Below are 1,082,299 nucleotides of genomic sequence, written 5' to 3'. Positions count from 1 at the left end.
TGGGTTCATTCCGTGGTGCTTCTTCGTTTCGTTTTGTATTTGGGCACAATCTGCTGTAACCCATGTTACTCTAGAAGAGGTAATCACATCACCATTAGCCTTTGATAAAGGAAACCATTTTGGACACGGGGAAATTCTTGTAAAGCTTTATCCGATTTCCAATGTATCTATTTTAGTCACATAATCTTGGGAGTTTTCTTACTCAGTGTATGACGGTGGCTGTCTCTGCGATCGAGTCTGACGTGCCAACAGGCTGGGGGAGACTCTAGTCTTACATGAATACTACATTTCTGTACAGTGCTGTTCCTCTGACGAGCCACTCGCTTGGGTTTGTATTTTCCTTTTGTGTTGGAAGACAGATGGTTTTAGTATTGCATAGTAAAATATTAAAAGTCTCCGATAAGAGCTCCACTTGATTTTATACAGTTCAGACTATGAACGGTACCTGTAAATTCAGGCTGGAATGTCAGCTCTCCTGTGCTATGAACCAGGTGGTTGTGGTGTGTATGTGCAGGCACCAGGAGGTTCCACACAGGATGTGCCACTGGAACTGCACATTGGTTTTCATTAATAGTTTTAATGTCACACAGAAACGATAAACTGAGGAGGCCTCCCACGTGCTCAGGTAATTCTGTATCATTGCCCATCTCTGGTCATTTTACTCTGCCCATGTTATACAGTATTTTATGCAGTGTTTTTTTTAGACAAACAAGCACACTTGGGTTTAGTTGTTGAGTCAGTCTGAGGCACCAAAAAGCACTAACACTTCAGTAAACGCATTAATCACCCTTCACTTGGGCTTGAGGGGCAGGGGGAGGTTGGACACCCCTTGAGGTTTTATAAAAACTGAAAGGAACCAAATGTCCCCGGGCAGAATTTAGTGTTTTATTTAAAACCTCAGGAATTCCAAATGCGATTCACTCCGGATGGAACCCAGGTGTGCTTGTTTGGGGATGGAAAACGGGGCCTCTTCTGATGTAGAAATAGTTCTGGTGGTTTTTACCAGCCTGGATCAGTGTTCCTGATCTGCGTCAGCTTTCAGCTTTCTCCTGCATTCCCCATGGCTGGCTGGTGAAGCTTTGCCCAGCTACAGCAAATCCTCAGCGTTCTGGCACAGCTGCTGCTGCACTGATGGCACGACCAGGCTTATGTCCCATTCACTAACAAGGTCAGAAACGTTTTACACACAGGCATTGGAAGCTGTGGAGATACCAGAACGTTGCTGCTGAAAACCCCTCGTTCCCTTAGGTTTTATCTACAAGGGGTTTGTGATTCCCCTGCCCATACTAGGGGCTATTTTTTAATAACTTGCAATTAGAATCCAACATCCAGGTTTGGAAATCATTTGGGTTTTTTCCACTTCGCTTGTAATTGTTGGAATTTAACACATGGATGGATTTAAAATGGGAAGTGGTGCTTGCAGGAGCTGCTGCCCTCCCCTCCTGTCCTTTGGGAACAGCATCATGGTGATGGTCCAAGAGAACTTTGTGGCGCGGGGAATGGCTGCGGTCCCCTGCACAGGTCAGAATCAGCCATCTCCGTACTCTTAAGCAACCACACAGTCAGGGGAACTTTCATTTTTAACCAGATTTTATTGTAAATTTCCGTGAAGGACATTCTAATCTTTTTACAAATTACAAAATTTACAAAAGAACCCAGGCTGTGGAACCGCAGCAGCTGCAGTTCTGTGAAAAAACAGAGTCCAAAATTAAATATCAAAAGGAAGTGAAGTTCATCATTGAAAAACCCCCGACTTTCATAAATTATCTTGCAGAAATGCTCAAGACACTGACAAAGTCTTTTAACACTTTTCTAGTACTGGCTTTGGGTGCTCGACATGGACACGGCTGCTCTGCAATCCTGGGAAGCGCCGGAGCAGGACGGACCCTTCCTCCTGCCGCCCTGGAGCCGCAGACACCTCCCTGCCTGCCATTACCTGCGTTTGGCTCTTTATTGCAGAGGGGGTTGTAGCTGCTTGTTGTCCTTCAGGCTGTTTCAGTAGCTTAACTACAGTTCTGTAACAGCATCCTAGTTTTCTTCCCAAATACAGGCTGGAGTAACATGGCCTCATTTACATCCTGTCGCTGCCTTTGGTTTTCCACAATTTAAATGGAAAAACTGGAGTGAAGCTGGAAGGTAAAAGCACAGACCCCGACCTGGAGGTGAATCAGGTCTGCGGGTGCAGAACCCAGAGCTGAGGTGAAGGTTCTGTGGCTGATTGTCATCAACCAGCTTGTAAGTTGGAATGGAATGAAGAAAACCCCACCTACCACTGCGATGCAGCGAGGGCAGCACAGGTGCGCTCAGTCCTAGCCCTCTGGGGACAAAGCCACCCTTCCATGGGGACAGGGTTGGGTCAGGGTGGTTTTTTGTATCTCCAGAGGCAGCACAGGGACTGCTCCCCTGGGACAGTGCTGCCTCCTTCAACTTGTTCATCCTCTGGTGGCACAGACGCTGCTGAGCAAGGTGACCCTCACCTTTTTCCTAAGGCTGCAGTGTAACTGGTTCCAGGCAGCAAGGGAGTGACAGGGGGCACTGCCTCTGTTGCACAGCTGTGAGAGACCTTCCTAAAGAGCATCTGGAAACTACACAGAGCAACAAATTCATCGGCAAAGTACGAGCAGTGTTATTACTAATAAATAAATAAAAATGAACTGAAGTTAGGGCATTTCTTTGTCCTCTCCAACCCCTCACCAGAGCAGGGTCAGCACCTGCTCCTACAGAGGGAAAGGTTGTATTAGAGGAAAAACAGTCATTGTCTTCTTCTACTTTCCAAACTGTTTCTTCTCATCACCTGTCAGTCAGCAGCTGTGTGTGCTGCAGAGCTGGTCCTGAGCAGTTGGGTTTACTCCTCCCTTTACTCAGAATTACAGAGAAAGTCACAGCTACAGCAGAAATAAAACCAAACCAGAACAATGTTTTCCTCCCATCAGCGGTGAGGAGCAATGGGGGCAGATTCACACCCTGCTGATTAATGGTGTTTCAGGGATTAAAAAGCAGCCACTGTTTGCTAAAATACTTGTCACTGATAGTTGTAGTAATTACCCTGACACACCAATGATTCCAGACCTTATCTGGCCTCCTCTGCTGCATGTCTTTCCCCAGGTGAAGAAAGAACAGACTCCGCAGCTACAACAGACACAAAGGAGAGGTGACACCACAAAATAAATACTCGTTTTAGGGCAATGTGTCTCACTACCACACAAACCCTGGGTTTGGGTTAAAGGACACTGTATTAGTGAACTAAATCTCATTCTCCTGTACTGACAAGCCCAAACCTGCCTGTCTGAGAGGAACAGGTCTTGAATTGGCTCTTTCCTGCTCCTTACACAAACACCACAATGTTCAAACCTTCAGTCCCTTAGGAAGGTCCATTCTGCCGTCATGCTTGTGCAGTGCCTGCCCCTGAGCCGGCTGTGCTCCTGTCATCAGCCAGGTACCATCACCCAGCTGACCAAAGGAAGTGATCCGTTTATCAACATACAAACATCCTCCCTGCAAAGAGGGTTAACACTGTAACTGGCAACTTGCACTCAGGCACTTAGAATACTCCTGTGGTTTAGTCTAGGCCTAGGAGAGGTTTTAGTAGAAGTACTCGGTTTCACACAGTGGTACTCAAGTTCTCATGTCACAACGTGCACTCTATAGTGATGAAGGACAGCAGCAGCTCTAGGAAACACCTCCAACCAGCCAGTGACCTCCTGCAGAAGAGGCACAGGCACACAGGTCTGAAACCACCCCGTTCTTCACATTATTTCTTAACATGGTGTTTAATTCCCATTAATTTGACCTACCTCACGTATCTGCAGGTGCCTTTCACGGTGACCACGTGCCAGAGGCAATTGCTGCTGGCCTTGCTCTCTGGTGACATGCAGCACGACCTTGTGACAGTGAGTCTGTGTCCCCACTCTGCCACCACAGCCACACTTTCCTCCTCCCTCCCTCCACATTTTCTTCCCCTCCCAACCTTTACTGGCAAATCCGTTTTACACAGTTATTGATGGGATGAGCTGCAATAACCAAGCTCATTCAAGCAGCTGAATCTTCCTGCAAGTAGCAGCAGGCACGCGGCAGTAGCCTATGAAGAAGCTTAAAGCATTACAGACCTGGCCTACAAAAACACATCCCATGACCTAAGACAGAGACGCTGTTGTGTGACCTCAGTTCTCAAATCAGCCGCTCGGTTGGGGGCATCTTGATGACGTTCCACATTTCCACTCGAGCCCCGTCTTTTTCCTGACGGCTCGGGCTGTACGTTCCCTGAGTTGCTCTCCTCCTCTTCATGACAATCGCCGTGGCCGCAACCACTGCCAGGAGCAGGGCAGCGCCTGCAACCCCGACTGCTCCCACCACGGAGGAGTTGCTAAGATGGGCCCACACCGGCTGCTGCGGTAGAACAGGGGGTTAGAGCTTCCACGCGGCCAGCGCTGCCTTTCACATCCCTCACCCCGTTCCCCAGTGCCTCCCTCCGAGCTGCACTGTGCTGACAGCAGTGCCAGACAGGAGCTCCCCCCGCCCTTCACTGTCCCCTCCCTGTCACACAAGAGGCCAGGGCCTGCAGAGCACCCTGGGAATCCCTTCCCTGCTCCCCCACGAGCCGCAAGTTTAGCGAACGGCCCAAAACGCGCCCAGTTCTGGCCGCGGTACCCGTGGGAATGGCTAACAGCCATCGCTCCATAGAACACGGATCTGCACAATGAGTTCAGTCATCCCTGGCAGATCCCTGTGCAGGGTGGCTGTGGCAGGGCAGGAGGTCTCAGCTGCTGTTGCTGTTGAAGGCTGCTGGTGCAACCCCACACACCTGAGCTGGGAAAGCTTCGAGTGTTTTTCAGTTGACAGAAACAGACCAGTACAGACAAACCAACCTTAAACACCCTCTACACAATGCTCCTTAAAGGCATATATAAGATCTGAATCTGTAAATTAGCACCTAATTTAACCCTGCCATTGAAAGCAGATGTAACTATGCCACTGCTGCCCGAAAGGGGTAATGGAGCCAGAGCCCCTCCCCAGCCCCTGAATGGCTGGAGGAGTCCATGGGGCAGGGAGGGCAGAAGGAGAGCCTCTCACAGAGCCAGTGCTCTGCACTGACTTGGCTCACTGAAACCCGCTGGAGCAGCCGCTGCCTGCACACTCTGCCTGGTCCTTCTAAGTCCACGTCTTCATCACCACACACGCCTTAAGAAAACTGGGATGGGGTGGTTCTGCTGCTGCAAGTGCTGGAAAAAGGTCAAGGTCAAAGCAGACCTTGCAGGTACATCTCCTTGTCACTGCAGGGCCTATATTAACCGCTCTTCAGGTGGCACCTTTAGGACACTGTCCATCTCCAACCGTGCTCCTGCCACTTCTTGCTGACTCGGGCTGTAGGTTCCCTCTGATTGGCGCCTCTTCCTTGCAGTGAGAATCATGAATATGAGACCAATACTGAGTAGCAGTAAAGAGCCACAGGCTACAGGGACAGCTACTTCAATTAGTGGGGAGGGGAAGAGAGCCCCTGGAGTCCCTTTCTGTAAGAGAAATTAATGGAGAAACAATGAAACTCCCATGGTTACAATAACTGCAGTCGAAGAACCCAAAATGGTCAGATTAGGGCAAAAAGTTCTCAGAGAAGCAAGGGTACCCTGTACCTGAATGGGAAAGGACAAGGAAGGAACAAGGGTCTGAGGGCACCTGCACAGAGAATGCTCCTGTCCCTTCTTTAATCTCTCAGCAAAACATGTTCAAACCTGGCATTAAAAATAGCCCATTATTAAAAACCAAGAGCAGACCATAATAATAATAATGGGCACAGCGAACAAGATCCATTGAGTTCATAGCTCAAAACTTCTCACCAAGGCACATATTTAATGTCCCCACTAGATAAAAATGCTTGCAGACAACTTGTAGAAGGAAGGAGAAGTACATGGATGGGAGACAGAGATGATAAAAGGGCCAAGTACTGAGGAGAGAAACCTACCCGAACACACGCGCTTTAGGTTCTGGTGGGATTAAGAATGTGCGGAACACAACAACAAAGAATGAAATAAAACTGTGGCATTTTTGTCCTTAAAAAAGCTTTAAAATATTTCTTACTGCTAACACACACTAGTATCTGCCACCTTGGAGATCAAACCAGAATTCCAGCTTATTTCCATCATTTGAACGCCTTACAGCCTATGCTAATGTCACAAAACAATGCAGCTCAGGAGGAATAATCCCCCAGTACCTGGAAGCCCTTCTGCCATTTTCACACGATTGAAGCTCAAGTGGATGCTCTGAGCCAGCCAGAACTCAAGGATGCGCTCAGGGTTAGTTCTAGCTTTGCACAGCATGCACAGGGTTAGTCACGAGCACCAACAGGAGAGGTGTTTCCAGCAGCCCATCCCTGCTGCTTGGTGGTGGGAGGGAGAAAGAGCGAGAGCACAGCTAACAGCCCTCTGCTTCCACAGCTATGTTCACAGCACCCCCAGCCAGCAGCCATGCCCTGCCCTCCTCCCTGCCCCGCCAGGCCCTGGCCTTTAAAGAGGGAAAAGACAAGACAGTCCTGCAAAAAGCACTGGGGAGGATGAAGATGGAAACAAGGAACCCATAAGAAGTGTCCTGGGACAGAGGAGAAAGATGCCTGAAGGAGTCTATGCATGCAAACTGGAAATGTCAGTGACCCCCTGGCACATGCATTACAGAAGCCTCAGTAACAGCAACAGCAGCAAACCCCGCCGTGGCGCACAGGCTCGTCCATGCAGCTCGGGTTAGTACATTCCCAGGTTACCAGACAAGCTACCGCTCCATGCAACAGCTCCACAGAGAAAAAGCAAGTCTTACACACTGGAGCCTAACATGCAACAGCACTGCAAGAGAAAAGTCATCTCCCACTTCAGGTTTCCTTGGTACCAGCTGATTTCCCAGTGGTGCTGGCGTGCAGGGGGCTGTGGCATGCAGGCAGCCTCAGTGTTCCCCACCCCTGGAACTCTGCATTCTCAGCAACGTGGTCAAGTGAAAGGTGGGTTAGAACCCACCTGTGGCAGGGGGTTGGAAGTGGATGAGCATTAAGGTCCTTTCCAGCCCACACCACTCCATGATTCTATGATTCTAAGCCTACAGCTGCTGCACCTCACAACCCAGTTTGGGAAAACAGAAGGAGCACAAGGGAAAGGAAGGGCTTACGTTGATGTCGCAGCGCTCTCCGGTGTAGCTGGCACTGCACAGACACTCGTATTTGTTCTCAGAGTCCTGACAGGTGCCTCCATTCTGGCAAGGGTTTGGCTCACACTTGTTTATGTTAATTTGACAACTGGAAAGGAAAAGCACATTGGAATTAAATGAGGTTTGTCACGTGTGTGTTTGTGCCACAGAACACAGGATCACACAGGCTGAAATAGCCTCATTCATTTGAGAAGTTCCTGTTGCACGTTTTTCAGGTGCTTCCTCCAGGGTCCAACAACACTGAATTCCTCCCCCTTCATCCGATCCTCCTTTTGTCATGTCTGTATGACTGAAGCCAGTTCGGGTCCTTAGCACAGTTAATGAATTCTCATGAGGCTCAGAACTACTTGGAAGCAGTTCACACTGCAAGAACTGGTATTGTCAGCAGGATCGTATCAAGCTGCCTCTTGGTAAAACAACAGCTCATACAGTTTTGGAGCAGTTGTTTGAATGGCAAAAGTGCCAGAGGAGGAAGCACTGAATCTGCTCAGGCATCCCCTTGATGTAACAACTGGAGCACCAGCTCCTCTGCAGGCATCAGAGAACCAGCACTTACTTCCTTCCAGTGAATCCTGGCTTGCAGGTGCAGTTGGCTCCCCAGCTCTCACTGATGCACTTGCCACCATTCAGGCAGGTGAAGTTCTTCCCACATTGCTCAGGTGGGAATGGCCATCTGGGAAAAACAAGACAATCCCTAAATCAACCAGGTTCTGGGGAAGGTAAAAGTGTATTTGGGCTGGTGAGGGCCACAGCACAGCCACTGGTAGCTGGAAGGAGTCTGACACAAGCGGACATGGGAACAGTCTCAAAAATCACCCATAATACCAGAGCATTACTTTGAGCACACCCAGAGAACACACAGGAGCTGTGCCAGCACTAGGGCTTTCCTCACACAGTTGCTTATTCTTGCTGATGAAAACAGAAGCAGGATTCTGTTGGAATGCCAAACTGCAGCACAGCAAGGCCACCAAGGCTAACACAGGTACCAGATAACTGCACCAGAATGAAGCAAGAACAGGGAATTGAACCTGGGTATATCACGTAACTGAAGCTCAGCCGTGTATTTGTGTCAATGTTCAGTTTGAACAGGCACAAGTATATGGAAATCTCAGTAACATGTTGATTCCTACCTCCTTTACTGATATGAGGCATACCTTGGTGACTAAAATATGCTGGATTTTTGCAATACTAATACAAATGCTATAAATATAGACTTTATCAAAAAAACCCAGCCCTCCTCCTGACTCCATACTGATTTCCCACCAGATTTTACATGAGCTCCATGGAGGGGTCAGGAAATGTGCACTGCTAAGCAGTGCAGGCAGCAGGTGATGGGTAAATAACCTTTTTCCTCCCAGTCCATATTTGATAAGGAGCAGGATACTCAAATACACATTTTTTCAACCAGTACACAGAAACAATGCCTGCAGTCTTAGATCCAATGACAAAATACAACCAAGCCCTTTGCTGAAGGAATGCTGTTAGTCAGTGTAGGAGTGCAGATGTATTTTTATCTAGTATTAAAGGAAAGTATTTGTCAGGGTCAGGCTTGTTTTCAAAGAGGGAGTAGCAATGGGCATTTCCATAAACAACCAGTTAGGAACTCCTCCTACAGGTCAACTCTAGAAACCCAGCATCAAAGCTTTATCAAAACCAGCATTCTCAGCAGAGGTCAGACTGTCCCCCTACTGCCCTATGCCCAGGAACCCATTCCCCTGGCACCACTCTTGTCACTCCAGGACATGCAATGCACCTGGAATCTAGAATACAGGACTTGCACTTTAAACAGCTCTGAAATGTGGCAGGGGGCTAATCCACAGGAAAAGGAAGGACCCTTATCCTGGATGAGACTGAGCACCTGACAGGGAGGATTCGGACCTGGACAGCACCTTCCAATTCACAGCACAATTCAGGTGCTTCACCTACCAGATACTTGCAATGAGAAATTTTCCCAAAATAAAAGCCCAATTTATGTGCTGCACCAAACCAACCAAGGCACTTACTCGCAGCGAGGTCCCGAATAGTGAGGAGGGCACTTGCAGGAGTAGCCATAAACCCCATCGATGCAGGTAGCCCCATTCAGGCACTGGTGCCGCACGCAGTCATCCACGTTGATGTCACACCTCTTCCCAATGAACCCCCGGAAGCATTGACACTGGAAATCTGCTACTTCATCAACACAGTCCCCATGCACGCATGGGCTGGACTGGCAGTCATCAATGTTAGCCTCACAGAGCAGCCCCCCCCAGCCAGCACTGCAGGCGCAGCTGAAGGAATTGAACAAGTCCTCACAAGTGCCAGCATTGAGGCAAGGGCTGGAAGCACAAACATCAGCACCAGTGCAGCCCAGCTGGATGGTCCTTCTGCTGGACTGCTGGAACTGCTCTGCCTGGGGGTACGAGAGGTGGCCAGTGAAAGGCAGGTAGATCCCCCCGATCCTCACTTGTCCGAGGCAGCCGGTGAAGTTTTCAGCTACAACAATGAGTGCGTTGCTCTTCAGGAAGTCCAAGTTCCCAGCAGTTCCCTGCAGAGTCATATTAACAGAGTCATCCAAACGAATGAGCCATCTGGAAGAAAGGGCAGATGGCTCTTCCATGGACACAGAGATGCTGTGCCAGGCACCGTCCGTGATGGAATTCTGACTCAGGAAGCTGACACCTTCGATGCTATTCCCACTCCTGATGTCAACAAGCAGGGAAGAGTTCTTAATGGCTATCTGGAAGGAATCCACTTCTTCCACAGCCCAAAGCAAAACAGCATCTTCATCCCTGGTTCTGAAGTCCACATGGAGGCTGCTCAGAGTTCTAGTCACTGATGCACTGCTGGTAAATTCAATTGCAGCATAACTATCAAATGTTGCATTAGACAGACCTAGAAATAAAAGGGGTGGGGTAGAGCATAAGGGATTTGAAAGACGGTTGGTGTCATGTTGGAGACAGACCAATGGCAAACTCCTGGCATGTTCTCTCCTAAGAACCATGTAAGCTTAGTGTGAGTAGGATTACAGCCCTAGCTGCTGGCATCCTTAAAGTCCTTCCTGTTTACAACTGCACTTCTAATAATAATATCCAGCTCTTGTGCAGCAGTTTTTACTCAGCAGTCTCACAGCACTGCACAGAAACACTATTCCCCTTTTACTGCTAAAAAAACTACAGTGTAAGTCAGGAAGTGACACATCCAAAGCTGCTGAGACAGGATGGTGGAGCTGGGAACACCCCAACACCCAAGTTCCAGGACACTTCCTAGCCACTAAACATCCCTCCCTCCACATCAGGGCATCACTAGCCAACTAGTCTGCTTATTTTCTATGGTTCTGTCTTAAGAGAGAACTCAGACACATCTGCAACACTGAACTGGTCCTGTGTGGTGAAATAACCCGACAGTCTAGAAACAGCTGAACCTTACAGAGATTACAGACAGTGAACACTGGGGATTTTACCATCAGATAAGCAGGAGAACAGTACTCACACACGTATCCTGCTGGAACATCTACACAGGTGGTAGCTTCAGGACAAGGGTCACTTTCACACCAGACTCTCTCTTCACAAAATTTCCCAGTGAAATTTACTGGGCAGCTGCAATGGAAATCATTCCAGGTGACAGTGCATGTGCCCCCGTTCTGACACGGTTCAGACTGAAAAGCAAACCAGCAGAATTTAGAGGCAGAGTAATTCCTCTTTGCATCTAAGAGAATTTGGTAGAAGGAAACGTGACAGCAAAGATTAGTACAAGCAGGGCTTGAATCAAGAAAGAAGGGTAATTAAAACTGACTCAACAGCAGCGAAGAAAGCATAAGGGTCTTTCCACAAAAAAAATCCCAAAATCCTTCCTCTCCCTGTGTGCACTGGTGCTGATGAGATACTCCCCAGGCAGAGTTCCATCAATCTAGAAAAGATCAAAGCACTAAAGCAAAGGTGAGAAACAGAACAAACAAGCTGCAATGCTCCTGGAAAGTTCTGTTACCAGGAGGACACACCTAATACCAGAGGCATGGCAATACGTTACAGCACCATGAGCAAGAAGGGCAGAATTAGGGAGTATGGTCACCCCACCTTCACGTGTGGTGTGAAGGAGAGGCAGCTGCTCATCTAAGAGCACTATGGAGACAGTTCCTTGAACTGTCCTTGCTGAAGCAGCAAATTCCTGGGAAAAGAGGTTCTTGTGCAATTGAAGCAGGAGGAAGGGAGGAGCTGGGAAGGTTACTGCTGTGAGGCTGGAAACTGGAACAAGTGTGCGGGCTCAGCAAAACAGAGATAGGCCACATAAGAGCAGGACTGCCCAAGTTCCACAAACTATAAAAACTACAGGGCAAACTTGGTGCTAAAATTGTACGTAGACTATTGAGTGACAAAGGAGCACACGGGACTATGTGTCCTCCAAAACTTAAAAATAACCATCTTCCTGGTATCGGCGACAGTCGAACTCTTCCGTAAGCACAGAACTATAATAAACAACTGCACGCATGTAGAGCCAAACAAGAGGCATCATACCTTGCAGGTGTTATCAGAGATGCAACCATTCACCAGATTACCACTCTGAGTCCTATTGAGTTCCTGTGGCAGACTGTAGTTCTCAACATGAAGAAGCTGTATTTGGTGGCTGTTCAGCTGGAGGTCTTGCAAACAGCCTTTAAAATAACCTCCCCACGTATCTGCATTGTCTGGATTAGGATGCCCACCAATATACACTTCGTAACCAGCTAAAAGAGGTCTTGCTATGAGCTGTCCCAGCTCCACATGCACGTCCGATTGGTGAGCAAAAACAATTCCTCCTTGGAAAGACAGAGCTACCAAATGTCTTCTGCCATCAACCAGATTTTCTGGAAATGTCACAGTATCTGCAGACAACATCTGTATCCGCAGCCTGCCATTCCTCAAGTACACGGTGAGGCAGGGGGCAGTTTCACTGCTGAACTGCAATAGCAAACCATTAGGTTTCCGAGTCCGAATGAAAAAGGAGATGTTGAAGTTTGTACCAAGGCTGTCAGAGAGGCTGAAAGAGGCAAAGCTGGTGGAATTCTCTAGGCCAAATGTTGCTGCCGGGCGCTCTGGAAAAGAAAAGAAACTCACATCAGCTCAGTGGCAAGGGGAATGCAGCTGGCACAGGGATATTCTAAGCAGCAACTCTATATGAATGTGGCAAGATTATTCTTCCCAACATTTTCAACATGGATCAGAGTAATTGGGCTCTCTCCCCACACAGGTCTGTTAAATTAAGTAGGCGAACGCACCCTTGCTTTCTCTGGAAGGCATGAATTCAAGCACCCAAGTAGCAGAAGAGGGAAACACAGGTCTGGCAGAGCCCTTGCCATGTAGCAGATTGACTCAAGGACTTGTAAACTACAAATCTGCTTTTAAAATGTGTGAATTTGGTAACAGCAGAACCACCTTGTCCTTGTCATGCTTTGGGCTGAGGGGTGAAACAAAAAACTGAGCAGGATTACTGTAAGCCTTGCAGGAACAAAAGAAAAATGCAAACAGATATTACTTTAACTCAAAATTGTCAAAGAGCTTCCTTTAACACTGTGTTTTATCTATAAAGAAATACATTCTTCTTCATCCTCAACTCTGAAGCTCAAGATCAACTTTTCACAGTAAGACAACTTCCCAGACCTGCTGCATTCACATAGATCTGATACAAAGATAAAGTCAGAGCCTCTGGCTCAACAAGGAATAACACCTGCATCACAAACTGACAATCATTCCTGCAGGAGCAAGTGACAGGGAAGGGATCAATGAGAATTTTATTCCCAGAGGGGTTTGCTTTAGTTTTCTCACTGGTCAAGTACAAAATACTGCTTCCAGAGCTAGCATCACTGCTTACCAGGTATCTTTAATGCTTATCCAGTATTTTTAAAGCATGGGGTGACAGAGGAGCTGGCAGATGTAAATCACATGGCACTTACCATATGAACAAGCTGGGCCTCCATAAGGCCTGGAACAGTCACACCTGTAGGCTGCCCAAAGGTCCACGCACAGCCCTCCATGGAAACAGGGCTGGGAGAGGCACCACTCAGTCCGGTCACAGCCCCGCTTCACCGGGGAGGACTCGCCCTGAGGCAGGTCCGCTGGGAGCACAGCTTCAGTGTCTACCTGCAAGTCCTCCATGCAGCCAACAAAGCCTTGCTGGCTATGTGTGTTGTTGGCCATTGAATCCTCGGCACCTCCCACATACATGCTCAGGAAGGTATGTGAGACCAAAGCAGTGCCATGTGGGACAGGAGAACTCTTCAGGCAGACACCTGTATCACAAGAGTCATGCCAGAGCTTTAGCTCCATAGTGCTGTGCAGAACAACTTCAACTTTATGCCATTGGCCATCATCAACTCTCAGTCCCTCCAGGAGCAGCAGGTACCAAACATCCTCCTTCTTCAGTCCTGCATGCAGAATGCCATCATAGAGCTCCAGGAACAAGTATTCAGCTTCATGGCCTCGGTAAAAAAGGATAGCGCTGGGCAAGGTGGTTCGGAACCGGAGGGACACGCTGGCAAGCTGATCTCCTGCTACGTCCCTCCTGCTCTGATTGTTCACGGGCAGCTCAATGAGGAGATACCCTCTGGAAGCAAAGGAAAATGTTGTTGGTGTTGAGCATGTGGCATCATAGAAACCAGGCTGGCACTGGCACAGGTGGCCATGGCTCTCAGCTTGGTAGGTTGGGATGCACAAGGCCTCATTTTGGCAGTCATGCGTCTGGCACCCAGTGAGCTTGACAGAGCAGTTCTTCCCTCCCCATATAATGCCATCCTGGCTAGGGGCACAGTGGCAGGTATAGTCAGCAATGCCATCCTCACAGACAGCTCCATTCTTGCAGGGACCCTCCTCACACTCATTGATGTTAACAGCACATTCCACACCTGCGAAAGAGATTTAGAAATGGGATCTCACTGCAGGGGATTGTGACTCCCTTTCCCAGACCAAGCCTGGCAGGCACAGGCTGCCCTCCAAGCCATTCTCTTCAGGAAACCACCATGAACCAGAGCTCCCAGCAGGAAGCCTCACGATCACTACATAGTGGCCTACCACTGACATAAGAGCAAAATAACCCCACACTTCTGTGCTGCCCTCCAGGTGCTGCAAAGAAGGGGCTATTTAGAAAACTTCAGCCAGTCGGCCCCCATCATCCACCAAACAGTCCTCTCCCAGACAACCTCCAACACCACAGGTAACCAACATGCAGAGGACCTTAAAGAAATACAACAGCACAGAGAAGGATTTTATGCTTCTTTCATAATAGATTTGCTATGTTGAAACTCAAATTAAGTCTATAGATCTGACCACATCTACGGGGGTACGATATATAATAGGCATCACAGAAACATGGTGGGATGGCTTCTATGACTGGAGTGTTGGAATGGAAGGTTACAGGCTCTTTAGGAAAGACAGGCCTGGCAGGTGGGGAGGGGGAGTTGCCCTTTATGTTAGGGATAGGCTGGAGAGCATGGAACTCTGTCTGGGGACAGGGAGTTTGTGGGTCAGGGTTAAAGGGAATATAGCTATGGGAGACATTACTGTGGGGATCTGTTACAGACCGCCTGATCAAGGAGAACCTGCGGATGAAGCACTCCACAGACAGATAGGAAAAGCCTCACGCTTGCAGGCCCTTGTTCTCATGGGTGACTTCAACCACCCTGACATCTGTTGGAAGGACGGTACGGCCCGGCACAAGCAATCCAGGAGGTTCCTCGATTGTGTAGAAGACAACTTCCTTCTGCAAGTAACAGAGGAGCCAACAAGGAGAGGTGCCATGCTTGACCTCGTGCTCACCAACAGGGAAGGGCTCGTTGGAAATGTGACGCTCCAGGGCAGCCTTGGATGCAGCGATCATGAGATGCTCGAATTTGAGATCCTCGGGACAGTGAGAAGAGCGTGCAGCAAGCTCACTGCCCTGGGCTTCAAAAGAGCAGACTTTGGCCTCTTCAGGAACCTGCTTAGTAAGGTTCCATGGGATACAGCCCTAGAGGGCAGAGGGGCCCAAGACTGTTGGCTGATATTCAAGGATCACCTGCTACAAGCTCAGGAATGTTGCATCCCAACCAGAAGGAAATGCAGCAGGAGGGCCAGGAGACCTCCTTGGATGGATAAGGAGCTCCTGAGGAAAATTCAAATGAAAAAAGAGGCTTATAATAAGTGGAAGCAAGGACAGGTGGCATGGGAAGAGTACAGGGATGTTGTCTGGGAAGCTAGGGACCAGGTTAGGAAAGCTAAAGCCCAGTTAGAATTAGGCTTGGCTAGGGATATTAAAGACAACAGGAAGGGATTCTACAGGTACATACAAATAAAAAACAGACTAGGGAGAATGTAGGCCCCCTCAGGAAGCTCTCAGGAGAACTGGCTACACAGGATTTGGAGAAGGCTGAGGTTCTGAATGACTTCTTTGCCTCAGTCTTCACTGGCAAAGGCTCTGACCAAACCACCCAAGTCTTGGAAGGCAGATGCAGGGACTGTGAGAATGAAGACCTTGTGCCCACTGTAGGAGAGGATCTGGGTCGAGACCATCTTAAAAATCTGAACGTGCACAAGTCCATGGGACCTGATGAAATCCATCTGTGGGTCCGAAGGAGCTGGCAAATGAAGTTGCGAAGCCGCTGGCCATCATATTTGACAAATTATGGCAGTCGGGTGAAGTTCCCGACAACTGGAAAAAGGGAAATATAACCCCCATTTTTGAGAAGGGGAAAATGGATGACCCGGGGAATTACAGAGCAGTCAGTCTCACCTCTGTGCCTGGCAACATCTTGGAGCAGATTCTCCTGGAAGGCATGCTAAGGCACATGAAAAACAACAAGGTGCTTGGTGACAGCCAGCAGGGCTTCACTAAGGGGAAATCCTGCCTGACCAATTTGGTGGCCTTCTATGATGGGGCTACAGAACTGATGGACAGGGGTAGAGCAGTTGATGTCATCTACCTGGACATGTGTAAAGCGTTCAACACTGTCCCACACGACATCCTTGTCTCTAAATTGGAGAGACATCAATTTGATGGATGGGCCACTCGGTGGATAAAGAACTGGCTGGATGGCTGCATGCAAAGAGTTGTGGTCAATGGCTCAATGTCCGGCTGGAGACCAGTAACGAGTGAGGTCCCTCAGGGATCGGTGTTGGGACCAGTCTTGTTCAACATCTTTGTCGCTGACATGGACAGTGGGATTGAGTGCGCCCTCAGCAAGTTTGCCGATGACCCCAAGCTGTGTGGTTCAGCTGATACCCTGGAGGGAAGGAATGCCATCCAGAGGGACCTCGACACACTTGTGAGGTGGGCTGATGACAACCTCATGAAGTTTAACCTTGCCAAGTGCAAGGTCCTGCACCTGGGTCGGGGCAATCCCAGGCACAGCTACAGGTTGGGCAGAGAAGAGATTCAGAGCATCCCTGAGGAGAAGGACTTGGGGGTGTTGGTTGATGAGAAAATGAACATGGGCTGGCAGTGTGCACTTGCAGCCCAGAAAGCAACCGTATCCTGGGCTGCATCAAAAGGAGCGTGACCAGCAGGTTGAAGGAGGTGATCCTGCCCCTCTGCTCTGCTCTGGTGAGACCTCACCTGGAGCATTGTGTGCAGTTCTGGTGTCCTCAACATAAAAAGGACATGGAACTGTTGGAACAAGTCCAGAGGAGGGCCACGAGGATGATCACGGGACAGGAGCACCTCCTGTATGAAGACAGGCTGAGGAAGTTGGGTCTGTTCAGCCTGGAGAAGAGAAGGCTGCATGGAGACCTCATAGCAGCCTTCCAGTGTCTGAAGGGGGCCTATAGGGATGCTGGAGAGGGACTCTTCATTAGAGACTGTAGTGATAGGACAAGGGGTAACAGGTTAAAACTTAAACAGGGAAAGTTTAGATTGGATATAAGAAGGAAATTCTTTCCTGTTAGGGTGGTGAGGCACTGGAATGGGTTACCCAGGGAGGTTGTGAATGCTCCATCCCTGGCAGTGTTCAAGACCAGGTTGGACGAGGCCTTGGGTGATCTGATTTAGCGTAAGGTGTCCCTGCCCACGGCAGGGGGGTTGGAACTAGATGATCTTAGGGTCCTTTCCAACCCTAACTCTTCTATGATTCTATTCTATGATTCTACGACCAGAGACACTGTTACAGATGGCATTAAATGGGAAGTTAACGGAAAGCCTCAGTTAAGAAAATTCAAATTCTGAAATGACCCTGAGTTGTAAAACACTCACAACTCGATTCACTACCAAATACCAAACAAAACATGCTCCACAGGCATTTTGCCACACTTGCACTAAGCTGATTCCTGTTCTGTCCAGAAGTGAACTGGGTAAAAAGCACCGCACTGTGTATGTCTGTCTCCTGGAGGCACATGGATCCCAACAGGGCTCTAGTAAATTACAAGACATTACACTCAAATCTGGCTAATGAAATCCTGCTGTCATTTTCCTGAGTATCTCCAGACTGATAGAAGAGCCCTTCTGAACCAGTTCACTTTATCTAGCCCATAACACTGGTTTTCACTAATCTTCAGAGACAGTCACATAGATAAACCAAGCATGGATTATCCCAATCTAATAGCATTACCCGCTCGAATCTAACCAGCGAGCACAATGAGGACAGCGGAAAGAAAAAGAAGGAATTTGCACACAAAGGAGGGGAATCAAAACACAAAAGACATTTAGAAAGAAAAGCCACTAGACAGAATGTGCTTGTCAAAGAGATTAGAGAGTTGCCTGAGGGGAAGAGATGAGGGGAGATGGGGCATTAGGAGCACTGGAGCTGGACTTGATGTGTGATAAAAAAGAACTTAGCAAAGAGACAGGCTTCTGCAATCTTGATAGTTTGTCCCCCTCATGCTCCAGCAATGCCTCACAGTTTGCACAAACCACTAGTACCCTGCCGTCTAACCAAGCTGCTTTACTCCTTTTTAGCCCCCATGTTTAGTGCTGTTACCAGTGCTATCTCTGCAGACTGGTGAAGCTTCCAGCTCCAAAATGTTGGCTGTAGGGACAGAACATGTATGGAGCTCTGAGAAGCACTGAAAGGAACGGAAGGCTCTGATAATTCTGCTCTTTTCCAGTTATGCTAGAGCTGTTCTGTAGGCAACATTACCTCAGATTCCTCTAGGACACAGCTCTACTGACCTAAACTGCTTTAGAAGAAAACCGCTGTGTATTGCCTGTGGAAAAGCACTGAATTTGGCCAGTAACATCTGCCTTGAAGAAGAGCTCAACTCATGGACAGATTCAGAGTTGCTAATACTACCTTCAGCACAGGCCTTTTTCTCAAGCTTTTAATGCTGGGCTTGCTCAACACACAGAACCTGGCATGTGATCTTACCTGTAAAGGAAGCAGCAAGGACAGAATTAAGATTTCAGCACAAAGCTATAGCCAGACTTGAAGGGAATTAACTGGAATAAATAGAATGTAATGGACATCTCTCAGCTTGGAGAATCCCAGCCTGGGATAAGATGGGAAGACTTCAATTGGAGTTAAGATAAATCAGTAAAGCAGTAGAACTATGTGGCACTTTCTGAGTTATTAGTGGATTGGAGGGCTCTCAGAAGTGTAAGAAGCAAATCTGCAGTCAGATTTAAAGGAGGCAGCTGTTGAATGGTGTCAGGAAGACAGGTCTGATACAGCCCAAATCCTTGAGATGATGCTCATTTCAGATCAGAGCTGTTGATATTTACAGGGCAATGAGGAGGATTAGATAGCGTCGGGTTTGGATAACAAAAGGAGGGATGCTTTCAATCTCTGCATTTCTGAGAAGGCTGAGAGGCAGGGTGGGGAGCCCCATTTTCCACATCACGTTCCTGGCCTGACCACATCTCCCTTTCCTCTGGCCAGTGTGCTCTGCCCATTGTGCCGCAGCAGGAATCCGGCCTAGGCAGCTTCCCAGCTGATACCTGTGGGCTGAGCGCTTCACACCAGGTGGCAAATTAGTCCCTATGGTGAGTGCACAACCCCAGGCTGGTGGCTAATTAAACAGCAAGCTTTCCCATGGGATGCAGCTGGTTTGATTTTCTTAGATTAGTGGTTTGAAATGGGTGAAAAGAATAAGCTGACACTTCACATCTTTGCACGCTGCTGTCTAACCTCACAGCTTACAACAGGGAAGAAATGTTCAGCAGCAGAAGAGAGGAGTGCAGCTCTTCCTAGAGGAACCAAACCCACAAGCATCATCTTTGTCATTGTCATTGTTTCTGCCAGCAAACAGCCATCCTCCACAGCACTAAAGCAGGAGGAGGAATTGCCCTCCTAGAAGCCAGTGCAGAGCCAGATTTGAATTTGGAGCAGTTTTTAAAACAGACTGGTAACAGAGGAAACCGCAAGAGTTCTGAGAATCTGGCTAACAACAATTTTTTCCTGGAAGTCACCCCTTATTGAATAGTTACACGGTGCTACATCACTAACTCCTTACATATCTCTCAGCGACATTACCCTTCACCACCCAGTGCTCTCCCTCTCTCTCCTCCTCCAGCATCGCCAGTGATTTTTGTCACCTGGGTACATTGATAAAATAAGAGGGTGGGGACAACTCCATTTCACAAAACCAAGTAACTCTTAACCTGTTCTTCTCTGTTGCCTCTGAATTTCTTAGCTCAAATGTTTACTATTATTTGAACCATCAACAGTAACAGCAATGTTGCCAACCTGATTCACTGCATCATTAGGAGGCTTCAAAATACTTAATGAGTTTCTTATCTAGTTAAAGACACACAAGCCAGTGGAACTCGTTATCTGAAAATCAGACAAGTGTTATTTAAAAGGCTGCTATCTGGAGACAACTATTTTCAAACATTCCAGTTAATTTAGCAGTGTTTAAGCTAACAGTCCCAAGGTAATAACCCACAGAGGCAGGGGCAGAAACAGACACTCAGAAGTTGCTGAGCTTTTACAGCCTGCAGTAGTTTCAAATACAAATCTAGCCACTAGATTCTGAAGTGTAACCCATGTGGTGAGAAGAGCCTTGTTTCGTAAATCAAGTGTTACTAAAACCCGTAAAGCTCACCATTCCCTGAATGAAGGTAATGATTTACTGACTGCTATTAATAAGGATTCGTTGCATACAGAGTATAAATCGCATACTTCAAAGACACATAATATGTTCAAAGAATAAGCACACAGAAAGAGAAATCTTCTAATTTAGCTGTCATATACCAAAAAACTTATAGGACGAGGTCTATTCATGGGCCCAGTCTTGAAACACGGGAGTTCAGCGGGGCTTCCCGGCCAGCACCGGCTTGCCCTCTCCCATAAGACAACAGAATTCCTAGCAACCTTTCCCTGGTGCATCCTAATTAGGGTCTGTATTATTGTTATCAAAAGAAAAAAGGCGAGGAGGGAGAGAGGGGGGCAGAAAGAGAATAAGCTGCAAGCGGACCCGACACAATTATATTTGCACAATTACTGCCATGGCAACACGCTGCTTTGACCTCTCCCCCACTGTGCACTACTCAAGGGGACAGTGGGGGAGGAGATGGAGAAGTGCACAGGCCACCAAAGGGGTGTCCTCGGAGTTAAAACAAAAACTGCCTCTCAAGAAAGGAGTTTTACATCATGAAAAGAGAAAGGGAAATTGCAGAAACCTCTCTATAAGGCAAACCAAGCATTTCACAGAAGTACCAGGAGACACCTGTGTGGTTACACAGTGCTCCGAGGCCAAAACCAAGGACCCACACGTTGGAACACCCCGGGTTGGATCACTGCACTGAGCAGAGCAGGACTGCAGCAAGGATGCCCACAGAGCATGCTGACAGCTCTGCTTTCATCTTGCACAAGAAGGAAATTCCTTCCCCTAAAGTTTCCAAAACAAAACTTAGGTCACTTCAAAATAAAAAACATTCTCCATTTCCAGTCAATTCCTGTTCCTTCTCATGCCTTCAGCTACCACTAATCGCACAACCAGCTCCCTGCCCGGGGCAGGCACGCAAACATTCAGGACACACTGCAATTACTCTATAGATCTCATTACCTGCTAGCAGAAAAATTCCCTTCAGGATCACACCAATCAGCACAGATTTCATGGCCGACTCCTTGTGGACATTTGTGACAGTTGAGGGGAAAAAAAAAAAATGGGGGTGAAAGGGGGAGGAGGAATGACAAAAAGGCTCCACTGAAACAGCAGAATGTGTGTAAGCGCTCCCTGATGCCAGTCAGACAAAAAGGGATTGGAGATGGAACCAGCCAATATAGAAGAGCCCTGCTCTGCAGTGAGAACTAATCCAGCCCGGCTCTAAACCTCCCCAGCTGGCCCCTGTCAGCGCTGACATGAAGAATGTGTACTCACAGGGCATTCTCACTCAGTGTGCTGCAGTAATACCCAGCACTATCCACAGCATTAGCTCCAACAGTAAAATGTCAAGAGACAATCTCTTGCCCTCACCGCCTCCCAGGTGAATCCGCCAAATTCCAGGAACAAAGCCAAAACATGGATTTTTCTTTTTAGAAGCTAAGCCAACACACTGCATTTCCACCACTGTGTAATATCCAAACCATACAAATAAGGAGAGTTCCAAATGCAGAGTGCAACCTGGGCTCTGCTGTACATTCAACACCAACTTAATCAGGGACCAGCCCTTCACGTAGCATCCTTCCTCCATGTGCTCTTGTTCTGCTCACTGGTGAGCACAAGCATTTCCACTCTGCAATATCCACGAAGAAAAGGCTCAAGTTTTAATAAGTATCACCTATTGTGCTGAAGTCAAACTGAATGGAAGGAAATTCCCTGCCTTATGCCGACTGTACGGGTTCAAACACGGGACTGCAAAATGAAAACTCTCTTTCCTCATTAGCCACCTTATAAAATTAACTGCTGTAATCTCTTTCTTCCTCTGTATTTCTGGGGTTTTGTGGGGATTTTTTAAATGTTCTTTCATATTGTAAAGTTCCTGGAGGCAGAATTGTACTTTCATCTTGTAGGGAACCCAGAGAAGGCTCTTATTTCTGCAAAGAAATGCTATCTGGGAGCTTTTCCCCAAACTTGGAGCCTCTGTTAGTATCAACGTCAGGTCCAGCAAACAAAAACTCCTACATGTCAGAGTCTGGAATCTGCTGTAGCAGTATCACTTTAAGATATTAAAAGAAAGCATTCCAACTGCTCTTGTAGCTATTTTACTTTCTTCTTTCCACTCAATCCAAACATGCCAGTAAATTTATACAGATATTTCAAGTGGGAGGGATATGGTGAGTGTTTGTTTGGAGTCAAAACTTCTCAGATAGTCACATCTGGGTCCTATGCACACACAGACCTATCCAAGCACAGATTTGAAATACTATCTCTATTAGCTAGTGTGACCCTTCTGTTACTGTTCAAGAGAAAACAAATGGGTAGCTTATGCCCATTCAACTGCCAACTGCAACTATAAAGTGTAACTGTGAAGACTGGAGAATGTTAAGTCCCTTTTAAAAGATCCATGTTTTGATTTATATACACACACAGAGGTATATATTGACACATGGAGTCTATCTGTATATTGTTCATTTCAAATACATCACACCCAAATCCATGTAGTCCAAGTCAGCACAGATTCTGATCACCTGCCCCACTGCATCTTCTCAAATTCATTACATGACTATTGCTAATAAGAGACTGGGAACACTGCTTTTCTCAGGATCAGGTTAAGGATATAGGGTTCTCTTAGAGACATGAGGATGGACAAATACAGTCACTGACAATTCTAAATCGTACATATATTTATATACGCAAGATAAAATGCCTAAATAAGACCTCTTCTAAGCCAAATGGTGGATCACTGATCATCTGTTTCAAACTACACATAACTGAGGAGTAACTGCTTAGCTTCTTTAGAACTGGAAGATTCTTAAGGAAATTAAAAGCATCAGATGATTCACCTTCTAGAGGTTTCAGGTCCCCATTCTTACACACCGGCAGTCATGCAATTTACAAGATTCAGCCATGGGGCTTAAATTCAGAGAAGTATTTTGTGCCTAATCATTTGTAAAACTTCTTGGAGGAGGTCAAGATAAAGAACACTATCTCAGAGGGATCTTAGCAGCAAAATGTTACAGAACGGAGAGAGAACTTTGGATCTGACCCCTGGAAGTCATCTCTCCTGGTAGGCACCATTACAAGACTGCCATCTCAGCGTTCGCAGAAGAATTCTTCTCAGACACTGCTCTGTCCAAGTACTTGCCTGGCCTGATTCTAAAGATGACATTAAGCTGGGCTTCACCCATTTCAGTTAGTAAGGAAGTCAAATTTTATTCTTAAGAGTTGCTCCACCATTAATAATCCTCTCAAAAAGACTTTAACCATGGTGAGCTGGCACATCTCAGGCTGTCCAGAGTCAGGAAATCTACAGGGCTAGTTCAAAAGAGATTGTGCAGTCACAAGCATCAGGATCTCAGAAGACACTTTTGATCATAACTCACGTGACACCTAGACACAGCAGGATCTAGACTGGCAGGTACACTCCTGTGGCATTCCAATCAGATAACAGGAAAGTCAAAAGGTCTGATTAACCGTGGAGCTTTGATCCAGAAGGGAGATGCAATGTGGAATGGAAGGGAAGTATATGTGGGTCTCTCAAAGTGTTCCCAAGCTTCCTTCAGCTATATTTACCAAAAGGGATTCTGCTGAAGGGGGTAATAGTCCTCTAATCTCTTTACTATCTTAACCTTTTAGCTGCCCTTTCTGTAAAGACTATATCTCTAAACCAAATCTGACATCAAGAAATAGCTGCACAAAAATTAAATCTATCCAAAGGTGGTTGGAAAGGAGAAGAATCTCCCATTTATTTCATGACCTGTGACCCTGGAATTCCAGCCTATTTGATCTGGGCTAGCACTTTTACAGAGTAACCATTTATAGCTAGCTACACAGAAGGTATCCCACTTCTTTAAGGACAATTGACAAAGACATTATGGCTGAACAAAGTAAAACAGTCAATAAGCACTCCAATTATATTGAGACACATTCACAGTCAAAATCACTCCCAAGTTTACCACCACATCACCTTCTGATTCCTCACCAAGGCAGAGACATTCCTCAGCCATGTGCAAAACAGCTCAGAATTTCACCATGATCACAAGGTGCCACTGCCATGGGATGCCTGCAATTGAAATGATGCTGCTCTTCCCCTCTCACCCAGGCTGACCCGTGCCACAGCACTGTGTTTTAGGACACTGCCTTTCTAGAGACAACTTTAGCAGGAGTGCAAATATGAGTGGGGAGGCACCTGTCTTTTTCAGGTCCTGGCCTAATCTAGTGACTGAAACCATTCCAATGGGTAAAGCATTCATTTTGTTGGTTTTATTTTTCCTAAAGACAGGCTTTTCCTAACATGCTTTTTCTCCTTGACCACAGCTGACCACTTCCAAGACCATGCAAGATTCATTCTCCTCTCACTTCATTTAGTACCCATGCAATCTTTTGATTCCTACTTCTTTCATCCTCTCAGGGTACATCCTCCACTAAAGCACAAACTGTCACACTGAACAGACTCTTCAGGACCTATTATGTCGTTCTCTTGGGAATCAGGCAACACTTTTACACTAACATTCCTTCAGAAAGAGCTGCTTCATCTCCCTGCACTGCTGTAGCTTGAGACAGCACTGAGGCAGTTAATTTGCAAAGCAAGAATTTCTCCTGACTCACACTGTTATCCCAACACTCCCCAAATTCCTCAGCCTGAAGGAAAAAAGTACAGAAAGAACCCCCTGCTGCCCCAAGAAAGCATTCTTCATCAGAGTAGCAAGTTCACTTTAATCAGCGGAGGCAGTTTAAACCCAAGTTCATGGCAGATCTAAGCTGCCACAGAAATGTGTTTTGAACAGAAACATTATGGGAAGCTTCACAAAGTTGTTCTGTGATCCTAATATGAAGTAATAAGCTGTTTACCCAGCATGACTGTACTGGGATTAATTGACAAAGGAGGGGAGATTAATTGCTATTATTTCCCTGTCAGCTTCACTCTTCCACACACACTCACTGATCTCACAGACTGCTCCCAGCCTTTCACTCTGTTAATGTGGCAGAACTACCTCAGCTGAGACAAAGTCCTTTACCAAGAGCAATATCCAGAAGAGCAACCTGCTTCTAATCCCCTTCAAGTACTAATGAACCCAAATTTGATGCAACAGAGTGAACTCTAGCACTCCTTTGCCATCATCCTGCGTTTCTATCAGCTTTTCTGCCCATGAGCATGCTAAGAATTGGAAAGGATTAAAACAGCTCTGCAGCTGCAGCAAAGCACAGTGAAATTCTGAACTCTGTGAGGGTGCTGGGGCACTGAAGGAGAAAAAGGGAACAGGGCACAAATTCTGACAACTAGAATAAACTTTAAACCACCCCTTTGGGCAAGATCTCAGTTCATGAGTACAGCTTTGTAACTACCCAAGAAAGTAGCAGTAAAGAGCTTAGATAAAAGCCTATTTTAAAAAGCCTCGCCTACAAAAGCATTTTTTTCTTGGCCCAGCCTAAACTAGGAATCCAAAGCAAATGAGATGGGTCAGAAAACCCCACCAAGAATTCAGCCCAGTTACAGAAGCTATTAACTGGGAGCTGATTTGAGATTCTGGGAGTGAAAAGCCTGTGTAATGGGTCTTCCCAGGAAAGTGCTGGACAGAGTTACACCAACAACAGAGTTCAACCACTATGACCACAGAAGGAAACCACAAAACTTTCCCATGCAATAAAGGTCTAAGCCTCTGGAATGCTGCTACCTGCTGTGGAAAGAAAGTTAAAGGGACATGGTTTTCTTCGGGCTTCAAGTTTTAATTTTTCCCACGAGATGGCAGCCTAGTAACACTGTGGAAAGGTGGCTTCCACCTCCAAAGTACATGAATACAAGTTTGTGCTGGGAATCACCCTTCTTCTAAGCCACTTTTGGTGTTAAATTGCTCAAAACAGAGAGGACAAATGGAATTTAAAGACACAGAAGACTAAGAATGAATATTTTAAACTAAGATGAGGTTTAGCATCAGCAGTGTACCTTCCAACAGAGCTGATGTGAAATATTCACTATCCCCTAGCTTCTCAGCAAGAAAAATGAGACCCATGAGGGTCAGGCAGGGCATCTGTGTAAAAAGCCAGACTCCCCATTCCCTTGTAAACACAGAAGGTTTCATCTGATCACAAAACAAAGACCTTTTGACCTCCTAACATAGCACATTACTGCCTTCGGTCAAAAATTGCTGGCTCTTATCATCCAGGGGTGTCAGGGAATGGAGATGTGTTACAGATGGCTTATGTGCCAGTGATCCAACCTGCTAGAATCAGTAGCTTGTGACAACTAGAAGGCTAAGCACCCCTCTTTTATCTGAAGGGTTTTGTTCACCCTCATAGTATGCATATAAACCCCCCCAACAGTTCTTCCAGTGAACTTCCACTCCAGGAAACACATCCCCTAGATACTCTGATCTTAGACTCTTCTACAAAATCTAGCTCACAGCCTATCAACTTTCTTAACCAAAATCAAAGAGCTTTCTCATGACATTCAAGCACTCTACTGCAGACATCACACACTCCCCACAGTTCATCTCAGCCCTGCCCAGCAGCCTGAGCTACCCAGGGCTGGAATCCAGTCCTGCAGCCAGGCAGTAATGCAGCAGAGCTCAGCATTAGTTAACCAGAAGGACCCGATTTCAGCCACCCCCTTCATCAGCATTACCTGAATAACCTGGTAGGCAATTACAAAGGAAGCCATTAGTAAGATCCACACAGAGCCCTCCATTCTGGCACGGCTGGGACTCACACTCATCAATGTTGGTAAAGCAGGTCTCCCCTTTAAGTGAAAACACAAAGAAGCATCTTGAGTACACAGGTGCATCAGTGAAGGAAAGAATCTGAATGACAAATGCACTCAGATTTTTTACACTTATTTTCTGTTCCCTAAAAATGCAAAATAATTTCTTGCACTATAGCATGTCTCTCCAGCCACTCTAGCATGTAGATACTACCACCAAAACCATTAGGGAAAATGGAGTATGATTTTCCAGTGTCACAAAAGAGAGCAGTGGCAGAATCAGAACTTCTGAACCATCCCCATCCATGCAACAGTGGGCCCAACTCTCTTTTTTCTCTCAAAACAGAATAAAGTAGTATTGTTTAGCCCCTCCTACCAGGGAATTTCCCCAGCTGTTAAATCAGCCTTTTATACAATCTGCAAACCAGGAAAAGGGTGAAATTTTACTTGAACATCCACAGAACCCTTAGTTCCAAGAGCAAGGTATCAAGAACCCCTCTTCTCCTACCCACCCTCATTATATAGTTTGCTGTCATGAGAGTAGTCTCATCAAGGGAACACCTAGAACAGTTATCTGTGACTCCAGGGAATTAGTTTCCTCTGATGAGGCTTTCACAGATATTCTGTAAGGATGAATTCTGCCACATGCATGAGAGACTGACAAAGAGAAACCACCCTGGCATCTGCATAGCCAGGGGGCATTCCTGAAAGCACTTGGGAAGTGCATAGGCTGCTGCCTCAGCCTCGAGACAAGCTTGCTGGACAGAGAATGACATTCAGACAGCTGTCCGCAATATATTCCTACAATACGTGAGCAGAAGTACATTCCTGATGCATCAGGCTGCCACTCCTGTGAAGTGCCAGTCACCAAGTGATTTTTGTTGCACAAATAACATTGCTCCATTCCTATCTACTCAAACAATTAGCATCTGCCAGGTGCAGACAGCTCGAAAATTCACTGCATAGCTCACCTGCAAAGCCTGGCTGGCACCAACAGAGGAAACCAGCTGCTTGGCTATAGCTGAAATTACTGGGGAACTCAGGTTGCGTCCCATAATAGGCTTGGTTGGATCTCTCGAAGCATATGCCTCCGTTGTGACAGGGAGATGTTGCACACTCATCCACATCCTCTTCACAGTGCTGCCCTGTGTAACCTGCCAGGAGACATCAGTATCAGCATCATCCACAGCTTCACTGGAACCAGTCTGCCAAATATTGATGCTGCCTTGAAGGTGAGAATAAGACTCAGAAGACACTGCAGCTCATCTCGTGAGACCTCACTTGGAGTATTGTGTGCAGTTCTGGCGTCCTCAACATAAAAAGGACATGGAACTGTTGGAACAAGTCCAGAGGAGGCCACGAGGATGATCAGGGGACTGGAGCACCTCCCATATGAAGACAGGCTGAGAAAGTTGGGGCTGTTCAGTCTGGAGAAGAGAAGGCTGAGCGGAGACCTCACAGCAGCCTTCCAGTATCTGAAGGGGGCCTATAGGGATGCTGGGGAGGGACTCTTCATTAGGGACTGTAGTGATAGGACAAGGGGTAACGGGTTAAAACTGAAACAGGGGAAGTTTAGATTGGATATAAGGAAGAAGTTCTTTACTGTAAGGGTGGTGAGGCATTGGAATGGGTTGCCCAGGGAAGTTGTGAATGCTCCATCCCTGGCGATGTTCAAGGCCAGCCTGGACAAAGCCTTGGGTGAGATGGTTTAGTGTGAGGTGTTAGGGGAGCTGGAACTGGATGATCTTAAGGTCCTTTCCAACCCTAACTATTCTATGATTCTATCTAGTAGGGAGTTCCAGGGCCCTCCACTTTCTCCACTCTGTCAAAAGCAGGAGCCAAATGGTCACCTTGCAGGAAAGCATTAACCCATGACAGAAAAACACATAATGGAAAATGGCAGAAAAAAAAAGAAAATTTTACAGCTGGGACTTGGGTGTATTTCCCAGCCATGAGGTCAGTCGGATTTTGGGGGGGCCTGTAAAGGGCAGCAGTGGCAGCCTGCTTCAGACAATGAAAAAATCACACAGTATGATCACTAATTCTTTACTTCTTCAACACAGCAGCTTAGCATGTGCTCTCCATTGCAGTGTGCCTACACACTAGCATAGCAACACAGATTTCTAACCTACCGGGCCAGCAGACACAGCTGTAGTTTTTGATTCCTTCCACACATGTTGCACTGTTCAGACAGGGTTCAGAGGCACACTCCAGGATATCCACCTCACAGTGGTCCCCCTGGAAGCCTGTGTCACTGCAGTCACAACGATAGCTGTAGAGCAGCAAAACAGAGCAATGCATAAGCTCTTCATTCAACTGCAAAGCCCAGTATGAGGAAAGAGCAAACAGAGCTGTCAGTCCTTACACCATCTGTGGGGCAGAGGAAAAGACAAAAGAATCCTATCTGCACAAAGGCCATGCTAATACCAGAGCAGACAACCCTCAGCAGCCTCTGAGTTCACACCTTACCTGTGAAGAGATAAATTCAGACACAGGTATGCTCTCAGCAGTTGCTTTTGCCATTCATGTTCTGCAAATCACTTCCCCTTTTATCTGATCTTTCAGCCAAAAGCAGTAACAGGAATACTTTCCTGTCTTCCTTTAAGCACCTTAGGAGTCCTGCTGCTGGGAGGGGCCTTTTACTTACTGCCATAAACCACTGGGCCCCCTGGGATGTACCAAACACTAACTCCAACTCCACCCACAGATTTCTATTCGCAGTTTACACTAAGTGACTTTTTGTTCAGTCCTGGTATCTAACTGTCAAAGAACTCTTGATTTCTCACCTGTTAACAAGGTCATGACATGTCCCATTGTGCAGGCATGGCTGGCTCACACATTCATTGATGTCCACCTCACACTGCATTCCTTGATAACCTGGGGCACAGGTACAGGTGTAGAACCCAACGTGATCATTGCACACGCCCCCATTCTGGCAAGGGTCTGAATCACATTCATCGATTTCAGCATCACAGTTCACACCTTTGTTACAAAACAGAGAAATATTCCTGTTATAAATCCAAAACATGTATCTGTGCTGCCTGGACTTGTGAGCTGGAATCACAAAACCCATGCTACCAACCACACTGGCTACATAGTGATCTCTTCTAATTCTGCTGTAAGAATATTGAGAGCTCATGACCAGTGATTCTACAAATTAAAGACCTTTAATTTTTATTTGAAAACACAGTTATTTTCTCTAGAGTTTTGGATTTTAGTCCTCTCTCAAAAATACACACAGCTTCCAGTATTTGTGAAGCTCTAGTCTCTTGCACTCAAGTTTGCTGAAGCAGCCACTCAGCACTTCACAAATAGCACCCTATTTCTAAGTAAGCCATAAAATCTTGATCTTACATGCAGCTCATGACAGCTGTTTTAGTTTGGGATCCTTTGAAGGAAGGGAGAACAGGGATGGGAAGGGAAGAATCACACTGCCAGTCAGTGTTATTTAGACTTTTATATATGATATAGCTCTTACAGTTTTAGTTACATGTGGTACTCTTCACTTGTTTTGCATTGCTATTAATCTGTTCTACACCAGAGGCAGCTGCATTTTGGGTATGGGAAGAGTGATCTCTACATGCTTCTCCAAAATACTGTTTCATTTGTTTAGTTGGTATTTACAACTTGCTTTGAGATACTAGGAAAAAAAAAGCATTAAAGCAGTGCAGAACACTAACTACAGTGATACTAGATATTAGTATGGAATTTTATTATGAAGTGGTATTAAAAATACAGTGTTAGTTCCAATTCCACTACTCAAGAACAACAGCAAGTCACTCATTTTTGTCCAAAGTCTCAACTTTCCCTGGAAGAATAAGACCTCCTGTACGACTTCTATGCAACTATCTTCTCATACTATATTCCACCTCTGAGTTGTCCAGTGCCTGGCATCACCTCCATACCTCAGTCATTACAATGGCACCTGCCAATCCATCTAATCTCCCCTTTTTGGCAAAGGCTAACCACATAGTGGACATGGCCATCCTAATCCTGGTGGAATGTGGGCCCCCTAATCTGCTGGTTCAAACCCGTCAATACCAATGCAAAACTTCCTTCACCCAAATTCCAGCTGCAAGCACCAGGAAACAACCTGCTGGCCAAGGGTGCCAGAATGGATGAAGCACCAAAAGGAAAAGCCTCATATCAGAACAACTTGGAACACAACAAACTCCTCCAGCTGCCTGGGTCATTTTAGCACTTCCCTGGCAGGGGAACCCCGCAATCCTGAATTGAGGATTCAGCCTAAAGATAAAATAGAAACAGATTTACAAAGACACAATTATACTTGATACTTGAAATCAGTAGTAATCATAAGGCCTACACCGAAATTCTGCTTTTTTCCTCCTTCATCTCTGTTAATTCTTATCAGAAAGTGAGTCAGCATCAGGGGCTGCATTCCTGATGTTGTAACTTCTCATTCCACTGGTAATCAGCAGCATTCCTTCAAAGCAACCTAACTCTTGAAACACTTAAGCCTGTGACACCGAGGAAGGCTGGGAAAGTTCATGTGCTAGGTGGTACCAGGCAGACGTGGGCGCAGCACAATTGCATTCCACTCCGATAAACAGCACTGGAGAAAGGAGAACCCCTCACTGCCTCCCTCACAGATTAACTCACAGGTGTAAATTACTCCGAGTCACCATTAGCACAGATGCCCAAAAAAGAGATTCTTGTGTCACATACCAAAAACCATTCGCTGATTGTGTAAGAATTGCAAAAGAAATATCCGACTAAAAGCCGCTTTATCCCAAGAAGACTACTTCCCTTTGAGAAGTCCTGCAAGACAGGACAAAGAACCACAGGCAAGACAGGCAGAGACACCTTATACCTGGAAACATTAAGTATATATTTCCTGATAATAGATCTATTTCCTTGTCTATCTCGCTTAATTTTACACTGAGAGGTAATCGTAGCTACTTTCCTCTAGTACTCAAGTCTCACATAATCCACCCACTTCCACTCTTTGATCCACATCTCTCAACATCCATGCCATCCATGGAAATCAAAGACTGAACTGTTGCCCAGAAGTCACAGCAACAAGCCCTGCACCCTTGTTCACACACAATACTACCAAACACCCCAGAAATGAGTCGTGCAAGAGATGTAGTCTCATAGCTGTAAAACAACAGCTTCTCAGGACAGCTACTAACTCTACAAGACACAGCAGCAGCAGGCAAATTGTGGAACTACATGAACAGTGAGATGTAACCCAACCACCCGGCTAGTACATGAGCATGAAAGGTACCTGTGTAGCCGGGGATGCACTTGCACACATAGTGATCCATCTCATTGAGGCAGGTGCCATTGTTTCTACAGGGCCGGGAAGCACACTCGTTGATGTCTATTTCACAGTTGTATCCTTGGAACCCAGGCACACAGAAACAGCTATACTCATTGACCCTGTCTCTGCAGATGGCTCCGTTCTGGCAGGGGTTGGAGGTGCACTCATCAATGTTGTCTCTGCAGTTGGCCCCGGTGAAGCCAGGCTGGCAGATGCAGGTATAGTCCCCAGGACCCTCCACACATGTCCCGTTATTTAGGCAGGGGTGGCTAGAGCACACAGAGCTTTCTGTTTGGCAGCCTTCTCCATTCAGTCCTGTTTGGCATTTACAGGTGTAGCCATTTACGCTATCTACACATTCAAAACGAGGGTCTGTACAAGGGTTGCTCTCACACTCATTAATATTAACGTTACAATCAATACCTGTGAAGCCAGGCATACAGATGCAGTCATATTCCAGGAGTCCCGGAGTGCTGTTGCACATCCAGTGGGCAGTACACTCATGTTTAGAGCATGCATCATAGAGGTGTTCACAGTTTATGCCCATGTAGGCTACAGGCTCCACGGGGCATGTGCACTTGTATCCCACTTCCAAATCCTGACAGCTCCCACCATTTTCACAGGGGGATGAGGAACAGCTGCTGCCATTTTCAGAGGATGAAATTCCTGTTGAGAAAAGATACTTTTTGTTAGCCAGCATTTGTAGCCCTAAAGAAGAAAGTTCTGCTTATCACTACATACAAGTCAGAGACTGCCCACCCAAATTCCATGTTGCAAAGGGCTGCTCTAGGCATTAGCTGAAAAGGTTACTGGAGAATTAAATATTTACTATAAAGAAGACAACACAACATGCCTTCGTATGATGGCCATCAGGAATCTCTTGCTAAGCCAGATGACCAGATGCCTGTTTTTTAGGAGGCACTCACAAACCAACTATTTTATTTGTGCTTATTCATCCATGAGGCACTTTGACAGCAGTGAAACTTATCACATTAAATCCATTCATGAGATAAACTGCATGTAAGCTTCAATAACCCCTTTCGCTGGTAGGGCATAGGACTTGTGCTTGGAAATCCAGCAAGGCAGACAGTATTTCTTACTGTCTCACCTGCTCCTTCTGGAGATAACTTCTTTTTTTCCTCAGCTAATCCTCTAGTGATTTGAAAATGCTGCCACAAACAATTCAACCCAAACTGACACATTTCACAGTCTCTGATTACATCGAGCAGCTCAAAGTTTGACAAGCACTGCCCAGGCAGCCTCTCCTCACAGGTTAGACAAGTACATTTACACAGCAGGGAATTTTTAGGTGTTACGAGAATAGCAAAGAAGAACAGAAACTGATGAGATTCACTCTGCCTATGGCATTTTAGGTTCAAACTCTTAGTATCTGCAGAGGCAAAACACAGTGTAATACTCAGATAACAGCAACTAATGCTGAGATTCCCCTAAATCCTATCCACTCCAGGATACATCAGGGAGAAGCTCTGGGGTAGAGATACGCCAGACTGATTCCTGCGTTAAGTGTTAGGAAACATCCAAACTTGGAAGTAACTCTGCAAACTATACAGTAGATGTTTTAAAAACATCTATGAAAAATGACCACAAAGCAGAGATAAAGCTCATGAAATAGCAGCTAATGGTATCTGAGAAACAGCTCCTGCTTCTGGTGAGACAATGCTGACTTTGCTTAGCAGTGGAAGTCAAGCTATCTCTAGCATTTTACCTTGGGTTTAGATGCCACTGTTAAGCAGCTCTTTGCCCTTTTTGCTGCCTTCTATAACTGTGGGCCCTTGCTCCACCACTGCTAGTTGAGAAATGTTTTAACATGCCATGCTAAGGATCTGCCAGGATCACACACCACAGCATCACTTCTCGGCTGACCTTACACATCCTCTCATTCATTACATCGTTATCCCAGCCTATTTTTCATCATGTTTGCCTTGCTCTGGTGCAACTTCTACACATCCAGTAGTTAATACGTGTCAGTGGTTTTCTACAACTCAGAGCCCCATCAGCTCCTCAGCCTCTTTGTACCTGAAGGTGGAGGCATCCAACTTCAGAATCTGAAAGAGGTTTATAGGAGACTTTGGTTTACAAAAGCCTGCCCCTGCCCTGACCTCCCTCAAATTCCTCCACCAAAAGACTACAGAGTTTCTAAGTCTTCTTTTAAGAGGACTGCTGATGGGGGGGGGAGGGTGCTCAGGGATTTAGACAGCCCTTTCTCTTCCCAGCATCATCTCTAGGCCCACCCCTCCCTTCCTCTCTCATGTGATGCTGGGGAGAGCTGCTGAGCATTGCACTGTCCAGCAATCTCATTATTCTGCCATCGACCCTTTTATTCTCAGATTCCCAGTCAGGCAGAAAACAAGGATGACGGAATCTGCCTGGAATCTCTGCAGCAATTAGAGTGGGAGCCCAGGAAACTATTCCACAGAAGAGCTTTACTGGGCAGGAGATAGGAGCCTTTGTACACTTAATGAGTAACCAGCCCCAGGCTGCACTTTCCTCAGGTCAGGAGCACAGCTCAAGATAAAAAACCAGAGACCAAGTCCACTGCATGTTTGGAAGGACTTTGGTTTGCAGAGAAATCTGCAAAGAAACTCACCTTTCAAAAAAATCACCAAGCACTGCTGGTGTAGACAGGCTGGAGTAACTTCAAAGGCTACACGAATGTTTTTCTGCTTCCACCCTATGCAGACAGTCTAAATGCTTCTTGCAGATAAACATCAAATCCCTTTGCTATTTCTTGTCTTTTCCAAGGTTCTTTCACACGAGCCATACCTTTTTGTACCTCTGCTATTTTGGTTCGTCATACTGCAGTGCTCAATAATCTGTATTGGTCATTAACGTCTGTCCATTGCAATAAGATTTGGTGACAAACACATGGCTCAAAAGTCACACAAACTTGCAGACGCAACATGGGCGAACTACAGATACCAAGACAAGCAAACACAAAGCTTCCCTAGAAAGTCCCAGACCTTCTTGGCTTACCAAAGAACAGCAGAATAGTAACAGGGAGAACTCCAGTCCCCTCTAAACTCACTATGACCATGAACAATACCAGTGGTTAACTAGTTATATGTACTTGTAATATGTGGTGAATAACTGGTTACATACAGGACTGAGAAAGGCTCAATTCCTGCATTGTTACTCTATTAGTTTTAGCCACTTTCTACAACCAAATGTTACCTTAGTTACATCTTAAAGTGGTAAATTCAGCAGGACCTCATTTTGGAGGAAAATATTCCTTTTTTGACTAAATATCCTGAAGTAACACTGCTCATAAGGCACACATGGAGCAGGCTGAGAAGACTGCAGCACAAATCACAAGAAATAAAGTAATATCTAAATACCTTCAAATTATTCTGTGAACTGCAGCTTGCAGAAAAACACCCACATTTGCCCTCTTCAGTAGAGGCTACAGAAGCAATAACACTAACTGTAAGATTATACCATACAGTCCCCTTTATACAGCACACCTATGCTCAAACTGGAGTATTTCCCAAGGGTAAAACTGTGTAAATATAGCATAACTCTAATATTCATTCAGTGGCAGTGTTAAACTTCTGGCTAAATAATTCCACAGATGAGACACAAATTCAAACCAGAATTTGTTACAAAATGATGTCAGAAAGGGGGAATTTCAGGATTGAGACTGAGTATGTCCCACTTGTGATGCTGCCAGGAAGTTGAATGCAGAGTCTGAAGAACGTAGTGGACTAAAAGGGTATCAAAGACTTAGATCACCACCTAGCTCGAGAAAGAACGCATACGGTGTTTCTAGCTCTGGTTTTGTTATTTTCATCCATCAGCCCCAGGGTATGTAATAATTCCTCTCAATTTTGGGATAGATTACTGATTATTATTGTCAATAGCACATGAATACACCAAATGCTAATAAGCACAGTGAATAAGTTTTTCCTCCTGCACAATACACCAATCATGAAAATGGGTAATTCAGACAATGCTGTTCCATTAAAAAGGTGAAAATCAGGTCAAAGAAATCACTGAATGACAAAAGAGTTTACAGCTTTCCACAGAAGTAGTTGTTGCAGGACTAACAATGATATCTAGGATTTTTCCTTTACCGGTCACAAGAAGAATATGAATCAGTGATGTTTGTAAGTGGAAAAATAACCATAAAATATGTTACAGTCATACCATCCTGCAACGCTACCCTAAAATGAAACTGGAGAAGACTCCAGTTTCTTTGAAGAACATGTTCCAGGCATTTAGGGGTGGATTAGGAGGGACTTCAAAGGCTCACAGAGTTGCATATAAAGCATTCAGTGCACTCTGTCAGGGCAGGTCTGGTTTTACACTTTAAAGGTAGCTGACAGAGATTTTGCCTCAAAGCTGAGGCCTGTGACCTTTTGCATCACTTTAAGGCAAACAAGCTGCATTACCAGGCTTTGCCTTCATGATTTGCTTTAAGAATTTTACACCTTTAGTAAATGATCTTTCAAAGGGCAGTTGTAACAGCAAGTTTTCTAGCCATTAATGAGAAAACAGGAATTAATGAGAGGCTGGGCAACGCGAGATCCCCCTGGTAACAGTTCACTGTCTCTGTCCCAGGGTTCTGAGGGATCTCTTATTTCAGTATCCTGAGGGATCTCTTATTTCAGTATCCTGGGACAAGATGCTGCTGCACTGGACTGACAGAGAGTTGTGGGAATTGACAAAGGCAGCGTGGGAGGAGGAGGGTCTCAAAGAGCTGAAGCAAGGTTTCCGTCTTTTAAAAACCAACCCAACCCCCCCAACTTTGTCTGCTCTCCATTATCTCCTACTTGTGAAATCTCAGTGGGAATTTCCCCCACAACAGGAGTTGCATTGAAGTAACTTTGTTCACAGCCTCCCCTCTCCATCCTGACATTATGCTGGCCAAAGGTTTTATTAGAGGCCAATGATGAGTTACTAAGACAATACACAAGACAAGGAGCTTCAGTCATTTATTACTTCACCACTTGTGAGATGCTGCTTTAGTGTTATCCACTGGCTTCTGGGTTTTTTTGGTTTGCTTTTCACAAGTTTGTTTTTTCAAAGTCCTGGGAAACCAGGATGGAGGGTGGATGCCCTCAGGCTGGGATACACCTGACCTCGTGGGAGATGCCCAGTGCCTCACTGATAACTACCATAAAGGTGCTCTTAATGGTCACTTTAAATTCCAACAAGGAAGTGGCTGCATTGGGGTTATCATCCCAGAGAACACCTTGTTTCCTTCATAGTGAAGAAAAATTTTGACAATTGATTGATGGAGTTTTTTTATTATATTTGTTATCCAAATGGAGTAATATAATACCTCAACTGTGACTGCTAAAACCCCAGCCTGATGCAATTCCTACCAGCCAGCCTGTGCTCCTGCTGATCCCCACAGCAGAGCTCCCACTAGAGAAAGACACTGAGGGTAGAAAGGGAACCCCTCCACCTCAACTATCAGTTTCACAGCTACTAAACCCGAATAAAGGAATAGAAAGAGTTATGTCTCCATGACAACAGGAAGGCATGTGCTTATATTAGTAAATCCCTGCTGACCTCTGCTGATCCTTCCCTACTCTGGTCAGTGTAAAGGATTAGCAAAAGGGTACACACCATGGCCTGTTCCCAGGAACCACACATCAGGAAGGAAAACCGGACAGGCCTAAAAGGGGCTTTCATGTTACTACCCCTCTCTTCTCCATCCTTGCTAACTTCGGAAAGTAATGGCTGAATAAAACTGAATCCTTTAGGAAGTACCTTCAGTGTCCTTGTTCAGGGAGCATACAAGGCCTTTTTAGGTGGCTTTACACATCCTAAGAATTTACAAGCCCAATTTCCTTATTGACATGGAGAGATTAAATCCTTTCTTCCCAGACCCAAGGAAAACACCTACTCCAGTAATACCAGCAGCAGAAAACAGGAAATTCTGAGGCTACTGACAAGCTCATGACATATTAATAATTGGCACTGGTTTTTCACCTAGCCTAAAATATTCCATAACATGTATTCCTTGTCCTCTTACATGGTAATGGGCATCTTTTGATAGTTCTTTTAACAGTGGGCTTCTCTATTCAACATGAGAAAATGGGATGTGGGCATGAGAAGCTTTCCAAAATACCAGTGTTAGATCACAACTACTAAGCCCTGGAGCTGCAGCAGCTTAACCACCTCTGCCAGCCAAGCTCTGTTGAAGTAACTTGCTCCCACCTACCAGCTGCTCCCTCTCCCCACAGCCACTTCCCATCAGCTTTGTTTGAATTTCCCTGTCTCATGCTCAGGTAATGTCACCATTAGGATCAGGTATATTCAATTCCCTTCAAGATTCTGGGGCCCAGAGTCAAGTTCTTAATCACACAAACCCTGTATCTTGCCCACTACCGGTCTGGATACTAATTTAAAACTCTAGTGACATCCTTGCACACAGCTCAGACTGCAGCTTTTCCCATCTAGTGTTTTAGACGGATAGAGTGTTCATCATTTCCCAGCTTACTTCTGACATTGTTTTTCTTCATTACTGGAGAGCAACAAGCCCCATACCACAACATTTGCATGTTCCAGTTTTGGTGTGACGGAAGATTTTCATGCCAGAGATATGTACTGTCTACTGTGTAAATTATTTATAAAGACTTTATAAAGGCCTAGACCACTAGACTTTCATTAACATGGGCACAAGCAGATGTAGCTCCATTTCCCCTTGTGAAATATGCAGAGTATTTGTCCCCCCCTCAAAGAGGCAGAATGTGATTCCTGGCTCCCTCCCACCCAGCTTGCCCAGTGAATTGCCGGATGGTGCCAAACGGTGGGCAGCGATCCACAGCATTGAGCAGTGCCAATATGATGGCCAGAGGTATTACCAGCATTAATCAGAAATACCACTTCAGGGAATTAAACTTACTCAACACAGAACAAGTAGCCAGACAGCTTGTTTCCATTAACTGTTCAATATTTTAATTCAGATTTAAAGATGTAACTCCCATTATATTGCTTATAGAACTAGGAGAAGGACAGGAGCTATAAATCCACATTTTATGACAGCACTGCATATATTGCCACAGTGACCCTTTGATCTTCTGTGCTTATAACACCCAGTATTTTCCCTTTAATAAACACTTCTCCAAGCTGACCTTCATGGTTTACACGTTCTCTGATCTCTCAGCCATTTCCACAGATCAAACACTGAGACAGGGGGTTTCCTGTGTATTCAGTTAACCAGATTGAGTCATAAGCTTTAATTTCCAATTCTTATTTAAATACACTGAGCACCAAACAAAACAGCTGAAAAGATTGTATGTCTTTGCTTCCACCTTTTGAAGCAAGGGAGATTTAAACTTTCCCTATGTCCGAGCTAATCTCAAGAGCTGAATTAGAGCAGATAGTGAACTGCCAGAAAACAGGTCTGTTTGCACATATCCTCTTCTTAATAGGTGTCCAAAGCATTCTCCAGGCCAAAGGTATGTGAATTACTCTGCTCCTTGTCAGCTGGAGTTGTGGGAACAGAAATGAGTAGACACTCATTCTGGCCTCCAGAATCTCCTTTAGAGCACAAGTTGGGCAGAACAGCTCTCAGCCTATTCCAGACAGTAAAACTGGAGTCACATGCAGAGTCTGCACCACTGTCCCTCTGGAGTTTATGTCAAACAAGTGGAGGCAGTGAGGAGCTGGCTGTAGGGGGGTCTCAGGCTTACAGCTTGCAACAGCCCATCTGGAGAATCGGGAGAGGTAACTTGACCACTCTGTGCCTCACTGACACTTAGACTCAATTAGACATTAAAAAAAAGTAGTATATACCGCACAAGGGCAAGAAAAGCCATTTTTTATGGCCTTAAAAGTCTGCAAATGCTCCATAAATATTACCATTCTCTACAGTTAAAATCTGGCAAAATTCCCCTTGCAAAATAGGAGCAGGTAGAAAGCCTATGGAGATTACCCCTTCCCTTGAGCTTTGCTGGGCTCTATCGAGATGTGTCATCCACCCGCACTCCAAAAGGAAACAATGCTCTCACTACTCCAGTAAAAAGCTACCAGTGCAATGGTCAAACAGCACAAACCCTCAGAAACATGCCAGCTCCCTGGCAGCCACCTCCTGAACAATACTGTGTATGCAATGGGCCTTCCTTCAGCACAACACAAAGCCACCATAATTGCTTCACACTCCAAACCAGTAGCTATGGTTACTAGATACAAAAGACAGTCCTGCTGCTTCCCCATAGCCAGAGGAATTCCAGGCACTTGGAGTGAATGCACCAGACAAAGGAACTGGTACAAAGAGATGGGGGGGGGGGGAGCAGACAAAAATCTAACCGTATTTTGACTTTCATATTCATAGTCCGAGGTGATCAGAGCAAAGGAGATTTAGGGAAGCTTCTGAAGGGGGAAAGAAAAAAAGAAATATAAACCGTTGGGGAGCCAAAGGAAAAGCTGAAAACTTTCTCCAACTACTCAGGAAGTACATAAACATCAGCTACTGATGCAAGAGAATGCCAGCTGCAGTGTTCAGCAGGTACTGGCAGAGAAAAGGACTTTTGCTGTATTTCCCCCATGTTCTCTGTATTTTACCTCCACTCCTTCATGTCAGTGATCACTCCTGTCCCAGCTCAGCGGGAACCAAGCAGGAGTATTACACACAGATACTGGCCTGGCAGTGCCAAGAAGAGGATAAGGAGGCTAGTTCAATCACAATCACACTTTCCAGTAAAAGGCTGGACATGTTCTGACATGACCATATAATCCCTAGACGACTAAAACAGATGTCTAGGCCCCATCTTCAGGCACCATCACAGAAGAAACAGAGAACTCTATTTTTCAGAGCATAAGAAATTGTATACAAGGGTGATTTTTGGAGCCTAAAGACATGTTCATGTGAACTTGGAGAATCCCAGTATACTCAAGTATATTACTTGGCTATAAAATAAGTTCCAATGTGCAAAACACCAAAATCAACCCTCCATCAGTGCACTTCAGGATGGATCTGCTTGCTTCAAAATTTGTAAATGAGAATACTCATGTACTCTCTTCTTCCTCCACATTTTGTACCAGAGGTATTTGGCACTTCAGCATATTAATATAGTGCCCTAGGTACACTCCTCTTTTGCTTAGATGTATTTCTATAGCACATAGAATGGAAATAAAGCTCTGTGTTTCTTCTTTATGGGCACAACCATAAAATTCAGAACTTTTACATGGAGAAAGAGGTTACTATAACAGCTGAATACTTCACCACATGAAAGTGCACACACTTTCAGCTCTTGTGAATAAACGCATATATACATGTGCACAAGGAGAAAGATGAAAGAAAATAAGAAGTAAATAGAAGGAAAAACATATCTGGAATGAAATGCCTGTTTATCTGCCGGACAAGAAGTTTTCAGGCACCAAAGCTCACTGTGAGAGTGACATTCTGTTCAGCTGCAGGTCACAGATTTGATCCAAAGTTACTGCATAGTGGCTGGGTAAGAATCAGGCACAGAAGACAAAAAACTTACCCCAAAATACGAGGAAAAGTGGCAGCAGGAGAGCAGCATTGTACGCTCTGGAGGTAGTTTTCCTTAATTCCATGACAAGTCTAAGAGTGGCTGTTCTACAAACCTCTGGGGAGAAACAGTAGTTGGAAACTAGCAAATACCAGCTCTGTCCACATCACGGACTCTGGAGAATTCTCCCCACTACAGGCACTGGCTCTATGCTCTGCCGAACTGGGGACTAGCACTAACACAGTGGACAGAGTCCCCGTCCACTCTCAATGCTTCACTCGTGTTCCTGGAACAAGGAGAAAATGCTGCCTGGATCGCACGGATTGAACTGCACAGGGCAAGGAGAGCAGGATTTACAGGTTTAGGCAGCTGGTGAGTTACAGGCTGTCAAAGGGAGCAAGAAAGGGAGGAACTGGGAGAGTCACAGCACACGCAAAAAGGAAAAAAGACCCTGGTGTTGCTTTCTGGTTTTTGAACTCCCCCAATATAACGAAGAAAACAAACCTGGTGTCTCCTCCATGGCTGTGACAGGAGCTCAGAACTGGCTTGGGGGCTGAGGTGGCTGGGGGCATTTCTAAGATGCAGGCTTCTGTATCAGCTCATATTTATAAGCGAACTCCAGATGAGGATCAGTCACAATTTTCTGATCAAGGCTGCTTTGTTCCAAGAGAAAATAAGACAAAAGACAAAAGCACACTGTTAATCCCAATTGCATAGTTAGCCCACATTTGTCTTTACTGCTGTCTCCCATGCATCATGGGATGGGTGAACCTGCAAGACATATGAACCCACAAAACATACATGAATCCTTTTCCCAACTAAGGAACAGTTATAGAGCTCAACAACAGAAGTGTCTGCATTACACAAGCACCGAATCACATCACCATCTTTAGATGCACATGCTTAGCTTTAGAAGTGGGAAAAAAATATCAGTGTCTATTGTTTTATGAGAGTAACTGGAAAAAGACAGAGCCCACACTCTGCTGTGACCTACTAAGCACCTCTAAATCCACATCACAATTGGATTAAATTAACCATAATTAGAATTACGTGCATTGCCTCACCCTTCCACTGACAACTAAAGATAGAAGGCAGGTAAGACGCCATACAAATTCCAAGTTTAAGCAAGAAATATGCAGCATAGCAAGGCACTGGCGCAGGCAGACCTAAGCTGCACATGATGAAAACAACAGCAATCCTACAATGAGTAATTTGTGTTATCTCAGCATCCTTGCAGAGCAGACAGAGGCTGCTGGGCCATGTGCAGGGAAATAGGTATTTACTGCCTTTGGTTTTACCTTCAGTGCAGAAAGGAGAACAGTCACCAATGACAGAACTCACCACCAAAACACTGCAATTCAGGAACAAATGGTTCATCTCACCATCCTGCCTTGGAATGCTCCAAAGATCATGTGTTATCAACCTTATCTGGACCACCCTGCCCCCACTTTCATCTCTGGTGTCTTCAGTCTGTTTTCTCAAGATCAGCCTCAGCATTAGTTTCTTGCCAGTTACCACAACCATCTGGAACTCATTTCTCTCTCCTCAGACTCTCTTTTGCTGTCAGGGGATGTCACCAAACACTGACACATGCAGAATCTTTCTGCTCAGAATGCCTCACCTGCATGAATTATCCTCACAACATCTCACCTTTTCCAAATCAAAGCAAATACACACAAATCCACTGCACAATTTATACTGCAAGAAGCCACCATTCTTCCCCTACTGAATTCAGCCCCTTCTGTAAGTTGACTTGGGCAATACCTCACAACTCTTGGGTAATAAACCTACACACAGTAGTTTGGAGCTCATGTGTCTACCTGAAGGACATGGTCAGCTTTCATAAACCAGAATTAGTGCAACAAATCCCCACACATGAGAAAGTAGACATCCTCCCACAGAGGCTTAGGTCTTGTACAGCTCTGCTGTGTTGTGCGGCTTGTGCTAGTGACCAAGTTTTATTCTGGAGTCTTCATTTGGTCTTTCTGTCAAGTTAACATTGACACGTTGAAACTGAGCTGATAACATGGTTGATACGTCAGTAACATCACACATGGTATCAGCGGTACCTTTCTGAAGGCAGCATTGCATCCTTTTGTCACAATAGGGTATATATGGTTCTCAGACAAAACCTTCCACAGACAGTGAGACTCCCACGCCTTATCACTGCCAGGACACACAGATTGTGAGCTCTGGGACTGCAGCAGGTTACGAGGGATGATCCTCTTGAAAAAAGTGTTCATTTGCTCCTTCCAACCCCTGCTAACTGCAGCACATCTGAGTGTCTGCCAGGACTTCAGGCTCATTTAGTGTTGCCCAAAACCCAAGGTAATGAAGCCCAAATAGTCAAGACATCCAATTTCCTTATAATAATCAAAGTACCTTAATCCAGTGTCCACCTGTGAGCATATTAGAAATTATTTTCCAGTGTTCATGGTTGCAACTTCCTGAAATTTTGCCAGCATAAATGTCAGACCATTTCTATACTGGACCCTTGGGCATACAAAAGCTAGCGTGGTATTAACCAGCTTAGTCCAATTAAAGGACCCTAACGCAACTCTGTACAGGCCCTGATTTGTTAGGCTTGACTACATTTCCAAAGAAGGAGCACAACTGGGTGGATTTGTTATCTAAAGCATAAGCTCCAAGTCCTTAGTCATCCTTGCTAAAGCCTTCCCCAAGCTGGCCTTGGTTTGTGCTACCTCCGCATCACTGCAGTCCAACGTCACTATAATCTGCTCTTTACCATAGTATTAAAACTAGAGCCAAAGGACACAGCTGCTTTCGTTTGGGTAACACTCATTACAAGAGACTTAGAGCCAGCATAACAGCAAGGCTTCTATTCTCAGCCAGTAGGTAAGAAACTCTGCAAGCCGGAAATGCGTGCCATGAAAATGGGGCAGCAGTAAGCAAGGTGGATTAAGAGAAAGGAGAGAAAGTAGGTCTGGGGTACCAGCAGAACCTGTTTGTCTTATTCTATACCTTTTTGTGTACTTTTCACAACACAATCCTATGCACTTTTCTACAAACAGTTCAGAATGAACTGCACAGCCAAGAATCTAAGCAAAACGGTCTGCACTTTCCATTCAAAGAACAATGTACATTTGCATGAGTTTCATGATCTTTCTTCACAGAGGGCTTAAAATAATCCCAGTATTACAGACTGGATACTACAGCTTAGATGTGCAATATGACGGCTAACATCACAGACAGAAGCTAGTAAGAATAAAGGCATTCCTATCTCCTGTCATATCCAGTGTAGCTGCCTCAGAGGGGAGAGCCTCACCTTCCCTCCTTACACTTCTGGAATTCATCACTGAATACAAATCTGCTTGTCCAAATTGAACAATGCAAACTACCCTCCAAGGTCCAATCTCCACCTCGAAATTGGCTCTTTCCTGTAATAACCAAAGCTACTGTCCCTTAGCATGCACTGTCACACTTTTCCATCTGGCCACTAGATGCCCCTTCTGCACTGCACAAACTCAAGCAAAGGCCATTGTGTGAAAACATGAGAGTTAAAAAGAAATTCGTTATCATCAATGCTGCCAAACCAACACAATCAGAAACATCCTGGAACGCTGTAGACTGAGCCAAGCAGCTCACTGATCACTATACTGCAACATCTACACATCAGGAGAGTGAAGGAAGAGTTTTGTCTGCAAGTCAAAACTTTAAAGTTGCTCTTAAAACATGGAAAAATCACACAAAATTTCCAGTCTCAACACAGCCTGATTGCACTCTATACGCACAAATTCAGTTTATTTATGAGAATTTAATAGGAAATATCTGCGTGGGTTAAGACTGAACATAGCGTACGTATCCCATACATGTAGGTTTAGGGCCCATCTCTTCCCAGCCCTGCAAGCCTGGCCATTAGGCGCCATCCCGTGGCAACCTGTGTGCATCTTGGGATGCACCAGCAACAAGGCTCAAATTCATGTTTTGTGCCAGTTGTACAGCTACAAACCGTGAAAAAAACCTCAGTGAAACCCAGCCTTAACTGAGAAATTGGGACACCAACAGCTCCCCTCAACAGAACATCAATTCTACAGAGAAATGACATTTTAAGCAGAAAGTTTCCTAATATGCATGACCAGCACTTTCTCAGAAGATTCCTGTATTTGTCTGCAGACTACGCGAGGTCCAGGGTTAGGATTTGAGGGGATAAAATTGAAGCAGATTTGCCTGAAGTCTGAAATCACCCACTGTGCCCTGCAACACTGGCTGCTTGTGCAAACACCTTTACTACATGCCTCATTCCAAAAGGAGCAAATTATAAGAAACATAACAAGGATATCCGAAAATACACAGTACCTATAGCCTCCTCTCCAATATATAAGCCCATTTACAACATACACTGACTAGGCTGCAGTAAAGACAGGGCCATACTTCTGCCAAGTTATCTCTAAAGGGAGTTCCAGAAGTCAGGCTCTAACCATGTATGTACCCTTTGATCTATGCAAGACTCTGCTGGAGTGCCACAGGTCAGCTTTAAGTCCCTTTGATCCTCTTTCCAGTGCTTACAGCTGCCTTGGTGGAGGTGAATCCCTTCCACTGGGCCTCTTTTGGCAGATGGGAAGATGAGAATGTTGAGCAGCTAACAGGAAGCAGCAAACAGTGTAAAAAAGGTCTCAGGCAAGATTTTCTGCAGTAAAATGTTATAGCAGGAAGCAGGATTTGTCCAATACAACGACTGGATCTTAGGGGTTTGAAGTTGTGTTGACTATTGAGAGGGCCTTCTACCGAAACATGTTAAGAAATACCCTTTCCACAACGACCATCGCTGCTTAGAGAGCCTCTCACGCCACGGGAGGGCAGTGCTGGGCAGCTTTCTGATCTACCAGCCTAAGAACAGCTTTGAAAGGCAACCTTCTGAATTAGCGTATGTTTGTTGCAAATGTCTGCATTGCTGGCAACCCCGCAGGAGTCAGGCTGGTGCCTAGGGCGCTTAGCAGGCTTCAGGGGAAAAGCTAATGCTCAGCCAGAACCAAAAGAACCTACAATCAGAGCCAAAGTAAGGGAGCTATGCCCTGCAGCAGAGCCTGGGTGAAAGGAACCTTGAAATGCAAAAGTTTGCTCTCTATGAAGGCCAAACACAGGGAGGGTGGAAAAGGGAATTTTAGGAAAGCCCCCAGCTGGACCTGAAAAACAAACACATCAAGTGCACCACATCAGCTGTGTGTTCTGAACAGTCTAGACTCAAAGTCCTGTATGTTCTATGACATCTATCTCTGCCATGGAAATGACACCTTTGAATACTGTATAAACCACCAAGCTCTCGTTTTCCTTGCAGATGTAATCTCTGCAGTCTCATACAGTTTGCTCTGTAATGAGGCCTCTGGGAAAAACTAGCCATTCTTCCCACAGTACGTGGCAAGAAGTAAAATGGATATAGACCATGGATGGGCCAAATGCTGAGGATGAGTAATTTTCCCCAAGAAGCCAAAGATGTAGGGTTTGCTTTTGTGTATTTGCACCTCAATGAACATTCCATTCAAGAAACACTCCTACTACCTCTAAATCTAATCCAGGTAACTAAACATATCTGTGAATACAAAGGTAAGGGACAAAGGTACAGGAACAGCCCCATGCTCCTTTTCCTGACTCAAAAGCAGGGGTATTGTGTATCTATTTTCAGTACCTGTCTCACACACTCGTGACTTTATAGGCCGTGTTTCACACCAGGATTAGCATAACCACGGACTGCGCTGCAGCGACCAGAGCAGCAAACACCTCTGAAGTTAACTTCTGTTGTAAGATTATTTCATGGACTTGAGCTCCCACAGGAGTCAACTGTTTCTTCACAGATGTCCCAGAGTAATGGCCTTACCTGAACTGGGTGTGCAAAACTTGCTGGATCTGCTATCACTTGGCTAAGAGGGTCTGGCAGCCCTGCCAGGATTACTGCAGCACTCACTGGCCTGTGGGCAGACATTTCATTTTGCCAAGATACTAAACCCTGGTGTTTCCATAGCCATCCATTTGTCAGATTAACAAACCTTTTAAGAATGACAAATACAGATCTGTACATAATTGCTGACAGCATGCAAGCTTCTTGTCATGGTCTGCAAATGGTGGTTCATCCCAGTGTCAATAACACTGAATTTGTTTCATAATTAGAACTTGAATAATTAACTTGTCACCACACTGGCAACAGTTCTTCCAGACCTGTGTAGTCTCCTCAAAGGAATTATCATGTAAATCAGCAAATTCAACTTAGTAAGTATATATACTTCTACCCCTGACTGTTTCCTTCTGGCATAGGAAGGTTTTGATTATGATCAGCCACATTACTACTCCTCTGGCAACACTAATGTCAGATCAGAACAATCTGAGCTGAGAGACAATTCCATACCTAGTTCGTGCTCTCATTCTCTAGTAGTACTGTTGCATAACTGCAAACTAAAATCAAGGACTAGGGACCTACACAATTAGATGTTATGGAAATAGACATTCCCTTCCAAAGACAGCTCAACATCAGTTTTGATAAATACCACAGGTGCATTGTACCAATATATTAAGCATTTTCCCAACTTCAAAATAGTGAAGGCTTATGAGTGATCAGTTACAGGTCTTAAGGTATCAGTAATGTCAAATCAAATTTTATTTCAAAGACATGGTAAAAAATAAACTCCAAAGACATGCCCATCTTAACCATGATCCTTAAAGACTTCAATCAGGCCAAATCCCTCATCCCTAAGTGCATAGCTGGACCAGAGATAAGGGTAAGCAGAGGTTTTTAGGGCTTCAGCACTTCTCCCTGCCCTGAGGGAAGCTCTAGTTTGTTCCACTTCTCTTAGGGAGCATGGTTCACACACATTTTCTACTTCATGTCTTGCAACAGCAGGCAAACCAAGCTTCTGCTGAGTGTCTGCAGAAGGTGACATTGATCTGCAACACAAGCATTTGAATCTTTAGCTCTGCTAACTGGTGTTCTGAGTGTACCTGAGAGGAAGTTCATTCAATATGTTTGAAACAAAATTTGCTCAATGGCTTCTGAGAAGAGAAAAATGAAGCTTTTATAGTGTGATGAATTAAAACAGTCTATAATCTTGATTTATAATCAAGAAGCCCAACTATGAAAATGATTTTTGTTAGTCAGAGTTAACCCCAGTAGCCTTCAAGAGTGCACACTCCATGTGAATGATCCAGCACCTCTTACTACAATAACCAACTTTCAGGAGTACATGGGTGAGTAAAAAGAAGCAATAAAAATTCACAGGAGAAAGCCAGGAGTGTCAACAGATTGGCTGTCTACCTTGAAACAGTTTCTTTCCATTCGGTTAAGAGGTTATGGCCTTCAGACATGAGATTAAAATAGTGAATCCACTCCTGGCTATTAACTTCAACACTGGGGCTGCTCAGCCTGGAGAAGAGAAGGCTGCGTGGAGACCTCATAGCAGCCTTTCAGTATCTGAAGGGGGCCTATAGGGATGCTGGGGAGGGACTCTTCATTAGGGACTGTACTGACAGGACAAGGGGTAACGGGTTAAAACTTAAACAGGGGAAGTTTAGATTGGATATAAGGAGGAAATTCTTTCCTATTAGGGTGGTGAGGCACTGGAATGGGTTGCCCAGGGAGGTTGTGAATGCTCCATTCCTGGCAGTGCCCAAGACCAGGTTGGACAAAGCCTTGGGTGACATGGTTTAGTGCGAGATGTCCCTGCCCATGTTAGGGGGATTGGAACTTGATGATCTTACGGTCCTTTCCAACCCTAACTATTCTATGATTCTATGATACATACTTAACTCCAAATTTGCTTGTTTATTTTCCCTCAGTAACTTAACCCTATTAGCAATTTGTTATAATCATAAAGCTTGTACTTTGTATTCCACCAAATACCCACTGCAGCGAACTCTGACGTCAAAGCCACAGTTCAACCTCTCTCCTTAACTTTAAAGCTCATAATCCTCCACCAAACTAGCCAGTAAGGATAGTGATGTGCTGATTCTGCCCAGTGGACTCTTGCTTTTTTCTACTTCTTCACAGCAGTGGTACTTCAATTACAAGCACATCCTTGTGGGCCGATAGGATCTCACTGTTAGGTCAGAACAGGTTCCTACAATTTAGGAACCAAATAACATACTTGGGCAGTAACACAAACGAGTTGCCACAGCAGCACTGGAGCCAATGCTTCCCAATTCATCCATCCATCTTCAGCTGAAACTGAGCTTCAGGGGTGAAATAAAGCCAAAACAAAGTAAAGAGTGAAATGGAATCTGTCCAACAATAAGCCAGGTGTCAGGCATCTGATCCACAGAGCCTGACCAAGGACAAAACGGTCATTCTCTGTTAGCTATGGTGGGATGTTGGGAATTCTGAGCAGATGTTAATAGGATGAATAAGTACTAGTCGCACAGCCTCAGAATGATAATGCCTCTGAATACCAAAAGCATATTGATCTCCTGAAGTGCATAGTTAGAACATCTAATGGCTCTAGAGAGACCAGGGAAACACTTCAGGGAGAAGGGGGAAACAGAGAAAAAGAGAAGATGCTTTAGACTGAGGAGTTTTATCAGTTAAAAAAGCCTTTGGGCACACAGGGAATGTCAAAATGCTCCTGCATAAACAGACATACAGTGAGGGATGCCAAGAATGCACACTTTGTGCATAAGAATGGAAGAATTAATTTACAGAACTTGTATAATTATAACAGGTCTGAAACACTTCTAGGTAGAAGAATCAGAAAGAACTTAGAGGAAAACAAATCCTTACTGCACTGTTCTGGTGGATCAGAACTGTGGGAAAAGAAGAGCTAATACCCCAGTGACGCAGAGAATGCAGACACTGTTCAAAAGAAATTCAAATGGAAATTCTTTCTATTTTAATGACCTCAACTGTTATTAGTAATGCAGATTAGGTCTTTGTTCTAAAAGGAAATCTCATCCTAACCTGCAGTGTCTTTTTCAAGTGTGAGACATTTGAAAACTCCTTTTTAAACAAGGGCTGTGTAATTGGGAAATTCAATTCATTCTCTTTGCTTTGACATCTATTTATTTCAGCACTATATCCACCATCAAAAGCAAAATGTTATCCTCCACTCTGCACTAGATGGCCAGCGGTCCCACGGCATACACTCTGCTCCAGTACTGATCCAGTGCTGTCACGATCTCCTTGAAGGTGGATAAGACTCCAGAACAACAAGGCTGCAAATTATCAGCTTGTTCAGAGGTGGGTTTCTCTTTTATGAGCTACAAATCAGACTAAACTACACTAACAGAAAGATCCTTGTAAAATTCACTCTCAGACACCATAGCAGCATATCATAGTTCTACGAACTCTGGTCAATAGTATTATATATCCTCTGAACCACTAAGGACATTAAGAAAACACAGCGAAGAGATGAGGAAACATTCCAGTTGTCCTGAGCTTCCTACTCTCTGACCACAAAACCACACTCTCACATCAAATGGGGAATGAAACTCAAGGGACGTTTTAATCCTACACCCCTGCTCTAATTAATAATCCTACTTTATCAATATTTGATGGAGCTGTTATTGTGTCTCCTCTGACCATTACACTTTTCATATAATGCTCTGAATTATGCTGCTCTGTAGCAATGTACTCCTTCCAAGGCAATACAGATGGAAAACACAGCACCTCCTTTCCTAAGGCAGTGCCTTTCCAGAAGATCCTACTTAAGGACTAATGCAGGAGATTGGCAATTTATTTAAAAACATATATTGACTCAGCCTGAAATGACCTTTATCCCACCATCTGACCACTATCCCACCATCATCTGCAGAAGAAAATACATACGTATCCTGAAAACCAAACAAAACCCCACAGATAATGTAGAGTACAACAGTCATTGTGTACACTGGCACAGAGAGTCACACTTACTAAGGTACAAAAGCAATTATGACAAGAAAAGCTTACAATTTTTTGCAATCTAAAGTGCTAAGGAGGATGATGTAGACTACTCCAGGGTAAACATAACAGAACCTTCACTGATGTCACACAAACTCCCATGGATGAGTAGGTGATTAGGTATGCTGTTGTGGTTGCATTCCCGCAGGGTTAAGAGGTTACTGCTGCTACCCAGTTACTCATCAGCACAGCTCCATGCCACTGTACTCCCCCTCTGCTCTGCACGTGTAACTGCAAATGCAGTTACTCCCACAACAGATGTTGTTAACATGATCAAGAATATTAACTGAGCAATTGCAAGTGCTTAAACTAATGTGAATTACTTCGGTAAAAAGGCAGCTCAAGAACAATTACATGCAGCTACATGAAAAGTAAAATATTCCACAATCCACATTAGACTCTTTAAGGATTCTCTTTGGAAAACACACTCAAAATTCTCCATCAGTGCAGAATCATTAAGATCAGTCCCTGCTGCTGAAGAACTGAGACACAGGAAAAGGCAGTACAAATTCATGGATAGAGAGAGGGCTTTTTCTGTACATTCCTCAGTCTCTGAATACTGCAGCTTTCCTCTGCAAGGGATCTTATTTAAAACAAACAGGAAAAGTAAAAGTAAAACAAACATTTAAGAGAAAAATAACCAGATGACAGAAGAGAAACACTCAGCCGGGGCATTTTCTCTACAGGACAACTGTTCTCAAAGCAGAGGTAGGGGCTGAAGTATGGCAGCACACAGGGAGGCTTATACTTCCTTGTCAGATTGCACATCTTCCCAGTTCCAGGCCTTTACTGCATTATACACTGTGGGTATCATAACACTTGAGTATCAGTTAACGGAGAACGACAGTGAGAGAGCAGAGAAGCAAATGAATTCATCCCAGTTCAAAAGAAAATAGTACTTAAGAGTCATCCCCAACTTTCAGTCACTAAAGATTAACCACAGAAGCGTGGCACTCTTCTTCCTCAGCTCCCAGTAGTGATGGGGGGTGAAAGGAAAGAAGGAAGTGGGAATGAACGAAAAAGAACACAGTCAAAAGCAGATTTGGAACTCCATAGAGTCAGATGCACAATTTATTTGTGTGTGTGTGAGGAGGCCAAGCCAGTTCCCCCTTTCAGAGTGCAGAAACCTGTAAATTTCAGCACCTAGAAGGCCCTGAAGTTTCAAGCCCAGCCAGGATTTCCTGTGCTCCTATTCTGCAAGGAGCCCAGTGGAAACAGAGCTTCTGTGGCGAGCAAGGGAAAGGGTTGGACTGCACAGAAATCACAAAAAGGTTTTTGCAGCTTTAGCTTGTGGAACACAACGCAGAGATACTAAAAGGGGAAGATTAAAAGAAAAGTAACAAGTACTGAGGTATTCATGGGACAACCAGTAGCAGTCAAAGTGTCAGAGGAAGCCAGAGAGATTGGTAATTACTATGCGTCTTCCACACTTCCCATCTGACTCAAAGCCCAGTGAAGTAATTAAAGACAGCCAGCAATTACAGTAGCTTTGGTTCAGGCCCACAGAGAGCAAGATGCGAGGAAGCTCAGCGCTTCATTTCAACAGATTGTGATGACCCTGAGACTGCCAAAGGTCAGAAGATCTCTGGAGAAAGGGAGTAAGTCCTGAGTAACATCTGCCCAATCAGTTAAAAACACTAGATGATGCAAGCTTTGAGGGAACTTTTGTATCATCTGTTCTGTCTTTAGAAAGAAGAAGAGATGTGGTAGCATTTTATTTTTCACAGCAACGATTCAAGCACAGAACAGCAAACAGATGGAGGTGTCATAAGCAGTGTGAAAAAGAAAAACAGGAATAAAGTGAGAGTCCCTCTGCGGGAGATTATCACAGTGAAATTCTGTTTGCAATGACCTGTCAGAAAAATGCCTCAATTACTACAGGTTGGGATATGCAGGGGTTTTGAACCTCAGAGACTGGTGATCCACACCATAAAGGAAGGCAGGTCATGGAACAGGACAGGCTGACGACTGCACACGGTGTAACAGCAGAGTGATGATTTGGTGTTGGAAGCAACCCTGGGATGATGCTGTTTACAGGAGTATTCATGCAAATTCTGAGTAATGGAGCTCTTGAGAGGTATCAAGTGACAGAGTAATGCTTCTGGCTGGTTGTTTCCACTCACAAATGTGTGTGGAGAGGGAAGGAAGCACAGAAGAGAAAACATCCCATAAGTGGAAGGAATTAAATGCTATCAACTTATAATGGAAAAGGCTTAATGCAGACTACCAAAGACTAAATATCCCCATCACAAAACATGCTGGCCAGGCTTAAATGAGCAGTAAGGATTCTGAGGGGTACACAGTTTTATCTATAAAAGGAAGGTTTGGAGATCTTAGTTTAGTCCTTTCGCCAGGAGGTGCTGTATTAAAATTGCTGTATACAGCAACTTGTTCAACTAAAGAGGCTCTTTCTGCCATGAGCTGTAAAAGGACTTCAGTTTTCAATTCTTCTCTGAAGGATGTTGCAGATACAGATTTCTACCTCATGCTCAACAGATCCTAGGTTTTCTTCACAGTTTTGCTGCTCAGAGCAGAGAAGCAGCATTTTCCAGAACGCTTTCCTGAATCTCTAAACAGATCTTTTTTAACATCACGTTCTCTGGACAGATTTCCCAATACATCTCCATCCCATAACCCAAGAGCCATAACAAACCAAAGGATTTGGCAATACTGAGTTGCTCAAAGAAATCTGAGACATCTTTCTGTTCATAGGTCTCCCGGAGGGCCCTGAGTGGGCTGCAATAGCACAGACAGTTGCTCTAAATAGCTTGTACCCAAACACTCTGCGTGGTGGTAATTAAATATATAAAACACATCCAATGTTTGAAACAAAGGCTCAGGGCACCTAACAAACACTACCACACAGAGCACACTATAGCACTGGAAATACTATCATGTGATCTACCCACAAACTAGTGCTCTAAGGAAATGCAGAACAGAAAGGAATAGTGAGAAAGTTCAAGATGTAAGACTATTTTTTTGCCTTTTCATTTTTATTTCATGTCTTTGTTGCAGACTTGTATGAGAAAACAGCTGCTACACACACTCATTTGCTACACAGATACTACTCCTAGGAAGTGCACAAGTCTAGACAATTCAAGACAGAGGTTTTTATTGTTACTGTGAGATCTGTATGCTTCAAAAGGAAATCAATTTAAGGTTTTTCTTTTCCCCTTTGAAAAGGCTGTGCCTTCCAAAGGATATTACTTGGACTTTGTTATATACTTATACTCTTTCCTAATATAACACTAATCCTGACCATCAGTTGGTACTGATCAGCATTTTGGTTGTGGCTCTCAATAGCTTCCGATTGCTCAGACCAACAGTGGTCTCCACTGTTCCAACAAACTAGAACAAAAGGCGAAGCAAAAGCACAGACAAGGCAAACACTGTCTCTGCCTCACCAAGTGATTTAAATATATGAAAGTAAGCGTGGCTTTATAGTCCTTTAATTATGTATTGCATCTGAATTATGTATGGCACAAAAGGCATACAGGAATTCTGTGTAGCATTGTGTAATAGTATTTCCTCACTGAGCATAAGATATGAATGTGCCCTACAACAGGCTTGCTCCAGTTTAATGGAATCCTGTAATTCCCAGAGAATCTGCACACCCATTCTCACTGCAAGAAGCTGTCTCATGTGCCCAAGAAATTCCCTGTAGCACCCTCAGAAGAATTAGATTTACATGCTGGTGAGCAGAAACTGTCTCCCATATCCTGCTGTGCTCTTATTTAGCCCAAATACTGCTCAAGAATATCATAATACAGAGGTACTTTAAACCTGTAAGACCTGATTGAAAGTGAAGTGTTTAAATACAGAATATACACCATGTCTTTCAGATCAGCCAGTGGTTGTGTGATGTACGGCAATTACCTAATCAGTAATTCTACTGTTCTCTTGAAAAGTATGACTGGTTTTGCTACTCTAATGCACTATTTACCCCTCCACCATTTTTGTGAGGGACAGGATGAATCAACTCTTACAACATTATATAATCTAGCTGTAAGATAACTTGGAAACAGTCAACCTTTTTGCACTGTCACACTAGGGACTGCACACACAGTGGTGACAACACCTACATTACCCATCATAGCAAGTTCTTCCATTGGTACCTATAGTGGATCTATAATGAATGTGTACATATACTAATGGATCATTTGTATAACAACTCCTGTGTTCTACCCTTAATTCCACCCTCTTCTTTCCATTTGCTTTTGTTTTCTATGTTCTTCATTTTAAACACATAGTTGTGTATTATATAGAAATAAATACAGACTTTTTAGAGAATTGGAAGTAGATAAATGATTAATTCTCCAAGACAGTTTTACAGGTTGGTCTGTCCTTATCCATTTCAATAGAGAGACATCAACAAACATTCTTCCACCTTCCTGCTCTTTAGACTTGGTTTGTACCTTGCACTGGGCAAAATACTAAGCACTGCTCCCCAGAGTTAAGTTTCAAGCAGAGAACGTAGCTGTCAACTTCAGCTACAGTCACACATTCAGGCCGACGTCTGTTTTGCGCTGGGAAAACTTCTGAAACTCCAGGTCTAATTTTGCATAAAGAATATTTGTGCTTTTGTCTTTCCCGCAGGCACAATGACCTTCCCTTGCACAGGGACAGCGCTGGCTGCTGATTAGGAGTGCCGCTTTGCTGCCAGACCTCCACCGGATGGGGGCAACGATAGGCAGTGAAATCTAACTGCCACTTGGTGGCAGAGGTTAGATACCATAATTACATCTCTGGTTCCCAAGAATGCATCATGCATTCTTATTCTCTGCCCAAGGTGACTCTCAAGATTATTTCTTGCTCCTCATTAATTACTATACATATTTATAGATGAATTAAAGATTCAAACTTAAATATTTATTCAATTAATCGCTTTGAGTTCTAGTAGAATAAACAATATCAAATCAATTCATTAGCTCACGGGTTTATGACAATTTAACACATTCATTTTCTGATCCCTCTCGGTAGTATCATGTCTCACACAAGAGTTAAAACATCAAACACCAGCAGCTCTCTTTCTAAAAGAAAGAGCATAAGTAGCTCTGAACCATCAAACTGTTTGCTTCAACTCACAATGAATAGAAAATGGATTTGCTCCAATAATCAAATTAGGCTCTTTCTACACCCCTTTTCCAAAGACATCCTGCCTGATCTTTAAGTCTCTAGCTGATCATACAATTACTATTGAGAGCAACTATAAACACAGCATATGCTACTTACTGCAATTTGGTTCGCAACATGAATAAACAATATTCTACAATCCAACACTTTGGAACGTCTGCTTCATGAGACCTTGCTTAACATTCCCCTTCTGAGGAAGCTGCATATTTTATTCCCTAAAAATGCTGCAGTGGCTATGATTCTATATATTACATTCTATGTATTTTTAGATCACACAAGTCTCAGCAGGTCAACCAAATCCCTCTTCCAGTCTCTGCCACACCATTCATGAAACCCCTTACAATGCAGCACAGCTTAATTCTGCCCTCGGTATTCCAGTCTTGCATTCATGCAGTTTGGACCATTTTTATTCAAACCCTGCAGACTCTTCTGCTTTTCACATATTTAAGCACTTACGCTTTGCTAACTCATCTTTTTATTTACAGTTCTCACATGGTTTTGCTTGAGTAGACACATGCAGCATGCTACATAGTTTTAAAAAAGGATGTAAACGTTCTTAGAATGGCTCAACTGGAACAGCACATCAGCAGCATGTGGTCCTGGAGCAGAGGCCGTGCTCATTGTGCCACTACCTGCTGAGCACAGCCGCCGGCATTCAGAGCACTGTACAAACAGCATTACTGTTAACAATGACAAAGACAGTCAGGCCTACTTGCATGGGGTTTAATGAGCAACACAGACCATGGCATGCAGATACTGACAGCTTAGGTTTGTTTGTTGCAGTTTTATAACCCCAAATTTCCATCACCTTCCAAATGACAGTGCCTGGATTAATCAAGAGGCAGCTCTGAGAAAGTAGCATGGATGATTTCAAGCCCTTCTGTAGAACACACAAATGGATGCCTTTCAAAACCAGTATGAAAAGTCTTCTGCAAACAAAGAAATTTGAGAAGATCAGAAATCATTTTGCCTTTACAGACTCTGAACTGCAATTGGAATGCTGACGCCCTGCTATAATAGAGACAGTAGCAGTATTGCAAAGAGAGAATGGAACAATGCTCAGGAGAGGGCATAACTCTCAAACGGAAGGAACAGGTCACCATGAACAAACTTCTCGTACCAGTTCCTTCCAAGTTTCAGACTTGTGCAGAAGCAAACCAGAAGATCTAACAAACAAAAATATTTGTGAATTAAAAAAAAACAAACAAAACTCATGTGAGCTACTTCTACTCTTCCCCTTTAAATCTTCCACTAAACACTGTTTCTGTGCCTGCCAATTCTGTGACCTTGCTGGAAGTGACCAAGCCAGAGATCAATTAGTGAGTACAGAATAGAGAAGCAGCACTGACTGCATCCTGCCCGTCCCCTGGGAAGAGCAGCTGTGCTTCAGGGTACAAACAGCATAAGCCTGGAAGATCGTTATCCAGTGGGAGTGCTGATATGCAGGTTGATTACTAACTGCAAGATGCACAATGCAGCAGAACTGAAAGGAAACAAGAAAATCTCCTTTTTCCTTCGACTTCCTGACTTAAAATTTTCCAATAGTTTAAAACCACTTTAATGTTGCACATAATGAATCCTTATTACACTAAATCTACAACAAATACACCATACTGGCTTCAAAAGTTTAAATTATCAACTTTCATTAGTACTCTTCCCATTTATGTGCCCCACAGGAAACTATCCTTTAAAAATATTGTATATTCTTCACATATCCCATTTAATCACTTATCAAAGTTGGGGAAAGTCTGCCTGTAAAGATGAATCTCGAATATGCAAAATAAATCAAAAGTAACCTTTTCTGACCCTCAGCAACAAATCAAATTAGCCACTTGCCTTTTGTCAAGGAAGGAGGACCTGCCTGCAAGTCATCAGGACCATCCCATCCCTTGGTCCCAGTAAAATTTCACAGCACCTTATTAGACACTTGACAGAGGTCATGTAGCATTATGAGGAAAAGCTGACTGAGGACATAAAACACAGAACTCCTTGGGACATGGAGCAGGATAAACCATATATATTTATTTTAAATATGAGCATTTTAAATGCTATCCTGAAAAAGTTATCAAGAAACATAATGCATGATGATGATCACATGTTACTTCTCTATGCTGCAACACTTCTGTATGTGCTAAATTTCACAGTCTTGTTATCTTTCTCCTTGACTACACCAGCACTCCAATAGAAAGCCAAGGACAGTGACTCAGCCCTCTGTGGTTCCTAGCAAAGGGCCCCAACTGCTGAATGCCTTCAGAACACAATTGCGGGGCTTTACACTAAGAAGATTCAACTGCTGACTGACATATAGCCGCATTCTCAGTACTGCATGAATTCCAGCTCTTTGGTATTTAAATCAGTACATAAATATTTCACATAGAACTTAGCCTAAAATAAGCCACCTGCCTGGTTACTACAGTGTTACAAGAGTCTGTCTGCTTGCCTTAATTTGCAGGCAACTATAATGCTATTTGTGTGATATACTATTCCGTAAGGCCTCCCATAAGAAACTCGAGAGATCAATAGTCCTTAAATAAGTAATTAGAAGAGCTGAAATCATTTGGGTCATGAAATAGCAAGTGGGATAAATAAAAAGTCACAGCTCCATGAACACCTGCATTTAATAGAATTTTACATCTATTTGTTGAGATAAATGACAGGCTGCACACCAAAGCATAAGAAGCAGAACTGCAGCACAGCATCTATAATAGGATGCAAAACAGCATGCTACACACCTGAATTACAATTATTTGGCAAGTTAATTAAAAAATAAATAATATACATCAACAGTCTTCAACTTGCCAGTGCTTACACAAGCAAACTCAGATCAAAATTTGAAGAGAACCTTCTAATCTAAGACATGAAACAAACATTCCATGTAATGAGGCACTTCTACCCTCATAGACATGTTACACTAAACATGAGAGAATGTATGCAACATATACTCTCTAGAAAATACAGCTACATTTCCACATCTGTGTACGCATCTGCTTCCTCAAAATGGATTATTAGAATAAAGTTTGGTACCTTCCTTACTGTATTTGGTTGAAAGACTCTCTACATGACAGCTACTTACAAACTCATGAAACTACTGAGCTAATCTGACCATTTTGGACTTGCATGTGGAAAGTAAAGCCTGGAAGATTCTTTCCTGGTATATGGGCATCACAAGGATCTCTCTTCCACCAAACAGATCGCTGTCCAGGAGACCACCTTTACAGACTGGGCTCAATTTTCCCTTAAAAGAGAAATCCGATATACTTCAAAATGGATAGTCAGCATTGCAGTTTACATACCTCATATGACATGACACAGATGTCCAACTCTTTCACAGAGTTTCAGCAGCACACACTACTTGTATACTAGCCACAGCTTACTGAAACCTCCAGCTAGTAAATAGTCTACATTTAGATAATAACTCGGCATATCAAAGTTTATGAAATTTTGGGGTATATGCCTAATGTCTAGAATATGACCTGTATCTGTTCCAGATCCAATTTATCACTTCATATGACAAAACTAGTTAAGCAGCAGCATGATGGGTACACAGAGTACAGAGTCTCAAATTCTGAAAGGTTACTCCTAGTTTATGCAGCGCATGGAACACAGCACATTAGCACAGAAGAGACAAAGCAGATTTCAGAAAGTAAGCCTTGTGCTATGATTCTGGTTAGAGGGACATTGCCAACACCCATTTGTCAGATTCAACTTTCAGTGTACTGGATGGTATCTCTTTGTTCTAGAAGCTGTCTAGAGACAAACAGGCACCAGAATCACAAGCTGCTCTGACCCCGTGTTGAAATACTGGATTTGGGTACCAATGCATTCAGGAAAAACACCAGCTTCAGCAAAGTCAGTATTTGATCCCAAGGGTACAGCTTGTGACCATTTTCCAAATACCACTGAATTCTGTCCATGATCTCACAAAAATTTTCATGAAGTTATAAAACTGCTTCATTATAAGCAAAATTCTAAGCATAGCAAAATTTTTAGACCACAGTTTGACACAGTTTATTTCTCTCCAACAATTATTATTATTCCTAAGAGCTCTCCACTTAAGTTTTTTTAATTTTTATGACTATACTGCCAGCTGCACTCACACACACACTCTGATTCAAGTTCTAGGCTTCAGGGTCATCAATAGACACTCAGCCATTGCTTCCATCGAAAAAATACAGATATGGGAAGGTGAAAACATGCAGTTAAAAACCAAAGCGGGGAAAATAAAACCCCACAACTGAACACCAAAACCACTGAAAACAAAAACTTTTTGTACCAGAAACAAATTGAAAACAGAAAGAAAATTAGCATTTAGGAATGAAAAGGCCTATTCACTGTGGATGTTAAATACAACACCCGCAGAGATGGAAGCTGGGTTTATTTTTGATAGCAGCATAAACATTAAAGATAAGCCAAAAGCATTTAGAAAATATGGGTGCAGTACAAAGGCTCATGTGATGAGAGATATTTTGCTTTTAATCTTGACCTGGAAAACCTCTTGTATGACAGAGCCTCTTTTCAGTGGAGACATAGTCCTGCCTAGTTGCTCTGCCTATTAGTGATAAAAAGGCCACCCAACTTGTTTCTACTTTGGAATGATGACAGGTTTTCAATCCTAAACTTCAAAGGAAAAAAAACCTAACATATTTAGATAAAGACCTGCACAGACCCTTACAACTGTATTACCTTTTTTCTAGAAAGGACATACATATTTCCCCAAATATTTATCCACTTGCCACTGACTGATATGAAAATACTGATATTGATAGGCGATAAACAAGCATCACATCCTACCCACACAATGCAAAAACCACCTAACTGCCAGATTGGTTCACCATGCCTCCGATCCCTTCAACCACAACCCTTGTGAATGTTAAGTGATCACAGGAACAAGTCTTATACATCAGAAAGTACCAAGATTGAAAACTGTGAACACCTCTGTGAAGTTCAGTCCTTCTTTGGACATCTGTTCATACAGGCTCGGCTTCTCTAGGGAGGAAAGTTGCAGACCAACACTCAGTTTTTGGAACTTGATATCATTAAATAAAATGAGAAACCAGCTGTACAGGACACTGCCAGCCCCATACGCTCAGCTACAACCTGACTGTAGAACCTTCTTTCTGACACCTTTCCCAGCACAGACCATACAGGGAGAGATGCCCTGTAACCAGCTGCATTCCCTCATTCCTATGTGCACAACAGGTAAAAGCACTTCCATTCACAGGAAAGAAAAATGTTAAAGCCCAGATGATACATCAACATCCTATTTCCCAAAGGAGAGACCTTAAGGATCAGGAGACCTCAGCTGACTATTTAGGGCACCACCTTTATTAGAACTTTTAAATTAAATGCTTATTGAAGGTTGGCAATATTTGTTTCCAGGCCTTCCCATTGCATCAGGGATGCTCTGTTGGGTCAGATCAATACTCCTGCGCAGCCTGGCATTGTGTGTCTCAAAACATCAACAGGAGAAACCTCTCTGAGAAAGCCTGTGAACCTGGTCCCTTCCCATAGTCTCTTCTGTTTTTCCCCACAGTCCACAACTGCTGTGTTAGTGATGGTAGCAGGTATGAAGTCAGTAACTACCACTTGTCTCACTTCCCTTTCTTCAGGGACTGCCATCACACCATCAACAAGTTTGTTAAATTCCATCAACCTGCGGAAACACTTTGAGACAGGAATTAAATCTACTTTTTTCCCTTCATGCTGACAGGAGTGCCCATGTGCCCTCTCCTACATCAGTGCTGAGCAGTACGGGAGCAGTCCTTTGGAATAGTTCATTTTCTTTACCATTTCAGCAACGCAATCCATATTTTGAAAAATTAAACCAAAACCAAACACTAAATTAACCACAATATTTTCATTTCTCATAAACACTCCTGGGACCCATGCAACAATGAAATAATCTCAGCAGAAAGCATGTCTGCACATGCACACTCACATTTTAAAGACAACTGTTTACTGCAATGAGTTTTGTCATGGCCACTGTGGAAGTTTTAATTATACATTCAGCAGTTGCCAGATGGGTTGAGAATACAAGTGGACTGCAGACAGCACAGTCTACAAAACAATTCAGCTGCTAGAATGGCCAAGGCTACTTACATTACACTGTGTCCTGAGAAGCACCCATCAAAACAGAATTAAAGCACTTCTGTTGACAAATGGTTCAGAAAGCTGATGATCTGCAAGTTCACTATAGACAACTCTACTTGGGCTGGTTCTACCCAAACAAAGTAAGGAAGAGACACAGTGAGAGGGTCATACCAAAGGGAATGCAGTGCCGAGTCCCAGTACAGTGTATAGCAATTCAGTAAGGAACACTCTGTACCATGACACTTAGGAAAGCTAGGACACATCAAACAAAAAAGTAAAAACAGAAGCTTAACAAGTAGAGCAGCACATATTGAGATGTGCACTCTTTTTTTTTTTTAACCTAGACCTTTGTTGGCTTTAATAATTGATATAAAGTAGCAAATGAGTCACTAATTGCACTTCAAATTGTAACTCAACCTGGAATCAATCACACATAGCATAACTTCTGTTCTTATTTGAAGCTAAATCCACCACAGTGCATGCAGTAGCCTCTCTAATAACTGCATTAGTCATAATCTGAAAGTATTTCCCACTTACTTGGTTCCAGTTTTGCTTGCTTTTCAAGCTGATCCTCATCCCTATCGCTAAAAAGATCTCTGAAATGTTACCCCACAGAGCCTGCCGTGGGACTTAAAGAGCACTGTGGTACATTTCATGGTGTGATTCCTCCTCTTTCAGGGTCTAATTTTGCTCCAGTACCATTTCATCTCCTTTGCTCCAGCCCGAAGTCAAACAACTATCATTCAGGATTGCACCAGATATTAGCAAGTACTGTGTAACTCTTAGCAATGGGTTAGATACACAAAGACCTGCCAGGTTTATGTATGTCATCTTTTGTTTTGCAGCACAGAATCCAGGTTTTTAAGTACCCTCCACACTGGATAGGCATCTGCTCGAGTCTCTCCTTTTTATGCCTGAGATACACTTTTCAAAAAAATGAATGCAGATCTTGCAAGCATTTTCCAGAATAAAATCCTGCTTCATCATGCCGCAGATTAACCCTCTAGTAGCTGTGGGGCAAACAAAAATGAAGACACAATGAAATGAAGTGAAGCAATAAAAACTAGGATCACGTATACACGAAGTAAGGTAAATTTTGACAGCTAGGAACAACATAGGATGCTCGAGGAACAGCGAGATGGCGTTTCAGAACTATGAAATGTTGACTCAGGTTATCACCTTCTGCAAGATCCTCACTACACACCAGACATGTTAGAGTACACATTAAAGTAAACCTCAACAGTATGGGGGGAAGGCTTAAGTTATATGAGTCCCAGCATAAGCAGGTGTACTGAGAGTTGTGCCTTCTGAAGACTAAGACCCACACACAGTTACACCTAGCAGACTGCTCTACTGATACCATCTTGTGTGACTTTTCCCCACTGTGATTCTTCTCCCCACATCCTGCAGTGAAAGAGATTCAATTAAAATCCGCCAGGTTTTCACCACTGATTTCCCTTCCTGTACCCAAAAACTGCTGCCAGCAACTGAGTACTCAGACATTTAGCCTTTTGTTTTAATGCAGATTTGCACAAATACTTTTGTTGACTCTAGATTTTAACAAGTCCAGAGTCACCCTGTAAAGACAGGAGATGTTTTAAGAAACGGTTACCCTTTCTGAATGCAGTGTTAACCTGCTGAACATCTGGTTTTACACTGATTATATTATAACCCTTTAACTTTTACTTTCCACTATGTTGTTGGGGTTTTTATGCAGAAGCCAGATGACATCATAACTTTCTATTTTGTTTTCTGTATACTTTGGTATTTTACCTCCTTTTCTATTTACTTCTCTCCACACAAGCAAACACAGCAAGACAGAAAAGTGGCTCTGGACACTGTTTTATGTTGCATGGAATTGTTTCCAACTTCATTTTTGCCATTAAAGATGAGCTGCTCTTTTGAACTTCAAGATTTCCTTCAAAATTCTTTACATTTGCAAGTCACCTCCTTAGCTTATCACCCCTTCTAAATCCAAGCCTCCTGGGTGGAAAGTATTCAAAGACTGCCTAACTTCAAAGAAGACAAGCAGCCACATTGAATGTGTGATTAGTCCCACTGAAATTAAAGTTAAGCACATGCAATTATTTGGGTTTATAGATTAAAAAGATGTAAAGTCAAACAAGTGCCTTTCCCAATTCTTCAATTTTTTGTTATTAAGTTCCTGTGAAGCTTGAGACTGATTTCATGTGTAAAGATAGCTTTTCCTATGAAGATTTTTAAATACCTGCCTCATACAGAGTTATTTTCATCCAATTCAAAGTCTGTCCTCAGACAGCTTTGCACAAATCCCATTAACTTTAGTACATGTCTAAAGGCAGAATTTGAAACATGTAAAGAACTGGGTCACTGGACAATGTTATGTCTCAAACAGAGATTTCTGAGTTAAAATACCCCTTCCCTCAGGTACTACGCAAACATTCCCTTTTGTGTGTAAGCAATAGCAAACACTTGAAATTTGATAGGTTACATTTCATCCTTGCTCACTTAAGGCTTTCCCCCTTACTACAGCTAATAGCCATTTAGTCCTTAACGCAGTAGTTGTAGCTGATGCGAGATCATCCAAGTACACCATCTCACAGGGCTGCCTCGCTGCACATTTCAGTGCCTTGTTCACTCCCGGCTTAAACCGGGAGGTCTTTTTTTCTGGTTCTCAGGAAAACTGCTTTCACATACTGGTCACACACACTAGCTCTTGACTTGCCTCTATTTTGTATTTAATACTGGTAATAACATTTCCTCATCATATTTATAAAATACAGTCTAATCAGGTATGTGATCTACGAGCAGGAAATCAGTCCAGGTACAGGTGGGTTTGTTTGGTATTTTCACAACCTAATTCTACAATTATTGTGTCAGTAAACATCAGTGAAATAATAGTCTGAAAGGCTTCGGTCACCACGACTCTTCTCTGCATCAACACTTCAGATCTGTGTATACTATTCTCATATAATTGGGCTTATTACATTATATACACTTGCTCCAGCACAAAGCCTGCATAGAACTTAAAATCAGACCATCCTAACCTAATGTGACCAGTCAGGAGATACAAAGGGACAAGCCAACATGCAGCGTTCAGAAGTTACCTGTGAGCTCCCTTTCCACAATCACTTTCCCCAGAAAGTTTAGATTTGCTGGAATCAAAAAACCAAAACTAAAGTCCAACATATACTTTGTATTTCCAGTGATAACATCACCCTTTAGATTTCCTTCTGCTCATGACTATGAGGACAGCCCACCAGAATGAGCACAAGGCTTGGAATTCTAATCGAGACTATGCTATTTGTCTGTGTGTGACCTCCGGCCAAGTGCTTCATTGAACTTACTCTCTGCACCTCCAAGCCTTTATGATGCCCTTAGCTCAGGAAAGCCAGTAACGTTCAAGAATACTTGATAATGTCTTCAATATTTCTATGACAAGGTCTGCAGGAAACATTATTTCCATCAGAGTCAGAGATTAAAAAAAATTCTTTCCATGCCAGTATTCTGTCCCAAGAAAAGGCATAATTATTGTTAATTATTTTAACTTTCATCAAGGTAACTCTAATCCTATGTTGCCTTTGGCACAGTTCAAGTCTCCACCTCTCACTGAGTGTACTCAGACATAAATTAATTTTTCTCCCCTTTTAATCCATGAAGCCTAAAGACAGATGTTAACTTTTTCTTCCAAACCTCAGATGTTCTTTTTCCTTGTTAAATTTATATCCTTGTACTGCAGAGCCAAAGCTCTCCCAATCCCCTGTATTCTAAATTAATCCATCAATCCCCTTTCCTCTGTGTTTTTGCCCTTGGCAAATCATTAGCCCAAGGGAGAACTCAACGGAAAAATTCCAAATTTCACTCAGACCACAGCTGAAAATATCTTTCTTCTGCCTCTGCAAGAGCTGCACTGAGATGCCATCCCTTGCCGATTTTTCTCTCCTTACTACATCTCCAGCTTCACTGCACAGCCACTACCCTTCACAGCTGTCCCTTCCCATCCCACTGTCTCCTCCAGCTGCCTCCCTCTGGGCTCTATTTGTAGTCTTTGCTGTAAAAAGTTTCAAATAAAAATGTTCTCCCATTAAGTCCTTGGACAAGCCTTTGATTTTCTATTACCTTTTCACCCCTTCTTAGGGTCTGCGCTAGTATTTTAAGGGCACACACGAGATGCCGCTAAACTCATTTGCTTTGAAACCTCTCAATTCTAGACATGAAAGCAGTAAGAGACTCCTCAGATTTGTTTCTCCCTTCAATCCTTAACCACGAGATAAAAGTTTGGTATGAAAGCAGAGCTATGTCTGCCTGTTCAAAAGTAAGGTGACACTTTAGCCAGAGGCTTGCAAAGAAGTATACAAAATATAAATTCAATCTCAACAAGCTGGACCTCTCATTACAGGTAAAGTTAGCAATGCACATGCGTTTTCTACTTCCACCTAATGCGGCAAATCAGTTTTGAATGAAAGTTACTGTTTCACTTCAGTCCTGCAAATCTCCTGATCCTACTGCCTTTTGCCAATGTTCCCTCATAGGCTGTTTCAGCACAGCATGTTGTGTACTGCTTGCTTTGGCAAAGAGCTGCCCCGCCAACAGCCTTTCATCTTTACAGCCTATATAAAATTATTTCTGAAAAGTGTAAAAAAGCGATACTAAATATGAGTGCCGTGGATTTCTATGTTGAAAGGCATTTAACCAAGAAAACCTGGCAGACATTTTGAAGCACTCATGCGAAGATACCAGCCACCTGAATGCTGATGCAAAACCACAAAGTTTCTATGGAACACGCATGCAAAGCCAGAAAAACCCACCGGGTTTAGGGTTTAACCCACTCTCCTCATACCTAAAGGTTTTGGCTCACTAGCACTTCTCTGAAGAGTCTGGTGAACAACAGGACCCGAAGCTCACTTCACCGCAGTGCCCATCTGCTCTAGAACAGCCACATGTCTGGGATTAGGAACAATTAATACAGCTAAAAGCTAACTGGAACTCTTTTGTCTCGCTTTCTAGAAGATGGAGAACATCGAAAACTGTATTCCTTGTGCAGCACAACGCACCTAAACACACCACAAAGCTGCCTCGATTTTAATGTCCTCAGCCAACCACTGAGGATTCCATGCAGAGAACAGCTACTCGCATGGAAACGCTACTCCTCAGCTCAATTTAGGAGACTGCTCTCTTTCCGCACCGCTCTGCATTATGCAATGGGATATAAAAACCATCAGGGACGTACCCTGTCTGGGTAAGGGGTGCTCAGGCCTCGCCTCACCTCAGCTTTGCCCAATCCCTCCGCCGGGCCCGGGGGATGCACCCCAGGCCCAGTCCCGCTCCTTCGGCCGGCGGGGACGGGTCTGCTTCTGGTGAGCGTTTGCACTCCCGGCCCTGGATACCTGCCAAAGGGGCTGGGTGTGGGTGAAAGCACACGAACAGGGTCCGTCGACGTGCCCCGGGGCGGCGGGTCCTCCCCACAGACACACACCTGCTTCCCGCCGCGCCGCCAGGCCCTGCCGCCCCTCAGCCCTACCGCGCCGCTTACGCACTCGGCGCCCGACACGCTAGCACCTACGACTTTTGCGCAACGGGAGCCCTCTCAGGTGCAGCGCCCGCGTTGACGACATTACGGAAAATTCGTAAGAAACACCAACCTCTTTGAGGGGCTTTACGCAAGTGACGTTCCTAGGAGCAAGCTTAGCCGCTCCTAACCCGCGTAACAGCGAGAGCTCTCTGAACTGCCGCGAGCCCTCGACCGCGAGCGGCGGGTGGGATTACGCAGTTAACGTAAGGAGTAGCGGCCCCAGGTAGGAAACCGGACGGGATGATCCACGCAGCTTTACGTCAATTCCGTAAGGCTGCGCTGGCCTGCCGCAAGAAGGGAGGAAACGGCCGGTTCCGCGCAGCTACGGAATTGGCGCGGCGGGCAGGCATCCACCCTACGCAGTTGGCGTAAGGCTCTCTCTCAGGTGCAGGGAGGGGGCGGGCCCACGTTGCCCGGCAGCCCCAGCCTATGGGGGCGCGGGGCGCTGTCACGTGCCCGAGCCCCGCTCGCCGCTGCGGAGCCGGAGGAGCCAGGACGGGGCCGCGGAGCCGGGACGGGGCCGCGCCGGAGGCAGCGCTGGAGCCGGCGGCGGGCGGGGTGAGGCGGGCGAGCGGCGGGGTGGGGAGCGGGGAAGGGCTCGGTGCGGCGTCCCCGAGGGGAGGCGGTCGCCGCTCCTCCCACTGCACCGGGCACTGCGGGCAGGAGGCAAGGGCAGGACACGGGGGGGAGGGGAGGCGCTGCCTGGGGGGCGGCGCGCGGTGGCGGTTGCGGGGGTCTCGGCTCCCGGAGGGGCCGCGGAGCACCGGGGGTGGGGGGGTGTGAGAAGATGGGGGGCTCTGTGCGCGCGTGCGGCCGCCGCCCGCCCTTCCGCCGGCTGCGCGGCGCGTACCTGGGCGCGGGGGGCGGAGCCGCGGGCGGTCGGTGCCGCGGGGCGGGGGCCGGGGACCGGGACTGGCCCCGGTGTGCGCTGATTTGGGGCGGGGGGGGGGGGTTCAGCTACGTCTCTGACAGCCCGCGGGCCCCTCTCACCGTGGCCGTGTGCTGCGAGGGGGCACGAAGTTCGCGGCAGGAGCCGTGGCTCCGGTACCTGTGCGGGGTCTCTGGCTGCGGCTCGGTGCCGGTTGTCTCCTTCCTCGTGAGTTCGCGTTGCGCTGGGGTTTGTTAATCGTTAACCCACTGGTTTTTGTGGAGGTGAGAACTTGAGTAACCGTGGAGTCACAGGCAGGCTGCTGAGGAGAGCGAAACACAAGGTTTGAATCGAAGCAAGAATATGCATTATCTAGCTAAACGTCTTATTATTTATTTAGGTGGCTCTGAAAATGGTGCCATGTGGTTTACAGGAAGTAAGAAGAAAATGTCCTGCTCCAAGCAGCTCCCACAGAACACAGCAGTACAGAAACTTATCAATGGGGGGTCCTGGATGTGTCTGAATTGGGGTTTCTCTTTAGCTGTTTGTTAACATTTTTAACAAGTTTTATCATACTTTGTCCTGAAAACTTAGGAATTCTAAGTGTTGTTAAAGTAAAGGAAAACCTATGTAGGCAGTGGAAGGTGTTCTGCTTGTGGCAGGGGAGTTGGAACCAGATGGTATTTAAGGTCCCTTCCAACCCGAACCATCCTGTGATTCTGTGCTTGCTGTCAGGAACATAAGGTATTTCAAATCTCCAGCTCCAAAAAACGTTTGTGCAACTTAAACTAAAATAGCTGGGCTATTGAAATGAAAATAGCTAGGAAGTTTAACTTCAATTAAAATAGCTGGGCTATTGAACTTAAATTAAAATAGCTGTGTGTTCTAGTGAGCATCCGAAACCTGGCCTTCTAGGGTAAAGACAGAAAATTAAGATGAATTCCTTCATTCATGGAAGAAATGGAGGAGCAGGGATTGCTCGCAGAACACACTCTTGTTAAAAATATGGTAACCAGTTTTTGAGAGACCCAAAGGAAGCAACAGTGGAGGCAGAGAGAGCCTGATGTTTGCAGGAAGGAAGGAAAGAGGATGGAATGGTGCTGTCTGTACTTGAGGGGAGGCCTTGAAAACTAAGCTTTTGGACCAGGAAAGGAGGAAGGCTGGAAAGTGTCTCTATAGAGGTTGTATTGCTGTATTCCTTTGTTTGCACAAGGTCATCTCTCATGGTCTCTGAAAAGCAAAAGTGTTTTCCAAGAATTTCAATGTTCCATCTCCTAGATGGGCCATCCAACATTTGTAAAAGCTGGGTTGTAGTCATTTCCTGCCAGTGTAGGGAGGAAGAAGAAATCTGTGTCAGCAGATGGCAGCTGGCTGTAGCTTCTGCTGAATTCCTGGTCATTTTTAGGAAGTTGGACTTGCCTCTGGAAGTTCTTGGCATGTGTCATTTTCTTCTCCCTGGAATTTTCCAATCTTTTTCCTCTGCTTCATGATGATATAGAATGGAGGGAGAGGATGGGGAAAAGAGTGGGTAAGGATTGCTGATAGTTGAGGTTTAATGTTTTCTGTTTCTCAGAATGCTGACATTGACAGTGCGAGTCTGGTGCTGCTTTGGCATTTCTAGTAGAATCCTTAGTCCTTGCTAATTCTCCTACTCCTGTTTTTATAAAGGGGGTTTATTTGCAAAGGCTGTTCATCCAAATTGATCATTATTACTGAACTGCTGATAATATTGTTGGCTCTCCACAAAAAAAGGTTCTGATGAGGTGCCGGTTCTTGCTCCAAGTAGTTGACAGGCTAAATGCAAGGTAGAAATCTAGGACTTAATTTCTCTCTAGAAACACTTGTGTGTGGAGAGCTGGGGAGAGCCCCAGCTGCGACCTGCTGTGAATGTTGCTGAAGAAGTGACCAAACCCAGCCTCATTGTTTGTCCTGGAAGAAGGAATTTCAAACACAGTTGATTTCATACAAAATGAATGGTTCGGACACAAATGAGAAGAAAGAGTAAGCATGAGAAGTAGTTTAAACTCTGGTGGATGTGCAGATTTTGGTGACCCTTGTTTCTGACTTGAAAGCAGTTTTTTTTCCATGGGTAACATGATGCTTAAGGTTGCAGAGCTCTCTCCTTTTGAAGCCCCTCAGTGAGTGTTCATCAAAGGCCTGTGGGTGGACTGAGATACTATTTTTTTTTCCTGTTTGAACTGTGAAATCCTGTTTGGAAATTAAGGAAAAGGAATCCAAGTCACTTCACATTGTGAAAAACCTCACTGTAGAATGGTGAAAGCTGCGCTTTTTTCCACGTTGCTTTGGAAGCAGTTGAACTTTGTAACTTGGCATGTAAATAGAGCTCTTTGGAGAGCACATCCACGGCTGGAAAGAGGAGAGAGGGAAATGCCTGGCTGGTTAACAAGCTTTTGAGTGTGTAAAAAGCCACTGTGAGCATGTTTGTTGAAGTGTCTGTTAAAACACACAAGAGGTTTGCAGAGCCCTGCTCTGGGTTGTGGTGATGTACGTACACCTAGAAGTGACCAATATGAAAGAGTTAAAAAAAGGTGGCAGTTTGTGTGTTTCTACAGCCTGGGCTGGGAAGAGCACTGGGGCGGTTGAGAGGAAGGTACCTGGGAATGTGTCAGTCATCTGAGTAAGAATGCAGAGGTCTGATCTGCACCTCACCAGTCTCAGTTTCAGTTCTTGGCGAATTAGGATTCGTGGTACATCTGGAAATGCCAACGGAGGACTTCAGCACAGCATTTTGATTTGTGTAGCTCACTTTGTATCAAGGTTGGGGGAGGGAAGACTTTTCTGTTCTGACAACATATCCACGAGGAGCACTTGGCTGATGTGGTGTCCTGGATTTGCTATAAACTGAACACTATTGGCAAGTAAAGATGGCTTTGCTGCTGTATAGGCTGCAGTGCTGAAATCAAAAGGAAAATTCCTGTTTAAAGCAGCACGAAAACCGGTTACAGATTCAAATAGCAAAAAAATACAAGTCTCAAACACATCTGTAGAAATCCCAGTTTGAATACATTGGTTGTCCTTGCAGCATGATTTGAGAAACAGAAACTTTGTACTTCTTATTTAGGGGAACAGAAGCCTTGAGCTCATATTTTGTATTAAAAGTGATAATTGATACAAGCTACAAGCCCAGAGACAATATTTTTTCAGTTGTGCTGCTGCATTTCTTGGCACTTGTGTAGTTTTTCCTTCTTATGTGCAAGCCTTTCACTGAGCAATGATGACAGAAAGCAGTGGCACATACACTGTGTCAGCTCACAGAGGGATAGTGTTTCTAGTTAGCTTTGCTGAAAACCTTAATTCGTGTCCTTTTGAGAAAAAAAAAACATGCAGAGGGGTCTTAGGAATGGTACGGGTGGGTAAGCATCAACTTCTTGTGCTTTGGCTTTCTGGGCTTTATTTTGTAGCTGAATTAGCTCCTGTTTCTGGTCCTTCTCACCATGGGTTGGAAGAGGACAGAGAATTCTTGGACCCTGTTCCATGCTGGTCTGTTGTCTTCATACTTTTGCTCCTCAGTGCATATACTGACCTTTCTGTTAATTCCCTGTGTGGTATCGGAATGTGGACAAGGTGCTGGGTATAGGAGAAGTGTTAGAAAAGATCCAGGGTATGTCATCAGTTCTGCTGTTACCAAAAGGTATGTGAAGCATGGTACTGGGCTCCTCTCTCACTCTTTCTCTGCTGCTAAAACCAGGAATGCTGGGACTAATGCACTGTGTGGATTTTCCATGCAGCTGTGTGGGGCTGCTGTATTACTGAGCCCCTGCCCCTTTGCTGATGGGCTTCTCAAGTAATGGAGGCCATAGATTATAAACCCTGTGTCCTTGTTTTAATTCATTGATTTTTCTGTAACTATGCAAAATTTTATAGCTTTTGGAGTAAAATATTTTCATAACATGCTGATAAATTAAAGGTGCAAATGGATTCTTTCTATGAGGGTGCTGAGGCGCTGGCACAGGGTGCCCAGAGAAGCTGTGGCTGCCCCATCCTTGGCAGGGTTCAAGGCCAGGTTGGACACAGGGGCTTGGAGCAACCCGCTCTAGTGGAAGGTGTCCCTGCCCATGGCAGGGGGTTGGAACTGGATGAGCTTTAAGGTCCCTTCTATGATTCTATGATGTGAAAGAGGAATAATCCTGTGAAATCCAACTGCAAACTCATTTTAGGGGATCTCTTGGATTGTGGGAACTCAAGTGATCCTACTACATGGGTTGCTTTGCATTAGTTCTCTTATGTTGTGGTTTGGCACACTATTTAAGAGCCTCAAGATGCTACTTGTGATTGACTTAACAAAATGTAAATTACATGCTGTTTTACTAGGGCCTAATTTATCTGTCCTAAGGTTTGTGTACCAACAGCACTAAAGCCCTTCTAACAATAATGTTTCTCTTTCATGTAATGTCTACGTAAGGGAATTAAATTACTCTTAATTGCATGCTTAAAAATAAAGTAAGATCAGGGTGTGTCTGGCTATCACAGCAAATTAAATTGTGCTGCTGCTTGTTGGTTTTGTGCATTTACTCTAAATTGACTTTATTGAAAAATTAAATGTTTGAATATTGGCTGGGAGAAGCTCTCTTACTAGTAGGTAACCATGAGATACCCCAGAACTTGAAGAAATCTTGGACAACAGAACCGATTAACATTTTCAGACCTTAAACTTTGATGTGGTTAGTGCTGAAGTGAGATGATGATTGAAGCAGAACTTGTCATTTGGCTTGACAGTAAATGAACTCAGTGTTGAGAAAGGGATGCTGCATTTTAGAAATTGTCCCTTAGTAGGAGCAGAAAAGAACATCTTGGTTTTAGAGGCCTTCACTTTGCTATTTCCTCTGATTCTTGGGAGGGGAGGCACTTTCACTAAACCCATTTCTTGTTTGACTTGTAATATTGCAAATTCGAGTGCTAGCAGAATGATTTAAGAATGGAGCCCTAAAGCATTTTTAGTATTACAGGTATGATGTTACAGGTGGGTATTCGACTGATTATGACCCTGAACAAAATCTGCCCCTATCCTAGTTCTCAGCTGGCAGTTCCTGCCTTCCTGGAGAAGCACCAGCAGGCTGCAGGTGTGGGTGAAGCCCAGGCACATGAGCTCTTTGAAGGTGGTTTGGAACAAGTGTTGTGTGTTTTCAGCAATGAGCTTTGGCAAAACAGCCACGGTAGAGGCTGAGGAGACTCAAGGCTTGAGAGCACCATCTTTCTGGGCATGCAGTACTGCTGATTTCCTCCAGGAAGATTTTGCCACAAAACAGTTTATCCTAGTGTCAATGATACTGTGAAATTGATAGACCTTTTTTTTATTCTAGATTTTAAAGGGTTCTGTAACAGTGTATTGTGATAAGTCATGGTTAATATTGGAGGGGAGGCATAAGAAAATCATTACTTGTTGCAAGGTATTGGGTGGCTTTGTTTGTTGTTAATGGCGTAGCAGCCAAAGCCTTGTTAGTGAGATCCTGTTTAACCCTTTCCATAAACATGCTTTCTCTCTTGAATGTTCTCCTATTTGCTATGTAAAAACAGGGCACAAAATTCAGTTGGAAACAAGCCACATGCTGCACTCAGCTGAATTTAGTTGCTATTGCTGAAATAGGTGGTGACCTTAAAATTACTAGTGGTACACCTGGATAAAGAAGGTATCAAAGTTAAATGGTCTTTTTACCGCCTGCTTAGCAGAACACGGAGTGGCTGTAGTAGACATATCACCTGGAGTCTGGGTTAAAGCCTACAGTTAAGCCTGTACAAATCAGAGCATTTAAAAAACAAATTACAGGTTGTATTAAAAAAAGGGCATTTGAGTTCTCTGTCCTGTGGGAGGCAGCTGGCAAGAGCGAAGCTTGTGCTGTGCTTCTGTTACAGTATGTAGCATGATCATAAAGGGTCCAGTGGTGTAACCTGCTGGAGATAAGTTGAATGGGATTGGGTTGTGGATGCTTTTGTTAACCATAGAAACAAATAACCTGTTGTTAGTCAGCACTTTCAGATCCACTGATATTTAGTGGATTTTGGAGTTGGATTTAAATAGCAGCTGTTTATGTGGTGGTAATTACCTTATCCAAGCCTGATTGTGGTGCCCTGGTGTAGCTCGGAGCTGGTGGGGAGTGGTAGTAGCAGTAAGCACAGCCAGCATGGCTGGTTTTTCCAGCTATGCTGGGAGATGTTCTGATAGGTGTGTGGCTGATGCTGCATCTGGGTGAGGACATCAGTTCTCCTGTGTGAAGACAAGAAGAAAAATTAGTCATTTATTCTGATTTTTTTATATTTCTATGCTGAAGGGGCAGCTCTTTGCATATGGAAACCTGTTCTTTTTCTGTGGTTACGGGGTGCTCTCTGGCCCTCTGTGTGCTTAGTACTTTTCCCCTGATCTACTTTGCTTAATTTCTGTATGTATAATACAACAATTTTTGAGTATTTTGCTTTAATGGAAGGGGCAGCTGTAGATGTACAGCTCTAGGTGTGACGTTGGGGAGTGAAGTACTGGAGAATACATACAGCCACTGGAAAGCTGGGGGCTGTAGTATGATGGGACAAGTAGGGAGCATATTGCTCCAAGTAAGATAGGTGAAACGAAGGCCTGTAGAGAACGATACGGAAGACTATGAAGTGTTTGTAGAGAAAATAGAGCCTTGGAAGGTACCCATAAAAATCTGGGAAGTGCTTAGCCCCGTAGTATCACATACTGTGGTAGTTGTGCACCCCAGAGCCAAGCCTGGACTGACTTTAGAGTAGATTAGTAAGAAATTTCAAGTTGGATTGTACTTTATTGTAGAGATGGATTCCTGAATCTGACTGCCTAATTTTGTTCTTTGTTTCTGTTTATATAGAGACATGAAAGTTGTGCCTAGGTAGGGGTCTTTTCTCTTAATGTGCTCATTAGTTAGTTATAACTCCTCACCCTGAAACAAAGAGAAAGAAAAGCTTCAGTTCTTGGCTTCTGTAGTTCCTTTCCTGAACAATAAGTACACTGAGAACTGGAGTTCCTCCCCCCGTAGGTAGCCTAGACAGAAATCCTACCCGGGAACCTATTTGGAGCTGGGTATCTGCTGGAATTATTTTGTAAATGCATACAGTATAGAGACTTAGATTGGATTTCTCCTGTTCCACTGCCAATCCTAATCTCTTTCCCTTTACTCTGATAGCTGGTTTAACTCAACAGAAGATGAGAGCAAAACATAAATGCCCAAGAACTGATTTCTCTCCATCTCTGCTTTGAAGAACACCTTTTCCATGTCATAGATTCTTAGTGACTGTCATCTTTTCAGAGAGCTCAAAGTATTTGATAAGCAGCTATTCAGTGTCCTAATGTTTCATGATCTCTTGATTTGATGTCTAGATAATTGGATTTAACAAATAGATTAGGACTTCTTTGGTTACCCGGTCACACTGTCCAAGTCTTAAGTCATACTGAGACTTAATTTGTTTCTTTAAATTAATCAGCTGTGCCATTTGGATGACCTTAAAGAGTGTATCACTGGGCTTCAAATGCAGCGTTTATGCATGGCAACTGGGGATGTTATGTCACAGTCAAGCCCGGAATAATTGTGAGCATTCCTTCTAAAACTGGAAACTAGTAAAAAGCCCAGTGGGTAATGTCTTCAATACCAGGCACAGGGTAACACTGTGATCCAGTGGAAAAGGTCTAGTGATTAAACTGAAAGTATTGATTAGGGGAGCATTTGGCCTCTCTTCAGATTCTGCCACTGATTTACCCCGAAATTCCATTTCTTTCTGATTTTTCACCTATAAAGGCCTGAAATGCTTTTCTCTGTTACAAAAACTGTTATTTTGAAACTGGTAATAAATGTACTCTGGTAAATATGGTGACAAGTGTTCTAGAAAAGCCAGAAAGAAAGGCAAATACTGGGAAAGTAGGGGGAGAGACAAAGCTGGTAACTTCTCCGCTTCTGGTGGGTGAGGGTGAAATTGGTGACTGCCAAAAATATGAGCTCAGACAAGTAGCTTGTTCTGCTCTGAGCCCACATCTGTACACACCTCCTCATCTCTACAGATGGCCAGGAGGCTGAAGAGAGAACACAGTTGTCTAAATTTGTGTAAGAGAAAAGAATCATGACTCCCACCTAGGAGGTGAACAAGAACCTCCTGTAACTGGGGGATTTTTGACAATTTAAAGTATTTGATTGAATTTTCAGTCTTAGCAAATGATGCGAGACCTGACACTGTAGTTGCTAAATAAATACATATATATATATATTTAATGTTACTTTGTATTAGAAGATGGTTGGCTGGAACTGTACTCTTTATTCCTTCAAAGCTGGTCTGCTAAGGAATGAATTTGATGTAGAAGTCTCCTTTGCATGCTTATGCTTTACCAACTTACACGATACTTTTCCACTTCAGATTTCATACTATTCCACGGTTTAGAAAAACCAGCTGTCACTGTCTCAGTCGTGATGTTACTGTTGGAATCAGTTGTGATAAAAGGCATAAAAATAAAATCAAAATATTTTTGTCTTTGTGTCTTTTCTACTAACATTCCGTGTGGGAATAAGATTGTCTTTTGCAGGTTGATTATTTTCAGGCAGTCTGCTTTATCTTTCAGTCATTTTCCTCTTTGTTAGCTCATGAGATAAAGGATATTGTCTTTTGCAGGTATCTGGGAGTCAGCATTATATAAGTAGTGAACTCTTGACCAGAAATCTTTTTTTGTGGATGTGACCTCATGTAATAAACCATAATAAGAGCAGTTTACAAAGTACATATTTGACAGATCTCTGATTAACCCCTGTTCTTTGCACACTGGGGTTGAATACTGAATGTTCCTGAGTTGGTACTGTGTATATTTACTTCCCTCCAGACCGAACACTGAAGAACCCAAAACTGGAGACTTCCTAACCCTTTTAAAAACAAACGAGCAGTGTTGTTTAACTTCTCGCTATGGGTCAGGAGCCTGAGCTTCATGCCAAGTTTCAGTGTGAAACGAAGTATGACTGCAGAGCTAAGGAAAAGCTCTTAGATAGAGCACTTACATGGGACTACTGATAAAGCTGCAACTGTTGAGGCACCGTGACTTATGAAAGCAGATTCTGAAAAGGAAAATGGGATGTGGCTGCTCCAAACATTCTTCAGTAAGATCCTGTTCTCAGTTGAAGAACTTACCAGTGCATAGGTGCAATGTTCTGTGTTCCTTAATGGAACACAAATTCTTAATGGATTCTGTGTTAGTATTAAAATAATCACATTACAGATGGATCTGCTTTTTCTGTGTAGTTGGGTGGTAGCATGCCTCTGGTCTGGTTCCTGCTGAGATGCTTCCAAGTGTGCTTTTAGTAATGCAACATGAGCACAGTGTCACTGTCATAACAGCATTCCACCTTCAGTGAGAACTTGCAGCAGCACCATACAAAGATGCAGTTGGCCTCTCCTTTACAGGAGAGGTCATCCTTCCAGCACCATGTGTACGCAACTTCTGATGGCTGTGTCGTTCCATGACATTTTGGAGGAGAAGAGTGTGCTGAAAGAATATTATGGCTGAAGAGGATTCAGAAGAGTTTGCAGAGGAACAGGGAAATACAGAGCTGAGCTAAGCTGACTGGGATCAGTTAATTCCCCAGTGAGGTAGAGGGAGTCCAGCTGAAACTGTCAAATGTTCCTTCAGCATTTGGACTATTTACTGATGCTTCTGCAGTTACTGCAGGGTTTGAATATCATTGTACTGGTGCTTCTGCAGTTACTGTAGGAAGTGTTGGCTCAGCCTGTCTCCTTGCAGTTCTCCTTCAGAGGAAGAACCGCTCGAGGAGAGCTTGTCTGGGTATGGGACTCAGTGGCATGTTTGTTTTCTTTCATAGCGTGATCTGTAATCTTGAATATAAATCCCTTGGCTAGCTTCTTTTGCTAGTAAATGTCTGATCTGTATGTGCTCCTTGCAGTAATGGAGTTCTCTTGTGCCAGAAGAACAGAGACTTGCTTTCTGTTTGCACTGGGCACTACTGATTTGCAGTAGCCAGCTGGTTTTCTTGCCAGTTTTAGCAGGTGCACCTTGTCTCAATGAGTTCTCTTTACCCTCATCACACAGTACAGTAGCAAGTCTCATGCTCAGTACACAAAAGATTGACTTCTGGCCGAGAGTACAGGGATTTGCTGTGCTTCCCCTCACTTGCCTTTGCCTTGCTCCATTTCCATTATCTGTGCTCCTCTTGTGTTCCAGTTGGACTAGATGATCATTGTAGGTCCCTTCCAGCTGAAAATACTCTATTCTAACAAGGTCTGGAATATCTCCTGTTCGCTGTACAGGAGACAAAACTGCTTGCCTGGACATCCAAACAACCAGGATGCATGAAGCCCAAGGGAAGCGGTATGTGTTTGCTAAGAGAAGATTGGGTTAGAAGCAGGAAAAGTAGCATCAATAGAGATGAAGAGTGGCCTTTTGGCAGAGTTGGGCTTGTTGGAGGGATCATCCTATTGAAGTACACAGTCTGTAGTCTCCTTGATGTCAGATCAAAGTAGCCATCCTGAGTGAACTCACAGAAATTATAAACTGCAATTAGATGGCTGGAGCTTAGTGTGAGGCAGATTGAAGAGATACTGTTTGAGGTGTGTGACTGGGGTACAGGCAGGGGAAGTGATGACACACGTGTACTCCTGGTCATCCGGGAGTTACCCATTCATTTTCTGATTTGTCCATCCTCTTGGATTGTTTTGGGGTGGTTTAGATAGCTGCCTGGTATCTAGTGTGAAGACTGGGGTTTATGGATTGATTTTTCTTCATTTGAAGAGAGAAGAATGAACACCCCTATCCTCCATAGCTTGTTCCTATGCTGTATAGAGCAAATGGCAAAGAAACACCAAGTGGCAAAGACAACTACCTTTGGTTTTTAATTCAAACCCCAAAAATATGCTACAATTTATTGTGCAGAGTGCACTGCTCAATGGTAAGGAGTAGGCTGCTTTATAGAGTGAGGCTGCAAAGCTTCCCCTTATCTTGCAAAATGGTTCAGGTTCTTTGCTAGTGTCCTGAAATGCTCTTATTTTTCTGGCTTCAATTCTTCGAGAGAACAGACTCTGTGTGTCCTGCTGCCTAGCAAAAGAGGGACTCCATTGTCCTCTTTGGAAAAAGACACATAAGGATCCCTAGTCCATGTCAGTTTGACTTACAAAAGAGTTGAGTGCTCAGAAAAATTTGATGCCTGAAAATAGGGCACATTCTGAACTGGATTCCCGAGTCTCATCACACCATATTCAGATACTGAATTGCTAATTTGAATCTCATGAATCTACAGGTAATTGTTGTCAAGCATTTGCTATGACAGTTTGCCAAGCTGACCTGTGGAGGAGTACTGTTGTCCTGTGAGGGAGAGATTGAATAGCAAAAGCAGCCAGCAGTGCAGTGGCTGTCCAAATTAAATAATCCTAAGTAAAGGGTGGAAAGCTAGAAAGGAGGGGAGAGGGCATGCTCCACGCTTAGTGTGTACAGTAAATGAAAAATGAACTACTTTTCCAAGTCCTAACAATCCTTTACTATGGCACCGGGCAAGTCTCTTAAGTTACTGGGCAACAGGGTCTCTTCTAAATGCAGACAGCATAACATTTACAGCTATTACAGCAATTGGAGAATTAATGTTTATGAAGTGGTGTGAAATTCTCGTGCATGTAGCTAAGGTCTGATGACTTTTTGCTAATAAAAGCACTTTGAAGCTTGATACTGCAATCAAAATGGAAGAGACTGAGTAATGTATTTAGTCTCTGCTGTTTAGTCCAGCCTGAAGATTGCTATCTCCTGCAGGTCAGCAATGGGACGTTGGGTAGTACTCTGCTTACTGGTATTTCTCTGCTCTGTAACCTCTGAGCTGGTTCATTCCAAGTGTTGTTCATGGTGTTGCAAAAAACCTTGATCTCTTGAGTAGCTGCAGAGACAATGCTAGTGAACTTGGAGGGACTGCCAGCTGCTTCCACAGAACAGCCTGGTGACACCTGCATGTATTGGTGAGTATCTGGTTGCAGAATTGAGGAGTGGGATCAGAGAGTCTAGAAATATGATATATTCTCCCCATGGTAAATGGAAAAAAATTACCACAACAACTTTGAATTAATACAGTTATGTAAGTGGTGGTATTAAGCAAACTATACTTATTTTCCAATGGAGATAACCAATTCCTCTATTAGCTTTTAATTTTCATGGCAGTATTCCAAGGCAAAAAAACACTACTTAAGTTTTGTTCTTAGCCCAGAGATAAATGGAATGTCTCTGTCACTTGTCTGAAACCATGTGTTGAAAGGCATGATATTTTTTCCTAACAGTTTTGCAGAGTAATAGGACAGAATATGATTTGGATTACAGAAGACACACGCTGGGTCAGTTTAAAGTCTGCCAAGTTCTAATTTGCAATTTCTAGAAAATTTAGAACAGAAACATCTGAGTGCCTGCAGAAATCATCATTCTAAATTTAACTTCTGGATTTTGACTTGGTAAAGCATGAAACTCTCTGGTAGGATTTGTCCACTGAATTTTAGGGACAGGTTTTTTTGTGTTGAGGGTTCTGCACTGGTGGCTCTGAAGTTCTTTCCTTAGTCCTTCAAAGCATGAGTTCTAAATGCTTTAGAGCAAGATGCTAAGTGAGAAGTGTTAGCCAGGTTTAATTACTTCCTTTTTGTTCCTCTCAAAAGAAGCAAAAAGCCTTTAGAAGAACGCTCTTTCACCTTGGTGTTGTTTTCTTTAATGTATTTCTGCAGTTAATTAATGATGAACTAACTTGTCAAGTTAGTTCTGACTGGCCTCTGAACACTGTAGTGCAGCAAGCGTAGGAGTTGGCAAATATCACTGACAAACCCGAAACAGAGACTTTTGTCTCACAGCAGAGGAGCCATGCAGAGAGAATAGAACTTGTAAAACAGCAGAAGTGCGTGCTTTCAGTGCACAAAGCAACACATCTTGGTACTTTTTTTAAGGTATTTTTTTCTCATTAACACAAAAGTTTCATGCTTTAGAGCTGAATTTTGTTTGAACTGTGGAATAAACTGGATTGACAGCATTATAGTCTGACAGTCTTTTTACCACTGAAAGTATAGACTTTGAAAACCACGCAGGTTTTTTTGTGCTGACAAGACCAGAGGTCAATGTTCTCGTTCTCTTTGCTGCGGCAGCCTATAATAATGATGTGACATGGACCCATATTTACATATGTGGCCTAAGTAGGCAATAAAAATGTCAAGACTCTAATCTAGTTTCCTCATAACTTCTCACTGAGGGATGAAAGGTTTTACATCCTATTGCCCAGTTTAGGAGAACACCATCTGTTTGTATAGCAGTTGGTTTTAATTCAGGTTTTGACCCTGCCCTGTGCCTCTTGCACTGTGCACTCTCCTACCCTGACAGGTTTTAGCTTTCCAAATGCACCTTCTTTTGATGGGATTTATTTTATTTTTCAATGATGCTTTTAGGAACAGCAGGTTTCCTGTTATCAGGGGAACTGAAGTGGCTAGACACAAAATGCAGTTAATGGTCCAAAATAAACTTAGATTGTTTTTCTCTAGTCTTTCCCCTGATAGTAATTTCAAGTGTCACTTTTAGCAACTGTAGTGTATGAAGGGAGCTTTGGGGAGAAGGAATTTTGTTGTTGTAAATCAATCTCCCTGCAAAGCTCAGAGCACTTTGAATGCTGCTATTGATTGCACAGTCTGTTTGTTTCCCTCAGACCAAACCGGGTATGCACCCTCTTTTACACTGGAGTTGAGCAGTCTGCTGTGCACTTGTGGCAAGCATGTGGCCTCCAAGACACTGATGTTCATTACAGCCTTGTATTTTGCTGTTCAGAGATGTGTTGCTTAATGCTGACAGGGAGAACAAGGTACAATATTCATTACCTGATCTAAAGAAAATGGTGTTGAGTGGCAAAAACTGAAGAGCCTTCTCTTAAGAGACGAAGAAGCATCTTTCACGCTGCTTCGAGTGAAGTGGCACACTAGAGATGGCATTGTTATCTGTGAAGAGAGATGAAACTAATTCAGAGCCCTATATGAAATACAAAGAAAGAAGTCATGTCTGCTCTTAAAAATGACCCCCAGGTGAGATTGGCAGATTTGTGCTGTTGGCTTCTTGCTTCCACCAGGTTTTATTTGAAATTCAAAAGATAAAAAACCCAATTGAATGTAACTTCTCAAGTTCAAGATCAATTACTTAAACAGTTGTGTTCTCTAAAGACATTGGAGAATATAGTGCTACAGGTGCCTAAACATAATTTTGCTTATCTTTTTCTATTTCGATATCTCTTAAAAAAAAAAACAAAAAACAAAAAAAGGTGGAATTCATTACTTGTCTCAGGAAGTTCCGAAGGATGACACACAGATATAACCTATGCTGAGACATTAACTTTACAGCTTAGCTTGTGGTCTTCAAACAGCACTGCCACCATGATGGTCCCTGCTAGAGTTAGGTTTTTTTATACTTTTACACAGCTCCGCTCTGCTAACTGGAGAGAGGAATAATAGATGAGTTCTGCAACTGCAGTTGGCAGATCTGACAGCACGTGTTTGCAGCAGCGATCTGCTGAGGCAAGAAGATGCTGGATTAAGCCAATTCAAAATACTTCGAGAGTCTTCTGGTATTCCAGGAAAATGGGATTTTTAATGTATTAAGTTTTGTAAATCTCTAAATGTGTTTGTGGCTCTTATTCTTCCTCTTGGCCAAGCCAGGGCTTCCTACTACAAAATCTTGTTCAAGGCATGAATAGTGGACTTAAATCACTGATGCCAGACTAACACACTGGTGTGGCGATGTGTGTTACTTTTCATAAGGATATTTTGCTAGCTTTCATGCCTAGATAAACTAATTCAAATCTTTAGGTAGTGTTATCGTGCATGTGAAGTAAATAATTGTGTTCTGAGGCTGAAAATTGATGGCAGCCAGGGTACTGTTCCCTGGAGAGATATTCCCTGTGCTTTCTGTTGTACGGGTTCTTCAACTATATCTAAATCAAACTTGGTAGCCCCTGCCTGGCAGATAGGATCTCTGTTTCTGTCATTCTTCCCACTCCAAATGTTTCCATTACTAACACCGATTCATTGGCGTTCAATACTGGGAACATTATGGAACATGTGCTTTTTAAAACAATTCTACTAAAAATCCTCCTTTCCCCTCTCTTTTGTATGAATGGCTTGCAAAGTCAGTTGCAAGTCAGTTATGTGGAAGCAATTCATTCATTAAGCTGCAAGCTTGGTTTTGCTGTAGCTGAGGGCTGTGGTGAGGCCCTGCAGGTGGGAATGAGGACCCGAGTGGTGCAGCAGCCAAGACGCTGCTCCTCTGGGCTGCTGAGACTGTACAGGTCAGAGCTGCAGCATTGCAAAGGAAGAGTGTTTCAAGGGAGGAAGTTTTGGTTTCTGAAACAGCCCAAGACCACAATTACAGATTTAGTTTCAGATGCTTCTGTGGCATTACAGGTTGTCACATTGGGCTTCAGGCTTCCCTGGAAATAATAATCTGGGACACAGAATGAGAAAAACAAACAGAAAATAACAGGGTTGGACGGATGAGAGGAAAAAACCTTAAAGAAGCTTAAAGTAACCTAGGACCTTTGACAAGATGTTCTTTGACAAAATAACCGATTAGGCGGTAAAAATTAAAGTGGATTTGTTCAGTAGTCAAAGTGGAACTAAAACGTGGTGTAAGTCTGGTCATGGAGGAGGTGCTTGCACAGTGTAGTACACTCTTTGCACGGTGCTTGCAGAGTGTAGTGCTCTTCTCTTCCAAATCCTTTGAAATTATCTCCCTTTAATTAAAAACTAACCAAAAAGGCACTGAAGCAGCAAGAGTGGCAGAGTAGAAAATGTGTTTAAGTGCAGAGTTATGAATGTTTAAACTGGCTGTGGAAGGCAGATGTGCACAGTAGCCAGTGTGGATTTGCAATATTGAAAATGCCAGCTTCTTTACATATTGACATGGGAAGAAACTCAAGAGGAGAAAATGTTGCTTAAATTTCAGCATTAAGGCTTGCTGAAACTTTAGTCAGGACAGCATTTGTTCTTAAAAGCTTCTTAATACTCTGAAATTGAAACTTGATGTAAACAGTAGAAAAACTGAATCTCAATTATTCACACTGTATTACTTGTAAGAAAAAAGCACTGATTTTGTTTTATTTACCACGCAAGTTTAGGATCCACATTGCTTTACTCTTTCATCTTCCTAATTACCAAGATATGATTTAGCTTGGGATGTAGAACAGGGGACAACTAGTTTTGCTGTTGCCTCATGGAATTGATGAAAAGTGCCAACCACCAATACAAGCAGATCTAGTTTTTTGGTAGGGCAGTTTGTTCTCCAGTCTCTCTCTTATTTATTACCACCACAGTGAGGGAATGCCATGATTTTTAGCCTTTTCCATGTGTGTGCCTTTGGCCTCTCACAGTTCTGTAGAAGATGGATTCTTCTTGATGGAAGAGTGACATCTTGCTGGCCTTTTCCACATCCTGGTTGTGTGTATCAAATGTAGTTAGTTGATAGGCTGCAGCTCAGGTCAACCTACAGTCTATGGGATGTGAATCATAGCAGGGAAGAAACTGGGGCACTGCAGCTATTTCAGTTGAGCAGAAGGGTGCTGTGGAAGGAATGTGTCCCTGTTCTTAATCCCTTAAACATTGTGGCTGTTTCCCACTATGGTTCTGGAGCAAAGAAGCCTTGCAGATAAGGATGTGGATACAAACGACAGGGAAAATATTTAGCAGGTTTATAAGCCTTTAGTGTTGAAGGTTTATTAGTCTTGAAGGTTTATAAAGCTTTAGTGTTGGGATGTGAGTGCAGGACAGGGCTTGTGTGGCGAGAAGCCTAGCATGGCACTGATCTGCTTTGTGTGGTTCTTCTGGAGAATATGATGTAATTTGAATCACGGATCCAGAATTTTGCTTAAACCAGGTCTGTCTCTGGATGAATGACATTGCAGATGGTGTCATTTCAGTGTAATGTAATACTTTTTATTAATTTAGTTAATTCTTCAACTGTAAATGAATATAGTCTGTTAGGAATCATAGAATAGTTAGGGTTGGAAAGGACCTTAAGATCATCAAGTTCCAACCCCCCTGCCATGGGCAGGGACATATCACGTTAAACCCTATCACCCAAGGCCTCATCCAACCTGGTCTTGGAACTTCAGATGATCTTCAGTGTGGATGTCAGATTATGGCTGCTTCACAAATGGGTGCATGCTATGAAGTAGCAGCAGGTTTGCACTGTCCAGTTTGGCCAGAAGAACAGGAATGCCTATGTTAGGATGATAGAAGTCACAACGTTTCACAGAGAATCCACTGGTGGTTTCTGCCTTGTCCCAAATGAATACTTTGCTATTAATTATTGATGTATTATCTAATCTGTGATTTTCTTTAAGACACCTGCCAAGTGCTCCCTTTAACAACTTGGTTGCTGTAGTGCTCGGTTTTACAGGCAGTTCAGTTTGGGCTGTTTCTGACTGGTTGAGCAGGAAATACATGAAACTATTAATGTTCATGTGTCAATTTGTAATTTAAAACCAGCCACTTTTTAAACCTTTTTTTTCCTTTGCACTTGCTCTATCTCTGCTCAGTCTTGCATCTTGACCCATTCCAAGGTTTCATTAGAGACTCTCAGCACTAGCTGGGACTGGTGTGCTGGGCGTTGTGCAGTTGTTGGGGGACAGGAGGCTACATAAAAATCTGCAGGGAGATAGATATAAGAAATACCTTGAGGACTGCAACTGGTGTGCTGCTCTGAAGAGCACTTGGTGAGTTTGATCACGTACCTTCCTGTCCTCACTAGTGAAGAGCAGCTTGAATGATAAAGGAGAAGGATTTATATTCCTTCCAAAACTATCTTTTTGTTACATGTTATCATTTGCTATCTGTGGTTATTTCTACTAATGCATATTTCTTTCTGAGATTGGATGTGGTTCTATATAGGATGCAGCATTTTCTTCTTCAAGTGATTGTATATATGCTCACACTAAGCCTCCGTGTTCCATTTTTAACCTTCCTGTTAGGCTAGTGATGATTTCCCCTTAGACCATCTTTTCTTCACCCTCTTTCCAGGAGCTAAAAATATGAGCTATGCTCTGCACATCCCTATTTCCTGTTACCTTCAGGCATTAATCTAGATTAACTGATTGGCATTATTTCTTCAACTTCAACTACTTCACCAGTGTGATTTATTTTGGTTGCTTTTTCATTCCTTGCTCTACAATCTGGAGGAGAATCCATGTGTTCTTTACAAGTACTTTGTGGCATCTTTGAACCCATTGTCCCCAGGTTCTCTCTCCATGTCTGTCCTCAGCACAGCCGAAATTCCTCCAGGAGCTCTTTCTGTAGTTTCTTCCATGCTGACGACTGGGCAGCTGCTTCCCTTGTGCTGTGAGCACTGCCAGAGCTGTGGACCATGCAAAGATGACTTTGATTTCTTTGTCCATGATTCCAGATCTGTTTATCAAGTATGTGCCTGCCCTGTCTTTGGTTCTTATTAAATGTGCATGTTGGGGCTGCTTGACAGAGGCTGCTCCTAAGAGATTCCTGAGCACAGGAGCCTTTCCTGAAACACTGTGAGAGCTGAACAGGCAGGAGTAATGCCACATTCAAGTATCTGTTGTATGAAGTGCGGGGATTTGCCAGAGGGAAGTACCTTCCCAGTTTTTAACTGCAGTGTTGCTTTGTAATTATTAATTTGGCTGGAAAATTCCACTCTTCTCAATGCGAACCCAGATACAGTTTTGCCATGAATTGTATTACCTGGATAATAATAAAACTCCTATGAATGTACAGTCTCCAGGTGAAACTGAATGTTGAGCGTATTGTTGGAAGCAGGGCAGCATTAAATACGCATCCCAGTGTTACAATTGCACTTCTTTACAGAATACTTACATGGTGATGAGTGCCAAGGATTTCTCTTCTTATGGTGGAGAAGAATGAAGAAACCAGCTCTGTGCAGTGTACAGGGAGTCTGGATTTAAAATAATACCTGCACAAGTGGAGGGTCAGTCATACTCTGTGGATTTCTCTGCCCTGTGCTTCTCACTGAATCCTCATGAATTGGATTTCTTATCTGCTCCCCTCAGTTTGTTGATACTTTTAACATGAGGGAAAACTATTTTGATATTTCTCTGTCAGTTATTTTGACATTAATCAACACTGCAGATCTTGTTTTGTTTGGTGTCTGGGTACATCATAAAAAGAGTTGCTGAAAGAGTTCAATTACAATATCAGCATCTCTGCCAAATGTATTGAGCTGTTCTGAAAAGCGGCTTGTCTTTTCTGACCCAGATACACAGTTTCCAACTGTGGGAGATGCTGCCAGAAAGCCTCTTGGCAGAAGGCCAGCAATAAAATTATACTGCAGAAAAAACACAACATATTTTCAGCAGCACTTTGGACGGTGTGACGAGAAATTACCTGAATGCAAAGCAGAAGTTAAAGTAAGCTTCCAGTTTAAAGTTGCAAACTTCTTAGTCTGCCTTGGTAAAGGTAAGAAAAAAGGGATGTGAATTCCAGTTCTGTTACTGTGTCTGATACACCTTCGGCTGTGTGAAATACAGGTTTGTTATTAGTTTTCCTTGTTGCTCTGTTAACATGAACTTTGAGTGATCTTAGGGTGGTTTACACTGTAAACTGTAGTTCTCATAGGCAGATACTGGTATAAGGGTAGATTAGGAGGGTGGAGGGTGTTTTTAATGCTTCAGCTGAATATCATTGGCATGTGCCTTCTTGATGTAGCATTTAAAACCCATTTTCATGGTGTTCTACATGGCCTGGCCAGTTGCCTAAAGAGCAGCTCACTGAAGCGAGGGTTTGCAGGACTGGAGTCCAGTGACCCTGGTTTCCTCCTCATCATTCCATGCAACATAACTTTGTGCTGCAAGGGGATATCAGGGTGCCAAAGTTTGTCTCTCCTTTCTAGAAGCTTATAGCTCCCTAGTTCTGATGTTACATTCCAGTCCCCATGGAGTGCAAGTACCTGTTTCTCCTGCTTTTTCACTTTTCACAAGTGCTCGAAGGTACTGAAGCATATTCATTACTTCTGGCTGTTTTAAATGTCTGTCTCTTGGGAACACACTCGCCAGATGCAGGAATATATCCTGCTACAGAGGCCTCATCTGAAATTCTTTGCGTTGTTTGTCTTGTGCCAAAGCATAAACTTACATGAAGGATGGGATGTTTAATGGAAATGCTGTTAGACTGTCATGATGTTTTAATAACATTTCTAATGTGTCAAATCCCAGTGACTTTAAACCCCACTGCAGACTCTACTCAGCTGACCTGGTTTGGGGGCAGCAAGTATTTACTCTTGTTTCACACTTCAGGGCCACAGGATGCAGGGGTAAAGTGACTTTCTCAAGGTCACAAAGGTTGTGGTAGCACTAGGAGCTTGTCCTAGGACTTGTGAGTGTGGGTGGCAGCCCTGGGGTAAAACAACCATGTGTTGTAATACTGTGCCTTTTAGTCCAGGCATCAGCTGTTACCTCCCTGAGGATGGAGGGACAAATTCCCTGCTATAGCCTGGTAGTAAAATGATACTCTTGGATTTATGGAATTGCTGCTCACTTCACATAATGCTTTCTGATGTGTTTGGTGCTGAGCTATGTTCTGCTGCCTTAGTCCATATGGTTGAGCAGATTTGATTTTAGTTTTCCCTAATTTAATTCTGCATGCTGTCAAGTGTACTTTGTTCTGTATATTGTGTCTACACTTTTACAGTAAACTCCCTCCTGTTTAGTGCTTTTGTTGAAAAATTTCTCTCAAAGTCTGAACTATATTTGGTTTTCACTCCTGTGCACATTTGTGTGAGATATTCTTAGGATGTTAATGACTTGAAAGGCATCATATATAAGCTTCAACTCAACTTTCAGGGTTTTTTTCTTTCCAGCTGTCTGTGCTTTATAATAAAGATCCCTTCATAATTCAGCTGGGTACGTACTGTCTCACCATTCGCTGGTGAGAAACAGGCCAGGTAGAATCAAACTCATGAATACCTTCAATAACTCATCCTTGTCACTGGAAGCTGAGCCCATCTTGAAAACAAGACGGTTACTACTCACTTAAGGCAGTGTTGAAAGGTGTTGGTGGTTTTGCTTCATCTGTCCAGTAGATTAAGCCCTGTCATAGCTACGAAACATTTGTTTTCAGTCTGCTTCAAGCTTTCAAAGAGCACTCAGCAATGAGAACTGCACCCTGAGGTATGTCTGTTTCCAGAGCCTGTGGGGTAGTTTGTAGACGTGCCCTGAGACAGTCTGCTCAGCAACTGACTGCAGCACCAGAAAGTGCTCAGCTAGCGATCTTTGTCCATCTGCTTTCAATACACTGTACATGCTGATAAGCAACAGCTTGCAGTAGTCTTCGGAGGGAGGCCAGGCTGGAGTGTTGCTCAGAGTCTAGAGACATTGTACTGGGCATATGCTGAAGTCAGCAACACATTTCAGTGCCCTTCTCTCTGCCTGGAATTGCCAAGTTACAGTTACCAGAGAAGATAGCAAACTGAAAATGTGAAATGTAGGAGTCTTGGGGAAGAAGAGCATGTGAAGAGAGCTGGAATTTAGTTTGAAGAGAGAACTAATTTGAAATAGATGATCTAGAAACATGTCTCATAAAAGTCTCTCTAGCTTGCCATCTGCTGACTCAAAAGCATATTATTATTACTATAGAAAAGCAAACCAAAAAGACCTCATAAAGAGTCTGGTTGCTTCTGGAAATGGTGAAAGGCTATTGAATGTGGAAGAGATTATGACTGGCTCATAGAATAAATAGTGCCAAAGCAGTAATCTTTGCTTATTTTTCCTCCCAGCTGCCTCTGCTTGGGTTTCAGGATCTCTTAAGAGACGAATCTGGTCCTATGAGAGACCATCTCCTTCTTGATGTCTTTTGGGAAGCAATTTGGTAGAGTGTTAATATGCTTTGGTAGGGTAAAGCCCTTGTGATCAGAAGTGAGGTCCTTCAGGGTTTTCATTAGCTTGCTTTTCCCAAGTATTTTTAGTATGACTGCATTTAACTCCCTTGGGGTTTCTTCCTTGGCAGTCTTCAGCTGCTGGAGCAGACAGGGTCCTGCACAATGTTCTTGTCTGGCTGCTTTTTGTTTTACTCAATTCTACATCCTAAATGTGGTGTGAGATACAAACATCTATTAGGCACTTGCTGCCAAAGCTTTTGGTCTTGTAAACCCAATTCATTTCTTAACTAGGAAAATAGTGAAGCAGGATTTGTTGTTCCCTTTCCCTCGGCATGTTCAAATCTCTATGGGATGCAACGTTTAATTATTCCCTGTCACACCCCTGAGGTTTAAGCATCTACTCAGCTTTCAAGTCATCTTGCCTATCCCTCTGCTGTTACCAAACATGCTTTTAATCTCTAACAATGTCAGGATTCTCTGACAGACAATAAGCAACATATTGCTAGAGAAGGAGAATCGGCATACAGGAGAAAAGGAAAACATTTGAGTGTGTCAGTCTGCAGCAATTTACTGACTGGGTTCCCAGTTGCTTTAAAACGTTGCTAAAAAGCTGATGCAACAATATGTGCAGTGAAAAGAAAACAGGAATTTTCTGCAAGGACTAGATTGTCTTGCTATGCAATGAGCTTATGCTTTCCTCTCTGTCACATTACCTGCTGTTATCCTGCTCTTCTCTTGTCTTACAGAGCATTTATTTGCAGTTCCTTATGCTGCCAGTGCTGGTGTTTGTTTCCTAGTTTAGTACAAGAGGGCTGCTCTTGTGTGCTGTGAAAAGCAGTGCAAGGGCAGGAAAGGCGGTGTGGATGATTTCAGCTGAGCATTCTCACAAGTCATATCTTCAGTTTGCTATAATGCGCTTGTCCCTCTAAATAACCACTTACAGCTATTGCCACCCGAAGTCTTAGTTTTTCTAATATCAGCATCTTGACACGTTCAGGATCAAGGGCTGCACTGGAGACTTGAACAGATTAATTTCTTTTAGATAATGAAATACAGTGTGTTTGATTTTTATGTGCATGCGACATAAAAATAGAGACTTCTTGAGCTGGTTTCACATGGAGCATATTTGAGATGTTGGATATCCTGTCTTCCTCGTATCAGAAGCTTGGATTGCCAGGTGGCTGACAAACCACACTGAGATAAGCTCTAACTGGCATGGGAAAACCGTTACATACGTGTGGGCACATCACAAAAAGTTGCTTTCCACAGTGACATCTGCTTGTTCAGGAATAAATGGATCAGTGGCTGCCTCCCCATCTTGAAGCTGCTCGCTTTAATCAGCGTTTGACTCCAAATGCTGCAATGCACACTTACTGGAATTAACATGCCATTTCTTCTGGTTTCAAGTTGTTTCTCTCTTTTTACAGGTGAATTGCAGACAGTGACTCCCAGAGCATCTTGGCTGTATGAACTCTTGAGCTGTCAAGGGACTGAGAGGCTTATGAAGAGGTTCTGTCAGGCAAAACAGTGCTTAGCCAAGACACCAAGGAGGAGGGAAAAGGAGAAAGGGAGGGAGAGAGAGCTGAAACACTAACAAACCATGGTAGGTATCTGTCATCTTTCACAGGATATTAAGAATATTCTCTGCTGAGAGTCTTGCATGGGGCATGATGAAACCAGAGTTAAGGGGATTTTCTGACCTTGCACTAAACTGGGGATGGTAGTGCATGCTTTGAGCAAAGCAAATGAGGTTTGATACACTCTCAGCCTCTTAAAACCAGAGTTGTCTTGTGAGCCTGCATTACATGAATTATTAAATATGAATGAAGGGGATGCTCATAAGGTTTTCTAATAAAACTGGCATTAGCAAGCTGCAGTGAACAGCATGAGTGACCTTGAACTTGCAGATTGCATAACCAAATCCTGATATTCACCTCTTCCTCACAAAAGCAAGTGTTGATGACTTGTATTTGTGGGACTGAATTTGGTTCTATGCAGACTTTGTGAATAGTGTGGCTGAAATGCGTGTAGTTGAATACACCTGGTGTATATTATTTAAGAGTCATTTCTTATCTGCCTGGGATTGGTTGTGAATTGGAAATGCCTGAGATGTTGAATTCATAAACCTGTGCAAGTATGAAGTATTGTGATGGTAAGATTCTGAAGATGTAGTCACAAAAGGCAATACACCCACCCAGTTCCTGAAAAATACCTGTGGAGAGCAGTTTAAGCACATTTATGTGTCTTTACATCCTCTAAGATTGTTACTGAGAGAACAGAAATGAGAAGAAATGCAATTTTAAATGCAGTTCTCTAACGTTTGTGTAGCTGATGACTGCTGATAGGCTGTGTTTATCTAAGAGAAGACTTTTACCTGTTACAAGCACAAAGGGTGGAAGAACACTTGTCAGAGCAGGGTTGTCAGTATACTGTATTTCAAAGTGTTCCGTTTTTGCTATTCTGTTTGGCCTAAGTTGCAGTGAAGAACTGATCTTTTCAGTCTCCCTTTATTAGAAAAAGAAACAAATCTCTTCTAATGTAGGAATTACTAATTTATTCCTGTTTTACTGGTTTTCCTAATTGGTATTTTATGAGATAAGAGATGGTGGGGGGGAAGTTAATGAATCCAGCTTGTCAGTCTTCACTGCTGAACTGCAGCTTCTTTCTGTATCCATGTTGCAGATAAGCCACAAGAGGGACCTCCTGGAAGCATTTTCCAGCCTATGAAAGTTCTGGGGATAAAACCAGACCCCAGCTGATGAGGTTCTTTTACTACCCCAATTGTCCATTTGGGTAGGAGCCTGAAAGTTAGGAAGGGACTGATGTCACGCTGCCCTTCAATGGCAGGGACCCAGTGAATGCAGTAAGCCAGGAAATCCTGACCAGTTCTTTAAGCATTCAACCCAGAGGCCTCTGACATCCTTGAAAGGCTCTTTTTTTGTTGTTAAGAGTGCATACTTTTACAAACCCATAAAGCAGGGGTGAAAATGAAACCCGATCAAGGTATTTAATGTGTAGGAGGAAGAGAGGTTTTCGGTTCATGGTTCCAGGATCTGGGAAGCTTTCAGCAGTGGTTTGTGTGTCTATAAAGAACAAGAGTTAGAGCAGCTCTTGCCAGAGGTCTGTGCTGTGATCACAGCTGGTCTGGGTCACTGTTCAGATCAAAATAGTCCCATCTGGATAGTGTGTAGCAAAGCATAAGCTTCCCAGCACAAGCTAACCAACCATTTAAGTTTACCTTCCTCAGCAGTATCACTCAGGACTCCCAAGTTTCACTGCAAACTATTCTAATTGACACTCTGATCTCTTCCTATTATTTTTATTACATTTTTTTTGTAAGACATTATTTCAGTCTTTCCTTACAAGTTTAGCCTCATCTTCATTCATGCCTCTGTAAATCCCTGTGCAGTTTGCCTAGCTGCTCTCAGCAATACGTATTGCCTATGACTTCATCTGCAGCAGGAACAAAACGACAAGGGAATGGTTATTTGATTGCCTTGTTCTAAGGCGTGCTGCCATTGTCTCTGGCATAAACAGGGAAGAGGTGGCTGCACTTGGCACTTTGAGAATATGCAGAACTCTATTTGGGGAGCATCAGTGCCTTTTACAAAATGGGGATCTTGTCCATGTTCTCCCTGCCTGCCCTGTCCATGTTCTTTACCCAGTCAGCACTCACCTAAATTCTAAATTTCTGAATGTCCCTACTTGAAATAATTTACCTTTTGGGATAAGGAAAGTGGCTTTTCTCTTTGCTCTGAGCCATCCAGCTGCTGAAGGTTGACACAAGCCAACAAAGATTGCTGAAATTCAGGAACACCTTAATTCCTGCAAGGATTCCAGGGTAGGGAGTGCTCTTTCTTACAGTACTGTAGCTCACAGCTTATATCTCCATGAGATGTTGTTCCTTTGGGCAAGATCAGAGCCTAAGTGATTTCTACTGGCTTTGAAAGCTTAATCTAAATAGAGAGGCTAGTCAAAGGATGAGGGAAGTCAGACACTTAATGAAATTGGGAATGAAACTCGGGGTTTTTTGTTCCCTGCTTTTGCACTCTTTAATTAACCAGCCAGACCATGCCGTCTTCTCAAAGAGAAGCTGGGCAGGGAGAAGTGAGATAAACAGTGAAAACAAGAAAAGGACGGGGGGGAGTCATGAGAGGACAAGCAGCAGAAATCCCACTTCTAGCCATTGCAAACTAATGCATTCTACAGGTCTTGACCCTATTTTGTATCCGCCTCTAGACGTGTGTGGGTGTAGAGTTCTGTCTAGTCCCACACCTAAATTCTCCCTGATCTGTCCCTGGCACACACAGTGTCACAGCCTCCACTGATGATGGAGGTACCAAACAGAGGGTGAAATTCAGGTTGCTTCATTTCTAGATGTCTGTAGCAGCTCCTGTACTGTGGTTCAGACTTGTGTGGTCACACGCGGGGGAGTGGGGAAACATCCCTCTAATGCACAATTTATCTCATCCTAACATAAACTGCTCCAGAGGTGCTTGGTAGACATAAACAGAAACTGTGCTCCACATGTGCCTGTTCCTCTTAGTAGCCAGTAAAAGGGTTCTAGAAGAGCTGAATTTAGGCATCTCCTATCAGGTGCCATACAACCCACCCAAGGTCTTAGATATTTTACCAGCTTAGTGCTGATCTTTGCACTGGTGTTCGCTTGCTTTCCTTCTTATTCTTTTTAAAATGTATTTAAATAAACATAAGGAATCATTCCTGCATGATTATAAGCAATGATCGTCATAAAACACAGTCCTACGTCTGTCAGGGAGGATTCCCATTCAGGCAATGTCCTTCTATTGATAATCCAATAACTTTGTTCTTTTCCCCCCCCCTGTTTCCCACTTCATAACAGAGATCTATCCGATCTTTTGCTAATGATGACCGCCATGTAATGGTGAAACATTCAACCATTTATCCATCTCCAGAGGAACTTGAAGCTGTCCAGAACATGGTATCAACAGTAGAATGTGCCCTTAAACATGTCTCTGACTGGATGGATGAAAAGAACAAGTCTACAAAATGTGAGGGTGATGTGGAAGCAAAGGAGGAAGCTGCAGAAAGCAATGCCAAGTGAGTGAGTTGAGCCTCATAATGTGTTACTGTGCTGCTCTGAACGGGTTCCTTTCCCTCTAAATAAGAGTCACAGTGTTACTTGATTCTGTTGCATATGAATGTTCATCGAAGGAAGTGGATATATTTTTGAGATGGAAGCATGTAGGGTGAGTGCAGGGCATAGTAATAATGCCAATGTGGGCAGCAGTTGCTCTCTATTTCACTGCTTATTTTACTGCGATGTTGTGAAGTTGCATTCAGTAGACAAACCTTACCTGCAGTTGTAAGCAAATACATGTCCCTGTAACACCAGTGCAAATCCACAGCCATGTAGCTTAGTGGCTCTTTCAGTTTAATACACAAAAAAGATTCTTATAAACTACTGTTTATCCAACAAACTAACTGTTCCAGGGATCCATTTCTGTCATGGTTTAACCCAGTTAAACTCAGCACCACGTGGCCACTCGCTCCCTCCCTTTGGTGGGATGTGGGGAGAGAATCAGAAGGGAAAGAGTGAGAAGACGTGTTCACTGCGGTAAAGAAATTGAATAGATAAAGGAAATGTTGTGTGTGGAAGCAAAGCAAAATAAGGAATTCTTCACTCCCTATGGTTGAGCAGCCATCTCCAGGACAGCAGGGCTCCATCACATGTAACAGTTACTTGGGAAGATAAACACCATCACTCTGAATGTTCTACCTTCGTTCTTTTTCTCCTAGCTTTATACACTGAGCATGATGTCCTGTGATATCCCTTGGATCAGCTGGGGTCTGTGTACCTTCCCAACTCCTTGTGCACCCCCAGCCTGCTCACTGGCATGGTGGCTTGAGAAGCAGAAAAGGCTTTGAGGCTGTGTAAGCACTGCTCAGCAGTTCCCAAAGCATCCATGGGTTATCAACTGTTTTCAGTACAAATCCAAACTATTGCCCCATGAATGTTAGTGTGAAGAAATGTAACTGTCCCAGCCAAATCCAGTGCAATTATGTAGTTATCAACTGAGTGAAACATCTGTTTGCTCTGTGTCCCAGTCTCTTCCCTGACATGGTGCCAGGTTTTGTTCTAGCATAACTCCAGAAGTGGGGGAAGAAGCAGGAACAATTGGCTCTGTTTAACGTTTATTTGTGTAAAACTTAAGTTGGGCACTTCTGGCTCTTCCCTTCTTTCTGGATGTGTTTCACGTGCTCTCCAGCTCAGGTAAGTATCTGTCCAGGTTACAGATTAGGAAGCGAAGCACCAGGGCACCGACAGCTACTTTGTCAGAACTCGAGAAAACGCTTTCCAGTTCTCTTCCTGTAGTACAGTACTTCTCTACTGAGCTTCTTGGGACTTCCCGTGGTTCCATCTGCAGCATAACCTGCTCTGGAGATGTAGTCAGTGGGCTCTTTCAGTTTCCTTCCCAGTGATGCATGGACTATTGAAGTCCGCTGCTACATGGGCTTTGTCCACTAAGTTCTGGTTTAAAATGACAAAGTGTAATTTTTCATATATGGTCTGTTTTCTAACACATTTTATGGCAGTGAAAGGTTGTGAGGCCTTTTCTAATTGTTGGTGTGCTGCTATATAATATGGATGTGAAGTTGTTTACATTTTGGGATGGTGCAATGTGGTTCTTAGTTATTTCCAAGTTTCTTGTAAATGTTTAGGGTACTGTTCAAGAAGTAAGTTATGAAGCCCTGCTGTACCTCACTAGCTGGATGTACTTCAGTTTAGGAACAAGTGATGTGCTGTATTAGCTGAGGGAACCTGTGTAGCAGAAAGCATTCGCTGCTTCACTTAGTGTTTTTCCACAGGTTTCTTTCTTAACATTTAATCTTGTCTTTGATTAACTCTAGGATGAGGTTTTGGGCTTGGGAGCTATTGAAAGAAACTGCTGGCCTTGCATGAAGTTTAAATGCAGCAGTGTGAAGACCATTGTATGATAGCCTTGGAAAAGTAAATACGCAAATGGTCCCCCGTTTTGATGCCTGTGGCTTTCTGTGTTCCCTAATGAATATTTAACAGACACAAGCCTGATCACTGGCTTTTTTTGTGTAAGACCAAGCTGTGATATATCACTTTTTTTTTGTTTGCTTTTGGTGTGAAATGCATTCAAGCAGAAATAGCAAACCACTTCAAATTATGAATATTTTTACATAAATTAACGTATTAATTAGTTTAAGACAGCGTGATTGTATTGGCACCAGAGGATAATTGTAGTGGGTTGATAGGCTGCTTCTCCAAGGAAGAACAATTAAGTTCTGTCATCTTCTCAAGGCAGGTGTTTAAGCTCAGTGTTCTGCTGAAGCACCGTCTCCCTTGATACACAGTGTGCTTTGTGGTGACTTCCTGGTGTTCCTGGTGCCATATTTAGATGTCTTCTGATGTGGGTATAGAATGGCATAGAATGGATTCTTTAAAAAAATAATGTGTATTTTTAAATCCAAGCCTGCAGAAATGCTGTTGTGACAGTTGGACATCATTTGCTTTCACACCTGTGTGTGCAGGGGTTTTCATGCTTGTGCTGTTACAAATTTAGAGTACAGTTCTTGAACATCAATGTATTATTTATAGAGTATATATAAATGTCTATTTATGCATTTGTTTGGGACAAATTATTTTACCAGTCACTTTACAAGATACTTCTAAGTGAAGCTTAGGATGTACGTGACAGCCCTCCATCACAGTGTGACTGGTTTGGGTGTTGGTGTTTTGCTGGGGCTTGGATTTCTTTTGTTTATATGCAGTCTATCCCTCTGGATGGTAATAATGATAGGAACTGGGATGCTGCCTTGCTGAGGCCACCTTTCCTGATTCCATGCTTTCTGTAGGGTTTATAGTGGCGATGTGCCATAGGTGTGAGATGCATCATGTGGCAGCAGCCAGTGTTGAACTGTTCAAGATTCATTTCTTGCATTTTTCTTATGTTATTAAGTAATCCTAGCCTTACTAAACTGTCTTTGTTGCAGTCTTTCAGCACTCAAAACTAAGGTGTTCTTACGTTGCTTTGAAAGCTGTTTGCTGTAGCTCTTAAATGTTCCCCTAAACTGCAGCTGGAGAGTAAAAACTAGGAGTCAGACCTCTATTTGTCTAGGTTTCAGCTGTAAGATTTGTTGAAGGAACTGTGCTTGGAAGACTTCTGGAAATGAACAGCTTTCTTCAAATGTCAGTTTGTGGTATGGGCTCCAACTTCCTAAGTCAGTTAAATAATTTTAAATATACAGGTTTGAATGTGTGGATCAGCAAACATTTAAAAGGTGTGTGGCCATGTGTAAAGTTGGAATGTCACTAAAAGACAGCTGAGATCACTCTGGAAAGCAGGATTTCTGTCAGAGGGCTCCTCTAGATTAATTATTGCTACTCTCGGTAGATCTGCAGATACTGAATTTGGGCTAGGCCACAGTTAATCTTGTGCTCTGCATTTTCTAACCAGTGATGCTTCAGCACAGTCATCAGCCCCATCTGTATCTTCTCACTGTGATGGGATAATACAATTATATTGAATGTGTGAAAATACCATTTTAATTACTCCAAAATGTTTCATTTCCAGGGATCAAGGTGGTCGGACGTTGTGTGGTGTTATGAGAATTGGCTTGGTTGCAAAGGGCCTGCTGATAAAAGATGATATGGATCTGGAGCTGGTGCTCATGTGCAAAGAAAAACCCACAAAGACCTTGTTATGTATAGTTAAAGACAATCTCCCAGCTCAAATTCAGGTGAGTTGATTCAGAGTAGTTCTCTAGCAGTGGCTGAGAGCACTGCAAGGTGTATTTGGGTAAAGGCTGGAATTTGTGCCAGGAAAAAAGACAAGTGATAGAGATTAAAATATACTTTGAATCTAGGATGGCATCTAGGGTGTGTATGTGGTGACACGAAGTAGTTACGGACAGAATTTAACATCTTACTGCTGCTGTTGCCTACTCCCTGTTTGTGATGTCAGTTTCCTGTGATGGCAGCTAACCTTTCTCTTTGGGAACTAACCCAGCTCGTTCTTGCTCTCTGTTCAACCACTAATGTGATCTAAAGTGCAGTCCCAGAAGTCCTCCAGCGTGTGGATTGGTCTGTATTGTCCTTGTCCCCTGCCTGGAGCTGAGGTTCTACACTGCAGCTGCTTTGTTTCACTTGGGCTGTTCCCAGATCAGCGCCTCTGTACTTCTGAAGTGAGAGCAAGTCACTTGAGGTGGTCGCTCATTTTAGCTCATGTTAATCACGAGCTCATCGTTCTTTTTATTTATGGCTATTTAATTCTGATGCTGGCATCCAATAAGAGCACTGGCAGCTAATACCAGTCTCTTTAAAGCAGCTGGGGATAATACCTATTTGACAGTGCTGAGTCTGAATAATCACTCCAGCTTCCAGCCTGGCACACACTGCTGCCGAGAAACTGTGCCCTGGAGCATTCCACTGCAAGTACCTCTCCAAACCATGTCCAAACCTGATCTGCTTCTCTCCTGATCTGCTTTTATGCCGTGTGTTTATTTCCACGTAGACAGTATGTGTTTTGCCATTCCCTTCTCACCATTCATTTGTTCATGTAAAGGCACTGTTTTAATGAGATGATGTTGTGCCTGCAGATGTGGCCTTATCCATAAGTAAAAATGCTACGAATCTTTTAAGTAGTAAATTTTGTTTGAAAATGATGGGGATATATCAAGCAGTAAAGAGTAAATTTTTTTGTTTGTAGTGAGGTGTGAGATGAGAGGGGTTGAAAGTGATAAGAAAAGTTAGCATATGCTTCAAAAAAGTGAGAATGGCAGAATAGTCGTAATTGAAGGATGTGAAGACTGCAATAAATTCAAGGGACAAGTAGGTAAGATCCTGTGAGAAGTATTGCGAGGGAAGGTATTACAGAAAAGATGATGTAAGAGGCATCTATCTGACTCGTGAATCAAGCTTCAGCCATCATGGGCATAAGAGACAGGGAGGGTTCTGCAGAAGCAGCAGGTCCAGCGGGAGGAGGAAGGTCAAGGCCCATGAGGTACAGAGCTGTTAACAGCTTCTGCTCTGCTTCTTTGAAGGTTAGGAGTGAGGAGATAGGAACAGTAAAGGAGTTGGAGGAGTGCAGACTGCAAGAAGGGAAGAAGTTAGAATGTACGTCAGATATATTCTAACCCTGTGGTCTTGATGAGATGAGCCAAGGTCTCACAGGCAGAAGGAACAGTGACAGGACTCTCACCCATCTGCAGGGCTCTTTGCTCTTTTGGAGATTGAGGCCCGTCCCAAAGGACTAATGAAAGACCTGTGGATACAGATCACTTGAGATAACACTGGTACAATGCAAGTTAATGGCATGATTTATACGGCACTTGTACTATTATCTGCAAAAGAAATCTAAGCAAGAAATAAAAAGCTTACTGAAAACTATTTTAAAAGCACTCAATTTACTGGTGTGCTGACGAGAGGAAGGTCGTATTTTCCAGGCATTGTCAAGGATTTCCTGGGGCAGGTATTAATGAATGAAGTGGGTGCGGTATTGTCCTGGATCCAGTTTCATGTGCTGTGTGGAAAGGGAGCAAGAGAGGCAGGACGACGAACTGGAGAAGATCAGAGGAGTGAGAACGGGCACCTAGAAAACCATGTAATTGAAATTATCTGGGTTCGACAAAGTAGACTAAATGCAGGTGTAATTTTGACATTAATGTTTGTTTGTGAAGGGACAGTGATTCAGTATCTCACAGGACTACCAAAGGGACCATGAGAAGTAATGGAACTGTAGCAAGGGGCATTTCTACTGCAGAACGGGTCATCTACATTAGATGTGCAGCTCAGAACCAGAATAAACCATGTGGAGAGGTGGGGAAACCTCCATTGATTGGGCATCTGAAGAGTATCTTTGGGTTTGTAAGAGCTGGGTAAGGTCTGTTTGGTCCAGCTCATGGCAGCTACATAGACTAGGTGAGCTACCGCAGTTCCTGCACTGGAATCCCTCATCCATTTGCACTGACGGTTACGGTTTCATGGGTCAGACTGCCTGTGAGAACTTTAGGCTTTTAGAGGAGCACTGTTGGAGAAGTGTGGACTTGCTAAGCTGTGTTCTTACGAAGAACAAAGTTGCTGGTGCTATTTTGCATGCTAGCAAATAAAAAAGTGCTAATATAGTGGAACTGCTCTATTTTCATTAACCTTGCTGCAGACCTGTTTTTCTTAAGCATGTCAATGGGGATATCCTGTTTGTTTTTAATGAGGGAGGCAAGGCCTTACTTGTTACTGCAGTGTCTTGCAGGTGTCTCTTTATTTAAGAGGCACATGAATGTACAGAGTTTCTGCGGTTTTTCAGTTGATTGGGAGACTCCTGAAATCTTTCTTGGTGACTTTCAGAAACTTACAGAAGAGAAGTATGTCGTGGAGGAGCATGTAAACGAGGCAGCTATTGTTATTCGTAACACAAAGGAGCCCAAGCTGACTTTGAAGGTGATACTTACATCCCCTCTCATTCGAGATGAAGCAGATAAGAAGGAAGGAGGTACAGAGAGCATTTTCACTTGGTTTTAAGACTGTTCTATCTAAATGCCCTGACTGTGCAGCGCAGGGTGAACTGGGAAGCAGCTTTTTAATTGTACATCATATACTAACTGGATTGGCTACTGCCACCACAAGTTACGCTGTTTGTGCCTTAAAAAGCCACAGTCACTTTATTTCCATGTAAACATGCATCATTTTCATCTGCAAGCAATATTGCTCAGTGTTAACCTGGACATACAATGAGATCCGAGTTCTTTTGCTCAGCCTTGTTGACTCTTGAGCACCCAGAGCTGCACAGTCTCATTTTCAGATTTAAGTCAGTCAAGTGGGATTGGTTCGTAGTTATCTTGATAAAACTTATAAAAATGTTTCTCTTTTTATGTAAAACCTCCTCTCCTGCAAAGCTCACCAGTGTGTCATCCTGGCCCTCAAGTTTTATTAGTTGATGATACAATGTGTGTGTTTTGAGCTTTTAAGAATTTCCTCACTGGGATACAATTGAAGTTACAGTGCATTGAATGTTGTACCTCATGTCCTTAGAGCAAAATAGAAATAGAAAACTGTATTGTAGTTTCTTTCTTTTCCTTCTCCCGACCTTTCCACTGTAGTTCCATGCCCCTTGTTGAAGGAATGCTGACTGGTAGTACCGATGAGGTTGGAACCAACCGAGAAAAACAGAGGAGAGCAAACATAGCCAGATTTTGATGTATTTTGAAATCCTTGTCAGTAATTTCTGCTTCCGCTTCCCAAACCTGTCCCTAGAAACTTTGCCACTGGATGATGTCAGACCTTTGACCAACTGGCCACTCTCTGTCATGACAACTGAGGCAGCTGGGCCCGCCTGGGCGAGGGAACTCCCTGTTGCTCCTCTCCCATTTCTAGACTTGCCACAAGTCCTTTGCTTCCTCCTTCTCCCACTGAAATACCGGCACAGTGAGGAACGTTGGTCAGTTTCTCTTGGATTCTGTTGGAGGCGATGGCAGGAGGGATCCTCCTCAGTTGAAACAAACACTCAGTTGGATGCACAAAAACCTTACAAAACATATGAATGGCAATGGTTCCCTAACTGCAATGTCTGCTCACTCTCAAATTAGTAACCATGCTCTTTTGCGAGACCAGTAAAAATAAACCACACATCACTTGAGCTCTTCTTCAGCTTCTCATAAGATGCTGAGCTCAGCCCTGCAGTAGTTGCAGCTGATTCATGTTACTGGGAAAGAGCACAAAGTGCAGAACACACTTTAATGGCAAAGGCTTTGTAATTTTCTCCCAGGGGGAAGCACAAAGGCTTCCATCCAAGAATCTTCTTGCAAGAAGTAATTCTGCTGTGGCATTAACTGTCGGGCCTCCTGAATTCCTGAATGGGATTTTTATGCTTCCTGATGGTTAAAATGTAGGTGTTCTGTTTTCAAAATCTGAAAATATTTTTCAAAATTCTGTACTAATTTTTCAAAAATCTTAAAATTATTTCACTGCTCTCAGAGCAGTGTCACTGCCATTCTGCACAGCTGCTGAGGATAGCTAATGGATCTGGTTTTAAAGCCTGCGTTCTTTGACATTGATTCATCACAAGTGAAGAGAAACATTTATCATGTTCCCTTTCAGAGGTATGTGCAGTGTGATGTAGATTTCAGTAAACCGAAAGGGGGGGGAATACCTTTTTCTTAGTATTTCCAACCATATGTAGGTCACCTTCACTTAGATTCAAACCACAAAAACTTGGTATCTAATATCAAGAGCAAATACTCAGAGAAACTGTATACTGTAAATACACAGATCTCCAAAAGTGTCCTGCCCCTAACTAACACCAGCCAAATGTAACTATACTTTCTATATGGGTTTTGAGTGTATTCCATACATTCTTCTGACTGGAGGAGCTCAGAACACTTGCCAGTGGCCTTTCATCTCCCATGGGAAACTGACCAAGGTTTTGGGTTCGGTGTGCCTGGCACTAATCTGTCCTCTAACCAGCGCGGCAAGGTTAGGTGCAACGGACCACGGTACCGGTGCTCCCATGTGTTCTGTAGGAATGCTGTGTGTGCCTTCATGCCCTGATGTCAGAATGTATTGAAAAACATTCCTGGATTTCTCTTCAGTCCCCACCTCTTTGGAAGAGTGTTCATGTTTAAAATGTGGTGTTTGTCCTATTTGTTTTTGCTGCTTGTTAGCAAAAACAAATAGTGGACCAGTGTGTGTGCATCTCAGTGTTCTCACAAATGGCTACCCATAAAGCTCTGCTTTCTCATGTCAACTTGAGAAGTCAAGCACCTAAAATTTCTGCATTTTTTGCATCAGTTTAAATTCTAAACTTCTTAAGAAATTGAATTTTAGTCATAGCATCAAACATAAACTGGGTTTTCCAGACCAGAACCTTGTCGCTTGCAAAATTAGTTGTTGTTACCAAGTGTTCAGCAACAACAAGCTCATGTAACAATAAACAAGTTCATTTACCAAAGTGGGGCAGAAATCAACTAACAGTCAACAACCAGTTCCTGCTGCAGCCTTTGCTGGGCAGATGGGGCCAGTGAACACTCCCAAGGTGCCCAGTGCCTTTGAAAGGGCAATGAGCCCCAGAGTTACCTTGTCCCCACAGAGAAGACAATGCTCCTCAAGTGGCCAGCAGTGAATGAATGAAGTTAGCAGCTGCTGTGTGAAGAGAACACATACAGCGAGTGGGGAGAGAACCACAGGTTCTATGTTGCACAGTGCAAGCTAATGTCAGGGCTTTGTTATTAACTGTTTATTAAACTTCTTGTATTGATGCCCCTGTTAAAAGCACAAGGAAAAAAGTAAAGTTTTGCAAACACATTTGAAAAGTTGGATTGGGTCTCACTTTCCTGACTGGCAGAGCATGAAGAAACATGCCATTCTCCCGAGGGGGTCAAAGGGAGCCTGCTGCAAGCCGCTCGCCCTCTCCACTGCCTGTCCTCCTCATCTTTCTGTTTAATGGAATCTTGCACTCCAAAGTTGGCTGACTGCAACATCTGTGCCAGGTGCTCAGGACATCAGCACTGGATCAGTAATTGGCAAAGTTCTCCAAGGGATTTGTAATTTAGACCTTTGGAAATAACCTTAATCCTGCAGGCGAGAGTATGATCCTAACTTGTTGAAACAAATCTTGTGAGGTTTTTCGTTCACCTGAATGGCAAATGGCAAATATTCTGTTTATGTTTTGTAGTTTAAAGGAAAAAATAATATCCTTTGTCAATGGCTGCAACACACTTTGGCAAAGGCTTGTACTGAGTAAAACTCCCTGGGCAGTTAAAGATCCAGTTCACTGCAAAAAATGAACGATTTTGCAATCAGTCACCTTTGCCATTTCTAACATTTTAAAATAAGATTCTGATCATTCATTGACGGTACTTGTTTTATACAATACATGAGCTTTAAGCAGATGTTTATATTGTCCACCATAAAGTTTTCTTACAGAAATACTCGGACATACATTCAGTAATAGTGTGCCACAAACCACTGCTCCTAAAAATGACAGAATTGTAAAGGAAATTTAAAAGCAAACCTTGTGTTCCAAAGTGACCTTTTGTGCTCACAGAAATCCAGTGCTTTGGGACTTTGAAGCTTTTGTTTGCAAAACAGGCAAGAGGAGTGATTAATCCCTGTATTGTAACATAGTTGATAAGGGCAACAGGAAACAATGCAAATATCTGCTGCGAAGTTCACTAGGGTTAGAAAATAAGCTTATAGCACTTGAGTCTTCTGCAGCCATAAACTGTTTGACAAGAGACCTGGTTCTGTTCAGCTTTACACTGGTTCTTTTCTTTGTCTTTGGGCTCTTTTATCCATCATAACAGAATGTGCTTTTACCAGAGTAACCTGCCCAACTGAGCAGCATAGGAGGTAGAAGCAACTTCCAACATGAAAGATTCCATTACACATGCAACCAAATCTATCCAAAGTAACCTACAAAATGTACTTTGGGATGTTATTAATAAATTGTGCAAACTGTCAGTTTCTCCTAATGTGTCCTCATATTTTAAATGTCTTACTGGAGTCTGCTGATCTAGCATGGCCCTCAGTTTGGATGTGGTGGTGTATTTCATTCAGACCTGTGCAAGGGTCTCAGGACCTGGAGAACTGTCCATTAAGAATAATGAAAATACTATCTTTCCAAATTAGTTATTTTGAAACAAAGTGTAATTCTGCATTCATAGGAAAATAACATATTCAAGGTTTTAGTTGAGCCATGAATTCATTCAGTTCTTCTAGTATGTTGTTCTCATGTCAGCTAAAAACTAAAATCTTTTAAATCTGATTTCACAGATAGGTAAAATCTGTCATTTGTGCAGGGTTTCCAGAGAATCTGGACACTAGTAACTCCTTAGGATGGAGAAGAAATCAGAGAAGAAAGGATGCATAATGTCCCTTGTTATAGAATAGGATGTGACTGCTAAAAGCAGCTTGTTGCATGCTGGATAAAACAATGGAGGGGGAAAAAGCAAAAAGAAGAAACCAGTGTAAACCTGCACAGAAGATTTGAGTGTCTTGTCTCTCAGAGCCTCCTTTGTGTTTCCTCACTGATTTCAGTTGCTGTTGGGAAGGGAAGATTTTTACAGGAGGGGACCTCCTCTCTAATGCGTTAAGAATCTGGGAGTTAGCAAACTCACTTCTTTCGTATGTTCTGGTTATGTGAAGGACTCATCAAACTGTAAAATGTCTTACCAGCATTTCTTGTGTATTTTTTTCACTGAATTGTACTGGCTGGTACTGTTCATGCAATATTATTTCAAATATAGTCTACGTTTTTCTTTGGAATTCTCAATTTATGGACGTAACTTCACTTTCTAATATTACAATTTTTTTAATATCCCCCCAAGAATATCTCCCTCTTGTCAAAAGAAGTTCATCTCTCTGAAATTCTGTGCCACCTTTGTGGAATAAAAGTCACGAAGAAGGGCAAGAAGAGTTATAAAAAGCCCAATACAACCCAACGCACACACAAAAAAAAAAGAAAGAAAAGTGCTATATAGCTATTTTCTGCCCTGAAATGTGTTCTACATTTTTAATAAGATCCCAGATTGTCTGTAGCAGTGGCCATCTTTATTATTACTATTATTTTACATGGAGTGAATGCCTTTGCTTCTGTTGCACACGTGCACATTTACTACCTTTAATGGCTTGTTTAAATTAAATAACACAGTGCACTTAAATTCTGGGAGTCTTATTATCTCATTGAGATGCTGCCGCTCTTTTTGTATTGTGACAGAAACCCCTTGGTCAAATTGTATCTGTCTCTTTTTATCCCATTTTTACCAGTAGACAATGTTGCGATGAAAGATCCTCCGGACTTATTGGACAGGCAGAAATGCCTGGAGGCCTTGGCGTCTCTGCGGCACGCCAAATGGTTTCAGGTTGGCTATTTGTTCTTACCTTGTTGTTATTGTAGCCTTACGAGGTTTAATTTGAGACAGTTTTAATTTGAATGCCTCTAACTTCTCACTAGTCCCTCACAGAGGAAAGGTCTAGAATTCAGTGCTGTACTGTGCAAGGGCAAAGGTGACAGGTAGACAGCCACCTGGTTGAGAGGTGTCATGAGGCTACAAAAGCAATCTTGACATTTTGCTTCCTTTTTTATATGTCTCTCTAAATTGAAGCATTTTATATAACTTTTATTTTGCATGAAGCTGATTAAGTATTAAGTAATAATAATTAAAGAATCTATCCCAGGACTCTGTGCATTTAAAAACAAAATTGAAGGCCAGGTTTTTGCAGGTGTATTGGAATCATTTTGTTTGTTTTAGGCCAGGGCAAATGGACTAAAATCATGTGTAATTGTCCTTCGTATTCTGCGGGATTTGTGCAACAGAGTCCCCACATGGGCACCACTGAAAGGATGGGTAAGTACAGGAAGAGCTGAAGGCCACGAGGTCAGGTCTCAGATCTCCTGAGACCTGTAGCAGTGTCTGGACTGGAGAAAACAGTGCAATGTATGAAACTCCTCCTTAACTCCCCTTCTGTTTGCTCCCCACTAACCATAACCTCTGTAGAAAAGTGCTTGTAGGGAGGAAAGAATGTATTTGTTCAGTCTGGAGAGAGATGTAATGTTGTGGGCCTTGTGCATCCTCAAGGATTCACAGTAGAACCCCACTTGCTGCCTCCCAAATTTAGCTTTTCAAAATACCTTGTGACTGTGACAGGGCTGCTCCTCCTGGAGGTTAGTATTCCACCTTAGTGTGTTTGGGGAGGGCTGAGTGCCCTGCATACCTGTAGAGGAGCAGTTGGCAGGTCCTGGAGGCAGGAGAACTGATGACCCTGTGAGAGCATTGAGGTGATTTGGCTTTAAAGGCTCCTACTTTTAGACTTCCTGGGCAGTCAATGGAGAGCAGTTGGCTTCCGCAAAAGGTGACTCGAGAGCAGGGAACAGACAGATGTGCCATGAGCTGTCCTCTGGGGATGGCTCTGTCCCTTAGACCTGTAGTGGGTTACAAATTAAGTAAACTGATGAGAATGTCCTTTCCCTGTGCCCTTCCATATTTAACTGCAGTTACAGTTACCCTTGTGTCCATACTAATCATAATTTAATGTTTTCTAGCCACTCGAGCTTATATGTGAAAAATCTATAGGTACTTGTAATAGACCTCTGGGTGCTGGGGAAGCATTGCGACGAGTGATGGAGTGCTTGGCATCTGGAATTCTGCTTCCTGGTAAGGGGCTAAAAAACTTCAAGAACACAGAGGGTTGACTAGACAGCCTTAACATCTGGTGTTGCTGTGAAAAATGCCTGCCCTGAACTCCTAACCTGCAATGGGGCTAAAAAAAAAAGGAAGTTGCCTGGCTGTAACTGAGTGCTTCCATGCAGTAGAAGTTAATGGGGAATGTTAAATTTGTTTCTGAATTAACCCCTATCTTATTAATGGGTTGCAAAAAAAAGGTCAGATTTAATTACCATGTTTCCTGTAGATTCATTGAAATATACATAGCTATCAAAAATACTTGTTTTTTTTTTTAAATTCATACTATTACACACAATCAGTGGTAACCCTGGTAAATTCTGTGGCCATTGCTGCAAGGGAGTAAAATCCTGAGGCTAGCTTGCATTGTAGGATGAGAGAATCCCTTGCTTCCCACTCTGCTGAAGGCAGAGTGTTGCAATATCCCTCAGTCCCCATTCTCATATTGCTTCTGTTGCAATATCCCTCAGTCCCCATTTTCATATTGCTTCTCATTTACTGTCAGTAATCTGCTTTGCCTCTCTCCCTCCTAGGAGGCCCTGGTCTGCATGACCCCTGTGAACGGGAGCCAACAGATGCTCTGTCGTACATGACAGTTCAGCAAAAAGAAGCCATTACGCACAGTGCGCAGGTAGAAACCTCGTACATCTGAGGAGCTGGGTATGATAACAGGGAGGATTTCACTTCATTAAGACAATTTATTCCCTGCCAGGACAGCTGATTTTATTGGCAGTCCTGACAGTTCTTCCAGTGCACTACCTGGGAACGATTACATGATACTTCATGAGTGCAAGAGTTAAATATGTGTTAAGTCTAATCCATAACAAAGCGCAGTCTAGTGTCTGTGTGCTGCTTCCATCCCACCTCAGGTGTTTACAGCACACAGCCCTTGTGTAGGCTCCCTTGTCCATGTGCCCTGCACTTTCTATTGCAGAAATTAATGAGTTTTACATGTTTAGACATTAGTATTTAGCTATAACAGGAGACAGGTGGAGAAACTCTCTTCCCAAAGCAGAGTGATTTTGTGTAGACAAACTTATTTAGAAGCTTAAAACAACCAAGGTAAAGTAGTGCTATGAAGTAACTTACTTTTCTACTGTCACTTTATAGCATGCCCTCAGATTATCAGCCTTTGGTCAGATCTATAAGGTTTTGGAAATGGACCCCCTCCCATCAAATAAGTCCTTTCAGAAATATTCCTGGTCAGTAACTGACAAAGAAGGTAGGTGCTGTTTGGTTCAAAAATCTCTAACTGGGAAGTAAACTAGGGGTTGATTTAGAATGGGTGAAATTCCTGGGTTAGGAGCTGTGAATGCAAAGGGAAGGCTTTTCTTCCTGTTAAATGTGATTTGGGGTTGGGATTTGGGTGAGATTTTTTTTGATTTGGGGGTTCGGGTTTTTTTAAATATTTAATTATTAGAAGCCAATCTGGAGGAGCAGCAATACAACTATAAAATACAACTGATGATCTGCTTTAAGCACAAAGGCCCTTGGGGTCTGAAGAGTAAACGTAGTGTTTATGATTCTTATGCTGGGGAAGCAGAGACCATCAAAAAGCATGGAACGAGTGTCCACAATAAGAATTACTCAAGAATTCTTCCTAGAAAACAATATACATGTGATACAAATAAGTTTTCTCGTATGTTTTTTGTAAAAACATTATTAGTAGAGTTCTTGCCTTAGATTAACTGTAAAAAAAACAATACTGCAGATTTACACCACTCGTATCACACAATACTGGAAACAGACATCCTGCATGGCACGGTACAATGAGCTAATACTGGCTTACGTGTAGCAGTAAGAAAGTTTTAACTGATGGCTGAGTCCTTTTCATTATAAACATGCAAGGACCAACATGGGACTAATCAGATTCCTGCTGTGGAATTTTGTTTTTCAATAGCAAATCCATATTACAAGGAAATTTATACCGTAGGTACAGGCTCCTCTGCTCTTAAGAGGCCATTTGAAGATAGTGTTGGGGATGATAAAGATCCAAATAAAAAGATGAAGCGTAATCTGAGGAAAAGTAAGTGCAATGCTTCTCCATTCTGTTTCCAAAGATCTATTGTATGGTGGGAGCTGGTTTAAAAGCTTCTCTGTGTTGGTGTGGAATAGCATGTGAAAAAGTCTTTGGAACAACAAATGTTGTCTCTATCACCCTGCATTTGGAATGTCAAACACATCTCTTATTGTGCATCTGATTTCCCCGACATGTTTTACTAACTGAATGATTTGCATTTTTAAATGGGGTTACCTGTGAAGTTACAGTCAAATTGAAGTTGCCCAAGCAGCTGAGGTGTTTTACTGATAATGTCCCTGTATTGTGGGTGGGGTTTTTTGGTTTGGTTTGTGTCCCCCCCCCAATTACTGCAGTGACTGCTGTGTGGAGATTTGCCTTTTTGCAGTCTTCCCCTTTTTGAGTTAGTTGTTGGTCTCTCAACACCTCCCATAAGAACAATAAAATGCTTAATCTACAGCACACTGACACTGCATGTGCACAGAGTGAAGTCCCTCAGCACTGCTGGGATTTAGCCGGTTCTGGGAGCTATTTTCATTGTGCTACTTTGGTGCCAGTTCTGGATCTCACTACCTGTAAAACTTGTTACTCCTTTACAGCAGCTGGGAAGGCTGTGGCTAGCTGCAAAAGAACTGTGTCAACAGTATTAAAACTTGGGTAATTACAGTCGTTACTCCACAGTAGAATGGCTTAGTAAAGACTTAACAGCCTTATGACCTCTGAGAGACTGAGGGGTTATTTTGCTCCTTTCTACAGAAGGAAGGCACTGAAATGCAAACTGTTTTCATTTGTTGTTCATCTTGTTTTGTTCATTTTCCTTCCCCCCTCCTTCCCATCCCCTTTCTACTATCTTGTACTAGTACTAGATAGTAAAGCAATAGATCTCATGAATGCTCTGATGAGGCTGAACCAAATCAGGCCAGGGCTTCAGTATAAGCTGCTGTCACAGTCTGGTCCAGTCCATGCCCCAGTCTTCACAATGTCTGTAGATGTTGATGGTACAACATACGAAGCATCAGGACCTTCTAAGAAAACAGCCAAGCTCCATGTGGCAGTGAAGGTAAGGCAGCCTGAAGTAATCTGCTAACCCAGGTCTTGGAACATAGAGTATGAAATACGGTCAGAACTCGTAATATGTGACCTCAAAATTAAAAAGAATATTAGATAAACCTGAGCTACTACCTGTGTACTGTAAACACAGCTGGGCATGGCTCAAAGAGCATCACTGGTTTATCCTAGCAGTGGGGAGGGAGAACTTCCCAGGGCTCTGCAGGTCAGCCCATGTAAGTTCTGGTCTGGAGGGATTCAGTTTTGTTCTGTTCTACTCCTTCCTCCTGCTGGTTTGAAAATGGCATGTTGCTGGCTCCCTCTTTCTCCCTTTTCTTCTGTGTGTTTATTCCTGGGTTGTGAGCTCCTGGAAATAGAGTTGTTTCAGTCTTCAGTGTTTGAAGGGTAGCTTTACACACTGGGGTAGACAGTGTACACCAATATAAATTATTGGTCTCCACTCAGTTTTCTAGTACGACATTAGTATCATTCAGGTACCAGTCAAGCTACTGTTACTTCTTGTAGGTGCTTTTTGTGATAGAGCTTAGCTCTGTAGAGCAGTGACAGACTAGAGCACCCAACATGAACATCCTTGTGTTGCATGAGGGCAGTTCAGACAGCTAAAGGAGACAGTCTGCTGAGTTTCTGGGAAGGAAGTTTCCTACAGACAGTGCAGGGTACTGAGGGATCTGGCAAAGTGCTCAGTGATCCACGTTCCATTATTTATCAGCAGTCCTCGCTCACCGGGGAGCTCCCAGTGGACTGGAAGCTGGCGAACACGATACCCATCTACAGGCCTTGGCAGTGCTGGGTTAATGGTTGGACTCAATGATCTTAAAGGTCTTTTCCAACCTGAACAACTCTAGGAAAGAAAACCGCTTTTAATACAACTGCACTTATGACAGGAACAAGCCCATCTGTCATTCTGTGCTGCGTTTTGTTTCAAACAAGAATTTCCTTTTTAGAAGCTTCATCTGGCAACTTTCTGCTTTCCTTTGATTTCAGTTTTGAAAATCCCATTGTCCCATGTGCTTTCAAGTTCAAAGTGTCCAGAAATATCTGAGGGAATCTGTTGTTTCTCCAGGAAAAGTAGCTCTCTGCATGTGTGTCCTCCCAGACCTTCTGCTTCAGTCTTTTATTTTGCCTCCCTCCCTGCAGTTAATAAAAAAACCCCATGTAATACAAAACTTGCCCTGAAAAGCTGTGACTCCTCTGCCCTTGAACCCCTCTGCGTCAGCCTGATCTGTGCTGGTGCCTGCCCAGCTCTGTTTTCTCTACATCTACACATACACAAATCCTGGGCTACACTTCAAAACAGCCATGATTCAAGCCAAGAGGAAATGGGTGGTGTGGTAGAGACGAGCTTTTTTTTTCCCTTTCTTTCTTGTTTTTTCCTAGCAGATCCGGGCCCCACTTTCCCAGACATATAGGACGGAATAATGTGATTGTTTCAGTTTCTAGATCTGACCTTTTTAACATTTAGAAGCCCTCAAAATGCAGCCAAAATGTACCACAGCTGTTTCAGTTTTCCCCATTGCCATGGTGGTTTTCTCCATTTCAACACAGGAGAAAATGTATTTCTAAGCAATCTGCCTTAATTCATTCTTTTGTGTTGTGATCAGCTTTGTATTTATTTCTGTACTATTTTACAGTTCATGTCATGTGGCTCTGTTGTAGGTTTTACAAGCCATGGGGTACCCAACTGGTTTTGATGCAGACGTGGAGTGTATGAGTTCCGATGAAAAATCAGATACTGAAGGTAAAAGTGAAACAACATCTTCAGTCTCAAGCAATAATACTGGAAATTCCACAGCTGACACCTCCGCTACCCTAGAGGTGAGGACTGCATTAGAAAGAAATCTTGCTCCCATAAGAGGATGGCATTTTGTTTAGGGTTGTGAGTGAGGAATTAATAAGAGTTTCCAGGCTCAAATCTGCAAGTGGCTTTATGTCACTGCAGACAGATAACCAGTCTTTGTGCCTCCTTTCCTCAGGTTTAAGGGGGATGTAGCAATCCTGACCTCCTAAGACCAGAAATTCTTGAAGGCAGGGGTTGTCTCTTGTAGTTAGTTTATGTATGGTCTGGTGACTGGGGTGGCTCCATCCTGCCTATTGCCTTTGGGCTGTAGTGATGCAAATGTCACAATTTCCATTTTGCAATAGGGGGGTTGTCAGAAAGATGTATTTACACAGTGTCTTAAACTGATACACATGAAGACCAATGAAAATAGAAAAATTCATTAGGAGGTGTTAAGAAATCTGAGACCTAAGCAGGGGGAAGGTTGTGCTGTAAATGTAAGTAACTGTTCTGTTCTTTGAGTACTTGTCAAGATGTTAAAACATGAATTTCTTCAGTTGGAAGCCACCTCATTTCCATACGGTGTACAGTCAATTCACAGATGTATTTGGTTCACTGAGACATAACCAGGGAAAGGAAATGGGGGTATTTTATACTCCACAAACTTCCCTGTTAATTTTCCTTTAAAATTAATTTTATTTTATCACAAAAATGGGTAGTATTTCAAGATGACTAAGGTATTTCCCACGCAGCACGACTTTGGGTTTCCATGTTTGAGACATTTCACTTTCAAAGGGCAGGTCCTGGCACTAGGACTCTTGATCTTTATCCAAAATAAGAAGTTGCTTTGGCAAACAGTGCTTTGATCCCTTAATCTTTTTCTTCCTTAGTGAGCAGTCATTTGTATCTGTAGCTGAGTGCATTCTAATCCAGGCTGATACGCCAGTGCGCTGAGATCGCAGCTTCACCTTCCTCCCTTCCCAAACAGCTACAGATATTTCTGCTGAAACATGTGACCCAAGAGATGAGACGTCTCCAGTCTGAGCTCCGTAGTGCCAGGACGGAATTAGCCCCAGCAGCAGAGCTGTGTGTGAGGCTGGGAAGGCTGATCTCTCTTTTCAGTGATAAAGCCTTCAATTCCAAAGAAATGTGGCCTCAGCTTCAGCTTTGGATGCTCTCAGGATTGGAATTCCAAGTGCAGCTGGTGTAGCTTTGTGTGGACACCAGACCAGGCCATAAGGACAGTAGCTCAACAGTAGAAATAGGTGTAACTTCTTTTGCAGTATTGTTTGTCCCCCTGCCATTGTTTAGAGAAGAGACTCTCCATCTGCTGTTGCAGCACGGATGTTATACTGAAGGCACGGCAGTGTTGCCTTTGATACAGCTCTGTACCTGGGAAGTGGCCTAGGGCTGCATGTTGGGAAGGACAAGCTATCACAGAGGCTTGTCAGTGATAATGCTGCCTTTCTCCAAGTGGCCATGTGGCACTGTCAGCCACCAAGCTGTAGATGTTTGTTTGCCTTTCAAAGAGATAAAGGCTCTAAAGCAGCACTGTAACTGTCTCTCTAGGTAAGAACTCAGGGTCCTATACTCACAGCAAGTGGCAAAAACCCAGTGATGGAGCTCAATGAAAAAAGAAGAGGTCTGAAGTACGAGCTCATCTCCGAGACAGGTGGAAGCCATGACAAGCGCTTTGTGATGGAGGTGAGTGAAGCAGAGTTACAGGCTTGGTGGATTCTGACAGCCCCAAACTACATCATGTCTTGACATGAGGAGGAGGAGGGAAGTAAAATTGCAGCTATCATTTCCAAGTTCCCAATATGTGTGATATAATGGTTCACAGGATCACTTAAGTGTTCTTTATCAGGTTCATCATCTAGAAGCAATGGAAACTGTCATATAAAACACTGAGGATATTTTTGGTTTGTTTTTATGAGAGTTCTTTATGGGTGGCACAAGTGGGTATATCATGATGTTCCCTGGGACGAACACTAGGCATAAACCTATGTCTTGGTTTTCAGGTAGAAGTAGATGGGCAGAAGTTCAGAGGCGCAGGCCCAAATAAGAAAGTAGCAAAAGCAAGTGCTGCATTAGCAGCACTTGAAAAACTGTTTTCTGGGCCTAATGCAGCAAACAACAAGAAAAAGAAGATTATTCCTCAGGTAAGAACTGTAATTTGCTTTTGGGACCACTGTGCTATCACAGCTCTGGGCTGCTTGATGATACAGAACTTCTACAGGAAACAAATGATTTGTCTCTTGTTTTATGCACGTGTGTAAGGTTTCTATTTTTACTCTTCTGTAATTATTGTAGAGTAACAGTATAATCTGATAGTTAGAACCACATTGTGGGAAACAGTTTAAAAGGAGGCCCAAAGAAAGAGAGGTGCTGATTAACTAATGGAGACACAGTTAAGATCAGCAGTTCAGTGAGGATGTGGAAGTCTTTTGTGTTTCAGGCCAGAGCATCTCCTGCATCATGTGAGATGCACAGATTTCAGGGAGGGTCATTTCTAGCCAGGTAAAGGCCTTGTAAGGCAGTGGGAAGCCAGCAGAGACAGAACAGAGAAAGGGTCAGAAGCCACCAGTGTTTGTTCATGACCAGGTTGGAGGTAAATAACACTCACTCTCAGTGAAGCAAACATGCTGGGCTCAATGTGCAGGGCTAGGCATTGCAGGCAGGGACGTGCTCACTTGGTTCCTGTCAGTCTGATTCTCGGGACAGTGCTTCTTCTGTCTGCATTCTGTCTTCAACAAGACTGGTGCATTGAGCATGTTTAAAGAGATGTTTTTAAAGGTGGCAATTTAATGCAGGTGGCCTTTCTGTTTCCGGCAACACCTTCACTTTCTGAATTGCTCTTTTTCATTACTCCGGGCAGACTAAAGGGGTTGTCAATACAGCTGTTTCTGCAGCAGTCCAGGCTGTTCGAGGCAGAGGACGAGGTGCTTTAACACGAGGAGCATTTGTTGGAGCAGCTGCTGCTACTGGCTACATAACACCAGGTAAGGCATGACACTGATATCCAATGACAAAAGATACACACAAGAAAATGTTAATGAAATGTTCCCTTTGTGGTTCCCCTTACTTTCCAAAGTGTCCATTGTTCTTTGTGACTCTACATGTCTGGCTTGTAGGTGACATTTGAAGGGAATCTAGACATTGTGTTTACTTGGAATAAGAACCACAGATTTTCTAAGAATGAGATGCTGGAGATTCCTTTGTCAAAGCAAATCCAGTAGCTTCCAAAAACTAAAATTTCATTCCTCATCCTCAGGTTTCTGGATTACAGCATGAGCTTAATTGTAGCCTTTGGCAGTTCACATGTACTGATAGCACAGCCCTGCTGTTCGGTAGACTTGCTTCCTGGCACAGTCGACAGCATGTCGCCTTCATTGTTCCTGTATGTTCATATGATTATAAATATTAAAACCCAGTAATTCATTTTTAATGGCTGTTAACATTGTTTTTGGAACTGTCTTTCTGCCTGAGGAGTCATTTATGAGACACTTTAACCTGCCAGGGGCATGCTTCTTGCCAGCGTGGAATTACTCCAGAAAGAAGTTTAATTTCCCAGTCGCTGGAGTTGTTAAGCTTTTCTTGGCCTTGGCCTTCACAGATTATTTCTCTTCATCCCCAGTTTTTCTCAGATATCTCTTGCATTCTGTGATGGACACAAGCAATCACACGAGAAAAGCCACTGTAAAGCCTTCATGAACTACTGAGATATAGTAACCAAGACACATGTTAACCACTCCTCCTTTTTGGCTCATTCCAGTCATGCTTAGCTCTTTGGGGAAAAAAGGCTGCTGCTGTTTGCCTCTAAGTATTCAGCTGCCCTTTGTGAAACTTACTGTTAGAAATGACAATTCACTGGAATTCACAGCTTTCTTGAGGTGCTGTGGTACCTGCATCAAGCATCGAGCATTTTCTAATGGAAGCTGACGAATATGGCTGTTCCCTGCATTTGACTGCATATGTAGTTTAGGGTATTTTTTTATTGGCAAATAGGGGATGTTTGGGTCATGCCAGCTCTGACAGTGCAGACTTGAGGGCTTCAGCTGCAAGACAGTGCTAAGGAAAAGCAATACAGCATTTAACTGATGCTGAGGTTTAAGAAGGTCATGGGGAGGAGGCTTGTTCTTCAAGCCAAAATGCAGAAGGATGTGAATGTTCTCAGCAATATTTATATGTATCAGTGCTTGGGTATTTTGTGGCCCTGCTTCATGTCCCAGTAGGGGTCTCTCCCTGTGTGTTGGTGTGCAAACACTGATCATCTTCAGGTACTGGAGGAAATGAAACCCACCCCTTCTGTGTTTGTGTTGCAGGCTACGGAGCACCGTATGGGTACAGTACAGCCGCACCAGCTTACGGTATGTATAGCCCAGTAATTAACACATTAGAAATGATACTGAATCTGTTGTGGCAGTCCAAATGTGGCAGTCCAAGGAGAAAGTCAAAGAGATTCAAGCTCTTAAAACCATGACAACAACACCACTTTTATGCCATAACCTTGTGGTTCTTTTTTGGTTGGAGTAGCTTTTCTGCCTATGCTTTGCCTGATTCGTGGAAGGACTGCTTGTTCTAATTGCCTGTTCCCTTTCATACTGAAATTGAAGTAGTTCTCTTACTTTTTACAGCCAATCTGTGCTCCATTCAAAGACTACCGAAGGGCCTATTTCAGCATCTCTGTCCTGTGTTTACCTAAATGGCATTACAGTAGCACTGGCAAAATGTTTGTCCCCAAGCGTAAGTGGCTTGTGGACAAAGCTCCCTTAATGCCATCAATTCCATAAAGTTTATGTGTATATACCCCCACCCTGATGCCCCTGCAGGCTAAAACACTGCTGCTTGGGACAAGCAGAATGGGTTCTGTGTAGTTTGTACTGTCAGCCATCCAGCCACAAGGAAGCTAGGATGTGACTATTCACCACAATGCTTTTTACCAAGAACCACAGCGATATTAGGCTGGCAAAGCACTGGCTTCATCCAGACTGTATCAGAGAGCTATGAGGAAGGGTTTTTCTTAACTCAGCTTCTCCCTCCCCACTGGCTGTTCTTATGCTGGACTAACAATGCACACTTCTAACCGGCCCTTTTGGTTACTTTGAATGAGGTTTATGTGGCAATGGGAGCAAAGCCGTTTGGAGTCAGTGATATGTCCTGGCACATGGAGCAAGCCCTCTCCTGTGCAGGGACTGGGGGAAGCCCAGGACATTTCCAGGCCTGTGTTTTTCATATGGGAAACTAAGCCTGCATTTTGCTATCAATTTTCTGGCTTTTATAGCATTTGGAGTACTGGTTTCTCTCAAATTTGTATAGTTTGGGCAACACCAACTCCCCTGATAGCATTATAAAAGTTAAAAATACTTTGAAACATAGATTTCCTGACTTTATTTTAGAGGTCTGACCTATAAACAGGGGAGGAACGCTGCTGCCTTACTGAAAATGTTCACTTTGCTTGTCTAGGACCAATAGGTCCTACTGCACACTGCTGCAGTGGGAAGGGAAGGGAGAACAGCCCCAGGGGCTGTGCTCACAGTGGGGGATTCTCCTTTCCAAAGTGAAGTTGACTTGTAGAACTCCTGCCCTATGGGCTGGGCAAGTGCTGTGACAGAACAGCAGCTGACAGCAGGGCTGCCCCACTCAGCACTCTCTCTTGTGTTGCATTACACAAAGAACAGCTACATGTTTTCTCAAGGAAAAATGGCTTACTCTCAAGGAAAAAAGGCTTACTAAAATGAGTAAGATGATTTAGGGCTAAGATGAGATGTATCTGCATGTGTGTGTTTTTACAAGCAGCTATACAGTGATGTAAGAGGAACGTAATTGTTACCAACTCTCCTTGTAGCTTTTTGTGCCTTTCTCATTCATTCTGTTCTGTGTTTTTTCTCATGATGCCTATTTTGGGAGCTGGATTTTTATCACTTAGCTGTGTATATGTGACATATCACTGACTTCAAAGCATTGTGGAATTGAATGCCCCCATTTTTCACATAAAGAGTTTCTGTTTTTAATGTCCTATGATTGTGATGCGAAGTCCTGGGATAATGCTTTTTGGCTGTAAGGTAAACATGTCTCTTTGCCTTTGTAAGCTGTTGCATGTTGGGAAACTTCACTTTGATCATCTGGTGCTCTGGAATACCTGCTGTTGCTGCTTTGTGATTTCTAAATGGACATATAGGTTAAATACTAGAATTTAAATAGGCAAGATTTTAAAAAAACAAATCACCATTTAATTATGCAGAAGTCTGTGAGGCCACAAGAACTCTCTAATAATCTTGAAATCAGGCAGATATTAATCTTTCCAGATTTGCCACTTCAATACAGGAGAGGAAATGCAGAATAATGAAGCAGATGCAGCATTTACTGTAGGTGCTTGATTTCTGGCTGACCTACCTGGATGCTTATCAGAACTGCTGAACAGTTTCCCTGTGAGTTTGCTTTTACACACAGCAGTGCCTGTCTAGATTACCTGCAGTTGTAACTGACCTGTGATATTAGCTCAGAACACTGGAGGAGATAGTAGAGTTTAGTTATCGTAACGATTATGAAGCAGAGCTTCAAGTCCAACTGCACGCTCTGCTTTTGAGAGTATTGCTTACTTAAATATTACCAAACACCAGGACAAAAGCAAAGGTTAAGCTAACCATCTGTTTGAAATAGTGCCAGTGTCAAAGTGTTTCTGTTTGTGGGACTCTGCACCCTAAAACCACATTGATTGACTGATCTGGAAAAGGTTAATGAGAACACAATTGTACACTCTTATCTGACTTTCTTGGATCACTGATTTGGAGTCCTCTCCCTTTCTTTTCTCTGTAGGTTTACCCAAGAGAATGGTTCTGTTACCAGTTATGAAATTCCCAACTTATCCTGTTCCCCACTACTCATTCTTTTAGCAAATGGCAGAAGCTAATTCCCACTGATTGAACAACACAGTACAGTACAGAATGTTAGAAGAAAAAAAGCCTTTTTATCCTGTTTTCTTTGAACACATACTTGAGCAAAGTCATTTGTAAAGAAACATCTTTTTCCTACTTTTTGATTTTAACAAAATGCAAATTTAGTTCTCTAAAACTTGAAAAAAAAAAAATGTTCTGTGAAATGTTACCTCATTTTCAAATAACTTATACCAGCCTTCTGTTATAGGGAAGAACTAGAAGCTTAAATCTTACGTTTTAAATGAAGTATCCGATTATGTAAAATTAAATTTGTGAAGGATGTATAGAATATAAAACACTGATCACAAATAAACTGTTTTGTTGTAACACGAGAGTACTGCCTGTTTCCTCATGCAGTCACACAGATCCAGTTAATGACTGTACTTGTGGTAGGGTTATTAAATGCAGGGCAGAGTTCTTTAACAAATAAAAATAGAATAAAAAAACCGAAACCAAACCTCCACAATAGCAACTTTTCAGTTAACATTTAACTTTGTAAATACTATGGTGTGTAATAAACTTAGTAAAATATTGGCTAAAATATTGTTTTATCTTATTTTTTATAGTTAAGCATCAGTACCTGAGTTTCCTTTATAACCTTTAAATCAGCAAACTTTAACTGTGATGTCAGGCACAGTCTTAATTATCCAAGAAGGCTTTTCACTTGCACACACTGCAAAACAAGCAGAACAAAGGGAATTAAGCTCAGACTGTCTCTGCATTAGGTCGCATTCTGTGAAACAAGCACTAAACAAAGGAAGTTCCCACAAAAGGACTCTTGTATGTAATTCCAGGGACACACAGTTCAGTCCGTATTGCCCAGAGAAAGGACAACAATAATGTTACAATCAGATTCTTTAGAGCTCAAAAGCTGCTTTTTTCCATTCTTTTCTGTTTTTTTAAAAAAAATAAGAAAAAAATAAGAAAAAACAAATTGCACTTGTTCTTGTGGCCTTCTTCACTTTACGATTGTCTGCCCACCCTTGATTTTCCATCCACCATTTCTACAGAAAGCATTTTAGTTGTCAATCTTGTATTAAAACAAAGGCATCTCCTTTTCCCCCTTACATTTATAAGAATCTAAAGCAGCAACAAGGTCCCCATGAAAACTTGCTATTTAATTGTCCCAGTTCTTGTTGAGTGCTGCTGTGAAAAGTGACACACTTCAGCCATAGGCCAGTACTTTCTAAGAGTTGGTGCTCAAACCGAAAGACTCCGCTTCCCACCAAGGAGTGTGCGTTCCTGTCTGGAATTCCAGGACAGGCGCCAACTCCAGGCTCTCTCCACCTGTTGTAGAGTTCTGCATAAACTCTGTGGGCTCTAAGAGGGATTCAAGTGGTCTTTATTAAGGTATCACCCCACATCAGCAGCGTTGTTGGCTGCACTTCTCAGGCCTCGCCCGTTGCTTTTCCGTAGGTTTGCTTTAGTTCATGCTCCTTTAAGGAATGCCTTCACACACTGGTTCTCTAACAGATGCTGCTGCCAAGGCAGGGGGAGCTTTTAGATCAAGAGGGTGTAAGAGCAGTGCTTAAAGCAGTGTAAAGTTCCTTCTCCCCTACACCCCCGTTAGAGGGAAAGAAATAGTAGAAAAGCTTATTAAGGGACAGCTTGTGTAACAGGCTGCTTTTCTGGGAATTAACTGAGGTACTTGTGCAGAGGAATGGGTTTGTATCTGAAATGGGTTTCCTTCTGCTGGAGCTCTCACTTTCGTTTGGTGTTGGTGGTACTTTAATAAAAAACGCAGCTCTATTGGCACGTGGTGGCAGCTGTTGTGCCACCAGCCCCAGGTAGTGCCGACACGGAGCAGGGCCTGGGGGATGCGGTCAAATTGAGCAGTGCTCAGAAATCACCATCTACTTTGCTGGCCTATGGATGAAAGGAAGCCATCACGGAGCAGAAAAAGCATGGCTGATAAGAGCCCATTTTTGTTAATCAAATATTCATTAAAGGAATCTTTCCTGTGCACACATTCTTTTTTCCCCACGCCTCTTCTGGAGTTCCCCTGATTGGCAACCATTTGTAGTTTCTTTTTTCCTTTTTTTTTTTTTTTTAATCCCCCAGATTTGTTAAATTTCAAACCAAATCTTCTCTGAACCAATTCTATACAATGAACAGTCATCAGCCAAACGACTTGTTCCAATTTCAGAAACAAGGAGGGCGCTATGCTCTTTTCCAACATGATGGCAGTCATTTCTGATGATTTATAGAAGTCATTCTTTATTTTTTGTCATTTGTTGGGAGTTACTAACCACATTGTAAACTTGCCCCCTTGCTGCATATTTTACATTTCTCTGCTTTACTGAAATATGAATGAGCTGTCAGTTCTTTGTTTAGAAAGTGGTAACCTTGGAAGTGGTAGATGTTTCAATACCTTCAAAGAATTCAAAGTGCCCATTTTACAATGAAAATTCCACTTGCAGCTGAAAGAGCAGAGAAATTTAAATGGAGCTTCAACTTCAGCCAGTCTCTTGGAAATTAACGTGAAGTTTTTGCTTCTCTGCTCTTCTCCCACTGTAGGTGGTTTTTTCATTGACAGTCCCTATTGCCAGCCTCTCAGCATCGCACCTTTTATTATTCACTTGGGCCCTCAAGATTTCTTCTCTGACTTCTAGAACCATCAGGTTGTGTGGCTCGAAATGGCATTTTGTATATGTCTTAAAAGCAAGAACAAACGTGGCTCGTTTTGAGGTTTCTCAACTTCAGACATGGAATCTGAGCTTTTTTCCTTTTTTTTTAAAGTGTTTTTTCTCACTTCCTGAACTTTGTTCCATTTAATGAAAAGCAATACTTACTCCAAGCCACAGTCCTTTCTTTGGGTACATAGCAATAGATGTGTATATACTGCTGGGTATCTCTTTACACTAGAAGGGAAAGACTGGTGTGTTGGGGGGGGGAACCAAACACCAAACCAAGAACAGACCTTGCCGAGTGCCTGCTTGAAGCAGAATCCTGTGTTTGCTTTTGCTACTGAAGTACTTCAGAATTTTAATACTACAACTGTATTTGCATGTTTCCTATAAAAATTGCTACAAGGACTTGCAATGGGCACTCTGCAGCAGTAGTGCTGTGTACCATTGCACATGTCAGCAGACATGAAATGTAGCAAAAAGGCAGGAGAAAAAAGTAGAATATATATTTTTTCCAAAATCGAATTAAAATGATATATTCTCTCTCTCTCTTCCCCACATCATTAATATGAGGCACAAAAAGGGTAGGCCTGAACATAACTTTCAAATGGGTTGCTTTTGTGTCTCTTAAAATCACCGTCAAATGATAGGAAAATACAGTATCTGGTAAACAGCCAGTTTAGAAAACTTCTGCTCTAAATTTACTGAGGTTTTTTCCTCTTAAGTATTTGTATGTTGATATTTTGGGACTGTGAATCAGCAATAACCGAAAGGTGAATGTTTTTTAAATGGTATTGGAACATATATATGTTGCAGCTTAAGACTTCTAAGCAGTTTTCAGCAGGTTAATACCACTTTATTCTCATTCTCTCCGGACCTTCATAGCCATATGCACTTGTATAAAATAAGCAGAAATGTAGTGACTCTAAGCTGAGATCGTGATATAAAGGTAAGAGATTTTATTTTCAGCTTAAAGAATATTTTTATTGTTTTTCCTAAAAATCTCCTATACCTGTGACAATCTTGTATATGGCACGTGTTTATTATGTCTTGTTTAACTAAATGTTTGAACAGGTAATACCTAGGTCTGAATGCCAACTTTGTCTTTTTCAAGGCCACTTCAAATACTCCCATTTAGTTAGAAAATATTACTTTTAAAAAATTGATTTTATCAACAGACTGTTCTCCTTCAAGTATTTTTCTCTTGTGTAGCATAAAAAGCTGTATTGCTACTGCTGTGTCAGGCACTGCATTCCTTGCATACCTGTGGAAAACACTGGGTAGGTACCAAAGCCACGGCCATGGCCTGCACTGAATCCACCCCCTGGTTATAGGTATGTGGAATGAAAATAAGAAGTGGCATGTGTGATACTATCTAACAAGGAGAGAAATTAATTCCCTAAACTATTAGAGCTAACCTCCAAATAAAGAATGAAAGACTTTGATGATACTGCAGTTAAAATCTGCAGAGATCAAATGACATTAGGCCAAATTAATCCATGAAGCAGCCAGGTTTGCTTTCCTCCTGTGGGCGCAGTGGGAGGAGAGGAAGGCAGGCGGGTGGTGATTGCACTCGGCATGAATCATTTGCTGAGCCGTGGTTCTAAAGCTAGAAATCAGGATACAGCCATCCATAAATAACTGTGTTCAGTTCTGTAATAAATGTTTTAACAAGTATTTTACTTGGATTAAAATGGGTTTGGATTATGACCTATATGGTGCACACTCTATGTGTTTTACAGTAGTTTTAAAATACTGTTTTTTAATTTGCCTTTATATAACCTTCCGTTATGCAAAGTTGCACAGTGCAGTGCTGCACCACTGCAGTACCTGAAGTTGCTGGAAACAACTTTTTTAATATAAAAATGGTTTAATAAAAAAGCAAAAGGGAGGGAATTGGTGATGCTGTATTAGCATTTTAGGGTCTCTGTTCAGAGAGGAAAGTGTCTGAAACACCCGACTGATAACAGTTAAAACATTTGGTATAAATTAAGTAGTAGTCTATCAGGCCCGAAGCTTCTTGTTTTGCATCAAAATGTAACAGCAAAAATAAACTGTATTTCATTTCATTATTGAAACATCAGATTCACTAAATAACTGCATGTGTAGGTTTATCCATAACTCAGGGTATGTCTGGATAGAATTCATAAGCTGATACAGAAAGTTGTTAAGTATTGTTAGCTTTGCTGCTGTGGGCAGAAACCTGACCTTGCAGGTGGCCCATGAGTTGGCACCCATGGGACCACATCACCATTTGGTTACATTTGCAGCTGCAACTGATGAGCCATCAGAATGTCCTTCCCGCTCTGTGGGGCAGGTTTTCATCTGCTGTTATCTTCAAGGTGCAAACCTGGGTCTTGGGCTGAAGCTCACTTAAAATTCAGCCCATTCTTCCAGCCTGTCAGGCTAAGCTGTCCTGATTGTGGAGCAGCAGGCTGCTCCAGCTCCTTCAGCAGACAGGAGTTTAGATGCATCAGGGCAATGTTAAGGTGCATTATAATGAACTTCTCTCAAGTATTCCTTTCCTAGCTTAACTGATGTCAGTCTGACAAGCACTGTCCAGTTCAAGGACTGATTATTAAAATGTCTTGCTGGCTCTTATTTGATCTGCTTCTTTGTGGCTTGTACTTGGCAGCTTAATCCATTTGTATTGATTTCCATCAGAACTGCTTTGACTGTGAATTTCTGTATTTTTCTGTCATCACCCTTTTAGCTCTTACAGTCCAAAGCATTCCACTCTGCTGCTTCCAAATTCTCACTTTGTTGTACCTTCTGTTGGAATCAGTGATAAGCTCCTAAGGTGCAGGATTTCCTCAGAACCTGTCTCACTGAAAATGGAACTTGAGCAAAACATTCCCATATTGAAGTGTCATGGATGCAGGCTCCGTAAGTGCCAAAGAGCTTGTTGGCATGGGAGAGAGCAGTTAAATTCTGACAGCAGGTTTTAATCTAACTGAAATACCAAGCTATTATCGGATGAGTAATTTGGGTAACGTCTGCTTGATCAATATTGCAATAAGCACTGTTTTGCTAAGGCAGAACTAGAACTCCTTTCTTTTGCATAATACTTGCAAGTTTCCTTTTTGAAGCCTTCTCACAGGAGCATGGTCTGAAGTGCCTTTTCTGTGAGATCAGAGGTCTGGTTTATGGCTACTAAGTTCTGTATGTCTGGATATACCCAACAGGCAAATATGTAAACCTGGCTCTGTATGCTTGGTGCAGCTGCTAGTGTCACTGCCTATTTTGTAGCACCTTCTCAGTGAAGCAGAAATGCTATTTTATAGTTTGAATTTCTGGTTCATGTTAAAGAGTTCTGGAAAAGTTCCTTTCAATTAGTACATATATAAATAGGACAGCAGGGAAAGTCTGTGTCTGTATACTGCCCACCTTAACTCTAGTTTTAGCTAGCCAGATGACAGCATGTATTTTGGGAGATGGTGTCTGGCACTTAAAGGATGAAAAGAAGCCAGAGATTTACAATAACAAATTGACCTGTTTAATGTATTGTCTGTACTGGAGGTGAATGGCATTTCCACTGACTTTGGAAGAACAATTGTGAGTTTCAGTGGTCTGCTCTGTTAACACTGAGGACAGTGAGGTTGCTTACACAACAGGGAGATGAAATACAGCCTGTTCCACTGTTACAATAGCATGTTTGCCATTAGCCATGCTTGCATAGAAAACCCACAGTCAGGCAGGTACATGCTTTCTCTTTCTACCAGTTTGTGTTTCATGGACCACATGTGTGGAGATGTGTGTCAAATCAGCCTGCTGCACTGTCTGATGGGGTCTGAAGTGCCCCAGCTGGACAGCAGGTCTCTCAGGCCCATCTTCCCACCAGACAATTTAATCCCAGTTGAGTTCTTATACCATCGTAGCACTGGTGTGATAACAGCATTGGTATGACCTTGTTGTGAGATCATGTATTCTAGAAGCAGTCTTTTCCTTTGCTTTGAAACAGGTGAAAGCTAGATAGACGTATTGTTTAGGAATTAGCACGACTTGAGAAGACACCCAGTGCTATTGTACACAGGGTACACGTCAGCTGGTAGCTCCTCTCTGAAAGTGCACAGTTCTGCAAGGAGTTGGCACCTCCATTTCACCAGCTGCAGGGTCAAAACTTGAGTTTTAAACAGCAGTCTTTACAGATGGGAATGCTGAAGTACTGTGTGCTGATAACGATACCTCAGCAGCTTCCCCCCCAATGGGTGTCATCTTCCCAGATGCAACCATGAATTTTTAAGAAATAAGGTACTTGATAAAATCTCACTTTGCCCTATGAGATTTCTCCAGGCATGTTTCTATCTACATAAGGTTTTAAAGGGAACCAGATTGGTTTGGAGAGCTTGGCTAGCTGGAAGCATGGTACGTGATCCTTCCTGCCATCGTGCCCTCTCGCTTGCTGTCTTAAGCACACATTCAGGAGCTGGAACATGGTGACCCAATTCCTGGGCATTGTGCCAGCTGGATGGAGGGAGGCCAGCCTGTACTCATGAAGGGAATGTGTAACATCCAGCCTCTGTTGCCCAAGCGAATTCTGTTGGACGCAGTGCACAATCCAACCCTCACAAAGGCAATTTAGTGCCTGGGTAGGTGGCTCCTAATCTGTCTAATTTGCTGTCATGTAGCCAATGTGAGCTAATGAATGATTCAGCAATTGTCATGGCTGCCACTTAATGTGCTGTAAACCTGCTACTGCGACTTCCACTGCAGCTAAATACCTCTGCTTCTGTGAATGCTTTTCTCCTTCACTGCCTTTCTGATCACCTTCTAACACCCCAGTAAATAAGTGTTTCTAGATTCTTAAAAACCTTTAATCAAAAGCTTCAGAGAAACAAGTTTTCCTACAAATATTTCAACTTACTCATGTGCCAAGGGACTATTTCTACTCATTTACAAAGATCTGTGAAAACTACTCTAGTATCTCTGATCTCTGGAGACTAGGAGTCTTTCTTTGAGAACACTCACCTTCTGGTAGGAAAAAAAATTTAAAGTGTATCTCACTCAATACTGTGCCCTGTAGCCACTGAAAGAACTTAACTGGGGTAAAGTGTACAAATCTAACATTATCTGAGGCTTTTTCTTTCATTTAACTATTGAGAAAAATTTCCATGGACCACAAGTTCCTTTACAGTATTAGGAAACAGAAAATGAAAGAAGAGTAGCATGAGGATTTTTCACAGGGTCTAGGAAAAAAAGTATCTGTTTGCTGGCTGGTGACTCTGGGACATCAATCTCCTGGCACTTCCAAAACTCTAAGATAGCAATAAATATGAGCAGCTCTAACCTATCATCCCTGATCCAGTCCCAGCAATGTCCTGAGAGAGTGTCCCTTGCTTCACCTGCAGTTCTGCATCTGCACTTCTGAGAGCCCCACAGATCATCATAGTCTAGATGTGGGACTCCCAGACATCTCTCCAGAACTGTATAAATGAAGAATACAGTATTTCAGTCTTCACTCAGACAAAATTGCAGGCTTCCCTCTGCCTCTTGCTTTGTAGGCTAAGATACAATCACTCAGTATTAGAACTGCTCCTGCTTAGCTAAATTCTCTGTAGACAGTTGCCTGTAACTTAAACAAGGGAGAAATACGTCCCAGCTTAGATGAGTTCCAAGTCGCAGCAGCAGCTTACAGAACTGGCTACTATTTCCGGTGGCTCTGGGACACAGTACAAGAACTCTGCTGCAGTGGATTCTTTTGGCTACACGATGAGTTCAGATTGTTGTTCACAGTTGTGAAGCTGACTAAGACTTCTCTCTGGCATCAAAAGAATGAAAATGAGCTCTCTGCTGGACTCGCTGAGGAGTTCTGTTAAGAACAGTTGTACTGTCTCAAAAAACGGTAACTCAGCTAGAATGCTCAGGACACAGACCCTCTTGGGCTTCCTGCTGAATAAATCTACTGAAAAATGAGATGCTTTATTGACTTGTTTAAAGCAAAGCAAAGGGATACTGTAGTTCCATCTGCTATCTAAGGTATAAGAGATAGCTTACTTGTTTCATTCTTCTGTTATAGTACATCTGCCTGTTCCTCTAGCCTGGGGTCTTTTAGAAGATGATGCTTTTTCTACTAAGCCTGTCTGACATGGTGTAGGCAATGCAATGCCTTACTAAAAGTATCTGTGTGAATTATGTAAAAGAAAGTTCATCATACTGTACAGTTTAAATTCAGTAAAGTGGTTTCTTCCTCCAGTTCCTGTGGCTCCATGAACCATTCAGACCACATGTTTACCTTCACGTTTAAGGAGTTGAATGTCCCAAAGTGCTCTGTGGAGATGTGCAGTTCAAAAGCAAATTTCTTACTTTGGATGTTATTTTATCTTGTATTTGGTGCCTTAACTCTCTACAATCCAAGGTAGTATATACTGTACCACAGGTAGTTTAATAGTTAAGTGTGCTTTAAAAGAACCCCCTCAAGCATAGTCTAAAGCAACTGTGCAAAGACTGAAGCCTTCTCAGGAGGAGAGTTCTCTGCCACATTTAATTAATAATCCATTGATAAACAAGTTGCAAGAACCACAGATTAAGACTATTTATCTGATTTCCAACTTTAAAGGCTTGTGGCAATAAGATAATGAAGGGTGCAGTCTCTTCTATGCTCTGTAAGTAAACACTAACAATACGCAAAATAGCAAGCCAGAATTGCATGTTTGTGAAACAGCCCTCTGGACTGTTATCTCTACTAGAACAAATTACACTAATACTAAAAGGCATTAATTGAACGTAATTGTCCTTCATTCACTGGTATGGGGGAGTTGCAATGAGTAAGAGTTGGAATTAATTTTTCATTCCAAAAGAGCACATGGGCTTAAGCCTCATTCCTGCCTCTTACCTGGATCTCGAAGCTCCAGGTGCCTTAGCTGCTTTGCAGTTCATGAGGTGTAGTGCAGCTTCTGCCTGAATGCTCACTTCTGAACACATCTGGTGCTGGTAGAATGGACTGAGGCAAGAGAGAGAGAGAAAAGAAAACAAATTAAACTGGAATGCCCTCTCCAGTCTTAAAAGTTGAGCATCTGGGACAGGAAGTTGGAGGAAAAGTTGCACTGCCTTTTCCAAGTCCATTATTAGAGTCTGTGGTAAACCAGCAGCCTCAATACACTAAGAACAGGGGGTGATGGTATTGTTTTTCACTTGTTTAAGTAATAACGCAAGAGCTCTGAGCTAGCCACAGAGCAGGCTCAGAGCTGCAAATGATGTTGCTACAGGAGATAAGCTGGGTTTTTTTTCCTGTTCAATAAACAAGTCCAGGATGGAAGCTTTTCCAGAGAAGAAATCCAGTGAAAAACCTTGATTTCCTGATGCAGCCCTATCCAAAGCAGGGAGACTGCTCCAGGCAGTAGCATGCAACTGAATTCTTGGAGGGAAAGGAATAATAGTAATTTCCTCTAGAGGAATACTAGTAACTTATTTTTTCTACAGTGCCCACAGTGTTCTAGACAACTTGCTTTTACACAGAACAGCACGGCAACAAGGGAAAGCAAATACTGCTTCCACAATTACCTGTTGTAACGCACATACTTCAGGTCACCAACATTGGGGTAACTCGTTATGACAAAGAAGGTTCATCTTTGCAGGAAAGCATATTTTGACATTCTGTCCACTTCTATTTTTAAGCTAGAGGGGAGTTAATTCTAGCACTCATCTGTTTCGAAGGGAGTAGAGCAGAAGGTAAGTTTTAACTTTGTACTTTGAAGCTGCTATGAGTAAGTTGTTTAACAGTGTTCCATGGGAACAACCTGATGTACTTCATTTTCTTTATGTTCATTTCCACATTCTTAGAAAAGCACAAGCTTGTGTAAGCATAATCAATACAAAGTTACTCAGGGTACTGTGTCATCTCAGCAGTGGACACAAACTGCATCTTCAGTCAACAGGCACATATAAATCAAGCTTAAATTAAGAGGAACAGAACATCTTGGCAGGTTTTGCTTTACTACTGGCACTGTTACTATTTAATGATCTATGCATATGGCAATATGTGTATTGCTGCACTCCCAACAGAACCTGTAGTTCTGTATGGGCATCCTGTAAACTAACGAAGTAAAATGTAGTCAGTGTAGGGGAGAGAGTATTCTTCTTTCATTATATCCACAGAGAACTGTTTACAAGCAGACAGAAAGTGATACTGCTCAAAGCAGAAAAACGGTGGGCTGAAGAACAACATTCAGAGCAGTACAGCTTTTGAAAAGCTAGTGATTCTAACTAAATTTTCATTAGTTATGAAAATTCTGATTTGCTGTACAGATTAGTTCCTGTGTTTTCAAACTAGTATCACTGCTTCCCTGCTCAAAATAACAGGATAAAGACCAGTGTAGCTTTCTAGTAACATCTGTTACATGAAAATACAGAAAGCAGAAGCTGTACTGCAGAGAGCATATTCAACTACAGAGCCATTCTCTGGGCAATGCTGCATAATTCAAGAGTGGGTAAATTTGCCTTCAGGGACAACACAACACATAACAGATGCTACAAAAAAAAAAAAAAAAAAAAAACAAAAACGAACCACCACAGAAAAAAGCCTCGAAGCTTCGTCCACTCATACATTTATTCTTCCCTGAAAAAGGGACAAGTACACTCATATGTGCTTAGTGAGTTATACATCAGACACCACAAAGGTCCTTAAGGACACCTTTTAAAGTTAGTCTCCTTTTGGACAGAAAAGGGAGAAAGTTGACTCTGTCTTCCAGTTCCAAAGTGCAGTGTCTTATTTCTGATCCTAACCCTAAGTCAATATTTATTGATCGAACTGACTAAGCTTTTTAGGTCGACAAGCTCTCCACAAAGTAATTCTGTTCTCTCAAGCCTCTGCAGGGGCCAGCAACTGGTGCTTAACTACTACTTCCACTTCTGTATGTCACCTGTCCTCCAGGTCTCCCAGAGCCAGTCTGGGCCACCTGCACTTCCAAGAGAGCAACACTGCTGGGGGGGGGACTGTCAAAAGCACTGAAACACTCCAGTGAAGTCTCAATGGGCTGTATGCTTTAAAGTCCTGTCCAGTTCTCAGTGACAAAGTTGAGCATGAAACCTGTACTGCCAAATGTACCAGCCCCTTAAATGAGAAGGAAATCTATGGGAAGCAGTCTCGGAAGTGGAGATTTTGAGGAAAGGCTGGTATTTTTCAGGTCCAACTCATGAGATTTTTCTTTTTTAAATGGTTGAGCTTCCACCCACCAAAAATCACCATCAGTCAAATTAATTAAAACTGTTCCTGTTAATCTGAGCTAAAACATCCCCCTGTGTAACCCAAACCACCATCACCCATCCATCTAAAGAATTCTCAAGCAAAGAATCCTCGGGAGGCAGAGCCCTGCTGAGTCTGCACACTAGGAGGCAGACAGGCAATGTGGCAGTGCAGTATAATGTGACTTTTCTGATGACAATTAATTCTCAAAACAAGGAAAAGACAGGGGCAGTGTTTCATGCTCAGCAAGTTTGTGGATGGAAGGAATGCAATTCTATAAATCACTTGTACTGTATTTCTGTTTCTAGACTTGAATGAATTTCACTTTTCCTTTGTGGGTCAGCACAGTAAAACATTAAAAGAAAAGGTCTATTTTTCTAAATCTCTCTCACCAATAGGGGTCTGGCCTGTAACCAACAGATGGATATCTTTATCCACAGAGGACACAGTGTTTATTTTTACACTAAGATTGGACATGGCATTGAATAAAAAGAAGTATGACCTTTGAACTATCTAAACCTTAAATACTATGAACAAATTCTACAAATGAGTAATATGGTGGACAATTCCATCTTTCTTCCCCATAAATCTCTCAGAAGAAGTTACCTAGAATTAAACTTCCAAATGAAGTACCACAGATCCCTGTGGTCTAATTTCAGACTACTTTCAAAATATTTTAAGATTTCTCCCAGTTTTTAATGTGTAGAGAACAACGTTTAAACTATTCCTGACTATAAATAAAGCAACTTCAAATAATTTGGCAACAACTGTAGTTATTTATAGCATTAAAAATGTAATTGGAACATTCAAATTGTCTTAATTCGGTAGCAGCTGAGTGGAAAGAAAAATAACTGCACACTGAGTTTTAAATGGAGCTGTATCTACTCACTAGCCAAGAAAGCCTGCAAATGTAAAGAAAATGGAACGCTCTTTGTACATGAAGTTGCTTCCTCACGTGATGCTGTACCCTGTACACTCGGCTTCATTTGGCTTCTGTGTTGTGGTTTGTGTGCCAGCCACTGTTATTAACTGTACACAACACTTAGATCTGCACTGTAATCTTGGTTCATTTGCCACTGATTGTAACCCAATGCTACAGATTTCTCTGTATATAAAACCGTAACCATGTCCCATTTGCTTCCAAGAGCATACAATAAAGGCATCTCTCTGTAAACAGGAATTATGGCCTTATGATTGGTTTGGGGTTTTTTGTTTACAGTGAGGAAACTGGCTTTAAGGTTTTTCAAAGCCTAGGAAGCCAAACCACAGAAGTGCATTTGACTTCAGTCAGGTAATAGGTTCAGCACAAAGGGGAGACAGGCTTCCTAAGGCTGCAGTTTTATCAGAGATGAGTATTAGCAAAGTGGTGACTCCAAGATGTAAACCTAAAGCAGATTTATGCTGCAACAAGCAGAATGCATTCCTTCACAAAGGTGGCAGTGAACAGAGTATACAGGAGTGAAACTGGGCAAGGGCTGCTGCACACAAGTAACCCTGGGGTTTAGCCAATGGCAGCAGTAACAGAAAAGCCCAGAGAAGGCTGTGCTGGCCAGGAGGCAAGTTTTACCTCAGAATGTAAACTGGACATTTCCTAGGATCTGGCTAATTAGAAAAAAAAAAGTATGTCTGTTTTCTTAAAACATAAATTACATGTATTAAGAATACATAAGGTTCTTTCTCAAACTTTTCTTTTCTCCTGCCCTCTCATTTCACTGTATTTCCTAAACATTAAATTCCTGCTGCCCAAGTTTGCCCTCTGAGGTCTGAAGCAAATCTGAGCAATTTCCTCGTCCGGAGACATGAGGGCAGGAATTGAGGATACCATGGAATTGTGTGGCTGTTCATTGCTTGAGGCTGCAACTCATGGTAAGATTTACTGGAATATACAAGTATGTCCAGCTGCCTGGACTTACAGAACACAGTTTTACTCTAAAAGGGAAGACAGAGCAGTCATCATATGCTCTTACCTTTTCTTTGAAGTATTTTTTCTGGTCTTTAATTCAGAATTTAAAGTCTAAGTGCAGAGCTCACTAATTAAATTCAGAGATCAACCCTGAGGAAGGATTCAAAACTGTTGTGAGCTGGCTGAAGTTGAGATTGCTCTTAATAAAATGAGAAGTATGGAACCCCACACCTTAGCATATATAACTGGAATAAGACAGTGAGAGACTTTTACACTCAACAAAACAGTGTGCAGCCAGCTGAGTCTGCTGTTGTGCAGCAAACAAGTCAGTTGTGAAGAGCGAGCTATTGAGGGACCACTGTGCCAAAACCAACTAAACTATGCATCACTTAAAAGTCAGAGCTGCATCAAATATTTAGCAAGTAAGATCCATAAAGGCCTGAATACAGTCAGTTAAGAAAACATCATTAACACTTGGCTGTAACAGAGGTCAATTCTACCCTATGTATCAGCCTAATATCATACCTATGTACATGCTTAATGTTGGTGAGCTTATTAAGAGGTCATTCAGAAAGCTACCTCAGGATTATCATCTCAGAGGTGCTGAGAAGGCTGACAGCTTTTCAGCATAGCCTGGCAACTGCTGGTCAGTGACAGCTAGTGAAATGAGCTGGGTCCACTCCAGGAGCCAGCTGACATTCTGTGGCCTCACAGGAATGAGACAAGGAGTAGATAAGGGAGGAGTGCATGGGAGGAGTAACACAATACCCAGTCTAGACTGATAAAGGAGGTTGGCATGTCCTTTTCACTGCGGGACATCTACTTTTAATTTTATTCCTTTCATGCTGTAGCTAAACTAAACTTGCCCAGACACGCAGTGTCTTGCTTGGGAGAACAGGGAAGCTGCCACGTGTGGCCCCTTGTACTCACTATCATTACCGCCTCTCTCCCCCACCGCCTCCAAATCTCCAAACAATTCCTAGTTTTGTCTACTTTTTCTCAGCACACTGCAGCATCTCTCACTATCAACCTGCAGATGAATGCATGCAGTGAAATCTGCAACAGAAAGCCCCTTCATCATTTCCAGGCCCCTCTCAACACTGCTTGACCACTCCAGCCCCATCCCTCGCTGGCACAGCACTGAAGGGATCCATGCAAAAGGAGCCATCTGCTTACAAAGCAGGATGCCCAGTTCATCTTGCTGTAATCAAAGCACCTTGAAAACGTTTATTTGCTCAGAGAGAAAGTAGGAAAAAAAAAATATTTAGTGAGTGATATTCATGAAATTAACAAGCAGCCTGTCACTTCCACATGCAAAGAACTGCTGCATCTCCAAACCGGCCCAAAAAAAAAAAATCAGAGAACTGGCTCTAGTCTCACTTTACAATAAACACACAATACCAAACAATGGAAATTTCATGTCCTACTTTCTCTTAATTTCAGCAGCCTCATTTATCGAGATGTCAGTTCCTTTTTTTCATGAATAAACAACAGATCCCAAATGCAAGGTTTTGTAACAGACGTTTGGGACAGTGAGGGTGGACAAAAGCTCTTACTTACTCAAAAGCACACCTCTGGCCTGTGTACAGCAAGCAATAAACCATCCCTCACACTGGTCTACTTTGATGCTGGTCTGTTTTAAGAGACTTGCAAAATGGTAAGGAAAAGCAGTTAATGCAGAGGGCAAATAAAGGTCTACTTTCAAAAGAAAAGTAGGATATTTAACAGTATCTCAAACAAGGACATCTATGTTCCCCAGGCTCACAGACAACCTTCCACAAGACTTATAAATGGTTGATGATTCCAGGCTTTCTTCCAAAAAAAAACTATATCAGAAGCAGTATGTCAGCATTTAGGTTTGTGAGCACTTAGATGCATGACAGACCAAACCACACCCAACTTGCCACAGGACTGCTAACTGGGTGACAACTATTAGTTAAAGACTTCAGCATGGGATCAATTCCTATTGTTCCACAAAGAGTAAATCCAGAACCAGATTACAAAACTGACCACTGGATGCCAGCTGTGGTGATGTGAATTTCATGCTCAAAATGTGTCCCACAGACTACTGCACTCCCCTTCAGTTCCCCCATCAAGTACCTAATACAAGAGTCTCCCCAGTACGAGAGGAATCTCCATCTCTGCTGCACAACTCCCTGCTGGCACTTTACACTTGCTTGACTATTACCTATCCTTAACACGGCAAGCCTTCAATAAACCAGAAGCATCCCCTTTGCTAAACTAGCACAAATTCTTCATGAACAGCACCCCTCTTTCTGCAAGAATAGGGTGTCACCTCTCTTGATTGCTCACAACATAATGCTGACTTCAGTTGTCTGCTGCAGGATTTGAGTTCCAGCAAGTCAGCTAGAAAGAATTCTTCTCTTTCCCATTTGCTAAGCTGTAAATTTTCCTTCCTTTTTGTAACCCCAATCCTTGCTACATTCAACTGGAAGAAACTTGAGCTGCTAACGCTTTCAAGGCCTTGAATTAATCTTCACTTTGGGCTATATATTTCAGCATATTTATTTGTGAAGGCTGTGTGTACTCTTGTTACAATAATACAAAAAGGCCCTTTTTGCTCCAGGCACAAAACAAAAATCTAGAAAGGCATTTGAATCTCAAAAAAAGGTCACATAGCCCAACACAAATAACACTTCCCTCTCACCCTCTCATATACGTGCTTAGATGCCAACAGATAACCAAAGATGAGATCTCCTGCTTGCAGGAAAAGGCAGACTCAGCCCTGCTGGTTAGGATTTAGTCAAAGAGATTTTAAAAATCTGAGTAACTTCTGATTCCAGTAGAAGAGGGAAGGCTGAAACAGCGCAAGATGGCAAACTATAGCCCAGTAAATCAAATTAGGTTGACCTGCAAAGCAGTTCCACCCAAACTCCTTTATTGCTGACACTACAGGTCTTGAGGAAGCAACAAGATTTTTGCATACAGCACATAGTAAGCATGTGGACAGTGGTTGCATCGCACAGGGCAGTTATCCTGGTTTTGAGAAAGATGGTGTTACATGTTGAAGACACAGAACTGTCTGCAGCCTGGGAACTGCAGAGGTCTATGACTGCCTTAGTTTAGGGTGTGAATAAATAAACCTGAAAAACAAAAATGAGAGCAAATCCCAGTGACTGGAAGAAGGGTGAGGAGAGCTTTCTCCATCTTCTATTAATAGTTATTGCAAAAACCTTCCTTATGCTGGTTAAGATTCAAGGCTTAAATCCCCAGAAAATTAAGGCAAATTGCAAAAAACTGATCCAAACTGACTTTGAGGACTCTGTTTCCATGCGATCTGGGAAGAAAGGTGCTCTTCAGAACAAGCCAAGAGCCAGTTTGCAAGCCTCAACCACCAGACCTCATTCCAGGCAATTCCATTTCATCTTGGCAAGAGCACAGGCAGAGCCCTGCCTGCACCCTTCCTGGCTGAGGGGTGGGATCTTCCCTACACAACAGCTTAGCACTTTGAGTTGGAAGCGATAAACCATTGCAGTGATGCCATGGTTACAAAAAAGGGTCTGTCCCTCGCACCTCTGGCTGACCTGTACAGAAAGAGCACTATCACAGATTCCTTGTCATTAGTCCAATCATTTGTTCTGTAAATTTTGTTCTACATATAGCTGAGGGTAATAACCACAAAGCTCCTTAAGGGAGGCATCTGCTTTGAAGCATCTGATAGAAGCACAATGGAACTGGTCTGCCAAGACCGTGATGCATGTTCAAGCAGCTATCTCAGGATATTTTATACTCTACTTAATTTCTCACCCTGCTTGCTATGTACAAAAGGCACATGGACTATTCAGACTTGTCTGGGACAATGAGCTGGCTTATTTTAATACTGGAACAAATTAAAAATCACACAGCCAATGCAAAAGACAACTCCCTCCCTTGCAAAAAATAACTAAATTAAAAACCCCAAAGAAACCAGTACAGCCAGATGAGCATATCCCAGATCAGAAACACGCAGCAGTGTCAGGTGAAAGATGACAAACAAACTAAATTCAAGTACACTAAATTATTCTCACTGATTACAAATGAATGAAGCCATGCACATAATTTAGAACTTCCCAGTTATGCTACTTTTACTGGACTCCTCACTCTGTCCTAACCACAGAAGGGAGCAGCACCTGTAACTGACCTTCACCGATCAGAGCAGGCTGTTGTGCTGCTTGTGGATTCTAAAAACAGCCAGTTACTGTAATGCTGAGACTGAAGGCACCCAGGAGCTCCACGGTTTGCTCTTTGTGTCTGTGCTAGCAGCAGACATCTCATCCATAATTCATAGGTCTGGCACAGGATTCCAGAGCTCTTCTAGCATGCTGGGTCTTCTACCACACCATGCAAAAAACACCTTAGGGAGACTCAGTTATATCTTAGAAATGCCACCCCTTCCCCACCATACTGGATGAGATCTTGTTCCACAAGTGATTCTTAATGGGATTATGCAGCAGCAGCCCCACCATGCCCTGGGTAGGTGGAGAGCTCAAATACAGAGTACACAACTGTAACAAGCCTTCATTCTCCGCCTCTTTCTAATCCACTCACAAGTATTAAATTACCATAAAACCATTTCTTTAAACTAGCATAAGCCTTCAGGGCACGGAAGCCATTAAGCCACTTCCCTCTTTTCCTGTCAGCCAAGAACAGTGCCAAAACCACAGTGGTTTTCTGTGGTATTCTTAAAAGAACTGATAAAACCCCTCTGCTCACATCATGAAAGATGACAGTGGCACAGCACGCAGTCTCATGTCAGCAAGTATTTTACTACCTTTTCTCAGGCACAGAAATTGAATGGAATCTGCAGGGCAGTGAGATAAACTGGCCAGACAGATTAGAAAACCCCATCAGGAGTCATTCGAGTGTCACCTCCCAACATTCATTTATGACTGTGGCTCCAAGGCTACCCTTTACCCTGGATCACACAGGCACCTCTATGCATTAACAGATGCTCACAGCAGGGAGTTTAAACACACAGCTTTTATGTATTCATGGTATACTCTGACTGTACACCCTGCACGATGAGGGTTTCTGCTCATATCTGGCAGTCTGCAAATCTCATAACTTCCACACTTTATGGAGTCTGAGTCTGGAATGGCTGTGATTGCATCTGAAGCACTGCAGAAACTTCCTAAAAATCATTACTTCTGTCACACAGGCTATTGACCACGGTGAACCTCTGCAACATGATAACTAGAACAGTGTGCTCACTTCTATAAAACAACCTGTGTTCTGAATAGTCATCCCCTCCAGAGAGAGCCATGTATAGATTTAAGCTGCACAGTGAAGGCCCACAAGGTGAAACCATGGTATAGCAAAAGAAAAACTGTCACATCACCCCCAACTGTCACTAAAGTCAATAAAGCTGATAAAAACCACTTCTGCCCTAACATTTTAAGTAACCCACAGTTTTCATATTCTGAGAAACTTTTCACTATTATGTGATGAACTTTTGCTATAAAGTTTGCTACAGATCATATCTTAACAAGTATTAGAAAAGCAAGAGAGTAACTCAAAGACTTACAAGTACTCTCAACCAAGTTCAAGATGTATTATAAAAACATCCCACAGATTTACTTCCAGCATGTTTTGTTTTACTACACATGCTTGAATTTTACTATACTTCCTCCTAGCAGATCTTTTCTGTACAAGAACAAAACACAACTTTCAGAGAAGACTCATAACAGAATTACATGGAATGCTCTAGTCAGGTAACTACGTGTTTAAGCAGTTTTATTGCTGGTCTGAACTAAACGCTGCTCAATTTGTAAGAAGAATATTCTAAGGCACTACCAGGTGCTCTGCTGGCAAGCCAGTGCAAGCCATTATTCTGAAAGCCCATGGCAACTGGCACCCGAGGGCAAACACCTCTGATGTCGGCACTGCAGCGTCAAGACAGCATCAATCCGGAATGCTGGTATATGCTCCTCCTTCTCCCATCCCAAAGCAAAGGAAAATCATAAACCACAAAATAAATAGTGAGGCATATCTGGAAGACACAGTTCATTGTGTCATGTGTCACCCACATCTAGTTCAGAGTACTTTTTAGTACAGAGCTTATGGCACACCCTTCTCTTAGAAAAAACTCAACTGGCAATAGTTTATCTCCAAGAAAAACCCACTCAGCAGCTTTTCTACATCACCTACCTACAGAAAATCAAGCTCACAACAGAGTTACCACAAAACCTTTTCATTATAAAAAGTGCAAAGCAGCATTAAAGTACCAGAGTTGTCTACAGCAAAAGGAAGAGTCATAACAATAGAGCTACAGGATGTCTTTACTGCAAAACCATTTTAAGATGCTCCAGTTAATCCCACTGGACTAAGTAGAGCCTAAAGCGTAAAACTTTACTACTCCGCCCCTACCGCTGCAAACTAAGGATGTGACTCCAGAGCAACTGACCCTCAGGCTGGCTGCAGACCTGCCCCTCTCACACGAGCACTGGTACACACAGACAGATATCACTAGAAGCCAGTGACAATGTTCACCTGGGAGAGGACTGACCTCTTAGTGCAGCCTGATCATTAGATCAGTTCTACCACACTGTAAATCTGCACCTAATACAACAGAATATACTCATCAGAGTGTGCTTTTTAGCAAAACTGGAGGCTTAGGCCTCGTAGAGTTAATCATTAGACAAGCAGAAACTCAGCACACATTCAAGTGTCCTGAGGCAAAAAATACCAAAGTACAACATGCACCTGCATGAAATGCACCTGCAAACGTTTTCTTTCTTTACCTCCACTCCAGAATATGTAGAATTAATATGACATGCCAAGCAGACTCAATAATACATGTAGGAAGAATAAGACAGAACAAAAAGAATTATCTTGAAATCTGCATTTCTGGCTAGATGCTATCTGGCATCCTGACAGAGTCTGTCTTTATTAATTCATTGCTTGAATTACCTAATTGCTGAATTTTATTAAAATAGATTTTAGCTCTCTCAAAGTATAGAGAGCACTTAATTTACCATTAAAAGATCATTCAACAAAGATGATTTCTGTTAAGAACCCTGCTATTTAACATCGCTCTTTAAACATCTTGCAGGGTCCAGGACTTTTACAGTGCCATCTGCAGCAACTCCATCCATGCCAATTTAGGCCAAACTCTTTAATATAATTACTCAGTCAAAAATGCAAGACATTTCTCAAAATTGGGTAGAAAACTGCTCCTGGAATCCTGAGGGGGAGGTCAGATAACTCATTATCTCCTCATTATCTGAAGATAACTCCTTATCTTCAGGAGCAGAAATCTGAAAAGTTCTATTTACAGTACTTTTCACCTTATGTAAATACATTTGTATGCATTTCATATGTAAACACATAAACTATAATAGTTTTTTTTTTTTGTCCAGTAGCTCCATTAGTACACAAATAGCTTCCTTTTACGCATCTACACAAGCATTACACCTCAGTGAGTCTAAGATTTATGGAAGCAGATTTTGTTTCATTACTGGAGCTTCTTGTACCTCCAGCATCAGAATACAACCAATGCTCAGCAGAGCCTAGAGCAGGGAGGAGGAAGGAACGGACTGCCCTAACCTGCTCAGCAGTTAGTGACCTGATCGGCCTCTTGTTGTGCAGGGTCTCCATGGGGTGAAAGGTACAAGGCAGCCATGCATCACATTACAGAATAGACTGTTCAAGTGCACAGTGCTTTATGAGTTCTCACATCCTATTTCAAAGCTTTCCACTTCAGGAGGCCTCAATTCACCTCTCAGCAAAGCTGGCGCAAGAAAGGCACAAACCTATCTGTATCTGTAACAAGCTGGCGTGAAAATTACCCACTAGAGTAACAGGTACTGATGCTACACAGGAGGAGCACTTGCCACCTTCCTCAACCTGAGGGGCCTACACTGTTGTCTCCAAAGGGCAAAAGAGAGACTATTTAAATGCCATGGAAACTGTCAGGAAATTGACATCTCCACAAAGGCAACACACTACCAAGTTCAGCAGAGGTTTTCCTCATTATCAACCTCCAGCAATTAACATTTTCTTCTGAGCATTTCAGCGCTCTCCAGACAGCAGCACACAGCAGTGCAGATGCCCGCTGAGGGGATCCCACACAGGTGCCATGGGGGAACCGCCACACTGAACCCTTCTGCTCCCCTCTAAAAACAAGATCAGGGGTGGCTCAGCAGCCGGCACCACCCGCCTCCCCACAGCCCTTTTCCCTCAGCGCCGCGCCCTCACCGATGCGTCCCGTCGCGCCTCGCCTTCCACGAAGCGTCCAGTAAACAAAATGGCGCCGCGGAGAGGCTGTCGCGAGCGACGCCTAAAGCCCGCCGCGCGAGGCGTCATCTCTCATAGGTTACTCCTGCTGTCAATCAGCACGCCAGCCTATCAGAGAGCTCGGGGCCTCCGGCTCCGCCCTCCACGCCTCAGAGAGGCGGCAGCTGTGAGACGGCTGCGGGCCGAGTGCCCTGTGGCGTGAAGAGAGATACCGGGGCTGGGTGCTGGGAGCACGGCACCTCCTCAGCTACATCAGCCGCAGTGACCGCATGTTAAACCTCAAAGCCAGCTGAGTTCCGTTCATCTCGTGTTCACCGAGGACTTAAAACGTGTCAGAAAACACTTGACTTTCAGTGTCACGCCCACTAACATGGTTTCTTAACAGGGGCAGGCATGCTCGTCTGGCAGTCGAGGCTTTTCCTTGCCGTTGCTGTAAAAGGACTGCAGCTGCGCGGCCAGATTAACCTAAAGGAAAAGCCGTCAGGACAGGATTATGCTTGTCCCATTTCATTAGCATGCAGAAAACACAGCACAATCAAATCCTCATTCCTCAGAGTCATTATGGACACAGCAGTAAATTCTTAGCAGGATTTGAAGGGGTTTGTATGCAGAGGCCTGGACTGGTAACACACAAGGAATAATCCTGCACAATTAAAAAAGTGGTGGTGGGGGGGAATATAGAGGAAAAAATTTAATAGAAAACAATCCTTGCTGTGCACACATACACCACATTTTAGTTATTTTTTATTAAGAAGGACCTTCAGTTTAGGTGCTTGCCTTGCATTAGGCTCCTTGTTTGACGGGTAAGCCACTGAGGGCTGAAAACCTTGCTGGATTAAGCTCTTACGTTAGGCACCTCTGAAGTGTCTAAAGTTAGGCAGGATGAACGCGAGCCAAGCTGTTGAACAGATGGAGATGAAATCCTCCTCTTGATAACAGGAACTTTATAGCACTGCCATGGATAAGAAGGGCAGCTAAAAAAAGTCCAGGAGGCAGTTATATAAATTCCAAGGAGGCTTTACCAGCGATGCTTCGGGGTAAAACTTTCCAATAGATCTGTGATACCCACTTCCAGCTGCAGGCCCTGAGCAGCCAAGTTCTGTGGCAAAAAGGAGATCGTAACACCAGAAATACCACCCTATGAGGCCACAGGAACTTCGTGATGCAGCACAAGCACACAAAGCATTAGGAAGCTGGAGCCTGGAGCACATGAGACTGAACACTCGGCATCAGCAGAGTGGCACTTGTACTGAGTTCAATGCACAAAGCCAGCTGAGAGGCATCTCTGAACAGAAAGGAAGGTGATTGATGAGCAGCAAATAACCATCCTATCAATGCTAGAAATGCTCCCAGATACACTCAGTCCTTCTTGCTTACAGATCTGTAAAATACTGGTGCTTATAGCAGCACAGACTCAAAGTCTTTTTTCTCTTTTACCTTACTTAGTCTTGCACACCTGCAAATTCGTCCTCCTCATCACAGAAATGACCTGCTTCCTTGTGCTTCCCACGTAACTGAGTTTCAAAAGATGTGTCTCTCAGCACAGGATTCCTTTTCCTTAATTAGCTGTGGATATTTCAGATGGAGACAGATGTGAAATACATTGGTAATATTTATTTTTGAGCATCAAAATCCTTCAAGTAGAGCTCTCAAATAATCCATAACGACTGGAAAGGGACTATAAAATGTTCTGTATAAAATGCTGTGCAGCAGTTAGCTTCTCATATGTATATTCCATGTCTACACTAAAATGAGTATATGCTGCATGCAATTTTGAGGTGATGCTTACTTAGAGAGTGGAAGAGATATGAACAATAAAGCAACTTTTCTCCTCCCTTTAAGTACCTCAGTTTTGAAGGAAAGAGGGAAGTTATGAAGACAGGCTGAGGAAGTTGGGGCTGTTCAGCCTGCAGAAGAGAAGGCTGCATGGAGACCTCAGAGCAGCCTTCCAGTATCTGAAGGGGGCCTATAGGGATGCTGGGGAGGGACTCTTCATTAGAGACTGTAGTGACAGGACAAGGGGTAACGGGTTAAAACTTAAACAGGGGAAGTTTAGATTGGATATAAGGAGGAAATTCTTTCCTGTTAGGGTGGTGAGGCACTGGAATGGGTTGCCCAGGGAGGTTGTGAATGCTCCATCCCTGGCAGTGTTCAAGACCAGGTTGGACGAGGCCTTGGGTGATATGGTTTAGCGTGAGGTGTCCCTGCCCATGGCAGGGGGCTTGGAACTAGATGATCTTAAGGTCCTTTCATATTCTAAATAGTGTAATAGTGAACTTAGAATCATAGAATAATTAGGGTTGGAAAGGACCTTAAGATCATCTAGTTCCAAGCCCCCTGCCATGGGCAGGGACACCTCACGCTAAACCATATCACCCAAGGCCTCGTCCAGCCTGGTCTTTCCCACCCCCTCTGGGGCAGACAAGTGGATGAAGTGCTTTGGCCTTGGGTTGTTTCTTCTTCTCCCTTATTTACCTTCAAACTTTCTCCAGAAGTTGTAATTACTGAGGAACTGCAGAGCTGAAGCTACCAAGGGACGCACCTCTCTGAAAGACAAGGCAGCAGAGACTATGCACAACCTTAAAATGCCATTCACTTAGGGCAAAAGTATGGTTGGAGAAGTGACAGCGTGATAACAGCCTCCTGGAGCAGGGCTGCTTAAAGTCACCTTTGTCATTTTGGTGACAAAACCACATTTTTACTTCTTGTTATCTCTGCAGAACACAGGCAGGCATGGGAGCCTGTGCCGCACTGACCCAGTTAGTGCAGCCGCCCCATTGCACCGCTCAACCCCCGGTTCAGCTCTGACTACAGAATCATAGTGAAGATGACGTGAATGACACTTGACCCCACAGGATTTGCTACTGATGATGATAAGCAGAGCTAGCCTACATTTGTTTTGCAGATCCAAGCAGAATTTGGAGGGCCATGGGAAAAGGATGTTCTAAATTGGACATTTTTGAGGAATACTGAGTCACAGGCTCAAGCTGCACAAGGTCATTTCTGCAGTTTCTTCTTTTTTTCTCCCCCCCAAACCAAACCCTTATTACATAAGCAGTGTTGGCAACACTGAGAATATGCAGACTATTTTAGCAAAGCCCTTTGCAGCATGACTATAGTTTCAAGTCTGAAGAAGCCTGCAGATGCTACTGCTTCTACTTGAAGAAGAGAATTAGTTTTATATTGCAAAATATTTAATGAGTTTCCTGTTAAAATGAAAAGAAACAACAAAATAGTTATACAATTTTACTAGTTTATATTTCAATTCATAAAGTATACACACTGCAACTATGCTACCACAATGTCCACGCATCTAATATTGATGGAGTTACAGTAATTCTTTTTTTTTGGTATTAAACAATAGAGATAATGTATGGAGTTAAGGAAAAAAGCTTGGACATAGCATGTTCTATTCTGTAGTTACAGAGTACATTAGCTAGCATTAGTACAGTAAACAAGAAAAAGGTAGAAATACAAAATAAACCAAATATCTTTATATACAAACCAGTGCCTCTTATTGTTACCAGCTTATACTCACACTGCACACAAAATTTATCCACTGATGCAATAGATACTTCAGCATAACACAAACCATCATAAATTAAAAAAATTACAAGGTGCAAAACTCCATTCTACAGCTTTCTGGTGAGAACTCAATACAATCCAATGAGTAAGAAATCCAAGCACGTTTAGCACCTATTAGTGCAACTGCAGCGAGTGTGAAGAATGACCTACACAACCTTGGAACATGTTACCAGGGAAGCGAGTTGGACAGCTAGAGATGCTCGCAGCTACACTCACGCAGTGATTTTTGCCTCATATATATCTCAGTTTATTGTTTCTTTGTCCCATTCATACCTATGTGCAAAACTAAATCCTGGAAGCTTTCTCAGAGCTTCGCAGAAGGCCTGCTACAGCCAGGTAAAAACAAACAAACAAAGAACAAAAAACCTGACAAAAAACAAACAAAAAGACTCAATTCAATGTCAGACCATCCACATAATCAGTACTTTTTAGCAGTCCTGGTGTTGGGGATTGTAACGCTTGTTGATATGTGGATCAAACAATATGACACAGAAGTGAAACGGAAATCTGCCAAGAATTCAGATTATTCTTGTGTAGCACTTAGACATGTCTCCCAGCCTCAGGTTGTGAATTTGTTTGGCAGCCCATGCCAAAAAAGCCCAGAGTTGCATAGAATTGATAAGTAACAGAAAGAAATGCCAAACACAGAGAGATGGATGCTGCTTCTACTAAAACAAAGTGGGGTTGCTCGACAGGAATGCTGAAATCATCCCCATTCATAAAGCAAAACATGTCACCTCCTACTCTCCATATCCTACCTCTGGGGACTGCTTTCTGGCACTGATGTAGTTCTTGCTAAAGTTGGCTCTTTTTTGGTCTTTTTTTTTCCTTTTTTCCTTTTTTTTATTTTTTTTCTCTTTTTACTTTGTTAGTGACACTTTTCCTTTCAAATAAAATATTAAAAAAGGTTATAACTGTAAAAAAACCTATCATATGTAAACTTAACAGTTAGGGTTTGGTAAGTTCTCGTACCTAGTCTGTGAAAAGCCTCCAGCCAGACCGCAGAATGGAGTGTTTCTCTGAAGAACTTCAATCTAGCTACATCACCTGTTAAATATCAGTAGTATGAAGAGCCCATGTCTAGCAATAAAACCTTTCGTGTTTCCATCCTCTTTCTCACTGACCTACTGAAATCCCGACATGCTGTGTTTGTATTTTATTTACATTCTGGTCCTCTCATGTCACAGAATTAAACATCTGGCCAAGGAAGGCAACAAAAGGTGTTGTGTTAAGAAGGTGTGTTTGACAGAACTGCTTTTCAACAAGTCTCTTTTCCTTGGACTCCAGTCACTGTTTTTATAGAGCTTATTGTTCTGTTGAACCATGTTTTCTTCGCAGCTTGTACTTCATTCAATGCCAGACCCAAATGGTGCTCCAAATCCTGCAAACAGAAGAGCCATTTCAGTAATTTGTGGTGCATTCACAGCATAAGGTTGTATGAGTTAAACTTAGAAGGCTCTAGAACATCTACAATCTGTTGGCCACTTTAGAAGCTAAATAAGTCTTACACAATGAAGCACAACAAACCGATGAGGGGAAAAAAACCCAACCCTCTGAAGAGCAAACCAAGATGTGTGTCATTGCCCTTGGTGAAACACTCAGCTTTCCTCACTACATCCAAACCCTTTAATTCTTTCCTGTCTAAAAGGAGCTATTCCCACAGGAAGTGGACTTTCCACAAACTAATTTTTACCTTTCTTGTGAACAAGCAGCACTGACATGCCAGTTTTAGGCTGAAAGAACCAACAATGTTGTCATATTTTACACAAATACCTCAAATACCTGGAGAGCTTACCACTCATGTTTTCAGAAACATGTCTAACATCTGTGACATGTTACTTCTCCATTTAACACTGACTGCGAGATAAAGAAATGCATGATTCAGTACTTTGTCAGAGCTTGGATTTCTTCCAAGAAGTTGCAGAAGATCAGTCAGTAAGTGCTGCACTGCAGCCAGGCAGATGTCTGGAAGCTGTAGTAGCTGGTAAATACAGCTCATGCAATTTCAATTATTTTGTCTGCATACACAAAGTTTCAGATCCAGTGTTTGGTTAAATAACCCATACAGGAAATAGCAGGTTACAGCTTCAACCAACAGGCTCTGTTCCAATCCCTCTACAACAGACAAGTTTTTCTAGGAAGGCAGACATCCCCTGCAGACTACAAAATGAACCTCTGGAGCATTACCTGTATTTTACATTCCGCCTCCACAAGCTGCAACTTGGTCTGGGCCAGCTCAAGTTCCATTTCCCTCAGCTGGTTTTTCAGTGTTTCCTTCTCCTCATCTGTGTCCTCGTCTGAACCGTCCTTGGCAGAACTGGCAACCTTCACCCGGCCCTCCTTGTTGAAGAACTCGCGGCAGTGCTCGCAGTCATCCACTTTTTGCTAAAGCAAACAGCTGATTGTGAGCGCCTGCATTGAAGTGCTGGTGCTAGGATCAAAGCCTTGTCCTGCCTCTGCTCTGGAAGAGCAGCACAACACACGAGGGACCACTGATGACTTGCAAACTCAGGAACTTCTGGGCCAGTACAGTCAAGCAGGAACTCCTGGACCCCCAGATTGACGGGCTCTGGGAACACTGCTGTGTTGTTGGTAACACTCTATTGCTACAATAACGGGCTCTGTACTACCTATGTGTTACTTCATGGTAAAAGACAGTCACAGAGAAATCTCCTTCAGATAAAAAAGACCCCTCAAAAAATTAAGTTACTGTTGCCCCGCATCGACATTAGTATGTAGCCAGTACAACATGGGAGAGAGCGGACGGTTACTCATCTCTTCTCCAAGGCACCACCCCTCAAGTCACAAAGGAACTCTCTTTCAACTCTCATTTTAGTAATGAAATAAACTTTGTGCTCACTGTTACAATGTTACTAAGAGATTTAAACATTGTAACTGTGGCTCTATCTGGTCTCTTACCCGTATTTTCTCAATTTCAGCTTTATTTGCTGTTTGCTGCTTTTCCAGTCGTTCACTCAGCTGGGAACAAATCTGACAAGCAAAATCATGTTACCACACCATTTATAAATGTAAATTCCCTCCCAAATGAATGCTAAAGCACAGCTAAATGCTACAGGAATATTAACATAGACAGTCTGAGGGCTCTTAGAAAGCCAGGAAAATTGGGATGCTGCATTACGTTGCCTCATTGTACATATTCTCATTCTCTACATATTCTTCTATGCCCACAGAAAAAGGTGCAGTTTCAACACAAATTATTAGCAGTTTAGCCTTGCTTAAAGGAGCCAGAAAAGACTCTTTCTGTTGCCTTTGGGGTAGAATAACGAGGCAAAGACAGCCAGAATAGAAAAAAAACCACAGTTCATTCCTCGAGACCTGTGTGATGCAGACTTCAGAATGTTCTGAAGGTTACAGGCCCACTAAAAAGATAGATGAATTTGCTCCCATGATACCTAATGCTTGAATTCCAAAGCAAAAATCTTTGACAGCAAAAAGGCATCTTTTTATTTCCTAAGTGCAGTTATTATCTGATTGAAGGAAGGAAGCTGGAACACTGTTTTGGTGAATGAGGTGAACCTTTCATGTACACCAGCCCATTTGAACAATGATGACCTACAAATACATCGGGGCGAAGAGAACAAGCTTCCCACTTAAAGTAGCTAAAATGTCTCCTCGAATGCATGACACAGAAATCTCCTAAAATACCTGAGAAAATCTCACAATTTGGTAGCGAACCACATCATCATTAGGTTGGACTTACCTGTTTGTAGTCACCAATGATAGAACTGTTTTTTTTGATCTCTGACTCAGCCTTATCGAGTTCCCTACGACACATTTCCTTCAGCTGGGAAATGAAAAAAATAAAGGAAAATGTTTATATATTTGTAAAATACATAAATTTAAAAAATACCCAGGTGGTATTTAACTCCTCCTTAACCTCACTGCTGTACCTCTACCCGAGGTAACAATGGTCTTGCTCAGCTCCATGCAGGCAAGGAAAAGCTTAACTTAGGTGGCCATCACTATTAGAAACGGTGACTAGCTTAGAGAAGAAGGTATAAAAGAAGAGTGCTGACAGCCAAAGTCCTGTTCTGCCTCTTTGTGCAGAAATCTCTGGCACAGTTTGTGCTTTCGTGATTTCAAGTTAAAAATTCACTGCCCTATGAAGCACCTTGCAGGAAGGTGAAGAATCCTGCTTTGGTGACATCCTTTACACTACAGAAGAGGGACAAACATGGCTTAGAACGCTAAGCCCTTCCCACACTTGTTATTTCATTCTTATAAATGTGTACTGCACAGAAACGTGAAAATGACAGCAATGCCCCTGACCTGAGCTGATTCTTCTTCCAGGCGCCTCTTTTCTTCTTCTGCATCAATCAGCTTCTGTTTGGTCATTAGCAGTTCCTTATTCAGAGCATCTGCCTTTTCCTCCGCCTGAAACGAAGAGCGGAGTACAGCACTGAGAGGGGCACTTGCTGTACCAAAGCTGCTGTGCGGCCACCGGCTCAGGCTGCAGTAGGGCACAGCCAAGACTGCAGCTCTTTCATTCTTATTAAGGGCCTGTTCATTGTTATTAATAACAATAAAACATTATTCTTAACATTCTTTTTCTAAAACTTACCGTCTGCAATGGCAAAGCAGCACCAAATCAGAACTAACAGAATTCTACCACTACATTCCAGTGCTCCAAAACTCCTTGAATTCCGTGCTTAGAGTTAGCAAAACTGGAGTAGGGATTGCTCCAAAGAAATCCAATAACAGAAAGAAGTTTTTCTCATCCAGACTGGAAGTTGACCAACACATTTGGAAGACAAGTCACAGAACAGCTCCCAATGTGCAAGATCCAGAAAAGACTAGAGCCAGCTTAGACCCAAGTTCGATTTGCAGACATTCAGCCTTGCAATGAAAACAGGATTAACGAAAAATAGAACATTAAAAAAAGCCTCCAGAAATCTGTGACACCTACCAATGGATGTGATACCATCTTTGTTGTATCACCCAGGAAATACTGAATGAAAAAGCTTAGCTGCCAGAGCAAACGGAAGAGTCAGACCCCTCTCTCCTTTCCTCCTTAAAGAGATGTCTCACCAGAAACCACACAATCCTTTTGTACTGGAGGTTTTTTATAGAATAAAGGTGTATTGTTGAAAAATCTCAGGCTCCTTATAAAATGAAAACTCTCTCTGCAAAGTTGAGACACTTTTCCTGTCTTATACACAGCAATGCAGTACTTCCCAATAGGTGTATGAATTCTACATAAAAATAGATCAATAACTCAACTGCTATATAAAATCTTCAGAAAGCAGCTGTACCAATTCCCTTCAAAGGGAAGAAAATCAAAAAGTGGATTTTAGTCCCTTAAAGTCCTGCTGATCTTTTAAAACAGATGGCAAAGGCAAAGAGAACATCTTTTCATTATACACTGGTTTTAAGCTGTTTTAAAGAAAACTGGGATGTGGGAGTCCAACAACAGGAGGAAAATGAAGCCTATTTTCTGGTCTAGTGCAAAGGATATTAAGGAAATTATTTTATTTCAAAATGCTTTGCTTTGATCTGTTAGGTTGCAAGATTTCAGACACGCCATGCAGGTATTAGAAAAGGTGAATTAAACAATGAATGCCCTTTGGTACTTTTCTTTCAGAACATCTGGCTTGCAGAACGAAACTTATCAGTTCACGATCCAATTAGACGAATGAATCAGAGTCCTAAAGTAGATCAAACCTACCTATGTACTCCTGGGGGATAACCCAAATGCTGCCCGCATCATTGACCATCTTTGAAGGCATGACTATTATACATCCAATGAAGCATCTCAAAGATTTGGCTTAATTTCGTTCCTCTCCCACCTCTCCATTTAAACAAATGGATGTAAAAGCATAACTGTGTCTCATACAGCAGCCACAAACAACAGTTAACAGCTGATACTAAAAGCTGCTTTGGTACATGTTTTTGCAGGAGTTCACCCCATGAGTGCAACTGCTGGGCAGCTGCATACCCTTCTAGATATATCTTCAATGAAGTGAGCAAGCATAGGTAACAGGATATGAACATAGCCAATGCACTGTGAAACACTGCTTCTAGAGCATACTTCTGTGATTCACAGATTTGAACACTAAAGAGCAGTAGATGTAATAAACTTGAAAGTCATAAACCAAATCTCATTAAGAACAACATTCACCCACTGGCGTCAACATGTACTATGAGTATTTTTCCAACAGCAAGGTTCCAGGAGGCCATGGGAAACCTGAAATCCTCTGAAGCAGATAAGCTGAAACATTTTAAAGCCTGTCAACTCCTGCACTGTATGATTTCAAAAAGTCATTTTCCTTTGAGATTTCAGAAATGCACTTATCTTGGTACAGAACAAGAACGGCAAAACATGAGCACTTGAACTCTTCCTCTCCTCAAGCAGACAGACTAAATGGGTTCTACCCTACCACGGGCACTGAAAATGCCAGATATGTCTGTCTCTGCACGTCCTGTTAAAAAAAAGCATATCATAATACAATCTCCCAAACATAAGTATGCAAAGAAGGGAATGGGACAGCAAGCTTAGTAATAAAAAATCCTATAACACAAAGCAAACCCAAAGTTTCCTCCTGAGAGCTCTACTGATCTGGGAAACAACCCAGGATGATGAGTTCACATGGGCAGATTTCAACAAGCCAAATGGAAACCACAACAACATTTTCAGAGTTGCCTAAGGTTATCTGAGAACCTGATTCCACTGAGAGCCACACAGACTCAGGCTTTCAAGTTTATGAGGCACTTTGCAAAAGCCTGTCTGCTGTGAAATCTTATTCCTAAGAATACCAGTGGAAGGAAAACAGAAAACAGCATCCATGTTATTAACTCTGCGACAATTCAAAGATTTGACTTGGCTCCTGCTAGACCTCCTTTTAATGTACACAGAGAAGGAAGCAACTACTCAAGGAGAGGCTCAGAACCACTCCTCTGCCTCAAATTAATTCGAATGCTTTTCAGAGTAACTAGTATTTCAGTCACCAGTCCTGTTTGCCATGGACATCAGTCTGCAATGAGGACATGGAGGAAAGAATCCTATCCCACCCAAACAAAAAATACTCTATGTATCTCCTGTCCAATGAAGCCTCCAATGAGGAATCAGCCATAGTACTTTGTCTCCACTAGGCAGAGTAAAGATGTGTCTTACATTGTCTAAATCTTTTCGCAGAGCAATCTTGCTGGTCACCAGCTCATGTGCAAGATCATCATTTTCTTGCTCAAGCCTCATGTTTGCTTCTTGTAGGCGCCGGTTCTCACGCTGTGGGAAACAAACAAACAATTATCAGGAACAAGATCTTCCCAGGTCTTTGTCTTCAAACACGATTCTTCCTGTGCCGAAGCACAAACACCTACCTTGCATCTTAAGTATGCAAGGACAAAACTAGCCAGCTATATTGGAAACATAAAATTAAAGAACATAAAGTAGTAATCCTGAGAAGAACCCATGTATAAATAACCCTGCTCAGCTACCTCCTGTTGAGCTCCAGAAAGGCTTTTGAAGGCTGCAATAGCAGAGGTATCATTCTGCCATAAATACCTTGCCAGAAGGTTCCTACAAATACTGACTTTTCTTGGCTCAAAATAGAATTTGCATGCTGGAAACAGGTGAGAGAGGAGGATCCAGGCAAATCCCCTCTATTTTCTGCCTCCTGTTAGAACTACCAGCACACTGCCAGGTAGTAAAGAAAGTTTACATAAAAGTTTTCAGCTTAAAAGATATAAATGTATGTATGTGTGTGTTACTTTGTTCCATATAGGCATAATTTTACTTATAGAACTTATTCCTGTGTTTATTTTATAAATAAAATATTTATTAATTTATATACTTACTGTAACATCATTTGAAATAAGGGGAGGAGTGAAGGCAGCATTATCATCAGCAGAAGGCAGAGTTATAATCACTTAGGCATTTTCTTTCTGTTCATGGCTTTTGCTGCAATCAGCATGGTACCCAAGTGCTAGAAATGGGCTCAAAGGAGTTCAAGTAGGAAACTTCCTGCAGGCACTGTGTGTTAAATCAGACTGCAGTAAGCCTTACCTCAAATCTTTCTATAGGATCCTCCTGTTGAGCTTGCTGCTCTCTCATGGTATGATATTCTTTCTCATATTTCTTCAGTTTCTTCTGGCTAATCTAAATTAAAGCAGCCCATTAGTTCCTGCCCAGAACATCAATAAAAGAACACAATTCACAAAGGGTTATGGGACAAGCTTTAGGCAACTCTTGCCTTCTACAAAACACAGCCAATATCCTCACTCAGTTTTCAGTATCTGACCCTTGAGAAGCTAAAAAATTCTATTGCACTCAATATCATGCCAGAAGCATTCCTTCCTCTGATCCGTTTGTGGAACACAGACAAGGTTTTGAAAGGCACCCACAGGAGCATCCTACTCGAGTTTTCCTTAGTGCTGCACAGGTATGTTTGATGCTCCAAATACCACAGTGGCTTCACAGGACAGATCACCCTGAAACCCACAAGATGTGTTTGAATTCTGAACTAGCACGATGCTGAGGTTACCTCAGCTGCTTTCTCAGCTGTAACATTTATCATCATGCAGAAGTCTTTGGTTTACTTTACATGAGTCTGCAAACGCTGAAAGGGCAAATGCAGGCTCAGCTGACATTTCTGCTAGTGTCACTCAAGCTCAGCAGAGCACAGTCCAGTCCCAGAGCTGCCAAGGTGTCTCAGCAAGCAGCAGCAACTCAGAGGCACGTATGCTCTGTCCCCTGCTGCTCCAGGAAGTCAGAGGCTGGAGTTCAGTCCTCAGCTCTGACAGACAACACTGGGAAAGTGCCTCCCTCAGGGTCCCAGTTTCCCCTTCTGTGAGAAGGGAGAGAATGGTGGTGTTGAATTTGGCATTTTGTACACACTGTTCAAGTCCTACAGGGACAGAGAACCTGTATGAGATCCCAGCCAGCACCTTTCCTGATGTCACCTGCCAACTGTGCCATATGCTACAATGGTTTGGCAGCACAGACCATGCCAACACCACTGTCGGCATTTCGCGTGCAAGCTAGTATGCATCTAAATTAAATCTCTAGTATTAAAAACTGCTCCTCGACCTTTATTATTATTTCAGTAAACCAAACCAATTACAAAGCTATGGCTATGGTCTCCTCTTTAAAAAGGCTCCAAGAAACACGTTAAACAAATTCTGCATCCATAAATGACAGGCAGAATGGAAAGCATGTTTAGTTTCTCTTATCTTTGGTTTTATCATTAACTACCTTACTTGAAAGGAACGGCACAAAACTGGTGGCCAGGCTCCCTCTAGTGAGGGCTGCACAGAAATATTCCACTCTCCTTCAGCTGACATTTACCTGGAGTCAGTCCAGCCACATCACAACTGCAGAAGTTACTCTTACTCAGCACTCCAGTATTATTTACTTACAATGAAGCCAGTAACTTGAGTAGGTTGTTTCACTGCCCTGCCCCTGCTCAAACACTGCCCAAATTACTGTACAATACACCAAATCTCAAGCTGTGTAAAGGTTAGATCTTGAGAAGGGAGGCATCCAGCCACCCGAGAGGAAAGAAAGGCAGGCACAGTACTGCATTTTCATCTTATACCTTCCCAAGTGCATGAAACCAGTTTTGCCTTTGGATACCAATAATGAGGTGATCCTGAGAAGATTTGCTACTGTCACTCATTCTGGCCACTGGAGCCCTAGAGGGAACCATGTCCTGGGGAATTCATCAAGGCCCTTGGGTTTGCGTGGTGTCAGAAAGCACAAATGAACACTCAAGTCCCACCACAGTTTTTCATGGCACGGGAAGCAGCAGCAACTCTGTTAACATTGACAGCAATGTTCAGGAGTGACTTTAAGAAGCCGGTGTTGTCTCAAGCTGATCATTTCCTGACCTCCTTTCCAGCAGAATGCTGTTGTAATCACAATGCCTTAGCCAGGCTAGTTCTCCCTTCCTATAAATGATTTATTTTGACATCAGGCCCTTTTCTGCTCGAAAACACTTCCAGATACAGAGCAGGAGATTTCTACTGACAGCAAAAGACTTGTATTTTAGGTCAAAGAAAGCAATTATATGCAGCACTCACATCAGGGCAACACGAATGGAGGTGATACAGAGAAGTCCAGTAGTGCAGTCTGGACTTTTTCCCCACTTAATCTCCCCAAAGCCACACAGCACTCAAGGAAGCAGTGGACAACCCTGCTGTGGACTGCTCAGAGGAGACTGTTTGCTTTAACTGCTTCACACAGCACTGGCAATGCGGGGAATCTGGGCAGAGTGGGAAGAGGAACACGATGCTATTTGAAAATGTGAAAGGCAAATGCACCCATTACACGTAACCCTAACCAGATCCATGTGAAACATCTGATCTGTGGCTAATGGTAAATGACTGGAGAGCTACAATAGCTTTTTTCTTGATTATTCCATCATTTCTACACTACTTTCACATAAGATATACTTGAACTCTAGGACCAGAACACTGTTACATGTACTGGTACTACACCAGGAGCACCAGATGCTTTGAAGCATACTAGGGAAGTTGTGTACTTATGTACTGATGCTACAAAGAATCCCTCTAAGTGAATCTTAAGGAAAAAGGATACTTTGAACCATACCAGTGTATTTGTCTAAACATTTGTCTACACAAAACTATAAAGAAAGACCACAGCTTCCTTAAAATACACTAAATAAATTATCAGTGTTCCATTTTAGAACACAAATAATTACATCCATAAAGAGGAATCAATAACCTCCTCACTGTAACTTTTCTTGGAAATGTCACCTTAAAGGTTTATTCCCAAGTGCCCACATAAAGCTTTAGTTACTATATCTACTAATTAGAAAAGCAACTGACTTGCAGTCATGAGGTAATGCAGTATTTGCTATATATAACTGGAGTCTTAATGGCAGAGGATAAAAATTTTATTACATAGATATATATTTAAGAAATAGGGCTTACTGGGCAAGTGAAACCTACAATAACCATGATCAAGCAAAAACCCCTGCACAGTTTACCTCAGTGGTTCAAACATACAGGAGAGCTCAAAAGAATTTATTCAAAGAGCTCTGTAAGAAAACAGGAATTACTGAGATTAATTCATTTATGAGTCAGCATCTCTCCAGTGCACAGCAAACTCTAGTTTCTATGATTCCACTTTGTTCAAAAGAAGGCTTCTATAAGAATCAGAGAGCACATTTTACTGTGATGCATGGTTTCTGTTATAGAAATCATGTCTTAATTATCATCAGGATTTCCTAAACATTGACTGTATGAACAAATCAGTGGTTTGTGGGAGAAGTCACAGAGCTGTGACAACCCCACTATAAGACAGTCTAGATGAGCTTGTGAGCCTCAGTGCTCCCTCAGAGAGAGCAGAAAGTACTTACAAAGGTTAATGTTCACAACTACCTGCACATCAACCACTGTACAGTACCTCAGAGCTCTGCTTCCAACCAGAATTTAACACTTATTCCCAGTACCCAAATGGAAAGGCAAGAAGGAAGCAAATACTGCATGGGCTGCTCATGGAAAACAATGCTTTTTTGCATTACTAAAGGCTTCAGCTAACTGTGGCAGCCCTAGACAACATACAACTTAGCCAGCACTTTGTTTAATTTCAGATAAAGTAGACCCTCTTTGGACTAGAAAGATCATAACAGATTAACCCGTTGTTTTCAGCTACCTAGAGTACAAGTGAAGTAGTCTTGAACAGGGAATTAACTTAAAATGCTGTTTAAAAAAGCAGCATCCATCCCCCAACATAAATCAGTGACAACTCAAAACTCACATAGGGAATACAGAAACCTCAAGGTCATTTCCCTTGCTTGACTTGTAAGAAATTTTACATGCCATATCCTATTCCTTCATGTCCCTGGAAGATCTGTACATCCATCAGTGCATTTTTAAAGAGCTCCCTATTGCAGTACCTAAACATCACATGCACCCACAATTAAAAACAGCCTGAAAGATCACTTTCTGTTTCTCTGTTGACTCTGTTTTAAATGAAACCTCCCCACTACCTCCTGATGAAAGATACTACCCTGTTTACAGCTACTACTGGAGAAAGATTTCATTAGAGGTCTGCAGAGTTGTCTGCAATTGTTTTATATTAGTACCATTAGTCATTTAAGGTTGTTTTTTTTCAGTAGCCTGATTTTAGTAGCACTGACTATTGCTTTCCGATAGCCACTCTGGTTTCAAGTTCTCTAGGTGGACCCTATGCTGAGACTCTTGGGGCTTTACTGTGTTTCACTAAAGCACCTGCAATGTATTTGCATCCGGACAAGCAAGTTGCATATGGAAACAGACCATGGTGCCCATTAAACATGTTTGCAGTTGCCATCACCACATCTTTACCTTCATATTACATGCTAACTCCATCAGCTTTTTTGCATTCTCTTCTGAACGGTATCTCTTGGGCAGCTGCACACGGAAGAATTTTAAAGCCCCTTCAAAGTCAGTCAGTAACAAATCATCCTTGGTAGTCTGGGGACAAGGAGAGAAGAAACAGTCACTGCCAAGCAGGTTTTGTACAGGTACTGAATTCCCAGAGACAACGATGCAACAACAGCTTTGTAAAGCTCCAGGAACGTAACTGCTTTTTAACCTTCTGCAAACAGGCTGCTTCTGTTTCTGCAACCCCAGCCCCAAAGCACTGTGCTGTACAGGCCATGCCAGGCACCAGCACGTGGCATACAGGAAGTTGTCAGCTTTAAAAATAAACCCACAGTATTTCTGTAACAGGCATCTTAATTTTTTATATGGTGCATGACAATGCACAACACAATATAACATCGTATACTCACTTTCAATAATCCCAGTGCAACGTTAAAGATAACACTTATTCCCTGGAGAGAAAAATAATGACAAAACAAATTAATTTCTCAGTATTTGTGAGCCTGGATATTAATTTATTTGGTGGGGTTTGTTGTTTGTCTAGTTTCTGTGATAAGGAGAACCAGGGTACAAGTGAAACTAGGTGCTATATTAAATCAAAGGCCCAGAGAATGACTTTGCAAACAATGAGGATAGTATCTTTACTGAAATATGAGTGGAAAAACAATGTTTCATCATAGGTTTTACAACCTCCTCAGTAGTCTGAAACTCTGAAATGCTGAAGGCACTATTGTGTATTTTGTCACTACTTATTAGCAGTGGTTTATTTGTAAAGTCCAATTGAATACACAGTTTGTATAGTCAGCAGCACACACCTTCTTAAGGGGTACCTTTGATAAGCAAGGCACGTTGCCCATCTTATTTCAAGATTCTGTCTTTCTTTTCCCACTATTCTTTCACCATTACTTTACAATGATAAAAAGAAAATCCTTAACACTTCACTATGAACACATTTACTATTTATGAATTGAAAATGTGTTTCTAAACAAACAGAACTGATTTTCTTGATACCATCTGTTGCTTTCTCTTACATTGGCACATGGACAAAGAAAGCAGCAGACAGACACAGAGAAAGGGTAAGACTATTGACCAGGAGGTTTATGAATGCTGAAACCCTTCAGAACAGGAAACGCAGACAAACTGCACTTCACAGGAACAACTGCAGACCCAGTGAAGAATGGATGCATAATGGTAACCAGCGAGTAAAAAAGCAAATCATTCAGTAACTCAAGGATGCTTCAGTACAAAATGTGACTTGTTCACTTATTTTAATAAGCTCTCACTCAAATCACTTAGCAGCATACTACCAAATACAGTGTTCTAAACATGATTACATACCAAATAGCAGTGTAAAGAATTTTGCTCTCTGAATAGATGCTGTTAAATATAAAGAGACTCCAAGTTTCCAGAGGAAAGAGCTCCAAGGTTGTTAAATTACCAGCATGAGAGTTAGCTGGGCAATTCATACACAAAGGCCTCCATGCAATAATATTGTAAATAAATAAGTCATCATTGTGTATAATACAATTTCACAACAGAGGAATCCATGTATTTGTAAATTAACTCTCATCCCATGAGCACTCTACAAAATCTCACAGAGATTCAACAGTGTTATAAGAAATAGGAGATTATAATCTTTTACACAGACTTTGACGCCTAATTTGTATGTTTAAAATGCCAAGAACTCTTTTTCACTGCAGAAACATAACACTTCTGCATAAAAATAATTATCACATGCCTAGCTCTGAAAGAACAGATAGTAACAAGGACATGAATCAAGACAGTGAGAAACTGTCAGAAGTTGATCACAGTACAAGTCCCCAATTATAACACATACCTCACATAAGAGTAAGTCGATAATATGGAAGACCATGTAGAGAGGGAATTTTGCAGTGAAGAGGGTAAGGAACCACTGGGAAGCATACATGTGTGCTTCAAGGCTAATGTCCAGAAAGTGGTTATACAGATCAGGAATGTATTCCTAATAATAAAAAACACAGCACAGAAATACTGGAAGTTAATTTCTACTATTTTGGACCTGTAGCTTAAATCCCAAAGTAACAGAAGTCAGTTGGGTAGAGTAACAGTGCAACAAGGCAGGTTTATGGATCCACCCATGCCTTTGTAAGGATGGCAAAGGCCTGTCCCAGTGTGGATGCTCAGGAGGACACCAGATTATGCTCACAATGAGTCCAATCACCAGACTGGTCCCAAGCCAACATCCTCTAGTCTTAAAAAAACCTCTGATATGGACAGTCCTCACTCTTCATCCTTACTGAGAGGTCACAAACACTATCCACATGTAAGATAAATAGCTAGTTTTGAATCGCAGTCCCTGATCCATTCACTTGATGCACGTTTGAACACCTACCTGCATGAGGCGCTCCAGCTGATAGAACTTGCAGTGCAAGTCTTCAAAGTTTTGTTTGAAAAGTTCCCTGAGTCCATAATCAAACATGATTTTGACCAGAACACTGAAAGCTTGCTCCTCAGGCATCTGAGAGAGAGGAAAGTGAAGTTACCACAAAGCATTTCAGTCTTTCATATTGGTTCCATTTGCCCTTCACTCCCTTCTCCTCTTACAGAGAGGCTAAATTGTCACTACTCTTTAATGTGGCCCTATCCAGTTTAAAAGTAAACAAGACTATTAACAGACAAAATGAGGCCCAGTGTTGCAAATGGCACTTCATTCTTATTCTGTGGAATAAACCACCTCAATCACTCAACTAAAAAGTCATCTTTCAGAAATCAAGACCAAAGCAGTTTCTTGTGTTCCAAATCACAGCACAATCAGAATCTTACAGATTTTGAACAGCCTAACCCTTTGTCACCCAAGTACCAAAGACAAAAGCAGTATTACTAGAGGATGCTAACAGGATCTTTCTCTTATTCTCACTTCTCATTTGATGTTAATTTATTAAATGGCATGAATAAGAGAGACCAGTAACTGCTAAGAGAAGCTTCACAAATCACAACTCGGCATTGGTTTGGGCAAGTTCAATATCCATGTCCTGGCAAAAACTGCAGAAACACTCATGAAAGCTCAGCAGTGCTTAGACACTTTCGCCTGACATCAAAATTTCAGGTCAATCACTTGTTCCTGTAAGGAACAGAATATCCATCTCAAGTATTCTTTTATTAATCCGCAGATGGAGTCTGTTAAGAGTGAAAACTTTGCTGAGACATTCCCCAAACTGGTAGTGAAGGACCTGCAGAAACTCCATTTCCTTTTCTGCCACGTTTCTTTTTAATATTTATCTTCCCCAGCAGCCACACTCCGAGGGCTAACTTCAAAGAGAATCAAATAAAAAGATCCTTATTTGAAATCTAGCCTTTTAAAATGCATGCATTATTCACAGAAGCAACAGCTATTGTTAAAGAACTCCAGAATAAACCTGGTTTACTCCAGACAGTCTCTTTATGCAAAGGATAATTAAAAAATGGACCTGTGACAATGAAAAAGCTACAAGAAAGCACTTGTGTCAGTAAAAGTGACCAGTCCTCCTGTCAGAAAGCATCACCCTTCCTGATCTGATTCAGTGGAGCAATAAAGAATTAACTGCTCATCAAGTAAATCTTTCAGATTACAGCTACAAGGAACTAAAAGGTTGTCATCATTTATGATTTGGCTTTTGTTTCAAAAGAAGAGAGTTTACAATCTCTTCTATATCCTTCACTGACTTCACAACATGATGGAACATCCTCCACTGAAGACCAGACTTCCTCTGCCACTCAAAGCTACCGAGAAGTCTTCAGACTTAGTTCCCTACAGTAGCAACAATCGCCAAAAAGCAGCTGGGAAAAAGAAACCTCAAAACATTACTGGCCTTGGAAACTCTGCTCGGTTTCAACTCCTCATGTTTGAATGGAAACCCTGACAAACAGCAGATGTTAACTCTGACACAGAACCGTCTATAAACAATTTGTTCAGATTTCTAATCCTCTCCTGTTTCCCAAGGGTGAGCGAATCTAAAAGTTTTACTTCCAATATAGAGTAACCATAAACCTCTCTTGCTTCCAACACACAGCAATCAAAGGATGTTCCTCTGATGAGATCACTGCTACCAACAACAATTAGTTTTTAAAAAGCAGAAGTTGGTATCTTTTTAAAAATTCAACTGTCACTGGATCCTTCCCTAACCCCTCAAGCCAAGAGTCACAAAAGCTCAGACAAGAAGAAAACAGCCCAGATACACAGCACGTAGTTCAAAGCTCTAAGACCTGGTAAACTGACTGCAGAGTTTCAGATGGAAGGGGTCCTGAAACAGGAACACAGTGACATGAACGCTGACTGCAGACAGGAGTCACTGCGAATACCGCAGTAAGTTTTAACCAATGGACTCTTCTGGGTCTAAAATCACATTATTATTGACCAATATACAAATGGATACGTGACCCTCGTAGTTCAGGAGTTACCAACATTTGTTGTAGGCAAGTAGAGCAATTTTTATTTTTAAGCTTAAACCAAATATGGGGAAAATCCCCACCACTTACATGTAGAAGCAGCACAGCAGCAAGAAATGACTGGCCTTGACAGTAGCCAATCTCTTCATCATAGACAGAGTAGGCCTAAAGGAAGAATCAAGAATCAGACACACTGTCTGCATGGAGCTACAGGCACAAAGAAAACAAACCACTGCATTGAACATTTTCACAGGGTGCATCATTTGCCATTCCAGTGACAAGAAAACGTGTATGAAAATCAAGCTGTGGTATACCATAGCACCATAGAACATGGTATTTATACCTCCACAATACAGTAGCAGTAGCTGGTTACGGTGATGCACCAAGAAGGCTGTAGTGTATTAAACCATCTGAGTGCTTTTACCTCTGAACAGGTGCTACAGGGACATTAGGAAGAGAGAAACATTTGGGACACAGAAGAAAGAGTGCTGGAAGCTTACAACACATCCCTAACTTCACCAGTATGACTGAGACAATACTGACAACTAGGGAGCATGCTGCAGCCAAAGGTGAGCTGCTCTTATCAGTATGGAATTAGCCCTCATCTCCATCATAGAATATAATTTGCCCTGTGATTCAGGCTTACATGTCTGGAATCCCTTCAAGTACAACACCTTAGTGCTCAGGAATCCAGAAGGGCTTACTACTTCAGGTCTCCTGTCTGAATGGCACTATAACTAACTCAACACCTACAATGAAGAACCAGACTGACTCCAGTGCCAGAGTCTATCCCCATAGTACAGTTAACAGTACTACATACACACTCTTCTCAGGTAACAGTTACATCTGTTACTGATGTTAAATGCAAGTTACCAAAACAAGTCAAGAAGAATTAAATGAATACCTTGCATATTTTGTACAGGGAGTCCTGGCCATCTCCCCCAGTGTCTTTAAAGTAATCATGTGCAGGGAACGTTCGATTGATGTCTCTGGTGATAGCACTGTCTTGTGGAGACTCCTATTAGGAAAAAACCAAAGAAGTAAATGAAAACACATCAAAAGAATATCAATTACAATATGCTGGGCCTGAGAGTTAAGAGACTGGCGCTGTGCTCTGTGCACTGTTCTAAATTTAACAAACCCCAGGCTATTCAACCAGATACAGCCTGCCTGCAGGCTGGCAGCTCCAGATCTCAATCTTGATGGATTTGGTTACTGAAGCACATCTGGGAATGGTCAGTGAGTAGCAGAAAAAACACACACACACACAGAGACAAGTGTTCCAGGACATTGCAATGCACATGGCAGCCTTCCCTTGGAGACTCCTGAATGCAAATACTCCCTGGCCAAATTTGTTTTCTCTCACATCTGTGGAGAGGAAGAGTCAGCTGCAAGCAGCTCCATGGTGCTGTCCAAATTCTGTCCCTTAGGTTCAGCTGGAGAAACCACTCTTCATCCCCTCCACAGAATTAGACAATAGAAAAGTAGAAAACTGAGTATATGAGCCCAAGAAAGGCAATACTGTACAGTAAAACATGATATAATGCAGGGACAGTCGCCTGTATGAGCTGAGCATTTCAGTATGAGGAAGGTGGAACTTCGTTTCCTACTTTGCTCTGATGCAATCAGTTTCAGATGCCTTTGACATTTGAACAATAACAAGCTGCATACAATTAGGAAAACCAGTAAATGTGAACAATGGACTGAAAAGACCAATTGGAAGAAACACCAAGAAAACGCATCAAGGGCAAGTCCTACACAAAAGGCAGTGAGAACTCCTGGTAGAGATGAAAGGAATTTGACAAAGCAGAACAATTAAATACAGACTTTTAACTGTGTGATTTAAACACCAAGCCATCTCCATGAAATTACTTGCAATACCTCCTCAAACAGCCCACTGAGGATGGTGGCTTAGAAGGAATCCTAGTCCTACCCTGGAGAGGTATCCAGAAAAATGGTTTCCAGAACATAGAAGGAAGAGGTTTGTGTCAAGCACAGAACAAGAAACCGTAAGCATTTGTGAATAACATCCAGCTTAAACCTAATCTGCCCTCTAGAACAGACTCACATTCCTAATGGGATAACCAGCAGATGCCATTCCCACACCAAGGTCTTCTTCAGTCTCTGTCAGTATTGGACAAATGACCGAGTGAGATGTTCTTGATCCATCTCATTCACCTCAGACTGAAACTATTTTGAGCCTAGTCATTGAAGTCAGAGCTCCCAGCACTGCAAGGAAGGATATCCACTGAAAACAGAACACTCTCCCACCCCAGTAACAAAATGAAAGCAAAACTGCGAAATGAAGCAATTTGCTTATTTCGGAAGCCAAAGGAAACAGCTCATACCCATCACACGGCCTCCTTTAGCACAAAACCCAGTAGTACGTAGTATGTATTTTTAAAGCTCACACCTAACAGTGACACAAGTGAAAAACCCACTAAGTGGGCACACAGAAAATAACTGTCAAAAGAGTTGACGCAGATCCCAAACCCTTCACTTTACAAGGAACATTTATGCAAATAAGAAAATTAAGCAGCTTCTTCCATGTGATGGAAATGGGTTGCTGAAACAGGCTGTAAATCTCCATCATCAGACATGTCCAAGACTCAACTCAAGAGGGCTCTGAGCAACCTAATCTGGTAAAACCTGCTTTGAGCAGGTTGGACTAGATGAGCTCCAGAAGTCCCTTCCAAATCCAAGTTTTTCTGTGACTAGCGTACAACAGAAACCACTCCAAGCTGTCTTTAAAACACTTAATTCACCCAGCATGTGATGGGCAACTTCAGCAGGTCTCTTGAACCTGAAATTGTGCTCACCATGTCAAATGAAAACAACCTCAATTGACCTCTGCCATTTCAGATCTATTCCTACAATTTTATGCCATATTTTGTGCTTCCTGATTAAGCAGATTCCAGATTTTGCATGGATGTTTCACCACGTCTTGTACCTTTTGAGGCGGTCAGGACCCAGCTATTTTCTAGCTGATTACCATAATCATAGCTATTATCCAACTTGCCAAAATCAAACAGAAACTGAAGCCCTCTGTTTGTCTGTAGGTATTTAGATTTGCCTATGATTGGTTCCTCTTCCCACTGTTTCAAAGATGACTTTCCTGAGTAGCTAATGAGAGCAAGAGCTTGGCAGTAGGAATCATCTGAGAAGATGTCATGATAGTTATCAAGCACCATCACTAGTGAAAGGGTCAGAGGTTCCCTTGTGAGGTGGCTCCCCTGGCAGGGACTGAGCACACAAAAAAGCCAGTCTTCTTCACATGTGCAATCACCATGCACCAGTGTCCAGGTTAACGTTGCAAACATGCAAGATGCTCTGTAGAAGCACAACAGAAGAGATTGTTTTTAAGCAAAGGTTCACTATATCCAAATAGCCCAAGTTTCTGTTAGACAAATAGAAAAGAGGTTAGAAGTAAAACAGATAGCACAGAAATACATGATATAATCAGTGCGAGGATAATGAAATGCAGCTTTCAGCTGCTCTTTTTCTTCACAAAATGATATTGCAAACAAAAAGAACAGAATTACCACAGTGTGCTTCATTTTCTCTTCTGAGTTTAATCCAAGGTTAATGCTCCTCTCTGTGGCTTAATACAGACATTTCATTAGGAAAGCATTACACTGTCGCTAGAATCAAGTTACAGGGCTGTTTTGGAAATTACATCAAAAGTACTGTTAGCATTTCAATTTGATAATAATTAACATGCCAAGGAGGTCCATCCCATTATAAGGAAATCAGAAACAAAATCCAACGCTAAACAAATTTCATCTAAATGGGAGCCTTTCAAGTCAGCAAAGACAAGTACAAGAATGTCTGGTTGTTGGCTTCAGCTGGTTTTGCAAGTAGAGAAAGACAACGTTCAGAAACAATTCTGAGAACTTTAAAGCATGTGAATACGGTCTCAGGGACAACTTTTAGTTTCTTTAAGGCTCGCAAAGCTGAATTAAAGCACTCAGCTTTGCAGGAGCAGAGTTACCGTTCACTGCAAATAGCAATTGGTGGTACCAAACAAGTGGGTTTATCTCAGAGTGTTACCTGTGCTCTGCTGCAATGGCAAAACAAGCTTAAATCCACTTGTCTTTTAATCCACTTAGTTAATAGCAGAGACCAAAGCATCTGGCTGGAAACTCTTAGGAGAGGCTTCTCAAACAAATCACTCATTATGACTAAGAGAACTAATTAGTGGCCTCTCTCTGGCTTTGCGTGACTTGTTCAGCACTTGACTCCTGTGTTTCAGTACAATTCCTCAAGTAATCTGTAGCACTGGTTCCTGCAGCTGAAGCACAGCTTGGAGAGAGAAAAATTAACGGAAATGATAAGGTTTAAAATATGTTTTTCAACCCATGGCTTTGAAATCTCCCCATTAGTACAAACTGCTGCAATCCAAGCATTGTGTAACCTTTTCTTTACTCCTATTTTTATACCTTGCTGTGAGAATTGGCTCAATGGGCAATTTCTCATGCTTTCAGGGGACTGGGAAATGAAGGAAACCCTTCTGAACCCACACCCTTCACAAACTGGGATAGAAAAATAGAAAGCTAAGAATGACAGGAAGAAAAAGAAAGTAATAAAGAAAACAGCATGGAAAACAGCCATGAGAACTGAGGCAAGTGCAGCAAAGATTACAATTCTCTCAACAGTTTGCAGCTCTGAAGGAAAGCAGGAAAATGTGGATGCTCAGACTAATAACATACCCTTCCTCCCCCTCTTTTATGTGCTTTAAAATACTAGGGGAGTTATACTGGAAGCCTTCCTTTGCAATTGATTTAGAAAGGAGCTATATGTGTAATTATGGAAACCAGGACGCAGCGCAGCAGAGAAAAGCTCATCTGCTGTACCGGCCTGCATGTAAAAGCATACTGGTTCCCACCTCCTGAACTGGACACAGTTAGAAGACGTTTCCCTTGTGTTTTCATGATTTTCCCAGCATCTGCAAACCACACCATACAGTTAGAAACTCGATCAATGCGATCAGACGGAGAATGTGTAACTCTAGAAGCTTTTTCTGTAGCTTAAGCCACAATTGAAAGACATGGAAGAGCTGAAGCTCCTAGTACCTCTTCATGGGGCTGATCTGCTTGTAGTTATCAGCAGCTCAGGTTTATTCTTCCTAAGCCCCTCCATAAACCCAAGAGGATGAAGAAGCAGCAGCACAGAAGTGCTCAAGGGACAAGATCTGTGATGAAAAAAAAATCACTGGGATAAGAAATCTCCAGAGAAGCAGAGGAAGTTGCCTGCTGGAAACGGTTTGACACCCAAAGCCCAACTCCTGTCGCACCAGGCGGCTGGAGAAATTCAGTGGGGGCACAAAACACGAAAGCCTTTACCTAGAGACAGGTTGACCTCAAAATCAACACAAACATGGGAAAACATTGAGCTCTGAAGCTCAGATTTCCCCCTACCCTAACCCCAGAGTGATTCAAATGATTCAAAATATAGAGGTTTGCTCACAGGGGTGACTTTCCCAACACATCCACCACAGCCTGAACTGCTGGATTCCCACTCTTGACACGATGGGATTGATTTTCACCCTGCAATTATGTTTTAAGAAGGTCAGAGCAGCACGTGGAATGCTGTTGCAAGGTGTAGACAAGCGAGTCAAGAGGGCATCAAGCCAGTTGACGGCTTCACCAATTGCAATCATAGAATCATAGAATAGTTAGGGTTGGAAAGAGAAAAAAGCCCAAACTCTCTAAACCATTCATAGGCAGCACAAAGGGCAACACTGCACAATGGGAATAAGCTATTTTGAGCAGATCTGTACATTATGAGAAGGTCTGAAAATATTATAAAGGTCTTTTGGCAGCTATTTTCAGTGTCAGCAGGATACTGTGTCACCAGGTCTGTTCTGCAGGTTGGTGGCATTCCCAAGATGACTTCATATTTAGACTGACTTTCACACAGGGTGCATTTCCTGCATTTGTCTGCAAGCAAACCACTGTGAGAAGGTGTTGCTAAGAAGAATTACACCTGTTAGTGAGTCCTCCAGGAAATAACACAAAGCCTGCTTTCAAAGCAAGGCAGTTGTAAACTCCTCACAAGAAATGCTGCCCACAGAACGTGTTTCCCGGGGTTAGCACTTCCCATGCACAAATGGGTAGGATTTGTGGGAAAAAAAGGGAATAATTTAGACCAATTTGGAACGGTGAGCTGCAATTTGATACAATAGTGCATTGATACAGCATACTTTCAGTCCAAATATGGCAATATAGTGCAATTCTAAAAATAAAAGTGAATCCCTTGTGATACCCAGCCCTTTTGCTGTGTTCATTTCCTTTTAGGGCTCAAGTTTCCCACAGGAAAATTATAGAGAGGAGTTTGCCCACAGTGCCATGCATCATGTATGGATAAAGCATAAACACGGAACGCACGCTGGAAGGTTTTCCTCCTCTGGGCAATTACGCACAAGCCAGACTATTTAGAGCAATCAAGATAAGAGGAGAAAACCCCACCCACTCCCATAGGAACCCACCTTTATCGGCACAGCTACACAGAAGTCATGCGAGACAAGACGTGAAAACATGTGACGTATCATTTATTTCTTAAATGTATTCATGATCCATTCAGACCGTTCAAATAAAGTGTACAAGTGCATTTCAGAATAAAAAACTACACTCTTCACACAGCTCTGGAGAACACTACATCTCATCAAGAAACGTGAAGCAAAAAACTTCCTATTAAACCACCCATGCATCCTTTGGCTACAATAATATCACTGATCAACAAGTACTGCTATTCAAAGTCTGAGTTTCCCTTTAAAGAGAAGGAGCATCCCAAAATATGCTACCCCTTTCCAGAGACCTCTCTTTAAAGAGAGAATAGTAAATAAATTAGCTAGGCTTTTAGGCAAAACAGTAAGGCTACTTAGTACTGTTGATGCATGATCCATACATTTGGAGAACAGGCAATCCTAGGCTATGTGAAATGGGTCAACAGCCCTTGAAAGTTTAGTAGTAACAAGATTACATCAATCCAGAACAAATGGCAGACAAAAAAAAATGGAACCAGTGGAACAATCACTGAAGAATGTGCAGTTTCTCTGAGGATGGGAAGTGCTGATGACAGGGTCAGAAAAGTGTTTATAAAATCCGCTAAGAACCACATTGACACCCTTAAAATTACATATTGTACAAAGCCCTAAATTGTGTGACTGTACCACTACTGCCACGGTGAACTGCCTGGGCTAAAATACATATATATGTGTACTTTACATATATATGTGGGTATATGTATTTTAAATACATATATGTATTTTACATATATAGGTGTGTGTATGTATTTTAAATACCTATACGTATTTTACATATATATGCATATGTATTTTAAAGCAAGCAATTTAACATGGCAGTAATGGTACAGCCACCGAGTACACATATATATAAGTATATACATCTACAGCAATAAGGAAACAAGCCAAGAGACATATGACACAGCCGGGGTACAGATCATCTCAAAGGGAATAATACATTTCTTTGAGTTTTAACAGCTCATAGCAAAATTACCTCTTGGAAATAATTACGCAAAGATTGAGAATCAGATATTTACATGCTTCCGATTTATCTCGTTCCATTTAATATTGAAAAATATGCAAGTATTATTTTAAATCAGTAACATTTGTCATTTTTGGCTCAACTGTAGTTTTGCTTATTATTAGTCTGAGTCAAAAAAATCAGCTACAGAAATGTCTATTAAAACGATGGGGGAGAAGAACCCCTCTCCCCTGTCTTTCAACAGCAATTCTGAGTTGGCACAAAATACATCATATTCTGGAGCCACCATAACTCTTCCTCAGCTGCCCTGCACCCCAACACACCCCCCTCCCCTTCTCCTGCAGAGTTCAGAACAGGGCAAACCCCAGCAGACATGAGGAACATCGAGGAACACAGCCCGAGCCGCTGATACTCCCCACTGTGTCTGAATTAAACACAGCATTAGAAAGTCTTAAGGGTGGGACTGGCTCTAATTCACCTGTTTGCTTTTCTAATCTGCTTTGGTGGATTTTTTCCCTAGTTCTTTATAGCAGGGGTTTCACACTCACACCTCTTCCTCATCTTTTAATATGAAACGATTTCCAGCATTAAAAGGTGCACAAAGTTCTGGCAAACACACACGTACACATCCTTACCTGTGATTTTGTCTGGTTTTTGCCTTCTCGCTAACGCTCAGGAATAAACTACCAGTTGTAACGCTACTCGTGTAAGGAGCTGGACTCAAAACTCCTTGTAACAACCCTCTGACAAATGTGAAATTGCCACCGAACACACTGAACTAATCTCACCAGTGGCTTCTGCTGTACCAGTTACCATGAGGGTGTAAGGAGACGGGTGGCACACAAGGAAAAGCGAGCATCCTTTAAAGTAAGATTGCTCCACTGTGTTTCATTCAGCACAGCAACCTAAAAGCACATGCACACACAGCCTCCCATGCTTGCAGTTTCATTGTAAACAGCATGTGGAAAGAACAAAACAATTAAAAAAGGTACTAAGACAATTCTGAAATCCCTGAAGAAAAGACATACCCACGAGTATTAAGAACAGTAAAAAAGCTCATCATTAGCAATTGCAAACTCGTTTCCATCCTGTTGCATTCATTAGAGGAATACAAAATTGAATCTAGTGTTTACATGCTAGAATTACAATAGAAAGTAGCTTCAAAGGTTACATATGGAGAGAAATTTATCAGCATAGGACCTTGCAAAACACTGTGCTGTACAGCATTTCTGAAGACAGAAGTCTGTGAAGACAACGTATGCGATTGCAAATCCTTTCAGACAGTTCAAAAGCGTGGCTGGAGGTAATGCTGCTTCCTGTTATCTGAAAGGATTAACTGCACCATTATTTTTAGTAGGTTTTAATGACAATTTCACCTCAAGAAATCCCTAACGCCTCCAAACCCGAGGTGATCAGAAACACGCAGGTACCTTACAGCCCTCCGGGGTTTTATTTCTTTGTACACTGAACAGCAATTCATTGGACAGCATCTACAGAAAATGTCTTTAAAAAATGTCTTTATGAAATACTTTCAATACTCAGTAATGCTAATATTTAAAAATACTTCACAGTGTGGTACTAATGGAACTTCATCAAACAAGCAACTCGAGTTAGCTAAAGCTCAAAGCCTTACATCATATTAAAATAGTCCAAAGATTCCACACACACGCACACACACAAAATCACTAGCACTATAAATATACCTAAGCCACTTTAGTGCAAAGTCTGGGTTTGCTTCCCCTGACAAATCCCTCTATATTCCTGCCAGCATATTAAAATGTCATCCTTTACTAATCTAATTATTGATTTTCAAGGATTCATTTACAGCTGAAATCCCAGAAGAACTTTTTTCAATTTACCATAAAAGCAATGACTTGGTTTATTAAGCATCTGATTGCTCGTATCACGTGACTGGTGTTAACATGTAAGAATGACTCACGTATGCACAGCAAGATTCGAGTTCATCTTTACAAGGAGTTACTTCAATTTGTTTAGCTTCTTAATGAAACGACTCCGGCAGTGACCACCAGAGAGAAGCCAAAGCTTTGAGTCACAAAACTGCTATCCTCATCTCACAAATCCATAAAAGAAAGGAGTCAGAGCAAGAAGTTTGGACTCCTTTTTGCCTTCCTGACAGCCCAGGGGTACCCTCGTGCTGTACCGCAAGAGCTGGCCAAAATTCCAACTACATCCTAATGCAATGTGCATCCAACTCAGCACTTCTAAAAACTTCTTCAGCAAATAAAGCTGCTGCTTCTCAACAGTCCCACAGTGACCTGGCCTCCTGTCTCCCCCCAGAGCAGTGCCTGCACCTCCTTCAATCAGCTCCCCCTCAACCTCTTCAGCACAAACCAAAGATTGTTGTTTCTCTGTTGAAGTATCCACAAATTCACTGGCTAGAGATTCAGTTTTGACAGGACAGGTTGCTGAAGCACATCAAAGGCTGCAAATAAACAGCCTGGATCAGGATACAGGAACATTAACTTAGGTTAACATTTTCATTAACTGCTAAAGCTCAAGAGATGCAAAGAAGATGGGGGTGAAATCCACAAACACTTGCATTTGCAACCACCACTAAATGTATGTGGCTTGTTTTAAACTCTGCAATGGCAATAAAAACTGAAAGGTGACATAAGCCAATATTGAGTGAAGAACCATCAGAAAGCTGCCTGCAGAGACAGAGCACCTCACCTGTCATAGAACAAAACCAGGTGAGAAGCTGGCTGAACAAACTGCATCACATCAGATCATGTCCCCATTGCTTCAACACTTTAGATGGCCAACCATGACACAGGCTGGTATTATCCCATTTTATCTGTACAGAAATGGAGGAGCTGGATCACCACACCACATCCAAAGGGAATCCAAAGGGAACCTCCACCAAATGCATTTCAAGCCCACACTATTATGAAGTCTTATGGGTCCCAAAGTAACAGATCTAATACACTGACCTGAGACTACAGCCACGTACAAACGACAGTATTCACAGCATAAATAATACGAAAGATGAAAAAAGCCCTATGTTACCATGCTCTAGAGCTCTAGATTTCAACAAAAGGCAGGGACAGAGAAGAGCAGAAAACAGACTGAACTAAAGATGCCAACTGGACAGGAGGGAGGAAGCGCAGCTTCACCAGAACAAATGGACTCAGCTCAGGTGTTTCTCCACCGTCATGGCCCAGCCTCTCCCCTCCTGGAAGCCTGAAAGCATTTGCAGTGTCCATTCTTTAATTTGCAGAAGGGAAGATAGCGACTCTTCCTGCATTTGAGTATAAAAACCACAGAGACCTCTTGGATCTCAGCAGAACATCACTTACAAACATGTGCTTTGCCAACTTCAGATGGTGTTGTAGTGAGGTAAAATCCAAGTCTATCCTGAATGACACCACAGAAAGGACATGTCTTTGTATTCTGCAAAGTCATAAAAGGGAAGAACTTTAGGAAGAACCTAAACTAAACAACAAAATAAGAGCCAGGTCAGGCAAATGGTTCAGCAGGTGCTTCAAGTACACAGAACCAAAAATGTGTTGAAACAACAACAAAAGCCCTCCAAGACCTCTACCTCCTCTTATTAAAATTAACTATACTAGATGAATCAAGTAATGGAAGAATTTTAAATGCACCTTCTGTTTGTTATGTATGAAGGTAGACTCCTCTGCTCAGATATTAGTCCCTAAGAAATACGTTTTATAAAGCACCAACCTGAATTAGAAGTTCTGCCAACTTCAAACCCTGATGTAGAGCAAGATCAGACTGAAATGTTTCAGACTACCTGACTCATGAAGGTTCAGTACACGTTATCATCACAGCACTTGGTAACACCACAAGGAAAACTCTGCTGATTAAATACTGAGTGTTTCCATCTCGCACCACACACAGGCCTTGGAAGCGTCTTTTCCAGAACAGAAACTAATGAAATTTAGGACTTCTTACAGGTAAAACCTTTGTATGAGCAGGAAAAGAACAACACCACAGAGATGCAGCATGAGGCTGACATCTGGAAATCCTCATCCAGGTCTGCTCTAAGCCAGACTCTGCACAACCTCGTGCCCCTGTTGTGATTCTCTGTGCCTCAGTACCTTGGACCACTTTCCGCTTGTCAAAGATCTGTGACAAATATTCACAACTGCCCCTTGGCACACAGAATTCCCACAAGGAGAAACAGATTTCGGAGTGATAAGAAGCTTAAAAACAAGTACAAAACCCCCTAAAAACCATAAAAAGTACTGCAGAAGCTGGTAACGTTTAATAAAACAAACCTAACAGCAAAACACTCGTTTCACACAAAAGATACTGTTAAGTTAAAAAAAACCTGTCACTTGGTGATTATAAAATAAAACAGTATTTCACAGATTTTCTCCCAATCTATTTGGAAAATAATAATATAATCATAAACTAAACATCCAGTCAACTTTTTATTGAAAGCAAAAAACCAACACGAAGCAAACGATCACCTTCTGAGAAGTTGTGCGTATAGAAATCCTTCCCATGGTACTAAAAACATGCCACTGAACTGCAAATTGAACCTTCTAGCAGCTTAATTGGAAAGTGAGGCAGATAACCCTAATGAAATAATAAAGAAATTATAATCTGAGATAGAACTTCAAAATTAGTTCATTTAAATCATATCACAACACACAGTTCTTATGAAGATGTGATTTGATTTCTATATTCTCCTCGGTGTGGCATTTCTCTGTGCAATGCTCTTGATACCAATTTTGAAAGCACGAGGCACACTTGCATACAAATATAGCCAAGAAAGGATTAGTTTCATATATACAGGGATGAAAATGATCCAACTGGAAAGTTTGCTGCCGAAAACAATTCATAGTGCAGACTGTGATGAAAAGGACCTACTGTGCCTCGTGTTAACTGCATGACAAAGGATGTTAATGGTCTGCTGAGCAAACAAGGTAATGTAGTTCACAATCATCTCTTCCACAGTTGGCACTGTGAACAAAATTCACCCTGTGCAATTGCACTGAAGATAACAGACTCAGATGCTGTGAGTATTTAAAACATGTAATCACAGACAAACCTAGATCAACATTAAATTAACTTAGAGACAAAAGTAATTTAAAGGTTTTTTTTAAAAATCAATAAATTAACATGGAAAAAAGAGAAATATTTGACACTAACACTAAGATGCTGAGGCAAAAGTGTCTGTACAAACACTGGAGGAAACTTGAATGCATCAATTGGCTGCAACTCGTCTTGGAGGCTTCCAGATCCTGATTTTCACCTCTCACATCTGAGCTGATGAAGACTCTGAGATGAGTAAGGCAACTGAACAAAAGCCTGGCTGTCAGGAATGTTATAAGCGAACCTTAGCTGCAAAGCAACAACAGCTGCAAGCATGCATCTGCATCTGCAACAAACACTACGCTTCAAGTACAATTCTAGTCTTATAGCTTGAAGCAGCAACTGCTTCGTCTCGAGTTAAATCTCTATGCCATGAGTTAGACTCCTTCCTACTTTATAGTATTTTCCATATTCTCAAGAACTAGCACAAAATGCTTCTATTTAAACCCTCTATTCATGCCATGAAAAAGTAATGTAAAATAAAAAGCAACAATCTTTGCTCTCCAGCTCCCACCGAACCCTGAAACTGCCATTTTTAGTGGTTTAGGCCCTAGCACATGCTTTCCTTCCATTAAGTTTAATCAAATACTATTTCAATTATAAATTGCATCACTTCAAAGCCTTGGAAATGTTAGATAAGGTGAAGAGTCGGAGAAAAAGCTATTGGGAGTTTACCTGAGAGGCTGTTCCAAAAATACCACACACACACACTTTGATATTAGTGACTAAAGCCCTTAAACTGTCCCCCAAAGCCCACCTTTGCCATAATACCTGCAAAACACCCGAGAGCAATTAACCAGCTGATGTGCTGTGAGCTTATTATACCACTTATAAATGACTCACTACACCCTTACACTCTGTCCCCTCCACGGCTGTTTGTGTCTCTATAACCAAAACCCAGACTGAGAGAGCTCTGCAGAACAGATCAGCTCTCCCATGGCTGTGCAGGGATCACAGCATAAGCCCTGGCTCTAGATACTGCCTTAATTCAAAAAGATAACAAGAAATGTCATGGTGAAGGCACCAGGGTTTAGACAACCTTTGTTCTTACCATTTCAGATCAACTATAGAGGAAGTTTATCTTGAGAGGTTTGAACTATGGATAAAATATGTTGCAAGCAGACCAAGAGATGGCTTAAAGCTTCCTTGTAACGGAGCTGTCAAGCCAAAACTAGGCAGCAACAGCAGGGGGTTCAGCCTCACATGCACATCGGTAAGAGGAACTCATGTCTATCAGCGATGAGCACTGACAAGTACAAGCCATGCCAGCCGTGCTTCATCCTGCTGCTCTCCTCACCAGCAGCCTCACAAGACTATACTGGAGTAATGCGGATGGGCAGCAAGGAGGATGGTCTGTAGCAATCCATGTGTGACAGGACAGAGATACAAACTGTTGTCCTCCAGGGCAACACACGGAAGATGAGAAGCCAGGGCTCACAGCACACCAGAGAGGAGGGTATGTGTATGCTTGCAGGAGGGACAGGGTACTAAGAAGAGGATGATCTCGGTCCGTAACAAGTTAGACCTGAAATCAAAAATACAGTCTTCCCTTTGGCCAAGAGAATGACCCCAATCCCAAAAACACCCACATCATTTTCCCTAGTATTTTTCCATTTCTGCTTTAACAGCACACACCACCTGTAACCCAGAAGCTCACAGAATTCCCATGGCTCAGCCCAGTGTACTCACTAGAAGCACGAGGAAGGGAATAAACTGCGGACATTCACGGTGTGCAACCTGCTCTCCAACCAGAGGGGTGGTGGGGGATATCCCTGTGCCAGGCACAGGGTGAGATAAGACAACACAGGCTGTAATCCGTTATTACAGGAATACTTGGTTCACTTTCACTTTCCAGTATGGCATCAGTAAAAAGACAAGGATATTCCTTAGGATAAACTAACCAATTGGAGGGGCATAGTGCCTTCTTAACAGCATTACAGTACTCGCAGAGATTTAACCTCAGCTAGCTTGAAAAAGCTGTGGTCAATGAGGTTGTTTCTCAGACACTGACTTTGACCAGTTAGATATGCCTTTGCTAACAGGATTTAGCTCTTGCTATATTCGAACCATCTTTAATCCCATGAAGGCTAAAGAAAAATGTCTCTGATTTAGCTCTGTGCACTTATGAATAACTCAAATACTACAGTTAAATTTACAGCATAGTTCCCTTAGCTGTTTAGAAGACAATTGTTTTCTTTCCTTTCCCCTTAAGTTCTAGTATGTAAAATATCAGAAGAATTTAGATTAAAAAAAAAAAAGGGACATGTTATTTTTAAAGTTGTTCTTGAGAAAATTTCCACATACAAAACTGTGGCATTTCTCCACTGGTTTGAGCATAATTTCACATGCTGGCATCATCCTCAAGTGGCTGCCACAACTCTGGTATCATAAAGCAACACGTATTTTCTCTTAGCTTATCCAAACACATTTTATTTAACTGCTAAATTTGGTCTGATCCAAGTTTTTCTTCTTCCTTCCCAGCAAACAGGGAAATGCAGATGCCGTGCTCTGATGGCACACATGCCTCCTACCAGAGAAACGAGGCAGGGAAGCCAGGGCAGTTCTCCTAAGCGTAGGACTTCAGCTCGCATCGCTGCCCTCACGGCTCAGTAGGACCCTAAGGTCACGCTCAAATGTTCACACTGGTCACTGCTGTTCTAGAAGTCCTGTCTAGGTAGCACTGAATAAACAACACTGTTTGGCCCCTTCTGTTACGATGCTGGAACACTGTGTCAATATACTTTGGCATATATTAAAAAAATCCCTGTGATATACCATATACTGTGACATTTCCACTTCAGATCTATCATTTACATGTGAAGCACGAATCTTGAAAAGAACCTAGTAAAGCTGTAAGAAAGACTACATTTTGCTGAAGCTCTCAGACACCCACTCCATTCAGTCACACCAGCTGGAGAGGTAAGTGTCAAGATACAGCTTTATTCTTAAAAATGAATATGGAGGTGAAACTCCACAGCCTCCTCCACAGCAATATTTTTTAGCCACACTGATATGTGCTCCTGATTCTTCTATGTCAGCAGCATTTCTCAGAGACCTTTTTGCAAATCTGGACATCTTAAAATCATATTTAACTTATTTTTGCTATTTATGGAATTGTCCCTGCACTTCCCAGTCCAGCTGATAGGAGTCTTAGACATGACATCCATTGGAAGATCTTTTGCTCCTAGAGGTAGAGGAGTCCTTAGCTACCCTCTGTCTAGCACAAGAGGCACAAATAGCCCCCGAGAGCCGTTTAAGCCCCTTCTGAAAGACACTGTTGGAGAGACTGTAAATAACACAGTTGCAGAAGCTGTTGCTAATGGCAAGCCAAGTGGTCAAGAAGGACGCAACGCGGTTACTATAGACATTGGAGCTCTCCAGCAGAAAATAGATGATGTAGGGCAACCAGAGGATGTAGAAGACACTGGTGATGCGGAAAAGAACCATGGCATAGCGCTTGTCCGGGCAGGGCTGCGCCTCCCCAGCCTCCCCATCCTGAGAGCTGAAGCGCACTCGCCTCTCGTTGATCTCCTTGGTGTGCTGCTGGCAGATGCGGAAGATGTTGAAGTAAGTGAAGCAGACGATGAAAGCAGCCGGGGCGTAGAGCATCACCACAATGAAGAGCGTAAAATAGGGATCGGTGTTCCAGGAATTGGCACACCACTGAAACACATCCCCGTGATATCCAGGCTTTCCCCAGTGAAAGGAGGGTAAGAAGACCAGGCAGGAGTAGAGCCAAATGATCAGTATGCAGATTCGAAGTCTCCATGGGGTCACCAGCGTGTTGTAGGTCAGCGGCTTCGTGATGGCGATGTATCTGTCAATACTAATGCATGCCAAAGAGGCCATGGAGACGCTCTTCAGCACTGATACCACATAACCAAAGATTTGGCAAACCAAGGACTCACTTAAAACAATAGGATAGTGCAGCAGAGACAAAGAAGGCACCAGACAGCTCACGCCCACCAGGAGGTCAGCATACGCCATAGTCTGGATGAAGTAGCTGGTGGTGTGGTGGTTCAGCAGAGGTGCACAGTGAAAGACAAATATCACAATGATGTTGCCCGAAATAATCAGCACCATGAGGAACACAATAATAACCACTTCCAGGAGGCAAAAATTGATGGTCTCCAAATAGCTAATGGCCAGGAGACAGAACGGCCGGCCACTCTGGTTGCCAACCAAGGAGGAGTTCATCTTGAGCACTGCAGTGATCTCTTCACTTCATGCTCCTGCCTGCTGCCTGCAGCCACTCCAGGCAGCTGCTGTCATTGCGGCTGGTGCTGTGTGTGTGTAGCAATGTCAAAACCGGAGCTCCAGTCCCCAGGGCTGCTCCAGATGCTGCTGCTGCTGCTGCTGTGCATTGTCTGCAGCACAACTCCCCGGTAAATCCGGCTCCCCGCCACTCCCGGTGCGCCGGGACCCAGCAGCGGGCATGGCAGCAACTTCACCCACCGCAAGGAGATGACTGATGTTAAAGCCCTCCTGGGCGGGCTGCCTCGCCGGGGAGGGATGAAGGGTTGGGGGAAAGAGGGAGAAAGAACCTTCACCGACCCAAGACGAGAGTGCTCCCGAAGGCTGACAGAAGAGAAGGGCAAAGTGGTTTACAGAGCCGCCTTTCCCCCCGTGCTACCACCTCCATCGCCCCGCTTCTTCCCCACGCCCTGCTACAGCGCTTCCCCGCCGCCGCCCGCCCCGCTCCCCACCGGGCTCCCGCGGCGCCTCCGTCCCTCCCGTCCCCTCCCCGGGGCGGCGGGGCGGCAGCAGCCTCCCGGCAATTGCTGCCGCCGTCCATGCGGGCGGAGGGATGCGCGGCGGGGAGGGGGCTCCAGCCCTTCTCTCCTGGCTCCATTTTGCACGACGCTTTTGTTCGCCGCCTCTCCCGGGCCGCGCCGCTCCGGCCCCCGCCGCCGCCCGGGCCGCCCCCCGCCCGGCCCCGGGGCGCAGCCCCGCTTCCTCCGCCCCGGCCCCTACCTGCCGCGGGGGGACAAAAGCCCCGGAGCATCCTCGGCCGAGCGCCGGCACGGTTGGCGTGGGCTCCGGCCGCGGCGATGCGGAGCCGGGGGGAGGGGACGGCGGGGAGGAAGGGGAGGGAGGCGGGCAGGAGCGCGGCGGAGGGCGCGGCGCCGGCGGGGACCCGCGGGGAGCGCGGCCGCAGCCCCCCGGGGAAAGGCAGCGCCGGCCGCAGCCTCGGAAATGCGGGTTTAGCCTCAAAACGCGACGGGCAAAGCGCTGGAGGGGGGGGGAGAGATCACCCTGCGCGACCCGCAGCATCCGGGGGGGTCCCCCTGCTCCCCGCCACGGGCTCTGCCCCTGCACACCCCAACCTGCAGACACACACACCCTGGTCCTTCGGACAGACAGACACACACCCACCGCACACCCCTGCTCCTCCTCGCAGCACCTCTCTCTGCCAGGGAAACGGCAAGCGTCCAAGCAAGGATGTGAATTCAAACCATGAGTCGTAATTTAAGGCTTTTCCATCCGAGCCCTCTTGGGGAAATAGTTATTCATAGAATCACAGAATGGTTTGGGTTGGAAAGGAGCTTAAAGATCATCTAGTTCCAACCCCCTGCTACGGGGCTTGGACACCCTCCACTAGACCAGGTTATTATTAAATGTGTCTTTCCTAGGTGTAGCTTTTGTTGCTTAGGAGACACTTGAAACCAAGGGCAAAGCTGAGAACTGCATCCTACTGCTCATCCAGATGTTGCTCCAGGTAGGGAAGCACCTCCGGCATACATGTACACAGAAGACAAAGGCATCGCTATCCCCGACAATCCTGAGGCAAGCTACACCAAAGTAGACAAGCTACACAACCCAGTGCCATTCCAGATAGTAAATACACAAGAGATTCCCAACACAAGCACTTGTACACACACCATAAGCCAATACCATCACGCATATGTAACCAGAAAAACCTCATCATGGGAGCTGGTCTTTGAACCAATCCAACCAGTAAGAGACTCATCAGCAATTGAAGTCCCTTTGTCAAAAAGGCCGTGTGAAACTGGAATCCTTCCGAGCCAGAATTCCACCAGCACCAACAAACCCAAGCGTTTGGTGAACCTAAGCTAAACATTTGTCACTGCGGAATACCTAATGCCAAACGAATTGCAGGCAAGGGGATAGATCTCAACACTGCAATGCTCGGTGATTTTAGCCGACCTGCAAGTAGATAAAACCATTTTAAGACACACATGTATTGGTCAAAAATCTGGGCTGGACAATAGCATGACTTGGCAGATTTGCGCAAAAGCCTGAAAACAAAAAGTTGGGGCTCCTGCCCCATCTTTACCCCCAAAAAGATCTCTTTACTTTTCCTTGTAATTTATGGCGTTTCTACTCATGGCGACTGAAGTACTAGAACTAGCTCAGAAACACGAAGTTTGTATTCAATTTAGGCAAAGGTTATTCTGGTTATACAAAAACCAAGCTCTGATCGAATTACTGCTCGAGAAACGATCTATCTTTCCAAAGCAGAGAATGATTTACATATCAATTGACTCAAATACTATTTCTAGATCCTTAGGCATGAATAGACACATTATAAACATCCTTAAGAAAACAACAGACATTGAACTTGGTATCTGAGATGTATAAAGACAAGATAGCATTGGAAATCTTGAGGCTCAACAAAACAACATTTGGTTGCTGATATTTCACAACAAAAGATGTACCACTGAATCAAACCTCCTCAGTGCTTAGATTTTTATTACAAGGAGAACTGAACTCCTGTAGCTGACAGGTATTTCTGGGGGAGAGCACTGGTTTTCCCTCCAGCTGACATTCTATTGTTTCCCCAAAGCTGGGAGTAATAACTCTATTCAGAGTTCATGCCAATGTACACCTACCTGCTTAACACACCCATGCCCAAACCAGCAATATCTCAAGCTAATTCTCTTAAGCACCAGAAGCCAGACCAAAGCAGCCAACAAAGGGTGTAAATGGCTACTGGAAGGTAACTGGGTTGGAGCTACAGTCCTTGGTCAAGTCCCCAAACTACTACGAAGAGCTGCTTCTAAAAGACATCAAAATGTGGTTCCAGTGGCTGAGGTCTGTGAGAGACTGAAAATACTTCCATCTTGTAGAGACTTCTCCCACTCTATGCAGTGATACAAAACAAGCTCATCCGAGACTATTAAAAGGTATGCAAGAAATCAGTCAAAGTTACGGCGAGAACTCTTGGGAAAACTACTGCTTATAAAAGATAATTAAACTTTGATCACCACGTGATCAAAACTAATCAAACAAGGGATCTAGAGGTGCAGACATGCTGACAGCAAAGCTACGTCAGACTTACACACCATGATTCACAGGCGTACCTTAGGTTTCATTTCAGCTGATGGTATGCAACCTTTGTGCTCCTGAAAATTAAATGTATTCTTCTTAATTTAAATGAACATATGGAAATGTGATTGCCATACAAGTGGAAAATAAGTGTTAACCACCCACAGCTAAATTACTGTTCCATTTTATGCCACTGATGAAGCAACACATACAGTCAAATAACGGTACTGACATTTGAATCTATTTCTTCACTAAACCCCAGTATCATTTGCACCAAGACAGATGAGTGTATCTGGTAGAACTTCTGTGTTCTGTAATTCCTCTGTGCACAGAGATAAAAAAGTGGGAATGTGAGAAATGGGCTAGCAAGAGTCCTGCTATCTCCCATCAGGCCTTGAATTTCCACCAGAAATGGTGACCCTGGGGTAACATTCCAGGCCCGTCACTGGATTATTTTCTGTCATTTTATTTTGTTTGTGCCACAAGATGTCCCTCTCATGTCGTAATTTTCTTAATATAGTGTATTTATCTGGTACAACAGTTCCTAGTTTTTTCCTTTTGACATTATTTTCTCCCACACAGACCTATATCCAAAAGCTTTTCTTTTCTCCTCAATATTGTAAATGTCAAGCTCTTTACATTTTGGTATTATGAAGAACTTCCCCACTAAGAGCTCAACACTACCCAAGAGGTTCAGTAGTTGTATTAATCCTTTTGTAAAGCCTTGTCTGAGAAGTGGCTATTGCCCGTTTTGCTTTGGATCATGATTTTTTGGTTATTTATAACCTGTGTGGCTCACTTCACAAGTTTTCTACTCAACACCACTTTCCATCCACCTGGGATTGTCAAAAACATGAACTGTTTTCCCTGCAGATGTCCATTAAACCTGGAGCAAGTCCCCATGTCTCTTCTACCTTTGAGTGGCTGGGAGCCTGAAGATTAACAGCCGGAACCATGATTGCCAAAGCCCTACCAGGAACAGATGCCTCTCAAAGGGATTGTCTAGATCATTTTACCTAGAGTTTGCTTTCTGTCCTCAGTAGGGACATGACCTTAATTCACTGGGCTGGCTTTTATCCACACTCCCCACCACGAGCATGGCAATCTGGAGTTGCTAAAAGCTTTATTATTGCACACAGATGGTGTGCAAACTCTCAAAAGTAATCTGTGGAAACACCACAATGGTGAGACTTAGACACTACTGCAGTAACAAAAGCACAGAGTACAAAAACCCAGCTAGTGTTTAGTACAGACCTAAGGGCAAATAATTAATAAACACTGTCGTGATGACTAGAATGCAACAAGCACACCTTGTGGCACGGCTCCAACACCATTTTTAATGCACAACCCAGATTCAAGAAGAGACCTAGACGCAGCCTTCACTGGTAGAACACAACAGAAGACATTTCCTTTTCAATCACTGAGCAGCCACAGATCAAAAGCAAAGTAAAAAAAACACCCTTGCAGCAGTTAATTTGCAAAAGAAGGCAGAAAGAACTCAGATTTGCTGAGCACCACGGGCCAGAACTGCACGGGAAAGCAAACACCAGAAGCAATCCTGGGGTGCCTGCATCCAACCCCCTGTGCACAAGGGGAAAACAAATCCCTGACAGAGGCCAGAAGGTTTGGAAGCAGCTGTCAACACAGCTCCTTATTAATTGAGGGCTGCGCTACCGCATGGGGTCATGAAAAGCCTGGCGGAAATCAAACGCAGCGACAGGAATAGAGGTCAGCATTAAGAGAGAAGGGGCACTGGATTATGAGTACTCGAACAGGTTTATAGCATCTCCTGCTCGCACCGAGGAGCAAAGGTTTGTCATCAACTCCATGTGCTCCTGCACTACACCACAGCAGTTATTCTCAGGTAAACTGATCTCAGTGCATGGTAATGCAAATAACTGCATGCTTGCTACAGAAGAACTTCTATAGGTGACATGCAAGACATGGTGAAGCATGATGGGGACAGTAAGACAATAAATTATAAGGAACTCTTGCCTTCCCATAATTAACAAAAGTATTTTTTCCCCCCAGACACATTTACTTCTGTGCATTGCTGCATATTGACTGTAACCAAGCTGCTATTTTAAGAGCAGTAAGAATTAGTCACAGTAGAACTCCAAAATTATCAAATAATCTGTGAAAGGCATGGAAATAAAGACTTCAGGCCAAAGAGCACTCCAGCATTATTATACTTTTAGTACATACAGTGGGTCTGCAAACATTATCTTCCAGGGTCTTGAATTCATGTTCTCATCAGCCTCCCAAGCCACCTTTGCATCCTTTGCCAATTCTCATCTTTAGTACTTCCACACAGCCACTAATAACCTTTTCTGAAGCCTTACACTCCTCCCACTGCCTGCAGGTCGAAGAAATCACAGTTCCTCTGTGAACTGGGCAGGCACTGCTGCTCTCACAGCACCAACCTGTGTCCATTCTACAGAAACAGTCTGAGCCATTTTCGTATTTAAATCACAAGGCAAACTGCCTCAGTGATGGTCTAACATGGCACTCCCAAATTAAAGGCGACTGCTTTTTCACTTGCTTGAGCTGGTTATCACAGCATGTTGGTAGTAAACTACAGACCTCATATGACTCCATGAGCCTGAAATGGTCATTCTGTACTCATTTACTCCTGTTGTTTGATTTCTTAATTAGTTTCCACATGGAATGACCACTGCAGGTATAGGCAGTCCTTTTGCTGCAGTCAGCCTATGCTCCCTTTTACTTGGACTCTGGAGATGCTTCCAACACATTTGACCCAGGTTATTTCCTTTGCCTCTGCCAAATGTAAATGAGTGGAGAGGTTTCACAGATTTAAAAATGACATGTTACACTATTCCTCCTAGCTCACAAAGATAGTAGCAGTACATGTCACCAACTGTGCCACAGAGATCATCTTTTCCATTCTGATACAAAAACATTGAAACAGAGAAACAAGTGACACCGTCAGCTACTCACCAGGCAATTAAAATCACACAACAGGGTAACTGTGATACACTCCGTGCCAGAGCACTCAAACTCCACATTATTTGTATGATTTATTCACCATAAAATCCAAGTTATAGCTCTGCAATGCATGTACCAATATAAGGAATTCAGATCAAGTTTCTTCTATATTCCAGAAGTATGTGAAAGTACTTATGGCAGGACATTTTTAGCTAATCTAACATGATTCATTCAAATCACGTAGGATCCTGACTGCATGATTCCAGCAGAAACTGAGTTTAATTTCAGAAGCCCTCTTGCCCTCAGAATCAGGTCTTTAACTGCTCCTTGCAAATCTGTGCCATCAGAACATAGATACACAGGGACTGATTCAGTTGTTTTGCTTTTTTAACTGGTAAATAATTAATTTCTGTTATATTTGTACTACAGTTGCATCGTCAGTAATTTCCAATTCAGTCCTTCTGGACTTGCATGTTTGATGAAAGCAGTAAAACACCATATATTTATACAGATTGTGGTCAAATCCAAACTAACACATCGGTTTTCTGGATGAGGAAGTGACATCTCATTTTGTGACCCATTTCTTACTCTAGAACTCTGAGAAACACCAAATGATGTCTGCATATTCAATTCTTATTTCTCTACGCTACCAAGCTCAATATGCAAGGTGAGAAGCTTAAAAACTGCTGTCTAGTGCAAAAATGTCCAAAGCGTTCTGTTTTTCCTATCAAGAAAAGGCTGCAGTTTCAACTAGTGTTGAATTTTTAGCATAAATATTGAGACAACAGAGCAAAATGCAGCTTTCATTCAGGAAAACCAACCAAGCAAAGGAAATGAGCTCCCCGAGTCAATTCTGAAAGCACTTAATAGAATACAAATTTCTGACAAGCTAACTCAGAACTCAGGTGAGTGAAGCAGAAACACTAAAAAGAGAGCACTCTAAGCAGAGATAATGCCACAACTGGCACTGTATGTTGTTTTTTTTTGTTGAAGGGAGGACTGCATTACACTTACTAGTTGTTATCCTATGTTCAGATACACTCATGAACCTTTAAGCAAGAGAATACATGCTGAGAAGTCTCTGTACTTCCATTCCTTAAGCTATAAAGGGGGAAAAAAGAAGAAAAAAGATCTTCTACCTTTGTGATGAGAATTCGGTACTTCTCCACCAGATGATCATTGTTATGACACCCTGCCAGCAACTGCCACACTTCGCCTCTTAAGGCCTCAGGGACACCACTTCTCACCAATGCTGACAACGTCTTCGGCCTCACGCTCAAATTGAGGTGCCTGGGTGTAGGGGAAGGCATGGTTACTATTACCGAGATACAAATAAATGAGTAGATGAAGGCACTGTTACTCTTATCCAGATACAAATAAACGACTACATGAGCAACAACTGATGTGTTATATCAAACATGTCAAATGACAGGAATTTCAAGACAGTCCATATGTTGCCAGAGTAAGTGAAATTCAAGTTATAAAAAAAACTCCAAAACACATTTGGAGAAGCTCTTTCCAAATTATTTCCTTGATTCCCATTAGATTTAAATATAATATAAATATATAAATCACTTAACAAACTGAAACACACCAGTAAAAACTAGAAGCGGAGGGCAGATTCCCACACTGTGTAAAATTCTAATCAGAACAAGAATTAGTTTGCAAATGCCTATGCTGCTCTCCTGACTTCCTACACGCAGGCAGGGGGATGACCTTCCAGGTGAGGAGGGTGAGAGGACAGGCAAACAGAGCTGTAAAAAAGACCTCATATGGGTACCTAACTACATGGAATCATAATCTTAAAACAGGTTTGGGTTGGAAGGGACCATAAAGCTCATGCAGTTCCAAACCCCTGACACAGGCAGGGACTCCTAATGCTAGAGCAGCTTGCTCCAAGCCCTGTCCAACCGGACCCTGAACACTGACAGGGATGGAGCATTTACGACTTCCTTGGACAGCTTGTTCCAGCACCTCAGCACCCTCACAGGGAAGAGCTTCTGCCTAAGGGCTCATCTCAGTCTCCCCTCTGGCAGGTTAAAGCCATTCCCCTTGGCCTGTCCCTACAGGCCCTTGTCCAAAGCCCCTCTCCAGGTTTCCTGGAGCCCCTTTAGGCACTGGAGCTGCTCTAAGGTCTCCCCTTCAGGACCCTTCTCTTCTCCAGGCTGAACCAGCCCAGCTCTCTCAGCCTGGCTCCAGAGCAGAGCTGCTCCAGCCCTCGCAGCATCTCCATTGCCTCCTCTGGACTCGCTCCAGCAGCTCCACGTCCCTCTTGTGCTGTTGCCCCAGAGCTGGACACAGGACTGCAGGGGGGTCTCCTCACAGTAGAGGGGGAGAATCCCCTCCGTCGACCTCCTGGACACGCTCCTTTTGAGCGCATCCTGCGTTTAAGCAGCTTCCACTGTACAAGCTGCTCAGTCCCATCTAAACAGCTTTTCCAAGGGAGCCCAGTAACAGCTCATAAATTACAGCACTAACTTCAAAAAACTAAACCTACATCTAATTTATGCAGTTACAGAAAGTTGAGCTGAAAAGTCCATTTGTGGCTTATACATAAAATCCCCAGAAAACAGAGGATTTAAAAAAATCAGTTTTTCTGCAGTTACTAAAACCAAACTTCTAGGTAAAATGATTAAAAGGAGTGACAGACAAAGCAGTCCTATTAATTACATTATCTTATTAATAATAAACTGGTATTTAATGATTTTTATTAACAGCCTAACAGATACGTGGATGATAATTTTACACAGACTGGGATTCCTTGTTGCCTTTCTTCAGTGTACAGTGTTCCAGCACAGCAGAAGACTGACAATGTGGGTATTTGAATCAGTATATACTGGACAGAACCTGGCACCATAATGTTTGCCTTCACTTTGCTGTCTCTAAACAAAATAAACTGAAATAGAGATAACATTAGATAATAATTTTATTTATATCTATATACATTCATATCTATAAACATATACCATATTAAGAGAGCACTTATTATACCTTTGTAATATATAAATATATAAAAATATTTATATAAACCACTTGTTGCACATAAACAGTTCTTTGTAAAGGTCCATAAAACTGCTTTGCCTTAATCTCAGATGAACATAAGTACATCAGTAATTCCAAGAAATGGGAACTTCTTTGAACCATCAGGCTGTAGACTAAAAGCCACTGGATTCTTCCAAACTATTGTGAAATGAGAAGACTCTGTGACTCAGCAGTTATGAGATGTGAGCCAAGTATTATTTAGAAATCCCAAAATACCAATGCACATTTAATTACTAACAAATCTAATTACAGGATTCTGAAAAGTAGCATGAAACCACCTGAACTCCAATTTTTATGACTTTCAATCCTCTTATGTTAAAAGCTCAAGGATCATTACTTCCAAATACTCGCTTTTCTTTAAGAAGGAAAGCCCTTTAACGCATATTAAAGTCATTGCCAGCATTAGCACAGAAACTCTTCATATCCTCTTAGAGCTGCCAAAACATTTTCAATGGGTGTCAGGTGGCTGAATTATCTTTGAGCCCTTGGAAGGATTACAGAAAAAAATCAAGTTGAAAGAAACTTTCTCGCAGCAGCAGATGCACAGAGCTCATCTGGTGAAGATGTTTCTGCAAGTCTAGGAGAGGCAGGGAAAGGGACCCTGTAGCAGTTTACCACATTCCCCTTCTGATGAAGGTGTCTATTTCTGATGTCCTCTTTCTTACCAAATTAGTGCAATATATTAGTGCAAAACCAAACTGGAAGTAAAAGTACTTATTCAAATAAGTACTAAGTAACCGCAGAAAATAATGCTAAATTGGTCTAATCTCAATTTAAAGAGAATCCTGGCTGAGTGCTCACACTAATGCTTTGCTTCATCTAAAGGGCATGACTTATTCTAAGCTCTGTGTCCTACTCTTCAGATCTAATATTCTGTTCAGATCTTTTATGTGCTGTACAGCCCTTGCCCTGCTCCTCAGTTAACATTAGGAAGCAGAAGGCAACAACCAAAGCCAGAGTCAAAACGCAGCATATGTCAGCTCAGTGTGATGCTGTGTCTGTCATCTCCCTTTGTAGGGGAGAAAAAAAACCAACCCACATCACAAAACAACCTGAATTTTGCAGTAATCAGCATCACTTTCTTAGAACTGCTCAGGCTACTTCAAGATGAATAAAAGATCCTTCATGGAAGAGGACAGGTGTTGCATAAGCAACTTGACTGTCAAGAAACTCTTCTTATAAATTGGCATTTTCTAGGAAAAAAACAGAAGAGCTCATGTACTTCCTTCTTGGCAGGCTCTGGATCCATCTTCCTTTAGATAAGGGAGGAAAAGCATCTTTGCTATCCAAGTACAAATCTCCCATATTCTTAAGCTACAGTTGCCATGATATGACAAGCTGCAGGAAAAAGTGGCTGTGAACTAGATCAGAATTACAAAGAAATGAAGAAATCAGAAAACACAAAGCCAGAGAATAAGGGGTGTTGTGAGGACGATAGAGGATTAAATCCATACTAATCTCATCTCAGCTGGCTTCTGGAAATAAGAAAAACTCCAAGCAGAAGGAGCCAACAGAATGAGAATATTCAGGATTGCCATTTTCAGAATGTGATTTTGCCACTTACCATTTGGACAGCAGCTCTCCCCACGTCTCAAGGATTTTTTCTGCACACTCTTTGGAAACATCTCCAGAACCACTTAAGAGTGGTTCATCATTGTCTGCCAACAGAACAGAGGAGATGCTATGAGATCAACAGCCATTACTGTACTTCTACAGATTTAAATGCTGCTCTCTTAACTGTATCAGTGTGTGGCAAGAACAACTCCCCCTCATTTATGGATGCAGTACTTGTGTGCTTGACATAAGAGAAGGCAGAAGTAGACTTTTCTCAGAAGCACACAGTGATGTGACAAGAGGCAGAAGATAAGCAACAACGTGTGAAATTCTGGTTAAAAATCAGGAAAACAATTCACCATGAGGGTGGCCAAACTGATACAAGGGCCCAGAAGAGTTGTGGAAATATCGTCAGTGGAGATGGTGAACACACAACAGCACAAGGTGCCCAACAGTGTTGGACTCTGGCTGGAGTCATACTGGGTGGGAGGCACAATTACGAGCCTCCAGGAGTCCCTTCCCACTGAAGTGATTCTAGTTTTCTACCTCAAACACACAACTTTCTGCATGTGAAAAGCTGCAGTACTATAAAAGCAAAAAAGACAGTAAAATCAACATAGTTCCACTGAGCAGCCACAGCCCTGCCATGTTGTTGCAGGTCCATGGGAGTCCACAGGGCGTTTTACTTCACTGTTTGGTACTTTTACTTCGAAAGCCAGGACTTTTTGGTGACTTCCTTGGCTTAAATTAAATAGCTTTTTGAATGAAATGTGCTCAAAAATGCAGTGGAGGGGGAGGATGAGCATAATCACGGGAACTCTTTTTGAAACTAACACTGTATTCCCAGGTATTTTTAAACATTCACAGCAAGTATCATACACAAAAGCTACATTTCACTGATACAGTCAATACTGGGTTTGCATTACTGACAAATTATATTTTTCCATTAAATCTATGCTTTCTCAACTGACACCTGAACTTGTCAGCAAACTCTTGCAATGCTGCAAGTCATATCAACTGCAAACAAAACGGATCTTCCGGGTCTAGAAAAGAATACCACAGGGATTTAATGCAGTGGTTAGAGACTGTTAATGCTTTGCAAAGGAGTTCATTTACAAACCAACTTTCCCTCCTTCTCCTCTCCCCCCCCCCACTGTCCCCTCAGATACAAGGAAATTAAAAGCACAGAAGGGAAATCATTCACCCCAGGCCACATAGAAGGCCAGCAGAGAAGTGAAAAAGCAGAAACTCAAGTCATCTCCATTTCAGCTCAGAGCTGCGGGGCCAGATGTTTATATACTCAGAACTTGTCCATAGTTTGGTTTAAGAAAACCTTTAAAAAGCAGAAAAAAAGGTATTGAAAATGCATTCAGTTTCAAGGTGGGCAGGTCCTGGTATAGTTTTACTTATTACAGATGGCTCCACTTTCCCCTTCACTAAAACATGCTGCTTGCTTTTATTCCCAAATAATATCAGCTTCTCATTTTTGCTCTCAAATCCACTCACAGCTGCCTGGGAAGGGGCAGAAGCTACATGTTAATGTCAAATTTTTAGCAGCCTCTTTTCACATTGTTCCAAATATATCACACTGGAGGCTTCAGGAGGCCTGAGCTGAGAAAAGCAGAGACACAGAAGTGTCAGACAAGGGAGAGGCTGATCCAGGAATGGGGGGGTACTAGTTATTGAATACAGCATTAAAGCAAGGGCAAAAAACCATCAGTAGACCAGATTCCAAGTGGAAAGGAGTTGACATGTTTCATAACTATGTTATTTACCAACTGCCCTTCCTCTTGAAGTACACAAAGTGTAAATCCACTTCTTACCTTCCTCTTCATCATCCTCTGGAGGAGAAGGAATCATGGAGCCCTGTGACCCAGACTGGGGCAGACGGAGAGAGGGGCTGGCTGTAGTTTTTCTTCTCTCTCTTTCTGATTCACTTTCTAAACACACAACCTCATACAGCGTGTCCGAGTTATTCTTTCTGTCCTTTTGCTTTATCTAGGAAAAAAAGTTTTGTTTTACTGAGAAAAGCTATATAAAAATGCCCAGATTACCTCATATTGCTCTGCCTTCTCCTTCTGGAATAGGAGAGCTGAGAAACAATTTTCATCCCATTCTACAGTGAGGAATGTTCAACCCTTGCAGCACATTTATTCACTGTGCAACCCTGCAAGGGTTGAGTAATGCTTCCAAGTCTCGTATCTGTGTATACACTGCTGCAGGAACACAAACTGTTGAGTCCCAAAGTCTGTTAAGTGGCTCTATTTTCTCCTTAATTTTCAATACTTTGATACCTTCCTTTCCCTGAAAGGAATATCTTTTGTGAAGTGGTTCTAAAATTTGAATACAGTCTAAGGATTTATAACTTCTTTTTTCATAAAGGGATAAAAATAGAGTAGAAAAGGGAAGGTGAAGAAAAGAGGGAAATAAGGTTTGTAATTATACTCCACACTAAGCTCCCAGTGCTCAATTTTATCCTTTGGAGTATGAAAAATGAAGAGAAATGCAGCAAAACTAAAAATGACTGAATCAAATGTAATCTGAGCAAATCAAACCCCTCTGCTTCCACCATTTCCGAATAAAGAAACACTGCCAAAGCAAGATAAGCCAATTCTACACAGCTGTATTTTTAATAGGCTAATCATCACTCCACAGAAACAGGTTTCCCTTCCAGGCTTATCAGGCAGTACATTCTATATTTGTTGCTTACACTATGAATTTTGATAATCTTCCATTAGTAAACACTGGAAGTTGGATAACTTGACAGTGCCTGTGGAAAAGAGAATTGCCTGAGATAAGTCACAATGCCTGTGAATTTGGTAAGACAAAAGATACAGAATTAGCTAAGCAAGATAAGCTTCCTTTACACTGCCAAACAGAAAAGGCACCTTCTGGAGGGTGTGGAATATTTATAGCCCAACAGCCTTAACTGTTCAACATCTCCATGCTCCACCTCAAAAATATCCTAAATCAAATGACTGATCTCATCCCTGAAGAATTTTTCCACCTTAAATCTTGACGGAAAGTTTCCAAAATGTGTATTCATATTTTACATAAAAAAAATAGGACATACACTAGAAAGAATCCTTAGAGAACCACATAGTTGTTAGTAGCATGATGCTATTATCTGCTAGCACTTTAACCCAGGTGCAGAAAGAACTAAGAAAAGCCTCTTATTTCATTTAAAACCTGTTTAAGAAAAAGCACTTATCAAGAAATCAGGACTCCAACCTGCTTTTTTGGGCTGCACCCAGCATTATTAAACCTTACATCCACAGTGATATTTGCTTCTAAGTATTGCCATTTCTTTAAACAGGATTGTCATTTTAGAAGAGTAATTTCTAAAGCTGGAGAATGCTACTGCAAGTACATCATCTCTTTCAGAGACTTTGACCTTCAACTTTTCAGCCTTGAGACCCAGTTATTGCCTTGTACTGCTATTATGAATATCCTGGGCAGAAATAATCCTTTCCTTTTTAGTAGAGAGGCAAAAATAAGTTGGAAAAAACAGTAAAAGTTTTTAACAAGTTCTAAGGATTTTTTGTGGTTGCTTAGGTTCCCCCCAACCCCCCAGGGCAAACCTGGGCTATGGGTGAAATCTCTGCTTCCAACCATGCACAAGGGGGAAACAGACTTGCACAAAAAAAAAGGGAGGGGGAAGAAAAAAAGTTGGACTTCTATGATAAAAATGAATTTAGTGACACATCAGATAGCATGTCACCAGGATTATACTGAAGCCTTTTTTTCTTCTTAGCCCTTAATTCTACGTATTTGCCCCACTATACCCTTACGCAAGCAACTTTCAGCATAGGTCCAGTTCATGGGTAAATCCCCTGTTCCTTTCATTTCTGTGGTTTGTCTGGAAAATCCATAAGCCTCTCTATAACCTCAGAGCCTCATCAAAGCTACCAAAATTTGCCTTGAAATGAGGACACCCAGCTTTTTATGGGAACTTTCTATAGCAGCAACAATTAGCATAATGAAGGACAGCTTTTCTACAACTGAGGGGCATTTATTGTACCTCTTTGATTCAGGAGCAAAATACAGAAATATGAACATTAGTAAAGGTTTTACCAATCATAGGTAGGAACCACCACAGTTAAATTCCATCTGTCTGCAGGCACTAATAACTACAATTCAATCCTTTACCTCCAGTGCATTTATATTGATCCAGCATTATACCACAAACCTACCCCTCCAGTATCGAAACAACATAATTGACTGTGCCACAGTTATACTCAGAAAACAAGCCTGCAACTCCCATATTAAGTGTACACTATTATTTAAGTGTTACCTGTTTCAGTTTTAGGAAGAAATTTTCAGTAGAGCTACGTTTGCTGAAGGGCCAGAACAATCTCTCATTAGGTGAACAAACTCTGACTTTAGTCTCCAGAATGAAGCGAACAGGTTCCTGAACCTCTGTTATCACCAAATCCACAGCAGTAGTCATGAACAGTACTTTATCTAGAGAGAAAAAAAAAACAAAGCAGTTATGAAAAGAAATATTTCAAATAAAATATTCCATAACCTCTTTCCCAGTAACATGAAAGCAAAAAAGAAATTTATTTCCGCAGAACTCAGTTTTTTCTGTAATCTAACATCTCAGAACCCTCCAAGTTTCAAAACAGGAAGATGACTTTGCACTGTCCACTACAGACTAGGGAAACTTAACTCTTTGAGACAAGAAAATGATCTTGTTAAAGCAAGTAAAAATTCTGCTTTGTCAAAGAAGAACCTTCATTAAATCTGCGTACTTGACTCCACTGTGCAGATCTCTTGCCATCTTGTCTAATTACATTGTAGCTGTTTTCTGGTTTTAGGAGTTCCTTAGGCAACACTCAGCTGTGAAATTCAGAAAATTGACTCTACAGCATGATGCTCCAAAAGGAGGCAACTGCACCCAGTGACCTGAGATCTCTGCTGGCACTACATGATAAATTGTGCCCTTTAAGTAGGATGGCATCCAATCTAGCAGCAGATTGTACCCAGCAGCTGACTTTTATGACTTTGCCCAGTCAATTCCCATTAACTTCCCCAACCTTTGACATGCAGCTGTGACAACAGATTGAAAAGATGGTAATTCAGCTGACACCTTGAAAGAAGTAATGGCAGATCTGTTTCAGGACTCAACAGAGCAACGCAGCATCGGCTATTTTCAGATTACAGTTGGGTTACTATCATTTTCACAGGTACAAGAATCCTCATGTAACTAAAAACTAGGATTCAGGAAAATCTGAACTGACCACAGAAACTAAGCAAGGAAGAAATCTGCCACAGTCATTTAGTGCAATTCTCAGTGGGATTCTTAAGAAGCCCTAATGCTGTGCAGAGCATCTGCATCCTGTGACCACACCTATACAGCCTCCTACTAGGATACAGTCATTCTTACAAGGTATTATTACTGAACACAGAATAATACCTGAACAAGGTATTATTACTGAACACTTCTAGCCTTCTATTTTGTTTAGCTCTCTATGTTACATCTGGCATCCTACTTTCGGAGGATATATCCCATACTATGAAAGTCTTCTTATGGGATTCATCTTAAAAGAAAAGAGACCTGATCCAATGCCTGCTGTGTGGGTCATTTCCCCTGGCTAGGGATAATACCTGGCAAACTTCCTACCTTTTGGTGTTTCTTCATTTACAAATTGGAAGTGTGGAGATTTTTGATTCCAGCTCCCAGTGATCACGTATGATTTCCCATCAGAACTTTTACCCATGGACTCCTGGAAACAAGGTAAGTTTATGGATATTTAAATTAAAGAAATCTCTGTATTATGAAGTCTCAGCCCCATAAAGCACCTACTGCACTGGCAAGAGAAAGGCAAGCACCTGAAGTCCATGTGACAGTCCTGTAACAGAGACAAAAGAATAGCATTCTCATGCAATCTTTGGTCTCCTTGCTGATAACACAAAAAGGCCAATTAATACTACTTGTTGCATTTATATGTGGTATGAACATCTGTCTAGAGAGACCTGAAGATCAAAAGCTCATTTTGGAAGTGACCACTTGGCAGCAGATTGCAGCTCACAAAGTGTATGTGAGATCACAGGCGAGTACTCTAGAAACAAACACCTTTCTAAGCTTCGTTTAAGTTGTTCTGGAAAATCCAAGGCAACCCAGTCATTCTGGCCTCATTTTGCATCATTCAATCTCTGAATGGCAGCTGCTTGAATGGTAAAGTATTTAAATGTATGACGCTTTAATTATGAACTTAGGGGATGTAGTTTATTGCTCTAATACAAGAAAACATTAAAACAGAACACTTTTACAAGCTGCTGAACTTCTAAACCTGGCAGAGGTTTCACACATAATGAAAGATCCTTACCAAATCTAAAAGGTGCATGTCGCCGCTCCGAACATCCTTCCCACGGCTGAGGAGGAGGCCAAAACACCTGCAAAGCCAGGCAAATACAAACCATTAACATTCCTTAGCTAAACACTCGCTGTCATACATCACAAACAGCCCATGAATCCAATCAGAAGTCAACAAACACTGACATCTGAAAGCAGCAGGAAGCATGTCAAACAAAACAATGTCAAGTCAGTATTAAAAATGCCAAGCAAGCTTTCACGAAGGTATTGACAATGTGATTTTATTGCCTACAGTAGCCTGGGAAGTTGTTCAATTACCTTTGTTTGCAAGAACAGATAAAACAGACGCTGCTAACAAGAGTTCCCCATCCCCAGGACAACTTCGCCTGCATCCTTCTTCCCTTCATTTTTTTTCCTTTGAGGGGAGACACATTTACATAGAAGCTACCCTTTGATACAGACAAGAATCAGATGAAGTGCAAGGACTTGTCTTTCATGGTTTCAATTTGCAAAGACTTTTGGGCCACAGAGGAGTACTTCACTTCATCCTCTGGTTTACCACAGTCCTGTATTACATTTCAGACTTCAAAGCCTGGCAGAAGCTGTGTCTCTCTTCTGCAGCATGAGCAGCACTAAACTGTCAGCAGTCAAAACCCACTCATTTCTAAGCAGTGACAGATTTGATCAAAAATGTAAAGAAGTTTTAGAATCAATGAACTTACCTCTCAATAGCAAGCTCTTTATTAGTGGTCTGTTGGACGTAAATCACTATCTTCTTATCGATCCCTTGGCGGAGTTTAAAGCATTGCCTGTCCTTGTCTTTGGGAACCGCACTGTTATTTACCAGGAAAGGAAACAAAACAACTCAGCATCATTTATCTGTATTCCTTGCATGAACCAAAATCAGCATCAGACCTTTGGTGAAGCCAGCTTCTTACACAAAAGCACTCAAGACCTTTCTTCCTTGCACACTGCAATGAGTAACATGAAAGAAACAGCAACATAATTAGGTGCTGTTATTTTATCATCATTAGGTGAAAACCAAGAACATTTTGCTTTCAAAACAAAACCTGCAATTTTATACTGCCTGGTGTAGTGTTGTGAGACTTCCAGCAGCATTTTAAGGAAGTTTCTAAATATTGATTCTCTATGTAACGTGCAAGTAGGAGCTGTTAAGCAATTATTGCTCTCTTCCACCAGGGAGGTAACTGCTGGGAACATAAGCCAACAAACCAGAAGAGTGCACCAACCTTCAGACTATTTCCCTTATTTTTTTCTCTAGAGCCCCTTCTAAATGCTGCAAAAAGAGGGGATAAACCTAATTACACTTGAATGCCAATACATACACAGAAGTTTTACTAAAAGTATTCCTGTTGAGCAGCACAGCTACACTAAATACTGGACAAATTGAGCTTCTTGGGGTTTGACTTTATAAGTCAACCGCATGTTCAGTTTTCCCTTGGATATAAAAAAATAGTCCTTATTTTATGTCAGACTTGCAAACTGTGCATTATTACCCCCCAAGAGCTGCAAAATGGACTGTGGAGTATTGCCCACAGTTTAACACCTCCGCTAAAATCTGGGTTTATGTTCTGTCAGCAGGTGCTAGTGCAGGCCAGGGAATGGCAGACTGCCTTGAACTGTCAGCAGGAGTTTTGTCTCCGGGGCCAGGACAGAGGATTTGCACACTTAGAGCCAGCACATGAAGTCAGACCTCATTTTCCCAGCATGACAGAAATGTATTAGTAGTGACCCAGGGTGACAAGTGAAGGTAGATGAGCCAAGACAGGATCAGGTACTTTAAAGACTGAGATCAGAGCCTGAGTGTGTGGAAAGTGTTCTCCCAGCTTCCAGGTGAGCACAGGTCTGCACGTGAAAGGTCATACAAGGATTAGTGTCAAGCTGACAAAGCTTGTTACTTGAACTAAAACCTGTACTATTTAACCAATGTCAGTGGGATTCTGCTTAGCTGGAAGCAAAATCCACTTTTCCTTCACCTTCTATAGAGTAGGGACATAGCTTTTAAACAAATGCCCTGCTTCACTCCTAATGCAAGTGGATTTTTGTGGCTGAAGAGATCTTTGGATACATCGCCACAGCAAAGGCTGAGGTTCAGCCTACAGTCCAAGCTGGCTAGGATGGAAACAGCTCTTAGCCGCACAACTTCTGGAAGCCACGTAAGCATCAAATCCTGGGCTGGCTTACACTGCCTGCACTGCTGGGGCCGTGCTGGCATTGGTACCAAGCCAGAAAGACTAAGCATCACCGGGTGTATCACAGTGTGCTACTTTTACCTGCTGTGCACCCCAGTGGCCACTGTCACATCCAAGAACCATCAGTATCTTTCAGGACCAAAGTCAGGCCTGAGATATATATTTTTTCAGTTTCAACACTTAAGCAGTTCTTTGGAGTGCTGAATAAATACTGGATTATTAAATGGAATTTATTTAATAAGTAAAAATTGAGCTGGATGTAAATCCAAGAAGATTCTCTGAAGCTGTGGCTAGGAGCCAACGTGCTCAACAAGTCAGAGTATTTGGCAGACATGCTGTAATGAAATAACGACACTTCAGCAATTAACAGAACACTATAAATGGTCACATAAAACATGAGGGCACTGTGTATAGGCAAAGCAGAAAGAAAAACCAATTTAGCATTAACTATAAAAGGTCTCTTTAGAAACCAAGGTTATCCACCACCAGACTTCATGTGAAAACAGCATTAGCCCATACAAGATGAAAAGCTGCTCTAATACTCTCACCCTACACACACCCACTTGCTGGTAACACCTGGTTTGGGGGGACGGAGGGAAGAGGGAAAAAATAAATTTAATTGAGAACTTGGTCAGAAAACAGAACCAGTTAGAAGCAAGATTTGTTCATAAAGCTTTTCTGACACTGATAGAGAAACACTACTTCACAGATCAGAACAGGCGAGTATTTTAAGGAAACAGATCACTGTAAACCCAAGGAGAACTGATACTGATGATCTTAGATAAATGTGAATTCTGCCTTTTCTGCTTTCAGTAACTATTTGTCAGAGTTTCTAATTTTCTCTGTCTTTTTTCATGAGACTTTATTAAAAGATTCATTTAAATTTGAATAGGAAACTTTCAAAAAGGGGACTTAGGGACCACTTCAGACTCACTCTCTCTATTAGCTCACTTTCTAACAGAACCAGATGCTGTATGCACAGAAATGAAGAATCTGCACCTGAAATAACCTTTCCCATCATCTTCTTTGATTTCCAGTGACACGGAGAAGGTGAAAATATCACTGTCTGGAGTCTGGGGGGTGGCAATGGCTGAGAGTGGCGTTTGCTTGGCAGAGCGACGGAAGGCAGTGGCAAAGCTGTACAGTATTCGGCTCACCTGTGTTTAGACAGCACCAGAGAGAGATCAGAAAGCTACAGACATACCGGGTGTAGCAGGTGAACCTACCTGAATTTTCACTAAACAATAGAATGAGAAGCAATTGTATGAAAATAATTCTGTTTTAGCATCTTTAACTGCTTTTCTACACTTCTTAAGAGGATAAACTATTAAACGTGCATTTCGTATCTGAGGTTTCTACAGTTATCTTAACTTGGGGTAGAAAAAAGACAAAAGTGATTAATTATACTACTCCTAAAGTGCCTGAAACACTTCCCTTTCATTTCAGTAATAATGTTTACATGTACATCATCATCATTCGACAGAATTTCAACTTACAGCCTCTTGGATTTCACATCTGAAGACATGGATCCTGAAGAGTTCTGCATTGTAATGGCTTTCAGTGAAAGCAAAGCAATCACTTTCAGGGGTCCCATCATGCCCTCGTACACAGAAAAGGATTTTATAGATTGGATAATTTGCTATTTCCGTGTTTGTCTGAGGATCTAGAAGTCTGTTAAAATAGAGAGAGAAAAACGCACACACAAAGCTTGCACCTTTAGAAGAATTATTTCAACCAGATATTAACTTGCAAGCTTTAACAACTTCATCACTACTGGAGAAAATACATCCCAATGAAACTAACTCTTGACTGTCATTTACTGTGAAGCTTGAGCAGAATAATTATATTTAAACTGAACAGCATAAAAAAGCACAATGCAACAGACATTTGCACCAGTCATTTCCCTGTAGTTTTCAGGGCTTAGCCTTCAAAAAGCTACACTAACATGCAGCAGTGGATAGACTCATCCCTCGTCCCTGCACACAGTCACAGAGTACACCTGAGCAAGCTTCATACCTCACTGTTCCTTCAGAGACATTAGGCACTGACAGGGTCACATCTAGAGAAATCTGGCACTGGCTTCGTAAGATGGACATCATTCTGAGGGCTTCCACTTCACTCCGGGGAGCGTTCACAGAGGCACAGCCTAAGTAGGTGAGCTTGCTGAACACCACGCTGTCCTCATCTGTCATAGGTGTAAAAGGGCTCAAATCCTCACAGTCTAGGGTGAGACAAAGTTGAACGTAAGAAGCAAGACAAGGTATATGGAAGTAAATTATCAGAGATTGACTCATCACTAAGTATATGACAAAAGTGTTAAAGAAAGTCAGGTCAGGCCAAAATACTACAGAAAAACCCTGCCTGAAGGCGAGTTACTGATGGCAGAGAGCAACTCAGCTATCCCAACTCTACAACCAGTTTGCTCAGAGGGCCTCATTTAAGAGCGAACTGCTCTTCATTACAGCAATAAGATACACAGCTGAGCTAAACAGACTGATATTTTATACACCCAGGCAAGTAAGCATAATATTTCTGCAGTAACAAGTACTTTCAGAAGAGAGGCCAGTTCAGTATACATTAACTCCTGCATCACATAACCTGGCATTTACTGCACTAGGTAATTACGATGGGAGAAACAAGGACAGGGTGGTGCACATGCCTGTATCTGAATTCTCATTCCTTTCTCCACAAAAAGCTAGCCCACAAGATGCCATCAGGCATTCCCCTTTTATTTCTAACCTCCCTGGGATGGTTTCACTGGCAAACTCATTTCTGGTTTCTGGAGTCCTGCCACCGACACTGGGTTAATGGTAGAGGATGCTGAAGCTTCGAGGACAACAGGTTCGTCCCCATCTCCATCAGTTCTAACTTCATCTCCATGGTCCCGGTCACTTGACTGATCTTCCATGAGTGGGTCCATCAACACGTCTTCAAGCTCCCTCTGCAGCTGCTGTTCGCTTCCATTCCCCACAATCTAAGAGCCACAAAGAGAGTTGGGACACAAAAAAAACTGTTCAAATGAAAAAAAAAAACAAACCAAACTCAAACAACTCAGGCACAGGGAAACTCAAATGACTTTTTCTGCCAACCAAAGCAGTAGTTAACAAATACAACCCAGTTGAAACCGTAAACACAAACTGCAATATGCAAATGCTCACCAGCACAGGCTAGATCGTCCCTGCTTTAACAACTCAACAAGCTCAAAGGAGGAGTTTTCTAGCACTGGAAAAAGTGAGATTACTTTCAAACTGGGCTTTAATCACCAACTACAAAGACTAGCTTGTGACAGAAGAACGTCACAGGTGTCCACAGTACAGTGGTCTATATTAATTCTCAGAACAGTACCAGAAAGGGCAAAATATAATTAAATATGGTACACAGTTAATGGGAAAGATAGCAACGTTTCATGGGAAGAGAAGAATCTGGAACAGGATTATGCCATCATGCAGAGGAGAAGAGGCAGTGTTGTTTTATTGCCTAACACTCATCTACAGCCTTACTTTGCACTCACTGAAGTCAACATGAAAGGCACAAAGCAACCTAAATGGTGTGAAATGAGGTCCTAAGGTAGAAAGAGAATGAAGACATTAATTTCAGGAAAATCTTGGATACTGTATCTAAGGAAACTCTTTGTCCATTCCTCTGCAATGGGAAGTGACTGATGCTTTACATAGTTCAGAAATCAAGCATGGAAATGGAGTTACAGAAGTATTTTGCCAGATGGCAGTCAGAGAAAGGTTCTTGATTCCAACACTTCAGCTGCTGCTGGTTATTAATGTTGGCACCAAACCTCAACCCTAGGAGCAGATATGCATTTCTATATCCTTACGTCCCTGTAAGCTTACTGACTTCAGATGCTACACTCAACCTAATAAAATCCAAACTGTGCAACTCCCCCAAGCTCTTAAAAAGAGTGTAAATGAAATCTTAGTAAAGAAAAATTTCCTTCTTATTTTTAATCTGTAAAATAAGACACTAAAGAAAGGAAATGGTTAAAATCGGAAGGAAGAATTCTGTCTGCTCTGTAATCTGCCCATAACACAATCCCAGCACTGCAGCAAGTTCCATCTGCCTCAAACCCAGCATCTCATAGTAGAAAATCAAATTATCTTGAAAGTACCTGAAGCAATGGCCAAGGTTCTTAACAGTAAATAAATCAAGCTGAAGTCTGCTAAGACTGCTGAAATAACGCTGGGGCAGATACAGCACACTCTGTGCACATGGATGAGCTTTGCAATTAATTAAGTATACCATGAGCAAAACATCAGATGTCACTTAAATATGTGTATGTGCATTTCCACAGGCGTGTCTCAGGAGCAATTACAGTGAGATCAGAGGTTTCTCAGCCAAGTCACAATTCTCACATATGGCCGTTTTCATTGCATCCCCAAACTTCTCAGTTCAGAAGGAAAAGGAAGAAACATGAAGTTTACTGTCTTCTTTTCCACACTCAGGCCCACAGTCTCCAAACAGTTACCTGCATCTGCAGCCTCTATCTACATTGCATTAAAGATGTAAACTACATATTAATTTTCTGGTTAATAGACAAGAACATTAACAAAGAACAGAAACTTCTGACCTAGAGTTACTCTAGAACAGGAGTGAATGCAATTATTTAAGTCCCAGACCCCTGTTCTTCAGAAGAAAGTAGGCAATAAAATTAAATTCACAGGTAATGAAAAAAATCACAAGCACAGGAGATCCTTTAGGATCCTTTAGATCCTTTATGTCTCTCCTTTAGGCAGGAGAGACATAAGACAAAAAAGCAATAACCTAGTGACTGTTTTACTGCAGAATCTAAACAACAACAGTAACAGAACTCCGTGAGAGGTTTATGCTCTTAAACCTCATGCTCAAACACAAGGCAGTTTTTCAGTATAAATTAAAATCTATCCATGTGCTATATGAGATCATGTGCCAGAGTATCTGCCTTACTCAGCTGTACCTCCACAGAAGTATCGACAACCTGTAACTAGTGACAGGAATCCACAGATTTCCATTTTCCTCCATTTATTTGCATGATTCATCATGGAAACAATGAAAACCTTGCAGTACCATCAGTCAGCAGAGGTATAATCCTTTTAAGCATGAAGTTTATTATTCAGGTCTTTGCAGCCATTCATCAGGAAGATGGAAGATGCACTGTGTTACTTCACTGTACACAGTTTATATGTTTTGCAACAAAATATGATGAAGGAATTATGATGTCCTGCCAGCCCTGCTAAAGCCTATAGAAGGGCTGGGAGGACACTGTAATATATATATATATGCCAATATTTTATATATATTAAAAACCTTAAAGTAACTCCTAGTTTACAGGACCTGTTTTCTATGAAACTTGAAGTTAAAATTTATTCTGGCAAAAACCTGCACCTCTCATGCTTTTGCTCACAGAGGAAACAAGGCCTATAAATACAAACTGAGATCTAACTTGACGTTAAAGTCCCTTATGCAACCATGGAAATTCACCACATCGTGGCAATGGTGCACATTAAGATATAAATTGAAACAATGCTGCAACCCCCAAGACCATTAAGAGAAAGAATGACAGAGTGCAGAACTACAGCAGGAGTGAAGACTAAACAAGGTGTACCTAAGAAACGCTTCATTTAGGTTTGCTTGAGACAGAGGAAAGAAACCATTTGCCCTAATCACTGTTTCCCCCACTTCTCACAAACATTAAAACCAATTTTACTTAACCTTTAAATAGGATGTAGCAAACTTCCTTTACAGGCACACTGTAGTTTATTCCCTTCCCTGATGTATGTGCTGCTGGCCTCTGCTGTGAAAGGTCTTGTACCATGTAGTTCAAGAACTCCTGTCTTACAGTGTGTTCCAGAAGGAAGGCTTTCATAAACCCAGCTCAGTCCCACTGGCAGCAAGCAAAAGCAGACACAGAAACAATACTGGAAAGCAGAGTGGGCCAGCAAATGATATTTCCAGAAAACAATCACTAACAACCCCTTCTGAAACTGAACCAAGTATTTCGGCATGAACAGAAAGCAAAAACACGTTCATGAGTTACGACCGACGTAAGAAAACTACAGTTCCTGATTGCTTTCAGAATAAATATTTCTCTACCTGGACTTGAGAAAGAGCAACCAAACAAAAAGTGCATTAATTCAGTCCACAACACTATTACTTAAAACTACGGCAGATAAACAAAGCTGAAATGAGAGCCTCAGGTTTGATGTACAAATTTCACAGCCTTTCACCTTCAGCAAACACAAGCCTAAACTTCCAGCACCATCCTCAGACTGTACTTAGCAAATGGAAGAGCCTCCAACTGCTTTTCTAAAGAAAGAGAACACCAGAAAAAGACACCTGAACTTACTTTCTGCTTTTCTTAGTAGGCACATCAAAGCAAAAGGGGTTTGACATATGCAAACACATTAACTTGGTTATAAATACCAAAGCTATTGCTTCTTCCTGAAAAACTCATCCTATTTGTACCTGTGAAACACACAACCTCAGTTCTCATGGTGTACTGTTAATTTTATATATACTACTTAAACACTTAGACATCACAGTGGCAGTATTTTTTTACACAGCTCTGACAACCTTCACAACTCCACTTATCCATGCATACAATAAGCAGTCTAATAATATACTAAAACTGGCTACTGATGACTATTTGCAAGCTGAAAAAAGAGATACCAAGAACAAAGCCATATTCTACAGTAGTATGTCTCTTTTCTTGTAAACCACCACCAACAGAATTTCTGTCCTTAAGAACACCTAAAAAGTCTTCCCATTTTCTCTGTTCACAGTTTTTTCACCTCCCTAAACAGAAGGAAGGAGGTTAACAGGAAGATCCCTGCATGGGAGAATTCAGAGTGCACACTAACTGCTTATCTAAGGTGTAATGTTTCCATGAATCACTCAGATTGCAGCCAATAACCAAAGAGCACATACTCTCAAACACCATATACTGAAAGGCACAAGGTGAATCGCTTTGTTCAAGGACTGTGCTCAGGCTTGGCACTAAATTCATAAAGAAGCTTATCTTTAAGACCTGCAAAGCTCTGTGACATTCAGTGCCAAATCAGGAAACACCATAACTTTATTTTATGGTTGCTGATGTTCTTCCTTCCTCATCAAGAGGAACAACATACCCATAGCCAGCGTTTATAAACCACTTTGGAAGTAAACACGTGAGGAAAACTTCAGGAGTGAGCTTGAAACTGATTATGGATACTCTGAAGTATTTGCAAGCTTTATGAAGATGACTTGATACACAAGTCTCTTCAATTTCATTGACTGTATTAAAGATACAGCGTGTCATACAAACACTGCAGGACCGCCACAAGGCCATCATTTGACCAGCAACACAAACAGCTCCCATGTGGAGCAAGAAGTGCTGCAGACTACACAGCATTTCACACTTCCACGTTTTCTTTGGGAGTAACAGCATGGAAGGGAAAATCTAGTTGACCATGTCCATCTCTTGGGGTCCCAAATGATGCATCACAACTTTAGGAGCTTATTATGCACACCGCCAAATAAGCATTCTCAAGGTACACACCACTACGGAGACTATTCTGGACTGTTAAGTGTTCCTAGCTGCTGGTATTTGCAGTATGTAGAAAGACAAGTGTGAGATTACAGACTTTCAGTGGGTTTCACAGATCACCAAGCTCATTGTTCAAGAGAATCTCGATTTATTTTCAGATGATCCTATGATGTGAAGTGACAATCTTCTGCAACAGCAATAAAACAGCAGTGAACATTCTTGCCAGATGAAGCAAAAGTAAGATCTTGAGACTCCTAACAGAACTAGCTTCAAGTCCTACGTAAAAGAGAACAGCCACTACAGTAGTACATCTCGTCCAGGACTCAAAGGAATGCAAGAAAAACAAAGCACCTGAGAAGTAAAAGCAAGAAGAGCAAAAGCATCAAGAAACATTCAGTAAAGTCTCTGTTATAACTGCTGCCAAGGAAGAGAGGAACACTCAGTCCAAGAGGCAGAACATGTGATTTCTCATCATCCTTAAAGACATTTTCAAGACATAGATGTGACCATAGACATCAGTCACATGGTGATGTTATGGTGGAGTATCTCTGTATCTCCCACAAAAAACACACTAACTTGACTTACTCCAGCAAAGATCTGGTTTTCAACACATTAAAATGATGGAATTTGGAGTGAGCACCCTACTTGTGTCACTTTGCTTAAAGATTGCTGGAATACAAATCGAGATGAAAGATTTTCTTTTAGTAGCAAAAAAAAAAAATAATAAAAGAGGAGGAAATAAAAAAAAGAGTGACAAGGGTCTCTTTTCAGAACAGCACTTTCAGAAGTGAGATATCAATGCCCTTCCAATTCACACGAGCCTAACACACAGGCTTGTATTCTCAGCTTCTGCCAAGTTGTTAGTTATAACTACGCTTCCACATTTCTTAAAGAGAACATTTCACATTGGGGAAAACTTTAATACATGATTTAATTAACAGCTATGGTCAAATCAAGCGTATGTTAATATTACTTTCTATCTGAAAGCTGTGATGAAATCACAGATCCAAGTTCTTGACACTCGGTCTCTTTCATCCTAAGCACTTCATGAATTCTGCAAAGTGGGAAAAAACCCACAGGTAGTGATGGAGAGAGCTCTTACTCAGAACCTAATTGCCACCTCTGACTTCAGCCATAGTAATGCAGAAATCATTGGCAAAATTGATTCCTGAATAAGTTCTTCCTTTTGTCAAGTTTTCCACAATAAAGAAGTCCCTCTTTAAGCTCTCTATGGTTAGTCTGATTTAGAAGAACAGGGAACAAACTCAGGTTATTGATTCTTACCTTCAGTCCTGTTTTTTCATCATCACTACCATTATTTGTAGATGGTGTTTCATCCCCTTGCCTGGAAACCAAGACAAAATCTTCACTGTTAAGAGTGGATACCGAGTCTGAAGAGACACTGATTTTTCCAACAGAAGCCTTGTCATCCATGACTTAAAAAGGAAGTTCGATTCATGAATGAGATTAAATATGTTATAAACTCCTGAAAAACAAAAATCATAAAAATACTTATATAAAACTTCATGCTAAAATGCTCAAACGTTTCTTTTCAGAAGCCTGCTGACTAGTTATAAAAGGTAACACATCTGACAGCACCACCGAGTTACAACTCTTCTGTCAGCGTACACTCACGGTCCTGCTTTGATTTTGCTAAGAAGCACGCTACTGTCAGAGCACTGGTTTCCACAGCTCACAAAAGGGAAGTTAATAAACCTCTTTGCAGTATTTCATGGTTATGCCAGGCACCATTTTCTACACATAGCACAAAACAGGCCCTTGGAACACACACTATGCCCGCTGACAAAGGACTCGTATCAAAGACAGAACTATGAAGTCTATTTACTCTCTTCAGATAATGTCTGCCTTCACCTACATTAACACTAAACTTACTCCTGTAGCTATCAGAGCTTGCTGTATGCTGCAGTCACCCTCTTTTCCCCCAAAACAAGACTTAGATTCTTAATATTTTGTGGTAAGGATGCTCTAAAACAAGGAGACATCTATACTGAATCTTCTGTACTGCAAGGAACAATAAAAGACTTCTAAGAAGCAGGAAGAACAGCATTAGCTGGATCAGTATGGAGAAACAGAGCCAACAGAGGGTTTTAAAAAGCTGGAGCTGGCACTGAGAGGCATTTGAAGGAAGGAACAAAAGGTGAAGTTCAGCTGCACACCTTGAACTCTACAGCACAAATTCTCAGAACCCATGGCTCAAAACAGACTGCCTGATAAAAATGGGTGATTAAATTTCCCAGAAACCCAAATATACCCTTATCACAATAGCTCCGATCTTCACATGCTTCCAGGCATGACCAAACCCAAGTGCTTTTTCAGCCTCAAGTTCTGCCTTCCATTGGTAGAGGAATGTCCCCAACCTGGCTTCCAACAGAGCATCCAAACAACAGAGAAATCTGGCACAGCCACAAGCATGGCTCATCGCATTCCTCACTGAACCAAGAACAATGCACCCAAAATAGCAAAGCCTGCTTTTATTTCCATCAATACCCTTTCCCTGCACAGCCACCAACATGACATGAAATCTGCCAGGAGGACAACAACTTGTTTTCCCTCTGGGTTATTTTTAACCTGATTACCAATCAAGTCGCTTTGTGGTCCTGAAACATGTTTCACTGGACAACTGAAGCAGTGTGCAAGAGGAAGGAGGATGTGGGTTGTTTGTGGCTGTCAATACAGCTGTGATTATTTGGTATCATTTTCAAAAGTATGTGAGCTATTCAGGTATCCTTTGCAAAAACATTTTATGATCCACTGACTTTCAATGAGAATTTACTGGCTGAGAAACTTAGATAATTTGAAGGGTTTTACTCACTGTATGTGCCTATCAGGTATCACTTGTGTGTATCTTAGAGGTAGGGCATAGTTGTCATTTTTAAAGATGCTTTTGTTTATAGAACTCATACTAAAACATTTCTACAGAAGCTCCCTATTGCACCATCTATATAATACACAGATCACCTGAAAATAACTACATCAAATCTACCGAAACACAGAATAAAAATAAGCTCCAAACACTTAATAGCCCTTTGGCTTTACTGTTTTCATTCAAGCAGTACAAACTCATCTGCCACACTAAGGCTGGGTAGAAGAGTGGGCTTTGATCACAAGCAGTTGTAAAGATCATCTAGGCGAGGATCAATTTAGCTATTTATTTTGGTGTAGTGCATCTGTCTCAAAATGCTAATTTCACCTATTGCCAAAGTCTATCAATCTGACACCTTTCATCAATATTAAGTTCAAATAAAGAAGCAGTATGCCATGCTTTCGCATACTCTTCTTCAATCGTGTGGTTTAAACAGACGCCACACTCAATTCCAGAGCACAGCCTAACCCCTGCAATAGTTTCACAATACAGAATTGCAACAGCAGAAGGTCCCAACTTTGCCAACCTTACATTGAGCAAAAATCTTACTGGCGTTACACAAGACAAGACAGCACAGGAAAGGGACAATGTAGTAGACTACTGTAAGAAGCTTTTATTAGTGATGTATCAGCAAGCAAGGTTCAATTACCCAACCACTGGAATCAGCCACTAAGGTTCATGGGATTAATGCTCAAATAGTTGAGATGCAAAAGCAGCCTTAAAATACCAAAAATACCAAAGCACTGCCTGAAGTTAACCAAAATTCCCACCCCCATACTTTGCTTTGCATGCATTTTATTTCCTGTGTTCCTTGCTGTCGCTTTGTTCCATGCAGCTTTCCACAGGATCACTTTATCTGGATCAGAAAACTCACAACGGAAGAATCAACCAGAGAAGGCTTATGAGCTCGTTAAAATATGGGCCAGCCTGGAAGGACACACATCAAAGACCAGCAGAGCAATTAAGCACACAGGCTTATGACTTCTCTGGAATCAAAAAGCAAGAACAGCAGCAGTGACAGTGCTCTTTAGTAATACCTTCGACTTGTTTAAGAGCTGAAGCTTTCTGCTCTCACGGTTCAGAGAGGTAGGAGAGAAGACCCCATCCACGTGCAGATCTCGGGTTTTAATGGTTCTCAGAAGCCACAAACATCCCTTACAAGGAAAGAGACTTTGGTTTGTTTCAACATAAATAAAATATGAGCTTTTGAATTCAGCATAGTTTAGTTCCTGACACAAAGCTACACCACAATAATTTAGCTCCTTGCCTGCAGGTGTCTTTACACCTCGAAGGGAGATGAAGCGTCTAGGGAAAGCGCATACTAAGTGGTAAAGTTTCAACCACTTACTTCTTTGCTCGCCTGTGTCATTAAATGAGTGTCCTTGCCTCTCCCCATACAAAAGATCATTAGAAAAAGCTGAAAAATGAGATTAAAATTCTAAGTCTCTATGCAATTCACCTTCACTGCTGCTGTTTCACAATGTTGCAATGCGAGGCCAAGAAACAAATTAGCTTCGTAAAAGATGGGTTTGTTTACTCTTTAAAGCAAGCATCAACCCACCTTACTCTCCCTGTCCAAGATAATATGCAAAGGACCAGCAAAGACACCATTCACCATGCTAACACCTCATGCAACTGGAAAACAAAACCTATCAAAGTTCAAGATTAGCTCCTTAGCTTTACAGAATATTTATCTTTTACTTTCTTATCCTCTCCCAAGTATTTGGCACCTGATCTGCAACCTGGGACCAAAATTTTCCTTGCAAGCGTTGCTAGAATGAATTTAAAAGAGCTTAAAGCAAAGAGTAGGAAAAACAGAAAACCTTCCATTTTATATTACTGTAAGAGACTGAGGCTTGAATGCCACCTTGAGACACACACAAGTGAAGCAAGGCACTTGTATCTATGGCGGCTCTCACTCCATTTCCAAGGGGCACCCATTTTCCACTGTTTAGAATATCCACAGCCACACACACAAAAAAAGCCAGAGGGTGAGCTGAAATAGCAGTGTTCCAGCTGTGAACTTCTTGGACTTTTTAAAACAGCAATTACCTTTAAGTCAACAGCAAATGCAGCACCCTTTGCCTGAATTAAGAGAGGAATACAACACAGAATATATGTAAGTTTTGGGTTTTCAGGACAGAAAAGAGAACAAGCATGAGAACAGGCAGGCAAACTAGAGAGATTCCCCACCCCATTTATTCATATCTTTCTCAGCTTTTGTTCTCTAGCTGCAGTTCCTATAGCAATTCCACAAAGTTACAGTGTATCTGATGAAGAATGCACCAGATACAGCAGAACAATACATCAATACTAACTAAATTACCGAGGAATAGCAGTAATAGAAGCTACCTTGAACAGCGAAGTCAGAAAGCTTGGCATACAACATAAACGTATATCCTGTAGCCCCTAAAACACAAACACACTAAGTATATTGTTATGGAAAACAAGCAGGTGTCACACAGCACTGAGGTGACTGATTCAATGCAAACTGATTCACTGAAAAGAATGTATGCTCTGTTTCTATTCCCCTGGCTTTATGCAGAGCTTAACAATAATATCCAGTACAGTCCAATTTACACACACAAAGTTCTACTTTCCTACTTCTCATCATTAGCATCTTAGTGTGGGTGAAGAATGGAATTTGTAGCCAAGTTCAGAAGCTTTACAATGCACTTTGCAAAGCTCTGGTATGACAAATAAGCCAGCATGCTTTAGGACTCTTAGGTCTTTAGTCTTTGACATCTGTGATGTTTTTACCTTGACAATTCGCATAGTGCAAGCTGATTGTTTTACACATACAGCCAGAGTCCTGAAAGAATCCCGGGAAATGCTACACTATCACTCCAAGTAGTGGCGCCAGGTGCTTCCACCTGAGCAGCATAAGAAATGCCAGAGCAAAACTGATGTCATACTGACAGACACGTAGGAAAGGATCTGTGGTTTGACTCTTTCCAAACACATATACATCACCTGTACTTTACTGCAGCTTGGGGGAATGGACCAACCATACAAGAAAGATCAATCACTAACAACCCTTTTTATTCTCACATATCACATGATTAGTCTGAGCAATCATGTTTGATCTTTACCCACTTTCCCTGTGCAACACACGCTCTCAAATGCAACGGGAAGTATTCTGCACTCAAAATGAAGCAAGAAAGCCAGTGGAATACTGCACATGAAAATAAAGATTAGGATGACTAAAGAGAGTAATGAATTAAAAATAGCAACTACAATACTAACTTTCCTGTTCATTTTAAAACACACTGGCAGCCACACATGTTCCCACTAACCTCAAAAGCCAGACAGACAAAGAGATAGCATTATTTAGAGATAACGCTGCCTCAAATTTCAACCCCTTTCTCTTCTCAGGAGGAGTGAAGTGCCGACCTCAGGAAGCTGAGTGAACCATTAGACACTTGCATGCAAAACCAGGCATCAGGCAAACCACCAGAGTTAACCTAATGCAATCTTTGTTAATCACCCTTAACAATTCATAGTTATGGCCAATATAATTTTGCTTTTAATCTCCATTTCAACTCTCTGCTCAAAGGACAAAACTCTGGCTTTTAAGCTCTTGGAATAAGCAAATTCCCCAACCCCAGAAACATGCAGCAGGTCCTGGGAAACCATGCCTTATAAAAGAAATGCTGATGCTGCCTGAGCCAGTCCGTCACTGGAATGTCGCTGGAATGAATTAGCTATGAACGGATGGTCCATCCACGCTCAGCGCCTGCAGCTCCATCAGGCACATCTCAGAGCTGTCTGCACAGGGGAACTGGGACACGCAGAGTACAACACAGGCTGGAGCCTGGGATAAAGGCAGTGAGGGCAGCCAGAGGCTAAGCAAACTCCTACCACGATGCTCTATATACTTCTGGAGTCCCTCCCTCATTAGGATTCAAAGAGAAACAGTGTTTTGCTCACCAAACAGCACTTTCAAACTACACTGTGAAAGAACTGCAAAAGGAGAGTTGCATTGGGTGCATGCTACTAAAAGCTGCCTACACTGGGATTAGGAGAACAGAAGGAAACCGGCTGCCAAGCTCCATTTGTTAATTTGTTTACTCTGTACACAGAAATAAGTTTGCTCAGGTCCTTGACCTTTTAATGGTAAGTAGAGGCCTTTAAAAAGAATACAGTGTTTCTGTAATTTAATCAGCAATGAGGCAGTCTACGCAGTTACACTTTTTCTAATAAACCTGCCCAAAATCTCAAGAAATCCCATCAAGTTTTGCTTTAACGCAACCTGTAAGCAGAACAAAACTGGGGATATGCAGCACGCTGTAGCTGTATAATAGTACAGGTAAGCACAACTTCACCTCCAACTTGTATTTAAGAAATAAACGTGGCCTTTTCTCCCTCCCCAAATCTAAGTATTTTTTCTCTTTCTCCTCTATCAAAACATGCCTTGAACAGACAAAACTACACAGACAAAAGGTCTATTTCTACCAGCTCGATTTTGATTTTTTCCTTGATGAATGTTTCTTAGTCAACTTAACACAGCCTATTTGTTTATACTGAATTTTCACCCCTGACACAATCAGCCCTTAAAAATTTTCTAAGGCCGTTTTAACTGAAGCAAACGTCTCCTTGACAACAGGAAGGAAAAAAAACCCGAGAGGAACACCGAGTTTGCGGGACACACACCAAGTAAAGACCGCTGGACGCAATGCAATGCCACATTTTAGGATCCACCTGGAAGCAACAGGCACCAACCAAAGCAGCCGGGACACGGGGAGGGAAGCGAGTGCCCAGCCGGTAAAAGCAGCGGCGGTCCCGGAGGAGCCCAGCGCAGCCCGGGACCGGACGGTCCCGCCGCGGGAGTGAATTCCGGCGGCTCACGTATGCGCTCAGAGGGGTCCCGGTAACACTGCTGGCTTCACGGCAGGGAGGGGCCTGGGAGCAAGGTGGGTCACCCTAGTCCACCCATACGGAGCCGAGGGAGCTGGAAGAGACGGGACGGGCCCGGAGCTCCCCACATGCCCGGGACCCGGCCCGGGGACCCGGCAGCGCCCGGCCCTCTGCGGGCCGGGGCGGAATCACGGCCGCACTCGCACTGCCACCCGCGCCAATGCCGCGGCCCCGGCGGGCGGAGAGGACAGGGAGCGAGACGGAGACACGACCCGGGGGGCAAGGGAAGGGCACGCCGGTAACGAGGTGCAGGAGAGCCCCCACCTCCCGCACGCCGCTCGCCGGCCAGGGAACGGCGGTGAAGCCCCGGAACGGCGGAGGGACAGCGCCCGTACGCACGCACCTCGCAGGGACCGCCAGGCAGCGGCGGGGAGGGGCGGCCCGAGGGCGGAGGGACCGGGCGGACGGGACCCCGCCGGCAGCACAAGCCCCACCTACCCCGGCTGCCGCCGCCGCCTCCCGGTGCCGGGCCTGGGCCGCCGCCGCCGCTGCCGCCCACCACGTGACCGGGCGGAGGGGGCGGTGCCCCGCCGGGCGCTTCCGGGTGCGGGGCGGAGGGCGCCCGAGCGCTTCCGGCGGCCGAACAATGCGGTTCCGAGTCGCCGTCCTGGGCTGCGGTGGCGGCGCCTGTAGGTCCCGGCGGGCTGGCGGGACGCGGGCGGCTGCCCCCGAGCGGGGTCCGGAGCGGGCCGTGGCTCCCGCCGCTCCCGCCGCCGCCGCGGGCCGGGTTCGCAGAGCTGCCCGGCCCGGCCGAGGGCGCGGCGGGACGAGGGGCCGCCCGGGGGGAGCGGCTGGCGCCTGGGCCCGACCCGGCGCTGGGGCAGCGCGGCCGCAGGCCCGGGCGGCGGCTCACGGCGGCTCTCCTCCCCTCTCTAGGTCCGTAGCCGGAGGCCGCGGCGTGCGCTGCGGTGGGAGCGGCCGCGGGTGCCAGCGGGGGGACGCGGCCCGGCGCTGCAGGTACCCGCTTCTTTCTCTCTTTCCCAAGGGGCCGGGGCTGCTTCGCCTTTGGGCGCGGTTTTGAGGAGGGCTTAGGGTCATTTGATCGCTTTTTCCTCCTGGAGATCAGTAGGAGTGGGAACTGAACTTGAGTCGGGAGACTGGTGGCTCTACTTCATGTAGGCTCAGCAGAACTGGTTGTACTGCAGGACGGTGCTGCCTCTGCTTCCGAGCTCTCTGGGGTCCTTTGGTTCTGAAGGCTTCTGGAATCCTGTTGCAATGTTGTCATGCTGTACACTGGAAGAGATGCTTGATGGGCTGGAGTAGTGAGGAGGTCACACCTCCGACTGATGTCTGATCAGCAATCTGCAACAACCCTCCTTGTCAAGAATAGTCCTAAAAGTATTCCTCTGTGAACCTTTGTCATGTGAATTCATGTTTTCCTGTTGTACCCACGGAGCTGACATCTCACACCCCAAGAGAACAGTATCTGCTTTTATCTATAATCTTCAAAGCTTCTGCTCAGGCTTTGTGTGGTGTTTGTAAGAGGTTTGAGGTGTCAGTTTTGCTTTGCTTTGTTACTTTTATCTCGCCAAATCTTGCATCATTTAGTGTCTGTGATTTCTCCACTTCCTGCAATCCCAGCTCTCTGGCAGGATTGCATGAGCAGTGTTTCATTGAGAATCAGTGTAGCCTCAGAAAAACTTAAAAGAACTGTTGAAGGTCAAAAGATTAATACTTGTTTGGTGGGAGAGCCACCGTTCTTCATTCCAAGTACTATCAAACAAGAACAAACTTCCTAGAGGAGTAATCTGTCAAAGAAGACAAGAAACAAAACTTTCTACATTGCCTTAGTATACAGAACAGGGATTCTAGAAGCACAATTCATGTTAAGAGGGGTGTTTGTATGTCTGGCAAGTGCAAAGTTCTGTCTCACCTTGAATCTATTTGAATCAATGAGAGCTCTTTAGGCATTAAAGGAAATCAGAATCCAAAAGCTAAAGGAATGTCATTGTTATTTAGTAAAGACAAAATCTCTGAGGAGTTTTAATGTGGAAGTAAAGCTTAACAAGAGCTAAGGCTGCTAAAACTACTGCCATGGCTTCCCTTTAAATTCCAAAGAGTGTGGTAAACATCTTAACTCTTTGGGATACAGCTTCTGGAGAATTCCTGCCATAGCTCCTCTACTTTATAGCCAAGCTGCATTAAATGAAAAAGAGGTGAAAGCTATTGTAAGGCGACATGTAAACTTGATTTCTTTTTCTTAACATGTCACACGGTTTAGTGTTTATTTAGGATGTAATATCTGATTAAACACACACTTTATATTATTGCTTTAGACCTGTCTAAGTTGCATTTTAGAAAATGAAAAAAGTTCTCACTTAGTGGTGTTTTTTTTCCTGCTGCTTTTCCTCAGGTGTGCCAAAATGTCAGAAAGATCAGATATTCTTCACTTCAAGTTTGACAACTACGGGGATTCAATGCTACAGAAAATGAACAAACTGAGGGAAGAAAACAAGTTTTGTGATGTCGTGGTTCATATAGATGATGTTGAAGTTCATGGGCATAAAATTGTATTTGCTGCTGGCTCTCCCTTTTTACGAGATCAGTTCTTACTGAATGACTCCAGAGAAGTCAAAATCTCTATACTGCAGAGTTCGGAAGTGGGGCGGCAGCTGCTCCTATCCTGTTACAGTGGCATTCTAGAGTTTCCCGAAATGGAGCTGGTAAACTACTTGACTGCTGCAAGCTTCCTGCAGATGAGCCACATCGTTGAACGATGTACACAGGCCCTCTGGAAGTTTATAAAACCGAAGCAGCCGTTGGAGAGTAAAGAGTGTGAACAGCAAAGCGACTCCTCTGAGCTGAAGGAACATCAAGGAGATGATGACTCTCTGCAGCAAGATTCACCTTGTATCCAACCTTCGGAAGACAGCATGGATATGGAGGATAGCGATATTCAGATCATCAAGGTGGAGTCCATTGGGGAGGTAACAGAAGTCAGAAATAAGAAGGATCAGAACCAGTTTATTTCTTCTGAACAAACTGCGTTGCATTCCTCGGAGCCGCAACACTTTCTTATCAACTCCACTGTTGAAAACAGAGCAAGTGAAATAGAGCAAAACCACCTCCACAACTATGCCCTCTCCTATGCTGGCAGTGATAACATCATTCTGGCCTCTAAAGATATGTTTGGGCCCAACAACCGAGGTATAGACAAAGGTCTCCAGTGGCACCATCAGTGTCCAAAGTGCACAAGAGTATTTCGGCATCTGGAAAACTATGCTAATCATTTAAAGATGCATAAACTATTTATGTGTCTGCTCTGTGGCAAGACATTCACTCAGAAGGGCAATCTCCACCGGCACATGAGAGTGCACGCAGGCATCAAACCTTTCCAATGTAAGATCTGTGGGAAAACGTTCTCTCAGAAATGTTCCTTACAGGACCATCTCAACTTGCACAGTGGGGACAAGCCCCACAAGTGTAACTACTGTGACATGGTGTTTGCGCATAAACCCGTTCTGAGGAAACACCTTAAACAGCTACACGGTAAAAATAGCTTTGACAATGCCAATGAAAGAAATGTTCAAGACATAACAGTGGACTTTGATACATTCACATGTAGCGCTGCTACAGACAGTAAGGTCTGTCAGCAAGCTGATGCAAGCCAGGTACTGGATGCAGGGAAGCTGCCTCAGGCTGTGCTTGGTTTAAGAAATGATAGTACCTGTGTCAATTGAGCAGTTAAAACCAGCCCTTTGCAGAGATCATGACTGAGGAGCAGGCAGCTGGTTTGGGCTCTTACCTAAGCTAGTGGTATGCCCTGAAAGGCAATGAATGGGTGGATGGATGGAAGGATGATGGCAGGTTGGATTGCAAAACCTGGCAGGTCTCCAGCCACCATTCTTAGTCTTACTTGATATTTTCTGTGAATAGCAATCTTCCTTCAGGTTTCTGTCTGCGTCTCTACTGTGGATTACGGGGTTAATTGTTTAATTTCTCAATGATTAGGAGACTCAAGACTAACACCTTTTGAAAGACTGTTGCTGTGGGCTGCCAGTAAACCATCTGCTGTACAGTTAGAGGACTCTGTGTCTGGGCAGGTGGAGGAGAGAGCAAAGAGGACAAGTCTATGAGATAACCCAATTTATTTTTTTTTAATCACTGGATAACTGAAAGCACTCCATATAGTTAAATTTAAAATTACCTCTTAAAATTCCCTTTCTCCGGTCTTATCTCCAGACCCCTACAATTGAAATGAAGTATTTTTGTGTCACTCTTTTGCCCTTTCTAAACTATTTCAAGGAAATTCTGCTGCCAGTCAATGCTATCTTAAAAGCTCTCAGGGTTTTTAACCTCAACATGCATTACGAAAAGATAAAACCCTAAATGATATGGCAGGGTTACCTGGTCATTGCATAGAACTGTTCAAAATGAGAAGAAATGGCAGCTCTGGGATGTGAGAGGCTGGTGTCTGGAGTGCAAGTGTGACCTATGTCTTACACTCTCATACTTGGGATTTTTAAAGGGCACTTAGCAGTGTATGTACTGACTGAGACAAGCTAAACACTTCAAAACTAAAAATGATCACTCATCTTCCATAAATTTTGCATCACGTAAACCACAACAGCTGTTAATTTTAGAGCAAAGCTGGAGTGGAGAAATACTGCTTTTTAACACTGTGAAAAGAAACTGTTTTCAAAGCTGCAAATGTATGAGAACTCCATGCCTTGCTTTTTTTTGTTCTTGTATATTTCTCCTTGATAGCTAATAAGGGCCACATGTCAGTTAACTTGAAAAAAAAGGAACAAAAATACTTGCCATAGGAATGTTAACAACAAAGTTAATATTTTTTTTAAAGTGCCCTGCATAGTTCACGGCCACTTATGTTTTACAGAGCATAGAATGAGGTATAGGTAACACAATTTCCATAGGTTAATATAGCAGCTATAGCTGTACTCAGCAATACCTCTTGTATACCGCCTTAAACATCAAATGTAGCGGGAATGGCATGTTAATTGGGATTCTGGGATTATACCATATTACTTCTCAAAAGTGCCATGGAATTATCCGCATCCCAATCAGGCTGAAAGTAATTTATGAGGGACACCATTCCCAGTAGAACAGCACTCTATTACACTGAAGTGTAGCATAAACTAATAATGAAATGGCTGATCCTCTGTAGAGAACTGCTGTTTGTATTTGGAGTATTTCTTCCAATGCAGCTCTTTTCCACAAGGTTTGCATGAGGCTGAGATTATGCTTCCTACCTAAAAGTAGTACTGTTTGTGTGTCTGAATGACAGGGTGGGGGTGAAAGGCTGCTATTGTATGGTTAAAAATGCTAAACCGGTATGACCAAAGGTGTGTTAGAGCAAAAAATGGTTTGTATGTAATTATCAAAAGCTGGTCTTGATCTTCAGATCCATGTGTGTAAAAGCCAGGATTCCCTTACACAGGCATTACACTGATGGATGTTAATGTTGCAGAACGTTTTCAGAAACCCACATAGGTTCAAGTAGAAAAGCGAGGTGATTCTGTGAATCAGATTTTGCAGTTGTGTTCTTAAACTACTGTACTTGACTGTTACATGAACTGTTCCATGGACAGCTATGAAGTAAGCAATGGAAATGGAGTCAGGGCATTACGTCTTTCAAGTTGTAGCAGATATATTTAGTCCTAAAATCTATTTGGAACTTTCAAAAGGTTCAGGTTCCTGGGGCAGAAGGTTCGCATAGGAAGGGAAACTGTTTCTCCTCTTAAAGCCACCTGCTTTCAGAATTGTTTTGAGCTAAAACTGAAGGTGGTGGTTGCAGGTGACATTTGCATTTTGTGTTCTGGCAGAATCTTCTGTACTGTGCAAACATTTTGATAATACATTACTCGCTATATGGAAATAAGCTATAGCACTAACATCAGAATGAAGATAGACGTGGAGAATAAGAGCTTGCAGAGCCAGGTCAACATGCTGTAAGGGATGAGTGAACAGCCTAACCAGATATGAATATGGATGTGGTAAAGAAAATGATCTTCTGCTAGAGAAAGGAGTAAAACTGTGCAAATGCTAGAAAAAGTGGCAGCAAAATGGATGGTATTGAAAGCTTTGTCTGGGAAGTTTGTTGGTTTTGTGGAATTATGAAGCTGTAATCCTACTGTAGAGAGACTACAGCTTGTTGAAGCTGATACGAAGAGACAAGGGGGTTTCGTAAGGAACAAAAAAATGATTTGGTCAAGATACGTAAGTTTTCAGTCCACCCTGTGCTGTGGCAATGTCAACATCTGAGAAGGCTGGGACTGCATTCACTGAAAAGGCTGCTTTGGGGTCATTTGGTGAGACCATGGCAGAAGTAAATAGGAAAAAGCAGAAATGCAGAAGACTGCTCCTTCAATGAAAATGGACACATCTGTTGGATGAACAGTGACTTCTTACTAATGTCTGTGCTTTTGGCCTGGCCAAAGGGTGCAGGCTTATAAACCTCAAAAAGGTTTATGCAGGAGATGGTTGTGTGACTCCAGAAGCACTGGAGATCTAAGAGGGCAGTACACTGATGACATGGTGCAGAGCACGCTGGTGGCAGAGTTCATGTAAAACTTGCCCCTATAAGAAATAGACAAGTGAAGAGTATAGGAGAGGTATTAGAGCAGAAAAATCTGGCTAATGCTTCTCTGAATTGCAGATGAAAATGGAGTGAGAATTATTTTAAATTAAATACACAGAGGCAGCTTGTTTTCTGTAGAATAAGGTGAACTTAATGGTCCATGTATGTAAAATGTTGTCTTCATCGCAATGTTCCAGTTAGTGAAAGACTAGATCCATTGGTTGTTGCTACTGATGCTGCATATTCAGACGAGGACTATGGCAGTTATCATATTCTGTGTGTTAATGTGTAGAATACTATTTGCTGGTAAGTGGATAGTCTCACAAGTTAATGTGCTGTACAACTTCCTGCATATTCTAAAAATAACTGAAGTCTATTACAGAAATATTTTAATAACTCCTTGAATATATTAGGTTTGGTTTTTTTTTTATGTTGGCATTTAATTTATTTATTTTATATAGAAGAAGAAAACCTTAGAACTGTTAGGTTTACCAGTGGTTTAGGCTCACCACTTTTCCAAGTGGTGGTAGCTTGTGTAGCATGTGTTCCTGTGGCTTCTGGTGCAGCTGCAGAGCCTCCTGTATAGATCAGGGATGAGTATTTATTTTTCTTTTAGAAGACACGTTTTGCAAATTAGTAACTGATAAAGTTGAAGTGTCAGTCTTTTTTCTAACCTAGCTTTTTTGGCAAAACTTAGCTGCCCGCTGGACTTTTGATGGAGTAACTTCATTGTGTGGGGCTGATTTTGGTTCTGGAGTCATTGGGAGGAGTAAAGGCAAGGAGGGAGAATCGAGATGCGATACAAACTAAAACTGTTAAGAGAACTGTAAAGTCACGTTCAATCTTTATTTTTAAAGACAAAGAGGGGAACGCGGGTTGCCCTCCTGATGTGGTAAGGGTTGAGAAGGTAGAATGGACGTTTTTCCTTGGAGACTGTATAATCGAAGGACTGAGCATTAGCTACCTCTGCAGTGACTGGGCAAAAGTCTCATTCTACGCGTTGTTACCAAAGCAGGCGGTCGGTGGCTGTCGGTAGCTTCCTCCCCGCTCGGGGGCCGGGGCAAAGCCTGCTGCTCTGCCCGGCGCTGCGCCTTTCCCTCGGCCTGTTCTCGCTGATGGCGCCCGCCCCGGGGCGGGACGGAGCCTCCGGTCCGCTGCTGTCCGAGATGCCTTACAGGGGCGGCGGCCCGCGGAGCCCCGGGCCCGTACGTTGCTACCTCTACCGGACGTTTGGCGAGGCGCGCCCCGGTGTCGGCGCGGTGTCCCCCGGCGGCAGCCGCTGTAGCAGTGCCAACTCTCATAATAAACGTGCTGCTAACTCTGTCTCCCGCCGCCTCTCATTGCTCACCGCGGTAACGGTACCGGGCGGGGTGGGAGAACAAGAGGAAGGGGCGGGCGGACCGAAGAGCGCTGGGGCCGGTGCCGGAAGGGGCGGGTGGAGGAAGCGCTTCCGGCGCTCTGCGGTACCGCCGGCGGAGCACGCACCGGCTCGGGAAGCGGCCGGTGAGCAGGAGGGAAGGAGGGCGGGCGGCTCGGCGGAGCCCGTCAGCCGCCGCGGAGGAGAGCGGGGCCGCTAGCGGGGGTGGCCTGGGCTCGGCGGGACTCTCCGGTGGTTTCCCCTCAGGAGTAGCGCCATGGCAGCGGACTCGGAGGTGCTGCACTTCCAGTTCGAGCAGCAAGGGGATGCCGTGCTGCAGAAGATGAACCTCCTGCGGCAGCAGAACCTCTTCTGCGACGTCTCCATTTACATCAACGACACGGAGTTCCAGGGGCACAAGGTGATCTTCGCCGCCTGCTCCACCTTCATGCGGGATCAGTTCCTGCTCAATCAGTCCAGGCAGGTGCGGATCACCATCCTGCAGAGCGCCGAGGTGGGCAGAAAGCTCCTGCTCTCCTGTTACACCGGCGCTCTGGAAGTCAAAAAGAAGGAGCTGCTGAAATACCTCACTGCTGCCAGCTACCTCCAGATGGTTCACATTGTGGAGAAGTGTACTGAAGCTTTGTCGAAATACCTGGAGGTTGATGCTTCCATGGAGAACCAGGCTGCGGAGAGGTGCCATTCCTCAGATGCTGAACTGAGAAACGGGGATGAGGGTTTAGATAAAGACTGTGAAATAATTGAGATCTCTGAAGACAGCCCAGTGAATGTTGAGTACCCTGTGAAGCAGGAGACTGGGGACACCTTGCAACCCATAGTGCAGAGCGTGATCTCGGAAAGGAAGGACCCCAAACCCTCGGAAATATCAACAGTTGAGATTGGATACAAGGATGAAGAAATCTGTATCTTCAGAATGGATTCTATGAATGTTGCAAATGTAGATAATGATAATTTTCCTCAGCCTTGCACTTCCTCTAAAACAAATTTGTATTTTCCAGAAACCCAGCACTGCTTGATAAATTCTACAGTTGAAAGCAGAAATACAGAAATGCCAGGAAATCACTTCCAGCCTTTAGTCAATGACAATCCAGAAGGAACTTATGGTGGGACAAACGGCTTCCAGAGCGTGGATGACTCCAGCAATTCATGGCGGCACCAGTGTCCAAAGTGTCCCAGGGGATTTCTGCACCTTGAGAACTATCTCAGACATCTGAAAATGCACAAACTCTTCTTGTGTTTGCAGTGTGGCAAAACATTTACACAGAAAAAGAACCTGAACAGACACATCCGGGGGCACATGGGCATCCGCCCATTCCAGTGCATGGTGTGCTTGAAGACCTTCACAGCCAAAAGTACACTCCAGGATCACCTGAACATACACAGTGGGGACAGGCCCTACAAGTGTCACTGCTGCGACATGGACTTCAAACACAAGTCTGCTCTTAAAAAACATTTAACTTCCGTTCATGGAAGGAGTAACAGTGAAAAACCAAACCTGGACACTGTTACGACGGTTAAAATAGACTATGATTAATAGATGGGTGGGATTGTCCACAAAAAGCTCCTGCCTAGTGAAATTCTAGGTGAAATTCTAGATACGGATTCCTGGAGAGAAGCACAAACACGAGTGGTGGTCAAAAACATGCCTTGCAAGCAGCAAACTTGCCTGCTGCTTTAAGGTTCCTGTTGATGTAAGTGCGAAAAAGGTGTTTACTAGCCAAAAGCAAACTGCAAAATAGGGGAAATTATTTCATGCTTCTCTTCTATTATTCTAGTTGCATTCTGATTTCCTCCCCCAGTTATTCTTTGCACTCCCCTGTTTCAAGGGCAAGTGCTGACAATTTTTAATCTATTACCAATATTGCAGTAAACTGAACCCTGAGTGATGTTTGTGACCCATAGTGGCTAAGGAAAGGGGATGTTTGTATTTATTCAGTTAGTTGTTCCCACCCAGCTCATGTTACCGTTTACAGTGAAATCATCTCCTTCCTTGCCCAGACTTTGCGAGATCCTTCAACAGAAAGAAGGCATGTTTTCATACTCAAGTCTGTGATAATTAAGAAAGAACACAGAGCAAACAAAAGATAATCAAGCTTTCAAATCGCCTCTTGCAAATAGTGAATGGGTAAAAGAAAAACAGTGTTGCCTTGCAGTTCATTTTCAGCTGAAGAAGAAGGATTTGCTTTCAGTTTTATGAATGAGTTCTGAATTTTTCTAAACAACTTCTGACCTTTTTTTCCGTCATACCCGTTTTGCACCTATATTTGACTTATTCTGAATAAGTTATTTGTGTTTGTTGAGTTGTAACATTTGCCTTCATTTTTTTACAAGACACATATGCTCGTATGTAAAATGAAGCAGTGTGCTGATACATAATAGCAATTTCTACATTACTTTTAAAAAACAATCCTGTATATCTCATTAGGAATGGCTTAGACATAGAGGTCTTCTCATACTCCTAACTCTGTGATACAGTAAAATGGTAATGGTGTGTGTTTGGGTAGGTGTGTTTGTACTTTGTCAAAGGTTATTGCAGTTTTATCACCAGCATCCAAAGCCATATAATGCAGAATTCTTCATCCTGTACCTGTCTTTGACTGGTATATGTTTCTTCCACTTAATGTGATATGAATAAAGAGTCAATTCAGTTAATATGAGATAATGGTACTTACGTTAGATGCTCTCCAACTAAGAAGTGATGGTTTGTAATCCTGTCTGTATCACGAGGGTACCTGTTCCTTCAAGTGTTCCTTCCGGTTTCCGAAGGGTGCTTGTGACGTTCTTGCTCTGAATACAGAAGTCATAACCCAGCTGTTTGTAAAATCCAAGACAATAGTTTTTAATGTCAGTTAACAGGTTTTGGTTACTTTCTTCCCCTGTGTCTGTGAGTGCACCAGTTGTTTTGGGGTTCATCAGTTACATGAGCGGTTCAGTGTGTAGCTGTTCCATGTGACAGGCACACTCAGCTGTGCCAGCACTACTCCTGTCTTTATCTCTTGGAAATTCCAGCTGAAGAGTCCTAAAAATGTGTTTCATGAGGGGCTTTTTAAGCTCTTCATCTGGTATTATTAACACTTAAAAGTACGTATTAGTTGGGCTGCAGCAGAATTTGCAGGCCCCAGTTCATAGCAGGCCTTGCTGTGGTAAGCAGCATGTGTCTTCCTCAAAAGCCAGGTTGTCTGAACAGGCAATTCCTGTGTTTTGCTCCAAAAATCCACAAAAATGTCTGACTACATAGATAAAATCACCTGCTACATCCAGTACTTTAAGCAGAAGGCCCAACCTTTCACAATGTCTGCTATTATATTAAATAATTTCCTTTACTTCAGTGATTTTCAACTATAGGAATTATCATGACAATTAAGAGGTTTGGGAGTCATCTACAGTGCGACCGCCTAATGCTTTGCAATCAAAAATGCATTTTAGCACTGTGTTCTGTTTGCATTTATGAGTCTGTCACTACTTACAGCCTTTTGACCCTGTGGTTGGTATTTCCTTGCTTTTCACAGAATACCATTAATTTTTGGTTCCTAATTGCATATAAATTAAGTCTAATTTTTAAAAGCATGCTGAGACCCGCACTTGCCATTACTATATTTACAGATGTTAACTTGGGTGTAGGTACAAGTTTGTATGTAGCTTTTCATTTGTGTCTGCAGACTTAGTTACTTAAAATAAACTCCTCCATCCTTGGAAGAGGTCATAAAACAAGGAAAAAGTTAACTTCCCTCCCCCCATCCCTTTTACATTGGGCTTCTATCACTGTAGTTCAGTAAATAAATGTATTGTGCATTCATGGGACAGATTTGGTTCAACTGTGCTGAAATTTGTTCTGTTAATACTTATTTTTGGCAGGTGTATGATTATCATTCAGAAGATCATGCCTTGGTTTTTGTTTGACTGGTTTTGATGGGTGCATACATAGGTATTTCCCTGTGTGTCCAAGGAGGAAACAGGCTGGTCTTTTGAAGTGCACCTTACATGGGAGCAGGAACATGCATTGTTTTGGTCTGCTGTTGTATTGCATGTAAACACGGGAGAGTTGTGTTGTGCGACGGGCCAACAGCATGTTCTGTTCAGTGGCTCGAGTGTTTTGGTGAGCTTTGTGAACAAAACCGGAGTGTGTGCACTTTCCCGTTAAAGGTGTTCCCTCTCCTTGTCCATCCATGTAACCACTCATCCTGTCATAGTACAATAAATTAAATACAAACAAGATGCCGTTTCAGAAATACATATGCTTTCTTCTAATCGCGGCTAAATAATTACCTGCGTACCTTGGTGTTTAGAATTTTGTTTGCTGTGGCGAGTTGTAAACAAAATACGTTGTTCAAGTCACGGTCATTTAGTAAAGGGGTTTTCTGTCCTTCAGAAGAGTCAGGCTGACCTATTTCTTCTTATAGAACGCTTCCTCCGCAGCAGTCACAACTCTGCACCTCCTCGGCTCTGGTTAACGACCCTGGTTTGATCTTTGTGAGTGACCAGAGGAGCGAGGTGCCTGTTCTTGTGGTGAAGCACCAACCCGGCTCTTTCCCTCATGCCTGTCCTGAGGCGGCCTCACCCCGTGGTGGGCATCAGGGCAGCCGACCACCGCCAGAGACGTCCTCCAAGCCCCTCATCCCTCTTAGCGCTAATAATAATGCAGTTATTAATTAGTATATAAGATAAATGACCGACACTGTCAGTGAAAACCCCGCTCTTCAGCGCTGAGGCGCCACTCAGATGAGGCGCGCCACAAGGGGGCGCTGACAGCGGCGTCTCCCGCCGCTCTGCAACTCTATCTCTATGGTTCCCGCTTTCCCATGGCGGCGGCGAACGTCCGCCGTCGCGTCTGCTCCCCCGTCTCGATGGTTAGATCCCCCAGGCCCAGCTCCCACAATGCGCCGCGGCGGTCACGCGCGGGGCGGCCGCTGCGCTCGCTGGGTCTCGCGAGAGGGGGCGTGGCGGCGCTCCCGGCTGTCAGCGCGATGAGGCGGCGCCGCCGAGGCCCCCGCCGCTGCCCCCGCCGCTCCGCGCCGCGCTGCCCGCCCCATGGCGTGTGAGAGGCCGGGGCCGCCGCCTGCTCCCGGCCCCGCCGCCCGCGCCTCCCAGGTAGGAGCGGGCTGGGCGGGGGCGGCCGGCGAGGGGGACGCGGTGACCCGGCGGGGCCCCGCCCGCACCCCCACCCCCCCCCCTCCCCTTCTCCCTCCGTCCCTTCCTCCTTTTTCCCCCGCCTCCCGGTGCCCTGCAGGGTCCCGGCGCTGCGGAATCCGGGCGGGGAGCGGGGCCTGGGCTCGCCCGCCGAGCGCGGCCTGTCAGCGCCGCCGCCCCGCTGCGGCGCGGGGGAGGGGGCTGCCGGCTGCTTCCCCCCCCCCGCTCCCCGCCGCCGCTAGGCCGCTGGGCCAGCCGGGGGCGCGGGGCAGCCATTTGGTGGTGGTGGCTCCGGAATGACGCCGGGCGCAGGTGCGCGGCCGGCGGCTGCTGACAGCGGCCTGGCGGAGGGGGGCGAGGGGAGCGGCTGGGCCGCTCTGCGCCCGCACCGGAGGGCTTGAGGCCGGGAGGTTCCCGGTTACGGCGCCGGCAGCACCAGGCGGCCTGTGCTGTGGTGTCCTCCGTAGAGCCGCACCGGCGTCCGCAGCGGCCCTGCTCAGGTGGAAATCTGCTTCGGGGTAATGGTGGAGGAGAGTCACGGTGGAAAACGGGCCTTGGGATTGCGCCTGTCATGTCATGTTTGAAGTGTTTTAGAAACCCAAAACAACTGATCCGGAAGAGCGTGTCTTGGCTCTGCTGGTGCGCAGAAAGCATAAGAGAGGGCAGCGGTGTGGTTGGAGAGTGATGAGCTCTCGGTTACAGGGCTCAGACTGGGGTGACACCCAAGTGAGGGTAAATAACGACAAAGTTTAAGCTGCCAGCCAGGGAAATTTCTGATTTCAGTCTGTTTTGCTTTAAGTGCAAACCTAGGGTTTGTCTGGGTTAAGTTATCGTTCCTGTAGCTCCTGTGATTGTTCTTTCATGCCCATTGCAGCTACATCAGAACGCTGAGGCAAAAATGAAACCCAGCCCTTCAGATGACAAGCGTGAAAAGGTGTAATTGGGGCAGAAAAGGTCTTGTTTTAAATAAAAACCAACAAGTACAACTGTAGCTCTTCTAAACTAAAATACTGCGATTTGACCTTTGCTCTGTGTTAAACATCTGTGGAAATTCTGGAAATTGGAGCTTCTGTTGCTTGTATAAATATTATTCCATGAAACACGGAATGCTTCATTTTTGTAATCAGATCACTTCCTAAGACCTGCGTGCCTTTCTAATGAGCTGCTTGGTTCTGCAATGTAAGCAAAGCTTTCCACAAGAACAGGTTTCTTATTAACTTCTGGTCCTGTCTTGTTTGAGGTCATGGCCATTTCTCTCCAAAATATTAAATTGCTGCAGTTCTAATGTCAGTGCTTGAGATAACTTGAAATTAAGCCCTCGTCTTGAGTATCGATCTCTTTCAGTTAAAGCATTGTTGGTTTACAGGAGATAGATTGTTTACAGCATCCAGAGGGTAACAGCTACTAGCGTTTGTCTTGTTAGGTGTACGTTGCTTTAGGTTTGATCAGGTTTTGCTTAGCTCTTAATGGAATGAACAGAAGCAATCTCACTGTCTGGACAATCCTAGTGAAAGGAAAAATCTATGTACATAGGCATGCTGAAGTATTCTATACACTCTAAGAAGGCTTTCTGACTCCTATGGGACCTTCTGTTTTCTCCCTTATATCTCAGAATGGAATTAGTATTTCATTAAAATTATTTGGAACGTGAGAATATGGAATATCTCCTTTGCAAAACATAGTTTCAAAAGAAAAAAACCTCACTGGGAGCTAAGCCATGGGTGAGGATCCTTATTCTCTGAAAATATTAATGGAGAGTAAGGAATCCCTCACTGATCTCCCCTTGAAGTAATTGTGTCAATATAGATCTGCTTAGAAAATTACTCCCTTTCTTTGCCTTCAGTGTAAGCTCAGCTTTGGTGGCAAAGGAAATGTTTCGTTTATTTGCCCTTCAGTTAGTCCTGAAAAGTCAATACCGTTACAGGAGCTGAACTGGTATCAGGCAAGGACAAGCTCTCCTTTCAGTGACACCTACGAAACACAAAAAAAGCCCACAGTGGCATTACATAAGTATACACGAAACTTAAAATCTAGTAACGGATTCCTGCTGGCAACACTTGGAACAGGAGAGAGCAGGTGTGAGCTGTTGGGGATACACTGACTCTAGTGTTGATGTGGGGGGGATTTACCTCTGAACCCAGTGAACTTGGGTGGTCGCTGAGCCACCGTGAACTTCAATTTGTGTTAGGGAACTGTGCCCCCATTCATAAGGATTTATTCTTCAGCCACATGTTCTAAGGAGACAGAGTGGATCTGGGCTTTAATATTGTAGGAAGAAAGCAAGTGAAGCATCCTGTAGGTGATTTGGCATATATTTATATATTTGGCATACATAAATACATATGTTTGGACAGACATATATATTTAGGACAGGAGGAAATAGAATGAAGCTGCCTCGGGGAAGTTCAGACTGAACACTAGGAAAAAGCTCTTCACTGGCAGGGTGGCTGGTCCATGGAACAGGCTCCCCAGGGAAGTGGTCATGGCACCAAGCCTGTCAGAGTTCAAGGAATGTCTAGATGATGCACTTGGCCGTATGGTTTATATTTAGGTAGTCCTGAAAGGAGCAGGGTATTGGACTCAATGATCCTTATGGGTCCTTTCCAACTTGAGATATTCTGTGATTCTGGCATGTTACTAAGATTTCTTGATGATAACTTTTCTGTAATTTAAGCTGAAATAGTAGATACTCCGAGTAGTATTAATGTTTAGTGAAAATATCACATTGAAATACTGTCTTTAATGGTCATGAAAAATTCTACTTTGTATGTAGAATTTGCACGTGATATAGAGATTTATGTGTGACAGATATTATGGAATGTTAGAAATAAGCAAGTCTGCTCTGTAAAGAGGATTTATTTTCATTTCAGGCCGTCATAGCTGAATGATGCAAAGCTATTATGGGGTGGCCCTTTTCTAAGCTTTTAACGAAGCTAGGTTTTTAGAGCTGTTGATGGTGGCTGTTGAAGAGAAATGAGTAAAAGATTCTACCATTTCAGAGATTACGTGGACACTAAGTTTTTGACCCAGTCAGGATGTTTTCAGAACTACGTAACTTAGGAAGGAAGGTTTGAGCAAGCTACCTCCTTGTAGTGCAAACAAATGATTAACCTGCATAAATGGAGATCACTTTAAAAAAAGGGAAAGAAAATATCATGATCTCTGCAGTCAGCATTAGGAGCAAGTCAATATCAAGGACTAAAAATTGGATTCTGAGATTTAGGTGTAAATCCACAGTGAGATCGTACTTGGACTACCTTAATTTGTAAAAGTGATGCGTAATTTCACTAGTTTTTCAAGATTTTCCTTCATCTTTAGAGAAGAGTTTCCTTTGTTCAGTGACAGAATGATCCCATGTCACGTTCTAGTACAATCTCTGCTTATTAGACTTCCCTTTGCCTGTGTCCCACAAGGGACCTGATGGAGCAGGCCTGAGCAGCTCCCCCTTAGGTCTGCAAGAAGGCTGCTTCTGTTCAGACGTGGCTGCTGGTGGTACTGCTGCTTCTCTTTTTGCCTAGGCTAAGGGGGTAAGTGTGTTCAAGTTTTCAACCTTGAAAAGGAGTGAAACTTGTGTACATCACTTTTTGTACATGTCCTGACTCCAGGCAGTGTGGAGCTCTGAAGGGGATTGATCCCTGCCTTGTGTTGAACCTGTTTCCCTTTGAAGAGAAGAAAGTGTTCGTAGGCTGAGCTCCATGCTCACCATGTTACGTAGGAACTGGGGCATGTAGCTGCTGAAGAGGCACCAAAATGTTTTGTTCCTTGCTGAAAGAACTATCCCTAGGTTGGAGTGAATAATTGATTAATAAATATGAACAAAAGGTCTTTAAAAATGAAGCAAAATCCAAGACGTCTGCTTGGGTAGCTGAAGATGAGGGCTGCGGTTGTCTTTGAATATTCAGTCCTTTCATGGATTAGCTTCAAGGGGAGGGACTGAACTTGCCCCATCTCTAAACATGTGTTTGCATTCTTCTCTGTAAGATGAAAACATGGGTGAAAAGTATTTAAAAGTAATTGAATTTGTGTATCTTAGTGTGGGTGAGAAATGAAACGGAATGGAGATGGAAGGTGACACCAGCATCACTAACTAAAGAAAACCTGTTCTCTATTTTGGTGTAAGGTTGTTGAACTCCTGAGGTCGGTAACGTCTGGTGTGGAGATCTCCTTCTAGTGTTAGGCCTGGATAAAAGGAAACTAAGATAAAGCATTGTCATGAGTTGCTAATTAGCCAGTGCAGGCAGTGTTCAGTCCAACACTGGCTCAATCTCCTGCTGTGAGGTTCTGAAACCTGTCCTTGCCTTGCTTAATGAATTGGTACCAAATTCAGGAGGCCCAGAGCCAGACATCTAACACTGCTCTTCACAGATCAAGCCCTTTGTGTTTAAAGGTTTGTTGGAATTCCTGCAGATATGTGTCGTGTCTCTACCTTCCAAATAGCCCCTTATTATATCTGAACAAAATGTGATATTTGTTGGCTGGTGCTGTGTGCTGATAGATCAGAGAAGCAGACAGATAGTAACTGCTGAGCCTGGTGCTGTGGCCTTTCCCGAGAAGTGTGAATTGGAAGTTTTTCCAGATACCAATTTTCATGGAATGTATGCAGATTTCAGACATCATGCAACTCAAATCACATCTGCTCAAAAGTGGTCCAGGGGTCCTGAGGTTCATGTGCGAGAGGAGCAGACTAATAGAACAGCATGGTCACCTAAGCTTGGTTTCTTAAGGAAATCAGGATTAAACAATATCATCCAAAAGTTGTTGAGTAACTACAGTGATTTTAATTAGTTGTAGAGAATGACATGGGATTAGGTACCTAAAGGTTAATGTAGAATAAGAACGTCTCAATCTTACAGCTTCCATCTGTTGTAAATGGTAAGGCTGTTTGGGGACTTCACCTTTCCTTCTTTCTGCCCCACCTCCCAGATTCATCAAGTATTCTTCTGGTCTCAAATCATGAGAAAATCAGTCATTTACCACTGTTACCCCACTCCATTGCAACCAGCCCTGCAGTGGGCATACAGTGTTGCTGTATTAGAAACAGAAATTTACTCCACTGCAATAGTTTTTATCTCTGAACTTGGGCTCGTGCGATTTTTCGGTTTGTCATCTGAAGTATTGCTTCTAAATGCAATAGTGTAAAATTTATTGTAACTATACTATCTAAAGAGCTTTTAAGTAAAACTCACCATTACCTTGTATGTTTGGCCAGTTTCTATATCAGCCATTTTCTTGGGTTTGGGGTTGTTTGTTTTTTTTGTTGTTTTTTTTTTTTGCAGAGTGCTATTACAAACCCAAAATGATTTCTACTTCACCCTCTTTATTACATTCTCTCCTCCCTGTGTTTGCTCAGTTCAGAGCACTGGCTCAATTTGTACTTCAAGAGGACATCCCTGTAATACACTGCTTCTGACGAGGAGCAAGAGCCTATTAAACATTGGGCTTATGCTTTTTGGAGGAGTTGACATGATAATGAGGAGATGGGAGATTGTTTCTTAACACGCTGGAGTGTTGGCAGGATTGCTGGCAGGCTTAATAGAGTATGGAGCCTCCTTTTGCATATGGCTACTGGAAGTTTTAGGAGTGGAGAGCTCTCCTCAGCTGTTTGCTGATTTAATTGGATTTCTTCCTGTCAAGAAATCTGAAGGACAACACATGCTTAGTGGAATCTGTCATTTATGGGGATGAACTGTCCACAGATAGATCTTTAAATTCAGTGGTGCACACTGGAAGAATGTGTTGTGTTAGTTCCTATGCTGGTCAGGAAAACAAACAACTCTATTTTAAAAGCTTGTCAGTCGAAAGGTGGCTGTTTCTTGTGAGTATCTCTGGAAACTGAATGTGGGGACTGTCCGAGAGCAGAGATTGCTGCATTGGAGATAATTACTGAGCAGTGTGGAAATAAAGACTGGTTTTTAGCTTGTTAGTGACGTACCAGCAACTGAGCTGGTGTGGACTGGCCTTTCCTTCAACTTTTCACTGTGTGAGTCATGGCAGTAGCCCACTTCCTGAGTTGTGCAGTTTGTGCTGCTTACCTGTGTGGCGCAGCCAGGTGGAAAGACACTGGTCTAGTTCCTGGGTCAGCAGTAGTATTGGTGTTCTTAGCTTGATGCTGGCACAAAGCTGTAAGGGAAGTGTTTGCTGCAAGTTCACGCTGCAGTTCTGTGCCTCTCTTGTCCTGCTGTTCTGGTAGGGAAGCCGGAGTGGATGGGCTAAAGGAAATGGTGGGATTCTTCGTAGAGGAATTAAAATCTTTCTAGGCATGTTGACTCATTGTTTGCTTTTGCTATTATTTGTTTTGCTTTTGAATTTCCTTCCTTCCAAGACACATGTAGTAATAGAGTAAAGGGGGCTGCAGTTTTTTCCTGCCTGCAAGAGCTTTGATTGTGCTTTCCTAGAAGTTGGGTGAAAATCAGTTTTGTGTAATGCATGTGAATAGTCTGGCTTATGTTGAAAGTGTTACTTCAGCAGTTTGGTTTGGAAGGGATTGGTTCCACTTCCAGTTTGTTGTGTTTTACACTTACTATGGGAATTCATTTTGGGGGGAAAATCACTGCATAATATTGAAAAGCTCGCTGAGATAAGGACATCTTGTACAAGTATCCTGTTACTTAAAGGGCACTGAATGTTCATAGTACTAAATAGCGTTTCTAAACAGATGGTTATAATTAACATAAAATACATCCACAGATAGAGTCTGTTTGGTGTTCTCGTAATGATTTCAGTGGTCCGATACTTTAGCATTCATTAAACTGTAGCACAACCAACAATGGAATTGCAGCAGAGTTACTGGATTCAGACTGGAGGGGAGAGCTCATCGTCCTCAAAGCAATTACTTTTTTTCCATCATTGGAGGAAAAAAACCTAGGATGTTAAACATGTAATTATAGCATTTGTGTGTTTGCATTTCTAACAAGCTGCTAGGAGAAGCTTGTTCGTAGCCTTGAAGTGAACTAACTGGTCTCCAGGTTGCATAGAAAGTCAACATCATTGCACATTGCAGCAAAGGGTGGGGCTGCTCAGCTCTTAGATGGAGCTGTGGATTTCAGTCTGCATGATGTGAACGGTTTCGATGAACTACTTAGGCCTGTTATCTCTACCAAGAACTTAAGTTATATAAGGTGGGATGGCCTTCAGAACGATTTCTATAAATCCATGGTTTTTTTGGAACACATTTATGTAAACAGTTTTCAAGGCACTACTGCACAGCATGAGATGTTTCAAGACTTAATAGCAAGCCAGGTGAAATTATGGCTTGCCTTACTGTAAGCTTTGTCCCAAATACCTGGAATTTCAACACATCGGAGATTTTCTCGCTGTGAGTTCGTGGAAGTGAAGTTGGATTCCTGTGTAAGGTAGAGATGTGAAAAGCAAAATTGAATTCAGCAATCTCTGCCCTTGAGCGCTTCAATGGGTTCTTGGGAGAAGAGGGGAAGTAACACAAGAGAATCATAAAACTAAAACCTAACCTCTTATTCTTTTAGTGTTTTCTTATGGTTCTTAGCTTTTGCGAATTGATTTGTCTTTTATGGAAAGAAAGGCAAAGCTGTGTTTAGTTGGGTGTCTGATGAAGTCAGAATAAGCTCTGCAGAAGGGAGGCATTGCTCTGTTTCAAATGGAAATAACTTTTAACTGCCCCTCCCAAAAGCATACACAAATTCTGTGTTTTCTCTGTGTAGAGAATGGGCCTGGCTGTAGAATGGCCTGGCCCATTCTGCAACCAGGGAGTGCTGTCAGGATTTTGAAAACTCAAAGTCAGTTGAGATAGTGTGAGATGGTTACTGTGATTCATGCTTTTACGTGTTCTTTGCCAATAAATGTCTTCCTCCTCCTACACTAAAGGTGTATTTAATCCTGTGAGAAGAACTTTAATGCCATTTGTTGTGAATAGGTTCAACCTGTAGTCTGCATCTGTTCAGTTCATGAGCTCATTTTGGTACAATTATTAAGCTAACGTGAGGTTGGGGTTTTTGATTACTTCAATATAAGGTTTTGGGTTTCTTCTGTAAAATACTGCAATGGTGGTTTGTTTATTTCTTAATGAAAAAAATCATTCTAAATTACCAGAAAGCATGTTTTAAATACTCTGTTATTCACTTACAGCTGCCAAAACATAGTACAGAGAAATAATGGTCTGCTAGCCTGCTAAACAAGAGTCCAGCTTCCACAATGCCTGTGCAGGCAGCTCAGTGGACAGAATTTCTGTCCTGCCCAATCTGCTACAACGAGTTTGATGAGAATGTGCACAAACCCATCAGCTTAGGTTGCTCTCACACTGTCTGTAAGACCTGCCTGAACAAGCTCCATCGCAAGGCATGTCCTTTCGACCAGACTGCCATCAACACGGACATCGATGTTCTTCCTGTAAACTTTGCACTCCTCCAGCTAGTTGGAGCCCAGGTATGATTTAAGCAGCTCTTTGGTTTGCCACTTTGTGTTATTACCATTTACGTGCCAGTTGCAATACAGGTGCTGATCTTTTTCCCCCGTTTTAGACACAAACTTTGTTATATTTAGAAGTCCTCTAAGAGGACCAAACCATTTTCAGAACCATCCTCATAAAACGTAACCATTGTAAAGTGAATTTTGGTTTAAAAAGGCTCTTGAACCATGACTGGAGAAAAAAAATCCATTATGAAATAGTTCTGTCACAGCTGTCATTAGAAAAGTGAACCTACAGATTGCACTCATTCATCGTATGCTCGCAAGGAGTCTGGTTTCTGCATGTCACATGTTCAAAAGGAGCTTGCTCTTTAACCACTTTCAGAAGTGTGTTTTGTTTTATTTGGGGTTTTGAAGTAGGCACGATGATGGGTTTCCAGTTGTGTTTTCAGACACTAGCTAATCAGGCCAGGAACGTTCCCTGCGCTGTCTCGTAGCAGTGGCAAAACAGCGATTATATAATCAGTACTGTGCCTTTCAGAGACTAAATAAGTCTGCTCACCTTCTGCTGGTTCATATGCTTTGAGATATTATTCTTCCTGTAACATCTGGGCATTTTAAGTAACATAAGAAACAGTAAGAAGATACTTTTTACACTGCTTTTCAATGTCTTATCGCATGCCTCGACAGGGCTATTGGTAATAACACTGTATCAAAGTGGTTTTCTTTCTTAAGTTCATGTGTTCCTTTCATTTTTTTCATTTCTAACTTTGTGTCAGATCACAGCCTTGATCTTACAACAGTTATTTTCCCTGTCTTCTAACTTCTTGCACTGCCTTTCAAACAGTTTAATGTTTTGGGACTTATACTCCCTCTGTTCTCACTGTCTGACCTTGTTACTCTGGGTTTTTTCCAGCAAGTGAAGTTTGCTGGTTCTCCTTGAAGATTTCATCATGCCCAAATTATGCTGAAATGATTTTTTTAGCTTTGCTTTTGATTTTTTTTCATATTATTTTCCTGCCAGTTTGTTTTATAACTTCTCTTTGTCTCTGTGGTAAATCATGCTGATCTTGTACCCTGATCATCCTCTCAAATCTTTTGTTCTTCATTCATCTTTTAAGTACCTTCTCATTAGACCTCCATTATTGTTTTCTATCCTACTTATGTTCTTAACATGTTGAGTACTAACAAAAACAATCTTTCATCATCCCAACCCTCATCTTACTCCCTTTTTGTTATTCTTTACTACATTCTACCTACCTTTGGTGAGTCCCATCTCCCAATTCTCTGAAAAGCAGTGTAAATCTGCGGTGTTACATATTAATAGTAGCAATGTTGGTGCTGTCAAAGGCATATCAGGTAGCCTGGTATGTAGAATTATTCTCTCTCCTCCCCTTTGCATTTTCTTAGGTACCCGATCATCAGACAGTAAAGTTGAGTAATGTGGGAGAAAACAAACATTATGAAGTAGCAAAGAAATGTGTTGAGGATTTGGCACTCTACTTAAAGCCATTAAGTGGAGGGAAAGGTGAGTCTCTGCTGAAGAGTGGAATTTTGGTGAAGCTTTCTTTGAACAGCACTGTGTTTTCAGCACTGATTTTATACATCAAATGAATAATCCTCTCATTTTTGTGATAAAGTTTCCCATATGGCTTTAAAAGCTTGTTCACACTTGTGACACTTGGGTTTTTTAGAATTTAAGTTCACGAGATATTCTTTTTTTATTTAATATTACTACTTTGAGGCTAACTTTGTACTAAAGCTGCACTTTCCTTAAAGGTTGGGCTTGATGTCCATGTAAGACTTTAAAATCCTTTTTGATAACGCAGTTGCTGAAGAGAAGGCAAGATGCCTGTGACTAGTGTCCAGGTCCTAAAGAAAGACACGTATTACTACACCTTTTTGTCTTACACACATAAATTCGTATGGATAAAAGCAATAGTTTGCCTTTTCTCTCTTCCTTTGAAGGTGTTGCAAGCTTGAATCAGAGTGCACTGAGCCGTCCAATGCAAAGGAAGCTTGTGACGCTGGTGAACTGTCAGCTGGTGGAGGAAGAGGGTCGGGTCAGAGCTATGAGAGCAGCTCGATCACTGGGAGAGAGAACTGTCACAGAACTGATCTTGCAGCACCAAAATCCTCAGCAGCTTTCTGCCAATCTTTGGGCTGCTGTCAGGGCACGAGGATGCCAGTTTCTAGGACCAGGTAAGGTACCTGTACAGGCTGCAGCAGAGTACATTTAGCTATACCTTGTTATAACAAGGTTGCAGCATACTTCAGTCTTAAAGTTTATAATGATCATGTTAATAACTTTGATAGAAACAGCAAATTCTGTGAGTGCTGCTGAAGCAGGCACAGAAATGAGAAGGAAATAATGTTTAAACTGAAATTAGTCCTCTTTTATTCCAGTAACTGATGTTAGCATTCCTGCACACTGTCCCTGCATTTATTTTATAGTTCCATGGTGTAGCATTGATAAGACGCTACAGAATTACAAAGGCTGCATGATTGCATGGTGGAATAAAATACAGAACCTGCACTACTGATGTGTTTATTACTGAAAATTAGTCATAGCTTTTTGTTTGCTGTGCTTTGAGTGCTTCTAAATACTACTTCTAAATCAGCAAACTTCTTAAAATGCTTACAAAGGTTTTTTTCTTATGATTAGGGAAATAAAAAATAATAAGGAATTACATTCGAGATGATTCAGATGCCTAGTTATCATGTTAATATATGATAGCCTTGCTGATTTCTGGCAATGTGTTTCATCTTTTGTTCTTGTGTGTTAAAGCTATGCAAGAGGAGGCACTGAAACTTGTATTACTGGCACTGGAAGATGGCTCTGCACTCTCAAGAAAAGTTTTGGTACTTTTTGTTGTGCAAAGGCTAGAACCAAGATTTCCTCAGGCCTCTAAAACAAGTATTGGTCATGTTGTGCAGCTACTGTATAGAGCATCTTGCTTTAAGGTAAAATACCAATGTTTGAAGTTTGTTTGTGCCTTAGTGCAGCTCCAGAGAACCTGACCTAGGATTAATATCTTTCACCTGTGAAATGTTACATAAATTCATTTTCTACACATTTAAATAGTACAGACTGTAATCAGTTTCTATACATTTAAATAGTACAGACTGTAAGATGTTTATCTAGAGCTGTCATGAAATAGTTGTTTGATATTTAAAACTCCCTGCAAAAGGAACAAATGTAGTACTGGGAACTTCCCTAGCCCCAACACCAGGCATGAGAGAGGGACATCAGAGAGAGATTGCTCTCAGCCTGAGCTCCAGCCTTGTGTTCCCACATATTTGTCACTCTTTAGCCTTTCTTTTGTCTGTATCTGGCCACCTTGCACTGAAGAGGTTCTTTATTTTTGATACATAAGGGTGGCTTGTTTAAACTGAATATTCCCAACTTTTTATATCTGGAGAAGAATGAAAAGTTAATTCCATGGGTCTTTGCTCCTTTTTTAATCACAATTAAAAACATGATTATCACAACATCACTAAACATTAACATAACGAGACCTGTTGCTCTCATTTATGACAAATACCTTCTCTAACCTAAGAGTTTTACTTAACTTTTACATTGGGCTTTCAGTTAAATATTCTAGGTTTAAAATGTCATTATCTTAAAATTGTCCTTTTTGTTAAGTTGCTTCTGGAGGCTTTCCTGTTTCTTTAAGTCATCTTTTAATACTGTGTAGCAAAAACTACTAGTAGAATTACTAAATATGTAACTGTGACTTAAGCAATCTGATTACTTTGTAGTTGGAAGTAGCAAGTTACTGTAGCTTTGCATCAGTGATCCTGTAGAAACTCGAAGGGCTGGTGTGTCTGCTTGTGCACTGTTGATTGAGGGTGAATACGTGGAAAAGAACCAAAGTATATGCTGAATATACAAACCCAATACTTTTGTGATTTGTGCTGTATAACTGTCTTTTTCTAATGGACTTGGAGATTTTTTTGTTAAAGGAGGAGTATTTAATTATTCCTGTTTATTAGGTCACTAAAAGGGATGAAGATTCTTCTCTGATGCAGCTTAAAGAAGAGTTTCGGAGTTATGAGGCTTTGCGGAGAGAACATGATGCCCAAATTGTTCACATTGCCATGGAAGCAGGACTTCGAATATCACCAGAACAATGGTCTTCTCTTCTGTATGGTGACTTGGCACATAAATCACACATGCAGTCCATTATTGACAAGGTTTGTCAAAGGCACGATTTTAGTATCTTTGTAGGATTAGATTAGACTATTAAATGTTGTACTAAAAATCTCAAGAAAGCTTGAGTTAACTTTTTGTCTTTAGTTATATAACATATTAATTAAACTAGAATGAAAGGGGTTTTCCCACTACAGCGTCTTCTTCATATGAAGACATTTTGATGTTCAGTAGTTTAAGACTAATTCCCTTTTATGTGTCTTATGATGAAGCTTCATAGGGCAGATTCTGAGATGAGAAATAAAATTTCTCTCCACTGATACTCTCTATATGCCATCTGAAGACACGACATAATGCATTTAGAAACCAGTGTAATGAAAATCTTTCTCAGATCAGTAGTTCACGGTTGTAAAATGCAGCACACTAATGCTTGCTTTGTTTTCAGCTCCAATCTCCAGAGTCTTTTGCAAAGAGTGTACAAGAATTGACAATTGTCTTGCAGCGCACGGGAGATCCTGCAAACTTAAACAGGCTGAGGCCTCATTTAGAGCTCCTGGCAAACATAGATCCAAATCCAGGTATGTAGATGAAGCTTTTTAAACATTCTTTTGATGTTTTTTGTATATAACAAAGAAAATTATTAAGATAACTTCCATTCCTTGTTTACGAAATTCCTATCTGTTACTATATAATAAACTCTTATTCAGGGCTGTCTGAGTTCTGTCCTAGTACTTGGTGTTTTGAAGTACTAGAAGAGTTGCCTCTTCTTATTTATGTTACTACTGGAGTTCTTGTCAGAATGACCAAGCCTGCTTTTAATGATTTTTAGATGCAGCATCTCCAACATGGGAGCAGCTGGAAAATGCAATGGTTGCTGTAAAGACTGTGGTACATGGGCTAGTGGATTTCATTCAGAATTACAGCAGAAAAGGCCATGAAACTCCACAGGTAACTATATATGTCTTAATGTACAGTTACTGAATGATGTAATTTTGAGAAGTTACTATTGCATTGAAACATTTATGGCCTTGTCTGTGGAATAATTGATGATACTGTTAACTGCATTCAGGTTTTGAGAACTTAACATTTCTAAATATGGAATGCAGCAGAACTTGCTATAGTGAGATCCATATAATGGTATAGTCTTTACCCCATCAACAAGAAATTTCCTTAATTTTCTGATTAAAGATGCAAAATGTATAATCATTTTGAATGTGACTTGTGTATTTTAAATCTGCTTTTATGTAAATTGTCTGCCAGGTTGTAAAAGGAATGTCTGGTGGTTTGATTTTTTTTCTTTGTATAGCCACAACCAAATAGCAAATACAAAACAAGTATGTGCCGAGACCTTCGACAGCAAGGGGGATGTCCAAGAGGAACAAACTGTACATTTGCTCATTCTCAGGAAGAGCTCGAAAAGTGAGTCTGGGAGATTTTCTTCTTCTTTTCTTTTTTTTTTTTTCTTCTTTTTAATTTAAATCCAAGAATCTCCGTAGAATTTTGAAAATAGTTTCTTCTCTACATTTATTCATTTGGAAGGATTTGTGAATCCCGATATAAAATTGAAACTACAGTAAAGCCTGCAAGTGAATTCCAGTTTTATTTTCTATTTTACCTCACATGAAGTAGAATTTCCTGTCCCGAAATTAAGTCTAGGCTCGGGGGCTGTCAGGAATCGCTTATATCAACTACAAGGTGGAGAATGTTAATTACATTTTAATTGTTTAAGGAATAAAGCGAGTTATTCCAACATGTGCATTCTTGAAACTGTTTTCACCCAAAACCATTTGGAAAGAACTGCAGAAGTGGATCTTCTAAGAGGAGAGGTGATGTTTGGTTACAGAGGAAGATGTTCATGTTCAGTTTGCAGATTGTTGAAAATAAGAACCATGTTTTGAAGTCTTGTAATTTTGTTCCTACCACATTCCTCTCAATCCCTTCCTTTTGCTAGTTTTACAAATACATTAAAATTCATAATTACCACTTCTTAAATCTTTTGTCTGTTTTACATGTGCTTGTTTATAGATACCGCTTGAGGAACAAAAAAATCAGTGCAACAGTGAGAACATTCCCCCTTCTAAATAAAGTTGGCGTAAATAGCACCGTCTCGACCACAACAGGAAACGTAATTTCTGTCATAGGAAGCCCTGAAGCAACAGGGAAGATGGTGGCAAGTACTAATGGAATAGCTAATCTGGAAAGTGGGGTTCCCCAGTTGATCCCTCGCTGTGCAGACACCTCCTTGAGAGCTTTGGAGAACACCAAGAAAGGAGGGAAGACTGGAGCCAATGGCCAGAATGTTTCTGGGTCCCCTACAGAATCACTACCTGAAAAGTAGGTAACCTTTATGCATAAAGATAAATAAGCACAACATTTTGCTTGTGGATTATCATGGAGTTTGTGGTGGCAAGCAATACATGCTGGATTCTGGTCCTGGCTTGCTGTTGTTGATGCTTACTGACTGCAGACTTGTGTAAGATGTACTGCAGTGCAGGTGTAGTTATACGCAGTCTGTGGACTCAAGCTGTCAGAGCCAGCATCAGTTGTTTTAGCTGTTGAATACTCCCATGCCATAGAGATGAAATGGTCAATCTCCCCCTTTATCTTTTATTCTCTTATTCTCAGCTTTGTATCTTGCTTGCTGTTGGGTTATTGCATACAAATTAAACAAAAACTTTGCATTCAAAATTTGATGTTTCCTGAAATCAGAAAGGGTGCACACTGTGCACCTTAGCACTTCCTTAATAATCTTGGAAACCTCCTAGTTCTGGGGTTTGCCTTTAAAACTTTTTAGATACTTCCCCAGGAAGGCCTGAGGCTCTAAACAGCTTTTCAGAGCTTTTGTCTTTACCACAGTGCACTTACAAGTGGTATGTAAGCTTCTGGTTACATACCAAAACGTTTATATCCACTTCTGAGTTCTCTTAGATCGAAGTCTAAGATGTAGGATCATTTTGGGGTGTGAGAAACAAAATTCCAGAGGAAATTACATAGCCCAAATTTGCACATTACATGGGAGTGTACATGGAGAGATGACTAACTGAAATAAGTCAAGATCTGCCTAATGATTTCTTGGTAATCCTTTTCAGTAAAATTGGTTCTCCACCCAAGACTCCTGTAAGCCAGGCAGCAGCTACCTCAGCTGGTCCTCCTAATATTGGAACAGAAGTTAATTCTGTACCTCCAAAATCCAGCCCGTTTGTTCCCAGAGTACCCGTCTACCCTCCACATTCTGATAATGTTCAATATTTCCAAGATCCCCGGACTCAGCTATCATATGAAGTTCCACAGTACCCACAGACAGGTGAGTGAGATGAGCACGGAATCACAAACAGCTCTGAACCTTTCTGAATGCTGAGAAATAACTTTTATCTCAATGTTTTATGTTTGTTTTGTTAATATCAGATGAATCTTCACTTAATGGAATACTAATCTGGTCATTTTAACCTCCTGTGTAAAGAGGTGTGTAAGATGCTGTCTTTTCAGTTACATATGGTACATTATACCGTAGTACATAGGAGCAATGGCAATTGGGTCAAGGTGGAAGAGGGTCAGCGCATCATCTCCAAATACAGTTGTCATATGTGAAATTAGCATTCCACAGGAAAACAATAGGGCCAGTAACAGGTTTGTAAAGTGTGACTCTTCATTCTCTAAACGTACTTATTAACAATATTTACAGTTTTAGAAGGTGTTAAATTGTGGGTCATTTGTGGTTACATTAAATATGCCTTTTTCCAATTTTTAAGGATATTATCCACCACCTCCAACAGTACCAGCTGGTGTGGCTCCCTGTGTTCCTCGCTTTGTGAGGTCCAATAACGTTCCAGAATCCTCCCTCCCACCTGCTTCCGTGCCATATGCCGATCATTACAGTACATTTCCCCCTCGAGATCGACTGAATTCTCCTTACCAACCTCCTCCTCCGCAGCCGTATGGACCAGTTCCTCCTGTCCCTTCTGGAATGTATGCTCCAGTTTATGACAGCAGGCGCATCTGGCGCCCACAGATGTACCCACGAGATGATATTATTAGGAGCAATTCTTTACCTCCCATGGATGTGATGCACTCATCTGTCTATCAGACATCATTACGTGAGAGATACAACTCTTTGGATGGGTATTACTCTGTGGCTTGTCAACCACCAAATGAACAGAGGACTGTGCCTTTACCAAGGGTAAGTGAGCCAGAAAGGGAAGGAGGTAGCCTTGGCTCTGAAGGCTATTATGTAAAGTTGGCAAGTAATCAGCATAGATGTCTTATCTTTATTTCGGATTACAGTAATCAAGACATGTGACCTGGACAAAGTTCTGGGGTTTTTACCCATTATAAAATGGGTTGTAAAATAGACTGATCTGCATTAGGATCAGAGCCTCTCTGCCTCTCTAGTTCCCATGCATGTTGCTTGAATTAATTACATATTTAATATTTGAGCTGCTGTACATGGGCAAGGTCCTCCTCCAAATCCTTGTGAAATTCAAGTGATATCAGTGCAAGGTTAAAGACCCAAGGGAATCTGAGGGTCCAGGTGTGTCCGTGGCAAGTATTTGCCTTTTGATTATAGTATGATCAGGTATGCAGTCCTATATTTATTGTTGCTAGGAGCCTTGTGGTCATTTGAAGACTGGTTATGAAGAGCAGTTAAGACGGAAGCCGGAGCAATGGGCACAGTACCACACGCAGAAAACTCCTCTGGTATCGTCAACCCTTCCTATGGCAACACCATCTCCAACACCACCTTCTCCTCTCTTCAGCGTAGATTTCAGCACAGAGGTGGGAAGCCAAAGAACTTCTTTATCTTTCCTTCCTGTTTAAGATGTCAGTCAATAGTTCTAGTAAAGGTTTTCCACCTACTACCTGTTGCTCATAAAATTAAATCTAGCAAAAGGAAAGTAGTATCTATTAACAGATGCATTCAATTTGATATTAACGTGATGCTGTACATGATTGTGGGGAAAAAAGGTCAAGAAATGAAGTGATTCAGTTTGCCCTCACTAAAGGAAATGTAATGTTACTGAATTAGCACTGTGAGCCCCCAGGTTTTTGTGTAGGGAGCAGTTGTTTGCTACTAAGAAGGACCTCCCTTTTCATACTCCAAATAGCATTATAAAGTGATGAATAGACTGAATCAAGCTGGGAATGTTTGTCAAGTCCCAGATAATACATACCTCTTAAAAGCAGCAAAAGGCATTGGTAGAACATTTTTTATTTTGTAAGTTCTGTATATGGAACTTAGTAAATAGGAACAGTGTGATTTTGGGGAAAAAAAATAAATCTTGTGATATTTACTTTCTATGTGTACTTTTAATTAAACACATCCAAAAAGCTAGTTTGAAGAACCACTGTGCCAAGCCCTCTTTGCTGTGGTTTGACAATTCCATTGACGATATTTTGGTGTTAGACTCTGATTATGCAGAAAAAGTCTTGTAAAGTGGGAGTACCTGAAGTCCCTTGTGGGTGCGTTCAAGGTAGATCAGGATATATGTAGTCCATTTCATCCATGTTGAAGGGTTCAAAATCATACTTCTATCTGCCACTGGCTTATACGTTAAAGGAAAATGCATGGCTTCTTCTCAGTTTAATTACTGTAGGTGTTTGCCTGAAGCAACTTGCCACTAGCGTGTGAGGCTGAAATCAGTGTCACTATCTTGGCAGTCCAGGCAGTTATTTGTAGTGGCAAAGCTTTCCCTTCTTTGACAGCTGTCACCTGCACTGGTTTAAATGAGTCAAAAATGGGTTATGTTGTCCCTAAGTAAAGTCTTGAATACAGCTAGAACTCCATGATTGACTTCTGAAATAATTTAACAGCAGTAAATGTCTTTTCTTATTTTAAGACTGAATTCCCTGGTTTTATTATTCACTGCTTATTTATTCCCTTTTCCATAGTTCTCAGAAAATGTCAGTGATTTGAGTGGAACTAAATTTGAGGAAGACCATCTCTCTCACTATTCACCGTGGTCTTGTGGCACTATTGGCTCTTGTATAAATGCTATCGACTCGGAGCCCAAGGATGTGATTGCCAATTCAAATGCTGTGTTAATGGTAGGGGTTTTCTGCATGTTACCTCATTAGTGTAATAATTCTCACATGCTGAAGTGTCTTCTGCTTGGTTATACAAAGCTTTTAAAAGTTGGTAGCTTCTATTCTTAGTATTTTGAAGCAGTTCTGCCCATTTGAGGTTGTTCGGAGTATCTTCTCCCAGTTTTGTAAATGAACTGTGTATTTACTTCAGTGACAGAATGTAGTGCTATGAGAGGGGGAAAAAAGCTATCTGTGAAAATAGGTACAAAAAATAGGTAGTATGAATCATGGAATGCAGATCACCTCTGGAGGGGTAAGAGCTCATGTTTTTGGGAGACTTCCTGCTATATAGTGTGGCAGGTTGCCTTTATATTGTATGAAACAGGTGTAATCAAGTCTCATCTCAAGCCTTCTTTGATACTGCCTCTTTCAAGTGCAGGGAAGGGTGTTGGTGGATCTTTAAGCATACTGGAATTTTTTCTGCCTGGAAACACAAGCTTGGAAAGGCAAAATTATTTCTTCTAGAAATGGTGGTAGCTTTCTTGTGGTCAGTTTGCCATTAAAGGGCGATAATAGTTAAACCGTGGAGGCCCAACTTGGCTCTCTAGTTGGACAGAATTTCAGCATTGTATTCAGGAACAATAATCAGAAAGTTGTTGGCCAGCTGAAGAACCTAAATAACCTCAAGTGAGTCCATGTATCTTTTTATCTCCTAAATATGTAGGATTTGGACAGCGGAGATGTTAAAAGGAGAGTGCATTTATTTGAAACTCAGAGAAGGGCAAAGGAAGAAGATCCTATAATCCCATTTAGCGATGGACCGATCATCTCCAAGTGGGGTGCAATCTCCAGGTCATCCCGCACAGGTTATCACACAACAGATCCTATTCAGGCCACTGCTTCCCAAGGAAGTGCTACTAAACCCATCAGTGTATCAGGTACAAGTATAAGCTTTGTATGACAATGTAGCATACATAATGAGCATTTCATCCCCTTCATGCTTGCTACAGCAGTGAAGATTCAAAGAGCTACAATATCTGTATAACCCGTTTGAAGAACAGAGAAGATAATGAATTGTGTCTTCATTTGTTACAGATTATGTCCCTTATGTCAATGCTGTTGACTCAAGATGGAGTGCCTATGGCTCAGATTCTGCTTCATCAGCACGTTATGCAGAACGGTATGGACTGTTTTCTGTGTTCTGTTAAAAGAATTGTCTATACCTTAGTGTAGTGTTCTTCAAAATCCTGAATCTGGTGGGGGAAAAAAATCTGGAGCTATTAATAATGTTCTGAATTTTAAAGTAAAAATTAAAGTAAAATGTTTTCTGTCAAGCATAAGGCTTTGGAAAAACTAGGTTAAAACTTGTGTAGTCTTTAATACTTAATGCAGCTAATAATACCCCATTACTAGCAACATACCCCTTGAGAGACCTCGTCAGAGAATTGGTGTCAGGTACTGCCAAGCTGTCATGTCAAAATGTGCAATCCCGAGTTGTTTCTCTCAAGTTTTCTTGCCACATTTTACTCATATGTAAAATAAGGATGTTTGTTTCATATAATATCTTGGGGTATTGTGAGCCCCAGTGAAGGTGAAGAGTGCATTATCTTAGTCATAGCGTTTCTGTCCAAAAATCTAACACTGATAGACTAAGGAAGTTTATGGGGCCTTTGATTTAGAGAACTTGTTTTTAATTCCTAGTTTTGCCTTCTTTCTCTTGAAGGGACAGGTTCATAGTTGCAGATTTGTCGGGTCACCGAAAGCATTCCAGCACTGGAGATCTATTGAGTATTGAATTGCAACAGGTAAGATGAGAAATTATATCGTGTTTTTAATAATTAAAACAAAAGTGATTTAGTAAAGTGATTTTAAATTGATTTTCTTAGTGTAGCCTACAGAAAATAGTACAATTGACAGAATGACCAATAAGGGTTAACTAGGTGCCAGTCCTGCAGTGCTTAGTATGATGCATAAGGACAGCTAGCATGAGCCATTCCACTGACATTAGCAAGGCCATTTTGGGAGAAACTGGTGAGCCTGATACATGTCAGCAAATGCAGAACAAACTAAATGCATTAAAGGAAAACATAGTTATCCATCTAGCAGGGGAACTGTCCCTTTGGTAGGCTGGTTTATTTTACCATTTGACAATACATGGTTGGTAACTGATACGTTTCTTTCCATAGGCCAAAAGTAACTCATTATTACTTCAGAGAGAGGCGAATGCACTAGCCATGCAACAGAAGTGGAATTCTCTAGATGAAGGCAGTCGTCTTACCTTAAATCTTTTAAGCAAGGAAATCGATTTGAGGAATGGTGAGGTAAAGAAAGGGGTAATTGGGATGAAACAAATTTGAGGTTTTGTGTATATACATAAGTGCATGCATTTTAGCCAAGAGCTAAAAATAGTTTTATCATTCCCAAATATTTCTAACATGTTCTTTGCAAGTTAAGTCACTGTTGTTGTTGTCTGGTTATTTCCCTGAGATCGGGTAGGTGCATCTGTAGTGCCGCTGCTCCAACCATCCATTTACAAAATGGGAAGAATGTGACAATCCATTTTCATGCAGTCTTTACTTTCCATTCTGTTGTACATGTTAGAAACATAAACATTGTGTCAGTGGACTCCTACAGAATTTTCTACCTCAGAATTGCATTTTATCTCTCTGTTTCAGTACTTTAATGTGATTAGATGTAGTTTTGTCCCCTATTTTGTCTATGCTCAAAGTTCTATTTGTGTTTGTCTCGTGTGTTTAGAAATGTTGTGTCCTAGAAATGAATCTGATGTTTTCACTGTAATACTTGAGTGTTGTATGGAGCAGGTGAAAAGCCAGCTTGATATTACAGAGCATATTCTTTCTTTTTCAGACTGATTATACTGAAGACTGTGCAGACACAAAGCCAGATCGAGACATTGAATTGGAGCTGTCAGCCCTGGATACAGATGAACCTGATGGGCAAGGTGAACAAATAGAAGTAAGTACAGAAATCTGTGCGTCTAAAGAGGTCACTGGGTCCTTTCATTAGTTACTAAGAAACTTTTACAATTTCTATGTGAATTAGTAGATCACTTTGATAGCAGAATCTTGTGTTTAGTCTTTGTAGTGATATCAAACGCTTGCCTTATTTGAACACTAGGGGTCTCGCTGAGATACCTGGCAGTTAGTATTACCAAGTTGAAAACAGCTCGGTGTGTTGTCACAGCTTTCAGCTTTTTGCTCTTTGATGACATTAGTAATGGGGAGTCTGTCCTTTCCCCTTCCCCTCCGGTGTTGAAACTGTAGTTAAGAATGGTTTATGTTTAAGTGTGATCATTTAACTTAAACTTTATGCTCACCTGGGTTCTAACAGTAATTTAATTGTAACCCAGTGTTCTTTTGTTTTCACTACTACTTCATTGTTTGTAATGTAACTGGTGCATCTTTCTTTTGCTGGGCAATGTTAAAACATTCTTGAGTTCGTTCCAAGCATTAGGATCAGTTTTCCTTTTTTAAAACATTAAATTAACGTTCTTATCTGGAACATATCCCATAACCCACTTCCCAATACTCACTTACAGTACTGGTGACAGCTTTTGTTTGCTCTGCCTGAGGTTTGTGAAGCAGTAGTATTTTCTATTGTGTATCTTTTGTTAACCGTCCTGCCACTCGATTTGTGAATCACCACTACGTGGATGGAAGGATCTTTCTCTTCAGCCTTACCTCTATCCATGATTATTGAAACAGCTCTCGCTTTACTGCCTCCTTCCTCTCTCACCTGATAAGCCATTTTTTTAGCAACTGATGTTTAAACTGATGTTTACCATCATCATTCACTGCAGTCTTTGAAAGATTGTTTTTTCCTTTTCCCTATAGTAAAATAATGTAGACATTGCAAAGTATGAAATAAAAACAAGGAGTCTTTTGACGAGACTCTGTTTCTGTCAGTTTTATGTAGTGGAACATATTAAGAAAATTTAAAGCTGGTTGTGACAGTGTTGATGGATATTTCTCCTTTTCCTCTCTAGGAGATTCTGGATATACAGCTAGGTATTAGTTCTCAAGATGATCAGCTGCTCAATGGGACAACTGTAGAGAATGGACATCTGCTAAAACAGCACCAGAAAGAATCTATGGAACAGAAGAGACAAAGTTTAGGTGAAGACCTTGTGATTCTGTGAGTGTTAGACAAAACAGCAGTGTCTGCCAGTTTTAGACAAACAGCAGCATCAGAATAGGTGAATCATGGTTGTTTATGGATGAACTACGTACCTACTCAGACTTGGATTAGACATCTGCATTGTGTATACATGGTGAAGTGAGAAGAACCTGTTAAGAAATAGAATTAGGTCACAAATACAGAAGTCACAGGATGGCACCATTGTTCATATGCATTGTTGTAATCATATACACTAAAACGTGTCACAGCTGTTAAAAATACCTTTCACATTCAGTAAGCAAAAAAATGCAAAAGTATTTTTATAGTTAACAGAAATCAAGAAAAACTCCAAAAGGTGAAATGTCCTCCTGTTTGCACAAATCTCCATAGAGAGGTAGTTTTTAAAATACACTATTTTAGGTTTCTATGTTCTGTAGTCTTTACTGTGTAATGCAGCCTTTGAAAATGAGGCAGACTACACCTTGAGCGTACCGTTCCACAGTAAGCTGTTTAGCCTGTTGCTAAAAAGGAGTTGATGTCAGTATTTATTTAATGCACACAATTCAGTTGCGGATACTTGTGCATGTACTTGTTTAATATTTGTGTAACTTATTTTTCTCCTCAGGGAGGAGCAGAAAACAATCCTGCCCGTAACTTCTTGCTTCAGTCAGCCGATCACATCTGTTAGCAATGCAAGCTGCCTGCCCATCAGCACAGCAGTCAGTGTTGGCAGCCTCATTTTGAAAACTGCTCACATTATGTCTGAGGATAAAAATGACTTTTTAAAGCCTGTTGCAAGTGGCAGGATGGTTAACAGCTGAAAGGCATTCATCTTTCCAGCTTGTGACCACACCATGGAAGCATTTACACTAGCTTTTTATATATATAATATATATTATATAATGTATATTTTTTTTAAAAGAATAATATTGGGGTCATGCATTTCCTGTGGACTCTTTGATACTTCAAGCCCCTCTCGCATTAGCATTCTGAAGAAAAAAAAAAACTTACTTTCCTAGGGTAAGGCGTTCACTTTCCACAAATGAATGGAATTTGGACATTGTTTTACTTAAGCTTAAAGCAGCTTTTTATGAGTTTGTAGCAATCCGGTGCGGTATCTGAGCCATTCTTGTTTAAAATGGCTTCTGTAGAAAACTAACAACTCAGTTATTTAAACTAGCAGGATCCTACGATGATACATCTAGTGAAAGGAAGACTTAACTTATTTGTCTCTATTTTGTTTCATGAGAGAAGAACTCGTGTCTTGTTGCAGCTGCTTTTTCTTTAGTTGTGGAACTTTGCATGGAGTATTGTTTCCTGTTTGAAGACTGAGAGGTGGAGATTCGGACTTGAGACTTTTACAGGGTTAACACACCATTAGCTTTGCACTGCTACGTTATTTGCAGGTCTGTGGTGCAGTGCTTTGCTGCAGCTTTTTTGTTTCCATTTCCCCCCCCAATTTCTGCTTTAGTAATGTAGATACACATACACAGGCTACTTGTCCAAGTAAAGTTATCAGAAGTAAACCAAGTGCCTAAGTCCTCCAGCTAATGTACTAGGTATTGATTTCCCCAAGTTATACGTGAAACGATTTTCAACCATTTTGAGAGGTTATGCACTAATGTAACAGCAATTTTGGTTTTTCTCTTTTTTTTCTTACTGATAGTTCTCAACTTGGAGATTATAGAATCCAGATGACTTGGCAAAAAGTATCAGGTGCTCTTGGCTTTCCTTTGAAAACCCTGTACGTAGTGTTTGCACTGACTAACAAAGATGGTATTGCTGTTTTTTGTACTGTTTTGTTCTTAATTTAAACTAAGTATTGGGAATTTAAGGCGGTTGTATTACCTTTGTTAAATGTTGTTAATCATAATTTTGTATTCAGGTTTAATTTTTGCTTGTTCAGTGGCAACTTATTTTCAAAGACCTTGAAAATACAATAATAGAGCATTATCTGACCTTCAGAGTACTGAAAAGCATATGAATTTATGCCCTGCTAAGGTGTGACTGAGAATCATGTTAGACATGTCAACTGAAAATTGGTTTTCATAAATACACATGAAATAGAACCCTGGGCATATATTTTGTTGGTTTGAGAAGCTTAAAAATCCACTCTTTTTTTTTCTCTTTTGGGAAAGAAAGCAGGACTCTCCCTCCTGATGGTGACTCTCTTCTTGTTCGTCCTCTTCCTTTTCTTTGTGACAAGTTTTACATTTTATTTTATTTTTCTTTTCTTTTTTTTATGTTTTTTATTAACTTCTGTGAAGTTGTTTACTCTGAAAATTGTACTGGAATATTTTAAGCCAAGCTGATCTTTCACCAGGTGTACTGCATGTAAGGGCTTTTCCTGCTAGCAAAAATGCTTAAAGAGGATCATGTTACTGGTCGTCTGAGTTGTTATTTTACAAAATCACAGCTATGTGGTCGGGTAAGATTTTGATAACTGTTTTGTGCACGCTTCTGGGGGGTGGGGGTTGGCATTTCCCTGAGGGTTCCTGATTAGACTAAGTACATATTGGTGTTTGATATCTCTCCTAATGAACCTGTCCATGAGATAATTATGTTGTAAATATACCTGAAAATCCAAGGGTTAGTTTTGATATTCTGGTGTCAGTATGGAAGATCTTACACATCTATTTAATACTCCAGTGTAAAGGAATGTATGTAGAAAACCAGTTGAGTAGTCTTTTCTTAGTTTCCTTTGGCTGTTGCTGTACCTTCCTATAGCCAGTGCCACCTCATAGCTAGGATTAGACTGATGCTTTGTTTCACTTGCAACTTGAAGTGAATGGACACAAAAACCAGACCACCTTTGTCACCTTAACTTATTTCCTATCGATGTTAACTTTAACTTAGAATGTTAGACATAAATATGATTGTTGTATATTTTATACCAAGGCCATTATGTAAATATGAATTTATATTACTTTTGAAATGCTTCTGAGATACTATTATTTGCTGTACAATGTAATTCCAAAACAGATATGCAAACAAGTATGTCTCTTTCATGGATATTTAAACAGTGAGATCTTCCATGTTGAAGGTGATGTAATTTTTTTAAAAGATTTTTAAATTTTAAATTGCTATTTTGTTACAAAAATAGAGAAAATATAAAGGTTTGAGAAGTCCTTATTTGCCCTCAGGGAAAGAGCCCTCTGTGCACCAGAACTCCACAGAACATCTTCAGCATGATCTGAGGGTGAATATATACTACATAAATTGATTGTGTATTTACCTTAACTTTTTAATTTTAAAATTGCAACTTTAAAAACTTGGTTGTGCTCTGCTGGAGGGGGGTTGGGATAAGCTGCTTACACACATTTGCCTGTTTGTCCAGTGAAATTACATAAGCCTGAGATCCTCCTGCTAACCAGACTGGCATATTTAACAACAGATGTATCTATATATACTCTTGTCTGCAGCAGGAGGTCCCATGATAGAGCAGTTCGCTAGGATGACCATACACTTCAAATGGAAAGTTGGCTCTTAACTGGGGCTAGGGGGTTTATTTTAGTTGGATTTTTACTATCTAGAATGACAGGCAAAAGAATTCTTTAGGGATTTCAACATCATGCGAGCTTTGTCTTAACAGTTTTAGCGCTGATTGTGTGGTTTATGCCATGAAATTGTGCCCTCCAGTGCCCTGACAAGGAGAAAGCTACAGGTGGTAACCTAGCTCGGGCTTTCTTCTTTGGTGAAGTTTCAGCCTTTGACCCTATACAAACAAGTATGTATTCATTGTCTAGATGTAAATCAGGTGCCTTTGGGCTATGGAAGGGCTTATTTTCTGATGCTGAGATACAGTGACTTATCTTTGTGTGTGAATAGCAGTGATTCCCATGTAGGTTTTGGCCTAACTTACCTGTGCTGTCAGAAAAAGGGCCCATAGCAGAATGGGGAAAGAGATTGGCTCTTTTGCTTTGCTTGGACAAGCATTTTGGGTTGTTTTGGTTTGGCTTTTGGTTTGGTTTGGTTTTTTTCCCCACTAGGGGTACAGCAGGGATTTCACATGCAAGAGATACAGGAATTATTAGTGTCTAAGTTAATTGTGTTGCCTCACTACCTGGATTCACTCCTTGGTTTGCCTCATTTCCCACATAGGTCTTAATAGAGACTAATGCTTGTGCTGGGAGAATGCTTGTGTGAGAAAGTAATTATCTGTACATTCTTAACATATACTTAGAGCAGAGTGATTGCCCTGCTACTGATATTTTGTTCCTGTAAACAGGTGACAAGAAATGAATCTTAGTGTTTATGCAGATTTTGCATTGTAGAATGTATACTAGACCCTTCAAAGGAAAGGTTAGACTCTTTGCAAAGCAAACTGGCGTTGGTTCTTGGTAGTCTAGTACAGGGACACTAAAGTTTGACATTTGATTTAGGAAAAAAACCCCAAGTTGTACACAGCTGATTATGTTAAATAAGCTCTTAATTGCTCTTTGTAGAAGTCTAATTTGGGAGGTTTTAGTGCTTTGATAACACAATTGAAATCTTACTTTATCCTGTACTCGAGCTGAATGCTGTTCTTGTATAATAGTGTACTAGGCTGGATGAGGTACAAAATAATGCACAGAGGTCAGAAACAGCTGAGGAAAGAATGCTTAAAATAATGTAATCTAAACTCAGAATAGTTCCAAACATTGGTTTTGTTTGCTTTTTTAAAGCACAAGTTGTCAAGTTGTACCTGTTGCTGTACATAAACACTGTATGCCAGCAGCTCCTTGATCATATCTGTGGACAGACTTTGCATTATTATTAGACTGTTCTTAAAGGAAGATGTTGAATTTGAAGAGTATAACAAAATGAAGAAATGATCGGATTATCTATAGTATGTAAAAGTCCATTCTTTATGTTGTAGTTTAATCCCTTTTTTAGGAAATTCCCTCTCATTGAGGGACCTCTTCTGCAAGCAGAACACAATAGATGTGCTTTTTTAAATGACCCCGTTTTCCAGTATAAAGGAAGAGCTAACTTTGGCAGTAAGTCATCACCATGCATCTCTCTGCTGGCAAGGGAGCACGGCAAGAAAAGAAACCAAACCCCAACCTGGCAGTGATGAGATGAATCAAATCTGAATCCCAAAATGCCCAATACCCGAACATAATTATTACACCCTGTTATTTAAGAAGGATGCTTGTGGAAGCTTTTAATCACTCGAGATTTCGCTGTAAAAGCTGAACTACAACAGAGCCTGGCTGCATTTATTACTGCCAAAAGCCAAGGTCATTTGCACATAGCCCATCAGTGTATCCAGGGTAGGTCTCAGTTAATCCAAGGCATGGAAGTGCATGCATTTTCTTAGCTGGGCAAACAAGTACATTATACAGTAGTTGTGATACAACACATGTGGCTTTTATTTGTACTGCACATACCCACTGTACAGCCACTCCGAAGTATCGTGGTTAGCTTGCAGCATCTGCTGTCCGCATTTATACTGTTTACTGCGTATTCTTTTCCCTGGAAGTTTTAAAGAAAATTGGGGTTTTTTTGTTTTTTTTTCTCTTGTTGCATTGATTACATTTTAAAATTTGCTTAGCTGGAAAGTTTGGGAAAAGAGGCCTGTTTGTCAATTGTACAACCGATTGTGAAGCTCTAGTGTGAATATTTTTACGTCTGTATTAGACATTTTCTTTGCAAATCTATTGTTCGATTGAAATGTAAATGAAATAAAAGATGGTGTACACCCATCATGTATAAAGCAGGCACCATCGCTACGATGGATTTAATGCTCATTTTTATGGCGCATTCTCAGCTTCTATTTAAAACTATAATTTAAAAAAAAAAAAGAAAAAAAATCTGTAAAATGAAATGGGGTTATATGGGGGAGTAAATTCTATTCCGTTTATCTCGGGTTGAGTTCCCAATGGTCGTTTCCCTTCGTGTTAGAGGTAGGGGCGGGCGGTGCCGTGTGTGTTTGCTGTAGCACTGAAGTGAAGAGGTTGTATAGCTTTGGCTGGTCACGGAGTAGAGCATCCTGGTTTTCAGTGTTTGAGAGACTCGGTGGAAGAAGTTTGCAGTATTGACATGTATTTGCATGCACCAATAAAAATTATTTGTCCACCTTAACTGCCTCTTTGCCTTCACCTGCGGGAAGGAAGGGGTGGGAAGGAGAGGAGGAGGAGGAGGGCGGGATGATCCTCCCCGTTCCCGCCGTGCTCCGCGCAGCCAGAGCCAGCCCCGGAAGGCGGCGGCAGCGGGTGAGGTCCGGGGCCGCGGTGAGGGGCGGCGGGGCGAGCGGCCTTGGGTGAGTTGATGCGGAGGCTGTAAGGGGAGGGGTCCGGGCGTTCAGAGCATTCCCCCTCCTCAGCCCAGGCTCGGCTGTTCTGGTTCCTGCTTCCGCATCGCGCAGCCCCGGCCGCGGGAGGAGGATGCGCCGCGGAGCCCCGCCTGGCCGCGGGCGCCCCGTTGTGTCGCTCTGCGGAGTAGCCGCGGTGATGGGCGGCCATCTGGGCACCTCCGCGGCGAGCTGCTTAATCTGGCTTTAGCTTGCAGAGCCTGCTGGCGTGGGGCGTTAGAAGTGAAAGCTCTGCTTTACCCATACGCTGCTTCGGGTGGCTTTGTGAGAGACACACGCATGAAGGGGGCTGGCTCTCATGCATGAACCCAGATCTATTGATTAGATTTAAATCGCCTTTTAATTTCTTTGCAATGAAATTCTGTGGACGTTTAAACGCAGTTTGCCCGTCGCAAGTCCACAGCCACATATGTGACCTTAGTGGTACTCTTTTTCTATGCCCCTTGCCCAAGAGAGAATATGATTGAGCATCTTGCATCTCCATCAGGATGAGATCGGATCAGCAGCACTTTTAGAGGACTGCAGTGGAAGAAGGCGGTGGAGCCATTCTCTACTTTATTAATTCTCTATTTGTTATCTATTAATATTAGAACACAATGACTGCTTTGGATGATAAACTGCTTGGTGAGAAGCTCCAGTATTATTACAGCAGCAGTGAGGGTGAGGATGAAGACAGTGACAAAGAAGATAAAGAAGGGGAGAGCACCATTCCTGAGAGCGGTGGGGAGGTAGAGCTCAGCAGCGATGGCAGTGCAGTCAACACAGGTATTGTCATGTCAAACTCATGTCTTAATAAGTACAAACTTAAGGACTTGTAAATGGCAAATCACTTTGTTCATTTTATGTCAACATTTTACACAGTATACAAAAAGTTTATGAGAGAGCCACTATTTTATACTGACTTATGAATTATTACTTGAATTGTAAACGTAGCTTTATTGCCCTTTTATGCAAAATGCCTGCATATTTAATTTCAGGTCCCAAGGGAGTCATTAATGACTGGCGGAGATTTAAACAACTGGAAACCGAACAGCGGCAGGAGCAGCGCAGGGAAATGGAGAGACTCATAAAGAAGTTATCTATGACGTGTAGGTCTCACTTAGATGAAGAGACTGAGAAGCAGAAGCAGAAAGAGCTTCAGGAAAAACTCAATGGAAAGGTAGCATGGCACAAAGGAATTAAAATGCCACATAGATGTTTAACATTTTCAGTTTCATTATTTGTGTACATGAAGCAGAGCGGAATCTGTGTTCTAGCAGGAGATTTGTATCCTATTTCCCTGGTAGATAAGAACACAGCTGCAGTATAAGAAGTGCATTGCAACTGTATTTGCCAAGTGTTGTCAAGTTTAAGTATTTTGCATTTTAGTGGTATTTGTGTTTGCCTGTGTTAAGAAATAAGCAATTTGGTTGCTCTACCAAAGAAGTCCAGATCCTATTCCCAGATTTCCCTTGAGTGCTTATCAAATAAATCAACTTCAGAGGATTAATACTGAGACGTGTACGGCAAATCTATGACTGCTGCCTCCTGAGCCAAAAAGAAGAGTTTAGGATTCCTCACTGATTTAGTATTTAGTACGTGGGTGGATGTTGAAATTTGGCTTTGACTTTTTTGCTCCAAAGATAGATGGTATTTGAGGTGGAGAATGGTTTTAATCAGCTGTGAGCTGCATAACTAGTTCTTGCAGTTCTAGTCAGAGAAGTTACTAATTAGTAATGACGAAAGCTGTCCATGCTGTTCTATAGCTTAAGTGATGCTATTGTATTCAACAAAGGAAGTGAACAGGTACAAAATACCTCCTAAAATCCTGTTAAATTTAGTTCTACAGGCAAGGTAGTACATTTGGTTGCCACAGAATGTTAACTTAAAAGCTAGATGAAAAAACTAATGAGAAAGAAGGAAAAGTTAAGTCAGGCACCATATCCACATCAGCGCTTGTAGCTTAGGGAAAGCACATAGCCAGCATTAACCTGAATTGAAGTGGGAACATGGAGCAGCCACTTGTGTTATTAGTGCAGCTTGTGGAACCTAGAATTCCCAAGGCTGAAATCACTGTTCCCACTGGACACAGCTTCTAATTAGATCAAAATGAAGTGTAATGCAGAGGGTGCTTGTGCCTTCATGGGTTGCACTTTGCTGTTGCTAAAGATGAGTGACCCACATTAATCCTCTCAATTGGAATTCTCGTTATGTAAGTGACCCATATAGCGATGCACATCTCTTTGATGTATCTTTGTGTGTGTGTTTCTCAGATGACATTACAAGAATATAACATGATTCACAACGATGAAGACGACGAGGAGTTTTTGCAGCGATACCGGAAGCAGCGGATGGAGGAGATGAGGCAGCAGTTGTACAGCGGGCAGCAATTTAAACAGGTTTTTGAGATCACCAGTGGAGAAGCGTTCCTGGACACGGTTGATAAAGAGCATAAGAGCACACTGATCATGATCCACATTTACGAAGATGATATCCCTGGCACCGAGTCCCTGAACGGCTGTATGATCTGCCTGGCTGCTGAGTACCCAACAGTGAAGTTTTGCAGAGTAAAGAGTTCACTCATTGGGGCTAGCACCCGCTTCACTAACAACGCGCTGCCCGCTCTTCTCGTCTATAAGGCAGGTGAGCTCATTGGCAATTTCGTGCGCATCACTGACCAGCTTGGGGAGGATTTTTTTGCCGTAGACCTGGAGGCTTTTCTGCAGGAGTGCAGTTTGCTTCCAGAAAAAGACCTGGTGCTCCTGACTTCTATACATAATCCAACTGCAACTTACAGTGAAGACAGTGATCTGGAAATAGACTGAACTGCTTGTTCCAAGGGCCAGTAGGTGTAGTTGTACAGTGGGATGCTCATGTGCTAGGTAGGGATTGTTCTGTTTCTTCCATAGTGCAGGTATGTTTTCTTCCCTTTCGTGCACTTCAACTTTTGCTTGTTAAAAATCATGTAAAGAATCCCTAAGATTTTCTTCAGTTCAGTGAAGTACACTTAACATAAGTCTTGCTTTTATGCAGTTGAAGTGTATTTTACTAACCATGAAGCTAACACAATTCAGTAAGTTTAGGAGATTGTGTAGTGTCATGTCTGTTCCCCACATCACTTGTGTCCAGTGCTGGGGAATCCACTGCTCCCCTGGGGAGATTATTCCAAGGACTGATTGTTCTCATTGTGAAAAATTTTCCTCTTGTATCCAGTCGGAATTTCCCCAGGAATAACTTGTGCCCGTTGCCCTAATTCCATTACTGCTGCCGAATGTGCACTGCCCTCCTGCAGCACCTTTGTCATTACCATTTCTCAGCAATAACGTTTCCATTAAGGCGTGTTTGTTTATTTGGTTTGGCCTCTACATCCTTCATAAATCAGAGCATATATGGGGAAGTAATTTCAGGGTTTCTGTTACATTAAAGCTCACCCTGCCTCCAGCAATCCTGCTGCTGCGTAGCTGCAAGATAACCTGGGCAGCATGAGAAGCCGTTAGCAATTTATAGCAACTGCAGGCATGAGCACCTTGTAGTTAAGGCTTTACTCAAAGCTTTACTGGCTGGGTTATGGTGTGGCTGCACTGCTGAAACCATGCACCTCGCACACATCAGCATGCTGAGCGGGTGTGCTCTGCACTTAGTTGTTACTGAATCCTTTTCTACCTACTTAATTTGACATTACAACACATTTGCTTTCTCATGCATTACTTACTGTGCTTGTTGTCTTTTAATTTTGAGGAAAGTAGACTTATCATTACCTAAACACGACCCAACATAATGCCCTGTTTAATGATTAAATTTAATTGCAAGTTTTACATAAGGCAGTGTGGAACACCAGGAAGAAATGCAAATGTCTCTGTGCAAGCACTAGGCTCTTAATAAGAATGAATCTTAGGGTAGAAAAAGAAGAATTTGGAACTGTGTCTGTTTGAACTGTGTTTTAAAAAGTAGCATTAGGAGAAGAAGAAATAATTTGTAATTAAAAATTACCGAGTTGGCACAAATTGTAGCTGTTTTAAGGAAACTGGCAGAAATCCAGCTTTTCCAGTGTGCTAAGAGATTAGTTCTTTTCATCTCAGAATCACGGAAAAATAACCCATGAAAGTTATGTGAAATTAAATCAGTGAACATGGATATCAGTGTATTTAAGGGGGGAAAAAAGCTGTAATTTATATTCAGGAGGAGATTCAGTGAAGTCTGCCATGCAGAGAGGGTGCATTTTAGCAGCATCATCCAACCTGGCTTGGAGCGGGGCTCAGGGAGCGCTGACTGCTTGAGTTGCTTTGAAGTTTTGTTTCGTATAAAGTGCTTCATTTTTTTGCCCTTATGGCAGCAAAACTGGAACAGGATCAAAACCTCTCGTGCTGCTCGGTCGGGTGGCCTGCAGCAAGGTGACTCCTGGTTATTACTGTCCAGTGCACAGGTATTGGATGGATGATTTACAGGGCTGGTAGCAAAAAGGAAACGAAAAGAGGTCTGAATGCAATTAATCATTGAGTATAATAAGCAGGAGGGAAAGGGGGGCAGAGAGATGAGGTGCAGCACTGCTTCTCATTCTTGGCACAGGCAGCGTTGCTGCTGCTCCTCTTGGCCATTCTTGCAGTTAAACCCTTCCCAACTGGTAATTGCGTGCCCTAAAATAACAGCACTTTTCATGTGTATTACACAAAAGAACAGAAGTAGTTTAGAATAGAGTAGTGACTAATTTGTGTCTGTCCCCTGTCCATTCAGTACAAATAGAAACTGCAACTCATACCATGCTGTGGTTAAATGTGGGTTGAAGTGTTAAAAGTCCGCTTTATTTCTCTAACTTTCGATGCGATCCTGACCTGCAGATGAAGAATTGAGGTGTATTTATATATACATATGGGGGGCTAAAGTGAAAATGAAATTGCATTAATATCTACATAAAATAATCCTGTTTTGGAACATGTAGCTTGGCATTTGAGCGAGTGAGGCTTGTGGTTTGATGCAGGTGCCTGTCCTTCCACCAAAGCCGTTGTACTGTCACCATCAGATCTTCACTTAAATCAGTGCATTCCTTCTAAATGGTTTGGTTTTGAATAAAGGATGCTTTTTAATTTTGTCAGAGATGTTCCATCGATCTTTTCTGGCACAGCAGCTTCCCCAGCACAGAACATGGTTCTTGGCAGAAAGCTGAGAGGTGGTGAAGTGGGGTTTGGTACCATGCAGGGCTCTGGTGCAGCGGGTGGTAGAAATTGGTCAACTCTGGTGGCTGACCCCAGGCTTGATGGGCCCAGGTGACTTCCTCCAATGGGGAACTGCTTTTCCATTCAGCCTTAGTGCCCTACTTATCTTTGCCACCATGGGGTTCAGATAACTTTCCATCATCAATCTTGATTCTGGAGAGGAAAACCCTGGAGCAGCTGCACCCCGTCTGCAACCTCTGTCCTTCCCTTCCCTCTAACGTGCTAAAGCATTGCGGGCAAGTGGTCTTCTTGCAGGGTCTCCTCTGGTCAGCGCTAGCCTCCTGCTCGGTGAATCATCAGTTAAGAGGTCGCAGAACCACAGCCAGATGTTCTCATTGTTGCTGTTTGCACTGCACGTCCTGCATCCACGTCGGTCCCTGCGCAGGCAAAGCTGCAGCTGGGCTGCTCGGAGCTGCTTGTTTAAAACTCAGAGGATGTCCCACAAGCTGTGTTTACCAAGAGCTCAAAACAGCAGTGCTTGCCTCTGCACCATCCCCAGAGCTCGCAGTGCTGAGGGGCACTAGGAGCCCTCACCTTGGCTGGGTGATGCTGGTGGATGCACAAGACTAAATACCATGTTTAGATGCAAACTGCTGTCTTCTACCGTGGATGTGCCTGTGCATTGTGGTGGATCAGCTGGTGAGGATGTGAGTGATTTCTACCAGCTGCCATGGCTGAAAGACTAGCAAAGAAAAGGCAAGGGCTCAGCAGTGCTGCATGTGCAGTCCCCAGGCTCACAGAGAAGGTTTTGATAGCGTTAGTCCTACAGTGAAACAATTTCAAAGCTTTTCCCATAGCAGAAGGCTGAGGTGCAGGAGGGAGATGCTTCCCTGTCCTGGGCTGTGGCGTGTGGGAGCTGGTGACATGGCTGGAAGGGATTTCAGGTTCGCTGGTGTCAGCTCGGCTGAGCTAGTTCCTGGATGAACATTCCTCCTTGGTGACAGAGAGCATCTGGGCAGCTCTCTGTGCCTGATGGAATCCCATACCCTTATCAGTTGGTACCAGCCAGCACTGGTTGCCTTCGATAGCTACAAACAAAAGCAGGATGTTTGTGGTCTAACTGAAACCAGCTGAGCTTGTGCCTTTAGCTGGGTGGTAAAGGAGGCTGGAGCAGCTCAGTGCAGGGAGGGGGTGATCATGCACATTCTGGAAGTGTGCTCTAGCTGGCTGGAGACATGGGGCATGGAGATCCCGGTGTGGATCTGGGACACGCTGACAGACTGGATGAGGTACTGCTCCCCATCTGCTGCTGTTTGCATTGTTCCTGAGCGCTGTGATTTTGGCTGAGCGAGGGATGCACAGTGAGGGTCATGGCCCTTGGAGGGGCACAGCACAGGGTACAGCCGGGCAGACCCTTGGGGAGAGACCCCCCAGCACTGCCACCTGGGCCAGCACGAACACCTACAGCGTGTCCTCCTGTCCCTCTGCACGCTGCCACCAGCCTCTTCCACCTCCTTGGGGAGCTCAGCATCTTCACCAGGTGCAGCAGTGGAGGAAGGACCGTGAGGGCTGCCTGGGCTCTGCGCTCCTCTGTTCCAAGCTGGGGATCCCTGTGGAAGAGGGGCTGCAGGTGGCCCAGTGCTGGAAAGGGTGATAGAGCACAGAGGGGTCCAGAGTGTCCCGAGGAGGTGGGTGTCCCGTGGGGAACCCCAAAGCTGGCTTAGTGCGAGGTGTTCACTAGCAAGAGAGCTGGGTCTGCTGAGGACGGTGGTGGCAGCTGCAATCCTGTTATGGTTTAAGCCCAGCCAGTAACTCAGAACCATGCAGCCGCTCACTCACTCTCCTCCTTCCCCCCGTGCTCCCGGAGGGATGAGGAGGAGAATGGAAATAATGTAATGAGATAAGAACAGTTTGGTAACTAAGGTATAATACCAAAACAAAATATAATATTTATATATTTAAAATTTTAAAAATATTAAAATTTATAAAATTTATATAGATACTTAGTTAGTACTACTAACTAAGGTATAATACAAAACCACTAGGACTAACTAAAGTATAATACAAAACCACTAGGACTAACTAAAGTATAATACAAAACCACTAGGGCTAACGAAGGTATAATACAGGAGTACTACTACTACCACTAATAATAACAATGATAAGGGAGATGAAAAGGGGAGAGAATACAAAACTAAAAGGGAAAAGAAACCAATAAACACAAGTGATGCTCAGTACAATTGCTCACCACCCATTGATCGATACCCAGCCTGACCCAAGCAGCGATTTGGCGTTCCAGGTAACTCCCCCCAGTTTCTATCCTGGATATGATGTGCTATGGCATGGAATATCCCTTTAGCCAGTTTGGGTCAGGTGTCCTGGCTCTGCTTCTTCCTGGCTTCTTGCGCCCTTCATCACTGGCAGAGCATGAGAGACTGAAAAGTCCTTGATTGGAGTAAGCATCACTGAGCAGCAACTAAAACATTGGTGTTGTCAGTGTTCTCAGGGTAAAACAAAACACAGCCCTGCACCAGTTACTAAGGAGGAGAAAAACAACTGTTACAGCTGAACGCAGGACAGCCCCTGAGGCACTCGGGGTTTTCACAGGGCTGGTACAAGCCTCTCCTAGAGGCCTGGTGTGGATGATGCCCAGGATGGGACCACCTTCTGTCCTGCTTCTCCTCAGCACAGTGGTGGGCGTCCCCACTACCTTCAGGAAGGAATGGGATGCTCAGCGCCAGGCCTGGAGCGCAGCTTTGCCGGTACCTGGGCAGGCTGTGCTGGTGCTAGAGCTCCGTTGAATGTCCTCCATCCTGAGGGCTGCCCCTTTCCGCAGCATCCGGCACACGGAACGACACGTATGGGCACTTCTTCACGTTGAGGCACACGAGCTTCTTGAGCGATGCTGTCTTCACTATGTCAAAGCCAGTTGCTCCACCAAAGGTACTGGGTTTCCAGTACTCTGGGGAGCAGATGGGGTTTCCAAGAAGCCCCTTCAGGGAGAATGGAGCTCCGATCTCCACCATGCTTTCCCCAAAGATTCCATTGGGTTGGGGTTTCTCAAGCAGCAAGCCCGGATAGAACTCCAGAGCGTCAATGTCTCCATACAGCTCTTGCAGTTCTGCCGCTTTCTCTTCCTCTCCTGCACCAAGCAAACGTCAGAGTGCTTTAGAAAGGGAAACAGCCCAGGCAAGGCCTGGCCTTGCTGTGGATAACGGGAACGTGGCAGCTCCCACAACCCAGCCAGCTTGCAGAGGAGCAGCTCATGGTCTTATACCCCAGCGTGGGCACAGAGCATCTGCACTGCCCCAGTGAACCCCAAGAGCTCCCACAGCAGCACTGCAGCCCTACCTGTGAGCTCCTGAAAGGACTTGTAGGGCTTCATGCCAAACCTCTTCCGATACTCATTAAACGGCTGGAGCCTGAGCTGCCGGGATTCCTTGATGACCCCAATGGCCACTTTCAAGACATTGGCGTGGATGGTTTGTCCCCCACCGATCTGGAGGGTGAGAACACAAGGAGGAACACGTGAGGCACAAGAGGCACCAGCATCCATTCCAGAGCTACTGCACTGAAGCATCCATGTCCTGGGCACAGTGTCATGGAGAGCAGCACAGCAGCAAGAAGAGGGGGAATCACTGCACAGTGCCAGGGAACAGCTATAGAGCAGCTTGGGCTTATCAGTTCCCAGGGCAGGTCAGAGAATGGTGCAGGAGAAGCCCTGGGTGGATGGTGATCCAATGGCCTGGGTGAAGGGGAGAGATGATGGGTTTGGGAGAACCCAAACACACAACAGCCAGTCTGCACTTTGCACAAGCAAAGAGGGTCAGGAATGGAGATGCAGTCACTTGGAGGAAAGCATCCATGTGATGGCAGCAAAGAACAGTGCTGCTCCCATGCCCAGGCTGCTCCACAGCCCGGTCTGGGCTAGAGGATCCCAGCTTACCGCAGGCTCCTGAGAGCAAACCAAAGGGGCTGCCAAAGCCCAGCCTTGCTATGGTGCTCATGGCCTGCCCATCAAGTGCCTCCCTGAGTAGAAGGCTTTATGTGTAAGATAGGACCCACTGCTGAATGGGAACAGGGATGTTCCCAGGGTTCCACAGCCCCGGCACTGGCAGGGAGGGCAGAGAAGACCTTACCCTTCCCGCAATCTGCTTGGAGAAAGACTCCACCAGTGCCTCGACGCCATAGTCCATGAGCATGGAGGTGTTGTAGAGGAACTGCTCATAGCTGTACTCTTCCCCCTGGATGACGAAGGAGTCGGGCATCAGCCCGTGCCAGTGATAGAGCTGGTTGAATTCCACCGCGATGCGATTCCGGTACTGGAACTGTGTCCCGAACAGCAGCTCGGGGTCAAACTTGAGGCTCAGGTAGTACCCGCTGAGGTGCTGGACGTAGTCTTCAATGATGATCTTAATGGTCTCCCCTGGTTAAGAGGCAGGAGAAGCGGCTGTCAGCAGCAGGAGATACCAGCTCTGTACCCCGAGACATTACCCACATGCTATGGAAGCACCTCCCAGCGCTCATCCCCCCGGGACCTTTCTGACTATGGGCTTGTTTTGCTGGTTGGGAATTTGTCAGTGAATCACTTTATAAGCAGCAAAGGTCAGTCTGCCAAAACCGAAATGGTTCCTGAGGAAGCTGACCTCGACACGCTGCTTGCAGATGAGGTGGTGACAGGGATTTGTCTGGAGTTTGGTCAAGAATGACTTTCCGTGAGATTACAGTACATTCATAATGAACATTAAAATGCAAAAATTCAAAATTGCGACAAAATTACTCAAAATCAATATTTTTGATGGCTCAAAGCCCATGTTTGCTCTATGGACCAAAGCCAGCGATCCTCGGAAGGCTGCCAAAGAAACTCCTGCCGCTAAAGCCAGTCTGGCCACTACCTTCAGAGACCAAACAATGCTCAAGTCCTTGGGCTTGCCCAGTGTCCTGGGTTCAGCTGTAGCAGTCATTTTTCTCCTCCTTAGTAGCTGGTGCAGTGCTGTGTTTTCAACTTTAGCCTGAGAACATCATCACTATTACTGGGGGCAGCAGCAGTGGTTTGTGTTACACCTCAGTTACCGGACTGTTATCTCAGCCCATGGGGTTTACATTCTTTCCATTCTCCTCCCCATCCCTCCGGGAGCAGGGAGGGAAGAAGGAAGGGGAGTGAGCGAGCGGCTGCATGGTTCTGAGTTACCGGCTGGGCTCAGACCACGACACCCAGGGAGATGGGCACAGGGCTCTGTGCTGCCTGTGCCCCGCGGCTCCGCTGGTCCTCACCGATGAGGATGAGCCGAGCCGTCTGGAAGAGCTGCTCGTCGCTCCAGGTGGGATGCTCCCGTTTCAGCACGTCACAGACACGGTTGTGCTCGCGCAGCCAGAGCGTGGCGTACATGCAGAGCCCCGGCAGCAGCCCGAACACCTCCTGCCCTATCGCCAGCTGCTTCTCCTTGGGGGTGGCAGGCGGGTAGACCATGTGGACCGGGGCATCGGTGACCGTGGGGGGGTACACTTCTCCATCCACCACCTTGAGGACAAGAACAGGATGACAGAGAGGAGGGGAGAAAACCACCTCGGTGAAAGCCTGTCCAGCCAGGCCCTACAGGTACCAGGGCTGCTTTCCTGCAAGCAGTGAGTGAAACAGAAACACCTCCCTTATACAGCCCCAACTGCGGAATGCCTGCTGCCGTCAGAACAGCTACACCCCAATGCTTGTCCCTCTGATAAGGCATCTTTGGCTGGCAGCCACAAGGGGCTGGGGTTTCCCTGGAGCTGCCTGAGGGATGTGGCTTGAAACAGCTCTGGATCACAGGGCTGAGACATGTTTGCCTGTGCTGGCTACCTGGAACTTCAGCTTCCCATCCTTGAAGAGTCGCAGCTGGTGCTGCCGCTGCAAGTTGTCCCCATACAAGTGCCCGAGGTCCACCTGCCAAGAGAGCATGGCATCAATGCTGCTCCAAAGGCCATGCATGCCCTGGTCCCCTCCTCACTGCTGCATGCCCCACGCCCCCAGGCATTCCGGCATCCCTCACCCCATGCCCCAGCGCCTTGGTGAAGCCGCGTCCCATCTTCCCGGATGTCTTGAAGAACTGGTGGGTGAAATGCTGGGCGAAGAAGGCAAACATCAGGTTGGTGCCCTGGGGATCAGCTTCGAACTTCCTCCGCAGCAGGAACCTCTCTGCCAGGAGCTGGGGGTCAGGGAGCTGCTGCTTCCCTGCAAAGGATGGAGGTTGAGGGCAGATGCCCTGCGCCAGCCCAGCTGGGTACCAGTGCTGGCCATGGGGCTGTTGATATTGCTGTGCTGAGTCTGCTGCAGCACCAGGCAGCGATGCCTCTGCACAGACTTCTCACAGCCCTCTTACACAGGCTGTGACATGCCCCAGCAGCTCTTTGGATACCATCAGGCAACTCCTGCCTGCAGGCCAGCATGGGCAGAGCAGAGGAAGCAGTGCCCTGTAGGTGTATCCATAGCAGTGAAAGCTTGGCATGGGTGGATGGGAAACACCGATGCTGCGCCAGGTATGGACCCAGGGTGCTATTCCAGCGACTCAGCCCCACTGGTGCTGCGCCAGCCACGTACCTTTGGTCCCCATGGGCTTTGGGCAGTCATCCGGCACGGGCGGGAGGATGCGGGTGTAGTAGCTGACGTTGGCATAGGCTTCCCAGCTGATGTAGCCATAGTCAGAGTTAAAGGTGGGGGGACTGGGGATGAGATTGGCACGAACTGAAAAGAGAGGGGGAGTCACGTACGGCAGCATCCCATGGGCTCTGTCCCCAGCCCCTGCTCACAGCCCAGTGCTTCCAGACACCCACCCCTTACACCCCGTAAAGGTACCAGCAGCAGAGGCATGGGGGCATCCCAGGCTTTGCTCCGAGCCTTTTAAAGGCTGCAGTTCCCTGCAGAGGAGGAAGGCTTGTACTAACGCACTAAGTGGATTCTTGGATGATGAATGAGATGACAACCACATAGAAATGGTAAAGCCAACAGCCGGAGCCTTGTGAATGTTGCTGCAGCTCCAAGAGCTGGAACCTAAATATTTATGAATGCGGGGACATGAATAACAAGGGCCATATTTCCTCAGTCTGCTTTCCGTGCGGCTGCTTGAGAGCCCTTTGGCCCCAGGAGCATGGCGTGCCAAGAGCTGCTCGTGTTTTCCAGCAGGCTGGAAGTCTGGTGTGGATGGGGACACACGGACAGCCCAGCCTGCAGACCCCCTGCACCCCATGGGAAGGGTGATGCTGTGACAGGGGCATGGAGTGATGGGGGACAAGCTCCCTGGGTCTCGCAGTGAGGTGACTCAAGCCTGGTAGCCACGGTGTCCCTGGGAGGCACTCAGCATCAGTGCCACCCCTACCCACACCTCTGCTGATGCCCAAGGGTCCCCAAGTCCTGCTGCACTCCAAGACCTGCTCCAACCCCTCACCTGTGAGCACGAGCCTCATGAGCGTGTCCCTGATGCAGGTGCTGTTGATGATGTCCCACAGCCACTTGAAGTGGGTCAGGATGAAGTGGTAGAAGGCAGGACTGGGCTTCAGCAGGTTGTGGAGGCGTGTCCAGAGCTCGGCTGGGGGGCACAGACCAGGCAGATCACTCACCCCAGTAATGATGCCGCTGACGGCCCCATGGGGTGCCAGGGGGTCCTCTGGGCAAGAGGGACTTACGGGAGGTGCAGTTGTCCCCAGAGTATCCCGTCCGTGTGCAGTCACACTCGTATCCTCCCAGGCCGACCCTCACACACACCCCTTGGTGCTGGCAGGGGAAGTAGCAGCAGGGATTCACTGCAGGCAGAGAAAGGCATCACCATCCAGCCGCAGCATCACTGCACCCAGCAGCTCCCTGCTCCTCATGGGGGGACACAGCCAAGGTGGGTCCTGCTCAGGGGGATGCATCCCTGGGAGGTCCCCTGCAGTGAGGTGCTTTGATACCAGCCACATGCATGAGCGCAGCCCCAAGGCTGGTGTCAACAACGTGCTGCAGGAGCCGAGCGCTGCCCTGACAACTGCAGTATCAGCAGATGTTACTGCTCAGCTTTTCTCCCACCTCCCTGGCGAGGTGTTTTGGGCAGGAGCATCGCTTCAGCACTGCCCCTTCTTCCCTGTGGAGGTTGGCCTTGTCTGAAACACCCAGGATTGCCAAAGGAGCCATCTGCACCCCACAGCCCCACACCAATGGGTGCTGCAAGCACTGTCCCCCCCCGTTGCTGTTGCTGCCAGGGCCCTGTCCTGCCCGGTGCCACCACAGGGCCATGTCATGGTTATGTCCTGCCCCCGTGCACAGGGGCTGCTGTGCCCCAGAGCCCCAGTGCAGGACCCAGCAGCACAAACACAGCTCTGGTGTTAAGAATAACAGCGATTGTGAGGGCTGGAGTTTGCTTTGGCAAACGTCTCCTCCTTCCTTGCCGCTCCAACCGGATGGAAAGGGCCGACCGCTGCGCCCGGTCCCCAGCTCCCACCCAGCCCCTTCCTCTGCCACCTCCGTGCCCCAGCCTGCAGGCATGAGATAAGGGCCCCTTCCTGCGGGCCCCACGGCGGCAGGATCCTGTGGGACAGAGGGAGAACCCCCCGACATAAAGAAGCTCCCAGCTCTGGGGCAGTGCAAGGCTCCCACCCACACCAAGCCCCTCTGATCCATCCTGGGGCAACAAAACTCAGGGGAGAAAGAGAACCAAGAGCTGGGGTGGCTGGAGATGCCCCTGCCTTTCATCAGCCCAGGGACTGCTGGAAATGCAGGTGTCCTCCGCACTGCTGCCTCCCGAAACCATCCTCAGCATCACCAGGCTGGGTCAGTCCCTGCAGAGCCGGGGCAGAGCCTGTGAACCAGGAGAATGAAAGTGCCAAGAGACAAAACCTCCTGGAGCAGCCTTGGCTGAGGGGTTTGGTGCCCATCAGCAGGATGGTGGTCACTGGGAAGCACAGCGCTTGGGGACACAGGAACCACCAACACAGTGCTCTGCTCCGGTGCCACCAGCTGCAGGGGCAAGGATGGATGCCGAGAACCATCCCTGGTGTGCTCAGTGTCGCAGCTGATGAAGGAAGATCTCTGGGGTCCATTGGCTTCTCTGCATGATCCATGAGCTCACCAGACCTGGTTCAGATTCTTCAGGAATGTGGGAGCAGGTGCCAAGGCTGGGGCGGAGGGACAGGCACACGGAATAGGAACCACATTTTTTCCATCAGAAATTGCAGCTCAAAATTAGCATCTTCGGAAAACAAAGCTCATTTTGCAGAGCTGCTCCGTGTCCCAGCCAGGGCACAGCAGGGGCTTGGCCAGCAGCTCTGTGATCCCAAACCCCTCGTGTCACAGGGGCCGGCTTGCAAAGACACGTTCAGATCCCAGCCTTCCCATCAGACTCCCTTTCATCTCGGAGCTTATTTATCTCACACAGATTGCGGTCAGACCACCCATTCGGGCTTTTCCAAGATGGGAATTTTCACAACGGGGCCCATGTTTCAGTGCAGCCCCAGTATCCTCTGGGCTATTCCTGCTTCGGAACCTCTGCACTCGGCACCTAGCTCGACATCCCTGTGCCACGCTCAGTGTAACGCAGGGATGCGGGGCTGCCACAGCCACAGTGTTGGGAAGATGCTCCCTGCCGCAGGCTCCGCCACAGCCCCGTTTCCAGCTGACGTATGGAGCCAGGAGAAGTTCACCTTGCACAGCTCTTCTCAGCACGGGGTTCCACAGCACATCGTGGCCAAGCTCTGCTCCGAGCCGGGTTTGGCAGCATGCCGGGCTCAGCCGAGCTGCCTCCTCCCACCCTTCACGGTGGTGTCAGCCCCACAGGGTACCGGAGGTGCGCCGGGAATGGCATGTTCCAGCCAAAAAGGGTGGGAAGGGGCCGGAGCGTGTCCTGGCCCGCGACAGCAACCCCTTCGCATCCTCTCGGAGCCTCCCTCCTGCGGTGCCTTTCCCCACCCCAGCCTGGAATCCCGCACCCGCGCTGTTGGGATGGCTCCAGGTGTGGGAATGCCGCTGCTAGGCTCAGTGCTGGTGGTGGCAAAGCTGGTGAACACGCTCCATCACTGGTGGGAAATGCCAGATTTCAGGACAACATCCGCTCTGCAAACCGCAGCCAGAGCAACCTGGGGTGAATCACGGCCGGGATGGAGCCAGGCTTGCTCAATGGGACCCTGCTCCGTGGCTGCGGTCTTTGAAGATGATGAAAGGATCATGCACTTGTTTTTCTGTCTCCTCGGGCCCAAAAGCTGTTCACAGCAAAGGCAGCGCAGGCAGATTGTCATCTGCAACCACTTCTGGCAGCACCACGAGCAGAAGAGCGCGCCAGGGCCGCAGCTGCGTGCCACGTGGGCCTCAGGGATGCTCCTCCCTGCACCTGAGCCAGGCTGATGGGCATGAGGATGGGCTGCGGGCGAGTGGCTGGTGCTGGTGATGCAGCCCCAGGGCTCTCAGTGCGGCACCAGGCTCCCTTTGCAGCCCTGTTGAAGCTCCACGGGCCCCATGGCAGAGGGGCTGTGCTGGGAGGAGGGCTATAGAAACAGGCATGAATCAGTGCCCCTGCCCTTGGGGTCTGTGCCCAACATGCCCCACGGCTGGAGCTCGGGCTGACGGTGATGTTTGGGTGCTGCCGCACCTCCTGTTTGCCGGTGGGAGCTGTGGGATGGCTGTGGAGAGGAAAATCAGGTTTATTGTGCAAAAGCCCTTGCACAAAGCTACACCCCTGGAGGCGACAGCCGCCAAGAGCAGGGTCTGCAGTAATAAACAGAGGAATCCCAGGAGAACAGCTCGGCTCCGCTCGCAGCAAGCAGCCTGTTGTTTGGGCTTCGAAAGCAGATCCAAGGTCTAGATTAGGGCTGTGGTCCTCCTGGGGCAATGCTGGGGAGGAGCAGGAGCCAGGCTGCTCTGCTGACAGCACCTCGGGGCATTGCACCGTTCCCCTCATTCCTCAATCAGGTATCTGCCTCCCTAATTGGGCTTGGAAGAGCCTTTCATGTGTATCCCAGGAATGTTCTCCTCTTTCCCCACGTAGTGAACTTCACTTTGATCCTGGCACGAAGCAGTCAGCTCCAGGGGCTGGTCGTGGCTGTGTCATTCCAGGGTGCATCTGACCCAGCTGCTTTGGGCATGTGGGACCCCAGTGTGTTCCCAGGCCCTGTCCTGGGCACAGCAGGACACACGGATGCTGCTCCTGGCTGTCCTCAGCCCCTGAGAGGAGCTTCTCAGAGAGATGAAATCTATGCTGGGAGAGGCCATGCCAAGGAAGGAACCACACAGAGGTTGTCCCTTGCTTGTCCCCACCACCTATGGTCCAGTGCAGTGGGTGACAGCTGGATCTATCCCATGGGATCTCTCCTCTTGGGCAGCCATCCCGATGGGCCTCCCCCACATGGCTGCCTGCTGCGTGGCCACAGCCTTGGGGCCTCAAAGCACTGCAAGCCGGGGTTGTGCTCCCCTTTCAGACATGTATGCTCACGTTCTGGGTCTGGGCAGATCAATTCCCACAGCAACAGGTAAACCTGGGCAGAGCCCTGCTGAGGGATGCAGCCCACATACATAGTCTGGTTTGAGCTTCACTCTGGGATGGAGTTTTCCTGCAAGGAGGAAGCTCATTTCATGGAATAAGGACTGCAGTCAATGCTCCATTAAGGAGCTGGAGGAGACTGCACCTGAAGAGCTGGGGATGGAGCTGATGGGATTCAAGAAGGGGTTTATTTTGCCAACACATTCCATGGATTCCTTCCATACACAGCGTTACTCCTTGACACCGGAGGTGCAGGGGGAGCCTGAGCCCACTGTGGTTGTACCAGCGTGCAGTGAGCTGCTGCAGCACGTGGGCAGGGAAGTGAAACCACGGCTGAGGCCACTGGAGCCATCCCTGCTGCTCCCAACCCTCCATCCTCACCCCCAAACTGCAGTTCCTCTGGTGTGTGCAGGGCCCTGGTGGGGATATTCATTCATGGATATTGCCATCCTTTCTTCCAGAAGCCTGATCCCAGATGGGAAGCTGCAGGGAGCAGCGGGTGCCCCTCACCCTGGTGTCAGGGCCACCCCAGCGTGGCTGCGGTCCCCTCCTGCCCCATGGGCAGCGGTGGCCTTGGATGGAGCCCTGCGCTGTGGTGCGGCCGCGGTCACACTCGGGCCATCCGCGGCTCCTGCAGCCGCTGCGTGTGGTCCCCCCCGGCGCAGCGGGGGGTAAAGGGAAGTTTGTTTTCCAGGGCTGGTTTTGCTCCCCAGTCAGGCGCGACGGGACAAAACCTGCAGCTCCGGGTGCCCCCCGCCGCCCCTGCCCGCCCTCCCTGCCCTCCTCTCGGGGGCTCTGCTCGCAGCCCACTGCCCCATCCGGTAGAGACGGGGCAAGAACCGGCCCGGGGCGATGGGCACGATCCGGCCCCGGGGACCCGTCCCAGCTCTGGGGCAAAGGCTCCGACCTCTCCCCGAGCGCCGGGGCAGCAGCGACCGCCCCTGCGGTCCCCTGCGCCTCCGGGGCACCGCGAGGACCAGATCCCTCCGCATCCCCGGGGCTGGCTCCCCCCTCCCTCCCCGGGTCCCCTCGATGCCTGATATCCCCCCTGGTGCGGGCGTCGCCGCTGCCCCGGTGCAGGCTGCCCCGGGGCTGTCTCCTCCTTTCCCTCCTTCCCTCCCTGCCGGTGCTGTCCCCGCCCTCGTACCGGAGCCGTCGGTCGCGGCGCTCCCGCTGGTGCAGAGCAGCACGGCGTGGGCCAGGAGCAGCCGCAGCCCCGCGGCCGGCGGAGCCCGGTCCCGGCGCCCACCGCCCATGGCGAGAGCAGCTCCGCCGCGTCCCGCCGCCGCCCTCGGCCCGGCCCCGCCGCTCCCGTCCCAGACGCGCCTCCTCCCGCCCGCGACGGGACAAGGACGCCTCCGACAGCCCAGAGCGCGCACTGCGGAGCCCCGCGGCCACCCCTGGTCCTGCCCTGAGCCACGCGTGCCCCAGGAGCCCCCTGGCAGCCCCCGGGTCCCTGCAGGTCCTGATCCCCCCCAGCAGCTTCAGACCCACCTTCTGGTCCCCCTGTCCCAGAGGGCTCCCGACGCGGTGCCCACATCCCCCTGGTCCTCACATCCGCAGCATCCTCATGCCCACACCCTGCTCCCCCGAGGATCTCCATGCCCATCCCCTGACCCACAAGCCCCCTGCCTGGATCGCTATGGCCCGGGCACGCTGTTACAGCTCAGGCAGCAGCAGCAGGGCCGTGGGCCATGGGCCTGGCTCAGCTTGCTCTGACCGGCTGCAGGTCGGTGCCAGGAGGCAGGCTGCCCACAGCCACCAACAGCCAGGAAAGCTGAGTTTATCAGTGGAACCATGGCTGGGTGTTCTCTGCCTGGCTACTGACAGCACGGACAGGATCAGCCCAGCCCAGCCCCAGGCACCTGAATCACCAGGGGACTGCACTGAGCCTGAAGAGCCTTCTGCATGCGGCTGGGGTGGCTTGGAGCATGATGGGCTGCAGACCTTGCTGGGACAGCCTCAGGGATGTCCCTGAGCCTGGTGGTACCCAGAGCACGGGGGCTGTGGCTGCTCACCCTCCTCTGCAGCAGCAGCAGAGACCCCGGCACAGGGCTGGGTGTGATTCAAGATTAAATGGGGTTTTGTTGTCACCTCCTTGCAGAGCAGCACCCAGGGCGTGCGCAGCCCCTGTCTGCTTCCTACACTTGGCTGTGAGGTGGGGACAGGACAGGAGTGGGGCTGAGGGAGAGAGACTGTGGGTCTGGGTCTCACGCTGTGGGGCTTTGCTGGCTTTCAGCAGTGGGGAGGGAGCAACCCTGCAGGGTGAGCAGCCCTTGGAGGTGTCCGACAACGAGCCAGGGCCTCAGATCCAGCTTCAGCAGGCAAATGCATCAGCCGTGACGCACGCATGAGCTCAGCAGGCTCCTGATCACTCTGGAAGGGTGGGGACAGTGGCTGCCTCCCAGTGATGAGCGTGTGCTGGGAATGAGGGGCAGGTTTTGGTGCACGTGTGCAGTTGGGGCAGTCAGTGTGTGCCGGGGCCAGGGCTGCTCCTGCCTGCAGGCAGCACCGTCCCGCGGGGCACTGCACATCCAGCCTCTCACCCTGGCCTCTGAGGTGGGGAGAGGCCGAGCTGCCTGGATGGGCACCAAATACAAAGCCAGGGCAGGGTGCTGGTTCAGCACAGAGGATGGGGTTTGGGCGGCTGTTGGGATGGTTTCAGCAGGAGCACTGGGGACGGTGTCAAACACTCACCAAGGCATTGCCCTGTGCCCCCACCTTGTGCCTGTGAGCTCCAGGTCTGTAGGAGTGGAGCAGCACCGGGTTCCTCACCTACTGCTGCCACCTGCCCCACGGCATCCCAGCCCCACAGAGTGGGTTACCCTGCGGGTGAGCATTTTCCTCCCTGTCCCCACAGGCGGCACCACCAACCCCAGCTCTGCCTTTCTCCTCCCACCCCGCAGTTGATGCCCAAGTGCTGTTGACCACAGCACATGGGATCTGTCAGAGCCTGGCACCTCTCACACCCCCTGGGCCAGCCCAGCAGCCTTTAGGGATGTCGCAGCCCCAGCGCTCACTGCCTGCTCCCTTCCCTCCTGTCAGGTTTTAATAATCCCTCTCTCGCTCAATGCAGGAAGCGGCTGCAGTAGCCCAAGGCTGTGGCTGTCGCGCCAGGGCCACCGAGGGTCTGTCCTTAAAGTGCCAGACAAGGGAGGGGGCTGCAGATGGCAGCTGCAGGGTGTGGGGCAGCCCCACTGCTCCTGGCATCTCTCCTGGTACCCAGGCCCGTTCCCCTGTGTGATGTCTGTCTCTGTCTGAGCTGCGACCCGGGGTGCCTGTGCTCATGTCTCAGGATGGGAGCCAGCTCTGGGTACCCACAGGAGGCCCTGGCCCTGGCCTGGTGCTGCCTGGGCATCATGGTGGGGTCACAGCCTCCCTTGGCACGAGCACAGGGCTGGGGCCACACGGGTCACTAAAGGGGAACATCTGGAGGTTTGCCATGGGTTTGGCAGCGTGGGCACTGGGTCTGCCAGCAAACACCCGACATGGCTCTGTAGCAGCAAGAGGAAGCTCCAGTGGGGTACTGCTGAGCCCCATGAGCATCACAACCATGGTCCAGGGGGAAACCAGGCAGGAGGGATCCTTCAGCCTGATGCGCCCACTCGGGAGGGGTGTGGGAATGGGTGGCTGCTGCTCCTCTGGGTGCAGGGCAGCAGTGGGGATGTGGCCTTGCCACGACTCCTGGGAGTGCTCCTCACCAGTGGATGCAGCAGCGGCATGGACAGACGTGTGGCAGAGGCAGCCCGAGGAGGTCGGGCTCTGGCTGGAGGGTTTCAGCCCTGAGCACCCAAAACCTTCCTGGAGGTGACTGGAGCAGTTCCTGATGCCCAAAGGTCCTCCCCTGTCCTGCTGCTGGTCCTCACTGAGCCTCCCGCTGTGGGTCGGGGCATGGGGGGTGAGGAGCTAGGTGCTATCCCAGTCCAGGGCAGCCACCTGGATGTAAAGGGAAGCCTCAGCCTCCCCCCATGGCCTAAAGCCAACTGAAGCCCCCCCAGGGCCAGCACCTCTACAGTGGCCCTAAGGAGCTGCCCCACCAGATTGAAACCCCTGATGGCTCCTTCCATAGAGTTCTGTGAAGTTTCTTTTGAGGTGCCTTTTGAGTGTGTTCCATAGGGTGCTTACAGTGGATGCTTACAGTGCTTAGTGCAGTTGGTACAGACAGTTGTAACTATGTACAGGTCACTTTCTTCCCCAGCTTCAAAGTGTTCTCCAGGCTCCCTGGGACAGGTCTGTTCTCCAGCTCCTGCTTTAAATCTGGGTATTTTTTCTGAGGTCATGATTTTGGACTCCGATCTTGACCCGAAGTCCCTTCTCCAGCTGCATTTCTGTGGGTCAGGGTCAGTGTTTCTTCCCATCGCAGCCAGAGTGGTCTCACTGCTTTGGAGAAGAAGCACTGTCTCACACCACGCTCTCAGCTCTTGGCCAACCCCATGCTGGTCTCATGATGCTCTTCCCCTTTTCACAGCAGCAGCTGTGGGCATCAGGGCTGTGGCTTCACCCTTTGTCTTCCCGCAGCTTCCCTCCTCTTTCCGGAGGCATCACTGGGGTTTTGCTTCCTTTTCTTCCCCCCTTGGTGCAAGGGGGATGTGGCTGTAGCCCCACTCCAGCTATGGCCGTCCTGGGCTGTTGGTCCTGCCCCGGGGATGTGCTGATGCTGCACCTCCGTCTCTGCCGCCTCTGTCTTGCTCCAGTTTACATCAGGATGGAGAAGGCGTTGTGGGAGATACAGTGATGAGAGGTCATTGCCGTGTCCCCATCCCATGGCGTGTCCCTGTGTCCATATGTCCATGCCGGGGGCAGGAGCCGGCGGGGCTAAGGGAGCCGGTGGTGCCGGCCGCGTCCTCCCGTAGGGAGGCAGCAAAACACCGTCTATGGCAGCGCCGCGTCGGCCGGGGCTGCGGAGGCACCGGGAGGCACCGGGAGGCACTGGGAAAGCGCTGATGGTCCTGAGCTGCTCTGCACTGGGCCGCCCCACAGCTCCGCTCTGCCCCCCAGGACCCTTTTCCCCCCGGCTCTGGGGTGATGCCTCGCAACGGCGCCAGAGCAGGACACTGGGACCCAAGAGCCTGCAGTGGTTCAGCACCCAAAACTCCTTCCCCCGTCTTCCCAGGGGGGCTGGAGCTGTGGGGGCACCCTGTGCTGTGACCCCACAGCCATGGGGTGAGGTGGCAGCCGTCGAGGGGAGCTTTGGGGCAGCGGGACAGGGGCACCCCCATGGCTCCCAGTCCAGGAGTGTGAACCCCTGATCCCGGGGCATCTGCATGGCTCACGGAGCATCCCCTGGCATGACCCATCCTTTGCATCCCTGAGAGGCTCCTTGGGTGGGATGTAGCTCAGCGTGTGTACACTTGACTGTCGGCTGCAGGGGCTGGGCAGAGAACAGAGAAGCCAAAACCCCTGTTTTTCTACCTTAAGGTTCTGAGATGACCGGTGGGGAAGGTCCCTGAGAACCACAGGAGGTTCAATCCACACAACGGCCCAGAGACCCCACATAGAGCATCGCACTGATCTGGTCACCCTGTGCTGGGCTCAGGGGTGCTCTGGGGGTACAGGGCCAAGCAGGGCAGCATTGGTGCAGCCCAGGGAGCAAATCTCTCCCTGATGGCCCCTTGCCCAGCTCCACGGCAGCAGAGGACCCGCGTTCCCTCCAGCACGCGGGGCTGACAGGCGCTGTTTGAGGGGCTACAAATCAGAGCTGAAAAGCCGGGGCTGGACAGGCTGTCTGGGAACAGGTAACCTGAGCCCCAGGAAAGGAGGACTCAGGAAGGCGCTTTTCAGCAATCATATTCATCATCTTCAGCTCAGACTCATTAGGCTCGGGAGCCCGGCCCCCGCCACCGCCAACGCCTCCCGCACGCAGATAGAGCCCCTGGCTCAGACAAATAAATGCTTCCAGCTTCCCGGTGGATGCAGCAGGTCAGGGAGCATCTGATGCCAATTACACACGGTGTAGGGTTCCCTGCCCGCGCTCGCCAGCACCGTGCACTGAGGCGGCTCCCGCGCTCCGACCTTCCGATGGCCCCATGGATCACCCTCTGCTCCCTCTGTGCCAGGTGCCATGGGGGCAGACAAGGGGGAGAGCAGCCCTGTGCCACCCATGGTTTGAGCTCCTTCATGCTGGGGTCAGGGACCAGCACAGGGATCTCCCACCTGAGCGGCTCAGGGGATGCTTGAGGGCAGCCTCACTGCATGGCTGTTCCCACCATGGGGGGTTGTGCACAGCACTGAGCATCAGCGTGTCACTGTGTCCCCATCACATGTGCTCACAGCACAGTGCAGCAAGAACCCCTCCTTCCTGCTCCCTGATGTAGGACTAAGGGTGGGAAGCTGCCCTGACTGGTTTGGAGCCATCGTGGTCCAGGGTACCCCAGAGTCCCTGGCGCTGCACAGCCACTTCAAGCAGTGGGAAGCACGCTGGGGCTGTGCATGACCATGTAACACCACATGGGTGCCCTGAGTCCTACTGTGTACGTGGGTCCATCCCCATCTCAGGGTCTGAGCAAAGGGAGCTGTGGGAGTCTTCACCCCATTTAGGTCCAGAATTGTACCACGGAAACCTAGGGATGAGGCTTGGAAGGACCCTAGGCTGCAGGCACCCATCCTGAGCGGCGACAGCAGCCAGCACAGCCATGCTGAGCGCTGCAACGAAATGGGTGCAGGCAGCTCCACTCACCCAACGGCTCATAGGGGCAGCTCCATCCTTCCCCTTCTCCAACTGGCCTGGATGTCCTTAATTGCCCAAAGGTCAGTGTCCCCGAGCCCGGGGCCACGTGTCGGAGGGACCCCGAGCAGGAACCTGACACGGACACGAGTCATTCGGGATCAACGCTGGGGGCCAGGAAATTGCAACGGACACGAACCTAAATACACCGCACGTCCCCCCAGGTAATCAGGGACCGGGCCAGATTCTGGCTGACAGCTTAAATGCCTTAATTCCTTGTCCGCTGCGGTTCGAGGGGGTCCCGTGTGCCGTGGGCTTCTCCCAGGCAGTCTCCGAGCTGGAGGTTTGCCTGTAATTGGAGGCATGCTGCATTCCCCTGAAGGTAGCCAGGTCCCACCGGAGGGGGGCTGCGGGAAGGCAGCAATTTCCCTTATGGAATTATTTACCTGATTAGAGAGTTTATTTTATCAAAATTGTTTCAGAATGGGGCCGCTCGGTGTGTCCAGCGCGGGGAGCTCCCCGGTGGGGCCGGCGGCCTGGAGACAGGTAATTTGTGTGCTTAATGGGACTAATGCGCCCGGCAATTACAGCGATGGATTTCACGGCTGCAAAGTGCCCTGCTCCCATTAATTAAAAATCTGTTAAGAAGATTAGCACATAAAGGTATCAAAAGAAACCCAAGAGTTTCTTTCCCCACCGGCCCCCCGAAGGCGAGTGTGGGAGTGCTGGATTGCTCACATTAGCACAAAAATTGCTCTTTTAAGGGTAAGGGCCTTGCTTCCAAAGTAACCGCTGACAGTTTTCCTCTGACTTCCCTACCAAGAAGTCCTTTATGTTTAATTATAGTTTGTTTAAATTAGCCCTGATTGTTCACTTGCAGTGTTAGCTTAAATACATTCTGAACATGCGGCTCCCCCGTGCCCTGCCGGTGCGGTGTGAGGAGGGCAGCCTCCAGCCCTGGCAGGTGCCCCTGCCACAGGGATGATGCTTGGGGCCACCCAGGAGGAGATGGGGGTCTGGTGGGGTCCAAACTCAGCATCCCTCATTGAGATGCTCACACCATAGCAGGAGCCAGGGGTGGTGGTACCCACCATAGGGTACCACAGCTGCCAAACCCTGCTCTGCAGCAGGCTCTGGTGATGGGCAGCTCCTCACTGTGATGGTCTCCAAGACCCCACCAGTGGCTCCTCTGCAGCAGGATCCCTGATCCATCACCACCTGCACCCCATGGACACCGTCCCCACTGCTCCCATCCCCACGCTGCTGCTGCCGGCACTGCCCAGCCTCTCGCTCAGCATTGGTGCCACTCCTGGCCTTTGTCCACAGCCAGACACTGAGCAAAACAAAAGCACATTCCCCGGCAGCTGAAGGTGCCATTTTTACGGCTGGGCTGAACGAGGAAGTATTTTTTGATCTCTTAAAAATCCTGAATATTATCTGACAGTTTATCTTGTTTCTCCGCATCCGTGCCTTTGCCGCAACGCCAGCTCATTTACATGTGTATTGCGCCTGCCTCCACGGGTGCTGAGGTCAATTGAAACTCAAGAAAAGAGGAGAAATTTATGCAAAACTGTTGATTGCATTTGTATGTAATGAAATCATCCAATATTCATCTGACTATAGACTCTAATCTGAAAGGAGAAGTGAAGGACATAAGAGTCACTGGAAAGCAATAATGAGCTTCTGTAGTGATTAAAAAAGCACTTGAGCTTTCTGAAAATCCAGCCAGAAATCGTGTCTAATCAACACGGAATATAGGAGGCAGAGATTACATTGATACATTTTGCAAAGCTCACTGTTGAAAATGTATGCGAGCTGTAAACTCTGACATGCCATCCATGGTCTGTTTTACACAAATCCGGGCGGCACACAATCAGCGCCCGGGCTCGTCCCTGGCACAAAGCAATCTTGGTGTCTCTGCTCGATGACTCACAAGGAGCGCAATCACATCTATTTTGAAGAGCGATGTTGGTTTTTAACTATGTCGAGAGCTTCCAGCTTCCTTGGAGTTTTTCCTTCCTTTTGCCTCCGCTTCACGTTTCCACATGGCCGCGGGGCTCGGTCTGGGAGGTGGCAGGAGGCTGGGCCCCGTCCGCCCCGGTCCCTGCCACCACCCCCTTGGTGCATGTGCCCCGGTTCAGCTGCTCGGAACAAACCCAAGTGTCCTGGTGGAGCTGAGTGCGGATGCCTGGGCAGCCCTGGGAAGGACGCGGGTCTCTGCCTGGGCTGTGATGAGTGGGGATGTGAACAGGGGTACCGCTTTTGATGGGATGCGATCCCCTTGGGGACCACCAACCCATGAGGCCATGGCAGCACTTGCCATGTGGGACCTGCTGGTGCCCCATATCTGCATGTGCCGATGGAAAAGTGTTCCTGGTGAGCACGGCAGCGTGTGGAGAGCCCAGGGCACAGCTCCGTAGGGTCTGGCCATGGCCCTCTGCCATGCCCTGCACCATCCAGAGGCATTTAACTGCTGAGGCCAAACCATTTGGTGGCCAAAGCAGCATCACTGACATCAAATCCATGTTACAACCAGCCCAACCATTTTCTGGCCCACAGTCCCTTTCCCTCCTGGGCTATTCAGCACAGCTGGAACTCCTTCCCACCCGCCAACAGCATCAGCTGCAGCTTCTTATCAGCTCTGGGTGTGATCCAGGCTGGAACCAAGTGAGAGGTTCCTGCTGATGCTGATGGAGGAAGTGTTTGGAGCAGGCAGGCCTCGTGCTGCAGCTCTTGGTGTGGAGCAGCAGGTGATTTGTGCAGCAAAGGGAACGTGGGACCTGTCCAGAGCCACCCTGTGTGCCAGCCGGCTGCAGTCACAGTGAGTGTCTGTCTGCTCTTCCCCTGGGGGGGGGGGTTACAGTGGCCCATGGCAGGCAGGGGGTGGTCTCCCAGCACCCACTGTGTGCTGTGGGTGCTGCTGCAGTCCTCTGTGTATGGAAGATGCTGGTCATGTGGTGCAAGGTCCCACAGTGAGCAGGATGGGCTGTGGTCACACAGCTCTGCAGGCTCATGTGCTGCTTGTGCTGCATTGCTGGTATTGGGGTGAGAGCAGCATCTGCAGGCACTGTGGCTGCTCCTGGTTGATGCACAGTGTATGGGGTGAGGATGCAGGTGAGTGGACTCCCCAGCCCTCCTCCAGCATGCAGTGCTTGGCTGCAGCCACTCAGAGAACAGGTCTCTGCCTTTCTTCACATTTAAAAGCTGGTTTTGCACCTAGTTTTGCCTTGCCAGTGTGACCAGCACCAGGTCCCCTCCTGGCACATCCCAAAAGCATAGGGCATGGCTGCACTGAGGATGGGCAGCTCCATCCCCAGCTCAGTGCTGGTGCCATCTTACTGCTTGGTTTTAATTTATGTGAGGTGGAGTAAAGGGTAAGGAGTAGCAGTGAATACTTAGGAAATTCATCTGTGCAGTGACTCTGCAGCTCCACTGCCTGCATCCACCATCCCACCCCTCCGTCATCCCATTGCCATCACCTCAAACCTTTAAGAGAATGGGAAGAGGCTGGGGTAGCCCCATGGGCAGCACCAGCAGCAGCTTCTCCACCTGCCCTGGCTTAGAGAAACACCCAGCTCAGCAGCTGCTGCTCCAGGGCAGGTACCAGGAAACCCTTCAGGTCCAGGCTGGATGCTGAGGCTGCAGCAACAGCACAAAAAGCCTGGTTGATAAATGTCAAAAGGAATCCAGATTTGGGCTGAAAGCAATTTGCCGAGCCATGCAAGCGCCCTGGGCTCACCATTTGCCTGCCTTCATTTATCATGGTGAGCACTTTGGCCAAAATACACAAAGGAGAGAAATTGTTGATGTGTGGGGCCCTCGCAGAGCAAATCCTTCATCCTCCTCCCCCTCCCCGCTGCACACAAACTAAGGGTTTGGGAGTTGTTTATTTAAGGACTGCAGAGCACTTGGTGCTCTTTGAACCCAAATGCCTTGGGAGCAGGGCTATGGGGCTGGCCACCACCTTCCCTCCTCTCCATGAGGTGCTGTTTGCTGCTGCTGGCAAGGACCTGCTGGTCGTGAGTTGAGAAGCACGATGTGCTCAGAAACCTGCTCTGCTTCTACCTCTTCCACCCCCTCAAACATGGTACTAGTGGCTGGCACAGGGGGGTCTGTAACTGGTCAGGGGTGGCAGATGCTGGTTTTGGCAAGTTCTTGTGTTGGTTTTGGGTCTTGGTCTAGGTAACACTGACAGCACTGGTTTCGGTTCTCTATCCACAAAGCCATGGGGAATGCAAAGCCTGTCTCCCCTGCCCACCCTGCACCAGCTGGTGCCAAGCTCCTCATGCCTTCCCAGTAGCCAGGCTGCAGATGACTGCTGGCCACTGCAATGGGCAAACACATCCTTTGGGATGCATGAACCCAAGGGGCCAAACCAGCCAGGAGCTGCCTCTTCCAAGGCTGCTCCTCCACACCTCATCTTAACTTTATTTTAAGCAAAAAACCAAATGCCAAGGTTCACAACAGGAGAGCACAGGCTCCTCCTGCAGTGGTCCTGGCTTCTGCGAGGTGCTGGGATTCAAATGGGCTGGTGCACACGGTGAGCAGGGCAGCTGCTCCTCCTGTACCCCGGCTCCCACATGCGAGCCCTTTCTAGCAGTCTCCACTCTTCCTCCCTGTTGTTTTATTTTAATCTTAGTTCACCCAATTCTATTGCCACCGGGATGAAGACCAGTGAGGAGAGATCCCCCCTCCCTCCAGGATAACACAAAGTGGAGGGACCCCAGCACAGAGCTGCTCTGGAGGTCTGGCAGAGCTGCCCCTGCCCATGGCTCTGGGAAATGATGGTCACTGGGGTTTGTGGCAGTCCAGCCTTACTCGAGGGGGGAGTGTGTCCATCTGGATGATGCTCATCCAAGCAGCTCCTTGGTCTTTGCTGCCAGCAGCTTGTCCATCTCCGCTGCAGCGCTGTCTGCCATTTGCTGGATCTGTGGCAACATGGTACAAGTCAGAGTTGTGTGCTGGGTGAGAGTTTAAAGGGAAACGAAGGAAGGGATCGCCTCCTCAAACAAAGCCTAAAGTCTTAGTAAAACCCAAATAGTGCTGGGGCAATAACTGGCTCTTAATGGGGGCTCCTACCATCCCTCAGTGATTCCGTGCCAGTGTTGCATGTGTACAATGAGAACAGGGACTGGTCAAAGGCTTTGAAAAGAGACACACACCAACTCCTGGCTGAGCTTCACAAGTGACTTGGTCCTTGTTTAACAGAGGGACTTTAGGGAAGGCAGAGTTAGAGACCTGCTGGTGTTGGCACCAGAGAAGAGAGAGTTTACCTTGTCACCTCCTGCAGCCTCTCCACTGTTAGAACCAACCAGGTAACAGCAGGAGCGCAGCCCTGGTACGTGCTAGGGATTCACACGTCAAGTAACTGATCTGTTTATTTCTTATGAAAATAAACGAAACGGTGATTGCTGAAGCACTGCCCAGGAAGCAGGACTCTGGAAACACCGGATGGATGTGGCAGGCATGGAAACGGGACCAAAATGTGCACGTGCTTATTTGAGTGAGCGCAGGTAAGGGCTGGAGCACATCGGGGTGGGGGTTATGCACCAGTTTTCCAGGACTGATTAGGATGCACTCTCTACATGATGATGACCTTTCCTCACACCGAAACATTTGGGTACAAGCGAAAACTAGACTTGAGCCGATACCTCCACAAATGCAGAAACCATCTGCCCGCTCTGGGAGAGCGGCTTCCCAACAGGATTCGGTTACAATAGCATGGCCATTTTTCCTGCTTGCACAAACGCTCTGTGTATCGATGTTTATTTTTGTGAGCACACAGAGAACTGTCCCAAAGCATTTGCAATGTATCTAACTTTAGCTGTTAATAAACAAACAGCTAAAAAGTAATGGCCTGCCTTCAGAGGCATCAATTCAGCAAAACACTTAGGCTTGCGCCTGAGTTTATGCCCAAGTAATTGACTTTAGTGACATCTGCTCTTAGGGAATTAGGCATGTGCTTAAGTATTTTCCTGAATTGGAGCCAAAAACTCCTAACAGAGATAATCTCGCTAGCCTTTTCATTAATAACAAACTGGAGCAATCCTCATTAACCCCAGCTGTTTTGCAGTGGCCAGGCCCTGTGTAAATGGTGGTAAAGCTATGGATGTAGGTCGTTTTGCTCCCCGAGTTCAGCTGCTTTGTGCAACAGCCCCTGTAAGCCTGAAAGCTTTGGGGAACAGTTTTTCCCCCTGTGTCAGTTTACAATGGTTAGTATCATAAATCTGGCTTTGAGATTGAAGCCCCAAATCTCATAAAGAAAAAGCAAATACAACAGCCAGTGCTGACTCAAAACATCCAGCCCCGGGCCACCCATTCCCCAGCTGGGTTCTCAGTGCTGGAGATCTGTCAGCAAAGGGCTGGCACCAACACACCAGAGCTCTGAGACATCGTGATGTGGCAGAAGAAAAGAATGCATTACCTGCTTTTCCAGCAGCCAGATGGTATCTTCAGACACTTTGCTCTTGCTCTTCTTTATCTGGTTGATGCTTTTGCTTCGCACCTTTCTCAGCGCCTCTTTGGACTTGTTGGTGGACTGCTTGGCAAGCTTGGCCAGGCTCTCCCTGTGCTCTCTGGTTACCCTAGCAGCAAGGAGGGGGAAAAGAACACCAAAAGGAAAAACAGTGTCATGTGTGGCACAGCCAGCTTCGTTTTCTGCAGAGGACTTCGGGTAAATGCAGTGATCATCTCTGCCACAGCACAGGGACACCTAAAAGCTGCCTGTGTTAATCATAGAGCTCTGTACTGCAGAGGGATTTAACAGCTCTGGGCACATTTTCACCCTGCTTGGGTCCACCTGAGCCACCTCTGCACAGCACCACCAAGGCAGCACACCCCAGTGAAGCAAGTCTTGAGCCTAGCATGGGAAGTTCCCAGCACAGCCCTAAGCTGATGGACTTGGACTGGATCTTACTTGGTTTACAGTTGTCACTGCAGTGCTTGAAATTTATGCTGAAATGTTCAGAGTTTCCTTTTTTCTGCTGCCAAAGCATCTGTGGGAAAGAGGGGAAAATCCAGCTCCAGACCTGAGAGATGGAGCTGAAAAGCATAATCCTGCAAAGCTGGGAGGAAACCTCTGTCCCTTCCTGAAACTCTTGGTATTGTCTCTCTGCAGCCAAAGAGCTTGAATTATGTATCTGGAAGCTACAGAGCTTATGTTTCACTCAGCCTTAGTCCAGCTCATCACGACCAGGCTTTTCCACCAAGACAATGCTTTGACAAGAGGATGATACTACACATGGCTCACCCCAGGTAATGCAGCCCAGGAGAACTTCAGCTCCACTTTCCCCCTGACACGGGGCCAGTTACTGCTGTGGTGCCTCAATAAAACCCTCAGATTGCTATCCCAAGCCAAGGTGATGAGGGAGCCTGGCCGTCTGAATAAGGCACAGGGAACGGCTGGGGCGTCACCTCAGCTCTGGTACCGCTCCAGCATCTCCAGCTCATCACTGTCAACATCAACTGCTAGTGCTTAACAATAATAATCAATATCGTGGCTATTGGAGCTCCCAGACCCCCTCGAGTATGAACCCCCTGTGCTCCCCCCGAGGCTGGAGGGCAGGAGAGCGCCCGTCTGCTTGCAGCAGCTCTTACAAAATAAACATCTCACAGGAGTATTTAGAGATCGGCTGCAGCAGCCCCGGGTCACCAAAACACTGAGGCCGGGGCTCTTCCTGCACGGGGCTCAGGAAGCGCGGGGCGAGGGCTCCCCGGGCAGCAGCGGCTCTGCCCATGCATGGGGGTGTGTTACAGGGATGCTGCTGGGGCACGGTCGGACCCTCAGCCCTTCCCAAGCTCGCGCTGAGCCCAGCGAGTGACGCACATGCCGATACCTTCCCAGGTTGCTCGCAGCAGATGTCTGCAGAGGCGCTGGCCTCGTGCCAGTTTATCTTCATTTCATGGTGCAAGAGGGAATAGGCTTCCCAGAAGTGATGAGTAATAACGGGGATTTGGAATCACTGGGAAAGCTGACAGAGAGAGCAGCGACCCAGCCCTGGCATCCATAGCTTTGCCTTGCAGGCACCCTGTCCTCCCCCAGCCCATCCCGCTCCATGAGGAGATGGGCAGTGGATTTCACACGTGGCAAGAGCTTCTGGTCAGTACAGGCTCCAAGCTGGACCAAACACCCAATTAAAGTGAGTGGGGTTACTCGTGGTTTCCTCTGCATCCCAACATCGATGCCTTCAGGGCTTCTCGTGTTCGATCTCCCCAGCCGGAGGTCCCGCAGCGCATGCGGAACCAGCAAAGCCGGCTCACAAACAGGGGTCTGCGTGAGGTCAGGTTCTCAGGCAGCTTTGTAGGGGGGTAGGGAGTCAATCCTGGCTGCTAAACTTGGGAGGAGGGAGCTGGAATTCCCATCTCCTGCTGGGTGGCGAGGCAAGCTGGGCTGCAGCAGGGCTGGGGAGACCCAGCTCGCCGACAGCTATTCGCCTCCCTGCTCCCGCTCGGTTACTCCGAGTTGTGCCGAGGGTATCACTCGCCTGCTTGGGGCTGCAGAGCCTTTAAGGAAATGTTTTTGTTTATGCAGCGCTGCCAGATTTCCTATGCTTCTTGGCACGGGGTCACAGCTTTCATGCCTCCTTGTCTGTCTTTATTAACACCAATTTCTTTTTATCACTGCGCAGTGCCGTGGAGTTTCTCAGCGGGTTTTATGTTCCAGCCAGACTGTGTGTAAATTCTCAGCAATGCTACCAACAATGCCAGAAACGGACACTTTTTCAAGCAGATGCTGTTTCTGGTTAAGGAATCCATCAACACGAGCCAGGCCCATGGTTTCTAAGGACAGTTGTTTAATCCTGCCCCCAGATCTGGGACTTTTAAGCTGTTCTTAGATATGTTTTCTTTTCTGTCTAGTAACCATTGTCCCTACCCCCTCTTTAAAGCCAACAAAAGCATAAAGTGAACCTGGGGAAGGGTGCCAGAAGTGGGGAACAGGGAGAAGGTCCCTGTCTGTTGACCCTTCTGCTCTCCCCACTGCAAGGAGCAGTGGGCTCAAATCCTGCCATTCCCTCAGGGACAATCCTGCCCTTGCCAGGATCAGGATGGAGGCTGGTTCCTGACACGCCAGGGTGTTCAGAAATGCACACAACCCCTTGGGTAACATCTCTTTTTCTGCTTCCCCCAGTGACCAGTGGTTTAAGCACTGCAACCCCTGGATGCTCCTCTCATACAGCAGAAGCAGACCCACAGCGAGCACAACATGGGTCACGTCTCCAACGCAAGACGCTTCTGCGGTAAGAGTAATTTCTGTATCTCAAACACTAGGAATTTCCTGTGAAGAGAGGGATCAGTTAAAGGAAAGTGGGCTTAACTAAATACTCTGCATGCATAATTGCAGATAAACATAGGGTGCAACGTATATTGCTCAACAAAAAGCATGCAAGAGGCTTCTGATGATGAGCGATCCAGAGTAACGCAGCGCAGAAACAGCTTTGGGCTCTTTCAAAGGAGAGGGTTTCTTGGAGTCCTTTCTCCCTGTCGTAGGTATCTTTGCATATTTCTTAAAGGGCAAAGGGAAAAGAAAAACGCTCACAATGAGTCATTAAACTTTCAAAAGAGTCATCTGGCTTTCAGTAAAGCATGTGTAAAAATATGACTGATTTACAAACAATATCCAGCGTAACACAATGGGTCCAAAAAAGATGAATCTAAAAATGAGGCACCACCAGAAAAGACACAAGGTCAGGTCAAATTCGGCCAAGAGATCAACCAATACGAATGTTCCCATGGCTGCTTTTCTTTCTCTTCTTTTTTTTTTTTTTCCCCTTTTAAAACCCTCAGAGAATACTTTTTACACAAATAAATATTGCCTGTGCGGTGCTAGCAACACAAACAGGAGAATGCCTTAGGGAGCAGAGGGGATCCGAGCAGGCAGCAGAAGTAAACACCAGCGGAACGAGTGTATTTTTTCTGCTACAACTGCAATGCAAAAGCTAAACTCCTAGAATAAATACTGAAAAGTAAACTCCATCTTCAAATACTCAGCTGAAACAGGCGCAAGCGCTGAAGCTGGATCTGCATAAGGCACAACGACACGTGTCCGGCTGATAGAGCAGGCTAAAAAGTGCCTTTAGTAACAGGTCAGCTTTGATATTACTTTTACTGTGCCTTCCCTCGTGAAAGAACAGATTTCTGTAGAAACAACCTTATCTCTATTGTCTCTTCTTTTCTGATCTGCTTCCTCATTTTTCACACCTGCCATCATTTGGGCAACCTCTCTGCATTTGTCTTGTGTATTTTGTAAAGAAGGGCTGGGAAAATGAAAAACTTAGATAATTTAAGACAGCCATTCAGGGATACAGTATTAAAGAGAGGCCGCTAATAGAATTTGACTATTTCCACCCTCCCTGTGCATTAGAAGGTTTTAAGGTTGAGAGGGTCTTTTGGTAAGTGGTTGAAACTCTGACAGACCCAGTCATGGTACTAAAGAGCAAACGGGATGGCAGAGGCAGACCTGTAGGGCACAGCTCCCAGGCTATAAACCTATTTAACGTAGGGCCCACTGGGCTGCCAACCAGCCAGGGAGAAAGGGGCCAGGACCTGCACCCGTTACACACCAGAGGAACAGGGGAGCACACCAGGCACATCCTCCCTGGAGAGAGAAGACTCATTTTAGCTCTGCAGCACCGCAAAAGACGGTGACAGATTTGTTTAAAAACCAATATCTTTTTAAAGATTGGGATTTTCAGTTTTGGAGTTTCCTCCCCTGCAATTCCTATTCAAGGATGACCCAAGTGCCCATTAACAATCAAACCACTGTGCAGCAACCCGGGAGCCTCAGCAATTATGAAGATAATGGTGCCCTCCTCCTCCTCCTCCTCTCCTGAGGAATGGGGGAAGGGCAGGGAGCACGGGGAAAAGAAAATCAGCAAATAGAATGATAATGTCATTCCCTCTCACCGACAGCAACGGAAAGCTGCAATTACACTTCTCCGATCAAAATGCTAGGGAAAAAAACATTCCATAGAATTTTAAAAGTAGGTGTAAAGCACGAGGAATACTTGGCTCATCCTGACTGAGAAGTCACCTGCTTGTAAAACACAGCGCACGTGCAAGGGGTTTGCATGCCCAGGCAGTGTAGGGAGCTGTCTTCACCCTTTGTGGGTCCAGCACTGTGTAACCCCAGGGTGTGAGGCCATGTACACCCAGCCAGGCCATTTAGATGGCTGCAGGGTTTAAGCAGCCACAGGAACCCATGAATTATCCTTGCAACACCCAGTCCTGCCCATCTCACACACTCTGTCTATACAGGCCAGTTGTGCAGCAGTAGGAGCATCGCTGCTGGGAGGTCCAGCCTGGTCCCAGGGACCAAACACATGTGTGCAGTGGGGGAGCACTCCCTGAGCTCCCAGAAGGTACCTCTCTAGTATGATGAGGTACCTCATGTGAAAGGAATCCCATTCACAGGGGGAGCCCCCAGCGTGCTGCAGCCCAAAGCACACTAAGCAGGGATCATCAGGATTGCTTCAAAAGCGCTCTCTTGATCCAAACTGAAGCACTGATGCAGTAGCACCTTCTGCTTTGTCCAAGGGCTGGGATACTCCTGTGATGGGTGAGGGAAGCGATGCTCAAGCCTCAGCCAGGAGCAGCCTGCTTTTCTAGCAGGTCTGTTCCAAAACTTCCACACAGCCATCAGCTACACAATGTGTATTACATGAGAAGAGGGACTGGATTCCTTAGTCAAAGCTATAAATTTCCTCCTCCTTTCTTTCATCACCACATTTTAGTGTTTTCTGCAGCAAGGTGCTACTCGCCCCTAAGACTGCTGGTTCACACCAGTGCTGCTGCTACTCTATGCTGGTGCAATTCAAAGAATTTACAGCAGGGCAGCAAAGAATCAGCCCCTGACTTGAAGCAATACAGCTTCAAAAGCCTTTGGCTGTCTCTTGGAAAGCGCTGCAGCCAGCTAGGACCAAGTCTCCTCTGCAGGGGGAAGATAAAGAACAATAAGACCAACCATTAGATGCCAAAATGTGATGACTTAGAGCTCAGACACTTGGAAGAGCTTCCTCCAGCCATTTTTTAGGGGCTCAGATTTTTTTCTGAACCTGAAATACAGCTACTTGGAAAGCAGCTGCATCATGACATTACAGCAGTCATGCATGCTTCCCCTCTGAAGGGCACTCACTGCAAGCCACTGTGTTATCTTGCACGATGATGAACTTGGGCAGCCATCAATACTCACTTAGGAACTGGCACCCGGATTATTGTCCCATCCACTTCTGGGTTCAGGTTCATGCCGCTCTCCCTTATAGCCTTCGTAGCTGCAGCTGTGCTCTGTAAAACAGATCAAAAGGTAAAGGGAATTAGGAAATAATCACTCCCATATGCCAGAACTCTGTCAATAGTTGGCAATCCATCTCCATGGAACATGGAAACATTTACTTCTGTTACCAGTAAGATCAGGAAGTTACATTGGTGCGGAGAGCTTTGATCAAACCGAATGGGAAACTATGGCTGCGCTCGGTATCGGGGCAGGGGGGCACAAAGGGGGGAAGAGGGGAAGGGAAGCAACAACAAAAGAAAACTGTTTGGCTTCTTTGAAACTATTTGACTGGTTTGAGGCAACGCAGAGTGAAACCGCAATAAAATCCCAAGACATCGCCTGACTGTGGCGAAGGAGATGAAAGATTCTGAGCGTTTAGAAATTCCAGTTGAATGTTTCCCACTAGAAATCACACAGCAACTTAACCACTTCGGCACTACAGCCTGACCGCATCACATCAGGCCAGCAGCAGTTGGCTGAGAAACAGTGCCTGTGCCCAGCTCTATGTTTATCTCGCAGCTTATTACTTGGGATTAACTTCTCCAAACTCTACCACCACTGGCTGGCTACTCTGCTCTGCTCAAAACAGGGGGTGCTGCAATGGGGTAGCTGCAAAGTGATTAAGAGGCTTCCTTCCCCATCCCAGGGCCCTGGTGTACCTTTACAGAGTGACAGGCTGAATGGTTAAATCAGAGCCTTGCCAGGAGGAGCGCTCTGCCAGGTCGCTTCGTTCTTGACATTGTCAGTAACAACACCGAGCGAGTCTGTATTCATGTGGTATTTCCTACAAGGCACATTGCTATTTCTGATACTCCTTCCCATCATTCACTTTGGCTCCAAGCTGCTGCAGGAGACTGTATTTAGGGTTATTATGTATTTATCAGTTCAGCTTTTGTCAACTGAGGCAGAAAGTTAAGCTTGGCATATCTGCTTAGGTCTCCGACGCGTGCCATCACTGAACGGAATGAATGCTAGTGTTCTGTAAGACCTAACTGCTGTCCTATAGAACACAACAAGGGCAGAGAAAACGTAACCAAGATGATCTCAGCACATTAGGAATGTAAATGTGTTATTCTATGGACAGTGCTTGCTCTGTAGGAAGGAAATGCTCAGTAAAAGCTGTGTTGTTTAACATACAGATTGGAGGAGATAGAGGAAGGGGAAAATACTGCAACATTGCTCCATCAACTTGCAGCCCATGGAATAAACAGCCAGGCTTTAAAAACAGTCTTGTTTGGTTTTATAACTCCCAGGCAAACAGAATTTGGCCCTGAAAGTCCTTTTCTGTGATTATTTTCTTTTCCAGACTCTTCAGGCATTTTTATTTGCTTTTCAATGCCATGAAGTACTGACAATATGCTGTAAATAATGACATCAAGTAAATTATCTGTAATGGTTTTAAAGAGTTCAATCTATCCATGGAACAGTTATGGTATAAACTAACTGCATTGAGAGAAGCAGTTCTACTCTAGTTTCAATGAAAAATTGCCCTTTGGCTTAGACAGCCAACGCAGGCAATGCTATACAGCGGGCTATTTAATGTCTCACATGCCCACTTCTCAGCCTGAACTCCTGCTTGGACATGGGCTATAGTCATGGAGTGACTTCCCTGGCTCTCTCCGCTCTGGCACTCCAAGGGACCTCGGTGCACTCGCTGATGAGGAGCCTCCCTTCTTCAAAGCCATTATACATGCTGGATGCACTTTAAGAAACACTTAGGCATCAAGTGCTTTACACTGACCTCCTCTGAGACTTTGCTGACTTAATTAATTGGGGAAAGCCTTTGGAAAATAAATAGAGATAAGCTTTGGCAAAGCTCCAGACCTGGAGCGGGATGAATAGCTAACCTTGTGCTCTTACTGCTCCTATCTGCACGGCTGCCCAGCACTCCGTGCGAGTCTCTGCAGGGGATGTTCAGCATCAACCTGTTTGTTCCCGTGGTAATGATCTCCCCTTGCAATGCCTTCGGTGAGGTGTCCTTACCTCTGGAAAACTGGCCATGTTCACTACAATGAGCTGCGGTGACTTCAGGGAGATCTGCCCCAGCTGGTTCAGCGGAAACTTCCCATCTTTTGTCACCACGGTGATGTGATCAAGGGCCCCTCAAAAGAACCAAACACAGGGGGGTTTCAGTGTGATACAGCAAAGCTGAAGGAAAATGCGTGCACTGTGTCCCACTTCCCTTGTGCTATGCAAAATATAGATGTTACAAAGGGAAAATAACCCATGTTTATTCAGACTTCAGATGCTGTTTGTGTTCCTGCATCCCCGGTGGTATTTGCAACCTAAGTACTTCAACGCTGCTGTAAAGCACAAAAACATAGAAACAAAACTCGTGTTTGTTTTTGTTACTAAATAGGAAAACTAAGCAGGATTGTTAAGAATTAAAAGGAAATCGTTATTTTTTAATTCCTAGAGATAAAGAAAATCAAACTGTTGCTCTACAAATCAAGAGTAATGTCTTTAATGTAGCAGTGTTCTCTTCAACCCCTCACTTTTTCCCCCCCTCCAAGTCCCAAGAGGGGGTGTTGTACACGGCCTAATTTAAAGTATTCGGTTTCTCCCTGAGCTACTCTTAATCTGCTCTCTAGTTTCTGCTGCAAAATGTTAACAGGCCAAAAGGCACAGGGGACAAGAGGTACTTTATCAATGCAATTAAAAAACATACCTATGGTTAAAATAAATAGTTAAGAGCCTGAGCTATGCTTTCCAACTCCATTAAAGACTGATGTTCCCCTGCCAGAGCTGGGGTGGTGAATGATTCAAGCTTGGTCATTGTTTAATGTTAAGTTTTATCCTTGAAACTTGATACTACTTACAAATAGTTCAGAGTGTTATAGTAACTGTAGCTTAGTCAAATATATTCACGTTTCTTCCTAAAACACAAACTTCATTAAATGAACAAGGCTTGTGAAGGTCACTAAACACAAAGATGCACAGCAAAAAGAAGTTTGTATATGCCAGACACCAGCCTGATGGCAGTTTCCAAAAGGCTAATTTAATGGCAATTGGATTTTTCCTGCCCTACTGCACCATTAGCTGACAACCTGCTTCTTCATCACATCTGCAAACGGTTCAGTTAGATACTTTTGACATCTCCCACTTAGGAAAGCTATTTCCAGGAAGCTATTAACAAAAATGGATTCTTCCTGGTCAAGCTGAGGTGAAGAAAGCCTTTAGCTGGGGGACATCAAGGTTGGAGTAATTGGGTGCCCAGTGAATAACTCAATCAAAAGAAAATAGATTTGGAAAAAATCAGAGTTCTTCATTGCTAGGAAAGGTACCCGTCTTTACAGGCAATAGAGCATCATGCAAGAAGGTTACCAACCTGGTGAGGTTCTAACACTGAGGTTTCTGCTTAAGTCTTCTTTCAGAGCTTCTACCACCGCCTGCATGTCTTCACTGGTTTCCTCCAAATTGATAATATCCTCAACTAGGGCAGCACTGATATTCACTTTGGCTTGACTCTGCCCTTTACCTTTAGCTGCAGATTATATAAAAAATTAGGTTCTATTTCTGACAACAGTTAGGCTGCATTTTAAAGCAGAAAGAAGACATTAACCAACTCCCTGTTAGAATCAAAACTGAGTCCAAGATAAACCAAAATAACCATGTTTTTTAATGAGTAAATAGCCCAGCACTTAAGCACAAAATGTATCTGTTGGTTACACTGTGTGAACTGACTTCAGCCTGGACTGTGATGATTGATATCCGCTGCCCCAGCACAGCAGCAGCAGCAGCTCTCCCAGGGGAAGGGCCAACATTTCCCATGCACTGCAACACCATGAGGCAAACCAGCTCCTCCAGAGCTGCGTTCTGCCTAAGTCAGATCAATACTTGTACATGAGATAAAGGGGACAGGAAAGGAAATTCTGCCAACATACTGAGGGGCTGCAAACAGTAGGAAACCCATTACCTTTCTTGGTAGCTAGCTGTCTGGTCAGCAGCACCTGATGGACACACTGCCTGCAGCCATCCAGGAGCAAGGATGGGCAGCCCGTGGGAGCCTGTGGCAGCCCCCATCTCACTGCGAATGAGGAGCGATAAAGCAGGGAAGGCAGATGCCAGAAGCATCTTAGTGCCATGGCCATCGTCTACAGCGTCTCTCTAACCCACCTGGAAAAGAGAAGAGGCAGGTGGTCCAAGTGCTAAGAAATGGATTCAGGTCTCAGTTGTACCTATCAGTGTGAGGTGGGAGCTGAGCCCTATGGGTGCTCTGCAGTGACCAGCGGGCAAATTCAGTGGAAGGGGCTGCATGGGAATGCATCTGCACAGCCGTCCAGAGGGGCCTGTGGCACAGGCTCTGTTAAGCAGGAACAGCACATCAGGGGAGCTGGTATCCACACATCAGCTGCACAGAACCGTTAATTGCTGCCACACGTGGCCTGCGGCCCCAAACCCCGCTGAGCTCCCACAGCTTTATTCGGAGCTGCAGAACCAAACGTTAAACCCAGTCCCTGCCACGCAAGGCCGCGATGGGTGCGGGAGCCAGGGCACCACCACTGCCGGCTGCGGGAGGGACCGGACCGGCCCTTCCCTGCTCCCCGCCGCTCCGAGGCCGGCCCCGGGGGGAACCGCTGCGCCTCGTCCCCCGGCCCCGCTCACCGCGGGGCACGTGTGCGCAGGCTCCGCCCGCCTCGGTGCCCCGCCCACCTCGGTGCCCCGCCTCTTCACAAGGCTCCACCCCCCTCGCCTGGCCCCGCCCCCTCTGCCTCCCTCTCCTCGGGGCGCACCGACCCCGCCCCTCCCGCGCGCTCCCCCCGGTGCCCCGCGGACACCGGCCCGAGCCCCGCCCCTCCCGCCGTGCACCGGGGCCGGGGATCGGGACCGGGACCGGGACCGGGACCGGGACCGGGACCGGGACCGGGACCGGAGGGGGGAGCGTGGCCGCCCGCAGCCTCGCTCACCGTCGCGCGGCCCCTTGCGTTCCATCAGCGTCATCGGCCCGCGCCGCGTCCGTACGTCACAAGTCGTCGCCAAGGGCGGGGCGAGGCGAGGCCTAGGCGAGAGCGGCGCGGCAGCGGCCCGCGCGGTGTCATGGTGAGTGCGGGCCCGGCCCGACCCCAGCGCCGCGGCCGCCGCTCTCCCCGGTGCCCCCCCCAGAGCCATGGAGCCGGGCCGCCAGGCGCTGCCGCTGGAGAACGCCTCCATCCTGTCCGAGGGCGCGCTGCAGGACGGGCACCGCCTCTGGATCGGCAACCTCGACCCCAAGATCACCGAGTGAGTGACCCCGGGCGCGGCCCCTCCTCCCAGCACCGGGCCCGCCGTCCCCCCGGTAGTGCCACATCCCCGCTGCGGTGCTGGCTCCGGGCGCTGCCCGCCCTCCGGGCCCCGGTGCCGGTGGTGGTTCGGGGGCGCCCCGTGCCCAGGAGAGCGGCGCAGGCTGGTGCAGCGCCCCCTGCTCTGGTCTGTGCCTCTAAGCGGGGGGTGATGGAGCAGCTTTGCCAGCTGGGCCCGGCTCTCCCGGCCCTGCGGCTGCTCGGAGCTGCTGCCCGGCCGCAAACGGCTTCAAGTGTGTGTGTGTGCGGGGTGCGTGTACATGGGGTGTTCTCAGACATGGGGTGTCTCCAGGGCTGTGCTGACCCCATAGACCCAGGGGTTGGAGGCACCAACATGCTTAACTACTGCGTGCAGAGGTCCTCCAACTGGAAACCCAAGGGTTGAAAACATCTTTGTTTTCTAAACAACGGAAATATCAGAGTTCCAGGTTGGAAACTTTAGGGTGACCAAGAGCCTTGTTTCTTGCTGGTGTCAGCAGTGGGATGTGGGTTGAACAGAGGATTACTCTTGTAACTGAGCGGTAATGAGGTGGGATGTGGTGTGGCGGGCTGCTTGTGGCGGATAAGCACATAAATCAAATGCATGTGTGTATGTTCATGCTTTCTTCAGACTACAGATGATTATCGTCTGAGCAAACAGTTTCTGAACAGCTAAATAGTCAAGGAAATATGACTTGCTGCCCAATATTTGGGTGGTGTGCTGGGAAATCAGCAGGGCCTATAAAGAAGAAGCCCAAACCAAAACAATCTGGGGTTTATACACACCTAAGAAACAAGCAGTTTTTAGTGTCTATTGTATCTCTCTGTCATGGAATACTTTTTCTTCCTGGTTCTTTTTGTGTGTGCAGGTGCTAGGGTTTTAGGCTAAATGGGGTTCATCTTAACAGAGCAGTTTTCTGATAGCCTCTAAATGGGATCGTTAATGCTTTGTGCTTTTTAGCCTTCCAGCTCGGGTGGTTTCTGCATTCGTTACCACTTTATCCCGCAGTTATGTTGCTCTGGTTTGTCCACATCCACTGACCATGTAACATTAAATAGGGGAGTTCTTGAGCATGCAGTTTGGGTCTTTAAAGATTTAGGAAACTGGGTTAGTGTGAGGGGAAGAACAGTGGGTGTTTGCACATGCATTAGTGGTGTCTTTAAGGACCCTTTCAGTCTAGGTTGTTCCTTTGATTCTAGGCCAGACAAGTAATAACTTTGTATGGCAAAACTTACTGTTTTCATAGCTTGGGTGAAATGGTTTTTGTGGGTTTCAGTTGGTGGCTTCCATGTGCAGGCTCTGCCTTTCCAAGTAACTTGTTGCAGCTGCATGGATTCAGGTGTGGGGCATGGCTGCCCTGGAGCCCTCTGTGCCTCAGACTGAGTCCAGAGCAGTGTCACAGCTGTGAGCAAGGGGCAAGAGACAGGTTAGAGGGCTTCATTCACCTGTGTCATCAAGCCTAGAGTGCTTCCATGCTACTCAATGCTTGAGGTTTGCCCTGTGGTGAGTGGCAGTGCTTGTCGCTTATTTCAGGCCTTATAATTCTGTATTTTGCTTTTAATTTTGCTTAAAAGTCAGTTATTCTCTCCTGCAAACTGTATTGTAATCTCTACCTACTTGTGAATAAAGATGGGGAAGTTCCTTGTAATGCATGGTCAGTGTAGAGAGAAAGAGTGCAGTTCTGTCAGGTCAGTAAGTTTCTATAAATCATCTTGATCCTTACTTTCTTATCCTAAGAGCTTACATCCTTGCTCATGGTTGTTCATCTGAATTATGCTTGTTGAGGTCGCTAATCATGCATCTAAAGACATATACCTGAAAACTACACAGCTGTTTCTTCATTTGCTGCTTCTATCTGCCTTTTTAAAGCATTCCACTGTTAGATTTGCTTAAGACACAGTAAAGCTGATAGAGTTGTTAGCGGGGTTAATAAGTGGTTGTGACTTCCTCAGGCAGAAATGAGTTCAGAAAGTCTTGAATTAATCCAAGACTTCCATTTGGAGAGCAACCTATAGCTGCAATCAAGCACTAGGGAGTTAATAGGTAACGTACACATTGAAGCACAAGCTGCAGCAACAGGAATGTATGAATGTAGGGCTGCCCACAAATTACAGCCTGCAAGTTGATGGCTGAGAGGAGGTTATTGCACATACCGAGTAACTGTGACTCAAGTGGGAGTCTCAAAAGATCTTGAATGCTGCCATACCCCACATACAAGGTTATGATGGGTCTTCTGGTGGACATTCCTCCTTAATGTGTTTGTTTGGGTGGCCTCTCTCTTAGCCAGCATCCTTTGAGGATTGTTCTGCTTGTGGCAGAAGATCGTATTAGGAGTCTACTGAGTGTATTCTTGGCAGCTGGAAGGAGGTGAGCTGGCACCTTGCAGCATTTCAGGACACTGTCTCCAGGCACATCTGATGCTGAATGATCCCTGCTGTGGGTCTTGTCGCTGGAGTGCACAAGGAGAGCAGCAGAGAAATGGTTCTAGGTTTGGCATCACTGAGCAAGGAAGCCACGGAGTCCCCTCACCGTCACTGTGAGCATTTGTCACATCACCTCCCAGTGCTCCCATCTTGTGGGGGTAAAAAACCCTATGCTTTAATTCCATCTCCTGTGTGGCAAGGAGCAGGAGTGCCTTCTCTGCCAATTCCTGTTTGTAAAGCCTTCTGAGGCTTTTCAACATTCTGGACAGGCAAATATTTCATTTCCCGCTACAGTTACACATATTGTCCAGTTTCCAGTAGCCTCTGAATGACCATTCATTTTCCAGGGGTATGAAATAGCGGGTGTTCAACTTCCTTGGCTGCTCTGCTGCTTGTCTAGGATCCCATCTTGATGAGTCTCACCTAGAAAACAATGTGTGCATAAGTTGTTGTTACAGACCCCTGCTGAGTCCCAGTGGGGCAAAATTCTTCGCAATAATAGGTTTTGCATGTGGCCCGGTACCTTTGCGGTATCCTTGGGACAGCATTGTTCAGAGGAAGCCTTGCCTATGTTTGAATAGCGCTCGGGGTGCCAGGAGGAAGAGTGGAGGAAAAGGAAATGGGGGAGCTGCTGGTTTGTCTCGCATTCACATCAGATGACAGGAAGTGGAGACCGAGGTTGGCCGCGGTGATCTGCGCAGCGCCGTGGGGCCACATCTGCGCGAGCGACTTCCAAGCTCTGGATAACCCAAGTCGTTGCCATAGTAAAGCTTTTGACATGTTCTCACTTCAGGTTTTCCGTGATGGCTCTTCCTTCGGCACTGAAGTCCTCTTGGCTTGGAGAACTCCTTGTCGAGTTACTGTTAATGCCCTCATTATATTGACAATAACAAATCATAAGCACAGCCTGAAACTGTTTGTTATACAAGACTTCAGTTCTGTGCTGTGCCATGGAGAGTGGGTGACCTGCAGCTGTAAAGATGCGTGCATGGTTGGAAAATAGGCTTTGATTCACCCAGGATTTAAATATTCTAAATGAAATAGGTGCCCTAAATTGCTTGTAGACACTTAATGGAACTTGTTTTAAAGGAACAACTACCACGTTGCTGCTAAGAACTATTTGAATGCAGAGGTTCTCGGAAAAGAAAACAAGCACTAAGTATTCCTTTGAGCAGCTGCAGGGCTTTATTGTTGCTAAACAGAATGCAATGAGAATCATCATTGCCCTTCCACTGCCAGAAAGGGAACAGCATTCTGGTGGCAAGGACTTTATTTTCATACTGCTGAAACTGCAAGTGCTTTTTGTAGCAATACGCTTACAGAAACAAACCTGAGGTGCATTTGCATCCTTTGGAGGCACTGAAAGCTTAGCGTGTGGGGGTTTATGTACATCACAGCTCCAGAGTCAGTGGTTTTACTGGTACCCCGGTGCCTGCTTCTTTTAAGGTGTGATGGTACAATCTGGCCACTGAGTCCCCAGTTCTGTGCAGACTGAGGGTTTATAGGCCCCTTGGAAGACCATGTGCGTGGTCTGTATTCTGAAGGATGTAGGAAACCTTTCATAATCAATTACAATGCGTTTGTTCCCCTGGGAGATAACTTGGCCCTGCTGCACTGCTCTCTGTACGTTTGCTGCACCTTCACCTCTTTTAAAAGTGCATATCCTGAATGTCCACCGTGACCATCCTGTGAGATGACTCACATTCCTGGAACTTTCTTGCCTGGCTCCTGAAGCTTAACAAAGGGCTAAAGCCCTTCTCAAACATCCTATCAGGCTTTATTAGGAAAAACATTGTCTGCTCTTCCTATCTGGACTGTCCCTGAAGCTGCCTGGTGTTTTTGGCTCTCTTGGGCCACTACTGACCATTCATGTCTGCACATGCAAGGTTTAATCCAGTGCCTGGTGCTCCGTGTGCACTCTGAGTTACCCTGGTAGGCTTTCAGAGCGCTGAGTGTTATCTTGTAAGCTGCAGATTTGGCTTAGACCATGTGGCTTGCTGATGAATGGTATGCAGCTGATCAAAGGAGATGACTAAGACACCCTTATTAAACCCTTAGACAATTCTTAAACACTAGGAATGGGGTGAAATAGTAGCAAGTGTCGTTTTCCTTCTAGGTCAGGTAGTGTTGTGAAACACTTTGGTCTCAGGGAACCAAACAAAGCTGCAGAGAGCTTTGAGGATTAGATGTGGTCTGTACAACAAATGTGCTCCTTGTTCTAAGTTGCTCAGTGCACTAGATACTAAGCAGACAGATTTGCTCTGGCTTTCCCCAATTTTATTGGAAACAGCACACTCCCCACTGGATGGCAGGGAGATAATTGGCTAAATAAGTGTCTGACTTTCATGTGCATGTCGCTGAGGAGCTGTCTGAGCCAGGAGCATTGGCAGATTTGGGCTGGATGATGCTGAGGTCTGTCTGGTGCCTTTTTTTTTCGGCCTTGGTCTGCTGTCAATGCCTGGTTGCAGTTTGTTCTGCTTATTCTTCCATCTTCCTGCTTCTCCCGCGCTGCCGGGCCAGTGGGAGAGCGGCTGCATTTCTGTATGATCTGGCCATGTCCTTGCCACTGCACTGTTACTGCTTGGCACAGGGAAAGGATGGGACTGGCAGTGCTTGTACAGGGAGAGGCAGCAAGAATAGCAGGGATCCCGAGTGAGGCAGGGTGCTGTGAGCTGTGGGCTGGAACTGCTTGTGTGGGGAAAGGAATACAGGGATGGAGCTTCAGGCAGTCACATCAGGGCTAGGGAAGGGGAGAGATGATGTTTATGCTTAAAAGTAGATGTGGTTTAGAGGCAGGAGGCAAAGCCCTCCCAGAGCTCTAGGGAACCATTGCATAGTAGTCCAAAAGCCAAGTATTAATAGATCTTCTGCATACCCTTCAGCTGGTACCACTGGGAGGGAAGCTTTGTGCTTTGGAGTTCTAGAGCAGCCCCAGGATAGTGCAGCTCAGAGCTATGGAAGCTGAAGCATTGCTGTGCAAGGCACCCACCTCTGTGGGTATTTGGGAATGTATGTGTGATACAACCGAACTGCTTATGCTACTGAGTGTGAAACGTGTGTGTGTCAGGGGGGTTCCTCTCTATCTCCTCACTTTCAGGGTGGTGAAAGGTGTCATAAATGTCTTCTCTCCCCTTCAGGTACCACCTCCTCAAACTCCTTCAGAAGTTTGGCAAAGTAAAGCAATTTGACTTTCTCTTTCACAAGTCCGGTGCTCTGGAGGGGCAGCCGAGGGGTTACTGTTTTGTGAACTTTGAAACCAAACAGGTATGTTGCTTTTGTCTAAAGTTCTGATGTGAATGGCTGGTTTCATTCCACATCTCTGGGGTTTTGTATTAATGTAAAGCTAAAATGGGAAGGAATAAATTGTATAACTTGTTTACATGAAGCTACGGACTCTTAACAGCTCCACTCTGTGACAGCCACATTGTGACTGCTCCTGGAAATAGCAGTAGTGGTTTCCTTTCTCCTTTGCTGTCTTATCCTGAATCCTGCTTTCTAATGGTAATCAGAAAGGGGCAGTTCTATGATCCACTTTTGTAGTGAGCTCCTGGAGTTGTACCATGGAGGTGCTGCTAAAACTGTTCAAAAGTGAGGAAGTACAGGTGTTTGAAGATCGCTTGTGTGATCTCATCTGTTTGCTCTGCAGTTGCTGGTAAGGATGTCAGAAGAGCCTTTACATGCAGTGTGATGGCTCTTGAGAATCATTCCTAGCAAGGTGGGAGCAGCATAAATCTTCAGCTGTCATGAATTGTGTTTTATGGGAGTGCCCTAAAATTGAGATTCCACTGCTGAGTCTAGAACAGGACCAAATGGATAAATGTCCCCAGTGCGCATGAGCAGGATCCGGAATAAGCGTGGAGAAATGTTAGAGATGTGTAATCACTGTAATGAGTTTTCCCCATTTTCTTCCCCCAAACAAGTGAAAGACTAAGCCAGTAAGGCTGATAAAAGTCTGGATACTCTAATGTTGGAGTCATCCAAAGATACTGCTGACTTGGGCTGCAATGGGATAATCTTTCTCTGCTGTTGGCTAGCTGTTCTGATGAACAAAGAGAAAAGGCTCTTTACATCTGAGTCGGTTTTGACTAAAACGTGGTTTGTTTATTGAACTGTCTTCCTGTGCAGGAAGCAGAAAAAGCGATCCAATGTCTCAATGGGAAGCTGGCCCTTTCCAAGAAACTGGTGGTGCGGTGGGCACATGCACAGGTCAAGGTAAGCTCGGTGTTGTGGATAGGAACTGCTTTTAATCTGCAGAGTTGAGAAACTTTAATATTGAGGAACCATTTTTATCGAGGCTGTCTTAGCCTGGCAAGATGATTTCAGTTTGTTCTAAGAGAAATAACTCCCATAGAAACAGCAATAACAAACTACCCCTTCCTTTGTGTGCTGAAACTGTGCTGGCTGAGCTGTGAGCAGTATGAGCCATTTAACCTGGTGCTCTTTGCAAGGGGGTTTCTGATCGGAGCGGTGTGAACAGGTCACTTGTGTAAATGCCCCTGTTTTAATTCTTCCCTAACTCAGCGAGTGCCTGAAAGTTTGAATCCTTCCCTTTGTGGCTTTGCTCCCTTTTTGGAGAGGAGATACATGGAAATTCCCAATTACCAAGTACTTTGTTGCTTTGTTCTATTCCTGAAAGCACTTAACGTGGACGCAGCTCTGATTACTTTTGACTTTAAAGCAACATATTTCACATCTAAGCTAAATATCCTTTTTATTGCTTGCTGTGTCACATAAAACATCAAGTTTTTAATATTAACCTAGGCAGTGCCTTCTGGAACATCCTTGTTTTAATTTTTATTTAATCCTTCTCTTGTTTTCTCTGCAGTTATTTGCTATTTGGCATTTGATAAAGCAATTTATATTGAATAACTTTCCTTGCAGATAAATGGATTTTGGGAGAAGCTGCTTGTTGCTGTTTTCTTCTGGGTAGTTTGCTTTCGATAATCCTACAAGCAGCTTTCTACACGTATCAAGTGTTCTAGTGCATCTATTTTGGATGCTAAATGAACCAAGGCAGGTATCTTCGTTAAAGAAGAACATGCTGTTTTAATTATTGGCTTCAAGGGCTCCAGGCTCTTGTCAGCACATCCAAGCTTGTGCAAACCCAGTCTCCATTTTCTCGAGCTCTGTAGCTACCAGAGTGCCACGTGCTTCCAGATGCCTGAGGAATGAGCAGGCTCTGAAAGGAGTTTCAGCCAGAGAAGTGAGTGTCTGCTCAGCTGGGAGTTCAGCGGGGTAGCTCAGTGCTTGGCTGTCCAGGGTATGGTGAGGAGCATACATAAATAATCAGTTCAGCTTGCATGGCATTTTCTGATCCATGAATGGAAAGATTTAACAACGCAAAACTTTGTCTTATTGTAACAAGTGTTTACTTTAGACAATGCCAGCACCAGGCTAAGTACTTCTGAGACGAGTGGCCAAGGCTTAGCAGACCCTGTCGGTTTGAGCAGCTCCGCTGAAAAACAAACCTGACTTTGTGCCAAGCGAAATAAGGAAGCAGAACACTGCGAATAGTTTTGGAGGCCCATCACCCACAGAGATGACAGACTCACAGGCTGCTTTCTCAGAAGGGAGATGGTTCCTAACTGGTCTTTTTAATGTCCTTTATTCTGGTTTTTCCCTTCCAGTAGCGCACAATGTGCTTGGGTCACCTTCTGGCTCTGCACAATGTCTGTATAAAGACCGTGGCAATACAGTACAGCAGTTACCTTAAAATTTGCCATCTTTGCTTCATGCTGTATATAGAGGGGAATAAGAAGTGGGTAAGACAGGTTAAGGCTTAAAGATCCATAGTACAATGCACAGAAGTGTTTGATATCAGTCTGTGTTCTGTGTTGGTACTAAACAAATATTATGCCTGGATTTGTTTCAGTGTTGGCCACCAAAATCATTCCTAGCAAAAGCATCACAAAACCTGAGGTGACGTTAATCCAGTTTTAAAGTGTATCTGTGGACAAACATTTCTTTGTTCGTAATTCAGTCCTTGGTCTCTTGTTCACAGAGATATGATCACAATAAAAACGAGAAGATCCTTCCAATCAGTCTGGAGCCATCTTCCAGCACAGAGCCGCCCCAGTCTAACCTAAGGTAGGAGGTGGGGTGGGTGAGAAGTGACCAAGCTGTGGGAGTGGGAGGGAATTAACTTCTCCAATTTCAGTATGATCTAGAGGTGTTGGCATTATGTTTGGCCGAAAAACTGTTTTCGGAAGGGCAGCGTGCTGCAGAGTAACTCATTAGATGTAGGGCACTTCAGACTTGAAGTTCCTTTTCTAACTCACGCAGCTACTAGGGCAGTAGGAAGGGAAAACGGTGAGGAGAGGAACTGGGAATGTGTAACATTCCAGCTCCTTTGGCCAGAGCATGCTTTACCCTTCATATGAATTTCAGTGAGCGCTAATTTGATTAAGCAAAATACTTATGAGCAAGGATTTCTGTTCTAGTGGTAGAAGATTAGAGCAAACTCACAAGTAGTGCTTCACATAAAGCTGATTTTTGTTTGGGGTGTTTTAACGTTGTGCTTGCTTTTCCTGGCTAGTGTTAGGGCAGGAGGGTCTTCTGTGGGATGTGGTTAAACCCTCCAGCCCCTCCATTTGCCTAGAGCACATAGTGCTGCTTTGCTAATTCAGTTTGCTTTTAAGGGTATGTGATTTTCCTCTGGGTTCTCTCAGTGGAACCCTGTGAGGAACCAGGACTGGAGAGAGTGAATTTGCTTACAGATAAAATGAGCTTGGAATTAAGAAGTAACGTGCTAGGAAGTAACGAGGAGAGAGGCTTGAGTCATGCAGGTTGCTAGCTATGTCAATGGCATGAGGGAGTTGGTTTAGTGGGGATGGATGCTGCAAGAACCCACAGCAGAGAGGGGAACATTCCTCCCTCCATACCCAATGGGGGATAGTGAATAACAAAAGCCCTAGGAATTTGGGGTGTAACCTAGGATAGCCTGTCCCTTTGGGATAAACCCTGCTAATGCTGAAATAATGTTTCTTCCTGACCTAATTAGAGTCTGGGGTTTTCCCATCCTGAGCAGTCTTGTAGCTGGGAGGAAGTCTGGCTTTCATTTCTCTGCTGTTTCCAGCAGCCTCATCTGAGCTGCGCTGCGCTGCACATGCTCAGAGCTCTTTAAATGACATCATTTTACATGAAGTAGGAAGCCTTGTTGTGTGCTTGTCTTGCTCAGTGTCCTCAGGAAAGTGCTGAGTAGGTGCAAGGACCGTTATTTTGTGGTGCTGTGATATATCTTGGAGAAGCAAATCCGTGCTGAGGAATGAAATGAAAGAGCGTGGGCTTTAAGCAGTAGATTCCTGCCTCCCAACTGCACGCTGTTTGTGAATGCAGCGGTGGGAGCTGCCTGGCCCCTCCTCGTGTGACTGAGTATTCGCATGTCAGCAAGATCTCTGGATTGCTGTAGTCTGATTCCGTGCTAAGATCAAGCTCAATTTCTCTTCTGCTTTTTCTCTTTCCAGTGTCAGTGCAAAAATAAAGGCCATAGAAGCCAAGCTGAAAATGATGGCAGAAAATCCAGACGCGGAATACCCCGCAGCACCCGTTTATTCTTACTTCAAACCACCGGATAAGAAAAGGACTACTCCTTATTCCAGAGCTGCCTGGAAATCTAGAAGATGATGCTTATGAATGGAGAATGGTAGCGAGAAAACAGTGCTTTGTATACCTGGAGTCCTCTGATGCTTTTGTACTTTGTAGAGTGAGAAGGATACTGCCACCCGAGCACAACACTGCTGTACATGGCACAGTGCTTGTTACACCTTAGCTGGTGCGCTGAATCCTCCTGACTGCCAATGCAGCTTCACAGCCGAGCGCTGCTCAGAGAAGTAGGGTCCCATCAAAGCCTTTGATGAACCTCTCGTTAGTGTGCATTCATTAGCAAGATTAGAAACAGTAACCAGTGTATGGAGTAAAGCACAGCCAAAAATACTCCATTTAACTGATTACTTTTTAAAGTATTTTTGAACAAAAACTATTCTGATTCGTGTTTTTAACGAGGGGAAGCACTTGGTTTTGATTAACATTCTGTAGTTACCATGGAAAACTTTTTTGTTTTTTTTCATCTCAATAAAACTCATTTGAAATAGATTTTGCAACACTTTTAGTAACTGTGCATGCAATATTCTATATGCACCGAAGCAAATTTACATTGCAGTTTGATTTGCAAACTTCATGGTGGTACTTGCTGATGTGATCACCAGAAGAGAATGATGCAACACGGGTATTGTCAGTGTTATTTAGGCTGTAGGTGCGTTCCCCCATGTAGGAATGAGTGTATTTACACGCCGCTGGCTGAGGTCTGTGCTGTGCCCTAAGCTTCCCAGCGCGGCAGTGGCACATCTAATGTTTGCATTCAGTAATCCCCTTCAGTGGTAGCTCTTCATAAACCAGATGTGACAGCGTGAGAACAGCGCTGCGGCCTCCGAGACATCTGTCAAGCACATGACCTCCACGTCTGCCCACCAGCCTGCCCAGCTTCTGGTTTCCTCTGCCTGGTAGAGGTGGTTGGTTGCCTCTTGGTGTGAAGTGGCACAAGTGTTTGTGGTGAAATGGCTCTGCTGTGTGCTGGGGGTTACCTGCACCGTGTGCTTCACTGATGAGTCTGATGGATGGTGTTTTGCCAAAGCCGCTCCATCTGCAGCACGTTTTTCTCCCTAAACATCACCTGCAGATTGGGAATCTGAGGGGAAAACCCATTTTCTGGCAGTGTTTTCTCCTCGGTACACCCAGAGCTGTGACTGTGTGTGCCAGGGGGGTGCTGGAAAACGTGCTCACTCGGGTCCAGGAGATGCTGGTCTGATTTTGCTGATGTCTGCTCTCTAGTGTGTCAGTGGTGAGTCTGAAGGTGCTTCCCTGAGCTGGCTAACAGCAAGTGGCCTCAAACAAGAGGAGGAAACAGTTTTCAAACAGCCCCTGGTTCCCCTACGGGGGGTTGCTCACTGCCATAGCAAAGGTGCATCTGCATCTGTGCTTCCTGCTTTGATCCGAGTGCCTGGCTCAGAGCTGTGTGTGTCTAGGATGGATGGGTTGTTAGAAGCCTGAATTGTTCAAAAGTAGGTTTTGTGCTGTTAATGTTTGCATTCTAGTTTTTGGGTACCTGATTAAAGAGAAAAGTAGCATGAGTGGGAGCTTGTACCCCTGTGAATGTCACTAACACCCGTTCCCATTCCTCTGTGAACAGCCTGTGTTTTGTTCCTGCGTGGTTTGTAGTCCTCTGGATCTGTATCTGCTTTACTTGGAACAGCAAATTCTGTTTCTGTAAGGAAATTGGGAAATACCTAGGTTCAACCCTAGATTCCAGCCGGGTATATGGTGGTGTTCCCATCGGATGCGTACTTTGATATTTATTTGTAATTAAATACAATTTGTTGAAATCCTTCTGTCTCAAAATAACCATTTAAAAATGCATGTTTTTCCTCCAGGAAAGTGAGGGTGGCAGCAGGAAGTGAGGGTGGTGAATGCTTGGCATCCACCGAGGTCCACTGATACAGATCTGGGGACAATAGCATCAGTCTTTGTTTCTGTTATTATTTACTCTGTGTTCACTACCGCAGTCACTCACAGAAGTGCCTTGTCTGTGCTTCGGCCAGACTCAGACCTGGGGGAGGAGGTAAATGCTCCCTAAGGTCTTTTCATGAGTGCCAGCTCTGGGGCTTTGCATATCAAACATCATTGAACAGGTGGGAAAAGCACCGGGAAGCGTGGCACAGCTTTGGCAGAGGATGCAGCCGGCTCTGAAGCTGTAAGTATGGAGGTTGCCGAGCTGGTGATGGGAAGGGGAGCGGGGCTCAGCATCCGGCTCCCCTGAAGAGGCATTAGGGACTCTTCTGTGCCTCTCTTGCCCTCTTAGCAGTTTCTTTGCTTCCCCTGTATTTTCAGCATACCCCTGGGTATCAAGGGCAGTGGTCACTGTGTCCACAGTCTGGGTTTTTCCTCAGTATTTCAACACTTCCTGCCTATGGTGAGCCTTCCTCACTCGGGCCAGGTGTGAAGCCATGCCTTCACCCATGGGAACACAGAACGTGTCCAGCCCCCAGGTTTGGGGTTGGGGCTGAGGTGCTGGTTGACACGCAGCCTCCTTATCACTGCCTCATACAAGCTCCAGCACTGGTGGAGGGAGCACACGGGGTGAGAAAGGGGATGAAGTTGGTGCTGATACCCAGTGCTTCCACTGCTGTGCATTCCATAAGTGCTGTGTGGGCCGTGTGCTGGTGCAGGCAGCGTGTAGCTCACTTGGGAGGTCGATGTGCTCCTGGCAGGCAGCGAGGGCAGGACACCGGCTGCCCACAGGACCAAGACTTAATCCCTAAGGCTGGATAAAGGCAGAGCCTGGGTTGATGAAGTCGCGCTGTTCCTGAGCCTGCTCTGACTTTGCAGGGCCTGGAGCGCCTGGTCTGTAATGGTGAGAGCAGAGAAAGCCGCCACCGTCACCACGCTGTGCCACGGCTGCTCCAGCCCTGCATCGCTCTCGGATGCAAACAAAACCCGCGTTGCCCTGCTCTGCCCGCGCTGTGCACGGGAGCAGGCAGCGTTCGTGGCTGTGTCCCTGTCGGCTCCTGCGTGTTCCTGCTGGAGCAGTCGGAGCTGATCCAGACCCCGCCGGTGTGGACGAGTGGTTTGAATTGTCCTTTCTCAGCACCGCTCCCCTGCACTTGTCCGTGTCCCCTCTGCAGAGCCGAGGACGAGCTGGCGGGCCTGGGGCTGAGGCTCCTGGGGGTTACTCGGCCTTTCTTGCAACCTCGATGTTTAAACCTTAATGTCTTGTATTTATTCTAAAATGGCTTTCATCTGATTTCCCTCTCGGTTAACAATTTAGCTGTCAAAACCAATAACGGCGAGGATCCATCCCCGGCCGCCATCAGCTCACGTTACCGTCCTGCAATTACTCCGTGGTGGAACCGCTGCCGGGGCTTTGCCGGGGAATTATCAGGTTACTAATGAAGCCCGGGCAGAGGCGGGCGGCCAGACGCCGCGGTGGTGGGCGCGATCTGCGCTGCCGCACCCGATCCCGCCCCGCGGGGGGCTCTGGGGCCGTGGCCGGTCCCGGCAGCGTGGGGAGGCGCTGTCCCGGGGCCGGCCCGGCCGGGGCGCCCCGTCGGGGCGGGCAGTGCCCTGCGGCGGGGGAAGGAGCGGCCCGGGTCTCGTGTTCCCCCCCCCCTCCCCTCCTCGGCGGGCGGTGCCGGTGCCGCCGCCGCAGGTAGCGGGGCCCGGCGGGGCGGGCGGCCCCCGGGGCGCGGCGGGGGGGCGCCGCTTCCTGCCCGGCCCGCGGCCGCCCCCGGCGGGGGAGCGGGGCCGGCGCGGCTCCCCGCCCTTCCTGCCGCGGCCCCGGGACGCGCCGCCCGCGGGCACGGAGCGCGGCGGCGGGCGGAGCGGGGCGCGCCCGCCCCATGCACCGGAGCCATGAGGGCGGGCAGCCCCGGGGCCCGGGCCGCCGCGCCCCGGCCGGCGCCGAGGTGGGCAAGGTGAGCGCTGCCGGTGCTGCCGTCGGGGCCGGGAGCGGGGCCGGGCACCCCCGGGGAGGGCCGGTAACCGGGGCCGGGGCTGCGGCCGGGCGCTGCTCTCCAGCGCCCGAGGGGAGGATTTTCCATCCCGGCGTTTTCTGGGGCGTTTTGTGCTCGGCGCAGGGAGAGGGGGAAGAATTTCGATTTTTAATTACTACCATTAAAAAAATCAAATTTGCAATTCTTTGGGTGGCCTGATGGATTCCCTGATTGACAGCCGGAATTGACACTCTGGGTACCTCTTATCTCGGGCATTTACGGCAATTTCTAATTGCAGGTAGTTTGTGGGGTTTTTTCAGCGCTTTGGCTCGCATGGGAACCGAGCGATTACTTCAAGAGGCCCGGGTTAAGTGCAGGCAGGGGGAGAATTCAATCCACATTCAAATTGCTTCATTAAAGAGACGCAGCTTTTGTTGCAAAGGATTTAAATGGCCACTAGAAAGTTCTTATTTATTGTTTTGAGGCGGTTTATATAGGGTGCCCCGCGCTCGCCCGGCGCATGGAGCCGCAGCCTCCTTCTCCCGCTCTCTCCCGCAAGGTGATGCCGCCGGAGCCGCTGCCCAAGGGGAGCTCCCGCTGCCTCGACCCGCACGCTCGAGCCATGGTAAGCGGGGCCGGGGGCTGCGGGGGGACAGCGGGAGGATGGCGGGGACCTGCAGGGCCCTGGCTGCGGGGCGCTGCGGGATGCTCCGAGGAACACCGGGTCCCGCCTGACGGCGCCGGGGCCGCTCTTCCCGCAGTCACAGCCCGACGGGGAGCCGCTGCCCGGCTCCCTGGAGAAGGAGGACGCCCGCTCGGCGCCCAGCACGCCCTCCACGCCGTCCGTCTGCTCCCCGCCGTCCTCCTCCTCCTCCACGCCGTCGGCTGGCAAGAACGTCTGCTCTAGCTGCGGGCTGGAGATCCTCGACCGGTACCTGCTCAAGGTGAGCGGCGGCGGGGGGCGGCGGGGGGCAGCGGGTGGTGGCCCCCGGGTCTCAGCCCCCTTCTCTGCCGCAGGTGAACAACCTCATCTGGCACGTCCGCTGCCTGGAGTGCTCCGTGTGCCGCACCTCGCTGCGGCAGCAGCACAGCTGCTACATCAAGAACAAGGAGATCTTCTGCAAGATGGACTACTTCAGGTAGGGCACATGGGGTTGGGGGGGGGGGGGGGGGAGCAGCTCCGCTCTCCGGGGCGGCTCCGTGTCCTCGCCGGCTCCGGATTGCGGGGTGAAGGATCGGAGAAGCCGCCGTGCTCCCCGGAGCAGCCCGGTGGAGAGGCGTCCTCTCGGGGCATGGGGAGGAGCGGGGTTTGGGGTGCAACTGCAGCCCTTCCCGGAGGGGTTCCTCACCCCGGTTCACTGCCGGGGGCCGTTGCCCCGCACCCGGGCTGTGCGGGCCGCCCCGAGCCACGCAGGGGAACGTCCTCTGCCCCCGGGAAGGGCCGGTTGAACGGTATCGCCTCGGCTTCTGCCGGAGGGGTGAACGTGTTCCTGTCGGTCTATGGTGCTGAGCGGCTTTTGGGAAGCTCTGGCTGCCGGCGCTACCGCAAATACCGGGGTGTCAGTGGCAGGAGAGCGTTAAAGAACCGAAACGAATGCCCGCGGCCGGGCGGCTGCCGTGGGGTTCGGTGCGGACCCGCGTGCCCCGGGGAGCGCGTCCTGCCGGGGGGATGTTTCTGGCTGCGACCATCTCTTCGTTATAGACCTAAAACCACGATTTTCTCCCCCCAAAAATAGTGGCCCGACGGGATGGAGGATCCCGAGCTCCTCACTTGGGCTTAACTCAACATCAGGGCCCCCCGCTCCGGCTTTCCCCTTCCCACCAGGATGAGGGAATGCCGTTTGCCCCAGGAGGAAGGGGAATCACGGCAGGAAATGAGAATGACCCCTGCGGGGGGCTCGCAGCATCCCCCGGCCGCTGCGGAGCGGGTCGGGGCAGCCTGCGCGGACAGTGGGGCCGCGGGCAGGGAAATACCTGCGAGGTTTCGCCCATGGTTTGCATCGGGCTCCGAGTACCGGTTACCCGAGGCTCAGCTCCGGTCCCAGCCGGTCCCTGGGCTGCCGGAGCCGGGTGCGGGGCTACCGGGAGCCGAGCGGTCCCGGGGGTGCGTGGAGGTGTTATTGGTGTTGGTGGTATTTGTGTTGTTGGTGTTATTATATTTATCAGTATTTTTAAGCTTCTATTCGAGGGCGATTTCACCGAAATCTCCTTCACGCTCAGCAGAGAGGTTTAAGGAAGTCGGCGGTGCCGTTGTGCTGCTTCGGGGCACTTTCGGCGTTGTCATTGATTAATAACGGTTCCGATCTCGTTAATTTTGGTTTGTTTGGGGTTTATTCGTTGGGGATTTTTATTATTTGTAATTTTAATTTTTAACTTTTTAAGAGTGAACCTTTCCAAAGGGGGTTGTGTTTTTTAACGCAGCGGCTGGATTTACAAATTACCTTCGAGCAAATACAGCGAACAACATCTCTTAAATACAACCCCGTTCAGCGAGCGGACCCCTCCGTCCCTCCCGGGCTCTGCCCTTCGGGGAGCGGGGATGAGAACGAAAACTAAAACGAAAATCGCTGAAAACACAGCAGGACCCCCCCCTTTCCTGGGGGGCTTCTTTGAGAGGGGGTGGGCGCTCCCAGACCGCGCCTCGCACTCGCCTTTAGCACAAAAAGGAGGGGATTTCGGGCTCTGCGTTTTCTATTTTCGGTGAACGCCGAGGGCAGCGCTCGGGGCCGCTCCGTCCCCCCGCAAGCCTCCGGTCCGAGACTCTCGGCTGAGCTCTGGCCACCCCGATGCGGGGGTCGCTCCCGCTGCCCCCGAGGGCATCCCCGGTGCGGAGCCGGGAGCCGGGGTGGGTCAGGGCAGGCACCCCCCAGCTGCCCCTTGGCAAACCGGGCTCGGGGGCCGCTCACCCAGCCCCGTCCTGTGCCTGCGAGCCCCCGGCCCGCAGCTCGGTGATCCCGGACAGCCGGGACCCGGAACCTGACTCTCGAGCTGGTTCTTGCCGTGTTTATTATCCGCTGGGGATGAAGCGCGTTTGTTGCTTTACTTTACATAAAGCAAGGCAGAAAACCCATTGTAACACGTGCGGGGCTCTGGAGCCACGGCAGATGGGAAGGGGCTGAGGGATGCACTCTGCACCGAGCGCACAGCGGCTTTTATTGCACCAGCTCTAACTCCCCGAGAGTTTGGGGCTGGGGGTCTGTCAGGCGCGGCGCTGCCCATAGGCACTGCCCGACAGTGAACGGGTTCAGGCCTGGTCTGTCTGAGCTTTCCTTCCCTGCTCATGTTGGAGGCTGTATAAGTGCCGACGCGGCTCCGCGGCCTCATGTGTATTTTAAGCAAACGCTGCTGTTTCCTGTGTCTTGTCAAATAATTCTATTTGGCATCCAGGGCTCGAGGAGAACCAGATTAAAACTGGAGCTCATTGAGCAGAACACTCCGTTCCCAGGCAATGCGAGGGCTGCTCACAGCCAAGCTCCCACGGGCTCGGGTCGGGTCGCAGGGAGGCCTGGTATGATCCCGGTGTGATTCCCGCAGCACCCTGCTGTGACCCCTGGGGATCCTGCCTCCATGGGCAGCCCTTGGGCATGGGAGTCTGGAGTCACCGGCTCTGGAATGTATCCCTAGGGGACAGGGCAGCAAAGGAGCTGTGCTGCGGGTGGGCTCGGGTGGCTTCCGTCACCCCTTGCTGTCATGTCCCACTGGGTTGGTTCTGCTTGAGCATCGCTGCGGCTCAGCGTGGAGATAGACTGAGGCAACCCGCTGCCGTGGATTTGGGTCATGCCTGGAAGCCACAGCTTGACCATGCAGGCTGTGTTAGGGGCTTTCTGTAGAGTGGGCCCAAGAGGGGACAGGGATGCTCGGTGCTGTGGGTGGCCTTGGGTGTCCTTTGCCCCGTCCCTGCAGGCGGGGATGGCCAGCCGGGCCCAGGGGGCTGCGGCACATGGGTACCAGTGATGTGTGAGAGCCAGGACGCACCAGGGTGTCCTCTGCCTCTGCTCTTCCCGTGCCCCAGATGTTGCAGGCACCCCGGGCGGAGGTGGGATGAGTCTTTCCTGGTAGTGCTGTTGGCAGTTTCCACCTCCCTTTGGTGACAGCCATGGAGAGCCGGCAGCATCCGCTTACCCGACCACAGACTGTGCATGCGGGGTGTGAAACGATGGCTCCAGAGGTTGTGGATGCCTCGGCCTGTGCTGCAGCGCTGGGCTCAGAGAAAGCATCTGGCTCTGCGTCTCCTACAGCCCTGTCCCCATCCCTGCCAGAAGGGTGGCAGGAGCCATGCAGAGCCCCTGGTGCTTCATTGCCCTAAGCAGACGGAGCTCTCTGGGCTCTCACGGCCCTGCGAGCTCAGTAAACTGAGGTCTGTTTTATCTTTGAGCTGTTGTTTGCAGCGGTTTTGAGCTCGCAGGCGTATCACTCCCCATCCCTGTGCCGCTGGCAGTGTCGGTCCCTGCGGTGACGGTCTCTGTTGGGTGACAGTAGGTGCTGATGCTGGCCCTGGCTCAGCCTGGTCGCTGTCAAACCCGGTCCCTGCGGTGGGTGCTGGAGCAGATGTTGGTGCGGTGTCGGTGGTTGCCGGTGCCGCAGCCGGTGCAGCCCCGGTGCCTGTGTCTGACTGCGGAGCCTCAGCCTCCCGCTGGGCGCTGCCGGTGCCGTGGCTCTGTTGGGGATGGTGGTGTCAGCCCCAGCCTGCGCTGCTGCCCCCCAGGAGCCAGCACCAACTTGGGGATCGCAGGGGGACACCGTGCTGTGGGTCTGGGGTCACTCGGGTGGCTCCCCTTGTCCCAGCCGGTGTGTGATGGGGATGGGGACAGGTGCCCTCCCCTGCGTGGGGCCCTGTGCCTCGGTTTCCCCCCATCCGCAGTGATGCTGGGATATGCGCATCCCTGCGCTGTGTCCCCCCTCCCCGCAGCAGGCTGGGATCTGCGCGGGGAGCAGCGATTACCACGTGCTATTAGCCGGGTAAGCCTGCCCCACGGTTGATGCCGTTCAGTGAGTACGACTGTTTACATAGCACATTGTTCAAAGTAATTCAATTTACAGGAATGATCTTTGCTTCTAAATAAAAAATTAATACAGTTCTTTTGTTTGTGCGTTTATATAAACGAGCTGGCACAAAGTCAGTTTGCAGCGTTCCCATCTGAAGTAAATTAGTGAAGTCTCTTAGCTAAGTCTCTGTATAATTTCAGCACGAGAAATGTCCTCTCTAAAGCAGCCCTTTTATTTTCTTGTTAACATGTTTTCCCCCTGGTCAGCTATGGTCAGGCTGAAACATTCAAACCTTTCTTTTCCTCCCAAATAGTTTTGCCATTACTAATTCCAGCCCAGGACTTTCTGCATCTTGCTGAGCCCAGGGCGGGCGGCAGCTCTGCGGCGTGGGGCCGGGCATGGGCAGCGTGTGTCGGGCTGACCTGGGCCCCTCCATCGCCCATCTGCAGTGATTGGAATGAAGGGTTTGCCGTGTGGGGGTCTCCTGGTGCGTTTGTCTTGGGGGTTTGTGCTGGTGCTGAGGATGCTGGAGCTGCTCAGGCAGAGCTCCCAATGAGCGGTGCCAGCAGTGACTGCACTGGAGGTGTGTGGGGAAGGCAGGGTTGTGATCAGGGCTGTATCAGAGCTCTGCGGTGTTGGAGATGCTCGCTTCTCCCCTGCTGCTCTCGCTGCTGCTCATCACAGTGATTTCTTTAAGCAGCGGTAACACTGAAATACAGAAGCCAAACCAAAGCCGTGCCTGACCCTGCCTGTGCCACAGGCATCATGTCCTGGCTGGGCTGGGGTGCAGGGCCATGGGGGCCCCATTGTCCCCATGAATTATCCTGGCAGAAATGGTGGGGTTTGAATGCCCAATGCAGGGATCCTGGCCTCTTGCTGCCTCTTCCCAGCGTAAGTCGCCTAAGCGCGATCATCATCCTCTCGCCGTGGGGAGACCTCTTGGTAGGAGGAAGAAGCAAATGCCTGGGCCCGTACGTGTGAGGAGCACACACATGTTTTGATTTATGGCAATGGGAGAGCCCCTGCTCTGACACAATTTCCATCGAGTCTTACACTGGCTGTTATCGAAATAGAAAGCCCACGGGTTTGGAGGCTGATTCATGGCGGTCCGTGCGTCACCTCGGCCCCTCCGCTGAGGCTGCAGGGAGTCACGTACCGCTGCCTGCACCGCTGCCTGCACCGCGGGGCAATGGCACTGGTGGGGTGGTTTGGCTGCAGCGCTTTTCCCTGCATGGGTGTTGTGAATGGAGCGAGTGATGGGCCCTCGCCCTGCCTTGCCATCACCTCTGCCTGCTCTCACCCATCCTCTTCTCCTCCTGTAGCCGGTTTGGTACCAAGTGCGCCCGCTGCGGCAGGCAGATCTACGCCAGCGACTGGGTGCGGCGAGCGCGGGGCAACGCCTACCACCTCGCCTGCTTCGCCTGCTTCTCCTGCAAGCGCCAGCTCTCCACCGGCGAGGAGTTCGGCTTGGTGGAGGAGAAGGTGCTGTGCCGGATCCACTACGACACCATGATCGAGAACCTCAAGCGAGCGGCGGAGAACGGTATGCAGCCCCGACGCCGCGGTCGTGGCCTCACCCCCGTCACGGTGTGCCAAGTTGGTCCTGTTGTCACCAGAACAGGGTGATGGGGAGCGCTGGGGGGGATTGGGTGTGAGGCCCTGGGCTGGCAGGATGCTCATGCGTTGGCAGCACTCACAGAATATTTAGGGTTGGAAAGGACTTTAAGATCATCTAGTTCCAATCCCTGTGGCTCGTGGCAGACCCGTGTCCACAGGCAATGCCGGGGACAAACCCTGCAGCCCAGCGTGCAGTGCGTGGGGAGGCCACTGGGGTTTGGAGGCTGTGAGTCATAAATGTAGAAGGTGGGAAAGCTGGCCATGGGACAGAACCTTCCCATCATTTTCCACCGCCCTGCCCGCCCAGGGATGTGCTGCTCCCAGCCGGACCTCGCCGTTTGCTGCTGTCCCTGCTGCCAGCCTCTGCTTTCCCAATCCAACCAGTGACATCGAGCTCGTGCAGTGCTGCAGCTCCCATCGCCTTGAGCCCCCATCCTCCTGCATGGCAGCAGCCACAGGGGGATGCTCAGACCAGTGGGGCTGCTTCAATGTGGTGCACAGAGAGGCCGGGCAGTGCTGGGTGCTGTCCTGCACTGAGAGTGCCTGAGATGCGTTCGTATGGCAGCGGCTGCAGCTCAGGGGAGCTGGATGCTGTTGGAGCTTGGCCGTGCTGGAGAAGGGGGGAGCCAGGCTGAGTGCTGCCCATGGTCTGGGGCTGAGGCTGGGTTTATCACCCCTATGGGAGCAGTGGCTGCTGCGGATGTGAGGCTGTTTGCACGTGGGTGCTGCACTGGGTGAGAGCAGGGTGCCAAGGATGCTGTGCAGCCTCAGAGTCAATGAGGGAAGTGCCCAAGGCCACCTTCTTACAGGCCCCTATGCCCGGGACTCTTCTGGGGCATCACCCTTGGTCAGGAGCAGGACTCCAGCCCTCTGTGCTTGGTGGGCACAGGGAGGCAAACACCATGTCCTGGCCCATGTGGAAACCATTAATCAACCTGACATGGAAATAATGTGTTTCTGTTTACAGTGTTTGAGTAAGAGGATAAAAACAGAGTGCCCGCTTGGGCTGCGAGGGTCCCGGCTCGGGATGGGGCTCACAGCCTGTTGGTCCATATGGTCGGCTGCTGTGGAGGCACGAGTGAGGCGGTGGGGAGCAAGGATGGAGGGGGAAAGGGTGCATGGCCTGGAGGAGCAGGCTGGTGCAAGGTCACAGGGACTGGTGCTGGGGGGTCCTGCAGGGCTCCTAACCCAGTCAGGAGCTGGGGCAGTGGAGTTGGTGCTGCTCATAAGGACCTGCTGGTGTGGGCTGAGTCCCAGCGGTGTCAGAGAGTGCTGGGGCATGTGGTGAGCGTCCTGCATCCAAGTGTCCCCTGGTTTTGAGAAGTGAATGGGATTGCTTTGGAGAGCTGCAGTTGCTGCGGAGTTGGAGGGCCATGCTCCCCCCCTCTAGTAATTACCCAGCAATTTCTTCTGCACATGAGGTTTTACATACAAGAAAAATAAACAGATGTTGCTGAAGTCAGAGTCCCATTCATCATCCGAAAAGAACAAGTCAAACTATATGAGAAAGTCCTTCAACTCAAGCCAAGACAATCACAGCCTGGTCCAGCTTGCAGGGCGAGCGCCGGGTTGTGCAGGCGCATCCTGGGAGCGGGGTGAGCGCCAGCCCTGCTCAGGCATCCTCCCTCATCCATCCCTCATCGGTGCTGCACTGCGCTGCCGATGGCCGGGCAGGGCACCACAGGGGCTGCACAGGGACCCCAGCGAGGATCCCTGCAGGCTCCGTAGCTCTGTGACATGGCTGGGCTCATCCTGATGCCATGTTTAGCAACTGCATGGACAGCGTTTCCCTGGTGTGTCCCCGTTGGTGTGGTTGCTGTTCAGAGCTTGGGCACCCCAAGGCCATGGGGATGGTGCTGCTCCTGTTCTGGGTCCCAGGAGGAGGAGGAGGTCAGAGTGCTGTGAGGATTTGGGGCTGGGGGAAGGAGTGAAATTGTGTCTGAGCAAATGAAATGACTGATGAAGGGCAGCGTATTCAGGGGAAGATGGGGTCACAGGGAGCAGTGTGGGGCAGAAATGAAGGATGTTGGTGAGCAGGGGCAGGGTCCATTTCAAGCCAAGTGGTGTGGCCAGATCAGGGCCAGAAGGACATCAGTGCTTTCCATCACACACCACGGTGACACCCATCTTCCTGCTGCTGTTTCCCCATCCCTCATTCCCCACTGCCTCATTTCCCTTAGTTCAACAGTGAACTGTTCAGGGCTCCTGGTGTCTCCTTCCTGGTGCATGGAGGGGCTCAGCGACCCTGGCAGCTCACAAGCGGTGGCTCCAGCTCTGCTCTTTCGGCTCCTGCTTGCAGCAAGGGATGCGGTGGGTGCCCTATGCTGCTATGCCAGGCTGTTGTCCCCTGCTCAGGCGGCCATTGCACACAGGGGCAGGTGGTGAGCAGGGCAGTGCCTGGCCTACAGCACCCGGGGGGCTTCTCTCTCGTAGGCAATGGGATCACGCTGGAGGGGGCTGTGCCCTCGGAGCAGGACAGCCAGCCGAAGCCAGCCAAGAGGGCTCGCACCTCCTTCACCGCCGAGCAGCTGCAGGTAGTGGGGCTGGGCCGGGGTGGGGGGGGGGGGTTGGAGGGGCTGCGGCTCCCTGGCCACATCCTGACCCCCTTTTCCCTCCCCTCCGCAGGTCATGCAGGCACAGTTCGCTCAGGACAACAACCCCGATGCACAGACGCTGCAGAAGCTGGCAGACATGACGGGGCTCAGTCGGAGAGTCATTCAGGTGAGGGGCAGGCACCATTGGTTGAGCAGCCCCGAGCAGGGCAAGGGAAGGGGCAGAGGAGGTGCACCAAGAGGCTGGTATTAACAGAACTCATACCCCTGGAGCCCCTCGCTCCCGCACATCAACCCGGGGACTTGCAGCATCCAGCAGCTTCGTGCTGGCTTCACTGTCTCCTATAGCAATAGCAGCACCATCCTTCCCCTGTCTCACTTGTGGGTTTTCTATTTGGTTTTCCCTCTTACGATGCAATGGGTAAACCCAACCATACAACCCCAGCCAGTCCCAGTAAACTGCCTGGTGGGAAAGCTGCTGTTAGCACGTGGTCCTGGAGCTCTGTGCTCTGCCCTGGCAGTGCGGGTGCCTCCCCACCTTCAGCAGCCATCCCAGCGTGAGCAGGCAAAGCCGGCTCACTTTGGGAAGCATTGGGATTTACTCAAAGGAAAGAAGGGACATGGTGGCAGGGAAGTCCCAGCACTTGTGCTGCTTGGGAGGGGAGGGAAAGCTGTGCCATAGGGACTGAGAGAATTCCCCCTCTGCAGCTCCCCGCTCCCTGCCTCCGTACGCAGTCCCTCTTTGCCCCTTGGTGACACTCATACCCTCCACTTTAACGTTCTGCTGATGCACTTTCTGCATACAATAAACCACAAGTGATTGAAGTAAACCTGGAGCTTTCATCCAGGATTGTTTTGCCAGCGACACAGTTCAGTTCCATGTGTGAAAACCTGGCTGGGGGCTCAGCGATCGAGGTTCTTGGTCAGGCTGCGGACGAAGCCGGCTGCACGCTGGGCTCTTTCTGATGTGGCTATTTTCTAAAGGCACTTTCAACAGGAAACCATTTGTCAAACGCTCACGACTGTTTCCTTCTCTGTGGTCCGGCGTGCTCGGCCTCAGAGAGCTGAGCTCAGCCATGGGGAAGGTTTTCACTTCATCTAGCTTTAAGAGAGTCAAGCATAAGAACGAAATCACTGCATTAGCATTGGAAAACCCACCCCCTCCATGCGTGTTTTAACTTAGGATGTAATCCCCTAAATATTCCTTTAATTAAAAGCAGTGAGATATGGTCAGAGGGTTCATACCTGCTGCTCATATGGACTAGGGCTCTACCCTACCACAGTACCCTCCTTTCTCGGCTTTAATATTCTGCTGATGTAGTTTTTGAATACAAGAAAGCACAAGCGATTAAAGCAGTATTGTTTTCATCATCCCTAAAGCCACAGGTTCTCCTATTCAGTTTTGTCTCCCCTGTCCTTGCTAATGCTCAGACACCTCCCAGGTAATCTCAGCCCTGCTTTTAGGGCAGGCTGGGGATGAAGGTTAGAATCTAAGTAGGACTTTGAAAGGCTCTCCCATCGTTTGCAGATGAAGCTTTCTGTGTGCAGGGTGCTGTTACCCAGGGCTTTCACGTCCCTTTGAGCTCAAGGAAGGGAACAGTGTGATCATGAATGTGAGTTCCTGCATCACCTGGTCAGGGTGTTTCATTCAGTGACAAGCTTGAAAGTTTTAATTACCCTAATAAAGAACAGTCTTGGTTTTGACCAAGGCAAATCAATAGTAGAGATGCCACATCAGGCATCCTAATGTCTGTACTGTTGTGAGACAAATCTCTTGCTCTAAAGAGTGTAAAACAAAGCTATGGAAGCTGGTGGAGCGCTGGTGAGGTATTTCAGTGTGCAGATATCTAGGTTTGAATCCTTCTTTCTTTTAATACTTGGAAGAGACACCCATCATGGGTCTTGGTGAAGGACCAACACGCTTCAACCCAATTCCCTCTCCACCGACACATCCTTTGCTGCTTTTTGTTCCAGGTTTGGTTTCAAAACTGCAGAGCCCGCCATAAAAAACACACCCCGCAGCACACGGTGCCGCCCTCGGGGCCCCCCCCGTCCCGCATCCCTTCCTCGCTCTCTGATGACATTCACTACTCGCCCTTCAGCAGCCCGGAGCGGGCCCGCATGGTGACGCTGCACGGATACATAGAAAGTAAGAGCCAGCAATGGCAGCGGGTGCCTGGTGGGGTGGCAGGGCGGGGGAATGGCACCGCAGCACAGAGCGCTGTCAAACCCACCCTGGTGCTGCGGGTGCGTGGCTGGCGCATGAGCTGCTGCTCCTCGTGCTCTGGTGATCTGCGTCTTTGGGGGTTTCTGGAGGGCTGTTAACCAGGAAGCCCCAGATGAGAGGAGGAGGAGGGCAGAGGGGCTGCTGCAGCCTCTTTCCTTCCGTACCTCATCCCCAGGAAAGTCACTGCCCGGGTTTTACCTGCCTGGTCCGCAGCCCTCCTCGTGTTTTCTTTGTCATGGAGAAGAGATGTGAATGGGCCCTGTTGAGCTCGGTGGTCAAGTGGTCTCCTTCCTGCTCACAAGATCAGAGTTGCTTTTCCTAACGGTTGCTAAGCGCCAGTGCATCATTTGTGAGTGGTGGGCAGCTTTGGTCATGCCTGAATGGAGGTTTTGGCTCCATGAGGCTTTTCCCTTCCCTTGCCCATGTGAGCTGTAGTAAAACATGGCTCCTGCTGCCTCTCTGCCTGATCCACTGGGTACCTCTCCTTCCACGCGTGTCCCAAGCTGCTTCCCATGTGGGAGCCTGACCGTGCCGGTTGCAGGGTGTGTGTTGTTTGTAGTAACAGAGGCTGAAGCCTCTTCTCATCCACAGGTCAGGTACAGTGTGGACAAGTGCACTGTAGACTCCCCTACACTGCTCCACCAGTGCACCTCAAAGCAGACATGGAAGGACCACTATCTAATAGGGGTGAGAAGGTAATTGTAGTCCCTGTTTCAGGCTTTGGGGCCAAACCTCCACTGTAGCAAAGATTTTTGTGTACCATCATTGCCACTGCTGTCTCTTGTCAGCATCACTGCTTCTCCATGATCTCTGGCAGCTGCTGCCCACTCATGTGTCTTTCCTTAATTTTGGTGGCCCTAGATTGATGTACCAACTGTCGGTCAAAACGGCATCACTTTGTTCTTCACTAAATACCCCTCGTTGTTGTGATGTGCTGGGGTTCTGTGCCTGCATTCACGGAAGGCTTTGGCATCTTCCTACCTAAACTCTCTCTCTGATTTTCCATGAGTTAATGGAAAAGATTCATTTCTTGGGGATTCCAGTATTGCTTAAAAAAAAGAACAACTGGCTCTTACAATACCTGAAGTAGGAATGTTATTTCACAAGGCCTGGCCAGGAAACAATATTCATAGACTCATGGACTCATATTGCATGTTGATCTGTTCTGTTCAGCACTTCAAGCATCTGTCTGGTCTAACGCAGCTTATTTGGGGGCAAGACTTCTGAAACATGCTTTAGGCTCATAAGACTTGATTTGTGATTCTAGTTCAAGTGACTTCATTTTGAGGAAACACTAAACCTTTGGCAGCTCTTACTGGTTTTAGCTTTTGTCTTTACTGTTCGAAGTTCGCAGCATCTCTCTTTTCAAATCTCTTTTCAGTGCAGCAATGGGTTTTTGATCTCTGTGTTGATAAGCACAAGCAGGGGCACAGCAAAGGTACTTTTTCAGTCTAAATGCTACCATTTAGTCATGATAACCTGCACAGCGAGCTGGAGGGTTTGCAGGAAAACCATGATACTGTCCTGTCATTCAGAGAAACTTCCTGCAGCAAGGAGCTCCTGTGACTTAAATACAATCACTTGCTCACAACTGTTGCAAAACTGGGTTCTTGGGACATGGAGCTGCCCCTAACCAGCTCCTTTTCCAAACGATCAATCCCTTGCATGTTGAATTCTTGAAACCTGGAGCAGCCTTTTTCCACATCCAATGTTTTTTAAAAGCAATGATAGCTGAGATCCTGGGAAAACACATGTAAATGCAAAGACTCTCTTTCCCCCTGCACATAGGGCATCTCCCTCCTCCTCTCCTCGAGGAGTACCCAGTGCAGTGGCTATGGGAGAACTATGTAGTGACCAGCTCTTCCCCTGACTGATAGTGAGGACAGACTCTGTATGTGCAGGGCAGTGAGGCGTAGTGGTTTAAGGGAAGCTTGTGTTGATCAGCAAGGGAGGTGGATAGAGCAAGGACTGTTGTAATGGCCTTCACCTTTCTTGGTAGCTGCTGTATCACAGAACGAAGACATCAAATCCAGTTTACAGCGTGTTGCACAGGCTGAGATGGTTTCACAGCTACAGCTGTGCCCGAGGTGCACTGTTCTCTTAGGGTTTGTGCTGCCATAGTCCCGTTCCTCCCGCCTGGGCTCCTTGGCTGCTGTGCCTGCCTTCCCCAGCCAGCTCCGTTCCATGGGCAGGGCTGGCGGATCCCGGGCAGACAGTGGCTCCAGAGAGGGTTTTTCCATGAGGAAGCGGCTGCTGCAGTGGAGCGCGTCTGTCCTGTTGGTCGCTGAGAGCACATTTCCATGGCGAGGGCTGTCTGTCTGTGTCTGAAAGCAGCTAACGCTCGGTTCACGTTTCTCCCACTAGGTCATCCTCTTTCAGTACTGACTGCGCGAACTCTTCCTCATCTGCCCATGGCGCTACCAGCACCACTGCCCCTCAGCCGCTGAAACCCAGCGTCCAGCCCAAGGCAACTGTTATCAGTCATGCAGGAGAAACTCAGACCCAGCATTCTCGGTTCTTGCCATTGACCAGCACCTAACATCCACTATTATTTCTCCAGCGCCACTCTGTGTATGTGTGTGTTGAGTGCAGAGTTCCATTTTTCACTTGTTTCTTGTGGACTTGTAGAATGACCGTGAGTCTCTCCAAGGCAATGCCAGACACAGTCAGAAGTAGTGACTCTACTGTGCTTGCAACTCTTGCTCCCAAACCCATGGGAATACGAACAAACCAGAACATGCTGAGTCTCGGGGAGGGGGTCGATGATCACCTCTTGAACATAAAGGAAGGAGGAATTTACGTGGTTTGGCCTGATTCTCGTTTTGCACCAGTGAAGCGCTGTCGGTTCCCGGACGTCCCTCCCGATTTCCACTTGCATGTGTGAAATCTGAAATGAGCTTTTTGGCTCAGCAACGTGATATATACACAGATCTTCCTGAGCCAAACTCGCAGGTAGCTGAGACTCCACTAAGTGGAAAACGTTGATGCCAGCTGGAAATAGGCAGTTTTTTCTTCCTCCTCAAAGTGCTTTAGAATCACTTGTCCTTTGATCACTCTAAGGTAAGTAAATCTTAGTGGGTTTTCCCCCCCGTTTTATAGGAGGGGAAACCAAGGTGTCCTAAACTGGGAAGAACCGTGGGGGTTGGCGGCAGAGCCAGGTTGAACACCCTGAAGTTTTTGATTGCTGACTTGTTCTTAGAACACTGAGTATCTCTCTCCTTCTCCTCTCCGAGCCATCTGCCAAATCTTGTTTTTTTACTCTTGTTCTTCATTAACAAGCTACTTTAATTCCTTGAAGTCACGTTGGATCACAAATGGGTGGTTGCAGAATGTACCTACACAAACCCCTCAGACACTCCATACGCTGGGAGTGGGAAATCCTCAATGGAAGCTGGTTGTGAAGGCCTAGAAATGTTCTGCCCTGGTGCGGACCCAAGTTCAGTCGGTGGGAACCGTGGGGTAGAAATGGGAGATTGGTTAAAAGGCAAAACCCTCGGCAAAGCCAGCAGGAAGAGTCCTAGCTGAGTGGACATATTCCTTTGTCTGGCAGCATCGTTTCCATTCCCTCTGCCCTCCTGTTAATTCCCCATTGCTGGAATATGGCTGTTGCTGCTGCCAAGTCCTTGGAGGAAGGCGCAGCCCGGGAGGACTGCTGCTGGCGGGGCAGGCACCGCAGGGCTCGTCGCAACAGCAAAGGAAGTGCTCAGCAATCTGGCCCTAAATCAGGAAAAAAGCTCTGAAATGATCCTTCATTGATGGCAATAACAAAAAGTAAACACATAACCTTTGCCAGCCCCTCTCAGTTTGCACCAAGCCAAGAGCAGGTCTGTAACCAAACCTCTCTCCATGCAAGCACACGGGTCTGTCTTGCTGCTAAGTGTCTGTGAGGCTGCGTTTCCGAGAATGTGAAAGCCTACTATGAGCCACAGTTAGTGTGTAATATGATTGAGCTGTGCCTGAGGACCAGGAGACAGGAATCCACCCGTTGCATAACTTGTTTTTAGTTTGAACTCCAGATACGTGTCTTTTTCTCCGTGGATCAATCTCCATTGGGTAGGCAGCCATCCCAAAGGCTTGGCCAGCCCCTACTGCACACGTGGCAAGGCTGTGCCCGTGAGCTGTGTGTGACACCCGTGGCCAGACATGTGGCTCCAGCTATAATCAATCACAAGGTGCGCTCGCTGCTCTGACCTCATGGGGAACGGCATCAGGAGATGTGGATGTCTGATGAGGTGGCCACCAAGAGGTCTTTGAGAAGTAGCTGAGTACAAGCGTGCATTGATATTTGTTGGAGCAAATATATATATTATATATATATGTCTGTGTATGTATGTATGTATGCACACGCAGAGGTTTGTGTGTGTGTGTATATATATATATATATTAAAAAAATACAGAGACAGAGCGTGATGGTAATCCCTTGGACAGTAAGGCCAGTATTCTATCTGCAGCTAGCAGCTCTACCCCCAGTTTAAAATAACATTTGAAATTAAGTCCACAAAGTAGTATTGTCACCTCCTGACATGTGAATAACTATTTCCAGTGTGCAGCCAGTGACAAGGCACTCCCTTATGCCTGACCTGACTAGAACCGCAGCTACAGAGGTGTCCTCTCAAGGAGGGGACAGTCACCAGTTGTACCCATTGCAGTCATTGTTGTCCTTTTTGTAGCCCTGAGGGAAGGATGGGTGTCCCTTTGTTGGCTGTTGGTGGTGTTTGTTATTGCAAGGCTGGGGTGGATTGCTGTGTCTGCATGCAACAGCTTTAAGATGCTGATCGTGGTCGGCAGGGTCACTTCTCCATTTGTGCTCACACATCCTAAAGAGCGTTTCGTTGTGGAATTAGTGCCATAAACGAAGGGGTAGTTGTTTGGTTTAAGACCGAAGGAAAGACTCCAGGCTGTAACTTGACCTGACCACAGTACTTGAGATTTCCACAACTGTTTTGTTGAGGGAGAAAACGTTTTTCTGATGCATTTCTCGGTGGTGCAATGAAAGGGAAACTATTAAATATGTATCTGCTCAATATCAACTTCCTGATCAAAAAGAACTCCACTTGTGAAATGTACTGTATAGCAAAGTGTGTGTAACTGATACCACTGACAGGACTGGAGTGCAAAGCAGAGGGAGCATCGGTGCTTCTCTCCAGTGGAAGTGGACTCACCACCAGCCCGTGGGGTGAACTGCCCCGCACAGATTGTGCTCCGGGGCACTTCCCCCCATAAGTAGCCAGGAGCAGCTTTGCTAATTCAGAAATCAGGCTCTGTTTATATTAAGCCCAAATTGTTTGCAAAAACTGGAAGCAATTCAGCTTGTGCAGTTTTAGAGCTAATTATGTGTATGGAAAATACTCAACTGTACCAAGAATGTAAGAAATCCTCTAATTTATTCAATACATTGTTTCACAACATATTTCACACTGACTGTTGCCACTGAACCAAACCTTATCTCAGGTCATTTGCATTCATCTCCTGTCTGTAGATTAAAAAAGAAAAAAACCCCACAAATAAAATGAAACTCATTCTCATTTTCTTAGTTTATTCAGTAATTGCCAAATGGGTTCTGGTGCAGCGATGCAGACTCCACGGACTAAACTTTTCCAGTTGCTATTTCAAAACCTTTTGCAGAAACAAATCCAATGAAGATAGCCAGTGAAGGCTTTTCACTCGAGTTTAATGCGGTAACTAAATAAGGCGAGGGTCTGAAAGTGGAATGGTTTACAGTTTTATTACCAGTTCTTTTTGGTTTTGGCTCATGCTGGTTAACCCCAATACCCGAGCTAAAGGTGCTTACACAACTTCTTAGTAGGGATGGGGGAGTGGGAACCAATCCTGCACTACTATCAGTGATACATCTGTAGGATGCCAACTATAGACACGTCAGTTTTATCTCATCTGCCAATCATTTTGTTGTAGCATGTTGCAATTCTGCATGTCTTGGCTACAATGGTTAAACAAGAAATTTCTCTGAATGAGTGGACAGTCAAGACTAATATTTATTTTAAAAGAAGTAAAACTAAATTGTAAGCACTTTTTTGTAAAACCAATGTCTGTTTTGTTACATACTTTTAATGTTGTGCTTTGTAAATGTCTTATTTGTGTAATAAATAAAGTTAATGCAAGTAGAAGTGCTGGCACTTACATCCAGAAAATGATGTAATTCCATTTTATTTTTTTTTAAATACTTTCTGGCTTACTAATCAAGCAGCAACCCACCCAGTTTTCCTCTTTTATTATTTTGTTAAACTCTGGCTTCAGGAGAGTTCAACAAATGTTCGTAGTAAATGGATATAATTTCCTAGTTAGCAAACCAGTCATTAAAGAATACCTCTGGTGTACATTATTACAATGATCAATCAATATCCAAGTACTGAGCAAAAAGAGAGGAAAGGAATTCACCAGGACAGCTAACTAAAATCTGGGGAAATAATGTTGATTAAGATGGATTTGAATGACTTCAACACTGAATCCAGGCACACTCTTTAACAAATTGTTTTCAGGCTTAATAAGGTTTATATATACTACACTACACGCAGGAATATTAGTGTGAGTACAGTCTGCTTTTTTTCCATGGCTTTTTCTCAGCATGACTGATTAAATGATTATTTCCAGTTTTGTTTGTGCTGACAAAGATGACAGAAAGATTATATCCCTGTGGAGGGAAAGGGGGAGACAAATCCACGAGGACAAAGGAGATTTATTGTGAATCAGATTACCTGCTTGGGAATATTGTCAGCTAGCAAAAACTGTTTTCATGGTTTTGGTTGATGCTCACTTGTCTCATCCCAAGCTTGTCGGCAGGTCTGAATGATCCATTCATGCTCCTCATTATCTAAAATGGACATAAAGAGAATGTCAGATATCACCATGTCAGATCTGCTCTTTGCAGCAGTAGGGCCCAGCTCCAACAATTTTTTTCTTGTGAAATAAATCCATTTTTAGCCATTGGCATCTCTTAGAACCCATTGCTTTATTTCTCTAAAATATGGTGTGCTGTTGTGTTGGAATTTGTCAAGGCAGGAGGTACTGGATCTATGGCAATGACTCAGGTTGTTTGTCTGTTTGATATGAATAGCTTGGGTGAAACTGAGATTTACATGAGTAGATTGGATTTTGGGGTATTTTGGCTGGAGATGTGCAGGAGATGTGTTGAAACTATCAGAAATGAAGATACACATGCTTTAAACACCATGTGTGTGTTGCTTGTCAGTTTATGAAAGGTGATGGTGAAGTCAAACCTTTGGTTTTCCAGCTTTTCTTTCAATGCTGTTTTGACATGTACTTCATGACAGGTATCGATAAGCGGATACAGTGGCTGATAGATGTATGTTAGACCATCTTCTGTGTCCCTTGTTAGTATTCATGGCTGTCATGTTTATTGTCAGAGCATAATGACAGTGTGGGAAGAAAAAAAAAAAATCAAAGACAATGTAGACAAGAACAAGTGTCCAGCAAAGTCTGAACAGAAATTTTGTGTATGATTACAAGTAATAACTTGGTACATGTTAAGTTGTGGCTTTTAAATCCAGAGATTTAAGCATTCTGCAGCCTTTCATTTTGTGTCTGTATAGGAGAAAAGAGATTTGTGTAGCAGACCAGGAAAAACAAACTTCAAAAGCCTTCAAAAACCAAATCGAAGCATTACTTAAAACAACACCTGTATTCATTTTTACATAAATGAAATATGTTAGAGCTGCTTCTTGTGTGTACCACTGTCTTAACAAATTCATATCAACTGCTTGTGATGCATGTCCCTAACCTGCTTCCATCTAAATTTTAAGGGGTTTGTAGAAGCCCTTATTACCTGAAAGAACAGAATGATTGCAATAAGGATGGAGCCAAGGGGTCTGTAACTCTGGTACTGTGGGCATTGCTTGCCATAGTGCATAATCTCCTTTATTTACACAGTGCCCTGCACTGAGCACCCTGCTTAGGTAGGTCCAAAAAGATGGAGCAAGAAGCATGTTGCTTGTAAGGAGTCACATTTTCATGGAGATCTTTTGACTGTGCAGTTGTACCTTTATGTTAAAGCGACACAGGAGCATTTGAAATGCAAATGGTAGAAGGCTCTGGGAATGAAGTTGTGCTATTGAAGAAGTGAAAGTCCATAGAAGAGCATGTGATAAATTAGGTCTGATGCACAAATCCTTAAGCTTAGAGGTTAATCTCATTGGTTGCAGTGGGGTTTGAATCAAGTCGGCTTGGTCTTGGCTTTTTTGATTCCTTTTTGTTCTTCATGCTACCCTCCCCTTTCTCTCATTCCTGAGTTGAGTGCATGCCTTTGCTTCTCGTGAGGTGCTGCTCACAGGCAGCTCTCCTGGCATCCTGGTGAAAGCAGCCTGTGCCAAAGCGTTTATCCCTTGTCTGAATGGCAGCACTTCTCTGCCACCCTTGACAAGCAGTAAGCAGAAAGGCTGGTAAATCAGAGGAGGTTTTCCCTAAGTGCCTGCTCTCCAGTTTGCTCTTTGCATGCAGCCACTGGTTTCCAGACAAAGTGCTTGCTTGTGCCGACTGACCCTCTTCTCATTCCCCACTCAGGGGTCCTGGCTTGCAAGAGCTGGGTTTGGTGCTGAGCGCCCACCTTTTGAGCAGCACCCCAGAGACTGTGAACGGGTTGGAGAATGCACTTGTGCTGCCATTGTTCCAGCAGCTCAGCCTGTAGGCTTGCTTTAATGACTGAAAAATGGTCACCATTCAGATAGAATAGTCAAGTTCAGCTCTTTCTGTGTTTCACTGACATGATCTCTTTTTTTATTCCCTATTTCAAAGAATCAATGGGTCCATGACAAAATACCCTGTTAATGGCACATTTCTTATTTGGGTGAAATAAGAGAGGAAATAAATGCTGATAAATATGCTAAAAGAGAAATTAAAAGGACGAGCACTGAGGCTTAGAGACCACGCAATCGTTACAGAGGCAGAGATTCCACAGAGGGCTGCAGCGGGAATGCAAATGTGGTCCTTAAGCTTCCTTAAAACAACATCAAAGCCATAATCAATGTGCTGGCTTTTGTTCTATGCACTAGGTGTTCCAGCTTTGTAACAACGTGATCACATGAGCCTCGGCTATAACAGATACTGTCCAGCCTGGGAAGCACTGTGATTTTAGCTGGAATCACCTTAACTAAAAAAATAGTTTATCTGCAAGATAAAAAAATAGTTTATCTTGCATAGAATTGCATGAAAATGAAACTTTTGTCTATTTCTGCCATGGTGGAGGAATAAACAAAACTGACACAATGCCATAAATCACTACTTTCTACTTGTATTTGGGTACAGATATATGTGGCTCACCTGAGTACTAGAAATAATCAGCCCTGCCTTCCTAATGACAACTCTGCTTAGCTGAGTGAGCATCAAGGGTATAAGCACTAAGAAAGGTAGGTGCTAACTTGGCTTCATATCCCTGGTTTGCCCAGAGTGTTCCCTCCTGCACTTTCATGGTCTCCTAGGCAGGTTGCTCTAAGGATTTTAGCCTCCCCAGACACATCCCAAAACATCGTGGTTCATGCAGTGATCTGATCCCATGCAAATTAAATCCATGTTCATAAGCACTGCTTAACTTGCATGTGGCGTAATCAGATGCAAGAACTGAATGAGCTGTATGAATATCAACTTTGTATGAAAAGGGAAAATAGATGCAATGAGTCAATATCCCCCAAAAAACCAACCTAGAGCAAATCCCTAGAGCTGCCATCCAACCTGGCATCCCGTGTGACTGGTCCTTGCTCTAGGTGAAGGGAAATCAAAGAATTGATCCAGCATAGCGAGAACCACAAACCCAGAGATGAGAGTGGCTCCAGGGCTGGCTATGTGAGAAGAGGCAGGGAAATATTAGAATGTAAAGAGTTAAGCTATGGTAAAACATACTTTTGCTACACTAAAGAAGACTGGTTGATAATTACTGTAGTTTTAGGGCTATTTGAATCAGTGCAGCTGCAACCTCTTCAGTAGTAACCCCTGAAACAAGACAAACTGGGTTTATTGTACTGAACAAGTCTTAAAGCTCCTCCCTGATTGTTAGTAATTGGCAGCAATGGACTTAACAGCCTCTTGACTACCCTTTTTACACTCTACCTGACTGTGCAGCTAACAATTTAAATCACAGATGCCGATCCTTCTTTGTGGCAGCTGCTTGTTAACAACATGTTCCTCTTTTTCTGTCACTGGCTGCTTCCATAACCCTGCAACACCAGGGTTAGATTGGAGAATCACATTTCATCAATATTTAAAATGGAATTAAACCTTGAAGTTTGATTAATGCTACCAGATAGCGAGTTGTAATTACTATTTTGCAAATTGCAATTGTTTGAATATGTTAATATGATTGTCTGAGCACATCTTCACCTTCACGAGTAATTTTCCCTTTAAAAAAGATTTGGGGAAAAAAAATAAAGAATACAAACTCTTTAATCAGTGGTAAATTATCCCCCTGTGCACAATTAGGTGCTATGGGGTACTTCATGTTGTGTGCTGAATTCTGTGTCAGTGTATTTATCTTTCAAAGTTTACCCATTTATAGAGATTTTCCTTGGTAGAATAAACACCCATGGAACAGACTTTGCTGAAACAGGACTAAACCATGGTGGTATTTGAAGGTAAAGAAGAGAAAGCTTTATCTGAAAATGTTATTGCAATCTGGTGTATCCCTGTTCAGTAAATGTTAAGTTATTTCTTCCAAAGTTAGTGAAATATTAATTATTATAATCACATATCATTGGAATCTTGAAAGAGAGATCTTGAGAGATCTGCACAGATGAGCTGTTGGAATATATGTGGGTATTGACTGGTTCTTCTGAACTGTTTTCTTGTGTCTCAGTCTAAACCAAGTCAGTTTTCTAGCACCCACAAAAATACACTTTGAATATTGTGGGTCCGATCCTCAGCCCAAACTGGGAGAGCTTCTCTTTTATTTCTGTGATTGATTCAGGCTGCTTTGAGCAGGGAGAGACATATGGAGCCAACCCTGGTAGCCACCTCCATGACTGACCCCCAGTCATCAGCCCACAGCAGATGACAGCCAGGGGTGCAAGTCCTGCTGACCTTCTGCTGGACACTGTCTATGCAGTCAGCAGGTCAGTGTGGCTGGAGTCTCTTCAGGCAAATAAGACCCAACGAAATCTGTTGGTCACACTGTGTCCCTGCCAGTAGCCCGCTTCAAAATCTTCTTACCAAATAATTGCTTTGCAAGTTCCTTCCTTGTTTTGGTTAGCTTTAGGGGAAACTCCAAATGCCAGCCCAGTCCAAACAGGTGTCTCTCAAACACTCTGTAATGGGTATTCCATAGTGAGCCCAAACTGCAGCCCACTTAAATCAGCGGATTTCTGCTCAGCGTCTCAACAAAATGAAACTACTTGTCTGGTTTTCAATGTTCAGTCTAAAAGTAGTGGCAGAAGAGACTTCCCCAACTGCACAATCCAGATTTATCTTTCAGATGGGATTAGAAACAGCTGAAAATCCAGGGTGGGCTCGCTTCAGGGTGCTTCCAAGGGATGGCTTGAAAATACACTGTAATTTAGGTGCATTTAATCTTCCTATATTGAATGCATATTGCAAAGTTCAGAATTACTTGCTTCTAGCTATTGCATTTCTGTGTTGCTTATGGAAACCTCAGCTGTGACAGACCCCTTAGGACTGCATGTTTAGGTGTCTGCCATGATGCATAGTGGAGACTATCAGCAAACAGCAGTATTGTCATATAGGCTTCTGGATTTGCCCTCTTAACTAGTTCTTTCCCAGGAAACCACCTAGAGGTGCATAGGAAGATGTGCTGCATTGAAATTGGAATACTTGGTGGCTTGCACAGAGAAAAAGCCTACATTGTTCACCTTAAAATCCTTGTCTGACTCTGTGCTAGGTCTTTGTACCCCACTTTGTAGCTGTATGTGCTCCTAGTGTCTTAAAGGCTTTGTCTACACTGAAGAGCTGATGCACGCCCTAATTCACTCCAAAATTCAGATCCTTGGATCCCTACTCTGCCCAAAGGCAAGTTGGGACCAGATGGAGTAGGCATCGTCCCTTCCTTCACCCTTGCTTTTGTTAAAGGCCATGTGAGCAAGAAGGGAAGTAGATGTGCCCTGGTATGTGCCTCCACTGGGACAATCAGAGGCTGGCAGCTCCGGCGTACCCTGAGGACACGGCTGTGTGGTAAGAGCAGCTTTCCATGACTATGGTTTGCAAGAGGGTGTGTTTACAATAGACAATCCTTGAACAAGAGCTGAGTTTCCTTTCTGTTTGCAGAGGGCCCAGTGCACGCAGACCATTGTAAACAACAATATCATTTAATTCTTTCGCATGCCTGACTCCTCCCATCACCCGCGGTGCAGTTTATCATGTTCTTCCACTACACAATTACAATCACATGTGATAGCATCTCAGCCATGGATTCTGCCTGGCACACCCCTTCCATTTCCACTGTCCCCTCCGGGTCCCTAGCACCACTTTCCTTACTGCACCTGACCCCACCAACATCAAGGCTGGCAAGAAAATGGAAAATGTGTTTTCAATTAACCTTTGCTTCCACCCACAAATTCGCACCCTTCCATTTACTTTTAATTACTGTGATTCCAAAATGGCCCCCAAATGAACTTTCCATCTCTTGTAAAACTTGTTTTCACATGAACTGTATAGCGCCTATAAGACTTGTGCATAACCTATTTAATGGATTCACAATAGGATGGCAAGCACGCAAACAAAGTTGTTATTCTTGGCATGCCACAATTTGGAACTGAAACTTTCTGAGTTTTCAAAGTGATATGTATTTTAAGACCAGGAAACCACAAGGAACAGTATATCTGCAAAAGCTATAGCTACTGAAACCACTGTAGTAACTTACATCATAATGCACCTATTAAAATTATCATTGTTGGCTATAGTCTTGGCCATAAATTGTATTGGTTCATAATCTATTTTACTGAATTGAGTGTATTTTATATTAAAACACGTAAGCCAAATGGTTACATGGATGAGAAATCCCCAACTCTGTCACCTGAGCAGACTTTGATTTGCAATGGTATTCAAAATGTGCCCGATCTTAACACATTCCTATATAAAAATATAAGAAAAGAGCATATGATGGGGAGGAGAATTGGTCCAACATTTTAAGAAGTGTTTAGGGAAGAGTAATGATAGACATGGAGCTCCTCGTAGGAGTCTGGGATCTTCCCTTTCTGTTAAGTAGGCACAATTTCCTTATGCCATCTTTCACTTCACTGACACATACTCATGCATTTGGCTTGCCCACTCAGCAGTCCTCAGTTTGATACTTTCTCATGTTCTGCCTCTTCTCCTCCTAAGATTTGCCTCTTGAACTGATTTAGTTGTTGAGCATTGGAGAAGATTTAGGTCCAAAGTGCTCACATCAGGATAAAAGCTGACTAAAATATAGGAAGAGATAGATGAGCAACACTTGGAGCTCCACGTGAAAGAGCTGTAATACAGTTTCTGACCTTCCTCTTAATGTCATATTTTTCAAATCTTCTATCATAGAAGTAGTGAGTATGGAAAGCAAGTGTCAGAAAACTGGAATTGTGGGAATGTGGGGAAAACCCTATGTCCTGGGACTAGACACAAGAGAAAAAAGAATATGGAAGATGGAGGAGACAAGAGCAAAAGGTGAATTTGTTTGCGCATGTGTAGAGCCTTGTGGGCAAACAAAACAAGCTGAGTGCCATGGCATAGAGAGAAAGTGTTTTTTGCAGTGGTATTTTGGAGGAATCTAAGAGGCCAGCAAGAGGAGTTAGCAGTAAAAAGGACCAGCACTCCTGCTGATGCAAGAAAAGCAAAGGACTACTCACATTCGTATGCTCTACTGTGTAAATGGAGAGTAGTATTGGCTTTCCATTTTACAAAACCCTGTATTGAGAAATAAGTTTGTCAGCCCAAGTAAAGAGGAAAAGATCAATGGATTGCAATAAACAGCATTTAACATAAAAATGAGTGAAATTTACAATTCGGTTAACTTGTGAAATGTTAAAAAAAAATCAGCAAACAATGGACACAATTTGTTTTGTTCAGAGCCCAGAGGTAGAGACCAAATCCTCTAAATTAATTTCTGCAAAAGCTGGTTTTTTTTTTCCAAACAGGTCTGGATCCTATTCGTTGTAGAATATACTGATTACCAACTATTTTTAAGAGCTTTACACAAACATTATTTCTTTTGTTGTGTGAAATGCAGAATCAGCCATCTGGCAAATGCCCCAGAGCTAAAATCTTTTACACGACATATAATTCAAAATGATTAAATATACAACAGAAAATAGCTATAGCATTGCACTTAAAATAGCATGAACTTTTACTGCCGATCAAAACTGATTTCTTTAGCTTAACAAGTATCCAAAGAACAATTATTTGAAGAGCTTTTAAGAGTTTCAATATGTAGGAACTAAGCCTCATCTAAATTCAGTATCTTAAGTCAAATAAAAAAGAAACAAATGTACAAAAGATTAAATGGTCCTGCGTTATAAGTAGACATTTAAATCTATGGGAAGCTAAATTCATTTGAACAAAAATACTATATTCCCTCTGTATGTGTATTGCTGGGGCTTTCCTCTCCATTGCTAAGGGTATCTGCCAAAACAACTCTCACATTCTTAGGCAATGACTAGGGACTAGCCTGGAATCAGACTGTTCATCCACTCCCTCCATCATCAGAATGGGCAATTTCAAAGAAGAACAGGGAATAAAGCTCCGTGCATGATCCCTGAGTGCAGTCAATCTTTTTTTCCTGCACCACAGTCGACTTTAAGTTAAACTTGCTGTCTTTTTTCCAGAAATACTCCAGGCCTGAAAAATTGCCAGCTCCTCATCCCACACCCAATTCTGCAGTAGTTTATGAGAAAGAGCACGCAAACATCTGCATGTGTTTGGGGTACATAAGGGTAGGTACAGAAATATTACCCTGCGTAATTATTGAGTGGTTATGGCTCTGTTTCTCAGCTACATTTTTCAGACAAGTCAAAGTCTACATCTCCCCAAAGCACTTGGTGCAAGTCAGATCTGAGTTGTGAGACAAAAAAAAGGGCTCAATGTAGGTTTTTCTCATGGATTTGCATACTTGGATAAACCTGAAATGGATGAATACATCGCCGCCAACTCTCAAGAACATTTTGCTTCTAAATTCTTTCAGACCAAGCATGAGAACCTTCATCCCAAGGTAACAATGTGAGGCAATTGTAAGTCTGTGATTGCTCAGGCTTCGAATTGAAATGGCTTTGCAACCTTGCCTGTGGAGTTGGGTCAGCCTCAACCAAGGAACCTCAGATGTTCTAATCCCAGACCTTTCTAAACTGTAATAAAATAATGTTCTTGAATCTTGACCTTTTCAGCTCATAATGATTCCCGAAGCAGCAGGATTTTTCCTGCTGCTTTTTACAAGACTTTCAGGCTTGAAGAAATCCTAAGCTGATTGCTGGCTCGTTTGGGATTGCAGCAACACCAAAACCTCTCCTCTGTGTAAGATACTTGTCCTGGTTCTCTGGGCCTAATCCTGCTCTTAGTAACATGCATGTTAATTCAGTTACCTGACTGAGCTTTTAGGGTAACAGCAGGCTTTGTGTCTTCCTGATCTTGATGTTATATGAAGAGATGCATATATTTCAGGAGGAAATACTGACTGAAGTATAGAAAGATTCCCTATGCACCGTACACACATTAATTAAACCTGAAGATGGAATATGAAAATAGTAGCCCAAATATTCTCCTATTAGAAAGAGCAAAAGCATATTTTATATTATTTAACTCATTCTTTTGAATGAGTTAACCACAGGAGAAACAAGGCAATTTTCATCAGAAGCATCTTTGCTTTTCATCAAAGGAGAGATGACCCAGGCAATCTCCTATAACCTTTTCCATCTCAGTATGACAAAATTTCTCTTTCTGATGGTATTTTCTCTTTGAAAGCTATGGGCTTCTCTGATGTTTGGAAGTCCTAAAACCTGAATGTCACAGATTTTCTTGTACCTCCCTGCTTTGCATTAAACATAACCTCATATATTTTCTACTTTCAGTGGAAAATTGGGACATCTTCCCATCTTTCTATTGACCAAACTCTGTTACAAAGGTGCCAGGAGTCCTATTTCTGGAAAAGAAATAAAGAAGTAATATTCCTAGTGAAACAGGAGTCTAGGCCCAGTATCTGTTCAAAATAAACAAGGTATCTCCTTACAAATGAGCATTCACATTCTTATTTATGTGTCCAATTTTGCGTACTCCGCAATACTGGAAGGAAAGAAAAGATGGAAGAACACATGGAGAATGGAGAGAAATTTGAGCATCCCTGAGGAAACAGAGGTTTAGGGACGGGGCAATAACTGCAAGATTGTGATGAGATTTTGGAAAACTTTGCTAGATAAAAACGTAGAACAAAACTGTTGCTGTCATTTCGTTCCCTGGGCCTGATTATGTTTTCATGATAGGCCTTTGCACTGCTTTAACTGCAAGAGCTCTTTCAGTAAATGAGTATCAGACCTCCATGCTAGTGAAACGCAAGGCTTGCCAAATTTATCGGGAGTCTCTGTGGCACTCTCCATCCACTCATCTTGACAAAGAAGTGGTGGAAGCAAACTCAGTAGTTTCAAATGGCGTCTGTTTTCTTCTCTTCTGGAATGGTACCTGGATGCTGCCAGTTTGGAGGCAAGTCAGTGCCAAGGCTCTACGTGGAGCTCTTCCTCGCCCTCCTTCACAAACAGCCAAGAAACAATCAGAAACCGCTTCATAATAGGGCCAGGGTGAAAGGTGAGAACTGGAGTAGTCTGAAAGCCTGCTGCCAGACCTGAGGAAGATAGTGTCATTTTGGTAAACCTGTCAAGCTGTTGTAAGAACTTCCTGAATGCTTCCTACCATCTGCTTTTGATGCTTTCAAGACTTGGCTGGAAGCCTGGAGGTTTTCCTGCTCCTTCCTGCCCAACCTATAATGGAGTAATTCTGGATCTGTTCCCTGTCATCCCAGCCTCTTCCTCAGTTTCTTCTGCTTACAGCTGGGGTTTTTTAACTATATTTTTTTCTCTTCACTGCAGTGGCCTTGTGCCCTGAATCATCTCTCCTGGGGCGGTCAGAGTTCCTCTGATGTTGAACAAGTGCCGGGTGTTTCAATTGTGTTCATGCTCTTGAGAGGAAGGGTCTGGCCTCCACGACACATTCCTTCTTCACACTCACATCAACACAAAGTTTAACTTTGTGTACAGGGCTCTCAATGGAACGGCCACACAAAGCACATCTCCAACGACTCCGTCAGACTGCACGCTGCGCCGCTGGGCTCAGTGAATATTGATGGATATAAATTGTAGGGTCTGAGATAAATGTCGTGAAGGACAATGAGTTCAAAGAACAGATTAAAAAACAATAAATTGAATTCCAAGGCGTTCCCTCCTGTACTAATCTGTGTAGGTTCCTGTGTTTTTGGAAAGCATGTTGCTTATCTTCCTCATCAGTAGGCCCACAGCATTCCAGTATTTTGGATCAATGCCATTTGTAATAATCTAGATCAGTTTTTATTCAACGTTTATAAACCAGGCCATGTATCACAGGGTATATTTTATAGCAGATGGTATCTTCAATTCATTTAACCCCCCCCCTTCACTTCCCTCCTCCAATATCACAGTGCATACTTATAAGAGCTCTTCAAAGTAGAGCTGAGCAGAATTCTCTTCAACAAATAGTAAATTTGCTGAAAAATGGCATTTCCAAGCAACAAAACTGTTAAACTGTGGCACAGTGAAAAATGAGATGTTTTGACTTCTAGAAAAAATGGGTCTTGCAATTTAAACATTTTTGGGGAAAAGAAGTGGGGTGAGGAGCTGTTTTCAGAAATAATTTCTATTAAAAAAGAAGGTGATGAACTCCAGGGTTAAATAGCCAGAACACAAATGTTTGTTTCAGGTCAAGTTACATTTTCTGAGTTATCCCAGTGTCAACTGTTTTGGGGTCTTCTGTGTGGTTTTAATTCGAAGAGATTCTCTTTTGGCTTGATGAGGACTAATTTTTCCCAAGGATTATTAATCTGGGGACTCTGTCCATGAGACCCAGTATTCGCCAGACTTTACTCAAAACACAGCTCTTCAAGGAAGTTTCCTTGGGAAAGCCCTTTGGGGCTATTTCACCATAGCCCTAAGGCTCATTTCAATAAAATGGGCTATTCTAACATGCAGAGATAACCACATGCTTAAGCACTTTGCTGGTTCACAACAGTTTATTAGCTTTCAGGATCAATGATGTACACCTTACAACCACTCCCTTACTTGAGATCGTAATGGAAGAGGTTGAAAATCTTCTGAGATTCACATACCAAACAGTCATAAAATATATTTATTCATATCTGCTTGGGAATACCTCATTGTAATTTTGCAAACCATGATTTATACAACTCTGGGGATGCACACGTAGCTGACAAAAGTAAATAGGTAAAAATATTTTAGTTCAGTGATAACAGAACCAAATCATGGACTTTTTTATGTTGTAGCTTAGCTTTACTCATGCATCCTAGAAGCCATGGCAAGGAAACTCATCTTAGTTTACCTTGCAAAAGACGTTAATCATACCTGCGTTTCTCAGAAACCTGAATTTGTAGTCGACAACAACTCTGGTTTCAGGATTATAGAATCCATCACCACAGTCGTAACAGCCTTTGGGGATTTCTGGGGGAGGATCCAGATTTGTAAGCTGAGAAATATCTGGAAAAAGTAAAAAGAAGAAGAAAGGGTTTGCTTTATTCTGCTTTTATTTTTCCCCTTCCTTTTTCATTTGTGCCTTTGGTCAAGATAACCAACACTGATCTCTGCGCCATTTGCTGTAACAATTATGCAGTCACCTTACAATAACCTTTAGAAAAAATTTTGCCAATTTTGCATAGGGAGAAAATAAAGATGGAAAACTGCATGCAGCAAAAGTGCGTGATAAAATGGTATCACTAAGCTAACAGCAACAGATATGACCCCAAACTCCAAACCGGGGCCAGGAGAGTTGTGCTGGCTGCAGAGAACTACATGTAATCACTAAAATATTCTATGTATAAGGAAGAGTATTTTATGCATTACGTTACAAATTTTACTCACTTGGTCCTTATAAATCTCTTCACCTTCTGACTACAGAAAGATAGTAATATTATGAGTGTCTTTGGCAAAAAATAGACTGTACAGAAATGCTGATTTTGGTATCTACTATACAGCTACGTGGGACAGATGCATTCAAGCTTTATTTGATGTCCTGGATGTGAACTAGGTGCTTTTGTTCAACTTGTCTGTATTGAAAACCCACTGCTAATACAGTGAAGGTGAAATGTATAAAGGGGTTAATAGATGTAGATAACAAAGGCCTGTCCTGTGGGTCATTGCTGCAGAGGAGACCACGCTGCGGGCGCAGTGCTGCATCCTGCACCGCATGGAAGGTTCTGGCAGCGTCATACAGTCGGGTCCTGAAATTAGCCAGAGCGTTTCTGCTCCATGTTACTCATGTAGCCGAATTAATCTTTCTTAAGCAAAGTTGTTAGTTTAATTCCTTCCAGACTCTTAGGATCGCAAACGCAACTCAGTACCTGGTTCTATGAGACCAGAGCAGATTTCTGTGTAAAATCTTCTGTCGTAGCCATCACAGTAATGCCATTTTTTATCTCTGTATTCGAGACCATCTGCAAAAGTGTATTTCCCCTGCAAAACACGTTCAAGCACTGAGTTAATAAACATGATGGATGGATGGAGCACAAACACCACCAGTCTTCCCGCTGCCAAAACTGTGCCTTAGCCGAGTGCACGGGTCAACGGGGGTTTATGGAGCGCTGGGGGCTGCCTCTGCCTGCCCACCAGCAGCCTCCCCTCGCACCTTTGAGTGCCAGAGGCCACCGAGGGGTGAAAAAAAAATCAACATGGTTCAGAAATCCGCTTATTTCACCCCAAAACCTCCCCCTGCCGCGGGGCCGCTCCCCATCAGTGCTCCCCCTCGGGATGGGCTGAGGTGCCCTCGGGGTACCTGCGTGGGCACCCCGCGGTGCCAGACCGCCCGGTACACGCCGCCGTTGGGGAACAGCAGCTCTCCCTCGCCGTCAAACATCCCGTCCTTGAGCGTCCCCCGGTACTCGGTGCCCGTGGGCAGCGTGTAGCTGCCCGGTCCCTCCATCCTGGAACACAGACGGTGGTTGCGGAGGCCGGGACGGGCAGCCCCGCTGCCCCGCTGCCCGCCGGCCCTACCTGCCGCGCACGGTGGCCCCGATGTACCACCCGTCACACACCTCCATGGCGGCCCGGCCCGGCCCGGCCCGGCCCCGCGGCGCGGTCACCACGGCAACGCCGCCGCCAACGGGGCTCCGCCCCCCCCGTAGCCTCCGCGCATGCGGTGCATGCGCAGTGGCGGCCGGGCGCTGAGGGGAGCTCAAGGAGAGCGGCGCCGCCGCCATGCCCGGCGTCCTGCGGGTGCCCTCGCTGGAGGAGCTCGATGTGCAGGAGGTGAGTGACCGGGGACCCGGCCCTGCTCTCCCCATCCCCAGTGCCGGGCAGCGCGGCGGGGTCGGCCGGCGCCCATTGCCGCTCTGCCCCGCCGTAGGTGAAAGTCAGCTCGGCCGTGCTGAAGGCCGCGGCCCACCACTACGGCTCGCAGTGCGACCGCCCCAACAAGGAGTTCATGCTGTGCCGCTGGGAGGAGAAGGACCCGCGGAAGTGCCTGCAGGAGGGGCGGGAGGTGAACCGCTGCGCGCTCGAGTTCTTCAGGTGAGCCAGCCCGGCCCGGCCTCCCCTCTGCCCCGAAGGTGAAGGCGTTTCGGGGGCTCCCCCGCTGTAGTGCGTCCTTGTCAGGCTTCGTTACTTGAGCAGCTGTTTAATGCCAAGTGCCATTCCCATCACAGCCTTTAAAGTCTCTGTTCTTGCCTTTCAAGCTCTAACTCTTGGGTAAATAAGCCCTATCTGTTTTATTTAGTTATACATTAATTTATCCTTTGACATTAAGCTCTGTGGCTTCAGTTCCAGAGTAAGGGGGCTAGGTTTCTGTTAGGTTAGCAGTGGAAGGTGGGGAGGTGACGGAAGTCTTGCTACACCTGCACCTTCCAGCTGTACTGTGACATCCAGGAAACTGACCAAAGCTTTGAGTTGTCTGCCTTCTGTTTCACAGGTGAACTACTGTGAGAGCTTGAGTGCATGCCCCATTTGCCTCTTCTGACCAAGCATGTAAATCTAAGGCTTGTGTCAGTATCACGTTCTTATGTTGCTAGTAAAAGGCCTGGTTGAATTAACTTAAAGTGTGTCCATTTCCAGTGTAGCAGCTGGTAATCAGAAATGCCTGTTCTAAGCATGTTTTTCTTGAGTTAAGACATCAAATTAATTTGGAAGCATTAGAGCATTGTATAATGTGCCCTTTATTTGGCAAGACAGGGATGTGATATGGAAAAGCTGCTTACATTTACTTAGCAAGAATAGTACTTTCCATTAGAATACAAGAATAACTAGTTAAATTATTGCTGTCTCCAGTTGTAGCTACAGTGACATGAATTTTACTGGTATTGGTATGAAGTTCTGTTTAATGATGCTTCGAATGCTGACTTCCCTGAAGAGTTTAAATGTTCCTGAGAACTTAAAAAAAAAAAGCCAAGTTGAGGTTTGAATGAGTAAGAGAAAAGCATTAAAACTCTAACATTTGCAGACTGTTTTCTTTCTCTGTGGTCTCTTGCAGGAAGATCAAGGCACACTGTGCAGAGCCATTTACTGAGTACTGGACGTGCATTGACTACACCAACCTGCAGGAGCTCCGGCGGTGCCGGAAGCAGCAGGCAGTGTTTGATGACTGTGTGCTGGAGAAGTTGGGCTGGGTGAGACCTGATCTGGGACAGCTCTCTAAGGTAACTTCACACCTTTTTGATAGCCAGGTTCTTCTCTCCATTCCTAGAGACACAGGTCTCCAGCTCTTCTCCCAGCCAAAAGGTGATTTCAGGAGCCTGACACTGGATTTAATAGAAGTGAAGACACTGTTGGCATTCTCCAGGATTGCTTTCCCAGAAGACTTGGACTTTACTTAGACAATGACAGTCTTGCTTTTTTCTTTTGCTGCCACAAAGACCTTTACTTCAGGAGTGAAGCTCACATGCATGTACAACTGCTCTGTAGTTATGAGTGAAATGCCCCTCACCTCCCTTTGTATAGAAGTAGTCTGGAGATAGGAGCTCTCATCAGATCAACAGTATGTCCTTAGTGGTGTTTGGTACTTCTTGGTAGTCCTTTCTTTAACTTCTGACTCGGTCCAGCTTTTCTAGTTAATGCCATGAGAAGCTGTATCATTTCTTCTTTGTTCTTTCCAGGTTACAAAAGTGAAGACAGACCGTCCTATGCCTGAGAATCCCTATCACTCTAGACCTAGACCAGAGCCAAATCCACCCATTGAAGGAGACCTGAAGCCCTCTCCGTTTGGCAGTCGGCTCTTTTTCTGGTCCTGGTAAAGTGGGCAGACTGTGCTGTAGCTAAAGTGCAAAGATGTATTGCTTGCAGATGTAAATTGTCCAGTGCACCTTGGGTATAACTTTAATGATTAAAGAACCCCAAACTGTTACATGGCTCAGTTGACTTCTTTAAACATACTCGCACATCACATCAACTAAAAAATGTATTCTCCTGTTCTGCACAGTGCTCTCTGCAGTTGTATAGCCCTTTGGAACCTCTTAGTAATGTTGATTGCTTGGTAGTGACTACCAGGCTTGTCTGAGATGTGTATAAATGTAGCCTGTCTTTGACTACTGCCTCAATCAAAAAACTGAGGCTTTACTTATTATTGAGAGCACTGCTACTTGGGTCAAGGAAGCTTTGAGAGCAAGCAAGGTGTTAATGTCTTTCCTCAGTCTCACAACTGATAATTACACATTCCTTTCCAAGGGACTCTGCCTGTGTAGGTTTAACCTAAAATCTGTCTTGGAACAAGGGTTTAGTTGAATCTGTGGCTTTTGCTATGTATGAAGTGAGTACTGTTTCTGACAAAGGTTCTTCTACTTACAGATACTCATTTCTCATGCAGTTAGTTTAGTGCCTTCATTTTATTGGGGAACAAGCTACTTAGAGAAATCACACTAAATTTTCAACACCTTCAAGTAAAAAATACCTCCTAAAGCATCTTCCTATCCCATGAAGGAGTGTAAGAAGGTGGCTTGTCTTCTGTCTCGAGGCCCTCACTTGAGGGGTGTGTGTCAGATCCTTCACTGGGATACTCTCTTTGATAGAGAAGTAAATCAGTTCTTTTCTAGATATTGTAGAAAATAGAAACCAAGAGTCACGTTTCATAGGAAGCAGATCTAGTCTTTTGTCCACTCTTACCCCATAGCAAGAGCCTGATTGCAAAGGTCAGAAGAAAGGAAATGAACTTGTTTTCACAAAGCCATGTGCAGTTTTGCAAGCACCATGGCAGACTTGTGTAGCCTGAACCACAACAAAGACTTGAATAGTGCTTTGCTCCTGGAGTAGCCTACTGTTACTAGGATCTGAAGACTTACCATGTCCTTGTTCGGGGGAGGATTAAACTGTAATGGGGCTGTAGCTGCAGCATATGTTTCTGATCCATGGAGCTGGAGGGAAAATTGTATAACATTTATCTAAAAATAGCTCATGCCCTATGTGGCTCATGGGTTCTTGCTGTTCTCTGCTTGGGTATGTTAAACCGAAGCTCAAAGCAGGTGCTATGGCATACATGTTTGCATTTTAATGTAGGTATCATGCTGTCTTTGCAGCTCTTCTAAACCTAGGAGATGGTGTGCACCTTTGCAGTTTGTCCTTGCAGATCACTGCCAGCATTCAGAGCAGCCACATCTTGCTGAGGAAAGATAACCCCTTTTCTGCAGAGATTGAAATTAGGACAAGCTTGAGGTCTAATTACATTCAGCTGAGTGAGTGAAATGAGGTTTGGTCGAGTAGAGGATAAATTGTTCTGGGATGTTAACACGTGTCACATCTGATCTTTTGTTGCTGACCCACTCCAATAGTTAGGCAACCTCGCAGAAAGACTTTTTAGATGTTACTTACCATGTTTTGCTAATAACTTACTATTGTCAGCATAACGTATGAAACACTGCACTGCTGAACATCTGCTTTTGAATAAACAGGCATGGGCATTCCAGTAGTCAGCCCCTAATCATAATTAAAGAGTATTTTCCCCATTAAATCGCTTCTGAAAAGAATGACATGCATAAATAGGGGGGCAATTTTTTACAAGAGCCTTTTACAAACCCCGCCCTTAAGTTGGCTAGTAATGTAAGCAAAAAAGCCCAAACCCCAGTGATTTATGCTGCAGCCTCAAAGGTTTAAGACTGTTCATCTGTTTCGTGACAGCTGAATCTACTGCCTCTTGGGTCAGAGGTGGTTGATCCAGTGACGATGCACTGACCACGTTTCAAAGTCAGAATTAACCATCTGCTTGCCTAGATTCCAGTTTCAAGCAGGGGTGGGCAGGTGGATGTACAAAAGAGAGCAGCAGAGGAGGACAATGAAGTGATAAAGTCAAGCAGAATTCAGCTGTGCTGGGAGCACTTCTTTCCTTAACCTCTCCAAGACAATCGCTTCTTGTCTTTATCTCATAGCTAAATCTCTGCAAGGAAGTGTTGCCAGAGGTTTGGGTTTGGGTGCTTTGGACAGTGCCTGTGTGCAGCCATTTCTGTTCAGAACCGTTGTGTGGCTTTACTCAAATGTAGATGCCCCCTTTGGAGCTGTAATGTTTTCTTGGAAACTTCAGAACAAGTGAATGTCAAGATTGAGTAAAAACCATAAAAGTGGTTTTGAGGAATGTATCTTGACATGTTTTTGGCAGATGGAGAGCAGATGCGTACAGATTCAACGCAGATATTTTGCTGGCAAGGGGAGAAGTGTTATTTGTTATGTTGTAGGCTCTTCCCTCTGCCAGAGCTTCTAATCACGTGTCAAATTAACAAAACGTTGAGCCAGTGTCGTCGTAGCCTGAAACACCTTGGCTTAGATGAGGCAGAACCTGCTCTGCTCTTTCGGATTGTGGATGGGAAGAGTAAAATCCTGGTGTCATTTCTAACCTCTGAGGTAGCAGCATGCATTTCTGGTGCAGCAAAGTTGTGTGGCTCTAGCACAGCAGCGTTCTTCTCAAGAGAAAGTGCCCCTCCAAGCCATCTGGCAGTTTGACATGCCCTGATCTCAAATGGTCCTGCTTAGCTCCCAAGGCAGAAGGGCTGGAGAGGGTGTATTGTTAGCCAAAAAGGCCAGGAGTCCAACAGCAGCTCCCCCTCTACTTGTAGCCACCAAATCTGGCTTTATTATGATTTTATTACTGGTTTTATTTAGCTCTCTGAGTTTCATAATTCTGTTGCATGTCATATTATGCTATTATCATCCCTAGGATGACTTCTAGGAGTCAGTTCAGGTGGAATGAGCCTTTTCAGCATTTGGAAGCTGAGACTGGCTCAGCAAAAACCATTCATGGACTCCTGTTCCTCTGCTTTCAGTTGCAATATGGTTCTACAATGGAGAAGTAATTTCCCCCATTCATAAGCAAAGAAAAACCTGTATCTTTATAGCAAAGATTCATAATTCTATAGAACCTTTGCCTCAGAACAAGGATACTGCTACAAAGCTACGGAAGAAACTTGGAGCTCAGGCTGTGTAAAATCCTTTTGAAAGCGTGCTGTGTACTCTTGCATGAGAAGAGTTTGGAAACTAGAATCCATCTGGGTATTAAGAGGAGATTTAAGACTCCCTCTTGTGGCTGCATTAAGCTGATCTTGGGCATCTGTGTGAAGATTTTACCCTCCTGAAAGTGCAAAGGCTATTTCAGTATTTCTGACAGAAACTTGATCAGGTCTTTTGTCTTTGCTACAAAATTCAGTTGAATATTGTCTCAACTTGAATTTTCCTACTAAAAAAAACCTCTTGAACGGAGGATGAAGTGAGAAGAGGAAGAAAAATGGGTTGAAAATGTTCTGATCACCTCAGTCACGTTTGGTGTGACTTAAGGAAGTTAAGGTAGAGCCAGAGTAGGTGGAGGTGGTTGGAAAAACCTGGTGTAAATGGTATTTGCTCCTCTGAATCCAGAATGGATGCATCCCTGGTGCCACAGAGGATGGGATGGTTCTGAATCGGCCAGTGCTAGCAGTGTGTGACAGGCAAACATGGGGAGCTGGTTAATTGCAATATTTAATCTCATGTAAAAGCACATTATTTCTCTTTATTAGGAATAGACACAACTTTACCAAATGGTCTTAATAACGTAACCCTGTGGTTCTGCTAATAATTTTATGGTTTTCGTGTGAGCCCTTCTAGCCGGAGACTTGATTTAAATCTAGGACACCTCCTGCACAGTCGAGTGTGGTACAAATAGTACTTTGGCAAAGGGAGGAGATCTGAGAAAACACAGAACAGCAAACTAGAGGCAAGAAGTCTGCAGTGCTATTTTGGATATTAAGGCAGTAAATCAGCCCTGCAAGCAGAAGCAGATGCTGACCCCAGACCCCCTCTCAGACCCCAGAGGCAGGTCAGCAACAAGCTCACTTGGCAGTATGGGGGTTACTCCTGGTTTTGGTTTCTTTCTGCTTCAACAGCAAGTTCCTCCAGTCCCTCACACGTGTTGCAAAAGCTCTGGCAAGCCTAAAGCATGCATGGGTCCAGGTTCCTCGTGTGTGTGATGTCTGTGCTTGACGAGAGCAATGCAGCAAGAGCAGGCAGGAAGGGGAGCTGCATTGCCTGTGTCTGTCACAGGGCTGGGACAGAAGCAGAAGCTGCTGGAACATGAACAGTCGGTACCTGACCGGATCCAGGAATAAGGGCTCAAAGGAAATAAATGAGAGATTTGATAAGGTAGAAGCTCTCCTGTCTTGCCTGCATCCCAAATCATCTCACCATCGCTGCTGCCCTCCCTGCCTGCAGAATAGCTTAGCTCACGTTTGTCTATTGCAGGTGCCTGAACAAAAGGATTCCAACCTGTGTGCTCCTGTGCTCTTGGCTGGGCTGGCAAATGCAGATGGCTCCAGTGAGCGCTTTGCTCACGCTGTGGTCTGCAGCACAAAATGGCAAGAAATGGCTTTTGCTGTTTTGGTAGGGTTTGAGTTAATTTCTCCCTTCTCACCAGGGGAAATGAGGGCTGGGAAGAACAGCCATGCCTGTTGCTTTGTTAAGCTCGGCTTTGGCTCCGATTCTGGCCCCAAGAAAGGAAGTAAAATACAGGGAAGAGGAGCTTTATAAAAGAGCTATGGGTCTGCTCCCAAGTTGATAGGTTAAACTGTACAGAACACTGGCTCTGAGGCATTGCTCTCATATTTGTAAAATCAGCATGGCAGCTCTGTCAAGGGCTATGAGTCACCCTGAGGGTGGTTCAGCTCTTTAGAAGTAGTAGCACAGCCTTCTGCTTCCACGCGAACAGGAGTGAGTGGCTTTAATGGACTCAGAATTACCCCTTTGGTTAGAGCACCGGCTGACCTCTGCTTTGTTCTCCTGCCTCTCATTTACAGCTGTGCTGAGAGTGGAACCTCTCCCATCCCTGGGAGAAAAGGACTGGATGGAGCCCTTAAAAGTGAATCGCATCGATCGCAACCATCTCCCTCCCCATCACCGCTCCTGTCGCCGGCCTCCAGCTCTCTCCATCCATCTCCTATGCCAGAGCTCTGCCCCGCTGCTCCTTCGGGATACTGTCAGGTGTGGCCCGTCTTGGCTTGGGCTGTCAGGAAGCCGCTGACAGCAGGGCTGACCCTGGCCATGTGCACGCAGCGGGAGGCTCTGCCTGTCCCCAGGCGCGGCCTCAGGCGCTCGTGGCAAGCCTGTGCTCCAGGCTAAACAGAGGAAGGTGAGGGTCAGCAGCAGAGAGCTCTGCCCAAGGCTCAGGAAGCACATTTTGGCAGAGGAAAGAAATACAATACAAGCAGGGAGGGAAACTCAACTTCCATCCAACCCCCTCCAAGAAGCTTTTGGCTTCCCTACAGCTGCTGGAGTTTTTACTATCAGTTATTGGGCTTTTTATTGTTACAGGCTTTCATGTGTTTGTTTTCTGTCTTTTACACCAGTGTGTTGTAAACGGGAGAGAATGGAGCAATACAGGAGTAGCACAGACCAGAGGGTAGAGCCCTGCACTGGGGTACAGGCAACCCGGCTTCCCTTTCCTGCCTGTCACTATCTCATTGTGTGGCCTTGGGGCATGTCACTTCCCTCTGTGCCCCGGCTCCTCGGTGCGATGCGGTGGTTCCACCCAACAGAGCACTCTGCTTGTTTACTCATCTTTGTCCTTGTGAGGAGCATTAGAGGAGTCTTAGGGGAAGCCCTGCATGGCCATGGCAGGCACAGCCCCATCGCTCCAGGGGAGCTGCAGACCAAGTGCTGCTCTCCTTCCCCGGTGCAAGCAATGGGAGAGGAGTGTTGGCTCCATCACCCTGCCCTTGTTGCTCGGTCCAGTGGCTGCCTGCTCTTTGAAATGCTTTCCTGTACAGACTGCCCACAGTAAGCACATCAGCAGGCAGACAGCTCTGTGATGGGAAAGGCAGCTGTACATCTCGCTGTCTGCAGGATGGAAGGTGAGAAGTGTCACTCCAAGCAGTCCTGGATGGATATTTCCCAATTCCAGCCAGCACGGGACACTCCTGCCTTTCAGTGCCGCAGTAGCAGTGCCATCACCGTGTACAGGGAGCCGAGGAGCAAGGGAGCTGGTTACAGGAGCAAGAGTCCCTGAAACATATGCACTACCAGTGCAGTCTTGTCCTTGCAAACCCCGCTCTGCTCAGCAGGCCGAGTGCTGTCAGAGCAGCACTGAATCGAAGCGATTCTTTTCCTCTCCCGTTGGCCTGCAAGGAAATCTTTTTCCATTTACTATAAAACATGGTCCTTAATAGTGCTGAAGTGTTCTACATATTTTAAATAAACATGAGTGGATTTGAGCCCAGGAGGACATGAAAGAATGCAGCGTTTGCGGGGTACCGGCCCGGCACACATGTCAGCAATTTGGCTGCCTTGTGTACTTTGGCTTTTAAAAAAGCATTTAAAAGTAAACAAATGAAGAAAAATCTGGCAGCTGGATTTCAACGTAAATTGCTTTCAGCTGATATACCCCGTTTCCAGCTTGCTTGGGTAGTATCAAGCCATACGCATCCAGCAAGAAGAGCGAGCGGCCAAGGAGAAGGAGCGGGGGTGGGAGAGAGAACAAAAGCAGGGAAGTTCTGTGGGTTTAATTCTTCCATTTCCTTCCTTTGCACCGAACACTCCCTGCCTGTCACTGCCCTCGTGTCAGACAGGCAGGTTAATGCTTCAGACAGCAAGCTGTGCTCCGACTTCTCTTGGCCTCTGTTCTGCCGGGCTCTGCTTCCCTTCCATCAGGCCTGAGGATGGGATGGGCGTAGCATCAAAGCAGCATCCTTAGGATGGTGTCAGTTGGTAGAGCTGAGCTTTATGCTCATCTATGACCTGGGGTAGCTCTTGGGCTGCTCCATCAAGCCCTCATCCCTGCTGCTGCCCACCGATGGGGAGAGCCCCTTCCCACAGCCCCACATGGCCCCAGACCCCAGAGACCACCAAGAAGAACCCGTTCCTCGAGGGGCCGGTGCAGGCAGGGACTGGCAGCCTGGGGAGGGCATCACCTGCCGCCGGCGGAGGGAAACGGCAGAGATAAGAGAGCCATTAAAGAAGCTGGGGCTGTGGCAGGGCCCCGCTCCTCCGGAAGGGCCTGGAGCATCCCTCGAAGGAGGGGTCCCAGCACATGCTGACAGATGACACCGAGGTCCCAGGCTGGACAAAGGGGGAGGTTGCTGAGGTCATGCTTTGGCTCAGCCTTGGGCTCCTTCTGCTTTGACTCGCGTTTCCTCAAGTTTATACAACTTTGTGCGGGTTGGCTCAGTGGAAAGGGCAGAGGAAACTGGTGGGTCCCAAATGCTGGAGGTGTGGGGCTGGGGCAGGGCTGCTCCGAGCCCTCCCTGCACGCAGGGAAATGTGCCCAGGGCTGTGAGCTGTGCCCCAGGGGTGCGATGCTGCGGGCCAGGCTGCCCGGGCCTCAGCACCACTGCAGAGCCCAACGGGCCTGAGCAGAGCACAGAAAGCCCTGGGCAGCCACAGTGTGAGCACAGTGGTTCATATTCCTGTGGGAGAGTGTGAATAGCCAGTGGGACCTGCAATGCCTGCCTGCATGGGGAGCCATGGCCACGCTGCAGGCAATGCCGTGGTGCCAGGCATTTAGTGCTGCTTGAGCACCCATGAGCTGGGGAAGAAGGCAGGCAGCAGCAGAGGAGATGGTGTCTCTGCACCTTGCTGTGAGAGCCAGCCATGCCTGTGACTGCGGACATGGCTCTGTGTGATGCTCTATGTGATGCTCTGTGTGATGCTCTATGAGATGCTCCATGTGATGCTCCATGTGATGCTCTATGTGATGCTCTATGTGATGCTCTGTGTGATGCTCTGTGTGATGCTCTATGAGATGCTCCATGTGATGCTCTATGTGATCCTCTGTGTGATGCTCTATGTGATGCTTTATGTGATGCTCTATGTGATGCTCTGTGTGATGCTCTGTGATGCTCTATGTGATGCTCTGTGCGATGCTCTATGTGATGCTCTATGTGATGCTTTATGTGATGCTCTATGTGATGCTCTATGTGATGCTCTATGTGATGCTCTGTGTGATGCTCCATGTGATGCTCTATGTGATGCTCCATGTGATGCTCTATGTGATCCTCTGTGTGATGCTCTATGTGATGCTCTATGTGATGCTCTGTGTGATGCTCTATGTGATGCTCTGTGTGATGCTCTATGTGATGCTCTGTGCAATGCTCTATGTGATGCTCTGTGTGATGCTCTATGTGATGCTCTGTGTGATGCTCTATGTGATGCTCTATGTGATGCTCTATGTGATGCTCTGTGTGATGCTCTATGTGATGCTCTATGTGATGCTCTATGTGATGCTCTACGTGATGCTCTGTGTGATGCTCTATGTGATGCTCTATGTGATGCTCTGTGTGATGCTCTGTGTGATGCTCTATGTGATGCTCTATGTGATGCTCTGTGTGATGCTCTATGTGATGCTCTGTGTGATGCTCTATGTGATGCTCTATGTGATGCTCTATGTGATGCTCTGTGTGATGCTCTATGTGATGCTCTATGTGATGCTCTGTGTGATGCTCTATGTGATGCTCTGTGTGATGCTCTATGTGATGCTCTGTGTGATGTTCTACGTGATGCTCTGTGTGATGCTCTGTGTGATGCTCTATGTGATGCTCTGTGCGATGTGGTTCAAAGGAGCGATTAGCTGGAATGATCCCCTCTGCTGGCTTCTCTCCTCCCTGTAACTCATCAGATGAGCGCCCTTTCCTGGCACAGGACAGAACCTCTCAGCTCCTGGCAGTGCAGAGGTGCTGCCAGCTGTAAGGCAATGGGTGAGCAGTGGGAATGCAGCCGGGGCTCAGGCAGTGTCCTCGGCACACGCTGCAGAGATGGAAGCCAGCGGCGCTGTGCCTGTGCTCCATCATTATCCCTTGGCACGGGAGGGCCCTGGCACTGGTGTCGGGAGCTGGCAGCGCCCACACGCACCTGCCAGCACCAGTGAGCTCACCGGCAGTTGCTTGGCTCTCATTATTGTGGCGGAAAGGCATTTTGGGGCTCTTCCCCCTCCGACACCCACCTGGGCTGCAGCACCTGCCCCAGCTGCTGAGAGCATTGGGAGCAGCTTCTCCCTTCATCAGATTGAGATGAGGGTGCTGAGGCGCTGGCACAGGGTGCCCAGAGAAGCTGTGGCTGCCCCATTCCTGGCAGTGTTCAAGGCCAGGTTGGACACAGGGGCTTGGAGCAAGCTGCTCTAGTGGAAGGTGTCCCTGCCCGTGGCAGGGGTTGGGACTGGATGAGCTTTAAGGTCCCTTCAACCCAAACCATTCCATGACTCTTTAATCTTCTGTTTAAGACAGGTAATTGGATCCTGGCTGGTCCCTGGGGGTAGCTGGGGGGCTGCTGAGCTTTCCTCCATCAGGGGATGCAGGTCTGCACCCTCAGGTCACACCAGCATTTAGTCACTGCCTGGGTGTTGGTTTTTGGAAGTGAAGCAGCAGAACAGGGCCCCCACCTTGTCTCTCCTGAGCTGCAGGGTGCTGGGAATGTCTGGGAATGCTGCCCCTGCAGCGGTGCTCCCTGGCAACACCTTATTTGCCCCCTTCACACAGGGTTTGTGCTCTCCCTGCCTGGCTTTCGCTGCCTGCTCTGCCTGAAGCAAAACGTGGAGGTTCACATCCACCTTCACATCCTCCATACCAGGGGGTTGTGCTTGGTCCCAAAACGCCAATGGGCAAAGACAGCTGTGGTGGATGAATGGGGGAAATCTGGCACTGAGGTGGGGTTGATGTGAGTAAGTGTGAGCACCTCCGGCTGATCCACCCGCTCCGGGTCCTTTACCAAGGGCAGAGGTCAGACAAATGCATCTTGAGCAGCCAAGGGCTTGATGCTTCTCCTCCTGGTGGGTTTCACCCAGGATTTGGTCCAGGGACATCACTGCGGAAGGTACCAGGGTGCCTGGACACAGGCAGCTTCCCATGGGAACAGGGAAGGGGTGGCAGAGGGGAACGGCCCCAGGTGCAAGGTGGGGAACAACCCAGTGAGGACGCTTGCTCCGATGTCCCTGTGATTAACGGGAAGAATATGTACATGTATATGGCCGTTGCCATGGTTACTGCAGGGATCCTGGCTGGTGCTGGGGGGGACTGAGCCCCCAGCCCAGCCTGGGTCAGGATTTGCCTTCCCGGTGCAGCATCCACCCAGGGTGCTGCAGCCTCTCGCCAAGGTGGGTGCACCCCCAGCCTGGTCATGGGGTCCCCAGGGAGAAAACACCCTCATGGGTGAGGGTGTTCCTCAGGTCCCCCAGCAGCAGAAAGGTGGGCGCAACCAGGAGATGAGGATAGGGATGAGGATGGGGATGGGGATGCCCAATGTGCCCATAACCCCCCTGCTCCAGGTGCGCTGAATCCCCACCTCCACCCAGCCCACATCCCACCAGGCCAAGGAGCAGCTCTCCCCAGCAGCTTGTTTCTGGCTGATCCTATAAAGCTGGGAAGGAGAATGGGCTCCTCCCGTATGGAGCCTGTGCTGCCTCCCTGCCTGCCCGCGGCTCTGGTGAGTGCTGAGGGCTGCAGGGGATGGGTTGTGCCGTGGGTCACTCACCAGCGTGGCTGTCAGGAGCCCTGGCATTGTGGGTGCTCTGGGTGAGTGCTTTGTGCCCAGGCGTGAACATGGTGGCTGTAGCCAGAGGGTGAGGTTGAAACCCACTGGTGTTCAAGCATAACCAGCAAGTTCCTGGTTACCAGTTGTTTGCACATCTCCTTCCCCCTGTGGGTGAGCAAAGGGGGTTTAAACCTCTCTAGAAGAAGCCAGTTACTCCTATAAAGCAAGAAACATGGGAGGAGTGAATGGTGTGCGGCCCTTTTGGAGATGGGGGCTGCTCAGGGGTGGGTTTCATGCTGAAAGCCTCTGGTTTTGCATTGACTCTCAGGTTATCTTGCAAACCTGACTTGAAGCAGCCCTGTGGTCACTGATCCCAGCCTGCAACCCCTGGAGGTGCTGCAGATGGGGTAGGGCAGGGCTGCCCCTGCACCCACTGCATCCCCTCCTGGGACTGGAGGGCAGCAGGGGCACAGGGACCCCCGGTCCTGCAGCCCTCTCCCTGCCCAGCCCCGTGTTCCTGCTCTGCCCGAGTGCTCACCGCTCCCGATGCAGGCGTGCGCGGCCGGGCTCCGTCTGCGGTTCCCTTATAATTTAGGAGCCTTCCTCACATTAATCTTTTTGTTTTTATTTTGACAAATGCGTGTTTCCAGGAAGTTGCTGGGGTCAGAGCAGCATCTGTTGCTCGTTATTTTGGGGGATGCAGAGGGTCTTTGTGAGGGTTTCCAAAGCAACAAGGAATTAAGTGGTTTGTAACGCAGAGAGCAGGGAAGAGGGGACGGGCTGGGGCTTCCCGAAGATGCTGATGAAAATCGGATCAGTTCGCCTCTATTTTCTTGGGAACTCGATCTGTTTTTCTTGTACCACTGTCAGCCCGGCTCCCGTATTTCCAGTGCTTGGCCACTGCACGATCCGTGTTCCAGTGCTGGGATTAGCATGGCCGCAGGCAGATTTGCTTTCCCCAGGCCCGTGCCGGGTTGTGCTGCGCCAATGGGGAGGATTTGGGATCTGTGGGACGGGAACAGCGCAGGTCCCCTGGTGTGGGTCTGGCTGGGGACATGGGACAGAGACCCCCGGGATGAGCACAGCCGCAGGGATGTCCCTGATCCCCCCCCCACTCCCCAGTCACACCGTGAATTACCCTGTGGTAAAGCTGCTTTCTCTGTCAAAACAACCCGAGGAGGGTCCGGTGCCAAGGCGAGGAGCCCAGGAGATTTATCGCTGAGGAAATACTTTCTCCAGCGAGGGCTGACGGCCGCAGCAGGAACAATGGGAGCTTCGCAACGTGAACAAAGCTGATTTCGTTCTTCTTTTTATCAATGCGTTTTCCTTGCGGATCCTCCCTTCCTGGAAGTGGGAGATGCGGCTTCCCCCCGCGCGCCGGCCGTGTAATCAGCAGGAATGGCCATATCCTGGCTGGGAAGCGAGCTGTGAAACGCTGTCGCCCGCTGTGATTTATGAGCCCGTGGCAGCGGCCAGCGGCGGGGCTGGCCCGGGGACAAGGTGCCAGGGCGCGTGCAATATCCATGTATTCTTTCTCCTCCTCGCCGGGTCCCCGGGGAGCCGCCAGAGGAAGTGAATGGCTCAGACGCACACGTTCCACTTGGGGGTTTATTTCTTATTGCCGTGTCTTTCCAAATGCCTTTAGCAGACGCGCGAGCACAATGGGGTCGGGCGGTGCTGAGCATCCCGGCCGGGTGGCAGGAGCCTGCCTGGAAAGGTCAGCGCAAAGGGTGTTTGCTTGGGGACACGGGGACAGCCTGTCCTGAGCGGGCAGAGCCCTTCCCTAACAGTGAGGGCTCGCAGGGGCCGCGCTCGTTGCCACAGAGGGGCAGAGTAAGGTGACTCCATCTCCTCCAGTGCCGACCAACAGCCTTGTTGTTGGCACCCATGGGAGGCAGCCGGCACTGAGCAGGTCCCTCACCATGTCTGGAGCCGTAGCACCATTCCCAGGGATCCAATGCCTGTAAGAACGGCCAGTTTCCTTCCCAGGCTCCTACCACCCCGCATTATGCAATCCTCACCCAATAGTGAGAACATGAAATAATTATTCCAAGTGATCAGATTTTAATTATGCAACACAGAGGATGATTATTGCGCGCCAAATTGGTGCCGAGTGCTTAGTTATGTATATGCCAAATTTAGTCTATACCATTATACCCAGTGGGTGGCCGTAGACAATCAGGAAGTAATTAGTTTTGCTGGAGGTTGCTCGCCTGCCTGGGTCGCTGTGCTGTCTGGGGAGCGTCTTGCTGCGCTCCGTGAATACCGCGGGCTGCGAGTTCAATACCGTCTTTTTGTGAGGAGCTAATAAGCTGTCTGCATGGCGGCCTGTAATTAGCGCTGTCGATATTCATTTGGAGACGGAGCCCGCGCTCCGCCGGCAGCGCTTCCCTTTGTCGAGGCGCTCGGTCCCTCCGCGGTGACGGGAGCGGAGGGATGGGGATGCGGCTGGTGCTGGATGCGGGTGCGCAGCATCCGTGGGTGCCCGCTGAGGGAAGCACCCAGGTGTGAGGGGTTGAGACCATGAGACTGCCTCATAGCCATCCCTGTGCCACCCTGCACCCGTGCTCTATGGGGGGAGCTGCTGTTAGTCCCTGGATATGGGGTGTCCAATGGTGCCCTGCCCTGTGGCTCCAGCAGGGAAGGCTGAGCTGGTGTGTGATGTAGGGGAGATGAGGATGTGCAGGGGCTTTGGCTGGGGTGGCCGTTCCCTTCCCAAAGCCATGGGCTGCTTTGGGAGCCCTGAGCATCACTGGGAGATGATGTGGTGCTGCGTGGTTGCATCCTTCCAGCCGGCCTGATTCTGCATGGTCCAGGTTCATCTGCTGGGGTCTCACACCTAGAACTCTTGGTGCATATTGGCTGGGAGGTCACCGGGGCATTGTCCCACTGCATGCTGCTTGCAGTGGGGCAGTGTTGTGGGGCACTGGGAATGGGCCTCTCCATGGGAACAGCCCATGGATCTGCCAGGCAGGAATTGTCCGAAGTACGGAGCAACTTTTACCTCTGTTACACAAAGGAAACTTTCCTCCTCTTTTTGTCGGAGATGCTCACTCCATTGAGATGATTGGCATACTGGAGAGCTGAGAAACTAAATTGTTTATACACTAATGAATAGAAGCTTGATTGCAAGATCCTGTTTGGAAAATTATAGTGCTGAATTGAAGCCGTACAATTACATCCAAAATGCTGCATATTCATTTCATCTGCTTTGCATAGAGATTAACAAGCGAGCCCTAAAGCAGACTCTGAAATTAAAGCTAACACCAGATTTAGTCACAGGTTACAAACTAAATGGCATTGTTTGATGGATGTGAATCTTTACCACCTGCCTGCCTGATGATTGCTAGCAGCTTACCAGACAGCAGAGGAAAAAGTTTCTTCCCATGAAGGAAGCATAATAAGATGCTGGGCTGGAAGCGCCCCCTCCCCGTGCAGGCAGCCCCCCCAGGCAGATGTCTGCAGTGGGCCTAGGGAAAGGGCTCCCTGCTCCTGCCTCCATCGCGCTGGAGGCTGCATCCGCCCCATGGAGGGTGGCTCAGGACCACCACAGAGGCTGTTGGTCCATCCAACACCCAGGGTTGGGCCGGGTCCCCCCTTCTGCATGGCAGGAGTCTCATGGGGTCCCCATCCATCCTCTGTGCTGTGTCACCCATGGGGTCCCTTCCTCACCTCAAAGGGGCTTTGCTGCCTGCCCGTGATCTGCCTCCTCCCTGTTGTATTCCCTTCCTCAGCGTGGGGCCAGCGGTTGTTTCGGGAGCAGAAATGGGGACAAGAAAAGGCAAAGGGGGTGTGTGGGGAGCAGGGGCTGCCTGCTCTGGTGGGGCTGCGGCAGGCAGCAGCAATTGGTGCCGTGCAGCACAGTCTGAGTGCTGCTGGGCTTGGGGTTTGCATTGGAAATGGGCCCCATCGCTGATGGAGGAACCTGTTGGATGTGTGGGGACACGGGACCCACTATGGGGCTGCTGGGAGCTGTGTTTGAACTGGGGCTGTGGATGGGAGGGTGCAGGGGACAGGCTGGTGGCCTGGGGCAGCCTCCAATCACAGCAGGGCTCACTCTTCTTTGGGAATACCTGGAGGTTCCCAATCCATGTCCAAGGGCACCGGCACAGCTTGGGGCTCCCTGTGCGCATCCCCCGGTGGGGCAGAGACCACAGCACTCGCTCTGCAAAGTGGACACCTTTATTTTATAGCCTTTAAAAGTCAGTTACCAGCTGCAGTGACTTCATTCCTAGGATGGGCTGGGGCCGTCTCTACCGCACTATGGGACAGCCCAGCCCCAGCTTTACAAGCCCCAGTGGGGATGCTGCCAGCTCCTCCCGGCCATGGCTGGCTTTGGGGTGCATGTCCCATCTCCTCCCATCTTCCCCCCCGCCATGGGAGCAGCACCGTGCCCGGATCGGGCACTGTGGCTGCTCCCAGGCTCCATTCATGCTTGGCACGTTCCCATCTTGACCCTCCAACACTTTCCCAACGCCCTCTTGCAAACAACCGAGGTGGATGAGCATCTCCTTGGGTCCCTCCCCAAAACCTGCCCAGGGTCAAGGGGCCATTTGGTGCCCTTCACCCAGAGCTGGGCTTCTCTTTTACACCTTAACTCCTCCCAGGACACTTGCACTTCCGAGACCAAACCCCAACCACACCACAGCACCCCGAAACCAGCGCGATGGAGCAGCCACCGGCAGCCCGAGGGGCACGGGAGGGCTCTCCCCCACTGACCCCAAGGCACGGGTGCACCTCCCTCTGGGGGGTCACCCACTGTAGCCCAGGGCTCCAGTGGCCAGCTCTGCACCCTATCATTGGCCTCTGGGGGGTGGCCCCAGTGCTGGGCCATGGGAAAAGGCACCTGTGGAGGGAGGCAGTGGTGGCTTTGCCCTGTGGGGACACAGAACTGGGGCTGCTGTCCCCAAAAGCTGGGCTGGGCACAGCATGGACCGTCCTTGGCACCTGCCTTGGGGAGCCGGGTGCAGGAGCAGCATTGTGCCTGTGCTGCCTGCTCCCACTCGCAGGTGACAACCGATGAATGGGGTTATGACAGCAGCCTCCTGTCCGGGTGTTCACAGCCCTGTACTGTGCCATGCCCCTGCCTGGCTGCTCCCATTGTTCAACACCCAGGGGGGGTTCTGCTGCGGAGCATCCCAAGGGAATGCTGGCTGGGTGGGAACGTCCCCAAGGCGAGTCAAACCAGCACCATCCCTGGCTTCCAGCAGTGCTGCAGAGCAGCCGATGGCACACATCCTGCCAGGGTTTGGTGCAGGGCTGCCTGCAGCCACCCGGCCAACAGAAGGGATGCAGTGATGAACACGAATTGTCTGCCTGGAGCAGGGACCCCAGGCAGCATCCTGCTGTGTGAGCAGGGACAGGACAGGACAAGGCAGCAGGAAGGCAGTGTGAGCTGGTACAGACCGAGGGCATGAGCTGGCCAGGTCACATCCTGTGTGGCAGCCCCATACATGGGATGGGAACAGCAAAGGGACCTGCTTCCCAGCCAGGGCACCAGGACCCCCAACCGCAGTGTGGGCTGGTGGAGCAGTGTGGATGGAGCTGCTGGGAGCCAGCTGCCACCTACTGCAGTCCCACTAGGAGGGGACCCTGGTGGGCCCCAGGGCAGCGTGCAGCTCTGGTTCAAGCAGCTCATCTTCAGAGAAGCTGATGTGCAAGCACGTATTGTCTGCAGGGGAGAAGGGCAGCATGCTGTCCATGGGGCTGGCCAGGGCAGCCAAGTCCTTGGCCAAGGCCTCAGTGCCTGCAGGGTCATGGATGCTGCCCAGGGGGGACATCTGCCCGCTCTCCCCAGTCCTGTCCTTGCCCAGAGCGCGCTGGCAGGTCCCAGCTGGGATGGGCTCCGTGCTGGAGGCACTGCTCCGTGCGGGAGTCCTTGCCTCAGGGTCCAAGAGGGTGAGGGAGCTGGCAGTGATGCTGGTGAGGCTGGAGATGCTGGGGCTGGGCAGGCTCATGTGGGCAGCGCTCTCGGGCTTCACCTCCACTTCCAGGCTCGGGGAGGTCTTGCTTGACCTCTTCCGTAGGATGGGAGGTGGCGGGTTCAGCTTGGGAATGGGCTGCGGCCGCCTGGGAAGGAAAGCAGAGAGAGGAGGTGATGGGCAGGGGTGTTCCCGCTCCAGCTGGGGGAGGTGGTGGAGGCACATCCCACCTGTCCTCGTCCCCTCTGTCCGTGTCGTCCCCCTTCTGCCGGCTGCTCCCATTGAGCAGAGCAAAGTCGCTGACCTCGGAGCCCTCCACGCGCCGGCTGAGCCCGTCCTGCCCCTCCAGCACCGCCAGGCACTCGTCCCCATCCCTGCTGCCGCAGCGCTGGCCGCCCCTCTCCAGGCTGAGGAGGTTGAGGTAGGAGTCCCCAGGATCCAGGGCCGGCAGTGAGCCGGGGCCCACGGGGCTGCCCAGGATGCTGGCGGGGCTGGAGGTGGACGGGAGGTGGATGTCCAGGCTGTAGTGGTTCTTCAGGTTCAGGGACAGGGACTGAGCCAGGGACAGGTTTTGCAGGGAGCGGTCAACTGGTGAGAGAGGGACAAAAAGGGGGTGTGAAGAGCTGGGGACCTCCAACACAGCTGCTGCCCTGGACCATGAGGGGTGCAGAGATGCTCCAAAGCCCCCCCCCCCCCGAGCCTGTTGGGCTTGTACTGGGAGCACCCCAACTGCTCTCTGGAACCATAAGGATTGCAGGGGTGTTCTGAAGGGCTGGTGCTGGGAGCATCCCACCTGCATCCCAGGACCCCAAGGGGTGCAGAGATGCTCCAAAGCCTCCCAGACCTTATTGGGATGGCACCAGAGAGCGCCCAAATTGCTCCCTGTGACTGCAAGTAGTGCAGTGATGCTCCAAAGCGACCCCATAGCCTGCTGGGAGCATCCCAACTGCTCCCTGGGACTGTAAGGAGTGCAGAAATGGTCCAGAGGGATGATGCTGGGAGCACCCCAGCACCCAATCCCCTTACCCCAGGGTGAGGCTGGGCACAGTGGACGCGCCACCCCTGGCTTCCCCGCCGTGCACTCACCTGGCTGCCGGTTCTCGTCCCGGGCCTCCAGCGCCGTCAGCTGCCGCACCAGCAGCGAGACGTGCTGCAGCAGGTCCCGGTTGGTCAGCAGGAGCTGCCGCACCCGGGCCTGAGCCTCGATCCGAGCCGCCGTTTCGGCCGCCAGTTGGTCCTTCAGCAGCTGCACCTGCGGGACGGGGCGATGGGGACCGGGATGATGCGGGACGGGGCGATGGGGACCGGGATGATGCGGGACGGGGCGATGGGGACCGGGATGATGCGGGACGGGGCGATGCGGGCGGGGACAGGGAGCCGCGGCGCTTCGGCGCCCCCTGCCGGCCCCGACGCGCACCCCACCGGGACCCCCTGAGCCGGTCCAGCGGCGGACGGGGGATGCGGTTGCATCCCGGGCCTGGTGGAACGGGATGGAGGGGATCTGCTGATCCCCGGTAATGTGGAATGTCGAGGGGGGACCCCCGCTCTGATGCCGGTTTGCAGGAAGCAGCTTGGTAGGGATGGCTTCCGAAACTTGGATGAAATGGGAACTGGTGGCTCTGCTGGGTCCCCTGTCACCCTGTTACAGCAGCTTGGGCTTATGCATGCAGCCAGCTCCGTGTCTGTGAGCTCCCTGTACCATTCCCACAGTGTCCCCTTTATGAGCCCAGCCTGGCCGGAGGCTGGAGCAGGGAGAGGAGAAGGGCTGGTGCTGCCCCAGGGGGGCAGGACACAACACGTACCTGGGCCACGGCCACCTGCGTCTGCTGCTGCTGCTGGAGGAGCTGCTGCTGCAGCAGCTGGAGGCAGTGCTGGGAGGCCAGCGGGGTGATGGAGGCCGCGGAGCAGGGGCTGCTGGGGCTGAGCAGCGGCTGGGAGCCAGCCGGGTGCAGTGAGCAGTTCTCAGCATCCTGGGCACAAAGGAACAGGCAGGGTGAGCGGAGGGACCAGGCAGGGATTTGGATTGTGTGTCCCCGTGGCACCGCGGGTCTGTTGAGGGGACAGCCCTGGGCTGTGTGTCAGGCTCTGCACGTCTGTGTGATCCATGGGGGATGTATTTTGGAGTGAGTCCACTCCCAGAGAACTGCAGGGCTGAATCATCTGTGTCTGACTGCACCTCCAAATAGGGAGGGCAGGACCCCAGGGAGGAGGTGTCAGATACCCCATCACTTTCCCCATGATGGGGCTGCCCAGGCTGGACTGTATTCCATTGCTTGACACATTTGTCAGTGGCAGCAGTGGTTGTGGCAGGGCCATCAGTGTATTAAAAGTGGTCCCAGCAGTGGAGATACTGGCATGAGAAGAGCAGTGCTCCCACTGAGCGCTTCCAGAGCAGCTCCTGACAGCCACGAGCCCCCTGCACCTCATCGTGGTGCTCAGAGCCTGGTTCTGCTGGGTTGGCACAGGGTGGGTGAGCTTAGAGCCACCTCCCGTGCCCTGGGGACCCTGCAGTGGCCCCATGCATGGCACTGGGGGTCTCAGCAGGGAGCCTCCCACCCTGGCACAGGGTGTTTAGGGACAGTTTAGTGGGTGCTGCCTTTCTGCCCCCTGCTCTCCCTGCTTGGGCAGCTCCAGGCCCTGAAGGAAGCTGCAGGGAAGCTCTGCCTTTCCAGGCACGGAAATGAATCCCATTGAGTGCATTTCACCGCAGCTGGTTCCAGGCAGGCCCTGCAAGCGATCCGATTGTGTGAGATGAAGCGATGCCATTCAGGCCGCCGGGAAGCGCGCACAGGGGAGCTCTGCAGAGCAGCTATTCATCAGGGTGAAACCACTGCTCGTGCTGAATGCGGCCTGGGTGCCTGTGCTGCCAGGCTGGGACCCCTCAGGGATGCTGCTCCCTAAGCCTTGGGGTGAGGGAAGCCAGGTGTCGCTGTCAGCAGTCTGATGAGCAAACAGGGGCACAGAAATGCACCCTGAATGGCAGGGAAACGGTTGTCTCACCAGACACCTCCTTTTAGTTTCTGGCTGTTGTGTGGATGCTGCTGCAGGAGGAAGGTCCTGCCTAGCACTGGGTGATCATTCCAGCAGAGCCCATGTGTGCTCTGCCCTGCCTGTGCTCACCCAGGCTGTTTGAAGCCTGCTCAGCCATGCCCATGCCTCCTGCCTCTCCTGTCCCAGCACTGGGACACAGCTTAGTTGCAAGGAGCAATGGGGGGTCTGCAATGGGGTCTCCATGAAAGGCCCTCCAAACCAAACTATGATACAGTGACCCTGAGCAGAGGGACCCCTGCAGAGGCAGAGCACAGCGACTGTCCCCCAGCCCACCCCTATTACCTGGCAGTTCTTATCCTTTGAGGCTTGCCCAGGTTTCAGCAGGCCGAGGTCACCCCTGGCACCTGGCAGCTCTCCAGGTCCCCTCTCGGACACACAGATGCCATCAGAGTTGATGCCAACCTCATCCATGATCTTGGAGCCCTTTATCTGGTGAACTTCAAAAGAGACGGACACATAAACCCAAGCCCCCTCTGTGCAGGATCACAGCAGGAACCCAGGGCCTGGAGCAGGGCTGTCAGCCAGGCTGACAGCCCAGGGACAATGGCCAGGACATGCCCCAACCCTCTCCATGCTGCAAAGAGGCAGGAGGAAGGGAACAAGGCAGATCCTCAGCGTGCTGGACAATGGGGCTTAACCTCAGTGCTCCTGGTGCCCAGGATGAGAGGGCAGAGAGGGCAGAACCCCCATGCCCCCCATCTGAATGGAACCAAAGGTCTTGCTGTCATTAGAGCTGGCCCATGAAGGACCTGCCTCCCTGCAGGTCCCCCCCTCCCAAAGCCCCCCACTGCAGAGGGGTCTCCCCCCGCCCCACAGGGACCCACACATCACCTTCCAGGGGCTGCTCCTCGGCTGACTTGTCGCTGGCGCCGTCCGCCTGCCCGTCGGCGTTCTGCAGCGCGTGCTGCAGGCTCAGCTTGTGGCACACCTCGAAGGCCTGTCCCACCGTGCGCACCACGCGCATCGCCTGGCTCTGCGGAGCAAGCCCATGGCATGCTCAGACCCACTGTGGCCACTGGATGAGGCCCAGGGGCAGGAGGGGACAGACACCAGGCACGTTGTGTTGGGGACATTCAGCACTGGTGCTGCCTTGGTCTCCCCTCATGGATCTCCATCCAGTGGCTACTTGGGCTCCCTTGGAGACCTCCCCCCGGTAGCCCCAGGAGCATCCTACCTTCTTCTTTGACTTGAAGACGTTGCACCTGAAGGAGTTGTTAGCGCCGTCCCTTGCGATGTAACTGAATATTTTCAGGTCTTGCGAGTCGTGAGACACGTAGAAGATTCTGGATGGGAGAGAGACAAAGGGAATTAAACACCCAGGGGAGTCTCTGCCCCCAGACAACTTCAGAGGGTCCCCAGTGTCCCCACATGGGCTGGCTCAGCACTCAGGGCTGGAGGCACAGCCCCCCTCCTGCAATTACCAAGCAGGAGGTGACGGATTTAGAGTGTTTCTGCCTTGATGGAAAATCTGGTTTCTGAAGTAGAAAAGGCTTTTTAAAGATGTTGTGGGAAAGCTAAGAAGCCTGTAGGACTGGAAAGCTCTCCTTATCAGGCTGACTCCTTCCCCTGCCTGCACTGCAAAACCATTTTAAAAGACCTCTTTCTATGTTTGATTTAATTGGGTGAAAACGTGACAAGAGAGTTCAGGTCTGAATAGAGAAGAAGCCAAAGGGATTCCTGAAATGTTGTTTTCTTTTACTCTTTCCTGTCACTGGGATTTTTTTGTGTTGGACCTGCAGCTGGAGCAATTATTGCTGTATATATACCATGTCTTGTAATCATCTTTAAGGAACACCAGAAGTGAGAGGTAGGCACAGATAATGCTCCTTATCTCCTCACCAAGGGCTCTAACACAGAAAACCAGTGTCCACGACCCCGGCCCTTGAGGCTGTGGGCTTTGTGCTCTTGGTACAGCTATTCACTGGTGCAACCTGTGCTCGGAACTGTGCCCAGGGGCTACACACCACTGCTGAGGTTGCCTGATGGCTCCTGAGGCATTAAGGTTACAGGCAGTGTAAGCCTCTGCGTGGGGCTTGCGGTCTGCAGAATACTTGGAGATCCCATGGCAAGTGCTGTGGAAAGTCAGTGTTGTCTTACCATGCCCTGTAGGGGTTAATTCACTGTACACACTTACACCTTAGAGTAAGGCTCTTCTTCAGAAGCCCACAGTGAGCCATGCTCTGAAGCAAACCACAGGAAGCCTGTCTTCAGAGTCGGAATCAGAGTAATGCGAGCTGAAGGCATCTCTGGGGGTTACCTAGTCTAACCCTGTTCAAAGCAGAGCCAGCTTCAAAGCTACATCAGCCCACCTCGCCCTTAAAAATGGATGAGAAGGATCCTCCATCAGCAGCAGTTCTGCATCCTCGCTAATGTTTCATGGTCCATTGGAAAGACAGCCTTGGTGTTGGGAACTCAGCAAGGGGGATGAGGGATGCGCATCGCTCAGGGCTGATGGGACCTACTGGTGTAACCCCCCTGCACCTACCTGTATACGGGATCGTGCATCACCACCATCTTGTTCTCATCCCAGGTCCACTCCTTCCTCTGTAAACAGAGGGCAGAAACAAAGTTGGTGTGTCAGGTAAGAATGAAACTCCACCATGATGATGGGCAGGAGCCCTGAGAATGGTGCCTTTGTCCCAAGCTGGAATCCAGGCTACAGCCTGGCTACGTGATCAATGGCTGTTTCACTGGTATCTTGGATAAAAATAGGTGTCTTTGCTCATTTATCACAGCTGGTTATCTGATCCCAGCCTTCAGGGCTGAAAATGGCCCCTAAGATTGATTTATAGCATCAAATATGCAGGAGAGTAACACGTTTTGGGGAAGAAGGCTCTGAGCCAGGGCTTAGGAAGCTCTGCCTGGGCGGGGAGCTGAGGGATGCTCAGCCCAGGCAGTGCATAAAAAGCCTACTGGTATTAACAAGAAAAAGAACCTATTTCCTGAAATCTTGACAGAAAGCCAACAATATATCCTCTTCCTACAGTGTCATTTCCCTACTCTTTATTCAGTGAGGTTTTGTTATTAGCTTGATGGGAAACGGAGTGTTTTCTTATGAAAATTCAGGGAATTTAAAGAAAAATCAGGGTTTTTAAAAAAGGCCGGTTTTAGTTAAAAGTGTGGCCAGCCCGAATAGTGGTGATACCCAGACATGGTTAGAGCCAACATCCCGGGTGCCCCAGTGGGGCTGGGGAAGTCTCACCTTCTGCTTCTTGCGCAGAATCACCTTCACCCCATCCACAGACACAATGATGCTCACTTTCTTCTTCTTGATGTTCTTGGCTTTGAATTCATACTGATGGGAGGAAAAACCCAGGTTAGAAAAGCGAGTACCTAGGGCAGTGTGTGCTATTAGTGTTTTACATTAAAGTGTTGGATTAGTGTTTAATCCTAGGGAAGTGGGAATTCGTTTTATCCTGCTAAGAAAATCCATGTTGTGAAGGGCTCACTGCCATAGCTTGGATGCTGGGCAGGATCCTGGCTTTGTCAGGAGCATCCTTGGGGAGAGGATAAGCATAGCTCAACCCTTTGGACTACATCCAGAGACTGTAAATTCGGATCCAGGAAGAACTATCCTGATGCATTGGCCATGCCTTGTCCCCTGGGACTCTGCCCCAGAGGCTAGACAGGAGATTGCACTTGCAGCAAACACCACGCAGTGATTTCTGGCATCTCCAGCGCCCTTGTATGTCAGGGCTGCAGTGCATGGGGAATGTGAAATCGCTGGTGAACTGCAGGGAGGGCCAGATGGGTGGCAATAACGCAATCACACCTCAGTCATTTCCATAATCACATTAACCTCAGTGGGCTCAGGAGAACAACCCAGCTCTCACCTGCAGGTGTTTGCTGCCTGAACTCCCCTCCGCTTGTACTAAAAATTAAACTTCTGGCTTTTAAGCTTTGCTTTTGCTGACAGCCACAAGCATGGCAGAGCCCTTCTGCTCTGGAGACCTGTGCTCACAGCACTGATCCCGACTGGCTCCAGTTTAGGCACTACATTTGGCCTCCAAACACAGCATTTCGATGCCTTCTATTTTCCACAGTGCCTATCAGAAATCCAGCATTCCTGAGCCAGATCCTCAATTTATCTAAACCAGCACATCCCTTACTGTCAGTGCAGCTACAGGAACAGCCATCATGTATCTATTAGAGACAGAATCCTTTGGTTTAACTCAATGTACAGTTCCCATAGTGCAGAAGCAGAGGTTACAAATCCCATTTTAATAGCCTAATACTGTCAGTGGTGCTGTAACAGAGGCGGGATGTAGCAAAAGGGACATCGTGGCAGAGCCACAGGTAGCAATGGGGATGTTAAGGGAGTGCAGGCACCTCTTTCAGGAGCCTGAAAAGTGAAGGACTTTGTGTGTGGCTCCGTGTCAGCATTGCAGAGAAGATGATAAGCATCTCTCCAGCTCTTCAGCACCCATTGTAAGCCACACCAGCCTCCTAGGCAGAAAATCGGGTGGCTTTTGTGTTTATCAGGCTTTTGATGCTGCTCATTGAATACTTAGCACTCGGCAAGGTTTATGGTATCAGACAGACCCCAGATTAAACCGCAGCCTTTTGATCTCCCCATGAATTATTACTCTGAGACAAGCTCTTTGAAAGCCTCTCTCTAGCACCGCTGCGTGTGAAGCCAGGGCTAAGTCTGCCATACACGTCTCTATAGGGGAGGAGTGAGATGATGGGAGAGGTGGGGGGAGCATCCTACAGGTTGCTGTGGGCCGGGGGGACCCTCAGGAGATGCACACATCTGGGGGGCTGCTGGTCTCAGCACCCAAGTGGTGCTGGCGACCCCAACCCAGCCTCACTGCGTGCTCCCATCTCCACCAGGCTGGAGCTTCCCCCTCCCCTGCGCTCAGCAGCACCAAACTGTTTCTCCCTGTCTGCTCGCATGCATGTCAATAAAGCCGGGATGGATTGCTCTGCCCACTAAAGAGCTATTTATCTTTCTTTATGCACAAATGGCTGGGAAAATACTAGCTGAGCTTTCCAAGAAAGAGAGAGCAATCCAGTTTATTTTCCCTTTGTAGCAACAGAGGTGCAATTACATTCAAACAAGGCTCTTTACTCAAAGGCTTTAAGCAAAGTCCAAGTCTGGATTTTGCAGAGATGCTTTTTCCTTCTCTCCTGGACAGAAAGGAACAGTCGGGAGCAGTAGCATCCCTGGCTGCTGCCAGGAGTGATGGCAAGTCTCTGTAGAGCCAGGGAACTTCAGCCAGCTGCCACACCACACTGCACCATCCCAGCCTGACTTTGGGATTGGTATGGAGCTTCAGCTCCGAGCAGTCATACAGCCAGCAGGAGCAAAATGATAGCATCAACTAAGTTGGAAAAGACCTTTAAGATTATCAACCATAAACCGTGTCACTAAGGATGAAGGCACACTCTGCCCTGAGCCATACTGGGGTGGCTGGGGCTGGGGCTGCACGTGGGGCAGGCAGGAGCAGAGCTCAGAGCTTCTCCTCTGCCCCAGTGACACACACCTCCCCTTCACACAGCATCTGAGGCAGTTTTGACCCTTGCAATCTGCAGGCAGAACCCTCAGGCTCTGCTCTGGATTGGGCCCTTTGCCACAGCATCATCGAGGAAGGAGGCGCATGAGTTCACTGGTCCTTCTTGCTCCATGCAGCTCATAGCTGCTGCTGCTTGTGCCTTGCTCCTGCATCCTCATCAGAGCACCTACAAACGGCCAATGCATGTTCCCCACATGCTGGGGTCCCAGCCATGGGCAGAATTAGCTTGGCCTGAGGGTAAAACTGATTGGGCCCTAAAATCCTTCCTAAAGGAGCTGTAGGATGGCCTGGACCCAACTGGCTGCTCAGTAACACCAGCTGGGAGAGCACTGTGCTCCCAAGAGCAGGGCTGGGCAAAAGCCCCGTGAGCCCACGCTGCACCAGCTCAGACTGGGCTCTTTCCCCATCTCTACACACAAGTGGCAGATGGGATACAGCTACAGGCATTTAATTGCTTCCTATCAAGCAGGAATCAATGTTTTAATTAAATGTGATTTATGTAAGGACAAAAAAGCACACGGAAAAATGCACTGCAAGGTAGCAGACTTCATCTATTAAAGATGTTGATGTATAAACCAACATATAGCTGAGCCCGAGCTCCTGGCTAACCTGGCACTGACACAGAGAACATCCAGGCACTCATTTTTGTTCTCTTACTACTGAATTGATGTGATTTTCCCCCAGATATGTCAAGGTTACCAACAAACCCAAACCCACACAGCAGCGTGCATCTGCTCTGCTGCCTTCTGTGAGTCAGTCGATACTCTCCTGCTGCCTGCGCTATCCTATGGGGAAAAGCTTTCTGGATGTTAAAGGACCTGGAGTTGCCCTCACAAGTGGTGATCCAGCATCAAGCCTGGCAGCTTTCTTTACTATGGGACAAGATTGGACATTGTGTAAGAAAATGCAGGTCAAAAAAGGGGCAATGCATCTCATTTAATTCTGCAATGTCATTAATTCTCTATCTGACCTGGAATACTTCCCATTTCTGCTTTTAAATCCCCGTGTTCAAGTCCTTGCCTTTCCTACGGTCCCACACACTGTTGGCATGTAATCTTAACTTACCCAGGAGCTAAAGACTCTATGACTAGAAATGTTAATGGTGCTGCGTGATGCATATTTCATCCGATAATTCCACCCAAGCAGATATAAATTACACATGCAGTTACCAGCTTCCATCTGCTGATGAAAGAGATGGGCTAATGCACATTGGAAATCATATGCAGTTTCTAGCACTAAGAACAACTTGCATGAATAGAGTTATTCAAGGAAGCAATTCTTAATGTGATTAATTACTGAAGGTATCAGGGCTTTCATTATGCAAATGGAAACTGTCATAAAATAGAGAGTTTGAAGGTCTTAAAGGCAGCCTCTGTTTCCAAAAAACACATCTCCCTCATTGACAAAGAGCAGAAGGGTCGGACTCGGGAGAGCAGCAGAGCCAGGACATGCTCCTGCCATGGTTCAAACGTGGCTGCTGCTGTGCATCAGTGCTCCCAATCCCTGCTGGGTAAGTACTTTGTGCACCCGAAGATGCTCCAAGCTTGGAAATGGATGGCTTCTCCCTGCAGCTGTAAATCCTCCAGCCAGCCCGTAACCTGCTGTCCTGCCCCTAACCTCCCCTTGCCCTGTCCCGGCCTGGCAGGCTGCAGGATGGATGTGTCCATAAACAACCCCCCAACAATGAGCAGTCCCAGCCCCTTCCCAACCTTTCCCACCGGACAGACACAGGGAGCATGGCAATGAGGAGGTGGAAATCCGCTCGGCTCTGCCCTCCGACAGACCGGCTCCGGGCACCCCAGCAGAACCCAGCGCCCCTGCTCCTGCTCCTTGGCTGTATCCCAGCCCTGTGGGACGCATCCTTCCCTCCCGCTGCCGTGCGCAACCTCCGGTACCGTGTGAGCGCCGCTTTAGGAATAAAAGCCAGGATGAATCCAAGTATTTCAAGCTGAGGAATGTAATTAATTTCAAACCGAACTGATCCGCACGGCATGAGGACACGGTGTTATCTTGACTGCTGTTTGAATTACGGATGCTTGGAACGCTGCCGCTTGGAACCGATGCTACAGAAAACTCCCACGTTCTGCTCCCAGCAAATGCAGCTTGGCCAAACACAGCCGCCCTGGAGCTGACAAACCAGTGCCGTCAGTTCCCATACCCTTTGGACCACAGGCTGTGGTCCAGCCTCCAATCCCCCTTCTGCATCACATCCCACCTTCCCGCAACAGCCTTGTGGGCAGCGGCATTCCAGCGGCTCCCTCATGGCCTCCGGCTGGAAACCGCTGGGTTATGGCCTTTCCTTTGTTCCTCTTGGGAAGCATGTGCCCGTCTGCATCCTATGAACTCCCAGTGCACGCCGGCAGGGCGCACGCTCCGGGGGACATGGCCGGGGTGAATGTGGCCGGGCATAGTCTGGGTCTGTGCTGCAGTAACTGGGCAACACGGACACAAAAGCGACGCAGGAAGCGGTGGAGGCCGGGAGTGCACCTCCTGCCCAGTGGAAAAATGAGAATTTATGATCCTTGGAAACAAAACTGCTCAGTGGAAAGCAGAAACCGAAGGGGGAGGACAATGGGCAAAGAGAATGCTGGCAACGTACCCAAAGTCCGTTTTTATCCCCTCTCATTTCAATTAGCTCCTTCCAGCATCCAACAAGTTCTCTGTAGATACTGCAGCCCAGTCCCCACACAGCGAGCTGGAGGGGGCCAAGGAGCTATCACAGCCCCGCTGGGTTTCTGGGTGTCCCTGGAAGGGCAGCAGGGAAATGTGACCGTGGTTCATCACATGGGGTTTATTGATGTATTCCCAGTTCCGTGCTCTGGCAGGGCTGCCTGCGGGGCCAGGCGGGACTGAGGGTGCTGAGGATGGAAACAGGCTCCCCGGAGAAGCTGTGGCTGCCCCATCCCTGGCAGTGTTCAAGGCCAGGTTGGACACAGGGCCTTGGAGCAAGCTGCTCTAGTGGAAGGTGTCCCTGCCCGTGGCAGGGGCTGGAACTGGATGAGCTTTAAGGTCCCTTCAACCCAAACCATTCCATGATTCTATAACTTCTCCAATCATGTGCAGGTTTGTGCTCCAGCCCTGCAGATGCTCTGGTCCCCAGTATTTCTGGTGGGTTGTGTGGACAGTGAGCCTGTGATTGAGGCTGAGTCCTCAAGGAGCGTATGGAACTCCCCAGGGACAGCACCCTGTGCCAGAGCCCCTGCATCCGCACTGGACCAGCAGTGCTGATGTCCCTGGCAGCAGCCTGAGCTGCAGAGACCTGCTTACGGGCTAGACTTTGATTAGCCCTGCCAAGAAAGCACCATGGGATGTACTGGCCACAGGTCATTTATTGACAGAGACTACTGTGGCCAGCGTGGAGCTGGTGCCCTGCACACGTGGATCTGCAGGGGGATCTCCTCGGTGCAGGAGCTGGAGACAATTTGCCACGTGGCTGTGAGGAGAGGAGTAATGGGAAACTCCTGTCTATGTGCTCAAACTCTGCCCATCAGGCCACAGAATCAACTGCACTGGCTTGCTCAGGCATCTCTCACCTCTGGCTCTTCTCACATTGACCAACTGTGAAGAGGTGTTAATGGTCCTGACCAGCCTCACCTGAGGTCTCTATCCACACTCATAGGCAGAGGCTCCATTTAAGCTCAGCTCTGGGCCCTCACTCCTTTCCTGAGCTCTAGGGTAGGGATGTTGGTCTCCAGTCATGCCCGGCCATGGACCTGCTCATCCCAACCTGAAGACTGGCTTCCCAGCTTGGAAACAGATCTGTCCCACTAGCATGGACCTGCCTGATGATGTGGACCCTTGGCTGAGCCTGGCTGCTCCCCAGGGTCTGCTCTGCCCATCCTGCTCAGGTATGATGTGGTGGGCTCCTGGCTGACAAGGGCCATGTTATCAGCTCCTCCTCACTGAGCAAAGCCACCCTGGCTGCTCCCTGACCCCCGGGCAGCGTGTGGCCCCTCACACTTGTCTTGGTACAAGGAGATGCACAAACACCTCCCTGATGAGGGATGTGTTGGCCAAACCCTTCACTAATGCCCCTCGTTGCAACTGGAGGATTGAGGGATGAAAGGCATTGGAGGAAATGCAGAAACCTGACACTAAGCTCAGATATACTTCTGGAGCCTCCTGCTTGGCATCATCAGCACTGTTTTAATTGGCCTAACCTGCAGGTCTTCTTGGACCTATGCCCTGCAGCCCCTCAGCCAGCATAAGGACACTGGAGCTGTGTTTAGCCAGTTCCTGACTTAGCTTGAAAAGCAGCTTCTTGGAAGTTGCCTCTTAATCCTGGCTCTGGCTGTGTTAGAGCTCTGCAGAGATGCAGGTGGATTCTGTCTCTTTTTAGGATGCTCTTTATGGGACACAGGTTTCTGAAGAGGTAACAGTAGGAATGATGGGCATGTCTGGTCTGGCTGCTTCCTGCTGCCTCCCGTTTTGGTTGGAGATGCTCTGGGGTTGTGTGTGAGTGAAGACATAAAGTCCAAGGGGAAAAAACAGTCCTTTAGGAAGCAGCACCAAGCGCCACCCTCCTGCAAGGGTTTGGAAGCTGCAGAGAAGCAGCTTGTGAATGACAGGAGAGCATCCTATGGATCCAGCCTCTCTGGACACTCCATAGGGCAGGGCAGAGCAGAGCTCCTGGAGGTGATGGGAGCTGGTGGGGTGACCAGCGGTGGCTCTTTAATTAGTCCTTTCCACCTCTGAGAACAGGCAGACTGTGCTGGAACAAAGCTGCTCCTGCTTTTAAAGAAGGGTGGGATAAAGGCAGCCTTTTCATTGCCTCCTCCCTTAAAGAGACAGTGCCGAGCTCCATCCCGAGAGGCACAAGGTGACATCATCTGGCCTTTGGTGCCTCTCCGACAAAAGCCCCTTTGTGTGACTGTCACTTCCAGGGACCCCCCGCTGTCCCCAGGTTTAATAGGGAGCTTTCCCACACACAGCCCTGGTCCCACCAGGGCAGGCCAAGCGCGGCTCACAGGGAAGCTGGGGTTCATTTTCCTGCCTACCTCTATTCACTCTGCAGGAGAAAACAAATTACCCTTTCCATCCGCACTGCTCTGGGTGATTAATTACTTTCAGTAATGAAGTAGTGTCTTGGGACCCCACCCTAATGGAGTCTCATGTACCAGGCACTGAATGCACATGAGCATGGAAATGGTGCCTACCTCAAAGAGCTGCTAGGTTACTGCGGATAAAAAGTGCTAATTTCATTAGAAGCAGGTCAGAGTCACCTGAAACAACCCTTACAAGTGAAACTGCAATTATACACTCTTGATACCTGCAAGTAGCTCTGTATTTCCCTACAAACATCAGTGTCAAGAGGCCCTGCAGAGAAGGCCCTGGTTTTGTACACATGATGTTCATATCCTCGTTGCCCTCCAGCCTGGATTGTAGGACAGGAGGTGAGTTAGGAGATTGAATTGTTCTAAACCTTGTTCATCAATGTTCAAACAACAAAGCTCAGAAGAGCAGGAGCCAGGACCCTGTGGCAGGCTCAGAGCTCTGTGAAGAAGCCTCAGACCCCCTACCTGGCTGTGGGAACGTAATGGAGTATTTTATGTGTTGGTTTCTCATCCCCAAAGCAAGGATGTTCGTTTTCTGCTTCATTCATTCAGTTGTTCTGGTTACAGCCAGCCCCCTGCTAAGCAACAGCCACCCAGCACCCAGCCAGCAGGACCAGGCCATCAGATACTGCTCACACAAAGACATGAGCAGGGAGCAACTGAGGATTCCTGCTCACTGTACATTTGGTCTCAACCCACTGAGCCACCCTGGTGTGGTTGTGCAGGTGGAGGGAGCTGCAGTGTGTGAGATGGGGCTTCAGGGGTGCATACTGAGGGCCCTGGCAGGGGCTCGCACTGGCACAGCACAGAGATGGGGAGAAACCCTGATCCTGCTGCCATGCTGGGGCTGTGACAAAGGCAGGTCCCAGGATTTCAGGTCCCTAAATAATGCAACGCTTCACGTTTATGCAATGATGCTATTTTGGCGCAGGTAGTCCAGAGGAGGATGGCAAATTGGAGGCAGGCTGGGGAGCCATGCTCTGTGTGTGGGGATGGAGAGCAAGCATCAGTGCTCCTGAGGCTGAGAACAGGTGAGGTTAAGGTGGAGAAGGTCCACGTGTTCAAACAGGTAACTAAGTCCCAAGAGGACCAGGGGTGATTTACCCTGGTTCTCCACATCCAGCATCTATGCTGCTCTGTGGCCAGGAGGAAGAGTGTGGCTGCAGCCTCCTCCTTAAAGCCTCTGTGACTTCAGGATGCGGAGGAGAGTGATGCTGAGCATGCCCACCCAGGGTGGATGCTTATCCAAAGGAGGAGGAGGAATCTAGTTTGCTGTTGAGAGTCTGGAGAAGCTACATCTGCATGACTAACACCTGCTTTTGGTAAATGCTGCAGGGAGGGACCATCTCCTGGCTTCTAAACTTGTTATCACACACCATATGTATCTTGGGTGCTGTCTTCCAGCTCTCTCTTGTAGTTTCTCTCAGCCACCTACTAGAGAAATTAGCATTTTCTTTGCCTGTCTGTGGCAGAGGTAGGAAGCTGGACTTGGCACCTCTATTTTTGAGCAAGCAGAATTCAAGCTAGAACGAAAACTCGGCGTCCATTTGCATCAGAAACAGCTTTGATTACAAACTAGACCAGGATGAAGACAGGAGGGATGCCGAGCTGTGTAGTGTGCTGCTATGTGCAGACCAGGTTCATGGCTCATTTGCTAGGTGCAATCAGGCTTCGTTCTCATTGTTAGCTCAAGCCCTGGGTGCAGCTCAACCTTTCTACTTCTCAATGCCAACAGCTTTCACGAGCTGTGAAAGCTATGTACTGGTCTGAGACAGTCAAGGACTGAAATAATCTGCTTTATTCCCAGCCAAGGAGACTTTTTCTGTGTAGCTCTTAATTCTATCGATCTCCAACAGTTCTGCTTCAGAAAACCTTTCTTACACAAAGCCCAGTGACTTATAGCTGACCTCCAAGAGCTGCACAGAAAGGATGTGTCTACATCTAAGAGCACCAACAGTACAGCAATTCCAGCATGGAACAGGCCATTGATCTTGGAGGGGGTCAGGCACTGTAGGACTGCGATGACTGTGTATGTAAAGTCTGTTAGTAGACTTGGCATGTAATACTGAAAGATCCTGCCTTAGTAGAAGCAGCAGAGCCAGGTCTGGTATTTGGATACAGCCATTAAGAGGGACTTTTAAAGTACAAGTGGTCCTTGGTTAGAAATCACTGAATGCTAATGAAGTTGCCAACAGACTGTGGTACCCCTTCTCTGGGCAATCCCTAAATCTAAAGGAAGGTCTCTGGGTTCTCCTCAAGCTGTCCATAAAATCATACTCAAATTTGGAAACAAGACTGTTACTGTAAGAGAAGGAAAATTCAACACTAATTGTGTCATTCCAAAACTCCAGATTATTAAGCAGTTCAAGGACTTTGTTAGCCTCAGGGGAGCTACCAAGGTGAGTGAATCATGATGAGAGAAACAGCCTGGGTTTAGTTAGTGGGAATTATGGATAAAGAGGGGTTTATGGTATTAATATTTATTGTTACAGAGGTCTCATCATCAAAACTGTACCAGAGCATCACTGCCAAGTGCCAAGGCAGAGGCAAGCAGCCTGGGCTGGGCTTTCAAGCTCTTGGATAAGAAGCCACTGGATGGTTTGTCAGCTGTTTGCAGGCTCGTGGTGCTGGGCATTGTGTGTGCCCATGTCTCCTGGAGGCACACAAGGGTCCTCAGCTGGGTATGCAGCTACTATATGGGTAAATAAAGGTGAAGAACTTGGTACAGACAGCCTCTAAAACAGCTACAAAGAGTAGCATCCTGAGCTGCTCGTGTACAGGTCAATGATTAACCACAGTGTTCCCTACCCCAGCTCACAGCTGCTCCTGCCCCCTGCTTGGATGCAAGGAAGCAAAATGAGCAGGAGACCAGCATTGCCCTGGGCTGGGGGGGGTGGGGCAACAGAAAATGTGTCTGGGCTGGAAGTTTAAACCCCATAATCATTAACGGCAGGAGCACAGGCTGCAGCAGGACCAAACTGGTCCATGATGGCTTGGGATCACTGAACCCAGTGCTTCATGAGCTGCATTTGGTTCTGTGCTAGGCACGGGGCATTCAGATGTAGTTGGTGCTGATGGCAGGCACCAGCATCTGGGACAGGTCTACTAAAGGACCCATGTGCCTGAAGAGTAACTGTGTGCCTTACACCCTCCTGGAGCCAGCTGTAGATGCCCAGTCCTCCATCACACTGCATCCAGTCTTAGTGTGTCCCACTGCTCTTCTTCCATGACAAAAATCCTTTGTTTTAGAAAGGAAACCCTGGAGCTCAGAGGGTTTGGGGGTTCCTGGGGGTACACTGGATGCGGCTGTGCAAGTAGAAGGGTGACTCGGGGCCTGGCCAGTGATGCTCTGCATTGTGAGGGCTGCATCCTCCCCCTCAGCAGACCTACTGCATGGCAGCATCTCTGCAGCAACACAGTGACAGAAGGATGGAGGAAGGGGGAAGTGACTCTGGTATCCTCAAAACAGTCAGGCAATTGCCAGTTAGTCCAAATAACCCATCTGGCCCAGGAAAAGACCATTAAGAGGCTGTCTAATCACTGCTGAAGGAAAGAAAGAAACCCATTCTGTAATGCCTTTGAAAAATCCCTTCTCCCTCATCAAAGTATCCTTCCCTCCAGGGAGCCATTCAAGGTTTTGATTCTGTAGATTTATCACACAGTTATTTGGTCAAAACATGAAGCAGCTTGTCAAACTATTATGTTAAGTAGTACCAATTCTGTTTGCCTTCAGGCCTCGCTTAGTACAGAGCCAAAGCAGAATTAAGAAAGCAAGCATAGAACCAAGCTATTGTTAGCAAATCTCACTTTACTAGGCAGAATTTTGTTTTCTGGTCATGGTTCCTTCTCAGAACAGTGATCCATAAAGTACAAAGGGCTTTTGCATTGGACAAAATCAAGACGGCGTCTACACATCCCCGTTGTGGTACTAGATCTAGCCTTCCTCTTATGTCCAGCATGGACCCTCTTAACCTAAGAACCAGAAAGACTGAGGTTGCACCATAGCTTTTTTTGCTTTAATTCTTTCCCTTCATGTAGATAACTTCACCCATGGCTCAGGTTTAAGTGTCTGTATTTTCATGGACCCTTCCATTTCGTTCCTGAAGCATGTCAGCTTGCTCTAATGGAAATGAATGCATGCACTTTTAGGAGGGTCTCTGCTCCACCAGCATCTCCGCACCACGGACAACCCCAGCTTCTGCCCGTGCAGTTGTCACTGAGATTAAGGCACCTCCTTGTTAACAAGTTAATCCAATGTGCTCCCTACTACTCTGGTTGCCATCTCAATTGCATTTTCTCACTAATAAAGCAGCAGCTTTGAGTGGTGGCTGATTGTTCTACACCAGAATGTCACTTGAAAGCCGTTATATTTAATCTCTGTAATAACCTACACCCAGTAACATAATTGGTGAGAAAAGCTACTTCATTTCAAACTAGATAAAAGCTCTGCAGAGTTCTCATATACTGATATTTTTGCTAGTGAAATCAAATGCTTCAGTAATATAATGATAATACTGTTAAAGCCACTTTGTTTTACAATTAAAAGGTACCTGCCTCATTGCCAAGATACAGCATGAGACAAAAAGCTCTTGTCTTGTTCTATTTGGTACTAACATTTTAATTTAGCTTTCATCTGTTTAACTGCTGCTTTTATTAGCAGCTTCATCTAAACTCCAATCCATCATGACTCTTATGCAAACCAATATTAATATGCCTCACTGTTTCCACCCCCTCGCTGGAGAAGCCATTCAGTTCTCAGTGCTCTGAAGAAGGCACTGAAAGGTCGCTGTTGCTAAGAGATGACACATTTCAGTGAGTGATCCCTCCATCCATCCGTCACCAGCCATACACAGCACACACTGAACAGGGTGGAAGTAAGAACTGAAGCATCTGTAATCACTGGTCATTTCTCAAACCTAGGTTGTAGCACATGGATACTGATAAGAGTTCTAAGCTGTCTTCTGTTACAGTGGCCTATTCACAGCTGGAACAGTGCCCACTTGTTTCAGCTCACAAGTGGCAGAAGGTAACTTATCACTATTGTGTGGCAAGAGTTCAGCTGTGATTTAGGGTGGGAGATGAGCAGGGTGGAAACCTGCAAAAGCTTCTAAATCAGTGGGGCAGCTCTAGGGCATGACAAGATGTCCCCAAGCAGTGAGCAGAAGGCTGGATTCTTGTGCTATCTCAGAGGTGTTTATTTCTCTCCTCCTACTCAAGATGTACAAGCACAGAGTAGTGAGTCCTCCACCACAGCCACATGATGCTGCCTAGAAACACTGCATGATGCCACTGCAAAAACATCTCAGTAAGAGCTTCTCTCCTTTCTGTTATGATAATACAAAGAGCAGAAATGGGATAAACCAAACCTGGGTTAGTCTGAGATGTGGCAGGCTCAATTCTAGAGAAGCAGCTTTCACACTGTTTCTTCAATTTATGAAAATTCCATGTTCTGTAAGGCCAGTAAAGCAGGGTATGCATGAAACAAGCCTGCCAAGGTGACAGTGGGCTGGAGAACATGCGCAGACAGGCCTAAGGAGCTGCAGCTGCATCACCCATCCTTCCAAATCCAGCCTTCTTCCCTTCCTCAGGCCTTCATGGCAAGGGAGCTTTGGAAGACATCATCCCACCTGGTGTTTTGGCTGATTAAGGTTGCAGGGAATACTGGGAAAGGACATAGGATATAAAACTATGGGGCAGGGTAGGAAGCCCTTTCTGGAGGTAGGGTGAGAGGCTGCAGCTCTGTGGCTCTGCGTATTGCAAGAGGAGGCCCTGCAGTGCTAAGCTGCTTGTTTTGCCTGGAGAAATGGATTCCTGCCAGACCTTCTCCCAGAGGGCTCATCTCTTTCCTCAGCACCCGTGCTGCAGAAAGGTAAGACCCGTAACGTGTCTGTCACCTCCTAATGTGAGGTGGCTTCCTCTCCCAAGGGCATCTCTGTCCGGTCTGTTATCTTCTCAGCAAACAGTCTGTGGGAACCAAACCCGGGTGCTGTTTGCAGTGTGGAGGAATTAAAGTCCTTTTCAGTAGAGCAGGGCCCTGAACAGTAGTAGCTTCAGTACTGCCTGCCCTTGTTAAAGCCACTGACTAGCCCTGGGGCATGGGAGACAGCAAAGAACCTGCAGTGGGGGCTGAGGTGGTGAAGGCTCCAGCAAAGGTGTAATAGGACAAGATGCAAAATCCACTGTATCATGAAAATGGGCTGATGTGTGTGTTGGGCAAACCAGAGACCCTGCAGAGCTGCTGCCTAGATGTTATTTAGAGCATTGAGGTGTAAGGGTCTCTGTCTCACCCAGAGCTCCTGTTGGGAAGGAGGTGGTAAGAGGCTTCCTGATAGGACTCTTCTGCCTCCCAGGAAGCCCACCCTGCTCCCCATCCTTGTGCAGGAGCCTCTGCTCTAGCTGCAACAAATAGAGGAAAACAAACTAATGAGGCATTAGGGCTAAACTTAGCTGCAATTAACACTTAATTACCAACCTGAAAACACTTGCTCTATTTCACCAGGGCCTGGAAAGGTAGAACCAATTAGCTTAATCTTGTGTGGTAGAAACTTTCAGCTGGCTCAGATGCCTGTCATGGATGGGACCCTGGGAGTAACTGGTGTTTAAGACCACAGTGCCTGGACCTGAGCAGTCCTGTATGTGGCAGGTAATGGGACACAGCCCTGCCTGGGGAAGAGAAGGGCTGTATGGCAAGGATGCCCTGAGGCAAGTCATCTCCTCTGCTCTTGATGACCTTGTGCCAATCTCTTTTCTTAGCCTGCTTGTCTGACTGTTCTCTGCCCATAGGTTTGTTGAGTATCTTCCCTTAAAGTAGATGGCAGGTAAGGTGGGCTGCTGGACAGGGAGACAGAAATACAGAGAGATCTAGAGAGTAGGCAGAAGACAAAGCCACCCATGCTTGCCTGTAAATCTCCTTCCCAGTCGCTAGTGCAAGCTCCTCAGGGTTTATTTGGGTGGACTTGTATGCTGTGCTGAGGACTGACTATAGTCTGATCATGCACTGCCTGCCTGAAGCTGCATGAGCCTTTCTTAAGCCTCTGCTTTGGAGAAGAGCCCAACCTGACACCAGGCCTTCTGCAGAAGGTATCAGAGCAAGTTTGTACGTGCTCATGTATACTTGGTTTGTAAGCCACTGCTCTCTCCTGGAGGCTGTAGACTCTGTCTAATACGTATCAGTGTAAGCAACCCTTGCATGGTTCTCCAGAGAAGCAGGGAAGGTATCCTAGAAAAAAATGCTCTCTTGAGCATACTTTGTGGTAAATGCATAGTCCTTTTGGTATGGGGAAGGAGGAAGAGGAACATACAGGCTTGTTGCTCAGAAGTCTTCCTCTCATCTTCCCACAAGGTCTGCTGTCTGCCTGTATGCTGGTCAGTATGAATGCTGATTGGACCCATGACTGCAACATGTAGTAAATGAGATTTGGTTACCAACATTTCCCCCCCACCATGTGCTATCAGCTCAGAGCAGACACATAAGATGCTTGTGTTTCACACTCCAGCCATGTAAGAACTATCATGTTCTTCCTGTACCCTCCTGTAAATGGAAGGAAGGTGCATGGCATTCTGAGGACTACAGAAAGGTCCACACCAGGAGTCTGAGGACTGATGAAATATGTTCAGATGCTGGGACTATTTCCTTTCACAGCCCAGGGCTGTCATTAGCTGAGCATTTGGATGCTCTTCCAAAGAGGCTGGAAGGAAAAGCCCTCCAGGAAGGGCAGCAGAACAAACTCCCATCCAATACCAACAGACCCTGGCATGCAGCTACTGAGGCCTGTACCACGGCAAGTGCTGCAACAGTTTGTGCTCCCACATTTGAGCCTGTGCCTCAGCCGCAGAGGACCAAACAATGTCATTATAGTGGGAGAGGCTGTGAAGACTAACCAAGAACCCAGCAGCTGGGAGCTCAGCTTCTGTCTTTTCTTAGTCCTGGTCACAAACTCCATCCCAGATTAACATGAAGCTGGCAGGAAAACTTAGCTCCAAGCATAATAATAACTCAGGAAGGGCTTACAGGCAGAATGTATGAGAGGAATCTGTGCAGTGGTTAGCTTGGTGAGCTTCTCTTCTGTAATAAGAAGGCTGCCTGGGAGAACTGAAGGAACTGTGTTCTAGAAGGATCTCATGAACAAGTCTATTAAGCACCTCTGAAGTCTGCCACACAGTGATAAATTAAGCTGAGATGGCTGGAGGCAGTCACCCTGCTCTGTGCCAGCTATCTACCTGGTTCCTCTCCTGTAGCAGGAGCAGATAAATGATACCCATATTTGCTCCTGAACTGTTGCAGTTTTTAGCCTGGGCTGGCTGTAAGTGAAAGCTGCTGCATGAAGCCAGCCCAGCTCTCAGACTAGCTGCAGGAGAGGCAGGTTCTGTTGCTGCTGCTTCCTCTGCTTCACATGGTTGCACTGGTAGGACTGTAACTTTTACTCATCCTGATTTAAACTGCTGTCATATCACACTTCAAGACTACCCGTTGATACTTGGCGGTCAGCGTGACTTGTAGTGTGGCTAGATTACACCTCCTCACTGGAATACCATGTGGAGAAACTGCAAAGAGGTGAGGCTCTGCTTAAGAGCTTACATGCAGCAAGAACAATCAGGATAGGAGGGATGCTGAAGTAAGATGCCAGTTCTAATGCCAAGGAGTACTCGGGCATTTCAGATGTATCCTGTGTCAAGATTTTGGAATGTTTCTGCTTCTCTGGTACACCAACCTCTGGGGAAAAAGACTTCTCGATTAAGTTAAGCCTAAGAAATGCAGAGGTAACAGAAGAAACACATTAGTCTGGGTGCCTGCCTCTTGTTTGTTCATCCTGGTGCTTGGATCAGCAAAGCACCAGTTGGCTGTTCCCTTATGAAATGATTTAATAATCCAACATCTGGCTCCTTTGAGTGTCAGTGCCTGCTTGGGTCCCAGCTAGACCTTCCAAACAGACCTCAAACTTTCAGGCTTTGTCAAATCTTTAAGTGCAAATTCCAGGGAAACTGATTCTGTGCCTTAAAGGTAATTAAATGCAGTGACTTTGGGGATTGCAGCCAGCAGGCTGGCTGTGGGGATGACAGGCTTTGACACTTGCTCCTGCAGTGTCCTTGTACAACTCACCACTCAGAACAGCAGCTTTTCAGCTTTTCTCTAGGGCTGTTTGGCTCTGAAGCCCTGGGCTGAAGGTTGTGTTGCTTGAGGAAGGAAACAGCTGACTGCTTCTCCTCTGGTCAGTGCTAGTTCTGGGGAATGGATGCACGACGTGTGATGTTAACCCTTCATATAAATAGGACAAGGAGTAATGGGTTCAAGCTTAAAAAGGGGAAGTTTAGGTTAGACATAAGGAAGGCTCAGTATAAGGAAGAAATTCTTCCCTGTGAGGGTGGTGAGGAGCTGGAACAAGTTGTCCAAGGAAGCTGTGACTGCCTCATCCCTGGAAGTGTTCAAGGCCAGGCTGGATGGAGCCTTGAGCAACCTGCTCTAGTGTGAGGTGTCCCTGCCCATGGCAGGGGGTTGGAACTGGATGATCTTGAGGTCCTTTCCAATCCAAACCATTCCACGATGTCTCCCAGGGCACGATTTCCCAAGCAACCTCAGGAGCTTTGTGTTTCACAAAACCCATCTTTACCCCTAGGCCTGTACCCATAGGCATCTTTAGCAAAGCTCTCCTGTTACTGTTTCCAGGCTGTGTGGGCTCCACAATATCTTTCCTCTTAAACTGCATGAGAGCCTTCACCTGGCTAAGGGGGGAACTGGGCTAGTTAGTTGCTCACAAAAGGAGTTGTGTGTCAAGGGAAAGGGTGACTCTGCCGAACTGGGAAGCCATCTGGACCCTCGAGGACTGTCACATTCCTCACTTTAGCTGCCACTTATGCAGGAAGAAAAACCTCGTCTTGTACATAAGCTCCTTAAACACCTGCAGATGAATCCACTTCAGCAGAAAGCCAGCTCCACCAGAACACTGGCTGTGAATGCAGGAGTGTGAGCTGCCTGACACCCAGACCCAGGCCTCAGGCAGCAGGAGAGGGCAGACTGGCTTCTCCCTGGGAGGTGGAGGAACGCCTGCCTGCACAAGGAGTTGGGCTCATAAAGAGCAGCCTGACGTGCCTGTCAGAGCACACAGTGCTTATCCAAGTACCAAACTAATTTCATCACCTCCCCTGCCAGGGCAAGAGGAGTAGAGGGATTAGTTTGAACTCTGACGATCATATAATAACAAGCTGTATGCTGCTACTAATCCACTGGAAGGATTAGCAAACTTCAAGTTGTCTAGCTCTGCATAATGGGAAGCGAAGAACAGCAGCTTCCCTGTTGTATCTATTGAGTCTGCATTCCCTTCAGTGGAGGCATAGAGCATGATGAGACAAGGTTTTCCAGTCTGTTATGAAATGGGAACCTAATGTGTGACTAATGGAGTACTGCTAGTGATTCTACAAGCATCCATTCAGCCAGGAATATGGGTTTAAGCTTTACTGTATGAGTGCATCTTAAATACCTACCACAAAAGAGCAGATTGATTTCAGCGGGCTAATGTTAAAACATGTCATTTGAGGCTCTCTGGGAGTGATGTCCCACAGCCTGCGTGCTCTGCATGTCTTCAGTCTCCAAGCCTACTGCTCTGCTAATGCAGAGTAAAGAATAACACTGAACCTCCCAGCTTCCCTGGCATAATCCATATGCAGCTGGCAAAAGAGCCCAGTGCAAAACACAGGACAGTAATATGCCAAGGAGTAGATAATAGCAACTGGAGCTGCTACTTACAGCCCTCTCTCCTCTCAAACTCCAAGAACAACACTAGAGCTAGATAGCTCAAGGTTTTTTTCCCTGGGGAAGCCAGACTAGAGACCAGAATCAGACATGGTAGTAAGAAGGCAGTTTCAGGGCTTGCCTCAACTTACTCATGAATAACTAGAGTAACCAGCCCTGTCAGAGCCTGGAAAAGAGAGCTGTGACTCCTCATCCTCCTCCCTGGTTCTCTTCTAGAGTAGCAGAAGCAATGAGTAACAACCTGCCTGTGCTGTGGGCTGGCCCCATCACCGACTGCTCCAGTGGTGGCTCATGCTGCCTCCTCCCATGTCGCAGGGCATAGAGAGCACATAGGAAATGTTGTGCTGGGGCTTGTACTGGGCGACTTCTCTTCCGCTCCAGTAGAGAATTCCAGTGGAACACTGGAATGCACAAAGGATGAAAGCTTCAGCACAATGTGCTCCTGCCAACACTTGGCAGGGCCACAGGAGCTTTCTTGCTCTTGCAGTGCAAACAGGCACTACCACTCACAATAAGATGGTAGCAAAATACTAGCTTCCACCAATAGCTTCTTCCACTGTTTCCTCCCAGTTGCAACTGGTGCCGCTGAGAGTCCATGGGAAAAAGCTCTAGTATAGACAAGGCCTCTGCATGTAAATGAATGCTACATAAATAACCCCCATCTTCCCTCAGTTCCTAGGTTGTGTACTCTATGCACTAGAATTCTCTTCAAAGACCTCCCAGTTCATTCTTTATGCTCTAATTAAGGATCAGTGCCAATTAACTATCTTCAATAGAGAAGCATCTTCCGCTCAGCAGCCAGGAAGTGTCTGAATAAGATCCTGCTGTACAATACGCCCATGAAAAGGGAAGCCCTCCCTTTTTGGAAAGGGCTTCCAAGATTAAAAACCCAGTATAGAATACAGGATGCCTGCTTTAAAAATATTGTGTGATAAGATTAACTGATGGCATCCACCAATGCAGAGTGGTTCCTTATACGCGTCATATAGCACTCAAGCATGCTATTGCATTGCCAAGGCTGAGCTAGGTACCATTGCGGCAATAGCAGGTGTGAAAACAGAATGCAAGACTTTCCAGAAGCTGATATTAAAACACTGTCTGCTTTTCCTTCCAAGGGTGTTATCAGTCAAGATCAGTAGTGCAGTGTCAAATCTGATGCTAAATATTGATTCAGTTCAAAAATTACCAATTGTTATGCCAGCTTCTAAACTGCCCTGGTAGTCATCACTTCTTGCCTTTCCTTCCTATAGCTCTTCACCTGTTCCATAAATAACCAGGGCAATTTAGATTGCTGCTGCACTTTGTTCTGAGCAAGAGCTGTGCTAATCGTCTGAGCAGGCAAAGGCAGGGGAATGTCATTTCTGAGCTTGGCTGGAGATGAATACATCAGCTCCCCAGCCAGTTACAGGCTAAGTTTAAAAAGCACTATTCTAAATGAAAATTAGATGGGTTAAATACTATGGGGGGAGGGAGAGAAACGGGATAATCCCTTCAAAGCTTTAAATGGAAGATTCTCAAACCTGCTTTAGCTGCTGTGAGACACAGGAACAGCCTCAGTATTAAGACCCCTGCAAAACTTCAGACAGGCACAGGAGCTGCACTGCCTTTTGGGGTACATATGCTTGAACTGGTTATACGTGAAGCAGATGTAAGTTAGCTCACCCTGCTAATGGTAGCTCAATCTGATGACCATTCACAGCCTGCTCTGAAGAATAAAAGGCTACAGGAGGAAGAGTGCAGATTTTATGATGAGAAACAGGAACTGTAAAACTATACTGGGGGATGTGGGAGAACGGCAAATTATTCCATGAGCAGCAGAATCCACAAAGTCTAGTCTGATGGGATTTACATCCATCGCATCTGCCAGGTATTTCAATATATAACATATTTGGAACCAGCAATGAATACAAATGTTTTTGTGGAGCACACTGTGTGTACATCTTATTTTTCACACACATAAAAACCCAAACAGGCTAAATAAATCTCTTAGGTTCAAGGAGAATCCCCATACCTTCTCAGCACAGGCTAGGGTTTGCTATTTGAGTTTTGCTAACTGATCCCTTTGCAAAGAGCTGGGGACGGGTCTATCCTGAGATGCCTTGGGAATTTCTGGAGCAGCCTGTTACAATCCTGACTGTGCTGAGATTTGAGCTCCAGACAGGAAGGCTGGGGAAGGGGGATGTAGAACAGTGCACTGCAACCAAGTCACTCCAGTGAATGTAACCTTTTATTCCATGTGGGTTCAGCTCTTTTGAACTTACCCGAATCCTTCTCATGGCTGCCACAATCTCCACGCGGCTGTTGGGCCTGGGTACGTCCAAGCTACCGATGTACTGCAAGACACAACAGTGAGATGTCTGTAAAGCAATGCACAAGTTAATGGTGGAGGCTTCTTCTGAACAAACACCACCTCTCATTTAGTCCTTGTTTGGTTAGGCCCTCTTGACCTAGGACACAATAGGAATATCTGTTGCGGGCAATGTTATCAAAGTCAGGGAGAAGTTCATGGATCTCTAATGTCGGGTGTGAGCTTCTGACCCCATTCGGACTCTGGATGCTCCTTTACCAGTGCTTTGCAGGGCAATGCCTGTTGCTGATCAAGTCACAGTTCTGTGGGTCTGAAAATGAGACTGTCCATCCTTTGTCATTCCTCACTACACCTGCTTTTACAAGACTCGGAGCTAAAAGCACATAGGAGTTGGGAAACTGCCGGGATGTGCCACAACTACCTTTCCTGTAAAAGGCTCATGACTCTGGTCTTTTTCATCTGGACCACCTTCCCTCTGGACACCACTGTCTCTGCTTGGTTGGACCAGCTCAGCTGTCGGCAGAATCCTGGTAAACCCACTCAAATCTGCACCCTCCACCACTAGGTTTTAACTATGCTTAGGGGAGCTGCTATGCTAAACAAGCTGCCTGACTAAGCTGTGATTGCACTGCCCTTGGCATTGGGTGCTGCACTGAAGTGAGTGTAAGCATCAGTCCTAGCAGGGCCTTTTACTCAGAGGCTGAGACATGGGCAGATGGTGTGTTCTCAGCACCTCCGCCTCTACCACTTCACTACACCTACAGCTTCTGCCAGCCGGCCGCCTGTTCTCCTGTGCGCAATGGCTGTGTGCGGCTGATGCTACTTGGGTTGTTAGGGAAGACCTGCAGGCAGACAGCTTCCTGCTGCTGCTGTTTCTCCCTCCCGTGTGTTCTTCCCTGTGCTGCCTGTACTCCCCCCTTACGCTGGGTTGTAATGCTTGTGTACCAATGCAGGCTCTGGTTGTGCACTTGCTGACAGGAGGTGGTACTGATGCACAGAGTGCTGCCTGCACCACTGCCAAGTGGAGGAGGCACAAAGCTGCCAGCTCAGCCTTGGGAATGAGGAAAACATGCAGTGTCCTGGATAGCCAGCTCATGTGTGGAGCAAAAGGCCACTAATGTTGTGAAGCTGCGGCTCACAGCTCTGAGGAAAGACCTGCATGTCAAGGGCATGTTGGTGAGGGCAAGAAAAATGCCACCTGAGTGAGGTGGTGAGTGGCCCGATGAGAAATGTCAGTGTCCTGCCAGCACGGGCTGGTGCTGAGGGCAGGGTCTGGACTCCATGCTGGGGTGCTCCCAGGTGAATCCACCAGCTCCCTCAGTGTAACACAGCCCATGTCTGCATGGCTGTCACAGGCAGCTTAGCAGAGGAGGCAGAGGGCAGGTTACAAAACTTGGCTTACAAATGCTCTCAAGAGCATTTAGCTCATGAATCACATCTGGGGTTTGAGTGTGTGCTTTCCAGTTATGGGGGGTTTTGGAAGTTGCTCCCCTATGGAGAGGGGAGGAGGAGAAAGGGCAGCTGATCAGACACATGAACAGAGATACAATACTCCCCCCATTGCTATCACTGTTCCTGACATAGTTCTGGTTTTATTTCTCTAATGCTTGTGGCTTGCAATGTGTTTCATCTTTAAAAACTTCTGCTTAAAAGGGCTTTCAGAGTTCTCCTGGCTCAGTATTTACTGCTCTTCTGCCTGCCTTGAAATAAACACCACAAGCAATCTGAAAGGTCATCGGGCTTTCCTGATGCTTCTGTAAATGCCTTTGCAAAATGGCATTTTTAAGAGCAGTTAAGTTCAGCTGTAGCCTTTGGTAAACCACAGCAGAGTCAAACCGCTCTGCCCATGAAAGCTTGAGGGCAGTGGGGAAGGGAGTGATTGAGCCAGGATTTCCCTCTGCCCTGGTGGTGAGGACATATCCATATCACTCCCAATCTGAGGTCTCTTTGGTTGGCAGGCATCTCCTTCCCTGCTCTGCAGTGGCTGTCAGTGCAGTCTCAGGTAATCCAGATTAATTTAGTGTGGCTGGCTGGCTTTTTGTCTGCAAACGGGGCTGAAGTGGGGAACAGGCCATGCTACCAAAGCTAAATTGATAGGTTGGGACAAGAGGACATCCTCCAAACCCCCCTGCTTTGGCCTTGCTGCAGTTTGGGTCCTTGTGCTCCCATGCAGAACCCTTCCTGCTTGTGAAGCATGGCGCAAACAGCCACCTCTCCACAAGCAGCTCCCAGTACTGACCTCCTCAAGTTTGTCCCTGAAGATTATAGGGCAAGTAAGGCAGTTTGGTATGTGGAGATTAGAGACTAAATGTGGTCACTAAGATTGCCTGGTGCGAGACACCTGGCACCAGTTACAGCCCTGTCATTGTCAGTTGTGGCTGAGTGATGTGTCCACAATGCACGTCCTAATTGGAAGAGTCAGATTTTAGAGCAGAACTGAGCAAGCGTGCTACTGAGCTAATGCAAACCCCATCTCAGACCCACACATCTTAACAGCGTGGTAGCCACTTTCTGAACAGCTCTGGCTGCCTGAAGCTGTCAATCTGAAGAAGCCAGTTCCACTCAGTTGAAGGTACAGTTGCTTCACGTGTTTTAAAAATCAAAATGAGGAGTTTTCTTCTCCTCAGCACAGCAAATCTTAGTTTAAAATAAAGAAATCAAAGATAAATTGTTCTTCTCCCCTAAGGAAGAGAGCTATTATTAAAATGTGATTAACTGTCCGTTCAGATCCATCCTCCAACCTGCTTAAATCTTACAGCTCTTAGCAGGAAAACCAAACCACACAAAATCCTCATTTCAAAGCTTTATTTGAATATATATGCCCCTTCTTTGCAGCTCAGGAGATAGCAGGCATGAATTCCATTTCTAATCTGTGCTAGGCCACCTTCAAAGAGGGAAAGGGAACCCTAGAGTTGCTCCAGCAAAATGCAGTTCTTCTTGTCAGCTGAATTATAAACCCTGCACTGTCTCCAGAATGTCAATTCCAATGGAGGCACTTTCTGAGAGTGATGCTGCCAGACCGCTCATGATCAATATAGAATCAATTTATGACTATTCAGTGTTTCTGATATCTGAAGACTGCATTTAAACGAGGACCTGCACAGCTTCCCATGCAATGAGCAGGTTGGATGGAATAAGGCACTAGCATGGTTTTAAGCAGCACATAACAGCCTGCTGGTTTCCAGGGGAATACAGAGCTGTCACTCACTGCAGTAGGAACAGGGTCCTATCCAAGTGATGACAGGCACCAGGTCGAGCAGTGTCCATACCACAGGCAGTGTCCATTGGGCTGTCAAGAGGGGTCTTTCCAGATCAGTTCTCAAATGAAATGCACAAGGCAGTTTATAAGGATAAACAGATGGAAAAATACTAGGAGAAGAACCTGTTTGATTGTGCTAAAGTGTAAGGCTTTGCTAATTTATTGACGTTTTCTTTAGAATTCCTTACACCTGGCACCGGCGGAGCTGAAGAACGCACGGTGGGCATGGTTGGAGGGGGCACAGCGAGCCCCGGGCTGAGCCTATGGGGCCATCGGCCCATGGCCAGCAGGTGCCTAGGACCGGCCCGCAGGGACCCAATGCCCGGGGCTGCTCTGCAACGGGTGAGGGCACAGAGAGCCCAGCGCTGCAGGGGCTGCCCGGGGCGCCTCTGCCGAAGAGGCCCCCGGAGCCCGGACGGGACCAGGGGCTCTGACAGCCGGGTAGGAGCCGCGCTGCACCCCCAGACTGAGGTCCCCACCGTACCCGCCGCCGCCCGGGGCTGGGGGAGCGCGTCCGGGGCTCACCTTGGCCTGGAAGTGGATGCCGTGCTGGAAGGCCTCCTCGTTGTGCAGCGGGACGCGGGAGTCGCAGCCATCGTCCACCAGGTTGTACCGGTTCTTCACCGGCATGGCGGCGGGCGGGCGGGGGCCGCCTCAGCCCGCGGCCCCCCCGGGCATCCCCGGTGGCGGCGCCCCCCTGCCCCGCCGAGCCCCGGCCGCAGGTTCGGGTCCGGGGCTGCCCGAGCCCGGCCGCGTTTTGAATGAGCGTCCGCGGGTGCGAGCGGGGCCCCGGCCCTCGCCGCGCCGCCATTGGCCCGAAGTTCCCTCACGTGATGCGGGGGGGGGCCGGTGAAGCTCCGCCCCATCGGCAGCCGCGGCCCGGCCGCTGTGGAGGAAGGTCCCGCCTGGCCGGGGCCGGAGCCGACCCGTGTTAGATCGGCCATGGGCCGGCTGCCGGGGAGCGGCCACCCCGAGCGGGCCTGGTGGAGCCGCGATTACAGCATTGGGCTGGGCCCGCTGGGAGGAGAGAGCCTGCAAGGGAGGTTTTGCCTGGGGAAGTTCGCTGTGGGTTTGACAGGGAGCGCCTGAAACACCCTGCTGAGGTTGAGCTGGTGGAGGGTTTGTCTCTCTGCGTGTCTGGGGCTGTCCTGGCCTGATGGCTTTAATACAGAGCAGCAATGCCATGTCTTAACTTCCCAGGGTGTGAAAGTACCAAGCCCTTGTTCTCGGTTGTAAATACACAGCAGGGAAGCGTCCGGGTGTATCCTGGAGCAGGTGGTGTTCCCTTGGGTGCAGTGCTGTGCTCCCGGTGCAGGGGCCATGGATGGAGTCACATCTTAATCGAATTACTTGTGGTTTTGGACAGTGTGAGTGATGCTGCATCAGGTCAGCAGCACCCGCTCCATTTTCTGTGTTAGAGGACAGTGTACACCATGATCTAGGATCTCACCACAGCTCCTGCACAAGAGTAGTTGACTAAACCCATTGCATATGTCCAGTGTTCATGTGACTGTTCTGCAAGCGGTTCACATGTAAGGTCTGTCAGAAGCCTGTTGCACAGCTGATGCACACTGTCTGGGTCAACGCTGTCAGGATTTTGGGTGCTCTGTGCACTCAGGGTCTTCTTTTCTTCCAGCTTCATCTTATTGGCATGGCCCCCCCAGTGTGGAGTCCTTGCAGGTGCTGCTCTGGAATACTCGCCGTGCCTGAGCATGCCGTTCGTCTCAGCAGGCACCGACATAGGTAAGGGATGAAGCACATGCACGGCGGTGGTGTTGAGACCCAAAGACTTGTCTTTTGACTGTTAGTATGGCCATGCTCTTTGCCATTTACAGGAATGATCCGAAATGTGAGTTGTGTAGGATCCAAGGGGCCAAAGCTTATATGTGCTTCAGTCGACCCTATCTGGGTTCCCCTGATTTAACTTTTGAGTGATCAGTTGTAACTTTTTGTCACACAAATAACTCCTAGCTGTATGCTTGAACGTTGTTGGACACCACCTTTTATGTGGCTTTCACATTACCAGGAGAGAAAATTGTGGCCACAGGCAGACAGTGCACAGCTCCCTGTCTCCGTCTCAGGAGGATTATTGTCCTGAGTTTCATGGCATCTCTGAGTACTTGGAAGTCAGTGGGAGACTGGCAAGAGCCAGAAATCCAGAAACTTATGAGAGGGAAAAAAGCCCAAAGGATTCTTCTTGGTTCACTGGCTGTGACCCTACATGTTCAAGTACTTTGTGGGATTAGCAGCTCATTCTGGCACCTGAGCTGGGATAGGTTCTGTGGTCAGCCTCCTCTCATTGCTAGGTTTTGTTTCCAGACAGGCTTCTCTTTTTTTTTCCTTCCAATACATAATATTGCATTACCTTCCATTTAAATATTCCCATGTTTATGCTGATACCCCTTTTATAAAGCATAACTCAAAACAGGAGTTGTTTCAGGTATGTAAATACATTCATTGGTTTCTGTCCAATATGTTAGTCTAGATACACATCTTGCCTGCAGATTCATCAGTTTAGCTCTCTGTTGGTGATTTTGTGTGGTCTTTATGCTGTTTAGCATGTACTTAGAACATTCCTTTTGTTATCTTGTACGAATCTTCATTTAAAAGTATCTGTTGACCTGAATGAATAACCTAGATTTTGTGTGCAAATGTCCTTGGACTGACTGAGCAAGATTTGGGTCTTTGGTTCTCCTGAGCCCAAAGAGAAGGAGATGCCACCCAGTCAGCCTATCCTTGCACTTCCTTTGATGCTAACGCCAGCAAAGCTCAACTAGTGAGGGTAAAAACCCCAACACAGCCACTACTGGTGAGTCTCTCCATTGATTCCGCAATACTGCATTTTAACTGGGGCATGCATGAACCTGTCAGGTGCTGAGCTGCTCAGAGTTTCTCCTCGTTACCCTCCCATTCCCACAAGAGCATTCCTATATAAGTGGGAGCATAAGGGCTCTGCTTTGGGTAGTTACATTTTTTAATCTCATAGAAAGGACAGATGAAATAACAAGAATGGTCTTTTTATTTTTACTCTGGTGCTCTCCAGTATCCCACAGATTATAAAATCCTTTGGGTAGGGGGAAAGGAACATCTCATGGGAATCCTGAGAAAAAGAAGGCAACTGTGATTTAATAAAGCTTGCAGTGCCAGACCGTGTTAGATCACAATTGAATGGAAGTGTTTAATATTCCATGTTCATTAACTTCCATGAACTTTTCATAGGGCTTAGCTCTTCTAAGGTTAATGGTTTGGATCTGTGTTTGAGAATTGAGTTTGAAGGCTGCTGAACTTAAAAAGCTGTTAACTTTCCAGTTTGCTTGTTAGACAAAGAAAATGCTTGGACTCCACTGCAGGTGAGAAAGCTGCCTTTTCTTTTGGATAATAAAACTGGCCAAATATGTGGAATTAAAGAGTTTCACAGTACATCATCATGGATTTAGTATAAACCCCCACCAGCATTATCCCCTCTTGAAGCAAACAGCCAAACTTCATAGTGGGTGTTTGCATCAGATGGAGGGACTGTGCTAGTTATTCCTTTGATGTGCAGAACACACATAGAAAGTCCCATTTCTCTGAACACAGTAGGAGTGAAGCACCAAAGACAGCTTCTTGGCACATAGCTTCAAGTGTTTTTGCAGAGAACAGGTTTGTATCAGCTTGCTTTTTCAGGCGCAGGCTACCGAGATTTCTTCTCTTTCTCTCACGTGGATGCACATTTGTGACTGCATTGACATTTACTCTGCATGGAAATCCCTCTTACACAGATGTGTATTTTACAGACCTTGAATGTGGTGTAAATTGGACAGTGGGTATTATATACAAGCTGTTCTTTAATAATTTTGTCAGTTGGCTTGCAGGAAAGGTACCTGTTGCTCCATCTGATGCTGTCAGGTTTCTTCCAAACCCACCTTCACAACTCAGATAAAGGAGTTGCAGAGGCGGTGCGTGCTTTCCAGAGGAGATCTGGTCTTGATGCCAAGGAATTTTCCCCCTTTCTGCACTTATTTCAGCACAGCAGAGCTGCAAAGATTTTGAGTGACAAATAAGATGTGACATAGCAAGAATGATGAGACAGACATCCAGTAACAGCAGACAAAACCTCTGTTACAGGAAATCACTTCCGTATCATACATTCAATATCTGAGAGATGTGTGCATGCTTACTACCTTAGCAGATCTGGTTTTGTCATGCAACTTTATCAATGTTATTAATACTTATTTGTGCTGGTGCAATTCGTAGAGTAAAGCCTCCAGTGTGCTGTCATGCTAGCAGCTTTGCAGTGTGCCAGTGGATGTCCCTTTGAGACTTAGCAGCTGAATCCACTTGCCATTCTTCAGGATTTCCAGAATTTCAGACACATTCTGCTTCCCTTACAATTGCTTTACTCTAGGAAGGAAAATTAAGCAGTACTAGAAGAGAACAAAATCTGTTAGGTTTTTTTGGTATCTTAAGACAATCAGTGATCAAAAGTTAAGATGCAGACTTAGGGGAACAGCATGTCATGAGATCTCCACAACCATGAAATGTTGTCATATGAAGCTACTGCAAAGTCAGAGGGTTCTGTACATGTTTCTCCTCCTGTTCTAGGAAGCTGTGCTGTCCCCTAGTGAAAAAAAGATCTGGAAGCAAGGGGAGGTAAAGAGTTACGTTCCCCAGTATGTGGCTGCCCAACCTTCATTTAAATGAATTGATCTTGAGCTTCCATTTAACTGGAAAAATAGGAACAAATCAGAAACCCCAACTGTTGCCAAATCTGAACTTTTCTGTGTAAGTGATTTAGCAAACTAAAGTTGAAGTAGTTCATGCCTGTGTTTTGACCTGCAGTGCCTCTTGTTTGCTTTACATCAGATAACTATCACTTGTGATCACTAGGTGATAAACTAACATCTTTGTTTAAACAAGCAAGCCCGGGGGCACCAACTGGTTCCTGACGTGTGGAACTGTCCTTGTTTCAGCCCCCTCAGTGTCATACGTGTCCTTTGCAAATACAGGGTCTGCTGGGTTAGATGGTTGTGTCAGATTTGTGTTGCTCAAGAAGAAACAGAAGCTTAATGTCTTGAAGGTTCAGCTCAGCAGCATGGCCAGGCAGCCTGCCTGTTAGGGTTGCAAGCCTCTTTCATGCATGGCCAGTTCCAAAGCTCTGTGCAGCAGGACTCGGGAATGAAAAATGTCATCCACAATTATGCATATTTTCATCATCTTCTATCATGTAAATCCCCCTGCCCCAAGTGTGCAGCAAATGTTTTGTTTGCATATGTAGGTCAACCACAAATCTTCAGTGGTCTAACATAAGCAGTGGAAGCATAGGTTGATGTATATAGATTTAAACCTGGTCTGAAGCACAGCACCACCATGGACATTTTCCAAGTGGAGTCTGTTTACTCGATATGTTTTCTTCTGACTTTTCATTTTATAAAGCATTGGTTGCTTAATGATTTGTGAAAGCACAACTGATGGAAGATACTCGCCATCATTGCAAAAGGAACTATTAACTTCAGACACAGATGGATGGTTCTCAATGAGTAACTTTTACAGCGATAGCTTGAGAAGTGTGTTCTTTTTTCAGAAATACATTAAAGTGTTTCTGCAAATAGTTTTTCTTTTGCCACTGGCAGGAGGCCAGTGTTATATGATTTTAAAGAGATTGCATGTTCTTTTTGCACATTACATGCTACTTAGTTTTTCTTGTCTTGGCTATCTTAAAAGAAAAATACAGAAGGAAATATGTTTATTTCCTAGATATCTGCTAGATAAAAGCTACAAATTCTGCCTCAGTAACCAAAAAAGCGGGCACATTTATTATTTAAGAAAAATGGTTTTTACTAAATTCAAAAGCTCGTTGACTTCCCAAGTCTAACTCCTGAATTCTGTACACCACGGGTTGGCAGTGCCGTTCCCCTTCAGTTGAGTTGTGTGGATCAGGTTGTTACCCTGATGTGAAACTCAAACTGCTCAGTTTACTTGTCTGGGAAGGTGTAATTCTTAGAATGAGGTTTTCAGTGAGGATGTTCTTGCAAATACATGCAGCGTCTGCTAGCACAGTTCAGACAAACAGGTTGATGTCTGCAGTGGTACTCCATTGGTGCTCTGCAGCTGTATAACTGCTTTATTACCAAACTCCCCCTTGGATCTGACAGTAACAATGCACATCATGGCAAGGTGTGTATCTGCACACGCAAACATCAGATTAACCATGTCCTGGTGTAATGACCCAGGAAGTTTTGATTTAGGATGAATAAGAGTGAAGTTGTTGACTTAAGAGATGAGTAAAAGACTGTACAGTATCCTTCCCAATTCCCATAAAATCAGACTAGCACCTCTGCTAGATTTCATATCCTGAATTTAGCTAATGGAAGTATAGGGACACTACATGAGGAGACAGATCACAGCTCTTACAAGGCCAGAATACTGTGAGGTTAGAATTGAGGTATTTCTTGAGGGTATGTGATACCGTGCCAACAACTGTACATGTACACTGATATTCATCAGATACCTTCCTGTGTAGGAGCACACACCTACAAACACCATCACCACTGTAATGCTGAAAGATGATTCAGAAGAAGCAAACATTGCTGTTTTTCCCCAGCATAGCTTTAACAGATGCACGGTTCTTGACAGAACACACATCTTTGGTCATTTATTATCACCAGCTAACAATTTGTTCTCATTAACAACTCCCTCTGAGCCAGGCTCTCAGGAAATAGGCTTGTGTTTAAGAGCACACAGTAACTTTAAATTTCCCTTCTCCTCACAGGGGACAGATGTTTCCTATTTCTCTCCTGCTGCTAGATCCAGCTTGCAGTATTCAGCAGGATACACTTGCCTTCTGTATTACCTTGCTCCTTTATTACTGCTCAACCTATATTTTACTCCCCTACCTTGCTGTACCTGAATACCACGCGCAGTCTCACTTCATGCTGCACACTGCAGACCATCTCTATTTATCTCAACATGAAATGAAGGCTTTACCCATACAGTACAGTGCAAACCAAGTATCTGGTATATTGCAGCTTCTCTGGTAGAGAAACAACTAGTACCTTATTAACCTGTAAGAAATGTGGCTATATCATAATTAGAGATAAAAATATTTACCTTTTGCAATCATTTTGTTTGGTATTTCCTATATACCAAAGCCTCTGAATGCCACAGCCCATCTTAGCTGTTTCTCTGGCTTCCTTTTGCACTGCTGACATTGGTGAGGATGAATCTCTAATGTCTGTTAAGAAGTGCTCATCCAGGGGCCTGGAGGTGAGGTAAGGGACAGTCAGAGTCAGGGCATCATTTTAAATCCACCACTCTGGTGGCAGACACCAGCATCCGGTGGTGGCTGGGAGACAACCAGGCTGTGCCCTCGGTGATGGATGCAGAAAAGGCAGCACCAGTGCAGCTCACCCTTGCCAAAGTCACTGGCTCCTCCGAGCTCCTGCTTGCATGGGGAAACGCTCCCAAGTTTTTAATGATGAACCATCTCAGCTATAAAAAAAACACTGCACATCATTTAATAGCAACCTGAGAGCAACCGAGAGCCAGCTATGTGACCTCAGCCTTCCTGGGCACTCCACTGTAATTCATCGGTCTTTTTGTTGCCTGGATGGGTGAGTGGAGGAAGATGGGTGATGCACTGAAAACTATGGGCGGTGTTAGGCTTGTGGGTGAAGCTCTGGTTTGCTGTTGAAATGAGACGGTATCTTGGCGATGAAATCTTCTTTATAAACTACTGGTGACTCGTGGAGAAGGATCCGTGTGCACAGAACCACAGATACCAGCACATCGTGTCTCATGGCTCGGCATGAGGAGAGATTGAGAAGTTAATCCCGATGTTCCTAAAGCTTCATGGAGCAGGGCAGATCTGTTCACATCTCCTCCTAGTCCCAGCAATTCCGCAGGAAGGAGCTTAGCCAGGACATGCCCTTTCCACTTTCACTTTTTGCTGCATTTATTTAACTTTTCCTTTCATTTAAACGCTTTCTTCTGTTGTCCTGTTGCGGTCCTGCTCCGGATCAGGAGCGCGGCTCCAGTGACAGCTCCTTCACACAGCATCCTCGTTATTCCTGCCCTTTCCCCCCTTCCCAAGCCTCTCTCCTCGGCGTTCCTCACAGCCAGGCTGCATTTCCCAGCGTCCAGCGCCACCGCCTGCCCGCGCTTCCTCAGTGCCACAAACCTGCTCCTGCCGCCCTCCAGGCGGCCGCGCTCCCCTGTTCTCCATTCCATCAGCTCTTCACTAGCGCCGAGGGCTCACGCTGCTGCTGGTAAGAAGCCTCATTCTGTTTTACACTGTAAAAACAGGTTTTGTGTTTTCCGGCTGGGCGTTTGCCTCACTTGGGCAATGTAAGAGCGTGTAAATCTGAAGTGATGCTAGCAGCTTGGTGTTCACCGGAGCTCTGCAATCAGTTCCATTACAAGTACACAAAGGCACTCTATTACAAATAGAGTAAACAAATGTACTCTATTACGAACAGAGTAATTGCACTCAGAGTGGAAGCACCTGCCTGCGGAGACGTTTCCAGCACACCCACAGGGTCTGGAGGCCCAGGGCCCTTCAGTCAACGTGCCTTACATGCCCCCTTGGAACGAGGAACCGAGTGCTGCGCTTCTCACCCTGGCGTGGGCTTCTCACTAAGAATAATTACAAGAAGACAGAGAAACTCGTCCAACCACGCGGTAGGCATTAGTCCACGGTGTTAAATTGGTCATTACGGGCCAAGTGTGAGGAAACTGGTGAGCTGAGCCAGCCCGAAGCCAAGAAGCAACGCTTTGGCTTGGAGTAACGGCTTCCACCTCACATGAACATCACCCTATCACACGATAAGGCATTGATTTAACTTCTGAACCAGCGGGCAGGGGTTTCGGTGCAAGGACGGGGGCTGCCAGAGCCGCACCGCCCGCCTCAGGCACCACCGCCATAGCGCGGTGCTTTCCCGCTTCCAAGATGGCGGCCGCGCTCCGTTCCGAAATGGCCTCCCCGGCAGAGCCCGGGGGCGCTGCCCGCACTCAAAATGGCGGAGGCGGCCGCAGCGGGCGGGGCGAGCGGGGTCAGAGGCCTCGCGGGATTGGCCCCTCTCGCGCCCTGTCCGCCGCGCCGCTCTCATGGCAACGGGCGGGGGCGGCGGCCCAGCGGAGGCAGCGGCGCGGGATGGAGCCGGCCCGGGAGGCGGAGGAGCCCCCCGGGTCCCCGGCGCTGCCCGCCGAGGAGCCGCAGGGAGGCCACCCCGCCGGGGCGCCGCCGGCAGATGGGCCCCTGCCCTCCGCTGCCTGCCGGGGGCGGTGCCGCCGCGGTGCCGGGCCGAAAGGCCCACCCGGGCGGGCGGTGCGGGGCAGGGGGCGGCGGGCCCCGGGCCGGCGCGGAGGGGAGGAGGGGGGCCGAGCCGCCCGGCGGCCCCGCGTCACGGTGGACAGCTCCAAGGCCAAGACCTCGCTGGAGGCGCTGAAGATCAGCCTGCGGCAGCTCCACTGGAGGGAGGTGAGCGCCCGACCGGCCCTCGGGGGCCTCCTGGGCCTCAGCCCGGGCCGCTGCCCCCTTCCCCGCCGACTCCTGCAGGGCCCACCGGGCCTGGCGGTGACCGCATCCCGCTGCTCTGCCGGCCCGCCATGGCCTCCTCTCCAGAGCAGGCTCTTACAGCGAGGGGTCATCCCTGTTGGTGTAACCTCCACCATGGGGTTATTTCTAATTAGATTTCAAATCTGGAGGCTGGTTTGATTAATGATCAAAGCTGCCATCGTCAGTTATGCAAGCCAGAATAGGGGTAATCGGATATTATGCTTCAAAGCTTAAACTGGTTGCTGGAAAGGGCAAAAAAAACCTACCGCTACGGAGAAATTGTACTGCTTATGTATATATATACATATATATATATGGAGAAAACATGCTGTTATGTTACTTTGCATCTTTCTGTACACCCTTCCCTCATAGTAAGGGTATGTGAAATAAGGCTTATGACAGTAGGCATCTGTTGGGTATTACCTGATACATCAGCTGTTTGATCTGGTGGCAAAGCCTCTGCGTCACAGGTTATCTAGAAGGCATGTCAAAGAGCATTGTGTATGAATGAATATTAAACCACTTAACAAAGCATACATAACAGGCTTTACACTTCTAAATCAGTGTGTGCAGAGAAAGTATAGCCTCCCCCCACCTCCCCCTGCAGCTTGAGTCATCTGTTTTCTCTGTTCTGTGTGAGGAGTTCAGTGCCTGCCTGTCTTTGCTGAACCAGAGTCATGGCAATATGGGAGCTGGCACAAAGATGATGTCTTGGAACTCTTTATTTAAATCCTGAAGAGATTTCTAATATATATATCTTATTATAGATGCTAACTTGTTCTTAAATTGTAATGATTTTCTTTCCCTAATGATTTTATAGAAATTTAAGGAGGATGGAGTGGCAGTAAATATTACCTGTGTTTATTTATAACATCCTAAATACTTAATACCACAAAGACATTTATGCTCATTGCCAGGAAGAGTAATGCTTCCTCATTCTCTGGCTGCATAAAATTTAATTTCAACATTTTTAGTATTTAAATCCAGTGGGAGAATGTCACAATCTCATTGCACAAATGCTCCAGTTCTCAACTCCTGCTCTTGCAGCAAAGTCATAAGGAAACTCCAGAGGCGTGAAATTAAAGCCTGTTACTCTCTTACTCCTCAGTGCCCCTGTGCAGTGTCTGTCAGCAGCCTTGCGCTGTGTTTTAGCTGGTGACATACAGAGCAAGGGGGACATCACACCTAATTTCTCTGTTCTTATGGTTAAGTTTTATTTTCAGAGCTCCTGGTGCCATTGCAGGGACTGTTGCTGAATTACTGATATAAGTTAGCCTCGCAGATTACACTGGTAATGAGCCATTCTTGCTGGTTAATTTTGCCTTGTTTATTTCCTGCGATTTTACTGTTGTGCATATCTGCCTGGCACTTGATATTCTGTTCTACAAATCATGTTTCACGTGCTCTTGTTCCTCTCTTGAATTTCTGCACTGTGTTAATCAACATCCTCCTTCCTGCTCTGCATACCCCAACAGCAATTGCTTTTGCCTTTACTTCATCTTTCTTTGCTTACTGCCTCCTTCAATATTCTTTCTCTTCCATTCATTAGTTCAGTCGATATTTTTCATTTAGTCTGTTGCTTCCTCTTCTGGCCCCTTTGAGTAAAGAAGAGACTTAATATGGAATTTTGTGATGCTTGACTTTACCATCTAGATGGCCCATAATTCATTCCCTGTGAACAAGTCGCTGTAATGTATTCAGCTTATAAATAGGTTGATAAGTGTGAATGTGATGTTACTTTTTATCAAGGAAATACTTTCTTGTACCTATGTGTGTGTGACAATGAGTTTTCTCTCTTTTTATTTCCTTCTCACCCCGCACCCTGAAGGGGAAAGAGTAGGGAAAGGGGACACGATATTAGCTGTGACTCTTCACTGGTACTGCTGACACTGTGGAAAATATGAAGGTGAAAGTCTTCTAGGATGGGAGCAAGACAAAGTGTTGACCTCAAGCTTGCAGACTTCAGTAGGTACAGGGAATCAGTAAGCAAGATATTGTCTAGATTTGAAGGGAAAAATACCATTAAGATGAGGAAAATCCAAGAAAACCTCTTTTCTTCAAGTTATATATAATTTTGAAAGCTTTCCCTTTCAAATGTTTAGAAAAACAGCACTAAAATATTTGTTTCATCGTCAGTGTTGCCACTGTCAGCTGTCAGCGATGACCAAAGAGCCTTGAAAATCGGTGCACTGTTACAGCAGGCCCAGCAGAGGGAACACAGATGTTGTTTCTTGTGGGATCCATACAAATAATGCAGAAAGAAATAGTCTTGGAACTAATAATGAAATGGGTGTATTTTAAATACTGATGTTGCAGGGGCTGGTATTCTACTCTCACCCCTTGTATAATACTTTGCAAGGTGATTGCACCTTGGACTTTGATTTAGTGATCCTTCTCCCTTGTCACTTCTTTTACACTTTTTTTCCCCATTGCTTTGTTTCTGTTCTTCTCTATGTTTGCTGCTGGATGTGCTGGCTTGAATATTTTGTTGGGCAGGAGATGCTATCACAGGCTTTTTAAAGTGGTCTCATTTTTGTTGATACCTTTGTCTAATGCATAGTATTACAGACTCATACAGCCTTTTGGTTTGCTTTGCTTTTTGTTTCAAGTTGTATGTTCTGAAATCTCCTCGCTGTAGTTACCCTCACTTGCCAGAAGAGCTTTGTTTCAGTAATAGCCTGTTACTGCAATATGCTCCCTGATAATGCATAGAAGTAAGTCATAATGCACTGTGTGATTACAGAATTGTCCACATGGTAGTAGTTCATTTTAGTAAACTGGCATATGGGAAATGCCATTAGAAGACAAAAAAAGAGGAAGAATACTCACAACATGGCTAATATTGATGAGCACAGTTTATTCTATTGCACTGGTAGATGGGGAAGAATGAAAGCATCCAACAGACCAATTTAACTATTGAAGTTCTGTTATTGGAAGCAAAAGACAGGAAAAAGCCTCCTTTTTTTCAGTTGTGGCAATTCTAAGTAAATTAAATTATCACCCATGATAGCCCTGTCTGGAGTAACACACAGGGGGGACCTTTTAAAAAGCATTGCAGGACTCTGATGTGTGTGCCAGTGAAGCAATTACTCCCCTCACTAGATTGGACTATCTGATTCAGTGTGTCACGTTCTTTAAATGAACATGATATGCCAAATGAAATAATGGGCACAAATTGAGCTTGCATCCTGAGTTTATTCATCACTTAATAAATTATTTCTTCACCTAGCTTTCAATTACCAGGGAAGTGGAAGAAGCAGATGTCTCGGGCATCAAATATCCCAGCATTAAGCGTTTCATTTGTCTCACTGTTCGGTAGCTGGATGGAGGCGTAGAAATAAGTTGAAATTTTACGCTGGGACAAGCTGACTAGAAGATGAGTCATTTAACTTGTCATTAAACATGATGGAACAGACTGATGTGACCCGTGAGACAATTTAAATGATTGGCTTCTAATCAAAAGGTAGGAATGACCTGTCAGACAAATTTGACCATGAAGGATTAGTAATTGTGTCAAAGTGATGGGAACAACTTTGGAAACAAAGCTCTTTGTGGCTCCTTGTTTGTTCCTCCAAATACACCCCGAATCTGAATAGAAAAAGATTTAAAATGAATTGTTCAAAGAGTTAGTGAATTGACTGCAACCTGAAAGTTGGTTGCAGTGATTGATCCTAGGGATGGACTCTGGTTTTCTGCACAGAGCAGTCATTCAGTGGCAAGGATGGCTCCAGTCACATTCCTGACCTCCATCCCTCTGTGGCTGTAAGCACCTTTGCTTTGGCATTGGTTAGTGCAGATCTGAGGCTATTCCAGCTGCCACAAGGTAGATGAGACGGAAGTTACTTCCATTGCCCACCTTTCCTTTTAGCTAGTCCCCTGCCCCAGGAGCTGGGAGGCAGCAGGAAGGGCTCTTCTAGCAAAATCAGATTAACTTCTATCTGCCTAGTGCTGCCAGAGGGACCCAAATAATTGAACTTCCTTGTTCATTTCCAAACACTATTCTTAAGTACAAGTTTAGTGCAGATGATAAAGAATCCTTTCCAGCTCATTCAGGAGTTGAATTTGATCTCCTTGTTGGATAAATCCAAATAATCTCGATTAGTCAGGAGCAGGGAAGTTGCTGTGCTATCTGAACCGCTGGTGCGGGTGTGCAGTGCTTCCATTTTCCAGTCCATAGCTGCTCGCTCTTCATCTGTTGTGAAATGATTTCTGTGTGGTGTTTATAAAGTGCTTTGATATCCTCCATAGATGAAAGGTGTTATATAAATGCAAATTCCATTCCTTTCATTTCAATTTCATTTAATAAATAAATAAATTGCTCAGGTTTTAGTGGGAAGGGCGCTTGGAGACCCAACGCTGCATCTGTATTCTGGCTATACCTGCAGAGAGAGGTTGAGGCCACTGATTGTCTTTTGGAGCCTAACAGAATTAATTTTCACTTGTAGAAAACCGGATTTTGCAGGCTGAATAATAATGAAATAAGTGAGGAATCCACTGGCTCTGTGAAATTTGGTATCTCATCCCTATAAGTGAGGAAACAGAGAAAGGATGCGTTGCTCAATTAGCATTTGAAATTAAATTTTTCAAGGCTATTTACTGAGGAAACTGAAATTTTAATTAAAATAGCAAATAAAATAATTCCCTCAAAAGCATTATGAGAGTCTTTTATTTTTCCCTGTCATATTGAAGGGAAAAAAAATATCCAGTGCTTAAAGAAATGTTTTAAAGGAAGAAAAATGACATTTGGAGTAAAGAATAAGATGCTTCTGCAAAATAGGATGGTTCTTTCTATAAGTAAATGGTACTGAAGTCGTTGGGTGATTGATGTGTAATACAAAAGTGTCTTAAAAATGCTGTGGTCAGAGATACAGCATGTTAATTTGAAAAGGATGCAGCCTAATAATAGAAGGGATTCCTGTGAGTGTATTCCATATGGTGTTAAAACTATCTACATGGAGTTGAAGATAAAATGGGTGGTGTTTTTGACTGATAAGTGGGTCTGTGTCTGAGAGAACAAGCATAAGAGTCCTTTTTTTACATAAAACTTTTTAACATGGTTTACAAATGCTTGGATTTTAACTTGGGTTTCTTTTTTTTTGCTCTGAACTGTTGATACTGCTAATTCATGGGGCTTTTTGTTCTTACTGCTGGTAGTCTTAATTTAAACCCACTTTACTAGTATTAGAAACTGTTGCTATTGGTAATTGGCAGGGCTGTTCCAGAGCTCTTCAGGCTGCTTTAAAATAGGTTGATCTTTGATAATAGGAAACTCTATAGTTTTCCAATTTATGGTGAGATCTTGTATGAATGGGAAAAGAAGCTGGAATTAATATTGCTGAAATAATTGCCTTTGTTCTCAGTAGTTGAAATATTTATGTTCAACAAACCATTAACTGAATTGCAAGCTTTTCTTTTAATTACAGCTGCTGGTACCAGAAAAGAATGTAGAAATGAATCCATATAACCAAATATATATAAATGAATAATACACTTATTTCACTTAAGTATCTTTGAATATCCATTTTGAATTTATTGGACACTACTAAATCAGCTTGCTCAGGAAGTGCTTTGCAGTGACAACTTAATAGTAAGTTACAGCAATCCTACTAACTCCATGTATTCCCTGAAATGAAGTACTAGGGAGCAGAAATGCTTCATGCTCGTGTGAGACTGGAAAGAGAGCACATGGAAATGTTATGTGGTTGAGGGTGACCATGGGAATGGGTGATCTCTGGGAAAGGGATGTGGGTGGCCAGCTTGCAGTGACAGAGCAATAAAGGCAAGTCATGGGGCTCTGGTGATCTTTAGAAGAGCAGGAGTTGATCTAGTAACTGCCAGTAATGACAGTTTCTCCAGGATCTCTCCTGTTTTTTTCCCTGGATGGTTGTTTATCACCCCTTAAACTGAGGAGGAAAAAACCCAACCCCAAACTCCATCAGAGTGTGTTTACTTCCCAGCTGTAGCACTCGCTCTCGCTGTGTCTTCATGTGCCGGAATTAAGTGCTGCTTAATGAAATTTTATTCCCTGTAATAGTATTTTAAATTACAAATGAGTCATGCCTTAATTGTGGTTGATAACAAGCTCGGAGTTTCTCCATACACATTATGCCTCTCAGTCATTTGTTTTTAGTTTCTGGAAACCTTTCCTGGCTTGTTAACATCTTGAACTTGAGAGTGTTGAACCCATCAAAATATTCTTAGTTTTGCAACCAAAATACAGAGTGTATTTTCGTCTGACAGTCAAAAGACTGTTCTTGAATGATTTCTGTTTAATACGAGCATTTAGAAAAGTAAGGAATGAATGGATATTGCCAGATTGCTTCAAAACTTGTCTTCTGTCTCTTTTCCAGTATCCTTTTGGCAGACGCTTGCCGTGTGATATCTATTGGCATGGGGTATCATTTCATGACAATAATATATTCTCAGGTCAAGTCAACAAGTTTCCAGGTACCTTGCTTCTGTTTCTTGTTTAAACAAATGCTTTAAAAATATGATTATTTTAACCATTTCTGTGCTTTGCTGTTTTTTAATGTGAACTATCTGCCTAAGCAGCTGATAGTATTTTCAGCATATTACTGGTTTTTGGTAGGTGATTTCTGCTTAGGGGGTAGGACTATCAGGATGGGTGTCTAACAATTTTTTATAGAATCATAGAATCGTTAGGGTTGGAAAGGACATCTAATTCCACCCCCCCTGCCATGGACAGGGACACCTTACACTAAACCATATCACCCAAGCCTCGTCCAACCTGGTCTTGAGCACTGCCAGGGATGGAGCATTCACAACCTTCCTGGGCAACCCATTCCAGTGCCTCACCACCCTAACAGGAAAGAATTTCCTTCTTATATCCAACCTAAACTTTCCCTGTTTCAGTTTTAACCCGTTACCCCTTGTCCTATCACTACAGTCTCTAATGAAGAGTCCCTCTCCAGCATCCCTATAGGCCCCCTTCAGACACTGGAAGCTGCTCTGAGGTCTCCATGCAGCCTTCTCTTCTGCAGGCTGAACAGCCCCAACTTCCTCAGCTTGTCTTCATGCGGGAGGTGCTCCAGCCCCTGATCATCCTCGTGGCCCTTCTTTGGACTTGTTCCAACAGTTCCATGTCCTTTTTATGTTGAGGACACCAGAACTGCACACAATACTCCAGGTGAGGTCTCACAAGAGCAGAATAGAGGGGCAGGATCACCTCCTTTGACCTGCTGGTCACGCTCCTTTTGATGCAGCCCAGGATACGGTTGGCTTTCTGGGCTGCAAGTGCACACTGCCACTTATCTAAGATTTGTTTTGGAGAGAAAGTGTTTTTGATGAAAAGAATACTTCATATGTATGAATTCAGGAAAAATAAGTATTGGGCTATAATTTAAGTGAAGTCTGTGATTATTGTCAGTTCTGTAGCATTGATAACTGTGTCTTTGGGTTTGGTTTTGATTCAAAGTGTGAAGAATCTGTTCTGTTTCTTCCTCTGGCCTATCTTAGGGAGAAGCTCAAAGCGAAGTTCCTCAAATGGATTTTTTAATATTGAAGAGTTCATGGTAGCCCTCATTTGATGATTACTCTTCAACTTTTTTAAGCTCTTTTATTTATTTTTCCCTCTTGTTTAATCCCTGTTGAGATGTCTCTAAGTAAGAGCTAAGAGCTTAGGTACTGACTTATCTAAGCCCTTTACTTTAGATTTATTGCTGCTTTTTGTATGCTGTGAGAATAAGAGCCCTCAGATACAGAAATTGATGCTTTTATTTATCCTGACTTTCTCCTGTCTGTGAGAAGTTCACACTCAAGTAGTGGACAGTGTAGTTTTCTGGTGGTTTAAATCTGTGTTAGATGAATGTCACCCTCTGTGTATTCCGGCTTCTACCTGGTAAGCAAATGCCCTGCACAGCTGTCAAACCCAGTCCTTCAGAACTAGACCTAATTCCCAGGAACGTTTCAAAGCTGCAGGAAAGCAGCAAAGTTGGGCTCCTCACAATGTTCTGTTCTTTCTGACATAGTTATTTAAATGAATGCGAAGTACACACAGAGTGGTTGGTTATATTTAAATGACATCTTTTGCCTGTTTCTGGAATGATAGCAGGCTAGGGCCATTATTTGGATTATGGCAAAGATAGTTACTGTTTGACTAAAGCTTTCCCTCTTTTATTGTGTGCTGTATTTTTGTTAATTGATTTTTTTTTCTAATGTGATAGAGTAATCCCTATAATATGAAATACTGCAGGGGAATGATCCAAATATTTTGTCAGCTTTTACCTTTTAAAAGCTTTTCAGCTTTATTAAAGCAATGACTAGAGTGCCTTACCAGTAGCATGAGTAATAGTATAACAATTTACTTTGAGGATGAGACTTCAGTGCAGGTTTTCCATGGCTTTTAGACACTGTGTGTTCTTTTCCCAGGTATGACAGAGATGGTACGAAAAGTTACCCTGAGTCGGGCAGTGAGAACAATGCAGGATCTATTTCCTCTTGAATATAACTTCTATCCTCGATCCTGGATTCTGCCAGAAGAACTTCCCCTCTTTGTGGATGAGGTAGATTGCTTTTCCTCTCAAAATAGTATGACTTGTTGGGTATTGTCACCATGGCATTCTTTACTTTTCCATACCTACCAGGTTGTTTAAAATCCCACTTGGGTGCTGGGGATGACATCTTCAGTGTGAGATCAGACATAGTTTGGATGAACTGCTTTTGTTTGTTACATTCTGGAATAAACTTCAAAACAATTACACACCTCTGCAATGTCAGAAGAGATCTCTGAATAGTAAATATGGTAGAACCAGAAGCCCTTTCCCTGCATTTTCTACTGAGTTTAAAAGGGCTGAGGAAGCTGCAATGCAGCGTGTGGGGTGTGGTACTTCACCAGGTTCATTGTCCCTGAAATCTTTTTAGTCCATCAGGCCTGTTATATCCAAATCCTTCAAAGGAGCATTTTGTTCCGTGCTATGTTAAATACACTCCCACCTTCCTGAAAAATTGTTTGACTCTCTCACCAGACTGTAGTTGTGTTGTTTAAATATTCAGAATGTAATAAAATGCCATTCTTTTTCATCTGTTTTGAGAAGAATTGGTGCTGGGTCTTGGTGTTTGGTTGTTGTAGCTATCTTTAAAAATATCATATGCATTCTTTTTTAACCCTTTCTGACCCACCCAGTGCATTCTTCTATTCCACAGTACGCTCTGCTTGGAAAAGTGAGAGAAAAAGGTATGGACCTTAATAGACTTCTAAAATGTGTGTTACTTTTTAGCTAATTACCATATCCACAATCCAATTAAATCCATGAACATCCTTTAATACATACTCTTCAAGTGTGCTGGGTCACTGCGATGGCGCTGCCACTAATAGTAAAAAGCAATGAAATCCCAACAGTACTTCAGCCTTATTGCTTTAGAGGCAGGACCAGTTTGTAAAAGGAGGGTAAATTATCCAATCAATTTAGCAGTGACAGGTAAATAAGTGCAAATGACTTGGAAGTAAACTTTCAGAATGGTGCACTAGGGGTTCTGGTGATAGTTCTCCTGGGAATCATCCTGGTCTTGGTTGCGAGGCGCTGATGAACTGAGCATTGGTAGCAGCGTGGTCTGTACCTCAGGTTCCACGCACAGACCTGCACTCTGTCAGCAGGTGGCACTGCAAATAAATACTTTTCTCTGGTTGAACGGTTGGTGGAGAGAAAAATGATTCGTTTTTTGTTCCAAGAATAACAGATGTCCAGTAACACACTCCTAGGAGTTTCCTTTGCATATGTTCTTCCATCTGTGTTTGAGAAAAGCATAGTTCTTGTTATCAAACATATTTTATATTGTAAGAGTTTATGTTCTACTTAACGCAAGTTTGTAATGTAACCCCTCCAAAACAAGAAAAACTACAAACCAGAACATTCCAAATCACTGTGAACCATAAATGGTTCAGAACACTTTTCACTTGTTCCCTGAGCTATCAGTAGGAGCTCTCCAGTCTGTTGTGTTGTTTACTTGTTCATACGTAGGTTTGTTTGCTTTACAACCAAGGGACCTTAATGCTGCGGAAAACATCAGCTCTTGGAGACTGAATTTTCAGCTTATTCACAAACGAGTACAATACAGCATTGGCAGTGCCTGCATGTTAGACATAGCCCCATAGGAACTGGCATACACTTGATTCTGTGAATGTCGTGTATGTGTTTCCCTGAGCACAAGATGATTTAGGCATCTCTGGTACTTCTGGAAGTAAAGCTGTATTGTCATGGGCTGCAGCTACTGTGTATATATTCTAGATGTGTCATGCTCAAGCTAGTGTTGCTGTACCTTCACTACTACTAGTATTCATGTCCTTTGGGGCACAGTTAATTACTGAAAATAAAATCTCTGTCAGTGTAGGTGTAGCTTAGACACGAGAAGATGGTTTGGTGCTGTCTGTGGTATAGGATTTTGTCCCAAAGGGCTGGGCTGAGACATGAACACCTGGAGGCTTTGCCTATAAAAAAAATGACAACTGAAAGATTAAACTCTTGAGACCTTAAATTTCACTGCCTCCTCCTGAAGCACTGTAACATTTCAAGACAACTTCTCTCTCAAACATTCTTACTGTGTCTCACTTCTGTAAACAGGATCATGAACTATTAGCATACGTTTATATCAGAAACTGATCAAATGCTGTTGGCTTTTCCCACTTTCCTGTAAATCCAGGTGGGAAATGTTATGGCTAATCTAATATTAATCTTCTGTGCCTTAAAAGCCAGTAGTTGTTGAGAAGGCTGTACTTTTGAGCTTGTGGATGACCTTCATTTGGGAAATACCAACAAAATGGTAGTTCCCTTAGTATCATTTGGTGATAGGTGTTTTTCATTATTCAGCTACTTTTTACCTTCTAAACCATTTTACACTAGCATTTCACCATAACAGAAGGTGAATTACAAATAAGCAAATTGGTCAGGTGCTATGGTAACCACCCCTTCACTACCAGAGATGAATCTGTTGGAATCTGTGTGTAAAGACTTATTTCTAATAGGAAATTCCAATTTCTGAAAAGCAGCTAGCTTGGGATTCAAACCAGGGCCTTTACTGCTCTCATACTGCCTTCTTTGTGTTGTCTGTGAGGATGATGAATAGGCCTAATATGATTAATTTTTAATAAGAATCTAATTTGGACAGGCTAATTTCCAGCACAGCATATTTTTGGTGGTTTAATCAGGTTTTCAGCTTTTGGATACCTCTTAGGCATTGATATGAATATTCTAGTCTTTTTGCTGTCAAATCTTATTGCCCATTGTATGCATGCTTTTCAGAACACTGTGTGCGTTCAGCCTGTTTCCTCACCAAAGGCAAACCTGCAAATGGATCAGATTTTCATGCCCTCAGACATCATACTCCCCTCTTGCTGTTGACTGTAAACTGTTAATGTGCTTTTAAAGATAATTTCCTTCTGTGAAGCTCAGTACACAGAAATACCTCATTTTGTATGAACTAATTTTCTTATATGACTGAATTCTCTGTATCTGGAGAAACTTCCTCATAATGAGACCTTGCAAGAATATAGTTGAGGGGATTGTGGAGAATTTGAAGATGACTGTCAGAAATTTCCTTGAAGATGAAGAAACCATCTGCTTTCTTCAAGAGAGTCAATCTGCTCAAACCCAAACTGACTCTGGGTTACTGTTATCCATTTCCCCAGTGTTCTGTGTTCATCTGCCATGTGTAAGGTTTGGACTTAACCTGGGCTAGAAAATGATGGAGAAAGTTACTTCCTTTCCAGCTAAGTGGAAAGAGTTAAGTATGAGATCTATGAGACCAGGGATTGTTAAGCCGCAGTGCTTCAAAAGCAGGTTGCTGTTGCATCTGTAACAATAGTTCCCAGAAAGCTTTATCTCTTTTGAAAAGGTGCTGCTGTAGCAGAGCAGAAGTAGCCTGAGGCGTGAACAGCAGACATGAGAATGGGAGGCAGATTGCCCTGGCTGGTTTCATAGATGTTCTTTATTACTTTCTGCCCTTGTAGACCATGATTGGCACTTCATGCATACAACTAGAGTCGTAGCAGGGTATGTTTAGTCATGGAGGTTTAAGATTAAGCAAGTATCTTTCTGAGATGCTGACTAACAACCAGAGAAACTCCTCGAGTATGCGGAGAAATGTCACGTCAAGGCAATGCTGTTCTGCAGTGGTAAAAAGACTAGGGCATAAATTCTGCTATCCTTCTTTGCACATCTAGGTCTGCTAATCTACTCGGACCTGTTTATCCACATGCAGTTTATGTAGCCTGACCTCCACTGTGGCGTTTGATCCCTCAAAGTGACCTGTTGTGAAGAAGGTTCTTTCACTGAGTTAGTGTGACACTTGGCCATGGCAAAAATCCTAGTCTAAATAATTGATCTTGAATTTCTGCTGTAGTTAATAGGAAGGCTTTTAGCAGGGTGATTCTCAATGAAATAAGTAACTGGATAGGATGGAGCCAGAAGTCCTTCAGGCCTTGAGAATGTTGTGGCTGGGGGAGCTCTCGTGTGGGTCTGCAGCCTGATGTAGTGCAGCAGAAGGTGCTGTCTGAAAATCCCCATGATCTCACTGGTGCTCAGCTTTCTCCTGTTTGCTGATTTCTTCTCTTTCATTCTGTGGGGCCAGGGCTGATAGTGGCAATTGATTGGTTTTTTTCTTTGTGAGCTTGTATCCTCAGGCTTCTTAAAGTCAATCTCAGTTGTTGCTGGCAAGCCTCAGGCTTGTGTAAAACCAGATCACCGCTGCCGTTCAGCAGTGTCTGGCTGAATAGAGAGAATAGCAGCTGCAGGTCTGGTGCTGTAAAACATGTGAATGCAAGAAAAGAGTGATCTCTACTGTGACATCCCTCCATTTTGAAAAGAACAGATTTTAAGTGCTTTATTCTTCCAAATCCCATGAGTAGCTGATAAACGTATTAGCCTGTGTCCTGCGTTTTCTGTAGCTGCATTCTTTGTTAGGGCTCCCTTTCAGTGCTGTAGGGCAGTTAGGTTCTGACAAACGCGAGATACTTCCCCATCACTCTTACCATAATTTCTGTCAGTGAACCATTTAAACCTTTTCCCTCATATGTCCCAAGAATCTAGGGCACAGTGTGGAAAAAAACCTTGAGATATGGATATAATGGCTTATACTGTACTCATGGATATCACAAAGCACCAAGAGAATTGGATAGATGAATATTGAGGTCCACGCTGCTGTAAACAACACAGAAATAGGTCACAGAGTCCTCCAGCGACGTTCTTACAAAATATTAAAGTTGACTTTAACAAACAGAGCTCTTTCATGGCAAGGCACTACAAACAATGGAAAGAAACTGATCCTGAAAGCTACTGGTTTGCTGACCTTTTTCTTCCTCTTTTTTTTCCTCTTTCCTCCTTTTTCATGCTGTTTCTGTGTCTTGGTGACCTTTATACCCATGCTCACAGAGTGTTAGTAGGTGTCAAAATTTCACATCTCCTATTGCCTTTCTAGTGGGGGCATCTCCCATCACCCGTATGTAGTAAGTTCAATTGGTAATGTATTTCTTCTGGGAAAAAAACATTTCTGGAATGATTCTGTTAATTTAACTTGTTAGCAGTGATGAGTATTTGACAGAACTCTGTAAGAGTTCTGTGAACTGGATGCATTTCTCTGTGCAAGAGATATACAGCATTTCAGTGTGTAAATTGGTATGTAACATTAAAAAGAAGTTCCTGGTGTAGTTTATACAATGGCTTGTTAAATAAAGTGACCTTTTAGCTGTACTACTAATTCCCTGCTCATGATTTTTGGTTTGTCTCTGTGCTTGTCAGTGCTGTTTATTGTCTGCCTTTTTTTCCACAGTGTTTACTGCTGTAGTCATGTGATTGTGTTATTTTTGTTTATTTCTGTTTATAACTGCAATTTGTTGGTTTTCATCAGCCCTTTTCCCCTTCCTCAGTTAATGTCTTTCAGTGTAATCCTTTTCCTTCCAGGTTCGTATGATGAAAGACAGCGATCCATCCTGGAAGCCCACTTTTATTGTGAAACCTGATGGAGGGTGCCAGGGAGATGGAATCTACCTCATTAAAGACCCAAGTGATATCAGGCAGACAGGGAGCATCCAGAGCCGGCCAGCTGTGGTCCAGGAGTACATCTGCAAACCACTGCTCATTGACAAACTGAAGTTTGATATTCGTCTTTATGTCTTATTGAAATCTTTAGAACCCTTAGAGATTTACATAGCCAAAGATGGACTTTCTAGATTCTGTACAGAGCCCTACCAAGAACCCACACTAAAAAATTTGCACCAGGTTTTTATGCATTTAACCAACTACTCGCTAAATATCCATAGCGGGAATTTCATCCATTCTGACAATGTGAACACTGGCAGCAAGAGGACTTTTTCCAGCATTCTATGCAGGCTGTCTTCCAGAGGAGCTGATGTCAAAAAGCTGTGGTCAGATATAATTTCACTGGTGATTAAAACAATTATTGCACTGACACCAGAACTGAAAGTTTACTATCAGTCTGACATACCAGCAGGAAAGCCCGGGCCAACTTGCTTCCAGGTAGGTTGGAATTTCTGCCAGGAATGCCGCTGTTTCTATGCATGGATTATTTTTCTGGATGTTTAATTGTTTTTCTAAAAGCTTTCTCTAGTTATGCTGATCACTGGTTGGGTGTGCTGCATACACTGAGTAGCACTGCATGAGCTCAGAGCTTAGGTTTTCCTCACCCCCAGGTTTTACCTTACGAATCCCTATCTCCTGACCTGTGTTACTATTAGGCATAAACATATATGGAGAATTTTCAATGGATATCAGTCTTTGATAGCAGTATTCACTTGTCTCCATCTTTTAGATGTTGTAACTATGAAGCTTTGGAGCTTCCTAATGCTGCTAAGATGATTGCAGTTTTAAGACCCACTTGTCACAGGTGCTAAGATTCCATGTTGACTGATGCAGTATTCTGAGATGGGAGTAGCATGAAAGTAGCCATTAATATTGAAGGCAAGTGGCTTCAGGAATTGTTCAGTGATTTGTCATGTTTCTTAGTTATTTCTCTTTGCCCCTCAAGTGTTTCTTCCTCCTGTTCATTGACATATGGATGACCATTGCATTCTCTAGAAAAGGACTGAGTAGAACTGAAGTAACACATTGCTTGTTATGTACAGATTTTAGGGTTTGACATTCTCCTGATGAAAAACTTGAAGCCGATGTTACTTGAAGTAAATGCAAACCCCAGCATGAGAATAGAACATGAGCAAGAGGTAAGAGCTCTCAAAATGACAGTGATATTGGAATGAAACTGTTTAGATTTGGTTTGCTGGCCTTTTTTCCTTGTTTGAAAGATGAAAGCTGTCTACTAATATGAAACTGCCAAGGTTCTCTGTAATTTTCTGCTTTGAAATCATTGCTAATCTTATGCACTAGAAATACGACTTATTGGAATTGTGAAAGCTCTCCATCATCTTTGTCATGAATACATTTATTCATCATCCCCTGCAGTTGGCTTAATTGTGTTTAGGGGATTGCTAATCATTTTTTCATGTTTATATACGCAATATAAAGGTAACAGTGGCAGTAGTCTGTTTCTTAATACTTCAATTTGCTAGAGAAAATTGCCAAAAAATGTTATAATATCATACTGAAAATACGAAGGTATTTGTGTATCCTGTAAGAAGTATTTTGTTGTCAATCACTGTGTATTTAAAACATACATGACAAGCATGAAGTTTGAGGAAATGTGGAATAAATAATCTTCAGGTCTGTGCCGAGTAATTGCATCCCTTTGTAATTGAAAGCTTTCTCCTGGAGTCTTTGAAAACGTCCCAAGCCCTGTTGATGAAGAAGTGAAAGTAGCTGTTATCAGAGACACTCTTCGTCTGGTGGACCCTCAGAATAAAAAGAGAAAAGATATCCAGTAAGTGTGTTGACTTTGAGTTATTTTGTATCAGTACCTTGTAGTAGTTCTAAAAGTTAACTGTTTTCACACAGTTATGTCAGTTTATCCAGGATGATGAGTTCCCACTGTGTGTGTGACTCCTTCTGCATCCACAGTGGTAACTCTTTCAGAAAAGCTTGTAGAATATGGATTTAGTGGCATGGTGCAAAAAGAGTATTTGGGTTTGTGGATCTGCCAAGGGAAAGTCAGGGAAAGAAAACAATTTATTGTACTCTGTGTTTAGTAGCAGCAAGTCCAACAAATGGGGGTCTCACAGGTTGGCTCTGATCACTTCATGTGCTGCTTTCTTAGAGCAGTGGTCTAAGTGTGCAGGGAGCCACGCAAGTACTCAAGGAATTGAAAATGTCCACAAACTGGTAGTAAATCAGGGTTTATCAGTTCCCTTAGAATATCTTACCTTTGCTTCAGAACTGGTGCAAACCATTTAGTAACTCAGATTTATTTACTTGTTCTTTTACTTGAGGCCTGTTTTTCATTCCGAAGTCATGAGATGTAAATTTTGTGTGTTAATTTGCTTGAAAGTCACCAATTACTCTGAATGAATTGCCCCACTGGAGCTGAAGAGTATAAATATTGTATTTAGAAATCGCTTGCTTGATCTGTGATAATAAATATAGTTAAATCTATGGTCTAGAAATGAGAGGAACTGCCTGGAGCAGCTTGCACAGCAGTGCTTGTGGTGGGGATCGGGCTGAGAGAAAGAGTGTCTTCTTTTTTGATGAAATACCTTGTTTTAAGCAGTTCCTTGGAGATATGAAAGGGAGATTTCTTTTTTTCCCCTAGAAATTCTTGCTTATAGGCCTGCCTTCATACTAAAATATTGATCTTGTTCTTCTCTTGGTGCTTAGTGGCAACCTTAAATATGTTATTCATGTTCTGTAATGATTTCAAGCGCAAACCTGCTGTCCTTTTGTAGACAGAGTCCCATGAACAAGACATGACTGATAATACTTAAAACAATCTTTATTGTTGTAGTAATATTACAAGATCAAGCTATTCTTTCAGAGGCAGTGCCACACAGAGAGGTTGCTGTGGTCGGTGTACAGAGTATCTTGCAAAGCAATCTGTACTGTGTGTGGCCTGTACTTAACCTTCACCCTTAAGATTCCTTCAGTGCATGGAGCTGAAAAAAGATCTTTTTTAACCTGTAATTATGTAACCAGTCATGTCTTTCCTCATGCTGAAGTTATGTCAAGCATTCATTAGCTAAATATTAGATAGGGAATAAAGGAAAATGATAACTACAAATAAATTCCTGGAGAACGCTGGTGTGTGTGGAGCGCTCATTCCGCTGAGGGTTCTTCTCTGATACATTTCGAGTCCTGAATAATTTATAACAGGATTAGTGCGTGATGAGAGAAACTGTTGGCTGGTCACAAGAAGAATTCATCAATGTTGCAGCTTTTTTTGTGGATAATCTGGTTAACAGAGCATCTTGTTGATGAATATCTGTATGTCTTCACCATAAGTTGGTGTTTCTTGCTGCAAAGGGCAATCTTCTGATAATGTTTTGTGTGGGTATACAGGAACCCATGGATGACAGCTGCCTCCTCCTTCAGGTGAGACTTACCCCTTCTACTCCCAAGTAACTTTTCATTGAACTATTCATGATGGTGCATACAGCTTTGGGAGAGACACGATCATACCGTGAGCTTCATGTAAAGGACCTCATTCTGATCGCCTATGGAGATTTACATCAAAGACAGGAACTGAGCACCAGTTGCTTTTGCCTTGCCTTCACTAGCAAAGGTTTTGCAGTGCTTTTGCTTTGTGTCCCAGCTCTTGCTTGTTTTGGTGCATTTCAGCCAGTTCCGATGTGTGCTCCCACATTCCCTCTCCAAACACTCCTACAGGTAACTACAGATAAATGGCATCATTCCTCTGTCTGCAGGCCAAAGCTAATAACTAAATAATTGGCTCGAGAGAGAATGCTGGACACTAGTTCACCTACCCATTGTAATCTTTTTGCTGGTCTAATTGTGCCTGCCAGCAGGGAAAACAAAATTTGGCCTATTAATTGCAAAGAAATCAGAAAGAATTCCTGTTTTGACAGCTGACCAGCAGCAAACATTGCAGACTCCAGTTTTGATGCTCATTAAGTAACGGACATTACTCTAAGTAAAGTTTTAATGATATCTATAGCACTGGGTTTGAACACACAGGGGAAATACTGCGAAGTCTGAGCTGCATCTCAGGTAAACATTCTGCTGCGGAGATGGATTTGATTTCCCTCTAATTATCTCCCAGATTAAAATAAATGAAGCATCTAAATGAAAGCGAGTTTTCAGGAGTCATCCTCAAGTACTTCATTATCAGGAAAGATTAATAGCTCAGAAATATTCTTAGTTTCATTTTTCCTCATCTTTATGGAGTTTTGATGATATTTTTTTTTCCTCCTTCCTTTCATGCGATGTGTAATTGTGAAAGAAAGTTAAGTTGAATAAGACCAGTTTATTGTGCCATACATAACTCTTGGTTTTTAGAACACAATTCCAGTCTCTACATGCCCCAACCGCTAGTAATTTCCTTTAGTCACTGAAAATCTCCAGTGATACATGTTCAAATGAAGATACTTAAATATACTTAGTGGCTGTTGTTCCACATATGAATGATCTTTTCTTAGTTGTAAGAATTCGCCCAGGCCATTTAAGTACTGAGGTGGATGTGGCTAGTATTTTGTGCATATAACATGGTTAAACAGAAACTTTAAATTCATGCAAAGATTTTATTTTTAAATGGAGGAAGTATCTTTTGTTGTAGAGATGAGGGAAGGTTTTGTGGTTTTCCGTGATGCAAAGAAGATAAGGAATTAAAGTAGGATAAAAAGTGACATAGGCATGTGTGACGCTTTTGGGAGGGGTCCTGAAGGCAGCAGGTATCCTGATGAGCATCGATGTCCTGCTTTGCTGCATTAATTTCCTTGTTGCTTCCAAAGCCTTTACATTGGCCTGATTTAGCCAAAGTCCGATGGCAGCAGAGTTCCAAGTAGCTATTAATAGGGAGCTTTGGAGCCATGTGCTGCTCTGCAGAGTGAAGTTGTACATCAACCGCTCGGAGCCCCGCAAGAGGAGAATGTGAAAGCGGCCCTGCGGGTAACTTTGTTAGCCGAGGGTGAGTGGTGCCTGGCTCTGCCTGCCCAAGCAGAGCCTGGGTAGCCCTTTGGAATGAAAGGAGGCAGCTCGTCAACTACACGGTGGGTGTTTTGTTTGGTTGTTTTGCTCTTTATAAAAGAAACAAGAAATCAGCTGAAGATGGATGGTTATAAAAAAGAAATGGAGAGCCCTCTTTGCCCTAGCTTTGGTTTCTAGACTTGTCCTATTATCCTTGGGCATCTTGAATTTGGAACTCAAATTTCACTCATTATTAAGAAATTAAAACAATAACTAGTTTGGAAGTTGCCTACTCTTTGCTTTTGTTTGTTTGGCAGTGCTACTCTCATGGATTGTACGCCTTGAGCAGATCATTGCAATCATCCATGCTGATGACACGCTGGAACAAGCACAGTCATTTGTGGCTGAGCTGTTTTCTTGGAAGGATGGAATTTTAAGCTCTGTAATTCTGTAAATATTGCCGAACAAACCTTACTTTATTCTAGCATTACTGTGGAGTGAATTCAGGGGGTAGTGATGGCCACTGGTCTTGATTTGTGTTCTGAACATCTGCCACTGCTCATTTCAGAGTTATCCTGGTGTTTTTTCCATCTTAGATTGTTTTTTCTTCATCTCTTTTGGTTCAAATTTATGATCTAGTGAAGACTTTCAGCACTACGTGTGCCAGCCGGTCACTGCAGCATCAGGAGGGAGCTTACCTCCTTGAGTGAGAAATGTAATGTAGAAAAACGAAGGCAGGGAATGTAGTTTCTTTTTACTTAACACTTTTTACTTAAGACATTCAAAGCATCATATATAGCAGGGGTGGCACGTGTTCCTTCACAGGATCACAGTATGCATTCAGCATCCTCAGAAATCTTGGCTACGCCCAGCTTGAAGAGTCAACACTCTATACTGTCACAACTAGTATAGTGTAAGGGTCTGAAACGTGCTCCATAATTTTTGTACAGAGGAACTTGTATAAGACTTCCAAGTAACTATTTTCCTCCTTAAATTTAACATGTTAAAGTAGCAGCTTCTTTAGATGTCTCCTGATGTGCTTGTGACCAGTGGGTCTAACCTTGTCTGTTAAACTGCAAGAGGAATGTGGGTCTTTACTGAAGCTTGTATAGGATTAAATTTGCTCTGGCTTTACTTCTTGTAGCAGAATGCTGTTCACAGCCTGCTGAAGGTGGGAGGAGGCTTCAGCTAAAGGAAATGCGCACGATTAAATGAGTGGTCTAATGACACCGAACAACATTTAAAGTAAATCAAGGTTACTTATGTAAACAGCAGTTTAATTAAGATAATCACTGATGCAAATCATTGTTGATGTTGCATCTCCAGCAGAAAATCCATTTTAAAAGGCTTCACAAACTTCTGGGCTTCTGTGCCTGGTTTTGACTCGCTATAGCAGTAAAAGGTTTTAGTTTTGGTGTTTAATTATTAGCCATTAATTCCTTTTAAAATTCCATTAGATTTGAGGAGCAAAAAGGAATCTCAGTCTTGCATGCAAATACTGTATGTTCTCCACTGGATGGTAGATGTAAAGTGTTTGACTGGTGGTATAATCGCAAGGCGTGAGTATCATTTGGAGCGGGTCTGCTCTAAATGTCTTAGGAAGATCATTTATATCATCTCATCAATGCTAATGACCTGCTTTCCTGTGAGGAATGTTTGCGCCAGAGTTTATTTATCGCTGGATTAATTAGCATTGTAAGAGACTTCTTTGTATTTGTGCTGCTGTTGTTTGTTCTGTGTCCCAGTGTGATCTCTTGCGTTCACATGCCCAGTTTCTTACATATTTCAAGATAGAAAGTAAGCATTTCTTTCTTTTGACAAAGAAAGTGTAGTATTGTGACATGCTTGTCATTAGATATATGAGTTGCTCATGGAATAAAATCTGCTTTTTACTTGCTAGAGATGAAGAAGCTGCAGCCCTCTAAGTGATAGAATGACTTTTATTCAGCACTGAAATAGCCATTGACAGAAGAAAGAATTGAAACACTTTGGAAATGTAATATAATTTAATCTATGGCTATTACAAACCCAATCAAGTCATTGTGCCCACAAAACTGAGTGCTTTTGGTTTATTACCTGTTACGGCATTCCGTTTCATTGCTTATCTTTCCTTGGGTGCTATTTGCTGTACAGATCACTTCTCTATTTGAAGTCAGCCTTGAAATTTATGATATTCTGATTATTTTTTCCTTCTGTTAAATATATGTCAGGTACAATTCTCTTCTGTGGAGTCTGGCTCTCGCAAATGTTGAGTGTGATTAACTCATTCTCTGAGCAGGAAGAACCCCAATGTGGTGTCTCTCAAAGTTTTGCAAGATCAGCAGCCAAACAGTGGTGAATGTCACTCTGTTCAGAGAGCACCCTGTAAATATTAATGTATGTCAGTTTGACTCTTTATCTCCAAGTGTTATGTAGTTAGGAAGAAGTTCCAGTCAAGGGTTTGTAGAGTTTGCTTCCCAAGAGATCTTACTCTTTTCTTGCACAAAACAAGATGGTTCCTTTTTTTCTACCATGTGGATTCTTCATTTCTTGCTATTGAGAAGCAATTCTATACTTTCTTAAAGGTTGAGGTTAGGGTTCCCCTCTTAAAGAAGGGGAAAAAAGTTAGGAAGTAACCTGTGCAGCTGTATTCCGTTTAGTTTCCAGAGATTTTTTTATTCAATTTCATAACCTCCCCGGATGTTTGTGTCATGTTTAATGGAAATAGGAAAATACACTTTGCAAAGATGTCTCGAGTGTATGATTATCCTAGATTTTGATGATGATAAAGTCATTCTTGCCATTGATTGCTGTGTTTATCTCACTATACATATTCTAAGGTTATGATTGTGTGACAGGGGTTGTTTAAGAGGGTCAGAAATTCAGTGCACAAATGCATGGAGAGACTGAACGGGAGAACACTGCTGTTGCAGCTATTGCTGATCAGAAAATAATGTTGTAATGTATCTTAGTTTCCGCTTCTGTGCGTAACTGTACTATATTCCACAGGGATTCATTTCTCAGGGTTGTCGGTGCTTTTTGCATTATAGAGGCTGTTTAGTGCTTATAAAAATAAGTGTGCACTAAACCTGGCTGTGGTAGTATGAGTATTTTGGTTTCCATTTGCTAATTGACTTTATGAGCTGACTGCTAGAGCTTTAGGTTGATTCCTGTATCCCTTTGCTCTCACTTGGAAGTCTGGTCAGGTTTTCAGCTATTCAAATGCTTCTCAAGCACCACCTCTTCATTCCAAGCCTTATTTCTGCCTGAGAGTGTATAAACTCATATATGTGGCTTTCTTGAGATTGATCTTTCTGCTGTGGTTCCTTTTGGAGGCTGACACAATTTTTTTCTCCATCAGTCAAAATGACCCAGCATTCATATTCAGGATCATTCTGCCAGAGCCTTTTGAAAGCACATTGAATTAGACCCTTTCTCTTTCCTAGAGGGCTTTTTGGTCTATTCCTTCATCAGGCAGTCTGCCAACTTTAGAATCAATTTTTGTCTGTTACATTAGCCCATGCGGCTTTTGATGAGTTAGACATGTGAGGGAGACTTTTAAATGTGATGTTTGTCAATGTAACTCCAGTTCAGTTTATTGAAATGTTTGTTTTTCTGTAGTTGGAGAGTATTTATTTCTACTGCTATTTCTCATCCTGCTCAAGAAGAACTAGCTTCAGCTACTCTGTTCAGTTCTGTGAAGCAAATGGTACAGGTGCATTGATCTTTGCTCTCTGTTCTTGCTTTTCCAATTATCTGCTTCATCCTTCAGAGCTTTTAACCTTACTTGTATTGATTAGACAGGCCCAGCTGGAAGATCTACCAACTACAACGTGGGATGTCCCTCCATGAAGGGAAAGGAAGGATGTGGTAGTGCTTGACTCACAGACCAGATCTATGTTGGTTTTAAGAGCCACTTAGAGGAGAGTGCCACAAGAGTGTTTAATACAACAGAAAATAGAATACAGGGTGCAGAACAGTAGCAAATAATTTGAATATGCTGTGGCTGCAGTCCTAACATGGAAAACAAAATCTGCTGATAGAAAGGTCAGATCTTTTAGTTTATAAGTAGCTTGTAATCTGGAATGTTTTAATCGACTACTAATGCATAAATACATGAGCAATAATAATGTTTCTTCAAAAATAGCTAGCACCATATCCCTAGCATAAATGCAGCAGGAATTCAGTAATACACTTCAATGTTTATCAAACCATTACAGGGGAAGTTGGTTTTGTGGAAATACCTCTGGACTAGGACATAAAAGATGCAATTTCTGTTCCTGATTCAGCCAGTTTTACTCAGTGACCTTTAGACAAAATATGTTCCTCCTGTTACAATTTTCATTCTGTGAAAAGAGGATGATGTCTTGCTTCTCCCATGCACTGCCAGTCTTTCTAAGCTAATAGCATTCAGGGTATGGCCTGTTAGTAGTGTATGGGGTCAGTTTATGTATTGTTGATGTATAAAAATACTACAGAAAAGCTTCAGTTTTCTTCTCTGGAAGACTCTAGGTCTGATTCTGTGTTCTTCAGTAAATATTCCTGGTGATTGCTAAGGTTTGCAAAGCGTTCTTCACCTTTTGCCAACCTGATTGTCATTGTTGAGCTCTTTATCTTTTGCTTTCTCCCATACAGTGTGTAGAGCCATTGCATTTCCTATACAACATGGGATACATATGGTGCATGGTGTGCTCTTTAAATATTTGGGATGTTAGGATTTTAAAAGTGATTTTTCGTAGCGTCATTCTTTGGTGTTATTTTCATCTTCTCATTTTTACAGTCCTTTGCTAATAAAATGGAGAACTCACGGGATAACATTGGGATGCACACAAACATGGCACTAAGTGACTCCATGCTCAACAGCAGATTAATGTACAGTTATCCCCTTTTGTTACTCACAGTCCAGTTCTGCAGGATGGTCTGTGTTTGCTCGTGTATTGTATTCCAAGCACCAACATTTTGAATGTAAAGGCTGTATTTTAACTTCCACAAAAAGAGTGAATTCAGTCTTATTTTGCATCTCTTGAAATGACCCATATTAAGGGACAGCTGGAAGTGCTTACAGTGTACTCCGCAAGCAAGTTGATGACGGGACCAGGTTATTTAAAAGTGTTAATTGATATGGGCTGAATAATTTTTAAAGGTTTCATTTTCAGCCCTGTGAAATGAATTGGTCCAAAGCAGCCGTTGCTTTTGCAGTAACTGGTGTTATGTTACCACATTGCCAAAGGAGACTAGTTTGTCCAATTAGGCTTGAATTGCCATGTTTTGAGATGCAGTCGATCTAATTACACTTCTATTGGCATCTCTTTCTTTCTGCTCTTTACGAATTCTAGTCAGCAATAGAGGAAGGATTGGAAATAAACTGAGGAATGTGACCTGTCAAGAGCGTTTCCATAAAATCTGAACTTTCCAAACATCCTAATATATAAAAGCGTGCGGTAGCAATTTCATCTCTTAGAATGTAATACTATGTGAATACCTGTGTTGATCATTAAGAAGTCTTGCTGTTTTTTTTTTTTTTTTTCTTAGGATCATTAAATGAAAACCTTTGTGATAAAGTCCAGCAACAAGGAAGGTTTTATCAGAATACGTCCTTTTCCTCAAGTCTTTGTAGCGCAGCCACAAAAGTTGCTGTAATCTTCAAGGTTTGCTCTAGGAGAAGGGAGGTCAGGAATAAAGTGGGGTGGCTGCTTAGTCTCCTTCCAAATGGCATAAAAATGAATGTGCAGGCAGTGAGTCTAAATACATCTTTGAATTCAGTTATTTAATAGAGATTGTAAGTGAGTCTGACTGGTAACAGAGTCTGCTGTAAGGCATGCTGTATTTTGCATCCCTCGTAGCCAGCAGCAATGACTGGGGCGAGAGGCTTCACCGAGCTGCAATACAAAGGCTTTGCGGCAGTGGCAGCTGATCAAGCCTCCTTCTGTATCTGACAGCATAAATGTTGGAGCTCCTTCGGTGTGTGCTCCTCCTTTGACTGAATTCTGAGTAAGCTCCTTTTGTGTTGTGTTGGTTTGGTTTTGTTTTTCTTTACACATGAACTCAGGAATACTTCAAAGCATCCCTGGGAGATTTGCTGCCTACAGATGCTGGCTGTATCCAGCCATTGCTGATGGCAAGCTTCAGCTGAAACTAGTGAAAACTCACATTAAGCACGGTCAGAAACTTGCTCAAGTTACGTTGGATAGGATATAAAACAAATAGCAATTTTCACCTTATTCATAAAATACTTAAGAGAAGATGAAATTACTGTAGTTGTTACGGCCATTCACCTTTTCCTTTTACCTCACAGGTAAACTGGCTTGCAAAAGTGATATGGTAGAAAAGTCCTTGATGTTCTTAGATGTTATTTCCACTATTCAGGGCTTCTTGTATGTACTTTTTAAGGCTGACATCTCTTCAGCCTGAAAAAGGTTTGTGTTTTTGTGTTGGACAAGGGCTTAATTTCCAGCTAATTTTCAGTACTTGTCTCAGGTTGTTTTGGGCTTCTCTGCCTCAGTAATCCAGGCATCCATCCAGCTCTGCAAGTGCAGTACATGTTGTCAAAGGGTGTTAATCTGAACTAACTCTTGAGCTGAAAACCTGCCGTGTAGTAAAAGCTAAACAAATGTATTTGTGCCTAGTGAATCCACTGAAGAGAGTACAGGGCAGAGGAGGACATGGTGTAATGTGCTGTCTAACTGGAAACCAGGCTGTCCAGCAATACTCTACATAAGGAAGCAACTTTCTTCTTATAAAATCGTTTTGATTGAAACCTAATTTGTTCCTCATATAGGGAAAGAAGTTTATTCTGTTTTCTGTACACATTCTACAAATGCCATCTCCCCTCTTCCTCTGCTTGACTGCATTAATCTCAGCCTGTCTAGTGCAAAGAGGAGGAGGGAAATGAGCAGTTGTCTCCTTTGTTGAGAAAACTGCTTAGTTGTTTTTAAAGTACATTCTTAAGAGATAGTACTCTATCTGCTTTATTTGCATGTGCTATAATTTCCTCCTTTGTTTTCAGTACAGGAAAGCTCTTGTGATTTGAAGTTAAAGCTGCCTTTTTTCTCTCTGTCTTAAAGTATAGGGCAGGGGCAGCATATGTGTGAGCCTTCTCTGTTCAAGTGGGTTCACTGAATTTGCATGTTCATACAGGGAAGGTGATTAGTAGTTAGGCTGGAGTGCAAATTGTTTTTTTGCCTGACACTTCAATATGCTAATCATTAGAGCTGAGTTTCTGCTATCAGCAAAATAATCTTCACCTCTGCTCACCCTGTAGCTTGCTAACATAATCTAGTCTTTCGGGTGATATCTTGACTTACTGCAGGAGTAGTAGCACCACCTTCACAGGGAAGAACTTCCTAAGAGCTCATCTCAGTCTCCCCTATGGCAGGTTAAAGCCATTCCCCTCTGTCCTGTCCTACAGGCCCTTGTCCAAAGCCCCTCTCCAGGTTTCTTGTAGCCCCTTTAGGCACTGGAGCTGCTCTAAGGCCTCCTCTTAAGGACCCTTCTCTTCTCCAGGCTGAACCAGCCCAGCTCTCTCAGGCTGGCTCCAGAGCAGAGCTGCTCCAGCCCTCGCAGCATCTCCGTGGCTTCCTCTGGACTCGCTCCAAGAGCTCCATGCAACTCCACTTTTAAATTAATTTTTCCAGTTGGTTTATAATGTGAACTTCAGGAACTTCCAGTTTTCTGTAATCCTCCTGATACTAAATTGCTTCCCAGCAGATAGTTTTCATAGAATATGTGTGCAGGTATTTAATATAAAGATAAATGGTAGTATGCCTAATGCATATTTGTATATATGTCTGTATATGCAGCATGCCTATGTGTGTATTTGTACCTAGTATAAAAATGTCTCATGTCTTACCTGTCTCCTTGCCATCTTTACAATCTGTACCTTACGTGTACCTAAAACTACGACCAACTGTGATAGCTTTGACAGCATGAAATCTGTGGGGTGAGCCTTGAATACTTTGTCTTGGTTTCCAGTTAATATCTGTAAGTTCCTCATGTAGCTGCTGAGCTGCAGTGTGTGCTTTATGTTCTCTCAGGGATGGCACAACCCACGAACAAAGTGATTTTAAAAAACTAAGATTTTATGTAAGCAGGAAGATGTTATAACGAATCGATCAGCCAAGGGCATACTAAAGTACATCACCTTCCTAATAGAAGAAACAAATTCCTGTGGAGTGGGGCTCCTGGGCCACATAACAGTGTTTTATTAAGGTAACAGTAAAATGGAATAAATGAATGCTAATGCATGGATTATATCCCTTAACACCAGTGGAAAATTCATACATGCAAATGCCTTCTAAGAGTTATGTTTTTGCAATGTATTGAGATGTCAGGGTTCAGAATGGGAGAACTTGGAGCAAACAGTTGTCAGTGTTGGTACAGCTGTGAGTTACAGAGCAGATTGAATGATATAATTACCCCATGTCATTATAAGAAATAACACTGTTCATTTCTGTATTTCCATTTGATGCAAACCATTAATTCGCTGCACTGGAACATGAAAGCCCAAGTTTGGAACAGTTAGTTTGAACGAAACACAATCCATTCTTTTCTTACGGCAGGCTGAAGTAACTAATGGTACCTTTCATTGACTGCAACGTGTGTCTCAGCCTGCAGGTTTCACTGGCTTGGATATATGGTTTGAGGAGAATGCAGAAAAAGGGCAGCTCAATTCTGAGATTAATTGAATTTCCTCTGATTTGAAAAAGCCCTCTTATTTCTAGAAGGCTTTGAGTAAAGCTGTTAAGATACGTGGAGGGAGACAGAAAAGATCCTTTTCATTACATTACAGATTTGCTTTTGCTGATTTTTGGGTGCAGCTGAAATTGCTGAGATCTCAATTCTTTTTCATCCTTTGGAGTAAAATGAAGACTCCCTAGATTTTTCTTTACTCAAATAAATCCTGAGGTGGGATATCAAAATGTGATGTAGGAGAAAATACCTTCTCAAGAAAATACCAAAGCAAGAAGGATTAGAGGCTTGCTAATTCCTTAACAAGTATGTCCTATACATGTAAATTGTGTGACAATCCTTAGAAGGGAACCAGGAGGAGGGAGAAGCAAAATCAACCTAAGGGACCACGGCAGTCGAAGACAGAGATACATGAATACAATAGATTACTTAAGATAAAACCAGATAGACTAGGGAAATGCAAGAATTTCCTATTAACTTTTCCACATGGACACTTAACTGGACTTGTTCCTTAGATGAAAGTGCCACAGTTTAAATGCGTGTTCCTGATTTGTGAAAGTGAACTTCACTGTGATTTCTTGTGATTCTGTGTTTAAGGGCATTTGCTGTTCCATTCTTTGTACGTGAGTCAGTGTGGTGCTACATTACATGTGTGTTCGCTGTTCTAGATCTGGAGCCTTGCCTTGCCTGAGCAACTGTCTGTGCTGCCTGTTCCCCGGCCATCAGGGCAGTGACCTGTGCCAGGATGGACCCAGTCAACGGCTGCGGAACAAGTATGTCAGAGACCAGAGCCATGGAATGGGTCCAGCTTGTGCTGCTCGTGCTCAAAGTGTTCTGCTGCTTTACTGCAGAGAAACATCTATAATTTATACTCACAATTTAATGTAAAGATAGAGCAGTAATAAGGTTTTTGAGGGTATTTTTAATATAACAAGGGGGTTTTAGGCCTGAGAAAATAATAATGATGAGTGTCAGACATTCTTACAAGATGCTTGATACAGTATTGGAGTTTAAATATTACTGCACTGCTTTAACATGTTTCCGATATTATTGGTTAATGTGTAAATGCAAGTTGTTCTAGGGCGACTTACCCCTTTTCAGAAAGAGTTTTAGATGAAGCACTTTTGTTTTTCTTTTGCCACTTGACTTCTGTTCACATTCTAGGTTTTCCTCCCTCCATTCTGCGTTGCTTGGAACTTCCGTGGATTTTTCCAGTGTGTGATAGTATTCCTGGACTGCTTTGTAATAATCTCTGGTAGCTGCTTTCCTCCCTGGAAGAGTATGCCCTTAAAATAACATGGATATACATAGCAGCTGGAAATACCATTTTTTGCTGTGTGTTTTCTTGCCTTGTACAGAAATACTGTGATTTGTCGGCATAGGGTTGACAATGATCTCTTTTCCTGGCAAGATGTTTTACTCTTCAAGACTTTTTTTCCCTGCTGTAACTATAGGGTAAATGCAGGCATTTATTTTGGTAACATTTGGTCCTAAATGGAAATGAATGAGAAATGAAGGAAAAATGGAGATCATTGCTCTGCTTTTTGCAGGAGCTTTATTATTCTCATTAGCTTCAGGCCATCAGAAAGTTCTGTGTTGTCAGATACTGCACATAATGAGTATGAATATTAGATCATAACCATGTCTGAGAACTGTTTGCTTATTCCCCTGTTTGTACTCACATACTATTGGCAAGGGAGTGCAAAGCATGTTTTAAAGGGACAGCAAAATGAAGGGCTTGGAATTCTGGTTTGAGTTAAGCACAGGCATTGAACAGGAAAAAAAACCCAACATTTCCCCTCTTACAGATATCCTTCAGGTGTTAGTTCTGCAGGATCCTGGTTTTATTACATCAATCACAAGCAGCTTAAGGCTTCCAAAAACATAGTCACAGACAGATGTTGAGCCTGTCTGGGGATTAGAAATATCCTCTTCCATTAAGTATAAATTAACTTAATCACCAGGTATGAAAGATAAGCAGCATAAACATCATTCCCTGAAGCTTTCATTAAAATTAAAGTTCTATTTAAAACTAGGCTTGTACTTTCTATGACTTGATCCCCCTTCAAAGAGATTATCTGCTGTAAATTCTTACAGTGACAGAGTGACAGAAATGAATGTGTTGGGGGCAGTGATGTTCTCTGTAATTTAACTTCTGCTGCCAGTCATCTTTTAGCAGGAGAGATGATTGGCTTATTTTTAAGTAATAATTGGTCTCTAGTCTCTGAAAAATGAGAGCCTTAAAACTGCCTAGCACCCAGTTGCCACAGAAGGAAAGCATAAAGCCACATGACTTAACAGGAGCATAATCACCAGTAGTGTTATTTTGTGTGTGTGGAATTCACCTGCTTTAATAGGAGGATTACTGCTGATAGAAAGCAATTGCACTGCTGCTTCCTAGTCTGTTGGATGACTGGGTAAAGCTCCTTTTCTATCCTACCATAATCACGACTGCTTTCTAAGAATCATTTCCACAGGGGAAGAAATTCCATGGGATTCAGGTTTTTTTCTCTTCTGCTGTAAGGCACTTGGTGGTCTAAAGTTGGTTTCAATACATCATCAGGCTTTACAACTGGTTTGCCTTGGCAGTATCCTCTATTACTATTTTTAGGGCACACTTTTCTAAAGAAACAAAGGAAACTCTGGAGGAATAATGAGGCACATAAGTACCTTAAAAGCAAATAGTGAACACAAATAAATCTACTAGGAATAATAAAAGCTACCTCCACAAAAAGTAAAGTATTGGGGACAATACATAATGATCTTTGTTTTATGGTAATTCTTTGCTACAGTGGAACAGTCTTTCGATGCAGGTTTTGCCTTGCTTATCCATTATTTCATTGTAGTAATGCTGTATTTCTGCAGCACTCAGACTAGATGACAGGTAATAGCATGAGCATTCACTGCTTCTGTTACATTGAAAGTAATAAATCTTTAGCTGATGCAGACTGATACTACCATTATTCTTAGAAAGTTGGAAATAAAGAATCTCAATTAATAACTAGGAAATAACTTTTTTTCAGCACTTTGCATCTGAGATTCCTCAAATGCATTTCTTCAGTGATTTAAACTATGTATTAGGGAGCTCTATAGAAATAAAACCAGAGCTCAAGTGCAACTGTTACATGCAGTTGGATGTTCATCCCACGTGTGCAGTATCTGCTTTGTATCTCTAAAGGATGTCCCTTCTCTCTGTGGTGTGCTGCTGCACTGATTCCAGTCATCACCTAGTAAGGCAGGAGTTTAATGAAACTATTTAATCACAGTATCACTGTTGAGCACTTTCAGTTTTGGTTATGAGGTTTGAAATGGTTTATTGGATTGAGCTTTAGTTTAAAATACAAGGGAATTAACACGGCCTTTCTGACTTCTGATTTGTTGAAAACCTAAGTGCTTCTAGAAACTCCTCCGATCCATGATGATTCAGCCAGGAAAGCTCTGTACCACTCCTTTGAAAGGGAGGTGTTAGTCTTTGAATAGTACTTGTTGATAACTGCAGTAATTGTCATTGCTTGTGTGGCTGTTGGACATTACCTCATACAAATTTCATTTCTTCCCAAGCAAAATGTGTAGGGCAGCACATGAGCTTGTCTAAGGTTCTGAGTTTGAAGGGTGGCTCTAGTCTCCTCTGCATATGATCTGAAAACTTCAGAAGTATTCTCATCCATCACTTCGTGTCCCTGGTGTGGATCCACACAACGTTTCAACATCTTGCAAACATTCATTAGCGATGTGTTAAGGTGTCAGACTTGCACAGTCTTCTGTTTTCTTTCAAAAGCTATTTAATCTTTCATGAGAAGTGTTTATTTTTATAAGAAACCCACCCACTCTGAAGAAGCAGTGAACCATCCTTCTCTGAAAGAGGACTGATGTCTGTGGAGCTTAGAGTATGATATGCAGTAAACAAATAATACTCCTGGGATGGCAAATGGAAAGGCTGCAATGAGCAGATGGCTGGGCATGAGAGCTGCTGGGATTGTAGATGACAGGCTGCAGGGGCTTGGATTTAACTTCTTCAGGAATCTGATAAATTATTTTGCTTTTGTTAAGCAAATGGCAAGGCGATGGAGTACCTTCTTAATTTGTCCTCAGAGTCACCTAAAGTGTGTTTGTCAGCTCACAGACAACCTTAATGGGCTCCATTTCTTTCACCCTTCTAGAGTGCAACGTTAAGCCTTGAAAGTGCATGCAAAGTTAGGCATGGTCGTGCTCACAGTAAGGTTAAAATCTAAGTGATGTGATTTAATTACTTGAGATATGGATTCTTTTTTCTTGGAGAGAGATGGAAATTCTAACTGCTTCCAGGAGACAGGGCAGCTGCTGTGTTTTCAAGCTGTTTTGTATGATGGTTGTCTGCCAACAACATGGTGATTATCAGTCCTTATTTCTAATGCGATGGATTCTGCTCTTTGAAATATGGACTCTACTGAGGTTGCTTTGACTACCTCAGAGCATTCTCCAAATGTTGAATAAACTATGTGGAAGAGCAATAATGTTTCTAACCTAACTTCCAAAATCTCCTTAGTCTCTGGGGTCTAATCTTCCTTTAATACTTTTATCTTTGCGTGACTTCATTATTATTTTGAAAGGAGGAAATGCCTGTTGATGGTTTTTACTTTGCCAGAGGGCGAAGAGGAGATGAATATTCTGTTTCTTTAATGAAACTCACAAGTGGCCAGGACAAAACAAAAGATGCTGGTTATTCACACAAGACGCTGTTAAACTATGGCACTTCTTGTTGTCACGTACTGTGAGGGCTGGAAGTCTCTGTGCGTTAATAAAAGCAATGGGATTAGTTCGTAAGAGAAAATTCATGAATGGTTGATAATGCAGAGCCACTGCTCTGGCTTTGATTTAGTTTCCTAAATGATTTATTTCCATGACTGAGCACACAAACATATTTCATACCTCCACACCCCAGTAACAAAGACATACCTGTTTCTTGGGAGGTCTGTAAACTGTGGTGATAAATGGGTGGATAGATAGATTTGTCATGCAAATTATTCTCTGTTTTTAACTATGTTAACATAGTTCTTGCTTTGAGAATAGAGGCTCAGCTGAGGGAATAATTATAGCTTCAGAACCCAGAACATAATATTTTCTTTTATTAGGTAAGCAGTTGTCAGCTGATACCACAATTGCTTAATTCATACTTCTAGCAATGCCCTAGATTGCACCACGTGAGCTTTCCTAAAAATATGAATATTGCAATTCTTACCCAATTCTACTCTGAACTTGGCAGGTAACTTTTATATACAAGTAGACAAAATGCTGTGTATTCTGAAGCCTTTAATTAGTAGTTGCAGATTTGTTTGTCCCTCAGCAACTTGTATTTGCATAAAGATTAAGGCTGGTCAGAATGAAAGGGATAAACCATAGATGGAGGAAACATTAATAAATTAGTAATCATGTATAAAAGATAAGTAGTCTTAGATGTCATTTCCATAAGCTTTATTAAAATTTAAATTCTTTTTTAAAGATGCAGTTAATATTTTCTCCACAGTTGATCATTTCTAAAGAGAGATCTGTCATGAGCTGCAGAATGAGAGAAATTAATGTATCGAGGTCAGACATTAGTATGTAAATGAAGCTTTGCTTTTATTCTGTACAGCAACAGAAGCATTACCTTATGTTTGACCTTTCATTCATTTAGCCTGACTCAGCTGTGTCAGTCAAAACAATTAATTCTAAGGAGCAGCTCTGAAGTGTGGGGCTCAGCTTGCTTCTCCTGCCTGTGCCTTTAGGGAATCCCCTGAGAGAGGAGGTAATGGAGGGGACCAGTGCAAGAGTCTCTTGCTGGAGGTTTGGATTTTCTGATCCCTTCCCCACAGCTGCACTGTCCATAGACATTTTGCAAGGTGTTCAGGGAGAACCCTGGGTGTTGTACCCAAACTCTCAAGGTGAAACCTTGACTAAGACAGTAAATAAGATGTGCGTTGGAAGTCACTTTCTGGAGTGAGGAGGAACTGGATGGTAAATATGCATAGGAGGTTTCAGCAGCTCTGAATCTGACAGGTAACATTACAAAAAGGTGAACTCTTTTTCTATATTCCAGTGAGTTAATGGTAGAAAGGGAGGTGAAAATCCCCCTTGCTTTTTCCTTGTTGCTGGACCTTGAGCTATATTTCTGCTTCTCGTAGCTGTACTGCCAGTGCTCATAGTGGCCTTGGACTGCATGACCCTTGGGGAGTTGTCATCCGCTTCACCCTTATGGTGTGGCGATGGCAGATGGCAGTGAAACACAGCAGAAAATGTAATGGTGCATTGCAAGTGAGCATAATTCAGCCAGCACTAGGGCAAAAAATAGGATGTGCACTGTTCCCTTGCAAAAATGTGCAGCTCACAGTCAAATCCTGGTTTTATAGATCCTGAGTCTGGCTGTAATATCCCTGAGCTAAGCAGCTTTCCTTAATGAGTCGTGTTGAGACCACGTAGAGATTTGGTGCATACATGTGTGCCCATAGATCTACAGGAAATAAACTTTTATTGAAGTAGTGTCTCTGGTAGCAGTGGAGAATTACAGTCGGAGTATAGTCAGTGTAAGTGCTTGCAGTTAAGGTGAGTCTGCAGAATAGGCAAGTCTATCAATTCGCTTTACAGATAGGAACAAGCTCTTGTGTAGGTTTGCTTTGGAAGGAGGTAGTTCTCTTAAAATTGCAGAAGGTAGTTTTCACTTTAGTCCAGATCATGATTAAATTATGTGTGCTTTAGGAAATTAAACTTCAGGAATTCTTGAGGGTAGAATGAAAGAAAGAAAGAATGAAAAAAAGAAAGAAAGAAAGAAAGAATGAAAACAAACCATTGAACTTGGTAAAAGCAATAACCTATAAAAGCAGATTAAAGAGTACATTCTCTTTTTTTACTTAATGGAAGTACAAGATTTGGCAATACAGATTGAATTACATTTTTCTTGTTCTGATTTAAATATTTTATAGACTTTCCCAGTATATGAGTGGAAAGGAATGAGGCTTGCAGTAGCGTGCATGGTTTTATTTTTAAAACACCTTTCTAATAAGAAACATGTTTTTAAAAGCTATTTCAGTAAAAGCTTGAAATGGGATGCTGGTTTTGAGTTTTTATCTGTGACCTTAAAGGCAGCTGTAGACTTTTCTCCATACAAAGGGAAAAAGGAAGTTCTCGGTGATAATTTAGAGCCTCTGCTTTCTTACATTCAACAATAATTTTTCTTTCACCATAATACATGTTTTTTTTCCTACAAACACAATTTTCTCTTATCCTTATACATACCCAGTCCTGCTTAATAATTTGACTTGTGTCCATTGTGTCCATTTGGAATTGTGTCCATTCAGTCAGGGAGACAAGAGGCTTTTGTGGCTCCCATCACTAATGTGTCCAGAGTACTTGTTAGTGGTTTGGGTGTTCTCTTCATGGCCATTTCACATTTCTTTTGAGGGTGGGTTGAAAAATGAAAGGCTGAAGCTCCCTTTGTTTAAACTATTGATTGCACTTCCTCAGGAGGGTGCTGAGGCACTGGCACAGGGTGCCGAGAGAAGCTGTGGCTGCCCCATTCCTGGCAGTGCTCAAGGCCAGGTTGGACACAGGGGCTTGGAGCACCCTGCACTAGTGGAAGGTGTCCTTGTCCATGGCAGGGGTTGGAGCTGGATGAGCTTTAAGGTGCCTTCCAACACAAACCATTCCATGAAAGAGGTATGGATCTGTGGAGGAAGGACAGATTTGCAGATGAAGACTGTGGTGAGAGATGCTGATCCCCAAAGTCAACACTCCAGCCTCGTGCCTCGGGCAGCACCCGCACCAAAGAGCACTGGGGCTATAATTAATTTATCTGAAGCTGATCCCTTTAGCAGTCTCTTCAGCATTTTCTGTAAGAAATGAAATGTGGTGAAATTTCCTCAGCTCTACTTGCACCTTTTAAAGCAAAGCTTTGTATTTTATTAAACTGAAAACATTAATGATGAATGAATAATGTACAATCCAAAACACTCTGGAATTTAGAATGAGAAAGGGCTTGGGGCTTCCAGGCGTCATTAAAATGAGAGTTACATTACAAAGAACACAACCTCCTCTCCTCCTGAGTACAAGGTTTCACATTTGGTCAGGGTCTAGTTCAACTGGCTGAAGATTTGAATTTTTAAATTAAGAAACAGACCTTTTGAGATTAAAAATAGAAGCCTGCATACTTATTGTTTCTTGGCTTTATGTAGTCTCAATTTTGGTAGCCAGAGGGTACTTGACAGCAGTGAAACACCATCCAATCTTACATGAGAAACCCCCAGAACTAATAATGTATTGCTTTAAGCTTTACTTAACTAGTGAAAGAAATAACATTCTTTTCCTTGCTATCTACGGCAAAGATGAACATTATCACAGCACTACTCAAGATCTGCATTTATTCTTTAAAGACTTTTTAGAGCCTTTTAGCTCAAAAGTGATAGCATTTATAGATATTCAACACCACTGAACATAAGTGTGGATGCTTTTTACAAAGAACTGTTCCAATGGCTGCTAACATTCAGCATCTAAATAAGCTTGGAGCTGTCATTTGGTGCAGGGAGATGTTTCCAACCTCAGGTCTGTGTCAAGTGGTCTTGTGTGTGGTCACATTTGGGAGTTGCTGCAGTGAATGGTGATCCCCTGCCATTTGAAGGTGACATCTGGAGGTGTGAATGAGTTCAGAGCCAGGTTTAAGCAGGGTTTAAAACTTGGGTCCAAAAATGTCTTTTAGAAATCAGACATCACAGTTTAGTTCATGCTAATTAAAACTTTATTGCTTTCCTTGCAATTCTCACTTCTTTTTTGCTTTGTCTTGCACTTGCCATACATTTGTTTTCAACATACCTCTCACTAGAAGTTCAAGGTATAACTTTGAAGTATTCCATACTAAAGGGGATGCAGCGTGGCAATGGATTAATGTATTTCAGGGAAATTTAGTGAAAAAGAAAGTCTACAAATCCATGGGGATATTGGTTTTGGATGGGTGACTACAGGCTGGCTGCAAGAGGGCTAAGGAAATCTGCTGCCTTTGCAACCAAAGTGAAAGGTACAGATTTACTGGAGATTTGACTTGGTAACTTCTCCGGTGCTGTGGCTGGATAATAACCATGTTGATTGTTATCCCCTGCTGGAACAGAACTTTCTGAAGGACATTAAATCTGCTCGGGAGCGCAAAAGATCAATGGAGTAAAAGCACTAATTTTTTTACTACCTAGTGTGAATTATACTTATTCTCCATGATGGGTACTTAGAAAAATGACTGGAAAGCAAATGAAAACCTGCATATGCTTATGTGTGTGCCAGATAATTACTGTCAGCTCTCAGACTTCCTGAACTTGGGAGAAGAGCAATCTTTAATTTTATCTGCGTATGTCACAGACAAAGAAGTAAAACTATGTCATGCTGAATAAACATGTAACATCTATTTTGGAACACCATTATCTCGATCAGCTTTATTTAGGGAATTTGGCAACAACAATGAAGATGAAATAATGTATTTTGACAGGATGCACAGAGGATTTGAAGACAAAATAATGGGATTGCCTAGAAATTGTCTCCTGAATAGTGCCAGTCTGCATTTATATGAACAGTATTGCTTCTGAATGTATCATTACAATTTATTCTCTGCAAATATATCTTACTGAGCTCTTTTTGTACTGTATTTATCAGAGAAGGTAAAGGCTTCTAATCATCAGTGGGAAATAAGTTTAGTCTTGGATTATTACAACCTCTAAACATTTCCCATTAAATGTTCCATGCAATTCCATGAAACTCCTCTTTTTCTACATACCTAAGTTTGTTTGATGCTGACAGGAACTGCAGATTGGTGGTTCCTTGTCTCTGGGGAAGACTTCAGCCTGTTACCTTCCATGAGGTTGTAAAGACCTTTTGAAAGGAATATGGATATTCTGCAGCATCACAAGGGATCTGCATTGAGGAGAACAATAAGTTATGGGGGGAGGTTGAAACGTGTAACTCCTAATGTTTAACTCTGTGGACTAAAACCAGTCTTCTGCTCTTTTAGATAAAAACAACCTGGTGGGGCCTGATTTTTGTTGAGAACTCAAAAAAAAAAAAAGTGATGAGAGAAAAATACTGTTCCAGATGAGGGATGCAGAAAGGAGCAGTGCAACTTGATGTCCGTGCAGGCTTTTTGTTACTAAACTAAAATGTCTTTATCAGTGAATGCACTATAAATGTTTCTGTAGGAAAGGGAATTGTAAAGAAATCATACAGGCATATCTTGTTACTAGTGTTTCAGTTTTGGTGCGTTTTAGATTAAATAAATGGAAGGAATATGATTTTCAGGAAGGACTGAACAGTCACATCAAATGTAATTTCTTAAATTGCCATAATTTAAGGTTCTAAAATCACCCATCTTTTAAAAAATACTCATGTATATAATCTGGTAGCTGAGTTGATGGCCATCCTTCTGAGTTTCTGAACCCTGGAGTTGTTTTCCATCTGTTTCTCCAGCTGGGGCATTGCCCAAAAGGCACACAGCTAGAATGTGTTGCAGTTTAATACCTGTGTAGGAAACTGATGACCTCTTCCTAGGACGCAATAGCCAAGGGTCTGTATAGAGGGAACCACACAGGGTTACTCTGTTGTTGCAATCAGGGAATGGTCGTCTTATCCCTTGAACTCTTAAAACATGATTTCTGCCTTAGGGAACCTTAATATTTGTTCTTGATTTTTCATGATTGTAAAGATCTCATACTGTTTTATGCTTAGAAAGAATATCGGATCTCTTAAGACTAAGGTTAACATAAGATACAATTATTTTACGTGCTGCAGGTGTCAGACTTCAGAGCACGTGTCAGAAGCCAACGAAGACCTGTTGGACATAGGACCAGCAGACGGCCCAGAACATGAGACCACCAGAACTCTGGAGCCTGAGCTCCCCTCCCTCTGTCTCAAGCAAGTGTTTCCCAAGTACGCCAAGCAGTTTAACTACCTACGGCTTGTGGACAGAGTGGCTGCGTTGTTTATCCGATTTCTTGGTGTGAAAGGGACAACAAAGTTGGGGCCAACAGGTTTCCGGACATTCATAAGGTCAGTAAGGTGAAGGTTGCTTTAAGAATTGCTTAATGTGTAGTCAAGAAGTTACAAACAGGTCCTGTGGAGTAGCACTGCTGTCCCTGGGCTTACCATCGGTTCTGCTGAATAAAAGCAAGCCCTAACAGTAGTACATTTTTAGTTGTAGGTTGAGTAATGCTTTCTAAAGAAACTTTTCCCCACAAGTTCCACTGAATCACTGCAAATTTTTTAGAAAATAGATAAATCATTATCATTCCAAGCTCCCAAAATATGTGACCTATGAAGCCTGGAACCTGGGTCTTTATTCTACAGCAGCTCAGTTATACACTGGGAGATAACTATTTGCAATCTTTGTTAACATATCATGTTCTAGTAAATTGTAGAGATACCAGTGTGAGAAAGTGACAGCTGAAACTGGGTCACTTCATCTGGTTCTGTTGGCTGTGGGGCACAGCCATCTGCCCCAGGCCACCCAAAAGCCTTTCCAAATGCCAGTTGCTGCTGCATTGTGCGCTAAGGATTTGCATTGTGAAATTGCAACTTGCAATGGCAAGGAACTCAATTTATTTTTTTCCACATTTTTTTTTTTTGTGAGGGTTTTCTTTTCATTGTTTTTTATGGATAGATCTGTTCTAGTCATGGTAAAAATATCTCATTTTCTGTCTTTCACTGACAGCGACAAAAGAAATAAGCAGCAGCAGCAGATGTACCCTTAAAATACGGATCCTGTTTCTATGCAGATGCATTTAGCATTCAGGAATGAATATAAACAATTTGATTTATACAAATTATGATATATAGAAAATGACTGAAGGCATCTGCTCTTTCCATAGACCAGTACAGGATTGTTTCCAATTCTGTATTTTCTATTGTTTAGTCCAGCCTTAATTTGGCACTTGTAAGAGGAACACACAATAAATGCCAACATTTTAAGAATGTGAAAATAAATTGCCATATCTCAATGCAATAGTGTTTGCAGCTTCTTAATGCATGTTAAATGAAACCTTTTAATATTGGCAAATACGTTGTTTATTTTTCCCAGGGGATCTATAGCAACTATTTGGCCCTTCTCTGAATACTGATGTTACTGCTCATTTCAGAAATAAGGTCATGATTCTAAGATGTGTTTTGTATCGCTTTGCAAGAAGCAAGTGGCACACAAGTGTGATTTTGGGGGTGTGGGCAAGTGGTTGCAGAGACTATCCACTCACATTTTAGCTAATCACAATCTGTTCCCCTTCAATAATGTCTTCATTATAAAAAGTAGCTCAAAGAAAAGCACTGATGGTGGCTCCAGTCCTTGCTTGGGTTCTGCCTGAGATTTCTTTGGGACTCTCTAGGCCAGACCTTAACTTTAAGAGAGCTCTGCTTATGCTATTAAAGAGTAAGATTCTTTTATATTATCGAGGTTTTGGGGGGATTTTTAGGGTTTTTGGGGTATGTGTGTGGGGTTTTTGTTGTTGGGTTTTTCTCTTTCCTGGCTAGAAATTTTGGCCCGCTCTTTGGCATGTGTTCTTGTTCCAGCCAGGCTGCCAGACATCTGGAAATCCTGGACAGATGGCTAATGCTCAGAGACTGATCAACACCACTGCAGGCTCAGACCACACAAGTGTCAGATCTCCTGCATGTGCTTATCACTGAATGCCCGAGATACATCCAGAGATGCTGCTGTTTTCCATGCAGCCTTCAGGAACGCATAGGGCAAATCTGCTCAGTGTTCAGGCATGAAGAAGTAATTCTGTGCTTGAAAGCTTTCCTCCAACCTTTTTCAACCAGGATCAGTCAAATAAGAGAGCATTTTTCTGTGCAAACTGCCTGATGTTGACAGTCTGTGCTGATTTCTGTTGGGTTTTGCAGTGTACCAATGAATTCCAGTCTGTTATGGCCTCAGAAAGAGTGCTGGCAATAGGTGGGAGAAAGGAGTGTGTAACAGTTAAGTCCTATTTTTAACTGAAATATCCAGGGTTTTCTCTTTTTTCCTGCTTTGTTGCAAAACCCAAATAAACCAGATAATCTATAATGTGACCTGCTGCCTTTCTGTGGCTAGAGACTGACATGAGATTGCACATGGAAACTGGATTTAGGTGCATGTCTCTAAGGGGGACACTTCTCTTGCCCAGGGTCACTTCTGGCAGAGGTGGTGCTGGTGTGATCTGAACAGGCAGCAGGACAAGGCACATACAAGAGATTTTCTGCACATGAAAAATTCAGGCCTATTTCAGATACATATGCTTCATAGGTGCTTTATTTGACCAAGGATGTTACAGTGTGTACACATGACATGGGTAAACTTTTCTCCCCAGTGTTCTCTCAGTTGCCTTTGCAGAATTTTTCCTTACTTGGAAGTTTGGATGTAATCAGAATTTCTTCTTTGTTTTGTCTGTTTTTAACAGAAACTGCAAACTGAGTAACAGCAATTTTTCAATGGCTTGTGTGGATATCTTATATATTGATATCACAAGAAGGAGGAACGGCATGGGAATTGACCACAGAGAATCAGGTAACAGTGTTCTCTACTGGAAAACTAAGGAAGCTGGGGTTTTCCTTGCAATTTCAGTAGCTCAAGCACATCCCAAACATTCAGGGCCTTTACTAAGGATGAGTAGCAGTGCTACAACCACTCCTTGCTGTAATTGTTTTGTTCATACAGGAGCTAGGTCAATCAGCCAACCCAGCCTGCAGTAGTGACTTACATCACCATCTGCTTTGGTCACATTTTCAGATCTGAGATAGTAATCTATCAAATAGCAGAGTTCAGGGATTATTTTCTTGTTATTTTAATGGCCTAAATACATCATTTATTATATAACTTAATTTCTAAAATGGCTATTTTACACCTCTGTATGAAATTGAGTGCATAAATTTGGCAACTTCTCCAACAGCTTCTGTAAAATGTTGAACAATTTCAGCTGCGCTGATATTCCCATCTCAACCAAAAAAAGTGTTCATGACAACAGTTTTTGGAGCCATTTATAGCAGGGAAACAGCAGCTGGAGTACTCCAGAAGGTTTTATGCCACTGCTCCTTGTGGCCATCACGGAGGATTGTCAAGGTTCCATTTAAATCAGCGTGGGATAAAGAGATGCACCTCGATGCTGCTGCTATAATTAGCATGCTGGTCACAGAGCTGCATGCTGGTCACAGAGCTGCAGGCTGGCATCTTCCCAGAAACTGGTTCAAAATACAGTTTAATATAAGAAGCTGAACATGGACATGGATCTATATAATCATGCTTTATTTCTTTTAGTCCTAAAATAGCAGACGAATCAAAAGTCTCCAAGTTGAGACTGACTTTTGTATTTGTTATCCACCCCCCTACATCTCTAGTTCCCTCCTGCATAAACATCAAGTTATCAGTCATACATGTATTAATTTCTGACAGCATGGTCAGGTATGACACCATGAAAATTAGTTGTATGTAACCTTTTTGAATGTTTGAAGGTGCTTCAGAAATGTTAATGAAGCTTATATTTGTATGAAATAGATAAGTATTATGTGTCTTTCTTGAATATGGATATCCTACAATATAGAGTCTGTGTATATGAAGTCAGGTAAGATAAGGCAAAAAGGGAGTAAGTAGAATATAGACTGTTCACGTGGCTGACAGAAAGAATAAATCTAGACCTAAGAGCAGAAGGGAGAAAATGAAGGTATGGTGAGAGGAGACAGCATGGTTTATTGTGCGTGAACTCCCGTACTACTTTAAGTAGGTTTGGGTCACCTTAGTTTCACAGGTATGTAAAATCTGAGTATTTGCAGTTAGCATTTCAGTGTGGGTAGAAGCCATTTATGTGGTGAGCTGATAGAATTCCACGAGCAAAAGTAATAGAAATGCAAATGAACCTTCAGGCTTTGAGAAATTAAAGAGATTTGTTGATGGGTTCAGCAAACCAGATGTTGTGTTAAAACACAAAATACCCTCCATTTCTGCTGGCTCTGTGTCTGGCCCACTTCCAGCTGTAACCAGTACAGAAACTCTTGCTGTTGCTCTACAACACCAGCTTCTAACTTCCTCCATTATATGCTTCACATGAGTGTCACTTCTGGGGGAGAAAGTGTGTGTGGTACCAAAGGTGCTTTCCCTGCCTGCAGCTCACCGTGACTGATAAAGTAATTTACTGAGGTGGCAGCTGCTGCTTTCAGATAACAATTCCTTTGCAAGCTCTTTTACAGGCAGGGTTGTAAGCAACCCCACCTGCAGGCTGAGTGGAGAGAAATGATACTTCACAATGTAATTGTAATATTCTGAAAAGGTCCTTTCCTGCAGGATCAATGAGCCAACATCCAGTTAAAAAAACCCAAAGCTTTCAACATCTCATCCTAAAATAATCTCCTTAAAGTGTGTGTTCAGACTGGGAGAGCCAGTTAAAGCACAAAGCAGCTATAACAGTTCCTTGTTGCTGGCATTCTGCAAACCAAATTGTGGTCTGGCTTCTTAATTAAGAATTAAATAGGTATTACTTGAAGGGTTTAAATACAATAATTAGTGTTAACATGCAGCCCCTCTTTCCATTGGCTGTGGTAGTGGGGTATTAGTAAGATGTGATCAAACAGCACCTGAAGAGGCTGTACTGCAGCACATGGTTTCTGCAGGGGACTTTTGTTTGTGAAGGGGCAGAGCAGAGTTCTATTATAGCAATGTTTTGGCACTTTCCCTTCGTACACACTTCAGCTGTTTGTTTTTCATTCCGTTAAAACAAAATTACTAGTGCAGAATTAACGGGTATGGCTGAAAAAGGGCCTCTTCACCTGCAAAAGGAGGGCTGAGGATTCATACCCACCACAGGCTCTGCAGAAGGGAAGCAATACTTCAAATAAACTCACTCCTGGGATAAGGTGATACTTGATAATGGAGTTATTGTTGCAGTGCTGCAGACTAAATAACAAACTGTTTAAATAGTTCTGCATTTGAACTTTTGGTTTAGGTCCATGTCTCAAAATACAAGGTTTAAAAGACTCAATTCGGTTGCTGATAGAAACTTAATTTTTCTCTTTGGGTGGATTGTTTTCCTTGAAGCTCAGTATGTTACTGTGTGTCTGACTTGGTTTCCACTTAATATTTGAGGCAGCAGAAATTGAGGCTGATATTCATTTAACTGCACAACATCTTAAAATCAGTTGTTGCTGTATCGGTTTGCCTCCCGATGCCAGGCTGTTGGACAGGCTGATGTCTGATACCTGGAATCCTCCATCATTGAGGCTATCACCTATCTATAACCCAGCCAGGGCTTACCCTGTACTGAAACACTAAATGAGCTTTTGTGTGTTATGTACAAATAAAACCTTGCCTTTTGGTCTTTGAAGGCCAGATGGTTTCTAAGTGAGCATTCTAGATGGCCCCTGTGTAAATGAAAAACGTTAACACTAACCCTGCACATACACATTTGGCCTTGCTGCCAAAAGAAACAAAGAGACAGTGTTATGCTTAAAGAAGGTAGTTTGCTAGGGAGCAGTGAGCTATGAATCTCCTTCCTATAAACACCTTTTCCTTGCAGGAATGTGTTTGCAAGCCTTTGTGGAAGCTTTCTTCTGTCTGGCTCAGAAGAAATACAAGTCCCTCCCACTCCACCAGCAAGTGACACTGCTGATTGATTTCTGTGAGTATCAGCTCGCTGTCCTGGATGAAAAGCGCCGAGCTGTTTGTCACGCAGATGGACCTCACCTCACACCAGCTGCACATCCATCCCTCCTGGGTCGCTCGGCCTCAGCTAGTAAACTTTCAGATTATAGGAATCATCGTTAGTAACAGTGCTAATTCACCAGCACAGAACTGAGATTCAATCCCCAGGTACGTGCATGTACTGCAGGAGGAGAGACCCCGACTCCTGAATCCCTTCAGCTGATAGGCATAGTTATTTATTTCAGCTTTTCTTATTTATGCTCTTCAAAAAGCCTCCTGCAAGCTCCCATTCTCAAATAACAACCCTGGCAATGGCTGTTTGTTTACAGCTCTGTTGGACCTGCAGCACACCTCACGTGGCAAGCTGTGCTTTCATCCCAAGTATATAGAAAACCACGTGTGAAGACAAGGACCAAAATACAGCAGGATAATAACCAGCATCACGGAGTTGCAGTGACTGAGAGGTACCCTTATGTCAAAGGAATTACACTGCTCTGTATGCACTCTACGTATTATGGAAACCAAGTAAGGAGCTGCAGTCTCAAATACCAGTTGCAGACTTTGGGAAACTGAAACCTGGAGTTAGGTTTGTGATCAGACTTCAGGCTTTGACTCTCTTCTTTCGGTCACTTGGACTGTATGTGTTGGAATCAATACAGATTTGGTCATTGACTTTGTACTTCTTTTCTAAAGTCAGTCTTAAAACACTGAAATGATATTTTGGCTTCTACTCTTTGTACATGTCTCTGCCATGACAAGTACTGTTAATTTTTTAAAGAAAAACTAAAGATATTTATCCTTTTGCTTCCATAGAACTGATAAGCTCACACTTAGAGGAAAAATGTACTTCATTAAGTCAGATTCAGTGAATCAGGCCGTGGTTTTGTCTTCAGGTACTAAGCACTGCTTCTGCAAATAGCTTTACGGTGTAAAGAGTTCATTTAAATTCCAGTTGAAACCAATCCTGTCACTCCTTTAGGCTGAGCTATTGTATTCTAGGTTTGCTGATTCTTTGCCTTTTGCATGTTTGTTGCCCTCTCTGGACCTGCAGTAACATCTAGAGCAGATTTTTCTTTTGTCTTTGCACATATTCTTCATTTTTTCCCCTTAAATAACTGTATAATTCTGTAAAAATGAGATCTGTATTATTTAACAGGCTATTTTGTCAGGAATGCTGGGCTGTACCACTGCAGTTGTACAGAAGTAGTCTTTATTTTTCAAGGAGGGAGCCATGACACCGATAATCACACTCTTTTGGGAGGAGGCTGAGCACAGTGTTACACTGGCTAGAAGGACAGGAATAACTTGGAACTTCAGTCAAATCCTTTTCAGTCTCGTATTTTATTACAAGAATGTATGTCTACATCCGAGTTTGATTTTCCTCCTTTACTCTGTTCTTTAATGTTAATGAGTCTGCTTATGTTCCAGTGTCCCTCGTGCTGTCAGGAATCACAAACAGCACAGGCATTTAGCTTTGGATTGGAGAAAGTTACCTGAGCTCGAGGTCACAGTGTGCTGATGGCTGCTGTGTCAGAGGAGTGACGTTGCAGGAAGCACACTGCCAGTGTGAGGAAGCCCACCCACTTAATGCCATGGACTAAATGCACACACCGTATCGAGTGAGTTGTTACTTCAGGAGAAGTTTAGAGTTTCTTTCTTGGTTTTTCTATTAAGCAGCATGGCACTCCAATGCAGAAGGCAAGCTGAGCCCACAAGAAAGTAATACCTAGCTTGTGCTAATACCACATGTGGGCATCCCTTCTTCTCTGTCTTTTCTGTAACACCAGTGAAAGCAGCAGTAGATGATCTTTCTCAGTTCAATGGCTAGACAGCTTCACATTTTATATATTGTGCATAAGAGGCCAATTGCAGCCTAATGCCACTGCCCTCAGCCTGGTTTAAGTTTCGTAAAGATTATTGCACTATGAAGATAAAATGCCAAACTCTAAGGTCTGGCATCTGTCAGAACAAATGAAGCTGAAAGGGCCATTTTTTTCACACTTTCATTGTAATATATTTGAAGACATTCACAAGTTGAAAAATGGTTACTTCTTACTTGGGGACATCTGACATTTGTCTTGCGATTGGCAGTGTGTTACTAGAAAATAGCTTACAGTTTCTCTCATCCTGTGATTGATGTCCTGTAAAGAGAGAGTTGCAGAAGAGTCGGATTTGAAATGCTACAACTGCGAATGCCTTTCCTTACAGCTTTCTCTAGTATGATCTATGGCCTAAAATACCCAGGTTTTGCTATTGTATAAATTACCCTTATCTCAGTGGAATAAATTAATTATTGTATATAATGAACACTAATAAGATCTCTCTCTGGTTTGGAGATCTTTATTCTCTGGATCTAACAGATTTTTACAGACTGCTGCATATACAGGCTGGTTGCAGTTTCCCCTATTTATTTAAAGGATCCCTTGTAGAGTAGTCAAAATATTCATTTATCTGTCTCTAGTAATCCAGTGTTCATGTATGTACATAATTGGAAAGCTGAATGCCATATTATTCTCAGGGGAGGGGGGGAGATAAAACAGGAGTGTACTTTAGAGACTTAATGACAAAGTCACATTTCTCTTCCCTCCCATCTAATGCAATTTCTTCTGAATATGATTTAACATCCAAAGTAATTTTGCATAGCCTTTAAGTCACCAGTCTGCACACACACACCAGAAAAATGACCAGAGACACTTTATTCAGAACAGGAAGGCTATAATCTATAGGCTATAACACTATAATCTATTAGTTGTGAGGTACCTTTTTAGCTAAAGAAACAATACATGGAAGGTAGTAGGTGTTGGTTTTTAATAATACTTTTCTATATATTCTTTGCAGAGAATACAACAGCACTCACTATGCTGTTCAAGACATATGATATGGACAGTGCACACCTGTGCAGTCTTTCTTGTTATCAGACACACTGGACCTGGTATTCCTCTGGGTATAATTCAGAGTAAAACACTTCATCATCTAAGGAAGATTTGAGGCAAGTGAGTCCAGAATTGCAATCCAGACACCCCCCTTCCCTGCAGGCTTGTATCCGGCCTAAGTGTGCTCAGACTCACTGGGTGATTCCTTGTTTGGTTTTATCTTTCTCTGCATAAGGTTGTTGTAGGCTAAAACAGCTGAAATTTATCTTCTGCCTCATCTGGACTGGGCTCTTGACATTTAACTGCCCTCTGCCCAACTCTCCCTAATACAGCTATGTATCTTGGGAATATTTAATGTACACAAGCAGATCACTTCACTTGCCACATACTTGTAGCTGCTTTCTTTTCATTTAAAACACAGCTGGAAAGGGAGGGCCTCAGCTAATTGCACAGATTATGCTCAGGTGAGAGACCGAAGTCCACCTGCTTCTGCAGGTCCTTTCAGTTGCAGCTCCCACCCCTGTGCTCTGCAGGTGATCCTCATTTTCTTGCTTTGCCCCTCTGATTGCCTCAGTCTTGTGTTCAGCTCACTGCTGGGAGGTCAAAGCCTGCTTGGAAACTCCTCATGATGAAGAAGGATTTAGTTCTCCTCCTGGCTGAGTCTCCTTCAGTTCACTGCACAGGGTAGGTGCAAATCCTCATGCTCTGGGTGCCCAATTTGGAAGGGGCTGAAACCTCTGTGGTGATTCTGGGGGGGTCACAAGGGCATTGCTTCTGCAATGCTGGGTGTGGGAGCCCTGGAGGGCTGTGCTAGGGTTGTAGGAAGAGCTCTGCAGGAGTAGCTGCTGGTTGAGCCCTAACTGGTGCATCAACTCTGCGCTTGCTTACCATGGCATGAATTATGTTCATAGTCACCAGCACAGCTTCTCGTTTCTAGCCACTGCTGTGTCTGACCTCATTCAGATCTCTGTCTGATGGACAGTGGCAACCTGCTGCTAAATATTACCCCGTTCCCTCTGATTTGTTTTCTTTCGATCGTGCTTTGCTGTGTTTCCTCCTGATTCCACAGTTTTGCTTCTCAGCTTGCCTAATAAACTGGTATGGTCAACTTGTCCAAATCCATTAGTTCAGCTCCCTGTGTTGCTGTACAACTGTTTCTGTTGTACAGTGTTTCCTTTTTGAAGGTGAATCTGTCCTGCACCGTCTGTCCGAGGTGTTGCCTTGCATCAGACTTGGCCTAGTCCATGCATCAGTTTGAGCTTTTCTGTGTTGGTGGCTGGAGGATTGATCTCTCTGGTGTTCTCAGGTGGGTGCTGGCCCTCCAGCTTGCCAGCCTCTCTCCTCTCAGCCCCGCTTCAGCTTCACAGAGCAGAAACATGCACTCAAAGGGGCAATAAATTGCAACTCAGTCACGTCCAGCCCTACCAGATAGAGCCCCATGGGCTTCCTTGGAGAATCCCCATGAGTAATGGCCATGCAGGGTGGCGAGGGAAGGGGTGGCAGGGATGTTGTAGAGTAAAGAGGTTCCTTTTCGTAACAATTGCTGTTGCTCGTTGTCAAAGAGGAGGAATTGGATTGTGGGTCCTGCCTGGGCTTTATGCTGTTTGTGCCTGATGAGGGTGCTGAGGTGCAGCTTGAAATGAGGAGATGAAGTTGAAGTAATGGGTGCATCTGTTGTGAGTTGTGCTTGCTCCTGTTTCTGATCTCCACCATCCCCAGGGCGTGGATCAAAGCCTGCCAAAGCAGGGAGCTGTGTGCAGCATCACCCGGTAGGGTGGGCAGGGGCATCCTCTCCTTTCCAAGGTTCTCATGAGTGCTGGGAGTCAGGGCTGTGCTTACCATGGGCTTTACTAACATCATTCAATGACTTTTAAATGGACCCAAGTTCAGTAGCAATTAATAAGTATTGTTAAGAAGTGCATCAGTACCAAGCCCTGGATGGATTATGCTGAGATGATGAAGAGTGTGGGTCTCGGCTGCTCCCCCAGCAGCTGGGTGGGAGCGCAGGCAGGGGAGCAGCAGGGCTGCTCGGATCACAGCGAGCTGGAAGAGCCTGTGAGCTTTAGTGGAGCACAAACAGATCTTTAGAAAAGTGATCTTTCTTTTCTTCTCCTTCCCTCTGCTCACCCATTGCCCTCTGTTCTGATCAAAGAGCTTCACTTCGTTTATTTGACTTGAAACTCTTGTTCTTGCAGCTTTAAACTTTGCAGTTTTACCTTTGCTTTTCCCTTTTATCTTCTTACTTTTCCCTCCCTTATTGTCACAATGGATGGGAGATCTGAACTCTCTCACCTTCCCTCTCCTGATCCTGAGGTTTTTTGGTGTTACCAAGTTAGATCATTGAACTCTATGGTTCTCATTGATGCTGCTGTTTGAGGGAGAGTTGCTTTGCAGGGAAGTTTTGTCTGAAGAACCAGGATCTCCCCACCGTATCCCAGCTCCCCAGTCTGTGGTTCAGCCTGTTCTGTACCCATCTCTGCTGCTGGTGCTGTGCTCCCCCTCCTCTGTAGCAGGCTGCGTACCCAGCAGTCTTGTGCTGTGTGTGGCTGCAGAGCAGGGCTGGAAGTCGGCACAGACTTTGCACCTCCTGATGCTGTTACCTGCAGCCTTTAGGAGGTGGGAGAATCTGCCAGCATCCGGAGTGTTTGTGGCTGTTCTGATGTCTGTGCCAGACAGGTCTGTGCACAGGGACCTTTGTATTATGGCTGTAAAAATCACTTGATAGTGAAGTCAGCAATTCAAGCAATGGTATCAAGGGTTGCCTTTTAAAAGTGTTTAGCAGTAGGTATTTCCCTGTGCTTCTGGCCATGCTTTATATGCAGCCCCACGGCTGCCATCCCTGCAGCAGTTTCCCCATGGCCTGTCTTGTCAGCTTGCTGTCAGGAACAAGCCTCATGCTCATCCTTCTGCTGTGCTCACCCGCACCTCACACCAGCCTGTTCTGCCAGCACATGAGCCCGTTTACTGCAGGTGAGCTGGTGAGGCCAGGATCCTGTGCAGCAAATGGGCATTAACCAGCTTTATCCTCTTAGGAATGGCTGTGTTTATATAGCTGTCACCTCCCTTTGGAGGTGCTGCCTGGCAGGACTGCTAATGTGCCTCTGCCTGCGAGTGCAGCAAACACTCAGGTGTGCTCAGCAATGAGAAACCTGTCCCCAAAGCTGTGGGTGCTGTCACCACCCATCTCCGTGTCTGTGTCTGGCAGCTCTGCTGCTCCATTACTGGGTTTGTTATACCAGCCTCTGCTTTTAAACTTGGTTTTGTGTGGGAGAGATATTTATTTCCCTTTTCTTCTGGTGCGTAGTTTTGGGAGGAGGTGTGAGAACGCTCTTGTCTTCTGAGTCAGTTGAGTGAGCAGCAGAGTGGGTGTGCAGAGATGTAGGATACCCCAACAGTAGCAAGGCAGATAGAATAGTGCAGCTGAGACACTCAGCAGTGCTTCACTGTGGCTTTGAGTAGATCTCTTTTCTGTGCCCATCATTTCTCACTGACTGTGGTGATCTGGATGTTCAGGTACATTTACAGTGCTTGGAGAGGGACCTGTCAGTCTCAGAGGCTTCTTTTGCTGCTGTCCCTTTCCTGTCATTGGGCTGTTCAAGATCTGTATGATAACAGCATGGTAACTAGTAAGAAAAGATGTGGTCTTGCGGCCTGGGCTGTGTCTGTGTCCAGTGCTGTGTTCTAGGTAGTGCTGGTCAAAGGCCAGGGGAGCTCTTAAACCTTTTCTAGTGCAGCAGGGAACTTGAGCCCCCAGCTCCACTTCCTGGCTGTGGCAGGGAGCCTGGTTCCTGTTGTGGGGTGCAGGCTTGTTGGCCTTTGGTTGCAAGGTACAGGAGGCCAGACAAGTGTGTAGAAGGATCTTTTCCACCCCTGCTGTGCTGCCTTGTGAAGGGTGGTACTGGGGAGGGCAGGATGCTGCTGGTAGGGGTGGGAGCTGGTTGTGCAGTGCCTGGCACTGAGATGGATGTGACCTGGACAGCAGCAGCACGGCTTGGTCTTTGTGTGCTGTTACCATCAACTACTGCAGCTCGCTCGCATCTTCTTGAAAGTGAGGGTACATGCGGGTGGGCAAGGGGGATGGCATCAGCCATCTCATGCTTCCCCAGGGAGGAAAGCATCCTGAGGCTAGCATGAGGCTGCCAATCTCAGCTGTCTGCAAAGGAGAAGTGAGCTTGTTCAGAGCCTCAGACGGTTTCTGCCTTTCATGTTGCTGGGAGGTGTGTGTCACAGAAGCACCCAGGTCTGCGCAGAGGAGAGGGATGTTTGTTGTGCACTTGTCTGGTCTGGCTGTATCTCCATCTTCAGCCCACTGCTGAGATTTCCTCCTGTTGTAACTTTCTCTCCCGTTGGGAGCCTCACTTTTCTGTTGGTCCTTGCTGGAGCAGTGGTGTTCACTCTGTGTCACAGGCACACGGAGTTGTCCTGGTTTGTCTGGGATAGAGTTAATTTTCTTCCTGGTAGCTGGTGCAGTGCTGGGTGGTTTTCGATGTAGTGTGAGAATAGCATTGATAAGACACCCATATCTTAGTTGTTGCTGAGCAGTGCGTACAATGGGTCAAGGACTTTTAGTTTCCCATGCTATGCCAATGGGGAGATGCACAGGAAGCTGGGAGGGAGCAGAGCAGGACAGCCAACACGGGATATTCCATACCAAGCACGTCATGCTCGGGATAGAAACTGGAGGAGTTGGTCAAGGTCAGAAGTATTTGTCTGTTTAAATCAGCAGTGCTTTGTGAGCATCCTCCTCCTCACTTAGTGTGTTCCAGCAGCATGAGGTCCTGAGCCTCCTGCTAACCCTGCCCCAACCTCACACAGCCACACTCGTGCTTTTCTCTTGGGTTATTTCTGCCTTCCCTACCTTCACTTCACCTTAAGCACACCAGGAAAAAAACCTCAGCAGCACTACCCAGATAAATCCATCTGGTCTCTGTCTCAGCCTCATTTAACCTCCCATTGAGGAGATTGTATCACATGGTATTCAGCCGAAACCTATTACCTTGCATGCCCAAGCATATCACATTGAATTACCTTCACCCACAGGCCTGGAGTGTTTGCTAATAGCTAATGGCACCTCTTAAGTTTGAGGTGATTTATGTGCACGCGGTGTTCTCATGGTGCAGCAGTTGGTGTTTCAAGCAGGGCTTAGCAAGAGAATGCTGTCGGGCTCTGGAGGAAGGTGAGGAGCTGAAGGCAGCCTGGCCTTGCACCCTGTGCTGGCTTTTCCCAGTGTTCCCATTCCTCACCACCGCCCCATACAAAGCAAGTGTCACTAAACTGGGACTGGCTGCTCCTGGCTGCACGTAGAAGAGATGCAGGAGGGCTCAGTGCTCTGTGTGCCAGCTCTGGGTGCTGGGCAGCTTGTGGTACACCCCGAGGGTCAGGAATTTCCTGGGAATGATGCGATGTGCCACAGGCCACATGCCATTCCCTGCCCTCAGCTGTGCCTGGCTCTGTGGGGGATGATGGTTTCTGATGGCAGAAGCAGGTTCGCTTGTGTCATTGCTGATTTTTGGCAATTTGCTGCAGGTGTAGGGGAGAGCTGGTATGAAATTGCTGTAAAGGACAAAATCAAAAGCTGATTATGGTGATGTGATGCAATTTTCTCTCCTCTTTCTATGCCTCATCAGTGGAAGTGTAACAGCCTTTCTGCAGGTCAGGGTCAGATGCGCTAACAGGCAGCAAGCCAGGCCTGGATGTAATCAGGGAATCATGGAATGGTTTAAGTTGGAAGGGACCTTAAAGCTCATCCAGTTCCAACCCCTGCCACGGGCAGGGACACCTTCCACTAGAGCAGCTTGCTCCAAGCTCCTGTGTCCAACCTGGCCTTGAGCACTGCCAGGGATGGGGCAGCCACAGCTGCTCTGGGCAAACCGAGCATGCTGCTCTCCTCCCTGGCATGGTGAGGGAGGGCTGCGGCTTGCAGGAGGCAGAACAGTGACTGCAATGAATCAATCACTTGGGAGTTCTGTTATTTGGGTTTCATTCCTTGGCACAGAAATGAGCTGGCCGTGGTTATTCAGTTATCCTTCGTACCACCAGTGGGAATCTGGTAATGTAAGGAGCCTGCATCAGTATTACTTATGTGCGGAGGAGCTGTGCTTGCTGCCAGGGGGAAGTAGCAGAAATCCTACAGGTGCCCAAGTCTTCCCCTCACCCCCTTTTTAATAACTGAATAACCCAATCTGATGTCTCTCTAGGATCAGTAATAGCACAGGGCAGGTGATGGCAAACAGAAAACATGAAGGAGTGTGTCTCAGAACAGATCTGTGAGCAGCTTTCATCCTCTGAAAAGCAGAGGTGGCCTGGCCTGGTCAATGAGCACAGTGTGCAGCCTGCTCCTGCTGCCCCAGTGACTTTCATCTGCTCTTTCTCTGTTAGCGTTGCTCTTGGTCTCTATTTCAGGGTCATGTCTGGGAGCTGGCTCTAGTTCAGCAGCCTCTGTTCCCAGCTCTGTGCTGCCCTCACTGCAGGGACACAGTGCTGGCCAGGAGCCTTATCCCACACACTGACCCATAGGAGGGGGTGCAAGTCCTTTGGCTGTGCAGGTGAGCACTGGAAGGTTAAAAAGGAGAGTTTCTTGCTGGGACGCTTGGCATGTGTGTGTTCTCTTCACCATCCACATGGTCCTAGGCTGGTCCTTGCTGCAGTGGGACAAGGTTGGAGCATCCGACCGTCTCCATCCCAGCCTGGCTGCGGGCCCAGCATCGCCAGTCCTTTCTGTGGGATGTGGAATTGTGTGGGCAGTCAATAGACATGGATAAAATAAAGTTGTGAACGGCAGCAGGAGCTGAAATAGCAACATCAATAGCAGCTCCCAGATAATGATCTAATTAGCACAAACAACGAGCTTCCACTAATGACTCTTGTTCTTCCAGCCCCTTCCTTTCTGCTCGCCTGTCCTTATTGACTCCTCTGGCAGGGAGCAGCTCCTCTCTGCTGTCTCCAGGGCCCAGGCTTTGGAGAGTTGTTTACTGGCTGCCTTTGAATTACTTCTCCAGAGGATGTTTGCTCTGGTGCGTGGGACGGCTGCGTGCGGAACGGGGAGGGAGGGGAGTTGGCTCCTTGGCTTTTGGAGCTTGCTGCAGGCCTTGGGAAAGTTGTGCTCTGCTGCATGTCCCTGGTTGTAAAAATAAGGCTGCTGACGTTCACTCCTTGCTGTGGAGGGGGGGGGGGGTGACTGCGTGTGAAGGGCTGGGGAAGATGTGAGTGAAAGATGCTTGACAGGAGCAAAGCTGCGAGGTGGTCATGGGAGCAGCAGAAACCAGCTGCTGCTGTCTGTGCTGTGAGCCTCATCCCTACCTCTCTCCCACTGGAACAGCCTCTTTCATGCTGCTAAAGCCCCAGCTAAAGACGTGTTATACAAATCAAGGTGTTCTTGACTAACCCCTCCTTGCAGCAGCTTCTGCGTGCCCTGAGTGTTGAATTTCTGTGCTTCCTGAGCTGTTTAATTTCTGTCTCCCAACCTTCAAAATCAGCCAGGTTAAACCTGGAGGCTCAGGAGCTTCCCAGCCCAGTTGGGAACACCAGGGAGCGTGGAGGATGCTCAGGGCTCTTGCAGCCATGGTGGGAAGGGCAGCAGGAGCAGTTGCTGCCACCTGGACACTGGGGATTGCTGCTGCCCAGGGACCTTGAGGTGGTGCAGGGAGCAGTGTGAATGCAGGAGAGGCTGCCTGCACCCTAGGCATGGGCACCACGGGTTCTCCGGTCTGGCTCCTCATGGTGCTGGACACCAGCAGAGCCCAGCCTGGGTCTGGAGCCACCAGCACAGAGCTGCTGCTTGACACGGCAATAGCCATGGGTGCTCTCCTCATCCCGAGCCGTGATGCTGCAGCCAGCCTGTCTTCCCCCTCTCCCAGAGAAGCTCATTATGGTGATGTTAATGAGGCAGAGGTGCTGATGCTGCCCGGGGTTTAATGACTCTCCTCCAAGTTCCCTGCTGTTGCAGACAGCAGAAGGGTGGGTTGGAGGCAGAGGTGGGTGCAAGCAGCAGTGGATCTGCCTGTTGCTGCAGCCTCATGCAGCCCCAGCACTGCCACTGGGGCAGCTCGGTGGGTCAGTGTGTCCAGGCAGTGGGAATGGGCTGGAGAAGGGTATTCCTGGGATGGGCTGGTGCCAGGATTCAGCCTGGGACAAGCGGGATCTGTCTGGGGAGACAGGGAAGAAATACTTGTGTGCATGTGGCCAGTGTGTACCAGGATGCTCTAAGAACTAGAAATGACTTGAGCAGAGGTGCTGGAGCACTTATGTAAAATATCTAAATAAATCTTTAATATTTCTAATTGCAAATGTACATAAATTGCACGGCCACATCATTGCTTTGAACACCAACAACTTTCTCTGTACATTATTACATAGTTTAAAAGGAGCTGAAGGAGGTTCAGCAAACACTTCCACTTTGCTTGGTTTTTAAACATACTTACAAAAGAAGATTTTTCTTTATAAGAGGATATAAAACATAGTGACTGCTTATCAGGAACGAGTATCAGCCTAAGCAGATATACAGAGAGAGGTATATCTTAAGACACAGTGATGTATGATAAAGGAATATGTGAGCATGGAGGCTGCACTCTGGGGTACTGGTAGCTGATGCAGAACCACATGGCATTTACAGCAGGGCCACAGCTCGGGTATCTGGGGGAGTCAGTGCTTGACCGTGACACCCTCTTCCCAAGCGTGGTTGTTCTGGATGTTGTGCATCGCCCTCGAGGTTGGATTTGGTTTGTAAAGCCCGGGAGCTGTGTGCTGCTGCGCTGCTCTGTGCTCCCTCTCCCCCATGTGTCACATTCCCCATGGGAAGAGAAGGTGCCAGCAGTTACCTGTGCAGGGCTGGAGAAGGGCCACAAGGCCAAGCCCCAGGCTCAGCAGCCAGGGACCTGCTTGGAGATGGGAGATGCTCCTTCCCAGGGCTACTTAAGGGATCTCGTGGTGGCCACCAGGCCACGTGCTCTGCCCCACGCCAGGTCCCAGTGGGTCAGGCTGGGACTGCTCTGAGTGCTGATCCCAACAGTGGCTGGGGTGGGAAAGGGGATACTGCAGGGAGCTCACCCCAGGGACAGTTGTTCCCTTTGGACTTTCTGCCTCTCCTCCAGGCAGAGCTGTGTGTTATGGACAGGGCAGTGACCAGGCTGGACACTGCTGGTGGTAGTGCTGCTGACAGCATCTCCTGGGGTCACAGGGTGCAATGAGCCCCTTGCAGGTCAACCCCATGGACCACACTGTGTCCTGGGTGAACGCATCAGCAGAGCATTTCCCATCTCCTGTGATGAAGAGTTCTCTCCTTGTTCGTCACAGAGCAGACCTCAGTGTGTTTCCTATTGCATCTGGGTACGGATATTGGTAGCAGGGAAAAGCTGAGAGCGCTCTGAACTTTGGGAATGACTGATTATGTGCCGGCTGCTTTCCTAGGAGAGCCTGTAATGCCTTGCTTAGGGCCAGCAAGTCCCTTTGCCCTTTAGGAGTACTTGTAATAGCAGGACCAGTGTCCTGCACCCTGCAGCAGCCTATGGGGCTGGCTCCCAGCCCCAAGGATTCAGCATGTTCTCACAGTGCAATCAGTGCTTTACAACTGCAGAAGCAGGAAACAAACCCAGTCAGACTCAAATGACAGTGCAGTGATGCAGGACTCTTTGGATGGCAGCAGGATTTGCTTAAACTGGTGCAAAAGGGGCTGGTGACTACACTGTAGTATTAGTTGGCATGGGGAAGGACTTGGGTCCCTCTGACCTTTTGGCACTGAAGCCATAATCCCTGTCCACAACGATGACACTTACAGCCTGCAGAGACCTTGGGATACCGCTCAGTCCGTTTCATCCCCTTTACGTGGAACTTGGCTCATTTTTGACAAGCATTCACTACAGTTTAACAAAACCCCAAATCAAAGCTCTTACAACAGAATCCTTGAGGTGGGCCAACCCCAAATCTGGATCCCTGGCTTCTCTCCCTGCCCCTTCCCTCAGATCCCCAAGGGAGGAGGCTGAAATCATAAACCTGGGTGTGTGGATCCAGATTTGCAAGCTTGAGTCCCCCCTCTCCAAAACAGCGGTGAGATACAGCCAAATCCTGCCCGAACAAGCAGCACCAGCGGTTACTATGTACACCTGTTAGTGAGATAGATACGGTACAGTCAACACGGAGAACATTGACCCCAAAATATTAAGACTTGTATTAAGGTAAAAGCCCGAGTGTGGTTGTGTCTCAGTTACACTCGGACGTGGTTGCACTGGAACAGCCTCTTACTGAAGGAAGCACAAGAAAGAGAAAGAAAAGGAACCGGAGCCGCTCAGGAACCATTCGGGATGGAGCTTTGCTCTGGAGCTGCAAACACCACTCGGGCTTGTCTCTGGTATTGCTGTGCTCGTGTGCACACACCCCCCCCCAACACACATACATGTACAGTCCGTAAGTAACAGAAACACAACGTGAAGTGACAGAACTGAGCCTGGAGCTGCAAACCTACCCCAGAACCTGCTCACGAGAGGGTCATGGTTAGGTCCGGTTGCTGATAGGTGCAGGGAAGGAGATGGGGAGGAATGGTAGGGACCTACTGTAAGGAGCCTTTGTCCTGATTGGGATTTCTTTTCATAGGGGCTCAGGGAACTGCGCCGCAGCTCCGGGAGGTGCCGGCACTGGAACTTTCAAGGTTCTAATGACTCGCTGTGGCAGGATTTAAGCATTCCTGCTGGCTCAGCAGAACAATGTGCGTGCAGTGCCTGGCACGTCCGAGTTAACCAGGAGTTTGTGACAGATGGGGCGGGGGGAGCAGGGCCTTGGCTTGTGGTTGAGGACATTGAATTGTGCGGTGCTGAGCTCCAGGACTAAACAATTGTTTTGCGGGCGGTTCTTTGTCCCACTGACTGCATCCCAACTTTGCATCCGTGTCTGAATGGAAACGCACCGCCCGCCCCGGGCCCTGCCGGCGTTTCCATTCCTCGTGTTCCTTCTCTCTTGGAAAACTCCCGTCTCTGCAACACAAGTATTTGGATCTCAGACCCCATCAGCTCTAAACGTGGGCAACAGTGGCTTAGAACAGTCGCTTTTTTGCAGGGTGGTTACCATGTATTTGAGACAGTGGCAGCTGTAAGTGTACGTACCCAGCGGTTCGCGGTACCCTGTGTGCTCCTAACCTGCCTGGGTCTTTCTCCGGTTGGACCCTTCTCAGTTTGGTGCGGTTCTTCCAAGCCAGCTGCGCTAGTCTCCAAAATTCTGTCATTAACACTGTCATTAACACTTATTCCTGCTCTCTGAGGAGCTCCGGCTGGGGTCTGCTGGGACCGCCCCACGCTGCGGGGCTGGCGGCGTGCGCAGACCTCAGTGCACCGCATCCTCTCCTCCATGGCCCAAACCACACCGGGCTTGGCACAGGGCTTCCCGGGAACAGAGAAGCGTTTGGGAGCAAAAGGCATCATCTTTAGCTGTGAAAACAACTGCATGTGGTGAATGCTGTGAATGAGCCTGGGGGGCAGCATGGCAATGCAGAGCTTACTGGCAAAGTGTCCTGCTCAGGCAGCCTAGGTGGGGTGAGGCTGGAGACGGTACCTGAGCTGTGCAGAGCTCAGTGAGCATCCTAGTCCCTTTGTACATTTACACATGGCAGGAGGAGCTAGGAGAGGCGTTGAGCAGTGTAATAAACCTTAGTGGGAGGAACAGGCAGAGGTCCTGTACACTGTACACTGTCATCCGTATCTCAGAGAGAGCTCTGGGGCTCTTGGTTACGAGTGACCTGCTCTGAGAGTGGGAGTCATGAAGTGCTACCTTAGAACAACCACAACCCAACAAACACACCGCGGCGGCGCGCTCCCCCGTTAAGGAGGTGACCCCTCCGCTGAGCACAACGGGAATGTGCCGGGATCTGCGTCTCAGCAGCTGGGAAAGTCTAATCCTGGCTTATGCCTGCACAGTGCTCCTGACAAGGGGCCTTTCGGTGGTGGCTGCTGTTCTTGGTGGTTACTCCCTTATGAGCATGTTTTACATTCTTCGAGCCGGTTAATTTCCATGCAGTGCTCATTCCCAATTTAAAGAGGACAGTATTCCAGAAAATGGGATCTTTTTTTTTCTAATGCATACTGTGAAAGAAAAGAAATACAATTACCGATCTTCATGGTTCTTCAGGGCTTTTTTTTTTTTCTTCTTTGTCTGTTTTTCTCCCCAGAAACAGTAAAAATCTCTGCACAGAGCATTACACCCCCATACGAACCCTCTGGCACACAAGAAGCTGGTGAGCTCACATAGCCCCTCACTCCCCCTCTACCACACTGGGCACAGGAAATCCAGCCCCTGCTCCTCATTCACAGCTCGGGACCAAGCTCAGGCAACATATATTTATTCTGTGGCTAGAAGTGTGTCTGGGCAGGGCAGGATGGCAGCGCCCCGGGGGCTATCGCTTACACGGGCTCTTCCCCATTACTTGTGTGAGCTGAAGCTGTAGAGAGGCATCAAGTCGCTGTTCAGGTGCCAGCTCCTCCCTCCACTTGCACGCCAGAGCCTTGGGCTTGCTCTGCTCCCCTGGGCTGCCCAGGGACCCCCAGCAATGCCCTTCTCACTGCCCTGCAGCACCCCTTTGGCTGCTCCAGCACCCAGCCTGTGCCCTGCCCTCTCATCTGGACTGTGCTCCCTCTCTGCTGGAGTTAATTCAACACTAATCCTCCTGCAGTGCCCCTGTGGCCTCACAAAAGCCATGTAAGGAGGCTGGGCTGGGCTCAGGGCTTGCTTTGGGAGAGGGCTGTGATCCCAGGGGAGTCACAGGAGGAGCGGGTGCTGCATCCCTCGTACAGCTACATCCAGCAGCACCCTCTAACTGGACTTTACTGGGCCCCTGCCTGCTGCAGGCTCTGCCCAGCTCCCTTTGTGTCGCTTACTGCAATGACAAGGACGTTACTCCTTGTGGGGAGGGGTGAGGTGTATCCTTTGGGCAGTTTAGAAGGAAAAAAAGGTAACTTTTGTTTAAACACTGATTGAAATCCAACAGTGACAGCAATGCTCAAATATATGTTATTTCCTTATGCCACTCATCTCACACTCGATCTTTCCGTCCCCTCAATGTGCTGGCATTAGCATCTCCCACAGAGGCTCAGTCAAGCGCCGTCCGCAGTAAGGAGCGGGGTTCCTCAGGGGGAGCAGCCGTTCTCTGAAGCTCACGCCTGCTGCTGCACGGTCTCTGTGGCCTCCTCCTGCGGCTCCCTCCGCGGGTTAACAATTACTGCTGTTTCTGAATTCGCCATTCTCTGTAATCTGCAATTTAGTTGGGTTTGTGGGGGAGATCCCATTACGTGTCTGCATGCTGTACCTCTCTTTGAGCTGAGTAAGGGCACTCATTAACCGTGCGTTGGCAGCATCCAGGGAAGCAATGCGTTTCTCCTGCAAGCAAAGGGGCAGAGGGGAAGGGTCAGTGGGAAGGCATGGGGACGCGTCCCTCCGTGGTGCCTCTCGGACCAGGACCTTTCTCTTTGGCAGCCTAAGGGTTTTAGGGGTTTTTAAGTGCTACAGAGCGTTTCTGGAAGTCCCCTGCTTTAGCAGGGACAGAAACGGGCTTTGCCTGTGCAATGTGAGCTGAATTCCTGTCAGCAGCCTGAGGAAAATGGAGGTAACGCAGTTTAATTTCCTCCGTGATGCAGAAATTCATTGTACTGTTTGCAGCTGTTAAAAGGTGGTAAGATTCCTTTTCTAAACTCAAGCTCTCCCAGGATGGTTATTCCTTCAGTGTTTAATTGACTTTATTACCATAAATTAATAGTTTGAATGACTTGTGCTGTCCCAGGATGGCTTTGATGGCAACTCCTCCCCATCGCAGTATTGTAAGGATGGGAGCAAGAGCTTCTGTGTTGCAGCCACTCCTGTTCTTTGCCAGTGTCATCATCCTCCTGTCTGCCACTAACAAAAGGGAACAGAACTGACTCGGGAGTAGTGCTGCTGTGTAACTTTGAAGGTCCCTCATGTATGAACATGTCCAACACTGCTGTACAGCCTTAGATGATAAAAAGAGATCTATGCAGGATGTGCAGGGCCCATGGTAAGAGCCTCACATGTAACACAGTGTGGCAGGAGGCAGCACAGCAGGTTGAGAGGCACTGTTTGCAAGGCTCCCACCTTACAGACCCCCCCCGTATGTGCCAGGCTCCAGGGAACAGGAGGATCTGCTGGCTTTGAACACCCTACAGAAAAACAGGGATTCTTGTACCAAAGTTACCACTGCCTCAGCACCTTTTTAATTAGCTGTACAGTGAATTAGTCATGAGCAGTGACGCACAAGTGATTAATAGGGTTGTTAAGAGTAAGCCTAGAATATAGTATCACCTAGCCCCAACCTGGAGGAAGGCCTGCCTGCTGAGAGGATGCCTAAACAAATCAGAGTGTATTTTCAGGTTCTCTTTTCCAAGCCTGCTGTTTGAACCCATCATCTGATGCTCCTCTGCCACTGTACTCCCCAGCAATAACTGAGCTTCCCGATCCTCCAAACCACAACCCAAAGGCTGAATAAACCACGTTCTCTTTGCTCTGACCAGGCTCTGTGTTCCTTGTGCCCAGGTCCTGTGATCCTTACTGGAACGTGAAGCACCAAGCAAAGCTCTGAGGGCCTCAGGACATGATCCTTCCACAAACTGAATTGTGGGCACGATCCTTCCACAAAGTGCCACCCCCCACATCCTCCGTGTCACCTCCCAAGCGCCGCGGTTGGAACCACTGTATGAATGTGACTGCTGTGACAATAAACCAGTAACTCCTGAACCTGGCTCTGTCCCTGGCTGCAGCATGGTGCTGACTCACCCAGTGCAGTCTCACCATGCCTGAGCTGGCCCTGCTGCAGGACAGGGGGCTGCACGGTGGCAGAGTCACCCCACAAAGTGCTGCAGCCCCTGGCAGTGGGACTCACCTGTGCATCGATAATCTTCTGCTTGGAATCCACAGCAGCCTGCATTTCTGCATGGTCCTTCTTTAACTCCTCCTCAACTGACATCAGCCTGGTCAAACAGACAAAGAGCATTACATGTGTTGGGCTCTGCTAAGCCCAGGTGTTAGCCTCGTAACACACGTGAATCAGCCACCCAGAGTGAATGATACAGATCATGTCCCCATTCAGGCCCTGACACTAAGGAAGTAAAGGGGTGATGTACGTCTCTGAAGCGCACAGGGAGAGATGTGAACTCTCTCTTGAAGAGGGACTCTTCATCAGGGATTGTGGTGATAGGACGAGGGGCAATGGGTTCAGACTTAAACTGGAGATTTACTTCGGATATAATGAAGAAATTCTTCCCTGTGAAATTGGTGAGGCACTAGAACAGGTTTTCCAAGGAAGCTGTGAATGCTCCATCCCTGGCAGTGGTCAAGGCCAGGCTGGACAGGGCTTGGAGCAACCCGGAGTAGTTGAAGGTGCCCTGGCCCATGGCAGGTCCTTTCCAACCCAAACCACTCCATGATTCTATGACCTGCAGTTGTGCATTTGAGCATAAAGGAGGCACACAAGTCATTGGCACTCACCTTTTACACACAAACCAAGAGTTTAGAGCCAGTCTTTTTTCTGGCTCTTCTCTAGAGCTCTCTACAGCACTGTCCCAAAGCTTAAGTGATACAGAATGGTGAGGGCTGACAAATGTATGATGGTTCATTACTAGCGCTAGGCTGGTTTGGCTCAGGTGAAGGCTGCACTGAACATTCTGTGTCCCGGACAAATGTAAACACCACATCCCACTGGGCAGAAGAGATTTATAGCTAGGAGTAATGGGATGGTGATGAGAGCTTTAGCTAAACACCAGGAAAAGAACATTTTGATCACCACATCTATTGCTCATCGGACAGAGGAGCAAACATGCCAGATCCTCTGGGAACTGGGGCAGGCTGCCAGCAATCCCCTCACGAAGTTTTGCCTTTGTGAATAGGGGAAGTGTCAGGGTTTTCCTTGTCCAGGTAACACTGATGGGTGGGAGGGAACCCAAAGAGTCGGGGCTTTAAACTGCCCCTGGGAGCTGTAACCCAGACAGGCAGGAAGTGGATAAATTGTGGAAGACCCACATGGGAAACCTGCCTGCAGCTCCAAAGAACCCAGACTGTCCTGAACTCTAATGCCAGCCAGGCTGCCTGCGCTCCCATCACCCCCAGCGCTCCCATGTCCCCTGTACCTGCTGATGATGCCCTTCATCTGGATCTCCTTATCCTCCTGCTGCCTTCGGAGCCGCTCCTCGCTCTCCTCCAGCCTCGCCTGGTATTCCAGCATCAGCTTCTGCGTCGTCTCCTCCTGGCATTTGAAGCGGGTCTCATATTCCTCCAGCTTCTTGTTGGAAATGCGCAGCTTGTCCTGCAGCACCACTAGGTCCTGCTGGTACTACAGCACGCAAGGACAGACACAGGAGGAGAAAACACATGTGGCACGTTACGCAGTAGGGCTTTGCCCTTGCCGGGGTTTCCCCATCGCCCCCTCACACCCCTCTCCTTGCACAGGACTAGCTGCAAACCCGGGCGGGACGGCCCTGCTTGCCGACACCTCCTCTTCCGTCTTCTCCACTGCGCTAGGAGCGGCGCCGCGTCCGCTGGCGGGCGGTCACTGCCAGGTTCAGAGAACGGGACGTTAGCAGGGTCTGGCATTTCACAGGGGATGCAGGTTAGAGCCAGCGAGAGGTGAACGCAGCCGGCACCGTCCGCACGCGCCCGGCACTGCGCTGAGCACAGGCAGGAGGAGCTGCACTGGTGGGATTCTGGCTTTACACAGGAGCTCTTCATCGCAGCGCTAAACGTGGGTGCTTTGGACATGCTGGAAGCCAAGAATGAGCAATCAGTGCTGCCTGTGCCCTGCCAGGAGCCAGGCTCTGCTCTCTTGGCACAAGGAGTCACCCTTATCAAGGTGAGGGCAACTCAGCGTACTGAGTGGGGCAGTGAACACCACTACCTTTTGGGGCCCAGCATGTTAAACACAATCAGATGTCAAACCAGGATTCAACCCGAGAAGAGCTGCTGCATGAAGCCAAGATCCCACGGTTGTTGTGTTCATTCAGATGAAGCTAAAATCAGCAGCAGAAGAATCACATAAAGCAATTAAAACAGAGAGCGTTTAACTCAGTGGAGCTGGTTCAGCTCCTGCAGAAGTTCAGCGGTCAAAGTTGCTTTGCTAAAGGAAAATTCAGCTGTAAAAAACCCATCCTAACACAAAGACTTTTATTTAAAAAATTAGCTTTGGAAATAGCCCTGAACCCAGCCCCTGAGCTGGCACAACCTCAGGATACTGAACACGCTGCTGCTAGTGGGACAAGCTGCTTTGAGAGTCAGGTATGGGAAAAGACTTCGTCTGAGTTATGAAGTCTGTTACAGAGCTCCAAGTGTTATTCGTGAGCTGACAGAAATGCACTTAAGTGTGTCCTGAATTGACCAGCTGAAAACACAGCCTTCCCCTTTGGCCAGTGCCACCTGTGTAAGCACCCAAACAATGGACATGGTTGGGTCCCGGTGATGGGGAGTCTGCCCAGCCCATGTCAATCCATGTTACTGTCCCGATACCACTCCACTGACAGCAGGGATTGAAAATTTATGATGCTGATGGGCTTCCTGACCTGCCAAAGCACCCGAGCCATGGCTGGCAGATGGGCAGGAATGGGCACAACACATCACTGATCCTCCTTTAGCAAAGCTTTTACTGCGGCACTGGAAGGACACAGTTTGCACACGTAACCTGCAGCAACGAGGGAACACGAATGCCCATACAGTGACACAGAAGCACTAAAGTCAGACAGAAGGGAGCTGCTTGAACAGGAAAGATTAAATACCTACCCTAGCCTTAACATAGGAGCTCAAATGATAGCAGGAGAGGCCTCAGAGACCGAAGGAGTCGCTCCTGTCTCTAGAACAATTCTCATTCTCCGTGACCATTCACGTCTTACAGTAATGGGGAGAGAGGTTATGCTAATGGTGATCTTTAATGTCAGTGACTGATGTGACAGCAAAGTAACAAAAGATGCTGCATGGGAATGAGACAGCAGGCTCCTGGGGTGGGGGGGGGCTCATGCTCAGCTCGGGACAGGGACCGGTTTGCTGCAATGCCCTCGGTGCTCAGCCTGGCACACACCGTGTCCACAGCGGAGGGACAGGAGGAGGCCAGCACCCTATTCCTAGTGTGTACTCCTTCAGCATTTCACCTCAGCCTGGTTCCAAAGCTTGTCCCTGTCATCCCTATTGCAGACTCAATCCTCTTTCAGAAGCCCTGCAATGACTAAAAGCAGCAACAACCCAGTGCGTGATGCACCCGTCTGACAACGCCTCCTCTCTGATTTGTGCCTGTGGGTGTCTGTGCTTAGGTGGTAGCTAAGATTTCTCTACCTCTGCTAACAGCCTGCTGCAAGTGTACCTGGGTCAGCTGCTGCCTGATCAGTGCGTGTCTGTATTTACAGGAATACCCAAGGAGCAGAAAGCCAGTGAGAAATGGGCTGAGCTGTCACAGAACTCTGCCATGCTCTCCCTGGGGCAGCTGGAGCTGCCAGTCCCTATGGTACCTGCCTTTGGAATATCCCTGAAGTTACCCGGTGGCAGTCCCACAGTGATGCAGCACAGCAGAACGAGAACAGGAAGGGGATTTAACAGGAACAGAAACACGTCTGTGCTGGAAGAGCAGCAAGGAGGTCGAGGGAGGGGATGCCTCAGTTCTGCGGCACCGGGCAGTGACATCCGGCGGACAGAAGAGAAGCACACTGAGGAACATCCCAAATGCCAACAGTGCCCAACTGCAGGTCCCAGCAGTGCCAGGCTGCGAGGAAGCACCTTGCAGAAGCAGCCACCAGCAAAGATGGGATCTTCCCTGTTCCTGACTCCTCCTCCTTCACCCCTGGTCAGGCCTTCTCTGTCCCTTCCCTGCTCATCCCACCCGAGCCTTGTCCCGGAACAGGGACTGTGGGCTTCAACTGACCCCTGGCAGAGCCCCAGGCTCTGTGTGACACAGCCGTGAGCTCGGGGCAGCGTCACTGCACCATGGAAATCACCCCAGTGCTGTCTCTGAGACCAGGATCTGCTCACAGTTCCACTTTGACACGGAAACTGCTTCTTGCTACATGTCCCTGTTGTGTCCCTGCTGGGAGACTGCCTGCACCTCGCTCTCATCTCTTTTATAGCTGGTGTTTAACTCACTTTCTAAGCTTTCCTCCCCTGCAGATGGGAGCAGCAATGGGGGAAGTAACAGGCACTGTCTGGCTCCAGAGTCTGTTGCAGAGCAGCACCAGCACTTGATTCCTGGCTCCTGTTTTTCTTACTTGCTTGATCAGAGGCTAATTCCAGTCACTGAGTGTGTGAAAACCTCCCAGACCTTCCCCAGGAGTGCCCTGTGAGGCTGAGCAGGGCAGAGAAGGCCCCGCTCCTGGGCCTGGACCTGTCACACAGCCCACCCTGTCCCCAGGCTGCTCGCATCAAAGACATTCAAGGAAATCCTCTCTCTATTTAGACACTTGTTTCAATCCAATCAGGTTTTACCTTTTCTGCTTGGCTGAGCTCGTCCTTATTCCTGAGCTTATCCCTGTGCTTGGAATCTGGGTCAATGCTTTCATCTTCTAAAAACTGCATGTTCATATTCAAAAGCCAAGCGGCAGTGCGGTCCAGGGCATTGGGGTTCACAGGAGAAGGGGCCTACAATGAAACATACAACCATAACAAAAGAAAAACCTGTAACAGAAATGGTCGTGAAGCTGGAGAGAGAATTTGCTTCCAAGCCCTCTCCCATGCTGCTCCAACAGCATCCAACAACCTGAGCTACCGGAGCGGATGGGGAGGAACAGTTCCTGCTCTCTATCTGCACATTGGTTTAGGTCAAACAGCCTTTGACAGGCCAAATCCTTCCCTGTGCCACCCCACAGAACAGGCGTAGGACACGGTGCTGCAGCGCAGCTTCCTGCTGGAAGGGCCCAGGTTTCAGGTCCTGTCACCTCTGAAGGACATGACCTGAGAAGGCACCGAGGGAAACAGTGGCTTGATGTGGTGTAGGCACTCCACAAGCAGAGATTTCACTCTTCAGCTTCTTCCACTGAGCTGCTTTCTGCTTGCTGTGGAGATTCCATACAGATAAAACCAGATCTGCAAACTGAAATGCTGCTTCTGGTCATTCAGGTGCCTTTCTGGAACACAAAGGTTTCTTCTTGGCTGAGACTACACTCAGGATGCTGAAGAGGTCCAAATGCTCCACATCTCGGTAGTGTATCTCTAGGTCTGTTCATGTAGCAGCTCAGGGTGCAGATCCATGGTCACCGAGTTAGAGCCACAGCTGCTGTTCAGTGCTAGCCTGGGCAGGGACTGCAAATGGCACTGCCTGAATGTTTTCCAACCACATAACAAGGCTGAGGAAGTCAATGTCCAGCTATTTCTGCTCCATCCTGGCTCACTGTAAACCACAGTAAACAGCTTCTTGGATGAATGCAAATGATCTGGATGACTTGGACAAGGGAATTCAAGTTAATGAGTCAGAAATGTTGGGGACTTTCTCTTCATTCAAAGCTCTGGACTGTGGAGAAACCCAGTCATCAGCAAGCAGCAGAACAGCAGGTTCTGTCCTTGGGAGGAGTGGGGTCTGCTTTCATCACCTCACTGGGGTTGGAGGCTTCCCTCTGCTGTCTTCTGCTTCCACAATTCCAAATCAGAAGTCCCAGGCTCGGCTCATGAAATCCCTTGCTGTAAACCCTCACCTTTCTTGCATCTCCAGCTTGGGCACTGCATCTGTGGTGGCTGCTCAGAATCCGTGGCTCCAAGGAGCAGTGGCCACCCGGCTTCAGCTCAGCAGTGTAAAGGCCACTGGGAAAGGATGTCAATGAGAGCTCAGCTCGCTCCGCACGGGTCCTTCTGCCTCCTCCTTCCTTCTCTGAATGAAGGAAAAAGGACATCTGATCTCTAGGACAGTCTGAACTCAGCTCAGCAGACGAACTTCAGTAGCAGAGGAAGTGCTTCTGGCTGCTAGGAACGAGGTTCATGGACTTCTAAAATGGCCACCAAACACGATTCCTTTGTTCTCAAAGTGTTTAATACCACCACCTACAAGCAAGCAGCTTCATTATGGTTCACAGATGGTGCTAATATCCAAGCAGGGAGAGGCACTCTGAGGGCTTCAGGTCTTGAAAGGAGCTCTGAGAGGACCAGAGGGGCAGGCGGAGGATGGATTGGCCAGGGCTTCCCGAGGGTGACCCGCAGGTCACTGCTGCCTGCTCCCAAACAGGCTCCTCCGGCAGAGCTCTGTGCCCTCTGTCCCTAATGAGTATTGATCCCCGCTGCACAAATGCTGCTGCGTGGCGTGCTTGCTAATGTCAGTGCTTAGGAATCGATACCGTGTGCACGGAGCAGCTCCAGATGGGGCTGACAGAACAGCCTTGAATGGGCACTGGTGCCAAAGGCCTCCACAGCTGCCTTGTGAAGGAGAGGCAGTTACACCAACTCTGTTCAGTACCACACTGCTGGAGTGGTGCCTTAATACTGTGCCTGGGCTGAGATGCAGCGAGCTCTTGTTGTCCACATCCTCTGGGCTTGTGGCACTCTTGCTTTAGGCACGGAGAGGCCCTATGGGGTTAGTTTTCTAGAGGGTTACTTCTGAAATGTCGCATGAATAAATGAGTCCTAGAAAACCACTTTACCCTTGCCAGGAACACCAGAGCGCCCTGGGTCTGTGACCTACTGCTTTCTGGTTTAGCACCACGAACAGTGAATTTGTTTCTCTGCAGACCAGCACGTGGCAGGAGCATCCCTCGGTGGGGAGCACAATCCTTCCTTCCTGCTCTCTCACCTCCCCAGGTGGACTTACAGGAGGGTATCGCAGAGCAAAGAAACAGGAATGTCCAGGAGTGCTCTGGCTTCGCTGGGACAGGAGCAGCAGCAGGGACACTCTCAGTGACAAGAGATTAGGGCCTGGTCCAAGCCTGGGAGATGGCGCGGGGTTGACTATGGCATGGGATGAGAGCCTGGGCATGGAGAGGCAAAGCAGTGACGAGATGGTAGCGCAGGACAGAGGCACGGCTGCCACTGCCCTCGTGTCTCTGCCACCTACTGCCCTGTGGCAGGCACACACCAGCACAGGGAGCGAACACCGATCTGCGTCCCCATCCTCTGCCTCAGGCCAAGCTGGGTGCAAGAGCCGGGGTACCTCCACATGCAATGCCACCACGGGGCTGGCACCGATGCGGTCCCTCGGAACCACAGCGACATCCCCTCCCGCTGCAGCGATCCCCACTTGGTCACCCCCTTCTCCCAGTCCACGCTCTGACCCTACCTGACCCCTTCATCGCCCGGAGCTCGTCCAGCCCCACACTCACCTGCTTGTGCATCGTGCGCTGCTTCATCTCGGGGCTGTCACCCTTGGAGGAGGACGACTGCTGCCGGAGGCGGGCGCCGCTGCCGGGCCAGTCGGGCGAGGAGGACATGATGGTGCCGCTGGAGGGCCGCGGGTACTGCACGGTGCTCAGCAGGGAGGGCGGCGTGCGGCCGCGGGTGGCGGGCGGCGGCGGCGGCGGGGGCTGGTCTATCCGGCGCTGCGGCCCCGCGCTGTTCTGCCGCGGCACCGTGGGCTGCCCGCCCTTCTCGGTCAGCGAGAGCTGCCTGCGGGCCAGCTCCCCGGTGCGGCGGGCGAAGTCCTCGGCGGCGGCGGGCGCGGCGAAGCCGTGCTTGTTGGCCGTCAGCTCCTCGCTGTTGCTGTGGGAGCTGAGCGAGCTGTGGCACTCGGAGCCCGAGTCGCCCAGGCCGCGCGGGGACAGCGGCAGCCCCGCTGCCATCTGATAGACGGGGTTCTGGAAGGAGAGCGGGGCCAGGAGCTGCGGCCGGCCCGGCGCGCTCTCGCCGCTCGGCGTGGTCGGGGTCTGCCCCACGCGGCGCACGGTGGCCATGCCCGTGACGCTGTTCTGCTGAGTCCGTGCGGTCCATACGCCCTGCAACTGCCCCAGCGATGACTGACTGTCATTGAGGGAGTCAGCCGTGCCGGGCGCGTTGGCCCCACTGTCCAAGAGCCGATTGTCCTGCAAGTCCACCATGGACAAACTCTTGCTGCCATTAGACATCTGCACGTCGGGCTCATTGGCCTCTGAGTAACTGGAGCTTCGGGCAGGCGAGGGCTGGGCCCCAGCAGACCTTGTGACAAAAAACAAGTCCTTGTTTTCAGGGGTTGGAGATGGTAACCGTGTGAAATCTATCAGACTGCGGGGAAGGCAGTGCGTAAGGAAGAGGAAAGGAAAACAAAACAAAAAAAGAAGAGTTGTGAATGCTGCACCGGAGCAGGAAAAACCCAAATCACTCAGAAGAAATCAGCGTGGCACAGCTGTGTGGGACGGGCCAAAACCCAGGCCCTGGGACGCAGGGACAGTGCAGGGGGAGCAGGGGGCTGGGGGAGTCCTGGGCAGCCCCATGGGGCAGGCAGGGGAGCCAGGGGTGAGTGTATGCGTGGGGAGCGCTGCGCTGTGCAGGATGCATCCCCAGCTCTGCCTCCCCGGCTGGGCCTGCTCACCATCATGTGTCAGTCACCCCTTCTGCTCCCAGCTGCCTGTACCTATGCTGCTCCCGTGTGCCCTGCTCTGTACCCAGGCAGTCAGCTCCTGAGGGCACCCTGGCCAAATCAGAGAGCGTGGAACACCATGGGAGCCTGATCCACACCACGCCTTCAAGGATCAGAGAGAGAGCTCCAACAGCAGAGCTACAGCTCAGCAACCGAAGGTTATGCACCCAGACCTCCTGCTGCAACATACATTCATGCAATATTGATTTTCTTGGGGATAGGAAGAAAGAGCTTTGCAGTAGATTAATGTGAATACACACTGATCAAAGATGGTGCACTGTAAGCAAGTATTTGGGTGAAAGCATATTGTCAAACATCCTCCATAGCATTAAATTTAAATAATTGCACCTCATGCTGGGAAGCATTAGAGATGAAAGCTCTGATTAGAGCCAGTCCAGTGCCATTGCTGCCTTTCATTCCTAATTAAAGTGTTAAATATTATGTAGTTTCCACTTACAAACTATTTTACCACCTCAGTCTTTCAGTTTGTGTGGGCTCCATTTCATTTTCCACAAACAGAAACATTACAGGTTTGCAACAGTCATCTTCTCCATGAATGAAACTCCTTATATTATGAGCCCAGAACGCATGTTGGGTGACTGTGTCTGTGAATCACTGCTCATCATTAAAAACACCCAGTATTACAAAACTAGACAGAGTAGACTGGAGTGTCTCTGTCAGGCCTCTACAGCTTTGCAACTGTTAAAGAAATATCGAGGTTAGGATCTCAGTGAATTCAGCACATGCCTTACAAAGACAGGTAAGGCAAATCCTATAGATCTTGCATACCCAGTGACCCAATGAGCTTAATGGCAACGCTGACCGCTCTGAGGTTAGTGCAGACAAGCCCTTAGGTCCTCAAAGGATGAACATTTTGCTTCTGCAGCCACATGCCAAGAGCTGAGAACAGAGATACCAAGTTCTTGTTTCCCAGACCACATCCCAGCTTTGGCTCTCAAGCAACCCAGCATGGAGCCGTGTCCTTGCACTCCTGCCCACTGCTCTGTCCGGATTCAGAGCTGAACTACAGCCAGTTCTGCGATAAAAAAGCCTAGTGAATGGATCAGCCACCTCCACATACCCCCTGCCTCGCCTGTCCCCGCAGGCGCTCAGGTTTTGGCAGTGGATGAACATTCAGCACTTCCCTGGTCTGTGGCCAGGCCCTTCAAGCTCTTACCCAGATAAGTCATTCTCTATCACCATTTTCTGGAGCCCCGCAGAGATGCTGTTGCCAGCACTGGGTGTGGATGCGGTGTGATCGGCCGTGACCGAGAGCTGCACGCAGGCCGGGTTACTGAGCGCAGAGTTGACATCCCTCAGGATCCGAGGCAGAGGCCCAAGCTTCGTTGCAGTGCTCTGGGTAAAAAGAGAGCAGAATTACTACCAACATCCTGTGGTTTTGCTAGAGAGCCGTGGTCTTTGATTCACTCTCTTCAGTGCATCACATTTATTACACAACATTCATTTTCTCCATCATTTACCCCCACCGCTGAGGCTATGGGATGTCCCAGCACATGTGGCTATAGAAGCCAAGGGCTGCCCCTGTGATTCCCCATGGTTACCTGCTCCAGTTGAGAAATGACTTCCCAGAGTAGCGAGTGCAAAGTGGACAGTTCCCGGCCAAGGTCAATGTAGCCTTCAAAGCCAGCGGTGTTTGAGATGGTTTCGGGGTTGGAAATCTCCAGGAGAAACCTCTGCATGTTAGTCCATTCGTGTTCCAGGAACTGGTTCATAAAGGACATGTACTCCTCTTTGCTGCCAAACCTATCAAGACAGCAACAGGGATTTCAGCTAAATCCTGTAAACAGAGGTACAGCCAACAAAATGGGTAGGTACATACGCAGGTGAGGATGCCAGAACCTTCCTTGCCCACCTGAATCCTTCAAAGCCTTCGGGATGCCTGGGTTGCTAAGCGGGCACCTGGTACACCTCACTGATCATGGAACCAAAATTAACTCCAGCCTAACCCAGATATGTCCTCATCAGCATGGGATCTCCACAACAGAAATAAAGGTGAAAGCTAGAGAAACAAAACTGTTGTTGATAATGGTGTGGATCTTACTGCTGGGTCAGGGCACAGCCTCCAGAAATAGGACCTGTCACTGGAAATAAATCATAAAACCAAGCACCGTCAACTGACTGAAGTCCATGATGGTGGCAGGAATCCTGCACTCTCCCTGCTCTTCCACAAGCACTGGAGCTAACCCCAGCCACTGCTGCCCCAGCACAATGGCTCTGGGATCAGCCTGGAGAGCTATACCTGCAGCTGGGCCAGCCTGTGTGTCCCCTCTGGCTTCCTGCAACCTCCTCTGCCTCTGAGCACTTCCCAGACCCCTCTCCGGGTTAGATGTCTTATTTAGAGCACAACAGGGAGGGTCTCGTGGTTCAACTGTCCCAGCAGTGGCACAGCTCAGCTCCATCACTTTGACTGACTAATGTCAGCTTAGTTAAAAGAGTCTTTCCTGAAAAGTGCTGAGAATCTGAAAACCCCTTAGTTAGGGATTGGTCAGGAACACAGAGAATTGCTGTCATCAAGTGTAACACACTTGTACATCTTCCATCTGCGTCTGCATGCCTGCACGCTCCTGACGGCGAGCTTGTGTACTGAGCTGGATTCCAAATCTAAGAAGCTTTAGACGGAAACTGTCCATTCATGTTTCGGAAAGCTCATCATTTTGTTATCAGAGCTCAGGGTAAGTAGCTCAGAGCTGCAGCCAGTGGAAAGATTCTCAGAAATCTCTCGCTTTGTTTCCACCAAACCAATGGGTTTAGTTAGAAACGGATAGGATTTAGTTGGAAACAGATAGTGTTTCCTTCTCCTTTCATACCCTCCCAGTTCAGACAACTGCATTTGAATAGCAGGGAGGGTCCTAGAGCTTACAGGAGGGAAAGACCAGCTCCTGAGCAATAAGCTGCTGTTTGGGTTCTGGTCCTGCTGGTGCCCCCGAGAGGCCAACCATGCCATGCCAGGACAACGTGCCTGGCTGTGCCGGGGTGTTCCTGCTGCCAGCCCGCTGGCTCCTCTGTGTGCTCAAAACAGCTCCTTTTCCTGCTCATAAAACACGGCCTGTTTTGGAAACTTCAGTGATCTCCCTGACCCTGCAGTGAGGGAACGGGTCCCAGAGAGACGTGGGGGAAACAGCCAACAGGAAACAACCAGACCCCTTCCATGGAGGCAAAGAGCAGGCAGCGCGGGGCTGGCGCCGGGCTCTGCCTGCACAGCCGGCGCCTCCTGCCTGCTCCCACCCCGGCTCCCGGCTTACTTGGCAAAGTTGGCGAGGTTCTGGGTGACCTTGGCAATGAGGGTCAAAGTGCGTGCAGTGCGGTCGTCCGGGTACTCCTGCAGGAGGCTGAAGAGGGACGGGGACATGATGGCCGGGCACAGGAACCGCAGGAACAGGGAGGCACTGATCAGTCGCTCGCTGATGTCCGGGCGGCCGCGGTTGCTGCATTCTTGTCTCCATGAGGCAAAAACTTCCTTGAGCTCCCTTGGGAAGACACTGGAACGAGAGGAGGACATGGCAAGTTCAAGGCCAGGGTGCTCAAACTGCCACACAGCAGTACGTACATATGGTGTGTATCAGCTGTGGGGTACGACACCCAGACCTATATGGCGGTAGAGCCCTCTCACCCTGCTGATGCACAGCAGCACCACCACTTGCATCAGTCACAGCCCTGTCCTTGTTTTTTGCAGAGTGTCCCTCAGGACACTCAAGCCACCCAGGACAAAGCAAAACTGCTCCATAATGTTGTAGGAGAAGCAGCTTCCATCAGACTAATGAACACTGTCTGGTTGTGCTGGGTGCTAAAACCCCGGACAACTGGGGAGATGGAGATATGAGACAACCTGTGCAAAGCTGCTCTTCCCAAGCCAGTTGGTTGTGTCTCAGGGTGCTCTGAACTAGGGGAAGCTCAGCCCCCAAGGGGGATTGTGTCTCCTGAAGAAGCACAGCATCAGGGACCCCCCCTCAGCAGGAACATCCGTGGTACTGGGGTCACCAGTGTGGCTGTGCAGGTTGTAATACTCCTGTTGAAGCACATGGATCAAATCCTACTGTGAACACTACAAACACGGAGCCTCACTGGAGTTCCTCCAGCCTTGTAGCTGCACGGACTCAGCCTGGCTTTCCTGGATACCAGAATTCCCTTGGCTCCAGCAGTCGGTAGCTGCAGCAGCCCTTATCGTTGGACAACTTGCTGCCTGTTTCTGTCCAGCCCTCCCCAGCTCCCTGCTCCCACCTTATCCTGTTCCCAGCATGTGTTATTTATTCAGCTGGATACTCCCACTGCCGGAAGCAGGCTGGCAGCGGGTCCCACCACGCTGCCCTTGGTCCCCTGGGTCCCTGGGACACAGCTCCCCACCCGCTGGAGGCTGCCCTGGCCAGCAACCACCTCCTCTGCTTCAGAACCAGAGCTGGATGATCCAAAACCAGACTGAAGCGGGGTCAGACTCCATTTTAGACCATAAATCTCCTTAACAAACAGCCATTTCGGAGGATGGTTTCCCAGTTTTGGTGCAGGGACTAGCTGGGAAAAGCAAAACAATATGAGCTTGGTTCTCAGTGGCCTGCCTGGACTGACTGCAGAAGGGAAAATCTTGGGAGTTGCATGGCCAGAGACACCATCCACTGTCCAGCAACAGCAAGAGCCAGCTGGGAGGCTCCAAAACACAGCACTGCCAGGCCTCCAGGCCAGTACAAGGTCATTCCTCCTGCTGCCAGCACTCCCCATCCTCTGGCCTCTGCTTCCCAGGGCTATGGACACTCATTCCATCGAGCCCAACTGACTGCTCCTGGCCACACTGCAGAGACCTATGGGGTTTGTGGGTACCCTGCACCCAATAGCCGTGGCCTCTGGCTCTGCAGCCATCCTCTGAGCCAGCAGCATCCACACTCCGCAGGCAAAGCCCTCACCCCTCATTTCAACTGCAAACCTCCATTTCAGGTCTGGGGATGCTGCTGTTAATCCCACCCAGGGCATCCCACCACACACAGAAAGGCCCATGCAGCTGCGCTCCAGGTTTCCAGGTTTCAATCCGACCTGACATGGGTGGTGACACTCCATGGAAGCGCTTGGAAATGCTTCCATTGCGTTCAGCTTCTGCTCTGTGTTGGCTTCACGCTTTCACATCCGCGAGCTTTTACCCTGTGCTTTGTAAATAACATTAGCCCACTTCTCCGGCTGGGTAAATTCTCCTCTGTCTTTGATTTGATCCACACAATTGGACAAAGCCCTTCTACTTCATGGTATTTGCCCAGAAACAGGAGAATCCTTTAAGCAATTTCAGGCTTGACTGATCAGGACAGGTTGCACCGTCACTGCGGAGCAACCCCTCGCAATGCCCGCACCGGCTGCACGCAGCCCCTGAGCCCTGCTCACCGGCGAGGGAGACCACAAACCTTCAGCTGTGTCCCAGCGGATGGAGCTCAGTTCCCAGCTCCGTGGGACAAACGGGCCCGTAATTCATCACCCAACTTCCCAGTTGCTGCAATTTGCTTACACTGAAACTTCCCAGATGTCCAAATTATGTCATAATTATAACAATTTTCAGTTATTGTCAACCTCTTTCCTCCCTCTGGCTCTCTCTGCAGATAAGCATGCACTCTCTGGCACTCTATTTAAAGCAGGATCGTTAGCTCTCAGGATACCTTGGCCAATCCTGAACACTCATCAGCCCTATTAATCCCTAAGAACCACTGAACACAAAGGAGCGAGGGGGAACCACTCAGAGCAGCTGCTTCAGCCTTCCTTGGAAAGGCAGGAGTGGAGGAACAAACTTCCCGTGCATTCCTAACTCTCCTTAGGTCACTTTCCAAGCCTATTTTTAGAGTGACCTTTTAGTGCTGCTTTGGGTATTTTTAGGAAGACATTCATTCAAACAATTGTAATCCACTGGTGGCCAAAAGCAGTGAATCCCTCCTGGGAGAGCAGGTAAACACCATTCCTGAGCCAGTTACAAATCAGCCCAGGACAAGGTACAGGATACCTGTAAAGAAATCTGCCCTTTGTCTGAATGAGCCTCCTGCTGCTTGTTTTGTCCCTGAACAGGATCAGGAAAAGCAATTCCCTTCCTGGGCCTGCACTCACAATCCGGGGAGACTGCATATCAATGAGCTTTCAGACCTCAACAGAACAGCTGGGACAGGAGAGAAAATGAGAAATCCTTATTATCAAAGACTTCCTTCCTCCGATATTATCCTGAGTTGATGTTCTGCAACAACAGTGGTGTTACAAAACACGTTAACACAAACTAAGCCCAGACGCTGAAGCAGGAAGCCTGCAAACCCAGCAGTAAGGCAAAGTGATCATTCTCTCATATAGATCAGGTACGTCAGGAAGCAGCAGAAAGCAAAGCCTTTTATTTCTCCAAGTAAAGAGAGTCACAAACCCATGTTCCCCCTTTCAGGTCATCTTTTCAGGCAGCATCTCTAACAGACCCAGGGACTCCTGGCTGCTAGTCCCCAGGGCTGAGCACAGGTCACACCATGAGCCTGACAGCCTCCTCTACAACAGGATACAACTACCTTACTCCAGTCAATTTTGCATATTCAGGCCTGCCCCAACTGGTTGCAAGAACCTTTACCCTGAGAATAAACAACCAGGAAATGCCTCCAACTGCATACCAGGCCTTGGGCCAAGGAGGCAATGGGCTCCCCACCTCTGCCTCAGCAAGCACCCCGGGGCTGGGAGACAGAGGGGTTAACAGAGGAATGCAGGATGCTGAGCCAAAGAGCAAACCAAGAGGAACAGCAGCATCCTCCTGGGCTCCAGCACTCTGCAACAAGAGAACATCTGCCTAAACAAAAGCTCCCTGTGCTGGTGCAGCTTCTGTGCGGCAGAGAGGATCTCAGAACTTCATCTGAGACAGGCAGAGTGCATCAGTCTGATCCAGACTGAATCACTACATGGGTAGGAGACCCAGGCCATGCATTTCTGCCCTTTACTCCAGACTTTCACACACAGCTGGCATCAAGTCCCTCTCTGAACTGGCCACCTTTGGCATTTCAGATTCCTGACTCCACTGCCCTGTCCCCATGTCTGTGCACCAGTAACCCTTCAGCATCCACTGAAAACAAGCCTGATGGAGAATCAGTGAGGCTGTTGCACTCACAGAGCACATACTCCATACTTTGAGCAGGAGCTGCTGTCTCACCCCCTAGCCATCCTCACCCTTCCTCCTGATCCTTTATGTACCACAGGATGTGAGCAGGGCCTGCAGCTCTCCCTCCAAAGCTCTCTGACAAGCTGCCCATCAGCACAGCTAAGGGATGGGTACCAACAGCCTGAGGATGGGCTGCTGCCACCCTGTCCCTGCAGCTGCATCAGCTCTGTCCTAGCCAAGGGCATGCGGAGGAGAGTGATGCTCACAGGATACTGACCAGTAGGAGTTGATGATCTTGCAGAAGGCCAGCTCACAGCACATTTTCAGGTTGCTCTGATGTTCAGGAAGGTCTGAAGATGAACACTTACTGGGATCCACCTCGCAATTCTCATCTGATTCATACAGTGCCTTGATAAATTCCCCTGTAAAACAGACAGTTGGTGATGGGTTCTAGAGACACGAGAGATGCAGCCTGCAAGCAATTTTGTTCGCAAGCCCAAGCACCCCACCAGCTGCCTGAACAGAAGTGGGTACAAGAGCTGGTGGTGGCTCCCAGGGCAGGCTGTGCCCCACCAGCTCTCAGGATCCCTGACCAGACTCAGGCGCACCCTGCAGAAAGGCACCCATATTCCCAATGAGCACATTCCATCCCTCTCACCCAGCTGGCAGCTCTGCCTTGTGGCTATGGGCTATTGCATCAGAACTGAGCAGCCAAAACACCCGCTTCCTCAGCCTGCCCTGAGCCCCCATTACACCGGTTCCAGAGACGCTCCCTTGGGCAAATCCAGTAGGAAGTATGCTGGCAAGTTCTGTAATTATTTGTAGGATGGCTGCTACTGCAGCCTGTGCCCTGGCATGGAGAAGCCGCTGTGATTCACAGGAGAAATGGGTAATTAAAGGAAAGGAACCATTTACTGGGTTTATTTTGAGCTGAACATCACACAAAATTGAATTAAAACATTTCTCTGAGCTTCCCTGCACTCCTGTTTGTGTCTGGCTGCTCCTCACACCGTGGAGGATCACACCATGGGGCTACTTTGGAGCTCCTCACTCTTGTGCCACCTTTCACCCTGGGTGACAGATCCCTGCTGCCCAAGCTGATGATGTTCCCACTACTTGGACCAGTGTCCAGTTTGGGGGTGGCAGTCACCCATCCCAGCTAGCACACAGTGGTGGCTGGGGATGGGATAATGGGGATTAGAAGGCAATATCTAAGGGATCTGCAGAGCCAGGTGATGTTCTGGAGAAAGGCTTGCTTTGGTTTTCTTCTAATTCCAGCTGGTTTGCTCATCTCCTAATTCCGGTTGGTTTGCTCATCTTCTCATTCCTGACTGTCCTGGATTTTCCCATACTCCTGGTTTTGGCTCACTCTCGTCTGCATTCCTCCCCTATTGCCAAAACAGATTTTAATTACACACTGGAGAGCCTCTCCAATGTATTTTCAGCTCTGCCAGGGAGCTCTGGAGCCTCTCTGCTCGCCTGCAGGTGATGCCTGCTGTTATCATCCAGCCCTATTACTTGCTTGTGCTTCATGGTTTAAAGGAAAACACTATCTTTTATTGTGTTACCTGGTGACACACAGATGAATCACTTCACTGATAAAAGGCCTTACACAGAACCAGTGCCCTGACCAGCAAGCAGGAACCCAAGGCTCCACCTGCACTAGCTGGAGATGGCCTGGCAGCATTTGCATTGAGCCCTGAAAGGGGAATGTTTCAGCACTCTGTGCCTTCATTAATCCCCTCGATGCTTAGAACTCATATGAGGTAATCTACTTACAGACTTGCCTTCAACCAGAAAGCATTACAAGGCAGAAATAAATAGTATTCCTTTTCCTATCCTTGTGGGCTACGTGTTGGTTTGACTCCACGATCTCCCCTTCCCGATGCTGTCATTATTACTATTATCTTAATAAAGTATTTATGCTTCTTTGCTCCTTGCTAAAATTACACAAATCCACTGGTAGGAACCCAACATCCTGAGAAATTAACACTTCACTGGGAGCTCTGCTGAGATGTGGATCCGATCTAGCTGCCTTCGGCTGAGGCTCAGACATCATGCTTCAAAGGCAGCCTCTCCCCAGCCTCGTGCTGTGCTGGCCGCAAACAGCAACACAGCAATTCCTTCCTGACCTGCCCAGAAGCAGAAGCTCTAATTATTTTCATTTGCATCAAGAGAAATATTTTTGGAGCCATGAACATCGCCAGCACTTAAAACCCAGCCACGAGGAGGGCCGTTCCCAGCGTGATCCGCGACATGACTCCCTCATCACCGGCGCTTGGGAGATTGCATCTGACTCTCCAGCGCTGCAAGGAAGTGAGGGAGCATCTCTGGTCCCGGGGTGCCATCAGGGGAAAGGTTCAATCAGCTGCTGTGATGCTGACAGCGCCGAGACAGAAGCTGTGGAAGGCAGCATAATGCCTTCACATATCAATTTATCTCCTTTGAAAGTGGACTGAAGCACTAACTCAGTGGTGACCTTCACCGGGGAGCAGAGAGCTGCCTGTTGGGTCACGGCTGTGCCACTGGCTTGGACCCTGCTGCCAGTGAAACCCTCTGACAGGTATCAAGGCTCCACCACGGAGCACCCTGCAACCTAGAGGAGGACTTCTCTGGGTGAGCCTTGCCAATGCTCTGTACGTACCTAAGGCATCTTGCAAGTATTTCTGCCCCACCAGCTTCAGGTATTCTTCGATTGCTTTGGTGGCCAGTGTGTTCTCCCTGAAAATGAGATGCTCATTCTCACCACAGCGATCAACTTCAGACATCATCAGGTCAGTCAAGAAATCCTGGAAAGCAAAGCCCATGGTGGGTCACCACGCACTGACACACGCTTCGTTCAGCAGAGCACGCAGCCTCCCCTCCTCTCAGCTTTGTGAGACACAGGACAGAGCGGAGGAGCTGCGGGTGATCCTGGCTGTCCCATGCTGAGCTGCTCCCAGCCCCACTTCCCTCCTGTTCCAGCCTCTTAGAGGACAGGAAAAATAAGTCTCTGGAAAGTCACAATTTTTGCACCACAAAAAACTATTCAAAAATGACCCCCAAAATGATTCATTTCAGACCTGCACCACATTTGCCTCTGTATCAGTGCTGGCTTCCAGCTGGGTCTTTTATCTGCCTCACATTTTAGGATGGTCAAGGTTGGAAAGGACCTTAACATCATCTAGCTCCCATTTTGTGGGTGAAACATCATGTTTGCTGTTAGATGTGGCTGTATTTGATGTCTAAGTGACTGGCTGCAAACCAAGGGCATGCTCGGATGTCATGAGCTGTGCCCCACAGTTAATGGCTGAGAATCAATCCTATAATATGTATCAAGATACTCAAGTGTCCCATTTCCTTAGTGCTGATGGAAATAAACAGCATTGCTACAGCACAGATTTGGGGCCTGATGTGCACACAACCAAATCCCATGTGAGCTTCTCATCCCCTGGGCTGCAGAGCAATGGAAGGGGTGAGCAGGAGCAGGCCACATGCTGACAGCTGCCCCGTGCTTCAGGCCAGGCTGCTGAGTTACAAAACCTAAACCAAAACCAGCCCTTCTGCCCCAGCTCCACGTCTGCTTTAGCAGCAGCATTAACTGAGCAGAGAGCATCACACAGGTCCCCATGCGTTCTGCTGAGACTCCACTGCGTGGTGTGGCATTTAGTGTGCTGCAGCCAGTGTTAATGCAGGAGAAATGCCATGCAGATCTTAATGCTAATATATATTCAGCTTCTGTTCACTGCACTGCTAATGGGAAAAGCAGCTCTGGGCTCCTGCCCAGCTCCTCGCTGTGCTGGCTGCTGGAAAGGTCCATCCCCTCCTACCCTGTACCATTCACCTGGACGAAGGGGAACAGGCACCGTGTAAATCAGATGCCTTAAAGCGCTCACTGTTTCCCATGCAGAAGACAGAGAAACGTTGACACACACATTCAATTCCACAGCCAAAGGCCCCTTTTTCTAAACTGCCTTCCCCTAGAACAAAATCATCTGCTTGGTAATAACCTTTCACTAAGAAATTCTCCTTCATTTGTCACGACCGTACCAGAGGTAACCTGTTCCCGGCACGGGCACCAGGAGCAGCCCAGAGCTGTCATGCAGAGACCTAGGTCCTGTCCTTGCCATTCCCAAAACGCAGCTCCCAAGCACCATGCCGTGACCCAGCCTGATCCAACCCAGGTTCAGGAGAGGGGACACTGAGGTCCCATCCCTGCCAGTAGCTGGCTGGGAGAGAGAGAGGCACTCGGCTCCATTGCATCCTTCATATGGACATCTGCGCACTGAGAGCTTAATCAAGGTTCAAACAGCACCCAACGGCCCCAGCCTCTCCCACCTGCCCACAAGACTAGGACCAACACACTGTCCTGACCTTCCCAGAGAGCCTCAAAAAGAACCAGAGGAGCTTTGGTTAAAAAAAGAAGTCACTTCCATTATTTCTTTACCCTTCCTGAGATCCTGCTATGTCTGCAATGCTCCTGCAGCTGCAGAGGCAAAAAAATCCCTCCTGGAAGCAAAGCACGTGCCTTCCCCCACTATTTTCTCTCATTTAGCCCCTTTTATCAGCCAGGCTGGAATGAAACTTTAAACCCCTGCTCAATTCCCACTAGCTGCTATCTGGGTAACTCCATCACCTTTATCTTCCTGGGTCTCTCCCGGGGTCCGTTTCAATTCTAAGCCACAGCTCAGGCTGACACAAGGTGCTGATTCTTAATTAGCAGCCACTGACCTTGGCTTTGCTCGATTCTCTTTCCTGTCACTTTCCCAACATACTAATTATCTCAGGAATAACTGAGCTTTACAGTTTCTCTTAGCCAAGGGTTTGCTTTCCCCCCCATTGCTGGCCAAGGACTGGCAGCCACGGGATGCTGGTCCAAGCTGTGATGCACACCCCAGCTGGAGCCAGGGCTGCCAAGAGCTGGATACCCAAAAGACAAGGTTTAGCCACTGATAATGTCAATTTTAACGATTTTTGCTAATCTAGAATCCACCAGAAATTAAAATGAGGCAAAATTCCACTGTGGGACTCAGCACACAGCCAGGAAAGGTTGCTCTGAAACCTCTGCTGCGGTCATTATCCACTATGGAGCACCTGCAGCTTGACAGCTGAGGAACAACCTCTGCTCTCCAAAGTGGGAAGGAAAGTTGCTGAAATCCCAAAGAGCCCCATTATGGCACAACACCCAAAGCTGGGACTTAATGTGGTGGGATCTGGCTTTGTAACTGACAGGGGGATGGAGGGAAGAGCCAGGACATCCACCAGCATCCTGCAGGCAAGGCCTGCTCAGCATCCCCAGCAGGTCCAGCCTCCCCAGGCTGCAGGAGGCATCTCGCCAGGCTACAAACCAGCCCTGGGGTGCATCAGGGATCAGAATACCCACAGCCAATGTCCTTGAGAGAGCTCCTCTGCCTCTGGGCAGCCCAGCGGAGCTCTGTTCACTGCAGGAGCGGAGCCTCCTCCATGGGTCAGTTCCCATGACATCCTGCAGTTCCTGTCCCAGGGCCATTTCCAGATCCTGCCTTCCCTCTGCACAGAAAAGCCACATCAGCTCTGGATCACACGTCTGGTATCTCTGCCTGAAGTACGCCAGCAGCCAGCACTCGGAACACACAAATGGAATGCAAATCCTCGTTGAATCCCTCCGGGGGCCTCACTCACCCACATACAAGGCTCTGAATAAAATGCAATAACTAAAGCCAATAAAACTCCCTGTTTCTGAGCAGCAGAGATCAGCAAGGGGTTGTTTTCAGTTAGGGCCCCTGGCAATGGAAGAAAATAAGATGCTTTATTTCATTACATGGGAGTCAAGAGGGGAAGGAGAAGGTCTACAGTAAAAATTAAGGGCTGTGGCAGTGCTCTCCAGGCTTGTGCCCCTGGTGGTTTTCAGGGTATTTGCTTCAGACTGGACATGGCTGAACCTGTGCAACTTCAGTCACTGTCCATACGCTGACAGAGAATCAAAGAATGCTTTGGGCTGGAAGGGACCTTCAGGATCACCCAGTTCCAACCCTTCTGACTCTGCCAAGAGGAGCAGCTCCCAAATAAATCAATCCAGTGCACTGGGTCCCAGCACTTTTCAACCAACCAAGCATGAACCCCAGCAGCGTGAGCTGTTCTAAGGCAGCTCCTCCAGCCCTCCAGGAACACAAGCAGGAGCGGCAGCCTGGTCCCTGCAGGCAGCTGCTGGAAGCTGCTGCCCTGGGGGTGGCCTCAACTGGAAAAGGTTCATTGCAAAGTGAAATCCACTAAAAGAAAAACCAAGACCTGCTCAGCAACAGGATCCTTCACTGCCCACGTCAATGGGGCAAAGGAAGCAGACTAACTGCATTGCTCCAACACAAAACACAGGCAGAAAAAGCTTCTTCACAGGGGACAAAGCCAGAGCAAAGAAAGCTAATCCAGTCACACACCTGACCAGCGGCTGACAGCTCGGCCTCCAGCACCCCTCAGCCCTGCACACCCCACAGTGCTCCAGACTTCCAGTGCCTGCACTTGCCGCTGCCAAGAAAGCCGACCCTGGTGAGGGGTCTGCCTGCATCAAGTATCCCTGTGCCCGGGGGTTGTCACTGGGCAGTATCAGCCCCCTCCAGCTCCTGAACCCAGGAGGCACAGAGATGGAGCCCCTCAGGATGTGTCCCCAATGGAGCACATGGGGTGTGAGGGAGCTGATGAGACCCATGGCCCCGCACACACCACTTGGAACACACAGCCCCCAGGGCTGGAGCTGACGGCTCCCAATGTTGTAAGTGACTGATGGGCAGATTGACTTTGAAATAATAAGGTTCTCCACATCATGAGCCTGATTAAGAGGATTGACTTAACCTTAAGAGGATTGAACTGATAAAGGTAATAAGATTACTGCTAATTTCAAAGACTAGCCCAGAGTCCAGCTGGGCTTTTATGCAAAGGTGAAAAACACCAGGGGTTAGCAGGGCTGTAGGTTACAGGTGGACCAGTGTCAGCACAAACCTACGTGTGGCAGTGCTGCAGGGGCAGAGAAACACAGCACTTGATGTGCAAGGAGAGCAGCGGAGGGCAGGGACTGGGCTCTGGACACAGGGTGTGAAACCAAGGATCCCAACTGCCACTCATTGACTCCTGACCCCCACAGATCCTCTGAGGAGCTGTGCTGGACATTTCTGTGCTAGGAAATGCAATGATGCTCCCTCCTGTGAGTGCTAGAGCTCATCCTCAACACTTCTGGCACTTTCCAGTTCTCCTTGGGAAAGGAGGTGAAGTGGCAACGTGAGGGTAAACACAAAGGAATCTGTTCCCATCACCTTGCTCATGGCAATAAGAAAACCTTAGGGATGTAGTAACAACACATTGAGTGCCCACCAACCTCCCCGTGAGGGCAGAGGGGCTGGATCCCACACAGGAGGCTCAGAAACTGCTCACCACCCCCACAGAGGGGCAAAAACTCTGCAGGTGCTCATAAAACTCATTAAAAGCCTTACTAGTTTAACTATAGCTGCTATAAAGCATTATCAGAGAGATAAACTCCATGGGGAAGAGGACCTGGCTGCTGCAGGCTCATCTATGGCTGAACTTGTGCAGCATCCATGCTTCCCTGTGCACCTTCCCAGTGCTCTGCCCCAACTCCACAGAAGGAGCCACTACATCTGCTTAGCTGAAGCTAATCCCTGCAGCACAAACAAACAGGGACACGTTTATTCTTCACTCCATTCACAAGGCTGTAAATATTTATTTCAAGGGGGCAGCTGGCTCGTTGGAGCTCTGTCTAATGCTGGCTTTGAGCTAACAACCCTTTGGACAAGAGAGGGGTGGTTTAGGTATTTATGGTCATGAACTGAGCTCCAAAAGCTGTAAGAGAGCCCTGAAACAAATCTAAGCATGGGAAATATTCTGGAAGCATCTGAAGTCGCAGTCATTGTCGTGTTGGGAAGGATGCAGCCACAACCACATCACATGGGCCACATCAAGCCATGCTAATGGCAGGGGTGAGCACTCCTGGTAACACCAGGTATGGCAACAGAAATACTTGAAGTTATGACTTTGTGTCTCTGGTCTGTGGGTTGCAAAACACATGGAAATAATCAGGCATCTCCATGCCCTTAGAGGTAACACTCTATCAGTGCTCTCACCGGGGAGATGGAATCACGTAATGAGTCAAGGAGCGATGCTGAGAACCTGCATCCCTGTGCTGAGCCACAAACCCAAGTCCCTCTTGCCTCTTCCCACACATATGTGGCATAGAGCCAGTGACCAACCACTGCACGACGGAGGGAGCTGGTGTAGGGCTGGATGTTTGTCAGGCTTCCCAGAGGGCCGGGGCAGATCCCTCAGCCGGACCATCTGCACTTTTACCTTCATCAAAATGCCTTTCCTCTTCCTCACTGCCTTGGTGGCTGGTCAGGAGGTTCCAGGCACACCCTGATGCGAACCAAACCCTCACACAGCACTGCAGGGATGAAGCTTTTCCTTTTCCCAACCAAGGATCAAAGGAAACATGGACTCTTACTCCCAGCCAGGACACTCTGCTTCCATTCTCCACCTTTTAATCTATTGTTTTAACAGTTGTGAAGCCCAGGAAGAAGCAGGTATTTAGGGAGAAAATCCACCTACAGCCCTTGTCCCCCTCCTGCCGCAGCTCTGCGTGCTCTGCACGTGGCATCACCCACACAGCACCACACCACACCACATCACCCCTCCTCTGCACGCAGCTCCTGCAGCGTGGCTCTGCGTGGACACGGGGACCCCAGGACCCTGCCTCATTAAGGGATTACACCGTATTTACAGCAAATCAGGACAGGAAAGCAGGGCCTGAAACACTGCACGGGCAATTAGCTGCTAACGAGTCTTCACAGATAATCTACCGGACACTTGTTTTCTCGGGCCAACTGTTAATTGCTGCTTTAGCATCAGCTCCGGCAGCCAAGATCAACAAAACCCCCTTTATCAGCAAAACAAATTGGTGGTTGCCGAGTGCCACGTCTGCACTCTTCAGGGCAGGGGAGAGCTCTCGAGGCGGTTGGAAGGGCTCTTAGCAAGGCACAGGGATGCAGAACCCACCTCCAGCTTCAGCGGTCCCAGCAGGACAGAGCCTGGAAGGGGGGGGGGGGGCTGCCCCGAGGGTGCTCCTCACCCAGCAGAGGCTGGATTTAATCTTGATATAAGAAGAAATGTTATACATTTAGAATAATCAATCCCTGGGAAAACCTCCCCAGGGACACTGGGGGTCCCCATCACTGGAGGCTTTCAAGATACAACTGGACAGGGAGCCAGCTAATCCCATCTAGGCTGCCTTTCCCACAAAAGGCTGGACCAGACGATCTGCGGTCCCTTCCAACCTGGGCTGTTCCATGATCCCATGATTTTACCTTCCTGCTGCTTTTCCCCTCTCTCTGCTTGTCCAAGTAAAGCACACACCACCTGGTTCCCATGCTCCAATAACTCCTGTTGCTCTGACAGCTCCCTAAACCCTGTGCTAATGCTGATGGCAGATGACAGGCAGGGAAAGCAGAAGCTCCATTTTAGGGGGAAACTCATCAAGTCTGTTTACTGTTTGCCATGTCCCCTGTGTAGAGCCTCTGGGATCTCAAGCACTGATGCAGACACATGTCTGGAAACACACTTGCTCTCTCTGGAGCCTCTCCAGTACTGAGGAGAAGAGGAAAAAAGCAGGAACAGTGACAACAGCTCTCAGCCATGCCAACACATGATCTGTGGTGACTGAGACTGGGGCGACACTTGAAGCCTTTTGCACCAGAACCGTGTAAGCCATGGACATGGTCCTCCAATAGAAGGCTATTTCAACAAGAGCCCTGGCACTAGCAGGCAAGAGGCAGCACAGCCCATGGTTCCTGATGAGATGTGCCAGCAGAACACAGGGCTGTGCTCAGAAACCACACACTGATGGGTCTGAAGGCCCAGCACAAGGAGTGAGGAGGGGACACCTAGGATGCTCCCCTGTGTAACCACAGAGCGTATTTCACAGGCTGTGAACCACTTCAGTCACCTCTGAGGGCAACAAAGCCAAGGGGAGCAGGGCTGCGGTCCTTCCCTGTGCTCCTGGGGCCTGCCACTGCTGCCTGGGGTAAGGAAGGCTTTAACAGCTATTTTCTCTGCCTCTGCAACAGCAGGCCCACGGCTGCACAATCCTCTCAGTGAGCTTTGCCTGCCCTGAACCAGATCAGGAGGCCAAGCCACTTCTCTGTTCAACAGAAGGTAATTAAATCTAATGCATGAACCCTGCCGCGGTCCCAGGCAGCAGTGGCAGCTCTGGACGAAGCAGAGCCTTGTGATTCCCCCTCAGGTGAGGAGCTCACGTCTCCTCAGCACTGCAAAAGCTTTGGAAATCCTGCTCTTCCCCAGCTCCTCCCTGCAGAGTTCAGGGAGATTCCAACAGAGAAAACGCTGATGCCTTAACTTCTGCAGGGTGGACACTGGCCCTGCTCACCACGGCTGTGCCCTGCCACCCGGGGATGCAGGATGCTCTGCAGCAGAAGGGTCACACAGCTCCATGTTCCATGCACTGGGGACCTCAGTGTTTGCCTGTGCTGTCCAGTGAGGGAGTTCCCAGCTCTGCTCACCCTGCCGGTACCCTCACAGATCACAACCAGGAATAAATCCCACTCTGCCTCCTCCTTCCCAACCTGGAGGGGGATTCCCAGCTATGAATATGTTCAAAGTGGTTCACATAGACTGAACTGCCCTGGGTATTCACTGCAGGAATACCCAGCACACACAGGCTGCTTAGCTTAAGCCAACATTGCTTCCATTTCATCCCTGAGAACTGCCTTCTCGCTTTACTTTCACTGTTCATAAGTCAAGAGCCCGCTCCCTGAGCCTCCAGAAGGGAGCAAAATGACTCAGTTGGTATCTCGAGGTCCCACTGACCTCTTGCTAATTAAGCAGTTTGCAATTTGCTAGCAACCTGTTCGTAATTAAAAGCAAAATTAGAGTGTATGAATGGCCAGGCCTGAAGCCCAACTCGTGGTGATTTCAAACCCTAACACAGGAGCCTGCTCTCCATGGTGTCCGACAGGATCACAACGGGTCTTACCTTGGCCTTGCCTGTGCTCTGCAGGATGTGCACCAGCGCAGACGCCATCTCCTCTTTGTTCTTCACGCTCAGCGAGGGCTCCAGCACCGAGCACAGCACCATGTAATTGTTAGTGATGTACTCAGCAAACTCTTTGTACATCTCCATGGGAAGAATGCTCATACTCTGGTAGCGTGACTTGATGCGGATCATGGGCCCTGGGGACTTGCCCTTGCCCGGGTTGGGGCTCACCACTGGGTACCACTTCTCTATGAACTGCCGGCCCGTGACGGAGCTGACAGGGATGTTCACCTGGCCAATGAAGTTGGTCTTGTCCTTCTTCTTCTTCTTGTCAGTCTCTTTGTATAAGTGCACTGTAATGTTTTTGAGTGATGGGAGGTTATTAAATTCAAAGTGCTCCCCCCAAAAGACATTATCAGTTTTCAATTTACAGGTAGTTCGTGCATAAAGAACGTCATCCAGGCATAATTCACACAAGTACTTCTTCTTAGCTGGCAGGTCCTTGGCTTCAATAATCCATAACTTTAACATGTTCTCTACCCTTCTGCTGTTGTCCTGAAAAGAAGATGCAAAGAAAAACAGGTCACTAAAACCACCCAAACCACAAAGCCAAGCACAACAGAACTGGAGATAGGAGTTAATTATTTCGGATGTGCTAAATGAGCAGAGACTTAATTACATTTTATTTTAAGGAAATACTGGCTCTCAGGAATCTGCATAATAACACTACTTATGTTAATTTTCCAAATATCACCATGCTCTCCGTGTCTGTGGGTGCCAATTAATATAAGGAACAAGGAAGATAAACCCCCTCCAAATCATAAAGGTACCATTTCCCATTCACTGCCAAGAGAGCCTCAGAAGAAACCAGAACTTCACGGATCATTACTGGCTTTTGCAGAACAGAAGCCGTGTTTCAGGTATCTCCCAACCACCTCCCTTTTTAGTACAGCAGCACTTGAGTCTGTTTTCTTTACTGTAATAGAGCAACAATCAAGGGATCTGAGCACACACCCAGGGATCACCTCATCCATGGCTGGAATGCAACCACCTCTGGCAGGGAAAGAAGCATGTACAAAACCTCATGGTATTTTAGGGCTGATGTCCAGAGCACCCAAACTACAACATCAGGAGACAGAGCGAGTCCCACAGGAGAACCATCTCAATCCAGAAATAGAAATGTGGCTTGGATACCTTCTAAACAACAACAGAGCAAAGGGCACTGTGGATCTTTAAGAGCTCCCCAGTGATGCTGATCTCATCGTGGAAGAATATCCAGGGGCATTACTTGCAGGGGTGACTTGAACGATAAAGCACTCACGGCTGAACCACTGCGAGGGGCTCTGCAGTAACCTGCTTTGCGTAGAAACCCCTCACTGAAACAGCCACCACAGCCTAGGAATCTGGGCAGGAATGTTTCTGCTGCAAGTCCACAATGGGGTACTGTAGGTTCAGGAAGTACATGCAGGAACTACACAAGAACGCTGAATTCCTGACAGAAATATCAAGTCAGATACTGAGAGTTCATTGTCTATGACCTCAAACAAAGATGGAAAAGTAGCCATCAGTTAATGACATGTTTTGAGATAAGGGCACCCTTCCAAATGAATTTCCACTGAACACTGGCATCTCAAAGCCATAGTGATGTGCCCAGCCCCAGCTCACATTCCCAGGACTTTTCCTGTGCTGAATGTGACCACACAAACCTTACACAGCTCTTTCAGATCATTACTACCAGGCTGCTGCGCTTGGAAAGCACTGGAGTCGTTGAGCTCCCCGTACAGGAACTCTCCCCTCCACTGCTCCGGTCATGATATTGAAGGAAATCTTTTATACTGACATTTGGCACTGTGCTGGGAACAATCAACTCCAACACAGAGGGTTCCTTCAGCAACCTGCCAGGCCTGGACCTAACGTGCACGCAGTTATGTGGCTCTGATGCCAGGAATAGATTCACAGGATCCCAACATTCGTGTTTTCTCTGATCAGCAGAAAAAGACTTGACAGAACTCATCAGCTGTGAAATCCTGCAGCTGATTGGTCCTGATAATCTTTGGTCCCCAACTCCAGTGCAGAGAGGGAGAAGCAGTTGTAGATTTTAATTCAGGATGCACGTGGTCCTAGTGAGCCATAAAACCACATATTGGGTGTCTCTGTTCTAGTGAAGTGAAGGACTTGTTTCTGTAGCTCCCTAAGGGGATGACTTTGCCATTCAACTGACTGGAGAAGGGAAAGGTAGATTCCACTGCTGCCTCAGAGAGCTTGCCGTGAGGGCAGCTGAGTTTCTCCATCACTCAAGCAGACACCACAAGCACTACCAGAGTCAGGAAGTGTGCTCTGTGAACTCTCCAGACTACTCAGACTTGTCACTTTGCTGGCAGCTACCCGAGAGCTTCCTGAGCTCCTAGAAGTGGAAAGTCCTACGTATGCAGCAAGTATCATCAGTAACAGAACAAGACTGAAGGTTCTTCAGGTCTGATCAATTCTCAGCAACAGCTGAAGCAGCAAGCACTGAGAAAAGAGGGGAAGAAGTAATTGGCACTTGCCTGTAAATATAATTGTGGGAGAAAGCAATACAGAAAAAGGCTGACCCACAGTTACACTTACTCACTGTGTAATGACAATACGTCCCCTGCTGCTACTATGCACTGGGCTATAAAATGTAATAACGAGGAACTGAACTCTAACAGAGGCAATTCCTCAAAGCCACTACCTTATTTGGGTGCACGGCACGCCGCAGGTTTTCCATCCATTTATCTCGCTCTGCTGCGGAACGACACGAGAAGCACTTACTTCCTGATGAAGTCGTCACCTACAGGGAAAGGAACAGGATTATGCCTTGACCAGCACACTGCAGGCTGCGAAGGGGAGGTAGGAAAGATGCTGGTGGATCTCTTTATGTTATGTTTTATTTTAAGTAAACAGCTTTACCCAAGCATGAAGCAACAGCCCCTAAGGCTGGTGGAAAACCAGGGCAACTCTCTATGACACAGAAATAATCATGGAAGCAAATTCCAATTACTTCTCTTCTACACCAGAAAACAGTACATAATGGGCCCCACGCATGTGACGCTTTAAACCACCAAGTTCCACAACTGAGCGTACAAATCCTTACATGAACTAAACTGCAACCACTTGGCATTCCTCCAGATTCAGCCCAAAGCCTGTGACAGTAACCACGCATTCCTTGTTTCCTGCAGAACCCCAGGCCTGGGAAGGCTGGTTTCCCACCTTCCCCCTTCGTGCCCTGGTGCTTCCTAAGACCACGCTGTGAAGAACACGGGGACAAGCACGTACACCCCACTGCTGGCAACACTTGCAGCTTGGTCAGAGGCACTCCCACTCAGAGCACCTCATCCCCAGCTGGGCAGAGCCAGGCTGGGGCTCCTGGACCTGGACGGTGAAGTGCTGCTGAAGCCTCCTCTCGTGCTTCCAAGGGGTCTTTCTGCAGTATCTGCATGACCTTCTCTGGCCACTGGGATTCCATAGCCAGGTTCTGAAGGAGCACGCTCACAGCAGTGACATTTCCAGTGGTGCAAATGCCCCTCATTCCTTATCACATCTGTGCTACCACATGGAAATAACCCTGTTGAGAGCACACTAAAGCAACCACTGCCCAGCAGCCCCAGGATGACAGGCACCAAGTATTTCTTCCTATCCACCACACCAAGCTTTCTTGGCATCAATTATTGAGCCAAGGTGTAAAAGGCCAATAGTTCCCTGCATCTTCTCACATACACATATTCCTCAAGCCCCTGCCTCTTCCAGGCCCTGCTGGGAAGCTGACAGCCTGTGACCATGGTACCATAACTCTATGCTGCCCATAAAGCCCTCCACAAGCTCTGCCCTTCTCTGCATTCACTGCTTTTGGTGATGTCCAGTAATACTCTCTGATGCAGGCCAAATGGACCTGGCTAATACTTTAAATAACTCCCCTTGAGCTTCATTTCCACCAGTCTCAAGCTGCAGAATTACTTCTGAGTACTTTATCGTTTCAGAGTGCTTGTGTTTCCACACTGCACACCGGGTTATCTGCTGCTGAGAGACACAATCTCCTTTAATTTCATGTATCTCCCAGAAGCCTAACCTGTTCTTACAGCAGAGCTGGCACTTGCTAAGATTTGTCATTAGCTAACCTCAATGACAAGCTGAAGGCACCCTGCCTTTGAACGCAGACATCTTCTAACCCAGACAAAATAAGAAGAGGCCCATCCTTGTCTTTACACAGTAAATGCAAGAAATCTTCCCACCCCTGATATCCCAGAGGCTCTCTTCTGGGATATCACTCCTCCCTGTCCTAACATGCTTTTATCCTCTCCCCTGTAAAACTACATATTCTCCTGAGCACAAGCTATCTTCTATTTCCAAGAAGACTCCAAATTAGTAGGCACAGCAGTATGATCTTTTCACCATCCCTTCATGCTTCGGTGTATTCCCAGCTTCTACAAAGCTTCCCATAACAAATCCAGCTTGCTCCATCTCCTGTTTGTTGCTGTGGATGCTCATATGAACCTCTATCCCTGACCCTTCACAAAGGGACTTCTGGTGGCAAAAGAGATGTCCTACTTGCAAGACTGTGCCCATGGTGCGTGATCCCTACGCCCTGACCCTGCCAGGGGGTCCGGCAGTTCTGCATCTTGATCCTTTTCTTGACTGGGAATGATACCTACAGAGCAGCAACACACAGCTGCTGCACTGCTGGTGGGGTGCTGTACCATCTTAACACCAAATCACCAATACAAAGATGCCAGAAGGACCACTTAGCAAGTGTTCAAGATGAGAACTTACAGTGAAGTAGCACGGAAGGTGAGCAGCAAATGAGCACTGCTCATGGGCAAACCCTCCTGCTGACATTCTAAGGTCACAAAATTCAGTCCATACCGAGTGCTTAGAAATCAGTTAATAAAGATGGAGTAGGCCAAATACACCTTCCAGTAAACTACACCATCAGCCCATTACCTCAAAGGTCATTTCTCACCTAGCTTTTTGTTCAGCTCTTTAGTTCTGATGGGAGTTTGGTGAATAAATGCATTTGAAAACAATGCTCTTGGATCTAGAGAATGTGGTAGGAAACGTGGAAGCTCCACCAGAAAAGAGAATTCAGACTTCTCTGCTGTTGAAAGATGCTCTGCTAAAGGCAAGTTCTCCTTGGTGACACACACAGATCCCACAGCTGCATAAAGCATTCATATCCAAATAAACAAGCATGCAATTCAGATGTCCTCTTATTGAATCTGTTCATTAAATGTCATTTTTTTTTACCAGCTCTCAGTCACACTGAATATCTGGTATATTTTCTTGCCACACTTAAATCAACATATTATCACCCAGTTATCATGGCAAAATTTGTGATTCAATACCAAAACAATTACCAATTAACTAATCACTCAAAACCCAAAAGCCCTGTAACTATCATACTTCAGGGAGAGAAGAGGAACATCCTCAGATATGAAGCCCTCTTGATCTGATGGGAACTGAAGGTCGTAACTACCACGTGTGACCAAAAATATCATTTTACCCAGATCAGAAATAACATCCCAGCTTTAAGCTGTGACCTAAACATCACATGGCAGTAGTGATCATGAGATTTTGATTATGAAGAGAGTATCCTGATCTCATGAAGATTCTGGATATGCTAGAATACTATTAATGTACAGGATAAGCTCAATTAGTAAAACACATTCATTTCTGAATTCACATCCACAATCCACAGTCCTTGCCTGGGTGAATGTCTTAGGCACAGGATGGGTTCCTCAAGGCACAGATGAAGGAATCCCACAAGAGTAACCACAGAAGATGATAACTTGAGTTACTGAAGCTGCTCAACTCAGTGTTCAAAAGGAAAAGCTGAGGCTCAAGCTGGTCAATGCCACTGTGGCCAAGCACAGAAGGACAAACCAGCCCTGCAGAGCCACGTTTGCGCAGCTGGATTAAATTTAGTGGAGCTAAATTTATCTCTGCTAAATTCTCCCTTGCTCCAGCAAGGCCAGGGTGAGGCAACACGGTTCCAGTCGCATTGGAGCTACTACAGTTTTCCCTCCTGCTGCTCTGCATCCCCTGCTACATCCTGTGACTGCCCAGACACGAGTGCTGCAACAGGGCAAGACTTGGGTCTGCCAAGGCAGGAACAGAGCCCTTCACTTCCAATCCCTCTGCCTGGCCCAAGTCACCAAGACCCCACAAATAGCAGAGCCAGGAATAGGCTTGGGGAGCCTGAACTCTGAACCTGCTTCACTGGGCTAAGATGCCCACTGTGTATTTAGCACTCGCACTGGCACTAGCTGGTTATGCTGACTGGGAAGTCTTATAAAGAGAAAGAAGATGATGCTGAGTAACTTGGAAATAAAAATCAATCAAGAAAACAAGTAAATACCAACTGCCAAGTACTGAGACAGGAAAAAGCAAGTTTCGTAGAACTAAATAAGCAGGAAAAGCCAAATGCAGCCGTTGAAAAGCTCTGCATTACTGCTGACTCCTTACTGAGGCAGAGCCCAGCTGAGCAAACAGCTTTAGCACGTCTTAATGCAGGTTGGTTTTGCTAAAGAAACAATCCCACTGCACCTCCATACAGCCAACTGCCTCCAACAGAGCCACTTGGGCTCGTTCCACTGCAGATGGCTTTGGCACCTCTCGCCTTTGTCTCCCTTTGGGTGCACTGCCAGTTCCTGCTCTGAACCTGCCCTCTCAGCGCGGCTCCATCTGCAGCCATCTCAGATCTTGCCATCTTCTTCTCCAAGCCATGAGGCTGCTGCGGCAGCTCGGTGGAGGAGGAGCTGTGGTGCATGGGCCTCACACAAGCGAGGGCTCACAGACCTCAGCTGGTGATGGCAGCAGCTTCTCACTGGCCACTGCCCCAGCATCCCAGCACAAGGGCAAGGTGTTGAAGCGCTGTGTAAGGCAGGCACTGCCCAACAACAGCAATGCTTCACTTCTCACTTTGAGACAGCAAACTTGGCCATTCCTGACAGATGTCCCTAGAGAGCAGATCCACAACAGCCTCAAAGCAGAGCCAAGGCACCATTACCAAATGGCAGCAGCTTCCCAGTGCCCTGTGCAGAAAGTATCTTGGTTCCTGTTGTCTCCAGGTCCTTCTCACTCTTGTTGAGGGGTTCTTTTCCAGGACATCAGCTGAGCTTCTCTCTCTTCAGTGTTCCCGTACTCAGCAGTGTGACGGCTCTTGGCCATCAGCTTCAGTTTTCAGACTTGTGCAGACTTCAGGCAGAGCTTTCCCAGTTCCAGGCCACAGAAACCACCACAGGTTTTACTGCTCTTTGCTGAGCCTCCACTGAAGGGTGGCAGCAGTCTTCAGCAAGCCTTGGCTGCACTCTCAGATAAAGCAATGCTGAAGGACCCAGGATCACAGGCCACAGATGGGACCCTCAGGATATAATGATAACTGAAGGCAACTTCCAAGCACCAAGGTGGTCGCTGCCTGCCACCCACCAGGGATCCAGGAGATCTGCAAACCCATTCCAGTGCTGACCTCACTCTGGATTTGAAAGAGGCTCTCTGGAGATCAAAGACCAACACATTATCACAACATGACATTTAGCTCCCACCTCGGTCCTTCCCGCTGGAGCTGACTGATGAGTAACCATCAGTTACAAATCAATGTCCCTTTTGTTTTCTGGCATTCTTCCTCTCCCCTGCAGGATCTGCAGCGCAGCAATTAACGTGTTCTCTTTTCTGTATGACTCCTCTTTACCCAACTCACTTAAAAATAAAGATTTTCTTCCTCCTCATGAGTGCACGACTTGTGCCATTTCCCTCTCAGTCAACTTTCTGCAAGCACTGTTCATATCCCTTCCCCTGCTCTTGTGTGCCGACCAGGAGTGGTAAACAACTCTTCTATTACGGATGTCACATCTATTTTCCATCTAGCTTCATTTTATCTTTCTGGAGTGGAATGTAATAGAGGCCATATAATTTACAAAACTGTTCTCCTCCTGACCTGCTGTTCAATGCTGCAGAGAATGAACAGCACTGGAAATTTATACCTCAGCCCACTTCTGAGTTGATGCTGGGGGCTGGTTTCTGCACGACTCTTTGTGTGTTATCTGTTTATAGGGTAAGAGATGGAACTTTCAATTCGTTTCTTTCAGTGTGCTAATGTCAGTGAAGAACCTTCACCTCTCCAGCTGGACTCCTCTTGGACATTTGGACAAGGCTGTTTTCACCCAGCACTGCCCACCCAAGGGAAACCTGCAGTTCAATCCATGCATCTATCTGCTCTTCTATGACCAAGTACAAAGAGGTAACCTTCCCTTCACGGTATCGTCCACCTCATTACTGCAAGAAAACCATTTCCCAGTTCCATAGCCAGCCACTGCCATAAGCAATACTACTTTGCCATCCACAATGCAGGACAAATGATTCCCAAGACATACTACACTGAGTTATCCAACAACAGACTGGTTTGTACGTGTCCTACTACCTCCCACTAGCGCAGACCCAACCACATGCCACAGCAGATGTTAAAAGAAAAATTGAAATACTCACAGATTTTTCTATTTACCCAAACAAGTGAAGCTTCAGTTTGCTTGCCCGAGTCCTCAACACTCCCACTGACAACAGAACGCTAGCTTTGTGACCACGAATAATGTCTTTGTGAGCACTGAGGAGGGATTAGCACTTTCTCCTATCTGTACGAACATGAACTACACATTTCTGCTCTGCTAATACACAGCCTGAAGTAGCTCAGCACCTGTGGTGGCAGCAAGCTCTGCTGCGACAACGGGTACAAAGCAAAGAGCTTATTGCTCTGATTTTGTGGATATGATCCCCCTTGGAAAGACAGGAGTAATTTTCTGCCTATGAAATGGCCTCTGTGTAGCAATTCAGAGGAGTGATGCTTTACAACAGTGAGAACCCACGCTCCAAGCCCACACCTGGCTCCCCAGCCAGCCCCGCCACAGCAGGAATGGCCCCTGGGATGGCCAGACAGACAGATGGAAAGGCTCCTTACCTCAAAGCAATAGTCCTGTCCCAGGATGCTACTGTGCACCGGCTTGATGACCACTTCTTCCTCCATACTGAGATCCAGAGCCTCAACAGCACTACTGGGACTGAGCAAAGACTCGTGGGAGCGCGATTCTTTCAGCCTCGGCATTAGATGGGATCTAGAGGAAAGAGGGAACGGGATCAGTGGATGCTTTCCTCCCCAGAAATTTAGCCCATCTGTTAACAACAACTGCAGAATACTCCTGGGAATTTTTTGCCCTGAGATAACAGAGGGCCCAGAATAGCAGGGACTGCTACTCTGCCCCATTTATAATGTGGTGAGCAGGTTCTGTTCCAGGCTGGTGTTCCAAGCCCTGATGCAGCCAGGACTACATTATCAGAGGTGTGCAGGCTGTGGGGCTCTGCACAGCTGAGCATGTCTCTAAATGTCTGTCATGCCCATTGTTTCCAGGTGGGTTGTAGCTGCCCCAGAAGGTACACTGTGCTTGTCAGTCCCACAGCTGGGTCTGCAGCACCTGCCTGCTGGGTCAGGAATGGGTTTACACACACGTGGAGATCCCATTAGCATCCTACTGCGCATCCTGCTGTTTCACAGCACCCAGACCCTACTGACAAAAGGAACTTACCTGCAAATGGGGAGGAATTAGTGACTTTACCCCTTGTAAAACCCCAGACCCATTTGCTCCCTGCCTGCAGAACATGGCCAGAGACCAGCACCGCCGGAGCTCCCATGCACAGAAACCCTTCTCCCTACCAAAGCTCCCTCATCCCTCTCACTGCTGCAGCTGGTGCCTGGATCCACACTCTGCAACCAACAACCCAAGGGCTTGTGTGTTACACACCTGGGATGGGGACAGTGTGGAAAATAAGGCCATGATAGCCCTATCGATTGATCTAAATGCTCTGGAGTCCCACTGGCAGCATTTAGCAGCAGGGGGCCCATAGACAGCAAGCAGCACACCATTTTCGAGACAGCCAATACAATCAATGGTGCTGTAACTCTTAAAGCAAAACCAGGGAGCTTAGGGGGAAAAAAACACAGCCAGGTACTCGCAGAGAAAACAGCAAAAGCAGAAAGCAGCAATGGGAAAATAACTGGAGAGCAACAGGAGCAGCTGCCTCCTCTACAGCCAGGACCATGTAAAATGGTCCTACTCCAGCCAGCTCACAAAGCTCTGATCCTGGTAACTCTGACCTTTACATCCTCTGTGAAGCACTTCAGGGTCTTCCAAAGAGACCACGTGCCCCTCTGCCTACACAGAGAGCACAACATCTTCTTCAAAGGCTCAGAAGGACACAAATAAAGGGAGTCTGAGATGCTCCCAGCACGGTTTTAGTGAGTGAAACAACAATGCTCCCACTATGCTCTCAGCCTGCTTTGTGTGTGCTGAGTTTTGTCGTTCTCCAGAATAAAGCTGACCAACCCACAGAGAAATGTCAATAGCACATGCAAAATTCATAGCTTCCAGGGGATCACACGCCAGGCTGAACCTAGGGACCAGCCAAAGGGGATGCTAAGATAAACAGCAGCAGAAGATAAACAGGTGCTGCTCTAGATTCGCCATTAAGATTCATGCAGCGGATGAGCCCCCAGGTGATAATGGATCAGCCTGCAGCTGGGTTCTCCAGCTGAGCATGCTAAATGGATGGCTTGGAGCAGGATACCCAGCCTGGGGACACGCTGCCCAAGGGTGCCAGGACAGCACAGCCTCCAGGCATCTCCCTGCATCCATAGAGGCCACAGCCAGGACCAGCCACAGGGGTACCCATGAGGGCATCTGCAGAAAACCAGACTCATTCCTTAGGGGACAGCCCCTGGCCCTCAGATGCTGAAAGCCTGGGTTAGAGCACCCCAGTGCTGGATCAGGAGCCATGCCTTTGAAGCACAAGGCTCTCCATCCCATTAGTGGTTCTTTAAACTGCCCACTCGCCCCAGAACTCTGTGGTGAATAAACTGATCTCTAGGAACTGGGCACAGTCGTTTGCCAGTACTTTGTGGTGATTTTCCACTCTTTTCACAGAAAAGGGTCCATATCCTTTCCCTCTGAATGCTAACTCTAATACAGGCAGACAGATCAAGTTACCTCTGGACACCGAGAGCAGAACTAATATCCAGCAGCTCAAGAACTGACAATACAGCCTGCTCACCAAGCCCACAAGCAAGGCATTTAAAGTAAATCTTATTTCTATATTTGAGAGGTGAAATTAGAGAAGGGAAGACCACAAGCTAAGGCTTGGATCCTCGTGTGGACAAATATGAATATGGATAAACTACACCCGCACCTCGGGAGCTGTGACACGAAGATGTACATGGCTCAGCCGGACCCCTGCGTGCTGGCCTAAGGCTTTTTGTTAAAACAAGTTTATTCTTCATGTAAAACTCCTGCAGCTGCAGGGCCCCGGGGCGAGGGGAGAGTGCAGATGTGCGAAGATGAAGAATTACCAAGGGAGAGCTTCTCAGGACATATTCTGCTCTCACCACATTCAGCAAACACGTATTTATATCCCTCCATACTCTGCCATATGCCTCTGGGAATCCCAAAATTAATGGGACTTTCCTTAGGCAGGAGGCTGTTTGTCAGGTTCCTGCCTCGGCAGGACCCGCTCCCACGACGTCTCTTACTCCCGAACGATCAAATCCAACCCAGGTCAGCAACAGAACCATTTGTCACCAGATGCTGCACTGTACAGAGGGAGCGCTGCAGGTCTCCAATCAGCCCTAAAAGGCTCAGCATCTGTCTGTGTATCAAGAGCTAAATGGGGAGATGTCATTAATTAGAGACTCTGGTTTGAAATCCCAGCAGAAGGGATGTGCCAGAGGCAGCCCTGGCAGAGCAGGATGAGAGCTGTCTCTGCAGAGCATCCTCCCAGGGTGACTGGCCCCATCCTCTCTCCAGCACACCGGAACCAGCCCTGATGCTATGGCACTTAACCCATGGCAGTCCAGGGGGTCTGCAGACATCCCGGAGTGCAAGGAGGGCCACACACACCACCAGGCTTCAAAGGACACACAGTCCTTTCATTTTCATACCCTGTTGTAGAGCAGAGCGCGTTCCTCGCGTCCTTTGGTAACAGCATGACATTTGCAGCAGGAGGCCATTTACTGGAATATGTTTGCAAGTCCCTGTTGCAGCCCCCCCAGACTTCCTTTTGTATTAACAGCAAGAGAAGGATCTTGCTAAGGCTGCAAGCTGCTTCCCTGACCCCGAGGGTGGGAGCACTCTGCTTACTGGAAGGACCACTTAGTGTTGCCCCACTTTGGACAAGGAAAACATGAGCCCGCTGTGTTTGTGTTACACTGAGCAAGACCTGTACTGCATCAGGCCATAAAAGATGTGGAGAGCTTCATCCAAAGATGATTTACTGGGCAAGGGCTAGAAAATCCCCATCAATTGCACTCACTGATGAAGAAGTGCAGAAATACTACACACACGATGTGACAACCCCCTGGGCAGAACAGCAATACAAGCAGGAGGTGGATACTCCTCAGCCCTGCCTTCACCCAGCATGGGCAGGGAGCAGCACTCATGGCAACAGAGGTACCAGAGCACTTGTAAACTCGTGTTCTTCCTTAACCATCCAACATCCTAACAGGCAAACTCACCTGGAACATCATTTGCTTACCGTGTATGTACACTTCCAAGGTGACACGGGTACTTTGCTCAAACTCATCTCTCTATCATCACTTTTCAAACGCTGCCCCTGGGGCCATCCACTCTCCTGCTCTAATAACTCGCCGTGTATTCCAGGTCCCATCCCAGCTTACGTGAGCTGATCAGATTCAGTTCCTACACTTCTGCTTTAATACGGTGGGAACGGGCAGCTGCCCAGAGAAATCTCTCAGCAGGAAGCCCTCCTTCCAAACAGCACGTTCAGTTCTTTTTGCCACAGGCCTTATTTTAATCCCTTTCTACTTGCCTGAAGTTCAGCTGAAATGAAGGAGGGGGGAAATCTCATAAAAGACCACATTAGTTCTAAAGAGAAATAACTGCTACCGGCGCTGACCTGGAGAGTCCTGCAGAGAGGCAGCCAGTCTCTCGTTATTAAAGAAGAGGTTTACTGCCCACGAGCAATGACAGAGGATTGTTGTTCTAAATAATGAAAGTCATAAAACATTTCCGTGTGAAGGGATGCCATCCCCCTCCGCCTGCTCCTCCTGAGCAGCCAAAATTAGGGCCGTCAAGGTTTATCAGCACACCTCATCCAACCAGGAGCCTGTGGGCTGCAGAGAAACAAGCTTGGAGGGACAATCCAGTCGCTCCTCACCAAACTCCAGGCTGGATTTGGATCAATGGAGGCAGCAACCAGCCCTCTGCAGCAGCAGCACCACCACACACACTGCCCCGGGTCCAGGCTGCATGTTCTTTCAAGAACAAAGATGCTCTGCTGAGGCTACAAGGGAGGTGAAGATGGAGGGCCTGTCTACACAGACTGCTTCTGGAATAGGTCTTGTGTGTTTAAACTCATACACTCTTATTCCAGAATTGCTTTCTTGTGAAGACAAGCCCTCAAAGGGACAACCCCATACGTTTTCAATACAGAACCTCACCTGCCTGAAAGCACCCAGCTGCTGCTTCTGTGGTTTGATGATGAGAAATTGCCTGTTATTTTGGAGGGAGAGACAGAAACAAACAGGGAACCTAGCTGGGGAGCCTCAGAGGGATGGAGCAGACACCAAACCTAACACTGAAACATGGCAAAGAAATTAAAGAGTCTTTCTTGAATCTCTTACTGTTCGTCCCATTAACACCAGCTGCAGTCAGTCTTTGCAAAATGCATGCCTCCCTGCTGTCAGAGGGATGTGATCTCCCCACTTACACTGTCTTTGTGACACGTCTCTCGGTCAGGAAACGATCCCTGCATTCAGCTTTGCAAGGGCTGACAGATCTGACCAGCTGGGAAGAGGGTCTTTAGGGCAGCCCTCAGCCCCTCACCAGCACACACCCGCTGCAGGGGTCCTGGACGCACACACACAGTGGAACAGTCCCTGAGACCCACATGCAGCATCAACAGGATTTAGATCTGTGTCCAGCCTGGGGATTAGGTTTTGTTCTGGCTGAGAACAAAGTGGACAACTCCCCCAAACTGATTTGCAGCATCAGATGGGAGAAGGATTTTAGCAGTCACAGATGGGAGTAAATCACAGCCCATCCTCTGCCAGCTTTACCAGGGCACACAATCGGGACAGGCTGTCCCACCCCAGGCTCGGAGCATCGCTGCTGCTGGTTACAAAGTGGGACTCTGCTCTCTGCAGAGCCCAAACCAGTCTGATTGCTGCGTTTCTTCCTGCAGTAGCTGCAACCCAGCTCCCCTGCCCAGCAGCAACCCCCACATCAGCACCGTGACTCCCCCTGCCCAGTGCTGACTTCTCCCAGCCTCCTGACCCCTGCTGCGATTCTCACCCATTCCTCCCCAGTGCCTCATCCCGCTTCAATTTAACAAATAAACACAAAAGTGATGCTCTGGGAACAACCAAGAACAGCACCACAAGAGCACGTGCACACTCCCAGAGGATGACAGAATGTTTTCCTTTCCTGTAGGACAGGATGCATAGATGAAGTCTCAGCACGCAGCACATCCCTCCCCATGTCCTGCTAACCTGGCCTTTCTCCTGCAGGTCTCTAGATGCCAGCAGCTCCCTCTGCCCTGGCAGGGCTATGGTGGGCTGAAGCAGAGGGGGATGCTCTGCAGCCTTTGGGGTTGCAGGTGCTGGGAGACACCACTCAGAGCACTAATGACATGAACCTGGTGCCGCCTCTTACCCTTCCTAACGCAACACCTTGGCTGAGCCACACAAAGGACATGTAATTAAACTAAGTAACACCTGCCCTTGTTTTTAGGCTGTTCTCAGTTTTAACCAGCAGCAGAATTAATTACATTCAAAAGAACTCTCAGCCCATGCCAGACTCCAAACGTTGTTTTTGCCAACCCGGAGGATGATTTTACCCCGTGACATCCACCTGAGCGTGGACGTTTGTTTGTTTAACATTGTGCCAACGCCAGGTTTGGCTGTGACAAACCTGCAGGTCCAGCACAGGGTAACCAGCAAGGACATGGGCTGTGTTTGTAACATGCAACATGAAGGAACTGCAAAAGCAAGCAAAATGCATCAACAGCAAGAGGCAAAGGATGGTCAGAAATATACCTGAGTTTCAGTGACCACAACGTGAAGAAGCTGAGGGAGTAAAACTCCTCCCTCTTTCCCAAGAGCAGGGTGGCACCAGCATCTCGCTTTCAACAGAAAGCAACACTTAATATAAAAGAAAATTACCTTTTCTTATCCCATCAGCCTAAACCAGCATAAACAGTGCCACATCTGTGGCATCTGATGCAGACAGCAGCCACAGACCCAGCGCTCCAAGCTGGAGTCCCAACCCTAGCAAGGCTCTGAGAACCAACACCAGCCTCTGGGGTGAGCAGGGACTGCAGAGCCCCCCAAACACCCGGGGAACCTCTAAGGAGGCAAAGCCAGGAGCCCCGGATCCCCCCCTACTCCGTCCCACAGAAACCCGGGGTGCTCCCTGGATGCACCCGGGACAAGCTCCCGTGGCGGGGATAAAAGGGTTGATTTTTATCACTGAGAATTTTGCTGGGCGCAAGCCCGGCAGCAGAATCTGCACAAGAAATAAAGCACAAGGCAGGGTCTCTCCTCCTGGCTTAACCGTAAGGAAACGGAGCACAAGCCCCATCTCCCGCACTACGGCCAGAGGCGGCTGCCCGAGCCCGCGACGACGTCTGAATAAATAACGACGAAAACAAATTCTTAACGCTCCGCATCGCGGCCGGAGCGCAGCTAAAAATAAGCGAGGCGAGGCAGACCGGGCCGACGGCGGCAGCAGCCGCAGCGGCCTCACCCCGGCCCCGCTCCGGGCCTCCCCGCACCCAGCCCCGGTGTCCAGCGGCGCCCTGACCCCGCCCGCTCCGGCCCCGCTTCCCCGCCGGGCAACGCGCGGGTCCGGCCCGAAACAGCGCCCGCCCGCCCGAGCGCTGCAGCGCGGAGTTGGCTCCGTAGAGCGCGGGCAGCGCGGCCGTGCCCGGGGCGCGCACCCAGGGGTACGCGGACACTCACCCGCAGGGCCCGCTCCCGCTCCGCCTCGGCCATGCCGCGCTCCGCCGGCCGCGGGCGGGCCGCTCCTGAGCCCCGCCGCCCCGGGCCGGCCCCGCCGCCGCCCCGCCCCGCTCGGCAGCCGCGCCGCTGCGGGCCCGCCCGATTGGCTGCGCTGTAGCTGGGCAGAGCGCCCCGGGCCCGCTCCCGCTCCCCGCTGCCGGCTCCGGGGGGTGCGGGCCGGGATCGCCTCCAGCCGCCGCCCGCCCCGGTGCGCCGCGGAGCCGCTCACCCCTCGCCGTGATCCCGCCTGCCCCGTGCCCGCGCTCATCGCGTTGTGATAAACCCCGGCAGAAGCCGCCTCTCCTCAGCCTTTATTCCCGCAAGCGCTGCGGGAGGGCGCTTCTTCCTTCCCTCGCCGCTCCCCTCCCTCCTGCTCGGCCCGGTGCGTCCCGCGGGACCGTGCCCGCCGCCCGCCCCGCACATGCCATTCCCATTTTGGGAAGCCGAGTCACTGACCTTCGCAGCAGCGCAAGCCAGAGCAGGGAGTAGCGCCTGCAGCAGCAGCCGCCCGCTCCTGCGTGAGCCATGACCCGCACCCCGGCCCCGCATGAGGCTGAGCGGCGAGGCTCAGAGCCCGACCGCGGGGTGGTTTAAGTGCAGAGTCACGACACACGGTGCCCGGAGCAGCAGGTGAGTGCGGGAGGAGGAGGACGCGAGGCGGTGGAGAACAGAGGGGATGGCTGCGCAGCATGGTCCAACTGTCCCGATTGCCACCATCCTCACCCAGCCCACGCCGACACGTTCCCAGAGCCAGACTGCTGCTGTCATCCTGGCGTATTCAAATGCCTCCATTACTCATCAAGAACAAAGTAGGATTTCGAGTAAATGAAAAGCCACCACATGGCACCGTCCCCTGCCTGCTACTTAGGGCTGCTTCCTTCTCCACTTCTCAAAGGCTGCCGTCCATGTCTGCAGCAGATCAGAAATCCTCCAGCTCGGGCAGGGCTGCTCCGGATCAGGGAGGAAGCAGGTACCAGGGCTGCGAACGCTGGTCAGCATCGGAAGGGAAAACGAGAGCAGAGGTACATATCCCTGATCGGAAAGAACACTCCAGGTTTCCCCACATCAGAGGGGAAGGAAGCAGGTCTTGGAGTGGGATATAGGCAGGTCCTGCCCAAGGCAGCAGGCACAAGTCTTGCCTCCTCCAATGACTTCCAAGCCGGATTCCTGCCCGGATTATCCCTCCAGCCAGCAGCACCACGCACAGCACTGACAAACGGGTCAAAATCTGCAGGTTCTCTGCCCAGTTCCGACACTAACTCCCTGCATATCCTCTGCTCCTCAGCCAGAGAGGTGGGCAGGACCCCCTCCCAGCTCCAAAGGATGCAGGAAATGTGGAGGACTGGCAGCATTGCTGCTGGGCTTGAATAATCAGGAGCACCGTCTGTCACCTAAGGCCACTGGGGTCCTTCCTTCCATGGTACACGGGTCCCCACCGTGCCCGGGGACGATGGCATCAGCTCAGCAGCCCCAGTCACTGCATTCCTTCAGGGAGCACAGGCAGACCCTTTCCCCTTGCACTCTGCAAACACTGCTCTGCATTTAGCACATTTTACCTCATTTTTACCTCCCCCCATTCCCCCCAGCAGCGGTTTGAAGTTCTCTCACCCTTTGCTGGCAGCTGCCACACAGCGAGACAAGCTCACTGTCCTTGATCTGCTTTTCAGGGCTTCTATAAAGTAGGGCACCAGCATCAACCCAGCGTCAGGCTTTTGATACATTGCTGGAGTAGCCAAAAATAATAACAGGCAGCTTCAGTCAATCTTTTCTTTCTCCAATCTGCAGCGGCAGCAGCACAGGGGTCCTTTGTGTGCCAGAGCAGAAGTATGGTGCACACCGGACTGAAATCCCGCTCAGCATCCCCCAGCCATTCCAGCCCGCGAGCCGGGCTCACCGGCAGCACCCAGGGAGCCTTTGGCTTGTGGGGTCCCCTCTCCTACAGCCATGCTTTGCTCCCCGTGTTTCTTTTAGCACCTTATCTCCCTCGCTGTGGCGGAACGCTAAGGTCAAGTTACAGTTTTACCAAGGCTGTTATCTTCCCGGCAAGGCAGGAAAAGGCAGAGCCTGAACTTTGGAATGAGCCCTCAGAGAGGCAGCAGGACAGGAGAACCAGGTTCTCTGCAGCCCAGCGCTGGAGTGTTCTCTGCTGCACATTCACACACAGCATGAGGACAAGCTGGAAGGAGGTACGGAACCCAATGAGCACGATGGCCTGCGTTCCAGCAGGAAGCAGATACACTGGGAATGGTGGCAGCTCCAGCTGACGTAAGGACCCAGCGCAGCTGCACTGCTGCTGCCAGCTGACATGGCAAGATCCAGCGAAAGAGCTGGGAACTGCCCAGTTGGATTTCCCCTGTTCCAGACCTGAAATTCCAGAAGGTCAGTCCGTGCAGGACTGGCACAGGAGCCTGGCATTGGGAGATGAAGGAATGTGTGATGCTGGAGCCCACCGGCACTCTGTGTATCCTGCTGCTCTTTCCCACCTCCACAAATAACAACTGTTTCCCACCAGTGACGTGCTGCCATGGCCCTGCCCCAGCCATCGTGCTGGGCTTGGGCTGGTGTCTAAAACACACAGCTCCTTGGGGCTGTGGGTCTGCATGCACAGGTCAGTCATTACCCCCACACCTCTGCAGACCAGAGCCTTGGGGACGGCTCTTTTCCCCTCCCCATGGAGTGGGAGACCATAAAGAAACCTCACACCTTTGACTCAGTGTTGAAATACAGTTGCAGCGGGCATTGCCACCACCAAAAAGCAGCTAATTTTGTTCCAAGGCAGGGTTTATCCCAGCTTCCTTCAAGTAAGCTTGTACCTCATTCCTCATCTGCACAAGGTGGTGTTTCCCTGCCGACTGTTCTCCCCACAGGCGGCTCTGAGGGTGATACACAGGTGTACAACAGTCAGAGCTAATACTACCATTGCCAACACCAGCATCCTCCCAAGGTACAGTATGTGACCTTTTCCCCCTCTTCACATTTGCACCTCCTGTTCCTGTGGGATCCCAACACCTACCCAGTGACTCACTGTTTAAGAAGTAGCACTTGTGACAGGAAAGCCCCTGCACTTCATCACAGGGCAGGTAACACAACACCTTGGATGGGTTATTACAGCCATTTCCATTCACAGTTAGTTCAGGGATTATTATCTGTATTATTTCTAGTCCTCTTTCTCTGGGTTGCTTTTCCTCCTTGGTCCCAGCCAGGCCTGGGTTATTCCCTTTCCTCGGCTGGATAGAGGAGGATGGTCAGACACTGCTTTGCCTCCAGTCCTCTGGGCAATGACCTTTCCAAACCCCTGCTCTGTTTACCCTTTTGAGCTCTTAAACCCAGGTATCTCTCACTTTTTATTGACTGTGAAGCCAGTGCTTTATCACCACACTGTCTATCACTGGGGAAAAAATGAATGCCCTAAAAACCGTGAAGAGTTAGTAGTGGAAGGGACTGTGATTATCCACATTTATTCCACTCTTACAGTTAAGATCAAATACCTGGTGATGTTGTAAAAAGCAGTTTGAACGATCCCATATTTCAGCCTAACTAACATGAAAAGACATGTCACTGCAGAGCTGGCTGGCTGTTAGTGGGGTGGCCATGGTTGTCATTGTGGGGGTCTTCTGAAGAACTCTCCAGTGCCTGTACCACAACCTACAGCATCATCAAGCAACATCAGATTTCACGGCAGATACCATTAAGCCGGCTGTCAGGACTCACAGTGTTCCTCCATCGAACCACACATTCACATGGAGCTCAGCAGCCTGAACCCTTGGTTGTGTTTGCGTATGTTTTGTCCCTCAGTTCAGTTCCAAGCAGGTAATTTGAGGCTGAGGGCACAGAGATGCCCCAGGCTCTGCAGCCAGCTTAAACACAGGGATTATTAAAGATTCCTTCACCCGCTCTGTTCCGATGGGCTGGATGCGCACAAGAGCCGGGCTGCAGGCATGAAGCAGAACTGACCTCTGGACTTCCTAAGAACCAGGCACCATGTCCAATAGTATTTACACTGAAAGAATATTTAACCTCTGACTAATGCTGCCTTTTACACCGTATTTCGTAGCAGCTGGGCAGTGGGTCTGGACCGGCCAATTTCTCTTTGCTTGTAATTAGCTTCACTTTTCTGCTCTCCTGAACAAGCATTAGGCTTTCCTCTAGGAGTATAATCCCAATCAACGGGAAACCTGTCTTTGCTGAGATGCCACTCATCTTTCCGGGAGGCTTTATTTAAAACCCAACATTGCTATTAGCAGCAGATCTTAGAGAGCTTTTTGTGAGGTGCCATTCCTGCAAACATTCACTCTCATTTTGGGCTATTAGTCTCGCTCCGGAGACACCGCTTAACATTCCACGACAGTGTGAGCCAAGGAGCATTTGCAGGAGTCAAGGTTTGAATTTCAAATCACAGGGGTACCAATGACTTTGAGCCTGACAAACACAAATAGATGTTTTAGCATCTAAGCTACATTTTATTTTGATTTGTCCTGTCTGACAATATTGGTGTCTACATAATAGCATCAGTGTAATAGGTAATAGCTGATTTCAGAGACTGAATGACGTTCTTAGACAAAATGATGTTCTTAAAGAAAATGATGTTCTTAAAACCAAGCATCCAATCAATGGGAAGTCAGAATAAAGTTAGGGAAATGTTCTGCTGCTGCTGAACTTCTTCCTTAAAAAAGGGAAGAAAAGCTCAAAGCCTTTTAAAGTTTGTTTTGATTGTGTGTATTTTATCCAGAGATGGCACCAGGATATAAAGCTAATTTCTTCCAATTGCTATCTGCCTTCTAGCCAGATAGATTTTAGTGTCTTCTAGGGATATAAAGCACATCCTTCTCATGGGAACCTTCTTTTCAGATGGAATGAGAGATTCACACCAATGAAGCTGGTGATTTTTCTATGGCTTTCAGAGCTGTAACTGTAGGCAATCCATCCTGGGCAGCACACACTATCCCCTGCTGTCCTCTGCCTCCGGCATGTTACTGGGCACAGAAGCCCTTGGAAGACAGAGTGGTTTTGCACTCTGGCATCCAAGCATACACTGGCAAGGTACAGGGCAAGCAGAACACACTAAGGAACGTGGAAGGCAGATCCCTGAGTGGGAGCCCCAGGCCACGGCCAAGCACCAAGAGAATGAGTAACACTGACACAGGGAGCAACAGCACCTCCACAGCCAGCCCCATCCTGAACACATCCCCAAATCCCTGTGCAGGAAGCTGTGTCTGCAGGATCCGTGCAGCAATGCCTGACAGAAATCCCCCCTGCAGTCCCCATCTTCCCCAACGTACAGGTAGGAAAAGGAAAGATACTTTTAAAGATCACCTCACTGGTTTTCCCCACTCTCTCCACATCTCCGTCCTGACTCACACTGATAACCCATTTCCAGGAATGAGCCGTCTGCTTTTCCTGGAGCACATACAGCTCTGCTACCCCGCTGGGACCCCGACCCTCTGCGACCAGGAGTTAAACCGTGCAATACCAGGGTGCACAGCACCACTTCTCCAGCTCGTGTTCTCAAGTGCGAGTGTCAGCCCTGCGGAGTTCAGGCGATGCCAGGACAGCGCCTTCCAGAGCTGATGTCAAAATGGTTATTAAAATTGACAAACTGTGAAAAACTCTTTCAAAAAAAGCCCAAATCCTGGCACTGCCCGCAATTAAATTACAGGCACAGCCTGCTCGGGGGGTGTGGGTGAGCACGGAGCCAAGCTTCCATGCAGTCCTTATCCACAGCCTACACCTGCTGCTCCCTTCCGAAAGTTTAACTAATGAACAGAGCGTACAGCCCAGAGGATTTCAGATAAGGGAAAGGTCAGAGCGAAGACTCGGGAGTGAGGCACAGACTGAACAGGGTTCATAAATGACAGCACTATTTTAAACCTGAAATTAATTCTTTTCAATAAATTAGGGCGAGAGAGCATCCCCCCAACCCAGCGAGTGCAGCTCTCCCTGGATAAAGGCTGCTGGTGGGAGCAGCAGGGCACGTCCACTCAGGAATCAATGCTAACACCCTAAAAAATTAATCTCTGACAATTACTTCAATGGAATAGAAATGATTTTATATAAATCTGTGTATAGCAAGAGCTGATAAAGTATCACAGTGATACTTGGAGTAAGTCCAGACTGAAGGAAGAGGGTTTTGGCTGTTTTACTCAGGGTTGGTGTGGTCTCTCTGCCCTTTTTGTGCCTCAGTTTCCCAACTGTGGACATGGGTCCTTGTATCAGTGAATCCAGTAAAGTTCCTAGGGTCTATTAACGGCTAGTTATGGTTACCCAGGGCTGACGATAGGATGTGGCTCCCTGAAGATGGAAACACAGGCTAGTCTGCTTCAAGTGAGAGTCATGGTTTGTGATCTCAAAATGTAGTCAGGATGGCATTCTCCAGGGAAGGGAGGGACAGCTTTTACCAGCAAATGTATTGGACTCAGAGGGTGTTCATGAGTGCAGATGTGTTTACACAGTATGCCCTGTGGTACCTGCAGCACAGATCTGGCCTTGGTGGCTGTGTTCTCTGTGACACACACCGGCTCCAACAGACCTTCCAGCCTAGAGAGCAGACGGGGTGCAGGAACCTCACACCCATCTTCTCTTCAGGGGATGAAAGCTCAGCTCTATATTTGTTCTTGCCTCTCTTGTCTGTGACAGCAAAAGAACAAGGTTGGCTTTAAAAATGGCTTTAACCTGACAGAGGGGAGATTGAGATTAGATAATAGGAAGAAGCTCTTCCCTGTGAGGGTGCTGAGGCGCTGACACAGGGTGCCCAGAGAAGCTGTGGCTGTCCCATCCCTGGCAGTGCTCAAGGCCAGGCTGGACACAGGGGCTTGGAGCAAGCTGCTCTAGTGGAAGGTGTCCCCGTCTGTGGCAGGGGATTGGAACTGGATGAGCTTTAAGGTCCCTTCCAACACAAACCAGTCTCTATGATTCTAAGTTTAAAACCCTCTAACTGCCATAACCAACACACAAGCTTCCACCAGAGAGGTCAACCAGCACTGGTTTTCCTAACATTTGATGGCTGACTTCTCTCAGAGAGATTAAATTAGACCCAGTACATCACTGTGACCAGAAACTCTTCCTACCATCTTCTGGACTGGACATGGAGATTCCCGAGTGAGCTCTGTGAGCAGCCCTGGCTGGTACATGGGTATCTCCATCCTCATCTTCTACACAAGGGAACCAGAGGGGAACTTGACCAAAAGTTTCATATGCAAGAAGGGAATGGAGGCAGCACCAGGGACCGCTCTGTGCCCTGATTCAGTAGCTGTGCAGTAGGAACCATTTCCTTCTGTAACCAACTTATTTTAAATCAATCTAGTCAGGCAGATGCAAAGCACTGACACAGATGCACTGAAACTGGTTTGATCCTGGCCTGAACAGGATTAACTTGCCGCAGTTATTAACCAAATTAAACTCCTGCTCATCTTCATTGCAAAAAGGGCTGCATTTTACACTGAGAGTTGTGCAGAATCTTCATGGAGACAGAATCCCTGAGGATTTTCCTTTGCAGTGGGCATCCAGGGTCACTGCACAGCTCCTCACAACCTGCCTCTGCCTCAGTTAACTGCTGAGGTAGGAGTGTTTCTGTCTCATCTGCAGTTTTACTCCGTTCTTAATGTGCAAACCTACATTTGAAGCCATTAGCCTGCACTGATCACAAGAAGAGTTAAAACTGGACACATGATGCAAAGAGCCTGAGCTGATGTAACTCGATTGCATTAAAATAAGCATAGTGCCATGGACACATCTTCTGCTGCAGATCTCGCCCTGGTTCCACTGCTTACACCCAGTCCTGGCTCCTGCCTTTTCCACTCACTTTGTGGTTCCCCAGTTCCAAAGGGTTAAATCTGCACAGTGGAAAACAGGAATTCTTATTTTGCTTTCTTCTAGAAAATTCAGTATGTTTTGATCTGGGAAGTCTGGGGTTTCATTTTGTTCCTGCATTTAATTTCTCAAAACACTGATTTCCACAAACAGCTTTTCTTCCTGTGCTGGAATATAAACGCATCCCTCAAGAGAGCAGAGCCTGCACCCCCCAGCCCCACCACCCATCCTCTGAACTGCCCCTGTGTCAGTGCCACTAAACCACTTTTCTTATCCTGACAGATGCTGAGCTTAGGTCAAATCCCTGGGAATACCCGGGGCCAGCGTATGTTCTCATCAGCAGAACTGCAATCTGCTCCTCAGCTGAAGAGCCCGCCCTGGACGTGCTCCATCGCAGCCAAAGCCGGACTCCGTTCTGGAGGGGGGCATGTCCGTGGGCACACGCGGCTGATGCTGGCAAAGGGCACTGCACCTTCTCTGGTGAGGAATTAGATGAGGCAAAGAGAAGGGACAGAATATCACAGACTCGCACAATCATGGAATGGTTTGGGTTGGAATGGACCTTAAAGCTCACCCAGCTCCAACCCCCTGCCATGGGCAGGGACACCTTCCACTGGAGCAGCTTGCTCCAAGCCCCTGTGTCCAACCTGGCCTTGAACACTGCTGAACTCTGTGGTCCAGCTCTGCAAATTCCTTCCCAACATCCACTGCCCTCACTTTGCCTGTTCCCAGCCCGCTGCCACCTCCTCTGCTCATTCCCTACACCTCTCTTCCTGCCCAAGACTCAATCAGATGTAACACAGGTTTAAGAAGAAAACCAAGCAACTAGAAACCCAGCGCTCCCCAAGAAGAAGGAGGGACCTGGACCTGCAGCATCCCCGGCGTGGGGAAGGGCGGAGGCTGGAGCAGGCTCCCAGCAGGTACCAGAGCCTGCCCTCAGCTCCCAGACACAGCAGCCAGCACTGGGACAGGGAAGGCAGAGGGGAGAAGAGCGGATGGTGCTGCCGGGTGGGCAGGGAGCAGGCAGTGCCAATGGGATGAGGGGACTCACCTGGCCGGGTGGCAGGAGTGCCGCCTCTCCTCCCCGCCAGCCTCGGCAGCACCAGCCTGCCTGTCTTTATATCCCAACCCCCAGGAGCAAAACTGAAAGCAGCAGCAGCAGCGCGCTTCCCAGATGAGCACCGCACTGTAAACACGGGAAAGCAAAGTCCAGCCCAGCCCAGCCAGTCCCAGCTGCTTTCCGCCTGCCGTCACCAGAGCTGCACAGCGAGCACTGGAACCTAACATGGCTCTATAAACCAACCGGGAATAACGAACAAAGTGGCCCTGGACTGTCCTGTCCCTCCTTTCCAGGACACGGCTGACCCCAGGCATCTCTGTTCCAGCCCCGGAGGCAGAGCAGGGTTCATGCAGGGCACAGGCAGGACAGGTGATTCAGCTGAAGCTCCCAAACCAGTTCAGGTGATGGGCGAGCTGCTTTCAGCTGAGCTGTGCCCCCTCCCCAGCCAGGAGCCCAGCCACTGTCCTCATTGGGTGTCCCCTACCCAGGCCAGGTGGGGCTGCAATGGGGAAAGGCCTCGGGGGACCTCATCCAGTGCCACTTCTCCATCACTCCTCTAAAGCACAGCTGCCCTTCTCAGTGAATACCAGCTTCAAACTGCGAGCTGAAAAGCTCCATTTGCTGTTATCAGCCCCCCACTATTACTCCTCTCTGCCTGTGCTGTATTTGTAGGTCCCTGACTTCGTCTTCCAGACCAGTCCAGTTGCTGCCTCCTTCTGAAAGCTGGGCACACACTCACACACATACACCCTTGGGAATGGTCTCACTGGGACGTGTTCGGCTCCAGCCCTGCCTGCAAGGCTGTGCGCATGCCTGTGTGTGAGGGCTGTCTTTCCATTAGGAAATCAACAGCTTGTCAACAGGAATTACACAAACGGACCCTGGCTGACTATGAGCAACTGAGCACACTGTGAGTAAGTCACTGCCTGACCTCCAGTCCTATCTCATTTACAGAGCACAAGGCCAATTCAAATTGCTGGGCTCATGTGTCAGCAAAGGGGTGGGACATGCACAGTACTGGTGCTGTGGTGACTTCCAAGAAGTTAAAACAATTCCCAAGTAAGTAAAATGTTCCACAATTCCATCCCTTCTTTGAACACTTCAGAAAAGCCCAGCTGGTGAGGATCAGGTTGGTCGCTGATGGGGGGTAATGCAAGGATAACACAGTTACTCTTCCCCCAATGCAGAGGGATGGGTTCAATGTCTGCAGTCTCCAACCCACATCTTCTGCACAAACCAGCTGCGCCACAGCTGCCAGCAGCACATCCAGAGCCTGGAAAAGCTGCCAAGCACCTCTCTGAACTGCCCACAACACACATCCATGTCCAGGAATGATGGGATCAGAACCCAGATTTCTTGTTTACTTTTGTTTAGTTTTGTGTTTTCACAGAGATGAGAGCTGGTGGCAAGGGTAACCCCAGTCCCTGGGCAGCAGGCAGTTCTGGCTGGGGCTGGCAGCAGAGTATGTGCTTCCCACAGTGGTTCACACGCATCGGGCTCAGCCCCGCTCTGATGGGTTCACCTCGAGGAGGGAGAGCCGAGGCTGAGCTCCACTCTCGTGTCTCCCACCCCACTCTGCTGACCCCAAGGGGTGACGGTGCCAGGACAAGCACCGATTTCCAGGGCAAACACCATGTATTTAGTCCCAGCCAGAAGCACGGGTCACTCCTGGCACAGGGTTCCCTTAGAGCCCTCCTAGTGGAAAAGGACACAGCCGTCGGAGCGGTCGGGTCGCTTGGACAAAGCACATTTTCCTCAGCAGACACATTCCTGCCCACGGTGAGTTAATGAAAGCCTTTAGCGAAGCTGCTTGGGAAGATGAATCACTTTACTCCCCTTCTGTTTTTACTTTAATAACGACCAATGTGATTGTCTTGACAAAAGGAAAGCAGCTGGGAGGAAGCTCGGGAGGAAACCCAAACTGGTTCAGTGCCTGCCTGAGACGTAACGTCAGACAGTGCCTGACCCAGACCCTCCTCCTGCTCAGACAGTGAGATGCAGCCAAGGGATGAATGTTAAGTCTGAATGCTATTGTTTGGAGGAAGGCAATAAAACCCCCTGCGTTAGGTTGATGTGCCATCCCTGAGTGCAGTCCTGGTGCCTTTGACATGTGCCTCCTCTTATACTACCCCGTAAACACTTTATTACCTTCTGCACTTTAAGAAACAAAAATGCTTTTCAATGCCTTTGCCTGTGGAAGTGTGAAAGCAGCTTCTTCACAAACCCAGTGACATCCCAAGTGCAGCCAGAAAGCACAACTTGAGTGGCTCACCACGAAGAGTTCCACGACGTGAATTCCCGTGTCTCTGAGGATGGGAGATGAGCCACATGCTGCAGTTTGGACTCCACAGCCCTTTTATCTGAGTTGTTTTTTAACTTCGTCCTTGTCTCGCTCCATGACAGTTTTGAGATTTTTGGCATCCTAACTGCAGCCTGGCTTGTCAAGCTCACCATCAACAGAGCCTTTGTATGTACGTGAGAAATGAGAATAGAGACAAAAATAGTTATTAACTTTGCTTTTAGAATACTAAACAAGCAGAATGGCTGAGTTCCAGGAACGGGAGGGGTCCGAACCACTTCTGATCCACATCTGTTTAACAGTGCCCAGCACTGCTGGCTTCACTGGAGTTGCTCCTCAGGCTTGACAAGGAGGGCTTTCCTCCTCACACTTGTTCTATGACCACATTAGCAGGTAGCCCAGTACAGCAGCCAGAGAAGCAAACCTGAAGCAGGAAGAGTTGGTGCCCTGTCTGTACTCCCCAGTCCTCCCTGGACACTGACATGGATCCTCTCAGAGACCTCAGCGTTCCACATGCGAGCAGGAGCAACGTCCATCGCTCTTGGTGCTCGCAGGGCTGTGCGGAGCCTCTCGTGCTTCCAACACGATGACGCTGCCTTGCTCTAAATCAGATCCAGACAAACTGTTTCTCAGAGACCATCCCAGCTTGCTGCAAACACTTAAACAAGTTCGGAAACACTGGGAACACTGGACTCCATTAAAGAGAGGCGACCCATGCCAAGGCTGAGAGAACAAGAATGTGACCTAGCGGGACTGCCTTGGCTTGCAAATGGCTCATGGACAAAGCTTGCTCTTTCTCCCTTGCTTTCCACTATTGCCAAGCAGCGCCTCACTCCCTTTATTCTGGCAAGTGTCTTAGGTAAAATGTACAAGAATTTATATCCAAGGCAGTGAATTTGAGAGCAGAAGATGGAAAACGGCGCTGGGTGACAGAGTTCAGCAAAGCGCCGGAGCGAAACCCTGTGCACAGCCCAAGCAGAGAATGGACAAACCCTGCAAAACTACTATAGTGAGGCACAACACCAGGGCCCAGCACTGCAAAGTGCTCTAAAACTTGTGCCACCCTTGGAAGAGATGTGAATTATAACTGGGAGTAACAGGCATGGCGCATACTCACCCACCACATGGTACTTTCCCCATACTAATAGACCTACCAAAATCAGAGCTGTTCAAGCCCATGTAAGAACACTAAAACTCCAGCTACTTGGGCAATTACTGTAAAATACTTTCAGGCAGTTTTTAAAGGCATTAGCAAGATAAAATGAGGAAAAGACATACTGCTGTTAAAAGGTGTGTTAAACACTCGCCTTATCATCCAGCCACTTTATTTTAATGAGGTTTGTTTTACTTCCTCTGGTATTTGCTTTGTGACACTGTGTGAGTCTCAGAGTATTTCTGTGTGAGATAAAGGATTCTGCTTGAGCACACTGGGGCTGGCAGTGCTGCAGCAGGATGCTGGTCAATGCAGGCACCACTCATGCCCTGTGTCACCACAGGCCAGCAAAGCCTCTGCTTGCATCCCCTAAAAGCTCTGAGTGCTGTAGACCAGCCACGCCAGGAGAGAGCCACATGCCCATCCCACAAGCAGGAACACAGCTCCATGGTTTTTATTTATGGTGATATTAAATATGCAACAATCATTCCCCTACATCAGAGTAATAAACATCACTGCTCCATCTGATGTGGAACCAGGAAGCGTGCTCCTCACATTCACAGAGAGACAAAACGCTGAATTATTTATGCTTTGAATAGGAACAAATACAGAGAAATAAGTTAATTTGGTACAAAGCAGCCGAGCAGATTCAGGGCAGATTATTGTACATCCTTCAATCAAAACGTACTCTCCCGTTACTCTAAACTATTGTTTCTCCTCCAAAAGTGGGTTAAAGAATTGTAATTAAGGGATCAGCAGAATCATTTCTGACAAGTTGTTTTAGCTCTGACTATACATGTATAACCACCATCCCTGTAAATCCTTGTGCGTTTACTGGGATAAAGCATCAGCCTGCACAGAGTGTTAGGAAAGCAGTGCCTGGATGGCTTTCAGGAGATGAGTCGATTCAATCGGTTGGTGGGAGCAAACCTATTCCCAACTTTGTTCTACAAAACTCCTTCCAAAACAAAACAATTCCATCGTGGTAACCAAATACCAACAAAGTGGAGGAAAAAGAGAAACTGAGCTGTTCTGCTCCATAGCTGCACTTCTCCTTATCACTAATCCTACCTAAACAGACTTTTTTAAAGCCAGTATCTGTCCATCTCAGCAGTGATCTACACTACTGCCCTCTTCATTTCAGAGTGGAAATAACCCTGCAAATGGCAGTTACAGAATCATAATCACAGATTGGTTTGTGTTGGAAGGGACCTTAAAGCTCACCCAGCTCCAACCCCTGCCACGGGCAGGGACACCTCCCACTAGAGCAGCTTGCTCCAAGCCCTGTGTCCAACCTGGCCTTGAACACTGCCAGGGATGGGGCAGCCACAGCTTCTCTGGGCACCCCGTGCCAGCGCCTCAGCACCCTCACAGGGAAGAGCTTCTGCCTAAGAGCTCAGCTCAGTCTCCCCTCTGGCAGGTTAAAGCCATTCCCCTTGGCCTGTCCCTACATGTCCTCAGTCACAAGTCACAAAGCTGTCACACAGGGTTTTGGCAGTGGCAGGGTGCTCTGGTGGTGCCGGTGCCACATTGTCCCCCTGCTTCCAGCCACTCTCCCTCTGGTCTAGGCAAGTCCTTGTAAGTACAACCAAAATCTTGGATCCAGTGTCTTCACTGTACCTGCACGGGTTTCTTTATGTTTTATTCAGCATTCCCCTGCCCATACAGAAGGTTGTAAATACCAGCACGTTGATGAGCTCGTATTATCCTCATTATAGCTATTAACCAAGGAGGGCTGTGAAGTTTCGGGGCTGTTGTGCAAGCCTGCACCCTGGGGAGCAGCCACAGTCTCATCCTCATTCCCAGCCTCTGCTGTCTGAAGCAGAGGAAAAGATCTCTGCTCTTGGGGTCCTGTTTGGCAGTGCTGGGCCTCAGCCCTGCCACTGATGGATCTGAAACATCCCAGAAAGCCCAGTCATTAAATGAAGGAATGAAAGAAACCCCACAGCTGCGCAGAAACCTTCCTACTCGCCATAGAAATGCAGAATCACTGTTACACCTTCCACCCTGCCCGGAGACCTACAGCCAGCATTAGCCAAGTGTTTGTCATGCCCTGCTGACATTTCAAGCTCGACAGGAACGAAAATCCAGAGGGAAAGTGGAGCAATTGCAGGAGGAATGACAAGAATTCTGGGACAGGAATGCCTTTGGAGACTGATTTTTCATCAGTCACATCGAGCCCTCTACTACCCACGCGTGTGTGCATGTGCTAGGGAAGGGGATGAGATGAGGAAGAGGGGATGAGAGCTGTCCTTCCATTTCTCACCAGTTTCTTAACTTCAATCCTTCATTCTGAGCATAAGAACTAAATCAGGCTCAAGGAAGGAAAAACTTAATTAATCAGTGGTAGCCAAGTGCAAAGTGCGCCTGGGGTCAGCTTCATTACTGCCCTTCCCTTTGGAGGTGCAGGCTTTAGGGATAATCCCTGTCTGCTGCAGAAAGACAACTGGTGCCTTGCGTTTTGTAGCAGTAACTAAATTTGAAGGTCTCTTTTCTTTCCACTCATCTTTCTAAGACTTCATGTTGTCACTGCAATATAACTGAGGGCCATACATAGCCCAAGGGTTTAAAACGCCATGCACGGTGTAGGTGACACCATGGAGAAGCTTCGTGTTGTACCTTGCAGACTCCCCAGGCAGAGGCTTTTGAACACATGGTTTACACTGATCCCAGTGAAACTGGGATTTACTGGAGATGAGGGAAGGCTGTGTGGTACCCCGCAGAGGTAACAGGCCAAGGAACCTGCTTATTTAATATCTCCACATCCACAAATCTGCTGTTCAATCCCTGGAACTGAATCATCACAGCAATTTATTATCTATGTGGACAGAATCACTCAAGAATTTAACCAATACCAACAGCCAGCAATCATCTGATTAAACACCAGCAACATCAATGCCCCTCAGATCTGCAGAGTGTTTTGATTGGGCTGAGTGCTGGGTCCCAGCCAAGCTGGAAATGTTCCCACTTCTGTCCCAAAGGACTGACCTGAGTCTCAATGCAGAGGGGTGGAGGAATATGATACCTCCTGGTTCGCATTCAGGTTGATGCTGGAGTGTTGTGACACTCAGCCTGTTCAGCCTATAAGAGACTGCAGGGCACAAGGACTGTACGTCCTTGAGAAAGACAAGAGCTGTTCAGGCCACAGGGCAGCACTGGGGAAACAAGAGGCTAAAACCTGGCAGTGAATAGATGGAGACTTGAAAATCAGAAGAGGGCTTTTAACCATGAGAGAACTGAAATCTGACATTAGCCTTTCAGGAGGGAGAACGAGGATAAAGCCCCCATGATGCTAAGATGGAGATAGCACATTTATGAAGGATATTCTAAAACACTGTTATCAGTAACAGAGCAGCTCTGGATCTGCTGAACAAAGAATTCCTTCTGGTCCTTTCCTTATGGAAAATGACCTGGCTGGTCTAACAATTTCCTAGGAGAGTCTCTTCGGCACGCACAGAGATGTACAGCCCGTTCTTGGATCTCCTTCCTGGAGGTCTGGGGCAGAAGGACAAGTTGAGACAGAGGTATCCAGCATAATAGCTGCTCCCAGCTACCGCAGCCGAGTACAAATTAGGAGAGTCCACGAGGCTGCGGTCATTTAGCCTCGATTAGCTCCCGTCTGGCCCACAAACAGGAACATCCATATTGCACAGAAGGAGCCACATTCCCATCAGCCCCACAGCTGCCCGCTGACCTTGCTTGGAATCTAACTCCATGATGCACAAAGGCTGAACAGGAGGAGCTGGCTGGTCCCTGGCCAGGAGCGGGCAGGTGCCGGGGCTCCCCTGCCATGGATCCAGCGCCTTCCAGGGAAACACTTGTTGGACCCAGGATAGCGAGCCCTACCCCATGCCTAAATAGTAAAGCCACCATTTAGTTCCTCCATCTCCACACCAAGTATCTCATTTCAATTTAATTTCACAGTTGTAATGGATTTTTCAAAACTATTCCAGAACATATTTACTTTCCAACATCTTATTTCCTTTCACATTTGAAAAAACTTTCTATCTAATCCCCTAAGTCATCCTCCAGCCTGAATAATTCCAGGTTTTTAATCAATAGCTGTCAGACTTGTCGAATTACTTTAGGGACCACAAAGCAATTTTTAAACATTCATAAACCCTCGTAGAACAGTTAAGTGCACTGAATTCCAAAAGAAAGGGGAACTGAATAACACTGATCAAATAGGATTATATTCTGGCAAATTACAAATTAGGTTTTTATGAATCCTCTCACATTTACTTATCCAGTGTCAGGCTCCTCCTGCTGCAGGAAGGAGAGGCTCTTCACCTCTGGAGAACGAAGCCTTTTCTCTTTTGCTTCTGACCCTGCTAAGCAGGAGCAGGGTGTGATGCTTTTTTGTGTTGTCCTTTGTACGAGCATCATCGCTATCCAGCACTGGGGCTCCCTTCATCACCCTGCTGCCTAGGCCAGAGATGGTCTAGGAGCTGCTGCTCCAAAGCTGTGCAAATGCATCTTGGCTCCTGGCATCATTGCCAACCCAGTCTTTGCTTCCCAGTGTGCTTCTGGCACACGGATCTGTCTGACATGTCAGTCTCGAAATGAGGGAGGCCAAAAGTTCTCAATCTATTGGACATCTGTACCCAAACCGCAGCTTGAATCCTTTATGGGGACGCTTTTCCTCACTGCGGTGAGTCAAGCCATGAGATGAATGTGGGAGCCTGGGCTGCTGTCCCCTGTTCTGTGCTTGTTCTACCAATAAAGAGAGATCAAGACTGTCTGAAGAAGTCAAACGTGTTTATCCAGAAGTGACTTTACACACAGCAGTCCCACTTCATCATCGCAGCGTCCTTCTTAAATTTGAGGGATGTGGCCTGCATAGGGGGTTAAAATAGGGAACTTCATAGCTACACCAGGAATGTTGGAAGCCTTCCAGGGAAAAGTATGGCTCAGATCAAAGATGGGATGAAGGAAGATCAGAAGAAAGGAACGTTTCAGCTGGCCACATGCAGCCTAACAAGCCCGAACCCTCCGCCCTCCTCCTTTCAGCTGAACTTACTCTCCACTGCCTCCGAAACACCCCAAACATACCTGCCCTTCTCCTCTTCCTGTGTGAGACTCTCCCTCTGGGGCAGCCTCCTTGCCATCTAAGCAGAAGAGCTGAGCACAAGCACAGAGCCCATGCAGAGCCTCAGAGGCCACACAGAAGAAGGAGCTGAACCCTGTCTGTGGCACTGGATGCACCATGGCACCAGGGAAATTCCTGTTCCTTGGCCACTGAAGACAGGATGGGGCAGGACAGTGTGTTTTCACGAGGAAGAGCTGCTGGCAGAGGGCTTATAGCTCAGGTAGGGGCAGGGCTGGCAGCGCCATGCAGGACACATCCTGCCTGTTCCAGGCTGGCACAGCGGGATGTGGGAGGTGCTGGGGACACACACTGTGCTGCAGCATCACATCCAGTACAGACACAGCCGTGAACTAGGTAGGGCACAGGCCTCCACAGTCCTTTGGAATGATTCACCTTATCTTATGCCATGTTTCCATAGTGTCTCCCTGCCCTTTCCCAGCACACACGGGATCATGGATGCAGCCAGCACTGTCAGTCCTGCACGTTACGCTTCTTATCCCACAGACTGCTCCTTAGTGAGGAGGTATCAAATACATTCCCTGGCTATCTGCATCTGCTGCAGATGTCTTCTGCCAGAGATGTGCAACTTTATCTGTAAAGCCTCTACATACCAAACAAAGGCTGCTTGTAACCTTGGCGCTGCTTTCTGGTGCCCCAGAAGACTCTTGCTGTTGGCATCTTCATCAGTGCTGTACTGACAGCAACAGGAGAGACCCATCTCCCACAGCCGTGCTGCTGTATGCTGACAGCCCACAGTTGTCACACCCTTGCCCAGGCTCCCATGCCCAGAGCAGGATATGCAGCAAGCACAGACTCTGAGCCCCAGCTGACCTAGATGTGACAAGGGTTCCATGTCTAAACCATCACTCTGGAAGCTGAACCTGTCCTGGTCTTGGGAAGCCTTGTTCCGAGAGCCCAGATGGCCAACATCTGCCCAAGTGCTTTCTGAGCCTTTAGCTGGGGTCTGGAAATCATTAAGACACACAGCTCGGAGATGGGAAAGGAGTGCATGACCCACCAGCTAGTGCAGGTCAGGAGGGAATGCAGGATTGTCTGATTCACAGAGCTGCTTTTCTTTTGTACTTCAAACTGAAGCTGCAAAAATATTTCTCGATGATGAGAACATTTCAGCAAGTTCAGATGGTTTTAGCTTTGCTTTTCTTAGTGAGGTGCTTAGTGGCTTTGTCAAGCTACACATCACAGACAGCAAAAGTCTTTTATTCTCCTTCAGCTTCCCCTCTATTTAGCTTATTGCCCAGTGGAACAGAAAACCAAACATACTTAAACACCCTGTGCTACCATACAGAAGCTCATACAAATGTATGTGCAACTACATGTATTGCATGTTCTAGGCCAGAACAAGAGCTAATTAAAGAGTAAAGAACTTTACAGGACACAGAGCTGATCAGTTCAGCATCAATGATGGAGCTAACTTTTCCTTTCAACTTAAGTGATTAACCCCCGGAATTACACTTGACAAGGATTCAAGCATTTCATTACCTTGCTTTAGTAATAATATTAAAAATCAGAGTGCTTTTTGTCAGGAGATACCCCGCCCAGGGATTTGTAAAGAGCATTTAATTACAGGGTTATTTCATTAAATGGAAAAATGGAACTAAAGACAAGAGGCTGTGATTTGGGGGAAGAAGAGTGACAGTGAAGAAGAGGCACTTACAGGGCATGAAAGTAGAGAAAACACCCTAAAAGAAGCACTGAAAAGCAATTCCTCCTTATATGCAATGGCCTGGCTCCATCACATGTGGCAAGGGCAGGACTGCCGCCGCCAGCCCAGGACCTGCATGGAGCTGGGAAACAGCGGCCAGCACTCGTGCTTATTTGCTTGGCTGTAATTCAAAGGATTAATTACTAAATAACATTAGTTACCATGGGGGCACTGCCAATATGGAACTACTCTGAAGTCACGAGACCGAGGGGTTTGGGCTCAGGGTTCTGCTTTCCCGTTAAGAGGCACAGGGACTGGTTGTACTGACAAACCGGGGAGAGCCTGGCTGAACAAAACACTGCCACACAGATAAGGGGGGGAAAGCTCATCGGATGAAGAGAGAAAGAGGAAACAGCCACTCTGAACATGGATTTTAAGTCGACTGCAGTGTCCTCAATCTGCTTCACAACCAGCTGGGTTTATTTCCATCCCTAGGAGGGTGAACTACAGGCAGCACGGGGGCAGGAGCTGCCTCCCCACCACCCGGGTGTCCCACTGCAGGCAGAGGAAGGGTCAGGAGAGAGCCCCAGTGTTTGGGTTTCAACAGTTTGCACTTATCTGTGTTTGTGGAAGCACTTCAGAAACTCCCTCAGTGCCTCAGGGAGCGGTTTCCTGGTCTGAGCGCTCTGGGAGCCAGGAATAACCCAGGAACCAGCCCGGGCGGTTCAGCTCCTGTGTGCAGGGCAGTGGGAACAGGTCAGATCTACCTCACTTCAGTCCCAAGGTGGGGGGGGAGGAGAGAGAAAGTGCCAGACAGGAAAGCTTAGATCTGTATGAACACATTGGGTTCCTCTTATCTCAGGTTCTACCTTTTCTGTCCAGAATATCTCCATCAAACTGCCAATGCATGGGGTTCTTCCTCTTTTAAAATAGAATCAGAACAGTTCAGGTTGGAAGAGACCTTCGAAGCTCATCGAGTTCAACGAGCAGGAATATCTTAAATCAGGTTGCTCAGAACCACATCCAGCCTGGCCTTGAACGATGCCATTTCCAAACCATGCTTCCATTACTTCCAAAAGTGAGTTTCTCCGATACGAGAAATAAAATCCATCCTGGATGAATGTTAACATTAACAGTAGCCCCAAAATCACTTACTGTCATGCTGGCATAGTGTTATTGCTAAATATACCCAACAGGCATTTTAATCTCTACCTGCCAGCCCAAGCCACCACTCAGAGCCCAGCTGTGGGCTGGGACTAAGTGGACTCTTGTGCTAACACTGGTGCTAATGGCCAGAAACACCCTCTGCTTTCACATCCCTGAGTGCTTTTCACAGCTGAGTAACTCCAGTCACCATCAGCCAGGCTTAGCGCTGTATCAGTAAATAGAAGAGAAAAACCAGCCTTTGCCTCCTAAAAGTTATATGCTTGTCACCGTCTTTCAAAGGATGCTCTGAATACAGAGCAATGTATGAAGAGTATGAATACATGAAAATTGAGGCAGTTTTTTAAACTCCACTGAAATGCTCACTGATACAGTGAGAAAATGCCATAAAGTGCTAAAATACACGGTCAGTGCTGCCCAGCCATGTGAATGGTGCTGGGATGGGTCTTGGAAGTTCAAGACCACAAGAGTTTTACTGTATTACAGTTTATTCCTCTCATTAAAATAATAAATCTGGCTTAGCAATACTGTTCCATACAAATACCAAGAGATTTGGCCTTAATACACTCAGCTTTATAATTAACACCAACTTTAGTGTCTACGAAGGCTAAGAGGTCTCTGGGGTTCCTGATCAGGGAATAAATCTATTTAAGGCCTAGATTTATGGTGTGTTACAGCTGTGGATTTAGTAGGGGCTTGGGGCTCCAACAGTTCAAAAGTACTCCAAAGGGATCTTCTGCAGCACAGAGGGATGCAGGAGCCCGTCCCTCAGGTGAGCAGTGAGGCTGCAGGGCAGGGTAGAGATTGGAGCCTCATTTCCAACCAGCTCTTGACTAAGCAGGAGCAAGAAGCAGAGATGGAAAATACCCTGAGGTTATAAATGGGTATTTAAAAGGAGAAGTTCTATTGAGAACCTACTGCTGGGATTTGATTTGCTGCCATTCCCACTGGCATTTCTGGGAAATTTCCCCTCTATAAATAAAATCTATTTTAAAGTAAAGCGTCTTGCTTCTGGGTTTTCTGGTGCAACCTAGTGAAGAACCCTGCACAATAGCTTTGTAGCAAATGAAGCTCAATTAGCTAATGGGGCTTGGATCTGTGTTGCAATCATAGAGAGGGAGATCAGTGCTCCAAGCAACAGAACTGTGCAAACACATGCAATGAACAAAGCCACAGAGACTCACCATTTCAAACATGACCCACGACAGTCATCCAGCCACTCGACTTTTGCCATCTCTGAAATGGGGATGTAGCCTATAGCAGCTTGAGGAGCCCTTAGGAGGACTTACACAGGTTTAACACAAACATATACAGTATTTTCTAATCTATGTGTTAGACATTACTTTTCCAAGAACACTTTGCTGTAAGCTGCTGGAAGACCTGACTCACTCCATGGCTTTTGGCAAGAGGCTTCTCTTCTGCATCCTTTCATTTATGTTTCTAGCCCAGTATCCCACAACAAGCTTCTCGTCTATCTAATACGGTATCCTGCCTCCAGCAGTAGCTAATAGCTGATGTTTCAGAGGAAGGCAATCTTGTTAACAAAGGGAAAATATAGTTCCTGACCCTTGAAGGCAGGCAGGCAGAGCCCTGAAACTTTTGATTTATTCTTCCTGCTGATGTTGGTTGCTTAGCTACAAATATTCTCAATGCTCATACAAGGCCCTCTCGTACTCCTCCTCGCCGCCACGGTTTAAGTCCGGCCACAGTTTATTTTTCTTGAAACCAAGGTGATGAAATTGCATGTGGATGTTACATCTGTGATGCAGAATGCGCTGCTCCCTCTCCAGCGCTGGGTTATTGCCATCAGTGTTAACAGGAGTAGAGGGGGCTCCATTCCACAAGTCACCTCCAACACCGAAGATGGGCAACAGTGCCCAGCTCTGATGTAAGAGAGCTCTTAAAAGAGAAATCAGCAGGGAGAAAAAGTGAGAGCCAAGCCCGATGAACCAAACTGAACCTGCAGCTGAAGCAGACCTGCTGGCAGCTCGCTCCATGGACCTGTCAAGCGCTCAATGCAGCACAGCACTCGGCCTCTGCTGACACAATGCGTGTAGCCAGAGGGTCTCTGGATGCACCATCCACAAGCAAATGAGGCTGGATGGGAGCAGCTGATACCAGTCTGCCATAATGAGGGGCAAACATCCCGACCACCTGACAGCATCCCTATGGATCTCCCCATCCTCTTCACCTGTGCCCCCAGCTGCCTGCAGAGCACATGGCTGCAGCCTCATGGCTCCACTGCTTTCTCCTCTGCCGGTGTCCTCCTGAGGTTGCTGTAGTGTGAGTGCTCATTAAACCTCAGGTCCAGACATCCCCATCTCCCACCCTGTGCTGCACTTATGTGGGGACAGGAAGAGGCCACCAGCAGGTGACGTGAGTCAACAGGAAACAATGGTCTGGTCTCAGTCAGGGTTAAATAAAATCACTGCAAAACAATAACGTCTCGGAGCTACCCGTGGGGAAACGGGGAGAGCGGGTCTGGCTATGAGCTCTGGGACAATCGCTTGCACCAGCTGTGGGGCTGGGGCAGGCAGCAGAACTCAAAGGTGGCTTTTTTCCTGCCTGCTGAAATTAGAGAACAATGAGCAAAGCCTCCCTGGTAGGAAAGGGAAACACGCGGCCCCGGCCCCACAGCCGAGCTTTGAGACCTCTCATTGAACACAGCTAACAGAGATCATAGGACCACAGAATCGCAGAGTGGTTTGGGTTGCAGGGGCCTTAAAGCTCCTCCAGCTCCAACCCCTGCCACAGGCAGGGACCCCTTCCACTAGAGCAGCTTTCTCCAAGCCCTGTGTCCAACTTGGCCTTGAACACTGCCAGGGATGGGGCAGCCACAGCTTCTCTGGGCACCCTGTGCCAGCGCCTCAGCACCCTCACAGGGAAGAGCTTCTGCCTAAGGCAAGGCAGATCATTATGTGACCCCGAGGTTACTGCTTAGGAAGCAATGGACAAGTATGGAGAGCTGTTAGTGCTGCTACATTCTGCTGGAGCAACTTGAGCAGTAAAAAGCGCCTCTGGAGCTCACAGTGCCTCGTGTTTGGTGAGCAGGTAATAGAGGAGACAGAAGTGCTGGGAGTCAAGGGTCTCTTTTATCAAACTCGTTTTTAACTAACAACCTTGCACTGATGCCAGGAGAGAAGCAGAAAGCTCCCGTCAGCACCACAACCAGTGATTAATCTGTTGCACGGCGCTTTGCTTGCTCGACATGACAGAGCTCATCAATTCTCATTGTTACTGATGCTGTCCTGGCCCAGGGGCCAGGCAGGAGAAGGCTGCCTTGTGCTGCAGGTGTCCTGGACAACTGCCTGGCCACGGTCAGGGAAGCACAAGCAGCCTGACTGCAGATAACCCCCATTTATCATGGACACTGGCTCTGGATCTGAGCACCTCTGTGGGCAAGGAGGCACGGACACACAGACACACGCAGAGGAGGTGTCACCTCACTCCGTGCAACAGTTCTCTGCCCACGATTGGCTGCAAGCTGCGGCGCCATGGAAGGGCTGCCACGAGCATCACTTGGAGCACTCTTCATCCAGCCCCGTCACCTGGATCCCGAAAGGAACTGCAGTGTTCAGTGGCAACACCCTCGGGAGCTCGGAGGCCAAGTCTGTGTCACTGCGCAAAGCACCAAGGACCGCTGTCAGTAGAGTTAATATCTGCGCTGTGCTTTGACTGGAGAGCTCTGGTCCTACATTTCGGATATTTCTCTCTTGGCATGGTCTGTGCATCTTCATTTTCTCAGCTCTTCTCATGCCCATCACTCCAAGCCCCACAGGCTCATCAGGCACTGACTGCTCTCCTCACTCCTGTATATGTTGTCTCTGTATCACCTGTCCCTTGGTGCTGACCGCCTGTCCCAGGCTCCAGCAGGAGAGGTCCCTAAAACATGCAGCAATCCTATGAGTTGCAGGGAGGGAAAGGGCAATCCAAGAGCAAATAACACTAACAGGGGGACTGGTTTAGTGGTGGCCTTGGCAGTGCTGGGTTAACGGTTGGAGTCCATGGTCTTAAAGGTCCTTTCCAACCAAAATGATTCCATGATTCCGTGAGTCTGTTCTGTGAATCTCTGTGCTGGAGCTTTCTGCTCTCTCCCATGGGAGCATCATGTTGTGCAACCCCTTCAAGAAGGTTCCGGTCCAGCACACCAGTCAAGCACCTCGCAGGATATGACAAACTGCTTGGAGGCTTTGTTAAAGCCTTATTTTAATCATTTTATCACTCTAATTCTTGTTTTCATTGTCTTTGCTGTAAATCTACTGGCTGCAGCCCAGTCTGCATCCTGCTCTTTCCTGGGAAATGGAGTGTGCCAGACCTGCCCATTGCAGCAGGGAAGAAAGAACCAGTGCTGGTGAAGGGAGACAATCTTGGAACAAGGCTGTATATGCTAACATGTTATAATAATAACATATAATAAGCCTATACATGCTAATGCTAATATATAAGCTATATGCATAGTCACTGACTGGAGCAACTGGCAGCTTGGGCCCAGCATTCAACGCATCTCTATCAGACATCAGTGCCCAAAGAGTCTTAAAACTGTGTCTTCAGCACCTAAAATCAGGAGTGAACAAATCAGTGCCTTTACGTTTTGCTATCGCAGGTGATAGAGCTCCAAGTTCCTCGAATAGCTCTTCTCAACACAAATGACAACTGTATCTTGTATTATTAAATCTGTCATCAAATTGCATGTCTCTGAAATGGTGAAAGTCAAAGAGAATCCACGGAGGGGGGTGTTTCTGTACAATACCCAGCAGAGCTGAGGGAGCCTTTTAAATAAGAAAAGGTGTTATTGCTGTCACTGTCAGCAGAAGGAAGCTCACAGAATCACTGAGTGCTCTCTCATCCCACTCACTGCCTTCCCAGCTTCCCAGCCATGCACCCTGGGGCCACAAAAGCCTGGCACATTGCTGAGATAGAAACCCAGAGTGGCCCAGGGCTGTGGCTCAGGCTGGGTGTGAGTGGAGCACCCTGTGCTGGGCAACGTCTCCTGCTGAGCTGGGGCTCCCCTTTGTCTACAGCACAGCTCTGCTCGCATCCCCCTCTTCTAATATTGGCACTAACGAGGCCACAGGAGCTTACATTGTATTTACAAGCCCCACGGCAGCCCTCTGCTCCCCGTGGCTGCTGTCATGCCTGGGGACACCTCCTGCTCGTTGCTGTGTAGTGGGAAGGATGGTGGCAGGAGCCCTGGCACTGTGCTGCAGAGCCACAAGGCAATGGGGTCTGCTGGAGCAACCTGCTCTAGTCAGAGGTGTCCCTACCCCTGGCAGTTGGAACTGGATGAGCTCTGAGGTCCCTTCCAACCCAAACCATTCCGTGATGGCTGGGAATCAGAAGGGAGCAAGGAGAGTCACTCAGTTTACCTCTGAACATTAACATGACTATGAATTACCATTTGCTACATCAAGCATGATTTAAAGAGAACAAACACAGATGCAGCCTTGACCTTCTCTCCCTCCCTGTACTCTCCTTTCCTTATCCCCTTCCTACAAGCCACAATCCCTGAGCCTGGGGCAGATGCTCAATGCTGCTGCTGGGGCAATTCCTCACTGTCTCCAGCTCACAAGTCTGAATGAGGCTTCTCTTGTTAGCACACTTCACTGTTTTCATTGTATCTGGGTGCTCCCCTAGTTGTACATTGATTATAAACATGCTTCCTTTTCCTACAGTGATTATTGTTTGCTGTATTTATTGACTAGTGAATGGCTCAAAGTCATTTTGCTGCTGTTTAAGATATTGGGAGCAATACTGGTCAACCTGCTACCTTTGGGGGAAAAGATGGGAGGGAGGAAGTGTGCCTGCAGCCTAATGAGGACGCAAGTGCTTGCCAGGCTTTAACTTGAAATACTTGCCTTCTTTTCAACAATATCCTTTTCCGCTGGGCGCTGGAAAGAGCAGAGCTGGACAATTGCACGGGAAGCAGGGAGAGGCTAACAATAGAGGAGTGGAGTTGGGAGTGAAACCAGTCCATGTCCTTTGACTCGAAACGTGAAAACAAACAAATTGCACGAAGGATGACTAACAAAGGCAGCTTTAACAATCGTTTCAGGGCTCGTCTTTTCAGGTTCGCAGCACGGACGCCGGGAAAGGACATTCGGATCCCTGCATTACACGAGTTTCAGTACAGCTCCCTTTAAAGTTGGCTCTGCTGCGCTCTTACCACGTACACAGCCGCCTACACGCTCCCTGCTTGCAAACACACCCGCCCCAGCCTGGCCAGTGCTGTTCTCACAACCGTACACAGCTTTTACAGCCGCTTCCAGAACTGTACTCATTCCATAGGCAGCGCCACACGCTCCGCTCCCCGGGATGTGAGGGAATTGCTGACCTGTGCCCTGTGCTCCCAGATTACCGAATCCCTTTTTGCGGAGTACCAGCGCTCAGAGTAAACCCCTTCCCAACAAACCACTCGCCACTTGATTCCAGCATCTTTTTCCTTCCCTCCCCGCCAGTGCCTAGAGAAGGCACCGAGCACTCCTTTGCTCGGTGGGTGATGAAACACAGAGGTTGGCTCCAGCTCAACCCCCCCAGGCTGATTTCACAGGAACAGCGCACACATCTGCACCGCTGAACCGACTGACAGACCTCGGGAGATCCCTGCTCAGAGCAACCCAGCAGTTGAACACCAACACACTGCGATGCTGGAGCCCAGCAGTCCCACCAGCTGAAGCAAGGCACTGGAAGGTCTGTTTTCTCCACATCTGGCCCTTTTTAAACAGCAGCATATGAATTAAAAGGATTTAAAAGGTTCAACTTCCAGAGCAAGCTCACGAAGGTGCAGGGAATGCTTTGTCCATTGTAATCTGGCATATCCTAGCGAACCACTGAAAAGAAAGGTAAGTGGAAAACTAGCAGACACTTACCCCAAGCTTCCACGGGACAGAGAAATCAGACCAGGAGAGAACCCCAGTTCTGAGGTGCCCGGGGAAGTCAGCTCCTCCGCGAGCAGCGCGAGCCCATCTCCTGCCTGCCTGCCTGTCCCGCTGCCTGCTGCCTGAGCGGGCTCTTGATCTGCTCCAGACTCCGGGACCGCCAGACTTCCTCTGCAGCTGATAGCGGGGTTATTAAAGTAAACTGACTATTGCCCTTTGTGAGGAGGCGGGGGGCTGGGAGGCTCAGCCCCTTCCCTTCCTTTGTAATTCAAACCCTTCCTTGAGGCTCTGCTCTGGAGGAGAGGCATCTGCTCCCAGCCCCTTCCCTGCTGCCTGGGAGCTCCCACAGGTACTGGCTGGGATCCAGGCTGAACAAACCGCACCGCACTCCCAGCTTCCATGACAAAGCACCTCATTCCTAATTAAGCTTCACCTAGCATTCTTCTCCCTCGTACATAACCAGTGCGAACACACAGGTAAGAAGGGAGAGGGGTTGCACAGGAGCACCGGCTCCCCTGCACCTCAGATCAATGTGAACATTTCCTCTTCATTTATTCAGTATCAGGCTCCCAACGCTTCCAAAACGTTGTGTATTCACCATCCCTACCTGGGGCTCTTGGCTGCTGAACACTGGGAGCTGCTGGGTGGATGGATGCTGGTGGCATCAGAGCAGTGCAGGTTTCCCACCCCTCCCTGCACTGGTCCCCAAGCCTGGCATAGCAATGTCAATGTGCTTTCCTAGGCAGCTGCATCGGGATCGAGCAGCCCTGATCTTTATTACTTCCTGAAGGCAGTTAATCTTTAAAGCTGAAACTATAAATGCTGCCAGCTTAGCTCGCAGCCTCCTTCTATGGGCATTTACAATTCACATTTGGAATTGTAAAGAAGCCCAGGCATGCAGGGATGTGTCCACAATGCAGCCATACAGGAATTAAAGGCCATTCTCCTCAAATCCTCTTGAAATCTAAACTTTCATTATTAGCCATACGCAGCATGATAATAAACTCCAGTCTGACAGCAACACACACATCTCATCTCACTGTGTTTCAGTACCACAATACTCCACAAAGGCCTGGTAAGCAGGCTCAGTCCAACAGATTTTCCTTCACCCTGTCAGTGGGAAAATACTGGCACGTCACAGAAATCAAAGGAAAAAAACCCCAAACTGGAATATTGTGTTGAAGTTCCCACAGCTCCCGGCGCCTCCCCCCCTTTCCCAAAACATCCTCCTTGAGCAGTGGTTTGTGCTCATTTCTGACAGCACATGTTTAGATTCGCTGCTCTGGTGATGACCACAAGCAGTGGGGACAGTCACACTATCCTTCTCAGCTGTTTGTACCATTCCCTGAGTTAATTTCAGAGGGAGCCGAGAGCATCTGCTGTGATCCAGGGCATGTTCTTGCACCAGCAATCATGCTGTACCCCAGACCGAGGGCTAAGAATGAAAATGGCTTTGCAGTGCCTCTGATGGAGCTCAGGTTTGGAGTCTTAGGCCAAATGCCACTTCCAGTGCAGCCCACTGGCTGTGTTCTCTGTTCTCCTCCATTTACAGGAGCAGGATCTGACTACAGAGCCGCTGTCCCAGGCTATCTGCAAGCCTCCCATTTCCTGAGATCCCTCCCATGCTCACCCCAATCCTCGGCTGGCAGACAGGCACATCTTAACTTACGGCCTTAGGGCATTAATAGTAGGTAGATATTAAATGACAATAAAACCACGGACAGTCTAAGATGAGACTGGTACAAAAGAACAGCTCAGCAAACAAACCAACCCCCAAATCTGTGTGCCTCTGTTGTTACGAGAACACAAGGAGCTTGCTTTTCTTCTCTATTACACTGGTTCAAACTAATTCCACTCATTTATTCTCTATATACATGGGGATACTAAAATAAGAATTGACCTAGCATTGAATATTCCCTGTCTTAGGAATGACTCCCAGCTGCTAGTAACACAGAAGGTCCACGAGAGCCTGGGAGCATGTATCCATATGCATGCTTATCTCTTCATTTCAGACCATTCTCTTCCTTTCAGACCATTCATCATTCCTTGCCTGGAAGCAACAGTTAATTTACAATAACTCAATGTCGAGATTGCAGTTTAAAATCCTCTTGAGGATTGCCCTGGGAGAAGATTTTGTCCCGGCTCTCTGTGGCCACTGATTCAGCTGAGCCTCTTCTGAAGTCACTCACTCTTAGAGTATAACAGAAAAAAGAAAGAGAGAAGACCTGCTGGCTGCAGCCAGTGCACATCCAAACCCAATGACGGATCATCTCTCCAGAGCATTCTTTAGGGATTTCAATAGCAGAACTGAGAGGCAGAAAAGAAGAATAAGGCCAGTCACAAAACCCTGCATGCAGTGGAGACTGTTCCCTATGGTTTATTGTTTTGTCTGAATATAGATCTAAATAACATACGACTCTCGCACAGAGTAGGAAATGCTTCCAACCTAAGAAGGAGAAGATGGAGGAGACGGTGCCCCTGTGCTCACATCAACAGATTGGACCTTTCTGAAAAAGCCAGGTCACAACCAGACCTGCTCCCCCCCTCGCAAACAGCAATCCAGATAAAATCCATGGGAAGGATCCTCGGAGCAGAGCTAACTATGGCCTGAGTCTGTATCCTAGAACCATAGAATCAACCAGGTTGGAAAAGCCCTTTAAGCTCATTCAGTCCAACCGTTCCCAGCCCTGCCAAGGCCACCACTAACCCATGGCACTGAGGGCCTCATCTCCATGGTTTGTGAACCCTTGCAGGGACAGTGACTGCAGCCCTGCCCTGAGCAGCCTGTTCCAATGCCTGAGCATCCTCTGGGGAAGGAATTCTTCCTAACATCCAGTCTATCCCGTCCTCCCCTTCCCTTTCTTACATTTGCTGGGACTCAGCTTTATCTTTCCATTTTAAGGACTTTGCCACCTCATACCAGCGTTGATGGCTCTTGCCTTTTAACAAGCTCAAACTGCAGCTAGAATTTTGGAGAGCAATTATTGAAGCATCTTCAGGTAGCGCTGCAGACAGTGCCCGATGTGCCATCTATGGAAATCAGAAGGTGTCTAAAGAGGGTGTTTACAAGCAGAATGCTGCTCAAAGTCTGCCTCGGTTGCAGATAACAAGGCTGAGACAATGACAGATCTCCTTCCCCTGGCAGCCAAGAGCAGCTCCCTCTGATTGGCTTTGCCGTGTTTATCCAGGATGCTGGGAGAGAGCAGGCACCAAATATGCAATTAATTGGCAGTTTGCAGGAGCATATTGCCTAAAGATAAACAGAGTGGGTGATCCTGGCGCATGTAACACGCTGAGCGCTGCAGATGTAGTGTTGACCCAGTTAAAAACCAAACGAGGGTTCCTTGGTTCTCTTGGAACATAATTGTATTCAAATGAAGACTTTTTGTGCATGGTCCCTCTGGCCTTTGGGTGCTCTGTGTGTGTGTGTGAGTTTAAGCTGTTCCAGGGTCTTCCTTAATCTGCAAGTACTTCATAAATGAAGGATTTGCTGAGAACTTCTACTGCTGACATGAATGGATAGAAGCTGTTCTGTGCAGGAGCAGACAAGCGACTGCGACGCAGTGTTAATGGCCTCTGCTCTTCACAGCGGGTGATTTGCAAGCAGGAAGAGAGGAGAATGCTGGATCTGAGTCCAACCTGGAATCAGGTGATGTGGGAAGGAACAAAATTCCCTAGGACAGACCCAGGAGTGAAAGGAGATGGGGTCTGGAGGAGTAGAGGGGAGGGGGGGTTATTCTGGGAGGACCTGGAGCAGGGGGATGACCAATGCTCAGGAAATAGAGGGTGAGTGGAAGGGACAGCCTACAGCTTCTAAATAGAGGTGTTGCCATAGGCACAAAGATGACATAAAACCCAGTCAGGAAAACGTTAAGGCAGAAGAGTGAATGCTCCTTGGAGGTCAGGATACACACTGTGGAAAATCTGCTGAGGCTGGAAGGGGAAAGGCAACTCGAACGTGATACCAGACAAGCTGGGAAGCTTGAGAGACTTCAGGAGGGGGATCTGTGACATGGTCAAAGCAGCAGCACAAACTGGTGGATCAAGTGTGAGACACAAATGCTGACAGAAGAGCCCTCGCTTCAGGAGAGAGGATGTGCATTAGAAGAGAAGTCCCCGGTGAGGACTTTCAGACTCAGTGTTCTGCAGAACAAAGGAGAGGCCACACAGCTCCCCCGCTCAGCAGCAACAGGCAATGAAAATCACTGACCTCCCAGGACAAAAGGACATTTGCCTTCTCATCTTTTATACTTAGTGCTATAAAACTAACGATTAAAGCACGTGACAAATCTCTCACTTCATTTTACTGAGGCAGCATTGACATTTACCAGCACTGTTCAGATGGAGCAAGAAAACAAGCCATGACCTGGCAACCTCTTTGTGAGGGACAATACACAGAGATTGTATCTGGCCTGACCAATGTGACGACTTCAAAATGCCTTTACAGGAATTACTGATCCCCTGGGGAGAGTTTTACAGCGTGCTCTGACTTGTGTTTTTAGTTGATGATTTCACTTTGCCCTCAGCCTGGGCTGTGAACGCAGAGTGGATGGTTTCACATGTACTTTGTGCTCCACAGACCATGTCTTTCCTTCTTCTATGCTAAGATGATTCCAGGTGAGTTCCTCAAGCAGGGCTCAGTCCAGCTTCCATGTGAATTGTCCTGAAGGCCAGGCCTTAACCACACGCCATGGAGTTCGGTGTTCCAAGAGCACGGCAAAAATTCAGCAGTGTTTTAAAATACCTTTTACTTTTAGATCAAAGTGCCTGCATTTGGGTACCCAAAATTAGCAAGCAAAATAAGTGACATTTTATTCAGAGATGCAGAATTTCCATTGATTTTAATGGATTCAGCATCCCAGAAAAGTAGGCCACTTACTGATGTACCTACATAAGCATCTTCATGCTGACTTGAAGGAGCCAAGTTTGTGAACGATGATGACCTCATGTTTTAAAAATCAGGAGAAAACTCTGCACCCATCAGTCTGCAATTCCCTGTATTTCTGTCAGCAAGTCTCATTCAAGCTGCAAATGTGCCTTTAAAGTTTCCTGCAATGAGGTCTCCTCTGTTCAAGAGAACACTTAGGTACAAGCTAATGTCTTCCCGAAGAGAAGCACTGTGGTGAATCGAGGCTAATGGCTTCCTCATACCCCTGTGGTGGAGGTGGGAACGAAGCTTGGTCTCTCCACAGAACAGTTCTGATCCTGATGGGAATGGCTCAGCAGCCTCGGAGACTGCTTCTGCCTCCTCGCTTCACCCAAGGACACGGTGGCATCCTACAGGACTTAGTTCTTCAAAGCACAACAAGTACACAACACCGGATAAATGGCTTCGTGTTCAGTGTTCCGGGCAGGGTGGAGGAAGGAGATGGGGCAGTGAGAAGCAGCAAGACCTTGAGCAAGAGAAGCTCTGGGGAGGGCTATGGAACCAATGGAGCACGATCCTGTGCTAATGCCCATGGAGGAGCTCCTCAACCTGCTGTTTATCTTGCAATTTATCTATTTTAATCTCGTGCGGCTGAAGGACTATCAGTCCTGCCGTCTGTCTGCTGAAGGAAATAGCTGTATAATTGAGTTCTGATTGTTTAAAGCACTTGGCAGGAAACAATAGATAAAACCTGACAGGACTTTCACAGTTAACAATACAAACTAATGAAGTGAAATGCTGCTCAGAGAAATATTGTGACGGGTATCCACGGATTCAGATGAAGGAAAGGAAGTGTCAGGGTGAGTTCTGCGCTGCTCTCCCTCAGTCTTGACTTTGATGAAGAGTCATCAGCTCCTCCTCCTCTCTGTCCACACTTCCATCACACTGCTCGGTCCCGCAGCACTGTCAGCAAGTTTGTAAAGTGACACTGGTTTAAGCAATTCCCAGAGAGGATCCACAAGTGAGCTGAGCTCCCATGGACTTCAGCATTCCTACGGCTCTTACCAGCAGGATCTCACCTGTGGAATGACACAGACCATCGAAGGGAAGCGATGGGGGAAACCCTGAACCTGGATGGATGCACAGGCAGCACTGAACTTCCAGCACGAGCATTTGGGTGCAGGATTGTTCACAGCCACAGCATGACAGGAGCTCAGCACGTAGCCAGCGCAGGCAGGGAGGGCTCTGACTGTCCAACTTGCTCCTAAAGGCAATGGCTGGATATTGAACTTTGGTAGCAAGAGTCACTGCCACTGCAGAGAGCTACAGGCACTTCTTATTGTCCCTTATCTTACACATTGCAGCTCAGAGCCTGAATTATTCAAAGCAGTCTCCACTGGCAGCTTCTTGAAGCAGGAGGCACACAGACACACAGATGGTGGCTGCAGTTTTCCCCTGTGCCTGGAGTATCCCAATTCCCACGTGTGTTGAACTGGACAATTAGTGCAATTTGTTAAGCAGGCAGCAGGCAGTGAGCTGGAGCACACTGTGCTGTGCTCTCAGAGGGTGCTGGTCCACAGCCCCTCTCATCTTCATGTCATCAGATGGGCAGACAGGCAGCAGCCAACCTGCCCTGGCCACGAGTGCAGTACACAGTGTATTGGGTTGGCTGGTTGTGGTTTCAACCACTGGCTCAGCTAGAATGACACTAAAGGCCCCAAAGAAACCAATGAGAGGCCCCAAAGAAACCAGTGATCAGAAGCACTACAGGAAATGATTTCCCTGTTGTGTTTCTTACTGTAGGCACAGTAAGATTGTCCTGGTGTGCTGCGAGGAGGTTCTATGCACAGAAGTAGGATCAGTGTCTATTGTGACTATGATTGATCTCTCAGATACCTCCTCAAAATCAAAGTTTCAAAGGCTCCTAGCTGCATCCAACCTGTGACAGTTCTCCTGGGGCACTGGGGTGTTAATACTTCAAACCTGACACTCCTGAAGCGGATGACAACGCTCCACGTTGACTCAAGGGTGGAGGAACAGACCTCAGAAGGCACGGATGTAGCCTGAGTTTCCTGGCTGAATGGTGCCATCAGCTGGTTTGCTGTCATGGAGGCGAATTGTCCATTACCTTGGGAATACCACAGGCTGTTTACTGGGATGAGCTCAGCAGCTGGGAGGGATCAGGGACTCCTGAGTTCCTGCACTGATGTGCAAAAGCAGCAGCAGTGGTAACAGACTGTGATGGGTACAAAGGGAAAATACCAGTATAGCTTTCTCTGAGCAGACCTGTGCGTCTGTGGTGCCTGCCCATCACCTTCACTGGCTCACTAAACACGCAGGATGCACAAGGAGAGGGTTGGGAGCAGCTCTGTGGTGTGAGGGTGGGATCCCACAGGCACTGGGATCAGATGTGGTGGGTGCTGGACAGTGGTTGTGAGAGCTAAGCTGGAGGCCCCAGCTGGAGCCCAGGTCACCACAGAAGCCAAACAGTCGTTACTATCCTCACATTGCAGGCTCAGAGAAAGGTAGAGGGGTGTCTGTGACCAATATCTACTGTGATTTCCCCAGGGGAGCTCAGGAATGCCTGGTTTTTCATGTCCAAATTTAATCCCTGCCAATAGTTCATGTAAACAAGGGAGACCAAAACTACACAGAGTTAAGCCTAGAGTCTGCCTAACGACTGCATTATCTTCCCAGTGACTCCGTATAAGCGCAGAGTTTTCCTGCAGTCACCATAACAGAACCATCACTACTGTGTCCTCTGGATGTCATTAATAAATAATAAATCAAACCACTCAGGAAGAGGGAGCAAAACCACATCTCAGATTTTTCAGAGCACACTGAGGTCAGTAGCAGGGACAGGCAGGAAAGGGAATGTGTAACGGGACGAGCCCTGGGGAACAGCAGCTTTGCAATGTCACAGGGACAGGTAGGAAGATCAGAGGATGCTGCAGGCACAAGCAGTGCCGGCAGCACAGCCCAGGCCCCACTGCCCGCAGGCACCAGCAGCACAGGAACAAGAGCGCCGGGTTTCAATGCCAGCGCCAGCGTCTGCCAGAGAAGGTCAGTGTATTTTTGCTGTCAGCTTCTTGGGAGGTTTCTTTCAACATGGCTTAATTGGGTTTTAGCACTGGTGAAAGCCCTGGAGAGAGAGAACTCACGCTTAGTCACAGAGAGTTATGAGCCCTGACAATGGCAACGTCCCTCTTTGCACAGTCAATGTATGAACAGTTCTCTCCTCCCTCTCTGCAGTCAGTCCTGCTGAGATCCAGGAGTCAATCCTCCCTTCTCTTGCTCTCTTTTTTTCCAGTACACAGCATTGTCCATCCCCAAAGTTCCTCCTCTCTCGCTGTTGGCAGCAGTGAGACAGGAGGGTGGTGTCACCAACTGGTGGTACAGGAAACAGACTGGTCCTGAAGAAACTGCTCTAGCAGAAGGTGTCCTTGCCCATGGCAGGGGTTAGGAGCTGCATGAGCTTTAAGGTCCCTTCCAACACAAAACAGTCCGGGATTCCATGCTTCTAGGAGTACAGGGCTTGGAGGATAAGCTTTGACACCACCCACTGTTCTTGGGTCAGTTTAGCCCATCCCTGCGCCCCAGTAACTCCACCAACATCTTAAGGAGTAAATCAATACCTGGTGTTCAGTCACTTCCACAGATTTCTCTCCTAACCTCTGCTCTTTCTCGGCTGCCTCATACCCACCCTGCCTCACAATTATCAGAAAGAAGAAGAGAAGGAAAATACACAGCAAGAGGAATCCCCTTTTTTTTTTTAAAGACAAGGAACAAACTATTCTCAAAACAGCTGCTCGAATATCAACTGGAAAAGGAATCCAACCCCAAAATAGAGGCCAGTGAAACACACCCTGTCGATGGGAGAAAAATATCTTCATCATCCTTTCCCAAGTTAATCTTTTTCCCAGGTGTGCCAAGCCAGCCAGAGCCCAGGGAGGGAAAGCGAGTTGCTTTCCATTTCCTGAACACTTCTTAAACTATGGAAGGCTCAAATCCATCATCCCAAACATGACTCCAACCATTTCTCTCCCTCTTGTGCTCTCTCAAAGAGCCTCACTCTGCTGGAACTTCATTGTGGCCATTTTCCTCTTTATAGAAAGCATTATTCTTGAGACACACTCAGTTCCAAAGCAACACACGGGTCATTCTCACCCCCACACATGGAACACTCAATGAATTGCTTTAGTTTACCGCAGCCTGAGATGGGATTTCAAAACGTGTCGGATCCTTCCAAGATCCTGTTCCTGTTCCCACTCCCTGCCCCACCCTTCGCTCTTCACAGTGATCCTTTGGGGGATGCTGAAACTGAAATCCATGTGCTTGCCAAACAGTTTTCCTTTTCACCACCTACACTTCCACTTGGGCTCCCGTGAGGCCCCTGGGGCGCGCCGCTGCTGGCACTTGATCCTGGCAGCAAATGGACCTTGTTTGATTGGGACTGGGTGGAAGGAATCTGCTTCCCATCAGATGTGTGAGGCTGGGCTGCGGGGAGGGTATTATTGTGTTTACTGGCTGGGGATATTTTGAGTGCAGTCGTTTGTTGTTGTGATTTTGGATTAGAGGCATCTCCTGCCTCCTCACAGTTGCTGGCAGCATGCTGTAAAAATATGATTAATTAAAGTGTGACTGTGAATCCACTCAGAGGCTTCAGACTTTTCCTCCTCTAACATTAAATGGAGAAGGGGCCATTTAAAAAGTTCAGACCTTGAAGCAGAATTCAAAGTACACTCAGTGCAGCTCAGCATGACGAGGGTCAACCTTCAACATTTAAAAGCCATGATTCCTCAGAGAGAAGAGACTTCAGTTCCTGGCCCAATCCCAAATACAGAAATAAATAAGTAACAGATAAATAACCAGGCCCTGCTCAAAAGGACTTTGGCAGAAGCACACTGGTCACCTGAGGGGCTCCTTCATAGCCTGTGACGTTTTTACCTTTGTAGACAGCTCAATCCCAGAATAAAGCCCTGTTGTGCTGAGATTTGAGAGTAAAACAACACATTCTGGCTCGGTGAGAAGCCCCTGGAAATCCTGGAAGACCTTCACAAGACCACAAGTGTAGGACTTGTAAAAGAGACAACTTGATAAATTGGGAAATGTGAATTTGCTAACAGGGATTTAAAAGGTATTTTAAGTGATGTGCAATGGCTGCAGCGCAGGCACGGCTCAATCTGAGCGGGGCTGAAGGTCTGCTTTTGAAGGAGTCAAACTTGAAAGAAAATAAGAAGAAAAATGTCTGCTACATTCCAAGGTCACAAAGGGTTCCCTGAAGCTCCGTATCCCTCCCGACTCTGCCTTCCTAAATGATAGTCACTTGTTAGTGCAGAGCACCTACTTGAAACGGAGCATAATTAGCAGGGAAAAGGAAAAGCATGTCAGACTGAGAGAGGATGTCTGTAACAAGAGGTTGTGAGGAGCAATGTGCTGCACATTCAGAGGCAAAATGAGCTATTTATTTATTTCAAGAGCATTACTTTTAAGCTTGACATGTTTTAAGCAGATTGGTATTCTACAGCCTTCTGACTGATAGCTTGGAGGAAAGGATCAAGAATGGGAAGCAGAGGCTTGTTACTCAGCGGTAGCCCACTTTTCCAAGCTGACTCCCTTACTATCTCCAAAGTTCAGTATCATGGTCAATCCCCACAGGCACTCCCTCTGCCTAACCCCCTGTTTGGAATCACCACCCAGATGCTCCACAAGTGAACCGGTTTCTCTGAAGAGGATTCATGAATCCGGCAAACCCCTGCTTTGAATGGTGAGTACTGTAGGAGATGACTTGTGGGACAAAATGTCCCATTTTAACAGGTCCGGGCCACGAGGAGTCCCCAGCACACACCAGGTTTTAAAACCAGTAACTTGTACAACAGCCCGGAGCTGGTGTTATCAATGCAAAGCTGCTGCCTGAGCTCCGGAGGCCAGCAGCTCACCCCACTGTACATGCACCGCCCAGCCCTGCTCTTGCCAAGGCTACAAGCAAAGGTAGCGTGAAATAAACAGACATTTGCTTCTGAAAAAAGAAAGAAATCAGTAATTCTCTGTTGTCAGGCAAGAGCACAGGCTACAGTAAAGCCTCTGAACAGGTAAACTTCGGCGCAGCCATACATATAGATGGTGCAAGTGCAAGACAAGGAATGGAAATTTAAAAGGAAACATTTGAAGTTGGGGTGAGGGTAAAAAAATACATAAGCCTTTGAAAAGACAGTGATTATTCGAGATTGTAAATCTGCATGCTAATGTATGTGATTCCCATTGACATTTGCTTTCTAACTCAGTTTTTATTCATTTTGTTGCACACAGATAAGTTCTAGATAAGAGCATTGTGGTGTGCAGAAGGCTTAATCCAACAGAAACCCCCTAACATGCAATTTAAGGATCTCAGGTTCATTAATTCTAAGAGCAGCTTGTTTAATCTAGTTTATTTGCATGGGACTGAGCGAGTCAGGGTACAGCAGACACTGCCTTCCCTTCAGAGACACCCTTTGGGGTCTCCATGCCGGACATGGAGCTTGCTTCTCCATCCTCTCACCATTGACTGGGCAGGTAAAGACTGGACAAGCCCAGAAAGGTCTGTTTCCAACAGAGATTCCAGCATGATCTGTCCTCTCTGCAGGCTTTATTTTCTGCTAAGAAAATAAAACTAATACCCAAACACTCTCCTCCTCATGAACCCATCAATGAGAACTGGACTAAATCCTGAGAAGAACTGCTTTTCCCCTGTGAAACAAACACGTTTTCCCCTAAGCCCTGTGCCCTATGGAACTGCTTCCTTTTCAAGAAATCCAGCTGTGAGAAAGCCTCAAACTTCCTCCAACTCTGTAGCTTTCAGCTGGGACAAGTCCCTGTTTTGTAGCCATGACCCATCTCTAGTTTTGCCCACCAAAGGCAACATCTGAGGCTTATACAAGAGAATCAAAAGGAAACAACAAAGACCTTCCCCAGCCAACATCTGCTGGAGAACAAAACACTGCACCCGGGCTATGACGTTCAAACCATGCACCCCAACCCATTCTCCCCCTCTTCCCCCCAGACCCTCCTTTCCCCCATAAATCTCCCTCCTCTCAGACCCTGGTTGGGATCCTCAGGTGCTAATGGAAAGCAGAAGAGACCTGTTGGATGGTTGACTCCTCCAGCACATCCCCAGGGACCGTGTCAGTAACTGGAGAGCTTTCACTCCTCCTCCAGGCAGCCTGCTCCAGCCTGACATATGCTGCATGCGGCTGATTTCCCGATGCCTGGATGCCTGCATCTTCCCACCTTGTCCCACGTCTATCTGTCAATTACCCACCCTAAATTCTTCCACCTCCCCACTGTTGACACCTTTTAAATACATGGTTATGAAATCCATCCTCTGTTACCCTGCAGCCGACCTACATAACAGACCAGGCTCTGCTCTGCACTCCCAGCAGCTGCTCGAGGGTTGATGCAGACAGAGATGTTCCCAAACTCCCAATCTGATCCCACCGAGGGGCTATGTTTAGATCACACACCAGGGTCTCGTCAGACGGCATCCCAAAGAGCATCCATCATGGTTCGATCCTACTTTGCTGCCTCCGATGTAGCTTGTTAACTATTCCCAAAAATGAGTGTGTTTTAATGACTGTTTTCTGAGAATTGGGATTATTTTCCTCCTAAATGTTTTCCTCTGATTATCTCCAGGATGAAATTCATTTGGTTAATTACCATCCTTTTAATTTGTTTAAGACTGTGTTTCTGTTTCCTGTGCTGCAACACCTCCCTGCCAGCTCTGCCTGCATTTATTCAGTGTCTGACAGACTCTCAGTTTGGGGAACAAACAGAAGATTTCCATAAAAACACACACCAAACAGGCAGCCCTGTGGGGAAAGCCTGAGATCCACCTAAAATCCAAGGCAGGAGAGAAACCTCATTCAAATGGGCACATTTATTGCTGGTGTTTATTACTGGAAGTCGTGTTTCTGAGCCCAGCCAGGTTTCAGCCTCCCGCACCCTCTCAGCCTCCAATTCCACTTCATCTCTGGACATGCAGTCCAAGCTGTCCTCCTGTCAGACACAATCTTTTATAACATCTCCTTCATTTGCCAAAACCCGGCAGTTTTGTACCTAATGCCTTGGCTTATTCCATCATCATCCTATTACTACCCCGAAACAGAGGTAGATGAATTCCAATTTCATTATCAAGCTCTCAGTTCCAGTCAGTGATGCACATACTGGAAGAGCCCTCCTCTAATTTCATTAGTTTTCTAAACTCCCCTAATAATAACAAAAAAAATATCTTCCATGGATAATGCAAATGAGACCAATGGAGCCATTAGGAGACATTTCAAGTATTCTTGAGCCAACGGCAGAGCCACCCAAAAGGAAAGGTCGTGGCACCCAATTAAATTACATGCACAGACTTGAACTGCAGCAGCACTGAAGAGCATCCAATGGCTTGGGAAGAAATTCAGAGCTGTACCCATTTACCATCACATGTACAACACCACAGCCCCTGCTTCCTGGACGTGTACTTTGCCCTCTGTTACCTCAGGAAGGACAATTCCCCTTTCAGCTTACAGGAATTCTATCCAGCAGCTCAGGATGCTCTCCTTGAGCCCCTGCCCGTGTCCCAGCACAGCCCCTGGTGCCACCCCAGCCTCGGCTGCACCCACGGCTCTTTTCCATGCCAACATATTTCTATCTCATGCAGAAAGCTGTTTGTCCCTTAATAGGGCACATTTTCCAGAGAGCTCTGTGGTTCTGGAAATTATGGGCTATAAAGAATTAATGGATGAATATAAATCAATTTAGTTCACCAAGAGAGTATGCGTTTTATGTGGTGGAGGCTTTCAAAGAAAAGTAATTAGTTGATTTGGCATTTTAATCTTCAGAAAAATAAAGAAGCTGTTTTTCTGCTGAGAGGATGTGTTTGAACACAGAAACATATGCTGTGCTTTCTGAAACTATAGTAAGAAGTATTTATCTGCTGGATGTGGCATAGCTGATAGTCACTTCTATTGTCTCAGGAAGATTCCTTGCGATAAAGACTTCAGCACACACAGACTGCATTTTACTTCCCAAAGTGCCCAACTAAAGGCTCTTCAAAAGGGAGGTCTGCTTCTCTCCCAGGTAGGTTGCTTCTAGGGACTGCTACAAGGACATAAACAAATGAGATCAAGTTGGAGAAGAGAAGGCTCTGGGGAGAACTTAGAACAGTCTTTTAGCACCTAAAGGGGTCCCAGAAGAAATCTGGAGAGGGATATTTGACAGGGGCCTGTAGGGACAGGACAAGGGGAATGGCATTAACCTGCCAGAGGGGAGATTGAGATGAGCTCTTAGGCAGAAGCTCTTCCCTGCGAGGGTGGATGGGGCTTGGAGCAAGCTGCTCTAGTGGAAGGTGTCTCTGCCCGTGACAGGGGGCTGGGACTGGATGAGCTTTAAGGTCCCTTCAACCCAAACCAGTCTGGGATTCTATGATTCCAAGGATGATTCAGAGCCCACCTCCCGGGAGTATTGCATAAGATACTGCCCTCTCTATATCACTATCATACCAAACCAAATCCCTCCTTATTCCATTTGCTGCATTTCTCCCATTAACAGCCTTGGTGTGTTTAGCAGAGACCAACCCAAGCTAGCTTACAACACATTTGAGTTGCTTCCCCCCCCCTGCTCCCCACTAACAACTCATTTAACAGCAGCCCAGCAATTAGAAAATCAATATTCCATTCAGACGTGCACACTTCATCTAGAGCATTACTTAAGGAATGTCTCTTGCAGCCTTATCTTTGCTGGACAAAGGCTAGGGCAGAAAGGACACTCTGGAGGTAGGTTATGTGACTGATTTAAGATGATTTCTCCTAAAGCCCACGCAGTGTTTGCCAAATGTCTGAGGCTGGGTACAGCCAGCGTGGATATGACGTACTAATAAGCATCTCCGTGCCAGGGACTGTGTGTCTGAATACAGTTGCAGGGAAACGGAGGCTTGCTTTATTGTTTAATATCGTACCACCCACCTGAATAAAACAGAGCCTGACACATGTCATAAGGAATTACTCCAGGAATGCAGGGCCCTGAGGCACCAAAGCCCCGTTTGTATTGCAGTCGTGTTACCCAAAAATAAAATAAATAACTAACAATCACATCTTCTTTCCTATGAAAGGGCTTCCAGCCATTCAAGCACTTACTACATTGCTGTTACAAGCTCCCTTACTGGAGGTGCAAGGGCAGCAAAGGGGAAGAAAGGTACAGACACAGCGAAGAGGAGGAAATCACAACGGAGAAATGACTCTGATTTGCTGCATGTGAGGCCCTGCTGTATTCCCCCAACTCCAGAATTAGCACCAGTGGTTGTTGAAGCAGGATTCAAAGCACTGCCCATCTGCAGACAGGGCTGGGAGCAGTCTGCTTCATTCACACGCTGTTTAAAACAAGAGCTGGAATTGCCAATTGTTGTGGAAAACCACTCCCTTGCATGCAGGCGAGCAAGGACGGGAGACACTGTGGATTCAGGGAAAGTCACCACCTGCCTGAGCCATTAGAGAGCGGCAACAGCAGAAATGCCCTGAGCAAACCCCTCCACCTTCCTTCCCAGCTTCTCCAGAAAAGCGAAAACCCCATCTCTGTGCATTAAGTTAAGTAGCAGGGATTCCCTTGGCGGGGAATGCTGGTGGTGAAAGCGGAAGAGCGCAGACTTCCCCAGTGCAGCCTACGAGTAATTCCCTGCTCTGCTTGTGCGCGTTGTGTAAGCCATGATTATGCAATCTCACAATTTACCACGGAGCACATTCTCAGCGCGCGACAGCTCAGCAGCAGCCTGTGACCACCACGAAAAGGACACATCTTCCTGCAAATTCACTGACATGGAATAACATGACCTGCTGTAGCACGGAAAAGGGCAGCGCAAAGATGAGCGCCAGGAAAAGGGGCCGCTGCTGACATGAATTCCAAGCAATGTACTCGGTCCTCTTTGTAGTTAATGCAAAGTCAAGCTGACCACGGGAAGGACATGCAGAACCTTTACAATAGGTGTGTGGGGAGGCTGATGTGAATTGGATGCTGTGACACAGAAAAACTGGAGCTCTGTGACCTCAGAAGCAGCACAACAAACAACTACCCAGAGCCGGACACTTGCCTGAAACGGAACCTTTTCCAGGGCACTTTCTGATACAAATGGTGGATGAAATCACTGGATGAAACAGCCCATCCAAAGTGATCTTCACAAAAGGCCCCATCTGACTGGTTTGGGGGTTGCTCTTTGGTTTGGGGTTGGGTTTTTTGGTACTTTGCCACTCGCATCATTTTTCAGCACAAAAATAATGAAGAATCCTCAGTGGATTTTTCAGGTGAGATAAAATCTGGATCATTTTTAAGGTTTACAAATCGTTGTAAACAGTGAGGAGATTACAGGAACATCTGCAATGCCTGATCACAACATTTACTAGAGAAAAAGTCTCCTCATCACTACTGCAAACAGTGCCCTAATACGCAGAGGTGCATGAGGGGTTTAACTCGATAAGGATGAACACAGTTTGGAGGGGTCAGTTACTCCAATATATTTTACAGACACCAAACGGGGTTATTCTCTATGTACCAAACACCAACAGCACCAATCCAATTTAATTCTGCATTCTTTATGCACTGACATTTCTAGCAAGAGAAATAAATAATGTAAAAGGAAGAAAAGTGTCCAGAAAATCTACTCAGAGGTGACTGATGGTTCTTCAGCTTATTGGTGACAAGGTCTGTGGTTTTAATACATCACACAGAGCAAGTAAAAATGCCAGAGATGCAGGTGATACAGAACTCACCCGACTCTAAAAATACTGACACATTGCTCTATTCTGCAAGCTGCTGGAGTCAGGAGCAAGAATGCCTTGGGCTGATTTGGAACAAATTAGTCTAACGTAGGAGAATAAAGCTGGAGAGGGGCTTTAGACAAGGGCCTGTAGGGACAGGCCAAGGGGAATGGCTTTAACCTGCCAGAACAGGGGAGACTGAGATGAGCTCTCAGGCAGAAGCTCTTCCCTGGGAGGGTGCAGAGGCGCTAGCACAGGGTGCCCAGAGAAGCTGTGGCTGCCCCATCCCTGGCAGTGCTCAAGGCCAGGTTGGCTTGGAGCAAGCTGCTCTGGTGGAAGATGTCCCTGCCTGTGGCAGGGGTTAGAAATGGGTGAGTTGGAAGGGACCTTAAAGCTCATCCAGCTCCAACCCCTGCCATGGGCAGGGACACCTTCCACTAGAGCAGGGTGCTCCAAGCCCTGTCCATTGACAGTCTCCCTGGGGCATGTGTAGCCTGAAGGAGCAGTGAGGGACAAACCTGTTGTCTGGGAGGCACAGGGAAAGCAGCCATGCCCACACAAGCTGCAGCTACTGTGAGGGCAGAGCGAGGAGCTCCCCAGGCTGTCAGTCAGAGCTGCATTCGTACAGAGGAGTTTCTTCATTTCTAAAAGTTGATATTGGAAAATGTCACTATTCATTGCCAAGAGGTGCCGTGACGCAGGCACTCTCATTACACCTAAGCTCTCTCAGCACAAAATAGCCACACACTGATAACCTGAATATATCTGCTGCAGCTGCTGTTCCATAGACTGCACTCTTGCACAGTCAGGTTATTTTACATGCTTATTAGCCCCATTATTTTATAACTCATTCCTCTGTGTAATGCTGACTCTCTATCACTTCATTTTAACAAAAGGATATGCTCCTCTGAGACAAGAGGGGATGACGAGTCTCTGAGATGGAAAGGGAGGGTGAGTGAAGGCAGCAGGTTGTGTTATGCCTGGGCTGAGGAAGTGCCTGGCAGAGCAGGAGGCCTGGAGCCTCTGTTCCCATGGGAGCTCTGGAGCCTCTGTTCCCTTGGGAGCTCTGGAGCCTCTGTTCCCATGGGAGCTCTGGAGCCTCTGTTCCCATGGGAGCTCTGGAGCCTCTGTTGCTCTTCCTGCTCTTGGAGAGCTCTGCTCTGGGCGAGTGCTCCAGGGGAAGAGGTGAGAACGACGCAGGAGGGAGGCAGCCCGCACCCTCCCGGTGCTAGCAAGGAGCACGGAGCTCACAGCAGCACATCCTGCATCTCCAGAAGTGTGGGGTTTACTTGGGCCACGCCACTTCAACCTGTCTGACACAGCACAGAGCTGTGGCATCCGACACAGACTGTTAGAACCATGGCACGATGGTCCCCCATGCTCTTGCTGTCAGCCATCAGCACCACTGATATTAATGGGGGGGGCTGACCAGCCTGGCTGGATGCTGACAGTCCACAGTCTTTGTACTGCTGCGCACATTGCTCCAAGCCCGTCTCCTTGTAGCGCTCAGTCAGTAACACTACCTGCTGAGTGTCCCGGCAGCCTGTTGTCTCCCTCCTCCTCCAGCCCAGAATTTCTCTTCAGGTCACAAAAGTGCAGAATCTGGATGCTACCAAACCCCATCTTCATGTTCCTCATGTTTCCCAGCTGCAGCACCCCTCAGACACCTATCCTGCAGATGCACACCACACACATGCCAGTGCTGTCAGAAAAACAGCAGCTGTCAGGAAAAACAGCAGCAGTTTCTTCCAATGGTGTGCTAGTGTACATATGCTATATATTTATTAGGGAAAGCCTCAAGAAGTGATATAAACCATGGAAAACAGTCTAAGGGAGGCTCTTCAGCTGGAAAAGGAGGGACGACATGACAAATGTCCCCTTAGCAAATTATCAGCAAATAATGCATGGTAAAATAAGAATAAACTGTCTGTTTCTAGTTACTGTCTTTTACTAAAATGCCAAGAAATAGATATTAAAGATGAAAGATAACTAACAATAGATTAAAAAATGCTGGTGGTACACGTTATGTATCACACATCTCCCTGCCTCTGTGGGACTCACTGATACAAGATGCAATTGTGAACAAAGGCTTCACATGCCTCAAACAGGACTATTATTACTTTTTAAGGCAATGAAACCTTTTATACCATGCATCAGAGATAACCAAGCTCTCGAGCAGGGAATAAGCCAACCATGAACTGGTGAGAGCCTCAACATGAGTGACTCTATCTGAGCAGGGCAAGACACCCTGCCTTGCTTTACACAAAGAGAGAGCTTTCGCGATAAAGGCATCAAGTCATAAACTTCTCTCCAGTGCACGTCAGAACGGATACAAGAGGGCCATGATAATGAAAGAAAAGACAAATAATTCTGTGCCCTTTTCTTGCAGGTTTCACTCAAGGACTTGGAATTGCTTTATGAATACATATCACAGAGCCGTCAGCAGCCTTGGGACGCGGCAATGTTACACAAAGCTCATAAGCTACACTTAAGAGACGACAGTTAAAGCCAATGCAGAAGTCAGCGGATGATTTCTCCTAAGTTACATGTTCTCTGAGAACATGTTAAAATAGAGTCAGAATTATTACCCACTCATTAGGGCTCAAATGTCTGTGTAAATGAAGCCAGGAGCAACTAGTTATAGGAAGAAGGATTGAGGAGATTAATATTAGCTAGACTCACTTCCCTAGATGGCTCATAGAGTTTCTAATAGAATAGAGATGCAAGAAAGCAATTAAAGGCCCTAACTTAAAAAAAATCTCTAAGTGCTGAAGGTCTGCCAGCATTTACCTCTAAATTCTGCAGCGCAACTGGGCCCCTTCCTCCAGGGACCTTCTAACAACCTCTCAGACATCAGGGTAATTATTGCAAAGTGGGACCCAGACTGTGGTTACTGGTACAATCAAGAAAACCCCTGGGGGTTTCACCATCAGACACGTTCTCACCAGAAGTGAAGCACACTGTCAGCTGTGGGCTGGCATTTCTGTAATGACTAAACTCAAAATCCCATTCTCTGTGGCTGCTGATGCTCCGGAGGGTTGGGGTTGAGGCTGTCTGCTCAGGGGTGCTTCCAGATAGGTTTGGTATCCAGCACGGATCCACCACAGCCATAATCCCTGAAGAAGACTCCTGGCAAGGAGCATACTCATGGAGTTAGAAAGAAGACAAGGGAGATAATAGATGGAGAGAGACAATATCTAAAGAGCTCTGGGTGACAGGGTCTAGTGTGTGGTGTCCCTGCCTACGGCAGGGGTTGGAACTGGACAATCTTAAGGTCCTTTCCAACCCAAACCATTCAATGATTCTATCATCATAAGGGTAGGACATGGCCAGTGAAGTGTCCCTGCTCTGGCAGGGCACTGCTGCTCCCCTGCAACAGTCTCTAAGCAAAACTTGCAGGCCTGATGTTTCAACTCCTCCAACCAACTGGGTGTTCTGTCTCTTTGGGGAGCTTAAGGACTGTGGTGGTGTCGTGGTTTAAACCCAGTCAGGTAACTTGTTCACTCACTTCCCCCCCCTTTCTTGCCCTCCCCCTGCTCTCGGAGGGACGGAGAGGAGAATCAAAAGAATGCAACTCCCATGGGTTGAGATAAGAACAGTTTAGTAACTAAGGTATAACACAAATCACTACTGCTACCACCAATGATAATAATGATAGAGGAAATAACAAGGGAACAGAATACAACACCTCACCACCCACTGACCGATAACTTGCCCCCCCTCAGCCCGACCGAGCACCAACCGATACCTCCTCCAACCCTGCAGTCTCCCAGCCCTTCCGGCTAACTCCCAGTTACATCCTGGGCATGACGTGCTGTGGTATGGAATACCTCTTTGGTCAGTTTGGGTCAGGTGTCCTGTCTCTGCTTCCTCTCAGCTTCCCCTCCTCCCTGGCAGAGCATGAGGCTCACAAAGTCCTTGGCCAAACCAAAACATCTCTATCAGCTCTGTTCCCGAGCTGAAAGTCAAAACACTGCACTGCACCAGCTACCAAGGAGGAGAAACATGACTGCTACTGCTGAACCCAGGACAGGTGGATTTGCAAGTTTCTGGAGCACAGGGAACTTCCACTGCTGGGGTATAAATCCACGCTTGGTTCTCACACGTAATCTCCAATTTAAGCAAACTGGGAGTAAGGAAAGAAATGAAATACTAATTGCAATCCAAATTGTTCCATCTTCTATCCACCCCCTGCCAACTTCCCTCCCTGCTCCCTAATCCATAAGGTCTGAGTGATGATCAGTGAATAATTAATTCTGGGTGAGTTGGAGAGGTTCCATGCAGAGCCTCTGCAGATGGAGCCAGGTCAGGAAAGGCATGGCCGGTGTTCGCTGCTTCCCTGTTGGTTCTGCTGGGCACCAGCATCCACCAAGGCACTCCCATGGGTGCTAATGGTACCATGCTGGCCAAGACCTCTCTGCTCACCAGCACAGACACTGCACAGACACATCTTTCCATGTTTACTTAGGAAGAAGTTACAGTGAAAATGATGCAATACAGAGTAATAGTGAGCAGTGCCATGTCAGTGACTAAAATATGAAAGTAGAGCATTAAAGCAACCCATTCAGAATGTACCAAAAGAAATGAAAGATACTGCAGTATTGTTTTTTTAAAGCATGCAAACTTGACCTTCTGAAAGCACACAGGTTAAAATGAAAGAGATCCAAGTACCACCAAAATCAAGCAACTGGCAACTGGAATTCAAATTAGCTTCTCACTGGGTTTTAGCAATAGTCAGGACTAAAATTGTTCCTATGTCCTAAGGCAGTAAGAAACACTTTGTATTCTGATTGAAAATGCCAAAGATCTCTCTCACACACACGGTCAATTCTGTTTTGACAGGAAAAAAATGATATAGAAATTCTTCTCTCTTTGTATACATATCCATATAATTTAAAGTGGTTTTTTTCTGTGTAGGAACAAACACATCCAGAATGGAACAAATCTCCCCACACAGCAAGAAGAGCAAAATATTAATTATTCAAGGTACATACAACTGAGTTATCTAAATCATTTGCTAAGTACTTTGCAGAGGGACTCCTATGGGGAAGAACCTTGGAATGGTTCGAGCAAGGGACATGTGTAATCTCTCATGTCCCAACCATGGCTATTGAGCAGGGCCAACACAACCCCAGAGACATCTGTACCTGTGAGCAAAGGGCAATGGCTGATAGAATGCCTGTGGCTTGAATAATTACTAATACACTGATATCATTTTGTGAATGAATGCCACCCTCTTGCACACCATCAATCATGTGCAATGCATGCCACATCCCTTTCTCATAGAATTACTTATATAACACACATGGATTAAAGCTAAATTCGTATTTTTGGCTTCAGTTCAAATCAGTTAAGTGTTTTAAAACAAATTGCATTTTAATTCAATTGAAAATGCAGTGCTTTCATTCAATTAAAATCAGTTCTTGCTTCTTTTCATCACACCTGACCTGAATTTTGCCAGGGAACGTGAGACATTCTGTAGTTGTACTGAAAATTAAAATTATGAACATTGCCAACCAGATAAACAAGATCATAATATCAGTATCCTAAGAAGATATCCATATGTGAATGAACTAAACGGTATCTCCCTAATAATCATGTAAGACAGGGCTCTACCTCAGAAGGCATTATTAAAGACTGTGGTAAGGAGGAAGGACAGAGGAGCGCATTCTTTCTCCGGTCTGTTTTTTCCCTTCCCTCCCAGCTGATGGATGAACTTGACAGAGTTATTTTATATTCACAAGTCTCGAACATCATTACACCCAGTGCTCTGTACAAGGAGCTGCCAGCAGTGAGCTCAGCGCACACGCTGCCTCCAGCTACAATCAGCGCGTTTCTGTGCACGACCACTGCAATATGAAATTGGATAACAAGATACCCACGTCAAACAGCTGCGTCTTCCAGCTCCCGAACAAAGGATGCAAACCCTGCCCAACATCAGTTGTTATGTGCTCACTTACAACTCTTTGCCCTTCACATGGATTTTCCAATCAAGGTTTTGCAGAGTTTCAATGGAACGCAGCGAAACTTGGTTTTAAACATTTCCTCCTTCCGAGAGAGATGTTTATTGCTAATACTGATTGCCAATAGAAATGACAGAGTAGAGGACAGAGAAATTGGATCCATCAAGCAATGTACTTCTCCTACGAGAAGGGAAATTCCATTCTGGAAGATGGAACACGAGGCAGATGCTAAGTGGATATCTCTCCCCCACGGCTACACACCGAGAGTACAGTTTGACATTGTACCTCATTAAATGCAACCGCACATGTCATTGAAAGGAAAAGTCCTTTCCTGCCACCTCCCCGTTCCTCTGCACTTAAATGAGTTGGTTCAGTGCCCTGGTCGAATAGAAAATCATCCCCTAAATAATAATCTGCCATGGAATCAACTTGCTGACCTTCCTGCAATTGCATGATGACTGGATCTGCTGCACAGGGAACACATGGCCAGGAGACAGGGGCCTGTGGAAAGAAAGACTGCTCCTCTCAGATTAAAGTCATGTCTTCATCATGAGCAGCTTTCACTGTGTGCCAGAGTGTTTCAGCCTGGGATAGAAGTATCTTAGCTCTTACTGTCAACAAATAATAATTAAACTAGCAAACAGAAGGGTCAAGAACTCACAGAAAGCGTCTCCTGGTCTAAAAGCTGTAGTGATGGCATTTTCCTTCTCTTTTTTTTCCCCCTGAAGTTTATTGACATGAAGAGTAATGCTAATGTAATTGCACTGAAATTCATGCACATGAAAATCTCACCGCAGCGAAGCCAGAATAAATGGTCTGTTTGGAAACAAAATGTTAATGGAGTAGCAGAATCTGTCTTCGAGCTGAGGAATAGCAAGACACCATCAGCCACAATGCAACTGAACTGTTACCCTGACTCCGAGTCTTTGCTGGAAGGATAGGAACAGAACTATCTGCTTGTAACCCTGAGGTGTACACTGATGCACCACAACATCGTGTCTGCCAGGCAATGGCCAAATGAGTCAATAATGTGTATTCAGCCCGTGAGAAGAGGAAAATGAAAGACAGCATCCTTCCATCCATTAATCAACCTGCTCTCCCGCTGCCGACACAAAGCCTTCCGATTGTCAGCAGTTACCAAACATTCTTCAAACACTAACCATCTGCAGCTGGAATACAATGCTTTGATTACAAATGTCAAAAAGATAGAGCATAAAATTCACTTCTCCTTATTTAGTAGGTTTGGAGCACTGTGGCTTCACGCTACACTAATTCAGTGCCCTCAGTATGAAAACTCCCCATTATGATGTCTCGTCAAATTAGAGGCAACGATACAACGATGTCATCTCTCCCCTCACACAACACTATATTTTGTAATTAAGCAGGACAGTGAAACAATGGCCTTGCTTAGAGAGAAAAGGTCAGGAATGCAAAACATATTTTTGCAAGCTAATTGCAAGATGCATGAAGCCAATTATCCCAATAGTGCCGCATATGCCGAAGCAGGAAGGATTGTATCAGTTTGCTCCATGACTCCAAGTGGAGTCAAAGCGGTAGCTGTACCCCATGGGGCACAGCACTGTTAGGGACCTGGGAAGAGCAGGAACATGAGGAAGGCTGTTAAAATAATTCCAGCCTCTTAGCCCTTCCCTTGACATTTTCCTATGGCTTGAAAAATGTCTAGGAATTAATACAGTTGGCTCCTGAAAGATATCGGACGTGACCTCCCTATTTAGTTAGGAAGTTAGTCTGGATATGTAGGATAAGGGGAAGTGCTTACGTATGTCTTTGAGAACGTTGAATACCTCAGCCTCAGGTATGAATCACAGATTCACATCCACGTGGAAAAGCCAATTTAACAGCAAGAATAGTTGAAACCTTGCTGTTGCCTTGGGAGAAGCTGAAAGGCATCAGGTTGTTCTCAGTCCCTCTCAGGGCTGGAGCAGCTGAAGAGGGCTTTAGAACAACTATTTCTGTACCCATGGGCTGGTGCGATGGATCTGCAACCTCCCAGATCTACCAGGAGTTCTACTTCCCTTCCTCAAGAGCATGTAATGCAAGGAGCACTGACCAGGGAAGAGCCTGAGCTTTGCCAAGGCTCTGCTGTATGAATATTGGTCTTTCTTCCATATCAAGGATTATATTTGTTGTTTCAGTGCCTCCCCCAAACTCCCTCTTTCCATTAAGAGATTTATCCTTTTAAAAATATATGAATACCAGCTTCTAAAGTTCCTAATACCATAAGAAGATGAGGAACAGAACAGTTTCTGGGGAGAACTGGTAATTTCCTCCTGCATCTCTCCTTCAAAGCAGTTCTCTGGTTTTGCTCCAGCCTCCTTACGTAGCCATTAATTAGAGATCAGTAATTAAATTTCTGGTTCAAGAAATATTTTGCAAAGGAACCCTATTAACAGACTGATTTGCATATTCCAGGACAAAGTAGCCTTGATAGAAACGCAGGTGCTCTGCGAGGCCAGGCTCAGTCATGAGGCTGTGCTTGAATCCTTCAGCTACCGATGCTCGTGCCCTGACCAGGGGTGGGAGCAGACACTGCCCATGGTACCAGACCTGCAGAGACCATGACCTCCAGGTATTCCTCATCCTGACCTTGCAAGATGCTTCATTCTGCATTTCAGTTATCGACACTGACAGTGCCAAATGGATTCCCAATACAAACCAAGCAGTGTTTCCTCCCAGTATTTTGATTATCATTAAAACCAAAGGCCACTGCACTGTACTGAATACGCTGTGAGTGTCACTCTTCACCATGACACCTACTACTGCAAGTCTTCCTACTTAGAAAGCTTCGCTACGAATGCCATTGGAGTAAGGAGGCAGAAGAGAACAAAAGCTCTCCAGCACCATATCCACATCAAACTTAACCACTTTCATCATGCCTAAAAATACTTGGCGTATCAAGTTTGCTGGGAATAAACAAATGATAATGAGACCTGGAAAGAACTCACACACTAAGTTGACTGCAAGAGCACAGACGTTCATGAGTTATTGATGCTCTCCTATTGCATCAAAATCAGCTTTATGCACACTGAAAACCCAAAAGACAGCCTGCAGGAGCACCAGATGAGGAGTTAAATGCGCTGCAGGACATGACTTGTTCACTTCCTCTTCCTTCTGTGGATTCTTAGCAGAGATTTTTGATGGGATAAAGAAACAAAGTGGTTTGAAGAGGAAGTCGCAGGAGTGCAGGTCGCTGCTGTTACTATGGCACGGCTGTACCCCTTCCAAGGCTGAGGCTCATTTAACAATCAACCATATGCTCAGACTTTTGTAGTGCCAAGAAAAGCTGAAATAGAATGTTATCTTCTGGAAATAGGAAAAAAACCCTGCAAAATTATCACAAATGTTAGTAACAGAGTCCCTCAGCACTGAATGAATTTGAGGAATAGCATCCCTAGGAATGATCTACACTGGAATCACATCAGAACACGGAGCTCTACAGAGCACTCATCTTCCACCAGATCAAGGCAGTCTGAAGGTATTTGTCCCGTGAAGTGATGCTCTTCTCTCAGGGCTAGTGTAGCCTTTGTCTGTTGCAGGGGAGATGGGACCAAGTTCATGTATTTCAATTTAAAAACCTTTCCAAACCCCATACAAGACCCACATAAACCCACTCTTCAGATTCCTCACAAACTGTCAGAAATTAGGTTTAGAAAGATTATTGTAACAACGTGGCAGCAGGGCTCAAAAGGTCACTACAAGAGAACAACCAGAAACACACTGACCACCATCATTAACAACCGCAGCAGAACAACCGTCTCTCAGTTCTCCCTGTGTCCAAAGCCCAACCCAGAAACTTTCTCCATCACGAATTTTGTAGGAGAAATGTGGGTCCAATTAAGGCAAATCCATCTGCCAAATGCTTGATTTGTGGCTGTTTCCAGAGAGGCTGCTACAAAGAGAAACATTCAGGCTCCATGATAAAAACTTGGTTAGCTGCGGTAATAAATCAGGCCGCAGCACACATTGTCAGCAAAAGGCCACTTTTACCAAACCCTTTTTAGGTTTAATGAGCAATCCAAGCAGCCAACAAATGGGAAGGAGCACTTGGTCTGCAATCCTCCTGGAAATCTCGCACTTACATAAATCGCTTGTACCCGATTAATGCACCCCTCACACAGAATTCTTGTTATGCTTGGTCTGATTTTACTTCTTGTATTCACAATCAGTAAATTTATCACTGTTACAGTAACAGGACTCCCAGGATGTAACAGACTGTCAAAATCTGGCCAACTCCATCATATGAACCCCACAGTCATTTACTGAAGTTAGTGCAAACCCTTTGGTCCACAAAAGGTCTCTTCTCGGTCACTGTAAAATCCAATGCCATGAGAAACAACCATGTTTCTTCTGCAAACATAAGCTCTGCTTGACTGTAATCAGTGTATTTTTCTAACACACCTCTTTGGGCAATCCCCCAGATGTTCTCTATAGAGAAAAAAATGGTTACCCAAGGGTTTCCAAACCTGGAATTCTCTCAGGTTTCACAGTTGCTCTGAACACACACACAGAGCCCGTGACAACCGCAAACATCTGCCTGGCCATGGCCAGGGGAGCACTGGTGGATGGTACATCAACCTGAGATGGAACCCCCATTTCCGAGCTGTCAGCTCCCTTCCCGTACACAGTAACTCCACTTTAGAAGAGCAGCTCTGTGAGACCCCACTGGAAACCTGGCTGCTCACTTTGTGCCATGGCAAGGTATGAAACCAGCCCTTATGGGCACAAAATCAACAAGGTGATTCCCAACAGCGAAACATTCTGTGACTTTTCCTACGTTTCACGTTATTTCCCTGTTTTCCTTTGTCATAAAACTCACACTGTACAAATTTCTCACTATTGTAGGAGATAATAATTTTCCATTTTAAATTTCCATGACGTATTTAAGTGCATGCAATACTCAAACACAGGATAAAAAGCACAGATTTGGTTTTTTATATTCTATTCTCTGCTCTACCCATTCCCCCAGTCAGCTGCCTGTACATGTACATGCACATTATCCATACGCACCTGCTGTACATAGCAGGATAACCAGGACGTGCAAGAGAAGGAAAAATAAAGAAACCAAGAAGCATGACACAGTACCACTTTAGATGCACAAAAGCCAAGTCACAGAATCATTTATGATCTGCTGCAGGTCGGTATTTCAACCTGGAGTGTTCTGACGGCATTTATTGCACTATTTATTTCTGCTATGGCATCTCCTGCAGAAATCCTACACAGCTCCAGACCAGAGCACTGTTACAATGGGAATATCCATGAGCAAAGGAGCGGTCTGTGATCAGTCAGCTTGGATACAAGATGGAGTCAAGAATCAAATATTTAAGAGGCAAATATTCCAATACCAGATGCTTCCTTGAAACAGTTCTTGGATTTCAGGAAAGACAAGGGAGCAGAGCAGAAAATGCAGGAGGGGGATCGAAAGGACTCCAGCCCTTTCACACAGAGAAGTGAATGCATTGTGCATTTTAGCAGATGTGGATGGGAATGTTCAGGAAGATAAAATTATCTCCTGTAACCCAAACCCTCTCTGCATGGCTGAGAAGCCCAGCTGCTGCTTTTCTTTCACCTCTCTGAGAGCAACAGGACCTAAGGCCAAGGTCTTCTGCAGAAGGACACTCGCTTACATTACAGACCTGACACTACTGTGAAAGCCGAGGGTCTAAATCTTGCTGTCAAAAGCCATCACGTGTCAGATGGTTTCCTCCACATCAGGGCATGTCGAGGTATCACAGATACAGCATTTCTGACTGACACCTGCCTGATGGAAGCCTTTCATTTTCAGTTTCTAAATACTGATATAAGCAAATCTTTGGGGTTTATTCAAGGCTGCCAAACGCTACCTCCCCTCTAACCCACGCTTTTCAGCTCTACACTGGAAATGCTCTACAGCCATTCGCTGAATCCCTTTAAGGAAAAGTTGCAGTAAATGTGGCTTTCCCTGAAGGACCCTGCCCAGCAAGCTCCAGGCTCTTGTGCTGGGAGGACAGGGAAATAACAAGGCTTAATTTGGGAAAATGATTCTGGCTGCAGGGCTGGCCAAAACACTTAATTCCCATGCTCGGTCCTGCCAATATACAGAAAGAAACAAAACTCATCTAGGCAGAACACAACATTGTCTGATATGCCTGTCCTTTGAGGGAAGCAGCAGCACTGGAGGCACATCCCCGGTTCCACTGGCTTCTCTTCCATACGGAACACAGTGCCCTACTTTGAGCATTTGTGAAAACTGCAGCACACAAATCAAATCAACTCTTGTCTTCCTAGATAGCAACCCCTGAAATATTACTCTGCACTGACAGCACAATCCTTCTACCTGCACAATCCAGAAGGAAAAAGCTTAGGAGGCTGGAATAGGTCAGGTAAGGGAAAATCCAGATTAACTCTTGTCATTTGCGGGCTTCACAAATTCACGGCCCCTCCGGTGAATAAGTACTAAACTAAAGCAAAGTAAAAGTTGTCATTGCTTTTAAAAGTGAAACATTTACTTAATGGATTCTGAAGTACCCTCTTGATATATGAAAATGCTACTACTACAAATGGTTACATCAGCCTATGTCCAATTTGGCATCCTTTACAGACACACACTTTTCCTGGCACTTCAGTACTTATGTGTCATTCCCCGAAATGATTCATATAAGGTTGAAAGCAAGCCACTAGTTTGTTTCTGTGTAATGGAGTCTGTCTTACCCAACCATGACCTTGATCTGCATGGGAATTTACACGTAAATTCACCTAGAACGTGCCTGTCTCATGCACACACTGACATCAATCTGCACGGACATAAATAGATACAAATCCACTACAGAGCCTCTGTACTTTCTAATTGAGCTGAAGAATAAAACCAAGGTCTCATTTCTCCTTTATATCACTTGCATTTGCTCCAGCGCTGACCATCCCATGTCAAATGCTTCATCCGATCTACCTGCACATTCCCTGCAACACATCCCTCCTGGACTGAAAGATCCTGTCATGGCTCAGACAGAAAAAGCAGCTTCGGCCACATGCCGAGAATCCATCTCAGTGTAATGATGGCAGTGAAGGGCTGTGCTGAAGATGTGTGTGTGTGTGTGTGTGTGTGTGTGGAAAGGGGAGAGATGGATTTGGGATACTACGGTTCCTATTGTTCTATGTTATTGTTCACACAATGTCTAATGTGATGTTCAGTGTAGTCCAGCGTGTGAGCATCCTTCCCCTCCCTCCCTCACCTGCAGCAGGCAGCTTCGGCTGCTGCATCTGTGTGCTATTTATATGCTGGTGCATCAACTTAGGATTTATTGGGGAAAAGAAAGCAGAGCAGCCGGGCTTCTCTGTACATGTTATTTAGCCCGAAAAGGCAGGGCTTGCACCGTGTACTCGTCAACAGATTAAAACTACCCCTCTTAGAAATTAAGCAAGTCTACTCCTATCACAGATGTGGCCCTTGCTCGAAATAAGATAAGCAGGATATTAACAAGACCTGGAAAAATCAATATCCTCATTCTCTTCCACACCCCCTCCTCCGAGAAACATCCCCTTACCTTTCATTGTCCACACTCCTGAAGCCAGGTAAAATGTGCCGGAAGCTGCTGTTCCTATCAAGCTTCGGTTGGCTCTTTGTCCTTTTGATGGAGCCTTTGAGCCGCCGGCTGAGGAACCCCTGTGGGGTGAGACAAGAATACTAAATTACAACCCAAAAAGGGAGAAAGGGAGCGCGAGCCCTGGCCCTGCTCTCTTGCAGCGGGTGCAGCCAGGCAAATGGTTCTCTCCAGCCGCCTTCATGTGCGGCCGCCAGCAGCGCAGCTCCTCGCAGCCAACATCTGCTCCCAGCGCTTGCCGGGGCCGGGCGCTGCGTCGGCGTGAGACTCCCCGAAGCCTCCGTTTCCCTGGCAACCATCAGCTCCCATAAAAATACTGTCTGAAAGACAAGACTCGCACATTGCAACTCCTGACGGGAGCAGAGGCTGACGCCGGGCTCCGCCGGCCCAGCCCGGCCGCCCCATCTCGCAGGCTCGGGAATGAGATGCTCTTTGCTGGGAGACAGGCAAGAACTTCATTACCTGATCGAAAGCCTCCAGGTTGTCAGCCATGGTGGCAGGACTGCACTCAGGTGTTTGAGCTACACGTAAAACTATTCTATAGAGGCTAAACACAGCATCCGGGCTGGGCAGCTATAGGCACTGTCTTCGTGGAGGAAGGAACTGAACGCAGAGCGCCTTCTTCTCCGCTGTGCCTCCTCCCTCATGGAACATAAGTCACGGATCCCGTAGTGCTCCACAGCAAAGCCAGCATTAAATGTTTTAACAGCAAAGCTTCTAATGTCTTATTTGCTTATTGTTAGGAGTTAATGTTCTACATAATCTGAACATTACATTTAATCTCTTCCCTAAATAAGGCAATAAAAGTAGAATACTACTGTAGTGTCCAGTGTTTACAGTGCCTGGGAATAGTCTTTAGTGGGTCAAGCATAGTAGCTGGAAAAAGGGGCAGCACTTTAAAGAGAAACCAGGATTTGGGGTGAAGCCTAAAGAAGTGTTCCTTTTATGCACCATCATACCAAAGAAATAAATCAGCTGGATACAACCAACTTGGCAAATCCCTGCACAACCTGAGGTTCTGCATGCACCACTTCCCTTCCCAATCCCTATGCAAGGGGATAAGATATCCCCTGGATCAAGCACAGATTTTGACATGTATAAGGATAGAAATATGAGAAAAATGGGTATCTTTCCACTGGGTACTATGCCAGCATCCCAGATGCACCCACAGAGCACTCCTCCACTCCAGGTGGAGTCTCAGTAGCTTCTCCAGTCAACACTAAAGAATGGATACAGGTCATGTAGCCTTTAGTAGCTCTCTTTTACAAATTAATACCCTTTATATGTCTTGCAGGAAGATAATCACAGTCTAAGTTACATCCAGCCTGTCATTTGTTCATGCTATTTAAACACTCCTTCCCCACCTAGGACATTCATGGGTCACATTCTGTTTTTCTCAGGTTGCAAAATTCCCTCGGGCAGTGTGCATGGCTCTCATTATGGAAGTGACTTTCCTGTTTGTAAGTGCACCAAGAATTCAAAACATCTAACCAAAGGTGTTTCACAGTTATTAAGTGCCACCTTCCTTACAAATGAAGTATGTAACACACATCCATGTGAACTGAATATTTCTCCAGGAGCTGTTTGCATGACTGAAATAGCATGATGTATGTAACACAAGCCATCAGGTGACACACACTGCACCTTACACAAAGCCAGTGCCTAAGATAACAAAGGCCTTTTCAGAAGGCTTTTGTCCATGAGAAATTCCTTTAGAGAATTTTTATACAATAGAGAAACATGACAATGAAACAGCAAATTTGAGGATTTGCATTGTCTGGAACATTGCTAAGATATTTCCCTCGGTACTCAGACCTTAGCCAGCCTTGTACTCACAGTATCAACATGGTATCAGCCTCATACTCATGTTATTGACATGATATCACCCTCATACTATGATATCAGCCTCATACTGGTGTTAATCAGCATGAAACCAGCCTCACACTATGATATGAACTCTTCATGCTCTTGTTCCTCTGGCTGGATCAGGTCTCTAGTTGCTTGCTCTGGAGATTATCCAGTATTTGCTGTGAAGGAAAAGATCTAAAATATGCAACTGGCCAGTCATGCAGGAGCAAGAGTGGACTTCCTCCATCACTGCAGCATAGTCACAAATGCGTCACCGTGCTACCAAGCCGCCTCTTCACATCCAGCCACAGCTCTGAACTCTGGACTGGGAATTGATAAGGAAAAAACCAAATACCTTGTGCAGCAGATGCTGATCACAGCTTTCTCTCATTACCTTGTATTTCACATCTCGACAACTGTTAGATGATTCGTGCAGGATTCAGAAATGAGAATTTAGGGCTGCAGTAAGACATTACTTTCCTTCTGTTTCCCATTGTTTTTACATTCCCTGCTATCAGAAGAAGATCACACTGGGAAATTTTCAGCTTTCTTTGCTAGCTTCCTTGGGAGAATGAGATGTCAGAGATTTTAATGCTGATAAATGATGCTGCTATAGCAATACTTTGCACCTCCATAGTGCATGCCAGGGATCAGAAAGTCTAATGTGTGAATTACAATCTCCTGTAATTTTTAGAGGGGATAAGGAAAAGAGAAGAGTTGGTCTCCACAAAAACAAGAGAGAGACAACCCGACCTGGGGTGTGACTGCCATGCTTTCCTGCTGAGATCAGAAGAACATTATCATCCATTTCTTCTTCATCTATGACTTTAAAGCACATTTGATTCTGATCTCCAGACAAATGAGGCTAATCCTACACGATGAACATCACCTGCTCCTCTAGCCTAGCTGCATTCTTGTGAGTTCCAGTAATTAAAGTAGTGCCTTTCCTCTTATATATTCTTCTAATGCTTTTAAGTTTACACTGAGAGCTGTCTAGGGCAGAATGGTGTCTTCCTATGTGTGGGCAGCATATACCAACAGCAAAAATATCTTAGGAAAGATTAAACTACAAACTCAGGGAGGTTCCATTCAGAACAAGTTAATAGACTCTGTGAAATGACAATAAATAGAAACCTGTAGAGCCCAAGCATCCCTTCAGAATCTGCCACAGCAGAAAACCACGAGATGCCCCATCCGAAGTCCACAGAGGAGTGTGGCACAGAACTTAAATAGCCTAGCAAGAAAAAGAGAGTGCAGAGATTTCACTGGTTGAAGTCAAGGGCATTGCTTTTCTTGTTGTGCTCCTGCCGCTTTGACTCTGACATCCTCAAGTCTGGAATACAATAGCTCTAATCAGAAGAGCTGACTGAAGTTATATTAAGATACAAGGAATGAAGGAAAAAAAACCAAAACAAATCCTTTTGAGGAATGGCTTAATAACAATCACTGCTACTTCAGCTAAAGAGGAAAGCACAATTCAAACCAGGACAATTCACTCTGCTGGGATCTGGGTTGTTTTTTCTTACAGATTTGGACAAACGCATCTTGCTTGCCATCATCTTGCTGCAGATGGAGGAAGGCGGGACTCCCAATTTAAATTTTCCTGCTTATCATTTGTGCCATTTCCAATTACTCGAGAACCTGGAAATAATCTTTTATTATAATTATAATCTTTTATTATATGATGATATTTGAATATTTTTAATATTATATTACTTTCAAAGCATATGTGCAAACCTATCAGAGTCGTATGCCTCTGAGGTGCAGGAGCTATGTATTTCCACACAGCCTGGGCCAATGATGAGCACACTAGAAAGAAGAGAGAAAAGGGAGGGGTGTAGAACTGAGCATTAATGACAGCAAAATCCTGAGCTCTTGTTTTATTAAAAATAAAGTACTGATGCAAATCTTGCATCTGGCACCGACTCCCACACCATTAATGTTCATTTGCAGTGAACCCACATGATAAAGTTTAGAAGATAACAAATCAGCACCATGGAAACATAATATATATGAAATTTAAATACAATATATCAGTAAATCAAGGTGGATGCACCACAAGCAGCTTCCTTTGGAAGAGCCCTGGCAGCTCTCAGCATGTCCTGAGCACGGAGAACAGGGGTTGGCCAAGCACACATGGGAAAGGGTGAAGGCTGGAACCGCGAGTTAGAGTGCTCTAATGGGAGCACTGAAGAAGCAGACACAGGTCTTGCTTTATGCTCTCATCCAAAGAGCACACAATAAACAGGGTATCACAAGAATGAGTGAACAGATGGGGTTATTTTCATAGTTCTTCCATAACTTTTTGTTTCAGTTGAAGTAAATCAGAGGACTTGAGAGGATGTCAGGAATTTTTTCACTACTCATAATAATGAAACTGCCACGAATAATTACTTGTTGTGAGTCTCAATGTGTAAAGCAGTATTTTGTATCTGATGTCCATTTTTTTGTAGTATATCAGGGATAAGCTTACAAGTATAAAATTTGGAGTCAATCTTTCCTCCTAGACCCATCCTTATTTTAGGCTTTAGAAGCTTAGCTTATGTCTTTATATTAAACTTAATTCTGGAATCAGTTCTTTTCCTGTTTTTGCTCTTCCACAGCACACGGGAATAGCCTTTTACTGAGGCTCCACTGAATGGATAATTAATAGTTCTATTTGTGACCCAAGCAGAGGCTTACCAATGCTAAGCATCCTATTATAGCCATGAGTGTACAAGGTGAGTTTACCTGTCTCTACAATTACCAATGTTAGCCTTAGCTTTCAAATTAAAACAGGAACCTTTTTGGGGCAGCATTTGATACAGTTTGTTACCAGGTAAAGGCACCAAACTGCCCACCTCTACTATTCTCTGTGCAGAACATGACTGCATTGAGCTACAAGAAGTGCACAGACCAAAAAACCATGGAGTTTAGTAATCAAATGTCTCTCAAAGCCTAAGAACAGCAGTAATCCAGCGAGTGGTCTCCTGGCACTGATACAAGGAAGGAAGGGAATTGCATGCATAGTGCTGACCTTTATGGATCGAATAGTTTTTATTTGTTCAGTGTATAGAGGCGTGTGCACGTAATTATATGTATCCCTTCAAAGACTTCATATATCATTTATCGCTGTCAGCTATTTTGAGTTGAACTTCCAAGCTATGAGTTGTTTTCCCACCATTCAGTTCTCCTCTTGTCAGGCATGATCAAGGGCTCTATTCAGGAGGTTACCCAATGGACAGCCCTGGTGAAGTCTCCTGCCCCAAAGAGTGCACCTCTAGTACATGCAATATCCAGTTCTACCCCCTGCCACGGGCAGGGACACCTTCCACTACACCAGGTTGCTCCAGGCCCCATCCTGCCTGGCCCTGAAATGCACACACAGACTAACATTACCCCTTCTGTTCAGATGAGGCTGAACAAATGACTTGGTTCAAGTGGGTGAAAAGTCCCTTGGTTTCTCTTTCTCAATCTCATTTCAAGATCTCAGGACCCTCCCCAGCCACCTTTTGAGCTCACGTGTGAGAGTAAGAGCAAGTGACATCCATCCATGAACCACCACTTCCTCTGACTTATGCTACTTTACAACAGTATTCTATCAGGATAAGGAAAGCCCCTCTGAGACACGAGTGTCTTGGAGCTAGGATAAACCCCAAAAGAACAAAAACCAGCTGCAAAAACATTGCGTGTCCAGTGAGAGACGGCAACAAAACCTCAAATCCTCCCGCTCCACACGCAGGGCTCAGACTTGTGCTCTGGCACCCAGAGTTAGAGAGTAAACACAGAGATACTGGACTTGAGTGCACGAGAGGGTATGTGTGTGAGCCAGGCCATAAAGCAGTCCTGGAATGTGAGAAACAGCTCGTGTTGGTAAGTGCTGCTTAGCAACACTGCCCTTCTATGGCAAAGAGATTAATCAAATTTGCAGTGTCGTTGGAAACACTCGGTTCAGTCCATTTGTAAAATCAGATGGAGATGCACTGAGGCCCACAGGTCACCAAAGGGACAGTGTGGGTCTCTCTAGGTCATGAAACCTGGAATTACATCGAATGAGAGGCACTGAGGGTTAATTATGAATACGGCAAATCTAATACATGGAAGTATCAGCAAATCACAGACAGAAGAAGCAATAGCTTCGGCACGTAATGTCTCATCCTTCAGGCCAAAAGAGGATTGCTGCTTATGGTCTATTTTTGTGAAGATTTTACCTATCCTGTTGAAGATGTCCCGGTCACAGGTTTTTCTCCCATTGCACACAATGGGAGCTCTCGGTGCTGGGCAGCTCAGGACATTTCCCTATGTCCTGGTCACAGGTTCTTCTCCCACCGCACACAATGGGAGCTCTCAGTGCTGGGCAGCTCAGGACATTTCCCTATGTCCTGGTCACAGGTTCTTCTCCCACTGCACACAATGGGAGCTCTCAGTGCTGGGCAGCTCAGGACATTTCCCTATGTCCTGGTCACAGGTTCTTCTCCCACTGCACACAATGGGAGCTCTCAGTGCTGGGCAGCTCAGGACATTTCCCTCTTATTCAGCTAAATGTTTCTTGGCAGAATTTCCCTCTGTTCCTTTTCTGCTCTTTTCTAGCAGGGAAAGACTCCTCTCCAGGCTCTGAAAGAGTCACCCGCAGCCAGCACACACCCCTTAGTCCCTGACCAAGAGAACTACCAGAAACATTCAGGCAAGCCAAGGCCTTACAGTAAAGTAACAGAAAACTTGGGAATCCTCCGTCTGCAATTCCCAGCTAGCACCGATGACTTGTACACAGCATGCACATGGAACAGGCAGGATGAAGGAATGCAACTGCCAGGAAGGCTCCAGAACACGACTGCAGTTCAACAGCCGTTGTTATTCAGGGATCACCTAATTCTCCAATTTGGATTCCTTTGTTCACCTATTAAAACACAACCACACCGCTCTGGAGTATTTGTTCACAGTTCCATAATCATCACACTGTCAACATCTCCCATCTGAACAAGACAGATAAATATTCCGTAGGAAGACAGGAGCAGGGTAATTGAGCAACCAGGGATGAATGATGCAGAAACAGAGATACAGGTAGAATGCAAGCAACTTTGAAGAACAAAACCAGTTGTTTACCCAGAGAGAGGAGTGACTGGGAGAAGGCTGCCTAGATGAAGCCAAGCGAGGATGTCACCTGGATAAGGATGTCAATGGAGTGAAACAAGTTTCCTATTCAACCACCCCCAAGGACAAGCCGTTCATATACTGAACTTCTTTGCCTTTAGTGAGAACAATCCTGATGGAAGCAGAGCACCTCCTGTGCAGTGCCGGGCAGCACCAACTCCCCAGTGCTCAACAGAAGTTAGATCAGGTAACACCTTGCAGGAGCTGCTTGCCAGCTCCTGGAACCAGGCTTGCTGTGGCTGTCCCCAGACTCTGCTTCTCCTTGGAATGCTGGAAAAGAGACTCAGAGCTTTGCTTTCCTCTGTTCTTTCTCTCCTTAGAGAACGGTGCTCAAACTATGTTCCCGAGCATCTTCAGTCCCCTAGAACAAAGCTGTCACTGCTGAGCAGAAGTCAAAACCAAGGGCTGGCAACCACCATGGCAGGTTGTAATTGCAGCAGAGGAAAAACTGTGTCCTGACAGCCTCAGGACTAAGTAAAGTGTCTGATAGTCCCTGAAGATCCCAGCAGTGCCTGGATGAGGAGAAGGATTCACACTGCACATGAAGCCTGCTTTCTGCTGCAGTTGTGCCAGTCATTTAGAGAGCAAACAGAATGCTTTGCTTTATCCGTATTCTGGGACTTGTTACTGCAAAGAGGAAAAGTGAGCAACATAAAACCACAGACACTTCTCTATGTAAGATTGTAAGAAACAAACTAATCCAGCCATAGGGAGGGTCATCAAGGAAAAGTCAAGGGAACTTCCCAACATCTACGACCTCTAGGAGAGAGTCACTCTTACTGGAACTTATGAAAAGTAAGGCATTTAACCCTAATGGTTAAAGCAGGCTTATCTTATTTGGAGCTTATTTGGATCAATTTGGAGATTGAGATTCATACAGCCAGGAAGGAGAGGAGAATACCGACATTTAACAGTATGCCAGGGGTTGTCATGACTCTATTTCCCTTTATCATGTCATGTGGGGAAGCCCAGAATCCTTTTGGTAGAGATGAATTGTCCCTCCTCAGAGCATCACAACCAAAATGCGCTCCCTTCCCCAGTTTAGGCTTAGAGAAGGGTTTATTTTCCTACAAAGCTTAGATGTTTATGATTTGTTTTACTGCAGGGAATTGCCAAGTCCCTGGAAAGGATGGCTGTCACATACCTCCTGTGCTCCATTCAGGTCATTTCCGCAACAGTATTTTAATGGCTTCTCTCTGATGTGCACCCTTGCTCATGCAGTTCAGATCACGGAGCTCTGAAAGGAAGCCTGCAGGCAGTGTGCATCTGCAAAACCTTCCCCAGGAGCCTGGAGGAGCTCTGCTCGTGCCTTGTTTGCACTCAGAAAATGCCCATTCTCACTGGAGGGATGGCAGACATGCCTGCAGTGATTCCAGATGCAGCTTCTCAAACAGCACAGCTATTACAGACCCACAGCCATCATCCCACTGGGGCAAACACCCAGTTTTCCAGCAAATACCCACTGCAGGATAGGAAGGGCAGAGGTAGGAAAGGAATTTCCACATTTCTAAGAAATCCCACAGCAATTTTCTATGCACGTTTAAAGAGAACCAACCTCACTGGATTAGATTCATGAGAGTTTAAGTGACTTCAAACACAACCTCCACATCCAGGAGATACACATCTGAAGCGTTACTTCGCACTTTGAAAACCCATCCTATGAGTACACAGACTTCAACTGTTTATGATGCAGTTTTCAGCATTTGACTTTCAATAAATACAGTAAGTTTCACATTTACAGTCTCCCATGCGCTGTACAGCAGGAGATTGATTTTACAACAGAGAGCAACAGATTCTAATGTTTCTGAAGCCTCAGGTATGGGGAGAAGGAGTGCCTCTGAGATTAAAAGGGATAATCCCCAGCTGGCAGAAAATTATTCACACTCCTGTAAAGCTAAACTTTTACAGTACTTTTTGTAGCATAATAATGACTTAAATGCTTAATAGCAGCCGTGATCATTACATTCATCCTGCTTTTCAAATGTAGTTGTGATTTAGCTGAAGATAAAGTAAAGAATTAATGGGACACAGTAGCAATGTGTATCTGGATGTCTGGTGATCCCATTCAGGCATGGAAACCAACCAAACTCTGCAAAGATTCATAGTTTCTATCACTCAGACTTTTTATAGGAGGCATCCAAGGGAAAACACCTGCAGGTTCTTAAGACTTCAAGCCTGTGCACAAAGTACGGGCATATAACTACATAAAGGGACCTGCTTGCTGTGATAAAGTAATTCAGCGCAAGGCACATGGCATAAACATCCAGATCCACAGTCCCTTGGTGCTTCTGCCATGGTCTAAGAAGCCCAGGAGCCTTTGAAAGCTACACTTTGGAACTTTTACTGCAGGCAGAACTTAGCCCAACATCTTTATACCAGGTACAGAGCCTGGGTATGAATAGTTGGGATAAACCAAGCTGCGCTTTGATTTCAGGAAAAGAGGGTATCTTTTCATATAAAGCAGATTAACTTAATTCTTTTACAATATCAGAAATAAGAATGTGCCTTTTAAAAGACAATCCATAGGAAGATCCAAGCTTCAGCAAGCTTACTGTCCAAGAAGGGACAGAGAACTGAGGGAATGCAGGTAGAGGTGGAATAGCAGGTAGGGAATACTGTCAAATAGATTCTTTTGGCAGGTCCCAGAGGAAAGGGAAGGAAGAGGTGTCTAAGTGACTCGCCACACTGACTATAAAGCAGATAAGCTGCAAAGCCAGGATTACTTCTCCAGAATGCTTCATTCCTATGCCAGCACTCTAACCAGTCAAATATATTGCCATGCCAGCAGCCTAACCAGTCAAATGCATTGCCTCGTGTAAGAACAGGTATCAAAGATGAGCAATAAACACGTAGGGGAGACGAGAAAGCCATCTCCATAAATCTGTTTGCATTAATGTTCTCTTTTAAAGTCCACTTTTCCTATATGATAAACCGTTTCATGAGCGTGTTTCATATGTGCTTTCCCTGCTTTGATTGATGGCCCTGGAGCAGCACATGGATGTCATGCTGCATCTAGTCATCAGGCATCTCCCTCCTCATTTCCATCTGAAACCTTCAGAGCAGAGCAAACACTGGAGGAGATAACCCCATTTTCCACAATATTGATGACCAACTCGAAGTCTACAGAAAGGCATCGACATCAAGTCACTGCATTTTCATTGACAAATCTTGTGTGCTTTTAATAACACATTTCCTAGCAAACCAGCTGCTAGGCCAATAAATCTGCAAAAAGCAGTTGGTAGATGATATGTTTAGAATAAAAAATTATTATTATCCTTTGAATGCAGGGACTCGTTGTGTGATTTTGCAGTAAGAGTTACTCATTCAAATATGAAACTCATGTTTCAGGCAGATGCTCTTGGCTCCACAGCCTTTCACCACATTTCTGAAGCTTAAATTGGAACATTTGTATTCAGCCATAATTACAGCTGCAATCAAACAAAAATGTTAGCTTTGGTAAAGGTATGGGGGATACCAACTGTAACACATCAGTTGCGCTTTTTTCCCTATCTACCTTTCTAGACAACTTCAATTCCAGACAATGGGGAAATACTTAAGATGAAGCTCATTTGTCCTAACCTCACAATTTATGACATGAGTATTTCACTTCGATTCACTTGCTCGCAGCTTTGGGAAAAGGAGAAAAATTACAGGGAAGGGATACATGGAACACACACATGGCACGTCCAGGGGTTACACCAGTCTTGCTCTCAGGAGTCTTTCTATCCTTCATGGCACATATATCAGACAGTATTTTGATTAAGAAAGCTGAGGACTGTAACAGGCAATAACCCTTAGGAAGGGGTAGAAAGAATCTTTCAACTTGAAAGGATACCACCAAAAAATGGAGAACTTTAGGGTGGTTGTATAAATCTGTAAAAGAGTTCTCAAAATCTCAAAGTCCCCTCCCAGTCAAAACAGAAACCAGAGGCTGGAAATGCTCACCCTGCCCTTTGAGGCTGGAAGCCTCTCCCTGCATCTCTATGCAAAATAAAACTGAAAAGCACCCAGCAGCTTTTCCTGCTCTGATGAAATCACAGATATTCAACCATCAATTTAAATTGAAATGAAAAAACCAACACAAGAACCCTCCCTGCTGCTTTTCTCCACCTTTACTCCTTTCCTTCTCCTCCTAACCTTGTACCTTGTGTCTGATCTTTGGGTTAAGGTGGTGAAGAGTGTGATGTGGGGTAGCACCGAACTACCCAGCTGACAATGAGGTTGCCTGGGACACTCACATTGAAAGTTTGCTAGGGATATAAACCCAAAAGAATAGCCTGCCAGGACTGGAGGCAAAGTGAAGTTCATTGCTGCTTATCCCTCAAAATAACAAGACAGACACTGTAAGTAGCAGACCCTATTTTTGGGTCTTAGCAGTGATTATTTCTTGCCTAATTATTAGCAGTGGATTTACTGTCTTTAAAGCAGAATATTGTCACCCAGCAGGAAATTTCAATTCTATCAGGCAGCTTTAAGTCTCGTTCATTTATTCCTTAACAGGTTTGGACTCAATTGTTAATTATCAAGGAAAGCTTCACCCAGAGCTGGTCTGAAACCAGGAGGTGAGCATGGCCTGTGTGCTGTCCCTGGTTAGAGCAGCTCTGTGCCAGTCGTGCAGTGCTCTGAATGCCATTTCCTCCTCTACCTGCTAATATTAGCCAAGCTTCGATTACTATTTGTAAATCTTTTAAATGTCTAGACTTGACAGGCAGGTACAGAACACCAAGCAAGGTGTATATATAGGGAAGTATAGGGGTGCATTTCTGACCTTCTGCTTCTGAAAGGGGCCTGCAGTGCTCACAAGTTACTGGCTGCAGGGATACGGGGCAGCATTACTTGGACATGCCGATATTCCATTCCATCTTGTTCCATACCACATGGCTGTTCCCCAAGGACGTCTAAACCCATGGTCATGTCTGCTCCCAGTATTAAAGCAGATAATCAACTACTAAGTAAGATCAGTACAGAAAGGAAACTAACTGCAGATCCCACCCACTCCTGCGTACGGCAGATGAACACAGACCTGGGCTGCACCTTTCCTTACACTACCTGCATGCCCGGGACAGCGGCTGCGGAGGTCACTGCAGCTCAGGCAGACACTGCTGTGGTCCTGGCAGGAGGCAGAGTGAGGGAGCAGCCCCTCAGGGCTCCAGCTGCTCCCTGAGCATGACAGGAGTCAAGAGAGCCCAGCACGTCACAGCCTGGAGCACACACTTGGGCAAAGCTCCCACCAGTTGCAGAGGTGCGATGGGAACCTGATCCTTTACTGCAACCGGGCCAGGCTGTCACATCATGGGAAGTGTGTGGATATGATCCTGTGAGTGGCAGGAAGGGAGGGAGGAGACCCGGGTGAGCAGGGGCAGGTCCTGCTGATCCCTGGGAATCCCATTCTGCAGAGCTCCATACGTGACTACACAGAGCGATGTAGGAAATAAAGAGGTGATGAGCTCTGCAGCTGATTTCCTTGTGCTTTGAAGAATGTTGCAGGTAAGATATGATTCCCTGTAATTACGTGGGATGATAAAGACAGGAAAGTTGCTGGCAGAGTGCCAGGCCCAGGAACACCTGAATACCTGAGGAAAGGCTTTCCAGCTTGTATCATCCCTCTCCCAAATGATCCTCGATGCCTGAGCCATGACTATCACTGTTCACAAGGAAGAAAAGAGTGTGGGGAGGACAAGTACAGTCTGCTTATCAGTGTGCAGTGCTGAGAAGTGACAGCATGAAGGAGAAAGCGAGGCTGTTTCCATGGTAACTAAGTTTGGGAAAAGTATATAGAGATCAGCGTTATCCCAACATGTACGTTTACACACAGAGCCACAGCAGTAGCCAGTTATTCACCTGCAAGTATCATGAAACCATGTAATTAATCACCATGAGACCACCCCCGACCTGCAGCTTGAAGAAGCTGCACTTGGTTTGGAACAACAGTGTCCCCACCTGGAGAAACACTCTCACACATGAGGCAGCACCAGTCTGGGATGTGGAGAGGAGGAAGAGCCCCCCAAAAGAACTTCTAAGTGATGTAACTTAGCAGCAAGTGCCATAAGCTTTTCCATACCAGTGAAAGTTCAGTCACACACTTCCAGAGGGTGAACAAGGCAGACAAGATCCCTTCCAAACGGGACAGAGCATCTCCTACACAGTCTCCTGTCATAGAAGCCTAAGTTCTTAGAATCATAGAATTATAGAATAGTTTGGGTTGGAAAGGAGCTTAAGATCATCTGGTTCCAAGCCCCCTGCCATGGGCAGGGACACCTCACACTAAACCATGCCACCCAAGGCTCTGTGCAACCTGGCCTTGAACACCACCAGGGATGGAACATTCACAACCTCCCTGGCAGCCCATTCCAGTGCCTCACCACCCTAACAGGAAAGCATTCCTTCCTTACATCCAATCTAAACTTCCCCTGTTTAAGTTTGAACCCGTTACCCCTTGTCCTGTCACTACAGTAGTGTTCTTACCAGTAAAGTAGTTCTTACCAAAGTACGCAGCCATCTATCACACTGCAAGTCCAACAAGTTATGGCTCAAAAGATGGTATATTATATATATATAAAATATACATATATTACTATGGTAATAGTCGTGGCTATTAAAGAGAAGGGTTTAGCCTAAGTGAGAAAAATCTGCCTCAGAAGCTAGGTTAAACCTTGGTAGAACACTCAGTGTTAACTGTGGCAATGACACACGTTTCTATTCATTCCACTGCAATCAACTTAACATCTAAGTTATTACTTCACCATCCATGAGCTAAAGCAATACAAATTCCCAAATGGAAGAAGTTCAGAGATGAAGGTACTGATTGAACGGACACTCGTGTTCTACCGGAGCTCTCCAAGAGATTCTAAGCACACTGTACATACTGGGCTTGTTTTCTGAAAGCACAATATCACTGCTATTGAAACAGGAGAACGGAATGTGTTTATTATCCTCCCTTCTGCAGCTACAGTACAATTCTCTATCTGTGACCCAGAAACAAATTAAAGGCAGACTGTCAAGTTGTGTATTTTAATGGGCTTTTCTGGGGGCTCGCAGCAATCTGAGAGCTCTGCAGTGCCTGGAGCTTGCAATAAATTAAAGCCTTTGTTTGTTTACTTTCTGCCTTTCATTCTTCCCCCAGTAATGAAACTGGGCACATCCATTTGTGTCCCTCCAGCCTGTTACTTAGTAAAGGGTCTTTGCATTTAGACTTCCTGGGAAGGGCTGGAAACAGCACCATATTTTGTGTTGTAGCAGTCTGGAGATGAGCAAGAGGTGGCCACTGCTGTTTAACCCGTCCTTTGGAAATGGGGGACTCTAAAGAACTGATAACTAACCATTCTGCTGGAAAAAGCAGTGAAAGTTTGAGGTTGTTTGTCTGTTTTTGCTGGGGGAATCAGGACAATTGCAACATAAAATACAACAGAGCACCTGAGCATGTATTAACTGGTGACATCGCCACAGGAAATGCCAAACCAACATGTTTCAGAGAGTTAAGGACAGCCATGTGGACAGTTTGAATCACTGTCACCATTTTAAATGATGCCTTGAGTTGTTCCTCTTCCTTACTAGATGACCAGCAGCACCACTATGCAGTCACAACTCTTTTAGACAGATTTAAAGTCATCTCATCTTTCCATGCCTCAGTTTCCCCGTTTATTTGAAGGCATTATGATAAGTTGCAACCCCACAGTGAGTGCAAGCTTGAATTCATTCAGATTGACAGAACAATTTAACAGCCTCAGATGAAAGGTGCTATGGAAGTGCCAAGTACTGTCACTGTAATAATCATTCAGCACACACTGATCAGAAGAATGAAATGGGAATCAGCATTTCCTATTAGCCCCGCTTACAGCCTAAACTGTTCTTCCTGTGGGCTCTCTACAGAACTGCTTCTACAGGAGTGGAGGAATGGAGGGATGTAAAGAGTAGAAACATCCCGAGAACAACACAGGTTTCTCCCACAAAAGCTTCCTCAGGCTTTCCAGGAAGAGGGGCCTTGGAGCTCATTCTCACTCTTTCCCTGTCTCCAGTCTCCTTCCTGGTACAAGGATGTGATTTTCTGTCACAGCTCCAAGGATGTATCCAAGGATGTTCTGCCATCAGCCTCCTTTGCACCCTGAGCAATGCTCCTCTAAAGCCATTGGTTTTCATAGCCCCAGTGGGGTGAGGACGTGTAAACATTTGGAATAGCTACACAGAATCAATGGAATTGTGTTAATTTACACTCACTGCAGAGCCAGACAACTCGCTGAAATGTTTGTTTTCCCCTTCCTCACCTGGGAACTACACACTATTTGACTTGATTTTCCCTAGAAACACAAGCTCCCCTCTTAACCCACTGCCCAACAGTGGAGGCAAGAAGGTGACTTTCTCCCCTAGTCCTGACAATGCTTCAGTGGTGGCTGGGGCACAGCAATTCAGTGCTTCATGGCCATTTGGTGGAAGCTGCATCCTGCAGATTAAAGAGGTTCTGACTGCACACTGTGTGGATCCTCACCCTTTAGGAGCCAACCAAGCTCTATTAGTTCTTCTCATACAAAGCACCTAACAGATGCTAACAATACCAGGTCATCTCCCATCCCCTTCTTCCTGCCCTGTCCCAGCACCAGCCTTGCTTCTGTCTGTACAGCCCCTGCAGAGCCCTGCAGCCTTTGCTGCCCAGCCATGTCAGTCTGACAGCAATCAAAAGCAGCCCAACACCACGCTCCACCCCACAAGAACTAAAGCAGGATTACTAGTACTCTTAAAGTGGCCTCAGTGTGTGAATGAAGCTGCTGTGGATGAGCCCCGATGCCTCTTCCATTCTGTAAACGTGTCCTTCAGACAGCTACGGGCTCTGAAGAGGAGACAAGAGGAGACCTCCCTGGAACACATCAGTTCAGAATGGGGAAAAAATCCATACCCGCCTTGCTGAGCCCTTTTCAGTGAAGCAGGTCATAGCACCATGTCTTTTATCCTGTCATTCCTGTCTCCTGCTTGATGCACATAATAAATCCACAGTGGTTTGAACTGCAGCTCTCTGCTGAAATCTGACAACCCCACATAGCTTTAACTGTGCTGCCTTCCAGTACTCCCCCAACTGGAACCTCCAAGTTTCCTTGGGAAGTTTTCAGTCTACAAGGTCAGACTCAAATAGCTACATATTTTGTATTTACAACCAGTTTCATTTTCCAATTCCTGTGCTTGGCAGCAGTGAGTATGGAAAAAAAGATGACCTTTTATATCTCTCTTTCATGCTTTAACTACGGTTTATCCCATGTCTCAGAAGGTACAAGCAAAAAATTCAAGAGCAAAACCACCAAGAGATTTACATGAACAGGATGACTTGGAAGAGTAAGACAGAGAGCTCTAATTTCAGTAACAAGCTATTGGAAATCTGACATTGGGTGCTGGCAGAGCCAGTAAAGAGCCAGGCACGTCTGACCTGGGAGCAGTGACTTGGGAGGCTAGAAAACCACTTACTCATTTTCACATGACAGGATCAAGCTTGTGAAGAACATTCAATTCTCTTGAAACTGAAGGAGGATTTCAGAGAAGTAATTAGGAGCAGCTTAGCTTGTGGTTAACACCAGGGCTGGGAATTAGAAATCAAGAAATTTAGCTCAGGACATATTTCCTGCCTTTGCTGCATGATCAAATTGAAGTTACTTAACTTTTCCCTACCTCTGTTTTCCCAGCTGTAAAATGAGGGTGCTAATAAAGAGCCACCTTTGTGGAGAGCCTGGAAATCCATCAGCACAAGATGCTTTAAGAGTACAAAGTCTGCATGACATTGTTGTACCTGACACAACAGAATGTGAGGGTCAGGTTAGAGCTCCTGATTGAACACAGTGAGATAGAAATAACTCAAAATGAGCTCGTTTTTCTTCCAACACAACGCTTCCAAGCGTGTCCTGGTCCAGAAACAGTGGCTGAGTTGACAGATACATTCTCAAAGTAATTTACTTCTTTCTTGCTGCCACTAACACTGGTTACCCAAATTCAGTTGACAGTTTAATGATAATAGCTTTAGGTTTATATGTTCCTACATTCTTTACATTCACTCCCTGGAAAAGGGGTATTTTAATGTGTGCAGCCACAGAGCAAAATGACAGTAATCATCCCTTGTAGTTGGAATGGTTTAGTAAACAATTATGCTTCAGTTAAAGAGGGGGTGATCACACTGAGGGAAGCACCATTCTGCTCTTCACATAATACAGGAAGACAAATTCTCTAAAGGGAAACTATTATAATACAATTTATATGACTGCTTTGGGGGAATAAAAGAGGGAAATGGTGTGGATTATGTACAGGCAAAATCTTGGGAAAAAATCCTTCGCTATCTTGTCCACAGCAGCTTGAACCAGGATCCCATTTTTTGGGATTATGTTCAGTGGAGAGGAGTGCTAAAGGGTCACTCTCATCTCTCCAGGAGTTTCCATTTGCTGGTATGTCATTAGTATTTAATACTTCATCTATCAAGGATTAAAAACAGGAGAGATGGAGGAATGCCTTAAGAGTAGCTTACGATGTAGCACTGTAAATTCTGCCGTGTACCCAACCCAAACAGGCAGAAAAGCTGCTGGAAAACAAGTTCACATTCCAAGCAGAAGAAAAACTAAAACCTAAAATGATTTCCTATTTCTTTGCCACTATAAAACCTCATTATTCAAGGGCCTGAAAGCAGCACAAGGACTGAGCCACAAAGGGAAGCTCCTGCTGCAGGACATCACACTGACAAGAAACAGATAATGGAGGAACATGAGAGAATGAGGAGACAATACTCCTTGTCATGACTGACGATGAGCCAGTGAAGAGGGTTTATACATTGGGTTTGGCCTTTGCATCTTCTCTGAGAACTGTTGCCCTTCCAATCCAGCTTGCACCATCCCTCAGTGGACAGCCTGAGCATGTAGCTTATACCTGCAGTGTGTCTGGGTTTTGTTTTGCTGATGGGTTTTTGTAGCCAATGTGGCTTCCAGCAGAAGAAGCACAGAAGTGTTTCCTGAGATCCTGGAAAGCAAATGACTGATACCAGAATAGGGGATTAAAGGTCTGGAGAGAAGGAAATCCTAAACTCTATCCAGCATTTCAGGGTAAGAGAGAGTGCACAGATGCTTCCTCAGACACAGCTCTGTAAGAAAGGCAGAGAGCCATTCAAGCTGTTTAAAAACATTCAGACTACACATGTTAATGCTCTCTGTTTGGAAGGATTCTCCTTGCACAGTCAGTGAGGTAGACTAACAGCAAGAAATCATTCTGGTTTCGTGATCCAATCCCTCAGTCCAACTCTTCTGCACAAGTTCTTTGGCAATCTGGACTTCTGCTTGGCCAGGGATATCGCACAGAGCTAACTAAATCAGGCTTTTAACAAAGCAGTCAATAGATGGCAGTACTTTAATGAGATGGGAGAGAAGTCATTCCACAGCAAGTCTCAGCAATCCCACCCTTGCTCTGATTCCCCTGCAAGGTGGGCAGAGCAAGAGGATTTAATTAATACCCAGCAGAGTTTCTCATCTTCTGGTCCCTGTGTTTGATAAAACACAATACATGCTTCAGGATTAACCCAGCTCACACCTTAAGCTATTTGGATTCAATGCAGAGAGGCTAAAAGCTTCTCTGTATTCTCCTGAAAGGTAAACATCAGTCAACAGGGAGGCTTTACTGATTGTCCCTCAGGCATGGAGGAGAGTCCAGCATTTGCCCTTGGTTCCACTGATGTCTACAGCTCCTGAGCATTATCGGCTCCTGCCAATTACCCATTCTCAGGGCACACAACTCTGGGTGACAACCTAGGAAGGCAACATTTAACTGACATCTCTTGCTAAGTCAAGCCTCTGTCTTCCTTTTTCTATCCTTAGATACTGACTTTTACTGAAGCACTTGTTAATTAGGTCTCTTCCTTCAAGAGGTGGAATCATGAGAAGGACAGGTCCCAACAACACCATTTAACTGAAGATTTCTCCTGCAAACACATGCATCTCTTCCATAAATGTATGAGATACAATAAATTCATTAGGACCAGAAGTTCCCTGCTTATATGGAAGTTTTATACTGACAGGCACCAAATCTACTGATTTAGGCACTAATGCAGTGGTCAGAAAGGTTTCTTCTAGTCCACAGAAAGCAACTGGGAGTGCAACACTGTCAAAACAGCTGAATTCAAAGGCTCCTGAGCTTACTGCTCCCTTGGAGGCTCAGAGGCAGAAGGATGGAGATGTCAGGGAAGAACAATCAGCTGTAAAATATGAAAAGCTTACGACATCAAAACCTACAACAGCAGGCTCCAAAGTAATAATCCCATTACCACTAAACTAAAGCACTAATTACTATTCCCAGTGGCTGGAGTGGACTGACTGCTAATGTTGCTCTGGTTAATGAAGGAAGGTGAGGGAGAATATATTTCTTAAGTCAGACATCTGCTGAAATCTGGGCAGCCATAAAAACTGTATGTAATGAAGCCATTCATATTAATGGCAATAACATTCAGAGGGCTGAGCAGGAACAGAAATGAGATGATAGTGGATTGTAACTCACAGAAGACAAATGCTATGTATTATCCATGTGAATAACATTATCCATACTGAATAACAGAGCCAGTCAAAGCAAGCAACCACATTCCACATAGGCTGTTTCACTATTCAGAGCTAACCTGCTTAAAGACAGGACTAACATCTCTAAAAACACAAAGGAGGATATATGCCATTGGGAAAGGAATAAACAGCATTTTATTTTCACTGACTACAAGCACACTAAGAAAAATACTCCCAAATCCTCTGTTTTGTGAAGAATCCAGATTTTCCCTCTATTCTTTGCCTCTTTCATCAACAAGTAGTACATTGTTTAAGGTTCAATGATACACGTTGACTATGATGGATAGGTTGTGATAAATGCAAAGCATGCAGCAGAAGCCTATCCAGGTAGCTTTACTGTGTGTCTGCTGCTATGCTGAGTTTTGGAGCATATGTAACTGATAATCAGTTCAGAGAGAGGGTGTATGGCTTGTGGACCAAGGGGGTTAGGAAAAAAAGATTATTTTCCCTTTTGGCATTGAAAAAGATGCACCTTACTTAGCAAAAAAGGTGATGGCACAAGAGGAATCACACCAAAAGATGATCCCTCTCTGCTTTGACCTGATAGAAGAGGGAGCTCTTAGGAGAACGACTTTCATCCACTCCAGGAGAAGAAAAGCAAACACAACCCTGCAACAAATGCTTAAATACATCTCATACCCCATTGTTTTTCTGTTTCATTGTCTTCAGTCTTCGCCACATACTGTACCCACTCCAACACAGAACTTGGCTCCTGCCATCCACTCCCTTTTTTCATTACTTCACTATTCAAATAAGACAGTACCAAAACCCACACTCTCATATTTTTGGTAGGTGTTTGCATATCATGGCTACAGAGTTCACCTCCACAGAGAATGTGAGGCATGCACAAACTTTAGGGCTTACAGAACTAAAGTAAACTCCTTGAACAAACTGCTGTTGATGATTCATTCACCCGTGCAAACGCTCTCAGGTGAACTGGGTGTGCTCAGATTTATTTTAGATTGCACCATTGTCTTCCCTTTGAAATTCTGGTTCTACCTATCCACGTTTGTTATGGAGTGCCTAAGCCAGGAAAGCAGGTGTGGCCTGCAGAGAAAACCCACATCCAGCAAAGCACCTTCAAGGCTTCTTCTCTGAATAAGAACACCTCTGTGCAACCTTACTGTACACATATAGCAGACACTTTCCTCTTGACAACATGAGCTTCTGATTGCCTTGGCTGTCGCTCAGACTGGGCAGAGCCATCTCCAGCTGTGTGTACTTTATGCTAGGACTTCTGTTTTTAAACTTCTAACTAGATTTCTCTCTTACTGTTACAGGAGGTTACCTTAAATGTTACCCAAGAGACCTTGGTAACTTCAACTGATTACAAAGCATCCCAAGACTCTATTCCATTAACTGTAAATGTGTCCAGGCTGATGATACGTTAGAAGATACTCTCTGTAGGAGTATGAGGACATCCTGTATAGTTACAGACCAGTTAATATACCCTGGACTACACTGCACCACCCTAGGATTCACAAAGGGAACCTCACCAGAAAAGTCTTCCAAGTGAACAACTTAACCAAAACCTGTTCCAGATTCATATCCAAAGCTTGTTGCTTTATCAAGAAATACTTTACAGCTGCTTGTTGCTGGCAGTATCTAACACCACCACATGTACTGTGAAGTAAGCGACCAAGTACTTTCACACATACCACCTCTCTCTTCCCTTCCAGCAAACCCCCCCGAGCCTCTGTGATGGGGACAGGCACGTACCGTGACGCGGAAGGGCGTTGTGGCAGCGGGCTCCATGGTGGGGTTCTTCTCGGTGACCCCGCTGGGCATGCTGCGCCTCTGCCCGCACCGCTCCGGGGGGGACTCTGCGGATGGAACACAAACCAAAGGACAATTACAAACACAGGAGCCCAGGAAGAGGCCAGGAACACCAGCAGGCCATGCGAAACGGGGCTTCTTCCTTGGAGATGCTCTTGCAAACGAGCCAACACAACAACCCCACTGCTGCCCACAGAACGGCGTTCAATCAGCGAGACTCTCACCTTCTACAATTAGCATTTTTTATACAGCTGTAAGCTCCAGATAATGCCTGACAGGTTGGCATTATCATTACTTCCAGTCTGCAGATAGGTAAACAGAAAATGGATTGAGCTGAGTGAGAATTATATGCAAAGTACAGATCTGTGCACTTGTGGACTTGGTACTCCTAAGGGAAGCTGCTAATGGGGTTACAGGCACAGGATGCTGAAGTTGCCTCTCTAATTCCTCCAGCAATTTGCTTTGTAACTAGGAAAAATTGTTAAACCCTGCATTTATGAAAGTATAAAATGTGGATACTTACCTCCTTCCCTGCAGGTGAGGAAGGGAGGGAGCTGGAAAGGCTAAATTAGCAAATATGCCTAACACTGAGAAGATTTAGAACAATATTAGCTAAGGTCAGCAGCTATTACGAGCTGGTGTTTCCTTGGTTCACAAACCCTCTTTGAAAGCACCATGGAACTCATAAAAATAGATGGATTTCCAAGCTGCCATTCAGTGGTACTCAGACCTGGTAACAAGTTTCTTCCTCAAACCATGCCAATCCTGAGCCTCTGCAATCTGCAGTTTGCTGTCATCAGGTCTTGGCAAGGAGGGCTGTCGCCGTAGTGAGGTTCTCCCCTTGCCAAAACTGCTATCACCCAGGATCCATAAGGAACAACTAATACCTGCAATTCCACTCAACAGGTCCTGAGACGTATCTCAAACTCTTCCACAAGGACAGACTGTGAAATTCCACCCATGGACTGGGCAAAGTGCTCAGTGACATCTTCCTTGGTTGCAAACCCTGCCCATAATCCCTCAGCAGCAGCCACGCACCCTGTGTGAAAGCCAGACAGCCAAAACCAGCAGTTCCCAATGGCTTTCACAGCTTCCAGCCAAGCCTTCTAATGTCTTGGCCGCTTTCTTTGCAGAATGCTGCTCTTTGAACCTCAAGGAGGCAATAAATCCTTCACACGTCAGCTCCTCTCACACTTGGGCTCCTTTGAACAGTGGCCACTTTTATTTTTGGACTGTCATAAACTCCTACTTGATTACAGCATTTTGAAAGTGAGCTGGAGATGACAAAACAACTGAAGAAGCTGCTTTGCATTTTCCTAACGACTAGCAAAATAAACAGTTGAAAGCAGTTCTCATATACATGGCTGGAAAACAGGAACCATGGGGTGAGGTGAAAAGCAGCTGCAAGAAATGCCTTTCCCAGGGCCTGCAGCACAGTCCTGGAGCTTTCTTCCTCAACCCAATGCACCTTTTGCCTTCAGCACGGAGGGCAGGTACGCACTGCTCCGTGTAGGTGTTACAGCACTATAGGTTTGCACCACTGTGGTTTGCCAGAGCAAAGTGCGCAATGGTCTCACTTTCAGTGATGTCCCAATCTCCTTCCTCCTCCCACCACAGAGGTCAGGGAAAGGGAGAGTGTGTTATGGCCCAGAGCTGATCAGTATCTGGGTCTGACTGCACCAAAGTCACAAACCGTACTCTTCAGTTCTTACTTCATTGTTAATATATACCCAAAGCAGAGCAGCAAACACATCAGTTTGAGCCAGACCAAAAGAAATGATGGGCTAGAACCTAAAGCTCTCTATCAGCCTTAAGTTTATGGTTCACCAAGTGGAGTCAAACCTCCATTCAGCTTAGTTCAAGTAGTGTGGGTATTGCTGGAGAGGGGAATCTCTGCAGGAGAGACACATCACAAAACTCTTTAGAAGGAACCAGAAATATCTCGCAGGAGGGTTGGGTGTGGGTGTTTGGGGCGGGGAGGGGGGAGATGTTTGTTTTAAAGGGAAGTAAAAATAGCTTACAGGTAAATGAGTAACTCCTAACTACCAGAAGGGTACAGCAGAACAGTTTTACATAGCGAATAGTATGAGTATGTGAAGGTTTGAAATGCCCTGTTTACTTCCTCAGGGTTAGAGGAGAAGTCTTAGGCTGGGTTACTCTGCCTGGAGATGGGCATTAGCCACGTCTGCTAAGTAGCAAGCCACCACATAACAGGTCACTGTAAGGCAACAATTAAGACTCTCCATAGCCACTAGAGGCTGAAAAAGAATGGCTAACCATTTACAGCAGAAGATATTTAGGTTAGCCACTGGAAGAAGTCTTCTCTTGACATGTTACACACTGGAATTGATCTTCTGGAGAGAGTAATGGGTGCTCAAGCCTATCTCAAAGGTTCCTGTGGCAGAGCTCTCCCTGTCAGGAGAGGTTCAGGTACAATGAGCTTCCTCCCTCCCCTCTTCTGACGCAGATGGGACCAGATGATCTGATATCAGATTCAGTATCTGACTTCAGCCTTTTCCTCACAACCTCTGATGCTCCTTCCTCCTGTCCTCAGCTCTACTTCTGGACAGACTCTACAGCAGCCGATCACACCCTTAATAGCAAAAAGAGTCCAGGGTCCTACCCTGACCTCTGTTCCACACTACAGTGTGACCCTTTGACATTTTAATGCTCTTCATGAGATTCACAATTGATAAAAACCTGGCCAACCCCATGGGAACACTGCAAGGTTTCATTAATGAATACCTGCAATCCACTTTGTATCCCAAGATAAAGGATTCCAGAACAAGGAACAGAATTACCACAGGCAGCTAACCACAGAATGACATTTCCAGAAGCACTTAGTATTATCAGATAACATCCTCACTAGACAGTGAGTTTCTCTGTTAGCTTAATATCATCCCTCGGCTCATAGAAATTCCAGGATTATACCTTCATTTGTCCATTTATTTGCTCTGTATCAGATTTGATCTGAGGACTTAGACACACAGTATCTAAGGGCACTATTTGCTCTCCCAAAGTCCTCAACTTGTTATGAACTTAAACCCTCCAAATCTTTCTTTTATGACACAGAGGCCTGAAAATCACTGAAGTAACAGTCTATTAAATGAGGATTATAGTGCAGGAATACCGGATCTGAAAACGGATTCCTTGGGTGTAGTGCAAAAAGCCACAGCACCCACAGCAGAGATGCCAGCATGCAGGAACGAATACCCCCAGACAGCGATGGTTTCCTGATTCCCTGCCACTTGCAACACAACACCCAAACAAAGGATGGGCTATATACAGATGAGCAATAAGAAGCTGATGGACAGCTGAATCAGGCAGACACATATATTACTTGGCCCTTTAGGAGCTCTTAAAAAGCTCAGATTTGGGCTGGAAAAGGTTCGTAAGTCACAGTGAGGAGCACCATGGCCACTCTGACTGAAATTCCTTGTTTAATTTTCTCCTGACAGCATTTTCCCTGTACTTCCCTAAGCTGCCCAATGCTATCCAGGCATTTCCACTCACCCTCCCTTTGACTTTCCCCACTGCAGAACCGTGCCCCTGAGGAGCCCCCCAGTTCTCTTTCATGAACATCTTCTGAACCTGTGCACAAGCAGCACTGCTCAGTGTCTACCACAGAGCCACGCTGGGCTGGGGCTCATCTACCTCACGCAGTCCCAGAAGCAAGAACAAACCAACCCAAGTGCTTCCTGCTCTCCCAGATATTTACAGAAGGCTGCAATGTTTTGGCTTTTCCCCAGTGCAGGATAAGATCTTCAGAGAGAAACTTCCTTGAAGTTACGAACCCCCTGAAACCTCTCCCCGGTCGCCACACAGAGCTGGGTCCAAAAGCTGCTTGGGGCGTAATGCACCAGGATGGCTTTTTAAGCCACCAGGACACACAGCATTGTAAACACGGCACCTTAATGGAGCACCTGGCAGAGCTTGTGAGCATTCCTGAAACTGTTTCTGGACAGTGAGAAACACATTTTATTTGTTAACTAATTCATGGCACCCCATCTGACAGAACAATTCATCCTCGCAACACTCCTCCATGCCTGTTCTTCATTCTCTGGAATAGCTACAGAGCAGCACCAAGGCTCCCAGGCCATCGGCAGCAGAACAGCCTGTGAGGAGCTCCTGGCACCAAAGCTCTTGTTTAACCCACTCAGCATCACTGCCTTCCTTGTTGCAACTTCTCCAACACTGCTACAGAGCAGGTCATCGTGTGTAAGAAAAACACAAACAAGTATTACTACTGTTTACTTTGCACTTAGCAAGTGAGATGCTTTACATTTGCATTACCTGCTCTTGTGAATCACAGCTAGTCCGAAAGATCATCAGGATTACGCTCTCATTAGTGGGAATGAATTACATTAACTCTTGTTTGTTCATCTTACTTCACACTCTCCCCCTCTCCTGCTCTCCTCTCACACACAATTCCAGGGATCACCATGTGGAAGAGACAGTATGAACAAAAGCAAAGAGAACCAGCTGGAAGGAATATCTAACAAGCAGGCACTTCCCACCAAGTTGATTTTCTGCTACGAAACTGTTCCAACTCCAGCCAAGAAAAGGAGGTACAAATCTGAACGAGAGAAGTTAGCAACGAGAAAGCATCTCCCTCAACTCACCAAAAGGAAGCCGTGCTTGTCAGCAACACACATGCCATGGCACTCCGAGCCAGCCAGGAATAAGAGAAGTAGAGATGATGACTTCATCAGAGGCAGCAAGAAAGAGAAGTATGCCTGGAATGCTGGACAGGCCAGCAGCGGGAGGCCAGGTCCCTGCCCCGTGGCACAGGGACGTGCTTTAAGGAAAGCAGACTTTAGAGGACAAGACTTCCCCAGGATGTCTGGAGGTAATGCAGAACACTAAGAGCTCATCACAACCCACAGCTGGTAGAGAGGATCCCGCAGGAGCCCTGGGAGAGGTGAGGCTGGCTCCAGAGCTCAGCAGTGATCTGCCAATGGAGTTGTGCTCCTCCCTGTCCTGCCCCGTGCACCGGGTTAGTGTTTGATATCTCCGAGCCTGCCAAGGTGGAGTTTCTGTGAAACCAGAGGGAACAGGAATTACCGGTCTCCTGCTCACACAATTACACTCTGAGCATTAATTTTATTGCTTAATGAATTTAGGTGTTATTCCTCTAATTTCTGCATTATCTAATAACTCCTTACTACAAACCCAACAGAGGAGAGGAGCAGGCACACAGTGACAGCAGTGATTTAACACGGCTCACAGTAGCACTTATGAATTAAAAGCAGTCCCTGGAGAGCAGGTATTTATAATGTCTGTGTGATTCCAAACACTCAAGAGAGGCTGCAGGAAAATCTACATTTCAGACAGCTTTAGGTGGTCACCTGAGACCAGGAGGAAAGATGGATCTTTAATCTGAATCCAAAGGGGTATTTAGAAGCTGCTGTTAGAATAATGGTGCTTTTAAAAGTGGAATATTACCCTGGGAATAAATGATGACAGAACATAACAAATACTGAGTTGAGCCAACTTCCCCCTTCATGAGGCATTGAGAGGGGGAGAGCAGAGATGCCAGAATGCCTGATTTCCAATGGACAAAGGTCCATTATGAGCCTGGAGGGTTACGAAGTCCTCGCTAACCTCTCCTGCTCCTGTCAGCTGGGCTGGAAATCCAGTTTCAATTGAACAGTTTCAGTGTTCAATTACCTGGAGAACTGTTGATGCGAACGTATCACCCAATGCCCTGGTGATCCCTGAGTGAATTCCAGTTGATCCCCTACAGCAATATTAGAACCATTATGCCACATGAAATTAGTTAAAAGTCAAACCTTTATTAGGCCATAAAATCGACTTTTAAATGAAACTGGTCATGAAGCAGAGGTTTAGGGCAGGTAATGGTGCCCTCGGAAAAACCAGACTCATCTCAAAGCAAAGCTAATGAAGGCTCAGAGGGGTGTTTTGGAGGCTATAACAGTTTGTATCACCACTTTTTGTGTTAGAATACAATTATTGTGCATCTTGGTTTAAATACACTTCTAGAGAGCACAGCAATCCCACCGGCTGTCCCCGCAGCTCAGCTGCAGCAGGCTCAGTGATTTACTCCCCAGTCATTTAAAGCTCTAAGCAGAAATAATGCCACATTTTTGCATGCTCTCACCACGCTTTCAGACAACTGAGGATGCTGTTTACAGAACTATAGCTTGTTAAAATAAAATACTCTCACTTATCTGAGCATTTACATACAAGCCAAACTGGGAGCATTACTTGCTACACTCAGACACAAAACAGTTAGAATTAAACAACTAGAGGCTGGTTGAATGCCACAGTGACTACTCCAAACAGCTCCAGCTTCTTGCCATTACCTTTGTTGCCCTCACAAATGTCTGAAGTGTGTTACAAAACCACTATATTCAGCTGAGCAGGGGGAATGAGTCAACTGTGTCCCTGCCTGAAAGCATAGAAGGCCCCTGAAGCACCACTCAGAGCCATACAATCCTCTGCAGCCACAAGGATGGTGACTGGGACAGTTGTATGAACTGAAGAGCCTTATTTGAAATGGCTGGAAAACAGGAAACAATTCAACTCTCAGGCACATCATCCCATCAGCAAAAAATGATGACATCTTCTCTCAAAGAGGGACTAAGATCTGCTGGAAGAAGAGCTTTTCCTTTGTTAAATAATGATCTGAAGTGACACTGACCTTTGCCATAGCACGCTGTGCACTTTAATGGATCTCATCTCATCTCCGTTTCAGGTTCCTGGATATTGTGGGCACTGTAGTATTTAATATTCCTCAAAGTGCTCCTGTGCGAGTGCTATTAACGGCTCTTGAATCTAGTGCTGAAAAAAGCTGTGCTATTTTTCTGTGTACCTGATGTGTATCTATTCCTCTACCTTCTCTACTATTACCTAGGAAGATAATCCTTTCGCCAGCAGCACACTGAGGCGCTGTTTGATGCATGCAAAGGGACTTCAGCCCTTTGCTCTTGTCTTTCCGTGGGCTTTGGCTGCCCAGTGCTGTAGCCCCTTCTCTCCTGGGCAGCTCAGGTAGACCTCCCAACCTTCAAAGCTGGAATAAGCTGTGTTTCTATTTTCACCCGGGAGTCGGGTGAAGCGTATGTTGTTCTGATACAGCACAAATCCAGCTGCCTCACTAGAGGGAGCTGAAGCCCCTTTGCTGGCCACCCTACCCCAAAGCACTGACCCAAGCAGGATAAATGAGACGCGCAGACCTGCAGTGCTTGAAGGAAACCTGCCTCTGAGACAGAGCAGAGGGGTGGGATTTCTCTCGTGCTGTTGATCCGCTTGTTTTGTTGACCTTCAGTATCGCTGGTACCTAAGAGGACCTTCCCTGTTCTTCTCTCCGCTGCTCTGCACCTTTCACTGCTGTGGAGTTCACTTCTCCACTGAGATGTTGCCCTGTCTGGACACGGCATTTGTTCTGTGGCTTGGGGTGAGGTATCTAGGGCAATTCTACCCCAGAGAGACCGATGGGGAACATATTCTTTACCTGAGGAGACAGACTAGATGTAATTGTCAAGAAAAAAGCTACTCTGAGGGCAAAGAGGAAAGGAGAGAAGAAAACAGCACAAACGGGAAAGGAAAGCTTCGCTAATTCTCAACATGAGGAGGATGAATATGGACACACTGACTTCTCAGTCCTGAAAAACTGAAGAAATGGATCAGATCCATGTCTAAAAGGAAGGCAGAGCCGCAGGGGCCCAGACCTGGTGCCAGGGAGAGAGTATCATTCACTCAGAAAATCACCCCCCTTTCTAACAATACATAGCAAATCCTGCTGATTGAGCAGCCTTTATTACAAACTCCATTTTATTGCCTGGTATTTTTCAATTATATATGTATATATTTGGTATTTTTAGCTTTTATTTATCAGTCTCTGAAATAAAGTATATGATCTTTATCTTTCTTTGGATGCTGTCTAGAGAACAAATTCATTTTTGCTAATGGCATAGCATTAGGAGCATTTTCTCCAGGGTGAAGCTGAAATCAAGCACAGGCTTAAAAAATACATCAGAAGAAGCTGAAATTCCAGCCTGGTTGGGGACCAGATCATGGAGACTGCTAATACCCTGGTTAAACTGGAAAGGATGAAGGGAAGTGGAACATCAGCTTCTTCCTATGTGATGATAAAGACAAGCAACAAGAAGTCTGGAGAACAAGAAGTGAGCTCTGGGGAGATTTAAATTAGGCTCATCCATCATGCTTAACATTTCTGCAAAGATTCAACGCCGTTACTGGGCTGCTCTCTTGCATCACTTCATCAGCACAGGGGCAGGCCAAGGCAAGGGACAAACTGGTCCCTTCTCTGTCACCTCTGTCACTGCAGGGACGGGGCATGGACAATATAACCCTCTCCCACTGGAGGCTTCCAGGAGCCCCTGCGGGCTGCTGCATCCACACAATGTGGCCATCAGCACGTGGTGGTGGAGCCCACAGGTATCACACAGCCTTTGGCTAAGCTCACAGGGTCCTTGCAGCAGGATGGCTGGAGCACGGATGGCTCCCTCTGCAGCCGGGTCTCTCCCAGGGATCGCAGCACATCAGGCACTGGTCCTGCCAGGCCTCCTGTGGAACTGCAAAGGGAGCTGGAAATCTCACATGAACAGCAGCACGTTGGCTCTCTTTGCTTCCAGTTGCAGAGAGAAGTAAACAGCAGAGTGGCCCATAGTGCCACCGTGGCAAACCCCGGAGACAGGAGCTACACCCAGAGCACAGCAGTGTTGGTGTCTCCCATCAGTGAGGTTTGTTTCATTGTGAACACGTTCTCTTTGGTTTGGGGCTTTCTTCACAGCTGACGTGGGCAGGTGAACTACAACTGCTTCACAACAGTTTACTTTGGGGGTGAAGCAGCAGCATGGTGTAAACGAGTACTGTGTGCAGTTTAATGCCAGGCCGTGTCTCCCTTCATGCATGGTGGTGGCTGCTCTAACAGGTCTGTACTGGCAGAATGCAAATGAAATAAATAAATACTTCATTTATAAGCATGATTCATCAGAGGTTTCATCTTCTACAGCAAAGAAACAGATGTTCTATTGATGGCACTTCATTAGAGAGATAAATGGGGTCACATACATATCTCCATTCACATCCATCTGCATAATAGACCAAACATTAAGAGTTGAAATTCACATAGTACATGCAGCTTTTGCAGCAGCCTGAAAAAGTCTTAATGCCCAGAGCAAATTAATCCAAGTTAGATTGCCTTAACACTGAAGGAACTTTAATACTGTTCGAGAAAGCAGAAGGTTGGGATTTAACACTGGCTGTTTAGGAGTCAGTTTCTTTGGAAACACTTCCAGAAGAGTACTGGATCTTAAGCAACTGGATAGCAGAAAGTGTTGGTAACTACTGGACAAAACACAGGATCTCTCCTGATGAAGCAATTCGAAGGCAGTATTAAAAAGCAGCAGTGATAGATAGGGAGAGCATGCACAGGCAGGTATGTGAGGACACAGCACATCTGCAACACATCAGCCATCCCCCTATGTGCCTACGTGCCCAGAGTGCTGCTGACAATGCACCCTGTCCTCCTCACTGCTGCTCCTCACCCATCTCCCTGCCAGCCAGGCTCTCTCAGCAATTGTTTCACATTCCATTATTTCTAATTGTGAAATAGAAATCCTAATCTATTGTGACTCAGACTTCTCCTTCCTTTGGGGGTGGGTGGGTATTTCTGCTTCTCTCACACATACACACTCTGAGAATACTTGCAGGTATCAGCTTTTAGCTTTCAAGCAAACATCCTCAGTGCCAATGAAAGAGATGGTAGAGAAAACACTAAACGCAGCCATGGTTTCTTATTTCATACAAATAACGGTGTGCCACAGATGGACATAGAGAAACCACCATTCAAACTGTTACACTGCTTTGTGCAACCAACCCACAGCAATTGTGTTGTTTTGCGATGGTGTTGCCATGCTTTATTCAGTTTACCTACATGTGTAGTAGATCAAGGGATCTACCAGGGCTACAGCATTTGTACATCTTCCACCCTATTTTTGAAGCAGGAGGGAACAAGAGGATGTTCTTACCTACACTAATCCCAACATTTGTGGTTTCCATCCTAAAAAGACCCAGGGTATGTGTCGGGATTCCTTCCTGCACTACTGAACCAGTCTCTTGAGGAGCTATATGCTCTGTAGCTGCTCAGCAGCACGCCCAATGCTGCAGGACAACTCCATACACATTGTGAACCACACCAGCTCTTCCTGGGGATATCAGTGCATTGCACCCCTCTCAGAAACTTGATTTTGGTGTTCACCCCAGATTCAGCTGGTGTTAGAAGTAAAGTTATGTAAATGAACACCAAATGTTCTCACTTTAACTATGGCAGCCAGATCAAAATCTGTTCCCATCTAAAGGTATGAAGGTAATAACTGTTAACCTTTGACGGCTAAAAATGTAAAGGGAAAATATCTTTCATTTAAAACTTGCTCGTTTGGTTACCATGGACACTGCTTAATCATGAAGGATGACTATTACTTGTTACTATGGTAACCAAGAAGCTTAAGAAGCATCCCGTAATTTAACTCCAGATGCCAAATTTTACAGCAGTCCACCTATTACCACATTTGGATACTTCAGAACAAGCCCAGGCTTGATCTCTGACTCCACAAGAAATTCACTGATGCAGAAGTAATGCAAGAAATAAAAAATGTGAGCACAAAATGTACAAAAGAAACTTGCACTTCAAATAAATTGGCTGCTTCAAAAAGAAACATCAAGTGCTCAGCATCTGAGGATTCCTCTTGCAGTGTAAATGTTAATGAAGCAAAACTTTGGCTGTCTTTATCTTGTCAATGTTTCTCAAAGTCTGTACAATTGCAGGGCATGTTTTTAGCCAAAGTGAACATTTTAATGCTCAACTGAAAATGAACTTCTGCAGTAATGTGAGCAAGCCTCCGAGAGCAAGTCAGGAATCCCAGCCTGGCTCTCAAGAACAACCTACAATAGATCCACACGTCCCTTACGCAGGCAAGAAGCAACGGTCAGGACACACCTTCCGAATTCAGACAAGCCATGTGCTGCTCCAGACAGCCTTTTGTAGTCCTTCTGCTCATTAAAACCAACCCTAGCACTTGCCAGGAGTTACTCATCACTGCAAAGCTTTACCTTCATCATTGCCAGAGACACTTCAGTGAGGAGCTTTGTCTTCTGCAGGTCTGGGACATGAGGCTGGGGAGAAATGCCCTGGGGCTGATGCTGTTTCTTGACCCTCACCAGCTCCATACGGTGCCTGAATTCCCAGGTTTCAAAAAGCCATCAAGTTTTACGTTTGCTCATTTCCAAAGGGGCCTGAGGAAACCTGGGCAAGCCTGACCCCAAGGTTGCACTAACAGTGAAAGGGGTGAGTGAGTTCTGGGGTTTGTGAACCGTTTTTAAGATGCATGCGCACAAACACACAAGCAATTCATATCTACATCTAAAATACTCTCTGCAGTGTTTAACAGGAAAGCAAACTACCCCCAGCCAGTGCCTGAGCTGAAAAAAGCAGAACTGATAATGCCCAAGTATGGGAAGTGACCCAGCTCATTCCTGAATCCATTGAGAGCAGAGTAAATTAAAGGATTATAGAGTGCCTTCAGTGCAATAACTTAAGGGATTAGTGGCACACTGGAAGACCTTCAAGGGAAATATAGGTTTAAAAGCTTTAAAAGGCAGCTCTGTGTCTAAATTGTTTGGATTGCCATAGCTGTAAGGAGACAAACTTACTCTAATACATAAGCGATCATGAACAGGCTGCTGGAACCCCTCTAAGCATGCTTTTGGAAGCAATTCCATGTTGGACTCAGACCAGGCTTTTTAACCTCTTTCTCATTTATTACCTATGGCTTTTAGATAAAAACTCACACTGCATTACTTGGGAGCAGCTCTGCTACTTACTTCCCTTCAGAGCAATCAGCCCCTCTTAGCAACACCGTTAAGGGAATGTGAGGTTACTACTAGAAGAAAAGGCCTTAAAATAGAGCTAAAATGAAAGGTGAGCACAGAGAGACACGAGTCAATCTTCAAGGTGCCTGAAAGCTGCTGGTACAATTTCCAGATTTCTGTCACAGCATTAAATAAGCTGCTCCTTAGATAGTGATTTCCCTGAGTTACTCTTAGGCAGCATTGACAAGTCTCACAGTGCCATCAAGACTGATGCTGTATTTAGTTATCTCCAAAAGATGTGTCTGCTGGGACCATGGACATCGAGGCATGGGGTTATGGTCATGATTCCAAATAACACGGGAGTCAAAACTCCTCCTCTTACCTTGGGGCAAAAGGAAAGCCTTAGGGAAAACCAGAGAGTGAGCTGCTGGAGCTTGTGCCATGACTGTGTCATTGAGCACCCCAGGACCTCCTGCAGGTTATCCCTGGCCACCACAGTAAACAGGAATGGATCTACCTTACAACTCCTCCAAGTATTTGCAGCTCTTAGAAACATGGTAAAGAAAATACAAGAATTGTTGCCAGGTTGGACAGGGCTTGGAGCAAGCTGCTCTAGTGGAAGGTGTCCCTGCCCATGGCAGGGGGGTGGAAATGGATGAGCTTTAAAGTCCCTTCCAAGCCAAACTATTCCATGATTCTGTGATTGTAAGAATTCCTCCATCATGCAAGCTATTAGAGTTAGTGGAGATTTTTATAGACAATTAAGCACTGAACAAATGTGGCACATTCTCAGCTGGAGCACTGGTGCTAAGAATAGCACGGCTGCCACTGAACAGTTCCTACAAAGAGCACAGCTTAAAACATTTTGCATATCTTTTCTATGGGCATCTGTCAGCCACACTGTTAAAATTTCAATGAAAAGCTGCACGAGTTCAAATAGAAATCGAGTGCAAAGAGAAAATGCCACTAAAGAGACTGGAAAAACAAAGTGATGGCCATTAAACACTGTGAAGCAGGAAGCTTTCCTTTTCCTGGCATTTAAAAGACACCACCCTTGGAAAAAACCCTATCACTCACATTTATTATTGGACTCTTCACTTGCTGCCCTTAAATGAAAAACACTCTTATGCAACATTTTTAATAATTATTAAAGGTATTCTAAGGCACAGGATTTGGATTCTTCAAGAAATCTCACATGTAGGTACCCCTTTGGTTATGCAGAACGTAAGGCCATATAACGTAACACTATATAATTGTACTATTGATGGGCTACTAAAGTGAGTAACTTAAAACTTGCAACTTAAACCCAAGTGAAGGATAAAGGAAGAACGGGAAGTGTGATTCTCAGTTTGAAATGACCCTGGTGCTGCCTGCCGAGGCTTGTGACCAGAAGATGGCTGAGCAGGGCAGCCCATGGTGGGGCTGTCAGATAGACAAAGGCACTGTAAGTGTGGGGAGGCGTTCTGTTGGGACAGCACATGATAAATTACTTACTTGCTTATTTATTCATTAGTTAATTACGGTGCTGTTCTTCTGAGACTGATCTCGCCACTGCTGAGCTATCAGGTTTGGGGATGATGCAGGGATTCTAACACCCAGGCCCTACCAGGGCTAGAGTTATCTAAGCTAAACCTCATTTAGAGTGAGTGCAAACAAAAGACACACACTGAAACATCCATGTTTTCCATGATCTGACAGGCATGGAGCTACGTGTAGTTCAAGGGAAAGTTAATTGTGGGTCATGAAAGAACAAAGTATTGTTTCAACATTTCATGGGAATGAATGAATTACTTAACCCTGAATCTTACTTAACAATAAAGTGGGAATTTTCAGTAAGGGAAAAGTTTCTAACCAGAATGAGAGAGATCCTTCCCTCATGACATCCAATTCAGTCGTGCCTACAGGACAAAGCCCTGCAGAGGTGGAAAGGGAGAAGCTCCACGTGGCATTCCTTGTTGAACATCACGTTTGTTAACATGCTACAAAACAGATTTTCAGCTGGGAAAGATTAGAGTGAAACATGTGAAATTTCAGTTAACTTTAAATCTAATAAAACCTCCTTTGTTGTCATGACATTCTGTTACATGCTGGGACAATTTTCAAGTCTCTGCGTCCCTCATCCCAAGCGAGTGCCTTAACCTCTAAGGTATTGGCTATTTGGGTATAAGCTGATCTCTCATTTAGCACTTTAAAGGTTTTGATTTCATCAAATAGAGAGAGAGGAAGACAAAATTCCAGCCGTTTTCAAGAGATGCATATCTGAATAGCCTGAGCTGAGAGAAAACCAGTCTGACCTTCGCCTCCGAGCTCTCAGTGTTTGGTGTGCTAAAATACTAAGCTTTGCTCAAGATCAGTCGGTTTTCTTTTCACAGCAGCCATCAAAGGAAAAGAAGAAAGCTTGTTCAATAAAAATCCTTTTTATAGAATACCTTGAAAAGCACCTGAGATAAACAGAACTTAGAGCAAGACATTTCTGTCCGAGGAGCTGACAGAGCCAAAGTATCCGGAACACTAAACCTTCAAGATCAGGAACTCCAAATGTTCTCCAGTTCTCAGAGCTTTGATGACAACTGATTACCTGCAGAGTTTCACAGAAGAAAGACCTGAAGCCAAAGCTGCATCTGCTCAGATATGAACCTGCAAATGGAGCATCCATGAGTAGTTTCTATGAGCAAACTGAACACGCGCTGCTGATCCCCATTCCTTCATTAAGCCCATAATTTAGTAGCAGCAGAGCTACCATGAAGAAAGCCACAGAGTACTGCAGGCAGGAGCAGGTGTTGCTTTTACTGACAATTTTCCTTCTACCCTCTCTGCCTCCCAAGTACCTTCCAGTACATTAGATGGATCACCTGGTAGTAATCATAATTACTGCCATGATTCCTCATATGGTTACACACGTCTCTGAGCTGAACAGATGGTCCATGGAGGAGAGGGGGTTTCTGCAGTTAGGGTTTTTAACTAACTAGTGTATACCTGCAGTGTGTCCTGAATCCCTGCAGGGAGCAGAGCCAGGAGATTTCAGACATTATCATCACTTTAACAAGATGAACAGTGGGGTTAAACGTCTCTTGTTTATCCACTGTCAAACAGCACACTGGAGGCATGACCCCTTGAGGCTCCTGACAGCATGCTGTCCTATTCTGGTCCAATTCACCCTCCCCATCACTTCCACTGGTCTTCCACTATTCTACCCCTGGTCCTGCTACGGGGACAGGCTGGCAAACATGCTGAAACATGTACTGCATGTTAAAAGCACCAGGGCTAACCAGAGAGCTCTGCAGTACAGAGTACCATCACATGGACCATCACATAAAGTGGCTGTCATTGTGAAGAGCTCAGTCCTATACATTTTTCTGCATGCCACAGCAGACTGCCTGCATCTGGAGTCCCAGCAGAAAGCAATCCCCCCTCGCCTTGGATACTTGCATAGAAAATGCACATTCCGTTCACGTTGCCTATCTGATGTGCTCGGCAGAGCTCTCCTGAGGGAGCAGCTGTTTCTACAGCCTTCCTACCTCAGGAAGCAAGCCCCGTTTCCCAAAGTCAGTCTCAGCTGCAGCAGCCTGTGCCGTGGCTGTGAGCTGTAACCCAGCCTGAGGTGGGATGTTGGTCCTGGGCAGACTGCGCTTCACAAAGGGCCCTCAGGGAGCAAGGCTGGTCAGTAGGGTGAGTGTGATGGGTGGCATTGCCCCTTCAGGGAGGGAGAGGGGGAAATATCAACGTATAAATGTAGGCTTTTAACCCAGCCTCTTCTGTATGCAAAGAGACTGACACGAACTAGAGAGGACGGAAAGCAGCTCTCTGACCCAGAGCAAACCGGAGCCTGCTGGCAGCAGATGGCAGCACCTGCAGCTCCTGGGTGCTCCCCTATCAGCGCCGGCATCAGGGATTTATCATCCAAGACTGACGCAGAGCAGTGAATGATTCCAGATGGGGAGAGCGGGTTTCGTGCCAGCAGAGACCTCCCCCAGCCTGGTAAATGGGTAACACCTCTGCGTCCAAAAGCATGCGGATAACCTGCTGAAGTGACACACCGTGGAAAAGCTCAACTTCCAGGTATTGCTGCTCCTTCAGCGAGGGTCATGGCCTACCTGGGCTGTCTGGGGATCCTGGCAAAGGGTCTGTCTGGAGTCTATAGAGAGCAAAAAGCTGCCAAGAGGATGTGTGGGAAACACACATGTGGCAACCAGACCATGGCCAGTTCCTGTGCAGTAACTCCAATGAGTCTATGGTGACCTCCTGCTGAGGAGTTCTGATGTCTGAGTAGTGCGGATCACACTGCACATCAGCATTTGTGGGACCCTCAGCTCCTTCCTTCACCCGGATTTGTAGGTTTTGGAAAATAACATTACAGCAACAACCCCTCAAACCTCATTCTGATTCCTGCATTCTCCGTAGCTCCCACCTCTACAGCCTCCTGCACACTAACCTTCAGCGAGACCAAAACTGCCAAGGAAGCATTTCCTTTGATGTACCCTGGCACTCCCTTCCCACTGTCCAGACTGGCAGCCAAGGCACAGGAGCCAAGGAAATGACTCCAGGTTCTGAACCGAGCCCCACCAGAGCCCCAGTGCATGGCCTTGCTGTGTGCCACCACTGCCTCTCTTACCAAAACTTGTCAAAAATGAAGAGAAAACTCTCATCCAGATTTACAAATCCCTGTAAGATCTACAGACAAGAAGAGCTCAACTAGGGCTGGGTATTCCAGCAGGCAGGAATCCGAGGGACAACGTATGACAAACACCAAATACCCAGGGAGAGATCAACAGCAAGAAGATTTCCGTTGGTTCAAATCCAATTCCTTACAGACATTAGGGCTGAATTCCATTTCCATCAAACCGCCTGTATATTCCTTGTGTTCATAACACATCACGCCATTAAGCTCCTAATGGGTTACCTAAATGAGACTCACACATTTAGTTTGTCACAGTAACTGAAATGACAGCAAACTATTTGGGTTTGAGCAGCATCGAGGAGGAAGAGGAACTGTTACATGCTCTGGAGTTTACAAACACTCCTCCCGGACAGGCAAAACAAAACCAAACCATGGGAAGAAAACCACTGTGTGCTCAAAGGAAAAGCCGGAGCTCAGGGACTGATTCAGCTTCCTATTGTTTTCTCAGTGATGATTCAAAATCTTTTAAAAGGTCCTGAATGTCAGGAAAAGCAGAAAGAGGACACTGCACTGAGCTGAGTCTTGTAGTGCTAGAGTCGACTTCAGAACCTGCTTCATAAATCAGGATTAACTCCAGTGATTAACTGCATCTGCACAAACACCTGATGCAGTGCTGCTTTTTATTACGGCTTTTTACTCGCACACTAACAGTAAAAGGTCCTTTTCAGTTAATGGCTCTGATTAAGCTCCAGACATTCTAAATGTGACCGGGTTGTCCCACTAGAGGCTAAACACAAACTTCTCCCCTCCCTCCTGATAGTTCAGCAGCGAAGTGACCCGCAGCCTCCCGCCTCTCTGCCTGCTCTGAGGACAGGCATAAGCATCAGTAAACATTTCTTTCACACTAGAAGAGAAAGGCAGAAAAGCTGATTTTTAAAATGCAAGTGGGTCAGTAGCTGCCTCCAGTAGAATAAATGGGCTGCATGAATGAGTATGCCCTAAAGAAACATTACTCCCTGGACCTTACTCCTGCTGATGAGGACAAATAGGCCCTTTTAGAGCAGGGGTTTTAAAAGCGCAAAGTGATTTGGGAATACAAGTCCCACAGGTTTCTGCAGTGCCTCTGGAGCACAATCTTCAGGCTCTTTTGAAAATCCCACCGCTAAACTGCACTCAGCTTTGTAATTTCAAAACCCCTGGTGATGCTCAGCCCAGGAGGAACAAGAAGTTCCAGCAACACATCTTTGCAGATAGACACCATGTCTTAATGAAGGATTTCTCTCTATCACCATCAGTTAGGCCTCCAAACAGCCCAGAAAAGTAGTTACCTTCATTATACACATGGAGAAACAAGAAGAACCATGAATAAGTGAAAGGACTGGGTTAGTTACAGCCACACAAGGTGTTAGAGCCACCGTAAGGAACAGCCCAAGCCTGACTCCCCAAGCCCTTTAAATCGAACAGTTCTCCCTCCCCTGCAGCAGACAGGAGCACTGTCCTGTGAAGCTGAACACAGCGCACAGGTACACTTACACATCCTCACACCGGTCATTCTTATCTACAATAATGAAGCAACAGCACCTATGTCTTTGCAGTGGCAATGGAAGAGAACGGGTGTTGCAATTACCCCTACTAAGCGGCCTGTTCCGGCTCCGGGATCTGCTTCGCTGTCTCTGCAGTCGTGACCTCCGGAGCAGTCGATAGTAGTAAGATGGTCTCCCAGAACTTTTCCTGCTGTTCATTGACATTTTGGTATTTTTTTTACACATCAACACATGCAGGCACAGGTTCACTCTCCCCTCTGGCACAGCAGCAACAGCTCCAGCGGTTAATTCGCTGGAGGCTGGTTCTTTGGAGTGGAAAGGGAGGGGGGGAAGAGGAACTCTTCACTTTACACATTTAAAAAGAAAAACAACAAGAAGAAAACATAAAAAAGAGAGAGAGGGGAGGGAAAAAAGATCCCGGCACCAGAGAACATGTCTCAGCTGAGGGAGGACTTGCAGCAAGCGAGATAAACTGTACTAACAACTCCTGCCCCAAAAAAGATAAGCCTGCTGGAGTTGGAATAGGAAGCCAGAGTTAGCCTGGGCTCTTGAAACGTGAAGAATAGGCTGGAAGAAATCCTGGACTGGATCCTCTCTGCCAGACAGCAACATCTGATCAAACTGCACTGGAAAAGCTCAAAAGCTTGCTGCAGGAAAGCGCTGGGGAGCCTCAGGGTGCAGCTAGTTTCTACCTGCCCTGGCCATCAGATCATTTCGGAGATGAAGTTTCAGGCGACTTGGTCTGCAGCAGGAGTGATCTCCAAAAGACTGGCTTGGGGAAGGGTATAATGATTTCCTGGCCATGGGACACATGTTAATAATCATCATGGAGCAAAAGCCCCGGAAAATAAAGTGAAACTTGAGAGGGTAAAACTTTAATTAGAAGTTGAATGAACAGAGCTCCAGACTCCCCTGGAGGCCCATTTCCTTTCAACATTCAAACTGAGTTATAGCACATCCCACAAATTACAGAAAGAGCCTATTTACCATTTGGGTTCTGGTGGCAGCGAAGATTCCGCCTCCGGCTCATATTGCTCAATAAAACCACATTTCAATGGGCAGAATTAACACTTTAAGCCATGGAGGAAAAGAAGAGACAAATAAAATAAAAGAGACTAACCAGATAAAAGATATCACTCCATATTGAGAGTTTAAAAAGGTCAGAAGTGAATTATCCAGAACCCTTCACAGAAAGTGCTCTGAAGGAAAAGCCACAGACATTTGTGAAGGCCAAGAGCTTCATGTGCTGCCACTTCACAGGAGTGAACAGGTGTGAGGTACAGTGGTGTGTGTACAGCTATGAGGTACAGTGATGTGTCCACACCTCATCAAATGGGGCGAAGCGCAGAAGGACACTTGCACAATCCCTCTCTGCTCTCTGTCCTAGTGCTGGTGGCAGTTTCTCCTTGGGGTGTCTCGTGAAGCTGCAGGATGAGGCAGGTCTGGCTGAGGACAGGCTGCGTTCCCCAGTTAGAAGGAGCATCTTCAGAAGCTTGACGGCTTCCCTGGATTGTACTGTGTGGCACGTCCAATAACAAGAGGCAGAAATGATCAGACTTCAGCCCACTCAGCATAACAAGTCCCTTCCCTACCACCAACCATCTGCCTTAATTTTAGCATTTCATAACCTTGTGCAGTCACGGAAAACATCAGAATTCCACAAACCCTGGATTTCCTTATACTGAGTGGTAAACCCATGATGTTTATCAGCTGAGAAAGGCCCTTTCAGGAGGAAGAAAGCAGGTCTCAATCTTCAGGGAAGTCCATGCCTGGTTTTGAGGCCACGCGTCAGGAATTCAGCGCCAGCTTTTAGGCAGAGCAGGAACAGCCAATCAAGAGGGCAACACCAAGTTCAGGTCAAGGAGGCAGATCCCAGCTGGACAGCAGAGGCTCCCTCTGCCCCTGGGAGGGGGATGCTGCACAGGGACATTGCTCTGTGCTTCCACCTCATGCACCATTGCTTCCCACAGCCCCACATCAGATGTCAGCACAAAGGGAAAGGTTTCTGTTACTGCACATCTGCCCTCTTCTTGTTATCCAGGGTCATTGTATTTTTTTCCATATTTAGATTAAAAAAAAGAAACTAAAAAGCACAGGAACAACTATAACCACTTTCCAGATGAGCAGAGACTCATCCTGTGCAGGGGATTCAACTCACAAACAGAGCTGAGAACATCTGGAAGACAGTGATGGGGAAGTCTGAAAATACTGAGGTTAAGTTAGAGATCTACTGTAGACAAGAAGCCAAGTATTCAGGTTCGTCTTTGCATCTTAATAACTGAGCTGGTAGCTCTTAAAAGAATCTTTTACAATTACGCTTTTATCACTGGGAATGAATTTAAAGCAGCCAATCCAATATAATTTTCCTTTTGTCATTCCCAGCAGTACAAAAGGCACTGATGGAAATGAAAGTTTAAACAAAACTATTCTAAAAGCTCCTCCAAGTGCAGACAAGCTGAAAGGGAATGTTCATGTGTGTTGGTAGGTGACTTATCCTCGCACTACCTGGGATGTGGCAGACGGGCGCATCCTCTACAAGCAGGCAGAAGCACAGAGGCTGTGCCTGCGGCCACGTGCCTTCACCCACTTGTGCTTCAGCTGCCGGACCATATTGAGGGATTTTCATTTTAATCAAGCTGGAACCTTCAGAAACGCTCACACAGGTGACCGTGACCCAGGAGAAGTTAATGAGGGGCTGTAAACTCTCCTGACAAGAGAAAGCGGCTTTGCTGTAAGAGCAGGAATGGTTGGAGTTTTGTTCGTTTTCACCAGCTTGCCTCTGTCTTTCTCACCTCAACAATGTTTTTGAAGACCTGAAGTTCAGCTGCTACATAGCAGCAGGCAACAAAATGAATGACCCATCTGGGAGGGAATGTGACTGGTCTGGACCTTTCCAATTAATCCAGCTCTTGATTTTCTTTCTTTCCTTTTTTCTTTTTCCCTTTTTGCTTTTTGCAAGTCCCATCCTGACACAAGAGCTCTTTTGTACAGCAGAACCTGTAACTTGCGAACGTCAGATATATTAACTGCTCTGGAGGAAAGCTGACAACATTAAAACCTCTATCTCTAAAATAACACATCACAGTCAGGCTGTTCCCTCCCCAAGCAGGAGGATGAGCTCTGTCACGGGGCTCTGCTGAAGCGCTCAGTGAGGGCAGCAAATGGAGCCAAACCTGGCAGTGATTCTGGGGGTGTCAACTCCTCCTCCCCAACATTAAACACAAACCTAACCCACCAAATTAAGCATCTACCAAACTGTAACGCCTCAGTAAAACACCCGTTTTGATGCACTGTTGGGCTTCAGAGGGAAATCGGAGCACCCACCACTGACCTGGTGTTCCCGTCCTCTACTGCTGTCACCTGGCCACCGAGGCTCTGCAAACTGGATTTATTTCACTCCTGTACCAAAACCAACAGCATGGGAATAAATTCTGCATCAGCACCAGACTAAGTTCTGGCTGCAGAGTTACACAAACATGGGCTTGTTTGCTTTGACAGCAAAAGGAGGAGGCTGCTCAGCTGCGGGGTGGGGGGAATGGCTGATAGAAGCCATGTATCATGACAGGAGCCACATGTCGCGACAGGAGCCATGCCCATGACAGGAGCCTCCCCAGGGGCTGACACTTGCCTGTTTTAGCATTTGTTTATTACTTTGTACCTGGAAAATAATGACTGTACTTCAGACCGCACGTTCCCGAGGCAGCCCCGAAGACCTCTCGCTTTCCTGCTTTCCCAAAGGGCTTTAAAGGGAAACAATCATTCCTCTTAACTCCCTTGGATTTTATGGGGAATTCCTTATTCCAAAAGTGAAAGTTCCTGTGTTCTGCCTTGTGGGGCCCAGCGTGGCCCCAAAAGCTCTGTGTGTACAGGTATGAGGTACAGTGATGTGTCCACACACGTATTAACGGCCCCTGAGTTCAGCCCTCTATCTGGAAACAACAGCTTTCATGATTTCATTTCTGTCTCCCAAAGAAGTGAAGTGAGGCTTTCAGAAGGCCAAACAAATAAGCAAGGAAAGGTTTTGCCTGGGCAGCAGGGAGGAGTGGTGGGTATCAGCTTAACTTCTGATTCGCATTAGGTCCATGAACTACAAAAGGATCATAGAAAAGCTGAAAAACATCAAATTGCAGCCCAGATTTCCCTGTCAAGGTAACTGCTCTACCTCTGAAAAGTGATTATATTCCTTTCACAGTCTGAGGCAGAAGGAATAAGGGAATAATCTCTACAAAATACCTGTCTTTTAAAAAGTAAAAGAAACAAGAGTGTTCTTGTCAGTGATCCCAGACACTCTCAAGATGTGCCTGCTTGAATTTGCTCACAAGTCCTTTGCAGTCTGCAGTTCAGCACACTGGAAGCTGGAAGAATTCCAGGCTTATTGCCTTAAGGCTACCAGGGATACATAAACTCATACGCAGAGCCAGAGGAAGGCAATTTCCGCTGTGTAAGGATAACTTAACTTTCAATTCAGCTGCACCCATAGCAAAATCTTCAGTGACATATTTGTTTGAAGACCTAAAAAGGAAAGTTTCATATACACAATTAAAAACAAACTACATCTTATTAATATTTTAATGGAAAACTATGACTATTTTATGATATGAAAAGGGAAATTAATTTTCTTCTCACCTTAGCTAGAATGTAGCAGGTTTTTCACAGCCTTGCACCGAGGTGGTACAAAGATTAAGGATCAAAATGAGAAATCAGAGAATCACAGAATCACAGAGTGGTTTGGGCTGGAAGGTACTCAAAGCCTCATTCAACCTGGCCTTGAACACTGCCAGGGATGGGGCAGCCACAGCTTCTCTGGGCATCCTGTGCCAGCACCCTCATAGTAATTAAACATTTACTGTATATTTAAGCATCAAATTCGTTGCTCTCCAAGCAAGAGAAATAAAACTAAAGCCTAGAGATTCTACCTCTACTTCCCAGCAAGTCTATCAACACACTGAGCTTCAGCCCACATTTGCTTTCTGTGTACAGGCTGTGGCTTCTGGACAGTGGGAACAGAGTACGACATTCCAGCTCCAACTCAGTGCGGAACAGGCAAACAGGAGGGGGACAAACATGTTATTCCCTGCACTGGAAGGACGTGTAGTGCTTTGTGAATAGCACACGCAGTGATTCCCATCGGAAGGGCTGCTGGGTCCCGGGCAGGTTACAGTAACGCCAAGGAGAGTCAGTGTGTCTGAGAACCCGACCGGCGCCACTTCCTGAGCCACGCAATGAGCTCCGGACTGCGGGGAAACAGGGAAGAAACACACGGACCGGCCTCAAAGCAGGACACGTTTCCTGACTACTTCCCAGTAGAACAATAGAGCTAAAGAACAGAAACGTTTTCAAACCAGCTTTCAGCTAGCTGGGGAACCCAAAATAAACCCCAGTAACTCACTCTAAACTGACTGACGTGTATCCCTAGTGATAAGGAAACGCTACTTGGGTAAGTTGGTTTATAACCTGACTGGAAACGATGCTAATAAAATTTAGAATGTCAAAATCTACTTGAAGATTTGTGCTATGATTTCCACACATCTAATGAAGTAACTAAACACATGGAGTCCCAACACAAACTAAGAAGAAACTCTTACCAGAATCCAACATCCTGTGCCTCAAACCAGCCTGTGCTGCTTCCAGCAACCCAGGAAATGCAACCCCATGAGTCTGCAACAATTCCCGTATCAAAAAGAAGTATCTTGTATAGAACCCCACAGCAATGGGAACTGTACAACACTGCTAGCACTATGCATCCTGCATGAGTAGCTGCTGGGAGGAAACATTTGTTTAAGCCTGATTATTATTTAGAAAAATCTTATTACTAAAATCAAATGCTAACAAAGATTCATTGAGTGATTAACGGAGTAACTTCAGCTCTGGGCTTCCAAAGATCTCCCATTTCTTTCTCCAAGACAAAGCAAGAGCAGTTCCATGCATGGCCTCTGTGAGCTGACCCATGGGGCGCTCTGGGAGCTCAACCTACAGCCAACTCAAGCGTGCTCATTGAAATGCTTTTACTCCTCTGAGTAGCTGAACTAACGCTGCTATTTACAGGGGTCACCTCAGCAGCCAGCCTGAATCAAACACATTTCCTCTTGGCAGAAGGACCCCCTTATAAAGAATTTCCTTGGACAACGCTGGCACCAGCTCCTGCTCAGTGCCAGAGCAGCAACACAGCAGGCACTGGCTGCACCACAGGCCACGGCTGCTCCAGGGATTTCTGTCAATGGGAGAATGAATAGGGAAAGTTGTACGGATTGCTCTGAGGTGATTCACTTCAGTCTTGTAATGCCACTGTCCGGAAATTTGTTATTTACAGCAATGCACTATGATGGGAATTTTTTTCCCAGATTTGAGCTAATATTAATCCTGACATTTACCACATGGAGTGCAAGTTTTCTCCTTGCCCTGACAGAGGGGAGATTGAGATTAGATATTAGGAAAAGTTCTTCCTTTGAGCGTGGTGAGACATTGGCACAGGGTGCCCTGAGAAGCTGCTGCTGCCCCATCTCTGAAGGACACGTATCCATCCTGAGAGGATGCAGTCTCCATTACTCACAGTAAATAGCAGAGACATGCAACTTATTTGGTACAGGAATCATCAATCAGAGTCACGGACCAGCCCAGGTTGGAAGGGACCTCAAAAGATCATCAGGAAGGGGAGCTTAGCTGATAAACTGCTGTGACGAAAGAAGACTTAAACATTGCAACAGGTAGCACAGAAGACAAATGGTCAAAGGCAAGTGCTGCCAGCCAAGTCTTGCAGAAAGCAGCAGCCTGCAGAGTGCTCTGTGCCAGTGAGGAGGAAAGGGCAGAAACAAAGAGGGAAGTCTAAGATCTAATGAAGGGCTGCACGTGGGACTCTGATGTTCAGTTGTCACTAGTTCTTGACGTTAATACAAGAACACATTCACACGCTGCTCCCTACCCACACGGGCAGGAATTAGACACTGATCTTCCCTATCTGCAAATTTAAATTAAAAAACCATCCCCTTTAGGTTAGGAATGTAATTATTAGATGTAATAATAAGTTATTGTAATAAACTGTGTATTCTGCATGAACTTGCATCCAAATATTCATATAACAAAATAAATTAACTCCTAAAAATATTTACTCTCTAATTCAAGTAGTGAACTTGCTGGGGTTTTGCTGCAGGGAATAAGCTGATAAAAGTTTGGCATCACTGGCTTCCTATGCCAAATTTATTAGTTATTATTAGCAGAAGTCTCAGCTATTTATTAAGTGTTCTAATACACCAGCTTGCCAATGTGGTGTGCTAGAAGGTCAGAAAAACCAGCTGAACCTTTCTGAACGTTGCTGCAGGGCATCACAATCTGTGCTCACATGAAGTCTGGTCTGGTTTAACTCCAGGTGGGAGAAGAAACGGGTTTTACAGGTGTTAGAGTTAGTGACTCACTCTGTGCACAAACAACATGTACCGAACACAAGGAACCCAGTTTGCTCCAAGGGAAGCTGACACTTGCCTGCTCACCTCCTGAGGCAGAGCTGCTTCCAGAGCACACATGGGAGCTACACAGCTATATGAATCAGCACTTGGGGTGCTTAATCTCATGATAACATCACACTGAAAGCAGCATCTATGTTGACAAATGAAAGGAAACATGAACGTGATTCCACATGCTGTGTAAAACTTACTTCCTGATTAATTAATAGATTAGACACTTCCAGTTCATGTTTAAATGCCTGATAATGATCTTATGCTCCTAGAACAAATCGCTGATTTATATACATACAATCCAAACTCCATTTTTCATATGACAGATTATTTTCTTCCTTTCCTTGCCACGTAATTTGCAAACTACACTACACATAGAGTTGCTTGTTTTATTTGCTTTTTGGCATCAGATTACTCTTCCAAGGAATATTTTGGCAAGTCTGTTCTTTAGCCATATTCCTTATCAGGCTTCCATGACAGTTATCACACAAACACCATGTATTTTAAAAGAAGACCCTCTCAGCAAGTTCCAACATGAAAATGTAACTATTGTTTTTAAAGACCGGTTCACAAAACCAACTGGAAATCAGTTTTTAAATACCATTGTGAGGGTAGTTTCTGTTATTTTACATTCTTCCTTCTGGCACCACACCACAGTGCTGGTGTGAGAGAAGTTATTGTCCAAGTGCAGCTGATTGCAAAGAGTGAAGAACCCCCTTGAAATAACAGAAATACAGAAGACAATGAGAGGGCAATGCCAGGGACGGGATGTTCTGTGTGGGAACTTAGTGGAAACAACTTTTATGTCCAGCCTTCCCCTCTGTAACTATCTGTAACAAGAGTAACAATCTGGTCTACATACACCCGTTCGGCTAATATACCCATCATGTTTTTAGAGGGAAAAAGCTACAGCAAAACCTCTTCCTACTGTATTTCTACTCTTTATTCTTCTAATTCTGTCTCTTTTACTGGGTTAACAACTCTAACTCTTTCCTTGAGCACCTGCAAAGGGTGTTCCAGTGACAGCTTGTCTTCATGGTCATCATATACCTGTGTGGCAGCAGTCTTGAATGGTCTGGTTTGCAGGGTTTGTAGAACTCCTTAGTCCAAATGACACACTAACGCAAAGAAAGCAAAGCTTTCTGATACCTGTTTGGTGTTCTATTTAAAATAGTTGGGTGGCCACAAAACAATCTTTGTAGGAGAGACAAATAATAGCTCCCAAGTGACAGAGCACATGCTTGCTTATGAACAGCAATGCAGGAACCATCACACCATTTCCTTTTTCTCTACCCTAAAAAAAGAACTTGCCATTGACTCCTGTGCTGAACCTCCCAGCAGGGCCTTCTGAAGTAAACATGGAACCCTTTAAACAGAGAGCTAACACCCAAACAGGGCAAAGAACTGAGCCATACTGTGACTGCGCATGAGCACGCTACATATATTCATTAGGTTTTCATTACAGAGAAGAAAATGGGAACACCTGCAATGATGCAAGATTGCAAACCAGATTCTACAAAGAATGAAATGTTCAGTGTGATTTTGATAAAAATAACAACTGGGTTTGTAACACCTAAAAAGTGCATATATATATGTAACATATATTATATATATATATGTATCTCACAGCAGAAGGAGACTCTCCCACCCAGCCCTACCAGATGCTGCTTCCCAGCTCTAGCTATGCAGTCAGTCTTTGCTAGTCTCAGCCTAAGTCAAAACTCTACTTATCTTTTTCTTTCTAAATCATCCCCAGGATAAGAGGAGAATCTCTTTTGAAATGTAAAGGCTCTGTAATAAAATTTAGGAACAACATATGGTACAAATATCAAGCGTGAACATCTCTTCCCATCTTGTACGTTTCAAAGACTGTGCAAACAGCACTTTTCCCTCGTTTTGATCCTGCAGCCAAAATGAGTCATCTGTGAACAATTATGGCTCTGGCAGGGGCCTGACTGTTTGGGAATGAAAGGAAACACTTTATTATTGAAATGAACAGTATGCCAAGCCAAGAGGCAACTGCAGAGCAATGTTAAAAGTCTTTTGTCCTCCTTCAGCCAGCAAAATCGAAAGCACTGGATGCAGCACTCTCCTCTGAGGAGCCTGGTAACACCTCATTTCACCACGGGCAGTGTAAGAGCGTAAGGAAGTGTGAGCTGTGGAGATGAGCAAGTACAGCTACAGCAGGGAAAGAAACACAGAGCACCTTAAAGCAGGAGACCTGGCTTGAGAAAGTGTTGGTTATTCTTGGCTTAGTTCTCCCAGAGGAGCCGTGAACATATTAAAGGAACTTACAGACAGAGGCCATGGAGCTGAAACCTGAAACTATGAAAGGATGTTTGCTGGGATTTGGTACTGGCTGAGTTTAACAGGCTCTTGAGTGGGGTGAAGGGAATTCCCCTTGATGAGAAAAAATAGCATCATAACAACTTAGTAGGAATACTGATCTTCCCATGTGCAGCCCATTTCCAGCACTGATACTGCTGCATCTGGTTTCCATGCCTACTGTCAGGAGGGGGGAGACACCTCTGAAACTGTGAGGGTAACTGTGATGCAGGCTGTGCACTAAGAGGTGGACTGGGCAGGTAACTGGGAAGGTCATTGGTTTAATGGACTTGGAAATATTACAAGCAGGAGGTGATTTAAAAATTGGACTATGAACTACGTATGAGCAACTAATTTCCAATCCATCCTTGTCTTTTCTTCCGTGAGCAGCTTGCAGAGGGAGGAGGAACAATATGGTAACCATCACCCCAAGCCTACAGCCTATTTAAAGGCTGTTAAGGTGGTTGGGATGCCAAGGGAGAGCAAGGTACACACAACTGCCAGGGAGAATCTGGGAAGAGTGCATTTTGCATTCTGAAATGGAGTTCCAACTCCCACCAAAAGAGATGTTTGAGGAAGAGCTTAAGATTCACATTCTGATAGCAGGACCTCTCAGGTCAGGACACGAGCTGAAAAATACTCTTTACTGTTTCTGAAAGTCTGAGCTTTGAACACCAGATTACATTGCCATGACCACAGCCTGGGCAGCACTGATCCCCAGATCTAAGCAGAGGGTGCTGTCCTGCACATGGAGAAAGCTGCTGAGCATGCTCCTGGAATTGAAGGGATGTTGGAAGGTCCCGTTTCACTTGTTACACAAATGTGCTTTTGCTTCTTACAGAGCTCATGAGGGTCCGGGGCACAGATTTCCTTCAGGCCAACATCCAAACAAGCCAGTCTGGCAAACGCTGTCAAACCTGCAGTGGTAAAACACTTAACAGCAATGCTGAAAACAGACAACAGGAGCAGGAATTTCCCAAAACGCTCATTCCTTGCAACTCCACAGAGCAGCCTCTACCTTTACACAGTATGTGGTAATACTACACGGCAGGCATCCTGTTACAACCCCCGTCATCTGGAATCTAACCTTGGCAGCAACTGGAGTGCTCTTTTGGGTAGGTCATGTCAGTCATAAACTCCATCCCATCACACACATAGCTGTGTATAGATCAACACAATGCAGGCTATTGTGCAGGTTTTGCCAGCGGTGCCTGGGCTTTGCTCTGCATACATTAACTGCACACCTCTATTCACTTTGTCTCAACTCTTCTGAGCATTCCTAAGGAACAAACAAGCCCTCAGAGTCCAGCAAAACTTTCACTATTCCAACGGAAATCAGACAGTTTCAAATTAAGCCATATAAAACAAAGACAACTTCAATGTCTCAGCTCTGGGCACACAGAAAAGACATTTGTATGCACCAAGCACAGGGCATGGAAGAGGAGGGGAAGCCTGTTCAGCTGAAAATGCCAGAAACCCGGAGTGCCATGTCAGCACTTTTAAGCCTAATGGAATACTGTTATGTTCCGAGGACAGACCTGCATTCTAACACCGCTTAAAGGGATGTTTTCCCTATCACACCAGACTCTTTCGTAACACATCGATGCTCTGAGAAGAGCCTAATGCGCTATCTTTAACCATGTCAAAGCCGCCCTTCCAGGTAAATTCCTTCATTACCACCGTGCTCTAACCCGCCAAATGAACACTCGGGTTTTCCTTCTCAGCAGCTCCACGCGGTCTTTGTCTCCCCATCGGAAGCCCTTGGTGCAGGCAAGGGAAGGCAGCGGCGTGGGGCCGGAGGTCGGCACCGGGGCCGGGCCGCTCCGCACGGCTCTGCTGCCGCCCGCAGGCAGGACAGCGCCGGCTCGGCTGAGCCTCGGGACTCGTGGGTCGTACCCGGGAAGTGCCGCCCTTGCCGTGGAGATCGGTCCAAAGAGCCCACATTAACCAAGTACACAAGTGATTACGCTTCCTCCCGAGAGCTGTCCTCCCCTCAAATCCTTTTTGCGGAGTGCAGAGCACACAAACCCCCAACCGGGAACTGAACCACCATGGCCAGGCCTTTTATACTTGTTATTTTAGCTGAATAAAATTTGTTATTTTAGCTGAATAAACTTTGCCTTTGGCATAAGAAATAGCCTGCGAAAAGAAACACAAGGTCACACTCTGCAATTGCTGTGTGCAGGCGTTTTTACGCACAGATGCCAAAGAACATTTAAAAAACTCAAACAAACAAACAAAAAACCCCACATCCATTTTACTCGGTCACAAACGCCAGTGAAGAATTGGAGCGAGTTCCTCAAGGCTTCAACACCAGCCAGGAAAAGAGAAGGCTCTGAGGAGACCTTAGAGCAGTTTCCAGTGCCTAAAGGGGCTACAAGAAACCTGGAGAGGGGCTTTTGACAAGGGCTTGTAGGGAGAGGACAAACCACAAACCCTTCTGCTTCGGACTAGCATTTCAATGAGACATGAAAGGCAAAGAACTAGTGCAGGTGAGGCGGCTGCAGTGCAGCTCAGCAGTAAAGGCAGTTGCAAACCAGCAGATTTAACTATGTATGGGGCATACTGTGGTTGCTGTTAGTGATAACAGCACTTGGGGTGCTGTATCTGAGATGAGGGTGTCCAGACCTCATGTACAAAGAGGCAAAGACGGGTTTTTTTTTGGCTTGTGCTGCATTTTCTATTGCATGAAAAAAGGAGTCAATTGGGTAGGATGCTGAGCAGCCTGAGGTCAAACCAGCACAACTCTCTCACACGTGCTTACTTCCAACAATATGACTACATGAAATCTAAACCCTGTAGGTTTCATTACTTCCATCTGTAGCAGCACACAGGCCCAGGTACATTCACATTCTTTCACCCGAGCCAGTTCCTGGCCAGGATGAAGGTTTTACAGCACTGCCTGGTAATGTTCCCAGCCTTCCCAAGCTGCCTTTTTCCACGGCATGCTAAAAAGCATATGTGAACCTAATAATTGCTAATCCAGTGACTGTATTACTTTACTGCACAGAGCTGACTTAAACATGCCAGCAGCAAACAATCCGGAGATAGAACTGAATGTCTGGAATACACCTCTGCTTTCCAAAATACATGGGATGCAACTGGTAACCTGACATGAAACATGCCCTGTGCCTGAGGCAGGCTTCTGACAAGGAGCAGTGTGTGACTGAGATGAGAGCAGAGGGTGACAGATCTGAGTTATGGTGTCCCAGCCTTCTCAGAGTCACCGCAGCACTTGCAGCAGACCTCAGGTTATCTGTTTTCCCTGCTAAAAGGGGATCAGAAGTGTATTCAAGCCCACCTGGAGTTAGTTCCATGGCTTATTGCTGCACTGTAAGAGCCTTGGTGTGAACAAGGTAAGAACCAAGGTCTTGCTTCCACTTTCTGAGTTACTTCCCAAACCCACTGCGACCTTATGCCCATTCCCAGCCAATATTCCCGTTGTTCAGTGATGTGGCACCAAGTGGTGCCAATACAGTCAAACGGGGTCCCACAGAGCGTGGGGTTTGCCATGGCTGCCGTACCTTGAGGGCTGTTTTACAGCTCCTGACCCAGGGGCACAGCCTCCCTCACTGAACACACGGAGCACTTCCACAGCGTGGCAAAGATGACTAAGAAGCCTCGCCAGGAGGAGAGGAGAAGGTGGTGGGAGCTGTGGGCTATCTGCCAAGCCTCTCCACTCCGCTTTCTCATTTTTAGGTTCTGCTCTGTGCTGGAAAGTTTCTACTTCTGCTCTGGTTTCCGTGGCAACCGCATTTCTTGCCTTTCTCCAGCATTACATTTTTTATTTGATTTCCCTCCTTCCCAAGACACGACTTTCTTTTCCTTTTGAAAAACAGAATTAAGTGTTGGCTTCCCTTTGGTTGGGGGTATTCTTAAAGGAGGTGAGAGACTTGACTCTCAGTGTGACGGAGAATCTGTGTATATGAAGAACAGAGAGGCAGATCTTCCAGGTAGGAATGTCAGGGGATTCCCTTGCAAAAACCCCGTTTTCCATCACCATCTTCCATGTAGTGAGGTTACAATATGTAAGAGTTCCAGATACTGTGGGAGCCAGCCTGGTTTTTTCTATGAGACCAGCCATGGCCATTTTCTCTACAAACTAAACGTTCTGTATTTCATGCTTTAAAGCATTACTTGCAATTGCTGAGCAGTGCCGGGGGAATACCTACTGGTGGAATGATTGTAACTGCACCAGGAATGCGCTCTCCAGTCCAAACTGTAAGAACATTTTTACACATGAGCTCCTCACATGGCCAGGAGCAGTATGAGGGTGGGTGTAAAGGTGAAGGGCCCCTGCCCATCCTCACACAGAGCACACAAACCCCTCAGAACTCATGGAGCGGAAGGTAATGAATTTGTCTTGCCCTTGCCCTGTCAGGACTAAATTAACCTGACAACCTGAATTCATCTGACAATGAAACAAAACTCATCAGCACAGCAAAGCTGGATTTGATCTAATCGTTTGGGTTTTCCCAGCTTTAGGTTCATCATGGACAGAACTGGTTTACACGCTGCAAAGCACTAAAATAATACAGGTCTTCATTCCATTTCACTAGGAAGGATTCTCTCCCCATCTAAATTCTCCAGCATGTTCAGGCCGTAAACTGACCCTCCTGTAGGGTTGTAGATTACAAGGTTTTAGTCTTATCTCTGCCTGGTGGGATTTCACAGCAAATTCTTTCAGGACTGAATAATTAAAAGCAGCAAACCCATGGCATTTGGCTCACTTGGCAACACAAACAAATCTGTCCACGGGCGCTATCTTGTTTGCAGCACATGTGCACAGATTTACATGTAGGATTGAGGCTCAGTGCCCTGTTTGTTCAGATTTCTCATTATTCACTATCCCAAGCATAAGGTAAATTATGTAAAGACAGAAACTGGAACAACTTTAGGAGTGAGCTGACCTTATGATCATCCCAAATGAGTTTCTTAACCTCATTTTGCATGTTTTAGATTCTTACTACTCAGAAGACATAAAGGAAATGGGCAAGAAGTGCCAGTCCAGTCTTCCATGCTTGGTTCATGCTTCCCTCCTCTCGAATTCCCTCCCTCAATGAGTATCTAGGTCAGGAATTGACAGGCTCTTATATAAATCTGGCAATGTTCAGTGTGTTTCGCAGCCAAGCTATTTTAATTGTCAAATATTAAATATAAGTGCCAAGATTTGTGTTGTAAAATCCCATTACAACCTACACTGTGCATAAACTCCCCATCCATTGGTTTAACTGCAGGCTGGATCCCCCAGTTTGAGAAGAAATTGGGAGGAAAGTTTTACATTCCTCAGTATGGTCTCCTCAATTTCTATTCTTTGAGCTGACAGGATTTGGGATTCAAAGAACTGCTTTAAGGGTAGCCCCCTAAATTACAGCCATAACGTGTCTTTTATGTGGCTACGGACAGGCTCCGTGTCTCCACTGTTTCAATTCCCAGAACAGGGATTGATTTAGACAGACAGCAGCTTACTCAGCTGCTGTGCTGAGGCGAGAACATCCAGGCAGCCCTTGCTCATCTTTGCTTGATTTAATGGCTTGCTGGCCAGACTACAGAGAGCAGCTCAGTAACTCGCACATCAGCGTGGCATGATTTGTTGCTTGCTGTTCCTCATCTGTAATTGCAACAAGAAATGCTCATCAATCATTACAGCCTTCCAATATAATATTTTGAGATACAGCAATGAAGAGGCTTCAACCTGGCGTGTCTTGTTGAAAACACGCTAATCTTGCAAATCAAGATCTGAAAGCTGCTGTCCAAAAGAGGTCCTTAGGAAAGCTGAGAACCACTTACCACACATGCTCTCTGTCCCTAAGGTGCATCACCACTCTCTCCATGGAAAGAACCAGTATTCCTCCACTTAGTGCAGGGGCAAGAAGAGGCTGCAAGTAAAATCTGCTGATCTCCATTGCTGTGGTCATTAACACCCAATGCAAGTCACAGAATCAAAATGTTTCTGGTGATGGTGCTGGTCTGATTAATTTACTGGTGTCCGAGAATGCTCCATTCATCCTACTGCACTTTCCATTAGATATAATCCTTCTCCTTTATCACTTTTTTAACTACATAACAGTACAATCATAGCCAGCAAAGACCCTTTCTAAGGATGAAAGTGCCAACTTCAGTGGCTGTAATTCCTGGTTTTGTCTTAAATTGATGCAGAACTATAGTTTGACAAGAAAATGTCCTTTTCACAGTCTCTATATCTATAGAGCCATGTGATCATCATTACAAGTGATTCCTCACCTCTGTGAAGCACAACCTGAAAAGCATCATCACTTTGTTCTGTGGGCCACGGGAACCCCTGTCAGTATAAAGCAGGGCTGGGAGGGGATGGAGCTGCACTGTGTCCCTCTGCAATCCCTATCGCCCTCAGCCAAAATTCAGAACTTTCCTCCACCTGTGCTGTTAGCATCACACCTTCCCCATAACATCCACACTGGAATTGCTCTCCTTAATTTCCTGCAGTCTAATAGAACACAACTTAACACAATTTATTGAGACTATTAAAATTCAGAAAACAAGCTTCTCTGTGCTCCATAAAGCACAGCAAAGTCATCTGCTGCACTCAGTAAAACTGCTGCCTAGAGCTGTGCAGTAACTTAGCAGAGCCTGAGCAGTAACTGCAGGACCCCAAAAGCTGCACACTGCAGATAATCCATTAGTGCTATGTTCGCAGCCATGGGGCCCAGCTGCACACAGACACCACAGCCCGAGGTGGCTTCTACACCTGGAGAAGCAGGAAAACACATGCACAGTATAAAAATGTAGCAAGAGTTTGGAGAGTTTAGGCTGTTGCATTCAGTTGGTAGACACCACCTTGCTCTACTGAAGGCTGGTTGCCAGGAGTGGCTTGCTGAAGTCAGCAATGCGGCCTGAAATGTTCTTGTAGGAAAGTCAAGGAAAACTGGAGCTTCCAGATGTGTATAAAGTGGCATACTCCACGCTCAAGCCTTAATGCATACATTTATTCAATAAAATCAATTTATTCAAAACAAATCACCAAAAAGCAGCTTGCATTTAGACTGCCTTGAAGAAGAGATACCACACTAGAGATTCTTCCAGTTACTTATAAAACACTGAGTTGTTTAAAGTCATCTGTCTTTGAGAGGTAATTATTAAGTGAATGTTGAATATAATTGGTCTGAATACCAATAAACTTGTGTTAGACACTGAGTAAGCACTACAGGCAGGTGATGAATTGCAAAAGTAATGCTACAGCAGAGTGCAACTTTCTGCTGAGCCACCGTTTCCTGCTCCAGCATTGCACAAAATAACCTGCTCATTTCTAATACACCCCAGAATTAATTACTCAAAATAAAAGAGGCCTTGAAAGTGTTCCCAGACCTTGCACCGTGCTGGCATTCATTTGGCTTTTGTTCCCTTTCTTTCACCTAACAGGGAACTTCAAACCCATTGCTAGCTACTTCTTTAAAGTCATGGGGATTTCTTCCAGATTTCTTCTCTTCCTAAGGGTGTCCATTACCTGCAAACTGCAGCAAACACTCTACTCACAATAGTGCTATTAAAATATTAAACTGATGGCAACATCACTTTATATTTCATGTCTCTGAGTGGATTATGATAAAAAAATAGCTCAGTTTTGGAGATTCAGTCAAGCAACGGAAATATTTGAGACCAGGATCCAGATCTTTCAAACATGCAGTGCTGGGATGGAATTCTCCAGGGACTTTCCAGGCAATTCTGCTCCAGCTCCAACAAGACAAATCCTCGGCTTGTTATTATTAACAGCTGGAAATCTTTATTTCCCTACTCTACAGTAAGGAGGATTCCAGGTCCTTCCCAAATCTTGTCTTTATGGAGCACGTCCCTGCCCATGGCAGGGGGGTTGGAACTAGATGATCTTAAGGTGCTTTCCAACCCTATTCAATGGTTCTCTGCAGGTTTTGCCCATGGGACAGCTGTGCACTGTCCACGTTTCACTTGACAGCTCTCCACAGATTTCCATCAAGACATATGGAAATCACACCAAGATTCTAGAGAAGTTTAACTCATGTCATGTTTTCATCACTCCCCCGACGAGCTCTGACAGCAGCTACCTGCCTCCTCCTCTGCTTTCAAAATAACCTTGTCATGAGCAGGACTAGCAACAAGCACAAACCTCCTCTAGAGAAGAACCAACACAACTGACAACGTTTGCACCAAATCATGACCAGAGTATTTTAAGCCTTCTGGGCAGAATTACAGCCCCATTGGCAGCCCTGCATTCATGTAGAAAGAAAACATGGGAGAAAGAGGCAGATCCAAGAAGCACAGGAGCCATTCAGCAGCCAAACAGCTGCATGCTGAGAGCAGGACTCTCATAGCACAATTCATTTCCAGTCGGGCCATTGGCACTGCACAGCCCTGGACCTCAGACAGGCCTGAGCATCACACAGAGAGCCTTGAAACCTCGCTGTGCCTTTGACAGATAATCTGTGTGGCCATGGGCAGCCCCCATTAATCTCACTGACCTTTAGTTACCACTTTGTCTGCTATGAGAGCAGCTCTTTATCACTTCTGGAGCACTTTGCCAGCTGTGGTTGAAAACAATTATGCAAAGAGGAGGGTTTGGATGGCTTTTCTAATTGTCAGAAACAGTCTGAAAGGTGCTTCATCTCCCTACCACTGTGCAAGAACATACCTGGTCTGCGGTGCTACTGCAAAGTCGGCTTCCCAGTTCTCTGAGGCAGAGTACGATAGGTAATGAAGGCAGGATTCAGAGTGTGGGATGAACAGTCTCATGCGAGAAGGATCCAGCTGCAGAGGTGAAGCACTGCCTCATTTTTATCCTCATGGAGTTAATTTTAGAATCCCATTGCAGAGGTGAAGCACTGGCTGTATCTTATCATCATGGAGTTAAGTTTTTAGCTAAGAAAAGCCAAGCAGAGGATTGGCTCCAAGGATCACACAGTGTGTGGTCTCCCCATGCGAAGAGCTCTGCGCTGCTCTCACTCATGTTACTTGAATTACTTTAACAAAATTAGATTCAGAATAATATTTATAAATCCGAGATTCGCAGAAGGTTTTGCTATCACCTGGGTACAATCCCCTCATTCAGAAGAACGAGTGAGCTCTCAATTCTGCAGCTCAGTGACACATTCGGAGGATGAAGAGGGGTTTATTGTGGAATTTTAAATGGATTCCCCACAAAGAAAAAAACTGGGGAGATAGAAAATGGCAGAGTTTCAGTGAACATTCCTTTTAAATCTTACTTCTCTGCTCTTGCCTGTCAGGGATACAAAGGTTAAAGCGCTGTGATCAGGACATTTAAACCATGTCAGTTTTATTGTGGGACCCCTTTCACCTCGCCACAGTGACTGACTGTACCGCTGAAAGGCTTTGCTGAACACAAATGTCATCCTCAGCACCCACATGAAGCCTAAACACAGGGGCTAGAATTTTGCTCTCGAGACGACAGCTCTATCTCTGAACCAGTCCCTCTGTCTACTACGTTACCACTGCTTTGTCTTCAAAATAAACCTTCTGTTGTTCTGTGGTTTTAATGAAATATAAAGTTAATCAACACAAGGAGTTACAGGTTTTGGTTTCTGTCCTTTGGGGGTAATTTAAACAAGTATTTAGCTTTAGCCTACTTCTAAGGTATATTTCAATCAGTGGCAAACTCCTGTGTGTTATTCATGTAAAACAGTACCTGCTGAGCACTTGGTACTGCTAGCAAGCAAGAGGTAGTAGACAGAGCAGTGATAAAATACCATTATTCATTAAGTTTGTGGTTTTCCTTCAACACCTGGTATGTAAGAGCAGAACATCTAACCCTCATGAACGAAGGTCTTGCAACTCAGGTACGTTACCTGTTTTTACAGGGAGCTGACACACTTCAGAAGCTCTTTTTCCACCTACCCAACATGGGACCTTCTCTGACCACTGCTCCCACTACCCCAAGGAGCCAAAAGAAGTCAGGAGAGCAGAGTAGGGGAGGAATAGTTCCCATATTTCAACTCAGGTTCCCTACTGAAGTACAGGGGCAGCACAGGAAGGCAATATCCCATGTGGTTTTAAACAAATCACAGGATTTGAAGTGCAGGAAATCCCATGTTAGGTGTGACATCTGGCAACTTTTATTTAGGATGGATGATGAGAAGTAAAGAGGAGTAAATATCTTCTCTAAAGGCACAGAACAAAGCATGGTACAGACAGCGTGAGGCTGTAGGACACAGACCACCCCATTATCCATGTGATTGTGTTTTCCATCTGTTCTTGCATAATCCTGTCTTTTCAAGAATCAAAGCACAGTGTCATGGGTTTGTATAAACACTGACTGACCTTTCTTGCCCAGGTTTCTCTTTAATCAAATCAGATTTTGTCACTCCTGCAGTTCAGAGCATGCACTGCACTCTACTGTTAACAACACTTGACCAGGTGTACAATGAGAACTACTTGGAGGCTCTTCACTCGACCTCTTTGTTCAGGCGATGACAAGTTCAGACTCCATGAAATGAAAATCTGGCAACCAGAGGCTCTAACACTGAATGTCCAGACTTTCGTACAATTCAAACATTTACAGCCCACCCCTTCTACCCATAACACAGTCCTAAAGGCTCTAAACCATTAAGAATCTACTGGTATGTCGATTCCCTCTCGTTTCCATGAGATTATTTGCACAGACATCACACAGTGATGATTCTTGGGACACAAAACTCCATTAAGAGGAGTGATGTGCTGTCTAAATTTAACTCTCTATTTGTTTTCTCTTCAGTTTCTATAGAACAGGAGGAGTGATGCAGATGGCTGACAGCAGTGAGATTATAGCGATAGCTGTAAAATTTGATGACTGTTATCAAAAGCATCGTGTGTCTCATGGGAGCAAGTGGCAATTAAAAGAAAGGGAAAGGAAAAAGCATTTCCAAGCTTATCCTAGGCAGGAGAGTTTGCAAAAGTGTTTTGTCACCACACTCCACAGATTACCATTACCAAAAATAATTTTCAAGCTAAACATGAAGCCCTGATGCCCACTTCACGTAAGAAATAAATACCTTAAAGGAATATCTCTCAGGGCACTCCATGTGCACTAAGGAATAGCAATAGCAAAGGGGGGTTTAAAGCCAGTTTCATACTAAAGGATTTATTCAAATAAGAAGATCAGTACTTCAAACCTTAACTGATACTGGTTATGCGAAGCAATACCAGGAATAAATCTGTGAATGGAATCAATGTGCTGTGCACTAGCCTGAATCAATGACTAAAGCTGCTAACCCTCTCTTCTTGAATCTTCTCATTCCACTCATTAATAAGTCTTATTCACTGTCTTTCTGGATTTTCGGATCTGGCTGCTGGAACATCCTCTTATTCCACATTTTCCACAGCTACAGTGTTACTCAGCACGCTCAGGAGAAAGTTGGTGTCATCTTCCGATAGCGGCAGCTCTTCATCTGAGCAGGGTAGGGGCTGGGGGGGGACTTTGCTTTTAGAGATAAAGCCATATTGATAAAATGATAAGAAATTTGAGGAAACCACATGCACTAAGATAGGAATCTTTCTAAAGGAATTTCTTTTTTTAATAATAGACTTGCTCTCTCTTACTCCCCCCCTCAATTCACCCACACAGACTGTATGAACAGCACAAGCATGCATATATTATGAGTAGTCTCCATTTCTTTGTAATCCTATTAATAATTATCACCATTTCCCCAATTAATACGAGGAGGACATTCTTCTCTATAAACTAGTGACATCCCCAGCAGCCATTTCATACACCGCAATTGGGAAAACAGTCTTCATTTAAACCACATCCTCTTTTTTTCAGTGAGAGGTATTATGCACATTAAAATATTAATCTCCTCAACCACTTCTCTGCTCAAAACACCTATTTTTAAACCTTGAGTTCACTCCACAGATTCACTGTCCATAAACCATTTAATCTCGGTTCTCATGCAGCTGCAGACTGAAGTTATGCACAAGCCACCTCCAACTGACAATATTCTTTGCCTTCATTTCTGGGTTACTTAAAAACTATAATCTCAAAACAAAAGGAGGTTCTTGTCCTGCTGAGGTCAGGATCAGAAGCAAAAGGCACTCCATGGAACTGCAGCAAGACTGGAAATGTACAGTTTGGAATATTATGGTTGGCCGCCCCTATTAGATTTCCTTTGGTATATAGGGATAATATAGTCTAATATAGTGTATATTACATACAATATCTACAAATATTTATTGCTTTAAATGTTAAGGAATCTTATCCTTAAACAAGACCTTTAAAAAGTAACAGCTTTATATTCCACACTGCACTTGGGGTTTAACCTACAGCTTTTACTTGAAGTCATGGAGTTCTGTGGTTATTCTGCAGTTACTCTTGGAGGAAAACACCCACACACATTCCGGTTTAGAGAGCAGCCTTCTGCTTCACCATGCCAACCACAGCCAGGCAAGTGCAGGAGGCCAGCAGGTAGCATGGGGCATGTTTTGGAGCTGATTTACAGCCCACGGTTCAATGCGATGATACTTCTGCAAATTACCAAGAAAAACCATGCAAAACCCCACAAGTTTTGACCAAGTTGCATTTCTATAGAGCAGTTAACCATGCTAAAGCATTCACTCTAAAGAATTAAATGCTGAACTCATGAACTCAAAGGAACATCACCACTGTCTGATACTCTTTACACAGCAGAAAATACTGTTTTATTTTTATTCCACATAGCAGGAATTGCTTTAGAAACTATGAAAGTCAGAGTAAGACATTGTAACTTTGTAAAGAAATACTATCTAAAAAAGACAAATTTGGAGGATGAAGACATGGAAAGATGAAATTAGCTGCATTTTCTTTGGGAAATCATCTATTCTGTAGAAAAACTGATTTTGATCATTCTAAAGCTTTCCATGTAACAGCCATGCAGCTCTGGCTACAGCTTTCCAAGACTAAATTCCCAGGACTGAAGAAACAGAATCTGTTCATTTTCAGTCCCCGTGCCAGTCATTACACATAAGATGTTTGGGATCCTGTATCAGGGGAACTAAAGAGAATCCACTCCAGAGCAAGGTACTTAGCACGGTCTCCTGTGAGAAAAGGGCAGATGTGGGTTAAAATACCTGGAGGGAAAGAAGGGTTTCCAAAATTTCCATGAGGAAATGAGATTTCAAACCTACTTTTGCCGATTTCCACTTCCAGAGCTGCTCTGCAAAATGGTCTCACAGTGTGTGAAGCAGAAACCAGGAATTCTCTGGTCTACTGTGCTTGCCACTAGACTGTCCTGGTTTCTCTGAAGTCCTTCTCCCCCCATTAATGCTTCTCTTCTGTTTAAAGCACTGGCTTCAACCCTTCATCTGACCAAAACAGAGACAAGAGAGCCATTTCCCATCTTGATTTTGTTGTTTTATCTTGATTTTCTCTTGATGGTTTAGTCTACTGGCAAGCACCAGGAGCGATGAGATCATTGCAGGAGGCGGCATCTATTCAGAGGAGCTCAGAGCTCCCAAGAACACAAAAATAGTTCCTATTACATTTTACTCCTTGGCAAAGCATTATTAGATTATATAAAAGGCAACAGAAATAGCTGGCACAGATGCATGTAAAGTACTTTAATGTTAATGGCAGTGCTGCATCACTCTGGTTCTTGTCTGGAAACCTGTATTCTAGGTAGGTCACATTTGTCTTAAGCTAAAGTTCACTACAAATATACTTATGTGGGCTCCAGGCAGCAAGTGTGGCAGAGAGAGCCGCATTCTTTGTGAATTAAGTGAGATGGAACTGCCAGAAGAAGTCTGGCAACTGAGTCAGGCAAGAGGAGAAGAAAAGTCCATGTGGATTCCTGAAATTCAGCTGTAAATGCACAACAGTGTGGTTGCACAGTCAGAGTTGCCACCGTACCAAGAGAGTTCTCTTTCCTATAGTGAAAATGACAATAATTCATCTTCAAGGAAACAAATACTCTGGTCTGCTGAAAAAATCCCAGCACTGAGATTTTCCAGATGCCTACAGACATGGCAGGTGGATAATGGGATAATGCTCTCCACAGCAAAGTGACAACTGTCCTCCAACTATTTAGTCTTTTATTTTTTTGGGGGGGGGCAGGGAGGGCAGGGAGGGAAGAAGAGGAAGAAAGGGAAATGGGTAAGGAAGAAGACTGTGGAGCATGCAGAACGGCTGAGGAGCTATCTGGGAACACAGAAGATCCAATGCAATTACAATACAATCACAGAATCACAGAATCCTAAGGGTGGGAAGGGACCTCAAAAGATCATCTAGTCCAACCCTCCTGCAAGAGCAGGGTAACCTAGAGTACATCACACAGGAACTTGCCCAGGCGGACCTTGAATATCTCCAACGTAGGAGACTCCAGAACCCCCCTGGGCAACCTGTTCCAGTGATCTGTCACTCTCACAGTAAAGACATTTTCCTGTGCATGACCCAGGAATAGTGACTTTCAAGTCAGCTCCCCTTTCTAAGAGCACAGCAATAGCAACACATGTCCAGCTGGCATGCAGATACCTGGATGAGAGAGAGAGTTAAAAACACTCTGGCATTGCAGTAATGATGGTCATACTGGCATATTAGTCACAGACAGGCAAACAAGAAGTGCTTTGCAGACACACAGATCACATTAAAAGGAAATACTAACCAGCAGGAGTTGTGGAGCGCTTTCTGGAGGGATCTAGCAGTAAACCCCTACAGAAGGGTTCCATGTTAAGTTCCTAAACAAGAAACTCTACCCATGCAAAATCATCTACCGCAGTTAGACCATGAGCCAAGTGACTACTTTTGATGAAGAGGAGGTGTAAAAAGCTTGTCCACTCTGGGCGAAAAATAAACCCACTTTTACAGGCAGCTGGTGTTTGATTTGAATGTGCACGTGTACATACCACTGGATTAAGAAGCTCTGATCCCACTGCAGCAACACTATCTGTGACTACTGCCAATGGCTAAAAACCCTTCTGCTATGTCTGGAATGGAAGTGATCTTCACCTCTGGAGTTCAAAGGTCAGAAGTTTACTCCTCATGACATCTGGCCCAATGACAGATCAAAAAAGGCACCTGCGAAATCCACCACTGACAATATAATTCCACCAAAAAACACCCAAGTGACCATTTACTGTTATTATCAGTAGCAATGAATAAGAAATACTTTTTTCTATCCCCAGAAATGATGATGATGACTGGAAAACCCATCTGTACTGGAAAATGCATGACCCTGTGAGGTTTTTTAACATACATAAAGTGAGAGATATACACTTGGTTTGGACCAGGCACAGTGAGAGCTCAACCCCTGTACCCTACATTCTAAGCAAGTACAGTGACCACCAGCCAGTGGACTGGGCTGCACTGGTGTTGCACCTCTGGGCCATTCAGGTATTCCTGTGCTGGCTTGCCACTGCTCTCCTCATTCAGGCATCAGCAAAGTAAGTTTTGTTCTCATTAAGGGGCACTTCTGGTGACCTGGCATTTTGCCATGGAAGTGACTAAGAGAAAAGATGCCCAGCTGTTAACCTTTCTTCTTTTAAAAGTGAAGCTGCAGACAGCAACAGCCCTTTTCTGTGTCACCAGAGCATCAGCTCCAGAGGCCTGAGTGTAAGCAGCATGCTAGATGTCACATCTTCCCTTATTTAAAATGGATTCAATATGAAAAGTTTAGGTGAGATCAAGTATCAGTTACATAAATCTACCATTCCCTAACTTACAGCTACTGTACATTTCTCTTAGCATACATATAAGTACACACAACTTACACACTTACTATATAGTTACAGTTAACACACCCAACATACAAGAGAAAGCTAAAAACCAGGTATTTGTCAAATGACAGTGAAGCCTTCAGCAAAGTCCAAGGAATCTGCTTTGCAGATTTCTCCTTGGAACAGATAACAGCAATTTGAATAATGTGACTCACTGGAAGGAAGGCTGAGATTTTGCAAACCATCAGTATTCCATGTCCTCCCTCAGCTAACTTTGCCTTGTGCACATAAAGTGCCTGACTGAACTGAAATATAACTATGTTTTAAAACAGGAACATCAGAAAGTTAAGTATGTGCTAACAGTAATGGGGGAGAGTGGTAGCCATCAATCCTGTTGCTGTCAGGCCTGTTCTGAGGAATGGTTCCAGTTTTCTCTCTAGTGACTGAGTCTGCACTAGCAGGTCATTAGTGAGCAGGAATTAAGGGGCTCACAAACTACATCTTCTCTTCCTGAAGTGGAATGCACCATTTGACTGCAAATCCAGCCTGCTGAAAAATAGCTGTGTTTCGTCTGAGATAACGGGCTGGAAAAGGGATTCCATAATCAGGGAAACCAGACTTGAAAGAGTTCTCTTCCTAAAGATGCAAACTGAAAAATACATGCTGTCTTGAATTACAGTTACACTTCCACTGCAGAAAGTTTGTATTAAGACAATACAAAACAATTTCTGTACAAAAGAGCAAGAGAAAAATCATTGTTCCAACTGTGCTCATTTCTTCAGGCTCATTAGAGAAATTCTGAGACAAAACAGTCTTTGATCTCAGGGATTGCTACAAAGCAACTGCACATTTCAAAAGAGACATAACCCTTCCTAAGGAAACAAAACCTCTGTGCAAGGAGAAAGTCAGTCCCTGAAATGGAGAAGCCTCAGCGCTTACCTCTTTCCGAGCAGGTCAAATTTTGGGAAGTAGTTTCTCAGAGCACCTCAGACATTCCATGTGAAGTGTTGTGCTGCAGGAAACTGCTGCAAAACTTGCTGATTTATTCCCCCAGTTGGTGTGCATGCTGAACCCCAGCAGAAATCCCATGCAGACACAAAAAGAATAATAAATGACAAACAAGCCCAGAAGCCAAAGGAGAAGCACCTCAGCCCTTGAGCAAAGCACAAAAAAGTTCAACGGGGAAATACAAAGGAAATCCAGCAACAACTAAAAGTTTGGATAAGAATCAGGAAAAGCAAGCTTGCTCCCTGCCTGGAGTCCTGGCTAAAGGTGCCTCTCCAAGCAAAATTCACGGCGAGCCCCAGCTCCTCAGAGCAGATGGTATTCACACATTATTCCCGAGCAGCAGCATTCCCCAGTCCAATCAGGAGGCAGCACTCAAAAGCCAAGCGCTTCCCAGACTCGGTTACAGTTTTCAATAGCTGTAGCACAAGATGAATGACTCAGAAAATGAATAAGCAGGGAAAATAAAACATGCCTCTCTCCTAGGCAGAGGCACAGGCAGCTCAGCAGCCCCGAGTGTGCTGAGCACTGGCTTCACGCTGAAGGCACCTGCTTTTTATCCCTAAATCCTAAATGCTGATTACACTTTCCATATCTTTAATTCGTGGGATCTAGTTCATCTTGGGTTTGAAGGCACAGTAAGAATTAAATCTTTGCTTTTCTTTTATTCAGTTTTAAAACCAACAAACATTTGTAAGAGCCATAAAGAGGATGAACTGCACGTGTGCTCTTCCAGACAAAAAAAATCCTGATAACTCAGTGACACTTCTCATGCCATCTCTCACTGGATATGTACGCATACATCTAAGATGAAGGCCTAACTTTACAGATCCTGTTACAAATTACGTGAAAAGAGAAAGGTTGATTTTAAACCTGTGTCTCCTGAACAGATTAATGCATCCTCTGGTTTTGCCTGAAGCCTACCAGGAAACTTTAAATTCCAATAAACAAGTACAACTAAGAAGCAAATGAATGAACATCTACCAACTTTAAAGTGAAGTACAACCATTACCTGCAAACTGGCTAAACAGAACCAGTAAACTACTCCCAAGTGCTTTGCTTGGCTTATAGACCATTGTGACCAGTTCACCCAGAGAGCACTGCTAAATACAACCCCTCTGCTCACTGCCTGGCTCCTTCTGACAGCTGCTGCCCACGTTAAAGGATGATCTGCGAAACAAAGCAAGTTCCTCATGGACATGGAGCTGCACAGCACCAGCAGATTTCCCCCTGGAAGTGCACTCAGGAGCTTTCCAAAACATACTGAAATTCCCTTTAGTTTTCTAACAGAAGAGGCTGCAAGGAGGTGGCACGATGTTTAACGTTCCTATAGCAGCTCTCGCTGCTGTCTACATGCAATGCTTTTACTGCTGCCACTCAGAAATTAACTCTGGGTTGGTGGAAAACACGCTGCAGTCAGACAAGTGGAAGCAGTTAGATCAGCAAAGCTATTTGGGGTGAGCAGCATTCTCCCAGGTCCCCCCGGACATTTTCAGATCTTTGTCTGTGGCTGTAAATTGATCCTTTGCATTCCTGTCTGACACATGAACTGTGAAAAACTCTTCAGGGATATTCTCTCTGCCATGAGTAATGCTCTGACAGCGCTCCTGCAGAACAGACGAGCAGTTGTAGACACAATAAAATACAGTGAACATGCGTCTAACTTTTATTAAGTCATTTTTTTTTCTTCATTCTACAACACAGAAGAGAACTCTATCAGCATCTTACTCTCCTACTTTCAAAGCACGAAGGATCAGGCTTAATGGCAGGACCTACACTCGGAGCCATGCCATGCCCACACAGTGGTTAAGCAAACAAACCCACACACACAGCTAGAGCACAGAGAACACCGACTTGTGTTACTACATCTGCCACAGCTGCCCACCAACTTCCCAGCTACAGCTAGAGAAGTACTTAGAGGTGTCAAACCAAACTAGAAGCGTATCTGGATCTGGGAAGAAAACAAACCTTTCTTGAAACTTCACTTTGGCAGACATTTTCTGATCACTGCATTAAGCTCAGCAGCCAAAATCATTGACTACTGACTCACTGAGCAAGGCATATGGTCGGCCCCTGAGCCTGCACCAGCAGGAGCAATGCTTTGCAATTACATCTTTCCATGCGCTAGTTCCTTGGAGATGCTCAGAGGAGAAGCACTTCTAAATGCACACATGGTTACCGTCATGCTCTAAATGACATGATAACCACATGTAAGCACTGAGAAACCTCCTGGGCAAACATCCTGATCAGGCATAAGAAAACATTAGAGTGAAGTGCCTGGAGGTAAGCAGTTTATTCTTTCTCCCCCTGGTGTGCAGTGCATTGGTGAGACACGGATGTGAAGCGGCTCTGTCGGTCTTTCCGGGCATCACCAGAAGAGGAGGCTGCTGCGCAACATCTTCCTTGTTACATGTATGTGACCACAGGAACCCTTGATGAAAGCTCTGAGAAAAACCCACTTGACCAACTCCTTGTCACGATGTGGGGCCTCAGCTCTCAGTAAGGACTGACAATCCTTCTGTGGCTTCTCCAGTTTCTGTTACTTACTACCAGGATCATCTGAATTTAAAGGCTTCTGATGCACTAGATGTACTCTTTTAATTCCTCCCCATCTCCCATGAAATCCCTTGTCCCCTATTTTCCAAATCAGACACAGGAACAAAACGTTTGGGTTGGATCTTTCCATTGTTTTCTGTAAATTCTACTGAAGTCACCAGATAGAGCTTGTGGGTTGGTTCCAGTTTTGCCAAAGAGTTTTGGTGACAATAGAGAAGCCCACTGAAATTTAGAACCTCTTTCCCCATAAAAAATTATTAGCTGGCTTAGACTTGCCTTTCAGTACAACACATCTTTCCTGTGAGTTACACTTAGTACCTCAATATCGTGTAGGTAAAATTGAGAAAATATACAGCAAAGCATAAAGAAAAGGGTTGCCACCAAGAACATGCCTATCACTGTTATCCACAAACCACCAGGAATTCAGTATTTGTCTTCTCTAGGTAATACACTGCCCTTTTGGTTTCAATTTTTCCTACCATCAAGCACATCTTTCTTTATCTCTCTTTAGTCAGCAGCCACAAAATAGATATGGGGTAAGAAGTATAACGATGAAAAGAATGAAGCATCATTGTCCCAACATTCTATGGCATCTTCAGTACATAAACTACAGTCCATGCTTCAATTTTGAAGGCAGTGCCTTCAGAGCACTCCACTGAAATTAGTGTCATCATCCTATTTTCCTTCTTTTTCTCATTACTAGATGCCTAAAATGCACTCCTGAAGCAGCAATGCCACAGAATTTCCTCTTGCAGGGGGAATTCTTGGATCACAGCCTTCTCTGGGCAACTTTCAGAAAGACACTTCAAAATATTTTACTATTTTTCACCTTAGTTTTAGTCTCATCTTCATTCTCTCAGACATCATCATATTATCTTCAAAAGAATATGAGGCTAAGAATACACATCTATTGCCCACTGGATGAGGTGTCTCAAACTACAACACCTGCCAAACCCAGCTCAGTAGCAGTGTTTGTGGCGTTTCCCACTCTACAGCTGATCTACCCTATCTCTTTGAATAAAAGATCAGACATCAATCTAAAACATCAAGTGAAGACATCAGTCTTCACCTGTGGCAGCACCATTTGCTGGTCTCATGCTCCTGCATAACTCTGCTAACAAACCATGTCTAATGTACAAAAAATTCTGTTTCTTGCTTCTCTTCTCTCTACCAAGGGTGATTTTTAATGCACGAGTCATAGACAGTTTGTACTCAAAAGTGTGTACACAAATACAGTATCTTCACTGGCTTGCAGAAAGCTGCTGAGTTGTCATTTACTCTTGTAGCTGCAAGTGGCTATAGCACAAAAGTCTGTAGCTCTGATATGTCATCCCTCTGAAATGGGTAATTTAGGGTTATGGTTTCAGAATCAGCACATTCCTCAGCACTTTTCTTCCAAGAAAAAATTTTTGTGAAAAGAGTCAAGTAAAACCACGCGAGTACATTCAAAAGAACACATCAACACTCTGAACCGGGAGCCATGGTGAACTGACAGTCATATGCCTTTATATTCCTGCATTTCAGGAGAGAAAATAGCAGGGAGGGAGGGAAGGAAGAGAGTGCTTAAGGATTTTTAAACTCCTTATGAGAACCTCCAGCTTTATGTGAGCCTTTCTCCTAAGCACAGATGGAGGAAAGTTACAGAACTTCTATCTCCTTCCCTAAACATCAACAGCATCCTAGTAAGCTGGTCTCCAGAGTGGTGCCAGCACTACAGCTCAGGGAAGAACAGAAAGAAAAACCCCAATAACCCTTTCACCCACAGGTTATGATTTCATTCCAGGCTCTATTAGTCAAGGCAACAGCTTAAACGTCACTTCAAGCCCCCAGATAAGTGAGTGGTCCTTCTCTGCTGCAGTTACAAGCAGTAATAAACGTATGAGATATCTCCATAAAAAGTTGGCAAGTTGATTTGATGAGAAAAAAATCTGGGCTGAGAAATGAGACACCTTCTCAGCCTTGAATATTCCCCTACCATCCTTCCAGCTGATTTCATACATCTCCGTAAGCAAATGAAAGGGCTGCAGGAGGCAAAAGAGCAACTCTGCAACTCTAAAGTATATTACTGGCACATACCCTTCAGAACAGCTTTTACCATCATTAAGGATCTATTGATTTGGCTGCCAATAAGCAACTAAGAATGAAGTGACACTGAATTTTAAGGGACATGGTTACCCAATGCAGACCACCAGGTACAGCAAAAATTAAATAACAGTTCCCATTCTGCTGGCAGAAAAAAGGAATTTCATTTGGCATTCTTGAAGGTAAAAGGCACTTCCACAGTCAGCACAGATGTTTCAAGTTCTGGTCACATCCCAAGGCATTAATATTTGTCACATGAGCAATACAGTAAGATAAACACAACAGTTACCAGCGTGTTCATAGCAGTTCATGAGCTGTCTGATAACCAAAGGGGCTGCTCTGAGAATGACAGCTACAAGACTGGGATTTACAGAGTTACAAAAGGGAGCTATGGAAGGTTCTACAATACCTAGTACCACGAGTGCTCACTTATCTTTCATTTCCCAGTTTATGACCATTTCCAGAGTCTGCCTACTTCTTCAAATATTTTGTAGGAAAACATGTTTCTACACAACATGACAGAATATACTTCATATGTCTAAAGAGAAGAATGGGAAACCTGTGTATCTTACATATGCATTCTAAGCTTAGTGAAACTGTATTTCCCACAGAACCACAACACTCTGACTCCTAAAGTCCAGATTCTAATGTTGTGACAGGCAAGAATACTGGCTTATATGTTTGTTAACATCAGCCCAAACTATGATAAACCTGTAACTTGTAACTATGTAAAACCCTGCAACTGTGATAAACCCTGTAAAGAATAAAATCAGATGTAGTTCTCTGTTCTAGTGGTCTATAAGGGGAATAGGACATGAGAAGTAGATGCTGTTCTTCTAGAGAGAAATTAATATAACTACATTTGAAAGAGAGTAGAGAAGTGAAACAGAAAGTGTGATCCTCCCCACTTCATCTTTCCACGTAAATATTATCATTTGAAACAACACTGAAATCTGTCCTTGATTGTTTTATACAATTCAACTTCAGCATGGCACAGAGCCCAAAGTAAAGCACTGCTGCCTACTTATATCTGCCCAGTCAACTGTCCACATAGTTTACATGTTACTTCATTCCCTTAAGCACATTCTTTCCATACAGTTTTAGGTCTGCTGTGATATTAACACTGCAGTTATGCCATACTTGAAGCTCCAGGTTATCAGCAGAGCCTATGCTGTGAGAAATACATAAGTAGTTCTTGAAGAATATATATGTAGGAAGTAGAATACTTTGCAAACTGTATCCACAATAGTAACAAATACATATTAAAGAGCTGAGAATCATTTACTTTAAAAGTCACCGGCTTGAATTGTTTTCATAGATGTAAACATTTTGTTGTCCTCAATGCAGCCAATTCCCTCTGCTAACACAGAAATCAGACTTGCAATTGCAAACAACTTTTTATCCCAATTTATGCCTTCTAATCGACTAGATACCAGAACATCAGCATGTGGAATGCTATAAATCCAGGGAATAGCTGCAGTTTTAACCATGGACTTAAATTCCAGGGTGAATTTATGTGGTCCCTAGCTAAATATATCCTTCTAAGTAAATTACTCATGCAATTGCCTGTAGGAAAGCTTTCTGCAGATCAAGAAACTGTTTCCAAATGCGACGTTTGACAGCACATACGGCATAAAGTTACATTCTTTTCTTGCTGGCAAAAAAGACCCCAAACTGAATCCTGTAGAATGCACAGGTTCCTCTCCTCTCTGCAGACATTGCCCAGGAGATAGTTTAATGCTGCCTGATTACTGCTCCTTGCAATACACTGTATGTATCAGTTTACTCTCAGTTTATCTCCAAACCCTGTAAACAGGGTGATCTCTAAGCTAATGTGAAGCACATTCCCACATTCATTTCTACTTATCCATGCAGAAGACAGTAAAAACACATGCCTAACCCTGCGCCTTTAGTAGGATGTGTAACTCAAACACTCTTTCACTATCCTTTTTTCCCTCTCTTTTCTATGTTTTCTACTTCTTACCATTGGAGTTGTCCTGGTCCAAAGGATAATCTGGTTCCATTACTTCAAATAAAAGCATCCAACATGCAGTTCTCCATGCAGCAGAGGCATAAAAACACAGCAGTTGCCTAAGCTGATTCACCTGATTTATGAATTAGTGCTGCATCCATAAGAGGCTGTGTTTCTTCTTTTGTATTACATCTGGCTCCTTTTCCAACTAGATGGCTGGGTATTACAGCATGCAGGCCTTTTTCCAGCATCCTCCTAATGCATTATATTTAAAGTAGCAGCAACCTTTTTCTCCCATCCCCCAGAGTAAGTTACAGCAGTAACTAGGCTGAGCTGGCAGAGAGCGGAGCTCATTCAGAACAGGACCTGCAAAGCGTCCTCCGATTCGTGTTGCTGCATAAAGAGAATGATTGATACAATCAAAAGTAAGTGGGGCTTGACACAGTGCAGTGTGCGCTGCAGTGAATGCCACCAAACCCAGCACAGGTCTGGAGGGCTTGGGGGAATACGGTGCTGAGGCCACCAGCGTGCACCCCCTCACACACAAACACGAATTATGTCCTGTTCCCTCCGCCTCCTTCCCCCCCCTCCACTACAATCTTTTATAACCCTGGATCTCCTCCAGCAATAGGCTGTTCCTTTACTCAGTTTATAATAAACTCTGCCATTCCCTTGTGTCCCCAGGGCTCTCTTGGAAAGGAAAGAGGCTGTTTGCAGAATGAATAGACCAGCCAGTGCCTAACAGGGAGGCAGCTCAATGACTCCACACTGGGCAGTTGCAACTTGCTGCAGCAACAGCCTTCTGCTGGAGACCTTCTCCTGCATCCACCTCCTCTGCCAAGCCAGGAGCTGCTGCTAAGTTGGAGTTTTAAAAAGCCTTTGGCAAATGAGCTGGAGGAGCAAGCACCAGCCTTGCTAGACTCAGATGGGAAATAACACCAGAGTCTGCAACAGAGACAGCATTAGCTGACAGATCATTAGATCACAGCATTAGAAGTCAGGTCGCCTTCATTCCCCTACTGGGTCTGCCACTAACTCCCTGAGACCTCACATAACTCATAACTCTTCTCTCTGCCTCTATTTGCTGTGCTACTGACATTGAAATATGTCTTACCTCACAGGAATACAGCTGAAACCTCCCAGCCTTACATGCTTTGAACTTCTTGGCTAAATGATACAGTGCAAGGATTGGGGAAGAAGATCTAGCACCTAGATGAGGAATGAAGATTCTGTTTTCTCTGAAGACATGTCCACAGAATAACAAAAGAAGATATCAGTGTGTAACTATGCACCAAGATGTGCCTCTGAAAGATCAATTCATATTGCTATTACAACAATCCTGAAACAATCCTCCAAATCCAGACTTTCAGGATCAATTTTACTCTGAACTGACAATTCAAACTTTTTCTTTAATGCTCCAGCTAAGGCATTAAAACATCTTACTTCAAAAGGATGCTTTTGTCTAAATGTAAGGCAAGGCTCAGGCTAAACATCTCCAACGGATTTAGTGCATTTGGGTTTGTGATGGCTGATGACACAGGATCCTGAGGCAGACAGGGGTTTCTATTTTGGTGCTCCTGGGTAATGCTTCTGCCTTACTTGCTGACTCTTACACCGTCATGTAACTGGTGCTTTAGAGCTGCCTGTTCATGCCGGGTGCTAGAAGCTGTAGGCGGACAAATGAATGGCTGACTGAAGGGAAGCAAACATGCGGTGCTGTGTGGAGGAATTAACCTACCAGGTTGATGTGACTCTCCTGTAATTGTACCTTGCAAAAACATTTTAGTTCTGTTCCTGAGGCTTTGGTATATTAATAGAAGAAAAACTCATTTCTTTCTATTTAAGTTTTGCACAGTATATAGCCTCTATTAAGTAATGTTCTGAGATCTCTGCCTTGGTCTAAATTACAGAGCTGCAAACCCTATATTCTCTCCCCTCGCACCCTACGCTCCCGATGTTCTTTACAACTTCTCTGCTTCTCCCACACACTGAAAAAAACAAAAGCCCTCCGTCTTCCCACCTGCCCCCCAAACCCACCTACTCGGTGACTACAGGAATATGGTACTCATCCTGTTAACAGCCCTCCACCTGATTTATAAATTTTGGATCATCCATCCAGTCTAGGAGTTAACATATGAAAACTATCATAAGCATAGGATAGAAAAAAAGTCTGTGAACTCTTGACTGATGCATTAGAATCATAGAATCCCAGACTGGTTTGGGTTGGAAGCCACCTTAAAGCTCATCCAGTTCCAATCCCCTGCCACAGACGGGGACACCTTCCACTAGAGCAGCTTGCTCCAAGCCCCTGTGTCCAACCTGGCCTTGAGCACTGCCAGGGATGGGGCAGCCACAGCTTCTCTGGGCACCCTTTGCCAGCACCTCAGCACCTTCACAGGGAAGAGCTCTGCCTAAGAGCTCATCTCAATCTCCTCTCTGTCAAATTAAAGCAATTTCCCCTTGTTCTGTCACTACTCATCCTTGTAAGAAGTTTCTCTCTGGATTTCTTGAGGCCCCCCTCAGGTACTGGAAGATTTCTTATTATATGTTCTTATTACATCCCTTCACTCTGAATTAACCAAAGCTGACAATAAAAGGTATAGAAGGGATTTAGAGAAGTTTGGGGGCTGAGGAATCCTGAACAGGTATCACCTGCTTATTCCGTATCCCAGGATGGGGAGACACATACACAGTGTGACTCATGAACAGCCCCTCTCGATCGCAGAGGGCTGGGAATGTCTGGAGAATCATGACTGACAATGTAAAGGGATACATAATTCTGCAATGAACCTCTGAATCAATATACGTATTATATACAGAGAAACAATCGGTATTCTTCCATGAAACTGATGCTGCATATACACAGTGTACTTTCCACAAACAATTCAACACCAAAAAATGAATAACCACCTGGGAAATCCTTCTTTATGGAGGGTCAGGAATAATCCAGGAATGTTACCAAAGAAATCAAGATAGAAAAGTGAAAAACAGGAATTATTTCAAACTCAACGAATTTGGATGACAACTGATTTGATTTTCATGTCATCCAAATGATTTGCTCATCTGTAGTTACAACAAAAACGAATTTACATGTGTAAGTCAGAATGATGTCAATATTTTGGCTGAGCCAGTACTCACAACTGCTAACAATCGAGCGATTATCATATGTTCTGTGCTTGAGCACAGCTCATGCAGTCAGGCAAAGCAGCTCCTGCGATGCTTCTGAAAGGAAAGGGACAGTTGGAAGACCAGAGCTTTGATCACTGGGGATTTTAATTGCTCAGGCACTGAATGGAAAATTGCAGAAGTGAAGAGGGAAATGATTTGCAGACAAATGGCCGGAATGGTCAGAGCCTATGCTAGACCAAATCCTAGGAAATGAGCCAAGCACACTGAACTAATGAGTGTGGAAAGAGAAGTCTAGCTAGCGTGTTCTCCGGAATACCTATGAGGTTAAGTAGAACACAAAATGTAGAGGTTTGGAAAGCTGACTTCTCAGGGAAGGAATTTTGAAATGGCTGGAAGGAAGTGGAAATTAAACACACTTCATTTCTGTCTCATCAGAGCATCTCCACATTGCCCTGGATGGTTAGTTTTGAGACCAAAAAGGAAGTTATATTTAATTGCCTAATGTCTGCAACAGCTTTTATATACCAGACTCCAGTTGTGCTCTATACGTAAGACTACTTTGGAGGAATTGGTAGCTACTACTTCTTAACTCCTGTTTTGTTTCAGAACAGATGGGAGTCATAGCTCACATTGGCCTTTATTTCACACTGTGACGTGAAATTGTAAATAAGAAAGATGGTGCTTCCTTTTAGTTTGCTGTAAAACTTTGGGCAAATCACCTCATCTGTCTTTTATCAGCTACACAGATCTGCACTGAACCTGTTTGTTATTCCTTATCATAAAGCAATTTAGTATTTCCAGATTAAGCAATGTAGTCTAAGTTTGAAGGAGTATAAATGTGGTTGTATAACTGTCTTGGATTTATTACCAGGGAAGGGATTTGCTTCCTAGGTCTTTGTGGACCAGGCTTTGCTATTTTATGTGCAGTGCCAATGGATTACAGTCAATGGAGACTGCAAAAAAATCTCTCTTTCCTACCAGGTGTTTTAAAGATCTATAGGAAGAAGTAAGTGGGAATACCTGCATGGATAAACTGGCAGAGCCAACAGACATCCTGCAAAAAATATTCCATTTTTCAAAATAATATTCCATTCATCCAGAGGGAAGAGTTGGTACAATTTTTACATTGTTCCTGGCAATGTATCATTTTGCTATCGAAAAAGGCTGATCTCTGACAGCCTAAGAACACCACCAAAGGACATTACAAGCATTTATTTAGGCCTTGCTCATCCCACGTGAACATTACCATTCCCATACTGTAACATGGGATACAGAAGCACAGAGCTGTAGGACACCTCCTCTGCAATCATGAATGTGACTTAGTTTGAAAGTTATAAAAACTTGAAGAGCTTCAACTGTTTAAAGTTCTAATGGCCCTAAAATGAATCTTTTCCAATATAAACAAGTAAAATAATTCAGCAATTACATTTTAACTGCTAATATCTTTGCAAAAATGATTCCTGGGGATCATTCTCCACATGCCAACTGAGCAGTGTCACACCATGTGAGAAGACCAGGCTGGAGATGGAAAGATCTCCATTATTTAAAATAAGGAGAAAGCATTTTAGGCTGCAGATATCTACAGGAAGGAGTGAGAAGAGATTCAGTTGCTTTTCCCCTTGGGAAACGAAGTGTGGCACATTACTCTGCCTACTGTTTAATGCAGTCGTTGTTAGCCAATGTAAAAGATCAGCATGATGCCACAGCTGCCCGCCACCACACAGCCCTTCTTTGAAACCTAAATTCATATGTAGGAGGGAGCAATGAATGCCTGCAAGTTGAAAAGCCAGTAAAGCACAGACCTGCTTAACAAAACAGTTTGCCAAGGTTACTGGGGGTGTTGTCAAAGCCTCCTCTTTTGTGAGAGCTGAATAACAATTCAGACCAAGTAACCAGCTCCACGGTTTCTTTGGCTTTACCTGGCAAGTTTTCAAAGTCACTGCTCATGGCTGGGTCTGTTCCCAGTGAGATGCAGCTTATCTTGCCCTGGACAGCAAGCACAGGGATCATCCTACTCCAGAAGTTCATGCCAAAGCCCTATTGTGCTGCTTTTCTGCTTGAACTAAGCTATGTCTGTCAGAAATGGGCTTGAATGACACAAGCACAAATTGAAAATGACGCATCCTGGGTTACTTCATACTGGTAGGAAGAATTCCCCTTCCTCAGACATGAATTTAACCATTTCATTTAATAAAGGCAAACAAAAGCAGGATCTTCAGGATCCCAGTCCCAGTTACTAAGATTCTATTCATGCAGATGCTCCTGCAAGCAAGCACAGAGAAGACATAACCTGTTTCAAGCTTATTACTCAAGAACTTTCAAAAAGGTGATGTTGTCCAGTGCCACATGGAAGGCTCTATCCTCAGCTGCACCCCCTTTCAGAATATGCATCATATAACCTGCAGCAATAAGACAGACATCCTTTAAGGGTCCTTTATCTGTGGAGACAGGAATTTATACTCTTAAATCAGCAGACTCCTATCTTAATTTTCTGAAGGTGACAGTCTAATCACATATCTGAGGGGGCAGCTTCTCATCCAGAACTCAGCAAAGCTCCACCAGAGGGAAAAAGCAGATGCAAAATAAAAGTGCAACAAGTAAATGGAGCATGAAAAGCTACAAGACTTGTGCTGGAGAAGGAGTCTGTGTGAAAGACATTCCCTAGGATACCATCAGTACAAGAACTGGAGCCCTTCAGTGCTCTGGTTTTGTGAACCATTAGGAGTCTTGGTTTGTAACAACGTTCTCTGATCTAAGAGCAGTTCAGTACCTCTTAGGTGCCCAAAACACCTCTGCCACAAACTACTAGATCTTGTAACAAACAAACAGAATTCTAGAGACTAAAACAAACAACACACTTCAGAGTTACAGTTAATCATGATCAGAAAACACCTCTATGAAAGGAGTACACAAATATTCTATCACGAAAAAAGCCAACAATCAGGTTCAAGTAGTCAACATTTAAGACCCAAGACCCCCAAATTAATAATATTTAATACCCCCAAAATATCAGGGTACTCTTTCAGGGTAACTAGAATACAACATTACCTCTTGCTACTGTATGCATCAGACTGAGGAAGGTGTTTCTGAGCTTCCTTAGGAGAATCCTCCTGGCAATTTAACAGAGGAGAATAAAACTGAACTGACTCCTGGGCAAAGAAATAACACCAGGTCTGCAACACACAGGGCTCTGTGCAGAACTTCCTGAGCTGTCTGTTGAGATTCCACCTTAGCTGACTTTACAGATTCCTGGCTATGTTTCTGCAGTTGTCTCCTAGAAACAGGAACAAGAAGCATTTGCTGTTTTCTCAGCTCTTTTGAAACACTCTGCAACAGCCTTCTCCACATTCAGGATGCACAAGTAATCAATGTGTATCTCCTTAATCAATGGGCAGACTTTAAGAATGGGTTGTTCTTTGATACTACGTTATGTAAATGTAATACAAGAGCCACTAGCTGCATCATTAATAAAAACTTGGACAAAAGTACCATACAAACATCTGGATACTCAACCAGAATCCTGAGGGTATCTAAAAATTGGATTGATAACTTTATAAGCAGACTGGATGTTGGAAAGTTACACGATTTCTTCTTGCGTCAAGCTAAATTCATAACTGATATAGGTGCTGAAGGATACCTTCCTGAACAGCATAACTGTATATTGAAAATCACCTTTTCTTCCCTCTCCCAGACATGAGCTGGTCTGCTGCTGTTCTGCACAGTGCTAAGTGGACGTGATGGGACCAAGACTAACTGGTCCTTGTTTCTCCACCCTGGATCACCTCCAGCACCTGGAGCTTTTAGTAAGTTCTTCCACACTAAAATAAGACAGGTTACAAAAACCAAATGCAAGGTTTAGATGTATCCGGGATTATTTAATTTATGTGAGTCCAGACCAGATGGAAGCGGTGAGTGATAGGAACCAGGCATTGAAATGGCCTCTCCAGATTAAAGCTATTGTCACACTGATTAAATGGGAGAGAAAACGGACACCCAGATCTCCTCCTCTGCAATCTCGGTTTCCACGAATCAGTAGATTAGTTCCATAAAGCAGAGGAAAACTGTATCAAAAAATGCATTTCTTTCCATTTGCAAGTTCTCTACAAAAATGTATACAACTTAGAAAGAACTCCAGACTGTGTTTAGGCACATCAACAAAGCTGTTGCATTGAGAAGAGACGCAGTCTGAATGCTCAGAGGCTGTCATCTTTCCTTCATTTATTCTCTCCTGTCTTTTCCTCCCTCTCTCCTCTGTTATTTAGGGATTCAGCCAATTGTTGTCCTTCCAGATCAAGCAGTCTCCTCATTTTAATAGCTTTTCGAGGCAGAATTACTCCATATGGTCTCTTGCTTAATGTGAAATTCATACAGCAAAAAAGCAAAGATTTTGAGCTAACTTTTGTTTGTTGCTGTCACTCGAGAAGCGAAACCCAAGATAAATGATGTCTCATTCTTTCTCCATGTTTCTAATCTGTTTCCTATACAAAAGGCTTATAATGTCTCCTTTTGGAATATTACTGTCATTCTTCCTTTTTGTTGTCCAGTAACTTCTGATTTCACATTCACTTTTTCAATACTCTTTCTTGCTTTAGGCAGAACAAAAGTAGGAGAATACAGCCTCTGTTCCTACTCAATTAGTTTTGCCTGAGCTCAGGCTTCAGAAATAGATCCAACTATCTGACAAAGATAAACCAGTTTTTAACCCAAGGTTTCCATAGAATTGTTGAGATATTGGTGCGGGTATGAAGTACATGCAGCAAATCTCATTTCAGACTTGGCTAGAAAATGAGAAACTTCACTGAAATCAACAGGCAGATGAAGGGTGAAGTGAAAAGACAGAAAAGAAATACTCATTTTGGCACATGACAAGAGCCTGCAAGTTCAAACCTGCTTTTCATTACCCTGATGAATAAAAAATCCTGAGTAATCAATCACCTATCACACACTTCCTTTCCTGACCCCTGTGATATCTCTTGGATTAGTCTATGCTGCCACTGCGAGGGTTTATCCTTTGGTTCTTGTACAGAATCCAGAGCAGTTACTTAGGAATCACACAGCAGATTTGCCCTCAGGTGAGGGATGCTTCTTCCATTTACCCCGAAATATTTCTCACCTCAGCACAGATTAAGGTAAAATACAACTACATATATTTACAGCAGTTTAGGCAACACAGCAACAAAGACAAGAAATGAAAGAAAAACATTTTAATCTACTTAAACCAAAATCAAGTATCAAGTTTCTCTCCCTGTGTATGTAGAGGATTAATGCAGCTGTTTTTCCCACACACAGGCATTCTGCCTTTCTGCATCCCCTACAAGTTCCACTCCTTTCTGGGTGGAGTGTGCTCGGTTTTCCTCACAGAATCCCAGAATCCCAGACTGGTTTGGGTTGGAAGGGACCTTAAAGCTCATCCAGTTCCAAACCCCTGCCACGGGTAGGGATCCCTTCCACTAGAGCAGGTTGCTCCAAGCCCTGTCCAACCTGGCCTTGAACACTGCCAGGGATGGGGTATCCAATGCAACATTCCTGCAGTTCCTGAAGCATGTGAACAGTCCTTTCAGATGTGACACTCGTCTATGAACTCTTGCTTTGCTAATTGCTCACTTCAGCTTGAAGTTTAATTCACCTCTATTTAATGATCTGCTTATCTGTGGTTTCCCTTTGGTTTTCTCCCACATGGCTCCTGGTGAACTGCAGAAGCTCCTCTTGTTTTGACAGGTTCATTTTGTTTCAGTGATAATTAAGTGCATCATCCCCATCTGGGTGCTGCTTTGCAAAATTGCCTCATTTGCTTGAATAAAAAATTTTAAAAATCTTCCCATTCAATCGATTCCGGTTAATTTTCCCCATTCATTTTTCTGTAATTTTTCTGTCAAATCTCCCTCTATAAAGGGCTCCTGTGAACGTGTAAATGGATGAGTTACACCTGTGCAAAGGCCACACATTGCTGGAAAGCAGATGGGGAGGAGAGCTTTGTGACTGCTGCATCCTCTTACCCCCCAGAGTGCTTGAGGTGCACGGGGTGGAGCTGAAGCAGTCGTATACACACCTCTATATATTACCACACACATATACACCTATCTTATAAGTCACCAGACCCTCTGAAAACACAAAACACTAGTATCTCAGCCAAAAGAACAACTCTGAGGTTCAGATGCAGCAGCAATCCCCAGGTCACCGTTTCACAATGCATTTGAAATTGAAGGAACATGTAACCTTCCAGGGGAAAGCTCTGGACTGGATTACACAGTCTGACCAACATGGTTTCCATTTACAAGAAAGGCTTTAACTAAACTTTCAGTGCTTACAGACCATGAAGAGCCCCCACAGACCACACAGGTTATGAAACACTGCTTCAGGTGCCCCAGCTTGAAGAAAATACTTACTAAAGCTGTGCATGCTTTCAAACATATTCAAACCCAGACTCCTTCCAAGCAGCTTTTCTGTCCCACTTCCATGAACACATGGCCCTGTGAATACTGCATGCGCTGTAACTGGGGGGTATCTACCCGGAATTGCCAATTCTGACTTACTGCAGTATAAAACAATATTAAGGTTCAGTTGCCTATTGACTGTTGAGCATCATCTGCAGACATAAGTGTCCTCCTCTCTCTGTGCAATATTATCACCTTCAGACCTCCAGTGCTGTCTTCAAGCTTTGTTAGAGTAGCTGACATGATTAGAATGGTTGGAAGGATTTAAAGTGCTTTTCCTTTTTTTTTTTTTCCTTCTTATTTGGCAGCCTACTTTTATCTGATTTAGCAGTGTCCTGGTTTGCCTCTTTATTCTGACTAAGAGATAAAACAAATTTCTATAATCAGTTCCCATCACTTGATAGAATAATTTTAGCTTTGCCTGATTCTAGGAAACACTCTTCAATCTGCACAGGCTACAGTAACTGCTCCTGGGCTCCTCTTCTGCTGTGGGTCTTGACCATCATCAAGCAGAATCCTCCCCACATCTGATTCTGCAGCACAATGGGCATGTCAGTACAACAAGCCTGGCATGGGATTGCATAAAGTGCACCTCACACACTGGAGCCAGGGGTTCAAAGCTCTTTGAGCTCCCACATGAAGCAACAATTTAATTTCCCTTTCTTCATCAATTCTTCATTCTCTCGTGATGTCTTGGCAACATTTTGTTCCCGTTCAACATTCATCATTAGTTTCTTTTTTTCCTCTCACTTCCTTTTATATTCCTTTCCCTCCCCATCTGCTAATTTAAAAGGAAATTGCATGGTATTCAGCATTATCAGCCAATCTGTTTACTTTGCTCTTGCTCAAATGAAGACCATTTCTCACACACTGAGCTGCTCTGTCTCACTCCCATACACACTATTATTATCCTCGAAGTGTTTTCTTTCACATGCCACCTCAAGAGCTAACTACCCTTCCAGAGGTATAGATCTGCCAAAAACTTTGTCTCACTTTAAAACTAAGACATGGAAATAGAGATCTATGGAAAAGAAGAGAAACGTCCAGATTTAGGTCTTCTCTCACTCCCAAGTATTCATGTAACAGCAGGTACACTGACACGCATGAAAAAGCGAGTGAGGTCCTGACACCATGCAAGCTGTCAGCATCCCCGCACCAGGAGGGGAAAGCATCTCTGTGCAGAATAAGCTTTCTCTTGAGAAACAGCTTCTCAGTGGTCCAGAGGCCCTCACTTGCACCATCAGAGTGAGTGCTACTAACAGCAAAACGCTGAAGAAGTTCTCAATAGCAACACAGAGTTTTGTATACTGGGGCACAATGAGCATAACTGGTATTAATGGCTTTTAAAAGCCAGCGAGGCACAAAAAAATCCACAAGTGCCTGAGTTCTCCTCTCATGATCTACTGAAATATTTGAGAGCGATGTTACTCTTTACAAAGGGGGTTAACATTGAGTGATGATCCTATTGAATTATTTAAAATATATATGGAAATGGAACTGAAATATGCGCCTGTTTCTACAGACATGAGATCAGGTGGCACAAGTGATCTCCACTATGAAATGTCACATGTGACCTTAAAAACTGGATTATAGACCAGGCCTTTCCTAATTCATAATTAACTTGGCTCTAAATGGAGGAGTCTGGAATAAAGGAGATAACTGAGATTTCACGTCGTGAAATATTATAGTTTGTATTTCAGGCAGATGCTATGAAAATATATGGGCTGCTGACCCAAGTTTATCAGGGTCTTCAAGCACACGTGGAATTTGAAGAAGGTAAGCAAACAAACTGCTTCACAGGTGAAGAATTCTACTGAACTGATGCTTTAATAAAAGCAAGTTTGTCAGTCAGTGAAAGCCACAGAACTGCCAAGTAGGAAACACCAACTTCTCTGGGGTTAAAGAGGAAACAATATTAATATATATGTATGTGTATTTAGCACTTGGGAATTAAAGGAAAATGTCCAACTTTTGTATGAGTTTGTTACTATTAATACAAATCTTTCTGTGGATTTTTGTGTGACAGAAAAATAGATCAGAATAATTTTACTGAATATTGGAGCTTGACTTTTACCAACAGCAGGAGGAGATCATGCTGTTATATTGTATGTTGCTTAGCAATGCAATGTGAGAAGCAGCACCACAGTCCTTGACAGCACCATTGTCCATTGAAATGCCTGTGAAATATTACCTGGGTTATATAAAGATAGCACAGTTTGAGGAAAATAGCATAAAGTTTCAAACTGGACAAAAGGAAGGAAAGCTGGGAAGAAAAGACAGTGCTGTACCAGTGGCTGAAAGGTCTCCCTGGCTGATCTTTCCCTATCCGAATACACACAGCATAAAACATGGAGGACTCCTATCTGTAAAATCTCATTACAGCTATGCTTACAAATGCTATAGTGGGCGGTAGAGTAACTACTCTCTAACAGTTGAGCAGCTCTGAGCCCATATATGTGCCAGTGCCTCTACATCATGGCCATATAAAGACGACCTGTTGTTTATTGTTCCTGTGTTTTGCTTTGGAGGAAAAGTTTGGCACTCCGATGTACTGACGGCTCAGACTGAGTGGAATATGGACAAAAGGAGACACTGAGCAAAGATGGCTTTGTTCTACAAACAGATTACATGATAGGGGCTCTTATCAGTCAGACATATGTGAATATTCACCTTCTGAGGCTTCACAGCACACCAGGTGACAGGCACACCCTCCTGTACTTGCTGCCCTTGGTTGTTCTCTGGTGCCTTTTGCACAGGGAAGTGTCAATCTACTCTTGCTTCATTGCTTTTGACAGCCTCAGTTCAACAGCCTCTGCCAGGATTTGCCTTTATGCACGACTGGAACAGTTCTTTGGCCCATCTTCCAGCCATTCACCATATTTTAACTAGCCAGAGCAAACAGCTTGGGTAATATGTTGTCTGACCTTCATAGCAGATGCCAAGACCTGGGTACTGAAGCATACAAGAGTGCTGCTTCACTGCTAGTGGTGTAACACTCAAACTCCAGCCTTTCCAACAACACTTTTTCTTCTCCTGTGTGGTTTCTCAAACATTTACCTTCCCTGGGTAAGGGCACTGTGTAATTTTGAAAGGACACATGAATGAGCTACTGTGATAGTGTCATTAACGACTCAAATGGTGATTAACTCCCCTGAACTGCTGCAAAGGAGGTTTCTCCAAAAGGTGGCAGCCCATGTGATGCTACACTTGCCAGAGACCACTGCTGAAGGAGAGCAAGCATCTTCATGTAGCATGCCCACGGAGAAATAACCACAACTGTATTATCATCCACTAATGTCGTTCAGTAAAAGTTCCCTTCATCATCACACTGCCTTTCTGGCAAAGCAGCTGCTTCCTGAAGAGGAAGCTGGCAATGCAGAGAACACACACAAAACTAGATCAGTGCACAGGAAGTATGTCACCATCAGATTGAATCTAACCTCCAGTCCTTTGCAGCTCACAAACACTGGCATTGCAGTCACCTCACTGAGGTTTGTAAGTCTTACTTTGTCATATAGAACAAACCTCAGATTATGGTGGTTCATAAAGACATGGAAGTATATCTGCATCTTAAAATATACTGAATAGACATGACAGATCCTCAGGGCCTTTCCAAGGAACAATTCAATATTCCCTTTTATAGTATTTGGCAGGAAACCACTACAGAGTTTATTCAGCTTGAATTAACTAATGGATTTGAGCCTTCTCTTTAACGAGGAGAAAAGATGTTGAGTTACACTGACTGCAGGCTTACAGCATGCTTCGGACGAAGCTCATAAACTGATTTACCAGAGAATCTCTGCTGGCTTTTCTCTGAACTCCCAGGCAGTGATGCCTTACCTTTTAAAATGAGAATTCCTAAAATTTGTTTAGAACATTTATTTTTCTTGCCATATGTATGTATCACCAATAAACATGGGGTGTTATTTGCCTTTATTAAAGAAGTGATGGTGCAGAAAAAAGAAGATAGACACCTCACTTTAGCGTGAGGTGTCCCTGTGCATGGCAGCAGGTTTGGAACTAGAGGTTCTTAAGGTCCTTTCCAACCCTAACTATTCTACGATTCTATGGTTTCTTTCAGCAGCATAATAACAGAAGCAAAAGCTTCAGCGAGGCCATACCCTGCCAACATGCCCACAAACCCCACTGCATGAACACATTTCTTCAGGGAAGGACCCAATTCCTTCCCACAGAGGAGTACCAATGGTGACATTTATGTAGTAAACCTTACTAGTCTTCATCCAAGCCCAATACAGTTTTGATCTCAAGGAGTACGGGTTTGATAATCATTCTCCTAAATCAACACTGAGCTTATGAAGCAGAAAGGACACTGAGCTTAAAGCAATTGCTTTTGCTTCCACATGAATGTGGAAGTGTTTGCTGTGGAGAGCTTCCTGAGTGTACAGCTACTACGTGTATCAAATTGTGCAGAATATACACACTGTTAAGGACACAGATCTCCATGATGCAGCAGCTCCAGAGACACTGCACTAGAGAAAGGCCCAAAGAAAGAGCAGTTCCCCTTGCGTTACTGTAGCCAAGAAGCCACTGTTTTCTCTCTGGAAAAGAAACAGCAAAGTTTATACAGGTCAGAACTAATCACTGGGTGGTGTTCCGAAAATCATACCTGTTACCTGAAAAGAATATGTTTGATAGCTTAAAATAGTGAGTGCAGAACTGTGTGTGGGTCATCTCTCTTCAATGGCATCAGAAATGTATTTCCATGACAGCCTTCCTTTGGCCTTTGAATCATTTCATATTTCTTTGAATTCCTTAATTTGATTTCCTTAACTCAAGCTTTTTAAGCTTCTGCCACATATTCTTGGTGTTTCAGCCTCGGCTCCTTTTATCCGATCTGAAATTAAGATCTGTTCTGTGGCCTCTGTGCCTCTAATGGATTTTCTGGTTAAACGCTAAGTGAATGTGTAATTCAGCCAGAAGGTTTTTCATAACAGTGCAGTCTTACAATAGATTAAAAGCAGTTAGCTTTTACTAATATGAGTCCCTTTTCGGATCTAGTGCTTCAGAGAAGTTCAGTAGAGGCAGACTTCTTCCTTTACTCCTTACTTTCAACCTGAGGAGAGGTTTTTCAAATTCACTAAAACTGAAGACTCTTTAATCTTTTATTTTTTAACCATTTGCATCTCAGAAGCAGAGGAGCTGGCTGGCAGGATCCAACTGTGCTCTGTCTCACACTCTGCAGAATTTCAGCAAGGATAATAAAGAACATCCCTGTTTTCACAGGCAATTGCTCAGAACGACTTCCAAAGTCTGCCCTTACGTTTTTCACCTTCCCAAGCACATTGAGTTCTGGAAGCACCCAGAAGTGGGGAACAGTTGCAGTTAAAGGGTGAGGAGCACAACCATTCCTGGCTTCCTCACAGCTGAGTCTTTCAGTATCCATCAGCATCATTTACTTGGCTTGTCAGTCTAAGGCCATAAACCCATCTGATATTCTTCCTTGTATTTCACTTGGCTACACTGAGCCTTTGGACTGGTTTCTCTAGTCAGAAGATGGAACACACACCTGAACAGATGGTGAATGCATCTGTCTCCAGTACGCAAGTTCAGAAGCGACCAACATTAGGAGCAGCTTCTTAGTATTTGCTCAAAGCCCCTTCCTCTTGCACTGCATTTCCTGGGAGAATGACCACAGAGCCATACACTGAGATTTATCACGACTGATTTAGCTGACAGCATTCTGCATCTGTGTATCCAAAATGTAAAACTGCAGGAGAAGGCAGGGAGGCTGCAGAATGGCTGCAGGCACTTTAGCTCCTCATTTCTAATTATAGCATCAGGGATAAAAAAAAGATTTCACCAGGAAAGTCACAAGAAACAGCTTTTCACAGCTCTTCAGTGCATCCAAGTTCTGTTTCACACAGGGAGACAGTGCTCTGAAGCTAATACACAAATTCCAGACTCTGCCTGGGCTGGGGACTCTGATGAAATTGCTGAGGCAGGTTGGTGCTGATCATGAGGATTTACCTTGTGAAATGGCACCTCTTCTGAAAGCCTGACATGAGGCTTATGTTTATTTCAGGATTTTTGGAACAGGTAACTTCTGAAAACTACTAATTTGGATTGAATCCTTACAAAGAAAAGAGACTTCCACCCTACTGCTTGTCTGTGGTGACACACAGCTCCTCCAAAGAGCCACTGCAGATAACCGATGATGGCATTAATACGCATCTTTGCCAGAGAAAGCAAAACTAAGCTGTCCTGAGTGAAACAGGAACAGGAGAGCTGTTGCAGATGTAGATCAGCAGGGAAGGAGTTAAGACGGTTTCCCTTTACAGTGGAGGATGAGGATGTCAACACTCCTTTCACCAGGCACATGACAAAGTAAGTGCTGAGCTGACATGCAGCAGATGCCTGGCATGCAGTTACCTGCCTACCACACAAACCAAAGGTTACAGCAGACCTGGAGCTAAAGGCTGATCAAATGGCTCCCACTCCTGTTCCAAAGGCTCCTCACCTTCAAAGCAGGAAGACTCCTCATCTTTAATGCACAGCTTACCAACAGCAAGTACAAAACCAGTTTCGGCACCACTGCCTGATGGGGTATTTTAGTACCACCTTTTGTTTCCCCATAGAAAAGGCTTAAACTCCCTCTTGTGGATAATTTGAGAAAAATCGTTTTGTAATGGAAAGACCACAGCAGAGTTTGCAAGAAATCAATCTCTTTTTCAATTCTTCAGTTTTTCCCCCACTATGTCCCCTGAACGTTCCAAAACAGGTTGTGCAGTCTCCATCCTTGCAGGTTTTCAGTAACAGGCAAGATGGGGCTTTGAGCAACCTAATTTGACCTCACAGCTGACCCTGTTTGCATCAGAGATCTCTTAAGGTTTCCTCCAACCTGTATTTTACAGCCTATATCCTTATGATCCTACATACATAAAAAGAGGAAAGCATACCCCTTTAAAGGAAACCCAACAATTACTACAGAAGAAGAAAAAAGTATGGAAGCATATTAAATGCTTTATACTACTCTTTATTTCATGAGTTCCAAATGTAGTTGACATCATCATCTGTTGTTGAAGATTTCAGGTGAATTACTCTGGGAAACATGGAAATGTACTTCACTGCCCTAATTCCCAAGACACAGGAAGAGAGGCTAAGAATGAAATAGAAGTGCATACACAAAGGACAGGGTCGAAACACACTGACAGCAGCGTCTGAAGTATTATCTCAAGAAACTTTTGTTCCATCTGTAACCCCAAAATAACCATAAGCTGTAAACTCAGATCTAGGTACTGCTCAATTACAGTTTTGATTCACCACAGCCCAATTCTTAAAACACTAGCTCTGAGCATCAATATTTACTTTCTAAAATAAATAAAACAATACATCTACATAATGTTTCACATCTCCAAGTCTCAAAGCAATTTAGAAAGTCAGATGAGCACTACAGGTCCACAGAGGTTACAACTTTGCTTTAAGGCAAATGCACTGAATCTTGTTGAGCTCAAATCACCCCATGAAAGCTCAGCCCAGCACCTTTGGGTGCAAATAAGGAACATTAGATGAGATGGCAGAGGTGGATATAGAATATACAAAAAATGCAAAGACAAAACTGAATTTACCACTCGGGAGGTGTTTACATACAAACCTGTATATAAGAATAAACACAAGAAATAAAAAGAGCATTTGAACCATTTCTTACCGTGAAACTTTATAGCCTCATAAACAAGGTATTGAGGCCATGGCAGTCAAAATGCTCTCCCCATCCAGCTCTGCCCCTTTGTTAGACATTTTTAACTGGAGTCAACTGTTTGTCCTTGAATTTGTTTTTTGTAAGAACCCACCAGTGGTTTCAGCTGTGGGTAAAGGGCACTGCAATTGAATGCTTACCAATTCTGCACTCTCTTCATTGGTAAGTTTTCTCATTCCCCATACGATAAGCATATTAGTCCTGGGGTTTTCTCCCTTTCATTTCATCTATGAAAGCTGAGTTCATTGCACAGGAATAGCCAAGTCTGGTTTAATTGAATCTTAAATGGAAAAACAGAGTTACATGAAAGCAGAACCTCTTTGCTGGATTGTTCAGTTACATAGAAGGGAACCAATTTCTTGGAAAAATATTACGCTTTTTCTTCCTTCTGAGACAGCAGCTATTAAGAGAAAGCTCCAGGCTTGCAGCATAAAGCATTAGTGCAAGGCAATGTTAGATATATTCCTGCCTCGGAACTTCTCAGACAACACAATTCAAGACATGGGCTTCTAATGTCTCCCTGTTCAGTCTGCACCACAGCAGTCAGTCTTTATTACAAATGTTAGAAACACACTAAATACACTGACCTGTTCACAGGAGTGAGAAATTCTGGCTGAAAAAATAACACTGTGACCCCCTGGGACATGCAACATACTTTGCTTTTGGCTCTGATGATTACACAGCATTAAAGCCACTTTTGACAACTAATAATGCACCCAAATACACTGTTGGAAACAAGACTGACAGCTGATGAGTTCCAACTAGTAGAAACCTACATTAGCAGCCAGGTAATGACCTTCCCTTCCTAAAACCTCTGGCAGGAGGTGCATCGGTCCCTGCGGAGGTTAAGCACATCCAGCAGCACTTCCTTCAGCTCTTGCTCTTTGAAGGATTCACTTTGGTGAATCCTGTTAGCTCCACCTCTGTGAAGGCCTGAGCTGTGTAATTTATGCAAGCTGGAGACTTCCCCTCCTCTTAGAAACTCATTCTTGTAAGTATATACTTAAATTACACCAGATAACACAGGTTTACACTTCTATATTTAATTACAACCAAGAAAATTTATCATTTCCAAAAAGCTATAATGGCACCCAAGAGCATGAGAAATTGGAAGAAATCTGTAATGAAAAGCTATATGTAAAATCAACAATGAAATACAGAGATGGGAGGGGGTATGCACAGGGCAAAGTCTTTGCTCAAAAGAGCCAAAACCCTTGTTATTGAAGAGATGTCATAGTGTAGTGCAGAACATTTGGATTGAAACCGTCTAAAAAGCTGGGTTTACAATTTGGTATTACAGAACAGTCAGTGACTGGAGACCATACAATGCCCAATATGAAATACTAGTTGCCAAGCTTGACATTTTATGCCTATATTTATATCAATCTCAAGGAGATGCAGTTTGCTGGAAGCAAAATCCAGCCATTAAAGCAGGACAGAATGTACTGGAAGGTTGTCTGACTCAGTTTAATAGGGCTATATTTATCATTAGCATTATAGTCATTAACATCTAACATCCAACTACTGGAATTACTCTTCTCTTCCAAGACTTTCTAAGTTTTCTGTGTCATAAATTCTCGTAAGGGATTTTTGTTGTTGTTTTTCAGAGTTCATTACTTTTGGCTACTGGTGGCACTCCCTGAGAGTGACAAAACCCGAGACTGAACAAGATCACTATTGTCTCAATACAAGGGCTCCCATACTGCACTGTACCCCAAAACATAAAGCTATCTCACATCATACAAGGCAGATACATGCCACCACTTAGGCAGCACCTGCTTACAGTACATACTGGCATAAAGAAATGCTGCTTTTTTGGCCATAGGGAACACACATACAGTGACAGATCAAATTTGTGTAGCAGGGAGCAGCTGCCCTGTCCATAGAGCAAACACTACTTAAGATTGCTGAGTGTTGGAAACTGCCTAACTGACATCTACTTAGAAGGACTGAAGGCCTATCAAGCGAAGAGTTTGTCTTCTGGCTTCTATTTGTGAGGGGAAAACCAGTTAATGTGTGATTTGCACTTAAGTAACAGTAGGAGATATTTGGGCTACACATTGACGCAGAGGTAATAAAAGGATGAAATATCTGCAGCAAATGTCCTGACAATTAGGGAGCCTCTCTGACCGTACCTACATCCTGGTGTGTTAAAAGGTGCCTGGAGATAGGGTGATGAAAGGGATTCTTGCTTGAAAACAGTGTAAGAATTGTTCTGAGCACTGTACTCCACTGAGCCTCCTCTGTATTTTCTGAAGCAGCTGGCAGGTAAGTGCTGGCATAGAGGCAGCTATTAAGGCAAGAAGAAATGAGTCTGCAAAGACAGAAGTTCCATGTAAACAGCAGCTTAGGTGAAGAACCGAGGTCCTCTTTCCTTAGCAACAGCTCCCTTCACTGGTAATTAAGCCCCCAGAGAAGGGTGTCCCTCCAGAACCAAAGATGGACCTATTCAGATTCTGGACTCTGCCAACCCTGAAAAAATTCACTGGAGTCCAGGGGAGGGCAGCAGCTAATGCTGGGATGCACTGCCTCATTAGACATCCCCAGCTATGAGAGGAGAGCTGACATTAGGCTTATTGCCAAGCTTTGCCCCATTAGAGGAAGAAAGCAAACGGACACAGAATAAAATTGGGAGAATGAAATAATAGAATAATTTGTACCAAAGGGCAAGACTTCTCATCCCTGCACTCTACCCCCCTCTTTTCCCAGGGTGAATTATGTGACATAATTTAGAGTAATATGTTCTCAAGTAAACTGCAGAATGTCTTTCCTTTTTTTTTTTTTTCCTTCTAAGTTTTAATGAAAGAATTTTATCAATGCCAACCAGAGAAACACGGCTCATAGAACAGCTGAAAGGGATAAAATAGTTTTTTGGCCTGGCAGCATGCATTAGACAGACCAAACTGGCCACAGAATGGGAAAATGGGGGAAATAATTTCCAGGTGAAACACTTGGCTTTTCCTCCAGACTAATTGATGTTCTTAGACTAAATTCAAGTACACTTTAAAATAGTTTAGAAGAAAAATAAGAAAATAAAAGAAACATTTGATTTGGTATCAACCAAATGTGTGTTTCTTTCCATCCACCTCTCAGCAAAAAAAAAAAAAAAAAAAAAATAGAAATTGGCTTTTTGGAACATTTTTTAGTTTGAATGTCTATTCAATTATTTGTATAGTTCCACTTTGAAGTGCCTCTATTAGTCTTTCTGCTTCTCTTACAAAGTTGGTATTTACCCTAAAGAAAAGAAAAACTGGGTAACTGTAAAATAGAGATGGGAGCTCATGTCTTTTCCTGGTAGTGCTGGCAATGGCCTGATAGAAAGAATGTATCAAGAGAGAATTAATACAGTGTGCTCTACAGGAGATAAGGAAATAATTCCTCTACACCAGAAATAAACAATGTATTTTACTCTACAGTAATAGTGAGACTTTCAGTAGTACTTACTGCAGGCCTCTGCCAGCTTTTAAAATACAGACAATGCATAACACACCAGTTCTGAAGGTGCCATCTGCTCCAGTGTTCTTCATTCCTGTCCTGGGCCTTTTTTTCCCCATTCCATGCTATGGAATCAGATCACTATCTCCTCAACTGTGCCAGTTCACTTGGCTCCTGGATTGCCAGGATCTTGAACAACAAAACGACACAGCTGAAAGCAGTCATTTTTTAACAGGTATTTACAGCTGCATCCTTCCAGTGATCTGGTTTATACACAGTTATTCTTCCACTTTGACAAGCTCTAATTGACAGCCATTCCTGACTTTCTTCTTTTTAAATGACTGGGTACAGTAGAAAGAGCACAAGTACAAAAAAAGAGATTACAGACCTTTGAATCAGCAGACCACATCATATCACAGCAAAGTTATGCATGTGTGTATACGCAACACTGAAATACCTTCTCCCTCTTTCCTACCATCCACTGAAAGTTGAGGTTAAAGTTCTCCTCCATGCTTTGATTCCTTCTCCTGTTAATATGTTCTGCACTTGCCTTTTACATCAATTTCCTTCTTGATCTACAGATCACCAAACTTTCATCACAGGAGGAATCCGCTTACTGTTGCTACAGCCAAAACCAACATCAGTGTCTCAGGAGAGAGTGCTGTTGAATAGAATGTGGGGAATTCATGTGGAAGTGTGTCATACAGCCCTGGGGAGCAGCGCATTACCAGTGCTGGAGGTGAAAGCCTTGTCTTACAACAGGCGAGTAATGAAAACCTGAGGAGTGGAACTGCCAAATGGCAGACATGAACACGGAGCTTATATTCTATGCTTTGTGTAAATGACTGCTGAAAAGCTGAAGTCTCCATGTGCAAATGCCACAGGGACATGACTGAAAATGTCACCGTGTCCAACTTGTCATCAGCTGGTCTCATAGTGACTAAGCCTACATATATTTTTTAATCTATGCATAACAGTAAAAGTTGAATGCAGGAATGTGCAAAGGCAGGAACCAAACTGTTGTGGGACTCTTCAGCAAAGAAGGAATAAGAACACAGTCGTTTCTTGCCACAGGCAACAGTACTTGAAAAATGATACAGGGCAACTACCAGTGCAATCTTGAGCACAGATGCATGGAGCCAGTACTGAACAAGAACTGCACTCACTCCTGGCCAAAGAGAACTGGGCACAGCAGCTTGTTGCAGAAGCACCCAGAGCCAAGAGAGCTTCTCATAACAGGGTGAGCACGTTGCTTGTAAACACTTCACTAAGTAGGAGTTTGGCACATTTAATGCTGGGTGAGGATTGTTGGACCTCCTGCAGATTGTTGAAAGGAAGTAGTTGAAAAATTGATTGCACATACGTGATACACCATCAGCAAACCAAAAAATACCAGCTGCAAACCTGAACAGGAAAATATGTATTAAACACTGATTCTGAGCCTGTCAGGGGGAAAGAAACTCACACGGTACTTTAAAGTACATCCTAATATGCATATTGGTGGGAGAAGCACAGAGGCTGAAAGTCCATGTGAAATGTTTCCTATTTTTATGTTTCTCTGCAATCACAGTAAAAAGAAATACCGAGCCCAGCATCCCCACTAGCAGAGAGGCTCATTAGGTACAAGTTGCACCATTTCACTAAGAAAGAGAACACATTTCTCCGTGATTTATGAAAACCAAGAGTCAACGGACTGCTCGGGTCTCTCCCCAGTTGTATTATAGCTCAAAAATTTGCAAATGGACATTTAAAACACATTTCAAACCAATTTGTGTCTGAGTGTACAACTTGTTTACAACAAACTACTGACGCTGAGCAATAAAACTTGGAGAGATGCATTTTATAGTGGAAACACTGGCACAACTTTAATTACTTCACTGTAACCGGCATCTCTGTGGGCAGACTGTTCAGCCACTTCCAGTGTATTTTAAACCTCCATAAAAAAGACAAAGAAGAAATCCATACAAGAAGAAACAGAAACATGAATCCTTTCCAAATGCAAGATGATTTCAGCTGAGAAAGCTTGCAGCCCATTAAGACAATCGTTAAGATGAAAGGAGAAGCAAGCAGTGGTATTTCACCCATTGTCCATGATGATTCCATTCTAACCAGAGACATAGGGAGCTTTACTAACAACTCAATAAGGAGAAGGACCTCAAGCCTTTTGGAAATTGAACAAAAATAGTCATTTAGGAAATAGGTCACAGGCTTAGAAGGAAATGCATCTTCAGCTGCCATAGAAGAAGAGACATTTGTACCAATGTCCACTCCCTAGATATAAGGCAGCAAAACAGAACAAAAACACAGGAGTATCAGCAAGGGCCAAACAACTACCAACTTAATGGCTTTTCACTAGGAGTATGCAGGGTTCTGTGTACAGCCTGGATCCAGCCTAGGAGAGCAGCAGTGAGCTGGGCACAGGCCATTCTGCCAATTACATCACCATTCCAGCAGGTCTACACATACTAAAGTAAAACACAACGTGACGTAATAACACACTGTCACCCAGAGAGCTCAACAGTATTTTGCAGTTGTTATGCAATGTATGAGCTATAGTAATTTCATTCCCCAGTGGGGCCCATTGCAGCAGCTGCTTAGCAAGTAGTAACGATGAACATTGTAAAATCGCTATATCCAAGGGACATGAGGAACAGATAAACCAGAATGGATTAAGAGGGCTCTACTGCCCTGATTAGCCATATTAATTTAATATATCACACTATTAACTCAAGGTCCTGTCTTAAGGTCACAGGCATGTGACTGACAGTCATACCCCTACCAAGAGCACAGACAGATCAATCCCTTGCACAGAGAGATAATTTAGTGACGCACAGTGAAACTGTTCCCGACTAGAATTCAGACAAGACAAAGGTTTAGAAGGAGATGTCACAGGATCTTGAATGGCACATAAGCTGTCAGGGATTGTTTCGTCCTTCTACTGTGATTTTTTTAACTCCATCTTTATATTGGTTACCAGTGAACACTTGCAGTTACTGACATCACTGCACCATCACTCCCAGTCTTAGAGATTTCTCCCCAAAACCAGACCTCCTGGAAACTTGTGTGACTTAATGCAAGGAAAGAGACCATATACAGAAAACAAGCCACTTCCAAGGAACATTTGCTCTGCATATTATACACAAAATAACTGCTCCTAATTCATTTAGTTCAGCTAAAAAAATGAGATACTAAAAAAGCACTGAAGACAGATTATTGTTTTATGTACATACCAAGCTTCTCTCACATTGTAAACTTAAAACGCATCTTGTTACTTTAAGTAAAATAATTAACGGTAATAATCCTAAAAAAGGATTTCTGCTAAACAAGTTTCAAAATACAGCAAAAATCAGGCCAGTGGAGAATCATAAAGCAATATATCTGTCGCAAAACCTCAAACAAGATCTATACAGCTTCTTGGGGCTCCTTCATGTTACTTTAGCTATGACTAATAAGAACAGATGTACTTGATAGGAAATGCTCGTCCTGAAGCAGTAGAAATAAAAGTAAAATATTTCTTTCACATAGCATAAGCTGTTCTATTATCAGCTAATCAGCTGTTCAACAAACATTGCAAAGAGGCAAGCAATAAAAGGCATTGACTACAGAACCATCTTAACAGCTCTAAAGCAAGCTTGAGAAAAAGCCTCTAGAACCAGCTCTTTATTAAAGAGATTCATTAAATATATCAGTATCATCTTAAAAATGTCCCGTCATATCTAGGAATTTAAACATAGTCATCAAATTTATCTAACCTACTAACCAACTAGGCCTTGCCAAGCAAGTTGGATAGCCAGATGCCATAATGATTTAATCATTTCTATTTTCTTTCTAAATAACGTTACTGCTGGCCCTAGGGGGTAAACATGTTGTTGTAATGCTCTTGTTCTACTATATAATACTGCACATACTGTATTTGGAATTACTGTCACAATTTCAGCTCAGTCAGGACTTGTAGTTAACCATATTGATAGTGTGGACACAATTCCTAAAATAAATGGAGGCAAACACAGAAGACTTAGGTGCTAAGAAACTATACCCTCCATCACATGGCAGAGTCTGAGCTGCTGGGTGTAAATCATGATCGTTTAAATCAGTGACCCTACACTTAGTACAGTCTTGTTAGTAATTTGTAGTACGTGTCTGAAATCAATGCAGAGTCCTTCTTTAACAACCTGTAAAATGGGCATAATAAAGCTGACCTCTCTTGGGATGCAGGAGATTTCACTCAGCAGCAGAAATCCCAGAACAGGTTGGATAATGAACAAAGCACTGTTCATGCCTTGCTGGCTAAGCCTGGGTGGGAGAAAATTTCTGCCACTGTGACAAGCACATTCACCTCCTTTCCAGTTTTTAGAGTAAGCTGTAAAATGAACAGGTATACATAAAACAGGTGGTATATTCAGGCACCTTTGGACTGTTTCCCCCTCCACTGCCTAAGTAAGTGGATAACCTCACCAGCAGTGATTGAACAGTGGTTTCAGGTAAGTCTGGCCTTAATTCAGTACTTGCAAAACAGTCACAACTGTGCAGTAGTGTTCTCATTAAAAAAGGGGCATATTCCCTACAAATGTAAGGCATCCTGCTCAGATATGCATCCTATGGTATAGGATGTATCCTCATGTAGTGTAGATAAAGCAGGATTAAGGAGGTTTGTTTCTCTTTGCACATAATGAGACATCTCAGTACACCTCAGCCAACCACTCTACCATTTGCTCCTTTCCATTTCCCTTCATTCTTCCTCCAGTTCCCATGGAATAACTCACGGGCTCCACTCCTGGTGTATTGAAGTTTTTAACTGATTTGGCAGAAGTACTTGAGCAAATTACTTTTGAAAAGCAACTGCCTCACGAGACATTTCCCCCTCTGTTTGAACATGTCAAGGACACAAATTGCAGAGAAAGATTTAGCAGATAAACTCTGGAAAGATTAATGTTTATGAGCTTTACAGCCTCTTGTAAGAGACAGGACACAGGAAAGGACTGTGGGGGAAGAAAATCTTTGGGACTCTCTGTGGTCTAACCAGCTCAGCTCTCAGGGCACATGTATACTTTCTAGTTTAGCTCTTTGCTTTCTTCTCACCCAAGAGCTACTCGAGGTCCTCAGTACCTTCACAGATGTATAGATTCTGAACTGACTAAGCTCTGCCTCTGCAATCAGATTATACATCAGGGAAGGAAAAGAAAAAGGAAGAAATCTAACTTGGCACAGTAATAATTAATCCTTTTCACAAATCACATTAGTTAAAGCAAAAATGTTTCGTTTCCAATATACCTGTGAAACAGTATTTCATGCATTCCCCAAAGGAAAGTAGCAGCAAACAAAAGAAATTGTTCAATAAAAGATGAAGAGCCAAAGCAAGAGGAAAGATTTTGAGTGTTCTGAGGAGGCAGGGAAAAAAGAAAATTCCTTAAACTGGAAACAAATTTCTGTTTCCTATATTACTCTTGGATTTAAAGCATCAATTCAGAAGAGAATCTATACTTAGCATAAAACAGTCTAAGTAATTCCTGAACTGGAGTGTGGGTGCAACAGTGGCTTTAATTATTTCAGTAAAAAAACAAATGATAAATCACAGGCACATGGGCTTTCAAAGTGCCTTCCAAAAGTGGCCACATCCTTCTATATATGTAACAATGGTCTTTAAACTTCAAGATGAATTCTTCTAAGATTCCAAGTATTCCACTTGCTTATAGACAAATAGAATTTGGCAGTCATATGCTATTTCTTCTTTTCAGACTGGGGAAAAAAGAAAAAGTTAATTTATGCTTTTTTAGAAAGGGTTTCTCTTACATTTTGGGTCAGTTTGTTTAACAATTTACTCACATCTGTGCGAGAGATACAGTAAACCAGGGTATTTCCTGCATGCCTATTCCAAAAGTATCTATTCCACTACTATAAACTCTACAAACACCTCCTCAGCTATACTGAGATTTTACGATACAGAAGGTGCAACATATATAAAAGACGAGAGTCAAGTCCCAGAGCTTTTGTTCTCAGCTGCCATCTGTTGCAGAAGGGTGTGATTCCTTTTGTGCAAGAGAAGGGACACAGCATTTATGACTATTCAGATAGCATTAATTCAGGATTTTTCCTCATTAGATTGAAAGTAAAAATACATACATTATTTCATTTGCTCTGACAGCCAATATTAGAAGACAGTCAAAGATAAAAATGAATCAGCCTCAACCAATTCTAAACATGACTATATGCTATTTTCATAACAAAGCTATTTGCATGGCCCATGGAACTGGGAAGGAATTAATCACAGGTACCACAAGGTGCCACTGACTTCTTAAGAAAAACCTCATTAAGTGAGGATCAGTCTCTGTCATGAACTACTGAAAGATCAGGTATAAAGTGAGGATGAACAGATTGTACATAATGAATTCTAAGGCTGTGAACTGATCTGTGTTGATTAGGAAAGTGAAATCAAGTGAATAATGCAAGGACAGAAATAGCAGAATGGCTTGGTGAATCCTGGCTTTCATCTCTGGCCAGCATGCTTCACTTAGTGATACGATGAGTAAATGGTGCAGTCATCACTGGACTACAGCCCATATCGCAGCACTTGTGCAAAGGATGGTTCAGCACAGGACAAACAGAGCCCAGCTCTGCAGACCACCATTAGGCTACAGATAGAGCCACAGGAATGTGGGACAGGAGTAAGGCAGCTCAGGAGGTCAGAGTAGGCATTCACCAGGAGATGTGACCAGGCAGAATGAGGAAAACAGAAATGGGCGAGTGTGGAAATCACCAGAGATCGGTACAGGAAAATTCCACAACCTACAATCAACTCTAAGCAAGATGTTAATGCTCTGATTTTCAGACCAAGTACAAATAATTACATATATTAATGATAACAGCAGCTGAATGGAAACATACACCAACACACCGAGTGCTGAGCTGCAGCTTCTTACCAGCAATCTGTCCTAAAAATCTCACCATTAAAGCAATGATTAAGACAGAAATGTCACCTTACATTTACACAGCAGTTTTCATTCTGAAGCACTTCATTAACTATCTTTCCAAAGATCACTTTGCAATACTGCTTTTGCTGTATTTATCCTCTCTCTGTCCAAATCAGGAAAGAGACAGACTGTACTCTTTTTAGAATCTCATCAGATAAAACCTTAAACTGTAGTTTCCATAGAAACACATCATGGGGCTCTCAGTTTCATTTCCAAACCTGTTTATAAACTTCCAGCTTTACTTAACGCTCTGTTTTCAAAAATGCCATCAGCTCTTTCATTATTTAGTGCTCTTCCAGTGTTTTGTGCTAAATAAAGGAAGCATGGTGAGGCTTGGTTGAACCATGCCACTGTTACACGGAGCATCTCGCCTTCAACTTCATCATTACAGCACATACCTGAGGTGGAAAGTAGTAACAAAAGGGAATAAGGGGCCTTGACTTCAGTCACCTACACACAGCTTGGCACACCTGAATTAAGGCTCCCCAAAGGATCTCCAGACAGTATCTGAGCTATGTTATCACTATGCCAGTGAGATACAAGCTTTTATTTGTGTGACTATTTCTCATTGCAGTATGACTCTAAGGCACAGATCAGCCTCTCTGAATGAAGCAGACTGAGAAAAGAAAGGAAAAAGGCAAGAGAAGAACAAGAGCTGCCAAGGACAGGGTCACAACACGGAAAACAGTAATTTTTGATAATACAGTAAAATCTCTGACTGTCAGCCAAGTCCACTTAAAATCTTCCGTCAAAGGTTGTTATAGATATTTGAGCCTCATACAAACACTGACTATGGAAAAAACAATGCCGTGCAAATACTGTACACAGGTCTGGGACATTTCAAGAACATTCTGAGACAAGCATATTCTGTATAAAAATATAATACTGATGAGCAAAGTATGATGCTGTGTTTACAAAGGTATCAAACCAATCTGTACTTTAAATCCAAGGATGACTGAACCTTTCCAAAACTCCTTTTTGCATGCTGCTGCCACACACTTCCTTCTACAAAAGCACACAAATACCACAGAACCCTTGCTCTGGCTCATAACCTCTCTCCCATGTTTCATATCCATAGGTATGTGGGTGATTTGCAATCATTTCACAGACCCCCTTTCAACAGGTGACAAGCTTAGCAACAGTGGCGTCCAAGACAATGTCTATGTTCTCTGCAGTTGACCCAGCACCTTCCCTCTGTGGAAGTGCTGAGGCTTCATCAGCTATGGAGAATAAACATCACTCAGTGTACTCTTATGCAGTCTATTAATGTGACTAATACCACTCACCAAAGTCTGCTGCCACCCACCCCCAGAAAGAGTTGATTTGGTTGTGAATAACGAATGAAGTAACACAAATGTTTGTTTTGATTTTCTCACAGTGTCCTTTAGTTCCTTTATGAATCCCATATAGTTGAATCACTGCTGCCAGAAATGTGTTTGTAATAGGACACGTCCTCAGAGGCTTTGGTTACTTCCGGCATCAGATTTAGATTATACTGTTTGTCCTGAAATGCTTTCAGTGTCTCACACAGTTGTTCTATTTTAAAATACAGAACTATTATACATAGAGTGAAACATGCAGCACTTTAATATCTTTTTTCTTCCCATTAATATAATCTCTTAGCCTACAACTAACTCTTTCAAGCATGTCAGTGTCCAGAAATGCAGCTCCTAAATTCTAGGGCTGTGGTAGGTACAAGTGCTAAAACCTCCAGGCCATTTAAGTGAGACAAACTTGTAATTTCAGTGACTACTACAGGAGAATTTCTTCTGAGACTTGGTTTCTCAAATAGTGAAGTGACATTTCATTGCTGCTTTAAGGCACTGTGATGACTTTGACTTGTTCTAGTAGGTCTACCTTTTTCTTTTATTACCCAAGGCTTTTTCTGTTTTGTTAAACACAATTCTTCTCTTTTGCCAAACCTACAGAAGCAAATAAATCATTATACTGAAAGATCCAAAAGAGCACTGGCTTGGCCAGATGAATTCTGGGCAAGAGTAGAAATGACAAGTAAAACCTTTGTGCACATGACTGGCATGCAGAATGGCAGAGGGAATAGGAGAATGGTTTCACAAGAAGCTTATCTGAGAGCACTGGGAAACCTGCAACTCCTACATCCCTTTTCTTTCTTTTCCTTCCCTGACAGTTCCTTCTGAAGGGATGTTCAACACAATGCCAGCAAAGCTGGCTCCTACATCCCCCTGCCCACAGCATCCAGCCAAACAACGAGAGAAGAACGGTGTGAGGAGCAGAGATACCATAGCGTGGCTCCAGGGCCATGCCAGGAGATCTTAGACCACTAACAAATCATGAAAAGTCAGTCCTCTGCCTCTCTGAACCAGAAGAAATGCTTCCAGAAGAAAGAATTATTTCCAATATATTCCCTGTACACAAGTATCATCTGCAAAGACAGCTTTTAATTTGACTTTGATTTGTGTTTGTGGACCCACATACCCCTTACCAGGATGTATGGAGAATTTCACTGAGCTAGTTTTGTAGAATTTTCTAGATTCCCAAAATAAATGTAGTGCTCATAGACTGGCAGTAAAACAGTTTCGCAGTCTGGCAGTAAAATAATTTGCTGTAAATTTGACCAGAGTTCCGTTATATTTTTAATAATTAAAGCATGCTAGGTCAGAAAAAATATATTATGCATGTTATCCTACATATTAATTTGATTCAAAGCTCAAATGTCCACAGCAGCAGCAGAAGATTGGAGAGAGAAAGACTCCTGGGGAGCCCTGTGCTTTCCTCTTGCAATCCACGTCCACCAGCCACAAGGACTCAGGCCTCCCTCAGGACAAGCTTGGTCTCAACAGTCTTTTGTATGTACTTTGTAAGTGTAAACAACATAAATACAACGAAGCTCCCCAACCCAAAGATGCTTTAAACAACGTGTCTTTTAATGTGGGAGAAGTGATTCTGTTTAAAGAAACAGGATTTTAAAACCTTCCTATTTTGGGATTATTGATTCCAACATATATGTATTTCATTTCCACTGAAAACAAATAATCCCATGATATAAAAATAGGCAACTAAATGAAATGCAGACTTTCATAACGTGGGAAATGTTTGTTGAACTGGTTTTGATTATGTTTAGGCTGATTCAAAGCAGTGTTCTTCAGAATAAAACTAAAATATATGTAGACAGAGCTACTGCAAATGTACAATGTGAAGTAAAACACTTCTCCAGAGACTAACACATGTATGGCAAGAATGTAGTAGTAGGTGGTAGTAGATGTCCTATCATACTTCAAGTTACGTTCACTCTTAAAATCTCTGGATGATAAACAGCAATGGAAAAAAAAAAAGTAGGAGTCCCTTAAAACATATTGAAGCTGGGAAAAGCACAATAAAATAAAGCACAGTAGAACACCGTGTTACCAAATTGTCACATATAATCCCTATGGGAAGCTGACAGCATGGGACACTTCACTGTCTCAGAAGAGCACGTGTGTAACTCAAGTTTCACATTAGTAGAGCATGAGCAGCTCTAAACAGGATTCAGAAGCTCAACATTCCACATCCAGCAACTTTTTACGGTAACAGTCAAAGAGTTTCAGGAATAGTCTTTGATACTATTTCAAAATTATTATGGACTACAACTTCCTTTACTCTCAGAAAGTGTTTTAAAACTAAGACTAAGGTATCAAAACCCAACATACTTAATACGCACTTCAAACAAGACTGTCATTGGTATCAGTTGTGGCTAATATCACACTGACATCTCATGGTAGCTCTGCGCACTGCTCCCAGCTTTTTCCACTTAAGCAAACCACATATTGATAAGCAACATATAGCAAATAAATACACTGAGAGTAGACTTCCCTTTTGAGAGATGCAGAAAGCTGCAGCTACTGCCCGCAGAAGGAACTGAACCGGCATTTCCAAGGCTGATCCCCTCACAAATGCTCTGATTAGCTGCCTACCAAGCACATGAGAATTCAAGGAAAGATTAAACAAACACAGGCTTTACGACAGAGTAATACTAAGGAGTTACTCCTGAGAGGAACTTCCATATTTGAAAGCAAACCAACATAAGTGATAAAGGCAATGAAATGTTTCTGTTCATAAGGCTTAGAAATTAATAAATCAATTTTCAAAACCAGTGTTGTCTTCTAGCCAGAAAAAAACTAATTCTTTAAGTCCTTTACTTACTGAACCAAAAATCAGATTGAGAAGTCATTCAGATACTATTAGGAAAGGTTACATTTTTCATTTTTCTTTGTTCACACTTAGCCTTCTAGTACTTCACAAGTCTTCAGTCTGCAGAGAGCATTGGGTTTAACTCTTTAACTCAGATCCCTTGAGGCATCTCAATGGTACATGGGAAAGAGCTCCTCAGTTACTACAGCTCCTTGTTAGTAAACCTGGTGCTTTTCTTCAATATTTAAGGAAAAACTGAAATTGTATTAAACAACGTAAGATCACTCAGCAAAGCTGAAAGGAAAGGAGAGGGGACTTCACTACTCTGGTTATCTTCCCAGAAATGGCCCGTTCAAACACAGGGTAGAACACAGTAGATGGCAGCAATAACCCACAGAAGAGCAGCACTGCTGCCCACCACCGCCCTGGGGCTCTTCCAACCTGGCTGGCAAGCACCCAAAGACAGCAAAATAAATGGAATGAGGGCCCCATCTAAAATCAGACAGAAAACATTCTCTTCTTTGAGCAAAATGCCAACATAAACTTGTATACAAGTACACAAGATGTTGCTGAGATACTGCAGCTTTAGATGAAGTAAGGTTTCTGGCTTAAGGCCTTAATTGAACATTTTACCTTAATGGCAGCTGAACTAAGGTAAACCAGTGTGGAACATTTTCTAATGCTCAGTTCATAGTAATTTTAAAACCACTTATTATTTGCACTGGCTTAGGTTTTTCTAGTGCCAAATTTGCTATGGGTTACAAGGGTTCACCATAGCTTATCTACCCTGTTTCCACAGAACACAGTCCCCCATTTCAGGCACATCCTTCCTTCCTTCCCAACATGAAGACACAATAACTAGCCTATTTGCCAGCAAAAAAAGAATAAAGATAAAGCTGCACTCTCAACTTCCTTATAATATTATGAGTTTCAATACCACGTATTCCACTATGTTACATTCCATTTCTGATCAAAATTGAGCAGCGTGTGCTCTGACCAGCCACCCATCTGCATCATGGCACTCCCCACTTGAACATGATTAGTTATCCCATTACTTCACCTGTTCCTGTCCCTGTAGGGTGCTCTCATGGATGGATAAATGTGATGCTGCTTTCACACATAATCTTCTCCATCCTTTGACCTCTTCCATTAAAGGATGGGAATACATAAACATCTTCATTATATTTATGGTAACGGGTAAACTCTTTTTCTTCTACTTCTTGGATGCTTATTCTAAATGTACTGCTTTTGCTTTAAAAAGGAAGACAAGGAAGCAGGGCTCAGCTCTGCTGGTAATGTACATGCCATCTTACATGCTAGGGGATGTTTTGCAATGACAAATTTTAATCACATTCTTACATGGCAGAAGGACCTCCACAATCTGAGGAAAGGGATCCAACAAGTCCAGATTGAGAGTCATCACAATTCTTGAGCTGATGACTTTTCAATGGTTTGCATAGAAGAAATAATGTGCATGTTTCCTTAGATACTAACAATGAAAAGACCATGTCCCATGAGGCACATAATTCATTTTCTAAGTAAGAAGGCAAAGAACTGGGTGATATTGTTTTCCTTGGATAAGGTCTCTCTGGATGAGGCCTGAACTGTTTTCACACAATGAGACACCAGCTCAATGAACTCCATTAATTCTCATTTAATTATAATATCATGATAATTATTACTCATGGGCAATTATCCTATCACATTGCAAGCTGCCTCATAGTATTTGAGAGCTGTATGGAGATGACAACTTGAGCCTACATAAGAATGATCCTTAACCAGTTCTCTTTCAGACGGCTCAAAGGTTCTCTCTTCCTTTTACACACTTCAAAGAACAGCCCTATGTGTGAAATATACACAGCAGTTTGGAACAGCTCAGCATTTTCTTTCACCTTTCTTATGGGTGGTTTGTATGGTGAGGAAATGGAAAGACACAGTCAGCTTCAGAGAAACACCTCAGGTTTATCCACTGTACCTACTCAATGGATGAAGACACAGCCTACAAAGTTGCTTAGATTAATGTTGTAAAAGTACCAGTAAACTCACATAAAATTGTAGATAATAAATCCAAACCAAAATGTTGAGGAATTATTAATACCAGAACAGAAGGTGCCAGCACTCATGAATGCATTAATAGCAACTGTCCATGAGAACATAATAAAGACAAACGTGTCATAAACCCTCAGGGACCTCGAGACAAATTTAGTCTTTAGTCTCCTATACTGCTAATCCAGACAGGTCTGAAATCAATTGGCAGAAATGTGGTAAAAAGGGTCCATGACAGCGACAGAAAGACTATTCATTTGGTATATTACTCGCACAAGGATTGTCATTCACTGATGCTGTTTGTATCAACCTGGAAACTCCAGGAAACAGAACCGTATTTCAGAATGCAGCACTCCACTCATGCACATCCTCCTCAATCAACCTGACCTGTTAACCAAAAGCTTTCCTCCTCTGGTACAGAATGGAACACAAAATGGAGGCTACCTCCAAGGAAGAGTCTAGCCACACAATAACACCAACACTGCAGATAAATCCCTGCATAGTCCTGTATGTGTAAGACCACGTCTCCTTCCTAAGTTGCAAGGTGTTTCACAGAGAAGCCATTTCACACCATCAGTGCAACAACAGGATAAACAGCAGTTTGCACATCCCTTTCCTGTCCATTAATCACAAATAACAGTTAAAGAATTGCCATGAATCACCTGCAGCCCTCCTAATTCAGCATAACATAGACCTCACCCCTGGAATGGGAGAGTTCTTCAAATGGGACCGCCTTTATGACACTTGGTATGTAACAGCTCTATGCGTAACGATGTTTTACTACACACACACCTGGTTTCTGTGGGATGAGCCCGGTAGAAGAGCAGCAGAGATCCCAGCTTTGGCATCTTGGAAAGGGGTGAAAGCACCAAACTCCCCATCGGTGTCCTCTAGTAGGTCAGGAAGAGCAGCAGGAACACCTGACACTGGAGGTGAACGCATGAAGAGGAGCGGGTTTCCTTCAGGATTGTTTTAATTCCCTTCCCAATGGGGACACATACTTCAGCACAGCCACAGGAATAAATATGGCATGCGTTGGCTTGTTCCTCCTCAAACAGAGTGGTTAAAAAGTCAATTTTACCAGTTTGAATGCCGACCCTTCTTCATTCTTTCCCAGCTTGCCCATTACAAATCATCAGCCCCATGTGCACGTTAAACCACACCCGGGGCAGGGCTTCCCTCACACAGGGGCTGTCCTCACTCAAACTCCCCATCGGTGTCCTCCAGTAGGTCAGGAAGAGCAGCAGGAACACCTGGCACTGGAGGTGAACGCTTGAAAAGGAGCAGGTTTTCTTCAGGATTAATTCCCTTCCCAATGGGGACACATACTTCAGCACGGCCACAGGAAAAAATATGGCATGTGTTGGCTTGTGGTTAAAAAGTCAATTTTACCAGTTTGAATGCCGACCCTTCTTCATTCTTTCCCAGCTTGCCCATTACAAACCATCAGGCCCATGTGCACGTTAAACCACACCCGGGGCAGGGCTTCCCTCACACAGCGGCTGTCCGGCGGCCTGCTCACCTCAGGCGTTCCGCTGCACGCCTTCCGCTCCATCCTCCCGCCGGGCTCCAGGCACAGCACCGAGGGACCGGCATTTCTGCCCTCGCCAGCGGCATTCCCCTTCCTGCTGCCCGTCCCCTGCCGCTGAGGGCTGCGGGAGCCGCCGCCATCACCTCAGCACCTGAGGGGGCAGCGCGAGACCGTCGAAAAAAGGCGCGAAGGGCGCGGCAGGCGGCTCGTGCTGAGCGCGGCCGCCGAGGGGCGGAGCCAAGGCGGGGCGGGGCCGAGGCGGGGCGGGGCCAAGGCGGGTCTCTAGGAGCGGGGCTGTGGGCGCCAGCGCTGAGGTGACGGTGACCATGGCGGACCATGAGGCGGGGGTCGCGCCCAAGCCCCGGCGGGTGCAAGGTAACCGCGATAAGGGGGGGGGTAATGGGAGCGGGGCCGCGGCCATGCGCTTTCCATCCGCTCCCCACCCGCTCCCGGGTTTCTGTTTCGGTTTCCGTCATCAGCCGCTGAGGAAAGTTCGCGGATCCGTGGCCAGAGTTCGTCCCGCGGCAGGAGCGGCTCGGCCCCGCTCGGCTCCCTCAGCCCCCCGCGGTTGTTGGGGTGCGGGGAGTCCCGCGGAGCACGGCCGCGGCTCGCCCCGTCCCGTCGCTGTGGGCCTCTGCAGCGCACGGGGGGGGGGGGGGGGGGGCAGGAAGAGCATCGCGGAGCTGGCCCCAGTTGCGGCACTCGGGGTGCGCTGCTTGGTTTTGCTGTGAGGTAACTGAGGGGCAAGCGGAGCGAGTGGTTAGGAGCAGAGTGAACAGAAGCGGTCCCCGAGGTGGTAAATGAGGACCAAGAGGATTTGGGGACTGGGTGTTTCCACCACCGGTGCCCTGCCCCGGAGCAGGGTGTTCGGGAGGTGTGACAGCAGGAGGCGAGAAGTCAACAGCGTTTTCCCAAGTGGGGAGTGAAGCTGCTGTCAGTTCTTTATTTCGATCGCTATTCGACTGGGTTTTGGCTTTCAAGTCCATAGATGTGAGCGTAACCTGGGTCGGGAGGCTTTGGAGATGATGCGCTGAAATAACCCAGCCACCAGTCCGTGTCACTGGAGCGTTTTCCGGTTGTGTTCGGAGCCAGGCCCCAGGAAAGCTTTGGTTCCATGTCCGTTTTTGTCAGTTGCAACTGGAGACGGCAATACATTCATGAGATTGCTTAACGTGCACAAAGGCTGGGTAATGCGAGGTGTATAAATAACTGTGGATGTGTTTGGGCCCCCTGCCTTGTGGTGCATGGCAGCTCTTGTATCCTCACTTGATGTGCTGCTGAGGGGGTTTCTCCTGTAGCTGCTGTGTGTTGGGTTGGGTTGGAGGCTAAAGCTGCCTGCCAGGGGCTTTTTTGTCATAATAAAGTATCTATGGAGTGAATTGCCTAAATCATTACATCTCATAACCCAGATTATGTGTTAATGCCATTTCCCATGTGAAATTGTTTGAGAAGCATCCGAAAAGATGTGGCTCTCACCGAGAGCAGTATTCCTTATTATTCCTGATTGCTGATTAACAAACACTGAATAACACCCTTCAGTCATTCGCAGACAATCCTGTGTTTGAGCAGTGTGGAAGTGGAGATCTGTGCCTGGTGTTGCCTTCCCCTCAGTCCGGCTGATCTCCCACATGCATTTGCTCTAAATCTGGTGTGTGCACGGTTGGGGGAAGGTCCCTTCCTCCCGTGGTACCCAGGAGGTTCCATTTACAACATTCCTGCTTTGTAACAGTGATGTGCTGGATCAGACAGGCTTTGCAGGAGGAAATAAATGGCTGGTGAAGTTTATGTGCCACTCCTCTGGTGGTGATGAGAGCTCCCTGTTCCACCTCAGCCTCCAGCACTAAGTGTTTATTGTAAATTGTTAATACTGTTTGGTGATCCAAGTGGTAATTTCTTGCTCAAGTAACGGTAACTGTTCCAGGCAGCCTGAAAGGGGGTGAAGAGGATTCAGTTAAACGTTTGTTTTCATAGTCTTTCTCCTTGTGGTTTATTTCTTAATCCTCGTGTAATTCTGCCATTCCTGTCAGTCTCAGCTGGGTGCTGTTACCGGCTGCTCTTTAGGAGCCAGTATCAAGGAGCCTGGCTGAGAATTCAGGCCAGAATGGGCCATTGATGGAGTTATTCCAAGTCCCATGAACGAGGTGGTCAAAAATTGCAACCAGGAAGCTCATTCCACAGATGCCCAAGCATGTTTCTGGCATTTCATCATTTTTTCACAAGGCAGCATCTCTTGCTTTTGATGTTGTGAAATGCACCATGTGCTGGGAAAGTCGTTGCTAAATGAAGTGTACACTCACTCAATCTGGGAATTTTACATTCAGTTGTGACCTCTACTTTCCTGTTCAACAGGGAAGCAAATGGATATTTCTTTTCCTGTTCTGTAGACCAGGTGGTTGTTGGTGAGGACTTGGTGTTAAGCTGTAGAGTGGAACTGAAGCAGGATCCTCAGCTCCTTTAGGTTTGTGAGGGTAGAAGAGAGGAGACCCTTCCTCCTTCTCAGTGTAGGTTGTGAATGCTGCTTATGGCTTTAGGCTGACTAATACCTTGTTGCTAAATGAAAGGTAATGTTCCCTTCACTAATGAGTTTACAGATGTTGCTTAATGCCTGCAGTTGCTTAATGCTGATCTATGTAGGCAGTGCATTTCCTTGACTTTTGCAGAAGGCCTGGAAATTACTGCTCTCATCTCTATTTCCACTACGCAATAATAAACCCTGGGGCAATAACTTTAGGTAACTTTCCACAGAGGAACTGTAAAACGACAGCTGATATGACACGTCCTTGAGGGTTATTATCGTGGCATGTGACAGGAATACACATTATAGATAAGACAGCCAGCTGGCTTCCTAGCATTCAAGATACTGTGTACAACAAAACCTCGTCATTCTTCACTACCTCCATATTCCACCATACTTAAAGTCCTGGAATAGTGGCTCTAAGGCCCACAATCAGTGTAAAAGAGGGCTGGAGGGCAAGTTCACTATTGGTCCCCAGTTACTTTGCTGGTTTCTGTGACTTTAGTCAAATATTGTGGATCTAAATTTGCAAAGTATCTGCTATTATTTGCTCTTACTCACTTTCAAGATTAGTGGTATCTAATGCCTGACCTGTCTCACTTCTCTTTATCCGGGGTATACGCCACTAACGCTGAGTTTAGTTCAGGTACAATAAAATGCTTACACATGTACCTGGGTGTTAAAATCAATGGATATTTTTAAAAATCAACATTTTGCTTTACAATAAAATGGGTTCTATTTAAAATAATAGGTTGGAAAGGAGACTCTGGGACTTGTTTCTTGTAACTGGCCAGTTTTGTTGTACAAACTGAACAGTAGGTGTGTTTGGTGAGTACAGAAAAACGATTCATTAGATAATCTCAGGTAGAACTAAACTAAAGCTTCTGGATTCTTTAATGCAGTTTTTACCCAGCAACCAGCTGAATGCAGTCCTTCAGATCACAGGACTCCTGTCCCTTAAGTCCTGTGAGCACTGATCAAGCCAGGATAAGGTCTGCATGTTTGCAGCACTGTAAGGGTTCAGCAAAGTCAGGGAGTGTGGACTTGAAGCCACATTCTGTCATCTAAATGTGAGAGTTGTGCTCTTCTGAGCCTTGAAGCTGCTTCTTGGCCCTTCCTGCTTTTGGCTTCTCAAAGGCTGGAGCGGAGAGGTGAATTTCAGTATCTCCGTGGTAGGATGGTTGCTCGGTGCCACTCTGGGATATCCCCACTTGGCAGTGGGCTCCTGGCAGCCTGGGAGAGGCTTAGCTGGCAGGACATGGAACTTCCGATGGCTTCAGGAGCGCTTCCTTCCCAGCAAGTCTGCACCTTGTCACGCTGCGTTGCTTTTTTTAGCTGTGTAGTATTTGAAACCTCTGGCTCTTGTGTGCTGGCTCTGGACATACTTCCACTTGGTGCCTCTGCATGGCAGGGAACTGTGGGGTTTTCCAAGCATAAGGAGTCTTTGGCCAAGAAATGCTTTACAGAGACCTTACTTCATGTCCAAGTAATCTTGCACCACCTCTTATTCTACTTCCTAGACACAGCAGTGCTGAGAACTGTGGTTTACTGAGATCTGTGCCCGTGACAGCTGGAACACAAACCGAACACTGAATGTCCTGTCCCTGGGGCTGATGGGCTCTGGGGTGTTTGTGTTTCACTCATTACACAGGTGTTGCTCTGACTTCCTTAGGCAATAAAAGATCAGGGTTTCTACTGCTGCCCTTGGGCATTCTGCTAGAGAGAACTGGGGAAAAGGGAAGCATGTGGGAGTCTCTACTTAAATGTTAGTGTACGGAATTATGTGTAAATGTTACATGGACCACACTCTGCCCTCAGCTCTCTCACACAACTGACAGAGACCAGTGAAAGTCAAAGAATTTGGGTTTTAATTTGGCTTCTGAGCTAAACCTGATGTGTTTTGCCAAAGCAGCAGTGCTACAACAGTGCCTTAGTCCAAATAAATACCCAATTGCAGGCACTTTCTTTAACAGGCAGTCTTGGGTTTAAGTCTGAAGATTGCTGCTGTTCTCTTGCAGATGACTCTGATAGTGGCCTTGGCCTGTGTGGATGGATCCTGGTGATCACTTCCCTCTTCTTCACTGTTATCACATTTCCTATATCCATCTGGATGTGCATAAAGGTAAAATTGTTCACTTCTGTGCTGGGTTAAAACTCTAGCAGTGCAGATGCTTCCTAGTGGTTATCATTGGTCTCAATTTTGTTTACTTGTTTTAAACACAAATTAATCTATTACAGCAGACAGTGTATGACAGACCCCAACGTTTCAGTGCATTAATCTTCAAACAGACACAGAATTACTCTTGAAGGACTGATATTTCTCTTAAAACATTGTCCTGATTGCTCCTATTGCTCTTTGCTTTTTGACAATAAAGTTCAGGCTAAAATTGTCAAAAGCAGCTGGTATAGAAATGTCTGTTACACTGAAACTCACGGCCATCTGAAACTAGTGTATGCAGAGTTTGGAATCCATCATATGGCTTCTGGAAACCCTTGCATGACATCCCACTGTTCATTACAGATTATAAAGGAGTACGAGCGAGCCATCATATTCAGACTTGGACGCATCCTTAAAGGGGGAGCAAAGGGACCAGGTATGTCCTGGGAGCATTCTTAGTCTCTGTTCTCATTAAGTCACCAGCTGTAGCTGTGGGGAGGCATTGCATTGGACCGGCCAATGGGTTTCTTCAGGGTTTTGTAACTTCCAGGGAGAGGATGTGTTGCTTTATAAGGAGAAGATGGTAAACATGAGCCTTAGCCAGCTCTCTGCAGTTAATCCATCATCTTCAGGTAGAGTCAAAGCGCAGAATGTAAAAGGAGGGATAACAGCATCAAATGTGTCAATTTAAATGAGAAGTTCAGTGTGTCAGTTAAACCCAAATGGTCTGAAAGCCTCCACATTCTTCAAAAGAAATAGAAACAATACAATTACATGCTACTTTTGAAATGTTTCCTGTGCGTGTTAGAAATTCTGATGTAAAGCTGAAGAGTGACAGTGATGCCCCAGAACAAAAGGAGATTGATGGTTCGATAGCTTCTCCTTGCCGGAATTGGACCCTGCAAATAGCTACATAGGACAGATCTTCAAAAGTGGCTGTGAACAGTTCTGGGGCTTCCCCAAATGTTAAAGGTCTCTAAGACAGACCTGAATAAACTGAAGTTTCTCAGCATACTTTATCAAAAAGCATCCTGGTTTGAAAGCCACAAACCAAGATGCTGCCGAGCTCAGTGTGTGAGGGCTGTGCAGCTACCATGGTTGGGTTGAAGCTTATTTCAGTAGCAAACTTCACCTGGTTTAACAACCCATTTTCACCTCTTGACTGGGTGTTTTTGTACAGGCTTGTTTTTTGTCCTGCCCTGCACAGACAGCTTCATCAAAGTTGATATGAGGACCATCTCTTTCGATATTCCTCCCCAAGAGGTGAGTCTGCACTTGCCTTTGTACCTGCTAAAGTGTCTACACTTTGTTTTGCTTTTCCCCTCTTGGTATTAGGGTGTGTGTAGCTTTAATGTAGACTCTTGGGCAGGTTCAGTGCATTGTGAAGACTGCATAGATCCTTGAGTAATATTCAGTAAGAGAAGACTGCTGAAAGAAAACCAATTATGCTGTCCTCTGAGGATCAAGTAAGATAACTGCTAGAGAGTCTAAGAGCTAGAACAGGGTGGGGTTGGAATAAAGACTGCCTGCACCATTCTATAACTGTTTCTGGGAAATCTGGAAGATTTCCAGGCACAGCGCTGATCTTTCCTGTGCCAATTGGTCTAGATGGATAAACCAGCTAAAATAATGGGATGAAGTTATTATATGCATCAAATGCTGTTAATGGCAACTCGGGGTAATGGTCTGCTCCCTTCCATGGGTTTTGTGTACATGTTGTTTCTGTGTCCTGCTGTGCAGGACTGCTTTTCCTTGGACATCTTAATTTCCTAGCAGCGTGTCTCCACAGCTTTAACTGAACTCAGCAATGCCAGCACAATAGATAACAAAAGAATAAAACCCAGCTAGCCCTCTAAAAGCAGTTAGTGAACAACTGAGTGTTGATGACTATAACTGCAGCCCTCATGGAGCTGGTCTGTCTTGCAGGACACGGATGCCTGACACAGCCCGTCTGCTGCATCTGTTTCCTGTCATATTCGCCAGTCGGTTTGTTCCTCGTTGTTAGTTGTAGATTTAGACAAATGGCATCTGTCAGGGTACACTCTAGAGGGTAATTGGTAGAAACCTAATCCTGCAGCTGCTGATGTGCCATTAGTGAAGCCAGCAGTTGGACATTTACCTTCTGACTTGATTGAATCATGCCCATGGATTTAGGTTTGTCTGTGTTCCGTAGGTAAGAGCAGAAATACACTTTTATTTGTACAACATGGTTTCTGTGCATGCTGCTTATTCTTTATCTTGGACTGTTATGAAGAGCCTCCTAAAATAGGTAGTTCGGGGAAGGACTGAGTAGGTAAGGTTAAGTAACTCTCATGTCTTTCTCTTGTCAAATAACATAATAGTAATTGTCTGACATGGAATTAGGACACTTCTCATGGTCATGTGGCATACTTCAGTCTCTTTAACTTAGCTTTAAAATAGAATTAATATTAATGTTTCATTCTGGTGTGTCCTCTTCTAAACCTTCAACAATACCTCTCTTTATCTTTGCAAGTACCTCCTTTGCTTGACATACAAGTGTTAAATTCAGTATATCACTTGAGCCAAGCTCTGAGGGTGTTCACAAATGATTTCCTCTGCAGCTTGTCTAGAAATCACCACATACTCATGTAGTAGCAAGGTGGCATTTCAGTCAGAAGTACCTCTAAGGACAATGAACTGCAAAATAACAACAGATACTTCTAATGCGATGTTGACATCAGGCTGGCACCCTTACAGCTGAAATGCACCAGGCTGCTGGGACAGGCAAACCCCGTTTTGTAGGAGCTGTCAAGTAAAACAAGTATGTAATTAGCATAATAATTCACCCTATCTTAATCAATAATTATGCTTTCCCTGCTGCTTTTCAGATCTTGACCAAGGACTCTGTGACAGTGAACGTGGATGGAGTGGTTTATTACAGAGTTCAGAACGCCACCCTTGCGGTGGCAAACATCACAAATGCTGACTCAGCCACACGTCTTTTAGCACAGACAACTCTGAGGAATGTTCTGGGGACCAAAAACCTCTCCCAGATTCTCTCTGATCGTGAAGAGATCGCACACAGCATGCAGGTACGAGCAGCTCTGCCCAAGTGAGCCACAAGCGGGCCATAAGCAGCAGTCCCATGGGTAACTTCCAGGGCAGGATTTATTTTGCCAGCCAAGTGATAAGCCACGTTGTGATTTGGTGTTTTAGGCAAAACCCTATCGAGAGCTATTGGGATGGCATTGTGTTTAATAAAAATGAGTGACTAAGGCAATAATGGAGCAGTGGGAATGAAGGATATGGGAGAGGAGGGCTTCCCAGGATTGTTATGTCAGTGCTTTGCCATTAAGGGAATTGTGCTGCAGAATTCCTTTAATTGATCAGGCTCTGGGTTTGAGTTTTTTTTGTTAGTTGACAACAGTTATGTTTTTATAATTAGCAAATCATTGTACTTATACTAAAGCCCATAAAGTCCAAGAATCATAAGATAATTAATGAATTTGGTTTATTGGACACTCTTTGGACATTAGTCTGCAGGCAGGTCAGTGCTTAGCTTCATTGTCCTGCCTTATACAGGCCACACTTGATGAGGCAACAGATGACTGGGGCATTAAGGTGGAACGTGTGGAGATCAAGGATGTGAAATTACCTATCCAGCTGCAGAGAGCAATGGCTGCAGAAGCTGAAGCTGCCCGTGAGGCCAGAGCCAAGGTAAAAACATCAACATCTGCATTTGCGTTATTTTTCCTTCTCCATGAATAATTCAACATGGGCATGTAGAGGATGAAGATTCTCAGCCAGACTGTGTAGTAGCAAACAGGAGCGCAGGGCAGGGATTTGTGGATTTATGTGTGGCTTTCATTGTGGTTTGTGCAGGTGCAGTGTCCTTCAAAACCACAGAATCTCAGCTCTTTACCACACTCCAAGAACAAATCCCAGACAGAACAATTTGGAGGTTATTAGCTGATCCTGCAGTGAATTAGAAGCCAGATTTACTTCCAGCTTCCTCCTGAGTAGCCCTGATTTTAGGGCAGGCCTTTGTTGTCTGTTTGCTACTTCATATGAGAAATAAAACAGCTGTAGTGGTTTTGTCACCGTGAAGCTGACCAGTGGTCAGTTTGGTCACGGCATCTCGTTCCCTAGTTGTCCAAACCCTCCACCTTTGTTTGTAGAGCAAGCTGATGGAAGGGGGTATTTGATAGGTACTAGTGGTCTGTTGAGCTGCCTGTATCCTTACATTCTAAGTACTGAAGCTTAGCGAAGGGAGGTTTCCTAAAGCTCATTTAAAGCCATGAAAACCACATCTGATCCTACGAAGTTCATCATCTCACGCACGAATGATTTTTTTATGTACATATAGATGACTGATTTCCATATCTGCCATTAATGAGGAGTTTCATTAACTTTAATCTATTTTTAGGTTCTAATTATAAAATCTGGATTTTATTTTCATGGGAAATAAATATTAAACTGAATTTCATTAGACTTCAGGGTTGGCAATTACTCAATGTGAAGCTGATGGTGCACCTCAGAAAAGCTCTTTAAGCCTGCATTAGTGCTCCAAGTATTAACTTCTATGTATTCTTTTGAAGCTTAATTACTTTGTGATTATTTTTTTAATTACTATTTATTCTGATGTTTAAAAAAATACTGTGCCCTTGCAGCAGAACTCTGGAGGGGAATCTGCACTTCCCTGTGCTGATGTGCATTAAATTGCTTCACCAACAACTTCTCTGTTGAAACGGCAGCATCCAGCCCTCCTTTACAGACACTCAGGAAGTATTTATACTGTCCTGGTGCAGAAGGGCTTGTCAGCAAATGCCTGACCGCAAAGTTGTCCCTAATGAGCTCATAAATTAAAGGAGGAAAAAAAGGTATTTCCCCAGTAAGAAACATGGGCAACATTTGCTTGTCAAGTCCTTATAGAGACCAAAAAAATACAGCTTTAAATGAAAGCTTAGAGATACATGTGGGGAGCCTTCTGCTTTTGAGAGGCAGTGCTGAAAGAAGCACAAAAGAAGCTTTTGAAAATAGAACAAACGCACCCATTGCATTTTCAAGATATGGTGCTGGCTTTTGTGATCTGGCGTCTCAGTCCTGAATGGGGGAAACAGACAATCCATGGCCTTGAAAGCAAAGCAGGAATGGCTTCTGTCTGAGCAGGAGAAAGGCAGAGCCAGTGAAGGAACATGGGAAGGAGAGGTCACTTGATCAAGCAATGAGCAGTGTCTTTGGAATATGACATAAGGCTGGCCATCTTACATATCTCCAGGTTGTTACTGTGCCAGGAGGAATTCACTGTGGTTCATCTTGCTTCCCCAGGTCATTGCAGCTGAGGGGGAAATGAATGCTTCCAGGGCCCTGAAAGAGGCGTCCATGGTTATCACAGAGTCCCCGGCTGCTCTTCAGCTTCGTTACTTGCAGACCTTGACCACCATTGCTGCAGAAAAGAACTCCACCATCGTCTTCCCATTGCCCATAAACATGCTGCAGGGCCTCATAGGTGCCAATCGCTAGGTAGGGTGGGCTTTTTGCTATAGCAAATGTTTGCAGTGCTGAATTCCATGTGTATCATAGCTTATGGTGGTGTTACAGTGGATTTACTGAGGAACCTGTTTTGTTGTATGAAGTATGTTATAAAACTTACATGTAATGTTTGTGACTGGACACTCAGACTATCTGAAAATGTCTCAAAGCAAATACAAGCAAATTGTGATCTTAAATAAGCAGGTATCCATATACTCTCTTAACCTGCAATCTCCCACTTCTGAACAGTATATGAATCCATTTGTGGTGACAATCCAGCATCTAGAGGGAGGACTATTCCTCTTAACTGAACTTGTCTGTAGCCCTGCAGGGGAAGTGGAACAGCCCTAACTTCTCTTGGAGTGTAGCTGCATGCAGGAAGTTACCGGATTGCTGTGGTGTGAATTGGTCCTTAACACAGGAGAAGTAATGAAAGTTGGCATAGGAAAGTACTGGGTACTTCTGAAAATCAGGCCCATGCTCTCTAAAATAGTTCCCCATTCCCGAGAACTTTCCATCTCTGAAATGGAATAACTATGCTGTAGTTACGGATACAACATACTTGCAGTCCCTGAGGGCTGCTCTGTTGTTACAGTGATGTGCCTATGTTGATTTGTGCTGAAAAAGTCATTGGGTCTGTCTTAAAGATGTTTTTTAAAGGCCAAAGTACTGATTCCTGCTTGTACCTGGGTCTGAAACCTCAGTTCTGTAGGAGGTGGGATCTCTCTGATTAGTGGGCTGTGGTGATGTTTAACTAAAGATGTTGTACTGTTGATATATCTGTCTAACAAATTAGCGATTTCCCTGTTGACGCTGCTTCTGAGCAGACCTGTAGTATCTGTTGTAACACCAAGGGCTTGTACTTCAAGCCAAAAGCATGTAATCTTCAGTTCACATAGTCTTGAGCAGTAAGTCTGCTAAACTGTATTCATGTTGTGTGCCTTGTTAGTAGATGTAATTACAGATTAAAATGAGAAGAACTAGAGCTGCAAGAGGGAGGAGGGGGCTCTGGGCTGCCACCATCACTGAGTTTGGCATCTGGTCTTTGATTACTGGGATGTGACAGTGAAAACAAAAAGTCAACCTCAGTGATAACTAGTGCCCTTCTCACACTGGTCACCACAGAGCTCCTAACTTGGTTTTTTATCCCCTTTCTGCTGCAGTCTATTCTGTATTTACGGGTATTTAAGGTGCGTTTACCTGTGCCTTGACACTCTGTGCCTTTGTCACTGTTAGGAAAGGGGCTGGAGCTACTTGGTGCTGTTGCTGTTCTGCAAAGGTTTTTCCCTTCCTCTGCACCGCACAAACACTGTACCAGTCTGCATGTGTGTCAGTGCTTCAGTTAGCGTAAGCTGAGCTCCACTCCTTGCTGGGATGGGGGGAGAAAGACAATTAACAAAGCTGTAATGATGAATGTTACCGGGCTCACACGTGCTTGCAGTGGGGAACAAGTAACTGCACAGCTGGAGGCTAATCCCTGGGGAAGGGCAGTGATGCCGTAACTCCTGCTGGTGCTGCTGTCACTGGCCACCCCTGTGAATTGTTGACAACAGGAGCACACTTTTTGCTCCCATCCTGAATAAAAACCCGTGCTGTTTACTGATGAGTGACTTCTTGATACGTTAATGGTATGCTGCTCTTTCAGAGTGTTAACTGCTCATGATTCTGGTGAGGGTAAAGCAAAACAATCCCCAAAATCCTATCTGTGACCATTTAGTAAGGAGTGCCTGTGCAAAAGATGGCACAAAGAACATTTACTTCTCTAAGGTGTATTTGCTTAAACAAGTTCAAATGGGAGATCTGCAGGTTCTGTTTAATGTTTTCTTCTCCGTAACAAACCTCACCCTTTCCATTCTTCACATATTCCACACAAGCTTTATTGTATTAAATATCATCAAAGCAAGGAGGAGGGTCAGTGACTGGTCATGACTGGTTCTGGTAATTATTGCACAGCTAATCAGCTATTAACAGCATTTCCTGTTCACATGCAGCCTGCAGGAGGACAGGGCTCTTGAAGGCACCAAACTTACTCCATTTAAGAAAAAGAAACCTGTTACTTTAGACATCCACGTCTGCCATTGCTCTCTGGAGAGGATCCACAGCCCAGTAGTCATCATCCCAGCCCAGGAACCAGCCGGAGAAGGTTGGTGGCTCAAACCCTTGCTTCACCACGGTGACCGGGGTTCTCTTGTCCCGGCTGGCTGGGTCGGTTTCAATGTACCGCTTGGCTGGAAGCACACAAGTAGCAGGAAATGTCATGGAGTAACAGCTCAAATAGCTGAACTGTGGCTAAACAGATGCCAGGGATACAATTTCACATTGTTCATTTAAACAAAAAAAAAAACAAATTACAAAGTTTTCACTCTGGTTTTAGCTACACCCATTGGACTGGCACCTGGTTGTACAAAATGAACACTGGGATAGTAAGTCACCATTACAGGGGCAGCCTGAACCCGCCTGCCCACACAAGAATCCTTTCTCAATGCTGGGGTTGAGCACAGCATGTCTGAGTACGACATCTCTTTGTGCTGATCTTAAGGACCCTCCTTGCTTGAGAGATGTGATCTCTTTGATAGAGCATTGAACTTCATGCTGTGATTAAGATATGTTTCTCAGTAGATTAAATTGCCTGCTTTATGATCAGACAGCAGGGAAATAAGAAACAATTCAGAGAGGATAATGTGACATTACCAGATTGCAACGCCTCAGTTTTCTCTTCTTCTTGGGCATCTTTCCCAATCCATACAAAGACCTAAAGATTAAAAAGACCCATGAATTATTTAGCAACAATCAATCTCTCTGTGAAAGAAAGGATAATTTAGATAAAGTCTCAGTGAACAGAGTACGACACAGAACAAGAACATCCTCATGCTGGTGTGCCTGGATTGTTGACCTACGTGACTAAAGCTAGTGGCAGATAATGAGCAGTTTCTTCACTGTGTTTTATCCACATCAATTCTAGATACACAAACAAATCATACACTAGCTTAACATCAGGAAAAGGTAGCAAATGTTTGAACATTTTTACATAAAACATAAAAAATTAAGTTGCCTTTTGGCTGATTTATGCACAGTCTGTTATTGAAAAATAACAGAAAATGCATCTGTATCTTAAAGTGCTGAATCCCAGTGATGGTTCACGTTGGGATTCACGTTGTCCTCTCCAGCTGAGCCAAGGATGCTGCCCTTGAGAGGTTCACACTGTAGGGGAGCACATGTGACACACAAGAGCCTGTTTTCTTCAGTCCTTAAGCTAACCAAAGACATGGCAGGACACCCACTATTTCCTCACATTCAAGGGGTAAACTCTCTTCCATGTCACTAGTGAGATGATCTGTTCTCAGGCCTGAAGATGAAAGGACTCTGTACTACAAAGCTCCTCCAGCTGTTGTCAGCTCTAAGCTGAGACCCAAATTACCTCTGCATAGTGTTTGCTCCTCTCGTCTTGAGGTCAGTGTGACATACCTGGTCCCATGTGTCAAGGAGCATAACATCATCTGTAGCAAGGTCATCCTGAACCAGATCTCCAGGAACTTCTTCTATCTGGAAGATAGAAGAGTATGAGAGGCACATTATATGAGAGGCACATTACTTCAAGTTCCATTTGACCTTTCCAGTCACCCCTTACTGGTGAGATGCATTAAGCTGGACACTCTACGTGACCATGCCAGTCAGACTATGTCACAGAAGTGCTTTTGCACCACAGAACACAAAATCAGTCTCTGTCCTCCTAGAGGGACCACGTCACTCACGTGCAGACTTGTGACTCTGCCTCTTTTTGCTTGAAAGATTCACGAGTTAAAATTTGAGGGGTCTGAATGTGAGTTCTTAACCAGCCTGATGCTGCAGGGAGTTGCTGTGCTGGCACAACAGCACAACACAACTAGCTGCTGTCTCTGCAGCAAAATGGTGCTGATACTTTCCTTCTGGAGGCAACACCGCAATGGAAGACAAGGTATAAGGGCCTGTTGGTTGGCTTAAAGCAGCCTGGGACAGATTCTCCCAGCTTTGTCAGACGGATGTTGAATTAACTGGCTGTCTTCTTAGATACTCACAGTGAAGCGTCCACTCTTGTTGGAGCATGCAAAAAGACGAGGGGGATGAGCATCCATCTTCTTGTCCTTCAGCCGGGGAGAGGTACGGTAAGGAGCTTTTCCACCCAAAGCTGCCCAGAAATTAGCTGGAAAAGAGAAAAGACATACTGCTGCTCCAGCTGCTCTTGGGAACCACAGAGCAGTGTGGTCTGGGTAGGACTTGAAGCACTCTTCTATATCAGAAAGTCCCAAAGCCCTACAAGCATGAGTATGCTGCTAAACAAAATGGAGATACTTTGGAGAAGCCCCTCTGTGCCTGTGTCCACCTCTCCTTGTTCTGGGAGGCAAAGGAAAATATCCATGACATAATTCTTGTGAACAAGCAACCACACAGAAACTGCCGTGACCTCTCTTGTGCCTCCTTCACCTGGCTCTCTGCCCTCAGCAACCTGTACTGGGCGAGCTCCCAGTGTCTTCAGTAGCTCCTGTGCTCCTGATTTCTCAGCATCACTGGCTCCTTGGCCAACCCAGAGGTAAGCAGCAGAAGGAGTTTTCAGGACAAAGGCATCGTTGGAATTCAGCTGACTGGCAGCAGGATCCAGCTGGAAAGAAAGAACATTGCACGTGTTGGATGTAATTGTCCTCTATGAAGAGCCTCTTATTTCAAGATGAAAATCAGGACCTACTGTTGAATAAACTGCAAACGGACTATTCCATACCAGCATGTAAGGCTTTAAGATACACTGTATATTTGCCTGTATCTAAGTGATAAGTTAGACTTACTCATATGAGAAGAGTAAATAAATGTGTATTTCTATTCTACAGATACCGCTGGCCAATGCCAAGAACGTTTGGATCTGTCATTTTGCCAGTCTTCATGGCTATGGCAGGAGATTCAGGAACTTACTGGGGGGATCACTGTAGGTACCCCACTGCTGAGGCAGCTCAGTCATTAATGGCATTTCAAAAAGGATGTGTCCTCTTGAACTAGAAACCTAGCAAGTTGCTGCAGACATAAACCAGAGCTTTTGTCTCTCCTATAGCTACCAGCAAGGATTTAGACTCTCTTTTGTTGTTGTATCAAAGGAGTGGTGCTCTCAGCCAGTGCTGGCACAAGCTCTGTTGGCACGGAGGATATTTAGCACATTCTCTCTTCGGCATTGTTGTCACAGGGGATTAGAACAAATCACAACAGCCAGATCCTAATGGTTCCCAAGTGTTTGAGAAGTGTCAGAGAGTGCAGCATCTAGCAGACAATTAGGAGGAAATGGCTTAAATGTATTTAAGGTGACATTGATAAACTGATTAGAAAAACATGGTTAATATCCATGGGAAAAGAGGACTCAATAGCTTGTAAAGTGTGTTTCAGTTTACCCCAGAAAGCTCAGTTTGCCCCTTGTTCCGTTCAAAGGGATCACAGTCCCATCACAGCCTACATGAACCACACCAAAGGTGACTCCACGTACCTCTACTGCTCTGGTAGCTCCCGAGGTGCTGGATCGGACCTGGAAGAGCCGTGTTTCCGCAGGTGCTGTCTGGCCTCCTGCCCTTGAGGTTCCACCCTTGTACACAATCAAGGGTTTTCCACCAAACATACTCATCAGATGAGGTGGCTCTTTTCCTTGCACCACTCGTTTCTAGAGAAAAAGACACTGCTGTCAGTTTTAAGCTTCACAAGATGTACTAAAAATGGCCCAACCATCTTCCCAGCTGGAATATGGCACCTAGCTGGTCACAGGAGCTGAGCTATTACGTCCTGCCCAGAAACAGAGCAGTGGTTAAACCCAGCTCTCACAGTTGCTGTTTCATTTTAACTGGCCAGTGATCCACTGGCACAGAGGTAACAAATAACAACTATAAAACCCTCCTGTCTCATACAGGCCACTTGTAAAGCTTCCTTGTGTAGTAGCTGGCATGCAAGTTGCCTCTTCGTAACTCCTACATCATGGCTGGGTTTCTCTGCTGCACACTGATACCATGCAACTATACATATGCCTTATTTACTGCCATAGTGTGGATTTTGGGGGGGGTTGCACGTTTTTTTTACCTGCACAGGGCTGCCTCCCAGCTCCTCATCCAGCTGCACTGTGAGGAATGCAGAGGTTGCTATTTCATCTTGAGTGGAATCAGCACCTTGCCTGAGGGAGGAGGCAAAAGCTGAGTTTTACTTTCAGCCCTTCCCCACACACACCCCTGGCAGAGATCAAAAGGAGGAGAGGAAAACTCTGGTTACCAAACCTCTGACACTTCATTCAACATGAAGGAGAAATTCATTATCCAGAATTGCAACACAGTGATTACAGAGGGAGATAAGAATGTTTTCTAGATAACAAGCACAGATTCTTTAGTATTCTTTAGTATCTTTATGCTTATCTCTCATTATCTTTCTAGCAGCTAGTTTAAAAACACTGTTGGTACTCTTTTCAGGAACCACACATCCTTCCAGTGCCTACAGGGCCTGACAAGAAAGCTGGAGAGAGACTTCTTACAAGGATGTGTAGAGACAAGAGGGAATGGCTTTAACCTGCCAGAGGGGAGACTGAGATGAGCTCTTAGGCAGAAGCTCTTCCCTGTGAGGGTGCTGAGGCGCTGGCACAGGGTGCCCAGAGAAGCTGTGGCTGCCCCATCCCTGGCAGTGCTCAAGACCAGGTTGGACACAGGGGCTTGGAACAAGCTGCTCTAGTGGAAGGTGTCCCTGCCCGTGGCAGGGGTTGGAGCTGGATAAGCTTTAAGGTCCCTTCCAAGCCAAACCAATCTGAGATTCTATGCAGCCCCTACACCAGCTGCATCCTTTCTGGTTTCAGTCAGACAGATTTCAGTAGTTAGCCTGTGCCCTCTCTGCCTGCTGAAAAATTTCTTTTTAAGGGCATGCTCTGGGAACTGTAAGTCAGAAGCCACCAGCTGAGCTGGCAGAGATCTCCAAACTTCAGTATAGTGGTCTCAAAAGGTGTAGGAACTCTGCAAAAAGAAACAGAGCCTCATGCACAGAAGGGAGTAACTCTACTAGGAAAGAAGAAAAGAAACCAAAATGCTAGCAAATAACTCCCCCCATTGCCCCACTTCAAACAAACCATTCCAGACCTCTGGTAGTGCTTTGTTTGCAAGGGAAGATTATCCCCACAGATCCTCTGTAAGTAGGAAGCAGCAATGATCCATTTTCGAAGTGCAATCTCAGCCCCACACAGCCACAGTGCTTCCTGACTTGCATCAGGAAAACTCTCTTACCAAGTGTAAATGATCTGTCCCTGTTTCCCAGCGTGCTGGTAGTTGTACAGGATGATGTAGCTGTCCCCTCCATAGAACTGGCCATAGGTCGAAGGATCCACTGGCACTTTCTCCGAGCCTTCTATTCTCCAAATCTATAAAAGGAACAGAAATATTCCGAGTTCAACGGGACAGCAGAAGGAACACTTTCCGGACATGGCTCCAGTGCCCTTCCCAAATCCAGCCTCATGAAACTTGCGGTCCTGCAGCCCCATCTGCTGGGGAACGCTGCTAAAAGCCTGGAATTCCACAGCCGGCAGGCGGGGCTGGGCACCTCAGCTTATCCCATTTGGATTCCCCTAAAACTACTTAGAGAACCGCGGGTCAGACTGCCAGCACTGATCCCCGTTCTGCGCCTCACGTGAGCATTTCTATTTCTGTCTGTCAGGTCAGAAATGGAGCTTTTCGGCTTTAGGGGAGACTTCTCAAGTCTAACACTGGCTCCAACCCCTCTGTGTCCTTTCGGACATGACTCAGCCCTTTCACCCTTCACCACCACTTCTGTGTGCAAATGAATGTGTTCAGGTACACGAGGTAGGAGCTCTGAGACGATCACCCATCACACTTGTGATGGCAACAGCAAGAATAAGGTGTAGGAGGAATGAGGAGAAGTCTGGGTCCATTCTTGCAGGAATGCCACCAAGCAGCAAAGAAAATAGTGGAAACCTTCTCAAAGGGATTCTAACACTGCTCACCTGTTTCCTGCCTGAGCCATCATCCTCCATCCCGTGCTGGGCAGCCATGGCCTTGGAGGTGTGCAGAGTGGCAGCATCGAAAGGTACCTTCTCGATCCTGGCAACGTGACCAGACACGTAAGCCTGTCCCAGTCCTTCTGTCTGGTCCTTGTCCCTCCAGTTCTTGAAGAATTGCTTAAACAGAGGTGTCTCACCACTCTCAGGGAGGACTTGGATCTGAAACAAATGAGCCAGCCCATCAGGAGCCAGTGTTACTCAATCTCTAAGCCTCTGTGTAACTATACCTGGAAGGTCCAAACTATCACAACCAGCAATGTGGGTCTCAACACACTACAGGGTGCAGCGTCAGAACTCAGAGTCAGTCTGAGTTCTAAGAAGGCTGAAGGGGTGTTAAGCCTTTAGAATGAGCCCCCTCAGAACAAGAAGGGCAGGTTTATCTACAGCTTCTCTTTCTCACTCTTTGGAGAGAGGTCATGGAAAGGAGGATCTTTTCCAAGAGGAAGAATTGTTAAATAGTAGTTCTATTGGGGTCAACGCTATTTCTAGGACAGAGTTAGCCCAGGAGCAGCACTGCAGCATTGCCCTGAAGAAGAGCAGATCACCCAAAACAGGAGCTAGTTGAAAGACTGCTTGTGACATTTCACATGAGCTGTGCTCTGGAGTCAGTGGCCTGTGTAGCAGAACAATAGCCCCAGTGCTGTCTGGGATCAGCCATAGGGGGACTGCATGTCCTACCTGTGTGTGTTTCGGGTAACCCATCTTATCAATGAACTCAGAAGCTGTTTTCAGTGCTGCCTTCTTCTCTTCAGAGTTGGCGCTCTTGCCTTTAATGAAAACAGAGAGAAAAGAGATCAAAGTTCTGCACAGCCAAAGAAGAAACCGTCCCAGGAACCTTTTGCAACAGCAGAAGGGCTCAGCCTTCCAGCCACATGATGCCACATCGAACAATTGTCATTTGCTACCTCTTTTATGCCTTTTGTGGTGGCTGAGAGCCCACAGTTGCCTTTCTACTTATGATACTGTTTTTTCCTTCCTGGTTCCCAGGACCCTCACTTTAATTCTCTACACTAAAGACCCTGTACCTCAGCACCCAGCATTTCAGATGAGAGTGCTGTTCTATTTAATACTATCCAAACTTGCCCTGAAAGCACCACCACCATCAGATGTACATCCCTTCCCAGCTTGAAAGAAACAGGGACTGGGAACTGGATGAAGATCCTGTGCACATATAACCAGCTTTGCCTGCATCTCTATGGTACCTTTCCAAACAAAGATCTTTCCATCTGTGCCGTGGTCCAGAATGAAGCAGTCATCTGTGTTCAGGGCTGCCTGGGAGAAGGGATTCTCATCTGCCACCAGGGAGACTGCCATGTTGCCGGCCCCATTGGAAACCTGTGACAGGAGAGCACAGAGATTGGGCAAGGCACCATCCGTTCCCCTTCAGCTCTATGGCCATAGTCCAAAACTTGAAGAGTAGAAGGGAAATACATTTGAATGCACTGGCTGCTTCAGGCACTATTGTTTTGCAAACAGGATACCTCTGACACAGCAGCAGTATGACAAAAACAACACTTACTCTGAAGATTTCAAGTATTTCAAGCAAGGCAGAGGGGACCAAAGAAAGATTGATCCAAAATGGTACAGAACTTTGGTGCACAAGCCAAGAAATAGCTACTAAAGCAAACCAACTGCACTCAAGAACTGGAGGGGACAGTCTTGGTAACTGTGAACAGGCCTCCCTCTGTCAAGTGGGTTTAATAGTCCGAGTTCCTGCACTTACTACTGGATAAAGATCCACATTAGAAACCATTGTTGCAGATACTCACCACATGAATAGATACTGCTGCAGAGAAGACTTGGACACTCTTCTGCACTTATACCAGCTGAAGGCAAATGTTACCTTCCAAGTCATTGCTTTATCATGCTCACTGGATGTAGAAAGGGGTAGACCCTGGTTCTAAGGCTCACTATTTCTAGTTCTATCCTGTCATCTTCCTAACACAGTGCCTGATAACACAAAGGAAAACTCCCTTTTTTCCCCCATTCATTTCATACTCTACCTTTCCCTCAAAAATTCCTGGAAAGTCCCAGCTGTCCCACTACAGTCAAAGGTGGTGATAAAGACAACAGAAATCCTATGGGTATGCAGTGTACACAAGCATGGTTCATACATAAAACCTCATAAAAAGCTAACAGCAGAGTGAGGCAGAAGTAGGACTCGGGTTAGTACAGCTCCTCTCTGCTGTTCCACCTTCACTGAATTGCACAAGGATCACCCCTTCTGCACAAGGTTATTTGGTACCTTGTAGAGCTTAGCCAGCTTTCTGTTGGCTGTATCAATTTTGGCATCATCGGGAACTCCTGCTGGCAAACTGGGCTTTGGTCCGAGAACCTGTGAGAGAGAGAAAAACCATTACCAGCCAGTCCAAGAGGATCTCTGCATCCCAGGTACTCCAGCCACAAGAACACGTGGAAGAAACTTCTAGATCAACAACAGCAAAAATACTCTAATGTCCCAGCATCTGCATTGAGTGTTTACACCACTAACTTCATATGGCTGAGCTCGTCTTCCCTTCCACACCCCACTCTTCCCCCTCCAGCACAGACAGATGGACAAGTGAATAACCTGAAGCATTTCCTCCCGCTCTGATCCTTCCTCTGAAACATAGACCTTGGCACGACCATTGCGCTCATTGTCCCGAATCCCCTTGGCCAGCACAGTGGCCTTCAGCCGTTCCTGGCGGTTGCTGTTGGAGCCACACCACTGAAAGATGTTCTGAGGGAAAAGAGAAAGACCATGTGGCTGTCAGAGCATTAACAACCCCCTCTCTAGAGGAAAAGGCAGCATAGCTGGGTCTGAAAGACATAAGACTGGCTAAACAGTGTTTCAGAATGCTCAACGCAGCAGGGAAAAAGGTCCTTACATGAACTAACCAGACATCTCCTGCCCCTGGAAGTCAGCTAAACCTGGCTGTTCTGTGGTACTTACACTGCCGAGGTCAAGGATGAAACAGTCCCCTGTGTTGAAGCTCTCCCAGGTCACAGGGACCTCTGTTGCTCGGACTGCTCGCCTGCCCTTGACCTGCAGGAGCCTCTGCACAGTCACTTCATTGGGAACCACGTGTCTGAAGCCAGAAGCCACACCACCAGCCTAAGGGAAAGCAAAAGAACAACAATTCATACTGTGCTGTGGCTTCAGAAAAGATGAAAATCCTACTGATTTGGTAGGTTTCACCTCTCACAGGGAAGAGGGGCAGCAGCAGAGAGAGCTGGTGTGGCCAGGCTGAGCTTTTGAATAGCATATATCTACCAATATATCCCAGTTATCCATTCCCAGCGTGTAAGGGACACTGACACAATACAGCTGGAGGTCTCCAAATTTGAAGATCATTACAGTAAACTGAGGTATTAATAGGATTTAATAGGACTGGAGGTGTGAAGAATGTATTTCCATGCATATTATGTGTCCTCCCAGCCTCAGGATTTACCTTCTCTGCAGCTAAAGAGACACTTGGAATTACTCATCAATGTGGGACCCATATCAGTTATCCTCAAAAAAAGCACAACCAAATTCAAATGAATGAAAAGAACAACAAACAAGTGGCAAACACAGAAAACAGAAAGACCAGAAAAGTGTTAGACATGAGGCAATGTCAGCACTTCGCAAGAGTCTGACCTGGTATCACTTCCCTCGTGCCCCTGGGTTCCTAACAAACCAAACTATTCTTGATTGTTTGTTTTGACTTCTTCTATCCCACTTTACTGCACTGGCATCAACAAGTAACTCCCACTACTATTTGCCTGCTTTACCAAAGCATTATGTATGCTAAGGAAGTGGGCTAAGCAGAGAATAAGGTTGGGAAGGTCAAACTCTCTTATACAAGTGAGAAGATACTAAATCTACTGGGTGGGCGTTTCCCAGTGACTTGGATTGCTGTTTCCTAAACTCATTCCAGACGCTGTGGGACTGTTCTTTCCTCTGCTTCTCGAAGAAAAACAAAACCTCGATTCCTAAACTTTCCTGGGGCTTTGCTTGTGTATTATTCATTCAGCCAAAGCTCTCCCACTGGGATCTGCTGTCCTCCGCCGTCAGCTCCAGCTCATTGAAAACATCTGGTTGAGAATGGCTTTTAAAAGCAACTGGAAAAAGGGCAATTCTCATTCTCGTGAGAACTGGGCAGTGGGCAGGATGCCATTTCTTGCAAACTGGATTCAGCCTCGTTGTGTAAAGACCCCAGTTGTCACCTACCTTGTACTTGATGCCAGACTTGAAGTACCCCAGGAAAGTTGAGGACTCGTGGCCTTGCACTTCCCGATGCTGAACAGCCTTTCCGTGAAGGTAGTCATCCATCTGGACAGTGAATATGGCAGCTGCTCCACGCTCATCTTGAGAGCTTTCATCTCCTAAGAAAATTAAAGGACAACAGCTTGGAGGGAATGCGGGGATTCTGCCTTTATATCCAGCTGTGCAAAACACCTGGGAGAAAGCAGGTTACAGGGAAGGTCAGTTTCCAGGAAGATCTGCAGAATAGCTACTTCCAAACTTTTCTAACAATGTCCCCAAAGAGCTGTATAAGCTCTGTGTTTCCTGGCAGGCTTGCATTGTCATCGTAACTGCTGCAGCCCCACTGCTTCACAGTTGCCTGTTTCACAGGCATCATTCACTTTTTTTGGCCATTTTACCCTGTCTTGGAAGGAAACTTGCTATGGAGCAGACAAATGAATCTGCAGGAAGACATTATCAGGTTTTATGAAGGTTGTAGACACCACTAGGATACCAGTTCCACCAGTTCTGGAGCTCTCTGATGTGGAAAACCTATTGACAGATGGCAGATATGACAATCCACCATGCAAGCATCTTACCCAACTTCAACTGCAATATTGTCAGAGTCTGGTTTTGCAGGAGGAAGCCTTGCCATATTACTCAGTGACATTTACTGCAGAGAGCCAGTTAAGGAGGTCTGTACTTCAGGGGGAAAAATCCCACTCATTGTGTCAGGAGGAAAACAACTGATCCTCATCCTTTCCAACAGAAAGGATTTCAGCCACCCCTTCACCTGAGATCTTGTCTGCTCCATGAGCCTCTGTCATCTTGATGAGAAAAAGCTATTTCCAGGTACAGAGATGACTGTACTCACTGTTGCACAAACCATTTCAAATATTTAAGGCAAGTAGCACTATAAAACTGCATTCTCACCGTGCTGCCAGTTCTGCTTGTTATCTCCATGGGTAACACCAGATAAGGCTGGGGTAGTGACAGGAGCAGAGCTTACTTTGGGCTCCTGCAGCAGGGGCATTCCACCAGACCTACCTAACCAGAAGTGCAGGTCGTACTGGAGGTTCCCGCTCCGCTGTTTGATGGTGTTCAGCACCAGGTAGGAATCTCCTGTGAAGAAGTCTCCATACAGATTTTTTGGCACTGGTACCAAATCAAATTTCTCAACCCTCCAGATCTGCAGGCCGGGTTCCTTCCCAGCCTTCGCAAACTCAGCGTGTTCCACCATGCTGACAGGCTGGGGACAAGACAGAGAATGCTGTTCAATATGCATAGTATGAGGAGGTGCATGTTTAAATCATAAACTTCTGATCTCGTAAGAACTGTTGCAGACAACAAGTGCAAAGCTTGCTTTTCTCTTGCACTAGATTTTGAAGAAAGAAGTAAAAAAAGCAGGGGAGGGGGATATCCCGCTCAATCTTCACTTCCAATCAAGTCTAATTCCTGGCTTATTCCCAACTTACTCTTTCCTAGACTCTTTTCTCTGTTTTTTGTTGTTTTTTTTTTTACCTACCTCTTGATTTTACTCTATCTATTTTCTTTACTAACTTATAGCTTTCCAGTATAGCACATAAGTGAAAGACTAATTCCCTTGCTGACTGTTCTTCCTATAAATGCCGCATGGCATTCAAGACTGTAGGAAACAAACCCCTTTTACCTCTGCCTGTCGTACTTCTCACACAGGCATTATTTACAGGTTTCCTAAAACCTGTGTGATCTTACCCAGCTCCTCCTGGAAGATGTTGTGAATCCCATCAAAGAGCTGGGTAATGCACAGTTTGCTTAATCTCTTCTGCTATGTTACTTCAGTACTTCTGTGTAACTGCTCCCTTCTAGGAACTAGGCATATACACAATACCCTGTCCTAAGGACACTGCAATTTAGGTTGAGCACGTGCATTGTCATACTTACACAATGTGTTAACAAGATGCAATCCTGTTTTTAACAAACATAATGAGCAGTTTTCTATATTACAAAATAATTTGCTCTAGTAACACTGAAAGGAAATAAAACATTTCTGTTGCATTACAAAGGAAGTTTGTCTGTACATCACAGCATGCCTTGGAGTGTCAGACAACAGGGAATGAAAATACATCAGAAGCATCCAGGATTTTGACAAAGAAGATAGTTCACAGCAGCTGATGGACAAAAGTACAATATGCTCAGGTTTCAAGGCAGAAATAAAGAGTGTTACAAACTAGAAAGCAAAATAGCAAGTAAGCTACCAAAGTGATTCTTAAGCTGAAATCGGATATCTAAGATGGAAAGTAATGAACTGTATCATCACTATTCCAGCCAGGCTGACTTCATTTCTCCCAGATTCCCACTATAACATTGGACAAACTCCTTACAAACAGCTAAAAGAGAGACTGACTCTTATAAGTAATAGAAAAACAGAAGTTTTTCAATGTTTAATTGTGACGTTAATCACTTACCACAGCTGAAAGCACAACAACTGCTGTAACAACATATCCAAGCCCTGCAACAGACATGGAGCTAACACAGCTCAGCTTCAGAGCCACTGTGCAGAAAATGGTGAGAAAAATGTAACTGAAGTCCTGTTTGCCCATTTCTAACAGTAAATGGGCTTCTCCCTTCTCCCACAGAGGCTGTAGGGAGCCCCTCTCCTGCTCCCTCCTCTTGCTGCTGCGAAGATGAACCGCAGAAGCCAATCTTTTATCAGGGATGAACACACCCACCCCCTCTGCGATACAGGGGCGTAACATGTTTGTGCAAACAGTCCTCTTGGAAGTCTCAGAGACTCCTTAAGCCATTTACAGATGCCTAATCCCAGTGGGCAATAACTCCAGACAATATGCTATCCATTACAGCCAACACTGCGATTACATTCGAACAAGCCAAACATCTAGTCATAGGGCCAATGACAGAGGAAGAAATTAAGAGACATCAGCAAGAGAGGCAGTATTTTGTCAGCTGAAAACTGGAAAGTTGTTGGGATGCAAAGGAACAGAAAGGCTGTTCCAGATGGCAAGGGCTGCAGAGAGGTTGATTTTGGAGATGAGAAGGATAGATAAGCACTGAAAGGATTCAGCTGAATAACCCGAGGGTGGAGGGAATATACCCTCATCTCTCTGAACTTCTCAGAGCAGCAAGAGGTAAAATTTGGCATGTGCTTCGTCTATCTGCACTGGAATGCAATCACCACACAGGCTACTGTCAGAGTGATGCACTGCGGGGTTCTGAGGTGGAATGGTGTATTTCAGCTCATGTGTTAGCAAAAGGGCAACAGAAGTCTGGGTGGTGACAGAAAAGGAGCTAATTCTGTAATTTCACAACCAAATATTTCTGAGGGTGTAGGAAGACCCTATGATAGGATTAGAACAGCTTTCAAACCTATTCAGTTCAATGTAGTCACAGCACAAGATGGCTCGTGGTGGCAAAAATGATGTGCCACCAGTAAAGACCTTGTGCTTCCAACTGTCTCACACTTCAGCAACCAGTCTGTTACATTTCCCAAGTGTCTGTGGTAAACTGTGTGGTGAACTTCCCCCTCTAACACCCCAGGAACAGTCAGCCCTGCGCTCTTACCAAGGATGGAAGGACTCTGCAAGGTGCATTAGGGTGCCTGTCACACAGCACCCAGCAAACATTGCATAGGGACCTCCCCAGACCTGCTTTCTGGTATGTGGCTATGAATATGCAGGAAGATCAAACAGGAACGATAGCAGCAACAAAGTAATGCCTACAGGAGTTGTGCTGCTGGTTATCCTCTTGCTCTTAACACACCCAGGAATGAATTACTGACAGTCTGAGGTTCCCACTTCGAGAATCTCCCAAAAGAAGCTTAAATGAGAAGCCAAGTCCCCCACCTGCAGAAGTCCACAACAAAACTTCCATGAAGGAACGAGCAGCCCCACTTTGTGCTCTCTCCACTCTCATTGAGAATATTTTCCTTCTCTCTCCCATTAGAACACTCTGCTTCTCTGCTGTCCAAACTGATGCAGTTTGTTTTGAAATGGACCTTGGCAAACTCTGATTTAGTCAATGCACATTTGAAAATGTCACTGGAAATTCTCAAAGTGAAATAGATCACAGAAACAATGGCTTGCTCTTGCTGGTGTTTCCAAGCCTGTGAAGGAAGTTCAGCATGTCAGAGGTCTGAGACCCAGGGAGAAAAATGTTGGAACCCTCACTCAGGGAATCCAGCTGTGAAAGACTCTGCAGCTGCAGCACACCCAAAGCAGGATGAGTGGATTGCACAACATTGGAAAGAGATGGGTCCCTTCCAAACGGAAGGGTAGTTCAGACTTTTTGTTAATAAATACCTGTATAGTGCCACACTTGAGCAAACTTCACAGACTGAGGGCAAAAGGACTGGGATAATCTTTGTTAGCATCCCCTTCTAGGATATATTGTGATCTGCAAGTATATATTTAAAAGCATATATGATATTTTGGAAAACCAATTTATTTGGTCTTCTAATTAACTTGGCATTTGCTGTATCTTGCCCTCCGACCAAGCCTGCGTTGCCAACTAGCTGCAGAGTGTAAATCTGGGCAAAAAGAGGGAGTGAGGGCTACAACTGATAAATTGCATTTTATCGTGTTCTTGGTAAAAACTAGTGTGAAACATATTTGAAGGGAGGAAGTGGAATATATTCCAGCAGCTGGGATGGTTTATTATTGCTGTCAGCAAATGGTGCGTTGTTCAACCAAGCCACAGCAATCTGTGCTCTCACTGTTTTAGTGAGGGCATATGCCAGGTGGAATTGCCAGGACCATACCAAAAAGGATGTTCTGTTGGAGACTTGGTAAAGGGCATGTTTCAAGCTGATGTTAGTAAAACTGTCCAGCTTAGTCACAGAAAGGATGCTCTGCAGAGCCAATGTCTTATGCAAAGGAAAGTTATTTAAGGAAAAAAAGCACAGGGCTTGGACTACAGGATTTCAGCGCAGATGGATCAGCTAAATGACACTCAGTTGCACAATGATAAAAACAAGAACTTGAGAAAAGAAGTCCAATGATTTGAGCAAAAGTGGAAGAAAACAACTTATGGTATCCAGATGTGCAGTGAACAGAGTCACAACAGGCCCAGCTGAGAATGCCACAACATAGAGACTGCCCTATAGGTATAATTACAAGGATATACCCCCTATTTACCAAACACGGAACACAAGAGGTTGTAGGTGAGGGGAGCTGACCCTGTGCCAAGGTCTGCGTCTGGCTCACAGACCAGCGGCAGAATTTAGAGGCTGCTTCTTCAGGGAAGTGTTAAATGATTTTCCTGAGGCTGGAAGCTGCTGCCTCAGAGCAAAGGTCACAAACCTGCTCTAGTGGAAGGTGTCCCTGCTCATGGGAGGGGGGTGGAACTGGATGTGCTTTAAGGTCCCTTCCAACCCAAACCATTCCACGAGTGTGGTTTTATGAAAAGGCACAGAGACCATGCAGTCTCTCTGCACAGCAAACCTGACACTGTTGCCCCCTTGTGCATCCTCTCTGCCATGGTGCTGTTGAAAGCCCTCACAGCTGCTGCTTCCACTACCTGGATGGGCAATTGGAAAAGAAGTGGAAAACTGCTGGTAAAAATAGTGGGTAAAAAAAGGAATAAGTGCAGTGGTACATTTAAATAGACTCAGCTGTAATGGTGTCTATGTATTATGAAGGAAAAAGGCAATTTAAGTGAGTATTTACATGAAATAGAGAAACCCAGAAGTCTGATCACTTACATTAACAACATCCTGGTTTAAAAGCAACAGTGCTTGTAGGGGCAAGGGGCTTCTTTTCATTTATCTCACAATGCATCAGAAAGAGACCTCCATCTCCCTCACATTTAAATTAAAGTCCAGCAGTTCACCTCCTTGCAGCTTTTATTCACTAACTGGCTGCTTACATAAGAAATATTAGCATAACATTCCTTATGGAGCTACAGTTGATTGATGGCAGTTCACCCACGTATATAGCCAACAAAGGTAAGGACTTACCTGCACAAGGCTGTTCAGCAAAGCTTGGCTGAACTAAAGGAGACTGAAAGTGGTGAGAGACCAGAGCACCATGTGGTTGTTCTCATTCACAGCTCCAGTGTCTAGTTCATGACAGGTTCACATAATTTGTCTAAACTCACTGCATAAACAAAGCTCACACAGGAAGCTCTGCAGCCAGCACAACACCACACCACAGAGTATCTAAACCACCTGCTGCTTGCTTCTGGAACCACTTCTACAATTCTAGAGGGCAAAGGCTGTTCTTTTATTTTAATGGATAATACTTACAGAGCACCAAAATAACTTGCAAATACAGACTGAACTGCTGAAACATGGGGAGAACAGTAAATCTTAGTAGAGTCTGTATCCACACTACAGTCATGCTGCAAAAACGCTTCCTGTGCGCCAATCCTTATTGTACCTAGAGGGCAGTCATTTGCATTTCCACCAGCTAACTCTCTCCTTCCTGCTATTTATTTGCCAAAAATTGCCAGGAGAATAAAGGCAGCTCCATAGAAATGATAATATAACTTCTCAGGAACAGAAAGACTCGCTTGCCTTCCAGCATTCCAGGCCTCCTATATCAAGCACCAGAAGCAGTAAATCGCCACTGTATTTCTGCTGCAACAACAGCAAAACCATAAGTCATTGTGTTTTGCAAATGGTTCAGTCCTACTGGCACCATCAAGACCAACAGAATCAACAGGCTGCAACACCCCAAGAGTAAGAGCTGCATTCTCCAGATCACCATCTGAAATAATGACACGGGAAAAAACGAAGTTATTTGCTTGCTTCAGGTTTAGCTCTACGCTGTAGTAGAACCTACACTTTCTGACTACCCACACAGCCATTTGATTTTAGTCTGATCCTTCACCAGACCTGTAAAAACTGGGATGAATTTTCAAGGACTGGGAGAGTGAACACTACAGAATCATTCAAGTTCTGACAATAAAAAACTCCGGACATAATGCTGCATAAAACAGAGAAGGAAAGCAATTCAGCACAGTATTAACAGCTGATGACAGCACATAGTAAAAACTGAGATACTTGTCTGTTCCTTATAGCCTCCTGCCAAAACAGTATGTATTAAGACTAACTCCCAGTAATTCTACAGTAAACCACTGAAAATAAACCTGGTAGGACTTCAGCTTTATTGCCAAGGTGACAGGCATTGAGAAATACCTAAGATAATAGATTAGATCAGTTTTCAGTCTTTAAACAGCCCTAAATTTGTCTACACATAAACCCAAAAACAGTCCTTTCCCTTCCATGCCTTGAAGAGCAAGTAAACAAAGCTTATTTGGGACAAGAAAACATGGGCATGGAGAAGCCTCCTCCTACCCTAGCCATAATGACTCCACAAGCTATTTCAGTTCCATGTATGAGAAACACAGTTAATGGCATTTCTAGCAGCTACATCTTAACAGACACTGCCAGCCACAAATCCAAAAGTGCAACCTGGCATTCTTCCTTCAGCAGCTCCATTTAAAATACACATCTGACTCCAATAAGAACTCGGATCAACAGTCCCGGACACAAAGTACGGCATTATCTGTACAACTGGCAAGTAAGGTTTGCATTCATAAGTTAAAATTCCTCCTAAACCACTTTAGCAAATTAGAACACTCAGATGATTTACTGTTCACTTTTTCCAGCTGTTTGGTTGCAGTATGAGTCATATCAGCTCTATTCTGGCCCCTACCTTTTGAATATGATCCACTTTGCAGACACAGAGGGTTCAATGCACCAACGCTCAAAACTTCAACACAAAAGCCCGAGTTTCTTCTCAGCTGCAGTGATGTAAATAGGGCAGATTATTACTTACACAGGAGAAACCTTTGGAGAATATCCAGGTCTCCCATCTGAAACACACCCAGAGACAATCTGCTGATACGATCACCTGCTTAAAGGCCCTACCCTAAGAGCATACGTGAGAGCTGAATCATGCGCTTAAATATACACAGCACAGATAAGTGTGGAGCAGTGGAAACCACTGACTACCTTTATTCAGCTGTGAGCAAAAATGAATCCTGAATTACACTCGGACACAAATCATTGTTCAAGGCTGAAAGCATGTCTTAAAGGAGTGCTTATGCAACCCATAAAACATAATCCAGTGCATTAAAATACAACTACCAGCCCATATTATGTCCCATAGAGAGATCTGGTGTTGACAGCCAAGACACACTAAGGGAGGCAGTGAAGACATGCCTGCGGTCAGCTGCAGGGAAATGACACAGATGTTCTTCCTCAAGTCACCAGGTCCTGACTGCGTACAGGGGAAACCATCTGCAACTTTATGCAAACTGGTTTTCTCCTGATAACTAGCCAATACATTCCCCTGTAGCACAGAGGCCTGTTCCACCCATTATCCACAAACCAGAGAACAGACTAATACATTACCAAAGAAGAAGGGCTGGAAACTAGAAGAGATGGCCTAAAATGAGTCCAGAAGGGACTTTCTGTGTCATGCCACACTGATGCAGCACAGCATGTCCCAGTCCTACAGCAGCCCTCCATGGGCCCAGGAGCCCAGGGTGACTGCACAGAAACCCTGCCACAGTGAGCTCCTGCCTTCCAAATCAGCTCCACACAGAACTTGCCTTCCCATCTCAAAAACCTCTGAGAGACATGAAGCAAGTCAGAATTAATAGAAATTAGTTCACTTAATATACATTCAGTAATCAAAGTCCTGCTTCTAGGTCAGGGACAAAGATCAGAACACGAGGTATGGACGAGAGTTGCAGCCGCTGCAGAGGCTTGGTACCTGCATTTACCTGCTGACAGGCAAAAGAGACAGACTGTTGCTACGATCAAAGCTTGCGCCAGTCCTGCACCCAGCACACACAAGTGTAGGCACCTTCTGCACGTCTCCAGCATCCTCCTCAGGAGCACTCAGGGGAGACAGGACTCCCCCATTTCACAAGTAGTGGTTTTGTTCACAAACACCCACTTCCGAGTAAATCAACCTGGGGACACGCAGAGTTCTTAGAGTTCCTCTTTCCATATTGCTCTCAGTTCTCCTGACATATGCAGATGTGGCCACTGCATTGATGACTCTGGCTTGAAGAGATAGAACTTCTCACAAAGACTGTTTTCAGCTCCAAACACAGCAGCCACAATCCCTGTGCCAGCATCACAGCCTTGGCAGGAGGAGCGCCCAGCTCCCATCTCCCATGCACACACCACGGGAGGGCAATGCTATAAACAGACATGTCTTCTTCCTCATAGCAACGGCATTAATAGATGAGGGTTTATTTTACTTATTTTTAGCAGGATTCAGGCTTCAGTGTTGAGGAACCACAAGCATTCTCAGCCTGAAAGAAGAGAAAGTCCTCATGGCAATAGCTCTCATTGCAGCAGCCTCCATCCACCCTGAAAGATCCCGGTATGATTCATTTCCTCCAGTGCTTTAAAGACGCTGTTTTGAACTGTAGCTGTAATTTTAGTGTGTGTGGAAACATTCAGTAAATAACATATGTTTAAACTTTGGGTTTGGACTGCATCCCACTGACTGACTAGCTCCTAATACAAACAGTTTTCTCTCCCGATTGTGTTGGGACATCAGCAGAGATCAGTTCCAGCTCTTCAGGTTCTCAGTGGGAGATGAATGAAGGACAAAAGAGGAGAGGAAGGGAAAGACTAAAAACACAGCCTGTAGTCAGAAAAGAACACTCTGAAATGGGTAAAAGAGGAAAAATAATCTTCAGAGTCCATATGATCCCAAATTCTGATAAAAAAATCCTGACAACCTGGTTGGAATATCCTGACTGAGGATGCTGTTACTCACTAAGTCCCTGTCCAATACAAGGTGGAGAAAAACAAAACACAATCTAAAACAAAGGCTGTTCTCAGAGGGGAGTGTGAGCAGGCAGAAATCCCCCCAAAACCAACCAAACCAACCGCTCCACCAGCGGCAGCACCACCAGCTCCCTCAGCACAGTGTCAGTGATTCCACATGGCTATTCCACTCTGGCATTTTCAGGTTGCCAAGCACTGCAAAGCACCCCGGGAAAGAGCTGGTAGAGCTCTATTTAACTCCACTAATGTTAGAGCTCTATTTAACCTTATAAATGCATCATCAGTGGATAATCAGGGATAAATATCTGGCAATTCTGCCAAGAGTCCAACTCTTACTGTTAAAGGCTGCTACTTCCTTTCCTAACTTTTCTGACCATACTTTCTTCACTGAGCAGGTGGGAAGTGCTGAAAGTTGACATCTTATGAACACTGTCTGATCTGATTTCACCCATGATGGGATTTAACAGTGGCATATTATCAGGCAGCTCTCTTTCAGTGCCTTGGACACATACCCAGATCAGCAGACAACGTACTCTGTACCATGATGGATGTAACAGGATTTGTGGTACTGCAAGAGAAGCATTCCCTGCCATGATCAGGCAAGAGCAGCAGCGCAGCTGTATCTGGAAGGTACAAACACATCAGAGCATGTACAAAAAAGTCACCTCTTATACCTGCTAGGTTGGCATATTTCCAGCTAGGTGTAAGCAGCCTGATGAATCTTCTGTGCAATTGGTGTACTGTCGCTATCAGGAAGCTGAAGACTGGAGGATGTAGTGTAAATATGGGAAATCTGCCAATGTCTGTCACTTCTTGAAGCAGAGATGAGGCAGAGGCACATCCTCTGAAATCCAGGTGCAATAAAGTCTATTCAGATCCTCCTACCACCAGTTCATTTACTCTAATTCTCCTCACTTTTTAAGGAAATAAATATCTTCAACTCAAGAAATCCCTCATCACATCAGTCCTCAACTTCTAAAAATCACAGGGATGAACCTGAGGAAAACTGCCTAGGCGTTTTTCCATTCTCTGCCTTTGTCTAAACATCTGCTGTGAGCTGCCCTCAGAGACAGACACAGATGAACCAGCATGACAGCCTCTCCTCTCCTGTGCCCCAAGAACTGCACGTGGCTGTGTTGCCTTTCACAATGCCATTGTTTTGTGGAGCCTCCTGCAGAAACATACTTCACAAACTGACAAAATGCAGTTTTAGGCTCAATAGCTGTGCACTATCCCCACCTAGGGAGTTTCTGTCTGGTAGGGAAAAACAGTTCCAGCATGGTTTGCAGCTGAGAATTCCAGCAAGAAGTATTGCTTTTATGGGGAAAGAATTAATAATCCAGAGCATTTCTTTTGAATTCCCTTAGTCCTTCTTAAGGTCTGAAGTGATTAATGATTAAGAGACTGAAAAGACAAGGACTTGAGCTGATGCTGCGAGAAGCAGAACAAACGACATGACAGAAATACACAAAAAGATAAGCTGCACAGAAAAGAACTTGAGGTTTCCTTCTTAACGTAAAGCCTGAGTGACCTTTCAAAGAGTGGCTTTCACAAGACATCTTTTGAGTCTTGAGTTTAAGAGGATTCAAAAGAGATTACAAGTGGACATATCAAACAACAATATATACAATTTTCAGTTTAAGTTTTGAGAAGGGATATCATGGACCTGGTTTGGAGACTCAGCCAACCTTCTGTCAACAGAAATAATACCCAACTTGTTACTGACAAACTGCCTGTCTCAGAATCTTCTGCCTTTTCACAGAAAGCATTTGAAGCAACCAGGCAGAGACATATTCAGAACTCGATTATTCACACAGCAATTCCCAAGTGCTGTAAGAGCGAACAAAAACCAAGAGCAGCTGCTTCTTCCTAGACAGTGGTTGGTTATTGTGCCTAAGCTACTTGGTAATTGTGCGTAAGCACGTTCTGCTTTACTGCAACTGATCTGCAACTTGATCGCTTCAGCTCATATTGAAAAAACAAGAAAAGAAAAACCCTCACCCTGTTTCTTTTGGTGTCGGGGTGCCAAAGCAACACTGGGAAATGGCTAGTTTGTGAAGCTGCGTATTCCTGTGCAACACCCTCTTTTACACATGCGCTACTCAGTAGCAACACTAATGTCTGAGACTGGAATTAAAATGGAAAGCTTGTATTTGTAAAGTGGGTTGAAAGTAGGTATAAATCTGGGTAATAAAATGCGTCACAGTGCTATTCTAAGAATGGTTTAGTTCCCACTGAGACTCTCTAAAGCACCCAACCTACAATAAAAACTTACATTATCTGAACATGGGTTGCAGGGAAGCACTGGCTCAGTCCATATCCTGGAAAACAGCTCGCTGCTGCTTCTTGCCCTGTCAGAAAGCTCTTACCTCTCCTCTTCAGAGAAGCACTTAGTGACACTACTGACCTCGCTACAGACTCAGCAAGTGGCTGAAGCACTCAGAGAGCACAGAAAGTATCTACAAACCCAGCCTTGTACTGGAACAAGTCAGCAGCCAGGCTTTCAGCTGGAGCTGGCAGCAATCCCCCTTGGTAACATTATCAAACCATGAGACCCGGTTGTGGATCGCTATCTCACATCCCTGCTCTGGCGATGAAAGGAACAAATTCACAAACGGTTGGATTTGTGCCTGTAAAATCAAAGCTGAAACTAGCAGTAGTGTTTTTGCTTTGTCACCCTTTAGACATTCAGAAGCAGCCAAAGATTGATGGCTGGTTCAATTTCCCCAGTGTTTTCACTGGAATTTCATCCAGCTGGAGAAAGCCTCCACTCTTCTGAGAGCAGGAGACGCTCTCCTGGGGACACTGCAGGTACTCAGCTCTCACTAAAACAAGTTGTTACCTAAACACTCAGACAACCACTAGAAAATCCCGTCCCTTATTTAAACATGTAACATTTAAGAAGTTCACCATCCACCTCCATCACCGATGCAGCATCTACAATTCCTGCCCTATCTTCACGCTGAATCCCAGTGAAATCCATGGAGCTGGACTCCTCACTTCTCCAGCAACTCAGGCCTGTGGCGGGGCCTGTCGATGGCACAGATAAACTAACACTGGCACCCCAGGTTGGTGTGTATGTGCAGAGGTTGGCTTCCTCATTATCCACCCTGGAGTTCAATCTGGAGCCTGAAACCACACCCAGCACACACGGATCGGGATGAGCAGCAGCTGTGAAACAGGGCTGAGTGCTGCTCCTCTCTGCGACTGGTATGGGTTAAACTTGGATCTCTCACCTCGTAGTAGGGACTATGGAACAAACTATCTCACAGACAAGAGGAGAGAAGCCAGTTGCAATAGCCAAGGTTGTGCGAGACCTATTCCTCGGTACTCAGGTTTCACTTCCTTTGCCCAGATGCATGTTATATACTGAATTCTGTAAAACAGTTTGAGAAACCCAAAGGATGTGTAAGGAACCCCCAACCCCACTCGGCTCCAGAGTAGGACACCCTAAGCTGAGCCATGCCAGACCCCAGGAAAGGAAAACTTTTGCTGATAAATTTGCATCATGCAGAAAGTTGCTAGTGGAAAATGGAAATTGTAATGATCAGTAAGAAAAATAAGAGACTTGAGGGGAAACAATGCCAGTATCATCCTTGTTAGCAAAGTCGGGTTTTTTTTACATCCAAAAGCATTACATTCAAAGCAGTTTTATTCAAAGAGGATCTACTTACTAATGAGGCCTCCTTGAAACAAGTCATCCCCATAACTTTTTTTTTTAAACACTCTTCCTAGGAAACATTTTAAATATGTTTTAAGTGCCTACATTTTTTGAATTTCTACTCAGAGTTTTCAAACATTCTCCCCCACCCGGCAATGAGCAACCCAAACAAACCCCTGCTTCTCCCACTACTAAGGGCCTTGCCCCTCTCACAGGCACCCTCAGAAGGAGCGCGGAACCGCCCAGCCAAGCTCCTCGGAACGCTCCCAGGTCCCAGCCCGGCCGCTCCGCGGTACCTCGGCCCCTCCTTCCCCTGGGTCTGCCACCGACACGCTCTCCGCCTCCACCGGGCGGGCTAACGCACCGAGCCAAGCTCTCCGAAGCACGGGAACTGTTACACTGAGGCACCGCCAACTTCGAGGCGTCGCGCTGCTGGAAGTCCCGGAGCCCAGCCGCCGTCCCCGCTGATCCCGCGGCAGGAAACGCGCCGAGCCGGGACCCAGCCGCCCAGCTCCGCTCCTGCGCCGGGCTGACAGCCTCGGGGCACCGCGCCCGCCTCCCCCCGCCGCCTTCCCTCAGCCCCACCGCGGCAGCCGGAGGCTCTCGAAGGGATCCTCTCTACGACCCGGCCCTACCTGATGCCGGCGCTCGCGGGATAGAAGCAGCTGCCGGGAGCGGGGGCGGGCCGGGCGGGGCCGGGCGGGTCAGGGCAGGGCCGGGCAGCCTCGGGGGCGGACCACGGCGCGCCCCCGCCCTGCTGCGGGCCGCCAGGGGGCGCGACTGCCGGTACCGGCCCGGAGCGGCCCCGGGTCGAAGCGAGGAGCGGCCCCGGTACCGGCCGTGAGCTGCCCAGGCCCCCGGCCACCATTGTGTTGTACGCGTGTCACCCCAGCCTCCGCACGGCCCGGCCTCCCCCGGCTCCTGCGGCCTCCCCGCTGCGCCGGGGCGGATGGAGGGAGAGGTTGTTCCTTCCTTCCCTTTCTCACACACAGTGGGCAGCTCAGACAGTGCCGGGAGGTGACAAGGCGCCATCCTGCTGCCCGGATGGGGAAACATCCCGCCAGGCAAATCTGGGGTTCCTGTACCCCTCATCTCCCTCCAGGCTGGCTGCCCCGTGCCTCCCTCTGTTCCCAGAGGAACAAGGAGCGCGTTGAGCCGGCCGGACAAAGCAGCCCTTCATTGCCGTGCCGTGGGAGGCTCAGTGGCTGCCCCCGCTCCAGTGGGGCAGTGGTGCTGGTTCTCAAAACTGGGAGACAAAGCGGGAGGTGGAGGCACAGTAAGCGCTGTGAGGCCATGGCTGTCACCTCATGAGCGGCCCCCACAGGGCCACCCAAAGCCCTGGCTGAGGGATTTTGGTTGCGAGCACCCACAAGGCCAATGCCTGTTTGCAGGGCTGGTGTAGGATGATGGCGGCTTGTCTCTGAAATCCAGTTCATAGACCACCAGAATGGTTTGTGTTGGAAGGGCCCTGAAAGCTCCTCCAGTTCCATCCCCCTGCCATGGACAAGGACACCTTCCACTAGAGCAGGTTGCTCCAAGCCCCATCCAACCTGGCCTTGAGCACTGCCAGGGATGGGGCAGCCACAGCTTCTCTGGGCACCCGGTGTCAGCACCTCAGCACCCTCACAGGGAAGGACTCACTGACAAGATCAGAGGTATGGTCATGTTGTCATATCAGCCAGGAAAACCCCACAACAGCCTTCAAAAGGCTGATAATGCTATTTCACAGACACTTCTACTGCTGTAACAGTATTTTGCTTGGTGCTAAGATATAAGCTGCTCACTAAATGACACATACAAGCTTGAACACAGCATTGAGGATTAACATAAAGAACTGAACCAGACGTAAGAGTTGAAACATGATCTCCAAAATAAGCCAGATAAAGCCAATACAGCTCAGCTTTATCTCCAGTCAGCATAAGAGGAGTCATGCTGAGCACTGACCCCAGCACCTGGTGTCACACATTTCCATTTTGTGCTTCCATTCCCTGCCATCAGTGAAATGCAAAATTAACAGAGAGAATCGGGGTGATCTGCATCTTCTTACACCCCAAATACAGTTGGCACAAATTTTCTTATTAATCACTTTAATTTGAAGCTTTGAGATTGCATATGTGCCAGTGAAAACACCACTTGGGATGACCTATTTGACAGAGATGAAGACTTAAAAGAAACGATAGTAAAAAAAGATAAAGGAACTAAAAAAACCCAACACAATTGACCACAGTGACATTTCTACAGACACCACAAACTGAAATGATGAGATATGAAAGAAGAACTTAGCAACTCAAAACACAAATAAAGACCAATTAGTCACTTCAGACCAATCCAGTGTTACGTGATCAGCTCTCACAGGAGTGTATTTCAAAACAGTTCCTGAAAAATACCATGCTTCTGCTTTCTGTGTTTGCCTGCCTGAACTGGAACAAGGCTATAAGAAGAAGTTGGGGTTCAGGGGAAGAGGACAAACCAACCCTGAGCAAACATACCTTCTTTAGCTGCCTTTTTACTGACTGTGCTTCTGATGTGGAAGTTCAGGTTCTGACAGCGTGGTCACTGGTGCTGCTGGGTGACAGATTTTCCTCCTGTAAGTGGTTGTTTTCTGTAGCTGCACTTCAGGGGTCATTTCTGTTGTGATAAGGCTTCTGCTGCACTGTTCTATTTCCTGTAGGATAAGCAAAATTGTGTTAGTAATGGTGATACTGAGAACCTGCACTGTGACTTCACAGGAGCTGTTGTGGCTGCAGATAAGGAACTAGTGACACATTATTTGACATTTCCTTGTCAGCCACACAGAGCATTCCCCAGTTTTTCATGCATACAGAACAGTGGAAGGCCAACTACTGCTGTGATTTCCAGTAGGAATATGAAGTGCAAAAGTCTTGCAAAAAAACCCTAGTTGTTTAGCGTGTTTCAAAGCCGCTTGTTGCAAAGGACTCACTGAGTGTGTCTCTTAGCACAGCTATAAAGCAGATATTAGTTGCATTCTGCTTCTAAAGCTTGTAATGTGCTTTCTTCATTCTTCATTGTCCCTTGGTGTTTGGGCTTAGTGATGCTAAAGGAGGTGCCTTGCCCAAGTTGGGAGGTTAAAGCCAGCATTCTACTGTTGTCCTCAGTAAAAAGAAAGTGTTTTGAATAAGAAGTGACTGTAACTTTCTGTACCTTTCAATCCCACTTTCTTCACAAATGCTGACATGTAATTTTATCATTATTTAAAAAGTATTTTACAAGGATGCATTCTAAAACAGGGAAGCAGATATTATAGATCATTGTATGTAATTTATGCCAAAAGAACAGACTCCTCAAACCTTCTATCAACTGTATTAACTCCAAGTCTTTACTTTTCCTGGGGTTTGTGGTAAAAAAGTAAATCCAAGAGCAAAGCTCATGTGACCAGAAAATTTGGCTGCTGTTCTTGCCAGAGACTTCAGAAAGAGACACGTAGAAAAGGCTTTTCAAGAGCAGGCTGATCTGACCTAGCAGAAATCCACAAGGAAGGGTGGGACGATAGACAGTATCCCATCTCTAGTAATTTGGTATTGTTACCAATTTAGTGGGCTTTAATTACTGTTGTTAGGTTCTGTCCAGATGTTTAGAATGAATAGGCTGAACTCAGCCTTTTCTCAATAACTGTTGTTGCAAAACTCCCGAAGGCTTTCAAGCACTCACAAGAATGAAAGAATCAGAGAAGAAATACAGATGCCATTACTTGGTCTTCTGTCTTGCTCACATCTTCTGTGGACTTTATAGGGATATTTGATAAAAGCATACAAATCAATTCAAAAGCAAGGCCTTTAAAGTGAAGCTGTTTGCCTTTTACCATACAAATTAATGCAGTTTTATATGTTTGAGATTTTCAGGTTAAAGACACCAATCTTACTCATAGTTGGGTAATGGCTTCTGGGTTTCTTTGTTGCAGATAAGAAATAGCAGTAATTATATTTCAAAACTGCTTTTAATTTCCGTTCAGGATTCAAATGTTCTTCACAACCCAAATGTCAGATTAAAGTGATTTTCAGAATTGTTGAGTAAAAAAGAAGATGGATCCATCTGAAGATGGATCTGGGGCCACTGGAGGTGGGTAGCGCTGCCCCATTAGTGTCACTGAGGAGACACCATGTTGTGCTTCCGTTGGGGAAGCGGTTCTGAGCAGGGTGACTAAACCCCATTGGAGAGCCAGCCACAGTGTGTGTCTGCAGAGTGAAAGGGCCAGGACTGCTTGGAATTTTCCCTGGAAAAGAAGAAATCTCCCAAATGAGGTGCTCATACCCTTTGCAGGCTGTTGTCCTGTCTGGTGCCATAGGTTGCGGTGATGATTACCTGTCCTCTGGTCCATCTCGGCTAAAACCAGGGGAGCTCACACCATCTGACCAACTCTGCCAAGGCCAGGTCACAGACAGAGAAGTAGCCAATGGATTTTTGTGTGATACCTTAACAATTTGGGTTTTTTTAAATTATTTTTTATTTTATTTAAATGTTGCAGTATTTGTGTTACAAGAATAGTATTTAAGGAAATGGAAATAGCAAGTGCTTAAAGGAACTGTATTTAAAGATAGTGAACCCGACTGTAACTGCATCAAAACAGATCATTTTCCGTTTAAAGACTCCCTCTTGTGGCAACCATTCTCAGTGGCTCGGTTTGACCTATTTTTCTAGTAAAAGTCACTGGTATAAGGTCTTGCAAAACTTGAAAATGGTTCTGTCATCTACTTTAAAGTTAGGACCCTGACAGTGACTGACAGCAGTTGTACAACCGTATTTTGTAACTTTCTACAGACTCCTTGCTATTTATTCCTCAGAGATTTATTTATTATGTCGATGGGAGAAAAAATCCAATTGTTTTTAATCTGTGCTTTTCACCCTGTGTCAGCGGCTTCTGCCCAGATGAGGTGGAGCTCAGCATCCAGCACCTCCCTGGTAGGGGCTGAGCAATATTTAGGGGGTGAGTGATTCACAAGGCACTCCCTGCAGAAAGCAGAGGATTCCATGTGCAGGGCTACACTAAGAGAATGGAATTAGTAATGTCATAGTACTGGAGATGGAAAGATATTCCCATAGGGATGTTAATAATCTTTGGTGTGCTGCCTTATGGGAAGGTGCTGTCAATCTTGGACATTGATACACACAGAATTTGATGTTTTGCACAATGTGTGGGGCTGAAATAAAATCCTTATTGTCCTCCATTAGCCTGTTAGGAGAGGAAGTCACATTTTTTAGACTCAATGTATTTGGTCAGGAAGAGCCATTAGCTCTTTTCAGTCACTCTTAAGCCCTAATCAACTCTCAGTTCTCCAACAAGTAGAATCCTTCCACTTGCTTTAATTGAAGCTCTTGGCTTGGGAGGCACTAAAGCTGACTAAAGCATCCTGTTCCTCCCCAAAAGCATAAATCATCGTTGGAAACGCGCTGTGTGGCTGCCCTCTAGCAGCTCCTGTGGTAATTCCTCTTTACAGAGATGTAATTACCTTTAACAGGTTTGTAGGCCCTAAAGCTTTCCAAAAAGAGAATCTCAAAGGAGTTTCAATTAAACACAATGTAAAATTGAAAATACGAACATGAATCTGGAATACCAAGCATGTGGATTTTGAGCATCTGGACTCATTGTTTCTATACTGTCTGTGTTCATGTCAGGAAAGTTTGGATGTTGAGCTGAGAAGCTGGGTAAGTTTATTAAGTTGGAAATATATAGAATCCTCCATAACGGTATTTTTACACATCTTACACTGTTTACACTCTTTTTTCATCTCCTGAACCACCGATTTATCCTTTTTTCTCCCATGAGCTGTGAGATTTGTGCAGCATCCTCCACTTTTAGGTCTTTCGTGTTTATACTATTTCAAAATCACAAGTGGTTTAAAAAGCCTACTTAAAAACAAATTAAAGCCAAAATTAACAAACTGGTTAAAGAATTTCACAGGGCATTGTAAAAGACATCAGATATAACACTAATTTTACCGGGAACTGGGGATAGGAAGAGTTCTCTACAGCTCGTTACAGACTTTGGATATCGGACTATGTTGGAGCATGGATGCCCTGCGTACCTGAACTTTGGCGGGATATTCCCGCTTGTGTTTTCCTCAGACATGGCGAGATCTTGTCGTTCAGAAGATACTGTCTTTGCAGGGATTCTGAGGCAGGACAGGAAACATGGATAACCTAGAGATTACCTAAACCCAGAAGCTGGAGGACAATTCTAACAGCTCGGAGGCAGCTGCAGGGGTGGTTTCCGAAGCGGGACACCGAGGTCCGATGCGATTTGCTGCCGATCCTTGCGGATCCGGGTCGCTTTTCCCTCAGGAGCAGCCGGGAACGCCGCGAGCTCCCTCAGAACACCCGCGGGTACGGGGCGGCACCGCCTCAGGGAGCGCGCGCCCCGCCCCGCCCCTCACGCCCGGCCACGCCCCTCACGTCGGCCGCGCCCCTCGCTCGCGTAGAGGGCGGGGTTTCTCTGTGATTGGCTCCGCCGCGGCCTCTCGCGCCCACCTTTGTGCAGCCCCGGCGCCCGTCGAGAGTGGGAGGGGAAACCCCGTGTGAGGGGCGCCGCCATCTTGGGTAAGGGGGGTGATGGGGGCGCAGTGGAGCAGCGCCTGAGGGAGCCCCGGAGACCCGGCCCGGCCGCTGCCCAGCACGAAGCACTGAGCGCCGCAGTGCCCGCGGGCCGAACCGCGCTGCCGCCGACAGAGCCACGCTGCACAGCCACCCGCTGCCCGAGCACAGGTACGGGGGAGCCGGGGAGGGGCACCTCTCCGCCCGGCCGGGCCTGGAGCACTAGGCCCCGCGTCGCTGTCCGGTCAGCGGCGGGCCCCGGTCGGGCAGGCGCGCCGCCCATAGCGGCGGGGTGGGGTAAGCTCCCGGTCGCCTCCCGGCCCGGGGAGCGACGCTTCCTCCTGCTGCTGCCCGGAGCCGGGGCCTAGTCGGGGCGCCCTCCCCGTAGGTGTGCCGCTGCCCGGCACGGAGGGCGGTGCGGGCCGGTCGCCGGCTTTGGCGGGTCTGACCGCCCTCGGTCCGCTCCCGGCGGCGGGCAGGAAGGAGAAGGGGCCGCTGGGGCTAAGGGGGACGAAGGTGGCGGGGCAGGAGCTAGGCCGCTGCTGCACTGCTTGTCGCCACCGCCTTCTCTGCGCTGCACACTCCCTGTGACACGCCAGCACCAAGTACTCATGCGGGGTGTATATATGTGTTATGTATGCGTGCTCCTTACTAATTGTAATTGCCCGTAGGGTGTTTACTGTATGTACATACTACACTGTGTGTCATCTGTACTTGTGCTGCTTGTGCTGACCAGCGCTGTCGTGAACTTGGACAGAAAAATAACTTGCATGAGGTCCGAGGGCAGTGCCACTTGTTATTCGGGAAAGCAGCTGAAGTATTCTGGATGTGTGGTTTGTTTTCTTTGGTCAGTGCTAATTCAGGCTAAACAGAAGACAAGTTCTGTTATTTAACCCAGTTGTGTGTTGCCTGTTTGCAGTAGGCTGTTAAGGTTTCAGTAACGTCCATGGATAGCTTTGTCTTGAGTGGAAATGGTGCTGAATTATCCTTGCTTAACCCTAACCCTGAAGGACTTAATACCTAAATATCATATAGTCTAATATGGATTAAAAAGGCGTTTGCTAGCTTCTTGTAGGGATTTGAAAATGCTACAAATCTGAATGGAAGGAAGAAGCTCCTGTTTTCCATGTTATAAATAACAAAAAGCTGATGTGAAGGACAGCAGTTTGAAAGCAGACCTGTTCTACTGGAGGTACTAGGATGTAAAATGTAAATAGGTGTTTTAAAATGACTTGTTTAATCCTGTGCATCCAATGGAACCTGCTCATGCTTGGGTCGCATCTTGCTGTGTCTTTCTGAGACAAAGGACATAAACCTTATTTAGTGTTGTTCTGCAGTGTGTTTGTGGCTTGTGCTGTCCAGGGTGAGGACTCCAGATAGTTATATCTTATTCTGATTTGTTAGACTGACAACAAAGCTTCCTGGTTCTGTATATACTGTCCCTAAACTTACCTGGCATCTCTGGAACTTGGTTGTCTTGCTACAAGTGCAGATGTGCTACAGGTTAGACTGTGTTATAGGAAGAGGAAGAGTAGGATAAATGAAAACATACAAAAGAATAAAGAACTATGCCTGAGAGAATGGACATGGGAGAAAGTGTTCTTGCTGATGGGGACAGGTGTGCAACACTTAATGAGCTGGGGTGTGGTGAGGGAGAAATGCACATCCAAATGCAGGAAGTTTAGGAAACAAAATGGAGGAACTGAATGGAGCAGGATGTGAAACTATTAAAGGCTCACCAACACAGTATGTGTATGGCTGGATAGCTGTTGAGGGAGATCAAAAAGCGATGATAGTATGATACATAGCCTTGATCTAAAAATACACAGAGTCAAAGTTCTCATATACGAAAGGAATTGAAGGCCTGTGAAGTCTTTAGAAATACTTAGTAGGCCTCAGGCTGAGTTAAGATGTTTTACATGATTAAAGAACATAGCAAATACATTTCTTCAAGAACAGCTTGAACAGGGCTCTGCGCAGCTGAGGCTGGTTAGGGAGAGCCTGGTGGCCTGCAGACCTCATCTGCTTTCACAGAAAGAGTAGCTGGGCATGGGAATAATGAGGAAATGCAAAGTGATGTTCAGCAGCAGATCACAAGAAGCTTGCTGGGTCGCTGCCTGATCAAAGATCAGTTCAGCCGCATTTACTGTCTTGGGCTAATTGTATGCTCTAATGAAATCCAAATGGGGAAAGCTAAAGATGGTGACTCTAGAACAGAAGAATGAGTAAGGCACTGGCCAGCAACAAGTAATGTTGGCGGATGTGAGAGTATTGGGCTGCTAGCAGGCTGCTGATGTGAATCCTCAAGGATTGGTCTCAAAGGAGGGCTTTATAAATACAACCCTGCAAAAACACATAAAAAACATATGAGGAGGTTCTGGGGCCGTCCTCTTAGAGAGGTCTGAGATGTTTGTATCTTCTGGAAGACCTAAATGGTGTATAGAATCACAGGACCACAATGAAACTTAATTGTAGTTGACCTCATAGCTTGCTGTGGACACCAGACTTGAGGGAATCCACTGCTCTGGTGTATTCATTGATAACAAACCTTTATTACCTTCCAGTTGGTGTGATCGTTATGGAAGACCACAGCTGAAGCAATTAGACTGTTTCTAGCCACCTCCTCTAGTTAGGTACCAGTCAGACCACATTGTTGTGTGTGTTTGACAAAGGTCTTCGTCAGGGAATGGTGCAGTTATGAATTGAAACAATTCTGCCTCTGCCTGCTTCTTCCCCCCTTACTGATCTCTTCTCAGTGCTTGCTGTTCATTAACATCTAAATAAACATGGAGGGAAGAGGAGGATCATGCCCTGGGAAGGGGGAGAGCCACCTATTAATTGTGTTGAAATTTAGGAGCTGTTCTAAATAATAGTTCTTGGTTGCATACTCTGCCGCCTATACATAACTAATACTTTATTCCAAATGCAGAAACTAACAGCTCTTTAAAAGTTGTTTCAATTTATGAAAGGAATGATGTGATGGCATTACCTTTAATAGAAAGGACTCGGGCTTCAGCTGTGGGATCCCTTCCTGTTGCATGTCCTTGAGGAGTGACTGGAAGAACACCTGCCTGATGAAACACAAAGTGCCTCAGCCTGACTAAGCTGGTCCTCTGCCTGCTGAGTGGGATGTTTTTAAGGGGAACCTGTAACTGTCAGGCAGTCTGAAGCCAGTAGCTGTTTCCTGAGGTGGTATCTCTGTGGCCTGCCCAGTTGATGGTATTAACTACACAGTGTCTAACAAAACCTGTGCGTACCGGTTCTGGTCTCCTCTAGTAATAGTCCTGCTTCTTGCTGAGCATAAAGCTGGGACATTTCTCTATGCAAATGATACCAGTGAAGACTTAAAATCGACTGTGTCCTTGAGTTGAGCTGGAAAGAACTGCCCACGAAACTGTCTCATGAGAACTGGTGTGGATGTCATATTTACAGTTACGGGGTTCTGATAAAGAACATTACAGCAGTGTGCTGAGAGCAACCTTATCTCAGCTTGTACGGATGTATGCTGATACTGGAAATAAGGCTGCAGCGAGATGTCAACATAACTGTGTAGTGCTTGTTGATTAGAGGAGTGCTAAGGTGTACTAGGGGAGTAGTAGGTGTACTGAGATCTCATTGAGGTCATCTTTAATTTCTTATAAATTAGAAAAGCCTCCAAGGAAGGAGTCAATACGTGGCAGATAGATTATGGTGGCACTGTTCACTGTAACATTTCCAGTCCAAACTGTAATGCAGAAATTAACTGTACATGCTTTGAAACCTTCAGAAATCTGTGTATGGTGAGGCACGATCCTCTGGCTAGTTGCCACCCTGAAATACTGCTCTAAGCTCTGGGGAGACATTACCTCTGTCTGAGAAGGGAGCCAAAACTTGTTCCAAGTTGGCGGACTTTCCTGGAAGATGGCAGGTAGACCAAGCTTCCAGATTCCTGCTTGCTGTTAACAGTAAATTCATGGTTGATTAACTTTGTTGTGTTGTATAATGTCAGCAGTGGCCAAAGGTAAGTTATGTGTATTTATGTGCAAGTCAGTCCTGCAGTTCTTGGCTCTCCCAAGAGGGAAACCCCAGCCTCCCATATTGGGATTATTCACATTCACACATCTGGAACAGAGCGCTGTGGGTGTAAAGCCGCCGATAGTGTGGATGGTGATGCTGTCAATGTATATTAGCTCCTTGCATTAACATGTAGCTAATATTTTTGTGTTGACTGAATCCTCTTGTGCACTATTCTTGTCTGACTTCCTTCTGCAGTAAATGCTGAGGTTGTCAGGTTTCTGAGACTGAATTCTCCACATGGCTTCTGTGTTTAGCTTGCATTTCCCCTTCAACACAGAGTCCTTCCGGAGTATCAGTTTTATTCCAAAATCTGAGTACAGTTGGGATTCCTGCTAATCCTCATTGGAATTTTAGTGTTTAAAAGCTTGTTGGTTTGTGGTTGGGGGGGGTTAAAGTCATCTGCTCTCCAGAAAAGATTCCTGACCTTTAGTAATAATTTACAAAGTGTTTCAAAATGTTTCCTGTAATGTGACCCTTGGAGTAAATGTAATCCCAAAGTGTTGCTTGATTTTACAGTTTAACTCCAGAAATTGTGTTTAAACTGAGTGTCTGTGCTGCCACAAGCTTGTGTCTCAGACCCAGTGACTAACCTGGGAGCTCTCTGGGACTTCAGAGAAGGTCTAGGCTCACATACGGGTTAATTTCTCTGTCAGTGCTGCTGTCAGTAAACTGTTTCTCTAAGCTGTGGCCAGTGTTATGTTAGGTTTGGCTGCACACAGTGGGCTGTGTGGTATCTCTCACCTCCTTTAGGGGCCTAATGTCACTGCAGGAATAAGGGTGAAGTTGTAGCAATGAGATGTAGCTTGAAGTGAGTCCTCCCTTCCCACCCATTTCTGTTGCCAAGCACAGGATTTGGTTTTCTAACTCACTCTGAAGCAGGAACTGATTTTGATGCATGTGTTGCAAAGCAGTGACAGTTTCTTTTACACTGAAAGAGCATGGTTAGAGTGAGAACTGACATGCCTTAGCAAGCAAAACCAGTCAAACATGTCTATTTAGCAGTGAAGATTCTAGCTGAGAGACTTCAAATCCCATTTGTGATGTAGCCTGAACAGAGTTCCCAGTTTGTCTGTACTTAAAAGACAAAGAGTCTTCCCCTTCCAGTGATGGTACTTGCAAGCTTGGAGGTGGGGCACATTCCCTTCACTTGTTACATACAGCAGTCTTGTAAAGTCATGTGCTTGGGAACAGGAAACTGAGTATTTCCACCTTAGGGACTTAGTGAAGCTAGGGAGGGTCACCTGGCCTCTGTAGGACACGTTCATAGCCCCATGAGTGGTTCTCTACCTTGGTACCAGACTGAATGGAGCTGTGAACACAATCCTCCAGCTTTACTTAGAAAGTAAATGGCAAGCGAAGAACAAATGCATTGGATCACAAGATGCTCGGTTTGAATGTTGCTGCTATTGGGACATGCTGAGAAGAGGAAGAGCATAATGTGTGAAGATAGATTCAGAAAATGTGAAGTATTGGGTGTTTCCACAGTGACATGTTAATTTTGAGCTCTCTATGGAGCAGTTACTTGTCTTTGTTTGCTGGTGTTGAAAATAATCACTGCATATATTGAAGCTGATACTGTAACTCTGGAATCTTGCAGGCAGGTTGCTGGCTTGCTTGGTAAAGAGCAGTGTGTTTCCAGCCGTGGGTGTTAATTCTTACCTAGTACAGTGATAAGAGATGGTCTGTTCACTCTGTGGTGATTTGCCAGGGGCTGAGGAGGACAAAGGTGGTGAGGGGTGGCTGTGGGAGATTTCCCTCTGCTATGGTAGAAGTTTGTTCTAAAATTGGCTTGATTGAGGCGACTGTTCTTGCAACTTGTGCAGCCCTTGGTGTGGAATTGTCTTGCCAGCATATACAAGAATTATGGTCCAAAGCTGTCTTTTGTTTACTGTCTTAAACTTGGGTTTATAAAACTGTGTGTATATATAGGACTGAGCATAGATGCTTTGTATGCTGCTTGGGATAGAAGGAGTTGAGAGTTTCCACATCCTGAGCCAACCGTGTCGGAGGTGCAGGTCAGCACCTGGCACCCAGCAAACCCGTCCCAACCTCCTGCTGGTGTGGTTCCCCTTCAAGGGCTAGATAAGAGCCTTTGCTTTAAAGCTCTGCTGTGCAGTGGTGGATGTGTGCTGCCATGAGGTTTGTTGCAGGTCACCTTTCTGATGGCTGTGCTTCACTGTTACGGATTAATTGTGGCTGTGGAAACAATAATTTGCTTTTCCAAAAGTTGGAGGCTTGTGAGCTTTCCTGGCTCTTTGTTCCCTTGCAGCACTGGTTGCGTTTGTCATGTGAAGGCCACATGACTGACTGAAAATCTTTCTAGGCTGAAGCAGTGTTCTTCATAAGAACTTCCATAGCTTTCTCAGGGCTGGCTAGCTGCCACGCAGGAGCAGGGAAGGAAATGGTGAATTCCCACTAGAAATTTTCCACTTGCTTAACTGATCCCACTGTGCCTACTTTAACTTAAAACCTGGGACAAAAGGAGGCGTTTTGCATCCTTTATGTTAACTGGCAAGATGTGGCCTGTGCAGACTTGTAATCCTGGTTAACTGACGTATCAATTGGTAAGTCAGCTATTGCTCCTCACAGGTTTACGCAGCTAAAGACGGTTCTAATTCCTCCTACATGTAGGAAAGCATAGGAAACTCTGGCATATTGGAAGTGCTTACCCCAATCTAATTTTGACTCTCTCTTAAAAAAGAGAACCTGCGCAGCCTGTAAGCTGCGGTGCTGACAAAGCCACAGAGATGTTAACTAACTTCCTGAACATCTGATTTGTGGCTTGTAGAGCTTCTCTGACATGGGCATGTAGCAGTCAGAGCCCAGCTAAGGCTGCTGCAGTGTTCTTTCCAGTAGTTCTTAGCTTTTTGATGCAAGCTGCGCTCTCTCCTTTGCTCCTTTTGCAAGCCTCATCAGTGAAGTAATAGTTCCAAAGTGCTGATTTTGTTAAACCCCTTCAGATTTTACTTTTGGAGTCGGATTTTATTTTCAGTGAATATGTTGGGTGTTTGGTGAGCATGTTTCTACTCAGAGGCTGAACTGGCAGGGGTTCAGAGCTAGTGATGTGGGAGTCCTGCTGAATGACGCTAATTTGGTGACTGTGGGGAAGTACCAAAACCTGAACTGTGAGTGAAAGTGTAGTTGTGGGGAGAGGAAGGGGAAGGGAGGGTTGGTTTGCCTCTGTGAACTACAGTCTATGGATTGGGTTGAGTTTGGTGAACAAGTAGCAGTTCTGATGTGTTCTATTTTCTGTTCTAGTGCCACAATGGCAACTGCACCTTACAACTATTCCTACATCTTTAAGTACATCATTATTGGTAAGTACTGCTGGGCTCTCATACCTGTTTATGTTGATGTGTACATGCATGACAGCCTTCCTCCCAGCCCTGGGGCTGTGCTCTTTGTGACTTCTGTTGCTACTTGCTTGTATAGGAGTAGTTCTTTCAGCTAATTGTCCATCCTCAGTTCCTCACAGGTATCACCTTGCTTGCTCTAAAGCTCGAGCAGGTGATGGTATAACAGCAAATACCTTTGTATGCCACAGAGTGGGAGCTGTGTGGTTGGTGGAAGTGACCTGGGAGGAGGGCAAGTACCAGTGCCTGTGTTGAGTTACTGTTCACAGTAACTGTTCTTGACATAATGTACTTCAGTACTCTCGTGCATCTTCACTGTTAGGGCCATAACACTTGGCCCTCTCCATAGCACTACAAAAAAGCATCCTAAAAACATGTGTATGTGCTCTCTATCAAAATACAGTTTATATTTGGCAAAAAAATTACTAACTCGGTTTGAAAGGGGGGGAAAACTTGAATGGGAGTTAACACAGCCAGGTATTGTTGATTCAGGTTTGCTGTATAGCACCTTCCCTCTGCATCATTAGCCTTAAAGGTTTGAGAATCTATGCTGAAGACACAGGTGCTAATTGGAAACCATCGCAAGTGCTAATTGGAATCCATTGCTTCAGACAGGCTTCAAGCCTCTGTCAGGCTGCGTGTTTGTGTTTAAATGTAGCTTTTAGCTGCACCTTCCTTGTCTGTTTACAGCCAGGGACTTGATTGCATTTGTTATTCTCTTGGAAGAACTGGTCTTGCTGTTCATTGTTTAATTCTTAATGCCCTTGTGTAGGTGTAAGTGATCTGCAGTCTTGTAATAGTTTGTAACTCGGGCTGCTGTGACAGCCTCAGCTGCGGAAACCTTGGTTCTTAACAGATCTTGCTCTTCCTCCCTGTTGGCATTGTGCAAGTGGATAAGTGGAAGTGAAGCAATTTCTTGGTGTGTTCTGGTTGGTTGTCAGTGTTTTTGATGTCTTGACTAGCAATTGCAAGTGAGATGGGAGCATGGTAATTACTCAGAAGGTGTATTTTACATTTCAGTTTTGTACAGGTTTGCTTCTTGTAACCTTGTGAAATACAGTTGTAAAATCAGTGATTTGGATTGAATTGTCCTTGAGCTGTCCGCTCCACCCTTGCTTGCAACCCTGTTACCAAAACCAGTGCAAAAGTTGATGAATTTCAGGTCTGAGACCAGGTATAAACATCATGGGCTGGACCCAAGGAGTGGTCTGCCTGTCTCTACCATTCCTTGTGTAGGATGGAGGAAATGTGGTTTTTGCAACAATGATGTGGTGTCAGCCTTAACTATTCTTTCTGTAACAGGGGACATGGGTGTAGGAAAGTCCTGTTTGCTTCATCAATTTACAGAAAAGAAGTGTGAGTATTTCAATTCACCAGATTTATTCTCACTTTATTCTCATGCTTCATCCCTCTTTCCTGCCTCTTTGCTTCCATTGTGCATGAGCTTGATGTGGTGTCTGGCTTCACCTGTGTGGCTTTGCTTTGTACTTGCTTAGATTTGTTTTGACTCCTGTAGATGTAGAAACAAAATGTTGATGTACTAGAGGCAAAACTGCTGCTTCGGTCAGTCCTGCTTGTGATGAGGGGAAAGGCTGTGTCTGGTTTTATGGGTTTTCTGGGGAATTCTGACCCAAGTGAAGTTTCCTGTCTGAAACACGCATGTTTTCAGTATTGGTGTAGCTTCCACACAAGCAATGGAGGTTGTTAGTAATGGCTTCAAAAAGAAAAAGATTCCCTTTCCTCTCACTCCTTGTTGCAGGCTTAGGCAGCCCTGTCATTCTCTGTAGCTGCTGTGGCTCATGACCTGTGTGCTGGTGTTGAGGACTTACTCCAGTCTGACTCAACTGCAGTGTTTTCATCTATGCTGTCATCACTAATTAAGAACTAGCTTCAGTTCCTCATGCCTCTTGCACTGGAGCTTGCAGTGGCTGTTACCTCTCTGGCGTCCCATGTAGCTCACACTCGGGGGCTGAGCCTGTAGGTGGTTATTAATACAAAGTCAGTCTCTACCCTGTGCTACTGGATATCACAGTAAGTGGGTAGGAGCTTCAGTTCACACTGTTTCTGCTTTCTAGTAGAACTAGAATTTTTTAACAGTTGCTTTGAATTCAAATTCCCAATCAGTCAATTATTTAAATACTGGTTTGCTTGTGGCCAAATTCTTGATGACTGTTTGTCTTGTTCTTAGTCGGTCAGCAGTAAGCTGAAGCAGTACAAACTGACATGCCAAACACCTCTACTACAACGCTGTCACTAACTGTAGATAGCCTGGATAGTTACTCATCCTGCATTTCTTCATCTTTCTTAAAGATGAGCATATTAGTTAGAAAGATGCCTTTAAAGGTTTGATTTGCTGTGGTGATAGCTACTTATGAGACTGGCCTTTATCTGTGGACAGTCATGCTACTGCCCTGTCTGGAACAACTTGGCTGTTTTGAAGCTGTCCTACAGACTTTTAACTGCCTCTTGGTCATTCCTGAAGAGTTATCTTTTCTTACTGCATTGAAATAATGAACTTTTCCTGCAAGGGTAGGGTGAGAATCAGCTGACTCGATACCTTATGATGGATACGACCAGACAGCACCAGTATAGATGCAGAAGAGAAGGCAAGGAATTCCATAACCATTACAACTAAGAAGCTCAGGGAATACTTCATTTTATTTCTGGAATGATACAGTTTGGGTACTGCAGCTGTAAAAACGCTTTCCTAGAGACTGAAGCTCTAGTCAAGGTAACTGAGAACTGGTGATGGTCAAGGAGACCTTGTGATAGAAAGATCTGATCTTTGCTCTTTATTTTTCACGGCAGTTATGGCAGACTGTCCCCACACAATTGGTGTTGAATTTGGCACAAGGATAATTGAAGTTAGTGGCCAAAAAATTAAACTACAGATTTGGGATACAGCAGGACAAGAGAGATTCCGGGCTGTCACACGGAGCTACTACAGAGGAGCCGCGGGAGCTCTCATGGTCTACGACATCACCAGGTGAGGCGCTTGGACTGGCGTGTCTCGTACCGCAGCTCTGCATGTGCCTGAGGAGCTCTTTAGACACCGTGTCTGTCCCCTTCACTTAAAGGACTCAGTCTGGATGGGTTTGTGTCCTGTCGTGTGAAGGAGACGCTTCTAAATACTTGAAGTATTTAAAGAGCTGAAAAAGAAACATAAGGAATTATGTGAGCCGCTTTTCCTGGAAAGCGTCACTGCTGACAGGCCTGAGGATCTGGGGCCTTGACTGCTTGGGTTGAAGTTGTTTGAAGAACTGGCTTTGTCCTTAGGACTTGCTCTTCAGCACATGGATTTTTGCCTTCCTGGGAGGCAGTGGGCATTGCTGCTTACCTGGCAGGAATATTGTTAGAGTGGGCACAGGACAGAATATTACCTCTGTTGCAGTGGGCTGCTTAAGAGGTTGTGTAGAGATGAGAGCATTGCAGCAGCCCAACTTCTTGGCCTCTTCACAGTGTATTCCTCCAACAAAATGAGTTGGTACAGAAGCCATCCTCCCTTCTTTTTATAGGTGAAAATTAAAGATCCTGCTAAAAGAATAATTAATTAGATGTGCCACATGAAATACTTCTACTTGCATCCGTGTCCAGTCTTCCCCTAGGGCTGCTCTTGGTATTCTTCGTCTAGGTGTATTTCCTGTTTGCTGAAATCTTGAGTAAAACATGAGTTTATGCACTGTTTGTTACCGAAGGGCTGCTCACCATACACTGCTCTGTGAGAGTATTTGACAGGAAATCCTTTAATGTGTTCTGTACTAGACAATATAAACCCTGTCCTTGTGAGGGCAGGAACATGGGTTGGTGTCTCAGCTGTGCTGTCAGAGTTGCTCAGGGGATTTGAAGTCAGCATGTTCAGATCATGATCCAGGTCCAAACAAGATGCTGCTGCTTTGTTTGTCATGAGGCTGGGGGGAAGTATTGGGATGACAGACATCAGTGTGTTCAGTGGGTGCTGACTGAGCTGTTGGACGTAGGTGTGTTAAAAGATGCTGTGGCTAAAACTGTTCTCCTTGACTCCTTGCAGAAGAAGTACGTATAATCACTTAAGCAGCTGGCTGACAGATGCAAGGAACCTCACCAATCCAAATACTGTAAGTTGGGCTATATATGACTCAAACAGTATTGCTTCTCTCCGAGCAAGAGGTGGAGGGCTTGGGCCAAAGCATCTGCAGTGGTAGCAGTTCTCTGAAATAAGCTGCCTGTGGTCGCTCGGCTACTTTAGCTCCAGTCACTCCCGTGTCCCATTTTGCACTGTACCAGGGATTCTCCCCTTACTGTACCCAGAGCAAAAGGCCAGGTCACTGTGCAGGAAAGCCCTGGTTTCTTCTAGATGTCTCGTGCTTCTTACCTTCCAGGGGCCTGTTCTCAGCAGTTGGAGGCAAAACTGTCATTGAATGGGGACAAACCTTAACTTTTGTTACCACTTCCTGCTTTGTGGTACTAATGAGGTGAATGCTGTGTCCTTAGGTTGGAATAGAAATGGGATCTTTGGCAGAAGCTGGCCAGGACTTCTGGAGAACCCTGGGGGGAAAAGGCTTCTCTGTCTCTGACCATACCACAGAGCTGTTGCCCAGACAGTTGTAACTTGTTCACTGAAGTCTTCTTCCAAGTGCTCCTAAAACACTTCAGCACCAAGCTCGTGGGAAGACTCTGCTGTGATGAAAGAGGGGAAGGTTCTGGCTGGATTAAGAGATGCTTAAACAAGTACAGGAAGTGGCTCAGAGCACAGCTGTCACCAGGGCACAGCAGGACTGTAGGGCTGCTGCTTTTTAGGACCTCGTCTCGTGAGAGCAGCCTAAAGCAGCTGAAAGCAATGGCAGGAGCTGCTGTTCCAGGCTTTATGGAGGGGGCAGTGCTGGAGCAGTGTTCTGAAGGTGCATGGCTTCTGCTGTGAAACACTTCTGTGTGTTTCCTTTTGGGGTTTTGCCTGAATCATGAGCACGGTAGTGAAAAGCTCGTCAGTTACTGCCCAGACTAATTCTCTCTCTTCTGAACCAGGTGATAATCCTCATAGGAAACAAAGCAGATCTGGAAGCACAGAGGGATGTCACGTATGAAGAAGCCAAACAATTTGCTGAAGAAAATGGTGTGTGTTTTCTCTTGAGCAGTTATATTTCCTACAGGACAGTGATGTTAAAGTGACTCCTCAGCATCGGTAGCTGCAAGCTTATGCTTCCAAAGTAATGCAGTTGTATGTGCAGACTTCTGCTGTGCCTCAGTCTGGCTTAACTGTAACTGTGCTTAGTTCTAGGAATCAGCTTGTGTGTTGATGCCTTAACTTATTCATGAAAGACTGTTTAGTGCTAAAACAGCATCTTGCATGTTATCTGGAGGTTGCAGCGTGGCTGATTTAGGGCTGTTTGGAGTGTATTATGCATTGACTGTTGAACCTCTGTCTCTGAACAGGTTTATTGTTCCTTGAAGCAAGTGCAAAAACGTAAGTTACCTTTGTCTACAACTGTGATTCAGGTGTGATCAGTTTAAGAGGATTATATTGGTTATGACTAAATACAGTTATAGTTCAGGTATAGCAGGGACTTACAAGTGCAAACCCGACAGACCACTGGCTCTGAGCTCTCTTAGAGTGGTCCCAGTCCCTTTGGTTGCTGACAGGAGTCACTGCACCGGACCTGGGCCAGGCTACATTGGCTGGGGAGCTGCTGGAGTACAGGGATCGGGTCTCCAGTGACACCAGTAAATGTGGCTCCAGCTGGCACCCTTGGAATGGAACCCTTAAAAAGGGTGTGATTTACAGTGGCTCCTGAGCTTGCAGCCACGCAGCTGCGTGTGTGACTCCACGCTGATTTTTTGCTTCTTGGTGTTTGGGAATGTGTTTCTTCCTCCTGGCTAGTCCCAATAGGTTTAATGGCTAGGGAGCCTGGACAGCCTACTGGAGGCTGTCCCAGGATGGGTTGTCAGACTCAGTGGTGCATCTGCTTTAGGTACCAAAAGCTGTTCTTGCATGCCAAGGGACAGGCATATCCCAGCAGGGCACTTGCCTCCACATCCTGCCCTGCCTGAGTAACCCCTGCTGCTCTCTTCGTAGCGGAGAGAACGTCGAGGATGCCTTCCTGGAGGCTGCCAAGAAAATCTACCAGAACATCCAAGACGGAAGCCTGGATCTGAACGCTGCAGAATCGGGTGTACAGCACAAGCCATCGGCTCCGCAGGGCGGGCGGCTAACCAGTGAACCCCAGCCCCAGAGAGAAGGCTGCGGCTGCTAGTGACCTCCGTTTCCTGGCTCCATTTCTGACCCTTCACCTCTGTCTGTCGGGAGCAGTGCTTTTGACTGCTGCCCTGTCTTCTGTACATCTTACTGGGTTTAATTAAAACTCTCGAGACAAGTTTAACACAGTACTAAACTGCTAAACAACGTTAGATGTAATCAGGTTATCAAAGGCAAGTAGAGTAATAAAACCTCTCCTGCATGGTAAATCTAGAAGTTTTTTTTTTTTCCTTGATTGTCCTTGTGATAGTGTCACCGATACCTACTTTAAACCGAGCACTGATGCTGGACTCATGATTTCACACTCTCGCAGGGCTTTGTCTTGTACGGTTTAATTTGATGGTTCTTTGGCCTTTCTCCCCCACCTCTAACCGTTTAGAGCTGTCTGTAGTAAAGGATGAGTTTTTTGCTGTGAAATGACTTCCGATGGTAGCAAGGGGCTGGGTAACAATGTGCTTCTGTTGGAGGATGTCCCTGAGGTGTGTGTGGGGTAGGGGCGGGCTGGCGCCGCAGCCGCAGCGTGCACAGGGACACGTGCTCGGAGCTTGACGTCGGTTTTCTGCCACTTTTCTCCTTTCCATTTGTTAACAGGACGTAAATATGTATAAAATTTGAAGGAACTGAGCTGACAGTGAAATACATCCTGTGTATATGATTTTAACGAAGAAAAAATGATTACTGGCATTAGAACAGTATGTAAGAAACCCCCCCGTTTGTACAGTACGAGCTGTGTGTGACCACGTTAGCGCCGAGTGCCGCTCACTAACACAGGCCTCATCCCTGGTGTCACCCGGGGCAGCTCGAGTCCCCACGCAGCCATTAACACTAGTGGGATCCATGTCTCTCTCATCTTTGCACTGTGGTGTTGGTTAAACCCCGTCGTGTGCAATCAGCAGCGCGCTAAAACCCGCTTCGCTCTTGGGATAAGCGTTTTGCATCGCTGGGCTGTCGCCTGCCTCGTGCCCTGTGCTGGGGCGGCTTCTCTCGCACATCCTGCGCTTCTCTACCTGTAACTCCTCCAGTGGTCAGAGCCTGGAGCGGACCGGCACCAGCGCCGGTGCTCTCTAGGGATTTGGAGCTACTGTTGTATTTTTACCAGGCCCATGTGAGGGTTTCTTTAAGGCTTGGGCTTCTCGAGCCTTTGAGTCCATCCTTCGTGGGGTGCCACAACCTGTAATGCTGGATCAAAGGGAGATGCAGGCAATGACCATGAACCTGAGGCTGTTGCTGAGCTACCCGTGGGTTCACTGTGGCTGTATGTGCAGCCTGCACGAAACTGCACCTGGGAAACACCACGCGTGGTTTGAAAATGGCAGGGGCCTGTGCTTAACCATGGTCACACGTCCAGGTTTAGTCTTGCTGCAGGGTTTAAAATACGAAGTAGTCTTAAAATCCCTCCCTAGACACTAAAACTACAATGTTCAGACTTGTAAGTAAACCGTGGTACCAGAGTATTGTACAGTCAATGTTAAATCAAAGCCAAAACTGGAATGTGCAGACAATAGGATTTGGGTAACTTGTGCACTGTCCCTTTGTTTTGTCTGGTTAGTCCTTTTTTTAACTAATATTCTTAAGTAGATGGGTATGTTCAGGATCTGCAGCTCACATCCTGCTTCAGCCGAGGCTGCGCCGCAAAGGGTTTGCCCAGGGACCATGACCTGCTGCTGCTGTGAAGTAAATGTTGTAATGACTCCAGCTTGCTGAGGTGCAATACCTGTCCTCCCAGTTACAGTAGGTCTCATTGTTTCTGTCACAGAAAGGAGCTGTTGGACTGCTGTACTCCTCATTTGATGTAACGATGCTATTAATCTAAATATTTGTAAATAAAGTACCTGTATCTAGATAAACTGCTCTTGGCTGTGTTATTTGCTCTGGCCCCCTCTGCTTGGGCTGGGACTTGAAGGGGGGTTCCTTGGTTTGGGGTATCAGCCTGAGGTGATGGCCCATGCAGGGCACAGACAGCTGGGGCTTGAGGCCAGGTTGGACACAGGGGCTTGGAGCAAGCTGCTCTAGTGGAAGGTGTCCCTGCCTGTGGCAGGGGTTGGAACTGGGTGAGTTTAAGGCCCTTCCAGGATTCCATAATGTGATTCCTTCAGCTGGGGATGAGGAATGTGAGAATTCCTTGTGGCAATGGTGCCACAGGGCTTTTCCCAAGAGGTGTTGTTCATGGTGTGACAGGCCAGGGCTGAGCCCAGCACAAACACCCAGAGCAGTGTTGTGCTGTTTAGTCCCCAATACAGTGTGATCTCTTCTGGCTGCATAGGAAAGATCCACAGGGACCATGTGGATGAGAAGGCAGTGCTGAGGATGAGGTCCAGCCCTGTCTGGATGGAATGGAGGGATGAGGGCTCAGGGAGAGGCAAAGAATTGCCTGGGAGAGCAGAGCCCTGTTTCTCAGCTCCTCATGCTGCTGCTGCAAGGCTTTACATGTGGTTCTCTCACTACTAACAGAGCAAGCTGCTTGGAAGCCTGTGAAACCACTCACCATGGGCATATGCTTCAGAAGCGATGCTGCAAAGCCTCCAGAGAATGAACTGTAACCGAGTGCTTACCAGTGGGAGCCAGGAGCACAGTTACAGTGTCAGAAACACCAATTCTGGACAAGTTTCACTCTTCTGCAGGGCTGGGAGCGTGTTCTGAGAGCCTGTGCTGCAGCTTCAACCCATGGAAACAACACCAAACCACCACCACACCCCCGGGTAACAGCAAGTGTCAGTCAGTGAAGTTTATTTTAAGGAAGCACTCATTTGAAACATCCATGTGTTGGACAACAGGTGACAACTCTGTCCCTGTTACAAGCTTTTGAAAGGTACCTGCACCAAAACAGATGGTGTTTTGCATACATTTAAAACAGTTTAAAACCCCAATTTATATACATAAAGCTGTTACTGACTCGTACAAAAACTTCACAGTGGAGAGAGGGCCCTGCAGCCAGCACTGGCAACCGCCTTTTCATACCAGGCTTTGCTAGCAGCGAGGTAGAAGTGTGAAGAAGGTGTCAGCTGCACCACAGACCCAGCTCCTGCTCTTCTGCTGTGGGGCAGCTCCTGAAGAAAGGGGTTTTTAACTTAAACCATTACACAGGAACCCTAGGTACCAGGCTGGTGGCATAACTCACTGTAACAGGTTTGGGTGCTGGGCTGTACACCAGGAAGCACTGCTGGAAGACCAAGGGTGGTAGCAGCCTTCCACTGAAGCTGGTCAGCAGCACAATGGTTTCTGCATGTCCTGTCAGAACTCACCTCTCAGCAGCTCTCACCCACAGCTGGTGAAAATACACCTCCAAGAGCCCAACCAGCATCAACCCTGAGGATCCCATCCCTACTGCAGGAATGCCCTCAGGTAAGGGCCAGCACCGTGTGAGACCCCACATCTGCCCTGGGGCTGTCACCGCTTACTTAGCGTCAACCTTCAGGACACTCGTCAACCTTCAGGACACTCATGACTGGGTGAAGTTCCCACCTCACCTCTGGGCTTCACTGGGATGCTCCTGGAGAGCAGGAATGTGTTGTCTGTGCCACTGCGGGGAGTCAGCAGCCCTCCTGGGGCCCTGGGTGAGTCTTGTCAGAGCAGCCTGGAGAAAGCAGCAGGACAAGAGGAATAAACCAATGCCTTCAGTGAGCACAGAGACAATGTTTTAAAAAACAAAACAACAAGAAAATGGCTTTAACCTGCCAGAGGGGAGACTGAGATGAGCTCTTAGGCAGAAGCTCTTCCCTGTGAGGGTGCTGAGGCACTGGCACAGGGTGCCCAGAGAAGCTGTGGCTGCCCCATTCCTGGCAGTGTTCAAGGCCAGGCTGGACACAGGGGCTTGGAGCAAGCTGCTCTAGTGGAAGGTGTCCCTGCCCGTGGCAGGGGTTGGAGATGGATGAGCTTTAAGGCCCCTTCAACCCAAACATTTATGATTCTGTATAGCACTTACCCTTCTCAAACAAGCTGGCTACTGCCAGAGTTAATAAAGGTACAATACAATCACCCCCACCTTCAGAACCCCCCCACTGTGCCTCTAGGAGTCATGAACATACGGCTGGGATAGACCCAAAGCCACAAGTCCCGCACAGAGCAGAGCATTACCTGAGGTTTTGTTGCTTTCAGAGCATCCTGCAGAGGTCCCAGGCTTGAGCTCTGGGCTGGGAACAGTGAATCTGAAGCAGTGCTGCTGACGAGGTCGTCCAGCGCATCAACCTGCCGCTTCAAGCTGTGAAGGCTGCCCTCGGTTTGCTGCTTCCCTCTGATTAACACTTCCACTTGCTTGGACATGCACTGCCGGAGCCGAGCCTAAAGCAATCATTACTTCTCTTTATTCCCAGGCAGTGCCATTTTCAAGGCTGTATTTAAGAAGGCTGATGACCTTCAAGCCAAGCCCTCAGGAAGGTGGCACTGAGAGTCCCAACCCATACACAGATGGCAGGGGGTTGCAAATTAAATAGTTCACCTTCTCCCAAGTGAGAAAGCAGCTCCCTTTCCAGAGCCTTTTGTCATTAACTGCCCAAAGAGAGAGCAACAAGTACGTTCCAGCTGAACTGGGCCACCCCTTGTACTTGTATTGATTGTGGGTGCTCCTCAACTGTCATTATTAGCCCCACTGCCAAGAGACCACAGCATGATGTAAATGAGGAAATCTTGTTGGAATACTCAAAAATCCAATTAACTGTTAATTAAAATTATTCCTCTTGCTACAGCATGCAGGTGCCAGGCTCTCGCTTACTGCTCCCATCCAGAGGCACTCGGTAGCTCGTCAGGGGCCCAGAGCTGCTCGGCTGGTGTGGGAGAAGGATCTTCATGTGGGTGATGGGGGGACCCAAGGGAGGAGTTAGTGGGACAGGGAGAAAATGGGATGAGGCACCTTGAGCCGATCCTCGTGCTGCTGCAGCTGTTCTCGGAGAGCCTCCCCGCGCCACTGTTCATCCTGTTGGAAACAGAAGCACACTGAGGAATGAGCACGACAGCTCCAGGTACCACAGAGCAGCAAGAGCTGCTCACGGGCAGCAGGTACTTCCTGAGAGCGTTTTACCATTAAGAAGACTTTAGACAGGCTCAACTTCTCCTCCAGTGAGAAAAGTCTCTTGTCAGCAGCAGCAAACAGAACCTCTGAGGGGTCGGATTCACGCTGCAGACTTCCCTCTGCTTCAGAAGATGCTTCTGAATTGTCCAGTGGTTCTAGAGAAGACGGGCTTGAAGATTTAAACCCTGTCCTGATTTCATCTTCAACCTCCAGTTTAAGTAATGCTGCTGCATTCTCCATTTCTCTTTGTCTGTCTTCCAGGTCTTCATGAGTCTTCACCTACACCACAGAACAGCACCACCACTGTGTTTTACAAACACATTTTTAAAGGGCTTAGAAACAATTTATAAAGGTTTTATTAAAGTACTGGGGGTCAGATAACATGCAGTCACCTTTTTATACTAAAGTAAGTATCGAAGCAGCTGCTGGCCCAGGCTGGCACTAACAAGTTGTTAAGTGCCACTGAGTAGCTCTGACCATTGGTAACGTTTAGTGATTTGCGTAAGTTATTACTCCAGTTATGCCAAGTTCCTATAACCAAACCTTAATGTGAACAGGAGCAGGAGTCCTAATTCCTGGCTGAAGCCAACTGTGATACAGCAGAGAAGGACGAGATACAAAACCAGTACAGTATAAACTTGTGTGACAAGCAGGCTTTCCCTCAAACCCACCAGTACTCAGCTACTCAGTTATACCTGGGACTGGAGATCCCTGTAGTCCCATTGGATCTGGTCAAGGTCCGTAGTAAGGCGCTTGGCTCGCTCCCAGTTACCATGTGCTATGTGTTCAGCAGTTGCTGCATCACTCTGCCAACAGCTGTTTTCATGCTTTTGTTCCTAGGAAAATGCAGAAAGGTAGAATCATAGAATAGTTAGGGTTGGAAAGGACCTTAAGATCATCTAGCTCCAACCCCCCTGCCATGGGCAGGGACACCTCACACTAAACCATATCACCCAAGGCCTCGTCCAACCTGATCTTTTTACTGTGAGCATCCACCAGAGCACATTGAGGCAGGAGAACCCACAGAACACAACCTGAAGTTAGAGGATAGAAACAGCATTAAATAGGAGCAACCAGAGACGTTCTGCAGCACAATCTAGAAACACTAGAGTGCGGCTGCCCCAAGTTCTATCTAGTCATGAAGTTAATGCATCACTTTGTTCCTCCTATGATAACAACAGGTGTTCTATCATTTTGCTGTTTAAAAACAACCCGAATCCCCAGATGTTCTCCCTCAGCCAGGACTTACCTGCAGTCTTCTTTCAAACTGCATCCTTTGCATCTGCATTGCTTCTTTCAGGCTCAAGATTTTCTTCCCTGCCTTTCTCCTCTCTGATGCTACCTGCTCTTGGAGATGGTTCAGATCAGACTGGGAGACTTCCAGTTCTTTCTGCAGAGACTGTATTTCTCTATTTTTTTGTTGTAATTGAAATTCTTTTTCTGCGAGCTGATGTTCTGTAATGAACATTGTTAAAAACAATCCTCATTAGCAGAGATGTTCAGGGTCTTGGCATCACATCAGACATGTCTGAAACACACAAACGCTGATACAAGGGGAGAGGGCACACAACACGGCTGGCTTTAGTTCTCTGAGCAAGTCAAGGATCAGGAGTCAACCCATGTGCTCCATTAGAAACCAAGTGAGATTACACAATTATCTGTTGGTTTCATTACATTACTGGAGCCCCCAGATGGTAACAGTTTACGTGTGCAATGACTCTTACTGCTTTTCCTGACAGTTTCTTCAAGTGCTGCACATCGGGACTCCTCCTTCTCCAACAGCCCGAGGTTCTCCTCTGCCAGCCGGACTTTCGCTATTGCCTGCTCCAGTTTCACTTGTTGCTCTGTCAGCTCCTTTTCCAGCAGGATTTTCTGATCCTTCCCTTTAGCAGTACATTCTTCCAGCTTTTTCCCTTCGCGCTCTGAGTTTTGCTTGAGGCGATGAAGAATCTGCCACGAAAAACAGCACCTCACTAGTACCAACTCCATGAAAACCGATACCATCACCAAAAGATGTTACAGAAGTAGAAGCAGCTTAGATTGGGAAGCACTGGAGTTGAAAATTCCCTCCTGACAAGTTCTATGTTTTTCTTGCCTTTCTTATTTATATAGCTCCCTCAGTTCTTTTGGTTGATGCTTTGTTGAAACTGCTCCGCCAGCTTCAGTTAATTTTACTACAGGAATGTATGATTAAGCCCAACTTTTCATCAACAGCTGATGGGCTTTGCACAGAAACACCATAGGAGAGAAAATAAAAGCTTGTAGCCAATAGTGATCCACTTGAAACCAAAAGAAAACAAGGATAGAGCAGCCCTGGACTTCTTTCTGTTTAGATTTGGCATTAAGGGAACACAGCTGAAGTTGAACTGGGATTACTTTCACTTGCAATCCATTGTATTATTGCAGGTACTGTCCACAGTCTGCTCATCTCCCAGGAGATATCAACAGCATGACAAGCTCTCTGAACTACATCCAGCTGCTGCATCCTGGCTGCTGACAGAAGAGAGCTATAAAGAATCCGTCTCCTCACCAGCAGCCAAGACACAACACTGCAGGGCCTTCACCCTGCCCTTCCTGCACTCCCTGGCCACTGCTGACTGCGCAGCAGTCTTGGTATCAGTGTCACCCTGCCCAGAAGGAAGACCCTGTCCTTCCTTGGGACACCCTAGTTTTCACTAAAACATAACTGAATGTTGAAGCTTTTTGTTTGCTGCTGTTCCTCTGAAAATGAGGCTTTGTGTTTCTTAAAGCACTGCTCTATTATTTGTAAACTGCCTGTTTTTAGAGGTCAGGAGAAAAAGACAAGTCAGCAGGGCCAGTACCGCTTCTTGTTTGGCTAGTTCTGTTTCCTTCTCTTCAATCTCCTTCTGGAGCTGCTGCAGTTGGGTTTCCCTCTTTTTCTGTCTCTCTTGGCAATCCTTACGTTTCCTTACATACTGCAGGATATCTTCTTTCAGGGTTGCCTGCTCTCTAAGCAACTCATCCTGATGCCTTGTGTTAGTTTTCAAATCCTGCAATATAAAGACATAAAATTAGGTGACAAAATTGGCTGGGAAGAGTAACAGCTCTGGCTAAAAGGCTTGCATTGACAGAATACAACAGATCACCCCTAAATCCCAGTGAAGATTACTGTCCATTTAAAACAGACACTGAGAGAATTAGCACAACAGGACCCACATAGAAGATGCTGCTTATCTGGGGTTTAAGTATCTTCTCCCTCCTTCCTGCACACCACTACATGAAAAGAAGTACATATTCACTAAAACTAACCTCTTCTACTTGTTGAAGCTGTTGCCTGCAGTCAGTTAATTCTCCTTTCAGTGATTCTAGTTGTTCTGCTTTATCTAGAAAAATATTTGGTGACAGAGATCAATCAGCAAAGTGCAGTAAATACCCAGCCAGGGAGATCAGCTCGTCTCAGAAAGGAGGAATAAAAAATAGAGAAACAGTTTCTAAAAACTCTATCTTTTCAGCATGTTCTGCCTGTAGATATCTGAGCATGTTGGACAGATTTAATATCATACGGTATAGTCAAAGTGTCTTTTAATACAGTTTCTCTTAAAATGTATTACAGCTTAAAACCAGAAGTTGATCTTTACCTTGAAGATCCTTCTGTGCAACAGTAATGTCTGCAGTCAGTGATTTTTTCTGTTTGTTCAGCAGATCCACCTCCTGCTGCAGGTTCTTAACATCCGACTCCATTTGTTCTACACTGGACAATGCGGTCCTGCTGCTCTCTTCAGTAGCAGCCAAGTCTCTGTAAAATATGAACACATGCTCTTGGTTTGTTGGAAGCACTTGGTGAGCACTCTAGAAACCAGCTGCATTTCAGTAGTTCTCTCAGCTCAAGCAGACACTATCTGGTAGTCACAGTGAGACAGCTGTCCTGTTCCAAGTCTCAGCATCCTGCTTTTTATAACACTTCTCACTGCACTGCCATGGCATAAGGAATGCTGTTGCATTCATCAGCTCCATGGCTGAGTATTTGCTGTAAGTCTGATGTAGACATGCTTAAAATAAAACCTCCACAGCCTACAAGAAACTGCACATTCTGTGCAACTGGGCACCTCAAAGTTATAGCTTTAATTATGATAGACATTATGATAGGCACTTCCCATCACTTCTGATCTTTGCAGGAAAAAATATTCCCCCCACACACACACCTTCTGGTTTGTGACAGCTTCTTTTCCAAACCGTGACAATATTCCTCGAGCTTTTCCTTTTCTTTATTCAGAGCCTCAATGCTATTTTGCAGAGTGCGCATTTGAGAAACCAGATGTTCGTTTTCCTGCCGGTCTTTCTCGAGCAGTTGTTCCTGCCAAGCTACTTCCCCTTGCTGACACTGGAATAATCTCTGCATATTCTCCAGTTTTAACTTCTCCTACAAAAGAAGGCACGGAGAACAACACATAAGGTCAAGAACTAGAACAAGTTAACAACATCTGTAGCTGCAGCGGTTTAAAACCTTTCATTCACAGAGATCACACATAGGCTTGAGTACCCTCTGGAACTACTGTGTTGTAACTGCTTAAAGTGCCAGATTAATTTCAGTGTATTTATAATGAAGGTTATGGTGAATATGAGCACTAGGACTGGGAGAAAGGGGTCCAATTCTTTGTTCAATCCTCATTTAAACCTCATTTTCCCCCACCCGTAAGAGTAGCTTATCCCTTCATAGCAGGGGTTTTGAAAGAATGGCTGCAAGATGCTCAGGCAATGTAGTAAGGTGACCACTGTAAAGTGGAGTAATATTCCCTTCTCTTGCCTGTTCTTCACAGGGAGAGCACAAAGGGAAGAGATGAACTCATTTAGAAGTAAAAGCAGCAGGTGCTATTTGCTTATATAAGGTTATAAACATTCTCTGAACAAGCACATTAGTCTTTCTGGAGTTGCACAACTGAGTAAAGAAGGGCTATCCCTGACTCTGAGCTAACAATCCTGTAGCTACTGAGGGCTCTCTCCACCCACTGGTAGCAAAGCTCAATGTCAGTCTTTTAATCATCAAAAAGAGAAGAGACTAGCTGAGCTAAAATACCTTTTAATGGTTAAGAATATCATCCAGCTGAGCCATACTTACTCCTTGCAGAGTACAAGTGAGGACACAGACAGAATCCAGATGAAAAGATTCTGGAAGCTAATGCTAAACAAACTATTCATCATTCCACAGCCACAAAAGAGCCTTCTGCCTTTTTGTTCTGTCTCCCTCATATGCACTACAAAGATGCCAGTATTTTAAAGGGCCTAAGCAGACTTAAGACTTTCCTGTGATAAGCTGAAGTCAGATTAGAAACTGTCTGATTTAGAAGTGTAGGGACTCTGTTATCCAGAGCAGAACCACAGAATATGCAGAACTCTTCTTCCACTGACTAGTTGAGCTACACAAGAAATACTTACTTCTAGAACTGCAACCTGAGTCTTTTCTAGCTCGTTGACCTTTTGGTCATGTTGTAGTTTCAAGCCTTGAAGTTCATTGTTTTCAAGCTCCAGCATTTCCAGAACATGTTTCAATTCTAGTAAAGGTGAAAGAAATAAAAGATTATTACAAGCACATCAGATGTATTCTATTTGCAAAACAGGCACCAAGGAACCATCAAGGGACACTGTACTGCTGTCATCCCTGTCACAACTCTGCATGTTTTCAATTGCTGTGCTAGACACACCAGGTATTACATCTGATGCTGTCCTACCAGTGAGTTGCTGGTAGGTCTCCTGCTTTTCCTATTCCTTAAGGAGTTTGTCTGGGACAGAGTATGTGGTTGATTAACAATGAGAAAGTATTCCAGAAAAAATACACAAGTTGCAAACTGCTGCTGCTCATACTTCCCACAATACAACAGGATGTAACTGCTTGGAAGGCGATGTCTCCACTTCCCCACACATCCCAGTGTCTAATTCTTCTTCCATGAATGCAGCACTATCAGTTGATGTCTCCTGACCACACAGGGCTCGAGTGTGAACTTCACTGATCAGTCCTGACAACAGATTTGTTCACGCTTCTCTGGCATGAAAAACTCCCACCCCAAGCACAAAGCAAGACGAGGCTTGAGCAAAGGGCATCTGCCAGCACTGTGTGAACTATGAGAATCACAGCGGTTTAGAAGGAGCGAGGAACAGAACACTGCAGTGATGTACAACCAAAAGCTCACAGTATTTCTTTCCAATCTGCACAAAATACTGTCTAGTAGGGCCAGGGACTTACCCATCTTATGCTTGGTAACTTGCCCAAGTACTCCTTGAAGATTTTCTTCCTCGTTTCCAATATCCTTTCTTATGAAGGAAAGCTGTGCTCTTTTCTCATTAATCTGCACATCCAGTTCGTCCCTCTCAACATGAAGCTTCTCCAGAAGTAGTTTTATTTCCTGTGGAAACAGATCAGTGTCACAAGGAATGCCATTATTTGCCATTTTAAATAGTTTTCCTTTAAAAAGAGGTTTATAAAATTAAAACAGTCTGTCAGCAATATTCTGGTCAATTTAATCCAGAGTTTATAGTTACAGTTAATGTGTAAGAAAATGAAAGATATATAATATTTAGGTTGAAGTCCTGCTCATTGACAATTTACAGTAATATTCCAAAGGTTTTGCTTTACAAGTCTGACCATAACACCATCATTTGGTGGAAACTTTATGGGATGTTTCTGATACTTCTTTTGCTGCTCCAGAGAGATACAATGAACTGAAAACTCCTTTAGAAAAGTTACCCGTATTTGGCGTAGTTTTTCATTTGCTTCAGTCTCTCCATCTCGAAGAGCTTCTTTGAGGTCACATTTCTTTTGAGAAATAGAGTCCTGAAGGACATGGAGCTCTTCTCTTCTTTGCTTTAACTGTTCCTCCAGAAACAAGAGCTCTTGTTGCTGAGCAGTGATCTACAATGTAGGAGTTGAACAGAAGAAGCATCTGGAGGCTTTTATTTCTGTAGCTACACACATCACAAGAACAACTGTGGTGCACCGTTCCCTGCCAGAGATTTACTTGAATTGCATAATGTGTAAGGATCCCATCAATGAGCTTCATTTGCAAAACCTGTATAATAAAGCCAATACTAAAGACTAAGTTCTGAGCTGGGCAGCACAGTCCTGTACCTCAGAAGAGTTAATTTTCTCATTCTGAAATGCAGTAAGGATTGTCCCAGAGAACTAACTCTGCAGTAATGTCTATTATGCAGAAATGCCAGTGAGATCAGCAGCATATTTATGAGACAAAACAAGGATAATTCAAATTATCAACATTAAAATAAATAATTAAATTCTTCAGACAAGGCAGTTCAGAACTTGAGACTCTTCTCAGCTTTCTGTTACCACAAACAAAACTGAAAGTCCAGAGTTGGTAAAGATGAGCCTTACCTGATCTTTCACTCTTTCCAGTTCACTTTTCTTGCCCTGAAGAAGGCTTTCTACTTCTGTAAGGATTTGGAGGTGATGTCCTTCGTTACCTTCTGCGACTTGAATATCTCCTTGAAGCTTCTGAAGACTGACAGTGAGAATAAAAACATGACTCAGAAGAAACAAAAATACCTTGGGCAGTAATTTACTGAAGGAGGACATCTTTATTTTATCTAATATAGTTTAAGGTAAATGAAGAATGCTCACCTCTCAGTTAGCATTTCTATCTTCTGGTTTAATGACTGGAACTCGGAGTCTCTTGCAGCCACCGTTTTGTTGATTTCCTTCAAAATACTTTCTTGTTCCCTCTTATGCTGTTCTAAATCTCTTGTATCTGCCTGTAATAACCTAAAGAAGCATTTATGCCTTTTTGTATTAACATTTTAACAGCTCTCCCTATGCAAAAGCACCATCTTGATATTTGAAAGAATCTTGTTCTTTTCCTCCCCATTTGACACCAATTCACAAGAGCAGTTTAAGTGTACCTTAATTGCTGATCTGCTTTCACAAGTTTAGTGGCCATTTCCCGAGCTCTTCTCTCCAGCTCCTTTGCCTCAGCTTCAGTATAGGACAAATGCTGTTTGGCATGATTGTACTTCTCCATAGTGTCTTTAGTCTAGAGCAAAAATTGAAGATTACTGAGACAATACACTTCCATCTTATGCTTTCCACATCCATAACTTGCAGGTTAGCCATCTAAAGATGACCCCATCCTGGCCTGGACATTCTATCTGAGCTTTGTCCCTCTCCATAACAAAGTAGGATCTTTTCTCCTCTCTTGTCCAGAGCAGAAAAGCTTCCTCCTCTTTTGAAACCTTTTCTTTTAGCACAGGTTATCCAACAATTTGTTTTCATACAGAAGCATTTTAAAAAGACTTCAGATTATCCAAGTGAAAATAAACTGGTTAAACAAACAAAACTCCTCCTTAACCCAACTTGCAAACTCTTCTGCACTTTAGAGTTACAGTTTTACTTACTTTCCCTCGTGTGCTCTCAAGTTCCACTTCAGCTTCTGAAAGTAGCCTGTCTGCTTCTCTAAGCTCTGCTCGTCGCTTCAGAAGGGTCTTCTCTATACATTCAATTTCATCTGCAATATCTTCATGATGTTTAAGAGTCTTTTCTAACTGCAGTTCTGCAATAAGGTTGTCCGTGTACCCTTCAATAAAGTCCCTACAAGGTCAGGAAGAAAGGCATGGAATTAAAATACAAAATACCACAGGCACGGTGCCTCCTGGAAGTGACAGTCCATTTACATTGACTGTAAATGAATCAAAATTGACTTTTATTGGGAAAAAAGGTATTTCCATGTGGCTACTTGAAATGCATTCCAGGGCAATGTTCTTACTTGCGTTTATTATGTTTCTGAGCTGCTCGTTGTAGTTCTGCTACTTCACATTCCAACTCTTCCCTTTCATGCAGAAGTTTCTCAACATTTTGAAGCAATCTTTCCATCTCTTTATTGTATTTATGCTCTGCTGCTTCTGACCATTTGTCTTTGTATTTCCGAGACTTTAAGTAACATACAGTGTCTTCTAGCCTTGAGACTTCACTCTCCTACATACAGGAGACAGAACAACAAAATTAAGACCTATTTTCTAATTCAGTCCTCAGACACATGAGCTACAGAGAGAAAAACACAGCCTATTAGCATGGAAGGTAGAGAATTCTCATCAGCAAATTCACTCAGATCCAGAACCTTCCCAGCAGGGACTTTTTTTGTTATAAACTGGACTAATGCAACTGTGGAAATGAGGGGTTTGGGTGTTGCATTTCTATTCTTTTGAGAAAGTGTATGTTAAAAGATGTTCCTCATCCATTTATAAGTCTGTTGCCTGCGGTTAATCCTGCAGCTCACAGCTCTGTATCTTACCAAATTGTGGTGTTCAGGCACATTGCAGTGAAGCACTCCAATGGGAATGAGTGGGACAGTGAAGTTTGGAGGAAGAGGGCCATAAACAACCTGAGCTCCCACAGGAGGTGGGCCATAGATAACAGATCCAGGAGCAACTGAGCCTCCACTTGCTGCTGCAGGAGGAGGGCCGTAGACCACAGTTCCCTGAGGTACAGGGGCACCATCTGGAAGGACTGTGTAAATAACTGTACCAGGGGGTGGTACAAAAGGGGGGGCTTTGGGAACACGAGTTTCTTCCTTTCCTTCACTTTCTTCTTTTGCTCTTTTACCTTTTAAAAAAGAAAAAAAAAAATCAATTTTCCAGTATATTCTTCAAATGCACATTTAAAATTCTATGTAATGTACAAAAAAGCAATAAATATGCCTGAACTGCATAATCAGTTCAAAGGTAATAAACATTTATAATTCACACATGCACATAAAAGAATTGACCATGAACTCTGAGCAAACCCACCTTTAGTTTGCTCCTAAAGATTCTGAGCCATGAGGCTTGACTTACCTTGACCTGAATTTGTTTTGTGCAACCTGCTTCTGAGTGGTGAATAAACCCAACATCCTCCTTGGTTGGGCAAGTCTTCCTTCCTGCAGTGCCTGTCCTCACCACACCCTCTCCCGGGTGGGGATGTGCCACAACACAGTAAACAAACTCCAGAGTCTTTTGTGCTGTGGGAAGCGGGAGTTGAAGCCTAAAGAAGAAACCAGGATGTGTTAATCTCGAAATGATAAATCATGTGAAATTAACTGTTGTACATATTTAAAGCTGATTTTTCAGGAACAGGCTAAACACACTCTGCTTTCTTTCACTTCCAAGCATGATGCTACTTTAAAAGAAAGCACTAAATAGTTTAACAATATTTCTCTTAAATTCAAATACTGTTTTGCAAGAAATATTCGTCTGTAATGTCCCCTTTCAACTTTAACCTAAGTGAATTTACAGTACTGCATTTTGAATAGTTTGATGTGCTCTCGATCCCTACCACTACACAGTAATAGGCTTTATCAGGGAACCTTGTGCTGTGTTGTTCAGTATTTCTCTTATATGCCAGACAGTGTTTTTTTCTGAACTTTCTCCTATATCTATCAAGTTTATAATGGACTTTCTTATATCAAATAGCTTTCCACATCATAGGATTTTTCTGACCTGTGGTGATGGCATGTAATACCAATATCCCCTTCTTTTCAGTGGATCTGCCATGCTGGTGATGTAATCATTCTGGTATGAAAGCACATTTTTGAGTGCTGCAATTTCATCTTGTAAATTGTCAATTTCTTCTTTGCTACCTGTAAATTAATCACAGTTTTATAGGCATCTAAAGCAAAAATCGAGTCAGAAATACTGCATTCAGCTTTTCTCTCTTTCTTATCCTGTCAATCTGAAGCAATATTTAAAAACTGAATTGCCAGGGAAAAAAACCAAACACTGTTATGAAGTGATACAGCTACACACTGCCCCTTGCAAGTTTGTCATTTTAAGACTGTAGAAATACAAGTTCATAGACAGGTAACTGATGCTCATCTTTTTCTTACATACAGATCTCTGACAACGTTCTAGAGCAGTATCAACAGAATGCAGAGTTCAGTTAGTGTTTTCTAAATAGCTGTAAAAAGCATCGTTAATACAAACTAATGAACACTAACACACTGTCATTCCAATTTTCAAACTGAGGAAAAACTTCGCTTTATTTCCAAAGGCGACATGGCAGGTCAAGTGGCAAACCTAGAAACCTGGGAGTGCTTGTGCCACTGCTTGTCCTCAACCATCCCTTTCCTCCATTCTTCTTATCTGAAGAAGCAAAGACCCACACACTTCATGTAACTGCACTTTGCTGTTTGCTTCGTATACAGAGAATCCACTGAATCACAGTGATTTAATGACTGCACGTATCCTGTACACAGGAAGGCATTCTGAACAGTTTGTTCTAGAATAAACTTCCAGTGCTCTCAACATCTGCTCATTCAGTGAGAAATATGGAGAAGAAAGTGAAAGCTTCTCCATTCATGCTTATCCACAAGAAATGGAGAGAAAAGAGAGATTACCTGTGCCAATACTATCCAACATCCATCTTAAACGGTCAATTTCTGCTCTTTGTTGCTCCATAGCTTCATTTAATTTATCAATCTCAAACTTCCGAGTCCTTGATGTGACAGTGTTCTCACCAGCTTTCTCCATTTCACGCTGAAACTATTTAAAGTGTAAGTTTAACTCAAAGCAAAGCACTTCAAGTTTGAATCAGACGGCGCTAAAGCTTTTTTAAACATGCCCATCCATCCCTACAAAAAATGCTCATTCAGTAAAATGCATGCATTTTATCTTTGTGATATAATACAGAGCAAACATCACTGCAACCTACTTGTTCTTCCTTCTCTTTGAGGAGCTGCTGTAACAGTTCTATTTCAGCTTCTGCCCTGGCAAGGTCCTGGGCTGCACGAGCTGCCTGGGCACAGAACTCTTCAGCTTCCTCAATCTCCTGGAATTGAAATGTTAGTTTGAGCTTTAGTTTGCAAGAACCCTTCAGAAGCTTGCAGGTGTCTCATGCAGCTTTGGGAGAAGCTGACTAATATGAAGCATTAGCACCTGTGTGTTCTGGAATGCCAGAAACTGGCAAAGTGTATGTAAAATAATGTTTCTTCTTTAACTTTACAGTATTTCTACAGAGGAGATGTTTGTATGTAGCCAAAAATGGTTCCCAGTTTAAGAACCTGAAGTAGTCCTACAGAAGTGGAACTTGTGTAGTCCTTTCTTTTCTCTTCTACCTTATCTAACAATCCATTTATCTATTGTCTTTCAGTTAATAAGATTGATCTTGCCTCTTCTTCAGCTTCTTACACACAGTAAGAATGCCTGTCCATACACAGATTTATGCAGGTGTTCATCTACTATGTTTCAAGATGAGACTGTTGAAAGCAAGAGCGCCTGTGCAGCAAGACAATTCAGACCAAAGTCTTGAAACTCAGTTTGGAAGACACCACCAGGACTGCTCCCATTATGATGGCATTAGAAAGCACTTCTCACATACAAGCAATTAATAATCAGTGTCAATTTACCTCAGCTCGCTCCTGATTAATTCTGAGCACAGTCCCATGAAGAGCCTTTAGCTGATTTTTAGCACTGGAGAGCTCTGTGGCTGCCAGTTTATCTGAAGTGACTATTGCTCTCTTCAGTTCCTTCAGTTCCTTGTCCAGACTGACAAACTGCATTTGTGCCCTGGCATCTTCTAGCTTTTTCTGAAACCAGGAACACAAAAGGATTTGTAAGTTTTAAGTAAAAAGCAGCATGGAAGAAAAGCTTTCTATTGGGATGACATTCAACCACCACCATGTATCCCATTTTGTACTATATGTATATAAGTAACAGAAAAAAAACAACCTAAAGCATGGACAGCCAATAACATTTAAGGAAAAGAAAGCTCTTATATTGAACCTCTGTGTTCCTTCCTGTATTTGATCTTAGAAAGCAAAATAATTCTGAAGGGTTTGAATCTTTTTTTATCCTGAGCAGTCAGACACGGTGCACGGATTTGTCCTTATTCATTCTTACCCTTTTCTCCAGATCTTCCAGTTGAGCAAGAATAGTCTCTTTCTCTTCATCTGCCTCTTGGAGCTGTTGATCAGCAAGGCCCTGAATTTCTTCCATGCTCTTTATTTTTTCCTGCAAATGTTGAATTTCATTCTCTAACTGATGGATCTTGTTCTTATTCTGCCTGTTTTCAGCTTTAACCTACAAATGAAATAAGTTAGAATGGGTAGCCAGGAAGATTTCTTTCCCCCCCTCCTATCAAAAGCCACTCCCTATTTTAATGATTTAAAGAACAACTTTAGGAAATGCAGCTACCAGCATACTCTGTACCAAAAGAGAAAGGATAAAGAAGTGCTTTGCCACTGTAACTATTACATTTTAAAAATGCCCAAGTTATTCTGGTAGTGGTAGATACAGAGATGTTTCAAGAAGGTTAATGGCTGTATCTTTCTACCTATAATTAAACTCCCTGCTGCCTCTGAAATGTATCACTGAGTCTAAATTCTAATTAATCAAATAATTAGGCAAAAATCATAAAGACTATTAATAAAACATAAAATCAGACTCAGCTGTTACATCAACACCAAAAAGGGGGTCTCTCCTTGTATCATACAGCTACAGCTAGAGACTGCTCATGCAAATTTTAGTGTACATTAAACCCTTCACCTCCACACAACATTTTGGCAAGCTTTATGTAATAAAAGTCACCCAGAGGGTGCAAAGGAGCATGTGTCCTGTCAAATAACCTGATTTAAAACAGTCCTGAGTATAAGCAAACATGTTAGGGTTTTTTTGTTTTAAAAGAATTTGAAGACTGTGGTGATGCTTATAAAAAGAAAGCAGGAACAGCCAGTGCATTTCACTAATCAGAATTTCACAGTACATACAGCATGGAAGTGGTCAATTATTTGTTCTCCCTCTTCAGAAGCTTTTGTCTGCTTATACATTTTCTTTATAATGAAAATTTCTATGTGATATACAGTTGTGAACAACAGGAAAATCAAAACTCTATTAATGGTTAGTTTCGTTTCCAATCATCAGTAGCAGCATCCTGCTCTGATGCGAGTTGTCAGTTTGTTTCTGACAAGTAAAATTATACTTCTCTGAAAGAAGGAGGGTAGCAAAGCTTCATCTGTGCCAAACTTGATCCTTCAGCTGCAAGTTACATTTTTTTAGACAAAGCTGAAACTGTCTTATTCTGCTTTGTTGTTTTGACACGTGCCTGTCTGTATTTCTGCTGTATGTCTTCCAGTTTTTCCTGCTGGGATGCCGTCTCCTCCTGCAGTTCTCTCTGTCTAGCCCATGCTTTCTCTTTTTCCCTCTGAGCATCAGCAAGGATGTCATTAAATTTGTTCTGCAGATTTGCAAGGCTTTTCCCTAAAACATCAGATGAATTCTGACATCTGAAAGAGAAACCAAGTTCCAAGACAGAAAATAGCAATTTTAAACTATGATACCAGATACTGAAATAACAAAGCCTACTACAATAGCGCAAGTTTAAGACATCCAATGTACATTAACCCAGGTGCAGCACCACTGCTCATCAGGCTCGTGCTCCACTTTCACATGCACAAATCTAACACTGTTCTTTTATTTTACTCACTTAATCTCTCCATCTCCTGTCTGAAGTTTTTGCTTGAGTTCATTTATACGAGCTAAGACCTCCTCAGGATGAATTAAGTTTGCAACCTCATGGTTGAGCTGATTCTGAACATCTTCAAGCTGTTGTTTCAGGAGATTATTGTCTCCCTGAAAAGAAAAAACAGACAAAATATTGGTTTCAGTGTGACCTGAACCAATACAAACGACAAACAAGAACACAAACAGAGGCAATAAATTCTGCCTTAGGTATTGGTTCAGTTTTTTAGCTCTTCAAGTATTTTTCTTACTGACGTGGACTGGATGAAGCTTGTGGGAAATTAAGATACATATAACAATTAGTCCCTCTGCAATGTGACTGAAGCAGCTCTGAAATGATTTCAAAGGTCAATCTAAATATCCAAAATAGATAAAAGACTATGGTGTGGGGTCTTTGGACAAGAAAATTAAAATCAGGAGAGTTATAAATCCTACTCGGGATGATAAACAAAATTCATATGGAATCCTTTAAAATCCTTATCACTTTCCCCTTGGGGGAGTAGGGAATCATACTGTGTATCAGGTAACCTTTTAAAGGCAACAAATACTTCACCTGCAATTGTTTGAACTGAGAAAGGAGCTTGTAATTTTGCTGTTCCTTTTCCTCTGCTAGTTGTGCTTTGGTCAGTGCATTGTCCAACATTTGCCTTTCTTTTTCAAGTTCAGCTTGCAGGGCTGACAGTTCCATCTACAAACACAGGAAACCTGCAGATTAATATCCCCACTCCCAATCCAACCTGTCACCCAAGTAAACAGCTCTGTTTCTTAAAACAATATGAACAACAGCCCTAAAAAAAAAAAGAAATCAACAAACCCCAACCATCCCAGATTAGCCTGTCACCATATATACATTATAGATGTGTTTCCTAAAAATCATCATCATGGCTGGTACTGCAAATCTTAATCCATACCTAAGCATGAGCACATCCCATCCACCAGGTAACTGACAGATTTATTAGTGTTCTATAGAAACCTGCCAAGTTTTTTCTGAAACCTGGGGACAGAACACCACACTCCACTGTTTTTCATTTTCATTTCCGGCTGCAGTCTAGAATGTGCAATTGGAATACATCTTGCAAGAAAACTATGTCATTGATTTCTGACAAATGGAAACTGAAGCAGGGTAGTAGTTATTGTACATCATCATACACGAAACCAAATTAAGAGCTCCAACAGCAAGATAAATGTGACTATATACATCAAAGCATATGTGGTTCTTCCCCAGCAGAAAGCTGTTACTTTATAATACCTTACAAAATAAAAAGTTGGCTGTAAAACTCAATTTCTACTACAAAGAGCAAAGGCAAACTGTCTTTCACCTGCTCCTTTCACAGGATTACTTTAGTGTCCCTTCTCTGTTATCTCTTTCCAAAGCAATGACTATTATTTTCCTTTTAACTACAGTGAATATTCTCTACACCCAAATGACCTGTATCTTACTTCAATGCAAAGCTGTAAATCCTAGCAAACTGATACTACTTTCCATCTGGGGGCATACCTAAACCAACAATTACTTGCAAGACCACACTAGAGATGTGATATGGAGGAAGGTTTGGTTGTCTCTTATCCTGAAGCAGATTAGCACAAGAGTTCTGTTCTTACCTGGCTACGTTGTTTTAGTCTTTCATATTCTTCTTTTTGCTGATTGGCTTCAGCATCTCTATCTCTTAGCTGTGCTTCCAATTCAGCCTCATAGGCACTGATGTCCCCTTGTGCCTCTCTAAGCGACTCATTTATTTCCTGCTGCTCTCTGAGTGCACTCTCTAGCATTGCAATTTCCTGGAATGTTACATTCATTTTAGAAGTACAGACACAGGAGAGGCAGGATTTCTTGAAGAGTACATTGCCTCATGAACTCATCATCACTGTGACAGCAGATAGATGAAAATAGACACACTAACCCTCATCTCTTAACATTAAAACTTAAAGCTAGGTGGCACCACAACATAGAAAGGTCAGGCCAATGACATGGCTGTGACGAGACTGTACTAACATCTGTGCTCAAATTAAAAAGCATAGTTTAAAGCAATACACACTTGTCCCTGTATTAGAGTTTACATAAAACTCATCAGGATGCTAAGACAGCTCTTTAAGTTTCCATTATCAAAAACTTATTGTGTCCAAGAACTATGCTTTCCTATTTGCAATTTGGTAATTTGCTTCTTTCTTTCAGGTTTATTCCCAGGTAACTGAATTTGAGAAGAAATACACATTAAGCCTTACTTTTCTCATATTTTCTGTATCCATGGCAACTATTTCCAGGTTGTTTCTTTCCTCCTCTAGATCTGCCAATCTTTCTAGCAAAGATTCTTTATCCTTCTGCAACTCCTTACATTCATCATTGGCCTGTTTTGCCTGAGACTTAACACTTTCCAGGTACTCCTGTAATCCAATGATAATACTTTCTAAATCCCTTTTCAGCGCTTCATTTGTTGCAATTTGACCTGCAGAAATGCAAAACAAATTTGAGACACTTAAGAAACCACACTTATTTACAAAACAAACAAAACCCCCTTTATTCCTCTTAAGATGTTACTATTATATATTGCAGTAGGCAAGTAAGTAACTGGAACTCAACCACAAAATGCCTGTATTTAAAGCTTTAAACTGCAAACTGCCTTCCCCAAACATGTACAAATGAACATATTAAAAAGTAAATATTCCCATAAAGTCTCCTTTTAGATCAGTTAAGAATAGTTTTTCAACTCTTTCCTACACATTCTGTATTTCATTTAAAGGAAGATAAACAAAACAGAATCGTCAGTTCAACCCTCATGTTATCCTAACTACCAGAAACACTGCCAGACAAAAAGAAAAACCAACCATCAGTGAGCTGCTGCTCCAAGTCCTTGATTTCCTCAGTTTCTTTTGCAATCCTAGAGAGCATTTCATCCAGGCGATTCTCAAGCTGTTGATAATGTTTGTTCATTACATCAAACTGCTGTTCTTTACTTGCTTTTTGAGCTTTCAGGTGAGCCTGGAAATTAACAGTTGGAAAGGTAAAGCAGGACAATACCAATACAGATTTAAAGTGTTAAATCAGTATTTAATCTCAGTTCTGCAATGTCTTATTACTACTAGTAAGTCACAAGTGCAGCTTATATTGTGGTGTTTGGGGTTGGATTTTTTGGTTTTGTTGTTTTTCCTTGTTACTGCCCCACACAGAATCCCAGATAGGCTATCTCTGAATAACAGCATTGTTACCAGACTCTCCCTTGCCCAGGCATGAAGAATAAAGGCTGCATTTATAAACTATTACTCATGGCTACTATCTTTCTTCCTGCCTTTACTTTTTGTTATAACCATTTCCTCTTTCAGTCAAGAGCAAACATGATTTCCTCCAGAAGCTTTAATCCCGTCATCCCGCATTGCCTTCACAGCGGATGATGCTTCAGAACATGTCAGGTCACCACCCGAAGGAAAATACACTTTACCACCAGCCAAGTCAGGCCAAGTTTACAATTAAGATGTACTTAAAGTGGGGGGGGTGGGGTTGTGGGTTTTGTTTTGGTCATTTGTTTTGGTCTTGTTTTGCGGGTGTGTGTTGGTTGTGTTTTAATATTTCGGGGAAATACACCACAGCCACAGCTCACACAAGCTTTGCTCAGGACTTTGCACATTTAGTGTGAATTCAGGCAATTGTTTTAGCTGTATACAAAAGCTGGTTATGCACACAAGACAGTGAGTGCTGTTTGTCACTGCTATGAAATCACTCACAAACGACTCAAACGCCAGAAAACTTGGAAAATACAGAATTAAGCCGTCATGACTGTCCTAGGTTCAAACCACAATGACAAACAGCCCCTTTTCTTGCACCTCAAAATATAAATTGAGCTAGCAGTAGAAACGTTAAATACAAATTGTCAGAATAAAATCACTTATAAACTTGCTTCTCAAAGAGAAGTAATGGCTAAAACATCACTTTCTGCACTTTGAGTGTATTAAACCGGAAGTTACTTCAAACATGCACATCGGTACAATTCAACTTGCCGCCCTATTAAAGACAAACTACCGTTCCGCTTTCAAAAGTGAAATTCCACAAGGAAAACCCAAGCACAGCGCTGCTGCTGAGTCATTTTGCTGCCGCTGCCGCATGTCACAAGAACGCTGGTTAGAAAACCCCAATCACTTACAGTTTTGCCTTTGTCTTTTCTTCTTTCGAGACCATTTGCAAAACGCCCCACCCCTGATCTCGAAGTCATTTGAATGGAAAAGCGGTATCTTCAGCGCGGAAAGCGATTAAGCGGGGTCTCCCATGCACTCCGAAGGCTCCCGCGGCAGCCCGCCCGTGGCGAGGTTCCCCGCGGGTGCGGAGGGGCCGCGGCTCCGCTCCCCGCTCCGCGGGCGGTTGGCCCCGGTCAGCGCTTCCTGTGTTGTGATTTGAAGCGAGGGGCGGCCTGCGGGAAGGGCCGGGCCGGTTCCTGCGGGATCCGTCCCGCAGCCTCCAAAACGAGCAGCCCCGGGAAAGTGCATTAAATATATGTGTATGCATTTTGTAAAGTGTTTGCTCTGCTGAAAATGGCATCAAAATTCTTTCTTTGCATACTTCAATGCATCGAGATGGCCTGAAACGCTGTCATTTAAAAAAAACAGCTTTTTAAAGCACTATTCCAAAAGTAATCCCATTTCATTCAATTTAAAGTTTCTCTAAGTGTTTGCTGTACCCAAACACAGTTAAATCTGAAGTCTTGCTTCCCTGCATATCCAAAACATGAGATTATCAAAGTAATGTTCTTAGTGCATCATGCAGCTTTGCCCCAAACCTCTAACATGTTCCCTGAGCCCTTGCCGAGTTATCAGTACTGACAGGACTGTGACAGCATCAAAAAGGCAATATAAGGCTTTCCAGAATTAGAACTATTTATTGAAAATTGATTCTACTTTCAGGATGCTGGACTATAGTGTAAAGCCAAAACTGCTGCTGCCGCCTTCAGCTGTCTGCATCTCACTGGCTGAAATATTAGTATCAGCTCTCCCCGCTTCAAGTCAGGTCAGCTGCATCAGCTACTCCAGATGTTTTTTCTAGGCTGAGCTCCTGCAAACAGACTTGTGGGGCACTCCAAGAGCTCTCTGGCAAAGCAGGATGTCAGCTATAACCCTGCAGCAGTTACACTGAACTTTACGAGTCTTTAAGGCCAGATTCTACAACAAGATGCATTAAGGATTTCTTACACAGAAACTGTCTCCACGGATCAGCAGAACATGTTTTTAAGAGCATAAAGATCTAGTTCTTAATGTGCTGTAAGCAACTGCACTTAAAATGAGCTGCCCAAGTGTTTCACTGAAGTTGGTTTTTTGTTTGTTTTTTATTTTCTTTTTAAATGGGAGTTGTTGTTTTTCAGACAGTAACAGCTAAAAAAAATGGCATATTGCAAAATAATATATAATTAATTAAATAAACACAACAAATGAATGTTAATCTGTTAAAGCAGTCTTTACCACCTTTCTCGGTACATGAACGTATGCAGTACATAGAAAAATAAGATACCTGTTTTACTTACATGTCTTGGATCTTCAGAATTTAGAGAAGCAAGAGAACTCTGTAAGTCTTCAAGCTCTTTCTCTTTTTTCCCTATTTCTCTTTTTTGTTTCTCCAGTTGTTTTTCCAGTTCTAAAGCTTCCTTGCGTAGCTGATACAGGATTCGTATCTTTTCACTCAGTTGCTGTTCAAGACTTTCCTTGTTGGCCTGTAATATCTGGAGGTAGCATGAGGAGGTTGGGTAAGAGAGTTTAATTGAATATATACAGCTGATCAGGAACATTTTTAAGAGTTAAATCAGACTGATGGTTTAGCCCAACAGGTTGCCTAAAAATGATTTATTAATTGCTTTGAATGTTCTTCTGTAGAATCATAGGATGGGGCCTTAAAGCTCATGCAGTTCCAAGCCCCTGCCACAGGCAGGGACACCTTCCACTAGGGCAGGTTGCTCCAAGCCTTGTCCAGCCTGGCCTTGAACACTGCCAAGGATGGGGCAGCCACAGCTTCTTAAGATGCAGTTAACTGCACTACAACTCTGACAGCTTATTTATAAACAAGCTACCAAAAACCCTTAAGATTTTCCTGAGGCATGACAAATGGATTTACATATATATATATAATGGCCCTTATAAAAAGGAATGGGAGAAAACCAGTTCTATTTTCTCCGTCAATACTGTTTTCCCTTGCTATTCACATAGCAATTTCTTTACATACCTTTTTCTGAGCCAGAGCATCCTCCAGTTGTTGCAGCTCCCCTGTTACTTTCAAAACTTGTTGCTCTGCATTTCCTATTGCACTTTGCAGTTCTTCTAATCTTCTTTGTGCTGCAGACAAAAATTAAACCAAAATTCACAACCTCCAAAATACATTATAATATTCTGTATAGTATTGATACACGTTCTCTGCTAAAACATTAATCAGATGTTTAGAAATTACAGCACTTGTGGCCTTTGATGCCTTATTGCTATTCTTCTGTCAAACATGTCAAGCATTTAATCGGTGGAATAAGCTACACTGAATAACATATTTCAATTGAGATTTTACCTGAATTGATCTTTTTTTCTTTACCCTCTAGTAGTTCATCTAGAGTTTGAAGCTGGGGTTTCCCACAGAAGTCCTCTTCATCTGGCTGTATTTTTCCGGTTTCCAGCTGCTGAGCTTTGTGAGCAATGTAGCCTTCTCTTATAAACATATTCCTTTTATACCTGGCCTTACCAATGTATGGGCTTTCATCAGGTACATTATCAAGTTCAACATCCTGCAATGTATGAAGCAGTACATCTTTTATCTCACAGGTATGGCTGCAGTCAACTTGCAATATCATTTAAGTCTCTTAATCATTGAAAGGAAAACCAATTTTAAATTAGAATAATTAGAAGAAAATAGACTGCAACTGACTTGTTTGGCCTTTAATATTCTTGTCATTTTATAATAGAATTAAAAACACTCAACCCCAGTTGGTGTATGACCAGATTGTTGCACATGGGTAACGCAAATGGACATTTAACTGGAGGAACTTTCCCTTAATATTTTAGGCTTAACAGTAAGATAGATTACGCTTAGTCCATTACGTTGTTGCACTTAAACTTTATTTGAACAGAACTTTAAAAACTCATTCAGTTAATGATTACTGATCTTTACATTCCTCCTGCAGGCTCCCAAGATCTCTACATTTTTTTGCAAGTATGACAGAGGTTAGCTCTACTAGGAGAAAAAGCCAACAGGGAAAGGACAGGAAATCTAATACCATCCAACTCAAAAACATTCTGGCTTGTGGAATTTCTCCAAGTGAAAGGGTCTCTGCTATTAAGTCAGAAGAAAGGACTATCATTTGTTTGGTTAAAAATAAGAATGAAATGATTGTTCACTGACTCTGCTTGGCTAAAACACATGCATATGTATACCAATATTCAATACATTGAATGTGACTCAGATTCAGTTTAGTTCAAATCTTATAACATACACTTTTAAAATTATTTTATTTCATAACTCTTAATAAAGCAGCCTGTTAGAATTACAAAACTATTAAGTTTTCTGTTTTCCCAGCTAAAAATCAAGAGAAAGAGCCATGAAAAAGATCCATCACTTTTAAATTGTTACCTCTGGTGGAAAATAATTTAACGGCTCAAATTTTGCATCAATCTTATAAAACGCCAGCTCCTGCTCCAGCTCATACTGCTTCTGGCAAGCTCGGGTGAGCTCCACTGTCTTCTGCTTTAACTATAAACCAGCAAACAAGGTAAGTTGCATTCAAGTGTCATCATCACATACATTCAGTTCAGTAGAGAACAGCAAAAACATGAACTTTGAATCAAAGCTCGCATCAAAAAAAGGTTAAAATGATGTATTTTGCATCAAGAATATCACAAAGTGCAACTTTATTACAAATCACAATTTGATGACTAAGAGTACACAAGAACCCCACAATTAACGTAACACAAGTGATCACATGAAAGGCCTTTTAAGCTTACATGCATGAAAGGTTTGAAGACAAATTTGTCATTAACTTAGGATAAAAAATAATTTGAGTATAATCCCTTTGCAAGATCTATGACAAATAATTAATGTATTTACTGCTACTAATGAGCAGCAAGAACTATTAACACTCCTTAAGTGTACAGAGGCTTTGCTGCTTAGGTTTTGAGTTTCTTTTTTTAAATAAAAGGTCCATCATGTGATTTCTTTTTAAATTAATTTTTCATTCTGAATACCTGAGGAAGAACATGCAGCAAAACTCCAACAGACAGGGGAAAGCAGGACTAATGGAGGATAAGAAGTAGAATGGAATAAAGGACAGGATTAAAGAAAAATTTTAAAAGACGATATATATCGTGCAAAAATGATCTGTGCATCCAAAAACCACAGTGAATATAAAGTCTCACTGGAACACTTAACGCAAATGTTCCTACTTCAGTAAACATGCAGATAAATCCTAGAAATAACATAACCATGCAACCCAGGAGCACAGTGGGGCTACCTTCGTGAGGAATAAAGGCTCTGTGGAAAGGGAACTGTGACAAACCAATACACCAGCTAAAGGAAGAAAGAAGTAGGCAAAGTTTGTCATTCAAAAGGATAAGAGGGGTTAAGCTGTGAAATATTTGCTGCTAAATCTAACTATACTGAAAACTATGTTATAGAAATAGGCTTTTGGTTAGCTGAGCGTTCACAGAAGAAAGATCTATAGAAGTATTAGCTATAGAGATTCTGAAGGACTAAATTTTTGAGGACAAGAGAAAAGCCATATATTAAATTCCCATCAGATTATTCACAACCAAACACTCTCAAGGCAAAAGGACTTCTCTTGCATTTTATAGCTACCAGTGAAAGACACTTCTCAGACACAAGTTTTTAGGATGATGTGAATAAAGTACAAGTAATCTAATGAACATAACGTAATAATCAAGGGGTATTGCTGACATACAACGGGTTTGCACACCTTGTTTTGTCTCTTAATTTTAAACACAAATCTCCAGCCATTTGAATTCTCACATTGAGAACTTGGTTTCTGACAACAAAACTGTTCCAAATATTTAGTTAGTACAAGTCATTTTACCAATTCGTTTTTGGTGCCCAGGTCCCTTTGTAGGTCTTCATAGCTTTGTTTCTGTTGCAAAGTCTTTTCTTTTAATGATTTGTTGACTTCATCTTGGTGGTGGAGCTGCTCAAGAATTTTGGACTGGTTACGTTTAAGGGTCTCCATCTCCTTCACTGCGTTTTCCAACTCTCCTTCTAATTTTTCTATCTCTTCTGAAAAAAATATAAATAACAGAAACATTTAAATAGAAAATCTTTTCCTTCTAAACTTAAATTTTGTGTCATTCACTTAAGTTCTAACATATTACCTAAATTAAACCTGTCTAGAGCTTCCTGCCTGTCATGATTTGTCACTGGCTGTCCATCCAAGTTTTCCAGTGCTCGCAAATGGAATATGGTGTACAAGCAGTAGTGAGGCAGACTTACAACTGGATTATCAGCAAGAAATAGAGAGGTGAGATCTTGCAGAGGCTTTAGTTTAGCTATATCATGGAGCTAAATCAAAGACAAATGGAACAATGATTAGACATCCTGCCAAGAACAATTAAACCCCCATTAGTGAATTTCTGATGATAGAGTGTTTGATGTTAGGTCCATGCCAAAGATTACACTTAATGCTAAAGCATAATCTCTAAAAACCTACCAAAATACGTAGCACCATGAGTAAGGTAACTTCCTAAAGTCAAATACCACTAGAAAGAGGGCAAATTTCCTCAAGCTTGACCTTGGAAATTGTAAACTAACAAGGCCTGTGGATATATGTAACTTGCCACTCCCCCAGACTTATTCACAAGAAAAGGGTTATTTTATCACGAGAAGTACTCAAAGCTGGTTCATCTCTCCTTCTCCTCCTCAGTAGCCTGATTCCTTCAAGAATGTATTAAGTGACTTCCCTTCATAGACATCCTTTTGTAGCTACAAACACAGAAGTTAACCTAGGTGACAGAACTAAATCTAGTCATGTCCTAAATACAGAATATAAGCAAATATATTATTTCCAGGTCTCCATATAATTAATTTACCATAAGAGACACCACCAATAATACGGAAAAGCCTTCAAATTTTCCCCAAGTTTTCAAATATTTTCCTGAACAATGTTATACAGGTTTATGCCTTGAATATCTGGCACAAAAGGAGTGTTTCTGATAAGCAATTTTGCTAGGCTCACAACAGCTGTATTTCACTATAGACTTTATGGAAAGACACTCAGCAATTATATACCAGTTCACTTCATGAAACACATCTGAACAATTATTGTTCCTAACTACGAGCACTTACTGATGATACTTTATTCTGTTTCAAATTAAGGATGCGCAGGGATCTCAGTTTCTTCCCTACCCACACAGGAATATGCTCAATCTCATTCCCTGCAAGGTTCAGCTTTTGTAGATTCTGCATATGTTCTATACCTTCAATTTTTCTGAAAATTAAGAGAAAAAATAACATTTTCAAGAACCATAGCAAATTTACAATGTAACTGAGGCACTATGGATAAACGACAACAAAATCTGACTCAATTATCATCAAAGAGATCAGCAAAAGCAGTTGTTTTCTGCCATGGAATTAAATTACACCATCTTACTTCCCAGACAAGAAAAATAAGTACTTTACAGCAAGACTTTCTTGCTCTGTGTTTAATTTTTCCTCATCTTTATGTCAATAGTGAAATTATATTAGTATGTGGAAATTCCATTTTAATATGCAAAATGTGTTCTTTTTGAACCAAAAAAAGATGGTTTGGTGTTTTTTTTTTCCACACGAAGGATCAACTGTAAACTGACAGCATGCAGAACTACATTTTTTAGTGTTACTAAGCATACAAATATTACAACAAATATGTCTGTAACTATATGTACAAAAATACATAACTAAAGTCTGAAAACATGTAGCTGCAGCTAAGAGCTACTCTATTTTTTTCAGTTCCTGTTGAGAGAGGAAGTTGTGTGAATGCAATGTGTAGAAATGCTAGCATCTTGCTTACTTCCTATTGTTAACCTCTACTGAAATTGCAGCTTCTCTAGTGCAGTCCGACGTAAAGATCATAATTCACTAACAGAAAAAGGAAACCAAAAATTTTGTTATCATCTGAACCATTACCCTTAAATGTTTTTATACCAGAAAGACAAGATAGCAGACTCTCAAAACAGTAAGAGTAAAAAAGCAACTGAGTTCATAGCCTGCCTGATCAAGCCCATTCAGTTTCCTCTTCTGAAAGAAGACTTCTTGTATTGCCTGTATTAATATTCAGTAAAAAGTTGAGTTAAATTTTTAATGCATTTAATTGGGTTATTGCACATTCTTCATTATGGTAGCTGGAAACTTGTATTTCTGGCTTGGCTTCCTAGGATAACAAGTCTGACTGCAGCAACATACTCTAACATCACCTCCCAGAACTACTTATCCTTCTAAATATCTAAGAGCTTCTGCTTTTTAAGACAATGTCACCAAAGCCTGTTAGTCTTAATGTATGACTGGTGGGAAGTTCACCTTAACTGTTCCCACCTGTGAAAGAACCCACTTGATCAGTAAGTTTTATTTATATGGCTTATCAAAACTATGAGTGTTTCTGCTTACCGGATTTTGTTCCAAGACAGATTGAGTTCACGCAACTTCATCAGTTTATCCAACTTCTCAATCTTCTCTATCTGGTTGTTACTAAGGTTTAGTGTCTCCAGTCTAGAGCACTTTTCCAAATTTTCTATGTACTAAAGAACAGAAAATTAATCCCTTGGCATTAAAGCTTTCTATTTTTTTTTTTTTTTTTTTGGTAAGAAAAAGACAGATTTCTATTTTTTAACAACCACCTATTCATTAAAAAATACAGAGTATTCTAACAGTTTATTAATCGCAGTTTTACTGTTGCATTCTAAACCCCTGCTTTAGGTAGTCTCCTATAACGTTTTTTCAACAGAAGCCACTTTAGACCTAGGCTAACATAACTAAAATATAGCTGTTTACATGCACTTAAAAATAGACCTTTGCTAAAAAATAAACCAAAATGAATTTTTAACTTTGTTTAATTAGCAGTTAATTTTCAATAGCTTACCTTAAATCTCTTGTCCCCATCCTTTGGGGAAGAAAGATTCAGTGAGCTTATATAGGCCAAATTTTCCTGTTTTGACAGACTTTTTATGAGGGGTTCTGTAATGTACTTAACTCCTGGACTAAGACCATTTTTGGCTGAAATTAAACAGAGAAACTACCTTTAGTAGTGAAAAAATTGGTGACTTTAGTATTAGTCTTTTACTTCTCTCTGGATCCTGGGAAAACATTTAAAATTATTCCCTCCCTCCCCCAGGGCATGAGAAGAAAGAGCACACCAGAAGCATTCACAGGAAATGACACGTCAAGAGTAAGCCGGTCTAGCTCTTTGAAAAAGGCAGTGTGCATCTCTCTTCCAGTCCTCCCCCCTGGCACAGAATGTAAGGGGTAAAAGTCTGATTATTTTACACAGCTTTCACTACTATTATTTCCACATTTGAATTCCAAAAGATAAAGGCAAAATTAACAGGGTTCTTTCCCAAAGATCATACATCTTTAATCATATAGTTCACAGAACATTGGCTTTTTATGCTTTTAGTATGTACTTTTCTACAAGCAGTTATTTGTACAATACCTTTATGAAACTTACAGTTAAAAGCAGCGTCTACGTTTTCTTCTGTAATATCAAGTTGTTGGTGCCTCTGCTCCATGCTTTTGCAAGCAGATGGAGATGCCTGTTGGCTAAGAGGAGATGGTGATCTGGTACTAGGACTGACAGGAGACATTGGACTAGGTGTCCGAAAAGCTGATGTCTGTAGTTTTCTACCAAATGCTTTTCTTTCTGAGCCTTTCTTCATTGCCAAAAATACAGAATATCATATGATCAACATCTGGAAGAACAGAAAAAAAACATCAGCCTGTATGTCTAAATCTTACTGGTTTACATGCCAACAAAGGTGCTACAGAAGTATGCTTTTTAAGGATATTAGGTGCTTGTTGTCTCAGTGTCTATGTTCTTAACACAATTTATCACTTCAGATAATACAGTCTGGGATACCACACAAGTGGTATTTGAGAAAAGTTGTCTTTTTAGCGTGAGAAAGTATTTCTAGCAGTGATTTGGTGCCACCCCCCCAGAATCTAAGCCAATTCTCTAGTGGATGACAGCTTCCAGTTTTCACAGTCAAATACACAGATTGGTGTAGCTTTTTACTTACAGCACAACACCTGGAACCGGCTGAATGCAGTTAACTGTCCTGCAATTTGTGGACTACACAAAGCCTGTCAGGTTCAGCAACGCTCTCAACTCAGACTAACATGGTTGACAGAGGACAGAAAGAGCTGACTAGGGCACCAGTTGTTTTTACCGCAGCTAGAAGTTACCCATTTCACAGGTAGAACAGTAAGAACAAGCGAAGAAACGCAACAGAGATGAAAAAAACCCTAAGATAAGACTAGCACTGGCCTTCCTTCAGTGTTCCCTTTTCTGCAAACAACTTACTCTGTGACTGCCTGGCAAATTCCAGTGAATGTTAACAGAAATTTCCCCCCCGTGATGAATATATTTCCCTCAGGGTAGGCATAGGAACAGCCATGTACATGTCATGCATCAAAGCCCTTGTCGCAACCATCTTCAAGGGTCAGATTTTTACTAAACCTAGACCCAGTAAATGAAAAGCTCATTTTAAGACATTCTTTAAGATAGAAATGTATGGGGGTTTTATTATTATTGTTATTTATGAGCTATACAAATGATTATATTTTGTTTTGAGATTTTCTTTGTTAATTTTTTTTTTTTTCTTGAGCCTTCAGAAAGAACGAGCCACTCTATTCTATCCAATGCTTGGAGGCACAACTCATGCAGGGACAGGCAAGCGAGACTGGACACGGCAAGACAGGGAGACAGATGATGAAAAGCTACTTTGGGATGTTTCTTCATGTTTTAAGGACAACAGACATTTTAGCGCGATTTCTCGATAACAGATGGTGGCTTTGCAATGAAAACCACGCCGGCACCTTCACGTTAGAGCAGGCAGGGAAGGGGAAGCGCTGAGCAGACCTGGCCGCGAATGCGTGCCTTGAGTGTCTCCGTGCCCCGTGGAGAGCAGATGGGCCCTCGGTGCCTCCCCGCCCCGGTTAACAGCCGCTCCCTCTGCCGGTGCCTCAGCCGAGCCCCGGCCCTTCCCCGCCCTCCCGCCGCGGCCCGCACCTGACAGGGCGGCGATCCCCCAGCCCGGTGCTGCCGGCCGAGCCCGGCCGGAGCTCTCCTCCGAGGGGCCGGGCTGCCGGGCTCAGCGACCGCAGTGAGGCGAGCGGCGATGCTCGCTGAGGGGGATCCCGGTTCTCGCTGATGGCGGTTCCCTTCAGGCCACCGCTTATGATTACCTGCGTTGACATGGTAACGCCGTCCCGCCGCTTCCCGCTCGGGGCAGCGGCGGGCAGGGCAGCCTCCGGGCAACTCCGGGTGAAAACAGCGGCTCTCGACGCACCTCTCTTCCGACACCGAGCGATCGTTGTCTCCACCGTTCGCCAGAGCCGGGGTGCTGCAGCTCCTTTAAGAGCCCGGCGTGAGGAAACGAGCCGACGCCATTTTGTCTGGTTGTTGGCTGGCGACGGGGGACCGGACCGGGGAGGGCAAGGCGGGGCCAAGCTAAGCCCCTCCCACAGCCGCTTTCCCGCCAATGGCGGCCGCTATGGCGCGTGCACTTTACCTCAGCGCTGAGAGGCGGCGATGAGCATTGCCCCTCTGCCTGAGGGCGGGCTGCGAGGGGGGTTTGTACCAATTAAAGCCCTAATCCTGCATAAATAACAAAATCTGCTCTGGTGGTAGTTACATTTTTGTGTTTGTGTTTTATTTGTATGTATGCATCACATGTATCAGCGTAAGGTTGTATGCCGGCTGGTTTCACTGAGGAACGTTGCATACAGCGGTAGAAATACATACTGTGTTTGACCGTGATAATGCAGTAGAGCTAAATTGCGACCATTTCCACAGAGGTCCTTAAATATATCTCTTCTAATGGTTTTGGGCTGTGTTAGTTAGGAATCTATGCAACTAGCTGAAATGCAGGCTTGACATTCAGTATCCCATGTCTAAAACATAGGGAAGGAGCATAATTATTATTTAAAAATATTACTTCAGAATATTGTTAGGCTTTTTAGGTGTTTTCTGATGTTCCTGCTTGCTTACTATTGCTCACATACCATCTGCTGTTTGAATTCTCATATAGGAATAGCTATTTGCACTATTTTTAATCATCTAAAGCACCATACATCTTACAAGAGTTTATTTTGTCTATTGTTACTTCCTTTCTAGTTTATTCTGTCTATTGGGAAGCCCAAATTGGCCTTTCTGGAATGAATATTGATCAGAAACAGTTTTGTAAACGGCCTTCCCGTAAAGTTTGCCTGCAGTATTTGTTTAAGCCTCAGAAGTCTTGCACAACGTCAGTTTAACTTTACCTGAACTTACTTGTAGAGGGCCTATGGTTAGGTACCAGCCATGCAAAGGTTTTGTTACCAGTGGGTTCTTTTTGCAAATGTTGTTGGAATTAGTACATGTAGGTGTATTGCGCCCTCGTGTTTTCATATTGGGGTTTATCTGCTTATGGAAGTCCTCAGGAAGTTGGAGTAACGAGGACTACAAGTGGCTAAAAGAAACTGGCAAGCAAAGAGTTATTTCACAGTAAAAAAATGGAATCTAAACATTGGTCTAAAGGTAACAGCACATTGTGTTTGATACCATTAAAGTGCCCTTTTTTCCCTTCAGATGCAAATTCTAAATCACTTTGTTTTAAATAAAATTGTTTCCTAAAGGACTAACAAAATCTAATTTTTTGTTTGTTGCGTTTTGGGGTTTTTTTGATACTTCTCAAAATGATTTCTTGTAACTTATGTATCAAACTGAGAGAGATAGGGTTGACATAGGATTGCTCTGAACAGATTCAAAAGCTGAAATCCTAGGTTTAGCTGTTCTGACTTCCTTAGAGAAGGCAATGAGATTCAGTAAACCATGATCTGCGATTAATTATTAACTGTGAGTGAAATGCATTGGTGGCATTTCTGTTCATCCACAGCAGAAGCCAAACACAGCTCAGTCCAGAATCATTAACATCTATGGTTTGCTGTCATAGACACTATGATGGTCTTAATATATTTTTTTGTTTTGCTGTTTTCTGGAACATCTTTAAGCCAAGAGAAAACGTAAGTAAAGCAAATGCAGAACTTACTGGGAAATATACTTGGTTGTTGCCTGCTATTTTAGGTAAATAGATACAGAATGTTTAGTACAGCCAATACAAAAGGCACTTTCCAAATTGATGCATTTTCACAAGCAAACTTCTCACTAGTGTGCACGGTAGAAAAAGGACTGATGCTTCTGGAATTACTGTATTTGCTGCCAAGGAAAGATGTAGAGTCATTACATGCCACGAGATAAACATGCAAAAAAGTTAAGCAGTAAAGCTGGTGCTCTTTAGCTTTTCTGTAGTGCCTGAACGCATTTTGCTGCAGGTTTGGTGAAAGCTCTCACCTGAATGTGTAATTTACAACTGAACTTAGCAGTGCTTGATTCTTACCTGCTAACAGTGGTGTATAGAAAGCAGCCAACCCTAGTGCTTTTGGCATTTCAGAAAAAGAAGCAGCACATATAAATGCTTTCTTCAGCAGCACTTCATATTATTTTAGATGGCGTTATGTGTTCAGGTACTAAAGCCTGGCTTGTACTTTTGTGGAACAATGCACAATTCAGTTTATAAAGCACTGAGGAAATCAAAGCAATCCTGGAAATATTTAGTCACATCTATCTTTACTGTAAGTTCCCCATTCATTTCAGTAAGAACTTTACTAATGGGAAAAACTACACAAGTGTAGTGTTTGGAAGATTAGTGCTTCAGGGTTTAATTTGGCAAAAGGAATAATTATTCCCATGAAAATAGCTTTTAGCAGACATGCTTTTGTGCATTTGCAGAATCAAATCCATAAATATTATTCTGTTATTTGGTAATGTTACATTGCAGTTTTCATAACAATTATTTTGGCTGGCGCTCTACTGTTTTAAGTAATGTCTCAGAATAACTTAACCTGATTGTTTGCTTTACCAATGTGTACATAAGTGAATTACAAACAGAAGTGAGAAATCCATGAGTCTTTTTTAATTGGTCTCTATTCCATATGCAGGTATGTCCTTACAGCACCAAAGATCTTCCGAGCTGGGGCATCTGAGAAAGTTGTAGTCCAAGCTTTTGGTTATGAAAAAGAATTTCCGGTCAATATTGCCATAAAAAGCTTTCCAGATAAACTTGCCGTTTATTCTTCTGGCCATGTTTCTTTAACTCCAGCCAACGAATTCCAAGCCGCTGTAACTTTAACAGTAAGGAATTCAGACTTTTCTTGCAGTGTTTTTATTATCACAGTTATAAGTGTTAAAAATGATTCTGGTAAGTTTTCAGTTGATTAATCTGCAAAGGGAAGCCCAGCGCCCCGATATCTCAGTTAGCCGTATGTAGATAATTTCGTTTTAGTTTGTCTGAAATTGAAATTACGTTGGATAAAACTAGTGTAAAGGAATGTCACCAAAGTTAAACATATAATGAAACTATTTTAGAATTGTTATCATAGTTACATAAAAGTAAAAAGGGTGAGAATGGAGAAGTGTTGAATGTTTACAAGATATGTCAACTGAATGTTCAGAGTAAGCCACAATGGTGACTAAACCCAGGTTCAAGACTTGTCTGTGAGTAAAAAGCTCCAAACAGGCCCAGATTTTCGCATAAAGCTTTATTTAACAGATTTATTTGAAGCCAAGAGTGCAGAAGGCTTGAAAGCTGATGATCAAGAAGGTTTTACTTGGGGTGATGCCTCCCAGGAGGCGCTTCTCACCCAATTTTCAGCCAAAATAGGTATTTCACCAAACTGCCAACCATAACCGTATTGTGGCTGAGATCATGGTATGTGCAAGTCTGATAATTTATATTCTCATAACTTCATAACTGGGCTCTTCACTTTGCAGTTTTAGTTCTGGACATAAATGAAATGGTAAATTTCAAAGTACCTGTTTGTACTTCAGTACTTCACATCATCATCTGTGATATAACCAAGAATAAACCCCTGTGAATGCTGATGGTTTTATTTAATGATAATCAACAGCAAAATAGTAATTGCTATTCAGATACTCTTCTCAACAAGAAATACTGCAGGAAAAAAATACTTGAAAAATATTTGAATACTGTTTTAAAATCTTTATTTCATCTCCCCCAGCTTCAGCCAACAGATTTGCCAAGAACAGAGAATTCAGTCAATTATATGTATTTGGAAGCTGTTTCTCCACATTTTACAAGATCAAAAAAAATTCCTGTTTCCTATGAGAATGGATTTCTTTTTATTCATACAGACAAACCAGTTTATACTCCTGATCAGTCAGGTAAATAACGCTTATTTCTCTTGGCTGTTATTTCATTTCTTAAAGTCTGTTGACTTTGCCAAGGAATTAGGATTTAGTTGTCCTTTAGGCTCTTGGTTATGTTGTGTTGCCATCAGCTGCTATTTAAGTTTTTAATCAGCAGAGTAATATTTAAAACCATTTGATCATACTGCAGAAATGGCCCACTTCTCCCAGTATCCTCTCAGCCCTTGCCCTCTGCACCATAAATGGCTAATCAGTGGCACAAAGTTTGAAAGATTTTCCTGGGAATATGTTAAAAATATTTCTAAAAAAATGATGACAGAATCATTTGTTTCATGGAGATTGAGCTCTTTTCTTACCAAAGTGATGTGCTAAGATTGTGATGGTAAAAGATTATACTGCACTGCAGTGGTTCAATGTGAAAGAGGAGTGGTGCAGGGTCTCTTGTTGCTAGCATGAACAGAGACTGTTTGGACATTATATTGACAAAAGGTAAGAGCATTCTATAAATATTATAAACTTAATTAGTATGGATAAAAGATTGAGGTTTGAGGTTTTTGTTTCTTTTTTTCATCTCTGTAATAGTATGACTTTGAGATTTATTGTAATAATTCTTACAGTGAAAGTCAGGGTTTACTCTCTGAATGAAGAACTGCAGCCAGCTCGGCGAGAAACTGTCCTAACTTTTGTGGTAAGTTGTAATTGAATTTAATATCAATATTCTGAAGATGTAGTTAGATGGCAAACCAGTATTGCAGTCAATACTTAATATAACTATTAGGTGGTTTTTCAGGTAGCCAGTTTTATTTTAAAAGAGTTAAAACTGACTTTGCACAGTTGGATAGAAGTTTTCAAGTCCCAGATCTGAGGTTGATACAGAATGGGGAAAAAAAAAAAAGAAGAAAAACTATGAATTTTCTGGGGAAAAGATTTTTGAGGGAATTCTAATGATATATGGTTTTCATAGTGTGCTTTATTTCATTTAAGATATAAAACTAATCAGTATACCTTATTTTTTTAGCCTTTGACAATAGGCTTGTTATTACAATAACTTTCTAGCAATTTTAAGCATTTTTTAGTAACAGCTTTTAATTGTTGGAACCACAGTAAAATGTTTTAGCAGAATTTCAATCTGAGTTCTTTCTAAAAACATTTGTGTTTTCATGCTGTGAAGTGGGCAGAACTCTTAGAAAAATTACAACCTTTTCAGGCTCTCCCTGAAATCACAAAATGAAGTTTTTTCCCTTTGATAAGAATGGTCTGTAATTGCTGATTCTTTCTTGTTACTCTTTAAAGGACCCTGAAGGAGTAAAAGTGGATATTATAGAAGAGGAAGATTTTACTGGAATAGTTTCTTTTCCTGACTTCAAGATTCCTCCTAATCCTAAGTACATTTACTTACTGCTTTTGGAGAATTATTAACAGCCTTTTCTTAAAGACTGTCAGTGTCTTTTGCTTGATACAGAATGTGCATGACTTGAAACTTAGATATTTCTAACATTTCACATAGTGTGTGACCATGGTATAAATAAAGAACCAAATATGACCAAGCATTCTCCTTTCCAGTTGATTTCCAAAGCCAAGTGGGAAGCTTACTCTCTGCCTTTTAAAATATATATATATATATATATATATATATATATATATATATATATATATAAAACCAAAGAACTGATAATTGGTCACACTCTCTAACCTTGATTTTATTATCAGGGAAAAAGCATTTTTCACTTACTTATGTTGAGCAAGCTTAGCTATGGTACAAAACTGGCAGAGATTAAATGGATGTAGTATGTAAATTAAACAGAATCAGGTTTCTTTGAATGATAAGTTAGGAAGATAAATACATTCGGATATGCTCTGCACACAGCAGTTCTGTGGTTTTAAGTAAAGCAATTTGAAATGAAGCAAATGCTTCTTGAGTGCTTCTAGAAGCAAAGAATACTCATCCAAATTATGATACATCAGGTACGTGATACGTACTAATCCTGCTCACTACATCAAAACAGACTTGTAGCTACAAGTAGGCGTTTCTTTGGCCTCAGGAGTGGTAACTGGCAAGTGAAAGAAGCTAGCAAATAATGTCTCAATGACCCTGGTTGTATTTGTAGTCTTCAAAATGTGTCTCTGCTTGTAATCAAAAAGTTCTGACAATAGTCATAAATAACGGCATATTCTTTTCCAATTTCTTTCAATGCTTTAAAATAAATTTCAAAGAATTATGAAAATAGCAGGGCAGAATTTTCTTAAAGTAGGCACTGAACATAGGCAAAAACTTGGTGCAGAATTTTAATCGCTAAATAACTGTAAACATGAAATATTGTTAAGTAGTAGTATTATTTTTGTCTTAGACATTAATTTTAATCTCAAAAAATGTTTATTTTCATTTTGTAGGTATGGAATTTGGAAGATTGAAGCCAAGTATAAGAAGGATTTTGAAACGTCTGCCGTTGCAAAATTTGAAGTTAAGGAATATGGTAAGGTGTGCCCACATCAAGTGACAGCGTCAGTTCAAGCTAAGCAGTGATACTGGTGTAAGGCTGTCTTAATACAACCTGTCTCTAAAGAGAGATATTCTTTAGTGTGCTGTATCATCTCAATGTATTTGCACTGATGTAGGATGTAGACCAGGGCAACTGCAGGTAACTTAGGCCTTTAGAACTTGTGCTTCTCTGTGGATAAGCTCACAGCTGTATTTATAATTCAGATCACTTTAAACTGACATGATTGTTTGATGGCTGTACAAAAATGTCTTTCTGAGTGCTTCTGGCTTTATGTATAAAACCACAGCTAAGTGGCTTTCTTTTCTGCTCAATTTTCAGCAATGCCAAGCTTTTCCATCGTCATAGAGCCAGAAAGTAACTTCATTAGTTCTGATAAATTTGAGAACTTTAGGATTCTTGTGAAAGCCAGGTAAGGAAATTGGGCTTTGATTTCTAAATGTGTGTGTATGTCTCTTTCTTTTACCTGAAGAGTGATTCTCCTGTGCCCAGAAGTCTTCTCTTTTACTTTGCTCTGTAAAAGAGCTAAGGGGCCCCTTCTAAAATTCTTAGAGTGATTATTTTTCAACAGATACTTTTAAAGCTAAGCAGACATTTGTTTTCTGTCTCTTGCCTAGAGAATTACTCTTCTTCAAAAACAAATGCTTTGTTGCAGCCATTAAAGTAATCTAAAAGCATTTCTGTTGTTTTGTTCTCAGCTATTTTTATAATAAAAAGCTTACAAGTGCTGATGTTTTCCTTCGTTTTGGAATAATTGAAGAAACTGGAAAAAGAATGATGCCTCGTGCCATGCATGTAACTAGGGTAAGAAGAAGAAAGTCTGGTTTGTGTAGATTTCATGTGCTTAGTTCAGGACTGATCTAATTCCGCCAAAGTTTTCCCATTAAATTTTATGAGAATGGCTCCAAGCTCCTGGTTTGCATCAACAACTATTCTGTGTGAACTTTAACTATGTAATGATGTTGTCGGGGTCACAGAAATGCACTTCAGAATGAACCTCAGAGGCAGCATCTGAGACAATGTAATTTCAGTCTGGTTTAATTGCTCACTTGGGCAAGCTGTGTGGTTGAAATGTCTATGAAATCACTTTTATGCTCTGAGAGTATTTTGTAGGAATAAATCTGTATTATTTCAGAATAAATGAGCCAAACAGATCGAAATTATATTGATATATTATGGAGACTTCACCACCAGTTATCCCTCCATCATTCAGTCTGGCCTTTTTGATTTAGGCATTGAAGAATGACAAAACGCATTATTGCTCCTCACGTAGTGAAGCTTTCTCTGTGTTACTCCAGCCTCTTGTTGGGTCTGCATGCAGACTTTGCAATACCTGCCAAATGGTTGATTAATTATCAATCGTTTTAGGGAATTAAGAATTCTTCTTCATTAAAACATTTCCACCTTTGATTTTCTCTGAAAATAGTCAATGAACAGAAACATGTTGAAGTTAGGATCTGTATATTCTGTATCTATATGTTATTTCTAAATTATTGACTATGAAATAATGAATTATTTAATTTCCAGATTGAAAATGGTGTTGCTGAGATCAATTTTGACTGTAAGAAAGCAGTGAGTTTTATAGGGATTCACAGTCTAGAAGAATTGGATGGGTCATATTTATATATTGTGGCATCAGTGTTGGAGTCTGCAGGTAACTGATTTTTTTCTTGCTAACATCTCTGCAAATGTAAAAAGAGCTAGAAAAGTAAACAATATGGATAACTTTCCCAGGGTCAGACTTTCCTTAGTGTTCAGAATTCCTTCTTCCAAAAACTTACCAGGAAGAACAGCCCGTCTGTCACTGTAACAATGTTAGGGATTAAATGGTACTGTTTTTCTGCTGTTAGTTTCATAGCAATGCAAGGGGCTCACCCTTTAGTTGAACGGACTTCACTATAACAGGTTATGCTGACTTTTGAAGGCAAGTGGAAAAAACACAGGCTGTGGTTACTGAAAAGGGCATAATATTTTGTTAGGTGGCCTCAGCGGTGAAGCAGAATTTTCTGGAGTCAGATTTGCTGTATCTCCTTACAAACTGAGTTTGGTGGCTACTCCTCTCTTTGTGAAGCCTGGACTTCCATTCTTCATTAAGGTTAGTTAACATAAGCAGAATTGTTGCACATTACACTGTAAACCCCATAATGCAGAAGCCTTATTCATATTTTTTTAAATGTTTCTATAGTTCTTAACATTAATTTCCATTAACCTTTTACATCTTTTTAACTTGCTATTGTAGAAGAAGCTTAGCAACTTGAAAGTTTTCTCCTTGCAAAATGCCACCACTGATATAAGCAGTGTTCTGTTTTCTGGTGAACAGGTGCAGGTGAAAGATACAGTAGGTAACTTTGCTGGGAAAGTGCCTGTAACAGTCACTGCAAAATCCTTTAGTGAGCAAATGGGTGAGACCGAGTTGATACCAGAGGGCTCAGAATCTGGGAGAAGGAGAACAAGCTTGAATGATGGAACTGCTTTGTTTGTTGTTAATATCCCATCTGATAGCAAAGTATTGGAGTTTCAAGTGAGTTAAATCATGAATTCATTTATTTGAGGGTTTAATTCTGTACTTTTGTGAATGTGCAATACAAATGGGGAGATTTTATACTAACAAGAATTTATAAACTTAGAGACTATTATGAATAATCAGTTATGAAATGCAAGTGCTATAATGCAACACTACTTACGTATTGAAGTATTTATTAAATTATTCTGAAACAAAATACTCTGTCACATGTCTATTTCATAATTATTAAGTGATTATTTAATATTTCAATTTAGATTTGTTGTGCAAAATCTCTGAGAGTGCTTCCCTCACTACGTAGGGAGACATATCATTAACCTTTTCTGCTCTATTTATGTGTGTATGTGCTTCTAAGCTAACATTTTATGTCTGACTTGATATTTATGGAGTATTTTATTAATGAAAATACGACTCTTGAGTTGGTTTTTATTAATTGCTTTAAAAATATGTTGCAGAATGCTTTTAGTATTGTAACTGTTAAGTGTAATTCTGTACTTAAGCTATTCAGAAGTCACAACACGGGGGGTTTTATACTGAGAACATTCTCAGACATCTTATTATTTTTTCAGGTAAAAACTGCAGATCCACGTCTTTCAGATGAAAACCAAGCAAGTAAAACCTATGAAGCAAAAGCTTATTCATCATTAAGTCGGAGTTATCTGTATATTGACTGGGCTTCCAACCACAAAACACTAGAAGTAGGGGATGTAATAAATATTAATGTATATCCACATAGTCGGTATAGTCATAAAATACAACACTACAGCTATTTGGTAAGTAACATATGTTTCCACACAAAATGTTGAATTGTGATTTAATATGTGGCGGTGGATGAAGAACCTCAGCAGTCCGGAAGTATCCTCACCATAGAATATATGCAGCTCAGATGACTGCTCCTTCCCTATACAGTCTGCCACTCTTAGAGAAAAAAATTAAGTCTCATGTTTAAATTTCCATGAAGTCTCCATTGCTTTGAATTCTCATCTGACATATAGTGGGATTGAGAACAAGTAGCGCCAACCTCAAGAGCTGATTCAGGAGCTGAAATACAGGGGAAGAGAAAGGGGATGAGGGAGAGCTACCTTCCCTTGAACTAGGCCCACTGGTCCCAAGTGCATTTTTATATGTGTTGTATTATATCTAAATGCAAATTGTTGTTACATGGAAGAACCATTTTAAATATAAAATGGACTTTTTTATTCTCCATAATTTTTCTATTACAGATCACATCAAAAGGGAAGATAGTAACCTTTGGAACTCAGACGAGAATTAAAGATTTGGAATATGAGCATCTGACTTTTCAGATAACCCAAGAAATGGTTCCTTCAGCACGTCTTATTGTTTACTACATAGTCATGGGAGAACAAACTGCTGAGTTAGTAGCTGATTCAGTTTGGCTGAATGTGGAACAGAAATGTGGGAATAGTCTTGATGTGAGTAGCAAAATAGGCACTAAAACTTGTGGGTGTGCATTCATTTTATGGTTAGATTTGAACTTGGATTTAGAAAAGTTCTGTAACTATTCCTTGATTTATTGAAGTGTCTGCCTTCAGATGGGTCTGTTTTGGAACAACGTGCTTTTAAATTGCCAACATTTGTTTTAAATTTCTAGATTAAGCTGCAGTCAAGCAAAGAGATCCTGAATCCAGCAGAAGTTGTATCGCTTACTATGAAAACACAATTCAATTCCTTTGTTGCTTTGTCATCTATTGACAAGGCAATATATGGAGTCACAGGAAGAGGAAAGAGGGCAATGGAAAAAGTTAAGTAGTAGCTGAAAAAGAAAAGTTGCGCTTTGTTTCATGCTGGTATTCTGATAGCTATTATGTTACGCATTCAGTAAGCCTGAAAATAGGTGGAAGAGCAATTCACTACAGAATAAAAGTTGTTGGTTTAAACAGTTCAAAGTTATAAACAGAATTAATTTACAATATTTTGATTCCTTGTAAAAATACAGTTTTAAAGACAGGTCTGACTTGTCTCATTGGAACCCTGCATACTTGGCCAGAAACAGGTTGCAGTGTTAGAGAACTCCTTGATCAAGGAGGCCTGGAGACTACATTCTCCTTAGTTCTTCCTATAATCTCTTCAGGTTATATTTTTAAGGCATACTGGTAGAATGGTAAGGAAAATGATATTATATTCAGTGGGTTAATGAGTTTTTCAGTGCTTGAATTAGCTCAAATACTGCTAAGTAGTATACTCCACTGTTTTGAGAGCAGGTCTGCCAGACTGAATTGGCCTTTCTGCAAGTCTAACTCATTTGTCATACAATTTATTCCATGTTTTAGTTAGCTGCTGATGTGTTTTTTTCCTCAGATAATGCTACAGTTGGAAAAGAGTGACCTTGGGTGTGGTGCTGGAGGAGGACAGAACAATGTTGATGTCTTCCGAATGGCTGGACTTACATTTTTGACTAATACAAATGCTGAAGATTCAAATGATGCAGGTATATAGCTTTGTTTTAAGCATTAAATTTTGGAGTCCTGTTCTGAAATACTCTATTGTGACTCTCAGTTTTCATGTTGAAACTTAATTAAATTAATAGGGAATGCATATACTAATGATTCTTGAGGGAAGAAAACATTATGACTTGTGAATCAGTTACTTTAATTGGAATGAAAGTACTTTTATTTAATTAAAATAGTAAAAAGAAAGTCTCCCAAATTTGGTATGTGGTTTTATGGAATTATTTTGAACCGGACTCTGCTATTACAAAAAGGTCATGTCTTGTACATGTTTGCTTATTTTTTGAACAGATGACACTTGCAATGAAGTTTTAAGAACCAAACGGTCTGACTTCAAGGAGAAGATACTCAAAGAAGGTGTTGGAAAAAACATTTTAAAGTATATAATTATGAATAAAAAATCATGTCCATTAGAAATCAAGAATTTGAGTGTTTGCTTATGACTTGTAATTATTGTTTGTTATTAATGTAATGTAGTTGAGAGGGACTGACAAATATGGGAGATGACTTTAGAGAGGACCCTGTTTGTAACGCCTCTTACCCATATGCTGAATTTGAAGTAAGCAGATTTAAGTACACATTGAAAACACAGCAAATATTTAAGGTCTTTTTTTTCTGGAGAGACATAGCCTGAGAGCTCATAGTACAACTTGTAGCAACCTTTCCCAGTGACCACCTGCCAGGGACCAACTCTTACCAGAAGAACCTGTGACTGTTAAATCTTAAAATGTAATACAACTCTTCTTATCTACTTTATATTTTAAATTCAGAATAGTAGTGATTAAATGTATGTCACTGGTTTTTAAAAAATGGCAAGCGTAACCTCATCCTCTAATCTGGCCTTCGCTGAAATTCCACAGTTTTTAAAAATACCTCTAGTATAATGAGTTAAGACGTATTTGGAAATAAAAACTTCATCTCACAGAGGAGACTTATTTTATTCTTATTTCAGTATCCAAATATGGACATCCGGAAATCCGGAAGTGCTGCATGGCTGGAGTCAGAGCCTATCCAGTCACTGAGACCTGCAGTGACAGAGCTCAGCGAATTCGGAGTAACCAGAAGTGCATCTCTGCATTCAAAGATTGCTGTGAATTTGCAAACAGGCTGCGGGACGAAGAGCCTAATAAGCTTCTGATATTGGCCAGAATGCGTAAGTACAAGAGCTTTAGCTGTCCTGTGGACATGTAGTGAAACACTTTGAGCAGAAATGGGTAAATACAGAGTTGACAGCTTGTTAATATATGAGCCACTCACTATTACCTGTCAGAGTTATTCCAGAAAGAATATTACCAGTCTCCAAAGAACTTGCATATATACTTCTGAAGAGGACTGGAGAGCAGTTCTTTATTCTGTTAAGAGCTATATTCTATTCATCCTCCTTTAGAACAAGTGGAAGTGCTGTAAGAAAGCATCCTTGCCTGTGAAGGCAACTTTCATACTAAATTTTTACCCATGCCCACACCAGCCAACGGGTAACACCTCAGGAAAGATCAGTGGCAGTGCGAAATTTCTTGTCTCCCATTGTCTCCCTGTAATTGCTTGATAACAAGTTAATCTGTCTGGACATGTATCTGTATGGGCAAATAGATGAGGTGCAATTAACACACACTTTTAGGGTATTCAGATGATACATTTTTTTTTTTTCTTGTATCAGGAGTAACCTAAGGCAAATAAGTTACACAGTAAGTTATTTCTTCTTGTCACAGGAGAAAAATACAATTATTTTGAAGCTTTTGGTCATTGCAGGTGGTTTGCTTAGGTTTTTTTACTTGCTTTATTTATGTTCTTCAGATTTTGAGACTTTCTTGGAACTGGATGAGGCAGAAGTTCGTAGCTACTTCCCTGAAAGCTGGTTATGGGAAGTCCACCAAGTTTCCCCAAGGTACTACTCTTCTCAAATCTATTATCAACACTTGACTTAGTAATCATTTTTATAGGAAGTAAATGCTAAACTTGAGGTAAGCTGAGGAACCTTAGTTTTACCTAAGATGTATACTAAAATGCAGTTTTACACAAACTCTTCCTGCCAGTTTCCCTCCATGCAGGATGTGCTGTCTGGTGCCCAGACTGTTGAGTCCCTTTTCCTTTCACTTTCGACCTTGCTAAACACCAGCTTCTGTCAAGTCAGCTAAAACCAAGTTTATTCAAAGAAAAATCCGCAAGTCCTGTTTTCAATGTATGCTCTGAAATCTTGTCTGGCCTAAGTGTTTCCTAGATGCAGGAGTTGCTCTGGGTGTACTGTATGCATTAGTTAGGTTTTAACACGTGGCTATTGATATAGTAAAAGTGTGCTAATGCTTCTGAACACAGGTCAAAGACTCTGTCTGTCACCTTGCCTGATTCACTAACTACCTGGGAAGTACAAGGTGTTGGAATTTCTGATAAAGGTAAGTGCTGCACCAAATTAGACTGTAGCTAAGAAATTAGGGAGCTTTTCCATTTGGAGTTTGCAGAACATCTCCCTGTAGTTGACATATATATTCTAAAATGTTCGTTTTCTGGTTGATAAACAGGCAAGGAAAGAATCAAAATATGTATTTTAGAGAAAGGAAATGACTTAATTTCTTGTTATGCATGTAAGTGGCTGGGAAAAAAAAACTGTCGTTGTGATCAACAGTCACCCATAATAAATGACTAAGGAATATGAGAACAAATAGTGAGTGACTGGCACAACTTTACAGTGTCCTGCTCTCAATAGCTCAGGGACTTGAGGGGAAGAAGAAACAAATTTTCCAGCATATGTGGTAGTACAAACAGTAAATTTTTCACTTTGAGAAAAAAAGAAGAAGCCCAAAGAACTGGAATGTCAGCCAGTAAGTGTGAGAAGTGGGAGACAGCAACTTAGAGCAGGAAGCAAGAGCCTGGTCACTTCTTAGTACATATTGAAAAGTAAGTCACCAGTAAAGGTGACAAGTATGTGAAGACCTTTTCAAACTTATTTATCACAAGGATGGGTAACGTAACTTGCATTTATGTTTTTAATATTCTTAGGTATCTGTGTTGCTGCACCCCTGGAAGTGCAAGTGGTAAAAGACATCTTCCTGAGCGTTTATGTTCCTTATTCTGTGGTACGAGGAGAACAAATTGAGTTAAAAGGATCAGTTTATAACCACAGAGCTTCTGCAATTAAGGTAATTTGTGGTCTTAATGAGCTCTACAAAAAAGAGTAACATAATAAACTGAAACCTCATTTCCCCTGGGAGTATCCAGTATAAACAGATCCTTGGATTGGATTTCTCTACTCCTTCAGTTAGTGTTATGTGTGCTTTATGTAACTGTATAACAGTGAAACCTAACCATTAGTATTTTTATTTCCAGCTACTTCACTAACTACAATGTTGTCATGCTCTGGCCTTGCAGCTTTGCCTCAGGAAAATTAAAATACTTTTTTTTTTTCTGTTCCAATTGTTTGGTCACAGTGTCAAAGAGTGATGGGTTTTTTGAATAACCTGCTCCAGAGCTTGCAGATTACATTGGCTGGGGATTTAATGTAAAAAGGACTATTTTAAAGGAAATACATGAAACAGAAGTGCAAAATTAATACTGAAAAGAAAAATTGAGGAAGGTATGCAAAGGGTGTCTGCATGAAGCAGGTGTGTGCCTGAGGCCTTGTGTATGGGTTCCCTGGTGTTGTAATGAACATTTGTTAGTGTGTCTCTAGTGCAAGTAATAGTAATTGTAAAGGTAGCAACACTTGCTCACTGTAAACAGAAAAGTACTGATAGAATGCTCATTATAGTATTTAGTGGCTTTAATGTTTCTCTGGTGGTGTACCTGTCACGGAGGTGAAACATTTAAAATCTTTAAACATTTCAGTTCTGTGTTAAAATATCAGCTGGAAATGGAATCTGCTCCTTTGGAGATTCTGCATCTACTGGATCGAGAATGCACGGTTGTAACCTTAAGAATCTAGATGGTGGTTCTTCATCCCCAGTTACATTCAGAATACTTCCTTTGGAATTAGGTCTTCACACTATCAACTTTACATTGCTGACAGCCAGGAACAGTGAAACTGTGGTTAAAACTTTACGTGTAATGGTAAGGAAAAAACAATGTTTGTAGTGGTTTTGAATTTCATATTGATTTAGTCACAAGAAATAAAAATGTTTTAAATCAGTATGTAAATATTGATTTATTTTCATATTATCAGAATCAAAAATATCATACTGAATTTGCTGAGATGTATGCAGTGGAAAAATGCATGACAGTATTTGAGTATACACATTTTTAAACCTTGATTATAAGAATTGTCAGATTATATATATAAATAGATTATAACTGAGTAAGCAGGGAAAATACTGTGTTCTAAATGATTTGGTTTGGGTTTTCGAGTGCTTAGGCATGCTTCATCGAAAGACACATTTTTGTAATGTTCCACCTTCCTAAGCTTTTATTTATATCTTTTTCTGAATTTTCTCAATAATTCTGGGAGATGGAACATGAGCTTAAATGTACATAGAATTGACACAGAACAGTAACATAAAACTCAACTACAGAGGAGTTTTAAACAGTTGTTTCAGCTAACATATTTAATTAAACAAAAGTGTTTTCACTTTCTACTTCTTTCCCTTTAATGATTTCAGCCAGAAGGCGTTAAGAAAGAACTTCATTCAGGTTTCACTTTGGACCCACAGGGTGTTTATGGTAAGAGAACTGATCACATGTGTCTTTACTTTGTGTATCTTTTCATGGTTTTTGATTCACGATGATCAAGTTTTCTGTAATGTGAAAAAATTGGCATTTCTCCATCCTGAAATCTTCTACATATGTCCCTTCTAAGGATTTCCTGTCCTTTCATCGACTAACAAATCCATCTCAAAGCAGCCAGTCTTTCAAAACCACACTTGATTCATTTCTTAAAGGAACCTTTATATGTGTCTTTAACAGTGATAGACCATTAAGCTTTTCTCAGTGTGCTTGAAAACCAGTTAGCAGGTGCTTTCTTAATGGAAACAGAATATGTCCTCATTAACCAGAGATGAATCTGAAACCACAAAGTTTAGGTCCAGATCAGTTGGTTTTTGGTTTGGTTTATTGTTGTTTTTTTTTTAATTAACAAAAAAGGCAAAAGAAAGATTGAAGTGTTTGCACTCAGTCGGAACCTTAATCTGGCCATTATGGCTGCATCATCTATTGGCTTAGACTGTGCAGTTTGACATGCCTACATTTTCAATTCTAGGCTCAATCAAGAGACGACAAGAATTTCGATACAAAATCCCACTCAACCTGGTCCCTAAAACAAAAATTGATAGAAGTGTCAGTGTAAAAGGTAAATGGAATTGAAACTTGTATCCTGCTGCATATGTACTTGATGTGTGTAGGTTCCTTTTCTCTTATTTATATTCCTTTGTTTAAATTTATCTGAATTTATTCCTAGGTTCTTCTTTTGAGAACACGCTTGACAAAGCACCTTTTGTGCAGAATTTTGAATACTTCCTATAGAAAGATTGCTTATAAGTCAGATTCTGTCCTTCAATTCACTTTCATGATTTTAAATAAACCTTGGTTTTTTTTTCTTTCCACAGGGCATTTCATGGGTGAAGCAATTGCCACAGTCCTCAGTCCTAGTGGTCTCAGTGTTCTGGCTAATCTGCCAAAGGGCAGTGCAGAAGCAGATTTGATGAGTATTGCCCCAGTATTTTATGTGTTTCACTACTTGGAAGAGTCAAATAACTGGCATTTACTGGGTCCTGAAACCTTAACTTCAAGAACTCAAATGAGGAGGAAAATGAAAGAAGGTAGAAAAATATAGCTGCTTCTCTTGCTTCAGAGTTGTAGAGGTGCATAAAGTTTGCTGAGTGAGAAAGGTAACATGTCTGAGTGAGCAAATATGATTTTGATGTAAACCTCGTCTCATAACTTACTTTCTGCCTAATGTATCCCTTAGGAATTGTGAGCATATTGTCATTCAGGAATTCTGACTTCTCATATAGCATGTGGAAGAATGGGCAAGCTAGCACATGGTGAGTTAAAAAGGTCTTTTGATTAGAAAAGGCTTGTTTCACTGCTTTGCTTTCATACTATCACTATTTTTTAAAGACTGATATTTCTAGTAAGCATGAGAGGTGAGCTTGATCTAAATGGTGCTTGAATAGTATCTGTGTATTCTATCCTGAACTTGCTAAATCTCTTTTATGTCCATAATTCACACGATTGCCACCAAGCTGGGACAATAGTTAGAAGCAGACATACCCTAGATAATTTGTAGGATTTTGCTCAGTTCTAAAACCTCTTCTTTGGGCTTGGAATTCTACAAAACACCTTAGTTCCCGCAGAAGTCAAGCTCAGGCAAAGTTTGTACCCCATGTTTGCAGAAGGAAAGCAAGGTACAGGGATGTGAGGAAGGGCAAGATAAACATACCTCTTGTTCACACAAATAGGATCTTTAAAGGCTATCAAAGAAAGGGGAACTACTGTTTAGGGAAAACAGAATCTGCCATTGAAAATTAGGCAAAATACATGGTCACTGTCTTGCCTTTCAGAATGGCAAATGCAGTTGGCTTATAAAAAGGAACACTCTTCAAAGGCATCTTCCTGAAGTTTTGTGTGTAGGGAAGAAGTAATCTTTTGGTGATGATGTCATAAGTTCAGAGCCTGAAACATAGACGTCGATCCTACTTTAAAATCAATTATTAGTGATTATTGCTCATTTGTTAAGTTGAATTTAAGGTTCATCTGCAATATTTCTTTGAACTGTGGCAGTGTGTAACATAGCTAAATCGTAACCAGTGCAAACGTGTGTCTAACCTCTAGCAGTGTGGTAGGATCTGCTAATCAAAACAAATATGATCTGTTTGATTTCCTTGGCAGGTTGACAGCTTTTGCTCTAAGGATTCTCGGACAAGTTAATCAATATGTAAATCTTGATCAGATTTCTGTTTGTAATTCCCTTCTGTGGTTGATTGATAACTGTCAAATGCCAGATGGGTCATTCAGTGAATTTTCAAATTACCAACCAGTGAAACTCCAGGTATGAAACCCAAACGTTTTTTGTGTGAATGCAGTAAAAGCTGAAGTCCCGAGGAGTTAATTAATGTGTGTTTTAACAATGCAAGATGTTTTAGGCTGCACTTCACCAGAACAACAATTCCAGACAATTTTGCAAACCTTTGTTTTCCCATTAGAAGTTGATGCTTGCCACTTCTTAATATTAAAAAACAATAAATTGTTGATTTTACAGTATAACAGTCCTGGCTTGCAGTAACTTTATATATGTTGGTTTCTTTATCTTTTTAAAAATAAACTATTACCACCAGAAAAGTCAATGTATTTTCAGGCTAAACCAAGCTGATATTTCTTACAGGCATTTCTATTTGTCTCCTTACCTAAACTGGCTAGTTCTGTTTATTGAAAGTAACTGTTGTTTCTGTTTAATTATATTTCCATATTTGATTTTGTAGGGTACCTTACCTAGAGAAGCTAAAGAAAAATCTTTGTATCTCACAGCATTTTCTGTTATTGGAATTGAGAAGTCAATTCAAATATGTCCTACTCAGGTAAGTAAGACTTTTATTTCTGCCAGTGGTTATACTCTGGGATTCCAGTTTCTTTATTTTTTATTTAACACTTGTTCAAAGTGTGGTAGCTGTAAGCTATGGTCTCTTCATCTTTTCAGAAAATCCATGATGCTAAAAATAAAGGAGGAGATTATTTGCTGAAGAACGTGCAGTCTGCTCAGAGCCCTTTCACTATGGCAATAACCTCGTATGCTTTAGCTCTTGTGGATTTGAACCACCAAGCTGCACGAGCGGCGTTCTCTGCACTGAAGAAGGAAGCATCTGTCATAGGTACAATGAAATTCTTTCAAGCTGTACTGTATTTGGCTCTCAAGCTGTTCTTTTAGTATCGTTAAATGCTCTAATGTGATGGCACTACTTGGAGAATGAATTTCAGTGACACTTCCTTTGGCATAAGTGACATTTCAGTCTTTTGTGGCCTAGGTTTTTTTGCCAGATTCAGTCCTGCTTTCAGCTTTTCAACAGTGTTATTTTATCCCTTTTCGTATCGCACTTGTTCCATCTACAGCCTTTCCTTCTGTGCAGGTGTCTGTAGTGGATTGCATTTGTGTGCCTCCTCAGCCTTCTGAGTCCCCTCTTTTCCTTGGCTGAGAGTGGAATTTGTAGTCTCTTGTGAATAGGACTTGAACTGTTCTCTGCCAAGCAGTGATTCCTACTGGAATAGAAAGGCTTTGAAAGCTGGAAGTGGCTAAAAAAAAAAAGACAATCTGTGTTCCATTTGTTTGGCCACTCTATCACTGGTCAGGATGGGCAATATTTGGATGTTTTGCATCAGGTCTGCTTATAATTGGTTTCTAGTATAAACATCAGACTTACTAGTGTAGGAGAAGTATATCTTCATCTCCTGTTAAAGGCAGAGTGAGTTCCTCCTTTTCTCCTTGACCAAAGTAAGCAGAACTTCAGCTTGTGTAGCGTGGAGAGAGCTGTAGCTGTGTTTCAGTCTGAAACCTTCGTGTTACACTGTTGTAGGTGACCCTCCTATTTACCGGTTTTGGAAGGATACTCTCAAATCAGTAGACCAGCATATTCCCAGCTCTGTTACTGCACAAATGGTTGAAACCACAGCATATGCCTTGCTCACTACTTTGCTAAGAGGGGACAAAAACTATGCTGATCCAATCATCAAATGGTTGTCTGAAGAACAAAGGTATGGTGGAGGATTCTATTCGACTCAGGTGAGCTTTTAAATATTTTGTTCTTGTTCGTCAAGTCCCAAAATCCAACATGTCTTAAGAGGGTAATATTGAATGACCATGTTCATAACCTAAGTGTCCTCTGTATGGGACACTGACGCTGTTACATTGATAGTCTTTTTGAAATATGACTTCTTCTCATGAAGCCTGTTGTAAATAGTAAATTGCAAGCCAATTCCACTGACTTCAGATCTGCTGAATGAAAAGAATCACAGGAGGAAAACTTTTCTCAAGGTTTTTATAAAACAGAATATTTCATTTCATGACATGATTGTTCTTGTGTTCCACAAAAATTCAACACAGTCTAAGAAAGTTTGATTTTTTCATTGTAAAAACTGTGCTAGTGTGCACAAATAGACTAAAGTTCAAGTGAGAGTTGCCTGATCTCCAATGCCCTATCAACTAGTGCTATTTTCTAGAATATTCAAGTCATGCAACCTCCCTTTCTTAAAACTATTAAAAATCTATGAAGACACTGATGAGTGCAGTGTTCTATTGCTCTTTGCTTGCTGCCTTTTTAGTAATTGTTTGCATTACTTTAAATTGCACAAATATGTCTGTAAGTATGGTGTTAAACATGTTACCACCGTATTAAGGATACTGCTGAGACACTGCTAAGCTGTTGGTCACCATTATTTGGCATCATTTAAATGCCAGAAAATAAATTGCTTTAATACATTTTTACTTATTTTTAATTTCTGGAATTAATTCTTTATAACTGATTTCTGGCAGGACACAATTAATGCCCTTGAGGCCTTGACTGAATATTCACTTCTTATCAAACGGCTTAATTTGGACATGAATGTTAAGGTAGCATATAAAAACCATGGAGAACTCAATGTGTTCAAACTGACAGAAGATAACTTTGTGGGAAGAACTATGACAGTGAGTAAATGGTATCACTTGAAAAATGAAAGCAAAATTCTTAACAACTGCTTAAATAATTATTTGAATGTTGAAATTGCTACTAAATTAGCTTTTTCTTTTAATAAACTTGTAGTAATTTGGTATAACAAATGTTTAGGGACTCACCTGTTGAGTTTAATGCATTTGACTATCCATTTACGTTATCTCTGCTTATTCCTCTGTATTGTTTTTGTAGAATCTCTTTATAGCATAAAACCCTAGTATGTATTTAAAATGTAGCAAAGACAAGCAGATTATCTGACCTGAATTGTTGCTAATATTGCTATCTTTATTCTTAACTTACAGCTTTGTGTTTAACGTCCATCCTTTAGGTACCTCTGGATGATGACATATATATAAGCACTGGCAGCAGTACTGGTGTAGCTACAGTGAATGTGAGCATGCAACCAAACTTCTTAAATGGAATCTCTGCTTTGTAATATCAGCACTGAATAAGAAACTGAGCTTTCTCCTAAACTCTTCCATGTGTTGTCCTTACGCTTAAACTGAAGTGATGGATGTGATTATAGCTATATTTTAGATTAATTATGAGCCATGTATGACTTATGCCTAATGAGAGAGAAGTTGTGAAGTTTCTTCCTTTTCATTGTAAGGTTTCTGTTCCATAAATCTTAACAGATGATCAACTTAGTTTTAATGCTCATCAGTTGTACTGTCCTGCTTGGACAGCCAAACAGGGAAGACCTAAATTAGTGATCAGCTTTGAGAAATTGCTCAATTCTCTGTTATTCTGGTGTTTACTCTTAGTTCATTGAGCAATGTCACTGAAAAACTGTTTTCCTGCAATATTTAAAGGAATACTTTTTGTGTGCCTAAATATTAAGCTGTTGTCATGATCTATTTTCTTCGTATCTTTCATAACCTCTTCTAACGTCAAACTTACATCGGAACAGAACGTGTTCCTGTGAACTAGTGTTTATATTCATAAATGCCAGGAGTCATTTGCATAATATTTTTAGTCCTGTAAATAAGACCACATGAGTGGTGTGGTTTTGCTCAAGAATTCCTCATTTTTTTCTGTGCTGGTAATTTGTTTACTGTGCTTGGCATCCATCAAAGCTCCTCATGCCGCACAGACTTGTTTTTACTGGTGTTATGTTCTCCATATTGTAAGTGTTCACAGCTTTACGCCAGTTTTGAGGACTGTTTACTGCTTCTGTTTTGTCTAATTTATTTGTATGTCTGTAGGTGAGGACAGTATACAACACAATCGGGACTTCTGAAGAGTCATGTAACTTTGAATTGAAGATTGTTCCAAAGAGAGATGATGGTAAAGGATTAATATGGTTTTAAATATTACTGCTCAGGTCAGTGCAAGGGAGGGAGGAAAAAGCCTCTCACTTTCTTGAACAAAGTGTTTGTAATTAAGAACTAAACTAATAAATTGTGCCACTTTCTAAATGCAAAACCGGAAAAGAAATTGCCAGGAGCCTTTTTAGCCCTTCTTAAAAATATTGCCTTTCCGTAGATAGAATCTATTTTTAATATATTTGTTAGGTACATTTTTACTCATTTATGGAAGAGTTCTTGCGGTTGGGGGAGTGAGGAATACAAACTTTTAGCAGAGGAAAGAAATACAATGGGGGATGGGGGAGCTTACAGTGAATTCTACAAGGCACTGAGAGTTCTAGTCCAGTTACAACAGAGTGTATAATCACATTCTGAGCTTTTGCCATGAAGTAGTTTAATAAGGTAAGCACACATTAAATTACATAAAACCTTAAAGCTGTCATTTCACCTCAATTATAAAAGAAGTGTAATGTTACTTGTTTGTGGCTAGGCAATGAGTTCCTATAAGAACATCCAACAAAACAATTTAAATCATTATCCTTCAATTATGAAAATGCTTTATGAGAATTTTGGATTGCTGCTTCTGAACACTTATAAAATTACTTATTTAACTCTACTTGCTATGAAAAGGTTACAGAAGAGAAGAAGGTGAGCCACTGGGGCGCTTAGAGGCTTGTGCAAAGTAAGTACAGTTGATGGGATGGGTGGGTGGTGGGGGTTTTTTCCTTTCCCTGGTGATTGAGCCAATGCTGTGGTCTAAATATTGATAGAATTTTCCTTAGGCTTTCCTGGGATCACATTTGAGGTTTTCTTTTTAATTTCAGTTTTGTTTAATATCAGTTTTAATCTGTTTTAGGTACAGGCCTGGTGTGAGAGAGCCGCAGTCAGGGTCTGCTCATGCTGTGATGGACATAGGTTTGGTTACTGGATTGGAAGCAAATACAGATGACTTAAACACTGTAAGTATTAGAGAACATTTTTCTTTTACTGACTTCTTTTGACAGAAGTAATATATTTGCTGTTCATCTTTTTTCTGTTAGAGTAGCAGCGCAGATGGATGTCATTATATCCCCATTGCTTCTAAACACTTCCAGTGCTAATGAGAATAATCTACTTAAGTCTAGGTGATGGATTTTTGATTGAGTCAGAAGCTAGGCCTCTGGTTAAAGTTTGACATCTGGGCTCCCTCTGTTGTTAGAAAGACAAGAGCAGATGATAGAGAATGGTCGTTGCCGCTGGAGGTGCTGTACCTGCTAATTGTAAAGGGAACGCTGTCGGTATACACACCTAGGTGTAAGATGGCTAAACTTTAACTGAATCTTCACTGTAATGCTGGTGTTCATCCAGCTCCTATTGACAAGCATGGAAGTTTTGGTTAAAGGCAATTAGAGTTACACTTACAGGATTTAAATAGGACGCTATACATGTACTCAGGTATTCTTCTAAGGACAGTTAGCTCTTTAATCCTTTACTACCTTCATGTAATGAGTGAAAGGATAATTTCCTTAAAAGAAAATGAAAAAAACAAGTGAGAGTATGAGCATTATAAAGAGATAACTCTAAAATAAGGGGTTTTTACACCTCAGAATTATGTTAAAGCTACTGACTGCACAACCTTTGAGAGCATCTAAAAAAGTTAAACTTGTTATAAAATACTTTTCTCTGTCTTTCTCCTCTACAGCTTGCAAGTGGCGTTGATCAGTTGATAGCAGATTATGAGATAAAAGATGGCCATGTTATTCTTCAGATAGACTCTGTATGTTACCCTTTTTATAACTGTAAGCACAACCTGAACTCTTTGGAATAATTTTGTTTCTTTTAGAACTCTTTAATTTGTGTCTTTCAAATAGGTACCAGCTAATAATTTTCTCTGTGTTGGGTTCCGAATAAGTGAGCTTTTCCAGGTTGGAATGCTAAATCCTGCCACATTCACTGTGTATGAATATCATGCACCAGGTATGTGTTCCATGCCTTCAAATTCATGTTTGTCTTTTAACTCTTTATTCCTCCTTAAAGACTCATTTTTCCTCCTTCAACAGCTTTTTAATCTTTGTTAGTTTAAGCTTGGGTAATTTTTGGCTCACAAAGCTTCAGTTCTGATTCCTGGACTTTGATTTTCTGTAGGTATTTATTATTTCTTTTTGGATCTTCTAGATAAAAGGTGCACTATATTTTATAACCCCTATGGAAATGAAAAACTTGTGAGACTCTGTGAAGGAGATGAATGCAAGTGCATGGAAGGTAAACTTTTTTAAGGTGTTTTCCCATTTCACTCGGTGAGAAAATGCAGTGTAGTGCTTTGGACAAAACCACACTAAACACAAGGGAAAAAGCCCTAACAAGAACATAAGGTCCTACATCTGGGTGGGAGCAATCCCAGGCACAGCTACAGGTTGGGCAAAGAGATTCAGAGCAGCCCTGCAGAGAAGGACTTGGGGGTGTTGGTTGATGAGAAAATGAACATGGGCCGGCAGTGTGCGCTTGCAGCCCAGAAAGCAACCGTATCCTGGGCTGCATCAAAAGGGGCATGACCAGCAGATCGAAGTAGGTGATCCTGCCCCTCTACTCTGCTCATGTGAGACCTCACCTGGAGCGTTGTGTGCAGTTCTGGTGTCCTCAACATAAAAAGGACATGGAGCTGTTGGAACAAGTCCAGAGAAGGGCCACGAGGATGATCAGGGGACTGGAGAACCTCCCGTATGAAGACAGGCTGAGGAAGTTGGGGCTGTTCAGCCTGGAGAAGAGAAGGCTGCATGGAGACCTCATAGCAGCCTTCCAGTATCTGAAGGGGGCCTATAGGGATTCTGGAGAGGGACTCTTCATTAGAGACTGTAGTGACAGGACAAGGGTTAACGGGTTAAACAGGGGAAGTTTAGGCTGGATATAAGAAGGAAAATCTTTCCTGTTAGGGTGGTGAGGCACTGGAATAGGTTGCCCAGGGAGGTTGTGAATGCTCAATCCCTGGCAGTGTTCAAGACCAGGTTGGACGAGGCCTTGGGTGATCTGATTTAGCATAAGGTATCCCTGCCCACGGCAGGGGGTTGGAACTAGATGATCTTAAGGTCCTTTCCAACCCTAACGATTCTATGATTCTATAAGCTGTTGTCCTTTACAAATCTTACATTAGCAAAAAACCTAAGAAGTGTGCAGTGTGATCATGGATGTCTGACTGGATTAAGCTCAGGTGATTGAGCGGGATATTTGGATTTTAAATACTAATTTTCCAGCATGCAATCCCATAATTTTGATGTTTCTGTTACAGTAGATTATCCCAAACAGGTAGAGAGATCTGTGGTGTTTTATGTGAGGACATGTGGTGACATTGTCTTAATGTTGGCTTTTTTCTTTCTCAATGTAGCTGAGTGTAGTAAAGTACAAGACAGACTAGATCGGTCAATAACCGCTGATACCAGGAGAGAAGCTGCATGCCAGAAGGATATTGCATATGGTAATATTTGAATTGTCATTACTTATTTCACGTGCTCTAACTGAAATGTTTACTTGTTTACTACTGCTGCAGAAGATTTTGTTTCAGTTAGATCTTTAGTGATTAAAATTCAGTAGGTTAGACTGTGGTGTAGAGTCTGTGAAGGTGACATAGGAGCAGAGAAGAGGAAGTGTTGCCCATTCCCTCTGCTGAATAAAAGTCACATAAACCAGGGTTAGCATAACAGTGATCCTGATCTGATGATTTCTGCTAATAAGCACCACGTTTCTCTTTCTTGGTGCTGTTCTAAGGTGAGCATCTGGCTTTGGGGTCAGAGGAAGTTTGCCAGGCATCAGATGAGAGCCTGAGTAGAGCTTCCATCAGATTAAAACATGGGTAGAACTTATTAATGTTTCTTAGCCTACAATGTATAGCTATGGCCACTGTTTTCCCAGAAATCAGTATTGTAAAGGGACGTTATATTCTCCATCTGAGCATGTGTAAGACATTTAGTGTGTGTTGCAAGAACAAGAAATAACAGTTTATTTTGTGTTGTTCTGCAGTTTATAAAGTGAACATTTTATCTCGCAGTGAAGAGGGTTATTTTGTAAAGTATTCTGCAACTCTGCTGGATCTCTATAAAAGAGGTGAGTGTGCTGTTTTTAATCCATTTAACAATTTATTTAGAGTAAAAGCTGTTTGGTTGAGACCACTGAAGCAGCTGACAAAAATCAGCAGTCAAACCTGCTTGTTTCATGAGAGGAGAAAATTGCAGTCTTAAATACAGCCTTTGAGAATTCTCTTGAGCCCTGAGAAGTCAACTCTTTGATGGTTTTAAACAGCTTTTCTATATTAGAGCTGTTGTTAACAGTCCCAAACTGTAATCAGTGAAATGTCTTTTACGTGACAAAACAAGGTGAACATATCCCATAATTAATTAATAAGGTTGTGAACGGTTGTGTATATCTCATTTATTTCACAGAATGCCCTCCCTTTCTATATATACAATGATCAAAGTGGGGTAGTGTGAAAGGGTATGCCATACCTGAATTTATCTCAGGTTTTTGTAGTTTGGGCATGTTTCTGCTTCTGAGAGAACGGACTTCAGAGTGTTGTTGGGCACTCACTGTCTCACCCTTGGGAAAGGTGGCTGCTCAGGTTCTGTGGAACTAAAGCTGATATTCACTCAGTTTTCCTCTAAGCACCCAACATGTGCTTATAATTAATATAAAACCATTTAATGTGCATGAGGCTTATTTACCATTCAGATTTAATTTTTCAAAGCTTTTACAAGAAGCATGTTTTATAACATCAGATTTTGCTGTTATACAGCTAGTGGCAAATAGATCCCTCGGCTGTTCTGTACTGTAGAACATTTTGATGTTTTCTGGCTAATTTACAAGTTAGTGAAAATTCTCTCTGTGATATTTTTCAATTCTTGACATTCTACTCCAGGGCAGGCTTTTGCTCAGAAAAATAATGAAATAACCTTTGTTAAAAAGAAGACCTGTACAGATGTTGAGTTGAGCCCAGGGGAGCAGTATTTGATCATGGGAAAAGAAGCCTTGAAGATAAGTGTTGGTTACAATTTCAAGTAAGTAATTTACCACCAGAATACACAGAGATTTAATCTTTAAGTATGCTGTGAAGTGGCAAGTGTTTGTATGTAATAATACTTACGTAATATAGAATTGATTTAATTTTTTACATGTTAGTTCAAACAATAGTTACACAATGTATTTTCAGATGTGTACATTGAAAGCAGGATTATGAACACAAAGCAAGTAATTTCATATTGTAATTATTCCTTTTTGATGTTTTCCTCCCCAAATCTTAGCAGCAAATGATCATTTCCTGCTCTCTTCTTAGATTCCAGTACCCTTTGGACTCCAGCACTTGGATTGAGTGGTGGCCTTCAACTACAGCATGTACATTTTGTCAGGAGTTTTTGAATACAATGGAAGATTTTGCTGAAGATCTCTTGATCACTGGCTGCTGATTTACTGGTGGAATTTTGTATTAAAAGATCGTGTGTGTATATATATATATATATATATATATATAAATAAATCCTCATCTGTTCAGTAATTCTGTCCCAAACTTAACATTCATTAGTACTTCATCTTGAAAAATGGTCTTTGCTTGTATTTCATAGTCATGTTCTTATAATGTTTAAAGTAGGATTTTTAGGCTTGGATGGGAAGATAACACAGAATAATGCAAAGACACTTGAGGTCAGTTGAAGTGGCTCAACTGTAAAGACAAACACAAAAGTACTGTCCTGTGCCAGAGTAACACTCAGAAGAGTTGAAATTTGATGTCTTATTAAAACATAGCACTTCTTTCTTTAAACAATTTTATTTTTTGCCTTTTTTTTTAATCAAATCATTTTGTTACAGCTTTAATTTCCAAGCAAATTAAAAAATCTTTCTAAGCTTCTACAATAGGATCCACATGTTAAGGACAAAAATCTTCCTGCAGCCCCAGTTACTTTATAGTGACTATTTTAAATGTTCACCTCCCAACTCCATCAAAGTACTGTAGTGCAAGAGTGATGGATGGCAACTCCTAATGCTGTGTTAGATTATGTGAAGAGCTGTGCTGAATCCAGGTACTTGTGATACCATTGTGGCTCTTTAGTTCCCTTAGACCCACAGATGACACAGTCTTGCTCTCTTTACCCAAGCTCACATCCAGGCCTTTATCTTAACATGCTGAGTGGCATTTTTCATGCAACACGTGGTGGGAGTAATGGATTTTTAAATTAAGTTTTAATAAATTAGTTTCTTCTAGCCCATGTCTGAGATACAAAACTTCCCTTTGTCAGTGTCCTGAAACACTGCAGTGTGTCTCAAACACCCATCCTTCAGCACCTGCAGTGGAATTGAAATGTGTTGGAAGTCTAAGGTCAAAAGAAAGCAGTGTTAAACCAAATATTAAAAAGAAAATAGTCACTGCAATGAGAAAACAAGCATGAGATACAGATGCACCCCACTCTGAGTGCAGAGTGGGGTGCACCTGCAGTGGAAATCCAGTGTGTTCCCTTGCTGATGGTGCACTAAGAATTTCAGTTGTTAACCAGCTTGGTAAGTTCTCTATTGTTAATTACTTGCTTTATGAGACATTTCAACTAATTTTAAATACTGCTGATGTTCTTGCATGAGTGTTTCTTCTGATAGTGTTTCTATGTCATCCATCTGGGTAGAGAAAATAGACTATTTTAAAACCAGTGGTTTCTTTCCCACTGCTTTTATTTCAGAAAGACCATAGTTTGGATAATAACCTACAGCATTTGTGACAGTAAATAACAATAGCATACCTTAAATTACAATAGTATTCAGTACATGTGGAATCACATTTTGTTAGTATTCTTAATGGAACAGACTTCAGTGTTAAAGAAAGCCGGGGTATGTCCACAGCATTGCATCATGCCTAAAAGCTTGCTTTCCAGATAGATAATGCTTTTTCGCCTTCATTTGTAAACCATGCTGCTTTATTTTTCTGAAAATTCTTTTGCCAGGAGAAATTATTCCCCTTGTTATTAAGGCATGAGTATTTCTTCTTGTATGTGAAGGAATAGACGCAGCTCCTGAAACACTCCCAGTTCTTCACTGTGACAGGAACAGCAGAGGGAGCACAAGAACATCATTTTCATACAGGTCCATTTTCATATATAGTAAACCACATTGTTGAAGGGGCTCAAACCCTAGGGCTTGTGGCAACTCTGCTGCGCAGTGGCCACCTCATGCTCAGTCCTGGTAAAGAAACTGAAGGTTAATGAAGTGTTACCGAAGTCTTGCTTTTCTGCTAGTCTGATAATTGCTGCCTGTTGGTATAACATTGTGTTTCTACAGCTTTGTGAATACATGCAGCACTTCATATGCTGTCTGTGAAAGAAACTATCCCCTATGTTTTCCTTTTGTACTCTTTTTGTGAATTCCTGTGTCTCCATTTCTGGCACTAGCTGCTGCTATTTTTGTGCTTTGCTTTCTTGTTTTAGGGAAAAAAAAAGTTCCTAAATAATACACGTGCCATTCATTATTTGTATTTTCAGACACAATAGACTGAGTCAACATCTATTGTAACTTAGGGAGATTTACAACAAATGTCATTTTGGCACTTGATGACTGAGTATGACAGTTAAAAGCTTGCCTTGACTCCAGGGAACTGGCAGATGAAGGGACAAGTTTCCTTCTCACAGCTCCAGGCACAGTTCAGCTTGGTTCAGCAGAACTGAGACAGAGTCTGATACAAAGTCCAGTTGCATGCATCTTTATTTTTATTGAATAGCTGCCCAAAAGCAGCATGTCCAAGAACTTTAAAATTACTGTTTTCCCTCTCTCTTAGGAATATCCTTGATCCAGAGGGTTGAATATGTGGAAAGAAGATAGTCACGCATGATGCAATTTTTAATCTTGGCTCTGTATTTTTTTTTAATTCTTCAAACTCTTCTAAGAAGCATAAGAAGATACTACTGATTCCAATAATGACTGGATATGAACTCACATTGCAGAGGAAAGTAAACTTACGTGCTCAGTGAGGTTGTCCAGGCAGCCCACCTGTAAGCACTTCTACTTTCGAACTGGACAATACTGTTGAGAGAGTAATGTGTATTAGGAGACCTAATTGTGTCTCAGGAATGATTCATCTCATAAACTCCTGTTTCTTATTTCTAAGTACAGAGATACTGACTCACCTATCCCTGCTAAGGTGAAACTGAAGATTTCTTTAAAGCACAGTTCTGTTGTATCAAAAAGATCAAATGATATTCAGATGTGTCATGGCTCACACTACTTAGATACCAGTTAAAATAATTCCCATTCTTATTGCAGAGAGTAGCTAAGATGGCCTTTAATTTAAACTCTGCCTACATCATTAATATAACTTTGCTCTGCTGTTTTCCAGTTTTCACTGTATTCACTGTATTCCAGTTCACACAGTATTCACTGTGTGCTGGATAAAATCAGATGAAAGCAGGAGCAAAGAGATTGAAAGAATTACAGCCAACGGCATGAACAAGAATTTTCTTCATTCAAGTCAATCAGATCCATGTAAGGTAAGTCATAGTTAACATCTAGGACAATGGCTGAAATAATGTTTAATGTGTATAGCTTTCATAAGTAAGTAATTTTAAGGGAAATAACTCAGTTATATCTGTATCCTTTAACCTCAGTCAATATGTAAGTATAGCAGGGCCCATTCTGCAGTGCAGAATTTCCTGAGACCAATGGGACTAAATTGTCCCACAAGGCTGTTGATGGTTTCTGTTGCAACTTTAAAGGGTTCAAGGTTTCTTTGCCTTCTCCAGCTGACACTGGAATATCTGGAATATTATCTATGTACCCGTATATCATATATGCTAAATATCAAACTGGTACACAGTATAAAATGCGTAAAGTGAAGTGTTTTGTCTCCGCCTTTTACACAGAAGGGTTGGATTTTTGTTGTTTGTTAAAATATTCTGGTGTAGGAATGTCTGGTGAGCATCTGTAAATCTCCCGTTACACAGCTAAAAACGAATTGTCAGCAGTATGTTGCAGGTAGTACTTAGAAATACAAAACTAGAACAAAAAATAGTAAAAAAAGAACTTGCAGTGAGTTATGGATGACAAAACTGTATTACCAAGAGCAGTCAAATGACTTTCTCAAGGCCACAGACAAGGCCAGTTGCAGAACTGTAACACTGACTGAAGTATCCTGGCATTCAATGTGAGTTTATCAAACTGCAGCCACTCCAGAGAAAAAGAAAGTGCAACGTAAACCAAACAAACATGTTCTGCTGTTTCCTCTCTGTGTCAAGAGGCTCAAATGAGTGTCAAGTAACATCTTAAGATCAGGCACCAAAATACATTTTCCTATTGACTGCTAACGGCAAAACAAAGACATCTGACAGAATGTTGACTTTATCAAGTGGTCTTAAAATAGACGAAATCACAACGACGTGGAGGTGTGTATAAATACCAGTGTAGGAAGATTTACCGTCCTCACATGGCATGGCGTGACTTCCATATGAAAACCATGGGGGGGGAAGGTTTATCTGTGCTTTCGTCTGTTTCACACTTGCAAATTAAGTTGGCAAATATCTACTGCATCTAGTTAGTAAGACAAGAGCTGATCAAATGACATGGGATTGATTTTAGAATCTGTTACGATGCTAACCTTAGTGACTTGTAGCTGGAGAGGTCCAAGGTACTAAGTAACTCACAGGGTTAATCCCAGCCAAAATAGAAATTCTTGGAATAATCACTGCTTAGATGACTCATCTGCATTATGAAATGGAAATTATTTCAAAACACATTCTGTATTTCCATGCTTACTGGGGATTCTGGACATCAGAAATATCCTTTTATATCTGAATTGTACACAATGTTTTTCTATTCCTTGGTTGTTTATATACGTGGTGTGCAAGTCTCTAAATGTTCCAGCCTTTGAATCACCAGCTAATAGCTTTAGTGGCTCCAGAAAAACATGCCTTCAACTGCTACACTTCTGCAGCCTCCTCAAAGGCCAGCCAGCCCATGTATGTGGGATTGCTGCTCTGCCTACACAGTCAGGCACATGCCCAGAAAGCTCTGTGCTTTAGTCCAAATTCATTCTCACATCTCCTAGAATAGAGATGATTGATGTAGTCTGTCAGTTGTGGCAGGATGCCAAGGGCCATGTCTAAACAGGATTTTTATTGTCATTTATTGATATAAGAGTACATCACAGGCAACCTAGCCTCCAAAGGGAACTTCACAGTTGCTCCTAGTGATACACACAGGCAATCTCAGAAAGCAGGACCCACTAAATGAGTTTGGTCATTACACTTTCATTCCTTTTTGATGTATTTCCCTCTTCAGCCATTGAATAAGAAAATTCACCAGATGCCATTCTGATGTGCCTCTCCCTGAATACTCTTGGCAGATATGTGAGACCTGAATCAGTTGAATTCCTGAGAGAACAACTCTAAGGGTTAATACTATTCAAGTCTTTTAGTTATTTTTAAAAATACATGTTTCTGTCCATTTCCATTTGTATTTTACTGATTTTTAGGTAGTTAAGTGTCACAAAATGAACTGATTTCTCTCTTCACTTCATTGCAATAAAAAAATTAACCTAATTGATGCAAGCTAGTAAGTGGCTTGAATAGAAATTCCACCCTATTATGCACAGTGACACATGAAACTTGCGCTCTTTTGGTCTGACCATGAGAGCTGCTGGGCTGCATCTAACTACTGTGACTAATTTAGGAAGAGAGCCAAATGGTGCCGTTCTCCGGCCATTGCTTTACTAGCAGTGCAAAACTGATTTTGTGTAGTTAATCTTTCAGTATATGCCACAAGCTCTAAGTAGCCTTAGCCAGAGAAGTGGTCTGTGAAAGGTGTTATTGAATTAGCAATACCCTCCAGATTTAGAACAGGAATGCTAAATCCCTGGAACAGGTTAATACTCTAACTTTGTAGTAACTTGAAGTGACTGTAATAATTCTTCCTCAGCTGACCTGAAAATATATATTAAATACTAGGTGAAAGAGAAAATTGCTTCTGCGAGCTAGTAGATGCAAGTTCAAGTTACCACATGATTTTTGTTATGATGGTTCACTCAGAATCTGAAATCATCTGGAAGAAGAGGAATACTGAGTTCTTTGTTCAGTCGATTTGGGCAATGTAATGCCAGAATATCACACCAGAATTATTTTCTATCATTGTATAGCAATGAAAATGTTCAGGATAGGCACAGCCTCCCTTCTGAGTCAGCAGGAGGGATCCTGAGTTGGGTAGAGCTATCCCAAATCCCAGCATTGAATCCTTAGTAAGATTTCTTTCAAGTTCAAAAAACTTGGGCTTTTATAAATAATCTCAAGCTCCCACTCCACAAACAGAGAGTTGTGGAATGCACTGACAGAGGTCAGGAGATTCATTTATAGTTGGGGTGTGGAAGGGATGAGTGAAAACACACTGAGGAAATCCATCTTTTCTTTTGAGGGAATATCATTTTGAATTTAAAACAAAATCACCGAGAGCTGCCAGTTTGGTGTTCATCCATCAGGAGTTGTCTCACTTGACCCTATGTACAGAGGCTTATTTTCAGTCTATGTAAATGTTAATGTTTATGCATGTCTCCAAGCAAAATGTGTTCTTAATCTCCTGCTGAATTCTTACATCAGAACAAACTGAAATTTGGCATGGCCACCAGTGATTTTCCAGTAAAAAAACCTACCTTATAGGAGTTCCATATGCTTTCAATTCTTAAGATATTTAATAATGTTTTCACCTCTAATTAGGAGGAATATCTGGGTTTGGCTCTTCCAGTCTCGTGGGAACTAAAAGTATGGTTTTGCCAGTTTCAGGGTCATTACAAAATTCCAGTCCTCGTGTTAAATTTTGCTTTTCAAGTTCTGAATGAACTCAGAATTTGGATACATGTTGAAGCAGCAACTGATTTCCTGGAAAATCTTAAACTAAATTAGATACTACAACTGTCATAAACAGAACATTTAAGTTTAGAAAACAATAGCAGAGAAATCTTGAGTAAAGGTCACTATATTCAACCCTTTGTTTCTATCCCAGGAATTATTTATTTCACACAGGTGGTTATTTATAAAATCATTATATTTAACCATATTCCTAGCTAGAAGTCATGAAATACAGATTATTCCTAAGGTGCTGTGGTTCGAACTGTATTTCCTTTATTTATTTGCTACTTTATGACTAAAATGGCAATTTCTTTTGCAAGTCAAGCAAACAAACAGTTCTGTTTGGTGCACTTTGAATCAGCTGAGATAGTAAGCCACAAAAACTAGGGTTCACAATGGAAAACCAATTGTCTCTTAATGACAGCAGCCCCTCTGGTGCTGGTTAAATGTACTCCAAACTAAACAGCAAGAAGTTCAGAGTCTGGGATTAGAACACTGCAAGCTGGTTTCAAGGAGCCCTGTCATGGACTCGCATTGTCTAATTTGGCTTTACAAGAGTAACCTCAACTCTGCATTCTTTCCACCAGTGATTAGATGTTCTCTGCAGTTTGTACTGTGAGGACATGGAGCACATCCTAAGCTCCTGCAAACCACTGGTGGTACAATTGTTTTTGGAGGAGCTATACTTTTTATGTACCTAGATCTGGAGGTACAGTATTTCTTTCACTGAATCACAAAACACAAATGTGAAAATTCGTTTTCAAAGAGAAAATACTTTATCACCACCTCACATGTCCACACACAAGGATATTCATGTTTCATTGTGCCAGTTTATACCTGCTGAAATGGGATTTACAATACATAGATGTAAATGCTAGTGTTGGTGACAGACTGGGCATAAACTGCAGCCATAATTGAAGACTCACGCTTGCTGCGTGGCTGCACTGTCTGTCCCTGCCAGACCCTGATGAGCCACTTTTCCTTCATTATTTAGGAAAAGAAATATACCATAAAAACATCATTTCACTGCCCAAATCATTAAATTTTCCATAAAAGCCTACTGCTGTCGGGTCCTAGAGGTGTTCACCCCAAGCTCTTACAGCTGGGTAGAAATAGGTATTAGTTTCCACCATCTGTGTAATTCCACAGGTTTGAAGTTACGAGTCTATGCAATATTAAAAGCTGGTTTGTTTCTAGCACAGATTGATTAGGACATATTAGTATAGCATGTATTGAATAATTGTTTTAAGTGAAGTTTGCAGTTGCTTTTGGTGTGTGTGAAGGGTGATGCAGAGATACAGTTATAAACAGAACTAGAAGGCTGTTTTGGTCCCAGTTTTCACTGAACTTCCCTCACACCTTTCATGCCATGTTCAACAGTGGTTTGAGGGGAACCATTCTGGGTGATAACCACAGCACTGATCGCCAGAGCTCAATGTTGGCTGTCAGATAAGAGCTTTCAAAGCAGCCAATAAAAAACATTAGCTTGGTAAAATTTAGAGGAGGGTGCAAGGACTCGCACTCCCATTGACAAAAGAAGTCTGGAGATAATTTGTGGCAGAGATTTTGATTCCTGGGATGAATCTTTTTTTACATAGTGAATGAAAAGGCATCATATGAGGGGTTTTCTGCATGAAGTAATCAAGAGATGTCTTTTCATGCTAGAACTTCAAACTCCATGAAACTTGCCCAGCTTGTGGTTATGCACAGTTACTCAACCCAGGCTGACAGGGGAATCTTCTTTATGTCCCTGGTGTCACTTGTGGCTTCCTATCAAAGCTGAATAACTTCACCATTTCAGAGTTTCCAAATGACACTGAAGAAGCTTGGCACAATCAGCTAAGCTTCTGTTTTGGTCAGGAATCTCCAAACAAGCTAGGATCAAAAACTTCCCATGGAAACAGGAGGGGGCAAATTAATCTGCAACATAATCTAATAGAATTCCATGGATTTATTAGCAGAAACTGGGGGAATGTGTCTAAACCCACATGCATTCAAACCAGATTCTTAGAAAGCCATGCTCCTGTGTATTGGTCTGTGTCCACTGGTTCTGCTGGTCTCTTCTAACTGCTTCCCAGTTCTGAACAGCTCCGAGGTGAGTACTACCAGAGAGTAGCCCAGCCCAGAAACACCTCCTAGGGCCCTGCCTGCCAGTCCCTGAGCTTTGAAGCAGAATATTCATGATAAGAAAAAGTGTTAGATGTGATGTTTCAATAACCAGATTAAAAACTGCTGAATTTCCTTCCTGCACATCTCTTGCCACAAAGAAAATACAACCTTAGCTTGTGAAAGTTTGCCACAATTCTGCACTGCTGCATTAGGAAGCCAATCTGTATTTTGATTTCTTCCAGAGTGACCCACTGTTACTGAACCTGGACAGATGGGAGCATTCATTTTCTGAGCACTTTGTGCCCTATTCATTTGTTTTGGGGCTTCAACATCCAATTTATGATGCAGATGTTCAACATGGGAGATACAAATTTTGTTTTCTTGGCTGAATTGCAAGGACACTGCTGGGAATTTGTATGTGATGATGTGCTTTTGGAGTCCTATCACTGCCAAAGCTGCCAAGATACTTGGCCTCATGAGAGGACTCTTTCTATTCAGGAATTTGAGCACTAAGCCTACTTGCCTCTGTTCAGAATATAAACCTGTCTTTCTATATGCGTGTTCTCTCCCACTTCCAACTTTTTCATTCAGGCTTCTCCTATGATAAAAGTATATTTTCCTTTCCCCTTCAGGTTCCTGCATCTTGGTTGGTGAACACTCAGGAGTTTGTTTGCTGTAGTGATGTTTTGATGGAGGCTTTAGTTTTCCTTACAACGCCATTTTCTTCCTGTGAAACCTTGGATAATGCTTGGAACTTCTGTGCTCCCTGAGTTGCCAATAAGAAGGAGGTACAAATAGATGCTGTCAGTGGTGGTGTGGAAATCATGCAGGTTTGTGAGCCATGCTGAAAAATGCTATTGGAAAGATAAGCCCAGTGCTATTAGTCACTCTACAGTAGCAAAGTGAATTACGAGCTCAGTGGTAGAGAGATGCGGGTTAGTGTGTAGTCAGTCTCTTTGTGCTTCTATCACATGTAAAAGAACATTTTCTAAACATATCTTTTTTCCCTTAGCAGCAAAATGAGTAACTTCTGAAAGGGTTAGTGGTGACTTACCAGAGCCTTCACTTTCCCCTCAGTTCTTGTCATTCATGTGAATTAATGAAGATATTATTAAAGAAACCTGTTGTTTCCTTTCTCTGTTTCCACTAATTAGTTCTAGTCAAATATACCCAGTGACAATTGCCTTGGTTTCTGGTGCACAGGGTACAAGTGACCTGAGCAATCGATAGAATATCCACATTTTGACAGCTGTTTTATAGTCCAAAGAGGTTGAATCTGAACTTGTTTTTTCATGTTACATCCAGAGCTTTGGGAGAGTGTTTTGGCAGGCTTCCTGATGGGCACAGCTCCCGTTCCCAGAGTTCTCTCCAAAGCATTAAGAATGGAAATAACAGCTAAGAATTTTCCAGTTTAGATCAGGCTCTGTGTACGTTAAGAGAAACAGAAGCATAACCGCAAGTACCACCATAAAGCCTTTAATGTAGACAGGCTGCAGCAGAAAGCAGAGCTTAACCTGGTGAAACTCTCATAAACTGGTCAGTATTGGCTTCATGTATTTGCACCCCGTGTTTTTGTCTTGATATGGAGATGTAGTGACTACATGGGTATACCACCAAGAAGCTTTTTAATGTAAAGATCTGCCTAGCTAGGTTGCCTAAAATCAGAGGCAGGCTTAGTGATCTCTTAATGATGTTTTACTCTGAAATAGGATTGCTTATAGGAAACTATAAAGGCCACTGTGACAAACACTTAATACTTTTCTTTGCTCTCTTCTCTTCAGGGTAATTCCTTGGTTTGCGTTGTGAAAATTGCTTTAATGAGTGACAAAAATAAGATAAATGGTACATAGCATCTATTTTACGGGTGTTTTTTTTTCTGACAAATGCTGGAGAAGTGCTCCAGACACACCAGTACCAGGAATCTGAGGATAATACTGTGTTACAGAGAGCATGAGCTGGAAAAAAACCTTGGGGCAGAGTGGGGATGAAGGAAAAAGAATTGATTCCTGATTTCTCTTTGAGGATTACAGTCCAAATCTTGTGGAAGTTAGTGGGAAACTTTCCATCTCCTCTAATAGGAGTTGGGCCAGATCCTCAGGATATTGCTTTACCAAAGCAGGGCTGCAACTGGTAGTAGGCACAGGCAGATGGAACAAAAACAATTTAAAGAAATTTACTGTAGACAAGAGATTGAATTGTGGCAAAGCTGTCACCTTTGCTGAGGATAACAATATATCCAATGTCATGATCTTCATGCTGTTTGGTTTTTAATCTTGAAGATGCATTGATGGAATCTCACAGCTACTCTGTTGTACTCCTGTTTTATGGGTAGCTTAAGTCAGGAACGAAGTAATAGCATAGTCATTAAAGAACTACTTAATATCAGAGCTATGAGCAGGCAGGAATCCTGGCTTGGAGCACTCGTCTTCAGTTCCTAGAAGTTCCGCATCTCACAGGGACTGGATCTTTTACTACCACGTTTTCCTTGCTGTGTTTTACCAATTTCTCAGGGTTTCCTAGAACATGTGCTCATTTCCAGATAATTTATACTCACTGAAAATTATGTTTTCATAGAACGAGACATCCCTATCTCAAGCATCTCTCCAAAATGAGATTCTCAGCCCTGGAAATACTGTTTGCACTTCAGCTACTATCTTTAAAACACTTAGCATCTGAGCCTGAACACCACTTTAAAATGTACTGAGAAATTGATTTTATTAAGCATGTCAAGCCTTTGGATTATTTTAAAAAGACAATACTCAAATACATTCCCTTACAAGCTTTTTTTCTTGGGTGTAAGGATGATCATTCACCTTAAATAGTAGCACAGTGCCCTGCAATGCCAAGCGTTGGTAGAATGGCTCTACAATAAAGTCAAGCTTCACATTTTAATCTCTCTCTGAGCCACATCCTGTTTTCAGTTAACTGATCTCAGAGGGGGGAAATTTACCAGAGGAAATATCTCTAGCTTGGAAAGTACCAAAAACTTATCTTTAGTTTCTTTGTGTAATTCAGCACCTCTTAAGACAGAGGTGTCATACTTTTGAAAAGCCTCAAAGCAAAAGCAAAGGAGCAAGCTCCCAGCACGGAAAGGAGGGGGGTAGCTGCCCCTTCATCCTGAAACAAAAACTGACCTGACTGATCTTTCTGAAATCAGCAACTTGCAGCTCTTGATGTTCTGAAAGCTTCAAAAGCCACATCCAGAAATGTTTTAAGAACTTTTTCAGAAGCTAGCTCACATCTGGGCAGAACCTGCCTGTGCCAGGTTAACTTGCCACAAGTTGTAACAGCCCTAATCACAAAAGAAAGCAAGCAAATGTTTCAGGGGAAGGACTGCTAAGACTGTATCACACCTTCCCCACAGACACTGAACTTCAGTTTAATGCATGGCCCTGGTGACTCTGCACTTGGAGCATCTGCACACACATTTACACACGAAGAAGTAGAGAGAAGGAAGTGGAAATGAAGAGACGTTACATGTGATTCTGCAAGTATTCAGTAGGGAAAGTCTTCTCCGTTATGGAGGTGGATGTTGACATTTAAATTGGAAGCCTTAATAAAACAGACATCCTTTTCCTCTGTGACAATTTCATTGCCAAATCTTATTAACATCCTGGCTCTTGGTAAAGGTCACGCAAGCAGGAGCCATGGCTACAGTTGGTCAGATAATTGCACACCCACATTGCTAAATTAGTGTTTTCTTGTGCTGTGACACTATTATTGAACTGCACATGATGCTTTTCATCTGGTGAGTCTAAGGTTTTTCCAAAAGGAAGCAAATGGGATTGCCTCTTTACAGAGGAAGGTGGAAGCATCTACTAGACTCAGATTTTTCTGACAATGTAAGGCTCAAATCCTTTTGGAAAGTCTTGTATGCTAGTCCCTTTTGGAAAGGGACTACAGGGTGCAACTGAAAGGAGTATTTGTTCCACAGATGTATTTTTAATAAAACACATTGTGAATATAAATGGAGGAAACTTTTCAGATAAATTGCTGGCAAAAATGGGACTTTGCTATTAAAAACCCACCAGGAGATGGTCCTTCTCTGTCTCTAGGGCCCGTGAATGAACCAGTCCACAGCTGTGAAATGACACTGCCCATGCAGCAGAGAAGCCAAGTTACGTTCTACAGGCAGCAGAGCTTGGAAGGGCAGAGAGAACCGAGCAGCGACCTGCCTCAGATAGACGGGTACGTTCTTACCGTGTTCTGCAGACATTTTTCATACTTCAGTTATCTTCAGTTTACCATGAAGAAGATTATTGAAAATTTCAATCTCAATTATTTTATACAAATATTTTTCATCCTGGTTTTTGGTATCATTATGGGTTTCTTTGGCCTCTATTCTGCAAACAGTGCTAGGCTTGGTGCTTATAGTATCCTCACAATACTGTATGCTTGCAAAATTAATTTTCCCTGTGTGTACACAGACTTCCAGTCTATTTGCTCTATAAAGGATAAATGCTTATCCTACCCATGGACCTGGCTACCTTTTGAGAGGTTCTTTCCTTAGGTGTATTTGGTTTTAAGCTAAACTGCCCTTTTGAAGTCTAGAAAAATGTTTTCTTTATTCTCGCTTTGTTTGACATCGTCCTTCTGAGACAAAAAGGTAGAAGTTTAATGGCATTTTTTTCCCAGGAAATCTTCCATAAACACAGTATGCGTGTAGCAAAGGAATGCATGAAAAAGAATGATGTTATATCATACAGAGCTGAGTCACACAGAGTTGTGTGAGCAGGATTTGGGATGTTCTTAGCTTCTGCATGAAAATAGGAACACAGCTGTTCATAACAACTACAGGAGAAAAAAGTTCTGGAATTAGTTCTGGTATTTCTTGTAGCAGTGCAGGAAAGCACTACTGCTTATACTTATTTGAAGAAAGGGTATGTTGTGATCCCAGAAGCTGCTCTCCTTCCCTTCTGTTATTCAACATAGCTGTTTGGTATTGTATTTGATAACCTGTAATACGTAAGGGGCAGTCACCCAGAACAGCTGTTCCAGATGTGGAACTACTCTATGTCCACACACAACACAGGAGGGTGTCCACTGATGGGTAATAACCTCATCACAAGGTACCTGGATGTGAACAGTGTTGTAAACGCAGCTTCACAAGCCAAGTGAAGCATCTCGAGAACCACCTTTGCTTTTGATTTTTAATTTTCAGCTAGGACCCACCCCCTGTGGTATTCCCCAAGTTTCCTGCTCAAGGAAGAGCCAACAGATTTGCATCTGCAACTTTCTCTCTTCTGACTGAATCCTACCAGGTCGGTAATTTCATAGTGAACTTTGTCAGGGGAAACGAGGATCTTCTTCCCTGACAGTGATGATTTCTTTTGTAGAAATCGTACTGCACTGTGAGCATCTTCAAAGGATTTGCATCCGTTGTTTAATGCCTCTCGTTAGGCTGGTGTTGGGAACACTATCTGTATCTGAGTGCAGCTGGAGGTGAGGCACAGCACAGCTTGCTTGAGGCTTCCCAGCAGGGTTCACAATTCAAGTCAAGCCTCCCACTCTTACTGGGGGCAGCGGGTTTCCCCCAGCAGAGGTGTGGAGAGGGCGTTTTGCACTGTAACTTCGCCGTGGGAGGCAGGAATCTGTCACAGCCCGGGTTCCCCTGTCCCATGGCCACAACCACCCCAGTTTCAGGAACTAGATACGCACATTCAGCCAGCCCGGGGGAATCTGCTCCCTTGGCGCTTTCTTCGCTCCGTTCCCCATCCCCGGAGCCGGGGGCAAGGCCGGCTTCTCGCCGGTCCCCGAGGCGCGCTGGGGGCTCCCCGCTCCTCCCGGCCTCGGCGAGGCAGCAGTCGCAGGAGCCGCCCGGCTGCGCTTCGTCTGCCCGCGGCACGGGCTCCCCCACCGGGCCGAGCACCGGCCTCCGGGCCCGGCACCGCCCCGCCGGCCGGCCCCTTCCCCGGCCACCCGCCCCAGCCGTGGCCTGGGCTGCGCCGGGGCGCCGGGCTCAGGTAAGCGGAGCGGGTGGGAGCGAGGAAGGGCCCCCCGCCGAGGGGCCTCCCGGGGCGCAGGAGCCTGATCCCTGTAGCACGCTTCGGAGAGCAGCTGCAGGGCTGGCGGGGACTGCCCGGCTCCATCCGCCCTGCGGAGCCAGCGATGGGGAGAGAGGGTGCCCGCCGAGCCGGGGCTGCCGGATCCGCTCCCTGCCCTCCGCTGCCGTTCTACCGGGCGGTATCGGTATGATCCACCCGTGCGTGTGCTCCAGGGGCGGCCCGTCTGCCCCCTCCTCACCTGGGTACCAACCCATGACAACTTCCTTAACCCGCAGGTGCACGTTTGGTGTTGTTGGTTTTATGGTTCTTGGCAGACTGGGAAGCTCCCTGTCAAATGCCTGGAGAGCCCAGGGGAATTGCATAAGCTAGGCTGCAGAAAGTGCTGTTTGCTCAAAAAAGAGTGCTTTAAATGCAGGGTACGCCCTACCCACCACTGCAGCTCTGCCTGGCCCAGTGCAGGCAGGCTGGCTTCTTTTTGTAGACATCTGTCAGTCGATCATAGAATCATAGAATAGTTAGGGTTGGAAAGGACCTTAAGATCATCAAGTTCCAACCTCCCTGCCATGGGCAGGGACATCTCACACTAAACCATGGCACCCAAGGCTCTGTCCGACCTGGTCTTGAACACCACCAGGGATGGAGCATTCACAGCTTCCCTGGGCAACCCATTCCAGTGCCTCACCACCCTAACAGGAAAGAATTTCTTCCCTATATCCAATCTAACCTTCCCCTGTTTAAATTTGAACCCATTACCCCTTGTCCTATCACTACAGTCCCTAATGAAGAGTCCATCCCCAGCATCCCTATATTACTTTTGATACTACTGAGACAGGTTATTGTGTGTCAGTACCATTGTAGGAAAAAAAGCAGATTTATGAAGGCATTATTATGATCAAACTGCACCAGGTCCCTGGGTGAAAACCTTTCCTGGATTTCCAAGCAGCTGTGAAGACACCAGGATCAGTTTTAGGTCCATTTCCAAAAATATTCAACCACACAGCTCTTGTAACCAAAACCAATACTGAACACATGTGACATGTGCTACAAGGTGTATCTGCTAAGAGCACAAGTGTTAAGCTTTTTGTGGACTTGGGAGTTCTTTCATTTCACTGCTAGTTATATGACTTCAGAAAAGTCACTGTGAACTCATTTGCTCAGTTCCTGCATCTGTGAAGTGTGATCACAGATTTGGGCTACTGGGAATTGAAGGTGGTTGGGGATTTACTCTATAGGAAACACTTGTGTGTGACTTGGACTGATGGGATTGTAGCTCTGAGATGATGCCTATACTTACTTCATCTTTCTGAGCACTAAAAAACCCTGGAAAGAAACCCCCAAGCCTTCATTTTAATCCACTGTCAATTTTCATGTAGTGTTTGAGGGAAATTTTAAGTCTGTACAGTAATTTCCTGCTGGTACCTATTCAAACCCTCCTGTGACATTTAGTCACGCATGTCAGCTACAGGCTCAATAAAACAGGTCACTAGATTGCAGCACAGGTTTGGAGCTGTTGTTTTATTCTCTCACATCAAAGTGGGCTTGTGTCTGCTTGTTTGAACACCAATTTTTTTTCCTTCCCTTTGACAGTAGTTTACTTCAGATGGCTGAGAAAACAAGCAGAGGCCCGCAGGATGGCCCTGGCTCGTCTCCTGATGAAAATGAATTTCCTTTTGGATACCCCACTAACATTTGTGAGGATGTGCCTGATCAGAAGTACCTGTGCAGCAACTGCAATAACGTTCTGAAGAAGGCCCTGCAGACGCTCTGTGGGCACAGGTACTGCTCAGCCTGCCTCGCCTGGATTGCACGGTAGGTCCTTGGGGCACTGCCATGGCTGAAAGCACTCCTGAGAGCTGCGTTGTGCTGGGCAGATGACTCTGTGGCTACCTGGCCCACAGTCATTTCACTGTCTGCAAGTACTACCTGAAGGGTACTCTCTACCTCATTCTTTCCAGTATGGAAGTGTGGGGAAGGCTGGATTTCTGGGCTTGCAGATGTCTGTAAGTGTGAGAGAATGATTCTGATTTAACCTTGAAGAACTCATACACGGCTGAGTGACTACTTCCATGGGACTTTACAGTCCTTTGATAAGTGATGTTATAGGACTTTCATAAACATTATCTTGGAGTTTTATTTGTAGTAACTCAGCTGGGTCAGTACATGTTAAGATGCTGCTGCCATTAGTGACGAAGGATGACAGCCAATGTTCAGGACAACCTAAAAAACCGGGAGCTGGGCGAGGATTTGCTTTGTTTGATCAGTTGCTTCTATCCTGCCTTTTCTTGCACAATTACGTTTTGATCCAAATGCTGTGGAAAAGGGTATGTCTGCCTGAAACTGTAGTACAATTCCATGAATTTGAGCTGACTTCAGCTTTGATGCATTGGAAAACGGCAGCTGTCAAGATTCAGTGACTGGCTAAGTACGTGTAAGGCCTGTTACTGTGCTTCCTCAGGGATTTGTTAGTAAGCTGTTTGTGTTTTCCTATACATGCAGTCTTAGCTCTGGTCACAGTGTGGGGCACATGAAAAGCTGAGTCAATGCACTGGCCATGTTGTGATTTAAAGATCAATGTGTAGTAATGTAAAAATGTGTTGAAATTAATGTATTTGACCAACTTTTGTAAATGCATTACTGTAAATCTAGAACAAAGATCCTTAATGAAGTAGCATAACCCATAAATTCCAAAAACTGTCAGCAGAACAGAGCTAGAATTGTTCTATCTTCCCACTAGTCTTACAGCACAAATGGGATACTGCCTCAAAGGGTCTGATTAGTGCAGTTTGAAAGCAGTTGTGCTCTGTTCAGATGGATGCTTTTCTTATGAGCTTCTTGGTCTGTGTTAGTTCATTATTAGCTGGATGCTAAACAGCACTGGCAGTGCAATACATCTCTAGTAAAGTTGTATTTTTGCCTTTCCTTTATGAAACTCTGTGGTAAATATTTTGAGAGGAGATAGAAACCTTTTTAGCTGCAGTGGGATGTTAACTGTCTAGAACTCGAATCTGCACTGGTTTTATCATCCCTTTGTAATGTGAAGTCTATACATCTATCTGGGGAAAATGTGTTTTCTGTGTTTTAAAAGACTGTAGTTTTCATGTTACCTTTTCCACAAGGTGTTTTTGCGTAATTCATGAGATAAATAGGTTTGCATCTTTATTTATTTTTTCTGATCCAGGCTGCTCTTATTTTGCTGAAATACAGATAAGATTTGTGGGCCTAGTCATGAGGAACAGAAAAGCAGGGTGGTTTTGACATCACAATATTGAACAAGGGCTATGGATTTTGAGTGGAGGTTACAATTTCCATGGCTTTCTTTGTGTCAGTGTCTATACAAAGACCTCCTAAACCACAGCACACCGACTGATTGTTACTGCATTCTTCTTTCTTTTTGCCAGAAACAATAAAAATGCAATTTGCCAGAAATGCAAAGAGGAAGATCCCAGCACTTTCAGTGAGGGAAGCCTGTTGGCAGAAGAAAGGGTAAGTTGTAGTTCACTAGTTTATCATTAAACATTCTCTGGTCTACTCCGTAGTCATCGTTGGCCCACAGTTCAGGAGGGAATAACAGAAAATGTGATAGCAACTGATAGTTACACATTTTATTTTATGCTTTAGTCATTTGGATTTCCCAGGTTTTGATTTAAGAAAGTATAATGGCAGCCTTAGGACTTCCAAAGCCTGCCAGGTTCTGCAACATAAAATCCCACACACTTCCATAGGATTAATTTTTTATTGTCTCAAAGTAACCAGTGCTTTCCTACTTGAAATAATACGTCTTAGCTGTTACTTACTATCCTTAGTGGATTTTCCAATCTCACGATTCTCTGTACGCTTCAAACATTTTACCATACTCGTGGAGCATCCCTAAGGAGAGAAGAGTATCAGATAGCTGGCTGAATTACCTAAAAAGTATTTGACAGCCAGAGTATCTGGAGGAAATAGTGGGAAACACTGAGCTGAACGTCATGATTGATCAAAACTGGGCACAGGCAAATGTTTCACCTGTGATTTCACTGTGCAGATCTCTTCTGCTATTGTGTGATTTTCCAGACAGACTGCTGCACTATTCCATATCCTGAACACAAATTGGGCCATAATACTCAGTCTCAGCTGATCTCCTTTCTGATTATGTGCAGGAATACGAAGAAGCACGCATTCTGTCTAAATGTTTTAGGGAAAAATGGAAGCAAACAGGCAGTGAGATGAAAGGTGAAGTTTAGGAAGGGGCTGCAGGAAATAATGAAGCTGGAGATAATAGCGAATAGCTCAGAAAAAATCCTCAATTCTGCAATAAATTTCCCAGTGACAAAATTAATGTATCATGTAACCAAAAACGGGTACAGTTAAACCCTTATGAACTTCTTGTTCTATGTTGACTCTCAGTTCTCTTATAACTCTAGGATTTCTCTGCTGTGGGATTCTCACAGGGTCTGCTGGGACTTTCTGCACAATCTGTGGGTGGGTGGTTGTAAATAGGGCCCCACTCTTGCAAGCTGATCTGCCTGATCAGATTCTTATGCCCGCCTGAGTGTCCAGACAAAGTCAATCACCACAAAGGCATGAGGATCCGCCTGTGTAGATCAACTTACATCAAGTTGTCTGAGTTTGTAAACAACATGAATAATAGCAGCTTTATTCTTTATTCCTGACAATCTCTGCTTTACCTTTGCTGTGGGTTTGTTTAATGCTTATTTCCCATGCTGTTTACGTGTTTATGTTTAAAATATGATACCTACACAAGGAAAAGAAAGGCTTTATCAGGATGTGTATTTGCCTGAGTTTATCTGACGATCTATTTCTGTAGTCTCTTCCGTCCCTTCATCTTACACTTTTGATTTATAATCCCTTAATATATATTTCTATGATTTATAATCCCTTCAACATTACTTCAAGTCTTATCATGGTGCTGTTCACCAGTATCACCTATTGAGCGCCTACATTTGTCAGTGCAATCAGTTAGAGGAGTAGGGCATCACACCCTGGCTGCTGACATTCATGGGGCTGGCTTAGAGGCCAGTGCCCTGGTTTGAACTGGACATGAATCACTTTGTGGCTCTCCCTTCTCTGTCTGTGGTTAGAGCAGCTGTAGATCCTGGTTCAGCTGCAGAGGGCCGGCTTTAGCTGGAGAGAAAAAAACCACTGGATTTATCCTGGAAAGCTTTTGGTCAGATTGATCTGTTTGTTAACTTGTTCCTACCTGATGGTCCTGACCCCATGAGCAGTAGGCCAGAGTCTTGCCTTAGCTAGAAGCCATAAGACCCACACTGTGCAGGTCAGAGTGCTAAGGAGAAATGCATATGGTAGTGGATTTTGGATGGGACATGGCAGGGGACCTCCCCTTATGTGACAGGCAGGTCTGGGCACGTATGTGTGCTGTGGCAGCCACCCATGGTCAACATCAGCAGCACCTGCACCAACATCTTCCTTTGAAACAGAGAAATTGAAAAAGGGGAGATGTGCAACTACAATACATCAAATCAGATATGTTTCTGTTTCCTTCTGTTTGACCCAGAGCACTTTTATGTCCCCAAGAGTCATCTCAGTTACTGTATGAAGGTCTGACTCAGGTCTCTAAAGGAGTTCTGTGCAGAGTTGGGTTCCCAGAGGTTTGGGTGAATATTTCAGAGCAGTCACCTGTGCAGATGAAAGAAGAGATGAGGATTTCCTTCCTTGGTTTCCACCTGAGTAGTGTCCATAATGATTTAACAACCACAAGTGTGAACCAAGAAGCACAGGGAATGCACGTAGCAGTAAGAGACATGTGCGCTGCTGGGACTGTCCCCGTAGTTAAATGTATTTTAAATTATCTATTTTGTAATGTCAGGAAATTCCTGGAGTTTTTCTCTTATGACACAAGGGGAAAAGCCACCATGTGCCTGGTAACTTGAATTGCTTTACTCTGATTTTGCTCATCACTTAGACTAGACTATTTCAGAGGCTGGGGCTGGCCTGCTTTCACTAATTGTACATGGATTATTAGCTTACTGCAGCTACTCTTCCATGTATGCAAGTGAAGCCGTACATGGCTGTGTACAACCTACATGATTATTTTGTAACTCCTTGTTTGTAGTTTTTATGCAAAGTTCTGGACTTCATTTGCAGGTTGAGATTAGGAAATGAGTTTCTGTGAGACCCCGCCTATAGAAATGTATCTTCTCACCACTCGTAGCATTGGCTACGCTTCTTTTTTGTGATTTAATAATAGATGTAGGAAACATCATGTTACATGTGTACAAAGGTGTTGTATCTAGGTGAAAACAAACTCCGGCCAACCAGGAATGTTGAAGCTGATGATTTTATTTATTTGTTTTAGCTCACTTGGTGGAATTTCAGTCACTTGACTGAAATGGGGCATCATTTGTAAATCCTTTCCTCCCTCTATTTGCAAAGGTTCCCTCTGCCCAGTTCTTGCCTTCTCTGTGTTGGGAAATCTGCGGTCCCCTGTTGTGTACTTACCAAGAGAGCATCTAAAACCATGCCATTCACTTTAGCAGTGCTTGTTCTTGTGTCAGTGTGCCTATTTTGGCTGTGCAATTTGTACTGTTTGAAGTGTGTCGTGTTTCATAATTTACATAAGAATTGTACATTTTTTCATGGTTAACATAGCAAAAACAATCTACGTAGTGCAAAAAAACCCCACTCACATATGGTTTACATTTCTTTAGTGCATAGTGCCATAGTAAATAGAAACAGCCATGGCCTGAGCAGTGTATTCTCACTGCAGAACAGTCTCGAGTCTTCTGTGCAGCACGTTTAGGAGGTGTTAATGACCCCGATAATGAAATGCATTCATTAAGAGTGGCACATGGCAGCACCCTACAGTTAGGGTCCTGTCAGCACATTCATTGCATGTGATATATTTCAGGCTTCTATGAAAAGGAACTTAAAATAATGGCTGTAGTTGGCTAGGGATATTTTCAGTAAATTTATATTACATCAAACAGTTTAATTTTGAACTGTAAGAAAGAAATTTTTTAACAATTATTTGGGCTTCTGCTGCACTAAGATGGACTTGCTGGGTTAGAGAGCCTTATGGCAGTATAGCAAATGTAAAAGAAATAAGGGATTGATCAAGATCCAAGATTTTGACACAGTCACCTCATTCCTATGCCAGAAATGCATTCTGGAGCACCTTCTGACCAATGCTTTTTTCCTTACTGTGTTTCCTTTCCAGGCATTTGGTGATGCTGCTATTAATAAAGAGATTTCTGAACTGAGAGTACACTGTGTGACCCTGGGATGCAGCTGGTCTGGTATCATGAAAAACTTCGAAGTACGTTTAAAGGCAGTATATTTAAATGCACTCTGACTTGAATGGGGACAGGGAGACAATGAAACCAGGTTCTTAGCAAACACATATCAATGCAACATCAGTAGAATCAACCAAGCACCAGGATTTATACCAACAGAGTACCTAAAAATGTGCCATTAACTTTAGTAGGGCTTAGATCAAATTGAGAGCAGGCTGACGTGAAATGCCCCACGTAATATGGGTATGGGAACAGAGGGTCTTTCTGCATTTGTAACAGGTAGTCTGCTATGTACCTCACATAACTCTGTATCTGAGAAGCATCTGAGGTGCTGCTGCCTTTTCTTTGCTAATTATGCACAAATTTTCTACATGAGTGTATTCATCGTTAAGGAAAAATCTACCCACTTAGCTTAGCTTCATAGTTCTGAGAACTGGAGCCCCTCTCAGAATGAATACATGGCAAAATTGATTTGAGAGTTGGGTGTGTGATTGAAATTGGCACTTCTGAGCCAGGTCTGTAGGGGACAGCCATCTCCCTGTAAAGACAAAATCAGTTGTGACACAGTGCCTTCAGAAGGTCCAGTAACAGAGGTCAGAGTAAATAGTTCTTATTGAAAGACTGTGTAGATCTATTGGATATAGTTATGAAAGAAGTAACATTGATATTTTTCCTTGTTGAGACAAGATAATGCAAATAGTGTAAAGGAAATGTTTTAAGAGTTATTTTGAGTGTAGTTATATACAACAATAACAGGTGTCAGACGCTATGCAGAGATGTCAGCAGACTACACCCATTCTGTCAGCTAGAGCATGATGGTCTCAGTGGTCAAAAACACCTCTCAAAACCCCTCCAAAACCACCTTAGAAAAAACCCAGGCTAAAAGTTAGGGATCTTCTATTACAATTAAAAATCTGGGACCACGGTCGTGTTATTTTCAAACACAATCATTGGAGAAAGACAGTTCAGGGGAAACCTCATATTTGAGATCAGCAAAAGTTGTTGGTTGTTAGTTGGTTTGGGGTTTTTTTAACTTAAGAATTAACAAGAAAGCCCCAGTAAAATAGGTGATTTTTTCACCAGCAATCTCAGTAACATCATGGAGTGGGACTTTACCCAAGCTTAGAAGAAACACAAAGCAAAGATCTAGGCTGGCAGAATGGAGACTATTTAAAGGTGAATGCATATCTGCAGTTTACATTTTGGTTTATGACTTTTTATTTCCAGGAGCATCAGAGCTTATGTGAATATGCTTTAATCCCTTGTCACACTGGTTGTGGACACATGGTGATGAGAAAGAAACTTGCAGATCATTTGGAAAACGGATGTGTTAATAACGTGACAACGTGTCAGAGGTGTAAGAAGAGCTTATCCAGTAGCGAATACCAAGTAAGACCATTTCTCTGTTTCAAATGAGGGCTTTGTATTAATGACTTAAGTAATCTATCATGACATTTTTCATCCTGTGCTACTGCACTTGGAGAATATTTAATTTTCCTGAGTTTGCTAATTTTTCCATGCATGTGTTGGAGGGAAAAATGAGCTGTATTTGGTAGTCTGCTTGTGACGTTACAAGAGAGATGGAAATATCTGTGTGCTCATCCGGAGCTTGGCAGCCCATGTTTTAACTCCTGTCTTGAAGCATGTGTTCCACTACGAGGTAGGTAAGAATCAGAAGAACACAAGTGATGGGAAGCAATCTTGAAAGTGGCTGGAGTTTTATTTGAACTAAAACTGCCCACAGATTTGTAAGGCAGGCTTTTGTCAGTATTTCTATGAGATATGGTGAAGTGTAACTCACCGTATGAGCAGCAGTGTCCATTACAGATCAGGAAGAGCACACTCTGGATCTGCTGCAAATTGCTCAGTGACTGTTTAAACATATTTAGCTTCTATTTTTCATGTTTAAGTTGTGTTTTCCACTGTTGTCACAGAGACCTGCAAGATGAATTTGCATATATCCTGTATGTATGCAGCCTGAAGTTAATAGTAGTGGGTAGTTTTGCATGTCATCACTGTCACCAATTTATGCCTTTTCAAATACTGAGCTGTGAGATTTACTCAACATGGAGGTAACAGTCCTTCTGGGATAGGAATAAAGCACTCTTGCTAAAACATACTTCTTGGGAAGCTTTTGCATGTCTTCTTCATAGCTTACTAACCCTTACAGAAAGAAGAATATGGGGATCCCAGCACATTTTACTAGTGCTAAATCCAGTGTATGTTTCAGAGAGACAGTAAATACCAGAAGGTGGCAACCCTTAATCCCTTACTTCTGTGAGTGCCGTAGCAGGCTGGAGAAGGAAACCTGAGCTGCCTGATATTCCCTGAGCACCCTGTCTTTTCAGAGGTCTGTGATGCCGCAGATCCACCTCAGAGGGCTTCATTTTCCTGCTATGAAGAGCTGTTTTCCTCCCACTCATTCAGTTAGCTAACATCTAATTAAGTTTTTGGCTGGGAAACCTTGGCAACCAAGGATTGGCCTCGAGATGTTGATTTTTCTCTGCCTCCCTTAGTATTTGTGAAGCTGGAATTTTGCTGGTTACATGATCTGCTTTATTGAATTTGTAGTTACGTGACATAAGAATGTTGATTATTTGTGTGTATTCTCTGTATCCACAATCTTCTGGGAGCACACAGTAAGTTTTGGGCACTGCTCTCCCTCTCTCCATCTTCACCAATCAGTTATTGATCTTGTGATTTCTGTATTTCCATATTCTAAAGGAATGTCTCACCAGCCCCTTTCCCCCTCAAGGAATCAGTGATCTGAAGGAATCAAATAGTAGAAAGGAAGAAAATAAAGGCTTACTTTGTGCAACACTAAGACAGAGTATTAAAAATGAGTTAGAGAGTGACAAAAAACCTGTGACTGCATTTCTGAAGATCGAAAGAGAAACCTCAGCGCTCTTTGCAGGCGAGACTTGAAGGCTGTTGGAATGGCTTTATCAAAAACGTGTGAACTGCTATAGGAAATGTACTGGTGTGCAAAGCCATTTATAAAGATTAAAGACAGCCCCACCTGAACACTATGAATTGAAAGCTGACAGCTGCTGTGTTCAATACACATATTACACTTGTGTGAACCGATGGCAGGAGGATTATTTTACCCTTCTTGGAGCCAGAAATGGCAGGAAGTCTCATATTAGAGGTAATGCATTTTGCATTAGCACATCGTGATGGGAAATTTGGATTCCAGCCTTCAAGATGGTAAAAAGCAGGATGCAGGAAGGGTCTGCACATTAAACAAACTGGAAGTCAATGCAGTAAGAGTTTATGTTTGGGCTTCCTGTATATTTGCTTTTTGTTCTGTAATCCACGTACATGTCATCGCATATATATGTACGTGTGTGTGTGTGCATATAACTACTGGGCAGGACTTGTACATTGCCAGCCTTGTATCAAATTCCCCAGAGTGACCTTGCAAAGCATCTGTAAGTAGTTTCCAAGAGCTCTGGGCCCCATAAGCAAAAGATCACACTGTGTACTTCCATTTAACAGGTATTGCATCTGGAGACCTGTCACTGAGCACGCCTGTGGGGCTGAGAAGAAAATTAATCAGCTTAGAGGCTTAGCTTGAGAAACCTCTGAGCCTGCACTTCGTTATGCAGGGGACAGCAGCACCCGCTCTAAGATGTGCTTTAGTCCCAGATTTCTGAACATTGCTTCCTCTAAAAAAGAAGCCAGAGAACTCTGCAACTATGGCACAGTGAGGCCCCAGGCAGGCACTCTCTGGACAGGGATTTTGCACCTTGTGGTGTGGAGCTCACAGTGCTCCTGGGGAAGTTATCCTTCCTTTCTTTCCTCTTCCTTAAGCCCACATCTTCCAGGAAGAAAGCAAGAAACTTACTGTAAGCTTTTTCTTCCATAACACAAAGTTCCTGTAGAAAAACCTCCCAAATCCCCAAGTTTCTGTAAAACAGGAATAGCATTCCAAAGCACAAGCTTTGTTTCAGAGACTCCTAAATAAAGATGCTCAGTGATTTTAATAATACACTGAATTCTTTTCTTCTTGTTTTCATGACAGGAACATTCATGTGAAGGCAGTTTATGTAAGGAACAAAACCATGTGCAAACAGAAACACCATCAAGAGAAAAGGTAGGTAAAAGATGAGTGAATTTTCAAAGCTGGTTGGGTGCTGTAAGCTGCGGTAATGCCTTGACTTGATTTAACTTGATTTATAGCTGCTGGGATTGCGGCCTAGTTGTTTGTAAGTAAATAAAAGAATCCCTTTAAACTGGTATTTGATTGTTTGCTTTGCTTCTCTTGTTTCTTTCAACAGAACTGCTCTACACCTTCAGTCAACAAGGATGGCTGTCGCTTTTCTGAGGTCGGCTGTTCATTTAGGGTGAGTGACACGGCTGCCTTCAGAAAGGTCTCCAGTGGTGCACAACAGCACTGTGCCTTTGGTCTGACCAGCTTTTGTGTTCTGGGTAGTAGATATATAAATTGATTTAAATAGATCTTTAAGAAAAGAGGGAAAGTCTACCCACTTTTAGTAGAACAGCAGAGGAGAGACTGGAACTGCCATGTTTACATGGTTCAGCCAGTGACACTGTGCATTCAATTCAGCTAAAGATAGATGTTTATTACAATTCTGCTGGTTTATCATATACGTTTTGGATATTTCTTCCAGGGTAACATCTCCCAAAACAGTGAAGAATCTTTGCATTTTTGTTGGCATCTGTTGCCTTGTCCCATCTTTTGTGGTCAGTATATGTATTAAATACTGGTTTATTTAGAATCTTGCTGGGACTCTGCCTGGAATCCTCTTTAATCCAGAAATTGTAGGTAATTGTTTTCTTTTTATGTAGCTTGTGTACACATGTGAACACGTAGCCTAAGTGAGAGGTCTCCTTTCACCACATCTCCTCCGAGAACTGACTGAAATGTAGCTGGACCTGTACCTTGCAGTTCTTCCATCTCTGTCTCTCCCAAGAAATTGAAGTGGACATTGCTTGGTTTGGCTGTAGGCCAGTTACGGTGGTTGTACAGAGTGTACTGACAGTGTCGTCTTCTCACAGGGAAGCAAAGAGAAGGTAAAGAATCATGAGAGAACTGCAGTTGGAGCCCACATGCTGCTTCTGCTGCAGCACATAAAGCAACTGAAGGCAAGCTTGTGCACTGCTGCCAAAGCTGCAAATGGTTTCATCCCACAGACAGAGCTTAGTGTGAATAGTGCAGGAAAAAGCATTCCTGATCTGCAGATCCTAGCAGGGATGGAAATCCGTGGGGATCTGGAAGAAGATTGTTTTCCTGAATCTTCCGTTTCTGAAGAGGAATCTGCTCTGCAGCAACTTGTGAAGGAGAAAGTGATTTCTGAGCTAGAAAATAAGCTACAAGTGTTTGAGAATATTGTGGCAGTGCTCAATAAAGAGGTGGAGATCTCTAGCTTGGAAATCGTGGCCTTTCGGAGACAGAGTGAACTTGATCAAAATATAATACGAAGTCTTGAACTGAAGGTAAATAGTTATGATAAGCGTTGTTTGTGTGCTTGTTCTATAGATAACAAGTATTTACACGTATCAGTGAGAGGTGGTGTAGAGATCAGGACAGGGATGAACACAGGAATTTGAGCTGTGAAGTGTTAAGGTCTGAACACATCTACAGGATCCTTTTGGAGCTTTGGATATGTTTTCAAATGGAGATCTCTAATATTTGTTATCCAGACCTATGTTTAGGTACCTAGATACTCCTGAGAGTTTTGAACATTCAGAGTTTGCTGTGATCAGATTGTGATCAAGCAAGACAGTTGCTTGATGCTCTTAAGGCTGGGGGGGGGGGGAACCAACCAACCATCTGTCCAGTTTGCTTTCATTTTGACACATAACTGTTGCTTAAAAAGAAATCAGAGGAGACCCTTCAGGACATGAGGGCTCCAGAAAGATTCTGCTACTTCTGCAGCACAGCAGCCTAGAGAGGAGAATTGACTGCAGACTGATTTGTTTCTTCTAGATTGCAGAGTTGCACCGGTGCCTGACGCAGAAGGACGTAGGCCTGAGCAGCCTTCATAAGAGTCTTCTGTTCTCTGAGCAAGCTTCCTATGATGGGGTCTTTCTGTGGAAAATAACAGATGTTGGCAGGAAGTTACAAGACTCTGTGACTGGAAGAACAGTCAGTTTATATTCACCAGGTAAAACACATGGTGTGTATGTGTGTTAGCAAAAACCAGTCCTTTAGAAAACCTACTTCTTTCTCTAGAATGGTGCTTCTTTCCGCTCCTGTGGACAGGAAGTTCTTTAAGTCCTTCAACTAAGATGCTGTCTATGCAAAGACCTCATGCTTTCGTGTCTGTAGTTCAGGGCAGTTGCAATGTGCTCTTCCAGAGTGTTGGGTTCTGTTCGGGGCTTTCACACTGCAATTTGCCCACCCTGCAGCCTCTTGCAGTGACATCTGCTGGATCCCTCTCGTGTAAGCCACAGCCTGGTGCCTCATGGTACCCAGTGGCTTTCTGCTGCAGTTCTCTCCCATGTGAGAAGTAATTTGATTAGATAAAATATGCTTGTAGTGGCTAATAACAGGTAATTTTCACTGAGTCACTAAAAGCACTCCAGCCACTGGATTTTCATTGCTTATAATCTCCAGGGTATACTGATTTGTCTATTCTCATCTCTGTGATAGCAAAACACGTCATAGACCATCTTTTCCCATATGCCAGAACAGTCGTTATGTCCTTTTCTTTCCCCAAAGGACACTTTACTAATGAAGGGTTCTGATTTTCAGCTTTCTACACTGCAAAATATGGCTACAAGGTCTGTCTGAGGGTGTATCTGAATGGGGACGGGACAGGAAAAGGAACCCACATGTCCCTGTTCTTTGTTGTCATGAAAGGAGACTACGATGCTTTGCTCCCATGGCCTTTCAGGAACAAGGTAAGAAGGGCAACCTTTTATATCACACTAACTGAATGTAATGACTGTAACTAAAGCTGGGGTTTGTTGAAGTTGTCAGGAGAGAGATGAAAAAGGTCTCTGGACTGTGCAGTTCTCTACCAAGAAATAATTCCTTAATTTAATTTAATTTAATTTTATAGGTGGCAGAGTTTTATATCCTTCACCTGGGAACTGTTACAGTTTCCCCTGTTGAGAGTAACTGACCTTGCAGGTTGTGAACCGTTCATTACCATTTGTATTTAATTATCGATAGAGCATCCAGCTGCTTTTGCAGCATGTTTGCACTTCTGCCTCTGCTGTTTTCCAGTTTATTTTTCAGTTCAATAACTCATCATTTCCACATTCTGTTTTTCAGGTTACATTTATGTTGCTTGACCAAAACAACAGGGAACATGTTATTGATGCATTTCGCCCAGACTTGACTTCTGCTTCATTTCAGAGACCGGTGAATGATATGAATATTGCAAGTGGCTGTCCCATGTTTCTCCCTTTGTTCAAATTACAGTCACCTAAATACGCCTATGTGAAGGAAGACACACTTTTCCTTAAATGCATTGTAGAAACAAATTATTAAATCTTGAAAAATGGGTGGCTGGTAATAAAACACCCACTGAATTTCATTAGTTTACAAGGAAACCAAAACATCAGCTTGAGACCTTGTATTAGTTGTTGTGTGCACACAAAATCCAGAGAGCCCAAGCCTGAATCCCTGAATCCATTCATGTCAGCTGAACATCTGCCTGCTAGAGTTAGCTACAGCTGAGCATGCCCAGCACTTTGCCCATGGATATTGGAAATGAGAACTGTGATTATTTCATCAGAACAGCCAATACTCCTGGTGTAGATGTCAGTTAGTCACACACACCCCTGCACATGCACTTGTGGAAAGAAGCACTATTCTTTCTCACACCTGGCCCAGATGTGGGTGTCATTCTGCTGGTAGTGGGCAGGGAGAGCAGCCAGAGCTCCCTTCTGGCACTGTGGGGTTAGGAGGTTTCGGAAGCTGAGCTTTCCCCATCCTCCCCTGGCTGCGCAGCAACATTCCCAGGAGGCATGGTGCTGGCTGGCAGCCCTGGTGTGGGCTTCTGCCTGTTCCTCCACCAGGGACATGGGCAGATTCCTTCCCCTGAGGCACTGATTGGGTGTCTCTGTGCTTATTGGTGACCTTGAAAGCAGTGACTTGTGGTTAGCATTTGTAACTGGAGTTGATACCAGATGATTTATGTCTTGCTATTTATTTTAGATCTATATTTATGTGCTCTGTAAAGAGATGTCCTATTGCATCAGCAATCGGTGACCACATTGCACTGTGCCTTGGGGAAATCACCTCTTGTATTTCCAAAGGAGTTGTTTGACTTTCCCATTTCAGATTTTGAGCTCTGAGGGCTGGTAACCCCAGGGAAGTTGAGAGCCAGTCCAGGCAGTGTAAGGACCCCTCAGTAGCTCCATTTTCAAGTGTTCAGTCACTTCCCGAACCTTCAAGGCAAGTGACTTAATAGAAAATACTGATTTTATTTTTTACTGCTTTATTATTTTTATGTCTAATTCTTATCACACGCTAAAATAGAACTAACTCTTAGACATGGTTTTGTCTTTTATTGTTATCTTAAAATAGAAATAAGGAATGAATAATTTCACTTGTTTTTTAATGAGCGAATTAAACTTGGAAATCATGCTTGGACTGCATCAAAAGGAGTGTGTCTGACTGGTCAAGAGAGGGGATTCTCTCCCTCCACTGGTAAGACCCTCCTGCAGTCCTGCATCCAGTTCTGGAACCAGGCTGAGAGAGCTGGGCTGGGTCAGCCTGGAGAAGAGAAGGCTCCTGAAGGGGAGACCTGAGAGCAGCTCCAGTCCCTGAAGGGGCTCCAGGAAACCTGGGGAGGGGCTTTGGACAAGGGCCTGTAGGGACAGGACAAAGGGAATGGCTTTAACCTGCCCGAGGGGAGACTTGAGATGAGCTCTTAGGCAGAAGCTCTTCCCTGTGAGGGTGCTGAGGCGCTGGCACAGGGTGCCCAGAGAAGCTGTGGCTGCCCCATCCCTGGCAGTGCTCAAGGCCAGGTTGGACACAGGGGCTTGGAGCAAGCTGCTCTAGTGGAAGGTGTCCCTGTCTGTGGCAGGGGCTAGAGCTGGATGAGCTTTAAGGTCCCTTCCAACCCAAACCATTTCATGATTTGAGACCCCAGGTCTCTCTGTTTCTTTCTCTCTTCCATGTTTAAACTGTTCTTTCAGGGACAGAAAGTTATTTTTCCAGTAATGTGCCAATCCCCATAACCACACTGGAGTAACATGCCTAAAAATATGCTGCTTTTCATGGCTGTGTGATTTTGACAAGTGCTGTATTTATTACAACCATTCCAATTTTCTTACAATTTTATTTATTTCCTAAATAAAGCTTATTAAGTTAAAAAATAAGTTTTTTGTGTTATTTTCACTGTAAAACAGGGAATTTAGCAACTTGGAAATAGGACAACAGTGATTTGCTGTCAGAAGAGCTGCACAGAGCTGCAACACTCACTTATTTCTCCTGCAGGAGCAGGGTTATGCAGTGCGTGGGTCTGAGAAACAACCAGTCCCATGGGATTTTGACCTGAAAAATTCACTTAAGGGTTGGACAACACCGACTCCCACAGCAGTACCCACTCACAAGCCAGGCTCAGCACATAGAGGGACCTGCTCCTCTATGAGGGAGGTGAGTGTAGGTGAGGGCAGCAGGATCTGCCACAGCAGCTTATTCCAGAGCCTCTTGTGGCTCCTGAAGCTGGAGCCAAGCGGGAGGGAGGCAGCAGCTGATCTCCCAGGAATTACTGCAGATCAAGATAGTGGTCAGCTCAGCCTGGTTGCCTGGGCATCGGAGCTGCTCCATACATGTCTAAGCTTCTGTGGTCCTCACTGCCCTGAGCTGCTTTTCCACGAGGGTTTTTTATTAGCTGCGTTTATCACAGCAGACATTGACTTCCCAGGGCTGCCTCTCTGCTCCACTGTTACTTTCTTGTGCAAAATCCTTTTCCCTGTAGAGCTGTTGTTTCTTAAAAAGAATCAGGAGGGTTTTCCTTGTGTGTGAGACACAGTGAGAGAAGGTGGTGGGGGAAATGAGTAAAACTGTGTGTGGGTGAGAGCCGGGGAAAGAGAGAAAGTGTGTGGGAGAGAAGATGTGAATGTGCGTGTGCAAGAGAATATTGATGTGTATCTGTCTGCATCGAGGGAAGCAAAAACCTCTGTGTGTGCATGTGTAGGTTGAGGGATGCATCCAGCAGAGAGTGACTGACCTCATGCCTCCATGCTCATCTCCTGCCCCTACCAGGAATAATTACACTGATTTGATTCTTCCTGTGCACAGACAGGATTTCACTGATGGCAGGAGCCCAGTGTGGCTGCAGATGGGAGATCACATCACACAGGAGCACCACAAGCTTCAGAGAGGCAGCAGCATCGACACTGGATGAATAAATACCCTGGAGAAAGGACACAACTGTGCCTGCCCTGCCTGGTAAAATCAATTTTAAATGTTTATTGGAAGCCCTGTAGTTCCAGTTTTCTTTCTAGCCAGACATTCCCAGTGGGGCAATCCATGAAGTAAAATGGGTGAAAAGCTGCAAGGCTGCAGTTTGCAGGACCTTGTGCTCAGCATCCTGTAGCAGAGGTGCCCCTGCTTCAGTACAGCATCACTGTGAGCATCACCCAGAGCCAGGTTTTGGGATGACTCAGGCCTGGATAGCCTGAGTCTGCAAAGGGAGGAAATTCGTTACCGGCTGCACATGTGGGGTGGGACAGCCCATTGGTGTGAAACCATCTGAGGGGCAGGAGGTGGCTGGAGCCTTGCTCATTTGCAGCAGGTAAGAGCCAGCTGAAGCAGAAGCAAATGGAGCTGCTGACCAGCCTGTGAAAGTGGCACGTTCATGTGGGCTCTGTGCAACCAACGGCAAGGTCTTGAGGTGACTCAAGGCCTGAAAAGCAGTGGGGGCACCTGGAGCCACAGGCTTGAGCCTGGGATGGAGCTCATGAAGGAGCATCATGGGCTGGAGGAGTAGGACTGACGCCAGGGCTCACCGCAGCTCCTGAAAGGCAAAAGCAAAGAGTTGGAGTCTGTTGTTTCCATGCTGCAGGGTGGGTGCAAGAGGAAAGGGAGAGCAAAATCCCCCAGGCAAGTGAGTGGCTACCAGAGCCAGGCGTGGGGCCATGCCCTGGACCCAGGGGTGGCATCAAGAGATCCCCATCTGCACAGCATTGACCCCCACAGACACCACCCATGTTCTTCTGGAGCAGTAATTCCAGCTGCACTAATGGGCATTTGCCTACTGCAGTTTTTGTAGTTAGGGAAGCAACACAAATATCCCCTAGAAATTCAGATCTTCCTTCCCCATTTTTCACTCTTCCTCAGGAACAAAATGGGCTCTTCTTTCTCTCTTCTTGGGGTGGGTATCTTTTCTGATTCTTTGTTTCTTTCTTTTCTAAGCCATGCTCAGGGACCGCAGACGTGTACATAATGTATCTATGTCAAAATTATGTAAAGGCTCCATTAATATAAAGCTTGCACAGCTGTAAGAACGCTTACACTCTCTTCACATCTTATGCAATTGCATAGAAGCACGCAAAGAAGGTTAAGTTTAAGGAAAAAAGGGGTATGGATTAAATTCATGCTAAATAAACAATGAAAAGACATGAAACCCAATGCCTGAATGCTCTTCCTTTTAAAGGCAGGGTTGGCATAAGCCAGCTGAATGTCAGATTTAACTGCTCTGATTCTAATTACAACCATACCTTTGTTCCAATATGCCCTTTGGAATATCACTTTTCTCTGAAAGAACTCGAACAACAGCGAACTCCCCCGTGCACGAGGCACCGCTGGAGCATTACCGTGTCCATGTGGAATGCATCGAGCCACGGCGCTTTCCAAACACAGGGCTCTGCTCCAGGCTCTGGTGTTCCTGGAACAAGCTCCTGATTTTCATCTCCAAGACCTTCAGCCACAAAAACGTCTTGATAAGGAAACAGATGACATTTAACTGGGAATGAAGCTGGAATCGGAGTGGTATCAGGAGTTCCTCAACCCAGCAAAGTGCTTCTGTGGTGGAAATAAGCAGCCAAAATGATTTTTCTCTTGGTCTGGACCAGATCAAATAATGCAGAAAAATCAAAGACAGTTTTAGTGAGTGGAATCAGGACCGGTTGCTCCGTTTCTAATGGCCAGGTTGGCAAAGAGTCATCGTGCTTCTGTAGCTACCGTGGTCTCCAATAGTCAAGGACAAGGTTTGTAGGGAAAGATAATGTATTTTTTAATTGACTAATAAAGCTGAAAAATGTCCTGGCAAACTTTTAGGCTTATAAGCCCTCCTTCAGGACAGGAAAAGAACTCATAACCTTGCTCACAGTTGCTTTGAGCTTGACTTGGTTGTGTTGGTAAATCAGGTGGTTTCAGCGAAAAGGTGGTTGAGACTTTGGAGCAGACGGAAGCACTGGCCAGGAGAGAGATAATTCTGTCAATAATCCCAAGCTACTTCAGTTGCAGCTACTTTTATCATCATGGATGTGTCCTATTTTGCCAGCTGCATCTCCAGATGGGAACGGCACTTGTGAGCAGTTTTGAGCAGCGTATGAGAGCTGTGCTGGGTCTCTCCTGCAGCGCTTTGCTGCAGGAGGCTCTGGAGCCAGTGCCAGCCATCCCTGCAGATCTATCTCTACACCAGCCCTGTAGTTCAGAGGCAGCTTCATGTTTGGGTTTCCATTCAATATTCCTCGGCTTCGGTCTCCAAGACTACAAGCCAACATCCAACCCCTCCTCCCACTCCTGTTTTCAAAGAAAGAAAAACACTGTGAAAAGGAGCTACCCAATTTCTGGGCAGTTTTCAAAGCAGAAGGAAAGGCTCTGCTCCGGCCAGGCCTCCTGATGGCTCCCGGCTGGCCTCAGCCACGGTTCTCCGGGTGCTCAATCCTTGTGCCAGCTGGAAAGCACCTTCCCCACTTTCACAAGTGTGAAGAAGCAATGAAAAGCTTCTAAGGATAAAACGGAGGTGTTGGAGTAGTTAAAAACCTCTGGGGCTTCATTCAAATCTTTTTGCAAATGCTGGTTTTGGTTGGAAATATAATAATAGGAGGGAAGGAGTCAGGGAGCTTGTGCTGGAGGATCACCAGCACCTAGCTTTGGGGTCTCATCATTTCTGCTCATTTGCTTACAGGATATTCGGCTTCCAACAACGGGATTTAACCAGGGGCTTCCCGGCTTCTGTGGCATGGAGAGCAGGTCAACATCTTCTGACAGCTCTGCACGATGGGCACCAAGGTCTCTTCAGCTGGGGATGTGAGAGCAGCATGGAGATGTTCAGGTCAGCATGGGCCCAGGTGGGTGCTCCGTCCCCAGCACCGCGTGTCAGGCATCTTCCCACTGAGGTCCCTGGAGCCCACTGGTGCAAAGCCAGTCACTCAGCTGTGTCCTGCCACTGCTACCGCACCAGTGTTTGTCAGAGGCCATGAGCCTTCACATGGTGCCAAAGAAAAGGGGTCTCCAGCAGCTTCCCTGACTCCACAAAGGTGTGTGTGGAAAGCTGGGTGTGCAAAGAAAGAGGAGGAGAAAAAGGATGAGGAAGAGGAGGAGGAGGGCAGCATCCATTAGCTGATGGCAGTGGGAGCCGAGGCTAGGCTCAATGGGGATGGCATGGCAGGAACATCCACAAAGAAACTGGAGTTAAATGATTGTGTAGCTTCATTTGTGTTAGGAAAGAGAGGATGCATCTCAAATTCCTGGTGTTTTTTTCTTTCTGTTTGGGACTTCAGTTCCAGGGCAATGTCACTGGGCTCTTTCCATTGGCAGGTGCCATGTTTGGGGTGCCCTCTCCCTGCCAGAGGGGTGTTGGTGAGGTTATAACCCTGCTTACACGTGGTGAACTCAATCCAGTGTTTGATTTACATATCACATCATCCGCATTCCCATGGCAAACCACCAAGATGCTGCAAACACAACCCATGGTGGTGGGGAGGAGAGTGTAGGAACATCCCCGTGTGCGGCTCCACCAGCACCACGTGGGGATGGGATGGGGCAAGCCAGCACCACCGGCTGCAGGCAAGTGAGTGGCGGTGTTTGTCCAAGGGGAGAGCGATGGTGCAAGAGCTATTTTAATCTGCGGTGACTCACGGCGAGCACATCGTGACTCACCGCAGAGTTTGGTGGTTTGGCTGGTTTGGAGATGTGTCAGGTTCCCTGTGCAGGAGAAGGACGGTGTTGAACACCGGGGAATGAACTGCCATTTCTTTCAGCTGCCTAAACATTGGCTCAGCCATAGGGTGTAGCCACAGCATGGCGTTGCTTGGCACAGCATGGCATGGCTTAGCACAGCACAGACCAGCATGTCAAGCCCCCACCCTCATGTTGCACTGGGCTTTGCCTCACTCACACAGGACTGCAAAGTCAAGAGAACAGCCTTAGGGCACCCATCACTGGGGGAACCCAAAGCATCATGGGTGCAGCATCGCCTGCACGCTGCCAAGAGCCAGTCACGGTGTGAGGAGCGCTCAGACACTGATGTTTTATGGGGCAGTTTGATAAAAAGAAATAATTCCTAAGGTGTTTCAAGGTGTTTCAGCCTTCACTCGCAGAGCTGCTCACTTGCAGGACAGGCTTTTTTGCAGGTGCTCTGGCCCCGGTGCAGGGAGCCCACCCCACACTGCCGCGCAGAACTCATCCCTTACAGGCAATAAAATCTGTGTCGACTCTCCTTGGGCTTGGCACAGACCCTGCACCAGGAATCAGCTTCTCTGCTGCCTGAGCAGGCCTGGAAGTGTTTCTTTTTCGGCAGCCCTTTCCAACAAACAGCAAATCCGTAAGATTTCTTCTTGGCACCGACTGGAGCATTTTTTCAGTGATTGATTTTCTCTTTTGCTATTCAGAGAAAGGCTCCCCCCGTTTCTAGGAATCCCGGCGAGCACAGGTTGTTCCCTCACGCAGGACAATGCTCCGCAGGCAGTGCACCCCTGCCCACACCCCATCCAGGGGGCCCCAGCGGTGCCCACCCTGGCTGCAGCTCCTAATCCAAGAAAGGACACACACACACGCACACACACACACACACACACACAGAGTCAGGGAGGTCCCTTGTGTGTGTCACAGGGTGATGATGGTGCCCTCTTCAAGGACTCTCCGTGCATGGTTGGCCCTAGGTGCCCTCAGAGACCCCCAGATGCCCCAGGGATCCCCAGTTTGTCGGTGCAGAGGGCATGCGGGGGTGATGGTGCATGTGGGGATGTGGGGTGCCTCGGTGGGGCTCTGGGTGTGATGGTACCAACGTGGGGCAGTGGCAGGTACCTCACGGATGGGAAGAGCAGGTACCCCAATGGGGGTGGATGCAGGTACCCCAGGGGGGCAGCAGCAGGTACCCCAATCGGGGGTGCAGTTACCCCGGGGGTACAGCAGCAGGTACCCCAATGGGGGCGGATGCAGGTACCCCAATGGGGGCGGACGCAGGTACCCCAGTCCTTGCGCGTTCCCTGCTCTCGCACCGGGGGCTCCGCGCTCGCAGCCCGGGCCCGGCTCCGCGCCGTGCCCGTCCGATGCACTCGGGGCGGCGGGAGGCGGCGGGGGCGGCCCCGCGCTAATTGCATAAGCGGGACGTCAATGGGGGAAGCGCGGGAAGATGGCGGCCCCGCTGCGCGCCGCCGCTCCCCGCCGCGGGCCCCGGGCGGGCGGGCGCTGACCCGGAGCGGGCGGCGGTAACGGCGGCGGAGCGGGCAGCGCTGAGGGCAGCGCTGAGGGCACTGGTAAGGGCAGCGCAGCGGGGGCACGGGCCCGGCAGCGCGGGGGCGGCGTGGGCGCAGCGCGGCGGGGACGGACGGAGGGACGGATGGATGGACGGACGGACGGATGGACGGCGCCGCAGCGCCTTTGAATGAGCCAATGGCGGCGGGGCCCGCGGCCGCCGCTCCCGGGGCTGCTCCCGGGGCTGCCCCCGGCGCTGCCGCCCGGCAGGTGCCGCCGGACCCGCCGCTCTCCCGCTCATCCGCGGGGCTGGCGGTGGGGACAAGGGGCCGTGCCCGGACCCCCCCCGGCCCTCTCCGCTGCCTCTTCCCGGTGGGTCCCGCGGCGGGGGGGGGGGGGAGCTCCCACCCGTGTGCACGGGGCCGGGATTTTGGAGGGGGGGGAGCGGCAGGAGCTGAGCCCCCGCCACCGGGCGCGCTCCCCCGGGTCTGGGGGCCGCGGAGCTGCCGCCGGTTTCGTAACCGCGAGGAGCGGCGCTGCCGGTGACATGTCGCAGCTCGCTGCCGCCGCCGCTCCCGCCAGCCCCGCGTCCGCTGCTTTACCGTGAGCTCCATCGCTCCTGCCCGACCCGTGCTCGGGCAACGGGAGCGCCGTGACCCGCAGGGTCCGGGCGGGAGGGAGTTCGCGTCGCGCACGGCGTGGTCAGGCTCCGTGCTGTGATCCGCGGCGCGGGGCCACGCGTGCGACGGGAGCGCAGAGAGGAGCAAAGTAACTTTTAAGCCGTTTTACTGATGTCTATCGGGGATTTACTGGTGTCTGGTGGGGATTTAGGGATGTCTGTTAGGGCTTTGCTGGTGTCTGTTGGGGATTTGGTGGTGTCTGTCGGGGATCGCAGCTGCGGGGTCGGTGCTGCCGGCTGGAGACGGCTTCTGTGCCTTCCACACTTCAAACCTTTCCGTAGTGAAACTCGGCTGCTCGCCTGCACTCGCTGTGTGTGGTGCTGCCGCTTCCCTGCGCGTGCAGTGTGCCTAGCACCTTTTGAGCCTGTGGAACTGCTGGGAAAGTGTGACTTAAAAATCACATTACATTTAAAGCCATTATTCCTCATGTGCCCCTGCCCAAGGCTGAGCTGGTGCAGGCCTGTGGCATGTCCCTGTGTCACACAGAGTGGCTCTGTGCTGCATGAGCTAAGGCACTCGGGGTTAACTCATTCTTGTTCAATATGGGAAGAGATTTTAGCTGCTCCCTTTGATTTCACATGAATTAACCTGTCTCATCAGCACTTATTTTGTGGGTCCTGAACCCCACTGGTGGGGCTGAGCCAGCCCCAGCTCAATGCTCCTGGTAAAACTCTCCATCCCACCGTGCTTGGCGATGGGTGCCTGGTGTCACAGTGCAAGGGCTGTGTGATGACCATGTGCATTCTCTCCAGGCTCTGCTGATGGAGACCACCAAGCTCAACCCCATCATCCGGGATGTCTATGCTGCTGCTGGCCGTGTCCAGCAAGCATCGGCTGTGGCACGGAGGGCCAGTGGCTGCAGAGAGCTCATGGTGAAGCTGATGGAGGGGCAGTACGTGCTGTGCCGCTGGACCGATGGGCTCTATTACCTTGGGAAGATCAAAAGGGTAACATGGGCACCCAAAAAGGGTAACGTGGGCACTCCAAGTGTAGGTAGCACCGCTGCGGGGTCGCCTTGTGGCTCAGAGGGTTGCTGGCATGGGCTGCAGCATGTCCTGTGGTCACTGGGGCATTTTGATGTCCTGCCATTGGGTGTCGTACCCAGAACCCAACTTCCCACAGCTCTGGAGGCAGGGCCAATCACCAGGGAAGACAGGGAAGCACTGGGAATGGCAGCTGATGCTTGACAGTTCTTTGCACTCTCTTCCTGCAGGTGAGTGGCTCCAAGCAAAGCTGCCTTGTCACGTTTGAGGACAACTCCAAGTACTGGGTCCTCTGGAAGGACATCCAGCATGGTGAGAGCTTCCCTGTCTTCCCTTCCCACTGTCTTGTCAGTGAGTCATTCCCAGCACCACAGAGATGGGGCTGTGCCTTGCACATCCCCAACTCTGCCATCTCCGTCCTGCAGCCGGTGTCCCCGGAGAGGAGCCCAAGTGCAACATCTGCCTGGGACAGACGTCGGGGCCCATGAATGAAATCCTCATCTGCGGGAAGTGCGGGCTGGGTGAGTGTGGACCTGTACCTCATGATCTGCTGTGTCCCACCACGGGGTGAGGGGCCAGCCAGCCCAGCAGTGCTCACGCTGAGCCTTCCCACAGGTTATCACCAGCAGTGCCATGTCCCGGTGGCGAGTGGCGGTGAGAGCCCTCTGGGGACGCCGTGGTTCTGCCGCCGCTGCATATTTGCCCTTGCTGTGAGGGTGAGTGGGGCTGCCCGGGGTTCCCTTGGGGCTCCGTGTGCTGCCCACCCTTGGTGCAGGATGCGGCCCTCAAGTGGCTGTACTGACCCTTACCCTGCTCACCTCTGCAGAAGGGGGGTGCCCTGAAGAAGGGGGCCATTGCCAAGACGCTGCAAGCTGTCAAGATGGTGCTGTCCTACAACCCCGACCTGCTCGAGTGGGACTCCCCACACCGGACCAACCAGCAGCAGTGCTACTGCTACTGCGGTGGCCCTGGCGAGTAAGCCCCTGCCTGCCAGGAGGGTGGTTGTGTCCGGTTTGGTGGGGAAGAGCATGCACAAATGAAGGTGGGATCAGGGTCGGGATTTTATCCCTTCCAGGAGACAAGTCCCCAGCTTGCAGGGCATTGTCCTGGCTTTGCCATCTGGATCTCCGTTCATTCCTGGAGGCTCTGTTTGTACCCACGTCTGTGGCTGCATTAAATACAAGTTGGGGGCAGACCTTCTTTACCTGTTTGGGGTCTCTGTGCATGGGAGGGGGCCAGGGCAGTGGTTGCCACACACTGCCCTCACTGTCACCCACCTCCTCTCCCTCCCCAGGTGGTACCTGAAGATGCTGCAGTGCTACCGCTGCCGGCAGTGGTTCCATGAAGCCTGCACCCAGTGCCTCAACGATCCCATGATGTTCGGGGACCGGTACGTCCCTTCCAGACTCTGCTGGGCTGGTGCTGGGTGTCAGAACTGGCTTCCCACGAGGGCTCATGCGTGGACACATCCCCAGTCCATATCTCTCTGATCCAACTGCCCTGGTGCAAGCAGGTGGCCCTGTCCTGCAGAGCTCAGCTCCTCCTGGCCATGCTGTCAGCTGTTAGCAACTGGAGCACTCTTCCTCACCCCATCCTTCCCTAAGCCCTGCATGGCTATGGGGTGACCCCCACCCCAGAACTCTCCCTCCCTGCTGTTTTCCAGGTTCTATGTGTTTTTCTGCTCTGTGTGCAACCAGGGACCTGAATATATCAAGCGCCTGCCCCTGAGATGGTAAGAAACAGCCCTAGCTCCTTTGTACCTTCAAGTGTACCTTGGTGGCCTGAAAGCACTTTGTAAAGTGTATTAACAGTGCTGGCAGCCCAGCTCCTTCCTGCTGCTCCTCTTGTGCTTGGCCGTGTTACTGGTGCTGATGGGCTGCTGGGAATGTTTTGAGTTGAAGGGACCTTAAAGCTCAACCAGTTCCAACCCCTGCCACGGGCAGGGACACCTTCCACTAGAGCAGCTTGCTCCAAGCCCCTGTGTCCAACCTGGCCTTGAGCACTGCCAGGAATGGGGCAGCCACAGTTTTCAGAGCTTGCTATCTAGCTACAATTCACATGAATAAGATGTACTGTGCCTAACTGCAGCAAGAGCACACGGCTGAGGCTTGTTAAAAAGCTGGAAAACTGGGCTGGAGCCATCCTGCTGGGGAGAGGGTGGGCTGCTGACCCTCCCAACCTCGTCGCTCCTGCAGGGTGGATGTCGTCCATCTCGCCCTCTACAACCTGGGTGTACAGAGCAAGAAGAAATACTTTGACTTTGAGGAGATCTTGGCCTTCGTGAACCACCACTGGGACCCGCTGCAGCTCGGGAAGGTAAAATTGTGCAGCTTGGGATGAGGCTGGAGAGCAGCCTTTGCATCACAGCCCTGCCTGACCACTACCGTCTCCCACAGCTGACAGGTACCCCCATCTCCGAGCGCGGCCCCCACCTCCTCAATGCCCTGAACAGCTACAAAAGCAGGTGAGACCTGGTGATGGGGATGCGATGGGATGCAGGATGCTCCCGTGTTCCCCCCGCCTGAGGGCTGCTTCCTCCCCTTCACCTCTCAGGTTTCTGTGTGGGAAGGAAATCAAAAAGAAGAAATGCATCTTCCGTCTGCGGATCCGTGTCCCACCAAACCCCCCCAGCAAGGTGCTGCCAGAGAAGGCCCCCGGCGTGGGAGAAAGTGGCTCCTGCGAGCTGAAGAAGAGGGGAAAAAGCAAATATGTCCATAAAGAGAGGTGAGAGACCAAAGTGACCCAGGCACCCCTTGCTTCTGCACCCCTGGGGTGGTCTCACCCCCCCTCACCTCCGCTTGCTCTGCAGCCTGCTGCCACGGCAGCTCCAGCAGCAGAAGCGGCGAGCAGCACGGCGCAAGAGGGCCAAGTTTCTGCTGGAGGATGCCATTCCCAGTGTGAGTCCATTGCCCCCTCCTCTGCACAACCACCCGGGGCTTAGCAGCCGAGTGGGACCCCCATTCCCATCCCTGGGGCTCCCCACAAGGTTCCCCCGCTCCTGCGGGCAGGGAGAGCCCCCGTCCCTCGCCCTGGGGTTTGCAAACGTTCTGTGCCAAGCCCGCTTCCCAGGGGAAGGAGCGCGGTGGCTCCCGGGCAGAGGGGGACGATGCCGGGGCCGCGGGCAGCACCGCTCCGCTCGGCAGTGACGACTGAGCTTGTTTTCGCGGCGCAGAGTGACTTCACCTCGGCCTGGAGCACCAACCACCACCTGGCCAGCATCTTCGACTTCACACTGGACGAAATTCAGAGCCTGAAAAGGTCCGTGCGGCTGGGGCAGGGCTGTGGGTGGCCAGGGGGTGGTTAAAACACCCAAGTGTGAAGGCAGGGCTGGGGATGAGATGGGCTGAAGTGACCCTCGCACCAGGCTGGGGCTGATGCTGCATCTTGTCTCCAGTGCCAGCTCGGGACAGACTTTCCTATCAGATGTGGACTCCACGGATGCTGCCAGCACCTCGGGCTCAGCCACCACAAGCCTCTCCTATGAGTCCAGGTGAGGGCTGTGCCTCTTGGCCCTTCCACGGGGGAGCCAGTGGCATGGCCGGGGAGGTAAGGGGTGCCCCTTTCCCACCACAGCACCCTCATGTCCTGGCAGGGGGATGTCCCACATCAGGGAGCCTTTCCTCTCTGGTCCCAAAGCCTTGCTGAGTGTGCAGGGTCAGAGCTGTTGGTCCTTCCTGGGCTCACCCCAATTCCCAGCCTGATCCCCCCCATGGTCACAGTGTGGGTACAGCAAGTACGGTGCAAGGGGGACCTTTTGGGTGCTGCCCTCACCTCTCCTCTGTCCCCTCTCGCAGCCGGAGGACCGTGGGCAGCCGCAAGCGCAAGTTGTCATCACCAGCGTACGCCTTGGCAGGGGCCAAGAGGAGAAGTGGGGAGATGGGCGGGCGCCCGGCCACGGGCACCCCTGAGGGCAGCGAGGCAGCCTGCGGCCCGGACCGTGCCGATGACGGCATCGACAGCCACACCTTCGAGAGCATCAGCGAGGACGACTCCTCCCTCTCCCACCTCAAGTCCTCCATCAGCAGCTACTTCGGGGCAGCAGGCAGGCTGGTGTGCGGGGAGAAGTACCAGGTGCTGGCGCGAAGGGTGACGCTGGAGGGGAAGGTGCAGTACCTGGTGGAGTGGGAAGGCACGACCCCGTACTGAGCCCAGCCAGCCCCAGAACCTCTCCCAGAGCCAAACCAGAGGAGATGGGGATGATGGGAACCCCTCGCTATGAATCAGAGGAGCTCGTCTGCGGCAGGGCTGGGACCTCTCTGTGCTGGTGGTCCTGGCTGGGGCCGGATCCTTGGGAGCCACCATGGATGGAGGCAGCGCTGGAGCCGGTGCCTTCAGTGGTGCTATCCTTGGTGAAACCCGCAGCCTTGCTGTTTTAATAACTGTTACTTCAATGGCCATGTGTATGCAAAGAGTGTGGCCCAGCTCCGCTTTCCTGATGGAGCCTTTGTCCGAGCCCAAGGCACCACAACGGTGGTGGTAAGAGCAGTGAGTGGGTCTGGCCTTTCCAGAAGGGTCCCCCAGCATGGCTGGGTGCCCCTGGGGAAGCCTCCTGGGGGGTACCCCACAACCTGCTCACACAGACAGATGTCACGTCCAAGCCTTACAGTGCAGACTTGAGGGGTTTCTGCTGGTAAAGCAGAAAGCACCTCCCTCACCTGGGTTTTCACTGCCCGTCCCTGTGCCTATAGGAGACTGTGGGTGACTCTCTCCAGAGTGTGTGGGGTTTTCCTCCTCCTCATAAATCCATTCATTAAAGGAATGTGGTTTGTTTTAAATGAGGGGGAAATGCCCTGTCAACAGCCCTCGTGTAGCCAGCTTTCGTGGCTGCGGGGCAGATGTACGTGGTTGCCTGGACTGTGTGTGGTGATGCACCAGCTTCGTTTCCCTGTTCTTCTGACAATCGTGGTCTTGGAAGAGATCAGCCAAAAGATACACCCTTGCCTTAAAACCACCACGGGCATTGCACAGACTGGAGCCTGAGGCCTTTGTTCCCATGGGAATTCTTGTCCTGAATGTGCCAAACAAGCAGACAAACCAAAAAGACTGAAGAGAACAGCAGGGGCATGGGGAGGGGTTGTACCAGGTCCCCACAGCCATCCTGGTGGCCTCGTGGCTGTGCCTTGCTCTGCTTTCTGCTACCAGCATGGTGTGGATGTTTGTGAGCATGTGAGGTTGATTTGTCTGCAGAAGAGGAGGAGCAGCCCCTTCTCAAACTAAAGCAATAGAGCCAGGGTGTTCAGGAGCAAAGCAGTTGTCTTTTTTTAAAGGAATTCTAATAGCATCAGATGTATTTGTTAGATTTATTTTGTTCTAAGAGAGAAAGAGATTTTTAACGTTGTCCTCCTTGTCTCTTCCCTGTCACCACTGGGGCTGTCCCATGAGGCTGGAAGGTGTCATCCTTTTGGGAGATGGGACCCCCCATCCCTACAGGAGAGGTGCAGCTCCTGCAGCCAGCATGGTCACTCCCCATCCTGCCTTGGCTTCATCACCAAAGGGTCACTTAAAGTATTCCCCTTTCACGAGTGCCTGTGAAGCCCTTGTTATTGTCCACATTGCTGCCTGCGAGTCCAGGGGCTGCCAAGAGCTGTGCCAGGGCCATGGAGGGGGATGATTCCCATGGGATGGCCAATGGACATTGCATGGGTGGGAGCACCCACCATGTGGCCTTGGTTCCTCACCTCTCCCTCTGTTCCCTTTCTTCTCTTGTTGGCCTCTTGCAGAGAATTGAATGTGGAGCCTTAAAAAACTATCTCTGTTGCAGAGTATATTTTGTATTAGCTGTAATAGATAATTAAAATGACTCTGTGCACCTTCTAAAGATTTATGAGGTCAGGTTGCTGCTTGCAATAACCAGCCCTTGTTATACCCAAGTTGTAATTAATATGTCTGATGTACAATTAAAAAGTCGAGGATTTTTCTAACATCCCTGGTTCTTTGGAGTGTCAGGATTACTGAGTTTGGGCACTGGGGGTCAGTGTGTGCTCCCAGGCATGTGTCCATTGCTGAGCCATGCTCTGTGCCAGGGTGAGATGTGCCCTCAGCTGGAGAGATGCTGCTGTGAAGCACAAGAACAGCAGAAGGATGCAAAGGGGAGACTGGGGGCAGTTTCTTTGGGTTTAGCACTGCTGTTTCCTGCTCTCAGAGCTCAGACCATTTTCCTTCTTGTCTTTTTTTCCCTGCACCTCCTCTGAGAGCTGATGGGGCCATACACAAGCCTGCCTGAATGCCCTGTACCACTTGATTATGAGCCCAAAATGGGCAGATGGGAGCCAGTGGAGCATCAGTCAACATCAGGCCAAGGAGAGTCAATGCAAACCCACGATGAGCCCTTCGTCTTGCCCAGCTCGCTGTAGCAGCAGACTGCATCAACACTGAGCCTGCCCAGGTAGGAAACACTGCTGTTTATTTCCTTCCCAGTCTCACAAATAACTTGATCCCGTTCCGTAAGCTATTTCCCATTAAACTATTAATGTGAGCATCTTTTTGCAAGGTTAAACATGGCCTGGGTAGAAAGCCACTCTTGAGAGGTGGGTAGGGGATGCAGGGCTGGTGATGTCCTGGTCCTGCTGCACTTGCTTTCCCTGAACTGGCCATGGATGTTGCTCAGCCCAGCTCGGCGGGTAGGGTCAGTGTGTGTGCTGCTTGCAGCTCCTGGTAAATCCTTGTGGCATCTGCTTAAGTCTGCTGTTCCCTTGGATTCTGTAGGACTTGAACCAGCACGTTGCATGGCAGCAGCAGAGGGTGTGAGCCAGCGCATCGCGGGGCACCCGGCCACATCCTGCTGCCTCCGGGCTGCTCGGTGTATCCTGGAGCACAGGGTCAGGCCAAGGAGGGGAGGTTTCGAGTGCAAATGATATTCCCAATCCCAAGTTTCTGTGTTATAAGCAAACTGGTGAAGATATAAACTGCTTCCTTGTGTCAGCCTGCACTGGGAGACCAGCGGGGCTCAGCATGTTTTCCCTGGTGCTTTCAGTTAATCCTGTGGGACGCTTTCCTCCAGCCATTTGAGGTAGAGAGGGTTTCCTTGGTCAATAGGCAGGCTGATGGTTTCGGGAATTTCAAAGGGATGGATGGATCTAAAGTGGAAACAGACGCAGAGGAACAGTGTCACCAGCAGCCCCGCTTGCAGGCGCAGGAAGCAGAGGTCTCTGCTCCCAGCCGTGCGCTGGCTTCAAAGCACCCGCATCTTCTTTTTGCCATGTGAGAATGTCGCTTTGAGCTTGGGGTTTACCGCAGCCAGCAGCTGACTGCCAGGGGCCCTGGCCCAAAGCTGGCTCTGCTCACCACCCAGTGCTTGGGAAACACAGGAAATCCTGCCAGGGAATGACCTGTGTTTGGAGGACAATCCCTCCCTGTACCCAGTACAGAGGGTACAAGAGCTGATATTTGTGCCACCCTTTTCTGCTGATGCCATCTCTGGGTTTTTCTAGCCACAAGGTACATCAGGACCACTTAGCCTCACCCTTACTGGGTGGGAAGGGGCTCAAGGGACCCGACTCCCAAAGCCTGAGCAGGAGATGGCAGCCTACCTTGGACTGGAAACCCAGTGCTCCTGCAGAGCCAGAGCCTCACCTGACGTAGTTGGACAATTCGCCTATTTTTGATGTCCTTGTTTTCACCAACTGTGGAGAGTAAAAAAACCCAAACTGAAACAAACCCCGAGGGAGAATAAAGGGGATGGAGCAATCCTGCCTGCACAGTCCCACTGCACCCATCCAGCATGCCAGCCCCGGTCACCACTGCCATGCCCTCAGGTGGGTGCTCAGGTCCCAAATCTTGGGCTGGGATGGGGATTTTGTGATGTGGGAATGGTCACTTACCAGCAGTATTTCAGTGGATTCCTCCAGTTCCCCTTCCCAGAAATACCTAGATTTAAAAGAAAAGAAGCATCAGCAAATGCAGCTCTGGCTGCAGCCCTGCTGATACCCCAGGGAGGAGGTTCACTTCCCTGCCTGGTGCTTTCTACACCTTTACAAAGTGATGCTCAAGAAGCATCGCTGGTCCAAAATGCTGCAGTGCATGTGACTGAGCACCCTGGATTCACAGACTAGAGCCTTCTTGGCTGTGCCAGTCTAGAGAGAGATGCCCCAGGGGACAGCAGGGCACAGGAGCTGGGACTGGGGTGGCCATGTGGCAGGGCTGTGCGGTGGTGGCCCTGCTCCAAGCCTGGGAACAGTGCCCACAGGGACTGTATCACGGCTGCGGCTGAGAAGCTGAGTACAGCAGCTTCTTGGTTTTCTCCTCTCTTTCCCTGCAGGAGAGGAGATGCACTTCTCCTGAGTCAGAACTGACCTCTCAGAACATTTATGTTGACAAAAGGCCGTGGGGATTTCATCTGTGTGCTGGGTTCTGTGCGAGGATGCAATCAGAGGCGTCGCGGTGTCTCTCGAGCAGGAGGAACCAGCTGAAGCAGGCAAGGCTGCGCGAGAGCAACTCGGCTCTGGCCATTGTGGCACAAGGGAGGAATGATCTTACTGGGTTTGCCCCCTTTCAGCAGCCTCAGCTGGGCTATGGGAGAGTCTTGGGGGTGCAGGGGTAGGCCGGGGTGCTTCTAAGAGCACCCTGTTTTTGGGCTTTTTTTCTTTAACCCCTTTAACAAATGCAGTCCCTTTGCATGGATGGCTGAGGATACCTGCAGAACATGGCTGGTTGTATTTCAAGGTCAAAGATGCTGGTTTTTCCTTCCTGAAAGTGCTGCTTAATTCTGTAAAGGCCAATTTTCTGCTCCCTGTCTTAGCTGCTCTTTAGGTCCTCTAAAAATAGGCGCCACATCCTCAGGCCCATAAATCACCTCCCTCTTTGCTAGATCTCTATGTAGCCGAGTAACCAATAAATAAGTGGTCCCCATGGGCAGCTGGAGCATCTGCACTCCTGAATAAGCTGGGAGCACTTTGCACGGGTGAGGATCGTCTTTACCATCTGCAACAACCAACAGAGCCAGCAGCCTTCTGGAAACTGCCTCCTCTCCCCAGGGCTCGGGGTGTCCATCTCCTCCCCGTGGGGAGCCTGGGTTTGCCTCCTCCATTGGAGAATATTGAGCCCAACTTACAAGGCTGAGCTCTTGGGCAGGATGTTCACGTAGGCAGCCAGCTTCTTATCCATGATGGCCCTGGGTGAGACAGGAGGAGGAGTTAGTGCCTGTCCCAGCTTGCTGTGGCTCAGCACCCACTCCCAGGCACAGGGACATCCCCTTGTGCTGCCCCTGACTGCCAGCAGCAGCTTTGATGCTGGAGACCTGGGATCTGGGGTTATTACCCTGAGGAAGCAGATGCAGAGGTGCCCTATAGCTGGAGCTACTTCAGCTCAGGTCCTCGTGGCATGGTTCTGGGGGGCACTCCCTGCTGAGCAGGAGGGTTGGGTGTTGCTCCTGGCCTGGAGCAGCACACAGGACCTGTGCCTCATACACTGCAAGGACCCTGCCTGGCAGCAGCCCAGTGCACATCTCCCCATGGGGACACCAGGGCACAGCCACAAGAGCTGGGTCTGGGATGGATAAAAAGGGGTTTGTTTCCCGGCCATGTATTTATGCTGTCAAAGTGTACCCCTTCCTCGTGTAACAGATTAAATGTGGAGCTTGTTAAACTAACAACATCAAGGTTTTTCTACCCAAAATGTCCTAGAAATCTGAAGCCCAAATTAAATTCCTTCCCTCTGGCTGCTTCTTTTAGCTGTGGGCTGATGTGTTACTGCAGAGCTGCTTGGGTCTACCAGCAGAAGTGATATTTGGGTGATTAAAGAGCCCTGAAGCAATGTCAGGGTGGATTTTGAGAAGAACTAGGTCAGATGTGTTTTCTGACCACAGCAATGTCTGTGCCCTTCTCACAGCGATGGCAGCCCCGTCCCTCATGCAAGCAGCTCTGGTAAGGCACGACACTAGTGCCTTCCCCTTTGGTTTTCCTTAACGCTGGCCTCACTAGGCACTACTTTGCACCAGGTGCTATGACAATGCAAACATTTAACTTCTAGTTGACTTTGAACTGCAGAGAAGACCGGAATGATGAGATATGGGAACGCTTGATTCAACAACCTGCAAAACTTAACTCTTGAAGAGGAGCAGAAGGAGCCTCCCTGCTGTACCTCACCTTGCAATCAGGGAACGCTGGGCTCTCGTTTGAATGTGCATCAGCTCCTTTGCATTTGTCTGCATTATCAGCCCTGCTTTCCCCATAGAGCTTTGTACCTTGCAACTATGAGCACAAGGCGAAAGTGCCCTCATGGGGCTGCTCAGGCTCTGCTGCAGGTCAGGGAGGATCTGGGAGCTGCCAGAGCACGGGGAGGAAAGCAGCCCTTCCTGACTGATCCCATAACATCTTTCCATCCCAGCACTGCACTGGAGAACCAGTGCCTGCACCCAGCTAACTGGAGGAATTGGGTTTAATGTCTAAGCACAACAAGGTGATGGAGATGGGCTTCTCCCTGCCCATGGCTTGGAGAGGACAGCCATTGAGGAGGTTCTGGGTTGTTTGCTCTCACCATGTGCAGCCAGTGGTAGGCATTTAATGCTTGTAGAGCATCTTGAGTTAATCTGTAGACCAACAAACTGCAGCAGCAGGAGCGGAGATATCCCCCACTGCGTTTGTCATGTCGAACACATGGCACAAATCCTTTTGTTTCTGCTGCCTGCATCCCCCAAGTCACTTTAGTGCAGGAACCTTTTGATTTGAGTGGGTAGCTTCTAATTGCTTCTGCTCTGTTCCAATATGCTGTGATCCCGACTGAGATCCTGAACTTTGTTCTAGCAAACTCAAGAGGAAACAAGCGGCCGCCATGGGAACGGGAAGCATCATAAAAAGCTGAATGTGATCAGTGGAAAACGTCTGCATAATACATGATATCTTTGGGCTGGGCACTTGATGTGTGTCCCTGCCTCACAGCAGGCGCTGAACTGAGACAGATGAAATATTAATAAGCAGAGAAGCAGGGAAAATGATCTGCACGAGTCTAAGGCAGAACCCGAGGCTGCTCAGCTCTTATGTGAGGTGCAGTGGCCACATCATCCAGCCCAAAGGGGTCAGCTTCTCACAGCAGGCACAGGGGAGAGGGCAGATCTGTGTGGACTCGGGGGGTTCTTCTGAGGCTTTAAAGTTAACAGCAATCCTGATAAACTGGGTCAGAACTGACACAACAAACAAGCTGGATACTGAATTCTACCTGCAGTTAATCTGCTTTCCCAAACATTGAACCCTTTTTCCTTAAAACCAGTGGAAATTTCCTTGCAGACTGATCTGTCAGAGTGCTCCTCTGAGCAATGCAAAGGAAGAATAAGCAACAGCACAGGAAAAAGGTGTGTAGGAAAATGAGTGTAGAAGCTCCATGCCATCCTCTATCACCACGCCTCATTCACCCAAACCCCAGAACAAAGGAATAATTACTCCACCAGTAAAAACACAACCACAGTACACATAACTCAGCAATGGGGAGGGATTTCTTTCCCCTCCCTTCCCTGCAAGATAAGGAACAAAGAGTGGAAAACATTTGCAAAGGTGTTGAGATGAAGCATTTTGAGGAACTGAGGCTCTTTCACCAGCCATGTACAGTTACTCCTTTTTGCAGAAGACACCGAGCAGTGCAGACATTATCCTATTTGAATTTCCTCCTACAGTTGCAGTATTTAAGGTGACACAAAATCCCTTTCAGAAAGCCTGTCAGTTCCTGAATGACTTTTTGGGAAGACAGAGAGGTTTTGGCAAGCAGCAAGGTAGCAGGGAAAACAGCACAGGAGGTGTTGCAGGAAACTTCATGGTCCATCATAAACATTGCCCCAGTCAACACAGTCACAGTGCTTTGAACAAACCATCTATTGAAGCAGGGCCTGACAGATGTGTGAAAAACAACCTGCATGCAAAGCAGCATGCAAAGTATCCCATATGTTAAAAGAGGGGGAAAAATCAAGGCAAACTCCTTATTCCCTGAAGTTTGGTCAGCAGAGTGCAGGCTTCAGGTGGTGCCTGAAGTGCCTGTTCTCTTTGCTGTGGACCACTTCTGTCTCATGCTTATTCTCATGGCAGTGTGCTGTGCTTTATCCCCCTCCATAAACACCTCTCCTGCAATTTGTTATCTGTATTGCTCTAGAGAAGAAGAAAGACTCTGTTAGATCAGAGAACATGGAATTGGGGCTTAATCCATCTGAGGACCCGAAGATTTAGGGCCATGGCTTTAAAATGAAAGGCACTGGAATAAACTGAGAATTGGCTTGATGTTACTGCAGCGCTGACTTCAGAGACAATTGCCAGCTTTCTTTTAGAAAGCGCAGCTCTTGGTGAGTGGATACATGGTGCAGGGAGACGAGAGCGCAGGAGAAAAGGAACACCGTTTGGGTAGAAGTACAAAGCGCAGGGAAGTACAGATGCTCTCAAGAGACACGGAAAAGCTTTGTTCCACAAGAATAAAGCTTGCTTTTCCACTTCAAACAATTCCAGCAGCCATCAGGGGAAGTGTCTCTGTACCTTGCGATATCCTTGGCAATCTGCTCGTTGAGGCAGTTGATGAAGGCAATGGAGTGAGACCCAGAGATGTAGCTGCCGGTGATGGCAGAGTGCAGCTGAAGAGTGAGACTCCTCAGCACCGGGTACATCAGCAACGACAGAGTCACCACCTAAAATGCAATCCGTGTGAGTGATGATGCCAGGGGAAGGTACTGCCTTTTGTAAAAGCAGGGACTTACCTGTGGCTCAAGGGAAGTCTCTGGCCTTCTTTCAACATTACAGTAATGCTACTCGTAACTTCAGTGAAAACATCCTCATAGGGAGATCCATTCTCCTTCCATGGGGCAGGAAAGGGTGAGGTTTGGAGGCTGCATCAGCCCAGAAGTGCCCAGACCTCTGGGTTACAGACCCTACCACACAGTCTCTGCAGCCACAACTGGTTTTCCAAAGGAGAATAAGGAGGTAAGTCGCCTGTTGTCTCTGTTAAAACACATCTTTCCTGCTTTAGCTGCAGGGTGAGGCATGTCCACCCCTCTGGGAATCCGTGGGGATGGGACCCTCTGCCTCCCCACAGATGTGTAAAGGAGAACAGTAGGTCAAGTAGGGTAGGGATCTGTCCATAGAAAACAGAGGTGGGCTGGAGCCTGGTGTGGGAGCAGAGCCCTGGGCTAAGACAGTCTGTGGAGGGACAATTACTCTCTCCTGCTGGTGGATGTTGTACAGCCCACCCAGGCTATGACAGACTCTCACTAGCAGGCAAGGGAGAGAAGACTTAAGCACGGGATTTAAGTTCATTTCTTCCTAATTCTCTCATACTAATAGGACAGTGAAATTGCATCCTTTGGGGCACAAAACCCCTAATGGACACAGCCCAGGTCTCTGTCCAATGGGCTGCAGAAAACAGTAACACCTTCTCCATAGGCTGGCAGCGCAGTGGCAACAGGTTGGTTTTGTGTCCATTATTGCTGCCAAGCCCCTTCGCTGCTCTTTGTACCCACATGCCATAAACAACCACATGAAAATAGACAATCAGCTCAGCAGGACGCTGCAGGAGCAGCAAGGGCAAGGTTAATTTGGTGTGCTGAGTAATGGCTGCAGGATGGTGCCGTACCCGGGGCTGCAGCACTCACCCTCTCCGCACAGCTGCTCTCTCTTTGTCTTTTGTCTTGTTTTGGAATAAACAGCATCTGGCCCTTATTCAGCCACAGCCATGAAAAAGGTGCTTATAACACTAAGAATATATTCCTTATTTCCTCCCTCCTTTGTCCTCTGAAAATTCCATGGGCCCATGTCATAACTTGGGTTCTATTAAGATTGAATTAAGGAAATCTCTTGTCACCACAAGAGCTCATTCACATTTGGAACATGACGGATGAGCTGTATCGGTTGTCTCCTCTTTTCCAACCCATTTGAGGAAATGTTCTTTGTTATCACAAGGGTTCTCATAAGAATCTTTAGAGCTTCTTTTGTGTTTTTTCCCTCACTAAGCCATTTAGCAAATATGATGCAACAAATCCCAGGAGCTACTCAAGAGAGTTAAAACAAACAGAAATATGCTGGTCTATGTATTTTTCCAGATTAGAATGTAATCATGCTCCCTGCTTAGCAAAGAAAACATAATCTGACCTGTTCAGCACGGCAATCATTAATCTCCTTGGAAAATGTAAGTGCGTGGGATGGGGAAATCCCCATGACCATTTGCATTGAAGAGCGACCACTCTCTTGTGGGCGTTTTGGGTGGTTTTCCCCCTTTTTTTTTTTCTGTGAAGAAAGATAAAAGCTGCTCTTTTGCCCCCAGATGATTGTATTTCCAAAGGATGGTGCAAAAATGGAGTGAAACGACCTGATAAACCCAACAAACCCACTGCCAAAATGTTGACCAACACTGAGAATCCTGCTGTCAGATGTAAGCATTCCATCGAGCAGCACCGAGCAGCAGAATTCCAGCCGAGTTTAGAGAGACTGAAACTTCTGCAGGATTTCTTTTGGCTTCGCTGCACTAAAACCAGCCTCGGGGTTTAAAATCACCGCGCTGGGGCTTTTTGCCCGGTTTTGGTGAGGTTCTGTCAAAAAGAACACAAACCCCAAACGCAACCTGTGTGCTGTGAGGCTCCTGGCGCGAGTGGGAATTACTCCTCGGGACCTCCCTGTGCTCTCTGCAGACTGAGTGCGTTCCGCCTGCACCATCCTCTCCCTGTGAGGTTGCCGTGGTCCCTCGGGCCGGCGTTCAGGGCGCTCCCATCGCATCCCCCGCTCCCCCCCGATGGAGGGACCCCCCTTACCAGCAGCAGGGCGGCGCGGCCCGCGCGGGGGCAGCCCTGGGCAGCGGGCAGCAGCGGGCAGCGCTGGCTCAGCCCCTCCATCTCCGCGGCTGCCGAGGCTCCCATCGCTCCACCTGCGCTGCCCCGAGCTGGGAGCGCTGCCCGCAGCCAGCGCTGGCTCCTCCTCCTCTTCCTCCCCTGCAGGCTGGCACCCGCCTGCCTGCCCCAGCGTGGGGCTGAGCCATGGCCCAGGCGCCAGCACGGGGTCCCCACGGTCCTCCTGCATCCCCATGGGCTCTTCCCTGCCAGCCCCAGCCCTGGCACCCAGGCTCCCTGCCTGCCCCTTGCTATTCCTCACCCGCAGAGCTGCGGTCCCCCAGAAATGGGGTCCAACCGCAGCAGGGGTAAACGGACACGAACATGGGTGCTGTTACCACAACTGCACCAGCATCTGCTGGAGGAATCCCTCAGCACTGGGATCCCCCAACGCCATCTCATGCACACTTGTTGATGCCACTTTTGCTTCATTTTCCTGCCTATAAAAAAAAGTTATTTTCTCAGATTTAATACCACTGGGGCTCTGTTCTCTTTGAATACAAACAGTGAAGAAGCTGCCGATCGTTGTCGTGCTGTTTGGGCCCAGAACGCTCTCGTGCGCAGCCCAGCACAGAGGCTCCATTCTGTCACCCTGTGACTTTACGGTGTTACCTCAGTCCTCACAAGCTATTAGGGAAGCCCATGTATTGCACAGCCCTTGCATCAGCAGCCTGAGCCTGGGCTCAGACAGGGCACTGAAGAAGCCTTGGGGAGGCATCAAGGACCCCCGAGCTTCGCAGTATGGCAACAGCCACGTATTTGCTACCCTCAGTTGTCTCTCCTCTTGTCCACGGGCTGAAAGCGACGTTTGTCCTCTTCTGCTGTGAAGCAAACCCTATGTTTTCCTGCAGCGCGTCCCACCATGAGGAGGCTGAGCTGTCCCCATCACTGCGAGAGGGGGTCCCAGCACTGCAGCCCCTTCCCAGCCCGCGGCACCCACTGCACAGCGTGACACCGCTCTGCCCCTCCGTGCTGGCCGCGAGTCCAGTGCCGCTGCCCAGGCTCGCTCCGGGACGGACCCCGACCCCCCTCCGCCGCCATCACCGCCCCTCAACCGCCATCACCGCCCCTCAGCCTTGGCCCCGCCCCTCCCACTCCTGCCCAATCAGCTTGCGAGGCGGGGCGCGCCCGCCATTTTGTTTACGGGTGTGCGGACGCGAAAGAAGCCCTTAGCGACGGCGCGGCGGTTGCTAGGGGCGGGGCGATCTCGCGAGGCTTGGAGGGCGCGCCAAGATGGCGGAGGCGGTGTGGGAGCTGCTGGAGCGGGCGGCGCGGCGGGCGGCGCGGCTGGAGGAGCTGCGGGCCCTGCGCCTCGCCCTGCAGGCCGTGCCCCCCGCCGCCCTGCGCGCCCGCCTCAGCGCCGACCACCTCACAGCGCTCTTCGACCTGCTCGGCGTCAGTGACCGGTGAGCGCCGCACCGGCCCCGCGGGCCTGCCCCGGCCCCGCAGCGCCCTGTCCACCCGGTGGCTCCCGGGGCTGCCCCGTCTGCTTCCCCGCCCTGCTTCAGCGCGGCGGCTCCGGAGCACCCGGCGGCGTCCCGCTCCTGAAAGGGTTCTTTTCTGTCTCTGTGCCGCCCAGGGAGCAGGTGGCTGCGTGTGTTTCCATCCTGGAGAGGCTCCTGCCGGCCCTGGACCCGGTCTATGTGATCCAGAACCTGAGGGAGGAACTTCAGAAAGGGCTGTTCCACCCCGATGACTCCGTGAAAATCCTCTCCATAGCTCAGGTACAGGGGTTTCCTCCGGAAGGAGGGGACAGAGCTCCGTTTTCAGCCAGGCTGGGTTAGTCCTAACCTGTTACTGTTGTTCCATGCCCTCATGAGTGGCAAAAGCACTGCAGCAGGTGATATATGCAGGAGTTGTGCACTTACACAGTCATGGAGCTTTGGATAAATGCTGTGCAGTGTGTTGGTATATAACGCTTTGGGATGTATCTGTTCAATGTGACATCTAAAACTATGTCGTGACAGCAGTAACTTGTAAATGAATCGCCTTCCACATGTGCTGGATAAAGCTCTCTAAGCCAGCACTGGTAGCAGGTGCTGTAAGAATTAAGTGCAGCAGCATTGCGATAGTCAGGATGCTTTGAACGGTCTTGTGGAAGTAATGAAGACTGGGATGTAGTAACTTGACACTTGTTGCGTTAATTTAAAAGAACAGAATCAGGGAACACTGTGGTTTAGAATAGGCTTCAAGAGGTTTCACATTCAGCCCCTCTGAAAGCAGGCCCAGCTTGCAGCAGGCTGCTCAAAGTGTTTGTCCAGTGGAGTTCAGAGGGGCTTTTGACATGATTCTGTCTGTTGGTAGCTGTTCTAGTGCTTGAATGGCCTTACAGGAGAAAAAGCTGGTTTAATGTATTTAGTCTTCCTTTTTTCCTGTATTTAATCACGTTTAGGTCGGGAGGATTGTTGAAAATTCAGATGCAGTTACAGAAATTCTCAACAGTCCTGAACTGTTAAGGCAAATAATAAATTGCATTGGTGGGGAGAGAATAGCAGTGGCTAAAGAGGTAAGTGCTGCTTGCTTTCTTCCTCTACAAACTGATGTAGACACCACACAGAACACCTTTTCTGCTGTGTCTGAGATCATGACCTCTGCTATTGTTTTAATAAAAAATAGCTTATGTTGCCTTAAAGATTCTACAAACAGGCAGGTGCTCTGAGCCTGGAAATTACTTAGATGTGATAGAAAATTTACATAGAACTGTTATGTCTCAGTAGCTGTTTATGCCAAAGCGAACTCGGAGCTGATTTTGATGCCAGAGACTCGGGTCACAGTAACCATAAGCAGCTCCCCTTAATGGAAAGTCAATCACAACTAAAATTTTAGGTGTAGAACTTGCTTTAGTAATTTAAGAACATTGAAACTAAGTCTGACTCTCTTGTGGCTTTGCTTTTAATACTAAGCTCCTGTTTTTGCTTCCAGGCCATCAAATCCCTCTCCAGAATAGCACAGACACAAGATGGTTTAGAGGCTTTGTTTGTGAGCAGTTTGTTGAGTGACTTGAAAAATGTCATGGCAACAAGTGACGTTGTTCGATACCGAGTGTACGAGGTAGGGATGTGATCAAGGTCAGCCTTTGACTGGCGTGATACCATGGTCCTCTTGCACTAGCTCTGCATTGCTATCTGTATTTTATGGCTTTTATATTAGCATGCATCACTGGTTTACAAACTTCCCTTCATGTCTGCATTTTGTCAAGACAAGAAAGGAGTAGGAAGAGTTCAGCAGTGTTGGCCCTCAAATAATGACATAGCTCTGTTTACTTCACGCTTCTGTAGCATACTGTTTCCATCTTCTATTCTGCAACTTGTGTTGCCCAGGGCGTTGGAGGCCTACACAGAGTTAATAAAGACACAGCAAAATGTTTGCTTCTCTGAAAGCAAAGTAGCTGCTATAGTCTCTTAAGCTTTGGGTGTGAAGCTTTGAAACTTCTGGAGGGAGGAAGAGACTGAGAAGAAAGATGCCAAATGTGTCAGTCTAAATACGTATTGCAAAGGAGAAGTAATAGAGTTTAGCCAGCTTAATGAGGATAACATCTGAATAAGAAATAACTTTGAGCAGAAATCAAATATATGTGCTGTAAATTTGGAGCTCCTTATGAACTTGTTTAAAGCAAATATCTAAGTTAACTATGAAAACGTCATGAAATTCTGTGTTTGATATAGATAGTCAGCATTATAAGACTTGTTTGGCTGTTACTGTGAATTGTTATCTCTAGAATGTTTTTAGAATCCATCCCTTTTTTTGTTTCCCTCTGCTCTTAGTTAATTGTTGAGATTTCTTCAGTGTCAGCAGAGTCCCTAAATTACTGTGCAAACAGTGGATTAATATCGGAGTTAATTGGCGAGCTGACTGGAGATGACATGCTGGTCAGGTATGTTGGAAGTGAGTTTGTCAATGAGATTTCCCCCATTTATGTTTGGATTTTGCCTTAAGGGAAGAAAACCAGTTTGTTCTTAGTCAAAGAGGGCTTCAAAACGCCATCTGAAATAGGCCAAAATACGTGTCTGTTACAGGGCTACATGCATAGAGATGGTGACCTCGCTGGCCCATACCCCACACGGGCGCCAGTATCTTGCTCAGCAAGGAGTTATCGATAAAATTTCCAACATCATTGTTGGAGCAGAGTCTGATCCGTTCTCAAGCTTCTATTTACCAGGTAACATCATTCATTTCTTGCTTCTAGTGTTTACTGCTTGCTTTACTCACGAGTTAAACTGAGAGGACTGTCAAGCCTCTGAAAGCTCATGTGAACACTTGAATATAAATACATGTGCTGGATAGATATGAAAAATGCTGAAGGACATTCTAACACATGAATAATATTACTCATTAACAGGGGTAGTGGAGGCAAGACCTGAAGAGACTGTGCTAAAGCTTTGAAGTCTGTGTTATTGTAGCCTTTTTTTATCCATGATGTAGCAGCTGTCTGGAATTCATTGAGTAACTTCCAAAATACTCTCCTGTTCCTTAGCTATCCTTATTCTGATGCGTTTCACAAGGATTCAGTTTCAATAGCACTAGTTTAGCTGCGAAAAGATCTTAATGTATGTTTAATTTTGCCATTGCTAAAGTTATTGTGCCCTCGCCCTGAATGCTTCTTTTTTCTCTTGTTCCCTCAGGATTTGTTAAGTTTTTTGGGAATCTGGCTGTTGTAGACAGTCCACAGCAGATCTGTGAACGATACCCGGTCTTCATAGAGAAAGTATTTGAAATGGCAGAAAGTCATGATCCGACCATGATTGGAGTGGCTGTGGACACACTAGGCATCCTGGGATCAAATGTGGAAGGCAAACAGGTTTTACAGAAAACCAGTTAGTATCTGAAAGTTGTCAGTCGTTGTGTTGGTTTGGATTGGGTACTTCTCTTTCTACTGGTGTCATCAGCCTCTTGCCAGGACTAGAAAAACATGAATGCTCACATAATGATGCTTTCTGTAAAGGCTGCATTGTTTTCTTTAATAGAGAAGATTGAAAGGAGATGCTGGACTACTTGCTTCAAATCCAATCCTTGATTTTTTTTTTAAGTGGAAATCAGTATTAGCAGATAGCTATTGGAGTGTTGTAAATGGGACTGAAGACTTCTGATTACAAGTGTGCTAGGGTCTGTACTTCCTGAGATAGCTCGGTTGTGACACACAACTTCCTTTCTGGAAATGTTTGGATAGTCTGAAGAATTGATGTAAAAGCTTTGCATCTGTCTACCTTAGATCCTTATGAAGCAAAGAGAACCTTACACTGCTTTTGTGGTAGTAGATCAAGAAGTTGCCATTCTCAGGTGTAATGTACAACACTCTACCAGTTGATGTAGTATAATGTGACTGACAGGTAACTCCCTACCCCTGTAGAGGTCTGTCTGAATTAATTAAAATCACTTTGTTTTTATGTTCCAAGGAAGTAGATTTCAGAGTCTGTTGAGCAAAATAGGGCACCAGGCAAAGAATGCCCCCACGGAGTTACGCCTTCGATGCTTGGATGCGATTTCCTCTCTTCTTTACTTGCCTGTAAGTTTGCGGTTTGGTTTGCTATCTTTTAAATCTACAAGAATGAAATTGTGTATCTGACTATGTGAAGACCTTTTGCAGCATCAAGCTTAGGTAGAAGTGGGAGCTTTCTAATGTTCCAAGTCATTAACTTTACTGGTTTGAATTTCTCCTGTTTGTTTGCTTCAAGTCTGGAGTTTGTTTATAAGAAGCCAGGTGTTCTGAAATCATGTTTATAAAACATGAAGTCAAAACATCCTTGGCAAGGGAATGAGAGTCAACAGTTTAATATGATATGGTTTTAATAGGATAGCTCTAAATGAGTGAATAAGCCATTTCCATTTGTCTGGCAGGGCTGCTCTCCAGCACAGCACTTCTCTTGTGTATCAAGATCAATTTATTTAAATGTCTCCTCCAAGCCAAATGAAATAGAGAAAGCCATTTCTTCAGTCATGGAAATATGTTGAGAATTTAAACTATTTGAGTTTAATCTGCTAGTGGCTTATTGTAAATAATTTCCTTAACTATTGAATGTACACTCAAGACATGAAAGCTTTTCAGAATCCTAATGAAAATCTTTCTGTACGTGATGCATGTAGCCAGAGCAGCAGACAGAAGACCTTTTAAGAATGACTGAATCCTGGTTCACATCCTTGTCCAGCCAGCCACTGGAACTCTTCAGGAGCATCAGTACTCAGCCATTCCCTGATCTCCACTGTGGGGCTTTACGGGTGTTTACTGTAAGTGCTTTTTGGTTTTAAAGATCAGGTAGTGAGTTGTAATCCTTTGGATGTTTGAGGTTTTCTAAGTGAATGCCATAGACCCCTTCTTGAAGCCCGCAAGGGGTCAGAAAGAAGTCCTTTTTCATTATGCCTTACTTGTGTTCACCACTTAAATAATGCATCAGACATGTCATGTCTGTAATGCTTATTGCCTTATGAATTGAAGTGTGGGGAAGCATCAGCCATGCTCTAGGGTGCTGCTTCGATATCGGAGGCACTGCTGTGATAATTCACTTGACTTGAAAGATAAGCACTGAGCTGTACTTATTTTCCAGTACAGTTAAACCCTGCTGCTTGATTTGAGTGGTGGTTGTGTAACTGCTGTTTAGAATGAATAGGCCATTTAAGTTTTCCTGTTCTTTGGCTATTGCATAAGTGTACTCTATAACTGTGTTTTGGAGTTTTAAAATGTTTCCCTCTTTCCCCCTCGCCTTCTCTTTTCATGTTTAGGCTATTGCAAACCAACCATGGGCCCAGAAGCTGATGCTTGACAGTCCAGGCTTCGTGGAGTACATTGTAGACAGATCTGTGGAGCCTGACAAAGCCTCAAAGGATGCCAAATACGAACTGGTCAAGGCCCTTGTAAACTCTAAAACAATTGCAGAAATCTTTGGGAATCAGTATTACTTGAGGCTTAGAGCTTATTTGCATGAAGGCCCTTACTATGTTAAGGCAGTTGCTACTACAGCTGTGGAAGGAGCAGAGTAATGTCACTGGTGTCTTGGTTCCCCTTGCAAACCGTGTTACTGAAATAGGTGTAAAGACTCCCCATGCCGGAGTCTCTTTAAATTGTCTCTTTAAAGGAACATGAAGCACTTCAACTCTGAAATGAAAGTCATGAGAGCAAATCAAAACCTATAGGGCACCGTGTATTTTCCCATAGAATGTCATGGCAGAAGTTCTCTGTGTACTGCTGTGAGCCAGGTAACCAGGGTGAGCAGTGTCAACTGCTGGCTGGTTTACTTGGCAGAAACGATTGGTGTTTGGTTAAACTCTTGTTGGGTTTGGAGTTCCTGTTGTGTCTTCTCAGTCGATCACAGTTCAATTAAAACCAAACCAACACCAAAACACCTCAAGGTTTGTAGCCTCAGCTGCTGCCACAATTTCTGTATTTGTTCTTATATTTTATAGCTGCCAAAGTTGGCACTTGCATGGAACACACTCTTCCAGCCAGGCATATTCTGTCAAAGCCCAGCTGGCAAGAATGAGCTAGTAGCCTTCTGTCCACAGGAGGGAGTACGAACTGGATTCTCTTCTATTTTCAACTTGCTGGGTGTGAGTTGTGCTTGAATAAATAATCCTACATATTGTTTACACTCTTTATGCTGAGGATGTGGGGTAGGAAAAAGCTATTAACCCTTTAAAAATAAAGGAATAGAGTGTGTAACAACCAAATTGGGAGCTTTGGCTCCCTGGCTGACTGCGGCTGTGTATGGCAGCTCAGTTTACTCGCTTGAAAGGAGCGTGAGCTCTAGCACTGCAAGTCTGCTTCAGAACCAAATCTGAAATTGTTTACACTATTTTTTAACTATTTTTTTTAATTTTAAGGGTTATTTTTAAGAAAAGTACTATTTTAGTTGCCTGAGTTAGACTAAAAGGGTTAAGAACATAAAGTTTTCATGTTTAAGGACATGAACTGAATTAGGAGTACAAAATGTAGTACGTTACCATGTTTTCATCGTCTTTTGAAGATGGTCAGCTAGCTGCTGCTGAGATGCAAGCTGGACACTAGTGACATGATGTATCTTTATCCATAAACAGAGACCATGATATACTTTATACAGAAGGTTTATATTATTTTTTGTTGAGGACATAAGAAATCTAAGGAATAGTTTGGGGGGGAGCATAATAAAACATGAAATTACTCCTTTTTTGCTTATTTTAGTAGTGTGTCTGGTCAGGTATACATCTACGGAAAGTACTTGCCCTGTGTCCCTGCTCTGCCAAGTGAAGCAGGATGAGCTACTCGTGCAGTAACTCTCTTCCTGCTTGTAGTAACTTTGACCTGCAGCAGAGGTGATGGTATTGCCTGCCAAAATTTGCTGGCAAGGAGTCAAAGTGGGCTCGGAAGGGCAAGGTAGGTAGGTGAGGAAGTTCCCTTAAGATTAAATAAGCTGTTGGAATGGAAGTGATCTGCTTTGTTGCTTCTGATCTAAGATGTATAAAAGTTGTCATCCAACGTTATCCTGCTGCTGACGCTTTCATCCTAGATGTGCATAATAAACATCTGCTAGTGAGAAATGTGGTACATCGTGTCTCATTTGTGAACAGAGAGAGCTCAGAACCTTCCTGCATCCAGCAAAATATGAAAGCACTAAAAAGGATATGAAACAGAGTACAGAAGTCCCGAGTTTGTGCTTGTATTGGACAACTTAGCTTTGTTGGTTTAGGTGGCTTTGTGTGCTGGTAGCTCTGTATGAGCTGTGTGCTCAAATCTCAGTAAAGGAAACTGATGTAGAAACCTTTTCTGCAATTCATGAGTCTCTTCCATGTGTGTTTTCAGCTGTTGCCTTTGAAGGCTACTCTGTGTGCTAAGTCTTTAGCATCTGCTTTGCATGGTACGTTTGCCAAATACAATGTTTTAGAATACACAGAGATGCCAAACAAGGGGATTTTTGTATGTGCACATATGCTTTCTTTTGCTGAGCTTTGAGCTCAACATTCCAATTAATTGGTCAGGTGCTCACCCCTTACTACATGTAGTTCCCCCCTCATCCTGTGTACTGCCAGATGGCTTATGGGTTGCTGAATCTTGTATATAATGGAAACATTTAAGTGTGTTGTCCCGTCTTCCCCTCTGTAAAGTAACAAGTGGAGAGAATTGAGATAAAACCAGAAATGGAATGTTAGAGAATGAGAACTGAGGTAACACGCTGAACCTGCATGAACTTGGTTTAAAAATGCCAAACCCACAGCCCAGACCACCTCATCTGACCCTGGTTAACAAGCAGCATAACTTGATACTTAAGAATTGCGGATCCTTTGGAGCACACCTCCACTTCCTTCGGAGCAGGTGAGGCCCTCAGAGGTACGTATTTGTCTCATCCCACGTGTGTCTGTCACAGCTGTAGAGCAAATCTGCCCAGCTGGTCTTTCTGCTGCTGAAATTGCTGATGCAGAAGAGTTAACCTGGAGGATGTAGGCACGGGTGGGCTTTATGTTCTGTTCCTAATGGGGAATTTTTGCACTCGGATAGTGTTGTTACCACTGTGTTGGGGAACGTGTTCTGACTTCACTGCCAATACTCTTCTCCAGCGTAACTGTGGCACTGAGCTACTTGTGTCAGTGTTCCTCTGATGCCATCACTGACAGAGATACAGGATTCTCTAGCAGGTAAGTTAGATTTCTTGCCTACGATCTCCCTGGGCTGCTCACCTGAGCAATTCCCGTGATGGTTTGATGTCTATTCCCACTGTAAACTGTTCTCTAGTTCCACCGGTGCTGTAAAATGGGCTGCTCAGAAGTAGCTCCCTTTTGTGGGCAGGAAGATTCCCCTTTGGTACAAAAGACTTTGGGGTAGATGATGCCTCAGGTGCAAAAGGAGCGTTGGCATAAAGTAGAGAACTTCAAAAGCCTGAAAACACTGGACACAAAATTTCTTGGAATATTCTGTTTTACTTGTATTCATGCACTTGTAGGTACTTGAGTAGTTAAGGGTACATCCAGTTCTGCTGCTCTAACACACTATAGCATTGGGAGTTCATCTGCTGTGGAAGGAAAGAGACCTAACCTTGAGAGGACATTGTTATTCCTGATGTTAAAGGATAAAAACAGCTGGTAAAAGGAAATTCAGTCTTTCTACACAAACATTAAGTCTTAGTTGACAAAATGAAGCACCTCATTTTTTATTCCATCCAAGTTAAACTGTTTGAACTTATCGATATAGGTCAAAACCTTGCAGGACACCAGACTGTAGTAAGTTTCCAGTAAAGAGCAATGTTTCCCATCGCTTGTTTCCTTCCAGTCTTTAAATAACTCGTCCTCTTCCATGTTGGAAGAGGTGAAAATGAATTTATAGCAGCATCGATTGTAGCTGATGTGCTTCTCCCCAGAAAACCGGGAGCTGTGAATGGGAGTGATGCCAGCTTTTTTAGCACAGATCCCAACAAAGACATCGGGGGGCACTGACCCTGCCACCTCCTTGGAGGCCACAAACACCTTGCGAGCAGCATCCTGTGACATGATGAAGGCGCTCCCTTCACAGTAATCTGGGTAAAGCTCCTCTGGGTATTGATGGATGGGAACAAAGCCAGGGCTCTGAGGGTCTCTGTCGGGCACTCCTTGATGAATGACCTTTCCAATGTAGATGTCCTCGAGTTGTGTTAGGCTAAGCAAGTATTCAGCCAGACTGGGAACACCAACGAACATGTCTTCATCTGCTTTAAGGATATACTGTGCATGGGAGCAGAAAGTCACTGTCCACTCCACACTCATCAACATCTTTTGTGTCTGCGTCCCAGGAGAATCGATGAAACTGCCTTCAATAATGTCTCTGTGCTCTTGAGACTCCTCATTGATCTCCAGCTGGGTGGTTACTGAAGCTGCCTTTCCTAAAGCAAACAGAGTGAGGACAGTGTGATCTCTGGTGTCTGTCACGTTGCCCCATGTCTGCCTGATCACGTTGCGTCTTGTCCTGTTTTCTGGGCTGCTGAAGACCAGAACGAGCAGGAATACCTCTTGATCGGAGCACGTCGCTGCGCTGTTGATGCTGTAAGAGAGATTGGCCTTCAGAGGCTCCGTATCGAGCTGCCTGGCCCGCTCCCTGATTTCCAGAGCCTTCGCATCCGTGTACGAAAGAGGCAATGACCGCAGGAAGTATTCCTCCAGTAAATCTGCTCCAAAAAGCAGCACGTGGAAAAGCAAGACATTAAAGAGAATGAAGCACCACTGGTGAGTCCGCAGCCTGCAGAGGGTCAGCTGGGGAGGAGAAGACACAGACACTGGATTCTCTTGCTCCTACAATACAGAAGCTTCCCTGCATTTAGAACATATCCATGCAAAACAATCACAACTTTTAGACCGTGGTCTCTATCATTAGTGCAAGGCTCTCTTCCTAGAAACCACAGCAGCCCTGCTTCTTGTGGTGCAGCAGGATCCCAAGCCGAGAAGGACTTCACTCTAGTTTAGGAGGCTTTTTGTGCATCCATGTGTAGAAATACTGAGGAATATCTCACTATTAACATTTTCTGACTGTTTTTAACCTGCTACTGATGGCCTGAGATGCTAACGCAGATCTGTAATGTTAAAATGTGTCCTCAAAGGTGAGCCTTTGGTACCTGGCCTGAGTTCTTGGCACAGTTTGAGTCATAGAAGCCTCATGCTAGCCCCCTGAGTAACGATCCAAATCACTTACCTGCATGGTGGTGGGAGTTCTCCCTGCAGCAGGGTCTGTGTCAACACCAGAGGCAATTTCTCCCTGGCAGAGGCTTTTGGGGCAGTGTCTTGTATCTGGATCTGCAGGATCCAGTTACTGCCCAGTGCCCAGAGACCGTGGCTTCCCCCTTAGCTGCGTGGGAGGAAAGCTGATCCAAGGGGATGATCGTGTTGCAGCTGCTTAAAACACAAAGCGAACAAAACCTGAGCCTTTCCCTCTATTAATTTGTGGCACCTGGGGCTGGGTGTCTCGGAAGCACAGAAGGGCAGCAGCTGCTGAGGCTCACTGGTGAAAGGGGTCCTTTGGTACCCTTGTGAATCTGTGCTAGGTCTGCCAGGTCGTTGCTGTTTCTTACAGCTGTGCCACTGTGGGCTTGGCTCCCTGGTCCATGGCGGTTGACCCCTTCGCTGAGTGAGCACTCTGTGTCTCCCAGGGTGGAGGTTTGGGGTGTGAACCTGTGGGCTTCTCTTGTGTGGGTTCCCAATTGCAGAACACCCTAAGCCCATGGGCACTGCTGGGCCAGGCTGTCTCTGATGGAAGCAGAGGTGTGCTTTCAATGAGCCCCTGGGAGCAAGGCAGGGACAAGGGGCTGTGCAGTGGGAGCTGATGGTGTATGGCCACGAGGCTGGGGATATTCTGATGTGTCCCACCACCTCTTGCCCCTTCCAGCCAGGCTGTAACAAGCTGCATTGGGTGTTCCTTTGCTTTCCCTCTGTAATAACGGTTTTAAATGACCCTGTGTATTTGTGCTTTTGTGGTGGCTGCGTGTCCTGGGGCACTCCTGCCTTCAGTGGTGGCCTCGGCTGCTCCAGAGCATCCCTGTGTTAATGTTGGCACAGCCACGGCTGGGCTGGAGCTGACTGGGCTGGGGAGCCGCGGGGAGCTGGAAGTGCTGGAGCGGGAAGTGCCAAAGACACCACGAACAGGATGGAGGTGTCAGCAGGGGTGAGGGCTGGGTTTGGCAGCAGCTCTGTGAGCAGGGGAGGGGGGGAACGGGGCTTGTGGGTCCCTGGAGGGGACAGAGGATGGGAACGATGTTGTTTGATGGGCAAATTGGGGCAGGAGGTGTCAGCCTGCACCAGCACAAGGACAGGACCTTCAGCCTCCATGCAGGAGCACAGAGGTCATGGTGTGTTTATCAGGGTTGGAAAGGTTTCTCGTAGCAGTTCTGTTACTGCACCCTTAGGGGAATGCGGCATCGCTGCGGTTTGCTTTAGCTGTGTCCCTTGCAAGGGTGTGCTGCTCTGACCATTGCATCCCTCCCTGAAGCATCCTTAGGGCAGGTGGAGCAGAGCTTTGATTTCTGGTGTGACCAAGGGGGTTAAGTCCCCAGCCCTGAGCCCCTCAGCTCTTCCAGTGCCTGCCCCTGGGTCTGTGGCAGTGTGGGACCTGCTGGGAAATCTCATTGATCACAGCAGAAACCAGGTCCCCACAGTGTGGTTACAGCTTGCAAAGCCAGCCTAAACATGGGCCGTGGGCAAGTGCCAACGTGGGGCTCTGCTTTAGACTCCCCAAAACTGGGGCCAAAGCCCTTTCCTAGGGCCCGTGTGTCAGCTGGGCTGCAGCTTCAGCTGGACCAGCCCCACACTCACTGGAAGTTGTGCTTTGAAGCTGGGCGAGCTGTCAGCACGGGAAGTGTCAGTCAAATGTGTTCTCTGAAAGGAAGAGCTAATAGGGCACTATTTGTCACGTACAACGCAGCTCTACAGCCCTAGACACTCATTCTGGGCAAAAACCCCCCTTTGCAGATGCTCCATCTCCAGCTAAACCATTAAATAAGCAAATAAATACAAGCATTTGAAAGGCCCTACGTTAAAACCTCTGTGTTTAGAGTGCCAATAGGGTAATGAAAGCCACATGTGCATCGTCCCTGTCGCAGTTGTGCCCAGCGTGGTGCTTGCAGTACTGGTGAAGTCATTTCTTTAGCATGGCTTTGTGGTGGCAGCAGGAACTTCAGACATTGCTGATACCGTGTGCATGGGATGAGCAATATCCCACTGCAGGCAGGGCACCATCAGCTCATGGATGAGGAGCCTGGCTGAGTTCCACTGGGAGAAAGCTGAGGATGAGAAATGGAAACACTGCTGGAAGGTCAAATAGCTTATGTGGGAATGCCACAAACCCCTCGGCTGCAGGGAGTTGCCTGGGGATGATCCCTCCATCACCTCTAAAACCCTGGCTTCAGTCCAATGTAATGGACAGCAGCTTCTGTCTGACCTTATCCCACTTTTTAGGTGGGTTCAGTCAAACCCTTCAGGGAAAACCCCATTCCCAGTGAGATTAAAGGGTTTCCAGAAGAGGAATGCATTCAGGAACCTGGAGTGGCTGAAGCCAGGTCAGTCTGGGGAAAGGAGTGATGTTCCTACAGCTCACTTAAACCCCAGCAGATCTTGTGGGTGTAAATTAGGGAAACAACTGGGAAAGCAGCTTTTCCTGAGCCCCAGGGCTATTGTTTGCTTTATGGGAGATATTTTCCTCTTTTCCTTAAATTTATGTCCAAGCAAACCCCATTATGGAAGCAGGGATGTACCCATAAAGCTGCAGCCAACCTGACCTACCATGCGAGCAGTGTGTGTTTAGACTGGAGGATGCTTGGGGTGGATGTTTTGGAGAGGACAGGTTCTTAAAGTCTCCTGGCTTCCCTGCCAGTGCTGGGAAGAGGGAAGCAGAGCCTGGCTTGTCTTGATTCTGCTCTGCTCCACTTCATGAAGGGGCGAAGTCTTTGGATGCCGCAGTGTTCCCGGATGACGGCGAGGGTGGGCAGCTGGATTTATTGGGAAAACCAGTGAAAATTGGCTTTTCTAACATAAATTTAGTCCATTATGAAAGCAGGAGCTCTGCCTGCCCTACGTGTCCATGTGGTTGCTCCATCTCTCCCTCTGTCCCTCCCTGCAGGGTGGATACCCCTCTCCGTCCCCTGTTCACAGGCTCTTCCCTAAAGCCAGGTTGATTCCCACAGCCAGGCTTTCAGCTCTTCACTCCTGCTCCAGGGCCATGCCACATCCTGCCTGTGTAGCTCGCCCATTGGCAGGTGTCTGCACCACGGACTCTTCCCATAAGACATTCCCAGTGCCCTCATGTAGCCACTTCTCTTACTTTAAGGGTTGGAGATATCCCTTGTCACAAAGCATCCCTTTGGATGGAAAGCCACTGGGATGCTCCTGGGACCACAGAGCATTCACAGGTACCCACAGTGTTTCAGACCCTGCCCAAAGGGTCCCCCCTATTTGCACCCTGCCTTTTGCAGGGCTTCACCTGCACCTACAGACTGATGGTGCGAGGGCTGGGAAGGATTTGTCTGGTTTTCAATAAGAGCAGGGGCTGTGATAAATAAATGGAGACAATTGTCTTGGTCTTAGTCACCTAAGAGCAATGTTTGTGCTGAGGAAGATGATTCAGCTCTTGCAGGCGATTCGTCACCTTACATTCCCCACCAGGCTTGGGAGGTGATGGAAGATAAAGCTTTATAGGCGTTACACAGTGTGTGCTTCATTTATCTTTCGATATTAAACATCCCTTTGGGTGTTAAACAGAAGGAGAAACCTTAAAAACAAGCCACCAAGGTGGCATGCTGACACACCGAACAGATTAGCTGCTCCTGGTGCACAAATGAGGGTGTCTTTTCTTCCTATTTAATGGCTCCATTGACTGGGTTAAACCCGTGTTTTTATAGCCAAGTTCCTAGAATTCATTTGTGCTTTGCCTACACCAGTCTCGGAGCTGCAGAGATCTATCTTTCTGTATGGGTCTGTTTGATTATTACTCCTTGAGTTTAATGGCAGCTTTGACAACTAACTACCACTGTATTCCCTGACAAAGACAGCTTAAACCCTCCGTGCATTCTGGAAGTGCTGCGTTCAGCCTCAGAAATACCAAACTAAATAGAAGTGGAGACCTCATAGCAGCCTTCCAGTGTCTGAAGGGGGGCTATAGGGATGCTGGGGATGGACTCTTCATTAGGGACTGTAGTGATAGGACAAGGGGTAACGGGTTAAAACTGAAACAGGGAAAGTTTAGATTGGATCTAAGGAGGAAATTCTTTCCTGTTAGGGTGGTGAGGCACTGGAATGGGTTGCCCAGGGAGGTTGTGAATGCTCCATCCCTGGCAGTGTTCAAGGCCAGGTTGGACAGAGCCTTGGGTGACCTGGTTTAGTGTGAGGTGTCCCTGCCCATGCCATGGGGGTTGGAACTGGATGATCTTAAGGTCCTTTCCAACCCTAACTGCTCTATGATTCTATAAGCTGAATGGGGAATACATGAGCTTGTGCTGGGTCAAGGTGATGGGAATCCAGGCCTTGGGCTGAGCTGGTTCCTGAGCAGTGATCTCCCCGCTGAGATGCCAACCCACCCCTAGTTTGCAGTGAACCAGAAGCTTTCCCTTTGTTACTCATTTCAGAGCGTGCCGTGCAGGTTCCTTTGCCTTGCCCTTTTGTTCCCTGCTGTTAGAGACAGGCTCTGTTTGTGCTTGGCAAACCCAGATTGCACATGAGACTCGTTTGACACAGACAACCCCCAGAGCATCTGAGCCCTGAATCAAGCCCTGCTGTGATTCATTCAGTCCGTGCTCTGGCAATGTTTGCAGTCGGGAGCAGGTTCTGTGCCTGGCTCTATGGGCACTGAGCAGAGAGCCGGGGTGTTTCTTCTGCAGCTGAGGGGGGTGTATGGGAGATGCACCCCAAAAGGCAAAGCTTGCCCAAGGCTGTGGAGGGAAACAGGTCCTGGGGTCCATGCAATGCCCCAGCCCATGCTCTTTGGGACACACGGTGCTGGATGGATCCAGCTCCACTCCCGTTGCATGGAGCTGGGTGTGCCAAAGGGGTGGGGAGGGCACCACAGCCCCCCAGCCATTCCCCATTGCCCTCCTGTAGGTGGTTATGAGGGAGCTGGAGCAGGATGAGGACGCGCTCCAGCAGGAATCCTGATGGCTCCGGATCACGGTGCTGGACCGGGGTAAGGCGCTCCCCCAGGGATGCCTTTCTCTGCCTCTTGCCTCTGACTCATCCCCCGCTGCCTCCCCCAGGTTTATTTATTGTGCTCCAGACAGAACCTGCAGTGCTCAGCCCTGCTGCCCCGTGCCAGGCCCCTCCTGGCACCCGGGGCCATGGTGGTGGAGCTGCGCCTTCTGCTGTGCTCAGCCTTTGGGGGGGGGGGGCTCTGGCTGGGGTTTGCCTTTCCCAGGAGCCCCTCATTGCTTCCCCAGCCTGGCTCTGCTATGGAGAACTCGTGTGTGCACACACAGCACGCAGAACACAGCCATGCAAACAGCACCCGGCATCCCTGGATGCGCCCCTTCCCTGGTGTGCTCTTGCTCTGGGGTGCAGCGGGGAATGCTGGCTGCTGAAGGGGCTCCCCAGCAGAGCCGTGGGGCTGAGGATGTCAGGAGGAGGTTGAGGTTTGGTGTCGCAGTGAAACCCTGGTTAATTTTGTGTTTCGTTGATAGGAGGACTGTTGGGAAATGAAGACTTGCAGCATCGATGGCACGCTGGGGAGTGCTGCAGCTGGAGGTGGGGAGGGCTCAGCCAGACCTGGGCCCCCAGATGCTGAATGGTGCCTTTGCTGAGAGCGCTGCCCCGCCTCGAGCTGAGGGCAAAATCAGACTGTGCAGGGGCAGAACAAGCAGCCTCAGCGGGGAGCTGACACTGCTCCGTGACAGCCAATACCGAAGCGTAAATAACTCCCGTCCCCTGCCTGCTCTCCGGTTCGTGACGCACCCAGTGCCCTGCAACCCCTTCTGGAGTTTAATACCTGGGCAAGAAAACAACAACCAGCGGGGAAGACAGGAAGGAAAATGTTCTGCTTTCCGTTTCAGCGCAGGTTGGGAAGCGATGCGCTGTACCTGGACAGCGGGAGAGGGAGCAGCGGCTCCAGATCTGCTCCGTGCAGGAGCCGGGAGCGGTCCCCAGGACATGGGCTCTCCTTCCTCAGGTGGGATCCCGCTGGGGCAGCTTGTCCCTGTGCCCAAGCGGCCTCAGCACCCCCCCGTCTCCCTCCTGCAGGCACTCAGCGTGCAGTGCTGCCATGTGGATGCTCTCTTCTTCTGGCTCTCTCATTTCTCGTTTCCCAGCATCACCACCCCCCCTCCCGTAGCCATTCTAAATCATTCCTCCCCCACGCCTGTGTTATCACCTCGCATGTCAATACGCCGCTGTGCCACCCACCCCTCTCCTCACTGAGCTGCACGGTAACGTTTCACACCCGATAATGTGAGGCAATTAGTGAATGAAGAATAACGTGCCTACTTAGAAGCATGATGGGTCGGGAAGCATCACACGGGTGGATTGCACGGGGAGGATTAATTGCTTTTCTCTCAAATGACTCCTAGTGTAGGAGAGTCCATATGGAGAGAGAGGAGGAGGAAGGGGTGCTGCGGGAGAAACAAAGTCTCTGGTCCTAGTGAGAAGCGTAAAGCCCAGTGCAGCTGAGTGGGAGCTTCCCGCTGGAGCTGGAGCCTGCGGCAGCCAACGGGTACCATGTGTGGATGCATCACACGAGGGCTGGGGCTCACAGGAGAGCAAGGAGGGGGTAGCACGGGGAGAGGAGGGGGGCAGGAGCTGCTGGAGAGAAGCAGGGAGCCAGGCTGAGAGAGCTGGGCTGGGTCAGCCTGGAGAAGAGAAGGCTCCTGAAGGGGAGACCTGAGAGCAGCTCCAGTGCCTAAAGGGGCTGCAGGAAAGCTGGAGAGGGGCTTTGGGCAAGGGCCTGTAGGGACAGGCCAAGGGGAATGGCTTGAACCTGCCAGAGGGGAGACTGAGCTGAGCTCTTAGGCAGAAGCTCTTCCCTGGAAGGGTGCTGAGGCGCTGGCACAGGGTGCCCAGAGAAGCTGTGGCTGCCCCATCCCTGGCAGTGCTCAAGGCCAGGTTGGACACAGGGGCTTGGAGCAAGCTGCTCCAGTGGAAGGGGTCCCTGCCTGCGGCAGGGGTTGGAGCTGGATGAGCTTTAAGGTCCCTTCTAACCAAAACCATTTAAGACTATGAAAGCACCCCTCAGGCAGCAGGGAGCTGCTGGCCTGGATGTTGTCACCCTCCGCTGGGGTCTGACTGAAGCGGCTTTGGTGCTTTGGGTGGCTGAGGTGGCCGGGGAGCGTTGCACAAGGCACAGGGCTGGCTGTGTCTGTGTGAGAGCGTTTCCTTCCTACTAAGTGGTTCTCACTGGGCATTTCTGCTTTCTCCAAGCCTGGGGTCCCAGGAATCTGCACCATGAGCTCCCCAGCGCCTGTGCAGCAGCGTGGGCTCTGGAAGAGGAATAAAGAAAGAAGCAAAAGAGGTGAGGAGAGGGCCAGAGCTGGGGTGAGTGGAAGCTGCTGTGTTTGCATTGGGCTCCTCATGTGGTGGGCCACAGCTCTGGAGCACTTCGGACTTGGCCACACCGTTATGGATGGCACCCCCTAGCACCCATGGACCTGAACCTGGCTGCAGCACCTTGGGCTCCATCTCCTTAACCCTTTCCCAGAGGCAACCGGCTCATTTCCAGCCTGTCCCTGCTGTCCCCGGGGTGGGGCTGTGTTATTGCAGCAGCGTCCCCCCGGGAAGATCAATGCTTCCCGGCCCCGGCCGCGCAGCACGGCGCAGGAATTCCCCAGCAGGCCGGGGCTCGGCGGGTCTGTTTGCTTTGGGTTGAGACAGCCCCGGGGCGCAGCGGAGCTCAGCGCAAATATTTGTACGGCGGGTAGAAAAGGAAATGATAACAGTAATGGGAGAGAATACATAGAAGTAAATAGAAGTAAATAGAAGCAAATAGAAGCAAACAGAGGGACACGAGGTCCCCCCCGCGGGGTGGGCAGGGGCCGGCGGTGCGGGATGCTCCCCTGGGACCGCTTCATTGGCTGTTGCCCGGGGGACGCGGAGCCGGGGCCGGGGGGCGGCTGCGGGAGGTGCCGGCACGGTCGCCAGGGGGCGCCGTGGCGCAGCGGCGGCGCGGGGGGTGCGGGAGCGGAGGGTGCGTGTCCGCCGCTCGGCGCCATGGGCAGCCCCGTTGGGCAGCGCGGCGGGCGGGGGGCGGAGGAGGGCAGCGGGGCCGCGTAGGGACGGCACCGGCCCGGCACCTGTTGCTGCCGCACTCCCGCCTCGTCCCCGGCATGCGGAGCTCCCGGAGGGGCCGCGGGCTGCGGCGGGGCGCGCCGTGATGGGCGGCCGGGAGCGGGACCCGGACGGCGGCGGTGGTGGCGGTGGTGGCGGCTCTGCCCGCAGGCGGCAGCCCCCGGCCGGCGCCCTCGGCAGCACGGGGCGCTCTGCTCCGCCTCGGCTCCCCGCGCACCGGCGCCGCTTCGCTGATGCCGTTCTCGGGCGAAGAGCGGAGCCTGCAGGGGATCTACAAACCGGCGGGGCCGGCGGAGGGCAGGGCGGCCGGCGGGGCTGCCGTCTGTACCGAGTGCTACACCAACCGCTCCTTCCTCTACGACGATGGCAGCGCTCACAGGTACCCGCCGGCGGGGCGCGGACCGTGGGGGTCGCGGTGGGGTGTGAGGGGGGGCTCCATGTGCCGCCGTCGTGGGGAGCTGCGGGAGCGCGGAGCCCCCGGCAGGGCCGAGGGGAGCCCCTTTCCCCCGCCGTCCCCTCTCGGGGGGGCCGGGACCCGCCGGCAAGACCCTGCCCCGGTGCCCCCTGCTGTAACCGCGCCCGAGGCCAGTAGAAAGTTTCCGCACCGCTCGCAGGGGTCCCCGCGAACGCCCCTGCGGGCACCGCGGCCCTGGGAACGGAGCGGTTGGTGCCTGGGCGCAGGGGATGCTCGGAGATCCCGAGCTGTTCCCAGGCGCAGCGCCGCGGTGGTGCCTGCACGGGCTGGGGCCCGTGGGTCAGGCAGGGTTTTGGAGGAGCCCTGAAGCCACCCCAAAGCCAGAGGACTCAAACGCGCAGAGGTGAGAAAGCCGCCTTTGCACAGGCACACGGCAGCTTTGGCCTTGTTTTGTGTCAGACTTACAGTGTCCTGGGCAAGGGAGGGGCTCTAGAAGTGAAGTTGCTGAAGTATCCCAGCTTTTCCTGATAACCCCTTTGTATTATCATTGATCTGGTTATATTTGCTGGTGTGGCTCTTCTGTCTGTCACACTCATCAAACATCAGCTTAAACAAGGCAATGAAGTGCATATATCAGTTTCTTCTTGGCAGATAAGGACCTTGCTTGGGTTTGTGCCCTGGGCTGGTCAACTGGAGTTCTCCACGTTGACATCTCGCTGTGCTTTAGGGACACCATCTTTTATTCCTAAAAGACCAGATGGAAAAAGAAGGAACGGTGTATTCAGTGCACTCCATAACTTCCAGTACATTGCCACTGACTGGGTAATTGATAAAATCCTTGAATATTGGTTCTTGGGATTAAATCCCTCATTGTTTCCCTGCAGTCCTGTGCCACGGAACAGTGCCTCAGGAGCCAGGCCCACCTCACTCCTGAGAGCACCACTTGGTTGCCTTGGTCATGCCAAGGTGGCTGCAGAGCCCCAGTGCCTTCAGCAAACCCCGTTTTGCAGCTGTACTTGGTGTGTTTGCAGAAACGATGTCCTTGAACATCACTGAACGTCTCTGGGGGGTCAGAGACAGGCTGGAGATGGCAGTTGTGGAGGGCTCAGCCTCTAGCGTTATGGGACAGGGCTGAGTCGCTGAGCTCAGGCAGCAGTTACTGCTCCTTGTACTGCAGAACTGCTCAGGGTCATTTAACCTCATCTCAGCACAACAACAAAATCCTTGTCCAAAGGTCTTCCTGCCTGTCCCTTTCGATCTGGAGGGAAGAGCTTTGTTTTCTAGTTGTTATTATACGGCTCAATGTGTTTCTAACCCCCTCTGGCTCCAGAGAGGTTGAAATGCCGTTGTTTCCTGTGGCTTGCCTTGCCTTCCTCTGTGTTCAGCCCCTTTGCTGCCCTTCCAGAGATGTTCAACAAGCTGGCTGGAGCCACCAGGACTCTGCAGCTTTGCCCATAGCTGCCTGTCACCTGAGGCGTGTGCAAAGGGTGTGGGAGCCAGGGTGAATCTGAGCAGCAAAGATGTGTAGCACATCCCATGTATGTTTTGCTGTGTGCTCAAGGGGACTTCAGCTGGGTTGGCCCCGTTAAAAGAAGTGGACGCCTCAGTTATCCTCATGCTTAACAAATCTAGAGATGGCTCAAAAGCTGTTGAAGGCAAATTACATCCTATCAGTTGCCTGAGTGTGGAGGGGAGGTGCGGATGTCTGCGTGCTTTCTTCTGTCCTTGTAAGGGGACAATGGTCCCGAAAGTCCCTTCCAGTCGGAAAGGAAGGAGTTAACAGTAGAAGCAATTGAAAGTCTGTTTGGAGAGCAAATACACGTTTCTGGCACCCAGAGGGTACAAATAACCTCAATTTTACTTTCCTGCCTCGTGGGAAATCGGTCACTGTTTGTGCAAGGAGCTGGCCCGTCACTTAGGGAATACAGGATTTCCTCCGGCCAGCAGCTCCTCTTCCCCTGCCTTGCCCATGTAAGGGCACTCTGGGAAGACGCAGTGATGGATGAGGGGCCATATGGAAGTGCTCATGCAAAAATACCCTGCACAAGGAAGGGGCCTGCGGGAGAAGCAGGGACGTGTGAGAGGAGACCTGGATTTTCCATCCGCTACCTCCTGCTACTATGGCTTATTTAAGAAGAGGAAGATGAAAGAAGGTGGCATGCACGAGGATACCTGGAGACGCTGCTTGGGAAGATCCCATCTTTGTATTAGACGTATGTGGCTTTCCTCACGTCTGCTTTTGATGCTATTATGGGAGGTCTGTCCCCTGTCTGTTAGGCTGCACCTCTCTGCTTGGCTTCAGCGCTGCTGTTCGTACTTGGAGCAAGCAGTAGATGTCCTGTGCTGAGCAGGGTGGGTTTGGGCGCTTTGCCATGGATTCGGGAGTGGGATGTGGAGGGGAGGTGGGTCCCAGCTGGAGCATCTGCTCCAGTGTTTGGGAAGCCGAGGATGGGGTCTTAGAGCAGCAACCAGAGGGAGCTGTGAGTGCTGCAGGCAGGGAAGCTCTGACTGTGGTTATCTATGCCCAGGTAGGTTTGATAGGGGATGTCTCAGTGTGGGAGCCAGGACAGGTTGTGCTTTCTGGTGTAGCAATCACAGCCAGAGGTGAAGCAGTGGCAGCAGGGTTAAAAATGAAAGATTAGAAAAAAGCATGGTTAACCTGGATTCTTGCTCAGCGTGAGCACCTCAGGGCCAGGATGGGATCTCCCATCGCTTCTCTGCCACTCATTAGATGCACCAGATGGACTGTCTCAGTTCAGCACAGGGCCAGTCCCTGCAGCTCAGAACCTGTTGTCTCTTAAGTTTTCCATTCTCTGGAAATGAGTGGGAAGATGCTTCTCTGGCAGAGCTTGCACTGAGCTCGGCCGTGCAGCTGATTAACAACCACTTCATCCAGGCAACACTACAGACATTTATGGGCTTCCCAAAAGTCAGCCTGGTGGATTGCAGCTGTTGCTCTGGCTGCCCGTGGGGATCCTGGCCTCACTGTTCCAGGAGAAGCCACAATAGGGAACCATAAAACTTCAGGGACAAGCACCCTGCATCTTCAGAGCATAGCAGAGATAGGGAATTGTGCTCTAGTTTTCCTCGGTTGATGAGGAGAGGGAAGCCTGCGGCTGTGACCCAGGGCTCGATGGGGCTGTCATCAGGTTGTGCTGCTAGAACTGCCCCAGGAAAGCACCCCCCAGCACACCTGGGGCAGCAGGGACAGGTTTTGGGACCCCCCCTCTTCTGTTCTCTTTAATGAAGGACCGTCACAGGCCCAATGTCCTCCGTGCAAACTGCCTCTGGGCTCTGGCTGTGTCAGCCTTGGCTGCAGAACAGCAGAGTGGGTTCAGAGCCTGTGCTCAGGGCTCCTTCTGCCCTGCAAGAATATTTACAGCGTCTATTTGAATGCTCCCAGTCCTCCATCGGAGCCCTCGCCCTGACCCCAGTGCCTGGTTCCCAAGTGCTGCATGCCATTTGTTTTGGAGCCCGTTAGCGTTTCTTTTGCACCCGTGCCAAGCTGGGCCGGAGGGTGGAACATCTCATTCATTCTTCTTGGGAAGGAACGCAGGCCAAGAGCCACACTAGGGCCCAGCACAGGCTCCTCTGGTGTCCCTGGTGACAGGGACAGAGAGAGCACAGCAGCCCGTCCCGGGGCTGTAGCTCTGCAGCCCGTCGGATCGGGATCCTGGCAGTGTGCTTCCAAGGTGTGGATGGATGCTTCCCCTGGGATTTGCCCGCTCCCTCTTGAAGGTGTTGGTACTTTCTGCCTCCGCAAGGGGATGTGAGCTCTCTGATGCAGCTGCTCTATGAGAAAACGTGCTGCTTTTCCTTTGAGCCCGCTGCCCTGTGATTTCCCTGGGCTCCCACAGCTCTTGTGATGCACTTGCTCTCTGGTCGTCTGCTCTGATTTCGCCTGCTTTTCATCGTGTCTCTTTCCAGGCTAAAGACTCCTCCTCATCTATTTGGTCTCTCCTTGTACAAAACACTATATAACCCCATCGTTGTCTCCATTACCCTTCTCTGTGCCTCATCATCTCTGAAGAGGGGAACCAGAGCATGTGTGGCTCTGCGGTGGGTTTATCTGTGCTCTCACAGCCTCTTCTACCGCTTTGGGCTTTGGCCACCACTGACAGTCAGCTGCTGGCTCTGTAGTATTGTCTGCTGTGACTTTGGCTCTTTTCTGAGTGCACAGCCTCTGCAGGAAGGTGATTTCTCTCCCTTTTGGATTAGTTGGCATTTACTGATGCTAATTTCCACCTGACATGTTGTCACTGGGTCTGCAGGGTGCTGCAGGGTCCTCCTGCTCCTGTTTACAGGCAGGTCCAGGGCTGCCCTTCCTGGCTCATTTGCAGTCGTCGCCATCACTTCTGAGTCCACGGAGGAGCAGAGAGCCCGGTGGGAGCCCACAGAAAATGTTTGTTCCCCTTCTGTTCGCCTCCCGTCTTTTAATGCAGGAGACATCCTGCTCTTTGTCCTGGTCTGGCAGTCGGGCTCAGCAGCCTCTTGGGGATGATTTCTGTGAGCCTTTGTGTTCTTGAGCAGTGGGAAGACTTCCCCCTCCCGTGTGTCCCTGTTGTGCTCTGCTTGCAGCAGAGGGGAGTGCTCTGCAGGGGCCTGGAGCACACGGAAGTTTCTTCTCCAAGCTGCTCTCAGCAGCCGGGGCCGTGCCGAGGGAGGATTTTGCCAGCAGATCTTTAGTCAGAGCTAGGAGCCCTTTTGACATGAGCCTGGGAAATAGTGGGCGCTGACACAGGTGGTGGAGGGTTATAACAGCCTGGGGTGAGGGACTGGGGTACAGCCAGGATCGTGTGCTGTGGGCTGCCAGGCATTCTCCTGTCTGTGAAGGATTCTGGAGTGTAACGAGCTCTGCCTTGAGAGCATCTCCTTGCTCATCCTGACGGGAGCTGGGCGCAGGTAGCTTTGTCCTGCTTACAGCTACCAAGGGGAGGGTTTGGGCCTGTTCCCAAGGGTTCGAGGGTGACTTTGGTCCCAGGTAACTCCATGTGGGAGGAGGAGCCCCAGGAAAAAAAAACACATTGGGCAACAACAAGAGGACAAAGGACTTTTAAGCCCTGCTTTAGCTGGAGATGAGCTTTTCTGTCCCCTGGGCTGGAGGAAGGAGGGCTGCTGCTGCCTGCAGGAGGGTGCACTGGCAGGACCGAGGCTGTGATGGAGCATTGGGATTCATAGGGACTAAGAAGAGTCCTCGTGGTAGAATTAGAGCTGGCCAAGACCCACTTGGCTTTCTGGCCTCCCTCGTGATGCCGGTTGCTGAAACTGGGACCCAAGGGACAGCTGAGGGGTAAGTCTGGGCATTGAGCGCGGCTGCAGGGATAAGCGGTACCTAATGGCTGTGAATAGAGGAGTAGCTAAGGTGTGGAGACCTGCTCTGGTGTCAGAAGGAGTTACATTCCCCTTCTTAGGCAGGTGATAGCAGAAGGTTGGCTATTGGCTCCGTGAGCAGAGCCTGAGGCTGTGACAAGTGAATTGCTCTCTTTTTGCTTTAATGATCTGTTTAGGTTTAAGCTTTTTCGCTGTTGGCTGGCGTGCACCACGAGCCTGGTGCTATCCCTGTGTGCAGCAGCACCCTGCCATTAAAAGCTGTGTGATTCCCAGGGTACCCCGGTGCGCACAGCCTCCGAAAGCCCCAGCGGGACTGATGAGGCCTCCCGGTGAGGGATCGCTTCTCCCTTCCAACAGAGGCAGTCCCAGTGGCTTGATTTCTTGAGCACTAGGGATGATTCTGCTTCTAAATGATCTGCGTGTGCTCCCCAGCTGCTCACAAACCCAGCACCGTGATAAGGAAGAGAAGGGTCATGTCCTTGCTGGGGAAGGGCTGCGTGCTCTGGGAAGCCTGCTCCTCCTCAGCATATAGCTCCTTCAAGGAAGATAGAGTTTAATGTTGTAATCCATAAATAGCCCTGGAGATAGCTGGGTCAGGAATTTCCCGGCAGGGTTGGAGACCTTGGCTCTGCAGGCTCTGGTTTGGCTTCACCCCTCTTTCTGAGGTTGTTCATGGCTGAGAGGCTGGGAAGAGCACTGGGTGCCCCTGAGCCTGTCCCTGCTGGGAAGCGTCAGGCTGGATGGGGCTGCAGGCAGAGTGTTGTGCCCAGCCTGTGCCTTGGTGCAGGTCACTGGTGTAAGTGGTTTGCTTCCAGTGGGGAGCTGAATCTTCACCCTTGGAGGAAGAGAATGGAGTGACCTGGGAGACCCTTGACCAAGGACGTGGGGATGGGGAGCAGAGCTGTGGCCTGAGGAGAGATGGGGTTGGTATGTTGTGCTGCAAGGGATCCTGTGAGCTGATTTGCACTCTGATTGCACACGTACTCAATAGACGAAACCCATTGCAGATGGATGGTTGTGCTCTGGTCTGGCTTTGATGGGGCGTAGGGAGCCTGCCTGTCCTTCCCCTCGCTGTGAGCCAGGTTAGGATGTGTCTGGTCCAGTGGGTTCTGCCCTGCGCCAGCCACCAGCCAAGGGCCCACTCTGCTCCTGTGCTCCTTGAATTCCCCTTTGTGGTCTTGTTGCTGCCGCTCCCCAGCAGATGCTGTGCTCATAGCCCTGGTGCTTGGCACCGCAGGGTCCTGTGTGTGCAGACGCAGTGCTCATGAAACCAAACCCCTGAGGATTCAGCATCACCAGGGAGCTGGAGCCCAGGCTGGTTCCTGCGCTGTTCACCAGCAGACACTTTCTTCAGCTTCTTTTGGTCCCACTGGGGCTGGAGGAGCCGAGCTGCCTGCTCCTGTGCTCCGTGTGCTGCTGTGGGATGAAAGAAGAGTGCAAAGGCTCCTCGGCAGGGCTCTGCCTTGCCCGAGCTTTACCCTGTTGTACAAAGTGAATGTGTGCATCAAGCCAGAAGGAAATGGGGAGATGTGGGGTTGAATTGCTAATGTGGGGTTGTCTAATAAGAAAAACGGGCTCTGGACCTGGAAGGAACAATTTCTACTTTTATCTTGTAGCAAATAGCACTGCCAGCGGGGGGAGGGCTCGTGGAGCTCTGCACTGACTCACGCTTCCTGTTCGTTTGCAATGTGAGATACACACAATGCTGGTTTAGCCCTGAGGCCTGTGGTGCTCAACTGCCTGCACTTGTTGACAGCGAAGCCATGGGTGGATTTGTCACGGGGCTCTGCAGCTCCGTGCAAGCTTTGAGCAACGGCAGCCCGTGATGTGAACACTCTTCATGTGGACAGATCCGGATCTGGATGCAGGAGTTTAATGTGGGGGACTGAGCGCTTCGTATACTGCCTACATGTGTGTGTGTGTGTGTGTGTGTTCTGAGGCTGTGGTACCCACAGAACTTGGGCTGAAGCTGCTCAGAGGATCTGGAAATCACGGCTTGGATGTTGTGATGGGTCTGGTCGCATCCCTTGGAGCACTTTAAGCTCTTTGAATCAAAAAGTAATAAATCCACAGCCATCATACAGGTAATAAGGAGGTGATAAAGCAATTAAGTGGAATGGAAGTGATTGCTTGTGGACACAGAGGTGTCTATGAAGTAGGTACAATGATTTTATTAACGGAAATAGACTCCCTCCATCTCTCCCCTGTTCTGGTTGCAATGATTTCTCACTTGGTTATGGGACTTATGCTCGGGAAATAGGAAGTTTTAATGTTGTATTTTTGGGGTAAAGAGCCCTACCACGTGGCCTGTGTGTATGCTCCTCCCCAAGGAGCCACACCGTGGTGTATGAGACCCTCTTGTGGCTCTGGACACATCATCTGGGTGCCAGGGCTGTGATCTCTATGAATGGCATCAGAGTCACCGTATGACCTCTGGGGATGGAAAGGAGATGGTGGGATAAGAATCTGGGGCTCTCCCTTTGACAAGCTGAGGTCTAGGTTAGCTGCTTTCCTTCCCTCCATGGTCTTTGCCCTCTCGTCTGGCTGGGCTGTGTTGTGCTGCTGTGCCAAAAGCGATGCCAATGCCTGCAGCAGTTATGTGTTGCAGGCACAGGAGAGGTTTCTGCCTTCCAGCCCAGCTCTGGAGACTGAGCATGCGTCTCCCCATGTGCTCGGGCCATTAAGGGACCCCACGGGGATGTCACTCAGAAGAGAAAAAGCAAAACGAGAGGGGGGAACTCCTGTAACCCGGTAACCAGAAGAGCTGCGGGAGGAGAAACAAACAGGAGATGATTGTGTGTATTTAAATAAATATAGAACAAGAAAAGGCAGAATTTGCTCTATGACTTTGCTCACCTGAGAGGCTCTGAGAGCCAGGCAGAGCTCGCTTTCACTGATGGACCAGGGATGCAGGGCCAGACTCTGCTGGGTACCAAAGCTTGAGGAACAGTGGCTGTGCTTGGGATGGGGATGCTGAGATTGGACTCCAGGTACTTATTTTCCTTCCTACACATCTGAACTCCCTGGACATCCTCCTGGGGAAAGGATGGAGTTGGGACAGACAGCTGCCAGCAGGACCTTGTACTTTTGGCTCCTTTTACTGCACGGAACAGTGGGAGAGGAGGGATTTAGGCTGTAAATCCCTAAAATCTGGGACAAGAGTTTGCAGGTTCAATTGGTATTTCTATTTGCTCACCCCAGCCTCTATAAGAACAAGAGGAAGAGCATTTTGGGAGGGTCTTCTTGGTGCCAACAGAGCAGGGAGCGTCACTGAGAGCTTTGGAGCTCCTGATGGTGCCTGGCAGGTTTGGGCAGTTACATCACAAGGTACCATAATGTAGGATTATGGATCTGTTGATGCCCCCAGGTGGTTTGGGACTGGTTTGCGGTGGGAAGCAGGAGGATGCTCTGTGGTTTCTGTGGTGCATCGCATGCAAGGAAGCAGAAGAGGAACTTGGGTTCTGTCCTTCCTCTTCTTTGATATGTATTAGTCAATAAACGCCATCAACCCCCTGGCACTCATTGCAATGAGCCTCCAGCCGTGGAGCTTCCTCTGAGCAAAGCTGCCTCTTGAGCGCTCATGGGCTCCACAGGGCCTGCGCGCTGCGGAGCCGCCATGGCCCGGCGCAGGCACACGTGTGGGCTGCCGCTGGTCTCCTGCCTGCCTTTCCAGTCTCAGGGGATGGTGCCATCAGCAGCGTAGCTTTCCTGCATGCCCTGGGTGGGAATGCAGCAAGGGAAGAATGCACTCGCGACCAACCCACGCATGAGAAAGCGCGTTGAAGGAACCCAACGTTGGTGCAGCTCCGAGGCTCCTGCTGGAGCGCGCTCCACGGGGCTAACCTGCTCCGGGGACTGGCTTAGCTGCAGTTTAACGGTAGGAGACATCGAAGGGGAGAGCTGGTTTGGGTCACGCTCGCCTTGATCCCAGTGCTCCCAAGAGGCTGAGCAGTAGGGTGTCCCCCTCCTGGCATGCCGATCGCTGCTGGGGAGCTGGCCAAGCTGGGGGAGAGACGGTGTCGTAGTGAGAAAGTGGAATAGTGTTGAGGTTTCCATATGCTGATTACACCGTGCAGCTTTAATGGTACATGGCTCTGGAGGAAGGAAGGAAAGAGGAGATAAAAATAAAGCTGCAGTCCCGTATTTAGCTATAAATCACTTTGGGATATTTTTTTTTCCCAGTAGTATTTGAAGACTCTGCAATAACCAAACTTGTTCGTGAATGTTTTATTTTATACCACTACTGTTTTGAAGAAGTAGCCGGGTTGCTGTGGCAGTTTTATAGCTCAGAATCCCTGTGTTTGGGAGGGTTGCAAACTCTATGTCGGGAGATCGCTGTGCAAGGCAGGAGCACTTAGTTTCTAAGACACTGATTTGAAACACATCTTAAAGCCCCTGCGTAATTGATAAGAGGTGCGTGCAGTATTTGTCTTACTGAACCTTCATTCTGAATGGTTTCTTATGTGAGGGTAAGAGAGAATGTATTCAAGATGTAGCTGCTACTGCGGATAGCAGAAGAAACTCGGAGGCAAATACACAGCAGAAATTGTGTTTCCAGAGTTAGTGATAGAATTGGCTTTTACTACAATTTGTTAATGCTAATAAAGGCCAGTGGTAAAAATGTGCTTCCTTTAGTGAATCTGACACATGAGCTGAGGTGGATTAATTGGGTTTGAAAAGAACCATACCCAAAGCCCGAGAGACAAGTGTTTGACAAGAGGATGGGTAGATACGAGCCTCTTTAGCTTTTGGTAAGTGCAGGGTAATGATGGACCTGCCTGGACCTCAGCCATGGGAGCAGAGGGGAGTGCAAGCCAGGGTGATAGCTGTGTGTAAAGGTGCCCTTTCCACATGGCAGTCGGCGTGGCCGTGGCTGTGCAGCCGTAGCTTTCCTCTGGGAAAGGAAACAAAACGCTCCTTTCAACAGGCACTTAATAATCAATGGAGATTGCTGTGTGTGACAGTCTCCTTCAAATGCAATTATAATCACCCACACTCGGAGTGAGGCACCTGGCTCCCCACTTTAAAGTGTGCATTATAATAAGAGAGTGGATGGTTTCTGCAGTTTATCTTTCCTCTCTCTGAAAGTCCAGTTTTGGGATGCTCTCCTGTTCTCACAGCATTGAGATGTCTCAGCTGGGATAGAACTTTGCTGGAGGTGGCCTGGAGAAAGTACATTTTGGGCGTAATTTATCGTAGTTAAGCTCTAAGTTAATTGTGGGTTTTATAGGGGGGATTAGATCAGTGTTAGATCCTCCTTTGCAACATGAGCTAGAGATGCTCAGCTAACTTCCGTGCTTCTATCATTTAATACAGAGGGAGTCCTTGAGTTGACAGGAGTTTGGCTTGATTTCCCCTAAAGGCCAAGTTTGGGATCAATGGATGTCATAGAATAACTTCGCTGATACCCAAGGCCCCGCACAGATGCGTTACTCAGTGCAGAGCTGCAGTGGCTGCAGTGTGCATATGGCAGCTGAAAGGGATTGAAAAGCTCTGGGGGTGTAGAATTAAGTGGCAAATAACATCAGTGAAAATCATCTCAAGTGCAGGGAGTGAGCTGTCTTGTCTTCTGGGGCTGTGTTCAGCAACACGCTGGTTGCTCTTCCAGAAACTTGGGAACGACAGCTGATCAGGTCTTTGGAACCTGGTCAGCTGGGAACTTACAGAGGTTTGAGTTGTCGAAGGGAGAAGACAGTCTGTGGAGCTTCAGATCCCATCTCTGCAGCCAGCAGCAAACCCCCTAGATGTCTGCTTATTGCCAATTTAGCATTCAGCTGTTTGAAGTTCTTTTGCCTGTATATAGCTTATGCAGTATGTACTGGAGGCAAAGCTGTGGGAAGGTGGTATGAGTGGGTTGGAGCGGCTTTGGGTGAGACCCTTGGAAGTGCAGCTGACAGGAGTTGGAGCCTTTCATCTATTTGCCTGCCTCACACTCCAAAGTTATATCTAAGGGACTAGGAATCAGCTCACTGCAGAGGTGCCATGTCTCCTTTTCCAAGTTCTCCCTGTCCTTCCCACTTCTGAAATTGGAGTTCCTGGCATGGCATGGATGAATGTCGCTGGTGAAGGATCAGGACCTGTGATCTTGCCTTGTGTGTGTGCACTCTGGCTTTCCAGCAGTGAATGGCTGCTTTGCCTTGGGAAGTTTCAGCTTAATCCTGATCTGCTATAATTAGTAGCTCTAGCTAACATGGGGAGCAGTGTCATAGCCATGTTCTGGTTGGTAAATGTGGTTTGAAAAGGAGACCAAAGACAAGCTGAAATGATAGTTTGCGAGCTGATTGAGTTTCATCTCTTTCCTGCGTGGCAGGGCAGGTTGCATGTAGCTGGCCATATGCAGTTTTCCATGTCTGAGCAACTGCCTCACATCTCTCCCAGGCACTGCTATCCCCTCATCCCTTGATCAGACACAGCGGCACACCAAGGGACGGGTGACATACCCTCCTGGCCGCGACACTTGGCAGCTGGACATGCCTGACTCATCAGCGTTAGCGGTTTCTCATTTAATACTGGGGCTGTGTGGATGATTTAAGCACCGGCAGTCCAGAGGGGAGCTTGTGCTGCTTCTCCCAGCACAGTTGTGGAGCCATCACCTTGGCTGCCTCCCATCCATACTTTTCGTTGCGGGGGGAGGCTGGGGGTGGATCTGGGCTTGGCTGCCAGCTGTACATCTCTCTTGCGAGCAGTTTTATTTCCTCCTGCCGATTGGGCTTTTCCGTTGGCTCCTCTTGCTCGCTCTCTGTCGTTCGCCTGCCGAGGAGCGAATGTCCTGTGCTCGGCGCTGCCCTGCGCGGCGCCGGCCCCTCGCCTGAGGCCGGCAGAACCCCTCGTCACCCATGCCCCCGGGGGAAGCGATCTGCAGAGGGGGCACCGCCGCCTGCCCCGCAATGTAACTGCAGCCGGCGGGCGGGCAGCTCCTCCCGGCACGGGGCGCGGGCTGCGCGGGGCCGGCCCCGGAGGAGGTGCCGGAGCGGGCGGAGGGCTCGGGCAGGGCAGGGCAGGGTGCCCCCCCCCCCCATTGCCGCTACCCCCTTCTCTCCCGCAGGCTCTCGTCGCCCGGCGGCTGCGGCGGCGGGGACGGCGGCGGGAGCCGCAAGAGCGGGGTCATTCTGGACATCGCCGCCCTGAAGATGACGGAGCTGGAGTCCGAGGTGTTGCCTCTGCCGCCCCGGTACCGCTTCCGCGATCTGCTGCTGGGGGACCAGTCCTTCCAGAGCGACGACAGGTTCGGGGTGTACCGGGGGGGGGGGGGGGGGGGGTAGCGGGGCGGGGGGCACACACCCGCCGGGCGGGAGGAGGGAAGGGGGCAGACACGCACGTACCTGGGGATGGGGACGGGGATGGGGATGCATTGCCGGGACCCGGCGCGTTCGCGGAGCTCTCCGCGGTGCTGTGCCTCGGCCGGAGCGGAGCGGAGCTCTCCGCGGTGCTGCCGGCCGGTTCCCGTCGTGGCGGGCGCCGTGGATGCGGGCACTGGGGTGCGGGAGTGTCCGGAGTCTGCGGGCGTTGGGGGGTGTTGGCAGGAAGCAGTGGGCTTGCCCGGGAGAAGCGGCACGGGGTGGGTGGGCTGGGGATGGAGGTCACAGGGATGATGCCTTGGACAGTAGGCACCAGGAATACGTGGGTGTTCCGGGGCTGGTGGACGTGCTGAAGCTGTTGGACATTGGGAGCTGTGGGTCTAATGGGCCAGCAGACGTTGAGACATGTGCATATTCTGGGCAGTTTGTTGTGTCTGTGAGTCCTGTCAGGGGCTGACAAGGAGGGAAAGGGCTCATTGTCTAGGAGATGCATGGGATGTAATTGGAGAGGTGAGAAGCTGGTGGAACTCCCTGTTAAGCCATATGCAGAGTTTGGGCTGAGCGCATACATTTATTTAGGAGGCTAGGCTCATCCAGGCTGTTCTCAGAGGCTGTCTTTGCAGCAGAGGATGCTGATGGGAGCGGAGTAACTCTAAAGAGCTTCTGTGAATACGGCACAAGTCTCCCTTCCTTGGGATGCCTAAAGAAATGGCCTTTATGGGTTGCTATTCCTGGCTGACTGGCAGGGATTTATTACCAGGTTGAGTGAGCTAAAGCAAAAGGAGAAATGCCATGAGTGGCAAGTGAATTCCATGAGCGGAGCAGTTAAATGAAGAGGAACAAGAACAACCCTCCCTTCAATTCTGTTCATATCATAAAAATCAAGGAGCCAGAGTGCTGATGGGGAATCAGTAAGATTGTCATCTCTTCCTACCAATTAATTGCATGATGTAAGCAGAGAGATGTAACTCGTGTTGAAAAAAACCCTTCCGTTGCTGGTGAGTTAGCCTTTGGTTGCCTGCTGTGTATTTGGTACACCCGCATCAAGGCTTTTGTGCATTTGTGATAAAAGGCAATTGAATTTTTTCATGTGTGCACTTGTCATGCAAAACCAAACACAAAAAGATGTGGACTTGATATTGTGGGATTGCACATGTTCTAAAGAAGTGTTCCTAACTTTTATAGCTGTGTAAGAATTGGTCTGTCCAGAAAAAGTCTGTGACCCTCAGGATTTTAAATCCCAGATTTCCTTACCAGGCACTTAAGCGTTAATATTGTTTTATGGCATAATGTGAGAGGTTAATAGGAAACTCCTGCTGCAGAAAATGCCTGGGCTTCAGAATGGTTATGATATGGCTTCATTGGATAAGTTTGAAGTTTAGAGTTTTAATAGTTTTCATATTTAAGTATTTTAATGGATTTGGAATACAGAAGATGGCAATTGCAGATTGTGGTTTTCCTGCGTTTCACTGGCCTACCCCTTAACCTTCATTTTCGTCTTGATTTGTTTCTGATTCAGAAGCTCTCCCTGGTTTTAGTGTGGAGATACTCCGGATTATTCCGTTAAATTCATTAGCCTTGTTTCCCAAGATATCTGTGTTCCACCCGCTCTGTGTGCTGCTATCTTTAGTTGCTTGACTTTCCCCTTCACCTAGAAAATACTAAAAACTTTGCAGTGTATTTGGGAATGCAAATCTATGAGCATACATTTGCTGCTCACACAAAGTCCTCTTGACTTCCCTGGGAATTGGGGTAAGCCATCACAGCAGGCTTTTGGAGATGTTGCTCTTAGGCCTTCAGTGTCAGTCCAAGTCATTAATGATACTGGGACCTTATAGATAAAGCGATGTAATTAATGGTGTAATTAAGACTAGTAGGTTAGTCTGTTCCAAACCAATTGAATAAGGAGCTGATTCAGGCTAGCAGAAAGAAAGCAGGAAGCCTTTTGCCTTTGCTGTGCTTATAAATACTAAGCAGCTGAGAGATGTGCTTTGAAGTTACAGCACTGACAGGAATGCATGGAGGAAAATTCCCTCCTGTAAACAGTATGGGGAACTGTGGATGGTAAAATAGAGCTCGTTGGACTTGCAGATGTAACACCGGAGGGAAGCACCCAGAGCACTAAATATCTCGTTTATTTGTAAAAGCAATGCTAAATACATTAGGGTCTCAAATATCTGCTTCTGAAAAACTCCCCTGAATGATAGTGTGCTGATGAAAGCGAGGAGGTTTCTGGGGTCAGAGGAGACTAAAAGAATGGGAGGCTGTGGGGGAATCCAAGTTTCGCTGCTTCTGGGGATTTAGAACCACTTCTGTTAGAGATGTATTGATCCATCCTCATCACAGAGGATGTTGAGGAGACACCAGCACTGGTCTGAGGTAGTGCTGGAGCCTGAGGAGACAAGGGCTTGGTGGAACAAGGAGATATTTAGAGAGCTGTGGTACAGCAGGAGAGAAAACGTCCAGATAACCCACAGAACTGGAAGAATTAATCAGTGAATATGAGGTGGAACAGTGAAATAGGCAGCTTCTTATGTACTTGTAGAATGTGAAAGGTGAAGACGGTCAGTTTAACTGAGTAGGGCTTAGTCTCTGGCAGGTAGGCTGACATGAGAATTACAATAATACTTTGAATGTTGTGTGGAGGGTGGTAATAAACCAGCCAGGAAGCAAATAGGAAAAAAACACATAGAAGAGGAATGGGGGAGGTGGATGGATTTGTGCAACAGGGAGAAAAGCCTAATGACAAGAGAACCTAGAGTTGTCAAATGGAAGTGCTCCTTCCAAGGTCTTATTCGGCTTTGGAACTCACTACCACGAGGCACCTGGGGGGCTTTGGGCTAAGCTCTATTTCAGTGCCATACAACTGTACTTAAATACGATGCTTGACATTTTTGCCAGGCAGTTCTTTAGGTTTTAGGAACAGGATTAACTGTCATTCAGATCTACATCTCCAGAGGGTACAAACTACTGTGTCAGGGCATAGCTCTGACTGACAGGGACTGAGAGGGTGGTTTCGCCTTTGGGAAGGAAAGGTTCTCTTTGGGAACCTTGCAGTTGCCTCAGTGCTTTGGCAGAAGTCCTGTCTGGTTCTAGAAGTTTCTTTCCTTCTTTTTGGAAGGTTCTGTCAACGTCAATACTGGGATAAAAAGCGATCTGTTCTGCTTTCCTATGGCAGTATTGCATTTCTTATCTCACTGATGTTCTGTTGCCGTGGAAGTATTCATAGCCACTGGAATATAACAGTAAAGGCAGAGTTTAAGAGGTTGAGCCTGTAATTAAAAGAAGGTGAGGAACCGGGGACATGAATACTGCTGGTGCCTGGCTGCCGTGCCACATACGTGGGACATGATGACTCTGGTGACAGGAATCCTCTGTGTGATGGTGCCTATGTGTGTAAGAGCAATGCCAAGGGCTGCTGGCGGAAGGGAGAAGGAGCTCAATGCTGCATCCCATCAGGCCTGCAAGTCTGGGCTCTATGGAAGGCTTCTGTTCTAAAGTGATACTGGTATTTGCTGATGAAAGGCAGCTGAGAAAGCACATCTGCTGAATTGATAAATATTGTTTTATACCACAAGCTGTGGCATCCCTTTGATCTTTGCTGTCCTGACTACGACAGTTTTTGATCTCCTGCATTCTCTTTTCTTGGACGGTGCTGACAACTGGGTTGGGGCATGTATAAAAAAAGCCCACAAATGAAATTAAACCGTATTCTCAGAGATGTGCCATTAAGAGCTTATTCGTTGCCTCATTTAAATAGTCTGAATGCTTTCCAGAAAATCATTGTCAGAAGCCACAGTCCTATTTACAGTAGCAAGAAGTAATGGATGTCACTTTGATTAAGTGTGTTTTTTTTTCCGAGGCTAATTATCAGAAAAGAATCGTTTTGATGGGTAAGGATGTTTGGAAAAGCTGCTTGAGCAGAAGACTTCAGCACCGGCTCCATAAAAGATTTAACATCTATTTCAAATCAAAGATTTTTCAGATGTTGCATAACCCAGAAAAGAGGCCTTTAACAAGTGGGGCAAGTTCTGCTTCCAGGTCAGACAGGTTTTGGAAGCGCCTTTGTTAACTGGCATCTGGTCTTGGTCTCTTGAACTTGTCACTCAGCATGGCTCTGAATCATAGCTTGGATTACAGTTGGCACAAAAGAACCAGAGTGCTGAAGTATCAGGCTTGTAGGAGCTTACCCTTGCAGTTTTCATGCTAACATGCCCCAAGTGACTTCCTCATCAGATGCATCATTACATTAATGGATCTGGGCAGTTTTGTGTCCTTGTGTTAGGTTCTGTGAATACATCTGTGGCTGAATCCCTGCTTCGTTGCCATTTGATTTCATGGGCAATATTTCTCATTTTATTTGGAAGATGCAGATGCTAATTTGGAAATTCCAGTTTGTGTCCTGAAGTTAGAGCCATTTATTTCTGTGATGCTGAGGTAGTGGCCAGTATTTTAAGCTCTGGACTGCAGTGTCTCTTCAGGCTGTACCATCTGTGCTGGTGATGGTTTGTACCTGGATTTAGGAGATCCAGCTCTGATGCCTGTGTGCCCCAAAGTCCCTTGATGAAGGCTCTTCATCTCCCAGCAGCCTGAGCCCTTGCTTGTGGAAGCAGGATGGAGGTATTTATTGTCTCACAGCCATTCCCTCAATACGAGCGTTAAGACCCAGTCTCCCACCAGCCCTGTGTGCAGAATCTCTCGAGGGCCAACTCAGTTGTGATGCCTGAGGCCAGCTCCAAACCAAGTAATAAATAACACTGGTGAAGACGGTGGGATCTGAAAGTTATGTGTGATCACTTGAATTGAATTGCTTCTCCTCAGCTTTTGCCACCTGGCAAAGCAAAACTAGGACATTTATTAATTGGATTAGGCTCTTTTCCTGAGTCAACACTTAGCCAGAACGTTTCTATCTGACAGTACAGAAGCAAGTGCTTGCTCTGCTCAGGAAGCCTGCGGCACTGACCCCACTCCCTATTAGGTGCTATCTAAGTTGTTGGAGAAGCTACCATCCAGGAGTGCCAGAGCTTATGGGGCAGCCAGGTCCTCCCCAGTGAGGAGGGCTGCAGCAGGTTCTCTCCCTTAAGAGGCATTTGCATTTTCTTCTGTTTGTAGGCTTTTTCTTTTAATCTCAGCTGGCATTCCTAATGGCAGTTTGCTTTTCAGTCGCTCTGAAAGGCTGCAGTGATGATGACTAACGTGGTGCCTTCACTGAAGTGCCGCTTGGAGCTTTGTAAATGGATGTTTCCTTGTAGCTACTGGTGTGCCTTTAAGTATTCATCTTGAGGCAGGAAGCCCTGGACATCAGCAGGAATATTAGGAAGGTTATGAAAGTGATAGAATAAGAGAAGAAATGCATTTCTCTTATAATTCTCTATATTATTTTATTAGAAAAGAGTCATTATTCTTTTCGGGGATATTGCTCTTAGTGTCAGGAACAGACCTTGGCTAGCGATAAAAGTGAGTGCACAGAGCAGTCTGGTGGAATGAGTGGAGGTGTCCCTGGAGTGCTGCAGTGTGTACAGCTGCGCCCTGATGAAAAGGAAGAACAACATTGATTTTCAGTTATTTAGCGCAATTTAACACTATGGGCTCAAATTTCCATCCCTCCCTGGTGTATTTTCTCAGTTTATTTACTTTAGTTTCTATTCAATCTATGGGGAGGATGGACTCGAACGTTAGAATGTAGTGGTTTAAGTTACCTGAGAGCGCCTGTCCGAGTGAAGGGGAAAACGTGAGCAAGGGGGGCATGTCCCTGCTGAGAGCAGTGGGGACAGTCCTAAGAGATGCTTGCAGCAGCCAAGGAGCTGATTTTGGCTTGTATTGTGTGAAAGAGCAAAGGGGAAGGGAAGGAGGGGCAGCTCTTGCAACCCAGGAGTGAGGGCTCGGTCCAGGTGGGCACACTGTCACAGAGCACCTTGTGTGGCTGACACTGGGGAGAGAATCCATCACACTGGCATTTTTACTGCCCTGCACCAGTTGTACAGGACATGCAGAATGTCCAGACTGAAGAACTGCAGTGCAGAGTGGCATGAAAAATTTCCTTCCGTGGTTAACTAGGGCAAATCTCCTTCCGTGTGTTCTTGAGACCGAAGCCCGGTGGGGACATTGCCGGTTGGTCCAGCTGTGCACACGCCTTGGGGCACTTTTCTGCCTGGAGCTCCTGCGCTCCCATGGGTGGCTGCTTAAACTTGCCAGTACAGAGCAGAGAACAGAAATCCCATGCGAGCAGGCGGCAGCAGCTTGGTTGCATTGAAGATCTTGCCACATATCTACGCTTTGTAAGGGACATGGGACTTCTGCACCAGGGAAGCGTCATGGATGTGAGTCAGTCCATAGATAGGGTGAAGAAATAATACATGTCATCACAGCAAGCCCCTGCATCTGCAGAAATCAATAGGAGTGCTGCTGTCGGCTTGGGTGAGGGTGGGAGGTCAGGCTGGAGACTGAAGCTGTCACCGCTGCTGTCGTGGCAGTATGAGGAACAACCCGGCAGCTGTAGCTGTAATTGCAGAGAACGCATTACATTTCCCTGCTATGTTTTCCCACCGCTTTATCTCATCACAGTTGCATCTTTGTTCTCAAGGGAAATCATTTCTTGCCATTCTGAAGGTGGTGCTCATTCCTTTTCCTCTGCACAACCTGTTCATGGCTGACTGCGTGTAGGGAGCGTTGGAGCTCAGGCATCCCCCGCTTGCAGCCTTTGGGGGAGATGGGGGCTCAACTCCTGCTGCACCATCACAGCCTTCTGCAGCCTGCCCGGGCCTCATGCAGCTCTGCTTGGGTGTGAGCTGCTCTCTTGTAGACCCCCCTGTGGTCATGGTAAAAGTGATCACCAGCAGACCCTAAATACATTGCTTAGTAAATCTGCGCCATGCATTCTCCTGTACGGCACAGCATCTCAGAAACTTCATTTTGTGGTAGACTGTGCAGCAGAGGGGTTTAAAGAGGAATAAAAAGTCTGAAATTCGAATCAAAACATCTCTGTTCCTGGGAAGTTCCACCAATAGAGAGGATTAATTCTCCATTGTCTACTATTTTCAGCTCTTATCAGAAGCAATGTGAACACATTGCCTGCTGAAGCCCTTCAGCTAGTGCAGATTTCCTTGCCATGCTGCATTTGCCTCTGCTCCACTGGTGCTTGCTTGGATCTGTAGCAAAGATGCAGAGCTTCCCAGTGTCTGACCCTCGCTCTGTGCTCCGCCATCTCCAGTTTGCTGAGCCACATTTCGTGTCTACTGTTGTCAAGTTTCTTTGTCAGAGATGATTTTTGCTGCTGCTCCTTAATAATACTGTGGCAGAGCCCTCTTGAGGACAACGCAGACATGACTCCATCCAACATCCATGACAACATCCAACGCAACTCCCCAAACCCAGGGCAAAATGGTGATTTTATTGTTCTCACCAGGACAATTTGCAGTCACCTGCAGTCCTGTAGCTTTTTGGGGGGTTTGTATGTATGTTTTCTATGTAGCTTTGCATAAAGCTGACTGGTGTGGTGTGTAATGCAAGATGCTGCATACGCTGTCTGTGGGGTGCAGGGGTTGTGGATGGGGTATGTCTGTGTCATCAATCGTTGTGTTCCCCATGCAACAGCAGCTCAGCCGAGGCTGGAGGCTGAGGTCCTCCACCCAGCCTGATCCTGCCTTGGGATGGGTGAGGGTCCTGAGGAAGGCGCTGTCATCCTCCTGTCCTGAAGCTCTTGGAGTTCAGTGTGGATGTGCGCGTTGTATCCCCCCTTCCTCACATGATCCTTGCTCTTCTTCACACTCTGCCTCTTTCTTGGTCCTGATTTGCAGAGGGCTGTGGCAAGTTCCTCACCTCGTGCTGGCGCTTGTTCCTCTCCTGTAACACCGGGAACGAACACGGATGCTGTCTGCTCTGCTCTCTGCTGCGACAGCAGGGTTTAGCTTTCACTTTCAGGTGGTGTGAAACCCACCACATCTTCTGTGATGGAGCTCTGCTGGATTTTGTCACGTTTGGGTGGCACTTGCCTCACGGTGAACGCTCGCGGTCTCCGCTTTGCCGGCTGCAGCTCCTAGGGGGCATTTGCTCCTTGTCCCGGCTCGGAGCCTCTCGGACCCGGGCTCCATCCCGCGGGCTCACGCAGCCTCCATCCTCCATCAGTGCAGATCACAGGCGCCTTCGGGGGGGAACCGTGGGGGAGTGCGGCAGGGAGGCTGCGGAGCCGGCGCCGGTGCTCCAGAGGCTGTGTTTGGATTAGTGACGGTGCCGTGCTTCCTGCAGCCCACGCGGGCTCCCGCAGGAGCGGCAGCGTTGCCTTGCAAATTTAGCAGCTACCTTGAGGCGGGAGCAATTGCTTTTTGGGCTGCGGGTAGAGTCACGGAGCCTTGCCGCGCGCTTGGGGTCTGCGCCGGTGCTGGCTGTTGGCGCAGCCGTTGCTCTGGTTCAGTTTTGCTGCAGTCGTTTTCTGCCTTCAGATCGAGACGAGCAGATTTAGTTTGGAATCGGGCTTTCCAAATGCCGTGCTGCTGCCTTGGCCTGGCCAGCCCTCTGTGAGCTTGGGCTGTGGGTCAGCACCCAGCACCCATCACTGGGGTGCCAAGCGGTAGCTGGAGTGTGAAGCACAAATGCCGTGGCTCAGTGGCAGAGTACACGCTTGCTCCTTGATGGCAGGAGCTGTCAAGAGAAACGTCTCCTCTGTCTGGGAGTGAGGAACGTTCCTGGGGAGCAGGTGGCGAAGATGTTTAGCAAATGTCAGCTTGAGACCTTGCCATCCGGTGGGCTGAAGTGACACTGCTGAGAAATGTGTAATCCTCTCAGAAAGCAGCAAGAAAAATCCACAGGCTCTGTGTTTACGAGCAAGGCAGGCCTTTGCCAAAAGTAGGTGGTTTTCCACCCCTGAGACTCATGGAATGAGAGCTCCTCGGAGCAGTGGGAATCCTGCTCCAGCACATGCGAAGCTTGAAGGCAGGAGCTGTTGGCACCGGGCAGGGCATCGCCATCCCCCCCGGGCAGAGGCTGCCAGTTCTGCTGACTCCACACCACGGCTCCTGCCTTCTCTTCTGGGTTTCTTTTCCTCCCTTGGCTCCTCTCTGGGTTTTAGGAAGAAGCAGCCTCTGAGCTTCCCCTTTGCTGTGCTCAGGAGCCCGGAGCCTCGCTCTGCAGGGGCGGTGGGAGGATCTCACCTCCTTCACATGGAGCGGGGACCAGGCAGGGGTGATGCCAGCCGAGCAGCTCTGGCACGATGCTGATACCTCCATCTGATGAGTAAGGCTTGGCCTTGCACCTCGTGTAATTTGGGTTTTGACAGAGCTGGCGTAGCTGGGGCTCTGCCAGCACTGCCGTTCATCGCTGCTCCTGACGTGAGATGTCTATTTTAACCAGGGACCAGGCAGCTTCTGCCCCGCTGCAGGCAGAGAGGAAGCAAATGCGCTCAGTTTATAGATTGTCTCAAGTCTTCTGCTGGTTCAGCTGAGTTCGTCTTGTAACTATTACCATTAGGACATAAGCATCTGGCCAAGCCATGCTGTATTATATCTGAATGCTTTAATCGATCCCCCAGAGCTAGTTAATTTGAAAGTGGCCTTCTTACTGCACACAGTGTGCTATTCTGTATGTGAGCAAAAAAGCTTAAACAGAAAGGTTTCCTGCAGATGGGTACTCAATGCAGTTTTTCAAAGCTAAAACACTCAGACTTTTCCTTTCTGACCAGCTAGGGAGGTGATTGCATGACTGGGAGTGGGGAGAGCTGTGGAGGCCCAAAGAAACTCATTTGCCCAGTGTCCAAGTGTCAAGATGTGAAGCACGTAATTACATCTGAGCTGGTAAGCCCGTATGGGAGTATTGTTTGGGAAAAAATCTAATTTAATAAAATGGGTAGTAATTGGTTATTAGAAGAGACTTGAATTGAAATAATTGGCATGGCCACTAGTGCACTAATTTAATTTGGTGTTTGTAATGCACAGTCACAGTGTTTGTTCAAGGACAGAGAAATGGGGATTAGGTGGTGCTCATGTTTCTCAGCATGAAGTTACAGCTGGTCTCTGGAAAGACATTTATTAGAGCAAGCTATTTAGTCCCTGTTCCTGAACTCGGATTTTGAAGATGGATTTGCTTCATTATAGTTTGATGCAATTACACCCACGCTGCTGAGAGTGAAGGCCTCCTCTGACACTTCAGTTCTCACTTCAGACGACTTGAGTGGTCTTTCCAGTCATGTGGAGCAGCTCCACCTCTCTGGCACAGGGACATACCCTTGCTGGGGAGCTCACACACATATGTGCATGAGTGTGCTCACCCACGTGCTGGCACTCAAGCAAGAAAGGGGACGTTCATCTTTCCTGTGCACCCGTTCATCCCTGCTCGTCTCAAGTTCCTCAAGACCTGTGCTCATGGCAACGGTTCCGGCTCGGTAAATCAGCACCGTGAGGCTTTCCCACATGGAGTAAAGCTTTGTAGTCTCCTTCCAGAGTGGAGGTCTCTCCAGTTGGCATCTCAGAGCTGTTGACAGGGGTTGCCACGAGCTGGATGGCTCTGCTGCAGGAGCTGCTAATCTGTTGGGTCACTGAAAGTGTTACATGGTGACAGGCTGGTGACACGACGAGCCGTTAAATCTCATCAGCCTTTTCCAGAGCTGACATTCAACGATTGTTCCTTTTCATCTTCATCCGAAATGCTTTTAAAGCTCAATATTGTCATCTTGTTTGGCTTCTTCCCACACTTAGAACTGCCCAGCGCTGATGGAGAGGTTTATGGCCAGCAGCTATTGTGCTCAAATTGTGAGGAAACCCAATTTCTAGTCAGCTCTTGTTACTGTCTCTGATGGGAGATATTTCTTTCTTGCTAAGAACTTGTAAGTGCTTTTTAGTGCCAGATGCAGTGCTCTGTGGCTAGGAAATATTCGTCCTTCCAGGGTTCAGCAGCATAAATATTTCTGCTTACAGACATGCGCACATGTATGAAGGACGGATGCTTTCCCAATGGTGTGGGTTAAACCCCCCAAAACAAACAACTATGAAAAAGAGCAAGGCCATTGAGCCTCAAACCCTGCTCTCTGATGCCTGGGAGCATGCCCTGTACATCCTTGTGCAGGATTCCTGGCTCCAGAGCTGTGCAGCATGACCAAGTTAAGCCCAAAAGGTTAGTTAAGTAAATCCAAAGCCATTGTTGGCTGAAGGAAGCCCTGTGCTGGTACATAGAGGAGGGAGAGTGTCTTCTGCTGTGTCCGTGCCGTGCAGGTTCTCCAAGAACAGCTGGTGATGCTGTTTGGAAGCGCATCCAGCTTTGGAAGTAAGCTTTGTTCAGCCTGTCGGCATGCTGAAGCAGAGGGCACTATGCCAGGCATGGCTGTGCCCTGCTGAATGAAGCTGGCATTCGCCCCCCAGCAATGGCTTTGCCAAGAATGCTCCCAAGGGAGTACATGGCAAGTTTGGAGAGCCTGGATTGGGCTTTTAGTGGGAGGGAGAAGGCAGAGGAGGAATGTTCATCTCTGTGGCAGGGAATTAGGAAAGACGGAGGTGAAATGCAGGTCTAGATGAGTCCCCTGCCCTTCACCCACACTGCGGGTGCCTTTCTATGTGTTGGCGTGATCCCCCATTCCCTTCTGAAGTGGATCCTCCTTTTGAAGGAGGGTGATTTCCAAGAGGGCGCAGTGGATGCTGCTGAACCGGTGTGTACTGGTGAGCACAGAGGGCACTGGGATTTGCTTTGGGGCCTGGTGGCTGCTTTTCTTGAGCAATTTCTAAGATCTGAAACAATTATTCCACCTTTTAAGGCCCTTTTTCTCCTCTAAGCTGCCCTGTTTCTTAATAGCAGATCTTAGGGAGAGAAAGGAGTGCAGCTGAACCTGCTAGTGCAGATATTAATACAGTCATGTTATAATTTAATCTTGATCCCATTAAACACACTTAATGATCAGAGAGTCCTTCACTTAGTTTAATGGACACTTTTCCAGATGACAGGGCTGCGAGATCAGACACTTGTTATAAATGTCTGTTTATTAAACAATCTTTCTTCCTAAAAGCTTCTGCCCGGCCAGAATGAATATAAATGGAGGGGATGGTGCTTGCAGCTCAGTCTTTAAGGAAATACAGAGTAAAACACTGGAGCCTATTCCTTTTTGGTTTTGTGTCTTTATATAAGAGATGAGAACGGGCCAAGACAGGTTGTTTAGGGTGTGCTTTTTACTGTAGATGTATGAGGCGGTCGAGCCCTGATGTCCATGAAATAGCATCTGCTCTCAGACCGGCTCCTGGAGCGGCTGTGTCCTTCCCAACAGATGATTTGGTCAGGGGAGCTGAACCAGAAGCTGATGAGCAGATAAGACCAACGGTGTGTAATAAGCTGACTTAAAATGCTTCTCTGTGGCTTTAGTTCAACTTTCTGCTCCTGACCGGCTGTGCTCTTTCATGTGTATGGCAATGTAGGAATCCTTCTGGGGGGAATTTTAGGGGTATTTAGGTAGAAGCGGCCCCTGCAGCCTCTTTCATCAGGAGGACAGTGTTTAATGCAGTCATCTGCACACCTTACTCCTGTATTTCAGCATACACAAAGTGGGTAGGTACCCGACATTGTAAAAGACCCTTGCCATTGCGTAACTGCTGTGTTTAAGGCTCTTAGGCATGCTCTGCCTGTTCATGGTGGTGCTTTGGATGATCCAAGCACCGCACCTTCCTGTTCCTTTTAATGCCTTGGTGCTTTTGGCTGAATGTGTGAACAGGGAGACCCTGATCGTCACGTCCATGACAGCGTCTGGGCACAGCGCGAGCCTTGATGTGGGCACTGCACATCACCTGGGCCCCAGGGACTCGTGTTTCCTGGCAGAGCTTCCAGCTGCAGCGCGCTGTTGATGGGTAAGCAAGTTTTTCTCATTGAAGTTAAAATAAGAAACGTACTTGAAGATCAATGGTCTGGTACAACCCCTTGTTCTCGTCCTTCCCACACACCATGATGAGGCTGTCACAGACTCCATGGAGTTCATGCCTGATTTCTGCAGTGCATTGTGAATTTCCTTTTATACGGACTTGCCATTTTCTCTGTCTTATATAATGTATTACAAAATGAAGACAGACAGAAATGGAGAACGGATGGCAAATGGTACCTCGCATGATCCCGCGACCCTGGGGAGGGAAGAAAATGTTGTTGCTGTGAGACATAACCAGCAGAACTGATGGAGAGCCCCAAAGCCCAAAGTTTCTGGTTTGAAATTTCATCTTTTCTAAAAGCAATCAAAAGAAATATATATATTAACAAAGTTTTAAGAAGGTTTTTAGCTCATAGAATCATAGAATAGTTTGGGTTGGAAGGGACCTTACAGCTCATCCAGTCCCAACACTGCCATGTGCAGGGACACCTTCCACTAGGGCAGCTTGCTCCAAGCCCCATCCAGCCTGGCTAAATGCTGAAAGTCTCCACATTTTAAGCAGAAACGGAGCCATTGAATAAGTAAGCAGTCCTTTGCAGTGTGACTGATCATTTCATTAGGATGTTAGTACTTCAGTGACAGAGCTGCTGCAGAAATGTCACACAGAAAAGGCTCCAAGTCCTTTAAAACTGCACAGTAGGAATCACTTTGGCATTTTGAAAGTCTCTGTGATATTGCTTCCTGGAGAGCTCTGCCAGGGAACCCGGGGAGGTGTTCTGCAGCAGCGAGGGAGCTGCCTGTACCTCCCGGCTCATTAAACGCCGTAGTTTGTCTCCAGCCGGATTGTCACCCCCTCCTGAAGGCACTTTGCTGCTGGGATGGAAACAGCGTGTGCTGGAAGGGCTCAGGAGAGGCTGCGTGGGGAGGCACAAGGCTCCCTTCCAGCTTTTCCTGCCTGTCAATCCCTTGGGAAAAGCTGAGGCGCATCGCGGCCCAGCAGGGTGTTCCCCAGAGCAGAGTGCTGTTGGATGATGTGCACAGGAGCGCGCTGCTCATGTCTGTCCTGGCCTCAGCCACCCGGTGAGGATGCTCAGAGCATCCCTCTGCTTCCTCTGGGTCTTGGCTCAGCCACCTGCAGAAGGAGGGCAGCAAGGGAAAGGGCTTGGCCTCGGAGGGGAGCTGTGGGAGTCAGGCCCTCGGGAAGGGTGGAAGGAAGAACTGCCATGGTAGACATGCCACCACAGGACATGGAATTACTGCCTCCTACTGCCCAACAGCCTGAGCACAGGACGGCTCCTGTGCTGCTGCTCCTGTGAGCAATACCCAGGGATGCTCACAAGGTGTTTTCTGATTCCCATGGAAAGAATACTGCAAAAGCGCTTAAAGTAATAAGCGTTCTACAGTGCAAAGATGACTGCAGCTGGGAGGCAACAAACAGCAGCTGCTGGCAGTGGAGGGCAATCGCATTGCTTTGCCAACCCGTGCTCAGGACCCCCCTGCTCCCCCTGGCTGGGTTTGGGTCCTGCCCTGGCACCTCCTGTGAGCTTCGCTGCCTTCCTCCCTGCTCTCCTCCCTGTGCACAGCCAAGGCTGACTCATGCTCTGGGAAGCGCTGCCCGTCCCTGCCGGCCCCGGCTGCCAGCTCTGCCTGGCTGAGGGCTCGGGCGCTGCTCTCGTTAAGTCTTGGGAAGCAGATAGTGACCCCATTATGCACCCACCTGGAAAAGCGGCGGGGCCGTGCCTGGGTACTGTGCTCTGCCCGAGACTTTTCATGCTTCCCTTGCAGATATATAGTTAGATTTTACCCAAGGGCTTTTAATTTCCTCACTGGCTTGAGCAGCCGTGACAGGTATACAAATACCTTCCCTTTGCCCTCCAGCTATTTTAACCTGTCGTCAGCTTTGTTAAGATATGGGAAGAGATTACGAGCCGCTGCAAAGCTTCAGGGGCTCATTGCTGTGCTTGTAAGCATGTGAAATGCACCACAGGAATAGGAAATGTGTCGGAGGTACCGTGGTTTCATAGGGATATCTGCTCAGCGTCTGCTCGGGTCTGCTCTACTTCTTCTTCTCCCCGCTAAGCAGTCCCAAGTTAACACGCTGGGTTTGCAGCTTTCGTGTTCGTCGCCGATGAGCCACACTTAGAGAGGTAAAAATGGGTTTGCAAAGGCTGCGATGACAGTTCTGGGATTCGGCGTGCGAGGCTTTTGCATTGCCTTTATATAATGGCTCTTGCCAACGCTCCAGGGAATTGGGGAGTTCCTTGGCTAGCCAAGAGGAGAACTGACTGCGAATCCCCTGCATCCATCCAGGGCATACCCACGGGGAGACTGGCTGAGTCCCAGGCAGTCAGAGCAGTGGGTGCCGGGGTTGGTGTGGGTGCTGCTCGTTGCACCGGGCAGGAGGGAAGCTGCAAAGCATGGATGTCTATTGCTGGGTGATTTCTGAATTCCTGAGTTCTAAATGCTGAATCCTCTGCTCTAAATGCTATGAAATCGTTAAAATTTGAAATGTTAATACAGAGAACTCGGGGAGGAGGCAGAAACCAAAGGTTCTTCTGGTACCAGACACACCATTTCCCTCTGGGCTTGCAGCCTGCCTGCAAGCTCCGTATGTATTTTCTTACTTTACATAATTTTTCCATCTCTCTCCATCAGCCCAGCTCTTCAAAGGCTTCCTTCTGTTTCCAGCTCTCTTGCTGCTGCTAAATATGCCCTCCTCTCTGCTGCTCTTCCCTGAAGCACCAGTGCTCCAGTTTATCAGAGGAGTCTCCCAAACTGCTGAGGAGATGCTGGGCGAGGGGGCAGGGAGCTGCTGCCAGGTGCTGTTCAGTGGCACTGCCAAGAGTAAATAGGGGAAGCAAAGGGATAAAACGCAGCCAGTTAATCCCTGCCTGTGCCATGCAAGTCATTTTAGTGCCTTCGAGTGCCTGGTGTCTGCTGCGGCACCGGTGGCTGCGTGATGATGTCAGGGAATATCGGTGTTCCCCTGCTCCGGGCTCTCTCCTGTGGGTTTCTTCCATTTGCCATGGTGCTGAGCACCCTCCAGAAGCGCCGTGGGGCTGGAGCAGCTCCCCAAGCCCACCCTGGTGGGAGATGCAGCAGGGAGGTCTTCGGAGGTGACTCCCTAAAGGTGGATGTGGCTGCAGTGGGGGCATTGCCTGCAGCAAACGTGCTCCAGTGGAGACTCCCAGATAGAGAGAAGGGCTTTGGTAGGGTTGGGGTTTTGGCAGTAACCTCTGAGCCCAGTTCCCACTCCAGCCAGCTGCTGTGACGACAGAAATCCCTGCCGTGTGTGAACTTTGCCTGAAGTGCTTTTAATGACAGTTTAATAACAACACTTAGCGCTTGGTACAGAGCTTCGCACCCCTGGAACTGAAACGCTTTACTGCAAAGGGTAATGACCATTATTCCCTGTGCTCACCGGGGGGGGGGGGAATAGCTGGATTTTATTTGTGCGAATAATTATAACGAGTGGAATTAATCAACTTTTCGTATGAATAGTGTTGCTTTTTAAAGACAAACGTCAGGAGAGAGTCCTCGATACAAAGGCGAACTCACAGTGGTGTAGATCCGTCTGATGGCTTCTCGGGGAACTCGTCAGGGCCTGTGGTGCAAAGGCATTAACCCTGCCAAGGCAGCGTGCAGAGGGAAGAGAAAGCACTGAAAGTAAATGCAAGACAGCGCAGTATTGACTTACTGGTGCCCTAGATTGTGGTGAGCAGGCACTGCAGGGAGCTGCTGCTTCCCAGAGCTCAATGTGTGTTGCTGCCTTTGCATTTGCCTCTCCAGCTGCTCAAAACCCCGTTGCTTAGGAAGGTTATCCCTGTTCCTAAATGTCCTCTGGGTCTTGGTGTGTTCCATGTAGAAATGGAGAAATTCCAGTAAAATAATTATCATTTCCACTGCAATAATTGTAGTTCCTTAGCTGGGGGACTGAAAGAGGCCGTATCTTCTTAAGAGCTCTGGCAAAATCACTGCGAGTTGGGCTTTTTCCCCCCCTCCTTCTCTGTCCTGCTCTACATCCCCTGTTGCTTCTTGGCCCTCTTCAGACTGCAGGCTTCCAGGGGAAAAAGGGCTATGTTCTGGTGCTGAGCCCAGGGAAACAGAGGCTTGATGGTAATGCACATGGTGAAGAATAATGCCTCTCTGCGCTGTGACTGCAGGTGGGAGAATCACTGAGATGCTTCCTTGTGTTGCTGCCCTGCTGCTTACAGCCCCTCGTGGGTTCTGTTTGTGGAGCTGCCAAGACATGGGTTCACCTGGAAGAAAACTGAAGCCCTGGGAAATCCTCCCGTTGTCTTTGGCAGCTGTTGCTGAGGGCCCCTGCTCGCAGGCGCTGCAGGGGAGGGGACGGCAGGAGCCAGGATCCATCAGATCCAGAGCACTACAAGAGCTTAGATGCTGGCCACATTTGCAAGCACTTGGCATTGCAAAGTGCTGCTGTGGACTTGCCTGGCCCTCATGTGGTGTGGAGCAGTGTGCAGGCAGCACCGCGCCGGCTGCTCGGAGGGCTCCACGTCTCTCTTATGGGGAGCAGCCTCTGGGAAGCCCCAGGTCACTTGGATGCCCGTCTCCGTGGACAGCAGGTAGGAGTCACCATCCATCCATCCCTCCCTCCGTTTCCCACAGCCTCCTCAGGAAGGGTCTGATCATCCGTGTCTTTTAAACCCTGCTTTTCATGGCACAACTCAGCTCTGAGAAAGAGCTGTTGGGTCTCCGCAGCAGCTGAGTGCTGAGGTCCTGCTGCCGTGCTGGTGGCCATGGGCCAGAGAAGACCTTCCCCTCCAGGCTAATGGAAGGAAAACGGAGATCAGGTTTTTAAATTGACTCTGGATCAATACAAACAGTATTTTCTAGGCACTTCTATTAATAAGTACACACATCCTTGCTGCCCAGAGAGGATTCCCAAGCATCTCCTGTATATTCTAATAACCTCTGCAATCCGAAATAATCAATGTATTGCTATGGGATTTTTGACTGTAGAAGGAGCTGAACCTCTTTGGATTCAACCCTTTCATTAACTGCAACTCCACCTGCTGATCAGTAGTCAAAAACATGGGCAGAAGGACCTGTCTTGTTAGGAAAAGAGTAATTTGGGCTGCTCTTGTGCACAGGGAGCGGGCGAGGGGTCTGTGCTCCCACATCCCTATGTGGAGGAGCAGCACTGGCACCCCACAGGGATGGAAGGGCCAAGTCCTACATGGAAACGGAGGGTGGATCATCAACGTTATTTTCTTTTTGCATTTTTTTTTTCTTCTTGCAAATCTGTTATTTTAACTGAAACAAATGTCAGAGGGAAAAAATATTCTATTGAGGAAGCAGGAGCTCTGCCTTCTGCGATGTTAGTGTCGCATTGGAAAAGAGAACAATTATTAAACAGAAATTGAATGAAATGATTACATTTCCCCCAAAACACTGCTGTTCCCAGCCAGCTCTGTTGAAGAGGGTGCTTGTAATGGTGCTTGAACAGCTCTGCTTTACGCAGCTTGGTGCTAGCCTGGTTGCAGAAGCCGTGCGGAGGAGCGTGGAGTTGTTTTTGCAGGGCTGTGCGTGAGCCTTGGCAACCTCAAAAGCCTTGGCAGCTTCTGAAAAGCTCCTTAGCAGAATGCATGGTGACAATGTAGGGCATTCCCCAGCCAGCAAAGGGCAAACTTAGTGAAAAACGCTTCAGCAAATGGCTGGGCCGAAGAGGTTTGTCGCATTTGTTATGGTATTAGCAGTGCTCGAGGGTTCATTAAGCCATTAATGTCGTGCTATTACAGCTGTTGGGGTCTTGACATATAGGAAGTGACTGTGGTGGTAATAAAATTGCGTGGGACCTCGCTCGTCCTTGTGGTTGTTAAATGAAGGGAGGTCAGGATTGCCCTGTAAAGGCAGTGCAAGCACAAACCAGCCTGATGAGGAGCAGTGGAGGGTGCTGATCCCTGGAGCTTGGTGTCAGTCTGGATGGAAAGGCCATTTTCCCAGAGCTGCTCAATGGGTCCATAGAACCTGGGGGTTCATTAGAGAGGGAATAATGAGCCTTAATGACTTTGGAGCTCTGAGTCCCTTAAATTATCACTGTATTTGTATGACTGCAGCCCCTCCTGTAGAGCAACAGCTCTGCTGTGGCTGGTGAATTGTCTTGTGAGATGCTGATGTGGTTGAGTGCAGATGTTTGCTAGCAAAACGTGCTCTCCTATTTGAGTTACCTTTTGTGGTGATGGAATTATCTTTATCTATGTAGTTGATGCCTTTCAGGGTGACTTTTGAAGATTTTGACATCTATTTAACTGTCTGTTCTTGCAGAAGGCTTTGCACGCTAACACTTTCGGGTTGTATCTCAACAGAACAGATTGGTTTGCCAGAATAATGTGGAAAATCCCAACCCCTTCTTGTTTCATCAACTAGTTATACTGGTCTAGGTCGTGCTTTATTAATAGTAAGTTGAATAGGTGCTTAAAAGGAGTGTTGGTCTGAAAGGTACCTGGATAAAAGCAGACTATTGAACAATGCAGTTGCAGTGGGTTCAATTAAGACTAATGAAAAATCCGCCTGTTCCTAACTCTTATTTTCAGGGAAATGATTACCACTGCAATTGCAGCTCAGCAATTCCCAGTCTCCTCCAGCCCCCGGCACAGCAGTGGTCTCTGCATAATGCAGACGCTGAAACGAGACATCAGCACTTTGTAATGGGCTCTCCAACTAAAATTAAGCAGTGATTTCCCAGCTTCCGGTTGGCATTCAGTGAGCTGGGTGAATGCTTCTGGACCAGAGAAGTCCTTCTTTGGTCTTTGGTGTGACACTGATTGTGTTTGGGTCTTTTTCACTCTGGATTCCCTTGGAGAACACGCTGTACGAACAAGGTGTTTGCTGTGGAGCTGACCCTCCTGTACCATGGGGTGGCATGGGAAGTGTGTCCCTGCAGAGCAGGCTCACTGAGCTCTGCTTCAGGTTACCTTTGCAGCCACGGCTCTTTCTAGGAACATTCTGTTTCCCAGCAATGAACGTTCTGGATGTACTGAGTGATGCATCGTGCCTGGTGTGTTGTTGGAATTTAGGGTAAGCATAGGGCAGCCACAAACGGGCATCACCAGCACATGGGGACCTGCATTAGTCATAGATCTCTTCTTATGGAACAGCCCTTTGCTTTCTGAGTTACAGGAAGGCATCTTCATCCATTCAGTGTGATCTTTACCTTTTGTCATCAGTGCCCTGGCTTCCCACCTCCCAGACAAGAGGACCAGGGGGCTCCTCCCGCACTGCTGATGGCTCAGTGACCCAGGCAGCTCCAAGCTGCCTTTGCTCCAAGCTCCTGCTTTACTCCTTCTCCTTCACCTGCTTTGAGCGGCACAGCAGCTCTTGGTCACTGCCTGGGAGGTGGCTTGGGAGGAGAGATGCTGCTGGGGCTGTGGGTCTTTGGGTGACCCTGCATTGGATTGCTCCCCTCTCCTGGTTTTCCTGTCTTGGTTTGTGTTTAAATGCTGAACAGAAGGTTCCCACAGGTGGGAACCGTGTTTCTCAAGGGGTTCTTTGATATGGCTTTTGTCACCTTCTATGCAGCGAAAGTGTGACAGAGGAGTATTCATTTTGTGTTAAGATTCCCCGGGTATTTCCCTAAAAGTGCTGCTGCTTGATGGCCTTAATGCTGAGAGTATCATTTTTGTATCTGATCTTTTCCTAGCTAATGTCAATCCTGAAATAGGAATTCTTCTGGAACGAGGAATACAATGCAGGGTAGAATTTGCATATAGATCCCTAAAAGAGAGACCTGATTGCCCCAGTCTCAGTGGCTCCTGTTTTGCAGGAGGATTTGTCAGACCCTGAGCTGGGCAAAGTCCCAGCCAGAGGGTTAATAACAGCAGTAATCACATTTGGGGCTTGAGAACAACACCCTGAAGTGAACAGATGTAGAGCAATAGGTTGAAGATGAAGCTGAAACAAGCCATGAAGCAGAAAGGAATGACTCTCTTAGTAAATGAAGGCATTGAGCTAATGAATCATTTTAAGGCAAAAGGAGAAATTAAATGTATGCTGAAAGCTGGCACATTAGTAAATAGGCTGTGGGTTTTTATCCATTTTATATTTCAAAATGCTGAAATAAAGTATATCTTACGGTGAAATCCCATTAAGAAATAATGCTCCGAGTAGGGAAAGAAGGATTTTGTTAACAGGAAACAGGGACTTGGTTTCTCTTCCAGGAGCAGCCAGGGATTGATTGCCTTCGTGCCAAGGGGCAAGTCATGGTTAGGTACTGATCTTAGTACCCTTACTGTCATGGGGTGGTATTGGCATGTCATGGGGTGGTATTGGCATGTCATGGGGTGGTATTGGCATGTCATGGGATGCTGTGCACGCTCGTGATCCCCTTGAAGATGCTCGTTGTTGAAGGCTGCCATCGAGCATAAGCAGGAGCAGGTATAGACTAGTGGCATCCCCAAAAGAGGGCAGGATGCACGACCACCCCTTTGCAGTCCCACCTGCACGCTGGGACCCTCACAGGTCTATCCCTTGTGCAGGACTCCCCTGGCCACTGTGGATCCTCTTTTCTGCCTGACATCTTAAGGACTCAGTGCCAAGCGCACTCAAGGAGCGGCAGGCTTTGTTCTCACCTGAAGAAGGGAACACCAGGTTGTTCTGGGACATGGTGCGTGCCCCTCTCTGGGCACTGTTTAGCCTGGCCAGGGGAGCAGTGATTGAGCCCCTGGGGCCGCTCAGAGGGAAGCAGCAGCAAGTTGTTCTTTGCTCAGTTCGCAGCGGGCGCGTTTAGGAGGGGACCTTGCTCTGCTGCTTTGTGTCTGCGAGCCAAGCGTGCTGAGTCTGTTCCCTGGCATGCAGTCCACGCACCGCTCTTCACACAGAGGAATAAGATAAAATAGCTTCCTCCCCCTCACGTTGCTACTTAAAACCAGGGATGGGGAAAAAATAATCCCTCAGCCCCTGCCCTGCTCGTGGTGATAAGAGCAATGCAATCCTCTTCTTAAAGGAGGCAGCCAAGGCAATTACGTTATTTAATGAACAGCCATTTCAGGGCTCTCTGCATTGTGGATGCCTTCTCGGTCCTTTTGCACCAAATCCGCTGCAGCAGCAAGGCCAGAGAGTTTGCCTCGACTCCCCTCACCACCAAAATAAATGCACAGGGCAGGATTGTTCCACTGAGCAGCCGTGACTGGGGAGAGAGAAGAAAGGAGATGGTACGTGCCGACAGCTCTGAACTGGTTGCGGTGAGGATTGCTATGTATGAGAGAGTTCAGGGGGGAAAGAGGAGGAAGTCACAGAGGCAGCCAGAGCTCGCAGGATGGCAAGAGCCAAGCTGAAGAATTCCCCCTCTGAGAGCAATTCCCATGTAAAAACTGTCCCACCAGCGACGACAGAAGATGTCCATGGGGTGAGCCCCTTGTTGCCGGCTCGAAGGATGGGATCCATGGGGAGTGATGTCGGACAAAGGTATTGCAGGACTGCAGTGGTGCGTGGGGCTTTGTGGGGGGGGGGAGGCAGCACCTTTTATCTTTTAAATGAGAGGGAAAGGATTAGTGCCACCATGGGCTGGAGGGGTGGTGGATCAGATCCTCCTGGTAGCAGTGTTAAAGAGCCACAGCAGCTCCAAAGTTGCATTATGAAATAGGTGGCTGGAGCAGGAGAAAGCCAGTTCCTTTAAATTGTTTATAAGTGCTTCTTGGCTTTTTATATGCCCAAAGCATGTCTGAATGGCAGCCCTGAGACTGTGGGGCTGCCACACCACACTGTTAACTTGCATTGCACCTTATCTGTGCAGGATGACTGAAGCCTTATTTACACTGCTAACGCCACAGCATGCACTGTACAGAAGCACCATGTTTGCATGGCAGAGGAGATGCCTGGTCCCCAATCTGAGGGATTATTTATTTGTAACTGCACAAAAAATAGACGCTGCCACACAGAATGGTGCAGCCTCTTCCTGCAGGCACACAGCTGATGTGTACGGGAAGCAACGAGCTGGTTCTCAGGAGGATGAAAATACTGTACATTGCACTTGGATTGCAGTGCTTCAGAAGATGACAAATCCCCTAGTTGTGATGAGGATGTATATATGTCAGTAATTCAGTTCTTGTTCTCTTCATTCCATTTTCTGTTTTCTCTCTCCCCCCATCTATTCTGCCTTTCCACCCTCCTGTGCTGTCTTCCTTCTTGGCAAAAACTGCCTCCCCTGTGATTGTGTACTGTATATCTTCTAGGATGTAATTTGGAGCTGTTTCTAGCTCTGGTTTCCAGTGCAAATGAGCACTGTAGGAAGGCTTCTGTTCACGGTGAATTCTACTCATTTGGCGTCAGATTGGAAGGAATTAGCGCCCCAGCTTCACTCTCTTGGCGTCATCTCACCGGTGGGATGGGGGGAAGATGGCAACTAGGATTAGTGGTGTGGTCCCCACTGGGGAAGCCAAGGAGGGAGCTGTGTGTCACAGGAGCGTGGCAGGAGCATTGGTGTGGTGACCACCCCTGTGCCAGGTACATGCTTTAGCCTCCCGGTCTGGGAGGCAGAGTCCTGGTGTACTTGCAGAACAGGAGTGCACGATGTCTTGCTCTGGTGTGCGGGGTGTCAGCTCTCCAGATGGCACTGATGCCGGTTCTCTGGTGAGCAGATGCTTGGATCCTGTGTGTCATTGTCTTCTGACTTCGTGAGGCAAAGGCTTAACACGTGTGGAAAGCTGCAAATGGGCATCGTGTGGGTGCGTTGGAGCTAAATCCCTGAAGCTTGTGTGGTCTTAGCACGTTTTGACAAGGGATCTGAGTCTTCTCCCGGTGTTGATGAGGCTGCTTGTGCGCTGGGTTTGTGTCTTGCTTGCATTGCTTCAAAAAGACATCAAAGATGGACTTGTCCTGGGGGTACCTCTATCTCTGAAGGCATGTCCTAAATACTACTGTTGGCACAGCCTTTGCTTCCCCTCTGTGCCCTTTCAGGTGCTGTTGATGTTCCCCTCATAACAGTGCCAGTGTTCAAATACAGATGCACCGGGGCTAGAAAAGGACTCATACTTGCAGCTGGGAGACTTCCAAACTCATCCCAACCACCGCTAACCAGCTGTGATTAAACTTGTAAGAGGGGCTGAGTGGGTTCCTGCCCAGGGAGCCAAACCTTCATCCCAGGGCTGACCCTCCTTACCCCTTGGTGGAGAGCATGGCACAAAGGAGGGATGCTGCAAGGCATCATTGGACTGGGGAGGGCAGGGGACAGCAATTCCAGGAGTCACATAGCTGCAGTGGTTTAGTGGACTCTTGTCAGCATGCCAAGTGTGCAGAGCACTCCAGGATGCCTCCGGGCTTCATAAAATAACCCAATTCCCTGGGTTTCATTGGGATCTCAAGCGTTGTGCTGCAGTCTGAGAGGTAGAGGGGTTGATGAAGCACTTTTACACTGCTCTGGCAGTGGGCAGAGGCACTGGCAGTGCCTGAATTCCCGACTGCCAGGCTTTCCTCGTGCTCCGTGTGCCGCTTCCCAACAATTGACTTGGCAATTAAGACTAAGATCTGTGCACTTCTCTTTCACTGCATATGCAAGCAACAAAGGCAGGAAGATTGCTTAGGAAATGATGAATAGTGCTTGAGATGCTTCGTCTCCTCCAAAGCCAGACAGAAGTGACGTTATCAAGTTAGCAGCAACAATTGTCACTGGGAGTTGGGAGTGAAATTGCCAGGTGATGGTGGAAGAAGATGCTGAGATACAGGATGTTCTCAGGGATGCAAATGAATTCTCTCGATGACTGAAGCCAGTGAAGTTTATTCTCACTTACTTTATTTATCTCCCTACTCTGCCTCTTAGTCATTGCAGCATCTCAAAGTTTTTAGGGGTTCTCAGTCAAAACAGAAGGAAAGGATTTGAGTTCTCTGAAGAGAAACCACTTCACAGCCATGTATTATTCCACTTTTGGAGGCAAAAAAGGGGAGTTCAGGGCTGCCCCTGGGGGCATTTTCCTGTGGGTAGAGAGCTGTGGGCAGGGTGGGACCAGCCCTGTCTGCTCACGTAGAACTGGCTCCCATTGAAGGTGCTCGGAGCTACTTCTGTACATCAGGGGCTGCTCTGAGAAGGGGATGCAACCAGGGCAGCATCCCGGGGAGGGCAGGCTCTACCATCAGACCTCCTGCCTGGGTACCACAACTGCCCTGGCACACAGCAATCATGGGGCTGGTGCAAGCCATGAAAGGTTGAGTCCTTCCCGAATGGGCTCTTCCTGAAGCAGGTTGGTCCTGTAGGGCTTGTGCTGGGGCGCTGGAATTCGATAGGGACCAGACTCACAGAGCAGCCAAGTGCTGCGCTGGGCTCTCCATCGGGCGGCCCTGGGTTTGGGAGGAAGCTGCTGGCAGGCACGAGCACATGTAAATATGTGTTTGGATCCCGTTTCATGGGGGGTGATGATCTCTCTGTAATGCAGGAGATGCGGGTTTAAAAACACAAACATTTTTACAAGATAATCGTGTCCTGTTGATGCAGCTCTGCTGGAAGTGGAGGAAACCGTGTCCACTGCCTGTGCCGGGGCACACTGATACTCTGAAGGGATTACAAACAGTGTATGCTGTAATGTATGTTGAAGCACTGCCCTAGACCCTGGGAGGGCGAGGGGCTGGCAGTGCTGTGTGTCCCCCCTCTGCCTCATGTTTCACCCTTGTCTCTTTGAGTCGCGTTTGCTGAGTTCCGACGGCCGAAACCTGAACTGTGAGGTTTGGGGCAGGAAATGAGCATTGCAGAAGAGCTGGGGTTGGAGAGGACCTCGGGAGGGCTCTGATCTGACCCCAAAGCTGGACTAACTTTAAAGCTGGCTCCGCTGGCTCAGGACCAGCCCTTCTGAGGTTTGAGCATCTCCCAGGCTGGAGATGTCGCAGCTTCTCTGCTTCAGGGCTTGATCACTCTCAGGATGAATGATGGTTCCCTTCATCTTGTACCTGTTTTCCTTTTACTGTTCCCTCTTGTCCTTTTCCTGCATGCATCCGAGAGGAGGCTGACTACACCTCACCCGTCAGGTAGCCAAGGGCAGCAATTAATCCCTTCCTTTCTCTCCTTCAGGCTGCACATTCCCACCTCCCGCAGCCTTGCCTCGTCTCTTAGGTTGAGGTATTTTTGGCAGGAATAAATGGGACTTTGCTTCAGCCGTGTTATAGCCAAACAAGGTGCCTGGAGCCTCTCGGTGACAAATAGCAGCACTCTGCTGGGGCGAGCCTAATGCAATGTTTCTTGGAAGTAAAACACTCGAGGGAGTGAGGAATCACCCGAATGTGTCTGAAAATGCAGTTTCTGGTGATGATTGTTCCCCCGGAAGGCAGCCAAGGTCCTGCTAAATATGCTCTCATCACCCAACACCTGCACACAAGCAGCAGAAAGGTCCAGTGTGGCCATTGAAACCATTATAACCAGTCTGGCCTTGCAGCCAGCTTTCCCAGTGATGGTCTCTCCACAGCGACAAGTGCCTGGGTGCAGCTCCCCTTGCTGCTGAACCACTGCTAAGCTGTGCTGCTGAATCCTCCCCCGGGGGGGGGGACAATCAGGAGCTAACTTCTTTTTTCTTCTTATCATTTCTTTAGCAGAGGTTTTGTCCAGCAAAGAGCTCTAGGAGATGCCTCTCTTTGCAGTGAGCAGCATAAGCTGCTTTGCCACTTCGGCTTTCGTGGAGGAGGAACGCTGTGGCAGGGACTTCCCCTGCGCCTGCCAACACGCACGGTCCAGCCTCCATTCTTCTGCTGCTGCTCTTGGCTGCCTGCGGAGGGTTTACAGCAGAGGTGCTGACACCTGGGGGTATTGGTTTGGTTATGGGAGGGTCTCTGCACCTCTCTGTGCTGGGACCGTCTGTGTCAGAGTTAAGGCAGGGCTGCCGTGTGCCCCTGGTGCAGGCAGGAACGAGCATCACTGCAGGCAGGGTCCCTGCCTAAGCCTTCATGGAGAAGACTTGACAGAGAGCCCACATGGTGCAGAGGGTTTCACTTACAGAGTGCTTTGGCCTTGATCCACTTTCCATCAGGCTGGGCTGCGAGCCCCTCACAGGGATGTGTTTCTGGTGATGGGAATCTCTGTATGGAGAGCGTTGAATCCACATCAGGTTTGCTGACAGGGTGTTGATGCTCTGTGGTGGTTGCCCAGGCTGGAGCATGGCATCTCTGCGCCTTTCACCAGCAGTAACTGAACTGTGGGCTGCCCTTAGAGCTGGGATCCGGCCACCCAGCCTGCTGCAGGGCCGTGCCCAGCATCCCCATTGAAAGGTGCTCATTGAGCATCGCCTGTTCTTGCAGTCTTGGGTGTAATTTCCTTAGGTTGTTCTTCCAGTCACCGTTGTACAGCTCGAAGAGAGGGAGGTGTTAGTGCTCACACACCTTTTAACATGGGTATTTCTTTCCCAAGTAGCAGTGAGTGCTGCTGTGTGAGGCTGGCCGTGTTTCCAGTGTAGGACCACTGCAAAAACCAGGCAGGGTGCTCCACTGCTGCATCCATTATAAGGGCAATATGCAAGCGCCTTGCTTGATCCTGATGAACAGGAAATGATCCCAGCTGCCGGCTGCCAGCACAGCAAGCTGACAGCAGGAGTCCTTTGCACTAAACAGAGCCCTTCATAAACACAGCCAACGATTCCATCCCAGGCTGCAGCATGGGGGCTTGAGCCTGGCTGTCTCTCTGTGCTTGTCCGGGATCTGTGCTGGACCCCTGAGCTCTGCTCATCCTCCCCGTTTTGTGCCCACTCCTCTGCACGGGGACAAGACCCACATCACCATGTCCCAGCCCGGGCTCAGCTCTGAGCTCCCTCCTGCAGGTTTTGGATGCATTTCAGTGGCTGGTCCTGTATGTGTGGTCCCCATCCCTCAAATCCCTGTCCCCAGGCACCCTTTGGCAGAACGTGTTTGCATCCCCAAGCTGGCAGCACCGTAGCAGCCTCCTGAGGGGAACAGGCTGAGTTTTGGAAGCCTGAAGGCTCCTCCCACGGCTGCTGGTGAGATGCCAGCACTGCTGAAAGTCTCAGTGCCCTATATAGGTGCTGATATGCAGACGAAGCACCTAAGCTAAGGATTCCTGCACTCAAAACACAGATTTGGGCTTTTGCTCTATTTTAGATCGCTCATTTCCATCAGGTCCCATCAGGCCATGGGGATTAGCCCCTTCCTCCTCCCCTGGTGAAGGTTTTTCTGTTGCTCTAAGAGCAGGATGCTGCCACCAGGCACTGGGTGATGTGGGGCTGTGGCACAGGGGGGTCTTGCAGCCCTATCTCCAAGCTCATGCTTCCTCTGCAAGGCTCAGCACCGCAGGGACTCATTGAGCTCATTAGGAAAGGCAGGGAGATGCCTTAGACCAGCCTCAGCATCTGCAGGGCCTTCCTGCCCAGGAGCCCTGTGCCCAGCCTTGGCAGCACCTACTCCTCTGGGAGAGCCCAAACTTGCTGGAAGGCAATGGCAGGCAGCGTCGGGAGCTGCCGGGCACTGGGCTGTGCGTGTGCTGCAGCGGGAAGTGCTGGGGTTTGGCACCGTGCCTTGTTTGTTTCTAAACTTTATATCCGTTGTGATGTAGATTTTGCAGAGGAATGCCAAGGAAAACCGCCTCTGTGATTCACATCACCTTGATGTGCTGCCTGCTGGGGAGGAGGCAGCCGCGCTCGCCTGCCTGCACGCTGCCTGCCTGCGCGGCATCTCCGGTGCCACTGGTGGGAGGGTTTGTTCGTGTGGCTCCTCTTCAGCTTCAGTGTGTGCTGGAGCAGTCGGGGGCTTTTATGGGCTTCCTCCAGACTGGGGCTGCTTGGAGCTGGAGCCCCATCCCTGGGGTCATCCCTGCTCCGTGCAGGGAGATGGGCAGCCTCATGTATGCAAGCAGGACGCGTGCATCTTCGTCTCCCTTTCCCCTTCCTCTTGCTCGTTCCTCCTCTCCCCCTCTTTGCTTTCTTTTTTCATCTCCTCCCATCTGTCCTTCTCACATCAGGCTATTTTGGGGGGATGAGTTTCTCACTGTCAATATGGTAGGAACCGTGGTGCGTCTCCTGTCTTAGAGGATGAATGCTGCTTTGGGTACCCTTCCCAAGCAATTACATTGCTCAGTTCTTTTTAACCCCCTGCCTTGCCCCTCTCTTGGAGGTGTTTCGAGACTGGAGGCTAAAGGGTACTGAATTTGAGGGCTCTATCCTCTGGGATGCAGGAGAGAGCCATCAGAACTAGTGCCCATTAGCCCTGGGTCTCAAAATGCCTCTGAGACTTGCAAGTGGTCCTTAAGCAGCCTGAAGCCAAGTGTGGTGTTGGGCAGGTCATTACTTGTGCCTCTGTAACTCCCAGGGGCTTTTAGTGAAGGGTTATTTCTTTTCTTGTCTTGGAAATGATGGCTGTAAATTGAATGGGAACTGCAGGACCAGATGTGAATTTTTAATACCTTTCATTTGCCAAAATACCTCCCAGAAAAGGCAGGAGAGAGCAGTGAGGGCGCGGAGCTGGCAGGGAGTTCACTGGGAGGGAGCAGATCTCTGTGAGCTCAGCTTGAGCTGCTGCTGTGCTTTGCTGCTCCCTTCTCCATCTGAGCATCTTGGAGCACTTGAAAGGCCCAGAGAAGCTGTGGCTGCCCCATTCCTGGCAGTGTTCAAGGCCAGGTTGGACACAGGAGCTTGGAGCAAGCTGCTCCAGTGGAAGGGGTCCCTGCCCGTGTCAGGGGTTGGAGCTGGATGAGCTTTAAGGACCCTTCCAACCCAAACCAGTCTGTGAACCACAGGGACGGTATTTAACCTCAAATTATCTACCTGAGGCAGATGGGATAAATGCCACTCAGATCCCACAGCACCCTGGTACATCTGGGGTGCCAGTCAGGAGCTCAGTGTCTTGGTTTAATGGTTAGAGGTCCAGGTGCAGCACTTCTCTCCCAGACCATGGACTCTGGACAGGAGCTAAGGTCGGGCTCAGTGCCTGTGGTGTCTTTATCTCCCATGGGAGGAATGAGATGAGTTGAGGTTCATCTGCACAGGGATGCTCAGGGAAGCAGATCTGGATGAAATAAGAAAGTGAATTTTAAGTAGATTATCTCAAAGATATTAAAAGCCAGCGTAACCTCTGTGGCTCGGTTAAATAGCTTTAATTCTGTGTATTGTAAATCTGCTCTTTCCTTCCAAGGGAGACTGTGCACAAAAGGGTTCGTGCCGTTGTGCTAATCCTCTCTAGCAGGAAAGCTGGAGTAACTGCCAGGTAAGTGACACTGCAGACAAGTGCACAAAGGCTGGGGTGGAGCTGATGAGGAGCACTGAAGGGAGGATGCTTGTGCAGCCCCTCTGGAGCTGGGGTTGGCAGTGCTGCTCAGGCTTGCACTTCTACAAAGTTTTTGTTGCCAGGAAAGCAGCTGTTTTTAGGTGAGATTTGGGGTGATTTTTAGCTTTCTTCAAAGAAATGTCTCATTTTCTCAGCAATCAGAGTGTTTATGAGAATTTGGGTGCCTGGTGGGGAGAAGGAGAGGCTTCAGTGCAGCATCTCAGGGTTGCTTCTTCCCCCTCCGATCAGCTCATTCATTCGGAAGCCAAGAGCAGCTTTTTATCACATGTACTTCAACCATAGCACAGAGTGGCCAAAGCCGCTGTTGGTGAGGTTTATGGTCTGCCCACCACTTTGAAGTCCCTTTTACTCATGGTGCCTTTTTGTGAGTGTGTGATTAAATGTGCCGTTGCTGGTTGGTTTTCAGGAGCGTTCTTCCACCTTGGGGAGCTGCAGCCAAAATAAGCCCTTGTTTGTGCAGTGCTCCTGGCTGCCAGCTGGCAGTGTATTAGCAGAGAATCAAATAATTTGCTGTTTCTTTCCCATAAACACCTCTGCAAGGCACTAAAAGCTCCTGTGCGGAATGAAACACGAGTGGAGGGGCTTGCGCGGCCCCTGCTGCTAATGTGGGATAATCCAATTTGGCAGGAGGGAGGCTGGGCTGGCGAGCTCCTTCCCGGGGCTGCGCTTGCCTCTGGTTTGCAGCTGGAGGAAGCCTGGGTTCTTTGTCATCAATAAATGCTAGGGCTGCTCTGAGGGTGATGGACCCACCCGGGGCTTGCTGTCAGTGGGATGTTGGCACAGAGACCACGGGGGTATGACCTGCCTTACTGCTCCGTGATGGGTGCACAAGCAAGGTAACAACCAGCAGGGCAGGGGGGAAGTGATTGGAGGACTCAACCTCCTTCAGAAAAGCTAGGTTTTATTAATAAACCTAGTTTGAGCTTTTTTCCCATACATTAAGGCCAGGTTGGATGGGGCTTGGAGCAACCTGCTCTAGTGAAAGGTGTCCCTGCCCATGGCACAGGGTTGAACTAGCTGATACCATGATTCTGTGAAGATGGGAGGTCAATGGCTTTCTTTTTGCAAGTGGATTATTTGTGGGCAAGGCTGGGTGAGCAGCACCAGGGGTGCTGGGCTGCTTGAAGGAGCACTTTGGCTCCTTGGTGGCAGAGAAGCCTCTTGGGCTGCATTGGAGCCTCTTGTCTGGACAGAAGCACCTCCTCGTCCCTCACCAGCTCCCTCCCTCAAGGCCCCAGCATCTCTCCCAAATTGAGCATCATCTCCCACAGGTCTCCTGGGTCTGATGCTAGGGGGAACCTGCTGATGGTGTCCCCTGGGATGGCGGCTCCACAGGCACAGCCTGTGCTCTCTGCAGGCGTTTCAGCTCCGGGGCGATGAGCTCCTCCCTGCAGCTTTCTCAGATAATAAAAGAAGAGTAGTTGCAAAGTAAATCATGTCACGGGGAGGCTGGTGTGTGTGCCTGGCAGCTGAGGGATGAATTAGCTTTCCTTTGGACTCGTGGTTTAATTGAAATGTGAATTTATTGCCTTTATTTAGCTTGAGCTATGCTGGAGTGCTGTGGACTCGTAAAGCACAAAGGAAAATAAAAGAGAAAGCCTTCCTGTGCTGCAGCTGACCCCTGTGCTTTGATTGTATGTCTCATTTACCCTGACTCAAGTTAAATAAGGACAGGAGAGAGCACGGCGCTGCTGGGCGCTGGGAGGCAGGGATGGGCTCAGGACTCGGGCAGTCCCAGCTGACACCAGCAGTGATGGGGACCATGGTCATCGATGGGGATGGATTGTCTTGAAGAGAACATCATTTGTGCAAACAGATGTTTTTCCTTCGCAGCTGCAATTGCTTTGTTCCATAGCACTGTGCGGCTGTGTGTCTGTGTGCCTGTGGGATGTACAGTACACGAGCACAGCCCCTTCCCCTCCCACTGCTCTTGTACATCTCTCTGTTCTTCTTCCTCCCCCTGCTGTGACCCCCCGTGTTACCCTCATCATTCCTTTCTATTCTCTTATTTCGTTATCCCTTCTCTGGTGCTCACCTGTGTCTGTAGAACCAGCTCTGTGAAGGTGTGCGTAGGAGACACACAATGTTAGGTTCCTAAAAACACCCCAGCCAGCATCTTTCCAGATCTGATTTCTCTGTACAAAGTGTGACACTGATTTGAGACAGAGCAGCGATGCAGAGTGTGAGGCCCATTAAAAGAAACACAGAGAGGAAAAAAGGCATAAAAAGTGTTTTTATCCACGGAGCTGAGGCCGTAAAGAGGCAAAGCATCACTGGGACCTCAGTGGGGACACATCCCAGGCACGGATCGACCCCTGGCCGAGCACTCGGGCGGTCGCTTGTCCCTTCGGCGCTGGCATTCCCTGTGTTCCTGCCTGGCAGCTGTACGTTCCCTCACCTCCTGTGATGCTCTCGCTCCGTAGGCCTCACGCCGAGGACTTCAGCGTGGATTCCTCCTTCTCACAGTAAGTGCACCGCACGCGTTGCCCTGCACCGCGGTTGTGGGGAGGGGATGAGGGCTGCTGTGGCACCGCCGGCACTCTTCCATCAGGGAAAAGCCACCTGTGTTCTCCAGAGAGTGAAAACCTCTTCCAGCCTGGGGTGTTCGTGTGGTGCATGCGTGCATGGTGTCCGGTGAGCCAGGTGTTGGTAGATGAGACATTCCAGGCCAGGCTGGACGTGGTTCGGAGCAGCCTGGTGCAGTTGAAGGTGTCCCCATCAGGGTTGGACTAGATGACCTTTGAGGTCCCTTCCAACCCAGACAATTCTGTGATTCTACTGTGGGCAGTATCTGCTGCCAAGACTGGTGGTCGGCCTTCGCTTTAAATTGGTCATAGATTGTTCTGCTTTTCAGGGAGCTGATGAGCATGAGATTCCTCCTTCACTGGTCTTGGCACCAAGGAGCTGTGCATGGCACCAGCAAACCCTTCTGAAAGAGCAATGGTTCCCACCCTGGGGAGGGCTGTGCGCTCAGACACGCAGGTTTCTTGGGGAAGAAGTGATATCCTTGGCAGCAAATTGGTGATTACCCATTAACGATGAGCTCCGTGCACAGACCCTAATTAAACAATCGACATTCATCAGTAGAAGCAATCATAGGAGCAGACTCGTGAGTTTCAATCTCCAATGTTGCAAAACAACTAAACCAAACAAAGCAGTGTGTTTAAACCATTGCTGCTTCTCTTCCTGGGTTGGAATCTTCTTTACTGAAGCCCTGAGCCAGGGCTCCCAGCCTGGGATGGAGCCGCGTGTCCTGCTTCATCCCAGAGCCAAACCTGTGTTTTTGGGAGCGCAGGGGGCCGCTGGGCCATTGCTGTGCTGCTGGCCCTGCTGTGCATCTCCACCACTTGCTCTTAGCTATTGAGGGCATTTGCATGGAGAGATGTTCAGCCCGTGGTACCTCCAGTGCTTTGTTTGGTGCCTGAAAATGAGCTCTGTACCCGCTGCATGCGGTTGGAGAGGGATTATTGCTGCCTCCAGGGAATAAGGAATTGATAAAAATCCCATTTCCAGTGCAATATCCTCCCTAATAAGATAGGAAAAAGAAGTCCAGCGGCAGATTTCTTTTCTATCAGTACAGATTCATGAAGCCTTTCCTGCAGTCTGTGTCTGGGTCCCAGCTCAGCAGAGCCCTTGTGTGAAGCCAAGCGTGGTCTTGGGCAGAGGTTTTCCAGAAGTGGCTGCTTGGAGCTTGCTTTTCATCCCCAAAACATCAAACTGCAGTGTTAGTGCTGGAGCCAGGATGACATTACCTGCATCCCACTGTGTTTAATTTGCTGCAGAGTGGTTATCGCTCCTTTCTTCGGGCAAGAATCACTCCATAATAAAGCAGGAAAGGCTTTTTTCCCTCCATGTATTCCCACAGTAAAAGAAACAAGTTTCTGAGCGGGCCCTGGGGCAACACGTGCCACAGCAGCCTGGTTCCCAGTGCAGGGTATCCATCGGTGTGGGTCTCAAGTTGCTAAACGTTTGTGCCTCAGCATGTGCTCTGCCCAGAGCCCGAGCAGCCCAGCAAACTCATCCCTGCCTCTGTGTGGGCTGTGGCTTGAGTGTTCCATCAGTCTGGATGGGTCACCAGGGCAGCCTGACCAGGAGGCTGGATCCTGCAGGGCTGCAGTGGTGCCCGTGAGAGGCCGATGTGGAACCTGCTGAGCACCCTGGGGCTCAATGCTTCCACGATGTATGGGGATTATCAGAGCCCCTGTTGTGGCTGGTCCCGCACGGTGCACCGGGGGGATGCAGGGACAGTGGGGATGCGCAGGACATGTCCCGCTGGAGCTGTGCAGCCCTGTGCAGTTTTGAAGCCCTTTCTTGCACGCTCACCAGCGCCGAGCCGGTAGAGCCTTGCTGAAACCCACAACCCTCCTCCTTTGAGTAATTGTTCAATTACCGCTTATTGAGCGTGGGGGCAGCCTGTTCCCTGTTTTCACTTTGGCAGGCACCTGGGCTTGCTGTACGCTCACAGCCGTACAGCTGTTCCCACTTCCCATCTCCAAACAGGCACCGGGAGCAGCTCATCGCACCGGTGAGCTGGGAGCTCCGGTGGGAAGAGCTGTAGCTGCCCCCCATCCTCTGCGTAGGTTGAGGATGGTAAACGCATAGATCCCGGAGGTGGTGTTCAGTACACAAAGCTCGCTCGGTGTCATCCCTCTTGCTTGTTACCATTAGAAAAGGTAGAAAACTGCCATTAAGAAAAGGTGGAAAAAAGCAAAGAGCATCTCTGAAGGAGGTCGGGAGGGTTGGCAGCTGCTGGAGATCTGCATGGGTAGCTTGTGTGCTTGTCACCAGCAGGTGTCTGAGCCTCAAGCTGCGTCTGGTACCCACAGCCCATCCCTGATGAACCCCCCAGGCCATCTCTTTAATCCCAGACTTGGGCACAGCCACATTCCTTATGTATGTGATCCGTGTGGTTTTGCATGGAGCATGCAGAGCTGTCCTCTGGGCTGAGCTGGAGCGGTGGGATGAAGCGGGATCTCACTTGAGGCTGCGCTGCCTTGGCAGGGGTGGGTGATGGCACCCACCAGATTGCAGAGATTTCTGGGGTTATTTTTGGTTTCTTGGGGTGGTTTTTTTGGTGTTTTTCCCCCCCAAAAAAATATCTCAGCAGTTTTTTTTTACATCTCACTACATGGTGAAGTTTCTTGAGAAATTTCCTGGGACAAGAACAGCATTTCCCACCCAGCCAGAGTGTGAGAACAAGGACTGGAGCTGCAGAGAGCTGCCAAGATTTTTCTTGTCTTGTGCTCATCCTGGTCCTGCATCCTGCACTTTTCTGAGCAAACTATTCTGTCCTTTTTTTGGATCTCATCATCTTACAACAAATTGCCGCTAATCCTAGATTTAAAAAGTACAATAAATAACAGAGGAAAGATGAAATTGCTCGGGCGTTATGAAGCGCATAATAGCGGTAATTACACTTCCAAGCAGAGGGCTTGTAACTAGACTTGTACTGTGATGATTATCTGCATGGCCTGGGGGGGGGGGGTCAGCCAACGTGAAGCAGGGGGAGTGGGGTGATAACTGCTGCCTTCCTGCAGAGCCTGCTGCTGCCTGTGCCCCTTGGTGCTGCCTGGGCTGGGCTGACTCCACACTGCCCGGGTGTCAGGAGGGATGCTCAGCCACTGGGAGGGATGCTCTGCTCTCAGAAGGGATGCTCTGCTCTCAGAAAGGATGCTCTGCTCTCAGAAGGGATGCTCTGCTCTCAGGAGGGATGCTCAGCCCTGGCAGCAGGGAGGGGACAACTTGAATGGACCAGCTTGTCTGAGCTGCTCTGAAGGCAGAGCCTGTCGGGGTGTGTGCTTTAGGGTGATAACACAGTCGGAGTTTAGCTTGGTTTTGATTTTCTTTTGAAGTTAGTTTCTTGACAACGAAATTAAAGGGTATGTTTTAGATGATATCATCTCCTTCCCTCAGCTGGAAATAGAGCAGCTTTGATACTTTTGGGTGGTTGCTGCTGCCTGGTAAAAGCCATCACTCATTCAGCTCTGGGGTGTTGGCTTAACCTGGTGCCTGCAGAGCGGGTGCACCAGGTTAAGCCAACCATGCTGTGCCTTTGCTCTGCGCTCCCTCCTCCTGTACACAGAAGCCCTCTGGGATGGTCACCCACAGCAGGGCAGTGGTGGGGCCATGGCTGTGGGCACCCATTCAGGTCCAGGGGCTCAGCCCACTTAGCAGCAAGGGCAGGTTGTCTGCACAGGAACATGTTCTTCCTACTTTCCCTTGTTCCTTCATCTCTTTGCACTGATAAACACCCCCTTCCCCCTCCCCATGACCTGCTTCAGTTGCCTTCCAAATGTTTCTTCTTCCTGCAGCCATTAAGATGGATGAATACGTGGGCTGCTTTGTCATAAAAAGTTAGATCTCTTCTAATCATTCAGTTCTTTTATCCATCAGTGTTTATATTCATAGTCTCGAGGTGGGCTGCGGCGCTCCAGATCAGCAAACCATCTGTCTGGCGACAGAGATTTATATCGCTGTTTGTTCCTTTGATACGGAGGCGAATGTCTGGGAGAGGAAGCATGCTCCCTCAAGTCTCCCTCTCCTCAATGCATTTAATCCTCAGGGACTCTGATGAATGGGGTGCCCAGAGCTCATGACGGAGCTGACGGCCAGTTCTCAGCATTTCTGGACATTTTTAATAAGGAGAAGGAGCAGTGAGCTTGTGTGTGCAGTGCTGGGAGAAGCTGGGGCAGCTGATTTATGCCCTGGCTCAGATAAATCATTTACCAAACCCGGCTTTGGAAATTACTAGTTTTACTGTGTGTTAAAGCTGTGCTTATGACGCTCTGCAATTATGGCTGCTTGCTCCTCAGGCATCGTGCTGGCTGAGCCAGCGCTCATAAATCCTCCTGCTTCACTCCTCAGTGCCTGTGGTTCCTGTGGCAGGGCCTGTGGTTGCTCACCTCCTCCCTGCTCCCTTCTTGTGCCAGCAAGACTGGCTGGTGAGCGGGCGCTGGGTTCCATGCAAAGACCCCTTGTGCTGTCTGGTCCTCGCGAGCATCAGGGCTCCAGGGGAGATGCAGGCTCAGCTCCCGTTTGTGGGGCTGCCAGGGATGTTTGGGGTGAGGCGTGTTCTTGGGGAAGCCCCACAGCTGCTGCTGCTGCCACAGGTGCATTTGTGTGAAGCATTTTCTTCACCGGATGCTGTGCAATGTCCTGCTGGGGGTTTGCTGAGGGCTGCCAGCTTTACCTGGGCATCCTTCCCCTTGGCATCGTGACCAGCACAGATGCCAAATGTCTTAAGAGAGGTTGGTGAGTGCCCCATTGGTTATTGTCACCTGTGGTACGGAGCTGCTCGGTGGGTGACATCCTGCCAAGGGTCCCAGGCAGGGCACAGGTCTGTGGAGGACATGCAGTGTTTGCTTCCCTGGTAAGGCTCCTGCTTTCCTTCCTCTCCAGCACTGTTGATGGAGACAAGGTAGAGCCCCTGGGCTCTGCCCGCAGCAGCTCCAGAGCCAGAGATGGGTCTGCATCACCCCCCCCTCAGGCTGTACCTGCTCCAGGCTGTGCTGCCCCAGCAGCATTAGGCAGATGCTGAAGTCCAGGCTCTTCAGATCAAGTCTGACTTTACCACCAGATAAGGGACTCCACAAGAAGCTCTGAGGAGCTCTCAAGCATGTGCCGTGCTTTTCACACCCCAGTCGGTGTCCCCACGAGCTGTCAGCTTGGCTGTGACATGCCAGCGGGCACCGGTGGGTACCAGGACCTGGGTCCCTGGAGCGATGAGGGTGTCCTAAAACCCCTTCCCAGTCTGCAGCTCCTCATGCATACACAGTAAATACCTGCTTATCCCTCTGCTGTCAGAGCGAGTAGCAGCTGCTTCCCAACACATCCCCATCCGGTGGCATGTGCCAGGCAGCACGCTTGGCTGGAGCCAGCACCGTGTGTGCAGGGGGCTTGCACAGGAGAAATGAAAGGGGGTGCTAGGTTTAATGACTGTCACTGTGAATTTGCTCACACTGGTCTGTGCCTTGGCTTGGTAATAGGCCTGATTAATGAGATCTTGATGACCTCTTCCAAGCAGTTGAAAACATAGTAATAATAGTAGCACTTACTTAAGAGAGTTGTTGAATACAGTGAAATAGGGGAAATAGTGGCTAATTTATATTGCACTTAACTCCATTATCAGCTGTAACAGTAATGAGCAGACTTCGTCTTGCTCAGAGTCTGAAGCTGAGACATGAGGAAACATTCCCTTTCTGCCTGCACTTAGCAGGCAGGAGTGTAATTTATAACCCTGACTAGGATGAACAAGTGAGTTTGCCTAGGGCGTTTGTAAAGTAATAGGAGAGGAGGTGGCAGGTGAGCTGAGCAGGACCAGGTTGGCCTGCACACCATTAATCTGGGTATGCTTGATCCCAGACCCTGCTGTGATCCGTTGGGAGGAACCCACAGACTTGGTGAGGCCTTCCCCATCCGTGAGCATCCACCCGGCATGTGGGGACCAGCACGAGGGAAGCGGATGGGTGTCAGTGATGGAGACTGGAGCAGCTGAGGATGAAGAAGGTCACAGTGGTGGATGAGCCATGTCCAGCTTCGCCTGTGGCTCCTCTCTGCTGGTTTCTGTCCAGTGCCCCAGTGTCTGGTTCTCACCGTGGTGCCTTGTCCCTGTGCCACAAGTCACCAGCAGCTCCCAATGCCAAGTGACGTTTGGAGTTGGTTGTCAGCTCCTGGGTTTTTCTGGAATGGCCAAATGTGGTTTCTTAGCAACAAAGAGTGGGGTTTTTTTTTCTCCTTTTAGATCAGATTTGTTGTTTAACAGCTTCAGTGCTGAACGCTGCTCCCACCTGGGCAGAGCCAGGGCATGGGTGTACCAGGGACATCGCCCTCACTGGTTCCTGGTCTGGTGCAGCCACAGGGGCTTGGAGCAGGTTGAACATTGCTGGGGAGACTGCTCCACTTTTCTGAGAGGCTTTGAATGCCGTAAAGCACGTGGGAAGGGAGAAGTCTGCAAGTCTGATGTCAGCTGGTTGCATGTGAATGAAAGCCAAGCCCTCAACCCAAAGAAGACCTGGCCCCATGAATCACATCTGCATCCCTAGTAGTCATTGATGCACCACGTCTTGGTGTTCATGGCTGGTGGTGGCAGTGATTTGGTACTGTGGAGCCTGGGATCTGCTGTGGGCTTCTCTGGGGGTAGGGGTCACTCAGCTGGGATGGGGAGATGGGGCTCCTGGGGGGCGCCGGGTCCAACCTGCCCACCCCACTGACATCCTGCTCTGGTGCTTTCCCCACAGGGTGCAGGTCGAGTTCTATGTGAATGAAAACACCTTCAAGGAGCGGCTGAAGCTCTTCTTCATCAAAAACCAGCGATCCAGTGAGTGCTCCGTGTGTGCAGTGAGCCTCTGCCGGGAGAAACCAAACCCTGCCCCAGCTGGGAGAGCCAGGCTCTGTCCCTGCGGGATGAGAAGCCATTGCCATCTGCTGGTGGCTGTTAACCCGGGTGTCCTGAGCGCCTGTTGGCCTCTCTGTTGGGTGTTGGCCAACTTGGTTTGGGGGGATGCGGTTGCCCAGGGATGCTGATTGCCACCTTTGTGCACTGGAGCCAACCACAGCGTGGAATCCAGCTGGGACAACTTGCCAGGAGCAGGATGGGTGTTGAGAGCTGCCTGGGAGGGGGTCAGGGAGCACGCATCCCCATCGTGATGCCAATGACGTCCTGGCACCCGCAGGGAGGTCAGTGGCTATGGGGCAGCCGAGGCAGGCTGTGAGTTACCCACTCGCTGCAGATTAGCCTCCGCTTGACTAATGGTGTTGTTATTGCCTTCCTCCGAGCTGTCATTAGCTGTCTGGAGGGAGTCTGCTCCTCAGTTTATAAATTCACATTCTCCTTTCCGCCCTGCATCCCGCCGCCTTCGTAGAGAGCTGGAGCGCAGCGCAACGGGGTGCCCACGGGGAAGTTTTTAATGAAAATGTGATGAATTTCTCACTTGTAATTTGAGTAACAACCCGATGAACCGGCTGCAGATGGATTGTGGATAAAGCAGCAGCTTTTGCTCGCCATCCCTCACGCAAGCCGGGAGCAGAGTGGGGCCCTGGCCCTGCTGTCTGATGCTTTTTAATGGATGCTTGCTAATGAGGGGGATACAGTCCAGCAACTCCTCATTTGTGTCTCACATCTATTGGGGTCAGCAAGGAGCTGACTCATGGTTATTTATGGCTATGTTGGTCTCCTGTCTGACACTGGGTATGATGCAAAGCACGAGCAAGGTTTGCGTGCTACCCTGGGCTCAGTGGGGTCCTGTGGTGCGTGGGGCTGTGCTGTGGGGTGCCTGGGTTGTGCTGCCTGGCCCATGCTGTGCTCTGCCTGCCGCAGGTCTGAGGATCCGGCTCTTCAACTTCTCCCTGAAGCTGCTCACCTGCCTCCTGTACATTGTCCGTGTCCTGCTCGACAACCCGGAGGAGGGCATAGGCTGGTGAGTGCCAGTGATGCCACTGGGCTCCCCAGTGCATGCAGCGGTGAGAGTGGATGCGGTGCTTACAGCGGGTGTGAAGATGCACAAGGGGGGGCTTTCCTCACTCTGTTTCAATTGGTACTTTAGCAAACTTGCTGGTCTGGAGGCTTTGCTCCCTGCTCAAATGTGGGTGTCTGCTGGCCCTGCACAGCAAAGAGCTGGGGGGAAAATTCAGGGTGATGTTCGTTTCCGATGCTGTTTGGTTCTGATGCTCAGGGCTGCACCGTGGCCTTCAGACACAGGCAATGGCTCATGACTTCAGTGCATCGCCATGGAAGTGTTTTCTGAATGCTGATGCCCTTGAAGACACTTCTGCTAAATCCCATTTAAGTGTTTGGGAAAGGAATACGTTGTGCCATTTAAATCCCTGAGGTGACAAATGATTACATACAGCAGCTTTGCTCTGGGTTTCGGCGAAAACCTATTTTTAATGTGTCCTTGCTTTGTTTAGCCCACATACAAAGTGGGGGTTTTCTAAGAGCGAGGAGAATTAGCAAGTTAACCTTCTCTTTGCAATGGTTGCAGAGCTACCAAGTACATCCTCGTGCTCCAAACGTGGCTTCAAACCTGTGAGGTTTAAGCATGACAGAGATGCACATCCCTGAACAGTTGAGCACAGATGTTGTTTGGGAAAGTTCCCTTTCTTAAGGGGCATGGCAAAATAGGGGCTGGCCAGAGGGAATGCTACAGCCTCTGCTGTAGGGACCAGTGTGTGTTTGAATCCATGGGAGTGTTCTTTGGGGTCTCTCCCTGCATCAGGACACAGCAGCCAGGGCACCCCATGAGCCTTGGGGATTCAACACCAGCACGCTTGCTCCTTCCTCCCCTTCACTGACTGCTTTCCCTTCCTTTGCCTTTCTCTTATAGCTGGGAATGTGAAAAACAGAATTACACCGCGTTCAACCAGTCCACGAAGATAAACTGGTGAGTGGAGAGCTGTGCCGGTGCTGGGGTCCGGCTCTGCCAGGGTGCGGGAACGCAGTGATGGATGTGGCTGCTGCTGGCAGCTGCCCGGGGCCATTTCTTGGTCTCAGGGCTGCTCGAGGCATGCACAGCAGCATCCCAGGATTGAAGCAATTGACAGTGCTTGTGGCTGTACCCCTGGGAATGATTTATTCCCTGTGCAGCCATTAACGCTGCACTTACGCATTAACACAAAATGTTCCTTACTGCTTGAACAAACCGCAGTAAGGAACAAACAACCAGTGCCAGTCCTTTGCTGGATCCTGCTTCGATGACAGCCTCATATTAGTGTTTGGTGGGGGGTGAAAGCGTTGCTGTTTGGGCTACGGATTAGATCTGGGTTGATTTTTCCATGCAGGTCACACATCTTCTGGGTGGACAGGAAAACGCCGCTGTGGGCTGTGCAGGTGAGCGCCCACCCCTCGGGCACGGCTGTGTGGGAGCCAGCAGGTCTCTGTGCATCCTGTGCTGAAACAACAAGGGGCAATGGGTTGTGGTCAGTGAGCACAAAATGAGCTGGGGCTTCTGCTGGGAGAACAACGTGGCCCTGGGTGAAAGTCACCGGGATGGATAGGAGAGGAAACGCTGTAGGAAGATGAAACCATGGTGCTGGCTCAGTTCCTCCCCACCTGGACGCAGCTGTACCCATAATGGGCTGTTTCCAGGCTGTGCACTGCCTGGGGAATGGCTTGTGAGAGGGTTGAGCACCCGTCAGCTCCTGCTCGGGGCTGCCTGGAGCTCACACATCCAACCTGAGCAAACAGGTCCTCATCTGCGATACCCAGGGGCTCCTCATCACACAGGGCAGGGCGGGCTCAGGGAGCTCTGATGACTGATGCTGCATCACAGGAGCCCTCAGCAGCCTTTGGTGTCTGTCTCTGCAGGTCAGCATAGCTTTAATCAGCTTTCTGGAGACCATGCTGCTCATCTATCTCAGCTACAAGGTACGTGCCCTGCGGGGGCAGTGGGCAGTGATGCGCTGCCTGGGTCAGATCCCCCTGTGTGAATTCATTTCGCCTCCTTTGAGCTGTCTGGAGCCTGAGGCATCCCGAGAGGACGTTAGTGTCAGTGATGGCTCAGCCGGCTGTGGCTGTTTTCCTCCCTCATTCCCCCCCAGGCTGCTGGATAAGTGTTGTGCAGAGCAGAGCGGGGGGGATCTCTTTCCTTTAAATTCAGCCCCGTTTACCAAAGCTCGCTGTTTTTATGGGGGACAGATTGAAGCATGTTGAGCTTCCTAAGGCTGAGGACCTGGAGCTGAGCCTGGCAGCACGACTCCTGCTTGTGCTGAGCTCTGCTGCCGCCGGAGGTAGCCGGCACTGCTCCAAGCCAGACAGGGAGAGGCACAAGCTGACTCCTTTGGACCAAAGCCCCTTAAAATGGCCAAGAAAAGTGACCTTAACAAATGGCATCTTCTCACATTCAACTGGGACGGTTGGCAGCAGAGACTCAGACCCTGCATCACCAGAGATCTGTATCACCCTCATTCTCTGTCCTGCGTGCAGCGTTGTATTATGCACTGCATTGCATGCAGCATCCCCAGCTTCGGGAGCAGCAGTGATGGACAGAGGGATGTCGTGGCTGCAGAAAGGACTGAGCAGTTTGGGGAGGTTTTATTGCCTGTGTACCTGCTGCCAGCACTGCATCCCCCTCCTGCAGGCAAACTGGAGCATCTTTGTGGCTCCTCTGGCATCCTTCCCCCATCTAGCAGGGTCTGTAGCAGAGTGGGAGCTTTTTAATTGTCCTTTGGCAGATCGTTAAGCTTCCTTAATCATTATTTGCTTCTAATTCCTCAGGGGAACATCTGGGAACAGATTTTCCGCATTTCATTCATCCTGGAGATGATCAACACGGTGCCATTTATTATCACGGTGAGTGTTTCCCGGTGACATTTGAAAGCAGCTTTAAGTTGAGTTTAACAAGTGCTGTAGTTTTGGTGGGGAAATAAAGAAAAATGGGGGTGTGGCCAAGGAGTATTTAAAGCTGGCAGGATGTTTTCTCTTCAATATAATGACTTTCTCTGGAGTGTTACCCCAAAAACCATCTTCCCTTTTCAGCTGCTCTGCTGCAGTCGGGCTGCTTTCAATGGCAGCCTCTGGAAAGGCCAGTGCTGAGTTTTGGAGATGGATCCTTCCAACAGGGCTCAAATTGGCTGTTTATAGGGGTTGTTTTTGTAAAAACATGGGTTTTTTTCTGTGATTAACCCTTGCTTTTGTAGATATTCTGGCCTCCTTTGCGAAATTTGTTTATTCCCGTGTTTCTGAACTGCTGGCTTGCCAAATACGCCCTGGAGAACATGATTGTGAGTGACCGGATGCATCCCACCCCTTTCACCTGCCCTGGGCTTGGTGGGAGGTGAGGCTTTGCCAGCTGGTGATGCTGTGCAGTGACCCGCTGGGGAACGGGAGCCCTTTGGTGTCAGAGCCACACTGATTCTGTTGGTTGCGCACTGAGAGGCATGGCCTCTGGCTGTCGCCAGGACACGGTATTACATCAGGACGAGATGTTCCAGCCGTTCCCAGGGGCCCATTTGGGTTGTTCCTCCTGGCAGCAGAGCCCAGAGCTGCTCGTAGAAGTGCACATCCCTTTTCAAAGGCCAGAGTCTGGCCTGTTCTTCATCTGGGTGGGCAGTGCTGATGGCAGTGAGGCAGCGGTCGGTACCTGGAGGGTACCTCAGCCTCTCTGAGCTGGTGAGAGCCCTCTCCTCTCTTTGCAGAACGACCTACACCGAGCCATACAAAGGACCCAGTCTGCGATGTTTAACCAAGTGCTCATTCTGATCTGCACCCTCCTGTGTCTTGTTTTCACGGGGTAAGCGTTGCTCTTCCTTTCACTAAACCACCCTTTTCACCCAGGGAAACCAGCTTCGCGTGTCCTAGGGGGGACTGATGGAGCCAGGCTCTTACAGGGCTTACAGGAGAGGGAGGTGGGGTGAGGTCTTCTTGTCTGGGGTGGGGTGGCCTTGCCAGGACATAAAGTGGTGATGTGGGAAGTCGGAGGAGGTTCTGCTTTTAGTCTTCTAGCCTGATTTTTCAGTCCGAGAGGTTTGTGAGCACTGGGGAAAGCACAACAGGCTGCCCAGAGAAGCTGTGGCTGCCCCATCCCTGGCATTAAGGCCAGGTTGGACAGGGCTTGGAGCAACCTGCTCTAGTGGAAGGTGTATTGTAGAAACTGATCATGATCATCTTCCCTAATTATATGGTTTGAACAGAAACCTGTTAATGGCGTTGGAGGGTGTTGGAGGGAGACGGGTGCTGCATGCAGAGCAGGGCTGTGAGTGCTGCAGGGTTAAGGGAAGGGCCAGCAGTTTCCTGCGGGGACAGGCTCAGACATGTGTGATGTCTCTTTCACCAGGACCCATTGCACTCCTTGGTCCTGACCACGCTCTTCTCCCCACCACGATACCACTTGAGATACCTATTACACAAAGAGCTCATTTGTGTAATAGGCCACTGGGGCTCCTGCTAATTAACTGGCCCTTTTACCCTGCGCATTGCCAGCGACAAGGGCAGCTCTTTATAGAGGAGTCAGTTCTCACTGCTGGGTACTTAGCTTTAAATTAGGCTTTTTGAAGCTTCCTCTGGCTCCCTTGGTCTGGATTTGAACCATCTAATACCACTGAGCTGCTGAATGGTCAGGAAATGAAGCTTTTAGGCTCATGAGTCTTTGGCAATAAAGACAATCTTCTCTTGTGAGTGACTAATGCAGCCGCAGAGCTCGTCAGTGCTCCCTGCCCATGGCACCTCCAGCCTGCTATGGCCGTGGTTGTGTGTCTTGGTGGATGTGACAGGGCTACAATTTGGGTACGGGATGACTTAGATCATGCTTGCGTTTAGCAAGATCACTTAGAAACTGCTGGTAGCGAGGTGGCTCTGTGATACAGCTTTCCAAGAGCAGTGCCATAGGAATAGGATCTGCCTCCTGCCTGCTGGAGCACATCCCTCATATGGGAGCCCTTCCCATGGGATGAGTCTCTCCAGAGCCTTACTGGGAAAGCTGCCTCCTTCCATGATTTGGGGTTTTTTGCAATGCAATGGCAGCTCCCGGGTGATGTTCAACATGTTTTCCATGGCACAGACTTGCTGTGACCCATCAGCCATGTCCTAGACTTCCCAGTGTCGCTCTGGTGAGCAGCCACATCAAAATAAATCCTTCATCTGTAAGCGTCAGTAGTGGAATCACTTCTGCTGGTGACATAAATCCACTGCTGATGCTGACAGCTGTTACAGACAGATTTCCTCCATGGACATGGGTTTAAGTTGCGTTCTAGGGTCCCCTACTGACTTCAACAGGCGCTACAGGCGCTGCCTGTCTGCTGGGCAGGGCAGCACTCGCTGTGATGTGCCCTTTCTCCCTTCAGGACCTGTGGCATCCAGCATTTAGAAAGAGCAGGTGAGAAGCTCTCCCTCTTCAAGTCCTTCTATTTCTGCATCGTCACCTTTTCCACTGTGGGCTACGGAGACGTGACACCAAAGATCTGGCCTTCCCAGCTCCTCGTCGTCATCATGATCTGCGTCGCCCTCGTCGTGCTGCCGCTCCAGGTTAGCCCTGCCCGAGGATGGAGAGGGATGCAGAGCCTGCGCCCGGGCAGCCCTGCCGATGGGGACAGCAGCTCTCTGCCTTCGCTTGCAGTTCGAGGAGCTCGTCTACCTGTGGATGGAGCGGCAGAAGTCGGGAGGCAATTACAGCCGTCACCGCGCCCAGACGGAGAAGCACGTCGTCCTCTGCGTCAGCTCCCTCAAGATCGATCTCCTCATGGACTTCCTCAATGAGTTTTATGCGCACCCACGTCTGCAGGTGAGGACCAGGCGTGGCGGTGGGTGCTCTGCCCAGCTGCAGTGGATGTGGCAGCGTGTGCTCTACTGGCCAAGGAGAGGTGACAAGTGGTACCCTAGGGCCGCCTCGCTTTGCTGTCTTCATGGTAGGGCTCTCTCTGCCTGTTCCCCCCTGTGTTCTGGCCAGGCCTCTTGCAGCTCTGTGTAAGCACATGGAGTGGGACCACAGGGACTTTTCTAAATGTAAAAGACGTATTTGCTGAATGAACAGCCTCAGACGGAAACAGAACATGTAATTGCTAAACCTCTGGGGGATTTAGCCAGCTTTTACTGGAGTATCCCCATATAATGAGTGATCTTCTTGCAAATGGGTGTGCTTTTCCTGCTTCCCAGGATGAAAGGATCACAGATGTGTCAAAGATTTGCATTTCATTCACATACATTTCATTACCAGCACTCAGCCTTGACTCCAGCTTGACGTTCAAGCTGTAAACCCCTGCTCCTTGCAGTCACTTTGCTGTGAGCACGCAGCTCTCTGCTAGTTCCATAGTCAGATGTGCCTGCATTGGCTTTATTACGCAGAACAGGGTGAAGATGATGCTGATGTGTTTCCCAAGACAATTGTAGGACCCTGGAGCAGGGGGTGTCACACACCAGGGCAAATACCAGAAGCCCCAGAGCAGCAAAGCCCCATGTGCAGGACCTCCGTCCTGCCGACCCACGGGAGCCTCTCTCTTTCAGGACTACTACGTGGTGATACTTTGCCCAACAGAGATGGACATCCAGGTGCGGCGGGTCCTGCAGATCCCCCTGTGGTCACAGCGAGTGATCTACCTCCAGGGCTCTGCGCTGAAGGACCAGGACCTCATGAGAGCCAAGTAAGCTGAGGGACACGCTGCACAGCCACGGCGAGGCCGGCTCTGCCGTGCAGACCTTGGAGCCACAGAGAGGGTCCCCAGTAATGTCAGCCCAGATGCATGGTGATGGGCGTCCCTGCATGCCTTCGTTGGGGTCTCAGAGGGGGTTGGCAGTGCCCTGGCTGGTACGGGCAGATGCAATTGGCCGTTGCAGTTCATGGAATCGCTGCTCTCTGTTTGCAGGATGGACAATGGAGAAGCCTGTTTCATCCTCAGCAGCCGGAACGAGGTGGACCGCACGGCGGCGGTGAGCCAGGCCTAGGGGTGGCATGGTCAGAGATCGTTCATTCCTCAGCCATAAGGGACCGGGGTGATGGCTGCGTCTCGCCTCTGCCCAGCACAGGAGGGCATCAGGAGGCAGCTGGAGTGAGAGCGTGGGCTTGAGAGCTGAGCCCCTGCGGGTTCATCTTCCTTCTGCTGTCCCAGTTTCCCATCGGTGCTGGGTTTTGGGGAGCAGGAGGAGCAGCTCTCCCCCATTGGGGTGCTGGAGGACCCTTTGCCATAGGTCTCCATGGTGGCCGGGTGCTTTGCATTTCATCCTTGGTTGGAAGCATTGGGGGAAATAAGCCATCAGACAAGCAGCTTTTGCTCTTTTCCTCGGTAGGATCACCAGACCATCCTGAGGGCCTGGGCTGTGAAGGATTTTGCTCCGAACTGTCCCCTCTATGTTCAGATTCTAAAGCCTGAAAACAAGTTCCACGTCAAGTTTGCAGGTGAGTTGAAGGGGCTGTGCGGGAAGAGAATTAGCTCAGGACGGGCTTCTGTCTGCTGCAAGGGGCTGTCAGCCCTGTTATGATGCGCACTAAAGCCTGCAGCAACGTGTGAACCCCACACATTGCAGCAGCGTGGCCTCAGTGGGCTGGTGTCACCCTTTCCTGTGGTGTCTGCCTGTCCCTGTTTTCCTGCCTGCATCAACCCCATTCATGGTGTTGCTCAGGGGCTGTCGATCGGCTGAAAGCCCCCCCCCAGGAGCAGCAGGAGGAGGGAGCACCCATCCCCAAGCACCACCCCAGCACTGTCAGCGAGGAACCCCTCCGTCCCCCTCCCTGCTGCGGCAGTGACAGCCCCCTCTGCCTTTCAGATCACGTCGTCTGTGAAGAGGAGTGCAAATACGCCATGCTGGCGCTGAACTGCGTCTGCCCCGCCACCTCCACCCTCATCACCCTCCTGGTGCACACCTCCCGCGGCCAGTGAGTGCTGCCTGCCCCTGCCTGCCCTGCCTGCCCATGCTCTGGGCCCAGGGGAGAGGGTGAGGGTCTGCCATGGGTCTAGAGGAACCCAGCAGGGACCCTGCTCCAGGTCGGGAGCAGAAGCCCGTATTGCAGGGAGAGCGCAGCAGTGCAGGTGGGCTGCCAGCAGCAGCTTTCCAGGGACTGGGAACTGAGGTGTTGTCTTTATACCGGCATGGTACCTGCTGGTGGGAGGGTTAATTCGCAGCTCGTGCAAACGCAGGTCCTGCAGGCTGTTTGGCAGGTCCGTACACGGCAGGGTTGTGGGTCCTGAGCTCCTTGGCCAGTCACAAGTGTCTGCGTTTTGGGTGAAGTGCCACCAAAGGAGTTATGAAACCTCATTGCCAGACGGCTCCTTCCCTGTGCTCGGAGCTGTTTGCCAACAAGGGCTCTGAACCCTGCCTCTGCACCCCCCGGGAGCCCTCATTGAATAAAAAGGCACTTAAAATCAGCAATGAAAATGAGCTGCAAGCACCACAGCTCACGGTGGCACGTCCCTGCGATCGCACTGCTGCTGGGCTAAATACGCTTCAGTGCTCATTAGCACTCCCGCTGTCGGGGATGGATGGTGTAATGGGGCCTGTGCCAGCGCCAGCGGGTCCCATCCTGGCACCATCGGGGGGTCCATCCCTGCACGCTGCTGCTGCTGTCATTGCAGGGAGGGCCAGGAGTCCCCGGAGCAGTGGCAGCGGATGTACGGGCGCTGCTCGGGCAATGAGGTCTACCACATCCGGATGGGCGACAGCAAGTTCTTCATGGAGTACGAAGGGAAGAGTTTCACCTACGCCGCCTTCCACGCGCACAAGAAGTGAGAGCTAGGGGTGGATGCGGAGTATCTGGCACTCTGCATCTCTGGGGGTCAGGGCTGGGGCTGGAGGGTGCTGTGAGGTCTCTTGTGCAGCATTCTCTAGCTGTGAATGCCCCCGTTGTGCTCCCGGAGCAGGTACGGGGTCTGCCTGATCGGCGTCCGGAGGGAGGAGAACAAGAGCATCCTGCTGAACCCCGGCCCGCGGCACATCATGGCAGCGTCCGACACCTGCTTCTACATCAACATCACCAAGGAGGAGAACTCTGCCTTCATCTTCAAGCAGGAGGAGAAGCAGAAGAAGAAGGGCTTTGCTGGGAGAGGTACCTATGACGGTCCATCCCGCCTGCCTGTGCACAGCATCATCGCCAGCATGGGTGAGTTGGTGGGGCAGGGGGGTAGTGAGGGTCCCCAGAATGGGGCAGGAGCCTGCACACTCCATCTCCTTCCACAGTCACCTCCCCTCTAAAATACACCCTGCTCCTTGCTCCCTGGCTGCTCTCAGCAAGCTCAGATATCGTTATTAAAGATTGATGCCCATGCTTATTAACAGCATTTGCATAAACCCCCCAAGCCCTGGCTGGAAGAATGAACGCCGATGGCCACATCCTAAATCACGTCCGTGATTCACAGCCCGACGAGGAGCGCAGTTCGCTCTGCAGCGAGTGGTGCATTTCCTCCCATAAAAAACGCCATGAGTCACTACTTCCAGCTTGTATCTGGGCAGAGCGGGTTTTGGGGAGGCTGAGCTGCACCAGCAGATTATATTTCAGGCAAATAAGTGATGCGTTTGTACTCATGAGCAGCAATTTGCATTGATCATCTCCAGCAAGGCGCAGGGCGCTTTGCTCAGCAGCGTTTGCCAGTGTTCTCCTTACACGGGTCATTTGCAGAGGGACCTTTGAGAGGGAGGGAAATCGCATGGGTGCCTGGAGGGCTCAGTGTGCGCTAAAGCTCCATAAATAGGTTTGAGTTTTGGAAGGAGGACAGGCTGGGGAGGCCTCCCCTGCCCTGGGTGAAGAGGTAGAGCTCATCAGCAGGGACGCAGGAAGTGGAGGAGGGTGTTGTGCTGTGTTGGAGGCTGCCTGCCTGCCTCTCCTAGGGAGCTTGAGGATGATGGGTACAAAGGGGTGTCCATGGGGAGGGCAGCTTCCCAGCAAGGACAGACACGGTGGCATCAGCTTGTTCCTAACGTGGCTGGTGTCTCCCAGAGCCTGCAAAGCGGGGTGAGGCTGGGTGGTTGTTCTCCCTGAGCTACAGCTGAATAATGAACTGCTATAAAGCCAGGTTTTGCAATAGGTGGGCAAGTAGTGCAGCCAGCCTAATGAAGGTGGCCACGGTGGGGAGACAGAGAAGGTGATAGTCTCCAGGGCCAGCAGCCTGCACCCACTACAGGAGTTGTGCCCCAGGGAGATGCTCCACACAGCAGTGCCCAAGCAGAGCTCACTGGTGGGTGCTTTGCTTGCACTCCCTGTGCCCACGGATGGTTTAGCTTCCTCTGGGCTGCATTTACCAGGCAGGGCTGAAGGGCACGATGCTTTGCTGACTCAGCGCTCTTCACCGCCTTATAGCGCGTTTGCTGTGCCTCCCTCCCCGCCGTGTCCAGGTACAGTGGCCATGGACCTGCAGAACACCGAGTGCCGCCCCGCTAACAGCAGCAAGCTGGCGCTGCCGGCGGAGAACGGCTCCGGCAACCGGCGGCCCAGCATCGCGCCCGTCCTCGAGCTGGCCGACACCTCCTCCCTGCTGCCCTGCGACCTGCTCAGCGACCAGTCGGAGGATGAGATGACGCAGTCGGACGAGGAGGGCTCGGCGGTCGTGGAGTGAGTCACCCGGTTGAGCTCTTCCTCGCTCCATCCCTGCAAGGGTGCTGAGGCACTGGCACAGGGTGCCCAGAGCAGCTGTGGCTGCCCCATCCCTGGCAGTGCTCAAGGCCAGGTTGGACACAGGGCTTGGAGCAAGCTGCTCCAGTGGAAGGGGTCCCTGCCCGTGGCAGGGGTTGGAGCTGAAGGAGCTTTAAGGTCCCTTCCAACCCAAACCATTCTAAGACTCTATTATTCATTCAGAGAGATGGGGACCATTGTAAATGATGGGTGTTTGATAGTGCTTATGGGGTGCTGGGGCTCATTCCCTCTCAGCTTTTGCATGAGCACATGTACATGTGCAACATAGGCAATCACTGCTTTTGGGGTGCTTTGGAAATGCCTCCTCTGGGTACCAGTGAAGTTGCACCAAGGCAGACACTGCTGGGGGTGGGCAGGTTGTTCCATCAGTCCTCTCGCCTCCCCTCACTCACTGACATGAAAGGGATTCTGTTCTCCATGGCATATAAATAAAACCTCACAAAATAAACATTTCAAGCTGTTAGTTTATGGCAGCCAGATAAGCACTCGCTTTACCGGTTACCTGTTGGATGCTGTCACAGCCGTGTGGGGAGTTTGCTGCAAACTCTCACAAATGGGCTTTTAATTCAGGTCCGCTTTTAGCTGTTCTTTAAAGGAAAATTTCGGCTTCTGGTTCCATTAGAAATGCAAATGGTGATTTTTTTAAACGAGCTCTAAAATGGGCCATGAGGTGGTTTTGTTTCTTTATGTGGCTCAGCATTACCCTCCTCTCCTGGAGCTCACTGCTCTGCCTCCCTTAAAGGATGCTTAATGGTGCTTAATCTGCTGCCGTCTCCCCTCTGCTGGGAGCACTGCTTACTTACAATCTCGTAACCCTTTGTATGGCAAAAATCATTCCTAAATACGTGCGTTTTGGGAGACCTCCAGCTGCTGCGGGGGGGGAGTTGTGGAGCATCAACCAGTGCTGAATCCTGGGCTGCTGTTCCTAAACGTTATTGCCAGCACCTGAGCGTTGTGCCTATGGAAAGCTCCCCCCATGTCCTCACGCTGCTGGTTTTGGTCTCTGCTGCAGGTACGTGAAAGGCTACCCCCCGAACTCCCCCTACATCGGGAGCTCCCCTACTCTGTGCCACCTTTTACCGGAGAAGGCCCCATTCTGCTGCCTGAGGCTGGACAAGGTACAACGGGGCTGCAGCCCCCCGGGACGGGACAAACGGCTCCGTGCGTGGTGGGTGGGTGAGAGCCTCACGCTGAGCCCCTGCGCTGCCTTCCACCGCACAGGGCTGCAAGCACAACAGCTTTGAAGATGCCAAAGCCTACGGGTTTAAGAACAAACTGATTATCGTTTCGGCAGAGACGGCTGGGAACGGGCTCTATAACTTCATTGTCCCCCTTCGTGCGTACTATCGGTCCCGCAAAGAGCTGAACCCAATTGTGTTGCTGCTGGACAACAAGCAAGTACTTTTCCGTGGATGTTTTCCATCGCACTGAGCCCTCCCCTGTGACTTCACGAGCATCTCACACTGTGGGGATGGATGCGTGGGGGAATGGCAGTGCCACTGTTGGGCATCGTGGCTTATGTTGGCCCTGGGAACTCCTGTGTGGGTTTTTGTGTCTATCTTTACCCCATGGACTTGATGAAGCACCTTGCTCTCTGTTGCTCTTCCTCCAGGCCTGAGCACCACTTTCTGGAAGCCATCTGTTGTTTCCCCATGGTTTACTACATGGAGGGCACGATCGACAAGTAAGCGTTTCCACTTACGTCCCTTGTAGCTTATGGCACTGCCTAAATGTGTTGAGTTTACCCCAAGCCAGACTTTCGGGTCATCCCATGAGAAGCCCCAGGGCTGCTACCGTAGAGCTGAGCCCACCCTTGGCTTCGTGGGCTGTCGAACCCCCTTGGTAGATGGGAGCAAGCGCAGAGGCGGCGGTTGGGAGCAGCCCGGGCTTGCTGTAGCGCTGCACGTCGCAGCGTGCTGCTTCCCTGTGTCGTTTCCAAGGGCTGACCCTGCGCTCTTCTCTTTGGGAACTGCCCAGCCTGGACAGCTTGCTGCAGTGCGGCATCATCTACGCCGACAACCTGGTTGTTGTGGACAAGGAGAGCACGATGAGCGCCGAGGAGGACTACATGGCAGATGCGAAGACCATTGTCAATGTCCAGACCATGTTCAGGTGAGGGGTGAGCACTGCCCTGGCTCCTGCATGGCCACTGAGCTGTGCTGCAGGCAAGGCTGGGAAGGCTGCTGGTGGCCAGGGTGGTGGCTACGGGCAGTGGGACTCACCTGTGGTTGGACTTGCTCTGGGAAACAGCATCTCATCAGCTCTTTCTGACCTCAGACAGGTACAGGGATGGTTTTGGTCTTCCGCAGGCTTTAAATACATGGAACGCTCTCGCTTCTGAGTAAGCTGCAGGAAAACAGGTCTCTTTCCATTGCAGGCTCTTCCCCAGCCTCAGCATTATCACGGAGCTGACCCACCCCTCCAACATGAGGTTCATGCAGTTCAGAGCGAAGGACAGTTACTCTCTTGCCCTTTCCAAGCTAGAGAAGGTAAGAGAAAGTCTTCCCCTGCACATGGGGCCTGGGAAGTCAGTGCTGGGAGTGACTCAAAGTGTTCCTCAAAGTCCTGTACTCTTCTGCATGCTGCAGCTACCATAGGCAGTGGGCATCTACCTGAGATAACCTGCAGAGAATGAGTGAGCAGTTGATCTTTGGGCTCATTGCCTCCTATTTGTGTGTTTATTCAGTGGTGGGGGTTTGTACTACTGCTGTGCTGGGCCTCTGCATCAGGTTTACTGCTGTGACTGCAGTAAGGGGAGGCAGCGAAGTCACTTTGCTGAGACAGATCTTCCAACAAGGGAGAAAACACCCCTGAACCACACACCGGGGCATTCAGCCCGTGTCAGAAAGCCCCAACCCATTGCTAAATGCCCTGGAGGATGTGAACAAGCCCCGGTGGGTGTTCACATCTCCCATTCCTCCTCCAGAAAGAGCGAGAGAATGGCTCCAACCTGGCCTTCATGTTCCGGCTGCCCTTTGCAGCCGGGAGGGTCTTCAGCATCAGCATGCTGGACACGCTGCTCTACCAGGTAAGAGCCCAGCGGGCTCTGTGTGCACCCTGCAGCTGTGGCCACCCCTTTGCATCCCCCAGTGCATAACTGAGCAAGCCTTTTCTCTGGGTTCCTGCCCAACGTCCCCCCGCAGTCGTTCGTGAAGGACTACATGATCACCATCACTCGGCTGCTGCTGGGCCTCGACACCACGCCAGGCTCCGGCTACCTGTGTGCGGTAGGTGCCAAGTCCTCAGGGTTGAAACCATCAGGTCATCACGGATCTGGTGGGATCTGTCAGTCTGTGCATGGGGATGGAGGGTTCCCATCTTCCACCCTGGAAGATGGGGGGTAGGCAACATTGCCAGGTCATTGCTCCCCTTCCATTGTGTGTGGGGAACCTCAGTGCTACCAAAAGTACAAAAGCCCAAGAGCTGCCAAGGACCAAAGTCCTTGTTTTGAAGGTTGGAAATTGCCCCTGGTCTTTCCGTGGACCTTCACTTTTGGGACTGACAGGGATGAGGTGGGGTAAAGCTAAGGTGCTCCTCAGGTGGCTTTGCATGGCGCAGGATGGTTGACGTTTGTCCTCTGTTGCTCAGATGAAGATCACTGAAGATGACCTGTGGATCCGGACCTACGGCCGCCTCTTCCAGAAGCTCTGCTCCTCCAGCGCTGAGATTCCAATTGGGATTTACAGGACGGAGTCACACATGTTTGCAACCTCTGAGGTAGGGGCATGGTGGTGGTGTGTGCCTGGAAGCGGCTGCTGGTGGTCCCAGCTGAGCATCACCACACAGCAGAGATGTGCTCCATGGGGCTGGCCACGTCCATGGGGCCCTTGGACCTGGGTGCAGCATCAATGGGGAGGAACGAGGGGAGGGGAAGCTCCGCCTTTGTTTCATGAGTGGCTCTGTGTCTGCATTGTGGTGGTGGTGTCCTGATTCCCAGCCAGATATGCTGGTCCATGGGAGTGCCAGGTCTGCAGGCAGCAGCCTGGCTGCGGGTGGACAGGGGGATTTTATGGGCACAGCTCTGCCATGCTGCATGGCGCTGGGTGAGGAGGGGGGTTGTGGCACAGTGGGGCTGCCCCTTTGCTGGGCTCACTTTGGTTTTCCTTCCTTTCCCCTGCTGCAGCCCCACGACATCAGGACGCAGGTGAGTGCCGTCTGTGTCCGGGTGCTTGGCTGGTGCTGGGCATTATCCTGGCTGCCAGCGCTGCCTCCTTGCCCCCCCCAACCTGGAGGCTGGCCTGTGGGCAAGCAATGGTCTGGCTTGTGCCAGCAGCTCCTCTGGCCACTGAGTGCCACCACACTGCCTGTCCCCATGGAAGGGTGATGCCAGCTGAGCGTCAGCAGTCCAGGAATGCCAAAGTCCTTGATTCCCTGAAGTGTAATTAACTGGGATAAGGAGCAGGGGAGTGAGCCAGGCTCTGTTGTAAATCCTTCCAGTTTTCAGCTTTGTGGCAAGTAGCTACAGGGAGCCAAAAGTTGACATTTAATTAAATGCCATCCACCTCTTCCTTAGAGATGCTTTAAACCACTTTATTAATAAATTCCTGCTCTCCGGTGGGATTTCTGCATTGGAGGTGCAGCAGCATGTGTACTGTAAGGTGAAGGAGAGGAAGACAAAGGCATGGTGTAAAGGATACCAGGTGCCTGTTAGACTCCACTTCTCCCCTGTCTGATGCCCGGGCAGTTCTAGCGGCACAGAGATGATGTGCTGGGAGAGTGCGTGTGTGTCAGAGGGAGGATCCCGTCCCAAGGGAGACACCCACCCCATCAGAGGCAGGACGGGCTCTTCCAGCTCCCCCCTTGCCCCCCGTGACCTGCTGGGCTTCCAGTCACAGATCTCAATCAATGTGGAGGACTGCGAGGACACAAAGGACGTCAAGGAGCACTGGGGCATCAAGACCGGGCACCACCGGAACTCGTGCTCCAGCGACCAGTCGGAGCACCCGCTGCTGCGGCGCAAGAGCATGCAGTGGGCCCGGCGGCTGAGCAGGAAGGGCAACAAGCACTCCAGCAAGACGGCCGAGTGGATCAGCCAGCAGCGCCTCAGCCTGTACCGGCGCTCCGAGCGCCAGGAGCTCTCCGAGCTCGTCAAAAACCGCATGAAGCACCTGGGCTTGCCCACAACCGGGTACGGTAAGTGCCGTGCGGGCGCGCTTCTCTGCGGGGCTGCGTCCCTCTCGTGGGCTCCTCAGGTAACCCCGAGCCGAGCCTAACCCCGAGCTGAACCCAGCCCCATACCAAGCCTAACCCCGTGCCAAGCCTAATCCCCAAGCCTAACCCCGCAGGCGCTGCCGGGCTTGGCTCAAGCAATGCCTCATTCCCCAGCTTGCTTGTTGCTTCCGCTCAAGGCTGGGGTCCCTGCAGCGCAGAGCCCCCCTCGCCTGCCACCCCCATGGGGGGCTCTGGGATGGGTCCAGGCAGCAGTTCGCAGCGGCAAGAGTGACTCTGGCCCCTGTGCCTGCAGCGGGACCAGGTGCCACCGCGCAGCCTTGGGGCGCGATGCCCCGCTTGCCCCCCGCTTTCTGGCGGCTCAGGACACGCTGCCTGCAGGTCAGCTAACCCCTCCTGCCCGAGAAACCCCTAAATGCAGCAGGGAGAAGTGAAGCCCCATCAGCTGGCGCAGACCCCTTTTGTTGTAGACTTGAATCCTTCCTAAAACTTCCATGGAAAACCTTTCGGTAGCTGCAGGGATGAGTGGTTTGCTTCATTGTGTGCGAACGAAACCGATGTCTGGCTGCGACGAGCCTGCATGGCCCCGGGGCATCTGCAGCCCTCAGGGTCCCTCCGTGCAGCTGCATTTCTCGTGAAGCTTCTCACCCGCTCAGTGCTGGTGTCTGTGTCCCCCCACAGATGATTCCCCCCCACCTTGGTTACACCACTGTAGCCTGCAGCTTCCTTGGTTTGGTTTTGCTTTGGTTTTTCCTTTCTTTCTTTTAAGCCATCCTGTGCTGCCGCCTGTTTGCTCCATTCTCGAGGACTGTCCGTCTGTCCCTGCTCGCTTGCAGGCTGGCACCATGCCCTGGCCGGGATGGGAGCCGATTTCGGGAGGCTGGGGGGGGGTTATTCCTCCTCTCCCCATTCTGGCTTCTCCCTTACAGCCCCTGAGGTACATGAAAGAGGGGAGAAAATGTAAAGAAACACAGCACAGGGGGGTGTTGGAGTGGAGGGCATACGGCAGCAGGCATTGGCCAGCCCCATAGGGAGCAAGGCTGGAAAGCTGGCTTGCGGCAGGGCAGAGGGGCTCAGGGCACTCCAGGCAAGGGCTGGCAGTGGTTTATCCCCCTCCTCTCTTTTGTTCCTACATTATGAGTCCCAGAAGCTTCTGCTGCTTTTCCTAGGGAACTTCCAGCTCCCTGCAGCTCTGTTGCAGAGTCTGGAGCGTGGCTGACACCATTCACCGCCTTAAGAGAGCTGTTTCACACAGTGTGGGAAGCTGGGGGACAGGGAGCGCTTGAAGCACAGCCCATGCGCCTGAAGCAAGAGCCGCTGTGCCCCAAACACAGGCAGAGGGGAAGGCAGAGGCAGCTTCTCTGCCTGAATGACTTCAAGTGAGGATCCCGAGGGGCCGCCTGCAGCCAGCCCGGCAGGGATGCTCCGGCTGGGTCGGTGTTCGAAACTGCGTCCTTCTCCTGGCCTATTTTGGTTGGAGCAACCCAGGGAAGCTCCAGCAATCGAGGAGGCGGCGGAGGGGCGGGGGGAGATGCAGGACCCGTCTCCCGTCGGGATGGGAGGGCAGTGCCTGGCCGGGATCGGGGCGCTGGGCACAGCGGGGGGACCAGCATCTCCATAACCCCTGCGGCACAGCTCGTCTGCGGCCGGCTGTGCTGGGATGTGCGTTGTCACCGTGTGTCACCGTCAGTGTCTGGACACCCATGGCGTTTATGGACGAACCCGTTGCTCTGCCTTCTGCTCCTTTCCGTTTTCTTTTGCTCATTTGATTGCTGCAGTGCAGGAGCTCGTCTCTAATATTTGCCGAACCATGGCTTGCTGACCTCTCTCTCTCTCTCTGTTTATGTCTGTGCCTTTCCCTGTATGTTCTGTAGAGGATGTAGCAAATTTAACAGCCAGTGATGTGATGAATCGGGTAAACCTGGGATATTTGCAAGGTAATTCCCTTTCCCTGGGAGTCCCGCGTGACTCACGGCGTGCAGCGTACAACAAGATCATGCCAGCTAAGCCCAAACCACACACCCCTGCCGGTTTTCACCTTAGATCCCCGAGCCTTTCAAGCACTGATTTGTTTGTTTCGGAAAACAAAAGCCCGAACGGAGGCGCAAACTGGGCTCCACAAAGCCGTGGAGATAAAAGCCTCAGGGACCCTTTTCTAGCTGAGTTCTTACAGGGAAATCACAGCCCGAGGCTGTCATTAAAAGAAACCCTCCCTCCATCGCTCTGCAAGTTGGTTTTGGTCTGTAAAGCCAGGGGCACCTTGAGGAGGGGGTTTGTGGGGGGCTGAGCACAGCGGAGCTGCTGCTGTGGGCTCTGATGAGATGCTGCACCAGCCCCTTCTCCTCTTGACCCCACATGGGTCAGGCACAGCTCAGGGGCCAGGCAGCATTCGGAAAGCCCTTCACAATCCTTGCCTTGTGTTCTTTAGCATTAGCAAACCCTGTTTTCTAACCCAGGCAGCAGCTCTCACAGGCACTGCCCATGCTGCAGCCACCCCAAGCACCTTGTTGGTGTCTGCAGCGTTGTTGCATCATTTACACAGTGTAAAGGCACTTAAAGTGGTGTAAAGTGCCCTGGAAAGGCCCCATTTGACTGCAGCAATTAGAGGTTAGCAATAGCCCATTCTTGCTCTATTTTAGGCTTCACGAACCCGTGCTTAAGGTGAAAAGTTGGCATTTTCCTATGAGCTGTCCTTCATCAGAGCAGCAGCCCCAGCCGGGGCTCATGGAAGCCCCACGCCAGCACAGTATATTGCCAGCAGGGTGGTGGGTGCTGGGCAGAGCTCGGACCCCGCTGGCATCTCCCCATCCTGCAGAAGAGCTGGGGCTGAGTGAGCACCACAGAGGGTCCAGCACCGTCCATTCACCCCAAACCAGGAGCCCCCATGGGTGAACACCAGACGTTGTGGCATCACTCCCGGTGCAGGAGCTGGAGCTCAGCGCTGGCTCCCCCCCCCCCCCCCAAATAAACCCAGTGATTGCTGGGCTGAGCCCCGCCGCTGTGCCGCAGGGGACCCCATGGCAATATACTTGGTGGGTTCAGCAGTGCCTGGCTTGGCTGCATGGGGGTCAGGAAAAGGTGCTTCCATGGAGCAGGGAAACCTGCCGCGAGCCAGGGCCCGTCCCACCTCCCTCCTCATGTCAAGCCCCCTGTGTCCCGCCGGGTCCCAGGGTCTGTGTGTGCCACCCGCACCCCAGCATCGCCACCCCCTGTCCCCGCCTCGCTGTAAGGATGAGCACTGGGATGGACAAGGCTCGAGGGACCGGCTGGTACCCAGGGCTGGACCAGCACCCTGGTACAGCATCTCCCTGCGGTGGTCCCATCCACCATCAGGCAGCTTCTGTGGGCTCGGAGATGCTGGGAGGTGTCTGAGCAGCAAAACAAGGGTCTCATGTCCCCCTGCAAACTCTGCCGGGTGCGGTCCAGCTGCAGGGATGCCCTGGGACCCATCTGGACATGCACTGGCCAAATACATGTGGGGGCCTGTTTGCATCCCTGTGCAGGGTGCCGGGCCTCGTGGCTGCAGTGGCTTGAGCTCATTGCACAGCTATAGGCAAGCCCTATTTCAGAGATTGCACCCCAGTCCTGAGGCTGAAGAGCACCTGGCTTGGCCTCTACCTTGTGCCTGGGGTGATCACGCACCCATGGGTGCTGTTATGGCTGGAGACTCATCCTGTGTCCTGCTGTGTGGTGTGCAGGGGGAGAGCAGGGATGGGGTGGTGGGAGCAGCTCCTCTCCCAGTGGCCACTTCCTGGTCCTGCTGCCACCAAACTGAGCCCCAGTTGTCTGAGACCAGCAACCATCGGCTGCGCACCGATGCTGCTCAAGAGGGACCCTTCTGACAGCCCAAGAGGTGTCCCAGTGACAGCCTTGCAGCGAGCTGGTGTCCCACCGTGCTGCTCATGCTCCCCTGGCGTCCGTCTGTCCATCCCCTCTCCATCCTGTCCATCCACATCCATCTGTAAACGGTGGTCTTTGTCGCAGCTCCCCCCTCCCCGGCCGCCCGCAGCCTTGCACCCCCATTCATTTCACCTATGATCTTGTTCTCAGCTATTTTGGAAAGCACCCCCCCACCCCACCCCTGGCCCTGGGGCCACCCCTTTGGCCCTGCAGCACCCATGGGTGGCCCTGAGCCCTTCCCCGGGTGGTCACTGTAGTTTAGAGCCATCCCCGAGTGGCATCGATGGCTCTGGAACCCCATGGAGGTGGTTTCCTTTGGGCAGGAGAAAGAAGCAGTGATTGAACTAAAACCTGTTGCTGGATGATGCTAAATTAAGTAGTGCAAGAAGGGGAGAAGCGGGCAGAGCGGCCTGGGGGGGGTTTGGCGGCCCTGAGCCAGTGGTTGGACTTGTGCTAGACCTAACGTGGCAAGACTAACCTGTTCCCTTTCTTGCACTAAACCAAGGTAAGAAAACTTACTTTTTTATGGGGGAAAATAGGGACTTTGGAGAGTTACATCTGCCAGCCATGCGGCTGGGGGGCAGTGGTTGGGGAGGCATGGAGGGAGGTGGCAGCAGTGTTCTTGGTGCTCTTCCTGTGGCAATGCCGTGTGTTGGGAATGAGCTGCGATCCCTCAGAGCCGGGTGCTCGGGGATGCTGCAGTGGGGCTGTGGGACCGAGGCCATGGGGTGTCCCTCAGGGCACCCCTCACCAGCCCTGTCCCCTTGTCTCGCAGATGAGATGAACGACCACCAGAACACGCTGTCCTACGTCCTCATCAATCCCCCTCCAGACACGCGGCTGGAGCTCAACGACATCGTGTAGGTGTTGCTTCCATCCCTCTTAGCCTCCCCCTGTGTCCCCAGACCTGCCCCAGCACCATGGCCTGCCCCATTGCATTGCTTTCATCCTTCCTCATAAAGACCAGTGGCGTTTTGCCTCCCTTCCAGGCTGTCCCCGTTCCATATGGTCCCAAGCAGTGCCCAAACTGCCCCAGCTTTACTCATCACGGTTCTGACTCTCGGTGTGAAGGTTTTCCCTCGGCTTTTGCTGCTGTGCAGCAGAACAAATAACTCTTTATTGTTGAACACAGCCCCATGGCACATCCCCACATTTCCCAGCCTTGAGGATGGGCCAGACCCCAGTTTAGTGGTTGCACAGCTCCCTGGTGCTGATGGGGAAGTTGGGGGGGGGGTTCCATTGATGTAACCAAGCTGTGCCCCACAGGTACCTGATCCGCTCTGACCCCCTGGCCCACGTGGCCAACGACGGCCACAGCCGCAAGAGCAGCTACAGCAACAAAGTGGGGCCCTGCAACCCCGAAACGCGCGACGAGACCCAGCTCTGAGCGGCCCCTGCCCGGGACAGGGTGAGGATGAGGACGGCGGCCGAGGGGAAGGCGGCTGCTGCTGCTGCTGCCCATGGGTGCCCCGGGGGACGGTGATGCCCAGCCTGGCCGTGTGCTGTGCAAGGGGTGCCCAGGCCCCGGAGGGATGGCACGGACGGACGGACACCCGCAGGCACCCCGTGGCTTTTAACTTTTTATACCAATACCGCAACTAGTGAGAAAGTCTTCGCTGGTGCTGGTGGGACGTGGCTGAGACCCGACGACAAACGACCCTGTGAGAGCAGGAGGACTGTGCTTAACGTTACCCGCCCCGATGGTGCAGGTTGTTTGCATTTGATGGGGTTTGTCAATACAAGAGCAAAACTGCGCCAAAACCCTTCCTCCTTCACCGGGGATCCCCTCGGGGTACCCGAACTTCTCTTTCACCCAACTCATGTTCTTCACCCTCTGTTGGCTTTCTGTTAAGGCATCGATGTGAGGAGCACTCGGAGCTGTGCCAGAGGCAGGGGAGGATGTGCTGGCGGCTGTGGGATGGCTGGAATAGGATGGAACACGGCCATGCAGCTCCTTCTGGTGCCATGGCAGGGCTGCACTGCCTCCGGTGCACCTTAGCCTCTCGCAAACCAAACCAGGTGACCGAACGCCAATTGCCATCCCTATGGCAATGCCTCTTGCCATACGTGCCCAGCTCTAAGCCCAAGCCCTGGCTGTGGGCACCGTGCCCCTGGGTTTGTGTCCCCCATTGAGCTCATCCCCCATTGCTGCTGCTGTTGGAGCTGGGCACTGATGCCCGGGGATCCCTGTGCTGGGGTGGGATGGGACAGGCTGGCCGGGAGCAGGCACTGATGGGGTCAGTGTCTCAGCTCAGCCCCTTCCCCTCCTTCCAGGGGCAGTTTGGGGCCTGACACCCGCTCGGCTGCACAGCCTGGGTCTGAATGTCCCCCCTTCCCTTCCCATGGGGCATGACCAGGGCCACCATCAAGGCAGCGGGTTCTGCCTGCGCCCCCCTGCCCGCTGCAGCTCCGTCCATCCTCGCTCCACTTTGCAACCCAGCAACAGCACGTGTCTGCAGCAGAGGTGCATGAATGTACAGATCACCACCAACCCGAGCCCCAGAGCACTGCCTTATGCTGGCCCACCGCTTCCGACTGCACCCGCGGAGACCTCCCCAGAGCAGAGACACCAGATGCGTTTTCCGTCTGTTTTGGCACACTTGTAAAGGTTCTCTTTGGCTGCCAAGTGGATGACTGACTCGTTACCTTTCCAGACCGTTACTTGCATAGGTTAAAACTCCAATGTGCTTTCTTTATTTTAATGAGAAGCCTGTAAAGCACAACGTTGCCATAAACGCCCATCAGCCATCCCGGACCTGCTGCCAGCTGAATGGTTTGGTGCCATGAACGTTTGACTCCTGTTCCCCCATGACACTCCCAATAAAAGCTGTTTACAAAAGCAAACCAAAAGCGAACCACAGATACCTGTTTGAAGTTGCAGTTTCAAGCAGTTGTGAGATGATCTTGAGGGGATCCTATTTAGTTCTTTGTTATTTGGTCCTGATGCGTTGGTCATGAGGCCCTGTGTGACCTGCACTGGGGACCATCAGCTGATGGTACATCATGGGCTTGGAGAGGCACTGCAGGTGAAAGCAATGAGCCCAGCCCGACCCTTCTGCTTCATTTTGGTGTGGGCACAAATCACACTGCCTCTGATGGGGGTTTTTGGGGTTGTTTTGGGTTCTTTTTTCAGTTATTGAGGGTTTTAAGCTAGATGCTGTTTGACTTATTTCCATTTGCAATGCAGCATGCCAAATGTATCCTTTGAAATAAAGATGTTCTTGTAGGCTGAAGAAGAGAGCGAAGGACAAAAGCACACCCGGGGGCTGTGTTAAAGGCCTCATCACTTATTGCTGTATTTAATCATCCAGGTTACAGCCAGTGATTTTCCAGTCCCCACTTTGCTCTCAAGGGAGTGTGGAACAAATATTAAGGGTTTAGAAAACCCCAACCAACCAAGCACCAAACCCCCAGGCAGAGTGGGTGCTGTGACTGCTCACAACATCACAGGTTTTAGTATGCCCCATCCCTGGCAGTGCTCAAGGCCACGCTGGATGGGGCTTGGAGCATCCTGCTGTAGGGGAAAGGGTTGGAGCTGGATGAGCTTTACGTCGCTCCCAACCCAAAGCAGGCTGATTCCATGATCTTTCTCTCTGCATTTGACTGGCTGCTGGTGGGACGGGCTCTGTAAGTGCTGTGTTCTGCAGCTAAACCCAGCCCTGAAACGAGCCAGCCCCGAGCATCCAGGTCAGCCACACACACTGCTGGGTAAGTGGTCCCCATTCCAGAGCCCCCCCAGCTGCACATGGGTGCCACACAGGAGCTCAGCTTTAGGCACCTCCTTCTCCATGGGCACTCTGAATTCTTACAGACCCTGAATACAAGGAGACCATCAACCTAAGAGGAAACCCGCGAACCAAAAGCAGTCTGAACTCCCTCTGGTTTGGGATACTCTTCAATAACAGCCCTCAATCCGACCATATTTTGACAATGCTTCTGTTTTTGTCCAAGGTATAAATAGCTGTATTTAAACAGAAAGCTACGTGTATAAACCCTGGGCGGTTTGCAGACGTTCTTTCTATGGTGTACATTTCTAGCAGGCATTCCCTGGGATGTTGAGCTCCATACTGTAGATACTTGCCTGGGGTCAATGCGAGTCAGAGCAAACGTTTAATTTTTCTAATTCTTTAGATCAGCTCCAATACTAATGTAAAAAACAGAAGTATTTTATTTTTGTAACGGGCCTGGGAATGCTGATGCATCAAAAGGAGCCGTTTCTGCTGGCTTGGAGGGGGCCAGCCCCCGCCCTGCCCTTCCCACAGGGACACTGAGCTTGGAAGAGTAGGATTTACTGAAGGGAATGGTTGTGTTCCACCGTGGAGATGTGACAGGCCCTGGGGGGAGGCAGGAATGAGGCTGGTCGCAGTAGTTTCAAGTGTCGCAGCAAACGGCTCCATCGCATGTTACGTGTCCACTAACGGTTTCCTACACTAAATATGGACTAAATCCATATATCCTGCATTAAAATTGAATATTAAACCAAATGTTAGAGTATATTTATTTCCTGTTACACCCCTTTTTACCTCAATCTGTACAGAACATGGCATCTTTATGGGCCCTGGGAGACCTCTCATCTCTCCGGGTCAGCTCACGCAGGGATATTTATCAGCAACAGCCAATATAGCTCCTTCTGAGCCCTGGTCCTGTGACACGTTCTGCTGGAGGCACTGCAGGAGAGGGTTTTGTACAATGACTGTGAAGATGCTTCACGTTTCTGTAAAGACAATGAAAATAAAAGAGCTGCATGCAGCACCCAGAGCCTGCGTCTCGTTTTGGTCTTGAAGTGAACTTCATCTTACAGCCCATGGCAAGATGTGGCTCTAGAGTGCCAAAGGCCTGACACATATGAGCCCGTGCTTGGGGTCATCTCGTCCAGACCTTTTCAACCTCAGCTTTCTACTCTCTTGCTCCATTCATGCCCAAAAGACACGTCAGATTTGCTTCCTGCTGTGGTACAGTAACAGCACAACATCCGAACCACAAAACCCACTGCAGGTATCATCCTGTGACTGGTCCCAGCCCTGCCACCCTCAGCCACCCCAGAGCCTGCATCTCCCTGAGCTGATGGAGTTAAATGTAGACCCCTGATTGATTAACTGAGAGCTGTTGAATTGGGCACCTCATCCCTGGCAATGCTCAAGGCCAGGTCAGATGGGGCTTGGAGCAAGCTGCTCCAGTGGAAGGTGTCCCTGCCCGTGGCAGGGGTTGGAGCTGGGTGAGCTTTAAGGTCCCTTCCTACCCAGTTCTGTGATTCTCTTACTTTACACTGCGGCCCCAAACCCCTGATTGTAGCAAGTGGAAACTCCAAAGAGATCACCAGTTTCTCTGCTGTTAACTCTCCAGTGTAGCAGGGAGAAATCGAGCTTCTTTTGTCTGCACACTCAATGTTCTGGCAGCCCCGTGTTGAACTGTATGGGGGTTTTCAGGGTAAGTGCTTTCAGCTCAGATTATTCTTGAACCCTGCCTCAGAGCATGATGGAAACGTGACAGACACTGACTACAGATGCAAACAGCATGTGCAAATACACAACGTGTACAGATGATGCATGAAGAGCTTGGGAAAAGGAAATCACATTGAAGAGCACTTTAAAGATGTACATTTTTGTGTTCATTATGTGTGAGAAATCAAGAGAGCTATTACTCTATATAGGGACTAATTCTCCAGCTCAGAGCAGACACAGTGAGAGCACTGTGGTCCACTTGCAGCGAGCTCTGTGGAAGTCCTACACATTGCTTAGGCACTTCTTTAGTGGAGTAAAACACCACCACTTGCTTTCAGACACCCTCTTCTGCGGCCATAGGAAAAGCTGATGCTGTGGCTGTACCTCAAGCTCCCACTTTTTCCTACCCGAACTCCCAGGAAACACAAGAACCTTTGTGAAGCTGGAGGAGGGTTTTTAGCGAAAGCCAGTTGTTTTACACAGCTAAGAGGGTTCAATTAATCCTAGTGTATCACAAACCAGACAGCTTAAGCTATAGCTTGACAAGTTACTTCTCTTGCTCTGGAGAAGGCACCCAGACACAGCCTAGCACCAGTAACTGCCCAGGCCTTTCACCTGGGAGGGTATTTGTGCAAAGCTCAAGCACTGTGGAAAGGCAAATGTCATTTTCTAAGCAGGGATTTCTAGATGAGTCATCAGCAAGTAGGATGCTGGCACCATTCTTCCATGGCAGCTGCCAGTGCATTGATTCCCACCTGTTCTTGCATGGGATGATCTTCAGTCATTGACAGTGCCACTGTCCTACAACCACATTTTACCCTGGGCTGACAGCAGGCAGTGAACACACTGAGGTTGACATTTAGATTATACAAAACCTATGTGAGAAAATGAGTTCTCCCTGCTCCAAAACACTGCCTTTGCCTACACACATCTACAGGTTTCCCCACATTCCCCTGCACACTCACCCACAAATTCTACGTTATCTTCTTACAAGCAGCTGTCTCTTCCTGTTTCCAGGCTAAATTTACAGACCATATTCCTTGCCAAGGTATTTGAGATTAATGCTTTTTTTTTTGATAATTAAAATTTAAGATTATTCATTTTCCAGAGAATTTTCTCTCTTAGAAGGTGACTTACTCCTTTACTTCCTCTACGATCCTCAGCTTGGCACCTGGGACTATACCCTGCCTACCGATGAGCTCCTCTCCCTGTCCAAATGGATGTCACATCCTAGTGCTTCCAGTATTAAACAAAGCCACACTGCAGCAGGAAAAATCAGGACCTGATCCAGCACAATGACATCCAGGAGGACGCCTTCTCTTCCAGTCCTTTCTACAGGCAGCGAGATCTCAGCCTGAATGAAATACAGTAAAAAGCACTGGGATCACTGATTCATTCTTTTTTCAATCTACACACAGGGATTAGCTGACTGCAGAAGATTATTGTACAGTCCCAGAAAATTATTCCTGCCCTAAAAAAGTCTATAGCCTCGAGAATATAAATTTCACTTCTATGCAACTCGGATGCATTATGACGCTTCAACAACCGGCTCACTTCCAGATTCTAGAGGCAACTTGTCTTTACAAATCACAAGCAAGCTAATACCGAAGCGCCCAACAAAAGAAATTCTCTTAATGCTTCCAAACCTCTGTCACTGACTCCACAGATCAAAGAAAACCCACCAGCCAGATCTGAGAGTCTGAAGTGATGACATAAATCCTCACTGAGACTGTCAAATCACTTTCCAGTTGTCTGAAAGCCTTTTGGCCAAGTTGTTGCACGCTGCAATCAGGGTCAGGAGAATGAAGCTCTTGTCATGAAGTTATTACAGCTGCTTACAGGTGAAGCACAACCGAACACAGAGCAGCACATCTTTAAAGCGCATTAGTTCTTTGAGGGGATGAGGTGTCACAACAACAAAAGTACACATGAAATAAAAAGGAAATCAGTTAATGGTTTTTATTAAATTTCAGTGTTTCATAAAATAAATATGGTATATAATATCAAACAGTGAGAAATAAAGCACAAGCATGGAAAGCATGGTAACAAAAGCTACACTCATGACTGTGTTTAATACTTAGCACTTTAGAAACCATAAAGCCTTTAATTATTTACAAGCAGCAAACTATCTAACATAATTTACAAAGTTGCAGCAGCCTAGTCAAGGAGTACTGGAAGGGGAAAAGTAAAATGGAGAGACCGCAATGGAAGACCTTCACTTTGCTCTATCTAGTCAGCACTTTATTACGTACCCTATTTTCCCCTTATGTACATAACTCTCTATATCTTCCATTATTCTCAGAGCTTAATAACGTCTTGTAGAGCTCAGTTCACCTCTAGGATGGTGTAGTGCCTTTTGCACTGAAGAGATACGGATTCAAGTAACACTTCAAATAAAAGTAAACATGTGCAAACCGAAGTCACAAGCCTACATGACCCTCAGGTAGTCGAGTCAAACCGGATGGCGCAGGCGTATGTTAGCAGATTAACTTAGGTAATGGCTACAGAAACCTACTCTGAAGTCTGGCTGGGGCCACAAATGAGAAATGGGAGTATTAAAAGAACGGAACTGAACTGCAAATACACCCCGGTACCACAGACGAAAATTTAATCTGCTGAAACACAACGACTTTTAAGGTTATAACTCAAGGTTTAATATTTCAACATGAAAAGAAATCCAAAGCCATTCGACTTATTTGGGCTTCTGAAACAAATGCAAATGTCTCTGTTTAAAAATTGCTTTTAAATGAGAAAAACAAATCAATATATATTAATATCTCACCCAAAATAAAAAACATAACACACTCTTCATCTTCGAGCATGCTGCTCATTCAGAATAAAGACAGGACAAAGAAAGTAGAATTACATTTCATGACGTAATAAAAACATTAAAATCTGTGATCATTAAGTGCACCATCGTACAGGAGTAGCGTGCTCAGAGTGGAAATGCTCTATACCTACCAGATTCCATCTTTATTAAAGCAAACAAATCTTTAGGACACTACCTGAAACTGAAATCAGTAATGACTGTGCTCTGTTCAGCTCGCCTTGAGTTTCAGTCAGGCATGTTGCAGCTAGTAGCACCTGTAGTATGCCTCTTCACGATTGTATTCCAGAGATCTTTACATTTGTGAACAACTTGGGTTTTTTTATAAAAGACTGGCTTTTGCAATCCTTGCAATGCTTATCCTAAAGAGATACTGCGAGTAAACTCTGTTCTGAGCAGCACAAGTTGGGGGCTTTGTTCAGAAATCTGAGCTGGACTTAACGTTGGCAGTAGATAACAGTACAACAAGTTGATGTATTAAACAGTTCCTCAAAAAAGTCCCAAAGGAAGGTTTCCCTAAAGACTGTTTAAAAAACCAAACCAAACCCAAAGCACTTCACCCAAGATCTGTTCAATCCTACTGAAGTTCAGCGCTCGCCAACTTTAAGAGTGACAGGAGAAAGGAGGGAATGAGGTGGAGAGGAAACGGAACTAAATTATTCCCAATTTGTACCGATGGAAAGCTTCAAGTAAAAGGAAATCCACTTGTTAAAGATCTTGCTACATGCACAGTCCCTCATCAGTTGAAAGCCACAGTAGTTAGCATTGGGTGTAACAGCAGATTTATTTATTATTCATAAAAAACACTGGCAATGTTCCTTCATTCTTCGTAACTTGCATCCACGGTTTCTGTTTAGAAGCGTCTTAAAAAATGTCTATGGTTCTGCACATTTCATACCAAACTGGAGGAAAATGGTAAACATGTCTTCTTTCGATGCCATCCCATTCAGCAATCCTCCCCCCAAGAACTCAGTGTCATTTACGAGTCTGAGTCTTCTTTGGCACTGCAGGTCGCTTGGCTTGCCACAAGTGGTTATGAATAGTAAGAGCATCCACACTGACAGACATGGTTTTGGCTGGAATCACGTTAAACTGTTTTCTGTCCGAACTGTACTTATAAAGTTTGTCAATCATTTTCTTGGTGATGCTCTTTGGCCCTGTTCCAGTCAGCTTGTAGATTTCTTCAGTGTCAGGATAGTAGCAATAAAGTGCTCTGAACTGGCAGCCAGCATCACGGAACAAAATGATGTAGTGGTTGGCATCACATTTTTCTAGTTCCTGCATTAAAAACCAAACACATACATAGATTAATACAGGAGTTTTCACCGTGAACATATCAAGCTTTAAGTTTTCACATATAGCTGAATAATGTTATAACTATGCCTTTCAGTCCTTTTATAAGCTTATGAGTTCAACTCAATGCAGGATTATGCTTTGCACAAGTCCATACAGTTAAGAGAAATAAAGGACCCTCAATGCAGGTACCTTTTAGGAAATGGTATTTGCTACAGCATTTCAGCGGGGTTATGAAATAAGCATTACAGATACATCTTGTTGAGTGCATTAATAACATTGTATTGTACCTCTAATATTGAATTCTTATGTGGTTCATTCACTTTTCCAGCAAGACAACAATGAGAGATTGCATTGTGAATAATATGTTTGTTTGATTTGCTGCTGGGTTCCTTAAATAATTTTGGACCTAAGGAAGATAAAGAAGTAAAAATTATTTTCTTTACATTTACGAGCATTAAGATTTTCATTCAAAGTGAAAAACAGAAAATCCTCCACAATATCTTAGAGATATTAAACAGAACAAAATACACCTCAACTTCTCAAAAATAAATGTGTCACATCAAATACATCCCAGCTTTTTAAGGCCTGCTGTTCATCACAAATGCTCAAACCGAAGCAGTCACCTGTGTATTCTGCCACCGAAGCAATAGAAGATGCAGTTGAAGCATTCTCCCAGTCTCTTTCTGTGTTCCTGCTGGGGTTTCTGCTCAGTATTGGTAAGGACTCCATTGATTCAACTCTGGGGGGATGGAATATAAAAAGTTATAGGACATGATTTTGGTTTGAAAAACGAACCCTCTTAAAAGAATTCACCAGTGGCTGGCTCTGAATGGAACAGGCTATATATCCCTTCTCCTCCCCAGAGAGCCAGATTCCCCCTGCTCAGTCATCAAAGTGAAATTCTATTCTTCCACTGGGAGAAAACAAAACAATAGAGCAAGTTTGTACAGAACATGGGAGTTGGCAGCCACATAAAACAGAGCTGAATTCACCACTTACTACTGGGCCTCTATGGCAGCAAGCTGAAGCCAACACCACCGAATCCCAACGCTATTGAAAAAATACTAAAGTTAAGCTTAGTCTTCTACCTCTGAGACGGTGTCCCACCGGAGTGCACGCTTTCAGGTTCAGTTGTTGCTGCGGAGGCCAACGACAGGCTGGAACCAGACTGAGCACTGCTCAGGTTGTCAGCTACAAAATAAAAGAGAAGGTGTGAAATACATTTTGTTAACGCGGGTTTGCGGACCCCATGAGAGCAAACAAAGCACAACTCTTACGTGTGGAAGAACACTTTGTCCCTGAATCACTGTAAGATTCTTCACGATGGACTGACTTGGGCCTGGGTTTTTTGGGCTTGGATTTGGGCTTGCTAAGCCCTTGCTCCTCCAAAATTTGCTGCTGTTTTTTCCTTAGATATTCTTGCTTGATAAGTTCTCTTCGGGCTTTCTCCTCTTCCTTCCGTATTCGGTCCTCCTCAGCTTTGCGACTAAATAGCAAACACAGTGTTACATTCAACATATAACACCTCTCCTCCTCTTAAAGATAAAAAGAAGTACTCCTTTCCAGATGTCATTACCGAGCTTCATCTCTTTTCTGTTCAACTTCAGCCTCCAACTGCTGTTTCCGAATCCGAGCCTCCTCAGCCTTGCGCTGCTGCTTCAAGAGGAACGCTGCACGTTTCTTCGCGAGCTCATCTTCTGCTTTCTGTTCATCCTGTAAAATTCAGAGCATTTTAAAGAACAGAAGAGAATATCCTAAGCTGGACATCACAGCATTGCTGACGATACCAGGAAGATTTTAGGAAAGCATAAGCTGTTACTTTGGGAAACCTTTACATTCTGGTAATTGCTGACTGTAAATCAGAACTGTATTGAACTGTTGTGGCTCAAGAATAATTTAAGAGACAATTTCACTGTTCCCTTAAGTCTGTGAGGACAAAAAGAAGAGTGTCACCTTCCTCTGACCTGCTTTGAAGCATGCTTCATCACCACAAAAACTTCAAGAACTGCAAATTACAATGCAACTACCACGTGGGCCAGGATGGATGGTACAAACCACCCCAGCATAATGATAACCTCTGAGTCAGTCAGTATATAATCACACTGTATAAAACAAGAAATTCAAGAGGACTGAGACATCCCAGCTTGACTTTCTTGAAGGAGAAATTAAAAAAGTATCACCATGTCAGCACATTTAAGGTATTTACAATAATCACTGCTAAGCATACATTAAGATATCAAATGTTCTGTCAGCAGTTCTGAACTTCAACAGAAGGAGAATGCACACTACCTGAAATATACCCAACCCAACAAGAAGAAATAGCACTGTCCCCAGAACCCATCAGCTTAACAACAAGCCTTTCCCCAAGCCAGTTAATGTGTGAAATGAGAAAAATTACTCAAATATATTTTCATTGTGAGCCCTGTACACTACCATTATAAGACAAAACCAAAAGTTGTATGGAAAAGAATCATTTCTTCCAACAGTGCACTAAAGCATCTTATTTTTCACTTGCATCTACAGCCATACAATTAAATTCTCTGCTGGAGCCCTTGAATATTAGGCTGCTTAAAATCTGGGTGCAAATGCCAAAAACCCAGTTCAGACTCCAGCAGGTTTTCCTAGATCCCTGTATTCTGTCAGAACTCTTTCTTTCAGCTGACACAGGTTCACAGCAGTAAATTCTGCCCTTGCATTCTGTGATTCTTTTGTACTCTATCTCAGAAAAATCTATGGGAAAGAAGAAAAGCAAGGTTAATCCTTGTTCCTAGTAAAGTTAACACAGATTTCATACGTTAAGTCAAACCCTTTTTTCTCCACAAGCAGTTCCTTCCCAGTGCAGTTCTTTAAATCCTAAATATTGCAACCAAAATGTACTGTGTTCCATCAAAAGACTGAAGTGGACTAAACCACTTCTAATGCTGGGCAAATGTGTAACAATAAGCAAATATAGAAAGGTGACATATTTACCTTGAAGAAAAAACCCACACCAGACTTCTGATCACCTTCACTAATCATATCTGTAGAGCTATCCGGGTTTTCAAGTTCTCCTTCATCTGGAGCTTTTAAGTCGGACAAGTCTACTTCAATGAGATTAGCCTTGCTCCTCAGTGGCTCGTCCACTGGGACATTTTCTTTTCCTGAGCCATCAGAAGAATTCAACCCTGTTTCCTTGAAGCTGTTATTCACCTCCTTGCTCATTTCAGAAATAATATTTGCATCTTTGGAGGTGGAGAGAGCAAGTGCCCTTTGATTGCTCTCATCATGAAGTCTATAGGTATCAAAGAAACACTTCTCTTGAGAACCACTCCCGTGATCAGGGCTACTTTCCAAGCCGATTTCTGTTGGTGTCTTTAACAAGCTATTGGATGGAAACGGTCTTAAATGCGGTAGGGTGTCTAGGCTTTGTGTTGGGGTTTTAACACGGGTGGAATTTTGCTGTCTGTCTTTACTGACTTTCAAATCAGATGGTCTCCCTGACCGAGGGCTCCTTCCTTGGCCAAACCGAGGGGGTTTACGAAGACTGTTCATTCCAGTTGGAGAGAGGGGCTCAACAAAGTGAATTGATGGTTTTACTTTTTGGTCCTGAGAGTTACTTCTGGTTCCCGGTGTTGGCACTGTGGGAGATTTCATAAGCAGTTCCTGTTGCTGAGAAATCTTCAATATAGCCTGCTGAAGTGTACTGATAGTTTCATTCAGTTTCTCAATAGAAAGATCACATTCATTTATATCCACTTCAGTAACGTTGTCTTCCAGGAGGGCAACAGAAATAATATTGCTTTTCTCCAAGTCATGTATAGCAGCAGAGTCTTTTGCTTTATGTTGCTCAGCAAAAGCGAGGCTTTCTTGAATTTTTACTTTTGTCACTTCAGGAGAATCGTTGAGCATTTCTTCTCTCTCGTCCTCTTTCACAAGGAACTCCTCAGATTTGGAACCCAAAGAAACTTCATCTAAGTCTTCACCATTGTGCCGAGAATATTCCTTTGCAAAATGTTCTGGTTTAAGAGGTTGGGGAACATCAGGAGATTTCCCTTTTTTAACGACATGCAGGAAAGCTGCCTTGCCTAATTTTAGTCGCTGCCTTGCTGATAAGGCTTCCATCTTCTTCTTCTGAGCTTCTATTGCCCTTCTTTTCTCTTCCAACTGCATATGAAGCTGCACCAATTCAGAAGCTAGAAGATTAACATTATCTTTATTTTGCCTGTTGGGGCTTTGTTCTCGCTTTTGTTTCCATGTGGTCAGTGGTGCTGGGCAGCTTTCTGATCCATCTGGTGTGGTCTTCTGTGAACTACTTGTGCTGGACTTTGTTTCATAGCTATTAAGCCTCTGAAGCTTCCGTTCAGCAAAGTTGGTCATTCGGACACTCCCACTAGTCATGGACACACTGCTAACTTGAGATATTGTACTCAAGCACGGGCTGGAACGTCCACTGGCATCATCCTTGTCTTCATGTTCTTTGACCTTCATATCTTCTTGCAGTTTTGCAGATTCTTCCTCACCAATGTATTTAGCAACTATAGGATGGTCATCTATGACTACCAAATCCTGGTCAGCATCTTCTATGTCTAAGAGATCTGAATCAGAATCCTGTCTCACCATAGTCCATGTAGTATCTGCAACATGCGAATTGAGACTTTTCACATAACTGACATTGACTTTACTTGCTATGTCATCATCAGATTTAGCAGCATGAAGAAAAAATCCTCCAGTGGATAGTTCCTGAGGAGAAGGATCTAGACTGCTACTAGCCAAAGGTCTGGAAGCTTCTAAACCTCCCTCCACCAGTGCCACTGAATCTGCAGTTGTAGGGTCTGCAACTGGAGTGAAATCAGAACTAGAAATTGGAGTAAAAGTCCTGTTGAGGTCATGCTCACCATGACTGCTATTTGTTTTCTTGCGGATCAAAGACAAGTGTCCTTCATTTAATCTTTTTGTTGTAAAACTCCTTTGTTTCCCTTCCCCACATTCATCCTCTTTGTTGATGATCTGTTTTTCCTTTGCTGGTTTTAGAACAGCAGGCATTAGAGGCTCCAAGTAAAAACTGTCTGGTTTGCTTTCTGAAGTCTCACTATTTGTTTTTGGAGACCATGCAGATGTAACTATGCTGGGCACCCTGGCTGATGCATTCTGCAATTCCACATCAGCACGGTTTGGCCTCTCTTCAGATCTGATTATTGCAATAAGCTCTTCATCCTCATCCTCGATTTCAACATTGTTCAGCAAGCTCTTCCCATTAGTCTTCACGGACGGAGGATGGGGCTGATTTTTTGGAGTTACGTTAACGATGTTTGAAGCAAGGCTGTCTTTGCTGATTGATCTAGCCAGACTAATGCTATCACCAGACCCAGGGTCCACATCAGTACTGGCAGAATGATGAAGAGCAAATGGCGTTGGCTGAGACAGAGGCCTAGAAAAGATAAGAACATTCTACTGACGCTTAAGCACAAAAAGTTATAATTTGTTCAATTAAGGAGTTTGATGAAAACAGTGACAATTTTTGCTTCTTTGCATCCTTTATCAAAAGCGACCAGCAATACTAAATAGCAACTTAAGATCTATGTTTAAAGTCTTTTCAATTGCAAGCTTAAGACCACTCATCTCTGAAAATGTACATTTATAGAAAACTAAAGTGACTCTCAGGGCAGTTCTAAGGAAGTGATACCACATTGTTACAGTGGCTGTCACAGTATCCTTTCATTAGGCAGTACTGGAACACTTAAATACGCCTGTTACCTGGGTTTCCTATCTGGCCATGCAAGAATTGAACCTCGTGGCTGCCCATCAACACGGGTCAAAGAATTAGAACGATGTCGATGACCTGAAATACATATTTTAAATTGTTAACAGTTTAGAAATGGTCTTTAAACAAGCACTTTTACTTTATTTAAGAGCAAACATAATAAATCCTTTCACCAAGAGATGGCAGCAGCAAACAGATTTGCTGAAATAATAACCAAAGACAAAGCCTGAAAAAAATCTAGGGAAAAGTAATGACATCCACACATTTGACTTCTGGGTTTTCAAAGCCCAAACCGTTCAATTTGTCTTCTCTGTCATGCCCCCGACCTTTAAAAAGTCCTCACTGCCTGTTGTTAGAGCTTAAGAAGTTGGAGTGTTTGGTTGGTACCTTAGCTGAGCATCCCTGGATAAGTACAGGACCTAGGTTTTCAGTAATACAAAACGTTTAGTGAAAACATATCGATTCCTAGAGTGAATTGTCATTCTGGATGACAACTGTGTTTCCTAAGACTTGGAAAGGGGATTTCTCCTTTCTTTTCACAGAGTTTACATTATTAGTGTTAATTTCTTGCACTTGAGATTCTGAGAAATAAGCTCACTTGTTTGAGAATACCTTTTAATGCAAACAAAGATGATTTACTCAAACTCAACATCCTTACCACCTGGCTGACTGCAGTTTATTTCCACTTTAGCTCATTCAAATATATTAACTTACATCATTTTTATTCATTACTCTATTGACACTGATGGTCATTGCTGGTTGAAATGCAAATTCAAGGTAGACTTACCAGGGCTGTCTTCTCCCTGTAAAGATTTTTGCTGCTTTTGTCTCAGAGGGAGCAGTGGATGGGAAGGGCTAAAAGCAGGGCTTCCTCCTTTGCCACTAAGAAAAGGAAATTTTCATTACTACTTATATGGCTAGTAAAGATGAGCTGCTTGAACAGTTTTCATGTTTTAACAGCCTTTTTCAAAGCAGAAGTTAGACTGACTTCTTCTGTCACGCAATGGTGACATTAACTGATGGGGCTTATTGGCATTTGCCAAACAAAGATCAAAACAGCACAAAGTGCTGCTCTGAACTTGAGAATATTTTAGAGACTCACTGCACACAACTCAGATTCACTCAGTCTGTAGTGAATATTTAGCAGCAGAAATTATAGGTCATCCAAATGGAAGCATAAGTTGAAGATTAGTCTAAAGAACATGAAACCAGACTTACAGATAGTCAGGCTCCTCAGGGTGCAGGTAGTATCTGCTGCAAGCTTCAGAGCCTGCCTGAGCTGCAGGCTGCAACTCCGCTGGACTCGCACTAGCAGGGCTGGCCATGAAACTGCGCTTGGTTGCATTGGAAATGGGAACAGGCGGACGACTGCTCTTCTGCTGCAACACTGCTTTAACTGTGCATATATATACAACATTAACACAACTCATACCGGTCATCAAAAGAGCAAAACAGAATAGAACCTTTACACATGAGAATGAAAATTCTATGACAATTCTAAAATGAAACTTTAGGCACTACTCTTTACCTGATGTATCTTATGGTGAAGTTAATGGAAAGAAAGCTACAAGTAATAGCGGGCTTAGGGAAAAACTTATCTACCACATTCAAAGAGTCACAACTCAAGCGGATCTAGAACTAACTTTCCTTCTGTTTTTACTGCTTCTGAAGATCCCCAGCAAGCAGAAACAAAACTCCAAAGGAAACACCGCTGTGCAACAGTTCCACTGTAATGCAAGTACCTTTTAAATAACATGCTAACATCCATAAGGAGTTAAAAACTTACCATCTTTTATTTCCTGAATATCTCTTGGTTGTACAAAGTCTGGCTTGACATTCTCAAACCACCAGAAGAGTTCCGCAATGAATACCATGACGTTAGGCTAAAACAGAAACAAAGAAAAAACACACCTCAGTAACAAACCCCTTGTGATTTACCTACATTTTAGTTTAAAAAGTATCCTTCATTATGTTTCTTACCTTTAAAACCAAAGGAGCATATAACATGTCCTCCAATGTGAGGTAAAAGCATTTGTTTAGATATTCATTTGAGAATTCTCTCAAAAGTTGAATATTATAGAGGCTGTCTGCAATTGATGTTACCTCCTTCAAACAAATATCTAGAAAGGTGAAAAAGGTGAGTAAGTTACAACACTACGATGTTTTTTTAGCAAAGAAACTCATGTTTGCAAGGCTGAAGAGCGACAATTGCTGAAGAGTGGAGAAAGTATTTTAAAATCTAGATTTTATAATGTCAAATTATGTACTCCTACAGAAGAACATGAGGATGATCAGCTAACACCGTAGTGGACAGGTACTCCTTTTTTATGGTCTACTGAAACCAAGCTTAGTTGAACAAAGAAAGGCATATCACCTAGATATGTTAAAGGATTATTTTGTAGCTTGTAATATACAGAGCAGAGCCTTCTAAATGCAGTAAGTAAAAAAACAAAATTGGAGGTTACATCTTAAAATACACTGAGGCAGGTTCCGTGTGACTCAACTCTTAACTTGCTGTATTCCACTACTTATTAGATGCACTGTATTTTCACTTCATAATGTATTTCTAGTTCACCTTTCAAAGATTAAAGAATATTTATCTATCTATTTAAACCTTTATTACTTACCATCCAGTTTCATTTGCTCTGGACAATAATAGTGTATGACAGCCAGAAGAGCAGCACCATCACTACCATCCTTCATCAAATCTTCAAGCAAAGGGAAGTAAGGGAGTTGCCTGCTTGAAAGATGGTCTCTCCGGTAACGCACCTACCAAAAGAAAACAAGTGATCATGTGATGCTAACAAACAGAAAAGCAGCATGAAAAAAAAGGAATTAGGCATTGAAAACTCTTTACGGTGGATCCTTTATAGCATTCTGCTTTAAGTCAAAGGCAATTTACAAGCTTACTTTTCCCTCAATGGAAGCCAATTCTGCAGAATACGGTGCTTCCCTTTTCATCACTCTCTTGCATCTGGCAGCAATCCATGCTGCTGGATTCCTAGCTTCATTCACACACTGTAACTTATTGCAAGCAATTTAAGTCAAAATCCTTCCACAGAGATGCATGAATGCAGCAGATCCAAAGAAAGAGACACCGATAACTACATGAAAACACTTAAAGCTCGGGAAAAACAAAACAAAAACACAGCAAAAGATAATTCAGGCGGGCTAATGATTTCTCATACATTACCTACATCCACAGACTTGTCAGTCCACAGACAGCAAAGTTCTCTCAGAGATATTCAGAACATGGTATGTCTGGCAAGCCAGCACATAATATGAATATCGTGCAAAAGAAAAGAACACGGCCTTTTCCAAAGAGCAAGGGGAGCAAGTAGAGCCTTTAAATCAACAGCAAAACTCTCCTTGATTTCACTACAGATTGGAATCAAACGCTTGTGCAAACCGTCCCCCAGCCCTCACAGAATTTGGAGCATAGCTGAAGAACAGCTAAGGCCAGTCAACTAAAGAACAAATCTTGGCATTGCTTCTGGCAATTTGCGCAAGAAGAGTTTTAGTGTTGATGTTCACTAAGCACCCACATGCTGGCTAGGCTGGAAGGCTGTGTCTAAGCTCAAGCAGCAAAGCAGGTGGCCAAGCAAAAGAACTACAGACTACAGAGGCTAGCAGAAATACCTTACAGAGTTGGGAAAAGACTCCTTTTACACATTAGTGCATTAATATCACTTAGCATTTAACAAAATATCTTGACTAATGTGCTGATATACAGAATGTATTTAGCTGTCAGAGGCAAGCTGGATTTTATCAATGGGATCATAGACTTCCCAGGACAACCTGGGAAAGCTCTACACAAACACACACATACTCATATGTGTCAATGTAGGATAGCACAGGCTGAGAAAAAAATCTGTTCAAAGGCAAAGTCACACTCAGAGCATTAAGCAGCAGTCAATTTATTTTGCACAACTATAAAGATGTTATGTCAAGCTTCCCTGGCAAAGGCAAGTAACCCTAAAAGCTACCTCTATATGTTAATGCTATTTTCCTGTCCTTTTACCAGGTGCAAGCTACTTTTTTTTTCCCCAGCCTGAAGCACTCCACAAATATGTAATGGAATGTGAATCATACTGTACCACACGAGCATATTCCACTGGTTCCAGCATGCAGTGCGATAGGGCATGCATCAGATCGGGCTTACGCAAAAAGAAATGGTGAGACACACGACGGTGGTTATTCAAACAAGAAACAAATCAACTGCATTAGCAACATCCATTATGCACTGGAAATGTGGTCATTAAGGCTGATAAAATAAGTATGCACACTAAGGTGAATTGGTTAGCTTAAAAGGTTCAGCACTTATGCGCTTAGATGAAGGAAGCATATTAAAAACAAACTTCAGAACTTTAATTCCTCCTGTGTTTAAAGTAGATAAAAATAGTTCCTTTCCAATAGGCTTAAATGGAATTTAAACTAACCACAGGCAATACCGAGAACTAGAATTCCTTGTTTATTTTAGCTTTGGTGAAAAAAGCATGAATTTATCATCAGAGTTTTTGTATGGACTTATATTAATTCCTTATTTCTCTCTCAGTTATTTGTCTCTTAATCATGCAGTCCTTCACACTGAAAATTCTGAATTCTTTCTTGTATTCTAAGCTGAGTTCTGTGGTTTGCTCCCTCCCCTCCACCCACACATACAATGTATGCTATGTGTATGCATTAAAGTGCAGAAGTGGGGGCTGCTGAAATAGAGACAACTTTATATTTAAAAAATAAATAGATCACAAAAGAAAAACTATGGAAGTGACGCAGTCTGACAGCTACTATGGACACTGCTAAACCTGTCAGTAAACCAGTATAACCTCAGTGGTAGTGGACTAGCAGTGAGATAACCTCTATTTACTCCTTCCTTTACCACCAACTTGGTCAATGACACCCTTGCAAGTCATTTCCATTCCTGTGGCTTCTTCTGCTCTCACCCAGTTGTCTCTGAACAAAACATAAACCTGCTCAGCCTCCTCAAAAGGCTATCAAGTATCTGCCTCTAATACAGATGTGGCCTTTCAGCACACTAGAATATAAGTGATAAGCACTAGGTCAACACTTCACTACACACAGGTCATTAAAGGAGGCTGGAAGACAGGTTTTCTTAGCCTGCAGATCTCCACTTGCAATTCCTTTATTTCAGATATTTCAGGTTTTTACTGCAGTCCATACATTTGGTTCAAGCAAATAAAGGAGTAAAAGGCAGAGGAGTGGGACTGAGCAGAAACTGTGCCCGATCACACCTGCCTTTTCCAAGCACACTGCTCTTTGGAATTCACAAAGAGACAACAGCTCTCATCTTCCCAGGGAGAAAATGAAACCACCAGCTCCAAGTGCAGGGAAAGGGTAGCGAGGCTAAGGAAAGCAAAGGAACAAATCTCTACAAGTAGGTATAAAACCAAGAAACTCAGTCAAAACGAAGCAGGCTTCTGTACCAGAAGTACAATTTGATTGTTTTTTTTCTGTATATCTGGTGGAATTATGGTGACATTTCACACGTCACCATAAAGAAAATAAGTATTTTCTTCTGATCTGTACACGGCCTCTTCTCCTCCCATTAGCAGCATTTATTTAGCAAACAACTCCAGCAACTATCGTAAAGGATCCAAACTGGTTTGTCAAATCTTCTACCCCCACCTCAAGTGTTCTGGTTTCGACAGCCTTACAGACCTGTGCAAGAGCCTGATTTAATGAGCTACTGCAAAGATCTGAGTATCTGAACTATGGATTCAAAGACTAAATAACCATTTAAACTGACCAGCTTTTATATCACCTTAGTGCTATGATCAACTGCCTACTTACAACAACAATGGTAAATGCAACCATTTCAACTGCTGTTAATTTTCTAGCTTTTTGTTGCTACTCCATATCCCTCACTCCTGCACTGTGCAAACAATTTTGAAGTGAAGTGATTATGCTGTATGCTGTACAGTATGCAAAAATCATGTTATGGAAACGAAGCCTGATGATCCAAAAGCTTACAGGTGTTTTTTCAAAGACCATCTACGAAGCATTGTAATGGAAGCAAACACTCTGAAGAAAGTTAAAAAAGCCATGATTTCGTGGATGACAACTGGTGTAAAAGTAGTGCACTTACAGGTACTAATTTCCAATACCATTTGGAAGGAGACTGCTCAGGAAGCAAGGAAAGGAATGTAGGAATAGGAAAGGAACATCAGCAATGCAAGTTAAAAGCAGTAATACTTAAATGCACTTCAGCAATAAACACTTTCATATTTTAGAATGGTTGTAGCCTAGAAATTTAGATTTAAAAATATTAAAATGAGACCCAAAAGTCAATAGAATCAAATAGTTCAAGGGATCCTCAGAGTGCATCAACTTGTAAATGAAACAGCTCTTTAGTCCCTTATTGTTGAAGAATATTTTACATAAAAAAGCACACGAAAAACCTTTGCCACTGACACAAAAGTTAAATCACTTGTGCCTTGTTCATGTGTCACACTTTAATCCCCTCTACACAGCAATGCCAATTTGAGGGAAGAACACGGCAGCCTTTTTTAAGGCTTCATTAAATCACGGAGCTCAGTTATTGCACAGTATATTTGAGAAACATCTGGTTTACATTCTCCAAAAATGAAAGTGTTCTTACTTTGCAATGTTAGTGCATTGTGATATAATTTCTAGGGAAAAGGGTGGAAAAAACTACAAACACATATAACATTTGAATGCCAAGAGTATGCTTACAAGATAGAACTTGAATAAGCCTCTGAATACACATTAGACAATTAACCCATGCAAAATGAATATGTCCCAAGAGCTTTCAAAATATATAATATATATTTTGTGCTGTGAAAGCTGAGTCATATTTATTACCCATGTAAAGTTGATACAAGTTATTTTAAGTTGAAGCAAGTTGGTTTTGTCCAACTGAAACTTAAAGTCAGAAGATACCAGTGGGCTTGAGAAGTAAGAAGGGCACTGATGATAGACAGAGAACAAACTGCATGCACAAAACCTGAGGAATATCGAGGACTGGACACCTCCTGTTTCTCTAACAAAAAAACTATTGAGATGTTTATATTTAAATCCACTAACCATCAAAAAAAACAAAAGTCACAACTGAAGACAAATTTGGGCTACCTTTTGGTGTCCTGGACTTTCCATTAGCTGCTGTTTTAATTTAATCTCTTTCTCCGTGATCTCTCTCATTTTAAGGTTCACCTAAAAGGGCACCGAATAGCAAAGATATTAAAATACATCTGAACACATTTCAAGAAGTTTTCTTCTTCTTCCCCTTACTCAATAGTCAATTCATTCTACAAACATAAAAAGTTCAAAGAATAATGTGTTACAACAGTTTTCAAGAACAACTCACTTATTAGCAGTAGCTATAATCACAAGGGAATCCTGGGTTTGCAAAGGGGACATACTGTTGTCACTCAAAAGGGTTTCAGTAACAACCTCTACCCTTTGCAAAGTTTCAGTATTTCTGTTAAATGTATTCAAGTTAGTCAAAATTAAGTCTACCATGTTATTTAACATGAAACAATGCTTCACCTAAAAAAAAAAAATCCCAAACCTCATAGCAGCTTGTCTAAAAATAAAGAACCCAATTTCTTCATATTCCTAATTTAGTTCTTAATTATCTTCTATGTTTCAAAATTTGCCTTGAAAAATTTACCAGCTTTATTACAGCATCCCTAAGAAAAAGAAACTGCCTTTCCCCGCTAGTCTGATTCTCAGTGCTTACAGAAACCTTGGCAAGCCAAGCCTGAAGATGAAATCAGAATATGTTGCAGCATTAAGGGAATCAAGTACCACTAATAATCTGTATCGGTGGAATATTATACCCAGCTACCACTGGACTTGAGGTAATGAGTAACAATGCAGTAATTAAGGCAGCCCTCTTCACCTGAATTGGAAAGGGTGATAAAACTCCCCAGGTAAGGCAGATGGAGGGAAGACAGTCAGCAGAACCTTTCTAGAAATCTCAGAAGTAACAAGAAGAAAGAGACACATTTCTCAAAGTAAATTTACCTTGTTAATCCAGAAAACCATTGCATCCTCCAAATCATAGGGCAGTTCTTTTGAGGCACTGAATGTAGAGAAACGCTTGACACTAGCGACCACCTTTTCAATGCTGATCATTTCTACAGTATAGGCCATCATCAGAGCATCAATCATTGCCATATGAGAACTCTAAAAGAAGAAAACAACGAGCATTTAAAAAGAAAATCCTTTAAAAATATTATATATTCTAACTGTATTTAAAATGAAAGATTCCTGAGGTCAGTGACCTAGAAATGAAGAGCTCTTCGTTCCATTAACTATTTTAGACAGTGTTAAATAAAAAGAAGATGATTAGGTGGATTTAATTAAGCTAACCATTTTGATTGGTGCACAGCCCAGATCAGATTCAGACACAGGTGTATCATCACTCTCCATGACGTAAATCCCCTTCCGAGACAGAGCCTGGATCACCGACTGGTGTCCCTGCAGAGCAGCCACCTGATCGCCCTTCAGGATGAGGCTGCAGACGCGGCAGTACAGCTCGCTGGACAGCAGCAGCTTGATGACGGGTGGTTTAATGTGTTCTTGCTCATATTGATCAATGTAAAACGGGTCCTTCAGCTCCTCTGGGACGTTATCTGGAACAACAAAGATGTTTCAACAAACGGCACCAGCTATAAACAGAAGTGAATGTTTTTAGTTTCATTCAAAGGCAGTGTATGAACAGAAAAAATACAAGCACAAAAAAACCCAAACATAGGTAAGTCTGGAATTTGATATTGCAAATGGTTTTCAACAGGTCTTTGTGCTTAAACGTTAATTAAGTAAAGCACATAGAATTGGCTCCTGACATACACATCTTCAGTAGAAATCCCAGACATCGCCCGTTTGCTTTCTCAAGAGACTAGAGTCCTTTTCAAGCAAGCACTTCAACATGGACACAAGTTCCTCTACACACCTCTCATGGTCTCCTAGAATAAGACCCAGCTTACTCAGCATGATACACTATCACTTCTGCTGACGAGTGCAGAGTATTTTAATTGTTATGTGGAATTATAAATCATTTACTTAACTCACAGACTAAAATGCTGTGTATCAGAGAGGCGTTTATACCTTGCCAAAGCAAAATGTACAGCTACTTCAAGCAATATCCCAACGCATCTATGCGCAGCAGTTAAACAACTGCAAGGCTCGGCCACCAATTCTCAACCGGGCAAAGAAAACTAAGCCACCCATTTCTTGGTTCTAAACTTCTTCTCCACCAGTTTCCAACCCTCACAAAGACTTACACTTTGGCTGCTCATCAGCACAGCTTCACAGCTGGCAAGAAAGAGAGGCACCACCACCAACTAATATTCTGATCACTCTAAACACGTCCAAGACAGTCTGAATCCATACATTGTTAGCTGATGTGCTGCTAACATTAAAGGTTGTGACACTACAGCACATGGCAAATGTCAACTGATCACAACAGCTGAAGGTAAAAGAAATGCTGTTGTGAGCAATAGTTTCTTGGTATTATTGAAAAGACATAAACCAAGTTAAAAATAGATATAGCCCAAAATAAATGCTTCTACTCATCCTCAGTAATCAGACTAGAAGCTATTGATCTTTATAATAGCCTGGCAGTAATAATGAGTGTCTTCAACTCCAGGAAGAACACTTTCTAGCCTCAAGTGTGTTGTTTTAACAGCAGCCCAACATCTCATCATTTCCAAACACCAGATTCTATCTTCTGCTATCCAGTCACTCTGAAGATCTTCCCCTGAAGTCACTTCAACCGTTCATTTAAATATGTACATCCCCAGTTAAAAGAATTATTAATTTGGCAGCCTGTTTACCTTTCATTCAGCTCATTTGCAGAATAATTAAATCTCCCCATTCAAAAAAACCCTCCCACCCATAGCCTCTCTTTGAACTGCAAAACGAGCCACACAGGATTTGTGTAGTGCAGAGCACTTAATGCTCATGAAGAAGAGAAACTGAGACAGAACGTTACCAGTTACACAAGCCAGAATACAGCTTAGATGGAAACACACAATAAACCAGCGTTGGTGTAACAGCTCTGACTGCCACTCAGACATACAGTGCCACCACCACTGCTTTTCAAAATGGTAAGCTCTTTGAAGCTCTTTAAAACTAAGATCACTATTTTTCCTTTGTGTGACACCGACTGCTGCGATACACACACCATATGCCAAAGATGGTTGGAAGACACACAATAAAACCCCAGTGGCACCACAGAAGTAGCATTTGTGAATGTGGGTGTCCATTTTTAGTAAAATGGAGAATAAATTCAAATATTTTTAATCTTCTTAACATTACTCAACCTGACCTAAAATCAAAGGCTGTTGAAAGCTAATTCCATTTAATGGTCATTGTCATTTCCAGGAGAACTAGAGCTTCCATTTCTGAAGACTGAGGGAACATCCAAAAATCAAAACATAAAGCAGCTCACAGAATTCACCATTTCAGCTTCCTTACAAGCAGCTGAACCTTTAACAGTCAAAGATACATTGCTTTTGACTAAAATGATTTGTGAAAGGGAATAATAGGATAGCAGCTCATGAAATATCCATGAAGTAGTACACTTCTGGCAAGAGCATTAGCACCACTCCAAGTTTTAAAGGCTTTTTTTAAGACAAAAAGAAAAACGCAAGCTCAAAATGTCTGGAATCTGAAGTACTCGGATGAGGGTTTAGTGGGAACATCTGCCCTCCACCAGCTCCACAGACCCCTGCTGAGCAGGGTAAGCGAGGTGACTGTCTGAAACTGCACTGCAACGCTGGACAAAGAACCCTGAAGCTCCACCAATGCGTGCGCTGTCCCCAAAGCCCACTGCACCAGCAGACACCTCACTCTGCATTTCCTTCGGGTCCCTCTTCCACGAGGTACACTGATGATTTGATAGACTGTAACTACAAAAAGCTTTCTCTCCAACACTAACATACCCCCGAGGATATAATCTATCGGATCGGGCTCTTTACACACGCTATTGAAACAGACGAGGCTATTGGAAGATGAAGCTCAGCTTCCTGTGTGACAGGGGCAGTAAGACCTCAAACATGAATTTGCATTTAAACTAGCAATATTTTAATGATCTTAAAAGCCTTTTCTAGCAATAAATGGATCTAGGTTTTAATGATGAGGTTCCATGTCACAGAAATCCATATATTTTTTTTTAAATAAATAATACATCTTGTATCTTGGCTGCTGGTCTTTAGTCTGAGTGTCCAGCCGATAGATCTTGAGATCTTCTATACTAAAGAAATCTCTAACTCCATGTTTCTGACCTCCACATAATGGCTTGAAGACTGAATGGATTTAGACTGACCAGGATTAAAGGTGGGTGAGGATAACTTCTAGTACCAGGATAATTTGAATACTACCATAAGAAGTTCTCCATAAACATTAATCCTCCCATAATAGCAACTTATTTCACTGTGAACACTTGCCCAGTTTTACATTCTACCTTAGTGTACTCAACACTTCCGCCTGCTAAATTTGCCTGTGTGAGACAGAAAGGAACAGTTTCATAACTAACATGATGCCCTGACTAAAGGCCCACAGAAAATTTAAGGTATATAAAACACATTCACATATTAACTTTATATAAGTAATATTCCAATTTACTTCCTACTGGACATACTCACACTACCCACTGCTCGTTTCAACAACCCGTTACGGACACACAAGCGGTCACCAGCATTATGAAGAGCTTTCCTGCCTGGTTTTTATGGATCAGCCGAACTCCAACCGTGTCATAGGCTTTTTGCTTGCCTCACTACAGAATGTGTCAATGCTCTTCTTGAGGACAATGTCCCTGTCTTTCCAAGCCCCGGTTTCTATAAGCATCTTTTTCACCACCTTGCTTTCATGACCTATAACTGAACTTACAGGTTAGAAAAATTCCATTCATTAATGGAATATACATTTATGCTTTGGAATTTGAAAAGAATCAACAATAAAAAAACAAATTCTGAGCAATTAACTTCCAAGCTGTAGCTACACACATTTCTGCTGAAGCAGTTTAACAGCAAACCAAAACCAATGAAACCATATAAAAAGGTCTTTTATGTTACCATTCCATCTTATCAAAAAGCTTGCAAACACCTCCTGTTTTTCCTTATGTGCTTTCCAAGTTATTATCCCAGGAAAAACGTTTGCATCAACTTCAACACAAGCTTTACAGCTGCCAGTTTTAGACAAACCGAGGGGCTTAAAAGACATAAAGCTTAAGAACTACCAGTGGGTTTATACCTGATAATCAGATCTATGAAGGCACTGGTCATTAATTCAGTTTGCCTAAGTTTCTGTTGAAGAATTCACCCTGCTACGCTCCGTGTCAGAGCTGACCGGATCTCTTTCACACATGGACTTTATGTAAATTTCATTACCCAGTTGCATCCAGTCAGCTTCTTATAGAGCAAAATGCTCATTTTTGCTGTTTCCCACACTTAGAAAAGCAAAGTAATAACATAGTTTTTCCAAATTTTAGCAGCATAAACTCCCATGTGTTCGTGCCCCACTGGAGAGACATCTCTACCAGCTACTTTTATGAGATGAGGACTCAAAACTAAGGCACCATAATTCCTCAGGAAGCGATTCTTTTGGTCTGCTGTCATATCGATGAGTCCTAGTCTCTCCAAATGAGGTCAGTCTCAAGTATAAATCATTGTGTACAACTGAGTTTAGAGGATTACAAAAACAACTTCACTTGTAACCATCACACACAATTATTGCCAAATCCTCCTCTCCTCCCTTTAGGGTATAATCTCACTGACACAAACCTGTTCAAAGACAACTACCTGATTATTATTTGATAAAGAAAAACACAGCAATCGGAACAAATTTGACTTATCCCTTGAATTGGAGAAGTGGATACACCCCAGATCTTATTTTACCTCCAGAAGCACGAAGAACTGGTTTCACATGGAAAGAGAGCCAAAGCATCCTGGTAAACAGAACGGAGCTTATTCAAATTCTGAGCAGGATTTCATTAGTATCAGTATCTGCTCACAGAATTATTTAGTACTGCATGCATGTCCTCTAGCTGCAGATCATGAGCAGAAGCTCCATATTCTCAGCAACTAAGACCATCTGCATTATACTAAAACCATTCTATGTTGGCTCTCATTGCAGAACTGTACTATACTGCTATAACACTACACGTGAACATTTACATACAGCAGGCAGGAAAACCATGCTAAAGACTTTGTACACCGCTGATGAGAGTGACCGCACTCTCATTACCATATCTTTTGATCAAGCATAGAGCCACAAACCTGGATGAAGTAGAAGAGACAGAGTAACAATTCTGGAATTCTTCACCCCTGTAAACTTCACACAAGTAATGTTCAGTGCCCATGAAACGGCATTATTAAAGAAACTAATGTTTAACTGTCAAACATCTGCAAATTGTAACAGCTTGCTTAAATGTATTTTTACCATAGACCTGAAGAAGCAGGGATCCCAGGAATTTAAGCAATTTAGCCCAGGAAACATGCTCACCCTCTACCAACCAGTAAATGTGGGTAGCTATTATAGTACTGTAAAACCTTCCTTAACAGGTAAGTATTAAGTATTTCAAAGACCAAAAAAAGCCACAACTTGCATTTCTCCTATAATGTATTACATTAGTCCTTGGCTCTCCTGCCTGTGTCTTGCTAAAGATCTTGGGCTAATGTTAGCATTAAGTCTGGAAACAATGTAAAGCTCCTTGGTGTAATAAGTAAGTAAACCCCACCAAGTCCATTTTGAAGAATCCGAATTTTAGACAGATTTAAAGAAGCAACATTTGTTATTGAAAGGGTAGCAAACAGCCCACTTGCTCCCAGCAAGCTGCAACACTTAAAAACTCCCATATACTCCTTCCATATCTAAATTTTAATATTATAACCATGATGATGGGAAATGATTTCCATGCATAAATTAATGCTGTACTAACTAAATCTGCTGAGAGATCAATCTTCTCATTGCCATTAACTATTTTTCCATGTTGTACCAAATGAAAACACACTGGTTTTGTTCACCCTGACTGCTGCTACTCAGAGCCCAAAGGGGACAGCGGCACCGAAGGACCAGGTCTGTTCCCCCCAGCTCAGCTCTGCGCAGCGCATGGTCCTGTTACCACTTGGCAATCTGGTTCATTCCACATACTGTGAAAGAGTGCTCTCTCCCACGGACAGCTTGCCAAGCCTCTCCAAGCCTCCCACACTCACCTCCTGTGAACTGAAGTTCCACAAGCTCAGTGGCACCCTTGCTCCTTGGTCACTTAAACGTAATGAATTGTATTTTCACACTGCTGCAGAATTCCTTAAAGTGCATGTTTGGTTCTAATCAAGGTTTGCTGATGAAAAAGATCATTCTGTTCTAATTAAACTCTATTCCCTCAAACTATTGTCTCAGCTAAATGAACTTTATAATCTTTCAAGAGCATAGAAGGTTTCCAGATCCATGTACTCCCACATTTATCTGGGGAGATGGATGACACTGACTGGGGAAACAGCTTCCTCACAGCATCCTTCCCTGCTGTCCTCTGGAATTCAGACAAACAGTTGTTAAGACCTCCCTCTGAAGTCCATCTGTAACAACCAGGCATCCATCACATACAGAAGGAGCTATGGGCTTCCAGAAACAAAGCATCCAGCCCAAATCCTATGCAAGAAGAAGGGTTGCCTCACTAGCATGATTTGTGTTGAAAAGAGAAGGTAGCTGTGCTCAGTTGTTTGGCTACCAACATTTTCTCTTTTCATGGCCAGAAGGGGAAAAAAGGAGGAATGCATCACCAAATGAAGTACAGCCCAAACCAGGGCTTCAACTCCGAATTACTTGTCATGCATGCTCTCAGTAATTTGTCCTTGAGAAAACAAAGAAAGGATAAAGAATTTTCCTGGTTAAGTGCCAGCTTAGATGTGGAGAATTCAAATATCCTTTCATGTAAACAGAAATAACAGTTTCAGGTAAAACCTGCAGCGACGAATGACTTCTAGTAACAGTCTACACTAGAATCCAATTCCTGTTTTTGACTATTCCCACACTTCACCATGAGTTTAGCCTTACGCAGATGGAAATGGAAGTGAAATCCAGGATATGCACCAGCATTTGAAAGATTCGGGCTCAAAATTATGTCAATTCATACACTCTGATTCCAAATCTAACATTTCAGACAAACACTCTTTACTCAGCCATTTGAAAGCAGTTATGGAAACCCTATCAGATAAGAACTACTCCAGAACATGAGACTGTTTTAAGATTATAAACAAAGAAGCATACTTTTTCCATCCAACTGAATTGCTTGGTAGCTGCCCAAGACTCACTGAGCAACATCCAGTACGTTAAAACAAAAACATAACCCTAAGAGATGACAAGTATTAAGTTCAAATATTAGGCAAAATTATAACCACATACAAAACCTTTTTAAACCCATTTCTTTATGAATTAAAGAGGCTTATAAATGTCTACGTATTTTGCAATGCTATTCCAGAAGTAACGTTCAAGTGCCTAAGCAGACTTGCTGTTAACTGGTCCAATAGGTAAGGCCACAATCTTGAGTTCTGGAGCCCCAGAAGACAGCCCCAAGAAACACAAGGCCATGAAGCTTTCTCTGCAGCACAGGGTCCATGCCAGTCTATTCTAGTTTAGGATTAGCTTTCTTTCAAAACAAAGTCATAACATAAATAGTGTGTCTCCATGGCTTGAATATCCATTTTATCTCTGATCACTAAAAAAGTCTTCAGGAAACGTTACAAACAATTCCAGTCGCTAAAAAATATTTACATGAGGAAATGCCTGCTAAGTTTTTTAAGTTATCAGTGTTTTACTAGCACCCTCACAAAATTCCCACATTTTTTAAATGCAATCTCATAAATGTTTGGTGGTTTTTTTGGTCTCTTGTTGCTTGTAATGAAACACCTTTGCTAACACTAAACATTATAACCCCATGATTTTCTGCTTTCTCCACAACCAACATGAAGAGAACACTGACAGTGATGGAAATATTAAAAAATAGAAGAATTTAGAAAAATATTCCACCAAGGCTTAATGTTTCACTGCAAGAATGGGCTGCTTTAGCCTTGTTGCAAAGTAAGCTAGTGCTAAGCCATTAAGCATATTATGAGTTTGGCGAATTAGACTTAGATTAACAGGGCTACCTCATTTTCCAAAACAAGATTCTGCACGTTTTTATTATACATTTTCTGCTGGATAAACAAAACCCATTAGTATTCCATCTTATTTCTTCATAATGAAGCTACTTAAACTCAAGAAGCATCTAGTAACAATAATCCAGAATAGGCAGACAGATATAGTGCAAAACAAAACCGCAGATTTTGGTAGATGCCAGGAAAATACTGTACTAATGGAACTCCAAGAATCTTATTTTTCCAGGTTTGACTGTAAAGGCTTACGACAACAGAAGGGAAAGATGAAATCTATCACCTACACCTTGCTGTTTAATGTCACACAACATAAACTGTACCTGCTCATCCAACATTTCTTTTACATGAAAGAACATTGCTGATCATAAATATTTATTTTTAGCTCATTTTGAAACCAAAACCACAATCTGACCAAAACCAAAAGTCCTAACTGAGCACACCAAGGGTGTCAAGGTCCTAGCATCCACTGGCCAACATGACTAGCCAAGGAAGCACACTAAAGCTTTCACAGTTCGGAGGGGCTTGGGGCCTGCAAGCAGCAACATACAGCCCTGTGGAAGAGAGCCTATTTGGCTAAATTGAGGTTTGAACTCTTCACAAGGGCAATCTGCGAGCATTCACCATTATGTTTGCTGATTCAGGGCATCTCACATAGTGCCATTATTCCTGTCGAAGATGACAGGAAACACACAGTGTTACAAAGAACTAACCGTCGTATTATTGTTATTTAAAACAAAGGTGATTTAAGCCCAATTTAATTACTTCTGGAATGGCAGGGGGGACAGAATAAACAAGAACAAAACCAAGAAGGACTTTCTGACAGACGCGATCTTACCTATTCCGTAGGCTTTAGCACAGATCCATTGTAGATTAGCAGCTATTTTTGCTCTGGCTGAATCATAGAGCTCCAAAGGGACAATCTCAAGTGCACTATCTGCCAGGGCATCCATTTTTCTTCTGGTACTATCTCCACCCACACGAACATCAACATCCACCATCTAAAACAAAACAAAAGACAGTGGACTTTTACACGAGCCATTTCTCTCACCGCATTTCCGAAACCCCACAGGAGAGGAGCTGGCTGAATGGGATCGCGGGCACACGTTATGGCAGGCACAATACGGTGGGATAAACACCACAGGCCCGACATCCTTCAGGGGTATGCACCGAAAGGGCTTATTTAGCGATTTTAAATCCACTCGGAAATCAAAAGACATCCGAGCCCGGAGCGAGCATCCTTGCCTGCGGAAGGCAGGGATTTGCGCACAGCGAAGCCCTCAGCCAAGGCTACGACCTAGCGAAAGAAGAAAGGAGCGGCCCCATCACCTGCCCGACCGCTGCAATAAAGACAGGCCGGGGCGCTGCCGCCCCCCCACCCGCAGGCCCCGCTCCGCCGCCCCCCGCCGCCGAACAATGCGGGCAGGTACCGCGGCCCCCGCCCGCCCCCCGGGGCCGCGACAGGCCCGGGGCAGCACCTGGGGCTCCTTCCCTCGCCTCGGCCGGCCGAAGCAGCAGAGGTTCCTCGCCCGCACCCCCATCCCCGCGCCGCTCGCCCCGCCGGAGGAGGGCAGGGGGCCGGCGGCTTCCCCCTCCCCGCCGCGGCCCAGCCCGCATCCCCGCCCCCACCCGGGAGGAGGAGGAGGAGAGGGAGGAGAAGGAGGAGGGAGAGGGGCGCAGCCCACCCGGCGCCGGGAGCCGGCTCCGAGCACGGGAGCCGCCGACCCCCGCCGCCGCTGACCCCCCCCCCCCCCCGCCGCGGCCTACAGGCCCCGCCGCCTCACCTTGCCGCGCTACCGCTGCCTCATCCCCGCGGCGGGGGGGGCACCAGGGAGGGGCGGGGGTACCGCCGCGGCGCCCCGGCAGCGCGCCGAGGGGCGAGGGGGGGAGGCTCGGCGGGACGGGGACGGGACCGGAGCCGGTGCAGGAGGGAGGGAAGGAGAGGGAGAGGGAGGAGGAGGAGGAGGGACGGAGCCGCCGGGCCGGGGCTGCTGCCGCCGCCGCCGCCGCCGCCGCCGCCGCTCGGGACCGCGCGCGCGCATGCGCCCGCCTGGCGCGCGCTCCCCTTCTCCCTCTCCCCCCTCCTCCTCCTCCTCAGCCCTGCGCGCGCCCGGCGGACAGGGAAGGCGGGGCCCCGCTCCCGCGCGCGCGCGCCCGTGTGTGTCAGCACTACGCAGGCGCGGGGCTCGGCCGCCCGCGGCCATCGCTAGGCAACGGTTGCCGGGACAACGGGGACCCGCGCTCGGAGCCCGCCCGCCCTCCCCTCACGGCCCCGGGCCCGTCCCCTGCGGAGGGGGGATCCCAGCCGCCTCCCCCGTGTTGGCTCCGTGCTGTGGCTTCCTTGCCTGGCTACGGGTTCACTGGGGGCCGCCATGAACGGCTGAGGGACCGGGGGGGGGTCAGTGTGGAGAAGAGAAGGCTCAGGGGGACCTGGTGGCTCCCTACAGCTGCCTGACAGGAGGATGGAGCCAGGAGGGGCTGGGCTCTGCTCCCAAGGAACAAGGGATGGGACAAGAGGAACCGGCCTCAAGCTGCACCAGGGCAGGTTTAGATGGAGCTGAGGAACAATTCCTGCCCCAGAGGGTGCTCAGGCATTGGAACAGGCTGCCCAGGGCAGGGCTGCCGGCACCGGCCCTGCACGGGTTCACACCCCGTGGAGACGAGGCCCTCAGTGCCGTGGGTTAGGGGTGGGAAGGGTTGGACTGGATGAGCTGAAAGGGCTTTCCCAATGCAATTGATTCTATGATGATGGAGAAGGGCCCTTCCTGGCTAAAAGCAGGGTGAACAATGAGATAGGCTCGAGCTGCTTCCCCACTGCCTCGCACAGCCCATCTGCCAGCCACGCTGACAGGACATGGGCCGACAATCAGCAATATCACAACTAATTCCCCTTAAGACTTGATGAGTTAACAGCTGGTCATGATCAAAGGATGCCAAGGGTGGTTTTCAGGCAAGAGTCTGGCCTCGGCATCTTGCGTGTTTCTTAGCAAATAGAGAATTTCCACACCTGGTTTATGGTACGCTCAATAGAAACCAGCAAGAAACGTGTGACAGGTTGGGGGTTGGTCATTGCAGGGTGAAGTGACACTATCAAAACCACCTTGGGGCCAGCCCACCACGTACCATTAGACCCCACTGTCTACCAGCCACTGTCCAGTGTCCTGCTGCCCATCTGGGAGCCCCAGGTGCATCATGATCCAAACTGGATCCTGCAGATTAACTCACTTGATAAGTGAGTTTCAGGGCTCATCGGAAAAGTGGAGCTGTGTGATTAAGAGAGTAGAGGCTTGAGACTTTAATGCCTGTGATGGGGAGATGAATTATCTCAATATTCATCTGCTGAAAATGCGATTGTAAGTTTAGCTGCACAACAGTGAGAGCAGACTGACCTTGTTCTACCTGATTTTGTTGTGATTCTCATAAATTCTATTTTCCGCATGTAACATTTACATGAAATGTGTTTCAAGTCATTAATTTGGGTCCGTCTTAAGATTCAACATTTATTTCCTTATGCCTTCTCAGAGTGTGAGTGGAGGGCATTCTGCTACGTGTCATCAGGAAATACAACCTGGTGTTCAAAGGTTATTCCAGCCTCTATCACTCTTCCCTACTGCAAGATTGTACACGACTGAAGTCAATGTCCTTTGCAAACAACATGCTAGTTGTTTTATAATCTCTGTTCTAAGAGCTAGGTTTTCGCTAGAGTGTTTGCAGGTTGCTGGTTTCTGATGTTGCCATTGGAACAAGCTGCTCTTGTTTTTAAATTAAGCATTAAGGCCCAATCCAAATCCCCTTAAATTCAGGAAGAATGGTTTCATTGTGTGGTGGATCGGGCATTAAGTGGGCTGTAGAAACAGGATGGCCCTTTGGCTCTTAGAGCAGGTGACCTGTATGCAAGGGAGAAGGTGCAACTGGGAGAAAACTGACCTACTTCTTCCTCTGATGTATTTTTCCTGGAGGTGAAGAATGGATCCAGTTGTTAAACCTATCAGCAGCTCTTAGGAACAAAACACATTTAAGAGGGTGCCAGGCTACCAGTGCAAAACCAAGTCAGTGTCACCTGGACCCTTGAAACTCTCCAAATACAAGCTCAAGAAAATGGACATTGTGAAGAAAAAGCATGGGGGAGTCCAGTGGCAAGGAGAATGCTCTCCTTTTACAACCCTCTGCTGCACTTGGGATCCTGACCTTAGCATTACCTCTCGCTCTCCCCCTGTCATTTGGATGGTGCTACCCTCAAGATCCAAGTTTCGGTATCACTCTCTTCCAGTCTGATGTGTAATGTGCTGCCACTTCTTCCTCCATGGTAATGCCCTGAAAATGCTGCTTAGGGCATTTGCGTGTCCCTAAGTGGAAGCTGAAATTGATGCTTTGGGAAACTTTGTAGATGATGGTGAAGTGGTTTGTCAAGAACTTGGCACCGTCCCACACCAGCGTCCTCAGCATTGTCCTGGAGATAAAAAGCCTGCATTTAAATGGGAGGGTCCTCAGTGGATTGCTAAACATGTTTGCCTTTTCCACAAGAAAATGACTCTCCCATATTCAGTAGCAGCAAATTCATCTTTAATTTGCCTGCTCCTTGTTTCTTTCCTGTACTCCACTACTAAACCTGCTTCAAGGCTTTTCTTCTGGAAAATGTTAATACGTTGCTTTTCTATAGGAACTAATGTTCCTACTAACCACTCAGAGTGGGTGTACCTGCGAGCTGACAAACACTGCACAACTTGTCTTCCAGCAGAGCTCAGAGTAATTACAAGGAGGCGATACCTGTGACAAATTACCATACTTGAACACGACACCTACTGCAGGTAAGGAAGCTAAACCTGTGTGCTTGTTCCCTGGAAGACTGCCTGGGATTTCAGCTCCTCCACTGTGTTTCATTTATCAGTATGGAAGAGCACATGTGGAATAAGAATATCAGTCCCGTGGCATCCCAAAGACATCAAATCTAAGATTATGTTGTAAAAAAAGTGTATAGTTTGTGGCAATATAGCGTGCTCTGTGCTGGGATGGTGTAGGGTGGAGATACTGATCAGGTACGTGCAGAAAGCAAGAGCTGACCCATCAGTGGCACCTTCCAATTAGAAAGGCCAGCAGCGAATCAGGATTCTCCCTCAGCATCACAAAAAGCACCTTCAGATGAAGGAAAATGCAGACTGCTGCATACTTCATGAAGCCCATGCTTCACTGTCCCCTGCAGCTATTTATGTAGAGGGAGGTCTCCATATGATGTCTCTGCCCATCACATAATGCCCCTAGTGCTAAAACCAGTGGAAAAAAAAAGCAGGGCTTGGGAATTTCAGCATGCTGGGCAGCCTGATTTCTGCTTCACTGACTGTCCTCAGTGGGACTTCCCACTTTCCAAAGTGATGATTTCCCATCCTTCATCTCCTTCCTTCCTTTCCCCAGGCAAAGAGCAGTCATCAGCAGGACAGTCACCCCTTCCTTCCACCGACTCCTCAGACACTACCTGGCAAGGTTCACCATACCCAAGTCCACAGCACAAACACTGTGCACGTGAATTTGCACCAGGCAGCACCAGCACAGAGCAGACAAGAAGAAACCACTCTGATGTGGTTTGTGCTGTGCTCCTTATTCCCTCTGGATGGTTTATAACTCACATCCTTCAGGACCAAGCTGCCTGCTCATTATCACTGCTGGGGCAGCACTGGGTAATTCATCCCTCCTCTTCATCAGTGTGCAAAGGCTGATGGCTCTATCTGGGAAGAGGTTCTTTGCCTTTAGTCTTGCTCAACAGCTCCTGCCTGTGCTCTTAGGGGCAGCCAGAGGAGACAGTCAAACGAAGCAACAGGATTTTGTCCCCTTATCCTTGCAAAACAGCCAACAGTGTGAGGACGGCAGCGGCAGAGCAGTGCAGAGCAGCTCGTGTGCACTTGCCACCCGGGCTGCCTGCCGCCCTCTCCTCATGGCTCTGTTTTCAGTCCTGGACTAATTTTGAACACTGCTGTATCTGCTTCCCTCTGCTTAGTTCTGCAGGGCCTTGTTTGCCCTTAATATCCCCAGCTGAGATTGACTTAGAGCCTGGGCTCTTCCGGAGGTCACTGCATGGGGTGAACACTGGTACCACCATGTGGGCTACCTGGGAGGCAGAGAGGTCCATCTCTGTGCCAATGGGCTTTAGTATCCCCAGTACATACTACAAAGCTCAAAAAAAGTTATATCTGGTTAGAAATTCATTAAGGGAAAAGAGTTGTGGCCAAAAAGACATTTAAATAATCACTCGGATAAGTGGAGCCAGGGTACTGTAACACAATGGGCTGCAGACCCCCCCATGCAGCTGTGCTCTGACAGCTCAAAATGTCTTTTTCTGCCCTGTACAAAGAGTTTCCTCTGACAGTTCATCACGTTGCCAGCCTTAAGGAGAAGAGAGCACAATATTATTCTTAGTAATAGAACAGTCACTCCAGCACGATTACTACCACCACGGGAACAGATCTAAGGCAGGATGCCGCTGTCAGTCATTACTTATATCCAGTTCTGTAACTCAGGAGGAATATGCAGTGGCATGGCCTTGTGCAGCAGGAACCACATGCAACAAGCCGTATTTTTCATGTAAATACAGAAAACAAATTAAGCAGAGATAGCAGGGCTCCGTTCATTCATGTGTTCACGTTATTTTGCGGGTAATGCGTATGCAGCTCAGCTATTTATGCTGATGGGTGCAGCAAGTTATTCAGATTTCTTCCTTTTCCCCTTGCTTAGCTTAACATGTCTGATGTGTATCCAATGGTGCCAGGGGAAGAACCGCTTCACACCTCTGCCTCTGACATTTGGGCCTTGCCTGGGTGTCCCTGGCAGCCCATGGGGATGCTTGGGGGGTTCTCATATCCCTCTGTCCACAGGGACTGTCCTGCTCCAGGGGAAAAACAGGCAGGGAGTGCTGGCAGCTCTGCTCCTCGCAGAGGGGCTGCCCCTCTGATGGGCATTAAAATAACAGTATTAAAATAGTATTCAAATACTCCTCCTGTTGAGCTCTTCTCTCCAGAGCACCGCACAAACAGGAATTAATGACTCCTATGGCCAGGGCAAGTGTTACCAGAGCACGGGGTGGCAGCTCCTGGGAGCCAGACCTTCCCTTGCCCGCTGTGAGGAGCAGGATCTCCCTCACCGGGCCTGTGGTTACCCACAGCAATTACAGCTCCGGACGCGCTGGTGGTGGGGTTTAAGTGCCTGCATTAATAACAGGAGGGGGTTTAAGATGTAAGATATATTTATCTCTGAGGTTATCTATGTTTAAAGTCCCTGGGCTGCGTTTAGGAGGATGGCGGATCAATAGCACTTACAGGGTTTTCCAGAGAGACTTTCCCACCAAGAGGTTTGATCCCAGCGTGCCTTCCCTATGCCTTGTTCTTTCTTGAGCACCTCCAACCAGGGACTAGCTGGGTAAGCGCTGAAAGGTTGTTGTCATCATCTAATTAATGAGTAAATTTCTCTGTATCTTTGTATTCATTAAACCCTTTTCAGCAGTTGGAGTTGGGCAGCATTCAGGCAGAGATCATTTTCATTGGGAACTGTTGATTTGCTTGACCCAGATGATTCCTTTTTAAGTCACTTTTTTCCTAAGGGCACTTTGGAAAGTCAAACTCTATTTACCACAAACATATAACTATGCAAAGACAGAATAACTCATCTCCAACTTCTTCACCACTATTTAAACACTCTTGGAAAGCAAGAACAATTGACAGGCAGAAGAAAAAAGCCCTAACTGAATCCCAAATGCCAGCTCTGCCCCTGCTCCTGGCTGTGCGGCAGCTGACAGCAAGTTTGGATGTACCCAGCATCTTCATACAATGATGGAATGGTTTGTGTTGGAAGACACCTTAAAGCTCATCCAGCTCCAACCCCTGCCACGGGCAGGGACCCCTTCCACTAGAGCAGCTTGCTCCAAGCCCCTGTGTCCAACCTGGCCTTGAACACTGCCAGGGATGGGGCAGCCACAGCTTCTCTGCCATCCCAATAAATGCCACTGGGTTTGTGGCCGGGGCAGTACAAAGCTCTGGCGCACCAATAACCGGACTGCCAACCAAACGGCACAGCAGCCCTCTCTCCGCACAAGCTGGGGTGCGACTGATCCCAAACCCAACATCCTGAACCACTGGGAAGTGTTACCTTTGGGAATTCACAGCAGGCTCCAGCCAACCTTTCTCCCAAAACGTGTTACAGCATCATTATTTCACTGCAACGTTTCACATTCGTTACTCAGAGGGAGGTGTTCGCATGGGAACCAAACCAGGGCCGCCCTGTTCCAGGTCCCCCAGGGGATGCACAAAGATGGAAGCTGCCTGCCAGGTCCTGGAATATCACCTCCGACACAGGAGGGATGAACCTGAGCCAGGCACTTCCTTTCCCTGGGGCAGGTTTCAGTTATGGTCTGGGATACAGGGGGATTTTGAGGAAAGGGCTGTGATTCCTGGATTTTAAGGCTTCTCCCTCCACAAATAGAAACCGTGTGGCCCTGGAGGACAGCACTGCAGCTCGCTCCGGGTGATTTTGGTGTGCAAGGCTTCAGCCCAGAGAGCTTCTAAAGGCAGATAAACTGCCTCAAAAGCCACTTAAAGCATCACCAATTCACCACAGCAGGGTCTGCTGGTGGGGGGCAGGTGCTGACTTCCCACTGCATTTCACTCATCCCATTCAGTATTTCTAGCTCCTGTCATTCCGGTGGGACACAGCTCCTGGTTCACCGTGGTGCCAGCCCCGGGACACAGCCAAGCCCTTCACCTGGCAGCCCCGTCCCCTCTCGCCCTGCCTCTAAAGAGGTGCCAAACCAAACACAGCCTTCCTCACCCCCTTGGGTCCCGGCCAGCCTGCACATGCCGCACTAGAACGCTCTTAAATCTGCAGCCAGGGAAGTGTGTTAATGCACAAATTAGTCAGAGCAATTGAAATCCTGCTTTTCCGGGTCCTACTTACAGCAAGAACTTGATGGCTGTAAAACTCACACCGAGCAGGAAAAACCAAACCCCGCCAGCAGCTCCGAGCCACTGAGAGCAAACTGCAGCTGAGGACCTCAAAGCAGAGGTCAGACCGTGCACCCCAGGGCGTTAGCATCCCAGCCAGGAGTGTGGGGACTCAGCTAACCCCTGCCTGTTCCTGCCCCGGGGTGCATGGCATATCCCTTGTGCTGCAGAGCTTGGCACACCATTTGCTCCCTGCACATCCTGAGAGAGAGGCTGTGCCACTGCGAGCAGCACCCAGAGCTGAAATGCAATGTGGATGGTGGTGGCCTCATCCTGCTGTGACAGGGGTGAACCCTGCTGTCCCCATCAAAGCAGGCACTGTGCTGGTGACCTGGGCCACCAGGCATCCATACTCCCATGTGTGGGGCTGTATGGACCTGGCCCATATGTGCAGTGCCATCCCGGTCCCCAGGCATGCTGAGGGTGATGCCCCAGGCTCCCCTCGCTCCCAGGGTTCAGAGCTGGCTGAAAGGAGCCCATACCCCCAGGCTGGCGCTAGGAACTGGGGTGACAGGACCCCTGGGGCTGCCAGGAGCACACAGAGAAGGGGATGCTGCAAAGGACACCCCTATCCATGGGGCTGGGCCACAGGGTGCTCATGAGGACACACAGATGCTACGGGACCCCCACTGAAGCCCCCCAGCCCCGACAATGCTGACTTACCGGTGGCAGCCGTCGGCATCCTCACAGCCTCAGGTGTCGGGGGGCTGTGGGCAGCAGCCTGTGGCATGGGAGCCCATGGCACGTCCCGGGTCTCAGCGCTGGGGGGCTCGGTCCCCTCCGCTCCCCAGGAAGGGCTGGGGGCAGCGCTGTGTTCCACAGCATCCCTGCCGTTGCCGCGGCAACCGCTGAATGACTCACGCTGATTGTGAGTGACATCAGAGATGCAGAGGAGGGGGCCGGGAGCAGATATTCCCAGTTTGGTTTTCCTGTTAAAGACGGAAGGTTTTGTGCTGGGAAAACATCCGGATCCAGCCCCCCTCAACAGGGTCCTGGAGACCCGTGGAATTAGGAGGCAGGAGATGCTGGAGCCCCTCCATGCATCCGCTGGGCATGAAAGGGGCTGATGCAGAGCAAGGGGACACCCCAGGGGGAAGAGGCCCTGCTCCCCTGAACTGCACTTGGGCCTCAATTCTAAACAAAACACAACCAGATCGAGGAAAATGGGTAGAGACTGCTTGTCTGGCTTCATCTTCACACCAGACTCGAGAACAGGGGAAGGTGACCTTCAGGGGCCCCTCATCTTGAGCCATGCTGCTCTTGCTCATCATCCCAATGGGATTCTGCCCATCCCAACAGGACCATGGCTGTATCTCAGAGGCACTCACAGCTCCCAGTGCCAGCAGCCTGGCAGGGTCATGCAACAGGAGCCAAAAAAGGGGCTTTGCTTGGAAACTGGTCAAGAGCAGGGAGGAGCATCACTGGGCACACAGACAGGGCGTTGGGGATGACCACAAACACTCCACATGCAGACATCTCTCAGAGTGTTTCGGTAGCATGTCTGCTCATAGGCACACAGGGATTCCTTACACACAGCCAGACACTGCTGCTCCTTCCCCTCTCACTCACAGGCTCCGTCGGATTGAGCCCGATGAGACAGAAGGGAATATTTTTAGTAGGATGAGTCCCACTCGAGGCTCTGCCCTGAGCAGGGACAGCACCAGGTCACAGCAGTGCAGCAGCTCCACAGGCACCAAGGCATAAACTGTTCTCAGCCCTCGCTAGGAGCAGCCCTGAGGGCATCATTCAACCCCACCAGACACCTTTAGGGGCTCCTGGGCATCCCCCTCACCGAGGCTGGGATCAGGGAACCCAACACTTGGGGCTTCTATCTTTAGCCCAGCAAACTATAAATAAAGCCCACGGTAACCCACGGAAATCTGAGTGGCTTCAATGACAGCACTGGGGAACCCTGCAGCAAGCAGGGCTGCACCCCGGGGTCCAGTGGGAAAGGCACCATCGTGCTTCCAGACACCCGGATGAGTGAAAACACAGGGAACCTGGCACCACTGATGGGCTGGGCCTCAGTGGGCACCATGCTCCTGCAAGGGGAACGCAGGGTGGGAGAGGAGGGATGAGGAAGGGTCGCTCTTTTCATGGGGAATTGGGTGCTTGCTCCTGGTGTGGGAGCAGGGAGGAAGGCGCCCGTCTGCGGGGAAGGCAGGCACAGGGTGGGAAGCAGAGAGCGCCCCGTGATTCATCACACGCAGCCTGGCAACGAGCTCCTGTGTCAGGGAACACACAGATGGAAGCGGCTGCCACAGCCCGGGAATAGCCCCTGGTGTCCTTTTAAGGATGGATTTACCAGGGTCTATCTGCCCTTTAGTGTGCGCTTCCCATAGGAGCCATGCAGGATGCGGGGGTCCAGCAGCCCACAGAGCCTGGCTCACCCCTACTGAGGCTGTGCTGTGGCTGCAGGGACCACAGGGAACAGAGTAGATTTAACCCCGTGGGCCAAGAAATCCAGAGATACATCCCAAATCCCACCACAGCCCTCACGCAATGGGAAGGGGTTGGGGGGGGGGGGGCATGGCTGGAGGCAGCAGGTTTGGCACCTGCACTATTCCAAGGGCTAAATAAATGTTCAATAAATACCAACTGAACCCAACTCCAGGCAGTGGGAGCTGCTGCAGGTACAGGGCTCCCAGGCACAGATTCCCTCCGGAGCAGCCCTTCCACAGAGGACAAATAGAGGTTTTACTCCAACACAGATGTGGTTTGTGCCCAAGCTCCAGCTCATAAAAGCCAAGTAACCACATCATGCATAAGCGCTACCAGTCTCCCATCAATTACCGGTTTGAGGGTGCACCTGTGGCTGCTCACACTGCACAGCACCGGGGTGCTCAGGCAGTTCTTGCCCTGATATAAGTGCAAAGCCACCGCAGGCATCGCCTGCTCCATGCACACAGAGCCCTGGCTCGGCCCCAGCTCCCTGCTCCATGCACACACGCTGCTTCCCGGAGTGGGAGAGCTCGTTATGCAACTGCTGATGGCATCGCTCATGAAACCTGTTTGAGAGCTCAACCCTTCCCTGGCACAGCGGAAGGGAAGCAGCAGAACAGCATCCTGGGGTGCAGGAGATGTGCAGGACACCAAGAAGGGGGTTTGCATCCCATCGGCTGCTGCAGTGACCACCTACAACTGTGTTAACCACATACAACTGCATCCCAGCACCCAGCTGGTGCCGTGGTACCCCACCACCCAGAGCCACCGGTGACCCCTCAGGAGCCCCCGGCACTCACAGGCTCCAAGCTCAGGCTGTGTATCTGGGCCCTGACCCCGATCCAGGCACCCGACTGCCTCCCTTCTGGAGCTGGTCACCTCTCCAGGTTTATTTTGGTCAGCGCGGCCTGGTCCAGCACATCTCGAGTTACTGATGTCCCTCCCCCGGCTCCACCAGGGACCGGATTCCTGCTGACACTGGATATGCAGGTCTGGGGCGCTGCTGTCCCTGCTCAGGTCACGCTCGCTGGCAGTTGTACCAATGCTGCTCACACGTGGACCCCGCAGACCTGCCCCTTTCCAAGCCATCTTCCAGGACTAAGCCACCAGAGCAACAGCCCAGCTCACAACTGCCCCTCCTGCCTTCGAAGTGAAGGCTTCTGAATAGCAAGAGGAACGAATTTGCACCATTAATTCTTCTCCAAACCCATTTTCCTTGTAGCAAAGGATCCCCAGAGCTGCTGCTCCCTTTGGCCAATTCCTCTCTCATAGGAAAGTCTCCATTAAAACAAACAGCACAGTTAAGCACAGAGCAAAGATTTGGGCTGTTACAGAGGGACAGTGCCTTGTGTTCTGGGTGCTGCTGGCATGTAGGAGTCCCTTGTTCTGTCCCTACAGGCCTTTATCAAAGCCCACTCTCTGTATTTCCCATTGACCCTATTGGATGTGCTGCTCCTTTTTAGGGGTTACTGCAACCACTGGTTCATGGGGACAGGTGAGGGCATGAGAGGAGAAAGCCCGAGCAGTGCACAGCGTGCTGGGAGCGGCTCCGTAAGCCACCCGTGGAAGGGCTGGGAATGACTCCCTTGCCACACCATTTGTGCTGTTAGCAACACCAGGATGTGTTTTCACAGTCAGGTGCAACCTGTACTTACCTTCCCCACCCTCTGCAGCCCGGACCTGGCTGGAGGCTGCTCGGGGGTGAAGCAGCAGCATGTCTCTGTCCTTGTCCCTGCTGGAGGACACCAGCAACACGTCTCCATGTGCTTCTGGCCCCAAGAGCCAGCACGCACCTCAACCACCACCCATCCTGTCACTCAGATAGCAGCACTTCTTCATGTTTAAGGTGTGGGTTCGTGCCCAGACCTGCTGTACCGGTTCAGGTGCACAGGCACCATTATCTAATGATACACCACGACTGGCTTTAAGGGGTTTTGTGTTTAAATGAGAGGAGAGCTGGACCTTTGTACTGTCCTGTAGCTCATCAGTGCAACAAAGGAAGTCTGAGTTAGGGGCCACCTGTCACCACAACACCTGCATTTACCACCACCGCAGCAGCAAACCTGTGCTGGACAAGCAGCAGCTCAATGTCTCATGCCCTAATCCTCCATCTTTCATGGGACACAATGAACATTAACTCCTTACCAGCTGCTGCACCACTGGCTAAACAGGCTGCTGTCAGTGCTCTCCTTGCCCTGAATGTGGTGTGAAAATGAGGATAACCCCTCCTCTTCCTTAGAGAAACCACCTCACACATTTACACTCCATCACTCGCCTCCAAGGCGACCACACACAGCTCATCCCCCCAGAGCCAGCACCACTGGCACCACAAGAGCATTTTGGTTTCATCACCTGGAGTTACTGCCTCCCACCACACCACCAGATGCTGGTTGCTATCGATCTGTTTTCCCTCATGAGGGCTCCCTTGTTATGGAAGAAAAGGCTTCCAATTTATCAGTCAACCACCATGAGGATAAATCCCTCTTAAATGGCACTGGTTCATCCCAGGGGATAACCAAATCCTGCTTCATACAGCCCTTGCAATGAATCTCACCAAGGTGACTTCCTGGAAAATGGAGAAACAACTTCCAGGTGGAAAACCAGGCACTGAACCAGGAATTTCTGCACAAGTTTTGTTACAGGTTTCTCAACCAGCTATTGAAATACCTTATTTCCTGACAAACAACTCCAGCAGCCTGCAGGTACAAGGAACACTGAACGACGTGGATTCATAAACCTCTGCTGCTCCTGACAGTGATGCTTCAGAACATGCTCCTGAGAATGATGCTTCAGAACACCTTGTAATAAATCAAAAAAACCTTTATTTTTAAGATATATTATAAATTTACAGCACACATAACATCAGTGTCTTCAGTGTGTATGTGTGAGCAGGTTGAAAGACTCAGCATTCATTCTGGCCTTGTTTGTGGGTACGACCTCTCCACACGGTCAAGGGATGGAGCAGGCTAGGCTTTGACAACAACCCCAGTAACTTCCAGGAATAGATTTCAGTGCAGATGAGCAGCATTTGGTGCTCCTTGCCTGAGGGCTGCTGCCCAGGAGCAAGCCCTGCTGGTTTTCCCACTTGAGGAGAGGTCAGTGACCCACAGGAGCCCATCCAGAATGAACCCTGAATTCCACAGGCTCGGCGACATCCGCCCTAGAGAAGCTTCCTAAAAGTAATGTTACATCTTGGAAAGAGCTGTGCATGCCACACGTCAGTGCCAGTGTGTACAAAGAGTCTCGGATGCTGTACCTAAGGATGTGCTACACAGGTGAAGTGACAAACATGGAGCCAGTACCTTGCAAGGTAAATCTTCCTGGTGCTGGATGGCAAATCACCATCTTGGGCAGTTCATTATGAGAAAACCAAGCAATTTAAGAAGCTCTACAGGCTTCTGTTACCTGCTGCAAAGACACTTGGTTTTGTGGGGCTTGGTTTAAACTGTGCTCCAATTTCTCCCGTTTCCAGAGACTGATATAAAACTACATCCAAATTCGGTACGAATTTGACTGAAGTTCACACACTGCAAACAGGACCCGAAGATCTTCAAATATAGGGCGAGAGGTCCTTAAAAACCCCTTTTGTTATACCCAGATGTGAGAGCCACCACCATGACCACACATTCACCTCAGTACTGTTCGCCACGTGTGGGGACATGGGGATCACTGCCCTAGCCACAGACACCAACTGTCCTAGCCAACACCAGCACCACAAACCCTTCAGATGAATAATGAGCCAGAGAGGAAGATACAATCAGTGGTTTGCTTATGCCTTAAAGCACAAGGACTTATGATCAGATGGAAATACCCAGCCGCAAGGGCCACTATCCTGCTAGTTAACAGACATGTTAAGTATTAAAAGTAGAAAGCCAGGGCATTCGCTCTGGATGAAGCACTCACCATCCTGTGCAAGGGACCTAGAGAAAACTGCCACTGAAGTCGAGGTCACTGCTCATCTCTCATTCCTCAGGCAATGCTTGCCAACAGCTCTACTATACATTCATTTGGTTAAACAGCTTTCAAAACACATTAAAAGATCCTCAGCCCATGGATCACCAATAAAATAACTTAACAGGCCTAACTAAAAAGGGTTTCAATAACCACTCAAGTGTTTCTTGGCTGCGAAGATCCATTCCCACAAGACAAGTTTGGTTCCAGGAGGGTGAGAGAAGGAACAGGGGTCAAGGCTGTGGGACTCATCTGTGCCAGAGGCTGTGAGCAGCCAGGAAGCAGAGATATTTGCTAGAGGTTTCAGGCTTCTGGCAGGAGGGACCCTCACACCCTCCCACAGGAGCGCACTGAAAACCACATTAGAAACCACACAAGTTAATTTCCCAGCACATGGAGATCCTGTGTGACCATTGCCAAAGGGATGCAGCCATCAAAGAAGACTCAAATCACTGCTCACAGGGAGAGAAAGAGTGGAGGATGCTTTGGCCTGGACCAGACACTGGAGGTTTGTTCCAAGGGTGATGCTAGCTCAGGCTCACAGGGAAAGACAATCAAGATCCAAGTTGTAAAGCAGCCACTGGCATTTTTCCCCAGATACATCCCGTTAAATGCACCCTATAAAGAGTATAAATACGAAGCCCTGAGAACAAACTTCCATTTAGCACATATCTACTAAAAATATCAGTGCTTTGATGACAAAATTACAAGTTACATATATTTAAATAAATAGCTAGCTTTCAAGAGTCACACGACATCAAAAGTAGATTGTCTGTATTGACTGATGGGGTGAAGAGCTAGAACTGTGAGACACATGGGATTAGCCACCTACCTCCCTGCTTCCTTACTGCTCGATTTCACAGGCTTCCAAATATTCCCTTGACCACACTATGAGACAAACATACCTTTGCTAGTTAGAACTTGATCACCAGAGATGCGAGCACGGGACCTGAGCCTGTAAATCCTTATCCCTGTGAGTAGTTCTTCAGCACAAAAAGACAGCGTTTCACTCTTTAAAGCAAAGACTTCCATCCCCACGTGCTCAGGGACCTCTCACTGGCTCACAGACCAGATCCACCAGCCCTCTACCCTTCAGCCTGTGACAGGGCAGCTCATCACCAGGCACAGCTCTTACCACACGTGCTCCTTGTGCCTGGAGAGCTGTCTGCACGTTCTGACTCAACAGCAGGGATCTTTATGGGGTTTCTGCAGGTTTTGTAACAACGAGGGTAACCAACACCTTTGCAGGCACCGTGGGCTCTGTTCACTGGGATGAAGCAGCACTACACCCCGGTGTGACGGGGCCCACAGCTCCCTTGTCTGCTACTAATTCATACCCTAACACCACCATCACGTCTTGAGCAATTCAAGTGTTCGTTTAAACTCAAGTGCATTTTTTGTTTTAAATCAACTCCTATGACTTCTGTGCTTATCACCTCCTAAATTCTGGCCTCTTTCAGCCACTGGCAAAGTGAGTTCTCAGAAGACAAGCTGGACTATCTATGTTAAAGCTGTACCAAACAAGGTGACCATTTGGCAGATCAGGAAGAACACACTCCCCAACACCCTGGCTATGTAAATGTGGAGCTCTAGAGTAATGAATTCCAGAAATAACCACATATTCCTGAGCCTTCAGGCATCTTAAAGACACAGTATTCCTATGGTCTCTAACTGCTGCTGCAACACCTGGTTATGTTGTTGAACCTGTACACTCTTACCCTCCTCTATTTCATAAGCATGATGTGTTTTACCAATGCTTTTTTCCCCACGCCTTGTAAAGGCTCACCAGCATGACTGTTCTGGCACACAGGGGGAGCAGCTCTGGCAACCTTTATCTCCCCGATCAAACTGACACTGAAGAACATGCACAGTTCATCAGCAGGTCCTGGCAGTATCATCCTCTCTCTGCTCTCACTGCTGTGGGGCTCATGCAGAGATACACAAGCAGCAGAACCTGTACCCTTAGAAGTGAGCCACCTGCTCCTCAGACACTGAGTACCAGGAATGCCCCAGCTTCAACCCCTAAAAGCTGGGGGGCTGGTTCAAGTTCATCATCCACACTGCCCTGGCAGTAGCCACAACCAGTCCTGGGGCAGCACCTCCATGGCAGGTGGGGTTGCTCACTTGCCACGTAGCAAATGCCCAAGGTTCTGCCTGCAAACCAGATGCCAAACTTGCAGAAGACTCTAAATTTGATAGATGACCCTTGCTGGTCTGCCTGGAAGCTCCACAGCCACTCCAGGGTCTGGTCATGGAGTACTGAAATCAAAAGCAGCATTTCATCAACAAGGCTTTACATTCCTCAAAGACCAAGACTGCTACCAAAGTATCTGTTTGTTACATTGGAACCTGTCCTTACCCATTCAGAAGCCAAAAAAGCCCCCAAACTACAGGGTCATTTTCCTCAGCTGTCTTCTAAAAACACTCATTAAAAGGAATATTTACAAGAAACCCAACTGGTAGAGAAGGGCACAAGCCTCTGACATTAAGAGCTTCAAGTAACAGCATCTTCTGGTAGTATTACAGGCAAAAAGCTTCAAGGAGCAAGAACAAAAACGGATAATACAATCAAAACCTTTGATAACTCTACAACATTCAGTCCCAGCTACTCAGGAGTCATTGTGCTGTACTCACTGGGCTGCAGGACTTGGCTCCTGGCTGTTACAAGACAGATTACAACTTCATGTCATGCTGTCAATCTGTTCTTGGTGAGAGTCCAGTCTGAACAGAAGCATCATCTCTATAAAGCTTGGCATTTCTGAATGTAGAAGTAAATATTTCAGCAGTCATGAACTGCAAAGCTTAATATGGAATTACAAATAAAGTCCTGGGATAGTCAGTCAAGATAAAATCTCATGCTGTTTTGATTTCCCCACCCTTCATATGAATGATGTGAAATTGGCAACTCTGGTGCCTTGACTGCATAACAGCAGGGACTGGATGCCAAGTTCAGGCCAAAACTTGTTGTAGGGTTTCGGGTTGCATCTTGTTGCATTTTTGCTTAAGAAAAGCCCCACATTTAACAAGGTGACTTGCGCTGCTCCTCAGGATGCCTCAACTTGACAGGGCACCTTCGTGCTAGCTAAGGATGGGGTCCCCAGCTGGTTTCTCTGCATTTTGGAGAGGCAGGGCTTGCCTAGCCTGGCTTTCCACAAACACAGCTGTGAAGTGCAAGACAAGGCAGGGATCAGGGCAGATGTGAAGCACGTTCCATTAATCTGAAAAGAAAACCTATTTTTGTTCGGACTCACACCTGCAGAGCCCAGCTGAAAACTGGCTGGAGAGTCACAGCGAGTTCTGTCCTTGAAAGCTCTCAGCTCCTGTCTGAAACCCCAGTCAGGCTTCTGACCAAACGGGAAAGCCCAGCCTGACATTCCTGGTATTTCCAAGGTAAAAACAAGTGTCAAGAAAAGCCACTTGCATCTCAAAGGTGGTCACTGCAAGCTTGCTTTTAAACACCTTAAACAAGGTAAAAACCTAAACTGTTCTGCTGCCTTAGAGCTCACCAATGAAAAACCCATGCAAATCTTTGTAAACACTTTGAAACAAAGTCAAAAACCACAAGTCTCCCCTTCCCAAACTGCACATAAAAATGGAAAACACCCCACTACGTGAATATATCCCTCCTTGCACTAGGATATGGCAGAGTATGAACCTATGAACAGCAGCCTACTTGAGATTCCAAGCCTTGGTGTAGCAAGTTCTGCTGTGAAAGAGATACTGCATCTTTAACAGAGCTGACAGAGAATCCCCTACAAGTACTGCAACAACACTAACGCAGAAAATAAATAGGAAAAAGTAATGCTATTTATTAAAACAATTCCATCTCTGAGTTATTCTCACTTAAATTAAAACGCACGATTAACAGGTCTGGATAGAAATGGGCTTCCTCTCCCAAGAGAGTTGAACTTCTAAAAAACATTTCCTAAGAATCAATTTTAAAAAGCTTTTTAGAATTGGATAGAGCCATAAATTAATACTGTCTGGAGATGATTTTAATATCCTATGCTAGTGGTCAGTGACCTTTTGTAAACACTAGCCAGATGCTAGCAAAACTGGCTAGAAAACTACTGTCACAGGCCTTTTTAACAACAATGATTGGATTTCGTTCCAACAGTCAGATTCTTGGTTATTTTCACAAAACCTTTTCCTATTTTTGGATATATTTCATTTTAAACCTAATACCTGAAAACAAGTCTTCAAACCTCTTCCACTAACACTAAATCCACAAGGCAATTAACTTCAGTTGGCCATAACTACGTAAGCTCTCGTGTGAGACCCCCTGCTCAGGATCAACCCCTCTCCCCTTCCATCCACCTCCTCCCAAGCACTCCATGCACCCTCCCGCCGGGGTGAAGGTGAGGTGAGGGGCAGTAGGAAGTGGCACAGTGGACTGGCATCCCCCTCTACGTGCGATTCAGCGTCTGGAAGATTCGAGAGATCTGTAGCATAACAGGCCCAGTTTCCGGATCATTCATCCACTGAGTGCTGTTCAAGGGGTTTTCAAGCATATCCTCGAAGGCTGCCAAGAGATGGAAATTGCAACACTCAATTAGTCCCTTAGTCAGCAAAGGCTTCAATGTTTGGGATGCTCCAACAAGAGGACAGTTAGAAATAGCTACCACCCAAAGGCAGGGGCAAACATCACCCCAAAATGGGGGGAATACACACTGCGCATCGCACTCTGCTTCCCCCATTCCCCAGCACTAAATTCACTGCACACAGCAGAGACAGAAATATAGTGCCTTAAGCCCCCACATCTCAAGCTCTGTGTTTTCAGAGGCCCCAGGATCCAGAAGGGAAGCAGCATCTTCCCTCTGAGGAGCTCATGCTTTCTCCTTCCTGGTGTCTGGAAAGCAAAGGATGTCAGGGAGGCAGCCAGTTCCACCTGCCTACACACAGGCAGTGGGGGAAAGGTTGTGCACAACAATTGCCTCCATTTCTGAACAATGACAGCCATCCAGGTATTTAAGAGCAGTTTTTGCTTTCTTTACACAGCTGTCTATACAATAAGCTTTGATGTTTTCTTTTGCTTCTTTAAACATGCCAGTTTTCACTCTCCTACTTATGTGCAAGGACCCAGACAGCTACTGCAAGAGTCAAGTTGCAAATCTGGCAGAAGAATGGTTCAGGCAGTAATTTGTAAGCTTTGGGACAGACACTGAGCTGGTCAAGTGGACATTTGGAGCAGTCACTACGGATCAGGACAAAACAGCAGTTGCACATCTGACCTATTCAGAAGCCACCAAAATGTCAGCGTTGTGAGAGTCTGGCAGACTGGCACCAAGGTCAGTTTCTTAATATTCCCTAGGGGTGTTAGTGTACAAAGCTCCAACTGACATTAGTGGGAGCTGTAAGTACCCAGCACCTCTGAAAGGCTCATCATTAATACCCTGCTCAAGGTCATGTAGCATGCCTACCGAAAAGTGCAGATCTCACCTTTCACCACTTCAACTATATTCTTCACACAGAGTCAAAAGCTTAAAACTCAAGATTTATCAACATTCTGCAAGTATCTCATTAAATTCATTATTAAAATCTGTGACATAAGCAATCTGCAGATGTATCATTAGGAATATATTTTCTCTGATGTTCATCCAAGCTTCACAAGCACATATAATGGCATTTCATTTTCTATTTATATTCTGAGCTGCAGTGTGGAACCCTCGCTGGAGATGAAGAGACCATTTGTTCAGAAAGCAGAGTGGGAAGGTTCTGCTCTTGAATTATTTAAAGGCTTGCAAACTCTCCTAATTACATTTAGAGTAGTATTTTTAAAAGCTCTCTGGAAAGTGCTGCTTTCTTTAAAAGCACTGCTTCAAATCCATTTTGAAGCCAAAGAAAGACTAAATGCAAAACTTTTTATACACATCACAGAGCCAGTGTCATTCTTCTGTATCGCCCTCCAGCATCGGAGAGACGAGTTCATCAGAGACTGATGTTTTACTGCCAGGCTCATCAGCTGGGTACTCGCTGGGCTCACAGTCTGACCACCAGCACACAGGCTTTACCAAGGAGCCAAAACCCAAGGGAGGGGAAGTGCATTGTCACATATCTCAACTTTGACAGGCAAGGTCTTAGCTCAGACTTGCTTGCTTACTCTTCCACGTTATCTTCCCTCTCAGTGACCAGGCCTCAGCATGCAGTAAGCTGTACAGCAGAAGACACTTGTTTTTAAAGCTAAATAATCAGAGTTCTAGTCAGACATTCCAGGTTTTTCCCCTTTTGGCCAAAGGGAGCACACAAAAGGTCTCCTAAATCCACAAAAGCATTGCAGCCAGCAGCTATTAAAGTTCTGAGTTCAGCAAGTGTAACGCAGTAGCCTGGGGCATGAGCAGCATTTCTGGGACAGCCCCAAGTCCTGTTCTGGGTTTAGCTGAGTTGCAATATGAAGCAAACAAACAATACAGCTGCTGAAAGTGAGAAAAAGGGTACAGAGCTGCACCTATCCCACAGAGTGAGCTGTCATCATCCAGCCTCTACTCTGCCAGCAACTACAGAGACAGCGTTTATACATCATGAACCCACACAGGACTTACCTAGTAGAGTTTTAGGGTTGGTTAGCCCTAACTGTACCACTGGGTTTTCTAAGATGGCTTGGAAGAGAGGGCTGTTGGTGTCAATGCCCTTATCTAAGTCCTCTGGAGAAGGCTTTCTGTCTCCCAGCAGCCATTCACACTGAAAGAAATCAGCAAGCACAACAGACTTCATGACTGGGTACATCAGAATGAAAGTGTCTCAGTTTTGACAACATGTATTTTTCCCTCTCACAGTGAAGACAGAGCTGTACATTCTTTTTCACACTAGATTACTATTCATTTGTGTGTTTCTCCCATAGAAATAAGCTTTTATTTCAACAGGAACAGCAGCAGTGCTTGGTGTGGTAATAAAGTTAATACCAACATTGGATGCCTCAGAGCTCAGGAACGATGTCTGTTATCCCACACACACTCTGCCTCAAAGGAACCCCATCAGCACGGCTACACCTCAGCAGCCTCAAGTATCATCTAGGCCAATATCCTCTAACAGTGGCCAGCACTGGATGCTTAAGAGAAGACTGCTTGGCTGTCAGCTGTGCCCACATAACTTTCCTTAACATATCCACTAGCAGGGGACTAACCAATCTTTGAAAGCCTTATAGTTTTTGACTCCATAAACTGTGGAAGGCCTTGCTGCAGAATGGTAATTTACACATTACATGGTTTGATTCTCTTGTTTGATCATTTATTCCTGTTCTTTAATCGTTTGTTAATTATTTGGAATACCTTTTCCTTTCTCATGATAGCATAATCTCTTTGGCAGGCTCCACTGAGGGAGTTTCTCAAAAGCTCTTTGAAAACCCACATATGCTATCCCAGCCAGATCAGCCTCAACCTCACACATGCTGAAGTTCCTCTAAGAAGTCTAAAACCTTTGTATTCCACTTGTGTATCTAATTTGAAAGAGGCACAGAATATGACAGATCAAAACATCAACCAATTCCATGATGAAAAGAATCAGTTGAACAGACTATTACAGCAATAAAGAACAGAAGTGACAGTGTACTCACGGCTGCATTCTGCTGGTTGTTGTTTACTCTGAGTGCATCTACCACTTCTTTTTCATCAAATCCCATCTCCATCAGGGCAATGACAGCCTAGATCAGATTTGCACAGCTTAATACATGTAACATTGAAAAGAGAAATGAGAACATTCACATCTTTATTTGTGAGGAGCATCTGTGGGGTAAAAAGCCCACTGCTCCCATCTGTAGACCACTAAGTAATCTTATCTACAAGGTTTTCAAATATCCTATATCAAAAGTGTCTTCATTATGGAAGAAAAATAAATCTCAAGAGTGAAGGCAGTTCCTATCCTCAACACTGAAAGCTGAATGCAAGGCAAAGAGCAAGTGCACCTGGGGCAAAGGAGAAGAGCAGGACAGAAACATCTTATTTTAAGACTTCTCCTGTCACAAAGCTTTTGCTCACATCTCACTGGTAGACCAAACTTCACATGCACTTGTAGTTCTATTCACTCGATTTAATTTCACCTCTCAGATTTATTATATTGCTAGTCAGTGTTATGTGTTTAGACAAGCATGCCTAGATATTGTTAGAAGAATGTTTAAGCATTTAGAAATTGTACCCAGGTCAAATACATTTACCACTTTTAACTGAAATCTGTAAAAAACAAGTCCTAGATTCTAAAGAGCACCTCCTGGTGAGTGTACAGTGCGATGACAACATTTTCTCCACCTGATACTGATAAAAAGGCTAACTTCTTTAAGTCATCAGCAGACTTAAATCTGATGATGAAACTTTCCATTGCCCCCTTAAAATATAATAATGCTTTTCTATCCTTTTCTACAGCAAAAGGACCTATTGCCATCCTGCAACCCCTCCTCCTTCCTAGACAGCAGTCATAAAAAGCAATGCCAGTTCAGCAGCTCATTTTAGTCCCATCAGATGGTTTTCAGAAGTGTCAGTAGTTTAGATACCGCTATCTAAGACAGCAGTGCATTAATTAGGTAACATCCCTTTCAGCAGCCTGAATTTAAACTGTCCCTAAAGACTTCCACTAAAATACTGTCAAACCAGCATAACATACATCCAGCCAGCTATCCCCTTTCATTTATGAACTAAATGATAATTTGGATCCCATGGTGCCCGCAGAGTCCCTTCCAATCTCAACAGCTACATAGCAAGATAAACAGCACGTACTCGTGGGTCTGGACGGAACTCTCTTTTCCTCCGGATCTTCTTGAATATCTCCGTCAGCTCATCCTTTGCCTCTTCCTCACCTGCTTCTGAACTAGGACCTGCAGTTGCTTCAGCAGAAGATGCACCAGCAGAAGATGCACCAGCTTCATCTGTGGCTTCTGATGGAGTCTGACCGGGAAGCGGAGCATCCACCGCAGGGTCATCTGCGTGTTCTATCAACCACTCCATGGCCTGTGTCACTGACATACTGAAAAGCAAATCAAAGCACAGGGGTGAGAAACACACCAGATGTACAGTGGCATTACACAGACATTTGCCTTTGCATTTACACCCATGGTATACTGACTTGCAGGTTAACCAGTATCTGAAAAGTCATAAATAATGACAGTTTCGGAGCAAATCTCAGAGCACCTCAATTCTCTGTGCTTTCAGGGCACCACAATCTTCTCTGAAGCCAGGAAGACAAAGGGATGAAATCCAACTTGGACAGCTGCAACCTAGATTTTAAGAGGCATTTCTGAGGGAGTCACCTTATTCTCCACATCAGCTGCTTTACTTCACAACAGAGAAAACACTATGTGCAACTGTTGACAAAGCTGCAAGCAAAGCATGTTCCAAATTCACATGGAACCACATCTCAGATGCAAGCTGCTTTGTTGCTTAAAAAGATCTCTCTCAGACATCTATCCAGTCATCAAGGAATGCCATTATAACAAAACAAGAAATAAGGAGGGTGAAAAATGTTACATGCACACAATATGCCTTGAGCAAGATTCAACACAGGCAATTGCACTTAGACATGTACCACTTCGTTGTTCTTCCACTCTGACTCAAGCAGAAATCTGTTATCCCTCAAAGGAGGGGCCAGCCCAAGGGAATAGAACATCATGATCAGAACACAGTCACTTGCTATGCAGTGCAAGTGCTCAAGCTAAGGGATCTTGAGAGCCCCAACACATCTCTTCCCAGTGAAGACAGAGGAAGAAACAAAGGTCAACTGAAACAGAAACAGAGGGCAACCGAACATGTAATTTCATTTGACACATGGGAATTATTACATGTTCACAGAAAGGAAAGCCTCTGCATATTTGACTTTTCAGTTCCAACATGAATGATGGAGAACACTTTTTGAGTCACAAGGGAGTGGAAAAGAGTGACTGGAATATGTTGTAGATCCTCTATCATTACAAGTTTCTGAGAATGGCCTAACAAACCCATCACAGGAGTGAGTCAATACAGCTGATCCTTCTTAGGGGATAAGAACTACAGTACCTATTTTCCTACAGTTGCTATCTGAACTTCACATGTTTTTAAAAGATCAGCACAAAGTATTTTTCTTCAGCTGAAAGATCAGTGCAGATGGAATGGGTTTGCTTTTTTCTCTTCAAAATCTGAATTCTAAAGTGGAATAAGATGTGAGTTCAATACTTGGAAAGTGCCATGAACCACAGACCAGCAGCTCTTTCCAGAGCAAGCACAGCACTGCTTCCCTTCCCTGTGCCATCCACACTTGCTGCCTGAGGCAGCACTCTTCTTTGAGTTAATGCTTTCTCCAACCTAGTTTTAGGCGACCCACATAAGGAGACTTTAGAGAAAAGATTCATTTTGTTGTTTTAACCATATCATGTAGTTCACAGGCAGCGTGCTGAGTACACTTACTGATTTAATCGAAGGGCTTTGACAGCTCTGCTTTCTGGAAACCCCATTTCTGTAAGCTGTCGCAGAGCTATCTCATCCACTCTGTCTTCCTCATCCTCATCCAGCATGGCTACACATACACAAACAAAACAACGTTCAGATTGACTTCAAGCTGAAATAAACCCCTTCCTCAATGGAATGGCATGCGTTAAGTTCAGACTCCATTCTTCTCTTCCAGCCTTTCTTTTGTTTCTGCCCTGAATTTGCTATTTCATCATTTAATATGCTGCACTCAGCTTGGTTTGGCTCAGATATTCTTCCAGGACAAAGACTTTGTCCAGATATATTCAAGATCTCACATAAAAGAGAACTCGCATGACTGTGGTATTTCCACATAAGTAAATACGTATGAGATCCACTGAGTATCTATCTAGCATTTATCTGGAAAGTAAATTGGATCTGGTCATAGCAGATCTCAAGGGCAAGCATTTCCCACAAACTGAACCAACAGCTACACTTTCTCCTCCTTTTACTATCTCCTTGTGCATTTTCAACTATTCTTTACCATCCCTAAAGCATAACTTGAAGTTTTCCAATTCTTTCACTACTAAAGATTTTATTTTTAACTGGAACTTCTCATTCATCCCAAAAGGACCTCAGAAACTCAGTTTTATACAAGCTATATCCACAAGGTGAAAATCTTGGCCGCAAAGTTTGTAGTAGCTTTGCTATTACATCAAGGTCTGGACTTCACTCAGCCTGCTCCTCTGCTACGGAAGCAAAGTTCCCAAGATTGAACTAGCAACTATAAAGATATGTTCATACCGTTTGCCTTCTTAAACAGTTCAACTGCATCTGGGTTCAGTGCTAGCAGTTTCTGTGCAACTTCTATGAGAGACACCAAGATCTTCCGGAGCTCTGTCTGGAACTGCAAGAAAGGAAACTGTCAGAACATTCAGACCAGTAACCAGCCATCACTGAATCTTAATATACCTGTTAGTATCTCAGCAGTGGTCTGGCCCTTGTACAGATAACTGCTTTATTAGGGCTTCCTTTGCATTATTTAATCTCTCAAGAGGCACTGGCCTTTCCTGTGAAGTGCTACACGTAAATAGGATGGGCAGAAAGTTCTTTATTTCTACCACAGCCACCCAGATCCACCACAGGATGTGTGGTGGTCCAGAAAACTCACTGTTTCACAGAAACACTTTAACACACTGCAGATGTGTTATAAGAGACAGTCACAGTACCTCTGTAGCAGCAGTACTTGCTTCTCTGAACCAACGAGCTTTCCTGGTCTACTCTTTGCTTTCCAGTAATCTAAATTTGAACAACACAGATCAAAGCTATTTTCTAACCTGAAGCATCACAAATTCCTTTCAGCTGGACACTTGTTTTTAAATAAGCTGCGCTCAGCAGGTCATTTGGCTACTAAACAGCTTAAATGACAACTGTCCCCTTTAGGTTACTAGGGCACACTGACAGCCTGCAATATGTGGGCAGATTCTCTGCTTCATATCCTACTAGTACAGGAGGGTAGAAGTGGTCTCCACACAGCTGAAGACAAAGCTATGTATTATCACCAAATAGTATGACCTGTATCCAAATCTTAAGCTATCTACTTTAATGTACATTATATACATCTGTATTTCTCTTATAGAGAAAAGAGGATCACATTTATGTGTAAAACAAAAGGTTACAGAAGATAAAGGCCTATTTGGATGTTAGTGTGTGAGTTAAGGCCAAGTCTAATACTTACATCCCTCATGTTGTGATGGGCCACAGTGCGATCTACATTGCGAGATGGCAGATTTGCAGTCGCTTTGAGAATAGCATCTTTATCAGGAGCTTTTTGCTCTTGTTTCCTCTGAAGGACAGGAAACATGATCAGGTTTCATAACCCATTATGCACAGAACAGAGAACACAGCACAGAGGAGAGCAGTTTCATATTCTTCACCAAGGCATCAAGCAGTGCTCTGTAACTCGCAGCTAAGAGAAACAGCAGTCTAGCAATACAATGAATTAACAGCACCAGTACCATTTTACAATTACAGAGCAAAACTGGACCTGTTGGGTTGCCCCACTTTCAGTCCTTACACCTATTTCTGCTACCTAATCACACACAGAAATTCCAGCATAGAGGGAAAGTGATGTATCAAAAAGAGAACTTAGAGGCCTCAGTGCCCAGGACCATATTCTGCTCCATGTGGTCTGCTCATAGCATGCTCTCTTCAAACCCAGAGATAGACTAATGCTGTGCACAGAATTACAACTGCTGCACAGTGGAAGTGCTTTGCTGCTTGCAAGTATCATGCAGAGATATAGGGTGCCTTGGATTTTCAGTACATGCTCACAGTCCGGGATAAAACATAGCAGGGTACAAACTATAAATACTTCCAGTCTTATAACTGAGGCTCTTACAGTGACATTCAGCTCAGCAAGACCATACTGAAGAGAGAGACATACACCAATACCTACAGGAAGGGCTACAGAGACATACACCAATACCTACAGGAAGCAAGAAGAAACAAAGCTGTGCAAGGACAAAGTAAAGAGACTTAGGAATACACAACATCAAGCACAAGCATTGCTCAAGGTGTTTATGCAGTAACACCAAATGCAGTAGCACTGGTGCATAAGCAGCATCCTAGGCACCACTGACCCTCAGTAACAATCACATTCCAATAAAGTTTCAATCAAAAAATAGCAAGAGGGCAACACTCCAGCTCTAGAGACCAGGTTAGAGGGTGACAAGCCACATATAGCTAAAGATAGGAGACAGCCTGACAGCAACTAGGTTTTCAAACAGAGACAAAGCAAGACACTTGCTGAACTAAACTTACACGTTTATTAGACATTTGTTCAGAGAGCAAATCTATACCACTTCCACAGAGTGTATCTGCACGTCTTATTCTAAGGCAAATGTTCTCCCAATCAAAGTTTAAAAGCACACCACTGTAATCCCTCTACATAGCATTAATAAAGCAGTTAAACAAGTTGAGAAGTCTTTCAAACTCACTTTCTCCTCTGCTGACACATCTGCCATTTTGGGGAGTGGTGGTGGCGCACGCTTCTTTATCAACAGCAAGACGTCTAGAAAGAGAAAGACACCAAAATACATCAGAAAATTATATGAAAACAGCTCTTGTGAGATACTTCACAAACTCCATTTTCCTAGAGATTAATTTTGTATTAATTCCCCTGTAGCATCAGACCTTTCTTCATACTTCAAAGCCTCTATGACTTTACACACTCCTTCAGTGTCCACAGCTCCTGAGTTCACAGTCAATTCAAAACATGGGCCATTATTAATTACACTTTGGCTGTTACTGGTTTCTTCTCTTCACACAAAGGGTATTAGAGGCTCCAGTTGTCTTCTACGTTAACAGGACAGCAATTGGCTCATAATAATTAAAAAGCATCAAGTCTTTCAGTGCTTCCACTAAGAGGGAAGCAATAGAGACAGGTCACAGATGGGTCTGGGTCTATGCTGGGACCATCCAACTACAGCAAGGAAAGCACCAGTCTTCAACAAGAACTTCCAGCACTAGGCTGAAGCTCACCTTTGCATGTGAATGGCAGTAGAGACATTCATGGTCTACAGCAGGATGTATCCCTGGGAGGCCACCAGGGCAAGTCTCAAGGGCAAACAAGTCTTCAGTATCAGATATGCCACATCACCAGGCAAGGGCTTGCTTTGTGCTTTTAAGACTAGCACTTACTAATACATCCTTACAAGGTGCCCTTTTTCTAGAGACCCAGAAACTTGGTTTCTAGAAATACTAGATGCTTTCCAAGTTTCTAGCATCTCAGTTACCACCACCTACATTCTGAGGGTGGAAACATGCAGACAGACTGCAGGGCCCAAAACAGAACTGTGCAGCATCTGCAGTCCTTCACCCAGATACGCCTGCCACACAGTTTTTAGCCCACTGCGTTAAGCAGGTACAAAGCAAACAAAGCATGCTTTGCACAACAAGTTTCCTTGATCTGGCTCAGCACATAACAGCCAAGAGCAACAGCTGGTGCAGGCTGTTAACCCTCATTTGCCCAGCTGATCAGAATGTGAAAGGGTCCACATGCTGACTCTTGGCTGCCCTGTGCAGTCAGCTGTTGGCTGCAATCTTGTCTCCGTGACAAGCAAGGCACAGGCTGCAGAGGGAGGAGTGAGGAGGCATGCCAGCTCACTGTGACTACACAGTTAACACTGCATAGCTGCTGCAAATGCAATTCAAAACTCCAAGAGCCAGCACCTCGCCTAGAAATAATACACCACGAATCAGCAAAAATGGTGCCTGTCGCCTCTTCCTAAGAGGACACTTCTCAGCTCTAAAGGTGATAGGAGACACTGCCTGGGAACAGACACCAAAACGCTTGTGGTCATGGCACATGTTCTGCAGCCTGAATGAACTCAGGCAAAAACCCAGGAACTCTATTCCTGCTGAGTTTCTGGCTCAGACAGTATTTCAGTCTACAGCAGTCCTGCTTCTCTCTGCATCACTGCCCTTTATCTCCAGAAGGAGCCATTAGCTTGAGCTATCTAGTAAAAACTGACTCCAGCTCTCATCTTTAGATCTTTTGTTTCACATTAATCCTTTACACCTTTAAAGTTCAGGAGCAAATACACACCTCACATACTCTACTGCAGTCAGTGATACTATAGCATGAAGGATTCTGACCTGTGATCGCAGAGGACAGAATGAGGCCTGAATTGCAGACACCCAGGTACAGCAATCATCCTTCTACTTGACTGGGAGACTTCAAGAAAACCCCCTTCCCAAAAGCATTGGATTGTCTGGCTTGGAATACTCAGCCATAATTGAATGATTTTTGAATCATTCTGAAGGATAAATGCTGCCCTGGAGATCCAGAAAAATTCCTTTAGAAGGAGAGAAAAATCACCTGTTTAATTTTGCAACTTAATGAACACACTTAATTCCTTTTCAACTCTCAAAAGAAGAGTGAAGAAAAGCAAACTGCTCAAGGTGCTTTCTCTGGGGGAAAAAGCCTTTTTTCCTCTTCCTTTTTTGCCATCTTACTAGCTTCCTATGTCAAAGCAGAATAGATATTAGAAAGTCACCATCTGGAACTCGCCAAACGGTTAACCACAATCTCATGTTTCCTGGCTGATAGCATTAAAAACCAGACGACCTCACCTCCGTCTTGAATGTTTTCCTCCAACACTGTTTTTGTGTCTGTCAGCACCTTCTCAGAAGTAGCATGGATCAACTTATGATGCGTCACGGTTTTTGGATCCTCCAAGCTCCCAGGTACACACTGCAGAAGATAATAAATATTAAAGATCAGAGCACAGAAATAAGCCTCCTGCATGAATCACTGCACCTTGCACATAAGATTCTCCATATACAAGCTGTGCCATCATTTACTAGCTTCTTAATAGCTTAAGCTAGAGGCCAGTGCACAGAATATGTTTTACTAAAGAAACTGAGGTTTCTACCTGCATATCCAGGCTCCTGGCTGGGAAGAATTATCAACAAAAGGAAGGATTTTAGCTTTCCTTCCGCAATGCTGTTAAATTAATAGCTACTTCAGGGAGTTGGACTTGATCCTCAAGGGTCCCTTCCAACTTGACATGTTCTATGATTTAAGTTCCAACTGATGACAGTCTAAAAAACTTCTTTAGACAGTTTCAAAGCATTAACATTACAGCTCAATCACCACAAGTGAGCTCTTCAGGGGCACCAGCCTATGTGAGTGGATTTATAGTTTCCCATTATGTCTCCATCACACAATTCTGAGTCCTTGGTCCTATATTCAGGCCTGCAGAGATTTGGAGCAAAGCACCGATGCTCCAGGACCCACAGCTGTGTTAGTTCTGCAATAGATCACTAAGCTCACTCCTCTTCGTGAAAAGTCTGGGGGTGGCAATTAGTATAATGAACTAAGAATGCAAATCTGCAAGAGCATTCAGTGTTTCTACAGAAGGGCTGTAATAACACAGCATGTTTCTCATTTGTAACCAGCATCAAAACAGAGGAGAGACCCTGCTTCACCTAATAATTACTATTTACACACACCGTCAGATGAAACAAGCAACAGCCAGCAGTGATTTTGGTACACTTGACCTTAAACTGGGAAGGAAACAGCAGTTTCTGCACCTTGTTTCAAAGTGCAATCAACAGATTTGGCTGCTGGAGCCCTCTCACCTGGGTTCCTGCTCAAAGCACTGAACCAAAGTCATATTCACAACTTTTCTTCCCAACCATAAATAATCAACACACAGTAACTTGTTTTCATATATGAACATTGTGCTCAATTCCTTATTACAATTATAAACTGTATGTCAATTAATTCACTAGGAAATCCGGTTCAAATCCTGACAAAAGAGCACGTGCACACACAGAGGCCTTGAACTGACTCCATACCACAGTGACTTCCAGACCCAGTGACAGACCTCGGGAACATTACATCAGTGCATCTAGAGACTTCTAATTTGTTTGAGCAGAAAAAGAGCACAGTGGTTGTGATTCCAGAAAGGCTAAATTAAAAATAACAACCTACCAAAGCCATGGAACTGACGCTGCTGCTCTTACCACAATAGGACACTTAACACTGACCTCACCTGCTCTGCTCACAGAAACAGCTTTTAATGATGCTTCTTGCAAGATGCTTTTACCATGTCTGCAGAAGAGTGTGCTCAACCTTCAGGTAGGAGCCATTTCCAGAAATCCCACTGAAATCACTGCTTCACTTTGATGTAGTCCTGTCCATCATAAGATGGATCACCAGCCTCCTTCAAAGGAATCCTTTTAGCTCTTCACCACCTTTCCTGTTGTGACTGCAGCTGAAGGAAGGCTCAGCTACCTGCTCTTTTCAAACATGATGCACTTGTTTTCAACACTGACCTTCAGTTCCTCATATGAGCTTTTATACAGCTCTGATGCCTCAGTAAGATTGAGGCGAGAATGTCTGAGCCCTGCTCTGTACAACAGTAGCTTCTTACTAATCCTTCAGCATATTAACTGCTGAACCAGAGCCAAAGAACACATTAAAGCCTAGAAGCAGCTGGGAGCACCTCCTGTAATTGATCTGATAAGTTACCCAAAATGCATAAGAGTACATCAGTGGAACATCTCCTCTCTGAACAAGCTCAATATATTAGTCACAGATCCTGAGAGTTCTACCCCAAAAGGAAGAACTTGAAAATGGGAGCTGGGAGGTCTATGTTTGGGGCCAGAACTATTATCCATTTTTTCCCCTAGCACAGGTAAAGGGGGGGGGGGGTGTGCAACCATAACACCAAGGTGAAAATGCATATGATACAGTGAAAATTGCTGTTTTAAAAGAGAAGTCCTGTGGACACTCATTCTAACTGCCAGATCCTCTAACCACTTTATTGAAGGCAAATATGGAAAGTACATATATCAAAGAGACTGCTTAGTGAAATATTTATCTTAACATTTTAACATGCCCTGGAAATAGAAAGGCCGTCTTAGGCAATGCCTCTACTAGCTCTTAACAGAGCACCAAGAACTATGAGCACCAATCATCAGATCTCACTGTGGAATCTTGCTTCATGAGAACCATTCTGCCAAAACACAGGATTTTTGTATTAAATGCCATGTTTTAAAGTGCACCTAAAGCCACCTTCCTGCCCAGAGACAGAACAGCACTGGTAATCCCCAGGAAGAGCAGGGAAGAAGGAGGAATTCCTGCAGAGCACAGAGGAAGCAAGGGAAATCGCAGGTTGCACCCCGCTGCCCCAGGGCATGGCAGAGCTAAGGAGCACTGCTCCCCACAATCAGAGGCACAGTGCGTGGGGACGATGAGCTCTCTCTCATCTTTTTGTACAAAAGGATTGCAAGGACAGGATCTGCTGTTTCATCCTTTTGCTTCCAGCATAAATATTTGCATTTCTTTTTAACACTGGAGTTCAGGCTCCTTTGCCAGGCAGGTGAGAGAAACCTTTGTTCACAGGTGCCTGAGCAACTACTGAACTTGTAAACCCTGCTGATGCCAAATGCTATTTGTGAAGCCTGGAATGCTGATAAACCACAGGGCTGTTTGGTTGGTTTGAAAATAAGAAAAAGCTTTTATTTTGTTTGCTTTTATTAACAGAAACATTTGTAAACAGCACTGACACTCCCTGCTGCTAAGCTTGGGTGGCTTAAACCATTTGCATCCCTCACATAGTACCCAAACCATGCCCAGCAGCATGAACCTACCTTATCTTTGTACTCTGAAAACTAGCACCTTGCATCTCTATTCCACAGATACTCCTTATCATACCTTAAAAGCCAGGTGAGTATCGCTGAGACTGCTTAAGGGGAACAGAGGCACAGAGCATTAAAAGCTTGTCCCACAGTGCCTGGAAAGTTACAGGGGGAGCTTGCACACACGTACAGCCCATGTTTGTGTGCCCCAAGTGCATGACCTCAGTTTTACACCAGGATTTCAGAAACGCTGCGAGCCTCAGCAAGAAGAAAGGGTCTCTTGTGGTTAGAGTATCAGAACTAGGACATACTTGGACATACAAAGTATTTAAGTGTGAGTTTGTGTTAAACTGACCCTTCCGAAGTCTGGTTCTGAAATGAACAGTTGCTCCTTAAGGAAACCACAGGAGAGCTCAGGGTCTGCTCCTGCTGAGGCAATGGGACCTTGTGCTGTAGTGACTGTTCCAAGAGAACACTTTGATGGTAAAACATGAGTTAAAAAATCCCTAGGAATGGAAACAATGTATTATCAGGTTCCTAGACTATAAAGACAACTTTACTAAAGGCAGGCGTTTAACAATAATCAGCACTAAATGGTTCAAAACTGTTCCAAATACCAATTTCCTCTGCTTCCCAAAAGAATGATTTCAAAGACTTTAGGGAACATAATAACCAGCATCTCACAAGAGAAGGCTGCATAAATTATCTCGAGGCACTATCAAGATTCATTGCAATATACCCATGATCAGGAGGGATGACTTTTCCATTTCTGTTTTCCCCCCCTCCATAAAACTATATATTATCCATAATGGTTATGCAAATCCACACCATTAGCACAAAGCAGCAGAGAGAATGAAATCAAACATCATGCCAAGTTATCAATTGCCTTCTGCCCTGACTGGAACTGCAGTGCAAGCAGCTATTCAATTAAGCTTCCTGATAATTAAAGGCCTTTCAGCACTGCACACATGCATGTAATTGTTACCCCACCCTGTTTTGGCAGGTTTTGCACCACTTAATCACTCAGCTGTGCTGAAGAGGGACAGGAGGGAAGCACAAGCCTTATCCCAGGACTGCAACAGTGGCGGGGGGGCTGAACTCCACAACTTGCAGCAAGGCACCCCCTTTTTCCTTCAGGATGTAGCTCTTCTCATCTCTAAATCAAAAAGCACTTAAAAGACTAAAAGACAAGAAAAACAGCGTGTGCTGTGACCTGTTGTAGCCAGGGGTTCTCGCTGGAAGCGATGAGCTGACCCAAGGCAGAGGGCTCCTGGCACCCTTCCTTCACAGAGTGCTCAGCCAGAAACTAAAACCTTTTACCCTTTAAACGGGGGTTAAGGAATTAAACATTACACATATGCTTGCCTATTGCAAGTGTGGTTTATGAAACAAAGTCTTTGCAAGACTTTAGAGACAAAACGAACCTCGCTACTAAACGCAGGTCAGCAAGCTGCGCTCCCAAAGGCAGAGCAGAGGCTCTTGCTTTTGCCACTCTAAAGTTACATATCCCTCAGCAATGCTCTCAAGCTCCCAGATCAGGCTGCACCGGTTCCAGAACGACAGACTTTAGGACAGCCCTGGTGACAGGTCACAACCTTACACCCAGTTGTTGCAAATCCTGGGTTTGATTTAAAGTAAAACACCGTCAGGGCAGAGCTTCAAAAATCAGTCCAATAGTTTTGGAACCACAGGTTTTCACATTTAACACCCACAAACACACCAGTTGTGAGCACATGGCTACAAAGAGTCTGTGTTTTCCAGCTCAACTTCCGCAGGCTTTGCCTGTGCAGTTTTACTTGTTTTCTCTTCCAGACAGTGGTAAATTACCCATTGGACACCTCCATTAAGACCTTACTGCTTAGAGCTCAAGGGAGAGCTTTACAAGAGTCCATTATCTCCCCACCAAACAACCCACTGTGCCAACACAGGGTACGACTGGGCAAAGGCTCTTTCAGACAAGGGAAGCTCGCCTTTACACTCGCTTTCCTTCTCTGTTCTTCCATAGAAACAAGAAACCAAACAGACTAAGTTCTGAGGGGAAATCATAAGGACGCACTTCAGACTCCGGCGGTGCAGAGCCACCAGGTGGCAAGAAGCACGCAGGAGCTGGCAGTCTCTAACACTACACAAAGCACACGCCAAATTCTGTACCTAAAGGCTGCAAAGTATTTCCCTCCCCTAAGTTCTCCTTCCCAATACACAAAACTCTTGAAATAGGCATTTTCTTCCTATGTGGAACGGCTCCACACAATTCGGGGGGGTGGCAGACACGGTAAACACTGAAACAACACAAGCACTCGTTCACTTGAGCCAGTTCTTTGTCTTATCTCGTTTTAAGACATTTACAGGGCGTTGGAAAAAGCCTGTTTCCTTCACAATGGCCTCCCCGACCGCGATTTCCAGCCCCAGCCCGGCACTACCCATGGCTCACACCGACCCGGGCTCGCACCGGGACGCAGCTCCTTACGTGCTTGAGGCACCGCTCCTTCAGCTTCTCCACCGTGGTGTCCTCGGGGACCTCCTCCAGCCACTCCGCGCCCTCCATGGTGCACACATGGAGCCTCAGCACCTTGCCCGTGAAGATCTTCTCCTCCTGCACGAACATCGCCCCGGGACCCGCCGCCGCCTCCGGCCCCCGCTCCGCCGCCTCCTCACCAGGCCCCGGGCACCGCCGGGCCCCGCGCTACCGCCCTCCCATGAAGGTGACCCCGCCAGGCCCGAGGGGGGGGCGGCGAGCCCGGCCGGGCCGCGCTGAGGAGAAGGAGAGCTCGGAAGCCGCTGCCGGCGCTGCCCCGGCCCCTCCGCGCTCCCGGCCCCGCCGCCGCCGCTGCCTGCGCCTGGGCCCGCCGGTCCCTCCGGGGGGACGGGGGCGCTCCCGCGGCGACCGGAACCGGAAGAGCGCGATAGCGCGGTGTATGCTGGGAGGTGTAGTTTTAACGGCGGGGCGCTGCGCCGGAAGTAGGGGCTGAGGCGGGCCCGGGCGGGGACGGACCCCGGTGGCCCGGTTATTAACGTTGATTACAATTTATTAACGGCTCCGCGAAGGGAGACGCATAACCATAATAATAATAATAATAATAATAATAATAATAATAATAATAATAATAAAAAAAACTTTTCAAGTGGAACCCCCCCCTCTCCGGAGCACTGTGGGAAGTGTAGTCCCCGCGGTGCACGCTGGGAGTTGTAGTCCTCCGCGCTGTAGTGTCCCCCTCCGGTCTCGGCCAGCCCGCAGCGGCCCCGGGCAGCAGCCGCCCCGCGGACACCGTCCCCGGGGTACCGGGGAGGCCCGGCCGGAGCCTGCACCCCCACAGCCCGAGCGGGCCGGGGCGGCCGGGGGTTGCGGCGTTCTCCCGGCCGCCGCTAGAGGGGAACCGCGATCTGCCTGCTCGGAGCAGCAGCCGGTGGCAGCGGAGGTGGCGGTGGGCGCTGTAGCGGGGCCTGCGGGCCCGTTCGGGACCTGTCTCACTGTCTGTACCCGGCCGAGGCTGAGCCCTTTTCACGTTCCCCTCGTCCATAGTGAAACACCGGCCGCACGCTGCCCGCACCCGGTGTGCTTTGGGTTGTGCTCCCTTCCCAGGTCATTGCCTGCAGCCTGCGGGGTTTTGGGGTGTTAAAATCACTGTTAAAGGGCACATGAAACAAAAGGGCAGTGCCGCTGTGGAATACTCGGTATGTGTTAAATGGAGCTGGACCTGCCTAGAAAATACAAGGAATGTGCCACTGTTCATCTCAGTGAGCGCTGTAATGTTCGTGTTACACACTCAGCCTGGAGCCGGCTGAACTAAAGCTGTCTGGAAGGAATAAATCCAGGCGGGATCAGCAGACCCGGAGGCGATAAAGGCAATAACGGGTCCTGTGAGAAGGGGCTGGGAGCTCCGGGGAGCCAAAATCCAGTCCCATCGAAAAGCAGACTGAGTTTTAGCTCGTCGGAAGCTGTAGGCACCGCTGGAGGGGCCCTGACTTGTCCCGTACCCCCGGTGGCAGCTCCTGGGGTCAAACGCGAGGTTTTCTTTCCTGTTTCCCAGGTGCGCAGCAGTCCCATGGCTTTGTGCAACCATCGCTGGAGAGCTCAGGCACCAGCTCCCGGAGCCCACGAGAGGGAGCAAATTCCCGCTCGGTGAATTCCCTGCCAGCAGCAGCTCCCTTTGGGAGCAGCTTGTGCGAGCTCCCCACCGCAACCCAAGCGTGGCCCTGGCTCCATGGGGTGCCCGTTGGGGCCGTGCGGTGACCGCAAACCTTGCCTTTGCGAAGAGCCAAGCTCTGACCCCAGGCAGCCGCTGTTTGAGCCCAAGCACCAGCACACGTCCCGGTTGTCAAAGCCACTTTCATGGGTGCTGGCGCACAGAGAGCCCCTCTTTTCACCTGGTTACCACCGTTATTCACTCACCATAACTGTTCCTGCTTCAGGACGGGAGCTGGAAGCCTGGACACCGCCTCGGGAAGGGGATGCTCAGTGACCGCGGTAGCGGCTCTGGATGTGGGGGGAACAACGATAACGTTTTTGCTGTGAGACACCTTAAACGAGTAAAGAAAGGCTGGGTGATTCCACACCCAGCTAAACACAATGGTGATGTGAATGTGTGAATGCTACCAGCCATAAAGGGGGCTCCTAGCAGTCACAACTGCAAGTAGAAGCGGTATTTGGAGATGAATCTGGAGCTGAGGCAGGAAAAAGGGGGGATTTCTGCTTTCTGGCCGTATCTGGCGTTGAGACAGTGCTTGCCTAACACAAGTGGAATACTTTATCTTCATGCTTTGAATGCAGCTCCCGTGTGCTTGATAAAATGTACCCATAAAATTGCAAATATGAGGCAATTTGACTACTGATGGCTAATGCATCACAACGGCGAAGGAAACGCGAGCATTTAAAGATACCCCATTTAAACGCTGGGCTCTACCTCCTTTACTTGCACTACAGCCGAATAAATAAACAATATGTGTGTATTATGTTAATAATGTCCAAAGCCAAAAGAATGAGTGCCCCATGTGTTACTTGCTTTTTCTGACTGATTCATTATGCCCAGACCAATGTGCGAATGAGGAAAAGGGGAAATCAACGGCCCTTTTCCTTTGAGAAACAGCTCTTTTTGGTTTATGTCTCCAGGTGTATTATTCTCCCTGATTGCATCTCGCAGCAGGACCCTCCTGCTGTACTCAGAGTGATGCAGTGGTGGCCTGGGGGCTACCCCTATGGAGAATGGTGAGTTCCCTGGCTAGGAGAACAGTGAGTACCCCATGGAGAGTGGGGTTGTACCTGGGGAGCATCATAACATTAGCATTGAGGCGCTGCTGCCCAGGGTCTCCTTTGGTGCAAACTGGAGCGGTTTTGGGACTGCTCTACTGCCTGCAAGTTGTCTGTGGCTCTCTAGGGAGGACACAGGTCTGAGGACCCCTTAGTACACAAGGGTGTTGGCTTGGCTGATTTCTTCTCTTTGCAAGGAGCTCCAAGGAGCTCATCTCACACCAAGCAGTGCTGGTGGAGCAGGGGAGTCCAGCCCAGGGAAATCCACACCAGCAAACCCATAATCTCTTTTAAATTGTCTGAGAGTGGGAGGAATAAAAAGAGGGTGAAAATTACACACACACACACACACACCCCCAACCTTTTCCTGGGCAATCTCGGGATTTATTGAGATGACTCCAGTGGGATGCTACATCATGTCACCCAAGACTTGTGTATCGACTCCCTTTTCCTGCTGCTGCTGAGTGAAGAATTATGATAGCGGGAGGGATAATGAAGCAGACATGTTTTCTTCAAATCAAACCCATTCTCGCTTAAGCCGGGATAAAAGGGTAAAGAACTTTCCCTTTGTGATATTTCTCTCGGTAATGTGTTTTGACAATTTAATTTAGAAGTCATAGAGTAGCGAAGACAAAGTCACCCAGTGGGTGGACATCGGAGAGTTCACTTGCCTTTGTGATGAATTGGTGATAGTACGGAGATGACAAAACAACACAGGGGGACAAGAAGGAGGCCGGCAGCACTGTCGGCAGCATGCACAGGATAAATTGAACGCTACACTTCATCCAGGATCTTCAATAGTCCCGGGCATCCCCATATAATTTATGAATTGCAATTAGCATTTTATTATGGCTCGTGCTCGAGCTGCGGACCTGTCACTTGGGTTTGGGTTTTGCAAGAGTTGCAAAGTGAAGTTTTCCTCAGTTTAAAGTACCTATTTATTTAAATCAAAGCAATAAATATGCTCAGAGGGGTTGTTTGCAAGCGGCACAGGTTGAGAGTGTGGATTTCTTGCAGAGGCTTCCTGGGGTCTCCTTGCCCAGTCTCCAGCAGCACACGTGTGTATCCTGCTTGTGTCTGACAGCCTGTCCTGGGAATGCTGCAGGATCACCAGCAAAGCAGCCACGAGAAGCACCAGGATCCATCTGTGCTCACAACCCCTGTATGGGATCCTGGCTGTGTTCATCACACTGTACCACAGAGGGCCCCCCATCTCACCCAGGCTCTGGAGCCCACAGCATCCCCATCCTCATGCTTCGAGGCTGATGGGTTCCAGATTTATTTCTCTTTACCTGAGACATGGAAACTTCCATCTTGTGCCCCTGAGCAACTTCCCTATCAGACAGTGGAGGAGCAATCGCTGCTCCTGCTTCCCTCTCCATCCCAGCTGTGGGAGCAGCCCCCTTCTGCTTCTCCTTCCTTGCAAACCAAGGATCATCTTAAAAACCATATAAAATGGGTGCTTTAAGTTGGAAACTGGGAAAACTCGTGGGCCATATCCATCGGGCTGTCATTTCCAGCGCTGGGTCAGGACCCACAGCCCCGCAGGGCTGCCTCACCCCCCGTGCAGCACCCCAGGACCTCTCTGCCCCATCCAGCTCTGCCATCAGCGCTGCTGCTGCTACCCCAGTGCAGACACACGCAGATTTGTTGTACAATTTAACTCCAGAATCACTCTGAAAGGCCCCTGACTGTGCTCCAAACGACTCTGTGGGTTGTTATAAATATACAAAGCTTTTTGTGGGGATATTCATGAAATTCTATCACCGCTTACCCTGGCTGGTAATGGCCTTGTTTATGTATGGGCTCTATACCTGGCTTTGCAGCCTCTCCAAACACAATTCTATTACCGTGTTTAACTGCTCTATCAGTGTAGTACTTAGCTCTCTCTGCTCTCCAGCACAGCTCCTTAATGGCCAGGGAAGGTATTAGGCAATGCAGTTCCCCAGTATTCAAAAGAAAGTTCAAATCTTACCGTGTCTTTATTTTAAAATTCATGGAATTTCTAAGTACCAACTTCTAAGCCATGACCAAACAGTCATTGCTTTCTTAAACAGCCTGCTATTACCCTCTCTTTCTCCCCACCAGTTCACCTGCTCTCACCAGCTTTGCAGCACCTGCAGCTCTTTGGGTGCCAGTCCCAATCATGGGCTATGTAAAGGGATGTGGCAGTACCTGTGGGAGAAGGGGAGACGAATCAGGCCATTGGTGCTGGGGGTGGCAGTGGTGGAAATCATCCTCCTTTGCTCAGCTGTGGTGGGCTGACCTTCTCCCCTCCTCCTGCACTGACCCTGGGGTCTGCAGAGCTGTTCCTCTCACATACTCTCACTCCTGTCTCCTGCTGCCCTGTGCAGCCTTTCCCCCCTTCTTAAATACATTACCCCAGAGGTGCTACCACCATCACCGATGCACTCGCTCTTGGCCAGCAGCGGGTCCGTCTTGGCTGGCACTGGCTCTGTTGGACACAGTTGCTTCCAACAGCTTCTCGCAAGCCTCCCCTGTAGCCCCTCACTCCCAAACCCTTGCCATGCACCCCCAGTACATCAGTGTTCTGCCCTGGGGTCCTGCAGGGACCCCGTTCACACATTTCTTTCCTAAACAGAGAAGAAACCCCCTTTGGCTTCATATTCAAAGTCCTGCTTCTCGTGCATGGCAGCAGAGAACGATGCATACCCGCATCTGCCACCTCATCCGTCAGGGGTGACCGTCACCACGTGTCTGGGTGGCAGGAGGCAGCCGGGAGGATTTGCCTTCCCTTTGCAGCTGATCCAGAGCGTTTTGTTGTTTCCTTGTACGTTTTGGCACAATGACACAGTTTAATTGTTGGAAACAAGGGCAGGAAATATTAGCAGCACCGGCACAATAGGATTTTAATTTAGCCTCAGGATAGAAATGGGTCTCTAGCAGAGCGCCGGGCTCCAGCACTGCCTGCGAGTACGAGGAGCCTGGAGTTTGCCTAATAGTTTGCACAACTGGGGTAATTCTGTAGGGATGCGAGGGACTTAATTGGGCTCATGCTTAAACATCCTCATAATGCGAGGCACACTGAGTGCTCTGAGCATTATTATTAAACAGCCCATTTCACTTTTTAATGATCATCTTGGATCACTGTAACAGTGATCAGCAAATAATCCTGGGCAAACAAGCATCTGTCTTTACTGTTCCCACAGCTGGGCTCTGAGCCCGGCCAAGGTGAGGAGACAGCCATGCCCCCAGCCCCATGGAGCCACACGTGTCCCCCTCTGCACAGCTCCCTGGGGCTCAGAGCTTGGGGTGAGTCCTCAGCACCATGTACCCCATTGGGACACCAATGTCTGCCCCCAAAGCCACGTGTGTCCCAGCCGGCCGCCACACTGAGGTGAAATGTGGGGCATCACTAAATAATTCAGCTGGTGCGAGGGGCTCTCGGGCTGGTGTGTTGCTCGTCTGCAGTGTAATTAATAGTCTTTAGATTAAATATGAAATCATTCCTCGTCATTAATAATTTAGCCGCAGCGTGGCGATCTTTAGAGAGCAGCAGCACTTCATATTCTCCTCAAGTACGTTGCCTGAAACGCTTAGGGGAAGCTGGACGCCCTTTCATCCATCTCAATTACAAGGGCTGGCTGCTCGTTTCCTTCCTCAACACCGTGTTGCGAGGATGTAAAACTCATCTGCTCCTGCTTTTCCTAAGCCGGTGTTGAAGAGCGTCTGCGTGTCCTGGGAATGAGGAGCCACTGCTCTACACCAGCGCTCCTCTGCCGTAGAGGTGCGGAGCTCCAGCGCTTCCCAAGCTTTCCGTGCTCAAGCCCTGGCTGGCACCATGAGAGTTTCTGGTTGGATTTAGTTTGAATCCAGTTTCCACCGCCCTCACTGCAGCCACGGCCCTCAAGAGGGGTCTGAGCGTGCTGCTGATCCTCGCCAGTACTGCAGAGGGGGGTGGAGGGATGGAGAAGAGCTTCCCATGGCCGAGGTGCCTCCACAGCCACCCTGCAGTGGCTTTTGCTGCTGTGCTGATGACCTCGGCCATGGACAAGCACCAGCGATAAACTGGTCCCTATAATTCCCCTCAAACAGGAGCTGAGCCACCTCTCCTCCATCTCTTCCAGCCCCCTGGCCCCACCGCTGTGCTTTCTCCAGGCAGGATGGAAGTGATGTGTTTCGCTAATGCTGACAAGTACCATAACTTAGCTTTACACAGCACTAAAACTAGAGGAGAAATTCATGTCCTGGGATATGTGTGACACGGTTGTGGCTGACGGCGGATTTATGTGCAGCCCCATGGCTGCCAGCAAGGAAAGCATCCCAGTGCATCCGGAGAGGCCGCTCCTCTGCCTCCAAACAGCCCCTGACCTGATCAGTGAAACACATGAAATCAGCCACCCCGCTGCGGTTCCCTATGCAGACCCCTCCCCATGGGGACAAGCTTCACCACCTGCATCCTTCTGTGGTGCTGGTGGGCTCCCACCATGTGCTGGACCGGGTGAGCGCGCACAATCCTGCCCGAGGATGCCCGGGAGGGAGCAGGGATGCTCAAAAGCAGGAAGCAGCAGCAGTCTGGGCAGAAGCAGAGCTAAATCCCCCCGAATCTGGACTCCCACTCCCCACCGTGCAATCACAGCTTGGCCACAAAAGGCCACCCATAGCAGGAGGAACGTTGTGGAGCCCCGGGGTGCCAGGCTGGCGCTGCGCCTGCTGCAGCCCTGGAGGGACCCTGCCTTTTGCCGAGCGCCATAATTCCTGTTTCCAAACAGCAAACAAATGCTCAGCAGCTGCTGCAGTCGAATGTGAAATCAAAGCCAAGTCCCCCGGGGGTGCCAGCAGCAGCTGGGGCCGGGAGGGGTGAAGGGGCAGGATGAGGCCAACCCCAGCATAGGGCAGGGATCAGAGCCCTGGGCTCAGCGGGGTGAAGGCAGCAGCTCCAGGGGTCCCGGTGAGTCCCAGAGCCCCAGCAAATGCAGGCACTAAATGTCACATCTCCCAAGAAGCCCTAAATAACCATGCAGCTGCTGTAACCTTTATAGAGCCCTCCCGATTCACACCTTAGCTGTTACAATAGGATAAACTTGTTTGCACACCTGGCTGTGTTTTAAATAGATTTAATTCCTTTGTGCCTCTGCAGCTTCCTCTGATGACTAAATGACTTGTCAGCATTCAGAATGAAGGCTGAATGCTGCTGCTTCAACTTGCCCCTGCGCTGGTCCCACATCCCTGGCAGCATCCCCTGGGATGACCTGGGGCCACATGGGCCCTGAGGGGCTGGCCACAAAGTGGGGTGGGAGGATGCAGGGTGCTGGGGCGCAGGGACAGCGCGAGGCCAGAGACACCTTAGGGGGTTGAGCAGCTTCCAGCAGAGCTGGGCCCCAAATCCCCATCGGTCCCTTTGCTGAACAATGGGATCCTCACATCCTATGGGGAGAGCTGCCGGGTGCTGCCAAAGCTGGGATGATGCTGGGGCTGGATCCATCCCCAAATCACCCCAAAGGTGCTGGTGGCCCCCAGTGCTGAGATCCTGAGCACCCTAGGGCTGGCCGGTGGCGGACCTGGGACAAGGCAGGATTAAGGGTGGATCACTGAGACCTGTTTGCTTTTGGGGACCAAGTCAGTGCTAACCCTTCAGGAGGTGCAGTGGGATGTGAAAACCGGACCCGTAAGGAGCGTATTAATGAATATGGAAACCTTCTTTTCTGGTATTGCGCGCTCATAAATGAATCCACTTTATAGAGCCATAGCAGAGAGGAAATGACTATTGGGCGCCTGATTTATCTGCTCAAATGCTTTGTAGTACTTCAGATTAATAAAAATATTTAATAACGAATCAAGGTGGTTTATCTGTAATGCAAAGAGAATCACATCCCCTGTATTTTTATTACTGAAAAATTGGAAGCGGGAAGGAATAATGATCTAAGCTACTGTATAAATGACAAAAATACCCATTCTAGCTATATGCATTGCTGTACAATCTTTTTCTATCCTATAAACATAATATATTCTTATGCCTATTTCAACTGATTCAGTAGTCATATGCTGCATTGTGCAGTTTAATACCAGCCCGTCCTCAACAGCTCTGGCAAGTGATTAAATAAGAAGTAAATTCTGCTGTCATTGCATTTAAAATCAAATCAAGGATCATTTGTTACCCCAAACGAACCAGTTATCCTTCTCTGCTCATAAGTAGGCTGCTGTTTGCTGAAGCATTTAGAAATGTATATATAGTAAACTCTTTGCATAATGGCTTGTGCTGTAATATGATCTTTATGAGCCTGCCGCTCCGGAGACACTCGGAAGAACCAATAAACACTGCATTGCTTTTTTAATTCAAAGTTATAGGTATGAGACATTTCATATTCTCCTTATATCCATCTGAGTCTCGTTGGCTGTGGCGCAGAGCTGGGGCCAGAACGCCCCTTCCCACCAGTGCCCCCCGGCCCCGGCATCACGGGGCATCACCACCATCATCCCCAGTGCCTGTGGTACCAGCCAGCCCCTTGAGCATCCCCCCCGCGAGGCAAACAGCAGCACTGAATCCCAGCCATCCACTGGGAACACAGCGAGGAGGGAGAGACAAACTGTCCCATTCGCCAAGTGCATTAAACTTCGTGTCACCGCTGTGTTAATGGCCCCTTTGTGCTATAACGTGTAATAGAAACTTACAAGTTAATTGTGATGCCTTCTAAAGCCTCTGCTGAAACCTGGCTAAGAACCATCGTTTTAACGGCCATCCTTGCTAGAAGGTTGTGTCTGACCAAATTCCTTTTGTTGGCTCATTATTGGGATTTCTCTCCCCATTTTCCAACCACGCAGCCCTCGGGATTTGCCAGGGAGCACCTGATATTCCTTGTGGGGCTTCCTCACTGATGGATGAGCCAACAAAGCCCTGCTGAACAATCTGCCTCGTGCTCCAGGTGTGTGGAAGAGCCCGGGATGGAGCCTCTTTTTTCCTGGGAAGAAACGAACAGAGGCATTTTCGTGTGAGAAATCACCATTTTAAGCAATAGGAGGTTGTTGGGGGTACCCCGTGCTGGGCTGGGCACTGCTGCCGGCTCCCATCACCGCGGCTGCTGGCATCACATCAGCCCCACACCCACCACGGACCCCAGCAAACCCAGAGGGCAAATCATTTGTTGCAAATTATTTGCTCAGCTTTAATTATCAAGTTTTGGCACCCGTTAGGTAAAGCGGTTAATTCTATTACAGAGCAAACAACAAATCACGGGGCTGACAATGATGAGGCTGAACAGGCGTCTCATTACCCTTGCTCTAGACAGAACAATTAGTGATTTTTAATTGCAGAAAGTCATTTGAGAAGTTTGGAGGCTGCAGAATCATCCCAGGGAGCACGATATTGCTATGGGAGAGCCACGGTCAGGGCTTCATTAATACCGGTAAATCAAGCAAATCAATTCCTTCACCAGCCTCTTCCTCCCCGCTGTAAAGTGAAGGGATAAACGTAATCACCTTTTGCGCTGGGGTCTTTGTTAAAAGAGGTTTGGTGAAGCCAGACCAAGGCTGGGTGATCCCCCTCAATACGCACCCATGGGTGCCCTGGCCCCCAGGGACATAAATCACTGCTCACCTGAGCATGATGTCCGCAGGTGAGGATGAGGAAGGTGCGATGGCCCTGGCTGTGATGTCCCCATGTTGGGATGAGGAAGATGCGCTGTACCCAAGTGGGATGGGAGCAGGGGATGGCACCTGCAAGCACTAGGGCACAGCATGGAAGATCCCCATGACTTCGGGACCCTGCAGACCCCTCAGCTCTGGCTCTGAGCAGCCCAAAGTGGAGGCAAGCTGTAGGTAAAAGGAGAACCCAACCCAACCCACCAGCAAACAAGGAGTTGGGTAAAAAGAGACTGAAGCCTGAGGAAATAAATGAAATCTCATCATTCATCCCCAGTGGTCAGTGGCACAGATAACATTTTTCAAAGTGTAATTGCAGTCAATTGTACTTTCCCCCCAGTGCCCGTCAGCTCATCCTAGCTGGCGTGATAAATGTTAGCTTTTAAGCAAGAACGGATTGATTATTAATAGCTTAGATACCAGTTACAGGAACTGCAATAAAACTAGATTTTAATTTCCCTCTCTATTAAGGAATCTCATGTTTCATGCAATGTAGAGAGAAAATAGGGGGTTTTGCAAAGATATCAGATTTACTGCCACTATAAAAGATCATTGATGCACTGAACTCTGCATTATATTTGACCAGATCTTCAACAAAGGGCAGCTTTGTGTCACTGAGCCTCCCCTCAACAGTGGGAAGGGGCTGGGAGGGGATGCTCTGACCTAAGGCACTAAAGGATTCCCAAGGAAGTTATGAATGCCCCATCCCCGGCAGTGTTCAAGGCCAGGTTGGACACAGGGGCTTGGAGCAAGCTGCTCCAGTGGAAGGGGTCCCTGCCCGTGGCGGGGGTTGGAGCTGGAGGAGCTTTAAGGTTCCTTCCAAACTGTTCTATGATTACCTTTAAGGTCCCTGATGCTCCCGGTGAGCAGTCCCTTCCCGTGCTGGGGGCTTGCTCTTGGGTTGTGGGTGATGCAACACCCTGGGGTGCCCTGTGCCCATCACCTACCCCTGCCTGGGCAGCACTGGGCGTCCCAAACCAACCTGGCACCGATGAGCGGAAGGTTTCCATGGCTCCAGTGTCTTCAGCAGCAGCGGAGCCCATTGCCAGCTCCTGATCCGCTCTCACCTCCCTCCCGTGCGCTCCCGCTCGCCACTAAACCAAAAATCCCTGCAGGAAATCACTTAATCAGGGCAGGGACGTTTTGTCTGTGATTTGTGCCTGAATCAGGAGAAAAAGCATAAAAGCTGCCTCGACCGAAGAACACAGTTGTGCATTTTAATCTCTTATAACTTACTTTTATGATGTAATTCTGAATTATGTTATTGCATTTGTATTTAGAGAGCGCAGCAGATGGTGCATGCAGTAACACTTTAAATTAGGGTTTCCCAAATACACATTAAATTTAGATTTAATAAGACAGTTATCACATGGGGATTAAATACCAATTGATTATTTATAAAATAGCCCAGCTCAGCAAAGAGCAGCTCTGCTCCGCGGCTCCTTGCTCCGCAGCTGGCACAGGGGAGCGTACCTGGAGGCAGTGAATGGGGACGCCGGTGGGCACTGGTTCCTTGTACATTGTTGGCCTCCTAGACCTTGGCCACAAAGGGACACTGATGTCCTCCCCACAGCCAGGCCAGTGCCCCGGTGTCCTCTCTATCCCAAGCGTCACCCACTGGGAGCAGTGATTCCCTACCTGGGGGGCACTGCTCTTCCAATGGCTGTTTGAGACCAGCATAACCCACGGGCAGATGAAATCACAGCCCTGAAGGCACCTCCAGCCACATGAACCCGTGCACATCCCCTTCAGCCAGCACAGCCATGCCCATTGCCCGTGGCCCTGCACCCACATCGAGCCATGCACGTCACTTCAGACAGACACTGGTGACCTTGTCCTCTTCCCGTGCTCCTGGGGACCCGGAGCAGCTCGGCTCGGGGTGTCCTGCCCAAGGGACCCAGCCCCATCACCGTGCTGGGCAGTGACCGCAGCTCCTGCCCGAGCAGCTCCGTTCCATGGAAGCATTTAAGAACCTTTGCTGCCACCCATTTATTTGATGATTATTCAGAACCAGAATCTGCTGCTCAGACTCGGTGTAATTTACTTTTCTAATCAAATTGATTTCCATTCAAATGAATTCTCTTGTCCGTCTCTATTCCAGTAATGTTATTTTAAGCATAAGCTGTGTCTTGGTACAAATGTATAATCAAACGGGGAGATGCAGAGAGCATTGTGGTACTTGATGGTGAATCAAATAGAAGTGAAATTATAGAAGCTTTTAGGTGCAATAATTTATGCATTGTAACTTCTGGTTGGGCCCGAGGAGTGAGGTTACCTCCCCCTCCTGGGTTTCGCCGTCATCTGGGTTCGTGGCTTGGCATTTCTTCTTTTCCTTTTGTCCTTTCATTGAATTAGACTCATCTAATTCCTCTCCTAGAGGGCTGAGGGAGGGCTGCCGGCCCAACGGGCCCCTGCCCAAACCTAGCAAGGACCAGACCCACCACCAAGCCTTCGCGGTGCCACCCCAAGGATGTGCCCATCGCACTCCAACCCATCCCTGCCACCCCCGCCACCCCTTCACCACCCCAAGGGCATTATTACTATTCCTATTACCACCCTTAAGCCACCCTACAACACCTCTCCACAGAGGAGCCCTGCAGCCCTGCTCGCCGGGGCTGATGGATGTGCCAGCAGCGACCTTAACTCAGCACCGGTGCGCCCAAGTCAGCGCCGCAGAGCGCGGCGGACACGCGGCGCGCGTCGGGAATGATGCACTTCCTACTCCTCACCCTTCATTTGTATTTTGTGTTCTGCACAGCACAGATCAGCCCCCGCCGGGGCTCGGGACCTGCTCCGCAGTCTATTATGAAATGGCTCGGTGCAAAAGATGCATATAAATAAAGAGCAGGCGTGAAGTGTTCCTCTGCCGCCGGTGCAGGGAGCGCTCGCGGCCGTGATTTATGGCAGCTGCTCAGGGGGCCTCTCTGGCATAAATCTCTCACTTCATCCACGTGCGTGGAGTCAGGGAGAGGGAGCGGCAGCACCCCCAGCACCCGTGGGTGCAAACCCGCCCTGCTGCACCCCTCCTGGGCCGCCCTCCAGGGCAGCAACCTTGGGAAAGGGAGGAGAGCCGGGATGGACCCAGCAAAACCCGGAGCCAAAGCAGAGCAGTGCCAGGAAACAAACCATAAACCCATCCAGAAGCCCAGCAGGGACTGCACCAAGTGAGCAGCGTTCACTTAACTGGGGGTTCCTTTCCTGGAGGACGAGGGAGCCGCTGGGCACTGAGACCTGGATGCATTTTCCCCATGGCGGGTGGTGCAGTGCCCCCGGGCTGGTGGTCCCCGACCCACCCAGCTGTGTCCCTGGGGCCAACCTGCACCCAGGGCAGCCCTGGAACACCCTGGGGGACAAAAGACAGCACAGGTTGAGGGGAAAAGCCAAATTCAGGGACATTGAGGGTGTAGCGCTCCCCGGGGCAGACCCTGAGACAACGAAGACAGAGCGAGCCTTTAAACCCCAGAGCTGCCTCCAGGAACCGGCTGTGACCCAACACAGCACCCACAAATAGGATGTTTTAATGCCCTGGGGAAGAGCGCACCCATGAGTGCCCCCGGCTGCCTCCCTCTCCCAAATCACAGCCCTGTGTGGGGCAGAGACCGGCTCCTTTACAGCAATCACATCAGCGCAAAGAGGAAACCTTCCTCCATGCACCCCGCGTTCTGCGCCGGCCCCGCTCGGCTGCCGCAGTGCGAGGTCCCGTTCCCCCCCCTCCACCACCACGCTCCTTCCCTCTGCACGTTTCTACAGCAGCGTCGTTTACTTGGTTAAATAACTCATTTCTCTCTTTATGCTCCCTGCAGATCATAACACACCCACCCTGACAATGCCGCGCACCAAAGGCCTAATTTTAGACATGGTGTTTATAAGCAATCAGTTTGAAATATTGGAGCGGTCGCGTGATGCTTGGGGTTGGGCCTTTTTTTTCTATCCCCCCTTCCCTGAAACCCTGACGCTCGCAAGAAAGCTGCTCATAAGGAAAACTCTGATTATAACAACTCATTTAGAATAAATCAGTTTGAAATGGTTTATGTAACGTGCGGTGCGAGCCGTGCGCGAGCATCCAAGTCTCTGTGTTTTTCCTTTCAGTGAGATGAGATTAAATGAAACCCCAAATGCAAGTGGTTTTGGGCACTTTTTTTTTCCCCCTGCTAAGCAGAGGAAATGCAGCTTCTCAGCAATTTTATGCCCAATTGGGTTGGGAGGAAAGAAAAGACAGACAAAAATGAGGGAGAGCAGCGTTGCCGTGCTCGCAGCCCATCCTGCTCCTGCCACCCCGGCACCCGCTGCCCTCCCTCCCAGCCAAGGGGTCCCTCGCACCCCACTCAACCCCTGCAAGTGCATCTCAGGCTCTTTGGCTTTGCAACCCTTTTCTCCCCCTCCCCACCCCATAGACAACGTCAACACCACCAACAGCCCCATCCCTGCACACAGCCTGAGCCAGGAGCCCTGGCGCAGGGCTTGGACCTCCCGCTGCTCTCCCATGGCCTCACCACCAGAGCATCTTCCCCATCCACACTGGTACCTTACCCCCTGGCAGCAGGGATGGTGCAGGCAGCCACCAGCACTGCATCACAGGGAGCATCCTCACCCTGCACCCGGCTCAGCTTTGAGCCACTTACTCCTCAAGGCCTGGAAACTCATCCCATGCATCCGGGTCCTGATTCCCACCTTGGAAGCGGGGATGCAGTTTCTCCTGCTGCAGCCATTCACCTGCCCCTACTTTGGAGCCTGGTGAAGGTTTTCCTGTGGTGAACAGGCAGCAAGTGGGGTCTGGCTGATGCAGCATCCTCCGGCCTCAACCGAGCACTGATCTGGGGGCTGTGAACTCAATTTAAAGAGATAATAATAAATAAAGTGAGTGCAGGAGGAAGGGAAGAAGGGACCATGGGATGTGTCCAGGAAAAAAAGCCAAGAGATGCCCAAAGGAGCTGAGTTGAGGCGTGGGGAGAGCCCAGCGCAGGGAACTCCAAAACCCCCCAAAGTTGGGCAAACCCAGACAACTGGCCAAGACTGGGGTTTGTTTCATGCCTTAAAGTGGAGCAGCACAGGGACGTGGAGCCCCTTTGGTACCCATTAACTCCCGGTGAACAACATCCGCCCCCATCAGGGAAGAAAAACCAGGGCAAAAACCCGCTTTTAATTGTAATTTACTTTATTATTCTGTAAATGTGAATTTTACAAAGCGCTTTACAATTAATGATCACGTCGGGTTGGTTGTTTTGGGGGGGTTTAAATGGATTTTTCATCATATGAAAACAGCTACGAGCACAGTTCCAGCTCGGGGGGGGGGGGGGGGGGGGGAAGAGGGGGTGTCTTAATCTTGTCTCTTTTTGTTTTAGTTACTGATACATCGTGTCAGCCATGGCTACAAAATAACAGTCTTAACTATACAGAGTAAGAGCACATAAATACCAGTGAATAATGCACGAGAAAACCAACATAAAGAAGAAGCAAGCATCGTTTGTGGCTGCGACAGTCGAGGAACATAACTCAGTGGTACTGTGAGATTTCCCTACAGCACACAGTATTTTAACAGTCATGAATTACAGTACTACTTAATACCCTATGAAGACGCTTTAAAAACAACCTTGTACTTTAAGTCCTTTTTTCTTGGTTTTCCCCAAACATCCTGTCCAAAGGATTAATGTTCTATTTGAATCAAGTGCCATCCAAACGTTCAAGTCAAAAATCTTTATACATTTATACTCAGTTGGTTTATTATTATTTTTTTAATTATTTTTTTTTTTTTTTCTCTTTTTTTTTGTCTGCTAAAAATAGTATTGCAAGTTTTGGCTTTTTTACCTTGACATAAAAATCATCATTTTGTGTGCAAAACGCTTTAACAGTGGAAGAAACTCATCGGAGGAGTCGAGGGGTTTCCGATGCCCCCCCCCCCCCCCGCCAGCGCTCACAGCACGATTCAGAGAGCAGGAACACTTTGAACAGCAGTTGGAGCCCGGGGTGCCCCGGGCTGGCCATGGGGCGCTGGGGATGTGGTGCCGGGGCTCATCCCGGCTTCCCGCGGGCCCTTCTCCACTCAGGGAGCAGACTCCGACACACAAAGATCTGAGGGACCCCCCCGTGGGCAAAGGGCGGAGGGGAGGGAGGCGGCAGCTCCCTGGGGTGCTCTGCTCCCCCGTCAGCCGTGGGTTGTTCCAGTTTGGGGGGGCCGCGTGGGCTGGAACAGGGGAGCCCTGGTTGGTGGCACCCGTGGACAGGCTCCCACCACCAGCCCCATGAGCCCGGGGGGATCAGAGGGTGAAACCCCAGTTGGAGGAATTAAACCATCAGGGTGGCAAACAGGACCCGCTCCCCATCTTGTGCCGGCACCATCCCTCCTCCCGAGCCCCTTCCATCACCGAGCCAGCCCGGGGGACACCGGGGGTCACCGTGAGCCCCGGCCGATGCCGAGCGGGACCGGGGTGCAGCAGAGGCCATGCAGCCCTTCTGCAAAGCAGCAGCTCTCAGGGTGGTGGTAACGGGTGCTAAGGAGGAGGAGGAGGAGGAGGAGGAGGAGAGGGGCTGGCTTCTACACTATATGGCAGCTGCAGGTAACTTGGATGCTTACACTCGGATTTCTTTAAAGGTGCTTGGTATAAGTTTAGATATATAATATACATGTAATATTGCTAATAGTCAAGCATAAGAATAAAGGTGCAGACATACCATAAATACTGATGCTTTGATTTTACACTGTCAGACCTAGATGAATGCAGTTTCCTATTCACATTATAAAGCAGCCCCAAATTCTAGAATTGAAAATAGTGTCGTAAACAAAGAGGAGGAAGGAGTCGGTTCTGATCTGATCTTCATCTGTTTTCCTTGGAAAAGAAAAGGATCAAAAAATTCTAAGGCACTCAGGAAAGCCGCATACAATCGATGACTGCTCTGTTCCCACCTTACATTCAGTGTTTGAGAGGGGTTACTCGACGGTTTTGTAGGGGTTTTTTTCTCAGAAGAATACAATCATTCCCATGTAACATCTGCAAACATATCAGGAATCCTCCACACACAGGAAACATTAGTGCAAAATGCTTTGCCCTCATCTACCAGATAAGGAGAAACCCAACGCCCTTCACATTTGAGAAGTTTGCCTTCCTAATAATAATAATTAATAAAACAAACCCAAATAATAATAATAATTAAAAAAAAAAAAAGAAATGAAAGAAAATGGAAAAGAAAAAGAAAGAAAAACCCCCAAAATATACAGGAAGTTGTGCTAGGTATAAAAATAGATATTTTCACTGTGCAACTTGACTCTCTTCAGACTCTCTGTCCTAAGCCATTCAAGTACTTCTGCTGCTGCCCCTGGGGTGGCCCCACTGGGCAAGGACCGACTGTCTGGGCTCGGGTTTGGTCCAGAATGAATCCCTCCAGCCAAGCGCAGTGCCCGGCCGCGGGGCTCGGGCTGCCCCCCAGCCCCAGCAAGTGCCAAAAAGGAGGAGGAATCCTTTGCATTCTCTCTTTAATATATATCTCTCTATATGTGTATATATACGCACGCAGACACACACAGGACGACTTCTGCTCTCTCACACCCGGCTCCGCTCCCAGTTTGCCTCAAGCTTTTGGCAAACCCAAAACCTGTTGGGGAGGTGGTGGTGGATGAGGCCCCCCCCAGCCCCACAGCCTGGCTGAGCTGCCCAAGAGCTGGACCCCAGCTCCTGGGGGACAGGACACCCCCATGGCCAAGGACCTGGGCCGCTGCATCTCCTCGGGGATGGCAGGGGAAGAAGCGCACCCCAAGCTCAGCTCTGTGGTCCCCAATGCACCCCCTGCTCATGTTTGTCCTCCGGCTGCATGCCCCTGGTACAGGTAAGCACCAACGGGCATCACTGCGCACAAGGAGCCTCCTCCCATGGTGCTGCCAGGCTCAGGACGAGCTGCCCCAGCTCTGGGCTTCAGCAAGAGCACGAGTTTTATCTGCTGACGTGGGTAAAGTGCAAATAGAGCCCCTGGCCCTGCCTGTCCCCGCTCCCCTGAAGCATCACACACCTCTCAGCAGCTCATCACGCTGCCGCCCTCACCAGCCCTCACCACCACCAGCTCAAGTGGTCCAGGGCATCATGGTCCACCCAAGCCAAGCCATGCCAAAACCCCAAATCTGTGCCAGCCATGAGGCAGGAAGCACCCCATCACTGATTTCTTTTCCTGGAGCCCTGGACCAGGCTAAGCTCTGGACAGCTTTGTGACTACGATGCAAAAAAACTGCTTCAAGTATCAAAGAAAACAAAAGAAATGGCCAGAAGTTGGGTTATCCTCTCCTCCCACCCCCTTTCCCAATGGAAATACAAAGAAGGAAGAAAACCCTGAGCAAGCGCTGTCTGGATTCAGGAACCAAAGCAGGGAAGAGAAGAGCACAGCCACAGTAGCCTTCAAAGTGACTCTTTGTGCACTTTGCACTTGTTCATAGTCCCAAACTCGCTAAAGAACAAGCTGCAAATATCATTAAAGCAGGTGTTTAGTCACAGTAAAGATAGTAATTCAAAAAGGAAAGGAAAAAGCCATACTTGGCTTCCATATCGCTGCCCCCAGCCCTTGGGGCACCCCGGCCTCAGCATCACCATGGATGCCCGGCATTCCCTAGCCTGGCAGGAGCACGAGGAAGGGATTCCAGGTCCTTGGGGCATCCCGAGGCTGAGCAGGCAGAGCTGACGTAGGCAGGAGGCAGCGAGGGGGTAAAGATGGGACCCGCTGCCCAGCCAGGGCACCTGCAGGTCCCATCCCAGCTCCTGCACCATTGAGCTGAGGCCATCTGGGGCCACCAAAGCCAACACAGCCTGGAGACATCAGCTTTCAACATAGAAATAATAGAGGAATAACTCAACATTGGGCTTTTACCCCAGCAGGGCCTGTCTGGAGGATGAGCAAGAGGCAAAATGCTTCCTCCTCCCCAAAACCTTTCACAGAAGGCAGCGAAGCTGATTTTTTCTGTTTTTACTTCCAACCCACTCCAGGTTATTACAAAGTGAGAGCCTGGTTGGTCTGGGGAGGAGGGAAGGGGCAGTGGACGAGCCCCACACGCCTCACTGTGCCTCCAGTGCAGAGCTCCCGGCTCCGTGCCCTTTGGAGCAAGACCAACGCGTTCTCCATGCGTGGATTCCCATCCAAAGCCCTTCGGAGGTGGCTGAGGGGGGCTGTTCCCAGCTCTGGCACATGCCCCAGGACCTGCACACCCTGCTGCCGAGGGTGCCATGAGCCCATTCACCCAAGTGGGTGATGCGAAGGTGCAAGGAAGGAGCAGCAAACAAAAAGGAGCTGCTGGGGGGGGACGGGAGAGAGAAACCAAACCCCAAACCCAGCCGTATTGAGGGAAAAAACCCGACAACAACCACAGCACCGGCCAGGGCCTCCACCTGCACCCCGCGCAGTCCTCCCGACACGTGCAAGCCTGAACTCCCATGGAACCATCCCTGATCCCAGGAACTGGATAACGCTCCCGGAGACAACGGCACCGAGTCCCTGCCAGCCTCCAGCAGCGCCCGGACCCCGCAGCATCCTGCCCTGCAGCACCCACTGCAAGGGGCTCCCTCCGACAGCAGGAGCCTGTAACGATTTCCCCCACCCCTGTCCCACTTGGCTAAAGCCCTTCTGCTAGAGACAACCATCGCCAGTCCCAGCACCTGCACCCTCACGCACCTCGCTTTCCTGTTAAGTGACGGTAAAACTTGCTGTAGAGGACAAGGTTAACGATGGCTTTACTTCTGAGCTGAGTGATGGATGGGGTGGGGATGGCGGGGGTGGGGGGTGGCGAGCTTTTCTCCTCCCCTTCTTCAAATAAAACCGAAAGAAAAAGAAAAAGAAAAGAAAAAAAATAAGGAAAAAGCTACAATCTTATCGACTAACCTCAGGAATATCAAAAAAGGAGCCCAATAGTTTGAAGTAGGTCGCCACAGACCTAGTCGTTTACAGTATAACGAATGCGATTATTTCCTTCATAAATTTTAAATACAAGCAGAATAAAAATCACATTTTTTTCAGGCAACAGTAGCAGTTCAGTAGGTAAGTGGCTTGATCACATTTGTTTTGTTTCGTATTAGTAATGCATGCAAGCAGCTTTAGTATTACAGATCCCTTATAGGTCATGAAATGTTTGCTCTCTTTATAAAGTCCCTCCAAAAGTACCATCTTGTCTTCTCACAGGAGTTTCGGGCCGGCTGGAGGAGCCCGAACCTTGTTCAAAAGGTTGCGGAGTGCTTTGGGTATCCGATGCCATAGCATCTGTGGCAGCTGCCTCCTGTATCACAGAGCCAGCCCCTTCGGCATCCTCGCTCTGTTCGAAGGACTGGTTGGATCCATTGCTTAGCTCTACATTCACTGTGTTAGTTCTCAAGGCTACTATAGTTCCTGAATCGCTCCTCCTTTCTGCATAGATTCGCTGCTCAAAGACCTGAGCAGTGTTGGGCTGGAACTCAGGATCCAGGGGGACACTGTTTGTGGTGGAGCCCATGACCGTGCGGTACATCTCCATCCCTTCCGGCAGCATGGACTTAATCTTCGGCAGCCAGCGCTTGCGGACGCGGCGGGCGTTGGTGCACATGTCGGCTGCTATAACATTCATCTCGCTTTCCTTAAAGCTCGGGGCAAAATTCTGACAATACACTGCAAAGACAGGGATACACAGAGCTGAGGATTCAGAGGAAGCACCACAAAGGTGGTCCAGAGGTGAACACAGCCTCTGTCCCGTCCTACAGACCTGCAGATGCCATGGAGAGGAGGCTCACCCATGGACCGAGCTCTCGCAAGGGGAGACTTACAGACAAGGGTTCCTCAGCTCGAGACTGGGACAATCGGGAAGGGATAAAACCAGAAGGCATAAAAATCCCAGCTGGCCTGGGGAAGGGCGCTGGCGCAGGACCACTCAGCCCTTGGGGATGCAGGGACCCACAGAGGACCCAGCCTCCAGCCGGAGTACAGCACCAACGCTGGGATGGCCAGAAGCAGAGATGGACACAGAAAAGGTCAACGCAAACACCTCAACAGTAGATCCATCAACGGCTCTTAAAGCCACAGAGGTGCAGGCACAGCTGTGGGGCTGGGAAATGCCGGAGCTCCTCTTGGCTGAGCAAAGGAGCTGCCCAAAGGACTGTCCTCTGCCTGTCCCACGCCTCGTGCCAGCCGCTGCAGGGCCAACCAGTGCTGCATGGACCAGCAACCCTGCCAGCGTGGCTGCTCTGACATCCCTTCACCAGCACGTACTCTGCAGAAGCCCAACAAGACCTTGGCTGCAGCCCTGCTCCTCCAAGGGGACCAAGCACCTGATGTTATGGAACAACATCCAAGGAACTGCCACAGTGAATAATTATCAGCTAAAGCTTGTGCACAAGGTAAAATTCAGGCAGTACGAAGTCATCTTATGCCCTGACACATGGCAGTGGCACTGGACAGCGATGCCTTTCCAGCCTCTGAAGGTATTTGCAAACATCAGCAAAGACCAAGCCTGGAAGGTCCAGACCCATGGCCCTGCAGTGTGAGCTGCTAACAGGGAGCCTGTCTTAGGAGAGCACCACGCACAAGCTATGGGCAAGCACCTCCAGCACAGCTTAGTGATTTTGTGTCTATGTATTGAACATCTGCCATCTTATCCCTTTTCTCCATGTGCTACAGATCTCAGAGGGTGGCTGGAAGGCCCCTGGAGTTCAGCAGCACAGCAACAATCAGGGAAAGGAAAGATTTATCTTCCCAAACTTAAAAATAAGAAATAGTAACAAAAAACCTGCTCAGAGTTTCATTTTCCAGCACAATAAAGTTTACAGAAAGATTCAGTACCCAGCATCCAGCGTGGGTGAGAGAACACACTGCTTTCCACTGTGTATCAAGCCCACGGTAAACAGGCTTCGCTGCACCAACCCATCAGGGTCTCCTGCACCGCCCAGGTCCTCCCTCACCAGCAGGCACCTTTTGTCCCACTGCATGCTCCTTGTATTCAAGAGTGACTTCAGAAGCCAAATATTTAACCATTTGTCTCTAGCATCTGCCATAAATAACTAAACTACCTTGATGGAAGTAACCAAACTCTCCTTTTCTCGTATAAACACCAACGTTGGGCACGAACGCACAGGGAGCCCTGCACATCCCAGCCCTGGCTCAAGTCAGGGCGCTGTGTAATCATGCAAACACAAGGGGATCTTACCTGCAGGGCAGCACAAGAGGGGTTAAACAGCTGAACCTTTTGCAACCCCAGCCCTGAGACAGAGCTCGGCGGCTCTACAAAGACAGAGCCACCCCAGCCAAGCCACGTGGCACGATGCAGAACTTTGTCTGCAGCTCCAATGTTAAAACCAAAAGCTCCTGTTGCTTTCTGCAGCCTTTTAAAAGGCAGATACCTGCAGCAGAGCTCCCACTGGAGGTACTGAGGGAAACAAAAAGGGTTTACAATACACAGTCAAGGAAATAAGACTGTAAAAGCACCAGACAGGCTGCCAGCGAGGTGCTGGTCACCCCACTCCAGCATTTACTGCTGAAGACCAACAGTCCCAAAAGCCCAGGACATAGCCACAGCCTGGGCACAGTGGGGCCAGCACCACCAAGGGATGGGCAGAAGATGGGACTGGACCATGGCCTGGAGCTGCATGCTCTGCTCCTATAAACCAGGGTGGAGCCCTGTGCTCGGATGAGCCTGGAGGCATAAAAGCCAGCACACGGAGATGGCCTGTTTCAGTGGTATCAAGCTCTGGATGCTGCCAAAAACATGACTTAGGTTTCCTCCTTAGAGCACCTATCAATAAGTTAATTAACTGTAAAACCACTGCTTTAAAATACAGGAAAACAGTCAAGCAGCAATAATGTTTTATATTAAAATACTGCCAAAACCCACCAAAAAATTAACTTGGGCCCCAAAATGATGCAAAAAAAAAAAAAAAGAAAATTAATTTTCCTATAACCCGACTTCACCACAGATAGTCCCCACTGTTACACAACAGAGATGGCCTTCCCTGCTCAGGTTTTGGCTTTGCTCTTAGCCTGCTGTTCCATCAGAGCAGCAGAAAATCTCTCTCCTTACATTTGACTGCATTAAGAACCCTGCTGTCCAGGGGCTTCCTGCTGGGATCGCTCGTGGAGGACCGGATTCCAGTTCCGCAGCTGTTGGCAAGCGTGTTCCTGCAAGAAAGGCAAAGGAGGATCCTTACACTGGGGACTCCAGGTGACAGCCACTGCCTTGTCCTCTTCCCTTTAGGTTCTTATGGAGGGGTCGCTATGTTACATGATTTTAAGGTAAGGGATTGGAAACCCTTGTGCTCAGGTTCATGCATCACTAAGAAAAAGCACAGAAATCAGTGCAGCACATAGGAAGGATGAAGCACTCCTGACACATTCTCTATTAACGTGGTTAGAACAGCAGAAAATAAACCAAATCCCTGGGGGTCTGGAGAGCAAGAGGACATACCGATCAAAGAAGGTGGCCAGAAGACGTCTCAGAAGGACCTTGTGTTTGACACCGGCACATAAGTGGCAATTCATCAGCTGCCCCCGGGTGATATAAACACCTGAGCCTGGAAGGGTTGGGAAGGGAGAATTCAAAATTAAACCCTTGTCTCACTGACAGCATCGCCTCCGAGCACGAGCAAACTGCTCCTGCGCTGGTCGGCCGCCGCTGTAACGCAGGAGGGAGTGTGTTCTTCACACGCTGCCACGGAAGCCCACCGAGGGCAGCAGGATCTTTGGAGAAGCCTAGCAGGGACTGTCATCACTGGCGTCACGGCAAGGCCCTGGTAAGAGTAATAACTAATTTTATCTGTATGGAAATCAAGTGAAAGTATCTTTTTCTTGCAAATACACCCAGAGCAAGGCTTTATACAGTGACTTTGTATGTACAGATCAGATTATTTATTCTTGCTGAAGGAAGAAAACCCCAGTCCGTTTGGCCTTTCATTCTTCTCAAGTCAAAGACTGCAGAGCACAGAGCTAGAAAGAAAAGAATATCCCCATCTAGCACAGGAAAGGTACGGGGTTACACTACAGATGTAACTGCTTCCAAAAACCCCAGCCCATCACCTCCTGATACTTGTGGTGTGCAAGGAATGTTCCTTCTAATGCACAGGAACTGCTGACTTTGAAACACACCGTCTCTAAGAACGTTCTCCAGCAGAAAAAAGAGCCCCTGCCAAAGCAGCTGCACACGTCCAGGGCTTTGGCAGTGCTTTACAGCAGGTTTCTTATCAAACCTTTTTACTTTGCACATAGTCACACAGAGCAAACTGCTCCCGCCTCAGCATCAGCTTACAGGGGGAGGTTATCCTGTCTTTCAAGCACACTGTTTTAGGAGAGGGTTCTGGTATTTGCTTTTAATTAAGATTAAATAATGGGTTGTATCTGGACCCAGAACACACTCTGTTCTCAAGATACAAAAACATGTACTGGAGCAATAAAATTACCTCCTGGATTTCCAGGAAACCCTACAGATGACTGTCCCTGACCTTCCGGATGGAGACAGAGCTGCAGAGCAGCCCATGCCATCGGGGCAAGCACTGGCAGCTCCCTGAGCCCAACCCTCTGCCCAGGGATGGCAGCCAGGCCCCTGGTCCTGCCCCAGAAAAGAGCAATCCCCACTTGGATCTCCGAGCCATCCTGCTTCTCAATGTGCTACCTTATCATTAACCCCAGACTGGTTTGGGTTGGAAGGGACCTTAAAGCTCCTCCAGCTCCAACCTCTGCCACGGGCAGGGACCCCTTCCACTGGAGCAGCTTGCTCCAAGCCCTTGTGTCCAACCTGGCCTTGAACACTGCCAGGGATGGGGCAGCCACAGCTTCTCTGGGCACCCTGTGCCAGCGCCTCAGCACCCTCCCAGGGAAGAGCTTCTGCCTAAGAGCTCAGCTCAGTCTCCCCTCGGGCAGGTTAAAGCCATTCCCCTTGGCCTGTCCCTACAGGCCCTTGTCCAGAGCCCTTCTCCAGGTTGCATGTATTCTCTTCCACGCACAGAATCCATCCATCAGATGTACAATGAGTGCAAGACTTGTTGAAGAGCCTCTCGGACAGAGCTGCTGAAGTCCCCAGCATCAATCATGGCACAAATAATCAGAGACAAAAGGAAAATGCTCCAAAGTGGAGACCTGAGGAAAACTTTTGCTGCAGACAGAAGCCCCCGCCCCAGCTCTCACCCGGTTTGAGACAGGACCTGGCTTCCTTTAGCAGCTGTATTTTAAGAGCTAATCCATCAGAGGGTAACTTCACTTTGATAAATAAAACCCAGCCGAGGCAGCCACTATCAGTTAGTGATATTTATCTACTTTTTTTCCCAGATTGAAAAATGCAAATCAAGCAGAGCTGCCTCCAGCCGCTCTGCAGCTCTCCCTGTGCAAACAACCTGCACCACTTGATGGCTTTAAGAAATCTCACATAAAATGTAAACGGGCACAACATGAATATTCCAGATACCAAATAAATACTTGTGGTTGTCCGCTGTGCTGCGGCGTGCGCGTTTTACTGCTGCCTTCCATCCGAGCCCCGTCCTCCATCAGGTGGAAAACTTCCTGGGCATCCCCTGAAACAAGGATTCCTTCTACAGCCTGAAAATGAAATCCTGCTACTCAGCATGAGATAAATGTCCAGAAGGAAAGGACAACTGATTTGGATTGACTGCACAGCCACGTATCATTTTCATACCAAGGGTTTCATAGGTATTAATGAACCCTCCCTACTGTGGCAGCAGGCATGGGCAGTTGTGCAAAGATCACTTCAACTAAAAGCAGCTACATCCAGGGGGGAAAAAACCTCCCAGCAGCATGGGCTACAGGCTGAGAGGAGCACTGCAGCAAAGCGAAACTGGGGGGAACTGATAAAAGCAGAACATAATTATTGAAACTGGAATTTGACCTGGATACCCCAGTCCAACATCCATCTCCTGTGCAGCACTGGAGAAACCTGGGCTGCAGGCTGGCATGGACACATTGGACAGCTACTGGATTTCACTTTTTATTCAGCTCTACACCACCAGTACCATTAAAGCTAAACAGCATCACCTTCCACCTCAGGTTGCCCATAAATCCTTTACAGAGAAGTAATGAGTGCTTCCAATATCGTAAACTCCCCCCAAAATGAAAATAAAGATGGAAGAAAGGACCAAACCCAGTTCCTTCTCTTCCTGCCTACTGCAGGGTTTGACCACTTAATAACACCCCCAATTTTATAAGAGCTTTCACAGGCTTTTCAAAGCCTCTGCACTGACACAGACTTTCTCCCCACAGCTTTGTAAATCTGATAATGTGAGAGGGTTTTGGGGTTTTCAGCAGGTTTTTTTTTAGATCTGTGCATCTAAATCAAACCACAATTGCGATGCAGCCCGCACCAATCAGGAAGAACACAAGCTGGAGAATTCAATTAAAATGCTAAATTAATTCAATGGAATAAATCCTGTTAATGACACATTTTTCTATCAGCAAATTAAAGGAAACTTAGAACTTTCAAAAGGATGATTGGTGATGAATAATCCAGAAAGACACAGGAAGGGCACACACAGGATGCTTGACTCCAGCAATGGTGCAGGACGAGCACCACATTTCAAGAAGGAAAACATCAATGATTCCCAGGAATTGCCAACCAAAGAAACATTCCCCCTTCATTACCTGCAACAAGCTCAAGCTTTTCTCCAGGATCTCCCTCCGAGTAGAGTTTTGGGTGGCAACGGTATCCGATTTGACTGATAAGACTGGCTGGGAGAGCAACGAGATCCCGTCGGATGAGGACACAGGAGCGGTTCTCCAGTGGGATCTGCTCCGGCTTCTCTTGAGCAACTTAAAAATGAAAAGGGAACACCATGAAACCAGCTCATTATGCAGGAACAGCATTAACAGAAGGTCAGGTATTGAATTTTTCACGTGGCTGCTGGAAATGTTCCTCCTCTCCAGATGCTGTTACCAGGGCTATAGGCTGTGGGGCAGATGCCACCTGAAAGCATGGGAAGAACCCCTGGTCCCCCCCATCACCTGCCACAGCAGTCTTGTATGTGTGTTCAGGTTCTGTGAGAGGGATTCTTAGAATCTAATTAGGCTTTAACTTCGCCTAAGTTAATCATTTATGAAAATAGGCAGCTCTGCACAGCTGGCATAGCTCTGTCAGCGCGGCACAGGATGCTGGCTTCCCCAAATGCTCCCAGAACAGCAGGTTACTTCACCAGTGAATTGCCCAAGTTTGATAAATATCTGCATCAGTACCAAAACTGCTTCTCCTGGTGTTTTTTTCCTGCTGAAGTTAAAAGCCAGGCTCTGTGGGTGCCCTCTGCACTGAGACAGGTCACCACAGCCTCTCCTGAAGATGGCACCCACCAGCCACAACCTACAAGCTCCAACTCACACCCTGAAGCTCCTTCTCTTCCTCTGCCTGTTGCAGGCGACTGTTTCCTCTCAGCAACAAGAGACACCCCAACCAACAAGCCAAGATATGTTATTGAGCTGTGGCTTCACAACCAAACTACTGGGGTTTGCCAGGACATGGCTGTGACTTGCCCCGACACACAGTTCCTGTAGCCCACCAATGCACCACTGCAGTCATTACCACTGGAAGTACTGAACTGTCCTACCAGCAGTGTGCAAGTCCGGGTCTTGTGGGCATACAGGGGATTCCTCGCTAAAGCACATTTACAGTGCAAGTCCACAGGCTTGCCTAAAATTTCGATTTCTGACACCAAATTGGGCTGAGGTGTACAGAAACGCCAGCTGCACTGGGACATGGTGGGGGCAGTTACAGCGCTGACCTGCAGCCCAGCTCTACAAAAATCCACCTTTTTTTAACCCAAAATGTGATAATGGTACAAGTGCCACACAGAAAATCAAACTCAGCTCGGTGCTTGAGTACCTGTGAATACAGAGAGAAGGAAAAACGCCAGCAATCCGCGTTTCTGAACTCAAAATGTCTCCTGTTCAAAAGGTGCCTTTTCCTGCAATTATTTTGGTGTTCTGGGGGCCACTTTTCCTCTCTCTAGATAAAATAACAAGTTTTGCAGACTTGTTGCTGCAGTAACCGAGGGACGATGGCTCGGGCACAATGGGAGCAGTGTTCTAACTAGGACATGCCCCGCGCCGCCGTGCTGTGCCGTGGCATCCTATCGCAGGCACGGGGATGGAGGCATCGCCACCCTCATCGCTCCCTCCTTCCCTAAAAAGTCGGAATACCGGGAGGATGCCCCTTGGCCGTGGAGCTGCACCATGGCAGAGCAGCCTTTCCTTCAGTGATTAAGGACCAAACAGCAGCAGAACAACTCCCATGGTGTTTTTAAACGAACTTCTCCTGCCATCACAGCCTGATTATCTATGCTGTGCAGTCCCACTGGCACACAGCATTTTCACCAACTGCCATGTTTCCCTGCTCAATAGCACTTCCAAGCATCCAGACACCCTCTCCCTGGAGATGGAAGTCACCTTCTATGCGTACAGAGGAAGCATCTCAAAGACCTCCTGTATTTCTGACGCTTTTAAAGAGTGATAAGTAGAATATATCCAAGGAAATACTAGTATGCTCTAGCTTGAACCAGTCAAAAGCAGAGGTGCACTGGGTATGAGGGAACCAACACTCAGGGAGGGCCTGCTCTGCTGTCCTTCACTGCCTTTTTGGCTCTGGCAATGCATGGTCACCACAGCACGCTACAGCACAAGGGCCACTGCAAAATGCAGATCTCAAGGGGAGAGGAAGCAGGAGGAATGGATACCACCATCAGCTCCTACCCAGAGCCCTCAGCAGGTTACACACAGGCTGAAATAGAAGGTAAAATTATATATATACCCCATGTATGAGCGATTGCTTTGCTGGTAAATCCCCCAAACCAGACTGGGATGTGCTAAGATCCTCAGCAGCAGCAACAGAAGACAGGTGAGTGATGCTACTGGGGGTTAAAAGAGAACTTGGCAATGGCTTTACGACACTCCTCCCCACCTAACACCCAGCAGTGGTTAAGCTGTGAGGGGAAGCTGTGCAGACCGAGATGGATTCTCAGAAAGTTTCTCAGAGGCCTCCAGTTAATTTTTAAGCAATACAGAGGCTGTGGGTCTCCAGGGAAAGCAGTCGCAATCCATCTCCCAAATGAGACAGAGGTCAGAGCAGGAGAAGGCTCCTCGCAGCTTGTGACCCAACGCTGCTGTAATGGGAACAGAGGAGAACTCAGACTTGAGCAACCATCAGCCATCTCCTCCTCCTGCCTGCTCCTTCATCAAACTGCTGTCACTGAAGAAATCAAACACCTACAGCATCCAAGGCAAAACAGCTACGGCAGACAAGGACAAACCTACCTGCTCTACCACCTTCACAGGCAAACACCCAATAAGAACCAATTCTGGGGCTAAAGAGATCCTAAAGTAGCCAGAATGGGGCAGGCAAGGGAAAGATCACCACAAGCACTGTGCTCATGCTACCACCCTGGAGGAACTTTGAAGGATTTGGTGTCAAACCTGAAAGAAAAGTAGCTTTTCAGGAAGCCAACGCTGCTGCCCCGGTTGGTAACAGTCTTGCCTTGAAGGAATTCTCTGCTTTTGAAGGCATTTCACTTCCTACACACGGAGCCATTGAGAAGTTTACATTCCTTCCTGTGAAATCAAATACTTCATAAACTAAAATTTGGGCTAAAACAACCAAGTGCAACTCAATGCATGATTCTGTTTTGATTACAGCTGTCCTGCTGGCTCGCTGCCTATAAATCTCTTTAAACATGGGCACCAATCATTTGGTTTGGACTTGGTTTCCATTAAAACATCAGCACAAACTCAACGATACGAAACAAAACCAACCAAAGATTTAGGCCTTTCAGTGCCACCTCAATTCAGCAGATAGCCATCGGTTATGTAAAGAAGCAGGATACAAGAGACACTTTGGTCCCATGTTCTCAAAGAAAGCCAGTCTGTTTGGCCTTTATGCTCTGAAGAACAGGATAGTATTTGCTTCTAATTAATTTGTATCTTCAGAGGGCAGCGGCTCCTTCCCTTTGAATGAAAGGGCAAACAATGTGAGGTATTGTTGAACACAGTTTTGTTCTCCACCAAGAAAGGAGCCTACCAGCTAGCGGAGAGGGGCCGGAAATCATTACAGAGGAAGCAATGAGAGCTGCCAGCCAAACACTGCTATATTTTATCCATCTCAAACTTACATGGATGCTGCAGCTGGCGACAACTGGTCCAGAATGGGAAACATCCTGGGGTTTCTGGCTGAAGAAGCAGCTTGGAGGAAAGCTGGAGTCACGGGTGCTTCATGGCTCCAAGCTTTGCGTGACGCTACGGGCACATGTCTTCCTTGTCCCTAAAATATACTGTCCAGCTCAGAGGTCCATTACACCTTCTTGCTGAGCCCACAGTGCTTTTGGTGATGCCGGGACAGCTGCATCAGAGATGCTGAGCCCACACAGCTCCTGGTGACCCTCATCAGTGATGGGCAACAAGCTGCTTGGGCGACTGCCTGGGGTCTGGCAGTGCTGGGAATTGCTGGCCATACACTTGGGGTCAGTATTCACTTATTTCCTTGCAACCCAAACAGCAGCGTTTCAAAATTATTCCTGAATCCCCAAGCCCCACCAGCCTGGGTTCTCCTCTTGACCATTTACTGCAGATAAACTACAACATACTCCTGTGGGTAGCAAACAGCTACTTCTGGTTTAGGAATGAGATTCTGAGATACAGAAAGATCAGAGCCATCGACCCTCACCCAAAAGTTAACATTTACAGAGCCTCAGCATGAAACCACAAATCATGAGCCCTGGTCCAACAGAATGGCTCCAAAACCATCACCTGCTCCACTGCCAACCACTACATACGCAATCACAGGGATAATTCTCCCTGCTCTCTACATGGCAAGAAGTTTCTTTTCACATAGCTACACTTTACAAACATTTTTATCCCATTAGCCTATTTTCCACTGGCAGTGGGACTAGCCCAAAAATAGCATCCCAGCTACGGCGCCGGCATCGCCAGCATCAGCCTGCGTATGTAAACCTGTACCACAGAGGACACACGCACGCACTGCGGGACAGGGAGATGATATAGTCCCAACTGGGATAGTTTACGTTTTACAATTAGTACATTTATAACAACGGGCTGGAATGGAGAGATTTGATTTGTGACCTATTTATACAGGGAGGTAATCTGGAATTAGTATAGGAAAAATATCACTGGTTTATAAATACCCCTATCTTGCCTTCGCTTCAAATCTCAGCCAGGAGTGAAACATCTGCCAGCCCAAAATTAAACATCTGTGTTTTACGGGGAGGAAACTGGGACTGGAGGTTTAATGCCAAAAAAGGCCAGAGGCTGCATGGCCCCGGTGTGGGGCTTGGCTGCCTCCGGCTGCTCAGCATCACCGGTCCCCGTGCCGGGACGGGCGATGCTGGCGCTGGCGGGCTCCCATCAGCACACAGCGGTGCCTCCAGCAGCAGGGCTGTGTGAAAAGCAACAAAAAGCCAAAGGGAAATCTTACAGTAACCTTCCAGAACCTAAAGGGGCTGAGATCTAAAGAAATCTGGGGAGAAGCTCTTCCCTGGGAGGGTGCTGAGGCACTGGCACAGGGTGCCCAGAGAAGCTGTGGCTGCCACATCCCTGGCAGTGCTCAAGGCCAGGTTGGACACAGGGGCTTGGAGCAAGCTGCTCTAGTGGAAGGTGTCCCTGCCCGGGGGGTTGGATGAGCTTTAAGGTCCTTTCCAACCCAAGCAGGTCACTGCTCCTGCAGTTAGAATCAGCTACTTTATTTCAGCTGTAATTATCCGGCGTCACGAGCTGTGATTTACAGCGCTGCAGCGTGTCATTCCTAGGCTTGGGCCGGGATGCTGCACAAGCTGTGCCGGAGCTGCTCATTATGGATTCTGGGTTGTTTCTTGCCCTCTTTCCTTACTGTCAGGAATCAAGAGGCCAGGAGAGAAAACTATTCTCTCAGCTAATTACCACAACTATTCTATAATGGCTATTTTAGATGAATTTTTAATGAGGCGTGCTCCTGTCAGTTCGGGATTTCATAACTTTCAAGTCCAGCCTTTACATTCCAGCCATTTGCTGCATAAAGTTCTTCCCTCTCCCCTGCAAACCGGCGCAGGAGGGGCAGGGAAGGAGGACGGACCCTGGTGCAACTTTGCTTGTGCCTGTCAAAACTGAATTAACTGCATCTGCTGAGCAGAGCTGACTGACAAGAACGAGGTTCAGTGCAGAGAAACGCCGAGCATCTGCAAGTCCTGCTGAAACCCACTTCAGATCAGGCCCACAACGCTGTAATTAACCAGGATAAAAATACTTTGCCTTTGTTTAATGTTTTCTGGAGTTGTGCATTCCTCAAATCAGATGCTAGAAACCTCATTAAGTCTCACCCGTGTCCTCAAGGCCCACATGTTCTCCACAACCAGACCTAGTTAGAGAATAAGGAGCCATTTTACCGCAATGCTCCCAGCTTGCCACAGCAGCAGGCAGGCAAGGGGATGGCAGTGGTGACACTGAGGCCACCAAACATGGCCAGAAGCTGGTGGGCGCTGAGGTACCTTCCCCACATCCCCCTGCAAGCTGCCACCCTGTCCACCAACACCTAAACCTAACACTCCTATCGGCCTGTGCTTAACACTGGGTTTATTCTCTTGTCTGCTGCTCTGCTTCTCCTTTCACAGGTCCAGCTCTTGTCCTGATCCATCACACCAGTGCCAGCGCTGCAGGAGGCACACTGCTTAACAAGACCTCCTCCTCACTCCCTCTTCTGCCACCAAACGCTTGGCTAAGGGGAAGATGCGCTTCTCGTCTCTCTCATCCTGGCTTTGGAGATTCAGCACGGCTCTGACTATAAAAAGGGGTGAACAAGGCAAGCGAAGAGCATCAGGCACCAGCATCCCAGCCACACACTCACCGGGATCAGCTCAGTCAGCGCTTCAGCTGGGAATGAGAAACTGGAGAAAAAGGAGGAAAAAAACCCAACAAAAAGCCTCTGAAATGCAGGGCTTCATCTGCTCTGCTCTTCTTTGGCTTTGTTTTTGTTTTTACAAACGGGGCTCTTGGAAACCTTGGCAATCACTATTTTAAAGGGCTCCCCCCTCCCCCAGGCCTTTGTAAGGCTGTCAGGATCTACATGCCAGGAGCAGGATTAGCTGGCTTCTCTCTTCCATCTTATGGTTTTATTATTCTGCACCTTTTGAGGGTACAGTTTATCCCGAGCAATTAAAACACAGTTAGCTCGACAAGTCCAAACCATCATGGAATAGCTTAGGTTTTATTGTTTTTAATCTCTTTTTTCTGTGTGCCCTCTTTTCCAGGAAGCCTGCTACTATAGCTGACTTATTTAAAACAAGAAACTCCCCTGGACCATCCTGGGGTGGAAGAGGTATTTTAGCACAAATGTGGTGTATCACAGCTTAACAGTGCGGCCGGGCAGTGCCACGCTTCCAACCTGCCTCCTCCCTGTGTGACCCCTACCTCGGCATCCTGATGTGGTTCAAGTCTTCTCCCTACAGAAACCAAGCAGGAAAAATCAGTGCCTGGCGCTGGCACCTCCAGCAACACTCGAGAAAGCTTCTCCTATGTTCACTTTTCCAGCTGGGATGATCCCGCACCACAAGCGTTAGGCACAGCAATAGCTGCTGCTGCGCTGGCCCGGTCCTGCCCTCGCCTTCGGAATTCAGTTTGTTCTGTTACTGCATGAACTGGCCCCGTGACAGGGAAGGGAAAAAATGTGTCCAAGGGTATAATCCCACTGCTGTGAGGAACAACGCTGCGAGCCCCGGTGCTGAAGGCAAAGCCGCGTTACTTCACTGCGTGCTCCACGGCACAGGGGAAGCGCACAGCAAAACAGAAACAAAACCAGCGTGGGGGAAACCAGCCTGATTTCTGTTTGGGCTGGCTCCAACAGCAGCCAGGGCCCTGCTCCTGTCAGGGGGGAGACCATGGGCCTTGTCCCCAACCCTGGTCCCACTCCTCCTCACCCACCTGGTACCAACCGCTGGGACTTGAAGCACGGCAGAGAGAGCACACAGGCTTCTGAGGCTCTTTTTCTACAACTGCCTCATCCATTTGTCTCAGCAGATATTTCTGATATTAAAATAGTAACACTGCTACCAGTCTGCTTCCCTCCTTTTGCACGTGGCTTGCTAAAAATGCTTGGAAAATACTGGTTATCTGCTTGATCCCCAGCAGGTGAGATGCCAAGGGGATGCTGGGCTCCTGCTCTTTGGGACGGGGTGGGACATTGAGTGGGGTGAACCTGTTTTCAGTCCTAGGGAAAGCCTGGCTTTAGGTAACAGAAAAGGCCATACTTGTCAAATGGTCTCCCTTGCTCAGGAATAAACTGAAGCATCTTTAGGGAAACAGACTCCAGCAGCTCTCCGAAACAGAGTGAAATCACTGCAAAATCAGCCCAGCACTTCCAGCGCAGAACTGTAATGGGGAAAGCAGCTCCAGGTGAGAGGATGCTCCATGTGGCCAGCGCCAGCAGGAAGATGTCCCTCCCTGGGAATCACCCCTGGATCAAAGCTGCTGCCACAAGCACCTGCAGCTCTGACAAGGAGGCCACTGTGCCGAGGCTGAGTCTCCACGTGGGATGCTGTGAGCTGCCTCCGTGCGGGATGCAGGCACGCCAGCGACCTGACTCGGCATCTGTGGTCCTGACCCCCCAGTTCCAGACCCCAGCCTTCCCCTGCTCCTCAGCAGGGTCTGAGCCTTGCCAGATGCCCAAGGAAGCCTCCTCCTACATGGGAAGCGAGAGGGAAGGGGCCTCTTGCCCCTGTGCCACCCTGGGGCTGAGCCAGTAGCTCCCGGCTGAGCACTACCAAAGCGAAGCCACCTCCTCTAAGGCATGTCCAGGGACTCTCACTACCATCTCTTAACCACAGTTTCTGGAAGGGCAAGAGAGGGGTTTTGTTTCATTCTGGGCATGGTGTTTCTAATGGGGAGCTAAAATAATATCAAGACCCCCCCCAACTGCTTTTCCCTTTTCGACAGTGATGTGCGGGTCAAGGCTGGCAAAGGAAAGGGGGGGTCACTTCAAACAGCGGGGATAAAAATCCTTCCTTCGCTCTTTTTGCAGGTATTCCTAATGAACAACGTGCATGGAGATGATTTATTTGCTGTTTTCTCCCTGCCTCCAAATGTCCTGTGCTCGTCACTTTACAAAAAATCTGTTCTGAAAAGCCAGTGCAGAGGGAACATTCACCTTGCTGAAGACTAACTCCCAGGCTGACCTCCTAACCCCTGCTGGGCAAGGGCTGACACTTCCCATCCCACGGATGACCACCCCTCTCAATGACCCACAGCCGGTGACCCAGTCATCACCATGGGATGGGTGTCACCACCGCATGGCTCATGTAGCCACCAGGCACCTTGTCAGCAGCCTCAGCCAACAAGGGCTAAACCCACCGTGGCAGATGATACAAAGAGCCTGGGACGTAGCCCATGAGTGATGGCACGGGGTAACCTGCCCATGCCACACCTGGACACCAGCCCCAAGCCCACCACGTGCATCACTTTCTGCACAGTGCTACACAAATAAACAAAGCCCCAGAGATAAAAGCCTGATGAACAAGCCCAAAACGACCCACAGTGGCTGAAGAAGAACCAAGCAACCACTGCAGGCGAGCAGAAAACCCAAGAAGAGAGATGGTCCGTTACCAGAGTAGCCTCCTGAGGACTTGATGTACATCTGCCCGTACTGCTCCTCCACCATGGTGTCGTACGCCTCGTCGTCCTCCTCATCCTCCTCGTTGTGGTAGGAGGTGGGGCTGTCAGTGGTGGGAATGCTGCTGGCGCCGGGGCTCGTCCGCTCCCCCTGCGAGTACTGCACCTGCTGCACGTTGGGGATGAGGGTGGCCAGGTTGGGCATCCCATAGTAGGAGACGCGGGAGAGCTTCAGGGGGCCCGTGTTGGTGCCACCGCCAGCCCCATCGCGGGCACCAGGCTCCAGAGGCCGCTTGCCGGGCAGGCCGGGCAGGGCGGCCGCCTGCAGCTCGAGGTTCTCGTGCTTGACACGCGTGAGGAGCGGGATGGGCATGGAAGGGGACATGACGTAGGGCGCCGAGGCCGACTGCAGCTGGTTGCAGGGGCTCTGCGGCTCCGAGCTGGGGTCTTCGATCATGGTGGTCTGAGAGTCACAGTGGGGAGAGCTGACCTTGAACATCAAGTCCGTCCCTTTCTCCACGATGTGCTGGATCTGCAGGAAGCCCGCCGTGTACATCACCACCAGCTGCTCGCTCGCCGCCATGGTCAGCTTCCCGGTGTAGCAGAAGGAGAGGATCTGCTGGAAGCAAGCGGGGGGCACGGTACCCGGCAGCTCGAAGGCGTTCTTGCTGTTCCCACTGAACAAGTCTCGGAAGTAGAGGCTGCTGGCGGCCAGGACCGCCCGGTGAGCCTTGAAGGCTTGGCCCTTCACCACGATGGAGACATCGCAGTACAGCCCCAGCAGCCGCTGCTCGTTCAGGCAGCCCAGAACGGTGTTCCCAAAGTTGGGAATCTCTATGTGCAACATCTGCGACATGGCTCAGGATCGGCTGGAGCTCCTCAGACATTCAATGCAGGAATATCCAAAGTAGGGCACATCTGAAAAAAGGGAGAAGGCAGGGAAAGAGGCAGAGCGTTTTTAGACAGTTCACCAAAGCAGGCAGGAGCAGAGGAACCCATCTCACCCCACATCAAAGGCTCAAAGCGAAGCCCCAGAAGCTGGGGCGGAAAAGCAATCGCTCATAGAAATTACTGATCAATGTTTTCAGACAGCGTTGGAAATGCCATTGGTGGATGGCAAAGGAGATCCCAAAAACACCAGCATTTTCTTTGAGTTGTGGTCTGTTTAAATAAGCACCACTGATTTATTCCCCGGGGGGGGGTTACTTTATGCAGGAAAACCTGAACAGCAAAGGCAGAGGAGCGAGCAGTAAAGCAAACCTAAGACAGTGAAGACAGACCTCGGGCAGCGTTATATAAGAAACACAACAACCAGCAGCTATGTTGAAACTACAGAAAAGATATTTATAAAACAATGTGCCATTCTGCCTGAAATAAATGCAGGATTCTGCCCGAGCGACAGCTCCCAGGGAAAAGCACTTTGAAAAGCAATCTTGCCATTTGCACCAGAAAGAGGAAGCATTTCAACAGTTAAACCCCTTCTCAACAGATTTATCCTCCAACAAAACGAGGCTTATCTCCAAATTAAGCCAGATATTTGAGCCCCAATAAAACAAACCAACGTGCCGCAGCGAGGCGAGCTGTCTTCTGATTTTCCTCCCCTAAATCCAAAGTGGGGCTGGGGGAGCCCCAGCTCAGCCCCTCCTGCAGCCAGAGCCCGCCGGCCCCCAGCCCAGTGCCCCGGTACCGAGGACCCTCCCAGCAACCTCCCATGAAAGAGGCTCGGGACGATGGCTCCGGCTCCGCATCCCACCGCGGCCACCCCTGGGGCCGGCGGTACCTTTCGGCCGTGGGGATAATTCCTCCTTTCACTGACCAAATGAAGCCTTGCCTTCGGGCACAAACCCCACGCAGGCAGCACCGGGTGCAGCCCGTGCACCGAAACTCCAGCAAAGCAAATCACTGCGGATTCACTGACACGAGCCGGAGCCCGAACCTCCCCGTCCCCCCTCCCCGGGCTCCATGCAAGAGTCCAGGAGATTTAAAACCCCATTTGCCTTCAATACTAGTGAAGAAAAACTACGGTTAACTAGTCCTGAAAGCTCGTAAGAAGAATATAAAGAAAAAAAGAAGTTTAGCTGAGAAAGATTCCCCAGGAGAAAAAAAATCCATGAAAAGAAAATAATAACCCACAAAGAGCCGCTCTGTTCCCATTGCTGGGAGGAAAAAAACAGTCCTATCTGTAAGGCCACGGGGTAACAGGAAGAAAAGGGAAGGGACTCGGAGCCAATTTAATTGTATCTGCATGGTCAAAAACCCCTCCCGAGCGAGCGAGGAAGTTCCCGGTGCCCTCGAACGTACCTTCCGCAGCGCCCGTCCGCGTCCCTCCGGGTCGCCCACCGCACGCTGCGGCTCAGGGCAGGCACCGAACCCCACCAACTCTGGGATCAAACCCTGGGTTTGTATCTGCTGTAGCTCAAGCTTTTACCAAGTCAAATCTCCCCGGCAGCGCACAGCATCTAAATGAATAGGCCGGATGCAGATTAACATTCAGGCTGCTCTCTGCAATGAATAGAGCCCTTTGATTAGGGACCTGAAGTAAATGCCAGTTTCAAACCGAAGCTTTAAAAACAGAGAAATATCAGTGCCAGAGGAATGCTCTCAGTGTTGGTACAAGACAGACTTTTGATGAGTCACTGCAATGCAAACAAAGATGGCAGAAATACTGTACTGTATGCTGATGAAATGCTTAGTGGTGCCACGGCAACTGAGACAGGTTTTAAATTTATAGTGCAGTTTTGCATATGAATTACGCTGTAAACTGCCTCCTCTGCCATCTAGTACATCCAGAGTGTCAAAGCATTTAAACTATTCCAAACAGTCTGCAGAGCTGGCACTGCTGCTGGTTAACTCCTGCGGCCGGAGGAAGGCACAGGGAGGGGGCTGTGAGCATCCCCCTGCATCCCCTGTATCCCCTCCCCGCATCCCCTCAGCATCCCCCTGCATCCCACAGCAGGGGCTCCCCAAAACCACCCTGCCCAAAAGGACAGCTTTGGGAATGCCCAAATCTGCCCCAAATAAAGGTGCTTCTTGGGCAGCCACAGTCCTGATTCCTGCCCCCCCCCCCTTCCAGTCGTCCCTCACACCCCCCCCCCCATACAAGAAAGCCTTTCAAATGCAGGAAAAATGTTTACCCCTTGGGGAAAGCTTCTTTCAGTCTGTGGCTGAATCCACTAAAAGCAAATCCATTTGCTTAAGTAATGAAATCCCAGTCACATTGTCTCCTGGATTCAGATTTTAAATTACCTTCGCATTTATTGAGCATGTTTGGTGCTTTTTTCTGGGAAAGAGGGTGGGGCCTCCCTTTGCTTACTTCTCTCTTGCCCAGAGCCTTTTGATTCCTGCTACTGGTCTCAGATTTGTTTCAATTGCTCTGCTCAGGTGGTTAAAACGCAGGAGATTAGAGGTGAAGCATCCTCAGAGGAGGGTAACTGCAGGGATGCTCTGGTGCGACCCTTCCCTGCTGATCCCTGCTGCCGCCTCCGCATCCACCACCCAAATAGATGTTTGGTGCATTAAGTTCAACTCCACAGCAGCAAACTGCTGCTGCTGCCGAGCGCTCGGGGCTGGCTGCCTCCCCCTGCTCCTCCAGCAAATGGCACTAACATCTGCTCTGCATCCCACAGCACCTGCAGCCTCCCAAGAGGATCTTCAGGACCTTCACGTGTCGGGAGCGCCCAAAGGGTTCATCCAAACCCTGGGTCAGGTCAATGGGAGCTCTGTCTCGTGTGCAGGAGGAGAAGGACCAAGGTGACATCCTGCAAGGAGGTCAGAGGTGACACAATGACAGCCAAGCCCGAGAGCCCAAGACCTGTTCCAGCCATGACACTGCCCATCTGCACTGGAGAAGGAAAGGAGCCTGCCCTGGCCAGCACGGATCCACCCTGTATCTGTGAAAATCACTTTAAGGAAACAGAACTTCACCACTCAGGCACCTGAGCATCCCTGGTGATGGCACATCATGGGTGCAGAATGATCTTCTCTTTTCTTCCAGCAAGAGCTCCCTTAAAGCTGGAAGAGAGACCAGGGAGGCACTGGACTGGACCCCCCTGGAGCCTCTCATAACCCCTGCCTCGGAGAAACCTGGCAGGGCAGGACCAGCCAAGGACAGCTTGGTAGCACAGACAAACCGGCTTAAAATAGATATCAATTATTCATGTTGCTTCGAATTTGCTCTGTAAACAAGCCAGGCATGCCAGGAGGAACCCGTGTCTCTCCAAACCCACCAAAATCATGCTGCTTCAGGGTATGTTTAAGCCAGTGAGAAGCGCCACAGTGCCCCAGCCTAGCAAATCACTGCCTAGATTTTATGTAAAACCTCCTACGAGACACTGGAGTTTGAACCAAGAGGCTCCACAAAACTGAGTCCTCCTGAGGTGCCCCTTCCCCTGCACTGCAGCCTGGCCTGACCATCCTGAAGGGATCCCACCCCCAAAATCCCATCACTCCAGCTCCTGGTGGTCTCAGCTCTGATTCCAGCAGGCTTTGTAGCTGCTGGTCACAAAGCAGCCAAGCAATGGTCTAAACCTCTAGTTTTCCCAGAGAAAAAAGGCCCTGAAATGTGCCCAAGGGAAACGGTGAAAAGCTGTGTTTGGTCTAGAAAGAGCACTGAGGAACAAGAGCAAAGCCAATACCAGCAAGCTGAAAAGCCCAAACCACTTCAATATGGTCTTGGCCAGGACCTCTGCGTTATTTCCTCCTCCCTTCTCTACCTCTGCCTCTGTAGGACCAGAATATACAAAAAACCCAATCTAAAACCCCAACAAATCAATGCCCCCCCCCCAAAAAAAATACAAGAAATAAAAGCAGACCTGAAAGCCAAGCAGAACCTGCTCACCCCCAGACCTCCCACCCCCGAACCCAACAGCAGCAAAACATTCCTGTGACCAGATAGCGAATGCAATAATGCCTGATAATGTCTCATTTAAAATCTCCTCTATTAAATAGGATTTATTTCTTTTTAATAGAGCACCGAGCGGCTTTTGAATGGTTTGGAATGGCTTCAGTCCATCTGACACGGGGAGAGCTGTGCTGCAGGCAAATGACCTTAGCCATTACAGATGTAAACTGTATTTTACAGTCTCATCTCCCAAGCTGAGCTGTGCCCTGGGGTGCAGGAGCACCATCACAACCCTAAAAAGTCCCTTTTGGGCTGCCATGTCCTCCAGGTGACAATCATCCCATGGACCTCCTATTAAATGGGAAAACTTGGGACAAAACAGGATTAAAACCAGCCAAGCCCCCCTCCCACCCCTAGTATTGAAGGTACCTGACCCTTCAAGCAAGACATCGTTCTGTTTTCCGATTGCAGCCTCTTTCCCTATCCCTTGGATAGGGCAGGACAACCTATACATGTCTGCATGGTTTTTGTAAAGTCATAGCCTCTGTCACAGGAGGTTCATCAAAAATGCAGCCGTTATTTGAGACAACTTCCATGAGAGTTGGAGAATTCCCAGTTTCTGCATTCACGCGCTTTGGGAAGGGGAGGGGAAAAAAAAAGGCAGGTTTGCTCTTTCCTAAACTATTTTCCTGCCCCGAGGTCGGGGCAAGGCGACAACAAAGGAAAAAGCATCGACCTAGAGTAAGATGCTGGCATCAGAGCCACCCCCCAGGAGTGATCACAAATAATCACATAATGGATTTAAATGGGCTTTTCTCTTAGCCAATGTACAGAGACTTCACACACACACACACACACACACACCCAAAACCACCCCCAAACCCAAGGTCCCTGCAGGAAGGTGCGCTGGGCAGGGACAAAGGCAGCAGGACCCTCCAGGGATGGGAGACAAAAGGGGCCGAGGGCTTTCACCCCCACCCAGCCAAACCCCTCAAAAGAAAAGAGCTGAAAAGTCCTGCCCTTGAAGGCCCCAAAGGGTCAAAGGAAACTTCCCTTTCTTCTGTAAATGAGGAGAGAGGGAGAAAATCCCCCCCCCCCCTTGGCTTTGAGGCTGCCAGGGGGATGTCACCCACCCAGGGGCTCCCCAGAGCCACCCGCTGTCCCCAGACCCACACCACGCACCCAGCTTTTCGGGGGTGCCCCCCCCCCCCTTTTTGTAATGAGAAGGAAACGCACTTTTTACATAAGCCCCAATTAAACTAGGCACGAGCTAACTGCAAAACTCGGAGGCAAAGTACCATTCCCCAAGCATGGAGCTGCTGCAACGCTGTCAGCGAGAGAAAGAGTTAAATAAAGTCAAATAAAACACATTTCAGGTCTGCTTTGGCCATATTCCACCACCACCCCTTCCATGCAGATCACTGTATCAGGCAACAGAGGAGCAAAGCAGACAAGTCCATACACCCCCCCCACACACCCCAAAACCAAGCCTTCCCTTTGGCCCCGTTGGGGTTTGGAGGGGGGAGAAAACACAGGAGGGGATGGGAGAGGGGCTGGGGAATGACTGCGAAACGCCGGGAACGCCGGCACTGCTGAATGCCCGTCTTTGGCAGGGGAAAGCAAACAAGGTTAAGTTTGGGAAGCGAATGGCAGCACCAGCGAGACTCCTCTCCCCTTCTGCAGCATTTGCCCCTGCAGCTCCCAGGTATTTATGTCTGAAATGCTGCAAGTGGCAAGCAGCGCGAACCGTCCCTATTTTTAGTGTAGCAGCCGGGGGCAATGGGTGAGAGAAGGCGATTTCTGCCCTATTAAAGAGAGCAGGAACTGGATCTGCAAATATTAACCGAGTAGCCCACAAGCAGCGCGCACGCAGCAGACATGCGGCACGGGGCTCCGCTTGCTTCCGAACCCTGAAAGTTCGCACAGAAAGTACAGACCCGCAGGCACGGGCAGGGAATGAAGGAGGGGGGAGATGGAAAAGTGAACGAAATGAACGGTGATGCTGCAGCCCCGCGGGATGCGGTGCTGGGGTCATCCCCAGGGAGCCCGGCACTGGTGGCACTGGTCCCCCAGGCTCCGTGCTGCTGCAAGGTGAGTCACCGGCCGGCTGGCCACTCCAGCGCCGCTCGAGGTCACCCCCCCGGCAGGCTGCTGCCTCCGAACAGTGCCGTCAGGCAGCCAGGGCGAAGCGTGTTATTGCCATTATTATTTAATTAAGTTTGGGGTTTCTTTCCCTCCCTTCTCTATCGCTGGTTTTCAGAGCTCTCAAAGCAAGGAAAGCAAAAATAGAAAATGCAACATTTTCATTTCTTTTCCACATCGCTGTAAGGATAAAAGGGAAGGGAGAGACATGGAGAAAAGAAGGGAAAATACAGTTACCCTGCAGGATTTCATTGCTTGCTATGTAATAAAAACTCAAGACCCCGACTAAGTTACAGCCACCAGAAAGCACAGAGCACCCCATCACCTTCCGCAACGCCTGCACTGCCTGCATCCCATCCAAACGCTAATCCACATCCGTAACACATCAAAAAGACAAGTGCCATGCTGAATGGTATTCTCCTCACTCCCCGTACACAACGGCAGAGCTAGCAATATATATATAACATGCATGACTCAGTTCTACCACTACGGAAGAGAAAGCCTTAAAATAAAGTAAATATCTTAAAAGGTCAATTAAAAAAGCTTACAAAACATCAGACGCTGCTTCTTGCTAGAGCTCATTACCTAGTATGGTGGAGCTGCCTGTGTGTTTTTTTCTTGTGCAAGTTAGTCTGTGAGTCAGCATTAACACACATGAGAACATCAGGAATACTGCCTAGTTCTGATGCAATGGAGGGTGGAAAAAAAAAGAAGAAGAAGAAATCGCGCTCCGTTTGGACAGGAGCCTGTAATTCAATTGCCTTTACTTTTCAATTACTGCATAGCCTACCCTGACCAGCCTGCAGAGGGGAAGGAAACTTTGCTTACATCTCTGTCTTCAAATTAATGACTTTTACTTTTGGCTGCAGCTTATTCTCCCTGCTTTAAGGAAAAAGGAGGTATGACAGAATTAACCCTTCCCAAGCCCCGGGATCGCCGTGTTTCCATTGGGATTTCAGCACTGGGAAACAATATTGCCCAAAAGTCCTGGCGAAGGAAGAGATTTATTCATTAAACTTTTAATACTCTATAAAGTAAAGCTCCAGTTGCATCGGAGCCTGATCCTTAATGGAAGTATAAGCCTGCAGAAAAGGCAAGTTAGAGACTGCAGACATTTAACTCTGTGCTTCTAGGTCCAGAGAAGCGAGGAAGAGATTGCATGGAATGCTTCTCAAAACTGAGGTTTCCGATCATGCACCAAAACCCCCAGAGAAACCTAAAATCAGTGATGTGAGGGGGTCACCCCAGCCTGACGCCCACTTTCCCCAGCAGAACGGGGGCAAATCAGGAGACCTGCATTTTCCATACATTGCATTCATTGCTTGCACTTCAGCAAACAAGTCTCTGTCCCCCTCCCAATTTCCTGAAAGGAAAACTCCCTCCGGACCCATCTCCTGCTCCCAGATCCCAGCATTGAGCCTGGAAGGTACCAGAGACTCAACACCGACTTCCCATTCGATTTCTCTGCTCTTACAACAAAAACATTCACTGGGTGAAACAAATTTTGCCCAAAGCTTCCAAATGCAATGGCCTAAACCACCCCCAGACAAGGCTGCAGCCCAGAATATTGCATTATATAACTACTATAAGGTAGATTAGATATGGTCAATATAGATAGATAGATAGATATAGATATATATACCCTGCCCATGGCAGGGGGGTTGGAACTTGATGATCTTCACGTCCTTTCCAACCCTAACTATTCTATGATTCTATAGGGTCAAGTACATCCCCCAGAGCCAACGCTAACATCTTACAAGTCGTGTGCTGCTGTGCCACAGCCAAACGGGCAACATTAAGAGTAGATACAAGCACTGTAAAATTATGATTTTAATTAAAAAGCATAAATATAGAACCCCCTGCCACTAGAGACCGGTCACTTCTGCAGCTTCACACGGGTCTGCCTCAAACCACTGTTGAGCCTGGTGGGATTTTTTGCCTTAAGCATGTGGGATACTTGCATACAGATGAATGGAGTTTTAAAGGAAAAAACCCAAGCAGCAACTTCTGGGCCAAGTTCTTGTGTGCCAAACTTTTCAACTGCCACAGCACAGCTCGACAGTGTTTCAAAAGAATTTCAGCACTGTTTTGAATACTGCTGACAATCTTCCTCATCCAAATTTGTAATTTAAATACCTCCAATCTCAAAAGCACGCTCCCCGGGGCATGCTGCCTTCTCCCTCCCCGCCGCCCACCCTCCCCAAGCCCCATTCGGCACAAAACCCGCTGCTTCCCCTCCCTGGCTGGTTCCCCCCCAGCCCCATCTCCTGCAGCCCCCCAGCATCACCCCGCAGCATCCTGCAGGGACCCCACTGCTGCTTCTTCAGATTACCCATGGGTGAAACCGCTGCTTGCAGCGCAGTGCCCCAGGACACCGCAACCTTCCTCCTTTATGACACTGGTTTAAAGCCATTTACTAGTTTAGAGATAAACCCATCCCACCTAGGTTGCCCACGCTCCCACGGCAAGAAAGAGTTAATCCAAGGAGCCCACTTCCCAACCCTCTGCTATCCAGCAGATAAGATGTTCCTTCAAATGCCTTCAGATGTGCCAATAAACCCCCAAATAATTCTCTGACAATGAATCTAATTGGCAAGGAATGGCAAAATTAATTTCTTGGGGTCTGTGTGATGTTACAGCAGCAGCTCCATTCCGGCAGGAGCGTGTTTAAGATTCCCTCCCAGTGCTGCAAAGCACCTTGAAAGGTCGACGAGTGCTTTCATATTCTCAGCTCCATCTACAACACTGCAGCAGATGAAACGGATTGACCTAGACAAGAACTGAAACAGTCTCTGTGAAATAATCCATCAACACCCTTCGCCAGCCGCAGCCGCCTTTGTCATGGGCACGCTTGGAAATGGCACCTACCTACTGCAGCTGACGCGGGGCTCGATGGGGCTTAAATCACAGCCCCGCTCTCTTGGGATGTAACCGAACCCGGCATCGAGCGCTGCAGAGCCGGCACACAACATAAACCAGCTCCATATTAAAGTGTGTGCAAAGCCTGTGCCCATTACCCAACTCATTAAAGACAGTGATACTTTGTAACATACTCTAATCTTTAATATTCATAGCTTGCTTCATTTGCATATCATGCCATAAATAGTCGAAGCAGAGGTAAAACACAAAGCGCTCTACTTGCATTTCTAATTATGCCTAAAATCAAATGTAAATCACAACACATCCAAGACACAGAAAATATTAAATTTGCTGTCTCTCAGTTAAAAATCTTCAAGGAAAAAAAAAAAACAACAACAAAGAAAACCCTAAACCCAAGCAACACGCACAAACCCAGTCGTTCTTCAGAAGAACACCAAAGGGGCCTGCAGCAGGGATGACACTGTTTGAAGAGGGGACCTCACACATCCCAGCCCTGGCGATGGAACCCAGCAGCAGCCCTGGCCACGACCCACTGCCCAGGCCACTGCTCATCTCCCCAAACCCTTTACATTTACCACCCAGCCGTGCTGCAGCTGCTCATTTAACCTTGGTTTCTGAAGAAACAACAGGAGCCCCTTCCTCCGGGCCAGCCGGGAAAGCTGATCTCCACTCAAGGAGGGAAAGTTGAAGAATCAGCTTGAATGTGAACTTCTGCTCCAGCACTGCGCTGGTTGGAGGGTGGTGCTTCGGCATCGCCAGGGCAGGAGGGAAGGAGTTCCTGGGGCTGGAAGCTGCTAAATGCCAAAGTTGGATGATTAAAGAGGTGTCTTGGGGTGCCTGCGCTCAGCACCTCCATGTCCGGAGGGACACAGATGCTTCCTAAGCTCACAATGTACCAAACCCATGCTGAAATAGCACGGGGCGGTCTCTGCTCTGCTCTTTCCTGAAACATGGAGAAACCCTCGGAGCTGGGAGCTGCCCTGTGGTGCTCCTGCATCTACTGCAGCACCCACCATCAGTTCCATGGGAAAGGCCCAAGAGCCCCTTCAGCTGCTGCTTGGAAATGGAAAGGTTTTGTGTCATGGAGCCCAGTGCCCTCCAGACATATCCCGGATATTATCCCTGCAGCAAATTCACCTGCCTCTTCCGGAAAGAGGACTGGGAACTGGGCGGTGGCATGGATGGCTTGTGGGACTCCAGCCCGCAGCCACCACAATGCTGGAGGGCTGGATCCTACAACAGCTCTTACTGACTTCTAAGGAAAAGCAGAGGATGAGGAGCCAGGCTGTGCCGGGAGGGGGAGCAGGGATGAGGCCTGGGGTTCTCACCTGTACAACCCAATTCACTGCACTTCCCCCAGCTCACAGAGGCATCACGAGACTTAATAACTGGTAAAGCAACTGGATACCCTCGTATGAAAGTGTTATTAGAACATTACTGCCAATGGCATCAATAATTTCCCTTTAACAACTTTGCTTCTGCATCAGGCACCAGGGTCCTCTTGATTTTATGGAAGTCCCTCACCACCAACACGTGAAAATGCACATTTTGAGTTCGAGAGAGCTGGCAGAGGCACGGTGTGAGCTTGCACCCACACGCTGCTTGTGCAAGGAGGGTTCCTCATTGTCATGACCCGCAGGACCTGCTGCAATCCCAACCCAACCGCAGCCTTGCTGCCACAATCCTGCATGTCCCCTCCCCACACCTCTCCTTGCCCGCTGCACCGATCCAGCACTGCTGCTCCCAGGAAGCTCAAAACCTTCCTGCCCTTCATCCATCTCCCTGCTCCTCCTCTTCGTCTCCCGAGAAGCTGCTCACAGCAGAGAGGCGCAGCATCTGCGGTCCTCACACTAAAGTTTTACAGGCTTATGCCCACAGATTTAATTAAAATCAAATGAACTAAATTGTGCAGAAACAGGACAAAGCTGGCACGTTTGGGGAAGCTGAGGCGCCCTTGCCCAGCCGAGGAACGCGGAGCGAGCTGGCATCATTCCCCGCTTACCTTCCCTTTACCGCTGGGGCTCCAGCTGCGTAAACCCACTACGTCTTAATGAAAGGCTTTTGTGGGTGGCTGTCCCCAGGGAAAAACGCATTTTGAAGTCACTTGAACCGAGACTGACTTTGAAGAAAGAGCCAGGAGGACATCGCCGAAGGGAGCCGGGCACAAGCAGTCGCTCCGGCTCCAGCCATAGCCTCTCCCTCATGAGATTTTTCCTGCTTTAAAAAGGGCTTTAAGAGACTCCTGAGAATGAAAAACTAAACCATAAAAATCATGGCCAAGTCACCGGGTCTCCAAAGCCCCCAGTCCCATCAGCAAAACGGGTCCAGGGACTCACGTGAGGGTGTCCCCCCCGCCATGCTCTAGCCCTACCTGGCACCACAGCTCATCCTGCCCCTCTCCAGACGTGTGTCTGACTCTACAACACTGCACCAGTCCTGGAAAGGAGCTCCAAGGCCTTTTCCACACTATCAACTTCCAATGAATTCCAGGGGCATCGTTAAATTTAACCCCAAAGGTGAGCGCTCGCCCCGTCCCAGCCCGCACCGAGGGAGAAGTGAAAGCGAGCTGCTCGCAGCCTGCAGAGTCTTCTTGCTGTTCATATGTACCCTGGCATCTTGCCCGGACCTATTTTTAAGCCCATTTACTAGAAATCCCACAAATTAAAGGAAATACGGATAATGTTGTAAGAATCCTTTGGGCCAAATAAAAGCTACACATCATTTTCCTTGTGCATCAGGGTAAGATCCTTAACCACAAACCCCAGATTTCCCCAAAGCTCTTTTGCAACAGCGAGAGAATCTTGTTTTGTAAAAAGTTGCTTTGATTCACTCCTGGATTAGCGGGAGCGCACAGGCACCGCTGCCTCCCGGCCAGACCCCGAGAGGCGGCTGCTTTATAAAACACAAAGGTGTGAGGAGCACACAGATAAATTAAGCAGCTCCAGCTCTGGACTGGTGGCTGTTAATGACAGCAAAGCGTGCAGAAAGTGCTCTGAGAAACCCTGAGTAATGACAAGAAATCATCTTGTTTTGACACTCCATCAAATAAGGAGACCCCCAAACCCATTTCACTGTCCTCATGCCAAAGCCTGACCCGCTCCAGGCAGGGCACTCACTACAGACCTGCTTCTCCATCATCTCCAGTCCCCCTTCCCACCCGCATCCCAGTGCCACGGCCGGGCTGGGGGTGCTGCCCCCCTGCCACCCACCTGCACCCCAGGATGGGGACAGGGTGATGCCAACTCCAGCTGAGCATCGCACGAGCCACGGTGACAGGTCTCGACAGCATCACCACGCGGATTATATGTGAAATGGTGATTTTATGCTCCTTATCTGTGTATTTATATACAGAGATACAGCGGGGTCCCTCATGGGGTGAGCATGAGGGAAGGGTAATGTAAGAAGATTTGGAAATCTCCATCCTGGGCAAATAGTGCCGGTGGCTGGAGGGAGAAACCCCCCATTGGGTGCCAGCCCCCCATTTCCCACGGGAACCCCTTGCCTGCTACCACAGCACATGGCAAAGGGGTGAGTGGCTCTGATGGCCCTGCCCTGCTGGAGGAAGCTGCTCCCTTCCCTTCCACCCCTTGCCCACACTGGTTAGGTAACGGAGCATCCCACTGCAGCATCTTCTGCACTGGAGCTGTCGGGAAGGACAAGGAGAGCCCGTGTTTTATACAGCATCCGCAATTTTAACTATGCAGAGACTCCACCACGTTAAATCAACTCCAGTAACAGCTCTTGTATTTTGGGAGGATTAAAGAGAAACGAGCAACCAGACACATGTGCCAATAAAACCTGTAAGATAAGCAGAAACAGACCCAAAACACAACGGTAAAAGCAGCATTTGTGGTTAGTCCTCGCGGGGAGGGGATGAGGAGAAGGTGCTTCCTTTCCAACAGTGAGAAAGCAAAGCAAAGCAATCATCATTAAACCTGACTCTCCCTTCACTCTTGTTCATCCCCAGCACTCACTTAAAATGTCTCCCTCGCCAACATCTCAGCTTCCTTGTAAAAGGAAAAATAATTATGCAGAGGAATAACCACTTCAGTGCTACAAACACCCGATCTAACGGTTAAACACGCAACTTCGGGAACTTTTCCAAGATTTATATGTTTTGCATGGAAAGCAAATGTGTTTTTTTTCCTGCCTGGGAAAATATTTAAGTGCTAATTTTACGAAGCCAATTCCATTTATTCCTGGTTTATGCTGCTGTTCGGATGGAAGCTAATTAGCCATTTAACCAGCAGCGTGGGGATGCAGTGCCGGGCGATGCCGCACGCCCCCCACGCGGCTGTGCGGGCACGTGGCCCCAGGGACCCTACCCAGAAATGGGTTTCCTCTGGGGCACAGGGTGGCAGGAGTGGCTGAAGGGTGATGCTGAGGCCACCCTTCCCCAAAGACCCCAGTGCAGAAGTGCCCAGGAGACAGCCTGAGGTTTCCTCCGTCCCCACCAGCCGCAGTTCATCACCACCGCACTTTGACACAGCACAAGTCGTTCCTACAGGGATGCTCTCAGAAACAGCAACACTGCATCTGCATTCTCCTGCACGTCGGCCTTTCTACTGGCTTCACTCCGTGCAGGCTGAAACTCCTCCTTGCCCTCCCAGCTTAGAGCAGCTTCCACCTCCATCAGTTCTGGATGGGGCCTGGGCTGAGGCCTTGGTGGGGAGCAGCCCTGCCACCGGTGTAAGACCAGGGACCAGCAGCCTTCCCCAACGAGATGGCATTATGTCAGTGAGACAGGATGTGACCATCACAGTATGGACTAGCTAAGGGGGCCTACAAGAAACCTGGAGAAGGGCTTTGGACAAGGGCCTGTAGGGACAGGACAAAGGGAATGGCTTTAACCTGCCAGAGGGGAGACTGAGCTGAGCTCTTAGGCAGAAGCTCTTCCCTGTGAGGGTGCTGAGGCGCTGGCACAGGGTGCCCAGAGAAGCTGTGGCTGCCCCATCCCTGGCAGTGCTCAAGGCCAGGTTGGACACAGGGCTTGGAGCAAGCTGCTCGAGTGGAAGCAGTCCCTGCCCGTGGCAGGGGTTGGAGCTGGATGAGCTTTAAGGTCCCTTCCAACCCAAACCATTCCATGACTCTATGACTCACTGCACCAATATCACTGAACATAAACCAACCGTGTTTCTCAGTCCGTGCTCTCTTTTCACCTGCATCAGTACCTTCCACGGATGCATTTCATAGGTGCATGCAATACATCTCTCTCCTTTTCTTATTGCCTGCCAGTGCAGATAAAGAGCAGGAGAAAGAGCTTCTACATCAGAGCTGGGACCTGCCTCCCCCAAGGTCCCTGCCCTTGGAGCAGGGATGGTTCGTGCACCAGCAGCCTTTCCCTCCCTTGCACAACCACCCTTTTCCCGTTTCCCATGAACTGGGAATGACAAACATCCCTGTTCTCCCAGGGAACCCTGAGCCTGGGAGTTACTTCTGCTTTCTACGAGGGGTTTGTCCTGGCCTGCCCCACAGCAACAGCCACCCTTCATCAACCAAGAGATGATAAAACCGAGGTCAGCGCAGCTTCAAGTCTCAATTGCTTGCTCAGACACCTGCAGCCTTTCCACCCCCGACACAAGGTCCTTCAGCTCCCTGCAGCAAGTGATTTGCCTCTGTTTTCCCAGTTACTTGTGTGGTTTTGACAATCTCTCTGGCCAGTTAAACCAGAACCATGGCGATTGCGAAACCCAGGAAGCTTGCTGCAACGCTCCGCAACACTCGCACGGCCATTAGCCAAAACCTCACACAAATAAGCTCTTTTTCTCTGCCACACCGTTCGAACCACCAAGCATTAACCCATTTTCTCAGGAGCCAACATCTGCTGCAATAACTCCCTCATCTTGGAGCAGGCAAGGAAAAAAAGACACTGCAGTACCTCTGGTCTGTGGTAAGGAAAATTGTCCCTCTGCAGGTTCCAGCTGATCCCAGCTGCGCAAAGGGCTCCTTCCACAGGCCTGCTCCCCATAGTTTATTACCTGGTCAGGAAAACCAAGGGGGTTGAAGCTTTCCTTGCAGCACTGATACGCTTCAGAGGTGGTGCTTCCCCAGGGAAGCCCACAGCAGAGGTGATGGTGAAGGAGCCTGGGGCTTCAGGCAGGAACGTGCACCCCTGAACCCGGCTGTTGTGGGGTCTGAAATCCTTGGAGCTATAGGCATTGCATCCTATAGCTGTAGAAATAAATCACAGCACAAGCAGCTCCCGGGTGATGACTGGTAAGGATAAAGAACCCTCTGGGCAATAAAGCAACCATTCCCATTTCCTAACCCTGCATTTACATGGCTTTTCTTCCTGGGAAGATGTCAACACATAGCAAAAACTATGCTTCAGGACTTGCCTTAGGAAGCGGTTACCACGTCCAGATAAACTGAGGCAGAGCACGATAACGTAACCAACACCACAGAGCAAACCAGCGCTCGCAGGCAGCGAGGCAACAATCACGCTGATCCCTTCCCTTATTTCAGATTAAAATAGCAGCTCCGCTCCGGTGCTATTTGTTATAACTCCTTCACTCCCTCTCCTCCGTCCCTGCTTTCTCCCCCATCCTGAAAACCCAATAAAATGAAATAAAAAGCTTCCTTTTGGGAACATGGCGGTAATAATACTGCTACCATCTGTTGATAAGTCCGAGGACCTGCACGGGGAGGAAGGAGGCTGCAGAGCTGAAAGGGAGTCAAGTGTTTGCCTGGTTTTATTGAGAACTGAAACCCAGCTTTCATTCTCCAGTAAATGGGAGACTATTCTGAATCACCTCTTGAATTCTTTAATGCTGCTCCTGGGAGCACTGAAGGTAAATATGTTAATGTGACTTCAATCACGGCGCACGGTGAAAAAGAGAGGCACACTGTATTAGTTTAGGGTACCGAGTCTGAAAACTATTCATGCATTCCTGCATATTTTATACTCAGCAAATAAAGTTCCAAGGTTCTATAAAGAGGCTGCAAAATTATTCGGAGTAAGCAATAATGAGGTGTGCATTATATAAGGCTGGTACTAATGGTAATCTATTATTAAAATTTAAGAGTTCTATAGCAGCCAAAGAGTCCTACAGCAGTTTGTCTTCTCTGCAAAGGGAAAGCAGCACCTGAAGATGGAGGCTGGCGAGACAGTGGGTTCCACATGTGGTGCCTGGGCTGTACCCAGGTCCTTGGGGGAATCTCCCTGATGTTCCCCTACTTAACTCTTCCACAGAGTATTCCCTCTGCTGCCAGGAGCAGGCTCGTGCAGCCGCCTGGGCACGGTCATGAGTCCCAGCAGCTTCGTATTCCCAGGGTGCTCAGTTCTCCACCTGATGTTTCAGCGTAATGGATCTCCCACGGTGCATTAGGTGGTAAAAAATTAACAGAGTTTCAAGTTTGTACATCTTAGTGATCCTCGGGGCTACCCTGAGCCTTGATTTCTGCTGCTGATACCCCACTTCGGCTGCAAGGAGGACAGGAACCAGTAAGACCCAGCGTGCTTTGCCTACTTGTGTTTATGCTCTTGCCCTACCACCTCCAGGACCCCCACAAAAGCAGCATCACGACATCCAGGCTGGATACATGGATCATGTCGGTGTTCAAACACATCAAGGAAAGAGTGCAGCATCACGTCCAAGCGACGCTCAGCAAGCTCAAGCCAAACTGGGGTGAGCTGGTCCTGCTCTGCCCCTCTCCCAGTCCCACTCCTTCCTGGGGTCGGATGCTTCCCTGGAGACAAGCCACTTGCCCCAACAGGGAACGCCAGGCACTGCAGGACCCATCCCAGTGAGTGGTGGGGATAAAGGACATACCATCATCATCTAGTGCAACAGCACCTCTCAGCACTGCTGTGAGAGAAACAAACAGCAAAAAGCCCCCAGAGGTTGGCTCATTTTCCTCCTTCCTACGTCTTTTGGTGAGAAGCAAACGGAGTCTCTGGGGGCTGTAAATCTGTATGTGACAAACCCAAAGAGAAACAGGCACACCAGCGAGGGACCGGGCGCTGCAGCAACACTGGGCATCTCCATGTTTAACCTGTTACAGCTTCATCTCGCAGGGCTCATGGACCTCCACCACACATCAGGAACATGGCGGCCTCACCACATCACCGGCCCCTCGGAGGAAATACCCCCCTCTGGCTGTGCATGAAATGCAAAATGACATTTTAGCTGCATTCCAGAGCAAACAGCTACCACGCAGGCAAGCTCTTCAGTGAGTTTAGATCCCAAAGGCAGTGCTCTGCCCAAACCCAAGGATAACGAAGCATAATAATTTCAGGAGAAACAAACTTAGTCTGAGACCTTTCTGCACTGAAAAGGATCTTCAACAGTGACGTGCTCTTTACTCTCCAGGCTGGACGGGGCACTGGGAGCAAACCGAAGCAGATGGGATGGAGGGGGAACAGAGCACGTCGGCATTTGCTGGGTGTTTGTGGCATCCACCCGCCCCGTGTGCCCCCTCTTTGCTGTACCATCACCTACCTGGGCCGAAGGAGTTAACAGCTCTTCTGGGACAGTGTAACAGGAGCCGGGAGTTAGTCATCTAGGCATGTCCGGATCGGTATGAACCGGGAGCTGGCGTATGAATGAAGTTGCCTTGGAGATGCAGCCAAAACCAATGACCAGATATTAACTTTTCACAACAGGCTGCCAAGGGAGGCAGAACACGTGAAACCAGCAGGACAACAGCCTCCAGCAGAGGTGGGAGCATCCGGATACAACCCGAGGGAGCCCTGAGCCCCCTCAGAAGTAAAACCCTGCCTGTCTTTGATCAAGAGACGGGAGAAATTTCCTCTCACAAAGCCAAGCAGGTCAAGGGCTCGCAATGAACCCTACTCTTGGACCTCTTGAAGTGGGTAAATGATGCCCAGATGCAAGCTGCTGCCTTCCCCTGGGCTAATTTTAAAGATGATATTAAAGATACCAACAGCCAGCTCCTTCCTTCTGTCTGGGACCAGCTTCAGTAGCAGAAAACCAGCTATGGGCACCTTACACAACATAGCCAAAAGGAGCTGTCACTAAACAAAACCAGTAACAAGTAATTCAAAGGCTGGGCTGGTGAAGGAGTAGATGTCAGCAAACCTCCCCCTGCCTAACCCTGGCACTCCATCTCCACTTCCAAAGGCAGTTTTGGAGGTAGCTAAGCAGGAAGGAGAGGCTGCGCTGGTCATCTGCTGGGCTCCACCGCTGGCACCCAGCGTGACCAGGAGGAAACTCAGCTCCAAGCAGAGGTTTCTCCGTCTCAGCTCAGAGGCAGGCAGCTTCCCATGGGCATTCCTCCCACCCTGATGAAGGTGGTCACCCTGCTCAGCTCACACATGGAATGGCTCACAGGGGAGGGGGGGATGCAGGAGAGCCGCGTTCCCCCCATCAGGGCTGCACTGGACGTGAACGCCAGCCCATGAGCGGGCTGCAGGACATCACAGAGCTGAGCAGCACTCACCGTCTCCCTTGTCAGAAGAGCACGGGATGAAAGGGACATATTTCTATTAGAGCCTGAGATGCTGCAAGCTCCGTTCCATCCGCACGCCAGCCCCTTGGCATTTTTTCCCAGAAGGAAAAACAGAAGATGCTTTCCATAAGCAGACGATTTCAGCAGCTAATTTTACCATCACTTATGGTCGACTTTATGACTAAGATTTCATGCTGACTATATTAATCCTGTCAAATTTCAGAGTGAGAGAGAAATGATACTGTATATTTTATGGCTGCAATAACTTCTAAGCCATTAGACATGCATGCTGACATGAAAGTAATCAAATTGATTTTTTTCCCTATTACAATGAAGAACTTTGTATGAGCAAACAGTCTTTCTGGCACAGGAAGGAGACCCCAAGCAGCCTGAGCTCACCGAGGAAAATGAGGAAATCACCATGAGCCATTGTTCAGAAATGCAGGTATTCAGCTTACTCACATGCTATTGACACCAAAGCTGAAGGGAACATGTTAGACATCAAGCAACCGACAAAAGCCAGTTTGAGGGATGACTGGAGGTTCTTAACAGCTATAGTACAGGTGCCAGATGAAGGGCTTAAGCCCTGTGTGCATGTGTGCGGATGCCGAGGCTGCAGTAAATGAGAACACCCATGTGCCAGGAGGTCAGCTGAGAAAACCAGCTTTGTTTTGAGCCCAGCCTCTGCTTTGTATCTCTGCAGAAAGCACAGAGAAAGAGCATTTAAAATGGTTGTTTAAATGTAAATAGGCTTTTAATGATAAATGCCAATGTTTTGTTGGGTTCTTTTAAGCCTAACTCCTATCTACACTCGAATCTAAGAAACACTTCTTTGACATACAGCAGTAGCTAAAATTTCATTTAAAAACCTTTAAACTGACCTTTAAAAACCTTTAATCTCATTCTGTGTAGAGTCCTAGAGAAAATCAGGTCAAAGCGAACCCCATGATGGGCAGGCAAGTCACAGGGCAGAGATAACAGACCGGGTGTCCCCTGCCGTGTGTGGGGACCCGGTGCCAGGGCACCCTCAGCACGGCTGCTGCCTGCGCAGGCAGGGGCAAAGCCAGGCCAGGGCAGGGGCTCTGCAAGCCAGGCCTGGCTCGGGAGGGGTGAACGTGTCTGCACACCTCCAAGGTGCCAAGGCCAGTGAGAACCTGTCCTCTTGCTCTGATGTGCGAGCGCTTGTCGGGGGTGAGAGGACAAGCTCGGCGGGGATCAACAGCCTGAAAGGCAGGACACCCAGGAGCAGTTAAGTGCAGGTAACGCACACAGTATAACAGCCATACGTGCATCCGAGAGGCGCAGTCACGTCCTCCACAGCCAACAGAACTGAAGATTTTCCTTTCATTTTCAACATGGATCTCATACCTTTTTGTACAACATTGGTCTCAATCACTAAGTAACATCAGATCATTCAAACCAAGCACCTTCCACATAAATGTGCTAAACCTGTCTAATAGCTCCCACGAAGATGGGTGAGGGGGGGTGTGTACGGATAACTTCTTTGGGCTAGCAAGGAGACAGCAGATTTAACATGCGTTTAGTTGTAAATCAAAACGCTATAATGGCTCTCTATGAATAAGACTTATTGAATAAGGCTCATTTTGGGGGTTTGTTTTGTTTGTGGTCTCGGGGTTTTCTTAAGAAACAAAAAGAATTTGGGAATGCCAAACCATAAACCCACAACTACACAGATCACCTAACGCAGGACTTGCTACATGCCAACTTTAGGGAATTCATTTCTCCTGCTATACAAGGTGTTGGTAAAGTCATCGGTGTGGCTGCCACAATCCAAACATGCCAAAGGTGCACTGAGGTTATTAAACAACATAAAACCCCAGGTGAACACAGACAACAGCATCAGGGGGTTGGAACTGGATGAGCTTTAGGATCCCTTGCAACCCAAACCAGGCTGCTGCTCTACAATAGAATGAACTGACTTTTTGGGTCAGTTTTACACTTGATTTCAATTTAGCTTCCATTCTAATTTCAGCTTTAGCACCTTCCACAAACAGAAGTTCACAAAAGCACCCGGACCCACACTGGCATCTCTAAAAGCCTCTCGCTGTGCACCCACGTAGCGGCACTCTGTTACCAATTCCTTACCTGCAGTCCCCAACCAAAACCATCCTGCGGCTTTGCCACGACCACGAGAGGAGAGCTCTGCCCCGGCGGTGCTGAGCAAACATCCCCTTGCTGCCTTTGCCACTTCTCCCATGTTTACTGTTCACATAGCTTTTACAGGAATCCCCTCCCACCCGGTGCACGGGAACGGCAGAGCACGATCCCGGTGTTACAGCCCAGGCCCAGCAGTGCATGTGCTTCATTGCCCACATTCCTTTGCAGTGACCGCAGCACTCAGCACCATCCCTGCTCCCTGCCTGCTGCGGGCAAGGAGGGAAGGGGCAGACAGCCCCAGCTGCGGTGGGAGACAGGGACAGCTTTGAGCTGCCCATTGCTATAGCTCCGGATAGCACAGCCTCCTGTTATCCAGAAAGCTGAGCTGGTTTGGGGACTTTTGGGTTGCTTTTTTTTTGGGGGGGGGGGAACTGTTTGGTTCTTGGTTTTTTAAATAACATAAAACCAAACCCCATCCCGACCAACCCCAAGCCAGAGCTCACCGCAGCAAACTGAGCCCACCAAACGGGGCCCCTCCACTGTCCCTCTGGTTTATACGGATCCCTTCTGGAGCAACCTTTATAAGGATCCCAGCGTTCCTGGTCCACATACCAGGTCGGGAGCTGATGAGACACAGCTCCCAGAGGACGATGACTAGTCAGCACGTGAGACATGAGCCCATCATCACCTTCACCTGAACCGTGGCACCTTCAGCTACCGTGTAGGAAACACAGAATCCTTTCAGCCAAACCACTACCAAATTGTGCTTTCAACTTCTTACCAAACCCCCCAGATCCATACTTCTGCAAACTAGGAGAGGCCTCCCGGGAGAGGCGGCAAAGAGCACCCATGAGCTCCTCTTGACCTTATGGAGATTGCCATGACAACACCGCTTGGATCCCCGGAACTCAGATACACTCATTTGCACTAGTGTGATTGAGAACAATCAGAGTGAGACTCCCCGAGCCGGGAAGTCACAACCGCGCGGCCGTTCACAGCAGCGCAGCCCGAGGTTTGAGGGAAGCAGCCTCCAATTTAAATGGCAAACAGAAACCCAGCGCTCTCCACAGCGCGTGACCCGCTTCATTAGAAAGGATGCCAGTTAGCAAAGCCCTTAAATAAAACATTAAGCGCGAGGTAATTTGAAGCCTTGTGGATTTTGTTTTACTCAATTATTTTCTAATGCTTCAACTTCAAGAATAAATATGCAGAAACACAAAAAAATACCCAGGGTTTCATTTAATTCTTGCAGAAGAAATGAAGACGTTCACGGGAAAGCAAAATAACCTCAACCAAGGCACAGTTTGAATTAAAAACTTCTATGTCCTCCAAGATTCCTCAAGGTTGGAATATGGGCTTCCACACCCGGCAGCGCATGCGGGACGGTGAGCCCATGAATCACCCTGGAACAACCTGCGCTCCGCACTGCTCTAACTCCTTTCCAAGACACATACTCACAACTCAAGCTGCGTTTGAGTGTTCTTTTATCTCTGCCCATCATTTACATAACCAGTTGCAGTTTCCACTCTGTCTGCTGGGAAGAGTTTCCCTCCAGCAGGAGATCACACTGGCCACGGCTTTGCTTTTATTCATGCGTGACGGGAAGAATGTGGTTGTAGTGAGGCAAGTAGGAACATAAAACCTGGCAAAGAGCAGTAGAGGATAAAAGCCACTGATGATATGCACAGGCTAATATGAGGTTAATGGGGAAAGGGAGGGGGAATGAAGCAGCTGATGATGACCTCTGCAAATGTTCTTCTAAGACATCCCATAAAACCCAAATAAATGCTGTGCCTTCATGCCACAGCCCTGCACAGAGGCTGGGCTCACCTGCAGAAAGAAGAACCAAAGAGTCTTTTACCTACAGAAAGAACAGGTGAAGAGTCTGGGAAATGACAGTGTATTTTAGAAGGCTCTGAGGGCTTCCTTCAACCTGGACAAGCTCTGTTGAGTGTTTGGCCTCATCACTGGACAGTGTCCCAGAGGGAAATATGTGACTCAGGTGAAGGGAGGACCTCGATGCTCAACCAGCAGCTCCTTACAGGGCTGAGCAGGACAGCGTGTGCAGGGCAGGCCATGGGAAGCACAGGTCAGAGCCAGCTCCTGTGATCTCTGTAATTATCACATCACAACCACACCCTGGCCCTGCACCTGGGGCCACTTTTGGGGTACTCAAGTTCAGCCCCATGCCACCAGAACAGGGTATTTGGTGTTGGTAGGGCTATAAGTGGTGGTATCCAACTGAGCACCATCGCACAGATACAGCCAACCCCGCTCCCACCAAGGGCTTCAAGATCGAAACCCAGGGATGAATCCATTCCCCTGCAGCAGGGAACGAACAAGGATTAGTATTCACCCGTTCATAACAGGGAAACCCTGCAGCTAGAGGTGGAGCCTGTCAATGCCTGAACATCCAGCCTAAGTTGCTTGATGAATGCTAACTACAACTTCCAGCGTATTGATCTAATTTGGGTTGATTTTAAACTATTGAGTTATCTAACCAGACACACACACAAAACTCTAGAAACCTCCCCTGTTAATGAAAACTCTCTCTGCCATTTTATGGTGCTGTAATTCAATCTGTACCTCGGAAGAATCCTGACTTTTCTTAATCACATTTGTATTGAGAAATGCCCAAGAAAAAACAAAACCAGGACAAATGCTACACTTTTCCTAAATGATTGGAAGTGCCTGGAAAATGGGGCCTACACTGGATGAGCCTTCCCAACCCTGCCTGCATCCACAGCTGTAAATATTTTACTCATTTAAGCCAGTTACAATATTTATTAGGGTCTATTTTTGTCAATCCATCTATAATAAGCACAGAACAGCCAATACCTATAGAATGATTCTCTCGATTTCAGTTGGGTCTGGTTTCTGTATGAGAAATGAGCAGCTATGAACTGATTCCACCAGCTTGTAACCAAAAAAAAACCATGGAGAAGGGATGAAGTCAGTGGCAAAATCCACAGTGACTCCACAGGACCAGGATCTCCTCCAGGAACGCTGCTCAGAGAAACACAAAGAAGATGCTGAGGTTGGACCACCCCAGGGCAGGACCATCCATGCAACCGCGGGTGTCTGTGGTCCAGCCTCCCATCACCCAGTCAGTGCCCCTCATTTGGGATGGTCTTACTGGTGTCAGCAATACTGAGCCTTAACAGTGCTGTAACTGTTGGACATGATGGGAGTCCGACACACTGAGATGTATTTCAGCTGGTATCGACAAGGTGGAAAGAGGAGACCCAGCACCAAGTGATTTCAGAGACCAACAAACAGCTGAGAATGAACCGAACCTCTACTGACTGTCAGCTCGGATCTGAAACAATGATCTGAAAAGCCTCCCTGCCTGTTCCTGAACCCACGAGGTACGATACTCCCCCCTCCTTCCCCAGCCCTCAGTTTAAAATTCAGCCTTTATCAGCTTGAGTTGAGAAAATCCAGTAGAAAGGCACAAATGGATTGTGCGAGTAAGCAGAAAAACTGTTACATCTTCTGAATGTAATTTTGCCAAAAGCCTCTGCACAATTTTTTTTGTCACGCTTTGCATTATGAAGGAAATTTCTTTTTAGAAGAACAGGAGAATGATTTGCATAATATTCTTTGCAAGTTAATATCAGCCTCTGATAATGATCTCTGCATAATGCAAAAACGTTTGAGAAGACTGTTACAACACTAAGTAATCATATTTTAAATTATGTTTCCCTTTATAGAAAGGTGTTGCAAAAACACACAGACATGAAATCTGTCTGTTGAAGTCCCAAGAACCACCTGACCATCTTCCCACTATTCTACTGTTACAGATTGCAACACTGCCTTTCAAAATCTTACAAAACAAATTACGCTGCAACAGTCTGGCTTCACAGAAGGCAGAGCTTTTTCCTGCGCCGATGCTCCGGCACATTACATTTCACAAGAGCTTCTGATGGACTGCACAAGTTAAGCAAGGGCCTAGAAATTAAGATGCAACACAATCAAGACATGCCACCGCAATTAAGGCGGATTCTCCCATCTGCACTCACACCAAGCCAAGCGGCAGTGGCTGGACCAGGGCATACCCCAGTTACCACCAGGTACTGGGGACACTGCTCTATCTGGGTACTTCTTTTACCCGGGAGGCTGCAGAGCCACGTGCAGGGCACAGGGAATTAGGACCAGGCCACCACTGCCACATCCCCACGGCACTGAAAGCGTCCCCTCCGGCACTAGCAACGGTCCTGACATCCCTCCCAGGCATTAGGTGTTGTCTGATGCAGTCACAAGATCCCTGCTAAGGCTAATTAGGTCAGGAACTAAACCTAAGAAGAAGAGGTCCAGGAGGGAGGCATTTATACAAGCATGCCGAGCAGCATCCTATTAGATGCGGGCACCGACTATTTTCCTCAACCCATCTCAAACAGGGGATGTGGGTGGGAAGCTAATGTACTTAGATATTAAATGCTTAATATGTCACTAAGACTTAACAACCACAACTGAGTGGTTTAAACCTGAGCTAAGCTTCCCTGAACTAAAATAAAACTGCAGAAGGAATTTGGAGAGGTTCTTGGGGAGGCCCTTGAACAAGGCTATAAAATACAGGAGCCACGCACTGCAATGAAGCGAAGCCAGACACCACTTCCAGACCGATCTATTTCTCATGGTACAAATGATGTAAGTCTCAGATTTGGAGGAAAGCATGAGGCAGGATCCATGGCGTAGGCTGTGCTCCCGAGAGCACTGCCGTGCCCCAGAAAGCCAGCGTGCCCAGCCTCTACCCATAGCATCTGCAGGACCACAGAGGAAAGTACATATAGTCCAGCTCGTGCTGCCCACGTCTCTATCATATACAACAGGGCATCATTCAGCCTGGAGGGTGGGTGGTTTTTTTCCCACCTACAAAACGAAGTCTAAAATTCAAATACCAGATCTGCGCAGTCAAGGCACGGAGAAAACAGCCTCTTGGGTGTCCGAGTGAGCTCAGCAAGGCTGCCCTGTCTGCCCGGCTGCTGCACGGGGTATAGAGATCATCATGGAGACCCGTGGTCATCCCAAAACCATACCAGGTTTGGTGACTTCCAGGGTCTGCCCAACCACATCCAGCAACAGGCAGGAGAAGAACCACCAGGGTCAGTGCTCAGCCCACAGACCAACTAGAAAGTGTTCAGGTTCGCCTGGGTCCTGTGCTCCTCCCCAGATGTGCTAGTGATGGCACATTATGGGCTCTGCCCCAAACCAATTCATGAACCTGCAAGGAAATGGGACTCGAAATCTTAGCAGCGCCATGCAAGGATATAAAAGCTGCTTTGTGCCGCACTGCACTCTGGAAGCAGAAGCGTTGCCAGCATCAGTGGGTCTGAAAACCACCCAGAGCCAAGTTATCCCAGCTGGCAAGGTGGGTTCTCCAGCCCTCACCACCCTTGGGCAGGACCCTGACACTGCAGCACCAAAGCACTCCAGGTACCTTGGGCTCAATCTGCATTTTCAGTCACGCAATGAAAACCACCATGAAAAAATACCCAACAAACCCCAAGCCACCCAATCTGCGAGACCAGTTATCAGACTGATGGCCTGAAATGAAATTCCCACAGATCTCACTGGACTGCTCAGTTACTGATTTTGGTGAGCTGAGCATCTTGCTGGGGCTGCAACACAGAGACTCCCCCTGCTAGAAATCCCACCTGTGTGCTGAAACACACTGGGACTGTCCGGGGTTGCTGTTCTGCTCCCTCTTCTTTGGCCTACAATTGCCAGGAATTTCAAATGGGAATTTCTTTGTCCCCTGCCTGCACGTCTGCCACTGTGCTGAGACACAGAAGAGCATGGGAATGCCCACACAGGAAAAGGAGTGGGCAACAGTGATGCCGCAGCTCCCATCCCACCCCCGGGTGGTGCTCATCACCTGCCTGCATCTCTGAGGGCTTCCAGACCTGCAGATAACCCTTGGGAGCCTCCCAGCTCCCCTGCCCTCGGGAATGCCCTCCACATGCAGGATCCCCACAGGACTATAGGATGGGAGGGCAGAGACACAAGTTGAATATGGCAGGATATTCTGCAGGTCTCTTGCTCTGGGGAGGTGGTTTTCCTTCCCATTCCCTAAGGCAGTTTAACATGACTGGCATAAATGCATTGGTTTTACCCATGGACACGAAACAGCACCCTGTGCCAGCAATACATCCCCAGTTGTCCAGCCAGGAGAGCTGGGACATGGATGTGTCATGCTCCAGTGAAATCTCATGCAATTCCTTTCAAGTAAGATAATTTTGGATCCTCATCCCAAGTTCTCTCAGGTTATAAATTCACACGATGCCTGAGCACTTGACACAAAACAACACTGCTATAAACTACCTTTTTTTCCCCACATAAAAAGGGAATAAACCCATTAAACCCCAGCCTCTGCTCTGTGTGAACAGTGACTCCAGAGCTCTGAGGAAGAGCTTCCATCACTCTGGCCATCCAGCCCCCAAATCCCTGTGATGAGGTGCCAGAGGCTCTGTGCTTCACAGCCACGAACCCAGCCGCAATCACTGCCATCGCTACCCGAAGCCCTGCAGATGCTTCAGCTCCAGCGGGGCCTCCCGGCCAACACACCAGATTCCAGTCCCTCCATCATGCAATGGCACAGCAGCTCGCAGGAGAGCGGAGCAGCTGGAAGACGACAGCTCTGCAGTGTCCAAATTCCTAGTTAGCCTTTCTTCATTCTGAATTTCCCACTGGCAGCAAGCGGGGCTGGTTCCCCACTCCTCCCTCATCGGGATGTGCTCATCCCTCAACTAACAGCTCATCCCCTCCGGAGGCGCATCACTGCCCTGTTAGCTGCACACCCACCCTGTTAACAAGCCAGTGCCCCATCCCAGTGCCGGGTTCTTCTCTAAAGGACCTGCCCTTCCCAGTTTCTCCAGCATCCCACAGCTGTGGAAGCTCTTGGACAGCACAGGGTAAAGCTCTGGAGGTGTCCAGAGACCAAGCAGCCCAGCATGGATGGGCTGGAGGCTTGGTGGGGCTGGAGCAGGCAATGGAGCCATGGCCCAGTGGAGCCATGGCACGGATCCTGGGAGCTGTCTGATGAGTCAAGAAGTGCCGTTGCTGGATTCACTGCCCAGCCTGTGAATTAGTCAATCCTCCTCTTTCACCCAGGGGCAGGAGGGGGGAGGGCTGGCCCCCATCCAAATATTGTGTAAGCTGCAAAAAACCCTATTTAAAAAGAATTACAAACCCCAACCCAAACAGTTTATCTGCAGAAATACTCCTTGGAGGAACAGGGGAAAGCTGAGGGTGAATGATTATTTGCTGTTGTCCCATTCCCTTCCTCCGAGAGCCCTAAAACGCCTTCCCCCCGCCGCGCTACGGCCCTGCTCACGTTACACTCCGATGAACCGAAGCGGATCGCGGTGCTCGTGCCCTGCCCAAGGTCACGCTGACAGCAAACTGCCCAGGAGGATCCCAGCCTGGGGGTTCCCAGGGCTCTGCCCCACACCCCCACGGCACTCCCAGCCTGCGGAGCAGCGCTGCAGGGGCAAGACCTGCCCCGGTGGGGAGGGATTCGGGCGGTGATGGAGAGAGGAGGCTGTTTTCCGTCGGCTCCATTCCCATGGACACCCACACAGCAGGCTAACGCCACCTCCACAACTTCCATGTTTCTAAAAGGCTTTTCTCCCTCCTTTGCTTCCCCCCAGTTTTTAAAATCCAATTATAGCACGACTCTCTCAGCAGGGGTCAGTGTAGAATAAGAATCGCCCGAGTTAATGGCCATAAGACCAAGAAAGATTAATGCCTAAATGGTTTCAAAAGTTGTATGATGCCGATTTCATTAACATTTTAATTGTAATGTATCTTTTTAATCTGCTTTCACACTAATGGCTTTATATGCGTCAAAAAAAAAAAAAAAGAAAAGAGAAAAAACTGCTGACAACAAAAATATCAACATGCCAAAATTACCCGACAGAACTGAGAGCTGTAATGGGAACGGAATGAAATGCAGAAAACCGTGTTAATGATGCATTAAGACCAGGAATTGTACTCAGACAAGAGTCAAAAATTCAGCACTGCGCTTGCATGCCCTGTCTTTGCCTTCCCCGTGACCCCAGATCTGTGTCTTTCAGTGGGGCCGTGCCGAGGCAATAACCAGGCAGCATTCCCAAAGCACGCAGAGATTTCTCCAAAGAAAAGCATGCTTTAAACCTGGCAATTAATCTAATTTAATCAGGGGGATATTCTGGAGCAGCAGCCGCACGGGAGGCTGCTGCTGTGGTCCATGACCCTCTCCTGAAGGGCCTTCATGTTGCTGTCCCCACTCTGCAGGCTCGTGGCCACAGCAGGACTCACACGAAGATGCAGTTACAACCACCGTGCAAAGCTTTGGTTTACTCAATTAGGAGACAATTAAACCTAAGCAGTAATGTTTCATTAAGCATGGGCATGTACTGATGGTGGCAGCATGTATAAACGGAGGGGGGCAGAAAGGAGAAGTTAACTGCAGAGCAGACACATGAAGTTTGTGAGAATGAATAGCTGAGTGCTACAGATGCTTTCACCTGCCTGTGAGGCTGGGCTGCAGCTCCAGAAACCATGCAAAACCTGCAGTGTTTTACTTCATAACCCATCAGAACTTGTAAGAGGGGAGGAGATCTAGTCAGAGGGGTATAAACCCTCCATACAACCATCAGCAAACCATAAAATCATGCAATGAGAGCACGATTCCAACCACAACAGAACAAAACCAAACTGCACATTACGCTACTCAGCTTTAGTCCTGCAAAAGCATCTAGGCAGGTTTCCAGTGCAGGGGCACCCATGAACGGGGGTGACCCCCACCTATGAGAGCTTCATTTCAGCAGGATCTCAGCCATGAGCTTGGTACCCAAGCAAAGAGCCCCTCCCCAGGAGGGTCCACGGTGCAGCCAGGCACATCCCATCCTGTGGGAGATCTCCCACCCAGCGCTGGCCAGGCCCATCCGCCTCCCCTTGGCAATCGAGCCATTTTAACCACCTTCAGCCGTACAAAACCTCGCTCCCTGCATCTTTTGGGCACCTGGCCATTGCCTTCTGCATTGCACACCTTGAACTGCCAACCCTTTATTTATACACCAGCATGTTCCACCTCTATCTAGCACAATCCACTCAGAGCTTAGCACCCTGGAAAGCACCGGGTACCGAAACATTATCACTCCTTTGCCGTGTCATCACTTAACTGCACCTTCCACAGCATCTCCGCAAGGAATTATGCTATTTCCAAACCTAACCCTTGTTTGCCTAATGCTTCATATAATCAGAGCGTAAATGTTTGTCCTATGACAGAGAGAACTGGCATGTAAAACATGTACCCCCACACAATATATATATATAACCGAGGCTGCCATATGCTTCCCCAGTGGATATCACGATCAGAACGCGCGCGTGGAGCCAAGCCAGCGCTGGCACCCGAACACAGGACCCTTTCCACACAACTGCTCTGCCACCGAGCCCACGAGCCTGAGTAAGCACAAGCTCGGTCATATTTAACTTGCAACTCTTCACACACTCTATTCTTCACCGAAACCCAGTCTCCAGACACCCAGGGATGAAAAACACCTGGCTCCTGTCCCCAAATCGAGTGATCCAGAAGAGCCCTGATGGCTACAAATGAGATGCTTCGAAGGGAAGAGGATTCTTCTCCTCTTGGTTTTGCGAATGATTAACAGATCCCGATATTGGCTTTATTGCCGCAGGGATGAGTCCGGGAGGTGAAGGGTTTAATCCCATCCCAGTGACTATATATGGTCACTGTGATGGAGTCACCTCCCTCCCCTCATGCTCTGCTGCCCTTCGCTCCTGGCACTGGCCTCTGCAGCAAAGCAGCAGTGCCTGGGCACGGCGCCGGCGAGCCGCGGGTCAGCAGACTCCCCACGTTACCATCAGCTCTCCCCCTTTCCCAGGGCTTGTTGGCTTTTAATCTGACAAACCTTATATTGGGAGAAAACCAGAGAGAGAATATGCAAATACTCGGGGAAAAAGAAAAACCCAACCAACAAACCCATTTTAAGAGTACTTTACAGGGAATTGCTGCACGGGGAAAAGAAAACCTGTCAAGTGACTTCTGTTCAAATGTACTTAATCACTTAGAACTTAAAAAAAAAAAATAGAAAAAATCAATCTTTTTTGTGAAAAATATATCAATTTATGCAGCCCACACAGACTGGTTTGTTATCGGAGGGTAGTTTGTGGCTGCTGAAGCAGTAGCAGTGATTTCTGCCCCCCCATCCACCCACCCAGGGCAAAAAATGCACTGAAATATTTGTCTTCATAGGAAATGTAACACAAAAATGTACTTGACATGCAGATTAGGGTTGTTTTTTTTAAGAAGTCTGACGTGAGGACCTCTAAAAAGACTGAAGCCAAACTGCGATGTCTGCAACGGCCCCGGGAACACAGAGAGCACAGAACATGTGCCAAGGGCTATTTATCTTCATTTTATCCCATTGAGCCATCAGCTTTTGGGGGGTGCCGGTCACCGTAACAAGCAACTGCTCCCATCTCCACCAGCCCCAAGGCCTCCTCCATCAAGGAGCTCAGGGGAAGAGCTGGTGTCACGCAAGGGCTGCAAACACCAGCATCCCCCCGTCCATCATCCATAGGGCAGCCTCTGCCCCAGCTGAATGCGGGGATGAGGAAGACGTGGTACCTTCAGCAGGCTGAACCCCCCCACCACGGAAAAGAAGGAGGAAGCTCCATGTGCTCCTTCCACCTCTCCAGGCTCTACGTGGCAGGCTCCGTCCCAGCAGTCGGGTTGCTATTACCTCCGTCCCCATTTAGGAGCAACCACACGATAAACCCCAGCGCAATCCTGCACAGCCCAGCGACTGCCTCTTCCTCCTGATGGCATTTTAGCAAGTTCTCCCTTCCCAGCAGCGGTTTTGGATACAAAGAGTGCAAGGTTTAATAATTTCCCTCAATTTCTGTTCTGCCTCCAAACATTTGCTTAAAACCAAGTTGAACTCAGAAAAAAATAAACCGCTAATGAATCACAGCTCCTCGCAAATGAGCAATTGCAGTTGACACAATGAATTATGCCTGAAGCAAGCTGGGAAACATATTTTGCAAATGATCTCATCCACAGGCAAACCTGGCATGACACTTGATTTGCTAAAAAAGACACAAAGCCTGTCAAAATCCCTGTCACTTCGCAAATCAAGGCAGGTAGAGCACAGGCACAGCCTCACCTACTTCTCAACCGCTCTGCAGCCTGGATGTCAACAAAATGATGGAGAAACACACCCCACACCCCCCCCAACACCTCCCATAGGTGTGCCTGCCCCAGCTGCATGCTGGAGCCTCTTGCATCTGCTTCCACTTCCCCAGGCAAAGCAGAGAAGGGCCGGGCAGCTGCTCTTCGGAGGGTCAACACGGGCTCAGGCTCGATTTGAAGGCTAATTGCAGCAAGACACAATGCCCTCTCTGCCCATTAGGTAAGGCAGGGAACTTGAATTCACTTTAATTTCCTCCAGCTGAATGCCTCTGTTTTATTTCTTGCACTGTATTCAAGTGAGCTCAAAGAAATATAGGGAAAGTAGTAAAATAAAGAAATGCAATTAAAGTGCAGCCCCCCCCGCTCCTCAACATCCCTGCAGCTTTCCAGGAGTGGTTCCTTTTGGCCTGGCACATCCCAGCCCATCTCCCACCTTAGAGAGCTGGCTGGCTCAGAAAACCTGGGAATATTCAAACCCATGACTGAAGCTTCCTTCTAACCCCATTTTGTCAGGCCTGGGTATTTTTAAACACAGGCATTGCACAGAGCAAAGCAAGAGCAGATCCCATCACCCCTCTGCAGGTGGTTCCGCTATGGTTATCCCTAATCCAAGCACTGCGTCACCACGCATCCCAGAGCCGCCAACCAACTTCAGTACTGGGATTGTCCATCAAGGCCTCTTAGATACATCACACCCCTGCAGAGCTCCTCAGCCCAGCACTGGCCCTCCACGAGGCCTGGCAGGAAAACTGGACAGCCTTAGAATCACAGAATGCTTTGTGTTGGAAGGGACCTCAAAGCTCACCCAGCTCCAACCCCTGCCACGGGCAGGGACACCTTCCACTGGAGCAGCTTGCTCCAAGCCCCTGTGTCCAACCTGGCCTTGAACACTGCCAGGGATGGGGCAGCCACAGCTTCTCTGGGCACCCTGTGCCAGTGTCTCCATCCCGACGTGAGCTCTGTCCCCAGTCTGGCAGGTCCATGCCAGCCTGGAGGCTTCTCTGAAGCAAACCCAGAGCTCACCAAGTCAAACGGGCTCTGCCAGCAGATCTCTTGGCACTTCTTCCTCAAGGGCCAACCAGCAATGCCGCAAAGCAGCCGCGCACCTCAACCTAGTCCAGGAAGGACTTACCAAGACCTTATGGGCAGGCTCCTTCAAGTTCAAGGAGAGGGAGTTTTCTTTCCTGGGCTCACGAGCAGTAATGATGCTCTATGTCCCCCAGATCAGCACACAGCCACCCCACAGAGACACTGACCTGTCACTAGCACCCACAGAGAGGAACCAGCATCTGCTCCCCTGCCGCAGGGCCACTTCTTGGCCAGCATGGTCTGGTCCAAAGAGTGAAACCCCAGGCAGGGGGTCTGAGCCTGGAACCAAAGGCATTAAAACGTTGCCTTTTCCCAGCTGCCTGCATCATGCAGCGAGCCTTGGAAGTTTTCTCTGACAAATTTCAAGTTGCAGAAATCCATCCCCACCCTTTAGGGTTCAATATCACCATTTTCATCCCATGAAGTCTTAATTCTAAGGCCTGTATAGGAGGAAAAACCCCAAACCCGCAGCAGTGATGGCTACAGAAGGACATTTATTCCCAGGAGGAGGAAAACAAGATCCCTAATTATTTTATATTTGCTGCTTACTTCATATCAAACTATTATTGCCTCCATTACCCCCACCTTGAGGTCACAGACTGACTGTCCTAGGCTGGGTAAACAACATCAGTTCAGCTAACAGGGAAAGGCTCAGCTTTGTTCCCTCTAGTTGAAGGGGTTTATTTAATAGCAGGCTATGAACAAGGTGATTCAGGTCTTAGAGTGGGGCCAGGTCACCCGCAGTGGGCACTGGGGACCCGAAGGGCTTTGCACCTCCGCCACGGGGAGGGCAGCGATCATTCCGGTCTGGTTCCCCATCCCAACTGCTCCCACTGTTTAATATTTCAGCCGGAGGAGGTAAAGCAGCACGCCAGCCCCGCAATTACACCGGGCGCGAGGCAAGCATTTGGCAGGCACGAAGCACATCAAGATGCCCACAAATGCCTCCTGCAAGGAAGCGGGAGGGGTGGGAAGGGGACTGCTCAAATTAATGACCCAGCGGGTAATGGAGACTTGGCTGGGACTGATCCTGCACCTGGGTACGGGGGAGCCCGGAGGAGCGCAGCACGCAGGGAGCTGCCGGCGCTTCATTTCCCTACAGCAGGGAAGATGTTTGGAGAAGTCCTTGAGCACAGCAAAGGCACTTTAAGTACAGCAGGCTGCAGGCTGCGGCAGCGGGGGAACGCGCCCACCCAGCAACACCCAGTCACGGACCCCACTTCGCCCCCGACACGCACAGGAACGCCCTGGGGTGGTTTCCGTGCCGGGATGGGGGCACGGCCGCTGGTCTCAAGCAAGCACCGGGCACCCCAATGACCCCCGGGATCATTCCTGAACTCCAAATTTAAGCGTTCTGCTGGGGTTTAGGTTCGGCTTTTTTTGACTGCCTCCCTTTTTCCCTGCGTTTTCCGCCCCTGTGAGAGAAAGTCCGAGCCTGCGCCTGCATGGTGCCAGCAGCAAACAAGCCATGCATCGGGCAGCGCAGGCTCCTCGGGAAGGTATCGCTAATAATAACCACCCCATTTCCCGGTTTCCCACACTGGTGCAAGACTTGGGAACAGCAGGAACTAACCCACCCCCGAACCCCGCTGCCCACGGCCGGGGGGGGGGGGGTCCCGGCCCCCCTGGGTCCCCCCTTCCCTCCTCCCAGCCCCCCCCCCGAACCCGCTCTCGCACCCCCGGGGCTGAGCCCAGCCCTGCCTCCGGTAACCGCGCCGTGACAATGAAGGGCAGCGGGGGATGAGCGCGGTGCGCGTCCGCAGCGCGGGGGCCGGGGGGTGCCCGGGTGCTGCCGGCGGGGGGTTCCCACCGCGCTGCCTCCCGGGGCCGCCCCCCCGCTCCCCGCCCGCCGGGCCCGGCCGCGCCGCTCACCTGCGGGGCGCCGGCCCCATGGAGGCTGCCCGGGGCCTGCAGCAGGAAGTGATTCCGGCCGCTCCGCGCGGACCGAGCCTGACCTCGCCCGGCAGCCGCCGAGAAACGGCCCCGACGGGACCGGGCCGGGCCGCCCGCTGCGGGCGGGGGGCGGCGGTTCGGGGGGGGGGGGGGTGGGACGGGACCGGCCCCCCCCGGGCTGCCCCGCGCGGGAGGAGGGGCCGCGGGGCGGGACCCGGCGCGGACACCCCCAGCCCCCACCGGGCACCGCGGGGAGGGCGCGGCCGAGCGCGGGCGGGTCACGGGGCGGGGCGGCCGCGCTCCGGGTGCGCCCCTGCGGAGCGCGGGACCCAGGGCGAGGTTGGCTCGGTCCGGGTCTGGGTTATCCTATTGAGTCTATCTATTTTATCTTATTTCATCTTATCTTATTTTATTTTATTTTATTTTATTTTATTTCATTTCATTTTATTTTATTTTATTTTATTTCATTTCATTTTATTTCATTTTATTTTATCTTATTTTATTTTATTTTATTTCTCTTTTTTATCTTATTTTATTTTATTTATTTTATTATTTTAATGTTTTTATTTTAGCTTGGTTTATTATTAATTTTTTTAATTTAGTTTGGTATATTATTATTTTACTTAATTATGGTTTATTATTATTTTATATTTTTATTTTTTTAATTTACCTTGGTTTATTCTATTCTATTTAATTATTTTATTTTTTATTTTACTTTATGTCTCTTATTTTTTATTGTACTTTCCTTCATTATTTTATTTCACTTTGTTTCTTTTCATTTTATCTTGGTCTATTTTACTTCAGTCCATGTTATCTTTTGCTTTGGTTTACTTTATTCATTTCATGTTATTTATCTCACTTTCTTTTATCTTCTTGGGCAAATCCCCACTCCTGTAGCCTAAAACAAAAACTCATTTTGCTTTGTTGCTTCTCTAATATTCAAATCAGCAGCAGATCTGCGTGATTCGAGTGCACAGCCTTCACCCCACATCTCCCAAACACATTTCAAAGGAATCACAGAAACCCTCTTTAAAGCGCGAGCCTCTTTCTGCCTGTTCCGCATCGAGACCGCGGCAGAACTTCTCTGCATCTGGAAGTTTCTCCCTCAGCATTCATCATTTCGAGGATGCCCTAAAATCTGCACCAAAATATCCCCAGTTTTTTAAATCAGCCTAGAGCTGCCCAAGGCTGAGGAATGCCATTAGCGCTCGACACGTGGCAAAGCTGTCAGGTCGGGACAGCCACATTTGCTTTGCTGCGCAAGAGAAAATCGGGGGTTTCTTTAAGAAATGATTCATGAGAAATCTATCCCAAAGTGCATTCCGAGGTAGGGCAATCCTGCTGCCCTTACAATGGGACATTCCCTGCTCCTCTCCACCCGCTTCCATGAAGCATCCCAACGTGATGCTACAAACACTGCATGACACCCATTGGCCGTTTCACAGAGGGAACTGGGCAGTTATGGCGCATTTGGCCACTTCCTGGACATAGCAGAGCCTCTGAGTTTCATTCCAGTCCAAATACATGAAATACCTCCTGGAGCATACATATCCCAGTGGGAACAGCCAGCCCCAGCCCCATGTCCCTCCTTGAGGGACCACAGCCGACATCAGAGCATCCCTGTGTTCCAGAGGACACAGGACACGATTTACTGGCTGTATCTTCCCACAGGGATGGGAATCAGTGGTGTGGATTCTGGAATCCCCAGGCCACATCCATGGGGAACTGTGACATCCTGCATAGGCGGAGAGCTCCTGTTCTTCCCCAGGTGCTTAAGTAGGATGGAAAATCCAAGTGCCATGACTTGCCCAGGGCCTCCCTCAGCTCTGAGAGAGCAAAAAGGCTGTTAATGCTGCAGCCAGGAGAGCATCTTCCTTCCCTTCAGCCATGAGCTTCTTAAAAACGTTCTGTGATGGAGAAAGAAACATTTCTAAAGTACCATTTCATGTCCCAGAATGGCTCCAGGGCTCGAAAAAACATGTTTATTTACTACTATGCTGATTTTAATGCAAAAGATTGGTTCAGTGACTAGAGGAAACGGAACGGGCAACAGTTCCCATAATGTCTGCAAAGTGTGCTCGGGCTGACGGAAATGTTTTCTTTCTTTCTCTCTCTTTTTTAATCTAGCATTTCAAATTGAAGGATGGCTGCAGGGCTGAGAAATCACTCGACAAAACACCCAACATTTACATTCTTGCAGGAGAAAAGCTAACTTCTGGGTTTTTTTCATCTTAGTGAAGCAGAAGAAACAACCCTGCAGCAGCTCACAGCCATTTAACCCTTCCTGGCTGCAGCGCTTCAGTGAAAACTTCAGCTGTCCATGGCAGAGCTTTAGGGAATTTGTTCCTTTTCCAGACTCCGGGCTCTAAGGGTGCTGAAGATGGTTAAAATACACTTTGCATCTTGGTTTCCAGTTGTATTCTTGAGTGGCAGCGGGAGGGAGCCGGCCTGGCTCTGGCATCAGAGCTCTCAGGGAGCCCACAGCAAAGCACCACAGCATCAAACCCTGATGTATCAGATGCCACAGGTCACAGACCAAAGCCCCAGGCTGGACACAGGGGCTTGGAGCAACCTGCTCTAGTGGAAGGTGTCCCTGCCCCTGGGAGGGGTTGGAACAGGAAGAGTTCCCCTTCCAACCCAAACCATTCCATGATTCCATGATCCAGTGAGCAGAGGACACATTTATTTTGTGCAGAGACGTGACTTTCCAGCAAGCTCAGTTACGAGCAAGACCTGCAAGCTCTTTCCAGTCTTCCTCCCTACAGGGATGATGCCATGGGGATGGCCATCAGTGTGGCCGGGCTGTGCCACAGCGCACGCTGGGCTGTGCCTCCTACACCCAGAGCAGCTCCGGGCTGGAAAAGGATGATGGCAGAAATGGAAAACTTAAGAAGTCTGCCTGAGAGACTGGTCCCTCTGAAGGGAACCTTCAGAGGCCTTCCCAAGGCGGAGCAGTTGTCATATTGGGATGGAGTTTTGTAGCTGGAACAGAAGCTTTCTTTACAGGTAGAAGCAGTGTTATCACCCTAATCCAACACACACAAGCAGTGTGTGCACTGCACTGCGAACTACAAGGCAGTTTGGTGTGCAGAGGGAATTACATGCTGCTAGAAACCTTTACTTTGCCTCTACACTTAGCTTACACTTCAGTGTACTTGGAACTCATAGAAGAGAGGAGAGGAAACAGCAGCTGTATCGCAGCCATGTAAAGTTCATTGGCATTAACATACCGTCTCGAACAGGAGCAAGTGACAAACCAAAATGCATCAGAACCCCTCGTTTATGTACTTGATTTATTTATGGCAGAGGGATTTGCCTTTTCCTCTCCCCATCACATCCAAGTGAGGAGTTTTGCTTGTTGTGCTCCAGGCGGCAAGAGTACAGGCAAGCGTTAATGTCCTTGTACAAACCTAAATCACCGTAAGGGAGGAAAGAGCTGGCTCCTCAGGGGGGTTGTTGTAGTCAGCGTAGTAGAGCTCAGTGGTGTGGGAGGATACTCAGCTTCTGGCCATACAGAACAGTAACTGTCTAAGTAATGGTTTACTTGGGTGGCATGGTTTAGTGTGAGGTGTCCCTGCTCATGACAGGGGGTTGGAACTGGGTGATCTTAAGGTCCTTTCCAACCCTAAGTACACACCTCTCAGCTACAACACTCAAAGGGGTCTGGAGGTGGGCATTACGCCTGCGTTTCCCTTTGGAAAATGGAGATAAGGAGGTTAAATGACAACCTGTGACCATGCCGGCTCTGCCTCATTAGTCTCTTGCTCCTCTGCTCCTTGACCGCTTTGTGTTGTCTCCATTCCACTCCCCACTCCAGAATTACACTCTGCTCCCATTAGGGAGCCTTGCTGGCACATATTTCACTGGGAAAGCTTTAACCCTGCTGCAGTAAATCTCTCCTGGGTCACTGGGGGTCTCATTCCAGCCCGGCAATGTTTTCATGTCAGCCTACAGAGATCTCCCGGGAGGCTCAGGGCTCAGAACTGGCATTTTGACGGTGTCTGAGCTCTGTGAACCAGGCCATGACCCTGGCAGATAAGTGTCATCACAGCCTGCTTGTAACATTAGTAATGGCAATTGCCGGGCGGGATGGGACAATGAACAGCGTATTCACACCCCCTTCCCGGTACCCACCACACTTGAGGAGGGATGGGCTGCTAACACACTGCAGTTTGGGACAAGCCCCTGAAATCTTTGCTCAGCCAAAGCTGCAGGACCCAGGAGACAATCTCTGACCCGAGAAAGCCTTTCCTTTGTTGTCTTTGGTGGCTGTTCAGCTCAGTTCTTTTTTCTCTGCTGGGTATTCTCCTTTCCAGCTTTGAACGCGATGTGACAGCCTCAGTTATCCCAACCCTGCCCCTGCTCCAGCTCACGTAATGCTGACCAGGAAGTGGGAAACACCGCTATAGCAGGCTCTGCCACCTCACTGCCCTGGGCAGGGCTTTCCCTCATCAGCATCCCCAGGAACACCATGAAGTCACTCATAGGATAAGGCACAGCTCAGAGCGAGCCCATGTGATGGAAGCAGAGGTTGCAGTTGTTATTTATTATCAATAAAGTAAATGAAGTTCTGAGTTCTTTACATCAAGCAGCTGCACAAGGCTCAGGAATCACCCTCTGCCACACAGCTGACAAGGTGATGGTTGTTTTGCTGTACATTAAAATGATGAGGAGTAAGTTAAAACAAACAGAAATGAGAGGGTCTCCAAGGTGGCCGCATTGTCCTACCTCAACCGGTCCAGGGTTGTGCGCACAAAGCCTTTCCTTGTTTGTAAACAGAGACATCCTTCAGCTCCTGGCATGAGAACTGCTCCAGGAGCACAAGGCACTGCTTGTTTCCAGCTGGATCCCATGCGGTGAGAGTAGGGCAACAACAGACTAAGGGATTATTGGCCTGTTTCAGAAGCTATTTATTACAGGAGGGTTTGGTGATGAGTGGGAGAAGAGAAAACCCAGCTCCAGGAGGTGGTTTCCCTCTGGCTGTGTTAATTCAGGTGCAGGTACTGAGTGCCCTGGCTCAGCTGATGCTGCCAGGCTGGTGCTGGAAGGCTCCTGACCTCCCCAGACACAGAATGGAGACTCTTTTCCCAAGAGCATCATTTAAATAATTTTTTCAGAGAAATATCTACTTTCATCTTAAAGACCCAACGTGTTGGTGGATAGAACATCCTCTTGTAAATGACCTTGGTATGTAACTGCCTTTACTGCTCAGAAACTGCATTAACTCCAACTGGCACAATTCACAGGACTTTACAAGCCTTTCTCTGGCTCACTGCTTCCTCTTTAAGGCCTGATCAGGATTTCTGCTTCCCAGATGCAGCATCTTTCTCTTGACTCTGTGAGCATGCATCTTGTTAGCACAGGACCTACTGTGCCAAGCAACCTGGATGGCTGCAGCGCCAGACCCTTTAGGGCTTGCTCCCACTGCAGCGCATTGCATTTGAGGTCACCTTTTGCTTTAAAGAGTTGTGAAACTTGGGACAGGACGCATAGAATGGCTCATTTCTTTGACAGAACCATCCCTTTTCCAAAGTCTTTCTTGCATGGCAATTTTCATTACTCTAAAGTTGACCATGAAGCAAATAAGTGGTGTTGAGCCTCTCCCTACCCATCCTCTTACATCCCTCACCATTCGGGGAACTCGTTGCACAGAAACACAAGCAGCAACCTTGGAGGGGCGAATATCCCTGGCCAGGTGGGAAGGGGATGAGGAGGCTGCGCATCTTCTCTGCAGGAGACGATGACGCCCTCAGTGAGAGCGTCACACCGCCTGAGACGGAGTCAGGCGGCTCGTTTCTCTAAGCTAAGCATGTAAATGAGCCTGGCATAATCGGTCTGTGTTTCCCCTTCCTTTCCATAGAAGAACACTTTGGATTGAAGTGTCTGTGATGTGACTGACACAGCAAGTCACTGTTGTCAGAGCAGCGATGCACGAGTTGATGCTGCAGTGCTGGAGGTGGAAGTGGGTAACCTTGGCTCCCTGCTGCTCCTCTGCCAGGAGCCCAGGACCCGGTGTCACCGGTGGGTGCTGCTGGGAAGCGGCTCCTTCACCGCTGGGAATGGGCCAATACTGACACCGACACCCACTGAAGGTGTTACCTGTCACCATTCACACGTGAAAGCTAAACCAGCCAACCTGGGCTTGTCTTCTCCACTGATGGCTGGAGTCCATGGGGAGCGCAGGGGGATGGAGCAGCCCTGCAGCTCTGAGCTGAAACATCGCTGCTGCACATAGGACGGTTTGAGCCTTTATTTTGAGTGATGGAGGTAATCGGAGTGACTAAGCAATAACTTAATTCATGCTAAGGATTTTAATGTCTTACGACTGTGACATTCCCTAAATATTTAGCTCCAACATAGGGTGAGAATGTCCTGAGAATCACCTTTGGCAATGCGTTCAGTTACAACCGAACCCGCTTCTCCCCAGGACAAATGCTCTGTGACATTTGTTCTGCAGACCCGATGGAGGATTTTATTACGGCAAAGAGCGGATCCTGAAAAGCATCTCTCATCTAAAGCTGGTGCATTGCACACAAAAGACTTGCAAAGCGACTCTTGCTGCTGAAGTCAAGCCAAAACTCTTAATATTTCCCACACAAGCAGAGTGTGATCTTATCACAGGAGCTGCAGTCAGAGCCCGTGCATTGGCACAGCTCCTTTGCTATTGTTGAGAAAGTCTTGATGTGAGAAAATGTAGAATAATAATGATTCCTCCCGAAGTGTATTGTTACTCTTTATTCTCTATTTGCTCTGGTAGCTCCACCATTAAAAAGCGAGAGGAAAACCCAAGAAAAGCCATCACTTGAAGTCCCTCAGGACAATGCTCAAAGTGATGAGAAAGAGCTTTGCCAGCCAAAGATCTGCTGGAAAGGGGACCTCAGCCTATTAATTTCCCAGCTTTCCCACAACAGTTTGGAGAGCTTTTGTTTCCCATTGTTGTAAGACAGATTTCTAATCCTCTCTTCATTAAGAGCCCTGCAGCAATGTGACATCCCACCCGGCCCCCAGCCTCATCCATCCTTGGGGGTGTCTCATACCTGCTCCGAGGTGCTCCCTGCTCCTGGTGGGCTGACCTGTGCCAGGCAGGAGGAGGAACTGGAGCACCAGTTAATGCACACAAAAGGATGGCAAAAACCTCCTGTGATTTACCCACCCGGAATTCAATAAACATTAGATCTGATGGCATTCATCGTTTTTCCATAGCATGCTCGATTACTGCTTCAGTTATTGCTCCAATGACATCATTCCTGGCACAGGAATTGATTGATTTTTTAATGAATATTCATATGGCATTTCAGCCAGGAGTAGGCATTAATATTCTAAGAAAGAAGAATGAAACGTACATCCTAATTTAATGAATGATTGTAAATATGTATCTGATGGATAATGTGACGATAAGCATTTAAAAAGGCATCCATAGTCACCTCGGATGCTTTTCTTAGGAACAAAGGGACAAGGAGGATGCAGGCAGGGCAAACGGGATGAGGGAAGAGTGGGACTGGGTCACCCTGTCAGGGTGCTTCTGCCCATCCCTCCTGTTGCTCCAGTCGGGAATCTGCACCCAGCCCAGCCTTAAGTGCCCTGAGGTAAATCATGTCATTAAATTGTTAATACTCCCTGACCTCGGGTGATACTGGGGCTGCAGGCTGGAAAGCACTGGAAAACACTGATAAGAGTGAGCTGTGAAGCTCTCCATGAGCAGCCTGGAGATTAATAAGGGAGAA

The 1,082,299-nt window shown here is 46.4% G+C and overlaps 31 protein-coding genes, 4 long non-coding RNA genes and 1 other non-coding gene across 131 annotated transcripts; 19 read left to right on the top strand and 17 right to left on the bottom strand.

Moving 5' to 3' along the window:
- Positions 1–3,911: 3,911 nt before the first annotated feature.
- Positions 3,912–68,423, bottom strand: CRB2 (crumbs cell polarity complex component 2). 11 transcript variants are annotated; one of them, XM_061477090.1, is made up of 15 exons: positions 68,121–68,189; positions 67,485–67,647; positions 42,073–42,221; positions 32,084–32,785; positions 29,622–29,817; positions 28,968–29,107; positions 27,807–27,989; positions 26,761–26,874; positions 13,088–14,035; positions 11,673–12,229; positions 10,651–10,816; positions 9,186–10,053; positions 7,739–7,855; positions 7,144–7,270; positions 4,635–5,507 (listed from the first exon to the last, which is right to left on the bottom strand). In XM_061477090.1, exons 3-15 carry the CDS (start codon positions 42,086–42,088, stop codon positions 5,280–5,282), a joined length of 4,362 nt encoding a protein of 1,453 aa, XP_061333074.1. In that variant the 5' UTR covers positions 42,089–42,221; positions 67,485–67,647; positions 68,121–68,189; the 3' UTR covers positions 4,635–5,279. The 11 variants fall into 11 exon arrangements, with proteins under 11 accessions (XP_061333073.1, XP_061333074.1, XP_061333075.1 ...); XM_061477091.1 differs by lacking the exon at positions 68,121–68,189 and adding an exon at positions 67,775–68,089 and having other exon boundaries at positions 67,485–67,643; XM_061477094.1 differs by lacking the exon at positions 42,073–42,221 and having other exon boundaries at positions 68,121–68,188.
- STRBP (spermatid perinuclear RNA binding protein) lies at positions 68,314–128,587 on the top strand. 10 transcript variants are annotated; one of them, XM_061477108.1, is made up of 19 exons: positions 68,652–68,774; positions 92,365–92,540; positions 95,799–96,016; positions 99,523–99,688; positions 102,291–102,435; positions 107,706–107,800; positions 108,191–108,286; positions 108,982–109,093; positions 109,654–109,751; positions 110,231–110,342; positions 111,054–111,146; positions 111,998–112,197; positions 113,862–114,020; positions 115,552–115,686; positions 116,004–116,144; positions 116,861–116,984; positions 118,308–118,352; positions 124,433–124,496; positions 126,261–128,587. In XM_061477108.1, exons 2-18 carry the CDS (start codon positions 92,538–92,540, stop codon positions 124,453–124,455), a joined length of 1,965 nt encoding a protein of 654 aa, XP_061333092.1. In that variant the 5' UTR covers positions 68,652–68,774; positions 92,365–92,537; the 3' UTR covers positions 124,456–124,496; positions 126,261–128,587. The 10 variants fall into 10 exon arrangements, with proteins under 10 accessions (XP_061333085.1, XP_061333093.1, XP_061333089.1 ...); XM_061477109.1 differs by lacking the exons at positions 124,433–124,496; positions 126,261–128,587 and adding an exon at positions 123,438–124,426 and having other exon boundaries at positions 68,651–68,774; positions 95,872–96,016; XM_061477105.1 differs by lacking the exons at positions 124,433–124,496; positions 126,261–128,587 and adding an exon at positions 123,438–124,426 and having other exon boundaries at positions 68,651–68,774; positions 107,709–107,800.
- LOC133281465 (uncharacterized) lies at positions 69,292–140,889 on the bottom strand. Of its 4 annotated transcripts, none has more exons than XR_009747528.1 (6): positions 140,779–140,889; positions 130,380–130,487; positions 121,501–121,593; positions 108,654–108,861; positions 82,915–83,031; positions 69,292–69,406 (listed from the first exon to the last, which is right to left on the bottom strand). It is a non-coding gene; the product is annotated as an uncharacterized LOC133281465 (long non-coding RNA). The 4 variants fall into 4 exon arrangements; XR_009747526.1 differs by having other exon boundaries at positions 69,302–69,403; XR_009747527.1 differs by lacking the exon at positions 69,292–69,406 and adding an exon at positions 75,139–75,307.
- Positions 140,890–146,099: 5,210 nt separating this feature from the next.
- On the bottom strand, positions 146,100–215,004 carry RABGAP1 (RAB GTPase activating protein 1). 4 transcript variants are annotated; one of them, XM_061476526.1, is made up of 26 exons: positions 214,907–215,004; positions 207,952–208,150; positions 201,894–202,128; positions 201,171–201,375; positions 200,651–200,825; positions 200,154–200,311; positions 197,664–197,774; positions 196,955–197,021; positions 196,249–196,351; positions 194,917–195,086; positions 192,446–192,620; positions 190,633–190,726; positions 187,166–187,316; positions 164,108–164,221; positions 163,294–163,368; positions 161,171–161,296; positions 160,637–160,780; positions 159,210–159,251; positions 158,761–158,889; positions 154,475–154,567; positions 153,584–153,694; positions 150,742–150,846; positions 150,173–150,256; positions 149,371–149,442; positions 148,639–148,836; positions 146,100–147,832 (listed from the first exon to the last, which is right to left on the bottom strand). In XM_061476526.1, the coding sequence occupies exons 2-26, from the start codon at positions 208,099–208,101 to the stop codon at positions 147,710–147,712; spliced, it is 3,210 nt and encodes a 1,069-aa protein (XP_061332510.1). In that variant the 5' UTR covers positions 208,102–208,150; positions 214,907–215,004; the 3' UTR covers positions 146,100–147,709. The 4 variants fall into 4 exon arrangements, with proteins under 4 accessions (XP_061332510.1, XP_061332509.1, XP_061332511.1 ...); XM_061476525.1 differs by having other exon boundaries at positions 207,952–208,153; positions 214,812–214,972; XM_061476527.1 differs by lacking the exon at positions 207,952–208,150 and having other exon boundaries at positions 214,812–214,972.
- GPR21 (G protein-coupled receptor 21) lies at positions 175,105–180,862 on the bottom strand. The gene is made up of 2 exons (XM_061476560.1): positions 180,765–180,862; positions 175,105–180,368 (listed from the first exon to the last, which is right to left on the bottom strand). Exon 2 carries the CDS (start codon positions 179,985–179,987, stop codon positions 178,941–178,943), a length of 1,047 nt encoding a protein of 348 aa, XP_061332544.1. The 5' UTR covers positions 179,988–180,368; positions 180,765–180,862; the 3' UTR covers positions 175,105–178,940.
- On the top strand, positions 214,282–222,331 carry ZBTB26 (zinc finger and BTB domain containing 26). 3 transcript variants are annotated; one of them, XM_061476530.1, is made up of 3 exons: positions 214,342–214,399; positions 215,345–215,425; positions 216,822–222,331. In XM_061476530.1, the coding sequence occupies exon 3, from the start codon at positions 216,832–216,834 to the stop codon at positions 218,146–218,148; it is 1,317 nt and encodes a 438-aa protein (XP_061332514.1). In that variant the 5' UTR covers positions 214,342–214,399; positions 215,345–215,425; positions 216,822–216,831; the 3' UTR covers positions 218,149–222,331. The 3 variants fall into 3 exon arrangements, with proteins under 3 accessions (XP_061332515.1, XP_061332514.1, XP_061332513.1); XM_061476529.1 differs by lacking the exon at positions 214,342–214,399 and adding an exon at positions 214,994–215,097; XM_061476531.1 differs by lacking the exon at positions 215,345–215,425 and having other exon boundaries at positions 214,282–214,399.
- Positions 222,332–222,435: 104 nt separating this feature from the next.
- Positions 222,436–225,036, top strand: ZBTB6 (zinc finger and BTB domain containing 6). Its single transcript, XM_061476532.1, has one exon. The coding sequence runs from the start codon at positions 222,641–222,643 to the stop codon at positions 223,916–223,918; it is 1,278 nt and encodes a 425-aa protein (XP_061332516.1). The 5' UTR covers positions 222,436–222,640; the 3' UTR covers positions 223,919–225,036.
- Positions 225,037–227,379: 2,343 nt separating this feature from the next.
- RC3H2 (ring finger and CCCH-type domains 2) lies at positions 227,380–256,267 on the top strand. 4 transcript variants are annotated; one of them, XM_061476564.1, is made up of 21 exons: positions 227,380–227,472; positions 235,612–235,908; positions 237,301–237,418; positions 237,859–238,092; positions 238,679–238,854; positions 239,887–240,087; positions 240,489–240,621; positions 240,873–240,991; positions 241,350–241,462; positions 242,069–242,377; positions 243,133–243,347; positions 243,793–244,220; positions 244,646–244,816; positions 245,930–246,085; positions 246,789–247,002; positions 247,160–247,244; positions 247,788–247,869; positions 248,251–248,385; positions 248,933–249,040; positions 250,071–250,219; positions 250,827–256,267. In XM_061476564.1, the coding sequence occupies exons 2-21, from the start codon at positions 235,678–235,680 to the stop codon at positions 251,020–251,022; spliced, it is 3,573 nt and encodes a 1,190-aa protein (XP_061332548.1). In that variant the 5' UTR covers positions 227,380–227,472; positions 235,612–235,677; the 3' UTR covers positions 251,023–256,267. The 4 variants fall into 4 exon arrangements, with proteins under 4 accessions (XP_061332548.1, XP_061332549.1, XP_061332551.1 ...); XM_061476565.1 differs by lacking the exon at positions 227,380–227,472 and adding an exon at positions 227,876–228,011; XM_061476567.1 differs by lacking the exon at positions 227,380–227,472 and having other exon boundaries at positions 235,208–235,908; positions 250,071–250,200; positions 250,827–250,987.
- On the top strand, positions 240,287–240,400 carry LOC133281480 (small nucleolar RNA SNORD90). Its single transcript, XR_009747531.1, has one exon. It is a non-coding gene; the product is annotated as a small nucleolar RNA SNORD90 (small nucleolar RNA).
- Positions 256,268–256,305: 38 nt separating the features above from the next.
- PDCL (phosducin like) lies at positions 256,306–261,564 on the top strand. 2 transcript variants are annotated; one of them, XM_061476568.1, is made up of 4 exons: positions 256,306–256,398; positions 257,087–257,261; positions 257,474–257,655; positions 258,749–261,564. In XM_061476568.1, the coding sequence occupies exons 1-4, from the start codon at positions 256,333–256,335 to the stop codon at positions 259,298–259,300; spliced, it is 975 nt and encodes a 324-aa protein (XP_061332552.1). In that variant the 5' UTR covers positions 256,306–256,332; the 3' UTR covers positions 259,301–261,564. The 2 variants fall into 2 exon arrangements, with proteins under 2 accessions (XP_061332552.1, XP_061332553.1); XM_061476569.1 differs by having other exon boundaries at positions 256,343–256,445.
- Positions 261,565–264,140: 2,576 nt separating this feature from the next.
- Positions 264,141–274,440, bottom strand: PTGS1 (prostaglandin-endoperoxide synthase 1). Its single transcript, XM_061476600.1, has 10 exons — positions 274,247–274,440; positions 269,282–269,398; positions 269,044–269,184; positions 268,200–268,343; positions 267,652–267,833; positions 267,462–267,545; positions 266,900–267,146; positions 265,765–266,051; positions 264,977–265,124; positions 264,141–264,767 (listed from the first exon to the last, which is right to left on the bottom strand). The coding sequence occupies exons 1-10, from the start codon at positions 274,353–274,355 to the stop codon at positions 264,412–264,414; spliced, it is 1,815 nt and encodes a 604-aa protein (XP_061332584.1). The 5' UTR covers positions 274,356–274,440; the 3' UTR covers positions 264,141–264,411.
- A 7,634-nt stretch (positions 274,441–282,074) lies between these two features.
- Positions 282,075–294,073, top strand: LOC133281319 (uncharacterized). 2 transcript variants are annotated; one of them, XR_009747466.1, is made up of 3 exons: positions 282,075–282,584; positions 288,891–288,999; positions 293,950–294,073. It is a non-coding gene; the product is annotated as an uncharacterized LOC133281319 (long non-coding RNA). The 2 variants fall into 2 exon arrangements; XR_009747467.1 differs by lacking the exon at positions 282,075–282,584 and adding an exon at positions 286,334–287,017.
- Positions 284,157–297,019, bottom strand: MRRF (mitochondrial ribosome recycling factor). The gene is made up of 7 exons (XM_061476715.1): positions 296,939–297,019; positions 295,948–296,147; positions 295,360–295,515; positions 294,015–294,133; positions 291,951–292,042; positions 286,188–286,347; positions 284,157–284,691 (listed from the first exon to the last, which is right to left on the bottom strand). Exons 2-7 carry the CDS (start codon positions 296,120–296,122, stop codon positions 284,614–284,616), a joined length of 780 nt encoding a protein of 259 aa, XP_061332699.1. The 5' UTR covers positions 296,123–296,147; positions 296,939–297,019; the 3' UTR covers positions 284,157–284,613.
- A 27-nt stretch (positions 297,020–297,046) lies between these two features.
- On the top strand, positions 297,047–307,804 carry RBM18 (RNA binding motif protein 18). The gene is made up of 5 exons (XM_061476717.1): positions 297,047–297,251; positions 302,851–302,977; positions 303,839–303,925; positions 305,715–305,800; positions 307,177–307,804. The coding sequence occupies exons 1-5, from the start codon at positions 297,139–297,141 to the stop codon at positions 307,334–307,336; spliced, it is 573 nt and encodes a 190-aa protein (XP_061332701.1). The 5' UTR covers positions 297,047–297,138; the 3' UTR covers positions 307,337–307,804.
- A 3,276-nt stretch (positions 307,805–311,080) lies between these two features.
- On the top strand, positions 311,081–326,104 carry LHX6 (LIM homeobox 6). 6 transcript variants are annotated; one of them, XM_061476845.1, is made up of 10 exons: positions 311,081–311,178; positions 311,681–311,821; positions 311,958–312,140; positions 312,214–312,335; positions 317,505–317,725; positions 320,233–320,333; positions 320,425–320,520; positions 322,326–322,500; positions 323,170–323,265; positions 324,943–326,104. In XM_061476845.1, the coding sequence occupies exons 1-10, from the start codon at positions 311,104–311,106 to the stop codon at positions 325,023–325,025; spliced, it is 1,293 nt and encodes a 430-aa protein (XP_061332829.1). In that variant the 5' UTR covers positions 311,081–311,103; the 3' UTR covers positions 325,026–326,104. The 6 variants fall into 6 exon arrangements, with proteins under 6 accessions (XP_061332829.1, XP_061332832.1, XP_061332831.1 ...); XM_061476847.1 differs by having other exon boundaries at positions 311,082–311,178; positions 311,756–311,821; XM_061476846.1 differs by having other exon boundaries at positions 311,088–311,178; positions 323,170–323,273.
- Positions 326,105–327,943: 1,839 nt separating this feature from the next.
- Positions 327,944–342,958, bottom strand: MORN5 (MORN repeat containing 5). 2 transcript variants are annotated; one of them, XM_061476852.1, is made up of 6 exons: positions 342,753–342,958; positions 342,535–342,682; positions 342,104–342,215; positions 341,112–341,243; positions 329,292–329,407; positions 327,944–328,516 (listed from the first exon to the last, which is right to left on the bottom strand). In XM_061476852.1, the coding sequence occupies exons 1-5, from the start codon at positions 342,956–342,958 to the stop codon at positions 329,328–329,330; spliced, it is 678 nt and encodes a 225-aa protein (XP_061332836.1). In that variant the 3' UTR covers positions 327,944–328,516; positions 329,292–329,327. The 2 variants fall into 2 exon arrangements, with proteins under 2 accessions (XP_061332836.1, XP_061332835.1); XM_061476851.1 differs by having other exon boundaries at positions 327,944–329,407.
- LOC133281372 (uncharacterized) lies at positions 337,884–340,357 on the top strand. The gene is made up of 2 exons (XR_009747491.1): positions 337,884–339,492; positions 339,591–340,357. It is a non-coding gene; the product is annotated as an uncharacterized LOC133281372 (long non-coding RNA).
- NDUFA8 (NADH:ubiquinone oxidoreductase subunit A8) lies at positions 342,874–345,093 on the top strand. Its single transcript, XM_061476854.1, has 4 exons — positions 342,874–343,007; positions 343,105–343,268; positions 344,224–344,389; positions 344,846–345,093. The coding sequence occupies exons 1-4, from the start codon at positions 342,957–342,959 to the stop codon at positions 344,981–344,983; spliced, it is 519 nt and encodes a 172-aa protein (XP_061332838.1). The 5' UTR covers positions 342,874–342,956; the 3' UTR covers positions 344,984–345,093.
- A 15,780-nt stretch (positions 345,094–360,873) lies between these two features.
- On the bottom strand, positions 360,874–392,191 carry LOC133281478 (carboxyl-terminal PDZ ligand of neuronal nitric oxide synthase protein-like). Its single transcript, XM_061477124.1, has 11 exons — positions 392,031–392,191; positions 388,200–388,271; positions 367,824–367,916; positions 367,107–367,165; positions 365,796–365,904; positions 365,453–365,594; positions 364,904–365,058; positions 363,373–363,540; positions 362,657–362,822; positions 361,801–362,158; positions 360,874–361,718 (listed from the first exon to the last, which is right to left on the bottom strand). The coding sequence occupies exons 1-11, from the start codon at positions 392,133–392,135 to the stop codon at positions 361,229–361,231; spliced, it is 1,917 nt and encodes a 638-aa protein (XP_061333108.1). The 5' UTR covers positions 392,136–392,191; the 3' UTR covers positions 360,874–361,228.
- An 8,429-nt stretch (positions 392,192–400,620) lies between these two features.
- On the top strand, positions 400,621–462,926 carry TTLL11 (tubulin tyrosine ligase like 11). Of its 12 annotated transcripts, none has more exons than XR_009747422.1 (14): positions 400,621–400,962; positions 407,391–407,487; positions 409,429–409,562; positions 414,951–415,526; positions 416,132–416,227; positions 416,762–416,880; positions 429,368–429,472; positions 439,470–439,727; positions 442,106–442,212; positions 445,208–446,951; positions 448,171–448,325; positions 448,441–448,669; positions 448,780–448,889; positions 462,726–462,926. XR_009747422.1 is itself a non-coding variant. In XM_061476505.1 (11 exons), exons 1-10 carry the CDS (start codon positions 400,636–400,638, stop codon positions 445,453–445,455), a joined length of 2,067 nt encoding a protein of 688 aa, XP_061332489.1. In that variant the 5' UTR covers positions 400,621–400,635; the 3' UTR covers positions 445,456–445,500; positions 446,761–447,639. The 12 variants fall into 12 exon arrangements, 6 of the variants coding, with proteins under 6 accessions (XP_061332489.1, XP_061332488.1, XP_061332486.1 ...); XR_009747421.1 differs by adding an exon at positions 461,715–461,784 and having other exon boundaries at positions 448,171–448,669; XR_009747423.1 differs by lacking the exon at positions 448,441–448,669.
- LOC133281207 (uncharacterized) lies at positions 447,361–448,528 on the bottom strand. The gene is made up of 3 exons (XR_009747426.1): positions 448,401–448,528; positions 448,227–448,305; positions 447,361–447,473 (listed from the first exon to the last, which is right to left on the bottom strand). It is a non-coding gene; the product is annotated as an uncharacterized LOC133281207 (long non-coding RNA).
- DAB2IP (DAB2 interacting protein) lies at positions 461,170–670,179 on the bottom strand. 13 transcript variants are annotated; one of them, XM_061476493.1, is made up of 16 exons: positions 670,162–670,179; positions 584,411–584,514; positions 563,100–563,218; positions 498,757–498,910; positions 492,505–492,603; positions 489,792–490,346; positions 481,428–481,572; positions 479,061–479,205; positions 474,945–475,181; positions 473,244–473,445; positions 472,859–473,037; positions 470,453–471,326; positions 467,640–467,792; positions 464,315–464,517; positions 463,072–463,159; positions 461,170–461,558 (listed from the first exon to the last, which is right to left on the bottom strand). In XM_061476493.1, the coding sequence occupies exons 2-16, from the start codon at positions 584,477–584,479 to the stop codon at positions 461,391–461,393; spliced, it is 3,390 nt and encodes a 1,129-aa protein (XP_061332477.1). In that variant the 5' UTR covers positions 584,480–584,514; positions 670,162–670,179; the 3' UTR covers positions 461,170–461,390. The 13 variants fall into 13 exon arrangements, with proteins under 13 accessions (XP_061332477.1, XP_061332475.1, XP_061332473.1 ...); XM_061476491.1 differs by lacking the exon at positions 670,162–670,179 and adding an exon at positions 628,822–629,152; XM_061476489.1 differs by lacking the exon at positions 670,162–670,179 and adding an exon at positions 602,569–602,960 and having other exon boundaries at positions 470,453–471,260.
- A 1,002-nt stretch (positions 670,180–671,181) lies between these two features.
- Positions 671,182–682,665, top strand: STOM (stomatin). Its single transcript, XM_061476758.1, has 7 exons — positions 671,182–671,275; positions 675,434–675,537; positions 675,937–676,009; positions 676,754–676,836; positions 678,423–678,626; positions 679,117–679,251; positions 680,863–682,665. Exons 1-7 carry the CDS (start codon positions 671,227–671,229, stop codon positions 681,055–681,057), a joined length of 843 nt encoding a protein of 280 aa, XP_061332742.1. The 5' UTR covers positions 671,182–671,226; the 3' UTR covers positions 681,058–682,665.
- Positions 682,666–682,819: 154 nt separating this feature from the next.
- On the bottom strand, positions 682,820–707,327 carry GSN (gelsolin). 3 transcript variants are annotated; one of them, XM_061476757.1, is made up of 17 exons: positions 707,103–707,327; positions 694,371–694,572; positions 693,309–693,463; positions 692,049–692,210; positions 691,686–691,835; positions 691,362–691,451; positions 690,319–690,451; positions 689,795–689,883; positions 689,060–689,275; positions 688,326–688,459; positions 687,148–687,238; positions 686,567–686,737; positions 685,528–685,702; positions 685,122–685,246; positions 684,532–684,609; positions 683,758–683,818; positions 682,820–683,294 (listed from the first exon to the last, which is right to left on the bottom strand). In XM_061476757.1, the coding sequence occupies exons 2-17, from the start codon at positions 694,561–694,563 to the stop codon at positions 683,125–683,127; spliced, it is 2,193 nt and encodes a 730-aa protein (XP_061332741.1). In that variant the 5' UTR covers positions 694,564–694,572; positions 707,103–707,327; the 3' UTR covers positions 682,820–683,124. The 3 variants fall into 3 exon arrangements, with proteins under 3 accessions (XP_061332741.1, XP_061332740.1, XP_061332738.1); XM_061476756.1 differs by lacking the exon at positions 707,103–707,327 and adding an exon at positions 706,752–706,793; XM_061476754.1 differs by lacking the exon at positions 707,103–707,327 and adding an exon at positions 695,771–695,992.
- Positions 707,328–713,175: 5,848 nt separating this feature from the next.
- On the top strand, positions 713,176–728,769 carry RAB14 (RAB14, member RAS oncogene family). 3 transcript variants are annotated; one of them, XM_061476542.1, is made up of 8 exons: positions 713,239–713,455; positions 720,599–720,657; positions 721,996–722,049; positions 723,502–723,679; positions 724,721–724,787; positions 725,695–725,782; positions 726,103–726,133; positions 726,743–728,769. In XM_061476542.1, exons 2-8 carry the CDS (start codon positions 720,606–720,608, stop codon positions 726,918–726,920), a joined length of 648 nt encoding a protein of 215 aa, XP_061332526.1. In that variant the 5' UTR covers positions 713,239–713,455; positions 720,599–720,605; the 3' UTR covers positions 726,921–728,769. The 3 variants fall into 3 exon arrangements, with proteins under 3 accessions (XP_061332528.1, XP_061332527.1, XP_061332526.1); XM_061476543.1 differs by lacking the exon at positions 721,996–722,049 and having other exon boundaries at positions 713,236–713,455; XM_061476544.1 differs by lacking the exons at positions 720,599–720,657; positions 721,996–722,049 and having other exon boundaries at positions 713,176–713,455.
- Positions 728,770–730,344: 1,575 nt separating this feature from the next.
- CNTRL (centriolin) lies at positions 730,345–760,878 on the bottom strand. 4 transcript variants are annotated; one of them, XM_061476538.1, is made up of 44 exons: positions 760,759–760,878; positions 759,023–759,263; positions 758,438–758,571; positions 757,966–758,096; positions 756,670–756,811; positions 755,700–755,886; positions 755,411–755,604; positions 754,833–754,887; positions 753,955–754,076; positions 752,899–753,112; positions 752,569–752,678; positions 751,877–752,071; positions 749,199–749,352; positions 748,599–748,819; positions 747,978–748,154; positions 746,929–747,063; positions 746,341–746,486; positions 745,960–746,140; positions 744,759–744,938; positions 744,266–744,445; positions 743,572–743,688; positions 743,258–743,402; positions 742,362–742,501; positions 741,720–741,906; positions 741,179–741,489; positions 740,654–740,862; positions 740,286–740,478; positions 739,794–739,924; positions 739,516–739,656; positions 739,270–739,396; positions 738,628–738,792; positions 738,127–738,286; positions 737,322–737,437; positions 736,091–736,308; positions 735,527–735,684; positions 735,198–735,271; positions 734,750–734,938; positions 733,652–733,877; positions 733,177–733,382; positions 732,623–732,763; positions 731,937–732,206; positions 731,769–731,831; positions 730,997–731,200; positions 730,345–730,496 (listed from the first exon to the last, which is right to left on the bottom strand). In XM_061476538.1, exons 2-44 carry the CDS (start codon positions 759,228–759,230, stop codon positions 730,386–730,388), a joined length of 7,068 nt encoding a protein of 2,355 aa, XP_061332522.1. In that variant the 5' UTR covers positions 759,231–759,263; positions 760,759–760,878; the 3' UTR covers positions 730,345–730,385. The 4 variants fall into 4 exon arrangements, with proteins under 4 accessions (XP_061332522.1, XP_061332519.1, XP_061332520.1 ...); XM_061476535.1 differs by lacking the exon at positions 754,833–754,887 and having other exon boundaries at positions 753,955–754,074; XM_061476536.1 differs by lacking the exons at positions 754,833–754,887; positions 755,700–755,886; positions 757,966–758,096; ... (1 more) ...; positions 759,023–759,263; positions 760,759–760,878 and having other exon boundaries at positions 753,955–754,074; positions 756,670–756,796.
- On the bottom strand, positions 751,391–842,491 carry CUTA (cutA divalent cation tolerance homolog). 2 transcript variants are annotated; one of them, XR_009747432.1, is made up of 7 exons: positions 842,333–842,491; positions 840,072–840,220; positions 836,675–836,734; positions 835,446–835,491; positions 835,198–835,247; positions 833,548–834,701; positions 751,391–751,402 (listed from the first exon to the last, which is right to left on the bottom strand). XR_009747432.1 is itself a non-coding variant. In XM_061476541.1 (6 exons), exons 1-6 carry the CDS (start codon positions 842,435–842,437, stop codon positions 834,599–834,601), a joined length of 513 nt encoding a protein of 170 aa, XP_061332525.1. In that variant the 5' UTR covers positions 842,438–842,491; the 3' UTR covers positions 833,377–834,598. The 2 variants fall into 2 exon arrangements, 1 of the variants encoding a protein (XP_061332525.1); XM_061476541.1 differs by lacking the exon at positions 751,391–751,402 and having other exon boundaries at positions 833,377–834,701.
- Positions 762,430–788,670, top strand: C5 (complement C5). 2 transcript variants are annotated; one of them, XM_061476476.1, is made up of 41 exons: positions 762,430–762,576; positions 763,552–763,744; positions 764,632–764,794; positions 765,397–765,467; positions 766,073–766,164; positions 767,171–767,253; positions 767,599–767,689; positions 767,976–768,081; positions 768,805–768,931; positions 769,257–769,372; positions 769,598–769,798; positions 770,368–770,571; positions 771,022–771,231; positions 771,411–771,560; positions 772,118–772,247; positions 772,558–772,623; positions 773,219–773,419; positions 774,061–774,151; positions 774,580–774,656; positions 775,261–775,400; positions 776,086–776,307; positions 776,853–776,913; positions 777,449–777,538; positions 777,795–778,007; positions 778,157–778,232; positions 779,080–779,239; positions 779,670–779,765; positions 779,885–780,056; positions 780,756–780,961; positions 781,712–781,864; positions 782,218–782,280; positions 783,095–783,176; positions 783,827–783,878; positions 784,053–784,155; positions 784,878–784,952; positions 785,047–785,152; positions 785,351–785,437; positions 786,555–786,644; positions 787,187–787,270; positions 788,079–788,217; positions 788,493–788,670. In XM_061476476.1, the coding sequence occupies exons 1-41, from the start codon at positions 762,512–762,514 to the stop codon at positions 788,620–788,622; spliced, it is 5,037 nt and encodes a 1,678-aa protein (XP_061332460.1). In that variant the 5' UTR covers positions 762,430–762,511; the 3' UTR covers positions 788,623–788,670. The 2 variants fall into 2 exon arrangements, 1 of the variants encoding a protein (XP_061332460.1); XR_009747416.1 differs by lacking the exons at positions 786,555–786,644; positions 787,187–787,270; positions 788,079–788,217; positions 788,493–788,670 and adding an exon at positions 786,296–786,532 and having other exon boundaries at positions 785,351–785,547.
- Positions 801,174–818,915, top strand: TRAF1 (TNF receptor associated factor 1). Its single transcript, XM_061476555.1, has 12 exons — positions 801,174–801,318; positions 802,292–802,391; positions 804,723–804,944; positions 806,534–806,618; positions 810,313–810,411; positions 811,616–811,777; positions 814,413–814,484; positions 814,669–814,734; positions 815,411–815,848; positions 816,342–816,519; positions 817,110–817,258; positions 817,635–818,915. The coding sequence occupies exons 3-12, from the start codon at positions 804,736–804,738 to the stop codon at positions 817,851–817,853; spliced, it is 1,677 nt and encodes a 558-aa protein (XP_061332539.1). The 5' UTR covers positions 801,174–801,318; positions 802,292–802,391; positions 804,723–804,735; the 3' UTR covers positions 817,854–818,915.
- PHF19 (PHD finger protein 19) lies at positions 823,122–833,550 on the top strand. 2 transcript variants are annotated; one of them, XM_061476539.1, is made up of 15 exons: positions 823,122–823,615; positions 827,395–827,589; positions 827,856–827,937; positions 828,051–828,146; positions 828,241–828,341; positions 828,452–828,600; positions 828,920–829,015; positions 829,289–829,357; positions 829,821–829,941; positions 830,022–830,089; positions 830,179–830,349; positions 830,435–830,522; positions 830,798–830,883; positions 831,020–831,115; positions 831,420–833,550. In XM_061476539.1, exons 1-15 carry the CDS (start codon positions 823,586–823,588, stop codon positions 831,769–831,771), a joined length of 1,800 nt encoding a protein of 599 aa, XP_061332523.1. In that variant the 5' UTR covers positions 823,122–823,585; the 3' UTR covers positions 831,772–833,550. The 2 variants fall into 2 exon arrangements, with proteins under 2 accessions (XP_061332523.1, XP_061332524.1); XM_061476540.1 differs by lacking the exon at positions 823,122–823,615 and adding an exon at positions 826,701–826,730.
- Positions 842,492–843,625: 1,134 nt separating the features above from the next.
- On the top strand, positions 843,626–849,505 carry PSMD5 (proteasome 26S subunit, non-ATPase 5). 2 transcript variants are annotated; one of them, XM_061476486.1, is made up of 11 exons: positions 843,626–843,665; positions 843,753–843,813; positions 843,987–844,131; positions 844,800–844,913; positions 845,330–845,458; positions 846,172–846,281; positions 846,424–846,566; positions 847,030–847,221; positions 847,801–847,910; positions 848,489–848,629; positions 849,122–849,505. In XM_061476486.1, exons 1-11 carry the CDS (start codon positions 843,641–843,643, stop codon positions 849,377–849,379), a joined length of 1,428 nt encoding a protein of 475 aa, XP_061332470.1. In that variant the 5' UTR covers positions 843,626–843,640; the 3' UTR covers positions 849,380–849,505. The 2 variants fall into 2 exon arrangements, with proteins under 2 accessions (XP_061332470.1, XP_061332469.1); XM_061476485.1 differs by having other exon boundaries at positions 843,626–843,813.
- Positions 849,506–852,487: 2,982 nt separating this feature from the next.
- On the bottom strand, positions 852,488–854,030 carry B3GALT9 (beta-1,3-galactosyltransferase 9). Its single transcript, XM_061477116.1, has 2 exons — positions 854,025–854,030; positions 852,488–853,627 (listed from the first exon to the last, which is right to left on the bottom strand). The coding sequence occupies exons 1-2, from the start codon at positions 854,028–854,030 to the stop codon at positions 852,488–852,490; spliced, it is 1,146 nt and encodes a 381-aa protein (XP_061333100.1).
- An 8,134-nt stretch (positions 854,031–862,164) lies between these two features.
- Positions 862,165–938,141, top strand: KCNT1 (potassium sodium-activated channel subfamily T member 1). 17 transcript variants are annotated; one of them, XM_061477074.1, is made up of 32 exons: positions 862,177–862,457; positions 874,870–875,049; positions 914,405–914,484; positions 915,484–915,583; positions 916,490–916,546; positions 916,944–916,992; positions 917,470–917,529; positions 918,379–918,453; positions 918,801–918,884; positions 919,299–919,393; positions 920,943–921,123; positions 921,215–921,379; positions 922,099–922,235; positions 922,458–922,521; positions 922,879–922,987; positions 923,356–923,464; positions 924,162–924,311; positions 924,447–924,685; positions 925,915–926,131; positions 927,225–927,330; positions 927,434–927,606; positions 927,825–927,896; positions 928,190–928,324; positions 928,590–928,701; positions 929,139–929,240; positions 929,356–929,439; positions 929,801–929,929; positions 930,336–930,356; positions 931,042–931,345; positions 933,256–933,318; positions 936,057–936,141; positions 936,548–938,141. In XM_061477074.1, the coding sequence occupies exons 1-32, from the start codon at positions 862,312–862,314 to the stop codon at positions 936,666–936,668; spliced, it is 3,804 nt and encodes a 1,267-aa protein (XP_061333058.1). In that variant the 5' UTR covers positions 862,177–862,311; the 3' UTR covers positions 936,669–938,141. The 17 variants fall into 17 exon arrangements, with proteins under 17 accessions (XP_061333052.1, XP_061333050.1, XP_061333054.1 ...); XM_061477083.1 differs by lacking the exons at positions 862,177–862,457; positions 874,870–875,049 and adding exons at positions 896,759–897,371; positions 907,592–907,633; XM_061477076.1 differs by lacking the exon at positions 933,256–933,318 and having other exon boundaries at positions 862,176–862,457.
- Positions 938,142–942,667: 4,526 nt separating this feature from the next.
- Positions 942,668–968,565, bottom strand: CAMSAP1 (calmodulin regulated spectrin associated protein 1). Of its 3 annotated transcripts, none has more exons than XM_061476842.1 (19): positions 968,506–968,565; positions 967,560–967,722; positions 958,941–959,203; positions 958,593–958,754; positions 957,696–957,776; positions 956,692–956,724; positions 953,213–953,354; positions 952,566–952,705; positions 952,372–952,468; positions 951,804–951,981; positions 951,373–951,467; positions 950,579–950,663; positions 947,816–950,252; positions 946,422–946,558; positions 946,123–946,331; positions 945,934–946,036; positions 945,469–945,584; positions 945,133–945,251; positions 942,668–944,827 (listed from the first exon to the last, which is right to left on the bottom strand). In XM_061476842.1, the coding sequence occupies exons 2-19, from the start codon at positions 967,720–967,722 to the stop codon at positions 944,525–944,527; spliced, it is 4,863 nt and encodes a 1,620-aa protein (XP_061332826.1). In that variant the 5' UTR covers positions 968,506–968,565; the 3' UTR covers positions 942,668–944,524. The 3 variants fall into 3 exon arrangements, with proteins under 3 accessions (XP_061332826.1, XP_061332824.1, XP_061332825.1); XM_061476840.1 differs by lacking the exon at positions 968,506–968,565 and adding an exon at positions 968,200–968,311; XM_061476841.1 differs by lacking the exons at positions 956,692–956,724; positions 968,506–968,565 and adding an exon at positions 968,200–968,311.
- A 17,315-nt stretch (positions 968,566–985,880) lies between these two features.
- UBAC1 (UBA domain containing 1) lies at positions 985,881–1,003,369 on the bottom strand. 2 transcript variants are annotated; one of them, XM_061476793.1, is made up of 10 exons: positions 1,003,078–1,003,369; positions 997,593–997,713; positions 995,456–995,529; positions 994,195–994,302; positions 993,261–993,378; positions 992,457–992,565; positions 990,798–991,044; positions 989,645–989,731; positions 988,635–988,773; positions 985,881–986,617 (listed from the first exon to the last, which is right to left on the bottom strand). In XM_061476793.1, the coding sequence occupies exons 1-10, from the start codon at positions 1,003,213–1,003,215 to the stop codon at positions 986,502–986,504; spliced, it is 1,257 nt and encodes a 418-aa protein (XP_061332777.1). In that variant the 5' UTR covers positions 1,003,216–1,003,369; the 3' UTR covers positions 985,881–986,501. The 2 variants fall into 2 exon arrangements, with proteins under 2 accessions (XP_061332777.1, XP_061332778.1); XM_061476794.1 differs by having other exon boundaries at positions 993,261–993,363; positions 1,003,078–1,003,367.
- Positions 1,003,370–1,018,588: 15,219 nt separating this feature from the next.
- NACC2 (NACC family member 2) lies at positions 1,018,589–1,074,719 on the bottom strand. 5 transcript variants are annotated; one of them, XM_061476920.1, is made up of 8 exons: positions 1,074,555–1,074,719; positions 1,042,632–1,042,760; positions 1,041,304–1,041,504; positions 1,038,997–1,039,920; positions 1,030,021–1,030,188; positions 1,026,845–1,026,950; positions 1,026,461–1,026,558; positions 1,018,589–1,024,059 (listed from the first exon to the last, which is right to left on the bottom strand). In XM_061476920.1, the coding sequence occupies exons 4-8, from the start codon at positions 1,039,856–1,039,858 to the stop codon at positions 1,023,560–1,023,562; spliced, it is 1,734 nt and encodes a 577-aa protein (XP_061332904.1). In that variant the 5' UTR covers positions 1,039,859–1,039,920; positions 1,041,304–1,041,504; positions 1,042,632–1,042,760; positions 1,074,555–1,074,719; the 3' UTR covers positions 1,018,589–1,023,559. The 5 variants fall into 5 exon arrangements, with proteins under 5 accessions (XP_061332904.1, XP_061332903.1, XP_061332906.1 ...); XM_061476919.1 differs by lacking the exons at positions 1,041,304–1,041,504; positions 1,042,632–1,042,760; XM_061476922.1 differs by lacking the exons at positions 1,041,304–1,041,504; positions 1,042,632–1,042,760; positions 1,074,555–1,074,719 and adding an exon at positions 1,046,533–1,046,582.
- Between the last annotated feature and the right edge of the window lie 7,580 nt (positions 1,074,720–1,082,299).

Source organism: Pezoporus flaviventris, unplaced genomic scaffold (assembly GCF_033815535.1).
Source record: "Pezoporus flaviventris isolate CSIRO_AGI_PZ_B2104156 unplaced genomic scaffold, CSIRO_AGI_Pfla_v1 ptg000097l, whole genome shotgun sequence".
Lineage (NCBI taxonomy): Eukaryota > Metazoa > Chordata > Aves > Psittaciformes > Psittacidae > Pezoporus > Pezoporus flaviventris.
Note: the sequence above shows the minus strand (reverse complement) of the source record. Positions and strands in the feature narration are given on the sequence as shown.

Bases quoted from the DNA above. Each gene is read 5' to 3' on its own strand.
- ZBTB26 (XM_061476531.1), top strand. From the start codon at position 216,832: ATGTCAGAAAGATCAGATATTCTTCACTTCAAGTTTGACAACTACGGG.
- C5 (XM_061476476.1), top strand. From the start codon at position 762,512: ATGATGGTCTTAATATATTTTTTTGTTTTGCTGTTTTCTGGAACATCT. The intron at 767,254-767,598 runs GTAAGGTGTGCC...CTCAATTTTCAG, and splicing joins ATTTGAAGTTAAGGAATATG to CAATGCCAAGCTTTTCCATC. The intron at 771,232-771,410 runs GTGAGTAGCAAA...TTAAATTTCTAG, and splicing joins AATGTGGGAATAGTCTTGAT to ATTAAGCTGCAGTCAAGCAA.
- CRB2 (XM_061477088.1), bottom strand. From the start codon at position 41,653: ATGGAATTAAGGAAAACTACCTCCAGAGCGTACAATGCTGCTCTCCTG. The intron at 14,036-26,760 runs GTAATGCTGATG...TCTCTTTCGCAG, and splicing joins TTGCCTACCAGGTTATTCAG to GTGTGGAATGTGCTGTTAAC. The intron at 12,230-13,087 runs GTAAGTGCCATG...TTTCTTTTCCAG, and splicing joins AGGCCCAGCTTGTTCATATG to AGCGCCCGGCAGCAACATTT.
- DAB2IP (XM_061476488.1), bottom strand. From the start codon at position 602,710: ATGTGTAAAAAAAATACCAAAATGTCAATGAACAGCAGGAAAAGTTCT. The intron at 563,219-584,410 runs GTACGTGCCTGT...CTCACCCCACAG, and splicing joins CAACGCCCTTCCGCGTCACG to GGGTTCCTCAGCCGGCGGCT. The intron at 481,573-489,791 runs GTAAGACCCGTT...TTTGCTTTCCAG, and splicing joins AGAGCACAGGCAAGGCCAAG to GATTTCTTGACTGACCTGAT.
- TRAF1 (XM_061476555.1), top strand. From the start codon at position 804,736: ATGGCTGAGAAAACAAGCAGAGGCCCGCAGGATGGCCCTGGCTCGTCT. The intron at 814,735-815,410 runs GTGAGTGACACG...GTCTTCTCACAG, and splicing joins AGGTCGGCTGTTCATTTAGG to GGAAGCAAAGAGAAGGTAAA. The intron at 815,849-816,341 runs GTAAATAGTTAT...TGTTTCTTCTAG, and splicing joins TACGAAGTCTTGAACTGAAG to ATTGCAGAGTTGCACCGGTG.
- PSMD5 (XM_061476485.1), top strand. From the start codon at position 843,641: ATGGCGGAGGCGGTGTGGGAGCTGCTGGAGCGGGCGGCGCGGCGGGCG. The intron at 846,567-847,029 runs GTAACATCATTC...TTGTTCCCTCAG, and splicing joins CTCAAGCTTCTATTTACCAG to GATTTGTTAAGTTTTTTGGG. The intron at 848,630-849,121 runs GTAAGTGCTTTT...TTTCATGTTTAG, and splicing joins GGGCTTTACGGGTGTTTACT to GCTATTGCAAACCAACCATG.
- MRRF (XM_061476715.1), bottom strand. From the start codon at position 296,122: ATGGCCATGGCACTAAGATGCTTCTGGCATCTGCCTTCCCTGCTTTAT. The intron at 295,516-295,947 runs GTAATGGGTTTC...TATAATCTGCAG, and splicing joins ACAGCTAGCTACCAAGAAAG to CTAAAGGTAAAGGGCAGAGT. The intron at 284,692-286,187 runs GTAATGCATTCT...ATGTTGCCACAG, and splicing joins TCTGGCTGCTGGAAAAGCAG to ATCCAGCAAATGGCAGACAG.
- RAB14 (XM_061476542.1), top strand. From the start codon at position 720,606: ATGGCAACTGCACCTTACAACTATTCCTACATCTTTAAGTACATCATT. The intron at 723,680-724,720 runs GTGAGGCGCTTG...GACTCCTTGCAG, and splicing joins ATGGTCTACGACATCACCAG to AAGAAGTACGTATAATCACT. The intron at 724,788-725,694 runs GTAAGTTGGGCT...CTTCTGAACCAG, and splicing joins ACCTCACCAATCCAAATACT to GTGATAATCCTCATAGGAAA.
- NACC2 (XM_061476920.1), bottom strand. From the start codon at position 1,039,858: ATGTCGCAGATGTTGCACATAGAGATTCCCAACTTTGGGAACACCGTT. The intron at 1,026,559-1,026,844 runs GTATGTCCTCTT...CCTTTCTTGCAG, and splicing joins CTGGCCACCTTCTTTGATCG to GAACACGCTTGCCAACAGCT. The intron at 1,024,060-1,026,460 runs GTAAGGAGAGAG...CTGTCTTTGCAG, and splicing joins GGTTCTTAATGCAGTCAAAT to TGTATTGTCAGAATTTTGCC.
- RC3H2 (XM_061476564.1), top strand. From the start codon at position 235,678: ATGCCTGTGCAGGCAGCTCAGTGGACAGAATTTCTGTCCTGCCCAATC. The intron at 243,348-243,792 runs GTGAGTGAGATG...CCAATTTTTAAG, and splicing joins TCCACAGTACCCACAGACAG to GATATTATCCACCACCTCCA. The intron at 247,870-248,250 runs GTAAGATGAGAA...TTCTTTCCATAG, and splicing joins TGAGTATTGAATTGCAACAG to GCCAAAAGTAACTCATTATT.
- UBAC1 (XM_061476793.1), bottom strand. From the start codon at position 1,003,215: ATGTTCGTGCAGGAGGAGAAGATCTTCACGGGCAAGGTGCTGAGGCTC. The intron at 994,303-995,455 runs GTGAGTTTGAAA...CCTGTCCTTCAG, and splicing joins ATGTGTCAGCAGAGGAGAAA to AGGAAACAAGAGCAAAAAGC. The intron at 986,618-988,634 runs GTAAGTCCTGTG...ATCTCTTGGCAG, and splicing joins CAACCCTAAAACTCTACTAG to CCTTCGAGGATATGCTTGAA.
- ZBTB6 (XM_061476532.1), top strand. From the start codon at position 222,641: ATGGCAGCGGACTCGGAGGTGCTGCACTTCCAGTTCGAGCAGCAAGGG.
- KCNT1 (XM_061477066.1), top strand. From the start codon at position 862,312: ATGCCGTTCTCGGGCGAAGAGCGGAGCCTGCAGGGGATCTACAAACCG. The intron at 924,312-924,446 runs GTGAGAGCTAGG...CTCCCGGAGCAG, and splicing joins GCCTTCCACGCGCACAAGAA to GTACGGGGTCTGCCTGATCG. The intron at 927,897-928,189 runs GTAAGCGTTTCC...GGAACTGCCCAG, and splicing joins ATGGAGGGCACGATCGACAA to CCTGGACAGCTTGCTGCAGT.
- RABGAP1 (XM_061476526.1), bottom strand. From the start codon at position 208,101: ATGGATGACAAGGCTTCTGTTGGAAAAATCAGTGTCTCTTCAGACTCG. The intron at 197,022-197,663 runs GTAAGTTCATTG...CTGGCTTTGCAG, and splicing joins AAAGAGCTTGCTATTGAGAG to GTGTTTTGGCCTCCTCCTCA. The intron at 187,317-190,632 runs GTAAGTGGCAAA...CCCTACACCCAG, and splicing joins GGAGAGCTGCTGTCCAAATG to GCACCTCAATTTGAGCGTGA.
- STOM (XM_061476758.1), top strand. From the start codon at position 671,227: ATGGCGGACCATGAGGCGGGGGTCGCGCCCAAGCCCCGGCGGGTGCAA. The intron at 671,276-675,433 runs GTAACCGCGATA...GTTCTCTTGCAG, and splicing joins CAAGCCCCGGCGGGTGCAAG to ATGACTCTGATAGTGGCCTT. The intron at 676,010-676,753 runs GTATGTCCTGGG...GTTTTTGTACAG, and splicing joins AGGGGGAGCAAAGGGACCAG to GCTTGTTTTTTGTCCTGCCC.
- RBM18 (XM_061476717.1), top strand. From the start codon at position 297,139: ATGGAGCCGGGCCGCCAGGCGCTGCCGCTGGAGAACGCCTCCATCCTG. The intron at 297,252-302,850 runs GTGAGTGACCCC...TCTCCCCTTCAG, and splicing joins CTCGACCCCAAGATCACCGA to GTACCACCTCCTCAAACTCC. The intron at 305,801-307,176 runs GTAGGAGGTGGG...TTCTCTTTCCAG, and splicing joins CCGCCCCAGTCTAACCTAAG to TGTCAGTGCAAAAATAAAGG.
- PDCL (XM_061476568.1), top strand. From the start codon at position 256,333: ATGATCCTCCCCGTTCCCGCCGTGCTCCGCGCAGCCAGAGCCAGCCCC. The intron at 256,399-257,086 runs GTGAGGTCCGGG...TATTAATATTAG, and splicing joins CCGGAAGGCGGCGGCAGCGG to AACACAATGACTGCTTTGGA. The intron at 257,656-258,748 runs GTAGCATGGCAC...TGTGTTTCTCAG, and splicing joins AGGAAAAACTCAATGGAAAG to ATGACATTACAAGAATATAA.
- STRBP (XM_061477101.1), top strand. The intron at 96,017-99,522 runs GTGAGTGAGTTG...TTTCATTTCCAG, and splicing joins GCTGCAGAAAGCAATGCCAA to GGATCAAGGTGGTCGGACGT. The intron at 114,021-115,551 runs GTGAGGACTGCA...CTGTCTCTCTAG, and splicing joins ACACCTCCGCTACCCTAGAG to GTAAGAACTCAGGGTCCTAT.
- LOC133281478 (XM_061477124.1), bottom strand. From the start codon at position 392,135: ATGCCGGTGAAGAACCGGTACAACCTGGTGGACGATGGCTGCGACTCC. The intron at 367,917-388,199 runs GTAAGTTCAAAA...TCCTCCCATCAG, and splicing joins CAGCCATGAGAAGGATTCGG to TATGAATTCAAAGCCAAGAA. The intron at 367,166-367,823 runs GTGAGACTTCCC...CTCTGTTTACAG, and splicing joins TTCTGCGCAAGAAGCAGAAG to AGGAAGGAGTGGACCTGGGA.
- CAMSAP1 (XM_061476840.1), bottom strand. From the start codon at position 968,262: ATGGGGGTGCGGGCGAGGAACCTCTGCTGCTTCGGCCGGCCGAGGCGA. The intron at 953,355-956,691 runs GTAAGTGCACTA...TTCTTTTGGTAG, and splicing joins GGTATTGGAAATTAGTACCT to GTGCGTTACCGGAGAGACCA. The intron at 950,664-951,372 runs GTAAGTCTACCT...TATGTATTTCAG, and splicing joins ACAGGGAGAAGACAGCCCTG to GTCATCGACATCGTTCTAAT.
- NDUFA8 (XM_061476854.1), top strand. From the start codon at position 342,957: ATGCCCGGCGTCCTGCGGGTGCCCTCGCTGGAGGAGCTCGATGTGCAG. The intron at 343,008-343,104 runs GTGAGTGACCGG...GCCCCGCCGTAG, and splicing joins AGGAGCTCGATGTGCAGGAG to GTGAAAGTCAGCTCGGCCGT. The intron at 343,269-344,223 runs GTGAGCCAGCCC...GGTCTCTTGCAG, and splicing joins TGCGCGCTCGAGTTCTTCAG to GAAGATCAAGGCACACTGTG.
- MORN5 (XM_061476851.1), bottom strand. From the start codon at position 342,958: ATGGCGGCGGCGCCGCTCTCCTTGAGCTCCCCTCAGCGCCCGGCCGCC. The intron at 342,216-342,534 runs GTACCCCGAGGG...CGTGTTTTGCAG, and splicing joins ACCGCGGGGTGCCCACGCAG to GGGAAATACACTTTTGCAGA. The intron at 329,408-341,111 runs GTATGATTAACG...TGTCCATTTTAG, and splicing joins CAGGTTTCTGAGAAACGCAG to ATAATGAGGAGCATGAATGG.
- PHF19 (XM_061476539.1), top strand. From the start codon at position 823,586: ATGGAGATGTTCAGGTCAGCATGGGCCCAG. The intron at 830,090-830,178 runs GTGAGACCTGGT...TTCACCTCTCAG, and splicing joins CTGAACAGCTACAAAAGCAG to GTTTCTGTGTGGGAAGGAAA. The intron at 830,523-830,797 runs GTGAGTCCATTG...TTCGCGGCGCAG, and splicing joins TGGAGGATGCCATTCCCAGT to AGTGACTTCACCTCGGCCTG.
- GSN (XM_061476754.1), bottom strand. From the start codon at position 695,905: ATGGGCAAACAGGACTTCAGTTACATTTTTCTCACCATTTTCTGCACA. The intron at 690,452-691,361 runs GTACCAAATAAC...CTCCTGTCACAG, and splicing joins AGCTGGCTAAGCTCTACAAG to GTTTCCAATGGGGCCGGCAA. The intron at 685,247-685,527 runs GTGAAGGAGGCA...TCTCTTTTCCAG, and splicing joins TGCTGAGGGCAGAGAGCCAG to CTAATTTCTGGGCAGCTTTG.
- PTGS1 (XM_061476600.1), bottom strand. From the start codon at position 274,355: ATGGGCGGTGGGCGCCGGGACCGGGCTCCGCCGGCCGCGGGGCTGCGG. The intron at 267,834-268,199 runs GTACGTGGCTGG...CATCCTTTGCAG, and splicing joins AAAGCCCATGGGGACCAAAG to GGAAGCAGCAGCTCCCTGAC. The intron at 266,052-266,899 runs GTGAGGACCAGC...CCTCTTAACCAG, and splicing joins GGCTCGGCTCATCCTCATCG to GGGAGACCATTAAGATCATC.
- GPR21 (XM_061476560.1), bottom strand. From the start codon at position 179,987: ATGAACTCCTCCTTGGTTGGCAACCAGAGTGGCCGGCCGTTCTGTCTC.
- CNTRL (XM_061476538.1), bottom strand. From the start codon at position 759,230: ATGAAGAAAGGCTCAGAAAGAAAAGCATTTGGTAGAAAACTACAGACA. The intron at 743,689-744,265 runs GTAAATTGACAC...TTTCAATTCCAG, and splicing joins TTAATCAGGAGCGAGCTGAG to GAGATTGAGGAAGCTGAAGA. The intron at 732,207-732,622 runs GTATAACTGAGT...TCTGTGGTGTAG, and splicing joins ACAGGGATCTCCAGTCCCAG to GTGAAGACTCATGAAGACCT.
- CUTA (XM_061476541.1), bottom strand. From the start codon at position 842,437: ATGGGAGCCTCGGCAGCCGCGGAGATGGAGGGGCTGAGCCAGCGCTGC. The intron at 836,735-840,071 runs GTACAGAGACAC...TGTCTCACCCAG, and splicing joins ATTGCCAAGGATATCGCAAG to GGCCATCATGGATAAGAAGC. The intron at 835,248-835,445 runs GTAAGTGACCAT...TACTCTCCACAG, and splicing joins AATCCACTGAAATACTGCTG to TTGGTGAAAACAAGGACATC.
- TTLL11 (XM_061476505.1), top strand. From the start codon at position 400,636: ATGGAGCCGGCCCGGGAGGCGGAGGAGCCCCCCGGGTCCCCGGCGCTG. The intron at 407,488-409,428 runs GTACCTTGCTTC...TTCTTTTCCCAG, and splicing joins TCAAGTCAACAAGTTTCCAG to GTATGACAGAGATGGTACGA. The intron at 439,728-442,105 runs GTCAGTAAGGTG...TGTTTTTAACAG, and splicing joins GGTTTCCGGACATTCATAAG to AAACTGCAAACTGAGTAACA.
- LHX6 (XM_061476845.1), top strand. From the start codon at position 311,104: ATGCACCGGAGCCATGAGGGCGGGCAGCCCCGGGGCCCGGGCCGCCGC. The intron at 311,179-311,680 runs GTGAGCGCTGCC...TATTGTTTTGAG, and splicing joins CCGGCGCCGAGGTGGGCAAG to GCGGTTTATATAGGGTGCCC. The intron at 323,266-324,942 runs GTGAGAAGGTAA...TTCTCCCACTAG, and splicing joins AGGACCACTATCTAATAGGG to GTCATCCTCTTTCAGTACTG.